Below are 850,772 nucleotides of genomic sequence, written 5' to 3' on the forward strand. Positions count from 1 at the left end.
GCCAGGGAGGAAGGGATCCATGATCATTGTTAGAGGTAAACATGGAAAAGATAGCACAGTGACAAGCCAGTGGTCCTCAACCTTAGTGGCATATTAGATCCTCAACTTTGGTGGCATATTAGAATACCCTGGAAAGTCCCACTCCATCCCAATTAAGTCCGAATCTCTGAAGGTGGGGCCGAGGCATCAGTAGGTTTTAAAGCTCCTGGGGGCTGCTGTGCAAAGGAAAACTTGAAGCTCTGTTCCTTCATTTCAAAAAGAAAGAAAGAAAATGGAAGTGGCCAGAGCTTCTCTCCAGGCGAGGAACAGAAAGCAGAAAAGAACTGGCTTCTTTTTGTGATCTTGGTCCAAACCTCTTTTTCCTCTCACTGAAGGATTCTCCCAGCAACCTCCAAGCAACCAGCCAAGAGACGCTGCCCTGAATTTTTGGTCCTCAGCTATAGAACAAAGAAGTCTTTGAGGTTTAACAAGAGGCTGCTCAGCTCTCTGGCCCCTGGGCTACTAAGATCTAGATTGGGAGCCTGGACTGCCACACGTGTAAGGGAGGGAGCCTCGGATCAGGGCTGCCAGCTGGTGCCCTCCAAAGGCAGTATCTCACCTCCTGCCTCTGAGACTGGAGAAAGCAAAAAAAAAAAAAAAAGATGGAACAAAATCCCTCCTCCCAACCCTCAGGAGGGTGCTTGCAGTGAGATGAGATGCTGCAGAGAATAAAAACCAGCAGCACCCCCTCAGCGTCCCTCCACTGTGTCAGGATCACAGACAGTGAGCCCCAGCCCCCAGCCCAGCCCTCTCTCCCCTGGAGGGAAACCAGCTTAAATTTGACTGGTTAGTAGGAATCCCTTGTCCGGTCAGTGCCAAGATATCCCCAGCCTCCTGCTCCCTAACCCGGCTCCTCAGGGAGTGCTCTTCCAAGCAGGTGGAAACATAGCTTTGCCTGAAGTGGTGGTGAATCTCCTCGTGGTAGGGGTTGGAAGGATAGGTGGTACTTGGACTAGAGTTGGGAGTATGGGAGTGGGAAGGGCAGGGGAAGGGGGATTTTGTTCCATCTTTTTTTTTTTTTTTTTTTTTTTTTTTGCTTTCTCCAGTCTCAGAGGTAGGAGATGTTGGGCAGCAGTCAAGAAAAAGTCCACCTCTCCAAGCCTTACCGTAGGCAACTGGCCACCACCCTTCCTCACTCCGGCAGTTTTAATGGTTTGCTCCTAACTATGCCCTCGGCATTTGCCTTCATCCATCTCCATTCTTCTTTAGGGTCAACATGCCAGGACCCTACATCTTCTCCCACATCACTTGTTCACAGCGGCTCCTTCCCCTGGAGTTCTGTCTAATGGCTTCCCAGACCTGAGTCTCATGGACATGTCAACTCTTCTTGTCCAACATCTCAGGAGCCTTGAATACTGCTGACCATTGTGGTTGTAGGGTGGTGGTACGGTGGCATAGGGTGGTGGTAGGATGGTGTAGAGTGGTGGTAAGGTGGTTGAGGGTGGTGTACAGTGGTGGTCAGGTGGTGGTAAGGTGGTATAGGGTGGTGGAAGGATAGTGGTAGGGTGGTGGAAGGGTGATTGTAGGGTGGTTGTAGGGTGGTAGGGTGGTGGTAGGGTAGTTTTAGGGTGGCAGTATGGTACAGTGTAGGGTGATGGTAGTGTGGTGGTATGGTGGTGTAGGGTGTTGATAGGGTGATGGTAGGGTGGTTGTATGGTGGTGTAGGGTGATGGTAGGCTGGTGTAGGGTGGTGGTAGGGTGGTTGTATGGTGGTAGGGTGATGGTAGGGTGGTGGTAGGGTGGTTGTATAGTGGTATAGGGTGATGGTAGGGTGTAGTGGTAGGATGGTGTAGGGTAGTGGTAGGGTGGTTGTATGGTGGTATAGGGTGATAGTATGGTGGTGGTAGGGTTGTGGTAGAGTGGTGTAGGGTGATGGTAGGGTGTAGTGTGGAGGTAGGGTGGTTGTAGGATGGTAGGGTGCTGGTAGGGTAGTTTTAGTGTGGCAGAGTGGTAGTATGGTAGTGCAGGGTGATGGTAGGGTGGTTGTAGTGTAGTGGTAGGGTGGTGGTTGGGTGGTGGTAGGGTGGTTGTATAGTGGTGTAGGGTGATGGTAGGGTGTAGTGGTAGAGTGGTGTAGGATAGTGGTAGGGTGGTTGTATGGTGGTGTAGAGCGATGGTATGGTGGTGGTAGGGTTGTGGTAGAGTGGTGTAGGGTGGTGGTAGGGTGTAGTGGTAGGGTAGTTTTAGGGTGGCAGGGTGATGGTATGGTGGTGTAGGGTGGTGGTAGGGTGGTTGTATGGTGATGTAGGGTGATGGTAGGGTGGTGGTAGGGTGGTGGAAGGGTGGTTGTAGGGTGGTAGGGGGGGTGGTAGGGTAGTTTTAGAGTGGCAGGGTGGTGGTATGGTGGTGTAGGGTGGTGTAGGGTGATGGTAGGGTGGTGTAGGGTGGTGGTACTGTGGTATAGTGTGGAGGTAGGGTGGTTGTAGAGTGGTAGGGTGGTGGTAGGGTAGTTATAGGGTGGCAGGGTGGTGGTATGGTGGTGTAGGGTGGTGGTATGGTGGTGTAGGGTGGTGGTAGGGTGGTGTAGGGTGATGGTAGGGTGGTGTAGGGTGGTGGTACTGTGGTATAGTGTGGAGGTAGGGTGGTTGTAGAGTGGTAGGGTGGTGGTAGGGTAGTTATAGGGTGGCAGGGTGGTGGTATGGTGGTGTAGGGTGGTGGTATGGTGGTGTAGGGTGGTGGTAGGGTGGTGTAGGGTGGTGGTAGGGTGGTGGTACGGTGGTGGTATGGTGGTGTAGGGTGGTGGTAGGGTGGTGTAGGGTGGTGGTACTGTGGTATAGGGTGGAGGTAGGGTGGTTGTAGAGTGGTAGGGTGGTGGTAGGGTAGTTCTAGGGTGGCAGGGTAGTGGTATGGTGGTGGTAGGGTGGTGTAGGGTGGTGGTACTGTGGAATAGGGTGGAGGTAGGGTGGTTGTAGAGTGGTAGGGTGGTGGTAGGGTAGTTCTAGGGTGGCAGGGTGGTGGTAGGGTGGTGTAGGGTGGTGGAAAGATAGTGGTAGGGTGGTGTAGGGTGGTGGTACTGTGGTATAGGGTGGAGGTAGGGTGGTTGTAGAGTGGTAGGGTGGTGGTAGGGTAGTTCTAGGGTGGCAGGGTGGTGGTATGGTGGTGTAGGGTGGTGGTAGGGTGGTGTAGGGTGGTGGTATGGTGGTGGTATGATGGTGGTAGTGTGGTGTAGGGTGGTGGTAGGGTGGTGTAGGGTGGTGGTAGGGTGGTGGTACGGTGGTGGTATGGTGATGTAGGGTGGTGGTAGGGTGGTGTAGGGTGGTGGTACTGTGGTATAGGGTGGAGGTAGGGTGGTGCAGGGTGGTGGTAAGGTGGTGTAGGGTGGTGGTAGGGTGGTGGTGTGGTGGTATGGTGGTGGTATGGTGGTGGTAGTGTGGTGTAGGGTGGTGGTATGGTGGTGTAGGGTGGTGGTAGGGTGGTGGTATGGTGGTGGTATGGTGGTGTAGGGTGGTGGTAGGGTGGTGGTATGGTGGTGGTATGGTGGTGTAGGGTGGTGGTAGGGTGGTGGTATGGTGGTATGGTGCTGGTATGGTGGTGTAGGGTGGTGGTAGGGTGGTGTAGGGTGGTGGTACTGTGGTATAGGGTGGAGGTAGGGTGGTTGTAGAGTGGTAGGGTGGTGGTAGGGTAGTTCTAGGGTGGCAGGGTGGTGGTATGGTGGTGTAGGGTGGTGGTATGGTGGTGTAGGGTGGTGGTAGGGTGGTGTAGGGTGGTGGTACTGTGGAATAGGGTGGAGGTAGGGTGGTTGTAGGGTGGTGTAGGGTGGTGGTACTGTGGTATAGGGTGGAGGTAGGGTAGTGGTAGGGTGGTGGTAGGGTAGTTCTAGGGTGGCAGGGTGGTGGTATGGTGGTGTAGGGTGGAGGTAGGGTGGTTGTAGAGTGGTAGGGTGGTGGTAGGGTAGTTCTAGGGTGGCAGGGTGGTGGTAGGGTGGTGTAGGGTGGTGGAAAGATAGTGGTAGGGTGGTGTAGGGTGGTGGTACTGTGGTATAGGGTGGAGGTAGGGTGGTTGTAGAGTGGTAGGGTGGTGGTAGGGTAGTTCTAGGGTGGCAGGGTGGTGGTATGGTGGTGTAGGGTGGAGGTAGGGTGGTGGTAGGGTGGTGTAGGGTGGTGGTACTGTGGTGTAGGGTGGAGGTAGGGTGGTGTAGGGTGGTGGTAGGGTGGTGTAGGGTGGTGGTACTGTGGTATAGGGTGGAGGTAGGGTGGTTGTAGAGTGGTAGGGTGGTGGTAGGGTAGTTCTAGGGTGGCAGGGTGGTGGTATGGTTGTGTAGGGTGGAGGTAGGGTGGTGTAGGGTGGAGGTAGGTGGTGTAGGGTGGAGGTAGGTGGTGTAGAGTGGTGGTAGGGTGGTGTAGGGTGGTGGTACTGTGGTGTAGGGTGGAGGTAGGGTGGTGTAGGGTGGTGGTAGGGTGGTGTAGGGTGGTGGTAGGGTGGTGGTAGGGTGGTGGTAGGGTGGTGTAGGGTGGTGGTAGCGTGGTGTAGGGTGGTGGTACTGTGGAATAGGGTGGAGGTAGGGTGGTGTAGGGTGGTGGTATGGTGGTGTAGGGTGGTGGTAGGGTGGTGTAGGGTGGTGGTAGGGTGGTGGTAGGGTGGTGTAGGGTGGTGGTAGGGTGGTGTAGGGTGGTGGTAGGGTCGTGTAGGGTGGTGGTAGGGTGGTGGTAGGGTGGTGTAGGGTGGTGGTAGGGTGGTGGTAGGGTGGTGGTAGGGTGGTGTAGGGTGGTGGTAGGGTGGTGTAGGGTGGTGGTAGGGTGGTGGTAGGGTGGTGTAGGGTGGTGGTAGGGTGGTGGTAGGGTGGTGTAGGGTGGTGGTAGGGTGGTGTAGGGTGGTGGTAGGGTGGTGGTAGGGTGGTGGTAGGGTGGTGTAGGGTGGTGGTAGGGTGGTGTAGGATGGTGGTAGGGTGGTGTAGGGTGGTGGTAGAGTGGTGGTAGGGTGGTGGTAGGGTGGTGTAGGGTGGTGGTAGGGTGGTGTAGGGTAGTGGTAGAGTGGTGTAGGGTGGTGGTACTGTGGAATAGGGTGGAGGTAGGGTGGTGTAGGGTGGTGGTAGGGTGGTGTAGGGTGGTGGTACTGTGGAATAGGGTGGAGGTAGGGTGGTTGTAGGGTGGTGTAGGGTGGTGTAGGGTGGTGTAGGGTGGTGGTATGGTGGTGTAGGGTGGTGTAGGGTGGTGGTAGGGTGGTGTAGGGTGGTGGAAAGATAGTGGTAGGGTGGTGTAGGGTGGTGGTAGGGTGGTATAGGGTGGTGGTAGGGTGGTGCAGGGTGGTGGTAGGGTGGTGTAGGGTGGTGGTAGGGTGGTGGTATGGTGGTGTAGGGTGGAGGTAGGGTGGTGTAGGGTGGTGGTATGGTGGTGCAGGGTGCTGGAAAGATAGTGGTAGGGTGGTGTAGGGTAGTGGTAGGGTGGTATAGGGTGGAGGTAGGGTGGTTGTAGAGTGGTAGGATGGTGGTAGGGTAGTTCTAGGGTGGTAGGGTGGTGTAGGGTGGTGGTAGGGTGGTGTAGGGTGGTGGAAAGATAGTGGTAGGGTGGTGTAGGGTAGTGGTAGGGTGAAAATAAAGTTACATGTATATATTGAGGTCTGGCACACAGTGTTCAAAACATGTTAGCTGTCTCTCCCTTGCGTACTCTCAAGAGTGTATGGTGTTGAGTGTACCCTGGGCCCTGGCTCTGTGTCATTCAGCAATGACTGAGGAGGGCTGGAAACAAGGAGGTACCCGTGGAGAACAAATCCACTTCTGGTTACTGGTTTGAGGCCTGGTAACAGCGGCCATCCCCGACCTTCTTGGGCTGCCGTCTTTGAAGACCACCATCCCTAAGGTGAACAGAGATGGTTCAGAGATTTTTCCTTTATCTTTCCATAGAGGAAGTACAACCAGAAGTTGGGATGAGTCGACCTTGAGATGGAAGAGATTTGAGATACCCTACTTTTCCCAGTGACTGCTTTGATAAGCAGACAATCTTCCTTTCTCTTTCCTTTGAAGATTTTGGTTCAATTTGCAAAGGAGCTAGTATCCCAGTTGTTTTAAGAATGTATAGTCCTGGAGGTAGACACCAACTGAGAAAATGGAGCACCTAGAAAAAGGCAGATAAGGGAATAAAAGAAATGGCTAAATTCATAATTTTTTTAAAACTATGAGAAACAGAAAAAAATAGTTATGACCTTAAGTAGGGAAGCACTTCTAAGCACACACATATTAAGAACATATAATGGAAACAGTGATAGATTTGAATACATTTTAAAAAGGTATTTCTCTATGTTAAAAAAACTTTTTTTTTTTTTTTTTTTTTTTGTGATGGAGTCTTGCTCTGTCACCCAGGCTGGAGTGCAGTGGTGCAATCTTGGCTGACTACAACCTCCGCTTCCTGAGTTCTGGCAATTCTCTTGCTTCAGCCTCCCTAGTAGCTGGGATTACAGGCGTCCACCACCACACCTGGTTAATTTTCCTATTTTTAGTAGAGACAGGGTTTCACCATGTTGGCCAGGCTGGTGATTCACCTGTCTTGGCCTCCCAAAGTGGTGGCAGGCATGAGCCACTGTGCCCAGCTGAAAAACAATTTCTATAGATAAAAAGAAACTATATGTAATTTTATAGGTTAAAAAACAAAGTCTTTGAAATATATAACAAAATTATATATCTTTAATATATAAACAGCTTTTACAAATTAATAAAAAAAGGAAAATCCCAGCTAAAAAGTTCAATGCACATAAATATGCAATTTACAAATAAAGACATACAGATATAAAAAGTATATCCTTTGAGTAATAAAATAAATACAAACTAAAATAACTGTAAAATTCATTTTTTTCCCACTTAGTTTATTGTCAATGATTAAAAATAAACTCTTAATGTTGGTAAGATTATGGGAAACAAACTCTGATTCAAAGCTACTGAAAATATGAAGTTATATAAAATTTCTGGGGGCAGTTTGCCAGTATGAATTAAAACTTTTATATGATTTACTCATGTTCACTTTTAGGAATGTCTCCTAAGAAAATAGCTAGAAGTGGCCGGGCGTGTTGGCTCATGCCTATAATCCTAGCACTTTGGGAGGCCGAGGCAGGCGGATCATGAGGTCAGGAGATCGGGACCATCCTGGGCAACATGGTGAAACCCCATCTCTACTAAAAATACAAAAATTAGCCGGGCATGGTGGTGCGTGCCTGTAATCCCAGCTATTCGGGCGGCAGAGGCAGGAGAATCCGTTGAACCAGGCAGTTGGAGGTTGCAGTGAGCCGAGATTGCGCCATAGCACTCTAGCCTGACGACAGAGCGAGACTCCATCTCAAAAAAAAAAAAAAAAAACTAGAAGTGTATACAAAGAATTGCATATAAAGCTGTTAGTCAAAGAGTTCTTCATAATAATTTTTAAATTAAGAACAACCTAGGCCGGGCGTGGTGGCTCATGCCTGTAATCCCAGCACTTTGGGAGACCAAGGTGGGTGGATCACAAGGTCAGGAGTTCGAGACCAGCCTGACCAACATGGTGAAACTCTGTCTCTACTAAAATTACAAAAATCAGCTGGGTGTGGTGGTGTGCGCCTATAATCCCAGCTACTCAGGAGGCTGAGGCAGGAGAATCGCTTGAACCTGGGAGACAGAGGTTCCAGTGAGCCAAGATCACATCACTGCACTCCAGCCTGGGCGACAGAGCAAGACTCCGTCTCAAAAAAAAAAAAAAAAAAAAAAAAGAACAACCTAAATGCTGAGGCAGGATAATCGCTTGAACCTGAGAGGCAGAGATTGCAGTGAGCCAAGATGGTGCCACTGCACTCCAGCCTGGGTGACAGAGCAAGACTCTGTCTCAAAAAAAGAAAAAAAAAAAAAGGAAAGAAAAAAAAGAACAGCCTAAATGTCTGCAAATAGGGACTTGGTTTAATATAGCTTGGCATAAATATATTGGATAGAATGCTGTACAGCAATAACAATCATAATTTCGCCAGGTGCAGTGGCTTACACCTGTAATCCTAACACTTTGGGAGGCCGAGGCGGGCAGATTACTAGGTCAGGAGTTTGAGACCAGCCTGGCCAATATGGTGAAACCCCATCTCTACTAAAAAATACAAAAATTAGCTGGGCACGGTAGCGGGTGCCTGTAATCTCAGCTACGCAGGAGGCTGAGGCAGGAGAATAGCTTGAATCTGGAAGACAGAGGTTGCAGTGAGCCAAGATCATGCCACTGCACTCCAGCCTGGATGACAGAGTGAGACTCCGTCTCAAAAAAAAAAAAAAAAAATATATATATATATATATATATATGTATATATATATAATTTCAAAGAATATGAATATACAGAAATATTCACAATATAATATTGTGGAAGGAAGCTGGGAAGCAAAGGAAATGTGGTTTACAAAAAGCAAGCTGAAGGAAATGGCCAGGAGAAGAGAGTCATTGAGTGCTCTGCATAGATCTTTTGTCCAGTCCTTTGGCAGGAAAGTTAGGGCTCTATGATTGACAGCTCATCAGAGGCACCTGGAGTCGGGCAAGGAGGTTTCCCCAGGAAGGGAGCACAGGAGAGACAAATATATAGGTCATCTGTGCAATTGAGAATGTTGATTGTGGGGGTGGCAGTGGTAGTGATGGAGGTTGGGGGCAGGAGGAGACTGAGAAGGTGGCATCTGCAATGCTGGAATTCTCAATGACAGTCGAAGCATGTGCTTTACAGTCACCTACAAAGCAGGGTCCTAAGAAGTAATTTTGCTATATTTCCCAAAAGCTTTGAAATAGGGAGAAATCCAAAACTGTTCATTTCCTTATATTTATTTTATTGTTTAGCATTCTATTTGTTTGCAGCAGAGTCTCAGTCTGACCTCCAAGCCCACCCAGAGGGCCCGGGCAACTGCAGGAGGGCCACTGCTCCTGCCCGCGGAGCTGGAGCGGGGACCAGAGACAGAGATTGGGGCATCCACCAGGAGAGTCCCAAGCCTCCCAGACTGGAGCTCCATACAAACCCTGGAGGGCAAAGCGGGGAGAGGGAGCCAAGATGAAGAGCCCAGGAGCCTGGAGAGCAGGAACCCTGTCTGAGGAAGCTCCAAGGAAACGGAGGGGACTCCCTGAAGTAGAGTCCCTCATGTCTTCAGGGTGCCTTTTTATGCTAAGCCCCACCTGGGATGCTGGTGTGCTGAAGCATTTAGGGAGCTGGTCCAGCAGAGAGGATGCAGGGAAAGCCTGGGGGTGGAGGCCGGGAGAACCACAGACCCCACCATCTGAGAGCCTGACACCAAGAACAAACTTGTGGCCAAAGCACAGTGGGTACTGGGTTTTGTACCAGGAATTTCTGGCTGTATAACAACCCACGCTTGTGGGAACTAATCCATCCCCTCAAGAACTAATCCAGTCTCGCCAGAGCAAGATCTCACTCATCACCAGCAGAACAGCACCAAGCCAGTCATGAGAGACCCACCCCATGACCCAAGCACCTCCTGCCATGCCCACCTCCAATACCACCACATTGGAGATCAAATTTCAACATGAGTTTTGGCGAGGACAAATAAACCCTATCCAAACCATAGCACATGCCATTGTTGAATGCCAGAAACTGAAAGCCTAAGCGTGGCCCTATACAGTCTAGGCCCCTGCTCTGCCAGGGACCAGATTCAGCCGCATGGCAAAGTCCCCAGCTGGTTCATGAGCACATTTGAGAAGCACTGAGGATCCTGTTAAACTGCAGGTCCTGATTCAGTATGTCCGGGGGAGGGACTGAGATTGTGTTGCTAAACAGATCCTAGATGACCCTGATGTTGCTGGTCCATGGATCACACTTTGGGGGTAAAAGGGGGTCTACTGTATCTGTTCTATGCCCCACCCCCCATTTTGATGCAGGCTGCCCCCATCCCTCTCACCTGCGCCACTACCTGGCTCCACCCTCTAAGTGGAGCCCCTCCCTCTCTCCAGGCTCGCAGCCTCTCCACTGCCTCCCTCACCCACTTTCACTGACAGGTTCTCAAAAGGCTCATGGCAGTCAGGTGTGGTGGCTCACACCTGTAATCCTAGCACTTTGGGAGGCTGAGGCAGGCTGATTACTTGAGCCCTGGAGTTTGAGACCAGCCTGGGCAACATAGCAAGACCTCATCTCTACAAAAAAAAAAATACGAAAATTAGTCAGGCATGGTGGCATATGCCTGTAGTCCCAGGTACTAGGGAGGCTGAGGTGGGAGGATTGTCTGAGCCCAGGAGGTCGAGGCTGCAATGAGCCGTGATTACACCACTGCACTCCAGCCTACTTGTCAGAGACCCTGTCTCAAAAAAGAAAAAAAAAAAGGCTCACGACATTATCTGCTTTGTTTTCCTCACCATTTCCCTCCTATGAAAGCCTAGCAATTAGCCTTTGCCTCAGACCTCTCTCTCTCTTTCTCTCTCCCTCTCTCTCTCTCTCTCTCTCTCTCTCTCTCTGTGTGTGTGTGTGTCTCTCTCTCTCCCCCTGCTGAACAGATTTTCAAAAGTCACCAACAACCTCTTAAAAACCCTGCTTATTGCCGGGTGCGGTGGTGCACGCCTGTAATCCTAGCACTTTGGGAGGCCGAGGCGGATGGATCACCTGAGGTCAGGAGGTCGAGACCAGCCTGACTAACATGGTGAAACCCAGTCTCTACTAAAAAAAAAAAAAAAAAAAATAGGTGTGGTGGCATATGCCTGTAATCCAAGCTACTTGGGAGGCTGAGACAGGAGGATCGCTTGTACCTGGGAGGCGGAGATTGCGGTGAGCTGAGATCATGCCAGTGCACTCCAGCCTGGGCAACAAGAGCAAAACTCTGTCTCAAAAAAAAAAAAAAAAAATTCCTGCTTATTGGTCTTTTCTTAGTTCTCTCTAAGAAAGGGGACTTCTGTCCCATTAAATGCTGTTGACCAAACCCCATACAGTTTAGCATAAAATTTTTGCCGTGTTTTGTCCTGATTTCTCCCTACCTCTCAGGCCTATCCCCTTTATTCCAGTTCTTCATTCTACTCCCTGAAATTGTATCTCTACCTCAAAGTTCAGACGGCACGCAGAACCAAATCTGCAGCTCCAACTTTTCTCTGAATCTCAAACCATGCATTTCTGATTCCTGAAACTCAAAGTCTCAAAGGACACTCATTATTTTTCCATTTAATTCAGTGGAATGCAATAAACATGTTACTAGGCATTGTGCTGTGAAAACAAAGTGACGGAGCCTTCCTCCAAGGGGTTCCTAGGAGCAAACCTTCCTGATACCAGCGGTATGCTGGTAAACCAGCTCTCTTAAAGAAAAAAAAAAAGCCCCAATTTATAACATTTACCAATCTCCACCATGGCTTATTTAAAGCTTCTGCCATAACATTGCTGAACACAGACAGGAAGAGATGCACAGAATCAGCTGTCCAGAGCTAGAATGAGCCAGCTTCAGCACAGCACTGTTGGCCCTCACACAACTACCAGTTATTGTCCCAGTCATCCACCCTCAAATCTTAGAACCAAAGCATCCTTGATACAATGCTGTCCCATTCACCTTCACATCTAGTAAATCAGCAACTGTGGTGACTTTTACAGCAAGGCCCTAAAACCCTTTGAAGGTAAGCTATGATAAATTAGAGAAGAAAAAAGAATAAATGGCAAATGGAAAAAAGTAGCAAGATGGTAGGGACTTAAACCCAATCATGTTGATAATTACATGAAATGTAAATGGTCCAAATACTCTAATTAAAAGTCAGAGACCTAGATTTCTTCCCCCCTGGAAAAAAAACAGCAAGAGCCAACTTTTTGTTGTCTACAAAGACACACTTTACATCATAAGACACAGATAAGTAAAAAGGATGGAAAAAGATATAACATGCATGAGAAAGCTGCCAATTGAACAAAATTAACTTCAGAACAAGGAAGATAAGAGACAGAGGGATACTTCTTTTTTTCTTTCCTTTTCTTTTTTTTTTTTTGAGACAGGGTCATCCTCTGTCACCTAGGCTGGGGTACAGTGGTGCAATCACAGTTCACTGCAGCCTCGGCCTCCCTGGCTCAAGCACTTCTCCCACCTCAGCCTCCCGAGTAGCTGGGATTACAGACACGTGTCACCATGCCTGGCCAATTTTTGAATTTTTTTTTTTTGTATAATTTTGTAATTTTGCATAATTTGGGGGGGGTTGGTATAGTTTTATAATTTTTTGTAGAGAGAGGGTTTCACCATGTTGCCCAGGTTGATCTTGACCTCCTAGGCTCAAGCAATACACCCACCTCAACCTCCCAAAGTTCTGAGATTACAGGTGTGAGCCATCATGCCCAGCAGATATTTCTTAATGATTTAAGAGTTAATTCATATGTACATCGATTATACATCCATTAGAAGATTTTTTTAAAATAAAACTTCAAAAAGATATATCAATCAGAAATGTATATGCACATAAAGACAGAGCTTCAAAATGCATAAAGTATCAACTGACAGAATTTAAAGGTGAAATGAAGAAATCTTCAAATCTACCTAGAGATTTTTTTTTTTTTTGAGACAGAGTCTTGCTCTGTCACCCAGGCTGGAGTGCAGTGGCACAATCTCGGCTCACTGCAAGTTCTGCCTCCCGGGTTCATGCCATTCTCCTGCCTCAGCCTCCCGAGTAGCAAGACTACAGGCACCTGCCACCATATCTGGCTAATTTTTTGTGTTTTTAGTAGAGACGGGGTTTCACCATGTTAGCCAGGATGGTCTCGATCTCCTAATCTCGTGATCCACCTGCCTCGGCCTCCCAAAGTGCTGGGATTACAGGCGTGAGCCACCGCGCCCAGCCCTACCTAGAGATTTTAAACCTCTTCTCAGAACTGATAGAGCAAACAGAGAGAAAATCAGTAAAGATATGGAAGACTTCAACCACCCTGTTAACCTAACTGGCCTAATTGACGTGAATAGAACACTCCATTGAGCATCAGGAGAAGCCATGTTCTTTTCAAATGAACATGGGACATTCAAGATAGACAGTTTGCTATACCATAAAACAACTTCCAATATATATAAGAGTTGAGATCATAGATTATATTTGCTGACTACAAAAAAGTTAAAATTTTAAAAAGAGAAAAATATGTTTGAAAAACCTTGAAATAATGTGAAACTAAACAAAATACATTTAAATAGCATATAGATCATAGAAGAACTCACATGGGAAATTAGAAAATATTTTGAACTAAATGATAATGAAAATACAACATATCAAAATTTGGAGGATGCATCTAAAGCAGTGCTTAGATGGAGCTATGTCGCTTTCAATGCCTATAATAGAAAAAGGAGAAAGATCTAAAATCAACATTTAAAGCCGGGCATGGTGGCTCACGCCTGTAATCCCAACACTTTGAAAGACTGAGGTAGGCGGATCATCTGAGGTCAGGAGTTCAAGACCAGCCTGGCCAACATGGAGAAACCCTGTCTCTACTAAAAACACAAAAATTAGCCAAGGATGGTGGCACATGCCTGTAATCCCAGCTACTTGGAAAGCTGAGGCAGGAGAATGGCTTAGAGGCAGAGGTTGCAGTGAGCTGAGATTGCGCCATTGCACTCCAGCCTGGGTGACAGAGTGAGACTCCATCTCAAAAAAAAAAAAATCTACATTTAAGCTAGTAAATAGTAAGAAACTAGTAAAAGAAGACCAAATTAAATCCAAAGTAAGCAAAAGGAAGGAAACAATAAAAATAAGAGCAGAGGCTGGGCGCAGTGGCTCACGCCTATAATCCCAGCACTTTGGGAGGCTGAGGCGGGCAGATCACCTGAGGTCAGGAGTTCGAGACCAGCCTGGCTAACATGGTGAAACCCTGTTTCTACTAAAAATACAAAAAATTAGCCAGGTGTGGTGGCACACGCCTGTAATCCCAGCTACTTGGGAGGCTAAGGCAGGACAATCACTTGAACCTGGGAGGTGGAGGTTGCACTGTGCAGAGATTGTGCCATTGTACTCCACCTTGTGCAACAAGAGCGAAATGCCATCTCAAAAAAATAAATAAATAAAAATAAAAGCAGAAATCAAAGAAATAAAACATAGATTTATAGTTTAAAAACTCAATGGAACCCAAAGCTAATTCTTAGAAAATATCAATAAAATTATATACCTCTAGCTAGACTAGCCAAAGGAAAAAAGAGAGAACACACAAATTATCATTATAAGGAATGAAAGAGAGACTTCATTAGAAATCCTACATATAATGAAAGGATAATAAACAAATAGCATGAACAACTTTATGTCAATAAAGTCAACAATTTAGATAAAATGGACAAATTACATGAAGGACAAAAATCACCAAATCTAGCCCAATTAGAAATAAGAAGTCAGAAACAAGCCTAATCTATTAAAGAAATTGATTTTCTAATTAAAAATTTTCCCTGAAAGGAAACTCCAGGCCAGGTGGCTACACTGGTAAATTCAATCAAACATTTAAGGATATCTAATGCCAGCTTCTCTTGAATTCTTTCAGAAAACAGAAGTGAGATCTCTTCTCAACTCATTCTATGAAGTCAGCATAACCTGATACCAAAACCAGGCAGCTATTACAAGAAAAGAAAACTACAGACCAATATTTCTCATGAACATGAATAGAAAATTCCTTAACAAAGTATTAGCAATTTGAACCAAGAATAAATTAAAATAGATAATATATCATGACAAAGTGGGGTTCATCCCAGGAACACAGGATGATTTAACATTTAATAATCATCTAATGTAAATCATCCTATTAACAATAAAGGAGAAAAGCCATGTGGTCAACTTGACAGATATATAAAAAGGATTTGATAAAGTACAACTTGCATTCATAATAGAAATTCTCAGAAAGCTAGAACCAGATAGGCACATCTTCAACCTAACCTAGAGCATCTACAAAAAACCATCAGCAGCAAACTTTATGATCAATGACTGAATACGTTTCACCTGAGATCTGAAATGAGCAAGGGTATTTAATCTCATAACTTTTATTTAACATTTATAACAGGTTCTCGTTTGTGCAGAAAATGATTTTAGACATAGCCAATCTTTATGAAACTTAATAATCTAACAGAAATAAGTGAATTCAGCAAGGTTATATGATACAAGATCAAAATAAATCAATTATATTTCTATATGCTAGCATAGAACAATTGAAAAACAATGTTTAAAATACCATTTATAATAATATCTAAAAATCCATAAATACCTAGGGGTAAATTTAACAAACTATATCCAAAATATATACATGAATATAATTTTGGTAAACAAAAAAAATTACCGAGAGAAATTAAAGAAGACTTAACCAAATGGTAAGATATGTTGTGTTCATGGGTTGGAAGACTTGGTGTATTAGTCCACTCTCACACTGCTATAAAGACACTACCTGAGACTGAGTAATCTATAAACAAAAGAGATGTAATTGACTCACAGTTCCACACGGCTGGGGAGGCCTCAGGAAACTTAAATCATGGCAGAAGGCAAAGGGGAAACAAGGCATGTCTTACATGGTGGCAGGAGAGAGGAAGAGAGAAAGTGTCATGTTTTAAACCATCAGATCTTGTGAGAACCCACTATCAGGAGAACAGCATGGGGGAAATCCACCCCCATGATCCAATCATTTTCTACCAGGTCCCTCCCTTGACATGTGGGAACTACAATTTGAGATGAGATTTGGGTGGAGACAGAGCCAAACTATATCACTTGGTGGTGTCAATACGTTAGTTTTGCCCAAATTGATCTATAGATTCAGCTCAGTCCCAGTCAAAATCCCAGAGGGTTTTTTTTTTTTAGGTAGAAATAGACAAGGTGATGATAACATTTATATGGAAATGCAAAGGACATAAACTGATCCCCCAGAATTTTCAAGTTTCTTTTTAAAGAATAAAGTTGGATGACTTACATCTAAACTGATGTCAAAACTTATTATGAAGCTAGTAATCAAGACAGTGTGCTATTTGGCATAAAGACAGATCAATATATGAATGGAACAGACCAGAGAATCCAGAAAAAAATCCACAGATATATGGTCAATTGATTTTTAATGACAGTGCTAAAATAATTTCACACAGAAAGAATAGCCTTTTCAAAAATGCTCCTGGAAAAACTGAACATACACATGAGAAAAAAATGAACCCTGAATCTTACCTCACACCATAGACAAAAATTAACCCAACATCGAGCATAGAGCTAAACTTTGCAAAATCTAATACCACAAAGAATTCTGGAGGAAAAATAGGCAAATATTTTTTGATCTTGGCACAGGCAAAGATTTTTTAGAAAGGAAACAGAAAGCACTATGGAAAAGAAGAAAAATGGGTGGATAAATCAGACTTCATCAAAATTAAAAATATCCACTCTTTGAAGACATCATTAAATAATTATAAAAGAAAGACAAAGACTAGTTAAAAAAATTGAAATATAAATATCTGACAAAAGACTTGTACCAAGATATACAAAGAACACTTATACCTCAAAAACAAAACAATTTTTGACCCAATTTTTAAAATAAGTAAAAGATGTGGTCAGACATTTCCCAAAAGAAGACATATTAACAACCAACAGCACACAAAAAGGTGATCAATGTCATTAGTCATCATAGACCTGCAATGAGATGCACTACACTACATAAACACTAGAATGTTTCAAATTAAAAAGATTTATCAAACGTTAGAGCAGATGTGGAACAACTGGGAATCTCATACATTTGCACATATTGTTAGTGGAAATATAAAATGATACAATCACTTTGGAAAACAGTTTGGCAGTTTCTTATAAAGTTAGACATATACTTACATACAAACCAATGATTTCACTTTTAAGAGGAGTGAAAACATATGGCCATCCAGACTTGTAAACAGATGCTCATTGGGCATTTACTGAGCATCTTCTTTTTTTTTTTTTTTTTTTTTTTTAAAACAGGCTCACTCTGTCCCCCAGGCTGGAATGCAATGGCACAATCTCCGCTCTGCTCACTGCAGCCTCAACTTCCCCAGGCCCGAGTTTTTCTCCCACCTCAGCCTCCCAAGTAGCTGGGACTACAGGAATGGACCACACCACACCTAGCTAACTTTTGTATTTTTTGTAGAGATGGGGCTTTGCCATGTTGCCCAGGCTGGTCTTGAACTCCTGAGCTCAAGCAATCCACTCACTTCAGCCTACCAAAGTGCTAAGACTACAGGTGTGGACTACAGGTGTGAGCCACCACACCTGGCCCCACTGAACATCTCAATGGATGAATAAGTCTGAAGTAGCAGACTTACTCATAACATCCCCAAATTTGAAACAACCCAAATGTCCATCAACAGGTAAACATGTTATCGTATAATCATGCAAGGGACTAATAATCAGCAATAAAAAGAAACAAACTATTTATGTATACAATAAATCCCAAAACTGTGCTGAGCAAAAGAAGCCAGACATGAGGCTGGGCGCGGTGGCTCGTGCCTGTAATCCCAGCACTTTGGGAGGCTGAGGCGGGCAGATCACCAGGTCAGGAGTTTGAGACCAGCCTGGCCAACATGGTGAAACCCCCTTTCTACTAGAGATACAAAAAATTAGCCGGGCGTGGTGGCGTGCACCTGTAATCCCAGCTACTCAGGAGGCTGAGGCAGGAGAATCACTTGAACCCAGCAGGCGCAGATTGCAGTGAGCTGAGATTGTGCCTTTGCACTCCAGCTTGGACAACAGGGTGAGACTCCATAAAAAAAAAAAAAAAAGAAGAAGCCAGACATGAAAGAGTAGGTGCTATATGATTATATGATCCAGTCATAGGAAATTCTAGACTTCTTAACAGTGGATGATTTTGGTCTCCGAGGGACATTTGGAAATGTCTAGAAATATTTTTGGTTGTCACAAGTTGGGATAAGCTACTGACATCTGGTGAAAGGAGGCCAGGGATGCTGCTAAACATCCTTTAATGCGCAAGACAGACCCCCACAGCAAAGAATTATCCAAATTATCCACTATTGACCCAAAATGTCAATAGTGCCTAAGGCTGAGAAACCCTGGACAAAACTAATCTATAGTGACAGAAAACAGGTTGGTGATTGCCACTGGCTGGGGGTGGGAAAGTGAGGGTTGATCGCAAAGGGGCATGTGAGTGGAGAAAATGTTTTAGGTCTTGGTTGTGGTAAAAGGGAAGCATTTCATTTTACACAAATTATACCTTGGCAAAATTGACTTTTAGAAAAATGATTCTGGCCGGGCATGGTAGCTCACGCCTGTAATCCCAGCACTTTGGGAGGCCGAGGCGGGTGGATCATCTGAGGTCAGGAGTTCGAGATCAGACTGACAAACATGGAGAAACCCTGTCTCTACTAAAAATATAAAATTAGCTGGGCATGGTGGTGGGTGCCTGTAGTCCCAGCTACTCGGGAGGCTAAGACAGGAGAACGGTGTGAACCCAGGAGGCGGAGCTTGCAGTGAGCCGAGATCGTGCCACTGCACTCCAGCCTGGGTGACAGAGTGAGACTCTGTCTCCCAGAAAGAAAAATGACTCTGAATGCTACTTCAAAATACTTTTTTTTTTTTTTTTTGTCATTCCCATCCATCAGTTAACTACCTTGTAAATTAGCCCGAGCAAACCTCTCAGTAGTGAAGCTATTTTCTTTACTGGATGAGACCTTAGGTACAGAAATTGGGAAACCCCACACATCCCACAAAATTGAATCCATGTTTTCTAATTGGAATTTGAGGAGAGTGGAACCAACAGAGTAGCAAGAACAAAGAAACTTCCCCATCAACCAACAGTATTATAGTATCATATTATTACATACATACACATGTGTGTGTATGGAGACACACACAGCCATTTGCACATGTGCTATTTGCATGAGGCCTGGTACAAAGAAAGGATAAAACGAGTGTTAATAACCTTTGCCTCAATGACACATTCTTTATGCTTTTATTTCTACATCCATTGATGCTTTAATAAAGCCAAAACGCCGGGCACAGTGGCTCACGCCTGTAAACCCAGCACTTTGGGAGGCCAAGGTGGGCAGATCACCTGAGATCAGGAGTTCAAAACCAGCCTGGCCAACATGGTGAAACCAGGTATCTGCTAAAAATACAAAAATTAGCCAGGTGTGGTGGTGCATGCCTGTAATCCCAGCTACTCGGGAGGCTGAGGCAGGAGAACTGCTTGAACCTGGGAGGCAGAGGTTGCAGTGAGCTGAGATCATGCCACTGCCCTCCATCCTGGGCAACAGAGTGAGACTCTGTCTCAAAAATAAATAAATAAATAAAGCCAAAAGACTCTTTAGCCTTTTAGCTAGGGTGCAGTCTTTTGGAAAGAGGGTACTGTGAAGAGAAGGCAGCTTCTATCGGAATCCTCTCAAAAACTTACCAGTTTTGGAGTCCTTCTCAGTCATGAGTTGGAACGAGCTCACACTGGCTTCTGAGAGCTGATCGTGGGCTTCTCTTCCAAACTCCCAGTTTAGCGACCTCAAGTTGGTAGTTGGAAATCGACCATGGTGGAAGTCTTTACACCATGGAAATTGGCAAATGTGACACATCAGGGCTTGTTCCCCTGGAAAGCCAGGCGTTAAGTGTTTGCCGGCACATCACTGCCTCTGACTCAGAGAGAAGTGAAATTCATACGGAAGAGAGAATGCACATGGGTGTGAACATGAACACTGTGGTTTGAAATTTGTGATTTTTTTCCTCTTATGTCACAAAGACAGTTGGAATTGCCCTAATGATCCATCTTCCCATGAAAAAAAAGCCAAGGGGGTGTGGGTGGGGAGCCTGGACAGGTTCCATACAGTATTTTAATAAAAAATTGCAATGTAGCCTGGGGGCTTCTGGTTAAACAAAACAAAGTATTTAGTTTAAAAACCTGTTCTTCACATTAGAATAAAGGTGAATTGAGAGTATAGAGTTGGGTGAGATCTTAGCCACGTTCTCAAAGGAAGGACAGAGAAGCCCTAATTCAGGGAGGGCTTGGCCACAGTCCCTGTGTGATGTGCTTCAGATATTCATCATCCTGCAACAAGCTGGAGAAGACAGAGGCGTTTTGCTTAAGGGCCCCAACACGAGTGCCAGGCAGGGCTGAGGCATCCTGCCCAGCGCTTCTTGCCCTTTACTTCCTGGCTGCTTCTCCAAGCTAGCAAGTTCAGGGTGGATGGAGGGAAACATTTCCCAGAGGCCAGAGTTGCCCTTGAGAAGTGGCTCTGCCCTGAACTGTCTCTCATTTTCTGGGGGCCAGATTGGCATGTGAGGCAAAGTTGACTTCTTCTTGATATGGGGAACAAGGAGCTCAACCAGATATCCAAGTGTGGCTCAGCTTTTGCTGATGCTTGGGAGAGAGGTGGGAGCCAGAGACAGTTCTGTGGCTTGAGGGTTCCTCTATGGATTTTATTTAAACCATCTGTTTTTTTTGTTTTTTTTTTTTTTGAGATGGAATTTCACTCTGTCACCTGGACTGCAGTGCAGTGGTGCGATCTTGGCTCATCGCAACATCCACCTCCCAGGTTCAAGCAATTCTCCCACCTCAGCCTCCCAAGTAGCTGGGATCACAGGTGCACACCACCATGCCTGGCTAATTTTTGTATTTGTAGTAGAGATGGGGTTTCACCATGTTGGCCAGACTGGTCTCGAACTCCTGACCTCAAGTGATCTGCCCACCTCGGCCTCCCAAAGTGCTGGGATTACAGGCGTGAGCCACTGTGCCCGGCTAAACCATCTTTCAAATGGGATTTTAGGAACAGTGTTGGGTCACTACAAGATACCAGCCCATGTCCCTGGGCTTGGAAATGAGACCTGGAAAGTTGAAGGCCTTCTCTGAGCCCCATCTGAGGGCATATGCAGGAGAGCCTAAGCTGCCTCCATTCCCCCAGGCAAACAAGGAAGAGCAGAGAGAAGTGGAGAACCCCACAGCCAGGAGCCCCTCTGAGCAAGCCAGAGCTGGGCCCAGAATCCAGCCCACACAGCCTTTGCCTCTAAAGAACCTGGAGGTGGAAGCATCACCAGCACAGTCCCCAGCCTCCCAGCACAACAGCCAACAGCGGGGCAGGGCAACCTGCTCTCCCGGGTGGGGCTCAGGGAGGAGACCTCTCTCTCTGCGGCCTCCTCCCTCTGATAGTGGGACTTTTAAAACTTGATCAAAAAAATAATAATAAATTAAAAAAGAAAAGAAAAGAAAGCAAACAAGCACAAAAGAGCAGGCGGGGAAAACCCTAGGTAGGAATCAATGAAGCCTTTCAACCTTCTTCCCTGCAAAAGTCTGCATTTCTCTGTTGTCTTTGGGAACCCGCTGAATGGCTGGGAAACTGTTTTTAATAAACAAGAGTTCAAACGCTGAGTCTCCATAGCCAACAGTCACGCCTTAAACTCTAAACTTTACATGAAAACTCTCCCAGTCCCTTTGAACTCTCCTTCCCTCTCCGACGGAGCATTCCAGTGTTTATGCATTTTTCGAGATTGCTGGCAGGATTGCGAGGCGCTTTGAATACTTTCCCTCTCTTTAGCAATCTCCTGCCTTCAGAACCCATTAATGCCCCACTCAGCAACATCAAGGTAATGCTTTGAAGTCCCTTCTGGCTACAGGCCTCTCACACTCTTTGGTTACTGTGCAATCAAATAATTAAATGGATTCTCAGGGAAAAAAAAAAATCATTCTTTTCCTTGGTAATTAAACACTCCAGGTTGGACAGGAGCGCTGTGTTGCCAAGGGAGTGAGAATCTATAAAGACTCCAAGCCCAGAAGTCTGTGCTGGTGGCCCCCAGGAGAGAAAAATAATAACAAGAAAGTCAGCTCAATCCTCACTTCCCTTCTTGGCTGGCAGCAACCCTGGCCCACCCCGGGCTCTCCTGTCTCAGGGCCTCCCTTCCTAGGGCTGGGGATGGGGCCGGCGGGGGCATCTTTTGGCCAAAATAGGCTTGTCAGAGACTGTGGCTGCTGGAGGTCAAGGAGCAGGTTCTACTCCCCTCCCAGGGGGATTATGCCCCTAAGGAGGCAGAAGCGGGGCAGGAAGACAGGGCAGAGGGTGGAGGAAGGGAGGGTAAAAGGAGCAGGGGGGAGAAGAAAGAAGGGGAAAGAAGAATGAGGAAGAGAGATGCAGAAGGCCGAGAATGGGTGAAAGGGGGAGGCAGGGAAAGGGGAGAGAAAGAAAGGAAGGAGCAGGGGGAGGGGTGAGGGAGAGGTGTGGGAGGAGGGAGAAAATGGGGGAGGAGGGGGAGTGAAAAACTGTTTAGGTGGCAGCTGCAGCTATTGGTTTCCTGCTTCTCTGTCTTCCACGCCTCCACCAGGGTCTTCTTCTCCCAGAACAGATCTGACTCCCACCCTTCGTCTGGGTAGAGCCCCAACCTAGAAAAGTCCAGGGCACCCCCTCACCACCTGCTTTGCCCTTATAACCTCAACTCTCACCTCTTTCCCACCTTCTTGCCCTTGCCCAAACTGCTCTCTCTCCCTGAATTACCCTTCCACTGTCCTCCTGAGCACCCCCAGGACCCCCGAAGTCTCAGCTCAGCAGTGACCTTCCTCTGGATGTTCAGACAAGTTTTATTCAGGCAACTTTTTTTTTTTTTTTTTTTCCCCAAGACGGAGTCTTGCTCTGTCGCCCAGGCTGGAGTGCAGTGGCTCAATCTCAGCTCACTACAACCTCCACCTCCCAGGTCAAGAGATTCTCCTTCCTCAGGCTGGGGTTACAGGCGCCCACCACCACACTCGGCTAATTTTTGGTATTTTTAGTAGAGACGAGGTTTCACCATGTTGGCCAGGCTGGTCTCCAACTCCTGACCTCAGGTGATCCACCAGCCTCAGCCTCCCAAAGTGCTGGGATTACAGGTGTGAACCAGTGAGCCCGCCAACTTTTTTTTTTTTTTTTTTTTGAGATGAGGTCTCGCTAGACTCCTAGACTCCTAGAGACTAGACTCACTAACTCCTAGATTCAAGCAATTCACCCACCTCAGCCTCCCAAAGTATTGGGATTACAGGCATGAGCCACCATACCAGGCTATTCAAGCAACTTCTCTAATGAATCATGATCTCTCAATCAGGTGCTCCTCTGGGTTGGGGACCACGCTTTCATGGTCTGTTTCGCCACCCCTACCACCCCCTCCACACCCAGCACACGCCCATGGTAGTCCTCAGCAGGTGCTGGTGATGCTGGCAATGACAGTGATGTTCAGAAGACCGCCAAAGAGGCTTAGGTCCCAAGAAGCACTTTTTAAAATGGCCGCTATATACCCTATGCTTTGTTTATGAGCATCTCAACATGGCATCCTCTGTGACTGGAACTTGGAGCATCTCTTCATCACTACCGTCTTGTATTCCAAAGTGGCCCATTCCCCCTCTCTAACAGTCTCTCCCCATGTGGTGTATGCACCTGAATGTCCAGGAACTTGGGCTCCCTGACATCCAAATTGGCCTTGAGAATAGATCAAGGAGCCATATTATTAGTCAGAATTATTTGCATTGGCCATGACAAAAACCCAAGACAAATTGACTGAAGAGGAAGAAAAGAAAGATGACAGGATTTATTGACTCCCAAGGCTGGGCTTTCAGAGCAGTTGAATCTAAGGACCCAAGTAAAGTCATAGGACTTAGTGGATCTTTTTCTTTACCCCCACCCTGCCACCTTGTGGCTCCGATTTCCTCGTTAGTGGCTTCAATCCCAGATAGGAGCCTTTCATACCATGGCCCCCAGAAGCCCAAGGATTTATCCCATTTCAGAAGCTTCAACAGGGAGAGAGCACCTCATTCTCTGAATTCATGGCACAAGTCCCAGGTGTGACTCTCATTGGAACAACTTAAGTCACATGTCCCTCCCTGGGCCAATCACAGTAGCCAAAATGATGGGCTCTACTAATTGGCCAGATCATATGAGCATCTTTGCAGCTGAAGGGTGTTCTCCAAAGGAATACCAAGATGTTAACATCAGGAGGTGAAAACATGGATGTTGGGCCAGCTAAAACAACAGAGAACCACTGCAAGAACAAATCTCACTGGTGTCATTTATGGAGATTCTTAGAGGGAGGTGGCTGGGAAGACACTGTGTGTTAGGGATGAAAGGGTAGAGACAAACTAGGATCAGAAACAAGATCTCATCAGATCTTGTACAAAGGTGGAAGGTGTGGAGCAATGGAACCAGGCAAGTAGTAGACAAGCCGAGCAGGTGACCAAGGAGTAGGACCTCCCAATAGGTAAGGGGGCAGGGCAAGGTGGCAGGAACTCCAAGCCAAATTCTGTCCCAGTCTAGAAGTCAATGATACAATTCCTGGGGAGTCAGTAGCCTACCCTGGGCTCAGCCTACCTCCTGCCTCAAAGTGGGAGAGGCTATGCTATGCCTCTTGTTAGAAAAAGTCGAGGCATCAAAGCAGTTCTAGATGGGGATGGAGGTGGTTTGCAGAAATGTTCACAAACTCTGCTTGAAGCAACGAAAGTCTTCACACATGGAGAAATTTATCCTGAAAAATTATGAGATGCTCAGAACGCTTTATTTGGTCAAGAGAAGATGTCATCTATTGAAAGGAAATACACCAAAATATTATCAGATGGTATCTCTGGGTAGTGGGGATTACAGTTGAATTTCTTTGTCTTTTTCATAATTCTATGTGCTTTCCAAATTTTCTACCATGACTATTTATTTTTGTGATCAGGAAAAATACAAATTAAAGGGGGGAAAACATCCCTAAACTGTTCCTATCAAATGCTGTATAAGCCAATCTTTCACGATAATAATCCACTTTTCCATTTATTTTATTTTCTCGCCGTGTCTGTGCTTCTCACCCTGGGTATCCTTCAGTCTGGATAATTGGCTTCTGGCTGCCTGGAAGCAGTGGCTGAAGCAGTCCTATTCCCTAAAGTGAGGTTGGGAGGGGGCCCTGCCTCTCCCAGCTGAGGCTGGGCCGGGAAGCCCTAGCAATGGTTCCCACTGAGCCCGGCTGCTGCTGATGAAATAGGACTCAGATGTCCAGCAGCTGTGACCCTCCCCAAGCTTGGATCCCTCCCCCTCCTCTCACCTCCTGGGCTTCTTCAGGCAGGATGAATGAACAACAAAGGCCTTGTGGCCAACTCAGCCATGCCAAGAAATGGGTGTCATCTGGAGGACGTGTCAGCCCAAACCTTTTATGTTGACAAACCATGTAGATCAGAAGACTAATTGCTTCTTGCTGTCTTCAGCCCACCAAGGGCTCAACAATGATCCACAAATCATTTATACAATGGATGATCACAAATGACTTTACCCTAGTGGAACTAGACACCCACGCACCCATTGCCTGATTGGGAATGGGAGTTGAGACTTAATTTACAAACGAAGGTCCCAGCCAGCACAGGAAACCGTCCCCAAGAGTCAATAAGACCACTCCCACCTGCAAGCAACCCAGTAGTTAATTCCTTCCCTTGGAAAAAATATGGTGGACTCACACTTACAGGCCTGTGCCGGACTCAGAATCCCAGAGAAAAAGAGATTTGGACAGCTAGTGGAAGACACAGCCTTCAGGCCAGTGGCGGTCCGAAAGCCACGGAAGATCCAATGCTTTATATTACCTCCCTGGAAATCTTTGGAGACAGAGATTTCATAGTTTCTCCCAATGACCTACTGCAGAGTTTCATATCCTGGTAACTGAGATGGTTTTTGGAGGAATCATTGCATCTCCTGCTTTTCTTTTTTTTTTTTTTTTTTTTTTTTTTGAGACGGAGTCTCGCTATTTCACCCAGGCTGGAGTGCAGGGGCGTGATCTCGGCTCACTGCAAGCTCCGCCTAATTTTTTGTATTTTTAGTAGAGACGGGGTTTCACCGTGTTAGCCAGGATGGTCCCAATCTCCTGACCTCGTGATCCGCCCGCCACGGCCTCCCAAAGTGCTGGGATTACAGGCGTGAGCCACTGTGCCCTGCACATCTGCTTTTCATCCTGTTTTGTCTTCCATGAGCATAGAGGGAAAGGCTCAGATCCTATCTTCATCTTCAGCTGGGCAAAGACAGGCAACCTGGATTTTCCAGTTTGGCCCAGGCTGGGTAGAAATGAAAACTAGAGCTGTGTGTAGTAGTCAGGAGAGATGAAGTCCAAGAAAATCTGGCTTAGCCTGCTCAGGTTTGTGAAGGGAGGTAGGCAGGGGAAATGTTACTGAGATGATTTGCAGGGAGGAGTGCTGATGTCTTGCACGTAATAATGTAAGTTTCTTCTGGAAGTGATGCTTAAAGTTTTGTTTTTCGAAAAGTTGTCCTTTTCTTTTTCTGTTAGGATGGAGAAAAGGACAGCTGTGATAATTTCATCAGTCCAGAGACAGACAGCACTCTAGATCACTGTTATGGGTTGAATTGTGTCCACCCAAAAAGATATGGTGAGGTCCTAACTCCCAGTACCTCAGAATGTGGCCTGATTTGGAAATAAGGTCTTTGCAGATGTAATCAAGTTAAGATGAGGCCAGGCCTGGTGGATCACGCCTAAAATTCCAGCACTTTGGGAGGCTGTGGCAAGTGGATTACCTGAGGTCACGAGTTCGAGACCAGCCTGGCCAACGTGGTGAAATCCCATCTCTGCTAAAAACACAATATTAGCCGGGCATGGTGGCACATGTCTGTAATCCTAGCTACTCAGAAGGCTGAGGCAGGAGAATCGCTTGAACCCAGGAGGCGGAGGTTGCAGTGAGCCAAGGCTGCACCATTGTACTCCAGCCTGGGCAACAAGAGTGAAACTCTGTCTAAAAAAAAAAAAGAAGAAGAAGAGGAAGAGGAAGAAGAAGAAGCCAGGTGCGGTGGCTCACACCTGTAATCCCAGCACTTTGGGAGGCTGAGGCAGGTGGATCGCCTGAGGTCAGGAGTTTGAGACCAGCCTGCTCAACCTGGTGAAACCCTGTCCCTACTAAAAAGACAAAAAATTAGCTGGGCATGGTGGCAGGCACCTGTAATCCCAACTACTAGGGAGGCTGAGACAGGAGAATCACTTGAACCCGGGAGGCGGAGGCAGTGAGCCAAGATCGTGCCATTGCACTCCAGCCTAGGCGAAAGAGCGAAACTCCATCTCAAAAAAAAAAAAAAGGGAGGGAAATTTGATTTGATTTGGACCCAGACATGTCCAGAGAGACAACTGTGTGGAGGGATGCAGGGAGAAGGCCACGTGAAGACTGGAGTTGTGCTGCCACAAGCCAAAGAATGTTTGGGGCTACCAGAAGCTGAAAGAAGTAAGGAAGGCTCCTTCCACCTGAGGTTTCAGAGGGACCATGGCCCCGTTGATACCTTGACCTCAGATTTCCAGCCTCCAGAACTGTGAGACAATACATTTCTGTTGTTCTAAGCCTTCCAATTTGTGGAAGTTTGCTACAGCAGCCCTAGGAAATGAATACAGTATTTTAAACAGTAAATTAATACAGAGAATCTGGCACTTTGAATTTTGTTTAAAGAGTCGACAGAGGCCGGGGCGCGATGGCTCACGCCTGTAATCCCAGCACTTTGGGAGGCCGAGGTGGGTGGATCACGCGGTCAGGAGATCGAGACCATCCTGGCTAACACGATGAAACCCCATCTCTACTAAAAATACAAAAAATTAGCCGGGTATGGTGGCAGATGCCTGTAGTCCCAGCTACTCAGGAGGCTGAGGCAGGAGAATGGCATGAACCCAGGTGGCGGAGCTTGCAGTGAGCCGAGATCACGCCACTGCACTCCAGCCTGGGCGACAGAGTGAGACTCTGTCTCAAAAAACAAACAAACAAACAAAATATATTTACTCCCTGTCTCATGGATAAATAAGTATGCAATGAAATAATCACAATTTCGTTACAAATTAGAACCTGCAGGGAAATGAATAAAGGAAGTTCTGCAATGGAGAGGATCAGACGGCCACGCACATGGATCCCATGGTCAGAGAAGACCTCTGACATTTGAGACAAAACCTGAAGGCTAAAAGGAGACAAACGTAGGAAAGGGTGAAGGAGGGTGCGTGCCCAGCAGAGGGGCTGCATACACAAAGCTCCTGAGCAGCAGGTCACTTTAGGGCAGTGGACCCCAACCTTTTTGGCACCAGAGACTGTTTTCGTGGAAGACAAGTTTTCCATGGACGAGGGCGGCGTGGGAGAGATGGTTTTGGGATGAAACTGTTCCACCTCAGATCATCAAAGCATTAGATTCTCATAGGGAGCACGCAACCTAGATCCCTCGCATTCGCAGTTCACACACAGTTTGCACTCCTGTGGTGATCTAATGTCACCGCTGATCTGACAGGAGGCAGAGCTCAGACAGTCATGCTGCCTTGCCTGCCGCTCACCTCCTACTGTGCGGCCTGGTTCCTAAAAGGCCACAGCCCAGTACAGGTCTGCAGCTCAGGGGCCTGGGACCCCTGGTTTAGGGGAACAAGGAGGTCAGCCTGGAGGGAGCACAGAGGATTTGTTTTTAAAACTAGGCATTGGATGAGGTGGAGGAGGCCCTGTTCAGGGGCTGTGGTGCTACCTGAGGCAGACCCTTCTAAAACACTCCCTACACACACGTCTCCTAAGCTGCCAGACCTAAGGTCCTATACCGATTCTCCCTGTTTGGGCCCAGAGACTGTACCAAGCATGCGGCCTGCTCCCTGGGATAATTCTGGTAATAGACCACATTTATCAAAATGCCTTTCTTTTTTTTTTCCAAAAATTAGTCAGGTGTGCATCTGTAGTCCCAGCTACTCAGGAGGCTGAGGTGAGTTGGGAGGATCACTTGAGCCCAGGAGGTTGAGGCTGCAGTGAGCTGTGATCGTGCCACTGCACTCCAGCCTGGAAGACAGAGTAAGACTCTCTCTCAGAAAAAAAAAAAAAAAAAAGCTTTTTTTTTTTTTGCTGCTGGTGGTTGTTTTTGTTTGTTTTTAAACCAAGTCACCACTACTCACTTCCTGAGACAAATCATGGAGTAGCGTCTACTCATATCAGATTTCTAAGAAATACGGTTGATAAAGTGAGATAATAACCACTAAGAAGGATGTAAAGCATTCTTTTGAACCTTCTGTGTAATTTGGGGTGTTTCTATACAACTACATTACCTACTAAAGGTAAAAAAAAAAGGGGGGGAGGAACGTTTTTCTAAACCCTAAAACAAAAACAACTTTACCTGATTATTCAAGTAGACTGTAATATTTTCTCGGGGGTAATTGCCAATTTCCTTCTTTTTGACAGCATGATGATGGCCCTAAAATTTTCTAGAGTGGGGAGAATAAAATGGGATATTCCCCCCAAAATCCAACATTTCAGACTCTTTCACACAAACTGCCATCCTGGCTGTGAGCCCATAGAGAATTTCCAAGTACTGTAAGGCCTTGGGCTTGATAAAGAAAAATTTACAGATGCTTTGTGGCCAAAGGCTGCCTCCAGCAGCAAGTCTGTTTCCAAATAAAGCAAGCCACAAACCCACTCTCCCACTACCTTGAGGAAGAGAGCAGATGGCAGCCCCCAGGTGGTACAGCAGGAAGGCTGTGAGGGTGGATTCCACACGAGGAGCAAGTGGTAACAAGTGGGTGAGACCCTCATCCATGTCACCGTCACAGCCACTCTAGACAGAGGACTCACGTATTATCTTCATTGAACAAACGAGGAAACCATGGCTCCCTACGCGGCCCAGCTGCGAGTGGACTCAAACTCAGGTCTGCCCGACCCACAGCCTGCTCTTGACCTCTGATCATCTGGTTAAGAATTAATCAGATAAATAAGGCAGGAACATAGAGAAAAGCCCAGGAAGTAAAGACAAAGTTATGTGATTTGAAGCTAGAGATGAAAAAGAGGAAGATCAGAGGGGGATTAAGGCAACAGGACGCTGGTGTGCACATGAGTCCCCTGGAGAGGCAGGAAACACGCAGGTCCCGTCTATCCAATAGAATGGAGTGAGCCTCCGCCTCTCTCAGGCTCCCACGTGAGTCCCCTCCATGGTCCTCAGACCACACTAGCGAGAGCCTGTGGGAGGGAGGGAAGGGTTTCTGGAAGAGTTGGGTCTTAAATTATATGGGGACAAGGGATAGAGAAGCTGACAGCCCAAGCCATGCGTTTTAGCATTTTCTCTGGAGGCACAAATCCCTTTAAGAATCAAATAAAAAATACAGACCCTTGCCTCAGAGGAAGGCATGCGCAGGTAATACTGTGAACAGTTTCAAGGGCTCTCAACTCCGAGAAGCACATCCACACGGGATTAGGAGGCCCTAAGTGTTAATATAAGAGAGAAGCACAAAAATGGGCCCCTCTTAGAAGAGGCAGAAATATACAGTTCCAAAATATATAAGAGCTCTTACAATTCAATAACAAGAAATCTAATAGCCCATTCTTTTTTGTTTTTAATTGGAGGTGGAGTCTCGCTGTGTTGCCCAGTCTGGTCTTGAGCTCCTGGGCTCAAGCAGTACCCCCACTTTGGCCCCCAAAGTGCTAGGATAACCCAATCTTTAAACGGGTTAAAGACTTTAATAGACATTTCTTGGCCGGGGGTGGTGGCTCATGCCTGTAATCCTAGCACTTTGAGAGGCCGAGGTGGGGGAATCACCTGAGGTCAGGAGTTCAAGACCAGTCTGACCAACATGGTGAAACCCCATCTCTACTAAAATACAAAAATTAGCCGGGCATGATGGCAGGTGCCTGTAATCCCAGCTACTCAGGAGGCTGAGACAGGAGAATTGCTTGAACCTGGGAGACAGTGGTTGCAGTAAGCCAAGATCACACCACTGGACTCCAGCCTAGGTGGCTGAGCGAGACTCCATCTCAAAAAAAAAAAAAAAAAAAATAGACATTTCTCCAAAGACATACAAATGGCCAACATGTATATGAAAAGATGCTCAGTGTCACTAACCATCAGGGAAATGCAAATCAAAATCATGATGAGGTATCATCTCATACCTATTAGGATGGCTATTATCACAAAAAACAAAATGAGTGTCGATGAGGATGTGGAGAGATTGGAACTCTTGTATACTGTTGGTGGGAATGCAAAGTGGTGCAACCACTATGGAAAACACTTTGGAGACTGCTCAAAACATTTAAAATAGAACCGCCATATGATTCAGCAATTCCACTTCTGGGTATTTATCAAAAATCACTGAAATCAAGTTCTTGCCGGGCGTGGTGGCTCATGCCTGTAATCCCAGCACTTTGGGAGGCCAAGGCAGGTGGAATACTTGAGGCCAGGAGTTCAAGAACAGCCCGGCCAACATGGCAAAACCCCATCTCTGCTAAAAACACAAAAAATTAGACGGGCATGGTGGCGGGCGCCTGTAATCCCAGCTACTCGGGAGGCTAAGGCAGGAGAATCACTTGACCCCAGGAGGCGGAGGTTGCAGTCCGTTGCACTCCAGCCTAGGCGACAGAGTGAGACTCCATCTCAAAAAAAAAAAAATAGAGATCAAGGTCTTGAAGAGATATTAGCACTTCCTTGTTTATTGCAGCATTATTCACAATAGCCAAGATGTGGAAATGACCTAAGTGTCCATCAATGGATTCGTGGATAAAGAAAATGTAATATAAATACACAATGGAATACTATTCAGCCTTAAAAAAAAAAAAAGGAGGAAAATCCTGTCATTTGTGACAACACGGATGAACCTACAGCACATTGTGCTAAGTGAAATAAGCCAGGCACGGATTGACAAATACTGCAGGATTCCAGTTATATAGGTATCTAAGTCCACTTCGCAGAATTAGAGAGCCAAATGGTGGTTGTCAGGGGCTGGAGTGAGGGGGTAATGAGTTGCTGGTCAATGTGCGTAAAGTCTCAATTATGCAAGATAAATAAGTTCCAGAAATCTTCTGTGCAACACTGTCCCTATGGTTAACAATACTGTATTGTATACTTAAAAGTTTAAGAGGGGCCAGGTGCGGTGGCTCACTCCTGTAATCCCAGCACTTTTGGAGGCCGAGGAGGGCAGATTCACTTGAGGCCAGGAGTTCAAGACCAGCCTGGCCAACACGGCGAAACACAGTCTTTACTAAAAATACAAAAATTATCCGATGTGGTGGCACATGCCTGTAATCCCAGCTACTTGGGAGGTTGAGGCGCGAGAATCGCTTGAACCCAGGAAGTGGAGGTTGCAGTGAGCTGAGATCGCGCCACTGCATTCCAGCCTGGGCAACAGAGCAAGACTCTTGTCTCCAAAAAAAAAAAAAAAAAAAAAAAAAAAAAAAAAAAAAAAAGGTTTAAAGATGAAAACAGGGGCCAGGTGCAGTGGCTCACGTCCGTAATTCTAGCATTTTTGGGAGGCCAAGGCGGGCAGATTGCCTGAGCTCAGGAGTTTGAGACCATCCTGGGCAACATAGCGAAACCCCATCTCTACTAAAAAAAATACAAAAATTAGCCAGGCGTAGTGGTGGGCGCCTGTAATCCCAGCTAATCAGGAGGCTGAGGCCTGAGAATCGCTTGAATCCAGGAGGTGGAGGTTGCAGTGAGCCAAGATTGCGCCATTGCACTCCAGCCTGGATGACAGAGTGAGACTTTGCCTCAAAAAAAAAAAAAAATAGAATGAAAACAGGAGGTAGAAACATGAGTGATCAACTAGTCCAGTTCTCTCTCACAAATGCACCTTAGAAGATGCCAGGAACCCGCTCATGGCACCCAGAGGGTGGTGGTGCTGGGCCTTCAGTCCAGTTTGTCTGAGGCCCAAGCCCCAACCTCATCACTCTCCTCAATCAAGAGGCCTGAAGATAGAGATGAAAAGCCATCCACAAACCCCAATCTTCACCACACACAATAGGTTGCATCTCTTCATCCTTTTGTCTTGGAAAGAAGCTTACAATTCGGAAAGTGGTGGACACCCTGGTATGAGCCCCCACTCCAGCCAGGAGTGGAGGGCACAGCAACCTGCATGGTTAGGGACAAGTTCAAGGAATCAGAGCTCCTCCAGCCTCTTGCCAGATGCCCTCACACCCTCACCTTCTCGGAGGGTAACTCAGGACTCTCCCAGCAGCCTTGACAACTCCTACTACTGCCACCACACCAAGGATACTGGGTTCGAGTCCATCCCTACCCCACGTGGCCAGAACCCTGGCCTTTCTCGCCAGTTGGCAGCGGGAAGAACAAGCCAAGCAGATCCACTGCAGACCACCGAGTTCATTTCATGAAAACTCAGCACACAAGAAGTCAAGTCCAACTGCAGTTACAGATCCTGTTTTTAAAAAGGCTTCTTCATAGGACTCTACTAAAAAGACCTGCTTTCCCAGATCTGAAGTATGGCCTGGCATGCATGCCAAGTGCTCAGGGTACAGGGAGGGCACGTTTGTTGAGCGGGCAACTGCCTGCCGAGGTCCTAGGCCACATAAGCACACCTGTCCACTGAGCGGTGCAGAAGCTGCCCGTGTCTCCTCCTCCTGAACCACCTGCTTGCTATGTTCCCGACACCTGACCAGCCCTGGGCCTGATGGCCCACGATAAAATACTCAGATAGGATTAATAGTCAGCCTTGTTGATCAGCTCCCAGAATGGGGACGGTGCCTAGCTAGCTTTGATCTCTAAGTCCATCGGCCCCATGTGCACATTCCAGGTCTATGAAACCATCTGCTGAACGGCTTTCATGTCGGAGACACCTACTGAAACTCCTGGGAGGGCCCCCTCTCATCCCCCGGTCCCCTGCACCTACCTGGCCGGACTGGAGACAATCTGCCCAGGAGGAAGAGGCTGAATGGAGGTGTTACAGGGAAAAGGATCCCCAAAGGAGATGTCGTCTACAGCCTGCTCCAAGGCAAGAAAAGCCTCAGCCAGTAGCCAGGTGATTTGAATAAATGGTTTTACAAAACCTCCAGGTGGGTCCAGATCAGGTCAGGGCTCGAGGTCAGAGACCGGCTTGGGCGAGGTGGAAATCAAGCACAGATGTCTACACACAAAAGGGCCCCTCGGCCCTGTTCCCACCCTGGGGATTCAAATACGAGGCCGATGTTTTGAAAAATATAAAATTTTAATAAAGGCTACATCTCTTAATTACAATAATTATTGTACCAAGTAATTTTCCTTAAATGAACTCTTTATAATGCATAATTTACAGTATAAGTAGAACAAAATGTCATGACAAAAGTCATTGAGTACAAGACTTGTAATAAAAAGGCATAAAATATATTTATACATAAACCCCTTTCAAAAAACAAGGGAAAGCTTGAGCCCTCAATATAGGGCGACACACGGAGCGGGTGACCGTGCAGGTACAGGTACTGTACTGATTTAAAGTCAAGCACTAGAGATAGTGGATTAATACTCTTTTGCCGTACACTATATACAGATGTATAGTACAAGTAACAATGGCAAACAGAATGTATAGATTAACTTAACACAAAAACCCGAACATCAAAATGAAGGTGTGTGGAGGAAAGGTGCTGCTGGGTCTCCCTACAACTGTTTGTTTCTTTACGGGGCAGGGGGTAGTTCCTGAATGGCTGTGGTCCAATGACTAACGTAAAACAAAAACAGAAACAAAAAAAACAAGGAACTGTCATTTCCACGAAAGCACAGTGGCAGTGATTCTAGCAAGCCTCAGGGCCCTGGGCCTGGGGAGGCTACATGAGGTGGAGCCTCAGTCACAGGATCAACCTGAGGCCCCAGGGAGCGGGGTTCCCTGCCTCTCCCTCTGCAATAGATCATCCCATCCAACACAACCCCCAAAATGTTGATGATGACGCAACATGGTCAACCCTCAAGACCTTTAAGACAAAACAGAGCAGCATAGGAAAAAAAAAAAATGCACCAATTTCTGCATGTGTCAATGGTAGGGCACCATTTTAAAAAGTCTAAAAACGTCTGTCTTCACTTGGAGGGACGTAGTGCAAAGCATAATTCCTCTGTTAGTGAAGAAACCATGAACGCACTCCTAGCTCAACTCCTAAGTTTAGTCAGAACAATTAAAACTTCCTGTCTCCCCCTTCCAAGTTTAAAGCAGCATATCCATAAACTGGGGATGGGGGAAATCAACTGTTCTATAAATATCAGTAAGGATTCCTGTTCAGGTAAGCTATACACAGTTTCTCTTAGTTTATGGATTTCAGATCCCTAGGAAGTCATATATTATGTATGGCAGTCTCTCAAATACAGGCAGCATCTTCAATAGCCAAGAGTGGTCATGTTTTTAATAAATAGTTCAGGCTTTTCTTATCTCAGTCAGTACCCAGCTCATGAATCATGAAAATCAACCTCCCCCCGCCCTCCCGAAGGCCCACTGGCCGATTCTTCCTTAGACTTTGTCTTCTTCATTGGTTTAATTTTCCTTCAAAATGTTTTGTCGCAGTTGCTCACGGCCAAGACAGTTCACAAGAGCTTCGGGCTCCAACAGTTCACCAAAGCCAGACCCCAAGGCTCAATCGATCCGCTCCACTTTGCCCAGAATCCGGCCTTCATACATCGGGAGCACTGTCTCATCCTCCCAGATTTCCTCAAACACCGCTCCACAGGCAAACTCATCGCTTGCTTTTTTGAAGTAATACCTTAAAAGGAAAACCAGAAAAGCTTCTTGGTAAACTGCATTTTCCACATTGTTGAAAAGAAAAGCATACCAACATGGAGGACTGAGGTATCCTAGGAATTTGCTATGGCAGGTGTGCACGTACACTGTTGCCCACATCTGCTTTAAGATGGCAACTGGGACTGGCCACACCACAAGCAGCAGGTGGGCCGAGATGATGAAGGCTGGGCACCCACTGAGCAACAGCCTGGGCTGGGCCTGCCACCTGCAATCTTCAACACAGCACCTCTGCTGTCTCCTGACACACATACACTGTGAAAAGCAGAGCTGCTTCCCCTCCCCCCCCGCCAATATTTTTCAGCAGTGGGGTTGGGGAGGGAAGGGAAGGACAAATGCCTGCAGTTCATTTGCAGCAGGAGCCAAGCAGGTCCTTCAAAGAGACTCCAGACTATCTCCAGGTTCAGCCATCCTGAACCCATCACACCTGGAGAGCCGGAACCTGCCGAAGTCTGTAAAAGGCTGACTTCCAGATGGTTTAGCAGTCCAAAGGCCTCTCGGCCTTCCCATCCTCCAGGGCCCAAGTGCGACACTCCTGAATGGCCCTGGCACAGCCACACAGGAGGCAAACCAGCCCAGCGCAGCTTCTCAGGGCCGAACAGACGGCACTGGCCCCATGATGCCCTCCCCTCTTCTCCCCATTTCCAGGCCTCTTCTCCCATCCCACCCCTCCAGGGTCAAACACCAAAGGCCCTTCTATTATGCCCGTTGATTAAAGGCTCCTTTCATCCCTCCCCAGCGTTCTCTCTTCTGAGGCTGTTTAATTGTACAGATGCAAATGCCTGGCCTCTCAGGAGCGCCACATTCGGAAACAACTGCTGTCCTCTTGGGCCAGGCCCACCCCCAAACCCCTTCTGAGGAAATTAAGCGAGGGCCTCTTCCTTCCCTGTCCCCAGCCAAGGGAGACCCCTCAGAGGGATTAAACTTGCCCCTGCAAGCTGTCATTTCCAGCCCATAAAGGCCACTCACAGAGGGAAGGTCACAGTCCCCTGGGGAGATGGGAGAACCTTTCAAGCATTTAATTGTGTCTCTGGGTTATGGTTGGGCTTTGTCTTTTCCCTTTAAAAATAAAAAAAAAATTAACTCCCCTTGCTTAGAGCTCAATTTTTTCCCTCTTTAATAAAGGCAAGCCAAATACTTTCGTAGGAGATAAGGCTAAATACAGTGAACAGCTGGGTTTAGTCAAGGTTCTTTGTTTTTAGCATTCCTGACCCAGCTAATGCAGTGGGGTGAACAACGGCATGGCTCTAACTAGGCAGCACTGAAGACACGTCATGTCAAGGGGTCAAAATCCTCGGGGGAGCGTGAGAGGAGACAGTGAGAAAACGGGGAGGGGCTCTGTGCACAGGAGACTCAGGACAGTGGGGGGAAAAGTCACTTCTTCACATAAGAGGCTCAAATCCCAACGCCACCCTCCGCCAGACCCCTTTGGCCCCAGCTCCGACCCCTCCGGGGTTTACCAAGTTGGGCTTTCACAGCATGTCTGAGCAAACACGCAGCGACCTTTTACATAATTGCAACCTCCTCCAGAGAGGAGAGAGGCCACATTCTCTCGGCCCCACCCCCAGGACTTCAAACACACTGCACTGCCCTCATTTTCTCCAAGAAACAGGCTTTTCCACTGCAACATGCTTTATGTGGCAAACTTCGCTTTCTTCTGACATCTGGCACCAATAGCGTCTGGCGCGTCTGACGGGACTGTTTGCTTTTTGAACCCCTGCCATGTTGAGATTACTCAACGCATCCCAGGTCCCCCCACCTCCCACCCCTGCTCCACGGCCCCAACGTCACTGGGTTTTATTTTTCTGAAGGGGGGATATATTTGTACAAATTTGAGATGTTGAAGCACCAGCCCTGCTGGGAGGGTGAGGCATGACACCCTGTGTCCCTGTCCTACCCGAGGAGGGCACTGAGTCTAGCTCAGGCCCTGCAGAGATAAGGCAGCTGGGAGGGCCTTCCCACAGCCTGATCCACTCAGGAAAGAACTGGAGAGGATCGGAGAGTTGACCATTTATGCAAGTCTTTGTGCATTAAAGGGGAGGCCAGGGCTTCAAAGCCAGGCTTATTAACTGTGCCTTAGGGAGAAAAAAAAAAAAAATCAGAGCCAGATGTGGCCAGAGCAGCTAAAGGAGGCACCTTCCCCACAAGCCTGTGCCAGCGCCACATGGCTCTTCTCCGAGGTCACCTGCAGTTCCACTCAAAGTCCAGCCGAGACAAAGCCAAGATCAAAATGAATCCCCAGAGGGGCACACTTGTGTCATTAGTTTCACCTTGTGTCTTTTCAAGATAAAAGCAGCAGCAGCAGCAGCAGCCAGGCCTGTTCCCCCATCCCTTTGATACCTTTTCACAATTGTCTCTGCCCAGGTGTAAAAGGGAATATCCAGACCCAGCGACACGCCCTGCTGGCCAGTTACCTCCAGGGGCTCAGTCCAATCTCCATCCCCTCTCCCCTCCAAAGAGATTCACTTTGAGCCCCTGCCCAAACTAACTCCCAGATGAAGGTGGCTGGTAAAACTACACAGGGCCTGCTCTAGAGCGGAGGGTGTCTCAGAGCCCTGCAGGTGGACTCATCCCCGCCCAGGAGCCCATGCCCATCTGGCAGGTTACCAAGTGCTATTCAGAGTTTTCCACTCACACCCCTGGCCCTGGTGGCAGCAATGGGTTCACACCTGGGCACAGATGGTGGTCCTGGCACAGGGACAACGGCACACAGCTGAGGAGTTGGAACTCTGTCTCGGGTGTAGACCCCCGAGTGAGCACCTCCTTAAACTAGGGTTCCCCTGTCTCACTCTTGTCCCCAGTGTGGAGCCCTAAACCTGGGACAGAACTGGAGCAGAATCCACACATTCTCTTGGGCTGCAGGCCATGGACAGGGGCAAGGGAGGACACCGGATGAACTGAGGCAGAGTCATCACCTGCTCCTTACGAGGAAAGTCATCAAGAGAAGGAATGGCCTAGGGCTGGCCCTCATCCTTCTCAGCTCTTGAACCCTCTCAAGGGCCCTAAGAAGTCAGCATGGACCTTCTCAAGGGCACCTCCGTCCACTCTGCAGACAAGATAAGGAGACCAGGAAGTTCCCTTCCTGAAGCCCCTGCAGGGGAGATGGCAGCGGGGCCCAGGTGCGGACAGGAGGAGTAGACTGCCCTATTCACCCTGTGTCCACCCGCAGGTCCAACCCCTTCTTTGTTACGGACAAAGGCGCATCCCTGCTTCTAATGGCCCATAAAACCCAGGGAGGCTCTTCAGGTGGAAAGGCAGGCTAAGAAAAACACGGGGGACTTTTCCTAGGCATGGTTCCTGACTATTTGGAGCCTTCAATGTGGGGGTCTCTCCTAAACTCAAGCCAGGAGGGCAGCGCTTCCAGACCCTCCCTCCTAATCAGCGTGCCTGTCCCTCTTTTTTCTCCCTGCTCCCCGCTTGCCCACAAGCCCCTCAATTGCAGGTAAAGCCTCTGCAGTGTGGCCTGAACCCCACTCTCCTGTCAGAGCAAGCAGCTGCTCGTCTCCTCAGTCTGGTTCACCTGGTGGAAAGAGCCTGGCCAGGTCCCCCACAGAACCCTCCACGCAGCCTCCCTGTTGCGGCTGCTGCTTCGTTATTGCTGCTAGTGGTGAGGGGAGAGAAGAAATGAGAAGGAGCCTCCCCCAGCGCCTGCTGAGCCCCCTCCCACCCTGCCCCGCCCAGGCCTGCTCAGCCAGGGGAGCTGCTCCAGGCTCTGGCTCTTGGTTCTGAGCAAACAAACTGAGAGCAGAAAAAAGCCACAGGACTCTTACCTATAATTTCCCTTTTTGCTGAGCTGCTCTTTAAAGTGGCCCAGGGTCAAGCTCTGAGCCTTCAGCATCCTCCGGTATGGAATTTCTTCCCCACAGAAAAAGTAAGTGACAACCAACTCACTCGCCTGGAGCGCGTGGACACCTGCCAGTTTCTTTGGCTCTTTGTGACTGAAAATAAGATGGAATGGAACAAGTTTAGGATTTTAAAGCAGACACACATCTAAAGCAAACACACACATGTGCACATGTGCATAAGTGACAGGGTGTCCAAACACTAGGGCTGCAATTGTAAACCCAGAGTGGGGGCTGGGGCAGAGCCCCACATCCCAGAGTCAGGCAGCTCTGGGGGACACACAGTCCAACCCCACATGTGCTGCATGGAGCATGCAGAAAAGGATGATTTCCTTTTGGTTGTACAAATTGGTATCATTTCCCCCACTGCCACCAAATGAAGGTATACAGTGGCCTCTTTCAGGTTGGCATAAATGGGGTGCTTCCCCAAGAAGATGAGAGAAGAGAAATTATCACAGAGATGCTGGGTCTCACCTGGATTGGAGTGCTAAAGAGACAAACCCAGAGCAGGACACCTTTGGGATGGCATGAACTCAGAATGCCTAAAGCCCACCCCTTATTCCAGCAGAATGAGAACAACTAATGGGGGTTATCACACAGTCATGTCCATTTCCCCATTTATTCTGAGATTTTGTAGAATGGCTTGAAAAAAACGCTGCTAGGCCAGGCGTGGTGGCTCACGCCTGTAATCCCAGCCCTTTGGGAGGCCGAGGTGGGCGGATCACCTGAGGCCAGGAGTTTGAGACCAGCCTGGCCAACATGGTGAAACCCCATCTCCACTAAAAATACAAAAAATGAGCTGGGCGTGGTGGTAGGCGCCTGCAATCCCAGCTACTCGGGAGGCTGAGGCAGGAGAATTGCCTGAACTCAGGAGGCAGAGGCTGCAGTGAGCTGAGATTAAGCCACTGCACTCCAGCCTGGGCAACAGGGCGAGACTCTGTCTCAAAAAGAAAAAAAAAAGTGTCTGTCCCAGACCCGGACAGCTGGTACACTTAGGGTCAACCAATTGAAACAATGAAAGGGTCCAGGGTGGTGGCCTATTGAGGACTTCAAACATTGCTCATTGCTCAGGATGAAGACACTAAGAAAGAAAACTCTCTATAGACCATTTTAGATCTCTTTAGCAGATTTCTTTTTAATTGCACCAGCCAGTAATTAAACTGAGCAGGCTCCTCAACCTACTTTGAAAGAGACTAAATTTACAAAAAGAATCACTGCCCAATTTGGGGGAAGATATTCTGTCTCCTCCAAACAAAAACACACGGATGGTCCCCTCCATCTCTGCCACAGTGAAGAATGATCCTTCTGCTCAGGGGTGACAAATGTTTCCAGTACTACTAAATTGCAAGTTGAATGGGGGCAACTTTTCCAGCTGAATTTGAGGTCCCTTCTACACTTCTGCTAATGGCTTCACGTCCCAGCTTTTGATTTGTGTATGACCAGAAAAACTTTTGCTATGATGCATTTGTCAGCAGGACATGGATGGCAACATCTACGTTTACTGTTCCTCATCACTAGCACTAAAATCAAAGTGATTTTAAAAACCAAAAAAAGTTTCACGAAAATGAAACTCCAGATAGCGAATATTCTGAAACATAAAACACTCGGCAGATCTCAGTAATGTCAGGTAAAGACACTCACTCTTCTGGAGCCAGGCTTGGATTGGAGAAGGGCGTGGCTCCCGCCTGAACAGTGGCCGAGTGATTCCTGTCCCTCTGCTGACTGGCCACACAGCACCTGAGGACACAGCCAGGGCGAGGGATTTAGAGGTGCACTGTTGTCCCCAGAGCAATTGAAAAGCAGACAGAAAATTACTATTTGGCTTCCTAAAGAGACACGAACCCGACTTCCATCCCTATGGAGACCCAACCAAGACCCTGGGTTAACAGTGGCTGAAGGGGCCAGGAAGACGTCTTGGAACAGCCATTCTAAGCCCCCCTGAGAGCCCAAGATGGAACATTCTCAACCCCAGCAAAGGGCTGAGGACTCTTGGTCCTCCATCTCACAGCTTCTTATACACTCAACTAACCAGCCTTAAACAATCAAGACATTTGTAAGGAATGGGATTTGTAAGCAATTGCTGAAATTCATTCTCCCATTTCTAGGCATGACTTGCCTCACGGATCCTGGCTTAACTCTAGTAGAATGAACATAACTGAAGGGAACAATTTCTAGAAGCTGGAAAGCAGCAGCTTACTCATCCATAAATAATTCTTCCTCTCACGGGAGGGTTTGAGACCCAGGCAGAAAGAGAGGCCCTCCCCATTAGCCACACACCAGGTCTCCACCCAAACCCAATCCCTGCCTCAACCTAGGACCCCTCACTTCCACTCACCGCTGCTTTGGGGGCTTCGACACCTCAGCTAGCCTGCGACAGGCCTCCTCCAGCTGAGCCAGAGTGTTGGGTGGGGTCAGGGGAGGCATCGCAGGGTCCTGGGTGAACAGGTGGGCACGGGGGGTGGTGCGGGGGTGCCCGCTGTTGCCCCCCCACAGATGGTGCCGGCTGGCTCGTTCGCCTGGAGACGAGCGGGCAGACTCCAAGGGGTAGGCCTTTTTTGTGCTTTGGGCACTAAACAAGGAATGAGCAGAGAGAAAACAGAAGGAAAGAAACTGGGTTAGAAGAACTGGAAAATGTGACTTCAATAGAAACTTGTCTATTCTGCTCAGAGAGAGAAAAAAAAAAATAACTACCATAACACGAACAGGGGTCAGTGCCAAAACATGACATTTTTGTGGTCTGCTCAGTCCAACGTTTAATATTAAGATGGCAGGAGCAAATAGTCACATTTGTATTCGGCGGACTGCAAAAACAGCCATTCCCACAATACCTCCGTACTGAGCGCCCATGACCCTCGCGGCCGCGGCGGCGGCAAGCGGTGTTTACCTATGGGGCTTGGGCTTGCTCTGCCGCTCACTCTCCAGCATCCACTGCCAGACATCCTGCGACCTGTCTCCTTCCTCCCGGGGAAGCTGCAGGGCCCCAGCTCCGCCGGGGGCCCCTCCTTCCCTGGCGGGCAGGGCCAGGCCCGGCTCCGTGCCTTTCCCATTGCGTTTGGGCAAGGTACTGCCTCTGCTGCCGCTGTGGGGAACCAAGAACCACACCCAACCCAGAGACCCGGTTAAATCTCCGGGATTCCTAGAATCAGACAATTCAGCAGGTCGGGGGGCTGGTGACACGAAAGACCCATGCACCTGCTCCCCGCACCCTCACCCGGCCGTGCCCTCTGCCGCCCTCTTAGAAACTAAATGCCTGTGATGCGGCTCCCACCTCACACCTGCCCATGGACCTGGCTGGGAGACGAGCCCCACACGGGACACTGCGGTCCGCCCGGCACTTACCCAAACTGCTCGCTGGGCATGGTTTCCGGAGCCTTGGGGTGGCTTTTGCATTTCGAGTAGCAGTAATACTCGCTGCCCCCAGGGCAGAAGCAGTGCACCCGCTGCGTGGCCTCCGCCTCGATCTCCTCCTTGGTCTTGGGGACGGCATGGTGGTGGATGTAGTGGTGGTGGACATGCTTCGTCGTCTGCTTGGTCACAAAGCCCTTGCCCCCGAGGAGGGGGCAGGCGCCCGGCGAGGCGGCCGCGGGAGGCAGCTTGCCACCGGGCGGGAGCAGGGAGTGGTACTGCGAATGGTGGTGGTGGTGGTGGTCCGGGGAGCGGGAGCGGGGGCTATAGCGGCCTACGCCCGGAGACTGGCAGCCAGGGGTCTTGAGGACCCTGGACAGGTGATCGTCCAGTATCGTCTGCGGGTCTTCCTCGTAGCTGCCGGAGGGCAGTAGGGAGAGGGGGTGCTGCGTGGGCGCCCCCTCCCGCGAATTGAGTGTGAGCTCGGAGCCCTCCTTCTCTTCATCCTGAAAGGGAAGACGTCAGAGAGAAGTGACCCAGGAAGCAGAAAGGCCAGAGGCCCTGGGGTTACAACATTTAGCTCCCTACGCGGGAGCACGCACACCCATGTGCACGCCCACAGCCACGCCTATGCGCACACGCACAGGCCCGCCTACACAAGCACATCCACACACATATGCACACCCACACGCAACCCATGCACATGCGCACACAGCCCACGCCAGGCACACAACCGCACGCAGCCCACGCGCATGCGCCCCAGGCACATGCGCACACCCTCACACACCCCATGCACATGCGCATACACATACGTGCGCGCACGCCGTGGACGGAAGCAGGAAGAGGCCCTAGGCCGCATTACCTCTCGGATCTGCTGCAGGCGCTCCTCCAGGCTGTGGCGGCTCTCCAACTCCAGCTTCAGCTTCTCCAGCCTCGAGATCAGCTCAGCTGCAAAGGTGGCCGGTTCCACGGGGGTCATCTCCTTGGGCAGGCGGTGGGTTCTCTACAGGACGTGGAAAGGAAAGGGAGGAGGCACGTTCAGCAGGCCGGGTGGGCGGTGGCTTGGCCGGAGTTTCCCGCACCAGGCGCTGTGCACCGCAAACCCATGTTCGGGTGGAGAGTGGATGGCAAGGCGGCCTGGGCTGCTCGGGACTTTTATGCGCTAGCGCCATGGCCTCATGGAGAGCCATGGTCCCCACCAGCGTTTGCCTTGGGCAGGAGCATTTGGTCGCACTCCGAGAGGCCCTGCTTGTTCTCTCTGTAGTACAACCAGCCCATCAGTAGCTACTCTGAAGTAGAAAATCTTCAAAGACTGTTGTCAAACATCAAAAAAAAAAAAAAAAAAAAAAAGGCAGCCCTCTGAGGTGGGGAGGGGAGAGACCAACTCAAGGAATAGAAAGTAGAATCTAAACAGAAAGGGAGTTGAAAATTTAAAAAAGTAAGATTGGAAAGGAGGTGGGAGGGAAGAAAGTGGGGGGGGAAGGGAGTCAAACGGCCTGGATCAGAGAAGAAGTGGTAATTTATTTCCTGGCCGCACACTGCGCACCTTTGAGTTGGTGTTGTCTCAACACTGTCCTCGATCTCCCTCGTTTTTCTCCTTCCCTCCTCCCTCTCTCTTTGTACAGAAAATGAAGAAAGCTGCTGCAGGCTAGTAGCAGAACACTGCTGAGCTTGGCTGCCTGAAGCTGATCTATCAAGGGAAAAGGGAACATCTCCAAATCAAGTGCAGAATATAAAAAGGCACCGAGTACGCCTGCCAAAAGCAGCAAACAGAGAGAACCCCCTGCTGCCCAGCTTTCTGTCCTTTTCCTGTCATCTCGCTCCCCCCACCCAACCCCCCACCTCTCCAGTTGTTCTACCTCCTTCTTCCTAATCTCCCTCTTGCTTAGCTCCTTTCTTTGGGGTGGGGTGGGGGTAGCAGAAAGCTAACTTGCAAAGGCTAGCATCTCCCCCAGCTGAAAAGATGGGCCTTGCCACGGCAACCACTTAGCTGCAGAAACTGGGAGAGGAGAGAAAGGCTCCTGTGTAGGTGGCCATTCTCACACAGGCTGGCTCCTTGCAGCCCCTGATCAAAGCGCTGCCTGATGGAGAGAGTCGATTTGCACACCCCAGGACAAAATCATCTAATTTACAAGCTTGGGCGATAGAACTTTTCTTTGTTAACTCACATATCCCCCAGTCAAAAAAACAATGATAGTATGTCATCAATACTTGTTATCTGTAGAGGGAGGGGATGCTAGAGGTCCTCAGAAAAGCAATTTTAATATGCTAATTTTAAAACAAGGTAAGTCTGCCCTTGTCTGTGTGAGGAGCTTTCAGAGAAGAGCTATAGTTTGTGCACTAATGCAACATGGGTTTAGCAATTCAATGTGTTAATTTTTTAAACACAACATAACCAGACAGACCAATTAGATTCTCTGAAGCTGGCAGGAAGGATTCATAAACACCTGCTGTGAGCTGGGTGCTTTCTTCCCCTCCTTAAAGAGTGTCCTTGCAACCTGGATCTGAGGCTGTTGTCAACAGCACAACCCTAAACTGGGAATGTAGATGGGGAAGTTCTCTTGAGTACAGCCATGTGCTGGCTGCTTTAGCGAGCATGGAAATAAAAGGAGAGGTCCCAGAAAAGCCCTTCATCCACCATCTCAGTCACAGGAAGAAGCTGCTCGGGAGATCCTCACTTCTAAACACTTTGTTCATTCCGCATTTGATAGGCACAGACTCACCAGCAGGTACCAAGCCAAGTTCTGGAGTTGGAAAGGAACAGCTACCCTCCAGGGCTTCAGGAGCCAGGAGGAGAAATGGTCAATGAATACATAAATGAATGACTAAAATCACTGACTAAAATGACTTGGAGTCCTGTGGTTGACACAAGAAGTAGAATGTCCCAGTGAAGAGAGCAGGAGAATGTCCCAAGGGGGCAGAGGTTCCTTATTCATTCACTCAAATGTTTATTGAGCACCTATTATGTGTCAGGTACTGTTCTAGTCTCTGTGCATACAGAGGTTAACAGAATAGATAAAACTCCCTCCCATCAGAGGGCTTCCATTCTAGTGGAAATACAGTGAGCTCACCAAGCTGTAGAGAAGCATGGATCATCTAGCGTTTCTTGGTTTCTGGGAAATAAGTGCTTCAGTTTCTTTCTCATAGGGAATTTTTTTTTGAATTCAGAAAATGCAAAGGTTCAAAAATACGTTATCAAACCTCTGATATAGTTGGGATGTTTGTCCCCTCCAAATCTCATGTTGAAATATGATCCCCAATGGTGGAAGTGCGCCTAGTGGGAGGTGTTTGGTGCCCTCCCTGCAGTAATGAGCAAGTTTTCCCTGTAGTTCATGAGATCTGGTTGTTTGAAAGAACATGGCACTGCCCACCACCCCCCCAACCTCAGCTTGCTGCTTCTCTCCCTATGTTACAAAGTGGCTCCCCTTCCCCTTGCATTATGATTGAAAGCTCCCTGAAACCTTCACCAGAAGCAGATGTTGGCGCCATGGCTCTTGTACAGCCTGCAGATCCATGAACCAAATAAACCTCTTTTCTTTTCTTCTTTTGAGACGGAGTCTCGCTCTGTCACCCAGGCTGGAGTGCACTGGCATTAGCTCACTACAACCTCCACCTCCCAGGTTCAAGTGATTCCCCTGCCTCAGGCTCCCAAGTAGCTGGGACTACAGGCGCGCATCACCACGCCAGGCTAATTTTTGTATTTTTAGTAGTGGTGGGGTTTCACCATGTTGGCCAGGCTGGTCTCAAACTCCTGACCTCAGGTGATCTGCCCACCTCAGACTTCCAAAGTGCTGAGACTACAGGCATGAGCCACTGCGCCCAGCCATAAACCTCTTTTCTTTATAAATTACTCAACCTCAGGTATTCCTTTATAGCAAAACTGACTGATACCTCATAATCACGTCACTGTGCTCACCATCACAACCCAAAAAACCATGTAATGCCTATTGTCGAGTTCGTCTTTTCTCTCCCTTTGCCCTAGGGGACTTTAGGTACTGCTCTTTTCTACCTTCCCTGTACCTATCCCCATTCCACCACCCATTTCTTTTCTTTAGGACTCAACACGGCAGAAAACAGCTGCCTCCTCACTCCAGACTGTACTCACCGGGAAATGAGGTAGAGACACTTGGCCATTGGCCTTCACACTGCGATGCATTTCTCTCTGGAGCTGTTTCTTACTGCCCACACGATAAGGAGGAATTCCATCCCTAAGGGAAAGGAAAAGACAGAATCCACAGGCTTACGAGGATGTTTTCAGCACGTGGGCTATTCTCATATGCCATCTTGAGATCCTGCAGACAGGGCCATATGCTTCCATAGGAGTGTCACATGTCTCCAGATACCATCGGTGCTCCCACAGGGAAGGACCCATCCAAGATCAAATTTAAATCCTGCCCATCAATCATCTATGGAAACTTGGCTTCCTCGGATGCAGAAGCATCGACTTGGAAAGGGCCTGGAAAGTTCATCTCTTGGGCTGTTGTCTTAGAACTGGGTTACACTCCAACCAGCCCAGGCAGAGCAAAGGCTCCCCTATTTTACAGGTGCCCCAAGTAGGAGATTCTCAGGCCCCATTGGTCCTCCCACTTGTTCCCACTGCTTCAAACCAGGAACCAGTGCCTTATGGATAGGGCCAAGGCAGAAAGTTGTAGGGATAAGGACCAAACCTACAGAGGGCTAAATCAGGCATTAGTGAAGCATGCATAACTCTCCAAGTCAACCTCCCAGTCATTTCCAGATGTATTTCTTTTTATAAACCAGTACAGGGTGATTAATAAAAAGAATATATAACATTTTGGCCCTTTCTCTCAGCTCCAAACCCTACCACCCCCAACCAATGAATTTTCAAAGACACATGACCAATGTGGGCATGAAAAGCCCCTACTATGTGGTGGTCTGTGCAATCCATTTAAAGATTAGCACCTACTATGTGCCAGATCTTCTCCTGGGCACTAGGCAAGAGAGCAGTAGACAAAGTGGATACATAATTCAGACAACTGCCCTCTTGAAGTTTATATTCTAATGGGGAGGCACAGGCAATGAACAAAATAAAAAATAGTATGTTAGTGATATGTACTATGAATAAATACACAGCAGGAAAAGGAGAATCACTGGTGAGTGGGTAAGCTGCAAATTTAAATTGGATATGGGTGTCAATTAAGTCCTCATTGAGAAAGGGACCTTTGGGCAAAGACCTGAAGAAGTATGGGCCCCTATCCGTTATATTTTTAAAAACAAAACATTAACAAGTAGAAGAATTTTTAAAAAGCCTCCACTCCAGCTAGTGTTCACTACAACCATGACCTGGAGTTGCCATGATTTTTTCCAGAAAGAATTTCCTTCTTAAAAGCAGAATGGTCAAAGTGTGACTATTTTCCCATTGATGTCCCTTCAGGAGGCCACTTATTTACAAAAGCCTCAGGGTGCAAACATTTTCATAATGAATCATACTTGGAGGCTGTAAATATTGAAATTGGGTGTTTGGCTACTTCCCTTTCCCCCATGTCTGGTTCATCATAGGGTGGAAGAAAAATAGGATAATTAGCAATGTCTAAAAATACCCAGGGGGCAGCCAGGAGTAACCGGTCAACCTCTAGCTCCTTATCTGAAATGCCCTAGAATTCTAAATAGCTGCATTTTCAGGAAGTCTGCTGACCTAGGTCAGAAAACAGGGCCACACAAGGGACAATGAAGATTCCAATAGATCAACAAACCAATGTATGTTAACCAAACCCTGGCTAAGGAGTGCATAAAGGATAATTGCACTGAGGTGAGTAGGGAAGGGAGGGAAGAGAGATCAGTATCCAGAGCAACAACTTACCCCCAAGTGTGAGTACTGCCCCAAAGAAAGGTGAGTATGGAGCAGAGACAGAGCACTGTGGGAAGGATTTGCAGCAGCTGGCTGACCAGTGCTGGAGAAACACGTCTCCTACTCATGACTGAGAACAGTCAGCCTCCTACTCATGAGGCTCGGCACTTGACCAAGCCCACCTAAAGATTATTTATCAAAACTTTGTGTCTTCACCTTGGGTAGTTGAAAACAGGACTTACAAGCATGCTTGGCTTGACGAGAAACCAAACGCACCCAAGGCAACTGATGCCAACCTGAGAATGCCAGCTCGTACATACCGAGTCCCTACTGTACGTCAGATATTGGACCTATAATCAGACTTCATTCTCATAAGAACCTTAATGAGCCACATTTTACAGATGACCAGAAATGCTCAATAGCTCACCTAGTGTTACAGTCAGTAGCAGATTGACAACTCATACCCAAGCCACTGCTGGACTCCAGAACAGGCATCTGTAACAACCTACACTTGGTCATTTCAATAAGATGCTCTTCCCAGCCCCAATCAGCAGTCAAGCTTCCTGATGGTCTGAATGTGAAGGTGCCACTTCCTAAGCCCCACACAGTCACCTGACATTCATAAGGCATGAGGGGGAAATTTGTGGAATTTTCTGGAAAGTCCTCCCCAACCACCTAGTACTCACTAGCTATGGGGCTTGCCAGGTGGTTCCCAAGCCATGCTGAATATCTCCATCTCTCACCTAAGATACATTGTATGGTAGGGGTGGCGGTATCCCACAGATTGGGCTCATGCTGGTCTAACCAAATTCTGCTGCCCTAGGGCTGTAAGACAACATCTACCCTCCGTCTCTCTTCCAGGGACTTAAGACAGGGGATGACTCTGCTCCAGCCCTGTTCCTGACAGTCTTGGGGGCAGGAGTCAAGCACTCCATGGACCCCACCATGACACAAGTGACATAAGGCTTCAAGAGTCCTAGAAGAGTCCCCCATCCAACCCCTCCAAGACTCTGACATTTCCACTGGTAGCTTTCACTCTTCTTTTCCTTCTCCCAGATGAAAGTCAATGGTAGAGCTTGTATGCCTCTTTTTCTTCTTCCATATAATAAGGTTAAAAAAAAAACAAACAGGATGGGGGTAGGGATGGGGAGCGGAGTAGATAACTGCAATATTGAAGGCAAAAGGAACAAATGATTTCATAAGCACCTTATACCCTGCCTCCCATCCCCCACCACCACCACACTCCATTACCCAGGGCAGGTGAAGGACTAAACTGCTGGAAAGGCAACTTGTAACCAGAGCAGAAAAGGAAGATGTCAGCCTGTAGAGGCTCAGAAAGGCTTAACAGGCGCCTTCAAGGAAATGTGGCTTTAATTCCCTCCAGCCAAGAATCTTCTTCCAAAACAGCCCCTCATTCCAAAAGGGGGCCTCTTTTCTTTTATTCAAGCTCTAAAAGTCTATGATCAGTTTCCTGGCTGCTCAAGCCTGTGGGCTGGAGAGCACCAGAGTTTTGGTCCCTATACGGTCTCCTTTAATTATAAACATTTTAGTTAACGAGCCTGCTGCCAGGCCCAGCTGTTTCTGGGGAGCATGGTTTTGAAGTGTGGACTCCACTTAGCTGCCATTTGAGCCGAGCCAATTAGCTTAGCCTTTGACTCCACCATGCCCGACCTAACCTGAATGTCATTTTCTGGCGACTTTGAAATAGCAGACTCATGCACACATGCGTCCACTCGCATCTTCATTTGGCAACCACTCTGAAGGCAGCTTCTGATCACAGCCAACATCAAAAGCCTGGTTTGTAGGAAAAGGTTAACATTTGAAGTTCACTCAGATGCATTTCCTGGTGTCCAAAGTAAACCCCCATAAATAAGATATAAAGAAATACAAATAAATAACTCGCGACATTCCCTGTGTGGAACACCAAAAAATCATCTTGTGCTGATCTGGGGACACTCAGAGCTGAAGCAACATACAAACGTAGCTGATCCTCATTACAAGAGCCAACTCCTCAAAGGCCCCCACACCACTGACTTAGCTTTCATGCTTCCTGGCAACATCTAATCATGGCTACACTTGGGCGGCAAAGAATCTGCTGCTTCTGACGTTTTCAGCCTCTTCACTCCATCCTTCTAAGCCTGATGCCCTGGAATGGCCCCACAAGCCTTCTGCCTCCAGTGCTACAAGGATTTTGGTGGGAGTCTGGCAGTTAACGTTAAAAAAAATTTTTTTGGCAGGTTGCGGTGGCTCACACCTGTAAACCCACCACTTTGGGAGGCCGAGGTGGGCAGGTCACGAGGTCAAGAGATCGAGACCATCCTGGCCAACATGGTGAAGCCCCATCTCTACTAAAAATAGAAAAATTAGCTGGGCGTGGTGGCGCACACCTGTAGTCCCAGCTACTCGGGAGGCTGAGGCAGGAGAATCACTTGAACCCAGGAGGCGGAGGTTCCAGTGAGCCAAGATCGCGCCACTGCACTCCAGCCTGGCAACAGAGCAAGACTCTGTCTCGAAAAAAAATTAAGCCATTTCTTCCGAGAATGCAGGTTTCAGAGTAACAGGCTCATAAAACAGCCTTCTCAGAGGCCCAAATCCCCAGCCATCTTTAACAGGGCTTTTTACTTAGCAGGAAAACAGAAGTCAGCAGTAGGCTTTGGGAGAAGGCAATGATTTCTTTAAAGCCCCTGCCTGCTCTGCACACACAGGCCCTGGCGTGTGGCTCCCTGGAATAACCAAGTGCAGGCCAGCACTGCCCCAACTTCTACCCAGGCCTCTTGCAAAGGCCCCCGGGACTTAATTGGTTCTGTCGCAAATGAGATGATTGCTTTCCTGGGTTTGTGTCTAATGAACTCCAACCTTCTGGAGTCTATTGAAGGCTGCCTGTGACCCCCTCTCTCTCCCTCTCCCCCGTCCCCAGCCCTGTTCCCTCCCCAGCTCCCAGCAGGGCAGCCAGCCCCCCTCCCCAGCCCCTCACAGCCCGCACTGGCCATTGTGACGGGAGAAACAGCCAGGGCTCTTTTCATGCTTTATGGGGCGCTCCTATTCACTTGTTCAAGGAAATTTCAAAGGGGCCTGCTACCCTCTTATCCCCTCTAAGCTTCCCGGGATGAACAATGGGCTGAAAGCGATTCAGTTCAGCTTTTCATCCCCCACACACTTTATTTCTCGCCCGGCGCTCTCATCTGCACGAGGCCTACAATTGGCAGAACTCTGAAGAGGGGGTCTGATCCCAGCCCTGGGAATCCCGGGTGACCGCCCGGCACTGGGCAGGATCACACACACCCAGGGCCAGTCGGCCAGAGAACACGTTGCATCGCCAAGTCTGCTTGCAGCAGAGTGGGGAGGGCCCCAGAGACCTCCATGCCTGGCACCCAATGGCAGCTTGAGTCAGTGCCAACAAGTCTGGAGACCCTTCTGATGTTTTCTAGTGAGCCCCACTAGAGGCAGCGTGAGACATTGCCCAAGAGACAGTGACCCACATGGATGCCAAATGCACTCCTAATTAGTATAAATGCCCAGGTGGGCACAACTGTGACAGTTAATCTGATAACCTGCGCACTTGGTTGGGAGAGGGCACAGAGCCACTCGACACCACCAGGACGAACAGAGCCAACACCATGAGCCCCCGGGTCTCCAGGCCTTGCAGCACTTCCTCCTGGCTTCCTGGTTTACTCACTATCCATCCAAGGCAGCTTTGCCACAGGATAGGCTTATTAATACTCACAGGTTCTGCCACCAGGGACCCAACGGTATCTACTATGCCCCAAAGAGAAAGCCGCTACATGAGGTACTTGCCCTCTTCTGTCTCTGTATCCAAGTGGACCTCACTGAACTACACACTAACCCTTGCCACCTAGAATAGGGACTGGCAAAGGTAACCTTTCTGATCCCTGAAAAGTGGCTCCCCCATGCTTGGAATCCAGAGTGCTTCAGCTAAAGGGGGAAAGGTGAAAGCTTTAAAGTCACCTCTAAATAAAAGAAAGTTTTTCTTCTGGGAAGGGGATAAAAGAAGAGGAAGTAAATAGGGAGGCTGCAGGGGAGAACTTAGAACCTGCTCCCTTCTACCCCTCCCGGAACCAGTCTTTCTAAAAAGCAGTCTTGATTACTAAGAAATATAAATAAAAGAAACCCAAAGTGGCTCAAAGGTCTCGTGACCAACCGGTCCTATTCACAGATCTCATGTTGAGAGCGCTCGTGCCTGGGGGAAGGGCAAAGCGGGCAAAGTGCAGGGCCTGTGTCTGGCCTAGACCTGAAGTCTGTCTCAGAGGTGCATGGCTGTGGAAGCACCAGGCCTTACTTCCTCATCTGTAAAGTCCCAAGTATCTGCCTGCCTACCTTCCTGACTGGGTCTTGGGAGGATCAAACAGAAATAAGTATGGGACTACACCCAAGTTATCTCATCATGAACCCAGAATAACACCTCAATGATGGGGACTGACATGCAGCCAAGGACCAGGAAGCAAGCCAAAAATAGTCTCTAAGAAAACTAAACAGAAGTCTTATCGTCTTACGTAAACTGCATTTGACTTAGGAGATTCACTCAATGCCTTCAATCAGTTTCAACTTACTCCTATTTTACACATAATGCTAAGATTCCCACACAATCCACAAATTAATATATGCTACAGGAGGAATGCCTGCTAGAAGCAAGCACACAGACAGCAAAACACGACAGCAGGGAGAATGAAAAGAGAAAAGAGAAACTTTTCAAAGGGGAAAGGGTCAGATAACCCTATGCACCTTCATTGCCTATGAGAGAAACACCACAACAAAGTACACAAACAGATCTTGATATTATTTGGATAACTGAGAGATAAATTATGCCCTGTCTAATACTATTCAATAGTGACAGAGCAAAATGTATTCTAAGAAATATGTTCACCAAAAAATTATCAAAGCATAATTTTTTCAAGTATGGATACCGAAAGTTCAGTCAATATGGAAAAAACTCACTTCTGTGAAACTTCTCATATCTCCATATTGGATGAAAGATGTGTACTTTCCTGTTTCCATATTGGATGAAAGATGTGTACTAATGCCAAAGTGCTATTTTTATTAAAATTCAAACTTTCACCTTGAGGATCTCTCTGCCTTTACTAACAAGGGAATTTGAGGTAACACAATAAAAGCCACCAGCAAAATAAATAGTAGATTCCCAAACTCACCTCATCAACTTTCCCTCCAATTGGTCCCATGCCACAGGCCAGGCAACAGGACATTGGCCAATAAAAACCAGATAGTTTCAAACAAACTGGAAGAATAGATGGTCCAGTTTTAGGAAGCTAAAAGGAACAAACTCTAAATAAGTGTGCCAGAACTTACACGGTTCAATGGGTTTGCCTTTCAAAATTGTTCCCTTAGCAGGCGAAATTCTGACTCCAAAACATTGAAAAGCTTTCAAAGACCATTTCTGGAACAATGAATCTCAACCGGGTGTTGGGTGAGAAGCCTTTGGGGAATTTTACCCATCCCCCTATCCCCAGGCTCCACTCTCAGTCTCCTGAACCAAAACCTCAAAAGATGGCCAGAGACGGGGATACCCAGGCCACAGCTACACATCCCTCCTCATGAGACTCACTGAGGATCACTGCTGTCCATCCACAGAGATTGCCATGACTTGACTTCAGATGACCTAAAATTCAAAATGTTACCTTGACTAAGGGCCTTCTGACCTCATCAGACCATGCCAATGTCTTGGGTTACTTCAAAAATCAAAGGCTGGCTGCCAAAGATCCAGATCAGACACTACTTTGGAGAGAGCCCCTACTTAGGGTCCTCAGTATCTAACACAGAGTATCTAACGCTCCACCCACACTTACTGAATAAACGATGTCCATTTAAAAACAAAACAATGAGGAACATAACACACTGGCTCTTTAGAGATTTCTGGCTTTCTTACCCCCACTTACAATGCCTTTTCCTCCAAAAACAATGGATACCTAAACACAGACCCTTCTAATGCCACCTTGTCTCCCAGCTGTTGGTTCTGCAGACAGGATACCTGGGTTTCTGGACCAGCCAAGCAACTGTTCCTACAGGGACAACCAGATGATGACAACCAAAAGAAGGTTTTTTAAACTCAAGGAATCTATAAATATTCATTCATCCTAATCTTCTACTGTCCTTTAGTTTTTCTTCTGTTACAACATCCTCCCAACTTTCAAAGCTCTAAGCTTTACCCTACCCAGATGACCATGTCATCCTCCCTAACCAGCACCATACCCTTGTCATACTCCCCTCCCACCAAACCGATGTCCATACATGCACAGGTGGGGTCTGCAAAGCCAGCTGAGGATGACAGACAATTCTGGCTAAATGCCCAGGTGGTATCCACTCCCAAGCAAGCCCACGGAAGGGCTGCCAGGATACTCACACACTGCTGTCCGTCATGGACATGGAATCATCCGTCAGCGCATCGCTGGATATCTCACTGTCGTTGGCGCTGGTGGCTGGCGCAAAGACATAGCCAGAACCTACGTGATAAGGATTAACAGGATCGCTCCTCTTGAAGGACCTATGGGCAAAGTACAAAAGTGGTTCAGTCACTGACCCTCACCAGAAACCCAGATAATCAGGTGACCCCAGGACAACCCAGTGCACCATCCCACAATCTGCTCAATGCCAACCTGCTGCCCAGGTCCAGTTGCTCACCTGGGCAGAAAGCAGGGGCCACAAAAGGGAGGCCTCCTGAGCCACCAGCTCACCCTGGGGAAAGCAAGCTGGTTCCTCTGCCCCCAGTGGTGGGTCTGCCAGGGCAGACAGTATTCCAGAGGCAGCCCAGGGGATCCTATGAAGCTCTAAATGCACTTAGAGAAAGGAAGGAACTGGATGGACTCTGCTTTAGGAGAGGAGGCCACGGAATAAAAGAGGGGAACGAGTCAGTGAAGATGAAATATCTTTCTCCGCTCCACCTCCCTATCCAATCCTGCACCAAAGAATACAATTTCAGGGCCCCAAGACATCTTAAGTATCCAAACTCCTTGTCTGGGGTCTGTTAGCCCAGTCCAGAGATGCAAACAGCTAGAGGCCGGTGTGGCCTTCTCACTTTGACCCTGGGCCCACAGTGAGCTGGACAGATGGGACAGAAAAGTTCAAGACAACGTTCAGGACTCCAATCCCACCTGTGAGCTCTGCCATGAGCCATTGCCATGCCCCTTCCCCCACCCCTGGCTTCCTCTCCCCAGGGCTGGCTAGTGCAGCAGGATTGAAATGAGCAACACAGCTGTTTCAAAAGAAGGCCCAGGCCCCTCCTCCGGTGTCTCCAGCCCTTTTGTTTCAATGGCCTCTGGCTCTTCACTTCACCCTCTTCATCTCCTTCCAGAACAACCAGTGTGCACATCTCCTGCTGGGCCGTATTCCTCTTGTGTCACCAGTGAGGGGCTTAAGTAGGGGGGAGCGGCAGATAGGTCGGCAGGCTGCAGGAAGGGACCACGTTAAGGCCTGAAGTCGCAGGAGGCCTGTTTACAAAGACCCTGGCATCCTCCACTGGTCCCACCAAGTCTATGCCAGCAGCAAAGAAATCAAGTGAGGGAGAAAAGAAAGGCTCAGAGAAGAGAATATATTCTATTGGTCCACAGCAGCTGGTCTGTAAAGATGGCCGTGAGGTTGGCAAATGAAAAGGACCCAGAAAGGTGACAGTCAGCTGTCTGCACATGTTCACCAAGCTCCTACTCACTTGCTACGTGCTGAACTCTGGTCTCCCAGCACCCATGGCCTGGTGGGGGCATGTCACCATACTGTGGGGGTGTCATGAGGGAGGTACGCTCAGTGTTATCACAGGCCCACGAGGAGGGGAGAAGGAGCACTGGACTGTGCCCATTCTACAGATGAGGCCCTTGGAGTCCAGAATTCCAGCAGCCTGCCCAGATCACACAGCTGGAACTGGTGGGCATGGATTGAGTCACGTGGCTCTCAGTCAGAATGCCTCCCAATACAAAGACTAGACACAACATGTTTCCAAGTTCTCATAGAATAAAAAGCAGGAAAGGAGTGACTTAATATAGGTAACCCAGATGACGGATAGAACATTTCTAGGAGGGACGGTTGGGGATGGCTCTCTGGGACTAATGGGACTCCCTGGGACAGACGGGACTTATGGATGAGCAGGAATTTGAGGAGATGACACCCAGGACTGGGTAAAAGGAAAGGTAGTGAAAAGCTCTCCCTAGACTAGGGAGAGAGAGGGGTCTAATTAGCCAGGCTAAGAAGGCCTGGCAAAGGACGTAGGTCTTCAGTGCAAGCTCAGAGTCCTGTCTTAACTGGATGGGGAGGGGCCAGGAGGCCAGGGGACAGCAGGGGTGCCAGGGGACCGGCAGGGAGAAAGCATTCCCATCAGCACATAGGATCCAAGGTCTGTCACCAGGCTGGATGGAAAGGAGGGGTAGGTACAGGCAGGGAGCCCTGGGGAAAGCCACCGCCACAATTTGGTGTGAGGGTCTGTCTCAACAGGGGATGGTGGGATGGAAAAGAAGGTGGGAGAGGCAGTCTCTGCCTTTAAGGAGTTTGCGCTTGTTGGAGTCACCAAACAAACACAAAAAGTTACAGGGCCATAAACTTTTTAAGCCAGAAGGGACCCCGGTAATCATCACAACCACCCAAGGAGGTAACTTAGCACCACGTGGGCCAAAGGCCTTGTCAGACTTGGCCAGAGGAGCTGGACCACAGCTGTGCCCTTGATCCTGTCCAACTGCATCAAGTCAGATCTTAGAAATATGCTGTAGACATAGAACTGACCAGAAGGTGCAGACCAGGAGCACTGCACATGCACCCCTCAACACTTTTGACCAAGTGACTTGTAACTGTCACTTGGACACTCTGACCCTGTTCTCATATCTGTAGAGGGCAGAAAGTCTCATGACCTCCTGGGATTTTTTGGTGAAGATTAAATGAAAATGGTAAGATCTTCCAGGCCTTCCTCCTGGTCCATGTGTCGTCAATCTGGAATTCCCCAACACCAAGGGCAGAGAGAAGTGGTGAGAGTAAAAAGAACAGTTCATTCTTCTGGAGAAGAGAAGGTTGATTCAGTGAAAAAGGCCTCGTAGTTGAGAAGGGGGACTCTCTGTTCAGCATCCCCACTAAAGGAAGAACAAGGGGAAATGGGCTTCAAAAGTTAGAAAGAAAAAAATACTTCTAAATGGTCGGAGGAAATCCATAAAGTAGGTGGGGACAGGCTGTGAAATCACCCAAGTCTTTAAAACAGGCCAAAGTGCCCAGCCATCTGGGTGCGTAAGTGAGGCGTGGATACTGCCTTGAAGCAGGATGCACAAGATGACTTCCTTGGGGCCTTTTCCTGTTGTTAGGAATCCAGTGATGAGGCCATTCTGTAAACTCTCAGTAGGCACCAGAAGTCAGAGGCTGGGCACTGCTGCCGGCTTGGCTGCAGTGCTCACTGCTGGGCTGAGTCACAACCCCTCCAGACGTGGGCACCCACCTGAACAGCAGGCAGTTGGATCATGGCCTCTGCACCAAGTTCTGAAGTTCTCCAAATGAACCAACAAAGGCACAGTATTTTGGGGGAAATCACAGGAAAATTCCAAGAAAAAACCAAGTGCCAACAAAAACAGAGCTCCAGCCAGGCGCGGTGGCCGACGCCTGTAATCCCAGCACTTTGGGAGGCCGAGATGGGTGGATCACCTGAGGTCGGGAGTTTGAGACCAGCCTGACCAACATGGAGAAACCCCATCTCTACTAAAAATATAAAATTAGCCGGGCGTGGTGGCACATGCCTGTAATCCCAGTTACTTGAGAGGCTGAGGCAGGAGAATCGCTTGAACCCAGGAGGCAGAGGTTGTGGTGAGCAGAGATTGCACCATTGCACTCCAGCCTAGGCAACAAGAATGAAACTCCATCTCAAAAAAAAAAACAAAAACAAAAAACTGGAGAGCTCCTATTTTCTCAACTGCCCTAATTTCCTTCATCATCTTTATCATGATTTATAATGACTGGGCACTGGTGTTTCCATGTTGAACACCTGTCCTGTGAAACCAGACTGTAAGCTCCATGAGGGACAGCCCTGTCCTCACAGGAATCTCCGATGCTGAAAGCAGTGAGTGGCACGTGGCAGTGACTCAAAACCTTGTTGACTCTCCTTAAAGGACCTAAGACCATCAGATGGGTCGCTGGAAAAGTTTTTTAGTTTAACAGGCATGGTGCAACACCAAAAAAACCAAAACAGCCTTAAATAGCATTCAAACACTCTTTCTTCCATGCCTTCAGCCCTGCTATCTTGGTGGTATTAACACATCAACCATGTCTCCAATGTAAGAGCTATACTTCAACCTCTGTGGGGAGAAAATGACTCAATAGAAAATTCCTTCCTCCCAGCAAAAAAGACACCTAACTCAAACCCTATGTGTGCTCACACAGCTTTGCACTCGTTGTTTAACACATGGATCCCAAAATAAACTTGTCTCCCTTCACTTCCAAAATAGAGGACTACTGTGTGACCAGTAATTAAAAATGGAATATACTGCTCTTAACTCAGTTAACTGCAATAAAGTACTTGGATTTTCCTACAATCATAACAAGACGGGGCAGAGAAAGGAGGCAGGGTTGCGGGGAGAGGCAGAGACTCGGTATTTCAGAACCCAGACCTTTGTCAAAAGTGCCACATAATTTTAAGAAAACGGAGTGGGGCTGTTTTCTTGTGATTACTTTAAAAAAAAAAAAGGGGGGGGGGGAGAAACTCAAACCACTCTACAGTAATTGTACCCAGATGCTTTTTTTCTTCAGGACTGTTGTGCTTCCAATTGCTGCAAGGATTTTAAATTCCTACACAGAGTAGAGGCCTATGCTGCAGCTTTTGCATCGGCCTCACATCCACAGACCTGGTTTGCAACCTCAGTAAGCAAAGGGTTTTCAGCCTGTAGGTGGCAGAGACCCCTGGAACCTTCAGGGAAAGGAGGTGCCGGCTGCTTTCTGTTTTCCCCTATCCTGTTCTTATCTCCTCTTGATGAGATGCTGTGGCCCTGCCCCTCCCCATATACCAGAGGGGAGCCTCCACACAGGGAGCACAGAACTGACCATAAGGGGTCCTCCTCCTTCTCCTCCTCCTCCTCTTCCTCCTCCTCCTCACGTTCCCTTCTCAAAACAATGCAACTTCAAAAGTATGTGCTTCTAAGTCTGTGCGTTCAGGGCTTTCCAAGAGCCCTCTGAAAATTTACTCACAAGGTCACTGCCCAAAAGGCAATACCCTCTTCAACAAGCATTTTCTAAGGCAAGATCAAGGGACACTCGGCAAGGGGCCAGGACTCCAACAGCACTGGGCAAAGGGGCCTTTTGAAAACAGGCAAACTTTTACAAGTGGATCTTAGCAAACTGCCCTCACCAGAGCTTCCATCCTCTAATTGTGGACTACTGCTTCCAGCATATCTTTCCTATGGCATCATTTTCTTTGATAATTGAAGCCAAGCTTGATTCCAATGGCTCCGCACAAAAACGGGCCTCATCAGCGAGTTCTTTCAGAGAACTGGAAGCAGCACTCGGAGCCAGCAGAGGGCCATCTGCTGGGCCCGACTTCTTTTAAGGGAGGCCAGAGCAGAGGGCCCAACGGGAGGCAGATGAGCCCCACCTTGGGCAGGACACACAAGGGCCCGTGCAGAAAGGCGAGGACACAGGGAGGGCTCTGTGCACCCAGCACCGTATTCTCCTCCCTAAAATAAATGCTGGGCCCAGTGCCTAATCCCACAACCCCCCTTCACACACACCTCGACACTGTGCGTGTGTGTGTCTGTGTGCTGGGGATTTTACACGTGCTCCTACCAACAAGTTGCTTTTGCTCTAGGTTATTTATAGCCATCGTCAAAAGCCCAGGCATCCCCCTCAACCACTCAGACCAGAGTCCTGCCCTCTGAGGATAATTCCTGCTCTTCCGCCCCAACTATTTATATTAAACCTGACACCAAATCAGTAAGGACACAAACAAGTCGTTAAAAACGAAGCTCCTTTGAGTGCCCGAGGTAAACACAGGGCTTGCAAGCCTGGCCAGTGCCCCGGGCATCCGGCTGCCAAGACCGCTCCTCAGCAGCTGATGAAGAAAGACCCTCCTCAGCAGGACTGACGTTTCTGTTTCATTCATTTTACTAACTTATTAAGCCCATCCCAGATGCCAGGTACTCTGCAGAATGAGTGAGTGTGCGGGAGAGGGAAGGGGGGAACTTAAACCTTAGATGGGATCTTTACATTCCATGAACTAGCTGGAAAAACAGACTTCAGTTCAACAAGAAAGTTGAGGCATGGAAAATGGGCTAAGCCAAGAGTCACCCTTTGAAAGTGACATCCCAACCTGGTTGCCCTATTTACATCATCATTACTAATTATACTAATTATAACACTTTGCAGCTGTTCAAAACGTTTCTCTCTACAAAAGGCTTTCATGTTGATTATTTTGGTCCTAATAACAATCCTACGACACAGACAGAAGGAATGGTGCCCACCCATTTTACAGATGGGCACATGCGGTTCAGAAAGGCTTCAACACCCAGGTAGTAAGTGGTGGACCGGGCTGGAAAGCAAGCCTTTGAATAAGGAGTCAGCAGACCTTTCCATATACTGTGCACACACTCGAATATCTTGCATGTTAAAATGATGTTAGATCATCTGGCTATGTCTTAAATTCTCTTTAAATATGCCCAGCTAAGACATATGAGCTTCAGAGAGTCCTTTAAGATGCTTCATCTCAACCCAACAGTGGCAGAAGGCACACATGAATCTAGTATGGAAACTCTCAGGTCAATGACAAGCTGTCACCTCTTTATCAATGATGTCCACAGTTCACAGCCAAGAAGGCAGCCCTGGAAAACAGGAGCTTCTGTCCCTGCCTTCTAGATCTCAAAAGCTTCGTGAGTTGAATCCTGGTAATATCCCAGATGAGGCAAGCCCAGGCTGGGTCTCAACTGCCCACCCACAAAGGGGAGGGTTCACAGCAGAGCCGTGCCTGGGGAGGGCATCCAAAACCACACACTGTGCTATTTACGAAGGTGACACTCTGGTCCCGACAGTGGGAGACACAGAAGCCCCAGTCAGGAGGCCCCTGGAGAAGCAGCCTTTACCACAGCTCTTAAGTAGTCTCAGCTCTGGCTGCCAGGCTAGAGGGCAAGGAGGCCAGCGCCAGAGGCTTACCCAAATGGTCTCATAATAGGGCGGGCAGGCGTAGCAGGTGCCCAGCGACTGACCTACTGCAGAGGCCAGACCCAGGATCTTCCTCCCAGACAACCTGACTCCATAAGCATAAAGACGCTGAAACACCTCCCTGGAACCTGTGCTTCCTTGCAAAAGTCAACCTGGTTCCACTTAGGTGTAGACCAGATGTCTGAGTAAAACTGGTTCCCAAGCCACAAGTGCGCCCCCTGGTGGTTGGAGAACAAGCCCTTCCCCTCCTCGCCAACAGTCAACTCTCGGCCGCCCCTAAAATCATGGCCCTCCAGGCTCAGACCTGGCCACCCTGAGAGGCTCAAGATCAACCATCTGGTGCCCACCTCTCTTCCTGCTGCTGGGCACTAGAGACCACATCCTACAGAGAAAGGGAAATCCAGAGGCAGCTATCAGATCGCATCCTGGGCCCCTAACACACAGAGAGCAAGATAAACCATTCAGAGAGCAGTCAAGTGCAGCCCCATCCCCTGCCCGTCATAAACCACACCCCAGAATTAAGAGGCTCCTTCTCTTTTCGGATATTTGGAAGTTGGGAGGAGGGGAGAAAACAGAAAAACTCATTCAACAAGAGGTCTGAAGTTGCCTCCAAAGGTCAAGAATCTTAAGACTTGGCCATTCTGCAAAGAACTATTTGTCTTTGAAGCCTCAAAGAGAAAGTACTCCAGGGCCCCAGTACTCCCGGGCCAAGATCTCTTCTCCATCAGCACTAACAAAATAATCAACTGAAGTCTGACCCTCGGACTCATGAGCATTTAAAACCTGGATTAATATGCCAGCAGGCTCTAAAGCTAAGGGTCCTTCATTCGGGAAAGTCACAGGACCTTCCCTAGTTAGAGGCCTTTCTTGCTGGGTAAATATCTAATTCTACAAAGGGAACCACAAGCTCAGTTAAGCCAATTGCTGGCTCTTATCTTAACAGAAAAGTTCAAAAAAAAAATCCCACTTACCCCTCAATGGGTGCACATATTTTTTCCTGTGCCTCCACCACAACCCAGCTGCCTCCCTAGCCACATTAATTCCACCCTCTACTGATTAGTGGTGAAATGACCCCTTCCAAAACCGGCGCTTAGTGGATCTGGTGACTCAGAGGCATCAAAAGCTGCTGTCCTCTCTCTCTCTCTCAACCTCTTCTGAGACACTAGCCCGGGATAATAAGTAACCCACATTAGTGAATACTGCTTGCCACTGTTTGATGTCAGCACTAGAAGACTGCAGGTATTTACTGTATGTGCATCACTTTCCCCCTCTTTCAACAACAAAAAGCAAGATCAAAAAGGGTTCATGGCCAGCCGTCCTAACTCAACAGACCTGTCAGTCTGCAGCACACCCATCCATCCATCCACCATACTTAAAACATCTGCAAAGTGCACAGCATCAGCCCACCTGCCCCCGTCCAAGTCTTACCTGTATCCACTGTCAACAGTTTCCGTGGACCTCACACTCGCCGTCGCCCTCAGAGTTTTGCTGGACAAGCCAACCACGGTTGGCGAAAGTTTGCACTTGAAGTCGGCACAAGTCCACTCCTCTTCTTCGTTCAAGGTGGGGAGATAGCCACACACGACCTTTAGGCTCCCAAGTCCCCCATTACTCATGTAAGCTGTGTTTTCTCCCCCACTCCTCACATATTCGAGGTATATATCAGAAGTCAAAAACATCTGGTAGGCATTTTCCTCCATCACCGACTGGATCTCGGTCTGCGCCTGGTCAAACATGATGGAATCAATCTGCTGCTTCTTGATGCCATCTCTTATGTAGGTCTTGGTGGCAGGCTTCAGCTGCTTGGAGACAATGCTGTTGTTCTCAATGTACCTTTTGTAGATCGCTTTGGCTACTCGTAAAGTTTTGGTATCCTTCAGGTTCATCTGCCTGAATCCATTGCAGGCAAACCAGAAGTCTAAGGTATCCACGCATTTCTCCCTCTCCAGGAAAGTTCTGAACAGGTAAGCACCGTCTTGATCGCCCAACAAGGAGTGTAAGGACTTGGTCCACCGGGTCAGAGGGGAATCCGGAGATGCCCGCCCCTCCGGCTCCCCCAACCCATCTTCGTTCCGCCTGGTGTTGGAAGAGACAGGCATGGGTTTGGTGACCTGGCCCTTGCCCACCCCTGGCTGACACGGTGGGGTCTCCCCTTCTTCCCCTGGCACTGGGGGCCGCGGGGCATCCTCACGGAAGCTGCTGCTGGGGTCTGGGAGGCGAGTCACCAACATAGCGCTACTCATGGTGAGGGAGCTCTTCCCAGTGAGTTTGGGAATTTTTCTTCTTCCAGTTCCTCTCAGCAATCGGCGTGGTCTCTCTGTCTCTCTCAAGTCAGCAGGGGCTCATCTGAGCCTCCTCTCTGGAAAGAAAAGGAAGGGGGGAGGTGGGGAGAGAGAAAAGGGTATTGATCTAATCAAAACCAGATCTACTCAACATCAAAGCAAGAAAGTAAACAGGCTTTTCAACTCCTCAAATTCAAATCAACCAACCCAGCTATCTGCGAGGTGCTCATCTAAAGTATCGGGCGCTGCTTTTCAAAGGCGAAATCTGAGCTCCCTGCACACTTTTCGGGGTCGGGGGTGGGAGGGAGCTGTTGGGAAAGAGGCGGGGAAGGTGAGAGGAAGGCAAGAGCTGGGGACGGCAGGGGGACACCGGAGGTGTAAGACACAACCTTCCAAAAACCCACTCGGCCAGGGCGCACGCAGGGCAGCTCAGCCCGCGCCTCGCCTCCCTCCCCCGATACCATCAACTCCAAAAAGGCACACTCCCAGCCGCTAGGCTGTGTGCAGGTGAAACCAATTTCGGTATATTTCCCCACTCGGCTCTGCACAGATAACTCGAGCTCCAAACGTGCCCTTCCCCGGCATCTGGTTCCCATTCTCCCCACCCACCCCCTCCCTCTGCGCTCCCTCTTCCCACTCCTTAAAAATTCAGAAGATCCTGGCCCAAGAGAAGCCCGCCCAGCACAGGCGGATTGGGCTCCCGGACTCCCAGATTCAGCACGCAAACACCCCCTCCCCAACTCAGATTTGAGTGTTCGCTGCGCGCCCCCTACCCCCGCCAAGAATCCAGCTCAGTCAACACCTCTGTCTTCCCTGACCTCCCCCAAACCAGAAACCAACTCACTCAGTGGAGACTTTGATCTTCAAACTTTGAGAGAGAGCTAAGAAGCCTCGGAACCGTCGCCCCCGTGCCCCCAACCCACCTCCCAGATCCGCGAAACCTACAAAACTGGATCACCAGCCGTCTCACGCCACTACTGCCTGTGCCAAGAATCCCAAACTCTACTGATTTCAAGCCTGTCTTTTTTCCAAAGAAAAAAGTCTTATCTAACCAATAAACAAGGTGCTTTCCCTAGCACGGAAAAGATCAAACTAAGAAGGGTAGCGGCGGACCGGGGAACGGGGGGTGCAACCCCGGGCGAGAAGCCAGGGACCCCGGATCTGGGATGGGTGCACGCTGACCCCGACCAGAGCCTCGAGCCGCGGGGCTGGGCGGCGCGGCCCACGAAGAAGTGGGGCTGCCGTTAGCACCGCGCTACCCGGGCGGTGGGAGGTGGAGCGGCCCCGTTACCTGGAAGACGAAGGCCGCCGAGGCCGGGCTCTCATGTTCTCCGAGCCCCTCCGGCCCGGTCCCCCGGCCCAAATGCAACCGAACGCCTCCAGAGTCCCGGCGGGCACACCTCGAGGCCGGAGCCCCGGGACGCGCCAGCAGCGCCCCGAGCCCGGGCGGGGGGGTCTGTCCCCGGCGCCGCCGCTTGCAGAGGCGCCCGCAGAAAAAGCACAGAAAGCAGCAGCCTAATCCAGAAATGGCGACGCGCGGAGTCTCTGCCTCTCCGCAAAAGGGGCCGGGGCGGCCACGGGCGCGGGGCCCGGGCCGGGAGGAGGGAAGCGAGGAACGCGGGCGCCCCGTACTTGGGCCGGTCCTGCGCGCAGACTGAGCCTCCGCCAGCGCTGTGGGCCCCTTAGCGCGGACCCGCGGCAGGGAGGGGATAAGGGGAGGGGGAGAGAAGTAGGAGGAGAGGATGGGGCGGAGGAGAGGCGGGGGGCGGGGGAGGGCAAGCGGGGGGCGCCGCTACCCTTTCATCCCACCTCCCAAAGGCACTCCCACGCGCACTCACACCCCGACTCACATCCATAACCGCGACAGCGACGCGACCCCCGGGGGGTATCTGCCCCCTCTCCGCCCCCGCCACTGCCGCCACTCGGATAAGTCTCCTCTCCCGGCCCCCCGCCAACCCGGTCCCCGCGCTGGGGAGGGGGCTCCGGCGCAGGGCGCACAGAGCTGCCCGGCCAAGCCCTCCCGGAACGCTGGGCGCCAGGTCCGCCGCTCCCCTCCGCGCCGGCCCCTAGCGCGCCCCGAAATAGCCGACCTGCCAACTTCAAAGGGCCGCCCCGCACATCAAAGCGCGCGGGCCGCCCGGCCACCTCGGCCTCGGCACTCACCATTGATCCCCGCGCGCGCTCCGCGGCGAGACCTCGCAGGCGCCCCTGGCAGGGGCCCGGCCCCGGCCCCCGGCTCGGCTCGCGGCGGCAGCCCCGGGAACCCCGGGCCGGCCGCGGCGTCGGGGAACATGGGGAGTCGCGCGGCGGGGGAGGGGGTGCGGGAAACAACAATCCCGGGTTCAGAGCGAAAACCACCGGCCGTGGAGGGGGAACGGCGCGCCCCGCCGCCCCTTTTATGCAAAAGATCCGAGCGGGCCTCCGCCCCCGCCGCGGCCGCCCCCCGCCCCTGCGGCCCCCGCCCGGCCCGGCTTTCAACGCAGGTCCTGTTTCCAGCAGTCACTCGCCGCACCAAATGTCCTCCGGGTGCTTCCAACAAAAACTGCGCTGTGGATTTAACTGTGTACTTCAAAGGCGCGAGCCGAGTGCACGGTCCTGAAAGGGAGGTACGCGCCGGCCGCGCCCCAGGCCGCCCCCCGCAGCCCCGCCGCCGCTCCGCAGGGCCGCCCCGCCCGCGACCCCTTCCAGGCCCGGTCCCCGCCTGGCCGGGCCCCCTCCCGTCCCCCGCGCCCACGCCGCGGCTCGGCGCGACCTCGCCCCCTGTCCGAGGGGGGCTTTCTTTGAAGCGGCTCCGCTGGGGCCGAGCCTCCACCCCCACCTTTTACAGCAGGGCCTTCGGCGGGCGCCTCGGCCGCCGGACGGCCCCGAAATCCATCGCTCTGAGGGGTTATTTTTATTTCCCGGCTCTCGGGCTGTTACTGAGTTGCCAGGACCTTATCAAAGCGCAGCCGGCTCCAGCCGACTCCCCCGGGCCAGGCTCGCGAAGCCAGTGATCCCGCCGCGCCAATCACAGCCGCGCTCGGCCGGCCCGCGCCGCCCGCCTTAAAGGGACAGCGCCCCGCGCCCGCCCCGCCCCGCCCCGGCCCGCCCACGCCGCACGCTCCGCTCCCGCGTTAACCCTTCCCCGGCCTCTCCTCCCGCCCCCTGCCAGCCCCCCGCGGCCCCGAGGGCGTTCTCAGCCCGAGTTCTGATTTCTTCTTTCAAGTTCTCCGGCCTCTTTGCTCCCGCCTCCTCCCGCTGCCTGCCCTCGCTCTCCCCGGCTCTGGAATGCAACAGTTTCTTGTAGCATTATGGCCATCGCAAGAACTGCAAGCAAGCAGATTTTTTTTTTTTTCTATCATCAAACGCTTTTCTACCTCTATTCAAGTTTCCCTCGGAATTTGGGCTTGGAGGACTTTATAAAGGAAGTTCCGGCCCTGGGGTTGGCTGGCCCGCTGTCATAGGGCGGACTCGGGCCCAGCCGCTGGAGGCGTGAGCATGCCTGTGCGCGCTTGTGCACGTGCATCTGAGTTCGGGTAAATATAGGACTGCAGTTGGTGGATGAATTGCGTTTGTGCATGTGTGAAAATGGGGTGTGAATCCGCCAGTATAGGCCTGAGTGCTAACACCAGTTAGGAGGCATACCTCAGTGCCCTGAAGACCTAGGTCCAGCTTCCTAACCTGCTGGCCGTAAGACCCTCGTAGCGGCACACATTGGCCATCTCTCCCAAACAACTGCATACCCGTTACTCTTCCAAAGTCTCCTCTTCTGCCATATGTTACATATTAAACCGATATGGAATGTCTTTTTTCCACTCCAAACGACAAGGCATGCATACCGTTTTAATGTATCGAAAACTCCTCACCGCATTGTCACCTTTGAATTTCTCCCACATTTCCCCAAAAATGTTTATAAGGCACACACAACCTTCTCTTCTCCCTTAAAATGAGAAAATATGTCACAAACCCAGAACATTATGTATTTATTCTGCTGCTGCTATAGAATGATTCCTTATGTTATGAGCGAATAATTAACTTTTCTTCCTTTTAAAAAACATAAAGGGCCAGGGACGGTGGCTCACGCCTGTAATCCCAGCATTTTGGGAGGCCCATGCTGGAGGATCATCTGGGTCAGGAGTTCGAGACCAGCCTGGCCAACATGGCGAAACCCCGTCTCTACTAAAAATACAAAAATCAGCCCGGTGTGGTGGCACATGCCTGTAGTCCCAGCTACTCGGGAGGCTGAGGCAGGAGAATCGCTTGAACCTAGGAGACGGGGCGGGGGGGAGGGGGTGCAGTGTGCCAAGATGGCGCCACTGCATGCCAGGCTGGGTGACAAAGTGAGACTCCCTCAAAAAAAAAAAAAAAAAAAACACACACACACACACATAAAGGTGTGAACCAAAGAAATCCAAGAAGTGAAAGGCACAGTGCCGGCCTCAGAGCTGTGCAAGGCTCTTACTTTCCAACTTAATGGATGACGAGCCCTTTTAAATGCAAGATGGCCTGTCATTAGGCCTTCAGAACTTTAAAACGTGCAAGAATTGTGGCTCTATCTAGGTATCCATAGAAAAAGAGAAGGAAGAGGCTGGGTGTGTGGCTCACCCATGTAATCCCAGCAGTTCGGGAGGCCAAGGCAGGCGGATCAACTGAGGTCAGGCATTCGAGACCAGCCTGGCCAACATAGTGAAACCTTGTCCCTACTAAAAATACAAAAATTAGCCAGGCGTGGTGGTGGGTGCCTGTAGTCCCAGCTACTCGGGAGGCTGAGGCAGGAGAATCATTTAAACCCAGGAGGTTAAGGTTGCAGTGAGCCTGGGCAACAGAGCAAGACTCCATCTCAAAAAAAAAAAAAAAGAAAGAAAAAGAGGAGGAAGATCCACCACCCATGATCTGCTGGAAAGGGGCAGGCGGCAGGACTGTGCGCCACCTGCCCTCAGCCTAAGGGGCTGTGACAAGGGACTAGAAAGCTCTTAGAGCCATGCTGCTGGACTCTGGCTCGTGGGTGCCATGACAAGTGGTAGCTCCTCCCCAAAACCTGCCTCTCGGTGCCCATGGTCTGCCCCTCCAGGCTCTCGACCCCAGGCAGCCAGGTTGGCATAAAGAGAGCAGTACCAGCTCTGAAATGTGGCCCTGAAGCCAGCCAGGAAGGCCGGGGAAAGAGTGTGGCCCGATGACTCATCTTTGCCTTAGGACAACGTCTGGGTGTGAGGAAACCAGTGGGCTCTAAAAGCCCCGGCCTGCTGGTATTCTGGGGGGTCAGTGGCCCATGGACCCTCTTAGCCACCAGCTCTGAGCTGGCCCAGGGCCAAGAACACAGCCACCACCTTTGGCCACCCCAGGAGTGCCAAGAGTAAAACTGTCGCTGTGGTTCCAGGGAGTCTTTAGGCCACAGAGGGTGTTATTACTGGAACAGAAGTGTAGACAGAGGGGTATGGATTGCCATAAAAGTGTCTACCATATAAACAACAGTAAAGGCACACACACACACACACACACACGCACACAATGGGGGGGGTGGGGGAGAGATAGAAAAATCAAAACATCTAAAATCAACATAAACAATGTTCAGAAAAAAGATGTTTTCAAAAAGGAAGTGGAAACTTGGTCTTCATGGGTGGTTTTCTTCTCCTCCCAGTTGTCCCCACTGACCCGTCACTGCCTCCCCCAACCAGCCCTAATCACTGTAGGCTCAACTTTAACCAAAGGACTACCTCATTATGCCATGGCTGCGACCGTAGCAAGAGGGGACTGGGACTGGGGACCCAGGAGCAAGGCCCGGTTTGGTTTGGATCTTCTCGGTCAATAATAACTGCTCTGAGGGCCAGGCGTGGTGGCTCACGCCTGTAATCCCAGCACTTTGGGAGGCCAAGGCAGGCGGATCACCTGAGGTTAGGAGTTCGAGACCAGCCTGACTAACATGGAGAAACTCTGTCTCTACTAAAAATACAAAATTAGCCAGGTGTGGTGGCACATGCATGTAATCCCAGCTACTTGAGAGGCGGAGGCAGGAGAATCACTTGAACCCAGGAGACGGAGGTTCCGGTGAGCCGAGATCGTGCCATTGCACTCCAGCCTGGGCAACAAGAGCAAACTCCACCTCAAAAAATAAAAAAATAAAAATAAATAAATAAAAAATAACTCCTCTGCGAGCATGGTTTCCAGAACAGGTGCTCGGGTCACCTTAGGGCAGTGACTCCCTCCACCATCACCCCTGGCCTGTCCCCTTTCCTACAGCTTTATATCTGGTGGGACACTTCCCTCCCAGCAGGAGGCTGGGCCAAGTGCTGGAAAGCCCTCTCTCTAGCCTCTGGGTCTCTGACTACTTGTTGATAATATTTCTAGAGGAGAATCCAAAGTCCTGTGCTTATAGCAGCCTCTTTCTCAAGATAGCATGTTTTCCATTTTCCCCTTGTCCCTGGCAGCAGCGCTATCATGTGACTTGTTGTAATCCTGCACGGTTGCCTGGAAACTGGAAAGCAAGGTGATGGATTTCTGCACATGCTCACTCACCCCCCGCTCCACCTTAAAAGAAAAACCCTACAGAGGATAAACAGTCCACTTTGCCTAAGTGCACACAAGTTTAATAAAGCAGAGAGTGATTCTTTGCTGGAATTATATACTGGGCTGAAATCCTAGAATCCCAGAAAACAAGGACTAAGGGCTCCCTGGGAGGCATCTGGCCAGATCTCTGACCTTTAGTCAGCCCCACAAAAACCACTGTGGAGGGGAAGTCACACCAGCTGGGACTTCAGAGGAGCTGAGACCCAGGACACGGCTCTCTCAGATTCAGTAACTTTGTCTTTTATTCCTTTGGAAAAGTGCCGCCTTAGACAATGTGCCTTTGTTTGGGGAGGAAGGGGAAGAGAGACACAGGTAACCTTTCCTAAGACTGGAGGTTACCTGACCACGCTGAGTTTCCGTTTGTTCACCTGTAGACTGGAGGAAACCTCCCCTGCAAAGGCTGTTGTGAGCCTGAGCAATACGATAAATGCCTGGCAAAGAGCTGGACACACAATAAAACATGGTGGTTATTTTCGCAGAGTAACTCTGTTCCCTCAATAGCCTGTTACCTATTCTGGGAAGAAACTCCCTATCTCCAAAGCAAAGATACTGTCCATTGGGAGCGACAATCTGGGGAAGTATGACCCCAGGAGGCTGACCATAGGGGGCCTAAATGAGATAAAGGAGGCTGTGCCCTGCTACCATCTTTCAAGGACAGTCCTATGCAGAAAGAAATAAGCCCAGGGGCCATTCAAGTGTTATCTAGTCCAACCCTTCATTTAAGAAACCAGACAAATTGGCTGGGTGTGGTGGCTCACGCCTGTAATCCCAACACTTTGGGAGGCTGAGGTGGGCGGATCACCTGAGGTTAGGAGTTCGAGACCAGCCTGTCCAACATGGTGAAACCCTGTCTTTACTAAAAATACAAAAATTGGCTGAGCATGGTGATGCATGCCTGTAATCCCAGCTACTCGGGAGGCTGAGGCAGGAGAATCGCCTGAACCCGAGAGGCAGAGGTTGCATTGAGCGGAGATCGCGCCATTGCACTCCAGCCTGGGCAACAAGAGCGAAAATCTGTCTCCAAAAAGAAAGAAAGAAAGAAATCAGACAACTTAAGCAAAGAGAAAGTGAGATTTCCCCAGGATCACTTTGCCCGTATCAGAGATGAGCTGGAACTTCTGAGGGGTCCTGACTCCCGGCCCAGCCTCTTTTTCCTCCACACCATAGTGAGGAGACCCAGGGCGGGGCTGGCTGAGATGGAGGGGGCGGGACCATCTGGAGGTCTTGACTTTTACAACAGGACTAATACATACAATCTGGGATACTTTCCTAAAAGAATCACAACAGGGCTTCTGTCTGAAATCCCTCTAAAGCACACTTCATCCAGCCCCTACCTGTAGGTAGGTTGCCTTGACTCTGCCAGCTGGGCTACCCACAGCCTGATCTGGGACAGTTCGACCCACGTCTTTTAGAGTGGCAGCCATTTACATGGGCATCTCCGTGGAGTTGATCCACCTAAGGAGGAATGGACCTACTTCCTCTCCCCTTTGCAGAGGAGGGACTGGGAATGCCAAGGTGGAGATTTTGAAGCCACAAGGGGAAAAGTAAGGTTTCCCTAAGAAATCCCATCTTCAAGGCCAGGTGCAGTGACTCACACCTGTAATCCCAGCACTTTGGGAGCCCAAGGTGGGCGGATCAGCTGAGGTCAGTAGTTCAAGACCAGCCTGACCAACATGGCGAAACCCCATCTCTACTAAAAATACAAAAATTAGCCTGGTGTGGTGGCAGACACCTGTAATCTCAGCTACTCGGGAGGCTGAGGCAGGGGAATCGTTTGAACCCAGGAGGTGGAGGTTGCAGTGAGCCAAGATCGTGCCACTGCACTCCAGCCTGGGTGACAGAGTGAGACTCTGCCTCAAAAAAAAAAAAAAAAGAAATCCCATCTTCAGAAGTGTTGGGGGAATTTATTTGTTGATAAAATATCTTTTTTTAATATGAAATTTAAAACACAGTTAAACAGTAATTTAAAACTTCCTAATTGGATTGACTTTCGAGTGCTTTTATTATGGATTGTAAATAGAGCTGCAAACTGCTGATTTTTTTCCAGCATCTCACCCTTCGTGGTCTTCAAGTTTGGCTTTTAGGAGTTGGCCTGAGCTTATAATCAGAGGAGAGCACCGATATACCTATATTAAAACAAATCCAGAAAGAGGTTTTGCTTTCCTTTTTCTTTATTATTATTATTTTATTTTATGTATGTATGTATGTATGTATGTATGTATGTATGTATGTATGTATTTTTGTTTTTTGAGATGGAGTCTCCCTCTGTCGCCCGGGCTAGAGTGTAGTGGCACGATCTCGGTTCACTGCAACCTCCGCCTCCCAGGTTCAAGCAATTCCCCTTTCTCAGCCTCCCAAGTAGCTGGGATTACAGGCACCCATCACCACTCCCGGCTAATTTTTTTTTTTTTGTATTTTCAGTAGAGACGGGGTTTCCCCATGTTGGCCTTGTGATTCCCCCATCCTGACCTTGTGATCTGCCTGCCTTGGCCTCCCAAAATGCTGGCATTACAGGCGTGAGCCACCGCCCCCGGCCAAGAGGTTCTGTTTTCTTAAGTGATCTTCTCCACAGTGAGAGACACCAAAACAAAGGGCGAGATTGGGGGAGAAAACAGCCCCCCAAGGTCATTTTTAGAAAAGGGAGAAAACAGCCCCCCAAGGTCATTTTTAGAAAAGGAACTGGAAAGTAGAAAGGAATCCCCCTAAAGTCATCATGCCAACCTGCGACGCGTGTTCCTAAGCCGCCCCCCGTAGACATTTTCCTCACCTTCTGATATCTTATTTTGCTCATTTTAAACAACTTCTGGAAAGCAAAGTTTAGCTGAGTTTGAAATAAGTTGCCTTATTCTCCTCTGGGTGCAGTTGCTCATGCCTGTAATCCCAGCACTTCGGGAGAACAAGGCGGGCGGATCACGAGGTCAGATCGAGCCCATCCTGGCTAATATGGTGAAACCCCACCTCTACTAAAAAAATACAAAAAGTTAGCCGGGCGTGGTGGCACGCGCCTGTAATCCCAGCTACTTGGAAGGGTGAGCAGGAGAATAGTTTGAACTCGGGAGGTGGAGGTTGCAGTGAACCGAAGTGGTGCCACTGCACTCCAGCCTGGGGGACAGAGCGAGATTCTGTCTCAAAAAAAAAGAAAAAGAAAAAAAGAAACCTGGGCCACATCTAGACTCCACCTTCTCCCTCAAACGCCTCCATTCATTCACCCAGCCCTGTTGATTCTGCCTCTAAAAAATCTCCCACCGCCACCCCCTGCTCCGCAAATCCACAACCACTGTCACGGCTCTTCCCAGGGACAGCCAAATGTTCTAATGATGCTTCACACCTACAGTTTATAGCCCCAACCCCTGACCCCCCTTACATAGTGCTGCAATGGTAAACATTGTGCAGTGCGAAGCCACCCATGTCATTCTCCTGCTTCAGATCCTCCCCACCTGCACATAACCTTCAGGATAAGGCCCAGAACCCTTTGTGTGGTGCACAGGTAGCCGACCCAGGCCCAGGCCCTTTTCCAGCTCTGTTTCTTTTTCTATCTTTTTTTTGTTTGTTTGAGACAGAGGAGCCTCGCTCTTGTTGCCCAGGCTGGAATGCAGTGGCCCAAACTTGGCTCCCTGGAACTTTCGCCTCCCGGGTTGAAGTGATTCTCCTGCCTCAGCCTCCAGAGTAGCTGGGACTACAGGCGCATGCCACCACACCTGGCTAATTTTCATATTTTTAGTAGAGACGGGGATTCACCATGTTGGCTAGGCTGGTCTTGATCTCCTGACCTCAGGTGATCCACTCACCTCGGCCTCCCAAAGTACAGGAATTACAGGCGTGAGCCACCATGCCCGGCCCTCCAGCTCTATTTCGTGCTGACACCCACTTGTCCCCACCATATGCATGGTGGCTTGCCTCTCCTTTTCCTCCCTGGCCGACTGCCCTCCCTCTGCCACTTCTTCAGTCCTCTCCCACCTCATCTCCCGAGACCGGGCTAGAGCCCATCCTCCTACTCCTGTGCCATCTGGAGCTTACCTCTAGCAAACACTGTGGTTGATCTACTTCTCTGTCCCACCCACTCAACCATGGACTCTCCGAGGACAGGGACCGTGTTTTGTGATACTTGCACCCCTTGAACTAGATTGTGGGGAGGAGGGACCTGGGAGATATTTAATAGCTGGTGAAACTTGTGTACCGGCCAATCAGAACTGATACCAGCCTAGGGTCTGGAACAGGGTCTTGGAAACCCCCTGCCAGAGTCAAGCCAGTAGTTGCTGTGTCATGAGGAGCTGTGGTTGGCATCCTCTAAGTTGGGCCCTGATGATCCCTGCTTCCTAGTTCCACAGCCTGCATACTTCCCTCCCCTTGAGCATGGATGGCATTTGACTCTCTTCTGACAAATAGAGTATGGCTGACGTGACAGCACATCCACTCCACATTAGGCTATTGAAAGGCTGTGATTTCTTCCTTAAGTGCTTTCCCTAGAATCTTGAGGCATCCCTGTTGAGGGACCCATGTGACGAGGGACAAGCCCTACCAACAACCAAGTGATCTCAGAAGCTGAACGCCACCTAGGCAAGCCTTGACATGATGCAGGTCCAGCTGCTGGCTTGCTGGTAGCCTCATGGAAACCTCAAGGAGGAGGCACCCGGCTAAGCCATGTCCAGATTCTGGACCCACAGATGAAGATGTATCCTCTGGGGAGGGGAGTGGTGAAAACAGACCTGTTGATGAGACTTCGCCCTGTCAGTTAACATTGCTAATGGTAAGAACCCAGTTGCAAGACATACAGGTTGTGAATCTTTTCTATACTTTTTTTTTTTTTTTTATGTTTTCTTTTTCTGAGACAGAGTCTCGCTCTGTTGCCCAGGCTGGAGTGCAATGACGTGATTTCAGCTCATTGCAACCTCTGCCACCCAGGTTAAGGTGAATCTCCTGCCTCAGCCTCCCGAGCAGCTGGGACTACAGGTGTGCGCCACCATGCCTGGCTAATTTTTGTAGTTCTAGTGGAGACGGGGGTTTCACCATGTTGGCCAGGTTGGTCTTGAACTCCTGACCTTGAGTGATCGGCCAGCCTCAGCCTCCCAAAGTGCAGGGATTACAGGCGTGAGGCACCATGCCCGACCCTTTTCTGTACTTTATGAAATGACAGCACGTTGATGGTCAATGACGACAAGCATAAGCTATTGGCAATAATTATCACATATTTGGGCCAAGCCCAGTGGCTTGCGCCTATAATCCCAGCACTTTGAAAGGCCAAGGCAGGTGGATCACCTGAGGTCAGAAGTTCGAGACCAGCCTGGCCAACATGGCAAACCCCATCTCTGCTAAAAATACAAAATAATTAGCTGGGAATGGTGGCAGGCGCCTGTAATCCCAGCAACTTGGCAGGCTGAGGCAGGAGAATCCCTTGAACCCGGGAAGCAGAGGTTGCGGTGAGCCGAGATGCTGCCACTGCACTCCAGCCCGGGCGAGAAAAGCCAGGCTCCGTCTAATAAATAAATAAATAAATAAATAAATAAATAAATATCACATATTTGAAGTTCTTCAAAGGTTACTGGAAATTTCTATTGAAATATATCAAAATTCTCTTAATAGATTAAGAAAGAAATATCAAATTATTTTGAGATGTTACTGAGTTACAGGATAGAGACATTTGGTCACTCAAAAGCAATATTTGCTTTGCTGCCACCTTTTTCTTCCCAAATGGAAAGAACTCATTGGTCTAGGAGGTAAATGTGAACAGTCCTTGCAAACTATTGCATTCAAATTAGAGGAGAGGAAATGCATCTTCCCTATGGAGCGACTAGGAACCTGGGAGAAAGAGGCTAATAAGAGTATCGTGTGACTTAAATGTGGTAGCAAAATTAGCGGGGACATGGGCTAATTCTATGCATGATGATGGTTTTTAGAAAGCAGACCTTGGAGTCCTTGTCACTGAATTTAGATGGGAAGTGGTGAGAGCGGGGATTGGCGGGGATTGGCGGAGAGGATTCCTGAATGGTATGGCTCAGAAAGACTTTGAAGAAATCTTGGTATTTGATGACCCTTTTAATGACAGTGTGCCTTGGGAATATGTTCTCTAAGCAAACAAGGAGAAATGGTCTACAGATCAGTATGGTTGAACGTTAATAGCTTTCTTAGCAAAAACATTACTATCACAAACAATAAAATGTGTAGATTGGCCAGGCACGGTGGCTCACGCCTGTAATCCCAGCACTTTGGGAGGCTGAGGCAGCAGATCACGAGGTCAGGAGATAGAGACCATCCTGGCTAACATGGTGAAACCCTGTCTCTACTAAAAATACAAAAAATTAGCCGGGCATGGTGGCACGTGCCTGTAGTCCCAGCTAATCAGGAGGCTGAGGCAGGAGAATCGCTTGAACCTGGGAGACGGAGGTTGCAGTGAGCCAAGAATGCGCCACTGCACTCCAGCCTGGGCAACAGAGCGAGACTCTGTCTCAAAAAAAAAAAAAAAAAAAAAAGTGTAGATTGAGACTCACCTCCTGGTAGTCATGCTCTTTTGGTAAATACTTTTGCTGATAACTTTTGAGCATAGAAAAAGATACAATAATTATTGAAACTAGAAAATCTATCTTCATAGCTTCAATGAATCACCCAAACACCTAAAGGATGTTGGGGGAAAAAAAAATTGGTCAGGGCAGTGGTGCACGCCTGTAATCTCAGCACTTTGGGAAGCTGAGGCAGGGTGGATCGCTTGAGCCCAGGAATTCAAGACCAGCCTGGGCAACATGGTGAAACCCCATCTCTATAAAAATACAAAAATACAAAAATTAGCTAAGGGGGGCGGGGGAGGGAGAGCATCAGGATAAACAGCTAATGCATGGTGGGCTTAATACCTAGGTGATTGGTTGATAGGTGCAGCAAACCACCATGGCACACGTTTACTTATGTAACAAACCTGCACATCCTGCACATGTAACCTGGAACTTAAAATAAAATAAAAATTAGCCAGGTGTGGTGGCGCACATCTGTAATCCCAGCTATTGGGGTGAGGGGGCTGAGGTGGGAGGATCGCTTGAGTCCAGGAGTTTGAGGCTGCAGTGAGCCGAGATCGCACCGCTGCACTCCAGCCTAGGAGACAGAGTGAGACCTTGTCTCCCTGAAAAATAAAAAAATAAAGAAAACAAAAGAAAGAAAGAAAAAATTCAGTGAAAAACAAGTATTGAGCTAGCCCAGCTTTTCAGATAAGGAAGACTGGAGCAAGACATCCCACCAGCTTCAACGGGTCAAGCGGAGTCAGGTTAGGTGACAAGGCACCACCCCCGCTGAAACGAGTCTTTCTTTTTGCAAACTGCCTTGTTTTCAAGAAGCTCAATTTGTTAAATGCATTCATCTGTCTACCTTTGTATAACTTTTCACAGGAATCCATTGGTTCACAAAGCAGAAAATAATCAAGACCTGGCGGCCTGACTTGGGGGTCAAAAAATACGGTCACAAAGAGCAGAGTGCAGTGAGTAAGGGGCTCCATCCCCATCTCCTCTTCTACTCCAAGGTCAGAGAGGAGCCAGAGCAATTTGTAAGAGCACAGAGGTGTGAAAGGCAGGTGCCAGACACGGCCTGCCCAGGGAAGGAGGGGGAGGTAGGGTCGCTGTCTGCAGGGTGGATACTCAGAGAATGCCCTTGGGGACACCCTCAGCTGTAGAACAGATTCCCAAGGTCAAGACCAAGAAAGGCACCAGGGCCACCCAGGGAGTGAGTATGGGGCGCCATGGGGTGGCCTCGGGACTTCACCCATTTCCGCTCGCTCAGGCAGCCACCCACTTTGTGCGGGTCCAGCAGCTGCTCCAGCCGAACTTGGCTTATCTGTAACAGACCTGGCCCTCCCCCACTCCATTCCCATCCCTTGAACTTTGACCTTTTCTCCCCAACAAAGGCCACCTGCTTTCCTTTCTCTCATCGTCCCCAGGAGATGCCCTGCTCTGAATTTCCCTGTGAAAAGGCATCAACCTTAAACTCTACAAGACAATGGAGGGTCTTGCATACGCCTAGGGAGGCAGTTGCGCCTGGGAACATGGGGCTGGGCCTTTTCTCGGGGAACCAGGGCGGCACGAGGAAAGCAGGCACCCAAGGCAGCAGGCACTGGGGCCCCATAGTGGAACCCAAGAGCAGGGTCTCTGCCCTCAGCAGCCCCCAGTCTGGGGGAGGGTGGGAAGAGGACACCCATAATCCCTGTTTTGATATTTGTTTGTGCCACATGTTCGGCAGGAGAGGTGAAACAGACACAGGACACAGGAGAGTTGGATGCTGTAGGCAGCTGAGAACAGGAACTGCAAAGACCCCAGGCAAGAGGAAGCTCTGCCTTTTCCAGAAACTCATAAAAACTGAGAACCAGGGAGAGCAGGGAGGGAGAAAGGTGAAGTGGGGCAGACTGGCCTAGGCCGGCTTGGCAGAGCACTGCGGGCCACGGGAAAGAGGTGTTTTCTTTATCCCAAAGTGTCTGGATAAGCCAGGGGAGTGTGGCTCAATTGTTCAACACAGAGGCTCTGGAAATGGACGGCCCTGCCTCCTATGGAGAGTCTGTCATTCCTCTGTGCCTTGGTTTCCCCAAGTGTATAATGGAAGGAATGGCAATGCCTGTCTGGTGGGTTGCTGGGAGGATTAAATGAAGAAGTGATGCAGCTGAGCATGGTGACTCACACCTGTAATCCCAGCATTTTGTGAGGCCGAGGTGGGCAGATCACTTGGGGTCAGGAGTTCAAGACCAGCCTGGCCAACATGGTGAAAACTCAACTCTATCAAAAAATACAAAAATTAGCCGGGCATGGTGTCATGTGCCTGTAGGCCCAGCTACTCGGGAGGCTGAGGCAGAAGAATCGCTTGAACCCAGGAGGAGGAGGTTGCAGTGAGCCACTGCACTCCAGTCTGGGCGACAGAGTGGGACCCTGTCTCAAAAAAAAAAAAAAAAGAAAAAAGAAAAGAAAAGAAGTGATGCAGTAAAGTGGTTAGAACCCCTCTGATGCCCAGAGAATACCTGGTAAGGGTTAGACATCTTTGAAAAAAAAACAAAGAGAGCAACCTGGCCTAGGGCCCTGCTCCCCCGGCTAGGGAGGTCCTACAAGTTGTTGGGCTCTTAAAGATGCCCCTCCCTTCCCTATAAAGTGGGAATGAAATATGACAGATTTAAGGTGAGGTTTGAATGGAAACAGTCTAGCCAGTACATTTAGTTTCTGAAAGATGTAAGTGCTCAGCTTTCTGGCACAAATGGCTTCCCAAGGCCCATAAAGGTCTTGGCGCACATTTAATCTTTTCACTGCTCATTGCAAGTCTTCAGCTAGGGGTAGCGGCTGCAGCCAGGTGACCCCTGGTGAGTCTCTGTCAGAATGTGCCCACTCCCATGCTCAAGTCTTGCTGTGATGACAGCGGGGACTTCTAGGTACTTGCAAATGGTCACGTGTTCTTTGAATTCAGGAGCCCTGAACCCTGTACAGCATCACAGCCCCCAGCCTTGCTAGGTGCCCCCATCACTACTACCCCCAGGCCTTCCTCTGGCACCAAAAGCTGCATTGATGTGTTCTATAATTTTTTTTTTTTTTTTGAGATGGAGTTTTGCTCTTGTTGCCCAGGCTGGAGTGCAATGGCGCGATCTCAGCTCACTGCGACCTCTGCCTCCTGGATTCAAGCAATTCTCCTGCCTCAGCCTCCGGAGTAGCTGGGATTACAGGCCTGTGCTACCACGCCCGGCTAATTTTTGTATTTTTAGTAGAGATGGAGTTTCACCATGTTGGCCAGGCTGGTCTTGAACTCCTGACCTCAGGTGATCCACCTACCTCGGCCTCCCAAAGTGCTGGGATTACAGGTATGAACCACCACGCCCGGCCTTATTCTATAATTCTTGTTCCTCCTCCCAAGAGCTGTAAGGTGGGCCCCAGAGGGCACCCAAGACCAGGTCCAAAGGGGACAAAGGAGGGGATGCACAGAGGTAGGAAGCCACAGTGAACTTCTCTCAGAAGTATTTGCTACCACGTGTCTGCATGCAGCCCGCGCGAGGCTGTTTGTATTGCATATATGAGGTGCTGGGTTTTTCTTTCTTTCTTTTTTTTTTTTTTTTTGAGATGGAGTCTCACTGTTGCCTAGGCTGGAGTGCAGTGGTGCGATCTTCACTCACTGCAAGCTCCGCCTCCCGGGTTCATGCCATTCTCCTGCCTCAGCCTCCCCAGTAGCTGGGACTACAGGTGCCCGCCACCACACCCGGCTAATTTTTTTATATTTTTTAGTACAGACAGGGTTGCACCGTGTTAGCCAGGCTGGTCTCGATCTCCTGACCTCGTGATCCGCCCGCCTTGGCCTCCCAAAGTGCTGGGATTACAGGGTGCTGGATTTTTCTAAAGGTGCTTGTCCAGACAGCCCAACCAACATGGAGCCATGAAAGTTGCCAGGGCCAAGCCTTCCACTTGTTTTGTATCCAGCACCATGTAATATCAAGAAACAAGTGAGCCGGGCACGGTGGCTGATGCCTGTGAGCCCAGCACTTTGGGAGGCCAAGGCAGGCGGATCACGAGGTCAGGAGATCGAGACCATCCTGGCTAACACAGTGAAACCCCGTCTCTACTAAAAATACAAAAAAATTAGCCGGGCGTGGTGGCAGGTGCCTGTAGTCCCACCTACTGGGGAGGCTGAGGCAGGAGAATGGCGTGAACCTGGGAGGCAGAGCTTGCAGTGGGCCGAGATCGCGCCACTGCACTACAGCCTGGGCGACAGAGTGAGACTCCATCTCAAAAAAACAAAAAACAAAAAACAGAAAAAAAAAAAAGAAAAAGAAAGAAACAAGCGAGGAAATTAATGAACAAGAAGTAACACCACACTATGGACTTTGGAGTCAGAAAGACAAATCAGATTTCAAATCCTGACCCCACACTGACTAGCTGAGACCTTGAGTAAGTTGTACATCCTTTTTAAGCTTTAATATCACCATCCATAAAATGGAGCTAAGGATAAAAACCCGCTTTGTGAGGGTATCCTTCATCCGCTGGGTGAAATCACCTGTGAGCTATCTTTTTTTTTTTTTTTTTTTTTTTTTAGACGGAGTTTCACTCTTGTTGCCCAGGCTGGAGTGCAACGGTGCGATCTTGGCTCACCGCAACCTCCGCCTCCTGGGTTCAAGCAATTCTTCTGCCTCAGCCTCCCCAGTAGCTGGGATTACAGGCATGCACCACCATGCCCAGCTAATTTTGTATTTTTAGTAGAGACGGGGTTTCTCCATGTTGGTCAGACTGGTCTCGAAATCGCGACCTCAGGTGATCCGCCCGCCTCAGTCTCCCAAAGTGCTGGGATTACAGGCATGAGCCACTGCGCCCAGCCGAGCTATCCTTTTTCATATGTTTCCCACCTAACAGGTCCAGGATATTGTGGGTATCAAGATCATATATGCAAGCTGGGCATGGTGGCTCACGCCTATAATCCCAGCACTTTGAGAAGCTGAGGCAGGTGGATCACCTGAGGTCAGGAGTTCAAGACCAGTCTGGCCAACATGGTGAAACCCCATCTCTACTAAAAATACAAAAATTGGCCGGGTATGGTGGTGGGCGTCTGTAATCCCTGCTACTTGGGAGGCTGAGGCAGGAGAACTGCTTGAACCTGGGAGGTGGGGGTTGCAGTGAGTGGAGATCGTGCCATTGCACTCCAGGCTGGGCAACAAGAGTGAAACTCCGCCTCAAAAAACAAAACAAAACAAAACAAAACAAGATAATATATGCAAGGTGCCCACCACAGTTGCTGGCACAGAGGGAGCAGAACATCTGCTGGCATTGTGGTTGGTGTTAGTGTATTCTTCGGAAGTGCTCTAATCCAAGAAGCCGACCTTGGATACCTGGCCAGAGTAATCAGGCTGTCCTGTAAGTATGGCTGCTAGGCCAAGTCAGGTGCTCCCATAGACCCTTGCAGACTGGCCTGGCACCAGCCACAGGGAATCTACTGCCCGGCCCTCAGAGGGAAGGTGGACCAGCAACACAGCTCAGCTCCTTGGCGCTATCTTCCCTCACAAAAGAGCGGCACTGTCTGAACCCCCAGGGCCAACGAGCAGTAAAAGGCCGTAAAGGCAGAGGGAGGAGCCGCCATAAACTGGAGCCAGAGTCCTTAGTAGTTTCCTTTCTGATAAGGGCTTCAAGGGTTTGGAGGAGACCTGCTGTGATTTCCTAGTCTGGGCTTGCGTGCCCTGGATGTTTGAATCCTTGGGTCAGAGTGCACAAAGAGAAGATCAAGGAGGAGAAACCGTCAGAGGGGACAGGAAAGGACAGGAGGGGGCATCCGATGAAGGCCAAGAGGCAGGCTACAGAAGGGGCCATGGAATAACACCAAAAGGCTGGCTCGGGCGAAGGCCACTTCCTGCACGCCAGGCCCCTGTGAAGGGATCAACTCATTCGCTCTCCCACCCAACCGAGAGTGAGACGGCCCCCCCATTACCAACCTATTTTTCAGGACACCCGGGTTAGAGGCAGGATCTGCTACATCATGTGCAGGGTACAGTGCAAAATGCACATCTCGGTCCCCTTTTGCACCATTTGTTAGGAATTTCAAGATGGCAACCACAGAAGGTTAAAGCTAGTGGGCGGCCGTCTGGGTGTGGGGCCTTGTGTGACTGCATCCATCTCATGTCCATGAAGCTGGCCCTGTCTAGAGGGGTTGAGACGCTTGACAAAGGTCACATGGTAGTAAGAAGCGGTGGCTCTGGTGTGAACGCAATGCAGTGGGATAGGACAAAGCCCTGGGTGGGTCTTTTAGTTCTTCCCATCCTTTCTACAAGACGGACAGTGCTCAGAGAGGGTAAGCGAGCTATTGAGGGTCACACAGCTTCCTGAAAGGTGGGTTCTTCCAATAAGGCAAAGAATTCAAGATGGGCCATTGTCTTGGAAGATGTCAGTCTCTACTTGCTTAGACAAGAAAAACACACACCCAAAACACGCCCAAACCAGGACACCAGCAGCCTGGAAATGCCAGACAAAAAAATGGAAGAAAATATATAATGAGGCCAGGCATAGTGGCTCACGCCTGTAATCCCATCACCTTCACACCCAAAACACTTTCACGCCCAAACCAGGACACCAGCAGCCTGGAAATACCAGACAAGAAAGTGGAAGAAAATATATAATAAGGCCAGGCATGGGCTCATGCCCGTAATCCCAACACTTCAGGAGACTGAGGGGGGTGGATCACTTCAGGTCAGGAGTTCAAGACCAGCCTGGCCAACAGGGCGAAACCCTGTCTCTACTAAAAATACAAAAATGAGCCGGGCCTGGGGGCACACACGTCTGTAGTCACAGCTACTCAGGAGGCTGAGGCAGGAGAATTGTTTGAACCCGGGAGGCAGAGGTTGCAGTGAGCCTAGATCACGCCATTCACTCCAGCCTGGGCAACAGAGTGAGTGAGACTCTGTCTCAAAACAAAGAAACAAACAAAAATCACAACAACAACAAAAATACATATATATATAAGGAGTTTTATAGAATTGTAAGCTCATTTTCTGAGCGAGTACGAACAGATAGGAGTGATAACTTTCCTGGCCCTACAATCCTCTAGCATTTCCATCCCCTTGGACACCCTGCTAGGACAGTGGTAGTGGCCAGGGCTGGAAGGAGCTGCTACATAAATGTCCTCCAGGATAGAAGTGTGGACTCCACCACCAGGAACTCACCTGCCTTGCGCCCAGGGCCTAGGTCTGCCTGTCTTGTGCCCTCTTTTGCAGATAGGCGTTTCCTTAAACCCCTGGTCCAGTGTTAGCTTTCCCTTCTCTGAGTAACAAGCATCAGTGTTCATAGGTCCCCAACTCTGAAGGCAGCTAGTCCGAGCTGCTGTTTTTAAGAGCAGAGCCATCAAACTAAAGTGGCATTTTTATTAATTTTCCGGTTGACTACATGTTCTTATCAATTAAATGGACAGCCAGGAGGGTTAGTGGTGAGAGTCCAGGTTGGGCTCAGAGGCCTACATTCCAGTGCTGGCTCCAGCTCCTTCTGTGACCTCAGACGCTCTGGGCTGCCGAAGTCCTCATCTACACAAGGAGGGGCTTGAACATCAGCCTCTGCCTCCATGACTCTTATATTAGCGGCTCTCCTATCCCCATTCTTCTTCCTCACTGCATATCTTAGCCTGGGAGGCAGCTCAGCCTCACCTCCAAGGTGGACAGACTCATCAGAGCAAAGACTTCAGAAGGCACCCACTCACTCTTCCTCCCTTTTCACAGCCTAGGTTGTCGTTGGCCTCCTTGGAGGCCAGCAGGGAGAGGACAGAGCCTGGTCTGGGCCTTGAGTCTAGTTCTCAAGTACAGCATTCAAGGACAACAGCAAGGATACAGACAGATGTTAAGAGGTTGGGACCAACCAATGTATTCCCGCTATCTCTGTGGCCTCTTCCAAAAAGCCATCATACCTCCACTTCAAGCGAAAGAGCCAGGTTTCCTAAACGCTCCTAGAGTTAGTGGAGTCTAAGATGTCATCCTGTACATTCCTGAAACCATTCCAAGCATGTGGGGTTATGTATAATCATAGGAATTAGGAAATAACATTTGTGCCTATAGGGAATTAAGAAAACCGTGGCTGCACATGGGAACATTATATAGTCATTGAAATGGTAATGGTGTTGTAATGATATTGGAAATGCTTATGATGTAATATTAACTCCGAAGAGCAAGGTGCAAAACTGGATAGAATATGTACTCAACCAGGTACAATACATAGAAAAAAACCACCAGGGTCGGGCGTGGTGGTTCATGCCTGTAATCCCAGCACTTTGGGAGGCCGAGGCAGGTGGATCACCTGAGGTCAGGAGTGCAAGACCAGCCTGGCCAACATGGTGAAAACCTGTCTCTACTAAAAATAAAAAATTAGCCAGGTATGGTGGTACGCCCCTGTAGTCCCAGCTACTTGGGAGGCTGAGGCAGGAGAATTGCTTGAACCTGGGAGGCAAAGGTTGCGGTGAGCCGAGATCATGCCACTGCACTCCGGCCTGGGCGGCAGAGTGAGACTCCCATCTCAAAAACAAAAAACAAAACAAAACAACGACAACAACAACCAGTACAGAGGATGGGATTATGGAACATTTTTTTCTTGCTTTTTGTATTTGCATTAGTATGTTTCTGTTGCTGGCCACCCCAGCCCCTTCCTGAAGCCAGGCCTGGCTGGCTATATTTTGTACCATGTGACCCCCACCCACTTCCCCCTTCCACCTTCCCAGGCACTGCTGACTGGGATGTCACTTGTGGGTAGCCAGCTATAGGCGGGCCAACAACCATGTGACTTGAGTAGTCTGGCCTAGAATGATGAGCTGAATTATTTGTTCAGCTTTCTTCTTGAGCTCAGAAATGTGAACTGAGAAAGAAAGAAAAAATTTTGCTCCACTGGATTGAAGCTGTAGAGGGGACCAGAACGCTGCTAGACGAATGGCCACCTTGGGTGAGGGGCTTGTTGAGGCTATGAGGGGGCAGGGGCCAGAGGCCAGCAGAGAAAGCCAAGTCCTGGGGACAGAGAAGTCAACAGCAGCCACCTTGGCCAATTCCCCCACAAGCAACCTTATTCTTGCAACACACCCCCATTTTCCCTTCAGGTCAACTGAGAGGGTCTCTGGTCCTTGCAACTGAAAAATGTTATCTTACACCTTCCAAAATTTCTAAGTCTCTATACTATTATTATTATTATTGCTTTTGAGACAGGTTCTCACTCTGCGGCCCAGATTGGAGTGCACTGGTGCTATCATAGCTAACTGTGATCTTGAACTCCAGGCCTCAAGTGATCCTCTTGCCTCAGCCTTTGGAGTAGCTAAGACTACAGTGTGTGTCACCATACCTGGCTAATTTATTTATTTATTTGTTTATTTATTTATTTTTTTTGAGACAGAATTTCACTCTTGTCGCCCAGGCTGGAGTGCAATGGGGTGATCTCAGCTCACTGTAACCTCCGCCTCCTGGGTTCAAGGGATTCTCCAGCCTCATCCTCCCGAACAGCTGGGATTACAGGCGCCTGCCACCATGACTGGCTAATTGTATTTTTAGTAGAGACGGGGTTTCGCCATGTTGGCCAGGCTGGTCTCGAACTCTTGACCTCAGGTGATCCACCCACCTCGGCCTCCCAAAGTGCTGGGATTACAGGTGTGAGCCACCACGCCTGGCCCTGGCTAATTTTTTTTTTTTTTTTAATTTTTTCGTAGAGATGGAGTCTCGCCATGATGCCCATGCTGATCCTGAACTCCTGGGCTCAAGAAATCCTCCCTCTTCACCCTCCCAAAGTATTGGGATTACAGGTGTGACCCACCACATGCAGCCTATATAACTTTTAATAAAATAGAGAACCACCAAAAAGGGAAATCCACAGCATGTCAGGTGACCCTGCCATTTTGGAATGCCCTCTTACACCCAGTCACATACTATAAATTCGCCTGGTCTTGTGTCTTTCAACCAGGGCTATAGAAGAGCTAGAGTTCTAGGCTGTTGGGACATTGTGCACCCCTGGATGTCCATCTGGGGCTTTGCCATCAGACAGTCTCAGCCAGGGCCTGTTGGAAACGAACTGCCAGGGAAACAGGGCCTCGTCACCTTTGACAGGCACCTTGGCATTGCCTATCTTGTGCTGGTCACATCCTCAGACAATGTTCAGTGGATCCCCATTCTGTACTGCCTCACACACTCTCAGCTCTCTCTCTTTCTCTCTCTCTCTTTTTTTTTTTTTTTTTTTTTTGATGTTGTTTTACTCTGTCGCCCAGGCTGGAGTGCAGTGGCACGATGTTGGCTTACAGCAACCTCTGCCTTCCAGGTTCAAGCAATTCTCTTGCCTCAGCCTCCAGAGTAACTGGGATTATAGGCGCCTGCCACCACATCCAGCTAATTTTCATATTTTTAGTAGAGATGGGTTTTCACCATCTTGGCCAGGCTGGTCTTGAACTCCAGACCTCGAGTGATCTGCTCACCTCGGCCTCCCAAAGTGCTGGGATTACAACTGTGAGCCATTGCACCCAGTCTCTCTCTCTCTTTCTCTCTCTCACACGCAGACACTCACACACGTGTGCACGCACACATGCATATGCTCACACACACCCAAACCAGGACACCAGCAGCCTGGAAATACCAGACAAGAAAGTGGAAGAAAATATATAATGAGTTTGATAGAACCGGAAGTCCATTTCCTGAGCGAGGGGACTTTTGTGAGTGAGTACAGACAGATAGGAGTGATAACTTTCCTGGCCCTATAAGCCTCTAGCATTTCCATCCCCTCACACACTTCTTCCCTTGAAGTTTCTGTTCTTCACACTTCCTGCTATCTCAGGCTCTTGGCCAGATCTGCGGACTTGAAAGGCACAGCGGAATGGCCTCAACTGTTCTTCCTCCTGGATAAAATGCACACAACCACGCTTACCTGTCTATTAGCGGACTTTCTTCCTATTTGCCTGAAATGTGGATTGCTGAACAGAATAGGCCCAGGATGAAGAGGGAGAGAGGGACCGAGGAGAAAAAGGAGAGCAGTATGGACTCTTCTTTTTTTTTTTTTTGAGATGGAGTCTCGCTCTGCCGCCTGGGCTAGAGTGCAATGGTGCAATCTCAGCTCACTGCAACCTCCACCTCCTGGGTTCAAGCGATTCTCCTGCTTCAGCCTCCCGAGTAGCTGGGATTACAGGTGCCTGCCACCACACCTGGCTAATTTTTTGTATTTTTTAGTAGAGATGGGGTTTCATTATGTAGGCCAGGCTGGTCTCGAACTCCTGACCTCGTGATCCACCCGCCTCGGCCTCCCAAAGTGCTGAGATTACAGGTGTGAGCCACCGAGCCCGGCCATCTTCTTAAAGTCTAGCTTAGCACACCCACCAAGCCTAGTGCACCCACCGCCGTCTCCCTCCAGGCAGACAGGTTTGATGCATTCCCAAAGAAAACTGGCTTTGGTGACCTCAAGTCTGAGCGCATATCCCAACTTCATCATTTAAAACCTGTGTAAGGCAGTGGCTCACACCTGTAATCCCAGCACTTTGGGAGGCGGAGGCAGGAGGATTGCTTGAGCCCAGGAGTTCGAGACCAGCCTGGGCAACATAGCCCCATCTCTACAGAAAAAATTAAAAATTAGCCAGGCATGAAAGCTTGCACCTGTGGTCCCAGCTACTTGAGAGGCTGAGGCTGGAGGATCGCTTGAGCCTGGGAAGTCAAGGCTGTAGTGAGTCGTGATAGCACCACTGTACTCCAGCCTGAGCGACAGTATGAGACCCTGTCTCAAACAAAACAAAACAAAACAAACCCAACTGTGTGAGCTTGAGCAAATTTCTTTTTTCTGATTTTTTGTTTTGTTTTTTTTTTGAGACGGAGTCTTGCTCTGTCACCCAGGCTGGAGTACAATGGTGTGATCTTGGCTCACTGCAACCTCTGCCTCCCGGGTTCAAGTGATTCTCCTGTCTCAGCCTCCTGAGTAGCTGGGATTACAGGTGTCTGACACCACAACTTGCTAATTTTTGTGTGTTTTTAGTAGAGATGGGGTTTCACCAGGTTGGCCAGGATGGTTTCGAACTCCTGACTTCAGGTGATCCTCTTGCCTCCGCCTCCCAGCTGTAATCCTCAGCTGGGATTACAGGTGTGAGCCACCACACCTGGCCTAGCTTGAGCAAATTTCTCACCCTTCCTGAGCTTCACTTTTCCCAATTGCAAAATGGGGATAAGCCGCTCTGTTACGGGAAGGATAAAATGAGAAATGGACATAAAGGTCCATGCATACCGCAAGTGACTTTCTTCATCTTAGGGAGTCAGACTGTGGCTGCCTTCCCTTCCCGCTCCCCTCTGGCTTCCTCCTGGGAATATGTCCCTCCCAGGAGGCTGGTGGGGGCTGGGCAGTCACCCCAGGCCAGGGGGGCATCCACCTTGCAGATGCTTCCATAGCAGACTGACTGCTTGCTTTGCAGACTATCAATGGGCAGTGTAGTCCGGGCCCAGGGAAAGGCTAGTGGCAGCTGCAGCTCTGCGACCAGGTTTGGAAACACGTGTCAAACCCAATTCCAACCAGATGAGGCTGGCCTGCTTCCAACGGCCCCTTTCCATCCAAGGTCTGGCCAAGGGGAGCTTTGCCCAGATCCCCTCCACAGGCAGCCCGGGCAGCAAGTCCTATTTGTTCCCCTGAGTCCTTGGGTCCAGAATGACAAGCTCACCTCTCTATTCTGGAGGCTGTGTTCAGAAGGTCCAAGCCATGAGTCATGGAGCCCGGCACAACTGGGGAAGGTGGGAAGGGTAGGTGCAGGCTCCAGGGCACAGAGCAACTGGAAGAAGCCATCTGCCCATCCTGTAGTTAAACAAGACTGGTCCTCTCCCTGACAGGCAGGGGAAGGAGCTGGGTAAAAGAAGAGGACGAAGAGATGCTCTCCAACCACCACAACATGGGGCAAACACAGGCCTCCTCCAGTGAAGGGAAATATCCCATATGCAGCAGATGGGCCTGAGGCAGTTGGCCAGAGAGCCAGTGACTTCTTTTTGCTGCTTAGAAATGGTGGCTGAAAAAAACACACACGCCACCACCACCCAAAAAAACTAGAGAATGCAGCATACCAGCAAACAGTCACAGAAGGAAAGGAAATCCAAATGTTTTGAGTTTAGCTATTAAGCATAGTTTCCAGTGAGTGTACTCATGTCTTGAAATGAAACAGATGAAAGCAACATGTGTCAATGGTTGTAGGAAGGCAATAATGTCATCAACAGGAAATAAAGAAATTGAACACTGAAGCCTCAGCCCAGAACTTAACTCTTCTCTTGCCCAGGTCCCCAAGGCTTTCTGCATGAAGACTGAGGACATTTCCTGCAAGACTGGGTCACTGCCTCTCTCCACCTGCCTGGAAGGTCCTTGAGGCACCCCCTGCAAGGATCACGAGCACCTGAGAAGGACTTGCTTTGTTTCTTAAGGGATGTGGCCTTGGAAGAAAGGGAACCCCAAGGGACCCTGGACCAGCTGAAGAGGAAGCTGCACAGCCTCTCTCTCCGTGAAGAGGCTACAAAGCCTTGGCTGTGGGATCACAGTTAAGAGTTCCTGGCAGGGACAGTGCTGGCTGCTGGAAGAGCCAGCAAAGCCAAGGCCAACGTGCTGGCACTAAAAGGGCTGGTGGCGCCACCAGGGAGTCCCACAGGCCCCAGGAGGCTCTAAGTGCTGCTCAGGGGCCAGAAGCTAGGAGATCCCTTCTTAGCCAATCCCCCAACCCAAGACAGAATGCAGAGTGCATGCACTGGCCCCTCTGGCCGATCCAAGAGAACCTCAGGAAGAGCGGGGACTTTGGGCCTTGGAAGGTAAGGCTAACGTTCACGTGCCTTGAGAGTGGCTGGGATGACTCCTGCAGGCCAGTCTTGCTGGCTGCTTTTATCTCTGATGAATCCACCCTATTTGGCTTTGGGGATGCCTGACTCACTGTTGACATTTTATGTCACTTGCAAACAACTCATAAAACTTAAATATCAAACAGATCACGCTGGATCAAACAGATCAAACAGATCAAGTGGGATCTTGGTGTGAGAGCATTCATGAGTTCGGTTTCAGACCTGGCCTTAGAGCTCTTAGGTCCAGGGGTGCCAGACAGCACCATGGGCTGCACCTGTTCTCTGCATCAGATTCCTGGGGGAGGTCTACACAAAGGTGGATTCCAGAGCTTTTCTCTGGAGACTCAGGAGGTCAGGCTGAGGGGTCAACAGCTTAGCCCAGTGATTTTTAGACCACCCTGGATCAAGATAGCCTAAAACAAATGGATGTAATTGTCATTACATACAGATAAAATTAATGGACAGAAATGCCTCAATTCTTTCTCCCATAATTAAGAAAAACCAACTCTAAAAAATGTTTGGTAGGCCTTGACACTGAATTCTAGTACAGGATCTTTGGTATTTGCCCAGAAATATACATTTGGGTTTACTGTACCCATGTGCATTAGTCAGCTTGGGCTGCCATAGCAAAACACCATACACTGGGTGGTTAAATCACAGATATTTACTTCTCGCAGCTCTGGAGGCTGGAAGTCCAAGATGAAGATGCTGACCTCTTTGCTTCCTGGTGAGGGCTCTCTTTCTGGCTTGCAGAGGGCTGCCTTCTGGCTATGTTCTGCTATGGCTGAGAGACAGAGAGAGAGAGAGAGCAAGCTCTCTGGCATCTCTTTTTTTTTTTTTTTAGACAGAGTCTCACTCTTATTGCCCAGGCTGGAATGCAGTGGCACGATCTCAGCTCACTGCAGCCTCTGCCTCCTGGGTTCCAGCGATTCCCCTGCCTCAGCCTCCCCAGTAGCTGAGATTACAGGCACACGCCACCACACCCGGCTAATTTTTGTACTGTATTTTCAGTAGAGATGGGGTTTCACCATGTTGGCCAGGCTGGTGTCAAACTCCTGACCTCAGGTGATCAGCCTGCCTTGGCCTCCCAAAGTGTTGGAATTACAGGCGTGAGCCACTGTGCCTGGCCTTTGTGTCTCCTCTTATAGGGGCACTAATCCCACCATGAGGGCCCCATCCTCATGACTCCATTTGAACCTAATCACCTCCCAAAGGCCCATCTCTGAATATTGGGGGTCAGGGCATCAACATGGGAATTTTGGGGAGACACAGTTGGGTCCATAGCACCATGTTTCATGGAGATCCTCTGGGAGCATCACCAGGTCGTTCTGACCCACATGTCAGGTGCCTGCCAGGTGGGCACTGGCTTAGGCTTGGGGGCAGTGTCAGCAATGGTCAGACCCAGACTTTTCCTGTTCAGGAGCCCTCATTGTGTGAGAGATCAACATAGAAACAGGGTAATGACCAAGGTGAAGATGTACCCAGGGTGCTAGGGGAGCAAGAGGGGGTACTGAGTCTACTTTACAGGAGATGACAAGGGGTAAAATCAGCTCAAGGAAACTAAGAAGGGCAAACCTGGAAGATGGAACAGCATGAGCACAGGCTCCGAAGCTCAACGCAGCCTCGGGAGAGGGGATGGCTCCCTGTGGAGCCGGACAGAACGTAACCCACAGGGGGCTGTCTGGAGTGGAAGTTGCTGTGGCCAGATCAAGGAGAAACCCAGGGCTCTGCCAGGAGTATGGCCTTGACTTCGCAGATAAATTGTCTTAAACCGGGTAGTGGAGGAGCTATGTAACCTGAGCTGGGTTTTAGAAAGCTCCCTGTTGTGGGCGTGTAGGGGCTGGATGTAATGAGAGGTAGGATTCAGGCAGCAGGGACCCCATGGGAGTCCATTACACGAATGTAAGCGATCATATTTGTTTAGATATTCATATTTTATTTCAGCAACTGTCTTAGATAGGGCTCCCCAGAAACTGACCCTGTGAGGGGAATGCATGTGAATTACTAGGAAAAGTCTCAGGAAAATCCTGCAGGGGAGCGAGGGAATGGAAGGCAAGGAAGCCAAGCAAGACTGTGACACCGAGCAGTGTCCGCAGAGGGGGTACTTTGGTTCCACCCACGGGGAAATCTGGAGACAGCGTAGCTCACTGCTCACCACTGTCCTGGCTTGGGGATAAGGGAGCTGGAGGATTTATACCCCAGCATCTGTCCACCACTAGTTAAGGGCTGGGAGGAGATTAAAGGTATGCAGACACTTGCTGCTCTCCAAGTTGCCAGCAAAACACATTCTAGAAGCTTCCACCAGAGAGGCAGCAGGAAATGCTGTGAGTGAAGCAGGAAGAAACTGGTCTCCAGGGTGGGATGGGGGTGGGGAGAGAGGGGGTTGGAGAGCAGAGCACTGAGGGCATCTGGTGCCATGTGAGGCTGCCCAGGGACTTCCAGTGCATCTCACGACTAGCCAGGGCCAGCCAGGAACTCCTGCTTGGGAAGAACTTAGTATGGTTCAAATCTAGAATGTCGAGGAAAGCCCAAAACAGGACAGCCGCATCAGCTCCTTTTCCGGGATTATGGGAACTTTATAACTCGAAAAAATTTTTTCCAGCTGGGAGTGGACAAGGGATTTGGCAAGCAAGGAATGCCCCATACTGACCTCATCAGCTAACCAAGAACCACATCAGTGGCTACAACAGGGCTTTGCTGCAAGAATCGGGGCCCATCCAAGGGCTGCCACTGACTGGTTAACTGATGTGGGGAAGGCCAAGTTCTCATCCATCGGTTACTCAGTGCCCTTTATCTCCACAACCACGATGACTCTACCTGCCCTACTCATCTCTAAGATGGTTATAAAGATAAAAATGGGATTCCAGCTTGGGCAAGTTTTCCAAGAATGTTCAAGGCTTGTTGTAAGACCATAGTATATGCCACTTCTGAAATGCTGAGTAATGTCAGACAAGGGCCAGCAGGGAGAAAAGTGACATTTACTGAATGTCCCCTACAGGTTGGCAGCTGCCTTTGCAAGCTTCATGCAGGTGATGAGAAGGTGCATAGGGAGAACTTTGACCTTCAAGGCTGGATACTGACAGAAACCTTGGTCTGTCCCTGTGGCTGCAGCTATCACTAAGGCATGTGGTCTCCACCCAAAATGCAATTAATCACTGAGCACGGGCGTTACCTCTTCAGACTTGTGAATAAACAGAGATCAAAGACAGCCAGTCAATGAGACTCTGATAGGCCTTTAACCAGGCCCGGTGCCAGCTCCTGGCCGCCCGCACTCCTGATCCAGCCAGACACACTCAGCCACCCATATGTCAATGGCCTGTCCTGCCCCCCACCCTCCAGGGCCAGGCCAGCCTTCCACAGTGTCCCAGAGCCATTGAGCTTCCAAGTTAACCTCTTCCCTGTTATAATGGCACATGGAAGTCATCTTTCTCTTGGAAAACCAGGACTGTGGATGACGTGGCTGAGACACCATCCCTTTCCCCCTTCCCCTTGACAGCCCATGGGTCCGGTCACTGATAGACCCAAAAGCAGAGCATCTCCCTCTGAAACATTCATATCTGTGCCCCAGGCCCATTTACAAAGCTGACTTGTCTTGGAGCCTCAAGATTGCAAGAAAACAACGAGACTATGACTGTAACATCTGAATTGTCAGAGAACTCCTGTATAACTTCTGTCAGCCTCTCTGCCAGGGTTCATGCCCCACCTCACTGTGGGAACCCTGGTGCCCCAGATATGGGGATGAGAGTGAGGGGTATGGGGAGTCTGTGCCATGCTCCAGGATAGCCAGGCTCTCCTGGCCACTCCCAGTGTCTACATCAAAGTCCTCACCCCATTGCACGGCATGGGAACCTCTGCCCACAGCTCTACAATGTGAACTCTTTAAGGGCAAGGAAAAGATTCATTCACCTTTGCATTTCCAGAGCTTCACCCAAAGCAGGGGCCCAGCATGGGTAGGTGTCTTTGATGCAGGACTCACCACACACCACCAGGAACACTGAGGATCTGAGAGCCTGTGGGACTTGCCCAAGCTAAGCTGGTCAGTAAACGGCAGGGTCTGGACTTGAACACATGTCTGTCTGACTTCAAAGTCTGGGCTTGTCCCAATACATCACACATATGTCTGAGCTAAGACATCTGGGTTTACAACATGATAAAAATCAAAGGTTGGCAATATGTTCCCAGCATCCAGTTTCACACATGGACCAGTTTTGTCCCAGAGCCAAGGACTGGTGACCTTGGCTTCAGGTACCCCTTTGCTGACAGGGGCTCTGGGGAAGACAGTGCAGAGGGCACTGTCCATGCAGCCTCTCTGGGGGCAAGGACAGGCCATACTATGGATGTTTTCAGTTACCACCAAGTTCTCTCTTCTCTAAGAGGATGTAGGCTGCCTTGTAAATATCTACATTAGTGGCCAGGCATGGTGGCTCATTATAGACATGAGTTACCAGCACTGGGAGGCTGAGGCGGGTGGATCACCTGCAGTCGGGAGTTTGAGACCAGCCTGGCCAACATGGTGAAACCCGTCTCTACTAAAAGTACAAAAATTAGCTGGGTGTGGTAGCATACACTTGTGATTCCAGCTACTTGGGAGGCTGAGGCAGGAGAATCGCTTGAACTGGGGAGGTGGAGGTTGCAGTGAGCCAAAATTGCACCACTGCACTCCAGCCTGGGCAACAAAGCAAGACCTTGTCTCAAAAAAAAAAAAAAAAAAAAAAAAAAATCTAAATTAGCAGATGATTTTCAAAGTTTTTAGATTGGATTTTGGAACAAATCATATAATTTCCCCCATCAGGCTACATTGAATATCATCATTATTTTATTTTATTTATTTTTATTCTTAATTTTGAGGCAGGGGCTCCCTGTGTCGTCCAGGCTGGAGTGCAGTGGTGTGATCATGGCTCATGGCAGCCTTGAACTCCTGGCCTCAAGTAATCCTCCCACCTCAAACCTCCCAAGTAAGCTGGGATGACGGGTGCACACCACCATGCCCAGCTAATCATCAGAATTTTCCAAGAACAAATCAAATGAATGCATAACCTATCTGTGATCAAGGAGAGTCTATGTTACACACCGCTACACATTACCTGCCCTTCTTCAGGGAACTCCCTCTGTGATCTCTGATAACACAGGCACAGTTGGCCACAGTGTTTCTTTTTTCTTTCTTTCTTTTTTTTTTTGAGATGGAGTCTTGCTCAGTCACCCAGGCTGGAGTGCAGTGGCACGATCTCGGCTCACCGCCTCCTGGGTTCAAGCGATTCTCCAGCTTCAGCCTCCCGAGTAGCTGGGATTACAGGCGCATGCCACCACACCCGGCTAATTTTTGTATTTTTAGTAGAGACGGGGTTTCACCATGTTGGCCAGGTTGGTCTTGATCTCTTGACCTCGTGATCCGCCCGCCTCGGCCTCCCAAAGTGCTGGGATTACAGGCGTGAGCCCAGCCACAGTGTTTCTTTCTGATCTTAAAAAACCAGAAAGGGGAATAAAAGGTTGGAAGTGAAATTTGGTCAGCTAGTTAGATCATGAGTGTTAAAATGTAATAAAATCAAGGGGGCCGCTGGCTCTGGCCAGAGTCATCTTCCCAACACAGCCTTTCTGCAAAGGTCTGGCAGCTGCAGGGCAGCCACACCATGGTACAAGAGTCAGTTGCAGAGGGAGTAGGAGGTCCCCAGCTCTCTCCTGCCCTCCTTTGATTCTTCCACCTGAGGCCCAAGTATGGCTTGTGTCTTGAGATGCTGCAGTCTCTTTCCCTAGGGTACATTTATACTGCTTCAGAGAAGCTTTTGGTGTTTTTGGTTTTTTAAAGAATAGAGACAGAGGCCAGGCATGGTGGCTCACGCCTGTAATGCCAGCACTTTGGGAGGCTGAGATGGTTGGATCATTTGAGGTCAGGAGTTGGAGACCAGCCTGGCCAACATGGTGAAGCCTCGTCTCTACTAAAAGTACAAAAATTAGCTGGGCATGGTGGCACATGCCTGTAGTCCCAACTACTCGAGAGGCTGAGGCAGGAGAATCACTTGAACCTGAGAGGCAGAGGTTGCAGTGGGGTAAGACTGAGCCATTGCACTTCAACCTGGGCGACAGAGCAAGGCTCCATCTCAAAAAAAAAAAAAAAAAAAAAAGAAGAAGAAATTATTTCAGCCTGACACGGTCACTCACACCTGTAATCCCAGCACTTTGGGAGGCTGAGGCGGGTGGATCACTTGAGCCCAGGAGTTTGAGACCAGTCTGGGCAACAGAGTGAGACCTCATCTCTACAAAATTTTTTTAAAAAATTAGCTGGATGTGGTGGTGCACACCTGTAGTCCCAACTCACCTGGAGAGGCTGAGGTGGGAGGATCCCTTGAGACCACCTCAAGCTGCAGTGAGCCATGATCAAACCACTGTACTTCAGCCTGAGTGACAGAGCGAGACCTTCTCTCTCTCTCTCTCTCCCCCATCCAGATATATATGTGTGTGTATATATATATATATATATATATATATATATATATTTTTTTTTTTTTTTTTTTTTCCCTACAGAGACGAGGTCTCACTCTGTCACCCAGCCCAGGCTGGTCTTGAATTCCTGGCCTCAACCAATCCTCCTACTCAGAGCTAGGGTTACAGGTATGAGCCACTGTGACAGCCATCTTTTGTAAGGAATGGAGTGAGGGCTGCAGATGGATGGGCCACAGTCTTCTCAGGTGTGCTGGTGACTGTCTCCTGAGAGCTGGACAGAGGCCTCTGCACTCTGCCTGCACTCAGGAAACATTTACAGAATCACACTCTGTGTGGAGCACTGTGTTGCCCTGGTGGGTCTGGGGTGCATTTCCTGGTCCTTGGAGGACTCAGATGGCTCTCTGTAGAAGCCCAAAGGAGGGTTGGTGGGGTTGAGGCATGCTGGCAGTGGTGAAGATATTCTAGTAACCTCCCCCAGCACCCAGCCTTTCCACTGGTCGGGCCTAGGAATGTGGTCAGAGAGCCCTGCCCCGAAGTTTGCAGAGAGGCTATAGCTGCCCTGGCAGCTGGTCAAGCGTCTATCCATTTCAAAGGCTTTTTTTGTTAAACTTCTAACAGCCAAAAGGACAGCCTGAAGCCATGCGCCAGGAAGGCCTCCCAATTTTGGTGGCCAGGAAGTCTATTGAGCTCCCCTCCAACCCCTCCAACCCCTAGAATGGAGACCTGAGCTGGGCAATCAGCCCAATAAATCAGGGGATGGCACCCCAGGGGCCATCATGACCCAGGGGAGGCCCCCTCTGGCTTTGGGATTTACTGAAGGGCAACGCACAGGTGTGCAGGGCAGGAAGGCACCAGGAGGCCTTGGAAAGATGCTAGCCAGGGCTGATGCCAGTGTCATACAAGCGTTGGGTCTCCCTAGGGTGATGTTCTAGTTGGATGCAGTCGTCCTTTCTTCCCCAGGTCCTGTCTGCTCGTCTAGCTCTAGCTGCGGGAGTCAGCTCTGCCTTTGGTGGGGGTTCTGCTACTACCAATTCACGGGTGCTCTCCAGGCAAGCCATCTTGGCTTTTGAAATGTTATTTTCTCATTCATAAAATAAAGATGTTGGCCTGGTCACCAGGTCTGCTTCTCTCTGATGGGTGTCAGGGATGTCTCAGAGGACGCAAGGAGAGTGAGAGAGGTGGGGGAAGTGGGGGAGGACCCTGAGGGATCAAGCCCTCCTGCCACCCACAGGGCTCCCTGGTCCCTGGGGATTCCCAGCCTGCCCTGCAAACCCTTCATGGGTGCCCTGGGCGCACCCTTGAAGGCCCAGGTCCACTGACACCAAGAAAGGAAGGCTTTCCTCCCCTCCGTCCCCAAACCGTGTGCCTTTAAGTGTCTTTGTTTGATTTGAATTCTTCATTGCCATTGTGGACGGGTGTGGCTGAGTGGGACCTTTGATCTCGCCTCCCCAGAGTTTCTGGGGTCTGTGGTTCGGCAGAGAAGTTTGGGGTTAGCAGCAGTCACTGCCATCCGTATGAGGGGGGCGCTCAGGCCCAAATTGATGTCAGGTTCCCGGCCGGGTGGAGTGTTACCTGGAGCTTTGAAGCTCGTAATGACTCCAGACCGTCTTCTCAAGTCAGCGGCTACAAATGTTAATAAAATTAAAGCCACCTGAGAGCTCAGCTGGGCGATCCTTTGAAAGAAAGTCTGTGATGGGTTATTACCCTCAATTACCTAGTTGTCCACTCTCTTCGCTTGGGGTTAAACTCTTAACTCTTCCCTTTGAAGTCATTATCCTTTTATCTATGACTGGACCAAGGAATTTCAGGACAATAATCAATGGAAACTTCATAAGAATAGAAGAGCCGGGAGGGGAAAAGGTGTGAATATCCCTTTAACCGTTGGGGGGAAGGGGGAAGGGGGATGGGGGATGGGGGCCGAGAAGGCCCTGTGTCCCCAACTTAAAGAAGGAAAAAAGGAAGTGGGGGTACCTGATAATGACTCAGTGAGCAATTTTCAGATCTTCTAGAAAATAAGGAGAAAACGATAATTTGGGGGCGATCAGAGAGGTGCAGCCCTCATCAAAGGGGAAGGGAAAGTAATGAAGCAAAAAGACACAATTAAAGAATGGGTTTAATTAGGGCTTTGATGTCTGACATGGTGCATGACACTGTTAAAGGGGGAGGGGGACCAACTATTCAAGCGCCAGGAAATGGCTTGTTAAAAAGATCCGTCCCCCAAAGATGCTGTCAGAAAGAGAGGAAACTTCCATGCCGCTTCTCCCACCAAAGAGGAAAGTCAGTTTCACTTGTATCCTCACCATCAGGAGGAGAAAACATCACAACTTTTTTTTTTTTTTTTTTTTTTTTGCAAAAATCTTTCTGGGTTCCCAGAGGCAGCAGCTCTTTCAGGATTATTATACTTGGTGCTGGCCTCTCTCTGTTTAAAGAGAGAAGGAAAGAGAGAGAGAGGAGAAAAGAAGGAAACAAAACAAAACAACAACAAAAAACGGAGTGTGTGTGCACTAACGAATGTTGGCAATGTGTGTTTCATTTCTCCTTTTCATTTAATCCCATTTGGAATGCTTGTCTACACAGAGAAGATGAAAACACAGGGGGGAAGAGCCAGTCGCACTGGAATGAGCAAGAAGCCTTCTCCAGTAACGAGGAGCAGCCCCAGCCTGGTTTTAGATGTGACAGAGCCGCAACTGCCCCTCCACCGCGCAGCCCGCACCTCTCAGCCTGACACACACATGCAGACACAAACACCGCCAACTGAGGATTTGAAAGCTCACATTTTGCCCTTGTTACAACTCCCCCACTCCTCATTAAAAAAAGAAATAATAAAATAAAAACTCCTTTTACTGTGTGCAACATCTGGAAAGCTCCCTTCTCCATCTGCTAGGTCCTGACAGTGTTTGCAACCACAAAGCCAGCATCTCCTCCTGCAATGTGTCATGAAGGCTGGGGGTTGGAAGCCCTGGTGAGAAAGCCTGGGAGGGGGTCAGACAAACAGGCCTGCCCTCTGCCTGCTGGATGTTGGAGCCAGCACGGGTCCCCTTGGCTTGGGTTCTGGGGCCTGGGCTTCATGTGACTCTGAGTTTAAGGGAGGCAGCCGGTAGCCCCCTGAGTCTGCTCAGACAGGAAGCAGTGGCTGAGCATTCTCATGTTCCTGGGAATAACTTGAGTCAGGCCCTCCTGCCAGTGCCAGGAAGAAGGACAAACAGCTTGGAGACCCTAATGTATATGCTTGGGATTCAATTTGAAATGAGCCTGTTGGGTTTTTATTTCAAAACCCTCCTGTGTTGGGTTTTTATTTCCTCTCTCGTATTTACACACACACTCAGCTAGCACTCTGGGAAAAAAAAAAGACAGCAGGTTTTGAAAAGTAGAGTGGTTTCTGTGAAAAGATCGAAATGTTTCTCATACTTTCTCCAAAGGCCTAGGGCTCTTTTCTCCTAGGGACTGAACTTTTTCTCAGAGACAGTAATCCTTTAAAGCCTCAGCCCTCATTTCTTTTAGGTCACTTTTCCATTTCTTGGATTTAAAGAAACCAGAGGGGTCAGAGATGTGGGCATGTCACTCAAAATGAGTCACGGGGCTCTGGTCATCCTGCTTTGGAGGATGAGGGTTACTTAGAATGAGAGCTGAGTGATGATGGGCTGGTGGACAGAGTCACATGATCCAGGCCCAGCCAATGAGAAGTCATAGAAATTTAGGATGGCTTGAGCAACAGTCAGGGTGGGGATGTCCTCAGCTGTGATGATCTTGGACACAGTGCCTAGACAGATATGCATGTATTTATATGTGAACCAAATGTGCTGGGCTGTCCAGGATGCTACGATATATCTGCTCCTAATGAAAGCGAATGCTAAAGTTAGCTCAACAAAAAGCAAACTTCTGCAGATCAAGTGTCATTATTCTAGATACCTAAAAGCTGCTTTGTAATACAATTTATGCAGACCCGGGAGGAACTTCTACTTGAATTGGAGGGACTCCTTTGCTTTTCTGCACAAACTACAACTGCTCAAGCATTTCTACTGTGAAGAAATAAAAGATTTGAAAAGCACGGTAAGGCCAGGCACAGTGTCTCATGCCTGTAATCCCAGCAGTTTGGGAGGCCGAGGAGGATGGATAATTTGAGGTCAGGAGTTCAAGACCAGCCTGGCCAACATGGGAAAACCTCGTCTCTACTGAAAAAAAAAAAAAAAGAGAAAAGAAAAAAAATTAGCCGGGCAGTAGTGGCACACACCTGTAATCACAGCTACTCGGGAGGCTGAGGCATGAGAATCGCTTGAACCTGGGACAGGGAGGTTACAGCGAGCCGAGATCGCACCACTGCACACCAGTCTGGGCGACAGAGTGAAACCCTGTCTCAAACAAACAAACAAACAAAAAACATGGTAAGCCTAAATTGGCCCACATTAAGAATAACTGTAATCTCTCCTCACTTTAGGATTTTCCATTTTATGGTGGTTTTTAAATTTTTGCCTATTGGAAAGTAAGATACTTGGGGATCCTTATAGCATCTTATTTTCTATATGGAGGGGAAAAAAAACCATTATGGAGGGCCTGGATTTTGTAAAGAGTTTTTAAATGCCCTGGGTTATTCTAAAAGATTCTTTCCTCACAAAAGGAAGACGTGACATGAAGTATATATATTTTTTTATTTTTTAAATTTTTTATTTCTTTTTGGGACAGAGTCTCACTCTGTCGCCCAGGCTGAAGTGCAGTGGCATAATCTCAGCTCACTGCAACCTCCACCTCCCAGGTTCAAGCGATTCTCCTGCCTCAGCCTCCCAAGTAGCTAGGATTATAGGCACGTACCACCACACCAGGCTAATTTTTGTATTTTTAGTAGAGACAGGGTTTCACCACGTTGGCCAGGCTGGTCTCGAACTCCTGACCTCAAGTGATCTGCCCACCTCAGCCTCCCCAAGTGCTGGATTACAGGCACAGCCACCGTGCCTGGTCTGAAGTATATTTTTGATGATCCATTTTGGGACAGTCTCATCTTGGCTTCGGGTATGTAGTTCGGCTGGGCAGAAAGGACTATGGGGAAAGAGGGCTCTGGGCTGGCACTGAGGCCCCAGGAGTCTGGCTGGACAACGTTGAAGGCTTTCAGGTAACGGGGGTCAGGGATTGGCTTGATCCCAGCATCATTTTTCCATATTACCCACTGGAATATGCCAATATTTCACCTTTACATAGTGTTGGTGGTGGGGGCTGTTTGTTTATGTGACAAACATTTCTGCAGCAAGAGAAAATGGATGTTAATTACCAAGTGAAGCTAAACCCCAGTTTACTAAGAGCCTTCTCCAAAAGAAGCTGCAGGCTACAGAGAGAAGTCTTACTTTAGGAACCAAGTAAAGGGCTTTCCTTTCATGTTGTTTTCAGAGAGGAAGTCTTCGTTTGTGATGAGAGTAGGTGTCAGGAACAGGCTCCTATTAAAGGTGGTTTTGCTGGAAGCAGGAGAGGGCCCGAAGCCAGGGATATTCTTTTTAATAAGTCCCCGGCCTCAAAGCAGAAACAGGGCCTTGGTCCCACTCAGGGGATGGATGCTTCCCATCCAGTCTCACACTGGAGGTGGGGTGGGGTGCATGTGAGTGTGTGAGTATGTGTGAGTAGGGGTGTCATTCTGCGGGAGCAGAGGACACTTCAGTATGCTTTTCACTCTCATGGAAGGCAAGAGTGAACTTAAGACCCACAGTCCCCAGGGTAAGTCATACCTACCGCCCCAGGAATCCGGGCTTTGCAGTTTTATCTATTGGGTATAGCCCGAGTCCATGCCTCACTCTGCCACATACTGACTGAGGATAGGTTTCCTGGGACAAGTTACCCAATCCCTCCATGCCTTAATTTCCTAGCTTGTAAGACAGAGGAGGACTCCTGTGTCATAGGATTGGGGACTATTAGAGGTGGTATACTGTTTTTGCCACATTGTAGCAGGCACTCAGTATACTCATTATTTTTCCCCCTTTTTTTTTTTTGAGATGGAGTTTCGCTCTTGTTGCCCAGGCTGGAGTGCAATGGCACCATCTTGGCTCACCACAATCTCCACCTCTGGGTTCAAGCGATTCTCCTGCCGCAGCCTCCCGAGTAGCTGGGATTACAGGCATGTGCCACCACGCCCAGCTAATTTTGTATTTTTAGTAGAGACGGAATTTCTCCATGTTGGTCAGGCTGGTCTCAAACCCCTGACCTCAGGTGATCCGCCCGCCTCAGCCTCCCAAAGTGCTGGGATTACAGGCATGAGCCACCGCGCCCGGGCTTATTTTTCCAATAATTCTTCTGTGTGAACAAAAACAGGTAAGAATGGGTTTTGTTTAGGCTCCAAGACTGTAAGCTTTCTGAGTAGGAATTGCATCTCACTTTGTAGCCTCAAGTTCTAGCACACTGCTGGGAGTATGATGGACACTAATACATGGTTGTGGTTGCTGTTATAGATCACTGGAGAACTGCTGTTGGTCAGGAGAGGATAGGGGATGAGAACTACAGTAGTCTTTGCTTTACAAAAGCGTAATCTTGGCCGGGTGCGTTGGCTGTAATTCCAGCACTTTGGGGGTCGAGGCGGGTGGATCACCTGAGGTCAGGAGTTCGAGACCAGCCTGACCAACATGTTAAAACCCCATTTCTACTAAAAATACAAAATTAGTCGGGCGTGGTGGTGCACGCCTGTAATCCCAGCTACTTGGGAGGCCGAGGCAGGAGAATCGCTTGAACCCAGGAGGTGGAGGTTGTAGTGAACTGAGATCACGCCATAGCACTCCAGCCTGGGCGACAATGGCAAGATTCCATCTCAAAAAAAAAAAAAAAAAGCATAATCTTATAGGATTGTTAAAATTGGACACATTACTTTTATCGAACAGATGGAAAACTTTAAGGACAAGTTGAAGTCTGTGATGTATTAAACAGGGGCACCTACTGATAGAGCTTGGAAATGCAACCTGAGTCTATTAGACGTTGCAAAGGAGGAGGAAGAGGAGGAGGTTCAGAGTTTAAGGATCCTCAACCCCTAGAATCAATAGAAGAGGAGATAAAGGTGGAGGAGGCAATTCAACTTAGGAAGAGTCAAATGCTACCAAGTTCTCAAATTGCTGGCAGTCTGCCACACCTGGGCCACTAAGCACATCCAACATGCCACAGACATCCTTCCCACAAGAATCTGATCCTAGGGAGTGGCTCTGCTTGGCCAGAACTTGAGATAAGTCTGCCTCCATCTGCCCTAGCTATCTCGTCTGAGCTTCGTGACCCACCACAAACACGTAAAATGACTGACTAGGGCACAATTTCTAATGGTGGAACATTAAAAAATGGGATGCTCCAAGAGCGGTTCAAAACCATGGACTTGATAGATGGTCTGATGGACTGAACTAACCAACTGGAGAGGCTCCCCTCCTCCACCTGGAGACAGTAACTCCAGTCTTGCAATAGAAGTCAATGGGAAAACAGTATTCACTTCGTAGTGATCTTTGCTGGAACCCGTGAGTGTCATGCCCTTGCCTTAGTGTTTGCTCTTGGGAAGAGGCGCTGTGCAGATAATCTGATGAGGTTGTCTATTCACTTGTTTCCATGAACAGTCGCTGAACACCTACTATATGCTGGGCACTGTGCTAAGGACTGCAGCCCTACTAGAGCACCACAAAAGGGGTACTCTAGGGGACACATTTGTTATTGTGCTCACCTTGTGTTAGAGTCATTGGAGCAATTCAGCAGTACTGATGATCCCTGGCTAGCCATGTGGCCGTGGCCAAGCCATTTACATTCTCTGTCAATTAGTTGCTTCTTCAGTAAAGTGAGGGGTTGGACTAGATCATCTCCAAAGTCTCTTTCAGCAAAAACATTCTAAGCATCATGCTCCGTGTGGAAAAGAGCAGGTAATCGCCATCACTCTGGATAAACACAGTGTTACTAAAGGGTGGTAATAAATTTTCTCACTGTCTGTCATAATCATGTTCTGCCACATCATCTCTCTTCACACACAGATGTCTTTTTCCTCTATCAAAAGCCTGCTCCCTCCCTCCCGAGCGCCTCATCACTGTTGGTGCCATCCATTCTGGCAGGCTCCTTATTAGAACTGCCAAAGCACTAAGGCCTTGATGCCATGCCTGTCCCCTGACGCGAAGGGAAACAAGTTAGGTACATGACAGCACATACACTCTTCTCTGAGCACCTCCTGAAGGGAAGGAGGAAGTTGGGCTATTTGAGGTGGAAGAATAAAGACAGGGAGAGTTCTTTCTCTAAAACAGCCACTTTGATGGCACAGTGGCTCTTCCCAGACGTTCCTCGCCTTTGCGGGGCTTCTGATAGTCACCTGCTTGATTGCCTAAAATCTGGGGACTTTCCTGGGAGCTGCTGAATGGCATTTGTTTCCATATCTTTGGAGAAGATTATCAGGCATGAGCCTTAACATCTTAGCATTTTTGTAATTAGTATTTCTCCACTGAAATGGAAATGTATTTTCTCCTACCCGTTTTACTAGAACGTCGTGTAGGGTAGGTCTTCTGTTGTTCAAAAAAAGACAGACTGTTTGGAACAGTTTGAAATATCTTTAAAGGAACAGTCAAATCATCCATTCAACTAAATAGGAGTCAACTCCCCTAGAAATCACTTCCAAAAACTTCTTTGGAGTATGACATTTTCAAAGCAAAATTCTTTTCTTTTTTCAAAATACCACAAGCAATGCATTGAGTTCAGGGAATACTGCCTGCCAAACTTCAATTTTTATATTTAACCTTTCTTCTTCTTTTTTAATGTCTTGCAAAAACATGCTTGAAACTCTTCAAAAACCTTTTCAGCTTGAAAGTTTGTGAAAGAGTCTTAACTAATGAAACTCTCGGTTCTTAGCTTCCCTGTGTCTTCCCTTCCCCCTCCTTTGGTTAAGGAGAAAAATTATTATTGTCTGTTCACCAAACAAGGTCAACTCTAATCAGCCTGGGAAAGGGATGGGCATTCGGTGCTGGCTGCTGACTTTTCATGTCTACATTACCTGAGTGACTCTTAATCAGGTCCCAGTGTATCTTTTTAAAACAAAAACTCATAGGTTCTTGGGCCATTAAGAGTGAGAAACCCTAAAATTGTGATTGTGGTAGAAACATGACATTGAACACACCCCACTCCCCCGTGTCAGGACAGATAAGCATTGTGTAGTCAAGTTCTGCCAAAGAAATTGAAAATATTCTGTAAAGTGGAGCTACTGGCTAGTCAGTAGAAGAATTGAACTTTTAAAAAGGTGTTGATAAAATACTTGTTAGAACAGGAAAATTGGATTAGTGGTGGTGTTCTGGGCATGACATCCTTTGGGCCAAAAAAAGAAAATAATCATGTTGTTCTATTTTTCCCGGGGCCCAGAAGCAGTCTCAGCCCAAACATCAGGCCTCTAATCTTATTTTCTTTTTCTCTAGCATGTATTTTATTAACCCATTTTCTCATTTACCCACTCTGAATAGCTCAGTGGGTAGCATCCTTCTCAGAAAGTGAAAACCTCCTTGGAGATGCTGTGTCGAAGCAGAAATGCACACAAACCCCCAACCCTAGTTGCAGCAAAGAAAAGCCCCTTCTGTAATCCTGTCTGGTGAATCCACACATTGTATTCCAGCCTGCCAGGAGTGCTCATGCCTTATTAAAACATGGGCCATCAAGGAATGCAGCTGGCAACAGGCTGGCAGCTTGCAAAGTGATTAATATCTAGGTAGGGATGAAAAGAAGTCTTTCCCATCCAGGGCCCAGGGCAAAGGGTTTCCACATATCTGCCACCTGGCAATAAGCTATTGTCCCAAAATAGGATGGGTCCAGAGCTGATGGTCTTTTGAAGGCATCAAAGTGCAGCTTGCCTTGGACTGCATGTTGTAGGGGATCAGCCATGGGTTTAGATTCAGCCAGGTGACCTGTGTTCACATCTTATTTTTGCTACCATCTTGATTTAATGACCTTCAACAGCCACTTTCCTTCTTGGAGCCAAATTATAGGGGTAGTGCTGAGTCACTGATCTCACTGGACAGATGTGTTGTGAAGAATTCTAGACCCTCGAAATAAAGAGTCTAGAATGCCCAGTTCTAGGACCCTTGGAATACAGATGTAGACATAATGTCCCTATTTCAAAGGCAAAGCCTTAAGGTGGGGAATAGGTATGTATCCCTGCTTCCCCACTACCAATTTCCCATTTTGACTTTTGGAAAAGTCTGTCCCATAGTCTCTTTGCAAAAGTGAGATAGGGTGGAGGCTGATGAAGAGCTGCACAGGAAGTGAGCTCACTCAATCAAAACCAACAAACCCTCAGTGCCCACTGTATACCCAGTCTGTGCCAGTTGCTGGACAACACAACATATACATCATGTTGTACTGAGGAAGACAAAACCACAATGAGTTAACACTACACTTTCACCAGAATGGCTTAAGTTTTAGAAACCGTCAATACCATGTGTTGGCAAAGATATGAAGCAATGGGATCTCACATACCTTGCTGATAAGGGTGTAAATTCGTTCAACCACTTTGGAAAATTGTTTGGCAATACCTGCTAAAGCTAAACATATGTCTGTCCTATGTCCTGGTAATTCTATTTCTGATACATATCCAGGGGAAATAATTGTGCATGTTCACCAAAAGACATATACAATAATATCCATAGCAGCTATATTCATAATAGTTCCAAATGAGAGAACCAGCTCTATTACTGGAACTGGAACTTGACACAATCTTAATGATCTTTGTCTCTTAATCTTTTATACAATTAACATATCCATTCTTCCAAAAAATAAGAAAAATGCGGTGGAGGTGATTCTTCTTTTTTTTTTTTTGAGATGGCTTCTTGCTCTGTCGCCAGGCTGGGGCGCAGTGGCGTGATCTCAGCTCACTGCAACCTCCACCTCCTGGGTTCAAGTGATTCTCCTGCCTCAGCCTTCTGAGTAGCTGAGATTGCAGGCACGTGCCACCACGCCCAGCTAATTTTTGTATTTTTAGTAGAGACAGGGTTTCACCATGTTGGCCAAGATGGGCTCAATCTCTTGACCTCATGATCTGCCCACCTCAGCCTCCCAAAGTGCTAGGATTACAGGCATGAGCCACTGCACCCGGCTTTTTTTTTTTTTTTTTTTTTTTTTTTTTTTTTTTTTGAGATGGGAGTCAGAGTCTCACTCTGTTGGCCAGGCTGGAGTGTAATGGCACCATCTCGGCTCACTGCAACCTCTGCCTCCTGGGCTCAAGCGATTCTCCTGTCTCAGCCTCCTGAGTAGCTGGGATTACAGGTGTGTGCCACCACACCCAGCTAACTTTTGTATTTTTAGTAGAGATGGGGTTTCACCATGTTGGTCAGGCTGGTCTTGAACTCCTGACCTTGTGATCCACCTGCCTTGGCCTCCCAAAGTGCTGGGATTACAGGCATGAGCCACTGCGCCAGGCCTGTGGAGGTGATTCTTATTTGGAACATCTAGGATGTGTGTATGTTTCTGCGTGTGTATGTTGGAGGGGGTGGTGTCAAGGAAAATGGCATCCAAGGAGATGGCTGGGTCTGCTCCTATTTGAAATCTTTCTATGCCTCTGTGGGGGTATGGCATTGGGATAAACACTGGGGATTCTTCATGGTAGAGACCTCACCATCTGTGCTTCTGAGGCACTGAGGCCAAGAAAGCATCTTGCACAAAATCAAAAGTCAGCAAATGTTGACCTGAACTGAATTCCCTGCTCTCAGAGATCTTATAACATTGTCATAGAACAACAACAACAACAACAAACAACAAAATTTCACCCAGAAACATTGAAATTTATGGCAAATCATTTAGTCTCAGTTGAAAACAGCTGTGTGGTAAGGTACTTTGGGCATCAAAAAATTTACACCTGTCTCAGTCCATTTTGTGTTGCTATACCAGAATACCATAGACTGGGTAATATATAAAGAAGAAGAATGTATTTCTCACAGTTCTGGAAGCTGGGAGTTCAATATTAAGGTGTTGGCATCTGGTGACGGCCTTCCTGATGCTTTATCCCATGGTGGAAGATGGAAGGGGAAAGGGCAAGAGAGCAAGAGAGCGAGCAAATGGAGCTGAACTCATTTTTATACCAAAGCCACTCTGGTGATAACTAACCCACTCCTGAGATAACAACATTAATCCACTCATGAGGGCAGAACTCTTATGACCTAATCACCTCTTATTAGGCCCCACCTCCCAACACTGTTGCATTGGGAATTAAGTTGCTGACACATGATCTTTGAGGGATGCATTCACACCATAGCAACATCTAATCTTAGATCCATCACTAACTGGCTACATGATATTGGGTAAGTCTCTTCTTATAATTTGGTCTCAGTTTCCTCATCTTCAAATGATGAGGGCCTAGCCATATGACCTAGATTTCCTTGCTGTGGTCAAACAAGAACATGAATGTGTTTGTGGTTCACAGATAGCAAAGGGGTCCTTGCTGACACTTCTGCTTGGGGACTTGAATTGAAGCTCAAAGCTGCAGGGTGACCTTGGCCTGAGTCAGCTTCCTTTCACAGGAAACTTGCAGGTGGTCAGCTGCAGCTCAGCCTGGGCATGAGATCCACTGGGAGGAAGGGGATCCCCAGGCCCACTCACTTCTCCAATGCATATTCATGAGGACAGCCAGTCACCCGAATGATGAGGATGTGTTTGCGGAATCTGTTTGGTCCTTTCTAAAGCTCTAATCCCTTCAGGATTCAAGGTGGCACAGGAGCAGTAGTGTTGATGATGACAATCTGGAAATAGCAGCCATTACTTCTTGAGCACCTCCTGTGAGGCGCATGGCACTTTATAAACCTGGTGGGTGCCAGCAAAAGCTGACTACGCATCTTGGACTCATCACAATCAAAACGAAGCTCCTGGTTGTTCCTCTCAATCTGCTCCATCTGCAGTCTTCTTATCTCTTTTTGGGAAAACTACCTGCTTTGGGTTGCTCAGGCCAATCATTTTGTTTTTTGTTTTCCTTTTTTTTTTTTTTTTTTGAGATGGAGTTTCCCTCTGTCACCCAGGCTGGAGTGCAGTGGCGTGAACTTGGCTCACTGCAACCTCTGCCCCCATGTTAAAGCGATTCTCCTCCCTCAGCCTCCTGAATAGCTGGGATTACAGGCGCCCGCCACCAGGCCTGGCTAATTTTTGTATTTTTAGTAGAGATGGGGTTTCACCATGTTGGCCAGGCTAGTCTCGAACTCCTGACCTCCGGTGATCCACCTGCCTCGGCCTCCCAAAATGCTGGGATTACAGGCGTGAGCCACCATGCTCGGCCAGGCCAATCATTTTGGAGCTTACATTTTCTCTGTCACACGACGCATCTCATCCATCAAGAAATCCCATCACAACTGATTTGACACCATGGGCTGTGACTGCACTGCTCTTCCAAATGCCTAAGTCGGCCTCTCATAACAATAGTGATGTATTTGCTCCCCTTTGTTTTTTAACAAATCAAATAAAAGGCATTTTAGTGGTTCACTAATTCAATTGACTAAACAAAGCCACACGACTATGCTTCAGGTCACATCACGCTCAGCTCTGCAATTTTCTAGTCTGTGAACTTGGGCCAAAGCCCCCTTCATAAGTTCACTGTGGTTGCCTTACCCCATCCATCCCAACTAGCCTTGACCTAAGGATGTCCCCAGATGCTTCCACTTTTGCTTTGCTTCCGTCTGCAAATCTCCCCTCCTCCACCTTCCACAAGAGCTTGGGGATGCTTGGCATTGTGTGGTCTCTTAGGATGAAATTCCTGAAACTCAGTCTCCACAATATCTGTGGGCAGTGTCTCTTCATTTCCTCAAGGATCAGATAGCGGGGATTAAATCTCATGGTGCCAGGGCTGGAGGATAGCTGACTCTCAACCTGAATCCCTTCTGCCAGCACTAACCACCTCCACAAAGAAAAAGGCCACTTATTACATTGCATTGGGAATTAAGCTGCTGATGCATGATCTTTGAGGGACACATTCACACCATGATACCTTGGAATATCTAGAGTATGTGTATATTTCTGTGTGTGTATGTTGGAGGGGGTGGTGTCAAGGAAAATAGCATTCAAGGAGATGGCTGTGTATGCTCCTATTTGAAATTTTCCTAAGCATCCATGGGGACAGGGCATTGGGATAAACACTGGGGATCCTTCATGGTCGAGATCACATCATCTGTGGTGTGTGTGGGGACTCACCATAACTCTTAGGTCACCCATGAGAGATGCTGCCACTGAAGGGGGAGGGGTATTTGAATTGGATACAGAGGTTGTAGATTTAAAGGCAATGCCTGCTATGTTTTCAAAACGGAATTTTAAAATGAAGTTTGAAAAGTCCTATTGATTTCCAATTAGAAAAATTTCATCTTGGGCTGGGCGCGGTGGCTCACGCCTGCAATCCCAGCACTTTGGAAGGCCGAGGCGGGCGGATCACGAGGTCAGGAGTTCGAGACCATCCTGGCCAACACGGTGAAACCCTGTGCCTACTAAAAATACAAAAATTAGCTGGGCGTGGTGGCGGGCACCTGTAATCCCAGCTACTTGGGAGGCTGAGGCAGGAGAATCGTTTGAACCCTGGAGGCGGAGATTGCAGTGAGCTGAGATCACACCATTGCACTCCAGCCTGGGCGACAGGATGAGACTCCATCTCAAAACAAATAAATAAAATTTCATGTTAACCTCTGGTCCCCTTTGGTCATTATGAAGACACAATGAATGGTGTAATAGGATCTTTATTTAAATGGATTTGGTTGTACAATGCTCCCTGGGATCTGGAAGCGAATGAGGATGGATCCTAAAATACTTTACATTTGAAAAAATGATGTGCTCTGCAGCGGAAGTGAGGACAAGCTGGGGTTGGGGGTGGAAATTTTGAAGGGGTAGGAGGCAGAGGACTGATTCTAGGAGTCAATTTTAGGGATTTCGATAAGAGGTGTATTTGCCTGCCAGCCCCAAATGTCTGCTCATCTTGGGACTCTGAAGAAGTATTTTTTCTGGGCTGGGGTGATGTGTCACCTTGGAGGGGAAAAAGCAGTGCTAGGCTTCATACAATGAGGGGTAGGGTAGGTGTAATATCCCTATTCTGCAGGCGGAGAGACTAAACTCAGTGTGACCAAGTTGCCTCCCAAGGTTGTAGAGTTAATCAGTGCCAGAACCAGACCTGAAGGCAGCTCAGGCTTGAGTCAGGTCTGAGCCACGCTCTGCCCTGGTCAGGTGCATGCTGGTTCCTTAGGTTTCTTAGGAGCAGACTGCTTAGCACCCACAGTCCCCTGGCCAGGAATGGGCCAGTCCCAGGCTAAGCTGTAAGTGAAAAGAGTGATGAGGAAGAGTCTGGGTTGTGGCATGCTGGTGTTGGGCAGGGGACGTCTCAGTAGGAGGGCCCTGGATTGAGTGCCTTCCTGTGTATTCCTAAGAACCTGGTGTTGAGACCCCAGGCTTGGCAGGGTGGGCAGGGCACCAAAGCAGAGAAGCACACTGGAAAAGTCAACGGTGTCCTCCTCCTCATTGCCATCGCTCCTGTCGCCATGTGTGGGGTGCTCTGCAGGTGCTAGGCCCTGGCTTGGCATGACGGGCACCACTGCCTTTAATCCTACAGCAACCACATTTGGCAGGTTTTCTGACCTAAGGAGTGAGGCTTACGAGGGAGGGGTAGGGGATCTGAGGACAGTGACTCTGTTTCTTTGCTGGCACCAAGGGCTGGCAGACACGACTGCACAGGTTCTTATGAGAAGTGGGTATCTGGGAGAGCTTCTGTTTAGGCTGGGAGACGCAGAGGCAAGGATGTGTTCCGTTCATTCCCAATGCAAGGGGTAATGAGAGCAATAAAAGCGTCTGCAGGAAAGAGGGCACCACCCGGCAGCTCCAAGTTCACACTGGACTTTGAAGCAGTGCAGGCCCCAACTATTCATTCCTCCCCCATAGACAGCCAAATGGCCACACTGTGCAGGGGATCCCCTACCTTCACAGATTTATTTCCCCAGTATCAACAGCTGAGGCAGGGACATGCCTCATGAACAGCTCATAGGAAACCTCATTCAACCACGAGGCATCCGCTCCCACCCACCAGAAAAGGCTTCAAAGCGGCAACCAAGCCTTGATCTAGTAGCCAGTTTGGGCATATTCCCTCCTCCCGGGTGACTTCCTTCTCCATTCTTTATAAGAAATTCTTGTAAAGCTCTATAAAGTCTAAAATGAGGGCCAGGCATGGTGGCTCACACCTGTAATCCCAGCACTTTGGGAGGCCAAGGTGGGCAGATTACCTGAGGTCAGGAGTTTGAGACCAGCCTGGCCAACATGGTGAAACCCCGTCTCTACTAAAAAAAAAAAAAAAAAAAATACAAAAATTAGCCGGGCATGGTGGCGGGCACCTGTAATCCCAGCTACTTGGGAGGCTGAGGCAGGAGAATCGCTTGAACCCAGGAGACGGAGGTTACAGTGAGCTGAGATCGTGCCACTGTGTTCCAGCCTGGGCAACAGAGTGACACTCTGTCTCCCCAAAAAAAGAAAAACCAAGAAGTGTGACATCGGAAGGTCTTCTAACAGTGGTTCTCATCCTGGATGCACCTTTGAATCATTAAGAAGCTTTAAAAACATTCGCAACCCCAGCCCTGAGCTTTTAATTTAATTGGTCTGCAGTGGGCTCTGGGCCTGGGTGTGTCTTAGAAGCTCCTCAGGTGATTTTTATGTGCAGCCCGGGGTGAGAGCCACTGTGCCCTCTCCCTAAGTTAGTAAAAGTCTTCATTAGGCCCTGCTGCATCACCACGGCTGCTTCTCCTTGAGAGATAACCTCTTAGACTCATTTCTTCATCTGCAGAGAAGAGCTAAGGGACTCTACCTCATAGAGTGGCCGTGAAGAGAGGTCAGGGAGCAATGCCTGTAAAAGGGCCACGCCCTCCAAAAATAGATGATTTACAATCAGAACTGATCCACACTTGAAAACTTTGAGTTCGAAGTTTTCACGTTTTATGTTGTTCAAGAAGAGGCCGGGCGCGGTGGTTCATGCCTATAATCCCAGCACTTTGTGAGGCCAAGACAGATGGATTGCTGAGCTCAGGAATTTTAGACCAGCATGGACAACATGGCAAAACCCCATCTCTACAAAAAAAGAAATACAAAAATTAGCCAGGCATGGTGGTGCACACTTGGGAGCACTCGCATGCTACTTGGGAGGCTGAGGTAGGAGGATCCCTTGAGCCCAGGAGGTCGAGGCTGCGGTGATCGTGATCATGCAACTGCACTCCAGTTTGGGTGGCAGAGTGAGATCCTGTCTCAAAAATAAAATAAAATAAAATAAAAAGAATAAACACAGTCAGTGACTCAGGAACTGCCTACACCCCGTTTTTCACCTCTGTGTAAACTATAGAAAGTGGGGCTCCAGGCTTATTCTGAAGGAAACCTCCCTCCTGACTTTCAAGGGTTTGGAAGCTGCTGGCTCCTGAGATATGATTTGCACATTATGCTGTCTTGGAGCATTTTATTTTAAGCAAAACAAAAAAGAAATGTAACATTTTGAATCTGTCTTTGGCCACAAAGAGAATCAAACTTGGAAAAGAGGGGGCTCAGCTTCTTTCCTTCCTGGCTGCCCTAGGAACCAGAAACATTCCATCCACATCTCTCCTCAGCTGTTTTTCCATCATCTCCAAACAGAAAATCAGAGACATCAGCAATGTGAAAGCCAAATCCTATGTGTCTGAGGTGTTGTGAAGGGATCCAGTTTTAATAATGTCCCAGTGTGGGGACATCTGGCTGGACATCAAAGATCTGTTGATTGCTTCACAGTTTCCCCACCCATTGCTCAAGGTTAGCTAACTTATCTGCTTCCTAAGATTTTGTCATAGAGTCTTGGCGTTACAAAGACCCGAGAGATACAGATCACGGGCTCACATAATGCAATCTCCCATCTCCCACTGCTTCCCTGACACCACTGCTCCAGGACTTAGAGGAATGAGGGCCCGCTACCTTCAAGGACAAGGGAAGACCTACCTCAAATGGTAACTCTAACCTCACAAATAATGGGAAAGGCTGCAGCTTCCTCATGGATCCTTTCCCAACTGCCCAGAGAAATCTCTCTCCAGAGAACTGGGAGGAAACCGAGGGCCCAGGCATGGAAGAATCAACAGTGAGTGAAGCCATTTGGAAGGGATGCCAGGACTCCCTTCTTGCAATTCCCACTCCATTTCTCAAACTCTTACCCAAGAGCAGACTCTTGCACATACCACTGTTTGGGACTCTGGCCAAGTGCTGTTCTCCTATAAAATGTCTTATCAGATGGTTTATGAAATTAAGCTTTGTTGCTGTATCCTACATTTCCAAGCAGACACTGTTGCCAGGGCCACGGCAGACTAAGCCTTTCAACCTTTCTACATCCCAAGACATATAAAATCCTGAAGAAAGTAGTAGATGGACCTTGGCCCATGAGTGACCATTGTAAAGGAAAAAGACTTGGCTCATCTCACCATGGGTTAAGTTGATGTGTCTAATACTCCACAGTAAGCTGTGGGTGTGTATTTGTCTGTTCTTGCACTGCTATAAATAAATACCTGAGACTGGGTAATTTATAAAGAAAATAGGTTTAATTGGCTCATCGTTCTCCAGGCTCCACAGGAAGCATGGCTGGGGAGGCCTCAGGAAACTTACAATCATGGCAGAAGGTGAAGGGGAAGCAGGCACATCTTCACGTAGCCAGAGCAGGAGGAAGAGAGATCTTCTGATAACTCACTCATTAGTACAAGAACAGCACCAAAGGAGAAATCTGCCTGAATGATCCAATCACTTCCTACCAGGCCCCACCCCCAACAGCGGTGATTACAATTTGACATGAGATTTGAGTGTGGACACAGACCCAAACCATATCAGGATGTCAGGGAATAAGCAACAGGAAAGAGACTTTGAAGCCAAAAACTTGGATTCTAGACCTAATTTTAGCAACTAGGTAGCTGACCTTTGATCTCAGAAAAATCATTTTACCTTAGAGATTCTCAGCTTTCTCATCTGTAAAAAAAAAAAAAAAAATGTGGGGGGCATTAATAATACCAGATATAAGGGTTTGTCCACACCTTTGGGAAAATTGAGTTAATGGATGAAACAAGATTTTTATAATGATAAAGTCAAATGAAAGGTAGGTGGTATGTTTAATTCCTAAGACAAGAAGACATTATAACAAGGGGGACCAATTCTGGAAAGAAATGAAGGCCTTGGGTCAAAGAACCGAGCAAAGGTTTTTTTAAAAGTATGAAAGTAAAAGGAAGGAAAATGAGGGAAAGGCTTCTGGTCGGCCACAGGTCAGTAGAAGCCAAAGCAATGGACTTTGAGTGGTTGCAAGGAGCAGAAACTCCTCTGTTGGCCTTGAACAAGGCGGGTGGCATCACCAGCACATCAGCCCCATTCCTTTGCTAGCTCTGAGCTTTAACTCCTGTCAATGGGAATCTTCTTGGATGAGGCTAGGCCACAGGTCACTGGCCCAGTGGCTGAGAAGGGGGCTGGGTTGGCTGCAGCTAGAACAGGGGCTAGGGGAAGGGCAGGTCCCCTAAAGAGGGTGCTGTGAGTATGGCAGGTGTCTTGAGGTTTAACCTGACGCAGCAACCAGGAAAGTATACCTACCCCTAAGCTGCAGTGATACATGTACAGGATCCAGATCAAAGTGAGTAGAACCGGCTGGGCATGGTGGCTCAAGCCTGTAATACCAGCACTTTGGGAGGCCGAGGCAGGCAGGTCACCTGAGGTTGGGAGTTTGAGACCAGCCTGGCCAACATAGTGAAACCCCGCCTCTACTAAAAATACAAAAATAAGTTGGGCGTGGTGGCGTGTGCCTGTAATCTCAGCTACTCAGGAGGCTGAGGCAGGAGAATTGCTTGAACCTGGGAGGCGGAGGTTGCAGTGAGCCAAGATCGTGCCATTGCACTCTAGCCTGGGCAACAGAGCGAGACTCCGTCTCAAAACAAACAAAACAAAGGGGACAGAACTCATTCATTCATTCTTCAACAAACATTTATTGAAAGTCTACTATGTGCCAATTCAAATTTTATATCTTTGCTTTCAAAGAGCTCAAAGTCCAGGGAGACCCAGAAATAAACTATTATCACACACGCAGTGCATTAGAAGCTATGAGAGTGACGTGGACATCACATTGCGGGAATCAGAGCAGACATTCTTTATCCTGAGGAGGTGATGGTTGATACAAGCTGAGTCCTGAGGAATGGGTGGGCATTAGCCAGGTGGCTGCCTGGAAAAGGGAGCTCCAGACAGAGGGAATGGCATGTGACAATACCACAAGGCATGAGGCCACATGGCCCTGCCAGAAAGCTGCAAGTCATGTAGAAAGGCAGGGATGCCTGTGGGTGGGACGGTAGAGGTGGCTGCTGGGGGTCAGACTCCTTCACTTGGGAAATACTGAAATTAGCACCTGCGAAGTGCCTGCTAGATGCCAGGCTCTGTCAATACAAAGATGGAAACAATACAACTCTGCCCTTAGGGAGTTTGGTCCAATTGGGGAAGACATCTAGGCATGGACAATATTGTGTGCATAGGATGTGCTCATTGCCTGCTATGGACTCACAGAGGAGGCATCTCAGGTTGTAAAGGATTTTGAGTACTATGACATGGAGAATGGCCTTGATTAAGATCAGCTAGAGCAGGGGCTAGGGAAAAACGGAGGTTAAGGAGTGCAGGCAGGAGAGTAACAGGGTGAGAGCTGGGTTCCCAGAAGATAGGCTGGAGGCGGTGGGGAAAATGGACAGCAGAGCAGTGAGGCTGCTGAAGAAGCTACTGCAATAGTTGAGAAATCGCAGAGGCTTGGGCTATGGTGCTGACAGTGAAGACAGAGAAAAGGAGAAGAGCCAGAGAGCTCTGTAGACACTTGAACTTGCAGAAGTTGGGAACTAATTAGATGTAAGCATGAAGGGAAAAACAGGGTTCAAGTGTCTGCTGGGCTTCTGATGTGGGTGACTAGTAAAGGGAACAAGTTCAGTCCTAGACATTTTGAAATTCAGTCGCTCATTGGGCATGAGGGTGGAGACATCCAGTAGTTAGTTGAAGAAATGGCTCTAAGTTCAGAAGAAAGGACTGGGTGGGTGTCATAGTTGATGGGTAGAAGCTGAAGCCTGGATACGGAAACGGTCATATATGGAATGAGGTCTACAGAAACCAACAATTAAGGAAAGCAGGAGGCCGGGCACAGTGGCTCATGCCTGTAATCCCAGCACTTTGGGAGGCCGAGGCGGGAGGATCACCTGAGGTCAGGGGTTTGAGACCAGCCTGGCCAACATGGTGAAACCCTGTCTCTACTAAAAATACCATAATTAGCCAGGCGTGGTCGTGGGTGCCTGTGATCCCAACTAATCAGGAGGCTGAGGCAGGAGAATTGCTTGAACCCAGGAGGTGGAGGTTGCAGTGAGCCAAGATCATGTGCCACTACACTCCAGCCTGAGTGACAGAGTGAGCCTCCATCAAAAAAAAACAAAAAACAAAAACAAATACAGAAGGGAAGCCCATAAAGGAGACTGCAATGGCAGAGACATGGAGGTGGTGGGTGGGGGTCGGGGTGAACCAGCCAAAGGAGAAGAGTTTGAGAGAGAGTGGAAGAAAGGCAGGTGAGGCAAAACTGGGGATATCCTTTGGATTTGACAATGTTGTAACTTTAGCAAGAGCAGTCTCTGTAGTTACAGGCATGGGAAGCGAGTCTGTAGTGGGTTGAAAAGTAAGAGAAGAGTTGGAAAGCGGAGACCTACGTGTAACAGCTTTTACGAAAGCTTGGCTGAAGGGAAGAGAGCAACCCAGACCATGTCTGGAAGAAGGTGTTCAGTGGGCACTGCTTTTTTTTTTTTTTTTTCGAGACGGAGTTACACTCTTGTTGCCCAGGCTGAAGTGCAATAGCGGGATCTTGGCTCACTGCAACCTCTGCCTCCCGGGTTCAAGCGATTCTCCTGCCTCAGCCTCCCGAGTAGCTGGGATTACATGCACCTGCCACCCCCGGCTAATTTTTGTATTTTTAGTAAAGATGGGGTTTCGCCATGTTGGCCAGGCTGGTCTCGAACTCCTGACCTCAGGTGATCTGCCCGCCTTGGTCTCCCAAAGTGCTGGGATTACAGGCATGAGCCACTGCGCCCGGCCTGGGCACCGCTTTTTAAGAGGATGATCAGCAAACCAAGTGTGCCCAGGAGGTCCCACAAGTGGATGAAGGATCTGGAAACAATGGCACTTAGGAGCTACTAAAAGAACTGAGGATTCTCCATCCAAGATGGTGGTTGAGGGAGCCTTCTTCAAACACCCAAATGCCTGTCATAAGGGAGAAGAACTCATTTCCTTTCAGGTATTCCTAAAGAGCAGAATTAGGACTAATGGGTAGAAGTTATAAGAAGGACAATTTTGAGTCAATATAAAGAACAGCTTCCAACCAAGAAGCGTTTCCTACAATGAAATGGATTGTCTTGGAAGATAAAAATTTTACCTTTTGACTGGAAGCATTTAGCTGATTCAAGACCAGTACATGATGATGCCGGGGAACCATCCAGAAGCAGCCTGACTTGGATGCTACTTTTCCATCATCCATTGAATCCCACCCCTCCGTCCTAGGCCTCATTCCACAAGAGACGGAGCCAGAGTGACCTTAAGAGCTCCTGGCAACCTAGAGATTTTATGAGCCTAAAAAGTTTCTAGGCCGGGCGCGGTGGCTCACGCTGTAATTCCAGCACTTTGGGAGACTGAGGCGGGTGGATCACCTGAGGTTAGGAGTTCAACACCAGCTGTGGAGAAACCCCGTCTCTACTAAAAATACAAAATTAGCAGGGCATGGTGGCGCATGCCTGTAATCCCAGTTACTTGGGAGGCTGAAGCAGGAGAATCGCTTGAACCCAGGAGGCAGAGGTTGCGGTGAGCCGAGATCGCGCCATTGTACTCCAGCATGGGCAACAGGAGCGAGACTCTGTCTCAAAAACAAAAAACAAACAAAAAAATTCTAATTAAAAGCATACAAATGAGGAAATCAATCCACTGCAAGCTTCACCTGTGGGCCAAAGCCTGTCTGCTATCTGTTTCTGTGAATAAAATTGTACTGCAATGCACATAGATATACGTGGTCTATGACTGCATTTGCACTGCAACTGCAGAATTGAGTAGTTGCAACAGAGAGCATACGGCCTGAGGTTGAAAACATTTGCTATCTGGCACTTTATAGAAAAAATTCGCTGTCCTCCTCTCCACATCCCTGAGATAGAATGGTTGAACACACTGGTCTCCCAGTCTAAGCTATACATCTAGCTGAGATTTCTCAGCTTATTTTAGACTTAGTATACATCTTTGGGAACCTGAATTTGTAACACAAAAAAAGAGCCCAACAGAGACTCAGACCTGGAGCTGTCAAACAAACCCAACTACAGGTGCATGTTTTATTAGGTTCAGGCTGGGTTACAAATACAAACTGCGCAAGGTAAACTTTGCACACTCTTTTTTTTTTTTTTTTTTTTTTGAGATGGAATCTCACTCTGTTGCCAGGCTGGAGTGCAGTGGTGCAATCTTGGCTCACTGCAACCTCCACCTCCTGGGTTCAGGTGATTCTCCTGCCTCAGCCTCCCGAGCAGCTGGGACTACAGGTGTGTGCCACCACGCCCGGCTAATTTTTGTATTTTTAGTAGAGACGGGGTTTCACCATGTTGGTCAGGATGGTCTTGATCTCTTGACCTCGTGATCCACCCGAGTTGGCCTCCCAAAGTGCTGGGGTTACAGGCGTGAGGCACCACGCCCGGCCTGCACACTCTTAAAGTAGAAACAAAATAGCCAAAGGAGTCCGGCAGCTTCCCTCGAAGGGGGATGAAGGGGTTTTCTAAACCACACAGACTTGGGTCAGATTTGACGGAAAGGAGTTCTAGCCAAATTCAGAGAACGTTTCTTCCTCCTGTGTCTACTCTGTGGCTAACAGTGACGCAGACGAAAGTTCTTGCACAAAGTGTCCAAAATCTGCCCTGTACTGCAATCTGAGAGGGTCGGCTCAGCCACGGGCTTCTGGAAGGCGTGTATAAATAGCCCTACCTTTCTGACCCGAGTTTTCTCTTCCCTGTAACATCGGGATTGGCTGTTTTCACCAGAAAGTGGCCTTTTCTTTACTCCTGTCCAGTTCCACTGAAGTCCACACTCCCTTACACTTGAGAATAGGAAGCTGAGCCTGTAGCTACTCTGATGGGGTCGCACTCATGCAGGGCTGGGAAGGACACACACTGACCTTGCCTATACCAGTGTTTCTCCAATGGAACACGCTGTTCTAGAAAGGGGACAAGTTCTCACTCGTCCTGAATCCTGGAGCATTACAGCTACCCTTCCTTGAACTCTCAGGTTACGAGACAGCACTTCTCCTGGGCTCCTATTTAGAACCCTCTTATGAAACGTATCGCCAAATCCTATACATTACAGATATTTATATACCACTTTATTTTTTCTAGACTGTGACCTCCCTGGGCACGGGACTTGTGCCCAATTCATCTTTGAATCAGTGCCTGACACACAGAGGATGTGTCTTGAATATACACAGAATGAATCATGGAATCTTTTTTCATTTTTATTTTTTTCAGATGGGGTCTCACTCTGTTACCCAGGCTGGAGTGCCGTGGTACGATCACAGCTCACCACAGCCTCGACCTCCCTGGGCTCAGGTTATCCTCCCACCTCAGCCTCCCAAGTAGCTGGGACTAGAGGCATCTGCCACCATGCCCAGCTAATTTTATTATTATTATTATTATTATTATTATTATTATTATTATTTTGTAGAGATGCAGTCCCAGTATGTTGCCCAGGCTGGTCTCAAACTGCTGGGCTCAAGTAATCCTCCTGCTTCAGCCTCCCAGTGTTGGGATTACAGGCATGAGCCACTGCACCTGGCCTGAATCACTAAATCTTTTTTTTTGTTGAGACAGAGTCTTGCTCTGTCACCCAGGCTGGAGGGCAGTGGCATGATCTCGGCTCACTGCAACCTCTACCTCCCAGGTTCAAGCCATTCTCCTGCCTCAGCCTCCCGAGTAGCTAGGACTACAGTTGCGTGCCACCATGCCCAGCTAATTTTTGTATTTTTAGTAGAGATGGGGTTTCAACATGTTGGCCAGGCTGGTATCAAACTCCTGACCTTAGGTGATTTGCCTGCCTCGGCCTCCCAAAGTGCTGGGATTACAGGCGTGAGCCACCACGTCGGGCCTCACTGAATCTTAAAATCTGCTAAGTAGTGGCCACCTGGATAGGCTACACCAAAGGGAAAAACTGGCCTCATTCCAACCAGGGTCAATCACTCTACAGGGGGCTGGGAGAACTGGGAGAAATCCATCTCATTAGATAATTATGACTGTGCCCAAATTTGTGACTGGCCAGTTTGGCAACACTAGGCACAGGCTCTGTAATCATCTACCTGCAGGATGAATCTCGGATGAAAAATTAAATGAGGCAAATTATTCTTATAAAGCAAAGGAAGGAAACGAGGAGTCTGAACATGAGCAGTGTATTAATTAGTCCGTTCTCTGCTGCTATAAAGACATACCCAAGACGGGATAATTTATAAAGGAAAGAGGCTTAATGGACTCACAGTTCCACATGGCTGGGGAGACCTCACAATCATGGCAGAAGGCAAAGGAGGAGGAAAGTCATGTCTTACACGGTGGCAGGCAAGACAGCATATGCAGGGGAACTGCCCTTTATAAAACCATGAGATCTCATAAGGTTTATTCACTATCATGAGAACCAAACAGAAAACCCTGCCCCCATGATTTAGTTACCTCCCACCCGTCCCTCCCATGATTATGGGAGCTACAATTCAAGATGAGATTTGGGTAGGGACCCAGCCAGATGATATCAAGCAGACTGGAAAACGTTCCCTGAGTTGGTGGATGAGAAAGGGAACTGGTTACGGCCCGGGCAGACGAGGTAAAGTACCCCATGCCATGCAGAGTGTGCAGCTCCCACAGTGGTATGTGGAAGGCACTGTGCCCTCTGTTGAGGAACGTGGCCCAGTCTGTCACCCAACTTCTCCTAGACAGTGTGGGTCACTTCTTAGCCAGCTCCGTCCTCAGAGTGGTACTGAACTGTTGATGAAGGGTATTTGCCAAAGGAGCAGCCATATGGGTCACTTGCTAAGCTGGTCTGAGGAAAGGAACCTTCCAGACACATTCTTGGAAAGTTCTTGATTCAGCAAAGGCCATTTTCTCTGACTACCCAACAGCTCTACTCTTTCCACCCTTCTTGGGTTATTAGAATGAAAAGTTCTACATGTTTTATCTTTATAAAAGTTGGAAGAAGTGAATGTAACAATTCTTGGTTCCAGATTCACTAAATAAAGACAAACAATCCTCCACAACCTAATTGGTTACCAAGCTGGTAACAAGTTAAATTATTCTTATTTTTTTCTTTTTTTTTTTTTTGAGACAGAATCTCACTCTGTCACCCAGGCTGGAGTGCAGTAGTGTGATCTTGGCTTACTGCAACCTCTGCCTCCTGGGTTCAAGTGATTCTCCTGCCTCAGCCTCCCAAGTAGCTGGGACTATAGGTGCCCACAACCACACCCGGCTAATTTTTGTATTTTTAGTAGAGATGGGGTTTCGCTACGTGGGCCAGCCTGGTCTTGAACTCCTGACCTCAGGTGATTCGCCTGCCTCAGCCTCCCAAAGTGCTGGGATTATAGGCGTGAGCCACCGTGCCCAGCCTGAAATATTCCTTTTTGAAGGCTTTTCTTCATGGGCTGAACTGGTTGAATTTTCTAAAAGTATGAGCTCAATGATGTTAGACAGAAAATATTACCTTCATATCAGCATTTTTCATTGATCCAAGGGCCTTGGAACTGCATTCAAAATTAGAGTCATCTCTAGAAAATAGTTACTGTGGACTTACTGTGCATGGATGATCTAGAAATCCATTGAATGGTAACTGCAGGAAGAGAAAAATTCCCTTGTCTCCTTCATTGATTTTTCTGCCCAATTCTTTGATGCTTCTGAATAGGTTTTTAAAGCTTTCTCTTGTCTGTTGACATCAAGCCAACAAGTTCATTTTTGGAAGTGATGAAACACTGCTTTGGTGGTGCTAAAAATGTCTACATGTTCTCATGTGTTTAGAAGAGAATTTGTTCTAGGCTGGGCACCGTGACTGGTGCCTGTAATCCCACCACTTCAGGAGGCTGAGGCAGGTGGATCACTTGAGGCCAGGAGATGAAGACCAGCCTGGCCAAAATGGTGAAACTCTGTCTCTACTAAAAAATATAAAAATTAGCTGGGTGTGGTGCTGTGTGACTGTAGTCCCAGCTACTCAGGAGGCTGAGGCAGGAGAATCATTTGAACCCGGGAGGCTAAGGTTGCAGTGAGCTGAGATCATGCCATTGCACTCCAGCCTGGATGACAAAGCAGGACTCTGTCTCGAAACAAAACAAAACAAAACAAAACAAAAATTAGCTGGGCATGGTGGCACGTGCACGTAGTCCCAACTACTCAGGGAGGCTGAGACAAGAGAAATGCTTGAACATAGGAGGCAGAGGTTGCAGTGAGCCGAGATCGCGCCACTGCATTCCAGACTGAGCAACAGAGCGAGACACTGTCAAAAAAAAAAAAAAAAAAAAAAAAGGAAGAGAATTGGTTCTTTTGCTCAAACTACTGCTTGATTCTGAAACATATGGATTCATCTCATCTGATTAGGTTTGTAGTATCCTATGAAAATTTTTCCTCCTCCATAAATGAGTCTATCACATTCTCTTATAACTGAGGAATTGGCACTTTACATGCTTCAAATACTTTGTGTCCTTCAAAATTGTGCTCACCATCAAAAGAAACCTCTTACTTTTGACTAAATGCGTTATTTCCAAAACTATGGCCTTTCTTGATCATTTCATTGATTTGAGAATCTGCACATCACATTTACTTTCCTTAAATATAGTGAAGCATGAAAACATTTTAATACTTGAATTTTTTGAAAAATGAAGTGTTGCCAAAAAGATGTTTTTTGTTTTGTTTTTTTGTCTTTTTGTTTTTTTTTTTCTGATGCTCAGGATGAATCACTAGCAACCTTGACTTTGACTGGTAAGACTGATATAGGCAATAGTAAATACAAGTTTTTATGGTTAGTAGGGGTCTTAACTCTGGTTAAGAAAAGACCTTAAAGAAGGGACACACAGGGCCAGGCACGGTGGCTCCCACCTGTAATCCCAGCACTTTGTGAGGCCCAGGTTGGGGGATCACCTGAGGATGGGAGGTTGAGACCAGCCTGGCCAACACAGGGAAACCCCGTCTCTACTAAGAATACAAAAATTGACGGGTGTGGTAGTGCATGCCTGTGACTCAGCTACTTGGGAGGCTGAGGCATGAGAATCACTAGAATCCGGGAGGGGAAGGTCGCAGTGAGCTGAGATTGCACCACTGCACTCCAGCCTGGGTGGCAGAATTATAGCAGTGCAATTTGCAATTGCAAAAATATGGAACAAGCCCAAATGCCCATCAATCAACGAATGGATAAATAAACTTAGGTCTATATATACTATGGAATACTACTCAGTCATAAAAAGGAATGAATTAATGGCATTCACAGGAATCTGGATGGAACTGGAGACTATTATTCCAAGTGAAGTAATTCAGGAATGGAAACGCAAACATCATATGTTCTCACTCATAAGTGGGAGCTAAGCTATGAGGACGCAAAGGCATAAGAATGACACAATAGACTTTGGGGACTCGAGGTAAAGGGTGGGAGTAGGGTGAGGGATAAAAGACTACAAGTTGGGGCCGGGCGTGGTGGCTCAAGCCTGTAATCCCAGCACTTTGGGAGGCTGAGGTGCGTGGATCATGAGGTCAGGAGTTCAAGACCAGTCTGGCCAACATGATGAAACCCCATCTCTACTAAAAATACAAAAATTTGTCCGGTGTGGTGGCAGGCACCTGTAATCCCAGCTACTTGAGAGGCTGAGGCAGAGAATTGCTTGAACCCTAGAGGCGGAGGTTGCAGTGAGCTGAGATCATGCCACTGCATTCCAGCCTGGGTGACAGAGTAAGACTCTGTCTCAAAAAAAAAAAAAAAAATACAAATTGGGGTCAGTGTATACTGCTCTGGTGATGGGTGCACCAAATTCTTACAAAGAACTTCATGTAACTAAATATCACTTGTTCCCCCAAAACCTATGGAAATTAATTGAAAAAAAAAAAAAGACTGTCTCAAAAAAAAAAGAAGGGACAGATAGCAAGACTAGCTGTTCAGTAAGAAGGGTGAAGGGTTGTTTACAGTCAATATCAGCTGCAGGTAACATTTCCCTTTCAAGATAGCCTAAGCGGGCCGGGCGTGGTGGCTTACGCCTGCAATCCCACCCAGCACTTTGGGAGAGCGAAGCGGGTGGATAACTTGAGGTCAGGAGTTTGAGACTGGCCTGATCAACATGGTGAAACCCTGTCTCTTCTAAAAATACAAAAATTGTTGGGGGGGGGGTTGGTGGTATGCGTCTGTAATCCCAGCTATTTGGGAGGCTGAGGCAAGAGAATCACTAGAATCTGGGAGATGGAGGTTGCAGTGAGCTGAGATCGTGCCAATGCACTCCAGCCTGGGTGACAAGAGTGAGACTCCACTTCAAAAAAAAAAAAAAAAAAAGATGGTCTAAGTGATTTTTATATTGTGGCTTCTATATATTAAACACATCACTAGTTTGATAAGGCCGTAGTCATTATCTCTTGTCTATTTATCTAGACGGAGAAGCTAAGCATACAGAATTTAAGTGGCTAGCCTAAAGGCCAACTTAACCAAAGTGTTAGAAATGGAATCTGGCTATCAATACAAGCTCTCTCTTTAAGTATTGTGAACTATACTTTCACTATAAAAAATCTGATAACATGCCTGAAGACACAGTAGAATTATACCTTCTTTTCTCCATGGTCAGAAGGCAATTAAGTAAAATTCAACTATCCTTAGGGGTGTAATCACTTTATTAATACAGATAAAACCATTATGACCAAGTAGGAATTATAGCATAAGCTCAGCACATAAAATGGAATTATTGAAATTATACTACAGTGAAGCTAGTCAGGAATAAGACTCCATTCATTTTTGGCCTGAACACTTCTTTCAGATGAAGAGAAATGTTACTCCCAGTTTTACATATATTTCTGGGAACGAAACTCAGGGCTTGTCCACAATACTACAATTTTCCTGTGTTGGGATCCTTTCTACTTGAAGAGCCTGGGAGAAAAGCACATCCTACTCAGCAATGAGTGGTAAGTAGTCTAAAATCAAGCTCACCATCACCCCCAGCATTTCTTAGCTTGATTTCAGCCAATGCCACCTGGCAGAAAAGCGGCACCACTTTTACGATACCAGCCACCGAAAAATCCCAAGTCCATGCTACCAACCTCTCTCTCACTGTTCGATCTCTGCAATCGACTAGCTAACTGACATGCTTTAAAGTTGCAACTTGGTCTCAACTTCTCTTTTTCTACCTGGGAGAGGCACATTCTGTTACTAAAAGAGAAATCCAGGGCTGGATTCATGGTGGCACAGCCCCCAGTTTTTGGCACATCTACTCAAATCATAGTCAATTCTACAGACGTTCCTGGTAGGGAATGCTACCCCCAACACACTCTCAAACCTATGCTACAGTCAGTTTGAGTTGACTGAATTCACCCAACATCTCAAGGGCATCAGGACAAATTGGCTTTCCTTTGCCACTTCTTTGAAGGACAGTTAGCAGATCAAAAGCATTTACTGAATTTACTTATATAGCTCCCTCCCCACCCCTGGAGACTGTAAAGTACCCAAATGTCCTGTTATCAATTTTCATTAGTAGAAAAAAGTCATTTTCCCCCTTCTTTCCTCTAAATAAGCTCACAACCTAAACTATTTGACAGAATTGTAATGTCTTGCCTTGCTTTGTAAGTCCCTATTAATAACTTTTAGTGTTGGTATGAAGGAATTTTGGTGCCAAACTATGAAAAATATAAGCAAAGGAAGATACTTATGACTTCTAGACATTGTAGTAAGCATTTACAAAATTTACTAAAGAATTTAGGTTATTAAAATGTTTTTATGTAGTAAGAAAGTCTTACCAGTATTTACAGAATTTTAACAAGTTTAATTTCCCTTTTAAAGAGTTGTATCATCTTCTGGTGTTCAATACTAAAGCCCCTTACATGGCTGTTTTTTGTTTTTTGTTTTTTTGAGACAGAGTTTCGCTCTTGTTGCCCATGCTGGAGTGCAGTGGCATGATCTCAGCTCACTGAAACCTCCGCCTTCCAGGTCCAAGCGATTCTCCTGTCTCAGCTTTCTGAGTAGCTGGGATTACAGGTGCCTGCCACTATGCCAGGCTAATTTTTTTTTTTTTTTTTTTGAGACAGAGTCTCCCTCTTTCGCCCAGGCCAGAGTGCAGTGGCGCTATCTCGGCTCACTAAAAGCTTCGCCTCCCGGTTTCACGCCATTCTGCTGCCTCAGCCTCCCGAGTAGCTGGGACTACAGGTGCCTGCCACCGTGCCCAGCTAATTTTTTTTTTTGTATTTTTAGTAGAGACGGGGTTTCACCGTGTTAGCCAGGATGGTCTCGATCTCCTGACCTCGTGATCTGCCTGCCTCGGCCTCCCAAAGTGCTGGGATTACAGGCGTGAGCCACCGTGCCCGGCCAATTTTTGGTATTTTTTTTTAGTAGAGATGGCGTTTTACCATGTTGGCCAGGCTGGTCTCAAACTCCTGACCTCAGGTGATCCGCCCGCCTCGGCCTCCCAAAGTGTTGGGATTTACAGGCTTGAGCCACCGCACCCCAAAATGTTTCTATAGTTTGGATGTGTGTCTCTGCCCAAACCTCATGTTCAAATGTAATCCTCAACGTTGAAGGTGGGTGGGGCCTGGTGGGAATTGACTGGATCACGGAGGCATATTTCTTTTATTGTTTTCTTTTTTTTGAGACAGGGTCTCATTCTGTTGCCCAGGCTGGAATGCAGTGGGGCGATCATGGCTCACTACAACCTTCACCTTCCAGATTCAAGCGATCCTCCCACTTGAACCTCCCAAGTAGCTGGGACCAAAGGCACATACTACCACACCCGGCTAATTTTTGTATTTTTTGTAGAGACAGGGTTTTGCCATGTTGCCCAGGCTGGTCTCAAACTCCTGAGCTCAAACAATCCAATTTGCCTCGGCCTCCCAAAGTGCTGGAATTATAGGCATGAGCCATGACGTTGGGCCAACAGGAAGATACCTAATGTATGATTAAGCACCATCTCCTTGATGCTGTCCTTTTGATAGTGAGTTCTCATGAGATCTGGTTGTTTAAAAGTGTGTAGCACCTGCTCCCACCTCCTTGCTCCTGCACCTGCCATGTGAGACACCTGCTTCCTCTTCACCTTCCACCATGATTGGAAGTATCCTGAGGCCTTCCCAGAATCTGAGCAGATGCCAGCGCCGTGCTTCCTGTATAGCCTGCAGAACTGTGAGCGAATTAATCCTCTTTTTTTTTTTTTTTGAGATGGAGTCTCGCTCTGTCGCCCACGCTGGAGTGCAGTAGCACGATCTCAGCTCACTGCGAGCTCCACCTCCTGGGTTAACGCCATTCTCCTGCCTCAGCCTCCTGAGTAGCTGAGACTACAGGTGCCTGCCACCACGCCCAGCTAATTTTTTTATTTTTATTTTTTATTTTTAGTAGAGACGGGGTTTCACCGTGTTAGCCAGGATGGTTTTGATGTCCTGACCTTGTGATCCGCCCGCCTAGGCCTCCCAAAGTGCTGGGATTACAGGCCTGAGCCACTGTGCCCCACCCTCTTTTCTTTATAAATTACCCAATCTCAGGTTTATTTTTTTTATAGCAATGTAAGAATGGCCTAATACAATGTCTTCACAATCATTTGCCTGAGTTAACTATTGTTTGCTTGTTTTTTGAGGGGAGTACTGGACATTATTAATAAGAGTAGTTTTGTGAATAAGTATACTAACTTGAGGTTAAGTTCTACCTAAATATCAGCTTAAGTCAAAGTTGACATTCTGTTGCTGTTAGTAAGAATAAAAATGCCTGAAAACCAATGATAATTCCAAAATTTAATATTAGTAAGGATCAGAAGCAAAAATATTTTACTGAGTGCAGAGGAACTTCTCTCTCAGAGGATCCATTTTATTATCACGATTTATCCTGAGGGAGGGCTAGCTGGTAAAGTGGCTAACTTCGTTTAGCAACTCTACAAAATGTATAAATTGGTGCAGACTATAGGATGAGAGAAGAGCTGAACTTTCAAAAACATTTCCCTGAACTTTCATAAATAATCCAGGATACCAATTCACATGGCCAGGCCTGTATGAGCTCCAGTGATTTTGTGGGTTTAGTGTCTGGTGGAGCCACCCCCCACTGCAAACTGTTATCTAGCATCAAAGGAAGGAACTTCCTCCAATCCCTAAGGAACTCTCAGAACGTCTGGTCCACTCGCCACTAAGCTCAGGACTCTAGATGTCTGGGAGCCATCACACTCTTTAGTTTGGACCCTCAAGGAATTTAGACGTGTCTCCTCTAACCCACTGCCCATTCTGACTTCCTCCTCAAAGGCAAATTCAAAGGACTTTATCCTCTTTGAAGTACCCTTTGTCTAACCCTGCTGGCCACCCCTCTCTTATCCACTACTTCTCTTTTAAAAACTCGCGCGGTGGCTCATGCCTATAATCCCAGCACTTTGGGAGGCGGAGATGGGCGGATCACAAGGTCAGGAGTTCGAGACCAGCGTGACCAACATGGTGAAATCCCGTCTCTGCTAAAAATACAAAAATTAGCCAGGCGTGGTGGCGTGCACCTGTAATCCCAGCTACTCAGGAGGCTGAGGCAGGAGAATCGCTTGAACCGGGGAGGTGGAGGTTGCATTGAGCCGAGATTGCGCCACTGCACTCCAGCCTGGGTGACAGAGTGACAGTCCATCTCAAAAAACAAACAAAAAACAAAAAAACTCCTTTCCTCAGCTTCCAGAAAGAACAGTGCACTCTCCCCTGGTCCTCTCCTATTCCTCTTCCTCTCCTTTTCTGTTTTCCCCAAGACCTTCCCCTTCTTGGTGAAACCACTGGCTCTCCCAGCATCAACTGTAACCCAGATGTTCCTGGCTTGACAAATCTCTGGGCCCTGACCCAGGTTTCCAGTTGCCTGATGAAGCTCATTATGTCTAAACCCAAACTCATCCTTCTTCCCCGACTCAAACCTGTGCCACACATCTTTTGAGGCTAGAAGCCTTGACTCCATGTCTTCTGAAGCTGGAAGCCTTGGCCCCACATCTGTTTCTTTTTTGCAGTCATCTCATTTATTCAGCTGTCATGGTGGCTACTGAATCTTTGCCCCACTTTCCATTCACAGAGAAATGCCTCTCTCACTGACGACTTGGACCAATTTATGGGAACACTGCACACATTGCCTACATTCTTCTCTGCCTGCAGCCTCTTGTCTCTTCTAATCCAGGGGTCCCCAACCCCCGGGCTGAGGACCTGTACTGGTGTGTGGCCTGTTAGGAATGGGACCTCACAACAGGAGATGAGCCGCCTTGGAGCAAGCATTACCACCTGAGCTCCACCTTGTCAGATCAGGGCGGCATTCGATTCTCACAGGAGTGTGACCCCTATTGTGAACTGTGCATGCGAGAGCTCTTAAGTTGCATGCTCTTTATGAGCCTAATGCCTGATGATCCGAAGTGGAACCATTTTATCCTGAAACCATCCCCACTGCGTCCTACCCCCTGCCCCTACCCTGTCCATGGAAAAATTGTCTTCCATGAAACTGGTCCCTGGTGCCAAAAAAAGGTTGGGGACCGCTGCTGTAATCCACCCCATCTCCACCGGGTGCGGTGGCTTACGCGTGTAATCCCAACACTTTGGGAGGCTGAGGTGGGCAGATCACCTGAGGTCGGGAGTTCAAGACCAGTCTGGACAACATGGTGAAACCCCGTTTCTACTAAAAAATACAAAAATTAGCCAGGCGTGGTGGCAGGTGCCTGTAATCTCAGCTACTCAGGAGGCTGAGGAAGGGAGAATTGTGAGCCCAGGAGGCGGAGGCTGTAGTGAGCCGAGATCGCACCACTGCACTCCAGTCTGGGCAACAGAGTAAGACTCCATCTAAAAAAAAAAAAAAAAAAATCCATCCAATTGCATGCTGTTGCTGGACAATTGCTTATACAGCAATTTCTGATGATGTTATTCCCAGGTTCAAATGACTCTAATTGCTCCCTCTTGCTTATAAAATAACCTCCAAACTTTTCCTGCAAGGAGACAATGCATTGTAGTGAAAAGAGCAAAAATGAGTGAATCAGAGACACAAGGGTTCCAATTTCTGCTTTTGCCAGATGTTAGATATGTGGCCTTGGACAAGTTTCCAAACTTCTCTTTGCTTCAGCTTTCCAAAATATAAATAAGACTTATAAACTTATTGAGAATTGTCATAAAATTAAAATAACCTTCATTTATTGAAAGTTTATTGCATGTTAGACTTTTTAAAATGCAACACCTCATTTAATCTTCATAACCATGTTCTACTATTCCTCTATTTTCTTTTTTTTTTTTTTGAGACAGACTCTCTCTCTGTCACCCAGGCTGGAGTGAAGTGGCACGATCTTGGCTCACTACAACCTACGCCTCCTGGGTTCAAGTGATTCTCATCATGCCTCAACCTCCTGAGTAGCTGAGACTACAGACATGCACCACCACACTTGGCTAATTTTTGTATTTTTAGTAGAGATGGGGTTTCACCATGTTGGCAGTCTGGTCTTGAACTCCTGGCCTCAAGTGATCCGCCCACTTTGGCCTCCCAAAGTGCTGAGATTACAGGCGTGAGTCACTGCACCTGGCCTTATTCCTCTATTTTTTAGAATCAGGAAACTCAGACTCAGAGAAGCTAAGCACCCAGCCCAATTCCAGATCCTTAACTGACCTGTGCTGAGGCCTCGCCTAGTACTGCAGGTAGTCAGTACATGTAGTTCCCTTTGTCTTCCATAATCTGACTCCGACACACCTTCAAAAGCTTATCTCATGCTACTTTTCTCCCAGCAGTTGTCATCTCCATGGTCTGAACTACCTGACCGGCTGTGACTCCACCTACAAGGCCCTTCCCTGCATTTCTACCTATTGAAATCCTACTGCTATCCTAAGCTAAGTGTCATCTCTTCCTAGAAGACCTGACTGCAAATGTTCCTGCCTCCCTGGAAATCTCATAATACTTGCCATTTCTCTTACACAAAGATCATGTTTTCTCTTGTATTATCATTTTTTTCCCTTTTGTGCGTAGGTTTTATTTTCCTTCTTGAATCACAAACTCTTTCTGGGCAAGGAGCATGTTGCCAAAGTCTTATTCAACCTTGTTTGCCTTTTAGTTCCAGGCTCAGTCCCTGGGACAGATGAGGCACTTGCAAAGGTCTGTAGAATATTTAATTTTTGCGCAAATTTAATCCAGCTTTGAAGAGTTGAGCTCAATCTACAGTCTGCACGAAGTGAACGTGTTCCTCATGTGTTACAGGTGATATCACAGGGAGAACAGTAATTACAATGTGAGATGGAGATGGGGCCAATTAGTCTTTCTCCTTTGCCAATAAAAAGGCAGAGAGAATGAACATTATATGGTTTTAGGCAAAGTACCTGACAGCAGGGACCAGCGGTAGGAGGTCTACTTAGGTTTGCTATCTTAATTAGCCTATTTAAAAAAGATTTCTGGCACTATAAAGATGTGTGGATTTGCCTTTGAAGGTATATGGATTTACCATCACTCTCGCGTGCACGCACACACACCCTCCCAAACACACCCCACAATCCAAATAAGACAGTAGAAAGGGTTTTAAAAGAAAACTCTTAATCTATCCCATTTCTATTTCAGCAGCTTCCAAATTCACATGCCCGAATGCAATAAATAAAAATACTGGAGAAGAAAATCAAGATAACACAAGTGGGAACTCAGTCAGAGAAAGGTTCCCTAACATTGTAGGAAATATCACTCTAGGCAGAAAACTGCTACCAGATCCTTAACTCTGAGAAAGAACAGGTGGAGACATGATGAGTCAACGCTGCTGAGGCTTCACGCAGCAGCCACTGCGGCCCGGCTTGGGTAAATATTTTTATTACAAACACAGTGATGCGTAATGGGCCAAACGATCAGTCCTGACAAAGATTGCACACAGGACTGTGACACTGCAGTAGCTGGGAAAGTGGGCTAGAACCCGAGCTTACACGAACCTGACGAGCAGCATCAGGGTTGATGTCAGGTTAGTGACAACTGCCGTCACCTCACAGGAAGCAAAAGTGGAAAATGCAAAATTCAGTTTTGAGAAATCTCAGTCGATGGCAAGACGTTTCTTTAAAAACGGCAAGATTTGCAGGACCCTCCACGATCCTCTTAGGCAAATATTTCTTCTTAAGGAAACAGTGTCTTTTCTATTTTTCTTTCTCCCTCAAACTCTCACAGGCTCTGCTTCTTGGACTGAGCTGAATTCCAGTCAAACCAACCATTTAGATGTCTTCTTACTTTCTTCCTTCCTTCCTTCCTTCTTTCTCTTTCTTTCTCTTTCTCTCTCTCTCTCCTTCCTTCCTTCCTTTTCTTTCTTTCCTTCCTTCTTTCTTTTTCTTTCTTTCTCTATCTCTTTCTCTCTCTCTCTCCCTTCCTTCCTTCCTTCTTTCCTTCCTTCCCTCCTTCCTTCCCTCGGTCCCTCCCTCCCTCTCTCCCTCTCTTTCTCTCTTTCTCTCTTTCTTTTTTAGAGATGGAGTCTCACCCTCTCACCCAGACTGGAGTGCACAGGCGCGACCTCGGCTCACTGCAACCTCAACCTCCCGGGTTCAAGCGATTCTCCTGCCTCAGCTTCCAAAGTAGCTGGGATTACAGGCATGCGCCACCACGCCCAGCTAATTTTTGTATTTTTTTAGCAGAGACAGGGTTTCACAATATGTTGGCCAGGCTGGTCCCGAACTCCTGACTGCAGGTGATCTGCCGGCCTCCGCCTCCCAAAGTGCTGGATTACAGGTGCAAGCCACCTTGCCCAGCCTGTTTAGATATTTTCAAAACACCTGCGGATCACAGGGTTGGACCAATTGTCTGGTGACTGTGGCATTCAGTAAGATGTGGAGAGTTAAGACAGCAGAGGGGCTGCCCAGTCCTTGCACCTGGCTCCCTTTACACAGTTACCTTCTCCCCCCACCCCCAGGCTCAGGCTGAGAAGAATGAGATCCAGGCGATGGGCTAAGAGGCCAGAAGAGAGAGAACTGGGCTGTGGTGGTGAGAAAGTGAGAAAGTTAACGGGGCAATTAGAAGGTTGATTCATTTGTTTATCTAGATGATTATGCTCTACTTAGTTGAATAGTTTTGAAGTGCTCTGTGGTTCAGGAAATTTCCTCTCACAGGCTTATGAGGTCCACAGCCTTCCATGTGCCTGACAGTTCCACGAAAGAAGGCTCCTGAGCACAGGGTATGGGTTTTGAGGGACCTTTTAATAATACACTTGCTAATATAATTAAGACAAGTAATGCATACCAAACCTCAAGCCGAGGAGAGGTGAAAAAAAATTCAACTAAGGTTGCTTCCATCTTTTAAAAGAACAGAGAAAAAAAGACATGGCCTCTTAAATATCCCTAACTCAGGGTTTCCCAAGAAGTGCTTCTAAATCCCCAACTGGACCTGTGATTCTAGAGATGCAACATAGATTAACAGAATTTTTGAACAGGAGGGAACTTTTAAGCAATATCTTAGGTTTGGGCTTCTCTGATCAATATTTCACAGAACTCTACAATAAAATATGTGAGTCACAGAAGCAGCTGAAAGATAATTCCATGGATCAAATCATTTTAGGAAATTGCAGATTAAAGAAAGGCAGGCCGGGCGCAGTGGCTTATGCCTGTAATTCCAGCACTTTGGGAGGCTGAGGCAGGCGGATCACCTGAGGTCAGGAGTTTGAGACCTGCCTGACCAACATGGTGAAACCCCGTTTCTACTTAAAATACAAAATTAGCCGGGCGTGGTGGCGCATGCCTGTAATCCCAGCTACTCGGGAGGCTGAGGCAGGAGAATCACTTGAACCCGGGTGGTGGGGATTGCAGTGAGCTGAGATCACGCCATTGCACTCCAGCCTGGGCGACAAGAGCGAAACTCTGTCCTAAAAAAAAAAAAAAGAAAAAGAAAAAGAAAAAAGAAAGGTAAACTGGTTTCTTTAGCAAAGGGTGTGGCAGCTTACAGATGGCAACAGATTCTTTGCCTTTGCTGGGTCTGCGTCCTCCACCCTTGTCTCTGGGTGGGTTCTGTCTTTGACAGTTGAAGTGATCCTGCCAGTTTCTGGGCGCTGGCCTTATGGGGTTGGTAGCTTCCATGTCTGGTCTCTGGCTGGGCTTGCTCTGGACGGCTCCTCAAAGCTGCCATTCCCCAGCAGACAGGCAGCATCAGTTGCCCACCATGTGAATGAGTCTTGTGGGCTTGAGCCCTTGCCTCCCGTGACTGCCACCCCAGCCAACACCTGACTGCACCTGCCTGAAACCCAAGTGAGAACAGCCCAGCTGAGCCCGATGAACCCTCAGCACTGAGAGAGACGACAGGAAGTTACTGTTTAAGCCATTAAGTTTTGGGGTGGTTCATGTTGCTGTATGGCACACAGTTGGCAATCAGCAACTATTTACTTAATGAATGAATGACTGAGTGAGTGGTGTAAATGTGAATCTTCCAGAGGGTGGTATAGCACGCCACATTTCCTAAATGTGACACCTGAATACTTCAAGACAAATCTTGCAGAACAGGGCTTGACGGAATGCTAGTCTAAGAAACAATAAATGAGAAGATTGAAATGGTAGAGTTTGGGAAATATTGGTCCAGTTATGCCCTTTTATGTTATAGATTAGAAAAGTGAGCCAGACAGGTCAAGAGAATGCCTGAGGAAACAAAACTAATTGTTAGACTCCACCTGTGAACGAATCTCCTTTTCTAGCTAAAGTAAAGGGTATGGATACAATGGTCTCCCTCCCATAGCCACATTTTAGCTAATTAAATAGATCAGGCTTCTAACTTGGTAGCCCTCTCTTTCTGTTCCATGATAAAGTCTTTGTGTCCAATTAGCTATTTTCCATGAGACCTCTTTTACGTGGCAGACTTCCAAAGATGATATAAGAGTATGAATTAGGCTAGGTGCAGTGGCTGACACCTGTAATCCCAGCACTTTGGGAGGCCAAGGCGGGCAGACCACTTGAGGCCATGAGTTCGAGACCAGCCTGGCCAACATGGTAAAACCCCATCTCTACTAAAAATAAAAAAAATTAGGCAGACATGGCGGCGCACACCTGTAATCCCAGCTACTTGGGAGGCTGAGGCAGAAGAATCACTTGAATCCACAAGGCGGAGGTTGCAGTGAGCTGAGATCGTGCCACTGCACTCCAGCCTGGGTAACAGAGCAACAGAGCAAGACTGTCTCAAAAAAAAAAAATGAAAAAAAAATATGTATTAGCCTAAAGTCTAGATTAAGCGTTCTCAAAATAGCAGCACCCATAGCAACATCTTGGTTCTTTGGTTCTTTTGGTTTTCAGTCCAGTTCATTTGCCTGGACTGGGTGCAGTGGCTCATGCCTATAATCCCAGCACTTTGAGAGGCCAAGGTGGGTGGATCACCAGAGGTCGGGAGTTCGAGACCAGCCTGACCAACATGGAGAAACCCTGTCCCTACTAAAAATACAAAATCAGCTGGGCATGGTGGCGCATCCCTGTAGTCCCAGCTACTCGGGAGGCTGAGGCAGGAGAATCGCTTGAACCCGGAGGTGGAGGTTGCAGTGAGCCGAGATCGTGCCATTGCACTTCAGCCTGGGCAACAAGAGCAAAATTCCATCTTAAAAACAAACAAACAAAACAAAACAAAACAAACATTTGTCTGACGGAAATCCTCGCTTAAAATGGAAATGTCTGGAAGAACAGATTTTCAGTGGAACTAGCTATCAGTGAGGAATCCAGATTTTAAAATTTCTTCAGTCTTATGTTACAAATTTAATTTCTCTTCCTCCATATGAGAAGTAAATAATATGATTTGATTTTAAAACAATATAGTGAAGAATGTTAACACTAGCCAGGTCAAAATCTAGGGTATTCCATTTTACTTTTCTTTCTTTTTTTAGACAGAGTCTTGCTCTGTTGCCCAGGCTGGAGTGCAATGGCGCCATCTCAGCTCACTGCAACCTCCACCTCCCAGGTTCAAGCAATTCTCCTGTGTCAGCCTCCCGAGTAGCTGGGATTACAGGTGCATGCCACCAGGCCCAGCTAAATTTTGTTTTGTATTTTTAGTAGAGACAGGATTTCACCATGTTGGCCAGGATAGTCTCGATCTACTGACCTCGTGATCTGCCCACCTCAGCCTCCCAGAGTGCTGGGATTACAAGCGTGAGCCACTGCGCCTGGCCTCCATTTCCACGTTTCAAATACCATTACAGCCTATGCCACTGCTTCCTAATCAAGTCTCCAAAGCCAAGAACCACTTCAATATCAGTTGAAAAAAAGTTTTATCTAATTATCTTCATTCCCCACTTTGAATTGACCAACCATGTATCTTTTTCTGGTTTTATCAAAGGGGCTGCCAGGACAAAAGCACATCCAATTTTAAGTAGGCTTTAGTTAGCAGACTTAAAATTGATCATGCATTTTAGTTTCAGTAACTTGCAATTTCTACACCCTTTGATAATTCACTTTAAAGAGCAAACCATCTTTAATGACAAGGCTTAAAAGAGACGACCTTTCTGAACAAAATATGAAAGCTCAGAAGAGATAGTTCTTTTAAGGAAACTATGAATTAAAATGACCTTGTGTTCTGAAACTTTTCTCCCACCATTTTTGATGTTTTACCTTTCCTTTTTACTCTTAGAAAGAAAGCTAAAATACCACTGCCTTCTATGGATGGTGATGCACTTCAATAAGAGAGCTGTTAATTGTTAATTCCAACTCACAGTTTTCTTCTGTCTGCACTGTCTCTGCAGATGCCTTTAATGAGGTTGCTCACCACTGTAAGCATACACCCGTTTCTGAAGAAATCACTGTTGATATGTGACATTACAGGATAATGTTTGAATCTGAGCTATTTCCCTTGAATCACAGTCAATTCTTTTGTATGGTCTATGAAGCAAGTCCGTCATTCTCTGTCCCCTCAGTCTTCCTGTTTTCTTCATTATGCCCCTGATGGCTGCCTTCTGTGAAATTCATTGTTGAGTGGGGAGGTTGCAAAATCAGAGCTCAGACCCCTGAAAGGGCGCACTGCTTGGTGATGCAGAAATGGTGGACTCGAACAAAATTGTGACATATGTGGATGACTGAATAGCTAACTTTGCTGTTAGCCCTTCTCTTCCCTGACCCCGTAAGTGGATAATAACAAACACCAAGAACCTGGGGTTGCAGAGTGTTTCTTCTGCTTGGCTTGTTCCAAACCCTTTACCAGCCACTACCTGTTGACAATTACATGTTGAAATAGAAAAAGCACAGGTGGGTGACTCAGGTACAGCAGCCAATAATGATAACTTGAGATGTAACAAAATTAGGTACTTGTGATGAACAATTGATCTTCCAGCAGATAAAAGAACGGATGGAATCTTAGATGATTTTATAATAAGGCACAGTGTTTATAATTTATTTCCTGAGCACTTTCTTTTTCTCCCAGTAGCCATTTCTATACTCACCGCTCAACTCAGTAAGGAATTTCAAACATGCCAAATGCAATTTTTCTTTCTCTTCCTTTATCAGAGAACGTTCACAAAGACATTAGTGTCAACCATTCATTCCTATCACATCCAATCAAAGTGACCTAAAGTTTCATTCCCTTTACTCCCAGACGTACATGACATGGTTCAGAAGGGAAACAGGATCTGGGTAATGTCAAAGGTTCACCAGTGTTTGTAATTTCATAACCCTTGAAATAAGGAAAAGAAAGAATGGCAGGCAAACTTCCAAAACACCTACTGATATTTACTCATGGAAAACAAATAGTCTTGAGTGGGAGTTCCAAAGCCAGCATACAATACAATTCACAAAGTATTTTCACCTCAAGCACCTAATAACCTTACTAATGAAATCTGGTGAGCTTCAACTTGTTTTCCATGGTCTGTACAGAAAGAAGTACTTAACAGGAATCCTGTAGGAATCTTTCCTTTCAGACTAAATCATAGTCTGAGTACCAATAATCCTCATTTGTTTTAATAGCATCTGCAATGATTTTGCTTTTTCCTAAATATTCTTGAAACCAGTACTATAATTTATTGTATATGCAGGAAAAACCTCATCTTCCAAAAGACAGAGACTTATATTCCTGGGGGAGGTGTCAGGGTGTCTGAACATTACCAGGCTGAGTGGTAGCCCCACAGAGATGAGTTAGTGCAAGAATCCCAGGCCTCCTACTGATGGCCACAGCCCCGCCCTGTTTATGCCAATTCCCTCCCTGGCTTTGGAAGTGGCTGTAAAACCTGTTACTTCTTTATCATCTTCGTAGCTCAGTTACGGTACAGAAAGGGGTAATTAATCTTTGGGCTGCAAACAACAGACTTGGGCGTGGGAAAGAGAAAAGAATTTTGAAAAAGTGTAAATAAACTTTGTGCCCCATCCTTTTACAGTAAACCAGAGGATTACAGCCCCGCCCATGGGCCAGATTTTTAGAGAGCTCAAAATGCCCATGGCACACACCACACTGCAGATGAAAGAATTTGGAGCATCCATTCACTCATTCTCCGCAATTCAAAATTTCCTTGGCAAATGGGTTGACCAATCATCACAGAACAGCTCTTGGGCATTTGGGTGGGGAGAAGGACCCAGACTTAACCATCCACTCATGGAAGCAACACCATAGTCTCTCCATCAGGCGGTGACCACATGCAAACCAGACCAAGTAAAGCACATTCTGTGACTACTTGCCAATGTGTTGTGTCCTCATAACCTTACCTCACATTTTTTTAGGCTTTCTTAAGGATCATCGATTGATATTATGATTAAAACAACAACCATAAAAAGGGAGATCAAGAAAGTAACAATAAAACCACAGCAGCTATCTAAAATTGTTATACCATATTCTGCCTCTACAGTTCCAGAACGTGATTGGAGACCAACAAGACAAATACTTGGACTGATATCAGTTGATCCAGCGATTTTATCCTAAACACCAATTCATGCACTAATTATGGATTTGATTGTTGACATGATATAAGGTATATTTTCCCAAAGTACAATTTGAGATTGCTAGCATTTGCTGGGGAAAAATACCATATATATGTCACACTTATTTTAGCAAATGAGGTTTGATAAAAAGTAGAAATAAAACTGATAAGTACAAAATAATATTTTAATAATATATGAACATGAACGTGAAAACAATGTAAACAGGTTAGAATTTCTGGTATGATACTACAAACGTGATTTTGATCATATGCAACTGGTAAAATTCTATTCAAAAGGATTAACAAGGCATATCATAAGAAATCATTTCTTTGCCCAATATAAGCAGTTCTCAGCACATACTCAAATGTACACAAACGTGAAAATCGGAAAGAAAGGAATGTTAAAAAAAAACTTAGGCAGACACAAATAAAACCACCCCACTAGTGTATGAATGATGCATGTTTTTATGATCTTAATTACATTTAAGGACTTAAAAAATGCCACTGATCTCACAGTTTACAATATCCAAATCTTCAAACCTGCTGGAAGAAGTCCACAGCGCAGCCTGGAAACTGCATCCATTGCATTCTCTCGTGCAGTTACCTGTAAACCAAAAATCGCAGTCACGACTTTCTCTAGGTTTAACAGGTATGTCAATCAAAAAATAAGCTTCAATTCTGGAGAAGATGATAGGGGTTGAAAAGGCTATTTGATATCAAAATTTTGTAATTTATGCTTATGTATAAGGGATCAAATCTTACCTACACCAAGCGAACAGAATCTTTTGAAAAATGTGTGATTCACAAGATCTTTCCTTTTAATTCAAAGCCAAATAAGTAGTTCAGCCTTTCACTGCACAAACAGGAAGGGCGTTTGATGGAATTACAGCAGGTAAACACAATCTATGTTAGTGATGGCACTGGGAACCTTTGACTACAAAAGGTCTCATGCATCCCCAAAAAGAGCACTGAGGGTACTCAAGTCACTGTGAGTGCTGGATCACTGAGCTGTTGATCTATTCTGGTCTGGAGAACAATGCCAAACCCTTAGGGGAAAGGACTTTGAAGATGTGAGCTATCCTAGCAAGTACTGCATCATCTCACTATCTTAAAGGAAGATCGTGTCTCCTTCACTCCATCACTGGCCCTCAAGACAACGTCTTGTCCTCTTGTCCAGGTAAGGCCTGGACCTGCCATGCCCCTGCAGATCCTTTCATCTTTCATCTTTCTTTTTTCTTTTTCTCCTTTTTTTGAGACAGAGTCTTACTCTGTTGCCCAGGCTGGAATGCAGTGGTGTGATCTCAGCTCACTGCAACCTCCGCCTCCCAGGTTCAAGCAATTCTCCTGCCTCAGCCTCCTGAGTAGCTGAGATTATAGGCGTGTGCCACCATACCTAGCTAATTTTTGTATTTTTAGTAGAGACAACGTTTTACCATGTTGGCCAGGCTGGTCTTGAACTCCTGACCTCAGGTGATCCTCCTGCCTTGGCCTCCCAAAGTGCTGGGATTACAGGAGTGAGCCACTGTGCCCGACAGATTCTCTCATCTTGTTTTGATAGTACAGACTAGGCACTGGGATGAGAAGGGGGGTGACTTCTTAAAGACATCCTACTTACTAAAAACAAGTCTTTTTCAAAACTTGTATTATGTCCAAGCATTTTAATAAAGACAAAGGCCAAATGAGGAGGCTCACAGGTGCCACAACACAAACTAATCAGGAGACAGACACCTGCTTATGGGCTGTACCTTCTGCCTTGATATGTAGTCAGTTCTTCTTGAAGGATGGAAGCTCTCTTTTGCAGAAAATTAACCTAGAAAAGACACCTTGTGTGAGAAGAGGTGGACACGGCTTACATGTCAATATTGTGCAAATAGTATGGTAAGATTTTATTTAAATTCAGACAATTCCCTAGATAAAACTCAGAGGATTTGTTGAATGTCAATGTTGTGTTTTTTACATTTGGTCACATCCCATCCTTATTGAAAATCCATCAGATACGACAGAATAAAGTTCAAACTCCTCATTGCAGAGCCATTTCGATCTGGCCCGCCCCCATCATTGTGGCTTTACCTGTCCTCACACCCTGCCCACCATTGCTGCTTCTACACCGTGTCTTTCTCGCTGTTGCTCTTTGGCCCAGGCCATTTTCTCTCTTTGGAACACTTATCTTTCTGTCTCCCATTCATCCTCCACAATTTGGTTTAAATGTCACCTCTCCTGTGGAATCGTTCACCTCCTCCCCAGCTGCTCCTCGCCTCCCAGCCCCAGGCAAAGCCAGCGGTCCCCTCCTCTGTGTTCCTCCCCTCTATTACTGGTACTTCTCAAACTGCTTTGTGGTTATTTGTTTTCATATCTCTTCCCTAAACCTGAGAGCTTCTCTTGGGCAGGAATGACTTTTCTGTCTCTCCACCCCAGTTTCTTTTACAGGGCTGGGCATGTAGCTGGTTTCACTAGCTGTTGAATGAATGAATGAATGAGTGAGTGTGAAGAAAATTACTGCTTTCTGGAAATCTCAATCCATCCTAGGGATTCCCTGAGGTTGGACAGACAGAACTTCATAGTGGAAAGAGCCTGAGCTTTGTCCGGAGTTAGGCCAACTTTGGTTCAATTCCTGGCTTGCCATCTGTGGCTCTAGGAAAATTACTTAAGCTCTTGATGCTTAATCTGTGAAATGGGATTAATGACAGCTACTTCCCAAGGTTATGAGGATGACATGAAACAACTATAGAAACTGCCTAGTGCAGAGCTCAAAGCAGGTACAACTCCCAGACTGCCATTCTTAGGGGGCTGGAGGAAACTGGGTTGTTTAGCATATTCTCTTGAATCAGACCTTTACAAAGCATTTGATTATTGTGAAGCATACATTTCTATACTGTTAAAGATGCCTGTATCAGGCGTGGATTCAAAAGCACCTTACACAACCCAAATGGTTTGGGGCCAACTTACACCATGGCTTAATGTAATCGAGAGTCAGTGGTATTTGATCGTTTCAGAATTGTTTATTCTTGCATCTTTGGTCTGAACTGAAACCATGGCAACGGTTGATCCCGAAACATAGTTATGCAAGAGAGTACAGTTGGCAGAACAGAAAATGTGCTTGAAAGAGAAGAAAACACAGTCTTCCTAAATGGGTGCATCTCAAAGTGGTCCTCCTGGTTTTGCTTATTTGTATAGCACCCTGGTCTTCATTTTATCCAATTGCTCAAGTGACCCATAGGACAATTGATAATTTTGACAGATGCAGGGATTACACTGATTCAACTTCCCTCCCCCAACCATGCTCTGTAATCGGAATTCCAACAATTCTCAAAAAACACAGGCACCTGTGCTTTCAAACTAAATTTGCTCACTGTATGGCCTGTGACTCCTCCGTGCAGCTGCCAACTCTGAGGCCCTATCGCAGCTGGCAGCACTCTCTTTCTGGGTCAGCATCCAGTTTTAGGAGGCTGAAGTGGCTTTTATTACAGTGAAATGATATGAATGATAACAGAAGCCCTGCAGGTGGGTATCAGATTCCTTTTTTTTTCCTCTTCCTAAAAACTCCTCTGAAGGCGTCAAGTCCTACATAGCTGACACTATCTGTAGCTCACCTACAAACTTAATGGGTAAACCACACCTGGAGTGGAGCTTTTCACGTAAATAAAGATTATTTAACCCTTTGTACATTCCCATTCTCCTCCACTACTTATTTTTATACGTAGGCGTGAACAAAATTTCATAGCCCTTAGAAGCAAAATCGCAAACAGTAGCATATGGATTGAGATTATGAACATTTCATTTTCAGATGAGAGAAGTTTTACTAGGGGAACATAAAAGGAGCAGCTAAAATGTGTTCCACATTTTATCTTACATTTTATAAATCGATAACGTGGATATCATCAAACCATATCATTTATTTTATTCATAAATATATTTATTAAGCACCTGTTATGTGCCAGGCACAGTACTTGATGCAGGGAGTAAATAAATCCTTTCCTTCATGGAATTTTTCAAGGAAAAAATATGTCTTAAACTTCAAAGTGGGCTGGGCACGGTGGCTCATGCTTGTAAAGTAAGGCTGAGGTGGGCGAATTGCTTGAGGTCAGGAGTTCGAGACCAGCCTGGCCAAGATAGCAAAACCCTGTCTCTACAAACAAACCCCTGTCTCTAAAAATTAGCTGGGCATGATGGCATGCACCTGTAATCCCAGCTACTTGGGAGGCTGAGGCAGGAGAATCGCTTGAACCTGGGAGGCAGAAGGTGCAGTGAGCTGAGATAGCGCCACTGAACTCCAGCCTGGGTGACATAGTGAAACTCTGTCTCAAAAAAAAAAAAAACAAAGTGTATTGGAGATGTGAATATGTAAACTCTTTCTCATGATACCAACAATACGTAAAACATTCAAACATGTTAGAAGTTTTTCTCACATTGTGAACCACATCACATTTCTTTTTTTTCTTTCTTTCTTTCTTTTTTTTTTTTTTTTGAGACAGAGTCTTCCTCTGTCACCCAGGCTGGAGTGCACTGGGCGTGACCTTGGCTCACTGCAACCTCCACCTCCCGGGTTCAAGTGATTCTCCTGCCTCAGCCTCCTGAGTAGCTGGGATAACAGGCATGCACCACCATGCCTGGCTAATTTTTGTATTTTAATAGAGACAGGGTTTCACCACGTTGGCCAGGCTGGTCTCAAATTCCTGATCTCAGGTGATCTGCCCGCTGCGGCCTCCCAAAGTGCTGGGATTACAGGCGTGAGCCACTGCACCCGACCATATATATATATATATATTTTTTTTTTTTTTTTTTGAGACAGAGTCTTTTTCTGTCACCCAGGCTGGAGTGCAGTGGTGTGATCTCGGCTCACTGCAACCTCTGCCTCTGGGGTTCAAGAGATTCTCCTGCCTCAGCCTTCCAAGTAGCTGGGATTACAGGCACAGGCCACCACACCCAGCTGATTTTTGTATTTTTAGTAGAGATGGGATTTTGCCATGTTGGCCAGGATGGTCTCAAACTCCTGACCTCAAATGGTCTGCCTGCCTCGGCCTCCCAAAGTGATAGGATTATAGGCATGAGCCACCACGCCCAGCCAAGAACCACACATTTCAACAAGAACTATTTAACCTAATTGTTTGAATACCTTGTCATTATTTTGCCTTGAACTTAGAATACATCTTGTTATCTCTAACGACCATGTAAAATACACCAGAATAAAAGTGCTTCTAACATAACTGTGCTTTCAATTTCTCTGCCCTTCTACACAGTAAGGAATCAGCCATATGCTAAGTGATGGCATTTTGGACCTGATGCCAAGAATAAAAGGATGAGGCTATATTGGAAGGTAGACTGTAAACGAATTGAAGTTATAACTGACTGAACTTTTCAATTTTAAGGGTGCTTTAAAGAAATTCTTATTGAGACAGTGAGTTATTAAACAAGTAAGAAAAAAATTTAAAACAAAATGAAAACAATTTATCCTGAGCAGTAGGTTATGCAATGACATCACATTGATTTCTGGCATCAATTTGGAATCAGATTTATTTGCAAGTTTCTTTTCAGAGTATCCCCTAAATCCTTGGAAAATGCCTTGATTCTAGTAATTACCTGTGATTTTAGGGAGGAAATGGTGTCTTCAAGTTCTTGTCTTAGGGATGCTGGCATCAATCCTTTCAATTTTGTTTCATATTCTTGTCGTATGTAAGTTATCTAAATTGGAAAAAAATTAAGTTATCTTTTTACCACATAAATGATTGTTTTGAATTTAAGAAGTCTCAGAACAGTATCTGTTGATCACAATGAAAGGTTTGTTACATGTGATCAGAAACCAGACAATAAAGATGAAATAAGAAGAAAGAGTTAAAAACTGAAAAGGCTACCCAGCCTGATCCTGTGACTCTGAGAGAGACAGTCCCTGTAACAATGCTTTATTTCTTTAAAATCCTTGTGAACACAATTTTTGGCATCTGATAAGTAAAATAATTGTTCTCTCCTCTTCACTCATGAGGTTCCCCACTATGCTAGCCCTGCAGCCTCTCCTTGATCAGGATGTGAACTCCAACCACACTAAGCTGTGATCCGAGGACAACTCATAGCATGTCTCTGCTTTGATTAAAATACTCCTTGAGGGTGTGGTGGCTCACGCCTGTAGTCCCAGCACTTTGGGAGGCTGAGGTGGGCAGATCACTTGAGACCAGGAGTTTGAGACCAGCCTGGGCATCTCTAAGAAAATATAAAAATTAGCTGCGCATGGTGGTGTACAAATGTAGTCTCAGCTACCTGGGAGGCTGAGGTGGGAGGATCCTTTGAGCCCAGGAGATCAAGGCTGCAGTGAGTCAAGATCGGGCCACTGCACTCCAGTCTGGGTGACAGAGTGAGACTTTTTCCCCAAAAACCCCCAAAAATCTCTTCTCCTCCAAACTGGCAGGTAGTTGGGGTACTAAATGTGATTCATATAATCATGAAGACATGAATGAAGGAGAATCTGTATAGCTGTGTCTCCAACCCCCTTTGACACAAGTAGACAGGTAGAGTGCACTGGGCATAGGAAGGTTCCTGGTTCCTGGTTTCTTTCTGCCTCCCGAATACTATCGGGCCTGTGTTTAACTAACTGATGCTCCCTGGGCTAGTAAAAAAAATAGGTTGGTGGCTCATCCCATTCATCTCTCTCAAGGCCAAAGGAGTGAGTGAGAGGGTAGAAGAAAAGCCTTTGGAAGAATATGCCTGAGCAGGATGAAGATGTGCATGGATGAGGCGTGAATATGCATGTATAGATATTGGTGTCTTTTTCCAGCTGTGTTTCTGCATTTCTCTTCCTCCTACTATGAAATATGATAGAGTTAATTATTTTAAAAATTTGTTGCATGTGCTGTGCATGACTTAACCAAACATTAAAGCTGAGTTGCAGTGTATCATACCAACTGATTCATCATACACACCTGGAAATAGGCAATATACTAGGAAAATTGTGTACAACTAAGTTGGATAAGCCTATCAATTTGCTGATGATAATTTAAAATTAACAGTCTTTAAGACCCAACTTTTCTTACACTAAACTGAATTAAGGAAGAAATGTGCTTAATAATTCATTTCATTACCTACTAAAATCCTGTGGCCACTGTTCTAGAATATAAATTTTCAATTTTTGACAAAGTGCTTTTTTTGGGATATGCTATAATCCTGTGACTTATACCTAAAGGAAAAAAAGAAATAATAAAACATGACCTCTCCCACAGATGCAAAGTCTTTGCTGATGAAATATCTGTTGATTCTCCTATTTACTGATTTTTCTCACCTTCTCTTCTTCAGCTTATTTCCAAGTGAGCCAGTTCCAGCTACTCACTTACTTCAGTCAGTTAGCTGACTCAAATGAAGGAAAAATGCAAACCAAAACACATGCTTTATAAACCAGACCTCAGGGTAACATTTATTGAGGGTTCATGGGTTATATATTGACTATTTTTTTTTCTATCACTGGTTCTGAAAGTTTGAGTTTCAACTCTTTTAAAAACAACTCATGCATGCACTATTTCCTTTTTAAACAAATTTTATTCTGTATTTTACTCCTGAAATACGTTGTCCTACCCATCCCACCCCACAGTAAAAATCTCACCCAGGCTCCCTATTTCTTTCCCTTATCCCCTCTTCCACCACACCATCCCGGGACAAGTGCTCCAGGATTCCGTGCCCACTGGCCATTCTGGAGTGTGTCCTTTGGGTAGCAATGTGGAAACCACCAGGGCCGTTGTGGAGAAAATGGAGGGGGCTGAAGGAGTCCCAAGAGGGGCTTATTTGAGGGCCTTGGATCCTTGCTCATAGGCGAGCTTGATGTCATCATCTGGACAGGTGGAGGCAGATTCTTCCTGAGCACAGGCATTGCTCAAGTACTGATGCATGCCCCGGAAGGCCTCAGGGATGGTGAATCCCTGGTACTTTTTTTTTTTCTTTTGAGATGGCATCTCACTCTGTCGCCCAGGCTGGAGCGCAGTGGCATGATCTTGGCTCACTGCAATCTCTGCCTCCCAGGTTCCAGCTATTCTCTTGCCTCAGCCTCCTGAGCAGCTGGGATTACAAGCACGCACCACCACACCTGGCTATTTTTTTTTTTTTTTTTAGTAGAGACGAGGTTTCACCTTGTAGGCCAGGCTGGTCTTGAACTCCTGACCTAAAGTGATCTGCCTGCCTCAGCCTCCCAAAGTGCTGGGATTACAGGTGTGAGCCATGACACCAGGCCCCCCTGGTACTTCTTACACACCACTTGTACTATGCGGAGCATTGGCAACAGGTTGCAGTCAGCCAGGGTGAGCTCATTGCCACCCAGAAACTTCCTCTGAGAGATGCCTTCATCTTCAGAACTGGTTTCATTTACTTCTTCTGAGTGGGGGGATGTCAAGTAACTGTCTAAAACCTTCAGGGCTTTCAACAGTCCCTGTTGCAGATTGTCATTGAGTGCTGGGTTTGAATTCTTGATGTAAGCAGAAAATTTCGCAAATATGTCCAGCTCAGCTGTGTTGGACTCAGGGTTCAGAGCTGCCAGCTTGGGGTACCTGGGAGGGCACAGCACTGCCTACAGAAATTCCTCAATCTTGTTGGTGTCCTTGTGCTCTTCCATGCCATACAGCAGGAATGGGAGCTGCCCTCCTGGGCACAGCTTTTGCACAATCTCGGTCTGCCTCTTGGTGTCAATGATGGTGACACTGAAGGTGACTCCCCTGAGCCACAGCACCATGAACAGTCTCTAGGAGAAGGGGCAGTTCCCAATCTTGGCCCCATCACTGCCAGCCTTCGCAAACAATTCAACTTGCAGTTGTTCTTCAGCTATGGTTGCGTTGGGGACCAGAAAGTGGCCATAACTGGGGGAACTGGGGCATGCACTATTTCTTACATCCTTATCTGTTTAGAATGTCTATCTGTTTTCCTAGGCTGGCACTCAGCAAGAAGGCCATGTTCCGTTTGAGTGCCAAGATGGTGAAGCCCAATGGTGAGAAGCCAGACAAGTTCAAGTCTGGCATTTTCCAGGGTCTTCTGAAGCTGGAGATGAACTCAGACCTCAAGGCTTAGCTCAGTTGTATTTACAATGCAGTCCTTGAGGATTTGGTCTTCTCACGTGAAACTGGATGGCAGCCAGATCATACAGGTTAATTTGGACAAAGCACAGCAGAACAATAAGGAACACAAGGTCAAAACTTTTTCTGGTGTCTACAAGAAGCTCATGGGCAAAGATGTTGATTTTGAATTTCCAGAATTTCAACTGTAAACACAAATTATAAAGTATATTCACAGTAAAAAAAAAAAAAAAAAAAAAAGTCTATCCATTGCCTATATATTTAAAAGACAACTTTGCTGGGTATAAAAATGCTTCAATCCCACTTTCTTTCTCTCAAAAATTTGTGAACACAAAGATCAAGTTAGCTAGGCATGTTGGTGTGCACCTGTAGTCCCAACTACTTGGGAGGCTGAGGTAGGAGATTACTTGAGCCCTTCAGAACATTTCTCCAGTGTTTTCTGGCATTACATATTGCCATGGTAAAGTCTGAGGCCAATATGATTTTTTTCATGTTGAATATAACTTTCTTTTTCTGCTTGGATGCTATGATTTTCTTTTTCCTTCACTTAGTAACTTCACTGGGAAATGCTTTGATACTAATTATTTTATATTAATTTTCCTGAGACATTGTGTGTGCCCTTTCTACCTTTACATTCCATTATTTGAACAAAAGTTTCCTTTGTTAGAATAATTATTTGTATTTTATTATATATATATTTATATATATATTTTTTCTGTTGGTTTTCTTCTTCAGAGACACAAACTTTGCATGTGTTGACCCTTCTTTGACAATCTCCCATAATTATACATTTTCTCTATTATTACTTTTACTTTCATATCATTTTATTTTGAGACAGGGTCTTGCTATGTTGCCCAGGCTGGTCTCCAACTCCTGGACTCAACCAATCTTCCTGCCTCAGCCTCCTGAGTAGTTGGAATTATATGCATGCATCACTGCACCAAACTCTTCTTATCGTTTTATATCTATTTTGTATTTTCATTTCATGTTGTATAATAGCCTCTAGCCTAATTACTGTATTTCCTTGGATGGTTTTAGTTATGATTTTTCTATTTTTGTTTCATCTACTATGGTTTCAATCTCTGTAATCTTTTGCTTTTGTCTACCATTTTTCCTAAGCTCTCAGAGATCACTTTTCATCTGTCTGTTGACTTATATAATCTTTAAATATGTCTCTTCTTTTTTCTACTTCTCTATCTCCCTCCACCATTTTCCTTGAGAGAGAGAGATGTCTAAATGTGTTTTGTGAATGCTTTGACACTGTGAAGAGCTGTTATAAAGAACTGTAATTAGTCTGAACCTTCCTCCTGTAATTTTCCATTTGATATACAGAACATTATTTGCTTACATTCTTTCTTCTCCTCTCTTTTAATCCAGCGAAGATCATATGCTAGTTCCTTTTTCTAAAAGAAAAATTACACCTCATTTTTGAATGGAACCAGCTATTTGCTGAGAGTTGAGGTGTGGCGGGGGCAGCTGGGGTCAGGCCACAGCTATGCTTTGGTTTTGTTGTCTTCATTACACTTTGACCAAATCTATGATTTCATTTGCTCTGGGGGCCTATGTCCCTCAGTTTTCAAGTACTTTGGAGGTCACGGCCAAGTACTGAAGCCCTTTGGTTCATGCTCATGGTTGGTTTCTCTTGACTCTCCTTCCTCCCGTCCTGCCCACTATTTACATGTGATGGTTTCTCTCTAGTAGGAGGCCAGGCCATCGAGAGTAGAAGATTGGGTGTGACTAAGGTTGCTCTTTGATCACCATTATTCCTTCCATCACTTTTCAAATTCAGAAGTTATATTTTCCAACATTTATTGAAGATTCCTGCATTTATACTTCCTGTCTACTCCTTTATTCTTAGTTTTTGTGATTTTAGTGAATTTGAATGAATTTAAAATAAGCCTCTGGAAAATATGAAATTACCTCATGTGTGAGTGAGACTGTCAGCTGGGAAAATATTACTACCCTGAATCCTTAAACTCAAATGCTCAATTTAAAAATCATTATATAAAGCTGAATCCTGTTACTTTAATAAAGTCATGAAAAACTTTAACCAATCTGTTTTCTTTCTATTTATGAGGTTAATAAATTTACCACGAGCAAACATTTACTGAGGACTTTCTGTGTGCCAGGTGTGACTCTCCATGTTTTTATATGGACTTAATCCTTCTGATGACCCAATGAGGGAAGCACAGAGATATAAAACATGATTTGAACTCAGGTAGTCTGACTCTCAAGCACATATGATTATCCACTTTGCTCTACAGTTTCTCAAATAATCCTTCTAAATGCTGAGCTGATTTTTCCACCCCAGGGGGAAGAGAATGCCAGAGACACGTGGGTTAGAAGAGTCTTTGCTACCACGCTCTAGTGCTTTCCCCAGCACAACAGGGGCCAGGGCCAGGGGATGGGGCGTTGAACTGCAATGCTTCCAGACATCCATCTAGTCAGCGACCTTTTTAAAAAAGTGACAACAATAAAAACAATGACAACAACAACTGGTTCCAGAGGACTCCCCACACTTTCCCATTGATTTTAAAATTTTAGCTTACTATGGATTTATATATGACCAACTGAAGAAAACCTACACAAATGCAACGTACACGTCTGACCTAAAATAAAAATTCCACAAATTCCCCAAAGAAGCACATATTCAAATATCCAACCAGTGAAGGATACATGTAAAATTGTCACATGGCAAAATGACAAAAGAAAAGGAAATAATTAGTTTATATTCCTATATATCACTCTTGTTTTTAATTATTATTATTAAACTTTAAGTTTTAGGGTACGTGTGCACAATGTGCAGGTTAGTTACATATGTATACATGTGCCATGCTGGTGTGCCGCACCCATTAACTCGTCATTTAGCATTAGGTATATCTCCTAATGCTATCCCTCCCCACTCCCCCCACCCCACAACAGTCCCCAGAGTGTGATGTTCCCCTTCCTGTGTCCATGTGTTCTCATTGTTCAGTTCCCATCTATGAGTGAGAACATGCGGTGTTTGGTTTTTTGTCCTTGCGATAGTTTACTGAGAATGATGATTTCCAATTTCATCCATGTCCCTACAAAGGACATGAACTCATCATCTTTTATGGCTGCATAGTATTCCATGGTGTATATGTGCCACGTTTTCTTAATCCAGTCTATCATTGTTGGACATTTGGCTTGGTTCCAAGTCTTTGCTATTGTGAATAGCGCCGCAATAAACATATGTGTGCATGTGTCTTTATAGCAGCATGATTTATAGTCCTTTGGGTATATACCCAGTAATGGGATGGCTGGATCAAATGGTATTTCTAGTTCTAGATCCCTGAGGAATCGCCACACTGATTTCCACAATGGTTGAACTAGTTTACGGTCCCACCAACAGTATAAAAGTGTTCCTATTTCTCCACATCCTCTCCAGCACCTGTTGTTTCCTGACTTTTTAATGATCGCCATTCTAACTGGTGTGAGATGGTATCTCATTGTGGTTTTGATTTGCATTTCTCTGATGGCCAGTGATGATGAGCATTTTTTCATGTGTCTTTTGGCTGCACAAATGTCTTCTTTTGAGAAGTGTCTGTTCATATCCTTTGCCCACTTTTTGATGGGGTTGTTTTTTTCTTGTAAATTTATTGGAGTTCTTTGTAGATTCTGGATATTAGCCCTTTGTCAGATGAGAAGGTTGTGAAAATTTTCTCCCATTTTGTAGGTTGCCTGTTCACTCTGATGGTAGTTTCTTTTGCTGTGCAGAAGCTCTTTAGTTTAATTAGATGCCATTTGTCAATTTTGGCTTTTGTTGCCATTGCTTTTGGTGTTTTAGACATGAAGTCCTTGCCCATGCCTATGTCCTGAATGGTAATGCCTAGGTTTTCTTCTAGGGTTTTTATGGTTTTCGGTCTAACATGTAAGTCTTTAATCCATCTTGAATTAATTTTTGTATAAGGTGTAAGGAAGGGATCCAGTTTCAGCTTTCTACATATGGCTAGCCAGTTTTCCCAGCACCATTATTAAATAGGGAATCCTTTCCCCGTTGCTTGTTTTTCTCAGGTTTGTCAAAGATCAGATAGTTGTAGATATGCGGCGTTATTTCTGAGGGCTCTGTTCTGTTCCTATATATCACTCTTGATTCTTGTTATTTTATTTTATTTTATTTTTTGAGACTGAGTTTTGCTCTTGTTGCCCAGGCTGGAGTGCAATGGCGTGATCTCAGCTCAGCGCAACCTCCGCCTCCTGGGTTCAAGCAATTCTCCTGTCTCAGCCTCCCGAGTAGCTGGGATTACAGGCATGCACCACCATTCCCGGCTAATTTTGTATTTTTAGTAGAGATGGGGTTTCTCCATGTTGGTCAGTCTGGTCTCGAACTCTCGACCTCAGGTGATCTGCCCACCTTGGCCTCTCAGAGTACTGGGATTACAGGCATGAGTCACCGAGCCTGGCCTTTTTTTTTTTTCAAGAGACAGGGTCTTGCTCTGTTATCTAGGCTGGAGTGCCATGACACAATCACGACTCATTGCAGCCTCAACCTCCCGAGGCTCAAGTGATCCTCCTGCCTCAGCCTCCCGAGTAGCTGGGACTACAGGTGCATGCCACCTTGCCCAGCTAATTTTTTTTTTTCCCATATGGATAGTTTCTCACTATGTTGCCTAGGCTGGTCTCAAACTCCTGGGCTCAAGTGATCCTCATGCCTCAGCCTCCCAAAGTGCTAAGGTGATAGGCATATGCCACCATGTCTGGCTTTTGCTACTGCTTTTCTGTCCCCACCTCTGACCCAGGCTGTGTTTAAGGGGAAACAATGAGGGAATGAGAACTTTTACCTGTGGACTACTCATGAACTTGACTGCTTGACTATGAAACAATCTGGCCTTACAACAGACCATGAAGCAAGATGAGGTTGAGTGGAGTTAAGAAAAGGGTTTGATGGACACACAATTCCTTTGATTCAAGATCAAAATTTTTATACATACATTTTATTATTATATTTGAATATTAAATTCATTAGCATAAAGTGTCCTATTATACCAGTGAGTGATGTCTATTAAACATGAAGGTATTCAAAGGCTGTTCTGCTGTGGCTCATTTCCATCCTCTCTCCATTCCCACCATCCTCAAAAAACACTGTGGATAATTATGTGCTCTTCCACATCCCTCAACCACATCGCACCAAAGAGAGGGGCTTCCCTCTCTCCACCACGGTTACTTCTCTCTCTACCTTCCTTCATCTTCTTTCCTTTAGCAAAATAAAATAGGAAACTCACTCAGGACATTGTGATAATGACATCTCTATAATTAGTAATGACTCCGTAAGCTGAGTGGAAATGGGGTCTTTATAACATGGTGCCCATGTGACTAAAGGGCTGTGCCCTGCTCTGTGGCAACAGACTGCCCACTTTTCCCTCCAAGGCACGGCACTGACACTATGATTCCCTTAACTTTTAAAGTGAACTGTGAAGACCAAGACCATCCCTAACTAGAGTTTCATGTTCCAATCAAGTAAAACTGAAATCATGGGTAATCAGAGAAATGACCATTTGCATAAATAAGAGATTATAAGGTGTATGGAATGTGCAGTTGACTTGAGCCAAAGGGTCCCTAGAGATAAAAATTCAAAGTGACATTGGAAAAAAGGAGCGTTGAAAATCTATAATTTCATTAAAAATAGCGAAGGGAGAACTAAAACATATTTTATGATGTTTTTATTGAAAAAACACTATTGACCGGGTGCGTTGGCTCATGCCTGTAATCCCAGCACTCTGGGAGGCCGAGGCGGGTGGATCACCTGAGGTCAGTAGTTCAAGACCAGCCTAGCCAACATGGTGAAACCCCGTCTCCACTAAAAATACAAAAATTAGCCAGGCATGGTGGCAGGCGCCTGTAATCCCAGCTACTCGGGAGGCTGAGGCAGAAGAATCGCTTGAAGCCAGAAGGTGGAGATTGCAGTGAGCCAACATCGTGTCACTGCACTCCAGCCTGGGCAACAGAGTGAGAGTCTGTCTCAAAACAAACAAACACACACACACACACACACACACACACACACACACACTGTATCAACCAGTCATGTCAATATGTCAAAACCATGTCAAATATGTCAACTTGTTTATAATAAAACAAAAACTAAGATGGAAATGTGCAGCTCTGTGCAGTCAGCTTAGGCACAGGCCTCAAATGCAAGTTATTTTATTGCAAGCTCCAATGTGCCTAACACGGAATTGTCTTTTGAGGAGCTGAGAAAAGAGGAACCTCCTATTGCATTGCTACTGGTTTATGCTACAGCAGTTGTTTATATGTCTCTGCATAGTCCTTTATTATCATATTTTTGAGGTAAGGGTGAAGCAGTTCAGGAAAATAAGTGTGCCTGAGGCCAGGTGTGGTGGCTCATGCCTCTAATCCCAGCACTTTGGGAGGCTGAGGCAGGAGTATCACTTGAACTCAAGAGTTCAAGACCAGCCTGGGCAACATAATGAGACCTCATTTCCACTAAAAAAAAAAAAAAAAAAAAAAAAAAAATTAGCTGGGTGTGGTGGCATGCATCTGCGGTCCCAGCTACTTGAGAGTCTGAGGTGGGAGGGTCACTTGAGTTCAGGAGATCCAGGCTGCAGTGAGCTATGTTTGTGCCACAGCACCCAGCCTAGGCAACTGAATGAGACCCTGTCCCAAAAAAAAAAAAAAAAAAAAAAAAAAGTGTGCCTAATATTACTTTACAAAGCCCAACAAGCATTTCTGGGGGCAGTTCAGCAGAGAAAAAGGGGAACTAAGTAAGAATTCTATTGATGTTATCTTCTGAATCTCTTTCCACTTTGCCACTGGTACCATCCCAATCCAGAATACATTCAATACATTCATCTTGCACCTGGATGACTGCAATATTGGTATGTTGGTTTTGCTTTTCAAGCAGAACTTGCTTAACTTTTAAGATCAAAATTAATATCCTGTATATGGCCAACAAGGCCCTGTACTGTCTGGCCCTATCCACCTCCTAACCTCCTGCAACTCCAGAGAGTCACCTGGCCTCTGGAACATCAGACGTGTTTGCTTTCTTTCAATTCATTCACCAATGCCCTGTGCTTTTTCTCACAACAGGATGGTTCTTGTTTTTTCTCTGATTCTTCTTTCTTGTTGTGTGGGGTTTTGCCACTGTGTCCATCTGGACCACTGGATGTTGGGGGCCCCTGCTCTGTGGTGATGTCAGGGAGGGTGCAGATCTAGGCACCCAGGGGGAGGGGGCTTGGCCAGACCTTCATGATGAGGCTGTGTTGGGGCCAACTGACTCCCCTTTAGACAAGCCATATAGCCCTGAGTGTGGCAGGCATGAGCTTCATTAGCAAAAACGGGCCCCACAACAGCCCTTGCTTTCAAGCTGCAACCCAGGCTCCTAGCACTTTCCTGGCAAGGAGCACTTCCAGCATTTTTAGCCCCTGTCATCCCTAACAGGTTTCCTCCCAGCTGCCTCTGCTTGCTGCTGGGCTCAGTACCTGGAGGCTGTGGCCTCACTCACCACTTGGGTTCTGCTCTGCTTCTTCATCACAGAGATGTTCGTCTTGCTTTTAATACCAAATACTGGCCAGGAGCGGTGGCTCATGCCTGTAATCCCAGCACTTTGGGAGGCCAAGGTGGGCAGATCATCTGAGGTCAACAGTTCAAGACCAGCCTAGCCAACATTGTGAAAACTCTTCTCTACTAAAAATACAAAAAAAAAAAAAAAAAAATTAGCTGGGCATGGTGGCGAGTGCCTGTAGTCCCAGCTACTCAGGGAGGCTGAGGCAGGAGAAACGCTTCAACCCAGGAGGCGGAGGTTGCAGTGAGCCAAGAAAACAAATACATCTTTCTAATTCTCTCTCTTGCTCTCTTTTTTTTTCTCTCTCTCTCTCTATTTTTTATGTATATATATATTTTATTTCCATAAGGTTTTTGGGGAACAGGTGGTATTTGGTTACATGAGTAAGTTCTTTAGTGGTGATTTGTGAAAATTTGGTGCAAACCATCACCCGAGCAGTATACACTGAACCCACTGTATAGTCTTTTATTCCTCGCCCCCTTCCCACCCTTTCTCCCTGAGTCCCCAAAGTCCATTGTGTCATTCTTATTCCTTTGTATCCTCATAGCTTAGCTCCCACTTATGACTGAGAACATATGATGTTTAGCTTTCCATTCCCAAGTTACTTCACTTAGAGTAATAGTCTCCAACTCCATTCAGGTTGCTGTGAATGCCATTAATTCATTCCTTTTTATGGCTGAGTAGTATTCTATTGCATATAGACCACAGTTTCTTTATCCACTCATTGATTGATGGACATCTGGGTTGGTTCCACGTTTATGCACCCCTTGTGAATTGTGCTGTCATAAACATGTGTGTCCAAGTATCTTTTTCATTTAATGACTTCTTTTCCTCTGGGTAGATACCCAGTAGTGGGATTGCTGGATCAAGTGGTAGTTCTACTTTCACTTCTTTAAGAAATATCCACACTGTTTTCCATAGTGGTTGTACTAGTTTACATTCCCACCAGCAGTGTAGAAGTATTCCCTTTTCACCGCATCCACACCAAAATCTATTATTTTTTGATTATGGTCATTCCTTCCTTCCTCCCTTTCTTTCTCTTTCTCTTTCTTTCTCCGTCCTTCCTTCCTTCCTTTTCTTTCTTTCTTGTAAAGTCTCACTCTGTCACCCAGGCAGAAGTGCAGTGGCATGGTCTCAGCTCACTACAAACTCCACCTCCCAGGTTCAAGTGATTCTCCTGCCTCAGCCTCCTGAGTAGCTGGGATTAAGGCATGCACCACCACTACACCCAGCTAATTTTTGTATTTTTAGTAGAGATAGGGTTTCACCATGTTCGCCAGGCTGGTCTCCAACTCCTGACCTCAGGTGATCCGCCTGCCTTGGCCTCCCAAAGTGCTGGGATAACAGGCATGAGCCACTGCGCCCAGCTGATTATGGCCATTCTTGAGAGTGTAAGGTGGTATACAAATGGCAAAAAATGCTCAACTTCACTAATGATCAGGAAAATGCAAATCAAAACCACAATGCGATCTCTTTTTATATTTTATCAATCATTGTAGAGTGTTTGGAGCTGAGGGTGTGCCTGGTAATATGACCTAATAGAGCCATCTGGTAGAAAAGGACAGACTGTTTTGTAATCTTTTGATTTAATAAAGTGTAGGGATTAAGAGCCCAGATGCTGAAACTGGGGTATCTGGAGCTGGGTCTGAGTTGTGCCCCTAATCTGTGTGCTCCCAGAAAGAGTACCTTCTCTGTGCCTCAGTTTCCTTACCAGGAAAATAACTTTTCAAGGCCACTGTGAAGATTAGATGATTTAACACCTGAAAAATTTTTATAAGTTGCACATAATAAATGTTCAATAAACATTAGTTATCTTTATATGACTTAATGGAGATTTTTATTATATATATTTCATTATATTATGTATATAGCATGAATTATATTTTTATATATATTCCATTTAGCCAATTCTCTATCATTAGACTTTATTGCTATTTCTAATTATTTGCAACATTAGAAATCCTTATAGCAAATTATTTGCATAAATTAATGATTGAGGATTCCATTGACATGTTTTTGTATTTTTTAGTATCTGTGGATTGATAAAGTACCTTACCAAAAGCTCCTATGAATCCAGAATCAATTTTAAATGAATTTAGATTTTATAATTCAAAACAATCTATATATATTTGAAAAACAGTAGTGCCTGTTTATCCAGGATACCAGCAATGGCTAGTGAGGGTCTTAGTTTGGGCTGCTATAACAAATACCATAGATTGAGCAGATTAATCAATAAGCATATATTTCTCACAGTTCTGGAGGCTGAAAGTCCAAGATCAGGGTGCCAACATGGTCAGGTTCTTGGCAAGGCCTCTCTTCCTGCTTCCAGTTTATAACAATGTGTATGCGGACCTCCCCATATGGCCTTTCCTTGATGCGCTCTGGTCTCTCTTCCTCTTTTTATAAAGACATTCATCTCATTATGGGGGACCTACCCTCATGACCTCATCTAGATCTAATTACCTCCCAAAGGCCACCTCCGAATACCATCACATTGGGGATTAGGGATTCAACACATGAATTTGGGAGGGGACACAAACATTCATCGTATAGCAGTGTGCATATGAATTTTCTCAGATCCTTGTCAATAACTCTGGTCCACAGGTGGGGAACCATTGCTTTATTGCAAATGACTTAATTTAAGGGAAGGATCTCAGCTCAAAACTCTCTTTCCATCTGGATTTCCACCAATACATACGAGGATTAAGGGAAAATAACATATACTTCTACTCGTTGTGGATTATTCAGAAACTGTTCTTTGAATGCCTGGCTTAGCAGAATGTGTTAAGTAAAGTGAGTTTGACTGGTGGGTAGATTGAAGGGGGCAGGAGGAGGGGAGGGAGAAAAAGAGGTGACTTTGGAGCATGGCATGTACTCTGAGGGAGGGTGGACAAGGGCAGGCACTGCAATTGGCCATCTGGTGTAAGAAGAGTGCAGCAAAAAGACACAGGGTTTCTGAAGGTTGGCGAAGGGCCAGAGGAGGTGGGCAGGAGCTGGGCACAGGAAGGCTTGCTGGGAGGGATCAGATGTAACATAAACAGGAATGTGGAGGATGTTTCTGAGGGATGGGCCTTTATGCAGCCAAACGTTTTTGCACAGGCTTTTTAGGGGAATGAGTATATTTTGGTTTCAAGAATAAGAATGAGGGCTGGGCGCAGCGGCTCATGCCTGTAATCCCAGCACTCTGGGAGCCAGAGGCGGGCAGACCACGAGGTCAGGAGATCGAGACCAGCCTGGCCAACATGGTGAAAACCCATCTCTACGAAAAATATAAAAATTAGCCAGGCGTGGTGGTACGCACCTGTAGTCCCAGCTACTTGGGAGGCTGAGGCAGGAGAATCGCTTGAACCCAGGAGACGGAGGTTGCAGTAAGCCGAGATTGTGCCACTGTACTCTAGCCTGGCAACAGAGCAAGACTCCATAAAAAAAAAAAAAAAAAAAAAAAGAATAGGAATGAAAGAAATAGTAGTAAAAGATGATGCCAAAAAAAATGCTGTAGTACAGGTGAGAAAATGCACCGCCTTCTAAGAAATTCCATTTTTATTGGGGTTAAAGTATCATGTGTTGCCATAGCAACTGCCAAGAAAAATCCATTTTAAGAAAGGTGCTCTGCTGCAGAGCTCGTGTACTTTGATTCTGAAGTATAAAGTGAAAATGTAAAAATAACTGCAATTTTCTTAACAATCTTAAAAATATTCATTTCCCCCCTTTCTTCAATATCATTTCCTCTTCAGGTTCTTTATTCTAACTGGCATCCTCTCAAACTAAGCATTCAGCACAATAGGAGTCCTCCGTTCCCTGTTCATAGGAACCGTTGCACCACAAGGGAGTTAAGCCTGCTGCTTAACAGGCCTGGGACTCCAAGGCAAGGGGGTGGCTGGTGCAGAAAGCAGTTGCCGACCTCTGTTGCTTGAAGGGTGGCATGAACTACTTTCTGGAAAGGGTTATATTTTCAGGACCATTTTCTGATCCTGTGGAGAAAAAGGTGGCTTTAGCGTGAGTGAATGGTTCAAACCTAGTACTTTAATTAGGTTTAGATGCTCTAAATCCAGCTTCAGGTAGTTCAAAAGATTCTCTGACACCAAAAAGTAAACAAAGGTCTGGTAAGTCTACCTCTAAGGATTCACACACAGAGAAAACATAGAAAATGGATAACATAGTCAAAGACCAGAAAATAACTAATAAACTGTCTGAATTTGTTCATGAATCAAAGACTTAAATTCTGAATAAGATTAAGGTTGTCATTGGGGCCGTACCATGGCAGCAAAGACTCAGAAGAGGAGCTCAGACAGTGATCCATCCTAAAGCACGAATTACTGTGGAAGCCGGGCCAATAGTGATTGGCAAAGGGAACCTGATAGAAGAACAGGCCCTTATCATAAATGCTTCCTCGGATAATATCACTCCTGACACTGGAGATCCAGAACCAAAACCTATGATCATTGGCACCAATAATGTGTTTGAAGTTGGCTGTCATTCCCAAGCCATGAATATGGGAGATAATAATGTCATTGAATTAAAAGCGTATGTAGGCAGAAATGTAATATTGACAAGTGGCTGTCTCACTGGCGCTTGTTGCAACCTAAACACTTTTGAAGTCATCCCTGAGAATACGGTGATCTATGGTGCAGACTGCCTTCATTGGGTGCAGGCTGAGCGACCGCAGCCTTAGACACTACAGCCGGATTTCTTGATGAAAATCTTGCCAAATTACCACCACCTAAAGAAGACTATGAAAGGAAGCTCAACTCCAGTAAAGAACTAAGAACAGTACATGACATGAAGATAACATTTTGTCTTTGACTGCTGTCTTTTGAATGGGCCAGTGTTTATGTACTCTTAGCAGCTCACAGAATAATACATGTTGACTTTATTTTGTAAAATTGGGTTGAGAGGAAAGTAATGGATTTTCATTGTAACTGTCCTTTATAATTCATATAAAATGTATTATTTTCCTATATCCTTGCTTCTTTTCTGATAATTTACAGATTTAGCTTTTCTTTTGTTATATAAACTGCTAGCCACAAATTTTAGTTATGTAAAAGACTACCCATTACAAGAAAGGACATATTGTTATGTATTTATATTCTAGCATAGGCTAAACTGAATAAAAATACTGGTAACATGAAAAAAAAAAGATTGAGGTTGTGATGTAAAATAAACACATGTGAATATTAAAATTTTGGACAGTATTTTGCATATAAGCAGTACCCTTTACTTCCTGATGGAGATGGAAAAGCTGAAACCATATTACAGAGCTCCTATTAATAAATGTGGCCTTGGGAGGTACTCATTTAGAATTTCACAAGACACATGTAGCACTGATTTTATTCAGCAGCATCCATTCCAGCATTTACTCCAGCATTTTCACCAGTTTTCTGGTAACTGGAATCTACCCGTCTCCCATTCTCTGTCCCACCCAAGGGTCAGGAGTAGAGTATGTGACAGGACCCTAAGGCAATCATCACATCGCATTATCTGGAGCCATAACTATTGAGGGCCTGGGAACATGATCCAAGTCCAGGTAACCAGAGTCACTGACAGTCAAAGCATGCAGACTCTCTCATCCACTGGACTTTCCCCATCGACGTCATTCTGGAATTGTGACAACCACCTTTCTATCATGGAGTAAGAAGTGAACTGAGGGTTTTGGCAATCCAGGGGAAGAATTGAGAAGTGGAGAAAAATAAACTAAGCCCTTTTATCAATCTGTACCTAAAGTTAGCCCTGTCTTTGGATTTTTCAGTTTGGGTTAGATTTTCTGTCACTTGCAACCCAAACGGTCTGAATTGAAACAACATAGAATATGCAAAATATTCACTTACATTTATGTGTGTCGCATCTGTTAGACCAGGGGTCAACAAACTTCAGCCTGCAGACCAAATTTGGGACACTGCTTGTTTTTGTAAATAAAGTTTTACTGGAACACAGCCATGCTCATTTGTTTACTTATTGTCTGTGATTGCTTTCTCATGACAATGGCAGTATTGAGTAGTCTTGACAGAGACCTTATAGCTCACAAAGCCCTGAAACATTTGTTATCTGGCCCTTTATAGAAAGTTGGCTGACCCCTGTGACTAGACTGAGCTCCACTAGGTAGGGACTGTGTTCGTTTTGCTGACCGCTACGGCCTCAGCATTTAGCATGGTGCCTGGCATATGGTAGCAACTCAATACAATAAATATTTGCTGATGAATGAATGAATCACACAGACCTTACAACCTTTGGTGTTAAGTCAGTCTTTGTCTCAAAATGACAAAGTCTTCAGAATGTCTAGAGTAAACTCATCACACATGCTTTCCCTAAAGACAAAGAGAAGATTCTGTCATCTCAGTATTGCAGTTCTTAATCAGCACAGTGGCTATTAATAAGTAGGCTGGCTTCAAAGCTGAGAAAGTCGGAGGCAAACACCAGGGCCTACGGGGCTGCTGAGATCAAAGAGGATCTTAGAGATTCACCCCGAGGGAGGGGAGTTGGTTTCATCACGCTCTTTCCTCCTCTGTGCTTCTCCGGTTTACTCATTATCAGACTTTTTATATATGGTTGAGATAATCAATGACTCATGCCTCTTTTCCTCTAAAACCAAATGCCAGCTCCTTTCTTGCTAGAATATATAATTTTGGTCTCATTTCTAATGTTTTTCTTCTTAATAATAACATTCCTAATATTTTTTCTTTCCTTAGGTTGATATATACTATGAATACTCCATTTTTTTAAAGAAGAGCTGGTACAGGTCCTAAAGCAGTTTGAGCAGTACAGCAATTCTATAGGCATGGCATGAGAAAGGCTGAATGTGGAAAGTCTGGACAGGTACATGTTGAAGAATGTGAATATTTGGAGGACCAAGTTTAAACAAGTTGGAAGGAAGCACCTTCTCTATGTTGCAAGGTACATCCCTGAAAGCGTTTGGAGAAAACCTGGGGGAGGGATAGGGTGTTTTTCACTTCTGTTTACAATGTCTGACTTTCCTCTCAGAAAGAGGGTGACTAGGCCTTTTTGGTTGGGGCTAGACTTCCTAAAAAAGGTAGTTTTCATCAACAAAGGACCAAAACCCCAACCAAAGGGTAGGTGGAGAAAGACTCTTGAGGTTTATAACTGACTTTGTTAATAAAAGACCCATGAAAACCTACAGAATAAGGCTGATACTCAGGGAGGCTGATGGGGGTTTTGGAGTCTCCCTGATATTTACAATTTATACCTAGAAGTAAGGTTGGAGCACTGGGCACATAGCAAATGCTTAGTAAATATTGTTTTAATGAGTAAAAGGCTGAACAAAGTTGTTGTTGAATAGGTAGGTGGCACCTTGAAATTATGGAAGGTAGTAAAGGTTATGTCAACAAATTTAGATTGAATGTAGTAAAAAATTTCCAATTTCATCCATGTCCCTACAAAGGACATGAACTCATCATTTTTTATGGCTGCATAGTAAAAAATAGAAAAAGCAAAGAAAACCCCACATTATGAACACCTTATATGTGCCAGATACTGTATTAAGCAATTGATGCATAATCTTTTACATACTGTAATGATTCTATTTAATTCTTACATACGATTTGGAAGACAGACATTATCTACTTATTCCATAGAGAAGGAAACAGGTTCACAGTGCGTAACTACTAGAACCATGATTGAAACCTGACATCTAACCCTGTACTGTGCCCATTTATTACTGGGAGGTGGAGAAGGGAAGAGGATTGATCTGGAAATATTGTGATGAAATCTCAGGAGAGGAGATTTTGGGATTCAGGGGGGCAGCTGGGAGCTGCTGGAGTGATCTAGGAAAGTGAGGAACTCCTAGTCTGATCTGAGGTGATGGCTATGGGAAGGTCATAAAATAGAAGCTGATTAATTACCTGTCTCATAGAATAGAAGCAAGAGATGAGTTATATGAGAATATATGCTTCAGCCATGTGCCTAGAAGAAGGGTGATGTTCCCGCAGAGACAAGGCAATGGGTACAGTACAGGGAGTTGGTCTGGGTGTGGGTAGGACACAAGGTATGTTTGGGGGTTTGCATTTACTTAGTTTGAGGAGCAGAGGAGACATTCATAAGGAAATATGCGAGTAGAGCTCAGGAGAAAAGCAGGACTAGAGGCCCAAGAATCACAGGCCAGAAGAAGAAGCTGTAGCCCCAGGAATGGAAGAGCTCTCTGAAGGAGAAAGGGGAGAACAGGAATGTCCCAGGAGCCAAGGCTCATCTATAAGGGACTTCCACATTTAGGATGTAGGAGAAGGAAGCAGAAGCAGGGAATGACCAGAAATGGCCCCAGAGACGAGATGAAAGTTAGGAGAGCAGGGAGCAAGGCTTTAGGTTTCACAAGGGAAGGAGGGAAACTAGGTGTTAGGTGCTGCCAAGATCAAGGAAAATAAGCAAGAAGACCAGGCCATTTCAGTTGCAGTGAGCCAAGATCAGGCCACTGCACTCCAGCCTGGGTGACAGAGCGAGACTCTGTCTCAAAAAAAAAAAAAAAAAAAAAAGACCAGGCCATTTCTATCCCCTGCCTTGACTATCACCACCGCATAGGAAATAGAATGGTCTAGATAGCAGATTAATCACGAGGGATTTTGGTAAGCAACAGTGCTACAAATAAGGGGAGTTTAAGAAGAAATTAATTTGTTGATAAACATGTAGTTTCCTATTTTAAAGCAAAACTTAAAAGATCCACATCTAACCTTCAGTTAAATATCATTCAAAATATCTGATTTAGACAGAGTTCTGACTTGGTTTGAGGGCATTTTTCAAAAGAGGCAAGCTACGACTGTTCTTTCTTTTCTGCATATTTAAACACTTGACAATTATAAATAAGCTAAACCTCTCCCTCAAAGTACCAATTATCTCCTCATGTTTGAGAAGGCGTGTCTTGCCAGATACGGTATTCTATACAAAACACAAAATAGGAAGACAAAGGCAGCCGTTGTCCCACCGGTGCACCCCGGATTTACTTAGGCAGCTTGAATGAACACCAACGAGGATTTTGTGCATGCATCTCCCACCTTCCAGCTAAACGGAACTGAGACCCCACAACCTCACAGCAGAACATTTCTTAACACCACCGTAAACACTGACTCCATTCAGGAGTTGTTCACCTTTACACAGCAGAGAGAAAAGAATTTTTTGTTCAATTAAAACTTAGGGAGTGTGACGTCATCAAAATACTTCCTTTAGGCTTTCTGAAAGAAAAAAGCTTATACTTTTTACACGAGGAGTAAAAAGGAGCTTCAGAAATACATAACTGATATATAACAGGCCAGGAAGGGAACAGGAGACATCAGTAACTCCTATGTGGGATAATGGAGGCCTTCACAGAGGTGATGAGATTTGACTGGGACATTGAAGAATGAGTAGGAACTTTCAAGATGGATGAGAGGAAGAAAAAACTGCTAGCCGAGGAAAGGGCAGGAAGCATAGAGGTGACTGTGTGTGGCTTAGGGACTGTCACAGGGTAGAGTATGGCTGGACGTCATGGGGTGGGCAGGGGATAAGTGAGATAGGTGGAGACAAGGTGGTTAGGACTTTGAAGCTTATGCCAAGGTACCTGGGCCTTATTCTGAAGACAATGGAAAAACTAACTCAAGGTTTCTGATTAGAGACTAATATACCTTGATTTCTCCTTCCTTCCTTCCTTCCTTCCTTCTTTCCTTCCCTCCCTCCCTCCTTCCTTCCTTTCTCTTTTTCTTTCCTTTTTTCTTTTTTCTTTTCTTTTTCTTCCTTCCTTCCTCCCTCCCTCCTTCTTTCTCTTTTCTCCCTTTCTTCCTTTCTCTTTCTTTCTTTTTTCTTTTTCTCTCTTTCTCGTTCCTTCCTCCCTCCCTTCCTTCCTCCCTCCCTCCCTCCCTCCCTTCCTTTCTCCCTCCCACCCTCCCTCCTTCCTTCTTTCTTTCTCTCTCTCTCCTTCCTTCCTTCCTTCTTCCCTTCTTCCTTTCTTCTCTTTTTTTCTTCTCGTTTCTTTTTCAGACAGGTTCTCATTCTGTTGCCCAGGTTGGACAGCAGTGATGCAACCACAGCTCACTACAGCCTCCATCTTCTGGTCTTAGGTGATCCTCCCACCTCAACCTCCCAAGTAGCTGGGACTACAGGCGTGTACCACCATGCCCTGCTAATTTTTGTATTTTTTTTGTAGAAACAAGGTTTTTGCCATGTTGCCCAGCCCAGGCTGGGCAATCCACCCACTTGAGGTGAGCTCAAGCAATCCACCCGCTTTGGCTTCCCAAAGTGCCGCCTGGCCATACCTTGATTTCTGTTACAGGAAGAGAAACCTAATGTCACCATCCTGCTTCTAGTTTTTTCTTCTCCAACTGATTCTCCACACTGTTGCATGTTTCTCTAAAATGCAGATCTGATCATCTCACCCCAACCCCACTCCCATATAAAAACACTTCTGTGATTTCTTTCATCTGTAGATTAAAGACAACCTCCTTTGCATGGATCATTTAAGAACCTTCTCATATGATCTTAGACTAATTTTCCAGGACCTTGTGCTCCAGTAATGACTTGGCATTTTCCCCAAAAGTCCCATGTCATGTTGTAACTCATGACTTTGCACATGCTGTTCTGTGCTCCTCTGCACCCTTCCTTCCGCTAGAGAACTGGCTAGAGAACCACTCTCCATTCTCACATAGGACCTTCTCCACGACACCCTCCCTCAGCCTTCTAGTCACGGTAACCAATCCCTCCACTAAAATGCCTTGGTATTATGTTCATCTAACAGGTATTGATTGACACTTACGAAGTGTTTTCTATGTATTAGGCACCATATTGTACTCTTTTGCATATATTATATTTCATTTAATCTTCTACGAATGCTATATGGTACTTTTATGGCTGTTTACGTAAGAAGAAATAGGCTTATCCATAGTCACACAGCTACTTGGTACCTGAGTTGGGACCTGTACAAGGTCTTCCTTACCCAAGAGCCTCTGCTTGTACTTCATTATCAGATACTATTATAACTATTGATTTGCACACTGCTTTCTCCTATTAGACTGTGGGTTCCCTGAGAGTAAGTTCTACTTTGAACCGGAGATCAATGTTATTTCAAAAGTATATAAGATTAAATAATTATTCTTTTGAAGTTTGAGACCATTACATCGACTGTTTTTGCCAATGTAAAGACATTTTTGCTAACCTATTATGTAGGCTGGAGTTTGCATGAAGCAGAACATATCCAACCACGTAGACCTGGGCTCACTTAATCGGCATTTCATCTGCTCTAGGTGAGATGGAGAAACGGCAGCCAGTTAGTAGTTCACTTACCATCTTTCAAGAGAGATTGACATCTATATTTTTTTTACACAGCAGATAAACTGGTAATGAATATATATATATATATGTGTGTGTGTGTGTGTATATATATGTGTGTATATATATATATTTATTTATTAAAAAATTTTTTTTGAGATAGGGTCTCACTCTGTCACCCAGGCTAGGGTGCAGTGATGCAATCATGGCTCACTGCAGCCTCAACTTCATGGGCTCAGGTGATCCTCCCACCTCGGCCTCCTGAGTAGCTGGGACCACAGTTGGGCACCACCAAGCCTGACTAAGTTCTTATTTTTTGTAGAGACTGGGTTTTGCCATGTTGCCCAGCCTGGTGGTAATGAATATTAACTTGGCTTGGTCCACTTAGACATACATGAAAGTACAATTTCTGTTAGAAACACTTACATAAGAATATGAAAAAGATAAGTACACTGTTACTGACTTAGACAAAACCAATGCAACCTTAAGAAACAGTACTGGGAGAGCAATAGTTATGTTAGATTGAGCAAGAGGCTGCATCTTCTAATCTTTTTTTCATGATTATTTTCACTAGTGTGCTCTTTCAGGAATGTCTCTGTGCATTCTTTATAAAACTGTTGCCCAGATCTTTTTTTAAATCACATCAAACCAAAAAAGGTCAAATAAAGAGCAGGAAGATTTTGTTCTTTCCGTTGAAGGCATTTCTTTAATATTAAAAATGTACTGAAATGTAGAAATCATATTCTGATGATGTCTGAAAAGAATTCATGGTAAAGAGTAAAAAGACAAAGAAAAAAGCTCTCAACAATCACTGGTGGCTGAGGGCCGCGGGATCCTCATTGGGCCAGCTTTTTTCTTTACTTTAAACGGCAGAAAAAATTCACGATTTAAAATTAGAAAAAAAAAATCCTAAACGTGCGTGGATATTATGATGAATGCCACTCTTCATGTTTATTGGCCCACATGGTAAAACACATTATGGTGAAAATTCCAACTTCATTTATAAGTGAAAACAAACAGAAAGGGCATCTTTTCTTATTCAAATAGAGTTCCAGAGGGTGTGTTTTTGCTTTATTTCCAACCATAAGAGGCTCCTATCTGAAGGATCTTTCTGTGTAGCCTGAGTGCCCAAGTTGGCAACTTAGGTCTCTATAGCAATTCAATTTCATTCCCTCTCTTTATCTTGCACATGTATTTAAAACTGATGTTGGCAGCAGAAAGGCTGAGATTTTAGGGATAAGGATACTATTTTATCTTGTATGATGTTAACTTTTTTCATCCAGCTTTGAGAAAACTCTTTTTTTCTCCTTCATTTTGATGAGCTGAATTAATCTTACTTCTTTATGTCCTTAGGAAGCTTTAAAATACTAAGACAGGTGAAACCAAGTCCCTGTACTAAAGGTGGCTTATGTGATCTTTGTCATATCCAGTAATTTTCTGTGATCTTTGTCATATCCAGTAATCTTGGAAATAAAAGGGTTGTTGTATTGTAAACTTAGGTTAATATATACTTTAAATGTCCCTTACGGCAAAGTAGATGTTTGATGGAATGAGAACTTTCAGAAGACTTGTCTGAGATTTTTTTTATTTAGTCTACACATGATATAGCTCAACTTAGTTTGTGGATCACATATGGCAACCATAAGAAGTCTGAGAGAAAAAGGGGGGTGGCCAGTAGAAGGTAGGAGCTCGCTATATTTCTTAAACTATTCTGAGCCAATTGGATGGTGGAGACTGGTGGGTAGTTAGGTGAGAAAGTGCTAGGATGGTGGAGCTGCCTAGGAAACCCAGCCCGCAACCCAGCACAGAACTAGACATCTGCATTTTATGCCAGCTTCCTCCTTTGCCTCCCTGATCAATGCTGAATGTCTAAGAGTTGACCAGAAGTAGCCTCTGTTCTGTGCAGAACACAAAGGAAGAATCAAACCCTGTCTTCAAGGAAGTAACAGTTTTGGGGGGAAGCAAAATTAACCTATAAACATTATACAAGGCCGAGGCGGGCAGATCACGAGGTCAGGAGATCGGGACCATCTTGGCTAACACAGTGAAACCCCGTTTCTACCAAAAATACAAAAACTTAGCCAGGTGTGGTGGCGGGCGCCTGTAGTCCCAGCTACTCGGCAGGCTGAGGCAGGGGAATGGCCTGAACCTGAGAGGCGGAGCTTGCAGTGAGCCGAGATCGTGCCACTGCACTCCAGCCTGGGCGACAGAGCAAGACTCTGTCTCAAAAAAAATAAATAAATAAAAAATAAAATAAACATTATACATCCAGCTACAGGGAAACTCAGTATAAGTAAAATAGACATTTGGGGAAAGAAGAAGATCTTTGGCCATGGCATTGCTTTGGAAGGTCGGTGGGAGGTGAGTCTTGAGCCGTGCTCCCAAAGCTGAGTAGCAGCTGGACAGGCAGAAGTTTGGCAAAAGGAAATTCCAGGTGAAGGAAAAACCATGAGCCAAGGCGAAAATGAGTGTGGCTGGTGTGAGAGCTGAGCACCCACACTTGGCTGAGGGCTTGACGGGAGATGCTGGGGAATGCTTAGAAATAATATTGGACAGTCCATTAATTAAGTTTTAAGAGAACTTAAAAGTCTGGCAGAGAGATCCAATAAGTGAGTGCGAGGCAGTTGTTTTTCTGAGCAGGGGAATAACATGATGACAATGGTATTTTAGGAAGATTGCCCAGATGTGACGCAGCTAGGAAGAGACCATTTTGTCCAAATCCAAGGTGATTAAGAGTCAAAGATGTCCATGGGGAGAACGGAGAAGATGAATAGAACTAAAGTGACATTTTGGAGGTAGAAATAACATGACTTGGTGATGAAATAGTTATAAGATGTGATTGATGCAGCAGGTAGAGCCCAAGACAATGAATGCCAAGGTTTCCAGCATTCCTTGTCCTCTCAATCCTGATAACACCATCAAGGACTCAGTGTCCCCACTGAACTATCTCTGATACCTTTGGTTTCCTGGTTTCCACTTGTCTTAGTCAGCTCAGGCTGCTATAACAAAACACTGTAGATTGGGTGGCTTAAACAACAAACATTTATTCCTCATAGTTCTAGAGGCTGGGAAATCCAAGATCAGGGTACCAGCATGGTCTGGTTTAGGTGAGGGCTCTCCTCCTGACTTTCAGATGGCTGCCTCCTTACTGTATCCTCACATGGCAGAGAGAGTGCAATATTTCTCTTATGTCTCTTTTTGTAAGGGCATTAATCTCACCATGAAGGCCCTACTCTCATGACCTAATTACCTTCCAAAGGCCCCATCTCCAATACCATCACACTGGTGCTTAGAGCTTCAACATTTTGGCAGGGTGAGAGGCATTAACATTCAGCCCATAACACCATTTCAATTTTAACGCCTTTTATTTCAACAGCATAGATTTTTTTCACCCCCACTTTGCTGTGTCACTGGCCTCCTTTCCATTGGCAAGCCTAGCCCTACACCAAACTGCTGAGACAATGCAGGTCAGGACAGGAGGTACATTAAGAGCCTTAGTCCATCAGCTGGAGACAACTGAATTCTTCTTGCTATTGCAGACCCAGTATCAGGGGCTTCAGGACCAACTCAAGGGTGTGCTTCATTAACCCAGTTCATATGCATGGGCTTCTGCCATTCCCTCCTGCCTACTGCTCTAGGTCTCTGCTAGAATTAGAGCACAGGGCAGATGAAAGACGAGCCTAGGATACTGCGCGAGGTTCTGTGGAACAGAACTTTCTCTTTTCTTCTGATATGAGCCTGGAAACATAGGCTCAGGAACTGATAGCAGGTATCTTGCAACCATGAAAAGGACAATTTGTGGAGAATGGAGTCAACAATAAGGGAACAGAGTTAAAAAATGGAGAGAGAATAATTGGCTTTTGGTCACATAATTTGAGCTATTGGATTAAGCCTCCCCTGAAGCCAATGCTACTTCTCAGTTTACATGAAGCAACATATTCTTCTTATTGGTTAAACCATTTGTTCTTCAACCAGTTATTTCTAATAAATTATTTGAATGGGGCTGAGATTCCCTGCCAAGGACCTAGACTTTGTACCCTATGAGCTGGCCCCAGCAGTCCCCCAGCAAGGTAGTAAGGGCCACTCGATTTAAACTCTGCCACACCCTACTGGCTGGACTGGATTGCTTTGGGTACTGACACCTGCCCCAGCTCCCAAACCAACTTCCACATCTCCAAATACCTTGCCTACCTCACTGTTCATCTGCATTTCAGCTCTGATCATTCAAAACTTGCCTACTTTCTGAATTAATGAGTTAGTTTCCTCGTGTAGTCTCTTGGTGACTTAACCTACAATTTATACACAAAATCTTATGTTGCCAGGTTTTTTGGGCCAAACTCAAACTCTGGGAGCTCCCTGACACCTGCATGCTTTATTCCCAGGCTACCTTCTGTTGCTACAGAAAGTAAACAACAATAATAAAACACACACATGCTATTTCAATAGAGTCATCTACAAATTCATGCTATTTAACCTCAATGGACCTTCTCCATTGCTGGTCAACCTTTAACTGGTCTCTGTTTTACATAGTGTAGGGGTCTTTTTCATACAATGTCTACCTCATGGGACACCCACATACTTAGTAGCCAACATTACTGACAATCTGCTGATGACTGACCCTGGTGTAATCTAGGGTTCGTTAGTCCTTTGTGCTGGGTGAAGCCTTTGGTAATACTTAGGGAGCACCAGAGAAAATAACTTTACACAAAGACAAAGAGTTTAGTTATTTGCTGTATGTCTTAATTGGTGCAAGCCATTAAAGTAGGAATTTCAGAGAACAAGGTATAAATCAATAAAATAAGTAAATGAAAGTGATTAAAGGACAGAGCCACTTTAAAGCAAGTGTTGCTCAATTTCCTGAAAACATAACCAAATTGCTTTACAAAAGAAATCATAATGGTTTGCTTTTAATTTTTCCTAAAGAGCACTAATAACAAATAATGGAAAGTTCAATTGATAATTAAAGAAAAAAAACACTTCACTTTTGAGCATTCACAAGTGAGGCAGTATTCTTTTCAAATTATTATACTCTGGCAAGGCATACTCAAGGTACTTGGTTCCTTTGTACTCTTTCCCTCTGTATTTCAGGTTTTACATGAATGAAACACAATAAGTAATTCCTTCTCTTTGGATTCTTCAGGATATTATTTAAACACTGGCATCTGGTCTAAGAGAAACTTAATGCTAAGTCAGAGGAGTATTTGAAAAATAGTTTACATCTGGTTTTGTACTACCCATCCCTGGAAGTATGCAGGGAGGGTGGAGGAAATGAGCACATTGCTGGCTCTCTGGGCTGTGGTGCTGGTGGGGCTGGGTCTTTTGGTGTAATGCATACCACAGCATTCCCTTTTATAAAGTGAGGGATTAGTGCCACCTTCTTTGTAGCAATGTCGTGACCTCTATAATGCTTCTTAAATTGAGGACAATGATGGACCCACCAAGCCTTAACACATGATTTAAATCTGATCTGACAGTACTTAAACCCAGAACTCCAGAGGGCTAATGGTTGAACAAGCTTGGGAGAATGTCCAGGGAACCAAATGTAGAAGCCCAATGAATTACAGAGGAATCACAACTCCAGGGCAATGGAGGGGGGAGTAAAATGACGTATTCTGAGTTGGTATCTTTTATAGGATTGACTAAAACTGTGGTCCCACTATAATGTGCTAGAAAGCAAAAAAATATATATTATTTTTACTCATACATCTATAATTTAAGGAGAATATGAGTTTTAACAACTTTTGTACCTTACACACAAAACTTATTGAGAGGAATCTCTCATAGAGGCTAAAAATTAGAAGCAATAATATTTTAGGGTGGTCATTAATTTTAGGTACAGGTATATAGTATTTTAAATTTCTCACATTTAGACAAACTTAGAAACCTGATTAAAATCAGTTTGTGATATTTGTATACTGAGGACAAACGTAACTTGTAGAACCATGAAGAGCAAAACACTCAATAATGAGTCACAGCAGGACCCATGGAAACTCACCTAGCAGTGACGTCTGACCTGCAGCAGCCACTGTGCTCAGAGGGAGGCTGATGACTGCGCCACTCCCTTGTGCACTTTTTTTTTTTTTGAGACTGAGTCTTGCTGTGTCATCCAGGATGGAGTGCAGTGGCGCGGTCTCCACTCACTGCAACCTCGACCTCCCAGGTTCAAGTGATTCTCCTGGTTCAGCCTCCCAAGTAGCTGGGATTACAGGTGCCCACCACCATGCCTGGATAATTTTTGTATTTTTAGTAGAGATGGTTTTCGCCATGTTGGCCAGGCTGGTCTCGAACTTCTGACCTCAAGTGATCCACCCACCTCAGCCTCTCAAAGTGCTGGGATTCCAGGCATGAGCCACTGCGCCCGGCCTCCTTGGGCGCTATTCTTAGGGGACCTACCCCATTTCAATAAACTACAAGTTGGTGACAGGGCCAATGTTTATTTTGTTTTTGGCTTGTAAACAATTCACACATCGAAAACATCTCTGCCCTGCTCCTTCACTAATCACCAGGGCCCTCCAGGTATGCCGAGCTGTTCAATATACATGTTAAGCCTTCGGCATTAAGTCAGGAACTTTCTACCCACATCCAAGAGACCTTATTACCCCTGTGACTTGTATTTCTGCATTTTTCTTTTCCTAACTCAGATCCCCCGCCTGGAAGATCTTCTGTTTGTAGTTAAGTACTAAAAGTCTATATAATTCATAACTGCAAGGGCAGAGAAGGCAGAGAAAACTCTAAAACCACCTGCCTGTATGTGGCTTTCGGGAAGCAACATTCCTGTGATCACCCAAGCTGAAAAGGAATAAAAGTGCTCTCTGACAACAGCATCAAGTTAGAAGTACTTTCCCTTCTTTCCTGGGATGGAACGAGAAGTGTTTCCTTTCTTTTTCATGTTTGTTAGAATTTGGATGGTTTCTATTCTCTCAACTCAGTGTTACTGATTGGCTGGAAGAGTTCATTCCACGCTTTTAGCCAAAGTCACTTTTGAACAGGCTGTTTTCGACTGCCAGGCAAGCACCGTACAAAATTGGCAAGAGATGCTTTTCTTTGGTTCCTTTGGCCTCTCCTTTCTCTCTCCATCACTCCACTTACAGAATCTTGCCCTCCCCATCTAATGCCCCATATTGTCACATTTTCTCCCCATTTCCTCCTAGCAAACTTTCTTTTGGTAAAATCTCTAATGTGTGACAATTTCAATGGGCAACTTGCATTAGAAAGCCTCTGATTGTCAAGTCAAGTTCTAGTCTCGCAGTGAATTTTTTTGGCCCCCATCAGTTCAGTTTTCGGCAGGTGAGCAGGGGAAGCATTTTGGGAGAGGGGCAGCTGGCCCTTCTCTCCTCACTGAAATCACACTACCAGTTTGACTTCGCCTGGTGTTAAGATTAATTCTTTTACTACTGCCTATTACTGACTCATTTCTCTTTCCTTTTGAAAATATATTATGACATCGAGCCCCAAATACAAGTATAAAACTAGATTTGGTGGCAAGAAATTCTCTTCTAAGGAATAGTTTCAGATTTTAGAGTCTGATGAGCCAGACTGAGATGCATGTGTTACCACAGGGGTATAAACATAGGGTTGGAGTTTGAAAAAGAGTATGTATAGCCTGGTGATAACAATTTGAGAGTCACCACAATACATGAGACCTGAAGACAATGGGGATAGATGATAACACTGAGGGAGACAGAATGTATAGCTGGGAAAGAAGTAGGGAATAGACACCAGAAAGCAGAGATTATTTACTGTATGGGGAAGGCCAAAAATCAGAAGTCAATAGAAGAGATTGAGAAGCTGCAGTCTAAAAAAGAAGAAAAGGCCGGGCACGGTGGCTCATGCCTGTAATCCCAGCACTTTGGGGGCCGAGGCGGGTGGATCACGAGGTCAGGAGATCGAGACCATCCTGGCTAACACGGTGAAACCCTGTCTCTACTAAAAATACAAAAAATTATCCAGGCGTGGTGGGGGGCACCTGTAGTCCCAGCTACTCAGGAGGCTGAGGGAGGAGAATGGCGTGAACCCGGGAGGCGGAGGTTGCAGTGAGCCGAGATCGCGCCACTGCACTCCAGCCTGGGTGACAGAGCGAGACTCCATCTCAAAAAAAAAAAGGAGAAGAAAACAATAGGATTATGCTGAGGTAAGAAGTCAATGCAAATTAACCTTAGGAATCTCTTCTACTTGGCTATGAGCTCCTTCAGGAAAAAGACTCTCTTATTTATCTTACAGTCGAAGGCTAATGGCTCCTGGCACATAGTAGGTGCTGAATAAATGTTTGCTGAATAAGTGCCTTCTCTTTAAAAATAACCTGTTTGTCCCTTCAGTGGGGCATATGTTCTTTGAGGTTTTTTGTTGTTGTTGTTTTTTAATTGATGCTTAAAAGAGGGTCTGAAACTTCTGTGTTCTGTTATTTTCAAAATATCCTCTAATTATACCCTAATAGTTATATAGGTATCATAGCTAGAATTTCCCAACAGGCAGGATTTCAACTCACTGTTTGGGTCCTGTTACTTTCTGTATATTTTTATAACTCAGTTGTAACTAAAAAAAAACCTCTCATAATTGAAATTCTCAGGAACTTTTCTATTTACTGGCAGTATATTAATATACACAAATGCAAACACATTTATTATTCTTTGTCCCCTATTTAAAAACTGAATAACAACAAGTGTCAACTTTTAAAACCCATCATGCATTCTTTAGGCTTCACCTTAACCCCACCTTCCTCTAGACTTAGAAGCTCCAAAATATCACAGCTTACAAAGAAATAGAGCCTGCAACAATTAACCAACTTAATTTTCACAGATGCTACCATCAATCAATACATATTACATATTAATTTTCACATATGCTACAATCAGTTTTTCATGAGCTTCACTAAAAAGGTCAGTATACACCGAACCAAAAATTTAGCAGTTTTAAGGATTAATGAAAACTAAGTAGATACTACTTCAGAATTATGAATCAGATTGTCAGCCAACTCAGGGTCCAAAACCTTATGGAATGTATTACTCCTGTATTTACTGATCATGCAGTTGAATGCCTGCTTTGTACAAAGCACTGTGGTTGTGGGGGGTGGGGGCGGACCAAGATTAAGCTCAATACAGATAACTGGGGAATCAACTCACACTACAGTCGTTGAAAAAATAACCCATTATTATAAAGAAATGTATCAAAACAACATAATAGATTATATAAAGAATATAAATATATAAATATCCACTATTATTTCTAAAAGGAAATGTATTTCTCAGATGCCTGTTGGGGTTGTTTGGCTGAGAAGGGGGTGGGTAAAACAAATAGTATGCAGCTGGTGGAAAGAGAAGGACTATAAGCAGGTGGCAAAAGGGAAAACAGTAGTCACTGGGGGTCAGGAATCTGAAGGTCATACCACAGGGTGACATCACAGAAAAGAGAGCCCTGACTACACTTTAAGAGCTCCCGAAGGGGAAATTGGGAGGTAGCATCAATAAGGGGAGAAGTACCCCCATATACGGGGAATGCTACATCTCAGAAAAGAGGATCTTGCACTGTGTCTAACGGAGCCCATGATGAGTGTAAGAGAAAAGGGTCAAAAAGTCTCTTTGTGACGATGTAAGGACAAGAAGAATGGTGTTTCCATCCTGCATATGCAAGAGGACTTAGAGGCTTTCTGTCTCTCATTGGTACAAACTCCCTGAACCAACTGGAGATAAACTCTGTTCATCTTCTATGTGGTTGACTGTGGAACAAACAGACATATTATATACACCAACACACAACATATATATGTGTGTGTGTATGTGTGTGTGTGTATGTATATATACAGTATGTATGTATATATATAGTATGTGTGTGTACGTATATTTATAGTACTTGTGTGTGTATGTGTATATATATATTTAGTACATATGTATGTGTGTGTGTGTATTCCTACTATAATATATTCACTGCCCTCAGAGGAGACTTAGTCTAGTGGAAATGACAAAATACGTCCAAAAGTAATTAGAATGAAGGTGATATGTCTGAACTCAACAAAAGGTAGCTATTAGAAATCCTCAGGAAGCAAACTCAGTGAAACTTAGGCATTCTCATTAAAGGTAAGAAAAAAACAAGGACACATACTATCACTGGTACTACTTGATATGGAACTGGAGGCCTCACCTGTGCAATATGACAAACATTAGTAAATAAGGATGAAACATAGGAAGGAAGATACAAACATTATATCTGTTTAGGAATGATACAATTGCCTACTTAGAAAATTTAAGAAATCAACTGAAAGATCATTAGAAGTAATGTTGGTAAGAGCTCTGGTGAGACAACTGTAATACTCCTAAATACCAGAATTATCCATTTAGAAAAAACAAGGGAAATCCATGAAAGGAAAATATACCATAATATATTTGGGAATAAGTTTAATAAGAAATGTACAACACATCCATCCATATTAGGATAGGTTTCAGTTGTAATGAAAAAACTAATGAAATGCAAAGAGATGTAAAGTTCCTGAATGGGAAGACTCAATATTGCAAAGATGTCAATTGTCCTGAGACTAATTCATAAATTCAATACAGTCCCCATAAGACAATCAGTGGGATTAAAAAACAATGAACTCTACAATCTTAGCCCAAGATTCATGTGAAGGAGAAAATGCTTAAGAATAACTAAGACAATTCTTTAAAAAGATGATGAGAGGAGTCTTCTCTTTATAGATGATATTTACTACACATTAGTACTCTTCAGAAAGGTTTTACTTGTGATACCAGATTGAATCCTCACAACAAATTCATAAGGTACCACTATTAAACCATTTTCAAGATAGGGAAACTGACGTAAATCAAGCAAGTAACTTGCTTAAGGTTCCATAGCAAGTAAGTGGAAGTGGCAGAGCTGGGATCTGAAGCCAGGCACTGTGGCTCTGGAGCTCATGCTCTTAAGTACCATCATAGATGGCTCATATTGGCACAGGAAATTGATAAATGGGAAAGAAGAGAAAGTCCTAGATTCACACACATATCAAAAATTTGATTTTTGAAAATGATGGCATTTCCAAAAAATGGGAGAAATATATCTCAGTCAATACATGGTATTAGTATTAATAACTAGCTATTTGGAAAGGAAACTAGTAAGATTCCTGTATTAGTTTTCTATCATTGCTGTAACAAATTACCCAAAGTTAGCAGCTTAAAACAACACAGATTTATTCCCTCACAGTTTTGTAGGTCGGAAGTTTGAGGGAGCTCAGCTGGATCCTCAGCTCTGGGTATCACAAGGTCAAAATCAAGGTGTCAGCTGGCCTGGGCTCTTATCTGGAGGCTCTGGGGGAGAATTCACTTCTAAGCTCATTTGGGTTGTTGGCAGAATTCACTTCCTTGGCACTACAGGGCTGAAGTTCCCATTTTCTGGCTGGCTGTGAGCTGGGCGTCCCTCTTATCTCCTTGCGACTGCTATTCCTCATCATGTTGTCCTCTCCCTCTTTAAAGTGGCAATGGCGCAATGGCTCTTAGGCTTCAAATCTCTCTAGCCTCCCTGCCCTCTTTTCCCACATTTGCCATGTTCTCCTGCCTCCAGCTGCAGAAAGTTCTCAGCCCTTAGTGGTCATGTGTCTGGATTGGCACCACTTGGATAATCTGGGATCATCTCCCTTTTTTAAGGTTACTGATTAGTAACCTTGATTATATCTGCAAAATCTCTTGCAATGCAATGTGCATAGTCACAGATGCCAGGGACTGGAGTATGGACCTCCTTCAGGGGCCATTCTGTCTACTCCAATCCTTCTCCCACATAATATATCCCACATAACATAATAAATTTGAGGTAGATTAAAGAGTTAAATGTATGAAATGAAATTCTCGAAAGTATAAGAAAATAAAAGAGAATATATTTCATAATCTAGGTTAGAGAGTACCTTCCTAAGCAAGCTTGGAAACCATAGGGAAAAAGATAGAAGATAATCTTCTCAAAAAATTAAAATATTGAATAAAAAATTAAAAGATAAGCAATTCTGAATTCTGAGAAAGTATCTGCAACTTATATAATTAACATACAGACTATGTAAAAAATAAACTTTTTTTTTTTTGGAGCTGGAGTGTCACTCCATCACCTAGGCTGGAGTACAGTGCCGCAATCTTGGCTTACTGCAACCTCAGCCTCCTGGGTTCAAGCCATTCTCCTGCCTCAGTCTCCCGAGTAGCTGGGATTACAGGTGTGTGCCACCAAGCCCAGCTAATTTTTATATTTTTAGTAGAGACAGGGTTTCACCATGTTAGCCAGGCTGGTCTCCTGACCTCAGGAAATCTGCTCACCTCAGCCTCCCAAAGTGCTGGGATTACAGATGTGAGCCACTGTGCTCGGGCAAAAAATAAACTTCTATAGATCAAATTAGAAAAACAAATCAATAGAAACAATTAGCAATAAATGTGATCAAGCAATTCATGGAAATGCAAATGCTTTCCACTCTTAGTAATGAATGTTTAGATAATCCATTCCCAGGTCTGTTTCAAAATGTTAGGCAAGGCAGGGAAGAATTACGGGGTCAAGATCCTGGAGATGACATAAAGCAGGAGAATTTGTAAAGCTGGCATGTGGGGACATTTTTACATGGTGGCCTTTGCCAATTCTAGAGTTGTTGGTGAGAGGCTGAGAAGCTGTACAAATCTTTCTTTTAACAGTTTCACGCAAAAAAAATCCAAAGAGACAAAAATTGCAGTCCAGGGCTCACTAAGGGGAGTGTCTGATAAAATCCCTATACTTTGGGTGGATTCCAAAGGGCTACACTCTAGGAGTAGGAGTGAATTGGAAATAAACCAGCTCTCTCCAGAACTGAAGTTTAGCTTCAAGTCATCTCAATCTCTGAAAATAAATTAAGGCTATTCAAGATTACAAGTGCCACTACCCGTTTATCTAGAAACAAATGTAAGTTCTCTGGAGGAAATTAACATCATCCTAGGTCTTAAAATTGTTTCTACAAATTTTCATATAAAATATCTGGCACTTAATCAAAAATAGCCAGACTCACAAGAAGCAAGACAACATGCCAAGAGAAACAAAAGACAATGAAACAAGATCCTTGTGAGCTCCAGATCATGGTTACGAGACTTAGACTTTACAAGAACCAAGACATAGGTCCAACAGAATAAGAAAAATGATTGTGAATTTTGATATAGAATAAGTAATTTAAAAAGAACTAAGTAGAAAGTCTAGCTCTGGAAAATATAATAAGCAAAATTAAGAATGAGTTTAACAGTAGGTTAGACACAGCTAAGGAGAGAATTAGTGAGCTAGAGACTGGGTAAAAATAAAATATCCAGAAAAAATACAGACATAGGAAGCAGGGCTAGAAGGTCTAATATATACATAATTGTATTTCCAGAAGGAAGACAGAGAAATAGAGTTAGGCAGAAGTAAAAGTAGAAAAATCTAAATACCATAACTACTAAAAAAAGTGTATCTATAATTAATTACAAATCTTCCAACAAAGAAAAGTCTAGGCCCAGATGGCTTCATCAGTGGACTCCACCACCTATATTACAGGTGTCCACCACCATGTCCAGCTAATTTTTGTATTTTTATTAGAGATGGGGTTTCACCATATTGGCCAGGCTGGTCTTGAATGCCTGACCTCAAGTAATCCACCCACCTTGGCCTCTCAAAGTGCTGGGATTACAGGTGTGAACCACCATGCTCGGTACCCCAAATATTTTAAAGGAAGAAAGACTATCAACTTGATACAAATTCTTCCAGAAAATAGAGAGAGAATACTTTGTTTTATGAGGCCAGCAAATTTTAACACCAACATCCAATGAGAACATTACAATAAAAGAAAACTATAGGCCAATCTCCCTGAGAAACATAGATGCAAAAATCCTAAACAAAATATTAGTAGACCAAAATCCATCTACAGGTTAAAAAAAAGGGATAACAAATGGGATTAATTCCATGAATGCAATATTATTATATTATTAATATTATTATATCAATAACATTAGAAAATAAACCTGTAAATTTTACTGCATTCACTGAATAAGAAACAAAATTCATATGATTACTTCAAAAGATGGAGAAAAGGCATTTAAGAAAATTCAACATCTACTTGTGATTTTAAAAATGGAAAATGAACTCTTAGTAAGAATAGAAAGAATTCCTTACTGTGATGAAGGGAGTCTATACAAAGTGAATTGTATTTCAGTATGTCAGCAACAAACTGTGAGAAAATGCAATTTTAAAAAATGCCATTTAAGGCCAGGCACGGTGGTTCATGTAGCACTGCACACTCTGGGAAGCCAGAGGCGGGCAGATCACTTGAGGTCAGGAGTTTGAGACCAGTGTGGCCAACATGGTGAAACCCCATCTCTACTAAAAATACAAAAATTAGCCAGGTATGGTGGCATGTGCCTGTAATCCCAGCTACTTGGGAGGCTGAGGCAGGAGAATCGCTTGAGCCCAGGAGGCGGAGGTTTCAGTGAGCCAAGATCATGCCACTGCACTCCAGCCTGGGTGAAAGAGTGAGACTCTGTCTTAAAAGAAACAAACAAAAAAAGAAGCCATTAAAAATAGCATTATAATATGTTAAATAAATAGCAAATCCTACCACCCAGAAGATGTTAAAGATATCTTCACAGAAAATGTAAAACATAACAGAAAAATTAATTGATGTTTAAATAAAGTAGAGGGATATACTATGTTCACAGTAATGACTGGAAGACATTAGAAATTGACAAACCGAGTCTAAAATTTATATAGAAATCAGAAGAACCTACCACTGAAATGTAAACTTCACAAGGGCAAAGATTTTCATTCGGTTTGTTCAGCAATGTATATCCAGGCCATATAGTAAGTGCTCAGTAAATGTTTGGTGAATTGAAGTTTCAAAGTGTCTAAAGAGTTTACAGTAAGAGTTCATGCTGGGCTTCATTCAGTTACCATGGCACATTCTGATGTACCATCTCATTTACCTTCCTGTTTATGAAATCACACAAAGCCTCAAAATCTTATATGCTGAATGGAGCAGTTGGGATCATTCGGTTTAGTTTTTCATTCTTTCTTCAGGGCATTCAGGCAAATAAAATCTTAAGCTGAAGAGTAGAAAAATAAGATAAATTGCTGCTCTGGTTTCAACTGGGGGAGCCTAGCCTGGAGCACCACCCCTTGGATTATCAACCCTAAGAAATAGGACAAGCATCTGAACATGATATCTGTGCCCTTTCCAACATGGCTGCTACCTAACTGAGCTGAGAAGAGCCCCCCAAATAAGTTTGTCAGGGCTAAGACAAACAGGCTACAAATTCCTTCTTATTAATAATAAAAAACTGGACAATCTGGCTGTCAGCGTGCTCTTTACCTCCTATTTCTTCTCACCGTTTTAGAATAAACCTGGCTGTAAATCTCACATATAAAACCTAAAAAGGATCTTTAAACTATTTATTTTCCTTTATTATAATAGAAGCTCCTAGAGTATAACCACGTTTTCTATGCTATTTGTATATACTGAGAGCTAAGTACATATTAAGTTGCTGGATTCAAAATAAACTTCGTACTTAATAAAATTTAAATGATGCCAATTACATTATATTCTTTACTAATTCTTATTTTTGTCATTTAATTCAATAAGTTACATGTATTTGAACTTTTTCTAACTATATTTTTTTCTACTGGAACTATGCCTTCTAATTTTGTATATAAATCCAACAGGATATCTACATGGAACATACATTTAAATGGCCTTTTAAACTTCTGAATTATCTGTTATATTGAAAAAACAACTTTCTTTCCTTGTTTGTAGTTTAAACTGATGTATATCTGGTACCTTTAAAACATCTCTGCTTCGGCTGGGTGTGGTGGTTCATGCCTGTAATCCCAGCACTTTGGGAGGCTGAGGTGGGTGGATCATTTGAGGTCAGGAGTTCGAGACCAGCCTGGCCAACAGGGTGAAACCAGGTCTCTACTAAAAATACGAAAATCAGCCCGGTGTGGTGGCGCGTGCCTATAATCTCAGCTACTCAGGAGGCTGAGGCATGAGAATAGCTTGAACCCGGGAGGCAGAGGCTGCAGTGAGCCAAGATTGCGCCACTGCACTCCAGCCTGGGCGACAGAGCAAGACCTTTATCTCCAAAAAAGATAAATAAATAAATAAATCTCTGCTTTTTCATTTGTTTGCCAATAAACAATTGTAATTGCTTCTACCTCAAAATAGCCCTTTCTCAACAGAAAAAGGGCTGGACTATAGTAAAAAAAGGAACTGCAAGTTAAGTGGCCTCTTGGAATGTTTGATACGTTTTTCCAAACGTGACAAGCACAATCAGTAGTCATCAAACATTTCTCTCTGCTGACTCAACCCCACCCTCTTTTTAACATCACTGTGTTGATCTCTACTTTCTCTTTGTACCTGTTCACTGAATTCTATGAATTCAGTGCTTAGTAGCTGTCAGAACAGTAAGACTTGATAGAATACTGTGGGAACATAAACATATACATTCCTTTCTATCTTCCTGGGAAACTATATTTGATCACCCAGGTTAATACTTGACAATTCTATTCTGCTTGCCCACCAATTTTAAAAGGTGGGATAGAACACATCTTGGTTTTAAGTTTTTTCTATTTTATTCTTTAAGAGCCTCCATAATTTACTTGTTTGGAGTAAATCACGTTTTGATTGAAAACATAATTTTTAACAAGGCTAAAATTAAAGCCAAAACTGTCTTAAAAATTAAATGGAAAGACATGAGACTATACCACAACACTACTTCATTCTAAGAATAGAAGATGAGACCCAGCCCCAAGGCAGGCACAGCCTGGCTTTGAACCCTCCAGTCCCAGGTCAGAGTCCTGTGTGCTCCTGCGGCCCTCCCCGTGGTCTTCGTCATCCCTCAGTATTCACTGTAGAGACGAAGAGCCACTTCAACAATGTAGAAAATGCTTTATGGAAAAACAGCTGCAGCGATGCAGTCGGTGCTTTGCTGACACGTGGATTTGATATGTCAGCAAAGCACGGGATTAAAAACATGCAGCAAGCACATAGAGGATCCCGCCTCTTCTCTCCTCCCCCAGCACACTCAGCCCAGTGAGGTTAAAAACAAAGAGAATCTCAAGAAAGCAAAGATGAAACAGAGCACGTTCACACTAGAGGAGTGCTTTAAGTGATCCTTTAAAAATGGCGTTGTAATCATTGTGTATGGTTTTTAGTGAGGGTTTTGGGTGCAAGTGTTTGACTTGCTTTGCCACCAAAATCTATTAGAATAACTGATTTATAAGAAATATTTTGATAAGATGTGTATTTAATAAAAATACTAATGTCCTTGACACTGTGGTTCAAGGGTTTTTTTTTTTTTTTTTTCCAGAAAACAGAGGCAAGTATTCAAACTGTCACGGAGAATAACATGTGGCCAAAATTAAATGTGGTTCTATCTCTCATAACAAGTCTTAGAATGATGCATCATACCAGCTGTCTGGGAACAAATGTATTTTGTTGGCATGGGAACAAAAGAATTAGTCTGAATTTTGTAAATAAACTGTGGTTATTAAAATCACTCGAAACAAATCAGAATAATAACCATTAAACATGAAAAGTCAATAAAAGTCTTTGAATTACATTTCTGTTGCAATTCCTGTTTTCATAATGTGCTTTGGGATGAAACATAGCTTTGAGTTGTTAGTACTTTTAAATAGACTTCACTGCAGATGAGTTAGCCAACAGCAGCTAAGACTGTGAGGTTTTAAAATCCTTTATGGAAAATGGAAATTAAAGGCTTGGAAATCTGTAGAAGGCCAATTCTTTTTAACAATTGTCACAATTATTGCACAATTGATTTTCTGTCTCTATAGCATCTTCTTCTTTAAGGCTGTCTGTGACTCCATAGATTTGTTGGTTACCGTTGATGATGACTGAGGTGGTTTAAAGATAAGCAGTGCTATCCACTGAAAGCTTTAAATTTATTGATTTTGGTTCTCCTAATATCCATGCTACTCCTGGATAGATCACTGGGCATTGTGGGAGGCAAATCAACTCTTTGGGAATACAAATGATACTAGTTGTAATGGTATAACAGGCGGAAGGAGCTAAGGAGCTTCCAGAGTCGTCTAATATTACCCGAAAGCTACTTATACTAAAGGGACCAAGTTTTATTCTTTAAAAACCCAGAGACCTAGGAAGGAATCAGCAGAATGCTAAGTTCATCTATAGAGAAAAATCAAGGACTTTTTTGGTGTCTTTTCTGCTTTGGCCTTCTTATAGGAGAGAATTGAAAGAAAAATCTGTCTTGTTTTAGAGGAGAGCAGAAAGGTGGGCCGCAAGGGCACGGCACTGGCATTTTGCTTTCTCTTCATCTTTCCCTGACCTGTGAACGCTTTTTGGTGCTATAATGTCTGAGGAATAGCTGAGGGCCCAGAGAAGCCATGAATGACCCTACCAGATGAAATGACCACCCCGGATGAAAATGATGAAAGAATATCTTTAATATTTGTTTTGATAAAAGTCTAGGCAAGAATACACTTAGAAAAAGTCACTTAGAATATGTTTAGGAGGCCCAATACCAAGGGCCTGTAATCAGCACCCAAGTTCCCCAAGTTCAGCAACTTTTGGAACTCTTCGTCCTCAAAGTCCCTGTGGCCTGTGATGCTGCTAATTCTTCCTCCCTCCTTCTCTCCACCTGTCACCCTCCCTCTCCCTCTTTCTATCCCATCCTTCTTCTTCCCATTAATTCACCGAGCACCATTGGGCCTGATGCTGGGCTAAATGCTGGGATACAAAGATAAACATGACACAGTCCCAGCTCAGGTCCCACCCTCAAAGTGTACCATCTACTGAGGGAGTTTGATGGAAAAAGCTTTAATGCCGGGGGCGGGAGGAGGGGTGCATTTTAGTCTGTTCTCACACTGCTATAAAGATACTACCCAAGACTGGGTAATTTATAAACAAAGGAGGTTTAATTGACTCACAGTTTTGCATGGCTGGGAGGCCTCAGAAAACTTACAATCATGGCAGAAGAGGAAGCAGGCACCTTCTTCACAAGGCGGCAGGAGACAGAGTGAGTGAGAGAAAGGGGAAGAGCCCCTTATAAAACCATCAGATCTTGTGAGAACTCACTAACACAGGAACAGCATGGGGGAGACCGACCCCCATGATCCAGTCACCTCCCACCAGGTCTCTCCCTCAACACCAGGGGATTACAATTCAAGATGAGATTTGGGTGGAGACACAAAGTCTAACCATATCAGGGGGCCACAGAAAGTGCTGCAAAGGCACAGATAGATAAAACTGGGACATCAGGTGGGCAGGGCTGTTTTGAGGATAGGGGCTCCGGAAAGCAAAGGCCTTACAGAGTGATTCAATTCAACAAGCGCTGGTGGATGCCATGAAGATGACAGATCGGGTCCTTACCCTAAGGGGCGTAATGTCTAGTAGGAAATTCTCTTTGGTTTTCCTGCCTTTAAATTCTCCTGACTCTGCTCTTCCTACCCATTCCTTTTCAATCTTCTTTGTGTCTTCCTCTATCTTCTCTGGTCCCTTGGCTGTGACCCTGCCTACCAATCTGCTCATGGCCCTCTTATATCCCTCTATGCTCTTCTTTGTCAATATTATCCACACATTCTGGGTTTCTACTATATCTGCATCAAGACGACTCTGATATGCTTAAAGTCCTAGGGCTCTTTCTTGACTTCTGGATTCAGATTTTCATTTAAATGCCTCCAAATGAATGTCCTCCTGCTAGCATCTAGGATGCAACATCTAAAAACATGATAGTGTCATTGTCCACTATACACCAGCTTATCAATTAAAAAACAAGGTATTATTTTCAACACATTCCTTTCTTCCACTCTCTAAATCTCTATATTCTGTGAATTTTTCCTTTTTTTATTTTTTTATTTTTTTGAGACAGGATCACCCTCTGTAGCCCAGGCTAGAGTACAGTGGCGCAATCTTGGCTCACTGCAACCTCTGCCTCCCTGTCTCAAGGGATCCTCCTACCTTAGCCTCCTGAGTATCTAGGACTACAGGTGCACATCACCACATCTGGCTAATATTTTTGCATTTTTTTTTTAAGAGACGGGGTTTCACCATGTTGGCCAGGCTGGTCTGGAACTCCTGGGCTCAAGCAGCCTGCTTGTCTCAGCCTCCCAAAGTGCTGGGATTACAGGTGTGAGTCACCATTATGCCGGACCTGAATTTTTCTTTTCTTTCTTTTTTTTTTTGAGATGGAGTCTCATTCTGTCACACAGGCTGGAGTGCAGTGGTGCGATCTCAGCTCACTGCAACCTCTGCTGCCCGGGTTCAAGTGATTCTCCTGCCTCAGTCTCCTGAGTAGCTGGGATTACAGGCACCTGCCACCGCACCCGGCTAATTTTTGTAGTTTTAGTAGAGACAGGGTTTCAACATCTTGATCAGGCTGGCCTTGAGCTCCTGACCTCATAATCCACCCGCCTCGGCCTCCCAAAGTGTTAGGATTACAGGCGTGAGCCACCGCGCCCGGCCTGAATTTTTCCTTTTAAATGCATCTTCACATTTACCCTCTTCTTTCTACCCCTTTTGACAACATCCAGCTCAAGCCTTCCGTATTTCTCTTGTGATCAGTGACGTGAATTTTAGGCCATAACCTCTGAATTGGTCTCCTTTCATTTCTTGTTCATCTTCCCTGCTGGACTAATCTTTGTAAAATATAACCTCAGTCATCTAGCACTCCCCAGCAAAGAAAAAGTCCTCCATTGCTGACAACTGCTTTCTAACGAATGACTGAACTGCTCAGCATTCCATCCAGAATTGGCTGCTGGTCCTGACACACAGCACAGTGCTCAGTAAAGAGTAGATACTCAGTAACAAAGGATCCCTCTTCCCTTTTTTTAATGGATTAAATGAACAAAACGAACTCTCTGGTCTTGTTTTCCTCTTCACTGATATCACACCTTCTGGCCAAGATGTTACTCAATGTCCCTTGAATACTAGGCATGTTCTGCTCTTCACTCTGCCCTCTAACTAGAATGTCCTTCCTCTCTGTTAATGCCCAGTCCAGATGTTCCCTTCTCCTCTATAAATAACTATAATCATACACGTTGCATCTCTATGATGTTTTATAGTTTTTGAAGTATTTTTACACACTTTATCTGGTTTTGATGTTCCCAAGAACCCTGTGGGAAGATATTTTACTAACATTTTACTGATTAGGAACCCATTATCCAGAAAGGTTGAGTGGCTTACCCATGATCACATGATTAGCAGTGACAAAGGCGGACTGAGAACCAGCAGCACCTTTCCCACTAGATCACGACAGTCCTTGAAGCCTCTTCTGGTTTCTCTCCCTGTGCCTTGGTGAGGGTCTCTGGGACCCTGCAACCCAAGACGGAACCTCTTTCCCCACCCTGCAACCCGTAAACACACACGATTACCACGGAGACTGTCTTTGGTCACTAGTGTCTCTCCTAAATTAGTTGATGTGTCTAGGCCTTAAATATGAAGTTGGTTGCTGCAAAGCTGTGATCAAAATGTTAAAGTGTGACTTTTAGCTATTTTAAAATAATTTATGAGTCACTTGTGCCTGCACAGTCCAGATCTTTAATGCTTGCAAAACCAGATGAGACTTAGAACTAAACCAGCTGGCTGCAAAAAATACTGAGCAGAAAACCAAAGACGACCCCAGGGGCAACCCAAGACAGCAAGACAAGGTAGAAGCCAGGAGCCTTCAAGAGAAGGCTGGCAGAATGCTGATCCCTTCCGACCAGCTTTGGAAGGACCCAGTTCACCGGAGGACTGCAAGCTCTTGAAACAACCCCAAATTAGCAAGTGCCACACACTGCCTAGGCAGTGGGACCCTAACCTCTTCCTGGTTAAAGATCCTCTCCTTCCTTCCGATAGGATCAGGGAAGATGGAAGGAAGGACCAGTGCTTGTATTCTTTCTGCATATTGTGATTCTGAGCCTCTAAGCCATTTAGAAAAAGAACCAACTTCCAGCTGGGTGCGGTGGCTCAGGCCTGTAATCCCAGCACTTTGGAAGGCGAAGGCGGGCAGATCACAAGGTTAGGAGTTCGAGACCAGCCTGGCCAATATGGTGAAACCCCGTCTCTACTAAAAATACAAAAATTAGCCGGGCGTGGTGGCAGGCGCCTGTAATCCCAGCTACTCGGGAGGCTGAGGCAGAAGAATTACTTGAACCCGGGAAGCAGAGGTTGCAGTGAGCCAAGATAGCGCCACTGCACTGCAGCCTGGGCAACAGAGCGAGACTCCGTCATTAAAAAAAAAAAAAAGAACCAACTTCCATTCCATGCCTGCAGTCTACATTTTATACACATCCCATTTACTCTATCAGACTGTAAACTCCTTGAGGGCAAAATCTATAACTTATTCATCTTCGTTTCTTCTCAGACCTAACACTGTTTAGCAAAATACACCTGTTAAAAGAATAAAATGTTGAGTAAAAAAAGACTGAGTCTCCTGTGAAACACTCAGCATTGTATTTTATTCATTAGAACATCTCTAAAGTATTGTTTTTTTCTCACTAATTTGTTTAATAAAATATTCTTCTGGGAAACTGAGTGATCAGTGTAATTAAAGCTATTCATACTTTCAAATTTTAAGATAGCCAGTTTGAAGCAGGGGGTTTGGCTCTGTGTATGTTAATATCCACATGTTGGTATGTTAGACTCTGACATTGTTTGGTGTCTTTGTTATAAATACATGCTTTACACAGTGTTAAGAATAACAAGAAAATTTTTAGACTATTTATTTTCTTCCTTTTCTTTTTTTTTTTAGCCAAACTCAACTTTCTTTATTCTTTTTTTTTTTTTTTTAATTTATGAAGTATTTATTGATGATTCTTGGGTGTTTCTCGGAGAGGGGGATATGGCAGGGTCATAGGATAATAGTGGAGAGAAGGTCAGCAGATAAACACATGAACAAAGGTCTCTGGTTTTCCTAGGCAGAGGTCCCCGCGGCCTTCTGCAGTGTTTGTGCCCCTGGGTACTTGAGATTAGGGAGTGGTGATGACTCTTAAAGAGCATGCTGCCTTCAAGCATCTGTTTAACAAAGCACATCTTGCACAGCCCTTACTCCATTTAACCCTGAGTTGACACAGCACATGTCTCAGAGAGCACGGGGCTGGGGGAAAGGCCATAGATCAATAGCATCCCAAGGCAGAAGAATTTCTCCTAGTCAGAACAAAATGGAGTCTCCTATGCCCACCTCTTTCTACACAGACACAGCAACAATCTGATCTCTCCTTCCTTTCCCCACACTTCCCCCCTTCTTTTCAACAAAACCGCCATCGTCCTCATGGCCCGCTCCCGATGGTCGCTGTCTCTTCGGAGCTGTTGGGTACACCTCCCAGACAGGGCGGCCGGGCAGAGGCGCTCCTCACTTCCCAGACGGGGCAGCCAGGCAGAGGCGCTCCTCACTTCCCAGACGGGGCAGCCAGGCAGAGGCGCTCCTCACTTCCCAGACGGGGTGGCCAGGCAGAGGTGCTCCTCATCTCCCAGACGGTGTGGCGGCTGGGCAGAGGCGCTCCTCACTTCCTCCCAGACGGGGTGGCGGCCGGGCAGAGGCGCTCCTCACCTCCCAGACGGGGTGGCCAGGCAGAGGTGCTCCTCACCTCCCAGATGGGGTGGCCAGGCAGAGGTGCTCCTCATCTCCCAGATGGGGTGGCCAGGCAGAGGTGCTCCTCATCTCCCAGACGGTGTGGCGGCCGGGCAGAGGCGCTCCTCACTTCCTCCCAGACGGGGTGGCGGCCGGGCAGAGGCGCTCCTCACCTCCCAGACGGGGTGGCCAGGCAGAGGCGCTCCTCACTTCCCATATGGGGTGGCGGCTGGGCAGAGGCGCTCCTCACTTCCCAGACGGGGCAGCCGGGCAGAGGCGCTCCTCACTTCCCAGACAGGGCGGCCGGGCATAGGCGCTCCTCACTTCCCAGACGGGGTGGCCGGGCAGAGGCGCTCCTCACTTCCCAGACGGGGTGGCCGGGCAGAGGCGCTCCTCACCTCCCAGACGGGGCGGCCGGGCAGAGGTGCTCCTCATCTCCCAGACGGGGCAGCCAGGCAGAGGCGCTCCTCACTTCCTCCCAGACGGGGTGGCGGCCAGGCAGAGGCACTCCTCACCTCCCAGATGGGGCGGCCGGGCAGAGGCGCTCCTCACTTCCTCCCAGACGGGGCGGCCGGGCAGAGGCTCTCCTCACCTCCCAGACGCGGCGGCCGGGCAGAGGCACTCCTCACCTCCCAGATGGGGCGGCCGGGCAGAGGCGCTCCTCACTTCCTCCCAGACGAGGTGGCCGGGCATAGGCGCTCCTCACTTCCCAGACGGGGCGGCCGGGCAGAGGCGCTCCTCACTTCCCAGACGGGGTGGCCGGGCAGAGGCGCTCCTCACCTCCCAGACGGGGCGGCCGGGCAGAGGTGCTCCTCATCTCCCAGACGGGGCAGCCAGGCAGAGGCGCTCCTCACTTCCTCCCAGACGGGGTGGCGGCCAGGCAGAGGCACTCCTCACCTCCCAGATGGGGCGGCCGGGCAGAGGCGCTCCTCACTTCCTCCCAGACGGGGCGGCCGGGCAGAGGCTCTCCTCACCTCCCAGACGCGGCGGCCGGGCAGAGGCACTCCTCACCTCCCAGATGGGGCGGCCGGGCAGAGGCGCTCCTCACTTCCTCCCAGACGAGGTGGCCGGGCAGAGGCGCTCCTCACTTCCCAGACGATGGGCAGCCGGGCAGAGACGCTCCTCACTTCCTATACAGGATGACGGCCGGGCAGGGGCGCTCCTCACTTCCTCCCAGACGGGTCAGCCGGGCAGAGGCGCTCCTCACTTCCCAGACGATGGGCAGCCGGGCAGAGACGCTCCTCACTTCCTCCCAGACGGGTCAGCCGGGCAGAGGCGCTCCTCACTTCCCAGACGATGGGCAGCCGGGCAGAGACGCTCCTCACTTCCTATACAGGATGGCGGCCGGGCAGAGGCGCTCCTCACTTCCCAGACGATGGGCGGCCGGGCAGAGACGCTCCTCACTTCCCAGACGGGGCGGCCAGGCAGAGGCTCTCCTCACTTCCGAGACAGGGCGGCCGGGCAGAGGCGCTCCTCACTTCCCAGACGTTGGGCGACTGGGCAGAGGCGCTCCTCACTTCCCAGACGGGGCTGCCGGGCAGAGGCGCTCCTCACATCCCAGACGATGGGCGGCTGGGCAGAGACGTTCCTCACTTCCTATACAGGATGGCGGCCGGGCAGAGGCGCTCCTCACTTCCCAGATGGGACAGCCGGGCAGAGGGGCTCCTCACATCCCAGACGATGGGCGGCCAGGCAGAGACGCTCCTCACTTCCTAGACGGGGTGGTGGCGGGGCAGAGGCTGTAATCTTAGCACTTTAAGAGGCCAAGGCAGGAGGCTGGTAGGTGGAGGTTGTAGCGAGCCGAGATCACGCCACTGCACTCCAGCCTGAGCACCATTGAGCATTGAGTGAGCGAGACTCCGTCTGCAATCCCAGCACCTCGGGAGGCCGAGGCAGGCAGATCACTCGAGGCCAGGAGCTGGAGACCAGCCGGGTCAACACCGCGAAACCCCATCTCTACCAAAAATACAAAAACCAGTCAGGCGTGGCGGCGCGTGCGCCTGCAATCCCAGGCACTCGGCAGGCCGAGGCAGGAGAATCACAGGAGCCCGAGGCAGGGAGGTTGCAGCGAGCCGAGATCACGGCAGTACAGTCCAGCTTCAGCAACAGAGGGAGACCGAAAAAAGGAGAGGGAGACCGAAGAAAGGGGAGAGGGAGAGGGGGAGGGGGAGGGGGAGGGACCTTCCTTTCCTTTTCTATAATTTATCAGACCAAATTATCTGGTCTCATTGTGAATAACGAAACATTGTTTGCTCCCCATTGTGAATAATGAAACTAAGTGAATTTTAGTTTTACCCATAATATTTTAATCTGTACCTGCACCCGAGTGACAGATGGCATATATCAATTTTACACAGTGTTTAACGCAGTGGAAAATAATATTCTGGGAGTAAGCAGACCACTTACAGACCTACCCTGGGTCTGCCACTACCGTGTTGTACATTAGGGAAGTCACATCCTTCCTGATGACTCAGTTTCTTTGCACAATGAAAAAGTCTGACTCAAGCTCTGATCTACCTTCTTTGATGAAATTATGGGGTTCTTGCTCAGAATAAACTGCAATTCGAAATTATTACCTCCTCCTATGAATAAAAATAATGGTGATTTTAAATTGCTGTTTATTGATTAGAGAAAACATCACGTTTTTGTAAAGCTGACTTAGAAAATTTATTTTCTGATTCTATTAGTGTTATTTCTCTTGAATCTGCCCAAGGAGCAAATTAACCCTTTGTGCCCCCCAATGAGCTCATCTTCCCTGGGGACTCTGTGTGCTGATCTGTCCACGTGAGGGGACAGAAGAGAGGGTTGGTGGCACCAAGGCATGTGGTGGGCAGCAAAGATGCCACCCATCAAGACCTGATGAGAAGCAGCTTTTTGTTTTTAATTAAAAACATAACTTTTACAATGCCTCATTCATTTCTTGTTTTTATAGAATCAAAACACAGAAATTTTTCTTAAATGAAAACCAGAACCATTTAAACATTTTTAAAGCAAGCAAGTTAAAAAAAGTAGCTTAGGAAATTGTCTTTTGTAATTCTGCCAGTTTCAATTTTGATTCCTTAATGCAACTAGTATCAGGATAACAATATTTGCTTGAAAAGAAAGAGAAGATAGTCCTCAGGGGCTGTTTCAAACACATTTTAGTTGTTCGATTGGCTGATGTGAGACTAGCTACTATTATTGAAGTTGCTTTGATGAACAGCGAAAAATACATTCATAATGTGACAATCTCAACATTTTAGATATCCTTAGTTATCATATTTAGCAGATCCTAAAAACTGTCTATGACAATAGTTCTAATTTTTTTTTTGGATGGTGTCTTGCTCTGTCACCCAGGCTGGAGTGCAATGGCACAATCTCGGCTCGCTGCAACCTCCGCCTCCCAGGTTCAGGAGATTCTCCTGCCTCAGCCTCCCAAGTAGCTGGGATTACAGGTGCCCGCCACCACACCTGGCTAACTTTTGTATTTTTAGTAGAGACAGGATTTCACCATGTTGGACAGGCTGGTCTTGAACTCCTAATCTCAGGCGATCGGCTTTCCAAAGTGCTGGTATTACAGGCATGAGCCACCGTGCCTAGCCTAGTTCTAATTATTTTTGACTACTTGTATTAGTGTCACAAATTTAAAGGGGGACATAGGTCAAATTTAGGTAAAAGATTAAGCTAAATATAGATGAATAGTATTTGTTAAATATCTATTATTTGTTATGCAGTTTAATTGAAACAACTGGCTTTTTTTTTTTTTTTTTTTTTTTTAGCTACACCCTAGGACCTTGTGGAAAGAACCCAACATCTCTTGGTTACAAAGATTATGAAATATTCAGCTTTACCCATGGGTATTTCCTGACATTTCTTTGGTAAACTGTAGCCTAATAGAAGATATCAGGAATTAGTGTAAGAAATATTCTAAAAAGCTATTGTCACTACAAAGATGAAAGCAACTTTGATGATCAAAAAGAAGTCAATAAAAAAAGACTGAAAGTAGTTCCTGAATCCTTCTCTATTGTTCATTTGGGATTTCTTAATTTCCCTACTCTCAATATATTATGGAATTTTCTGTGTGAAGTTTTGCCATGAATTAAATTGATGTCAACAAAAGTTTTACCTTAAGTCATATTTTACCACAAACTAGAGAAGCCCCAGACCTCCAGGGAGCACCTTTTCCTGCCTTTAAGAAGCTTGTCTTTTCTCCTTCTTTTAATTACAAGCATCATCTACAGAGGATGGGGCTCAGTTGACCTTCAGTGACAATTAGACCTGCTGATTTGACATGAACAAATCCATGCTCCCATCCGAAGAGGCATTTTCATCTCCTTGACTTGGCACATGATGGGCAAGTCTGCTGTGCTCGTGTTCCTTTGCTCGCTGCTTTTCTCTGCCCATGGAAAGTCAATGGCATTTGCTCCTCTACCAGGAAGCAGGAATACAATGTCTGTTTGCCTGCCATCCTTGATAAGTTTACTTTCTCTATCATTGCTATCCAGTTTTTTTTTTTTATTTGCTAGATATGTAACTTGAGAATTGTCATGGAAGGAGCAAAAGTATGGAGTTCAGATAAACCTGGATCTGAATACTCTTCTACTACTGTGTGATCTTGGATCCACTGCTGTGTGATCTTGGATGAGTTAATCACTCTGGATTTTGGCATGCTATTCACAAAATGCAGATGATAATACTAATCTTACACGGTTATTGTGAAAATTAAATGAACCAGTATGTGTAACATTTCTTGTACAGTGTCTGTCATCTTGTCAGCATTTGATAAGGTATAGCTATTATTAATTTTAATTTTAATTTTAATTTTTTTGAGATGGAGTCTTGCTCTGTCTCCCAGGCTGGAGTGCAGTGGCGTGATCTCGGCTCACTGCAACCTCTGCCTCCCCAGTTCAAGCAATTCTCCTGCCTCAGCCTCCTGAGTAGCTAGGACTATAGGCGCCTGCCACCACGCCTGGCTAATTTTTGTATTTTTAGGAGAGACAGGGTTTTGCCATGTTGGCCAGACTGGTCTCGAACTCTTGACTTCATTGATCTGCCCACCTTGGCCTCCCTAAGTGTTGGGATTACAGGTGTGAGCCACTGCACCCGGCCTAGTTATTATTATTTTTTTATTCTAGTATTATTCTATTTTGTTATCCTATTGTTGGGTGTATTACATAGACATTGTATAAAACGTATATGTATATATGTATATTTATGCATCTCTTATATACATGATATATACATACATATGTGATATACATATGACACAGAGTTTATTAGAGAGTAGGAAGGAATTATAGGAGGGCAAGTCAATTCAGTAAGTATTAACAGTCAGCATCTATTAAGTGCTTACTTTCATCATTTTGTACAATCCTCTATCGTGGGATCCTGTTTGTAAACATCTCCAGAGATTAAAGAAGAAAAGAAAACCTTCCCTATTAGCCTTACTTTTGTGTTTCCCCTTCCCCCAAATTCAGAATAAGCTAATATAATATGCCAATATTCCTGTACTGAGTTTTACAACCAAAGTATAAACATCTGTCAATTCCTATGACTGTTTCTGTACTTAATGGATTGGTGGCACTTAGATCAATATTAGCAATGCTATACTCAATGGCTGAGGACAACGCATTTATAAAGGGTTTCATCAAGATTCATGGTCTCTAGTGATACACGTTAACTTTTTAAAGTGTCAAAATTACCACTAAGTGTAATTTATTATAACCAGAAGAGTTGGGTGAAAATAATGCTGTCATTTAAAAATAAAATAGGTCATTAGCTATTGTCATAGCCATACTATTCTGGGTTATATTACATTATTTTGAAAAGAATGGAAAGAAAGAGGAGAAAACTAAAATTCAAAAGAAAACGTGATTTATGCCTCTAAGCAAAATAACATCCATTTATTTTGAAACGATGACATAGCAGACACTGTTGGCTGCATACTCAACACTCCATTTCCCCTCCTTTTTGTTCCAGTTTTCCTTCTTCTCCCAGTTTTATCACCAGCAGGTGGGTCCTGATTATTCTAGACTGGTTTTGTATACTCAGTTGTTTAGCCAGGGACCGGGTATGCCAGGCTAAGCATGTGACCTTCTCTGGCCAATGACATGTAAAGGGAGGGGGTAGTTTCCGGGAAAGATTTCCTTACTCATTAGGCCCTAGAAACTGGCAGCCCCTTTCTGCCTCCGAATAGTGCAGATCTGGGCAGAATGGCTGGCACTGCTGCAGCCGTCCTGAAGTTGCTTCTAGAATGAAGCCAGCACCGGAGGCAGAGTCATGAGAATGCTTTACTTGTGGACTTCTTGTTCTGTGACGTAATAAATTGCTTTATTTTTTATGTCAACCATGGGTGGGATATTCTGTTACTTGCACTCAAAGCATCTTAACTGAAACAGGCAATGCGTAAACTTGTTTTTTTTTTTTTGAGACGGAGTTTTGTTCTTGTCACCCAGGCTGGAGTGCAATGGTGCGATCTCGGCTCACCGCAACCTCTGCCTCCCGGGTTCAAGTAATTCTCCTGCCTCAGCCTCCCAAGTAACTAGGATTACAGGTACCCATCACCACACCAAGTTAATTTTTGTATTTTTAGTAGAGACAGGGTTTCACCATGTTGGCCAGGCTTGTCTCGAACTCCTGACTTCAGGTGATCCACCCACCTCGGCCTCCCAAAGTGCTGAGATTACAGGTGTGAGCCACTGCACCTGGCTACACACACTTCTTAACCTAGAGAAAGTAAACAAGAGAGTCAAATAGTAAAGAAGAGGGTACCTGTTCCTGTGACTCCAATTCTTTGTGTTGTAATTTTTTCTCTGCACATCGCACCTGATTAGAACGGTTTTCTAATTCATCTTGCAAAACCTGAAACAGTATAAAATAAAGATATCATTAATAATTAGCACACTTGCAAAAATAGTTTTACACCGTGAACTGGCACTAAAAAGGCCTCAGATCTCTAGTTTATTACTCTTGTTCCAAAGCATTCAGGCAAACAATATCAGACTTTTGTGTGTCAGGCCAAGATGTTTTCTGCTTTAAGAATACCTAGTGTAAAAAATTCCAAAGTTACAAAGTAGACAAATTGGCAGATGTCAATCATATATTAAAATGTCTCATATTCCCAGCACAGAACCACAAGCATGTAATAAAGCATATGTAATAAAGCATAACACTATTGCAATGAAAATGGCTCCCTCAGGACACCTGCAACGTACACTTACACTCTGAATATCATTGTGACAGATAGGAATTGTAATATCTGACCGGCATAACATTTTTCAAAATTATATTATGATAATTTGAGTAAATTATAGTAGCCTTAAAGGAATTTCTTTATAAAGTCAGAGAGGATGGTATGGAATTTGAGGAACTTGTAAGAAATGGACAGAGGTGAACTCTTTGCCAAGTAGCTGTTTGAAATAGAATTCAGGTTAATATGGGAAATGGAAACCACAAAGACCAATAATTACCACTGCATCAATTACTATGTTAAGTAAAGAGGTGAACTAGAAAAAGAACTTGTAGTTTCCACGTGCTATTTCTATAATGACACTGGATTGTCCATTCAAACAATCCAATGTAATTACAGAAATACTACATGGAAAGTTACAGTGAGCAGAATGCATGGGGTGGTAGCAGCAAAGGTGCCAAATTCACAAAATTCATTTCATCCAGTCAATATTAGTGAGTTCCTGCTCTGTGTCAAGAATTACAATAGGTACTCTAGACACAGCAATGAAAGAAAATAGACCAAAAAAAAAAAAAAAAAAAAAACCCTGGTCAGGCACAGTGGTTCACATCTGTGATCTCAGCACCTTCAAAGGCTAAGGCAGGAGGATCACTTGAAGCTAGGAATTCAAGATCAGCCTGGGCAACATAGCAAGATCATTTCTACAATTTTCTTTTTATTTAATTAGCTGGGTGTGGGGGTGCAAACCTGTGGTCCCAGCTACTTAGGATGCTGAGGCAGGAGGATCACTTGAGCCCAGGAGTTTGAAGCTGCAGTGGGCTATGACTGTGTCACTGCACTCCAGTCTGGGTGACAGAATGAGACCCTGTCTCAAAAAAAAAAAAAAAAATTCCTTGCATTCACATGCTTAGATTATAATGGGGTGGAGGTAGGCAATAAGCAAACAGTAAGTGTATTATATAACCGTGATGAGTGCAGAAGAAAAATAAAGCAGGGAAGGGGACATTCTGGAGTGGTGTGAGGAAGAGGGGATTGCGATTTTAAACAGATGGTCCAAGAAGTCCTAGCTGGGCAAGGACCTGAAGGACAAGAGAGAGCAAGTCACATGTAAATTTCCACAGGAAGAGCCTTCCAAGCAATGGCCACTGCATGTGGAATGACACCGAGACGGTATGTTTGTGGAAGCCATAAGGTCACTGCTGACAGTGAGCAAAGCAGCAGCAGTGAAGTCAAGGACATAACAGGGTTCAAGTCACATCAGGTCACGTGGAGTCTCGCAGGTCAAAGGCTTTAGATTTTGCCCAGAGATAGACAAGAAGCTGCTGGGGGGTGGGGAGCAGCTGCCGCTTTCATTGTTGTCTGAAGAGCAGGCTGAAGGGCAAGGCAGAGGCAGGGAGCAGGGGAGAGGCCACTGCAACACCAGGAAAGGGAAGACGGAGAGCGGGGCCGGGTGGTAGCAGCTGATGAAGGAAGGATCAGGTCCACGTACGAAATAGAGATGACGGCCCTGAGGGAGTGGAAGCAGAGAGAGGAAAAAACAGGACCCCAGGGATTCTGGCCTGAGGAGCTAAGACTGCAGTTGGCATTCACAGAGACAGGGCAGGTGTTGGAGGAGAGGAGCTGGAGCTCAGCCTCAGTTGGGTTCAGTTTGAAATGCCTATCACACATCCAGGTAGAGACACGAGTTCAGACACAATGGCTAAGTTAGTGTCCATTAAAGATTCCTGCAAACACAATGCCAGTCTTTTTTATGTCCAGATAAACAGTGGTTCTTAACCTTTTGGGAGGTTCTAGACTCCTCTGAGAATCTGATGAAAGCTATGTAGTTACTCCCTAGAAGGAGAAAAACCATAGTTTTATGATTTTGCCTCTCACTGTAGGGCATTCATAGATTGCCTGAAGCCCATCTGTGAATGGACCCCAGGCTAAGAACTAATTTAAAAAGTGAAATGGTCTGTGAATGAGCTTGCATGCTTTAGGGTGTCTTTGATATTAGACTTGATCATAAATCTACAACTCAACCAGGTCTGAGAATGAGCTTGGAAATCTCTCCATTCTTGAATTGTCTATAATTCTGTTGTTGTGTTCTACTTCCAAAAGGATGAATGCAATAGTTTCTGTGCTTGTTGATGAGGTAGCCTTTCCCCCGCCCCCCACTTTCATAGCTACCAACAAACAGGATCTTATCAGCTTCTTTTATGGCATAATTGGGGAAAGTAATGATTACTGTATTGGGAAGAACATTTATCTATTTTTTTGTCCCCACTTTTTCCTGCTCTCTAATCCATCCTCACACCATCAGAGTGATCTTCTTAAACTTAAATCTGATTATGTTGTTCCCCAACTGAAATGCTTAAACAACACTCCAGCCCCGCTGAGAGACAGCTCTCACTCCTTAGCACAGCATACAAGGGCTTTCATCTACTGGCTTGGTCTCCAGCCACACTGCGCCGTAGGAAGACTTGGCATGCCATGCAGATGTCATTACCAGCAATAACAACAGAAGCTATCATCCACGGAGTGGATTTTATTTTTAACCCTTATGACAATTTTGTGCACCCAGTATTATTTCATCTGTGTTAGAGAGGATGTAATTGAGGCTCCATGCAGTTAACTACCTTGCTCAAGTCCATGTGGTTAGCAGTAAGGCACTGCACTGGAATTTTTTTTTTTTTTTTTTAAGACAGAGTTTCGCTCTGTCACCCAGGCTGGAGTGCAGTGGCACGATCTCGGCTCACTGCGACCTCCACCTTCCAGGTTCAAGCGATTCTCCTGCCTCAGCCTCCAAGTAGCTGGGATTACAGGCATGTGCCACCACGCCTGGCTAATTTTTTATATTTTTAGTAGAGACGAGGTTTCACCATGTTAGCCAGGATGGTCTCAATCTCCTCACCTTGTGATCCACCCACTTCGGCCTCTCAAAGTGCTGGGATTACAGGCATAAGCCACCACGCCCGGCCTGGACTGGAATTTTAACACATTTCTGTAACTTCAAATTAAATATGTTTGTGTTACTCCATGCTGCCTCTTTCCCACTCTGTACTGATTTTCTCTTTTCTTTGCCTGGAAGTCCCTACCGCACCTATTCTGCTCAATGATGTAATTGCCCTAATCTATACAAGAGCTAAGTATGGACTTCTCTGGGCTTTCATCCATCTAGTATTTAAGAGAATTAATTTACATGTCTGGGTGGCATGCAACTGTCTGCATGCAACTGCAGCTCAGGGCTCTCCTCTCTTCATCTCTGCAAGCCCAGTGCCAAGCCAGCTCAATGCCTGGTACACAGGTGACACTGAATTCATGTTTGTGGAAGGAACTCATAAATATTTGAACTCTACTCCCTAAACATATTTACTTCAATCATCAGGGCTTCTGACTGTCCCTCATGTGGCACATTTAACCAAAGGTGATTATGTGTCCTGAGACACAAAATATACAAATATATCCTCCAAATGTCTATATCTATCTCTGAACATACAGACACATATCATAATGATAATAATTGATAATATATTATCTGGTTTCTGCTACACTAAAAAATACTCCTTTAATTTTATTTCACAGAAGAGAAAGATGGCATGCCTCTCTCTTCTCTTAAACGAAGAGTTGTTCCCCACCTCCTGGCTTCTCTCCCTCCTTGCCTTCAGCTGCAGAACCCTGAGAGTGCCACACTTGGCATTCCACATCCTCCCCCATTCACTACATACCCGTTACACCTGCCCCCTGTCCCCAGTGCTCTCCTGAGTCAGTTTTCACATCAGTCACTTGTCATCTACCAAATGCCAAAACCAGAAGCTAACTTTCTTCCTTTTTCCACAGAAGCATTTGGCTCTATTCAAGCCCAGTTGTGTTTTTCTCTTGAATTTTGAGGAAATAATTCTGCTCAGTGAAATCAAGGGATTAAAAAAAAAAAAAAAAAAGAGGATGCTGCAAAAGTGAAGGCCAAAGACAACAGGCCTGGAAAGAGGGTGGTGGATATGGAGAAGGGGATGGGTGTAGTGGAACCATTGACAGGGGATTGGAAAAAAGGGACTCAGAGATACCCCAAGGCTTTGAGATGGAGTGACCAGAGAATAGCGAATTCTTGCTAAGCACAAGTCAGAAGCGGCGGGGCAGTGTGCTTTCTGACATGCTGGGTTGAAGGTGCTGGCGGGACTTCAAGGAGGAACTATTGCTAGACTCTGAATATTTGTGCCCCTCCAAATTCATATGTTGAAATCTTAACCCCCAAGGTTATTAGGAGACAGGACCTCTGGCAGGGAATGTCCTCAAGAATGGGACTGGTGCCCTTCTAAAAGCTCTGAGTGAGGTCCCCGGCCCCTTCCACCACGGGAGGACACGGTACAAAGATGGATGTCAACGAACTAGGAATCAGGCAGGCTCTCCCCAGACGCTGAATCTGCTGGTGCTTTGATCTTGGATGTCCCGGCCTCCAGAGCTGTGGGAAATAAGCTTTTGTGTTTAGGAGCCACCCTGTCCAAGGGATATTGTTACAGCAACCAGAGCTCACTAGGACTCCTGGTTAGCAGATCACGTTGCTCAGTGGGTCTGAACAGTGGGGCATGCTCTCAGACAGAGGTGCAAATGCTTCCCTAAGGAAGTTTCCTAAAATGAGAAGAGGTTCTAAAACCTGCCCTTTGGGTGATGCCCACACTCAGACAGGCAGAGGAGGAGATGGAGGCCAAGAAATCTGGTGAAAGTCCAGATAGGCAGGAGGCAATTGAGGAGAAGTTAGGATGACATATTACAGAAATCTAGCTGAAAGAAAGTTCCAAAGAAGGCAGGGTAACATAACTAGATCTGATCCTTTTTCCATACTTCACATAGTGAACAGACTATGAAGTCAACCATATTTTATCAATATTATTAAAATGGAATTCAAATTACCTTTGCTTTTCAAAAAGGCAGGCCTTTAAAAATTTCCTCATAAAGATGTAAAGTGTGATCTTTCTAAAGTTAATCAGAGAAAGCAGTTGTATTTAGAAATGGCTTTCGTTACCTATTAAAGATCAGTTAAAAAACTGAAAAGTCACCAAAGAATATTTCACTTTCAAAAAAGTTAAAATGTATGGCATGAAAGGAAAATGACAGTTTATATTGGCAGCTGGTCCTGGTTTTATATTCTAAAAGATTATTAGGTTATTAGAGTTCCAACCTCACAATTTGACATGAGGACTATGTGAAAATGACCACAATTGCTCAATAAGTACAACCGGGGACTTTAAGTTGTGTCTTCCTTATTCAAAAAAGCTTCAAATTTGACATTTCACACACACACAAAATCACAACTTTTAGTTTCTTCCTGAGAAAAGCCCAAGATAATTAAAGAATACAATGTCCAACGCTGGGTCAAAAATATGAAACAAAACCCAACTTGAACAGTTAAATTGTTTATTCTGCAGAACTGTCCTTCCTCTCCTAGCTCTGCAGTGTTAACTGGCATCATTACTAAAAGACAGTTCTTTTCTCCCAATTAAATCTGCCTTTAAATATACTGTAAGTCAGCTGGCTGTGGGAAGCTACACCGCTCCTGACTTTCAGAGTGTTTTCTGCTGGTCGGGAATAAAGAATGACACTTTCCAGAAGAAAAATGTAAATGACATAAGCAGCTCCACAAGAACAATGAGCACACACCGCACTCTTTAAAAGGGGGAGCGTTGTAGGATAATTTGATTTGTTTCAAATCTGAAAATAATGAGAGTAAATTAAAGTGTCAAAAATTGAACATGTTAATGGGCTCTTCAGGGTGAGGAAAAGGACCTGGTAGCTAATATGCCCATTGAATGGCACTTGTGACAGTACAAGGCTTTTCTGTGAGTTTGGGGGAAAAAGAGTAACTAGTCAATGCTATTTTAATAATATGTATGAACATAATTCAGCTCAAGCCACTCCTTAACTTGTAAAACCACACATTAAGGAATTATGTGTAGTCTTACCAACGTTTTCTCTTGTAGTTCTGAGTCAATTAAACAAGAATAAAGTGACGGCAGATACATGCCTTTTAATAATGAATAAATGAACCACAAGTTCATTTCAATTATAAAGTGGTTAAAAGGTTTTTTAATAAAGGAAAACATTATTGGAAGAGAGAAATACTAGGTCACAATGATAAAAACAATTTTTTAAAAAATGTTCCCAGAATACAAGGTATATAACAGAGGGAGGATTTCAGATGTAGTACTGTAGCAAGACCAGACGTCTTTCTAGAGATTTCTGCTCTCGCCTTTGGCCCACTTCTTAGCCAGCTCCATTCCAGCAACCCCAGAGCTGTTACCTTACTACCCTTTTCCCAACAGGCTGTCTAAGCATACAAATTGGTCTTCAGCTTATAGCTCAGAATATTGGTACTCTAAGTTCGTACCAGAGAATACAATTTCAAACTCTACTTTCCCATCTTTATCAAAACTCCATTTATGAGACATTTGGAAAAATCCACTTGCAAATCAAGACAGAATCATCAGCAGTATAAAAGTCACCCTTCTGAGTCAGTGGTCCTGGAAACACTGTCCTAGCAGAGTGGACTGCAGAGACACATTCTCTTACACATATTCTGTCATGCAACTTGTAGAGTCGTGTTCTTGCTCCCTTTTAGAGAGTTTCAAAGCAGTTCTCATTGAGTTGAAATTTAATGTGTTTGACACATATTCTGCCTCATTCTGTGTTGTTAAGTCTTGGTAAAATGCTAGTAGTGCCCGGCCTTTTCACAAATCATCATGAGGTCTATGAGCACGGTTTTCTGGGCCTGCCCTACATGATGGGGCAGAGGGTAAATGGATCTTGTCCTTGGTTCTGTCCGTAGGTTCACCCACGTGTCCTCTGGGAAGTGGGAACCTTGAATGCTATAGTGTTCTGTTACTTAAAATAAACTGGATTGAATCATATGTAAGCAAAAAGAGTGTTGATTAAAGTTTTGCCCTATATAAATATAAAACTGGGGTCGGTAGAGTTGTGGATTTTAAGGGCCTTGGGTACAGTCTGTGGCCATGAAACAAGGAACCAGATGAACCTCTGCTGGGTGAAACGCAGAGAGGGGCCTTGCGAGCTGCAAGCTCTGCAAAGCTGAGTTTTAACAAGAAGAAAAAGCCAGAGTATTTATACTAAAGATGCTGCCAAGAAGAAGTCACCCTGGCAAACTGCGGGAAACTGCTGAAGCGGGGTGATGGGTAGATGGTGGATCTGTGTAGTCTTCTCCCTACTTTTGTGTATGTTTAAAAGCTTCCATAATAAAAAGTCAAAACATTGAAAAAAGAAAAAAAGTCCCACTTAAAAAAAAATGAGGTCATCATATCCTTTCCTTCATGAGGCTTGAATTTACTATCCTACTTTGGAGAAAACAGATGATTCATTCGCCACTCAGTGGGGAGGAGGGATGCGGGAGGATTTACCCCATGAATGTTTTGAACACAGAACGAAGAGACCAGGGGGTAGGATGTGCATATTTTGACTGAAGGAGAAGATAACTAGAAAAGGAAGGCCTATTTTTATTTTTATTGAGGTATAATTTACATACAATCCAATTCAATGTTTATTTTTTCATGGCAATAGTCTGTTTTCCATTTAAAACATGTAAGATGATTTTTAAATGTGTGTCATAAAATATTTGTTAAGTTGTAAAATCTTGACGTAAACCTCTCTTCCCCTGGCTGCTTGGTCCTTCAGACAGAGGTGATGCCTGAGCTGTGACTACAGTGAAGAGACACTAATTATAAAGGTGAAATAAGGGTGACTCTCATTTAAACCTTAATTACCTTCTTAATAATACCCACATTTGTTTAAACAGCATTACTCCAATTCAGTCTATTAACTGGGCTGATAATATTTCTGATGAGTAGGTCTCCTTTTGCCATGTAAATTGACACCGAAACAGTAAATGTTTTTCTTTCTACTACTGCTAAATGAAGGCTAAGGTAAAATACAAATAAAGCAGTAAAATCTCGCTCTATTTTCATGTGAGATTTACAGACTTTTTTTTTTTTAAATCATATTGTAAATGACTAGGACAAAGCAAGAGGATCAAGCCCTGTCATCCACACAAGGAGCGATAAATCTGCGGCTACCGAAAGTGACACGGTGGCAGCGTCACATTTTTACTGGGTGGTCTCACGGGCTATTTACAGAGGCCACTATAGTTTCTGTTTTATTATTATTTTTAAATAGGCTAAATCTACTAACAAAAGTAACTAGTCTTCTTCAACTGAAATGCCACTCAAGATTTCTTTTAAAGCGATTTCTTCATTCAGACCTACCCAGGATGAATAACAAACCATAAAAAAAGTTTTATTAGTGATTCTACAGTCATGGAAAATGGGTTATGCTGCAGATCTAAAGCCAGAGCCACAGTTACTACTGCAGAGGCTACTAATGCATTCACAACACAACTGTATAATTATTTTCCCCTATGGCTTATGTTCAGGTTTTCAGTTTTCTTTTTTCACATCCAAGCAACACTTATTTTTTGTTCAGGTTTTCAGTTTTTTTTTTCACATTCCCAGCAACACATTTTTTTTTCTCAAAAAACAAAACAAAACAAAAAACCCTGATAATTCTGTCTCTTTTGTGATATTGATGTGAAGGTTTTTATCCAATACATATGTTACTCTTCGCATAAGGCAAAATTCCTTTCACGTGAAAACTTTTTAGTTGTTGCTGCGACAAACCACACGCATGAGAAACTACACTTCCATATAAGCTATTGCTATGGTACTTACTAGGCTACTGATTCAACATAAAAGGCAAAAATACTGTGGCCACTATACAAAGCAAGAGTTTTTCTTGTTTGTTATTCTCCAAGTACGAAAGTTTTCACTTTTTCTCTTTCCTTCTCTCGCTCACCTATTTTCAGTCCTTTAAAATTCCTAAAGGACTTCCTTTAAAGGTCTTAAAAATGCACTTTTTAAAAAGTTAATGTTTCCTGGTCTTAACAGAGGTTCCAGGAAAAGAAATCATGTTATTTCAAGACTTTGATGATCTAAGGAAGCCGGAATCTCCTAACGCACCTCATTCATGTTTTCCTAGTCACACAAAAGGCCATCCTGACATTACCCACATCTCCTCTTAAAGGGGCCAGTCTATTTCGACTCAGGAAATTCAAAGCACATTCCCGCCACCGCCCCCCTTCGTGGCTCTAGACAGCTTCACTTGTGAACAAGTTCTTATCTCGGGTGGTAGAAATCTGGGATCAAATTCAAGAACCACAGCTAGGATTTTGCAAGATCATAGAAGAATTTCCTCGTCTGGCCAGGATGATAAGCACTCGAACTTGAGTTCAGTCTCTGTGGAACAGAGTGTTAACTGTTAAATCCTCACAGACCACCCCTCTTCAGTGCAAGCCCAGGGAAGAGGGAGGACCCATAAGCCATTTATTTAAATTTCGATTTTCTTACAAAGACTAATCATTCACACATGCCATCCCCTGAGCCTGCAGTATCATTTCCAATCCCCTCCACCAAACTGTGTATTTCTCCTCCGTGAAAACTGAAGATTCATTTCTTCCATGAAATATTTCAAATACAGATTAAACTATTTCGCATTGTCATTATATTCCCTATATGATAACATATTTATAGATCTCTTCCTATTGTGAATTTATCTAACTTCTTTTCTCATTTTAGGCTCTGAACTTCACCAGAGAAACAGCCTTTGCCCCGCCATTATTTGTTAAGTGGTCTCTGAAATGCTTGGTAAAGTGTTATTTACACTACGGTAATGAGCATTTACTGGTAACATTAACCAACTCTATAAAGAGCAAGTCGCCTTTCATTGAAAACAGTTGGGGTACTCCCACTAAAATTCTCAGATTTTTTTCCTCCTTAAGCTATATTTCCTCTCATTCTGTCCCTAGAGAAAAATAACTGAGTTTTACCCAGTCTGCTCCCTCGAGTGTCAGAAGTGGCCTCCCCTCTTGTTTTTTAATAATAACACATCAATTAGTGCCCTTTTTTCACGATCTAGAGGGCTAGTCACCACTGTTGCTCTCTCCCTTTTGCTAAGTCCGTCTCAGCGTCTACACTGGCATGTTGTCTTTACCCGTCTGCCCTTCAAGAAATTGGCCACATTTCTTTTGTTTGTTTGTTTTAAGAGATGGGGGTCTCACTATGTTGCCCAGGCTGGAATGTAGTGACTCACAGGCATGATCACAGCACTCTATAGCCTGGACCTCCTGGGCTCAAGTGATCTTCCCACATCAGCCTCCCAAGAAGCTGGAACTACAGGGGCGCACCACTGCACCTGGCTGTCTTTGTTTTTGTTGGCCACATTTCTCAAGTGTTTGACTCCAGTACCCTTATTTCTCCCCCATTAGTGTACTCCTTCCTCATCAGTGATCTGATTTTGGTTTCTAACTAATTATGAGACTTGTTCTCCGCAAGGTCAGCAATGATTCTCTTATTGATGATCCAGTGGCCTTTTCCACAACTCTATTCTCCTAGACCTCTCTGTTGCACCAGGCACTATTAGAACATTCTCCTTCCAGAAATCCTTCCCTTTGACACCACCATGTCATGCTGTCCTCCTCCTCCTTCCCACATGCTTTCTGCTCCTCCTCCTCCTCCTCTTCTCTCTCACTTGTGGATATTTCCCTAACTAGGTTCTTACCTCTCTAGCTTTCTTTCTATACACTGTGTCCTTCGGATCATTACTTCCATAAGTTAATGGAAGTATTTCTATAATCTGGGCATATAGCACGTACCAGACATGGTACTAAACATTACCCTCAAAAAGCATCTAATCTAATGTGTACGGCAAGCTTATAAAGGAACTATTACAATACCACATGAGTACTGCTAAAAAGAAGTCTTACCAAGCATTGTGACTGAACACAGGAGGAAAGCAACAAACACCGGGGAAGGTTTAGACAGTGAGAACTTCCTCGAGGAGGTAACGTGGGAACTAGAAGGTTTCCCAGGAGGAGAGGAGAGTAGTCATGGGGAGTGAATCGCAGAGGGAAAGGCATGGCAGCAGAGACCTGCAATGAGTGTTGGCTACACCGAAGGCATGGCCAAGCAGAGGGGTGGCATTGAACCAGGAGAGGCTGCCTGGGTTGCATCTCAAACTTATCAAGTCCAAGACCAAACTCAAGGGCCTTGTGTGCCAGGAGGACTATAGATTTTACCCTGTAGGAATGGGAACCACAAAAGGGCCTAAGATGATCAGATTTACAATACAGGATGAACGTTCAGGTGACAATGTGGAAAATGGTGGCAGGGAGGCCTGCTGGGGACAATTAACAGAGTCTTGGCAAGACATGGGTAAATCTATGGGACAAAACAGAGGCAAGGATCAGTTTCCACTCAGCCCTCTCAGTATACAGGAGAAAACCAGGCCCAGAAAAATACACCTGTAAGCCTCATGATCATGTGTAAAAAGGCCAGGAATACAGAATGAGGCTTAGGACATTAAATTTTCGGTCAATGAGAAATGCTTTAGAAACTCTAAAAATGAAAAGAATAAAAAAGCACAATTTTACAGACTGTGTAACCAAACATGCAAGAAAATCTGTCTCAGGAGTTCACTCCGCCATGGCTGGGAGGCCCTTAGGAGGCTGTGCAGTATCACGTGGGAGATGAGCTTGATGTGGACAAGAGATGGCGAGAAATGATGGGCCCGGGGGAATGCATGAGCCAGGATGGCAGCATAGCCACTAGACAGGTTGCAGGGCTTGGTCATGCAACGAACGTGCCAGGTGCAAGAAGGAAGTTTAAAGAATGACTCTGAGGCTTTCAGAATAGGTGGCTTGGGTGTTGTCATTAACTAAGACAGAGAACACAGTAGAATTAAAATATGCAGAAAGGAAGGGGAAGAGTAAGTTTCTGCATGACACGGATTCAACAGGAATGATGATGCCAATAGCTTGACCATTAGAGTATGGTGTCAAAAAAGAAATCACGGAAGGAACAGTTTTGGGGAAGATCATGAGTTCCATTTTAAAGTCACTGAGTTTGAATGCATATGATGACATCCAGCTCTCCTGCCTGATATGGGCAACAGAAACACTAGCTCTAACTAGGGCTTGCCTAGTGACGACTCCTACACTCATCTCCATACCCAGGATTGCACAAGTCCTCTAATTTGACATCTCCAGCTGTCTCTCTTATGTGTGTATATGGTGGCCTCACCATCATCTCAAACTTACCAAGTCCAAGACCAAACTCAAAATTTTCCCCCTCAACCAGCTTCCCTTCCACCTGTCCTGCTGATCAATGACAAAGTCATTCATTCAATTACCCAGTTCCTGGTTTTAAATCTCACAATCATTTGTAAGCCCTACTCTCTCTGTTCTCCTTCCTAATTAGTTGCCCCACATTCCTTCAACTTCTTGTTTTTGTTTTTTTTTGTTTTTTTTTTTTTGAGACGGAGTCTTGCTCTGTTGCCCAGGCTGTCACTGCAACCTCCGCCTCCTGGCTTCAAGCAATTCTCCTGCCTCAGCCTCCTGAGTAGCCAGGATTACAGGCACCCGCCACCACATCTGGCTAATTTTTATATTTTTAGTAGAGATGGAGTTTTGCCATGTTGGCCAGGCTGGTGTTGAACTCCTGACCTCAGGTGATCTGCCCGCCCCGGCCTCCCAAAATGCTGGGATTACAGGCATGAGCCACTGCGCCTGGCCTAACTTCTATTTGAAATGACTCCATTCTACGTCCTGATTTCTGCACACCAGGATTCCAGACTCTTTCCCAGTTGTGTCCTCCTGCATCCTGGCATGTAGGATGTGTCAAGGTTAGCATCCTGCACCCTGCATCCTTATCCTGTCAAGGTTAAAATTTCTTCCCTGGCTCTGAATCCCTTCCTAAACTAGCTTCATGTATCCATTTGGACTTCTTTCTTACTGTGCTCAATATACGGGAATCCCCATTTATCTGTGGTTTTATTTTCCATTGTTTCAGTTACCCATGGTCAACTGTGGTCCAAAAAGAGGTGAATACAAATACAGACAAGAATATGTTTTGTGAGAGAGGAGAGAAAGAGAGAGAAAGACCACATAATTTTTATCACAGTATATTGTTGTAATTGTTCTATTTTATTATTGTTGCTAATCTCTTATAGTGCCTAATTTATATATTAAACTTCATAATAAATGTATTAGTCCATTCTCATGCTGCTAATAAAGACATACCCGAGACTGGGTAATTTATAAAGGAAAGAGGTTTAATGGACTCACAGTTCCACATGGCTGGGGAGGCCTCATAATCATGGCGGAAGGTGAATGAGGAGCAAAGGCATGTCTCACATGGAGGCAGGCAAAGAGACAGCATGTGTAGGGGAACTGCCCTTTAAAAACCATCAGATCTTGTGAGACTTATTCACTATCACAAGAACAGAATGGGAAAAACTCGCCCCCATGATTCAATTACCCCCCTTCCAGTCCCTCCCATGACACGTGGGGATTATTACAATTCAAGGTGAGATCTGGGTGGGGACACAGAGCCAAACCATATCAATAAGTATGTATATACAGGAAAAACATATGATACATCAGGTTCATTGCTATCTGTAGTTTCAAGCAACCACTGGGATCTTGGAATGGAACCCCTGTGCATAAGAGGGGATTGGTGTCCTAACTCAAAGCTGTCATGCTAGGTCCAATGTGCAGGTACTGTGCTGTGGCTTTAACAGCTTTACTGACTTTCACAACGTCCCTCTGAGGTAGAAACCTCACCTTATAAGAAAGAGTGAAGGGCCAGTCACAGTGGCTCACACTTTGGGAGGCTGAGGCAGGTGGATCATGACGTCAAGAGTTCAAGACCAGCTTGGCCAACGTGGTGAAACCCTGTCTCTGCTAAAACTACAAAAATTAGCCAGGCGTGGTTGCAGGTGCCTATAATCCCAGCTACTTGGGAGGCTGAGACAGGAGAATTGCTTGAACCTGGGAGGTGAAGGTTGCAGGGAGTCGAGATCATGCCACTGCACTCCAGCCTGGGCAACAGAGTGAGACTCCATCTCAAAAAGAAGAAGAAGAAGAAGAAGAAAAAAAAGCTAAGGTTCCTAGAGGCTACTCAAGGCTACCCAGCTGCGAAGTCTTACAGACAGGAAATGGCCCAGGTCCCTCTGCCTCTCAGCCTCCACCTTTTGCCACCAACGGGTCCAGCTCCACACATTGCCCTGTGAGCTCTGTGGGTCTTATCTTCATCATATCTAGAATGGCATTCTCCTGCTATTACTTGCAGGAGATTACTTGGCCTCCCAAAATGCTGGGATTACAGGCATGAGCCACTGCGCCTGGCCTAACTTCTATTTGAAACGACTCCATTCTACGTCCTGATTTCTGCACACCAGGATTCCAGACTCTTTCCCAGTTGTGTCCTCCTGCATCCTGGCATGTAGGATGTGTCAAGGTTAGCATCTTTGTCCCCAAATGCTCTGGATTTACTATTAATAAAGATATTTAGTCTTTAATCTAACGAATTAAAATGTACAAAAAACAAAAAGAAAAACAAGTTTTTGCGTCACAGATTCAACAGTCATAATGATTCTGATGGCTTCCCTATTAATGTGTGGAGCCAAAACGACAGGGTATGACACAGAGTGATGTGTTGAATTATATCCTCCAGAGAGACATGTTGAAGTCCTAATCCCCAATACCTCAGAACGTGGCCTTATTTGGAAATAGGATCCTTGCAGACATAATCAGATGAGGTCACCCTGGAGTAGAGTTGGCTCTTAATCCAGTATGACGGGTGTCCTCACAAGAAGAGATGCACAGGAAGAGGTTGGCCCTGTGACGACAGGGCCACAGATGGGAGTGATCGTCTACAAGCCATGGACACCAAGGACTGCTGGGAAACATCAGAAGCTGAAAGAGACAAGGAAGGATTCCTCCCTAGAGCCTTCAGAGGGAGTACAGCCCTGCCCACACCTTGACTTCGGACTTGTGGCCTCTAGAACTGTGAGATAATAGCTTCTCGTTGTTTCAACCCACCCAGTTTTTGGTTCTTTGTTACAGCAACAGTAGGAAACAAATAAGCATGGGAAGAAACGTCCCTTGTTTTCCACATTTTCTCTTCTAAAACGTGTAAAATACACACACATACACAAACATTTCTTCCAACTACCCAGTCCTACTAGACCTCATTTTATCCATGTGAGGGCCAACAGTCCACTCGTTATGAGACAATCTGGAAAATGGCATTAGGGTATTACCATGTTATATTGATCTATCGGTATTTTCTTAATTTTGTATGTGTACATGGTCATATCAGATCATTAAGGAAGCCACTCCAGTAGAATGATGGCTCCTTCTTAGCTGATGAAAGAGATACTGCTTGAGGTGCAGAGGTGGAGATCCTCAGGTGAGCCTGCCTCTCACACCCCACATTCACATGACGGATAGAAATCATTCACGCCGGATAAAGTGTTTTTCTTTTTTTAACCTTAGGATTCTGTGATATCTGGAGCCAATACGCACGAAGGAAGAAGTTTAAAACTTTCCGTTTAAACCACTTAGAATGAGAGGATTTACAAAGATCCTGTTTAATGTTCAGCTGACACATTGTCAAAAACATTTATCATGCAACCTTTTGAAGTTTCTTCCACTCCCTCCTAGTTATTAAAGCTTGGATTGCAGTTAGTTATCAACAACAAAGCATACACGTGATGGTGTTTTTAGAGTCAGCCTTTCAGTTTGATTTCTGAACTACTAAGCAAAATTCAGTTCTCCTGATGAGAAAAATGATTAGTGACCTACTTTTCATGCTGAATGCACAAAACCATTGATTTCTGAAATCACTTCTATATGGACCTAGAGATAATGCAAGGGACATGGAAATTTCATTTGTATCATAATGCTCCAAACTGCAAGAATTTTCAGATATAAGAATCTGCCACTTCAAGTGAGGCTGTAATTCTTTCAGTGCAAATGAGGAAATAGTGACCTACATTATTGAGAAGATTCCTCTGGCAACTTAATTCCTAATGTAAATTTCTTCAGATTGAGAATAAGCTTCAGTTCGTGTTTTGGCAAGAGGAATAAAACTCTTTCTGAATAATTCAAGCGAATACTATTTTTTGAGTCTGTACAATGTATTAGAAGGTACAGAGTTGGGTAAGACATAGTCTCACCTTTTACGGCACTTACATTATCATAGAAAGTATGTGATAAGGACAAAAAGCAGGAGAGCATGGTAAGTGTGTTAAGTGTTCAATCGAGAGAACAAAAAGAAAAAGGAAGGACGGAGGAAGACGTTCAATGACACCACAAGGAAGCAAGCAGATAAATCCAGAATGTGGGACATTCTACAGGACAACTGACTTGGTTTCTGCAAGAAGTCAATGACATGGGAAAAAAGTGAGGAAGGGTCTGCTTTAGATTTGAAAAGACATGAGAGCTGTAACAATCAAATGTAATGTTTGGATCCTGATTCAGACAAATCAACTGTAAAATGGCATTTTAAAGTTAATTTGGGATACTTGGTTATGAAGTAAATATTAGATGATACTAAAAGATAATTGTTCACTGTCTTAGGTATGACAATGGCACTGTGACTGTGTAAGACAATGCCCGGGGTTTCTGAGAGGCATTCTGAAATACACAGTGTAAAATGACTTGATGTCTGGAATTTGCTTTAAAATATTTTAGCAAAGAATGAGGGGGAAAAGACAAAGTAAATGTGACCAAATCTTGATAGTTACTGAAGGTGGGTGACAGGCACACAGGAGTTCATAGTACTATTATATCTACTTTCGGGTATGTTTGAAAATTTTCATAATAAAACTAAAAAAGAAACAAACATTTTATGTACAGTAAAATGATATGAGAAAAACACAAAGAGATTGGGAATGTCTTCAGGAAGGAAGCAGTATTTGGGAAAAGCCTTGAATAATAGCTACAGTTCTGAAAGGCCTAAGGTGGAAAGGGGAAAGAATTGTCTGCCAAAGAAGTTGCATTTGCAAAAGTAAATACAAGGAAAATGGGGGTGTGCTCAACAAAGGGTGTGCAGTCCCCGGAGCACGACCTGGTATATGTGAAGGGGAGGCAGACCTGAAAAGAGGAGGCCAGAGCACAGGGAACTTCAGAGCACAGGCTTTAGTTACACTTAACTTGGTGAAAAGGAGAGGGGCTTTTGTGCAATGCCTAAAATCAAGGAAGATACACACAGTTACTTCCTAGACATTTGCAACATGTGTCCCAGGCTTAACAGGTTCAAAACTGGACATCTTATCAGTTTTCCCACTTTATTTCCCTCTCCTTCCACTCACCCCTTTGCCTCCATCTAATTATGTTCCTATATATTCAGATCTAGATTAATGGAACCCATATTCATCTAGTTATCCAAATCAGGAACTGCGAGGACACCCTTGAATTTTCTCTGCCATCTAACCATTTACCAGCCTTCCAAATATTTCTCCTCTTCAGCCCTATGGCCATTGTCCTTGTTTCTTTTCCTCTGGACAACGACTACACTCATAGATCTCTTCATTCCAATTCATTATTGCCAGAGCAATATTCCCCACCATCTTCAAGTTTTTCTACCTCACTGCACAGTACTGCTACCACCCACATAATCCATCAAATTATCCAAGGCAAAAACTCAGGAGATCTCTTTGACAACTTGCTTCTATTCCACCTGTTCCCTCCAAAAGACTCCTGTTTATTTGCCACTAACCCCTGTGGATTCAATCTCTTTTAATTTGGTCCACTTCATGCCATTTTTACTGACATTCTCTGATTATATTGTCCCTTTTCTGGTCTCCGTCCATTCCTCTGGGCTCCCCTTGGTCTCATCTTCATACAGCAGCCACTTATTTTGGAAGTCATTATTAGGAGTTATCATTGAATCCCTTCGTTCCCTCACTTTACCCTGCCACATTCAATTTTCACTAGGAGTAGCACATGATGAATAGAAAATTATAAGTCTTTGACAAAGAAAAACCTTAAAAACAGGCATAACCTACCCACTTCTCTCCATCTCTAGTACTACCTCCTTGGTCCAAGTCATGGCCATCTTTTACCTAAAGATGACTCCAATAGCATAGCAGTCTCCATCTCCCTCCCATACATTCTACACGTCAGGTCTGTCCATTCATCTCTCTTACCTGCTCAAAGATCTCCAATGACTTACAATTACACTTAGAATAATATCTAAGCTCCTCACCATGCTTAGAAGGTCCTACAAGGTGTGGCTTCCACATGCCTCTCAGGCTTCTCCTTGTACCAGTCTCCACTTTGGTCCAGCCACACTTGCCTTCCTACTATTCTCTGAACCTTACAAATTCATTACCATTAGCTCTTCCCTTCTTTCATCTTTAATCTTTCTCATTAAAGTTTCTTGTCAGGAACGTATAAGCATTTTCTTCTCACACTAGCAGTATATAAGGAATAGAAAAATATGTGTTTTACAAAGAAAAACTCTTAATATTGTTTTAACAGCTTTCAAAGTAACTTCAATTAAAGAGACAATGTGCAAGGTGAATCAGAACTTTATGCACTGTGTAAGAACTGGTGTGATTCCAAACACCCAGCATACTTAACAGAGGAATGCAAATAGTCAAAAATATATTATTAAGCACAAACCAAGACTGGTTCTTGGCAGTGTAGCCAACATTTTAACAGTGTAGTTGAAAATGTGTTCAACCTTAACCTTTCATCTAAGGCTTTCCTTTGCTAATGAATCATGCCTGTAACTAAAACGCTAAGGTTAGCATGGCTTCTTTGAAATGAACCACCACAAACCAAACATCTAAAGCTTAAGATATAGTGTTTCTTTTCAAAACTGACAACCCCCCACATTTTTTTTTTTTTGTATTACATGACCAGTCTTCTTGAAATAAGTGTGGTCTAGGAAATCTGACTTTTAAAATTAATTCTCAAAAATTCTATTTCCCCATTGATGTACTGTTAGTATGGTTTGTCAGTCCAATTTCTGAAATGCTAAGTCCATTTGATCTCCCATTAAGGGATCAAAACCTAATATCAATTTTAAAAATTTATGTTTTACTTTAGATTATAAAATAATACAGGCGAATTGAAGAAAAATGGAAAAGCATCAAGAGGGAAAAAAATTTCCATAATTCCTGCACTCGGATATAACCACTATTAGCACAGTGCCTTCTTTCCACATCTTTTTCCTATTCATATGAAACTGGCATGTTGGCTCTGTAGGACTCCCTGAGTGTAATTGTAGAAGCTTCTCTCTCTCATCTCCCACTGTTCCTTTAATCCTGCTTAGTGGAGACAGTTCTTCTCTTGCCCCTTGGTGAAAATTCAGAAGGGTGCCTTGATTTTTCAAGTCACTCTAGTCCTACAGTCACTTTAAATTGCAGACAAAGTTTTAATCCATTTAGATCGCTCTCAACCGAAATTTAAATGGTTCTTAAGAGCAATTTAACGTAAGGCAAGACATATCTAAAGAATTCCAGAACACCGTTATTTGACCTATCATCAAGGTACTTTTACTTCCTGTTTGTCTTTGACCCAGGGACTTGAACCCCAGTGGGGTGGTTATGGTGCCTGCCTCACACACCAATGTCCCTAATGATGACTAAGATTGGACTGGATGTGTAGGTGTCTCCTGGCCTCACCCTCCTAGTTGTTATATTCTGTTCTCCTCTGGGAATATGCCTCAACATCTGTTTTACCCTATTTCCCCGGCTTCAGCTCTTTGTTGCAGGTCTCTGTGCATTTTTCTTGGCCTGCTGGATGAATAGTCCCCTTCACTCTCATCTCCCTTCTGCAGATAAAGGTCAAAATAACAATAATCTCCCCTTCATAGGGAAATGAGATGCCTGAACTCCAGGTTCTTGCAAGAGAGTAAAACATCAAATCTGCAGCCTAATTCTAATAAAAAGATTACTTTAATTAACTAATAACATTAATAAAGATTTGCAATATATATGTTACAACAATTCTTAGATATTTGTATTAGTCTGTTTTCACACTGCTGATAAAGACATACCTGAGACTGGGTAATTTATAAAGGAAAGAGGTTTAATTGACTCACAGTTCCACATGGCTGGGGCAGCCTCACAATCACGGCGGAAGAGCAAGGGACATCTTACATGGTGGCAGAAAAGAGAGAGAATGAGAGTCAAGTGAAAGGGGTTTCCCCTTATAAAACCATCAGCTCTTGTGAGACTTATTCACTACCATGAGAACAGTATGGGGGAACTGCCCCCATCATTCAATTATCTCCCACTGGGTCCCTCCCACAACACATGGGAATTATAGGAGCTACAATTCAAGACGAGATTTGGGCGGGGACACTGCAAAACCATATCAATATTCAAATTTTAATTCATGGATAAAACCATCATCTGGTCCCAGGTGGAAACATGTGCTTTAGGTGTGTGCCATCAGTCCACATTGAGCAGCATTATACAAAACAGCTCTGAGAAACTTGATACTGCTTTTCCTGTAAGAACATTCTTAAGAACATCAGCTACATCTTACAGTTTTTCTTCCACTGATCTTTCTTTGCTCTGCAATATCTTCTACATTGCTACCAATGATCTTTCCAAAACAAACCTGACCTAGATCCTCTGCTGAAAAATCATCAGTAGTTCTTTTCTACCTACAGAATAATTTCAGACCCCTAAGCATGGCATATATTCTTGCTACTCAATGCCTGCTCTGAGAACCAGCAGCGTTGTAGGATCTTGAGCCCTACCCCAGACTGACAGCATCAGAGCCTACATCTTACCAAAATTCCCAGGTGACCTGCAGGCACATTCAGGTGTGAGAAGCACTTACACAGTGCACCCTTCACGAGGGTCCTACAGCTGAAATTCCTCTCCAGTGTCAGTGCTAGGAAAAGCTGTGCTTCTCCTGAGCACTTGACTTGGTTTTTATTAAGGACATGGGCTACTGAAATTTGATTTCTTCTTGTCTTTAGCTGCTACGAAGCCCAGGCCAAACATGGAGCTCTCCTTTTAGCAGCTTTATTGGACTTCATGGCGGGCATTTTGTTTATGAATTCTATTCTTGATTTTGTATTATTTTCATATCTTTCTGTTTTTCTGTGATTTTCTTATTAATTTTTATCCTTTTGTACCATATGCATCTCTCTAAGTCACCTGAAATACTTATGGGGATTTGATGAGGTATGAGCCCATGATATTTGTATGTGCGTAAGACAGCAAGGAAGTAATAAAGTCAATAAATATTTCATTTCCTGGCCTTTCCTTGCCCTAAATGGTATGTTTAACACCAGTGCTAACTTCTCCCAATCCAACACGTCTGTGTGTGCAGAAGCCTCATGTCAGATACTTTTCTCACAAACCTAGAGGTATTTTCCATAGAAACCTCTTATGTAAGAGGAATTGAAGATATGAAGGCAAGAGAGCATTGGTGGTAAGGCTCGTGGCAGGCTGGATGTCACAGTGGGAGGTCTAGGTTTCTCTGTAGCTTAAGAAGTGGGCTGGCCATCCAGGTCCCAGCTTACTCTGCGTCCCCGCTCTTTTCTGTTGGTCTTTTCTGTCATGAGCTGGACTCCAAAGTGGCAACCTTCATTAAAAAATGAAAACTGGGCGCTTCTGTCTAAAAACTAATTAATTCCTGTGGAGACATAAGACAAAACACAAACGGGTTCATGTAATGACAGTCAACTGCTTGTGATGGCATTCCTGGGTGAGACAGCATGGCTCGTTGGTGGTGACGAGTGGGTGGCGAACTGGAGCTTCACTTTCTAGCAGCGTGGCTGGAGACAAGACATGTGACCTCTTTGAACCTGTGTTTTCATCTATATCACAGCGAGACATTGGAGAGGTCATCTCCCAGCACTAAATTCAACTGTTATACGATCAATTGAGTTTCTAGTATTAGAGAGGTCATTTAGTCTAGTGGTGAAACCTTCAAATGCATGGTAGAGTAATGAAGCATTCAAGGTTTCCAGTCTGGCTGCCTGAGCTGGAATCTCTGCTCCAACTCTTTGCTAGTCATGTGACTTTGGGCAAGTTATTTACATTTTTCTGGGCCTCAGTTTACTCATTTGTAAATAGAGGAATAATAACAGTACCTATCTCATATGGTGGACATGAGGATTATTACATAAAAACACAATGTTAGCACATATAAGAGCTCAATAGATGTTAGTTGCTATTTTATCACAACTGGGGAATAAGAAATGGGCAAACATACTTACCTACATGATTACATATCACACTTTTGTTAAGTTTTTGTAATTATTTTTCTTATGGAAACTCTATATTAGGGCCATCTAACTGTATACTGCTGACCAAGCTGGGACTCTCCAGCTTTTTAGAAATTCATCAAGGTTTTATCAAATGCCTGAGTCAAAGCATTTGTGAAGTCAAAACATTTTTAACATAAATTTTCATTCCCTCTATCTCCCCCTGCTATAGTCACAAAAATGAACAAATGGCAATAAAGTACAAGAAGGGCAAGAGGGTTGGGAGCTCATTCATGATCTTCTGGTAGAGCAGACAGATTCCACTTTCTGTTTCAGGTACCATGTCCGTTACCAAACAACCACACGACTGAACACATAACTCCCTCGACCCTTTGCCCATTACCAAAGTAGCATGTAAGCATGTACTCACTGCATGCATTTTGGCAAAGTACATGGGTAGAAACAAAGCAAAAATAAAACACCACTCCCACTTTCCCCACAGCCAGAGGCACCTACTGCTCAGGTTAATTTGCATCACAGAGTCCATCGACTGCTGCGAATGCTGCATGTCCAGCAGCCCTTCCTTGCTTGGTCAGAGGGCACTGCCACCCTCACACCAACATCTGAGAGTCAGCATGTTGAAAGGGAGACTCACCACCACCCTCTGTTCATTTAACGGATAGGTACTTGAATGCCCATTGTGCTCAACAAAATAATTTTTGAGATGCCATAAGTAAGGAAAATCAGGGTATGAAATTAATGGTTCTGGCCCCCATGGGGTAATTATGACCACTTCTTCTGTAATTCATGGCTCTGATATACAGAAGATGAATAGTGGAACAAAAAATAAACACCTCCTTATCCACTTCTTTTAGATCTCTAAGGAGACTGAAATATTCTGTATTTATATGTCAGGTGGAATGCTGCCTGGAGAAATGATGGCTAACATTGTATCTCAGGCAGAAATAGTTTCAAGTACTTTTGATTTATGGCATATTAAAAATGCTTGCAGAAATAACATAAAACAGGACAGGGCTATTCGCGTCACTATCCTCATCATGTAGTTACCGCCCTCTTCCATCTGACTGGCAAAGCCCAGACAAACATATAATTTCTGCTGTGCTGTGGGGCTTCAAAAGGGCTTTGAGCAACAACAAAAAAAACCCTCTGCTTTTTTCACCAGCAAATGTAAATAGTGACCAAAATAGTACTAGAAAGTAAGCTGGGTTAGAACTGTCTGGGTCCCGCTCTAATTTTCACTTTTGATGAGAAGATGTGAACAAAGACTCTGCCCTCTGTGTAGGTGGGTGCTGTGGGCGATACTCAAAAGCAAGAACCGAGTAAGGCAGAGAGCTGTGCTTATCGGCAGTGCAGAACTATAATGAAGCTTGCATTCATGCCAAAAATCACCTTTGCCAAGCGAAATTGGCTAATGTTGGGTCAGGAAAGAGAAAACTGGACATAAAAAATATGAATGGCAGACATAAGGCACAAAATAATTGGAAAACACATTCAAAGTATAGCACACTGACAACCGAAACCACGGTATAATCACCATACATTGGTCGTTCTCACTTTCCCTGCATACTGTTTCCATTGCTATGCTTTACAGAAAGGTAGGTAGACAGTACATGGCAACTCAGGATTCTGGCAGCTTTATGGAAATGCATAATATGTGAGCAGGGTATGCCTTTCTACCAGCTAGTGGTGGTCCGGGGGGTTACCAGGCAGGCAGACAATTAGAACCCGTGGAAATCATTAAAATTATTACGTGGCCTTCTGAAATTGCTGTTTTTATTCTGGGGAACGCCAAATCCAAATCTGCACAGGATACAAATTATATTAACTTTGGAAACAAAAACATAAGAAAATCTAAATATAGCTAATGAAAACCTATACTGTCTAAAGAACAATTTAGAATTTATTTTAAGAGCTGTACCAAAGTGTTGTGCTACACATTGGTTCCTAGAAAACATACTCTTGTGAAGGCCAAATTCAAATATTTCACAAATAATAGTGTATTTCAATCCCTCCATTTCTTTAACAGCTATTATTCCCTCTCATGTCAAGTCAATTGACTTTCTTTTTTTTTTTTTTTTTGAGACGGAGTCTCGCTCTGTCGCCCAGGATGGAGTGCAGTGGCGCGATCTCGGCTCACTGCAAGCTCTGCCTGCTAGGTTCACGCCATTCTCCTGCCTCAGCCTCCCAAGTAGCTGGGACTACAGGCACCAGCCACCACGCCTGGCTAATTTTTTTGTATTTTTAGTAGAGACGGGGTTTCACTGTGTTAGCCAGGATGGTCTCGATCTCCTGACCTTGTGATCTGCCCGCCTCGGCCTCTCAAAGTGCTGGGATTACAGGTGTGAGCCACCATGCCCAGCCGTCAATTGACTTTCCTTCTTCCATAAGTTCATCTCCAAGGAGCTGAAGAACACCAAAGCCACCTCTTCTCTCTGGGTCTGGCCAGTCTTCATCTGTCAATTGGATTTTGTTTTCTCTTTTAGGTCACCCTTCAAAAGGAGCCTTTGAATGTCAGTTCTCTAAGCCTTGAATATGCCCCTTGCCTAAATTATGCAAGTATCCTCTACCTTCCCCTCTTCAAAAAGGTTTGATGATTCCCGAGAATATATCCCTTTGAGCTCCAAGCATCATCCCTCTCCTGTCACTCTCTTCCATACATAGGTAAACACACATATATATATAGATATATATGTGTGTGTATATGTATATGTGCATATCTCTCTCTTCATGTACATATGTACATAAATCTTGCCCACAATGTAAAGATGTAACATATTTAGTTAATTCTGCTTGTTACATCTAATTTATTCTGGGTTGTGATAACCCAACTGATCAAAATGTGGAAAAGTCAACACTATATATTTTATGATCTTATTATTTTTTGGATCCATATGAATATCAAAGTTTTTTTAATAATCATTAGCCATTTAAATGAAGATGAACATTCTTTAATAGTATATATATCTGTTGGTTTACTCTTGTCCCCTTACTGTCAGTTCAGAATGTGAGCCCAGACCTAGCATCGCTTTCCCCAGCTCCTAACAATTACATGACTTTGACGTCTTCATTCATTAGCCACCTGCGTACCTAGCCATACTCTCAGTTCTTTCATTTTCTCTCCGAGCTTCACCTCCATTTTGGAAACCCATTTGACTACTCACAATAGTATTGTATTATTATTTGGAATTGATGCATGTCTGAAAAATTAAGCAATCCCATATTCTGGTAAAAATAGCATTACCAAATATTTATATACAAGAAAATATTGGTATATTTAGGCAGAAAAAAATAGTCTACCCTAGATGATGTTTATGGCACATGTAGGTACAATGGAGGATGAGGGGTAGGCAGGCTAGTGGAGCTGTTAGGCAGCGGGGAGCAGTTGAAAGTTTTTGAGTAGGGGAGCTGTATGATTAGACCTGAATGATATATGGTTGACTTATTAGCAATGGTAATAATACAAGCAGCAGGTGGAGCAGGAGCAAGGAGACCCAGGAAGAGCCCAGGGGAGAAGTAGTAAGTGTAAAGTGGATTAGAGTAATGGTAACAGAAAGGAAAGGAGTAATACAGAGCCAGGAAACAACTGATGTGATGTAGGAAGTGAGAAGGGAAAAAGTCAGCTGACACTCTCAGTCCAATTTAAGTCAGGAGTAATAAGGATGGAAGAGAAATATGCTGAGTTCTAGAGGCCAAAAGATCATCCATGCAGAGGTGTCTATTCAGTCTGGAACCTGAAGAGAAGCCAGGGTCAGGTGCTCAGTCGGGATTGTTCTGCAAGAGGAATTAGAGTTGAAATTGTAGGAGTGAGTGAGTTTGCTAACAGAGAAAGAATAGAGAGAAAAACAACATAAAACTTTGGGGCAGAATTTATAGTTAGAGTCCCTGAAGAGAAAAGAAGAGACAGCAAATGTATTAATAACCATAGAAGAAATTTTTTTTTTTTAGACAGAGTCTTGCTCTGTCGCTCAGGCTGGAGTGCAGTGGCGCGATCTCAGCTCACTGCAAGCTCCACCACCTGGGTTCATGCCATTCTCCTGCCTGTCTCCCGAGTGGCTGGGACTACAGGCTCCCGCCACCACGCCCGGCTAATTTTTCGTATTTTTTAGTAGAGACTGGGTTTCACCATGTTAGCCAGGATGGTTTTGATCTCCTGACCTTGTGATCCACCCGCCTCGGCCTCCCAAAGTGCTGAGATTACAGGTGTAAGCCACTGCGCCTGGCCAAGAAATTTTAAGTGTAGTGTAGAATCTGGGGAGTCAAGGGAGAAGAGAATTTCCAGGAGGTGGTTATCAGAATTGAATGCCAATCAGGGGACTTAGGGGATTTGTGATTAACATTAACATCCTTACAATCATCACCAACATAACAAGATCACAAGAACAACAACTACTACTACAGTACTACTATTACTGTTGCTAATACTAAAAATATGTAGGAGGAAGTTGATTACTTCTAAGCATGTAGTTTTATTGGTTGATAGATGTAAATAAACAAATCAATTTCTTCATTCAACAAAAATTTACTGAGTACTTATACCAAACCGAGCACTGGGTATAAAGCAAAGAATAAGAAACGAATGCATGGTAAAAGCAGAGAATATAGGCATAGCCCTACTCTTTTTCTTTCTTTCTTTTTTTTTTTTTTTTTTTTTTTTTTGAGACAGAGTCTCGCTCTGTCGCCCAGGCTGGAGTACAGTGGCGCAATCTCGGCTCACTGCAACCTCCACCTCCCAGGTTCAAGCAATTCTTTTGCCTCAGCCTCTCGAGTAGCTGGGATTACAGGTGCCCGCCACCATGCCAGGCTAATTTTTTTTGTATATTTAGTAGAGATGGGGTTTTACCATGTTAGTCAGTCTGGTCTCGAACTGCTGACCTCAAGTGATCCACCCACCTTGGCCTCCCAAAGTGCTGGGATTACAGGCGTCAGCCACTGTGCTCAGCCAGCCCTATTCTTTTAAGAGTTCGATGGTTGAAAGAGACTGAGCGGGGAAATAGAGCGGGGCAGGGGAGGGACGACTTGGAGTCAAGTCAAAGTTTTAGGGAAAGACCTGAATCTGAAAAAGATGATTTAACCTTTATGTGTCTGAAATACTATATTGTGCTAATTGTACCGTAAGACTCATCCACCATTTATAATAATGTTTCTGCTGGAAAATGTGTTCAAAGTTTCCATCTGGGATACAAGGAACACATCCTTCCTTGCAATAGTCTTGGTAGCGTAATCAATTCAAAATGTGGGGATAATGATGAAAATGAGAAAAGGAACCAGGAGACTATAAGGAAAAAAACCAAATGAAGTGCATGATGCTGTAGAGGGGCATTTCAGGGACAAAGGGGTTCCAAGGCCCTTGCTAGGAACATGCTGGGGCAAGAAAGTGACAGGAATGGAAGGCTGGGAGTCATGCTTTCCTGACTACAGGTCTGGATTCTAGAAATCATTTATTATTGCCATCACCTTTAAATAAGAAGTTGCATTTAGAACCTTCAGAAGCCAGGAGTCTGTAAACAATGGTGCAAACAATTCAAACCCGAAGACATTCTCAGCTGCAATAAAATTTCTACTTACATGTTCCATTTTTTAAAATTCCTAGAAAAATGCTCCCTTTATGACTGGGCTGTCATTGGGAAATATAATTTGCTCAGCTAAATAAATCTGTATATTTCAGGACATGTAACCACATCACACTTACAAGTCTTTGCTATGAATTTAAAAAGGCTCCTTGCCCCTGGAAACAGCCTTTTAAAGGCTGTTGTGGGCCTCAGGCAAGTGGCTAGATGGGCGGTATTCAGCACACATGTCCTCTCTTTAATCTAGAATGATCTCACAAACACAAAAACCAGTCAGTCCCAGAAGAGAGAAGATTCTGCCCCTCCCACACAAAAAATACTAGAAATAGGACAAAAATAAGGTTTTGAAACTTATTTGCTGGTTTTCAGAACTGCCATATTATGACCATTATCCTTAATATTTATCTTTTCTTTTGGTTGGTTTTTCCTCCCTAGCTTTTGAATCCTAGCTCTTCCTTCTGGTTCCAGGGCTTAACCAAAAGGCAGATATTTGAAAGTACTTATTCGTGTTCAGTGTCCAGCACAGTGGGCCTACTTTATGGATGCTATACAGTAAATACAAAGCACTTCTTTGCAAAATGTTTGTTTTTCTTCTCAAACCCTGTATCCCAAACTCTCACAGCTTTTGAGTTTTAATTTTCCCACTCATGATTTCTTGGAAAGCAGCAGCTAGAGAATGTGTGCTCAAGTGAAGGCATGGGTGGCTGAAGGTGAAAATGTTTAAAAGGGTCCCTGACTTCTTGGCCAGGGAGAAATAAGCAACACAAAAGCAGGGAAGCCAAGTGAACTGAACCGTCCACTGATAGTCATTTAAGGTGGTGGGCTCACTCGTTAAAAACCAAATGGAACAACAACAAAAAAATCCTGTACATTTTTTTTTCTGATAACTTTTCTCTATTAATATAAAATTTGACTTGTCTCTTCAACTATCCATATATAACTAAGCAAAAGCACGGGGGCATAAATGTGATATTTTGCTATATTTTAACTGGAAGTTACATTTACTATTTAAATTTCAATCAAATATTTACTATTTTTGGCTGGGCGTGGTGGCTCATGCCTGTAATCCCACTCTTTGGGAGGCCGAGGCAGATGGATCACCTGAGGTCAGGAGTTTGAGACCAGGCTGGTCAACATGGTGAAACCCCATCTCTACTAAAAATACAAAAAAACTAGCTGGGTGTAGTGGTGGGCGCCTGTAATCCCAACTACTCAGGAGGCTGAGGCAGGAGAATCGCTTGAACCAGGGAGGTGGAGGTTGCAGTGAGCCGAGGTTGCGCCATTGCACTCCAGCCTGGGCAACAAGAGCGAAACTCCATGTCAAAAAAAAAAAAAAAAAAAAAAATTTACTATTTTTTCTGTAGAATATAATCAGTGATGGGGTTTTTGCAAAGTGCCTCCTTCAACTCATCCCATTACACTACTATGTTTTCATGAGCCCCTTAATTTTAATGTCTATTTCAGTAGAAGTTCCATGAGTATCTACTAAACTCTATTGACTTTATTTTGGGAGGGTTTAGTTTAGCTTTCTTTCTTTTTTTGATCTATTTGTTTATGCTTATTGATAAAATCAAACAGATTTTTATGTCATGAAATAATATGGCCTTAACATGGATGAAAGAAAAACTTGGATAAACATTACAAGAAGAAAGGAAAGGGAAATCCAACGTTGCAGACCTTCTAGATAGTTTAGGGACTGACGATTGAGAAGCGACAGACCAGAAAGTGTTCTTATCTTCGGGTTAAGCCTATAAGTGTGATTGTTCTCTTAGCCCTAAAAATTTTGTCAGATGTTTCCATGTGAAACCTTCAGAGAAACACTATAAATAATTTGCATCAGAGAGAGATAGAGAGAAAGGGAAAGGGAAAGAAAAGGCAAGCGGGAAAATAGATCTGAGGAGTCACCCCCAAGCACGGAAAATCGAGGATGTGGGGATACGTAAGAAGTTACATTTCTTGTTTTCTCTGCATATGTGTTGTCACATCACTGAAAAAAGAAATTGCTTTCTGAAAGGAACTCTTTTTTGTTGTATACCTTTCACACAACAGTGGGTTTATTTGACAGTGAACACCAGGCCCGGGGCTCTGCTGTGAACGGCCCTGTTCTTGCCAGGATTAGGGGCCAGTGGGAGGTGCAATAGCACCCAGTCCGTTGCATCTGGATCTGCTACAGCAGGAGAACCAAAGGGCACAAGAGGTGAATAAAGAATGGAACATTAGTCCGGGCGCAGGGGCTCATGCCTGTAATCCCAGCACTTTGGGAGGACCAGGCAGGCAGATCACTTGAGGTCAGGAGTTCCAGACCCGCCTGGCCAATATGTTGAAACCCCATCTCTATTAAAAATTAAAAATATAAAAATTAGCCCAGCGTGGTGGTGGCCAGCTGTAATCCCAGCTACTCAGGAGGCTGAGGCACGAGAATCACTTGAACCCTGGAGGCAGAGATTGTAGTGAGCTGAGATCATGCCACCGCACTCCAGCCTGGGCATTAGAGTGAGACTCAGTCCCCCAAAAAAAAATAAATAATAAAATAAAGAACATAAACCAGTCCTAGAGGCTGGAATGGTCCAGGAAATCTGTCTAGAGGCAGAGACATCCAAGATGGGACCTGTAGGAAAAGTAGGAGTTGGCCAGGGAAAGGGGCAAAAGGGAGAAGAAACAGCATATGCCAAAGGCTGAAGATGAGAGAAAGCTCATCCTAACTGAAGATTTTTTAAAAGATCAGCAATGGTAGGGGTGTGAGCAGCAGGAAAGGAAGAGGAGAGAGAGAGGACTGGGGCAGGCAGGGCAGCCTTGCGAGCGCATCTGGGCTGCATCCTCAGGGCCATGGGGACCCAGTGAAGAAAGATCACTCTGGATGTGGTGTGGAAGAGGGGTTGGAAGGGGACAAGCCTGGGGGCGGGAGCCTGTTCAGAAGCAGGAGAGGGCTGGTACTTTCCTGAACTAGGGGAAGGTCCTCGTGAATGCACAGAAGAGGATGAGCCAAGCTGAGGCTCAGAGGGCTGGGTGATGGACTGCTCATGGCAATGAAAGAGAGGAGGAAAGGAAGGGTTGGGTCAAATGAGTGGACACTGCCATGAACTGCGTTTGGGAACACAGGAACAGCAGCAGCAGGTTCAAGGGGGTTCAGATAATGATTTCCATTTTGGACACGGAGAGTTTCAGTTTTCAGTAGGACATGTCATCTGTTTTGATATCCAGGGAGGTTTTGGAAAGGGCTAGAACACACTATGATCTAAAAGATCTGGGCTAGAGATAGAAAGTTGCCAGTTGTCAGAACATAGGTGGTAGTGGCTGAGGTTGCCTAAGAGAGATTGCAGAGCCTAATAAGAAAAGGAAGCCAGGAACAGTTTCCCTGAGGAGCAACAGGGTTTCAAGGCAAGAGACAAAGAGGGGCCGTGAAGGTTTCTAGGAAAGAGCTGTCAGAGAGGCAGAGGGCATCCCATTGTGTCAGATGCTTCAGGGGAGTCAAGCTGGTAAAGACAGACGCAGCAAGGATGTCACTGGCAACCGGAAGAGCAGTTTCTGTGGACTGATGGCAACAGAGGCTGGACTATAAAGTAATAAGAAATGAGCAGGGATGGAGTACAGACAGAAGCTAGAAGGGAAACGGGATTAAGATAGATTTATTTAATATGGGTTACACTTGAACATATCTCAACACCTATTGAATAGGGCCTTTTTCAGCAATTTGACAGTTACAGAAATATATGTAGGACCTATTAAGTAGCAGACACTATTCCAATGCTTTTCAAGCATTAATTCACTCGAGTCTTGCAATTCCTATGAGACAGGCTTTATTGTTTCTCTCATTCTGGAAATGAGGAAACTGCTGCACAGAGAGGTTAAATAACTTGTTTGAGGTCACGTAGTTTCTAAATGGTGGATCTGGGATTTGAACCCAGGCAGCCTCATTCCAGAATCCATGTTTTTAAGTTTTATCTCTCTCTCTTTTTTTTTTTTTTGAGATGGAGTCTCGCTCTGTTGCCCAGGATGGAGTGCAGTGGCACGATCTCGGCTCACTGCAAGCTTCGCCTCCCGGGTTCACGCCATTCTCCTGCCTCAGCCTCCAAGTAGCTAGGACTACAGGTGCCCGCCACCATGCCTGGCTAATTTTTTGTATTTTTAGTAGAGACGGGGTCTCACCATGTTAACCAGGATGGTCTCGATCTCCTGATCTTGTGATCTGCCCACCTTGGCCTCTCAAAGTGCTGGGATTACAGGCGTGAGCCACCGCGCCCGGCCTTTAAGTTCTATATCTCTCTTTAACACAACACATGGAAGATAATCTGAGAGGTTACTTTAAGCCTTAAGAAAAATGCAACAGTGGTAGCATTTAAAAAGATTGGGCTCCAGGTAATACTTCATAGTTTGGCAAAGGTTGCAAAATTACTTAAAGTAGCACAGAGCCTGACATCTTCATACCACTGTGCTGGTATCCTTCCAAAAATAAAGAATGCTGCTGTATTGATCTCTTTTATTTATACATTGATCATTTAGCATCATAGAAACAAAGTCATTTGAACTAAATGGATTCTCAAAACAACTGGCTTCCTCTTAGAAAACAAATTCCTCAGGCTTCTTGCAAATCAATCTTGGAGTAAGTGTCTTTGCTGAGCCTCCACATCTATGAGGCTGCAAGAGATTGTTATTGATCAACAGTTCCTTCCTTTGAAATGCTCTTTAAATTAGTTAGTGTTTAAAAAGATGCCTTTTCAAATCATAACCTCTTTTCTAAATTGGCCTTGGACATTTTGTTTGCAAGGACCACTAGAATAATTAAAAAAAAAAAAATCACAGCAAGCAACAAAGCCAACTATTGAAGGAAAGAAACATTTCTCAGACTGCCCACGTGAGAAATGGCTTTGCTGAGCCCCACTCTAAAAGCCAAGGGAAATTTCTGCTTGAATTGCAAAGAACCACAGTAGAGATGAGAAAGATGCTCCATCCATTTTAGCAGCTCACATATATTTTAAAATAAAAGTAGTGTTTTCATTTTCTTGTGTATTTGACTACATGGAGTAGGAGGGGAAGACCAGATTTAGAAGTTCTGGATTTGAGACTTGGTGTTGCTAAGAGCTGCCTAAAAAGAACCAGGCACTTACCCTCAGGTGGGCTTAAGATTTTCATTTTTGAAGTGGGGGATGAGAGTAGAAAGACTGGGAGGTCAGTAGAGCCAATTTTCTTTCTTTCTTTCTTTCTTTTTGAGATGGAGTCTCGCTTTGTTGCCCAGGCTGGAGTGCAGTGGTGTGATCTTGGCTCACTGCAATCTCTGCCTCCTGGGTTCAAGGGATTCTCCTGCCTCAGCCTCCCAACTAGCTGGGATTACAGGCACGTACCACCACACCCAGCTAATTTTTGTGTTTTTGGTAGAGACGGGGTTTCACCATGTTGGCCAGGTTGGTCTCGAACTCCTGACCTCAGGTGATCTGCCCGCCTCGGCCTCCCAAAGTGCTGGGATTACAGGTGTGACCCACCATGCCTGGCCAGTAGAGCCAATTTTTTAAAGATTCTTTTCAGCTTCAAGATTCTGTTAATCAATGAAATAACATGGAATTATGATTTCAGCTGGTATAAAAGAAAACAGATTCACATGAATCTAGTATAGTTAATACTCTGCTTATTAAACTTTGTTAAGAACAGAGGAAGAACGGATGAGAGAGAACACGACATTTGAGAACAGAGTGATGGTGAGCTTAAGTGGAAAACCGCCATTTAGAAGAAAAGAAGATCAGAATAAAAACCTAGCTAGAAAAAATGGGGCATAGGCTCTGAAAGACAAGTCTGATATTTGAAGTGATTGGAGCTCAGGATCAGTCTTCGTGACAAAGCATTAGGTCAGGAAGTGAAATGGTAGATTCGTGAACAGCAAGGCTGAAACAGAGGCCACAACATGGAAGAATGTCCATTGTCTAGCTGGGAGGGATTTGAGGTCAAGCTCACATTCTGAGCTTCTCCAAATGAGCCTATCTACACAGTACCTAACCAAACACCATAGAGTGTGTTCACCAAGAATACATGTGCATCAGATGTAGAACACAAACCATCTTGTGATGTTAATGACATACTTGTTTTATATTCAAACAGGGAGCCCAAACTGTTTCTGTGTTCTGTTCCATGGTAGGTAGACAGGAACTTACAATGAGATGCTATTTATTAACCATGCCAAAGAAAAAAAATAGGCCAAACTCAGAGACTTTGTAAACAAGAATTTGCTGATGCTATTTTTAAAAACAAAATGAAATCATATAAGCCAGCTTGGAAAATAGGAGAGTAAATATATGTCTCCAAAGAACATCAATATTTGCTAAAATATGGAATAATTAGTTTTTTAGACAGCAATGAAATACTACCTACAAAAATGATTCACTGTATTAAAACTGGCAGTCCAGTTGAGGTCTTGAAAGCATTGTACAGGAAGCCAAGTTTATTGGGAGGAACTTGAGAAGAGCTCAGTTCTCCAGATGAGAGAATACAGGCTAACATCACTTGTGAATTTGGAATGAATCTGCTACTAGAAATGGCAAGAATATAAAAGATGGGAAAAAAGTAATTGGGAAGAAAAGAAAAATAATGCTTGTCTCTAAGAATGCTGCTGCTTTGTTTTATGAACTAGTCTATTTGTTTTGGCTCCAACTAAACTCAAGAATGTTTCTGCATATTTTACTGTGTAGTTTATAGACATCAAAGGAACAATCTCCCCTTTCATCATTATTTACACATAAAAATAATGCAATTTATGGTACATGTAAAATGTTACTTCTTAAAAAGCTCTCGAGTCTAATTTATTAATTGCTTGAGATTTAAAGTTAAACAAGGGTGAGATGCAAATCATCTGTTACTCTGAAATATTTTACCACCAAATCCTGTTTTATTAATGAGATGTTGAGCAGCCATATGAATATTTATTTAGGTGGTTAGAGGGCTTTATGAAGAATCCTACAGCAAGTGACAGAGACATAAAAGCTGAAGGGTTCTGCTTCTCTTGAAAAAATGGGGGTCGTTCTTTTTTTTAATTCCACTTTTTCCTCTGTGTACATTAAAGCATTCCTGTAACACACCAACCATCCCGGCCTTCTTGCTCCAAATCTTTTGCTTTTGCTGCTACTACTGCTGCTATTATAGCAATAGCCTCCCATTGACAACTCGGGAAATAACAGCCTGGTCTTTTTGGATGGCAGGACAGCATCACATTAATTTTTGCCAATTACATACACTTGAAAAACATGATATATGTGTACTACTAGGTTCATTTTGCTTCATTTATTGGTTTTGGTTCAGTTCCTTAGAAACTGTATAATTTACCATGCAATATTATAGATTTTCTGATGCAGTAGCAACAAGTCCCTTAAAAATAACTCTATATAAATGTAAAACAGAATGAGCTAGAAATGTCTTTAAATTGTTCCATGATTTATAAGGCACAGTTATGCAGAATCAGTTATGATAATACAACTGTTTATTCATAACTTCACTTTTCTCTCAGTAGAATATAACTACTATTGGAAAATATACATATATATGCATATATTCATTCTTTTTCTAGAAATGTTTACACACATGTCCAACATACACATACATTCTACTTTCTTTTAAAAAATTATACATATGTCTCAACCTATACATGTAAATATAGGATCAGGTACAATAGTGTTTGAAAGACTTCTGAAGTCAGGTGTTAAGTTCTACAGCAACAAAGATGATCTGAAATGAAGTCCACCAACAGCCTAGCTCTCAGCCTAATCCTGCCCTAGGGGTAATTCTTCCCATTTCAGTCTAGCCCCTTTACCCCTCTTCCACTGAACAGCCCCTCCTGCTGCCCCCAAGGCTGCCCACTCCCCACTTGCAGACACCTTCAAGCTCTATTCCTCAGGTTCCTAAATGACTTCCTTGCGCTCTTCTTCTCCCTCCTATTCCTTCAAGTGAGATGAGCTCATCTAATTGTTAGGAACAAAGTCTCTGATTAAACAGTTTCACATTAGAGAGTGAATTACTTCAAGTGGTTTAATATGTTAATACATCAAGGATGTCTGAATCTTAAAAGAGGAGTTTGTTAAACTGAAGGCTTAGATATTTAACTAATCCAAGAACTAACATTTTGTGGGGGCGGTATATGGGGTCCCTACTTCTTTTAACACCAAGGTTGGTGTTAATGTGTTTAAAGTTGCCTTGAAAACAAGCAATAATAGGTATAAAATAAATTAATATATTTAGTAACCAGGGATTATAGGTGTATATATATTTTTTGAGACAGAGTCTCACTCTGTCACCCAGGCTGGAGTGCAGTGGCACGATCTCAACTCACTGCAACCTCCACCTCCCGGGTTCAAGTGATTCTCCTGTCTCAGCCTCCTGAGTAGCTGAGATTACAGGTGCGCACCACCGCACCTGGCTAATCTTTCGTATCTCGTAGAAACAGGGTTTCACCATGTTGGCCAGGCTGGTCTGGAACTCCTGACCTCAAGTGATCCCGTCGCCTGGGCCTCCTAAAGTGCTGGGATTACAGGTGTGAGCCACTGTATTAGTCTGTTTTCATGCTGTTGGTAAAGATATACCCAAGACAGGGAAGAAAAAGAGGTTTAATTTGACTTACAGTTTCACATGGCTGGGGAGGTCTCAGAATCATGGTGGCGGCAAGAGAAAATCAGAAGGATGAAAAAGCGGAAACCTCTGATAAACCCATTAGATCTTGTGAGACTTATTCACTACCACTAGAACAGTATGGGGGAAACTGTCCCCATGATTCAAATTATCTCCCTCTAGGTCCCTCCCATTGGTTCCCTCCCACAACAGGTGGGGATTATGGGAGTACATGATGAGATTTGGGTGGGGACACAGAGCCAAGCCATATCAGCCACCATGCCAGGCCAGTATCCAGGGATTATATTCTTTAAATCAATGAAGTCTTTATGTTTGAGCACCCAGTACTGTGGGTGTTATGCAGAAACCAAAAGTGTGAGGCATGAAATAATAAAATAATTATTGGCTGGGCATGGTGTCTCACGCCTGTAATCCCAGCACTTTGGGAGGCTGAGGTGGGTGGATCACAAGGTCAGGAGTTTGAGACTAGCCTGGCCAACATGGTGAAACCCCGTCTCTGTTAAAAATACAAAAAATAGCTGGGCGTGGTGGTGGGTGCCTGTAATCCAAGCTACTTGGGAGGCTGAGGCAGGAGAATTGTTTGAACCCGGGAGGCAGAGGTTGCAGTGAGCTGAGATCGCACCGTTGCACTCTAGCGTGGGTGACAGGGCAAGACTCCATCTCAAAAAAAAAAAAAAAAAAAAGAATTATTAAGGATGAATAACAGGACCTCATGAAAGTGTAAGGTTCTTGAGGACTGGGGCAGTCAGCAGAGCTTCATGGAGGAGGGAGATAAGACCTTGAGATGATAAAACTTGACAAGTCTGAGGGTTAAAGATGCTGCTGAGGAGGAAGGTGAACAGAATGAGAGAGGGCAGGCTGCGTGGCTGGCAAGGTGCTTGTGGATGGTGAGAACCAGCTTGATTGGAAGAGAATGTGTGTGTCAAGGAATAGTGAGAAACCTGGATGGGCTCTGAAAGCTAAGCAGAAGAGTTTGATCATGATGTTATAAGCAACCCTCTAAATTCAATTTAGTCATACGACGTTGTAAGAAATTAAGACATCATCAAAAGATATAAAATAAAAAATGGAAAGTCCTATTCCCCCCAAATAATCACTATTACCCATCTGGAGACCTACTCAGGACATCTTTTTATGTATATGACATGCCGCACTCTTTTCATTTATTATATATTAGCAATCTTGCCTCATTTTCAAAGAGATCTACTTCATTCTTTAAAAATGGCCTCATAATATTCCATTGTGTGGATGTGTCATAATTTGCTTTCCCCAGCTTTTCACTCAAACAATCCTGCAAAGATAATGTATAGACTTGCAAGTATATCCAGAGATAGATTCCTGTCAGGGGGAACTGCTGGCCCAAATGTTATGTGCATTTGAATGTTGGTAGATACGACCATACTGCCCTCCACAGAGGCCACACTGGTTTATACTCCCAGAAATGGGGCACGAGCCTGCTGGTTTCCCTGTATCTTCATCATTGACCACGTTTTCAAAATGAAAACTTATACTGGTCGAGTGGCAGTCAGTCCCTTCAAAACTTTGGACTTCTGTTTTACATTTATTTGATTATGAGTAAGAATGAGCATTTTATTTTCATAAGTTTGCTGGACATTGATGTTCTATGAATTCTGCATTCATGTTCTTTGCTCTTTTTGTCCACTGGGTTGTTAGTTTTCCTATTGATTTCCAAACCCTCTTTGTAAGACAAGGACATCACAGTGATATAAGATTTCTTTGGCAGAGTTCTTCACACTGGACTGAAGCTGAGAGCCTTTTGGCAGGGATATCGGCTGAGAGGAGGCTGTTTTAAATCAATCGCAAGTTGAGAAGGGCTCCGAATAGGGTCATATCAGAGGAATAAGAAATACATTCAAGGACTCTGGTGAGAGACTTGAGATAAATTGGGATGAAGGAAAGAAAGGACAAAGATGAACTCAAAGTTTCTAACAGGAAACAGAAAGACTGGAGGTAACCCCGATAGACTTGAAAGAAGGGCCAATTTGGAAGGGAAGATCACAACTCAATGTTGTAGATGGTGACTCTGAAATAGTAGTGCATCTTCAAAAGAAGATGATTTACAGGCAGTGCAAGATATAGGACCCAACTAGGAATCAGGCCACGGCTTCTGGGAATCATCTCTATAGAAGTGACAGCTGACATCACAGAGGAGATGATCTTAGTGTGAAAAAGAAAAGGAGAAGCAAAGCCCAGGACATAGACTCGAGGAACACCCACTGGGAGGAAGAGAGACTAGCAGAAGAGAGACAAGTAAAAGAAGTATCATATAAGCTAAGATAAGGGTTGGCAAACTACAGCCAGCTGGCCAAATCTAGCATTTACCTTGGTTTGGTCAATAAAGTTTTATTGGAACATAGCCATGCCCATCTGTTGACATACTGTCTATGGCTGCTCTCAGGCCACAATGCTAAAAGCTAAATAGCTTCAACTGGGACTATATGGCCTGCAAAGCCTAACATTTTTACTATTTGGCCCTTTGCAGAACAAGCTTGACAACGCCTGTTTTAGAAGGAAAATTGTTGGTCAATCAATATAGTCAAATAATGCATAGAGCTAGAGGATGATTAGAAGTAGAAAAACACCGTGGAATTTGGAGAAGAGGTGATAGGTTACTCTGTCAATTTTCTATATTATGGTGGGATTACAAAAGGGACTTTAAGAGAATAGATAGAAGAGTTGAATCATATACACATCAGAAAAAGAACAAGAGGTTGGTTGGTAGCTAGGAAGGGTTGCAAGAGAAACAACGCCATACAGTCTATCCACTTATCTAGAGACCATACTCTGCTTGTTGAGCTTAGCTATGACTATAGGGCCCGGAGCTGTGAGTCAATTTCATCAAGGGCATGAGAGAAAGAGAACTGTTGTACCAGTGGTACTCGAGTAAATGTATTCAAGTACATTTCCTGCACCTTATGCCATTGCGGTATAATTGCCTATAGTACAGCATGTTACTATACTGTAACATTACTGTATCATTACTGCACTATAGGCAATTATATAAATATATCTAAGCAAAGAAAAGGTACAGTAAAAATACAGTATAAAAGATACAAAATGGTGCACCTACATAGTGTACTTACCATGAATGGAGCTTGTGGGACTGGAAGTTGCACTTGTGAGTCAGTGAGTGAGTGGTGAGTGAATGTGAAGGCCTAGGACATTACTGTACACTACTGTAGACTTTAAAATACTCTACACTTGACTTTAAGAGCGTTATCCCGGGGAGGAGCCAAGATGGCCGAATAGGAACAGCTCCGGTCTACAGCTCCCAGCCTGAGCGACGCAGAAGACGGGTGATTTCTGCATTTCCATCTGGGTACCGTGTTCATCTCACTAGGGAGTGCCAGACAGTGGGCGCAGGTCAGTGGGTGAGCGCACCGTGCGCCAGCCGAAGCAGGGGCGAGGCATTGCCTCACTCGGGAAGCGCAAGGGGTCAGGGAGTTCCCTTTCCAGGGGTGACAGACGGCACCTGGAAAATCAGGCCACTCCCACCCGAATACTGTGCTTTTCTGACGGGGTTAGGAAACGGTGCCCCAGGAGAGTATAGCCCGCACCTGGCTCAGAGGGTCCTACGCCCACGGAGTCTCACTGATTGCTAGCACAGCAGTCTGAGATCAAACAGCAAGTCGGCAGCGAGGCTGGGGGAGGGGCGCCCGCCATTGCCCAGGCTCGCTTAGGTAAACAAAGCAGCCTGGAAGCTTGAACTGGGTGGAGCCCACCACAGCTCAAGGAGGCCTGCCTGCCTCTGTAGGCTCCACCTCTGGGGGCAGGACACAGACAAACAAAAAGACAGCAGTAACCTCTGCAGACTTAAATGTCCCTGTCTGACAGCTTTGAGGAGGGCAGTGGTTCTCCCAGCACGCAGCTGGAGATCTGAGAACGGGCTGACTGCCTCCTCAAGTGGGTCCCTGACCCCTGACCCCCGAGCAGCCTAACTGGGAGGCACCCCCCAGCAGGGGCAGACTGACACCTCACACGGCCGGCCAGGTACTCCAACAGACCTGCAGCTGAGGGTCCTGTCTGTTAGAAGGAAAACTAACACAAAGGACATCCACACCAAAAACCCATCTGTACATCACCATCATCAAAGACCAAAAGTAGATAAAACCACAAAGATGGGGAAAAAACAGAGCAGAAAAACTGGAAACTCTAAAAAGCAGAGTACCTCTCCTCCTCCAAAGGAACGCAGTTCCTCACCAGCAATGGAACAAAGCTGGACGGAGAATGACTTTGACGAGCTGAGAGAAGAAGGCTTCAGACGATAAAATTACTCTGAGCTACGGGAGGATATTCAAACCAAAGGCAAAGAAGTTAAAAACTTTGAAAAAAATTTAGAAGAATGTATAACTAGAATAACCAATACAGAGAAGTGCTTAAAGGAGCTGATGGAGCTGAAAACCAAGGCTCGAGAACTACGTGAAGAATGCAGAAGCCTCAGGAGCCGATGCGATCAAATGGAAGAAAGGGTATCAGCCCTGGAAGATGAAATGAATGAAATGAAGCGAGAAGGGAAGTTTAGAGAAAAAAGAATAAAAAGAAACGAGCAAAGCCTCCAAGAAATGTGGGACTATGTGAAAAGACCAAATCTACGTCTGATTGGTGTACCTGAAAGTGACGAGGAGAATGGAAACAAGTTGGAAAACACTCTGCAGGATATTATCCAGGAGAACTTCCCCAATCTAGCAAGGCAGGCCAACATTCAGATTCAGGAAATACAGAGAACGCCACAAAGATACTCCTCGAGAAGAGCAACTCCAAGACACATCATTGTCAGATTCACCAAAGTTGAAATGAAGGAAAAAATGTTAAGGGCAGCCAGAGAGAAAGGTCGGGTTACCATCAAAGGGAAGCCCATCAGACTAACAGCGGATCTCTCGGCAGAAACCCTACAGGCCAGAAGAGAGTGGGGGCCAATATTCAACATTCTTAAAGAAAAGAATTTTCAACCCAGAATTTCATATCCAGCCAAACTAAGCTTCATAAGTGAAGGAGAAATAAAATACTTTACAGACAAGCAAATGCTGAGAGATTTTGTCACCACCAGGCCTGTCCTAAAAGAGCTCCTGAAGGAAGCACTAAACATGGAAAGGCACAACCGGTACCAGCCACTGCAAAATCATGCCAAAATGTAAAGACCATCGAGACTAGGAAGAGACTGCATCAACTAATGAGCAAAATAACCAGCTAACATCATAATGACAGGATCAAATTCACACATAACAATATTAACTTTAAATGTAAATGGTCTAAATGCTCCAATTAAAAGACACAGACTGGCAAATTGGATAAAGACTCAAGACCCATCAGTGTGCTGTATTCAGGAAACCCATCTCACGTGCAGAGACACACATAGGCTCAAAATAAAAGGATGGAGGAAGATCTACCAAGCAAATGGAAAACAAAAAAAGGCAGGGGTTGCAATCCTAGTCTCTGATAAAACCGACTTTAAACCAACAAAGATCAAAAGAGACAAAGAAGGCCATTACATAATGGTAAAGGGATTAATTCAACAAGCAGAGCTAACTATCCTAAATATATATGCACCCAATACAGGAGCACCCAGATTCATAAAGCAAGTCCTGAGTGACCTACAAAGAGACTTAGACTCCCACACATTAATAATGGGAGACTTTAACACCCCACTGTCAACATTAGACAGATCAACGAGACAGAAAGTCAACAAGGATACCCAGGGATTGAACTCAGCTCTGCACCAAGCGGACCTAATAGACATCTACAGAACTTTCCACCCCAAATCAACAGAATATACATTTTTTTCAGCACCACACCACACCTATTCCAAAATTGACCACATACTTGGAAGTAAAGCTCTCCTCAATAAATGTAAAAGAACAGAAATTATAACAAACTATCTCTCAGATCACAGTGCAATCAAGCTAGAACTCAGGATTAAGAATCTCACTCAAAACCGCTCAACTACGTGGAAACTGAACAACCTGCTCCTGAATGACTACCGGGTACATAACGAAATGAAGGCAGAAATAAAGATGTTCTTTGAAACCAACGAGAACCAAGACACAACATACCAGAATCTCTGGGATGCATTCAAAGCAGTGTGTAGAGGGAAATTTATAGCACTAAATGCCCACAAGAGAAAGCAGGAAAGATCCAAAATTGACACCCTAACATCACAATTAAAAGAACTAGAAAAGCAAGAGGAAACACATTCAAAAGCTCGCAGAAGGCAAGAAATAACTAAAATCAGAGCAGAACTGAAGGAAATAGAGACACAAAAAACCCTTCAAAAAATAAATGAATCCAGGAGCTGGTTTTTTGAAAAGATCAACAAAATTGATAGACCGCTAGCAAGATTAATAAAGAAAAAAAGAGAGAAGAATCAAATAGATGCAATAAAAAATGATAAAGGGGATATCACCACCGACCCCACAGAAATACAAACTACCATCAGAGAATATTACAAACACCTCTACGCAAATAAACTAGAAAATCTAGAAGAAATGGATAAATTCCTCAACACATACACCCTCCCAAGACTAAATCAGGAAGAAGTTGAATCTCTGAATAGACCAATAACAGGAGCTGAAATTGTGGCAATAATCAATAGCTTACCAACCAAAAAAAGTCCAGGACCAGACGGGTTCACAGCCGAATTCTACCAGAGGTACAAGGAGGAACTGGTACCATTCCTTCTGAAACTATTCCAATCAACAGAAAAAGAGGGAATCCTCCCTAACTCATTTTATGAGGCCAGCATCATCCTGATACCAAAGCCGGGCAGAGACACAACCAAAAAAGAGAATTTTAGGCCAATATCCTTGATGACCATTGATGCAAAAATCCTCAATAAAATACTGGCAAACCGAATCCAGCAGCACATCAAAAAGCTTATCCACCATGATCAAGTGGGCTTCATCCCTGGGATGCAAGGCTGGTTCAATATACGCAAATCAATAAATGTAATCCAGCATATAAACAGAACCAAAGACAAAAACCACATGATTATCTCAATAGATGCAGAAAAGGCCTTTGACAAAATTCAACAACGCTTCATGCTAAAAACTCTCAATAAATTAGGTATTGATGGGACATATCTCAAAATAATAAGAGCTATCTATGACAAACCTACAGCCAATATCATACTGAATGGGCAAAAACTGAAAGCATTCCCTTTGAAAACTGGCACAAGACAGGGATGCCCTCTCTCACCACTTCTATTCAACATAGTGTTGGAAGTTCTGGCCAGGGCAATTAGGCAGGAGAAGGAAATAAAGGGTATTCAATTAGGAAAAGAGGAAGTCAAATTGTCCCTGTTTGCAGATGACATGATTGTATATCTAGAAAACCCCATTGTCTCAGCCCAAAATCTCCTTAAGCTGATAAGCAACTTCAGCAAAGTCTCAGGATACAAAATCAATGTACAAAAATCACAAGCATTCTTATACATCAATAACAGACAAACAGAGAGCCAAATCATGAGTGAACTCCCATTCACAACTGCTTCAAAGAGAGTAAAATACCTAGGAATCCAACTTACAAGGGATGTGAAGGACCTCTTCAAGGAGAACTACAAACCACTGCTCAAGGAAATAAAAGAGGATACAAACAAATGGAAGAACATTCCATGCTCATGGGTAGGAAGAATCAATATCGTGAAAATGGCCATCCTTCCCAAGGTAATTTACAGATTCAATGCCATCCCCATCAAGCTACCAATGACTTTCTTCACAGAATTGGAAAAAACTACTTTAAAGTTCATATGGAACCAAAAAAGAGCCCGCATCGCCAAGTCAATCCTAAGCCAAAAGAACAAAGCTGGAGGCATCACACTACCTGATTTCAAACTATACTACAAAGCTACAGTAACCAAAACAGCATGGTACTGGTACCAAAACAGAGATATAGATCAACGGAACAGAACAGAGCCGTCAGAAATAATGCCACATATCTACAACTATCTGATCTTTGACAAACCTGAGAAAAACAAGCAATGGGGAAAGGATTCCCTATTTAATAAATGGTGCTGGGAAAACTGGCTAGCTATATGGAGAAAGCTGAAACTGGATCCCTTCCTTACACCTTATACAAAAATCAATTCAAGATGGATTAAAGACTTAAATGTTAGACCTAAAACCATAAAAACCCTAGAAGAAAACCTAGGCAATACCATTCAGGACATAGGCATGGGCAAGGACTTCATGTCTAAAACACCAAAAGCAATGGCTACAAAAGCCAAAATTGACAAATGGGATCTAATTAAACTAAAGAGCTTCTGCACAGCAAAAGAAACTACCATCAGAGTGAACAGGCAACCTACAAAATGGGAGAAAATTTTCGCAACCTACTCATCTGACAAAGGGCTAATATGCAGAATCTACAATGAACTCCAACAAATTTACAAGAAAAAAACAAACAACCCCATCAAAAAGTGGGCGAAGGACATGAACAGACACTTCTCAAAAGAAGACATTTATGCAGCCAAAAAACACATGAAAAAATGCTCACCATCACTGGCCATCAGAGAAATGCAAATCAAAACCACAATGAGATACCATCTCACACCAGTTAGAATGGCAATCATTAAAAAGTCAGGAAACAACAGGTGCTGGAGAGGATGTGGAGAAATAGGAACACTTTTACACTGTTGGTGGGACTGTAAACTAGTTCAACCCTTGTGGAAGTCAGTGTGGCAATTCCTCAGGGATCTAGAACTAGAAATTCCATTCGACCCAGCCATCCCATTACTGGGTATATACCCAAAGGACTATAAATCATGCTGCTATAAAGACACATGCACACGTATGTTTATTGCGGCATTATTCACAATAGCAAAGACTTGGAACCAACCCAAATGTCCAACAATGATAGACTGGATTAAGAAAATGTGGCACATATACACCATGGAATACTATGCAGCCATAAAGAATGATGAGTTCATGTCCTTTGTAGGGACATGGATGAAATTGGAAATCATCATTCTCAGTAAACTATCGTAGGAGCAGAAAACCAAACACCGCATATTCTCACTCATAGGTGGGAATTGAACAATGAGAACACATGGACAGAGGAAGGGGAACATCACACTCTGGGGACTGTTGTGGGGTGGGCGGAGGGGGGAGGGATAGCATTGGGAGATATACCTAATGCTAGATGACGAGTTAGTGGGTGCAGCGCACCAGCATGGCACATGTATACATATGTAACTTACCTGCACATTGCACACATGTACCATAAAACCTAAAGTATAATAATAATAATAAAAAGAAAAAAAAATAAAGAAATAAAATAAAATAAATAAAAGCTTCCCCCCCCAAAAAAAAAATAAATAAATAAAATAAAATAAAATACTCTACACTTAGGCTATGCTAAATTTATAAAACAACATTTTCTTTCTTCAATAATGAATTCATCTTAGCTTACTGGAACACTTTCACTTTATAAACTTAAAAAAAATTTAAACTTTTTGACTCTTTGGTAATAACATAGCTTAAAACAGAAACACATTGTGCAGCTATACGATATTTTTTCCTTTGTTAAAAATTTATTTTTATTTGACAGATAATAATTGTACATATTCCATTTTTCTTTATCCTTATTCCATAAGCTTTTTTCTATTAATTTTTTTATTTTTACTTTGTAAGCTTTCTGTTAAAAATAAGACAAAAACACACACATTAGGCTAGGCCTACAAAGGGTCAGGATCATTAAGAAGTTACTAGGCCGTAAGGATTTCTCATCATTTATTTCATTGTAATCTTATGGGACTACCATCATCTATGTAGTCCATCTTGACTGATATGTTGTTATGTGACATATGACTTCGTATATAAATATGTGCATATACACCTATGTAGCATATATTAGGCTGTTACAAAAGTAATTGCGGTTTTTGCCATTACCGCAATTACTTTTGCACCACCTAATACATATTAAATTGATCATTCAGTAATTTTGGTTGCTGAGGCTTACATTTATGTCATTCAATGATCATTATGTTCATTATGCTGCCTTTGAACTATCTCCGATACAGCTTAGCATTATTAAAGATTAACAATGTCCAAGTAGTTTTTTGTTAAATTTTTAAAATTAAAAAACTAAAATTATCCATATATATTCCAATAGTTTATTAACCAAAGTACTTCATTTTGGACCATGCAATAATACAATTAACCACCAGCCTGGGCAATATGGTGAAACCCTGTCTCTATTAAAAATATAAAAACTAGCTGGGAGTGGTGACGCACATCTGTAATCCCAACTACTAAGGTTGGGGTCTGTGGAGGGAGGATCGCTTGAGCACAGGAGTTGGAGGCTGCAGAGAGCCAGGATCGTGCCACTGCACTCCAGCCTGGGCCACACAGCGAGATCCTGTCTCAAACAAACAAACAGAAAAATCAATTAACCATATATAGTCACCTAGTGACTTCCAAAGAGTACAATTTAGCCATTGGTAAAGAGGAATCTACTTTCACCTGTGTTCTTTTGATCACACTCTCCCTACTCACAGATTCGTGCATTCACTCATCAAACCTTAATTGATTCCTTAATGTACACAAGGCAATGTTCCAGGGGCTAAAAATATCTCTCATAGCACTTGAAGGATTTTGTCCACTGAACAAAGAATCTTATTTGACTAGTTTTAAAATAAAATAAAAACTGCCAGAGAATAGAATCGGAGGGAAGCTTTGGGGTAAAAAAAACTTTTGAGACAGAACTGTTCATTTCTTCTCTGCTCATTTATTGCTATTGCTTCTCCTTGCTCTAGGAAGCAAGGTGATAATTCACGGCCACAGTGTATCCAAGCTTATCTTCCAGGGCATCCTTCCTGAAAAACGGCGCTTATGCTTTATGCTACTACGACTGAATGGCTCTGTCTTTCTTTCTGAGTGAGCGGGCAAACCTTCTTAGGTGGGATGGAAAATACATCTCTATTCTTAGCATTATTAATTCTAATTCAGGAGGGCACAAAGAAAATGCCACTTTCCTTGTGCCCTTAGGACGTGCATACAGGGGAGACAAGAATTAAATAATGAACAGGTCCCAAACAATGCCATTTGATGCTAGGCATCGAGATTTCTTCCTGTTTCCCAATGCTACTAAAACACCACAATGAGGTTTGTAATTTTATTCTTTGGGAAATTGATTCCTGTAAGCTTTTAGCACAGTAAGAATTGCCCAATCTTATGAAATATTCTACACCCCCCACCCCCCACCCCCAACCAAGCCCTTCTGGTAACACAGACCAGATTGCTAGATGTCCTACTGGCAGCTGACCTTGTCTTGTGAACTCCAGTCAGTAGCCAAGGGAGAGAAGCATCAAGGCTGTAAAATCTCTTTTCTATGCCTGCAAGCAAAAATTTTACAACATTTCTCCTTGATATGAAATCTCTGCTTGGACATCTGGCTTCACAGTGAGAAACTTTCAATACGCTAGCTTCAAAGAAAGGACTTAGCCCTGGTGGTACAGTGATGCCAGAAGAATGTTCCACAGTCTGTTTAAAGAACTATTTCTAATGTTTCCCCAAATGAACTTCTGTGAGCTCAGTGGATAGTGCTAACTCACATTTAGATAACTTGGCTTTGGCATACAGCCTTTTGTGGGCATTGCCCCTGGAGTACACAAATTGTGTTCTTAGATAATACAGGCATACTGCGGAGATACTGCAAGTTCAGTTCCTGACCACTGTAATAAAGTGTATACCATGATAAAGAGAGTCTCACATATTTTTTTGGTTTCCCAGTGCATATAAAAGTCATGTTTACACTATACTATAGTCTATTAAGTGTGCAATAGCGTTATGTCTAAAAGAACAATGTACATACCTTAATTAAAACTTTCTTATTGCTAAGACATGTTAACAATCATCTCAGCCCCCAGAGAGTCCTAATCTTTTTATTGGTGGAGGGTCTTGCTTTTGATGCTGATGGCTGCTGACTAATAAGCGTGGTGGTTGCTGAAGGCTGGGGTGGCTGTGGCAATTTCTTAAACAAGATAAAAATAAAGTTCACTGCACCAATTGACTTCCTTTCATGGAAGATTTCTCTGTAGCATGCGATGCTGTTTGATTTAACCACAGTAGAATTTCTTTGAAAATGGAAGTCTATCTTCTCAAATCCTGCCACTGCTTTATCAACTAAGTTGATATAATATTCTAAATCCTATGTTGTCATTTCAGCAATATTCACAGCATCTTCACCAGGAGTAGATTCCATCTCAAGAAAACATTGTCTTTGCTCATCCATAAGAAGCAACTCTTCATTCAAGTTTGGTCATGAGGTTGAAGCAATTCAGTCACATCTTTAGGCTCCATTTCCAATTCTAGTTCTCTTGCTATTCTACCACATCTGCAGTTACTTCCTCAAAGTCATTCGTGAAAGTTGGAATCAACTTCTTCCAAACTCCTGTTAATGTTTATATTTTGACCTCCTCCCATGAATCAAAAATGTTCTTAATGGCTCTAAAATGGTGAAGCCTTTCCAGAAAGTTTTCAATTTACTTTGCCCAGATCCACTGGAGGAATTACCATCTATGGCAGCTATAGTCTTATGAAGTGTATTTTTGACACAAGAAGACTTGAAAGTTGAAATGACTCCTGGATTCATGAGCTGGAGAATGGATGCTGTGTTAGCAGGCAAGAAAACAACATTCATCTCCTTGTACATCTCCATCAGAGCTCTTGGGTGACCAGGTGCATGGTTAATCAGCAGTAATTTTTTTTAAAGGAATCTTTTTTTTCTGGGCAGGAGGTCTCAATAGCAGACTTAAAATATTCAGGAAACCATGCTGTAAAACAAGCTGCAGTGCAGGCTTTCTTGTTCCACTGAAAAAGCACAGGCAGATTAGATTTAGCATCATTCTTTAGCATCCTAGGGTTTTTGGAATGGTTAATGAGCCCTGGCCTTAGTCACCAGCTGCACTTGCCTTGAACAAGAGAGTTAGCCTGTCCTTTGTAGTTTTAAAGCTTCTCTAGCAATAAAAGTCCTAGATGGCATCTTCTTCCAATAGAAGCCTGTTTCATCTACATGGAAAATCTGTCATTTAGTGTAGTCACCTTCATCAATGACCTTAGCTAGATCTTCTGGGTAACTTGCTGTAGCTTCAGCACTTGCCTGCTTCACCTTGCATTTTTATGTTATGGAGATGGCTTCTTTCCTTAAACCTTATGAACAAACCTCTGCTAGCTTCAGACATTTCTTCTGCAGCTTCCTCACCTCTCTCAGCCTTCACAGAATTGAAGAAATTTATGGCCTTTGCTCTGAATTAGACTTTGGCTTAAGGAAAGGTTGTGGTTAGTTTGATCTTCTACTAGACTACCACAATTCTCTCCATATCACCACAAAGCTGCTTTGCTTTCTGCCATTCATGTGTTCACTGGAGTAGCACTTTTAATTTCCTTCAAGAACTTTTCCTTTGCATTCACAATGTGGCTGTTTGGTACAAGAGGCCTAGCTTTGGGCCTGTCTCGGCTTTCAACATGCCTTCCTCACTGAACTTAGTAATTTCTAGCTTTTGGTTTAAAGTTAAAGATGTATGACACTTCTTTTCATTTGAACACTTAGTGGCCATTGTAGAATTATTAATTGACCTACATCAATATTGTTGTGTCTCAGGGAAGAGGGAGGCCCAAGGAGATGGAGAGAGATGGGGGAATGGCCAGGAAGTGGAGCAGTTAGGATACACACAACACTTATTGTTTGTTGTCTCCCATGGGTGCAGTTTGTGGCACCCCAAAACAATGATAATAGTAACATCGAAGATCACTGATAACAGATCAATCACCATAACAGATATAATAATGAAAAGGTCTGAAATATTGTGAGAATTACCAAAATGTGACACAGAGACACAAAGTGAGCACATGCTGTTGGAAAAATGGTGCCAATAGACTTGACACAGAGTTGCCACAAACCTTGAATTGTAAAAAACACAATGTCTGTGAGGTGCAATAAAATGAAGTGCAATAAAATGAGGTGTGTCTGTGTATACAAGGATTTTTTTTAGAATCTGCATAATTAGGCAAAATATATGATGGTTACCACAAGATCTGAGTTCTCTCCCCATATCTGCTATACCATTACAAAATATTTATGAGCTTGCTGCCACTAAAAACAAAATGACATGAGAATAAAGTGACACTATTTGTTATCAGAACCTTTTATGATTTATGAGGGAACATCATTCATTTATTCTGTGTTATTTCCAGCACTTACATCGAAACAAACATTGCACTAAAGCTTGCTCTCAAAAACCTCACAGTCTAGTTGGTGAGAAAGATAATTCATCTAAATACAGGTCCACAATGTTCTATCTGCAATCCTGAAATCCAAAAATCCTCTGAAAAACACAAATTCTTTTTTAAAGTCTGCAGTTAACTTCTTTGGGAACAAAACCTGACTGATGTTGGGTGGGTACTTATAATCTCTACTTGTCTCATTCATTGGGGACACTCACACATTTCACTGTTCCTGTATGTGTCTGAGTAGACTGTGCTGTCCCAGGACCCACTGCAGATACAGCACAAGCACCACCTTCCTAGAACCTGCAGATTCGGACTGGGTGAGGGATTGTGGGTCAGCATTGTAATACAGCAACACTTCATTAGAGGGATGAACGAGGTTGGCATGAGTTTCTCACTCTGATGCTTCGCAGAAAAGATGACCTTAAGTCAAAGGGAAAGGACACTTTACACAGAGCTCATGGGCATTTCCCATGGGGCATGGGATCATAGAGAACATGGCATCTATGTTGAGCACTGGCAGCTGATGAGGGGGACTGGAGGGTGATGTCTAGACAAGTGGTTCTCCAAGTGTTGGGTTTCAGGATTCCTTTCCACTCTTACAAACTGACAACCCCAAAGAGGTTTTGTATATGTGGATTACATCTACTGAGTTTATCATATTACATATTAAAACTAAGAAATATTAAAACATTTTACTCATTAAAATAGTAATAAACTCATTATGTGTAAACACAAATATAATATTTTAATAGAAAAATAACTATTTTCCAAAGCAAAAAAAATTAGCGAGACAACTAGCTATGTTTCATTTTTTGCAAATCTTTTCAATGACTGATTTGATAGAAGGCAGCTGATTCTCAAACATGCTTCTGCATTCAATCTCTTGCAAGATGTTACTTTGATTGAAGAATAGGAAGAAAATCTAGTCTCACACAGATAAGAAGTTAGAAAAGGGAGGAGTATTTTAGTAGCCTTTTTAGATGACTGTGGATATTTTTGTTACTATGCCAAAACTTGACAAGTGGTAGCTTCTTAAAAGTTAGTTGCAATGTGGAATCTGAAACTCTATCAGTGAGCTTTTCATGCTATTACATTAACATCCACTGGTCTCTTTTGTATTTTGAATGGATCTTTTACTCAGGCATGGTTTTGTAACATCAGGTGTTTGTCATTTGGAAAACATGGTTCTGTGAGTTATACAAATCTTCCAAATGTTGATACACTTCACTCTCTTCCTTCCCCTTTCTTCCCATTCACATCACTGATAATATCACCGATCTTAGAAAAGTCTGTAAGTATTGTGAGGCTGTCAGGCTCACAGTGGTGGTATTAGTTTTCCAAAATTCTAATTTTGGCTTGAAAGCTTAAATTTTATCATTAGCAACAATATAGTCAGTTGTTATCCTTGAAATGTCAGGCTTGTTTCATTTCATTCATTTTCAAGAAAACATCTGCCAAATACTCAAGTGTGAATAAGCATAGGTTGCCTGTCAATCGTTCTTTCAGAGTGACTAGAGTTCAGCTCATACTCATACAGACACAAAACTGCTTTTCTCTAAGACAGCCATCCTACTTCAGTATGCAGCAGAAGTGCTTCATGTGTACTTCCTATTAACATTAAAAGAGATGTATCCTCGAGGTTTGAGATTTAACAAAATCAATACAGACGCTCTTCAACTAAGATGGTGTTAAGTCTCAATAAACCCAATGTAAGTAGAAAATATCGTTAAGTTGAAAATGTACTTAATATCCTGATTAACCTATCGTAAAGTTGAGAAATTGTAAGTTGAGCCACTGTAAATCAGGGACCATCTGTATATTTTATTGCTTTTTTTTTTAAACCATAAGTACATGGTAGTGAAGAAAATAATGACTAGTCATATGGTTTCATGTTAAAGCCTTGTTTGGTGTGAAGCCACCAGCAGTTTCACCCACCACTGCTTCTGTATCATCTGCACAAGTATCAATGTAGTAAAAAAGGAAAGTGATATCTTTGTGTTATTATGAAAATAGTTTGACCTTGTGGGGCCATTGTAAAGGTCTCAGGGACTCATTGGAGTCTGCAGAGAATACCTTAAGAGCTGCTGGTTTAGATCATAAAGTGTTTTGTATGCCATATTGACAAGTATAGGTTTTATCCTGTAGGCAATGGAAAGCCATCGATGAATTTCAAGAAAAAACAACATGCCCATATTTGCGTTTTAGAAAAGTTACCTTATCAATAGCGTAAGGCATGGATTTGAGAGGGTTGAGTTATTGGCAGTGATTCTAGATAAGGGGGATTGTGTTAGGCAAGGTCAACGATGATGATGATCTGACCTAGAAGGTAGGATCTAGTGACTGGGGAGTAGGGTATGAGTTTGGAGATATTTAGGAGGTTTCTCTAGGAACTGACCTATGAGAGGTAAGGGAAGGAAATAATTAATTCAGGGGGATTTCTAGGGAATCTGACTTCAGTGAGTAGGTGGATGATGGTGGTACTTTAATTCAGATAACCAATACAAGAAGAAGAGCAGGCTGGGGCTGGGAGAAGAGCAAGAGGAAGATAAATTCAGTTTATGACAGGTCTAGATTGTACAGTCTATGGTCCATCCAAATGGAAATGCCCAGTAGTAGTCAGAAATGTGGATTGAGGTCTCAGGAGAAAAGTTTGAATGGTGATGAAAATTCAAAATTCATTTGTCTGGAAGTTAACATGAAGGGATGAGATTGTCCAGGGACAATCCAGTGTATATAGAGAAAACAAAATAGGCCCTAACTAATACCATTATTTCAGTGCAAAAAAGCGGAGATGGGAACAAGAATGGGAAAGAGGGGTTCCGAAAGGTAGATGCCCCAGGAAAGTGCTGCCATAGAGCTAAGGAAGTTTTTAGAGGCTAGTCATGTGCAGATTAGATCGTTGTTCACAGATGTTCATGGTCTTCTAACTAGAGTCAGTATGTAATTTCCCTGCCTCATTGATGTGGACAGAAATGAGGCTGAGGATGCAGGGATTTCTTTCAACCCATCCTCTTGCACTTCTGTAATCTACCATTAACAGGATATTCCGGACAACTACTAGTCCAAGCTGACTGTACAGATGTGTAGAGCTGGCCTGAATCCGATCTAAAGCCTGGAGTCAAACCCAGTCAGTCAATGCACATTCTGAATTTGAGCCACAACAGCGACCCACAGACATATTCCAAGAAAAATAAATGTGAGTGAAAGTCACTGAGTCTCCAAAAGTGTTTGTTAAGCAGCATTATTGTGGTAATATCTGAGCAGCAGAAGATCCTTGTTAAATGTTATAAAGAAGTCAAATAGGCTTCTCAAGATTAGATAGTAGATTGAATGTCCCTCTCCCAACACCAAATAAAATGAGTAAAGAAGAGTAAAAGCTAGCAAAAACGCACCAACAGAACAATATTGGGTGGTAAGGTAGATATCATACAAAAAACCATCAAAAACCTGGGGTCAAGGAAAGAAATGTAATTCTGCAGCACAGTGAAGAGTTGCACAGGGGCTCAACTTCAAAACTTGCCCATGCCCCTAGGATCATTATGTTGTTATGAGTCAAAATCCTGAGAATTCTCAATACTATCACCAAATCCGGAGAGAAGCAAATGGCATGGCAGCCTCATTTTTTCCTCTTCTGGCTGAGAGTAGGGGAGATGGATGTGGCAGAAAAACAGATAAACATCAGGGCTGGCTACCTCTGAGGAAAGGACTTCAGAGATATACACCAAATTGGGATCATTACAAACTCAAAGGAATAGAAGACGCCGCTTCCATGTAGGTAGTGTGAACCCTGAAACACACTTAACATAATCTCAAAGCGAGAACAGTCAGTTCAGCCAGATGCATGCTGGCTTGTGCGCCAGCTCTGCCTTCCCCTTCCCTCAGGTCAGAGAACACACAGAGACACTACAAGTCAGTTTCACTTACAAGGAGAACCACTATGCTTCAGAACCATTTGCTATTGAATACTGAACATGTAGACATATCTCAGTCACTTACTGAATTTATCCTGGTTAATCTACTAAACTTACATGAGAAAGAAAGACTTCTTCGGGAATGCCTCAGAAAATGCAAATCACTTCCACGGAGGTACACTCGGTCTGTGTCTGCTGGTCTGCAGACAGAAAAGTCTGCGGGGTCATGTCTGCTGGTCTGTCTAGTCCAGGCTTCTCATAGCAATCTTAAATGCTCGATGAGCCGTGTTTACACATGGGAAGAAAATGTGAATAGGAACACTGCACCCATGTAACATGCCATTTAATCACACAGGTTAGCCAGAAGACTTTCTTAAACATGAAAAAACTCAGGGAAGACAGCACCATCCAATCAATTAAGAAACAAATCAAAGTAAAAACTGTGGGAATGGAGCCACTATGGTAAAAGGCCTAGTACAAACACTGCATAGATTGAAATATAGCATGAGAATTAAACTATAGGATATGGTTTAAAAATTGTGAATATCATAAACCCGGACAGTGTGAAAATACTACTACTATCCAAGGTAGGAGGTGGCAGGGAAGGGTTACGGCAGAAAGTATGAGGGTGCAAAAGTACACGTTTTTCAGCCAAAATCAACATGTTCTGTCCAAAAATTCAACAATTCCTCTGTTTTACTCTAGTTTCTTTTGTCTGTTGAATTAAAGTAAAATTAAAGATTTTTCTAAAACAACAAAAAAAAATCTATAGTATTCATTTCAAAAGCCTACTCGGCTTTCTGTTCTTTTTCCCTTATACATAGTAGGATATCAGAAATAATGTTTACCTTAATTCTATGATGGTTATTTCTGGGTGACAGGATTTGGAGTGACTTTAAAAACTGTTACCGTTTTTTATTCTTGCATTTTAAATTATTTATAAATGAGCATATGACATTTCTACTTCTTCAAAAACAAGAGAATAGATTTTCTTTATAAAAAAAGATGGATGCAAATATGCCATGATGTTAATTAATGTTGATTATAGGTAGTAGGAATATAGATATTTTCCTCTTTGTACTATTTTGTATAGTTGAAGAATAAATAGGAGATAAAAACCGGACCTTTAGTATAGACTACTGTGGTAGATTTAAGATGGCCTCAAAATCTATGCCATTCCTCCCACTATTTCTCCTCTCCTAGATTGGCCACTATTTCTCCTCTCCTAGATTCTGGGCTGGCCCTATGACCCATCTTGATCAATTGAATGTGGTGGAAGTGACTTTGTGAATCTTCCTAGCGAAGGGCTTAATGGAAATACAGGTTCTGCTTTTACCCCTTTTAATTATTTCTCTTTGACATCAGCTACTAGGTGAAAAGTCTGATTAATCTGTTAAAAAGGCCATATGGCATGGGCCTGAAGCCAGCTCAGACATTCCAACCCCAGCCAAGCTTTCTGCTGAATGTAGCCTCATGAGGCACCCCAGCCAATGCCACGCATTGAGCAGATGAACCACCCAGCTGATCCCTGCCCAAATTTCTGATCCAAAGAATTATGGGCAGATAGATGTTGCTCTAAGCCATCAAGTTTGGGGGTATGCAGTGGTGATAACTCTTTTGAAAGGTGTGACTTTGAATGTAAGGAGTGAGCTAAGGCACTAAATAAGTGATAAACAAGATTTTTTTGCTATTGATTTTTAAAAGATAGGGTGTTACAGCATAAAAGATCTACTCTTGCTGGGTGTGGTGGCTTATGCCTGTAATCCCAGCACTTTGGGAGGCTGAGGTGGGCAGATCATCTGAGGTCAGGAGTTTGAGACCAGCCTGGCCAACATGGTGAAATCCCATCTCTACTAAAAACACAAAAATTAGCCAGGCGTGGTGGTGGGCACCTGTAATCTCAGCTACTTGGGAGGCTGAGGCAGGAGAATTGCTTGAACCTGGGAGGCAGAAGTTGCAGTGAGCTGAGATCGCGCCACTGCACTCCAGCCTGGGCAACAGAGCAAGACTCCATCTCAAAAAAAAAAAAAAATCTACTCTTATGAATTTTGTTCGTTTGTGTAACTCTTTTTACACTAAAGGAATTCTGTTTTGTAAAAGACCTTACTTCATCTGTTGTTTCTTGGACAGTGAGGATCACGCCTGCTGTTAGTCTCACCTACCACTATTCCCATAATGTTCAATGGATTTCTTCAGGCTGGTAGCTTTTCCCTTTTTACCAAACAATTTTTACTGCTTCTCTGTGCAAAAGTGCTATTATAGTTTAAATATAGATACAATAAAAAAATCATAAATTCTACCACTCAGAGACATCCATTAGTAAAATTTTGATATAATTGTAGTCTTTTTTTCTCTTGAGTTATACTTTTGTTTTGCAAAAATGAGCTCATATCTATATGTTTTGGGATGTGCATTTTCACTGAAAAATATCATGTGAACATTTTCAATATCCTTAAATATGCTCTCCAACATCATTTCCTATAGTGCACAGTTTTCAGTGTATTTGCTATAGTTAAAAATATAGAAAGGATATAGAGAATGCTGGTGTTGCAGGTACCTGTCACATAAGAGGAGCTGAATAACTATTGACTGAAAGGATGAAAGCTAGGACAAGCATCTTTTTGATTAACTAACGCTTAGTGCGATTATTAATTGCCACCTTTGGGCAAATTCTGAAAATGGGTCAAAGGCTAGGTATATCTCTCAGGCAATTTAATAATAATAGTTATTGCCAAATTATCCTTCAGAAATGTTTTATCAAGTTATATTGCACCTGACTGGTGACCCTTTAAGTGGGTTTCAGTATACCTCAAATTTTCTCTAGAATTACTTTAATGATTTATCTGCGGAAGCATTATTATAAGCTCCGACAGAATGAGTACTAGGTTCACTCTCTGTCTCCATTCTTGATCACCAGCTTGAAAGAGGTCAGTTCATCACCAACCCAGAAGTGGAGTGAAGTATGTCTCACAATTAGCATGCACGCTACTTTTACGGCACTATTGAATATATCTACAGACAAATGTATTTGGTCCCAGAAAATCAGGCCTCATAGTGGCTGTGCCTCTCTCCGAGTATCAATATCTATTCATGTACCTAAATCTATGTGTACAAAACACTTAAATATAATCAGAATGTCCAAATCAAACAACTGTTACAAAAATGTTATATCATTCATGCAGAGAGAAGAATAGAACGAGAATATCTAGGTTCATTTTGGCACTTGGTCATTTGACTCATTTTCATGGACAGGATGTAGTGTATGGTATAATAGTTAATAGTTGAGGCTCTCAAGTAAGACAGATTGTGGCTTGAAACTGCCTCTGCCCACTGTTCAGCAGGATGATCTTGGGCTAGTTATTTAACCTCATAGTCACAGTTTCCCCATTTGTAATATGGGGATGACAGAAATACCTTCCTCATGAAGATTACCATAAGGCTTAAATGAGATAATGGAACTTCAGACGGATGAAAATGGCAGAGCCTGGAACATAGTACATGATGAGTAAATATCAGCTATGATTCACAGTATTTTTTGTGATATAGCCTTAAAAAAAGAGCCAAGGCAATGAATGCTAATGAATCAATTACCTTAGCAACTTTAATGTAGGTTAGTAAAAAAGAAATGTCACTTACTTTATGTATAATCTAAGTGAGTGAATCAAAACTTAGCTATATCTTACCTATATTGTAATTTTATTTTTTTATTTTCAGGTAACGTATGGTACATATGGTTTTTATATATATTATAAAACTGTAAGAATAATTAAATTATTATTAAATAATTTAAAAATTAAGTAATTTAAAAATTAAATAATTAAAACTGTAAGAATTAGTTTAAAATGAGCAACTGTACTAATTATAATTCTTTCAAGATGTTTTTAATCATCAAGAAACAATACCAGAACTATGTTGTCAGGAGTACATTCGTATTTTCCATTTTTGCTTATATTGAGATTTGATTGTTCATTTAAAATTTGGATATTACCTACCACTTGGTATTTGGACATAAAGTGAAACAGAAATGCATTTAATATGTAAATTTTATAGAACTAAAACAATTTAAACAAAATATGCAATGCAATTTATGTGAAGCAAAACAGTCATATAGATCAACGGAGGCATTTCCTGTGCATTCGCAAATGAAAAAAACTTGAAAGATGTTTTTAAACCACCAGAATATGAAAAAAAAATCTCTTTTTTTTTTTGGTCTCATAACACAGGTAGGGGAAATAAGCTTGCAGGTGGAAATATATAGGAAAAATGTCATTAAAAAAAAAAGTCCTCAATGGTAAAGTGAGGAGGCCGGATGTAACGGCCTTGAAGGTTTTTTATTCTATCTAGCGTTGTCTCAGCTTAAAGGGAATATATAAAAAGCAACTGACATTAACACTAACTCTTCCCAACGTTACTCAGATTGCCTGCAATAGGCTATAGAAAAAGAAGATGCAGAGGTGAGGCAGGAAACGGCAGCTATAAAACCCAAATTTTTCTTTTATTGTTCTTTGCTTTGTATGATTACTCCACACGCTTTAAGTATTGTTATGTCAAACTAAAGTCGCTGAAAAATAATCTTTTGCTGGGAATTCTTTAAAAATTTTTTGTTCTCTTTTAAGCCTTATTTATAAAGGTTTCCAGATGCTTATCCTCACACATTAAACCCAGTATGATGTAGACACATACAATAATATTCACTGCTATGAAGCCAAGAAAAAAACTACTTGGAGATCTAACTGCCTATCACTGAAAGAATCGGCGTCCAGAGAATTTTCTGTTGCTATTAAGGGTGTGATTCTCTGAAGTAATTTGGAAACAACCTAGTTTCTCAGCAGCAACACATCTATCCTGTACTGTGTCAAAGCACATCAAATGGTTGGCATTCCAAGCTTCGAACAGGTTATTTCTCATTATGCGAATACATAATGAAAGGATGTGGGCAAAGAACAGAATGCAAATTGGAAGCTGACTTCTGACTTTAACAGCCAGCAGTGCTGGGCTCAAACAGTCATTCTAATTTCAAGAGACAATTCCAAAGTGGTTCTCAAGAGAAAGGACAGGGTATTTTTAAAATATTTGTTCAATGTGAATGGATTGGGCTTGCCAAAAATGACTTTTTATGCTGGCATGCGATCTCTTAGAGGGAAGTCAGCCTGAGTCACTGGATACATCAAAGGTAGAGTCCAGTGAATGGAATTACTGCAGGCTGTGTGAACAAGCCAGATACCCGCATTCATCTGCCCACTGCTGGGATTTCAGCTCTCCTTTTAATTACATTAAAGCAGCTGGTACCACTGGTTACTGAAGTCTTCAGATTACCTTGATTGCTTGGTCATTATCTCTAATCAGCTGCTTCTTCTCATCTTCAAACTTTTGTCTAACATCCTGGAGCCGCCTTTCTGCAGCAAGCTGCTGCTGGCTGTTCTCTTCTTTCAGAGAGGAAATGGTTGTCTGAAGTTCTGCTATGATCTAAAATGAAAACAGCATGCTATAACTTCAAATTCTTCTGGGAGAGGCATCTATTTTATATGTATTGATGCTTAACAAAAGAATGGATTTGGCAAAACTCTATTCCACAAATTAAATATTTTCAATTAATATATCACACACTATAATGCATGAAATGCCACACAATAAAAGACTTTAATAAAAATGTGAATGGTGAACAACGGCTGAACCAAATATACTTGGAAGACGTTTCCACTCTAACATTCCACAATATTTACTCATCAGAAGAAAGAACATCTGTGATCTCAAAAATACGAAAAGTGTCAGATTTTATTTTACTGAGAAATATACTTATTAGAATGAGGAAAGCTATTCTGCTTTTCATAATACTTAGAACGGTAATAACCAAAGAAAATAATGAACAGAGTTTATTCTTCAGTCACCTAATTCTATACAGTAATTTTTGGGAATTCACTAATATTTGTGTATTGTGTTTAACACTTTAAGTTCTTATGTCATTTACTACTGTGAAACAGGTATTATTATTGCCTACCTTTTATTTTTTTTTATTTTAATTTTTTTTTTTTTTTTTTTTTTGAGATGGAGTTTCGTTCTTGTTGCCCAGGCTGGAGTGCAATGGCGTGATCTCGGCTCACTGCAACCTCCGCTTCCTGGGTTCAAGTGATTCTCCTGCTTCAGCCTCCCGAGTAGCTGGGATTACAGGTGCCCGTCACCACACCCAGCTAATTTTTTGTATTTTTAGTAGAGATGGGGTGTCATCATGTTGGCCAGGCTGGTCTTGAACTCCTGACCTCAGGTGATCCACCCACCTCGGCATCCCAAAGTGTTGGGATTACAGGCGTGAGCCACTGTGCCCGGCCTGCCTATCTTTTACAAATGAGGACACAGAGGCACAGAGAGAGGACAAATATCTTACGTTGTTGAAAATGACATCCAACTAAAGAGACAGGCAGGATTTGAACCATGCAGTCAGACCAATCACTGCACTAATTGGGTCCTTTAACCTGCCGACTTTATGAGTTTTTTAGTTTTTTTGTTTTTGTTTGTTTGTTTGTTTGTTTGTTTGTTTTTTGAGATGGAGTCTTGCGCTGTTACCCAGGCTGGAGTGCAGTGGCACAATCTCGGCTCAACGTAACCTCCGCCTCCCGGGTTCAAGCGATTCTCCTGCCTCAGCCTCCCGAGTAGCTGGAACTACAGGCCACCACGCCTGGCTAATTTTTGTATTTTTAGTAGAGACGAGTTTCACCATATTGGCCAGACTGGTCTCGAACTCCTGACCTTGTGATCCGCCCGCCTCGGCCTCCCAAAGTGCTGGGATTACAGGCGTGAGCCACCATGCTTGGCCACTCCGTTATGTTTCTTTAAAACAAGGTTTTGGTATTGCAGGGAAGTTTTTACTTCCAAATAGGTTGTCTTCTTCCTAACTCATGGATAGTTATTTTGGTTTACATGGTGCCATTTTCTTTCACTCCTGTAGTATTCCCTGCATTTAAGAATCTGTTCTCTCCAGACAGCATTCTTCTAACTTCTCAAATTAACCATCTGATGAGAAACTTTTATATTTAATTGGCCTTCTGAGAGCACTGTCCTTCCTTTGGTTTGGATGTATCCATTTCCTTGCAAATTCAAGTGATGACTTTTTAAAAGCAGGAAATAGTTGTTTCTTCTAATAAAAGAAACAACATTAGACCCGCGTTAGAATATAATTCTTTGGTCCTAAGCAGAGGGGAGGGCAGTTGGTGAGAAACTCTGGACAAGTTATCTTTCTTGAAGCTCAGTTTTTCCAACTATTATTTGGTGACAAAACAAGATTACAGCATTATAAGGCAATAAATAGAAACTGTCTGGAGTCCCCCAGAAGCCAAATGCTATAGAAATACTAGTTGTTACTACTGACATAAATAATAGCATCTTGACAATAAAATATGGAATATTTATGCTTTGAGAAGTGAGCAAATTCACTATACCAAAGTTTGACACTTGGAATTTGTCAATAATCAAATATTTAGCCAATTGTGAAATGAAAAAATATATAATAACATGTCAATATTATTACATGCAAACTTGAGCCTTCTGCTATGAGTGGAGGCATTCATTTACTGAGAATGAAGATGTTTTCATCCATTTTCTGAATTTTGATTAAATATTGTTTCCATTCTGGCATCAATTCAATTAATTCTCATAGCACTTCTGTGAAACAGGAAAGGTTAAATTCTCATAGTAAATGTCAAAAATTGATGCACAGAACAATCAACTCACAGTTACAGAGCCAGAGGAGCCAGGGATAAAAAAGAGTCAGATTTCCTTGGCCTAATATGAAATTTAAGATTGATCTTTTATGAGAACATGGGGCCAAATAGTAAAAAACAACTTACTATTTCAATGTTTTAAGCTGAGTAAACTATAACTTTGTAGAAGTGGGTTTAATTCTGGAGAGAGAAGGAGGGCAAGACAGAGAATGAGAGAGAGAGGGTGTATGTGTGTGTGTTTAGTTCTGCGCAGTTTAACACATGTATAGATTCATATATCCACAACTGCAGTCATGTGATATATTTTTAAAGTACAAAGTAATTTTTTCTTTAAAAAATACTAAGATTGAGACTAGCTTGTAACTCACCAAAGAATAAAGATAAAACTATCCTGGGATACTTCAAACAGTCAAAGGCCATGGAACAGGGACATTTCTCATTTTCAGAACATTTAGGACAAAATAATTCAGGTTTTGAGGCGGGCGGATCACCTGAGGCCAGGAGTTCGAGACCAGCCTGGCCAACATGGCGAAACCCCGTCTCTACTAAAAATACAAAAAATTAGCCGGGTGTGGTGACACATGCCTGTAATCCCAGCTACTACGGAGGCTGAAGCTGGAGAATCACTTGAACCCGGGAGGCGGAGGCTGCAGTGAGCCAAGATTGCGCCATTTCACTCCAGCCTGGGCAACAAGGGTAAAACTCTATCTCAAAACAAAAAAAAAAAAAAAAAAAAAGAGAAAAGAAAAGAAAAAAATGCAGGTTTTGGAAAGGACTACAAGTGAAGTCCAGGATGTTCTAAGAAGGACGTGCTTGCTTTTGTGTGGAAAATAAAACCTTACATTCTTTGGGGGAATAAGGAGCGATTCCTCTGGGGGAAATAATGAGATTATTTTTGGAAAGCTATTTTTAAAACTTAGGAAGGTGATATAAGGGGGAGAATGTTAAAACACTTCAGGTGAAACACTTAGCTAGATAAATAGATAAATTATTTAGTTGAATAGACTCACAGGTGATATGGATATGGAACAGTAACTAAAATAAGGATAATTTAAAAAACAAGATTTAATACTTTAAGATTGAGAAATAATCATAATAATCAGATTAACATGCTTCAGGTAAGGAACAAAACTCTACTGGTTGTAGACCTAGAGTATAAGAAAATGGACTACTTTCTCCTTAGCTCAGTGTATGTAATAACTGGCCAGTTTAAGTGGTAGAACTATAATCATGGTAAGTAATAAAAAACCATCACCTGGCAAATTGTATTCAGATAACCTACCCTTCTCGTAGAATAATAATGTTAAAAGTTTCTAAGAAAAATGAAAACTAATATATACAATCATAATCAAAACCCTCCAGTTTTGATTGAATCATAATTAAAAACCATAGAACAAAATGCTAGCACTCAACTAAATGTTTATACTGTATTAGTTTCAATGAAAGAAGTGGATTAGAGAATTTTCATATGGATATTAAAAATCAGTATTTTCAGAAACAAAAGGAGAGCTATTTTGAGCTGATGGTGTAAGCATCCGAACTCATGAAAGTCATCATAGTTAATAATAATTGTTAAGCAATTAACGCTTTGCAAAAATGTTAGCTGTCTTAAAAAAAAACAAACAGGATCCTAAATAGGGGTTAGGATTTCATCTTCAACTCATTCTATTGCTTTTCAGATTGTAGTACAGTTTGAGAGTTTTATAAAACTCTTCTTTAAAATATAATACAATAGAGAAGACAAGCCACTTAGGAAGCCATGCTTAGGAACGTTAGGTGAACACTGACGCTCCTCACAAAATAAGTGGATGCCTTGTGCATTCTGGGTTGGCCCCCAGGAGGCTGGCATAGAGATGGGCACAGGGGTCATGTGGAATATTCCCAGGTACTTATATGCATCAGGTATTGGGTAGTGTGGGGCAGTGGTAGGAGACACTCGTCCGTTGGCAGCAGGCAATCTCAACTGGCATTCCAACTTCAGTCCTGCCCATGTTTCTAACTATGGACATTCTGGCAAAATGGCAGTATCTTTCCTTGAAAAATGGCCACTAGATAGATGACTAGGCTGAGTGGGGAAAACTATATTAATATTGAAGAGGCAAGGTTAATACATAATCACTTATTATTTCAATGTTTTAAGCGGAGTAAATTCTAGCACTCACCACCACTGCAGTGTATGCATCGTCTCCATTCTTTTCTTAAGTTAAAAAAAATGTGATTCTGATGGAAATGATATTTGGGGGCGTGCCCAGAGATGATGCAAACACTCCAGTGGTGGCGAGGGTGAGTGCTGCAGATCTCAGAACGGGGCACAGGTCTCAGGTGTGCCAAAGGTTCAGTGTACATGGTCTATTAAGTCCTACAGGCTTGATAAAATCGTGAAAAGTAAGCAGCTTCCTCTAAAGGAGGAAAATCTTTAAAATATTTTTCAAATTTAATCTTATGCTCTCTGAGGTACCAACACACTCATTACTAATGCATTCATTTTCTTTTTTTCAGAGAGGGATTTTTAAAAACCCAACAGAGTTAAGCAATTTGCTTTTAGTGTTCTCATCAGCCTAATGAGATGTGAGTTAGAGATTCCAACAAACTACCACTTAAATATGGAGAGATCCAATCCACAGTCTTGTTTTATAATGCTCATTTTTAAATAATCTGACATACTTCTCTGAACTGACTGGCATTGTAGACTAATGCTTCTCAAATGCCAGTTCACAGATATAAATATTTAGAAGTTGGCAAACAAAATATTATCAATGTAAGGTTATCATCCTAACTTTTATGAGAAGGATGGATTATCTTTTATTACATTACACCCTTTCTAAGTTTTTTTGGTGTTGCGCTGTCCCTTGATTAATGAAATGATGGTAATAGTATATGATAGTTGTTACTAGTTGCTTTTTCCTTCTCCACCTTCAAGTCTTTTCTTGGGAAAACAGTTAGCAACCCTGTGCCTCTCTAAGCTTTTCAGGGAGATTTTACCAACTCGTGAACACCCAAAAACATGGTGTCTGAAGCAATAATTTGTTCCACCTTCCAAACCTTTTTTCATTCTCCCCCCCCTCCTTTCCTCTTTCTCTATGGCAATTTTAGTGCTGATACTATAATAATTCACATTCGTTAAGTGCTTTAGTGTGTACTAGGTACTATACTGAACACATTTTTGGCATTGTTTTACTTAATAGCTAAAACCATCCTATGAGGTTAGTACTGCTCCTCCATTTGACAAATGAGGAAATTGAATTCCAAAGAGGGCAGGTAACTGGCTCAACATCACGGAAGTGGAAGGGCTGGTATTCAAATCCAGGGGTGCTGGACTCCAGAGCTCAGGCTTTCTTCTGCATTAACTTACATTTAATTTGTTTTAACATCAACTAATCAGGCTTCTTCATACATTCCTTTAGATAAATACTCCTGTTTACACTCTCATTATTTAGGTATTTTTATTAGCTATCTTATATCTCACTCTCAGTCTGCTTCCCCCATTTAACATAAAGCGAAATAAGCAGGATGTTAGGATATGCCAACTGGGGATTTTTAATGTTTTAATTTAAACTTTAGCTTTTGGCCTAAATAGATTTCTTTTGATTGCAAGAATCTTTTTCAGTGGATTAAAGGGATATTTCTCCATGTTCCTTCCTCAAGGAAGGGCTGGAATAATGGCAATCAAGACATAATCATCATTTCTTTCATAAACACATATGACTCTTCATTTGGACAAAGACTTTTTGCTTTTCTAATGGGATGTGAATTAGTAGAACTGAAATTTTAGGCCAGGCGTGGTGGCTCATGCCTGTAATCCCAGCATTTCGGGAGGCTGAGGAGGGAGGATCACCTGAGGTCAGGAGTTCGAGACCAGCCTGACCAATATGGTGAAACCCTGTCTCTACTAAAAATACAAAAAATTAGCTGGGCCTGGTGGCGGGTGCCTGTAGTCCCAGCTACTCGGGAGGCTGAGGCAGGAGAATGGTGTGAACTCGGGAGACGGAGCTTGCAGTGAGCTGAGATTGCACCACTGCACTCCAGCCTGGGCAACAGAGTGAGACTCCGCCTCAAAAAAAAAAAAAAAAAATTAAAAAAGGAAGGGATTGGGCCAGGCTGGTAGTGCTAAGGTTAAGAACTTCCACTTTGAAGTCAGATCCAGACTGGGTCCTGGCTGAGTCACTTGCCAACTTGTGTGATCTTATCTCTCTGAATCTCAGTTTTCACAAATGGAAAAATGGCACCAATAATAGTTCCTAATTCCAGAGTTATTGTGAAAGACTGAATGAGTCAACATGGTTAGTGCCCCATGAACATTAGATATTATTATCTTTTTTTGTTGTTGTTACTACTATTATGTGGCATTATGTGCTAGTATGGTAAATTCTAGTTTACTACCAAATACCACTGTATATATATATATAAAAATATGAAGACAAGCTGATTTTAATAATCGTTAGATATGCTCACAAAACCAAATGGCTTAACTTACCTACCTGCAAAGTAAAGATAAGTAGTATTTATTTGTTCTAGAATCACTTATACAAGTAAGGAATACTTGGAGTTCCTTAAATGATACTACTGGATATCACTGTAACAACTTATGCTGAAAAAGTACTCTGAGCATCATATTTCAAGTAGAGAGAGGCATTCAATTATTGGCCGTTCTTATACTAAAACTACAACAGTAAGTACAAATAGCAAGTTATGGATGTAGGGACTTTAGAATTCTCTTTTTCCCAAAAAGAGTCAACAGTTGAGCTGCAGACTTAACCTAGAATTATTTGTCATTTTGAATTTTGTTTGAAGAAGCCTTTGGTAGAGCAAAATGAAGTATTACAGAAAAAGCACAGATAGTACCAAACTGCTTACATCAAAATGTAGGTGTATATCTCCTGTCCTTGTGAAGTATGTTTCAGCCTGAGCTTGTTCAAGTGTACAGGCTGGTTTTACAACATCTGAGAGTGTGTGCGTGTGTGTGCGTGTGTGTTGTTTCAAATGGTTAAATATGCCTAATTTTTCTTGATTTTTAATGACTGAAACATTAAAACCATATTGTTTATTTGTATACCCATAAAAATATGATACCATTCCACAAAAAAAAAAAACTGAAAAGAATGAAGCTTAACTTGAAAGTGCCAAGGCTTTTATGTAGAGGTTTCATTTTTGTTTTGGTTTTACCCTGTTTTGTGTCTTTTAATGTTGCTTACCTGTGAAGATTTGGCAAGCTTCTGAGTGTATTCCTTCTCAATCTGCTTCAGCCTGCTGTTGGCCTGAAAAACACACGTACATGAACACATACACAGTGACCTGTGAGCTTGGTATCTCTTCCACATGCCTATCACCAGGCAGCTGGGATGCTTGCCAGCTGCACCGCCCTTCTGGGGCAGCCAGAAAACCACAGGGCTTGTCTTTGATGTTACGCCAACTATTCATCACTTAAAAAGCAAAAAAAAAAAAAAAAAAAAAAAGATCTCTTCTGCCAATTATTAGACAAACATAAGACTTCTGTGGATAAAAAGAGAAAGAGAGACAGAAATAGACACAGCAAAAGTATGAAGGCTCAGAAGGTAAAGTAAGGGAAAGAGAGAAGAAACAAGAGGGGCAAGGAAAAGGGAGAGGGAAGTGGAGGAAGAGGAAAGGAAGGTAAATTTAATACTTTTTCACTTTAATTAAAAAAATGAAAGAAATAGATGCTTCTGGACAAAGGAGATATGGGATTTTGAGAATCACTGAGCAGAGGTGAGCCCCTACTCTGCCAAATACATAAGAGCTAATTTTTACAGTGACAAATGTATCTAAATCAAACAAGTTTTAAGTTTTATGTCCTGGAAATAGGGTGGCCTTTCCAGAATCAGTCCACATTGCTTAGAACTTGGTTATCCCCTCTGCCACTCAAGTTCCAATTCTTTTTATGTGATCTGTTTTCTGCTCTCTGGAAACTTTTGGGATCTTTATTTCATCGTCAAGGTTTAAAAACTTCACAGTGACGTGCCCTAGACTGGGTCTTTTCCCCATCAATCATGCGGGCACTAAAGAGGCTCTTTCACTCTGAACTTGTGTCCTTTGCTACTGGGAAAGGTTGGTCATTACTCTCATGATTTCTCTCATCTCTCTGTCTGTATGTCTGTTTCTCTTCCTGAGTATGTCTCTCCCTGCAACTCTGATTTTGTACCTCTTAGATTTAGTATCTCTTTTTCTTGTTTCTATGTTCCATTTCTTTGTCGTTTTGATTATTCTTAGAATTTCCTCAACTTTTACCTAAAACTTTATATTCTGCCATCATATTCATAATTTCCAACAGTTCCTTTTTGTTCTTTGAACAGCATTATCATTATCATCCCTCTTTTTACAGATGAGAAAACTAAGGCACAGAGAGGGTAAGTAACTTGTCCAGCATCACACAGCTAAGAAGTGATGAAGCCAGGACACAAATTCACACTTTGGCCGCAGAGCACAGGTGTTCCACCAGTGAGAGCACTGCGTCATGCCTTGCAATACAGTCCTTCTGTCTATCTATCTATCTATCTATCTATCTATCATCTATCTATCTACTTTTCCTTTCATCCATCCATCCATCCATCCATCATCTATCTGTCTATATGTCTATAACTATCTATCTATCTACACATATATTTTAATTTTTTTTCTGCTCAGTGGAGTGTGTGTGTGTTTGTGTTTCTGAGTTCCCTTTGTTTATTTACTTTCACCTGTCTGTTTTGGTCTTTGTCTTTCACTTTAGATACTTCCCTCAAACATCTGGTGATCTTTGATGTCCTTTCTTATTCAAAGTGAGGTCTCCAAAGCTGGATAGAAGAATCTTGCCTGTGTGTATGGGTTTGTGGATGGGTGGGCATCACCACAGGGTGTGTTACAAAGGGGCCTGCACTCTCCCATGCCAGCATCTGACCGGATTTCCCTCTTGGATCAGTTTGCCCAGAGCTGTATCCTCCAGTTTCCTGCCAGGCAGCACAAATCTGATGGCCAGTATTTTCAGAAAGGCATCCAGGTGTTCAGGAGAGTGACTCTCGTGCAAGGCTAGCCTCACATTTCTCCTCATTCAAGAGGTAGAATGAGGCCCTTTCTCATCCTACCTCTCCAGAGAACAAACCAGGGACAGGGATGGGGGCAGTCTTGGGATAAAATCTGGGCCATCTGTTCCAAATGCAGACTTTCAACTCATCTTCCAGTTCTTCACTTCACCCCATACCCAGTCTCTCCAATGCCTGAACCTTCCCGAAGTTCTACCACGGGAAAGATCTTGCTGCTTCTAATTGGTATCCTTCAGGTCTCCCTTTCCCCAGAAATTGTTCAGTTTTTAGGATTCTTAGTTCTGCTAAGTTAATTTCAGGCCCAGCCTTTTTCGAGTTCTCAATGCTATTGATTTCTTATGTGTATGGTTGTCTCTTATTTGCTTTGAAAAAAATTATAGTATAAAAATCTTGATGCGTGAGTCTCATCTGCAGAGGTTCTGATTCAATTTATCTGGGCTACAGGCTGGACACTAGGATTTTTAAAAATCTCTGCTGCTATTTCAAAAGTTCAGCCAAGGTTAAAAACCACTGGTTCATGCCTTTTTCAATTTCCTTACTTTCATTTTGATGGGACTTCCTCAGGGAGTGGAGATAAAAACAGGTGAGTTCTGTCCACTACCTTTAGTTGGAAGCAAATGATTTGTTTATTTTCATATCACAAATAGGGTGAGGAAGCAATCCCATGCTCACAGCCCACTCCAGGCTCACCTCTATGGCAGTACTAAGGCTGAAGTGGTCATTGTTGGTTAACCTGTCTTTTTCCCACTAGATAATGAGATCCTAGAAGGCAGCTCCTAGCCCCTAACATAGTGTTTGGGGCATAATTGTCCATCTAATGAATGACTGGATGCCGTACAAGCCCTTTTCCTCTTCTATCGCCTCAGTCCATACCTTTGAAGTTCTCTTTTCATAACCATTTTTTTATGGACTTAAGTTCAAAACCAATTCTTTAGAGTTCATTCCATAAATCTCTTTGTATCTATAATCCCATCGAGTACACAGGGTAGTTTTGTTTCTTCCAGAATAGAGAGGGCATGTGACTATTGCTGTTTTTCTAGTAAGTCATCAGACTTGACTCCAGCTCTATTATGATTAAAGCCACTCTCCACCAGAATTAGGGCTACTCTGAACCTCTTGAGGTTTATTTGTCTTGGCTCACATTCTGTCACTATTTTTTTTTTGTCACAAAATGCTTAATAAAGTATTTGTTGCTTTTAAAATAAACAGTTTATAGAACTCATACCATGTCCCAGGCACTGTTCTAAGTGCTTTAAAAATATTCACCCACTAGCAAATCTAAAAATTAATTCTAGTGTCATAAAGATGAGGTTACTTTTCCCCAAAAATGCTAGAGTCACGGATAATAGTTAGTGCAGGAAAGCCTGTGTCTTGGTGCGAGCTACTCTTCATGAGTTTATGGCCAGCCCCCAAATCTCACAAACCCAATGAAGCTCCTTTATAACTAAATATCCAATTCATTCATCCACTCTAGGCAGCTGGACAACAGCAATGAACAAAACAGCCAAGAATCCCTCTCCATTTTTATGAAACATCTAGAGAGTAAACAAAGTAACTTTGAAAAGTTACATGGTGCAAGGCCTGTGGAGAAGTATCAATCAAGAAAGAGAGAGGAAGTGATAAAAGTTAGGGGGTACTCTATAATTTTGAAAATACTGAAGTAACAGATGGCCTCCCTGAGAGGGTGATGTATGAAGAAAAACCTGTAGGAGATGAGGGTAACCTCTAGGGAAACAGCATTCCAGGCAGAAGGAAGAACCTGTGCAAAGGCCCTGAGGCAGAGGCATGCACAGCATGTTCAAGACACAGTATGGAGGCCAAAAGCAGTGGCTCACACCTGTAATCCAGCACTTTGGGAGGCTGAGGCTGGCAGATCACTTTAGGCCAGGAGTTTGAGACCAGCCTGGCCAAAATGGTGAAACCTTGTCCCTACAAAAAATACAAAAATTAGCCAGGTGTGGTGGTGCATGCCTGTAATCCCAGCTACTTGGGAGGGTGAAGCAAGAGAATCATTTGAACCGGGAGGCGGAGGTTGCAGTGAGCTGAGATCGTGCCACTGCATTGCAGCCTGGACAACACAAGCTTCTGTCACACACACACAAAAATAAATAAATAAAAAATAAAATAAAATAAAATAAAATAAATACAGTGTAGAGGCCAGTGTGGTTGGATCAGTGCAACCAGTGGAGCAGTGGCTCCCTCAGACAACACAGGGCTGTGAGAGAACCAGGTCCTGCACGGTGTTGAATGTGATTGTAAGGAATTTGGCTTTTAAGATCAGTGAAACAGTGAGTCACTGAAGGGGTTTGTGTTAGTCCATTCCTGCACTGCTACAAACCAAACACCACATGTTCTTACTTGTAAGTGGGAGCTGAATGGTGAGAACACATGGACACGTGGGGGCGGGACCCACTGGAGCCTGTGGAGGGTTGCGGGGAGGGAGAGCATCAGGAAGAATAGCTAATGCATACTGGGCTTAATACCTAGGTATGGGTTGGTCTGTGCAGCAAACCACCATGGCACATGTTTACTATGTAACAAAACTGCACGTCCCATACATGTACCCCAGAACTTAAAATAAAAGTTGAAAAAGAAAAAAAAATACAAATAAAAATAATAAAAAGAGAAATACCCGAGTCTGGGTAATTTATAAACAAAAGAGGCTTAATTTGCTCATGGTTCTGCAGGCTGTACAGGAAGCATGGCTGGGGAGGCCCCAGGTAACCTGCAATCGCAGTGGAAGTTGAAGGGGAAACAGGCATATCTTCACATGCCCAGGGCAGGAGAAAGAGAGGTGGGGAGGTAATACACACTTTCAAACAGCCAGATCGCATGACAACTCACTCACTGTCATAAGAACAGCACCAGGGGGGAAATCTGCCCCCATGATCCAGCCACCTCCCACCAGGCCCCATGTCCAACACTGGGGGGTTACAATTTGACTTGAGATTTGGGCAGGGACACACACCCAAACCAGTTCAGGGTTTCAGTATAGGAGAAATATATGATTTGACATAGGTATTAATAAGGCCACTCCAGCTTTTGTTTGGGGCAAGAATGAAGCAAGTAAGACAGTTAGGAGGGTACTGCAAATAATCTAGGATGGCAATAGAGGAGGTGGTGAGAAGGGGTCAGATCGGAGAAAAATTAGAAAGTAGAACCAACTGGACATACTGTATAATGGAAAGAGATGAGTCAAGGATGACTTCAAGATTTTTGTCCTAAGCAACTAGACAAATGAGGTTGTCATTACCTAACATGGGAAAAGCTATAGGTGAAATAGGTTTTTGCAGAGAAGATCAACAGATCAGTTTGTACTTATTAAACTTGGAGATGCCTATTAAATGTGTAGTATTGAAGTATCTGGGTATTCAAGTCTTGAGTTTATGGTTTAAGGTCTAGGTTAAAACTATGAATTCAGAAGTCATCAGTTTATACAGGGTGTGTGAAACCATGCTACTGGATGAGATCCCAAGATATCTAGTGTATATACTGGATGAGATCCCAAGTATACACAAGAAAGAAGAGGTCTAAGTATATTCAGCTCTGGGCCTGCAAATGTTAGGAGGCTGGGACATGAGGAGAAAAGAGACAGAAGTAATAGCCAGAGAGTCAAGAAATCAGGATAGGCTGGTGGCTCACGCCTGTAATTCCAGCACTTTGGGAGGCCGAGGCAGGTGGATCACCTGAGGTCAGGAGTTTGAGACCAGCCTGACCAACATGGTGAAACCCCATCTCTACTAAAAATACAAAAAAATCAGCTGGGCATGGTGGCGGGAGCCTGTAATCCCAGCGACTTGGGAGGCTGAGGCAGAAGAATCACTGGAACCTGGGAAGTGGAGGTTGCAGCGAGCTGAGATCATGCCATTGCACTCCAGCCTGTGTGACGCAGCAAGACTCCATCTCAAAAAAAAAAAAAAAAAAAGAACAAAAGAAATCAGGATAATACGGAATCCTGAGCCAACTGAAGAAAAGTGTTTCAAGGACTACTCGGCTGTGTCAAATGCTACAGAGAAGCCATAGAAAGTGAGGCCTGAGAATTGTTCACAGTAGTTTGGCAACATGGAGGTCACTGGTGATAAGGATAAAAGAAATTTTATTGTAGTGGGAGACATGAAATCCAGATTAAAGGAAATTCAGAGAGGAGAGGCACTGGAATTTGTTCAGAATTTTATTATAAAGGGAAGGTGAGAAATGAGATGGAAGCTGCCCGAGAAGTGGGTGAATAGAGAGGTGAATTGTTTTGTTTTTTTGGTAAGTTGAGGAAATTAATGGCATGTTTGTAGGCCGATAGGAAAGATCTAGCAGTAGAGAGGGAGGAAAAAAACCAGATGATGCCAGAGCTTTCCTAGAGACATGTCCTTGAGTTAAGGGGAGGGATATGTCATGGAGTGAACTGTGTCCTTCCCAAATTCCTATGTTATGTTGCAACCCTAAACCCCAATTTGACTGTATTTGGAGAGAGGGCCTTTGGTGAGGTAAATAAGGCAAAATGAGGTCATAAGGGTGGGGCCCTACTCCAAGAGGATAGGTGTCATTATAAGAAGAGGAAGAGACACCCATCTCTCTCTGCCTGTCTCTCTGTACACACACACAGGAAAGGAAACAGCAAGAATGCAGCGAGAGGCCTCAGGAAAGCAATCCTGATACCACCTTGATCTTGGGCTTCTAGCTTCCAGAGCTGTGAGAGAATGAATTTCCATGGTTTAAGCCAACCACTCTGTGGTGTTATGTTATGGCAGCCCAAGCCAACTACTACAGGGTGGGACCTCGAGCACGAGGGGAGGAGATGGCTTTTGCTGGAAGTGTAGGCAAATGATCCTCCAGGAACAGCGATGGGAGCTTCTGATTGCTCTCATTGTCTCTACAAAGTAGGAAGAAAGATTCATCAGCTGAGCATGAGGATGGTAGAAAACATCTTTGGGAAATTTCAGAAATGAAGGAAGGCATAAAACAGTCATCTAAAAAAAGCAGGAAAGGGAAAAGACAGAGAAATCCAGTATGAGTCCCAGGATTCCAGGAAGCATCAGGACCCACTTCAAATTGCCAATGCTGAATTTAAAATGAGGCCAGTCTGTAACACAGAAACACTTCTGGAATTTGCTAACAGCTAAACAGAGTAGAATCAATACTTTGGAGAATAAGAGTAACCAAAGGAATAAAATTAACTGATCAACTTTTGTGGTTTTTACTATTAATATTTTCTTCAGCGTAAATCATAGCTGCCTGAATTCCTGAACCCCTCTTATATAAATCTAAAAAGCTCTGGTTTATCATGGTTGAAAATTCATGGCTAACTTATCAGGCAAACTGTCCCTAAAGCATTTTTTGAATAGCTTTAGTATCAAGATGGTACTGAGTGTACATTTCATTTCCCTGCTTAAAGGAAGGCTTAGTTATTTTAAACCAAGTCTTATTTTTATAGCTATCATTTGTATATAGAAACACAATTTTTAAACAACTACTAGCAGCATAACTTGAACAAATATATAACAGAAGAGGAGGGAACCACAATTTGGGAACGACATAGTGAGACAGGGTCTCACTATGTTGCTCAGGCTGGACTCAAACTCCTAGGCTCAAAGGATCTCTCAGCATCCCAAGTAGCTGGGATTACAGGTACATGACACTGCCCTTGGCTCTGCTCTATTTTTATTATTTCCTTTCTTCTGCTACTTCTGCAAAGTAGTAGTAGAAATAGTAGTAGTAGTAGTTGTTGTGTTTTCATCTTTGGTTCTTTCTGACTGTTGCCATTTCTGATTGGTTGTGCCCGTCCTCCTCCAGACAGTATTCAGTTCTCATCTGTTTTTCTAGGGCTGCTTCCTCAGATCATTCTCCTTATTAAAGAGCCCAATGTATTGGTTCACTTTTAATTCCTAACAAAAGCTTGGGTTTAAAACTCAATTAGAAAGGGGGAAAAATACGACCAATTTACAAAAGTGTCCATGGTTGTAATTATCTTAATGTGCTACCCTTTTCTTTGCATTATGCCTCAATTTTTAAAAAGTCCTTCATTCCTTTATTTTCCATTTCCTACCATTAATGGTGAAGGTTCAGGCATTCATGATTTCCAGGAAAGTGATTTGGAGAGAAGAAAATTAGGAGATTTGTCTAAAATATTTATATTTAAGGCAAGCCCAGATCTTACTATGATATCTTTAAAATATAATAGCTATGTCTTTAAAATCTTCAAATATCTTTAAAATATAATAGCATAAGTTTCTGAATAAAATAGTTGTTTTAGGATGAAAGAAAGCAAGAATGCTTCCCAGATTCTTGAAACATGGCATAAAGCTCAGATAATTATGCAGTACTTTCTATTCAAAAGCTTTGTAGGCATCTATTTGAACCTTCTTGGAACACTATTGTCAGAGGCGTATGAACAAGAGCAACTCCATCTTGAATAGGGGCTGGGTAAAATGAGGCGGAGACCTACTGAGCTACATTCCCAGGAGGTTAAGGCAGTCTAAGTCACAGAATGAGAGAGGAGGTAGGCACAAGATACAGGTCATAAAGACCTTGCTGATAAAACAGGCTGCAGTAAAGAAGCCAGCCAAAACCCACCAAAACCAAGATGGTGACGAGAGTGACCTCTGGTCATCCTCACTGCTGCACTCCCACCGGCACCCTGACAGTTTACAAATGCCAAGGCAATGCCAGGAAGTTACCCTATATGGTCTAAAAGGGGAGGTATGAATAATCCACCCCTTGTTTAGCATATAATCAAGAAATAACCATAAAAGTGGGCAACCAGCAACTCTAGGGGCTGCTCTGTCTATGGAGTAACCATTCTTCTCTTCTTCTTCTATTTTCTTGATAAATTTGCTTTTACTTTGCGGACTCAACCCTGAATTCTTTCTTGCATGAGATCCAAGAACCCTCTCTTGGGGTCTGGATGGAGTCCCCTTTCATGTAACACTATGAATCCAGTTATGGCCAGCCTGGTAAAACGGCACCATCCTACCAGCAAAAATATTTAGAAAATTTATAACAAATATTTATATTTAATTTAAAATATTTACAAAACATTCAAACTTGAAAATATCTGTATTTTACTTCAAAATAAATGTGCAAATTTGTAAAACAATAAAATTCATGACTGCTGCCCTGGCTGTGATGAAGTAACTGAGACCACATTTTATCTGCCACAGTAAACAACAAGAAAACTGGACAAAACAAAGGAGAAACTGTTTTAGGATATCAGGCAACAGGAAGCAGAGGATTGTGACCCAAAGAGAAGGGAAACAAATGAGGTAAGCGCTCATTTAGTTGTTCTTTGATTTATTTAATTCTTCTCTGATTCTTTCATCAGAATTCTGTAGATTTCATCATATAAATCTCATACATACAGATGGTTCTTGATTTGCAATGGCATTTCACCCCGATAAATCCGTCGTAAGTACAAAATATCTTAAGTAGAAGATGCATTTAATACCTCGATAAACCCATTGTAAAGTCAAAAAATCATTAAGTTGAACCTTTGTAAGTCAGGGACAGTTATTATAGACGTATACCTAAGTATTTAATTTTGGGGGTACTAATGTAAATACTATTGTGTTTTTAGTTTAAAATTCCACTTATTCATTGCTGGTTTAAATGAAAGCAGTTGATTTTTATATATTAACTTTGCATCCTGTAAACTTGCTATAATCACTTATCAGTTCCAAGAGTTTGTCAATTCTTTTGGATTCTCTACATAGACAATCATATCGTCTGCAAACAAAGAGAGTTCTATTTCTTCCTTTCCAATCTGTATACCTCTTATTTCCTTTTCTTGTGTATTGCATTAACTAAGATTTCTTTGATGTTGAAAAGGAGTGGTGAGAGGGGAATCACAATCAATGCCCTGTTTCTGATCTTAGAGAGAAAGCTTCTAGTTTCTCACCATGAAGTTCAATGTTAGCTGTAGGTTTTTTGTAGATGTCCTTTATCAGGTTGAGGAAGTTCACCTCTATTCCTAGTTTGCTGAGATTTTTTTTCATGAATGGCTGCTGAATTTTATCAAATGATTTTTCTGCATCTATTAATATGATCATGTGATCACACAGATGTGATTGATTACATTCACTGATTTTCAAATGTTGAGACAGCCCTGCATACCTGGGATACATTCCACTTGGCTCTGGTGTATAATTCTTTTTGTACATTGTTAGATTCAATTTGCTAATATTTTGTTAAAGATTTTTTCATTTATGTCAATGGAATATAATGGTCTATAGATTTTTTTTCTTATAATGTTTCTGTCTGGTTTTGGTATCAGGGTAATACTGACCTCACAGGATGAGTTAGGAATTATTTCCTCTGCTTTTATCTTTTGAAAGAGATTGTAGAGGATTGGTATAATTTCTTCCTTAAACGTTTGGCAGAATTCACCATTGAATCCATGTAGGCCTGGTGTATTCTGTTTTGGAAAAGGAGGGTCATTAATTATTGATTCAATTGCCTTAATAGATATATCCATTCAGATTATCTTTTTCTTCCTGTGTGAGTTTTGGAAGATTGTGTTTTTGGCAGATTGTGTCTAGGTTATCAAATCTATAAGCATAGAATTGATCATGGTATTTATTTATTATCCTTACAATACTTGTGGGCTCTTTAGTGATATCCCATTTTTCATTACTTGTATTAGTAATTTATATTCTCTTTCTTTTTTTCTTAGTTTGCATGGCTAAAACCTATCAAATCTATTGATCTTTTCAAAGAACCAGCTTGTGGTTTCATTGATTTTCTCTATTGATTTCCTGTTTTCAAGTTCATTGATTTCTGCTCTAATTCTTTTCAATTTTTTTAAAATTATTTTTATTTTTATTTTTATTTTTAAAGACAGGGTCTCACTATGTTGCTCAGGCTGGACTCAAACTCCTAGGCACAAGGGATCCCTCAGCATCCCAAGTAGCTAGGATTACAGGTACATGACACTGCCCTTGGCTCTGCTCTATTTTTATTATTTCCTTTCTTCTGCTACTTTGGATTTAATTTGCTCTTCTTTTTTTTGTTTCCCAAATGAAAGCTTAGGCTATTGATTTTAGATATTTCTTCTTGTCTCATAAATGCATTCTGTGTTATAAATTTCTTTTTAATCACTGCTTCCTCCATATCACATAAATTTTGGTAAGTTGTGGTTTCATTTATTCATGTAAAACATTTTTAAATTTATACTGAGATTTCTTCTTTCACCCGTGTGATTTTTAAAGTGTGTTATATAATCCCAAAGTATTTGGGGATTTCCAGCTTTCTGTTGATTTCTAGTTTAGTTCCATTGTGGTCTGAGATCAGATATTGTATGATTTCTATTCTTTTAAATTTGTTAAGATACGTTTTATGGCCCAGAATGTAGTCTATCTAGGGGAATGGTCCATGGGAGGTTGCAAAGAATGTGTATGCTAATGCTGTTGGATGAAGTAGTCCAAGATATCCATTATTTCCAGTTGATTGATGGTGTTGTTGAATTCAACTATGTCCTTACTGATTTTTCTGCCTGCTGGATCTGCCCATTTATGATAGTGGGTGTTAAAGTCTACAACTATAATAGTAGATTCATCTATTTCTCCTTGCAGTTCTATCAGTTTTTGCCTCACATACTTTTTGTTTGTTCATTTTTGGTTTTTTTGCCTCATGTATTCTGATGTTCTGTTAGGTATGTATACACCTGTTAAGGATTGATATGTCTTCCTGGAGAATTAAACCCTTTATCATTATGTAATGGCTACCATATCTCTGATAATTTTTTGTCCTAAAGTCCACTGTATCTGAATTTAATATAACTACTAATTCTTTCTTTTGCTTAGTGTTAGTATGGTATATATTTTTTTGATCCATTTACTTTAAACCCATATATGTCTTATATTTAAAGCAGGTTTCTTGGAGACAATATATAGTTGGGTCTTATTTTTTGATCCACTCTGACAATCTCTGCCTTTTAAGTTTAGGCCATTGAGAACCAAAGTGATTACTTGATATAGTTAGATCATAGCTACCATATTTGCTACTACTTTCTATTCATTGTCCTTGTTCAGTTTTCCTATTTTTGTCTTACACTGTTTTTCCTGCATTTTGTGGGTTTTAATTGAGCATATTCCATTTTCTCTCCATGCTTCTTTTTTAAAACATATTTTTTACTGGTTGCCCTACAGTTTATAATATATATTTATAAATAATCCAATTCCACTTTCAAATAACACTATATTATCTCATGGATAGTGGGAGTACCTTATATGAATGAAATAATCCTAATTTACTCCTTGTTATTTTTTGTATTACTGCTGTCATTCATTTCACATATATGTAAGCTTATGTAAGTATATATGTGTGTATAAATATATATGAATATTGTTGCTGTTAATATTTTGAATAAACTGCTATCTGTTAGGTCAATTATGAATAAGAAAAATAAAAGTTTTAATTTTATCTTCACTTATTCATTCTCTGATGCTCTATGTAGATCAAAGTTTCTTACCTATATCATTTTTGTTTTATCTAAAAACTTCTTTTTAACATTTTTTGTGAGGCAGGTCTACTGGCAACAAACTCCCCCAATTTTTGTTTGTCTGAGAAAGTATTTCTCCTCCATTTTTGAAGAATAATTTTTTGAGGTACAGAATTCTAGATTGCTAGAGGTGTTTTCTCTCAACACTTGAGATTGTTCACTTCTCTCTCTTCACGCTTGCATGATTTCTTAGAAAACTGATGTAATTCTCACCTCTCCTTTTTATACGTAAGGTGTTTTTCTTTTCCCTCTGGCAGATTTCAATACTTTTTAAACATTTTTTATTTTCTGCATTTTGAATATGGTATGCCTAGGTGTGTAGTATGTTTTTTATTTCATTTATACTGATTGGTGTTTTCTGAGCTTACAGATCTGTGGTTTGGTGTCTGACATTAATTTGGGGAAATTTTCAGTCTTTATTTCATTAAATATTTCTTCTGTTCCTTTCTCTCTTTCTTCCCCTTCCTTTATTCCCATATGTGTACATTACACCTTTTGTAGATGTCTCAACTACAAAAGATATTTTATTGTTTTTTTTCAGCCTTTTTTTTCTCTTTGTTTTACAACTTTGGAAGTTTCTACTGAGACATCCTCAAGCTCAGATATTCTTTCTTCAGCTGTGTCCAGGTCCAGTCTACTGATGAGTCTATCACAGTCTTCATTTCTGTTAGTGTTTTTGATCTCTAGCATTTCTTTTTCATTCTTTCTTAGAATTTCCATCTCTCTGCTTACACTGCCCATCTCTTCTTGCATGCCATCTACTTTATCCATTAAAGCCCTTAGCACATTAATCGTAGCTGTTTTAAATTCCTGGTCTGATAATTTTAAGATCTCTGTCATATATGAGTCTGGTTCTGATGCTTGCTGTCTCTTCAAGCTGTGTTTTTTGCCTTTTTGTATGCCTTGTAATTTTTTTTCCTTATAGCTGGACATGATGTATTGGGTATATGGAACTGCAGTGAAAAAGTCTTTAATCATGTGGTGGTAAGGTGTTAGGGAATAGGAAGTATTCTATAGTCCTATAACTAGGTCAGTCTTTTAGTAAGCCTGTGCCTCTGGGCTGTAAATGTTACGGTGCTTCTCAGTTTCTCCCCCTCCTAGCTCAACCAGGATGGTTCAAGAATGGAGGGATCTGGACTTGTGCATTTTCCATCCCCCATATAGAAGGCTACAGTTGGCTGTAGGTGGTTATCTCCCTTCCCCCAGATTGGTTAGGCTCTGAAAAATACCCAATAATTTAGGTGCTTGTAAAACCATTTTTCTTGGTATTTTGTTGCTGTTGGATAGAAAGTTATATATAGCCCATTTTGTCTAAAGCACAATTCAATGTCAGTATTTCCCTTTTAATTTTCTGTCTCATTATCTGTCTGTTGTTGATGGGGGATATTGAAGTCCCCACTATTACTGTATTGTTATTTCTCCCTTCATGTCCATTAATATTTGCTTTATATATTTAGGTGCTCTAATGTCTAATGTCTAATGTGCTCTAATGTCTAATATATATTTACTCTTGTTATATCCTCTTGATGAATGTCCTCTTTATCATTAGTGACTTCCTTTGTCTCTTACGAAAGTTTTTAACTTGATGTCTATTTTAAATCTAAATATAGCCACTTCTGTTCTCTCTCTTTTTTTTTTTACCATTTGCATGCAATATCTTCTTCCATCCCTTCACTTTCAGCCTGTGTATATCCTTAAGGCTAATGTGGGTCTGTCATAGGAAGCATATAATTGGATCTTGATTTTTTATTCATTAAACTACTCTGTGTCTTCGGATAGGAAAATTTAATCCATTTGTAATTATTGACATTTAAGGACTTACTACTGCTATGCTGTTTATTGTCTCCTGGTTGTTTTGTATATCCTTTGCTCCTTTTTTCCTTTCTGATTTGCCTTCATGATTTGGTGATCTTCTATAGTGTTAGGTGTTTATTCTTTTTTCTTTATTTTTTGTGTATCTACTATAGTGTTTTGCTTTGTGGTTACCACAAGGCTTACATAAAACGTCTTATAGTTATATAATAATTGACTATTTTACACTGATAACAACTTAATTTTTTCCACATACAAAAACTCTAAACATTTATCCTCCACTGTGCTTGATCTAGTCTGCTGTTGAAGCTCTCTATTGTATTTTTAAATTTCATTCATTGAATTCTTCAGGTCCAAGATTTCTGTTTGGTTCTTTGTTATGATACCTATCTCTGTTGAATTTCTCATTCAGATCATAAACTGATTGATATCATCAAATTGTCTCTCTATATTCTCTTGTAATTTTTTTGAGTTTCCTTTTCTTATTTTGAATTGCTTTTCGAACAAGTCATACATTTTCTTTTCTTTAAGGTCAGTTACTAAAGAATTATTGTGTTCTTTGATAGTGTCATATTTCCTTCCTTTTTTAGGTGCTTGTAAAACAGTTTTTCTTGGTAGGCTTTTTTAAGTGCAACAAAGTGCTCTGGTGTATTTCACAATGGTCATTTTTCTCCTTCCCCTGCCAGAAGCACAAATGGTTTTTTCCACAATATTCATGATGAGAACCTGGTCAAGCTCCTGGGGGCAAAACTCACAAAAGCCCAACACTGCCATGGCTGCTTGCAAGCCATGTTAGACCCAACACCAAGAGAGTTTCCCTCAGCTAAGACTCCCCATTGTGCAGAACATTTAAACAGAAGGACCCCAAGATCTCCTGCTACTGTGAACTCTCACAATATGTTGCTGCCACTGCTTCCCTAAACTCTTATAGCCTACAGCACTGAGGTACCCACAGTCATCTGTGATACTGATCACAGCTGAAGAAGCTGCATGGAGGCTTGACCACTGCACCTATCCAGAAGCAGGGCCAGCACACCCTTTTCAACCAGCACATTAAGGTCTATCTGCAGATGAACATATTTTCCTATGAAAGTAACTCTGTAAAGTTTGGAAGTGGTGACTCTTTCATCAGATGTGAAGACATCAATTCAGAAACACAAGAAACATGAAAAAGGAAGGAAATATGACACCACCAAAGAACACAATAATTCTTTAGTAACTGACCCCAAAGAAAAGAAAATGTATGAATTGTTTGAAAAGCAATTCAAAATAAGAAAAGGAAACTCAAAAAAATTACAAGAGAATATAGAGAGACAATTTGATGATATCAATCAGTTTATGATCTGAATGGGAAATTCAACAGAGATAGGTATCATAACAAAGAACCAAACAGAAATCTTGGACCTGAAGAATTCAATGAATGAAATCTAAAAATACAATAGAGAGCTTCAACAGCAGACTAGATCAAGCACAGTGGAGGATAAATGTTTAGAGTTTTTGTATGTGGAAAAAATTAAGTTGTTATCAGTGTAAAATAGTCAATTATTATATAACTATAAGACGTTTTATGTAAGCCTTGTGGTAACCACAAAGCAAAACACTATAGTAGATACACAAAAAATAAAGAAAAAAGAATAAACACCTAACACTATAGAAGATCACCAAATCATGAAGGCAAATCAGAAAGGAAAAAAGGAGCAAAGGATATACAAAACAACCAGGAGACAATAAACAGCATAGCAGTAGTAAGTCCTTAAATGTCAATAATTACAAATGGATTAAATTTTCCAATCCAAAGACACAGAGTAGTTTAATGAATAAAAAATCAAGATCCAATTATATGCTTCCTATGACAGACCCACATTAGCCTTAAGGATATACACAGGCTGAAAGTGAAGGGATGGAAGAAGATATTGCATGCAAATGGTAAAAAAAAAAAAGAGAGAGAACAGAAGTGGCTATATTTAGATTTAAAATAGACATCAAGTTAAAAACTTTTGTAAGAGACAAAGAAAGTCACTAATGAATGATAAAGAGGACATTCATCAAGAGGACATAACAAGTGTAAATATATATTAGACATTAGAGCACATTAGACATTAGACATTAGAGCACCTAAATATATAAAGCAAATATTAATGGACATGAAGGGAGAAATAGATAGCAATATAGTAATAGTGGGGACTTCAATATCCCCCATCAACAACAGACAGATAATGAGACAGAAAATTAAAAGGGAAATACTGACATTGAATTGTGCTTTAGACAAAATGGGCTATATATAACTTTCTATCCAACAGCAACAAAATACACATTCTCCTTTAGTGCACATGGAACATTCTCCAGTATAGACTACATGGTGGGCCATAAAACAAGTCTTAAATTTAAGAAGATCAAAATCATGTGAAGTATTATTTCTGGCCACAATGGTAGAAAATTAGAAATCAATAACAGAATTAACTTTGGAAAATTCACAAATATGTGGAAATTAAACAACTGGCTCTAAATAATCAATGGATCAAAGAAGAAATCGAAAGAAAAATTGAAAACGATCTTGAGACAAATGATAATGAAAACACAACATACCAAAACCTATGGGATGCCCAAAAGCACAAACGTCCCATAAGAGGAAAGCTTATAGCAATAAATGCCTACATTTAAAAAGAACATCCCAAATAGCCTAACATTATGCCTCACAGAATTAGAAAATGAACAAATTAAACTCAAAGTTAGCAGAAGGAAGGAAATTAATAAATATCAGAAAAGAAATAGAGAATAGAAAAACCACAGGAAAAAAACAATAAAACTAAGAGTTGGTTTTTGAAAAAATGAACAAAATTGATAAACTCTTAGTTATACCAGCTTAAAAAAAGAAAGAGAGAGAAGATTCAAATATATAAACTCAGATATGAAAGTGGAGACATTACAACAGATGTTCTCAGAAACGAAATAGATCATAAGGAACTATTATTAACAATTATATGTCAACATAGTTGATCATCTAGGGTAAATAGATTAATTCCTAGGAAAATATGACTGAAGAAGGTTGAATAAAAAAGAAATAGCTTGAATAGGCCAATAACAAATGAAGAGATTGAAGTAGTAATTTAAAATCTCCCAAGAAAGAAAAGCCCAAGACCAGATGTCTTCATGGCTGAATTCTATCAAACTTTCAAAAAAGAATTAATACAAATACTTCTTAAATGCTTCCAAAAAAAAAAAAAAGAGCTGGATAATACAGTTGACCCTTGAACAACATGGAGGTTAGTGGTGCTGACCACCCCACAAATGCAGTCAAAAATCTGCATGTAACATTTGATTACCCTAAAACTTAACTACTAATAGCCAACTGTTGACTGGAAGCCTTACTGATAACATGAACAATCAATTAACACATATTTTATATATTACATTTATCCTATACTTTATTTTTATAGTAAAGTAAGCTAGAGAAAAGAAAATGTTATAAAAATAATAAAGAAGAGAGATATATTTAATATTCATTAAGTGGGAAGTGGATCATCTTAAAGGTCTTCATCCTCGACATCTTGATGTTGAGTAGGCTGAGCAGAAGGAAAAGGAATTGGTCTTGCTGTCTCAGGGGTGGCAGAGGCAGAAGAAAATCTGCAGATAAGTAGACCCATGCAGTTCAAACCTGTGTTGTTCAAGGGTCAACACTACTTCTTAACACATTTTATGAGGCAGCATTACCTTGATACCTAAGCCAGACAAAGCAACATAGGAAAACTATAGGCCAACCTCTCTGAAGAACATTGATGCAAAACTCTTCAATAAAATATTATCAAACCAAATTCAACAACACATCAATACATCATGATTAAGTGGGTTTTACCCCTGACATGCAAGGCTGGTTTAATATACACAAATCAATCAATGTGATATATCACATTAACAAACCACATGATCATATCAATTGACAAAAAAGCATTCAGTACAGCTCGATGTCTGATTTGATAAAAACTTTTAACAGTTTAGATATAGAAGGAAAGTTCTTCAACATAATAAAGCCTATTTGAGTAAAACCTACAGCTAACATCATAATCAATGGGGAGAAACTGAAAGCTTTTTCTCTAAGGTCTGGTATAAGGTAAGGATGCCAACTCTTACCACTTCTACTTAGCAGAGTACTGGAGGTGCATCAAGAACAATTAGACAATAAGAAGAAATAACAGGTATTCAAGCTGGATAAAAAAGAAGTAAAATTATCTCTATTTACAGATGACATGATCCTGTATATAAAAAATTCCAAAGATTCCGCACAAAAAACTATTAGATCTAATAAATTAACTCAGTAAAGTTGCAGGATATAAAATCAACATATGAAAATCTATGACATTTCTATACACAACAATGTAGCCAAAAAAGAAACTGAGAAAACAATCTCATTTACAATCACATCAAAAAAATAAAATAGGAATAAATTCAACCAAGGAGAGACCTGTACACTGAAAACTATAAAACATTAATAAAGGAAATTGAAGAGGACACAAAGAAATGAGAAGATATTCCATGCTCTTGGATTGGGAGAATTAATATTTTTTAAATGTCCATACTACTCCCAAAGGAATATATAGATGCAATGCAAACCCTGTCAAAATTTCAATGACAGTCTTCACAGAAATAGAAAAAAATTCTAAAATTCATAAGGACCCACAAAAGACCCCAAATAGCCAATGCAATTCTGAGAAAAATAAAGTTGGAGGCATCACAAATCCTGACTTAAAATTGTATTACAAAGCTGTGGCAACGAAAATTGTGTGGTACTGATATAAAAACAGATGCCTAGACTAATAGAACAGTATAGAGAGCCCAGAAATAAATCCAAACATATATGGCCAACTGATTTTCAGCAAGGGCAACAAGAAAACACAATGAGGAAAAGATAGTTTCTTCGATAAATAGTGCCGGGAAAACTGGATTTCTACATGTAAAAGAATAAAATTGGACCCTTATCTTACACCATACATAAAAATCAACTGTCTCTCCAAATTTGGGCAGCAGATTGCCCTGTGAGTTTACTTCTCTGATAAATATAAAAAATGCTGATCAGTTTTTTTTTCTGCTTTTTACTTGTTGTTAGGATGAATGGCAACTTCCAAGCACCTTACATGCCAGAGCAGAAACTGGAAATTAAGCTAAAAATAACATTTTAAATATCCAAATGGTTCCCAGAGAAACTTACTCCTTAGTAAGTTTACTGAATAATCTCAGTTATCTCTGAGATAGTATCACATCATCTAACATATGTGTAGTTGTATCCCAGAAAGAGAAAGAGGTTTGGAAAAATATTTGCAGATGGAATGGCTGACAATTTTCCAAAATGAAAAAAAAAAACCTCTAAGACCACAAGTCCAAAAGATCATCAAACAAATAAAAAATAATAAAAAACCAAGATAAATACAGAGAAAACCATATCAAGTCATAACATAATAAAATTGCAAAGAACAGAAATAAATATAAAATCTTAAAAGCAGCCAGAGAAAACAGACACATTAAAAAGACAGGAATCAATGAAGATTTCTCATCTGAAACTATGCAAGTCAGAGAACAATACAATGAATCTTTAAAGTGCTGAAATTAAAAAAAAAAAAATCTGTTAATCTAGAAATGCATATCCAGTGAAACTACCCTTCCAAACTGAAAGTGAAAAGCACACATATTCAAAGAAAAATTGGAGAGAATTTGTCACCAGTAGATGCGCACTACAAAAAAGGTTGAAATAAGTTGTTCAGGCAGATGGACATGATACTAAATGGAAACCTGGATGAAACCAAGGGAACAGATAGTACTGGACATTAAAAAAAGCGTGTAAATATAAATTACTTTTTATTCTCACATTCAAATTTCTTTAAAAGACAATGAATATTTAAAGCAATAATAACAAAAGTATATTGCGAGGTTTATAATACTTGCAGAAACATAGAATATGAATGGGGAAATGGAAGTATACTGTTAAGAAACTTACATTTTATATGATCTGGTACAACAGTAGGTGAAGATAGACTGTAATTAAGATGTATATAATAAAATCTAGATCAACAACTACAAAAACCAACAGTGAAGAGGTATAGCTAATAAGCTAATAGTAGAAATAAAATAAAATGTTAAGAAATAATTAATTCAGCCACTGCACTCCAGCCTGGGCAACAGAGCGAGACTCTGTCAAAAAAAAAAAAAAAAAATTCAATAAAAGGTAGGAAAAGAGGAGAAAGAAACAAATAGAAAAGAAATAGCAAAATGGTGGATTAAAACCTAGCAATATCAATAACTATGTTAAATATAAGTAGCCTAAAAATTCCAACTAATTGGCAAAGCTTATCAGACTGTGTTTTTAAAAAAATTTTAACTACATGGTGCTTTCAAGATAAATGCTTAAAAATCTTTTATAAAGGTTAAGATTAAAAGGATGACAAAAGATGTACCATGCAAATAGTAATCATAAGAAAAGTGGAGACAACATATGAATATGAAACACAGTGGATTCCAGAACAAAGAAGCTGCTCTGTATCTCTGTAGAGATACAGAGGGGCATTTCACAATGATAAAAATTGAATTCATGAAAATGATATAACAATCCTAAATATGTATGTACCTAATTTTAAGGGCTTCAAAATACATGAAATAAAACCTGACAGAAATGAAAGGATAAATAGGCAAATTCACAAATGACAACTGAAGATAATTCAAAACTCCTTTCACAGGAATTGATAGGACAAGTAGACCGTATTAGTGAGGATATAGATAATTCAAAAACTGCTATCAACCTACTTGACCATTAATCAAGATAGACCATATTCTGGGCCATAAAATAAATTTCAGTAAATTAAAAAGGATTGATCTCATACGGAGTAAATGCTTTGACCATAAATAAATTAAATTAGAAATCCATAACAGAAATTTATCTTAATTTTTGTAAAGTAAAAGATAGACATATACTAATATTTGAGTCAAAGAAAGAATCATGGCTAGGCATGGTAGCTCATGTCTATAATCCCAGTGCTTTGGGAGGCCAAGGCAGGAGAATTGCTTGAGGCCAGAAGTTCAAGATGAGCCTGGGCAACATAGTGAGACCCCATGTCTAAGAAAAAAAAATAATTTAAAAATTAGCCAGGTGTGGTGGTACATGTCTGTATTCCTAGCTACTTGGGAGTTGGGAGGTGGGAAGGTTGCTTGAGCCCAGGAGTTTGAGTTCACAGTGAGCTGTGATAGTGGCACTGCTCTCCAGCCTGGACAACACAGCAAGACCCTGTCCCTGAAAAAAAAATTGCAAAGGAAATTAGAAAATATTTTGAAATGAATGAAAATGGAAGCATATACTTGTAGAATGCAGCTAAATCAGTACTTAGAGGAAATTTTTAGCTTCTGAATTCTTTTATTAGCAAAGAAGGTAGTTCAAAAATAAGTGGTATAAGCTTTCAATTGAAGCAACCTGAAAAAGAACAGTAAATTAAAGACCAAGTAAGCAAAAGAAAGAAAATAAATATAAGAGTTGAAATCAATGAATTAGAAAAGAGGAAAACAATAGAGAAAAATTAATGAAACCAAAAGCTGGTTCTTTAAGAACAAGAAAATTGATAAATTTCTAGATGGATAGATCTGAAAAAGAAGACACAAATTACCAATATCAGAAATAGAGACAGGGCACATTACTATCAGATTCTGTAGACATTAATAGGGTAATAAGAAAATATGAACATCATATTTACAAATGTTTGATAATTTAAACAATGGATAAATCTCTTAAGTGTTAGAAGTTACTCAAAGTGACTCAAGAATTAGAAAACTCAAAGACCCCTCTATTTATTACACACACACACACACACACACACACACACACACACACACAGTCCTTTCTGAAACCCTGATATACCCCTCTGCACTGTGTTAGTTTTGCAAACATTTACTTTGAGGACCTTCTCCGGGTTAGGCACTGTATATTTACAGAAGTAATGCAGAAGATTTAATGCAGTTGGGGAGGGAAGAGACAGATGAGTGAATAAATAAAATACTGCATAATAAGTGTCATGAAAGAGATCTGCACAGGGTGTTATTAAGGAAAAAATATGAGATACCCTACATGGGAGAAGCCTTCCATAAGGAGGTGAATATTAAAGGGTAATGATGATGATGATGATGACAACGATAATGATAGCAACAACAACAAAATAACTGTTTACTTTTCTCTTACTCTATTGACACATATTGGCTAAACGTGTTACACATATGAATGAATCTAAACCTCTCAAAAACTCTGCAGTAGGCACTATTATCCTCACTGAAACTGAGAGACCCAGCAGATAAAAAAAGTTGTCTACGGCTATGCAGCTAGGAATGAAAACCAATCAAGTGACTGAAAGAGAGAGAAAGTTTCAGATGACAGGAGTGACGTGCAAAGGTACAGACGCTTAAGGAAGCATGGTAGGTAGATTTGAGGCTGCAAGCTTCTTTCCTTCCTTCACAGGCACATTTCTTGAAAAGTAATATCTACCCTCTGCCTTCATTTTCATTTCCTTATTAGTTCAAGAAATATTTACTGAGCTCCTTGGTGACTACCCAGTCTTTCCTTGATGACCTGAAATTTGACCCGGTCCCTTCTATTCTACTTGCCAACTACCTTTTTACTGCTGTAATAAGAGGCTAATTTTTTTTTATAATACTCATTTTCTTTTGATTAGAAAAGTAAATTCAGATTGTGGTGATGGTATACTATTCTGTAAATCTGTTAAAAATCATTGAACCGGACACAAAACAAGAATGTCTCCAAATGTAAATTATACTTCAATAAAGATGGGTTTTTTTAAGTAATAAATGCTCATTGTAGAAAAAACCAAGAAATAGAAAGAAACACATATGGTGACTATCTCCTGTAATCTATCACCACATGTAGCTAGTGATTTTTTGGTGCAATGTTTTTGCACATTACCTGGATATTTCTGAAGTCTTAAACCTGACATTTTCTTCTACTCAGCCCTGCCCAGCTTATCATTCTACCTTCACCGCCTCATAGGAAAGGATGGCAGAAGTATAGAAAAAGCAAAGGAGGTTGGGCACAGTAGCTCACAACTGTAATCCCAGCGCTTTGGGAGGACGAGGTGGGTGGATCACCTGAGGTCAGGAGTTCAAGACCAGCCTGGCTAACATGGCAAAACCCTGTCTTTACTAAAAAAATACAAAAATTAGCCAGGCATGGTGGCACATGCCTGTAATCCCAGCTACTTGGGAGCCTGAGGTAGGAGAATCACTTGAACCCAGGAGGTGGAAGTTGCTGTGAGCTAAGATTGCACCACTGCACTCCAGCCTGGGTGACAAAGTGAGGCTCCGTCTCAAAAAAAAAAAAAAAAAAAGAGTCCATTTTTGGATTTAAACAATAACCAGGGCTGACTGGATCCAGGGCAAGGCATCAGAATACTACTTGAAAGTTGGTTTTACCTCCCTGCTTCCCTCGCCCTAAGACTAGAAAAGAGGGATGGGGCATAATCGGGAATGAAGGAGAAAATGTTCACCTGCAGTTTGGTTCCCGAGAAAAGACCCTATTTCTTACCCTGCCTTCTCTATTAAGCCTGGGAGATGGGTAAACAATAGAAGCCCCATAGAGGTGAGGGGTCCTCTGAGAGCAGAAGGAGCCGGTGTTCACAGACAGGTCAGGAGAGGTGAGAGGCTGTGGGGCCACACTGTACAGCAGAGAGACACAAGCAGAGATGAGCTTGGCAGCGTGTGTTTAAGCTGGCCAGCAAGACTGCAGGACCCGTTTCCTGTGGGCTCCCCACTGCCCCCTGACCACACACAGGAAGAATACAACATTTCCCGGGTGTCTGAGAGCAGCACAGATGTAGCCAAAATAACGTCAAATCAAAGATTAGTGGGGATAATCGATGTCTCCGTGGGTGCCTGGGTGGGTAGGTAACATCCAGGATCAGAGGCCCTACCCCATGGCATGATAGAGCCACTGGGGCTTACATGCTATCCTGGAACCACGGGAGTGACTGAGGCCTGAGGTGATGAAAGGCAAGTAGCAAGTTTCTGCTGCACAGCGAAATGGTGATTCAAAACAGAAATGGATTCCAGTGAAGTAGGCACCTCTGAGTTTATGGCCTGAGATCCGGACCCTTCACAGCGTATCAGCAGGAAGGGTTTGGCGAGGCTTTGGTGGTATTTGGCTTAGATCCTGGTTTGCTGCCCTGCTTCCTCTTCATGAAGGAGACACGCAGGAAAGGAGTAGTAGCAGCAGAGACACAAAAAGCTGCTTATTACAGGCTGCTTCTGTGCTCAATACCCTTGATGTGGCGAGTGGGCGGGAACATGAGGCTCAGTTTCTAAGCCCCATGAGGTCAAGACTCCCTCCTCCCAAGCTTGAAAATCAGCATTTGACCATCTTTTGGCCAACATACGGTAGAGGAACCTGAAGCCATAGCAAGCTCACTTAGGCCTAAAGAGAGAGCGAGACAACTGGGCCTGCCCGGGAAGACTCCAGCCCTGTCACACCCGCACAGCTGGGACAAGGAGTCAGAGGAAGCTAGGGCCATGCAAGTGTGACACCAGGGACCCTGCTCACCCTCAAGCACGGCAGAGACAATGCCCTCACCAGATCAGTGCTGCCTCTGCACGCAGAGGAAGGGGGTTGAGGAAGTAGAGATGGCAGGAAAGCACAAGCATTTTTATCACGATTTTCCCCATTTGTATTATATCATAAACATTTTCTCATGTAATTAAAATTATTTCAAAACCTAATTTTTTAAATTTTATTTTAAATTTTATTTTTTTTGAAACGGAGTCTCACTATGTCATCTAGGCTGGAGTGCAGCGGGTGCAATCTTGGCTCACTGCAACCTCTGCCTCCCAGGTTCAATCTATTCTCCTGTCTCAGCCTCCCGAGTAGTTGGGATTACAGGCATGCACCACCATGCCCAGCTAATTTTTGTATTTTTAGTAGAGATGGCATTTCACCATGTTGACTAGGCTTGTTTCTAACTCCTGACCTCAAGTGATTCACCCGCCTCAGCCTCCCAAAGTGCTGGGATTACAGGCATGAGCCATTGCGCCCAGCAAAACCTAATTCTTAAAAGCTTATTATTTCACCATGTGAGCTGAGACTTTAAAAATGTTCCCATAAATTCAGGAAAAAACTGATTCTTCTGTAGCCACAGTAACATGTAGCCATCAGAACTGGTTTTAAATCCGTTCAATTAATCAATGACGACTGGCTTTGGTGAACACACTTTCGTAATCAACCAAGAGGTGTCAGCCCCTGACTTCGAAAAGCCAGCTAATCAGAGATGGACTCGCTGCAACAAACGTACCTCTGAGCCCAACCAATCGGCAACAGTCTCACACGAGTCGCTGGACTTCTACTTGACAATGTCAAGCTGTGGCTTTGAAAGGACCTCCCACCTCCATCTCTATGCCACCCCAAACCCTATACAAGATCTACCATCTGCTCTGTTCAAAGGGACTGTGCCTGACCGGCATAGCTGCCCACTCCCCGCTTTTTTTTTTTTTGAGACGGAGTCTCACTCTGTCGCCCAGGCTGGAGTGCAGTGGCGCAATCTCGGCTCACTGCAAGCTCCGCCTCCCGAGTTCACGCCATTCTCCTGCCTCAGCCTCCCGAGTAGCTGGTATTACAGGCGCCCGCCACCACGCCCAGCTAATTTTTTGTATTTTTAGTAGAGACGGGGTTTCACCATGTTAGCCAGGATGGTCTCGATCTCCTAACCTCGTGATCTGCCTGCCTTGGCCTCCCAAAGTTCTGGGATTACAGGCGTGAGCCACCGCGCACAGCCAGCTGCCCCTTTTTATAGTTAGTATGTGATCACCTTTCTCTTTTTATTTGAGATACTGACAGGAGATAGCATGACTTACTGAACCATTCTTCTATTGCTGGATATTTAGATTATTTCCAATACTTTATCATTATAAATAAAACTGTGGTATTTATCTGCACATAAAAATGTTTCATTGCACCACTGATTATATTTTTAAGATAAATCCCAGAAAGTGAAATGACTAAGTCAATGGATAGAAATGGCTTTAGAAATTTTTATAAATATTGTCACAGTGCTTTCCAGAGAGACTGTATCAATTTACACTCATATATATCATTGTCTGGGGTGCCCATTCTGCTATATGTTTGTAAGAATTAAGTATTTCAATTAATACAATCTTTGCCAATGTAATAAGAATAGTTTCTTATTTTAATTTATATTTATTTCTGAGAATGAATATGCTAGTTGTTTCCATAACACCTATTCTCCCTTCTTCCATAGGAATAAAATTTTTGGTTGGGCATCTGCTGTCCAGAATAAAGACTACATTTTCCAGCCTCCTTTGCAGCTGGATGTGGTCATGTGACCGCATTTAGGTGGCATGTAAATGGAGGCACTGTGTGGCAGCTTCTGGAAACTTCCTTTTGAGGCGCCATGTAGGTGAACTTGGATTCTTCTTTGCCCACTTTCCACTCTTTATTCTGATGCCTAGGCTTTAATGCAAGCTTGGACCACAAAGTTGAGGACTGCACCATAGGGATGGCATAGGGTAAGCCAGACTGTGACCTGAACGTGAGAGACATAAACTCTCTTGTTTAAGCCACTATTTAGATTTGGAGTTTTCTGTGACTCACTGATGATTCTAATCATAATGAATACACCCCTGGTTTATTGGCCGTATTTCCTGACCTTCTGTTCTGATTTGCCACCTGCTGACTTGCCACTTCCATCTAAGCTGTCCCCCTGAGAACACAAAAATTTCACATCTCAACAGTTCTATGTACTTTGAGGGTAGGAGCTGTGCTACAGTCATTTATCATCCCACTACCCACACCCTACACACGAAGGCCAGTGATCAATAAGCAGGTGCTTATCGAAGTACTCAATATGTGTCTAGCGGTTGAAGTTCTCCTCCCCTTCATGAATATTCTTAATCTGGAGCTATAGCTAGGCTTTAAGAGTCCATAGACCACTCCCTAAAGTTTTATTCAAACTTTTTATTTTAGTTTATTATATTTTATTCATATATAAATTTTTTACATATATCCTATTTTTTTTCTGGAAGAGAATCTAAATATTTCAACATATATTTTCAAAGGACTAAGTGACTCAAAGAAGTTTGAATGGCACTGTAACTATGACACATTGGAACCACCATTCTGCCCCACCAATAGGCTTAAAACCATTACTTTTTCTTCAGTTCATTGGTCCATCACATTTCCACTGCCTTACCCAATTCAGTTATTTCTCAATCTCATGTCGACAGTATTCTCCTGACCTATCTCCCTACCTCAATCGTTAGCCCATCTCTAATGTGCCCTGGACCTCTATGGTGACTGTCCTGTGGAAGAATCAGTCCTGCTTACCAAGTCCACAGTCCCTACCCTGGTACTCAAGGTCCTTGTTGATATGGAACCCATGTCTCTTTCAAACACCACCTTTATCCTGTTGGAGATCAATTTCTCAAAGACAGGAATCTTTTGTCTGTTGTGTTCACTGATATATCCCAAGACCAACACACAACACAACCAATAACTGCTGAATGAATGAAGGAATAAATGAATGTTTTCAAATATGGATTAATGAGGGTTTTCCAGATCACTTTTTTGCTTTGCAGTCTCTATCCCTCTGCCATAATCCTACCAACATACCATGACTAGTTCAAATGCTAACATTGTTTTCTTTGTTTATTTCCCTTAAAAGTGATTTACTTTTTGCCCTTTAGTATTTAGAGTCCTGGTAACATGCATGGCTGTTCTACAGTCTTTTGAAAATGTGTCTTCTTTCTGAATAGGTTATTAACACAGCTCATGGCTTTGGCATCATTGTTCAGCCCTTAGTAGTTGCTTGAAAAATACTGTTTAATGAATTAATAAAAAAAAGGAGGCTGTATGGGCTGAATTGGTGAGATTTTTATAGCTTTTAGATAAAAAGATGGCTATTTCTTTATCTCCACTTAGCATACTAAAGGTAAGGCAGAGGGAGAGGTGGAAGTGCAAAGGTTTCTAAGTATAGAAAAATATGATTTACTATACTTTTTATTTTTTGTTATTTCTTCTAAGTGGAGATAAAAGAGAATTTGGAGTAAAATGAAAACTGGACATAAATTTACCCAAAAAAAGGCATCTTTCAGGGTGCAGTGACTTGCACTTTTAATCCCAGCTACTTGGGAGGTTGAGGCAGGAGGATCATTTGAGCCCAAGAGGTGGAGGCTATAGTGAGCTATGATTGCACCACTATACTTCACCCTGGGTGACAGAGCAAGACCTTATCTCTTAAAAAAAAAAAAGGCATTTTTTGTCTTGGTAAACAATTTGTTTTATATGCCATAAATAGTTTAAGGCATTTAAAAATAATTGAAATATTTAAACAAAGTTGATGATAAAAAATAACCTTTTAAAGACACAATTTAATATCAATTCAAAGAAAAAACTCTCACATTGCAGTTATAACTTCCCCAAACATAGTACTAAACAATAAAATCTTACTAACTTAGTTGAAAACACAAAAGCTAATAATTGTTCCTAGCAAGTTACTATTAAGTAGTAGGCAGACTGTCATTTACAACACTTCTGATGATCACATTTCTAATTTCAAAGCCCCTTCTGTAAAAGAGTAATCGAGACAGGACAGTGGTAGGAAGTGAGCAAACATTTGTGTACTATCTACTAAGTGTCAGGTATGAATAAGATGTAGTTCTTCATGTTGTATCCTAAGACTTTTATTTATTTATTTATTTATTTATTTATTTATAAATTATTATACTTTAAGTTTTAGGGTACATGTGCACAATGTGCAGGTTAGTTACATATGAATACATATGTCATGCTGGTGTGCTGCACCCATTAACTCATCATTTAGCATTAGGTATATCTCCTAAAGCTATCCCTCCCCCTTCCCCCCCACCCCACAACAGTCCCCAGAGTGTGATGTTCCCCTTCCTGTGTCCATGTGTTCTCATTGTTCAATTCCCACCTATGAGTGAAAATATGAGGTGTTTGGTTTTTTGTTCTTGCGATAGTTTACTAAGAATGATGATTTCCAATTTCATCCGTGTCCCTACAAACGACATGAAATCATCATTTTTTATGGCTGCATAGTATTCCATGGTGTATATGTGCCACATTTTCTTAATCCAGTCTATCACTGTTGGACATTTGGGTTGGTCCCAAGTCTTTGCTTTTGTGAATAGTGTCACAATAAACATACGTGTGCATGTGTCTTTATAGCAGCATGATTTACAGTCCTTTGGGTATATACCCAGTAATGGGATGCCTGGGTCGAATGGTATTTCTAGTTCTAGATCCCTGAGGAATCGCCATACTGACTTCCACAAAGGTTGAACTAGTTTACAGTCCCACCAACAATGTAAAAGTGTTCCTATTTCTCCACATCCTCTCCAGCACCTGTTGTTTCCTGACTTTGTAATGATTGCCATTCTAACTGGTGTGAGATGGTATCTCATTGTGGTTTTGATCTGCATTTCTCTGATGGCCAGTGATGGTGAGCATTTTTTCATGTGTCTTTTGGCTGCATAAATGTCTTCTTTTGAGAAGTGTCTGTTCATGTCCTTCGCCCACTTTTTGACGGGGTTGTTTGTTTTCTTCTTGTAAATTTGAGTTCATTGTCGATTCTGGATATTAGCCCTTTGTCAGATAAGTAGGTTGTGAAAATTTTCTCCCATTTTGTAGGTTGCCTGTTCACTCTGATGGTAGTTTCTTTTGCTGTGCAGAAGCTCTTTAGTTTAATTAGATCCCATTTGTCAATTTTGACTTTTGTTGCCATTGCTTTTGGTGTTTTAGACATGAAGTCCTTGCCCATGCCTATGTCCTGAATGGTAATGCCTAGGTTTTCTTCTAGGGTTTTTATGGTTTTCAGTCTAACCTGTAAGTCTTTAATCCATCTTGAATTAATTTTTGTATAAGGTGTAAAGAAGGGATCCAGTTTCAGCTTTCTACATATGGCTAGCCAGTTTTCCCAGCACCATTTATTAAATAGGGAATCCTTTCCCCATTGCTTGTTTTTCTCAGGTTTGTCAAAGATCAGATAGTTGTAGATATGCGGCGTTATTTCTGAGGGCTCTGCTCTGTTCCATTGATCTATATCTCTGTTTTGGTACCAGTACCATGCTATTTTGGTTACTGTAGCCTTATAGTATAGTTTGAAGTCAGGTAGCATGATGCCTCCAGCTTTGTTCTGTTGGCTTAGGATTGACTTGGCGATGCAGGCTCTTTTTTGGTTCCATATGAACTTTGAAGTAGTTTTTTCCAATTCTGTGAAGAAAGTCATTGGTAGCTTGATGGGGATGGCATTGAATCTGTAAATTACCTTGGGCAGTATGGCCATTTTCACGATATTGATTCTTCCTACCCATGAGCATGGAATGTTCTTCCATTTGTTTGTATCCTCTTTTATTTCCTTGAGCAGTGGTTAGTAGTTCTCCTTGAAGAGGTCCTTCACATCCCTTGTAAGTTGGATTCCTAGGTATTTTATTCTCTTTGAAGCAATTGTGAATGGGAGTTCACTCATGATTTGGCTCTCTGTTTGTCTGTTGTTGTATAAGAATGCTTGTGATTTTTGTACATTGATTTTGTATCCTGAGACTTTGCTGAAGTTGCTTATCAGCTTAAGGAGATTTTGGGCTGAGACAATGGGGTTTTCTAGATATACAATCATGTCATCTGCAAACAGGGACAATTTGACTTCCTCTTTTCCTAATTGAATACCCTTTATTTCCTTCTCCTGCCTAATTGCCCTGGCCAGAACTTCCAACACTATGTTGAATAGGAGTGGTGAGAGAGGGCATCCCTGTCTTGCGCCAGTTTTCAAAGGGAATGCTTCCAGTTTTTGCCCATTCAGTATGATATTGGCTGTGGGTTTGTCACAGATAGCTCTTATTATTTTGAGATACGTCCCATCAATACCTAATTTATCGAGACTTTTTAGCATGAAGGGTTGTTGAATTTTGTCAAAGGCCTTCTCTGCATCTATTGAGATAATCATGTGGTTTTTGTCTTTGGTTCTGTTTATATGCTGGATTACATTTATTGATTTGTGTATATTGAACCAGCCTTGCATCCCAGGGATGAAGCCCACTTGATCATGGTGGATAAGCTTTTTGATGTGCTGCTGGATTCGGTTTGCCAGTATTTTATTGAGGATTTTTGCATCAATGTTCATCAAGGATATTGGTCTAAAATTCTCTTTTTTGGTTGTGTCTCTGCCCGGCTTTGGTATCAGGATGATGCTGGCCTCATAAAATGAGTTAGGGAGGATTCCCTCTTTTTCTATTGATTGGAATAGTTTCAGAAGGAATGGTACCAGTTCCTCCTTGTACCTCTGGTAGAATTCAGCTGTGAACCCATCTGGTCCTGGACTTTCTTTGGTTGGTAAGCTATTGATTATTGCCACAATTTCAGAGCCTGTTATTGGTCTATTCAGAGAGTCAACTTCTTCCTGGTTTAGTCTTGGGAGGGTGTATGTGTCGAGGAATTTATCCATTTCTTCTAGATTTTCTAGTTTATTTGCGTAGAGGTGTTTGTAGTATTCTCTGATGGTAGTTTGTATTTCTGTGGGATCGGTGGTGATATCCCCTTTATCATTTTTTATTGCATCTACTTGATTCTTCTCTCTTTTCTTCTTTATTAGTCTTGCTAACAGTCTATCAATTTTGTTGATCCTTTCAAAAAACCAGCTCCTGGATTCATTAATTTTTTGAAGAGTTTTTTGTGTCTCTATTTCCTTCAGTTCTGCTCTGGTTTTAGTTATTTCTTGCCTTCTGCTAGCTTTTGAATGTGTTTGCTCTTGCTTTTCTAGTTCTTTTAATTGTGATGTTAGGGTGTCAATTTTGGATCTTTCCTGCTTTCTCTTGTGGGCATTTAGTGCTATAAATTTCCCTCTACACACTGCTTTGAATGTGTCCCAGAGATTCTGGTATGTTGTGTCTTGGTTCTCGTTGGTTTCAAAGAACATCTTTATTTTTGCCTTCATTTCGTTATGTACCCGGTAGTCATTCAGGAGCAGGCTGTTCAGTTTCCATGTAGTTGAGTGGTTTTGAGTGAGTTTCTTAATCCTGAGTTCTAGTTTGATTGCATTGTGGTCTGAGAGAGAGTTTGTTATAATTTCTGATCTTTTACATTTGCTGAGGAGAGCTTTACTTCCAACTATGTGGTCAGTTTTGGAATAGGTGTGGTGTGGTGCTGAAAAAAATGTGTGTTCTGTCGATTTGCGGTGGAGAGTTCTGTAGATGTCTATTAGGTCCGCTTGGTGCAGAGCTGAGTTCAATTCCTGGGTATCCTTGTTAACTTTCTGTCTCGTTGATCTGTCTAATGTTGACAGTGGGGAGTTAAAGTCTCCCATTATTATTGTGTGGGAGTCTAGGTCTCTTTGTAGGTCACTCAGGACTTGCTTTATGAATCTGGGTGCTCCTGTATTGGGTGCATATATATTTAGGGTAGTTAGCTCTATTTGTTGAATTGATCCCTTTACCATTATGTAATGGCCTTCTTTGTCTCTTTTGATCTTTGTTGGTTTAAAGTCTGTTTTATCAGAGACTAAGATTGCAACCCCTGCCTTTTTGTTTTCCGTTTGCTTGGTAGATCTTCCTCCATCCTTTTATTTTGAGCCTATGTGTGTTTCTGCACATGAGATGGGTTTCCTGAATACAGCACACTGATGGGTCTTGACTCTTTATCCAATTTGCCAGTCTGTGTCTTTTAATTGGAGCATTTAGTCCATTTACATTTAAAGTTAATATTGTTATGTGTGAATTTGATCCTGTCATTATGATGTTAGCTGGTTATTTTGCTCGTTAGTTGATGCAGTTTCTTCCTAGCCTCGATGGTCTTTACAATTTGGCATGATTTTGCAGTGGCTGGTACCGGTTGTGCCTTTCCATGTTTAGTGCTACCTTCAGGAGCTCTTTTAGGGCAGGCCTGGTGGTGACAAAATCTCTCAGCATTTGCTTGTCTGTAAAGTATTTTATTTCTCCTTCACTTATGAAGCTTAGTTTGGCTGGATATGAAATTCTGCGTTGAAAATTCTTTTCTTTAAGAATGTTGAATATTGGCCCCCACTCTCTTCTGGCTTGTAGGGTTTCTGCCGAGAGATCCGCTGTTAGTCTGATGGGCTTCCCTGTGTGGGTAACCTGACCTTTCTCTCTGGCTGCCCTTAACATTTTTTCCCTGATTTCAACTTTGGTGAATCTCACAATTATGTGTCTTGGAGTTGCTCTTCTTGAGGAGATCTTTGTGGCATTCTCTGTATTTCCTGAATGTGAATGTTGGCCTGCCTTGCTAGATTGGGGAAGTTTTCCTGGATAATATCCTGCAGAGTGTTTTCCAACTTGTTTCCATTCTCCCCGTCACTTTCAGGTACACCAATCAGACGTAGATTTGGTCTTTTCACATAGTCCCATATTTCTTGGAGGCTTTGTTTGTTTCTTTTTATTCTTTTTTCTCTAAACTTCCCTTCTCACTTCATTTCATTCATTTCATCTTCCATCACTGATACCCTTTCTTCCAGGTGATCGCATCGGCTCCTGAGTCTTCTGCATTCTTCACGTAGTTCTCGAGCCTTGGCTTTCAGCTCCATCAGCTCCTTTAAGCACTTCTCTGTATTGGTTATTCTAGTTACATTCATCTAAATTTTTTTCAAATTTTCAACTTCTTTGCCTTTGGTTTGAATTTCTTCCTGTAGCTCGGAGTAGTTTGATCATCTGAAGCCTTCTTCTCTCAGCTCGTCAAAGTCATTCCCCGTCCAGCTTTGTTCCGTTGCTGGTGAGGAGCTGCATTCCTTTGGAGGAGGAGAGGCACTCTGCTTTTTAGAGTTTCCAGTTTTTCTGCTGTTTTTTCCCCATCTTTGTGGTTTTATCTACTTTTGGTCTTTGATGATGGTGATGTACAGATGGGTTTTTGGTGTGGGTGTCCCTTCTGTTTGTTAGTTTTCCTTCTAACAGACAGGAACCTCAGCTGCAGGTCTGCTGGAGTTTGCTAGAGGTCCACTCCAGACCCTGTTTGCCTGGGTACCAGCAGCGGTGGCTGCAGAACAGCGGATTTTCGTGAACCGCGAATGCTGCTGTCTAATCATTCCTCTGGAAGTTTTGTCTCAGAGGAGTACCCGGCCGTGTGAGGTGTCAGTCTGCCCCTACTGGGGGGTGCCTCCCAGTTAGGCTGCTCGGGGGTCAGGGGTCAGGGACCCACTTGAGGAGGCAGTCTGCCCGTTCTCAGATCTCCAGCTGCGTGCTGGGAGAACCACTGCCCTCTTCAAAGCTGTCAGACAGGGACATTTAAGTCTGGAGAGGTTACTGCTGTCTTTTTGTTTGTCTGTGCCCTGCCCCCAGAGGTGGAGCCTACAGAGGCAGGCAGGCCTCCTTGAGCTGTGGTGGGCTCCATCCAGTTCGAGCTTCCCGGCTGCTTTGTTTATCTAAGCAAGCCTGGGCAATGGGGGCGCCCCTCCCCCAGCCTCGCTGCCACCTTGCAGTTTGATCTCAGACTGCTGTGCTAGCAATCAGCGAGACTCCGTGGGCATAGGACCCTCCGAGCCAGGTGCGGGATATAATCTCCTGGTGCGCCGTTTTTTAAGCCCGTCGGAAAAGCGCAGTATTGGGGTGGGAGTGACCCGATTTTCCAGGTGCTGTCTGTCACCCCTTTCCTTGACTAGGAAAGGGAACTCCCTGACCCCTTGCGCTTCCTAAGTGAGGCAATGCCTCGCCCCGCTTCAGCTCGCGCACGGTGCGCTGCACCCACTATCCTGTACCCACTGTCTGGCACTCCCTAGTGAGATGAACCCGGTACCTCAGATGGAAATGCAGAAATCACCCGTCTTCTGCGTCACTCACGCTGGGAGCTGTAGACTGGAGCTGTTCCTATTCGGCCATCTTGGCTCCACCCCCCCTCCTAAGACTTTTGAATCTTATCTTAAGTCAAGGACAAGTTCTCAGTTTGATGTCATCATCACAAGAAAGGGTACTTTAATTCAAGAATTCTTGTCCTTTTTCATCATTACATATAAATCCCAACTCAAGAAAATGGCAAACTAGTTTAAATAGCAAAACATCTGCAAATGTCACTGATCCATATTTAGTGACTCCTCAGTTTCAATTCATTTCTAGAAAATTGACTGAATCATGTTAGATGGTTGCTTTACCCAGAAACAGAAGCTAATAATTAGGAACTACAAGTGCTTAGGTTTTTGTCACTGCCTATTCATTTTATAAGAATCACATGGGAAAGCCACATACTTTATTAAAGAAGGAATAAACAAGACCATTTTTGAGAAGTGTTGTAGTGTATGCTTATCAATACCCCTATTTACTAATACTTAACAAAAGCTCTTTTTCCTATACTGGACCTACTGAGTACCTACTCATTAAATACTGATGAATCCATTCTAAGAAGAAATGCCCATATATTCTTGAATTTGGTCCTATTTCTGAATATGTCTATTGGTATTGGATACATTCTCTGTCCACACAGAGTTAGTAACCGTGGTCAGTTTTGTGGACTTTTATAATATTTATTTAATGGCAGTTAACCTAAGGAATAGCATGGGACAGTTGATTTTCTTCTCTCACTATAATTCAGCACTAATTTTCTCACCATTGCAACATATATTTACATGGCTGACACCCATAAATGATCACATAAGATTTACATGCATTTCCCCACCCTATTCACTGAATAAGAAAGCAAACTGTGAAACAAGCTTATGGAAATAGTTAAAGAATTAAGATCTAATCATATTTCAAAGCTCACCCTCAGAGAAGCTCTCTGAAGCAAAGGCCACAGAAACTGAAATTCATTTATTACTTGGGCTAAAATACAAACTTTAAGAGAATGAGGGAGAAAAAAACCTTTACTTTGCTCTAGGGAAGAAGCAACTATTCTCTGATGTGCAAAAAAGAATTTATCATCAAAGACCAAATGTAAATGGGGTCAATTAATTTTTTTAAAATCTCTACCTTCTGTAATATTTTTCTAAGTCTTTGACACTGTTACACTTTATACTAAAATCTAATGTGTGATTTGAGAAATGTCAAAGGAAATTGACTACTGTATTTAACAAATTTTAATAACCATAATGTATACTTTAAAGATACTTAACACAAAATTTACATGAGTGGCCATTCTGTGGTATAGTACTCTTAGGAAGCAGATAGAACACCTATGTCAAATTTTGACTTCAAAGATTTAAAAAATAGTGACATTGTTCAATGATCAAATGACATGAATCAGCCAAGTAATAAATTATTTGAATTATAAGCTTTGAATCTAGGCATTAGATGCCCCAATTTGGCATGCTCATAATATCTTACTTTTTGTTTTTAAAATTTTTTACTTTTTGGTTCAATTGGGTAAGAAAAAAAGTAATGTATATTAATTGGAAAGTTTATAAAATATATTTGCACTAAGCTATGCTATGTCAGATTTGTAGACAGTTCCATATAAAACAGTGGTCTCAATACTTAACAAAAGCTCTGTTTCCTATACTGGATTATTTTGAGTTTAGAATAGCTGCTGAAAGGATGTTCTTGAGATTTAAGCATTAGCTGTTTTTAATTTAAAATGACCTAGACTCAAGGATACAAAATCAATGTACAAAAATCAGTAGCATTTCTATACACCAATAACATCCAAGTTGAGAGCCAAATCAGGAATGCAGTCTCATCTACAATAGCTACATACTCACAAAAATAGGAGGGGAAAGATCTCTGCAAGGAGAATTACAAAACACTGCTAAAATAAATCATAGATGAAACAAACAAATGGAAAAACATTCTGTGCTCATGGATTGGAAGAATCAATATCATTAACATGGCCATACTGCCAAGGCATTTTACAACCTACAGATTCAATGCTATTCCTATCAATCTATCAATGTCATTTTTCACAGAATTGGAAAAAAAACTATTATAAAATTCATATGGAACCAAAGAAAAAGCCCAAATAACCAAAGCAATCCTAAGCAAAAAGAACAATGCTGGAGGGATCACATTACCTGACTTCAAACTATACTATAAGGCTGCAGTAACCAAAACAGCATGGTATTGGTACAAAAACAGACACATCGATTCATGGAATGGACTAGAGAACACAGAAATAAAGATGCACATCTGCAGCCATCTAATCTTCAACAAAGTCAACCAAAATAAGCAATGGGGAAAGAACTCTGTATTCAAAAAATGGTGCTGGGATATAGATAGCTGGCTAGCCATATGCAGAAGAATGAAAATGGATCCATTTTACCATATACAAAAATTAACACAAGATAGATTAAAGACTTAAATATAAGACCTCCATCTATAAGAATCCTAGAAGAAAACTCAGGAAACACCATTCTGGACCTTGGCCTTGGGAAAGAATTTATGAATAAGTCTTCAAAAGCAATTGCAACAGAAACAAAAATTGACAAGTGGAACCTAATTAAACTAAAGATCTTCTGCACAGCAAAATAACTACCAACAGAGTAAACAGACATACTACAGAATAGGAGAAAATATTAGCAAACTATGCATCTGACAAAGGTCCATCCAGAATCTATAAGGAACTTAAACAACTCGAACAAAAAACAACCTCATTAAAAAATGGGCAAAAGACATGACCAGACATTTCTCAAAAGACATACAAGTGGCCAACAAACATATGAAAAAAATGCCCCATATTACTAATGAGAGAAATCCACATCAAAACCACAATGAGATACCATCTCACACCAGTCAGAATGGCTATTACTAAAAAGTCAAAAAACAGATGTTGGTGAGGCTGCAGAGAAAAGAGAATGCTTATACACTGTTGGTGGGAATGAAAATTAATTCAGACACTGTGGAAAGCAGTTTGGAGATTTCTCAAAGAACTAAAAATGGAACTACCATTTGACCCAGCAATCCCATTACTGGGTATACAACCAAAAGAAAGTAATTCATTCTACCAAAAAGACACATGTACATGAGTGCTCACTGCAGCACTATTCACAATAGCAAAAACATGGAATCAACCTAGGTGCCCATCAATGGTGTATTGCATAAAGAAAATGTGGTACATATATACCATGGACTACTATGCAGCCACAAAAAGGGCAAAATCATGTCCTGTGCAGCAACATGGATACAGCTGGAGTCCATTAGCCCAAGCAAATACCACATGTTCTCACTTATAAGTGGGAGCTAAACATTGGGTACTCATGGACATAAAGATGGCAACAACAGACACTGGGGACTACTAGAGGTGGGAGGGAGAAGAGGGTAGGGGTGGGAAAACTAACTGTTCGGTACTATGCTCAGTAACTGGGTGACGGGATCATTTGTACCACAGACTTCAGCATCACGCAATATACCCAGGTAACAAACCTGTACTTGTACCCACTGAATCTAAAATAAAAGTTGAAAAAAAATTAAATAAAATTGAAAAAGAAATAGAAGACTATGCAAACTTTTAAGACAAGATATATTATATGCACTAAAAGTTTATACTACTTTTCAAGAAAAATATTTAAAAAAATAAAGAATTCACATTTAAAAAATGGGTAAAGAACTTGAATAGGCATTTCTCAAAAGATACACAAAATGCTAAAAGCACCTGAAAGTTATTTAACATCATTAGTCATTAAATAAATGCAAATCAAACACAATGAGGTACAACTACATACCCAGTAGAATGGCAATAGTAATAACAATAATAATAATAATGATGATGAAAATAACAAGTGTTGATGAGGATGTGTCAAAATTTGAACTCTCCTAGATTGTTGATAAAAATGTAAAATGTTTCAGCTGTTGTAGAAAACAGTTTGGAAGTTCTTCAAAAAGTTAGGCATAGAATTCTTATATGACCCAGCAATTATACACCCAGGTAAATACTCCAAAGAACTGAAAACAGGTACTCAAACAAATACTTGTACACAATTTATCATAACAGTTCTATTCACAATAGCTAAAAGGTGGAAACAATTCAAATGTACATCAACTGATAAATGGATAAGAAAATTGTTGTATAAAAATAAATAAAATAAAATGACTTAGAGTGTATCTAGTTTTCCAGAGTCATCTACATCGAGACTGAATTACTTCGCCACTTCATTTTAATATAATATTCAAAATGTTTGAAAGCAATGAGTATGATGCCCATACAAAACATGTCTTATTTCCCCGTTGAGTTGAAAAAAATAAGGTGTCCAGTTGGCTCTGTTGCTTTATAGTTGAATTTCCCATCACCCAGACCCTAAAATCTACTCCCACCATCTTTTTCATTACATAAAGTTCCTTTGATCGACTATTTCAACTGTTGCCAGGTGGTAAGCAGTAAAGCATGTGGTTAACAGCATGGGCTATGAAGTTAAACCAACCTGGGTGGTGTGACCATGGGCAAATCATTTAACTTTCCTGGGTATTATTTTATAACATGTAGATAAAGTGGACAATAAAGATTAAATAGGACTGAGGTTTAGCAATGTAGGAGTGATGCAAGTGCAAGATGGCAATGGATCAGAGAGTAGTGAGTCAGCACTGGAATGAAGACAAACACTAGGTTCTTTATGCGTGAGAAAATGGGAAAAATAAAATGCAAGGCAAGAGTGATCAAAAGGAGAATTTGGTAGACTGAAATCTTGGAGGTGAACTAGGCAAGTAATGTTAGGTCTAAGGCATGGCTGCATTTTTGCATGGTCTAAAGTGGAAACAAGATATAACAGAAGTTACTTTACTATAGCTGAGCTTATAAACTTGCAGGGTCAGACTGTTAGAAAAGACACCTACCAAAGCAGTCTTTTACAGTAGATTCTGGTTACTCTTTCTTATTCATCTTTCCACTTTAAACCCAAAAGAACTATTTGTCTCAGCTTCTTTACTGGGGAAGAAATTTTCTTCCTGGCATGTCCCCAAGACTGGGGTGCTCTGCTACTTTTTCTTTTTGTTTGAAACGGAACCTCACTCTGTCGCCCAGGCTGGAGTGCAGTGGTGTGATCTTGGCTGGCTGCAACCTCTGCCTCCTGGGTTCACGCCATTCTCCTGCCTCAGCCTCCTGAGTAGCTGGGACTATGGGCACATGCCACCATGCCTGGCAAATTTTTGTATTTTTAGTAGAGACGGGGTTTCACCATATTGACCAGGCTGGTCTTGAACTCCTGACCTCGTGATCTGCCCGCCTTGGCCTCCTAAAGTGCTGGGATTGCAGAGTGAGCCACCATACCCAGCCAGATTTTCTATTTTTAATAACAGCTGTAGTAAGATATAATTCACATATCGTAAAGTTCATATTTTAAAACTGCACCATTCAGTGGTTTTTAATGTATTCATAGATCTGTACATTTATCACCACGACAAAATTCTAGAATATTTTCATCACCTCAAAAAAACAAAAAACAACAAAAAAAGAACCCATCCTATTAACAGTCACTTCCCATTCTCCCATCCTTTGAGCCACTGGCAACCACTAATCTACTTTCTGTCTCCAGGGATTTTTCCACTCTGGGCATTTCACATAATTGAAATCATACAACATATGACCTTTCATGACCAGATTCTTTCACTTAGCATGTTTCCAATGTTCATCTATGTTGTGGAATGTATCAGTACTTCATTCGTTTTCCTAGTCAAATCCATTGTGTGGATATACCACATTTTGTTTATCCACTCCTCAGTCAAACATTTGAGTTTTTTCCACTTTTTGACTACTATGAATAATGCTGCTGTAAACATTCTTGTACAAGTTTCTTTGGGAAATATTTTTTCAGTTCTCATGTGTGTACTTAGGAGTTGAATTGCTGAGTCATGTGGTAACTATGTTTAGCTTTTTGAGGAACTGCCAAACTATTTTCCAAAATGACTGCACCATTTTACAATCTCACCAGCAAAGTATGAAGGTTCTAATTTCTCCACATCGTTGCCAAAACTTTCATCTGTCTTGTTGATTATATCCAGTCTAATGGGTATGAAGTGGTATCTCATTGTTGTTCTGATACATGATTTGTGATTATTTCCTTCTATCCGTGGGTTGTTCTTTTACTTTCTTGGAAGTTTCCTTTAAAGCTTTTAATTTTGATGAAGTTCAGTTTATCTATTTTTTCCTTTGTCATTTGTGCTTTTAGTGTCATATCTAAGAATTCTTTGCCTAATCCTGAAATGTCATGAAAATTTACTTGCATGTTTTCTTCTAAGAGTTTCATAGCATTTTTCTCTGATATTGCTTTTTTCTAAAAGTTTTATAGTTTTACCATTTATATTTAGGTCTGTGATTCACTTTGAGGTCATTTTTTGTGACCTCAGGTTGAACTTTACTCTTTTGCATATGGATATCTAGTTGTCCCAGCACTATTTGTTGAATTTCCATATAAATTTTAGGATCAGTGTGTCAATTTATACTAAAAAAGGCAGTTGGGATTTCGGTAGGACTGTGCTGAATCTGTAGATCAATTCGGGTAATACTGACATCTTAACAATGTTAAGTTTTCTGATCTGTAAATATGAATGCCTTTTCATTTATTTAGATTTTAATTTTTTCATTGATGTTTTGTAGTTTTCAAGATACATATTTTGCACTTCTTTTGTTAAATTGTATTCCTAAGTAATTATTTCATGCTATTTTAAATGAATTTGTTTTCTTAATTTCATTATCAGATTGTTTATTCCTAGTGTATTGGAATACAATTGATTTTTCTATATTGATCTTGTATCCTGCAACCTTGGTAAACTCTTATTTTTCAAACAGTTTTTTTTTTTTTGGTAGGATTCCTGAGAACTTTTCTGTACACAAGATTTTGTCATTTGAGGATGGAATTTTACTTCTTCCTTTCCAATCTGGATGACTTTTCTTTTCTTGCCAGACTTCCTAATTTCTGTAAATCTATTAGATATAACATTTCATTAGTGTCTTATTTTTCATTTCCTTGGTTACTGACGATATGAGCAGTTCTTCATGTATTTATGGGCTACTGATATTTACACCTCTGTAAAATGCTGTTTTGTCTTTAGCCAATTCTTTTTTTTTTTTTTTTTTTGTTTGCTGTTGTTGTTGAGGCAGGGTCTCACTCTGTCGCCTGGGCTGGAATGCTGTGGTGCAATCACAGCTCACTGCAGAGTTGATCTCCCGGGCTCAAGCTATCCTGCTGCCTCAACATCCTGAGTGGCTAGGACCACAGGCATGCACCACCACACCCGACTACCTTTTTATTTTTAGTAGAGATAAGGTCTCACTATGTTGCCCAGGCTGGTCTCAAACTTTTAGGCTCAAGTGATCCTCCTGCCTTCGTCTCCCTAAGTGCTGGGATTATAAGCATAAACTGCTACACCTGTCCTCAGCCAATTCTTTTATTAAGCTCTTCATTTCTGACACATGCCAAATTTCTATGGCGTGTGTTAGAAACGAAGAGCTTAATAAAAGAATATTATGCCAAGTTCCCATAACTACATCTATATCATCTATATATATCGATATATGGCTTTACGTGCTCTCTATTCAGTTCCTTTGGTCAGTCTATCTATACTCGTACCAGTGCCAAACTACTAACGTCCACAGCTTTGTAGCAAATTTTGATTTTGTATGTGGTAGAAGGCAAATACTTTTTTCTTTTTCAGAATAATTTTGGCTGCTCTTGGGCTTTAGGCCAGGCACAGGTTGGCTCACACCTGTAATCCCAGCACTTTGGGAAGCCAAGGTGGGAGGATTGCGTGAAGCCAGGAGTTCAAGGTCAGCCTGGACAACAAAGCAAGACCCCCATCTCTACAAAAAATTTTAAAAATTTAGCTGGGCATGGTGGTGTGCAACTGAAGTCCCAGCTACTTGGGAGGCTGAGGTGGGAAGATCACTTAAGCCCAGGAGTTCAAGTCTGCAGTGTGCTATAATCGCACTAGTGCACTCCAGTGTGGGTGACAGTGAGATCCTGTCTTAAAAAATTAGATTTATTTTTGTCAGATAAATCCAAGGAATTGCATTAAATCTATAGGTCAAATTGAGGACAACTGACATCTTTAAGATACTTAAGGTATTCAAGATATAGTGGGTATATCTCTCCATGATTTAGGTCTCCTTTAATTTCTTTTAATACAGTTAAAAGTTTTCCAAATAGGACTTATACGGCTATTCTTAGATTCATTCCTATACACTTTCTATTTTGCTGTGTTAGCAGAATCGTTTTTAAATTATGTTTTCTGTTTCTTGCTGGATCATAGATTTAGACGACTGCTAAACTATCTTATTATTTCCAATAGTTTACTGATCCACTTAGGTTTTATGTATAGATTTTATGTATAGACAATCACATCATCAGTGAATAATATTGGGCTTACTCCCCTCTTTCTAATTTGTATCGTATTTCTTTTTCTTGTCTAGCTGTGACCAATGGCATCTGTATTTCACTGTTGAACAGCAGCAGTGATAATGGGCATCCTTCTCCTTTCCTGATTTTAAAGGGAATCCTTCTAACATTTCACCATAAAAATGATGTTTGCTGTAAGTTTTTGATTAATATTCTTTTCAGGGTAAGGATACTCCCTCCTATTCCTAGCTTATTAAGATTATCACAGATATGAGTTGAATTTTGCCAAATGCTTTTCTTTACCTGAGATGATCACACGGTTTTTCTCCTTTCAGTGTGGCAATGTGATGGATTGTATTAATGGATTTCTAACATGAAATCACCCTTGCATTCTTGCATTCAGTCCAGCTTGGTTGAAATGTATAATCATTTTTATGTACTGCTAGATTCTGTTTCTAAATTTTGGTTAGGAATTTTACACTTAAAATTAAATGTAAGATTGGTATGTAATTTGCTTTTTACTGTTCCTGGCTGACTTTCATATCAAGACTATACTGGCTTTAGAATAAACGGGGGATATTCCCTCTTTTTTTTCCTGTCACAGATTTTGTTTATTATTGGAGTTATCTGTTCCTTGAATGTTTGGTAAGAACTTGACCAAAATCATTTGCGTCTGATGTTTTCTTTAATAAAATATTTAAAACTAAATGCTATATTTATTTAATTTCTACAGGACTATTAGAGTTTTCTATTTCTTCTTTCATTTAATCACATTTTCTAAAAATGCTTCCATCTTATCCAGATTTTCAATTTTATTGGCATAAAGTTATTCATTAAATTATTTTATCTTTTCTATGTCTTTTGACTCAATCAGCAGTCATTTTTCCTATTTCCTCCTTTCCCTATTTGTGTCTTCTCCCTATTTTTCTGACCGGTCTTCTAAAAAGTTTATATTTTACTAGTCTTTTCAAAGGATCAAACTTTGCTTTTGCCAAATTACTGATTTTTAATTAAAACCTCTAACTCCTATGGCATCTATGTCCTTATTTCCTCCTGGTTCTCCAGGGACCTCTCTGACAATTGCTTATCAATCTATAGCTGGTTTTAAATAATTACCCCATGCCATCTGCCCTTTCCTTACCATAGCAACCTCTCCCTTTTTAATCCATTCTGATAGTAAATCATCTTTTTGTTGACATGACTTCCAAATTCATCCCTAGCCACTACAGCCTTGGTACCTAGATCCAGACACCTCTCTGTGATGTCCCAAAGGCACTCAACTGAACTCAATCATTTCTCCTTGAGTCTGTTCCTCCTCATCTTAGTTAGTGGCACTTACATTTAGACACTCAAATAAGAAACCCAGTAGAATTTCTTAGAATCCCTCTCTCTCACTCTTGACAGTCCTGCCAACTTTTACTTCTAGATTTTCACCTTTCTCTCCTGAATTTTTCCAATAGCCTTCTAACTTATTGTCCTATTCATTCTAGATATTTCATTTTTGCTGTCTGATATAGATCCACCCACCATCTTTCAACTGATACTCTATCTAAAGTATAAATATGATCATATCACTTTGTAATTAAAGAAGCAATTTTCATTGCTTCTTAGCAAATACTGAAGTTCAAGTTCCTTAATGGGGCATACAGTACCATTCAGGGCCAGGACTTTACCTCTCCAGCTTCATGTTTCTCTACTTCCCACTCCACCCTTTATGCCTCTGTGAACAACAGACTGTAGTTCCCTGAATATGTTGTTTCACACCCTGTATTTTTGTCCCATCTTTTTTTTTTTCATGAATATCATTCATTTCCTTGGTAGGATCTTAATCATCTTGCAATAATCGTTTGAACATCATCTCCTCCAGGAAGTCTTCCACAAAACCTCAAGAAATCTCAGTTTGGGCCAAGTCACATTTCTCTATCGGCCTATACACAATTATTTTATTGCTTATTATATTAAAATGATCTATACAACTAGACTGACAACTTTTTTAAGGGGAGGGGGAATATGTTACACATGTTAACTCCAAGCATCTAGCACATAATAGGATGCAAATTTAGCTTCCTTGAGAGAAGTGGATCGTAGCCCACCCTTCTGCTCCAAGTCTATATCCTAACTGTTGCCTGACAGGCTCAGTGTGCCTCACAGGGAGGGAGCAGCAGCTGAAACTGACCAAAGGAACAGAGGAAAACAAAATGGGTAGCCTTGCCTCTTCCCTGCCTGTAGAAGAAGCTGGCAGCTTAAATCCTGGGCAAGAGTAGATTAGACAGTTTGCTATTGAAAGTGCTTAATTTGAGAATGCAATATGGGACTTGGAAGGCAGAGCTTCTAGACAGGGGTAGTTCTTGACATTTGTGTCCTAAAGGAAAGAGAGCCATTTTTGGCTTTATAAGAAGAATCAGAAGCAAGGACTATAAGGGATCAAGGTTTCCAATAAACCAAGCTAGGGATCAGGGCCCGATTCAAATCCCAGCAAGGATCTATGATGGGAACTGAGACCAAGGACCCAGGTTTAAGCCTGGGGAATAAGGAAAAAGGTGAGCAGTAACTAGGAAAGATGCAGATCATGACTACAAGGGCTCCTCAGGGGTCAGTTCAGTCGAGCCCAGCAGGTGCTGAATGTGCAAGCTGCATTTCTATACTCTTGAAGTAGCAGTCCTCAAAAACCACCAGCTTGGGCCCAGCTGGCTTCAGTGACTGGGCCCAGTCTAAGTGCTCTACATCATTCTCTCTTCAGTCTTAACCTCTCCAGTCCTCAGCTCCTTTGATTCCTCGCATGGAAATAGCCTGAATTAGGACTTACATTTTCTACACACAGGGCTCAGGCCATTTTCTGAAAGCTCTGCTTGCTTTCGGCTTTTCACAGTGATGCTCTAACATAGTGCCTCCCACCCAGGGGCCTTAGATTTAGGAGGCATCTCAGCATTACCAGAGGACCTGAGAAAAAGCCTGTTAGAAGAGCTTGGGGCTTGTAAATAGAATCTCTGTGATCTTCTGCTAAGTTCTTCAAATTGTTCAGTCTCTTCCAACTAGGACTTGGCAGCAACACTGCTAAACCTTCCATCTTAGTCTAACACCCTTGCGTTGGTTATGTACCTGACATACAGGCACCAACTGGCATTTTATTTCCTTTCAGACCAAAATCAGCACTGCAGGCTACCCTATCGATATCCCAATTACACTTTATTTTGATGCCATTTGGAATGGGGGAGAGTTTAATCTTCATATGATTTTGGGGGGGATTTGATTAAGTCTAATGTCAGACTGGTTTATTACAGCATTAACGTTAATCTTTTAGATTTCATGAGAGGAAAAATATCAATGAAAGGATGACAGTAGGGGATGAAAAATAAAACAAGAAACAAAAGCTTGAGAAATAATTTTGTAAAGCTTAAATGTCTGTTAATGGGCTATAGCATTTAAAAATATTTCTCCAAACAGGATTAGAATGAAGAAAGAAAGTAGGAAAGATGATGCCAGAGTAACAGGAGAAAAACGCTTTTGTGCTTTTTCTACTGAATCAGCCACCAGGATCTTGTGGCCCAGGAATCTGATTTAAAAGCTCCCTGGTTGCTTCTGATAATCAGCTTTAGGTGAGGAACCACACTGTTCTAGCTAATGAGGACAAAACAGAGGGCACTTCCCTAAGTAAAAGTATAAGGACAGTAATTGATACAAAACACATGATTTCTGCTAACCACTTCTGCCATATTATCTAGTTTCTATGAAAACTTTTTCTCTGAAAAGAACCCAACCAGTTGAGATTGTCTATTCTAAAAAATTGAATATCATCAACTTTGATAACCCCTAAAGAGTTTCTATAGTAACACAGAACAAAGATAATAACCATCAAGATCTAGCTAATCAAGACTGCTTAGTGTGCTTAAACTGGCTTACTTTAATGGTTTTAAATGCAGTAAAAACCAAACAGCTCAGCTTTAAGGAATCAGACAGCATTGCTACAAGAATATTTAATTATGTGGTCCCCCTAAAAAAACCCAAATAAAATACAATGAAATATATTGTTTAATCACAAAAGCAATTAAAATACATAAATACAATTTTCACTGAGTCTGCAACTCTCAGCATGTAATTCTTTATCTAATTCAAGTCATGCAGCTAGGTGTTGGAATTAACTTCTCTGAACTAAATACAAAAATGGAAAGTCATTTTGGGATTTGATCCTCATTCATTTTCAACCAAATATCCAAATTCATTTCCAATTCACACAAGAACTGCCGCAGCTTTACCTAAATCAGTTCTCTACAAGTTAAACAGCGCTCCTACACTCAGATGTGATTGTGGAACTACTTTGATCTTTATTCCCAAATTTATTGCTCCATGTAATCCATGACAAAATATAATGTGATTTACTATATCTCTATATGACAGCCCAGCAGCTGACAGAACTTAATAATTTAGCATAAGAAAAAAACCTTCTGGCACCAAAATACACAGATCATAATGGGGACTCTTTAGTATCAGTTTACAATGAAGCCTATACAAGCTGATCCTAAGAACTTCAAAACAATTCTTTTTTTCATCATGCATTTAATGAAGGAGATTTTTATTCCTTAAACATGCTTTGTAGCTGCAAGCAAGTAATTTGGGAACATTTTGTTTTTGTTCTCATTAAAACAATGCAGAACTAGTTACATACTGATGTCCGTTTCTCAAAGAAAAGTACTAAATTTCTCCATTTTCAAGTAAGTGAAGAAATACATCATACGGGAAGCTAAAAACTCTTAAAAAAAAAGAGTAAATTTACGTCGTGTTATGTTACATAAAAAGCAGAGATTAGATAATTAGGTACTGTATAGAGAACCATCAGAATTAGGTGAAATCAAGACCTGTCTCTGAAGCTGCTAGAGCTGAATTTTCTCTGACCTGCACATGTACCCCTGAACTTAGATGTTTGAAAAAAGGAATAGAAGCTATATACCAAAAGAGGGTACTATTAAGTCAGAACATATGGCTGGCACTGATATGTTTTGGTAGTGGCTACTTACAAAAAACATTTCATGGAGGAAATTGCCTATACCAAAGATTATATAACTTCCTTAGTAATCTAGAAGGTACTGTTAATTCATTTTTCATAATCAAGAAAATACACGATTGAACACCTCTTTTTAGCTGGACAGCCTAGTGGGCACTGAGGATGTAGCCATGTCCAAATCGAAGCTCCTGTCTACAGAAAGCTTACCGTGCACTGGTGGGGGGCGAGGGAGGGGGCACACACAATAAACATATAGACCATAACAGAGTAACAGAGGGATGCATGAAATATGAAATAATAACCCAGAGTAAGAGAGTGGAGAGTGAACATAGCTCATTTATTTTTAGCACTGAATAATATTCCATCGTTTGGGTAGTACAGTTTATTTACCCATTCATTTATTCAGAAAACCAAATACCGCATGTTCTCACTTATAAGTGGGAGCTGAATGACGAGAACACATGGACCCACGAGGGAGAACAACACACACTGGGGCCTGTTGGAAGGTGGGGAGTAGGAGAAGGGAGACCATCAGGAAGAATAGCTAATGGATGCTGGGCTTAATACCCAGGTGATGGGATGATCTGTGCAGCAAACCACCATGGCACACATTTACCTACGTAACAAACCTACACATCCTGCGCATGTACCCCTGAACTTAAAAGTTGGAAAAAAATAAACAAAAAATAAAAACTAAAAATGTCTTCCTCTAATTCCTACAAGAACTCACGCTTTATCTCATATATTCTCTCTCTCTCTGCCCTTGAGGCAACAGGTGGCAAACTTACCAGAATCTGCTTTGCTAATACTTTGAACATAGACACATTTTCCTTTATTCCTCATCTTTACTTAGTCCATCATTTATGAAAACTGGATCTAAAATTGAGATAAATCTGTACCCTCTAGGTTTGTTAATATATTCTTCTGCTCCAATAATTGTTCTACAGAAAAATAGCATTTGTGTATTCCCGGAAAAGTTCTTCTGGAAAGGATAATCTTTGTTGTACAATAATCCTAACTTCATTACCTTTCTCTTATTCCTTCAGTTTGACCTATATCTCATTTCTCTGAGTGCCCCCATTCTACTCTCCATAGCTACTAAGCAGTGATTATGGAAAAGAACTATTCCTGATGAAACAAAAAGAATGATAGTTTTCTTGAATAATTCAGATATTCTCTTTCTGCTGAAACTTCTGTCTATTCAACATTTATTAAATGCCTGCTATAATCTAGGTAGTCTTCCAGGCACTGGGGATACAGCAGTGAACAAAACGGGCAAAATTTCTGTTGTCATAGAAGTTACACTCCAATGGGGAGTAATAAAAAGCTGTATTGGCATGTATAGTCTTCTGTTGTAGGGTAAACTCACTTAAGGCCATATTCTTAATAATCTTTTTCATCTTTGTATGCATCCCCATGACAAAATATTTCACAAACCATAGAAAAAGGATAAATATTCATTAAAAGAAGAGATAAATGATCTGTTTCATAGCTTCAATCTTTCTCTTTCTACTGGCTCATTTCCTTTGCCAAATCTGAAGACAGAATAAGCTACTTCTCAAGCTGCTTTCTCTTTCTTTCCTTTCCTTCCCTCTATAATGCATTTAAAGTTTAGTCTGTGCCTAGAATTTCTACTCTCTAATTTCTCAACATCCCACCACTTTACTGAAATTGGTTTACTGAGGGTCACCAATTACCTACAGGAAACTCCCCCTGGCGAAACTCTCAACTTCTCTAATTTCAGAAAAATATTTCCCATTGCCTACTAGAAAGCTCCAAATGGGTATCCTGATGGCATTAAACATGTGAACTCCATCATTTTCTCCTTTGAATGTACCTTTCCTCTATGCTCCCTCTGTAGGTTGATGGATGGCATGACGACCTCGGGCACCCTCCTCAAGTCTCCCTTTCCTTTCCACCCACACCCAGTCAGGAATCGCACCTGCGGCTTCTACCGTCTCCCCTTCCACCACCACTGCCTTAGTCCAAAACCTGTGTCACTTCCCAAGACAACTGCAATAGTCTTTCAACCAGTGTTCCCTTTCAACAATAACAGTGGTCACTTAGAATGTGAGATCCGCAAGGGTGGGGACTGTGATCTGTTTTGTTCATTGATTCCAAGTACTGTTCCAAGTACATGGAACAGTATCTGACACAAGGCAGGTATTCAGCAAACATGTGTTGAAAGAATGAATAAACTAAGTGCTGGGCATATAAAGCCCTTTAATATATACTCTCTCATTTGATCAACACAAAACCTATGAGGCTGGGATTGTCATCCTTATTTTATAGATGGCAACACTGTCACTTGGTAAGCTGTCCTAGTCACAGAGCTAATAAGAGTGGGAGGTGGGATTTGAAGCCAGGTCAGCCAGTCTCACTCTGAAACACCAGCTCATGATCACACTACTAACTGTCTAAACCACTCAGATTCTTAAAAATTGGTTATTCTGATTAAAGGGGTAGCTACTATTTAATGAATTCTTACTAACTGCCAAGGCTTTGCAATAATTACTTCACCAATTACAATTCTACAGGAGAGGTATTACCCCATTTTACAATTATGTAACCTGAGGCTCAGTGAGTTTAAGCAACTTGTCAAAGAACAGTAAGCTATAAAGCAGGAATTCAGACTCCAAAATTCTAGACTACCCCTGGTTCCTTACAAGTACTATACTAGAATTATCTCTCTAAAACTCACCATTTTGGCCACGCACAGTGGCTCATGCCTGTAATCCCAGCAGTTTGGGAGGCCGAGGCGGGAGGATCACTTGAGGTCAGGAGTTCAAGACCAGCCTGGCCAACATGGCAAAACCCCTTCCCTACCAAAAGTACAAAAATTAGCCGGGCATGGTGGTGTGCACCTGTAATCCCAGCTACTTGGGAGGCTGAGGCATAAGAATCACTTGAACCTAGGAGGCGGAGGTTGCAGTGAGCTGAGATCACGCCACTGCACTCCAGCCTAGGCGACAGAGTGAGGCTCTGTCTCAAAATAAATAAATAAATAAATAATAAAAAATAAAACTTACCATTTTATTCCACTAAAAAATCTTCAATGGCACCTAATCCACAGAAAATAAGGGCCCAACCCCCTGAGTAAGGCATTTAACACTGTTCACACTTTGGTAATTAGCTCTCATTTACCCATTTCATGTAGAGTTTGCCCTGGCCACAGGGGGTCCACCCTCTGAATGTTTTCTGGGTCTCCGTATCCTTCCTGGAGTTGCTCCCAACAGTTAGAAAGCCTTTGCCACTTGTTCCAGCCCATCCTAGAAGAACAGTTAAAGTTACATCTCTTCCAAGCTTTCTCAGATTCCACCACTGAGAATGATGAATTCTGCTTCCCCCTTGATTATGTGAGCACTGTGTACCTCTAATGATGGCTTCTTTAACAGTTTGTCTGTAGCAGTTATGTAGATATGTTTGTCTTCCTTTATTAGACTATGATTCCTCAGAACACAGGAACCTTCTCTGAAACTCTTATAAGGTTAGCACAGTTCTTTGTGCAAAATCAACCACTGCAGCCTGCCGAATGAACTGAGAGAATGGCCTGGGGCTCATCTGTTGCAGGTAGGATAATACATCAACTCTGTATATGAGAGTATTTTTCTTTTGTACTCATTGATCATTACTTTAGCAAACAATACTTAAGCGATATAAACAGTTAAATTTCTTCTACGTAGAAATCAGATACTAAACTCTATTTTTTAAAAAACCTCACTGAAGCGGGAAGATCCCTTGAGCTGAGGAATTCAAGGCTGCAGTGAGCTCTGATTGACCCTGACTCTAAAAGCAAAACAAAACAAAAATGCCTCAAACACCTCATATAGTTTGAAAATACCAGTTAAAGTAGAATATTGTAAAAATGTATACGTCTTTAATATTGGTGCCTTGGTCATTCATTATATTAATAATATCTTGGGTTGGGCATGGTGGCTCACGCTTGTAATCCTGGTACTTTGGGAAGCTGAGGTGGGTGGACTGCTTGAGTCCAGGAGTTCAAGAGCAGCCTTGGCAATATGGTAAAACCCCATCTATACAAAATAAATAAATAAATAAATAAATAAATAAATAAATAAATAAATAAATAAAAAGAAAAAAAAATTAGCTGGGCTTGGTGGTACACACCTGTAGTCCCAGCTACTTGGGAGGCTGAGGTAGGAGGAACATCTGAGCCTGGGGAAGTCAAGGATGGAATGAGCCGTGATTGTGCCACTGCACACCAGCCTGAGTGATGGAGTAAGACTCTATCTCAAAAAACAAAACAAACAAACAAACAAACAAAACCCCATCTTTGATAGCCATCATAGAAGTACCATGATATTCATTTGGATATTAAGACTGATGATCAGTACCACTGATTTCATATTCTTCTGTTCCCATTCCTTGGCTTCCACAAGAGTGACTGGTTCTGCTGGAGCAGCATAACATTTGGAGTCATACACTCGCCACCCAAGCCCAGACACAACTTTGTTGATATTTATCTGCAAAGAGATTGTTGAGATGTCCACTGATTATAATGTTAGCTTCTGGACATAGATGCATCTTCTAGTACCCGGTACCAGCATCTAACCCCGGCTCATTTGTTACTGCCTGTTTGCTAGCTTATTCTTGCCTACTTAAACAGTTTGTTTACCATTTGGGAGGATAAAGATACCTGCTGATCTCTTAGGCTGTCATACCTACCTCACTAGCATGTTTGTTTATCCTATCTGCAAATTCAGCTTATGATTTTCCTTCATCAAAATGTCTTGCTTTTCCTGTATACTTGACTCCAATGTCATGCTGACAGACATGAGTCATGTTTCCAGTTTCAAAATATCACTTGATTATAAAAATGTCCAGTAGCTTCATACCACACACCTGAATAGCTTAGAAAGGAAGACACGGCCAGTTCAAGGAAGGCTCATTGACTTTCTTCATTGAATCTGGTTAAGTTTGAAGAGGATTAAGTCATTTTTTAAGCCCAGTTGAAAGCTGGTTCAGTGCTTATGCTAGTCACCTCTTCTATCCACTTGTGAAAATCCTCTTTTGCCTGACAATCATATTTAATCTTGTTCTTGACCCTGATAAATCAGTGGAGGGACCCTTCATGAAGAGTATCATTGTGGTTCTAGTAGTGGGGGAGGCTGCACACGTGTGCGAGGGTCTCTCATGCTACTGGCTAAAGTGGAAACTGGTGGGAGATGCTGGCATCTTACTTGCATAGTGCCCCCTGGAGATGACTGGGTGGTATATGAGTGTGGGCCTCAGCCATATGGTCTAGCTGAGTTTGCAGAGCTTCAAGGTCCCTTCTGGAATCTCACTGGTTTTACATCACTATGGTTCTCAAGAAAATGCCCCCAGCCCTCTACACTCCTTGGAGCTTTAGGAATTGTCAGCCTATGACCCTGATCAATGGAGAGTTACCTCCTGATCTCCTCTCCAGGTATTTAGTCATTAAAAAAACACATTTTATATTTATAACTTCAAAAATTTGAAACCTATTATCTTCTCATATGTATCTGAGTGAAATATTCTTTATCTCAATTAGTGTGTACTGGGGAAAGGCTAGCTGGCTGGCTGGCTGGCTTCTAAGAATACTCAAGCACCTTTTCTGAAGTCATCAGTAAGATCCACCATACATCATAATCTGGTTCCCTGTTTTTTGTACAAAAATTCAATGTTGTGAGTACCCCTGTGTGGTTATTTTAAAAGACTGACTCACGGACTAAAGTTATAGTAGACCTAGGTTCTAGGGATGTCTCCCTACTCTCCTATGTTCTACTCATTATTCAATTTCATTTAGATTTGCACATCACCTTGCTTGCATTCTAAACCAGCCTGATGACATGCTTAATACCTGTTATTTGTCACAAGCACTGATCTCCAGTACTGTAATCGCAGGACAGAATTTGGAAAAATCTGAGAATTTTTACTGTCTCTTGTTTAGAAAGGTTATAGTTAATTGCTTTAGAATCCAAAGCTACTGACACCCTTGAAGTGCTTTTCTGATGAACTACGTGACCATGGTTTTCAATTCACTAAAAAATTAAGAGCAAATAAAATTCTACATGAAAATGCATTAGGAACCAGAATTTGTTCTGGAGTGCTTTAGTGAATCTTAATTTTTATTAATGACCAAAAGCCTTCAGAATATTAAAATACACAAAAAATGAACTAACTCATTTACTAGCCAAAGAGGCAGAAACCAAATGTTTGAATTTCCTTGACTGGTCAAAGGTATAATACACATATTTTACCCTAAATTAGACTCAAAAGTTGTTCCTTTCCACTTGGTTTAAAAGGTTTAAGTATATGATAATGTAGTATTTAATTCTCTGGTGTTACTTCCCTTTTATTTTGAGGTGAAATTAAGAGAAAATATTTTCTAGGCAAAAAATTTCCTGAATAAGGTGTATTTTCTTTCCCCTCCACTTCTGAAACAAATCTGTGGCTCCCAACAGAAGGTCTTTAAGAATATCTACCAATAGAAACACTTTCCTCTTGACAGCTTAAACAAGCTTCCAATGCTGGGATAGGGAGCTGGGAATGTAAGCTGGCACCGGATCCTCTACCTTACCCACATACATCTCATTGTTGGTTATATCTCATGTCTGTCTCCCAATCAATTCTGGGGCTTCAGGGTCAACAATTCAGGGTTTTGGTCAAATCAAGGGGTCACAGGCCAAGAAACTGGATTTCATTCTGGATGCAGTGGGATGGGGAAGAGGTCTGTGAGCAGGGAATAAAATGACTAGAAGTCCATTTGGGAAGATGAATCCTCTGGGACTGTGGAGAATGATCCAGAAGAGCAGAGGAGACAACTGTGGCAATAGTCAAAGAGCACTGCTGCCCTTAGGCAAGTCCTAAAGCAACTACAGTTCTGAGGAGACAAAGGCAGTAAAAAGGGGCTATCTCAGCCTTGTGCCTCTTTCTGAAACAGAAAGCCACGTTGACGCAAGTCAAACAACTGAACAAAAGGAAATAACTAAACAAAAGGTAATAATCCTTTATGCATCATCTACCTTTCTACCCTTCTACCATTGCTCACACACACACTGGCACCCACACACTGACACATTCACAAATGGATTTTCCTGTAGTTGTTTTATGTTTAAAATTTTTTAAGTTTGGGTATATTTCTCAGAGTACAACTAGAAAAAATGCAAGATGATGGATTAAGAGATTTATGTAAACTACAGGTGAGTCATACATAATTCCTCGGAAACTAAGAATAAGAAACTTGTCCTCTGAACGTGAAATCAGTTTCTCACATGTTCTTCTGCCTCTTGATAGACTCCTTTTCAATATTACTAACTGCCTTTTCTTCCATAGCCATCTCTTTTAAAAATTGAGATATAACTCATTTACCACAAAATACACCTTTTAAGAGTATACATTTTAATGGTTTTTACTGTATTCATAAAGTTGTACAACCATCACCATGATCTGATTCTGATTTTTTTTCACTACCCCAAAAGGAAATCAATAGCCATCATTCCCCATTTCCCTCGACTGAAACTCTAATCCACATTCTGTTTCTATGGATTTGTCTATTCTGAACATTTCATATAAATGTAATAATACAATATGTGGGCTTTTGTGTCCAGATTTTTTTTATTCACATAGTATTTTCAAGGTTTATCTGTGTCATAGTATGTATCAGGAACTCATTACTTTTTACAGCTGAGTAATATTTCATTTTATGGGTATGGATATACCACATTTTGTTTACCTATTCATCAGTGAATGGGAATTTGGGTTGCTTACACTTTTTGGCTATTTATGAATCATGCTGCTTTGAACATCTGTGCACAAGTTTTAATGCAAACCTATGTTTTCAATTATCTTGGTATATCCCCTAGGAGAAGAAATGCTGGATTTTATAATTCTAAGTTTAATTTTTTGAGAAACCATCAAACTGTTTTCTAAAGTGGTTGGGCTGTTTTAAATTGCCATTGTAAAATACGAAGATTCCAGTGTGTATTCATGTCTTTTCCAACACTTGCTATTGTTTGTCTTTTTTAATACAGCCATCCTAGGGGGTGTGAACTAGTATTTCACTGTGGTTTTGGTTAGCATTTCCACAATGACTAATGGTGTTGAGCATCAGTGGTGTTGATCTGCTTACTGGTCATTTGTATACATTCTTTGGAGAAATGTCTATTCAACTCCATTGCCCATTTGTCAGTTGTATTATGTCTTTTTGTTGTTGACTTGCAAAATTCTTTATATAGTCTATTAGGTTTTTATCAGCTGGATGATTTTCTCCCATTCTGTGGGTTGTCTTCATTTTCTTTCTTTGTCTTCTTCATCTTCTTTTTTTTCTCACTCTGTCACCCAGGCTGTAGTGCACTGATGCACTCACTGCAACCTCCGCCTCCTGGGCTTAAGCCATCCTCCAACTTCAGCCTCCTGAGTGGCTGGGACTACAGGCACATGCCACTACATCTGGATAATATTTCTAATTTTTGTAGAGACGGGGTTTCACCATGTTTCCTAGGCTGGTCTGAACTCCTAGACTTAAGCAATCCTCCTGCCTTAGCCTCCCAAACTGTTGGGATTACAAGCCTGAGCCACTGCACCCAGCCATCTTCATTTTCTTGATGTTGCTGTATTCTTTGAAGTACAAAAGTTTTTAATTTCGATGAAGTCCAATTTACCTCTTTTCTCTTTTATCGCTTCTGCTTTTGTTGTGATATTTAAGAAATCATTGTCTTATCCAAGGTCATAAACATTTTCTGTTTTATACTTTTATAAGTTTTATAATTTTAGTTCTTACATTTAAGTCTCACAAGTTGCTGTTGACAAATTATCTCAGTTTGTGTTTATGTGAGAATATTCTTCATTTTAAAAGGACATTACTGGAAGTAGAATTCTTGGTTAACAGTGTTTTTCTTTAAGGGCTTTTAGTATTTCATTCCACTGCTTTCTGACCTTCATGGTTTCCAAAGAGAAATTAGCTGTTAATCTTTATTTCTTTAGACATAATATTTTAGTTCTTTGAACATATTTCAAGTAACTTACTTAAAGTCTTTGTCTATTAAATCCAACATCTGTGCTTCCTCAGGAACAGTTTCTATTATTTTTACCCCTGCCCATGGGAAATAAAGTGTGCCCACGCCACACTTTGTTCCTTTGCATGTCTCATAATTATTTTGCAGAAAACTGGACATTTTGAATATTTTAGTATGGCAACTCTGGAAATCAGATTCTCTTCCTTCCCCCAGGGTTTGTTGTTGTTGATGGGGACTTTTGTTGTAATAGTGGTGGTGATAGTGTTTATTTAGTGACTTTTCTGAACAAATGCTGTAAAGTCTGTGTTCTTTTTCATGTGTGGCAGTTGAAGTTTCTGTTTGGCTAGTTAGTGGTCAGCTAATGATTGTGTAGAGGTTTCTTTAAATGCCTGCAGACAATAAGTCTTCCAGTTTTCTCACTGCTTTTATGGAGAAGAGACTTTGTGGAGGCTTTTACTTTGTCATTTTCCCTGACATCCTCTCAGTACACTTGTTCACTGTTGTTTTCTACAGGGTTGCATTCTTTCCCCTTTTCTCTTATTCCACAAAATTTCTCTGGGCAATATCATACACATCTAGGTCTTAAAATTCTACCCCAAATTTATTGACTTGCAAAACTACATCCTCAGCATAAACATTTTCCCTGGAAGATGTATTTGTAAATGACCAATAGTCATTTCTATGTGTATGTTTTACAGATGTCTCTAGCTCAACAGGTCTTAAACCACTCACCCACTCAGTCACACCAACTAGAAAACTGGGAGGCATGCTAGACTACTCCTTTATCTTCAATTCTTCACTAAAACACCTCCTATCAAATCTTACAACATTCCACCAAGCTCATCATTATCTTATCACATTATACATACCCCATGTAAAGCATTTATTTACATGGATGTTCTTACTAGACTATAGGCATCTTGTGAGCAGGAACTGTATTATTTATCATCTTATTCTAGGACTCACCATGATGCCTAACTCATTATAGTCAGCCAAATGCTTTATCTGTGTAGCAGATTGTATTTTCCAAAGATGGCCGCATCAATATATTCCTCTTTCCACATGCTCTTCTCGCTATATAGTGTCGATGCTCCATCAAGGGGTGGAGTCAAGGAGCTCTCAACTCTTGAATGTGGGAAGACCTTTACAAGTGCCTTAACCAAATGAATGTGACAGAAATGACACCACTTGAAATCTAAGGCTAAGTCTAAAAGGTGATATGAATTCCACCTGGCTTTCTATCCCAGGACATGAGCCATGGAGTACTGAGCTAACATGTGAGATATCCAGCTACCCTGAAGCTGTCATGTGGACAGACTACATAGAGACAGAGATGCCAGAGGAGCTCCAGCTATATGTATCCTCCCTCTCCAAGTACCAGAAGGGTAAGTGAAGAAGACTTCAATATGACCTCAGTTCCAGTTACTGTCTGACTGAAACAACATGAGACACTCAAGGCCAGAACCACTCAGTTAACGAGCCTCCAAATTCCAGAAATAGTAAGAGATAATATTGCTGTTTGAAGCCACTACACATTTTGTGGTGATTTTGTTATACAACATTAGATAACTAAAACAATAAATGAAGAAATGAAGATTAGAGTGGAGATATATCAATATCCCCCTTTCATTTCTCTACCATGCATCATTTTAAAGTGGAAAATAGTTTTAAATATGTGCTTAAAACAAAAGTATCTCACATTTATATCAAAAAGTTTCAAGATGTAATTAATGTGGATATAAAATGAACATACATCTAGCAAGGAAGTCCTTTCTCCAAATACCTTAGGTGTTGCATTATTTTCTAAAAATGTAAGTGACTGCACTATTTAATCAAGTACCACATGCCATCTTAAAAGGTAAAACCCCTGTTCTTTACTCCCTCCCAATAGATAATTTCATGAAGATAATTTCTGGATCATCCACGTTAGAAGTTTCTAGTACTATAATATCTAAGTGCATCATGTTCATGCATTGACTGCTCTTAGGCAAACTTTTGCTAAATTAAATGTCTTACTGTGTTTTTATAGTTTCCTAGTCAAAACAGTATTTTTGTGAAACATGAGCATTTCTGTTGATTCTTATTTTTTACACAGCAAAATTTAATAAACTTAAAAGTAGTTTATAATGATGGACTATTCAATATATCCTAGATGTAGACAAATACACTGTGTGTGTAACACAAGTTTAACCTCAAGCTAATAGCTGTTAATATCTTAAGATTACATTTCTTTAGAACAGATGCTTACTTAACATAGATAAAAGAAACAACATTAAATGAAACCTCATCCAGAAGAATTTTCTACCTTTCAATAACCTCTCAGCATGTTTTACAAAGAGTTGGGATTAATTACTTATAATTTTTAAAAATGTGTTTTGTCTGGTTTCCCTGAGCCAAAAGACATGTTAATCGAAATAAACACAAGAGAAGCTTTGTATTTTGATTCACAAATATAAAAGAAAATTTCTCTGAATTATTAAAATTAGATGAGCAATCTACGCTCATAACACTGTTTTGTACTCTATGTCTATAAAGCTCTTTTCAAAAGAACAAATTTCTGTCACTTTTCCATTTCAAATGTAGATGAATACATCTAATTATTCACTCAACACGTATGTTTGGAGCCCCATATCGACACAAAATTTCTCCTAGAAGAGATATTAGGAGAAATTCCCTTAAATGACATTTCATTTTGCTTAATACATTAATCATAATTTCCATTAAGTGTGTTTCTGATGACATCATTTAAAAAGTATCTTCTCTGAGTTTTAATTTCTAATTCCAGTCTGCTGCATCCTGGGCAGAATAAGAAACTGAATGAAAAAATTACTGCTTGTAAATTATTTAAAATGCATTATATAGAGGGTAAATATAAAATTTATTTTCAAAACTAGACAGATTTTGAGAATAAAAGTAATATTAAGAATTATACTAAAAAATAAGCATTGAAACTGGAACCTGTGGTCATTCTAAATATGAATCATATCCTCAGTATGATATTAACAATATTAAATATCACCATGTTAGGTGAGGGCCACAGTCCATCTAGCAAAGGACAAACTCTGTACAATTAATTTTTTTTTTTTTTTTTGAGACGGGGTCTCACTGTGTCACCCGGGCTGGAGTGCAGTGGTGTCTCAACCTCCACCTCCCGGGTTCAAGCAATCCTCCCACCTCAGCCTCCAGAGTAGATTGCAGTACAGGTGCACACCACCACACGTGGCTAATTTTTGTATTTTTAGTAGAGATGGGTTTTTGCCATGTTGACCAGGCTGGTCTCAGACTCCTGGCCTCAAGTGACCCGGCCACTTTGGCTCCCAAAGTGCTGAAATTACAGGCAGGAGCCACCATACCTGGCCTACAAGTAATCTTTACAGTGGCAGGAAGGCTCATAAATGTCCTCATTAACATCATCATTTTCATGTGTTTTATGATATTTTACTATTTCTATGACTACCGTAATACCTCACTTGCCCAGAGATCAGAGTTCCAGTGGCAATGGTGTGTATTATTTAGGAGCTGCCCTTAGACCCTTGCTCATGCTACTTGGAGTATAAACTCAGTCAACAAATTAAAAGCAGCTGCCAAAATCATAAAGTAACAACTGAAAGAAAAGGGAGGAGATGGAAGAACTACAAAAAGGAGAGAAAACTGGGATAACAATGTGGGGTAGATTTTATTGTAGGGAATCTTTTATGTGGTATCAAAACATTCTCAATGATGACTCTGAGTTGATGTCTTTAGCATTTTTTTGTTTAAAAGAGTAGAGAAGTAAGTAGAGCATGCTAGAAAAATATCCTTCAAAATGGTAAGTTTTGGCACATATATTGAGATTACATTTTAGTTTTTTGGAAACTGACTTGCGGAACATTTTATTCCTGGACAATATCTGATAAATGAGGTATTCCTGTACTTCCTTTTATTTGGCTTGAAACAATCTCTTTAACACTCTTCTAAGCAGTGCTTTGTTGAAAAAATAATCTGAATTAACCTATCCATGGTTTTAGCAAATTTCGCCGTAGAATCTCTCAATGTTCTGCCTAAAATCAAAACTTAAAAAAAACCTTCATATGGAAACAGCTTCATTCTCTTTATCACTTTAGTTTTCCTGTTTCAAATGTTTACCAGTTCTGTATTATTTTCAGAATTTTAAGCTGCATTATGGATCCATTCAAATAATATTTGACACAAGAGCAGAAAAAAATATTTTATTATTTTGTCCTATTCTGTTTCCAGAGGGTTAGAAGTATCTGTGTCAATACTACTGTTTGGGGAAATCAAGACCCAAGAATTCTTCTTGACAGAATCTTTTCAGTCTCAATTAGGGTGCTATAGTTGGAAAACATTAAAGATTCATCCATCTATCTATTCAACACACTTGTACTGGTGCCTAAAACATGCCAGGCGTGTGCCCAGGGGAAACAAGCATGTATAAACAAGTAAACTAATAACAAAAACAGTAATAATAAATCATAAGGATTGAGAAGTAGTGTAGAGAAAAAAGGTAGTGTACAATATTAGAAAGTGATGGGGGATATTCTAACATTTGGGTGGAGAGTAGGTAGTCATTGGAAAATACAAGATCCACTATGGTTTGAATGTGCCCCACAATATTCATGTGTTGGAAAGTTAATCCTCAATGCAACTGTGTTAAGAAGTGGGAACTGTAGAGGTGATTAGATCATGAGGGCTCTACTATCATTAATATGGTTAATGTGTCCCCATCCAAATCTCATCACAAATTGTAATCCCCACATACTGGGGGAGGGCCCTGGTGGGAGGTGACTGAATCATGGGGGTGGAATTCCCCTTGCTGTTCTCATGATAGTGAGTGAGTTTTCATGAGATCTGATGGTTTAAAAATGTGTGGCACTTCCCCCTTCTCTCTCTCCTGTTCCACCATGGATGGGAAGATGTGTCTTGCTTCCCTTTCACCTTCTGCCATGATTGCAAGTTTCCTGGGGCCTCCCAGTCATGCTTCCTATTAAGCCTGCAAAACTGTGAGTCAATTAAACCTCTTTTCTTCATAAATTACCCAGTCTCAGTTCTTTGTAGCAGTGTGAAAATGGACTAATACAGAAAAAAATTGATACTAGGATTTGGGCACTGCTATAAAGATACCTGAAAATGTGGAAGCGACTTTGGAACTGGATAATGAACAGAGGTTGGAACAGTTTGGAGGGCTCAAAAGAAGACAGGAAGATGTGGGAACATTTGGAACCTTGTAGAGATTTGTTAAATGGTTTGACCAAAATGGTGACAGTGATGTGAACAATGAGGTCCAGGCTGAAGTGGTCTCAGATGGAGATAAAGAACTTATTGGGAAGTGGAGTAAAAGTCATTCTTGCTAGGGCTGCATTTTGCCCCTGCCCTCCAGATCTCTAAAACTTTAACTCAAGGGAAATGATTTAGGGTATCAGGTGGAAGAAATTTCTAAGCAGCAAAGCATTCAGGATGTGATTGGCTGCTTCTAAAAGTGTATGCTCATATGCATGAACAAAGAGATGTTCTGAAATTGTAACTTATATTTAAATGGGAAGCAAAGCATACAAATTTGGAAAATTTGCAGCCTGACCATGTGGTAGAAAAGAAAAACCCATTTTTTGGGGAGAGATTTAAGTAGGTTATAGAAACTTGCATAGAGGAGCCAAACGTTAATAGCCAAGATAATGGGGAAAATGTCTCCAGGGCATGTTAGAGACTTTTGTGGCAGCTCCTCCCACCGTAGGCCTGGAGGACTAGGAGGGAAAAATGGTTTTAAGGGCCCCTCTGCTCTGTGCAGCCTGGGGACATGGCACCCTGTATCCCAGCCTCTCTGGCTCCAGTTGTAACTAAAAGGGGCCAATGTACAGCTCAGGCCATTGCTTCAAGCCTTGGTGGCTTCCACATGGTGTTGGGCCTGTGCGTGCACAGAAGGCAAAAGTTTGGGAGCCTCCACCTAGATTTCTGAGGATGTATGGAAATGCCTGAATGTCCAGGCAGAAGTCTGTTGCAGGGCCAAAGCCCTCATGGAGAACCTCTACTAGGGCAGTGCAGAGGGGAAATGTGGGGTTGGAGCCCCCACACAGAGTCCCCACTGGGGCACTGCCTAGTGGAGCTGTGAAAAGAGGGCCACTATCCTCCAGATCCCAGAATGCTAGTTCCACTGACAACTTTCACCTTGCACCTGAAAAAGCTGCAGCCACTCAATTCCAGTCCATGAAAGCAGCTGCTGAGGCAGTACCCTGCAGAGCCACAGTGGCAGAGCTGCCCAAGGCTGTGAGAGCCCACCCCTTGCATTGGCATGCCATGTATATGAGACATGGATTCAAAAGAGATTATTTTGGAGCTTTAAGATTTAATGACTGCCCTCTTGGGTTTTGGACTTGCATGGGTCCTTTAGCCCTTTTCTTTTTGCCAATTTCTCCCTTTTGGAATGGGAGCATTTACCCAATGCTTTTACTCCCATTGTATCTTGGAAATAACTAACTTGTTTCTGATTTTACAGGCTCATAGGTGGAAGGGACTTGTCATCTCAGATGAGACTTTGGAATTACACTTTTGAGGTAATGCTGGAATGAGTTAAGACTTTGGGGGACTGTTGGGAGGGCATGATTGGTTTTGAAATGTGAGAAGGACACGAGATTTGGGAGGGGTCAGGGATAGAATGATATGGTTTGCCTCTGTGTCCCCAATCAAATTTCATCTCGAATTGTAATCCTCATGTGTCAGGGGAGAGGCCTGGTAGGAGGTTATTGAATCATGGGGGTGGACTTCCCCCTTGCTGTTCTTGTGACAGTGAGTTCTCCTGAGATCTAATGGTTTAAAAATGTATAGCACTTCCCCCTTCTCTCTCTCTCTCATGTTCCATCATGGGAAGATGTGCCTTGTTTCTTCTTAGTCTTCCACCATGATTGTAAGTTTCCTGAGGCCTCCCAGTCATGCTTCCTGTTAAGACTGCAGAACTGTGGCCTCCCAGTCATGCTTCCTGTTAAGCCTGCAGAACTGTGAGTCAATTAAACTTCTTTTCTTCATAAATTACCCAGTCTCAGGTAGTTCTTTATAGCAGTATAAAAATGAACCAATACAATCATGAATAGATTAATGTCATCATTGCAGGAGTGGGTTTGATACAAAAGTGAGTTTGGCCCTCCTCTTTTTCTCTCTCACCATGTTGCCTTCTGCCATGTTATGACACAGCAAGAATGCCCTTACCAGATGTAGCACTTTGATCTTGGACTTCCCATCCTCCAGAACCGTAAGCCCAAGGAACTTCTATTCTTTATAAATTACCCAGTGGTGTTCTGTTACAGTAGCACATAATGGACTAAGATAAGATCTGAGGGGGGAAATCCAGACAAAGAGAAAAAATAAGTTCAAAGGCCTTAGGTAGGAACAAGCTTGAAATACTTATAAATGGCAAGAAAACCACATGCTGGATCCATGTAACTGAGGAGGAGAGGAGTAGCAGATAATTTGAAGAGATGGGCAGGGGCCAGATTTCCATTTTGTTTCAAAAGTGATGAGAAGCCATTGGAGGGTTTTGAGCATAGAATTATATAATCTCATTTATTTTCCAACAGATCTGATTGTTGTACAAATGAACTGTTGGAGGAAGTAGGTGTGAAAATAGGAAGACCAGGTGGGAGTTACTGCAACAGTCCAGTGAAGAGTCAATTTAGATTTATTTTAGACTTGGGTGGTAATGACAGAAGTGATGGGAAGTGGTTTGATGTAAGATATATTTGAAGCAGCAGGAATTTTTGATAGGAAGAACGTAGGCATGAAAGAAAGAAATGTGTCAAGTATGACTCAGTACTAGTTACTGATATGAAGAATATTGGGGAAGAATTAAGAGCTCTGTTTCAGAAATATTAAGTGCCAGACATCTATTAGAATTTCAAGGAAGGTGTTTAGGAAAAGGTTGAATACCAGCCTGGAACTTCAGAAAGAGACAGGACTAGAGATACAAACTGGAAGTCATCAGCATATAGATGGCATTTAAAGCAATGAGACTGCACAAGATGAGTTAGGGACTGAGTAAAGGAAGTGGGGAGGGAAGATAAGGTGGTGCTACTAAAGGAGACGGAGTAGGAGCAGCTAGCCAATTAGGAGAAATTCCTGGAGATCACGATGTTCTTCCTAACTGATAATGTGATTAAAACCTATCAGAGAAGGAGTGATCAATGGTGTCAAAACTTCTGAGAAGTCAACTGCGATGAAGACTAAAGACTGAGCACTGCATTTAGTGCAGAGATCACTTGTTGATTGGACAAATGTTTCAACATATTGAAGTGGCTAAGAGGCTCATTGCCATGGATAAAAGAAAGGAGAATATAAGGCAGTAGAATAATTAAGTATTAATAGAAAGACCTTTTGAAGTCTCTGGTTACAAAGATAAACAAAGATGTGGTACAGTGATTGAAGTGAGATTTGGATTGCAACAGAGCATTTACTGGTAGTTGAATATACACCCTCCTCCCTATTGCATCTCCCCTTCCCCACACACATTTCCTAGCCCCTTGCAGGTAGGTGGAGCCTTTTGTCTAGTTCTGGCTAATGGGCTGTGATTGGAATATGGGTCATTTCTGGGCCAAAGTACAAAGAATTGGATGTGAGCTCTTCATATCCTGTCTTCTCTAGCCATCGGTGACCAGTAGTGTTCAAGATAATGGAATCTTTCTATCAACCAACATTGAACTTACAATCTGAAAAAGTATTAATCACATTAAATTATTGATAACTAACCAGTTTAGATCTATAAAAACAGCACTTTCTTATGGTTTCACTTAACAAATCTTTGCTGAGTGAAGCCACTGATATGTGGGGGTCAATTTGCTACCACAGTATAACTTAGAATAATTTGGCATAGGTGATCAAAGAATTCTTTAACATATTATTTCATATTTTTATATTTTGGAAATAATGTATCAGAGAGAAAAATGTTGATGTAAGAGAAATGGTGGATAATTATAGGAGAAAACCCTTGAATAAGGATGAGGAGTGTAGTGCACTAGTGAAGACCTTAGACAGAGGTACACATTTCCATAAGGAAGAAATCCATCTACCCTAAAGGAGGGAAGGTGGAACATGGATATAGATGCAATTGCAGAGTAGATTTGGGATGGGCAGATAAAGTGGTTCTCTTCTGCTTGCCTCCACTTTTCCAGTGAAATTGAGGTCATCATCTCAGAATAGAAATGAAAAGGCAGTGTTGGAGGTTTGAGAAGAATAGACGGAGACGAAATTTTCTAGTGGGAAAATGAATTAACATTGCAGTGCTGAGGGCTCCATTGGAGCTTTTGGCCTTAAGTTCAAGGGAGGATAGTTAACATAAGTGTCTCTTCTCTTGAACCATGGTCAAGTGTTTAGATACTGTAGTAGGGTACATGAGTGTTTGGTGTAGCCAGGGTTGGGGATTGCCAATGAGGAAGGTGGAGGTAAATAGGGGCAAGGAAGTTGAGAGTAGTTCAAGGAAGTGGTTACTCTGACGGACCATGAAATCTAAGCTGAGAAGTGAAAACATGAAGAAGTTAATGGAAAGTGGAAAATGATGTTAATCGATTGTAAGTCCCACAGGGCAAAAAACTGCTAGTGTGAGGATGCTAACCTAACTGAGTTAGAAATGTGGGGGTTGGGGAGGGCAGAGAGAATGGAATGCCAGAAACCAAAATTTTCAAGGTGGTACAGTTACTGGAATTGTTAAAGACTCTAGTCATACCCATGAATAGGTGGCTAGGGTGGAGAACTGATGAGCTCAAGAAACCGAGAGGCCAATGAGTTGTAATAATCTCATTCATGGGCTAATTAATCCAACGTCATATTGGCTATGAAAAATTACAATTTAGGGTAGGACAGGCTTTGTTCTTCCTGTGCTAGTTTTATCACATACAAGTTATAGCCATGAAAGTCAAGCGCTGTGAATGAGATAGTGTGAAGCAATATCTAAATTTTTACAAGCGAAGTGTTATTTAAATGAAAATTTCTTGAAAAACTGCTTTTCTTAATTTTATAAATCTCCTATTTAGAACTGAAAACTAAAGAGCCTGGCTTTTCTGTAATAACAGAATGCCTCATTTTTGGTCTATAACTCTAAATTGAAGTGGTATTTTACTACTAAATACATGTAAATTATTCTTTTTCTTTCCATAATTAATACATAATTTTCTGTCATTGCTGCTTTCCAATCCTAATCATATGTATTAAAATAAATTTTTTTTTTTTTGAGATGGAGTCTCACTCCATTGCCCAGGCTGGAATGCAGTGGCTTGATCTCGGCTTACTGCAAGCTCCACTTCCCAGGTTCATGCCATTCTCCTGCCTCAGCCTCCTGAGTAGCTATGACTACAGGCGCCCACCACCACGCCTGGCTAATTTTTTGTATTTTTAGTGGAGACAGGGTTTCACCATGTTAGCCAGGATGGTCTCGATCTTCTGGACCTCGTGATCCACCCGCCTCAGCCTCCCAAAGTGCTGGGATTACAGGCGTAAGCCACCGCACCTGGCCTAAAGAATTTTTTATTGCTGAAAAGTATCTTACTTTCCCTTGATTTTTCATTTTCTCTGGGATATTTCTCCAGGATATTTACATGGGGAAGAAAATGGCCTTTTCTTCCTTGTAGATGATTCAGTTAAGAAAGGAATAGAATTGGCTTATACCTCATTGCTCCAAAACGACCCTAAGAGTTCCAAGAAAATTTTTCCACATTTATCAAAATCTGCAGTCTGAAGCAGCTGACAAGGGCACCTGAAGCAATCCAACAAGTCAGCCCGTTTATAATAGAAGGCTTTTATTGAACTATTTTTGGATCCTGTTATATATTATCTCCACAAGAAAACAACCAGATTAAAATGAAATATTACAATGGAACAACAAAACTTCAGTTTTATTTAGACAAAAGGCAACCTTCTAAACAAGCATCCCTAATCTCTCAAAGACAATGATAAGGCAATCTGGCAGCTTGAAAAGTCAAAGTGACTTTCAAGAATTGTTGTTTAAACTGACAGAAATTTCTACAGATGCCAATGCAAAATTTAAAAAAAGAAGCAACACGTTTAAAATGTATACACTTTAGAGTTTATATAGAATAAAAGCTTGTTTTCAACTTTCCTAGGATTGAAAACAAAAGCAAACATTGCTCTTCCAAAGCCATTATTGAGCAGAAAAATATTCATACAGAAGTAAAAATCTACAGTGCAAATTAAAGCACAGAGAAACAATCTAGAATAAAACATTATTTCAAATAAGATAATGTATGCATGAGTGAGCATTTCCTCTGAATCCAGGTGACTAGCAGGGCATGATGGGAAGATTACACTTCTGGTCATCCTATACAGAAACACGAAGAAAAGCTCTGGTGTCTCTCCAGGGACAAGGACCAATAATTCTTCGAGAAAAGGCATACTGAGTGGATTCCTTAAGTCAAATGGATCTAAGATCAAGTCCAAAGTGATCAAATAAGAGCTGAAAGATCAGTCAAGTACCAAATACTCAAGGAAACTAATCAACGTAGAAACAAGAAACAGGGAAGGGGACTTGTGAACAAAAGGTGTGGGCAATGAGGAATTAGGAACCCAATCAGAGCCTCATTGGGGAATGAGGAATGTGGCAACAAGCATGAATTGGTTCATAAAACCAATGATCTTGTGAAACAGGAGCTGCTTCTATCTTTTGCTCATAGTGACCTATCTGAGCCAACGGATGGTTGGATTTGCTTGGAAATGGCATGAGAAGCCAACATTCCTGACAAAGGTGTTGGAGAAAGACACACTAGAATCTTGGTTCTGCAACTTGTAGCTGTGTAACTGAGCCAGTTGTGTAATTCCTCTGAGCCTCAGTATCTCCTACAATTCTAAAGCATTCAATGAGTTGGGAGAATTAAAGTAGACAAGGTATGTGAAAGTGCTTTACACATGGAAGGCACACAATTGGTATCTTCCATTAGGCCAATACACCTGTATATTGCTTATTGTTTAATTTACACCAATTATTTTCAGGAATTTATTTGAGCACAAGGAAGTGTGGAATTAAGGATCTGTGTTGTGTCTGACTTTAAAAAATACAGAGAAGATCGTTCATTTTTTTTCATGACATTGACAATGTCAACGTTTAACACAAACAATTCTATTTTAAAATCTTGTATTTCCTGATCAATCTGTTGGGAGTGAAAATTAGAAGAGAGGGTAGAAAACAAAGTAAGAATTTGCAAACACAGTTGAACTCAGATAATAAATACCTATATCCTCTACAGGTGCCCTTTTCTCGTAATAGAAAAGAGATGAGAAGACATGAAAAGTGAAAGCTTAAAAAGACAGTACCCATGTAAGGCAAGAGCAGAATCTGTTCAGAGAGGTTACTTGTCTAGGGCTGCTCAGCTAGTAATTGACAGGGCCTTTGCTAGAACTCACATCTCTTGTGGAATGTGTGTCTAACATATTCTTACCAAAGAAGAAGTGTATGCATTATTTCCTCAGGGAAGCCCTTTCTTGGTCCCAAAACCAAGCTGTCTGCTCTGTATGCTCTCATAGCTTTCTATATGTCCCTTTCCAACACAGTCATCAGGCATATTGTTACCATGTGGATAATGGAGTGAGTGGTAAAAAGCATAGGTTCTGGTGTCAAACTGTGTTTGAATCTTGTCTCTCCAAATTATTCAAACTATTTAAGCATCTAAAAAGAATAAAAGCACTTAATTTACAGAGATGTAGTGAGGAGACAATAAACCTTTACAACAATGCTTGACACGGTGCAATAAATGTTGGCCATTTGTATTATTAGTAAGGATAATTAAGACAAGGAGTGTTTAATACTGGATGTCCAACACAGAGTGGTGCTCTCCCCAAAGATAACACAGGATGTGTCCCCTGTCAAAACCTCAGAGGAATTGCAAACCTATAAAATTAATAAACTTTGAAAGTAGTTGTGTGATTATGTTTGTTAAATAAAGGCAGTTCCAATTGGCACAAATTTCAGTTTTCATGGTTTAGTTTAAACAAACTCAGTGCCCCACCAACATAGTTAAAATTTCAGTTACCACAGTCTATCTTCTGTGGTGAAGAGCCTATTAAATCATTTTCTGATTTTTAAAAGTATGTTTTCTTCTTATTGAGTTCTTTATATATGCTGTATAAAAATACTTTTTCAGGTACATATTTTGCAAATATTTTCTCCAAGACTGGTTTGTCTTTTTCTTTTTCTTTTTTTAAAATTATTATTATACTTTAAGTTTTAGGATACATGTGCACAACGTGCAGGTTTGTTACATATGTATACATGTGCCATGTTGGTGTGCTGCACCCATTAACTCATCATTTAGCATCAGATATATCTCCTAATGCTATCCCTCCCTGCTCCCCCCACCCCACAACAGTCCCCAGTATGTGATGTTCCCCTTCCTGTGTCCATGTGTTCTCATTGTCTTTTTCTTAAGAGTGTCTTCTGAAGAGCAAAACTTTTATTTCTGATGATTTCTAATTTATCAATTTTTTCTTCCATGGTTCATAATTTCTGAGTCCAATTGAAGAAATGTTTGTCTAAATCAACATCACTAAGGTGTCCTATGTTTCTTCTGAGGGTTTTATACTTGCAGCATTTATGTTGAGGTCTACAATTAATTTCAAGTTAACTTTTGTGTAACTGTGAGGTAAAAGTTGAGGTCTTCTTTGTCTCCATGTGAATACCCAATTGTTCAGAACTATCTGTGGAAAGACTATCCTTCTCCCATTCACTATCTTAGCACATTTTTGTCAAAAATTAATTGATTATAAATGTGTAGGTATATTTCAAGACTCTTTATTTTGTTCCATTGGTTGATATGTTAATCTTTACACCAATACCACATTCTCTTGATTACTATAGCTTTATGGTGAGTCATGAAATCAGGAGGTGTAATTTCCCCAACTCTGTTCTTTTCCAAAATTGATTTGACAACGCTCTAATGAAATTTAGAGCCAGCTTGTCAAATTCAACAAGAAAACTGCTTAGGTTTTGATGAGGACTGCACTTGATCTAAGGATCAATCTGGGAGAAATGACATTCTAACAAGGTTGAGTCTTCCTGCCATGAACTTGGTATTTCATTCCATTTAATTACATCTTTACTTTATGCCACAAAAGTTTAGTTGTTAGCATACAGATCTTGGATATATCCTGTTAAACAAGTATTTCATATTTGCGATGATGTTGTGAATGGCTGATTTTAAAAAATTCAATTTCCAACATTCATTGCAAGTACATAAAAATATAACTGATTTTGCATATTGACTTGGTACACCATGACCTTGCTAACTTTAGTTATTGGTTCTTGTAGTTTTGTATTTTTGCAGATTCCTTTTATCTCATGTAGATGACATGTCTGCAGATAGAGACAGTTTTACTTCTTCTTTTCTGATTTGTATGCCTTTTATTTCTTTTTCTTGCCTTGTTGCACCTGCTAGGACCTCCAGTATAAAGTGAATAGAAGTGGTAACAGTGGACGTCTTTTCCTTGTTACCAATCTTGGGAAAAAATAATATGGTCTGTCATCATTAAGTATGATTTTAGTTGTTGGTTTTTCTTTTTCTGGAATCTTTTCTTTTTAAAAAAAGTTTTTAAAAAACATTTTTGTTGAAATATAAATCACATACCATAAAAAAATCACCCATTAAAATGTCCAATTCAGTAGTTTTGGTATACTCACAAAGTTGTACAACCATCACTAACTACAGTCTGTTTTTTTTAAAAAAACTTAATTTTTTATTTCCATAGGTTATTGGGGAACAGTTGGTGGTTGGTTACATGAATAAGTTCTTTAGTGGTGATCTGTGAGATTCTGGTGCACCCATCACCTGAGCAGTATACACTGCACCCAATTTGTAGTCTTTTATCCCCCACCCTCTTCCCACCTTTTTCTCCTGAGTCCCCAAAGTCCTTTGTATCATTCTTATGCCATCTGTTCTTTATTGGCTCTTTGAATAGGTATTAAACTTTTAATGCTTTTTCTACATCTACTGATATAATATGATTTTTCTTTTTTAGTCTTAATATAGTGAATTACATTGATTTTTTAAAAAATTTGAACCAACTCTGCATTCCTGAGATAAACCCCACCTGACCTTGATGTGCTGTCCTTTTTATATATTGATGGATTTGATTGGCTAATATTTTGTTAAGGGATTTTTTTTGGGTGTCTGTAGTCTGTAGTTCTTTTTCTCTTGCAATATTAATATCTAGTTTTGTTATGAGGATAATGATAAGTTCATAAGGTGACTTGGAAAATGTTTCTTTTATTTTCTGAAACAGTTTGTGTTGAAATGGCATTATTTCTTTCTTAAATGTTTGGTAGAATTCACTGGTGAAGTCACCTGGTATAAAATGCACTTGTTTACTCATTATTCCTAAACTAATTCTGTAAAAACATTGTGGAGGCAGTTGCTTATAATTCTTTCTTCCAGCAAATGCTAGCAGTTACTTGCATACAGAGATTGCCAAATAAGTATCTGTGAAAGCAAAAACTAAAATGTTACATACCTTTGTTTTTTCCTCCCTCACTTAAAAATATTTTGTGTGTGAACAAACAATATAAGGGATGATTTATATAGGTATATATTATACAAAATTAATTTTAAATGAAGTATAATATTAAGGGCTATTTTAAAAACCCAGGTATAAGGAGATTGCTACTTACTATTTAACAAACATAGATATTCAGCATATTGACTAATGTTCTTCATTTAATTTGGTGGTTAATTAAAGCATTTAGGTTATGAGAACAAAGTCAAAATACTGTCTAGTTAAAAACGTTTCAAAACAGGGGCTAAAATATGGGACTGAAACAACCAATAGCTATTTAATGGAGAAAGATTACAAAATCATTTCCTAAATAACTTTCTTCTTTCCTTCTTGCAAGATCAGATCAAAGCAAAAATCAGATTCCCTTCATGTTCATGCAAGTTCCTGTTCCTGTGATTTTTAAAAGTCTGATTTCTCCAAAAATTGTCTTTCAAAAACTGTCCTATTTATTTCTAGCTTCTTGAACAATAACAATTAGGTTTATAAAAATTGGACAAATTTTGTTTTGGCTCTATTCATTAGATCTCACAGGGTATTTCAAAAATAAACCAATTCCAACATCTGGATTTTTTATCAAAATGTTGTCTAATTCCTTGGCCATATAAGGCATATTTTTAAAAGATGGTACAGAGCAGTTAAAAATCATGCTGAAACACCACTCCGGAAACTTTTATAGTATTTTATTTTCAGCTTATAACCTAGTAAATGCAGATAACATGGAAATTCTGCAGAGCCTGACAAAAGTAATTTGCTTACCCTAGGTAAGCTTTTTATTTAATTTGAGCTACTATGTTGAGGCTATTTTATTCTTAGCTATATTTTATGTGAAATAAACTAATTTGTATTTTTTTAAAAACCTGTGTTAAAATATATTTTCATCCTTTAGGTCCTGATCAATTATGATGCCTTTTCTTCTTTGTATTGTCAACACTTAACACGCTGCCCAGTTTACATTGTCATTACTCAATAAATGCTAAACTTGAACATGAAGTTTAACTGAACTAAACTGGTCTTGTAGCAATTTACAAAGTAACCCAGAGGGTCAGATATCAATGTGACATACAGTGAAGGAAGTAATTACACATTTTTCTTTCACTTGAAGTGGTTCTAAATATACAAATATATTTACTTTGCATTCCTCAGGTAGGCAGACCTTTACCTAACTATCATGAAAAGAGTTTTTAAAAACTTTTTGTTAAAATAACAAAGCTCTCGTTGCAGAACACCAAAAGCCACATATTTTAAGATATCAAAATCTTAAATATTTTTAGCTCTTTAGAAATAGAAAACCAGCAAAAGATAGCACCATCAGCAAATAATATCTCAGCCCTTTCCTTACTACTCCCCCACCATCCTTCCTCAGGATTCAGTTCCAGTGAATGATCATCAGAAGCAAAACCTGAAGCAAAAATCTTTCAAAAATTACAACGAGTAAGGCAAATGCCTGGCAAGTCTCAATTTTGTTTTATCTTTCTCCTCAAGGTTAGTATTATAAAACTATCTTGTAATAAGGTTATTTGGGGACATCCCCCATTTAGTCCCCCTTAGATGGTCTGAGACTTAATGATTTCCACTTCAGAAAAAAATACTTCTATAACAGGGTTTTGGTTATTTAGCACAGCAGCATTCAAATAGCAGGAATTCAATTTTTGTTCAAGTAAATACTATCTGCTCATTAATTTGTTTAATCACAAAATGATTTCACAAAACAATACAGTTTGTGATTTCTTAAAGAACTTCTGGTGTTCAGATTGACTTTTAATACATTATGTCTCACACTCATAGTCACTCTATTTTTAGAAAAGTTAAAATCAAAATAATACCTCTTACACCTCCATTCTAAGGAAAAAAATATGCTTCATGAGGATGTTGCTGAAGATATTAATTAACCATATTACACTTGTCCTCTTGGTGAGAATCTCTTGTAATTTTTTCTCTAAAGATTTCAATCCACTAATTTTTGAAATAATGACTTTTAAAAGTTTATTGCACTGAATCTTGTTTTAATTGTGATGCTTTTTATAAATTGACATTTGCTACTGAAAAATGTGGAGTCAAATATAGGTCCTTCAGCAGAATTTATCCAACACTCATAGTGTGTTGTGTTTTCATGAACACTACCACTAGCCTCACCTTATTTTTTCTTTTATTTTCTGTTAGATGTGATTCCTTACTTTAAAATAATCTTGCATTTTAAAAGTGACCTTGAGCTTCCAATATTTTCTCTCCTAATGAAATGAAACAATAAAAATAAAAACAAAAAACCCCACACCCTCAGCATAACTTAAAGCTAGAAAAATGACAAAACTTCAAAGTAACTGTGAGTAAAAGAACAGGTAATTATTTCAGGTAAGATTCACCAATGGTTCAGACAAAATTAGTGAACAAAAGTCTAAGAATATGTGCACAGTCTCAAACTAGGTCTCCCAAGATATTTTACATCTTAGAAATGAAAAATGATTAATTTTACAGCACAGAAACCTGGCAGATACCATCTTTAAAAAGTGATCAATGTTTGCATCACCAATAACAAGATATTTTGATACCATGCATCCTTTGATATAATGCATCTGAGAAAGGCACAATATCACTTCTTTATTATTCTTGCCAGAAATGCATAACCTCAATCTAATCATAAACAAAGTGAGAAACATTCTACAAAATAACTAGCAGCTAGTACACTTCAAAAGCGTCAAAGTCATGAAAGATAAGGAAAGACAGGAGAGGTGTCATAGACTGAAGGAGAATAAAGAGATACGACAACTAAATGCACTGTGAGATACTGCATTGGGTCCTAGAACAACAACAAGAAAAGACTTTAATGGAAAAGCTAGTGAAATTAAAATAAGATTTGTAGTTATTTAATAGATTGTGCCACTGTTAATTTCCTGGTTTTGGCAATTGTACTATAGATAAATAAGATGTTAACATTAGGGGAAGCTGGGTGAAGGACATATGGCAATTCCCTGTACTATTTTTCTAACATTTCAGTAAGTGTAAATAAAAGTTTAAAAACAAAAATGTTAAAAAGGCATCTTCAATCTTTTTAAAATAAGTGGGATTTTCGTAAACAATTACTGTCTGACATTCTTCCAATTTTTCCTAAGCTTATAGCTTCCTCATGTTATCCCCTTTGACTGCATCAGAAAATTCTTCAAATTTAGTGCCAATTCAAATATTGTCTCTCTTCCATAAAAGATCCCCATTCCTACAGACCTCAGATTTCCCAGCATTGTACCCTAAAGTAGAAGTTTACCATGCATCACTAGATAGTTTTCTAGTTCTTTTTTTACCTGTATTTCTCATTGTCACTGCAATAAGAAAAGCTCCCAGAATGCAGTGACAAAGTTACATGCCTTTTCATGATTTTCCCCAGCACTGACCTAAATATACAGTAAATGCTTATTAAATATATGTTGACTCATTCACTCATAAATTATTTAAGGAAACTAGGGATTTGTAAGTTCACATCATCCATTTTACAGCCTCTCTGTGAAATTAGACATCAAATACAGGACTGAATGGTCCATTAGTTATAATCTAAGTATGGCAATTCTGATAATTTCTTATTCTCAGGAAGTCTCTAAAATGTAAAATGTATGATACTTCCTTCAACTTAATAAGGTAGTTGGGGTTGAATAAACACCAGAATCCATAGAAATAACAGGCCTAAATTTATAGAAATATAGGCCTAAATTATAAATCTTTAGAAGGTCATTGAAAACTGTTAGAATTCCGCATTCAATATTAATATGAAATGTACAATAACATAAGCAATTGTCACAAATAAGATTCAAGGATACCGATGTTTGATGAGATATTTTCCATGACCCGGGGTTGCTTCCTTAGAGTATTCCTAGGATGTCTACTGATCTGTTAAAGTCACGCAATGGGAACAAATGTCCGTTTTCTTTGCCAAGAAAATACCATAGATGAATATTAAAAACAGTTATGTAAGCCAGAACTCACATCTGCACACACTTAAAATGTAGCTCTTTTTTAAAATAATAATTTGTAATACATTCTGAAAAAAAAAAACAAAAAACGTTGTACAATGCTCTACACCTGGCTGGGTAACCAGTGTTTAGCCATAAGTGCAGTGATACAGGCTATGTAATTACTGTAATTGATTAGTGTACTCTAAATTGTGGAAATATGTATGTGTTTGTGTATTAGTGACTCTTTTTGTCATCTATTTCAGGCTTGTTTATATTATACTATGTGTATATATATACATATATGTAGAATATAAAGTTCAAAATATACTCTACTGATGTAACCAACCAATTAAGGGAAATAAAATATGTTTAAGGGGAATATAAAGCATGGAACTTAACGGGATTTTCTACACAATTTGGGGCTTCCAATACTTAAAAAAATGATCAATTATTAAACTAATATATATGTACATATTATTATTTTTTTTTTTTTTTCTGAGACGGAGTCTTGCTCTGTTGCCCAGGCTGGAGTGCAGTGGCACGATCTCGGCTTACTACAACCTCTGTTTCCCAGGTTTAAGCAATTCTCCTCCCTCAGCCTCCTGAGTAGCTGGGATTACAGGTATGTGGCACCACACCCAGCTAATTTTTGTATTTTTAGTAGAGATGAGGTTTTGCCATGTTGGCCAGGCTGGTCTGGAACTCCTGACTTCAGGTGATCCACCCACTTCAGCCTCCCAAAGTGCTGGGATTACAGGCATGAGCCACCGTGCCTGGCCTAATATTGTTTCTTTAAAAAAACGTTTAAAAGGTCACTAATTCACTAAGAAGATATCACAAACAATACTTTAAAAAGCTTTTTTAAAACCAATTTTTAAAATATGTGTGGGGAAAAATATATTTTGGTCTGATATTGAAAAAGAAATGATTTGCAAAATTTTAAAAATATTTAAGTAGTCAAAATTCCCAATTCAATGGAATATTTAGAATACATGCATATATAATATTACTTTAAAATATTTCTATATCATTTTATTTTTAAAAGAATGATTACTACAGTGAGTTAGGATGAAGAATAATTTGTATCTTAAAAATAGGTATTTAAAAACATAGATCACTTTTCCTATCCATGTTGGTTTATATTGTTGTTATCAAAAAAGAATCAGATGTATGGCATAGGACACAACAAAGTACAGTCTTCCTTAGGTATCCACAGGGGATTGGTTCCAGGACTTCAGTGATACCAAAATCCAAAGATACTCAACTCCCTTAAACAAAATGGCAGAGTATTTGCATTTAACTATGAACATTCTATTGTATACTGTAAAACATCTCTAGAGTATTTGTAATACCTAACACAATGTAAATGCTATGTAAGTGGTTGTTATACTGTATTGTTTTTACATTTGTATTATTTTTTATTGTTATATTGTTATTTTTATATTTTTAAAAACATTTTTGATCCACGGTTAATTGAATCCATGAGTACAGAACTTACAGATACAGAAGACAGATTATAAACTGAAAAATTACAAATGCTCTTGTATTTTCCCTGGTACATTTGATTCTTCATAGGTTAGATTTGTTTTGAGGAGACATTTTCCAAAATTCACCAGTTTATTAATAACATATATCACTGTGAAAAATAAAATATGTTGACATATGTGGCATAATTAAAATTAATCCTTCATAGGGAAAACTATTAAGCAACAGGTATTCAGCTTATTATATATGTAGAAAAATTCCAAGGAATCTGCCAAAAATAGTGACTAGAATTAATAAATGAGTTTAGAAAGGTCACACTGTACAATATCAACATTAAAACGTCTATTATATTTATATATTAGCAAAGAACAATTGGGAATTGAAGATAAAATCATGATTCAATATCATCTAACAAAATATGTGCAAACTCTAGATGCTGAAAACTATAAATGCTGATGAAAGAAATTAAAGAAAACCTAAATAAATGGTAAGATCTTCCGTGGTCATGGATCAGAAGACTCAATTTCATTAAGATTTCAACCTTAATGTAGATTAAACACAAATTTAAAAAATATCTCAGTAGGATTTTGTGTAGAATTCATTATGCTGATTCTAAGAAAAACAAAGAAACCATCATAGGCAAAACAATCTTGAAAAAGATCAGTGTTGGACAATTTACACTACCTATCTCTAAGACTGACTATAAAAGCTACAGTAATCAAGATAGTGTGGTATTGGAAAAGGATAGACATATAGACCAATAGAAGAAAAATAGAAAGTCCACTAGTAGGCCACACATATGTGGTCAAATGATTTTCAATAAAGCTGCAAAGGCAATTCAATGGAGAGAGGATAGTCTTTTCAACAAACAATACAGAAACAATTGAATCTTAATCCATACATTGCACCATCCACAAAAATCTACTCAAAATGGACCACAGACCAAAAAATAAAACCTGAAACTGTAAAATTCTAGAAGAAAACAGGAGAAAAGCTTTGTGACCTTAAGTCAGGCAAAGGTTTTTTATACACAACACCAAAAACATGATCTATAAAAGAATAAATTGATAAGTCAGACTTCATAAAAATTAAGAATCTCTGCTCTTTGATTTGGGAGAAAGTGTTTGCAAATCACATATCTTATAAACAACTTGAATCCAGAATACATATATAACTCTCAAAATTTAATAATTAGAAAATAGCAATAAAAAATCAGAAAAAGATTTTAATAGATACTTCACCAAAAAAGATATTCAGATGACAAAATATACACAGGAAAAAGTGCTCAACATTATTAGTCATTAGGGAAATACATGAATGGTGAGAAATGTGTATTTGGATGACTAAAATAACATTATTAACTCCACAATATGAAGGGTGCAACCTAACTGGAACTCTCATACACTGCTGGTGGGAGTGCAAAATTATGTAGATACTTTGGGAAACAGTTTGGCAGTTTCTAATAAAATTTAAAAAATATACTTAACATACAGCTCAGCAATCTCATTTCTTTCTATTTACTCAAGTTAAAGTGTATATTCACACAAAATCTTTATGTGAATGCTAACCAACCCAGATATTGAATGGAGAATGGATAAGCTCGTACTCCCATACAATGGAATATTACTAAGCAATAAAAAGGAACAGATTACAGTGACACACAACAACATGAGTGAATCTCTAATGCATTATGCAAAGGGAAAGAAGCCAGACTCAAAAGGCTACCTACTGAATATTTACATGACATTCCAGAAAAGGAGAACCTATGGTCACAGAAAATAGATGAGTGATTACTAGGAGCTGGGACATGAGAAAAGAAGTGGGGCTGATGACAAAGGTCTGGAGAAATGTTTGAGGTGATGGAACTGTTCTTTATCTTGATGTGGTGATGGTTTGTCAAAACTTGCAGAACTGCACATAACCTATATAAGTTATATTTGTTTTAAAAAGAGGAATAAATGAAGAGTTAGAGGAATACAAGAAAGAGCTTGACTGCTTCTGAGTTGGTGTGGAAAGGAGGAAGGCAGGGACATCTTTGAGGAAGAAAGATGACTTACCAAGTCTTCCAGGCAGAGGGGAAAATGTGTGTGAAGCCACAAAGGGAGATTGTTTACAGCCTATTTGTGGAAAACAGAGTTGTCTGGGAGTGGGTACAGCACAGACTGTTATCTGTGGTGGGAGAGACAGTTCAGCGGAAAGGTAGAAGATATCAATTCACACCCATTACAATGGTTATTATAAACAGTGTTGGCAATGATGTGGAGAAACTGGAACCCTTGTACACTGCTGATGGGAATGTAAAATGATGCAGATGCTATGGAAAATATATAGCAGTTCCTTCAAAAATTAAAAACTGAATTATATCGACCAATTCTTACTTCTGAGTATATACCCCAAAGAACTGAAAGCAGAAACTAGAACAGATGTTTACATACCCATGTTCACAAAAACATTATTCATAATAGTCAAAAGGTGGAAGCAACCCAAGTGTCTGTCCATCAGCAGATGAATGAACAAAATGTGGTATACACATACAATTGAATATTATTCATTTTTAACAAAACAGGAAATTCTGACACATGCTACAACATGGATGAACTTGAAGACATTACGGTAAGTGAAATAAGTCAGTCATAAAAGAATTATGACTATTTAATTCCATTCATATCAGGTACCCTAGAGCAATGGTCCCCAGCCTTTTTGGTACAGGTTTCATGGAAGACAACATTTCCACAGGATGAGGGTAGAAGGATGGTTTTGGGATGAAATGGTTTCACCTCAGATCATCAGGAAGTAGCTCACCTGCCGCTCACCTCCTGCTGTGCAGCCTGGTTCCTAACAGGCCACAGACAGGTACGGGTCTGCAGCCCAGGGGCTGGGGACCCCTGCCCTAGAGCATCAAATACATATAGACAGGAAGTAAATGATGCTTGCCAGGGGCTAGAGGGAGAGAAAATGGGAGTTAATTGTTCAGTGGGCACAGGTTTAGTTTTACAAAATAAAAAAATTCTCGAGACGGATCGTGGTGATGGTTGCACAACAATTTAAATGTACTTAACACCACTGAACTGTACAGTAAAAAAATAGTTATCATAACTTAAAATTAATTAATTAAAATAAATACATAAGAAAGAAAAACAATGAAAGGTACAGAGGGGAAATGAAATTATGCAAATCCTTGGCCAGACAACTAGGAAGCTGTGGCAACTTCACTTTTTCTTGGGCTACAGCACTTTGTAAGTTTTTGAGCAAGGGAGAAAATGCCATTAGCTCACAATCTACCTCTTCCAGAAAGTTCCGCCGGATTCTACCTGTTGCCCCCAGATGTCAGACACCTCCCTGTGTTTCCCAGGGCATGCAGTCCAGCATATCTACATGATGGCCCTTATTTCTGTTCAATGTGATCGCAGTTTGTTCCATCATCCCTGCCCCATCGAAATTCATCTCCTTGAGGGAAGGGGCTGTTTTTATATTACCAATGCCTAACTCAGCTCAGCAATGAGATTTATTTTTTCAGTAAGATCCCTATGTCAGGAGGACAGAGGTTGTCTTGTTCTTACTTTCTTCTCTTTGAGGTTAGATTTTCCTGTATCCCTCAGAGGCTTCAAACTTCCTGCCTGCTCTGTTTTGGGGGCATTACCATTCTCTTCTCTCATCTCTATCAGTCTCAGGGCTTGGTTTTCCTTGGCAGATGGATGGTCTAAACTCAGAGAAGCCCACATCTTCGTTGACCCACATTAAGATCTCAGAAGCAGTGATGAGAACCCTCAGTGCAGGCTGTAGGGCAGGCAGAACTTCTAACGAGAAGCTGGTGAGAGCACAGCCTCCCTCCCCTGATAGAAAGGTGACTTGGGCCCAGAGGGTTAGAGTGTCTGAGATTCCCCACCACAATCTCTTAGGTGGAGGTGAGGTGAGATAGTGACATCACAACCACGCTGCCTTACTCAGTTCCTGATGTCAGCTAATGTGATGCCAGGGCTAAAGGGCCGGCACACCCTTTTTGTGATTCTGGTCTCCCAGGGGCAGAAGATAGGAAGCAGGCTAAAGATGCCCTAGGACTTAGGGACAAGGCAACAGTATGACGAAAGGTTGACTTCTGTGCATCACTGTTCAGCTTATAAAGTGCATAATAGAGAACATTTAGAAATACAGAAAAATACAATTCAAAATTCACATATCCCATCTCACAGAGAAATGAACTAGCATATTTCTTTCCATGTTTTCCTGTGTGTAAGTGTGATGATTAATATTGAGTGTCAACTTGACTGGAATGAAGGATGCAAAGTATTGTCCCTGGGTGTCTCTGTGAGGGTGTTGGCAGAGGAGATTAACACTTGAGTCAGTGGACTGGGAGAGGCAGACCAACCCTCAATCTGAGTGGGCACCATCTAATCAGCTGCCTGCATGGATAGAATAAAGCAGGCAGAAGAAGGTGGAAACAGCAGACCTGCTGAGTCTTCTGGCCTTCATCTTTCTGCCATGCTGGATGCTTCCTGCCCTTGAACATCAGACTCCAAGTTCTTCAGCTTTTGGAGTCTTGGACTTACACCAATGGCTTGCCAGGGGCTCTCAGGTCTTCAGCCACAGACTGAAGGCTGCACTGTTGGCTTCCCTACTTTTGAGGTTTTAGGACTTGGACTGGCTTCCCTGCTCCTCAGCTTGCCAAAGGCCCATTGTGGGACTTCACCTTGTGAGTCAATACTCCTTAATAAACTCCCCTTCATATATACATCTATCCTATTAGTTCTGTCCCTCTAGAAAACCCTGACTAACACACGAAGCTTATCTATGGCTTACTTTCTTGCTCTCATGCCCCCTATCAAATCCATCAGAAAACCATATTTACTCTTACTTAAAGTATATTTAAAAAATATATCCAGAATATGATCACCTCCCCAGCTACCACTCTGGTCTAAGCCACCATCATTTCCTCTCATCTGGATTACCAAAGTTGCCTTCTCATTGGTTTCCCACCTTTGTTCTCATGCAGCTAGAATGATCTTTTAAAGCCTAAGTCAGATCATGTCCCTTCATGGCATAATACCCTCTTACTCTCTCATTACTCAGAGTTAAAGTCAAAGTCATTGGAACAGCCTCAAAGGCCCTATATGACCAGGCCTTGGAATGCCTGTAATGTCTTTTCCAACTCCCCCATGTCCACTATGTTCTTGTCACACTGGCTTCCTTAAGTCCTCTAGCAATGCCAGCCATGCTCTTGCATTAGAGTCTCTGCACTAACTCTTCCTTCTATCAGCAATTTCTTCCTCCAAATATCAACATGCCTCACTCGACTCCTTCAAATTTGTTTGAATGTTACCTTCTTGATGAAGCCAGCTTTGGCCACACTATATAAATGGTACCAGCCCTGGTACTCGAGAGTCTCCCTGAATCTTCTCTATCATTTCCTTTTCAATAGCACTTTGACACTTAAAAAAATTCTATATAAGTTACTTATGTGGCATGTTCATGGCTAACAATGTATCTCTCCTACTAGAATGAGCTCTGAAGGGATAGAAATATATGCCATTTTGCTCACTGCTATATCCTAAGTGCCTAGGGCCATTGTACAAAAATTAGGCACAAAATGCTGAAAGCAATGAGTGTGCGCCATTAGTCTGTCAATTGTTCCCCAGTACCTGTTCTTCATTTCTTTTCAAAATAGTCTCCCTGCAACTTTTAGCACAGTGCATGCAAACAGGTCCCTGCTTCCCCAGGTGTGCCCCTGGGACTGTTTTCTCCAGTAAAATGTCAGAATGATATGCACAACTTCCATGGCAATTCCCTAAAAAGAAATATTTGTCTTCCTCATCTTTTTCCTCTCTTCCTGCTGGTTTAAAGCAGAGATGGAGACAGCATGTTGAGGATGACTGAGGAATCTCACTAGTCAGCCTACGTTCCTAAGTGACCTCATGAAAGAGAACCATTTGATCCTAGCCCTGGGCCATCCTAATACATCTGGATTGTTATGCAAAAGAGAAAAAAACTTTCTTATTTAATTTCTCCACTGCATTATGGGGTTCCCTCTTATAGCAACTTAGGCTTACTCTAGTATATAAAGGATCACAAATAATTTTTCTTTTTTGATTTACCAGTATAGTGATTTATATTATTAATAATAGTGCTTCTAATATCAAACCATCTTTGCATTCCTGGAATAAAATCCGTGTGATTATGATGTACAATATTTTAAATATGCTACTAGATTCTCCTGCCTAATATTTAGTCTTTTACAATATTCACAAGTGAGATTAATATGTTTTTAGAGAGTTTTTTTTTTCAGTTTTGACACTGATGTTATGCTAACTAAGGAATAGATTACTAGGTCAAAAGATAGGGATATTTTTAAGGTTCACAGTATAGATAACCAAAGGCTTTCAGGAAGGTTGTACCAATTTATATTCCCAACAATAGCATTTTAGAGTGTTTATTCACTGCACCCTAGGCATTTTGGTATTATTAATTTAAAATTATGCTTGGTAATATTTAAACTAATTTACTTTTTCAATATATTAAAAACCAGTATGTCTTAATTAGCATTTTCTTTATTACTTATATGAGAATGAAGAGGTTTATTTAAGCCAACTACAGTTTTAGTGGTCATGTACTTTCTATTTATTTTTTTACCATGTCCCATAATGTATTCAATTTAGTTAAATTACTCAACCACTTACAATTTTTAATTTATTTAATCTGCTCAAAGCTGGATCAGGCAAACTAGGCCCATAGAGAATTTTTTTTTCCATTATGAATCAGAGTTAGAACCAGACCTGACTCTCAACACAGAACCCTTCCACTATACTAGACCCACAATATATCTATGCAGCTTTATGCCCATCAGCTCATTCTATTGTCCTCCCCTCAAAGAAGGTCTAAACATAGGAGCTGGGAGTGAGAAATAAGAGGCTCTGTCCCTTTATCCCAACATCCCTGAGTCTCTTAATAAAGAGAAAATAAGTTTGGTTCTAAGTGCATAAAATGCTATTTGAAATGTTGACGTGACGTGGAAAAAACATCAGAAAGGCTGCTTGGAATATTAAAATAATTACAGTCTAGCTATCTATAAGCTAAATTTGGTATTACTGTCAAAAAAGCACTCATTTAAAATATACATAGTGACTACAATGATATTCAATAATTAAAGTACAGAAAACAAAAAAAGGTACATCTTTTACATAAAAAGTACTCAACTTAGCATGAAAGCTGGGACATATTTAACAGTGAGAGGGATAGCAGGAAATGCTAAGTCATACAAGATACTGGGACAACAGGTAAAAGTGAGAATGTTTTGGTCAAATCAAGATGTATAGACACCCTATTAATGGTAAGATATCAAAGTAGTACCATAAGTAATTATTTCTCTTATCTGTAATCATTTCATCACTGATAAAGATCCTAGTAAAATATATTTTTTCATTTGATTAACTTTAGTGTTATAAAAAACAGATGCACTGTCCAATTAGGCTGTTACAAATTTAGCCATGAAGCTGAAAGGATCAAAAGATTTATACAGGCAAAGACTGGGAGTGGCATCAGCAAGATGGTGGAATAGATTGTCTGGCATCACTCCTGCCACAAAAATATAACTAAAAACTATCCAAAGACAAGAATACCATCCTGAGTTCACCAGAACTTGGAGGAAAGCAGAGAAACTCCCTGGGCCCCCAGAATCGAGAGAAGCCATGAGTGGTAAGAGAAATATTCATGTTGGACTATGCTGCCCTCTCCCACAAGCCATCATAATGTCCCTCACACAAAATTTCTCTAGATTCAGTTTCCAAGGTAAGAGGTTGTAGACATTAGATCTCCTCCACAGTCTGGGAATCTTCACAGGAAGACCATTCTGGTCTTGTCCCACAGGAACTAATGGGAATGCCAGGAATACTGAACCAAACCGGGGTGACCTGGGGACAAACAGCCGGCACTGATTACTTGAACTAGTGCATGGATCTTGGCAGCTATTCTGTACTTCAATCAGTGAGGAAGCCATATTAAAGAGACTGGTTGCTGCTGTATTGCAGCAGGGGGCAGAATCTGTGGGAAGGCTCGAATTCCTGGCTAGATTTTTCCACAAACCCCAAGTGCTCTATGGAGCCTTGCCCTGACCCAGAAACAACTAAAAGGTTGAGATTAAGTTCTGGTGCCTGCTTAAGTCTTCCTTACACTGGGAAACAATGGCAGGTCAGCAAGGTATTTCAAAGGCAATGTTTAACTTCCAATGCTCACTGTAAGTCTTCCCCAGACCAGAAAACAGTAGCAGGCAGTGATTTTGTTTCAGAGAAGCATTTAAGTTCTGGAGTCAACTATAAATCTTCTCCAGACCAGAAAAAATTGGCAGGGCAATGAGTTTGTTCCAGTGCAGTGTTTTAGTTCTAATGCTCACTATAAGTCTTCCCCAGAATGGGAAGTAACAACAGGCCAGCATTTAACTTCTGATGCTAAGTAGTAAAGGTCTGATACCACCAAAGAACACGTGCATAAAATAGAAGAGGTGGATGTCTCCTCAAATGTGCAGCCATCAACATAAAGATGCAAGGATTGTGAAAACTCAGGGGAATATGACACCACCAAAATAAACTACCAATAGAAGAGTTGATGAACTGTGAAATATCAGAGAATTCGGAATAATACTTTCGAAGAATTTCAGAAAATCAAGCCAGGCGTGGTGGCTCACGCCTGTAATCCCAGCATTTTGGGAGGCCGAGGTGGGCAGATCACGAGGTCAGGAGATCGAGACCATCCTGGCTAACACAGTGAAACCCCATCTCTACTAAAAATACAAAAAATTAGCTGGGCATGGTGGCGGGCACCTGTAGTCCCAGCTACTCAGGAGGCTGAGGCAGGAGAATGGCCAGAACCCAGGAGGCGGAGCTTGCAGTGAGCCAAGATCGCGCCACTGCACTCCAGCCTGGGCGACAGAGTGAGACTCCTTCTCAAAAAAAAAAAAAAAAAAAAAAAAAAAAAGAATTTCGGAAAATCACAAGCAAATATGGATAGAAAACTAAAAGAAATTTGGAAAACAATCCAGGAACAAAGTGAGAAATCTGACAAGGAAATTGAAATAAATAAAAAACCAAATAGAAATCTTAGAAAAGATAATACAATAATAGAACTGAAAAACTCTTTTGAAAGTTTCAACAGCAGACTTGACAAAACATAGGAAAGAATTAGTGAGCCTAAAGACAGAACATATAAAATTACTCACAGAAGGAAAAAGGAAAAAGAAAATGAGTGAAGAAAGCTTACAAGATTTATAGGGAAAACAACAGAATATACATTCATCTCATTGCCACATAGAAGATACTCTAAAATTGACCACATAATTGGACAGAAAACAATCCTCAGCAAAGGCAAAAGAACCGAAATCATACCAAACACACTGTTGTACCACGGTGTAATAAAAATAGAAGGCAAGACTAAGAATATCATTCAAAATCATGTAATTACATGGAAATTAAACAACATGTTCCTGAATGACTTTTGGGTAAATAATGAAATTAAGGCAGAAATCAGGAAGTTCTTTGAAACTAATGAAAACAAAGATACAACATACCACAATCTCTGGGACATAGCTAAGGCAGTGTTAAGGGGGAAATTATACAGAGCACTAAATGTCCACATCAAAAAGTTGTAAAAATCTCAAATTAACAACCTAACATTACAACGGAAAGACTTAGAGAATCAAGAACAAATCAACCTCAAAGCTAGCAGAAGAGAAGAAATAACCAAAATGAGAGCTGAAATGAAGGAAACTGAGACACAAAAAGCCATTCAAAAGATCAATGAATCCAGGAGTTTGTTTTTTGGGGAAAAAAAAAAAAAACTAATAAGATAGATAGGGCACTAGCTAAACTAATAAAGAAGAAAGACAGAAGATCCAAATAAATGGATTGGAATGACTAAGGGAATGTTACCACTGACCCCACAGAAATAAAAATAACCATCAGAAACTCCTGTGAACACCCCTATGCATACAAACTAGAACACCTAGAAGAGATGGATTAATTCCTGGACACATACATCCTGCCAAGGCTGAACTAGGAAGAAATTTATTTCATGAACAGACCAATAACAAACTCCAAAACTGAATCAGTAATAAATAGCCTAACAAACAAAAAAACTCCAGGACCTGATGGATTGACAGCCAAATTCTACCAGATGTACAAAGAAGAGCTGCTACCATTCCTACTGAAACTATTCCAAACAATTGAGGAGGAGGGACTCCTCCCCAACTCATTCTATGAGGCCAGCACCATCCTGATACCAAAACCCGGAACAGACAAAACAACAAAAAAAGAAAACTTCAGGCCAATATACTTGATGAACATTGTTGCAAAAATCCTCAACAAAATACTGGCAAACTGAATCCAGCAGCACATCAAAAAGCTAATCCACCACGATCAAGTAGACGTCATCCCCAGAATGCAAGATCGGTTCAACCTACACAAATCAATGAATGCGATTCATCACATAAACAGAACTAAAGACAAAAACCACATGATTATCTCAGTAGATGCAAAAAAAGGCTTTCAATAAAATTCAACACCCCTTCATGTTAAAAACTCTCAGTAAACCAGGCATTAAAGGACCATAACTCAAAATAATAAGAGCCATCTATAACAAACCCACCACCAATATTATGCTGAATGGGTAAAAGCCAGAAGCATTTCTCTTGAAAAATAAAACAAGACAAGAATTCCCTCTCACCACTCCTATCACCACAGTATTGGAAGTCCTAGCCAGAGCAATCAGGCAAGAGACAGAAATAAAGGACATCCGAATAAGAAAAGAGGAAGTCAAACTTTCTCTGTTTGCAGACATGATTCTATATCTGGAAAACCCCACAGTTTCGGCCCCAAAGCTCCTTCAGCTGATAAAAAACTTCAGCAAAATTTTAGGATGTAAAATCAATGTACTAAAATCACTAGTATTCCTGTACACCAACAACGCCAAGCCAAGAGCCCAATCAGAAAGCAATCCATTCACAATTGCCACAAAAAGAATAAAATACATAATATACTTAGGAATACAGCTAACCACGGAGGTGAAAAGTCTCTACAATGAGAATTACAAAACAGTGCTCAAAGAAATGAGAAAAGACACAAACAAATGGAAAAACATCCCATGCTCATGGATTGGAAGAACCAATATCATTAAAATGGCCAAAGCAATTTATAGATTCAATGCTATACCTACCAAACTGCTAATGATATTTTTCACACAATTAGAAAAAACTATTTCAAAATTCATATGAAACCAAAACAGAGCCTGAATACCCCAAGCAATCCGAAGTAAAGAGAACAAGGCTGGAAGAATCACCTTACTCAACTTCAAACTATACTACAGGGCTATATTAACCAAAACAGCCTGGTACTGGTACAAAAACAGACAAATAGACCAATGAAACAGTATAGAAAGCCCAGAAATAAGGCTACACATTTATAACCACCTGATCTTTGACAAAGACGACAAAAATAAGCAACAGGGAAAAGACTCCCTATTCAATGAATGGTGTTGGGATAACTGGCTAGCCGTATGCATAAGACTGAAGCTGAATCCCTACCTTACAATATAAACAAAAATCAACTCAAGAATAATTAAAGACTTAAATGTAAAACCTATAACTATAAAAACCCTGGAAGACAATCTAAGCATTACCATCCTGGACATAGCAACAGGCAAAGATTTCATGACAAAGACACCAAAAGCAATCACAACAAAAACAAAAGTTGACAAGTGGGCTATAATGAAACTTAAGAGCTTCTGCACAGCAAAAGAAACTATCAACAGAGTAAACACACAATCTACAGAATGGGAAAAAATATTTGCAAACTATGCATGTAACAAAGGTCTAATATCCAGCATCTACAAAGAACATAAATAAATTTACAAGAGAAAAACTACCCCATTAAAAAGTTGGAAAGGACATGGACAGACACTTCTCAAAAGAAGACACACACGTGGCAACAAGCATATGAAAAAAAGCTCAATATCACTGATCATTAGAGAAATATAAATTAAAACAGCAATGAGATACCATCTCACACCAGTCAGAATGGCTATTAGTAAAAAGTCAAAAAATAACAGATGCTGGCAACGGTGTAGAGAAAATGGAACACTTATACACTGTCGGTGGGAGCGTAAATTAGTTCAACCATTGTGGAAAGCAGTATGGCCATTCCTCAAAGAGTTGAAAACAGAACTACCATTCAACCCAGAAATCCCATTAGCAGGTGTATACCCAAAGGAATATAAATCATTCTACCCTAAAGACACGTGTACGTGAATGTTCACTACAGCACTATTCACAATAGCAAAGACATCGATCAGCTAAATGTTCACCAATGACAAACTGGAAAAAGACAATGTGGTACATATATACATAGAATACTATGCAGCCATAAAAGAATGAGATCATGTCTTTTATGGGAACATGGATGGAGATGGAGGCTATTATCCTTAGAAAACTAACACAGGAACAGAAAACCAAAGACCACATGTTCTCACTTGTAAGTAGTAGCTAAATGATGTTACCTATGCAACACACCTTCACATGTACCCCCAAACCCAAAATAAAAGTAAAAAAAAAAAAAAAGACTTAATGGGACATCAGCAAGTGAATGAATCTTCACATAACAGAAATTCCTAAGACAGAAAAAGGCCCACAAAGCATATTTTAAAAAAATAATGACTGAAAATTTCTCAAATCCCGAGAAAAATTATACCATCCAGGCACAGGGAGAAGTAATCAATCAAATTTAACCCAAAGGGGAAATCCCTAAGGCACACAATAATCAAATTAGCAAAAATGAAAGACAAAAAAAGAATACTCAAAGCAGCAAGAGAAAAGACACACATCATATTCACTGGAGCCCCAATACGGCTTTCAGTAGATTTCTCAACAAAAACCCTGAAGGCCAGAAGAGAGTAGGATGCTATATTCCAAGTTTAGGGGTTGGGGGTGGAAAGGAGAGACTGACAACTAAGAATACATACCCAACTTCACTATTCTTCAAAAATGAAGGAAAGATAAAGATTTTCCCAGACAAATCAAAGCTGGGGTTATTCATCAACACCAGACCTGTCTTACACAAAATGCTAAAGGGAGTTTTTCAATCTGCAAGAAAGAAATGAATGCTAACATGTAACAAGAAAACATCTAAAGACATTAAACTGACTTGGAAAAACAAGAAAACAGACACATTCAGAATAGTCTAATACTGGAACGGAAGCACTTAAACCACTTATGTCTTGAGCATGCAGACTAAAAGACAAACTATTTTAAAATAATAATACAATAATTGGCTAAGAGGCAATATAAGAAGATTCAAATTGAAGCATCAAAGAGTCAAAATGTGGTGAAGGGGATGGTGTTAAAGTGCAGTTTTTTTGTTATTTTTCTTTTGGTTGTGTTCAAAGTTAAGTCACTATCAATTTAAAATAACTTCTTATAAGTAAAAGATGTTTTTTGTAAGCCTCATGGTGGCCACAAAGCAAAGTAAATACACTAAAAATAGCACAGAATAAATAGATACACTAAAAATAGCATAGAATCAAAACATACTACCAAAGAAAATCAGTTAACCACAAAGGAAGACAGTAAAGAAGAAAGGATTTACAAAACAATCAGAACACAAGTAAGAAAATGGCAGCAGTAAACTCTTTCCTATCAGTAATAACTTTGAACGCAAATGGGTTAAATTCTCCAATTAAAAGACACAGAATGGCTAAATGGATTTAAAAGAAAACAAGATTCAACTATATGCTGTCTTCAAGAAACTCACTTCACCTATAAAGACACACACAGACTGAAAGTGAAGAGATAGAAAAGGATATCTCATGCAAATGGAAACCATAAAAGAGCAGGAATAGTTACACTTATATTAGTTTATATTGACTTTAAGTAAAGAACTGTAAAAAGAGAGACAAAGAATGTTATATAACAAAGAAATTAATACAGAAAGATAATATAATAATTGTAAATATACCTGCACCCAACACTATAGCACCCAAATATAAAAAAACAAAAATTAACAGACCAAAAGGGAGAGACTGACTGCAATGCAATAATAGTAGTAGACTTCAACATTCCACTTTCAGAATGGACACATAATCCAGACAGAAAATCAGCAAAGAAATATTCAAGGTAAACTGTCCTCTAGACCAAACAGACCTAACAGACATTTACAAAATTTTCCACCCAACTGCTGCAGACATTTACAGAACATTTCCTCAACAGCACATGGAAGAGTCTCCAGTATAGACCACATATTAGGTCACAAAACAAGTCTTAACAAATTTTTAAAAATCAAAATCATATCAAGTATCTTTTCTGATCACAATGGAATAAAACTAGCAATTAATAACAGAAAGAATGTTGGAAACTGTACAAATCCATGGATATTAAACAGCAGACCCCTCAATAAGAAATGGATCAATGAAGAAATTCAAAGAGAAATGTTAAAATTTCTTGAGACAAATGAAAATAAAAATACAACACATTAAAACCTATGAGATACAGGAAAATCATTTCAAAGGGGGAATTTTATAACAATAAATGCCTACATCAGAAAAGCAGAAAGACATCAAATAAACAATCTAACACTGCACTTCTAGGAAATATAAAAGGTAGAACAAACCAAACCCCAGATTTGTAGAAGAAATGAAATTATAAAGATTGGAGCAAAAATAACTGAAATTGAAACCAAAAAAAGAAAAATCAACAAAACAAAAAGTCGTTCTTAAAAAAGATAAGCAAAAACTGGCAAACCTTTAGCTAGACTAAATAAGAAAAAAAGACAAGAGACCTAAATAAATAAAACCAGAGATAAAAAGGGAGACACTAAAATTGATACCACAGAAATACAAAGGATCAGTAGAGTCTATTATAAACATCTACACACCAACAAAATGGAAAGCCTATTAACAGAAGAAATGCATAAACTTCTGGGCACATGCAACATACCAAAATTCAACTATGAAGAAATAGAAAACCAGAACAGACCAGTAATGCATAATGAGATTGAAGCAGTAATAAAATCTTTCATCAAAGAAAAACCCAGGACCTGAGGGCTTCACTGCTGAATTCTACCAAACATTTGAAGAACTAATATCAGTTCTACTCAAAGTCAACAAAAAAATGAAGAGGAGAGAATACTTCCAAACTTATTCTACAAGACCAGCATTAACCTGATACTAAAACCTGACACGGACACACATATACACACACAAAGAAAACTAGAAGTTAATATCCCTCATGAACATAGTTGTAAAAATCCTCAGGAACATACTAGCAAACTGAATTCAGCAACACATTAAAAAGATCATTCATCATGATCAAGTGGGATTTATCCTGGGGATGCAAGGATGATTCAAAATAAATATATCAGTAAATGTGATACATCACATTAACGAAACCAAGAACAAAAACCATATGGTCACTTTAATAGATGCTGAAAAATCATTCAATAAAATTCAACATCCCTTTATGATTAAAAAATAACCTCTCAATAAACTGTGTATAGTAGAAACACTTCACAAAACAGTAAAGGCCATATATGACAAACCCAGAGCTAACATCATAGTGAAAAGGGAAAAATTGAAAGCCTTTTCTCTAAAATCTGAAATTAAACAAGGATGCTCACTTTCACCATTTCTATTCAACATAGATAGTATTGGGAGTCCTAGTCAGAGCAATTATGCAAGAGAAAAAAATAAGGGTCATCCAAATTAGAAAGGAAGAAGTCAAATTATCCTTAGTCACAGACAACATGATCATATATTAAGAAAAACCTAAAGACTCCACCAAAATAATGTTAGAACCAATAAACAAATTCAGTAAGGCTGCAGGACATAAAATCAACATGCAAAAATCAGTAGCAATTCTATGCACCAACAGTGAACAATCATGAAAAAAAATCAAGAAAGCAATCCTATTTACAGCAGTGATAAAAAAAAATTTAGGAATAAATTTAACCAAAAGTAGTAAAAGTTTCTACACTGAAAACTTAAAACACTGATAAAAGAAATTAAACAGAACACAAAAATGGAAAGATACCCCATGCTCATGGATTGGAAGAATTAACAATGATAAAATGCCCACACTACCCATAACAATCTACAGATTGATTGCAATCTGTATCAAAACACCAATGAGATTCTTCAGAGAAATATAAAAAACAATTCTAAAATTTGTATGGCATCACGAAAGACCCCAAATAGCCAAAGTGATCTTGTGCAAAAGTTATAAAGCTAGAGGAATCACACTATCAGGCTTAAAAATATACTGCAAAGCTATCATAACCAAAACAGCATGATACTGGCAGAGAAATATACACGTTGACCAATGGAACAGAATAGAGAACCCACCACATCTTTACAGCTAACTCATTTTTGACAAAGGTGCCAAGAACATACCTTGGAGACAGGACAGTCCCTTCAATAAACAGTACAGGCAAAACTGGATATCCCTATTTAGAAGAATGAAACCAGGACCCTATCTCTCACCATATACAAAAATCAAATCAAAATGGATTGAAGACTTAAAAATAAGACCTGAGAGTATGAAACTACTTGAAGAAGATATTAGTCTAGGCAAAGAATTTTTGGTAAGACTTCAAAAGCACAAGCAACCAAAGCAAAAGCAGAAAAATGGGATTACATCAAGGTAAAAATCTTGAAAAATATTGAAGTAAATATACATTAGTACTGACTTTCTGCACAGCAAAGAAAACAATCAAGAGTAAAAAGAAATGAGAGAACATATTGGCAAACTATCCATCTGACAACAGATTAATAACCAGAATTTATAAGGATCTCAACAGCAAAAAACAAATAATCCAATTAAAAAATTGGCAAATGATCTGAACAGACATTTTTCCAGAGAACACATACAAATTGCCAACAGGGCACATGAAAAAAATGCTCCATATCACTAATCATCAGAGAAATGCAAATCAAAGCAATAATGAGAGGACATCTCATCTACTTAAAATGCTATTATCAAAAAGACAAAAAACAAATGCTTATGAGGATGCAGAGAAAGGTGAACACTAATACATTGTTAGTGAGAATGCAAATTAGTATAGTCACTATGGAAAACAGTATAAAGGTTCCTCAAAAAACTAAAAATAATCTAGCATATAATCCAGCAATTCCACTGCTGAATATATATCCAAAAGAAAGGAAATTAGCATACCAAAGTGAGATCTGCACTCCCATGTTTATTGGAGCATTATTCACCACAGCAAAGATATGGAAACAACATAAATGTACATCAGCAAAGGGATGGATAAAGAAAATGTGCGATATATACACAACAGAGTATTACTCAGCTATAAAAAGAATGAAATTCTGTCATTTTCAGCAACATGGATAGAATTAGATGTGATTATGTTAAGTGAAATAAGCCAGGCACAGAAAGACAAATATTGCATGTTTTCATTCATATGTGGGAGCTAAAAAAGTGGATCTCATGGAGCTGAGAGTAGAATGACAGTTACCAGAGGCTGGGAAAGGTAAAGAGGAGAAGACATAAGGAGAGGTTGGTTAATGAATACAAAAATACAGTTAAACATAAGGAAGAAGTTCTAGTGTTCGATAGCACAGTGGGGTGACTATAGTTAATAATTTATTGTATATTTCAAAATAGCTAGAAAAAAAATTTGAAATCTCCTTAACAGAAGGAAAAGATAAATGTTTGAGGTGTTAGATATCCTAATTTTTCTGATTTGATCACAACACATTGCAAGAATGTATAAAAATCTCACATACATCTGATAAATATGTACAATTCTTACATATCAATATAAATTTTTTAAAGGTTTGCATAATTATCAGCACTAATCTTGAACAAACACACATACAACAAAAAACAAACCAAAAAAGTCTCCCCAGACCTAAACTGTATGTGCGTGTACACACACACACACACACACACACACACACACACGAGACTTAGGGCACAAATATCTGCTTATTTTACTCACTCCCACTTCTCTTTCCATTTAAATATAAAACTTTGATGATAGCAAATAAGCTCTTCTGCTTTCAATAACTTCCCAAGTCAAGTCACTATCTTTTGCTGTATTGACCTAAGGCATTTTCATTTATTCTAAATAGAATTTTTTTCATCACAGGGCATCCAAAAAGACAAAATCAAAAACCTCTGAGGAATACAGAACTCCAATTTTTAATGGTTCTATTAGAATACTAAAAATTAGGCTACAGAAGGACAAAGGAGGATTAATCTTGTAATTTTTAAATGCCTACTTTAAAACTAAACCAATTCATTTATAATTCTAGGTTTTATTTTCAAATAACCTTAACATAAAATATACTCTCTTCTAATTTTCTCCAAGTAAAACATAGTTTTCTAGCTTCAGACAACTAGACTTTGAAGTTAAGCTATTGACTTACTCTCCTGGATTGCCAGAAAATAAAGTGCTCTTTAATGTGCAGCAGAAGGCAGAGGGAGAAAGAGGGAAAGATTCTTCGGGAAACTGTGAAAGCCACTGAGAAGGGAGCAGTCTATTTCTATCTACATCCATGACTCCACACTGACATTGAGCTTTGTAGTCCCTCTCAGGTAAGGATGATAGATCTTTGAACATGTAAATACTCAAGCATTAATGATGATAGGTACCCCTGCTTATTTTGTTAATAAACAAATGCTCCAGATATTATTCTAATACTTGTTTAGTGGACTCACTGTGATACGAGTGCCTCACATACAAACCAGATAAAGTAGGAGAGCTGGGGCTCATGTAAAAAAGGGTCTAAGGAACATCGATTTCTTCTTGTTACATAGGAGATACATAAATATATTTAAAATATGTGATTTGGTTTGATTTGTGTATTTTGTCAAAATAACAACAAAAGTCTTAGTTTTTCTTTTTAATTATGCCAATAATTATTTTTTAAGGTTTTTTTTTGGCTTTTTAATTTTTTATTTCTTTAAATACTTATCCTAAAATAGTACTCCAAACCTCAGCATCACACACTATGCCCATGTAACAAACCTGCACATGTACCCCCTGAATCTAAAAGAAAAGTTGAAATAAAAAAATTATCCTATAAAAAGTCTTAGTTTTCGTATAAGACAAGATTATAACCCCTGTCATAGTCAAGAAAGCTTTACAATTTAGGTCATTCAAAAGCACATTAATGTAAACCTTCATATAAATGAACACCAATTCATCACATTCAAATTATGCACACATCCTAAGTTTTCCAAATTATTTGTATATGTTTTTACTTGGTAAATTAAATTATTGCTATATTTACAGGTGCCATTATCTATTACACCAGGCTATAGCTTATATATCCAGAGGAAAATGCCAACTTTAAGTTCACCAATATTTGTGGAACATGATAAAAAATATATGGGATATTGTTGGCCAATCAATTTTATAATTCTAACCCGAGGATAGCATTTAATTTAAAGTTTAAGGATATAAAACTTCACATTTTTTAGCAAAGGAAAAAGTCATGGAAAAGATGAAAGTAAAAAGAACAAAATTGAGGTTGGAAATCCATCTTAAGCCAAAATGACAATGTCTTCATAAGTTAATATTAATCCTTTAATTATAAATTTTAAAGGTTTAAGTAGTTTCTATGACCTTAACTTTGAATAATTATGCCATATGGAGCGTTTCTTAAATTTGAAAAAGATGCTGAATTGTTGCTCAAAGCCTTTTCATGACTTCAGGCTGGCAGAATTCCAGTATAATCCTTCAGACACCACTTAAAATTACAGACCAGGAACCCAAGCTGGTAAATGCTATGTCAAAATGCTAAGAGCCTTTTACTGAGTAGAGTACGTTGTAGAAAACGTTTGGTGTGTTGGTATATTTATAAATATCAAAACATGAAGCTGAAAACAACTATTTATAGTGGAGAATTTACAAAGGAAAAGATGAACAGATTAGACTAAATTTAAATAAAATGTTTGTGTATCATAAAATTAAATGATAAAAGGCAAATGCCAAAGATATTTGCCACAAAGATAAGGGTTTTATTATTCTAAATATAAAAGGAGTTTATTAGATAAGCTGATGAGAAAAACATTAGGACCCTAAAGGAAGAAAAACTGGCAAAAGACATGAACAGGCAATTTCCAGAAAATGAAATATAAATAAATAACAGGCAAATCCACTGTAAATGTTCAATCTCTCACACTTAAATATACAAATTAAAACAACTGTTTTTCACAAACATGTACTACAAATTAGGTAAAACTACTAATAAATCTACAGACTAAGTAGATACTCTACTGAAGTAAATATACATTAGTATAAACTTTCTGAAATGCAATTTGACTTGTTAATTCCAGTAGGATTTTAACCTAAAAAAATTGAAATTGAAAATGTCAACAAAAGTTTATGTGTAATGATACCAATCTCCACATTAAACAATTAAAATAAAATCTAAAAGTTTGACTGGGTGCAGTGGCTCACGCCTATAATCACAGCACTTTAGGAGTCAAGGTGGGCGGATCACTTGAGGTCAGGAGTTCGAGACCAGCCTGGCCAACATGGTGAAACCTTGTCCCTACTAAAGTTACAAAAATTAGCTGGATGTGGTGGCGCATGCCTGTAGTCCCAGCTACTCAGGAGGATGAGGCGGGAGAATCGCTTGAACCCACAAGCCAGAGGTTGCAGTAAGCCGAGATCAGGCCACTGCACTCCATCCTGGGCTACAGAGGAAGACTCTATCTCAAAAAAAAAAACAAAACAAAACAAAACAAAAAACCTAAATGTTCTAAAATAAAGAAATAACACAATTAATTACATCTGGCTGGGCACGGTTGCTCACGCCTGTAATCCCAGCACTTTGGGGGGTCGAGGTGGGTGGATCACGAGGTCAGGAGATCAAGACCATCCTGGTCAACATGATGAAACCCCGTCTCTACTAAAATATAAAAAATTAGCCGGGCATGGTGATGCACGCCTGTAGTCCCAGCTACTAGGGAGGCTGAGGCGGGGAATCGCTTGAACCCAGGAGGCAGAGGTTGCAGTGAGCCGAGATTGTGCCACTGCACTTCAGCCTGGCGACAGAACAAGACTCCGTCTCAAAAAAAAAAAATTATGTTATATCAAAGGCCGGATGAGGTGGCTCATGCCTGTCATCCCAGCACTTTGGGAGGCCAAGGCGGGTGGATCACTTGAGGTCAGGAGTTCAAGACCAGCCTGACCAACATGGAGAAACTGTGTCTCTACTAAAATATAAAATTAGCCAGGCATGGTGGCACATGCCTGTAATCCCAGCTACTAGGGAGGCTGAGGCAGGAGAATCACCTGTACCTGGGAGGTGGAGGTTGTGGTGAGTCGAGATTGTACCATTGCACTCCAGCCTAGGCAACAAGAGCGAAACTCCGTCTCAAAAAAAAAAAAAAAAAAATTTGTTATACCCATAAAACAGGATATCATGAAACAATGAAAACAATATTTTCAAAGAATTTCAAATGACATTGGAATATTCTTAGTATAATGCTTTAAAAAGCAAGAGATTGAATTAATTAGTATGATCTTGGGCAGCTAAGTTAGTATGGCTATTTTACATATACATTAAATTATTACTATTATATCTGGGTGGTGGTAGGAACAGGGAATTTTACACCTTTCTCCACCTTCCCTATTTTCTAAAATATCTTCTATTTCAAGGAAGGTTATTTTTAAAATAGCTGAATAGGTTTCTAAAACCATTGTCCAATTTAGATACCAAAGTTTTAATCAATCTTCTGAAAACTACCCACTATCATCACTTAGTAATGTTCTTTAATATTTCAAAAGTTCATATTTTATGGACTTTGTTTCAATTTGGTTTGAAAAGATTTTAAAAGGCCACAAAAGAAGCTTTCACTTTGCAAAATGTCAATCATTTACTCTCTTGGATTCTCTATTTGAAGCATTTTGACCTTGTGGAGGTATTTCATGTTTCTCCTAACTCAAAATCATTGGAGATATCATTTGGGTCTAAATTGCTGCTGACAGAAACTCAGGTAGGATGTGGACTTAGGCATTCTTTTATAACCTTAACATCGCAAGTGCTACTGAAACAACACAGACCCATATAGAATGTTACATTGAGATTATTTATTATTCTGTTGTTATCGTCCTCTCCTCTTTGAACCTCAATTTTATACTCAATGATAGAAAATGAACTTCTAAACCTCTGAATTCTTGACTGGGTTTTAAACTGCTGGCAAATATTTTAAATTTCAGATTTATTTAAATACGATAAAAACATCAAACTTTTAAAAAGATACAGTGAGAAGAGTTCAAGTAACTGGCAGAATGACACAACAGACTCACAACAGAATCAGCAGCTTGTTAGTTTTAATTCAAACTCTTATACTAAAAACTCAAATTTTAAAAAATTTGTGTAGAAAAATTCAAAGTATGTCTCAATAAAGATTAATGCTGTTTTTAACTTATTAAGTGATATGAAGGAAATCAAAACACTAAAATAACATATAAATGAGTATTTGAATACAAGGATGTATCATATCCTACCCAAAGTATTTATAATGATTTGAAATCAAATGTGGATAAATCAATAACAGTTTATTCACATGACCAGGCACAGAAGCTATCTTGAATTTCTCAGTAGATTATCGTTCTTTTTGTTTTGTTTTGTTTTGTTTTGTTTTGAGACGGAGTCTCGCTCTGTTGCCTAGGCTGGAGCACAGTGGCGCAATCTCGGCTCACTGCAAGCTCCACCTCCTGGGTTCACGCCATTCTCCTGCCTCAGCTTCCCGAATAGCTGGGACTACAGGCGTCCGTCACCACGCCTGGCTAATTTTTTGTATTTTTTAGTAGAGACGGGGTTTCACCGTGTTAGCCAGGATGGTCTCGATCTCCTGACCTTGTGATTTGCCCGCCTCGATTATCATCCTTTTATTCACTCACTTAATATTTAATGAGTGCTTACTTTGTGTAAGGCATCATGCAAGCTCCTGGGGCATTAGAAACAAATATTTCCTGCTTTCAGGGAATTCGGAGTCCAGGTCTTTACTGCATTTGAAAATGCTAAACTCCTTTGACTATTTATGTAAAAATATCAATCATTGGAAATACAAATTACTCGATGTGAGCACAGCATTTAGATATCATCATATGGACTTTGAGGTTGGTGAATTCCACCAACTGGACAAAAACTGAACTTATCGCACTCAACATCAGCCTATGTAAAAGAGAGTCTTCCCTTTCCCCAGGCTCTCCCTTTTTGTCAACAAGTTCCTCCATTCTGGTTCATCTCAGTACCTCTACCCATGTCAGCTAAAAGAACTGTCCTCAAACCTCCCTTCTAAATTCTGGGATCCCTTGTGTTCTCACTTCAATCCAGGAGCATTCCATTCTTCCAGATGCAGGATACCCATGCTCCCTCCTCTACCTGCAGAACTCTAATTCTATAGGAACAAATTCCCTTATATCTTCTTCCTTTCCAAGGCATTCCACTGTTCAGCTGGAAGCCTGTTTCGCTTTTTTTGAAACTCCTCACCTAAGCAGACTACTCTGATTCTTTACTAAGAATACAGATGCTATTAGCTACAAGGTCTTTTCAAGTCTTGTCAGAGAGCTTCTCTATATCTTTATCAATGCTTGACTTCCTTCCTCCCTTGGTGAAGGTCACGCCTCCTGTCACTCATTCATGTCATACCCAGAGGACACCTGCCCCGAGCTGGGTTTTCTAGGCACTGGTGGTACAGAAGTAAACAAGCTAGACAAGGTCCTGCTATCAGAGCTTATGTTCTAGTGGGTGGGAGGAAACAAGCGAACAAATAAAAGGATGATTTCAGGTAATGCTATGAACTACGAAGACAATGGGACAAAAAAAAAGGTGGCATAGGTAGGCCAGACTTTGGATGAAAAGGTCAGAGAAGGATGCTCTGAGGAGTGTAGAATGATGTCAAGGAGGTTGGCCATTGAAAAAATCATGCGGAGAAGCATTCTGGAAGAGGGTGACAGCAGCTGCAAAGACCTGGAGGCAGGAGAGAGTGTGGCACATTCTGGGAAAAGACCAATGGACCCTTGCAGCCTTGTAGCCGAGGGCTGAGGTGGGCCTGTGCTGGGTCTGTGCTGGGGATGCCATTCCCACCTGCACCACCTCACAGATCACAAGCCATCAATGATCTCTGATTCTTCATATCATTAAGCTGTTCCTCTCCATTAGTCCCTTTGTATGTACTTCAAAATGCTCAACCCATGTTCAGCCCCAAAATATATTCTCTTTAACTCCTGCTGCTCTTTGGAACTACATCTTCCTTTTAACATCGTATTTTCCCAAACAAGAGAATGTTCCCTCATTTCCACTTCCAGACTTATCTTTTGTAACCCTGTTTCTGGGCACACAATCATTTTCAGCACACTGTCCAAGATCATCAATGACTTCGTGGTTTCACATCCAGTGACCTTTCTTCAACCCTCATCCTTCCTGAGTTTGGGTCACATTCTTGACAATCCCCCTTTCCAAATAGTCTTTTCCTCTATTTCCATAAAAATGCATTCTTCTCACGTTCTTTCTGCCTTCGTGACTCTTCTTCGACTGTTTCCTCCCTAGCCTCTCAAATGGAGCTGTACCCCTAAGTTCTTCCTTCACAGTTGTCCTCTCTCCCTCCCTCCCCGCCTCTTTCCCCCTTGCTTTAACAGTCCCACTCACTCTCAAGGCCACTGGCCAGGCCTTCTCTGTGGGTGATTCCCACAGCTGTTTGTCTCCAATCCTGCCTGCTCTTGGGATATCCAGAAGCATTCTTTCAACAGCAAGGGAAAGTGTAGTGTCACTTCAAACTCCACATGTTCTTAACTCAGTTCAGCTTCCTCCTCCTCCGACCAGAAACTTCTACATTCCTGATTGATTTATATTTAACCAGCCTAATCAGTGCTTTCTCTATGATGATTTTCAAATGTCCTCTTTGTCCCCTTGCTACTGCCGACACTCTCACTGCCTTCTCTTGCACATCTGCTGTGCCCTCAAGGACCTCCTGCCTGGATTAATCCAGTCCTTGTTACCTCCTGCTGCTGCTACCACATTTTGCCAACACCAAGAGGATGATGTTCCTAAGAATCACTGGAATCTTGAGACTTCATTTCCCCAAAACCTTCGGCAACTCCTCACTGTTTACCCAATGAAGCAAAAATGCTTATCACAGCTTTGGAGACTTTCGATGATCCTGAAGCTATCTTAGCTTGGTCGCTAGCTCTCCCCTGGATCAACCTCTATGTCACGGAAACGGTTTTGTTTGCTCTTGCTTTCCTTATTCTTTTGACTTAGAATACCATCCAACATATCTACTAATTAAAATCCTACTTATGTTACTTATGTCTCATTCAAGTAACATCTCTCCCAATTAATTTTCCCTGATTTCCTTGGCAGAAAATGATTTTTCCCAAATTCACACTGTCTTGCATTATAGTTATCTGTGTAGTGTACCTGCAGTATTTTTCTTGCAGTCACTATTATTTTTTCTATTTGAGGACAGTGGCCCCTCCCCTGTTTTTTATATACCCATAGTGCCTGGGATAATGCCTTTTTGGAATATAAAAATTCAGGTTTCTAATACTAATTTTTAAATTATCTTTACCCTGTAAATTAGCATCACGTATAAACCTACGTTTCACAAAGTTCATCTCCTATTAAAAAGAGGCATTTGGAATATGAATATATAATGCAGGAAAATTACGGCCTAAATTGGATGTGTTATATGTCTGACTTTGGCATATCCAATTTTCTTAAATCAAGGTGCACAGGTATCTGTGCTATTTAAGAACATTTACTTAGAAATACTTTGAACTGCTAGAAGAGTTGCCTGAAGCCAAGGTGAGGTGTGTGTAAAGAGTTAACAGAAAAGATAAGTGGCAACACCACTTTCCCTTTCCATCAGTCTCTCTTTTATCTGCTATTGTCAAAGTCTGAGACTATACCATATAAGAATGTTTCCTGGCCTGGTGCAGTGGCTTACGCCTGTAATCCCAGTACTTTGGGAGGTCGAGTTGGGTGGATTGTCCAAAGTCAGGAGTTTGAGACCATCCTGGCCAACATGGTAAAACCCCATCTCTACTAAAAATACAAAAATTAGCCAGACTTGGTGGCGGGTGCCTATAATCCCAGCTACTCAGGAGGCTGAGGCAGGAGAGTTGCTTGAACCCAGGTGCCGGAAGTTGCAGTGAGCCAAGATCTTGCCACTGCACTCCAGCCTGGGCAACAGAGTGAGACTCTGTCTCAAAAAAAAAAAAAAAAAAAAGAATATTTCCCTAATTCCTGAACTGTATAGTTTAGCATCGAGACATTATTATTTTATCCTGCTATGAGGGAATTATCACTAACATCCCACTTAGCCTGAACATGTCCCGAGTGGCCCAACCTATTGGTCTTGTAGTCTTCTTCCTTTCGGCAAAGAGGAATTCCATCTGTCCACTGGCTTGGGAAAATAGCCTTGGTGCTGCCCGTGACTGTTCCACCCTACTCCCCACCCCCCAGCATATTCCATGAACCAACAGTGAATGCTGTCAGCTCTACCTTCAGAACATATCCCGAATCTGATTAGGTTTTACTACCTTCATTGCTACTGGCTAGACCCAGCTCTCTATTACCTTTCCTCTATATTTTTGCAACAGTGTTTTAACTGTTCTCTCTACTTCCTCCTTTGCCATCAATTCAGCCTATTCTCAGCACAGCAGATGATGACATCCTATTCAAGTGTGAGTCAAATCATGTCACTCCTATGCTCAAAATCTGCCAAGTTCCTCTACTCATAGAGAGTCAAAGCAAAGCCCTCTCACTGGCCTACTCAGACTTACGTGACCTGGACCCACACCCTGAGGTTTCTTCTCTGGCCTCATCACTTTCCCTCTTCTTCTCACTCATCATTTCCAGACACACCACTTTCCCTGCTGTTCTGCCAAGAAGTCAGGCTCACTCCCGCCTATTTACAGTCTTTTTTCCTATTTATTTCTGGGTTCACAGCTATGCCATCAAGGGCCAAATCTGCTGAAATTTGACTTTCAAATGAATTAAATACAATAAAGCAAGTACATTAGGATCTCAGTCTATGTAAAATCAATGTAGTAATGGCTAGTATGGTATTGCATACTCTTTAAAAGCTCAACATTATTTGAAGATGAAGAGGGAAAGGTGGAAAGAAATTAAACAAAATTAGATGATTCTTAAGTTACCCTTTTCAAGTTTCTCATTCCCAAGATAAAGACTGGTCTTAAGAAACTCAAGAGGCAATTTTGGAAATAGCGATTCACATTTAGTACCTGACTGAAATAGTTATACTTTTTCTGAATGTCAAAAGAAAGAATATTTGAGATTGTACCTTGAATATAAGTCCAATCAAAATGTGTAAACATTATATTGACATTTATTCCAATAATATATAATTCTAAAAAGACTTTTCTTATCTCGACTGAAATATCAACCTGGGAAAATAAGTCATCATTTATGTGACACTGTTATAAAAAACTGTAAAATCTAGAAATGCTTATTAGACAACTGAGGGAAGATCTGAAACTTAGTCTCCATCTAGGAAAATTTAGGGATACAGCCCCAGTATTTCTAATCAAAATAATATTGGGCAATATTATAATATCACTTTATTACAATGTGTATTTAATTACTATGGAATAGGATATTCCATATAATCCCTTCCATGAAAGTTAAGGGAAAAGTTAGGAAATTCCCTAGATTATTTTACTGGTACTTAGACACAGGAGCAAGATACTTAAATTCCTCGATTAAAGAGTTTATACATTTAAAGAGTAATGCCATGTCTACCACCTTTTGGAGATTAAATATAAGGGTGGTGGCAATGGATTTTAAACATGGGTTTCAACTGTCTATTAAAAAACCAGTTAAATATCTTACCTTTTCCAGTGTCATCTCTGTCTCAGCAGCATGAGTCTTTTTCAGCTCTATTTTCATCTTTTCTGATTCAGCCTTCAGTTTATTGACGACAATCTCATGTTCCCTTGTAGCCCTTTGCTTTTCCTCTTCACGAAGAAGACCAAGCTCTACCAGCTGCTGTTTCCGCTGTGAGTTCACATTGATCAGTTCTTCTCTCAACTTATGAACCTGGGCCTCCATGTCAGCAATAACCTTGTTTTTAAAAATGGAAAAATGGGTAGAAGATATGAATAGGGAAGTCACAAAAGAAGAACCCATGGGTGAAAGGCCAATAAATGAAATATGAACATATGGAATAGAAAGCTTAGATTGCACTCCATCCTTCCTTCCCTCGCTCTTTCCCTTTCCCTTCCTTCCTTCCCTGCTCTTCCCTTTCCTTCCTTCCTTCCCTTTCCTTCCCTCCCTCCCTCCCTCCTTCCCTTCCCCTCCCCTTCCCTTCTCCCTTCCCTTCCTTCCTTCCCTCCCTTCCCTCCCTCCCTCCCTTCCTTCCCTCACTCCTTCCCTTCCTTCCTTCCTTCCCTCCCTCCCTCCCTCCCTCCCTCCTCTACTTCCTTCATTCCATATTGCCATGTCATTCCTTCCTAGCTCAGAGGCAAATACCACCTGGAACATTTTACCATACTTCTGGATCTTTAAACAACATATTGTTTAGTTTTACTTGTTTCTAATTTCTATGTAAATGGAATATTACATGTATTTTTCTGAAACTTGCTTTTTCAAATATTCAACATCATCATGTTCCTGAAATTCATCCAGTGTTACCTATTGGATTTTAACTTTTTATTGATTGATTTCTGCTTTTATTTTTATGTCCTTCTTCCTACTTTCCTAAGGTTTATTTTGTATTCCTTCTTCTAACTTCTTATTTTGGATACTTAACTCATTTATTTTTTATCATTTCTTCTTTTCTGATTTATAAATGTAACACTACAAATGTCTCTCTGAATACTGATTTAGTTCCATCTCTTTGGTTTAGATATGTGGTATTTTCATTATCGTTTAGTTCAAAATACCTTTTTAACTTCCATTATGATTTTTGTCTTTGACTTATGAACCATTTAGAAGTATGTTTCTTAATTCCCAAGCATATGGGACATATTAGTTTCCCAGGGTTGCCATAACAAAGTAGCACAAACTAGATGGCTTAAAAGAACAGAATTTTATTCTCTCATAGTTCTGGAGGCTAGAAGTCTTAAAATCAAGGTGTTGGCAGAGTTGGTTCCTTCTGGAAACTCTGAAGGAGAAGCTGTTCCATGCCTGTCTCCTAGCTTCTGGTATTTCCTGACAATCACTGTGCCTTGGTGTGTAAATGCATCATTCCAATCAGTGCCTTTGTTTTCTGATGGTTTTGTTCTCTCTGGGTGTCTGTGTCTCTGTGGTGCCCTATTTTATAAGGACACTGGTCACACTGGATTTAGGGCTCACCTTAATCCAGCATCACCTAATTTTAACTTGATTACATCTGCAAAGATTCTATTTCCGGCCGGGCGCAGTGACTCACGTCTGTAATCCCAGCACTTTGGGAGGCCAAGGCGGGTGGATCACAAGGTCAGGAGTTCAAGACCAGCCTGGCCAATATGATGAAACCCCGTCTCTACTGAAAATGCAAAAATTAGCTGGGCATGGTGGTGGGTAACTGTAATCCCAGCTGCTCGGAAGGCAGAGGCAGAGAACTGCTTGAACTTGGGAGGTGGAGGTTGCAGTGAGCTGAAATTGCGCCACTGCACTCCAGTCTGGGCAACAGAGTGAGACTCCATCTCCAGAAAAAAAAAAAAAAAATTCTATTTCCGGTTCTGTGTAGACAGGAAATTTTGAGAGGGACACCATTCAACTCAGGAAATGGACTTCAGTGGTTATTGTTTTGTCATTCACTTCTAATTGCATCGTGGCCAAAGAATGTAGTCTATCTCCCCTTAATTCTTTGCAAATTTTGAGAATGTTTGATGGCAAGTTATGTAGCCAATTTTTTAAAAGCTTCATGAATGATTGCTAAGAAATGTCTATTCTGTATTTTCTACAGTTTTCAGTGCTATATCCTATACATGCCTATCATATCAAGCTTGTTACATTGTTGAAATCTTCTGGCACTTACTTATTGCCACTAACACATTAGCCAGCAATGCAACATTTTCCAAAACACAATGATAAATGTTTCATTTCATGCCTAATGTACGTTCAACAAAGCACAGCCTAAACCAACATTTCCTTGACTGGAAACCAGAAAAATAAAAAAGTGACAGGAATCCAAATGTCACATTATGATGCTGGAAATAAGAATACAAAGCTAAATGATGAGAAGTTGCTTTGGTCAAAATATCTACAAGAATTATTTCATTTTCAATATAAATATTATATTCATCCTATTTTTAACAATTTTGTGATTTCTACATGATAAATAATAATTGCTATAATTTTGAGTGTTTACTTTGCACCAAGCATCTTATTTTGGATTGTGTTCAGTATACATTAGCTCGACTATTAACCCTGTGGACTCTCTACACTAGACTGGAAAAGACATCTAGAACAGTAATATTTGTGTTAGAGGAAAGAAAATGCTTTATAGTAATAAATCTGAGCCTTCGAGGCTGGAGGTGATAGGATGTCCCATTTTTATCCGGCCTTTCTAATAAAAGCTTACTTGAACTAGTCCCAAAGGAATGTGTGAGAGGACTTTATATAAAAGGCTGATCCTTGTAAACCAGTAGTGGAAAAATTAGTTATTTTTTCTTCAGGAAATCTATGCAATGTTTTAACATCTATTTGTTTCTCTATTTCATAGATTGATATCTGTATATCAATAATCAGCTGTGGCTCAATTGTCCGTGAAAACAGTCTTTTACCTTTTGTTCTTTGTTTTATAATGATTCTTTTGAACCCAAGAGAAGAGATAGTCCATGCAGTCAGATTCTGAAATAGAGGATACATCTTCTAAAAGCTGATAGACTTTAGCAGTGACAACAGTTATGTGTTTGGGAGGCAGAACATTCTTTTTTTTAAAAAAAGCTCAGGGATATCAACATGGCAGACAAGGATGGGTTGCTGGCTCCCTTCCCCAAGATCAATCCTGGAGAAAGCACAGGAAACACGAATCTGAGATACTAATGATTATAACAATAATAAACATAAAAGCAAATTTTGAGAAGCTCCTGGGTGGAATAAAAACAGTCCTAAGGGGGTACAGCCTGGGGAAGAAAATAATAGAAAACCGCTGTAAGAAGCTGGGTTGCAGGAATGCTTTACTTTCTGCTCTTGTCTCTCTATTTTGTTGCCAGGTAAAATCATATCTGTCCCATTACCATGTTGGGAGCAAGAACTCAACATTGTGTTGACATCAGTCAGTCAATACCAAGGAAAGCAAAGCCCTCCTTGGGTGAGGAGTTGAAGAAAACAGGCGCAGACTTCTCTGAACTTCCTGGGTATTCCCCCTTCCAAACGCTTCCCTCCAAACTCCCAGGACTAGTGACTCAGTCATTAGACACTTATTTCCAGGAGCTTAGGTAAATTCCCGAGCAGCAGGTTTTCCTGATGAAGTAACTGTGAAAGGGAGTGGTACGGCAATGCAGCGCTCTGTCTTGGGGTTCATAATCTCCTCCTTCCATAAGCTCATCCAACAGGTCAGGGACTAAAGGCGGGCCTTCTGCACCTCCCCAGTCAGGATATCTGATAGTCCCAGGGGAAAATGGGCTCCCTGGCCAAAGTAAATAAACCTGAGGAGCAAAACTGCTACCAAAAAGAGACATCTAAATAACATATATTATCTGAAGCAGTATAATTGGAACAGATGAAACAAGAATTTTTTAAGCACATAATAGGCTGGGTGTGTTGGCTTATGCCTGTAATCGCAGCACTTTGAGAGGCCAAGACAGGTGGATTTCTTGAGCCTAGGAGTTCAAGACCAGCCTTGGCAATATAGTGAGGCTCCTTCTCTACAGATAATACAGAAATGAGTCAGGTGTGGTGGGGTGCGCCTGCAGTCCCAGCTACTCAGGAGGCTGAGGAGAGATCAATTGAGCCCAGGAGGCTGCAGTGAACCATGGTCATACCCTGCACTCCAGCCTGGGTGACAGAAGGAGATCTTATCGCCAAAAAAAAAATCCATAATAAACATACAAATAGTAACATATATACTTAACATGCTGAAAAGTGTAATGGAAGAAGTTACACACATGAAGCTGCAATTAATAAGTCATAGAAGAAGGAAAAAGTGAAAATGATAGGAAAAAGAGCAAGTTAGCTAAAGCCAAAGCATAGAATTGTGCATTGGAAGGATGGTAAGATTGAAGAACTCCCTGGGAGGCGGCAGAGAAAGATAATAATACAGAAAATGTAAAAGAAAAGCTAATATTTGTGGAGGACAGAGGAAGTGACAACGTCTAAATAATGGAGTCTGAGAAAAATAGATATGGAAAGATTTTATCCAAGCTCAAGCCGATTTGAAAGTCTGCTTTTTATCATATACTGTATCATCTTAAAGTATTAAGAATTTCTCTTAAGGAAGAGTACATATTTATTGTACTTTATTAATTTGTTATTATGCATTTCTATCCCCAATTTTCACTATGGTTAGTACAAAATTAACATCCAAAAGCCATAAGGCCATAATGTCTTTTTTGAAAATTAAAAAATACATATATTTTTATAGATTTCGGAGCATAAGTACAGTTTGGTTACTTGGATATATTGCACAGTGGTAAAATCTGGGCTTTCAGTGTAACCACCAACCAAATATTATACATTGTGCCCACTAGGAAAGTTTTTAAAAAATGAGCAAAAATGTTAAGTTTTCCAAAAGCACTGAGACCATTCCAAATTGAATTTCAATCTCTGTCAATGTACATAAAAGTATTTTTATACACATTGTCATCACTGTGTAGATACTGTTCTATATTTTCACACACCCAATTTTAATTTAATTCCCATTTATTAGCATATTTGTCACATTTAGTGGCTCCCTGGTATTTCATCCTTCCAGTACAGGCATATCACAGAGATATTGTTTGTTTGGTTCCCGACCACCTCAATAAAGCAAATATTGCAATGAAGTGAATATTGCAATGAAGCAAATATCTCCATAAAGTGAGTCACATAAATTGGTTGGTTTCCCAGTGCATATAAAAGTTATAGACTATTCAGGAGTGTCCGAGGGAAAGAATACAGTCATGGGTTCTTAGTTTCTGTTTCTGGTTGGGCCAGTAAAGCCCGTTCCTCATCCCTCTTTTCTGCTTATCACTAGAGACAGAAACTTAAAAACCATGGCTTCTGGCTGCTAAAAGCCTAAAGCAAAACAAAACAGAACAACAACAACAAAATACGGTGGGTTGGACAAGCTTGCAGTTTATTCAGTGAGCATTATGTCTAAAAAACAATGTGCATTCCTTCATTTAAAATACATTATTGCTAAGAAGTATTAACGATCATCTAAGCCATTCTTAAGTCCTGATCATTTTGCTGGTGGAGAGTCTTGTCTTGATACTGATGGCTTGCTAACTGAACTCCTGACCTCGTGATCCACCCACCTCGGCCTCCCAAAGTGCTAGGACTACAGGTGTAAGCCACCGCACCTGGTCAATGTTTTTTATTTTAATGCATTAATGGAGTAAATTATATTATAGGTTATTTTCAAACGTTACATCAACCTTAGGTTACATTCAATTTTTTCCATAAGATAGTATTACTGGATTCAGTTTGCTAATAATTTGCTAATGATTTTTGAGAGATTGACCTGAGGTTTTTTTTTGGACTCTCCTTGGCATATTTTTAAATTGATGTTATGCTAGTCTCATAAATTGAGTTGCTGAATGATGCTACCTTTTTCATCCTCTGAAAGAATCAGTATAAGATGAGTTATTTGTTTCTTAAATATTTAGTGGAACTGGCCAGTAGGGCCATCTGGGCTTGATATTGTATATCTGGAAAACATTTTGACTACTATTTCAATTTTTCTGATGGTTATAGGATGATTCACATTTTCTGGTCTTTTACAGAGTCAGTTTTGGTAAATTTTTATAGTTTAGGAATTTTTCCTCTTCACCTAAATTTGATATTTGTTGGCATTTATAAATTTCTATGTCCTTGCATTCTCTACAACTTGGTGATTACATACTTTATTTTTATACGTTATTGGACTTGATTTGCTAATAATTCCAGATTTGTATGCATGTGTTCATGAGTGAGTTGGCCTGGAATTTTTATTTCTCTTCTTGCATCAGTCATCTTTTCTATCAATATTATAATCTTCTAAATTGGTTTGAGAGTATTTTTCTCTTTCTGTCTTCTCTGGAAAAGTTTGTAAAAGACTAGAGCGACCTGTCCCGTGGGAGATTTTTATAGAACTCACCTGTAAAATTACATGAACTCAGTGTTTTCTTTGTTGAAAGATTTTTAACTGTTTTTAAAATTTGCTTAATTATATTAGATTATTTAGTTTCCTGTTTTGTCTTGTGGCATTTTATGTATTCCTGGAAATTTGTCCATTTCACCTGGGTTCTCCAATTATTGGCATAATGCTTTTTTAATATCTTATTTTTTTAAACTCTGATGATCTGCAATATATCCTTTTTAAAATTATGGTTATTAATATCTCTCTTTTATTGATAACATTACCATAGCTTTATTTTTATTCCCAATATTGTTTATTTGCACTTTGTTCCTTGATCAGTCCTACCAGAAATTGCTTCATTTTTCTAACTTCTTAAGCTGGTTGCCTACTTCATTAACAATTAACCGTTTAAAAATAAATGGCAGGTTAAGTGTACCCATTTCTCTCATTTTAGCTTCGTCCTTCAAGATTTGAGAAGTACTATTTTCATTATCAATTATTTCTAAGTATTTTAATTTAAATGTTATAAATTTATTTTTGATTAGGAAATAACGTTGACATTGATAAGAATTTATAAGCCACAAAAGTAGATACAGTAAACTATCTTCCACTCACCCGGACTGTCATCAATAACCACCTCATCCCCACCCAAAATAGTACCAATGTAAAAAGTGTCAAAAGTGTCTTAGGTCTAATTCCAGAGATCAAATCAAAGTGCTTTTAATTTTACCTTAATTTTATCTTATGGAAAAAACTGAATGTAACCTAAGGTTGATGTAACGTCTGAAAATAACCTATAACATAGTTTACTCCATCAATGCATTAAAAGAAAAAACATTGGCCAGGTGCGGTGGCTTATGCCTGTAGTCCTAGCACTTTGGGAGGCTGAGGCAGGCAGATCACGAGGTCAGGAGTTCAAAACCAGCCTGGCAACATGGCGAAACATGTCTCTACTGAAAATACAAAAATTAGCTGGGCGGGGTGGTGGGTGCCTGTAATCTCAGCTACTCGGGAGGCTGAGGCAGGAGAATCGTTTGAACCCAGGAGGCAGAGGTTGCAGTGAGCTGAGATCGCGCCATTGCACTCCAGCCTGGGTGACGGGGTGAGACTCCATCTCAAAAAAAAAAAAAAAAAAAAAAAAAAGAAAAGAAAAAACATTATGATTATCTGAATACACAGAAAAACATCTGATAAAATTAAACAACAAAAATTCTAAGCAAAATAGAAATAGAAAAGATCACTTTAACCAGATAAAAGGTATTTGCCAAAAGACTCATCAAATTTCATTCATTCTTTATTGTGAAGTTTTAAAATATCCCTTTTAAACTAGGAAGAAGAAAAGAAGGTCTACTATCATTACTTGTAGTCACAAGTGTATGACAAGAACATAAAAAAAAGAAACTGGGCCAGGTGCAGTGGCTCATGCCTGTAATCCCAGCACTTTGGGAGGCTGAGGAGGGTGGATCACGAGGTCAGGAGTTTGAGACTAGCCTGGTCAACATAGTGAAACCCTGTCTCTACTAAAAATACAAAAAAAAAAAAAAATTAGCCGGGCGTGGTGGCGGGCGCCTCCAGCTGCTTGGAAGGCTGAGGCAGGAGAATCTCTTTAACCCGGGAGGCAGAGGTTGCAGTGAGCCAAGATTGCGCCACAGCACTCCAGCCCAGGAGACAGTGAGAGACTCCAACTCAAAAAAAAAAAAAAAAACCTATCTTTAATCATCGATGCCATGACGGTATATATAAAAAATGAAAATGAATGTACAAATTATTAGAAATAATAAGAGCTTAGAGTGATGTTTGAATGATCAATGTTCAAAAAGCAACTGCAGTTTTTATACATCAGCAAAAACATTATAAACATTTACAACTATGACAACAAAGAATCTTAGAAATAAGCCTATCAAAAGATGTGCAAAATCCTAAGGAAAAAAATACAAGGCTTTTTGAAAGACATAAAAGGAAGATCTAAATAACTAAGAGATATATCAGGGTGATGAAAGTCTCTTCATCAGTTTTCTGCAGATTAATCTAGAGTGTAAGTCCAATTAAAAATTCAAGAAGAGCTTTCGAGAAACCTGACAAGGTGAATCTAAAATGTACAGGGACAAACATAGTACCGTGACACCCCTAAAAAGAACAGGCGGTGTGATATTCCCTACAACAAATTTGGGTCTAACATAATGTTATTATAATCAACACAGTATAGTCTTATTATAGAGAACAGAAAAAAATTGACCAACGAAACAGAATTGAGAGCCTAGAAACAGGCTCACACTGGACAGAGCTGGCGTCACAGTTTAGTGGGGATGTGACAAGCCATGTATTCTAAAAATTATGCTGACACGAGAAGTTATTCCTACTGGGAAAAATAAAAGCAAGCCCCTATCTTACACAATGTACAAAAATAAGTTATTTCCATTTTTAGGTCTATATCCAAGAGAAATATAAGCTATGTTAACACAAAAACTTGTAACATGAATGTTCATAGCAGCAATTTTCATAACAGCTTCAAAGGAGAAACCACCAAAATGTCCATCAATTTATGAACACGCAAATGAAATACAGTATATCCACGCAGTGGAATATTATTCAGCAATAAAGAGAAATGCAGAACGAATACATGCTACAGTAGGAATGAACCTTGAAAACACGCTGAGTGAAGGAAGCCATTCACAACATACTGCATGATTCCAATATTTTACACGAAATATCTGAAACAAGCACATCTATAGAGATAGATTAGATTAGTGGATTGTCTAGGTCTGGGAGTGTTGAGTGGAAATGAAGAGTGACCATTAATGGGTCTGAGTTTTTGGAGAGAGGTGACACAGTTAATGGTGATGATGGTTTTGCAACCCTGAAGATACTGAAAACCACTGAATTGCACAGTGTAAATAGGTGAATTGTATGGAATGGCAATTATATCTCAATAAGACTGTTTTTTTTTAAATCAGTTCTTAGGGGATGAGAGACCAAATGTGAGACAAAACTTTTAAAAATATGGGAGATGGCTTTATGACTTCAAAGTAAGGAAAGGCACGACTTAAAGGGCACTAACTTGAAAAGACTGATGAATTAGATTGCAATACAGTTAAGAACCTTTGTTCATCAAAAGACACAAGGAAGAGAACAAAAAACTAAATCACAAACTGTAAGGGAACATCTGCAACATATGTAACTTACAAAAGAATATTATCCAGAATGTCTAAAGTATATCAACAAGTAAAAGATAAATAACCCAACAGAAAATAAGTAAAACAATACATGACTAGGCACATCATAAAAGGCAACATTTTAATGGTAAACATGAAAAGGTGCCCAACTTCATTAGTCATCACAAATGCAAATTAAGGCTATTTTGATATCATTTTAAAATCACCATATTTGCAAAAATTAAGAAGTCTGACAATACCAAATGCTGGCAAGAGTGTTTATCAATGGGTACTCTTACACATTACTGATTTGGGTGTAACATGATAAAACCCTACTGTAAGTTAACTTGGCACTACCTCGGAAAGTTGGACACATTCATAAGCTATATGTATCAAGAATCTCTTACACATGAACACCAGGCACATGCCCAAGAATGTACACAGCAGTATTTGTACCATAACTCAACTTGTCCCTCATGGTTGTCACTGATTTATCTGGATACAATGGAATATTATATACAGCAAAACAAACTAACCAGAGCTGTGCACAACACAATGGGTGAATCTTAAACATAAGATACTGAATGAAAAATGCAAATCAGATTACCTACAACATGCAACCATTTTTACAAAGTTCAAAAACAAACAAAAATAAACAATATTTTGCTCAGGGAATACATATATGTACAATAAAGCCATAAAACATTATTAGATAACTATCAACACACACTTATGAATAATGGTTAACTCTGGGGAAGGGTGGTCAGGAATATGGGAAAGGAAGGAGTGCACAGGTACAGGTAGCAATTTTAATAATGTTCCAATTCTTGGCCGGGCGTGGTGGCTCATGCCTGTAATCCCAGCACTTTGGGAGGCCAAGGCGGGTGGATCACGAGGTCAGGAGATCAAGACCATCCTGGCTAATACGGTGAAACCCCGTCTCTACTAAAAATACAAAAAATTAGCCAGGCGTGGTGGCGGGCGCCTGTAGTCCCAGCTACTCAGGAGGCTGAGGCAGGAGAATGGTGTGAACCTGGGAGGCGGAGCTTGCAGTGAGCCGAGATCATGCCACTGACTCCAGCCTGGGCGACACAGCGAAACTCCGCCTCAAAAAATAATAATAATAATAATGTTCCAATTCTCAACTTGAGTGGTCAGTTCATGATGTTCATTTAGTTGTATGTATTAGTATTTAAATATTAATTATGACACACATTCTTTGTATGTATCAGACACTAGATAAAAATTTTAAAAAGATGATGCAGACGTTTTAAGCCCAGCTGACAAGAATGCTTCTAAAAGATAATTTCTTAAATTTTAGGACAATAATTATTTTTAATACATTGTAAGAGTGCTATTTATTATGGAAATGCACATAGCCCAACAATTTTTCTTTTTTTGTGAATATTTCATAGGAGACACTTAATTCTAATTATGTTTTTGAATATTACATGGCTTCATTATTCCTTACTTTTGTTTAGTATTTAATAAAGTTAATTAAAAAATAACATATTCTCCTCAGAATAACATATTAGTAGTTCTAGTATACATTTTAATTATGTATTGTTAATATTAAGACCACCAAATTTATTATTTTAAATCGTATGAAATGTATCAACATTATTCCTCCATTTTCATTATTCTGGACACAATAAATATGCATACTTGGATTTAAGCTTATAAATTCAAAAAATACATTATTTTAATTTATGGTCTTTTAGTCTCCTAATATTATTTTGTAAATGTCACATGCAAAAGAATTTTTTTTATTTTATAAACAACTCCCATAAGACCTTAAGCATAGAAGAATTTAACCTTAAAAGAAAACATGGCTTTTGCCTTCCAAAGATAAAAGTTACTACTAGAAATAATGATAGATGGTTAATATGTTTCTAACAAATTAAATACAATAATTAAATACTAATCAGCTCTGTTTTGAAGCAGGAGAATGGTGTGTCATGAGCACGACGAGTTCAGGCCATAGGCATGATTAAAAAGAAACAAAATGGGCCGGGCGCGGGGGCTCACGCCTGTAATCCCAGCACTTTGGGAGGCAGAGGTGGGCGAATCACAAGGTCAGGAGATCAAGACCATGGTGAAACTCCGTCCCTACTAAAAATACAAAAAAAAATTAGCTGGGTGCGGTGGCGGGTGCCTGTAGTCCTAGCAACTCAGGAGACTGAGGCAGGAGAATGGCGTGAACCTGGCAGGTGGGGCTTACAGTGAACAAAGATTGCACCACTGCACTCCAGCCTGGGTGACAGAGCAAGACTCTGTCTCAAAAAAACAAAAAAGAAACAAAATGCTAGAAGACAGACTATTAGGAGGTTTTAATTCAGCACAGTCTGAGGCAGAGGTGTTCCTAGAAAGGTGAGTGCCGCCACGGCCAGGCGCAGTGGCTCACGCCTGTAATCCCAGCACTTTGGGAGGCCGAGGCAAGCAGATCATGAGGTAAAGAGATCGAGACCAACCTGGCCAACATGGTGAAACCCCGTCTCTACTAAAAATACAAAAATTAGCTGGACAGGGGCACGCACCTGTAGTCCCAGCTACTCGGGAGGCTGAGGCAGGAGAATTGCTTGAACCCGGGAGGCAGAGGTTACAGTGAGCCAAGATCGCGCCACTACACTCCAGCCTGGGCAACAGAGTAAGACTCCGTCTCAAAAAACAAAAAAAAGAGAGTGCCTCCTGGGAACTCTGGATTTGACACAGGTTTCAGATCTTTCAGATTTTTGATCCTCGGGCAGTTTGCCACTCCATGTGTCCACCTAACTATCCATTACCTCTTCGAGTCATATTTTAAGATGCTGGGTTGTCTATGTTAATGTGCCTGAGTGTCCCTTTCAGAAGAGCTGTAGCCTTGTTTATACCCAAGATGTAGCAAGCAAGCAGAATTTTCAAGATGTGAATTAGATTTCAAGAGAAGCAGTCCAAGCTCCTGACTTCCTCATCACTGGAAATTTATTCCCACAGTGAAAGGGCAAGGACCCTAATAACTGGGGCCCTGACACCATTCTCCCACCTTTCTTGACATTCTTCAGCTGGTCACAATTAGTTAGCGATACAGTATGGAAGTGACTAACTATTGGTCAGGCATTATCAGAACTGGTTCATTCAGGCTTCTGAGAGCACGATGACACAGAATACAAATGTACTTGTGCTTCTTATGTAAATTATGGGTGAGTGTAGACTAGAAAGGCTGAGGTGTGCCTGCTCATGGCTGTTGGCTAAAGGAAAGAGCAGTACAACACCACCGGCATCTTTATTATTACAAGGACGTAAATGCCCCAGGACTGAAAACCTCCCAGATGAGTAAAGATGTAAAATGAACATCTAATTTCTCGACTGGTCACATCATGTAGAAAAGGTCAGAGTGCTACTATAGCCACTATAGCCACTCCTGCAGTGGGCGTGCTTTTTAGGGGTAAGCAAGTGTGTGTGTGTGTGTGTGTACGTATCTATGTACCTTTTATTCACTTGGTCCTTTCATTTTACTTTATACAGGAAAGACTGTTTTTTTTGTGGGTTTTGTGGGGTTTTTTTGAGACATGGTCTCACTCTGTCGCCCAGGCTGGAGTGCAGTGTCATGATCTCGGCTCACTGCAGCCTCACCTTCCCAGGCTCAAGCGATCCTCCCACCTCAGCCTCCCCAGTAGCTGAGATCACAGGCACATGCCACCACAACTGTCTAATTTTTGTATTATTTGTAGAGACAGGGTCTTGCCATGTTGCCCAGGATGGTCTGGAACTCCTGAGCTCAAGTGATCTGCCCGTCTTGGCCTCCCAAAGTGCTGGGATTACAGGTGTGAGCCACTGCGCCCAGCCAAGAAGGACTATTGCAGTTGGTGTGCATGGCTTGTATATAAGTGAGATAACTAGCTTATGGTAAGTATCATACAGTGAGAACTAAAAGTACTATATTGAGGAGGGCAAGTTGCTAGATATGTATCTATAATACTGATGGCAGCAACAGGCCGTCCAGATCCCCAAGGCAACCTACTGTACCACCCACACCCTTGCACAGCTGGGCAGGACCCGCTTCCAGGCCTGGAGCCTCTGCCACGGCCTCAACCTCCCTCCCCACAGGTCTCAGGAGCCCACCAGCACGTGGCTGAAGGTGCAGCTGGGGACTCGTGAAGCCAGTCCCAAGAGCATCAGGTTTGCTTGGGCAGGGTTGGCTAGGGTTGCCAGGCCACCTGCCCCTCACCTGCCACTGCTGCAGGGAAAATGCAGAGAGAAGGTGGGCAGTGTGCAGAACCCACTCCTAGGAGTCCCCTGGAGCCCGCCACTCTGGGAGCTGTTTTGATGGGGCCATGTCACCTCACAGTGGGGGAGCAGCACGGTTGGGCACAGAGGGGTGGACAGAGAGGTCCCCTGAGGCGGAGCTGGGCCCAGGGCGGTGCTGCGCTCTACACAGCCGGTGGGAGCTGGGAGCAGGCAGGAGCCTCACCCTCCTGGGTGCAGCTGCAGTCACTCAGGTCGTGGCTGTGGACCTGGGCTTCCCTGTGCTCTTGGGGTCTAGAAGCAGGCAGGAGCCCTGCCATCCTGGGTGCAGCTGCAGCCACCCAGACGCAGCCACATACCCAGGCATCTCTGCACTCTCAGGGGCCTGGGAAGGCCCCCATTTCCCCAACAGGGTCAGAGGTGTCTGCTCCCACTGCCTGGCCTCTCCCTGCTCCCGGCACCCACTCCAATCCTGGAGCGAGGTTCGGGCCGAGCCCAGGTGCCATTGCAGCCTGGTCAGTTGTGCGCACCCTGGAGGCATCACGGACACAGCAGCCCCCTGCTGCCTCAGTCCCCTCCAGACTTTGGGCACCAACGGGCACGGGAAGGAGGCCAAGGCGGGGCTAAGGGCAGCTTGGCACTGGCCTGCGCCCCTTGGCACAAACAGCCTGGGCACCATGAATGGCAGCAGGAGGCAGACAGGCTTCTGGGAGAAAGGAGGTGGGTCCCCGGTGAAGCCCCACCTTCAAGCCAGGGAGGGGCTAAAGCCTGGGAGCTGGGCTGCTGGTCCCCGCAGATGGCAGTGGAAACCTGTGGTGCTTTTTCCCGGCCTGTCATAGCCATCCGTGGACCAGTTACAGGCACTTCCTCCCCTCTGAGGCCCATAAAAAGCCCCAGACCCAGCCAGATCAGAAGAGACAAAGGATGACCAGCTGCCAAGAGGAGCTACCCACCTCAGGTCCCCTCTCTGCTGAGAGCTAACACTCATTGGGACAATCTGCCTGCAGAGAGGAGCTACCCTCTCTGCTAAGAGCTGAACACCTGTCTAGACACCCTGGCTATAGAGAGGAGCTACCCACTCTGGGTCTCCTCTGAGCTGTTCTATTGCTCAATAAAGCTCCTCTTCATCTTGCTCACCCTCCACTTGTCTGCATACCTCATTCTTCATGGACACAGGACAAGAACTTGGGACCTGCCAAAAAAACAAACCCATGCCCCTTGCTCACCACATTGCAGGTGACAAGAAGGAGAGAGGAGAGAAGAGAGAAGGAGAGAAGAGCTGCAGCCCTGCAGGGAGCCCAGACCCAGGAGCTCCCCAAGCCAGGGCTGTAACATCCTCTTTAAAGCTCTGTGGTTGCTGACGTCTCCAAGCTTCTGGGTGCCACACCACATTCCCCTGTGTTAGCCATGGCAGCTGCTTATGGTATGCCCAGTCCAGCTGCAACCTTGCAGGGAGCTAGCACGCCTGGAGCTGCCCACCCCACCACTGCCAGCATGCCGGTCTGTGCACAGCAGCTGGAGCCCATGCTCGCTCACATACTATTCACCACTTTGAGTGGGATCCAGGCAGGTAATGCAAGCTGACACAGCCTGCCAGGCCAAGTGGGTGAAACAAACCCAGAGGACCAGAGCAAAAACCGGGCAAAGACACCACTGGCCACAGAGGTTTCTGGCTGGCAAAGCAACGCCCCAAGGATCCTGTAACAATAATCTTACTTTGAAGATTTTGAAAATACTCCAGGACCATACAGTAATTCAAAGTCATTATTACAAAGACCAATTATCAATGTAAAGTCACATAAATGTATACAGTTTAAGAGATTGGGGTTAATCTACAGAAGCCAGATGAATATCCTATAAGTAATTTTGAAAAAAAAAAATCTTATTATTAGCTATTTACTTTTATGGAGCCTATACATTTAAATTCTCCTTACCTCTTTTTCTTTAGATTCTAAGTAATAAGGAGCTTATTATTTAATAACTTAGCTTTATTTATTACTATGTATTTCCCATTTTAATATGTTTTTATATAAATCACCCCAAATTTGTTCTTAGTTATATGTCCCTAAAATTTCACTGAGACCGTTGTCAAGTTGGAAATACTGGGAGATAACTTTTAGTGTCTGCAGCGGCCAGCTTATGAAGTAAAGGGGGAATGAAGTCACCCATGGCTATTTTTTCAAATAATGTTGAAGGGGGAAAAAAAACCTGATGACTAGGTTTGAAAATACATATTTCTGTTATTTATAATATATAATCGAAGTATATATTTATTATGAGTTTATATTATTATATGTATTAATAAATTTTTTAAATTAAAATATAAAGAAGAGATATTCTTTCTGTTATATTTGGTTCTTGTTCCTTATGTCAAAGTTATGAATGAGGCAAAATTTCAGATTTTTGTCTAAAACTTTTCCTCCAGCAAAATAAAATATCTCATTTTACTTTTTAATAAAAGAAATACATTGATGGCCAGGTGCAGTGGCTCACACCTATAATCCCAGCACTTCCCAGAGGGCAAAGAAGACAGATCAATTGAGGTCAGGAGTTCAAGACCAGCCTGGCCAACAAGGTGAAACCCCGTCTCTACTAAAAATACAAAAATTAGCTGGGCATGGTGCCGGGCACCTGTAATTCCAGCTACTTGAGAGGCTGAGGCAGGAGAATCGCTTGAGCCTGGCAGATGAAGGTTGCAGCGAGCTGAGATCGTGCCACTGCACTCCAGCCTGGGCAACAAAGTGAGACTCCGTCTCAAAATTTAAAAAAAAAATACATTGAAAGAAGTATGCATTTTGAGATTTATCAAATATATAGAATTGATGTTTTGAAACTGAATATTCAGATTTCGAAGGACAGCATACACATAAAAAAAATAGACCATATTAGGAAAATACTGTTGTATCAATAAAAAAAATATTTTGGATAGGTTCAACCTGTCAATTTATTTCATGGAGATTGAATTTATATAATGCATACAACTATATATATGTTCATTAGTGTTTAAAAACTGAAATTCATCTAAACTGAAAATAAAAAGCATATTTTACTATACAATTATACAATATGCGTTTTAACATTTTTTGGAAATGATTGATTTCAAATTAAGTCACAAGTTATATAGTTATTTTATAGGTGAGGCAACGTTTTGCTGTAAGTTTCTGAATTAAAGTCTATATTTTTTATAGTATTTTTATAGGGCTCAAACTTGAACACGTGTTCTCATAAGTTATTGCATAGACAGGTAGCTAGTAACAGTAGAAAAGAGACACATTAAGGGATGCAGGTAAAGTCACATAAAAGTCTGGGCAAGAAACCAGCTCTTCAGATGCCTAGGCCAGCACATTTTCTATTTTTAACCTGCTGCATTCTAATCTGCAAATAGAACTTTCTTCACTAATATTGTCTGTGCTTTATCAAGTGGAAAATATTTTTAAGATCCCTTAAATGACCAAGAGCTATTTAGAAATACAGCCAGCAGATTACCTTTAAAGTGATTCAAAAATTGTTTGGAGAGCCAATAAGGCATATTTGGTATTATTTGAAGTGCATGTGTGTTTTTCAACTCTTGTTCTACTATTATTATTACATCTAGTAATTGGAAATGAAATCATTAGCCCATCTTGTGGTTCAGTGAAAATATTTCCTCTGCAACTTGTAAAGACGAAGAAGAGGCTTAAATTCACCCAAACTCCAAATAGGTTAGCTGTGGAAGGAATTCTATACACAAGACTAAAGTGTGGCACCTTTGTTCACAATGACACTAGTAAACTACAAGATGAAGGAGAGGATAGAACTTAACATATAGTAAAGGCAAGATAAACTTTCTTTTTTTTTTTTTTTTCAGACAGTCTCGCTCTGTCGCCCAGGCTGGAGTGCAGTGGTGCGATCTCCACTCACTGCAAGCTACGCCTGCTGGGTTCACACCATTCTCCTGCCTCAGCTTCTCAAGTAGCTGGGACTACAGGCAGGCGCCTGCCACCACACTCGGCTACTTTTTTTTGTATTTTTAGTAGAGACGGGGTTTCACCGTGTTAGCCAGGATGGTCTCGATCTCCTGACCTCGTGACCCACCCGCCTAGGTCTCCCAAAGTGCTGGGATTACAGGCGTGAGCCACCACGCCCGGCCAATAAACTTTAATTTGGTTAAAAATTTTAGAACAATTAATACCCAGGTTTGGAGCACACTACAAAGGTCTAATGTCAAGAAAAAAAAATTATCTTGCCTGCAAAAGAGGACAGTACTCTAGGTAGAGAATAAAAAAGAGAGAAAGAAAGAGAGTGAAAATACAAAAACAAACAAAAAGCAATCAGTGTATGTGCTTATCTGAAAGGGGAGAAAACTTCAAAAGGAGAATTAAAACATGTTACGAGTTCACATGAACTGGAAAGCATTATGGCTACATTTGTTTTTTTGTGAGTAACGATACTGGTAAAGATTCATAACTGATGTTGAAATTTCTAGTTTTATTTTAAAAGAACTACCCAAATCATCTAATTAAAAATAGATCTTAAAGAAAGTGAGTTAAAAACTCCATAACAATTTGCTCCTAGGTTAAGTTAAAACTAAAAAAGGAAAAAGAAGGTTCATAGCACATTGATCTATTTTGGAAAATTGCAATTGAAATATCTACTACACGTAAAATAGCTATGTAGAAGCATTTATTATATAAATTAAATGATTTAAAAGGTAATAGAAGTACTATATATATTTTTTTAGACTCAAATAGAATTATAAAAGTAGAAATATTCCAGTTGAGACTGAATGACACTGAAACAAAAATACCTTTACATTGCACTTTTAACAACCTTATCCTGAAAAATGCAGAAAATCAGTATTAAAAAGCCAATACAGGTGCATTATCCATAACTCACTCTGGTGCAATATCAGGGCTCACAAACAGAAGACTACGTGTCAGGAAGATGTTATTTGCAGCATCTAGAAACACGTAAAGTTATTTTCTTGACAGAGTTTCCAGCAGTGACAGGTAACCTATTTGGCCTTTGAAGAAGAATAAAATTCAGGCTGAATTCTTCTTCACTAGAAAACTACTTTTATAAAGAATGTCATTCAAGTAATTGGAGAGAAGGTTTTCAACACCCTCTCCACTTACTGTACTTCCCCTTTCCAGGGAAGCAGAGTTTTGACCTAGGTTTTTTGCCTGTTCTGTATTAGCTGCTCAACCCAAACACGCTACACACTAAGGTTGCAACCACCCACCCACATTTTATGAGTGTCATTCAGAACACACTAATTACAGTGCTAACAATGGTAGGACATTACTAAAGTATTCTAAAGTTTTGGTTGCTTAAATATAAGAAATTCTACAACACTGGGACACATATAGTTGAATTTTTAACAACGAGCCGATGAAAGAAAGGAGAGTGCTGCCCCGTGTGAAGTGTATTCCCGTGGCTGCCTCGGTCAGAATCATCATGGTGATAATGACTTCTTAACATGACTTCTAACGGCATTTCCCTCCCATCATGTGCACGTTTTGGTGCACTGTGTTCACTCTGTGCAACTACTACTTTAAATACATGCAGGCCGGGCACTGTGCTGTGGCTCATGCCCAGCACTTTGGGAGGTCGAGGCGGGCAGATCACGAGGTCAGGAGATCGAGACCATCCTGGCTAACATGGTGAAACCCCGTCTCTACTAAAAATACAAAAAATTAGCCAGGCGTGGTGGCAGGCGCCTGTAGTCCCAGCTACTCGGGAGGCTGAGGCAGGAGAATGGCATGAACCTGGGAGGCGGAGATTATAGTGAGCCAAGATCGCACCACTGCACTCCAGCCTGGGTGACAGAGCAAGACTCTGTCTCAATAAATAAATAAATAAACTAAACTAAACTAAAATAAATAAATACATGCAGAGAAAGGAAATCACTCTAATGCCATTAATGCGTTGGTGTTGAATATCTCCAGGACAGCAGCATAGTATCCTCGCTAGACAACTTGACCTCAAAGGACAACTTTACTGACCAGGTGGGCCTCCCCAAGATATCTTCAGTGTCAGATGACCTTGCATTATGTTTATAGTGTCAGTAGAGAGTGGAGTTACCTTGCTCTTAATCTCCGCACCTGTCAAAGCATCTTGGATGACTTTTACATCAACGAAGCAACCCCATGGGACTAGGCAACAATTAATTTACTATAATAATTTGTACTTTTGTACATCACCTTCTTATTTGCTGCTTTTTTTCTCTATTCATAAAATGAATTCACCTAATATAAGAATAAATTGTGTGGGCAAAGCCAAAGCAAATAACTAGAAAAAATGCACTAACTAAATTCATGGTAATATTATTTGCCTCTGGTTAAAAATATAAAATACATAATTGTTAATTTTAAGTTATTTATCCCTTTTCAACATTTAAAATTACCTTTTAATTATATTAACATTTTTGGGTTTCTTTTAGCTGAGGCTTTTATAAGATTTAACATAAAAAGGCTATTCTTAAATAAATTCAAGTGTATATTCAAAAGGTATAAATAGCTCTATAATAAAAACTGGCCTATAGACATTAGAATCATAATACATGATTATTACATATATACATGAGAACAATAATATAAAAATAAAGGTTTTAAGTTAATTTACAGAGGGATTTAGACTACCAGTTTTAAGAATTCATCTTACTAAATATAATGTTAAATTCTTGTCAACATTATATTCTTGCATCTGGTAAAACTAGACAGTTATGAAATTTAAGAAAACTTATTCATCTTAGATATTCAACCATTTAGCTACAGATACAATGATCCTAATTATAACAGTGTTTAAAGTAAACCAAGGAACAAAAACTACCTAGATCAAAACCACGGACACCAATAGATTTTCAAAACCCACAGAGAAATGCAGTAAGCAAGTTTAGAGATGAACAACTAAAAAAGTAAATGTGGTTTCATTAGCTTAACATTTTAAAATAGCTATGTGAATTAATTTTTTCACTGGAAACTAATAAACATCAAATGTATTTTGAGATTGACATTTTTGATAACAAAATCTTCTACCCAATTTAGCTCACAGCTCTTCTAAAAACATTCTGCAATTAAAAAGCTTTGTCCATGTAACTTCTACTAGTCCACATTCAATGGGTTTCCAATGCCTGTTAAAATGACTGGTAGCCTACTAGTTGCATGTTGTACTTACCTAGAGTACAGAACAAGATCACCTGATAGTAGATGAGGTACATAATTTATGAGATTGTTTTCCTTTTTGTTAACCTAAAAGGTCCAGAAACTCCTTTCATACTCTCTATCCCATGCAACTTCAGGCACCAGCTTGCACTCTCCCTCCCACTCATTGAATCATTCCCTGGGAAGGAAGCACACACCCACACTCAAGCCAAAATGAATCTTGCCTCCAAGATGGGCTCGCAGCTAGGAACTTTGGTCATGGTCCCATCGGGCTCACCTGCCTGACTAAACCTTTTTGTTACCCTCCATCTCTGATCTGGATTTCTTACCTTACACTTGTCGCTAAGTTGAGGTTACTACCTGTTTCTCAAATTGTTTTGTGATGAGATTCTTGACTTTCGGTAATTATGTTCTTTTATCTCTTGCTTCAACTACCTGGACTCTTGAAGTTCATTCCTTGACCTCTTGATCTGACTTCATTAACCTCAAGCTGACTTACTTGAGTTTCTGACCCATCATCTGACTCTCCTAATAATTTAATGGTCCCTATTAATGCTTAGCTTAGCTATCCAGCTTCTATTCTCCTCCCTTTGCCACCCCCTGCAGTACTGAGATTACTAGATGTATTCTAGTAAATAAATATCCATTTATCCCCCAGCACACCTAAGTAAGTTCTAGCAGGAAAATAACTACCTGCAAAATGTTGAAAGAGAAATGCATGTTGCCATGGATACAGACTATATTTATGACCTAACCTTTATTCCATGCAGTTCCAAAGCAAAGAGCTAGCCAATAAGGAGGCAGGAACTTAACTAAGAATGTGATCCAAGAAATCAGAAACTACATATTACTTTTATTAGAAGAAAATTATGTAAAGTGTTTTTGTTTGGTTTTTGTTCTTTGTCCAGTAAAAGATGTCTTGAATATGGGTATATAGCATATACCAATTTCATGTCATAAGGAAAGAATTTTTCCCAGTCCTGTATGATTACAATTGAGTGTATATAATAAAGTAGATGCTGTTGATCAAAATGCTCTGCTTAATACAAACCACATCAGTTAAATAATACTCTGCATTTCAATTCTACATTTTAGAAAACCATTGTATATATGCATATGTGTACAGATATTCTATTTGCTTAAAATTTTACAAGTAGCTTCACAGAGTTATTTGAAATCTTTATAAATATGTAGGTATTGTCATTTCCATTGAAAATGATAAAAATGGGTGCTCAAAAAGATGGGATTAAGTTATCTGCTTTAGTACACAAATCTTGCAAGTAGCATTCAGAGTTGACACCCATACCTTCTGATTTCACTTTTTTGTTCTATTAGACAGCACTGTCTTTTAGTTAACAAAAGCTTATTGCTCTAGATATCATAGAAATTATTTACAGAGGCTTAGATTCCAGTGATGAGGGCACTTTCTTAAATTTTTAACAAAATCTTTAATGACCATTATTAATTTTGTTTTACTTTATCAACAATTGCCGGCTGGACCAATAACACTGATTCAGCTAACATGTCAATACAAAAGAAATCCAAAGTAACATTAGTGGGAAAAAGCACATGTTGGTTTCATCCAGATGAAGTTACTTCCCATGTATTGGCAAATTATCTCTGAAATAATGTCATTTTATTAAAGCCTGTAATTTTGCTTCTCTCTTAAAATTTTATTGCATCGTAAAATTACATTTCAACAGGATGTTCAAGATTTATTATGAAAATTTTGACTCAATCTGTCTTTGATTGATTGCCACTAATATTTTGGTTTTCCATGCAGTTTCTATTTCTTACAGCATTCTTCCTAATCCTTCTATTAGATTTGATATCTTCAACTTACTACCCATGTAGACAACTATATCACGGGGATTATCTAACGTATTCTCTATATTGACAAAACTATGCCTGTAAATTATTCTTTACATTGTAATCACAAATGTGTCAATCTTTGTTAAAGTATCTATGGTTTCCCTATGCTACCTTAACTGTTCATGACACTAATTACCTAAATGATACTTATCCTTGTCTTCTTAACCCTAAAATGTATATACCTTTGTTCCACTGACAGTAGATATATCTTACTGACCATTCTCACAAAAACATAGTAAATGATGGTATCAAAAAATGTTTTACAGGAGGCAAGATAGCTGTATTCCAAAACATCAGATAGAGACCTAAAATGTCTTTTAAATATCTCCAAATTTCTCCAAAAAAAATTGATGATGATTTAGTCAGAAATTTGTCCAAACCACAGAATCTAATGCTTCAGAACATATCAGGAAAGTTGACACAAATAGAAAAAGAACAGTTAGACCAATGCACTGCCAAAAGTTTTCTTTACAAATGTTTTCCACTGAAGTGTTTGTGTTAATTTAAAAAAATACACATAATCAAACCAAGTAGTATAGAAATGCCCTTAATAAAATCATTACGCTATGACTTATGACTACCCATCTGCAAGTCACTCCCCAGAGGCAGACACATTTTATTCTTTCAGTTATCTGTTTTCAACTCTGATGATCATTACCTTCATACCTTTACGTACTTCATAAAATAATTTATTCACAACCCATTGATTTTCTGCTATAAAAAATATTTCATTTACTTACACCATTTACTCTGTTTCACTTCAAAATACAATTGTGTCACAACTTTTAATTCCTTTATTGGTTGTTTCTATAACTTTAAATAGAAAAACTAAACTTTCATTTTTCCAGAAATTATGTAGCATCTTTTAATTCCTCACTTCATGCAATGAGAATATTAGTACTGCCTAACCTTCATTTGGCCTATTCATTCTCACAACTCCTATTATCTAAATTTTCACTTCTGTTACCTGCACTTTGGTTAAAGTTGGAAACATTTATGCTGTGTCTGTAACCATGAGTATATTTTCTATTCTTTATGTATAAACTGATTTCAAAATGTGAAATTTAATACATAGAGTCTAATCATTATTCAAAACGCAACCAGATAATATGTTACATAACTACATCATGTTTCTCCTGAGGCTTCTAATTTTCTTCTTTCTCTCTTGCATTTTCTGCTTTTACTGCCTCCTAACATTGTTGAGAATTCTCATGAATAGTATCTAGAGTATTCTTCCTCATACTCCACTTCTGTTCCAATATGGACTGGATGTTCTTTCCAGACTCACTGCACAGCTATACTGTGCAACTTCTCTCTTCTCTTCTCCTGGACAAGATCCACTGTTCAATGAATCTTCTGTATTTCTCTTTCATATTTATTCCTCCATTTAATTTAAGAACATCCACGCAACCTCCAAAGAAATGCAGAAGATAAACTTTCCAAATCCTTGCATGTTTGTAACGTCTTATCCAACCTGAGATTTCTACACAATATTGAATATTGGCTTATGTATAGAAGTCTGACTTGTAATTTTTCCTTTTCATAGTTCTAATAAAGGCATTTTTCTCTTTTACCATTTATTATTTGAAATCTGATGCCAATCTATCTTGTTCCTACACAGAGGACCTGATTTTCCTCTGGGAGTTTTTGGGATCTCTCTTTTATTCCTTCTGTTCTGAAATGTAACAATGATATGTGGAGACATGGACCTTTTCTTTTGTGATGCTGGTACTTATTAACCTTTTCAACCTATAGACCTATAGGTTGAAACTTCGGCCTGTAACTTCGGCCCTGTAACTTCATTGACTTCACTATCATTATTACATAGCTAATTCCTCCACTACATTTTCTGTTTCTTGAACTTCTTGGATTAATCATCTATGTCTTAGCTTTTTGAAATATATTTTTACACTCTATTTTTGTCTCTGCTTGTTGTTCTGTTTTGTGAAAGATATTCTTGATATCAATTTTGGCTGGCCTTTAAAAAAATTTAATTTTTAAGAGCCCCTTCTTATTTTGATTGTTACATTTTCAGAGCAGCCTGTTCTTCTTTTACGAATATTATATCATTTTCGATATTTCAGTTTTGCTTTCCTTAAATCTTCTTTTTTGTATCCTGAGGTTCTTGTTTTTTCTCTGTGGTCATCTGTTTGTTTGTTTACTCTTTCTCATGCCTCTCAGGCCAGCCTTAAACTTCAGATAATCTGGGATTATCTGTTCATATTCAAGGCAGTAAAATGCAGATGAGAAGCTCTGCACGTGTGTGTGGCTAGAGTCGGCTTGGTAAGGGGTTTACTGCCTGATTGCAGCCCAGCTGCAATTCAAACCTAATCCAGTTTTCCCACTTTGGGCTTTCTCCAAACCCAGGGACGGCTGCTAAGCCCAAGTGCAGGTGTGACCAGGAAGTACAGGAAGAGGCAGGAAGTGCAGGGCCATGCAGGAAGTACAAGTGTGGCCAGGAAGTACAGGAAGAGGCAGGAAGTGCAGGGCCATGCAGGAAGTACAAGTGTGGCCAGGAAGTACAGGAAGAGGCAGGAAGCGCAGGGCCATGCAGGAAGCACAAGTGTGGCCAGGAAGTACAGGAAGAGGCAGGAAGCGCAGGGCCATGCAGGAAGCACAAGTGCGGCCAGGAAGTACAGGAAGAGGCAGGAAGCGCAGGGCCATGCAGGAAGCACAAGTGTGGCCAGGAAGTACAGGAAGAGGCAGGAAGCGCAGGGCCATGCAGGAAGCACAAGTGTGGCCAGGAAGTACAGGAAGAGGCAGGAAGCGCAGGGCCATGCAGGAAGCACAAGTGTGGCCAGGAAGTACAGGAAGAGGCAGGAAGCGCAGGGCCATGCAGGAAGCACAAGTGTGGCCAGGAAGTACAGGAAGAGGCAGGAAGCGCAGGGCCATGCAGGAAGCACAAGTGTGGCCAGGAAGTACAGGAAGAGGCAGGAAGCGCAGGGCCATGCAGGAAGCACAAGTGTGGCCAGGAAGTACAGGAAGAGGCAGGAAGTGCAGGGCCATGCAGGAAGTACAAGTGTGGCCAGGAAGTACAGGAAGAGGCAGGAAGTGCAGGGCCATGCAGGAAGTACAAGTGTGGCCAGTAAATGCAGGGGCAAATGCCCTCTGGGAGCACCCTCAAACACAAAGAGCTGGAAGTCCAGGGTTAAGTGCTGTAGACTCCCTTTCTTTGGTAGGACAACTCTGTACATTCTAAAAGATTACCCAGGGGTCCTCAGTGGAATGTAGTCTCCCTTACTCTTAAAGTAGCAGCTTGCTCAAGGAGGCACCCTTTATTTGTTGTTCTCCCTTTTCTGTCTCACTCTCCTCATTCCCTCACTTCAGACTCCTAGAATTTGCCATCTCAAATAAATTGTCTCAGGGGCTCTATTTCTAGAATAACCCAAAACTAAGACAATACCATGCAAACTGAAGCTCTTAATAAGGTTCTTTGTAACACTATGTAACACTACGTAAAACACTATGTAAAAACACTATGTAAAAAAACACTATGTAAAACTGCAAAGGAAAATGGTAGGCTGATTTCTATGAATATGTCTAGTTATCCTTCATTCCAGTCGATTTCAGTAGCCATTAATAAAAATTAGTAGGCATCAAATTATGCAATGTGATATGAGATGTACACATATACACAATGGAATATTATTCACCCTTAAAAAAATCTTCATATTTGTGACAAAAATGATGAACCTGGAGGATATTACGCCAAGTGAAAACAGCCAGACACAGACAGACAAATACTATATGATGCCACTTATATTTGGACTCTAAAATAGTAAAACTGATAGAAACAGAGAACAGAATAGGCAACTCCCTCATTCCAGGGAGCATTGGGAAATGTTGGTCAAATGATACTAAGTTTCAATTACACAAGATGAATAAGTTCTGGAGATCTAATATATACCAATGTGACTATAATTAACAATACTGTTTTGTGTACTTGAAACTTGTTATGAGGGTAGATCTTACCTGTTATCATTGCAAAAAAAGAAGGAAGGAAGGAAGGGAGGGAGGGAAGAAGGGAAACTGTGAGATGTTGGATATGTCAATTAGCTTGATTGTGGTGATTATTCCACAATGTATATGTATGCTAAAACATCAAGTCATGCATCTTAAACATAAAAAGCTATTTGTCAATTATACCCCCAATGAAGCTGAAAAAACGATGAAGCAAATATACACATTTTTTAAAAGTCTGCTTTTACTGACCTTTAACCAATTTAGTGAACTGCTAAGTGACCTTGAGTAAAACAAAATGATACATGTACAAAACAAAGCCAACCATAAAAACAAAAAATGGGACAGGCATGTTTGGGGGACACTCATCAGTTAAGAACAGCTTTCCACCACTTTTGGAGGAGAGAAAATGGGATAATATTGAGGTGTTGAGGAATGGAACATGCTGTGAAAGCCAGAGCTAATGGGGAGGCTTCAGCAGACCTGAGAGCCCATTTAGCTATCACACATTCTCAAGAGGCTCTGGGCTCAGGTACTATAAAGATGGAGAAAACAGTGAGAAGTGAAAATAAGGACGAGCCCCCAAAAGCCTGCATACAGAGGGGTTGGACCCACCCCAACCTACAGATTGTAGGCAGTCCAGGTGAAAAACAGAAGGCTCTTCCCTTAAAAAAAAAAAAAAAATGGAATGAACAATCTGGGAAAACCCACGGCTTCTAGTATGGCTTCTACAACCCCAGAATAAAGCTTCTCTTCATTCCAGCCCTTAAGGGGCCTGAATTCTAACACATCTATTCCCCCAAAACCAGAACTCACTCTAAGTTCCCACTCAGGGAGAGATATATTGGGAGGAGGGACAGAAAAGAAACTCTATTTACACAACAAATCACTATCCCATCTGTGTAAACTGAATAACGCATCCCTTTCCCAAAATGTTACCTTATATGTGAAAAGGGACTCAGCAAATATGATTAAATCGATGATTTTGAGATGGGAAATTCCCCTGAATTATGTTGTAGGCCCAAGGTAATCATAATCATGAGGGTCCATGTCACAGTGAGGCCAGGAGTGACAGAGTCAGAAAGAAGGCATTGTGACAATGACAACACCAAGAGGACAGGTGACATGACGTAGGGCTGCAAGCAGGAATGCTGTGGGCCTGTAGAGGCTGGAAAAGTCAAGGAAACATACTTTTCTCCCCTGGAACCTCCAGAAGGAGCCAAGCCTTCCAACAACTTCATCTTAGTTTTGTAAGACTAATTTCAGATTTCTCACCTTCAGACCTGTAAAATAATAAATTTCTATTCTTTCCAGGTACAAAGCTTGTGGTAATTTGTTACAATAGCAATAGGAAACTAATACCATTTCCCTTTCGTAAATGTGACTCAAAAGCAAGAATCATCAAGCAGATAAGAAAAGCCAAGACAAATAACTATGAAAGATAAACAGAAAAACCAACCATGAAGGAAAGAGATATTTCAGAGAATAGAACTTAAAAAGCAGTCTAATTCATAAACTTGGAAAGAGGAAAATTTATTATATTTATTAAATGAAAACAAGATGCTCTGAAAAAGAAATAGGAAAAGTACAAACAGATCTTTTCAAGTTTAAAAATATGATTCCAGCGCATAAGGGAAAGCAAATCTAAAAAAACATTGAGTGAAAAGACAAAATGAAAAAAAAATTTGCAAAAAAAAAAAAAAAAAAGTCATGCAGGCAAATCCAGGAGGTTCAATATACAACTGACAGAAGCCCAGAAATGACAATAAACAACAACAACAAAGCTAGGAGAGAAAAATTATCAAAGAAATCATCCAGGGGAATTTTCCAGACATGGAAAGGAACCTGTACCAAGTCACATCAATAATGAAACTTTAGAAGCCCACATATTTTGTTAGATTTATTTCTAGGAACCTTGTGGTTTTGTGCTATTGTAAACAGTATTTTTTAAAAAATATGTTGTATATTGTTACTCGTATAAAAATACAGTTGATTTTGTATACAGAATTGATTTTATATCTAGTTATTTTGCCTAATTGTTAATAGATTTAGGAACTGTCAAACTATTATTTAGATGACCTATAATAACGATAGTTCTGTTTCTTGATTTCCAATCTTACCTTATTTTTTCTCATCTTACTATGGAGACACGGACTTCTTTAAAATATGAGATAAAGTCGTGATAATGGATATCATCATGATTTTTGTCACTATGAGCAAATACTCTTTTGAAGAACATACGTATTAAAAACAGGTTGAAAACCAACAAACATCAAATTTAAAAAATGGGGGGCTATCTTACGGAGGCAGACAATGTGCTGAAGGCAGTTTCCATTAATTCAACTGACTGTACAAGCTACGACTTCTTTCTTGTAAAATGCGATGACTATTTATTATCAAAGACCTTTCTAAGTTAGGCTCATGGTCTCTTCTAAAGAAGCTAGCATTGTCTGCTTTCTGAGTTCCTTGTCTGCTAAGTTTCTTGATTTAGAGTTAGAACATAACTGATAGAGGCAATGAACCACCTTGTAATTGTGAGGTGTGAAGACGTGCTCTGAGGCTGGGGCTAGCTCACACCTTTGACCAGAGTATGGATACATGTGGCCAGTGCTCAACATCAGTTAAACGTCTGAATATTTTTTATTCAAGCAATAAAATCTTTTGATTGTTCAACCTCGGGTCTTTACCTAATAAAGGAGCAACACTTATTAATTCCAAAATTAACTCAATTTCAAATGAGAAAGCTTATAATTATGAAAAAAACACAAAAATGGGCCAGGTGTGGTGGCTCATACCTGTAATCCCAGCACTTTGGGAGCTCGAGGAGGGCAGATCACGAGGTCAGGAGATCGAGACCATCCTGGCTAACGCGGTGAAACCCTGTCTCTACTAAAATACAAAAAACTAGCCAGGCGCGCTGGCATGCGCCTGTAGTCCCAGCTACTTGGGAGGCTGAGGCAGGAGAATCGCTTGAACCTGGGAGGCGGAGTTTGCAGTGAGCCGAGATCGCGCCACTGCACTCCAGCCTGGGCAACAGAGAGAGACTCTGTCTCAAACAAACAAACACCCAAAAAAAAAACCCCACAAAAATGGAATGGAACGTCAAATGCTCTCTGGAACATGAGGAATGCTACTTTTTTTTTTTTTATAGCTGATGTATTTTTCCCTGTTGCATCATTTTTATGAGAACAGACACAGCCAAGTTTTCATATTAACTTTAGAGGCAAAGCAGAAAGGTGTGTGTGTGTGTGTGTGTGTGTGTGTGTGTGTATGCACATACATATACATTCATGTTGCATGTTTTCCCCTTGGCCATCAGACATAGCTTCAAACAACCATCTTATTATTTTATCCCTTAAAAGTTAATTTATTGCCTTGGAAAGAGCTAAAGAGGTTTCTGAAGATGATCTCAGACTATCTTTTGTCAATTAACTATCCTTAATTATAACATCATACCCACTGGACGTGGATAAAAAGAACAAGTGATGGCTCTGTGGTACAGCAGTGCCCCATGACACAAATACCACTTTCATCCTCATAATGACAACATGCCAATGGTATAGGAGAAATATCTCTAAATACTGAATTTAGTTTATGTACCAGAGAAGCACCTAAAAAGTCAAACCACATCAATCTCAAGAATCACCACAAGGAGACCACAAAATTAAAAGCATTCTCTATTCTGAACCGCATTTTGAAGATTTCAATATAAACTATGGAGGAGAAATTAAAACTATGTAGGAGTACTACTGTTCCCTCACTGCGGAATCAGTAGTACAATTCACTCCTTGGTTGATTGTGGTAGCTTTTAGCAAAGAACAAAATATGGGACTTTTGACTGTGTTCCTGCTTTTCATGGACATGGTAGCCTCCACAGGGAAATTATATGGAAGTAAAATAATTTTGTACTTACTGAAAAACACAAAAGGAGTAATAAAGAGGGAAAATTATACTCGTTTTGATTGAAACTAAAGTCCACAAGAGCAGTGCCCACAGGGCATGCACTACTGAAAAACAGAACCTCTCCTCTGCCTGCTGCCTGCTCCCAGAATGGCCTGCATCTCCTTCTTCATGGTTCATCACAACTGATTACGTCTTTAATACTGTACTGAGCACATAATTTTATATGTATGCTTCTTTGCCTTTTGCCCCTTAGGATTAAGTGTGTCTTATTCATTTTGGCATCTTCAGCAGCTAGCAATGGGCCTAAAACTAAGAAGGTCCGTAGTACATGTTGGACAAATATTCTTTCATTTTAATCATGTTGCCAGAATGGTTCTGGGAAATCATTATTATTTGGAGATTTAATGACCATCTCTGCATATTTTAGAAATCTGAGGGTTAAAAAATATGATATGGAAACATGCAAAGCCCAGATCTAAAGCAATCTCTGCAGCATAGTTCAATGTATTGATTTGTGTTCCCTCGTTCACTGATTAAGCATCGGTACTTGGGCCAGGTGCTCTAGTAGGTTACTGGGATTCAAAACAGACAACACATATAGTCCCTCCTCTGGAAGACACAAACATGCACAGGATAATGACATTACAGTAAGTATAGGCTTATGTTATACATATGTCTTTGTCATTGTATGTTAAAAATTTTGTGAGAGCTCAAAGAGATGAGAATGATAAATACACTGGCAAAGCCACCATCCACTGAAGAGGAAACAAACAAAACCAAAACACTAAAACAAGCTGGTGGCTTCTCTGACAGCACAGCAAGCCGTGAGCCTCTTTCCCTGTGACCCTACTCAATTCTTAGTTCGACTCCTCAAGGGGCCCTTCCTTGGCTTTTCTGTGGCTCTAATTCATCAGTGAATCTTCCCCATGCATGTGTTTGCTGAGGTCACAGTCTGTACTAGGAACCTTTTAGGCATAGGGTACATAGAAGTGAGGAAAATTAGTAAGGTCTCTTTTGTTTCAGTCTCTGGGTGGAACAAACAAATAGAATAATAAATCTGCAATTTAAATGGAAAAAAGTGTTATGAAGTTCACAAACAAGGTGCTCTGATAGAAAACAGCAAAAGAAGATGCTGGGAAGGTAACAATTAGGTCAGATCATACAAGGTATTGCAGCTCATGCTAAGAAGTTTACATATATATACACATATATAGACACACTTCATATATATACTTCATATATATGATGTATACGTGTGTATATACACACATACATTTATCCCCCCAAGACAGAGTCTTGCTCTGTCACCCAGGCTGGAGTGCAATGGCACAATCTTGGCTCACTGTAACCTCCGCCTCCAGGGTTCAAGTGATTCTCCTGCCCCAGCCTCCCAAGTAGCTGGGATTACAGGGATCTGCCACCATGCCCAGCTAATTTTTTGTATTTTTTTTAGTAGAGACAGGGTTTCCCCATGTTGCCCAGGCTGGTCTCTAACTTCTGACCTCATGATCTGCCTGCCTTCCTTGGCCTCCCAAAGTGTTGGGATTACAGGTGTGAGCCACCACGCCCGGCCAGAAGTTTATATTTTACTCTAAGTGCAAGCTATGAAAGGATTTTAAGCAGGGGAGTTTTCTAACCCAATGTACATTTTGAAAAAGATCATTATGTCTGTTGAGAAAAATAAGAGATAAGGCAAGATTATCAGTTATAAGATGACATAGAGGCCTGGACTAGAGGAGTGGGTGGCAGTGAATGAAGTGAATGGATTGGAGATCAATTTGTGGGACTGAATCGATAGAATTTACTGACAGGTTAAGAGAAAGGAAAAAAATCAAGAATTACTTCCAAGTTCTGCCTTGAGCACTGAATGTACAGTACATAGGGAGGTTGGGAGGGAGAGGTTTCAGTTCTGGACCTATGAAGTTTGAGGTGTTTGTGAACAAGCTAATAGAAGATGTCAAGAGCACAGAACACAGATGACAGATGGGAACTTGAAGGTTATTAGCATATAGTTGTTAAGGCCACTGAAATGCAGGTAATCATTTAACAGAAACATGAATAGAGAAAAAAAAGTGGGGGCAGACTCCAGTGTTCAAAGTGAAATAGAGGAGCTAGTGGAGAAAACAGAAACTAACGTGGAGAAGTAGAAGTGGAAGAAGCAGGAGGAAAACTAAGAAGAACTGGGAAGATACAGATAATTCGATAAGACAGCATGAAAGGGTTATTTGCAGTGATGAAAATCTAGCTACTTGGTGAAAAGCGATGAAGACTAACTAGTCAGGGTAATACAAAAGAGGGAACTAAAACAGAATTACAGAGTGAACAGAATTATACTGCGAGAAATCCAACTTCTTCCATGTAATTCAGTAAACTCTTACGTATCTACAGAAAATATGTAAGGAGTAGGTAAAATATATTTCCTGATACATCCTATACAAAAGTGTCTTATTTCAGGTTTTCTTCTAAAGAGGAAAAAAAAAGTCTGTGAAACATTCTAGAATATGAGATAGGCTATAGACAGTCATCTATAGGACTTTTCCCAACGGTTAATGTTTTGCAAATTTAAAACTATACATATTCAGAATTTATTCCAACTATAGTTTGGATATTAGTGTGTAGTTTCTTTTCTTTTTTTTTTTTTTTTTGAGACGGAGTTTTGCTCTTGTTGCCCAGGCTGGAGTGCAAGGGTGCCACCTCAGCTCACTGCAACCTCCACCTCCTGGGTTCAAGCAATTCTCCTGCCTCAGCCTCCCGAGTAGCTGGGATTACAGGCATGTGCCACCACCCTGGCTAATTTTGTATTTTTAGTAGAGACGGGGTTTCTCCATGTTGGTCAGGCTGGTCTTGAACTCCTGACCTCAGGTGATTCACCCTCCTCGGCCTCCCAAAGTGCTGGGATTACAGGTGTGAGCCATCGCGCCCGGCCTAGTTTGTAGTTTCAAATAAAAATCCTATTTGAAGAGCTTGAAAAGAATGTTGTATAATTATTAAGTCTGCACAATTAAATGGTACCTAACCTCCCAAGTAAATGGAAGAACCATTTTTATATTCTGAGAAATAGCAGATTTCTAATATAAAAGCAGGTGCAGATTATCTTGAGAAAATTTTCTAATGGATTGAGATTATCTATACTGATTTATATTTAGAACATTAAAAACTATCACTTTTTACTTTAAAGTGAACTTGGGTTTATCTTCTAGGTTTGTAATGTCCCTAAACTACTCATTCAGTTACTTAACTATTTGGCTCAAGATAATATTTATCATTCAACAGCAACAGGGCAAAGACGATGTTGAAATCTGCTTTCATAAATGACTTTTTTCCAGATCAATAGCAGAGTAAGGGGAACTATTTTAATGCAAAATAAGTCATTGTTTTAAAGTTATGTTGTTTTCCTTTTTAAAAAAAAAAAAACGGTTTGAATTAACTGCCTATGCTTCATTACCCTGCAATGCACTTCAACACATTTACACTGCAAGAAGAATATGTAATAAAAGAGAAGCTGCATCTTCAAATCCTTCTTGTCAAATTTGAAGAGATACCAATCAACCAAACACCTCACTAATAGTCATGAGACTGCTGTTTTAATTAGCTGGTGATATTTCTGACTAAGACTCTCAGATGATGAAACTGTTTTTCCTTGTATTGAACCAGCTTGGCCCAGACTAGCCTGTCCTGCAGTGACATGTATATTGAATACAAATCAGACAGCACAGCTTTAAATCTGTGTTGCAGCTCTCATTTCCAATTCGAGAACTGTACTATAATCATAAGCTTCTGGTGGATGAAAGGAAATCAGCTCTCTGAATATTAGCTAATGCCACATTTGCAAGTCCTGAAGAGATCTGTGCTGTTAAAAAAAATAGATCATTTCACGTGAACCTATATATATGAATTGCTTTGTACTGCTCAACTGATAGAAGCAATGCCTGTGCTGGGATTAAACCCTTTTCATCATAAAACCTCATCTGGTTCGGAGTCCAAGTCCATCAAACCTTTTTCCTTTAAAGTCCCGCCTTTGGTTCCACATCAATTTATTCAAACCGCAGCTGGGTGGCTGAAAACGAAAGGACAGCATCATTTAAACCAACCATGTTCCTAACTTGAAAGAGGGGCTATAATTAAAAAAATGGGCATAAAAGAATGGAAATGGGATAATATTTTTTAATGGTAGTTCAAAGGCCGACAGATGTCAGAGCCTTTGAAGATGTCAGTACACTGAGTAAGAAGTTGCCATAAAAGAGCTTGCCGGAGAGGTGAAGCAGCTTTTTAATGGCTAAAAAAACCCTTGCAGACACATCCTTGTGTTTTTAATTTGTCAGAGTTTCTGCAGTATTTTCTGATTAATGACACATGATTATAACGGCATAGCAGGCATATTTTTATACTTGGTTAAATGAATAGTTTATTTCACATTCTTTTAGAGCTAGATAAGAATAGGGACACTTTCCTAGGAAGTCCAAAACTATTCTGATTGATTCACATATTTATGCTAATTTTGTGGGACTGGCCCAATTCAGAATTACTATATGTTGCCAGCTTTTGTTCTTTAATAGTCTGTTTGCTAATAACATTACAATTCACATGTGGTAGTTAAAATGCAATTCACTACAGTTTCATTCTTTTCATGTACATGGAACAATATGTGCCTGAATAATTAATTTGTGCACCAAGTCATGTCAAACCAAATTAATGTTTTAAGACATTCCTGAGCTCAATCTACACAACCGCGGGCTGCCATACGGTTCAGAAGAGAAAGGGTTGCTTAGGGGAAAAAATGCAGCTATAATTATAATATAACATTAATGCTTACTCAAAAAAAACGAGCTGGAATACTATGTGCAAAATGCTGGGGGATACTCTTCTAAGATTTGGGGGAGGGACTTAGAGTACTTCCAAACTATATGCCCTTCTAAATAGTTCTAACATGTCAATTTGATTTGTTCTGTGAAATTGCCCTCACAATATTCATGAATGTTAATCACAAGTCTCTAGTGAGTAGTAGCAAGAAAAAAAAAAAACAGGTTTCCCCACCAATGGATATGCCTGTAACTTATAACCATGATGACGTGCAGGGGAGACAGAGTTCATGGCTTTGAAGTGAGACATATTCGAGTTCACATCCTAGCCCTCGCACTTAAGAGCTGCATAGCTTGGGTCTGTCTTCCCACCTGTAAAAACTGAGACAATACATAAGTGCCTCCTCCCAGAAAGCATGTGAAGGTGTCTAGCATGTAATTATTGTTCCTTTCTCAAACTACATGATATACAGAAAATTTAAAATTAGGCCATTTTCTGATTGAAAATGTTTATATATCACAAAATCACATTTTAATGAGAATAACCATTCTTTTAAAAGTGGATGCTGAAATTTCCCACTGCTTCAGGACCAATAGATTGTAAGTACTGTCTCCATCCTTACGTTGTAATCTTATATGACCATGACTGGTCAAACCTGTAAGCATACACCTGTTTGTGTCTGAAATCTAACCTTCAGCCCAGTACGGCAAGCACACCCATGGAGGCAGCTCAGCAAATGGGGTGCTAGGGCTCAGGCTGGGATGCAGGAGAGAGATAATATTCTCACGCAAGATCAGGCAAGAGAACTAGGAAGCAGAGAGGTGGAGTAGGCAGTGCCCCCAACCCAGAGAGAGCAGATCTTGCAGCAGGCAGGAGCCCTGCAGCCTGATCCTGAAGAAGCTGACCTGCAGTCCTCTTGCCACCCCTCAGGTTTTCTCTGGAAACGGGAGCATCTTGGGGTTTACTTTCCTCAGGGAGGGGGTGTTTCCTCTTTCAGGTCTCTAGGTGACTATAGTTTTGTATCACTAACCCTGGGGACAATTACAAAGCAGGTAAAGTTTGCCTTAAGCATCCTTCCACCCCCTTGTTTGCACTTCCCTGTTTTTTTTCTTGCCTTGCTCCAACCCACCTCCAGATGTCCACTCTTCCAAAAACTCCCCCAGGGCATCCCACCAGGAGGTTATCTTCTGGCAATATCACTCTTCCTTCTCCCTTTACAGTCTTACCATACATCAAAACTCCCATTTCTTGAGTGTAATGGATTTCAGCTTGATGAGAGCAATTTAATTAGAAATAATTTCACAATATGGTACGTACATCAGCTATTTTCCTGCCCAATTCAATGCTGTTCAGATCTTTCCTTTGCTATGAAGACTCCCCCGTTTCCTTCAGGCAATCAGTCTTCTGGCTTGGGGTACAAGGCAGATAGCCTTTATCCTACTTATCATGCTACATCCACTTGCTAAATTTTCTGCTAAGAACCCTTGCAGGGGAAGCCTTTGTCTTGTTTTTGTATATTTTCTCTTAGCGTAGTGACTGCTACACAAAGGTGTTCAACAAATGAACCAACAAAGAGATCAATGAAAGAAGATACAATTTCATCTTTAAAATGATCATTTTTTTTACCATATATCGTTATTCATTTAAGTTTTAACACTGTTCAGGAATTATCTATTCAGGTATCCATTTTACTGTATATATTTATCCATTTTGAATTTTTGAATGCATTCATGAGTTACTTACTCAAGGCAAATGCATTAAATTAAAATCAAGAAAAGGGCAAGCAAGAGAGAGAATGTTACTCAGCCCAAACAAATTCTACTTAGAGATACTTCAAGCAATGTAATGGACAGATTCCAGGCACAGTAAAGTATGTGGGGTAGGAGCATTCTTACACCGAGTGACTCAGTCTAGGAATCTGGACATTTTAGAGGAGCTTCCATGCAGCTTGTGGTTGGAAGCTCCTTATCTCCCATTAGCTGATCCAAGATATGTTCTCCCGCTGATCAGTTCCCCAAACTCTTGGCTCTTAGATAGGCCCAGGCAAAACCTATTCCTTTTTTCCTGTCAGAATTGAGTTTGTGCTTCATTGGGTGATCCTGCCAGTTAATCCCTGCTTCCCTAGGTGAGGCGTGAAAGCTTTCTTAGTACCTAACTGGCAAAGTTCTCTGTGGACATGAAACCTTACTGCTTTCAGGAGCAACCATAGGACTGGAGATGCTGGGCTGCTTGGGTGTTGTATTGATCCTCCCCATATCACTAAACAAGCCCAGTTTACTGCTGCCTGAAAATCATGCCTGTGTCTCTCAGTAACAGCCCAAGTTGCTTCCTTCATCTGGATCTTGTTTTCCACCTCTAAAATAGACTCCCTGATCTCACAGCCACTTCAGAATTAGGTGAGAAACAGCCAGTGTTCATGGACTGCTGTTCATTTGGTATAGTAGTCCATTTATATTATATTACATATTATATAATTATACATTTATATTAATTATTATAATTATATATATTAATTATAAATATTATATATTATATAACCACAATTCACAACTCGAGAAAATAAAACTAATATTGACAGGGTTATTCAGAAGCATTTGCCCATTCCAAATTCTCACAATAATCCACGAGTTAGGTATTATTGTTACTTTTTTCCTGGCTCCTGAAATGCCACTTTCTCATGGTTCCCTGCCTCTTTCTCTGGACCCACCTTCCCACTTTCTTAGTCTTCTTGTCCAGCTCTATTTCCTTTACCTTCTCTTTAAGCAGTGTGTCTCTTCTTCTAATTCTCTTTCCCTCCACAGGAGATCTCATCTTCACTGTTGGTATCCATTACCCTCTGTGCTCATGATTCTTTAATCTTATTTTCAATAGAGATGGAGAGCTGTCTTTTGAAGTCAGTCCTATATTTCTTCTTGCTTAAGTAGCATCAACACATAAATGTCCTACAGCATGTCAAACCATAACTCGAGGTCTGCTCTCTCTCCCTCACTGCCACATCAACTTTCCCCATTGTCACTGCCTTGGCTAAGGACCTCATCATCTCTCGCGAGGGTGACTCTAACTAGTCACCCAGGCTCCAGTCTCACTACCTGCTAATTCTTAATCTTCTGCTTAAAATTCTGCAGTGACTTTTGATTGCTGACAATTATGTTCTCTAAACTTTTTTGGGACACTCCTATCATAAAATATACAGTGTGTGTATATATATAAATTTGTAACACTATTAATATGTTAAATACATTATACAAATTTGCACAAAGTAAGTATTTTTAAAGACAAAATTCAAACACACATTAACAGAAGTTCTGGGTTTTTTCTTCCTATACCCTCGTGAACCCCACTTGGGAGAACACTGCTCTAAATAATTACTAAATGGGATAATAAGTGTAACAAGTAGAATATTAAAGTGGAGGAATGGTAGAGGTATTGCAGATGGCGGCACAGACAGTATAAATCACAAACTGGAGATCACTGGCCAAGGGGACCCAGTCCAGACTTCTCCACGTGGTACGTGTTCTTCATATATTAATCATGCTACTCTTTCTGTTTAGAATGCTTTTTCCATTCTAATTTGCATAGAACATTTCAGTCATTTTTTAAAACTCAAAACATCTGATGTCTACTCTAATGGAACCTCTTCTGATGACCTCCTCAGACCCGATGCCCCCACATCCCATAATTTCCATCTCTACTTTTCTTGGGATCAAAGCTTCATTATGACTTTGTCGTACTTTGCTATAACTCCAGCTGGCCTGAAGGGTGAGTACACTAGAGGGGGCCACAGAATAACCTTCTATTTCCATACTCCATCATTCTTAGAAAGATGCTGACATTGTCACCTGTTACATACCTGGTGGGCAGGCAGGCGTATAGTCAATGTTTCTAGACAGTAGAAATGGACCAAGAGGGTATTAATCTCCTTCCATACCAAAGAATGGTAAAGAACATTCCTTAAAGGGCCTGATTAAATCATCACAGCAATCAGGTGATATCATCAGCAAAGGGTGCCTTCATAACAATGTGCGAATGAGGGGAGCTTGTCCTTCTGACCAGGGTTATTGTTACTGTGTCTCCTATACCACACAGCCTTTGATGTGTGGTAAGATGCATCCTCTGTCTATGTTAAAGGAAGACATTCTTTACTTATATCTGTTGGTATGAATCATAGTATTCTCCATTTACGACAGATGCACAATGCCTGTTTCCCCATAGACTGTAAGCTTGAGGGAGAAACCATTCCTTTTTTATATACTTAGGTCCTGGCATAGGGGCCTGGCTCATAGTAGGAGCTCAATGAATGCCACTAAGTGAATGAATGGATATCACAGGTGTGGAAAATGATGCTCAGGGGTATTGACGTAATTAGCTAATATGAACTCAGGTTTATAGAGCCAGTAAATGATAGAGACTGGCCATGAACCAGCATCTCTATCTTAATATTCAATAAGAAATTGGTAATTGCATCTGGGCCCATGCTTTAATTATTATCTATATGTCCAGTTCGCATCTCCGGAATCTCAACCTGCATATCCAACTCGCTGTCTGACACACTTCCCTCTGGATGTTTAACATGCAGCTCACACTTAGCTTGGCAACAAAAGACCTCTTGCTTTTGCTTCTGTTCCCCGGCAATCTTCCTCGTATTTGACACCACCGTCTATACAGCTGCTCAAACCAAAACTCTAGGAGTTACTCATATTTCTTCTTCCCCTCATTCCCCACACCCAACCCATCTGCAAGTCCTGCTGCCTCACATATGCATGCCATATAGGCATCTAGGACTGTTCACAAACAGAGCAATCTGTTAAAAACATGAATCAAATCATGTCACCTTACTGCTTACAGCCTCTGTCTTCCCATCACATTTAAAATGCAATTCAAACTCTTCACCAGGGCTTAAAAAGCCCTGTGTCTGCTACTCCCCGCCCCCTTTCTCACACCTGCTATGCTCCTGCCAGACAGATCTCCTTTTTCATTTCGAGAACACACAAAACTTATTTTCCTACAGGGTCTCTGCACCAATTGTTGCCTCAGTCTGGCTGGCTTCTCATCAATCAGATCTTAAATGAGATATCTTTTCCTTGGAGAGGCGTTCTCTGATGGCCAGCTAACACAATTGTCACTGTATCATATCTCTCAATTTTAATTCTCCACCTACAAGTTATTGCTATGTGATACTCTCCTTGTTAATTCAGTTTTTGTCTTATGATCTGTCTTCCCCAATGCAACTGTAATTTCCTTTAGAGCAGAGTACTGGTCTATCTTGCACTGGCTACAGGAATACCCTTGCGGCCATATAGGCCATGCCCTGTACAACTCTGGGGCAACATTCACACAAATCAGGATGTGAAAGGCACCTCCCAAAGGTGTGCATGCCCAGCCCTAGGGCCTGGCACGGGGTAAGCACTCCAAAATTCTTAATGAAATAAAGTTGAAAAAAGTTGATGTCTGCCTAATTTTTGGCCAGCAAACTTACATGGAAATAAATTGATTTACATATTATCTGAAGGGTCATAATTATAAAATGTCCAAGTCACAGAGTTCCATTTTTTTCTATATTAATCTGAAACAATGAGATTTCAAAAAGCAATCAAAACAGTTAACAATAATTATGATTTTTATTGAGATTTACTCTACTACTCTTGTTCCTGAATTGAATAATGTTTTTAAGAAACACCAACATTATGGCAGTAGATGGTGATTTTTTTTTATTGTGTGCCACTAGAATTGGTTAGACAGGTGACATCATAAGAGCGCATTTCCAAATTTTGCCTCAAGTCTGAAACATCTATGCACAGTCCGGACTTTAAAAGGGGAGCCTGGAACACACTGCAGCTCTTGAACTCATAGCATTTGTCTAATGACAGCTTTGGCAGTAATTGGTGGATAATTGAAGAGCAAAAGTTTTCAACCCTCACACTCCACTTCTCTTGTTGCACATGTCAACGTCACTATAACTGGAGCTATCATTTTAGCCAACAAGTGAGGATAACATTTACATTTCAAAAAATTAGCTTTTCAGGAAACATTTGGTGAACACACGCATTTTGTACATTAAATGACATCTTTGAAAATAACGAAATAAGTAAGGTCCCACTTGACCCTAGGGATCTGGGGTTTGTTTTCTTAATAAATACTGACTTAAGGAGCAAACTTAAGATGAATGAATCACCAATTTAATTTTAACCTTTTTAAAGACCTGTGACTTTCAGGTCTTTCCACTGGAAAATTCCCTTGTTTTAAGATGGTGGGCCTGGCTGAACTACTGGATCTCTGTTCACTGAAAGCTCTTCTGTATCACAGAGCCACAGTATCTGGTGAAAGGACACACACACTCCTCGAGACTAGTGTAGCATTACAACTGTCCCTACAAACAAGGGAAGAGACCCAGATCCAGGTGACATAATTTAGCACACTTCAATTTCTGAGGACACCATTAACTCATATTCAAATGTTACTAATACTTTCAGTATTACTTGACTAATACTTGACTTCATACCTAAGCAAAACAAATAAAAACAAACCAGAAAAATAACACATTCACATTTTCAAACCCTGGAAGTCTAATTGTGTATTGTTTCTTTGTGATTTCTTATGATTTTTCCCAACCTCCCAGTACACAAATATCCAAAAGCACTCAAGAGATTAAGACATAATTTAAAATAATTATTAAGACAAGTGAAAAAGTATAATTTTCCTTGAATTTTAATATTTGTTTCAACTAAAAAAACATTATCTCAAGTTGCACACTAAGCTACTGATTCAATACTTGGGCTCTATTCAGCCCATTTTTATTATTTAAAAGTTTCCACTTAATGACAATATTTATAAAATATTTTCTGTACACAAATATTACAGTAGTTTGAAAACAGACTACTATTTTCATACAATGCTGTGTTCTCTTCTCCAAATAGGCATTTAAGGTCTCCCTGACACCAATTTGTGACATTTTTGTCATGAAAAAAGCTCAGGTGTTAAATATCTTTCCTGTCATGCAAGTAGGCATGATTCCAATTAGCCCTGAATGGGAGACAAAATGACAGTTTAATAAGCTTCAATTTGCCAGCTCTTTGAACATTTGATGATATCACCATTTTGCCAATCATTTCTTGCACTTTGGCTTCAACCTCTCTGTCACAAAAAATTACCACAAATATACAAATGAAGACATCAGGGACGTCTCTTACAGAACCAATTGAGTCAGAAATCCAAAAATGACTTTTCCAAGACATTAAGGAAGAAGAGTTATTCATCCAATACTTTCTCAGAGATAATTTCTGCCAATATTTCTAGTAATTTCATCGAGGCCTAGGTGAAAAGGAGAAGGAAGAGTAATATGCTAAAAATAACTCAAGGCATATTTCCTTATGTCAATGGAAATGACATTCTGCATGCAGAATAATGCTTTATCTCTGGAGTATTTATTTTAGAAAAGAATTCACCTTAACAGTCTCTTCCTTGAGCAAAATAGCTCTAAGATGAAGCTAACACTGCATCAACGTAAATTGTTTTTGAGGAGTCTAGAAGAAACACATTTTCTAATTATACCCTTGTATCAGTATGAAAAAATCTCCAGGTTTGAACTTCATAATCTCTGACCTCATTTCTAAGTGGCTTTTATTGGATTCTGTCATGCGATAGGATCCTCATTCACATTCCTTTAGGAAAAAGATACTAACGAACAATTCTGTCATGCAATAGGATCCTCATTCAGGTTCCTTTAGGAAAAAATATACTAACAAACACTGAACTCTGAGAGTTAAAATTTCATTCTATAAAATGAATGGATCATATGTAATATTCCAAATTAGTATGTGAATATAACAAATATCCACAGATCATAAACCATTCACAAAAAACCATACCTTACCACTACTAAATGCAAATTCCTACGCTGTTTTTATCAAGACTGGTAGGCCTCATTGACCTAATAACTTGGTGGATTCTTACTCTGGGCACTCCTTCTTATTTCAGTAACAATGTGAAACCAAAAGTGAACCCATTTCAAAAATGTACTCACTACTCACTCTTCTATTCTACAAATTCTGAAACTTGTTGGAAGAAACTATATTCCAAAGAAAATATTAAGGATTGCATATCTCTTTAGAGTTTAATTTACCTCAAAAGAAAGACATAGTCATGGCTTGTGGTCTTAGAGAAAGAGTGAAACTACCGGCTAATACTTGATTTGGATATACATAGTTCGAATTATAAGTATCAGTATTTTAAATCTAGTAAGGTACTGACAATCCAAAATTAGGAATATAATGTATTTATGCAGAATAAATAAAATTCAGAGACAATATGCTCATACACTAGCAGGCATATGGGGTAGAGGACTTTGCTGTGAGTCCCAGTACACTAACTCTTAGTTACATAACCTTGGGCAATTTATTTATGCTTTCTGAATCTTTCCTCATTGGTAAAACGAAAATACATAGAGTCATCTTCTGACCCAGGTAAAAAGATCAAAACAGAGTTTCCAGATAGCAAATGTCATCCTCATAAGGTATTAAAGGGTTGCATAAGAGAATGCAATGCAAAGGACCCAGCAGAGAGCTTGGCACATAGAAAGCACACCATAAATATTTGTTGTTGTTGTTGTTGTTGTTGTCGCTGTTGCTACTGCTGCTGTTAAACACATACAAACATAAAAACTCAGTGTTGTTGGAGGAGCTACTACATACTCAAACTGGAAATCAGGCAGGATTATTCAAGCATTATTAAGACTTTGGAGCAACATCAAATATGGCAAATCGCTGAAAGAAATGCAAACTGCTATGAGAAGCTCAGCAGGGGAGCAGAGTACCAGTGTCTCTCTCTCCCATGCCAGGCAAAGATTCCTATATAATCCTGTTCCTTTTTTGCCATGTCCAAGTCTCTCCAAAAATCTAAAATCTTTCTTGGAGGAAACTAGGATAGAAAGAGCACTAAATTCAGATTAAGAAGCCCTGGTTTGCTAGTTCTGTGACCTTAGGCAAGAGATTGTCCCTGAATCATAGGTTTCTTATCTGTAAATGGAATACAGTTGGATGTGGTCATCTCTTTAGATTACTTTATCTGACTATACCACTGCTAGATACTTAGACACCTGATATAACTAAAAGCTTCATGTTGGCAGAACATATGGTATACAATGACTTGTGATCCCTTGCAACCCTCCCAGTTCTCACCACTGCAGTGATCATATGTTACTCCCTATTTAAAATCTCTTCCATATTTAATTACCTCTTCTTCAAGAACAATTTTAATATTTCTAAAGAAATCCATTAAATATAATGAGAACAAAAGACAGATTTTTAAAACAATCATTATTAGTTGACACAAAGTTACTAAAGCAAATGGAATACTTTATGGTATTATTTAGAAGGTTTGTCTTTAAAAGAAATGCTCCCTATCTAAAAGTGGACCAAATACCACAGAATGTGGTTTCCATGGTAACTGCCACATTTAAAAAATATGCACAGGACTAAAGATACACTGTATCTTCTACAAATGGATCATTCTTAGAGAAATCATTTTTCTTGCCTCATCTTGTATTTTTTGCTTTTTAAACAATATAATTTTCTCCATGATGAGGACAAAGTTAAATTGTTTATAATAGTATAATCACAGGTATATATACACTAGTTTTATGCCTTCAGGATGAAAACAATTACAGAACTTTAGAATTATAATGGAAAAAGAAAGCTGGTGACCTACACAAAATGTAAGCTTTACTTAAAATAGCATTTTCCTATATTTTCTGCTAACTAAATACTTAAGAAATAGTATTATTTTACATATTAATTTGTATAGTAATATACAAATAATGCAAATGTATTATTAAATTCACATGTAATACTAATAGACACAACATTATTGCATACTAACGAAACATGATCTTCACATCAGTGCAATCCAAGCCAAAATATGCTGAGAATTTTGGCCCCCTCTATTTGGAAAATTCTGTATGACCTATGCTTTTGGTGTCAGAAAAACAGCATTTCCCCCACACACTTTTTTAAATGGCCTAGTTATGAAAAACTCTATCAATATTTTGAATATATACAGAAAGTTCCTGGGCTATCTTAAATACAGCACTTAGATAATACGATAAAACTTCATCTAAAGAAAATAGAGAATTGTAATGTGTGGTTTTATCAGGAATCCACCAAAAATATCTTATTTTCTTTTTACAAAATTAAAGTGAAATAATAAAAACTTTTCCCACCAACCTTCCAATGCCTAACATTAAACTTTGTATATTGCAGTAAAGCCCACTTAATACTTAAAACACACTCTGCCCTCTCTAATACAAATAACTCAGTCCATCAGGGGATGAGCAGCACAGCTTGGTGTGTACACAGCTGGAACACCAGGCCACCACTCTGATGTGACCATGTGTGTCACTAGGGAGAAGAGGGGAACAAAAAACATGGTTACATTAACAGCAACAGCCTCATTAGGCTGGGGGAAAAATAGAGTTTACATAGCTTGGTTTTTCCAAGCAATCAGTCCAGTTTGATCCAAAGAAACAAAAACATATACTACCTCAGGACCAAGCAAATGGCATTAATGAATAAATATTAGTGATGAAATACTATTTTGGTTATGCAGGTAGGATATGAATCATTTTAATACAGGTGTAAGTATCTTTTACTCTTGGAGTGAATTACCACTTGATTTTATAATTTCTTTTTATAGTTTTTCATAACAAATTCAGAGACAAGAAAATCAGATATAAGAAAGAGATAATAACACACTTGGAAATTAATATTAGGCATTAACTCCTAAATAATTTCTAATCTCAGTTATGTTTCTAATTTCTACTTCCTAAAGACACTTTGTAAGTATTCGTGGCACAGTGATAAAACAACTGTACTAGAATTTGCTAGGCTGTGACTTAAAATATACTTTCTTATGATTCATAATATCCACAAAATTGTATTTCTTAAAGCACTTTGTTTTTTGATTTGAGAATAATAATATTCTCAATAAATTAAAATGAAATTTTAGTACATTAAAATAAAATCTAGTAATTACATTTTATGAAAGTACTAAAGAATCTAAAGTTTCCCCACCAGATTTTATTTCCAATGTTTTAACATATGGAAAATATCATCAATTATATTGGTCAGTGTCCTTTATATTAAGTCTAATGGCATAAATTTCTCTCAGAACTGAGAACTAGAAAAAAGAAGAACTGCTATGATTTTTTTCATTACATAATTAGAATTATACAATTCACAGCAAAGTTTCCCTCTTTGCTGTGGCTTCTAGGCAAGCGCAGAGCTAAAATTTCTGCTTAACTGTAATATTTTTTCTTCAGTATAGATTTTCTAATGTGGTTAATATAATTTATTGCTTAATTATTATTTTCAGTTATTTTAAGTGTATATTTATTATAAAATGCTGCTTTAGATCCTTTTGATAGTAGCTGGCATATAAAAAAATTAAAATGTTTTCACTAGAAAAATGCTACCAAAGACCAAAAGCCATGTATATAGGTATAACAAGAATGTTCAGACTATACGTATTGTTAAATTTACCCTTCGAGTAATCTTTAAAGAATGATAGCCAATGTTCAAGCCCCTGGATGCAGGCACACACTCAGTTTATAAATGGAGATTTTTATCTTGGGCCCAAATTTGCAAATGCATGGAAAATCAGGTAATGCAATTGAGATACAATTTTTAAAATTAAAATTGTCCTATCAGTATCTTTCTAGGAAAACTTTTTTCTAAGTAGAAAAGAATTATCACAAATTCTACATTTCGGAATCAGTGATAAGTTCAGCTCTTAATGTGAATCACTATGGCAAAATCAAGATAATCTGTACATTTATTATGTAAAAATTGTTCATATTAGATTTATGATTCTCAGTGTAGGGAATTAAGAAAGGCATTTAGATGCCAATGTTTTGCAAGAGCCACTGTACTATACGCAAATGCTAAATTCAATATATTTTTCAGATATGGCTGATGACCTTGTGCAAGGTTGCTGCATTTAATTTGCATGATACTGATGGTGATGCACAATGGCTGCTGGTTATCCTAGGTGCCTAAATGTCTCTACTACAACAGGTCACATAGCGGTCCTAAGATGGTGACACCACCTCTGGGGAGAATCACAAAGGTTCTATGCAACAATCTCTACAGTAGTCACACATACCACTCACTGTGGCAACAAACGTAAAACATCAAGCAATCTCTAAATGGTTCAGGGCCCTAAAAGGACAAGTAAGGGACCAAGGAACCTATGTTCTATTTTTCCTCTAATTCAACAGGATAAACTATAGAAATTCTTTCATTATATTATAGTTCAAAAGCAAAATAAGAATTACATGTAGAACTTCCATGTCAGAAGAAGCTAAGATTATATTTATAAATTTTCTTCATATTAAAATATGATTGAATCAATGAGATCATTCTCCAAAATAATTTCAATAAGAGAGACTTGGTAAATGAGAAATATTCGACAATGAGGTTATGAATTTCTATAAGTCTTGATTTCTACCGGTCTGAATGCTTTTTCTTAAACATACGACCTTAGATAGATACCAGACTGAACATCTTGTATGATGGTGGTAAAATTTAATGCGCACATTAGCAAATTTAAGTATCAAAATATAATATATCCTGCCATTGAAAATCAAAGTACTATAACAAAAATATAATATAGACATAAAATAATTACCTAACTGAACCAAATAAAATGAGGAGACTAGTTCATTGTCCTTGGTGCATTTCTATGTCTTATCATTGCTCTTTACAACAGAAATTATTAGAATAACAATTAACCTATAATAATTATAAAACATATTCACCAAAAGGGAGTCCCTAGTTGTAATGATTCACCTTAAGGTTGGTAACTATACTTTATAATAATGATTTTCTAATCAGCATACAATGTACTACATATTTGGAAGAAGTCAAAAATAGATTTTAAGGAAACTGTACTCATTTAAGAATCTGATGCAGGGGAAGCAGCAAACAAAGCCATAGATTTCAAAATAGATATTTCACTGGTCCTCTTTTGGTTAAGTATTTCAAATAGCCCTTTTTACAAAATGGCCTCCATTGCTAAACTAGAATAGCCACACATTAACTGAAAATCAAATCTCTAATTGAAAATCAAATTAAAAAATTTTACAATCTAATATTTAATATGTTTGTTCTGCATCAAACAACACAGTGATTTGAAAAAGATCTATTTTGAAAATCATATGCCTACTTTGTTTTCTTGAAATTTGTGAATGAATTTAGAACTTAAAAGGTATTATACATTATTTAGACTACAACCACGAAGAGATAGATTTTGAAAATTTAAGACTTACCTGAAGGAAACTTTGAATTAATATCCTCAGTAAATAACCAAAGATAAATACAAATTATGAGTATTTTGGTACACATGATAAGATTTTTTAAAGTACAGCTCATTGCTAAAAGTTTAAAAAATTGTATTCTCTAAGAACGACTAAGTACAACATACACAAAATTATTTTCCTTTTGAGCAAGAATGCATTTAGCCTGTTTCCACTGCTTACTGGCATTCCCTTGACAGCAATTCCAATTAGTAAAACGTTCCAAGAAAGACACGAAATATGAGAAATACATCCTAAATTACAACATTTGAGGAGGTCATATAGTCCTCATACTTAATGTTTCAATAGGAAGAAATTCAATTAATAGCCTCATTGTACTATCCCTGTGGCTTTATTATACGTAATAGAACTAAAATTTCCCTTTTGTTATGATTGGATGAACCGCACCCTACATGGCAGACACAACTCATGCAAAATCACAAAGGTTCCCTCTAAATTTGGCCTCCACTTGTATCGGCTTCCCTTAGCAGCCCCCAAATAATAGGAAGTTATGTAAATTAGTGTATTTTATCTTATCCATTATACGATTCTACTATGCAGACAAACCCTACACTGACTCAGAACCCACATCTCTTACCATGGGAAACAATGGTAAGGTGTAACATCATATTTGAAAGAGAATATGAACTAGAAAATATTCCTAATAAATTGAATGGCTAAGAGTCAAAACACCAGCATATATTTCATAAAGGCTCTAATGAGACTGGTGGCAAAAATATAATACACAATGATTTAACAGGAACCACCTGAGTATTCTGGTACCATGGGCACTACAATGACTACCTTTTTAGGTAGCAAACCACTGTAAAACAAGTTGAAAATAATTGTACTGTAAATGTATACCATTGACAACAAAACCTGTGCTGTGTATATTCATATTGCATCAGTTATTCTCTGAAAATAGAAGACAACTCAAGGTCAAATGAAAAATAACCGATAACTCCTATTCTTTGCCTTACCACCTCCCGCTGTCCACTCAAAAAAATTAACATCTTACTTAATTAGTAATGTGTTTACGTTTAGATAATTATAAAACTGTTGAAAGACATAATATAACAGAAGGTTTGCTTTGTTTGAAAATTATATTATTTGGGGAGGAAGAATAACTAGAGGAAGAAGCTTGTGTGGTGTGGTTAGCATGGTTAGATTTCAGTGGGAAAAGGGGTATTTAGACCTACTATACAATATGTTTTTATTAGAAAAGAACATTATCTTTTTATTGATATCAATTGCTCTTAAATTTTTCTTTAATACAATTTCACAGCAATCTCAAGAGGATACACTAAAGGCCCTTGATTATATATACTCTAAAGAAAGTATTGTATCACAAAGATACACATCCAATAAGATTTCTTTTTTCATCTGAAATTTATAAAGATAATTTTCCATGCTGACAGTGCACATTTCATCCACAAGTTTGAGGAGTCAAATGCTACCACAGCTGGGGGTTATTCTGCCAAATGGCTTCCAACAGGGACTACAGAGATGTGGGCTAGGAGGCATGTGTGTGTGCAGGAAAAAGCAACAGACCTGATGGGAAATAGCCCTTCTCTGGAGTCGTTTTTATCAATTACCATCTGAGTGATCTAATCAAATGTAGTCTAATGAAAACAGCAACACTAGGAAGGAAAAGCAAATATTAAAACAGCTGCTTGATTACCTACAGAGATTAAAACAAAAAGCAAGGAGTGAGGCTGATATATTTCATAGGGATTTGCTAAGGCTGAAGGGAGGGGTAAGGGGCAGATACCTTAAAAAAATCCATCATGAAAGGAACTGAGACAAGATTATAAAAAAGGGGGCCAAGTTATAGCGCGCCATGGGATTTTTAATCTGGCTACCTGTGGTTTCTGTAGTTAAGGCTTTATTCATCCCAAAATGGGGGGGTCGGGGGGAGAAAAACAAAAAAAAAATCACATTTATATGTCAGTTTTGCAAATGATCAAACAGCGTGCATCAACAAGAATAATAAGAAAACATTAAACGCTGATGACCTTTTAAAAACAGATACCCGTTTTATCAAATATTATTGATAATTACCTGTGCATCTCGTTTCTTGAACTCCTGAATTTGATTTTCGTGCTCCATATTGGCAGCGCGAAGCTGTTTTTCCAGGTTTTCAATTTCCCGTTCATGGTCTCGGACTAGGCTATCCTTCTCTGCGTTATGCTGCTGTAATAGGTGCGTCTTCTCCTGTTCATGCTCCAGCTTCAGCTCTACTATCTGATTGGACAATGAGGAGGACAGTTCATCAACAGAACATCCTTGTCGTCATGACAACTCATGTACAGCTTAATTTTTCTCTAATTTGTCCAAGTTGAAAATTTTTATTTTTGCATCATTATTACCTCACCCTCGAAATACTCTCATTTGTTGGGGTGGTGGTTATGCAAACCTCCTAATATTCAAAATAGTTGGGCATATTCAGTAAATCCTTCTTCAATCTGTTGACACAAATATCTGAACATTGAAAAAAATTATCTCGAATGCTAGTCACTTCCTCCCTAAGAATTCCGGTATTACTGACCAGCAATGGTTATAAATGGTTAATAGTCAGTACGCTTTACTTTTTGCTTAAATATACACATGTAAAAAGCAGCAATTAAATCAGTCAGCTTTCTTCATGATTTACAAATAAAAGATCGGAGCTAAAATACGCATGGATTCTTGTATATACAGTTGTCTTTTAAAAAATAAAATGATAAATTTCAAAGCTCTATTATCTCGTTGTCAGCTATGGTATACCAACATAAACAGATGTTATGTGTTCCAGAAGGGCACCTGCTGTGCTGCAAGCTTGCGCCATGATTTCATAAAGAGCATTCTATTCTCAGGATCCTTTCCCAGTCCACTCCACACTGGAGACTGTGACCTTGGCCAGTCTTAGCCTCTCCCTGCTAGACTGAATGGCAGCCCGAGACCAAGGGCCTGGTTGCCGCAGCTTTGATACTAATCCTCCCAGACTGTGCACAATGGCACCCTACCTGGCCTGCAAACTATAGCCAGCCAGGCTGTCTTTGAAGCAGGTGATGAATAGGGGACGGCAGGAAGCCAGCTTCCCCAGTGAACTCCAGGCCACACAGCTGCTAAGAACAGTCACTTGGATTTTTCTTCAGTTTTGGTGGATTTCAGGGGGAAAAACTGCTGTTATCTAGAATATGTTGTGTTATATTCGGCGTGAGAATCCATCTTCAAAAAAGCTAACAGTAGGAGCCTGCTCCAAATCGATCTTGTTTCGTGCAATGAATCACCAGACTACCTTATCTTAAAGCTATAGCATTCATTTCTCCAGGCATGCACACTGCACTAAATTTCAGAAGTTTTCTTTTTAAATTTGAAATTCTTATCTCTTATGACAAATCAAGAATCAAAACACAAATGAAATTTGCTTTAAAACATAGGTTTCAAAATGTTTTCTTATTGTGATTAAAGAGTAGCTGGTACCATTCCTTCTGAAACTATTCCAAACAACGGAAAAAGTGGGACTCCTCCCTAACTCATTTTATGAGGCCAGCATCATCCTGATACCAAAACCTGGCGGAGACACAACAAGAAAAGAAAATTTCAGGCCATTTTCCCTGAAAAACATCGACGCAAAAATCCTCAATAAAATACTGGCAAACCGAATCCAGCAGCACATCAAAAAGCTTATCCACCATGATCAAGTCGGCTTCATCCCTGGGAAGCAAGGCTGGTTCAACATATGCAAATCAATAAACGTAATCCATCCCATAAACAGAACCAATCACAAAATCACATGATTATCTCAACAGATGCAGAAAAGGCCTTTGATAAAATTAAACATCCCTTCATGCTAAAAACTCTCAATAAATTAGGTATTGATGGAATGTATCTCAAAATATTAAGAGCTATTTATGACAAACCCACAGCCAATATCATACTGAATGGGCAAAAGCTGGAAGCATTCCCTTTGAAAACCGGCACAAGACTCTCACCACTCCTATTCAACATAGTATTGGAAGTTCTGGTCAGGGCAATCACGCAAGAGAAAGAAATAAAGGGTATTCAAATAGAAAGAGAGAAAGTCAAATTGTCTCTGTTTGCAGATGACATGATTGTATATTTGGAAAACCCCATCGTCTCAGCCTAAAATCTCCTTAAGCTGATAAGCAACTTCAGCAAAGTCTCAGGATACAAAATCAACATGCAAAAATCACAAGCATTCCTGTACACCAATAATAGACAAACAGAGAGCCAAATCATGAGTGAGCTCCCATTCACAATTGCTACAAAGAGAATAAAATACCTAGGAATCCAACTTACAAGGGATGTGAAAGACCTCTTCAAGGAGAACTACAAACCACGGCTCAAGGAAATCAGACAGGACACAAACAAATGGAAAAACATTCCATGCTCATGGATAGAAGAATTAATATCGTGAAAATGGCCATGCTGCCCAAAGTAATTTATAGATTCAATGCTATCCCCATCAAGCTACCATTGACTTTCTTCACAGAATTAGAAAAAACTACTTTAAATTTTATATGGAACCAAAAAAGAGTCCGTATAGCCAAGATAATCCTAAGCAAAAAGAACAAAGCTGGAGGCATCATGCTACCTGACTTCAAACTATACTATGAGGCTACAGTAACCAGAACAGCAAGGAACTGGTACCAAAACAGAGATATATAGACCAATGGAACAGAACAGAGGCCTCAGAAATAATGCCACACATCTACAATCATCTGATCTTTGACAAACCTGACAAAAACGAGCAATGGGGAAAGGATTCTTTATTAAATAAATGGTGTTGGGGAAACTGGCTAGCTATATGCAGAAAAATGAAACTGGATCCCTTCCTTACACCTTATACAAAAACTAACTCAAGATGGATTACAGACTTAAACGTAAGACCTAAACCCATAAAAATCCTAGAAGAAAACCTAGGCAATACCACTCAGGATGGAGGCATGGGCAAAGACTTCATGACTAAAACACCAAAAGCAATGGCAACAAAAGCCAAAATTGACAAATGGGATCTAATTAAACTAAAGAGCTTCTGCACAGCAAAAGAAACTATCATCAGAGTGAACAGGCAACATACAGAATGGGAGAAAATTTTTGCAATCTATCCATCTGAGAAAGGGTTAATATCCAGAATCTACAAAGAACTTAGACAAATTTACAAGAAAAAAACAACCCCATCGAATAGTGGATGAAGGATATGAACAGACACTTCTCAAAAAAAAGCCATTTATGCAGACAACAAACATATGGAAAAAAGCTCATCATCACTGGTCATTAGAGAAATGCAAATCAAAACCACAATGAGATAACATCTTATGCCAGTTAGAATGGTGATCATAAAAAGTCAGGAAACAGATGCTAGAGAGGATGTGGAGAAATAGGAACACTTTTACACTGTTGGTGGGAGTGTAAATTAGTTCAACCATTGTGGAAGACAGTGTGGCAATTGCTCAAGAATCTAAAACCAGAAATACCATTTGACCCACAATCCCATTACTGGGTATATACCCAAAGGATTTTAAATCATTCTACTATAAAGACACAAGCATGGCTGGGTACGGTGGCTCATGCCTGTAATCCCAGCACTTTGGGAGGCTGAGGCGGGTGGATCACAAGGTCAGGAGATCGAGACCATCTTGGCTAACATGGTGAAACTCCGTCTCTACTAAAAATACATAAACAAAAACAAAATTAGCCGGGTGTAGTGGTGGATGCCTGTAGTCCTAGCTACTTGGGAGGCTGACGCAGGAGAATGGCGTGAACCCGGGAGGCGGAGCTTGCAGTGAGCCAAGATAGCGCCACTGCACTCCAGCCTGGGCAACAGAGCCAGACTCCGTCTCAAAAAAAAAAAAGACACATGAACACTTATGTTTATTGCAGCACCATTCACAATAGCAAAGACTTGGAACTAACTCAAATGCCCACAAATGATAGACTAGATAAAGAAAATGTGGCACATTTACACCATACTATGCAGTCATAAAAAATGATGAGTTCATGTCCTTTGCACAGACATGGATCAAGTTGGAAACCATCATTCTCAGCAAGTTAACATAGGAACAGAAAACCAAACACCCCATGTTCTCACTCATAAGTGGGAGCTGAACAATGAGAACACTTGGACACAGGGAGGGGAACATCACACACAGGGGCCTGTCAGGGGGTAGTGTACTAGGGGAGGGATAGCATTAGGAGAAATACCTAATGTAGGTGACGGGTTGACAGATGCAGCAAACCACCATGGCACGTGTATACCTATGTAACAAACCTGCATGTTCTGCACATGTATCCCAGAACTTAAAGTATAATAATAATAATAATAAAAAAGAGTTAGAAAATCAACAATGTATTTCTAACCATAAATGATTGTTATTTAGAAGAAGAAAAGTATGCAAACTCTTGAACATATACGCTTATAACAATAAAATAATGTATAAATAATAGGGCAAAATGTATTTTGCATCTCAGAAGAGTGACGTGTTATAGTGAATTTATATTTATTTAAAATTTAGGGGTTTTCCCCATATTATTCTACTATTGGCAATATTCAGAAAAAATAGTACAAACATTTTCTCATAATAGATACTACACTGAGTAAGAAAGTTTTCTTTATTTAAAATAAATGTGTATGCTTTGTTCTGTGTCTCACAGAACTATGTTAATCCCAACAAATGAGAGATTTCATATTGTATTGCTGTTACGACATTTTGCTCAAGAAGCTGAGTGAATGAATTACTGAGATGGAATATTTTTAGTTCTTGGACATGTTATTTCTACTCAGCGTTATACTACCAAGGATCATTATAATAAAATTATAAACTTTAATCAAAATCATTTAAGTATGTAACACACTGAAGGGAAATGGGAGGTAGAAAGTTCTATCGAGATCTTCTTGAAAGCCTCAGAAATATTGGGAGACGGAAGGAATGTGACTTAAAATTGATTAAAAGCAAAATATTTTACAATATTCTAGAATGAGAAAAGTAACCAAATGAGCTATAATTGGGGCAAAAGAATTGCAGAATTTTCTCCCAACAGAAAACACATGACTAGAAATAGCTGTGAGATCGTTAGTAATGATACCTCCTTGTTCTGTGCTCTAGTAGTAATGCACTTTCACAGTAACTTTCTAAACAGAGACATTTGAAGTTTCTTATAGACTCATCAATGATCATGCCCATGTTCAAATTTCACTTTATTCATTTTTAAAAATCAGGAAAAAAAGGAAATAGTGATTATCACATTTCAAGCATAAACATAAATAGCCATAAATGATTGTTAGTTTGATATTTTGCCAGGGCCTATTGCTCGTGATTCTACTTAATGAACAAATCTCAAGGTTGCCAAAGCCTTTTAAATATCATTCACTTTTACCTCTCCTGCTTGAATGGAGAATAAGGAGGATAATTTTCAATTTAAAATGCAATAGCTCAGGCTTGTCTGCTAAGTCCAACACTACATGGTTAACTTCTGGATGTCATGAGCCCTTTCTGGTCTTTTCCTAGGCTTCCACACTGTCAGCATCTTCTGGCAAGGGTGTCTTGTCCAGATAAATGGTAGAGTCCAGAGGAGAAACCCTAATGTTGGGGGAATATCTTGACGATGGTATTCGTAACCACAAAGGATGTCATCAAGGGAGATCTGTAAATAAAAAGTTTTACTGGTGCCTAGCCCCATCCATGTAAATAAATGTTAAAAGAGTCATTTGGACTTTCTATTTGTCCTTTACTTGTGGACACATCTCAAAGGTAAACACAAAGTAGCACATCTTCTTCATGTTGGACTAGTAGATACTTTGGTTGACCAACAATAATGTCTAACGGAGTTAATGATGACCAGGAGGTAGTAAATTATGGACATTGTAGAGGACATAAAAGCAGACAGAACCAACAAAATGAATATCAAATGGTTAATAAGCCTTCTAAGTTAAGGGGTGTGGGGCATCTGGACCCATAATACATGCTACAAGGGAGAACTGGATGCACCATGATCAAGGACCCTGCTTAATTAAGGCTGGCTAAGGAGTTCCCTGTAATGAAAGAGGGAAGCCTTCAAGTTCCATAATCCAAAAGCACTGAGCTATGAGACAGATAACAATACTGGGTATGTGCCCACCCTAAACATATTAAAGAAGACTGGCATGTCTTCCAGGGACAATGGTAGTGTCAGCCCTCATGTGCAAGCACCTGGTGGCATATGATAGTCCTTTGAGATGCTAGGGTTGATGGCTTGGTGGTTGGGGTTCATTGTCTAGAAAATACTGGGTTGACTCTTAGGAAATTGTCATTTTTGAGGTCAAAACAGGAGATGAAAAAGGGGCCAGGGGCAGTGGCTCACACCTGTAATCCCAACACTTTGGGAGGCCAAGCCGGGTGGATCATCTGAGGTCAGGAGTTCGAGACCAGCCTGACCAACATGGAGAAACCCGTCTCTACTACAAATACAAAATTAGCCGGGTGTGGTGGTGCATGCCTGCAATCCCAGCTACTCGGGAGGCTGAAGCAGAAGAATTGCTTGAACCCAGGAGGTAGAGGTTGCGGTGAGCCAAGATCGCGCCATTGCACTCCAGCCTGGGCAACAAGAGTAAAACTCTTTCTCAAAAAAAAAGAGAAAAAGGGTCCTGCTCCACCCACTGTGCTACTCCACGACACATGCAGAACTTGAAATTCAAGAGTAAAGTTTTGAAGTTCTGAAGTTCCTAAAAGCATCAGCCTCCATTTCAGAACAGAAGAAATCCTTCTACAGCTTGATGATGATGTCTTCATTCCAACTGAACTTTCATGTAAGTGCCTAAGGGCAAGAGCACATTCTCGGTCCCAAGAAAGACCAAGATGGAGCCACTGGACATACAAGTCTCTAGGGATCTTGGGATATATATTTTAAGTCCTGGTAACTGTTTTACAGTGAAATTAGTGCTAGCAAATATGGCCTGAGCCACTTTTAATAATCATTTAAAGAAATAGAAAAGGAGATGGAAAAAGTCATTTCTTCTCAATATACAACATGTGGAAGACTAATATATCCCAATAACATAACTTAATGTCAGGAACACCAGTGTTAGAAACATAAATTATAGAAGGATGTACCACAACACATTGAAAAGGGGAAATGATGGTATAAAATACTAACCAAAATAATCTTGAAGGTAATCAAATTACAAACTTTATATTCTATGCAGCCCTGGTGTAAAAATGGGTTAAAGCTAGAGAAAGTAGGGAGAGTCATTCTCCATAATCTCTGGCTAGAAAAGGAGGAAGAGAGGGAGTCACAGTTAGATGCCCTGGGGTTATATTTGTCCTACAACTCAATGATAATTGCTCTCCCTTAAGTGAATAGAAATATGAAAGTTTAAGAATTTGGAAGGACTTAGAGGCTAGCTAATACAATGTTAATCTTAATCTAAAAACCTTCCCTATAAAACCCTGATAGTTGGTCATTCAGCTGCTACTGGAATGATTTTACCAACAGGAGAATAACCGTATTCCAAGAGAAACCGATGCCTCATACTGAACATACTTGGCACTGGAATTTCTGGGTAAAGATAATAGGGAAAACTAAAAATTGTGAAAAGAACAAAAACAAACGTTAAATACAGAACATGAGAACATTCACTGGCAGTGAACAAACAAGGAAAGAAGAAGAATAACTTGGCCACAAATTTCAAAAGGAGGTAGCCAAGGAAAGAAAGAGAAGATTCTGACATGGTTTGGTGAGACATATTCTTTTTTCCCTATACCCTAGAAGTAGAACTGGTAAGTTGGAATTATGCTGAGGATTATTTTCCAGTATCCCAATTTTAGAGAAAAATGAACTGAAGATGTATCATTCACTTTTCCCCCTTCTGCCCGGGCAGGAGATAAGGAGGACAATTTCAATGGAGTAAAAATGGCTACTGGAGAGAGATGAATAAAGTTAGGAAAGTAGGAAACTTGGGCTGATTCTCTCTGATAGAATATAAGATTTAGAGTTCACATAAAAAACACTCTCTAATACACAGGAAAAACCCCAGTGTAAGACATTAATAAATTGTTAAAAGACAGAGCCAGTATCAGTTTCTCTAACAGAAGTTGTTCAGAACTGCAGCTAAGCTCTTTTTCTCCATCCCTATCATGATCTCACACAAAAGTAAATGCAATGAAATACCTGTGCCTTCATACTGAAATTCAGAGGAGGACAGACAGGCTGAAAAGTAGTCAAAGAGAATTCATGAATATTATATCAGTCCATTTAACAGATTTGGACACAGGTGCCCACGTTAAGCCTAAGCAAGATGAGGGAGAAAAGTATCTGAAAGCTAGAGAAACATTAATTACATTAGGAAAAAGGTGAACTTAGTGACAAAGAAGAGGAAAAGACGAAAGTAAGGAAGAGGCCCATCATTAAAAACCAGAAGCAATTGTAAGAGAACTTAATAAGAACATGAGTGTAATGAAAGAATAATGCAAGGATAACAAGATAAAACAACAGAATTAACTAAGGACCCAAATAACTCCATCACAAATTGATTCTAAATCAGAAACAATGAGCTGAATAAACATGGTGAAAAATCAAATCATTGACATAGATAAAGGGCTTGAGGTAATCATAATAAAGGTCCAGGAAAAAGATAAAGAGAAGCTAAAGTAGGAAACGTGAAAAGAAAATCTATGTAAACACAGACCATGGTATCTGAAAATTTCCCTAAAATGAATGAAGAGATAAATGTGTATATCAAAAAGACACACTGTAGACCAAGAAAGATAGATTCCAATTGAGGAAAAGAAACATGAAAGAAACTTAAGGACTATAGTCCCCAAACCACTCTTGAAACAAAAAAACACTTGGGGATAAATTTCAAGCAAGAGATGACCAGAGAAGCTGTTTTAAGACCAATGTTTTCACCAAAAGGCAATGGATGATGTGTACAAAGTGTCAGGGGAAAAAAGAATGATAAAAAAATTTTATGCCCAGCTAAGGTATCCTTCACAAATAAGAGAACACATAGTGATGCTCAAGCATGCAAAAATGCAGTGAATACAACTATAACCCCTTCTTGGAAAAGCTACTTGATGAAATCTCAGCAGTCAATAATAGATCAAAATAAGAACTCAGGTATGAAGTTGTGCAAAAATCCTGGTGGTGAGCACATAATTGATTTAAATAAAAAGCTAAGTTTATATAACTGTGAGAATTATGGTTATGGAACAAAATATAAATGTTATAAACTTCAACAATGTATAAATAATACTATGGTTGACAAAATGGACGGGTATAAGTAGGTGGAAGTAAATATAGGCAGTTTAATTTTTCTCTAATAAGGAGTTAACTAATGCCCTCAAAATTGAACCACAAAATTTAAAAATTACTCTAACTTCAATGTACTTTTAATTTCTAACATTCTAAAAATAATCTCTTATGTGGTTAAAAAAATGTTTTTCTAAATTTTAGAAATCTTTCCATTTCCACTGGGCACAGTGGCTCATCCCTTTTATCTCAGCACTTTGGGAGGCCGAGGTGAGATGATCACTTGAGCCCAGGAGTTCAAGACCAGCCTAGGTAATGTATCAAGACCCTATCTCTATAAAAAATAAATAAAAAAGAAAAAATGAGAGAAATCTTTCCATTTCCCTTGTTTCTTCAAATAATTTCACATATAATTTAATATTTTAATTAAAAGTGGCAAATGTAGCATGGTCCTGTTTCTAGAAAATTGTTTTTGTCTATATATCTACTTATCCTTCTATTTATCAATCTCTCATAGAAATTTCTGGAATAATGCTCATGTAAGATTAACAGCAGTCGTTTTCCGGAAGGTAAGATTTGGGTAAAATTTTTGTTTTCTTCTTTGTGTGCAGGACCATGTCAAATGCCAGTAGCTCCCTTCGGGGGGAATATTTACTTCTGGTGGCAGTACAAGACTCTTAAACAAGGGATGTGGTCTCTCTTATAACAAATGGGTTCTGGGTCTGCGAACCGACTCAGATCAGGAAACTTGGTAGAGGACTATGATTTTCCACCCTAAGTGGAAAACTGTTTCAGTTTCACTCACAAGTTCTGGACGTTTTTCTTGATGTTGTACAAGCCAAGTAGTATTCTCACTGGCTCTCTATCTTATCTCTCAGAACACAGCTCATTATCACCACAGATCCCTGCAGGGCAAGACACCTGAAGGGCCTGTCTAGCCTTACTATCCAGTACAGTAATCGCGTCTACCTTCCATCTGATATCCAAGTGCCCCATGTAGTGCCTGCCATTTTGGAACCCAACTTTCCTTTTGAAAGTAGGCAGCTCAGTTCCATAGCAGCATCTCCTACTGTCGGCCCCGGAATACAGAGGAAACCACCATGGAGCTGGCTCAGTGCTATCAGTGCCCCTCCCACCAGTGCACCTTAGCACCCTAGTAAAGGCCATATTCTCTAGGCCCTCCCATGCACTGGCTTCTCTGGCCTAAAGCAAGAAAACCACTCTCATATTCTCACTTTTCTGATACTTCGACCCTTCCTCCATAGTAAGCCAAGGCAGTTCTGTCATGGCTGAAGTAGCAGGGAAGTAAGCAGCAGAAAAACTACTGCCTAGTAAAAATCACAAACAATTATCAACATGCCACATTTTTTAAAAATAAAGATGAAGGACAGTTCAAACATTGCAAACTGTATCCAAAATTATATTGATCATCAGATTAATAGTTCAAGGGACACATTGCTTTAAAGCATTGGCCATTAATAGACAGATTTTTCTACAGGGCTTGCCAGGTAACACTTTCCTCTCATGTTCTACTCAAGGGCTCTCTGTGGAAAACCTTTGCTTCTTGGTTGTAAAATTTAGCACTAGTTTTATTAGGTTGGTGCAAAAGTAATTGTGGGAGTAATTGTTGTGTTTGCCATTACTTTCAATGGCAAAACCCGCAACTATTTTTGCACCAACCTAATATATAGGTCATTAGACTCATGATGTTAAGATGCATACTAAGAAACAGGCAACAGGTACATCAGGTCCTGGTATTTTTCATGTAATGAGATATATATTTAACATCATCAGGTTATGTCTCTGAACAATTTGCATCTGCAAAATTGTGCACTTGAAATGTCAAAATAAGTTACTAAATTTTTTACAGCTGCAGAAATTTTGTGCTAATGGGGCAGTCTACTGTAAAGGTAGTAGTTTCACAGACTGATTTTATATCCTCAGTAAAATATGTTGGAATCTTTCTTTTTAGTCACAGTTATATGATATAAAATGTGCTATTGGATACTTCACTATATGAGAAAAGCTCCCTTAAAGATAAAATAAGGACATACATAATCTTCTCTGAGTCTTTGGAGTCAGAGTAAAAATACATTTTAGACAGAAAATACTACAATCTGGTCTTACTTTCTGAACACTTTAATAGAAATAGGCACAAAAAAATTATAAAAAGCAGGCAGTGTGTCAAGAACAGAAATAGAATGTGTCATTTGGGGATGGCCATGTGGCTCCCAGATTAGATATTTGCTACAACAAAAAGGGCCATCCATGAAATCTGTCAATCAACAGTTGAGTTTACGCATGGACGTTCTCCTTATTTAAAAGTTTAATGTTGCTGTGATAACCGCTGTTAGAGATGGTACCAGGGCCTGCCAGCATACACTGCTTCTTCATTCCTTTTCCTCTCTAGCCGACCATCAACAGCCAGGACTACTGCCTGCTGAAGCTCCCGAAGCTCATGATACAGGGAGAGCAGAAGGCTGGAAGTACAGCTGTGATTAGCAAGCTGATAGATGAAGCAAGGCTGGAAGCAGGTGCTATCTCCTGCGGTTATCTTCCCATTTAACGCTTCAAAACACTTCTCCAGCATCTGCAGATGATGAGTGACAATTACCCTGAGTTTTTAAAACTCTTTGAAAAATGAGCTATTACTTTCTGTGTTTTTATCTGCCAGATCTCAGTTGAAACTCAGGAGGAACCCAGATAGTCAAATGCTTCAAAAAGATTTTTTTTTTATGATTTAATAATGGACAACTCAAGCCACACAAATTGAGAAAATTAACTAAATTTAATTAACATTAATTAATTAACTAAATTAATGAACTCCATATAGATGGAGTTCAAAATTTTTAGAAAAAAACATGTCTTAACTGTATATTTTAATTCATTTTACTTTATGTGTTCTCTACAACACGTTCAGTTCTCAATGAAATGTCCGTGTCTTAACCTAGTATGTTACTGCTTTTGAATGAACATGAAATATAAAAATCGTGTAAGTTTGCCAGCTAGAGTTCATAATTTAGAAGGACAAACAGGTCAACCTGGTTATAAACTCTTCCAATATATAGAACTATGTCTTTACTTTCTTTTTACTTTCCTTATCTTGCCTACCACAATGCTTTGTAAATTATTCATCATTTTGAATGAAACAAGGTGGCATTCGAAAAACAGAATTACAAGTAGGTAGAAGACAGCTGCTTCATCTTCCCCATCACCAAATTGGCTGGTCCATCTGCAAAGACTCTGCCTTACCTATGGCTTGAACGCATGGCTGGCCTTGCAGCTACCTAAGGCGAGACCCTTCATCTGTACACTGGATTCCATCCTTTCTCACCAAATTAAGCATGCTGCTCTTGAAATTATCCCATCACTCTCTGCATCATCAATATTTTCTTCCCTAGTGGATCAGTCTCATCAATAAGCAAATATGTGTTTAGCGTATCTTGTTTTTAAAAAACTTTCCCTTGACCCCACATGTCCCTCTAGATACCACCCATTTCTCTGCTCCCTTTTCTTTCAAAATTCCTCAAAACGGCTGCTCACAACCCATTCTCTGTCCACCCACATAATTCAGGCATTGATTCCCACGTTCTGCTGAAACCAGTCTTGTTGAGGTGGCTAAAGACCTCGTCATCCAGCAGTCAGTTCTCAGTCCCCATCTAACTTCCCTTCTTGGCAACACCTGAAACAAGTGGTTACTCACTTCCTCCTTCCTGAAACACTGCACACGGCTTATAGGAAATCCCACCTTCTTAGACCTTCCTTTTACCTCACTGGTTGTTCCTTCTCAGTCTCTTTTGCTGCTTCCTCTACCCCTTCCTCATATGTAAGTGTTGGCAGCCCCTAGACTCATCCTGGAAGTTCTTTTCTTTTCTCTCTACTCATGTCTCAGTGTCTGTCACCACCATCCACCTGGTTGCTCAGTTGGAAAACTTCTAAGTCATATTTTAGCTCCCTCTTTACCTTACATTCTATTTCACAACCATTGACAAGTCCTGCCTGCAAAATAGATCCCAAATCTGACTACTCGCGGTCTCCCCCACCACTCCCACCCTAGTCCCAGCCCGGGTAACCTCTAACCAGCCCACTGCAATCATCTCCTAACTAGGTCCCTTGTGTCTTCTCCTGCCTCCATCGTAATCAAAGCTGCACACAGCAGCTGGAGAGAACTTTCAAAAGTGCAAACCAGGCCAGGTGCAGTGGCTCACGCCGGTAATCCCAGCACTTTGGGAGGCCGAGGCGGGTGGATCACGAGGTCAGGAGTTCGAGACCAGCCTGGCCAACATAGTGAAACCCTGTCTCTACAAAAAATACAATAAAAAATTAGCCGGGTGTGATGGCAAGCGCCTGTAGTCTCAGCTACTTGGGAGGCTGAGGCAGGAGAATCGCTTGAACCCAGGAGGCGGAGGTTGCAGTGAGCTCAGATCACGCCACTGTACTCCAGCCTGGGTGACAGAGTGAGACTCCATCTCAAAAAAAAAAAAAAAAAACGCAAACCAGATCTTGCTCAAATGCTCCAATGGCTTCTCAACACACTCAGAATAAAATCCAATCTCTCACCACAGTCCACAGGATGTGATAAAATCTACCCTGTATTGTACTTTGGCTCCCACCACTGTCTTCCAAGTTCACTCCATTCCAGCTACAAACTAACCCATCTCATGGCTGTTGCAACTGCTCTTCCCTCGGCCTGGAATGTTCTTTCCTTACCTCAGGTTTTTGTATGGTTTCCTCCTTCACTTCATCCAGGTCTTAATTTGAATATCATTTCAGTAGAGTCCTTCACTAACAATCTTATCTACAATAACACCTCGTATAAAATAACCATTATAAAGTAGCCCTTTCACTCACAAACACTTTAGCTTGCTCTATTTTTCTTCACAACAGTTATCATTACCTCACCCTACCTTAAATTATGTTTTGAAAAAGTGTGTGTGTGTGTGTCTGTGTGGATGGTTTGTGTGTGTTTGTGTGTGTGTGTGGTGTGTGTGTTTGTGTGTGGGTGGGTGGTGTGTGTGTGTTTGTGTGGGTGGGTGGTGTGTGGGTGGGTGGGTGGTGTGTGTGTGTGTGGTGTGTGGGTGGTGTGTGTGGTGTTTGTGTGTGGGGGGGGGTGGTGTATGTGGGTGGGTGGTGTCTGTGTGTTTGTATGTGTGGTGTGTGTGTGTGGGGTGTGTGGGTGGTGTGTGTGTTTGTGTGTGTGTGTATGTATGTATGGTAGTAGTGGTGGTTGGTAGTGGTGGTGGGTAGTGGTAGTGTTTTTCTCTTCCATCACAAGGGTAAAGACTATATTTTGTTCACTGTTATATCCTAAGCACTTGGAAGAGTGTTTAGCACATAGTCACTCAATAAACGTGTGAAATAACGAATGATTGAGAAGGCATTAGTTCTACTTTATATTTTAAAGGTACTTAAAGAAGGAATAATGAGTTAGTCGATATCACTATCCAGGAAAACTTCTTTTTTTTTTTTGAAATGGGTGGGGTCTTGTTCTGTCACCCAGGCTAGATGGAGTGCAGTGGTGCTATCAAAGCTCACTGCAACCTTGAACTCCCAGGCTCAAACAACCCTCGCACCTTAGCCTCTAAAATAGCTTGGAACACAGGTGCAAGCCACCATGCCAGTCTAATTTTTTTTTAATAGAGATGGGGGCCTCACTACGTTGCCCAGGCTGGTCTCTCACTCCTGGCTCCAAGCAATCCTCCCTCCTGGGCCTCCTGAGTTACCGGAAATACAGGCATAAGCCACTGCACCCAGCCCATCTTTGCTCTTTTAATATTCACTCTAGCTAAAGGTGCCACTTGTTTTAACCTAGATGAGAACAGCTTCAGGCCAAAAGAAAAAAAAAAGAGGAAGAGAAGGCTCTTCAATTGCCTTTCACTAAATATCAGCACCCCTTCTATGACTCTAGGCTCCGACCACTGAACCTGGACACAGGGGCCCAGGCTCTGTAGCATCACGGCCTGGGTCTCTGAGTCTGGCAGCCTAATGGCTGGGAATCTGGTACTTTGCCATTGCCTGCAGAACCAATCTGTGACTTGTGGTGTAGCTGCATTCCCTGAATTTGGTGCTTATTCAAAGAAGTAAGTTGAAAGGAAGCATCATTAGATCAAGGATTGCATTTGTCTCGATCACCACTGAGGACTACAGGGGCTGATATGTAGTTGGGGTTCAAAAATTTATTAAGAATTGGAAGAGGAAGGTCAAGCAAAAAAAGACTTTCAAAAAGAGTATGATAAGGTAAGCAAGAATAAAAGAGAGTAAGAGCAGCATACTGGATGTACAATAAATCATACATATCTAGAAACCAATAAGTCATGCGGAAATCCATTTTGAAGGGATTTTAGGGAGCCCCACAAATCCATGGTCATTTACCTCCTTTACCTCAATACCGAAGAGAAAGTTTACGAAGTCTTTCTACTTGGATCAGTCTTGCTATCACCCAAATAACTTTAAACAATTCCCACTTTTATTTGCTCTCCTGTCCATATAATTCCTCCAGTCTCAGCAAATGATCTTGCCGCCTATCTGACAAAGAAAAACCTCAGTAATAAGAATGTCTTCATCTGCCTTTTGCAGATCCACAAACTTCTACACACCTGGCCTTTCCTTCTTTTCTCACAAGGCACAGGAGAGAGACCTGGCCATCATCCAAGGCCAGCAGCTCCCCGCGTGATGTGGGGAGCTGCCCAGTATCTCCACCTTCCTGGGAACATACACTAGTGAGGATCTTCCCCTTTCGTCCCTCTCTTCCTTTCCACCATCTCCTTTTCCAGTGTAGACTAAATAGTCTCATTTAAAAGAAGCCTGGCCGGGCGCGGTGGCTCACGCTTGTAATCCTAGCACTTTGAGAGGTCAAGGCGGGTGGATTGCCTGAGCTCAGGAGTTCAAGACCAGTCTGGGCAACACGATGAAACCCCGTCTCTACTAAAATACAAGAAAAAATTAGCCGGGCGTGGTGGCGTGTGCCTGTAGTCCCAGCTACTTGGGAGGCTGAGGCAGGAGAATTGCTTGAACCTGGGAGGTGGAGGTTGCAGTGAGCCGAGATTTAGCCACTGCACTCCAGCCTGAGTGACAGAGCAAAACTCTGTCTCAAAAAAAAAAAAAAAAATTAAAATTAAAATAAAAGAAGCCTAAGCTTGAAGGTTATACCACCTAGCTAATTAATGACTAGAATATTTACAAAGGACAAGGACTGGGAATCGCGTGCTATCTGCTTTTTAAATATCCCAACTGACCTTCACTTAAAATTTCCTACTTGCATATCTTGCATAATTTGTCTTTGCTACTGTCTTTGCTAACAAAATATTTTAAGTTTTAAATAATGGCGGCTTGTAAGAAGTTGGCCCTTCAGTGTTTTGTGTTTTTTTTTTTTGTAATCATTGACAATAAGCACTTATTCTTTCTGGAGAAGCTGGCCACTTGTTTATCTGCTGAATTACATTTCTCCTTCAAGGCTTTGTAGTGGAAAGCAAAGATATAAAACACAAGATTAAAGAATGATATCATGGAGTTGCCAAAGAAATCTCTATAGTCCAGGAAGTCCTAGCATGCCTGGTTGGTTGTTTGTTTCCAACTTGAATGAGGTTTGTGAAAAGACAATTAGAATTGTCTTTTTGTTCCAATGGGTTATACAGGAAAGAAACAGGAAATCTTGATGAAAGCTTGGGCTTTACAGGATATTTGTGTGAGCATTTAGCCCATGTGTTTGATGTTTTTCTTTCCACATCTGCACACTTTATGCCTGGATTTTGGCTAAGATACTTTAAAATACTATTTTGCTGTTTTCACTTCATTACAGTTCCTGGCACGATGCTTTCTGTAAGAGAGGGCCTCAAAAATTAAAACTGGAGAAGGAAACTGAGGCCCAGAAGGCACAAGTCCATTCATTCCCTCTGAATGTCAGTCAGTTCCCTCATTATAAAATGTGAGGATTAGACCGGATAAGTGCTTTTAAAACTTTTCCACCAAAGTACTCTTAGCAGCAGTGAAAATGAATAGGACCCCCCTGGGGGATCTGAGGGCATAGCCTGAAGCAGCCTCTGCAAGCTGGAAGTTTCTTTGAAATGTCCTATTTTGTCTTAAAAATTCATGAGAACTTTGCATTTTACAAAACAGGAAAGTCTATGTTTGTTTTAATAGGAATGTTACCTCAGTAGTAAAACTACGTTGCTTTCCCACAATCGAACTGAGTGGATGCAACACTCTAGGAAGCATGTATGCAGCCTCAGCAACCCCTGGCACTTGCTCACACTCCCCCCAGGATCACCTTACCTGAATTGGAGAAGCAAGGGCCCAGATGCTCGGCATTTAAATCCCCTCCTGATGTGAAATGCTATCATCATAACACTGACAATTTTACCTTTTAGAGAAAAGTAAAACAAAATAATAGAAAAATGTTCACACTTCCATTTGAATGGCAACTGAGAAAGTAGGCAAGAGTCCTGATACGGGGAAATCCAGCCAGACAGGTACCTAAGTGAATGAGTCAGCGGTGGAATCAGAGAAGTCAGTCTGTCAAGAGGGGCTGGGAATCTAATCAGGCAGATGAACAGAAAGTCCCAGAATCTTGGTTTTGGAAGAGACCACTGCAGTAGGACAGTCTCCGGAAGGCACAGTATCCCTCCAGAATACTCCAAAAACACACCACAACCCACTCACACTGGAAACTTACTTTCTCACTAGAAAAACTGTTGCACATTTGAAGGAGGAGTTCTTTAGAAAAGAACTACCTTGAAACAATTCAAAATATTCCTGATGTACCATCTATGTATGGGTTCAATTTCTGCCCCCTGGAACTCCGTGGGGTCAAGAGCAGGGCTCAGGTTCAGGTTCCGAATCCACCACCTATGAACTCTGTGGGACCCTGGGCCTTTTACTTAAATGGATATACTTCAGTTTCTACAACTAGAAGATGAAAACAATAAACAGTGGTAGCTACCTCACAAGATTTCTGTGAGTCAGGTGCGGTGGCTCACGCCTGTAATCCCAGCACTTTGGAAGGCAGAGGCAGGTGGATCACCTGACATCAGGAGTTCGAGACCAACCTAGCCAACATGGTGAAACCCCGTCTCTACTAAAAATACAAAAATTAGCCAGGAGTGGTGGCACACCACCTGTAATCCCAGCTACTTGGGAGGCTGAGGCAGGAGAATCGCGTGAACCTGGGTGGCAGAGGTTGCAGTGAGCCGAGATTGTACCACTGGCACTCCAGCCTGGTGACAGAGAGGGACTCTGTCTAAAAAAAAAAAAAAACATATACATATATATATATAAAAAATATATAAAATATATTATTATATATAATATGTATTATACATATATTATATATATATAATATATATATTACCGTGAAGATGGGGAGTGGCTGAATATGTGTAAAGCAAGCAGAGTAGTGCCTGGTCCAGGGTAGATCCTAATAACTGTGGGCTTTTAGGATTTTTATCACACAGACCAAGCCCAGTGCTCCCTGAAATTCAGACCTTAAATTTACAAACAGAGAGATATGCAATCCTCCCTTTAAATATTCCCCTCTGACTTAGTTCCAGACCTTTCTACACTCTGAAAACTCTTCTCTGAACATGTTCGAGTTTGTCAGTGGCCTGTTTAAAATGTGGTGACCGAAATCGACCTATTCCTTATGTGACCTGAAATGTAAACAATACCTGGGACCATATCTGTCAGCCCTCTTGTCCCCTGTGTCCCAGGCACCACATTCCCCTTATCTCTGTGGCTTTCTGTCTTCCTTCTACTTTTGCAACTGATTTTCTAAACCAAAGCATGGCATTTTATATTCAACCTCAATAAATGTAATCTTCTTAATTCTAGCCAGTTTAAAGCTGCAGAAAACTCATTTTTTTTAATCCTACATATTAACTATTCCTCAGAACTCTAAGCATTGGGAAACTTTAAACTTTTTTTTCTTTTAATCCCTTATCATCCTCAACTGACTGAGAGACACAGAAATCTCACTTCAGGTTGACACTAATCATTCAGAGATGGCCCTTTGAACTATCACTTAACCACATAAAGGTACCAATATTCAAACCATATTTCCCCATACTGCCTTCATGTAGGCACCGTCAGATGGCTCCACGAAAGCCAGATATATTACATCTACTCCTATTTCCTTATCTACCAGCCTGGCTGCCCTGTTCAAAGAAGGAGATGAGCTGAGTTTAATCGGCTTCATTCTTAGTGTACTCATGCTGGCTTGTAGAGCTCACTACTGTATGCCTATCATTTGTCAGGATAAACTTCCACAGGAAAAAATCCTAACAATTTGGAGTAGTCAGGGGAAATACCATTACAGTTAATAGAATATTCTGCTGAAAAAAAAAGCTAACTAAAAAAGTTTGTATATTGTCACATCAATAAATATTCTCCTAAAATGTACTAGCTCATAATCCTGCCTTCATCTTTCCTTAGTGAACTACCACCTGGGATCTTCATCCTCAGCATTAGATTCTAATGTATAGACCTCTAGACATAGAAAGAATAAAAACAGGTGAAATCTGCACCCACCTGAGGTACCCTTGTGTGTGTTTTTACATTCCTGTTATATACTACATTTGTATCATCTCTTTTCATGAAAAAAAGAAAGAAAAATTGATGCAATGGTGTATGGCTTCCATTAATAGTATCAATTCTTTAAAGAATTTATCGGTATCCCCTATTGTGTTAGTATTATTTTTGATCAATACAAAGACAAAAAATTGATAGATTTTAAAATCTATCATTCTGAGAAAAGCCTTTGAAGTTTACATGCTCCCAGACAAATTTATATATATTTTTTACATTAAAAAAGTGAAACTGTCACAATGTGGATAATAGGGGGTATAGGAAAAAAGAATTCACCATGATTCCATCCTCTAAAAATAATTAACATCATTGTTTTTATATTTCTGTCTGATTTTTGAGATTAAGGATAATTGGGTCATAGGGTGTAAGCGTTTTTCATGACTCTCGGTAGAATCTGCCAAAATCCTTTCCAAAAAGCCTGTAATGCCACTAGCATGTATAAAAGTACCAATTTCACTAAACTTTTACCGACTTTAGATGGCACATCATGGTTAATTCTAATTTGCATTTTTATTAACACCAAGACTAACAATGTTTCTACACGGCTGTTCACTTAATTCATTTCTTATCTCTCTCTTTCCTTTGCCAGGTCACTTATTGGGACATTAATGATTTTCTTATGATTTACGCTAATTACTATATTTATCTGCTAATTATTTTTATATATTATACATTTATTAATTTTATAAGGAGAGTTAACTCTTTGCCTAAGATATCTGCTTCAATTATTTCTTCAATTACTTTTTTAACTCAAAATACTTTTATTTATTTTTTATTTATTATTATTATACTTTAGGTTTTAGGGTACATGTGCGCAATGTGCAGGTTAGTTACATATGTATACATGTGCCATGCTGGTGCACTGCACCCACTAACTCGTCATCTAGCATTAGGTATATCTCCCAATGCTATCCCTCCCCCCTCCCCCCACCCCACAACAGTCCCCAGAGTGTGATGATCCCCTTCCTGTGTCCATGTGTTCTCATTGTTCAATTCCCACCTATGAGTGAGAATATGCGGTGTTTGGTTTTTTGTTCTTGCGATAGTATACTGAGAATGATGATTTCCAATTTCATCCATGTCCCTACAAAGGACATGAACTCATCATTTTTTATAGCTGCATAGTATTCCATGGTGTATATGTGCCACATTTTCTTAATCCACTCTATCATTGTTGGACATTTGGGTTGGTTCCAAGTCTTGGCTATTGTGAATAATGCCGCAATAAACATACGTGTGCATGTGTCTTTATAGCAGCATGATTTATAATCCTTTGGGTATATACCCAGTAATGGGATGGCTGGGTCAAATGGTATTTCTAGTTCTAGATCCCTGAGGAATCGCCACACTGACTTCCACAAGGGTTGAACTAGTTTACAGTCCCACCAACAGTGTAAAAGTGTTCCTATTTCTCCACATCCTCTCCAGCACCTGTTGTTTCCTGACTTTTTAATGATTGCCATTCTAACTGGTGTGAGATGGTATCTCATTGTGGTTTTGATTTGCATTTCTCTGATGGCCAGTGATGGTGAGCATTTTTTCACGTGTCTTTTGGCTGCATAAATGTCTTCTTTTGAGAAGGGTCTGTTCATGTCCTTTGCCCACTTTTTGATGGGGTTGTTTGTTTTCTTCTTGTAAATTTGTTGGAGTTCATTGTAGATTCTGGATATTAGCCCTTTGTCAGATGAGTAGGTTGTGAAAATTTTCTCCCATTTTGTAGGTTGCCTGTTCACTCTGATGGTAGTTTCTTTTGCTGTGCAGAACCTCTTTAGTTTAATTAGATCCCATTTGTCAATTTTGGCTTTTGTTGCCATTGCTTTTGGTGTTTTAGACATGAAGTCCTTGCCTATGCCTATGTCCTGAATGGTAATGCCTAGGTTTTCTTCTAGGGTTTTTATGGTTTTTGGTCTAACGTATAAGTCTTTAATCCATCTTGAATTAATTTTTGTATAAGGTATAAGGAAGGGATCCAGTTTCAGCTTTCTCCATATGGCTAGCCAGTATTCCCAGCACCATTTATTAAATAGGGAATCCTTTCCCCATTGCTTGTTTTTCTCAGGTTTGTCAAAGATCAGATAGTTGTAGATATGTGGCGTTATTTCTGACGGCTCTGTTCTGTTCCATTGATCTATATCTCTGTTTTGGTACCAGTACCATGCTGTTTTGGTTACTGTAGCCTTGTAGTATAGTTTGAAGACAGGTAGCGTGATGCCTCCAGCTTTGTTATTTTGGCTTAGGATTGACTTGGTGATGCGGGCTCTTTTTTGATTCCATATGAACTTTGAAGTAGTTTTTTCCAATTCTGTGAAGAAAGTCATTGGTAGCTTGATGGGGATGGCATTGAATTTGTAAATTACCTTGGGCAGTATGGCCATTTTCACGATACTGATTCTTCCTACCCATGAGCATGGAATGTTCTTCCATTTGTTTGTATCCTCTTTTATTTCCTTGAGCAGTGGTTTGTAGTTCTCCTTGAAGAGGTCCTTCACATCCCTTGTAAGTTGGATTCCTAGGTATTTTATTCTCTTTGAAGCAATTGTGAATGGGAGTTCACTCATGATTTGGCTCTCTGTTTGTCTGTTGTTGGTGTATAAGAATGCTTGTGATTTTTGTACATTGATTTTGTATCCTGAGACTTTGCTGAAGTTGCTTATCAGCTTAAGGAGATTTTGGGCTGAGACAATGGGGTTTTCTAGATATACAATCATGTCATCTGCAAACAGGGACAATTTGACTTTCTCTTTTCCTAATTGAATACCCTTGATTTCCTTCTCTTGCCTAATTGCCCTGGCCAGAACTTCCAACACTATGTTGAATAGGAGTGGTGAGAGAGGGCATCCCTGTCTTGTGCCAGTTTTCAAAGGGAATGTTTCCAGTTTTTGCCCATTCAGTATGATACTGGCTGTGGGTCTGTCATAGATAGCTCTTTTTATTTTGAGATACGTCCCATCAATACCTAATTTATTGAGACTTTTTAGCATGAAGGGTTGTTGAATTTTGTCAAAGGCCTTTTCTGCATCTATTGAGATAATCATGTGGTTTTTGTCTTTGGTTGTTTATATACTGGATTACATTTATTGATTTGTGTATATTGAACCAGCCTTGCATCCCAAGGATGAAGCCCACTTGATCATGGTGGATAAGCTTTTTGATGTGCTGCTGGATTTGGTTTGCCAGTATTTTATTGAGGATTTTTGCATCAATGTTCATCAAGGATATTGGTCTAAAATTCTCTTTTTTGGTTGTGTCTCTGCCAGGCTTTGGTATCAGGATGATGCTGGCCTCATAAAATGAGTTAGGGAGGATTCCCTCTTTTTCTATTGATTGGAATAGTTTCAGAAGGAATGGTACCAGTTCCTCCTTGTACCTCTGGTAGAATTTGGCTGTGAATCCATCTGGTCCTGGACTTTTTTTGGTTGGTAAGCTATTGATTATTGCCACAATTTCAGAGCCTGTTATTGGTCTATTCAGAGATTCAACTTCTTCCTGGTTTAGTCTTGGCAGAGTGTATGTGTTGAGGAATTTATCCATTTCTTCTAGATTTTCTAGTTTATTTGCGTAGAGGTGTTTGTAGTATTCTCTGATGGTAGTTTGTATTTTTGTGGGATCGGTGGTGATATCCCCTTTATCATTTTTTATTGCATCTATTTGATTCTTCTCTCTTTTTTTCTTTATTAATCTTGCTAGCCGTCTATCAATTTTGTTGATCCTTTCAAAAAACCAGCTCCTGGATTCATTTATTTTTTGAAGGGTTTTTTGTGTCTCTATTTCCTTCAGTTCTGCTCTGATTTTAGTTATTTCTTGCCTTCTGCTAGCTTTTGAATGTGTTTGCTCTTGCTTTTCTAGTTCTTTTAATTGTGATGTTAGGGTGTCAATTTTGGATCTTTCCTGCTTTCTCTTGTGGGCATTTAGTGCTATAAATTTCCCTCTACACACTGCTTTGAATGCATCCCAGAGATTCTGGTATGTTGTGTCTTGGTTCTCGTTGGTTTCAACGAACATCTTTATTTCTGCCTTCATTTCATTATGTACCCAGTAGTCATTCAGGAGCAGGTTGTTCAGTTTCCACGTAGTTGAGCGGTTTTGAGTGAGATTCTTAATCCTGAGTTCTAGCTTGATTGCACTGTGATCTGAGAGATAGTTTGTTATAATTTCTGTTCTTTTACATTTACTGAGGAGAGCTTTACTTCCAACTATGTGGTCAATTTTGGAATAGGTGTGGTGTGGTGCTGAAAAGAATGTATATTCTGTTGATTTGGGGTGGAGAGTTCTGTAGATGTCTATTAGGTCCGCTTGGTGCAGAGCTGAGTTCAATTCCTGGGTATCCTTGTTGACTTTCTGTCTCGTTGGTCCATCTAATGTTGACAGTGGGGTGTTAGAGTCTCCTATTATTAATGTGTGGGAGTCTAAGTCTCTTTGTAGGTCACTCAGGACTTGCTTTATGAATCTGGGTGCTCCTGTATTGGGTGCATATATATTTAGGATAGTTAGCTCTTCTTGTTGAATTGATCCCTTTACCATTATGTAATGGCCTTCTTTGTCTCTTTTGATCTTTGTTGGTTTAAAGTCTGTTTTATCAGAGACTAGGATTGCAACCCCTGCCTTTTTTTGTTTTCCATTTGCTTGGTAGATCTTCCTCCATCCTTTTATTTTGAGCCTATGTGTGTCTCTGCACGTGAGATGGGTTTCCTGAATACAGCACACTGATGGGTCTTGACTCTTTATCCAATTTGCCAGTCTGTGTCTTTTAATTGGAGCATTTAGTCCATTTACATTTAAAGTTAATATTGTTATGTGTGAATTTGATCCTGTCATTATGATGTTAGCTGGTTATTTTGCTTGTTAGTTGATGCAGTCTCTTCCTAGTCTCGATGGTCTTTACATTTTGGCATGATTTTGCAGCGGCTGGTACCGGTTGTGCCTTTCCATGTTTAGCGCTTCCTTCAGGAGCTCTTTTAGGGCAGGCCTGATGGTGACAAAATCTCTCAGCATTTGCTTGTCTGTAAAGTATTTTATTTCTCCTTCACTTATGAAGCTTAGTTTGGCTGGATATGAAATTCTGGGTTGAAAATTCTTTTCTTTAAGAATGTTGAATATTGGCCCCCACTCTCTTCTGGCTTGTAGGGTTTCTGCTGAGAGATCCGCTGTTAGTCTGATGGGCTTCTCTTTGAGGGTAACCCGACCTTTCTCTCTGGCTGCCCTTAACATTTTTTCCTTCATTTCAACTTTGGTGAATCTGACAATTATGTGTCTTGGAGTTGCTCTTCTCGAGGAGTATCTTTGTGGCATTCTCTGTATTTCCTGAATGTGAATGTTGGCCTGCCTTGCTAGACTGGGGAAGTTCTCCTGGATAATATCCTGCAGAGTGTTTTCCAACTTGGTTCCATTCTCCCCGTCACTTTCAGGTACACCAATCAGACGTAGATTTGGTCTTTTCACATAGTCCCATATTTCCTGGAGGCTTTGCTTGTTTCTTTTTATTCCTTTTTCTCTAAACTTCCCTTCTCGCTTCATTTCATTCATTTCATCTTCCATCACTGATACCCTTTCTTCCATTTGATCACATCGGCTCCTGAGGCTTCTGCATTCTTCATGTAGTTCTCGAGCCTTGGTTTTCAGCTCCATCAGCTCCTTTAAGCACTTCTCTGTATTGGTTATTCTAGTTATACATTCTTCTAAATTTTTTTCAAAGTTTTCAACTTCTTTGCCTTTGGTTTGAATATCCTCCCACAGCTCGGAGTAATTTGATCATCTGAAGCCTTCTTCTCTCAGCTCGTCAAAGTCATTCTCCGTCCAGCTTTGATCCGTTGCTGGTGAGGAACTGCGTTCCTTTGGAGGAGGAGAGGTGCTCTGCTTTTTAGAGTTTCCAGTTTTTCTGCTCTGTTTTTTCCCCATCTTTGTGGTTTTATCTACTTTTGGTCTTTGATGATGGTGTTGTACAGATGGGTTTTTGGTGTGGATGTCCTTTCTGTTTGTTAGTTTTCCTTCTAACAGACAGGACCCTCAGCTGCAGGTCTGTTGGAGTACCCGGCCAGCCGTGTGAGGAGTCAGTCTGCCCCTGCTGGGGGGTGCCTCCCAGTTAGGCTGCTCGGGGGTGAGGGGTCAGGGACCCACTTGAGGAGGCAGTCTGCCTGTTCTCAGATCTCCAGCTGTGTGCTGGGAGAACCACTGCTCTCTTCAAAGCTGTCAGACAGGGACATTTAAGTCTGCAGAGGTTACTGCTGTCTTTTTGTTTGTCTCCTCAAAATACTTTTTATTTAGTCAAATGCATTTCAATTTTCCTTGGTGTTTTTTTCTTATTGTGTCTGACTTTCAAAGTCAGTGGCATGCCAAAAGAATTACAAAATAAATGCAAATCAGGTGCTGACATCATTTGGCCACACTTGGTTATAAATTTGTGACCCATGTGATTATCATCAAAATGAGAATATAATTTTAAAACTCCCACAGAGAACTCTGCAACATCTTACACTCACCCTGTAGTATCATAACCTCTGACTAGCATTTGTGTTACATAAAGAGCTTTAAATTTGGTTTTCCCTTCTCCCCTGTTCCTTCATCAGTTTACTTAGAGGAACTGACATTTTTCTTATTTTTCTTAGTGCTTCTAATATTGTTTTTAATACAAAATTACCTCAATTATACTTTGTAACTATAGCATAATAAAAAGTAACATTCATTGCCCTTCCTTAATATTTTTATTTACATTTGATTATTACCTCTGTTTCCCTCTTACTACCCCTTCCTCCCCAATTCCAGCCTCCAATTCTTCATCTAGTTTTCTAAACCTAGTTTCTGAAACCAGTTTCCAAGCAACTTCCTCCCATCACTAAAGCTGTGGAAAACATCCTCCATGGCACTTCAGATAGAAGTGTATTTCAGGGGAAATACATATTTTTAATTTAGCATGTGTCAGAATGACTTTCGGTTGCCATCACATATTAATCAGAAATTAACTACTTCATTTTTATATAAAACCATTTTTTTAAAAAAAAGAATCTGATAGAATATCTCCATTGCACTGGCTTTTGCAGTTAGAAAGTCTAAAGTTATCCATACTTTGGCACTGTTGAAAATGATCTGTCAGCTCTATCGTCTATCTTTTCTTCTCTTTTAGGCTTTTCATTTGTTGGTCATTTTTTACACTGCATATAAATTGTCTGAATTTATTTTCTATTTCATTAATCCAAATTTATTACCCACTTAAAATGTTATAGAATATAATATAGACCAGGCACGGTGACTCAAGCCTGTAATCCCAGCACTTTGGGAGGCTAACGCAGGAGGACTGCTCAAGCCCTGGAGTTCAAGGTTGCAGTGAGCCATGATCATGCCACTGCTCTCCTGCCTGGGAGACAGAGCAAGACCCCATCTCTAAGAAAAAATATATATAATATAAATGCTCCAAAATATTATTCCATTTTAATGTTTCTTAGCATTCATAATTTTAATGTTTCACTTATCCAAGTAACGCATAACATATGCTCATTATGAAATTTGAAGTAAAAAAGTTTTATTTAGAGCATACGATGAAAGTCTCAATTCATCATAACCCTAACCCATAATACCAGGCCAATTCCATAGTCATGTATAATCTTACAGAATTTTTTCACTGAATTTACATATCTAACTTTGAGACACGTATGTTTTAATTTTACATCAATGGGATCATAATATACAAAGTGTTCTAAGAAGCGCTTTATTCCCCTCACCAATATGTCTTAGAAATCTGCATATGTTGGCACCTTCAGATTTATATCAATCTTTTTAATAAGTATATAGTATTCCACAGTAGGTATTTAGCATTATTTATTTATTTATTTTTGAGACAAAGTCTCGCTCTGTCACCCAGGCTGGAGTGCAGTGGCGCGATTTTGGCTCACTGCAGACTCCACCTCCCAGGTTCACACCATTCTCCTGCCTCAGCCTCTCGAGTAGCTGGGACCACAGGTGCCCGCCACCATGCCCGGCTAATTTTTTGCATTTTTAGTAGAGACGGGGTTTCGCCATGTTAGCCAGGATGGTCTCGATCTCCTAACCTCGTGATCCGCCTGCCTCGGCCTCCCAAAGTGCTGGGATTACAGGCATGAGCCACCGCGCCCGGCCAGCATAATTTATTTAATCATTCATTTTATTCATAACTTTTTTCAATATTACAAATAATCCTCCCGAAACATATGTGAACATGCATCTTTTTGCACATGTGTAAGTATTTCTATAGGATAGGTTCTAAGAAATAAAATTTTGGGATTAAAATCGATATGAATTAGTTTTTTTGGAACAATAGAACATATATATCCTATATATGAATATGTATATATAGAGTGTACATATTCATATGTGCATATGTGTCTGCATACATGCACACATGATTTTTAAAAATCAAATGGTAAAGATCATCTTCTAATAAAAAGTAACAGGTCCTTGCCCCATCCCACTCCTATATTGGTGGCAACTCTTTTAAAACATGTCTGTGCTCCTTTCTCTGGTGATTACTTCCCTACCTCTACAAAATATGCTACATAGCTCTTTCTTAATTTACCAAAGCTAGACATTCCTTATAGGCCTTCCACTAGGACAAATGGGGATTTAGCTCATTTACACTCCCTTGCTGCTCTCTCCCACTCCTGTCACCATTTTACTAGTTACTCTACTCCTCTCAGTTCCTCCAGTGGTCAACCCTATAATTAGGAATATACTAAAGCCTCTGTGTTTTGTTTCATGATACGGGCAGCTGCTCAAATCCACACTTCATGATAATACCTCAGTGCTTTCACCCTTCCCCTCCCAGCCCCTCCATCCCTTTCTTCCACTTCCATACCTACACCATCTTAACCTTTACTGTTACAATAGCAAGGCTGGTGATATGGTTTGGCTGTGTCCCCACCCAAATCTCACCTTGAATTGTAATAATCTCCACGTGTGAAGGGTGGGACCAGGTGGAGATAATTAAATCATGGGGGCAGTTTCCCCCGTACTGTACTCATGGTAGTAAATAGTTTCACGAGATCCCATGGTTTTATAAATGGGAGATCCCCTGCACAAGCCCTCTTGCCTGCCACCATATAAAAGGTGATTTTGCTTCTCCTTTGCCTTCTGCCATGATTGTGAGGCCCCCTCAGCCATGTGGAACTGTGAGTCCATTAAACCTCTTTCCTTTATAAATTACCCAGTCTCAGGTATGTCTTTATTAGCAGCGTGAGAACAGACTAATACAGTTGGTAACATCTATGTCCTGTTCTGTAACCCTAAGCTAGTTTTTAAAGTTGAAAACAATAAATGTCATCTAATTATTGTGTCTATGTATATATTGTTCAATGATGAATATTTTGTCTGCTAAGACTACATTTCCTTTTTACTGGTCCGGTGTCATAACGCCTGTGCTGCCTGATGAAGAATGTGCCTAAGTTCTAGGGTACATGTGCACAATGTGCAAGTTAGTTACATATGTATACATGTGCCATGCTGGTGTGCTGCACCCATTAACTCATCATCTAGCATTAGGTATATCTCCCAATGCTATCCCTCCCCCCTCCCCCTACCCCACAACAGTCCCCAGAGTGTGATGTTCCCCTTCCTGTGTCCATGTGTTCTCATTGTTCAGTTCCCATCTATGAGTGAGAACATGCGGTGTTTGGTTTTTTGTCCTTGCGATAGTTTACTGAGAATGATGATTTCCAATTTCATCCATGTCCCTAACAAAGGACACGAACTCATCATTTTTTATGGCTGCATAGTATTCCATGGTGTATATGTGCCACATTTTCTTAATCCAGTCTATCATTGTTGGACATTTGGCTTGGTTCCAAGTCTTTGCTATTGTGAATAGTGCCGCAATAAACATACGTGTGCATGTGTCTTTATAGCAACATGATTTATAGTCCTTTGGTTATATACCCAGTATTGGGATGGCTGGGTCAAATGGTATTTCTAGTTCTAGATCCCTGAGGAATTGCCACACTGACTTCCACAATGGTACCCTAAAACTTAAAGTGTAATAATAATAAAATAAAAAAATAAAGTATCCCTTTGTCTATTATTTTAAAAACCCACAAAAACAAAAATAAATAAAAAAAAATCCAGTTCCAGCATTTTCTACGTTTTTACATTTTCTAAGTTTGCAATTGTAGTCAGCATGGTAAATTGTTTTATGCTAACCCCATTTGATGGTCTTCTCTGTGATGCTCCTTCCAGGCGGAGGATTACACCAGGGAGGCCATGTTTGCTTTGGCCAATAAAATGTGAGTAAACTTACTTCTGAGTCAATTTTATAAGCCAGCAAATGCTCAAAATATTTCCTTTTCCATTTCCCATAGCAATGTTCCAGATAGTTCATTCTAAAAACTGGACTCAAGATGACATGACATGGGTCAGAGCTGCAGTCAATCCTCAAAGGACACGTGACATAAGTATGAAATAAGTGTTTTTTGTTCTAAGTCATTGAGATTTAGGATCATGTTTACCAAAGCAAAACCAAGCTAAAAATGAATAGTAATCTTAAGTATTCTGGGAATAAGCAGAAATATATTTTTAAAAGAAGAAAATAAAACTTTGTATTACTAAGTAAGAGGCAGAGCACTGACGACAAAATCTCAACTCCTTACATATCCTGGTCCTAACCTCCCTCTTCCCCTTCATCTCCTACAGCAGGAACCTTTCTCCCCATACTCTGGCTAACCTGGTCTTCATCATCATTAATCTTCCCTGAACACTTCCATCTTGCTCTCTTCTCAGGATTTTTGAACGTGCAGTTCCCTCAGACTGGAATACTATTCCTCCAGAGCTCATGGCTGGCTCCTTCCTAGTTTTTAGAACTCAGCACAGATGTCAGGGAAACCCTGACCAGTTATTCAAGGCTAGTAATCCCCTTCCCACCCTCCACCTGGCAAAGGCTATAAAGGTACCATGTTTTCTTCTTCATAAGTCACTCTTCAGGCCGGGCGTGGTGACTCACACCTGTAATCACAGCATTTTGGGAGGCTGAGGTGGGCATTTCACCTGAAATCAGGAGTTCAAGACCAGCCTGGCCAACATGGTGAAACCCTGTCTCTACTAAAATTACAAAAATTAGCCGGGCGTGGTGGTGTGTGCCTGTAATCCCAGCTACTCGGGAGGCTGAGGCAGGAGAATCGCTTGAACCCGAGAGGTGGCGGTTGCAGTGAACCAAAATGGTGCCACTGGACTCCAGCCCGGGTGAGAGAGTGAGACTCCATCTCAAATAATAATAATAATAATAACAATAATAATAATAATAACAATAACAACTCACTCTTCAAAATTATTTCACTTTTTAATTTGTAGACTGATTACTCATCGAAAAGCAAGCTCCATGAGAGAGGAGGCATGTTCTCTCTGTTGCTGTTCTCCCTCATGCCAGGGACAGCACCTGGCACATAGTAAGTACTCAACCCTATTTCTCAAATAAATGGAGGTTTAACTAGTGCTCTGACAGGACAGAAGAATGACTGATATTGTTAGGATACTTGTTCCCACCCAAATCTCATGTTGAAATGTAATCCCCAGTGTTGGAGGTGCGGCCTTGTGGGCGGTGTTTGGATCATGGGGGCGGATCCGTCATGAATGGCTTGGGCCATCCCCTTGGTGATAAGTGAGCTCTCACTCTGAATTCATGAGTGATCTGGTCATTTAAAAGTGTACGGCACCTCCTCGCTTCTCTCTCTCTCTCTCTCTCTCTCTCTCTCTCTCTCTCTCACTGGTTCACTTGCTGACTCCTGCTTTTGCCATGTAAGGTGCCTGCTTCCGCTTCCTTCTGCCATGATTGGGAGCTTCTTGAGGCCTCTCCAGAAACAGAGGCCACTATGCTTTCTGTACAACCTGCAGAACTGTGAGCCAATCAAACCTCTTTTCTTATAAACTACCCAGTCTCATCAATTACAATCGATGTTTCAATCAAACATTCAGATAAAACAAACTGTCAGAATAAACTTCAGTGGAGTGTTAAAATTCTGTTTACAGATTTTATTGAAACAAACATTATTTTAAATATATTGTTAATAACAGCTCTTAGTAATGTTTTCATTATGCAGATATTTTGTGATAGCGATTTTTAAAAGATAAATTATTCATGTATTTTAAAAATTTAATGGCAGCATCAAAATGAAAGACCAACCTGTTGTTCATACCGCTGTCTGATGTCCTCCAGTTGCCATAAAAACTCCTTTGATTGTTTCTCACGAAGAGATTTGGATCTAGTTAGATCTGCCTCCACTTTTTCCATCTATAAAATTTAAAAATCAAATATTAATTTTTTAAACAAAAAATTGTGTTCCATATTTTTGTAATTTGTCCATTTGTTTAAACGACAGATTTTAAACACCTCACCAATAATAATGATGAATTTAAAAGTATTAAAAAATGAGACATTTATCAATTCATTTTAATATATTTTAATTATTTCAGGAGGGAAATTAAAATTGGTATATAATTGACTAAATTCTAAAATTACAACAATAATGCAGTGAAAATATAATTTAAGGCATTCTAATATTTATTGAACAAAATTTAATTAAGCCCTTGGTATGTGCTGAATGAGATAAAATATTTCCAAATCATATCTCTGATAAGAGACTTATATCTTGAATATATAAAGAACTCTTATAGCCCAATAATAAATGGATAATTAAACTCAATTTTAAAGTGGTCAAAGAGCCTGAATAGATATTTCTCTAAAAAGATATACAAAAGGCCAAAAAGCATTTGAAAAGATGCTCAACATCACTGTCTTTAAGCAATTACAAATTAAAACAAGAATGACATATCACTTCATGCCCCAAAGAATAGCAATAATAAAAAAAGACAAATCGTAACAAGTATTGGTAAAGATGTAGAGAAGTAAGAACCTTCAACACTGCTGCTGGGAATATAAAATGGTATAGACATGCTGGAATACAGTCTGTCTGACAATTTCTCAAAACATTAAATAGAGTTACATGTGTCCCAGTAGTTCCACTCCAAGGTAAGAAATAAGAACATATATCCACACAAAACTTTGTCTACAAATGTTTATAGTAGCATTATTCATAACATCCAAAAAGAGGAAACCACCCAAATATCCATCAGTTGATAAATGAATAAACAAAATGTGGTATATTCTTACAGTAGAATATTATTCAATCATAAAAAGTAAAGAAGTATTAATACATGTACTCTGGGAGGCTGAGGCAGGAGGATTGCTTGAGCCCAGGAGTCGGAGACCAGTGTAGGCAACATAGTGAGACTGTGTCTCTACAAAAAAAAAAATTAGCCGAGCATGGTGGCACGGGCCTACAGTCTCAGCTATTCGAGAAGCTAAGGCAGCAGGATCGCTTAAGCCCCAGAGGTTGTAGCTGCAGTGAGCCATGACTGCACCACTGCATTCCAGCCTGGGAAGAAGAGTAAGATCCTGTCTCAAAACAAAAATTAATTATAAATAGAAAAAAAACTAACACACGTTATAACATGGATGAGCCTTGACAGAATTAAGCTAAGTGTCACAACAGACCACATACTGTAGGATTCCATTTATATTAAATTTCCAGAATAGGCAAATCCATAGATACAGAAAACAGATTAGTGGTTGCCTAGGGTGAGATGGTGATCTGGGAGGGTAACTGTTAAAGGGTATGGTGTTTCTTTGGGGGAAGATGAACATTTTCTAAAATTGATTGTGATGATATTTACATAACATCCTGAATACATTTTTTAAAACCACTGAATTGTACACATACGAGTGAATTGTTGGTATGTGAATTTTATCTCAACAAAGCTGTTATTAAAAAAGAAAACGGAAAAAGGAAAAGTCAAAGATTCCACCACACCCATGAGGCCTCACATAATCCAATCCCAGTGACCTCTCACATCTCATCTCTACTGCTCTATCCCACAACCACCACCACAGTCCACCTACCTGCTGCCCAGGCCTACAATGTGTCAGAAGTGCTCTCACCTTGTGGGCAGGAGGTTCTGCCTGATATTCACACAGCTTCTTTCTCAAAGTATTGAGGCTTTGTTTAGCATCACCTTTGTACTGAGACCTTCTAGACCACTCAATTTTAAATTGTACATTGCAATTCCCCAGCCACTAAGTCCACCTAGTTCCCCTATCTCTGCTTTGCTACCCTTTTGTTCCACAGGATATACCACCTTCAGATTCACTATATAATCTACATCTTCATTAAGGCTGTTTGTAATGTCTCTCTCCCGCAGTGTAACGTCACCCCATGTTCACTGTCATCAGTGAAATAGTATCAACCATTTGCCACAGTGCCTGGCACATACAGGGAATCAATAAATACTAATCAAATGAAAACAAAGATTGCACAGTGTACCCAACTTGGTTCAAGACTTGCTGAATTTACAATTTCCTACATTTAGTTCCAAATTCTTTAAAACACACACAAAATAAATAAAAGCATGTTGGACCTAACTTTTTCTATCACTTTGTTATGATCAGATGCAATGAGAAAGAGATGTTCTCACAGTCATGAAAAAGCTCTCCATGTCAACAACATGAAAATGGTGCCTTTTATTCAAAGCAATGCAGTATTTTACTTGTCTTTAAACCCCTGCACATTTGGGTATAACTTAAGACAATATTTTTTGTCTGAGGCAATTACCAGTTAACGTGGCAACCATTCTACCACTGGCTACTTTATATTACTTATTATTCTGCTTCACTGGTATGTGGAACTACTTCTACTTTGTTCAGCTTGTACACAATGCCTTCTTTCAGGTTACCTTTTGGTAAGCACTAAGATTAGTTAAGACACGAATATTGGAGGAAATGAACTATGAAAAATGCTTCTTTCACAGTTTTTCACAATATATTTGAAAAAAACATTTCAATGCATTTATTCAGACATGATTAGACTTTAAGGTTCTAGGAACAAAGATGTTCAGTGAAAGGCAACCAGTTTCACTGCATGAGAACGAAATGCATATTACCACCCACTGCTGTGTCTAACACCACATTCCAGTTTCTGGTTCTTACATCGAAGTTTGAATGCCCTCTAGATTATAGCATGATATTTAGCACCCAAATATTTCTTTGTAAATACCAAGGATTGCAATCCCAAAAATATTAAGTCATCAGTGTAAAATTCAATTAGAGTTCTAAGATTACTGAGTCATAGGTAATTAGTATTGTGGTCAAGAATAAATTTAAGGAATGATTAAAGGAAGCACAGTCAAGCACACTTTGGTTTTTTGTTTCTAACTCAAGACTTTGGTTTCAAGGCTCTCTCTCTTTCAGTGCTTTTCATATTGGACCTCAAGTGAGATGCTCCTTAATCTGTCCTCAGCAATCCAGACTCCAGTACCCTTGATATTTTCCAAGCAAGCCATGGCTGTTCTTGACTCTAGGGTCTTTTGCCCATCATACTATCGGTAGGTCTTTTCATTTTTTTTTTCATCCAGTCAGTCTTTTCAAAGTTGACTCAAGTTTTCCTTCTTCTCTAAGGTGTCCTTTAATCCCACTAACTGAATAAATGCCTTCCTTCTCTCTATGCTCTAGGATTTAACATCTTTATTCTCCTAGCACATTGTGTATTTCTCTATAAAATGGAAATGTTTCAAATGTGTAAGCTTTGTTTAGTAATGCAGATAATGAGCCCATAAATAAAAGAACTATGGCAAGTCTTTCTTTTGTATATTTATTAAATAGCTGCCATGGTATGTGAAGTAAAGATGTATTAAATTCTTAAGGATGAGGAGGAGGGACATCAGCAAGATGGTAGAATAAAAGTTCCCCAGCTCCAGTCTATCTCATACAAATCCAACTAGCAACCATTCACAGACAAGAAAACCTTCATGAATATTCCAGAACCATAGGAGTGAGGCTGAGACATGTTCTTGGATCACAGAACTGACAAAAGTCACATTACAAAAATAATAGAAATGGTTTCACGTTGACTGTATCATCCCTCCCACAAACCACCATAGTGCCACACAGAGAGGATTCCCCTGGGCCCATGGTTTCTACAATGGGAGAGAGGTGAACATCCAGCTTTCCCAGCATTCCAAGATGCTTGGCAGGAGGCCCACTTCTGCCTCGCCTTAAAAGGAACATTGGGAGTACTAGCAGGGCTAGAACATCTGAGATCAGCTAGAAACAAAGAAGGGAAAATGGAGCTCACAGCAACCTCTGCATTCTGGCCAGTGGAGGCACCCAACCAGAGAGACCAACAAATAGCATCACTGAGCAGGAAGCACAGTTGACAGATCTGCCAAGCTCAAGTCCCTAGCCAGATTTGCCACCCAGCCTCAGAGCTTGGCATACTTCCCCAGGCTCAGAGGCAAGCCCAGATCCCTACATATCTGTAGAGCAGAGCATGTAGTCCAATCCAATGTTAGCAGTGACTGCCCCTGTCTAGTGTTGGAGCCCAGCCTGAGGTGCAGGCAGGGAGCCAAGCCCAAAACTACACATAATTGTGGGCATAGCATCTGGCTTTGCCCATCTGAGTGGCTGGCTGAGCAGCAACCCCAGAGACCTTGACAGCATTGGAGGCTGACCTTCAGCCCTGTCCAACTACAGATTTCAAACATGAGTACCACCATGCCAGGGAACCCAGCCTGCAACCCTGCCTAATCAGAGGTTATCACAGAGCCCAGCCAGCAGCTGTGCTTGATTGTGCAGCCTAGCCAATGGTCTCACTGGACTGTGAAGCACAACCAGGAGCCACACCTGACTTCATATAACAGGCAGCAGCCCCTCGTAACTAAAGAACCCAATAGCAAAATCTGCTTGCTCATGGTCACTATCAGCTGGTCCATCCAGAATCTTAGGCTAGACTAAATATTGAAAGTGTCCATCCCCACCAAAGGACATCTGCAAAGGCCAAAAGAGGAAGCCAATTCATCAAACGCACAGACAGCAAGGTAGGTACACAAAGATTACAAAAAAAACAAGGAAATATACGCGACAAAAAGAAACTAAGAGAGAAAGCTCCAACAATGAACCCTAAAAGTATGAGGATCTATAAAATGACTGACAATTCAGAATAATCCTTCTAAGAAGATCACAGATGTATTAGTTTGTTCTTGCATTGCTATAAAGCCCTGAGAGTGGAATTTATAAAGGAAAAGAGGTTTAATTGGCTCACAGTTCAACAGGCTGTATAGGAAGCATGATGCTACCATCTGCTCGGCTTCTAGAGAGGCCTCAGGAAACTTACAATCATGGCAGAAGGCAAAGGGGGAACAGGTGCATCACATGGCTAGAGCAGGAGCAAGAGAGAGTGAGGGCGAAGGTGCTACACACTTTTAACAACCAGATCTCATGAGAATACCCTCACTTTCACGAGAACAGCACCAAGGGGATGATGCTAAATCATTCAGGAGAACCCACCCCCATGATTCAATCACCTCCCACCAGGCCCAAACTCCAAGACTGGGAATTACAATTTGAAATGAAATTTGGTTTGGGACACAGATCTAAACCATATCAATAGAATTATCAGAAAATATGGATAGAAAAGTAAATAAAACTTGAAAAACAATATACAGACAAAAGAATTAGTTTGACAAAGGAACGGAAATTATTTTTAAAAATAGAAATCCTAGAGATAAAGAATACAATAACTAAACTGAAAAATTTTATTAAAAGCTTGAACATCAGACTCAAACAAATAGAAGAAAGAATCAGTGAGTTCAAAGACAGGACATTTAAAATTATCGAGTCACAGGAGCAAAAAGTAAAAAGAATAAAGAAGGTTTATGAAAATTATGGGACAGGACACCATCAAGAGACCTAACTTTCACATAATAGGAGATCCAAAGGAGAAGAGAGAGAGAAATGCCCCCCAAAAAAAGCATATTTAAGAAAATAATGGCTGAAAGCTTCCCAAATCTAGAAAAACATGTCAACATCCAGGGACAGAATATTCAGAGGTTACAATCGAATTCAACCCAAAGACAGTTCACGAAGACACATCATAATCAATTATCAAAAATCAAAAACAAAGAAAGAATTCTGAAAACCAAAAGAGAGAAGATACATATCACATACAAGGGAGTTGTAACATGGCTATCAGCAGATTTCTCAGTAGAAACCCTGCATGCCAGGAGACAGTGGGAAGATATATACTCAAAGTACTGAAGGAAAAAAGCTGCCAATCAAGAATAATCTACCTGGCAAAGTTATCCTTCAGAAATAAGAGAGAAGTAAAATCTTCCCGCACCTCCATCTTTCCCCCAAAATGAGGGAGGTCATCACCATGAGCCTTGCCTTACAGGAATTATGAAAAGGAATTATTTAAGCTGAAAAACAGTCATTTTCATATGCTAATAACATAAAACATATGAAAGTAAAAAACTCAGTGGTATAAGTAATACATAGTCATATTCAGAATACTTTAGTGCTGTAAGTATGGTGTGTAAAGCAATTTTATCTCTAGTATGATGGTTAAAAAACAAAACTTTTAAAAGCAACTATAACTGCAATAAATTGTTAAGGGAGGCCAGGTGTGGTGACTCACGTCTGTAATCCCAGCACTTTGGGAGGCTGAGGGGGGCAGACCACTTGAGCTCAGGAGTTCAAGACCAGCCTGGGCAACATAGTAAGACCCCATCTCTACTAAAAATACAAAAATTACATGGGCACAGTTGTGTGTGCCTGTAGTCCCCGCTACTTGGGAGGCTGAGGCACGAGAATTGCTTGAACCTGGGAGGCGGAGGTTGCAGTAAGCTGAGATTACACCACTACACCACAGCCTGGGTGACAGACCAAGACTCTGTCTCAAAAAAAAAATTGTTAAAGGATACAAATTATAAAAAGCTGTAAATTGTGAAATCAAAAACATAAAATTAAGGGAGAATAAAAGTGTACAGTTTTTATATGCAATAAAGTTATTATCATCTTGAAGTAGCCTATTATAAGTAGAAGATGTTTTATGTAAGTCTCATGGTAACCACAAAGTAAAAATCTATAGTAGTTGCACAGAACATAAAAAGAAAGGATTCAAAGCATATCACTACAGAAAATCATCAAACTGCAAAGAAAGATAGCAAGTGAGGAAGAAAAAAAGAACAAAGAATCTACAAAACAACCAGAAAATAAATTACAAAATGGAAGTACTGAATCCTTACCTATCAATAATTACTTTGAATATAAATGAAGTAAATTCTCCAATCAAAAGACATAAAGTAACTGGATAAAAAAACAAAACTCAACTACATGTTTCCTACAAGAGACTCATGTCATGTTTATGGACACAAATAGACTAAAAGTGAAGGGATAGAAAAGATATTTCATGCAAATAGAAATGAAAAGAGAGCAAGGGTAGATATATTTAAATTGGATAAAATAGAGTACATTAGTCCATTCTCACACTGCTATCAAGACATACCTGAGACTGGGCAATTTATAAAGGAAAGACATTTAATTGACTCACAGTTCAGCATGGCTGGGGAGGCCTCAGGAAATTTAGAATCATGGTAGACAGCAAAGGGGAAGCAAGGCACCTCCTTCACAGGGCAACAGGACAGAGTGAGCACAAGCAAGGGAAATGCCAGATGCTTATAAAACCATCAGATCTCATGAGACTCACTCACTATCAAGAGAACTGCATGGGGGAAACCACCTCCATGATCCAATTACCTCTACCTGGTCCCACCCTTCATACGTGGGGATTATGGGGATTACAATTTGAGGTGAGATTTGGATGGGGACACAGAGCCAAACCATATCATAGAATTTAAGTCAAAACTGTAAAATGAGAAACAGAAGGTCATCATATAGCGATAAGGGGCTCCACTCATCAAGAGGATATAACAATTACAAATATATACGCACCCAATATAACAGCACCTAAATATGCTGTTCATATCTGTGAACAGCAAATATTCACAGATATGAAGGAAGAGATAGACTGTAATACAATAACAGGAGAGAACTTCTGTACTACACTCTCAACAGTAGACAGATCATCCACATAGAACATCAATAAGGAAACATCAGACTTAAACTACACTTTAGAGCAAATGTACCTAAAAGACATATGCTCAGCATTCCATCCAACAGCAACAGAATATACTTACGTCTCAAGTACACATGAAACATTCTGCAGAACTATGTTAAGCTACAAAACAAGTCTTAACAAATTTAAGAGTATTTAAATAATATAAAGTGTCTTTTTCAATCACAATGGTATGAAATTAAAAATCAATGAACAGGAGAAACCTTGGAAAATTCACAAACATGTGAAAATAAACAACATAATCCTAAGCAACCAGTAAGTCAAAAAAACAAAAGAAAAATTAAAAAAAAACATTTGAGACAAACAAAAACGGGACACAGGATGCCAAAACTTATGGGATATAGCAAAAGGAGTTCAAGGGAAATTAATGGCAAAAAACACCTGTATCAATTTTTTTAAAAAAAGAAAGACAAACCTCAAATCAACAACCTAATATTATACCTCAGAACTAAAAAAAGGAAAAATGAACTAAGCCTAAAGTTAGGAGAAGGAAGGAAGTCATAAAGATCAGAGCAGAAAAAAATGAAATAGAGACTAGAAAAACAATAAAAAAGATCAGTGAAACTACGAGTTGGTTTTTCAAAAAAATAAAATTTACAAAACATTAGCTAGACTAAGAATAAAAGAGAAGACTCAAATAAATAATATCAGAAATGAAAGGGCAGACTTTAAAACCGATAATATAGAAACACAAAAACAAGGGAGAATTACGAACCACTACACATCAACAAATTGTATAGATGAGGAAACAGATGAATTCCTACACATATAGAACCTACCACGACTGAGTCATGAAAAAACAGAAAATCTGAACAGACCAGCAATGACTAAGGAGACTGAATCATTAGCAAGAAACTTCTCAACAAAGAGAAGCTCAGGACATGATGAAAAAGAGAAGCTTCTCAACAAAGAGAAGCTTCAGCTCACTGCTGAATTCTACCAAACATAAGAAGAACTAATACCAATCCTGCTCAAATTCTTCCCAAAAAACTGAAGTAGAGGGAATATTTCCAAACTCATATCGTAAGGCCAATGTTACCCTGATACCAAAAACACACAAGGACACAAGGAAAGAACGTTACAGGCCAATATCCCTAATGAACATAGATGCAAAAATCTTCAATAAAATACTAGCGAAAAAAAAAACAACAGGGGGGAAAGAGCCAAGATGGCCGAATAGGAACAGCTCCGGTCTACAGCTCCCAGCGCGAGCGACGCAGAAGACGGGTGATTTCTGCATTTCCATCTGAGGTACCGTGTTCATCTCACTAGGGAGTGCCAGACAGTGGGCGCAGGTCAGTGGGTGAGCGCACCGTGCGCCAGCCGAAGCAGGGGCGAGGCATTGCCTCACTCGGGAAGCGCAAGGGGTCAGGGAGTTCCCCTTCCAGAGGTGACAGACGGCACCTGGAAAATCGGGCCACTCCCACCCGAATACTGTGCTTTTCCGACGGGCTTAGGAAACGGTGCCCCAGGAGAGTATAGCCCGCACCTGGCTCAGAGGGTCCTACGCCCACGGAGTCTCGCTGATTGCTAGCACAGCAGTCTGAGATCAAACAGCGAGTCGGCAGCGAGGCTGGGGGAGGGGCGCCCGCCATTGCCCAGGCTCGCTTAGGTAAACAAAGCAGCCTGGAAGCTTGAACTGGGTGGAGCCCACCACAGCTCAAGGAGGCCTGCCTGCCTCTGTAGGCTCCACCTCTGGGGGCAGGGCACAGACAAACAAAAAGACAGCAGTAACCTCTGCAGACTTAAATGTCCCTGTCTGACAGCTTTGAGGAGAGCAGTGGTTCTCCCAGCACGCAGCTGGAGATCTGAGAACGGGCTGACTGCCTCCTCAAGTGGGTCCCTGACCCCTGACCCCCGAGCAGCCTAACTGGGAGGCACCCCCCAGCAGGGGCAGACTGATACCTCACACGGCCGGCCAGGTACTCCAACAGACCTGCAGCTGAGGGTCCTGTCTGTTAGAAGGAAAACTAACACAAAGGACATCCACACCAAAAACCCATCTGTACATCACCATCATCAAAGACCAAAAGTAGATAAAACCACAAAGATGGGGAAAAAACAGAGCAGAAAAACTGGAAACTCTAAAAAGCAGAGTACCTCTCCTCCTCCAAAGGAACGCAGTTCCTCACCAGCAACGGAACAAAGCTGGACGGAGAATGACTTTGACGAGCTGAGAGAAGAAGGCTTCAGACGATCAAATTACTCCGAGCTACGGGAGGATATTCAAACCAAAGGCAAAGAAGTTGAAAACTTTGAGAAAAATTTAGAAGAATGTATAACTAGAATAACCAATACAGAGAAGTACTTAAAGGAGCTGATGGAGCTGAAAACCAAGGCTCGAGAACTACGTGAGGAATGCAGAAGCCTCAGGAGCCGATGCGATCAAATGGAAGAAAGGGTATCAGCCCTGGAAGATGAAATGAATGAAATGAAGCGAGAAGGGAAGTTTAGAGAAAAAAGAATAAAAAGAAACGAGCAAAGCCTCCAAGAAATGTGGGACTATGTGAAAAGACCAAATCTACGTCTGATTGGTGTACCTGAAAGTGACGGGGAGAATGGAACCAAGTTGGAAAACACTCTGCAGGATATTATCCAGGAGAACTTCCCCAATCTAGCAAGGCAGGCCAACATTCAGATTCAGGAAATACAGAGAACGCCACAAAGATACTCCTCGAGAAGAGCAACTCCAAGACACATCATTGTCAGATTCACCAAAGTTGAAATGAAGGAAAAAATGTTAAGGGCAGCCAGAGAGAAAGGTCGGGTTACCATCAAAGGGAAGCCCATCAGACTAACAGCAGATCTCTCAGCAGAAACTCTACAAGCCAGAAGAGTGGGGACCAATATTCAACATTCTTAAAGAAAAGAATTTTCAACCCAGAATTTCATATCCTGCCAAACTAAGCTTCATAAGTGAAGGAGAAATAAAATACTTTACAGACAAGCAAATGCTGAGAGATTTTGTCACCACCAGGCCTGCCCTAAAAGAGCTCCTGAAGGAAGTGCTAAACACGGAAAGGCACAACCGGTACCAGCCACTGCAAAATCATACCGAAATGTAAAGACCATCGAGACTAGGAAGAGACTGCATCAACTAACGAGCAAAATAACCAGCTAACATCATAATGACAGGATCAGATTCACACATAACAATATTAACTTTAAATGTAAATGGACTAAATGCTCCAATTAAAAGACACAGACTGGCAAATTGGATAAAGAGTCAAGACCCATCAGTGTGCTGTATTCAGGAAACCCATCTCACGTGCAGAGACACACATAGGCTCAAAATAAAAGGATGGAGGAAGATCTACCAAGCAAATGGAAAACAAAAAAAGGCAGGGGTTGCAATCCTAGTCTCTGATAAAACAGACTTTAAACCAACAAAGATCAAAAGAGACAAAGAAGGCCATTACATAATGGTAAAGGGATTAATTCAACAAGAAGAGCTAACTATCCTAAATATATATGCACCCAATACAGGAGCACCCAGATTCATAAAGCAAGTCCTGAGTGACCTACAAAGAGACTTAGACTCCCACACATTAATAATGGGAGACTTTAATACCCCACTGTCAACATTAGACAGATCAACGAAACAGAAAATCAACAAGGATACCCAGGAATTGAACTCAGCTCTGCACCAAGCAGACCTAATAGACATCTACAGAACTCTCCACCCAAAATCAACAGAATATACATTTTTTCAGCACCACACCACACCTATTCCAAAATTGACCATATACTTGGAAGTAAAGCTCTCCTTAATAAATGTAAAAGAACAGAAATTATAACAAACTATCTCTCAGATCACAGTGCAATCAAGCTAGAACTCAGGATTAAGAATCTCACTCAAAACCGCTCAACTACGTGGAAACTGAACAACCTGCTCCTGAATGACTACTGGGTACATAATGAAATGAAGGCAGAAATAAAGATGTTCGTTGAAACCAACGAGAACCAAGACACAACATACCAGAATCTCTGGGATGCATTCAAAGCAGTGTGTAGAGGGAAATTTATAGCACTAAATGCCCACAAGAGAAAGCAGGAAAGATCCAAAATTGACACCCTAACATCACAATTAAAAGAACTAGAAAAGCAAGAGCAAACACATTCAAAAGCTAGCAGAAGGCAAGAAATAACTAAAATCAGAGCAGAACTGAAGGAAATAGAGACACAAAAAACCCTTCAAAAAATAAATGAATCCAGGAGCTGGTTTTTTGAAAGGATCAACAAAATTGATAGACCGCTAGCAAGATTAATAAAGAAAAAAAGAGAGAAGAATCAAATAGATGCAATAAAAAATGATAAAGGGGATATCACCACCGATCCCACAGAAATACAAACTACCATCAGAGAATATTACAAACACCTCTACGCAAATAAACTAGAAAATCTAGAAGAAATGGATAAATTCCTCAACACATACACCCTCCCAAGACTAAACCAGGAAGAAGTTGAATCTCTGAATAGACCAATAACAGGAGCTGAAATTGTGGCAATAATCAATAGTTTACCAACCAAAAAAAGTCCAGGACCAGATGGGTTCACAGCCGAATTCTACCAGAGGTACAAGGAGGAGCTGGTACCATTCCTTCTGAAACTATTCCAATCAATAGAAAAAGAGGGAATCCTCCCTAACTCATTTTATGAGGCCAGCATCATCCTGATACCAAAGCCTGGCAGAGACACAACAAAAAAAGAGAATTTTAGACCAATATCCTTGATGAACATTGATGCAAAAATCCTCAATAAAATACTGGCAAACAGAATCCAGCAGCACATCAAAAAGCTTATCAACCATGATCAAGTGGGCTTCATCCCTGGGATGCAAGGCTGGTTCAATATACGCAAATCAATAAATGTAATCCAGCATATAAACAGAACCAAAGACAAAAACCACATGATTATCTCAATAGATGCAGAAAAGGCCTTTGACAAAATTCAACAACCCTTCATGCTAAAAAGTCTCAATAAATTAGGTATTGATGGGACGTATCTCAAAATAATAAGAGCTATTTATGACAAACCCACAGCCAATATCATACTGAATGGGCAAAAACTGGAAGCATTCCCTTTGAAAACTGGCACAAGACAGGGATGCCCTCTCTCACCACTTCTATTCAACATAGTGTTGGAAGTTCTGGCCAGGGCAATTAGGCAAGAGAAGGAAATCAAGGGTATTCAATTAGGAAAAGAGGAAGTCAAATTGTCCCTGTTTGCAGATGACATGATAGTATATCTAGAAAACCCCATTGTCTCAGCCCAAAATCTCCTTAAGCTGATAAGCAACTTCAGCAAAGTCTCAGGATACAAAATCAATGTACAAAAATCACAAGCATTCTTATACATCAATAACAGACAAACAGAGAGCCAAATCATGAGTGAACTCCCATTCACAATTGCTTCAAAGAGAATAAAATACCTAGGAATCCAACTTACAAGGGATGTGAAGGACCTCTTCAAGGAGAACTACAAACCACTGCTCAAGGAAATAAAAGAGGATACAAACAAATGGAAGAACATTCCATGCTCATGGGTAGGAAGAATCAATATCATGAAAATGGCCATCCTTCCCAAGGTAATTTACAGATTCAATGCCATCCCCATCAAGTTACCAATGACTTTCTTCACAGAATTGGAAAAAACTACTTTAAAGTTCATATGGAACCAAAAAAGAGCCCGCATCGCCAAGTCAATCCTAAGCCAAAATAACAAAGCTGGAGGCATCACGCTACCTGTCTTCAAACTACACTACAAGGCTACAGTAACCAAAACAGCATGGTACTGGTACCAAAACAGAGATATAGATCAATGGAACAGAACAGAGCCGTCAGAAATAATGCCACATATCTACAACTATCTGATCTTTGACAAACCTGACAAAAACAAGCAATGGGGAAAGGATTCCCTATTTAATAAATGATGCTGGGAAAACTGGCTAGCCATATGGAGAAAGCTGAAACTGGATCCCTTCCTTACACCTTATACAAAAATCAATTCAAGATGGATTAAAGACTTAAATGTTAGACCTAAAACCATAAAAACCCTAGAAGAAAACCTAGGCAATACCATTCAGGACATAGGCATGGGCAAGGACTTCATGTCTAAAACACCAAAAGCAATGGCAACAAAAGCCAAAATTGACAAATGGGATCTAATTAAACTAAAGAGCTTCTGCACAGCAAAGGAAACTACCATCAGAGTGAACAGGCAGCCTACAAAATGGGAGAAAATTTTCGCAACCTACTCATCTGACAAAGGGCTAATATCCAGAATCTACAATGAACTCCAACAAATTTACAAGAAAAAAACAAACAACCCCATCAAAAAGTGGGTGAAGGACATGAACAGACCCTTCTCAAAAGAAGACATTTATGCAGCCAAAAAACACATGAAAAAATGCTCACCATCACTGGCCATCAGAGAAATGCAAATCAAAACCACAATGAGATACCATCTCACACCAGTTAGAATGGCAATCATTAAAAAGTCAGGAAACAACAGGTGCTGGGGAGGATGTGGAGAAATAGGAACACTTTTACACTGTTGGTGGGACTGTAAACTAGTTCAACCCTTGTGGAAGTCAGTGTGGCGATTCCTCAGGGATCTAGAACTAGAAATACCGTTTGACCCAGCCATCCCATTACTGGGTATATACCCAAAGGACTATAAATCATGCTGCTATAAAGACACATGCACACGTATGTTTATTGCGGCATTATTCACAATAGCAAAGACTTGGAACCAACCCAAATGTCCAACAATGATAGACTGGATTAAGAAAATGTGGCACATATACACCATGGAATACTATGCAGCCATAAAAAATGATGAGTTCACGTCCTTTGTAGGGACATGGATGAAATTGGAAATCATCATTCTCAGTAAACTATCACAAGAACAAAAAACCAAACACCGCATATTCTCACTCATAGGTGGGAATTGAACAATGAGAACATATGGACACAGGAAGGGGAACATCACACTTCGGGGACTGTTGTGGGGTTGGGGGAGGGGGGAGGGATAGCATTGGGAGATATACCTAATGCTAGATGACGAGTTGGTGGGTGCAGCGCACCAGCATGGCACATGTATACATATGTAACTTACCTGCACGTTGCGCACATGTACCATAGAGCCTAAAGTATAATAATAATAATAATAATAATAATAATAATAATAAAAAGAAAAAAAAAACTTTCAGTTAAAAAAAAAAAAAAAAAAAAACCACCCAGAATTCAACACATTAAAATGATCAGCTAACCATGATCGAGTGGAATTTATCCCTGGGATGCAAAGGTGTTTCAACATATGCAAATCAATAAATGTTAGACAACATATTGATAAAATGAAGAATAAAAACCAAATGATTATCTCAATAGATGCAGAAAAATCACTTGCCAAAATTCAACATCATTTCATAATAAAAACTCTTAACAAATTAAGTATGAAAAAAAAGTACCATAACATAATAATCAACATGTATGACAAGCCTACAGGTAAAATCCTACTCAATGGCGAAAAGCTGAAAGCTCTTCTTCTAAGATTTGGAATTAGACAAGGATGTCCACACTTATTTTCAACATAGTAGTAGAAGTCCTTGCCAGAGTAATTTGGCAAGATAATGGGGAAAAAAGGCATCCTAGCAGGAAAGGAAGAAATAGAATTGTCTCTGTATGCTGATGACATAATCTATACACAGAAAACCCTAAAGATTTCACACACAAAAAATAAAACTGAACTGATAAATGAATTCAGCAGAGTTGAATAAAATCAACATTCAAAAATCATCTGTGTTTCTATACAGTAGTAACAAACTATTCAAAAAAGATTTTTTTTTTTTTTTTGAGACAAAGTCTTGCTCTGTTGCCCAGGCTGGAGTGCAATGGAAAGATCTCAGCTCACTGCAACCTCCGCCTCCCAGGTTCAAGCAATTCTCCTGCCTCAGCCTCCTGAGTAGCTGGGATTACAGGTGCTCGCCACCACGCCCAACTAATTGTTGTATTTTTTGTAGAGATGGGGTTTCACCATGTTGGTCAGGCTGGTCTGGAACTCCTGACCTCAGATGATTCACCTGCCTCAGCCTCCCAAAGTGTTGGGATTATAGGTGTGAGCTACCACTCCCAGCCCAAAAAAGAAATTTTTAAGAATCTCATTTATAATAGCAATAAAAATAAAATAATTAGTATTCATTTATCCAAAGAGGCAAAAGATGTATACATTGAAAACTATAAAACACCGATGAAAGAAATTAAGGAAAATACGGGTAGAAAGATATCCTGTGTTCTTGGATCATTAGAATTAATAGTGTTAAAATGCCCATACTACCCAAAGCAATCTACAGATTCAAGCAATTCCTATCAAAATGCCAATGTCTTTTCTCACAGAAATAGAAAACCCAATCCAAAAATTGGTATGGAATCATAGAAGACTCCAAATAGCCAAAGCAATCTTGAACAATAAGTAACAACAACAAAGCTGGAGGCATCACACTACCTGACATCAAAATATGATTAAAAAACTACATTAATCAAAACAGCATGGTATAGGCACAAAAGCTGATACATTAGCCAGAGGAACAGGATAGAGTTCAGAAATAAACATCCATTTATAGACAATTGATTTCAATAAAGGTGCCAAAATCACAGAATAGGAGAAAGGATGGTCTCTTCAATAAATGGTATTGAGAAAATTGGCTATTCACATACAGAAAAAAATGAAATTGGGTTTTCATCATACACCATATACAAAAATATACTCAAAATGGATTAAAGACTTAAATATAAAAGTTGAAGCTATAAAACTAGTAGAAAATACAGGGAGAAAGCTTCCTGACATCAGTCTTAGCAAAGATTTCTTGGATATGACAATAAAAGCACAGGCAACAAAGGCAAACACAGACAAATGGAATTACATCAAACTAAAATGTTTCTGCACAGGAAACTAAACAATCAACAAAGGAAAAAAACAATCTACAGAATGAAAGAAAATATCTGCAAACCATACATATTATAAGGGATTGATATTCAAAATATATAAAGAACAAAAATAACTCAATAGCAAGAAAAATAAACTGATTAAAAAACAGGCAAAGGACCTAACCAGATATTTCTCAAAATAAGACATAAAAATGTCCCACAAGCTGATGGAACAAAATGCTCAACATCACTAATTAGGGAAATGCCAGTTCACACTACAATGAGATATCACTTCACAACTGTTAGAACGGTTTTTATCAAAAAGATGAAAGTTAACAAGTGCTGCTGAGGATGTGGAGAAAAGGGAACCCTTGTACACTGCTGGTGAGGATGTAAATTAGTATAACCACTACAGAAAATATATGGAATTTCCTCAAAAAACTAAAAATAGAACTACCATTTTTTCATCCAGCAATCCCACTACTCAGCATAAATCAAAGGAATTGAAATCAAAATTTCAAAGAGATATATACACTCCCATGTTCATTGCAGCTTTATTCACAATAGACAAGATATGGAATCAAGCTATGTATCCACTGAAGGATAAAGGGATAAAGAAAATGTGGCATGTATATATCTTGGAATACTATTTAGCCTTTAAAAATAAGGAAATTCTGTCATTTGTGACAACATGGATAAACCTGGAGGACATTGTGTTAAGTTAAATAAGCCAAGCACAGAAAGACAAAATGGCATGATCTCACTTACAGGTAGAAACTAAAAAAGTCAAACTCAGAAGTAGAGAGTACAATGGTAGTTAGGAGAGGCTGGGTGAGAGTAGGAAAAGGGAACTGGGAAGATACTGTTCAAAGGGTACAAAGTTTCACTTAGACAAGAAGAATACTTTCTAGTGATCAACTGCAGAGCATAGTGACTATAGTTAATAATATATATTTCAAAATGGGTAAGAGAGTATATTTCAAATAGTCACCACAAAAAACAAGTAAATGAGGTTATGGCTATGTTAATTAGCTTGTTTTAATCATCTACATTGTGTGTGTGTGTGCATTTTGATATATATATCAAAACATCACATTGTATCTCATAAATATATACAATTATGATTTGTCAATTAAAAATATAAAAAATTAAAATTAAAATTATTTGGGGTCAAAAAAAATCTCTTAAGGATGAAATGGTAAGCAAAAGTGATACAGGAACTAAACAGAAGGTAAATCAAGGATGGTAGGCCTGATATATTTAGCATTTTTAAGACAAATCTACATATAAAATTGGTTTTTGTTTCTTTCACTTCGGGCAAGTTGAAATATTAAAAATAAATAATAAACATTAAAATATTTAAAATGTTAAACATTTAAGTACTTAAAATAGAAGAATTTTATGTACTCAAAGTTGGTAAAAATAGATTATCCTCTATCTAAATAATTTAAAACACATTAAAAGGCTTTTGTACCAAAACGTTTTTAAAAATTCAAAGTAAATAACAACTGATATTATAACAAAACAAAATACATGTTATTTTAGATGATACTGACCAAAAATGCCAGACCACATTCCATTCTCTTTTCACAATTTAACAAAAATTCAAAATTCATCTTATAAAACACTTTGTAGAAAAACACAGCGTTCTCAGTTGCCATAGATACACAACATTCTGCTTCACCATGCATCATTCCATATTCCATTGAACTTCAAGTAAAAAGAAATATATAAAGGAAATGCCTTTATTGTGTAACTCAGGCTTCAAGAGAACCTAAGATTAAAACCTAGTGGCCAAAAAAGGTACAGAAAAGGGCTTGAGTACATTTCAGTGGCTGTTTAGTGTTCAAAGATAATAAAGTGTGTTAGTTTTTTTTGTTTTGTTTTGTTTTTTTTTTGAGACAGTATCTTGCTCTGTGGCCCAGGCTGGAGTGCAGTGGCACAATCTCGACTCACTGCAACCTCTGACTCCCAGTTAAAGCGATTCTCCTGTCTCAAGTCTTCCAAGTAGCTGGGATTACAGACAAGTGTGAGCCACCGCACCCAGCTTGAAGTGTGTTAGATTTTCCTGATATGGTGCTTCAAGAATTACTTGTTGGTATATGTAAGAGAAAGCCCACATATCCATAGCTTTAACGAGGGGTCCCCAACCCCCGGGGCCATGGACTGGTACTGGTCCTTGGCCTGTTAGGAACCCTGCATACAGCAGGAGGTGAGTGGCAGGGTGAGTGAGCATTACCGCCTAAGCTCCACGTCCTGTCGGATCAGTGTTGGCACTAGATTCTCGCAGGAGCCTGAACCCTGTTGTGAACTGTGCATGCGAGGGATCTAGGTTGCACACTCCTTATGAGAATCTAATGCCTGATGATCTGAGGTGGAGCAGTTTCATCCCCAAACCATCCTTCAGGTCCATGGAAAAGCTGTCTTCCAGAAAACTAGTACCTAGTGCCAAAAAGGTTGGGTACTGCTGGTTTAAATAGTATAGGTGCTTATTTTTTTTCCTTTATGTAACAAAAAGTTCAGAAGTAGTCTGCTACATCGGCAGCTCAAACATGTCAGGGCAACTGCAATTCAACCTTCTCCTAGCAGTTGCAAAATGGTTTCTGTAGCTTTGCATATCTGGAAAAGGAAGGGTAAAGGGTGAAGGGTAAAGACTGAAGGGCAAAGGGTAAGTATCAGGTGAGTTGAATCCCATTTTAGGATGCTTTCCTGCAAGTTCCTGCTGATAGCAAATTAATTATCCTATTTGCATCTCAACTCACTTGAACTACATTAAATGTCCAGCTCCATCTACAAGGTAAGAGTATAGTTTTAAAACTGTGTCTCATGTTGCCCTAAATAAAATCAAGGTTCTATTACTAAGAAAGTAGGAATGTATATTAGATGAGCACCTGGCAGTCTCCATCAGATACAGTCATAATAAGTTATTATTCTTTCTCCAGTAAAGTACTATTGTGTTATTATATTCTAAGTAATTTGACATATACAATTCATATTATACAATTATGCAGTTGTATATAAGTATACAATTCAAAATATATTTTGTTGTATTTAATACATATTTAAGGTGTAAGAAATAATCCTTCAAATATTTTCATATGTAGCCAGATAGATACATAGATATGAATAGATAGGCAGGCTGGCAGATAGATACAAATGGCAGAAAGATAAACATTTATTTCTGTGCCTGGCTAAAGAACCAATTGGAACTAATGTTCTCAGCAAGGAAAATCAATGACCATGTTAACTGATGACATCTGTAGTTCATTTGTGAAAGACAATCATTAATTGATATAAGAAAGACAACATGTCTTATATGTATGTTAGTGTGGGTGAAGAAAGGTATGAAATAGGAGAGATAGGAAATGTAGAAATATTTCTAGACATTTAACTACATTACTAACACCATAAAAGTTTAATGACAAGCCTAACACATCTATTTGTCTGAAAAGGATTTTATTTCTCCTTCACTTATGAAGCTTAGTTGCCCGATAAGAAATTCTGGGTTGGAAATTCTTTTCTTTAACAATGTTGAATATTGGCCTCCAATCTCTTCTGGCTTGTAGGGTTTCTGCTGAGAGGTCTACTGTTAGTCTGATGGGTTTCTCTTTGTAGGTGACCTGGCCTTTCTCTCTGGCTGCCCTCAACATTTTTTCCCTTCATTTCTACCTTGGAGAATCTCATGATTATGTATCTTGGGGTTGATCTTCTCATGGAGTATCTTACTGGGGTTCTCTGAATTTCCTGAATTTGAATGTTGGCCTGTCTTGTTATGTTGGGTAAATTCTCCCGGATGATATCCTGAAGTATGTTTTCCAACTTCATTGCATTCTCCCTGTCTTTTTCAGGTACACCAATCAGTCATAGGTTTGGTCTTTTTACATAATCCCATAGTTCTCAGAGGTGTTCATTTATTTTCATTCTTTTTTCTCTAATCTTTTCTGCCTGTCTTATTTCAGCAAGATAGTCTTCAAGCTCTAAATTCTTTTCCCTGGTCTACTTAACTTTTGAGACTTGTCGTTGCATTGGGAAGTTCTATGCAGCCATAAAAAGCAATGCGATCATGTCTTTGCAGGGACATGGATGGAGCTGGAAGCCATTATCCTCAGCAAAGTAACACAGGAACAGAAAACCAAACACTGCATGTTCTCACTTGGAAATGGGAGCTGAACAAAGAGAACACACGGACACAGGGAGGGGAGAGCATCAGGATAAATAGCTAATGCATGTGGGGCTTAATACCTTAAGTTATGGGTTAAAAGCTGCAGTAAACCCCCATGGCACATGTTTACCTATGTCACACCTGCATGTCCTACACATGTATCCCAGAATTAAAATCAAATTACATTTTCTAAAAATCCATTAATGAATTAGCTATTCTTCCCTGCCCAAAGCACTGCCCCTTATTTCATTATTCTACTACTTGTAGATAATCAGCTTTCATATATCTTAAGAATCATATTTCTTTATTAATAAAAGAAAAGGAATAAAGTTAAATGGGTTATTATTACAGTTATTTTCATGAACATCATAATTGTTGCAGAATATCACTAACGTTTTGGAAACACAGTTAAAGAAATTAAAACTTTTTTGTTTTTGTTTTTGTTTTTTGGAGAAAGGGTCTTGCTCTGTCGCTCAGGCTAGAGTGCAGTGGTGTGACCATGGCTCACTATAACCTCAAATGGCTGGGCTCAAGTGATCGTCTTACCTCAGCCTCTGGAGTAACTGGGACCATAGGTACATGCCATCTTGCCCAGATAATTTTTTAATTTTTTGTCAAGATAGGGGGTCTCCCTCTGTTTCCCAGACTGACTCCTGGGCTCAAGTGATCATCTCACCTCAAAAGTTCTGGGATTATAGGTATGAGTCACCATGCCTGGCCAAAACACTTTCTTACATATTAAAATAATAAATTCCTTTTGGACAAGTATTAACATTCTAAAAAACATTTTATTGAAATATAATAAAGCTAAAGAAAAGGGAACATGGATGATTTTCTCAAATTGAATACCTCCATGTAACTAGCACTCAGGTCAATAAATTGTATCTCAGAAGTCATTACCTCTCCATCCAAGAATAACTTGCATTCACTAATTTTGTTTGGTTCTGTTTCTAACATAAATGGATTCATATAATAAAAACTGTTTGTGATCTTTGTGGCTGGTTTCGTTCAGCTTTACATCTGTGAAATTCAAACATGTTATTAGGTAGATTTGTAGACTCTTCATTCACATTGCTGTATAGTATTCCGTTGTGTGACTAGACCACAGTTTACTTATCCATGTTACTTCTGATGGATTTGGGTATTTTCCAGTTTTTTTACTATTATAAATCATGCTGCTATTAATATTCTAGTACATGTCTTTTTGTCAAGTACATACATATTTCAGTAGGGCATATATGTAGGTGCAGAATAGCTGAGAATAAGGCACGCATATATTTAGTTTTCTTAGATATTGTCAAATAGTTTTCCAAAATGGTTGTACCCATTTATATTCATATTAGTATACATCAGTTTCATTGTTCCACCATTCTTGTAAACATTTTTTATTTTCTGTTACATTTAAGGCATTCCTTTGGACGTGTAATAGTATAGCACTGTGGTTTTATTTTTGCATTCCCCTGATGACTAAAGACACTAAGCCCCTTTTTATTTACTTATTTTTTTTGAGATGACGTCTCGCTCTTGTCCCCCAGGCTGGAGTGTAATGGTGCGATCTCGGCTCACTGCAACCTCTGCCTCCTGGGTTCAAGTGATTCTCCTGCCTCAGCCTCCTGAGTAGCTGGGATTACAGGCACCTGCCACCATGCCCAGCTAATTTTTGTATTTTTAGTAGAGATGGGGTTTCACCAAGTTGGCCACGCTGGTCTCAAACTCCTGACCTCAGGTGATCTGCCTGCCTCGGCCTCCCAAAGTGTTGGGATTACAGGCATGAGCCACCATGCCCGGCCCTAAGCCCCTTTTTATATGTTAATTGGCCACTATGAAATCAACTTTTGTGAAATATCTGTTCAAGCATTTTACCCATTTGTCCATTTGAAGTCAGCCCTTATTGATTCGTAGTTCTTTATCTATTCTGGGTATGAGTCTTTTGTTCAATATATGAATTTCAATTATCTTCCCCAACCTGGAGTGCCTTTTCATCTTTGTACTGGTCTCTTTTGATGAATAGAAGTTCTTAATTTCAATGAAGCCCAATTTTAAAATATTTTGTATTTTATGCCTTTTTGTTTCCTATTTAAAAAATCTTTACCTATTCCCAACTATCAAAAATGTTCCTACATCTTCTTTTGAAAATTTAATTGCTTTACCCTTCATTTGTATATTTACAATCCTTCTGGAATTAATTTCATAAATGGGGTAAAATAAGGGGCAAGATTCTTTTTCCCCTGATATGACTACATACTTGATACTGCACCATTTATTGAATTGGTCATTTTTTCCCCCATTGCACTGCTCTAGCTCCTTTTGACATGAATCAGACTGATCATATAGGTGTGGGTGTTTTTGGTCTCTTTCTTCTGTTCCACTGGTCATCTTGTGCCAATATCACACTCTATTAATTACCATGGTTTAACAGTATCCTCAATATCTGATAATATAAGTTCTCCAATTGCATTCTTCTTCAAGATTGCCTTCACTTTGCATTTCATATACATCTTGAAATCAGCTTCAGAGTCCCCTTCTGTTCCCCTAAAATGGCACTGTTAAGATTTTGATTTTTTTAAAATTTTTTTATTTTTAAGATTTTGATTTTTATAATTATGGTGACTCTATAGATTTGAGAACTGCCATTTTTATAACATGGAGACTTCAAATCCATACACATGATATATCCCTCAACTTATTCAGGTCTTCTTTAGTTTCTCTCAACAACACTTTCTAGTTTCAGAACAGAGACCTTGTGCATCTTTTGTTAGATTTATTCTTGAGTAAGTTATGCTTTTTGATATTATTATAAATGGCATCTTCTTCAAGTTTTATTTTGTATTTGTGCTGGTAGGTAGGAATAAAATGTATTTGTAAAATGTGTTTGTATATTTGTATACAAAATTTACTTGTATATTTATTTATATTTAGTGACCTAAGTTCATTACCAATAACATTTTAACAAGTAAACATTTTAAGAAACTCATAGTCACACAAAGACGTCACAATGCAGATAAATGCATAACTCATTGGGCTACCTTAGATGACTCTCCTCCGTGCTCTCTTAATGACCTGTGAACTCCACTAGTTACACCATCTATTATAATCATACACCTTTATGCATTGGTCTATCACACAAGCCACAAACATGCCTATAAATAATCTGTGTATTCCCAGAATCTACAACAGTGGCTAGTAGAGAGCAGGTATTCATAATTTTTTTATGAATAAATGAAAGAAAAAATCCAATCTGTTGAATCCTTTGACTGGCCAGTAAGTCAATAAAACAGTCCCTGTATTAAAAAATAACAATGTTACTATTTTCACAAATCAGCCAAGTAGAGACATAATGACATGTTTTCTAGCCTGACATTCTCAGTAGATGATTATTTTGCTTATTTTCTTTCTGCAAAAGAGATTAGTCACTGATGAATATTAGTAGGAAAAAGCTTCACTTACTATCCAATTAAGCACTTAAAGATACAAGTTTTCTTTTAAGTGTTTTGTTTATTTTTTGTTTTCAAAGCGAAATACTTATACATATTCTTTAGAAGCTGTCATTTAGAATTCATTAATTATCATAATAGCATCTATTTAAACATTTAAAGGTATTCTAAAATTTTATCTCTGCCACCTAATCTTATTTAAAGACAATATTTAATAGAGACATTTCTCCATTATCATCAATAATTAACCGAGAGAAAATGCTTCTATTTATATTGGGTCTCTTATTATCATAAAAGTAGTCTTAAAACGCTTACTTAAAATTACATGAGCTAATACAAGCCTAAAAGGACAATAAGACAAAGGTCCAAGTCATAATGAATGGTTTGTATGATGATTGGTTTTGTTCTTTAAGTCTATTTCTTACCAGACACATAATGACACAAACATATCCAGATAGCATTCTTGCTTCCTTGTAAGTTGAGAATTCTTTTCATTAATTCAATAGCAATAATAGGATGATGCACTAAAACTTAAAAATCTCTAAGAATGCAAGGAATTGACTAGCCAGCTTCAACTGTGCTAGAAGCCAGGATAAACCTCACTCATCAACAGCAGCGCTTTTCAGAACTTTGTTTTCATGACAAACCAGTGGGTTTTCCAGGTATAAAGTTAGCATCATATATCTAATGACTGTTAAAAAGAAAAGGAGTAGAATTTAAAGCCAGATATTTAGCAGCAAATAGCATTTAATAAGGATGTATTTTCAAGAGGAGAAAAATAAATTACGGAAGTCAAGTGGCTAGTGGAAGCCCCAGGAGGAACTAGTTAGCTGACATTCATATTGTTGGTATACAAGATTTAAAAGATTTACTTTAATAGAATTGCTGCCAATACTTCAGAGAACATAGCTGTCTTTTTCAGTCATTTATGTGTTTCACAGAGAATAGGTAAATATAGAACACTATTTCTTTGAAAAATATGATTATATATATACACATAGAAATAATTCTAACGATAATGCATTTTCACAATTAAAATATGTACCTTTTACACAATTAGTAGCTGAGAGCTAAACTTATAATAAATTTCACCATTTCAGTATAAATTAGATTATTTAAGCAATATTAAATGAGATAAATGTTCTTCAAAGAGAAAGAAAGAGTGTGCAGCAATTTTTTAAAAAGTTTAAGTCTGTTACATTTTGTCTCATGGGCCCCATTTTTGAAACAGCAATTCTCTTTCTAAAACAAACTCAAAGCTTTTATTTTTTAATTCAAAATCCCACTGTCTGCAATCTGCAGCAGTTTCCAAACGGAAAAAGATGCCCTACAGCTCTGCTGGCTTTTACACAAAATACTTCTGTAAGAAGAGAAAAGCAGTTCAAAACAAGAACAGAAAAGGAAGACTTAAAAATATGGACTATGGAAAAATCTAAACACATTCTGATTCTCCAAATAATGAATCTGTTGATTGATCTCTTTTAGAATTTGAGTTATATCAGATTCATTTTTTTAATCAACTGAGAATCTGTAATCAAAGACACAATTTACCATGTTTGACATATATATTTTAATATTTTAACATTTGTTCAAATTTGCCATGTAAGAATTACTTGATTTGCGAATGAGCCTAGCTTTAAGGATTATGTTCTAAATGGGGTCCCTTATTACTACACTCACACCAAAGGTGCTTTCTTTATTTCAGAAACCCAACTGCACTTGGCAAAACTACATATAATTGAAACCACTGAAGAACATTTCTTCAACAGAAGACAACCAAAATCATTTCCTTTTCATGGGTTGCTGTTACTATTAGTTTTCGAGGAGTCTGAATCTAGCACACTAGACAGACAGATCAGGCCTGGTGAGGGCTGCTCAGAAAGATGGGACATAGGAATCAGGTATGTGGGGGGAATTTGGGGGCATCCTAGAGGCATGTGCCAAATTGGGTTCTCATTGGATCATTTAACCAGTCCACAGCAATGTAATACCAAGAAGACAGAAACACATGAACTCTTAGGTAAAGAAGAAGGAGACAAGTAGGCCCAGCAGAATTGAAGAAGTAAGATCGAATACAGACAATGAGCCAGGCATTCAACAAAACAGTCAGAGATGATATGAGGAGTGTACCAATTAAAAGGGTAGTTCTGGAACCAATTCCACAAATAGGATCTTTCATCCCTGGCTATCCTTATCTGGTAACAGCCTCATTTTGTCTGGATAGGGTTCTTAAGGTTTCTGAGATTATATTATCTCCGGGGCTTTCAATTCTCCCACAGAAATATGAGATTCTTTTTTTAACGTAAAAAAATTAATCATTTCTCCATTCTCTCCAATTTTTTGACATTTTCTAATTTTTCCTCATTAATAAATAACATCACAATAAACATCCGTCAGCACACATCTCACACACTGTATTTTTAAAAAAATAGTCTTAGAAATAGAATCAACAGGTAAATCGAGACACTGCGTTAAAATGATCCTTCAAAAAGGTTACACAACTTTACATGCCCAGCAGAAATGCATGTCACTACCTGTTTCCTTAGGCCTTCATGAATTTCTATCTATGTGTTAGGTGGAAAATAGCTTATTGCTGTTTTAATTTTTTTAACTTTACTAGTGAAAATAAAGATTTCTTATTGTCAATTTCTACCAAAAATGACATTGGAATTTTTAAAGAAATTGCATTGAATTTATAGGTCAATTATGGGAGAATTACCATCTTGACAATACTGAGCTTTCTAATCCATAAACAAAGAATAGCTCTCCACTTACTTAGATCTTTTTAACATTTCTCTCAGGAATATTTTGTTTTTAATGCTTAAGTCTTCAATTTATTTTATTTGTTTACTTGTAAATATTTTATTCTTCTCAATGTTATTATGAATTAAATGGCTTTCTTAATTTCATTTTCAAATATTTCACTGCTAGTATACAAAAGTGTAATTTTTACATATTTTATCCTGTAAGCTTGTTTAAATCATGTATTAGTTCTAGTATATCTTTAATAGATTTTGTGGGATTTTCACTATACAGGATCATCATATCTGATACATTTGTACTTCTTTCTTTCCATTCTGGATACATTACCATTATTATTATTATTATTATTATTATTATTATTATTATTATTATTATTTTGCCTTGGTGCACTGGCTAGAACTTCCAATACAATGTTGAATAAAAGTGGCAAAAGCAGACATCTTTGCCTTGTTCTTAGGAGGAAAAGAATTAAATCTTTCAACATTAATTTTATTAGCTGTGGAGTTTTCATAGATGTCCTTTATTAGGTTGAGTAAATTTGCTTCTAGTCCTAACTTGCCAAGAATTTTTAAAATCATAAATGGTGCTTGAATTTTTCAAATGCTTTTTCAGCCTTTATCAAGACAATCATGTGATTTTTTTCCTTTATTCTATTAATATGATAGGTAACATTAATTGATTTCCTAATGTTAAAACAATCTTGGATTCCTGCAATAAATCCCGCTTGGTCATGGTGTATAATTGTCTGTATATGTTGCTAGATTCCGTTTACCAAAATCTCATGAAGGGCTTTTGTGACTATGTTCATGACAGGTATCAATCTATAGTTTACTAGTGAAATATTTGTCTGGCTTTGATATCAGAATTATACTGGCCTCACAGAATTAACTGAGAAGTATTCCTTCTTCCTCAATATTCTGAAAGAGTTTTCAAAGAATTAAAATTATTTCTTCTTTAAATAGTTGATGTAATTCACCAGTGAAGCCATTTGTCTTAGACTTTTCTTTGTGAGAATATTTTTAATTGGCAATTAAATTTCTTATTATATTTCAATTCAGATTTTCTATTCTTGGGACAGTTTTGTTCATTTGTATTTCTCTAGAAATTTGTCCATTTATCTATGTTGTACAAATTGTTGGTATACAAAGTTTTTAGTAATATCACTTTATAATCCTTTCATTTTCTAGAAAATCAATAGTGGTATCCCATCCTTTGACTCCTAACTTTGGCAATTTCTAACTCCTCGTTTTTATGGCTTGTCAATCACACTAAAGTTTGTCAATTTTGTTGATCTTTTCAAAGAACCAGTACTTGGCTTCATTAATTTTCCATGTTTTTATGTTTTTAAATCTCAGCTTTCTGCTCTAATCTTTTTTTTTCCCCCCTTTCTTCCACTTGCTTAGAAGCTTGCTTTGCTTTTCTTTTTCTGGTTTCATCAGGTGAAGTTTAGGTTACTGATTTGAGAACTTTATTTTTGGATATAGGTGTTTAAAGCTATAAATCTTTCTCTAAGCACTGCTTTAGCTGCATTCCATAAATCCTGATATGCCATATTTTTGTTTCCATTCAGCTTAAGATATTTTCTAATTTCCCTTGTAATACCTTCTTTGACCCACTAGCTATTTAAAAGTGGGTTATTTACTTTCCAAATACGTGAGGATTTCCCAGATTTTCTTTTGTTGTTTACTTCTAATTTATTATTGTTGAGGCCAAAGAACATACTTCGTATTTCCATCCTTTTAAATTTGAGATTTGTCTTGTATCTAAGCATATGGCTATCCTGGAGAATGTTCCATGAGTGCCTGCAGTCATTGGGCGGGGTGATTTAAATCATCACCCAACTCTCAGACTTACCCCATGAGTGGCACAAGTACAAACAGATCCAAAGGAGCACAGCAAAGGCTTTGAAACAACTGAAACTGGAATCCACCCACAGAAGAGGAGACAAGACTTTCTCACTGAAAAGAACTGGGAATTCTAACAGGACTCAGAGATTACAAAACACTCAGTGTATACTCTTCTGCTTGCATATTCTTTCATTCAGCAGCATTTTGAGATCCATCCACGCTGTTGCATCAATAATTCATTCCTTTTCACTGCTGAGTAATATTTAATTGTACATACCACATTTCATTTATCTTTTCACCTTTTGAGGAATATTTTGGTTGCCCAAGTTTTGAGCTTTTATGAACAAATCTGCTGTCAGTATTTGTGCAATAGTCTTTGTCTAGACATGTCTTTATTTCTCTTTGTTAAATACACAGGAATGGAATGAATGACAAATGGCCATTGTGTATTTAGCATTTTAAGAATATTGGCAGTTTTCTAATGTGACTATACTATTTTATGTACCCATCAGCAGTGTATAAGAGCTTCAATTGCACCACAACTTTGTCAGCACTTGGTATTGTCAACCAGTCTTTATCATCTTAGTCATTCTAACGAACGTGTAGTGGCATCTCATTTTGGTTTTTAATTTGCATTTCCTTGACGAATGATGATATTGAGCATCTTTTCTCTTCATGTGGTTATTAGTCATTTGTATATCTTCTTCTGTGAAGTGTCTGTTCAAATCTTTTGCTTGTTTTTAATTGTATTGTCTTTTTATTATTCAGTTGTAAGATTTCTTTTATATTTTAGATGCAAATTCTTTGAAATACATGTATTGTAAGCCTTGTCTTCCATTTTCTGGTTTGCCTTGTTTTTGTTTTTTTAATTATGTCTTTCAAAGAGCAAAAGTTTTTAGTTTTGGTGAAGTCCAATATAGCAATCTTAACTGAAATTTAATTTCCAGTTTTATTGCATTGTGGTAAGAAATATGTGTTCTCAGACATGTTAAGTTTTAGAAATATACTGAGGGTTCCCATACAGTCTACTAAGTCTTTTAACTGTTTTATGAGAACAGAGATTTAATATGTTGTGTCAAATGGTAGAAAGTTGAAATACAGATTAAGATGGCAGACAGGAGGCAGGACTAGCTTGCAGCTCCTCTCCGATGGCCAGAGCAGTGTATGGAGATTCACATCGTGAACTCTGGCTCCAAGAACTACTGCAGGAACATAGCAGGAAAGCTGAGAGAATCCACAGACCCTGTGAAAGAACTGGATCACTGCTGCAGGCTCCCTGAGACAACAAAAAACTGAGAGTCTGCTTGCTTTCTCAATGGGAGGCTCGTGGTCTGGGGCAAGTTCTCAGCCCTGATTGCCAGCTGCCTGGAAATAGACTCCATGCTGTTGGAAGGGCACAGTGGAAGTTAGACAGGCCTTTAGGACTGAGGGCTGTGTGGGAGCAGGGTGAGGCCTGTGACTGCTGGCCTTCCCCTACTTCCCTGGTGACCTGTATGGCTCAGGAGAGGCAGCCATAATCCCCCTGGAAATATAACTCCACTCGACTGGGAACCACAGTCCCATCCCCCACAGCAGTAACAGCCAGCCCCACACAAGGAGAGGCTGAGCTCCGACGTGCCTATTGCCGCCCCCACCCGGTGGTCTTTCTCTGCCTACCCTGGTATCAGAAGACAAAAATCATATTCTTTTGTGAGCTCTATGGCCCTGCCCGCTGCCTGAGAAAACTGAATACTTAAGCCTGAGTCCCTAGGGCAAGTTTGTATCCTCCCTATAGGACCACAGCTGATGCACTCTTGAAGTGCCACCTCTCGGCTGGAGGCCAAACAACACAAAACCAGCGCACTAAACCAAAACACAACCAAGAACCCTCACAGAGTCCACTTCACTCCCCTGCTATTTCCATCAGAGCAGGAACTGGTATCCACGCTACAAGACGTAAAGACAGATCACATCACAGGACTCTTTGCAGACACTCCCCAGTACCAGCCCACAGCCTGGTAGCTCCACTGGGTGGCTAGACCCAGAAAAACAAAAACAATCACTACAGCTCCGCTCTTAGGAAGCCTCATTCCTAGGGGAAGGGGGAGAACACCACATCAAGGGAGCACCCCATGGGATAAAAGAATCTGAACAGCAGCAAACCCCAGATCTTCCCTCTGACAGTCTACCCAAATAAGAAGGAACCAGAAAAAAAATTCTGGTAATATGACAAAACAAGGTTCTTCAACACCTCCGAGAGATCATACCAGCTCACCAGCAATGGATCCAAGCCAAGATGAAATCTCTGAATTGCCAGAAAAAGAATTCAGAAGGTCAATTATTAAGCAAATCAAGGAGGCATCAGAGAAAGGTGAGGCCCAACATAAAGAAATCAAAAACATAATACAGAATACAAAAGAAGAGTTCTTCAGTGAAATAGACAGCATACATAAAAAACAATCATAATGTCTGGAAATCAAGGACACACTCAGAGAAATGCAAAATGCACTGGAAAATCTCAGTAATAGAATTGAACAAGCCAAAAAAAAGAACCACAGAGCTCGAAGACAAGGCTTTCAAATTAACCCAATCCATCAAAGATGAAAAAAAACAGATTTTTTAAAAATGAACAAAGCCTCCTAGAAGTTTGGGACTAAGTTAAACATCCAAACCTAAGAATAATTGGTGTTCCTGAGGAAGATGAGAAATCTAAAAGTTTGGAAAACATATTTGAGGGAATAATTGAGGAAAACTTCCCCAGCCTTGCTAGAGACCTAGACATGCAAATACAAGAAGCACAAAGAACACGTGGGAAATTCATCACAAAAAGATCATCACCTAGGCACATAGTCATCAGGTTATCTAAAGTCAAGACAAAGGAAAGAATCTTAAGGGCTGTGAGCCAAAAGCATCAGGTAGCCTAGAAAGGTAAACCTATCAAATTAACAGCAGACTTCTTGGCAGAAACCCTAAAAGCTAGAAAGGAGTGGGGTCATACTTTTGGTTTCCTTAAACAAAACAATTATTAGCCAAGAATTTTGTATCCAGCAAAACTAAGCTTTATAAATGAAGGAAAGATATAGTCTTTTCCAGAAAACAAATGCAGACAGAATTCACCACTACAAAGCCACCACTACATGAACTGCTAAAAGGAGCTCTAAATCTTCAAACAAATCCTCTAAATACACCAAAGCATAAATCTCACAGGACCTATATAACAATAACATAATGAAAAAAAAAAACAGTAGGTATTCAGGCAACAAATAGCACGATGAATAGAATAATATCTCACATCTCAATACTAACATTGAATGTAAATGGCCTAAATGCTCCTCCTAAAAGATACAGAATGGCAGAATCGATAAGAATTCACCAATCAAATTTCTGCTGTCGTCAGTAGACTCACCTAACACATAAGGACTCACATAAACTTACAGTAAAGGGGTAGAAAAAGATATTCCACGTAAATAAACACCAAAAGTGAGCAGGAGTAGCTATTCTTATATCAGACAAAACAAACTTTAAGTGGGAGGAGCCAAGATGGCCGAATAGGAACAGCTCCGGTCTACAGCTCCCAGCGCGAGCCACGCAGAAGACGGGTGATTTCTGCATTTCCATCAGAGGTACCGTGTTCATCTCACTAGGGAGTGCCAGACAGTGGGCGCAGGTCAGTGGGTGAGCGCACCGTGCGCCAGCCGAAGCAGGGGCGAGGCATTGCCTCACTCGGGAAGCGCAAGGGGTCAGGGAGTTCCCCTTCCAGGGGTGACAGACGGCACCTGGAAAATCGGGCCACTCCCACCCGAATACTGTGCTTTTCCGACGGGCTTAGGAAACGGGGCACCAGGAGAGTATAGCCCGCACCTGGCTCAGAGGGTCCTACGCCCACGGAGTCTCGCTGATTGCTAGCACAGCAGTCTGAGATCAAACAGCAAGTCCGCAGCGAGGCTGGGGGAGGGGCGCCCGCCATTGCCCAGGCTCGCTTAGGTAAACAAAGCAGCCTGGAAGCTTGAACTGGGTGGAGCCCACCACAGCTCAGGGAGGCCTGCCTGCCTCTGTAGGCTCCACCTCTGGGGGCAGGACACAGACAAACAAAAAGACAGCAGTAACCTCTGCAGACTTAAATGTCCCTGTCTGACAGCTGTGAGGAGAGCAGTGGTTCTCCCAGCACGCAGCTGGAGATCTGAGAACGGGCTGACTGCCTCCTCAAGTGGGTCCCTGACCCCTGACCCCTGAGCAGCCTAACTGGGAGGCACCCCCCAGCAGGGGCAGACTGACACCTCACACGACCGGCCAGGTACTCCAACAGACCTGCAGCTGAGGGTTCTGTCTGTTAGAAGGAAAACTAACAGAAAGGACATCCACACCAAAAACCCATCTGTACATCACCATCATCAAAGACCAAAAGTAGATAAAACCACAAAGATGGGGAAAAAACAGAGCAGAAAAACTGGAAACTCTAAAAACCAGAGTACCTCTCCTCCTCCAAAGGAACGCAGTTCCTCACCAGCAACGGAACAAAGCTGGACGGAGAATGACTTTGACGAGCTGAGAGAAGAAGGCTTCAGACGATCAAATTACTCCGAGCTACGGGAGGATATTCAAACCAAAGGCAAAGAAGTTGAAAACTTTGAAAAAAATTTAGAAGAATGTATAACTAGAATAACCAATACAGAGAAGTGCTTAAAGGAGCTGATGGAGCTGAAAACCAAGGCTCGAGAACTACGTGAAGAATGCAGAAGCCTCAGGAGCCGATGCGATCAAATGGAAGAAAGGGTATCAGCCCTGGAAGATGAAATGAATGAAATGAAGCGAGAAGGGAAGTTTAGAGAAAAAAGAATAAAAAGAAACGAGCAAAGCCTCCAAGAAATGTGGGACTATGTGAAAAGACCAAATCTACGTCTGATTGGTGTACCTGAAAGTGACAGGGAGAATGGAAACAAGTTGGAAAACACTCTGCAGGATATTATCCAGGAGAACTTCCCCAATCTAGCAAGGCAGGCCAACATTCAGATTCAGGAAATACAGAGAACGCCACAAAGATACTCCTCGAGAAGAGCAACTCCAAGACACATAATTGTCAGATTCACCAAAGTTGAAATGAAGGAAAAAATGTTAAGGGCAGCCAGAGAGAAAGGTCGGGTTACCATCAAAGGGAAGCCCATCAGACTAACAGCGGATCTCTCGGCAGAAACCCTACAAGCCAGAAGAGAGTGGGGGCCAATATTCAACATTCTTAAAGAAAAGAATTTTCAACCCAGAATTTCATATCCTGCCAAACTAAGCTTCATAAGTGAAGGAGAAATAAAATACTTTACAGACAAGCAAATGCTGAGAGATTTTGTCACCACCAGGCCTGCCCTAAAAGAGCTCCTGAAGGAAGCGCTAAACATGGAAAGGCACAACCGGTACCAGCCACTGCAAAATCATACCGAAATGTAAAGAACATCGAGACTAGGAAGAGACTGCATCAACTAACGAGCAAAATATCCAGCTAACATCATAATGACAGGATCAAATTCACACATAACAATATTAACTTTAAATGTAAATGGACTAAATGCTCCAATTAAAAGACACAGACTGGCAAACTGGATAAAGACTCAAGACCCATCAGTGTGCTGTATTCAGGAAACCCATCTCACGTGCAGAGACACACATAGGCTCAAAATAAAAGGATGGAGGAAGATCTACCAAGCAAATGGAAAACAAAAAAAGGCAGGGGTTGCAATCCTAGTCTCTGATAAAACAGACTTTAAACCAACAAAGATCAAAAGAGACAAAGAAGGCCATTACATAATGGTAAAGGGATTAATTCAACAAGAAGAGCTAACTATCCTAAATATATATGCACCCAATACAGGAGCACCCAGATTCATAAAGCAAGTCCTGAGTGACCTACAAAGAGACTTAGACTCCCACACATTAATAATGGGAGACTTTAACACTCCACTATCAACATTAGACAGATCAACGAGACAGAAAGTCAACAAGGATACCCAGGAATTGAACTCAGCTCTGCACCAAGCGGACCTAATAGACATCTACAGAACTCTCCACCCCAAATCAACAGAATATACATTTTTTTCGGCACCACACCACACCTATTCCAAAATTGACCATATACTTGGAAGTAAAGCTCTCCTCAATAAATGTAAAAGAACAGAAATTGTAACAAACTGTCTCTCAGATCACAGTGCAATCAAGCTAGAACTCAGGATTAAGAATCTCACTCAAAACCGCTCAACTACGTGGAAACTGAACAACCTGCTCCTGAATGACTACTGGGTACATAACGAAATGAAGGCAGAAATAAAGATGTTCTTTGAAACCAACGAGAACCAAGACACAACATACCAGAATCTCTGGGATGCATTCAAAGCAGTGTGTAGAGGGAAATTTATAGCACTAAATGCCCACAAGAGAAAGCAGGAAAGATCCAAAATTGACACCCTAACATCACAATTAAAAGAACTAGAAAAGCAAGAGCAAACACATTCAAAAGCTAGCAGAAGGCAAGAAATAACTAAAATCAGAGCAGAACTGAAGGAAATAGAGACACAAAAAACCCTTCAAAAAATAAATGAATCCAGGAGCTGGTTTTTTGAAAGGATCAACAAAATTGATAGACCGCTAGCAAGATTAATAAAGAAAAAAAGAGAGAAGAATCAAATAGATGCAATAAAAAATGATAAAGGGGATATCACCACCGATCCCACAGAAATACAAACTACCATCAGAGAATATTACAAACACCTCTATGCAAATAAACTAGAAAATCTAGAAGAAATGGATAAATTCCTCAACACATACACCCTCCCAAGACTAAACCAGGAAGAAGTTGAATCTCTGAATAGACCAATAACAGGAGCTGAAATTGTGGCAATAATCAATAGCTTACCAACCAAAAAAAGTCCAGGTCCAGATGGATTCACAGCCGAATTCTACCAGAGGTACAAGGAGGAGCTGGTACCATTCCTTCTGAAACTATTCCAATCAATAGAAAAAGAGGGAATCCTCCCTAACTCATTTTATGAGGCCAGCATCATCCTGATACCAAAGCCTGGCAGAGACACAACAAAAAAAGAGAATTTTAGACCAATATCCTTGATGAACATTGATGCAAAAATCCTCAATAAAATACTGGCAAACAGAATCCAGCAGCACATCAAAAAGCTTATCCACCATGATCAAGTGGGCTTCATCCCTGGGATGCAAGGCTGGTTCAATATACGCAAATCCATAAACGTAATCCAGCATATAAACAGAACGAAAGACAAAAACCACATGATTATCTCAATAGATGCAGAAAAGGCCTTTGACAAAATTCAACAACCCTTCATGCTAAAAACTCTCAATAAATTAGGAATTGATGGGACGTATCTCAAAATAATAAGAGCTATTTATGACAAACCCACAGCCAATATCATACTGAATGGGCAAAAACTGGAAGCATTCCCTTTGAAAACTGGCACAAGACAGGGATGCCCTCTCTCACCACTTCTATTCAACATAGTGTTGGAAGTTCTGGCCAGGGCAATTAGGCAGGAGAAGGAAATCAAGGGTATTCAATTAGGAAAAGAGGAAGTCAAATTGTCCCTGTTTGCAGATGACATGATTGTATATCTAGAAAACCCCATTGTCTCAGCCCAAAATCTCCTTAAGCTGATAAGCAACTTCAGCAAAGTCTCAGGATACAAAATCAATGTGCAAAAATCACAAGCATTCTTATACATCAATAACAGACAAACAGAGAGCCAAATCATGAGTGAACTCCCATTCACAATTGCTTCAAAGAGAATAAAATACCTAGGAATCCAACTTACAAGGGATGTGAAAGACCTCTTCAAGGAGAACTACAAACCACTGCTCAAGGAAATAAAAGAGGATACAAACAAATGGAAGAACATTCCATGCTCATGGGTAGGAAGAATCAATATCATGAAAATGGCCATCCTTCCCAAGGTAATTTACAGATTCAATGCCATCCCCATCAAGCTACCAATGACTTTCTTCACAGAATTGGAAAAAACTACTTTAAAGTTCATATGGAACCAAAAAAGAGCCCGCATCGCCAAGTCAATCCTAAGCCAAAAGAACAAAGCTGGAGGCATCACACTACCTGACTTCAAACTATACTACAAGGCTACAGTAACCAAAACAGCATGGTACTGGTACCAAAACAGAGATATAGATCAATGGAACAGAACAGAGCCGTCAGAAATAATGCCACATATCTACAAGTATCTGATCTTTGACAAACCTGACAAAAACAAGAAATGGGGAAAGGATTCCCTATTTAATCAATGGTGCTGGGAAAACTGGCTAGCCATATGGAGAAAGCTGAAACTGGATCCCTTCCTTACACCTTATACAAAAATCAATTCAAGATGGATTAAAGATTTAAATGTTAGACCTAAAACCATAAAAACCCTAGAAGAAAACCTAGGCATTACCATTCAGGACATAGGCATGGGCAAGGACTTCATGTCTAAAACACCAAAAGCAATGGCAACAAAAGCCAAAATTGACAAATGGGATCTAATTAAACTCAAGAGCTTCTGCACAGCAAAAGAAACTACCATCAGAGTGAACAGGCAACCTACAAAATGGGAGAAAATTTTCGCAACCTACTCATCTGACAAAGGGCTAATATCCAGAATCTACAATGAACTCCAACAAATTTACAGGAAAAAAACAAACAACCCCATCAAAAAGTGGGCGAAGGACATGAACAGACACTTCTCAAAAGAAGACATTTATGCAGCCAAAAAACACATGAAAAAATGCTCACCATCACTGGCCATCAGAGAAATGCAAATCAAAACCACAATGAGATACCATCTCACACCAGTTAGAATGGCAATCATTAAAAAGTCAGGAAACAACAGGTGCTGGAGAGGATGTGGAGAAATAGGAACACTTTTACACTGTTGGTGGGACTGTAAACTAGTTGAACCCTTGTGGAAGTCAGTGTGGCGATTCCTCAGGGATCTAGAACTAGAAATTCCATTCGACCCAGCCATCCCATTACTGGGTATATACCCAAAGGACTATAAATCATGCTGCTATAAAGACACATGCACACGTATGTTTATTGCGGCATTATTCACAATAGCAAAGACTTGGAACCAACCCAAATGTCCAACAATGATAGACTGGATTAAGAAAATGTGGCACATATACACCATGGAATACTATGCAGCCATAAAAAATGATGAGTTCACGTCCTTTGTAGGGACATGGATGAAATTGGAAATCATCATTCTCAGTAAACTATCGCAAGAACAAAAAACCAAACACCGCATATTCTCACTCATAGGTGGGAATTGAACAATGAGAACACATGGACACAGGAAGGGGAACATCACACTCTGGGGACTGTTGTGGGGTGGGGGGAGGGGGGAGGGATAGCATTGGGAGATATACCTAATGCTAGATGACGATTTGGTGGGTACAGCGCACCAGCATGGCACATGTATACATATGTAACTTACCTGCACATTGCGCACATGTACCATAAAACCTAAAGTATAATAATAATAATAATAATAATAATAATAATAAAAGAAAAAAAAAAAAGAAGAAAAAAAAATAAATAAATAAATAAATAAATAAATAAATAAATAAAAAAAAGAAAGACAAGACAGTTCTATGATAGGAACTTATTTTAAATCAAAAGCCAGATCCACTTCAATTTCTCTGACAATGGGCTCTTCAAATGCTCTGAAGAACAATAGTTTCAGAAGTTAAGTTTCTCTGGCCTTGTGAGTTTCTCTCCTAGCAAGGATTACTGAAATTTCATTAAAGTCTTTTTGTGGTCTTTGCTGTATCCAAAAGAACTTGTATGTGTTTGATTGCTTTAGTTGCAGTATATCCAGTCTTTGGAGACTCTGTCATCCTTGATTAGATGTGAAATTTGTCACTTGTGAAATTCCAGCGATGCCAATAATTAATCAATGGTTACTACCACAGTTTCTAAAAAGAGTGGGTTCCAAAAAAAAAAGTTCCTTTGGAAATCACCTCCGTTTTAAATCTCCAGGTTTATTTTATTATTTGTGAATACTTCAAATCAAAAAAGGCCTTCTAATATATATTAAGATTCATTGATCCTCCTGTAATCTGTTTAAAGGCTAGAAGGTATGATACTATTCTGGTACATATGTCTTAATATATATGTGTTGCAGAATGATTGGATTCCAATTATGTTTAAAATATCTAAAATGATTAAAACATATAACCATCTTATGGAATGTTTACACATTAGAGGGCAAACCTTAATCATTCATAATCTTACTGTTCATGTCATTTTGTTTTTAAATTTTCCCTTCCAAGCTTATTTTGTTCCTCAGAGTTGTAAATAAAATTTACACTTAGTACTTATGTCATCAATGTGGCCCATATTACATATTATCTGCAACCACCATTTGAAAAATATTGTTCTGTTTTTTGAATAGAAACATTATGCATGTTCATTGGAGAAAATGAAAACAATAAAAAAGTCAATCCTAGTAATAAAAAAAAAAAAAAAAAAAAAAAAAAAAAAAAAAAAAAAACAAACTTTAAAGCAACCGCAGTTAAAGAAGACAAACAGGGACATCATATAATGGAAAAAGGACTAGTCCAACAGGAAAATATCACAATTCTAAATATGAAGCACCTAACACTGGAGCTCCCAAATGTATAAAACAATTACTACTAGACCTAAGAAATGAGACAGGTGGCCACGCAATAATAGTGGGGGAGTTTAATATTCCACTGACAGCACTACACAGGTCATCAAGACAGAAAGTCAACAAGAACAACGAACTTAAACTATACCCTACAACAAATGGACTTAACAGATATTTACAGAACATTCTACCCAACAACTGCAGAATATACATTCTATTCAGAAGGACATGGAACATTCCCCAAGATAGACCATAATAGGCCACAAAACGAGTCTCAGTAAATTTAAGAAAATTGAAATTATATCAAATACTGGTGGGAATGTAAAGTAGTACAACCACTATGGAAAACACTGTAGAGATTGCTTAAAGAACTAAAAGTAGATCTACCGTTTGATTCAGCAATCCCACTTCTAGGTGTCTACCCAGAGGAAAAGAAGTCATTATATGAAAAAGATACTTGCACACGCATGTTTATAGCAGCACAATTTGTAATTGCAAAAATATGGAACCAGCCCAAATGCCCATAAATCAATGAGTGGATAAAGAAATTGTGATATATATACATACATACATATATATATATACACATACACATATATATATATACACACACATATATATATACACACACACAGACACACACACACACATCATGGAATACTACTTGGTCATAAGAAGGAACAAAATAATGGCATTCACATCAACCTGGATGTTATTGGAGACCATTATCCTAAATGAATGGAAAACCAAACATCATATGTTCTTACTCATAAGTGGGAGCTAAGGTATGAGGACACAAATGCATAAGAATAATACAATAGACTTTGGGGACTCAGGGGGAAGACTTTGGGTGGGGGAGGTGAGGGTTAAAAGACTATACATTGAATACAGTATATACTGCTAGGGTGATGGTTGCACCAAAATCTCAGTAATCACCACTAAAGAAATTATTCATGTAACTGAGCACCACCTGTGCCCCAAAAACCTATTGAAATAAAAAAATAAAAAATTTAAAAATAAATAATACATAAAAATAAAAATGTTAAACTTGATCAGCTATTCCACTCCTAGGTACAGTAGTCCCTCCTTATATGTTCTAAGACCCTCAGTGGATGTCTGAACTTTGGATAGTAACAAAACCTATATGCACTATGGTTTTTGCTATATAGCTGTATTGTATAGGGCAGGTAGGGTATAGAGCATGGATATGCTGGATAAAAGGATGAGTCATGCCTTGGGTAGGACAGAGCAGGATGGCATGAGATTTCATCATGTTACTAAGAACAGTGCACAATGTAAACCTTATGAATTCTTTATTTCTGGAATTTTCCGTTTAATATTTTTGGACTGTGGTTGATGGAAGGTAACTGAAACCATGGAAAGTGAAACTCTGGATAAGGTGGGACTACTGTACTTACTGGAATAAAATGGAAACATATGTCTACAAAAGTAAAAGTAAAAAAATAAAATGCTAAAAAAGAAAAAGTCAAAATATAGCTGTCATATAATTTGTTAGTTACACCCCATTTGGGTTTTACCCACTGACCTGTCAGAGATGGAGAAAAATACATGAAAACATCCCATGACTATCTATGTCCATTTCTCCATGTGTTCCTAACATCTTTTCATATTTTGATTGAGTACTCTTGCCTTTAGCATGCAAAAATATATCCCTTTGTCCAGTTTATCGACTTGTATTGATCTAATTTGTATGATAGTGTTACAATCCTACTTTCCTTTTTTTCTGAATATAAGTGATGTATTTTCATCATCCATTTATTCTAATTTTTGTGTTAACTTTATTTTAGTTATAACTTTTACAAATAGTATATTTATGGATTTGAGTCTTCTAATCAATACCATTTTACTAGAAAAATTTAACCTATTAATGTTTATTATTACAATTATATACTCTATCTTATTTTGGACATTTTGTTGTATTTCTGCTTCTGTTCCTTTGGCAGCCTCTCCTCTCAAGCTTTGCTTTTTATATTTTCAAGATTTCTATGAGAATGTGCAACTTGTTAGTTTTATTAATGCTCATATTTAAACATTACAAAATTATTTTTACCTACGGTTCCCTAAGTTTAAGAATCTTATGAGTCTCACATATTTATGACAAACAGTTTTAGTATACTTTGCTTCTCCAACTCTCGCTATTCATCTACTTTTGATCCTTGTTAATGTAATCTAGGGATATAAATTCAAGTTGTTAATACATTTGTATTTTCTGTTTCATATACCTTCCTTTTCAAAAAATCAATTAATATTAGAATTCTATTCTTAAGTAGATTTGTAACAATTATTTAAATTTGTTTCTACTTCTTTGGGGCTCCAGGGTTCTCTACTCATCCTTTCATATGATGGTTTCCTTACGTGTGGGAAGTCTTACGCTTCATTTCTGGATTGGTTCATGTATTCATACAAATTTTTTCCAGAAAAATGTGGTATATATTATGTGAGCTCTTATATATAAGAACATGCTTTCCTATTGTTTTTGTAAGCAAAAAAACTCCTTGGTTGTGTATAAAATGGAATCACCACTTTTTTTTACTGCACGCATATTACATACATGTATATTACATGCATTACATTATATGTAACATGAATGGTGCAGTTTTAGCCTACCATACCACAGCTGTGAATCCAGGCATTTCTGTACTCCTGGCGGCTGGGGAAGGTCCCTGCTGCCCTAGCTGGCTCAGAAGTGCTTGCTCCCGCTGTCTGGCTTCTCCTTGCTGTCCCTGCCCACTCCGATGTTGGAGCAAAGTTAGGGCTGAGCCTGGGTGCTGTCACAGCCAGCCAGGTGGGCACACACTCAGGGCAGTGCTGACATGCCAGCCCCCTGCTGCCTCAGCCACCTCTGGACTTTGGCTGCCAATGAGCATAGGAAGGAAGCCAAGGGGGTGCTGATGGCAGCTCAATGCTGGCCTGCAGGCAACCCTTGAGACCTACAGCCTGGGCACCATGAACAGCAGCAGGGGACAGACAGGCTCCTGCTCAAAAGGGGATGGGTCCCTAGTGAGGCCTCACCTTCAGGCCAGGGAGGGCCTGAAGGCTGGAGGCCTGGCTGCAAGTCCCACAGACTGGAGTGGAAACTCGTGGTGCCTTTTCTGGGCCTGCCCATGGCCGCCCATGAACTAATCAGTGTGCACTTCCTCCCCTCTGAGGCCCATAAAAGCCCCAGGCTCAGCCAGAGAAGAGCAGATGTGGGGACAACCAGCTGCAGAGGGGAGCTACCAACTCCAGGGCCTCCTCTCTCCTAAGAGCTGCAGATGTCAGGACAACCAGCTGCAGAGAGGAGCAACTCATCCCAGGGCCTACTCTCTGCTGAGGGCTGCAGAGACATCGGGACCACCAGCTGCAGATAGGAGCAACCCACTCCATGGCCTCCTCTCTACTGAGAGCTGGGGAGATGAGAGGAGGACCTGCCTACAGAGAGGAGTAACCAACTCTAGGGCCTCCTCTCTGCTGAGAGCTGCAGAGATGATGGGACTACCTGTCTGCAGAGACAGGTTTACCACTCCAGGGTCTCCTCTCTGCTAGGAGCTGAACACTCATTGGGACACCCTGGCTGCAGAAAGGAGCTACCCACAATGAGTCTCTGAGCTGTTCTATTGCTCAATAAAGCTCCTCTTTGTCTTGCTTACCCTCCACTTGTCTGCATACCTCATTTTTCCTAGTCGCAGGATGAGAACTCAGGACCTGTCAAATGGCAGGGCTAAAAGAGCTGCAACAAAAACAGGGCTGAAACATGCTCCTTGCTTGCCTTGTTGCAGGCAAAGAGAAGGACAGAAGAGCTACAACCCCAGACCTGGGCGCTCCCGAGCCAGGGCTATGACTTCCTCTTTGGGTTCCTGTGGTTCCTGGCATCTCCAAGCTTCCAGGTGCCACTACGCTCCTCAGTGACAGCTGTGGAAGCTGCTTGCAGTATACCTGGTCCAGCCACAGCCTCACAGAGAGCTGACACCCATGCTGGCAACTGGAGCTGCCCACCCACTGCAGCAGGTGGCATACCTGACTGCACAGCAGCCAGACCCCACGCTTGCTCACATACCCCTCGCTGCTCCATGCCTGACTCACCCGTGGCAGGTGTCGGATCCAGGCAGTAGCATGAGCCAAGAGCAGCATGTCAGGCTGAGTGGGTGGAATGAGTCCAGTGGGTCTGAGCAAAACTCAGGCAAAGGTGCCACTAGCCACAGAGGTTTCTGGCCAAAAAGGCGACACCCTAGGGATCCCATAACACAGGGCTCAGTCCTCAGTCAGATTCAAACATGAAACCTTCCTTAGGGACATTTCTCCCACCCAGTGTGTGCTTGGGACTCCTAAGGAAGATAACTATAGTGTAAAATCATAAGTGAGTATTGAAACGTTCTTTATAATCAGGAAAAACTGAAAATAAACTAAATATGCTTGAGTAGGAGAGCTGATAAATAAAATATACTATATTCATATGATAAAATAAATTTAGTGTCAAAAAGATTGCACTAAAACCACATGGTTAGCACACAGATACATAATATTAGATATAAAAGGGCAAACAGAAATAGTACTTAAAATTTGTTCATATTTATCTAATTTTTTAAAAAAGAAAAAAACATTTATGCCTATAACATATTGATGCATACATAATATATACATACATATTATCTATGGGCATTATGTATGCATATAAAATAAACTGAAATAATGCAGCCATCTCCAGTATCCATGGGCAATTGGTTCCAGAACCCCCTCCAGATACCAAAATCCACAGATAGTCAAGTTCCTCATACAAAATGGTCTAGTACTTCCATACAACCTGTGCACATCCTCCCGTGTAATTTATCATTGCTAGATTACTTCCGACACCTAATGCAACATCTACATGTCACTTCTATCACAGGGATTCAACATAGTCCTCTGCACATGGCAAATTCAAGTTTTACTTTTTGGAGCATTGTCAAATTTTTCCAAATATTTTCGATCCGTGGTTGGTTGAGTCTGTGGAGGCAGAACCCATGGATACAAAAACACATGGATACAGAGGGCTGACTGTATACACTCAATTAATTATAATGGATTTCTCCAGGGAAGAAAGAATAATGTGATTAGACATGAAAACAAAATGAATTTTTTAGTTTATATAAACCGCGTTAACAATTATTGCATCTTTGCGATGGGTACCCAGGTGTTTGTAATAATTCCCTTTATTCTTTTACAAATTTTGTATTTTCTTTAAAAACTAAAAAAAAAACTACCCATCTTATATAAGAATTGGAGACAGCCTTTGTTCTTCGCAACTGCCAGTTGAAAATAATTTGCTGTAGCTGATCAATAAGACACTATTTATAGAAAATGAAGAAACACAGACATGGTTAACTGGAGCCCCTGCTCTAAAGAAACTGATCAATCATGGGATTTTTCTCTTAGGCTTATCTATCCTTTCAAAGCAAGGTACATGCTTGCCATTACTACATTTATACAGAGGACTTTTAAATGATCATTCTGGCATTGCTTGAAGGATGAATCAAGTGGTAACATCTCTTTCTCATTCTGAATCTCTGACCCAATTGTATGGCTAATTTTGATACAGCTCTTTTAAAAAGCGAAATGTTTCTGTCATATTTAAGATGAGAATGTACCTTCCTACTGAGAGAGTGACTTTCAAAAGGGATGGTGTGGCAGCCTCCTTACCTGCTCTTTCATTTCAGCATAGACTTTCTCTGAGTTCAGTTCCACCTGCCGCTTAAACTCTTCCAGAGCGGCATCTGCCTGCTGGGCCTGCAACCTCTGAACTTCAGTCACACGAGTTAGCTGCTCCTCTTTTTCCCTAGAAAGGTTCAGAGAAGCTTCAGAGTTAAAATATAAAAGAGCTAGGCTTGAATGAAAGAACAATATTTAACCCCCTCTAAAATAAAATCCAGATTTTAATTTTTTTGATCCAAATCCTACAAAACTTCCCTTTAGAAATTTGACAATAAACTAATTTGTCTCAAGAGAAAAAGGGTATAAACATGTATTGTGTATTCTGATGAAGGCAAAACTGCTTTCAAAGATTTCCCTAAAAACAAAACTGAGTAAAACCATGTGTCTCCACCAAGTGATAAATGAATAAACAAAATGTGGAATAGCTATCCAATGGGATATTCGTTATTCTTAAAAAGGAATGAAGTTCTGATACCTGCTACAACATGGATCAACCTTAAAAACATCCAGCTAAGTGAAAGAAGCCAGTCACAAAAAGTTACATATTGTATGATTCCATTTATATGAAATTTCCAGAATAGGTAAATCCATAGAGACAGAAAGTACCTTAGTAGTTGCTAGGGTCTGAGAGGCTGGGGAAATAGGGAGTGATTGCTAAGGCATATGAAATGAGGAAAATATGAAAATGTTCTGGAATTAGATAGTGGTGATGGCTGCACACCCTTGTGAATATACTAAGATCCACCAAACTATACACTTTAAAGGAGTGAATTTTATGGTATGTGAATTATATCTCATGTTTTTTTTTTTTAAAATGTACACATAGAAAGATGTATGTCCACCAGAAGTTAATCTGCAGTGAAGTCAATGCAACAGAGAAACATGATGGCCTAAAATTATTTTACTGCCTTCCAGCAGATTGCCTAAAAGAACTGATAACCATCTCATTTCTTCATACCTTAGGCAGAAACTATATAGCTGAAAGGGTCCAACAAAACAAAAGGAATCTTTGCATGTTGATAGAAGAAAAAATTAAAGCCTTCAGTTTATAAATGCATGCCATTTAACAATAGTTAACTTTGAGTTCTAACTAGGTGCTGGGCATTGTGCAATGGAATTTTATATGGTTTGGCTCTGTGTCCCCACCCACATCTAATCTTGTAGCTCCCATAATTCCCACGTGTTGTGGGAGGGACCCAGTGGGAGATAACTGAATTATGGGGGCAAGTCTTTCCCATGCTGTTCTCGTGATAGTGAATAAGTCTAATGAGATCTGATGGTTTTAACAAGAGGAGTTCCCCTGCACAAGCTCCCTTTTTGCCTGCCGCCATCCATGTAAGATGTGACTTGCTCCTCCTTGCCTTCCACCATGATTGTGAGGCCTCCCCAGCCATGTGGAACTGTAAGTCCATTAAACCTCTTTTGAAAATTGCCCAGTCTCCGGTATGTCTTTATCAGCAGTGTGAAAATGGACTAATACAGAATTTTATGTCTTCTCTCATTTATTCTCACAGTAAACCAGTATAAGTGTTATTACATCCTTACTTACACGGAACAGGAAACTAGGGTTTAGAGAATACTTCCAAGGTTACATACCTAGAGTAACAACAGGTCAAGCCAGGATTCCAGTCCTGACAGTGTGCTTCTAGAGTTTCTGTTGTTGGCTGCTATGCCACACTGCTTTCCTGATTTTCCAGATGCCACAGGTAAGATTAACTTAGCTCACCTTCCCTAAATGGGAAAGCTTACACACATATAAAATATGTTCTTACTATTAGCTGTAACACTGAAGGATGCTGGGCGGGGGTGGGTAATTTAACTCACTCAAACCAAATTTTAGAGAAATATCATAAAGGGGAGAAAAGACATTTCTAAAACAAGATGATGGAATCTTTTAAGACTTGGGCAAAAAGTTATATGGGTTTTTCCAGGTTACTCATCTGAGTTTAAAATCCACTCTAAGACACAAAAATTTCTAGGCTTTTCAATAAGAATGTACATATCATATACATATCACATATCAAAATACCAAACTTTCTCCCCCCCCCCAACAAATTGAAAACCTCTTTCAAAGCTTAAGTGGTCAAAAGACTGATAAGAAAAAACGTGTCACCTAATTTCTACTTCAGCAAGACTCTCTTGTCCCTTTATAATGAGGTTATCATCAATACAGATATATAGATATCAGTATAGATATAGATGTAGATAGACAGCAATGTGTGTGTGTGTGTGTGTGTGTGTGTGTTCTCTCCTCGCACCCATATCCCATCCCCACCCCTGTATTTGGGATCCGCAAATAGGCACATTTTTGTTGACAGGCTGAAAGACCATATCGTGCATGTTTATTTGTCATTTTAAACACCACCTTGTGTCTATTTATCTCTTCATATCCCATGTATCCATCTACCTGAAGGTGACAATAATCATTGCAATCCCATGATAAACGTAACAGTTTTTCCACTAATCCCTGTTCCTTTATGTGTCTGTTTTACAGATGTAGCCACCATTTTTATGACTTACAGAGTTTAATACTGCCCCAAGGTATGTGATGCCCTGCATGACAGTTAAGCCATTCCAGGTCATGATGCATGCCAGATGTGGCTCTCAGTGACTGCATTTTGCAGTTAAGCCATTCCAGGTCATGGGCATGCCACACGTGGCTCTCAGTAACTGCATTTTGCAGCAATGGGGTACAGGATTCTGGGAGTTTTTAAAAGCTATTCTTCAACTTGTCAACTTTAATGAACTGGGACCTGAATATCTTGTTGTTCACCATGTTTCTTACATGTTGTTAAAGCAAAATGGCCTTAATGTTAACTGGCTGTTAAGTTCTAAGGTCCTAACATTAGTGAGGCTTTTTTGCCACCTAATGTGAATATTAGCTCAAAGATAACGGTGATTAATAACTGGATATCATACTGAAAGCTGATTTCAGGGGCACTACTATATGAAAGGCTGAGCACTCTGATGGCTATAGAGAATTTTAAATTGTTTTGGTGCATTTTCACTCTTTCTATATTATTCTGTGCAAGAACAGGAGGCTTTAAGTTGTATGTAGGATTTCCCTGCTACAAATGTTGAATAATTTGTTTGAATATAAAAATATCTAAATACTAAAACAGCACATGGGAACAACATAAAGTCACATAAATTGTTATTGGGTATCTTGGTCTAGACGTTGATTGGCAAATAGATGTTCTCTGGTGTGGTGGTCCCAACTGACTGGAAGGGGCTGCTGGAATGTTCTATTTAAAGGATTCTGAGAGCAAGCTCAGAGGGAAAGGGTGCTGTAATTGATGAATGGTGGCACTGTTTACAAGGCACTGGGGTTAGGCAGTGCAATGACTGTTTCGGAGATTATAGTGACTAGTTAATGTTCCTCTTTAATTTTTGAGGCCCTTCTTAAAGCACTTGGAAAGACTATTTTATAATTAAGATTAACATTTATCAGAGGATTACCTTTGGCCAGTTCGTATATAAATACAAAAGAAAGTACATTCAACATGATTTGAAAACTTTAAAAGTTTATATATCACTTACTTTTTAATTATGGAACATTAAATAGCCAAAAGAAAGATAACACATTTTATAAAAATATATGACCTATAGCTGAAATAGCAACTTTGTCCTATGTTGAAAGTCAGTTTTTTATATTATTTGTGCAATAATTCACATGAACTATTTAGTTAAACACTTTTAATTTAATAGGACAAATCTTTTTCTCTATAACATGTCATTCTTACCTACTAAGCTTAGTTCATTTACTTTATAACTAATTTATGACCACATCAATCAAAGTCATAAACTGTAGCTATCCATCAGATAATTAGAGGCCATTTTAAAATGTGAAAACTTTGCACAATAAGGCACATTGTTTTTAATTGATCATTTCTACCCTGATTTACAAATAGCAAATATTATTTTATACTCAATTATAAGCACAGGGAAATATGTAAAATCTAGTTTCCAGTCCCACCATACTGTCTGAATTAATCTAATAGTAACACTAAATATCAAAAGTGGCTTCATTCAATGTAATTCAATGTTCTTGTCCAGTAAAACCATAATGAATACATTGAACTCCACTAATATTTAGAAACCTTCTGCCCTTTTTTTTTTTTTTTTTTTTTTGAGACAGGGTATTGCTCTGTCGCCCAGGCTGGAGTGCAGTGGCACAATCAGGACTCACTGCAGCCTTGAACTCCTGGACTCAGGTGATCCTCCCACCTCAGCCTCTGGGAATATAGGTGCAAGCCACCACCCCTGGCTAATTTTCTTCTTTTTTGTAGAAATGGGGTTTTGTCAAGTTGCCCAGGCTGGTCTCGAACTCCTGGACTCAAGTGATCCACCCACCTCAGCCTCCTAAAGAGCTGGGATTACAGGCATAAGCTGCTGTACCTGGCCCCTCTGTCTTAATATAAATTGAATCTGTCAATTCAAATAAAGAGGTGATAATCATTTTAAGGAGAGATCCATTTGAATTTCTACATGGTAATGAAGCAGAAGTGAAATGTTGAAGCTTTGAAACAGACAAAGGTCTGCTCCTATCACAGAAACAGTGCTCCTTTTTACCGTGATCCCAACAGTGCATCCTGCAAGAAGGAGGAAAAAAGGACTTTGAAGATTTTTTTTTTCTAGTGGAACTAGTTGTGGGGCCAAGTAGAAATGCATCACTCAAATGCCTTAAAGCTGGGCCTCCGTGAAGATAAAAAGGTGGAAAGAAAATTTGCTTTTTAGCTCTGATTTATTTATAAAATGCAGTAAATTTTCCTCATCTGAGTATATAAAGGATAAAGAAAAAAGAAGCTGCATTGTTAAATAACCACAAGCCAGCTCAGATCAAACGATGTTCTGAAGTACATGATTATTCCAAAAAGGGCAATAAAATGTAGGGAACTAATGGATGACAGTTTAGTATTTTTGAGCTTTACAAGCTAACATGTATATGTACGGGTGAACCTTAATTTGAAAATCTTCCTTTTGCACATTTCTGTCCCAGTACACTTGATAAAGATGGCTGCAATCCAACATGTATGTATAACGCTTCACATTACAGTATACTTCATTTGCTGCCAGTTTGGCATCTCCCCTGGAAACTCCAAGAAAAACAACACAAAACAAGAAACTTCAAACAAGTCTGAAAAACAGCTAGAAGAGTCCCCATGCCCTTTCCAGCTGGGCTGGAAAACAAGACTCACAAGAGGCAATATCACCTATATTCATGGCTGCTGGTTGTTACTTAAACTGATTAAACTGAATGAGTCAAAAATATTTAAAATAATACCTTTCATAAGCATGACAGATGAATAAACTGCTTTGGCCTCTTCTTCACTTGACTTCTAAAACTAGTAGTCTCTGCTAAATTCTAGTTTAAAAATGGTAAACCCTGTAGACAGCTAAACATTTGATACTTCAAGAGTCAGAAAGAAATGCTCAGTAAAATGAAAATTAGTACTGGTCTTAATATTAAATATATGGTAATACTTCCCAAATTGATCTACAGATTCAACATAATCAATGCATGCAGGGCCACAAGCCAAGGAACTGGGGCAGTGTCTAGAAGATGGAAAAGGCAAGGAATGGATTATTCTCATAAGCTCAATGAAACTATGATAACCCAAAACACTAAATCAGAAATTATTCTCTCACTACTAAGGGAAAAGCTTGAAACAGGTATGACAACAGCATAAAGAAGTTCTACAGAACTCTATTCTGACAAAGACCTTTTATTGCCAACAATGTAGGCTTACCCAGAGAGCTTGCCCCCAGGGTCAAACACCAGTCTTAAAAAACCATGCCTGTTGGTTGAAGCATGTTAGTTATAAATAGAAATGAGGAATCTTCTTAAACAATTCAAAAACCTCGTAAGAAGATACGGATGTCAGCTAGGACGTCCATAAATCTATGACGCCAACTGGATTTGAATTGTAATTCAAAAGAACTAGTTCTGGCATCAACCTTGTAGCCTTTATTCTCAGTAAGTTAGTTTTGTTCTGGGAGCAGAAACAAGGGTGCTGGCAGCAAATTCTAAGATCTGCTCACTCAAATACCATAGAAAACATAAAAGAAGTGCAAGACATGGTTCCTATCTTGCAGAAACTATAATCTGACTAAGGAAAAAGATGAAAATATAAGGAGAAAAATAAAATGATGCAATATCGTACACATGAAATCTTGTGACAAATTTTAAGTGCTAAAAGAATACAAAGAATGTAACAATGAAATAAGAGGCTATATAAGAAACAATTCTCAGAGGATCAAATTTATGTGTAAGGTAGGAAATAAAGCTATATAAGTAAAATTAATGAAAGTTTTAAACAGTTTAAAGTTTACATAATAATTTTATGCTAAACTAACTTCTGTCTGTAATATGGGTCCATAAATAAAACAAACTCTAGCTCATCAAATACAAAAGCAAGTAATACTTCTACGGTAAACTCACAAAATATTGAGAAAATTATCCTTAAAGATAAAGCAGTCATGGTTTATGGTGAAGAAAAATTCCTTTAAAATCTTTAAATTCTTTAAACTTCAAAATAAATCCCACATATGATGCTATTTTCGTTTATGTCCCTATATTTAACAAACAAATGATTAAAACTTCCATTTATAAATTGTACATCATATATGCAGCGTTTACATACGTACTCACTAATATATTTCATTACAGATGTAGTATTATATCAGTAAATAATAAGGAATTTTATGTTATTCTTGTAAAATGACAAAACCTAAATATTCTGGAATAGGTGAGGACCACTTCTTGTTACCAGGAGAGGAAGAAGGACAGTATGAAGTCACTCAAGCAGAATGATAAGTAAACCAAAGCCAGATCAAAGGAATAAAGAAAAAAGGCTGAAATGTGAATCTGAAATATTTATTTCCTTCAAAAACATTATCCATGCCTTGTCCCAGGGCAGTTCAATATTTCAAAGTCACTGGAAAATATTCTCACTTATATTAATCACTATGCACAAATAGATCAAATTTTAAGCAGGCAAATTTTCTCCTATTTATCAAATATAAATGTAATATTTATCATGTGACAGAAGCTTTTCTGCTCATTATAGATGATTTCTAAGTGATATGAAATGAAAGGTCGCAATAGACATGTCCCACTACTTTTAGAGAATTATACTGCTCCAAAATATAACATTTATAGTGTAGCCATAATTTTTAAATCTTTGGAAATGATGAAACAGAGTGAACATTTGAATGTCTACCCTGCTCATCACAGTTAGGGCAGTTCACATATTATTTCACATAATTTCTATTAGAAAAGTTACTACATTTTTTAGATGAAAACACTGAAACTTAGAATAGTTAAGTGATTTGCTCAAGTTCACATAAAAGTGCCAGAACAAGTGATGAAAACAACCCATCTGACTGGAAGTCCAAAGTAGTTTCACTACACGTAACATTATTTCTTTAAATCTGTACATACATTTTTTAATAAGTTACCATTTCATATTAATTATCTGAATTTATAACTAAGTACTTATTGTAATTTATCCTTACATAGCAATATTTGTATATCGAATATCTAGAGCATTTGAAAGCTAAAATGTTCATTAGCATTTACTTAACATCTATCACATGCCAAGATCTGTGCTCAGTATTAGAAACGCAAAAATGATCAAGACGTTTTATCAGTTTTTTGTTTTGTTTTTTGGTGTGGATTTTTTTTTTTTTTTGAGACAATGTCTTGCTCTGTCACCCAGGCTAGAGTGCAGTGGTGCGATCTCGGCTAACTGCAACCTCTGCCTCCTGGGTTCAAGTGATTCTCTTGCCTCAGCCTCCCAAGTAGCTGGGATTACAGGCATGCAGTACCATGCTTGGCTAATTTTTTTGTATTTTTAGTAAACACGGGGTTTTGCCATGTTGGCCAGGCTGATCTAGGAAAACATTGTAAAGGACTTCTCATTTTGATAAAATCATTATTAAAGATATTTAAGAAGATTAACGTATTACATGTACATTGCATAATGTATACCATATGCACATCACATACAAGCATATTACATGTATATTACATGCATACACATTACACAAGTATCACATGCATGTTACATGCATGTATGCTGTATTTGCATTACTTGCATGTATATTGCATGTATGTTATTTAAATGAATACTGCATGCATGTATATTACACACAAGTATACATATATATTGCATGCATGAATATTACATGTGTGCCGCATGCATTGCACTCATATCGCATGCATATATTACATGTACAACATTGCATATTGCTTGCATGTGTATTGTATGCATATTACATGCATACAGGAATATCAGAAACATGTATATTGCATGTTTACTACATGAATGCTTATTACATGTAAATCAAATAGAAGCATATTACATACATGTGCATCACATGTATATTACCTGCATGCATATTACACGCATATCTATACATTGCATGCATGCAAATTACATGTGCATTATGTGTAAATTACACACATGCTTAACACATGTGTATGACATGCATATAACATGCGCTACACGCATGCATATCACAGGTATATTAAATGCATGTATGACATGCATATCACACGCATGTTACACATATCACACATATCGTGTATTGCAAACATGCATGCCACGTGCATATTACATGTATGTCATATCACGTGTGTATTGCAAACATGCATGTCACATGCATATTACATGTATGCATAGCACATGCACATCACATGCATACTGCATTTATGTATTTTGCATGAGTATTGCAAACATGTATATTTGTGTTACATGCATATATGCTGCATGCATATGGCATCAGTTACCAACATCTTACATGCAAATTGCAAGCATTTTATATATTATCTATATATTGCAGGCATATGGAATGGATGCATATTACATGCATGCATGCATGTATGTTACATACATGCATACTACACGCATCTCACACATGCATATTACATGCATACACATGACATGTACCTTTATCACACGCATGCATTAACACATGCACATTACAGGCATGTATGTTACATGTATATTACATGTTGCATGCATAAAATGTATATTACACATGTGTATGACGCATGCATATTGCATGCATGGCACATTTCTATCATATGCATATGGCATATTACCTGCATGTATAACATGTATATCACATACATGCACATTACATTTGCATCACATATCACATGCATGTATCATACATGCATATCACATGAATATCACCTACATGTAAAATGCATGCATGTCACATACATGTCGTATGCATGTTGCGTGCATTTTACATTCGTGCCACATGTATAATGCACGCCTATTGCATGCCTGCACATTACATGCATATCGCGTGCATGCTGCATCACATTACATGCATATCACATGTGTGTGCATTGCATGTAACATGTATGTAGTTATTGCACCCATATTATATGTATGCTACATACCTATTACATGTTGGCCAGGCTGATCTAAAAAAACTTCATAAAGGACTTCTCATTTTGGAAGATCATTATTGGAAATTTTTAAGAGGCTTATATTACATGTATATTACATACATGCATGTCACATGTCTTACGTGTATATTACATGGCAATGCAGATTACAAGCATGCATACTAAATTAATACATGTATGTTATATACATGCACAATACATGCTTATTACATACACGTATGTTACATATGTATTGCATGCATACTGCACATGTATTACATGCATGCACATTGCATGCACATTGCATGCAGGAATGCATATCACATGTCTATCACATGCATGGGTACACCATGCATGTTGCGTGCATGCACGTTACATGCACATCACATGCATATCACATATATCACATGTGTATTACACGCATGCATGCATGTTACATGTGTGCATATTACACGTAAAACACATGCATGGTCAATGCGTGCATGAGATTTATATTTCATGTGTGCACGACACATGTACATTACATGTATAGCACATGTACAACACATGCATATTACATTGCACGTATTTATATCACATGCATCTTACATACACACATAACACACATCACATGCATACTGCACACATGTATAGCACATGCATATAACATGTATGCATGTTACATGTGTTTTACATGCCTTAAAAGTATATTATATGCATATGCATTTCAGGAACACATATATATCACATGTATATTGCATGTATATAGTATGTATATTGCACCCATGCAGCACATACATTGGATGCATGTAATGCTGCATGCATGCAGCATGCATTCATGTCCTGTGCATGTATCATACACGTATATGACATGCATGCCACATGCATATCACACACATGCACATTACATGTGTATCACACAATGTATGTTGCATGTGTGTTACATGTCTGCTGCATGTATATGGCATGTATATTACATGCATGCATATTATGTGCATATATGTATATCCCATGCATATTGGATTATATTACATGCATATTACATGCATGCATACATATATTGCAGGTATATTGCTCTATCAACACTAATCAAAAGAAAGCTGGAGTCGTGATATTAATCAGACAAAGCCTATTCCAGAGCAAAGAATTTTGCCAACACTAAAGAAAGTAAATTTACAGTACTTAAAGAGTCATATCAACAGGAAACAAATGTTGAAAATAAAAGAAGCAAAGACTTATTGAAATGCAAGGGTGAATAAACACATGCACAATTACATTTCGAGATTTCAATATCCCTCTCTATCAATAATTGATAGGACAAGTAGACAGACAAGAATAAAGAGCTAGGATAACTAGGATTTGAAGAACACTATCAACCAGCTAGGCCTAATGGACACTTGGAATATTCCACCCAATCAAAGAAGAATACACATTCATTTCAAGAGTACATGGAATATTATCAAGACAGACTATTCTGGAACATAAAACAAGTCTCCATAAATTTAAAAGGATTCACATCATGCAATACATATTTTGTGATCATTGAGAAATTAAAAATCAACAAAAGAAAGATATCTGGGAAATCCCCAAATATTTGGAAACTAAATAATGTTTTTCTACACAGCCCATGGACCAAATAAAAAATAAAATGAGAAATTAGGAAGCATTTTGGATTAATGAAACTGAAAACAAATATCAAAATTAGAGAGATGCTGCTAACACTGTACTTGAAGGAAACTTTATAGAATTAAACATTTGTATTAGAAAATAATATACAGGTTTCAAAACAATGGCATTAGCTTTCACTTTAAAGAACAGTAAAACACAAAATAAGTAGAAGAAAGGAAATAATAAAAATCGAAACAGAGATCAATAAAATGGAAACAGAAGAACATTAGGCAAAAATCAGTGAACCCCAAAGCTGGTTCTTTGAGAAGATCAATAAAATTGATAAACCTCTAACTAGACTGGTCAGAAAAAAAAGAAACAATACAAATTATCAATATTACAAATGAGAGTGGTTATGTCACTACAGATTTTATATGTTAAAAGGACAAGAAACCAGTATCATGAAAGAAGAGAAAAAATAATTTTTGTTTTGTTTTTTGTTTTTTTGAGACGGAGTCTCACTCTTGCCCAGGCTGGAGCACAGTGGTATGATCTCAGCTCACTGCAACCTCCACCTGCCAGGTTCAAGGGATTCTCATGCCTCAGCCTCCCGAGTAGCTGGGATTACAGGCACCTGCCACCACGCCCAGCTAATTTTTGTATTTTTAGTAGAGACGGGGTTTCACCATGTTGGCCAGGCTGATCTCGAACTCCTGACCTCAGGTGATCTGCCCACCTTGGCCTCTGAAAGTCTTGGGATTACAGGTGTGAGCCACTGCTCCCAGCCTGAGAAAAAATTTTAATCCTTACTTCTTCCCAGTATATACAAAATTACTAAAAAGTGATCAAAGTCCTAATGTAAAACCTAAAACTATAAAACTTCCAGAAGAAAACCTTTGTGACCTTGGGTTAGAAAAAGATTTCCTAGATATGACACCAACAGCACAATCCATAAAAGAACAAATACTGTAAACACAGTAGACTTCATCAAAATTAAAAACACCTGCTTTTTGAAAGAAACCATTAAAAGAATGAACAGGCAAGTCACAGACTGGGAGAAAATATGCAAAAACATCTATCTAACAAAAGACTGGTAAGCAGAATATATCATGAAATCTCAAAACTTAATTATAAGAAAACAGGCAACCCAATTTAAAAATGGACTAAAGATTTGAACACTCTCCAATGGCCAATAAGGACATGAAGACCTTTTTAACATCATTAGTCACTAGGAAAATGCAAGTGAAAACCACAGTGAGATACTACTAAACACTTGTGAGCGTGGTGAAAATTTAAAACCACAGTAAGATACTACTACACACTTGTGAGGGCGGTGAAAATTTAAAACACTGATGGTATCAAGTTTTGGGAAAGATGTGGAGGGAATGGAAAAACTATACATACTGTCTGCTTCCATTTATCTAAAATTCTGGAAATTAAAATATAAGGACAAGAAATCAGTGGTTGCCCGGATATGGGGAGGTGGAAAGGGGCAGACCAGCAGGATGGCATGAGAGCACAAGAGAACGTTGGGGGTGATACATATGTTCACACGTATATCTTTTTGAATTGGTAGTTTCATGAGTATGTACATAGTTCAAAATACATGAAACTGTATACTTTAAATATGTGAAATTTATTGTATGACAATTCTAACTAAATAAGGCTGTTAAAATGGCCCTTAAATGTAATAAAATGTTTAATCTCACTTACAAGAGTACTGCAAATTAAAACCGTGTCATTATTTCTCACCTACCAGATTTCCAAAAATGTTTAAATTGTAACAACATTCTACTTGGGAGTCTAAAAGGCTTCGCTTTTTTTTTCTTTTTCTTTTTTTTTTTTTTAAGACAGGGTCTCACTTTGTCACCCAAGCTGGAGTGCAGTGGCGAGATCACAACTCACTGCAGCCTCAGCCTGCCCAGCTCAAGCACTCCTCCCACGTCAAGCCCCCAAGTGGCTGGGACTACAGGCACACGCCACCACGCCAGTTCATTTCTTTGCATTTTTTGTAGAGACGGGGTTTTGCCATTTGTCCAAGCTGGTCTCAAATTCCTGAGCTCAAGCAATCTACCCGCCTTGGCCTCCCAAAGTGCTGGGATTACAGGTGTGAGCAACTGTGCCCAGCCCAAAAGACATCCTCCTTATTTGCAGCCAAGAGAAACTGAAGTCAGTGTAACATTTATGGAGGAAAATTTGCCACTACGTAACAATACCATATACATGTCATTTTGACCCAGTATTCCCACTCCTAAAAAGTTACCCTGAATCTATATTCCAAACAATACAAAAATTCATATCCATTAGGTTATTCGTGACAGCATCACGTGCAACTGCAAATACTGGGAACAACCTGTATACCCATATGTAGAACAGTGGTTGCATAAACACACTGGCATACTACACTGATGTAAAAAGAAAGAGTGACTTCCAGGTTATAATAAATGAAAAAAGCAATGTGTACAAAAGTATCCATGCCTTTCGTGTAAGGAGGAAGAGAAAACAATGAGATATACCTGTATCTGTTTATTTGTGCAGGAACAAACACAGAAATGATCAACTAGAGACTAATAAGATCATATATCCACAGAAGTGGCTTGGAATGGCAAAGACAACACAGAAGGAATGAAGGTAGGGCGACACCTCTCTGAATATACCTAATGGTCCAGGTCTGGTGTTTGGAATCATATTAATGTTTTATTTACTAAAAATAATGGAAATAAACAAGGACAGGACAGGGAAATTCTGAAATGAAATACAAACAGAAACAAACATACTTGTATTTCAAATGATTAATAATCACACTGAAGGGGGAACAAATAACCAAATCAACTTTAGAATACAATCTTTGGATCATGTGCTCTTAGGCTGAAGACGAAAAGAACACAAAAGAACTCTTAGACTCTAGTTACAGGTTTCTTTCTTCACAGAGATATGGTCTATCAATTGAAAAACCATTTCCCTCTATTCTAGGTTTGAGCAAATAAGTAAATATATAATGGAAGTCAGGTTTCTCACAGTCAGATGGTAATAAAACATATAAGAAGAATAAAATAAACACTGTTGAATTTGACTAGAAATGTAATTAGTGTGAGTTCATGTGAGATATAGAAATATAGATGTATAAGTATGGGATACGTGTGTGATATAAAAACACACACACGTAAATATATAAACACATACACAAATATATACACACACAGGGATGTATATGTATGTGTCTATATATTCATTTGTTTCCTAATTCCACCTGCTGAAAGGGGCTAAAAGCAATTTCTTTGGAAAGGAAAAAAATATACTTTTAGATAATTTCTCAGTGTCAAATAAGAAATCATACTGAAAATCATGAACTATGCTGGAACCAAACCACAAAATACACACTACATATAAAAATGTGTGTGATACAACTTAAGCATTTCTTAAAACAATTTAAAACCTTAAATGCATAAGATAGAATAGGAAAAGCAACTGAAAGCCTTTTTTGGAATATTCTGTTTTACTTAAGGTACACTCAGGGGGAGTCCTAATTTGGGACTAAACACAGCCTTGAAATGACATGGCAAAAGCATAACATGTGGAAAAGAAAGGTGATTATCTCCACGGAAGGAGAGAGAAAAAACCCATACCTATCGTAATTTTTTCTTTAAACAAAAAGAATCTGAACTGAATATCCCAAGAAGTTACCATTTGTTAAATGCGTACACGTTTGCTGGACGTGTTACGCAATCCTCCCGCCTTCCCTAATTTGACTTATAAAGTAAGCTCTTCAGCGCTTTCAACAAGAAGAGAACTGCTGCCCTTTCTTCGCACACACTAATCACCATGGACTTGGATAAGCAAGTGCGAACACAGTGTTCAGCCCCCTGCCTCTCTCTCCAGGGAGGGCCTATTGTCAGAATGTCCTCCTCCCCTGCCTTTACAGGCTCTAGTGACTGGTGGCTCTAGCTGTGACCTGGTGAGCCCATTTAATCTAATGAGAAAGGATTCTCAACCTTCACCTGGCCACACACCCAAACCACAACTTCATCTACAGGATTCATCTATCTTCCCGAATGTGTTCTAAATTTGAGAGGGGAAGAGCATGTTATTTATTGGCCTTGACTGTCTCCCAAATCAAAACCATTACCATTTTTTTTAGGTTCTATACAAATTTACAATAACTAGTTTATAGTTGTTTAAGAGTAGTTTATAACTACAGAAAAAACTTGAAATGTATTGTTCCTAATAAAGCAGCAATGTCATTAATTTTATTTTCATGAATAACCCTCCTTAAACTTTCTAAGGAATCTATAGACGTATGCCATCTGCGTGCTAATTCAGACTTTGTTAGTAAAAATTTGTGATAATTTTGACAGGGGTGAGATATTGAAGTTCATCTTTATTTGTTCTTAAGAAGATCTTTTTAAAAAAATACATATTGTAATAACATTATATAGGCCATATTTAATCTATTTTTTAAAGTAAACTTACAACTTTTTCTTTTTTTTTTTTTTTTTTTTTTTTTGAGACAGAGTCTCACTCTGTTGCCCAGGCTGGAGTGCAGTGGTGCAATCTCAGCTCACTGCAACCTCCGCCTCCCATATTCAAGCGATTTTCGTGCCTCAGCCTCCCAAGTAGCTGGGATTACAGGCATGCGCCCCCATGCCCAGCTAATTTTTGTATTTTTAGTAGAAACAGGGTTTTACCATGTTGGCCAGGCTGTCTCGAACTCCTGACCTCAGGTGATCCGTCGCCTAGGCCTCCCAAAGTGCTGGAATTACAGGAGTGAGCCACCGGGCCCGGCCACTTTTTAAACAAATGTTTAAAATGCCTTTTAACTCATGGTAACCAAATAAAAACAGCTGTATATTATAAAGACATGAGATCTCAGTGAAGGTGTCTCTTGAGATGGAACTGGAATAAACGAGACTCTGCTATGCATGGCTGCGTTTCTTTCAGCATCTGTGCTTCTCTTTGTGCATCTGCCCCACTTTCCTCTTGGCATCAACACAACTACTCGACACTTTAGCTTGCGTATGGCCCATAGTGGCTGCCTAGTCAACCTTCCTCATAGAAATGTTCCAGGTTTTCAGCTTCTGCATTGAGTCAGTCTCACGGTTTTCCAGTTCCAAATTCCCAAGCTTCAGGGAAGAAGAGCAATGCAGTATATCACAGTGGTTAAGAATAGAGGCTTTAAAGTCAAACACACACAACTTCAAATCCTGGCACCTCCACCAGCTGTGTGACTTAAGCTCTTTGTACCTCAAAACAAAATGATTCGGCTGCCTTTGGATCAGGTGTCCACTCTAGACCCAATGAATGTGGCAGAGAAGGGAAGATGGTCCTATAGCAAAGAACATGGTGGGCAGCGGTCAGAGCTGTGGGCAGGGCAGATTCCCCAATGTGGGGTTAAGTGAGAAATAAGTGGCTGAGTACAGTGGCTCACGCCTATAATCCTGACACTTTGGGAAGCCGAGGTGGGAGGATCCCTTGAAGCCAGGAATTTGAGACCAGCCTGGGCAACAAAGTGAGACCCTGTCTCTAAAAATAAAAATAAAAAGACCGGGCGCGGTGGCTCACGCCTGTAATCCCAGCACTTTGGGAGGCTGAGGCGGGTGGATCACTTGAAGTCAGGAGTTCAAGACGAGCCTGGACAACATGGTAAAACCCTGTCTCTACTAAAAATACCAAAACTAGCCAGGCATAGTGGCAGGCACCTGTAATCCCAGCTACTCAGGGGGCTGAGGCAGGAGAATCACTTGAACCCGGGAGGTGGAGTTTGCAGTGAGCAGAGATAGTGCCATCACACTCCAGCCTGGGGGACAAGAGTAAGACTTTGTCTCAAAAAAATTCTTTTAAATAAAAAATAAAAAAATTAGCCAGGCATGGTTGTGCATACCTGTAGTCTCAGCTACCTGGGAGGCTGAGGCAGGAGGATCACTTGAGCGCACAGGTTGAGGCTGCAGTGGGCTATGATCATGCTACTGCACTCCAGCCTGGGTGACAGAGCAAGATCCTATCTCTAAAAGAAAAAAGAAAATAAGTAATGACATATCTAGTATATGTTGCCATCTTCGAATGATTTGGATCCAATCATTTAAAAAGCACAAAAGGAAAATGACTTTGGTGACATAAAGGTAAACACTGGCATTCTATCAGGAAAAGAGCAATGAAGTAGGACTCGGTGTGCCCCGGGGCAAGGCCCAGCTCGGTCACATGCCAACTTTGCAATATTGGTCAAATTGCTCGAACAATCGGTGAAATCTCTACGAACCTCAGTTTCTTCTTTTCAAAATGCAGATAATAACAAACAGCCACATAGGATTCTTTCGAGGATAAATATATTAAAACCATTTTGTTAACTTGAAAACACTCAGGGAAGTATTATTGTCGTTTATTAGCATATTTTACTCCCCATAAGGGTTACATTTATTTCACACTTCATTGCTAATGCAAATTTTGACTGCAGCAAAACTCAAGAAGCTAAATATATAAACTGCTAAAAAATGGGTTTTGCAAACTCAATTCCTAAGGAAAGCATCCAAGAAATGTAAAAATATGTCCCAAATTAAACTTGTTGTGTGAAATTGTGTCACAAATGTCTCTGTCAGTAGAGGCCTCTTGACCATCATATTCTACTGACACTCATTTAAAGCAGTATGTTTCTGTGAGAAGTGCTGAGTTCTACAAAGACATATCTACAAAGAAATACTTCACAGAAGGAAAATTTCCCTCTCAACTGGAAGCAAGGTCACCACACATTGCTCTCTTCTCTTCGAACTTTACATTGTGCTTCTTGGAGGGTTAAGCCAGCATGTTCACTGGAGCTAAGGAATGTTTACAATAAACTGGAAACCTTGCCTGCTCTGGATCTAAAATGGTTGCAGATGCTCAAGCAGAGAGAAGAAAAGAGAACAGCTGCTCCCCACCCCCACCATTGATACTTAAGAGAGCTATTTTTAAGAAGAAAATTATATTCAGAGGTTTTAGGCATTTTGTTTATTTTTAATTTTATTTATTTATTTATTTTTTGCTTTTTGAGACAAGGTCTCACTCTGTCACCCCAGGTGGAGTGCAGTGGCAATCAGTTTACTATAACCTCAAACTCCTGGGCTCCTGCAATCCTCCCACCTCAGCCTCCCAAGGAGCTGGGACTACAGGTCCACACTTCTACGCGGGTCTATTTTTATAAAAAAATTTTTTGGTAAAGATAGAGTCTCACTATGTTTCCCAGGCTTGTCTTGAACTCCTGGCCTCAAGCAATCCTCCCATCTCAGCTTCCCAAAGCTCTGAGATTACAGGTGTGAGGCCACTGTGCCTGGCCTTAGGCTCTTTCTAAATGGCAGGGATAACTTTTCTCAGTATCACACAAATGATTATATCAATACAAAACTGAATACCTTAAATTTGCCTACCAGAAAAGAATGTAAATTCTTGTTATTGCCCTCTAGTAATTTAGCTATCATTTTCAACTTAAAACATAACAATTCCAGTTGCAAGAAAAGCAAACTATTATATTCCCAGTAAATTTAGAAAATTATTAAAATGAAACATCTTTAATATATAATAAACATATATTTACATCATAGCCACAACCTGCAAAATGAATGAGTACCCAGTATGGATAAGATAAACCTTGCATGATGAATTGGAACATTCTCTGGTAAACACGGTGAATCTCCTTAATAATAGTTTCAAACGCTATCACCATTCTAAACTACATGATTTCGTCATAATAAAGCAAGCTAAGGAACAATTAACTTCCCAAGTAAAGAACTTAAAATGTTTCTAATTATAATCACATAACACCCCTTTAAAAAAGAAAAAGCCAAATCAAAGAATCAGACATCAAAAGGCCATTTAGGTCTCTCGATATAGACCATTTCCAGACCTAGTTTACTCCACATAAAACTCCGTTGGGGTGTTTTCATTTTTCACTAAGAATAGAGATATATGGTTCAAATTACTGTTTCTTCAAAGTCCCTTGACATTTGTGTATTCTACAACTAAAATGAATAAATTTTATATCAAGTAATAAAAAACTTGAGGATTCAGGCTTTAATAGTAACCAGTTTTAAAAGACCATTGTTAAAATTCATGACATCGAACTTCAGGGACTATGATTTAGGAAGGAATAAAGGAAATTCAGTGAGGAAATAAACACAAGTTTTTGAAGGATAGAAATATTTGACATTTATTTATCTATTGTTTATTATAATCTGACAAAATCTTTCTTCCAGAAAATCAGGTCTGTTTGCTGTACCTCTAACCTCATCCCTTGGAACATGTTATTCCTTCTGGCTGGAAAATTCTCTCTTCTCCACCAGTTTATTTTCTGTCCCTTCCTTCAAAACTTAGCTTATTGGCAAGAAATATTCAGGAAAGTAAGCCTTTCTCCAATGTCACTTTGATCATATACTCTGTTACCAATTCTTCAACCATTCACCATTTGGGGGAATTTAAGGTCTCCCTCAAAGTGTACCACCAGGCCCTGCGCTTTCTGTTCCAGCTGGCTCATCTCATCTTCTCAGCTTTTTTTTTTTTTTTTTTTTGAGGGGGACAGCGTCTCACTCTGTCACCCAGGCTGGAGTGCAGTGGCACGATCTCCACTCACTGCAACCTCTGCCTCCCAGGTTCAAGCGATTCTCCTGCTTTAGCCTCCCAAGTAGCTGGGATTACAGGTGCCGGCCACCACGCCCAGATAATTTTTATGTTTTTAGTAGTGACGTTTCTATTAAAGAAATGTCTTTAGTAGAACATGGAGAGGGGTTTCTCCATGTTGACCAGGCTGGTCTCGAACTCCTGACCTCAGGTGATCTGCCTGTCTCAGCCTCCCAAAGTGCTGGGATAACAGGCGGGAGCCACCGTGCCCGGCCATCATCTTAGGTTTCTTCACATACACACCCTTGCACTCTCCATCTCTACATATTAGTTCATGATCTTCTAACTCTTGGGTAGTTTTACTATATGGAAGAATAAATCTATAGGGTATACAAGCCACTGTGTTCAGGATATAACTTGGGAACACCATTAGGAAGAGATCTACTATTAAAATTAGTACCATATTAACAGTTAACTTATGGAAATTTATTACTTATGAAGCTTATTTTCTGAGTCTCTATGAAGAAACCAGCATATTTGATAGCTAATAGCCAACATATCTATGAGAAGTCACCAACATGGAAGATGTTTTTCCTATATTTCAGAGCACTATTTAATTTTGCTTTCTTCCTTTAAAATTTAACACACAGGCTTAAGTCCAAAGTGAACCTAATTGAGATTAAAGAAGTATTGTTTCAGTGTGGCTAATCTTTTCTCAATCGTGGTTTTTGTTTTTTGTTGTTTTTTTTGTTTGTTTTTGAAATGGAGTCTCGTTCTGTCGCCCAGGCTGGAATGCAGTGGCACAGTCTCAGCTCATTGAAGCCTCCACCACCCAGGTTCAAGTGATTCTCCTGCCTCAGCCTCCCAACTAGCTGGGATTACAGGCATGTGCCACCACGCCCAGCTAATTTTTGTATTTTTAGTAGAGATGGGGTTTCGCCATATTGGCCAGGCTGGTCTCAAACTCCTGACCTCAAGTGATCCATCTACCTTGGCCTTCGATCATGTTTTGGTTGTAAAACTTCATTTATCATTGTGATTGGCACTATTTTTTGGATTTGCAAATATACAAAAAAATTTAAAATAAATACATAAATCAGCTGCTACAGGAAAAGATGGCAATATTGACGCAGTAAAAATGGCCAGCAAGTATAACAACCTAACAATTTATTGTAACTTTCTCGGTATAAGATAATGATGTTTTTATTTACTATATATTTTTAAATATTTTTCTTTTTAATTTTTGTGGGTACATAATAGGTATATATATTTATGGAGTATATGGAATATTTTAATACAGGCCTAATATGTGTAATAATCACATCAGAGGAAATGGGGTATCCATCATTTCAAGCATTTATCCTTTGTGTTACAAACAATCCAATTATATGCTATTTTTTATGATAATAATTATACATGGATGGATATGGAAGGTAAAAATTCGTCAGAGTGCTTTTGGTACTCATTAGCAGAGAAAAATGTGCTTTATGATAGCTGGCATAAGACATACAGGCAAAATATCCCTGAAGTAGAGAAGGGCAACTTGCCCAACTTAACTGCTTATCCTAACTAGATAGAAACACCATTTAAGAACACCCAATTCTCTTAGTTATAATTCTATGAATATCAGACAACATTTCAACTGATGGTTTGAATTCTTGAACAGACTAGCCCACTAGAAAAACTTATTTTTATCAAGTGCCTGGAAACCCTTTAAATAATTTTCAACGGCTCTTCTCCTTTTGTGGGCGATAGCTGCAGTTCCAATTAGGGTAAAAGGGAAATGTGTGTGCCAACTGCCAGAGTATTATTTTGGAGACCAATATTGAAAGCCAAGTATACAAACAGTAAGCTGTCCCAGCAATTCCACTCCTGGGCATATACACAAATAATTGAAAATAGGTACTCAAGCGAGTAATTATACATAAATATTCATAGCAGCACTATTCACAATAGCCAAAAGGTAGCAACAACCCAAATGGCCATCAACAGTTGAGTAGATAAACCAACTATGGTATATACAAACAATGGAATATAATTCAGCCATCAAAAGGAATGAAGTGATGATATTTGCTGTACCGTAGATGAACCTAGAAAACATTACACTAAGTGAAAGTAGCTCCGGACACAAAAGGTCACATATTGTATGATTCCATTTCTATGACATAGCCAGGAAAGATAAATCCCTAGAGACAGAAAGCAGAATGGTGGTTAGGAGGATCTGAGAGAAGGCGGGGAATGGGAATCCACTGCCTAATAAGTATAGGATTTTATTTGTGATGATGAAAGTGATCTGGAACTAAATAGGGGTAGTAGTTGCACAATACCGTGAATGTACTAAATGTCACTGAATTGCTTACTCTAAAATGTCAATTTTATGTTATGTAAATTTTACCTCAATTTAAAAATAAACGACTGTAGCTGTAACTGTGGAGCAGGAGTCCAAATTCAAATGCCTACAGGGGCCAGCTAACAAAAATAAGGAGAGTGAACCAAAGACCGCATGCCCGCCATGTAATTATATTCCTTTAATGTTGTTTAATTTTTGCCTTTTAGTCTTTGATATAGTTGGGATATGTGTCCCCTCCAAATATCATGTTGAAATGTGACCCCCCAATGTTGGAGGTAGAGCCTAGTGGGAGGTGTTGGCTCATGGGAGTGACTCCCTCATGAGTGTCTTGGTGCCATTCCCTTAGTGATGAGTGAGTTCTCACTCTATTGGTTCATGCCAGAGATAGTTGTTTAAAAGAGCGTGGCAACCCTTCCTCTCTCTCCTGCTCCGTCTCTTGCTCTGTGACATACCTACTCCCCCTTCACCTTCTAACCATGAGTGAAAGCTTCCTGAGGTCCTACAAGAAGCAGATGTCGGCACCAAGCTTCTTGTACAGTCTGCAGAACTATAAACCTCTTTTCTTTATAAATCATCCAGCTTCAGGTATTCCTTTATATCAACGCAAAATGATATAAAGGAATCAGAGAAAATGGAGACTAACACAGTCTTTTCTCTGCTTTTCCTGACCAGTCTAACAGAGACCTGTTTAATTTGTTCACTTACTTTATTAAATTGGTTTTGTTATCTCTCTACATTGTGTTTCCAATTTCACTGATCTCTGCTCTTAGTTTTACTATATTTTTCACATTTACTTTGTTGCTTTTTATCTAGTGTTTTGAGGTTAAGGCTTAGCTTATTTCAGTCTAGATACCAATTTAGAGATACTCTACAACATTTGATGAGTAATGATGTCATTATCTTTCAGTTTTAAATATTTGACAATTTTATTGTGATTTTCTTTTTAACCCTAACTTATTTAAAAATACAATTTTACATTTCCAAACTTAAATCCAACGGTGTTTTTTTTTTTAAACTGGCTGCTTATTATTGATTTCTAATTTAATTGCACAGAGAACATAAAATGTCGTCTCTATGACAGTGATACTTTAAAGGTAGTTGTGACTTCTAATATAACCAATTAGTTCCACTTGTTGCCTTGACAAGGCAGGGGTCAGTGGTGCCAGATCTCACATAGTTCAAAAGAAACTAGAAATCTAAAATTTATGTGAAATCTTCTGATTTTATAATGTTGGCAACTAATTGAAAATTTTCAAAACATTGCGCAGGCCAAACTAAATATATATGCAGATGACTCAACCTGCAGCCCAGGAATTTATAACACCTGCTGGAAAGCCTGAACCTGAACAGAAGACCAACAAAACAGACAAGAAAAAAAGCACAAAAGCAGCAAAGATAAGAGTAAGCTACAGGAGAATATTATGAAAGAAAGGCATGGCTTATATGACACAATCGTGGAACTCTGCCTAACACAAATTTTAAAGTAGAATTTTAAAATTGGAACATACATAAAAATATTAAAATATCATATATTAATAAGTGCCATAAAGAAAATTAAGCAAATAGCCCAAGGCCAAGATACACATTTGTATATCATTGCTGTAACGATGGCACAGAATGATAGTTACTGAAGCTATACTTTCAAACTGGATTGTCTCATGAAATAATCTAGAGTAAGACAAGAGTAGGATGAACATGCAAAAAAGACCAAATGGGATGACGAAAACCGAAAGAATGTGTGCCACAGAAAATGAAGAAGAAAATGTCCCGAGGAAGAAAGACTGAACAAAATCCAGATTGGAGGTCACTGGTATCCCTGGGAGGGGAAGTTTTGGTAACATCAGGGAATAACCCAAACTGCATTGGCTTGAAGGTAGATGATCAGAAACCTGAGGCAGTAAGTAAAACAACTCCTTAGAGAAACCTGAATATAAAAGCAAAGAAGGAGAGAGAAGCCACAGTTGAAGGGGTTGGAGTGAGATTAAGAAAAAAGTTTTAAGATGGATACTTACTCATGTCTAAGTGTTGAAAGGACCAATGTAGTTAAGAGATACCAAGAGGGCCCTGAATTAGACTTCAAAACGGAGGAAGATACAATAATTATAAGAGGAAGCAAAGAACTGGTGAAAGGATTGGTACAAAGAAAACACCCTATAAATTAATAAAATACAAGAAGGCAAGAGTTTAAAAGAAGAACATTAATGAAACCAGAAACAATATTTTGGCCTGGAGTCACAAGAATAGAAGTAGTATCACTTTTACATCTAACTAGTGGTGGATGAGAAGAGAGGTAGAGGAGGACCACCTGTCAGTCTAAAAGTGATGGCTAAGGCTTTACTATATACTCCATGAACAAATGGTGCCAGGAATAATTTTTTAAGGGATAAAAGCTTCAGAAGAAGTTGTCTATGGTCTACTATATTAATAAAGCATATATTCAATGGTGTGAAAAATCAAAGAACCGTTCATGACAACAGGGAAAATGATGATTTTTCCGGAGTAAAAGAAAAACCATTTGGGAGATCATGAGTCAGCCTTTGATTCACTTATTAATTTTGTAGAAAGCTAACCGTGTTCCACTGCTCAGGAGGTCATACAGCTCTGCATGCCTCACTCCATCCTCTTGAAGATGAGGCATAAGACCACAAAGCAAGCTGAGATCAAGGGCTTTTTGTTTTTATTTTTTTTAAGAAATCAAGTTTCAAAGTAATGGAAAGGTCAGTGTACATTTAGATTTTAGGCCTACAAACTAATCTATAATTGAATCTACAGCAAATCATGATAATTTATTCCAAAAGTGATGATGCTGGCTTATCCTAAACTTGTTCATTATGCAACTGTAAAGAGAATTGAAGTAATAGATCACATTTCAAAAAGAATCCTGTCAAAAAATCAGAGTAAGAATAGCTCTAGGTTTCATAGATAAAATGATATCTGGCTAAAATCTCTCCAATAGTCTCCCCCAAGTGCTCACTAAAATACCTAGAAAGAGAAAGGGGGAAAAAAATAAAACATCACAATAACAGTAATAACTCAGATAAACAGAAAACACAGTGAAAGAACCTGGGCAGAATCTCTAACAACTATAAAGTACATGGAAATAGACTAATTAAAAATGTATCTATACAGATCTACCTGAAAGCAAATGTAAATTAGCTTCAGGAAACAGAACCTAAGAAAAATTATATAGGAAGACACATTCTATCTCCCTCAAGTCAAAGGTTCTGTGTTGAAAAAATCAAAATATTTACTATGTGTGATTCTTCTATGATAATGCTTTTTCCTTCCATGGTGGTACGTTTTTCTAACATCTACTAGTGTTTTACACACAACCATTCAGAGCCAGCAACTCCCAAAATGCATCAGATTAAAGTACAAATGATGTTGGTGTACTATATGTAGGGAGCCATCGTCTCCACAGCTAAAGGAATACACATGGACACAAAAAGAGGGAAAAAAATCTGAGTCCAAAACATACTGAGAACTATACAATTCATTATTTCATTCAAAAAATCAAAGACTTATAATATAAGTTACAAAAAGATATATCACCAGTAAAGCAGAGTTTCTACAGGTAAAATAATCCTAGAAACTTGGAACTTCACTGGCAGCTGACCAATGTTTTTATCCACCTGAAAATCTTCAAGAGAATATGACCATTATACAAGTTGACATGGAGAAGACACAAGACAATCCATACCCAAAATACACAGTAGACTAATGTCAGAAAGTCCCTAGAAAAGTGTACAAACAGTGAGAGCTCAAAAAGTGTTTGTTAAATAAATGAAACAACAAGACTGTACAAAATCTCCCTTATTCATTATTGAGTAATGAGAAAAAAATACCAGTTGGAGACTAAAAGCTATTGTAGAACCAGGGGAAAAGAACAACATCCTATAAACACAGAATAAAAATATACCATCAAAATAATCTCATATAATATCCAGAAGAAAATATCAAAAAAGTATGAGGAATCTTAAAGAAGACCATCTCTATGAAATAGAAGGTAAAATCTTAAGAATTAGCTAAGACAAAAAGAGAACAGAATAATATTTAAAAGGGGGTACGATTAAGATGAAAAATAGAAAAGAAGCAAAAATGCAGAGCACAATAAAAATTCATAATGGAAGTGGCAAAGAGCAAAAATGCAAATCAGTGATGTTGTAAACCATCCCATAAACTCAGAGGACAAAAACAACACATGAAAATATGAGAAAGAAACTAGAAATATGAAAGAATGATAAAAGAGCCACAAAAGTGAAAATGGAAAATAAATGCAAAAAAAAGGAAAACAATATTAGAAATAAACTCACTAAGCTTACACTTTTTAAGGGAAAATTTAAAATGTTGCTGTCTTACTGTATCCTAGCACAAACAGAAAAAAAGAGAATTACATCTGATTCAGATTTCTGGTTTCAAAATGGCGAAGCTGGCTTCACTCTCCCACACAGAAAACCAAAAACAAACATACAGCACTGAGATTATCACCAGCAATATCACAGAACTCAAATATGAGAATGAGGCAGTTCCCAGGACCACAGAGAAGTAAAAAAAAAACTCTGAGCAGAGAGTAGGAGAACCACACTTCCATATATACAATGTCCCTCCCCTCCAATCTGCCCAGGCATACAGAAAATTTCCCCTCAACCCAGAGTTTCTACACTAGAAAAAGATCAAGGTGGACAACCAGCTTCTCCAACATCTTGGGTTCCCTGGCAGAAGACCTGTCTCTGCCTTAAGCCACAGGAAACATTGTGAGTTCCTGAAGGGAGAAATATTCCTGAGGATAGCCAGAGACAAAGGGAGAGGTGAGTCTATCATTCTCAGTCCTAGAAACTCTGTTCTGTAACTTGCCCAAAAAAGACACCAAATCAGAGTGACTGTTCAACAGCACAGGTCCCCTAAGCACAAACTCCTAACCCGCCTTCCCACACTACTAGGATATCCCATTTAGGACGTCCCATATTCAGGACAGGTGGCACTCTGATCGTTTGCTAGAACCAAGCAAAACCTGGGCTTAAGGTGCCATCTAGTGACAAAAAGGAGGCAGTGATCTAGCGAGATTAAAAAAGAAAGAAATCAACAAATCAATTATAATGAATCACTAAAGCAAACATATCCAATAAAAAACAAAACAAGTCAGGCAAGGAAAACTGAATAAATAACTAATCCTTCAATGCAAAGACACAGATGAACATCCTCAAGAAACAACAGCAAACAACGAACCATGAACTCCTCAAAGAGATAGAGGAAGGAACCAGCAACTGACTAGTGTGAAATGGTGATATGTGAACTCTCTGACCAAGAATTCAATATAGCATTTTTAAGAAAACTCAGTGATCTCCAAGATAACACAGAAAAGCAATTCATAAATTTATCAGAGGAATCTAACAGAGAAATTAAAATAATTTTTAAAAGATCAAACAAATCTTAGAGTTGAAAAATACATTTGCTGAACTGAAAAATTCATTTGAGACTCTCAATAGCAGAATGGATCAAGCACTGAAAGAACCTGTAAGCTTGACGACTGGCTATTTGAAAACACACATTGAGAGGAGAAAAAAGAAAAAAGAATGAGAAAAAAAGATCTCCTCCAAGACATAGAACATTATCTTAGAAGACAAAATCTAAGAATTATTGGTGTCCAAGAGGGAGTTGAGAAACAGTGAGAGGTAGAAAGCTTATTCACAGAAATAATAAAAGAAAACTTTCCAAAACTTAAGAAAGAGATAAATGTCCAGGTACAAGAAGGTAAGAAAGCACCAAACAGGGCCAGACGTGGTGGCTCACGCCTGTAATCCCAGCACTTTGGGACGCCGAGGCGGGCAGATCACGAGGTCAGGAGATCGAGACCATCCTGGCTGACACATGGTGAAACCCTGTCTCTACTAAAAATACAAAAAAATTAAAAATTAGCCGGGTGTGGTGGTGGGCACCTGTAGTCCCAGCTAGTTGGGAGGCTGAGGCAGGAGAATGGCGTGAATCCAGGAGGCAGAGCTTGCAGTGACCCAAGACTGCACCACTGCACTGCAGCCTGGGCAACAGTGAGACTCCATTTTAAAAAAATAAAAATAAAAATAAAGAAAGAAAAAAGAAAACACCAAACAGATTTGACCCAATAAGACTATCCCAAGGCATATAAACATCGACCACTCAAAGGCCAAGGACAAAGAGAGAATCCTAAAAGGAGCAAGAGAAAAGAAGCAAATAATATAAAGAAGCTCCAATTCATTTGGCAATAGTCCTCTCAGGGAAAACCATACAGCCCAGGAGGGAGCAGGATGACAGTTTCAAAGTTCTGAAAGAAAAAAAAAAAACTGTCATACAAAAATACTATATACAGCAAAACTATCCTTCAAATATGAAGGGAAAATAAAGTCTTTCCCTGACAAACAAAAGCTGAGAGAATTCACCAACACCAGAACCATCTTACGACAAATGCTAAAGGGAGTTTTCCGTTAGAAAGAAAAAAATACTAATGGGCAAAAAGAAAACATTTGAAGGTATGAAACCCACTGGTAAAATTAAGCATATGAACAAACCCAGAATAGTCCAATACCGTTAACTGTGCTGTGCAATTCACTCATAAGTCTAGTATGAAGCCAAAAAGACAAACCTATAAAAAACAATACTACCTACAGGAACCTGTTAAGAGACGGGCAATATAAAGATGTGTAATCGAGACAACATAAAGTCTAAATGTGGAGAGATAAAGTGTATAAGTTTTTTCATTTTTTGTTTGTTTCTATACTTTGAGATCTAAGATAAATTTTCATCTCTTTAAAATAACTTGTTATAGCTATAAAATGCTTTTTGTGAGCCTCATAGCAACCACGATGCAAAAACCTATAATAGATTTACTAAAAATAAAAAGCAATTAATGAAAACATACCACCAAAGAAAATCACGTAACCATAAAGGAAGAAAGGGAAACAGAAGTTACCAAACAACCAGAACACAAACAATAAAATAATAATAGTAAGTCCTTACTGATCAATAACAACATTGAATGTTAATCAACTCAATTCTCCAATAAAAGGCATAGAGTGTAGGGCAGAGCAAGACAGCCAAATAGAAGCTTAAGTGATTCTTCCCCTCAACAGAAACACCAAATTTTAACAACTATGTATAAAAAGCACCACCACAGGAACCAAAACTCAGGTGAGCTATCACAGTATCTACTTTTAATTTCATATGGCTGAAAGATACAACAAAGAGGGCAGGAAAAAGTCTTTTTTTTTTTATTATACTTGAAGTTTTAGGGTACATGTGCACAATGTGCAGGTTAGTTACATATGTATACATGTGCCATGTTGATGTGCTGCACCCAGTAACTCATCATTTAACATTAGGTATATCTCCAAATGCTATCCCTCCCCACTCCCCCTACCCCACAACAGGCCCCAGTGTGTGATGTTCCCCTTCCTGTGTCCATGTGTTCTCATTGTTCAATTCCCACCTATGAGTGAGAACTTGCAGTGTCTGGTTTTTTGTCCTTGCAATAGTTTGCTGAGAATGATGGTTTCCAGCTTCATCCATGTCCCTACAAAGGACATGAACTCATCATTTTTTATGGCTGTATAGTATTCCATGGTGTACATGTGCCACATTTTCTTAATCCAGTCTATCATTGTTGGACATTTGGGTTGGTTCCAAGTCTTTGCTATTGTGAACAGTGCTGCAATAAACATATGTGTGCATGTGTCTTGATAGCAGCATGATTTATAATCCTTTGGGTATATACCCAGTAATGGGATTGCTGGGTCAAATGGTATTTCTAGTTCTAGATCCCTGAGGAATCGCCACACTGACTTCCACAATGGTTGAACTAGTTTACAGTCCCACCAACAATGTAAGTGTTCCTATTTCTCCACATCCTCTCCAGCACCTGTTGTTTCCTAATTTTTTAATGATCACCATTCTAACTGGTGTGAGATGGTATCTCATTGTGGTTTTGATTTGCATTTCTCTGATGGCCAGTGATGGTGAGCATTTTTTCATGTGTCTTTTGGCTGCATAAATTCTTCTTTTGAGAAGGGTCTGTTCATATCCTTTGCCCACTTTTTGATGGGTTTTTTTTTTCTTGTAAATTTGTTTGAGTTCATTGTAGATTCTGGATATTAGCCCTTTGTCAGACGAGTAGATTGTAAAAATTTTCTCCCATTCTGTAGGTTGCCTGTTCACTCTGATGGCAGTTTCTCTTGCAGTGCAGAAGCTCTTTAGTTTAATTAGATTCCATTTGTCAATTTTGGCTTTTGTTGCCATTGCTTTTGGTGTTTTAGACATGAAGTCCTTGCCCATGCCTATGTCCTGAATGGTATTGCCTAGGTTTTCTTCTAGGGTTTTTATGGTTTTAGGTCTAACATTTAAGTCTTTAATCCATCTGGAATTAATTTTTGTATAAGGTGTAAGGAAGGGATCCAGTTTCAGCTTTCTACATACGGCTAGCCAGTTTTCCCAGCACCATTTATTAAATAGTGAATCCTTTGCCCATTTCTTGTTTTTGTCAGGTTTGTCAAAGATCAGATAGTTGTAGATATGCGGCATTATTTCTGAGGGCTCTGTTCTGTTCCATTGGTCTATATCTCTGTTTTGGTACCAGTACTATGCTGTTTTAGTTACTGTAGCCTTGTAGTATAGTTTGAAGTCAGGTAGCATGATGCCTCCAGCTTTGTTCTTTTGGCTTAGGATTGACTTGGCAATGTGGGCTCTTTTTTGGTTCCATATGAACTTTAAAGTAGTTGGAAAAACAGTCTTGAATTGCTGATGCCACTCCTCCCCCATCCACCAGCCAGATAGCATCTGTGCTCTTAGGAGAAGGAGAGCACAGAGACTGTGAGGCTTTGCATTGAACTTAGTGCTGCGCTGTCACGGTGGAAAAGAGAACCAGGCTGTAGTCAGCTGACATCTGCCTGCAGAGAGACCTGGACTGGCCCATGCCCAGAGGTGAATCACTCATCCGAAAGGTCAGAACTTGAGTTCTAGCAAGCCTTGCCACCACAAGCTGGAGTGCTCTGGGACCTTAAGTGAACTTGAAGGGCAGTCTAAGCCATAAGGACTGCAATTCCTAGGGAAATCCCAGTGCTGAGCTGTGCTCAGAGCCAGTGGCCTAGAGGGGCACACAACCTACTGAGACACCAGCCAGAAAGGCTAAGGGAATGCCTGTATCAGCTCTCCCAAGCCCTGGGCAGTGGCCATCTGGCATGGAGAAATCTGTGTGCTTGGAAGAGGAGGAGAGCAGCGACTGGGAAACTTCACATTGAACTCAGTGCTGCCCTGTCACAGTGGAGATCTGGCAGGATTCATCACGTGCTAACTAAAGAGCCCCTGGTCCCTGAATAACCAACAGCAATACCCAGATAATACACCTTGGGCATCGGGCTCTGAGATGTCCTGGCTTCAGAACTCTGGATAGGTTCATTTTATCACAACCTTCTATTACAATGGTATACAAAATAATTATCTTTTGAATTACCCTAGAACTTGAGTGGCCACGACAAAGAATATACTTTTTAAATAATTTAACTATAATATAATTCAGCAATTTCTGGTTACTTTTAATCGAACTTTGATATAACTCATTGAATTCTAGTTAAGTGGAACCCAAGTTGATTTCCTACATGTCAAATATTTCCCTCTTGCCCCCCAACTCTATACAGTATCTATGTTGTGAGAGGTAACGTTATACTCAGATATGAAAATCTGACATATTTTGGTTGAATGATACTTTATAAATTGCATGTGTTCCTAATTTTAGTAATAGTAGCAATAGAAAAAATATATTCAAAAGTTACAAACTTAATCTTTAAACATATAGGCATCAGTTGAAAACAGCACCATATCTTCTTTATTAAGTATTGTAAGTTAAAGGTTACTTTTTTATATTGTGGTAGAATAGTATTTAGAACTAATCTTTCAAGAATACTTTTTGAAAGTTCGAATTTGTTTTCTAAACAGAATAAAATTTCTTATCAAGGAGACCCTACAAAGGTGTTTTCACTTACTTATTAGGTACAGAAATCTTTGTGTTTACTATTCAAGTTTGCAGGCTTCCTTTTAGGCTATTTCTAGATGTCTCCTTAATTCGATTTTTTTTCCATTTTAAATATCACTATTAATTCCTTGAGATATTTTTCATCAACCTTACAAACAAAATGATCAAGTCACAATTCCTCACTTTGGCAATCTTAAAACTAAATTCAGATTTACACTATTCAGTTATACTTTAAAATCCCATACAAGACCAATTTAACCTAGCTTTCCCTGTCTACCAAAATTCAAAATTCAAGCTCCTGGGTAAACTGGAAGGCTGTCTGCTTTTAATGCAACTTCATCCAAATTTTTGCAGTAGGCAATGTTCCATTAAAAAAAAAAACAAACCTAATCAAAATGAAGTTCACTCTTTCTATGAATAATCACAAGATTGTTTAGTATTCCATTTAATTCTTTTATTAAGATTAGCGTCTAGCAAATAAAAGTACAAAAACAGTCATTATAACTTTGCAGTTTTACTATCTTTAAGGTATTCCTATTTGAAGATTAATCCCTACTTCCCCAATATTATAAATGTTGATTTATAACAACAAGCAACAAAAGATAAATGAAGAAGATTTAAAAGTGTTATAGGAAAGCTTTTTCACTCATGTTTAAAAATATAACTTCTTTAAAAATATAACTTTAGGGGTAAATAATGTTTTTCCACTGTAATGGAATATTATAAAAACTATGCATATTAAGCAAGAAAAGATGTGTTTCCAAGAAGCTATATGTCAGTTTGTTGGAAAAATAACAAGTAAAAGTGAAGAAAGGCCTCCAATGACTCCAATAACTTCTTCCCTTTGGTCTCAAACCGACTGAGTCCACTCACTTCTACTGGTTCTTTGATAATGCCAATGAATAGTCTAAAAGTTCTGCTTACTCCAGGGACAGAATTAGGCACAGAAATCTTTGTGTTTACTATTCAAGTTTGCAGCCTTCCTTTTAGGCTATTTCTAGATGTCTCCTTAATTCAATTTTTTTCCATTTTAAATATCACTATTAATTCCTTGAGATATTTTTTCACCAACCTTACCAACAAAATGATCAAGTCACAATTCCTCACTTTGGCAATCTTAAAACTAAATTCAGATTTATACTATTCAGTTATACTTTAAAATCCCATACAAGACCAATTTAACCTAGCTCTCCCTGCCTACCAAAATTCAAAATTCAAGCTCCTGGGTAAACTGGAAGGCTTAATTCTTCCCACATATGTGTATTCTTTTTTTTATTTTTACTTTTAAGTTCGAGGGTACATGTGTAGGATGTGCAGGTTAGTTACATATGTAAATGTGTGCCATGGTGATTTGCTGCACCTATCAACCCATCACCTAGGTATTAAGCCCAGCATGCATTAGCTATTTTTCCTAATGCTCTTCCTCCCCTACCTCATCCCCTAACAGGGCCCAGTGTGTGTTGTTCCTCTCCCTGTGTCCATGTGATCTCATTGTTCAGTTCCCACTTATAAGTGAGAACATGTGGTGTTTGGTTTTCTGTTTCTGCATTAGTTTGCTGAGGATAATGGCTTCCAGCTCCATCCATGTCCTTGCAAATGACATGATCTCATTGCTTTTTATGGCTGCATAGTATTCCATGGTGTATATGTACCACATTTTCTTTATCCAGTCTATCATTGATGAACATTTGGGTTGATTCCATGTCTTTGCTACTGTGAATGGTGCTGCAATGAACATATGTATGCATGTATCTTTGTAACAGAATGATTTATATTCCTTTGGGTATAATATGTGTATTCTTAACAAAATATAAAAGCATGATGAAGATATATATGCAGCAGAAGTGTGTATATTTAGTTACCAAAAGAAACATATAAGAATGTTCATTGCAGCACTATTAATAATATCCCCAAACCAGAAACAGCCCAAATGAATATTGACAGTAGAATGGATAAATATATGGTGGTATATTCACCTTGAAACACTATTCAACAAACGAGCATGTAAAAACTACAATGATACACAACAATATAAATGAATCTCACGAACCTAAATATTGAGCAAAAGAGGCCAGGCATAAAAAACTGCATTCTATATGATTCTATTTATGTGCAGTTCAAAAATAGATAAAAAGTCAAAATAGTGGCTGCTCTTGAAGGTGGGGCAGTGACGGTTAGGGGCTCGAGAGGGAGGCTTCTGCAATGCTGTTAATATTCAGCTTCTTGATCTAGGAGCTGCTTACATGGGTGTGTTCAGTTTGTGTGCTTTTTGTTATGTATGTTATACTTCAATAGAAAGTTATAAAAACCATGAGACTGCAGGATGAGTCCCCTCAATAAACTTTGGTTCATAGGAAAAAAACTACATGGAGTCAGAAAAGGGGTGTTATATGTCAATATCAGATACATATGAGCAGAAGACATCTCCAGTTCATGGCCAGCACGGCTTCTGGCTAGGGTGTTTTCTAAAACCCATAATCTGAGATGAAATAAACATCCTAATCTGGGCGTGACAGTAAGATTTCAAAGGACAGGATTAGTGCAAGTCCAGAAACGTCACCATGCACTTTTTCCCTTGCATAGTTAGGCTTTCATTGAGTTGACCACATATGTGGTTTACCTCTCAATCTGTGGGACCTCAAAACATCATTTGGCTTCTTTTTGTTGTTGTTATTGAGACAGGGTCTTGCTCTCTTACCCAAGCTGGAGTATGGTGGCGTGGTCATAGCTCACTGCAGTCTCCAACTGCTGAGCTCAAGCAATTCTTCTGCCTCAGCCTCCTTAATAGCTAGGACTATAGGCATGTGCCACCCAGCCAGCTAATATTGTTGTTGTTTTTAGAAATGGGGTCTTGCTACATTGCCTAAGCTGGTTTCAAACTTCTGGCCTCAAGCAATCTTCCTGCCTTGGCCTTCCAAAGTGCTGGGATTTCAGACATGAGCCATTGCACACAACCCTCATTTAACTTCTAATAGGAATTTTGTCCACGATGTACAGCAAAATAGTTCTAGGAGAATAGGATGTGGGGGAAAATAGGAAACACATGGAGAACCAAACATGTAAAAAAGAACACACTCATGGCAGTTCCTTGAAAGGAAAAGAACATTCCAGTTTCAACACTCCCTGTCAAGTGATTACAATACTAAGTGACCATTTAGGGCAGTTCATTTGTATCCCTGCCTGCTGTGGGGCCACTTTCGGTTCTCTTTCTCTCTGGTGCCATTGGCCTAATCACAAGTGAGAATGCTGCCTCTAAGGGCTCCACCATCAACCCCTGAACTAAACATCTTTCATGTGCCCCTTCGGCACACTCATTACCCTTTTCCACCCAGTTCTGCGCCCCAGAGGTGAGTCTTTTTGATCTCCATCAAACCCGAAGGGCTCCCTTGCCTTCGGGTTTCAAGTTGAATTCAGCAAGGAGCCTGATCATCAGAGTCCCGTGTTGTTAGGGATTAAAAGAAAATGGAAAGGCTGAAGAGTTCTTGGAGTGGGGCGGGGTGGGGGGTGGGGAGGCAAGTTTTATTCCCCATTCCTCTCGGAATTCTAACCTGGCCTTGATTGTTTTTGGTCTTCCTTCCTTGGGGACAAGGAAGTGGGTAAATTTATCATCAAAGATTAAAACTTCACAAAATGTTGGACAAAGGAGAACTGGATTCTGTTCAAATAGACATCTTCGATATAGGTGGGAAAATAGAAGAGGGTACACCTAGATGTTCTCCAGATAGCAGCTCCCTTGGCTGAGGTTCAAGTATAGTTCAAAATCTACTGCTCCATCTCTGGTCCCTGATATGTCTCCAGTTAGAGCACCAAAAAGTCACCCAGGACAAGTGCTCTTGTTCCAGGGCCCACCCAGCACTTCCCTCAGTGGGCTTATTCAGTCCTCAGAGCATTCTGGGCATTTATTAGGCAATACAATAAACAGCAACAGCTAAAAACAATTTATCTCTGAAGTTTTATTGAAATTTCTCTCTTAAAAAATGTCTGATTTTTACCCTAACAACTGCATCCTCACCCAAATCTCATCTTGAATTCTAGCTCCCGTAATTCCCATGTGCTGCAGGAGGGTCCCAGTGGGAGATAACTAAATCGTGGGTATGGTTTCCCCCATACTGTTCTTGTGGCAGTGATTAAGTCTCACGAGATCTGATGGTTTATAAGGGGAAACCCCCTTCACTTGGCTCTCATTCTTTCTTGCCTGCTGCCATGTAAGAAGTGCCTTTCCCCTTCTGCCATGATTGTGAGGCCTCCCCAGCCACATGGAACTGTGAGTCCATTAAACCTCTTTTTCTTTATAAATTACCCAGTCTTGGGTATGTCTTTATCAGCACCATGAAAACAGCCTAATACAATTCCTAAATATTTTTTCATCATGGCATGTTTTGACTCAAATCCTACACCATGGGGAAAAATATACGTGTGTGTGTGTGTGTGTGTGTGTGTGTGTGTGTAATACAATATGTTAAATTCCAGTGTTTCAAAGTTTTTAAAATCATTATATTTGTATCTTTATAAATCATGAAGCAGTATTTAAAAATTCAGTATTTCACTAGAAGCCCAAACCCCCCCCCATTATGCAATATATCCATGTAATAAACCTGCACATGCACCCTCTGAATTTAAAAGAAAATATTTTTAAAATCAATATTTATACTTCAGATTTCCATTTACTCAATCTATGTTATATCTATATGGAACAAAAATATAAAACAATGCAGCTTTTCATCAGCTATCTCTTAGAAATTATTTGTCAAAGTTGATTAACTGTGATGAAGAAAAGGTACTCAGATGAGTACCAGAGAAGCTCCTTGTCCTGGCACGTCTGATCCGCTGTGGCTGCATCCATCCTCTCCATCACGGGCTCACCACTGTCCCAGAGTCCACTGTCTCTTACATGGACTATTATGATAGCTTCATCTTCCTTATTTTCCTGCTTCCACTTCCTCATTACTTAAATTTATATTTTCATTCCTGCCAGGATAATCTCCCTAAAGTATAGTTCATTCATGAGATTTACTTACCCTGAAATGTTAGGATATTTAGGAATCAAAATAAGTATGCTAAAATCAGATTCAAGTTTACAACGTAAGATTGATAAATTAAAAGTAGAAGATGAATCTATGTATTACACATGAATTCACACAAGAAGAAAGCCTGAAGCCTCTTACATGGAGAATACTTTTTCTTTTCATTAAAAAATCCTGGATGGGCGCGGTGGCCCACAGCTGTAATCCCAGCACTTTGGGAGGCTGAGATGGATGGCTTGCCTGAGCTCAGGAGTTCACGACCAGTCTGGGCAACACAGTGAAACCCCGTCTCTACTAAAATACAAAATAAATTAGGCGGGCGTGGTGGTGTGCACCTGTAGTCCCAGCTACTCGGGAGGCTGAGGAAGAATTGCTTGAACCTGGGAGGCAAAGGTTGCAGTGAGCCGAGATTATGCCATTGCACTCCAGCCTGGGCAACAGAGTGAGACTCCGTCTAAAATAATAATAATAATCCTAATCGTACACTTATTAAAAAGCTCTTTCCTATTCTATAATCCATAAGCCTCCTAATAGCATCTCTTAATGGCTGTGGTAGGGTGTCCTTTCATTCTAGGCGAGAAAAACTCTCACCTGTTTAAAAAAAAGTGTGTCATCCCTGACAACTCTCCATTTATTATATGAAATACACAGAAGGCTGCTGAGTCAAAAACTCAAAATAGACTTTTAGCTATTTCCAGAAACCTGGTTTACACTCTGCTCCACCCCTTACTGGCTTAAGTGATTTGGGACAAATTGAAAGCATCTCAGGACTTTGAGGAATCATCAGACACATTTAATTAAAAGTATATGCAAAACATAAATAAATTTTTTAAAACCTCATATGCTTCCCAACTAGGGTGAGCATACAATATTTAACTACTATTAACGTTTTATTATAATTCTTCCTTCTAAAACTTTATTGGTTTATTTTGTCTTTATTATTGTCATAAGCTATAAAACATACATATATATATATGTATGTTTTTATATAATGGCCAAATCCCTTTCAATGCATTTATACACATACCCTAAACAACCCCCCCCCACACACACACACACACAATCTTTTTTCTAAATTCACCCTTGTATCAAAGTTAAAATATTGGAAAGCAAAGTAACTAGGAAGCAACATATTAAGGCTACCTTAGCTTAGGTCTCTACAATATGCCAAAGCACATCTTAATATAATAACTCAGCTTTTACTGAAAGTCAAAATAAGAAATAGTCTGTATTTTCTGCAAAATGACTATTGAAGACCTTGTCAGAAAAAAACAACCATTATTTTATTTTAAAATTTGGTGCCATGAGGGACCCTTTTGGGGTGATAGAAATGTTCTAAAATTGGGCTGGGGGTGGTAGCTCACACCTGTAATCCTAGTATTTTGAGAGGCCTGAGATGGATGGATCACTTGAGCCCAGGAGTTTGAGACCAGCCTGGGCAAAATGGTGAAACCCTGTCTCTACCAAAAATACAAAAAATTAGCTGGGCATGGTGGCACATGCCTGTGGTCCCAGCTCCTCAGGAAGACCACTTGAGCTTGGGAGGTCAAGGTAGCAGTGAGCCGAGAGCAGCCCACTGCACTCCAGCCTGGGTGACAGAGTAAGGCCTCGTCTCAAAAAAAAAAAAAAAAAAAAAAAAGGAAATGTTATAAAATTGAGTTATGGTGATGGTTACAAAACACAAAACTCTGTGAATTTACTAAAAATCATATATTGTGCACTTAAAACAAGTTATTTTTATGGTGTGAGAATTGTACCTCAATAAAGCTATTTTCTTTAAAAAAAACTGATGTCAGGAAAAGATTACTTCTTCTGGAAAACCTGTTTATATGATTTTATAAGGCAATGAGAAACTCAGTAAACAGAGCTAATACACGTATATAATATAGTCCTTATAATAATAATATTAATAATACATATATATAACAGACACTATTCTAAATGCTTTATATTAACTCTTCTACGCCTCTCAATAATCTTAGAGGGAACATCTTATTATCTTATTATTATCCTCATGTTACAGATGTAAAGCCTGAATCACATGGAAATTAAGCATCATGCCTAAAGTCACACAGTTAGTAATTTAAGCTAGAAGTTGGACAGATGACAACCGGGTCCAGAGTCCATGCTCTCAACCCACACTAAATTCGAACTGTTCCCAAACCACCTAAAAGAGTTCAAGTCAAAGCAAATTTAGGATTTAAATACAGAAATACTTTTATATCTAGTACAATAATATCTACCATTCTCTACACGTTTGTTATATTTTAATTACATGTTATATGTGTTTATAAGTCATTTTAAGTCTGTTCTAGAAGTAAAGACAAATATTTTATTCATCATTGCTTATAGTACTTTCACTGTATCAGTGTTTTATAAATGCAGGAAATATTTACTTGCTGAAATGAACTCCAATAGAAATTACTAAATTCTTTTTTTTTTTTTTTTGAGACAGCGTCTCGCTCTTTCGCTCCAGCCTGGGCCGGAGTGCAGTGGCGCTACCTCAGCTCACTGCAAGCTCTGCCTCCCGGGTTCACGCCATTCTCCTGCCTCAGCCTCCCGAGTAGCTGGGACTATAGGCGCCCGCCACAGCGCCCGGCTAATTTTTTGTATTTTTAGTAGAGACGGGGTTTCACCATGTTAGCCAGGATGGTCTCGATCTCCTGACCTCGTGATCTGCCCGCCTCGGCCTCCCAAAGTGCTGGGATTACAGGCATGAGCCACCACGCCCGGCCAGAAATTAGTAAATTATTTTTCCTATATTTACTCATTATTTAAGTGATATAATCCTGAAAGCATTTTTTTTTTATTTAACTTTTAAGTCCGGGGTACATGTGCAGGTTTGTTGTATAGGTAAACTTGTGTCATGGGGTTTGTTGTACAGATTAGTTCATCACCCAGGTATTAAGCCTAGTACCTGTTAGTTATTTTTCCTGATCCTCTCCTTCCTCCCATCCTCCGTCCTGCCATAGGACCCAGTGTGTGTTGTTCCCTTCTACGTGTCCATGTGTTCTTATCATTTAGCTCCCACTTATGAGTGACAACATGCAGTATTTGGTTTTCTGTTCCTGCATGCGTTTGTTAAGGAAAATGGCCTCCAGCTCCAGTCATGTTTCTGCCAAGGACATGATCTCATTATTTTTTATGGCTGCATAGTATTCCATGGTGTATATATACCACATTTTCTTCATCTAATCTATCACTGATAGGCATTTAGGTTGATTCCATGTCTTTGCTATTGTTAATATTGCTGCAATAAACTTACATGTGCATGTGTCTTTATAATAGAACACGATTTTCTATTCCTTTGGGTATATACTCAGTAATAGGATTGCTGGGTCGAATGGTACTTCTGTTTTTAGGTCTTTGAGGAATTGCCACACTGTCTTCCAATGGCTCAACTAATTTACACTCCCACCAACAGTGTATAAGTGTTCCTTTTTCTCTGTAACCTCACTGGCATCTGTTATTTTTTGCCTTTTTAGTAATAATCATTTTGACTGATGTAAGATGGTATCTCATTGTGGTTTTGATTTGCATTTCTCTAATGATCAGTGATGTTGAGCTTTTTTGCTTTTTTGCTTTTTTTTTTAAAACTGTTAAGAAAATGTTTGTGGTTTTATTGTATCATGAGGCACTGAAACATCTGAACAAATCAATGTCTGGGTGGCGAGGCAGCTGCTTTCTCCTTCACTTCTTTGGATTACTAGAGCAACTTGTCAGTAGATTAAAAAAAAAAAAAAGGACAACCTTTTGCATTACTTAAGTCTTTCCAAGGCATGCGCTGGTACAACACAAACTTCTCCCGTAGATGCAACTAGTCTAGCGTCCAAACATCATGAATAGCACCTCAGTGGCAGCAGAGCACTGTGCCCACTCTCACCGTGGCACTGCTCATTTGTCCATGATATTTGGAGCATCTGGAGGAGCGGGAATAGTATTGGGAAGAGGAGGGAGGAGGAAACAGCGTGCCTGGCTGAGAGGAGGTCAGCCGAAGTTGTGCAGGGCAAGCCTGAACATGTCATTGGTGCAAACCCAAGCATCGCTGATGTTCTTTAATAGGAACATCTGGTGGAACCCCATGATGGGGTCTTCACGTCTTAAGCTGGTCCACAACCATGCTGATGATGCAGCTATCTGGCATGGGCTGATGGTCCTGCGCTGTGATGCTGTCCTGGATTTTCTGGAATGGAAGGCTAGACAACTTCTCTACAATGGCAGCTTTCCATGGAACTGTTGTCCTTCCCACATAAGGCATGACGCGTCAATGTAAATTGCGCCTAGTTGGTTCTATCATTATCAAATAACTGGTAGCAATGTTGAATGAAGCTGGATCCAGTCTGCTCCCAAATGGGCTTGTCTCCCATTCTGGAGCATTTACCTGGCCTCGGGGAGACCTGAGGGGCTGGCACGATGGTGGCAGCGGTGGCAGCAAACCAGTGTGGTCTGTGTGAGCTTTTTTTCATATGATGGTTGACCACATATATGTCTTCTTTTGAAAAGTCTATTCATGTCCTTTGCCCACTTTTTAATGGGTTTTCTTAATTGTAAATTTGTTTAAGTTCCTTATAGATGTTGGATATTAGACCTTTGTCAGATGCATAGTTTGCAAATATTTTCTCCCATTCTGTAGGTTGTGTTTCTTTTCATATTCTAGTGAACTACTACTGTACATATATTTAATACTAACTGAAAAATAGAAAGCTTGTCCATATTAGTGTCAGAGTTAAAAATATTTAGAATGTTTATGACAACGCAAAAAGAGTTTAAAATATCAGAATAAATATGTTAAGGCATTTTTGTATTTTATTGTAAAAACGGAGTTTGAAAAAGTTAATCAAAAAGATGGTTTTGGGAGTTTTAATTGAATACTTTAAAATAGACTATACACTGTCTCAAAATAATTATCTATTATGTTTACAGCACCAAAAACTTAAAAATTAAATTTGATAACACAAGAATATTGAAAAAGGAATAAACCAAACTTATACTATCCACATTTGTTGTTTATGAATTTTAACTCCTCCGAAAATACAATTATTTGGTTTTATACCATCATTTTCCTTTCATTAGAGTCTATTTAGTTCCCCATATGCTTTAATTACTTATCTTTGAAAAATGAAAAATGAACATGTACAACTCATACCATTAAAGTTTCAGATAACTTTCCATTTCTGGAGGTTATTAAAATTATTTTCTACATAAAAAACGAAATAGGAAGCAAAAGTATTTAATACATATGTAGAACAAAAATGGAAAAGAATAGTAAGGCAACAACATTAAACTAGTTTCATTTTTAGAAACAATAGCAACAGGCAAATTAGCTTTAAGGAGTTAGCATTTAAAGTGAAAAATGCTAACTACAATCCTCCTTCTTAAATAATGATAGGTTCTGAAATATCAAATTGAGCTCTAAACCAAAGATGAGTTGACAGTTTCAACTGCTTGGAGAGAGTATAAATATCAAGCACATCATCCTCTCATAGAAAAATTTCCAGCCTTTTTGTCTTTGATACAATTACTGTGTCAGAATAAAGCCACTCAACTTTTCCATCAACATCTCAAACACATTATATATCATCCCAATTCACAAGACTATCCCTACATGGTCACAAAATTCTATAATCTAAGAGAATCAAAGAACTTGACACTTAGAAGTCATCAGGAAAAAAGGAAAGATATTCTATGGAAGGAATATATCTGGTAATGTAACAAGGTGAAGAAATAGAGCTGGGAAATAGAAAAGAAAGAGACAAAACTAGTAGAGGTCAGCATCTCTAGAGAGACAGGAGAGGATGGGACCAAACTCCCAGGATAATTTATTCTCCACTTTTCCTTCACAACTCAGTTAAAGACTTTTCCCTCTCTAAGATGCCTCCCATTACCAGTCCATCTTATTGATTATTACCTTATTATGTTTTTAAAGTATTTTGCTTTATACAGCATGTATCATGTTTTTATATGTATATAAATTCATATTTATATATCCCGGTTTTCTCTGATAGCCTCTCTACTATATATTCAACATGCACAGAAGAAATAAACCTGTATTAAATGAATGAAAGAAAGAATAACTACATGGATGAATAACACTACATTCTAAAACTGAGATTTTCCATCTTTGTGTATTTTTAAAGAAAAAATTCTGTTAATAGTCAAGGCAAATTTCTACATCACAAAGCTGTCTTGTAGCAAAATGGAACTGTCTCTGGGCCAACAGATCTAATGCTATTCTTAGATTCAAAAGCAGTAGCAGTCACAATATTCTCCTTTGGGAAAACAGCCAACTTGTGCTGTTTACTTTGAAGTTAGACCTCACAATAATTTACTCTTTTACTTTCAGACTACATTATTATTACTATGCTGGGTACTGTACTGTTAAGATCATCCAGACATTTAGCCAAAATGAAGGTATTAACTATATGGAAGATGGATAAATAATCTACAGAAGAATTTTATTTAACATTCTAAAATATCTTCTTTTAACTCCAAGTAAAATTCAGTATTTTGGCAAAGACCTTTGAAGTACCTAAAGAGGGTTACTTGGCTCAGAAAATGACTATATTGTATATAGAAAACTGCAGAAACTTCAGGGCTCTTTGACTATCTACTAGCACCACTAAAAGATACTATATTGTTATATACATAAACTCCTACTATCACACTGAAACGATCTTTCTGAACTTTAATTGCTGTTATGGTCAACAAGTTAATACCTAGTTATTCTAAGCACTTCAAATGCCTAACCTGGATGGGAAAATCATTAAGAACATCATTACATCTTGAGCTGTATTCTAAACCTTTTATTTCCTTTAGTATGATATTACAATGTGTAAACATTGTAGGTACTAAACAAATATTTGTTGTCTTACTGCTATTTAAAGCAAAGGTCCCAAACCCCTGGGCACCACACAGGTCCATGGCCTGTTAGGAACCAGGCCACAGCAGGAGGTGAGCCCCGGGCGAGCCAGCATTGCCACCTGAGCTCCGCCTTCTGTCAGATTAGATTCTCACAGGAGCGTGAACCCTATTGTGAACTGTGCCAGCAAGAGATTTAGCTTGCACACTCCTTATGAGAATCTAATGCCTGATGATCTCAGGTGGAACAGTTTCATCCCAAAACCATTCCCCACCCACCCTATCCATGGAAAAATTGTCTTCCATGAAACCGGTCCCTGGTGCCAAAAAGTTTGAGGACTGCTGATTGAAAGAAATTACCCCTTCCTTAGACTTATAAAATATAAATCAATAAACCAATGAGGAAATGAAGAAAGGATAAAGAAATTTGAAAAGAACAAAGGCAAAGTAGAACAAGAGAGAAAAAGTATGGTAAATTTCATAAAGTTCATGGAGAAATCTTCATGAAGAAAGTAGTTAATTATTTTAAAAAGAAAAAATGAACTAATGAAGAATAGAGAGCATCCTATCCATTAAAAAAAGCAAGACTGGGTCGGGTGTGGTGGCTCACGCCTGTAATACCAGCACTTTGGGAGGCCGAGGCAGGCAGATCACGAGGTCAGGAGTTCAAGACCAGCCTGACCAACATAGTGAAACCCAGTCTCTACTAAAAAAAAATAAATACAAAAATTAGCCGGGTGTGGTGGTGCGTGCCTGTAATCCCAACTACTCAGGAGGCTGAGGCAGGAGAATCACTTGAACCCAAGAGGCGGAGGTTGCAGTGAGCTGAGATCGCACCACTGCACTCCAGCCTGGGTGACACAGTGAGACTCCATCTCAAAAAAAGAAAGCAAGGTTGCCCTAGTTTTGTTCAATATTTATTTGACTTAATATCTAATGAATATTATTGTTCTCTCCTGATTTCATCTAATTCATATTGACAAGGTAAACAAATCAGTGCCTCTGTAGATAAAAACATGCATGTCTTGTGATACCATAGTTTATAAATCACATTAAAATGTTCTATTCAGGCACTGAGCCAATATATTTTATTAACAAGCAAAGTGAGAGAGAAGGAATGGTTATGCAATCTTCCCAGGCGAATTCGATACTAAATGTGTTTGATCTTGGGTATTCTTTTTGGCCTTTCTGTAAGTCATTCTTATTTGGAGGTTTAGGGAAGCAAGTAAAATAAAATTACTGATTCTCTGGGAGTTAGCTAGGTATACTGAGCTCAAGAAAGCTTCTCCTCTTAAATCACTTTCTTGGGTCAGTCACCGTATTGACCTTCCTCCAACTAAACTCTTATCATTCTGTACCAAATTGCCAAATGTCTTGAATATCTCTCCAACTAGACTATATGGTTCTATGGGAATGTACTGAACACTGGCTGACACACGATGGGAACTCAATATTTATTGAGTTCAGACCTCACAATAATTTATGTTTTAAGTTATCTAAACGAATCAATGTGTTTTTTTGTTTGTTCTTTTTTTTAAATTTATTATTATTATACTTTAGGTTTTAGGGTACATGTGCGCAATGTGCAGGTTAGTTACATATGTATACATGTGCCATGCTGGTGCACTGCACCCACTAACTCGTCATCTAGCATTAGGTATATCTCCCAATGCCATCCCTCACCCCTCCCCCCACCCCACAACAGTCCCTTTTTCAGCTAACAACTGCAAGGTCAAACCTAGTAATAGGAGAGCCCAATCAATTTAGTAAATGAATGGAGAAGACGAATAAAATCTAATATTTTAATGTATGCCTAAGTACACTAAAATACTAAGTATATCATAAGGCAAACTCTTTCCTAAATAATGCCTGTATAGTAATTCATTTTCAAATATAACAACTGGAACATTTCATTTCCCAAACTGCTCAACAAAATCTACGGAGGAATTTCTAAATGTCCTAAGACCTAAATCTCATTTTTAAAAAAATCTGTTTTCGTTTAAGAGGGAGAGAGCATCTGAAACCACTAAGTTCTATTTTTTTACATTCCTATCACTTAAAAACAGCTGAACTGATTTTTCTTTAAAAAAAAATTACTGGCTAGTAATAAAATCCTGAAGATAGAGATTTGTGATGGAAAACTGATGCAAACGAATCCATAGCAAAGCTCTTATAAAAATATAGTGTTTAGGTCCCAGTTACTTAATTTGGCTCACAGTTTAATAAAGGGTAGTTTTAAATCAAATGCATTACAATTTTACTCACTTCAAAGCTTCCTCAAATTTATGAATTTTCTTTTGAGTATCTTCTTTTCCTTTATCAAGTTCACTCTGCAAGTCATGAGCCTGCCATGACAAGAACATGGAAAATTTATTGGAAGACAAGTAAAGTTTACTTCAAAGAGACATACAAACAATGAAACAGTGACCACAAATCCATTTTTAATATAAAATTAGATTTAGATATTTCAAGATAGAAACTTGGTCTACCATAGAATGATTTCAATACTATACTCAAATACCTATTTTCTGTTCAAAGTGAATTTCTTGAGTCTACCTGCAGGTGAATTCTTTTAAAATAAATTCATAACTTAAAAGAAAATAAAAAAAGGAATACTTTAGATTTTTTAAATTATATTTTAATCAAAGAAAAGGAACCTTAAAAGATTCAAGAGAATACAATAAATAATGTGTCTATATTCCCTGAACACGTAATGGTTATGATGAAATGGTCTTCTCTTCCACTGCTGGGAATAATTTGTATAACCATTTACTGAGTTTGGAAGAAAACTGCCACCCCTTCCCCCTCCCCCCACCATGCCTACCTCTTTCCTAAATGTGGATCATTTGAGTAAATGAGATGGCAGCATCAATAACAAGGGCTAAATGAAAATTTGTCTTCGGCCGGGCATGATGGCTCACGTCTATAATCCCAGCATTTTGGGAAGCCGAGGCAGGCAGATCACAAGGTCAGGAGTTTGAGACCAGCCTGACAACCATGATGAAACCCTGTCTATACTAAAAATACAAAAATTAGCCGGGCATGGTGGCATGCACCTGTAATCCCAGCTACTCAGGAGGCTGAGGCAGGAGAATCACTTGAACCCAGGAGGTGGAGGTTGCAGTGAGCCAAGATCGCACCCCTGCACTCCAGCCTGGGTGACAGAGTGAGACTCCATCTCAAAAAAAAAAAAAATTGTCTTCACAAAAAGCTCTTCATATGCATATGCAGATAAACATACCCAATGTGGACATTTTACAGATCTTAAAATGTAAAAGGGAAACTTTGGTACAGCTGGATGAAAAGGAAGGAATGAAACAGCAGCCATGGCTCCACATACATGGCAACTGAGGATGCAGAGCCCAGCTGGGAGGTGGGAAAGCTCAAGTTACTTGGTGGGGTGGGAATACCTGCTACAGATCTGCTGGTAAGCAAGGTAAGGCTGAAAGTGAAATGGAGTGGCCAACAGGTTTAAGAGAGAAATGACAAGAACAACAACAAAACATAAATACACTATGACAAACCATATCAAACACTGAATCAGGGCTAGCCAAAAATACCTGTAGTTAGCTATTTATATCAGTTTAAATGGAGACCTATTTAACTCAAACCGTATCTTTAACCTCTTCTTTTTAAAATTCTTTTGGACTTCTGCTCTCAGTGTTTTAGTAAATAAATAAATTAATAAAATCAATGTTTGCTTATAAACTGAAAGAAAGTGAGGGTAGACAGGAAATTTTCCAAGATAATATCGAAAAGCTTCTATGGGCTTCTATGATGATAATCTCAAAAGTAAGAATACACTCAGAGGCAGAGAAGAAAAAGCAAGAGAATTAGGAACCTGTAGCCACCCTCCCCCATATTTTAAATGGTAAATTTAAAGTATCTCACAAAGACTATTTGTCTTATGAGAAAGAGAAAGAGCAACTTGCCTTGCAAATTTTTGCCACTACATTTATTTTATCTTACATGCAGGAAAAAGAAGTCTGCTATTCAAGTTTTTACCATGTTCAAGTGTTAAACTATTATTTTGGATCCCTAATATGTATTACAGTGTTTGGCACATAGTAAGTGTACTACACTAGAGTACAAACGTTGCTAAAGCAACAAAAGCACCATTTCAATGCAAATCTAGTCTTTTTAATGTAGAGAGTCAGAGACTAAAACCTCAAAATGAAATTCAGATATGACCTAATACAAAGATCCTGGAAACATGTTTTTATATCAGTAAAAAATAAAATTTAAGTGAAAAATCACCCACCAACTTAGGGAAAACACACAGAGAAAAGTCAATGTATTCAAGCGAAAGGGTGGGGGAAGGACAATTCGGAAGAAAGTTAAAGGGAGAAACTAGTATGTGAGATGTTATCTTACACTGGTGTTTACTTATACATATTCACCTTGCCTTTTGCTTTAATTCTTTTTTAGTCAGGTTCTCTCGCAAGTTGAATTTGGCCCAAATCATCCATTTTTTTTCTTAGATTTATTGCTAGCACTAAATACTATTTATGCCATTTTTTCCTGTTTCCTAATTTTTTATGTTACTTTTTATACATGGCATTTTTGTTACTGTCCTCAACTCCTCCATGTTCTGACAGATTGACACACAGAGACAGAAAATGACTTTTCCAGCTTCATTGCCATATAATTGGCAAATAAAATTATACATCTTTGAGGTATACAACATGGTGTTTTTAAAATTTATTTTAATTGAAAAATGACAAATCGTATATACATGATATGCATGAAGTTTTGATATATGTATACATTGTAGAAATATTAAATCAAGCTAAGTCACATATTCATTATATCATACGTATACTTATTTTTGTGATGAGAACATTTAAAGTTTGTTCTCTTAGCAATTTTCAAGTACACTACAGATTATTATTAATAATAATCACCATATTATATCTCCAGATACTTATTCCTCCTGTCTAAAACTTTTTTTTTTTTTTGAGACAGGGTCTCACTACCACCCAGGCTGGAGTACAGTGGCACAATGATAGCTCACTGTAACCTCAAACTCCTGAACTCAAGTGATCCTCCCATATCAGCCAACCAGGTAGCTAGGACTACAGGCATGCACCACCACACCTGGATCATATTTTTTTAGAGTCGGGGTCTCACTATGTTGCCCAGTCTGGTATAAAATGCCTGCCTTCAAGTGAACCTCCCTCAGCATCCAAAAGTGCTGGGATTATAGTCATGAGCCATTCTGACCAGCCTAAACTAAAACTTTGTACCCTTTAACCAGCATCTACCCATTCCCTGACATCCCTCCCCACCCAGCCCCTGGTAACCACCATTCTATTATCTGATTCTAGGAGTTTGATTGCTTTTTCAGATTCCATGTATAAGTGAGACAATGCAGTACTTGTCCTCCAGGACCTTCCATGTTATTGCAAATGACAGGATTTTCTTTTTTAAGGCTGCATAGTATTCCACTGTATATATATACCACAGTTTCTTCCATCCATAGATGAACACTTAGGTCAATCCCATTCATCCACAGATAAATATTTAGCTTGATTCCATATTTTGGCTCTTGTGAATAGTGCTGCAATGAACATAGGAGTGTAGATATCTCTTAAACATACTGATTTCATTTCCTTTGTATATAAACCCAGAAGTGGAAATTGCTGAATGATATGGTAGTGCTATTTTTAATTTTTTGAGACACTTCCATACTGTTTGCCATAATGACATTCCCACCAACAGAGTATAGAAGCTCTCTTTCTTCCACATCCTGGCCAACACTTGTTATCCCTTTGGGGTTTGTGTGTGTGTGTGTGTTAGCAAAAGCCATTCTAACAAGTGTGAGGTGATATTTCATTTTAGTTTTGATTTGCCGTTCCCTGATGATTAATGATGTCGAGTTTTTCATATACCTGTTATTTGTATATCTTCTTTGGAAAAGTGTCTATTCAAGTCCTTGGCCCATTTTTTTAAACATCAGGTTATTTGTGTTTTTACTATAAAGTTGTTTTAGTTCCTTATATATTTAGGATATTAGTCCCTTATCAGATAAATGGTTTGCAAATATTTTCTCCCATTCTGTAGTTTGCCTCTTCACTCTGTTGATTGTAAATCGTTGCCACTTTGTATATCCAGAATGGTATTTTCCAGGTAAACTTTCAGGATTTTTATAGTTTTCAGTTTTACATTTAAGTCTTTAATCCATATTGACTTCATGTTTGCTTATGGTGTAGGGAAGGGGTCCAGTTTCAATCTTCTGTATATGGCTAGCCAGTTATCCCAGCACCATTCATTGAATAGGGAGTCATTTCCCCATTGCTTGTTTGTGTTGACTTTGCTGAAGATCACACAGTTGAAGGTACGCAGCCTTATTTCTGGGTTTTCTATTCTGTTCCATTAATCTATGTGTCTGTTTTGTACCAGTACCATGCTGTTTTGGTTACAGTAGGCTTATAACATAGTTTGAAGTCGGGCAATGTGATGCCTCCAGCTTGTTATTTTTGCTTACAATTGTCTTGGCTATTCAATCTCTTTTTTGGTTCTATATGAATTGTAAAACAGTTTTTTCTAATTCTGTGAAGAATGTCATTGGTGATTTGATAGGAATAGTATTGAATTTGTAAATTGTTTGGGGCAGTATGGCCATTTTAACAATATTGATTCTTCCTATCCATGAGCATGAAATGTTTTTTGATTTATTTATGTCATCTCTGATTTCATTGAGCAATGTTTTTTATCCCATTGTAGAAATCTTGCCCCTCTCTGGTTAGGTGTATTCCTAGGTATTTTATTCTTTTTGTGGCTAATGTGAATGGAACTGCATTCTTGATTTGGTTCTCAGCTTGGATGTTGCTGGTGTGTAAGAATACTAGTGATTTTTGTACATTGATTTTGTATCCTGAAAAAATGTAGTTTTTTTTATCAGATGAAGCTGTTTATCAGATCAAGGAGTTTGGGGCAAAAACTATAGGGGTTTCTAGGCATAGAATCATATCATCTGCAAACAGGGATATTTGACTTCCTCTCTTCCTATTTGGATACCTTTTCTTTCTTTCTCCTGCCTGATTGCTCTGGCCAGGTTTTCCAGTAGTATGTTAAATAGGAGTGGTGAAAGAGGGCATCCTTGCCTTGCTGAGGTTTTCAAAGGTATGTCTCCAGCTTTTGCCCACTCAGTATTATGTTGGCTGTGGGTTTCTCATAGATGGCTCTTATTATTTTGAAGTATGTTCCTTTAATGCCTAGATTGTTGAGGGTTTTTAACATGAAGAGATGTTGGATTTTATCAAAAGCCTTTTCTGCAGCTATTGAGATGATCCTGTGGGTTTTGTCTTTAATTCTGTTTATGTGATGAATCACATTTATTGATTTGCATATGATGAGTCAACCTTCCATCCCAGGGATAAAGTATACTTGATTGTGGTGAATTAGCTTTTTGATGTGCTGCTGAATTTGGTTTCCTAGTATTTTGTTGAAGATTTTTATATCAATGTATTCAAGGATATTGGCCTGAAGCTTACTTTTTTTGTCATGTCCCTGCAAGGTTTTGGTATCAGTATGATGCTAACCTCACAGGATGACTTAAGGAGGAGTCCCTCCTCCTCAATTTTTTGGAATAGTTTCAGTAGGAATCGTAGCAGCTCTTCTTTACACATCTGCTAGAATTAGGCTGTGGATCCCTCTGGTCCTGGGGTTTTTTTGGTTGGTAGGCTTTTTATTACTGATTTAATTATGGAACTCTTTATTGGTCTGTTCAGAGATTCAGTTACTTCCTGGTTCAGTATTGGGAAGTATTCTTGTATAGTTTTTCACATCTCAATTTCCTTCAGTTCAGTTCTAATTTTGGTTATTTCTTATATTCTGCTAGCTTTGGAGTTGGTTTGCTTGTTTCTCTGGTTGCTCTAGTTGTACTATTAGGTGGTTAACTTGAGATCTTTCTAACTTTCTGATATGAGTGCTGAGCACTATGAACTTCACTCTTAACACTGCCTTTGCTATATCCCAGAGATTCTGGTACATTTTATCTTTAATCTCATTAAAGAATTTCTTGATTTCTGCCTAAATTGCATTATTTACCCAAAAGTCATTCAGGATCAGGTTGTTTAATTTCCATGTAATTATATGGTTTTGAGTGATTTTCTTAGTATTAATTTCTATTTTTAATGCACTGTGGTCCAAGAGTGTAGCTGGTATAATTTTGCTTTTTTTATTTGCAGAGGATTGTTTTGTGTCCAATTGTGTGCTTGGTTTTAAAGTATGTGCCATGTGCGGATGAGAAGAATATATATTCTGTTGTTTTGGGTGGAGTGTTATGTAGATGTCTATACATGCATTTGGTCAAACGTCAAATTTGAGTTCCGAATATCTTTGTTAGTTTTCTCCCTTGATGATCTGACATTTGACTAATACTGTCAGTGGGGTATTGAAGTCTCCCATCATTATTCTGTGGTTGTCTAAGTCTTTTCATAGGTCTCTAAGAACTTGCTTTATGAGTCTGGGTGCTCCTGTGTCGGGTGCATATATATTTAGGATAATTAGGTTTTCTTGTTAAATTGAGCAGTTTACCATTATTTAATGTCCTTCTTTGTCTTTTTTGATATTTGTTGATTTAAAGGCTGTTTTGTCTGAAATTAGAATAGCAACCCCTGCTTTTTTCTGTTTTCCATTTGCTTGGTATATTTCTCTCCATCTCTTTACTTTGAGCCTATGGGTGTCACTGCCTATGAGATGTGTCCCTCAAAGACAGCATACCATTGGGTCTTGCCTCTTTATCCAACTTGCCACTCTGTGCCTTTTAATTAGGGCATTTTGCCCATTTACATTCAAGGTTAGTATTGATATGTGCTTGTTTGATCCTGTCATCATGTTGTTAGCTGGTTATTATGCAGACTTGTTTGTGTGGTTGCTTTATTGTGTCATTGGCCTGTGTACTTAAGTGTGTTTTTGTAGTGGCTGTTAACAGTCTATCCTTCCCATGTTTAGGACTCTCTTCAGAACCTCTTATAAGGTAGGTCTGGTGGTAATTAAATCCCTCAGCATTTGCTTGTCTGAAAAGGATCTTATTTCTCCTTTGCTTATAAAGCTCAGTTTGGTGGGACATAAAACTCTTGGCTGAAAATTCTATTCCTTAAGAATGCTGACTATAGGCCCCCAATGTCTTCTGATTTGTACAGTTTCTTCTGAAAGGTCTGCTGTTACCCTGATGGGCTTCACTTTGTAGGTGACGTGCCCCTTCTCTCTAGCTGTCTTTAATATTTTTTCTTTTATTTCGACCTTGGAGAATCTGATAACTATGTGTCTTGGGGATGGTCTTCTTGTGTAGTACTTTGCAAAGGTTCTCTGAATTTCCTAAATGTAAATGTTAGTCTCTCTAGCAAGGTTGGGGAAATTTTTATGAATGATAACCTGAAGTATATTTTCCAAGCTACTTGCTTTCTTTCCCTTTCAGGGACACCAATAAGTCATAGATTTGGTCTCTTCACATAGTCCCATATTTCTCTGAAGTTGTTTTCATTTTACTTTTTTTTTCTTTATTTTTGTCTGATTGAGTTATTTCAGATAGCTGTTCTTCAAGTTCTGATATTCTTTCCTCAGCCTGGTTCATTCTACTGTTAACACTTGTGATTGTATTCTGAAATTCGTGAAGTGAGTTGTCCAGCTCTATCAGGAAAGTTTGGTTCTTTGTTAAAATGGCATTTTCATATTTCATATCCTATATTATTTTATTGTATTCCTTATAATCCTTGGATTGGGTTTCAACATTCCCCTGAATCTCAGTCATCTTCATTCCTATTCATAGTCTAAATTCTACTTCTGCCATTTCAGCCTGGTTAAGAACCATTGCTGGGGAACTAGTGTGGGTGTCTGTAGGTAAGAAGACACTCTGGCTTTTCGAGTTGCCAGAGTTCTTGCTCTAGTTCTTTCTCATCTGTGTGGGCTCATGTCCCTTCAACCTTTGAAGTTGCTGTCCTTTGGATGGTGGGGTTTTTGTTTTGTTTTGTTTTTTGCTTTTATCTCCATTGATGTCCTTGGGGGTTTGTGGCATAAGGTGGGTTCCATCGACTGACTTCATTTCTAGTAGACTTTGAGGAGCCAAGGCTCAGCTCAATATTCCCACACTGTATACTCTAACTGTAAGGGGCTGGTATCAGGTCACTGGCTTTGTTCTCTGGTCCCTCAAAGTTGGGAACCTGCTGTGTTCAATGGGCCAAAGTGTTTCTGGTCCAATGACCACAATACTCCAATGAGTGGTGCCAGCCAAAGCGCTTCATCAGGCAGTGGCAATGTGATTCATGCTTGTTTGCATGTGCCAGCAGCAGTGGTAGTACATCAGCGTTCACCCTTGCCAGCTGGGGTGGGACACTGGTAGACCAGCAACTGCCAGCCTCTGTATGTGCGTTCACAGTGGCAGCAGTGGCACCATGGAGGGAAGGGGTCACTGGTATCTGTGTGTGCATTCACACTGGTGGCAGTGTTGGCATAGCAGTGGGTTTCTGGCTGGGGTGGGGCTGGCAAACTCCTTGTGCATGTTCACATTGGTGGCAATGGTGGTGGGAGGCAGGGCCACTGGCCTCCCTGAGTACTTTCACACCAGAAATGGCAGCACTGCAACACAGCAGCACGTGGGGGACGGGTACACTCATGCTGGCAGCAATGGCGCAGTGGGATGCACGCACATCACCGCACCAGCATGGAAGGGCAAGGTTCACCCATGCACACATGTGCCAATATGGCAATAGGGGGATGGCCATGGGTGAGTGCTTGCTGGTAGAGCAGCATGGGGGAGGCTGCAGTAGAGGGAGAGTGTGAGTGGGCCGGTGCATGTCAGTGGGGGCCACTCTGCTGGAGCTCTCTGACAATCTGGCACAGTCTGCCAGCACAGGAGCTATGATGAGGGCCCTAGGGAGGCATCCTGGTTGAGCATCTGAGACTGCACTGTAAGCAGGCAAAGCCAGGCTATGGCCCCAGGAGAGGCCAGCAGATGGGAGAGTTCAGGTAAGACTGGCCCCATCTGCTCTGTTCAGGTTCAACAATTCTTTTAAGGCTAGAGTCTCCTAGAGGAACATGGCCAGCCTGAGGGAATAGGCATCCCCAGCCATGCTCCCCTGCACACATTCCCGCATCAAAACTCTCTGGGCTCTGTACAGGCTGGAGTCCTGCCCCAACCATCTCTCTAAGCAACTCTCCTTGCCAGCTCAAGTGTAGGGGTCATGGGGTCTTCTGCTGCCAGGATTCCAGAGGTCCAAAGCAAGAGCAGCTCGCTTCTTGCCTGCTCAACTCACCCATTCCCCAGGAGACATTAGGAGCCAGCAAGAAGACCCAGTGCGTGGCAGCCCCATGCAGGGTTCCCAGCTTCCTCCCCTTTCAGCCCAGTGTCTCTGTCCTCCCTCTGTCCATTCTCAATAACTTCCCTCTGAAGATTGACTTGGAATGCGCCAGTCTTCCCAATGTCCTAGCCCCTTGGTGGCAGATATTCTTTCTAGCTGCATCTGGTCAGCCATCATTTCTCACATTTATTGATTTACCTATCTTGAGCAATCCTTGCACCCCAACAATAAACCCACTTGGTCATGGTGCCTGATCACTTAATGTGCTGTTGAATTTGGTTTGCTAGTATTTTGTGAAGGACATTGTCTGTGGAAGCAGATTTTAATTACACTAATGATGCCATAAATATTTCACAATTATTTTTAACTTACATCCCTCTAATATTTAGCAAGTTAAAAATTAATACCTCTACCCTGTTAAAATAATAACTTGGCATACGTTTACTTCTCCCTCTCCTAGTCATTTTGGTTTTCTTTTATATAATCTTGAGATGCCGAGGCAGATAGAGGTTTTAAATTGTTTTAACTTTACATACCTTCTTTTTCAAGATTCTTTTCTGACATTTCCATTGTTTATATTGTGTACACAATAAATATTTAAATTCATCTCTATTTTAATTTTGGCATTCAACAGTACTTTTTCATTCTTGAGTATTTTTTTGTTTGATTTGATCTTTTGCTTATCCTTAGGCTGATTAAAGTCCATCATCCAGTAATTTTATTTTTCAAAAAGAATATCCTAGTGATATATCTTCTGAGGCTTTGCACATTCAAAAATGTCATTCTGTTGCCTTTACACACGAAGGAAATTGTAGGTATAAGATTCTTAGGTCACAACATTTTGGCCTAAAACACAGCATACGTTAAGTTTCTCTATTGTTTTATGACATTTAGATTTGCAAATAAGAAGACTAAAGTCATCTAAACTTTGCTTTCCCCTCCCCCTGGGGTCTGGACATTTATAAAAATCATTCTCTTTGTACTGTAATTCAAACATTTTTTAATCTTGTATTGATTTTTAGCCAATAAAGAGTGAAATCTTTAAAATTACATACACAGACCTTCTGAAAAGTTTTCTCATATCTTTAGTTATTTTTGTGTTACTATTCTGAGCCTTCCTTCAGAAATATCAGTTGTTATATACTGGTTTTCTATTTTCTGCCTTAATATCACCTTCCTCAAAATTTTTGATTCTTTGTCCCTTTCTTTTGCAGTCTGAAAGGTCATTATGCCTTGCCTTCATATTGCTGATTTTATTCTTTACAAAATCTGACCTAACCCAACCAGCTCCTATGTGATCTTAAGTCTGCTATTGTACTTTTGATTTCCTTACGATTTCCTTATGACAATTTTCACTTCTTCCCTTTCTTTCCTTATGGTATCTGTTCCTCCTTCATAGATATCGTATCTTCTTGTATGCTACTGGTGAATTTTTAAACATTTTCTTCTGGAGCAACACATTTTCAGGAGAAACTCCTTCCTCTGAATCTTCTGTGTAATGCTCTCATTCCTTTCCTCTACAATACTTTCCCACAGACTCCATTTTGGTTCTGTTCTCCTACTCATTCTTGAACACCGTACACCACTCAGATTTGGTGCTTCATATTCAGAACACCATTCAGTTTGCTGCTTGACAAAAACTATAGGGGCTGTAACTGTGCTTCTATTACGTGTCTCTAAGTGTGATCTCTCTTTCAGAGATACAGCTAAAACCAATTCCCAGGAGGGTTTGAACTAGGTTACACTGCTCTACTGAGGAGGCACGTTTCTCAAGCCACAGCCTGCTTCACTGGTACTCTAAAATGATATGTTACACGGCCTGCTTCACTGGTACTCTAAAATGATATGTTACACGGCCTGCTTCACTGGTACTCTAAAATGATATGTTACACAGCCTGCTTCACTGGTACTCTAAAATGATATGTTACATGGGAAACCAACAAGGAACTGCTATCAGAGTTGCTGACAAGTCAATAGGTATTTTGCAAATTGGCACTGTGCCTCCAATGTACCATGGACCAGTAGTTTCCCCTCTATTTACTGCTGATTTTTTTTTTCTGGGACTCAGAACTGCCACATAAAAGCACAGTTGAGATTTACCCCTTTCAATGGGAAGCTTCAAAAAATTAACAATTTTTGAGAAAAATCTATCTGTAAAATTACACGATGATTACGAGTCCAAGCTCATAATCAGATGGCACGGATTTGTGTCCCTGTCCTTCACAAACTACACAACATTCTGTGCCTCAGTTGGTTCCTCTGAAAAATTGGGATAACAATGAGTATATCAAAGAATTGTGATAAGTTAATAAATTACGTGATGTAAAGACCTTAGAACAATATTAGGAACATAATAAATGCTCAGTATATGTGAAATATTATTATTACTTTCTCAGATTGAATAACTCAAGGTTATTGTGAACACCCAAAATCCCAATGTGCCACAATACAGTAATTCCCTTAGTCTGTCTACCTTTTCAGAAAGTAGTACCTGAATTGCTAATTTTGTCTTTTTGTAACTGCTTTTTATCATTAATTATTGAATCTTCACCTCTAACAAGTTTTTAGCTGCCATTTCTTGACACTGGTCAGTGTGCTAGCACAAGCACCTTGATCTAATTTATTGCTTCTAAAATTATTAGAATGAAATTATCTTGGTGGGAAAATAAGGGACTCCCGTCTGAGGTAAACATCAATGTGTCAATGACCACACTTTTGAGCTGGGGGTTTCTTAAGGTAGAAGCTGTTTCTCATTTTTATATCCCTAGGACCCAGGATAATATCTAGCCCATACTCCAATAGTCAATAAGTATTGTTTTAAATTTGTTTTTTCTTAATTGAATATATCTGTATTGTTTAAGAGCCTTTTTGGATTGCATTTTTACTTTTTACCTATATTCCAGATAGTTGTGGGTGACATAAGTAAACACCAGAAAAGTGAGAGATCATTGCATACAGATCTTGGCAAAAGAGAACAGATCAATACTTTTGGCGGGTTAAAAAAAAAAAAAAAATCCTTGTTTGGGCCGGGCGCAGTCGCTCACGCCTACAATCCCAGCACTTTGGGAGGCTGAGGCGGGCAGATCACGAGGGCAGGAGATTGATACCATCCTGGCTAACATGGTGAAACCCCTGTCTCTACTAAAAATAGAAAAATTAGCCAGGCATGATGGCACATGCCTGTGATCCCAGCTACTTGAGAGGCTGAGGCAGGAGAATCGCTTGAACCCGAGAGGCAGAGATTGCAGTGAGCTGAGATTGTGCCACTGCACTTCAGCCTGGGCAACAGAGCAAGACTCCGTCTCAAAAAGAAAAAAAATCCTTGTTTGTGCATAAAAGAAAATTAAAGAACAAACAACCTAGAAAGAGATAATGCTATTTCCAACCCTTCCTTTTTAATGTACAAATGGTAGTAAGCAATAAATGATTTGCTTGTAATCCTTTCCCCACTTTAAATTGTTAATACCAGAAAAGTATTTAAAAGTGATAGGTAATGACAACACAAACCAGATAGTCAAGGATACATAATATATTCTCAAACATGAGAATTTGCTATAAATAATTGATTTAACTAGCCATAAGCACATTTATTGAATATTCACTGAATATATTTTCTTTTGCTCCCTTGCATCCCACGAATTTAGGTAATCACGAAAGGAATATTGTGTAAATAAGAAAGAGATTGTGCTATATTTCAGAAACTAGATATACTGTGGCAGACACCATAGCATAGTAAAGTGCACAGAGGAGGTACTGACCCAAACACTGACTAGCTGAATAACTCCACAATGCCTCTTAACTGCTATGACCTCTGCTTCCCAATATGAAAAATATGGGGGATTAGGCTGCATAACTTCTATAAATCTTTTCACTGCACAATTTCATGTTTTAAAACATCACTAAAGGCACACGTACTCTTAAAAATCATGTCAGTGGTAGTTCAAAAATACTATCCAATATGTTAAATATAAAGCTGTGACTATTTTAAACACGATTTTAAAAAGCGTGCATGATTGCTAGGCATTGGAATAACTATATTTTAAGGATTGTGAACTCCATTAGACTTCGTATCTCATTTGTTAAACAGTTCCATCAGAATGATTTTAAGTAGATATTTCAATTCAGTACATTTTATAACATAGGTGCTTCACATATGTCTGGCATGTTTCTCTAGGTAAACAGCACCATCTTTTACTCTCTGGAACTGTTTGGAAAACAAGCAATAGGTTATTTGTAGGGGGCAGGTGTTTCCTTGCTAGTCAAATCATTTAGTCTAACCATTTCCTGATTTAACAGATGAGGACAATTCATCAACAATGACATTTCGGTTTACTACTTATTATTTGTTTGATGTTCAAAGACCTTAAGAGCAGACAATAGCCACTAGAGATCAATAAAGACCATTACATAATATGTGTGTGCTTAAATTAGGGACAGCATCTGATGCTGTTTCTTCTACCTCAAAGACAAGTTAGAATCCTATGCTCCTGTCCTGCTGCTGTCTCACAGGCAGAAAATAATGTCATTCAGATGGCATTTCCTCCCCCTGAAGAGATATTTAGACCTAAGTTTTATACCAAAAGTTATTGAATGTGCATACCTGTAACACTAACAACAACAATAAAAAAGCCCTATACATCCCATTTAGCTCTACAGTTACATAGTCCAGAGCTACGGAAGATTTACGTCAGGTCTTCGAGCTATCAAAAAGGATATTCCCTGAGAGGGATATAAGACATTAAAACTTCAAGGCTTGAGATCACAGCAGGTTTAATAAAGAAAGAAAAACAGATGTCAATGTAAAAGGGGGAGATTATGAAATTAATTGTAAAATAAAAAGTGGCATGCTGAGCAACATTTTCTTCCAATGTAAATAATGTTAGGAACATACGCAATATGAACAATGATGGCTATTTTTCTTTTAAAGATTGTTATTATTTTAAACAAATCTTATTTACAGTGAAAACAACTAATATACATTAACAAGTAATGTTATTAAAAAGCTAGGCCAATTGATACTGCATGGAAAGGGAATCACTGTAGTTATGATACCTAATAAAAAGGATTTAGGTCTGCTCCTTGAAGTGAAATAGAAAAGGAATGGTCGGCAGGCTACTGGATACAGATGAACTGAGCTCCAATATTCCCTTTCTAGTGTACATTCACCAGGGAGGGAGACTGATAGCAGAAACCTTAGTTTACTTCGAGGCTAAATACCCAAGAAAAGATAATGGTAGAAGAAAGATTTCCTTTCTAGGTCTATCTCTATGTGTGTAACAGTCCTCAGCAGGATGCAATGAAGTTTGGGATAGGAATACCTTATTTTACAAATAGCCAGTGCATTCCTTTCTCCTCACTACAGCCCATCTGTCTCACAGGTACATACATACCAGGATATCAGGAAGAGGGCTTACCAGACTGCAACAGAGCAGGAAGCCAGGAAGCTCTTCCTTAATGGATGGACAGCCAGTGATCTTCCCAAAGAATGAACAGTGGACAAACAAGTACACCTAAAGGATGCTGATGCCTTATACAGGAAGCAAGGATTATGAAAAAGTATGTCCATTTCATATGAAATATACTTAACATTTTGTACTGAGCTGCATTAAAACTGCAACCATAAGGAAATTTATTATGATTTTAAAGAGCACACATGCAGGTCAATACATGTTGCTAGAAACACTTTTCCAAATGACAGAAACAGATTTCTTCCTATACACTAAGCTCATGAAGGGCAGAATCTATGCCTAATTCATCCTCAACCCCACCCCAGTACCTAATATAATACCTTCCCCAATATAACCACTTAATGGGTATCTGCTGAGTGACTATATGGATAAACAAGATGGTGGTATTACAAAGTGTTTTTTAACATTTTGTGATATAAACCATATTTAATTTTAACTTGTATGTATCCTAGTTTAAAGGTTAACTTTTTTCATTTTCTATTATTTTTGTATTTTACAAGTAGATTGATTTGATAAATGTTAAAACAGCAGATAGTGACAAAAGCAGCAACAAAACCTTTGCCATTTAACTACTCTTTTACTTTCTATATCTTATAGCAAAAAAAAATTTAGAAACTTAAGTTTCATAGTCAGAAATCTATAGAACTCTGTTTTTCCTGAGATGGTGGACCAAAGGCCTTACCAACATGCCTCATCTACTCAGAAGAATTTTGTCCAAGAAGGAAATGAAAAATCAACAGAAAGTGAAAGAAAATTTCAGATACTGGGGAAGAGAAGGTGAGCAGGGAGACAGTGGCTAGGTCTGGTTGAGAACTGAGTGAAGCTCCAATATAGGAGAGGGGAAGAGAATGTCCCGCTGCAATCTACCTGTCTACTGGGGAACTGTGCAACCTAGGCCATGGGGAACACCCTGTCCCTCCCAAGTCCCGGATATAACTAAGAGAGAGGCCAGGAGCGTGTGAAAAGGAATGATACCAGGAAGTACCCCAGGCATTGTCCCAGACCTGGGACCCAACAGGACAATGCCATTCTTGATGCTAACTCATATCAAGCTGGGCGGGTCCCTGAAACCTAGCAGTGGCGACAGCACCAGCATTAGTCTTGGGTCAGGATTTGGAGTGCTGGATCTGGAGCAGGGGAAGGGCCCCCACAGCCAGAACTCAGAGGTAAGTGTGGTATGCAATCCAGCTGTGGGTGCTAGAATTGGGATACCCCTCCTTCATAGACCGAAATAGGAGGAGAGTTGCTGAAGAGGCATGGTTTTGCCTGGGTAGCGGGTTTTGTGGCCACAGGCAGCTTTGAAAAATAAAGTAAAAAAACTGCACGTAACATTTCTGAGTGTTCCAACTGGCTCCCTTGATTGGAATAGGGGTGTGAGCCCCCTCAGGTCTGACGAGTGAGAGGTGGGTCCCCCTCCTGATTACCTGGAGTAGGCATGTGGGACACCCATCACTTCCCACGCAGAGAACTTGGTGCAGCAGTGGTTGCTCTGTTTCTTGCCTAGCCTTATCTCCAGCCACCTGCTGACTACCTCTAGACCCCTGTCAGGGCTGGTGCTTGTGCCCACTGTTGGGAGATGTGAATGTAGACTTGCCCAGTCCAGCTCTGCCCAGATTTGGCCTCCACTGAGACTGAGCACAGGACCCAGTCCACTGAATATTCCAAGGCCCAGCCATTGTCTGGGCAATGAAGTACTTCTCATGGTTAACAAAGATCAAGCATAAACTTTATTCCTACAAGAGCAATTGGCTTTTTTACCTGCAAGTGCCACCTACTGGTCTGGAGGTTGACCTGCAAACCCCATAGTAAATCTGGGGACACAAATGTACAGTGCTTGGGAATAACATAAGATTCCCACGCCCTTTGCTACCACAATCATCAATGCCACTGTGGCTTCTCAGGAGGCTGTGAGCCTGCTTACTTTCCAGGTACACCACTACTACAACCAGTATTTGAGAAAGCCACCACATTAAGTCTATTTATAACCAAGGAAATCATACAAAGCCTTAACATTCAACATACCCAGAAGTAAACAGCTCTACTCAACATACTTCATAGTTATATCCGCAAGAAAAAAAGTTACATTTCAATGAAATTCAAAACTAAGAAGTTACTATTTCTCCAGATGTGAATAAATCACCATAATAATACCAGAAGTATGAAAAAGCAGGGTAGTATAGCACCCACAAAGGAACACAGTAATTTTCTGGCAATGGATCTTACCAAAATAAAATTTTTGAAATGCTAGATAAAGGCCGGGCACAGTGGCTCATGCCTATAATCCCAGCACTTTGGGAGGGCGAGGTGGGCGGATCACGAGGTCAGGAGATCAAGACCACCCTAGCTAACATTGTGAAACCCCGTCTCTACTAAAAATACAAAAAAAATTAGCCGGGCGTGGTGGTGGGCACCTGTAGTCTCAGCTACTGAGGAGGCTGAGGCAGTAGAAGGGCATGAACCTGGGAGGCAGAGCTTGCAGTGAGCCGAGATCGTGCCACTGCACTCCAGCCTGGGTGACAGAACAAGACTCTGCCTCAAGAAAAAAAAAAAAAAGAAATGCCAGATAAAGAAGTAAAAATACTGATTTTAAAGAGATTCAATGAGATAAAAGATATTCTGAAAACCCACACAAAGACATCACAAAATCAATTCAGGATATAAATTTTAAAAACTTGCCAATGAGATAGATATCTTAGAAAAAAGCAATTTCTGGAAATGAATAATTAAGAAATTACAAAATACAGTTGAAAGCTTCAACAATTGACTGGACCAAGCAGAAAAGAAAAATCTCAGAAATTGAAGACAAGACTTTTGAATTAATCCAGTTAAACAAAAATAAACTAAAAATAAATTTTAAAAAAATGAACAAAGCCTTTGAGAAGTATGGGACTACATAAAGCAACTGAAGTTACAAATGATTGCCTTTCCTGAAAGAGAAGAAAAAGCAAAAAGTTTAGAAAACCTGTTTAAGGAAATAATTGACAAAAACTTCTGTAGTCTAGCAAGAGATTTAAACATCCACATACAAGAAGTGCAACAAACACTAGAAAAAGATATTGCAAGATGCAATTTACCATGAGAAATAGTCATCAGATGTTGTCTAAAGTCAACATGAAGAAAAAAATCCTAAACTCAGCAAGACAAAAGCATCTAGTCACCTATAAAGAAAAAAACATCAGACTAACATCAGACTTCTCAGCAGAAACCTTTTCCAAACCAGAAGAGATTGGGATCCTATCTTCAGAGTGCTTAAAAAGAAACTGTCAACTACAAATTTTATATCCTGACATAACAAGCTTTATAAACAAAATAAATACAAAGTATTTCCCAGACAAGCAAATACTGAGGGAATGTGTCACTATTAGGCTGGTTCTATAATAAATGCTCAAAGGAGTTCTAAACATGTAAATGAAAGGTCAGTATTCACCATCATAAAAACACATTTAAGTATAAAACTCACAGGTCTTACAAAGCAATTGCACAAAGGAGGAAGAGAAAGAAATTAAACAGCAACATGACAAAACTCCACCAACCCACAAAGAGAAAAAAGAAACAAATAATTTAGAAAACAACTAGATAACATTATAACAAGAAAAAAATTCACATATGAATATTAGCCTTGAATGCAAATGGAATGAATGCTCTACTTAAAAGGTAAAGATTGACAAAATTGATTTTTAAAAGCATGAACAAAAAAAGTAAAGAGCAATATCCCTGATGAACATATATGCAAAAATCCTTAATAAAATACTAAGAAATCAAGTCCAACAGCACATCAAAAACATAATACACCATGATCAAGTGGGTTTTATTCCAGGGAGGCAAGGATGATTCAGCATATGCAAACCAATAAATGTGATTCATCACATAAACTGAATTAATGGCAAAAACCATATGCCCTTCTCAACAGATGCAGAAAAAGTGTTTGATAAAACTGACCGCACCCTAATGATAAAAACCTTCAACAAATTAGGCATAGAAGGAATACACTTCAAAATATTAAAGGATCTGTATAGCAAACCCACAGCCAACATCACACTAAACAGGGAAAAAGTGAAAGCAATCCCAATAAGAACTGGAATAAGACAAGGATGCTCACTGTCACCATGCCTATTCAACATAGAACTAGAAGTCTTAGCCAGAGCAATTAAGCAAGAAAAAGAAATAAAAGCCATCCAAATAGAAAAAGAGGAAGTCAAATTATCTGTTATTGATAATATGATCTTATACCTAAAAAAAGCCTAACAATTTCTCCCCCAAAACCTCTTAAATATTATGACTTAATTCAGTAAATTTTAGGATACAAAATCCATGTATAAAAATCAGTAGTATTTCTATGTATCAAAAACAAGCTGAGAACCAAATCAAGAAGCAATTCCATTTACAATAGTTATAAAAAAATACCTAAGAATATATTTAACCAAGGAGGTAAAAGGAAAACTACAAAACACTGATGAAAGAAGTTGTAGATGACACAAACAAATGGAAAAACATCTCATGCTCACGGATTTGAATAATTAATATTGTTAAAATGACCATACTGCACAAAGCAATCTAAGATTCAATGCAATCCCTACCAAAATACCAATATCATTTTTCTCAGACTTAGAAAAAACAATCCTCAAATTCATATGGCATTAAAAAAGAGCCAGAAGAGCCAAAGCAATCCAAAGCAAAAAGAACAACACTGGAAGCATAACATTATTTGATCTCAAATTATACTACAAGGTTATAGTAACTAAAACAGCATGGAACTGGCATAAAAATAGATCAGTAGAACAGAATACAGAACCCAGAAACACCACCACATAACCACAGCCAAATGATCTTTGACAAAGTCAACAAAAACATATACTGGGGGAAGGACACCCTTTTCAATAAATGGTGCTCAGCAAATTGAATTGCCATATGCAGAAGAATGAAACTGAATCCCTCTCTCACCATATATAAAAATCAACTCAAGATGGATCAAAGAATTAAATGTAGGACTTGAAACCTTACAAACACTAGAAGAAAATCTAGGGAAAACTCTTCTGGACATTGGTCTAATCAAAGAATTCATGATTAAGACCTCAAAAGCACAAGCAACAAAAACAGACAAATAGGACTTAATTTTAAAGAAGCTTCTAGAAAGCAAAGTAAATAATCAATAGAGTGAAATAATCAATAGAGTGAAAAAGAGTGAAAAGGAAGAACAGGAGAACGTATCTGCAAACTATGCATCTTGTCTGGGGACTGATATCCAGAATTTACAAGGAACTCAAACAACTCAACAACTGCAACAGCAACAGCAACAAAATAATAACAATAATAATAATAATTAATAACCCCATTATAAAGTGGACAAAGGGCATGAGTAGACATTTTTCAAAAAAAGACATACAAAAGGCCAACAGACCTATGAAAAAATGCTTAACATCACTGAATATTAGAGAAATGCATATTAAAACCACAATGAGATATCATCTTATTCTAGTCAGAATGGCTATTATTAACAAGTCAAAAAATAACAGATGTTGGTGAGGATGCAGAGAAAGGAAACACTAACACTCTGCTGGTGGTAACGTAAATTAGTATAACCTCCAAGGAAAACAGTATAGAGACTTCTCAAAGAACTAAAAATAAAACTACCATCTGATCCAGCAATTCCACTTCTGGGTATCTACCCAAAGGAAAAGATCATTATTCATAGGTTTCTCACAGCATGATTCACAATAGCAAAATATGGAATCAACTTAAGTGTCCATAAATGGATGACTGGATAAAGAAAATGTGGCATACACACACACACACACACACACACACACGCACACACACACATATAGATATATAGAGACCACACACACACACACCCCCCATTTGTATGTACATTATCTTAAATGAAACAACTCAGAAAGGGAAAGTCAAATGCCACGTTCTTATTTATAAGTAGAAGCTATATAATGGGTACACATGAACATAGAGCGTGGAGAGTGTGGAATGACAGACACTGAAGACTTGGAAGGGTGGGAGGTTAGGAGGGGGTGAGGGATGAGAAATTACTTAATGGGTACATTATTTGGGTAATGGTTACACTAAAAGCCCAGACTTCATGATTATGCAATATATCCATGTAAAAAAACTGCGCTTGCACCCGTTACATTTACACACAAATTTTAAAAATAAATCTATAAAACTCTGCACTTTACTGCCTAAGGTATTAAGTGTGTCAATAACCCCCTAGTTATTACAGGAGAGATATCCACATATGTCAGTTGAAATAGTAATATAAACAACAAGGAACAATTGCTAATCTTTTTCAAGTAGTAGTCAGTACTTTCATTGTTTTAGGTTCTTTTGTTAAATGTTTAAAGTTCTTGTTGCACATGTGACACAACAGAATACCAAATACATCCCATTGATTGTATAGTTTTAAACTAGTAGAAAGAAAATATAATTTCAACATGTTATTATGAGAGGTTAAGATAATAATATAGTTGTCCCCCAGCATCCATGGGGAATTGGTGCCAGGGCCCCCTGAAGATACCAAAATCCATGGATGCTCAAGTCCCTTTTATAAAATGGTGTAGTATTTGCATATAACCTACACACATCCTCCTATGTACTTTAAGTCATCTCATAATAACTTATATAGTACCTAATCCAATGCTCACACGTCACTTCATTCACATGGATTCAACATAGTACTTGACACACGGCAAATCCAAGTTATGGTTTTTGGACCTTTGTGTAATTTTTTTTTCCTGAATATTTTTGATCCATGTTTGACTGAATCCACAGATGTGAAATCCATGGATATGAAAGGCCAACTGTACTCTTCACTCATTAAATATAACACACAAGTAGTGTCTTAATGTTGATATAACTAATAATTGAACTGAAGCAGTTGTTTATTATATAAACAGGAAAAATAAGTAAGCAAATTTAATTACTGGTTAGCTGAAATTAACTTAGAAACAAATTATTCTTGGCTGGGTGCAGTGGCTCATGCCTGGAATCCCAGAACTTTGGGAGGCCGAGATGGGCGGATCACTTGAGGCCAGGAATTCGAGACCAACCTGGCCAAAATGGTGAAACTCCCTCTCCACTAAAAATGCAAAAATTGGCCAGGCATGGTGGTGCACACCTGTAGTCCCAGCCACTCAAAAGGCTGAGGCACAAGAATCCCTTGAACCTAGGAGGCAGAAGCTACAGTGAGCTGAGATCACGCCACTGCACTCCAGCCTGGGTGACAGCAAGACTCTTTGTCTAAAAAAAAAAGACAAAGAAACAAGTTGTTCTTTAAAGGTGAGAATGTATGGTTTCATAAAAATCAGTCCGCATTAATGCCTCATTTGCTATTTTAAATATTTTATAGCTTCCCATAAAACATATTACCTTTTTTTCATAGGTGTGTTTTAAATGACTTTTCTCCATTTGAAACTTATTTTCTTGATCCTGTGAATGATAAATGTTTATATTTATTATACTTTAAATTATACTAGAGTCAATAAAATTAGCAACCTAATGAAATCAATCAATCTACTTAATGTCAAACTTTAGTTCAGAGTTTTGCATATCATTAAGTAAGCCCTACAGGTAGAAATTTGAGTAGCTTTATGTTGCGAGGCATAAAATCTTAGTCACCTGAAGATATTACTATTCTCGAAAGTACTTGCTTTACAGTATAAGAAAATCTTTCTGACCCTTAGGATTAAGAGATTACTTCAAAAATGACCAAGTCAATAAATATGGAAATGATAAATTTGAAGTTACATCATATAACAGTCCTTGGTATTTTTTGATCATGAGAGAAAAAAGATCTAAAAGGTGCAGAAGAGAGAGACAGAAGGAGAGAGAGAGGCAGAGAAAGAAAGAGGGAAAGAAAGAGAGAAATTATGAAGATTGGCAGGTAATTTAAAAGAAGGAACTTTTTCTAAAATAATAATATATTTAAATAAAACATTTTTAAAACTAATCTCAAAAGAGATCATTCCAATTCAAATTATTGTACTTTATTCTCTACATCTCATTAGCATCAATCTCTATTAAGATAAATAAAATGTAAAATTATACAATGCGATAAAAGAATCAGAAAAGACGACCTGCATTTCTGAGTTTTATTTTTTTAATTGACTCTCAATTATACATCTAAATCAAGAAAACTGTGTTTGACCATTGTTCTTCTGTGTAGAAATACAAGACTCACCCTTAGTTGTTGCTTTCCTTGAAGTTCTGATTCCTGTAACTGCTGTTTTAATTGACAGACATTCTGCTCTAATTCTTCAATCATACTAGATGCCTAGAAGGATTTTAAGAAGAATAAAAAGCGGAATATTGATTTTTGTACCATATTATAGTTTCCGATTGAAAAAATATGCCTTTTGTACCCTTGAAAGTCCAATCAGAATTAAAATTATCTAGAAATTTGAATGAAAAATGTTTTTAAAAGATACTAGAAAAATTAATCTTTCAAAGTAAAAATATAAATTAAATGCAGCATAGTATTAAATATTATGAAAATGTAGTGCTGACATAAAAATATAATCTTTTAAAGTAAAAATAGAAATTAAACGCTACATAATATTTAATGTTATGGAAATGTAACACTGACATAAAAATAACAGCTTTACAGAAAACTTCAAAATTTTAATTATAAAACGAAAGCAGAACCAAGATTTCAAAATAATAATAATGCATATGGTTACTCTATAAAATGTATTATTCATACAACTAAGCATTGGAATTTATATGTTTCCTCCTTTTAAGACTTTGGCACTTAAAATGATTAGCTTATAGCAGAATTCAGTTTATTAAATATTTGTGTTGTGCTATATAGTAGACATTTAGAATTTTGAACATTTTAAATACCAATAAAAATTCCTGAAGTTCCTGTTAATTTAAGAATAAAGTGAAAGAGAGACTAATTTCAAATGCCAAATAATTTCTACTTGGCTATCTATGGCTCTAGGCTTAGTGAATAAATACTTCATGTGGATTATCTATTAACATAAATAATACCTTAGAAGCTGAAAGAGCATGTTCTTGTTTTAGAAGGTTTATATCAGCATCATACTTGGTTTGTAACAGTTTCATGTTTTGCTCATAATCATTTACAAGATGGTCCTTCTCTTTATGCAGTGTGTTACGCCTAAAAACAAGAGAATAAAATAGACTTCCAATGTATTTAAAACCAATCTCTAAAATGAAATTTTTTAATCAGCTAAATCCAAATACATTTCCATTCAATATATTAAATAAGTATCCACAATTTTGTCAACTGCTTCTAAACATTCTGCTTATGTTAAAAACAGGTTGGGTACAGTGACTCATGCCTGAAATTTCAGCACTTGAGGAGGCCAAGGCAAGAGGATCACTTCAGAAAAAGAGTTTGAGACCTGCCTGGGCAACAGAGTGAGACCCTGTCTCTACAAAAAAATAAAAATAGAAAAATTAGCCAGGCACGGTGGTGCATGCCTGCAGTCCTGGCTACTTGGGAGGATGAGGAGGGAGAATCGTATGAGCCCAGGAGTTTGAGATACAGTGAGCCATGATCACACCACTGTACCCCAGTCTGGGTGGCACACAGAGACCCTGTCTCTAAATAAATAAATAAACAAACAAACAAACAGCAGTATTTAGTTTAGAAACTTCCCAAGGCTAAACGCACAAGGTGTAATTAATTTTGGCAGATAACTTATACAGTTAACATCAGTACTTTATAGCTACACCTGATAAATATCTGATTTCAGACAATACCTTGCCTTTACTTCTTGTAATTCACTACACGTTATCTGGTAACATCTTTCAAGTTCTGCTTTTTCTTGAATTAATTTCTGCCTCTGTAAATTACTGTTCTCTGCTTCTCCAGTCAGCTGCTGGACACGGGCCTCCAGTTCTTTGATCATGTGGTTCTAAAAGAACAGGTCATGGTTAAGAAAGTCTCTGACTCAGTTGTAACACTTTTGTGTCTGTAAGAAGCTTGAGGAAAATGTATAATCTATAGGAATAAATAAAACAAATGTATCATAAACCATGGTAGTAGAAATTAAATCAACCTTGAACTTAACCAAGTCTTTAAAAAAACAATGCATACTACCAGAAAAATAAGAACATCACAGTTATATACTTTTAGCCTTTTGTTCATTTAATGAATATTTACTGAGGCTGTTAATATTCAAGAATGTAGATACATAGCAGTAAATAAAACAAAGTTCCTATCCTCAGGAAGGTTTCAGTCTCCATGCCTCTTTATACGTACGGCCATTAGCTGACTACTTACCAGTGTTCTTTACGTTTGATTTTAAGTTTTTGAAATGTGTTATAAGAGTAATGTAATAGTATTTTTAAAGGAAATCCATAACCCCAAAATTGTAGCACAAGGGTGTTCACATAAGTGATACACTTATTTTTAAGTGTATAGGAACATTTAATTAGTTGTGTTAGTGTGCAAGATTTTTATTCATTTTTTAACATCTTTGCCGTTTTGTAAAATGCACTTCTCCACTCTTCCACAGTTTTAAGATTACCACTCAACTAAATCATTTCTCTATTATTTAATATTTATTTAGAATTTTTCCCCTTTGTAGAACTGCAATTTAAAACATGGATAAAGGTATTTATCATCTTTTAGATACTTTATCTAAAATTAGGGTAAGCAAGCATTAGATGAAGGGACAATTAATTTTCAGTTTTAAAATTAAACTTCTAGTAAGTGTGAGCAATAAGGATAGGTTAGTATGATGTTGCACTCAATTATTGTGTTATACTTATTCTAAGAGAACCATTTTAAAGATGCAGTTTAAGCATTAGATAATATTACAACCCTGACATCCTTTCTTCATCTCATCCTTTCTTCATTACAATACCAAATAGGTATACAAGTTAAATTTTTGTGTAACAGCTTCCAATCTATATAAATGACTTATCTAACTTAAAAGCATGGTTTATAGACTAACTTCTTTAAATGCATACAATTCTAGACTGACAAACATCAGAAGTTCTGATTTCTTCTTCCTGCATCTTATTCACTTTGTCTCTTCATTATCCCTCTGCTTTAGGAGCTCCTTTCAGAAAATAGTTTCCATTTCCTAATATATGTTCTACACACCCTTTATGTCCTGCGTATTCATTAACTGGAAGAAACAAAGAACATATACTTTGCCTTCCAGTTTTAGATGGTGGAATAAAGATGATTTGTATTCCTTCGTCTCTTGGAAACCAAAAACAGACAAGATAAACTATGGACACAGGAAGGGGAACATCACACTCTGGGGACTGTTGTGGGGTGAGGGGAGGGGGAAGGGATAGCATTAGGAGATATACCTAATGCTAAATGGCGAGTTAATGGGTGCAGCACACCAGCATGGCACATGTATACATATGTAACTAACCTGCACATTGTGCACATGTACCCTAAAACTTAAAGTATAATAATAAAAATAAATAAATAAATAAAATGTGATTGTAACAAAAAATTTAAAAAAAAAAGAAATGTAAATTCCATCCTAATAAACCCTACAAGAGGATATTCTATTATTGGCTATAAAAGAGTAGCTTGCAGCAGATCACACTCCCAATGCTAACAACTGAAAAACCCAGATTTTTTTTTTTTTTTTTTGAGACAGGGTCTCATAGCGCGATCTTGGCTTACTACAGCCTCAACCTCCCAAGCTCAGGTGATCCTCCCACCTCAGCTTCCTGAGCAGCTGAGACTACAGGTACATGCCACCACACCTGGCTAATTTTTGTACCTTTTTTGGTAGCAATGGGGTCTCGCTATGTTGGCCAGGCTGGTTTCAAACCCCTGGCCTCATGCAATTCACCCTTCTCAGCCTCCCAAAGTGCTAGGATTACAGGCATGTGCCACCATGGCCAGTGAAAGATTTAATTAGTAGGAAAGCACTTGAGAACTTCTAAGGCAGTTTGAAAACATCATAGAGATGAGGCATCATCCTGTAAGGTGCTTTTACCTTAGAGGTATTTTTCAATGGTGGAAAATGAGGATGGGGCAAGGAAACAAAGGCAGATGGTGGCGGAGGCGGCCAGGACTTGATGAACCAAGATCCCTCAGAAAAGCAACGCACAGAGAAGTGGGCACCACACCAGCAGTTTTCTCAAGAGAATTTGTCAAATTCTTTTTCTTTTTCTCTTTGGAGACGGAGTCACACTCTGTCCAGGCTGGATCTCGGCTCACTGCAACCTCCACCTCCCAGGTTCAAGCGATTCTCCTGCCTCAGCCACCTGAGTATTGGAATTACAGGTGCACACCACCACACCTGGCTAACTTTTGTAATTTTAGTAGAGGTGGGGTTTCACCCTGTTGGCCAGGCTGGTCTTGAACTCCTGACCTCAAGTGATCTGCCCACCTTGGCCTCCCAAAGTGCTGGCGTTACAGGCATGAGCCACTGTGCCTGGCCAAATTTGTCAAAGTCTTAGCATTCACAGGGCAGGAAGCCAAGAAACCAAGTGAAAAAAAAAAAAAAAAAACTCAGAAAAGCACACGAGAGTTTTCTGCAGTATCAGTGTACTTAGGAGTAAAATAGATTGTCCAAGGAGAAGAGCCCCTAGTATTAATAATATCACAGGCTTTCAGTTGAGACCTGTGTTGAGGACTACCACTAGGAGCGAAAGTTAGTCAAAAGTAGACCAAAGATTACAAAGATTGCAACTCAGCCTTGAGTCAATTCAGTCCCTGAATGGATCCAGTGATCTGTCTCTACACCAGCTGCCTCTCAGAAGTGAGAGAAGAGCCTCTCTGGAAGAAGATAACATCATCTACAGCCTTTATTTTTTTTTGTGCACAATGTTTGGCAGTTAATCACAAAATAACAGGCATACCAAGAAATAAAATCAGAGGAAAAAAACAGAAAATAGAAATAGACATGCAGATGCCCCATATATTGAAATCGTAAAACATATGAGGCATGTGTTTTCCTGACTCAAAATATATGAGACATCACACAAAATTAAGTGAAGATCAAATATAATTACAGGAATAGTCCAGAAGAAGAAGTCTCATGGCTGGAAATCCTAGAAAATGTCATCAGAACACACTTGTACAAACTAAGTGGCATGCAAATAACATCGCTGGTTCAATAATAACAGATGCATACGTTCCAACTGTAGCTTCTTTCAACATAATCTGGCACAAAAAAGAAGCAAGAAAGATTATGCTGAATGAAAAAAATCACACAAACCATTTTTGCACAAAGCAATCTATGGATGAGATTGATTAAGGGAAAGAAATAACATTATGAGCAAGTAAAAACTGTAACAACAAACAACCAACATAGAAAAAAACAAAATGGATATCCAGCATTTACCTAGTTAGTGTACCTAAAGAACAGAAATGGTAGAACAAGAAAACATACCTAATGACATACTACAAGAAAACTATACATGAAAATAATATACAAATAGAAAGAGTATACTGTAAAAGTCACACAGAATGAAGAATGCTAAGACATAAGTAAAATTATTAAACTTAAAGGAAATGAGCCTTTTAAAGCATTAATCAGACATGTCACTCTCTTGCAAAACCCTCCAATGGCTTCTCTTATCACTCAGAATAAGAAGTGACTATCATGGCCTCTGATTTCATCTCCTACCATCTTCCCTCTCGTTTACTATACTCCAGCCATACAGGCCTCCATGCTGTTTCCCAAAGTCATCAACCTAGCCTCAAAGCCTTTTCATTTACTGTTCTTTCTGCCTAAAGCATCTTCCTCCAGGGGCCTGCATAGCTCACTTCCTCACTTCTTTCAGTTCTCCACCTAAATGTCATCTTGTGAAGGAATCTTTCCATAGCCACTCTACCTAAATAACCAGATCTCTACTGCCTATATTTCTGTGGCCTCTTACCCTTTCTTTTGCTTTTTCTTTCTTTGTTGTTTGTTTTCCACAATAAAGTATAAGCTCAAGACAGCCAAGACATTGCTTTATTTGAACTAGATCTCCTGTTTCTTTCTAGCACACTGCTTAGCTTGTAGTAGGTATTCAATAAACATTTGCCAATTATCAAAACAGCCGAACTTGAAAGATACGGGTTTGAATTGTATGGGTCCATTTATATGCAGATTTTTTTTTCAACTAAATGGTGATCAAAAATACAATATTCACAGGATGTGAGACCCACTTACATGAAGGGTCCGCTTTTTGTGTACCCAGACTCCACAATGCCGATTGCAAGACTTGAATATGTGCCAATTTTGATATACACAGAGGTGCTGGAACCAATCCCCTGCATACACCAAGGCACTACTGTATTCTCAAAAATAAAAACAGGATAACTGCTAAAATGTCAAAATGTCCCTTCCATATTCAAAACTGGAGTGATTTCTGGCCATATTATAGAAAATATTAGCATTTTATAAGGCTATAACAGGGTTACAATGAGGAAATAACAAACATCTGTCCAATATAGAATATATCAAAATGCTTTTTGCATGTTTTATAAAAAATAGAGATAAAATACAAGAAATCCAACATAGAGATAAAGATATTCCCCTCTATATTAAAAGAATTTCTGGAAATCTATTTCTTTTTTTCTTTATATGAATCCAAAATAAGTGTGAACATCACAAAATTTTAGAAAATATCAAATTGCTAAAGAAATAAACCAAGGCAAAGGGGATTGAATTACACAAATAAATAAATCCACAGACTTTGCCTAAAGAAAAAGGGTTTCTGTTAGCCAGGAAAACCAGACAGCTCTCTTTCTACAATGTGAATAATTAAATACAGTGGAGATGAGAGAAAAAATGCTCAGATAAAAGCATAAAACTATTTTTATGAGAGAAAGAAAAAAAGAGATAAAAGAGAAAGATATCCAACAAATCAGAGAAGAAAATGATAGACATTGAAGCAATATTGTGACCTCAGCTATCTGTATATCATTGAACAAAGTAACAGTGATAGAGTGAACCTGAATTTTTTTTGTTTTTGTTTTCGTTTTTGTTTTCATTGAGACAGAGTCTCACTCTGCCGCCCAGGCTGGAGTGCAGTGGCGCAATCTCGACTCACCGCAACCCCTGCCTCCCAAGTCCTAATGCTTCAGTCTCCCAAGTAGCTGGGACTACAAGCATGCGCCACCACGCCCAGCTAAGTTTTTGTATATATATTTTTTTTAGTAGAGACGGGGTTTCGCCATGTTGGCCAGGCTGGTCTTGAACCCCTGACCTCAAGTGATCTGCCCACCTAGGCCTCCCTAAGTGCTAGGATTACAAGCGTGTGCCACCACGCCCAGCCTGAACTTGAAATTTTGACTAACGAATTATTAAAATGATGAAAAAAGTTATCAGATCTGACAGGAAGAGATTTGTGACTAAAATAGGTAACCTGAGGACTGTACCTGTTCAAAAGGAGCAGAACTATGAGAGGACGTGGCTCCTGTTCATTGCCCTATTATATGCTGTGGTCTGCACTACTGGCCAGTCTTTTTGAGGATATGCATGTTATCGTAAGTACCGACAAGTGAGTACCTCTGTGAACGTGCTACTTGCCCATCCTTATTTGTCTTCACCTGTTGACAAATCTTCAGGTTCCAAAAGAAAACAACAACTGTTGGTGAAGTTGTGGAGAAATTGGTACCCTTGTGCACTGCTGGTGAGAATGAAAAATGGTATAACCATTACGGAAAACAGTATGGAGGTGCCTCAAAAATTTAAAAATAGAACTACCAAATGATCTGGCAATCACACTTCTGCTTATTTATCCAAAAGAACTGAAGTCAGGATCTCAAAGAAATATTTGTACTCCCATGCAAAATTATTCACTATAGCCAAGATGTATAAATGGCATAGCATTAACCAGAGAAAATGGTGAATAGGAGATGGGACTAATGTGCAGCTCTCTCCTAGATGGACAGAACAGCATCTGGAGACTCACATTGTGAACTTTTGCTCCAAGAACCACCACAGAAACATACCAGGAAAACCAAAAGAATTCACAGACCCTTTGAATAAAACAGCTTGCCACTGCAAACACCACAAGACAGCCAAAAAACTGAGCTCCCGAAGTGTGATGGGGGAAAGTCAGCCTCCAAATACACATCCACACTGGGAGACTGAACAATGTAAATGTCCATGGATGAATGAATAGCTAAAGGAAATGTGGTACATACATGCAATGGAATATTATTCAGCCATTAAAAAGGGAAAGGCTGTTTTATGTTACAACTTGAATGAATCTTGAGAACATTATGCTGCATGAAATAAGGTAGTCATAGAGGGACAAACACTGCATGATTCCAGTTATAGGAAATATCTGAAATAGTCAAACCCATATAAACAAAGTAGAGTGGTGATTGCCAGGGGCTAGACAGAATGGAAAATGGGAAGTTGCTACTCAATGGGTACAGAGTTTTAGTCATGTAAGACAAAAAAAGTTTTAAAGATATGCCATATGATATCGTACCTATAGTTACTAACACTGCATTGTACCTTAAAAATGTGTTAAGAGGGTAGATCTCACACTATGTGTTTTTTACCACAATAAAAAGAAAAAGAGAAAACAATGGCTAAAACTTAACACCACATTAAATGTGCATACATGCAAAATTCTTGCCCAATAACCAAGGCTTCATGGACCACCAACATATTTTGATGATGAATATAATGACAAGAGCCACCACTGAACCCTCATTATAGGTCAGGCACTGTGCTAAGTGTTTTACAAGCTTTAGGCCATTTCTTTTCCCTGCAAAGCTATGAGGTAGGTATCATTAACATCATTTTAAATATGAAAAAACTAGGACTTAGGAAAATTGATTAACATGGCCACACTTGCCCTACTGGTAAACTGGTAAGCAGCAAAAAAGAATTTGATCCAAGATCTCCTTGAATCAAAACCTATTCCACTGCATTACATCTTCTCCAGGACTTTGATATTCTGCTCATGGAATTAACATAAAATAAATTTGCAAAAATACCTCGGGTAGACATATCATTTCAAAACATAAGGTACACAAAGAAAAGCTAAAATGCAACACTGCAACACTTGAGGTCTCTTTATTAACCTCCCACATTATTACTGCTATTATTACCAGTCCCAAGGTAAGATATTTTTTAACTGTGTAATTTGAAGGCTGTAGTGTTTTCTACCTTGAACAATCTATTATAAAGGGCTGGCTAGTGAAATTCTACTCATTTCTAAGCTCCTTTATTAAAATGCTCATTCCAGGAGAAATGAGACTCACAAATGGGATATTATAATCTATTTGCTAAAGGAACAAACCAGTAGAAATAATCTGTTACCATAAAATGTATCCTAAATATGTGTGGAAATAAAAGTGGCTCATTATCCAATGATTTCTTAAACATATACTTTAGTTAGCTTAGATTAATAAAGTCAAAAGTTATCAGGTTTAAAATATAATAATTTTTAAGAAATAAATTTTAAAATATACAACCAGAACGCTCTAAAAATAACATTTCAATATCCATCCACTCTCCAGCTCTCCTTCCCGTGGCCACCTCTCTCTCTCCTCTCCCTGTTCTCTCCTCTCTCCTCTGCCTCTCCCGCGCTGGTCATGCTAATGTCAATGGGGTATTATGTCATTATCTTCTGGCTTTTGCATTTCAAACTACATTGAATAATTCTAACTATAATGCTAAGTAATGATTAAATCATCTTTCTTTCCGGTATTTATGCATAGTCTTTCCCCCACTTCAACAAATTAAACTGCCCATCCTGAATTTTATCATGACTTCCATAGGATGATTTTTCTAATACTACAAGATTATGTTTGTCTTTTTGTAACAACAATTCTTACTATAGTACCATAAAAGTATGAAAAGTACATTCCCAATTACTTCATCAGTAATAGAAATAAAAAGGGCAGGCCCCAGAACCAGTCCCTTCAGCACACTACTCACCATATTCCATCAGGCTCATACTACTTTTTAAAATGAATTTTACAACATACCTGAGGCCAAACTTTACCAGTTTGTCAAAAGACTACTTCTCCTGAGAATTCTTCAGAAAATAACTCAAAGAATGCTATGTATAATACAGATTTTAAGTATATACATAGATATGATTATTATATATCTGAGGCCCACCAGATGGACAAAACCAATGTAGCTGGTACTGTCTGTGAAGGCTGACATAAGATTAGGAAGTCCTGGGGCTTTACCAGATACAACAGGGAGTTGGAGGTTGCAGTGAGCCGAGATCGCGTCACTGTACTCTAGCCTGGCAACACAGCAAGACTCTGTCTCAAAAAAAAAAAAAAAAAGAAAAGAAAAGAAAAGAAAAAAGAAGATTCTGATACTATTTATTCAAACACTGAACACCTGCCAAGACATAACTGTTGTTAGAAGCTGGCATGCTTTCTCACATGCAGATAAGTATTATATGAAATGAAAAAGTGGCCTCTGCATTAAGATCTGTATTTGTCAAACAAATACTTTTGTATATACTGATGCCAAGTTTCTGATTGAAGAAGCAAACTATGTGATGTCACTTATTCATTTTATTTTTGATTTTTAAAGCATTTTCTGAACACTAATGTTCTGTACACAATTTTACACACAAAGTACATAAATTTTGAACCTATAACGTCAAGGGAAAGCCTATAGGCATATATAAAGTATCTTAAAAACAACAACATTTGCCAAATTAATTTTTTAAACAGAATAAATGAGCTGAGAGGATGCAAAATAGTGGAGTTCTTAAAATGGAGTAAAAAATTAGTCAAGAAAAAGAATGCTGATGTAAAACTATGTTTTGCCAGCTGTAACAGACAATGCAGAAGCAGAATTCAGTGGTATATGACAACAGAATCAGGGAAGAAATAAGTTAATGTACAGAAAATGATGAACACATTACCTTGTACGAACAGGATATCTTCCCACATTGGGAACTCAAAGGTAGCACTTGGAAAACTAGGTTGGACTTCATGAATTGATGTAACTTGTAAGCATTAATTATAATAGGCATGATATTAGGAACTCAGATTCTTAATCATGGGAAAATGAGAAAAAATGCATTTGTTGGCTATGGAGTAAGAGGAGACAGGGAAGAGTAACTGGCAGGTTACTGGAAGAGTCAGGAATGAGGCAACAATGGCCAGGACTCAATTGGTAGCTGTGGAAACAGAAGGGAAGAGAGCAGATCCAAGAAAATTTTCAGAGAGGTAAAATGGATGATTCTGTAACATACTAAATAAGGGAGATGAAAAGTGGGAAAAACATAAACCTTCCAGGTTCAAAATTTAATGTGCCAACAGAATGATGATGATGCCAACTGACAAGAGGAAATTTGGGAAAAGGTATTATTTTGGTATTAATTATCATAGGTATGATTTTCCATAAGTTAAGTCTTAGAAAATATAAAATGTCTCATGGTCTTTTCATTGTACAACATCTACTGATATAAGAAGTCAGTACTGGAGATACAAATGTTGGGAATTTTACATACAAACTTAATTTGAAACCTTGTAGGAGTTAAAAATTAAAAAGGGTTAGTATTAGGCAACTACTTGGTATCCACGGTTCTCCTATGGCAAACTCCTATGGCAAAAAGAGCAACTAATTTTATCTTATTTCACAAACTTCTTATGAAAATAGGACATATTTTCATAAGAAGAATAATTTATCCATGAAAATAGGACTATTTTCATAAGAAGTTTGTGTGCCACTGTACTCCAGCCTGGGCAACAGAGCAAGACTGCATAAGTCTTAAAGATAGAATTTATGATTTATGACAAAAGGTGCTTAAGTCTTAAAGATACATACGTTCATGATTTATGAAGTTATAAATCATAAATCTTAAGAATAAATTCTGATAACTTTTTAACAAACTGAAAACTCATGAGCCACTAGAAGATGTGAACCTTGCCAGCCTCCCTAAAGCCTTATTAGGTACCCTCCACCCAAAGGTAACCACTATTTTGACCTCTATCAGTACAAATAAATTTTGTCCTTTTTCAAACTTTGTATAAATGGAATCACAGAGTACATAACTTTTTGGGGTCAGTCATCTTCATGCATATTATATGCCTATGGGATTCATCCATGTTGTGGAATGTAAGAGTAATCTTTTTCAGTACTGTATATAGCATGCTAAAATAATTTATCCATTCTATTGATGAGTTGTCTTCAGTTTTTGACTATTAAAAATAATGTGGCTATGAAAATTCTCATACATGTTTTATGATGCATACATGCACAGATTTCTTTTGGTTATACATGTTGCAGTGAAACCGCTGTCATAAGATGTGCCTATGTCAAGCCTCAGTAGTTACTGTCAAAGAGCTTTTCAAACTGTATATAAAAATTTGAACTTCTTACAGCAGTGTATGAGACTTCAGACTATTCTGTATCTTTGTCAAAACTTTGTACTGTGATTTTGTTTGTTTTTGTTAAATTTAGCCCTTTTTGTAGGTATGTAGAGATACTGAATTTACATTTCCCTGACTATTAATAATTTGAGCACCTTTTTAAGCGTTTATTAATCATCTGAATAGCTTCTTTTGTGTGCTGCCTATTCAAATATATTGCTCTTTTTTATTGGATTGTTTTTCTTGATGATTTTTTTCTATATTTAAAATGCAAGACCTTTATTGAATAAAGGAATTGCAGATATCTTCTTCCATTCTGAATTGCCTTTTCCCTTTTTTTCTTTTTTTGAGACAGAGTCTTGCTGTGCTCTGTTGCCCAGGCTAAAGTGCAGTGGTGCGATCTCGGCTCACTGCAGCCTCCACCTACTGGTTGAAGAGATTCTCGTGCCTCAGCCTCCTGAGTAGCTGGGAGCATGCGCCAACCATGCTTGGCGAATTGTTGTATTTTTAATAGATACAGGGTTTTGCCATGTTGGCCAGGCTGGTCTCAAACTGCTGGTCTCAGGTGATCTGCCTCCCTTGGCCTTCCAAAGTGCTGGGATTACAGGCGTAGGCCACCATGCCAGCCTCTTTTCCCTTTCTTAATGATATCTTTGGTGATCAAAAGGTATTAATTTTAGCATATCCTAATTTATTAGTATCTTTCTTTAAGGTAAACATTTAATTTCCCTTTTAAGAAATCTTTGACTAGTCCAGGCTAAGAAGATATTCTAAGATTTCCTCTTTAAGTTTTATCATTTTATCTGCACATTTAATTCTAAGATGTTCCTAAAATGGGTTTATTAAATGATGTGAAGGTTCAAGAAGCATTTTTTCTATATGAATATTCAATTGACCAATTTATTGAAAGAACCACTTTTCACAGTAAACGGCTTGGTAAAAAAAAAAAAAAAAAGTAAATAATTGTAATTTTCATTAAAACTATTATCCTATATTACTAGTCCCCAAAATTTAAAAGAACTAGGAGAAAATGATTTTAGAATTATTATATAATGAGTACACATTGAGAAACAGAAAATATAGCCATCACCAAAATAAGTATTGTAGGAAATTAAAATTTTTGTCAAACAAGGAAAAACATTATGTTTGACCTAAGTGGCAAATAGAGCAGAGTTTAAATGTTAATTTATTAAAAAAAAAACCTTTAAGCAAAACAGTGTATAGCAGGTCCTCAAATAACATCATTTCATTATAATAACAAGAAAAAAATTTGGTTTCATTATATGTCACTTCACTTATAATCAGTTTCCAAAAACCTATCAATGACATTAAATAAGGACTTACTGTATACACAGGCTAGTATATACTGTATACACAGGCTAGTATATACTGTATACACAGGCTAGTATATACTGTTTACACAGGGAAGTATTGCCTTGGTCAGGTGAGAGGGTGCAAGAGAAATGATACCCCAACAGCAGCATGCATACCTAGCACACAGATACTGGTTTCCAATACCATTTCTCCATATAATCCGTATTGATGGGGCCATGTCCAAGAAGCACAGAAATCAAATGAAAGAGCTCCCAATGGCCAAAGCTGGAACAATTTGAGCAACAAGATGAAGAAATATTGGCTTATAACCCAAAGCATAAGATAAATATCCACATTTTCATATTAGTATGAATAAATAATAGAATAAATTGATAAATAAGGAGAAAAATCTCCCATGCAGAAAAATTCCAAAAATTTATATAGATAACCCACCCTCAAGAGCAGGGAGTAAAACTCCCTACTTCTTAAACACAGGCTGCCAAACGGTAACTTCCTTTCAAGCAGTACAGTATGGAAAGGTGGGAAGTAACTTTACACTGGAGAAACCTAATAAACACTACCTCAGCCAGATGATCAAAATTAATATGCACAGGTATGATGTCATGTTGACAATATGTATTCATGGCTGGGCATGGTGGTTCATGCCTGTAATCCCAGCACTTTGGGAGACTGAGGAAGGCGGATCACCTGAGGTCAGGAGTTCGAGACCAGCCTGGCCAACATGGCAAAACCCTGTCTCTACTGAAAACTACAAAAATTAGCTGGGCATGGTGGCACACACCTGTAATCCTAGCTACTCAGGAGGCTGAAGCAGGAGAATCACCTGAACCCAGGAGGCGGAGGTTGTAGTGAGCTGAGATTGCACAACTACACTTTAGCCTGGGTGACAGAGAGAGACTGTCTCAACAAAATAAAATAATAAAATAATAATAATATGTATTTGTGAGATGATATGATGAGAATAGCACTTTACCTCTGAGGATCTTCCTGCCTAAACCCACAACCCCAGTCTAATCATGAGGAAAGCATCAGACAGTTTCTACTAGATGAGCATTTTACAATATGCCTAACCAGTCAATACTCCTCAAAACTGTCGCGGTGATAAAAAACAAGGACAGTCTGAGAAATTATCACAAACAAGAGGAAAGTAAGGAGGCCTAACAACTAAATGTCATGTGGTATCCTAGATGAGATCCTGGAAAAGAAACAACATTAGGTAAAAATGAAGGAAATCTGAATAAATGAAAGACTTTAGCTAATAGTGTATCAATATTGATTTACTTATTGTGAAAAGTGTACCAAGATAACCTAAGATGTGAAAAACAGGAGAAACTGAGTGCAGGTTATATGGGGATTCTCTGCACTATCTTCTTATATTTTCTGTAAATCTAAAACTATTAAAAAAAAGTGTCTATTTTTAAATGGTCATTTTATTCAACATGATGAATTGGTGCTATTTGGAGATTCTCTCCATTATAATCATTGTGAGCTTGGGAGAAGAAATGGTGATAGAAACTATAAAATCAAATTCCAGCTATCTCAGTGTGTCCATGAGTAGTTCGATGAATTATCATATGTCACTACTAACATAGTTAAATATTTCAGATGTCTAAGGCTTTTGGCACTCTTTAAGGTAAAGGATCTTAACCTACCTTAACCTACCATAGAGGATCATGGATGGAATTCAGACTGTCGCTGAATTTGAATTTTTTCTTTAAAGTTCACTTTCATTTTCACCACCCTAACTGAAAGTTAACATTTCCCTTCAATTGTGAATGTAGTCATCAGACAAAGGTAGCATTAGCAATACCTGGAACAAACAGAAATCATGGATTTTTTATAGTTCATTACACTACTGAGCAATCACTGTATATTGTTTACCCTCATTAGAAATTACTATCATGCCTACTGCTAGATTTTGATATTTACTGCATTAATTTAGAAGCATAGGTATTACTTTATCACAGTTTTGATTTATGAATATTTTAACAACTGTAACTCAATATAATCTTTCTTTGTAATCTTTTATTTTTAAAGTACTATTCTGAGAAGGACTACACAGAATTCACCAGATTCCCAGCAGGGTCCATGGCACAAAAGATGTTAAGAACTCCAGTAAGAAAGCCTAGAATCTCAATAAAGCCGCCCACAGATTTTCAGTGTGTCTAAACCCTAATGTCAATAGAGCCCTATCATTTTACAGCCTTCATCTTCCCAAGCATCTAGCAAGGAAGCTATAATTTTTATATTTACGTTTTAATATTTGTTTTAAAAATCTATTGTTTGCATATTTTCACTATGAGTTTCTCATAAGAAAATCCCTGCCAATATCAAAATGCGTAAGTCTCATAATCTATACAAGTGTCTGCTTACAATAAATGGCAATAAGACAACACAAGACTCAACAAAAAAGAAAAAAGCCTGAAAGAACAGCAAAACAGAGAAACTGATTCTCAGTGACAGTCCCGTCTTTCATCTTAAGCCAGGGCTTGAACTCTACCTTGTTTAATTATTAAATCAGGAGCTGCTCAGCAAGACCTGTCTACTTTTGACGATTCTTAAATTCAATCCTGCTGACAGACTCCGTCCATGTTTCTCTATATTTACTAGTATTACCTATGACAAGGTTTGAATGCTAATTTTTAAAACTCAACTTTCATTAAAAATAGAATGAAGGTTCTCTGACAGGTACCTCTTGGCTCCAAAGCATGACTTTTCTTTTTATCCCAAACTTATAAAAATTAAAAATTCCATTGTGAATGATATTTCTCTCAATATTATTTAATAAATAAAATATACCTATGCAATAAACATCGAAGCAATATATTTTACACATTTCCATTGTAATATTATTTAATATATTTATTAAATATATTCACTTTGTGAAGATTTAGAATGTTGAAATAATGAAAATGTATTTTAGATTTAAATTTGTTTTTTGTCCATGCCTTTAAATATCAAAGAGCTATCTGTACACCCACGTACATGGCAGCATTATTCACAACAGCCAAAAGGTAGAAGCAACTCAATTGTCCATCTGCCAATGAATGGACACACATGTGGTATATGCATAGAGTGGAATTATTATTTAGCCTTTAAAAAGAAATTTTGACACAAGCCACAACATGAATGGACCATAATGACATTATGCGAAGTGAAATACGCCAGTCACTGAAGGACAAATACTGCATAATTCCACTTATATGAGTTTCCTAGTATGGTCAAATTCGTAAGAGACTAAAAGTGAGGAACTGAATGAAGAGGGCAAATGGAGAATTATTGTTTACTGGGTACAAAGTATTAGGAAAGATGACAAAATTTGGAGCTGGATGGTAGTGATAGTTGCACTACAATGTAAATGTACTTAATGCCACTGAACTATATACTTATAATTATTAAAATGGTAAATTTCATGTTACGTCTATTCAATAAAAAAAGAATGACGAAAAAGAATGTGATGATTTATTTGTATCCTAAATATATAAAATGTTCCTATAAATCAAGGAAAAGGATAACTGAATTTAAAAATAGACAAAGGGAATGAATTGGCAATTTTAAAAGACCAAGAAACGTAAGAGCCAAAAGGGAAATGGAAATTAAAATAATACATTTTTCAAGTTAGAAACAAAAAAAAAAATTTTTTTTTTAAACAGGGTCACACTCTGTCACCCAGGCTGGAGTGCAGTGGTGTGATCATAGCTCACTGCAGTCTTGGCTTCCTGGGCTCAAGCAATCCTCCCACCTCGGCCCCACAAGTAGCTGGGACTACAACGTGCACTACCACGCCCGGCTATTTTTTTTATTTTTTGTAGAGATGGGGTCTTGCTGTGTTGCCCAGGCTGGTCTCAAACGCCTGGGCTCAAGTGATCCACCTGCCTCAGCCTCCCAAAGTACTGGGGTTATAGGTGTGAGCCACCATGCCTGGCCAAAATATTTTAAAATTTGGTAAGTCCAAGTCTTGGCAAGGATGTGAAGACAATTCCTACTCTTGTTGAGCAGTGCCATAAACTAGTATAACCACTTTGAAAAGCTTACTATGGATACAGAAATTACACTCTTAAATACATACTCCCTAAAGCAGTGATTTTCAAATTGTGGGTCTCAATCCATGTGAAATCAAGTTTTAAATCACAACCCAGCAATTTTTAAATGAAATTAAACAAAATTAAAAATACAGAATATGTTAGAGTAAATGGCCAATAGTAAAAATGAAACTTTTGTTTGAGTTATAAATATGCAGACAGATGTGTGCTCATATATGTACTTGTGTATGTTCTGGGCATAATTTATAAAATTTATTTCTTACTGGGAGTCATGGTCAAAAATGAAATGAAAGTCAATGGCTTAGAGCAGCAGTTCTCAAAGTTTGGTCAACAAACTCCTGAGCTTCCCAAAGACTCTTTTAGTAGATCCACAGGTCAAAACTATTTCTATAATTATACAAAGACATAAATTGCCTATTTCACTATCATTTCCTCACAAGTGTACAATGGAGTTTTCCAGAGGCTACATGACACATGATACCACAACAGAATAAATACAAAGACAGATATGAGAATCCAGTTGTCTTCTAAGACAGAGGTTAAAAAGGTTTTTTTTGTTTTTTTTTTTTGAGACAGAGTCTCGCTCTGTTGCCCAGGCTGAAGTGCAGTGATGGGATCTCTGCTCACTGCAAGCTCCACTTCCCGGGTTCATGCTATCCTCCTGCCTCAGCCTCCCGAGTAGCTGGGACTACAAGCACATGCTGCCATGCCTAGATAATTTTCTGTATTTTTAGTAGAGACGGGGTTTCACTGTATTAGCCAGGATGGTCTCAATCTCCTGACCTTGTGATCTGCCCGCCTCGGCCTCCCAAAGTGCTGGGATTACAGGCGTGAGCCACCACGCCCGGCCAAAAAGTTTTTAAAAATATAGTCCCCAAAGAAAGCATACACCATACTAGTGTGTTTAACTACTAAAAATGGGTCCCAAATTTGACTCTGAGCAACCTAAACAAAATAGAAAACATGATCGTTTATAAGGATCTTGCATGAGCATATTAAGCTTTTCTCCTTCTTAAATCCAATGGTTTAATTTTCAATATTTTCATTTATAAGTGATAACATAATTAAAACAAAAATTAAATCACATTTTTTACCTATTGTTGTGAGCTGAATTGTGTCCTCCAAAAAGATATGTTGAAGGACAATCCCCCGTACCTATGAGTGTGGCCTTATTTGGTTGGAAATAGCGTCTTTGCAGATGTAAGCAAGTTAAAATGATATCATACTGGATTAGGGTGGGCCCTAAATCCAACAACTTCTGTCATTATGAGAAGGCCATGTGAAGACATCGAGACACAGAAATACACAATGGAAATGCAAATGTTGACAGAGCAGGACTGCCATGCTGCAGCTGTAAGCCAGAAAATGGCAAGGACCACCCGCAGCCACCAGAAGCTCCACTGAGACAAGAAGAATTTTCCTCTACCAGAACCTTCAAGAAAAGCAGGTTCTGCTGGCGCCTTGCTTTCATACTTCAGGTCTTCAAAACCGTGAGGCAATAAATTTCTGTTGCTTTAAGCCACTCCGTTTGTGGTCATTTGCCACAGCAGCCCTAGGAAATCAACATATCTATCACCCTGGCCAACTTTAAGTTTGTTTTTATTTATTTTTATTTTCATTTTTATTTTTATTTTTTATTTTTTTTTAAGATGGAGTCTCGCCCTGTTGCCCAGGCTGGAGTGCAGTGGCATGATCTCAGCTCACTGCAACCTCTGCCTCCTGGGTTCAAGTGATTCTCCTGCCTCAGCCTCCTGAGTAGCTGGGACTACAGGCACACGCCACCATGCCCAGCTAATTTTTGTATTTTGAGTAGAGACAGGGTTTCACCATGTTGGCTAGGCTGCTCTCGAACCCCTGACCTCAAGTGATCTGCCCACCTCAGCTTCCCAAAGTGCTGGGATTACAGGCGAAAGCCACTGCACCCAGCCTGTTTTTAATTAAAACACCCATCTTTGGTTTGAAAATGTAGAAGAATGGACATTCACATATACTTTCAATTAGAGAGTAACTCTATTATGTAGATATTAATTTTGTTCTTTTTCATCATCTCTTTTCTAAAGTTTCGATAGTGAGCTTGTATATCTTTTTGCAATAACAAAAACTTTCATTTCAAAACCACTATTGTCACCATTGTTTCACATTTTTCTGTAAGTTCTAGTCAGTGTCTGATAAATCATAAAATATTTTTTGCATACACGTAAAGGGTTGAAATTTCTAACACACATTTATTCTTGAGTCTTTTATACAGCAGAAATATAAAACTATACAACAAAAGTTTGAGACTCAGGAATAAATATTACAAAAGATGTCCTAAAGACCCCAGAGTACTGTTTTCTTTATTAACTTGGTAAATTGATTCTAAATGTACAATCATCCCTTGCCATCTGTGGGAAACTAATTGCAGGACCCCCTACAATACCAAAATCCAGAGATGCTCAAGTCCCTTATGTCAAATGACATAGTACTTGCATATACCCTACACACCACCGCTGTATATTTTAAATCATATCCAGATTACCTACAGTATGTCTAATACAATGTAAGTGCTACATAAATAGCTGTTATGCAGTATTTTTATTTGTATTATTTCTATTGTTGTATCATTTTTATTGTTTTTTTAAAATTTTTTTGAATATTTTTATGTGTGGTTGGTTGAATCACAAATGAGGAGCCGACAGATTCAGACAGCTGAATGTATTTGTAAAAGGAAAGGGCCCAAAGTGGCCAAGACCCTTCTGATGAACAAGGAAGGAAGACTTCCTTATCAGACATCAAGAGTAATTATGAAGCTGTAATAGAGATGACAGTATAATCATTGCAGAGCCAGCGAAATTATCCAATGTTCACATATATAGAAGTTCAATATATAAGAGCAGGCACGACAGATCAATGAAGGAAGGAGGAATTACTCTAAAGTAAAGCTGGAAAAAAAAAGTTATCCACATAGAAAAAAACAAAATTAAATCTCTATCTTGCCTTAGTCACAAAAACTAACTCCAGAAGGATTAAGGCCTCAATGTTAAAGGCAAAACTTTAAAGTTTTTCATAGAATATACAGGCGAACCTTCTTGCACTTACAATAGAGACAGATTTGTTTAACAAGACATAAAAAGCACTATTTTGTTTTTTTTTATTTTTGAGACAGAGTCTCGCTCTGTTGCCCAGGCTGGAGTGCAGTGGCATGATCTTGGCTCACTGTAACCTCTGTCTCCTGGGTTCAAGCAATTCTCCTGCCTCAGCCTCCTGAGTAGCTGGGATTACAGGTATGCATCACCACGCCCAGCTAATTCTGTATTTTTGGTATAGGTGGGGTTTCTCCATGTTGGCCAGGCTGATCTCGAACTCCTGGCCTCAGGTGATTTGCCCACCTCAGCCTCCCAAAATATTGGGATTACAGGGGAGAGCCACCACGCCAGGCCAAAAAAGCACTAATTATAAAAGACTTATACATTTGACTAAGTTAAAATAAGAACTTCTTTCATGAAAAGACCATCTCTCCCTCCAAATCCTATCAGCTGATGTATTACAATCTAGGAGACTGTCGCTCTCCAAAGTTGTATTTCTCTCCCTTAGGATTACAAGGCTTGCTGATTGCACATGGGAATTTGCAAAGGAGAGTTCAACAGTGGTCCTGTGGTATTATGGAGATCTCTCCCTGAGGTTCACCCCATCCTTGCTACTTGAACAGACTCTAATTGACCAAAACAAGGACCTAGTCTTCCAGGTTTTCCCCAATGTGCATAAGAGTAACTTATAAACCCAAGGGACATGGGCTCACAGTCCAAAATATCTAGATACCTCCAAAAAAACACTATGAAAGAAAGTCAGCAGTATTTGCATATATATAACAATATTATCACCTATGTTATCATTCATAATACACAGCACATTATGACTTATATAACATTCTGAAGATAAATTATGAGAACAGATGAACTAAGAATTTTAAATAAGCTTAATCAACAAAGAGTCAAATGAGGCCAGGTGCAGTGGTTCACACCTGTAATCACAGCACTTTGGGAGGCCAAGGTGGGTGGATCACCTGAGGTCAGGAGTTTGAGACCAGCCTGGCCAACATGGCGAAACTCCATCTCTACTAAAAATACAAAAATCAGCCGGGCCATGGTGGCACACACCTGTAATCTCAGCTACCTTGGAGGCTGAGGCAGGAGAACTGATTGAACCCGGGAGGTGGAGGTTGCAGTGAGCCGAGATTGTGCCACTGCACTACAGCTGGGCGACAGAGTGAAACTTCATCTCAAAAAAGTAAATAAATAAAGAGTCAAATGAAAATACTAGGTATAAAAAATAATCACTGAAATAAAAAGTAATAGATCCCTAAGCAGGAGTAACTCTACCAAAGAATTAACTGATGAGAGTAAAAACAGAATGAGAAACTATCATAGAAATAAAGAATAGGAAGAAAATACAAAGAGATAGAAAATATAGCATAAGACCTAAGAGGTAGAAGGGATAGATCTTTTCACAGAAATAATGATTGTAAATACTCAGAACTAAATAAACAAACTCAAATTTAAAGGGCTCAAAATAATGCCAAAAAGTCCATAAGAGACATTATAGTGATATTTACATATATAAAAATCAAAGAGATGATGTTCAAAACTGCTCATCTCAGATCTTCATACTTGAAAACCAAGTGGGGTCACATTTTTTTCTAATGTTTATTTTTTATTAATAGATGTGGCTCCAGTGTCTTCTGGCAATGGATATTGAGATAAAGAAACCTAAAGGTATTTCACATTTTTTCTCATATTAGTGACTTAATTTTTTGTTGTATTTTCTTTAGGGTAGGGGAATGGGGAGAGGATGTCAGTGTTTTACAATGTGGACACTCAAAGGATTCTAGAGCCTCAAGGACTCCCAGGGATCTGTTCACCACACTTGGCCAGTTGCCATGGTAAAAACCTCAACTGTGCCTGAAGTCTCCCAATCCAGAGACTGTTGTATTCTCTCCAGAAAATAACCTATTGTCTTCTGCTGAGTTGTAGAAGAGACAATCCCATGCTTCACAAAATGGGGGAGAAGATATAAAGATTTGGTCATTTTTTATTTTATTATTTTTAAAAAGTCGTATTATCAAATATCTACAATTACAAGGAAGAGTATAAAAAACCCCCTTGTACCTAACACTCCAATTAAACATCTAGCTGCCTCTTAAATAGGACTTCTAGCAATTTATGTGTTGAAGGGCCACTTATCACCCTTCTTCTAGAGATGCCTGGAGCCTCTGGAGCTCCCATGATGTAATTCATCTTGCTTCTCAGGTTCCTTCACTGCTGATTTAGGGTTACGCTTTCTTGAGCCTGCTAGATCAATTTCAACAAATCCATTGCCTTTCCAACTCCAAAAATTGTATTGCTCTCTCATTCTCTTTGTCCATCAGGGCTTACACCTTTTTCTTTACCCTATTCCTATTATTTCCATGGAAGGGAATGGAGGCCCAAAGAATTTTCCACGCTTCATCAAACAAATGTGTTAATTTTTTCTTTTTTTGGATCCATTGCCCAAGCTGGCGTCCAGTAGCACAATCACACCTCACTGCAACCTCGACCTAATGGGCTCAAGTAATCCTCCTGCCTCAGCCTCCCAACTAACTGGGACTACAAGCACACCCCACCGGGCCTAGCTAATTTTTTTTTTTTTTAAGAGACATGGTCTCACCATGTTATCCTGGATGGTCTTAAATTCCTGGGCTCAATCAATCTAACTACCTCAGTCTCCCAAAGTGCTAGGAACTTCTTAAACTGAGTCCTTCTTTTTTCGTTTGTATGTCTCTCTTGTTTGTCATTCTTGTATGTTTCATTTTTGAACATAATATTAATAATGATCTGAGTGCTTATTATTGTGCATATTAATATATTTTATGTATATTAATATATGTATATATTATATACTTAATTTATGTATATTAATATTTCCAACAACTGACATTATATTGTACTACTGTTATTCTATTCCACAAATAAGAACAATTAACATCTGAAGAGCTTACATGACACTCAAGCTATTAAGGAGTTGGGATTTGAACCCACAACTGTCTGACCCTAAAGTCCAGGTTCCAAACAACTATGCATACCATTTCTCATTTCTTTTTCAATGTGAGGTAGACCTTAGTGCTGGTCTAAGGGTGCAAGGTAACACACTCTAAGATATATGTGTGATATGCCTGGGTAACAACTCTTGTTTAAATTCCACAGCTTTAAATTCAAGAAAGTACTTGGACCAAGCCAGGCTGGCCTGGGGAGGTTGTGAATGGTAAATGAGACAGAGTTCATGCCTGGGATACAACACTTGACCATTCTATGAGGTCATATTACATACAGATGCTCCTTGACTTAAAATGAGATCATGTCCCAATAAACCTATCATTAAGTTTCAAATATCATTAATTTAAAAATGCATTTAATACACCTAACATACCAAACATCATAGTTTAGCCTGGCCTATCTTAAATGTGCTCAGAATATTTACATTAGCATACAGATGGGCAAAATCATCTAACACAAAGCCTATTTTATAATGAAGTATAGGGTATTTCATGTAATTTACTGAATACTGTATTGAAAGTGAAGAACAGAATGAATGTACAGATAGATGTTCCCCAACTTACAATGGCTTGACTTACATGACTTATTGACTTTACGACAGTGCAAAAGCAATATGCATCACTTTAAGTACCCATGCAACCATTCTGGGAAATAAGCCCATAGTAAATTGAGGAGCATCTGGTATTCTACTGAATGCATCTTACCTTTGCACCAACAGAAAGTCAAAAAATTGTAAGTCAAACCATCATTAAGTAGGGGACCATTTGTATCAGTAACAAGACTGATGCGATGCACTGGCCACGGACATGAGGAGCTCTGATCCATATGCAGAGTAGCCTTCCAGCAGAACTGTTCCAGGCTTATGGATCTTGAGATGTAAGGCAGGTTCCCAAAGAGCTGAAGACAGTCACTTCCCCAGACCTAGACTCCACAGCCATATATATATATAATCAATGAAGAGTCTCTTTGGGGGATCCTCTATCTCACCCTGACCAGTGTCACAGGTCTCTCTGCTGTGTAGCCTGACTGTGGTGACCTCCTTCCTGAATTACTTCAGTAAGGAACATTTTGGGCTTACCCATGTGATGTCTATGTCTGGTTCCTGAGTTAATATGATCTATTAAGAACACTGGTCAGAGTGGTCACACTACTCCAATCTCCCTCTTTGATTTCCTTCACATTAGCATTATTTTCAGAAAAACAATCAAGTCTTCCATTTAAAAAAAATGAAACAAACTAAAAAAGATAGAAAAGAAATGGCCAGGCGTGGTTGATCATGACTGTAATCCCAACACCTTGGGAGGCCAACGCGGGCAGATCACTTGAGCCCAGGAGTTCAAGACCAGCCTGGCCAACATGGTGGAACCCTGTCTCTACTAAAAATATAAAAATTAATCGGATGCTGTGGCATGGACCTGTAGTACCAGCTACTTGGGAGGCTTAGGCACAAGAATCGCTTGAGCCTGGGAGGCAGAGGTTGCAGTGAGCCAAGATTAAGCCACTGTACTCCAGCCTGGGCAACAGAGCAAGACCCTGTCTCGAAGGAAAAAAAAAAGAAAAGAGATTATCTCTGAACTGAAAGTCAATGGAAAAAAAAACAAGAAGAAAAAAGATTTATAAAGGCTTCTGAGGGTTAAAAAATAATAAATAAGACTAGGCACAGGGGCTCACACCTGTAATCCCAGCACTTCGGGAGGCCAAGGAGGGTGGATCACAAGGTCAGGAGTTCAAGACCAGCCTGGCCAACAGGGTGAAACCCCCTGTCTACTAAAAATACAAAAAATAGCTGGGCATGGTGGCAGGCACCTGTAATCCCAGCTACTCAGGAGGATAGTTTGAACCCAGGAGGCGGAGGTTGCAGTAAGCCAAGACCATGCCGTTGCACTCCAGCCTGGGTGACAGGGTGAGACTCCGTCTCAAAAAATAAAATAAAAATAATAATAATAATAAATAAAAAGCAGCATCAAACACATTAGAGTCAAATCCCTCACAGACTTCAAGGGTCTGTCCATGGCCACACATAAATCTGTATGGAGTAGGAAGGTAAAGTTTTTCTTTTGATTCTGTAACACACTTCTTTCTACACTGTGCACATCAGGGAAGCATGAGGACATGGAAATTGAGAAGACAGGTTCTAAGATGTCAAGAACAGGTTTAAAGACTCACTGTGGACTGTGTTTGCGCCATGTATTCACTCTCCATTTTATTCAGACGCACATTTGTATCCTCTAGCAATTCTTGAATGTTTTCAGTGTGTTGCTTTTGAAGATCAAACTTTTCCTGTTCCATTTCTGCTACAGCATTGTGAAGCTACATCAGGAAATCAAGAGTTGACTCTTTTACTACTATGGAATTGACTATTTTGTAATTCAGCGGAAAAAATCTATATTCCTCTATTTATATATATGATGACCTGAACACCAAAAGATATAAAAAACCACCAGTAAACATTCAAGGTAAAGATATCATATAAAAAGCAGGATCAACAAACACTTAATTTTTCCTTACTTTCCTGAATTGAAAATTTTAATGGATGAACAAATATTAAAAGGAATTATCTGCCTCAGGTAGAAATGGTAAATAAACCAGGCAGATAATACAAGTGAACATTACTAGTATTAGTCTGAAACGAGAAAACAGAAACATTATAATATTGTTACTAATTAGGAATATTGTTCCATTGTCCCCATTATTCAACCTATTTGCATGGAATTTTGTACACCAGTAATGTTAAAAACTGCTTTCTCCCCTATCTGCACCTCAAACAAGAAATTACTTCCAGCCATTCCCTAATCTATACAAAAACAGACAAAAAGATCACATTTATCAGCCAAACAGAGTATGGGTAGGATGACTAAGCATAATTGTATACTACATGTACAGAGGTCTTTATTTATAAAAATCATTATGTATATACTGTTTAAATGGATGAGGTTTTAAAATTTCTACACAAATTAAGGTAAGGAAAACAAAGGCAAATACAGGAGGTCCAGATAAGCTTCAATGGACATCTTCCAAAAGGGGTTGAAAATCTGTGCTCCCAGCCTTGTGGGCATTCCTTCACTTATCTTAATGGGGGTACAATTCCAAGTCTAACTTCCATTCCCTGCATCCAACCCCACACCTACCCAATAGAAGAGACCAGGAGTCCAAAGAGTCCAAATGATATATTTGGCTTTTTGTTTTTGTTTTTGTTTTGAGATGGAGTCTCACTCTGTCACCCAGGCTGGAGTGCAGTGGTGCAATCTCAGCTCAGTGCAACCTCCGCCTCCCAGGTTCATGTGATTCTCCTGCCTCAGCCTCCCAAGTAGCTGGGATCAAAGGCAGCCGCCACAACATCTGGCTAATTTTTTATATTTTTAGTAGAGTCGGGGTTTCACCATGTTGGTCAGCCTGGTCTCAAACTCCTACCCTCAAGTGATCCACCCGCTTCAGCCTCCCAAAGTGCTGGGATTACAGGTGTGAGCCACCGTGCCTGGCCCCAAATGATACATTTGATTCACTACCTATGAATAGGGAAGAGAGAAAGGACACAATACAGGCAGTGTGGACTCTTATTTGACTAGGAAGATACTGGAAGGACAGGGAAAACCTGTGAGAGATGGAAGCTAGGGCAGAATGCAGGCAATAATTATGATAATTGTACTGGCAAAGGTCTCAAGAACTCTTCTTCTAGTTTCTAGCTGAATAGGAAGAATGAGGATGCTCAGTAATAGCCATACAGAAGACTCCTGGATTTTGCAAGTTTAACATACACAGTTTTGATTATTTGTAAGTGGTCCCCCAAATCCCTGATGTATCTAATTTTTAGTTTTGCTGAAATAAACATTGTAAAGCAGTATTAGGTCTGTTGTTCAAAAGTGAGTCACATAGCTGGTACAATGCACCCAAATCTCAGTGCTCCTTCATAGCTGTCAAGTGACATGATAGTAACTCAGATAATGGGCTCTAAAGGAGTCACTTAGAATTTTACAGTTGTACTTACAGGAGCAATTATATGATGTAGTGGTTTCCTCATGTTTATGGTCTCCCAAAGCCCCTAGAACATATGCCTGCTGAATGTCAAAAATCTAATAGCCCATCAACACTTAGTGGTTTCTCACGTGTCTTCCACAGTTGTTTTATAAAGGGACCGTCGCTGTCGGAGGGGTGTCTGTAAGTCAGTCTACAACACTCATCCAAGGAATTTGTAGTTGAGACTACAAGGGTAAAAATGGCACTGGCAAAAACAAGTATGCTATTACTTGGCTGATGTGTTTGAGAACTAGATAGGCATCTGGTCTCATAGTCTAACCAGAGGTGATTAAAATGTATTCATTCAACAAATTTTATTAGTACCTGCTATGTACCAGGCATAATGCATCAGTGAGCACTTTCCCAAACCTAACAATGAATTGGAGTCCAGGTCACTCAGTCTAGGAGGCTTTAAAGGGCAAATGTTCCTTTAAGGGATAAACTATCTTAGTAGCAAATATTATTAGGCTATAGGATACAAATCTTGCTAGAGTTTATGAAGCCATAGGATATAACAGTGAGTTGATCCATAGGAATTCTCAAGAAGAATTTTTACCCAGAGTTTGATAATGGGTACAGGAGACACAAATGCCCTTCCCAGCATCCTACATATTCGTCTTCAATCATATAGTTGGCTCATGCCAGAGGAGACCCAGAGGCAACAGAAATCTGTCCCAAATAAAGGGAAAAGTATTACAAAACCCCACAGGTCAATGGCGCAGCCACTGTGGAAAACACTTTGGCAGTTCCTCAAAAAATTTATCAAAAAGATAAACAGAGTTACCACATAACCCAGGAATCCTACTCCTAGGACTACACCTGAGAGAATGTAAAAACACACACAAATGTTCACAGCAACATTATTCACGATATCCAAAAAGTGGAGTCAACTCAAATGTCTATCAACTGATGAATGGATAGGCAAAATGTGGTCTATCCATACAACGCAATATTATTTGACCATAAAACTGATTGAACTATTGATTCATGCTACAATGAGGGTGAAACTTAAAAACATTACGGTAAGTGAAAGAAGCCAGTCACAAAATGCCACATATTATATTATTGCATTTATATGAGATGTCTAGAATAGGTAAATCTATAAAGACAAAAAGTAGATTGGTGGTTGAAGAGCCTGGGGTGTGGGGAGTGGTAACTGACTGCTGATGGATAAAGGTTTCTTTCTAGGGCGATGAAAATGGTCTGCAAATTATATTGTGGTGGAAGTTGCACAACTTTGTGAATACATCAAAAAAACCAATGAATCGTATACTTTAAGAAGGTGAATTTTATGGCATGTAAATCATAACTCAATATTTTTTAAAGGCCCACAGATTAGAACAGTAAAACTTGTTGACAGCTGGGGCAAAAGTCAAGACTGGAAGAAGAATTGTGAGAAAAGATGAGGCTTGAAAGATCACCAGAGTCTTTATCATGAAAAGCCTTGTAAGTCCTAAGAACTAAGGAAACAATGGGAGCCACTAGGACAATGGGAACCACTAGAGTGATTTAAACATGGTTGTGAGGTCAACCAGATTTGTGTTTGTGAAAGACCAATTTGGCTGTATTGTGGGACATGGAATGACGAGGGACAGACTGGAGGTAGAGTCCAGTTACAGGTGATCTAGGCAAGAGACAGGGGTCTCCTGAACTAAGGAAGGAAGAGTGGCAGATACATTCAAAAGATGGATAATTAACAGAACTTGGCAAGGCATTAGATGTGTGAGCTGGAGCAAAAAGAAGAGTCTTTAAGTAGCTGAGTTGATCCCTATCCCATAGAGAATACCCTACTGTGTAGGTATATCCCTCCATGGGATAGGCATCTCCATGGGATAGGTATTCTCCATGGGATAGGGAAAAAGGGAATACCCATTTTAGCAACAAAGGAAAAAGATGAAGTTTAGGGACAATGATGGAATTCAGACCAAGGAAAGATTTTAAATAGGTAGTTGAATAACTGGGACTTAAGGTGAGAGACATAGGATGCATATTTCTATTAGGGAATATACACACACACATACATATATCACCTTGTCCATGTAGAATACACAATAATTGTTGAATGAATGGCTACATAAATAACAAAGTGAATCTATCATGTGCTTATTAATTTTGGTGCCTGTCCTGCTTGTACTCAGTTTTCATCTCAGCCCAGATTTACACAAAATTACAGTACACACATACACACACACACACACACAGCCTTCAGTGAGGGGGCAGGTACAGTGGCTCACACCTGTAATCCCAGCCCTTTGGGAGGCCAAGGCGGAAGGATCACTTGAGGCCAGGAGTTCGATACCAGCCTGGCCAACATGGAAAAACCCCATATCTACAAAAACTACAAAAATTAGCCAGGCAGTGGTGGCCACACCTGTTATTCCAGCTACTTGGGAGGCTAAGGCATGAGAAGAGCTTGAATCCAGGAGGCGAAGGTTGCAGTGAGCTAAGATTGCGCCACTGCTCTCCAGCCTAGATGACAGGGCAAGACTCTAAAAAAAAAAAAAAAAAAAAAAAAAAAAAAAAAAAAAAAACTTCAAACAGGTTTACGTATTTACACATCCACTATTTATTGTATAACCAGAAAAAAAGCTTTACTAATCCAGCAGAAAGAAAAAGCCGTGCCCTTTTAAGTGGCAGAAGCCTCTTCTCTTCAAATACCTGACAATTTAAACTAGAATATATGAAACTAGGGAATTCAGACAAAGGAAAGAAGGGGACCTGCTAGGTACACAATGTCCTTGAATCAAATACAAAAATATGCCAAATTTATAAAAAAGATAAAACCAAAATGTGAGAAAGAAAAACCACATGACTAGAAATAAAATAAAAACTAGAAAAGAGCCAACTAAAAAGCAATCTATAGATTTAACACTATCCTATCAAATTACCAATGTCATTTTTTACAGAATTAGAAAAAATGATTCTAAGATTCATATGGAACCAAAAAAGAGCCTGAATAGTTAAAGCAATCCTAAGCAAGAAGAATGAGTCAGGCATGGTGCCTGATTCCTGTAATTTCAGCACTACTGGGAGGCTGAGGCAGGAGGATCGCTTGAGGTCAGGAGTTCAAGACAAGCCTGGGCAACATAGTGAGACCCCACCTCTACAAAAAAAAAGTTTTAAATTAGCCAGGTGTGGTAATGCACACCTGTAGTCCCAGCTACTCAGGAGACTGAGGCAAGAGGATCACTTGAGCCCAGGAGCTCAAGGCTGTGGTGAGCTGTTATGGTGCCATTGCACTCCAGACTAGGTGACAGAGCAAGACCCTGTCTCAAAAACAAATTAAAACAAAAGAACAAGGCCAGTGGACATCACATTACCCAACTTAAAACTATGTTATAAGGCTATAATAACCAAAACCACATGGTACTAGTATAAAAACAGACACATAGACCGATGAAACAGAAGAGAGAACCCAGAAATAATGATGCACACCTACAACCATCTGATCTTTGACAAAGTTGACCAAAAAAATTGGGAAAGGACCCCTTATCCAATAAATGGGACTGAGATAACTGGCAAGTCATATGCAGAAGAATGAAACTGGATACCCCACAAAATACAAAAATTAACTCAGGATAGATTAAAGACTTAAGTATAAGACCTAAAACTATAAAAATCCTAGAAGAAAACCTAGGAAGTACCATTCTAGACATCGACCTTGGTAAAGAATTTATGATTAAATCCCCAAAAGCAATTGCAACAAAAATAAAAAATGGACAAGTGGGACGTAATTAAAATAAAGAACTTTTGCACAGCAAAAGAAACTATCAAGTAAACAGATAACTCACAGAATGGGAGAAAATATTTGCAAACTATGTATCTGACAAAGGTCTAATATCCAGAATCTACAGACAACTCAACAACTCAACAACAAAAAACAAATAACCCCATTAAAAAGCGGGCAAAGGACATGAACAAACAATTCTCAAAAAAAGACATACAAGTGGCCAACAAACATACGAAAAAATGTTCAACATCACACGTCATCAGAGAAATGCAATTCAAAACCACAATGAGATACCACCTCACACCAGTAAAAATGGGTGTTATTTAAAATATTAAAAACAACAGATGCTGGCAAGGTTGCAGAGAAAAAGGAATGCTTATATACTGTTAGTGGGAACGTAAAGTAGTTCACCCACTGTGGAATGCAGTTTGGAGATTTCTCAGGGAACTTAGAACAACTACCATTTGACCCAACAATCCCATTACTGGGTATATACCCAAAGGAAAATAAGTCATTCTACAAAAAAGGCACATGCGCTTGTATGTTCATTGCCATGTTATCCACAATAGCAAAAACATGGAATCAACCTAGATGTCCATCGATGGTGGATTGGATAAAGAAAATGTGGTACATATATACCACGGAATACTAGATGGCCATAAAAAAATGAAATCATGTCCTTTGCAGCAATGTGGATGCAGCTGGTGGCCATAATCCTAAGCAAATTAATGCAGAAACAGAAAACCAAGCATGTTCTCACTTACAAGTGGGACCTAACATTGGTATATATGGACATAAAAATAGGAACAATAGGCACTGGGGACTCCTAGAGGAAAGAGGGGGACAAAGGCTGAAAAACTACTGTTGGGCACTATGCTCACTACTTGGATGATGGGATCATTCATATCCCAAACCTCACTGTCACACAATATAACCATGTAACACACCTGCACATGTACCCTCTGAATCTAAAATAAAAGCTGAAATTATTTTTAAAAAATGAAATAAAGTATCCATAATATTCAAAGCAATATACAGATTCAATGTAATCCCTATCAAAATATCAATGACATTTTCACAGAAATACAAAAAGCAATCCTAAAATCTGCATGTAACCAAATAAGATTCTGAATAGCCAAAGCAATCTTAAGCATGAAGAACAAAGGTGGAGGCATCACAGTAACTGACATGAAAATATACTTCAAAGTTGTAGTAACTAAAATAGTATGCCATTGGCATAAAAACAGACACACAGACCAATAAAACAGCATGAAGCACCCAGAAAAAAAATCCACACATTTACAGCCAGCTGATTTTTGACAAAAATGCCAAGAACATACAATGGGGAAAGTATAGTCTCTTTAATAAATGGTGCTGGGGAAACTGGATATCCACATGCAGAACAATGAAATTAGACCTGTATTTCTCACCATACACAAAAATCAACTCAGAATGAATTAAAGACTTAAATGGAAGAACCAAAACTATGGAACTACTAGGAGAAAACATAGAGGAAAAGCTCCATGACATAAATCTAGGCAACAATTTCTGTACAGGACCTCAAAAGCACAGGCAACAAAAGCAAGAAAAAAAAAGACAAATGGGATTACATCAAACTAAAAAGCTTCTGCATGGAAAAAAAAATCAACAGAGTGAAAAGGCAACCTACAGAATGGGAAAATACATTTGCAAACTATACATCTGATATGGGATTTATATCCAAAATATATCAGAAACTCAAACAACTCAATAGCAAAAAAACAAATATTCTGATGATTAAAAAATAACCTAATGACTTATTTAGGCCAAGGACCTAAATAGACATTTCTCAAAAGAAGACACAGAAATGGCCAAAAGGTATATGAAAAATGCTAAACCTCACTAATCATTAGGGAAAAGCAAACCAAACTTACAATGAGATATCATCTAACTGTAGTTAGAATGATTATTATTAAAAAGTCAAAAGATAGCAAGTGTTGGTGAGGATATAGAGAAAAGAGAACCCTTATTTTTTTTTTTTTTTTTTAAGTACTGTTCTTTTTTTTTTTTTTTTTTTTCTTTTATTATTATTATTATTATTATTATTATACTTTAGGTTTTATGGTACATGTGCGCAATGTGCAGGTAAGTTACATATGTATACATGTGCCATGCTGGTGCGCTGCACCCACCAACTCGTCATCTAGCATTAGGTATATCTCCCAATGCTATCCCTCCCCCCTCCCCCCACCCCACAACAGTCCCCAGAGTGTGATGTTCCCCTTCCTGTGTCCATGTGTTCGAGAAAAGAGAACCCTTATATACTACTAGAGGGAATACAAATTAGTACAGCCATTAGGGAAAACAGTGTGGTTCCTTAAAAAGTTAAAAATAGAACTACCATATGATCCAACAATCCCCCTACTAGATATATATCTGAAGAAAACAAAATCAATATGTCAGAGATATCTGCATTCCCACATTTACTGCAGCATTATTCACAATAGTCAAGATATGAAATCAACGTAAGTGCCCATCAAAGGATGAATGGATAAAGAAAATATGATAGATATGCACACACATACACACATACACACACACACACACACACACACACACACTGGAATACTATTCAGCCATAACAAAGAATGAAATCCTGCCATTTGCAACAACACGGACAAACTTAGAAGGACATTGTGTTCAGTGGAATAAACTGGGAACAGAAAAACAAATACATAATCACACTCGTGGAATTTTCAAAGTTGAGCTCATGGAAGTAGAGCACAGACAGCGAGTACAAGAAGCAGGGGAGGAGAGGGAGGAAAGGGGACAGAGAGAAGTTAAAAAGCAGGTATAATGTTACAGTTATTGATAGCGTTTGGCTGTGTCCCCACCCAAAATCTCATCTTGAATTGTAATCCCCATAATCCCTATGTGTCAAAGCAGAGACCAGGTGGAAGTAACTGAATCATGGGGTCAGTTCCCCCAGGCTGTTCTCATGATAGTGAGTGAGTTTTCATGAGATCCGATGGTTTTATAAGTGTGTGGTAGTTCCTCCTGTGTTCATTCTCCTTGCCGCCTTGTGAAGAAGATGCTTGCTTCTCCTTCACCCTCTACCATGACTGTAAGTTTCCTGAGGCCTCCCCAGCCATGCTGAGCCGTGAGTCAATTAAAGCTCTTTCCTTTATAAATTACCCAGTCTCAGGCAGTTCTTTATAGCAGTATGAAAATGGACTAATAATACAGGAGAAATAAATTATGGTTTTCTAATGCACAGTATAGTGATTATAGTTTATAATAATGTATTTATTATATATTTCAAAAAGTTAGAAGAGAGGAATTTGAATGTCCTCACCAAAAAGAACTGATAAATGTTTGAGGTGATAGAAATGCTAATTACTCTGATTTTATCAGTATATAATGTATCTATGTATTGAAATATCACACTGTACCCTAAAAATATGTAAAATCATTACATGTCAATCAAAAATAAAATAAGCGTATACAATAAATTCTAGTCCATATTATATTATCTACAATTTCAGGAAATAAATGCTCCAATGGCCCAAATACAAAATTAAAATGGCTTAATTTCCAAAAACTGTTTTAGTGCTATTTAACTAATTTTGTTTAAAATCTGTTGGCTGATAAGAAATCCAGAATATTAATTAAATTCAAGAGCTAGTCAAAAGAATATTTTCTAAACGAAAACTATTTTACAGACCATAGACTTCCAGAAGAAAATATACCAAAACATGAACAGTAGCTATTTCTAAACAGCCTAGAATTTTAGTTATTTTTTATACTTTTCTGTATATTCTGTGAAATCTATTACTTTTAGAATTAAATATGTTACTTGGAAGCATAAACTTTTATGTTTTCCATTAGTATTTTATGTAGCTTACCTTTTTTTCCCAGTCATTATTTAGAGATTCCGTACTTTGTTCACATATCTTTTTTAGCTCTGCAATCTGGTCTTCTTTAGTCTCTCTGATAACTTGACAGTCACGTATCAGTGTCTGAACTGTCAAAAATTTTGAAAACCTAGTTAAACCAATTCTAGGTACATCGAGTTTGATGATATAAAATTTAGTGCACCAGTTAGTAGGTAATTCAATTTTCCACCAAGTCTTCTCAATGCTTTCTTCTAAAATATCTTTCATTCCTTGCTCTTTTTCTCGATTTCTACCACCACAGACAGCCTTGGTTAAATTCATCATTACTGGCTCCCTAGACAATTTTAACAGGGTATTGGCCTCAAGCATCATTCCCTTCCAAGGAGTCCTCTGTTGCTTTGAGGAAACCTTTCACCATTATTCTAAGTGAAGTAACTGAGGAATGGAAAACCAAATACCATGTTTTCGCTTATAAGTGGAAGCTGAGCTACGGGTATGCAAAGGAATACAGAATACTATAATGGACTTTGGAGATTCAGAAGCAGGGGGTGGAAAAGGGGGTGTGGGCTAAAAACTACATATTGGATACAAGGTACACTACTTAGGTGATGGGTACACTAAAGTCTCAGACTTCACCACTGTACAATGAATCCATGTAACCAAAACCACGTGTACCCCAAAAGCTACTGAAATTTTAAAAATTTAAATAAATAAAGAGGCCTTTCACTGGTGCAAATCTGGTAGTTACGCCCAGGCTTACAAACGTTCTACAGCTCTCCTCATCTAAAAGATAAATATAGGTCAAAGCCTCTGACATGGACAACAGTTCCTCATGATTCTGGCCATATCTCTTCCCACTTGCATGTTTTAAACCACTGTTATAAACACACTGACCTATATGCAGATTCCTGAGTTCATATTCTTTCTTATATCACTGCCTAAATATGATCATCCATCTACCTAGAATGCCCTTCCCTCCCTTATTGAAAAACTACTCATCCTTAGACTCTCAACTCAAAAATCACACCTTCTTTATGAACCAGTCATAAAGAATCACTAAATCATGATTCACTCAACCAGATTTCTCCCCTTGCAGGGACAGAAAGAAATTCCTCTTTATTCCCATGAAACCTCGAGTATTTCTCAATTAAATCACTTATTAACATTATAGTGATTTACTTGCCTGTTTCCTCTTTAATGAGACTATGTTCACGGAGGAGAAAGAGATTTCAACTTTTTATCCACAGGGCATAACAGTGCCACACAGGCAAGTGCTCAAAAAGACGCGTACTGAATGAATAAATAAAGGAACCCCTCATTTCAATATATTGTTGCTGCTAGATACTTTTAAATCATTTTTGAAGTTTATGTTACTAAAATGAAATAGGTTTTAAATTATATAAAATATTTGCCTTACAAATCATTTCTCTATCTTCTTTACTAAAATTATTTAAACAGTCACTGATTTAAGTGAAAATGTGTTTAATATATTCATGTCTTCTGGATAGTAAAATAAATTCAGCTCTATTTTTAATTCAATATAATATTATCATAGCTTACTAAATATGTTTTTATTCATTTACTTTGAGACAACAAAATTTTTGTAAACATTTCCCTAAAAATTGTTTTCACTCTTATACCTCAACTACGCAACAAATAAGGAGAGGAGATGAATCCAAGTTAACCTAATGTGAGTCTTTACCATCTACAATATATTTTACTTTACACTTCCAAAATTGAACTAAGATATGATTGCAATTCAAAATGCCTTTAGAAACATTATTTTTAAAACCTCATCATTTTTAAACCTTAGGCATGTTTGAATTGCCTATTTTGAATCAGGGTAAAGAAGAAAACCTGGAAATAAATTTAAAATATTTCTCAAGACACTGGTAATATTTGGAGAAAAAACCTAAACGAATTTATAATTACTTTTACCAACATTTAAGGGTGGAAATGAATCTTAAAATATTTATTTAATTGGTTAACTTATCTATGTAATGGCTGTCCTAACTTGTCAAAGCCATTATCATTCACTCAGATATACTCAGCTTTGGTGATCTGGGGGAGAGCCAGTAAGTTCCATACAGAAAATCCTAAATGAAAACCTTCCCTTCTCCTTTTCTCTTACTCATTGCCTAGATCTTCTCATTCACTAAATCATGATTCACTCTTAAAAACTTCTTCTTTTCTTCAGTTCCATTCTAATTACTCCCAGTGCCATCATTCAGAAATCCTTCTCACCTTAACATGCAAAATTACAGCAGCACAGAAGCAGAACATCTCTGAGTTAGCAGGGACTTTATATATTATTTATTCTGATCTCACCATTTTATAACAAGTAGACCAAGGTCCAGAGACGACTTGCTATCATATATCGGACACTGATAACAGAGCTGGGATTACAGCCTATGTTTTCTAATAAGTAGAATACTCTCTCCCTCACTCCATTCTGCCTCTGCCTAACAGACTTGGAATTGGCCTACTCTGTTCAATACACCCTCCATTACCAGGCTACTCCTCCCAAAACATGAGGTCCTAAAACTCACATCTCAAAATCCTTCCCTGGCTCTTTACAGCCAGCATCTACAGGACAAAGTTCAACCTTCTAAATCTGAAATTCAAGGTCATACTTAATCTAGCCCCAAGTCAACTATCTTAATATTTTAAAATCTTTTTTTTTTTTTTTCTGAGACGGAGTCTCGCTCTGTTGCCCAGGCTGGAGTGCAGTGGCGCAATCTCGGCTCACTGCAAGCTCCACTTCCCGGGTTCACGCCATTCTCCCGCCTCAGCCTCCTGAGTAGCTGGGACTACAGGCGCCCACCACCATGCCCAGCTAATTTTTTGTATTTGTAGTAGAGACGGGGTTTCACCGTGTTAGCCAGGATGGTCTCGATCTCCTGACCTCGTGATCCGCCCGCCTCGGCCTCCCAAAGTGCTGGAATTACAGGCGTGAGCCACCGTGCCCGGCCTAAAATCTATCTCTTAATGCATGGGGTATCCACTCTAGCTAAGTAGTTGAGAAGTACCTTTCATACAACTTACCTATTTCAGCATTCCCATCCCAGTAACTGCAACTCTTCTCTCCAACTAACCAAGACTTTAAAATTTCACAAAATTTTACAAAAGTTCCTTTCCTGAAACAATATTTTCAACACTCTCTCTCATGACCACCTATTGATGTAGATGTTTCGACCCATAATCATAGTCAACTACGGTCAGAGTTAGCTCAAGTGGTTACCTCCTCATGCCGGACTTCCCATCTGTCCATAGTCAATTTAATATTTGATTACATGCTTTCTTTTCCTTCTTAATAAAAGTGCAAATAGGAAATACTTTTTAATTTTTTTCTGTCAATCACAATACCAGCATATATTATCAGACATAAAAGTAGATACTTAATGTAATGAATTTTACTAGATAAAGAAGAATAATTTCCTTTGCCTTCCTCATGAAAGCCAGTAAGTCCTAATTCTACGACTGCCCTCAATACTCTATAGCAGCTGTATCCCAATGAGGCTGGAGTCAAGAAGAGGGAGTGAAAGCAACATACTCTTCCAACTCCGCATCTAAACCAACCACCAGTACTACCCCATCACCGTCACTACACAAACACACACACACACACACAGTTTTTGCCCCTTCGTATGGAAGCCTATATAAATATATCCATTGATGAAAGCCCACATAAACATTCCTATCTCATACTATAAAAGGTCAGAAATCAAATTTTATTCTCCACATCACTAAAATAAAACGGAAATGTTATTAAAAGATGTATGTAACAACACAGCATCACCTTTCTTTTCAAGCTTTCTAATAGTCTCTTCAGTTTCATGTTGTTTACTCCTGTATAAAGTTTTCAGTTCTTCTATTTCATTATTCTTTCTTTCTAAAATCTGCAAACAAATTTAAAATGTTTCAGTATATTGTATTACTTTACATATAGGACACTTTTTTGAATCCTGATATATTTAATTCTAAAACATAAATAGAAAAAGTAATTGTAGCAAATATGACTACACTGAAATTATACACACACACACGCACACACATAAAGTAATATCTCTTATCCACAGCTTTACTGTCTGCTGTTTCGGTTAGATGTGTGTGTTTTAGCGCATGTCCATGTTAATAATTCTAGCCTAGTCAGAAGTTCACATTTTGCTCTTGCAGCAGCTAGGAGGTAGAATCTATATGATCTGCCACATTTGGAAGCTTCCAACTTGCCTGAAATTGTGAGATTTTCCTCCTTTTGACTAGTAAATATTGCCGCAAATTGGCATTGTAGTGATTTAAGTGACTTTTTAAATTGATTCTCAAATGTCAGTGTTTTGTAAATTAGGTAGAAGTGTTTTGTCCTGAAAGGGAGTTAGGGATTCTTTTTCTCAGATTAGCATAAAAATAGGTGAAATTGTACGTGTCTAATATTTCTCTTCACATATTTTTCTTATACTTATGGTATCTACTGTTGTTTATCTGCTAGCAAATTCCAGCAGATAATAAGTGAATGGTGAATTAGCAGGTATACATTAATAGAAACTTGTAAAGAACCAATCATATAACTTTTCAATGAGCATAATATTTTTGTAAGTCTATCTCAGCTAATCACATAAATGGTTTCCCCCAAACTGTAAAAATTATATTATAGTGCATTAAGAAACTTACTAAATATACAAGAATAATTGATTATCTGAAAGAAATATGCTATCTGTTTGAGATTTTCGTATAACAATTTTTAAGGACCGTATAAATAATAATTTAGGTGATTCCCTAAAATATAATTCAGAAATTAAGCTGTCATAAAGTGGCAGAGAGAAGCCATCAGAAACTTGCCAGGTTGGGAGAGTATAATTCATCACATTGCACTGGGATAGAACATTCTTCAGTTGGGCATGTCCCTGGATCCGCCCACTAGCACCCTTCTATCCTCCTAGTGCACAGTAAAAGAATTCCCAGATACAAAAGGAGATGACATGTAATCAGCCTCCTTTATATTTAGCTCTGCTACTGTGAATCAGAAAAATCAGCTCAAAATATGTCAAAAATTGCATTAAAATCTATTGTTAATTTATATTATGTCAGAAGTTTTAAATGTAATCATTTAATAAAATTTGTGATTTTATACTTCAAAATACATCTATACTCACAAAAACTACAGAAATAAGCAAAATGTAAAAAAGATAGCAAGTAAGAGAAAATGCTAATCAAGGGGAAAAAGGAATATCTACTTTTCTTATGGTTGGGGTATATTTCCCATACACCCAAAAGTCAGCTTAACAAGAACAACAAAAAAGAACGGGGCACAGTAGCACATGCCTATAGTCAGCTACTCAGGAGGCTTACAGATCACTTGAGCCCAAGAATTCGAGGCTGAAGTGAGCCATGATCATGCCTGTGAATAGCCACTGTCCTCCTCCAGCTTGAGCAACACAGCAAGATCCCATCTCTGGATAATAATAGCCATAAAGAAGCAAAAAAGAAAAAGAATGTATACTAATAGGTAAAACACTCTAAATTTTATGCTTCACCAATTCCTGATGCTTAGAAAATGCCAGACAAGCAATAAACTGATGAATATACTTTTCAAATCTAGCATAAAGTCAAGGATTTTATTTATATTTTACCTGGCACTTCAAACTAGTTGCACTGTCTTCTGCAAATAAATTTCAGGATTTATTTTAAAGAGAAATTTCTGGAAAGAATTTTATTATTAAATATGTTACTTTGACTAAATCTTTGTAACAGACATACCAAGAAACCTATTTCAAATTCCATCACCACAATTTTTCCAAATAAATTTTTATATTCATTTATCTTATATATCAATAGACTCTATTTCAATTGTACACGTTATATTGAAATTATATTACTGACTTTCTAACATACTTATGATAGAGAACTATTATCTAAACAATTTAAACTAAAGTAAAACTCTAGTAAGAGCAAAAAAAACCTGCCTGTAATATCTGAATGGGTGAGAAGAAATTGGAAAAAGAGAGTTCAGTCTTTTTTCTCTAATATCCAATCAGTGGTTTCCTCCTTATTGCTTTGAAGGATGAGCCAAATACGTATTTTACTAAATATTTATATATATATATATATATAAAGCTTTTAAGAAAGCTTGGATACATAATCCTGATGCTGTAACTACTGCAACTACCTGCCTCTGTCTCTAGTACTCAGTTTTGGGAAGCAGAATCATAGGCTTAGTTCTGAAACAGTAAATGCAAAGTTTCCATTTGGATCAACCTCCATGTATTTCAAAAAAACACATACATTTTTTGATGGGGTTGTTTGTTTTTTTCTTGTAAATTTGTTTGAGTTCATTATAGATTCTGGATATTAGCCCTTTGTCAGATGAGTAGGTTGCGAAAATTTTCTCCCATTTTGTAGGTTGCCTGTTCACTCTGATGGTAGTTTCTTTTGCTGTGCAGAAGCTTTAGTTTAATTAGATCCCATTTGTCAATTTTGGCTTTTGTTGCCATTGCTTTTGGTGTTTTAGACATGAAGTCCTTGCCCATGCCTATGTGGGTGAAGGACATGAACAGACCCTTCTCAAAAGAAGACATTTATGCAGCCAAAAAACACATGAAAAAATGCTCACCATCACTGGCCATCAGAGAAATGCAAATCAAAACCACAATGAGATACCATCTCACACCAGTTAGAATGGCGATCATTAAAAAGTCAGGAAACAACAGGTGCTGGAGAGGATGTGGAGAAATAGGAACACTTTTACACTGTTGGTGGGACTGTAAACTAGTTCAACCATTGTGGAAGTCAGTGTGGCGATTCATCAGGGATCTAGAACTAGAAATACCATTTGACCCAGCCATCCCATTACTGAGTATATACCCAAAGGACTATAAATCATGCTGCTATAAAGACACATGCACACGTATGTTTACTGGGGCATTATTCACAATAGCAAAGACTTGGAACCAACCCAAATGTCCAACAATGATAGACTGGATTAAGAAAATGTGGCACATATACACCATGGAATACTATGCAGTCATAAAAAATGATGAGTTCATGTCCTTTGTAGGGACATGGATGAAATTGGAAATCATCATTCTCAGTAAACTATCGCAAGAACAAAAAACCAAACACCGCATATTCTCACTCATAGGTGGGAATTGAACAATGAGAACACATGGACACAGGAAGGGGAACATCACACTCTGTGGACTGTTGTGGGGTGGGCGGAGGGGGGAGGGATAGCATTGAGAGATATACCTAATGCTAGATGATGAGTTAGTGGGTGCAGCGCACCAGCATGGCACATGTATACATATGTAGCTAACCTGCACATTGTGCACATGTACCCTAAAACTTAAAGTATAATAATAATAAATAAATAAATAAATAAAATCAGTAGGAAAAAAAAACACACACATACATTATTATCACTAAATGTTTTAATCATTACTAAAATATAGTAACAACCCAAATCCCATGTAGGATAACCATAATTAATGATTTTTGCTGTGCCAGCTTAGAAAAAAAAATGTTTTATTTGAAAATACAGGCTGAAAGATTAGAAAGCATCAATCCCAATGAGCTACTTGAAAAACAAGCCTTTATTGTCAGTGCCAGCATTAAAATGCATACAAGTCCAAGAGTTCCTTTTTACATTAAAAAGGAGATTTAATTACCAGAAAACCAAAAGAATATTAGAATAAAACAAATTCTAGTATTTGCCATTGATGCCTTATTTCAACTTTCATGAAAGGTAATGACAAAATGCAGATAAAAGACTATAAGAAGGTCAGCCTAAATGCAATAGTTAAAGAAGGACTAAAAGGTAATGTAAATATAAGGTTTTAAATAAACATATATGTTTAGCTAATAAAGTTAAAAAATCAACTTTTGCTGGGTATTAGTTTAGCATATTCCACTTATAACAGAATGTCATAAAGTACATAAATAAGTGGATGGATGGATGGATGAGTGGATGGATAACTGGATGGATCATCATAAGACCTAGAATATTTTTAGTATTCAATATAATTAAAACAAGAGATATATATCCTACCTTCTGAACATCAGCATCATGTTTCTGTTGCAGTTTAAGCTTTTCTTCATGAAATTTAGCTTCCATCATTTTTGTTTTCATGTCCAACTTCAAGAAAAATATTTCAAAGGTGTTATTAATTTGCTTTCCCTTTAGCAAAAAATAGACAATTAAACTAATTCCCTATAAAAAAGACAGTTATCATTTTCCACCTTTACCTTGTAGTCACAGATTCTAGCAATCACATTGCATATACCAATACGTTTATTTCAGTCCTCTAATTACTTTCAAACTAATTAAAAGTCTTTAAAATAAATTCCACCTGGTAGGCAAAACTGACAATACTAAGTACAGATTCACTACTCTCCCCATTCTCTCCCGCGCAAAAGAAAAAGGTATTTTAAAGTGACATTTTGCTTTTACATTTAAATCCACACAGTATTTTACTCTTCATTATTTTTCATTTCAGTAAGTCTCTTCCAACCTTTTTTTTTTATTTTATCTACTTGCTCATTTTAAAATACTCTAACTAACCTACATATGTAAATATGACTTGAGAATGAATATCCATAAAAATGGCAAATTACTGATAAGTGTGTATCTTTCGACAGTTTTCCAGTTCTCTCTCCCAGAATCACAGACCCCCGCTCCCTCAAGGGAGTGACTTTATCTCCTTCCAAGCATTCCTTAACTTCTATCCTCTCCAAACCGACACCACATGCAATGGTGCTCTGAGCAAAGCCAAAAATGTAACCAATCTTGTTAATATAAGAAGTGTATCCTAGAATTAAAAGAGCAGTAGTGACAGGTTTCAAGAAGAGCAACATAAAATTGATTATCTCAAATGTGAAAGTATTTGGCCACATGATTCTTCACAATTTAAGAGAGTAAGTATTATACATTGGAGTCTGGCAGACCTCTTTTCCAACTCTAATTCCAATCCCACCATATATGTACACTTGCAACTCTGAGCAAGTGACCCTTTGACACTGTAGCTCCTCTTCTGCTAATTAAGGAAAAGTATCCTTACCTCAATGGATTGTGAAAATTATATTCAATAAAATAATTTAAATGACCATGCCCAGGACAATGTGTGGCACAAAGTAAGTATGCAAAAATACCAATCAACCACATTAGGAAAAAAATTTTAATATTATTAATGTACCTTCAAAATATTTTCTTGAAAATTTTTCAAATACACTTTATATTTTCAATTACTGTTTCAAATACAAAATAATATAAATTTAGCAAGATAAACATACGTATCATATTAACATATCAAACTGAAATTTTATATCTCACAAACAAAAGTTAACATAATACAAATTCATGACTTAAATGTTATGAATGGTGGAGAAAGAGACAGTTAACCATTTACTATAAAAAAAAAAAATTCAATTCCCTTGCCTCTAAATCACACAATATTTCTTCTTCGTTTTTGCAGAAAGGAGGCTAGACAATCTAATTCCATGTAAAGATCCTTCACAGAAGCATTTTTGGGGTCTATTAAAAGGGAACTAAAGCCAAAAAACAGTATCACAAAGCTGGCCAGGTCTAAGAGACATGATTAATTGCCAGATCTTTCCATAACACCTTCTAGAGAACTTGTCATACCCTCAGCTTCTGAGGGTAAGCCCTAAATACCATGTGAGTGTGCTACCATCACCCCAACCCAACACCTCTCACCAGCCCCACCTCATTATTTATTGACCAAGTTAGGAATAAATACCTGAGATATGCTTAAGCAATCCATTAGCTAGCAAACAATCATTCAGATTCTCTCTCAAGAATCTGAACTAACACACCAAGTTAGCTATTTTGGGGAGCAAACCCAAGTTCTAAAGTGCAGCAACCAAGAGAAAGCAGGCGAATCCAGTATATAGAAACAAGTAGAGCAAATACACAAATAAAGATTAGAAATCACATATCGTCTGAAATTACGAGGGAAGCAAACTCAGGCTTCAATGATCTCAATGACACTAGGGTTAGTTGAACTCAAAAGGATTTTTGTGTCTCTTTTCATTTTATGTAGCTTGATGGATCTCTGTTCTTACAACCAAAGATATTTATCTAAATTCTATTCTTCTGGTTATAACTTTTTGCCTTGGCATAATATTAAACTTACAGAAAAGTTGCAATAATAGCACAAGGAACTCCCATATACCCTTTACCCAGATTTACCAATTTTTTATATTTTGCCCTATATGCTTTGTCATTTTATGTCTATATCTACCTCTACATATATATAAATACACACATATTACTTCCTCAATTATTTGTAAATTAGAAGCATCATGCCTCTTTATCCCTAAAAACTTCAATATATATTTCCTTAGAACAAGAACACTGTCTTTGATAACCAAAGCGCGGTTATCAAATTGAGGAAATGTAATATTAACACAATGATATTATCTACTGTACAGTTTATACTCAAGTTTTACAAATTATCACAGTAATGTCATTTATAGCTATTATTTTTCATAATCTAGGATCCAACCCAGAATCACGCATTGCTTTTAGTTGTCACATCAACTATTTATTTCTCCTTTAATCTGGAGCAGCCTTTCTTTGTGTTTAGTGACCTTCACATTTTTTAAGAGTACAGACCATTAGTAAATGTCTCTCCATTAGGATTTTTCTGATGTTTCCTCGTGACTAGGTTTATGAGATTTTGGCAAGAATGACACTAAAGTGATACTGTGTCCTTTTTCATTGCATCATATTAGAAGGAGGCTAGTTTGTCCCAATATCTCCAATGTACAGCTCAGTAACTTGGTTAAGACAGTGAGCACCAAGTTACTCTAAGGGTAATATTACAAAGAAAGTCTCTCTACTGCCATCCTTTTAAAAAGTTAAGAGTATCTCATCTCTGGAAACTCTTACCTTGATGCTACAGAATAGCTCTGTATTTCCACCCTGCACTCTAGAGTAGAAATCCTGGATGTATTATGTACAACTAGGGCATGATGCCTGATGAAACATCAGGATTAGAATATAGAAACAATCTTGCTACTATATTATATAAAGACAGTATAAGGATACAGATTTAGATATAGATGTAGATATAAATACAGATACGTACCTATGTGTTCATCTATATAGACTGAAACTGAAAAACATTTCTATTTAGTTTGACCTCCAAGGAAGCCTGACTTCAAAAAACATTTAAGTTTTCTTTTTCTGACATCAGAATATACATTATCAATTTCAAATTTAAGATGTAAAAATTAGGCTTGCAGATCTACTTCAGGCTATAATGAAGTAGGGTACCACACTAACCTCCCACTGTTAACCATAAAATGGGATAAAATATATGAGATAACCGTTCTCAAGTATTGGACAACAGGCAATGCAGTACTGTGATCCTCATGAATTGAAGACCACGATAGTCCCAACTTTCCGCCTGGGTACAACAACTGGAGTCCATGTAGAGCACCACAGGACTACTGAGCTGAGAAGGCAGAGGTCAGAGTTCTGGGCAGTTAAAGAATCTTAAATGCAGGGCACTAGAGAGGTATAAGCTTCCCAGAAGATTTCCCTGTCACTCCTCAACCACAGGCTGATGGCTGGGATGTGTGCACCCTGGGTGAATAACAAAACATTACTGCTACAAAGTAGAAAATGTAACAGCTGCTACAGGTTAAAGTACTGGGAGGCACCAAAGACCTGCCCAGCCAGGTGGAGACAGCTTCCTAACAACTTGCAAATACCTGGGAATTCAGCTGAAACAACATAAAGGCCACACCTTAGGACTACTCTAAACCTGCCTACAAGGACTGAAAGCAAGCCTCAGAAAGATAGTTGTAAGACAGGTCCCATGGTGTTGGATAATATCTTTGGCTTTCTATGTATTTGCCTTAACAGAATATAAAAACCAAGTCTACACAACTTAAAAGTGATTAACTAGTAATTGAACAGCCTATAAGAACAACAACAACAAAAATATTCAATGGAGAAAAATAACAGAATCCAGAGTCCCTACAAGGTATCAACCACAAGGTCCTTTATCTAGGAAGTAATAAAGATGCACCAAAAAAATAAAAAAGAAAAGAAAATTTTGTCCTTAGGCAAAATCAATATAAATAAATAAAAGAAGTTAATAAGGCCCAAGATGACCTACTTCAGCACACCACAGTTTAAAGAAGTTCATATAAATACCTTCAAAGAACTAAAGGAAAACATATTCAAAAATTAAAGGAAAATATTATTTTAATGAAAGAACAGATAGGGGATCTCAGCAGATAAATGGAAATTATAAAAAGGAAACAAATGAAAATTCCAGAATTGAAAAGTGCAATAATTCAAAGGAACAAAAATTCACTAGATGAGTTTAACGGATTAGAGAGAGCAGATAAAGGAGTCTGTAAATTTGATGACAGAACAACAGAAATTATCTGAGAGAAAAAAAGATTGAAGAATTGATTTTTAAAAATCAGTAACAATTTTGGAAACTGTGAAACAAAATGCAAGAGTCTAATATACATGTAATTGGGGTTCCTATAGAAGCAAATAAGAATAGGGAAAGATTATTTAAACAAATAATGGCCAAAAATTTCCCAAGTTTGATAAAATATAAAAATACTGACTTAGAGAACAAGATGCTCAATGAACTCTATGCAGGATAAATGCAAGAAAACAACACCTAGAAACATCACAAACTGCTGAAAAACAAAAACAAAAAGAAAAATCTTGGCTGGGCACGGTGGTTCATGCCTGTAGTCCCAGCACTTTGGGAGGCCAAGGTGGGCAGATCACAAGGTCAGGAGTTCGAGGCCATCATGGCCAACATGGTGAAACCCCATCTCTACTAAAAATACAAAAATTAGCTGAGCGTGCTGGCACGTGCCTGTAGTCCCAGGTACTCAAGAGGCTGAGGCAGGAGAATTGCTTGAACCCAGGAGGCAGAGGTTGCAGTGAGCCAGGATCGTGCCACTGCACTCAAGCCTGGTGACAGAGTGAGGCTCTGTCTAAAAAAAAAAAAAGAAAAAAAATCTTAAAAGCAGCCAGAGGAAAACAGGCATTACATTCAGAGAAACAACAGGCTCCGCAGCAGAAACAATGGAAACCAGAGGACAAAGGAATAACATCTTAGAAGTGCTGGAAGAAAAATTCAGATGACTTATCACCAGTAGAACTGCACTAAAACAAATAGTAAAAGGTATTCTTAAAGATGAAAACTTAGAAACTCTGAAATGAAGGAAAGTACTAGAAATAGTATGTAAGCAGAGATACATAAAAGCCATTTTTATCTTCTCACAATTCCCCAAAACACAACTATTTAAAGATAATACAACAACCTTGAAAGTTAGGTTTCATAAGGTATTTAGAACTATGACAATAGCACAAGTGATTGTAGGGTTAAATTAGATTATACCGTTTTAAAGTTAATAGATTTATGAGGTGGAAATTAGAAAATGGGAAAAGTCCAGTGTAAGCAGCACAATATTGACACTAAAAATTGATTTTGATATGGTAGGGATGCATAATTTTAGTCCAAAAGCAACCAATAAAGAAAACATACAAAGGGAAAGTATAGCCAAGAAGTCAATAGAAAAATTAAAATAGAATAACAAAAAAATAACTAAAATTAAGGCAAGAAAGGAGTAACAGAGCAGTGAAAAATAAAAAAAGGGGGTACCAGTGGAAACGAACACCAACAAGGTAGATTAAACCTAACCATATAAATCAGTAACTACATTAAATTTAAATGGACTAAACACTCCAATTAAAAGAGACTGTTAAAAAATTAGCAATGGGATCTTGAATGGGAATCATCATGGTGGATGGGAGGCATGAGGACTAGATTGCAGCTCCAACTCGGACAGACAGAGCAGCGTGCAGAGGCTTGCATCGTGAATTTTAGCTCCAGAATGACTGCAAGAATTAACCAGGAATCCCAAGGGGACCCCCAGACCCTCTGAAGAAGAGGACTGCTCCTGCATGACCCGGGTGACACCCCAAATACTGTGAGTTCCCAAACTGCAGAAGTGGGAAAGGGAGACCCTCCATTCCCAAACACACACCCCCACTGGGAAAACTCAAGGTCTCGTTTGCAGTAGACGTTTCCGACCTTACCCGCAGCTGGGTCAATTTAGAGGGCTGAGTGAAATACAGGGGTAGAGGAAGTAGTAGGAAAGGCCCTGGGAGCTCACTGGGTCCCGAAGCAGGCCATTCCTGCCTAGTACCACAGGGACCTTTTGCGGGGGCAGCTAGAGGCGTAGGGGGAAATACTACAGAGAGAAGGAAGTCTCCAGCTGAACTTTGTAACAATTTGAACTGGGCGAGAAGGCTCTGGGCCAGAACTCAGGGAAGGGTGTGAACTCAGTGTGCAGACTCCACAGGCGGGGTAAGAACCAAAGCCCTCTTCTTTTGCAGCTGGGAACTAGGTAGCCTGGGGCAAGTTCTCAAGCCCTGCTCGCCCACTGCCTGGAAATAGACTCGGGGCTCCTAGGGGGACATGGTGGGGGTGAGACCAGCCCTGAAGACTGTGTGGGAGCTGGGTGAGAGCTGTGACTGCCAGCCTTCCCTCACTTCCCTGACAACCTGCATGACTCAGCAGAGGCAGCCATAATCCTCCTAGGTACACAACTCCATTGACCTGGGAACCTCACTCCTATCCCCGACAGCAGCCACAGTAAGAGCTGCCCAAGGAGAGTCTGAGCTCAGACATGCCTAGCCCTGCCCCCACCTGCTGGGCCTTCCCTATCCACCCTGGTAGCTGAAGACAAAGGGCACATACTCTTGGGAGTTCTAGGGCCACGTCCGCCACTGGTTCCTCTCCATAGTACCACAGCTGATGCTCTCTGGAAAGTGCCACCCTCTCGCAGGAGGCCAACCAGCACAAAAATAGAACTGTAAACCACTAAAGCTAAGAACCCTCACAGAGTCCATTTCAACCTCATGCCACCTCTACCAGAACAGGTGCTGGTATCCATGGCTGAGCAATTCATAGTTCACATCACAGGACTCTGTGCAGACAACCCCCAGTACCAGCCCGGAGCCAGGTAGACTCGCTGGGTGTCTAGACCCAGAAGAGAGATAACCATCACTGCAGCTCAGCTCACAGGAAGCCACATCCGTAGGAAAAGGGGGAGAATAGTACATCAAGGGAACACCCTGTGGGACAAAAGAATCTGAACAACAGTCTTCAGTCCTAGACTTTTCTCAGAGCCTACCCAAATGAGAAGGAATCAGAAAATCAACTCTGATAATATGACAAAACAAGGCTCTTTAACGCCCCTCAAAAAATCACACTAGCTCACCAGCAATGGATCCAAACCAAGAAGAAATCCCTGATTTACCTGAAAAAGAATTCAGGAAGTTACTTATTAAGCCAATCAGGGAGGCATCAGAGAAAGGTGAAGCCCAATGCAAGGAAATCCAAAAAAACGATACAAGAAGTGAAGGGAGAAATATTTAAGGAAATAGATAGCATAAAGAAAAAACAATCAAAACTTCAGGAAACAATGGACACACTTAGAGAAATGCAAAATGCTCTGCAAAGTCTCAGCAATAGAATAGAATTGAACAAAAAGAAGAAAGAAATTCAGAGCTTGAAGACAAAGTCTTCTAATTAACCCAATCCAACAAAGACAAAGAAAAAAGAATAAGAAAATATGAACAAAGGCTCCAAGAAGCCTGGGATTATGTTGAACAACCAAACCTAAGAATAATCGGTATTCCTGATGAAGAAGAGAAATCTAAATGTGTGGAAAACATATTTGGGGGAATAATCAAGGAAAACTTCCCTGGCCTTTCTAGAGACCTGGACATCCAAATACAAGAAGCACAAAGAACACTTGGGAAATTAATCACAAAAACATCATCACCTAGGCATGCTGTCATCAAGTTGTAGATTCTGGTTATTAGTCCATTGTTGGATGTATAGATTATGAAGATTTTCTCCCACTCTGTGGGTTGTCTGTTTACCCTGCTGACTGTTCCTTTTACCGTGCAAAAGCTCTTTAGTTTAATTAAGTCCCAACTATTTATCTTTGTTTTTGGGGTTCTTGGTCACGAAATCCTTGCCTAAGCCAATGTCTAGAAGGGGTTTTCTAATGTTATCTTCTAGAATTTTTATAGTTTCAGGTCTTACATTAAGTCCTTAATCCATCTTCATTGATTTTCATATAAGGTGAGAGATGAGGTTCCAGTTTCATTCTCCTACATGTGGCTAGCCAATTATCACAGCACCATTTGTTGAAAAGGGTGCCCTTTCCCCACTTCATGTTTTTGTTTGCTTTGTTGAAGATCAGTGGGCTGTAAGTATTTGGGTTTATTTCTGGGTCCTCTATTCTGCTCTATTCTGTGGTTTTGTATCTTTTTTTTTCTTTTCTTTTCTTTTTTTTTTTTTTTGAGACGGAGTCTCACTCTGTTCCCATGCTGAAGTGCAGTGACACAGTCTCAGCTCATTGCAACTCTGCATCCCTGGTTCAAGCAATTCTCCTGCCTCAGCCTCCAAGTAGCTGGGACTACAGACATGTGCCACCACGCCTGGCTAATTTTTGTATTTTTAGTAGAGACGGGGTTTCATCAGATTGGCCATGATGGTCTTGAACTCCTGACCTCATGATCCACCTGCCTCAGCCTCCCAAAGTGCTGGGATTACAGGCGTGAGCCACTGCGCTCGGGAGGTTCTATGTCTTTTAAGTGGAGCATTTAGGCCATTTACATACAATGTTAGTATTGAAATGTGATGTACCATTGCATTCATCATGCTCTTTGTTGCCGGCATACTTTGGGGTTTTTTTTTGTTTGTTCATTTTTGTTTTTGTTTTTTAACTTGTATTTTTGTTTTACAGGTCCTGTGTGATTTATGCTTTAAAGAGATTCTGTTCTGATATGTTTCCAGAATTTGTTTCAAGATGTAGAACTCCTTTTAGCAGTTCTTGTAGTGGTGGCTTGGTATTAGCAAATTCTCTCAGCATTTGTTTGTCTGAAAAAGACTGTACCTGTCTTTCATATATGATGCTTAGCTTCACTGGATACAAAATTCTTGGCTAATAATTGTTTTGTTTGAGGAGGCTGAAGATAGGGCCCCAATCCCTTCTAGCTTGTAGGATTTCTGCTGAAACATACGAGGGGCCAACAAACATATGACACATCACTGATCATCAGAGAAATGCAAATCAAAACCACAATGAGATGCAATTTCACACCAGTAACAATGGCTATTACTAAAAGGACAAAAATAATAATAATACTTAACATACTGGCAAGGCTGCTAAGAAAAAGGAATGCTGCGGGGCACAGTGGCTCATGCCTATAATCCCAACACTTTGGGAGGCTGAAGTGGGTGGATCACCTGAGGTCAGTAGTTTGAGACCAGCCTGATCAACATGGTAAAACCCCATTTCTACTCTTGCATATGTATATCAGGATACACATATAAGATTATTCATAGAATTATTATTTGTAAAGGCAAAAAATTAGAATAAAGTTTATCAAAAAAGGCAAGAAATATAACATTCATTAAATAGAAAACAGTGCAAACAAACCTATTACAATTATATGGCACAACATGGATGAATGCTTCTAACATACTATTGAGCAAAAGAAGCAAGACATAAAAGAATATCAAAAGTTTAGTTCTCTTTGGACACAAACAAATGAAAAAACATTCCATACTCATGGATAGGAAGAATGAATATCGTGAAAATAGCCATACTTCCCAAAGTAATTTATAGATTCAATGCTATCCCCATCAAGCTACCATTGACTTTTTTCACAGAATTAGAAAAAACTACTTTAAATTTCATATGGAACCAAAGAAGAGCCCGTATAGTCAAGACAATCCTAAGCAAAAAGAACAAAGCTGGAGGCATCATGCTACCTGACTTCAAACTATACTACAAGGCTACATAACCAGAACAGCATGTTACTGGTACCAAAACAGGTATATAGACCAATGGAACAGAACAGAGGCCTCAGAAATAACACCACACATCTACAACCATCTGATCTTTGACAAACCCGAAAAAAACAAACAATGGGGAAAGGATTCCCTATTTAATAAATGGTGTTGGGAAAACTGGCTAGCCATATGTAGAAAAATGAAACTGGACCCCTTCCTTACATCTCATACAAAAATTAACTCAAGATGGATTAAAGACTTAAACATAAGACCTAAAACCATAAAAACCCTAGAAGAAAACCTAGGCAATACCATTCAGGACATAGACATGGGCAAAGACTTCATGACTAAAACACCAAAAGCAATGGAAACAAAAGCCAAAATTGACAAATGGGATCTAATTAAACTAAAGAGCTTCTGCCCAGCAAAAGAAACTATCATCAGAGTGAACAGGCAACCTACAGAATTGCAGAAAATTTTTGCAATCTATCCATCTGACAAAGGGCTAATATCCAGAATCTACAAGGAACAATTTTACAAATTTACAAGAAAAAAAAAAACCCCATCAAAAAGTGGGCAAAGGACATAAACAGACACTTCTCAAAAAAAGACATTTATGCAGCCAACAAACATACGAAGAAAAGCTCATCATCACTGGTCATTAGAGAAATGCAAATCAAAACCACAAAGAGATACCATCTCACACCAGTTAGAATGGCGATCATTAAAAAGTGAGGAAACAACAGATGCTGGGAGGATGTGGAGAAATAGGGACACTTTTACACTGTTGGTGGGAGTGTAAATTAGTTCAACCATTATGGAAGACAGTGTGGAGATTCCTCAAGGATCTAGAACCAGAAATACCATTTGACCCAGCATTCCCACTACTGGGTATATACCCAAAGGAGTATAAATCATTCTACTATAAAGACACATGAACACATATGTTTATTGCAGCACTGTTCACAATAGCAAAGACTTAGAACCAACCCAAATGCCCATCAATGATAGACTGGATAAAGAAAATGTGGCACATCTACACCACGGGATACTATGCAGCCATAAAAATGGATAAGTTCATGTCCTCTGCAGGGACATAGATGAAGCCAGAAACCATCATTCTCAGCAAACTATCACAAGAACAGAAAAACAAACACTGCATGTTCTTACTCGTAAGTGGGAGTTGAACAATTAGAACACATGGACACAGGGAGAGGAACATCACACACTGGGGACTGTCAGAGGGTAGGGGACTAGGGGAGGATAGCATTAGGAGAAATACCTCATGTAGATGACAGGTTGATGGGTGCAGCAAACCACCATGGCAAGTGTATGCCTATGTAACAAACCTGCATGTTCTGCACATGTATCTCAGAACTTAAAGTATAATAAAATAAAAAGTAAAATAAAATAAAAAATAAAAATAAATAAAAAGTTTAGTTCTCCTCATATAAAGTTCAAAATCTGGTAAAATAAAAATATTTCAATTTTCAAAGATGCAGGTATTAATGCTAAAATCAATATTAAAACTAATAGGTGAAAATTATCGTCAGAAAAATCAGAATAGTGGTTACTTCTAGGAAAGATGGAAGAGAATATGATTACAAATGGTCAGACAGCAGGCTTCCTAGGATATTGGCAATTATCTAATGCTTGCCTGGGTGGCATTTACAATGGCATTCCTTTGTACAATTATTTATCAAATTATGTGACATTATGCATATCTGAATGCTATGTTTCATAAGAAATCTATACCTGTTCTCTCATTTATTATGTCAGTAACTGTGGCTTTCTTTATCCTAGAGTTATTTAAATTATATATTTGAGTAGCAGACTCACACGCACACACAAAAAAGGCCTAATTCCAAGCGCAGTGGCTCACACCTGTAATCCCAGCACTCTGGGAGGCCAAGGCGGGCGGATCACAAGGTCAGGAGTTCAAGACCAGCCTGGCCAACATGGTGAAACCCTGTCTCTACAAAAAATACAAAAATTAGCCTGGCATGGTGGCACACATCTGTAGTCCCAGCTACTCAGGAGGCTGAGGCAGGAGAATCGCTTGAATCCAGGAGACGGAGGTTGTGGTGAGCCGAGATTGCACCACTGCATTCCAGCCTTGGTGACAGAGCAAGACTCCATCTCGGGGAAAAAAAAAAAAAGCTAAAAAAAAAGTCCTACTTGGCATTACAAGTAATAAAGAAGCAACATCTCTTTTTAGGCAATAGATGGAAACATTCAATATGGGTGAAAAGAAAGGTCAAAGGAAATTTTCTATTTTATTTCTATTTTATTTCACAAAAAGAGTAATTTTTTACTCTGGTTTCTCTTCAGATTGTATAAATCTTTCACCTTTTACCAAAGGAGCAATTTCTACCATCTGTTCTCTGAAAATTGACCTCTTCTTGTTGTGTTGTCTCTTCTTTCATTTTCAGTGAGAACACTTTTCCAAATGTGATAATGTCAAAAAGCCTTTTTTCGGATTACTAAAAATAGAAAGAAAGACCCATTGCTTGATGATGCTCACTGTCACACAATTCTGTGATGTGGATATCAGAGAAATGTGTTAGCAATTACAAAGGCAAGCAAGTCCAAGTATGTTTGTGACTGATAGGCTAAAGTTAAAATAAAGGATCACTGTCACTGAACATATGTTTTCCCATAACATATGAGAAATATGCCCAAAATAAATTGAAAATTTTTAAGAACATCTTAAAATATTTAATATGTGGGTCAGGTGTGGTGGCTCATGACTGTAATCCTAGCACTTTGGGAGGCAGAGGCAGTGGATCACCTTAGGTCAGGAGTTTGAGACCAGCCTGGCCAACATGGCAAAATCCTGTCTCTACTAAAAATACAAAAATTAGCCAGACGTGATAGCATGTGCCTGTAATCCCAGCTATTTGGGAGGCTGAGGAACAAGAATTGCTTGAACCCAGGAGACAGAGGTTGCAGTAAGCCGAGACTGCGCCATTGTACTCCAGCCTGGGCGACAGAGCGAGACTCTGTCCCAAAAAAAAAAAAATTTTTATATGTGTATCTGTAGCCACCAAAACAAACCACTATAATTCTTTAACTCCAATAAAAGTAGATATTAATAGTAATATTAAATAAATAATGTTAATTAGTAAATTAGGTTAAATAATTGCATTAATTCAATTAGTAATTTTACATATTTTACTCATGTTAACATCTAAGGTATCTTCTGAACAATTATGAATTTAAAACGGAAGTTGTATTTTATTAAATAGCTCCATTTCTAAAGGCTAGTTAAATATTTTAAGACTCCCTAAAACTTCAACAAAATTAAATACTTTAATAAATCCTTCATGATTGATACGGTTTGGCTGTGTCCTCACCCAAATATCATCTTGAACTGTAGCTACCATCATTCCCATGTGTTGTGGGAAGGACCCAGTGAGAGGTAATTGAATCATGGGGAAGGATTTTCCTCATGCTGTTCTCATGATAGTGAATGTCTCATGAGATCTGATAGTTTTATAAAGGGCAGTTTCCCTGCACATGCTCTCTTGCCTGCCACCATGTAAGATGTGCTTTTGCTCCTCTTTCGCCTTCTGCCATGATTGTGAGGCCTCCCAGCCATACAGAACTGTGAGTCCATTAAACCTCCTTTTCGTTATAAATTACCCAGTCTTGGGTATGTCTTTATTAGCAGCATGAGAACGGACTTATACAATGACACAGATGAACTCTATAATCTGTAAAAAATTGGTATCAATTAATTATCTCCAGACTTACTGGATCCTTTAATATAAGTATTTCAAACTCCTAAATTTTTATTTTATACCATTAAGAACTGACTAATGAGGTCAGGCGCAGTGGCTCACGACTGTAATCCTAGCACTTTGGAAGGCCAAGGTGGGCAGATTGCCTGAGCTCAGGAGTTCGAAACCAGCCTGGGCAACACAGTGAAACCCCGTCTCTACTAAAAATACAAAAAAATTAGCTGGGCGTGGCGGTGAGCACCTGTAGTCCCAGCTACCCAGGAAGCTGAGGCAGAAGAATTGCTTGAACCTAGGAGGCAGAGTTTGCAGTGAGCCGAGATCGTGCCACTGCACTCCACACTCCAGCCTGGGCGACTGAGCAAGCCTCCGTCTCAAAAAACAAAACAACAAAAAAAGAACAAACGTAGATTACTATCAGTATTTACAGCAAAACCTCTGAAAGAGATCTAATATTTAAATAGAAAAATAAAATTTTTAAATAGACAAAAAAGGTAATTTTTTGTTATGTTGGAAGGTGAAAGGCTTTTGTAAGCATAATACAAAAACCAGAAGCCCAGAGAAAAGGCTGACAGATGCAACTATTTAAAAGAAAACTTCTCATGCAAATCAAAACTACCATGAGATATCATTTCAGTCCAGTTAAAATGCCTTTTATCCAAAAGATAGGTAATAACAAATGCTGGCAATGATGTGGAAAAAAGAGAACCCTTGTACACTGGGTTGGTAGGAATGTAAATTAATACAACCACAGTGGAAAACAGTTTGGAGGTCCCTCAAAAGAAAATAAAAATAGAACTACCAATCCACCAATCCCACTCCAAGGTATATACTCCAAAAAAAGAAAATCAGTATATTGAAGAGATATTTGCACTCCCATGTTTATTGCAGCACTAATGACAATAGTGAAGACTTAGAAGCAAGCTAAGTATCCATCAGCAGATGAATGGATAAGGAAAATGTGGCACACATACACAATGGAGTACTACCCAGCCATGAAAAAGAATGAGATCCTGTCATTTGCAACAACATGGATGGAACTGGAGGTCACTATGTTCAGTGAAATAAGCCAAGCACAGAAAGACAAACTTCATATGTTCTCACTTATTTGTGGGAGCTAAAAATTAAAAACAATTGAACTCATGGAGATAGTAGAATGATGGTTATTAGGGGCTGGAAAGGGTAGTGGGAAGGTGGGGGGGGAGTTGGGATGGTTAACAGGTATAAAAAGTAGAAAGAATGAAGAAGACCTATAATTTGCTGGAACAATAAGGTGACTATAGTCAAAAAATAATTTAATTGTACATTTTAAAATAACTAAATGAGTATAGATTGTTTGTAACACAAAGGATAAATGCTTAAGATGATGGATACCCCATTTACCCTGATGTGATTATTATGCATTGCAGGCCTGTATCAAAATATCTCATGTAACCCACAAATATATACACCTACTATGTATGCACAAAAATTCAAAATTAATTTTAAAAAGTTAAAAATAGAAGAAACCTTCTCTACACTAAAAAGTAGCACAAATCAAAAGACATTTACAGAGAAAAATATTTGCAAGACATAAAAAAAGTGATACTAAACATGCAAATTGCTCCAGTATTGATAACAAAATGGAAAAAGAGACATTCTCTATACCATTAATATTAACTTAAATAGACATAACCCTTTTTAAGTTTTACTGAAATATAATTTATATATCATAAAATTCACACATTTAAACAATACAAATCAAAAGTTTTTAATATATCAGAGAGTTATACAACCGTTAGCACAATCTAATTTTAGAACATTTTAATCACCCTAAAAAGAAACTCTATATCCACTAGCCAACACTCCATACACTCCCATGCCTGCAGCCCTATGCAGACATAACCTTATTTTAAGGATGACTTGTCAACATCAATCTAAAATGCAAATGTGCCACCCCGTGACTGAGCCATTCCATTTCACATAATTTATTCTGCAAGAAAAGACACATAATACACAAAGATATGCATAGGGGTATTCTTGAAATACCATTTGTTATAGAAAAATACTCTAAACAGCCTATATGCATCAATAACAAATTATATTAATAAAACATACCAGTAAAGTAAAATTTATGTAATTATGAATAAGAATAGGGTGATATTTCTGATGCAGAAAAAATCATCGGAATATATATGTCAGTCAAAAAGCAATGAAATGGGCTAAGCATGGTGGCTCATGCCTGTAATCCCAGCACTTTGGGAGGCCGAGGCAGGCGGATCACAAGGTCAGGAGTTTGAGACCAGCCTGACCAACATGGTAAAACCCCATCTCTACTAAAAATACAAAAAATAGCCGGGCATGGTGGCACACACCTGTAATCCCAGCTACTCAGGAGGCTGAGGTAGCAGAATTGCTTTAATCTGGGAGACGGAGGTTGCAGTGAGCTGAAATTACGCCACTGTACTCCAGCCCGGGTAACAGAGCAAGACTCCATCTCAAAAAAAAAAAAAAAAAAAGCAATGAAATGGTCTATATACAGTATATGATCTAATTTTACTTAAAAAGAAATAATCCTAGAGAATTTTAAAGGAATACCCATTAAATTTTCAGCAATAATTATCTCTGAAGAATGAGTTGAGAAAGTGATGATTAAATACTTGAGAGCTAATATTTAATTTTAAATAAAGTTAACTCACTTAAAAGAATGCTATTTATTGTTTCAAAAATATTACCCAGCAACAATAAAGGCATTTTTAGATGAGAACATGCACAAGAGTTGTTTTATAAGGACATGTAAGGCTCCAACAAACTTTGAAACAGAACAGCATTTATCCTCATGCCAACAATTAAATGTTGAATAAAAGGGATTTAAGCACGTAGACATAAGATCTTCTTTTCTTTTTTTTTTTTTGAGACGGAGTCTCGCGCTGTCACCCGGACTGGAATGCAATGGCGTGATCTCAGCTCACTGCAAGCTCCGCCTCCCGGGGTCACGCCATTCTCCTGCCTCAGCCTCCCGAGTAGCTGGGACTACAGGCGCCCGCCACCACGCCCAAGTAATTTTTTGTATTTTTTTAGTAGAGACAGGGTTTCACCGTGTTAGCCAGGATGGTCTCGATTTCCTAACCTCGTGATCTGCCCACCTCAGCCTCCTAAAGTGCTGGGATTACAGGCGTGAGCCACCGTGCCTCGCCATACCAATTTTCTAAAGAAAAACATATGTTTATAGAACACACAGAGAAAAGAAAAAAAAACATAGAATATATTACCAGTATTTTTTATTTCTAGGTATTGATTCTATAGGTGATTTTATTTCCCTCCTTACATATGTCTCTATTTCCCAAAATGTCTTTAATAAAAATCTACATAATTTATTTTATAATCAGACATGCTAATTTAAAAGATAGATGAAACTAAGATAGTTTTCACACAGGGGCAAATCAGCAGATACTTTTAAATATTGTGCAATGGAGAAAATATGATTTAAAAAACATCAAAATAAGTCAGAAATGACTGTAATTGCACAAAGGATTATTTTAGAAAAATGTACATTGAATATATTTTAATATATGGAATAAGTTTATGATTACATGCAAACTTCTCAGTGATGCCTCAAATATTTTTATAGTATGCCCAAAAGAAAAACAAAAACATAAGGATTTAGGAAAAAATAAAGTCAAACACATTTAAAAATGAAATTCTGATGCAATGCATGATAGCTTTAAATGTTTTTTCTTTGAAAACATGTGGGTGGCATTGGTATGTTGACTCCTGCCCCGAGTTGTCATCAACAAAATTTTTAAGTGATGACTTCCTTTCAATTCGTTTAATTATTTTATGGTAAGCAACCTCAATAGTAAGAATTAATACAAAATAAAATTAAAAGGAAAAATAGTTGGGAACGACTCAAAATTACTTTTATAATTAATGAATGACAATTTTTAGAAAAACAAATTCAAAACAAGAGCTCAAAGGACAAATATGCTTTTTAAAATGTCATTTGTTTTTATTTCAAAGTTTTTGTAACACCAGGATTACACAAGAAAGAAAACCCTGAGTCTGATGTCAGCAAGATGGCAGACTAGGACTTTCAAGCCCTCATCCTTCCACAGAAAAATCAATTTGAACATAAACATGCAAAAAATACCTTCATAAGAGCTAAGTAAACAAGGTGAAATATTATAGCACAAAATAGGAAAAGACATAACGCAGAATGCAGAAAGGACAGTTTTACTCAGAAGTCCAAGGCTGCAGGTTTTAAAATACTCACATCACCCCTCCCCCAACTCCAGACAGTAAAGCGTGGAGAGACCTTCCACTTGTGAGGAGGGAAGAAAGGTGAGCACTAGACTTTACCTCGACCCCAATACCAGGTCAGTCCCAGTAAAACGTAGGACCAGGCAGGACTCCTCAGCCCTAGACTCCCAGCCAGTACCCCAGGACTGACCCTGCAAATCCACCCTGGTACAAGGAAAATCTCACAGCCCCAGGCTCCAGACTGGCCCAGTAGATTTAGTCCCTGGGTCCACCCCACCCCATGCTGATCCCAGCAGCTACAGCATCCAAACTAACCCTAGTGCTGGACTGACCCCAGCAGCCTAAGCTTCAGCTCCACCCCAGAGCCAGACCAGCCCCTACAGACTAAGGTTCCTGGCTAGCCTCTGTAGCCCCAGGCTCCAGGTCAGCTCCCAAGACCCAAGACTCCAGGCCAGTACCCATAGACTGAGCCTGTAGGCCTAATTTGGCACAAAGCAAGATCCCACAGCCCCAGGTTCCAAAGCCAGCCCAGCAGACTCAGTCTCTGGACTCACCACATTGCCAGGAGGGCCCAGTGACCTTGGGCTCCAGACTATTCACAGCACAAGGCTGGCCCCAACAACTTCAGGTTTCAGGCCTACCCAGGAACCAGGCCAGCCTCCAGAATCCCTAGTCATCAGGCCAGCACTCACAGACTCAGCCTCTATGCTGGCCCATGTGAATATAGGCTCCAGACATACCCAATGTCAGGCCAGCCCATCTGGCCCCAGGCTCCAAGCATAACACAGGATTCAGAGCCAGGTCAGCCAACACAACCCCATGCTTTAGACCCACCCAACCTCCCAGTCAACACCTCTGGCCCAGATCCCAGGTCGGCCACTGGAGCCCCAATCTCCATATTAACTCCTGTGGTCCCATACTCCAGGAGACTCAGGGTCCAGGCCTGACTAACAGACCCAGGGTCCAAGCTCATCCCAATAAACTGTGGTGTTAAGCCAGCCCTCAGAAAGTAAGATTCCAGGTCCATCCCTACAGAATCGTGACCCAGGCCCACCCCTGCACAAGCAGGCCCCTGGCCTGTCCCAGTGGACCAAAGAACCAGGCCCATCCCAGAACCTGTCTGGCCCCCTGCAGATTCAGGCTTAAACCCACCCTAGAACCAGGTCAGCCCTTGCGGACCTAGGCTTTAGGCTAGCCCTGGTGGATACAGATTTCAGGCTTACCATGCAGACCCAAACTTCAAGCTCACTCCCATGGACCAAAGCAACACATCTACCAAGTGGATCCAGGCTCCAAGCTTAAACATGAGTACCAAGATACGAGGCCCACCCACTTTCTGACCCTGCCTGAGGACTGTAGGAGAGAGCCCACCAACAGGCCAAACAGCCTACCCAGAATCTCTGGATAGGCTGAATGGTGCCTGGCTTTCTCAAATGAAGCCAGTCTACAAAGACTATAATAATTTCCTACTTCTTCAAATGTGCAGACACCAACATAAAGCAACAAGCAACATAAAAAACCAAGGAGACATAACTCCAGCAAAAGAAAATAATCTCCCAATAGCTGACCCCAAAGAAATGAAAATATATAAACTGCCTGACAAATAATTCACACTAATTGTTTTAAGGAAGCTTAGTGAGCTTCAAGAAAATACAGAGAAATAATTTATTGAAATCAGAAAAACAGTAAGTGTTCAAAATGAGAAATTTACAGAGAAATTTTTTTAAAAATCAAATTCTGGAGCTGAAAAATATAACAAATGAAAAGAAAAATATAACAGCATTCACAACCAAATTGATCAAGCAAAACACAAAATTCAGTAAACTCAAATATACAGGTTATTAGAAAATATGCAGTCAGAGAAGAAAAAGGAAAAAGACTGGAAAGGAATGAAGAAAGTTTACAGGACGTATGGGACAGGATCCAAAGAACAAATATTCAAGTTATAGGAGCTAAAGAAGAAAAAGAGAGACAAAGGTGTAGAAAGTTTATTTAAAGAAATAATAGCTAAAAACTTTCCAAATTGAGGGAAAGATATATATATCCTGGTACAAAAAGGTCAAAAGTCTCCAATCAGATTTAATTCAAGCAAGACTATACCAAGGCATGTTATAATCAAACTGTCAAATATAAAGAAGAAATGGAGGATTCTGAAAATATCAAGAGAAAAGCAAATTATATACAAGAGACTTCCAATAAGACTAGCAGTGGATTTCATGGAGGAAATCTTACAGGCCAGAAAAGAGTAGGATGATATATTCCAAGTGCTGAAAGACAATAACTGCCAACCAAGAATATTGTAATTGGCAAAGCAGTCTTTCAGAAATAAAGAAAAGTTAAAAATGTACCAAGACACAAAAAAGTCTTAGGGAGTTCATGACCACTAGACTTGTCTTACAAAAATGCTCAAGTGAAATCTTGATGCTCAAAGAAGAAGACACTAATGAATAATAAAAAATATATATATAAGGATAAAACACCAGTAAAAGTAAGTAAACAGTCAAATACAGAATAGTCTAATAATATAATATTGTGGAAATGACTTATATCTTTAGTATGAAGATATTATATTATTTAAATATAATAGTCACAATAATTTATTTCTATACAATATAAAAAGATGTAAATTGTGACATCAAAAAATGAAACAGAGTAAAATGTAGTTTTTATATGTGATAAATCAAAGTTATTATCAGTTTAAAATAGCCCATCATGAAAATAAGATGTTTTATGTAAGCCTCGTAGTAATCACAAAGCAAAAACCTACAATAGTTGCACGAAACATAAAAAGAAAGGATTCAAAGCATACCACTACAGAAATTCACCAAATCACAAAGAAAGATAACAAGAGGGAAAGGAACAAATGTTCTATAAAACCAGAAAACAAATTACAAAACAGAAGTAGCAAGTCTTTACTTATGAATACTTACGTTGAATATAAATGGATTAAATTATCCAATCAAAAGACAGAATAACTGAATGGATTTTTTAAAAAATTCAACTATATGCTTCCTATAAGAAATTCGTTTCATGTTTAAGAAACTACATAGACTGAAAGTGAAGGAAGAGGAAAAGATACCTCATGCAAACAGAAATGGAAAGAGAGCGAGGGTAGAAATACTAACATCAGATAACACTGACTTAAAACCAAAATTATAAAATGAGATACAGGTCATTATACAGTGACAAAGGGCTCAAGTCATCAAAAGGATATACCAATTATAAATATATATGCACCCAAAGTAACAGCACCTAAATATATAAAGCAAATATTCATAGATATAAAAGGAGAGAAGGAGTGTAATACAATACTAGTAGGGGACTTTAAGACCACAATTTCAGCAATGGACGGGTTACCCAGAAAGAAAATTAATAAGGAAACATCAGATTTGGTCTATTCTTCAGTGCAAATAAACCTAAAAGAGATATACAAAATGTACCATTCAATGGCCACAGAATACACATTCTTCTCAACCAAATGTGAAATATTCTTCAGCATAGATCATATGTTAGTTCACAAAACAAGTCTTCACAAATTTAAGAAGACTGAAATCATATCAAGTATCTTTTCTGACCACATGTTTAATACTAGAAATCAGTAATGAGGAATTTCAGAAAATCGACAAATACATGGAAATTAAACAACATGCTCTTGAACAGCTAATATGTCAAAGAAGAAATTAAAAGAGAAATTTAAAAATATCTAGAGACAAATGAAAATAAAAACACAACATACAAAAACTTATGGGATACAGCAAAAGCAGTTGTAAGAAAGAAGTGAATAGCAATAAATGCCTACATCAAAACAGGAGATCTCAAATAAACAAGTTAATGTTATACCTAAATAACTTCTAAAAGAACAATCTAAGTCCAAAGTTCATGGAAGGAAGGAAATCATAAAGATCAGAGCAGAAATAAATGAAATATAGACTAGAAAAACAATAGAAAATGTCAGTAAAATTAAGAGTTATTTGAAAAGATAAACAAAATTGACAAAACTTTAGCTAGACTAAGAAAAAAATAAGAGAAAACAAATAAGTAAAATAAGAAATGAAAGAGAAGATGTTAGAACTGATGCCACAGATATACAAAGGATCATGAAAGACTACTATGAGTATTAGATAGCCTAGAAGAAAGGAATAAATTCCTGGACACACAGAACGTATGATGACTGAATCATGAAGAAATAAAAAAGCTGAAGAAATCAATAATGAGTAAGGTGACTGAAGCATTAATTTATGTATTTACTATTTTTTTTTTTTTTGAGATGGGAGTCTTGTTCTATCACCCAGGCTGGAGTGCAGTGGTGCGATCTTCTCACTGCAACCCCCACCTCCCAGGTTCAAGTGATTCTCCTGCCTCAGCTTCCCAAGTAACTGGGATTACAGGTGCACACCAACACACCCAACTAATTTTTGTATTTTTCATAGAGATGGGGTTTCACCATGTTGGCGAGGCTAATCTCAAACCCCTGACCTCGGGTTATCTGCCCGCCTCAGCCTCCTAAAGTGCTGGGATTACAGGCGTGAGCCACTGAGTCTGGCCTTGAAGCATTAATTTAAACACACACACACACACACACACACACACACACACACACACACAACATATGCCCAGGACCTGATGGCTTCACTGTTGAATTCTACCAAACATTTAAAGACCTAATACCAATCCTCCTCGAACTCTTCCAAAAAAGACAGAACGCTTCCAAACTCATATTATGAGGCCATCTTTACTCTGACACCAAAACTACACAAGAACACAACAAGAAAGGAAAATTATAGGCCAATATTAAGGACGAAGATAGATGCAAAAGTCCTCAACAAAATATTAGCAAACTGAATTCAACAGCACATTCAGAAGAGCATTCACCATGATCAAGTGGAATTCATCCCAAGAATATAAAGATACTTTAACATATGCAAATCTATACATGTTGTACACCAATTAACAGAATGAAGGATAAAAACCATATAATCATCTCAATAGATGTGGAAAATCATTTACAAAATTCAACATATTTTCATAATAAAAACAACAAATTAGGTATAGAAGAAATGTACCTCAATACAATAAAGGCCATGCATGAAAAACCCATTGATAACAATATATTCAACAGTGAAAAACTGAAAGCTTTTCCTCTAAGATCAGAAATGAGACAAAGATGTCCACTCTCACTACTTCTTTTCAACATAGTACTGGTGGTCCTAGCCAGAGTATTACACAAGGGAAATAAATAAAAGGTTGGCCAGGCACAGTGGCTCATGCCTGTAATCAATCCCAGCATTTTGTGGGGTTGAGGCAGGCAGATTACTTGAGGTCAGGAGTTCAAGACAAGCCTGGACAACATGGTGAAACCTTGTCTCTACCAAAAAAAAAAAGTTATATATCTATATATGGCACACAGTGGCAAATGCCTGTAATGCCAGCTACTGGGGAGGCTCAGGCATAAGAATTGCTTGAACCCGTGAGACGTAGGCTGCAGTGAGCTGAGATTGCACCACTGTACTCCAGCCTAAGCGACAGAGCATGACTGTCTCCTAAATAAATAAATAAATTGTATCCAAATTGGAAAGGAACAAGCGAAATGGTCTCTATTTACAGACGACAAGATCTTATATGTAAAAAAAATTTTTTTAAAGACTCCACCAAAATGCTGGAACTAATAAATGAATTCACTAAAGTTACAGAATACAAAATCAACATACAAAAATCAGTAGCCATTTTATACACTGACAATGAACCATACAAAATCAAGAAAACAATCCCTTTCTTACTAGGTACCAAAAAAAAAAACCACTTAGAAATAAATTTGATCAAGGAGATTAAAGACCAGTATAATGAAAACTGTAAAACACTGATAAAAGAAATTAAAGAAGATGCAAATAAATGGAAAGATATCTCATGTTCATGAACTGGAAGAACTAATAATGGTTAAAATGTCCATGCTATCCAAAGCAATCTATATATTTAATGCAATCCCTATCAAAATTCCAGTGGCATTTTTCACAGATATAAAGAAAACCCTAAAATTTATATGAAACCAAAAAGACCCTGAATACCCAAGGCAATTTTGAGCAAAATGAACATAAGTGAAGGCATCACACTACCTGACTTCAAAATACACTATAAAGCTATAGTAATCAAAAGAGCATAGTAACTGGCATAAACCAGACACACAGACCTAATGAAACAGAATAGAGAACCCAGAAATAAACACATACATTTAGTGTCAACTGATTTTTATTATTATTATTTTTTTTTATTTTTATTTTTTGAGATGGAGTCTTGCTCTGTCACCCAAGCAGGAGTTCAGTGACACAATCTTGGCTCACTGCAACCTCTGCCTCCCAGGTTAAAGTGATTCTCCTGCCTCAGCCTCCTGAGTAGCTGGGATTACAGGCATGCCCTACCACACCTGGCTAATTTTCGTATTTTTAGTAGGGACGAGGTTTCACCATGTTGGCCAGGCTGGTCTCAAACTCCTAACCTCAAGTGATCCGCCCACTTCAGCCTCCCAAAGTGCTCGATTACAGGCGTGAGCCACCATGCTTGGCTGGGTCAACTGATTTTTGACAAAGATGCCAAGAACACACAATGGGGAAAGACAGTTTCTTCAATAAATGATGCTCGGAAAACTGGATATCCAACATGCAGAAGAATGAAATTAGACCCTTCTCTCACACCATATACAAAAATCAATTTAAAACAGAGACTTAAATGTAAGGCCTGACATTTTAAAACTACTATAAGAGAAATAGGGGAAAAGCTCCATGACATTGCTCTGGGCAATGATGTTTTGGATATGAACCAAAAAGCATAGTCAACAAAAGAAAAAATAGACAAATGAGATTATATCAAACTAAAAAGCCTCTGCATAGCAAAGGAAACAATCAACAGAGTAAAAAGACAGCCTACACAATGAGAAAAATATTTGCAACCCATATATCTAATAAGGCGTTAACACTCAAAATATATACGGAACTCAAACAACTCAATGGTAAGAACACTAATAACCTGATTTTAAAATGGGCAAAGGATCTGAATAGACATTTCTCAAAAGAAGACATGCAAATATCCACCAGATATATGAAAAACTGCTCAACATTCCTAATCATCAGAGAAATGCTGATTAAAACAATATTGAGATATCACGTCACACCTATTAGAACGGCTATCAACAAAAAGAAAAAAGATCAGTATGTGGAGAAAAGAGAACCCTTGCCCAGTGTTGGCAGTAATGTAAATTAGTGCAGCCATTATAGAAAAACAGTATGAAGGTTCCTTGAAAAATTAAAAATAGAACTACTGTATGATCCAGCAATCTCACTATTGGGTATAAATCCAAAGGAAATGAAATTGGTATATTGAAGAGCTATCTGCACCCCCATGTTCACTGCAGCAATAGCCAAGATACAGAATCAATATAAAGCATCCATCAACAAATAAATGAAGAAAATGTGATATATATATATACACACACACACACACACAATGAAATGTTATTCAGTTTTTAAAAAGAAGGAAATCTTGTCATTGAGTACAACATGGATGAACCTAGAGAACACGATGTTAAGTGAAATAAGCCAGGCACAGAAAGGCAAATACCACATGATCTCACTTATATGTGGATTCTAAAAAAGGTGAACTCACAAAAGTAGAGAAATGGTGGTTATGAGGCCAGGCGACAAGGAGTGGAGTTGGGAGATACTGGTCAAAGGATACAAAATTTAAGTTAGATGAGAGAAATAAGTTCTAGAGATCCATTGTACAGCATAGTGACTTTAGTTAATAACAATGGACTGTATTTCAAAAATCACTATGAGAGTACATTTTAACTCTTCTCATTACAAAAAAAATGATAAGTCCATGAGGTGATTCATGTATCAAGCTCAATTTAGCCATTTGACAATGTATACATATTTAAAAACATCATGTTGTACACAATAAACATATACAATTTTGTCCAGGTGTGGTGGCTCATGCCTGTAATCCTAATGCTTTGAGAAGTCAAGGCAGGAGGAGAATCACTTGAGGCCAACAGCTCAAGACCAGCCTGGGAAAAACAGTAAGATCCCATCTCTACCAAAAAAAAAAATTTAATTAGCTGGACATGGTGGCACAGCTGTAGTCCTGGCTACTCAGGAGGCTGAGGTGGGAGGACTGCTTGATCCCAGTGAGCTCTGATCGCACCACTGCACTCCAGCCGGACAAAAGAGAGAGACTCTATCTCTGGAAAAACAAAAACAAAAAACAAAACAGAAAGACAAACCCTGCCTACCATGCATCATGTTTTATATTTGTTTCAAGTGCAACCTCTTCCTAGAATATACCATTATTTTAACTAAAACCTGAAAACCTAGATTACATAAAATATTAAAACTGTATTATCAATGGGTTTATCAGCAATATCTCATTCCTACCTCTTTCTCACGTACTCGAGAGAGAAAATGATCATCATGGAAACTGCTGGATTTTCTCAGGCTGAATTTTGGTGTCATCTGCTGAATGAACAGGAGTTATTTAACATGTTTTCAGATCTGGTTTATCCTTAACCCCAAAGAAAACTTCTAAATTGCCCGAGGCCCGTACCAAAATAGTACTAACATTGCAGGAAAAAATCACTTCCAAGTGATAAAATTCAAAAACTATTATGTTTCCTAATGTAGATCTGCATTATTTTCTATAAATAACTTAGTGATTATTTTATTTTAAAATACTTGCCCCTAGAAAAAGTACAATGGATTTCTCACATACCAGAGAAACTGGGATAGGCTTCTGTCTCAGGTATCGAGGATTTTCTATCTGAAAATTTAAAAATAAAACAAAATAAGGATTTATTAATTTTGGAGTTTTAATTATTATTTGATAAAATATAGAATTAAGTTGCCACATGAAACATTTTCTAGATTTCTTAATATTTAATTCATTTTTAGAATGGGTATTGTATGATACATTTTTAGTGGCTCCCTACAAATAAAATGTAAAACATAAACTCCCTTGCATGCCAAAATGAACCTTCATGATCTTCTCACTGCCTAACTGCCCACTCTCATCTTCCATTACCCTTCACCTCACATTTTAGGCTCCCAGGATCCACAATGACTTATATTACCAGAACATGGCAGATGTTCTCACGCCTGTCCACCTCTGAATTTCTCTGCCCAGCCCTCCAAACCCTGTAAGCACACACGTATTTGTTCTTAGAGTCTCAATTTAATCACTGCACTCCCAGATGTATTTGGTATATGAATCCTTAAACATACCTTTCTAATAGCAAAGAGAACACAAAATTCCTTTGGGACTCCCCCTAAATCTCCCTTTCAGATTCATTTATCTCCACCATACCCCACATTCCAAGGACACCAGACAATTTGTTTTAACTTAAAAGCACTATACTGTCTCCCATGTCTGAGTCTATGCAACCTGTAAGATCATTCCCCCAACTTCTACACATGGTTAACTTACTCAAGACTCGTAGTTTAAAAATCATCTCCCCCAGGAAACTTAGTTCCTACTACTCCAGTAGTACCCTTGATGTTAGTTCCCTTTTACAATCTGGCATCTCCCTGTTTCAAAACAGTGTGGACTCTGAAAGCAGAGACCATGACTGCCCTGTTCACCACTCTATCCCTGGCACCCAACTCAGTGCCCAATGAATATTTCTTCAGAAAGAAGGAAGAAACAAGAGGAAAGAAAGGAGTAACCTGTACCTGATTCCACCTTCTTATCAGCTCCTAAAGTATCCTGTGTCCACTCTCTCATAGCCCTTATGTAATACTTTGAGTGTTTATCAGTATGTCTCCACATCTCTCTTTGAACAGAAGGAGTACTGGGATAATGTCTTCTCAGTTTTGTATCTCTGGGACCTAGCACAATATCTAATGTATAGTAGCCTTCCAATAAAGTATTTATTGCATGAATATACTATATGATAAAGTAGACACATTGATAGTTATCTCTACTATTTCACTCACAAATAAAGTAATAATTAAAAATCTTTACCATGAAAGTCTAATTTCTTCATATCACAAACCCACAAATTACTACATGGATAATCTCACAAAGTACAAGAACACAAACTATCACTTCAACCTAGGGTAGTGGTTCTTACACTTGTTAAACTAAGATTAACCTAAAGCTGCCTCCTCACATATTTTTAATTCAGCTGAAAGGTTTCTCCATTCGTGGTGAACCATAACCTAACTGGATGTGTAAACAGACTACAGCTTACTCTTGTGCCACTCGCTGAGTTTTGGCCAATTAAAGGCAATCAATCGTTCAAACCAGATTCAAATAAGGCAAACACAGAGTTGTAACCAATCCTGCTGTTTCTGTACCTCGCTTCCATTTTGTGTATGTCACTATCCTTCTTCTGTCTATAAATCTTCAATCATCCAGTAGTGCTGCAGCCTCTCTGAACCTATTATGATTCCGGGGCTGCCTGATCCATGAATCATTCTTTGCCTACTAAACTCTGTTTGATTTAATTTCTTTAAGGTTTTTCTTTTAACATCCTGGAGTGTACTATGAGGATCAAGTGATAAACATTTCAAATATAAATTATTGGATTCTACTTCTCCAAAATCCCATTGTGTTTTCAAAAAGTCCCCCAAACGATTTATTACGGTTAATAATTCTTGAAAATGAACAATCCACACCCAATTTGACAATAAAGATAAGGGTGAATGAAGAATCAATTAGTCAAAAAATGTAGAAGTCATAACATTTATAATAGAATCCAATCAAGTAAAACTTAAAAGAGTATAGGTGGGTGCAGCGCACCAGCATGGCACATGTATACATATGTAACTTACCTGCACATTGGGCACATGTACCATAAAACCTAAAGTATAATAATAATAATAATAATAATAAAAGAAAAAAAATAAATAAATAAATAAAAAGAAAAAGAAAAAAAAAGAGTATAGCAATAGACAGGATATAAAGTGTAATTATTTTAGCATCCAGGTTAAAGGAAATACACAAAACAATTTTCTTCCGTGTGGACACCAGATCCTATAAAGTAATGGCAACTGTATGAATTTAAATGTCTCTCCCCATCCTCCAAAGACTCATACAGATTGATAAAGAGACCAAATAAAAATGCCCATCATCCGTGACTACATCATAAAAAGGAGAAAGGGAATACAAATCCCTGGATTAACATGTAGGTGGCCAGATAAAGACACCAAATCAGCAGAATTAGATCCTGCACCAAACCAGAGTGGTAGCATGGGGAAAAAAGGAAGTACCTCAGGGTCCTAGTAGTGGTGGAACTAAATATCATCAAAAACTGACCCGTCAAAGAAGAGTGGCCTACCTTAAGTGGGCCACACAAAAAAACTTAATGGCTCAGAGTGCCAGAGATGGGCACAGAAGAAGGGGCTTGGAAACTATGAAGAACCAGAAACGCAGTTCTAGGAAGGAATCACTTCTGAGGTAGAGAGAAGCACCTTTGAAGGAAGGTTGTTCATTATAAAGGGAGATAAAAGAGCAGCTGAAGATAAGGGCCCTGCAGAAACAAGACAGAATCAAAGAATCAAAAGAAGACAAGCCATGGCCAGGAGCTGTGGCTCTCACCTGTAATCCCAGCATTTTGGGAGGCCAAGGCAGGCAGATCACCTGAGGTCAGGAGTTCAAGACCAGCCTGGCCAACATGGTGAAACCCCGTCTCTACTAAAAATACAAAAATCGGCTGGGCATAGTGGCAGGTGACTATAATCCCAGCTATTCAGGAGGCTGAGGCAGGAGAACCTCTTGAACCCAAGAGGCGGAGGTTGCAGTGAGCTGAGATCATGCCACTGCACTCCAGCCTGGGTGACAAGAGCGAAACTCCGTCTCCAAAAAAAAAAAAAAGAAGAAGAAGAAGAAGACAAGCCAGGCTGACAACCACAAAAGGTACCATTTGTTAAAGAAATTAAACTTCAGTGTAGCAGAGGAGGAGGGCTGTCCAGAACTAAGAAATAAAGTAAGCCACCCACTACCACCTCCCACACAATCACTGGCTATTACTTGTTCAGAAAAATCTAATAGATAATCATGAACAGAAAATATCCACAAAAACTTACTATATAAAATAGAAGATCAAAATCAAAACCTGACAGCAGAAGGAACACTTTTTTAAAAAGCTAAAATACAGGAAAACAGTAATACAGGCTTCTTTTTGATTCCCATGTCTCCCTACTCTCATACATCAGGGTTTTTGTGCAACCCACTTAAAATAGGACGCTCTCCTACATGTCAATACTTCATAATATTTTTGTTCCACCACCACTAGGACAACAGGTATTCAAATATAACTTTTAAATAACTTCAGGCATAAAAATACTACAAATCAAAATAAAGACAAAAATACAAAGATGTTAAATAGGAGGTGACTAGATTCAGGAAAAAAAACATGGAAGAGTAACAAAAATCATCCAAGAAATGAAGACTAAATTAAGAGTTGTACAAGAGAGAGGCTGGACGTGGTGGCTCACACCTGTAATCCCAACACTTTGGGAGGCCGAGACGGGCGGATCACAAGGTCAGGAGATCGAGACATCCTGGCTAACACAGTGAAACCCCATCTCTACTAAAAATACAAAAAAATTAGATGGGCGTGCTGGTGGGAGCCTGTAGTCCCAGCTACTCGGGAGGCTGAGGCAGGAGACTGGCGTGAACCCTGGAGGCGGAGCTTACAGTGAGCCGAGATCGCGCCACTGCACTCCAGCCTGGAGTGCAGATTCCAGAGTGAGATTCCCGTCTCAAAAAACAGAAAAAAAAAAAAAAAAAAAAGAGTTGTGCAAGAGAGAAAAGATAACTAAAGTAACAGCAAGAGATAAAGATAGGACCTGAAGCCAAAAACCAGGAAATAAAACTGACATAAAAACGCATTTAAAAAGGATCCAAGAGAAATGGATAAAGAAAATGAGAAACAAGAATACAATAAATGTATAATTGGATTCCCTGAAGAAAATAAAATAAATGCAACTAAATATTTTAAATTATTAAGAAAATATTCTTAAATAAAATAATACCTGAATCATATTAAATATTCTCACTCTTTACCTTGGAAAACTGACCTAAGACCATCGACTGAAACAGAAACAGTTGGCCCTCCATATTCATGGGTTCTACATCTACATATTCAACCAACCAAACTGAAAATATTCAAAGTAATAATTAGAAAACAAGAAAATAGTACAGTATAACAACTATTTCCATATCATTTATATTGTATTTGGTACTATAGGTAATATAGAGATCATTTAATGATTCATAGGTTATGTACAAATACTGCACTACTTTATGTAAGGAACATCAGCATTTGCTGATTTTGGTATCTGTGGGAAGGAAGGAGGATGTTCTGGAACCAATCAACTCTTGATACTGAGAGATGACTGTACAATATATTGAATAAAATCCAATGTGATATACTGAATATCTTTCAGAGTATAATATAAAAGTCCAAATATTAAACTTTATGAATATTTTTAAAAAATTCTCTGGACCCTCAGTCAAAAAGATAAGACATTTATAACTTTATTTATTTATATATTTATGAAAAATGAAAAGTATGTATCACATTTCTCAACTGTAACATACATCATGTAAAACATTATATTTAAGGAACTCAGGTAAAGAAAATGCAAATCAAATATTTTACATACAATCTAGATTTCCTCCAAGAATCAAGACCATAAGAAACCATTTGAAACATGCAAGAATTCAGAAAACACTGTATCACAAGGTCCCTTCAGTAGACTCTACTAGAGCATGAACATTTTATCTTAGTTAAAAGATAATCAAGAGGGAAAAAAAAGATAATCAAGGAACCTTCAGTCAAGAGACTGATGTTTCCTGATTAAGTATTATAACATTTGCAATTTACTTTCAAATAGTTCCAATAAGGCAAAATCACAAAATTTAAAAGGCAGCAGCAATAAGTTATTGTTGTACTATTCTTTTTCTACTTGAATATTTTCATCATAAAAATTGTAAAAAAAAAAAAACTGGTTTCTTTAATAAGATAGCACAAACCAAATTGATAATTATCTTATATTTTAATTTTGGGAAACCAAATACTATTGATTAGTCCAGTTAAATGGCAGTTTCTGATTACTGTATAGTTTAAATACATGCTGGAAAAAAATGCTTTTTAAGTAATGTTAATTCTGAGAAAAAAAAACAATCATGCTGAGTTTTTGTGAAAAGACACTGCAAAAAACTTAGTGGTTATTTGGGACTAGCTAAATGAAATCACCATGGAATTTAAAATAATACAAGCTATTAGAAGCTATAAATGTATTTTAGAAAGAAGAGATGGTTATTTTTTAAGAAAAATGTGAAAATTATTTTGTGTAGATTAGAAAATATCAAGCTGAGAAAAGTTTCACCATCTCAACAGTTATTTTTCCATCTTATATACATAAAAGCATGGTAGTTTTGAGAAGACAAAAAATCTGAGAGTACGTAAGTAACTAGAAAACAATATCAGAGATCCTTCAAAGAAATAATTTCTTGTGTCACACCTGGGATTATATCATATTCTTTCAACAATTATTTACTAAACATCTACCATGTGCCAGGTACTTTGAGAGACGTTTATGACAAGCTGTGAGAAAAAGAACTGTAAACACCTGAAAATAACACCCGATGGAAACTCTACATAAAGTAATAAATAGGCCATAAATGGTAAATGGTTGCATAAATAGATAAGGCTTTTAATTTTATATTTTCAATCCATTTAATCAATATATAACTATTTAAAGGAAAATGAACAAAAACATAATATAATGAAAATAATATATTGTGGAGTTTATAACATTAATAGATTAAAGGAAGAAACTATATAATCCTCTCAAAAGTTAAAGAAAAATTCAGGCCGGGTGTGGTGGCTCACGCCTGTAATCCCAGCACTTTAGGAGACCGAGGTGGGCAGATCACAAGGTCAGGAGATTAAGACCATCCTGGCTAACATGGTGAAACCCCGTCTCTACCAAAAATACAAAAAAATTAGCCGGGTGTGGTGGTGGGCGCCTGTAGTCCCAGCTACTCGGGAGGCTGAGGCAGGAGAATGGCATGAACCTGGGAGGCAGAGCTTGCAGTGAGCCAAGATCACCCACTGCACTCCAGCCTGGGTGACAGAGCGAGATTCCATCTCAAAGAAAAAAAAAAAAGAATTCAAAAATTCCGCAACCATTCATGATTTTTTAAAATATCCTGACAAAATAGAGACATTTTTAATTTGATAAATGGAATCTACCAAAAAAACTGTAAGTAAGAAAAAACTACAAGTATGAAAAACTAGCCGGGCACGGTGGCTCACACCTGTAATCCCAGCACTTTGGGAGGCTGAGCTGGGCGGATCACCTGAGGTCAGGAGTTCGAGACCAGACTGGCTAACATGGTGAAACCCTGTTTCTCCTAAAAATACAAAAAATTAGCCAGGCATGGTGGCATACACCTGTAATCCCAGCTACTCGGGAGGCTGAGGCAGGAGAACTGCTTGAACCCAGGAGATGAAGGTTGCAGTGGGCCGAGATAGTGCCATTGCACTGAGTGAATAAGAGCGAAATTCCATCTCAAAAGAAAAAACCATGAAAAACTGAAAGCATTTCCTTTAAAATTGGGAATGATACAATGAGTACCACCCACTATGAACATGCTCCTATTCAACACTGTAGTGGAATCCTAAACAGCATTTTTTTAAAAAAGAGAAGAAAAGGAAAAAGGAGGATAGAAAGAAAGAAGAGGGTACAAGATTAGAAAGTAAAAACTAGAACACCTCATCATTTGCAGATACCTATTTACATAGAACTCTATGAATGAATAAATAAACAAGTAAATAATAGAACTAATAAGAGTTTGGCAAAGTTGCCAGATGCCAAACCAACATATAAAAGTCAACTGCGATCAAAGAGCCAGAGCAAAATGTTCAAATAGAAGCCTTTAGCAATTTTCCCCACAGCATGAACATCAAATTGAACAACTATTCACATAAAAAAGCACCTTCATAAGAAGGAAAAATCAGGTGAGTGATCACAGTACCTGGTTTTAGCATATTAAGGAATGAGACGCCAAAGAAGGTAGGAAAGACAGTCGTAAATCACCTGCATCACCCTTCTCCTATCCCCCAGCAGTGGCTACGTGGCATGAAGAGAGAATCTGTGTATTTGGGGAAGGGAGAGCACAGTGATTGTGGGATTTTGCATTGAAACTCAGTGCTGCCCTGTCACAGCAGAAAGAAACAGCAGGCAGAATTCAGCCTGCACCCACAGAGGAACATTTAGACCAACTCTAGCCAAAGGCAAATCATTCATCCCAGCAGTCGGAACCTTAGTTCTAGCGAACTCCACCACCACCATGGGCTAAAGTGCACTGGAGTCCTAAATAAACTTGAAAGGCAGTCTAGATCACAAGGACTGCAAGTCCTAGGCAATCTCTGATGCTGTGCTGGGCTCAAAGCCAGTGGGCTTGGGGGTGCATGTGACATAGTGAGACACCAGCCAGGGTGGCCAAGAGAGTGCTGGTGTCACCCCTAGGCAACACAGTTTGCAGCTCTGAGAGACAGACTCCTTCACTCTGCCTGAAGAGAGGAGAGGGATGAGTAAAAAGACTTTTGTCTTGCAACTTGGATACCAGCTCAGCCACAGTAGACTATGGCACCAGGCAGAGTCCCAAGGCCCCCAGTCCAGGGCCTAGCTCCCAAACATTTCTAAACACACACTGGGTCAGAGGGGAACCCACTACCTTGAAAGAAAGGACCCACTCCTGGCAGAATTCATCATCTGCTGACTAAAGGCCCTTGGTCTCTGAATACTCAGCAGTGACAGCTAGGCAGTACTTGCGTGGGCCTGGGGTAAGACTTAGTGTCATGCTAGCTTCAAGAATGATCCAGCACATTCCCAGATGTGGTGTCAATGGGAAGAAATCCCCTCAGCTTGAGGAAGGGAGAGGGAAGACAAAAGGGAACACTGTCTTTCAACTTTGGATACCAATTTGGCCACAGTAGGGAAGAGCAGCAAGCAGGCTCCTGGGGTCACCAATTCCAGGCCTTGGGTCCTGGTAGGCATTTCTGGCAGCAGACTTCTCAGTGGAAATGTTACAGGCCAAAAGAGAGGGGCATGACATATTTAAAGTGCTGAGGAAGAAATGCTTTTATCTTAGAATAGTATATCCAGCAAAAATAACCTTGAGGGATTTGATCAACATCAGACCTATCCTACAAGAAATGCTAAAGGAATTTCTTTGATCTGAAAGGAAAGGACATTAATGAGCAATAATGAATCATCTAAAGGTATAAAAGTCACTGGTAATAGTATTATACTTAGTATAGTAAGTATATTACTATTATAACACTGTAATTGTGGGGTGTAAACTACTCATATCTGAAATAGAAAGACTAAAAGATGAACCACTCAAAAAAAATAACTGTAACAATTTTTCAAGACATAGTGTAATAAGACAGAAACAACAAAAAGTTAAAAAGGGGGGGATGAAGCTGAAGTGTAGAGTTTTTATTAGTTTTCTCTTTGCTTGTTTATGCAATCAGTGTTAAATGATCAGCAGTTTAATATAATGCATTAAATTACATGCACACTTCATGGTAACCTCAAACCAAAAAACCTACAACAAATGCACAAAAAATAAAAACCAAGAAATTAAAACATACCACGTGAGTAAATGGCTTTCACTAAAAAGAAGACAAGAAGGAAGGAAAAAGGAAGAGAACACCACAAAACAACCAGAAAACAACAAATAAAATGGCAGGAGTAAGTCCTTACTTATCAATAATAATATTCGATTTAAATGAACTAAACTCTCCAATCAAAAGACATAGAGTAGCTAAATGAAAACACACCTGGGCCAGGCACAGTGGCTCATGCCTGTAATCCCAGCACTTTGGGAGGCCACGGTGGGTGGATTGCTTGAGCTCAGCAGTTCAAGACCAGCTTGGGTAACATTGTAAAACCCCGTATTTACAAAAATTCCAAAAATTAGCTGGGCATTGTAGCGTGCACCTGTAGTCCCAGCTACTTGGGAGGCTGAGGTGGGAGGATGGTTTGAATCCAGGAGTCAGAGGTTGCAGTAGCCAAGATCACGCCACTGCACTCCAGCCTGGGTAAGAGAGCCAGAGCCCACCTCAAAAAAATGAACCTAATAAATATTTACAGAACATTTCATCCAAAGGATGTAAACATTCTTCTCATCCATATATGGATTATCCACAAGGACAGACTGTATGTTAGGCCACAAAATAAGTCTTTAAAAACTTTTTTGAATTTAAATTGCATCAAGTTTTATTACCTCTGACCACAAGGTAATAAAACTAGAAATCAATAACAGGAAGAATTTTGAAAACTATACAAACACATGGAAATTAAATATGCTCCTGAATGACCCATGGGTCAATAAAGAAATAAAGAAGGAAATAAAGAAGGAAAATTTTCTTGAAACAAATAAAAATGAAAATACAACATACCAAAATCTATGAGATACAGTAAAAGCAGTAGTAAGAAGAAAGTTTATAGCAAGAAGTATCAATATGAAAAAGGTAGAAAAACTTCAAATAAACAACCTAATGATACATCTTAAAGAATTAGAAAAGCTAGAGCAAACCAAACCCAAAATCAGTAGAATAGAAATAATAAAGATCAGAGCAGAAATAAATGAAATGAAAATTTTAAAAACACACAAAAAATCAACAAAACAAAAAGTTTCTTCAAGAGATAAAATCAACAAGCCTTCAACCAGATGAAGTAGGAAAAAAAGAGAGAAGATTCAAATAAATAAAATCAGAGATGAAAAAGAGACATTACAACTGATATGGCAGACATCAAAAAATCATTAGACGCTACTATGAGCAACCATATGCTAAGAAATTTGAAAACTGAAAAGAAATGGATAAATTCCTAGACACATACAACCTACCAAGAGTGAATAAGGAAGAAATCCAAAACCTGACCAGAACAAAAACAAGTAATGAGATTGAAGCTTTAATAAAAAATCTCCCAACAAAGAAAAGCCTAGGACCCAATGGCTTCACTGCTGAATTTTACCGAACATTTAAAAAAGAACTAATATCAATCCTACTCAAACTATTCCAAAAAACAGAGGAGGAAGGAATATTTCCTAACTCATTCTCAAGGCTAGTATTACCCTGATACCAAAATCAGACAAAGACACATCAAAAAAAGAATACTACAGGCCAATATGACTGATGAACATTGATGCAAAAATCTTCAACAAAATACTAGTATACTGAATTTAACAACACATAAAAAAAATCATTCATCATGACCAAGTAGGATTTATCCCAGGGATATAAGGATGGTTCAATACAGGCAAATCAATCCATGTGATAAATCATAACAACACAATGAAGGGCAAAAACTGTATGATCATTTCAATTGATGCTGAAAAAGCATTTAATAAAATTCAGCATCCCTTCATGATAAAAGCCTTGAAAATTTTGGGAAAGAAGAAACATACTTCAGTACATCAAAAGTCATATACAACAGACCCTCAGCTCATATCTATATTGAATAAGGAAAAACTGAAAGCCTTTCCTATAAGATCTGGAATATGACAAGATGCCCACTTTCATTACTGTTATTCAAAGTAGTACTGAAAGTCCTAGCTAGAGCAATGAGACAAGAGAAAGAAATAAACGGCATGCAAATTGGAAAGGAAGAAGTCAAATTATGCTGTCTGCAGATTATATAATCTTATATCTTAAAAAAACTTAAAGACCACAACAAAAAACTATAAGAACTGACAAACAAATTCAGTAAAGTTGCAGAACACAAGATCAACATACAAAAATTAACAGCATTTCTATATGCCAACTGCAAACAACCTGAAAAAGAAATCAACAAAATAATTCCATTTACAATAGACACAAATAAAATAAAACACCTAGAAATTAACTTAAATAAAAGAGTGAAAGATCTGTACAACAAAAACTATAAAACACTAATGCAAGAATTTGAAGAAGACACAAAAAAATGAAAAGATATTCCATATTCATGGATTGGAAGAATCAAAATTGTTAAAATGTCCATACTACCCAAAGCAATCTACAGAGTCAATGCAATTACTATAAAAATACCAATAACATTCTTCACAAAAATAGAAAAAAGTAATACTAACATTTATATGGAACCAAAAAAAGACTGAGAATAGCCAAAGCTATCCTGAGTAAAAAGAATAAAACTGGAGGAATCACATTACCTGACTTCAAATTATAGTACAAAGCTACAGTAACCAAAACAGCATGGTACTGGCATAAAAACAGACACACGCACCAATGGAGTAGGATAGAGAACCCAGAAGTCAATCCATATATTTACAGTGAACTTATTTTTGACAAAGATCACAAGAATACACATACACTGGGGAAAGGATAAGTCTTCTCAATAAATGATGCTGGGAAAGCTGGATATCCACATGCAAAACAATGAAATTAGAGCCCCATCCCTTGTCATACACAAAAATCAAATAAAAATGCAGGAAAAACTTAAATCTAAGACCTCAAACTAGGAAACTACTAAAAGAAAACACTGGGGAAACTCTCCAGGACATTGGAGTGAGCAAAGATTTCTTGAATAATTACCCCACAAGCACAGGCAACCAAAGCAAAAATAAACAAATGGGATCTTGTCATGTCAAAAAGCTTCTGCACAACCAAGGAAACAATCACAAAAAAATGAAAAGACAACCCACTGAATGGGAGAAAATATTTGCAAAGGAGCTCAAACAACTCTATAGGAAAAAAACCAATAATCCGACTTGAAAATGCGCAAAAGATCTGAATAGACATGTCTTAAAAGAAGACATACAAATGTCAAACAGACATATGACAAGATGTTTAACATTACTGATCATCAGATAAATGCAAGTCAAAACTACAATGAGATATCATCTCACCCCAGTTAAAATGGCTTCTATCCAAAAGACAGGCAATAATAAAGTGTTAATAGGAATGCAAATTAGTACAGCAAATTAGTACAGCCACTATGGAAAACAGGGTAGAGCTTCCTCAAAAAACTAAAAATAGAATTAACATATGATCCAGCAATCCCACTGCTAGGTATATACCCAAAAGAAAGGAAATTAGTATATCAAAGAGATATCTGCATGCCCATCTTTGTTGTAGCACTGTTCACAATAGTGAAGATCTGGAAGCAAGCTAAGTGTCCATCAACAGATGAATGGAAAAAGAAAATGTGTTACTTATACATAATGGAGTACTATTCAGCCATAAAAAAGAATGAGATCCTGTCATTTGCAAAAACTTGGATGGAACTGGAGATCATTAAGTTCTGCAAAATAAGCCAGGAACAGAAAGACAAACTTCACATGTTCTCGATTATTTGTGGGAGCTAAAAATTAAAACAATTGAACTCTGCAGATCGACAGTAGGATGATGGTTCACAGAGGTTGGGAAGGATAGAGGGAGTTGGGGAAAGTGGGGATGGTTAATGGGTACAAAAATACAGTTAGAGAGAATGAATAAGATCTAGTATTTGATAGCACAATAAGGTGATACAGTCAAGAATAATTTATTGAACATTTTAAAATAACTATAAGAGTGTAATTGGATTGTTTGTAACACAAATAAAGGATCAATGTTTGAGATGACAGATACCCCATTTATCCTGATGTCATTATTATGTATCATATGCCTGTTATCAAAATATCTCATTTACCTCATAAATATACATACCTACTATGCTCCCATACAAATTTAAATTTTTTTTACATTTAATATGTACCCTAAAATTTAAAGTATAATAATAAAAAAAAATCAACTGCATTTCTGAAATGAGTAAAAATCATCTAGGAGAAGTTTACAAAGATATAATTTCTAATATACTGTACAATTCCTAGATAAACTGACAAACGGATACCCTAGACCTTTATAGAGCAAATAAGCTTCATCAAAAGATTAGGGCTAAAGACTGAAAAAAAAAATAGAGAGTAGAATCCATTTTGGACAGTCTTGATGTTGCAAAAAATGTCAATTCTTAAGTTGATCTAGCACTTAAATGTGATCCAAACCAGAATTCCAACAGGGTTTTTGTAAAACTTATAATGACCTTATAAAATGTATATAAACAAAAACAGGGCAAAAGTAGTCAAGACATGCCTGATTAAAAAATCAAGGTGGGGCAATTGGCAATTTATAAAGATATAATAAAACCGTCCCGGCATGGTGGCTCATGCCTGTAATCCCAGCACTTTGGGAGGCCGAGGGGAGCAGCTCATGAGGTCCAGAGATTGAGACCATCCTAGCTAACATGGTAAAACCCCGTCTCTACTAAAAATACAAAAAATTAGCTTGGTGTGGTAGCGGACACCTGTAGTCCCAGCTACTCAGGAGGCTGAGGCAGGAGAATGGTGTGAACCCAGGAGGCGGAGCTTGCAGTGAGCCGAGATTGTGCCACTGCACTCCGGCCTGGGTGACCAGCAAGACTCCGTCTCAAAAAAAAAAAAGAAACGAAAAATTAGCCAGGCGTGATTGTACACGTCTGTGGTCCCAGCTACTCGGGAGGCTAAGACAGGAGAATCACTTGAACCTGGGAGGTGGAGGATGCAGTGAGCAGAGATTGCGCCACTGCATTCCAGCCTGGCAATGAAATGAGACTCCAGCTCAAAAAAAAAGAAAAGAAAAGATACAATAAAACTATAGTAATGTAGGCAAACCAATTGAACCAACTGGAAATTGGCAGAAAGAAACTCAAGTATACTTATTTGATAATGTGACTTGTGGAAAATCTAGCATTGCCAATTTTTGAGAAAAGAAGGGAATGTTCAATAAATAGAAGAATATAAAATCAGATCACTTCCTCACACCATATATAATAAATTCCCAATGGATTAAATCTTATCATTAAGAGCAGAACTACAAAAACTTTCAGAAGACAATTTAGAAGAATGATGTTATGGCCTCAATCTAGAAAAGATTTGCTAAACAAGAAATGAAAAAAAAAAGCATAAATACAAAAAATCAACTCAAGATGGATTAAAGACTTAAATGTAAAACCCAAAACTATAAAAACCTTGGAAGAGAACCTAGGCAATATCATCCTGGACATAGGTCCTAGCAAAGATTTTATGACAAAGACACCAAAAGCAATTGCAACGAAAGCAAAAATTGACAAGCGGGATCTAGTTAAACTGAAGAGCTTCTGCACATCTGCACAGCAAAAGAAACTATCAAGAGAGTAAACAGACAACCTACAGAATGGGAGAAAATGTTTGCATCTGACTAGGGTCTAATATCCAGCATCAATAAGGAACTTAAACAAATTTACAAGATAAAAACAACCCCATTAAAAAGTGAGCAAAGGACATGAACAGACACTTCCCAAAAGAAGACATAGACGTGGCCAACAAGCATACGGAAAAAAAAGCTCAATATCACTGATCATCAGAGAAATGCAAATCAGAACCACAATGAGATACCATCTCACACCAGTCAGAATGGCTACTATAAAAAAATCAAAAAATAACAGATGCTGGCAAGGTTGTGGAGAAAAGAGAACACCTATATGCTGTTGATAGGAATGTAAATTAGTTCAGCCATTGCAGAAAGCAGTACGGCCATTGCTCAAACAGCTAAAAGCAGAACTACCATTTGACCCAGCAACCCCATTACTGCATATATACCCAGAGGAATATAAATCATTCTACAGTAAAGACACACGCGAATGTTCATTGCAGTACTATTCACAATAGCAAAGACATCGAATCAACCTAAATGCCCATCAATGACGGATTGGATAAAGAAAATATGGTACATATACCCACGGAATACTATGCAGTGATAAAAAAGAATGAGATCATTTCTTTTGCAAGAACATGAATGGAGCTAGAGGCTATTATACTTAGCAAACTATTAAAACCAGATATTTTATGTTCAGGAACAGAAAACAAAATATTGTATGTTCTCACTTATAAGTGGGAGCTAAATGACAAGAACATAAGAACACTAAGAAAGAAACAACGGACACTGGAGTCTACTTGAGAGGAGACGGTGGGAAGAGGGAGAGGAGAGAAAAGGAAACTATTGGGTACTGGGCATAATACCTGGGTGATGACATGTGTTTACCTATGTAGCAAACCTTCACATGTACCCCCAAACCTAAAATAAAAGTTTTTAAAAAGCATCAATAAGAGAGAAATTAATAAACTTGACCATTTTAAGAACCTCTCCAAAAAATATATCATCAAGAAAATGATAAAAACATGTCATAAACTGAGAGATGTTTGCACAAATGATTAGTCTCCAAAACGTGTAAACAAGGCCTTTAAAAATAAATGAAAAGACCAGGTGCGGTGGCTCACACCTGTAATCCCAGCACTTTGGGAGGCTGAGGTGGGCGGATCACCTGAGGTCAGGAGCTCGAGACCAGCCTGGCCAACATGGTAAAACCCCATCTCTACTGAAAATACAAAAATTAGGCAGGCATGGCGGCAGGCACCTGTAGTCCCAGCTACTCGGGAGGCTGAGGCAGGAGAATCACTTGAACTCGGGAGGCAGAGGTTGCAGTGAGCCAAGATTGCACCATCACACTCCAGCCTGGTGGATGAGAGTGAGACTTTGTCTCAAAAAAATAAAAAAATTAAAAAAACAATGAAAAAAAAGATGTCAACACACTTGAAAAAAATGAGGAAAACAACTTGGGGCACATTTCACTGATGAGGAATTATGAATGGCTCATAAACATATAAAATATGGTCAATATACTTAGAAATATAAAAAAATAAACTAATATCACAATGAAGTGATATTTTACAATTTTATAGATTGGCATAAATTAAAAATTTACAATAAAAATGTTCAAGATGTGAAACACTACTAGTGGGTACATGAATTGGTACTTTTACTCAGGGAAACAATTATTAAGACAATAATACAATCTACCTCAACATGGTACCAGAGAAATGTGCATATTCTTCAGTAAATAACACAGTGCCAGCCAGGCATGGTGGCTCACGACTGTAATCTCAGCACTTTGGGAGGCCGAGGCAGGTGGATCACTCGAGGTCAGGCGTTCGAGACCAGCCAGGCCAACATGGCAAAACCCTGTCTCTACTAAAAATACAAAAAAATCAGCAGAGCATGGTGGTGCGCACCTGTAATCCTAGCTACTTCAGAGGCTGAGGCAGGAGAATCGCTTGAACCCGAGAAGCAGACGTTTCAGTGAGCCAAGATCATGCCATTGCACTCCAGCCTGGGTGCCAGAGTGAAACTCTGTCTCATAATCCCAGCTACTCGGGAGGCTGAGGCAGGAGAATCACTTGAACCTGGGAGGTAGACGTTGCAGTGAGCTGAGATCACACCATTGCACTCCAGCCTGGGCAACAAGAGTGAAACTCCATCTCAAAAAAAAGTAAATAAATAAAATAAAATAAAAATAAGTAGCGCAGTGCCATATACATACTGCAACTTGAAAAATAGAGGCAGCAAATTTCCAGCAGGCAGCAAAGTACATGCAATTAAATATGTACCAGCTGAAGGTATAAATATACATCTTCATATATACATATGTATACGTATATGTGTATATATATACGCATGTATACGTATATGTGTGTATATATACGTATACATATGTATACGTATATGTGTGTATATATACGTATACATATGTATACGTATATGTGTGTATATACGTATACATATGTATACATATATGTGTATATATATACATATGTTAGGTAATAATTTATTTTTGGAATGTTGCAGGGTTTTGTATAAAGCAGCATAGAAAGTAAGTTCTTCAAAGATACATGCAATTCTGCAAATATACAAAACCCAATTCATGAAACAGAATCAAAATATAAAGGAAAAAATAAAGAGGAAACAGGAATTTCCAAAGATGCTCAAGCTCTAATTAAGTTTAAAATTTAAAACCAAAAGCCAAGAAAACCATCTGTGATTTATTTTTATTCAGCTCTACATTTACAAGCAGGGTACAAAATATTGGTTCAGCTAATTACAATGTAGCATTTCAACTATGCAGAAGTAACTCCTATTTCATCCTCTTCATCTTTAAAAGCCATTAAATAAAGAAGTTAAAGACTCTTTCTAGCATCATAAATTTCCTTTCTCAAGTTGACAAATAACTAGAAAATGTCTATTCTAATTTTTTAAAGCAACAATGAACACTGTAAACAACAGTGAATTATGTTGTTATTCATTTACAATACACTGAGTTTGTCTCATAACCAATTTTAATATGCAATGGGAATTATTCATGGTAAAGCATGTTCTTGAGTCTATTTGGGGGAAATAAGCAATCTATTTTCTGATTTTGTAACAGCAGCCAGATGTGCTTTGAAGTTCAATGTTCCCACTTTGTAATCCACAAGTAACATGGAACTTGAAGCAATCTGTAAACAGTCTTAACATTTACTTTTTTTATGCTCTTTTAGAAAAGTTCTTGTTCTCTCATACTACCTCAAAAAAAGAATACCACAATAAATGTCCAAAATGGAAAATAAAAAAGTCTTAAATGAAACACTGAAGTCAAAGAAAATATTGTATAGAAAGCAAAGCTGAAAATAATTAAGTTCCAATGGCACGAATAAATAACATGTTTGCCCATTTCTTGCTTAACAGGCAAATAGAATCGCAATAATAAAATATGTAATAACTTAGGATAGACATGAAAACAGACATCTGAATACTTTTTAATGAAAACTGGCTTTTGACATTTTATTTTGTTTATTTTTTTAGCAGATTTCTTTGTTGGTTGTTAGGGTTTTCTGTCCACTTGTTTTTTAAAATTACTTGGCATTTGGTCAAACTGACATAAGCAAAGAACCTCTTATAAACTAATGGTTATCAAATAGAGAAGTTTTACATTTCCAGAAAAATTAAAAGGCACTTTATCTGATATACTATCTTAGTGAGAAGGACATTGTCAAGCAATATATCACCAGCAACACAACTAAAATAAATGTTTTTAAATCATAGCATCAGTCAGAAGTGCCAAAACTCTCTCCATAAAACAAAATAAATTCACTCTTCAACACCGAATTGAATATGCTCCAAAATTATGTCTTTGTCAATATTTTAGAACTTTAAAACCATTTTTCCACAGAAAATTTACGATACTATATTCCAAAAGGACTCTCATGCAGAATAGAGAAAAAGCTCTTATATAGGCATAGGAAAAGGGCAGACAACAGGAAAACCGACAAAGCTTTCAGTAAACACTTTACTTTGAGAGGCTATCCAAATTGAAAATAAACATATTAAAATGCACCTAACTGTATTAGTCATCAGGAAAACACATATTAAAACCACACAATACAATGTCACTAACTACTCTCAAGAATGGCTACTTTTTTTTAACTAAAAAAAAATTACCTGGCCAGGCTCAGTGGCTCATGCCTGTCATCCCAACACTTTAGGAGGCTGAGGCAGATGGATCACCTGAGGTCAGGAGTTCGAGATCAGCCTGGCCAACATGGTGAAACCCTGTCTCTACTAAAAATATAAAAATTAGCCGGGCATGGTGGCGGACACCTGTAATCCTAGCTACTCAGGAGGCTGAAGCAGGAGAATCACTTAAACCTGGGAGGCAGAGGTTGCAGTGAGCCGAGATCATGCCACTGCATTCCAGCCTGGGTGACAGAGACTGTGTCTCAAACAAACAAAAAAAAACCCTGACAATACTAGGTATTGGAGAACAGGCAGAGTAATGGGCTCTAGCACACAGTGTGCTGAGAAGGTAGATTGGCACAGCCACTTTGGAAAACTGGCAACATCTATCATATCAGTTAGCTTTTTGCTGCATAACAGATCACCCCAAAACTTCATGGCTTAAAACCACAACCATTTTATTTAGCACCCAATTCTGTGAGTCAGCAACTTGGGCAGCTCATCTACTGGGACAGTGCATTCCTGAAATCGACCCAACAGTCCCATAGACAGTTCTTTTGGATAAACATAGAAATGGGCTCTTCTGGTCTTAAAGTTTGAAACTTGCATTTGTTTTATCTGAGTTCCCTCCTCAGGCATCTCAACAAATTATCAAAGAACTGAAACTGACCAGATCACCACATCCAGACAATGCAATGCTGCACCCCTCATTCACCATGATTGCTCCTTTATTCCTCCCTAGTTCCTGTTTTCTTACACATTGTTACAGTTCTTCCCTGCTATGTAAACCTCTAATTTTAGTCACTCAGAGAGATTAATCTGAGATTGATCTCCCATCTCTTTGGCTGCAGCACCCAATTAAAGCCTTCTTCCTTGGCAATAATTGTTGTCTCAGTGATTGGCTTTCTGTGCAGCAAGCAGCAGGGCCTAGACTGAACCCCTGGTGTTTCAGCAACAATCTCAGCTGGACTTCCTTGTCTGTTGGCTATGCCAGTGTGACAGGTGCCCTCAATAAGCTCCAAAACGAAGGTTAAAGCAGGTCAAGGCCACACTGTGGCCAGGCTTCCCACATTTCTTACAGGAAGAACAGATGAACAAAATTTTGACCCAGCAGAGGGTTAGAAAAAATTTGACCCAGCTACAAGACAAGGGAAGGGTAAGTAATGAAAAAGTATTTATCAACTTTTCCTTGAAATTTGTAACGTTCCTTACACACTGATGCATTTTATATACCAGCAGATACAGTGCTTACCTATAACTGTGAGAGCTCTGTATCTACCATTATGATCTCTTTTCAACAATTAACATTTTTTTTGTCCTCTTTCTTGTTTCTAGATCACATTGAAGACACCATAAAGTTTTCCGTTTTATTGTTCTTTGCAAAGATCCAGCTTGTTTCATTGATTAGTTCTAATGCTTTGGGGGAAATTTTGATTGTTTCTTGTAGGTTTTTGTTTTTATTTTGGCTTTGTTTGTTTTTTTAATTGATTAAATTAAATAAGGGATCTTTGATCCTCAATATCACTTTGGGCACATCACAGAATGTTTTGTCAAATTTTACCATTATTTATTTTAGTCTGCACTTGGTTTTCATTACTGTTTTTACACAAAGCTATTCAGGAGTGTGTTTGTACTTCATTTTAAGCTTTCAGGTAAAAACATGGAAAGGGAATTATCCTTTTGATGTTACTGTCTAGCTTTATTCAAATGAACTCATTTAATTAGAATTTCTTTATGCCCCAGTTAAATCAGTTTTATAACTATCCCATGACTATGTGAAAAGTCTATAAATCCATATCCCATTCTTTTAGTTGGTCTTTGTTCTGGAACCATACCTTTTATTCACTTTTAGAAACTGCCATATCATTTTAAAAACAATACATGAAGCATGGTAATTTCTCCAATCTCCTTTTTTTTTTTTTTTTTTTGAGACGTAGTCTCGCTCTGTTGCTAGGCTGGAAAGCAGTGGTGCGATCTCGGCTCACTGCAACCTCCGCCTCCTGGGTTCAAGCAATTCTCCTGCCTCAGCCTCCTGAGTAACTGGAACTACAAGCACATGCCACCATGCCCAGCTAATTTTTGTATTTTTACAAAAATTTTTACAAAAATACAAAAATTAGTAGAGACGGGGTTTCACCATGTTGGCCAGGATGGTCTGGATCTGTTGACCTCATGATCCACTCGCCTCAATCTCCCAAAGTGCTGGGATTACAGGTGTGAGCTACCGCACCCAGCCTCAAAATTTTTTTCAGTTCTTTCAAAAAGGTAACTCTAGGTGAATCATGATTTTTAAAAGCAAACATACTACATAGAAAAACAGAAATTATTAGTCATTCTGATAGGCTTCAGCTCTTTTACCCATCGTTAGCTATAGTTATAAATGGCATATATCCTTGCAGGTCAGGAGCACAAATAATTTCTTTCTTTTTCCTTAAAACAATAAATGAAACACAAGACAAAAAAAATAAAATGTTGCTCATGGCTGACTCCTCATGGAAAACAGCAGAATATATTAACTTTTTAAATTTTTTAAATTTAAATTCCCTCTATGCCTCTGTGAGATTTGACAAAAGAATACAGTGGTATAACCAGCAAAATATAATGAAAACAGTTCTGTTGGGGAAACACTCCAGGATATTGGTCTCTGCAAAGATTATTTGAGTAAGACCTCAAAAGCACAAGCAGCCAAAGCAAAAATGGACAGATGGGGCCACATCAAGCTAAAAAGCTTCTGCACAGCAAAGGAAACAATCAACAAAGTGAAGAGACAACCCACAAAATGGGAGATATTTGCAAACAAAGTATCTGACATGAGATTAATGACCAAAATATATAAAAAGTTCACACAACTTAATGGGGGGTAAAAACCCTCATTTTTAAATGGGTAGAAGATCTCAATAGACACTTCTAAGAAGAAGACATACAAATGGCCAGCAGGTATATGAAAAAAATACTCATATCATTAATCATCAAAGAAATGCAAATCAAAACCACAATGTGATACCATCTCACATCAGTTAAAATGGCTTATATCAAAATGACAGGCAATAAAGAATGCTGACGAGGATGTGGAGAAAGGGGAGCCCCTAGACACTGGTGGTAGGAATGTAAATTAGCACAGCCACTATGGAGAACAGTATGGTGGTTTCTTAAAAAACTAAAAATAGAACTACCATAAGATTCATCAATCCCAATGCTGGGTCTACAACCAAAAGAAAGGAAATCAGTATATGGAAGAGATATCTAATAGTGCTGTAGTAAACATGGGACAGATTATTGCATTTATGGTAAACTCCCATGTTTATTGCAGCACTATTCACAGTAGCCAAGATATGGAATCAATCTAATTGCCCATCAAAGGATAAATGAATAAAAAAAATGTGGCATATATACACAATTGAATATTATTTAGCCATAAGAATGAAATACTGTCATTTGCAACAACATGAATAGAACTGGAAGACATTATGTTAAATGAAATAAGGCAAGCACAGAAAGACAAATATCACATGTTCTCACTCATATGTGCTAATGTGCTAGCTATAAAAAAGAAAATGAACTCATGGAGGTATAAAATAGAATGATGGTTACCAGAGGCTGGGAGGGGTAGTGGGGAGTGAGGGTTAAATAGGGACTGGTAAATAGATATGAAAATATAGCTAGATAGAAGGAATAAAATCTAGTGTTCAGTAGCATGGTAGGGTAACTATAGTTAACAATAACTTACTGTATATTTTAAAATAACTGAAAAATGGCATTGAAATATTCCTAACACAAAGAAATGGTAAATGTTTGAGGTAAATGATATCGCAGTTACTCTGATTTGATTATAACACATGGTATGCTTGTACCAAAATATCACATCCCCATATATATGAACTAATATGTATCCATAATTAAAAATTTTAAAATAACGAAACAGTTCCATCAAACAAAAAAATCCCTAGTGCTTATTCACAATAGCAAAGACATGGAATCAACCCAAATGCCCATCAATGATAGACTGGATAAAGAAAATGTGGTACATATACACCAAGGAATACTATGCAGCCATAAAAAGAAAAAAGATCATGTCTTTGCAGGGACATGGATGAAGCTGGAAGCCGTAATCCTCAGCAAACTAATGCAGGAACAGAAAACCAACCACCACACGTTCTCATTTATAAGTGGGAGCTGAACAGTGAGAACACATGGACACAGGGAAGGGAACAACACACTCGGGCCTGTCAGGGGAGGCTAGAGGGTTGTGGGGAGAGCATTAGAAAAAAGAGCTAACGCACGCTGGGCTTAAGTGATGGGTTAATAGGTGCAGCAAACCTATTAACACGTATATAACACGTATATAACACACGTATATAACACACGTATATAACAAACTTGCACATCCTGCACATGTACCCCAGAACTTAAAAAATAATAAAATAAAAATCCCTAGTGCTATTTATATCCTTGTAGCCAAATTCTAGCCCAACACCTAGAAACTACTAATCTGTTCTCCATCCTTATAGTTTTACCATTTCCACAATACCATATAAATGCAATTAAAAAAACAGCCTTTTTAGTCTGGCTTCTTCCATTCAATATAATATATTTGAAATTCATCCACTTTATTGTGTGATTTGATAATTGAGTCCTTTTCATTACTAAAAAGTATTCCATTGTATAGATGTACATATAATTTGTTTATCCAGTCTCCAGTTGAGGGGCATTTAGGACTATTTGCAGTTTTGAACAATTACCAAAGGACTATTTGCAGTTTTGAACAATTACCAAAAAAGAGGGAGAGAGAGAGCTGTTATAAATACTTGCATATAAGGTTTTTGTGTGAACACAGACTTTCATCACTCGAGTAAATTCTTAGGAGTGAGATTGGTGGGTCATATGATAAATGTGTTTTAATTTTTTTTAAGTGCCAACTGTTTTCCAAGTAATATTTTGCAGCAAGAGGTGAGGGTTCCAGTTGCTCCTCATCCTCACCAGCATTTTGTATTGTCAGGTCTTTGTTTGTTTTCACCATTATAATAGGTGTGTAGTGGTATCTCATCATAGCATCTTTTGTCCCATCTTTTAATTAGGTTGTTTTCTTATTGTTGAGATTTAAGAATCTTTATATATTCTGGATAAAGGTATTTGCCAGATATGTGAATATCTCCCTAAGATGAAACTGGCCTCACAACACAAATTGGAAAGTGTTCCCTCTTCCGGTGGAGATGGTATAGAATTGGTATTATTTCTCCCTTAATTGTTTAACTAAATTTGTCAGTGAAACCATGCAGGCCTGAAGTTTTCTTGGTTGGGAGGTTTTTGTTTTTGTTTTTTGAGATGGAGTCTCTCTCCATCGCCCAGGCTGGAGTGCAGTGGCGTGATCTCAGCTCACTGCAACCTCCACCTCCTGGGTTCAAGCAATTCTCCTGCTTCAGCCTCCCATGTAGCTAGGACTACAGGCACATGCCACCACACCCAGCTAATTTTTGTATTTTTAGTAGAGACGAGGTTTTACCATGTTGGCCAGGCTGGTCTCGAACTCCTGGCCTCAGGTCATCAGCCCGCCTTGGCCTCCCAAAGTGCTAGAATTATAGGTGTGAGCCACTGCACCCGGCCTGCTGGGAGGTTTTAAAATATAAATTATATTTATTTAATAGCTATAGGACTATTCAGGTTATCTATTTCATCTTAAGTGAATTTTTGGTAGTTTGTGTTGCTCAAGGACTTTTTCCCTTTCATCTACATTGTCAAATGTATGCCCAAAGAGTTGCTTGCAGTAATCTCTTATTATACTTTGAGTATCTACAGTGTCTGTAGTAATATCTTCTCTTTCATTCTTGACATTAGCAAATCCATTCTTCTTTTCATTCTTTGTCAGTCTGGCTAAAAGTTCATTAATTCCATTCATCACTTAAAAATCCAGCTTTTGGTTTCACTGATTTTCATTATTGCTTGTGTTCAATTTCATTGATTTCTACTTTAATCTTTATTATTTCCTTCGTCTGCTTACTTTGGGTTTAACTTGTTCTTTCGCCAGTTTCTTTAGATGGGGGCTTAGATTCATAATTTAGAACTTTCTTCTTTTCTCTCTTGGTGCTTTCAAGATTTTCTCTTTCTCGGCCGGGTGCGGTGGCTCATGCCTGTAATCCCAGCACTTTGGGAGGCCGAGGTGCGTGGATCACCTGAGGTCGGGAGTTTGAGACCAGTCTGACCAACATGGAGAAACTCCATCTCTACTAAAAATACAAAAAATTAGTCGGGCATGGTGGCGCATGCCTGTAATCCCAGCTACTTGGGAGGCTGAGGCAGGAGAATCACTTCAACCTGGGAGGCGGAAGTTGCGGTAAGCTGAGATCGTGCCATTGCACTCTAGCCTGGGCAACAAGAGCGACACTTCGTCTCAAAAAAAAAAAAAAGATTTCTCTTTGTTTCTCAGCAATTTTAGTACTGTGGCTAGGTGTGACTCTTTGTATTTAAACTTGAAGTGCATTGAGCTTTTTGTATGTGCAAATTGATGTTTCTCATCAAACTAGAAATTTTGCAGCCAATCACTCTTCAAACATATTTTCTGCTCCTTTGTCTCCTCTTGTTCTGGTACCTGCATTACACATATGTTGGTGCACTTAATGATATTCCACATTCCCCTGAGGCACTGTTCATTTTTCTGCATTCTTTTTTCACTCTCTTCTTTGGCCTGCATAATCTCTATCAATCTATTTTCAAGTTCACTGAATCTTCTGCCAGTTCAAATCTATTGCTGAGCCCCTGTGGTGAATTTTTCACTTCGGTTATATGGTTTAACACTATAATTTCCATCTGCTTTTTTTTTTTGCTTTTTGTTTTTAGAGATGGGGGTCTCACTATGTTGCCTAGGCTGGAGTACAGTGGCTACGCCTCCTGAGAAGCTGGAACTATAGGTGCATGCCACTGTGCCCAGCTCTGGTTCTTTTTCATAATTTAAATCTCTTTATGATATTCTGTATTTGATGTGATATGGTCATCACAGCTTTCTATTTTTTGTTTTTGTTTTTGTTTTTTTCAGATGGAGTCTCGCTCTGTTGCCCAGGCTGGAGTGCAATGGTGCAATCTCGGCTTTCTGCAACCTCCACTTCCCAGGTTCAAGCGATCCTCCCACCGCAGCTTCCCAAGTAGCTGGGACTACAGGTGTGCGCCACCATGCCCAACTAATTTTTTGTATTTTTAGCAGAGATGGGGTTTCACTATGTTAGCCAGGATGGTCTTGATCTCTTGACCTTGTGATCCGCCCACCTCAGCCTCCCAAAGTGCTGGGATTACAGGCATGAGCCACTGAGCCTGGCCCATCACAGCTTTCTTTACTTTTTTAAACATCGTTTCCTTTAGTTCTTTGAACACATTTATAATGGCTATTTTGAAGTCTTTGTTAAATCTGGTCTCTCGGCCCTCTCACAGACTGTTTCTGTTGCATAATTTTTCTCTGTATAAGGGCCATACTTTCCTGTTTCTTTGCATGTCTTATAATTTTTTTTCTTGAAAATTGGACATTTTAGGTAATACAATGTAGCAACTTTGGACACTGATTCCCCTCTCCATGAGTAATTTTAGTTGTTTTCATTTGTTTATTTGATTAGTGGCTTGGCTAGACTATTTCATAAAGTATATTTCTCCCACAGGGTGAAGACTTTGGAATCACCCCTCAGTGTATGCAGCCTTGGGCATGCATACAGTCACCTGTGATGACAGTGGATTTAGCAGGGCTCCTCTGTTTTTTCCCCTTATCCTTTTGTTAAACTGTATATCTAATCTGATATGACAGCCAGCTATTATGTCTACTAATTGCTGGATGTTTGTTCTATTATTTTCAACAATACCCTGGGTCATAAATTGCTCCATAGCCTGATCCAATTAAATTCAGGCAGAGGTAGATGCTGAGGTAGTCTCTGAGGATTGTTCTGACCCCAGGAGGACTCTCCTTAGCTGTCTCTGTCCCTGGTTCTCTCTGGTGAATGTACTAGCCTGTGGTTTAGCTTACTGCTGTTAATTAGTAGGAACTACCAGACTCCTCTTTAAAATCTCCATTGTTTTCTACAGCATCCTTAGGTTTGAACTTCCCAACACTGTTTCCATTAGTCCATTTCTTTGAGGAGAGCTTCTGATCTCACTGGTCTTCAGATTGCCTCTCCCCCTGTGCAAAAATCTACGAGCTACTACACTGGGCACTGTGCAGAGGGAGTAGCTTTCTTGTTCCCGGCTTGCATCTCTTTGAGTGAAATCTCTATCCTATGAACAAGTCGAGGTAAGGACAATGAAGGCCACAGTATTCTTGACCTACTGTGTCTGGGGTAGAGCTTCTGCCCTATCAGTCTTGGCTGAGTGGAGGAAGAGAACCCTTTCCCCCAACCACTAAGCTGCACTCACCAGGAATTTAGCCACCTCCACTCAGACTTCAAAGGGATAAGAAATGCTGGCAGCATGCCCCTCCCAATACAATACTGTATCCCTTGATTGGGAGCTGAGGGGAGAGAAACTTCATCTTTGCCACACCCACTGGGAAGGAATTTCTGTGAAGCTGAGCTGGAGGAGGAACAGGGAAAAGTGAAAGCAAGTCATGGTTCAAGTGCCAAAAACTCTTGCTGTTCTTACCAAGCTGTAGTTGATTTTCTTGAATAAATGTCTTTATTTGCTCTATGCCTTTAGGACAATTTTCAGATACTTTTAATTACCAATTACCAATTATACTTGTTTTGCTAGGGAGCACATCTGTGGAGCTCCTCATGCTACCATTCTAGAAATAGAACCCCCCTCTTCTTTTCTAAAATAAGTATTTCATGCTGTAAATTTCCCAATGAAACCTACTTGGGCTACATCCCACACATTTTGATATGTTGTATTGTCATTTTAAAATATTTTCTCATTTCCCTTAAGATTTTTTCTTTTACCCCTGGATTATTTAGAAGTGTGTTGTTTAATTTCTAAATATTTGTGGATTTCCCAAATAATTTGTTACCAATCTCTAGTTTAATTCTCTATGATCTGAAAAATTATTATCTTAATCATTATAATTATATTGTGAGATTCTGAAAAATGGCGATGCTTGTTCATTTGTCTCAGTGGACAATCAACTGCATTCAGATCAGTCTGCAAATTCCATCTCTCCTACGGACAGTAGGTCTGGTGTCAGTTCCAAGTTTGAAGTCTTTACTGTCATTTGAGTCTGCCTCTGACATGTACCACTCAGGGGGTGGTCTGGGACGAGGGCAATAGTTTACATCACAGTTCAGTTCTCTAAGACTTCTATGAGACTATGATTTGTGGGGTATGTTCCACACATGTCCACCTTGGAGAAAGACTGGAACTTGTATGGTTCATACACAGACTAGCAATCCCCTTCTCCCACTCTTTCCATTCCTGGATTTCCCTGCATACTCTCTGGCTCTGAGAGCTTCTTTCTCAGTCCCGCTGGCCAAACTCTGAAGGAACCTCATTGCACTATTGTACAGTTTCATATGACTAGGCATACTCTCAGAGGAAAGTATAATAGCAAGCGAAAATACATAGGAAAAAAAGTATATAAAATGTTCCTCCCATATTCTTTGCATGAAGAGAGGTTTCTTTTATCTGTTGATCTAGCCAAACAGATGGGCGCTAACTGCTGCCCTTATACCACGATAGCATAGTTTTTCCACTAGGGCTGGTCTAGAGGCAGGGCCAGGAAAGAAAAAAAAATCCCCTCACATTCTTCCATTCTCCTACTTCTCTGGCCAAAAAGATGGGCTGCTCTGCAAGCTTCCGCCATCCGTGCCTGCTACACAGTCCCTCAATCTGGTCCACCCTGGAGTCAAAGCTGGGAGTTAAGAAAAAGATGGGCTGCTCTGCAAGCTTCCGCCGTCCGTGCCTGCTACACAGTCCCTCAATCTGGTCCACCCTGGAGTCAAAGCTGGGAGTTAAGAAAAAGACGGGCTGCTCTGCAAGCTTCCGCCGTCCGTGCCTGCTACACAGTCCCTCAATCTGGCCCACCCTGGAGTCAAAGCTGGGAGTTAAGGAAGAGAAAAACACAAACAGAAAACCAGGAAACTTCCTGCCACTGTATCAGTGATTCTTCATATTCCAACTTCCCTCTCAATCGGCCTGTTATTATTGACTTTTCGGAGTCCCCAGTTGGTTTGCTTTTTGTATTTTGTCCAGAATTCTTGGTTGTGGGAGAACCTGGCTGTAATAGATTTACTCATGGCCAGAAGTTTACATTCACTTTTAAAAGAAATAAATGTCAACTTCTCAAATAAAACTCTGAATATAGTGACACTCCCCAAATGCAAGCTTTGGGGAAAATGCTATAAATACTGTTATGGCTTTGTTTGGTTTTTATGAATAATAAATACTTACTATTTAAAAAAACACTTAAAATGTTAAGAAAATAAGTGCTGATATTTTACCATGTGGAATTATCAGTTACCATTTTGAGTAGATACTTCCAGATATTTTTATACTCTAGAGAAAGACAAAGAGAATTTGTCTTATCAAAGTATTAATTTTTTATGTAAACCACTCTCATAACTCTTCTTCATTTGGGTAACTTTGTCCTAGTCTCAAAATCTGACACTTTCACTCATTTGTGGAAAACTACAGCCAAATGAGAAGCCTAAAATATCAGAATGTTCAGCTCAGTTTCTCTCCCAGACCATTGTGTAGTATGAAATGGACAGGAGTCAGGCATGGTGGTGTGCACCACCAGCTACTCAAGAGGCTGAGGCAAGAGGATCACTTGAACCCACGAGTTCAAGGCTGCAGTGAGCTATGATCATGCCACTGCACTTTAGCCTTGGTTACAGAGCAAGACCCTGTCTCTAAAAAAAAGAAAAAAAAAGAAAATGGGCAGGTTTCTAACCTACATGAAAAAAAACACCATGAAATTGCCTAAAATAAAACTAGACAAGACAGCTAAAATTAGATGCATACTTAATGAGAATTGTCCCAACTAATCATACCACAAACTACCCTATTAATGAACACAACATATTTCCCTTCTCTGTAACCTTAAGTAAAATTACAATAAAGACCCATGAAGAAGAGGAAAAGAAAAGAAGAAGAGAAAAAAAGAGAAGAGAAAGGAGAAAAAGGAAAAAATAAGAAAAGAGACTACAAATCTCTGTGTAATTAGAATTGCAAATAAAATATTATCAATTCAATTACCACACAAGAGTAAGAATAACATAATTTTCTTAGGATAAAAGTTGGTCTTTCTATGTATGGCCATTTTTCTTTTAAACCATCAGTCAGTAATGACCATGATATTTAGTGCTACAATTTAAAAGCTTCATTCAATGGAAGATTTCAATTGTGTCAGCAAGCTAATTTTTCCCATCCATTTCTATACCTATAAAGTAGATAAAGGGATTTAAATTCAAAGGGAAACAGGATGCTTAACTTGTTTCATGATTGTGATTTTCATTGAATGTTAATATTATATGCCTCATTTATCAAAGAAAATTCACAAGCACATTCTAGAAACCAGAATGAACATACTTATGACTTTTTTCCTACTACCTTAAAACTGTAGCACTTTAAAAAGGAAGCTACAAATAATTCCTAGTCAGCATCAAAAACTTCCAATATTCCTGACATAGATCTTAAGATATTACATTAATCGCAAAATAAATAGAATCTAAAACTTGAAAAACCAAATAAGACATAATTTTTAAAGTTTTTTTTCAAATGGGTACACATAGAGTGTTTCACAATGATCCATGAGTCACTAAAGGGAGAATGTTCCAAAGCCTCCATCCATGCAAGTACTCAAATGAACTTACAAATAGTGAATACCCACAGCACAAACATTCAGCTTGTGACTTAGAGAGTCAGACACAAAATAGGTATAAAATATATTGAAAAAGCAAGAAAGCATCACAAAAACTAAACGTTGAAAAGGTATTAAGAAAAAATACAAGAGAAAAATATCATTGCTAGTTTTTAATAAATAAATATCTATTTGAATTATGTATTCCTAGAAAAAAAAATACTAACATATTCCTGGGAAAACAAAGAATATATTTGGAAATTTGATTTCTGGGAAAATAAAGAATATATTTGGGAAAAATTTGATTTTTTAACAAAAACTAGAAAATTCAAATTCTACAACATCTAAGGCATCAGAATGAAGGTGTTGACAGTAACACCAGTAATATAAAAAATGTATCCGTAGTCCAGAGCACAAAAATTAACTCTGGCTACTAATGGATCACTCACAGGAAGAAAGAAAACAAGCCAGTCACACATTCTCATACAAAACTAAAATCAAAGCAAAATCTAAGCTTTCTAATAAATTGAATACTTAAATTATTCTATTTAAAGAGCTATAGCTCAGCCTGATTAATGCCTATATGGTATAAATATATAAAAATGCAAGACTTTTCTATTTTACACTGTTAGTGTATTCTTTGAACCATAAAAATGTGAAACAAAACCCTAGACAGACCTACTTTTAAGGTATTACCTCACAATATCTTAAATGTTTTATTTTAATTTTATTATACCAAGGAAAGATTTAATTCTCAGAACAGTTAAACAACCGTGAAAAGTACTCTATGTGCTAAGTAATGTATATCATGTTTCAAGTAGCTAAGGGCAAAGGCGAGTTTAAAAGGATAGCTCCAGAATTTTCTTTTCTACTTTGATGTTGCTCTCTGGCAAAAGGAATTTGTCTTTCTGAAGGATTTCCTGTGCTCTTCTCCCACACTGGTAACAGGACTTCCCTCCAATGGCAACTTCCCCTGCACCTTAAAACATGAAAATGTTTTTCTTTTGATTTATTATCCTCCTCTCATCAATTCTACTTCTCTCTTTCTCTAGAAAACTCCCAAAATTAATAGAAGGCCCACATTACTTTAATTTTCTATCCATTTCCCAATCTTCTAACTGTGCCCATTCCATAAGCCAGACATCCTCCCTCACTCTGCTCTCCACCCAGACCTCCTGACTCTCTGAGCTCTCCAAAGATTAGAGCTGTTCTAGTCTCTGGGCACAGCTGCCTCCTCAAACAGTGTGACTCCAACGTATACCTCCAGCTCTTGACTCTCAAGAAGCTCTAGGCCTTGAAGTACCCCATTTAACCTTACCAGTTTTCAAACTCCACTGTCTAAATTAAAACCTTTAAAATGGGTCTGCCCTCAACTGACAGTCAATTAACTGACAAAAGGCCAACATTTCCGTTTCTCGGAACCAAGCCTTTAGGTGCCCTTCAGTTCAGCCTTTCAATCAGTCACTTAGCACATTTTACTCTCTCAAAAGTTTTTCCTTTTTACCTTTCCCTCCTCCCAGTAATCACACTAACATGGAGTCCATGATAAAGACCTAAAACGGCCAGGCACGGTGGCCCACACTTGAATCCCAGCACTCTGGGAGGCCGAGGTGGGCAGATCACCTGATGGTCGGGAGTTCGAGACCAGCCTGACCAACATGGTGAAACCCCCGTCTCTACTAAAAATATAAAAATTAGCCAGGCATGGTGGCACGCACCTGTAATCCCAGCTACTTGGGAGGCTGAGGCAGGAGGATTGCTTGAACCCAGGAGGCAGAGGTTGCAGTGAGCCACGATAGCACCACTGCACTCCAGCCTGTGTGACACAGCAAGATTCTGTCTCAAAAAAAAAAAAAAAGAAAGAAAGAAAGAAAAAGAAAAAAAAAGACCTAAAAGATAATCAGGACCTTGTCTCCATTTCTACTCATATCCAATAGAACTTTCATAATCCCACCAAGTCAATTTCCCTAAAGCACTGCTTTCATTAAAGACCATTATTAGTAGGAAGTTTTTAAGTTTTTTGAAATAACAATCCCTAATGTCAGTGAATGGGTGGAAAATGGACAACTGATATACTGCTGGTTGAAGAAAATGGACAACTGATACTGCTGGTTGAAATTGGTACAAACCTTCTGGAAGACAATGTACCAAAGATGTAACGTAAGCTAAGAAAGCAACCAAATATGTATAAAAAGATTCTTATAAGGAATTTTACTGCATAATTATTTGTGTTAAACAAACTGGGAGCAATTCAGATGTCCAAAAATAGCAGAACACTTAAAAAGTTTATGGAATATCCATCTGAAAGAAAAATAAATGCTACCATTCACAGTCATTTATATAGAATTCTTATAAACTCATATAAAATGTTAAATTGCATATAAGATAGTATTTATAATAAATTTTGTTGAATCTTTTAAAAAAACACAGAAAAAAGGGAGGAAAAGATATGTTATATAACAAAATGTTAACACAGGTCTCTGTTGATTTTTATTCCTCTGATTTTCTACATTTTTCAAATTACAAATTATTTTTATAATAAAACATATTCTAAAATCATTTTAAGCACTTTTTGTTGTTTCCTCAAAGCATTTAAACAGTTAGCATTTATGTAAAGTGAAATGAGAAAAAAAAAAATCCAGGGCTCAATATTGCCTAAAATTTAAAAGCTAAACTTCTCAATTTAGCATTCAAAGCTCCAATGCAACGCAGCCTGACACAGTGCCCACAGATTCCATACATAAATTCCAAACACCCAATCACGACAGCTCACTTACCCCACCACATCTTTCTTCGTGCCTATTTCTGCCTCCAATTCCCACTTCTCTACCTCTCCAAATACTTTCATGACCCTCAGCCTCTATAAACTGTTTTCCGTAACAGCTGCTCATCCATGGGGTCCCCTTGAGTGTTTTTAACCCAAATGGCTGTGTTGCTTCAAGTTCTCCCTTCCCTCCCCTCCACCTCAGGTGACTCATATAACTCATCTTGGTATTCTACCATATACTATCTTTAATTATTATTTATTATTATTTAACTATTTTATGTGTATATCTCTTATTTCACACCTAAGAAAGTTAGCTTGTTGGGGACAGGGACTATTTTATGTTTGTTCAGAATGTTATTTATTTCCTATACTTAAGCCCTTCTCAAGGCCACACAGTAACATATGTCTAACATCCAACGTTCACTGAATAAAATCAAATTAGTTCAGATATTATCCACATACAATATGATTTTGACACATCTATATATACATAAAGCAAATACTTTTTTTTACCCCAAGATTCCAACTATTAAGGCGAGCTTCAATGTCACTATCATCCAAAGAAACAGGAGATTTTTTCGAATAAACTTCCTGAAATACAAAAGGGAAAAAGGAAGAGGAGAGGAAGGAAAGATGAAAGAAATAAAAGGAAAAGATGGAATAGATAAAAGAGGAAAAGACAGAAGAGATAAAAGGGGAAATAAAGAGGAAGGACAGGAAAGAAGGGAGGAAGGAAGGAAAAAAGGAAAGAAGGAAGAAAGGAAGGGAGTAAAAGAAGGGAAAGGGGGGGAAGGGAGGGAGGAAAAGAAGAGAAAGAAGTGGGAAGGGAGGGAGAAAAAAAGGACAAAATACATGTCATTCAGCGCAATGAGAGTTTTGTGTGCTTGTCTGGTAATGCTGTTTGGCCTCAGAGGAAAGGATTAGGTTACAACTGAACTAGGGTTCTCAGTTCTAAGTAATGACTGCTTAGGGCTATGAGCTGCCTTAACAATATATTCACACAGCAACTAGATTTCAAAAAAAAAAATTAAAAATTAATCCAGGCTCTTCTCTTTAAGTTCTTTTACAAAAAGTTTTAATTGTGGTATACCACAGTAGCTTTAAAGTGTGTTGTGGGGGGCAGGGGCGATGTGAAAAGATGAATTATTCTCATAAAAATTAGTTAACAGGGAAGTTTTGTGCTGATGTCCAAGAAGCTCTTTGTTCTTAAATTAATTCTCACTCATACATTGAATATAAAGATAAATAATCTTTGGACTCACATCATAAAAACACAATTCTGGTCGGGCGCGGTGGCTCACACCTGTAATCCCAGAACTTTGGGAGGCCGAGGCGGGCGGATCACAAGGTCAGGAGATCAAGACCATCCTGGCTAACACACTGAAACCCCGTCTCTACTAAAAATAAAAAAAATTAGCCAGGCGTGGTGGTGGGCACCTGTAATGCCAGCTACTCAGGAGGCTGAGGCAGGAGAATGGTGTGAACCCAGGAGGCAGAGCTTGCAGTGAGCCAAGATCACGCCACTGCACTCCAGCCTGGGCGACAGAGCGAGACTCCGTCTCAAAAAAAAAAAAAAAAAAAAAAAAATTATGCTGATTCTTCACTTTTTAAAACATAACAATTCCATGCTTTTTTCCCTCTTGTATAATTTTTGTATTACACATTTATCAGCCCAGATTAAAACTATAACGAACCAGAGACAACCTAAGATCTGTACCCAGAAATTGACAATGACCAGAAAACCCTAAAAACTTAGAAAGGTAAGTCTGTGGAAAAGAATGGCTATCTTACAGCCCAGAAAGTATATTCTAAAATTAGATTTGTTGATACAGCATTCTCATGCTTTTAGAAGGCTTAATTGCTAACAAATGTACCTATTTATATCTATAGTCATTTAAATTACTATGAAGTAATTTTTTTAAATGCACTAAAATGTTCTTCATATTTTACTGAGTTTCTACATTTCTTTTCAATACAATACTGCATTATTATTTATAATACTATATTAAAATTCATTATCACTTCTACTAGTGGTCCTCTGCTTTTTGTATGTTTTTCTCATGAACAAGAATTTCTTAAATAAGAAAATGTACCTGCCTTGCTTATTCTGAGTAAATATAATGATTGTAGTTTATCACTATTTAAAATATGCTGCCCTTTATATTTTTTTAATTCCGAATTATCATTCGATAAAATGCAATGAGTTATGTTTATAGTGCTATGTGCTAAAACAGTCATGTGTTGGCCGGGCGCAGTGGCTCACGCCTGTCATCCCAGCACTTTCGGAGGCCGAGGTGGGTGGATCACGAGGTCAGGAGATCAAGACCATCCTGACTAACACGGTGAAACCCCATCTCTACTAAAAATACAAAAAATTAGCCGGGTGTGGTGGCGAGCGCCTGTAGTCCCAGCTACTCGGGAGGCTGAGGCAGGAGAATGGCGTGAACCCGGGAGGCGGAGCTTGCAGTGAGCCAAGATCATGCAGGTGCCACTGCACTCCAGCCTGGGTGACAGAGCAAGACTCCGTCTCAAAAAAACAAAAGCAAGAACAGTCATGTGTTACACATGCTTTCTCTTGTAACTAAAAGTCATTTAACTCAAGACAGCCAGAGTTAGGCAATAAAGACTGGAATAAGCAGGCACAGTGTTTCTCTTTTCAAAGCTAACTGGGGCCAGGCACAGTGGCTCATGCCTGTAATCCCAACACTTTGGGAGGCTGTGGCGGGCAGATCACTTGAGGTCAGGAGTTCAACACCAGCCTAGTCAACATGGTGAAACCCTGTCTCTGCTAAAGATACAAAAATTAGCCAGGCATGGTGGCGCATGCCTGTAGTCTCAGCTACTTGGGAGGCTGAGGCAGGAGAATGGCTTGAACCTGAGAGGCGGAGGTCGCAGTGAGCCAAGATTGCACCACTGCTCTCCAGCCTGGGCAACAGTGAGACTCCATCTCAAAAAAAAAAAAAAAAAAAAAAAAGCTAACTGGAGTGCTCATTAGCACCTTGTCCAAACCAAATCTATGTTGAACAAATAGATGCAAGACAGACATTCTTATTTCAAAATATACACAGTTTACCTTCATTAGAAAAGCAGTGTTCCCTACTTCACTACAAGTTAATTCCGGTTTCTTCTTAATTTTATGATCACCGGGTATATAATCATTTCCACATATATTCTGAATAAAGGGAAAATGTTATTATTTGATACACAGGAGAAACAACAGATTGATGAATATAACACCTCAGAATCATTAAGGAAGTAGAAGGGATACTACACTATATACCAAACACCCCACTTTCTTTAACATCAGGATGTTCACCAGTATCATCCAACTTTATTCTGTTTTGAAGCAATCATTGGCACTTCAACAAATGAAATTAAAACTTTGTTCAGCTATTTTAAAACAACAAGCAAAAACCAAACAAAAGTAAAATCTAATCTTACACAAATCTTTGGGGTAATATTTTGTCCATCTTCACTGTGAGTTGGACTCAAGGAATGTGATCTCATTCGGAGCTTCCCAGTGTACTGTTCCCTGCTAAGAGACCAAAATAATCGCAATCACAATTTGGAGAATTCAGAGGACACACAGTATTAGAATCTAGGATTACCATTTTTTTTCCCTTGGAAATGAGATGATAGTTTGTATTAACAATGATGTTCCATAGCCGAGCGTGGTGGTGAGTGCCTGTAATCCCAGCTACTTGGGAGGCTGAGGCAAGGAGAATCACTTGAACCTGGGAGGCAGAGGTTGCAGTGAGCTGAGATTGTGCCACTGCACTTCAGCCTGGGAGACAGTGCGAGACTCATCTCAAACAACAACAACAACAACAAAAAACACACAAAAAATGATGTTCCACATCAAAAAAAAAAAGAAAAGAAATACAAATAATAACCTTTTTATTTATATTTCATTTCATTTAAATTATAAGAGGTTACATGAATGCCACAGACTTGCTTATGCAAATGCTATTTTTAAGTCAGACTATAATAAATCACCTGTATTTAAATCTTTTCTCCTCCTTTCCCATTTTTCCCAAGTGTAAAAAGAGAGAAAATGAAGCATATATTCTACGGGAAGAACATTGTTTTAAGGTCAGCAAACTTGGTTGGATTCATGTTCCACATCAACATGAAGCCTTAAAATATATAAAATAACAAAACCTTCATGTAGTTTAAAGTTTCAATTAATTTGAAAGCATGTCAGAAACCACAGATATATCAAAGTCTTCTATTTAAAAACACACCATGTTAATTTAGGTAAAATGTGAAATTCAGAGTAAGTAGGTAACGAGTTTAAATGGACTTCATCAAAAAGACTCGTCTCTAATATAAATATCATATAAAATACATTCTTAAATGGCCTCCTTTAGCCTGGAGTCTCTCTTCTATGATTTTATTCAAACCACTTCAATGAAAGTTCCATGATTATGAACACCTATTCTCTGAACAACTGCTTCAAGATATATTAAATGGAAAATAACCATTATACAATGAATTAAAGTCACTAACATTCAACCACAAACCATATCAGGATTTCCCTCATAAACTGTGACCTACACTAAGTATTTCCAAAAGACAGAATATTAATTCAAAAGACAATATTAAAATGAATGTATTTTGTAATTAAAACTGATAGAATAACATTCCTTAGACTAGTTAATAAGCAACGTAAAATGGCTGAAAAAGCTGTTTTAAAGAGAGCTGTTTATTTTTTATACCCCTATTCAGTATCACAAACATCCAAATAGTTAAAAGCAAATGAGAAAAATGGGCAAAGTTAATATTTTGAGTATAATTGTACCAGCCAATGTGCATCAACTGATACAAGCATTTAAAACTCTATGAGGAGAGGTAACCTGATATGTCATACTAAGCAGTGGCCTATTCTTCTTTAAGAATAGATTAAATAATCATAAAAAGATCTATACTTAAAAACTGAAAAGTGCTTAAACATTAAAATTCTTCTCATAAAAAAATACTAATTTAAAAATGAGCCTGAAATGTTTATCTATTTATTGCACAGGGTTGCATACATAAAACAACACACCTTCTTGATTCACTGTAGCTGTCCTTCTGGACCAACCTCTTTACCCTCACAATAAATTTTCAAAAATGTTATTGGGTCCATGCTCTAACTTGTCATATATTTTTCAATCAACTACAATATGACTTGCATTCATCCCAAAAGTGCTATAACTAAGGTCATCAGCAGTCTCCTAGACACTCAAGCAAATGAGTCATAATCTGCCCTTAATTTAGTTGATCTCACTAACACATTAGAGACAGTAGTTTAAAGATGCTGCATTCAATGGCTCCATAAAACCATTCTCTGGCCAGGTGCAGTAGCTCACAACTGTAATCCCAACACTTTGGGAGGCCAAGGTCAGCCTATTGCTTAAACTAAGGAGTTTGAGACCAGCCTGGGCAACATGCGACAAAAAGTAGTCAGTCGGGTGTGGTGGTACATGCCTGTGGTCCCAGCTACTTGGGAGGCTGAGGTAGGAGGGTCACTTGAAGCCAGCGGGAGGTTGAGGCTAAAGTGAGCTGTGATTGTTCCACTGCACTCCAGCCTGGGTGACAGAGTGATACCCTGTCTAAAAACAAACGAACAAACAGAAACCATTTTTCCATGGTTCTCATCCTGTCATTCAGAGACCTCCTTCACAGTAACCTTCACTAGCTTTCTTTGCCCATCCCACACATGCTGTGATCCCAGAGTTCTGTGTCTAATTTATTTTCATTTTACATGCTTTCTCTGGATGATCCAATGTATTCGTTTTTCAAATAATAAGTTTTGCTTACAAAATCTACATCTGTAGTCCAAATTGCTCTCTTGGCCTCCAAACCCATTACAAATACAAATCGAATAGCCCTACTTCCAATTCAACATGTCCATTGTTATTAACTAAACTTACTATGTTACCCCTAATACGTGCTCCAATTAAGGCCTAGTAATGGAGAGGCATTGCAGAAGCCAGCTTCTTGTGAAGGCATTTGAGCCAACTGAAGGAGAAGGTCGGTATCATTGTTAAAATCTGGCTGGCACAAGAAAAACAGGACATTAGGTACAGAAGTTTCATTTTCTGCCATAAGACTGTCTCCAGCTGGAAACAACTTAAACTCTAAGTAAGTACAAAGGCTGAAATTCAGTGATGGCGCTGGTGGTCTGGGTGAACAGTGAAACAGAAAGTGGGAGAAAAGTTCAACCTTAAAAGCCTTTTTATGAATAACAAGTGCCACACGCCACACAGAATAGCAAGTCCTGGTGCTTATAAGGACAACCTACAATTGGTACAGGGGACCTGATCACAGTGAGCTCATAATATGGGCCAGCAGAAAAGCGGTATTGTGCCTCAATTAATTTCAGGATGCCAAAACCAACATGGAAAGAAAAAATTCAGTACATTTGTAACATTCCCTGACATGCCCTTTACTACTCTTAAGCAATAAAACTAGGAGAATATAAATTTTCCCTTTCACTTTTTCCTAATGAGAAAATATTTCAACAGGAATTCACAAACACTCTCAAAGTATCAATGCTGATTCTTAATACTAGAAAAATATAAACTTATCCCTGTACAGATAAAGAAATAAGGAATGATATTTTATATATAATATATACATATATGTATATATATATACACATATATATGCATATATATGTGTATATATATATATAAAGATATAAAGCCTAAAGGAAGACCAATCAAATGTCCTCCTGTAAAAGAAAATTACTTTAAGGGGTGATGTCAGATGTCAGCAAGACTCTCCTTCTCTCAATGGACACATAAATTCAACAACAATACATAGACCAAAATTCCCTTTATGAGACATTCAGAGACCAGATGAGAGGCTCCTGCACCCCAGGCAAGCATGAAACCAACCACACTGAAGCCAGTAGGAAAATTTGTGGAATCCTCTTGCACCATAAGCAAGGTTACTTAAGGGACTTGTTGCTGTCTTGCCTAAATCTTAGCTCTGACAGGAAAGGGTCCCAGGTTGGGAACTGCTGAGAACAAAGCCTTCAGTTTGGACTAGTATGCAGTAACTGACCATAGTCCCTCCCACCAGCTCAGAACTAGCAGGTGGAAACCCCCAGTCCCAACTTCTCCCTGGGGAAGGAAAAAGCTGAAGCATCTGTCCAACATTCTGGCTTTTGGAAGGGGCTGCCTAAGGGACCGGATTCTGCGAGCACTCACAGGACTGGTATTCTCTAAATGCCTGGGGACCACTGAGAACAAAGGTGTTGGTTTGGACTAGTAAGCACTCACGGCCAGAGCTCCTACCCCTGGCTCAGCATGACACAATTAGAAAAACTCATGGTCCACAGCTTCTCCCTGGGGAGGGAAAGAGAAGACTAAAGCATATATTCAACATTCAGACTCTTGGGGGACTGACCAAGGAACTTGTTTCTGTCTCATCTGTCTTGAAGCACTGGTGGGACGCAGCATAAACTAAGTGCCTAGGGGCAGCTGAAAATAAAAAAGCAAGTAATAACCAAAAAAGGATTGAGCCAGTGTGCTACTAGCTCCAGAAGCCCAATAGTACAAGACACAGAATAAAAAGGAAAAAGAGATTATGATCTCCTAAAAACAGAAACCAGCAAATCCCACTATTTAGAAATTTACACACAGAAGTCCAGAGAAGACATATCCACAGAAAAAGTTTGATGAGGATCCCAGAATCTCTACTCAGGCCGATTCTTGAAGGTCTGCCCCTGTACAAAGCCAATCCATAAAGACTGGGAGAAGCGGCTGTTTTTCAAATATGCAGACTTTAACACAAAGGGTCAAGGAAAATGAAAAACGGCCCAAAGAAAGGAACAAAATAAATCTCCAGAAACCAACCCTAAAAAAATGAAGGTAAATGGATTAGCTGGTAAGAATTAAAAATAACCATAATCAAAATATTCAATAAGCTTAGGATAAATTATGCATAAACAAAATGAGTATTTTAACAAACAAAATATTTTTAAAAAGAAAAATTTGAGGGCTGAAGAATACAGTAACTGAACTAAAAACTTAACTAAAGGGGCTCAACAGCAGCCTTGATCAAGTACAGGAAAGAATCAGTAAACTCAAAGACAGGACATTTGAAATTATACATTCCACAAGAGCAAAAATGTTTTTAAAAGACTGAAGAAAACATAAGAAACTTATGAGACACTATCAAGCAGGCCAATTTACATATTACTAAAGTCAGAGAAAGAGAGGAGAGAGAAAAGCAGTAAGCTTATTTAAAGAACTAATCTGAGGAGAAAAATGGACATCCAGATTTATGAAGCTCAAAGAATCCCAAGTAGGTTGAATGTAAAGAGATCTACACCATGACACACTATGATCAAATTGCCAAAAGTCAAAGACAAAGAATTTTGAAATCAAAAAGAGAAAAGCAACTCACTACATACAAAGGAGACTCATAAAACTGTAAAAGGATTTTTCAACAGAAACTTTATAGGCCAGGAGAGAATGGGATGATATATTCAAAGTACTGAAAGAGAAAAACTGCCAGTCAAGAATATTATTATATATCATGCAAATCTGTCCTTTAAAAATCAAAGAGAGATACGGTCCCAGACAAACAAAAGTTGAAGGAGTTCATCACCACTACACTTGACTTAAAAGAAATTCTAAAGGGGGTTCTTCAAGCTTAAATGAAAGGACACTAGTTAGTAGCATGAAAATATGAAACTCACTGATAAAAGTAATTATATATAAAATACAGATTACTCTATTGATGTAACAGTGGTGCATAAATCATTTTCAACTTCAACATAAAAATGAAAAGATGAAAGTCTTAAAAATAACTATAACAGTTACTGAAACACCAGGAGTCCAGTCTAGGTCCCATTGCTCACCACACAGAAAGTCAATCAATGAGATCAATGAGACAATGAGTATTGCTAGGGAAGAAGGCTTTATTTGGGCACTTCAGCCAAGGAGATGGGAGATCAGTATCAAATCCATCTCCTCGCCCAACTAAAATTAGTTTATATAGGGGGAAGAAATGTAACTACCTGTGGGAAAACAGGAATTAGGGAGTCGTAAGGAAGAGGAGTTCGTCAACAGGAAGCAGGTGATTGGTTAGGCAATCATGATAGGTGAGGGGTCTGGCATAACATTGTCTAGATGCAGTGATCTGGTAAGTTTCAGTTCCTTGATACTATCTGGGATACCTGATGGTTGGTTTCCAGAGAAAGGAACTCAAATAAGACAAATGTTAAGTTTCTCCAGTGTTAAGACTGGGTGGGTTAATTTCTATGTTTATTCAAAGAAACCATAAACATCCATTTTATGGGACAACTTGGATGGTTTCATACCACAAAATAATTTGTTAATGAATATAGAATATTAAAAGGTGAAAATTGGGACATTAATAACAAAGTGTGTGAGTAAAAGTATTGAATTTTTTAATGCAATCAAAGTTATCAGCTTAAAATAGGTTGTTACAACTATAAGGTGATTTTTGTAAGCCTTATGGTAACACAAATTCTTTAAATATAGTAGGTACATAAAATATTAAAAAAAAGAAAGCAAACCACAATAACAACAAACAAATCATCAAATCACAAAGAAATATAAGGAAGAAATGCACAAAGGAACTATATAACAGTCAGAAAGCAATTAACAAAATGACTTATTAAGTCCACAAATGTGTGAAAATTAAACAACAAAATCTCATCAATCAATGAGTCAAATAAGAAAGTAAAATAAAGGAAATTAGAAAATATCTTGAGACAAATGAAAACAAAAACACAACATACCAAAATGTGTAGGATTCAGTGAAAGCAGTGCTAAGAGGAAAATTTACAACTGTAAAAGCTTATATTAAAAAAGAAAAAAAAACTCTTTAACAACCTAGATGTACACCTTAAGGAACTAAAAAAAGAACAAACTAAACTCAAAGCCAGCAGAAGGAAGTAAATATTAATAGTAAGGATTAGGGCAGGGATAAAACAGAAAATAGAAAAACAATAGAGAAAATGAAACTAAGAGTTGATTTATTGAAATGATCAACAAAATTGAAAAACCTTTGGCTACACAGAATAAGAAAAAAGGAGAGAAGACTAAACAACTAAAATCAGAAATGAAAGATAAGACATTACACTCAATTTAACAGAAATAAAAAGAATGACTGGGTACAGTGGCTCATGCCTGTAATCCCAACACTTTGGGAGGCTGAGGCAGGAGGACTGCTGGAGCCCAGGAGTACATGACCAGCCTCAGCAACATAGTGAGCCTCATTTCTACAAAAAAATAATAATAATGAAAATTAGCTGGATGTGGTGGTACACACCTGAGGTCCCAGCTACTTGGGAGGATGAGGTAGGATTGCTTCAGCCCAAGAGGTCAAGGGTGCAGTGAGCAGTGATTGCACCACTGTGCTCCAGCCCGGGTGACAGAGTGAGAATCTATCTCAAGAGAAAAAAAAAAGTAATAAAAAGAACTGTAATAAAGTACTATGAGCAACAGTATGCCAATGTATTGGATAACCCAGATGAGATGAGCAAATTACTTGAAATGCAAAACTTACCAAGATTGAATCATGAAGAATAGAAAATACGAACAGACCAATAATTAGTAAGGAAACTGAATCAGTAATTAAAAATCTCCCAACCAAGAAAAGCCCAGAACCAAATGACTTCACTGGTGAATTCTACCAAACATTTGAGAAGTGATGACAATCCTCCTCAAACCCATTCAAAACACTGAAGAAGAGGGAATACTCCCAAATTCATTTTACAAAGCCAGCATTACCCTGATACCAAAACCAGACAAAGACACTACAATAAAGGAAAATTACAAGCCAATATACCTGAATGATATAGATGCAAAAATCCTCAACAAAATACTAGCAAACTGAATTCCATGGCACATTAAAAGAATCACACACCATAATCAAGTGGGATTTATCCCTAAGATGCCAGGATGGTACAATATATACTAAACAATAAATGTGATACCCCACATTAACAGAATGAAGAATAGAGATTATATGATCATTTGGATCGATGCAGAAAGAGCATGACAAAATTCAACATTCTTTTATGATAAAAACTCAATAAATTCAGTACAGAAGGAATGTACATCAAAATAATAAAATGCATATATGACAAAGCCCATACCTAGCATAATACTCGAACAGTGAAAAGCTAAAAAAAGCTTTTCCTCTAAGATCAAGAACAAGGCAAGAAGGCTCACTGTCACCACCTATTAAATAGTACAGCAGTCCTAGCCAGAGTAGTCAGGCAAGAAAAAGGCATCCAAATCAGAAAGTAAAAAGGAAAATGGTTTCTATTTGCAGATGACATAATCATATATGCAGAAAACCCTAAAGACTGCATTAAATAACTATTTAAACTAATAAATGAATTCAGTAAAATTTCAGGATACAAAACCAATATACAAAAATTGGTAGCATTTCTTTACACTAACAATGAATTATCCAAAAAGAAATCAAGAGAGCAATCCCATTTACTGTTATTTTTGCTCTTGTTGCCCAGGCTGGGGTGCAATGGTGCAATCTTGGCTCACTGCAGTCTCCACCTCCTGGGTTCAAGCAATTCTCCTGCCTCCCCGAGTGGCTGGGATTACAGGCACACACCACCATGCTTGGCTAATTTTTTTTTTATCTTTATTTTTAGTAGAGTTGGGGTTTCACCATGTTGGTCAGGCTGGTCTCAAACTCCTGACCTCAAGTGATCTGCCCGCCTCAGCCTCCCAAAGTGTTGGGATTACAGGCATGAGCCACCGTGCCCAGCCCTAACTTCATTCTTTAAGGCTCTTTTCGATATAATCTTGATGAGCATTGTGAGTACTATTTCTTTATTGCTTCTCCAGTTTCTGTTTGTTTCCCCTTGGAATTGATATTATCTCTGTATTGGGGATTTTGAATCTATATTCTTCATCTCTTACACTTCCATTTGTTATAGCCATCTTTTTATTTTTTCCTTTGTTTTCTCAGAGAATTTTTTGAGCTGGTTTTCTAATTCACTGATTTGATTTTCTGTAATATTTAATCTGCTGTTTTCTGTTTCCATTGCGATTTTCAGATTTAGTAACCATGTTTTTCAATTGTAAGCACATTTTTATGATCAGACTGTTCATCCCCTTTTCACAAATGAAATGTCTACTTGAATCATATTGAAAACAAAAATTAAATAAACGTTTTAGAAATTTCCCTTTTTAAAATAGTTTTTTCTTTTATTTATTGTGGTAAAAATACACAACATGAGATCTACTTAAGATTTTAAGTGTACAGCACAGTATTGTAGCTATAATCACAGTGTTGTGCAGCAGACTTCTAGAATGTTTTCATCTTCTGTAGCTGAAATTTTACATGCATTGAACAGCAACTCCCCATTTTCCCCGTCTGTAAGCCCCTGGCAGCTACCATTCTACTCTCCTCTTCTATGGGTTTGACTACAATATAGTATTTATTCTACTGTAATTGGCTATTTAACTCAGCAAAAGTCCTCCAGCTTCATCTATCTTGTCACATATGATAGCATTTCCTTTTATTAATGTTGAATAATATTCTATTTTATGTATATACCATATTTTGTTAATCCATTCATTTGTAGATGAATATATAGGTTGTTTCTACATCCTGACTATTGTGAATAATGGTGCAGTGAACACAGGAGTACAGATAGCTTCTTGAGATCCTGATTTCATTTTCTTTAGCTTTATACCCAGAAGAGGGATTTGCTGGATCATAAGGTAGTTCTATTTTTGATTTTTTGAGGAACTTCCATACGTTTTCCATAATGGCTATATCAATTTATGCTCCTACCAACAGTGGACAAATATTCCCTTTTCTCCAAATCCTGGACAACACTTGATATCTTTTGTCTTTTTGATAATAGTCATTCTAACAGGTGTTAGTGATATCTCATGTGGTTTTGATTTGCATTTTGCTGATGATTGGTGATATTGAACATTTTATATATTGTATGTCCACTTTGGAGAAACGTGTATTCAAGTTCTTTGACCATTTTAAAATTGGGTTGTTTTGGGGCAGTTGAGTACTTTATATAGATTGAATATTAACCTATTATCACATATGTGGCTTGCAAATATTTTATCTGATTCTGTAGCTTGTCTCTTCACTCTGTTGATTGCTTGCTGTGCAGGAGATTTTTAAGTTGATAAAATCCCATTTGTCTATCTTTGCTTTAGTTGCCTGTGTTTTGGGGTTATATCTAAGAAATTACTGCCTAGACCAATGTCAAGAAGATTTCCCCCTATGTTTTCTTCTAGTCGTTTACAGTTTCAGATTTTATGTTTAAGTCTTTAATCCATTTCTAGTTGATTTTTGTGTACGGTGCAAGATAAGGGCCAAATTTTATTTTTCTGCATATGGACTTCGGTTTTCCTAACACCATTTATTGAAGTGATTGTCCATTAACCATTGTGTGTTTTTGGTACCTTTGTCAAAGATCAGTTGACTGTAAATGCATGGGTTTATTTCTGGGCTCTTTATTTTGTTCCATTGGTCTATATGTCTGTCTTTATGCCAGTATCATACCATTTCAATTACTATAGATTTGTAATACATTTTGAAATCAGGAAGTATCATTTTTCCAGCTTTGTTCTTTTTGCTCAAGATTGCTTTGGCTATTTAGGGTCTTTTGTGATTCCATATGAATTTTCAGATTTTTTTTATTGCTGTGAAAAAAGCCATTGGAGTTTTGATACGGATTGCATTGAATTTGTAGATTGCTTTATGTATGGACATTTTAACAATATTAATTCTTCCAATCCATGAGCACAGGATATCTTTCCATTTATCTGTGTCTTCAGTTTCTTTCATTGATGTTTTATAGTTTTCTGTGTATAGATCTTTTACACCTTTGGTTAAATTTATTCCTAGGCATTTTATTTGATTTTTGTTGCCAAATGGATTATTTTAGCTGTGTATGAAACAGAAGAAATCAAGAGAAATGAAGTAGAGAAGACAAGGCTCAGATTTCAAGCAGGGTCCAGAGATATATTCATATGTCCAACATAGGACATATAAGATGGTAAAAGCAAATTATTTTTCATTCTCAGCCTCTTCCATTAGCAAAAGGCTCTGAAGGAAGAAACAATTCGAGGGCAAAGATCAAATCCAAGGTTTTGCCAGTAAAATATGGACTCAGGATCAAAATTCCAAGGACACATGTTTAAACACTTGGTTAAGACCTCAGAAAGATTTGGGCAATGCCTGAAAAAAGCAAAACAAAAAGGCTTCTAAACGTTTCCATGTTGTACCTCTTAGAAGCTCTCTGACAGATAAGAGGGATTCTAAGAATCATAAGAGTGTTGTACCACAGCATCCTGATTCCTGGACCAAAACAGAGCAAGTCTGTCTCAAAGAAATTTGTAAATATGGTGTTTGTCTAATGGAATGGATTACAATTTGATACACAGAAAGCTGCAAAATTTTTAAAGGAATTATAGCTTCATTTGAAAGAGTTGAAAATGAAAATATGCATTTGGTTTCCCGAATTCATACAAACAGAAAGCAGGCTGAAAAAACTATTCAGCTGAAAGCAAATTATTTCTTATGGTAACAGAAAGATAGCTCAGAGGGAAGAGCCAAGATCATGAAAAACAGAGCAAACAGCCATGAAGAACCACTCCCAAGAAGCAGCACTAAGACCTATCATGAAATGGGCAACAAATGCCTGGCTAGATTTCAGAACTGCTATAAACTATCATTGCAATCTGCCTCCCATTTCTCTGCTCTTTGAATGGGAAAGTTTACTGCAGTTCTCCGGCCCCTCTCTCACCATTGTTGGCTGTGTAGGTGAGTGTGTGGGAAAGAATAATGTCTTCCTTTAGTTCACAGGTTCAGGCTGAAAGAAGCCACACCATGGAAGACTCAGCCACACCTGTACCTGATTTTTATTGTTTACTGAGGTATAACTTGCATACAATAAAACCATATCCTTGTAAAATGCAGAGTTTGATGAGTTTTGACAAAAGTACACACCTGTGTAACCACCACAATAAATATACATATTATTTCCATCACACCCAAAAATTCTTTGAGCCTGAGAGGTAAGAGTCAACTTACCTCTTCCTCCAATTCCAGACAAGCAGTATTTTCGAGAGTCTCATATGTATGAAATTAAACAGTATGTATACGTTTATGTCTGGCTTGGCCTGGCCAAGAATATTTCTGAGATTTCTCCATGTTGTTGCACATATCAAAAGTTTATTATTGGCCGGGTGCAGTGGCTCATACCTGTAATCCCAGCACTTTGGGAGGCAGAGGCAGGCGGATCACCTGAGGTCAAGAGTTCAGGACCAGCCTGGCCAACATGATGAAACCCCATCTCTACTAAAAATACAAAATTTAGCCAGGCATGGTGCTGCACACTTGTAGTCTCAGCTACTCCAGAGGCTGAGGCAGGAGAATTTCTTGAACCCAGGAGGTGGAGGTTGCAGTGAGCTGAAATCACACCACTGCACTCCAGTGTGAGCAACAGAGCAAGGCTCCATCTTAAAAAAAAAAAAAAAAAAAAAAAAAAGTTCATTATTGCTTTGTAGTATTCCATTATATACATAAACCATAATTTGCTTTTCTATTCATGTGTTGATAGACATTTACATTGTTTACCCATTTGGGTTATTATGAATAAAGCTGCTATGAACATTCAAGTATTTATGTGGACATATGTTTTCATTTCTCTTTACCAAGTATCTAGGAATAGAATTGCTGGGTCATGTGGTAAGTTACCTTAAAATTTATAAGAAATAGCCAAACTGTTTTCCAGAGTGGCTGTACAATATTATACTCCCATCAACAGTGTATGAGACTTTCAGCTTCATCACCTCACCACCATACTTGGTTTTCTCAGTCTTTATAATTTTAGCCATTTATAAATTTTAGTCTTTATAATTCTAATGGGTAGGCAGTGGTATCACACTGTGCTTTATAATTTGCATTTCCCTGATAAAGAATGCTGTTGGCCATCTTTTCATGTATGTATACTAGCCATTTACATATTTTCTCTTGTGAAGTGTCTGTAAACTCTTTTGCACATTAACTGGATTGTGTGCTCCCTTAAGTTGTAGAATACGTAGAATCCTTTACGTATTCTAGCCACAAGTCCTTTATCAGATATATGTGATGAAAATTTTTCTCCCATTCTGTACCCTGCCAGGTAATTTTCCGAATGGTGCCTTTTTAAAAAAAAAAGTTTTGATAGTTCAGTTTGTAAATTTTTTCTTCATTGTTTTGTGGTTTTTTATATCTTATTTTAGAAATCTTTGCCTGTTCCAACGTCACAGAGATTTTCTGTTTTCTTCTAGAAACTCTATACTTCTAGCATTTTCATTTAGGCCTATAACTCATTTCAGTTTTTCCCCAGTGGATGTTCAGTTCTTACAGCATAATTTGATAAAAAGACCTTCCTTCCCTCAATTCCACTGCCATCTTTGTGGAAAATCAAATGACCCTGTATATGAGGGCTCACTTCTGGAATTTCTATTCTATTCTATAAATCTATCTATCCTTTCACCAATACTACTGTCTTCATTACTATAGCTTGATTTTAAGCCTAAAAATTAGGAAAGTTAAGTCCCCTAACTTTCTTTTCTTTTCTATAATTGCTTTCATTTCTCATGGATAATGAATCAGGCTGAGGAAGTTCCTTTCTATTCCTAATTTGCTGAGAGTTTTTATCATGGATGAGTGTTGCATCTTGTTATATGCTTTTCCTGTATCTAGTGAGATGATTACATTATATTTCTAAAACTATGATGAAATACACAAATTTTCAAATGTTAATCTCAAATTATTCAGAATATAATATTCTTTCCATATATTAATAGATCTGATTTGATAATTAAGAATTTTAAAATCTATGTTAATAAGGGAATACTGCTAGGTAGGTTTCTGTTCTTGTAAGGTTTGTCTTCTTTTGTAATCAGAGTAATACTGACCTAACAAAATGACTTGGGAAGCATTCCCTCCTTCTCTATTTCATGTAGGAAAAAAAACTCAGGGAAGATTGATAAAATTTCTTCCATAAAAGCCTTAAAGAATTCACCAGTGATACCATCTGGGCTTAAGAGATTTGTGAGGTGGTTAATTATGAATTCAGTTTCTTTGGTATATATAGAGCTATTCAGATTTCCCATTTCTTGAGTCAGTATTTAGTTTTTGTGTCTTTCAGGCAGTGTGTCTGTTTCATCAACAATGTCACTGGTATAAAGTGGTTTATAACATTCTCTTATCTTCTTAACATCTGTAGGATCTGTGTCAAGTCCCTTCTTTCATTCCCAATATTATTATACCTTCTTTTTAAAATGTTTTATTATCAATTGTGGTAAAATACATATAACACAAAATTTACAGTCTTAATCATTGTTAAGCATACAGTTCAGTGGTATTAAGTATATTCACATTGTTGTGCAATAATCTCCACCATCTGTCTCCAGATTTCAGCCTGAAAAACTGAAACTCTACAGTCATTAAACAATAACTCCCTATTCCCTGCTTCCCACTGCCCCTATAACGACCATTCTACTTTCCGTTTCTATGAATTTGACAACTTTAGAGACCTCATATAAGTTAAACAGTATTTGTCTTTTTGTGACTGGTTTATTCACTTAGCATAATGTCTTCAAGATTTATCCATGTTGTCCCATGTGACAAGACTTTCTTCCTTTTTAGGGCTGAATATTATTCATTCTAAATGTACCACATTTTGCTAATCTATTCATCTGTAGATAGACATTTATGTTGCTTCTACCTCCTGACTATTGCAAATAATGCTACTATGAACATGAATATGCAAATATCTCTTCAAGACCCTGCTTTCAATTCTTTTGGATGTAAAAAGAATTCCCAGAAGTGGATATGTTGGATAATGTAATTCTATTTTTAATTTTTTGAGGACTACCATGTCATTTCCAACAGCAGCTGTACCATTTTACATTCTTACCAACAGTGCACAGGGTTCCAATTTCTCCACATTCTCACCAGCACTTTTTTTTTCATAGTAGCCATCCTGATGGATGTAAGGTAACATCTCATCATAGTTTTGATTTTTATTTCCCTAATGGTTAGTGATGTTGAGCAACTTTTCATGTGCTTATTGGCCATTTTTATATCATCTTTGGAGATATGTCTATTCAAGTCCTTTGCCCATCTTTTAATCTAGTTTTTTTTATTGTTGTTGAGATGAGTTCTTTATATATTCTGGATATTAATCCCTTTTCAAATATATGCTTTGCAAATATATTCTTCCATTCCACTGACTACTTTTTCACTCAGTTGATTATGTCCTTTGATGTACAGTTTTTAATTTTGATGTACATAGTTTTTAATTTTGATGTAGTTCAATGTATCTTTTTTTTTATTTGTCTGTATATTTGGTCTCATATCCAAAAAAGAAATCACTGCCAAGACCAATGTCATAAAGCTTTTCCCTATGTCTTCCCTATGTTTCCCTATTACAGCTCTTACATTTAGGCCTTTGATCCATTTTTAGTTAATTTATATATGATGTAAAGTGAGAGTCCAACTTAATTCTATTGCATTTGGATATCCTTTCTTCCCAACACCATTTGTGGAAATGACTGTCCTTTTCCCACTGAATGGTCATAGCACACTTATCGAAAATTATGTGACCATATATGTCAGGGTTTATTGCTGGGCTATTGTATTCCATTGGTCTATATATTTGTCTTTATGCCAGTACCACACTGTTTTGATAATAGCGGCTTTGCAGCAAGTTTCCAAATCAGGAAGTGTAAGACCTCCAACTTCGTTTTTTTTCTAAATTTGTTTTAGCTACTCAATGTCCCAAGTGATTCCATATGAACTTCAGGATACTGTATTAGTCCGTTTTCACACTGCTGATAAAGACATACCCAGAATGGGGAGAAAAATAGGTTTAATGGACTCACAGTTCCACATGGCTGGGGAGGCCTCACAATCACGGCAGAAGGCAAAAGGCACTTCTTACATGGAGGCAGCAAGAGAAAATGAGAATCAAGAGAAAGGGTTTCCCCTTATAAAACCATCAGATCTCGTGAGACTTATTTACTACCACAAGAACAGTATGGAGGAAACAGCCATGATTCAATTATCTCCCACTGAGGCCCTCCCACATGTGGGAATTATGGGAGCTATAATTCAAGGTAAGATTTGGGTGGGGATACAGCCTAACCATATCAGATGCATTTTTCTATTTCTGAAAAAAAATACACTGTTGGAATTTTGACAGAGATTGTATTGCATCTGTAGATCATCTTGGGTAGTATTAACCGCCTAATAATATTAAGTCTTCCAATCCATGAATACAGGATGCTTTTCATTCATTGGTGTCTTTTTAGATTCTTTCATCAAGGTTTTGTAGTTCTCAGTGTACAAGTCCTTCACCTCCTTAGTTAGGCTTATTCCTAAGTAATTTATTCTTTTTGATGCTATTATAAATGAGATTATTCTCTTAATTTGCTTTTCAGATTGTTCATTGTTAGCATATAAAAATTTAATTAATTTTTTGCACTGATTTTGTATCCTGCAACTAAGCTATATCCATTTGTTAGTTCTAACAGCTTTTGTGAAATCCTTAGGGTTTTCTACATATAAGATCATGTCTGTGAACAAAGATAATTTTCCTTCTGCCTTTTCATTTTTGATGACTTTTTTTCTTTTTCTTGCGAATTGCCTGGCTGGGACCTCCAGTGCTATGCTGAATACACAAGACAAAAGACAGCATCCTTTCTTTGTTCCTGATCTTAGAGGAAAAGCTTTCAGTCTTTCACTATAAGAATAATATGTCTATAGGCTTTAAATAGATGGTGTTTATTTTGCTGAGGTAATTTCCTTATCTTCCCAATTTAAGTTTCTTCTTATCAAAAAAGGGAGTTAAACTTTGTGAAAAGATTTTTCTACATCAATTAAGATGATTGTGTGAGGGTTTTCTCCTTTGATTCTGTTAATGCTAATGTAGTATATCACACTTACTGGTTTTCATATGTGGAACCATTCTTGCAAGTTACGAATAAATCCCATTTGGTCATAACGTGTAAACCTTCAATGTGCTGTTGAATTCAGTTTACAAGTATTTTCCTGAGGCCTTTGCAGCAAATATTTGTCAGGATATTGGCCTATAGTTCTCTTTCCTTGTACCACCTTTGTCTAGTTTTAGTATCAACTTAATGCTGGCCTCACGTGATAAATTTAGAAGTGTTTCCTCTTCAATGTTTTTGAAAAGTTTGAAGAAGGATTGGCATTAATTCTTCTTTAAATGTTTGGTAAATTCACCAATGAAGCCACCTGGTCCTGAGTTTTTGTCTGTTGAGAGGTTTTTGATTATTGATTCAATCTGCTTACTAAAGGTCTGTTCAGACATTCTATTCTTCATAATTTAGTCTTGGTAGGTTGTGTGTTGTGAGAAATTTGTCCATTTCACCTAGGTTATCAAATGTATTGACATACGGTTGCTCATAGTCCTCTCTTACAACCCTTTTACTTTTTGTTAAATTTCTCTCTGATTTTAGTTAATGAGTCTTGTTTCCTTTTTTCTTATCCCATGTATTTAAAAGTTTGCTCATTTTGCTGATCTTTTAAAAAACCCAACTCTTAGTTTCATTTTTCTCTACTGTTTTTCTGTTTTGTATTTTATTATTTCCTTCCTTCTGTTAGCTTTAGGTTTAGTTTGTTCTTTTTCTAGTTCCTTAAGCTGTAAATTTAGGTTTTTTTTTTTTTTTTTTTTTTTTGAGATGGAGTCTCACTCTGTCTCCCAGGCTGGAGTGTGGTGGTGTCATCTCAGCTCACTGCAACCTTTGCCTCCTGGGTTCAAGTGATTCTCCTGCCTCAGCCTCCTGAGTAGCTGGGACTACAGGCGCATGCTATCATGCCCAGCTAATTTTTTTTTTTTTTTTTTTACTAGAGACAAGGTTTCACCCGGTTAGCCAGGATGGTCTCGATCTCCTGACCTCATGATCGGCCCACCTCGGCCTCCCAAAGTGCTGGGATTACAGGCGTGAGCCACCGCGCCCGGCATTCTTTTTTTTTTTTTTTTTTTTTTAAGATGGAGTCTCACTGTGTCACTCAGGCTGGAGTGCAGTGGCATGATCTTGGCTCACTGTAAGCTCCACCTCCCAGGCTCCAGCAATTCTTGTGACTCAGCCTCCCAAGTAGATGGGACTACAGACATGTGCCACCATGCCCAGCTAATTTTTTTTGTATTTTTACAATACAAAATACAGTACAATACCCCTAGTAGAGACGGGGTTTCACCATGTTGGCCAGGCTGGTCTTGAACTCCTGACCTCAAGCGATCTGCCTGCCTCATCCTCCCAAACTGCCGGGATTATAGGTGTGAGCCACCACACCCAGCCACTGGAGTGTTCTTTATATGTCTGTTAGGTTCAACTGGTCTATTGAATTGTTCAAGTCCTCTATTTATCAACCTTCTGTCATTTGTTCTATCTGGCGTATTAAAGTTCCCCACACTGGGGTATGTGCATTCTACAGTTATTGGATGGATTATTTTATAAATGTCAATTAGGCTGTGGTAGTTCAGAGTATTCCTCAAATCTTCTATATCCTTTTTGACTTTTTGATCAAGTTGCTCCATCAATTCCCAAGAAAAGGAATAATAAATGCAATAATGTTTATGCATTTGTCTGTTTTTCCCTTTGGCACTATTAGTTTTTGCTTCATGTATTTTTGAAACTCTTTTGTTTGCTAAATACACATTTATAATCATTATATCATGCTTATGAATAGACTCTTTACCATTACAAAATGACTATTTGTCTTAATTTTTCCTTGTGAAAGTCTATTTTATCTGATATTCAGTATAGCCATTCCAGCTTTTTTATGCTTATTGTTTCCATGATACATCTCTTTGCATACTTTTACTTTCAACCTATTTATCTTTGTATTTAAAGTATGTCTCTTATAAATAATATAAAGTCACCTCTGGGGGCAGGGCACAGACAAACAAAAAGACAGCAATAACCTCTGCAAACTTAAATGTCCCTGTCTGACAGCTTTGAGGAGAGCAGTGGTTCTCCCAGCACGCAGCTGGAGATCTGAGAACGGGCTGACTGCCTCCTCAAGTGGGTCCCTGACCCCTGACCCCCGAGCAGCCTAACTGGGAGGCACCCCCCAGCAGGGGCAGACTGACACCTCACACGGCTGGCCAGGTACTCCAACAGACCTGCAGCTGAAGGTCCTGTCTGTTAGAAGGAAAACTAACAGAAAGGACATCCACACCAAAAACCCATCTGTACATCACCATCATCAAAGACCAAAAGTAGATAAAACCACAAAGATGGGGAACAAACAGAGCAGAAAAACTGGAAACTCTAAAAAGCAGAGTACCTCTCCTCCTCCAAAGGAACGCAGTTCCTCACCAGCAACGGAACAAAGCTGGACGGAGAATGACTTTGACGAGATGAGAGAAGAAGGCTTCAGACAATCAAATTACTCCGAGCTACGGGAGGATATTCAAACCAAAGGCAAAGAAGTTGAAAACTTTGAAAAAAATTTAGAAGAATGTATAACTAGAATAACCAACAGAGAAAAGTGCTTAAAGGAGCTGATGGAGCTGAAAACCAAGGCTCGAGAACTACATGAAGAATGCAGAAGCCTCAGGAGCCGATGCGATCAAATGGAAGAAAGGGTGTCAGCCCTGGAAGATGAAATGAATGAAATGAAGCGAGAAGGGAAGTTTAGAGAAAAAAGAATAAAAAGAAATGAGCAAAGCCTCCAAGAAATGTGGGACTATGTGAAAAGACCAAATCTACGTCTGATAAGTGTACCTGAAAGTGACGGGGAGAATGGAACCAAGTTGGAAAACACTCTGCAGGATATTATCCAGGAGAACTTCCCCAATCTAGCAAGGCAGGCCAACATTCAGATTCAGGAAATACAGAGAACGCCACAAAGATACTCCTCGAGAAGAGCAACTCCAAGACACATAATTGTCAGATTCACCAAAGTTGAAATGAGGAAAAAATGTTAAGGGCAGCCAGAGAGAAAGGTCGGGTTACCATCAAAGGGAAGCCCATCAGACTAACAGCGGATCTCTCGGCAGAAACCCTACAGGCCAGAAGAGAGTGGGGGCCAATATTCAACATTCTTAAAGAAAAGAATTTTCAACCCAGAATTTCATATCCAGCAAAACTAAGCTTCATAAGTGAAGGAGAAATAAAATCCTTTACAGACAAGCAAATGCTGAGAGATTTTGTCACCACCAGGCCTGCCCTAAAAGAGCTCCTGAAGGAAGCACTAAACATGGAAAGGCACAACCGGTACCAGCCACTGCAAAATCATGCCAAAATGTAAAGACCATCAAGACTAGGAAGAGACTGCATCAACTAACAAGCAAAATAACCAGCTAACATCATAATGACAGGATCAAATTCACACATAACAATATTAACTTTAAATGTAAATGGACTAAATGCTCCAATTAAAAGATACAGACTGGCAAATTGGATAAAGACTCAAGACCCATCAGTGTGCTGTATTCAGGAAACCCATCTCACGTGCAGAGACACACATAGGCTCAAAATAAAAGGATGGAGGAAGATCTACCAAGCAAATGCAAAACAAAAAAAAGGCAGGGGTTGCAATCCTAGTCTCTGATAAAACAGACTTTAAACCAACAAAGATCAAAAGAGACAAAGAAGGCCATTACATAATGGTAAAGGGATTAATTCAACAAGAAGAGCTAACTATCCTAAATATATATGCACCCAATACAGGAGCACCCAGATTCATAAAGCAAGTCCTGAGTGACCTACAAAGAGACTTAGACTCCCACACATTAATAATGGGAGACTTTAACACCCCACTGTCAACATTAGACAGATCAACGAGACAGAAAGTCAACAAGGATACCCAGGAATTGAACTCAGCTCTGCACCAAGCGGACCTAATAGACATCTACAGAACTCTCCACCCCAAATCAACAGAATATACATTTTTTTCAGCACCACACCACACCTATTCCAAAATTGACCACATACTTGGAAGTAAAGCTCTCCTCAATAAATATAAAAGAACAGAAATTATAACAAACTATCTCTCAGCTCACAGTGCAATCAAGCTAGAACTCAGGATTAAGAATCTCACTCAAAACCGCTCAACTACATGGAAACTGAACAACCTGCTCCTGAATGACTACTGGGTACATAACGAAATGAAGGCAGAAATAAAGATGTTCTTTGAAACCAACGAGAACCAAGACACAACATACCAGAATCTCTGGGATGCATTCAAACCAGTATGTAGAGGGAAATTTATAGCACTAAATGCCCACAAGAGAAAGCAGGAAAGATCCAAAATTGACACCCTAACATCACAATTGAAAGAACTAGAAAAGCAAGAGCAAACACATTCAAAAGCTAGCAGAAGGCAAGAAATAACTAAAATCAGAGCAGAACTGAAGGAAATAGAGACACAAAAAAACCCTTCAAAAAATTAATGAATCCAGGAGCTGGTTTTTTGAAAGGATCAACAAAATTGATAGACCGCTAGCAAGATTAATAAAGAAAAAAAGAGAGAAGAATCAAATAGATGCAATAAAAAATGATAAAGGGGATATCACCACCGATCCCACAGAAATACAAACTACCATCAGAGAATATTACAAACACCTCTACGCAAATAAACTAGAAAATCTAGAAGAAATGGATAAATTCCTCAACACATACACCCTCCCAAGACTAAACCAGGAAGAAGTTGAATCTCTGAATAGACCAATAACAGGAGCTGAAATTGTGGCAATAATCAATAGCTTACCAACCAAAAAAAGTCCAGGACCAGATGGGTTCACAGCCGAATTCTACCAGAGGTACAAGGAGGAGCTGGTACCATTCCTTCTGAAACTATTCCAATCAATAGAAAAAGAGGGAATCCTCCCTAACTCATTTTATGAGGTCAGCATCATCCTGATACCAAAGCCTGGCAGAGACACAACAAAAAAAGAGAATTTTACACCAATATCCTTGATGAACATTGATGCAAAAATCCTCAATAAAATACTGGCAAAGAGAATCCAGCAGCACATCAAAAAGCTTATCCACCATGATCAAGGGGGCTTCATCCCTGTGATGCAAGGCTGGTTGAATATACGCCAATCAATAAATGTAATCCAGCATATAAACAGAACCAAGGACAAAAACCACATGATTATCTCAATAGATGCAGAAAAGGCCTTTGACAAAATTCAACAACCCTTCATGCTAAAAACTCTCAATAAATTAGGTATTGATGGGACGTATCTCAAAATAATAAGAGCTATCTGTGACAAACCCACAGCCAATATCATACTGAATGGGCAAAAACTGGAAACATTCCCTTTGAAAACTGGCACAAGACAGGGATGCCCTCTCTCACCACTTCTATTCAACATAGTGTTGGAAGTTCTGGCCAGGGCAATTAGGCAGGAGAAGGAAATAAAGGGTATTCAATTAGGAAAAGAGGAAGTCAAATTGTCCCTGTTTGCAGATGACATGATTGTATACCTAGAAAACCCCATTGTCTCAGCCCAAAATCTCCTTAAGCTGATAAGCAACTTCAGCAAAGTCTCAGGATACAAAATCAATGTACAAAAATCACAAGCATTCTTATACATCAATAACAGACAGAGAGCCAAATCATGAGTGAACTCCCATTCACAATTGCTTCAAAGAGAATAAAATACCTAGGAATCCAACTTACAAGGGATGTGAAGGACCTCTTCAAGGAGAACCATAAAAAATGATGAGTTCATGTCCTTTGTAGGGACATGGATGAAATTGGAAATCATCATTCTCAGTAAACTATCGCAAGAACAAAAAACCAAACACCGCATATTCTCACTCATAGGTGGGAATTGAACAATGAGAACACATGGACACAGGAAGGGGAACATCACACTTCGGGGACTGTTGTGGGGTGGGGGGAGGGGGGAGGGATAGCATTGGGAGATATACCTAATGCTAGATGACGAGTTAGTGGGTGCAGCGCACCAGCATGGCACATGTATACATATGTAACTTACCTGCACATTGCGCACATGTACCATAAAACCTAAAGTATAATAATAATAATAATAAAATAAATAAATAAATAAATAATATAAAGTTGGCTCTTGCTTTTTTTATCCAATCTAAAAATCACTGTCTTTGGCTTCCAGTGTTGAGTTCATTTATATTTAATGTAATTATTTATGGTTCTATTTAGTCTGTCATTTTGCTATTGGTTTTGTCACAGATCTTCTTTGCTCCTCGTTTTTCCTTTGCTGCCTTCTTTTATGTTCACTGAATATTTTATAGTATTCCATTTTAATCCTTCTAGTTACACATCTTTCTAGATATACCTAGCTATATGTCTTTTCATTATATGCTTAGTATTTGTTCTAGGTATGTGCTAGGCAACATCTAATATGGCTCCCAATTTTCCCCAACTCCTGGTATGCATGCCCATGTGGTATGTCCTTTCCCTTGAGTATAGTCTGGACCTAGAAACTTGCTTTTAATAAACAATCCAACAAAAGTGATAAGCTATAATTTCCAAGATTAGCTTACAAAAAGATTCTAGCTTCCATCATACTTACCTCTCTCTTGCTCTCTTACTTGTTCACTTTGATGGAAGCCAGCTGCCATGCTGTAGGCTATCCTATAGCGAGGCCCGAATAGGAAAAAACTGAGAGAGACTTTTGGATGGCAGCCAGCAAAGACTGAGGCCCTCAGAGCAATACCCCAGCAAGGACCTGAATCCTACTAACCATTTGAGTGAGAATAGAAGTGGATTCTCCCCCAATCTAGACTTCAGTTGGGACCACAACCCCAGTCAATACTTTGTTTGCAACCTTATAGGAGAAACTAAGCCAGAAAACCCAGCTAAGCCATGCCCATGAGAAAAAAATTTAAAAATTTAAAAAAAATAAAAAATAAATGTTGCTTTAAGCTACTAAGATTTAGAGTAATTTGTAATGCAATTTCTCTTAGATGTTGCCTAGCACATACTTAGAATAAATACTAAGCATATAATGAAAAGACTTATAGCTAGGTATAGCTAGAAAGACATGCAATAGATAACTGCAGATATCTGTATTATAGATAATACAGATTTTAGTAACTGAAAGTAAAGTACAGCCTAAGAACATGGAAACATCTTTGTGTGTAGCATGCTAAAGACAAAGTTGATTTGAAGAGGTCATCAGTAGGAATCTGGAATTTGAGGATATTGCCAGTGGCGCTCAAGAGGAAGTAAGAAACCTGTCATCGGAAATGGAAAGAAGGGGGATCCTTTTACATAGAGATAGAAAGCTATACGATCATCTTCAGTAACATGAAAATTAGAAAATATGCTTGATGAACTAAGTGAGTAATATAGCTAAGATTTACAAAGTATTTGCTATTGCTTTAAGTGCTGTTGCTCTTAGGTGCAAGAGTAGAGTAAAATTGAGTCAAGGAAAGTTAAAGAAAATGGAACTAAGACTTCATGTTTCTAAAAATTCTCGGGCTCTCTAGATGGCAAAATATCCTAAATTAAGAAAGTCCAAGCAAACTTTGGACACTGCATAGATATAAAGCCAAGGGTATAAATGTAAAATATTTTGTGAAGATCGAAAAGATAAAAGATGGTATATCTCAGAGTACTATGCATTCATCCACAGATCCCCTTAAAAAGATTAAGAGTATGCCTGACAGATCCTCTCAATCAAACAAGAGGGCCTCTACAAAACTTAAGAATGACTTAACTAAGAAAATTCCACTACTTGCCTATCTGGATTTCAGAATTGTTATGAACTACTGACTTTTTAGAAATGTCTGTACAGGTTATCCTCTGCTTGGCCCATTGTATGTTGGGTGTGTTAGGAGCAGATAACTATTAGAACAGACATTTCTTCAAAGAAGATATACAAATGGCTAATAAGCACATGACAAGATGCTCAGTGTCATTAGTCACTGGGGGAATGCAAATTAAAACCACAATGAGATACCACTGCATACCAACTAAAATGCACAAAATCAAAGCCACTGACAATACCAAGAGTTGATGAGGACGTGAAGAGACAAGAATACTCATGTGAAGAGACTGGAATATTGGTAATGGGGATATAAAATGGAACAGCCAGTTTGGAAAAGAGTTTGATGATTTTTTAAGTTAAAAATAAATTTACCACACAACCCACTCTTAGATATCTGTCCAAAAGAAATGAAAAACATATGTCCGAATAAAAATTTGCAATGAACGTCCAAAACAGCAACATTCATAATAGCCAAATACTGAAAACAATCCAAATATCCATTAACTGGTGAATGGATAAACAAAATATGGTATACTCATCAATGAAATACCACTCAGGAACAAGAAGGAATGAACTACCGATACAAGAAACAATATGAACTGCAAAAACAATATTGTAAGTGGAAGAACTAGATACATAGGACTATGTATTACCCATGAAATTTCTAGAAAAGGCCAAAAAAAAAAAAAAGATAATTGCTTGCCTGGGGCTCTGGGTATAACTCCATATTATAAAGATACCAATTCTTCTTAATTCATCTATAGATTCAATGCATTCATAATAAAATATCTCAACATGCATGTACACATGTACACATCACATTTATATGCAAGTAAAAACTAGTGAGCTAATCCCGAAATGTATATGGAAATGCAAAGAACCAAGAACAGCCAAGGCAATCTTGAGGAAGAAAAAGAAAGCTGGAGGGCCTACACTACACTATAAAATATCAAGATTTATTTTAAAGCTACAGTATTAAGGCAGTGTAGTATTAGCACATAGATAAACAGGCCAATGAAAGAAACTAGAGACCAGAAAAAACCCACACAAACAAGATCTCCTGGTTTACAAAAATGGTGCCAAGTGCCGGGTGTGGTGGCTCACACCTGTAATCCCAGCACTTTGGGAGGCAGAGGTAGGTGGACTGCTTGAGGTCAGGAGTTCGAGGCCAGCCTGACCAACAGAATGAAACCCTATCTGTACTAAAAATAATAATAATAATACAAAAATTAGCCGGGCGTGGTGGCACATGCCTGTAGTCCCAGCTACTCAGGAGGCTGAGGCAGGAGAATCTCTTGAACATGGGAGGTGGAGGTTGCAGTGAGCCAAGTTCATGCCACTGCACTCCAGCCTAGCGACAGAGTGAGACTCCATCTCAAAAAAAAGGGGGGGCCAACTACAGCAGTGTGAATGACATTTAAAAATAATGCTAGGCCAGGCACAGTGGCTCACGTCTTTAATCCCAGCACTCTGGAAGGCCAAGATGGGCGGATCACTTGAGGTCAAGAGTTCAAGACTAGCCTGGTTAACATGGTGAAACCCCGTCTCTACTAAAAATACAAAAATTAGCTGGGTGTGGTGGCAGGAGCCTGTAATCTCAGCTACTCAGAAGGCTGAGGCAGGAGAATCACTTAAGCCCGGGAGGCAGAGGTCGCAGTGAGCCAAGATCGTGCCACTGCACTCCAGTCTAGGCGACAGAGCGAGACTCTGTCTAGAAAAAATAAATAAAATAAAATAAAAATAATGCTAGATCAAACACATATCCATTGTGATAGACAGAGGGAATTAGCCATGACCCCTACCTCACTTCATACATAAAAATCAATTCCAGATGTACCACATACCTAAATGAGAAAGGTAAAATAAGAAGCTTCTAGAAAGTAACATAGATGGGTACTCTCTGATCTTGTAACAGGTGAGGTAAGAAATCTCAAACAGGAAACAAAAAAACACAACAGAGTCAAGTGACAAAACTATATTAAAATTAATAACATTCAACAGAAGATACAAGTTGCTATGGTTTGTCTGCTCCAAAACTCATGTTTAAATTTAACTGCCATTATAACAATATTAAGAGGTGTGACCTTTAAGAGGTGGTTAGGCCATGAAGGCTTTGCCCTCATAAATAATTATTGCCAAAGTGGATTAGTTATAGAAGGGCTAGTTAGGCCCACTTCTCTTTCTCCCTCCCTCCCTCTCTCTCTCTCTTCTCACTTTCTGCCATAGGATGATACAACAAGACGGTCCTCACCAGATGCCAGCACCTTGATACTGGATTTCTGAGCCTCCAGAACTGTGAGGGCCAAATAGAAACAGCTCCAGTCAGGAGCTCCCAGTGAAATCAATGCAGAAGGCAGTTGATTTCCACATTCCCAACTGAGGTACCCAGCTAATCTCACTGGGACTGGTTAGACAGTGGGTGCAGCCCACGGAAGGTGAGCTGAAGCAGGGTGGGGTGACGCCTCACACAGGAAGTACAAGGGGTCAGGGAACTCCCTCCCCTAGCCAACAGAAGCCGTGAGGGACTGTGCCGTGCGGGACTGTGCCGTGAGGGACAGTGCATTCTGGCCCAGTTACTAGACTTTTCCCATGGTCATCACAACCCACAGACCAGGAGATTCCCTTAGGTGCCTACACCACCAGGGCCCTGGGTTTCAAGCACAAAACTGGGTGGCTGTTTGGGCAGACACTGAGATAGCTGTAGGAGGTTTTTTTTTCATACCCCCGTGGCAGCTGGAACGCCAGTGAGACAGAACTGTTCACTCCCCTGGAAAAGGGGCTGAAGCCAGGGAGCCAAGTGGTCTAGTTCAGTGGATCCCACCCCCACAGAGCCCAACCAGCTAAGATCCACTGGCTTGAAATTCTCACTGCCAGCACAGCAGTCTGAAGTCGACCTGGGATGCTCGAGCTTGGTTGGGGAAGAGGCATCTGCCATTACTGAGGCTTGAGTAGCTGGTTTTTCCCTCACAATGGGGAAGTTCGAACTGGGCAAAGCCCACTGCAGCTCAGCAAAGTCGATGTAACCAGACTGCCTCTCTAGATTCCTCCTCTCTGGGCAGGTCATCTCTGAAAGAAAGGCAGCAGCCCCAGTCAGGGGCTTATAGCTAAAACTCCCATCTCCCTGGGACAGAGCACCTGGGGGAAGGGGTGGCTGTGGGCACAGCTCCAGAAGACTTAAACCTTCCTGCCTATTGGCTCTGAAGAGAGCAGTGGATCTCCCAGCACAGTGTTTGAGCTCTGCTAAGGGACAGGCTGCCTCCTCAAGTGGGTCCCTGACTCTGGTGCATCCTGACTGGGAGATAACTACCAGCAGGGGTTGACAGAAACCTCATACAGGAGAGCTCCGGTTGGCATCTGGCGGATGCCCCTCTGCGACAAAGCTTCCAGAGGAAGGAACAGACAGCAATCTTTGCTGTTCTGCAGCCTCCACTGGCGATACCCAGGCAAACAGGGTCTGAAGTGGACCTCCAGAAAACTCCAGCAGACCTGCAGCAGAGGGGCCTATTAGAAGGAAAACTAACAAATACAAAGGAATAGCATCAACATCAACAAAAAGGATGTCCCCTCAGAAACCCCATCGGAAGGTCATCAACATCAAAGACCAAAGGTAGATAAAGCCATGAAGATGAGGAAAAACTAGCACAAAAAGGCTGAAAATTCCAAAAACCAGAACGCCTCTTCTCCTCCAAAGGATCACAACTCCTTGCCAGCAAGGGAACAAAGCTGGACAGAGAATGAGTTTGACGAATTTACAGAAGTAGGCTTCAGAAGGTGGGTAATAACAAACTCCTCTGAGCTAAAGGAGCATGTTCTAACCCAATGCAAGGAAGCTAAGAACCTTGAAAAAGGTTAGAGGAAATTGCTAACTAGAATAACCAGTTCAGAGAAGAACATAAATGACCTGATGGAGCTGAAAAATGCAGCACGAGAACTTCGTGAAGTATACACAAGTATCAATAGCCAAATTGATCAAGCGGAAGAAAGGATATCAGAGATTAAAGATCAACTTAATGAAATTAAGTGTGAAGACAAGATTAGAGAAAAAGAATGAAAAGCAACAAAATCTCCAAGAAATATGAGACTATGTGAAAAGACCAAATTTACGTCTGATTGGTGTACCTGAAAGTGACGGGGAGAATGGAACCAAGCTGGAAAACACTCTGCAGGATATTATCCAGGCGAACTCCCCCAGCCTGGCAAGACAAACCAACATTCAAATTCAGGAAATACAGAGAGCACTACAAAGACACTCCTCAAGAAGAGCAACCCCAAGACACATAATTGTCAGTTTCACCAAGGTTGCAATGAAGGAAAAAATATTAAGGGCAGCCAGAGAGAAAGGTCACGTTACCCACAAAGGGAAGCCCATCAGACTAACATCAGATCTCTTGGCAGAAACCCTACAAGCCAGAAGACAGTGGGGGCCAATACTCAACATTCTTAAAGAAAAGAATTTTCAATCCAGAATTTCATATCCAGCCAAACTAAGCTTCATAAGTGAAGGAGAAATAAAATCCTTTACACATGAGCAAATGTTGAGAGATTTTGTCACCACCAGGCCTGCCTTACAAGAGCTCCTGAAGGAAGCAGTAAATATGGAAATGAAAAACCAGTACCAGCCACTGCAAAAGCATACCAAATTATAAAAACCATCGACACTATGAAGAAACTGCATCAACTAATGGGCAAAATAACTAGCTAGCATCATAATGACAGGATCAAATTCACACATAACAATATTAACCTTAAATGTAAATGGACTAAATGCCCCATTTAAAAGACACGGACTGGGAAATTGGATAAAGAGTCAAGACCCATCAATGTGCTGTATTCAGGAGACCCATCTCACATGCAAAGACACAAATAGGCTCAAAATAAAGAGATGGAGGAATATTTACCAAGCAAATGGAAAGCAAAAAAAAAAGCAGGGGTTGCAATCCTAGTCTCTGATAAAACAGACTTTAAAGCAACAAAAATCAAAAAAGACAAAGAAGGGCATTACATAATAGTAAAGGGATCAATGCAATAAGAAGAGCTAAGTAGCCTAAGTATATATGCACCCAATACAGGAGCACCCAGGTTCATAAATCAAGTTTTTAGAGACCTACAAAGAGACTTAGACTCCCACACAAGAATAGTGGGAGACTTTAACACCCCACTGTCAATATCAACCAGATCAACAAGGCAGAAAATTAACAAGGATATTCAGGACTTGAACTCAGCTCTGGACCAAATGGACCTAACAGACATCTACAGAACTCTCCACCCAAAATCAACAGAATATACATTCTTCTCAGCAACACATCACACTTATTCTAAAATCGTCCACATAATTGGAAGTAAAACACTCCTCAGCAAATGCAAAAGAACAGAAATCATAATAAACAGTCTCTCAGACCACAGTGCAATCAAATTAGAACTCAGGATTAAGAAACTCACTCAAAACCGCACAACTAACATGCAAACTGAACAACCTGCTCCTGAATGACTACTGGGTAAATAACAAAATTAAGGCAGAAATAAAGATGTTCTTGCGGGCACAGTAGCTCACGCCTGTAATCCCAGCCCTTTGGGAGGCCAAGGGAGGCAGATCACGAGGTCAGGAGATCGAGATCATCCTGGCTAACACAGTGAAACCCCGTCTCTACTAAAAATACAAAAAATGAGCCAGGCGTGGTGGCGGGCGCCTGTAGTCCCAGCTACTCAGGAGGCTGAGGCAGGAGAATGGCATGAACCCAGGAGGTGGAGCTTGTAGTGAGCCAAGATCGCGCCACTGCACCCCAGCCTGGACGACAGAGCGAGACTCCATCTCAAAAAAATAAAAAAAGAAATAAAGATGTTCTTTGAAACCAATGAGAACAAACATACAATGTACCAGATTCTCTGGGACACAGCTAAAGCAGCGTTTAGAGGGAAATTTATAGCACCAAATGCCCACAGGAAAAAGCGGGAAAGATCTAAAATTGACACCCTAACATCACAATTAAAAGAACTAGAGAAGGAAGAGCAAACAAAATCAAAAGCTAGCAGAAGACAAGAAATAACTAAGACCAGAGCAGAACTGAAGGAGATAGAGACACAAAAAACCCTTCAAAAAATCAATGAATCCAGGAGCTGGTTTTTTGAAAAGATTAACAAAATAGACAGACCACTAGCCAGACTAATAAAGAAGAAAAGAGAAGAATCAAATAGACACAACAAAAAATAATAAAGGGGATATCACCACTGATCACACAGAAATACAAACTACCATCAGAGAATACTATGAACACCTCTATGCAAATAAACTAGAAGATCTAGAAGAAATGGATAAATTCCTGGACACATACACCCTCCCAAGACTAAACCAGGAAGAAGTCAAATCCCTGAATACACCAATAACAAGTTCTGAAATTGAGGGAGTAATTAATAGCCTACCAACCAAAAAACGCCCAGGACCAGATGGATTCACAGCCAAATTCCACCATAGGTGCAAAAAGGAGCTGTTACCATTCCTTCTGAAACTATACCAAACAATAGAAAAAGAGGGACTCCTCCCTAACTCATTTTACGAGGCCAGCATTATCCCGATACCAAAACCTGGCAGAGACACAACCAAAAAAGAAAATTTCAAGCCAATATCCCTGATGAACATCGATGCAAAAATCCTCAATAAAATACCGGCAAACCGAATCCAACAGCACATCAAAAAGCTTATCCACCACGATCAAGTCGGCTTCATCACTGGGGTGCAAGCCTGGTTCAACATATGCAAATCAATAAATGTAATCCATCACATAAATAGAACCAATGACAAAAACCACATGATTATCTCAATAGATGCAGAAAAGGCCTTCAATAAAAATTCAACACCCCTTCATGCTAAAAACTCTCAATAAACTAGGTATTGATGGAATGTATCTCAAAATAGTAAGAGCTATTTATGATAAATACATAGCCAATATCATACTGAAAGGGCAAAAGCTGCAGGTACTCCCTTTGAAAACTGGCACAAGACAAGATGCCCTCTCTCACCACTCCTATTCAACATAGTATTGTAAGTTCTGGCCAGGGCAATCAGGCAAGAGAAAGAAATAGAGGGTATTCAAATAGGAAGAGAGGAAGTCAAATTGTCTCTGACATGATTGTATATTTAGAAAACCCCATTGTCTCAGCCCAAAATCTCCTTAAGCTGATAAGCAACTTCAGCAGAGTCTCAGGACACAAAAATCAGTGTGCAAAAATCACAAGCATTCCTATACACCAGTAATAGACAAACAGAGAGCCAAATCATGAGTGAATTCTCATTCACAATTGCTACAAAGAGAATAAAATACCTAGGAATGCAACTTATAAGGAATCTGAGGGACCTCTTCAAGGAGAACTACAAACCACTGCTCAAGGAAATCAGAGAGGACACAAACAAATGGAAAAACAGTCCATGCTCATGGATAGGAGGAATCAATATAGTGAAAATGGCCATACTATCCAAAGTAAATTATAGATTCAATGCTATCCCCATCAAGCTACCACTGACTTTCTTCACAGAATTAGAAAAAACTACTTTAAATTTCATATGGAACCAAAAAAGAGCCCACACAGCCAAGACAATCCTAAGCAAAAAGAACAAAGCTGGAGGCATCATACTACCTGACTTCAGACTATACTACAAGGCATCATACTACCTGACTTCAGACTATACTACAAGGCTATAGTAACCAAAACAGCATGGTACTGGTACCAAGACAGATATATAAACCAATGCAACAGAACAGAGGCCTCAGAAATAACACCACACATCTACAACCATCTGATCTTTGACAAACCTGACAAAAACAAGCAATGGGGAAAGGATTTCCTATTTATTAAATGGTGTTGGGAAAACTGGCTAGCCATATGCAGAAAACTGAAACTGGACCCCTTCCTTACATCTTATACAAAAATTAACTCAAGATGGATTAAAGATTTAAACATAAGACCTAAAACCATAAAAACCCTAGAAGAAAACTTAGACAATATCATTCAGGACATAGGTATGGGCAAAGACTTCATGATTAAAACACCAAAAGCAATGGAAACAAAAGCCAAAATTGACAGATGGAATCCAATTAAACTAAAGAGCTTCTGCCCAGCAAAAGAAGCTATCATAAGAGTGAACAGACAATCTACAGAATGGGAGAAAATGTTTGCAATCTATCCATCTGACACAGGACTAATATCCAGAATCCACAAGGAACTTAAAGAAATTTACAAGAAAAAAAAAACCATCAAAAAGTGGGCAAAGGATATGAACAGACACTTCTCAAAAGAAGACATTTATGTGGCCAACAAACATACGAAAAAAAAGCTCATCATCACTGGTTGTTAGAGAAATGCAAATCAAAACCGCAATGAGATACCATCTCACACCAGTTAGAATGGCAATCACTAAAAAGTCAAGAAACAACAGATTCTGGAGAGGATGTGAAGGAATAGGAATGCTTTTACACTGTTGGTGGGAGTGTAAATTAGTTCAACCATTGCAGAAGACAGTGGAAATTCCTCAAGGATCTAGAACCAGAAATACCATCTGACCTAGTAATCTCATTACCGGGTATATACCCAAAGGATTATAAATCATTCTACTATAAAGATACATGCACATGTATGTTTATTTCTGCACTGTTCACAATAGCAAAGAATTGGAACCAACCCAAATGCCCATCAATAATAGACCGGATAAATAAAATGTGGCACATATACACCATGGAATACTATGCAGCCACAAAAAAAGGATGAGTTCGTGTCCTTTGCAGGGACATGGATGAAGCTGGAAACCATCATTCTTAGCAAACTAACACAAGAACAGAAAACCAAACACCGCATGTTCTCACTCACAAGTGGGAGTTGAACATGAGAACACATGGACACAGGGAGGGGAACATCACACACTGGGGTCTGTTGGGGGATTGGGGGCTAGGGGAGGGATAGCACTAGGAGAAATAAGTAATGTAGATGACGAGTTGATGGGTGCAGCAAACCACCGTGGTACGTGTATACCTATGTAACAAACCTGCACGTTCTACACATGTGTTCCAGAACTTAAAGTATATAAAAAAAAGAATTAAAAAACTCTGTACGAATTTAAAAATAAATAAGTAAATACATATCACATTACACTGTAAAAAAAAACTTAAAGTATAATTTTCTTAAAAATCAGATACAAAACTGTGAGTCAATAAATTCTGTTCATTATAAATTACCCAATCTCAGGTATTCTCTTACGGCAGCACAAAGTGGACCAAGACACAAGTGAAAGTGAAAATGCAAGCCACAGAGTGAAAAAAGATATTTGCAGTACATATATTCAATGAAGAATTAGTATCCAGAACATACAAAGACAAATCAACAGTGAAAAGACAGACAAACCATTTCTTCCATACGTAAAAAAGATCAAAGACTCAACCAGAAACTTCACATAAGAGGATATCCAAATGGTCAATAAACATTAAAAAAGATCTTGATATCATTAGTCATGAGGGAAAATGCAAATTCCAACTATACATCTGCCATACCAGAATTGCTAAAATTATTAAAAACTTACAAACCGAGTTTCAGCAAGATGGAGAGCCACGGGAACTTTCAATCTTGCTAGTGGAAATGTAAACTGGTACAGCCACTTTGAGAAACTTTATCAGCAGTGTCTACTATGATTACACTTCTAAGTCAACACTCAAAAAAATGTGTATACTTGTGTACTAAGAGACACATAAAAGAGTATTCACAGTAGAATCACTTGTAATGTCAAAAACCAAAAGTCCAACCACAGTACAATGGATATATAAATTGTGATATATTCATACAATAATTTTAAAAATCCATTGCTAAATGCAACAACATGGATCAATCTCACAACATAATGTTGAGCAAAAGAAGACAGAAACAAACATGCTTTATGAATCAAAAACAATGAAAACAAATCTATGGTAACATAATACAGAATAGTGGTTCCTTCTTCAAGAGGTGATAAATGACTGGGAGAAAGCAAGAAAGAGTTTCTGGGGAGGTGGCTATATTCTCTATCTTGACCTGGAAAGAGATTTCATGGATATATACATTTTGTAAAACTTCATCAAGCTTTACCCTTTGATGTGTCTTGTATGTGTGTTGTATTTTGATTTTAACAGTTTACCAAAAGACAAAGAATGAACTATAGCTATATTTATTAACATGGATAAATCTGAAAAATATGAGTTGAAGGAGCAAGTCTCAAAATAATATAAACAGTATGATTCCACTTATATGAAATTCAAAATAAAGAGAGAGGTAAATAACTGATTAACACAAAATACAGGACAGTAATTTCCTCTCAAGCAAAGGGAAGAAGAGGCAATCGGAGAAGGGTACCCAGCGGTCTTCTGGAGAACTGTAATATACTATTTATTGGCTAGGTTGAAAGTATAGAAATGTTTATCTTCTAGTGGCTCTTTAAACTGTACCTGTGCACTGTACACATTTTTTGTATGCATGCTATGTTTCACAGCTGTAAAATATTTTAAGAGTAATACAACTACTGAATTACAAATTATCAGAAAACCAAAATGAGAACTTCTGATTTCCTGTCTTTTCATTTATCTGAGCAGCAGGTAATATTGTTATATACCATCTGCAGAACAGTCTTCTTTGGGTATATTACTAAATATACTTATGAAACATAAAAATAAATAACAATTAATAATCCAGTAAAGTATCAAATAATGCTGAAAATTAAAAAATGAAAATAACTTCCAATAATCCACAACATACTTATTGTAATTTTTCAAAAAGAACTTTATTAGAAAGAAAAAGAAAACTAAATGAAAAAAAAAATGAGATGCTTAACAAAACTAGAAAAAGGTGAGCACAGATCCATAAACACTTTAAGACTTCGTATTTCCAGCTACTTACTTTAAAATGGCACACTTGATTTTAAAACTTAAAAATACAAACAAATTTTAAAAATCGTACATTTAAATCATTGTTTATTAATATATCTCTGACTTAGAACGCTCAATATTTAAATTTCATTAAAATTAAATGTTAAAATATACTGATAAGCTGTTATCCATTTTTATTAAAAAGGACAACCCAAACTGTTCAATATTACCTGACAAACAGAAACTTGTTTGTGAAATTAAAAGATGTTATTACAAAGCCTCACTCATTAAAAGAAAGAAAAAGAGAAATGTGACTAAATTGTCAGAAAGCTCACGTACTGGGGGAGAAAAATCCTAAATGGCCTAAGGACCATTACTTTCAAAGCTGCTCCATCCCAGTTACAAATAGTTGCCACTTGGCCTCATCTTAGTAAATACCTAAGAGTGACATTTAATTAGCACATTAATGTTGAAAATTAATGAGTAGCTAAGTGGTTTTATATGTGTGAAATGTTATATTTTATTGAGTACTCTAAGAAGCAGTTTTCACTTCTCATTTATGTAGCAGTCCTATTTCTAGAGTACAAGGTTAAGTGTCTATCAGCAAGTGTCCATTGTATAAAAGATTGTCAAATTAGTCAGATTTGGCCAGGCACAGTGGCTCACGCCTGTAATCCCAGCACTTTGGGAGGCCAAGGTGGGAGGACCATTTGAGGTCAAGAGTTGGAGCCCACCCTGGCCAATATAGGGAGACCCTGTCTCTACCAAAAATACAAAAATTAGCCAGGTGTGGTGGCGGGCACCTGTAATCCCAGCTACTCGGGAGGCTGGGGCAGGAGAATCACTTGAACCCAAGAGGCAGAGGTTGCAGTGAGCCAAGATCACACCACTGCACTCCAGCCTGGGCGACAGTGCGAAACTCTATCTCAAAAAAAAAAAAAAAATGGCCAGCATGGTAGCTCACGCCTGTAATCCCAGCACTTTGGGAGGCCGAGGCAGATGGATCACGAGGTCAGGTGTTCAAGACCAGCCTGGCCAAGATGGTAAAGCCCCATCTCTACTAAAAATACAAAAATTAGTCGAGTGTTGTGGCAGGCACCTGTAATTCCAGCTACTCAGGAGGCTGAGGCAGAGAATTGCTTGAACCCGGAAGGCAGAGGTTGCGGTGAGCCGAGATCGTGCCATTGCACTCCAGCCTGGGCAACAAAGTGAAACTCCATCTCAAAAAAATATATATATATATACACACATATGTGTGTGTGTGTGTGTGTATATGTGTGTGTATGTATATATATATATTTATTTATAAACAGTCTCTTTTTTGTTAGTAGGAGCTCCTCTGACAGCAGAAATTGACCAAGAGAAGAGCAACTAGGTGTTGATCATGGGTGATCATCACCAGAAAAGGAAGCTGCCCATGAAATGCAAGTAAGCACAGAAGAAAGGTCTCCCATGTGGCACAGCCAGTTTCTATGCACCAGCACCCAAGCCCTAGTCCCCATCCCTACCCCACATCTCCACCGAGACAGAGAACAGGCCACCAGTTCTCCATCTGGTCAGTCAGGTTTTGCAACGGCCAAGCAGAAGATTCAGATCTGGTACTGTTCTGCCCAACACAGTAGCCCCTAATCACATGTGGCTATTTAAGTTAATTAAAATTAGAAATTCAGTTTTTCAATCACACCAGCCACACTTCAAGTGTTCAATAGTCACGTTTACTGGTGGTGACTGTATTGGACAGCGCCGCCTATAGAACATTACCATCAGAAAGTTCTATTGAACAGTACTGCTGTAGAACACATATCTGCCCAAACATCAGGGTTATTCACAAATAAAATGAATGTACTTTCGGCAGGTAATATTTAAGAAGGTTTTACTAAGAAGGAAAGGTATTGATTGGCTCCTTGATAAATTATCCAACAATTTCAAGAGGAGCAATTTATAATGTTAGTATAGTATCATTTACATATAAAAATGGAGTTTAACAAAGTAAAAAGATTCTTTCGCGTGCCCAGACTAAAAAATTAAATCAGTATTTTTAAAGTGAAAAATGTTTGCTCACATAGATTAACTTCTTCAACCACAAGTGGGTTTTCATTATACTTGATCACCCTCTGCTGGCCATGTTATTAAACTGCACACACAAATGAAATGTTAGCTATATTGGGTTAAGACATACAGAATCCCAGCTTTTTGCCACAATGCATTCCTGGAAAACCACATCATAAAGAGGATCATTATAAAGCAAGTCACATTTTCCATAAGGGCAGGACCATAATTAGAATCTTCATTCCAAACTAAAATCTAGCATCAAATAACCCATGGCAAAATCTCATTAAAGCAAAGATGTAAAAACTGTAGTCCTCTATAATCATTTAAAATAGGGTAATTATTCTCCAAGTTCTATCTTATAGGTATGAACACATGTATTATTTAGATGACCCAACATGAGTTAGAAGATAAATATAATTTATATAAAATTAGCCTAAATCTGATATGGTAAAAATAGTAGGTAGTTAATAATAATTATTTGTACTCTCCTAAAAATCCTAAGCAATCTGGTGTAGGCGCCTAATAAAATGGCACCTAAAGAAATCTAATTAAATGCCTTTTTTTAATCAATAAATTCCTCTCAAATAAGCAGAAGCAACGTGTTTCTTCCACTGCAAAGCAGTGTTTAAAGGTCAGGGTTTATTTAACATTACTCCTCTTCACCCTACCCTAACTTTTAATCAAAGTTTTCAGTAAAAATAATAAGTGCTATTAAATCATTTTTTTACATCTTCCTCTATCCCAGAACCTAACTGCACTTTGGTGATAAGCTACCAGACCACACATACTTCACTGAAAAGACATAAAATAATTACAAGCCATTAACAAGAAGCTTCAAAACATTTTTCACAGAATTGTAAAGCAAGAATACAACGTATTACTTTTGTGTTCTGTCTTTGAGATAAAGCATGAAGAGTATATAGATGATGTGAACTAAAATCAAAATATTAGTTATTGGCCAAGCATGGTGGCTCACACCTGTAATCCCAGCGCTTTGGGAGGCCGAGGGAGGGGGATCACCTGAGGTCAGGAGTTTGAGACCAGCCTGGCCAGCATGATGAAACCTCGTGTCTACTAAAAATACAAAAAAAAAAAAATTAGCCAGGCGTGGTGGCATACGCCTGTAATCCCAGCTACTCAGGAGGCCAAGGCAGAAGAATTGCTTGAACCCGGGAGGCAGAGGTTGCAGTGAGCCGAGATCGTGCCACTGCACTCCATCCTGGGTGACAGAGCAAGACTCCATCTCAAAAAAACAAAACAAAACAAAACAAACAAAAACAGTTACTTACGCAGCTTCAAATATATGGCGTGAAAAAATGTAAACAATGAGGCCAGCCACTCTTTGTTCCTTCTATCCTTGAAAAAGAGGCCTGTTACGTTGTTTAAAGATTCCTATAAAGCCTCTTTTAAAATACAATTACCATTCTTTATTTTGATATTGTGCAGGATTCATACTTACAATCCCAAGCTTTCTGCAGAGTCATAATTTATTTTTCTCAGGGAATACAAAATGACTTTTAGTAATTGAAAATAATTAATGACCAACAGACTTTAAGACAATACCCTTTGGGAGGATTAGTAATTAGAGAAGCAAAAGAATGGTCAAACAATCTAACAAGCAAGGCCCTGATGAACTATTACAATAACGATCACCATACCAGTGATGATGGTGGTAGCTGCAGCTAACGCTTAACAGGCCCTCTGTCAAGGGCTCTACACGTCTTACTTCACTTCGTCCTTACAACTCCATTTGTAAATGGAGATAGTGGTAGTACTAACCCCGAAGTTAGTACTACCACTATCTCCACTTACAAATGATGAAACTGGGGTTTAGAGAAATTCAGTAACTTGCCTGAGGACAGATGGTTGCCAAGTGTCAGAAGTGGAATGTGAACAAAGGCAAACTGCTTTCTTTCAGCTCAACCTAGAAATAACCAAAAACAAAGGTATAGCTGCCCAGGATTGCTGATGCAGCACAAGTGGGAAAAAACAGATAAAACTGAAATTTCCATATTTGCTGCATAAAGTACTTATGCCTATATGATACACTAGAAAGAACGTGGCTGTGAAATCATAAGGCCCTGCATTCCAATATTGGATCCATCACTGGAAAAGTCACTGGACTTTCCTGAAGCTATTACCTCGTCTATAAATACAAAAGGGCAATGATGTCAACCTCACTGGACTGTAGAGAGGATTCAATCAGATGACTTGGAAAAGATTTCTAGACCAGTACCTAGCATGCAGTAGGAGATCCATAAATGGGATGACTTGCCTCACTTGGCCTCTGCTTTCACAAATTACAAATACAAGTGGAATCCACAAACATTTATTTACTAGAAAATTTTTTATTTTTATGTTTAAATGTATATATATTTGTTATATAAATTTATTAATTTGCAATGTGTATGCACAAACATTTTAACAAGATGATATTTCAGAAGGCAACTGGACAATGTCTATCAAAATATAAGAGTGTGATTATTAGAAATACCGTAGACACATTTTTTTTACAAGAGTGTTTTTAAATGTACACTCCAAACTAGTCCCAATCCCTAAAGCTAACCACCTTTAACAGTTTCATGTGTGGTACCCAGAAAGATTCCCTGCACACGAACACATATGTATCCACAGAGCCTCTAAAACACATATACACAAACACAAACAGAAGCTTCCTATACTTTATGTACTTCTTTTTAACTTTATCCTATTAGATCTTGCCATAATAACCTATATATATGTGTGTGTATATATATGTATATTTTTACATATATACATATATATGTATACATACGTGTGTGTGTGTGTATATATATATATTTTTAACCATTGCACAAGATGTTGAACCAACTAATAACCCCACCAACAAAGCAATTTCTCATCTAGGAGTCCATAATAGCCCAAAACAGATGCAGGCATATAACAATCATTCTTGATATTCTAACTGATAATTTGGCATCTTGAAATCATGGACCAAACTAACAGCCAAAGTTGTTCACATCCTTACCATCCCTGTCTTTTTGTGAGCACTTGGAAATTATATTACAAACCCTCCAACTACAAACCCCAACATCGGTGTTTCACTTTGTGTCCAATAGGGAACATCCCACCACTATATAAAAAGGCTCTTGCCCATGCTTCTCCTTGCTCTTTCTGCCTTCTGACCAACCCTTGTGCTTCTCCACATGGCCTGCATGGTGTGGCATGCCTCCCTCCTCTTGGAAACTGTGAGAAATAAACTCTTCTTTCAAAGCCAGCTTGTCTCTATGTCTGTCATCGTATAATATCTGATTAAAACAAACCGTGGGTGCATTTTTAAATAAGGCGCCTGATGATGGATTACTAGGATGTAAACTCAGGCATTCTTTATAACAATAAAAAATTAAAAGCAGAAGAGACAGGTTAAATTATAGTATATCCACATTATGGATTATCTGTAATTTAAAAGTCCACATGATACAAGTTTAAGACATAGCTGAGTAAAAAAAGAGCAAGTCTCAGAACAGTATGTACAGTATTACAGTATGAGCCAATTTGTAATTTCTTTTTTTTTTTTTTGAGACAGAGTCTCGTTCTGTCACCCAGGCTGGAGTGCAGTGGTGTGATCTCAGCTCACTACATCCTCTGCCTCCCAGGTTCAAGTGATTCTCCTGCCTCGGCCTCCCGAGTAGCTGGGACTACAGGCACCCACCACCATGCCCAGCTAATTTTTTTGTATTTTTAGTAGAGACGGGGTTTCACCATATTGGCCAAGCTGGTCTCGAACTCCTGACCTTGTGATCCGCCTGCCCTGGCCTCCCAAAGAGCTGGGATTACAGGCGTAAGCCACCACGCCCGGCCTGTAATTTCTTAATTATATAGGTGTGGATGTCTATTGTAAAATGATATGCACACAATTGTTAATGGTGATTACCACTCGAAAGTGGGATAAAGAGGACATAGAGAGAAGGATTGTGACTTTTTACTCTAAATATTTCTATACTGAGGTTTTTATAAACATGTATCATATATATAGATTGCATACTTTTCTAAAATGAGGATAAAGACTGTACTAGTCATCTATTGCTGTATAACAAATTATTACAAATTTAACAGCTTTAAACAACACACATAAATTTTCTCATGTTTCTGCGGGTCAGAAGTCCAGGCACAGCTGAACTGGGTCTTCTGTTTAGGGCCACAAAAGGCTGCAATCATGATTGGACCAGACCTGGGTTCTCATCTAGAGGCTCAACTAGGGAAGGAGTCACTTCCCAACTCGTGTGGATGTCAGCAGCATTCAGTTCCTTATGGCTATCTGATTCATGTATGATTCATGGCAGCTGCTTTTTCCAAAACCAGCAAACGGAATGACAGCAAGCCTACTGGCAAGAGGAAGTAATGTAATCCTGGGAATAATATCCCATTACCATTGCCATAATCTATTGGTTAGAAGCAAGTCACAGGTGCTGCCCACACTCAAGGGGAGGGGATTATATAAGGGTATGAACACCAGAAGGAGGATCATGAAGACCACCATCAAGGCAATTAAGGTCTTTATCAGACCTCCATGGTAAGTATCTGAAGGCTGATCAGAAAGATAATATATATTGATATAGCTCATCATTGTAGATCTAAATGAAATTAACCAAACTATACATGCATGAGATCTAAGTCTATGGTCTCCTTAGTAACATTTTCTAAAGTCATGCTCCAAACTCAAATATAACTAAAATATTTCATTGTCAAGAAAATAGGCAGATAGGCCAGGCATGGTGGCTCATGCCTGTAATCCCAGCACTTTGAGAGGCCAAGGTGGGCATATCACTTAAGGTCAGGAATTCGAGACCAGCCTGGCCAACATGGTGAAACCATGTCTCTACTAAACACAAAAATTAGCCAGGCATGGTGGTACGCACCTGTAATCCCAGCTGCTCTGGAGGCTGAGGCAGGAGAATCGCTTGAACCTGGGAGGCAGAGGTTGCAGTGAGCCAAGATTGTGCCACTGCACTCTAGCCTGGGTGACAGAGTAAGACTCCATCTCAAAAAAAAAAAGAAAGAGAAAAAGAAAATGAAAATAGGCAGATATTTGACATAAAAATGCAGTAACAGATATATAATAGCAATGCAATGTGGAACAGTAGTTTTTCTTATAGAAAATATGGGTAATAAGATTATCTTAAACCAAGAAATATGAAAAACGAAAGCAAAGAAGAGAACCAGGACAGGACTACCAGCTAAGTGTTGAAGCTGTTTGGTGTGAAATGCTAAGTACACTAGTATATAATGTATACTTGGTGGAAAAAATAAAGCGTGAGAATAAGCCAGATGGAGTATGACTTCATACTTCTAAGAAGTTTGGAACAAAACTATATACCATCTCCTACAGGAAGAATAAAAGTAAAGGAAAGGTGCCATCTCTACTGAATAGGGAGTCCTAACAAAAAGGCTTCAAAAGGACTCTGCATCTTTAATAATATAAAAAGGCTGGGACACAAACAGCATCATCTAAAATGCCATTAGAAATACTTCACATACAAAAAGGTCTAAGTAAAGCAGGATTTTATAAAGTGATCAAAAAAGAAACACTAAGGGGGAGAAATCTTTTAAGATTAAAGAGGTTTTTCAAAGGACAAGTTGAAGTGGCTGTAAAATTTATGAGGCAGCATTAAACTTCAGTTCTAAGTAACAATAAATTATTCACTATAAAAACATACATGTGTCAAATATTATAAGCCTCTTAAACTTTTTAAAACAATTTCTTGCAGAACTGATTAGATATATTAGGTCAAGATTAGCAGATACTAACTTTTTCATTAGCAAACTATGATCACTCAGAGTAAAGGAGGAAATTTAGAAAAGAAATAAGAAGACAGAACCATCAATAGCCGATTCACCACCACATGTGATCTGATGTCACACATGATACATATTTCACATTAAGATTAGTTTTCTTGGCTTTAGCTAAAGTAAATGTTAGTTTTATTTTTAAATGTCTTCATGTATGTAAAACCTACAAATATCTGTTAACTAATGTAAATCAAATTAAAATTGTAAAAATAATCAAGTTAAAACTATTAAATTAAAAGAAACATAAGATACCCTGAGATATTTTGTTTTGGCAGCCCTAATTGACCTTAGTGATTCTGACATTTAACAGAGGATATTTTAAGCATGTCCTTTCCAGCTCCTTCATTGTCATATTCCTCACAGTGTGTGAAGGGAATGGCTATAAACTACATCCAAGCTTCCCTCCATGTTTTCTAAAATTTATGCTCCCCTCAACGTTTTCTGAAATGTTAAAAAGAAAAAAAAATCCTTTTAGGCCATTTCCTCTGTCACAATATACCCATTTCAAAGGGATTTTGTACAGATTAAATTAAATATGTGGCAGTGTCTAACACCATCTACTCGTTCATGCATACATTCACTCTTGAATATAGATACTTACAGAATTCCTAACATGTTCCTTCCCAGTGCTAGGGGCTGGAAATATAGCAAATACAGCAAACAGCAAAAACACAAGTTCCTACCTCATGAAATTTACAATCTAGCAAACAGGACAGATAGTAAGCCTCTACGCATGGGATGAAGGCAGCAAAGAAACACAGAGTACTAAAGGAGTAAACAGCAGGGTCGCCTAAACTGCCCTGGGATATCAGATAAGGCTTTTTTCATGTTGCGATCTCTGAAGGATGGGTAGGACTCACCAGAGTGCCTGCTTTTCCCATTACTTATTATATAACTGACAACGAATGCCTCATACTCTAGCAATCCTTTTGCATTAAAACGCCATTTAATAATAGGTGACCAACAAAGAGAATTAAGTTATTTTTTACAGTTGTGGGGATTTTGCTATGGTTTCATTTCTCAGAAAAGTCAATGGGTAATAGTTGAAGGATATTCTCATTGTATTTTCTCAAACTTTATCCTGTATTCCAAAGAAGAAAAAAATCTATTCACCCGGACTCCCTGGAAATCTCAAGTCTATTTCCTATCCTGAACCCTTCTCTTATACACACCTGAATCCTTGCAGATACTTCCATGACTACGCATAGCCGCTGCACTGAAACTATCCACGTGCTCATCTCTCTCCCTCACTCATCCAAAACAATGGTTATAAATCAAAAGTCTGGAGGACTTAACAGATGAGTGATTATACTGCCAGATATAAGGATATCCTTCACTTCTACAAAGACATAGTGTCTGTCTCTCCCCTTCTGTTTTTTGTTCACAGATGAGGTCTCACTCTATTGCTCAGGCTGGCCTCACACTCCTGGGCCCAAGCTAACCTTCTGCTCCCACCTCTTGAATAGCTAGGACCACAGACGCACAGGCTGTGCCCAATCCTCTCCCCTTCTTAAATCACATGATCCCTCTTTTCTACCTTTCTTCTTTCACTTAATAGAACATAAAAATAGAAAAACAAATACTTCATTTTCCTCTTAAGCCTACTTAAAGGGGAAAAAAAAAAAACCTCAAGCTCAATAACAGATGCAATAGACATCAAATTTGGTGTCAGGAATTAGAAGGAAATCGTGAAGGCATATGCTAAGGCAGGTAACCAAGCACTACTTAGCTCCAACCTATGGCTGTCTCCTGGAAAGATTTCTAGGTGTCCAGTTTTAAAGAGAAGCCAGAAAGTTGAGCTTTTATATGAAATTCCCCAAATGTTAATTTTGACAACTCATTTAAAATTGTTAGAGACATTGTTTAAGTCCAACCAAACAAATCTACCCACACGATTCATTCAGTCCAGGAAGATCACACATTTTCAAACTATGCTTTAAGCTCTAAGATACAGGAAACTACTTTAGTTCACCTTTATACTGTAAACTCCACATTCATTACATTTAGAAAGGAACCCAGAATTTAGCTGGACTCTTAGCAGATATTTTGGCAAACAACTGATGTATTCTGCAGCTAAACTAAGAATCGTATTTTTCTTTGTATACAGACCACAATCACTTTATACCTCCATATAAAAAGATTGCTTCAAAGGCTACAAAAATTCTACAATTACACCTCTTCTAATTTTAATTCTCCTGTGAATGTAAAAATAAGTATTTTAACACCACACTTCCTACAGACTCATCTTATTCATTTTTCACTCTTCTGAACATGCCCTTAATTATTTCACCTCTTCCTTTTTGCCTCCCCATTCTGTTTCTCCTTTCTACTGAAATAATTTCATATGGACTGGATCTCTCACTTTTGTTTATCTTTTTCTTTTCTTTTTTTTTTTTTTTTTTTGAGACAGAGTCTCACCCTATCGCCCAGGCTGGAGTGCAGTGGCGCAATCTTGGCTCACTGCAAGCTCCGCCTCCTGGGTTCATGCCATTCTCCCGCCTCAGCCTCCTGAGTAGCTGGGACTACAGGCACCCGCCACCACGCCTGGCTAATTTTCTGTATTTTTAGTAGAGGTGAGGTTTCACCATGTTAGCCAGGATGGTCTCGATCTCCTGACCTCGTGATCCACCCGCCTCGGCCTCCCAAAGTGCTGGGATTACAGGCATGAGCCACCACGCCCAGTCTGTTTATCTTTTTCGACCATAATATCTCAGGTCTGAAAAATATATAAACAGACTACATCAACTGTGGAGACATTTCAAATTACTAATAACATTTCTATATCTGTTTAAGGAATAAACCAAAAAAATTTATAGTGGACAAGAAAGATTATACTGTTAACAGAAACAGATTTCTAAAATTAAAATTATCAAGAGAATGGTGAGGAGTGAAGTATAAAGTATAGTACATGGTAATTGACACTGCCCTATATTTTACTAAAACATTTCAAGGAATAAGACCAAACGGAAAAGTAAGAATTTGATAAAAGTCCAAATTTAAATCTATCCTTTCCCTAAAGCCAAAAATTATGCTACCACAATAAGGGCCTTTTTGTACATTTCAAAAATTCAGAAATTTATTTTTAATTGCACTAAAAAAACCTATTTAAGTTTAATACTCTAGTAAGAAAGCACAGTCTAATGGGGTTTACGCTTACATTCATTATATCATTAAGTGAAAACAAATATTGTTCAAGGTGGATTTGCAGGATATTATATTTTGTTCAAGTTATTGATAATGCTTTTAATGTATGCTTGTCATAAAGGAAAATACATAATTGTGTCATTTAAAGATGCTCAGGGACCATTTGTCAAGCAATCAAAAATATGTATGAAGTTAACAGGTATCTAGTAAATGGCTAAAAATATAAAATAATCTTGAATGTGCAGTTAAGGGAAAAGTAAACTACTTACCATTATAAAAAAAAAGGAAAAACAGAATGTATAAATCAGTTCCAAAGACAGACTAAATGGTGAAACACATTCAAAATCCCATTCTCTTAGCGTACCTGTAGACATCAGTTGGCGACTGTACCAAAGTGTTATCTTCTCCAGAAGAGAGTTTCCATGATTCATTTAATTTGTGTTCACTTGTCTCCAGCTCACCCAGTACCCAGGCTGGTAATCCCTCTGGGCTTGAAACTTTTGCTCGTGCTGGATTTGGTTCATCAAAATAGATGGACTGATTTTTAAAAATTAGAAAAATTATTCCTTCAAAATGTACTATAATAAAACCACTAAAATTTCCATCAAGTTTCAAGTTTGATAATAGCCTTTCAAATACTCAAATTCAGTTACATTCAAACATTTAAAAAATTAAATGTACATTGAATTATGAGATATTAAAATACATTAAGTGATAACATATTTACATTTTAGTTGCACTCTACTGTCTAAGAAATACAATAAACAGAAGTACATAACAGATAAATCTGATAGTAATGTTTATATTACAAAAGGAATATTAGTTAAACATGAAAAGTTAAATACAAAGTTTTTTTTAAATTATGTGCTATCCTATCTCTTTCTGTAATCACTAACTACTTTACACACAAAAAAAAAGAAATCAGTGGGACGAGGAACACAAACAATGCAACCCAGGAATTAAAATTAGGAATCCCTTGATAAGGTGGGAACAGCAGAGTGAAAAACCTGGGATTTAGTTCTGGCCACACTGCTAACTAGCTGGGAAACCCAAGAGAGTTCTCTAAACTTTCACATTATTATTATTTGTTAAATAAAGCCCTTCCCTTTGATTCTATGAAATTAAGTGTGAATGGGAAAACATGATACAATATACTCATATCTTCACATCTAGATGTGCTTCATAAAATGTTCTACCTTTACACGTTTCTAAAGAAAACTCTGCATTGACTGCACACCTCTGCAACAATTCTCCCAATCCTACAGACAAAATCCTCAAGGCACTGTTCTTTAGGGAGGATGACACAAGACCCTCCACTCCACATGGGACATGCACAGAAATTTCTTTTTAAATGACATAGTCATTAAAACTTTTGGCATTGTGCCATGGAAAACAGGAATTATTCTCTAATGTGCAGCGTCCCACTTGACTAAATTGTGCTTTAAGTAAACCGATAAAATATAAAAAGTTTTAAAATACATCACACAAGAATTCTGTAGTTCATTAAAAAAATACATATATATCCTAACAGCAACTACCAAAGCTACCAATACCTAGTACTCCAGAATTCTTAAGTACAGGCACTCAAATACCACACAAACCAAGGTATATTTTATGGTTACAAGGACCAGGACAGTGACAATTTATCCACCAGCATAATAATAACTGCCTTTGCAATAAAGCTGATTTTAACAATGAAATTAAGTACAGAAAATGACTTTTAAACTCCAATTTATTACTGTCATTTTATTAGAGTAAAAAGGAACTTTTACAAATCATGCACTCCAACCTCTCATGAACGTTTAAATAATATATACGAAAGAGTTTAAAAACTAGAATTTACTGAATTACATAAAAATTACCATTATAATCCAGTGAAAATTAGCAAAAAGCTCAATATAAAAAATTTCATTTTTAGTTTTTTAGAAATATTGTTGAATACCGAGGCATAACTAAATCAATAAGGATACTCCCCTTATAAGCAACATATGTATTTTATTAAAGGTGGAAAAAAATTGAATCAGGAAGAAAAAAAGAATTTTAATATATTATCTAGCACATACAACCTAATAGTATTACCATTCCCCAAAGGGATGATAACTTGACGCTTTTTTTTAAATGAAACTAATATATATCTTTTGTTCATTGATACCTACCATGTATGAAGGTAAAATTTTTAGTGTCCCCGGTTCAGGCCGGTGTGTAAAAGGGCCTTCAAGCACACCTCGTTTAAGCATATGCAATAACAATTTTGCATACAGGTTCCGATTCTTCCTCCCCATTATTCCTGCACCTGTTCCTGAAGGTTCGCACAGCTTTCTAATCCAAAGAGCACACCTCTGCCGTTCTATAAATACAGAAGAACTATTAGAAACTTGATTTTTTATAAAATGAAACATTCAATTACAAAGACCTATAATAGCACCTGCTTTAGTCTAAAAGAAGGACCAACAAACCTTTTCTGTTAAAGGCCAGAGAGTATATACTTTAGGCTTCACAGGCCATATGATCTCTGGCACAACTACTCTGCCACTGTAGCATGAAAGCACTCAGAAACCGTAAGTAAACAAATGGCATGACTATGTTCCAATAAAACCTGACAAAAAAAAACTGTGGGCAGAAGTTGGCCCATGGGCCATTGTCTGCTAACTCCTGGTCTACAATTTAACTTTATTAGGTAATTGGTAAATGAGAAAGACAAATGCAAAGAAATATTTTCTCAAAAATAAAATCTCTAGATTATCATTAAATAACTTAAATTTTTAATTTTTAATTATTGTGAGTACACAGTAGATATATATATGTAGGCAGTACATGAGATATTTTGATACAGGCATGTAATGTATAATAGTCACATCAGGATAAATGGGGTATCTATCCATCACTTCAAGCATTTATCCTTTGTGTTACAAACAATCCAATTATACTCTTAGTTATTTTTAAATATGCCATTAAATTATTATTGACTGTAGTCACTCTGTTGTGCTGTCAAATACTAGGTCGTATTCATTCTATGTTTTTGTACCCATTAACCATCCCCACTTCCTCCCCACCCATCCTTCCCACCCTCTGGAAACCATCCTTCTCTCTATCTCCATGAATTCAATTGTTTTAATTTTTAGCTCCCACAAATTAGTAAGAATATGTGAAGATTGTCTTTCTGTGCCCAGCTTATTTCACTTAACATAATGTCCCCCAGTTCCAGCCATGTTGTTGCAAATGACAGGGTCTCATTCTCTTTCATGGCTGAATAGTACTCCATTGTGCACATGTAGCACATTTTCTTTATCCATTTGTCTGTTGATGGACACTTAGGTTGCTTCCAAATCTTGGCTATTGTGAACAATGCTGCCACAAACATGGGAGTGCAGATATCTCTTGGATACACTGATTTCCTTTCTTTTGGGTATATAACTAGCAGTGGGATTGCTGGATCACATGGTAGCTCTATTTTCTAGTTTTTCTGAGGAACCTCAAACTCTTCTCCATAGTCAGTCCACTAATTTGCATTAACACCAAAAGTGTAGGAGAGTTCCCTTTTCTCCACATCCTTGCCAGCGTTTGTTATTGCCTGTCTTTGGATAAAAGCCATCTTAACTGGGGTAAAATAATATCTCACTGCAGTTTTTATCTGCGTTGCTCTGATGATCAGTGACATTGAACATCTTGTCACATGCCTGTTTACCATTTGTATGTCTTCTATTGAGAAATGTCTATTTAGATCTTTTGCCCATTTTTAAATCAGATTGTTTGATTTTTTTGTATAGAGTTGTTTGAGCTCCTTATATATTCTGGTTATTCCCTTGTCAGATGAATAGTTTGAAAAGATTTTCTCTCATTCTCTGGATTGTCTCTTCACTTTGTTGATTGTTTCCTCACTTTGTTGATTGTTTCCTTTGCAGAAGCTTTTTAACTTGATGAGATCCCATTTGTCCATTGTCGCTTTGGTTGCCTGTGCTTTTGGAGTATTACTCAAGAAATCTTTGCCCAGACCACTACCCTGGAGATTTTCCCCAATGTTTTCTTTTAGTAGTTTCCTTGTTTGAGGTCTTAGATTTCAGTCTTTAATCCATTTTTATTTTTGTATATGGTGGGAGACAAGGGTCTAGTTTCATTCTTCTGTATATGGATATTGAAAACTTGATATCCATATACAGAAGAATGCCTTTAAAAATGTTTGCATTTTTGCTGTGAAAATTATGTAATCACAGAACAAACTCATGAAATATTGGGATTACTTTGTACAAGAAAATACAAAAGTGAAACTGATAAACTTAAGTAAATGGCACCATTTATTGAAGAGACTGTCCTTTCCCCAGTGTAAGTCCTTCACACCTTTGTCAAAAATGAAATTACTGTAAATGTATGGATTTGTATCTGAGTTTTTAATTCTGTTCCATAGGTCCATGTGATTGTTTTTATGCCAGTACCATGACGGTTTGGTTACAATTGCTCTGTAGTATAATTTGAAGTCAGGTAATGTAATTCCTCCAGTTTTATTATTTTTGCTCAGGATAACTTCGGCTATTCTGGGTCTTTTGTGGTTCCACATAAATTTTAAGGTTTTTTTTCTATTTCTGTGAAGAATGTCATTGGTATTTTGATAGGGATTGCACTGAATCTGCAGATTGGTTTGGATAGTATGGACATTTTAACAATATTGATTATTCCAATCCATGAACATAGAGTATCTTTCTATTTTTTTGTGTCCTCTTCAGTTTCTTTCATTAATGTTTTATAGTTTTCATTATAGAGATCTTTCACTTCTTTGGCTAATTCCTAGGTATTTTATTTTATTTGTAGCAACTGGAAATGAGATTACTTTCTTGATTTCTTTTTCAGATTGTTTGCTGTTGGCATATAGACATGTTGCTGATTTTTGTATGTTGATTTTGTACCCTGCATCTTTACTGAATTTGTTTATCTGTTTTAATAGTTTTTGGGGGGAGTCTTTAGGTATTTCCAATATAAGATCATAGCATCTTTAAACAAGCATAATTTGACTTCTTCCTTTCAAATTTTGATGCCCTTTATTTCTTTCTCTTGCCTGACTGCTCTAGCTAGGACTTCCAATACTATGTTGAATAACAGTGGTGAAAGTGGGCAACCTTGTTGTATTCCAGATCTTAAAGGAAAGGCTTTCAGTTTTTCCCCATCCAGTACAATACTAGCTATGGGTCTGTCATATATGAATTTTATTATGTTGAGGAATGTTACTTTGATACCCAGTTTTTTTAGGGTTTTCATCATAAAGGGATGTTGAATTTTATCAAATGCTTTTCCAGCATTAATTGAAATGATCATACAGTTTTTGTCCACCATTGTGTTATGATTTATCACATGGATTGATTTGCATATGTTGAACCATCCTTGCATCCCTGGAATAAATCCTAGTTGGTCATGATGAATGATCTTTTTAATATATTGTTGAATTCTGTTTGCAAGTATTTTGCTGAGGATTTTTGCATTAATGTTCATCAGGGATACTGGCCTGTAGTTTTCTTTTTTTGATGTATCTTTGTCTGGTTTTGGTATCAGGGTAATACTGGCCTCACAGAATGACTTTGAAAATATTCCTCTCTCCTCTATTTTTTTGAATAGTTTGAGTAAGATTGATATTAGTTATTCTTTAAATATTTAGTAAAATTCATTAGTGAAGCCATCAGGTCCAGGGCTTTTCTTTGCTGGGAGACTTTTTATAAATAAATTTCTGTGATAAAATTTTGTTATAATTTTGCATCTCTAAAATAATTTTAGATATATTGAAAAATCTGTCTATAATTTTAATTATGTAAACCTTGAAAGAGATAAAATGCAATCTCTGATTTATCTAAGCATTTTCAACTTACTCTAAAATTAAATCTTGAATGTTTTATTTATGAAATCCAATAATACCCAGGGATTTGTAGCTGATTGATTGAGGGTTTTAACATCTTTAAAAATAATTGAGCACTATTTACATGTCATTTGTGAAATAATTATTCTTTTCAAAACCTACCTAAAAATCACAGCACAGTTTAATCTACATATAATAGTCTATATTATCTTGCCATGACACAGGATTATTTTAGGTCTCATGAAAACTATTCTGGTATTAATTTTTTTATCAGTCTAAGTCAATTTGAGGATTATATATCTAATGCAAATCATAAATCTGCTCTAATCTTTTAGTTTACAAAGGTCATATTCATTTATTGTTTTACCTACAAAAATCACTAAGACCGGATTTACTATGTTGCAAACATCATTTCAGGTCAGAAACTTATACCTTTAAAATTTTTTGTATTTTTTGCTGTGAAAATTATATAATCATGAAACAAACTTCATGAAATATTGGGAACACTTTGAACAAGAAGAAAATACAAAAGTGAAACTGATAAACTTAAGTAAATAGTTTTTCAATCTACATACTTTCCACATCCCATAGCAAACTGAAATCTAGATAATATTCTAATGTCCAGAATTTAGTACAATTTGGTTAATGAAAGAATTCATTCCTCTATGTAAAATAATGGGAAAATCCATTATCACAAGTTGAATTTAGCAATAAGATGTAATTTATTATTAATTTCTAGTTCTTGTTTAAGATGTGAGTTTCAGATTGCTTATTATAAATTAATTAAATAAAAGAAAGCCATGGATGTACCAGTACTGACAATGTGTCAAGGAATCAAAGATTACAATTAATGAATCCTATGTACCTAATTTTTTTTTTTTCTTTTGAGATGGAGTCTCGCTCTGTCGCCCAGGCTGGAGTGCAGTGGCGTGATCTCAGCTCACTGCAAGCTCTGCCTCCCGAGTTCATGCCATTCTCCTGCCTCAGCCTCCCAAGTAGCTGGGACTGCAGGCGCCCACCAACATGCCCAACTAATTTTGTGTGTGTGTGTGTGTGTGTGTGTGTGTGTGTGTATTTTTAGTAAAGACGGGGTTTCACCATGTTAGCCAGGATGGTCTTGATCTCCTGACCTCGTGATCCACCTGCCTCAGCCTCCCAAAGTACTGGGATTACAGGCGTGAGCCACCACGCTCAGCCCCTAAAATCTTTTTTTAAAGAAGATAAAGTATGAGGATGGTTTGATTTGAAATACATTTACAATGAGAAATTTTAATACAAATGTTTCCTAATCATCAAATCTAAGACAAAAAGAAAAAAAGGTAGTGAATATCAGAAGAGGATGCAATATAAAAATATCATTAGATATCATTCAAATAATCATGAACAAGTCATGGGACATGAAATACTCATTTGAAAAATAGCAGAGGAAGAAAGAAGAGGTTAAAGCCTGACAAGGTCAAGAGCAGAAGGCAGAGGAGGAGGTCTTCAAGGGAAGACCACGGCAACTTACCCAGGACTAGGAAAGACTGAAGGCCCTAGAACAATAGGTGAACACAGAATGGATAATTTATATATCATACTCCCTTCTCCTAACACAGCTCCCTGGAATAAATGCAACAGTTTCCACTTATCCATGGTTTTGCTTTCCTCTGTTTCAGTTACCCACACTCGAATGCAGTCCAAAAATAGGTGAGTACAATACAATAAGATACTTTGAAAGAAAGAGGGAAATTACTTTCACACAATTTTTATTACATTATATTGTTATAATTGTTCTATTTTATTATTAGCTATTGTTGTCAATCTCATACTGTACCTAACTGATAAACTAAATTTAATCATCAGTGTGTATGTACAGGAAAAGACAGAGCGTATATAGGTTTTAGTACTATCAGCTGTTTCAGGCAGCCTCTGGGGGTCTTGGAATGTATTCCTCAAGATTAGGGGGGATTGCTATATTTAATACTGAGTCAGTTCCTCACTGAATATAGAGTCCACTCAGACACCTCAGGGAAACAGGCAACTTAGAAAAAGTAAAAGCCATAGTTTCTTGGTCCCACTCCAAACCTACCACTCAAAAGCTACCAAGTCACATTTACCTTTACAGACAATCTTACACCTACTACGGCTTAGAGAATCTTCCCAGGCCCCAAAATTCTCTCCAATTGCTCTCTAGTGTCTTAAGTTACATGAAAATTCTCTAACTTGAGAAAAAGACTTTCATTCCATAATTAGAAATAACAGGCCAGGAATTGGAGACAAGATAATAACAAAACTTTATTCACACTTGATTTTGTTCTGCCAACAAATAAGCATAAAAGACCAATAGATTATTTTCTGCTTTGATAGACAAAAGGGCCAGAGAACAGGAGAACAGTAGGCTCCTCCTGTCTCTGGCCCTTTCCATAGAAAGAAGAAAAATTTGCAAGAAAAATTTCCATACAGAAAAGAAAAAGATGCAAGAAAAAAGGTTGTAGCTAACTTTAGAGATCCATGTGCTATAAGCTCATGACATGTGAGACGAGGCATCACAATAAGATCTTTCCACAGTTTGGCAGGACATTATCACTGAATGTCTATCTACCCTCGAACAACTCAGTGTAAACAGTCCTATGTCAATGGCAAAAATTGCTACTAGAGAAATTCAGTTTTTCTTCCATGTTGATAGTTCATTGGTTTGACTAAATAATATAAAGAAAAAAATTAATCTTAAGAATCTAATTTTCAAACATAATCTTACCTGTCCTATGAGGTAATTTTAGAACAAAGGGCTTCATATCAACCACAAAGTGATCAAATTCTGCATCCAGTTTCTCCCATTTTTCTTCTTCACTTCCCACTTCCATAATCCAATCTGTAAAAGATTTTAAATCAAAATATTAAAGCTTTGTATGCTGAAAACTACAAAACTCTGATGAGAAAGATTAAAAAAAAAACTCATAAGAGTTAAATATCAGTTCTCCCCAAATTGACCTGTAGATTTAATGCAACTCCAATCAAAACCCAGCCGCATTATTTGTAGAGATAAGCTTAATTCTAAAATTTACATGAAAAGGTAAAGGAACTAAAGAGCCCAAACAATTTTGAAAAAGTACAAAGTTGGAGAACTCACATTACCAGACTTTAAGATGTACTCCAAAGCCACAGTAGTCAAGACAATTGGTATTGGTGAAAGGATAGACAGATCAATGGAAAAGATTAGAGAGTCCAGAAACAGACCAAAACAAACATGAAAAACTGATTTTCAACAAAGGTGTGATCCATGAAGAAATGATAGTTATTACAACAAATGATGTCATAACAACTGGATATCCATATACAAAAAAAAAAGCGAACCTCAACCTAAACTTCATCCTGTATATAAAAATTAACTCAATATGAATCACAGACCTAAGTGTAAAAATGTAAAACTATACAACTCTTAGAAGAAAGCATGGGAGGAAATCTTTGCAAACTTGAGTAAGGCTACAATTTCTTATATACAACATTAAAAGCACTATCCACAAAAGGAAAAACTGACCAGGCATGATAGCTCATGCCTGTAATCCCAGAACTTTGGGAGGCCCAGGCAGGAGGAATGCTTGAGCTCAGGAGTTAAAGACCACCCTGGGCAATTTGGTGAGACCCCATCTCAACAAAACAAAACAAAAATTAAAAATTAGCCAGGTGTAGTGGCACATACCTGTAGTCCCAGCTACTTGGGATGCTGAGGTGGGAGGATTGCTTGAAAGTGTGAGAGGTCAAGGCTGCAGTGGGCCATGATCGCACCACTAAACTCTAGCCTTGGTGACTGAGCAAGACCTTATCCCAAAAATAAAAAAGAAAGCTGATATATTGAACTTCACAAAAAAAAAGTGTCCTGGAAAGGACTCTGTTAAGGAATTGAGAAGATAAGCCGCAGACCAGAACAAAATATTTGCAAATCATACATCTCATACGAGACTTGTATCGAGAATACATAAGGACTCTCAAAATTCAACAATCAGAAAACAAACTACCCCAATAATCAGCAAAAAAAATTAGTCCCTTTACCAAAGAAGAAATACAGATGGCAAGTAAGCACATGACAAGATGCTCAATATCATTACAGAAATGCAAATTAAAACTATACTGAGATACCACTAACATTAAAAATGCAAACAATACCAAGTGCTGGTGAGGATGTACAACAACAGAAACTCTCATGCATTGCTGGTAGAAATACAAAATAGTACAGGCACTCTGGAAAACAGTTTGGCAGTTTCTTACAAAAATAAACATACACTCAGCCTATGACCCAGAAATCCCACTCCCAGGTATTTAGCTAAGTGAAAAGAAAAATCTATATACACACAAAAATCCAAATGTGATTTTTTTTTAAATAACCATCAAACAACTGAAAACAGCCCAAATGTCCCTCAACTGGTGACTAGATAAACTGTGGCATATCCACACAGTAACATAGTACTCAGCAACAGAAAGGAATGAACTACTGATACACACAGAACATGGAAACTTCAAATCCTTATGCTAAGTGAAAGAAGCCCTTCTCAAAAGGCTGCATACTGTCTAATTCCATTTGTGTGACATTCTAGAAAAGGCAAACAATATAGGCATAAAGAACAGATCAGCAGCTCATGGGGTTAGCAGAGGGGGCAGAGTCTCAACACAAACTGATGGCACAAAGAAATGATTTGGCATGTTGGAATTTTTCTGTACACTGTCTATGTAGGAAGTTATAAGAACCTACAGTGTGTAAAAACTGATAGAACTATATGCCAAAAAAAGTGCATTTGCTGTATATAAGTTTAAAAAAAATTTTTTTGAGACAGAGTCTTGCTCTGTTTTCCAGGCTATGGAGTGCAATGGCACAATCTTGGCTCACTGCAACCTCCGCCTCCTGGGTTCAAGCGATTCTCCTGCCTCAGCCTCCTGAGTAGCTGGGATTACAGGCACACACCACCATGCCTGGCTAATTTTTGTAATTTTAGTAGAGACGGGGTTTCACCATGTTGGTCAGGCTGGTCTCGAACTCCTGACCTCGTGATCCACCCACCTCAGCCTCCAAAAGTACTGGGATTACAGGCATGAGCCACTGTACCCCACCAAATTTAAACTTTTTAATCCTTTTTAAAAACTGTAAAATATTGGTCATCATACTTCCTTCTAATTAACAAGAAAAACACTGAATACAAAGGGGGTGAATCCCAAAAATCAAAAGTGTAGGTTTTGACAAAATTTGTTAAGTTAAAAATACATCCACACACTACATGTTCCTTTAAATTGTGAAATGTCCTGATAGGGATGTGCGCTACCTTTACATTATGAATAGTGCCAATTTGTCATTTATTCCATTTACAAATTCTATATTTGGTGAAAAGCTTTGTTCTGCCTCATAAGCTATCTTGCTCCACAAACTACCCTCTATCTGCTAAACCAGCTTCTAATATTTACCACATTATCAAATGGTTTCCACCATTTCATCATCAACAACCTCTTCATAGAAAGTTCTCTCTACGCTGTCTCTGTAAGTAAATCGTAGCTTTTACTTGCTGACTTTACTTTCCTCAGTCATTAGAGCTAAGCCAAGGTCTCTCATAATCTCTCTCATTCTCTCTCTCTTTTTCTCTCTCCCCACCGGCTCTCTCATGCATCCTCTGTAGTCTTTCACTTTCTCCACTCAACCATGCAATGGAAGGAAAACACTTATCAAGATCCATCCTGCCACTTTCCAACTACTGCTCTTCCTCCCTCAGCCCCAAAATCCCTCACGAGGCTCAACGCTCCATCTGACTACCACGTACTCCCCTTTCTCATCTCTGTCATCTTGCAAAGAAACCCGTCTGAAACTAGCCTCTTGTCCTCTTTTTTCTTTTCTTTTCGTTTCTTTCTTTCTTTTTTTGAGACGGAATCTCACTCTGTCACCCAGGCTGGAGTGTAGTGGCAAGATCTCGGCTCACTGCAACCTCCACCTCCCGGGTTCAAGGAATTCTCCTGCCTCAGCCTCCCGAGTAGCTGGGACTACAGGCACCCGCCACCACGCCCAGATAATTTTTCGTATTTTTAGTAGAGATGGGGTTTCACTGTGTTAGCCAGGCTGGTCTTGATCTCCTGACCTCGTGATCTGCCTGCCTCAGCCTCCCAAAGTGCTGGGATTACCGGCATGAGCCACCATGCCCGGCCGCCTCTTGTCCTCTTAAATGCTCTCTTCTTATTCCACTAGATCTTTCCTTTCTACTTGGCAAGGCTGCAGTCCCTTGATGCCCTCCTTCAAGCTCTACAGGGTTGCTGGGAAAAAAATGGCACTGCCTTGTAGTCAGATGGCTTCCAACATTACCTGAACCCTCAGGAGTCTTGCTATTTCCTACTCCACAAAGCAGCTTTAAAACTTTTCCCAAATATCTTACAGCCCCTTGAATAACTCCAGCCTCTCCTAACTCTCAATTTAAAAATCATACCTCTTGCTTCATGGAAAAAATAATAGTCAGGTGGTACCACCCCAAGATGTTATTCCTCCCACCTCTCAACTTACCTCTCAGAGAAAACACTCTTCCACCTCTGCTCCTTTATCAGACGCAATAACTCTCCCTCTATCTGTCCTCTATCAATTGCCTATTCGCTATGTAAAATTTTCCATCTCCACTGACTCCTTCCCCTCTGATGGCAGCTGAGAAATATCTCAAAATCTGCCTGCTTCCCTATTCTCATTGCCACGATCTCAGATAAAGGCCCGCCCACCACTTAACTTGAACTACTGTGGCAGCCTCATCATCTGTCTCCCTACTGTCAGTTTTCTCTACTTGAGTCCATTTTCCTCACCTGTTCCAGAATGAGTTTCCTAATGACAAAGCTAAGCCTATCGCTTCCTGTTTAAAAATCTCCCCTCATTCTAGCATTCCATTCACCAAACCCACTTACTTTCTCCACTTCATCAACTTCTATCCAGATCTCACTCCCTGTATATTACCTCTTCTATCTCCATCATGGTAGCAAAAATCTTTCAAAGTTCACCCGTGATCCACTAATTGCCAAATCCAAAGGGCTGTCTTCAGTTTGCATCCTATTTGACATCTCCACAGCATCTTCCACTGCTGACAACTCCCTGCTCCTAAGAAACTCTTCTTTGACTTCAGTGGTTCCATCCACTCCCGGCTCCCCTACTGCCTCAGATCGTTCCTTCTCGGTCTCTCAATGGCTCTGGCTTCACCAGTCAATATGGACTCTCCAGTGCTCTTTCCTTGGTCTCCTTTTGATCTGACTTTTCACACTCCCTTAGTGATTGCATTCAGTACCATCACTTCAAGTATTCGTTTCATGCCATTCGCCCTTAAATTTTATTTCAAACTCCAGCCTCTCTTTGCAACTCCAGACTCATTTATAATAGCTCCTGGACCTATTCACTAATGTCCTATTTATTACCTAGATTTATATGTCCGAGAAAAAAATCCTTGATGTTTTTCTCCATAAATCTATGTTGTACTCTGCTTGATGACATCATCATCTACTTCATCTCCCAAACTAGAAGTTTCAATGTTGCCATCCTCTAAACCCCCACAAACCAATACATCAATAAATGCTGAGAAATATCTCAAAATCTGCCTGCTTCCCTATTCTCACTGCCACAATCTCAGATAAAGGCCTGCCTACACTTACTTGAACTACTGCAGCAGCCTCATCATCTGTCTCCCTACTGTCAGTTTTCTCTACTTGAGTCCATTTTCTTCACCTGCTCCAGAATGAGTTTCCTAATGACAAAGCTAAGCCTATCGCTTCCTGTTTAAAAATCTCTCATGACTGCCTAAAACAGAATACTATCCAAACCCAAAGTTAGGCATACAAGTACCTTTGCATTTAGGCCTGTCTCTCACACCACACACACAAACACACACACACACACTTACTTTGCCTAACTACACCAACCCACAAATGCCCACTTCCCTCTTGCCACAATGAACTCCTCACCATGGTCAAACCCCCCTGACCCCTTATCTGATCCCACCCCCTTTTCATAGGCTATTCCCTCCACCTAGAGTCAGGTAAATACAGCTCAAATGTCACCTGAGTGAAGCTGGCCCCGCCTTGCCCTAGACTGGCTGTTGCTCTGTTCTCAGTGTAAACTGTTCACATCTGTGTACAGCATTTATCATGCTGTTTTTTTTTTTTACACATCTGTGTATTATTATGTATACATCTTCCATTATCTGTGAGAAGCTCCTAGAAGGCAGGGACCATGATTTACACATCTTAGTAAGTACCTAGCTTATTAGCTGGTACTCATCATTTTTTGTTTGGTTGGTTGGTTTTGTTTTACATGTACACAATATATTCCATCTGTTATGCACTTGGTAACAGAAGGCTATGATACCAGTGCTGGATGTGAGATCATAATGTTGAAAAGCAACAATTCAAATGGATGAACAAACCAATGGAAACTCATAAACCCAGAGTTTTAAAGCATAGCTCTGGCCTAGATGTACTCCAGGGCTTAAAGACTATATACTGCCCACGTACGCAAACATTTGCCTGAGAACATCTATAGCTAAAGCTAAATAAAAAAGATTCCTCGTAATCACTAATTCTCAATAAACCCTTTGACATGCGCAGGAAATGTTAGTGTTTAACATTAGAGGAAACTAAAATTCAACCATTAAATGACTAACTCAAAATCATGAAATCAAGCACAAAGCTCAGATTAAAATTCTGAAACCTCTAGCTCTCAGACCCATTATATTGACCATTTACATATAAGTGAGCAATATCTCCAACTAATTAAAAAGTATTTTGAAGGCCGGGCGCGGTGGCTCACGCCTGTAGTCCCAGCACTTTGGGAAGCTGAGGCAGGAGGATAACTTGAGGTCAGGAGTTCAAGACCAGCCTGGCCAACATGGTGAAACCCCGTCTCTACTAAAAATACCAAAAAAATTAGCTGGGCAAAGTGGCACACGCCTGTATTCCCAGCTACTAGGGAGGCTGAGGCAGGAGAATCGCTTGAACCCGGGAGGCGGAGTTTGCGGTGAGCTGAGATGGTGCCACTGCACTCCAACCTGTGTGACACAGCAAAACTCTGTCTCAAAAAAAAAAAAAAAAAAAAAAACAGTATTTTGAAAAGTAGAAAGGCAATTGGAATTGCTATATTGACATGCAATATTGAAGTATACATTTTTTAAAAAAACAAAATAAAGAATCAAAGTAACGTTTGGTAAAAACTAAAAATCTGCTTCTTCTTATCCCTTAATTTTTTTCCAAAAAAATAAAGAAATGGAAAAAGAAACAAAAAAACTAACATTTCAAACCTTCAAGGAATTATTGCTATACAAATTACATCTTATTGGCCAGCTGTGGTAGCTCACACCTGTAATCCAAACACTTTGGGAGGCCAAGGTGAGTGGATCATTTGAGCCCAGGAGTTCAAGACAAGCCTGGGCAACATAGTGAGACCCTGTCTCTACAAAAAATACAAAAATTAGCCAGGCATGGTAGCATGCATCTGTAGGCCCAGCTACTCGGGACACTGAGGTGGGAAGATCACTTGAGCCCAAGAGGTCAAGGCTGCAATGAGCCAAGATCACGCCATTGCACTCCAGCCTGAGCAATAAAGTGAGACCCTGTCTCAAAAAAACTGAAAATGGAATGGGTGCAGTGGCTCACACCTGTAATCCCAACAGGTGAGGAGCCGAGGCAGGAGGGTCACCTGAGGTCGGGAGTTCGAGACAAGCCTGGCCAATTAAAAATACAAAAATTAGCCGGGCATGGTGGCAGGCACCTGTAATCCCAGCTACTCAGGAGGGTGAGGCAGAAGAATCGCTTGAACCTGGGAGGTGGAGGTTGCAGTGAGCTGAAATCACACCACTGCACTCCAGCCTGGGTGACAAGAGCAAAGCTCCCTCTCAAAAAAAAAAAAAAATTGAAAATGAAAAATATATAATTTAAAAACAAATTACATCATATTCACAAATTGTATCTAAGTTCCAACTTATCAAAAGTTTCATACCATTTATCAGAATTGAAAATTTAAATTACTGAATTGAAAAATAAGTAAAGCAACATCTTTGGCTTAGGCTTAGAGTAATTATAGTGTGCCTATCAGTTATATAAATTATTTCAAAGGTAACCCAGGTGATGGACGTTGCAGTGAGCTGAGATCGCACCACTGCACTCCAGCCTGGGCCACAGAGCAAGACTGTCTCAAAAAAATAAATAATTTCAAAAATAAAAAAGAAGTAAATTGGGTGACACTTGCTTATAGCTACAATCTATATTTGGATCATGTCTTTTATTAAACTCACCCATGTTGTCTTTTTTTAAACTTCTTTTTGGACAGCTACAAAACGGGCTTACCTACCCTAGAGTCAGCAAACATAACCAAGCCACAAGTATTAAAAGGTCTGGGGAAAAAAAGCAGTCACAATTGCCAAGCAAAGAATACACTTCATTCATATCACACTCCTTGCCAAACAAAACAAACGTTCTTGGAAGTTGTGTAAAACCCATTTTGTTCAATCAAATCATATTTTAAATATATTGTGGGTCATTAAAGAAAACTGGAAACGTCGACAAATTAAAAAGGATTACAGGTGCACATTTTCTCTGGCTTACACGTGTGGATGTTTTGACAGGAGCCTTCCCTGACTCTACCCGTAGCTCAGTGTGTGCTTTAGAAACAAATCTCAGTTTATTCTCTGGCCCGGCCCTACCATTTCCGCACCATTTCCATGGTCATTTCACAGAGGAAGAAGGAAGCTGAGGCTTAAGTGAGGTGAAATCACTGACCTAGGTTCTTAGGGGACAGTGACAGCTGGGCCTGAACACTGCACAAATTATTAACAGCATGCATTCCACTAAGCTGCAGCCTGACCACTGTGGAGAGGCTCATGGAATTTAACGTGCCTTTTCTATCTTATTTTGACTCATCTTAAAATATTAAAGACAAACAAAAATAGCCGTGCAATGATCAGAAAAGCTGTTCACATTTACTTATGTCGTTCTCTTGAACACTTAAAAATATTTAACTCAGAAACACAGGGTAGCATCCTACATGCGGCGGTGCTGGGCTAGGGCCTCTCCAAGCGGCCTATGACTTTCTGCAAACCAACCAGCGCCCTGGTTCTGTCCCCGCAACTCCAGCTGATTGTTCTGAGATTCGTTTCTGGGACGGAATTGAAAACTCCAGCGGTGCCGTTCCTGGCAGTCCCTTCCTCAGCCCGCCGAGGCCCAGGCCCAGGCCGCGCTCCTACCTTGTCCAGGACACAGATTTCCTCTCCCAGTCGCAAGCCTTTGGGTCAGACTCCTGGACCACGTCAGACCGATCAAACCGGCTGATCAAACTTTACTTAGAACTTTCCCAAGCCGTCCTGGCCTGGATCGCGCTCTGCCTGCCGGGGACACTACAGCGGGCAGCGCCGGGACCCCCGGGGCGCGCGCCCCCCAGGCCCGGAGAACGGGCCCAGGGCCTGAGGGCGACGCCCCTTCCCGAACGGGCCCGCAAGGGAGGGGCGGCAGCCACCGGGGCAAAATTCCACTCAAGAACCTGGTGGGAGGGGCGGGGGAAGGAAATTCGGAAAAAAACGAGAACCTGGCACCACCACACGCAAGCTTTCCGCTCGGCCGCTGCCGCCAACGCCGCCGCCACCGCCGCCCCTGCCAAACGGTTTCAAATCCTTGCGGGCCGCTGGGTCGCCGCCGCCCAGCAGCCCGGGGGCGGGGACTTTCGCCCTCGCATTTCCCCGCCCCCTACTCCACCCCTCTAGCCTGCGGTGCGGTTGCCATGGCGACGTTCCCGGCGGCGGCGACCACCGGTGCCCCAGGGTGGGGGCGGAGACTTCCGCGCGGGCATTTCTCCGCCCACAGGCGGCGGCGTGCGCGCGGCCCCGTTGCCATGGCGACGCTCCTGCTGGCCTAGCAGCCGACAGACTCGCACCCCAGCTTGCGGGCCTCTTGGCGGGTCCCCAGTCGAAACTTCCGGGATAACCCCACCACAGTTTGAATCTTGCTCCCCTCCCGCATCCCGCGCAGAGTCGCTTATGATCACCTTAGGGGCCGTGGCGAAAGAATAAGAGCACAGAAAATGGGGCGGCTGGAGGATGTTTACAGAAGGGGCGATCCGTTATGTGGACAGACATCAGAGTTGAATGAGTCTCAAGTGAAAATTTCCTCACTCTCTGATATATCAAAACCCAAGTCAAATTCTTTAAAAGGTTCTTGTTAAAACCTATCCCACTGGAGTTAACACCAACAGCTCTTCCTTGTCTCAAAGACAAATCATGCTAAGGAAAATAAAGGGTACAGAATGCTTTTAAGAATGTTTAGTTTTCAAAAGCACACTTGAACATGTTTATAACTAGGGAATGATCTATAATCCAGATCATTAGTACTGAGAATCAAGGATGCAAAATCAAGCATGCAATTGCCGGAATTTAACCAGTCAGTTAATACATTCAAGATAAACTGGCCGGGCGCGGTGGCTCACGTCTGTAATCCCAGTACTTTGGGAGGCCAAGGCGGGCGGATCAGGAGGTCAGGAGATCGAGACCATCCGAGCTAACAAGGTGAAACCCTGTCTCTCCTAAAAATACAAAAAATTAGCCAGGCGTAGTGGCACACGTCTGTAATCCCAGTTACTCGGGAGGCTGAGGCAGGAGAATTGCTTGAACCCGGGAAGCAGAGGTTGCAGTGAGCCGAGATTGCGCCACTGCACTCTAGCCTGGGAGACAGAGCAAGACTCTGTCTGAAAAAAAAAAAAAAAAAGATAAACTACTCTACTCCAGCCTCAGGAGGAGGAGGATATTGGTCAAAGGAAACAAAATTTAAGTTAGATGGGAGGAATAAGTCTAAGAGATCTACTGTACAACGTGGTGACCATAGTAAATGACAATGTATTGTGTTCTTGAAAATTGCTAAAAGAGTACATCTTAAGTGTTCTCATCACAAAATTGATAAGTATGTGAAGCAACGCTTATGTTAATTAGCTTGATTTAGTTATTTCACAATGTTGTGCATAATAAATATATGCAATTTTTAGAATCATAAACGGCATTGCTGAAAGAATATGAAATGAATTTGACAAATGGTGTCTAAATGAACATGAAAAGAAAAATAGAAGATAAATAAATAGAAGATAAATCAAAGAAAAAATGTAACAAGCTCAAGCTCATCTCAGAGGAAATAACTATAGCAGAAAAATATAACTGAAAATGAAAAATGTCTTTAAATATTTCCTCTACTTAGGTGAAAATAAGATGAGTAGATCTCCCTTCCCAATTTTAAGAACAAGCTGATTGTCACTTTTTTCATTTATATATATCATTTTCACTTATATATTTTTCATTCATATATACACACATGCAAATAAAAATATTAAGATATGCATATAGATTTTTATTATTTATGTTATGTGTATATAACATGAAAGGGATACCAGCTTGAGTCTGAGCTGTGTTCACCTTAGAACTCAAGCCTACACGTCATGTTTAGATGACTGGTAGGCAAGTTTCACTTGGAAACTCCTTACCTGAGAACCAAGGAACCTCCTAGAAAGGAACATCCTGGCTGAGCATGGTGGCTCATGCCTGTAATCCCAGCACTTTAGGAGGCTGAGGCAGGCGGATCATGAGGTCAGGAGTTCAAGACCAGCCTGGCCAATATGGTGAAACCCCGTCTCTACTAAAAATACAAAAATTAGCAGGCGTGGTGGTGAATGCCTGTGGTCCCAGCTACTCAGGAGGCTGAGGCAGGAGAATCACTTGAACCCAGGAGGCGGAGGGTGCAGTGAGCCAAGATCACGCCACTGCACTCTAGCCTGGGTAACAGAGCGAGACTCTATCTCGAAAAAAAAAGAAAAAGCAAGTCATCCTAAAGAGATCTGGTTCAATGGCAATATGCAAAATTGAAGGGGAAAGTGATGATTCATGAAGCAAAGTATTGGCCATGAGTTGCCCTTCATGTAGCGTCTTCCTCTTTGTATAAGAGAGTGATTCCTAATCTTACACTGTGAAGAACTTCCTTTGAGAATTTCCTTTTTTTCTTTTTTTAGAGGCAGAGCCTGGCTCTGTCACCTAGGCTGGAGTGCAGAGCCATGACCATAGCTCACTACAGCCTCCAACTCCTGAGCTCAAGCAATCCTCCCACCTCAGCCTCCCAAGTAGCTCAGTCAGAGACAGAGCACTATGATAGGGTAGTTCCGTCATATACAGAGCACCCATGTGACTCACCCTGGGGACCTCTACAAATATTTGGGAAGAAATTGCTGAACTCAGAGCCTATTCAGGAGCCTCAAGGATGAAGCCACATAAATATTCTCTTGTCGGCCAGGCGTGGTGGCTCACACCTGTAATCCCAGGACTTTGGGAGGCCAAGGCGGGCAGATCACGAGGTCAGGAGATCGAGACCCACCTGGCTAACAAGGTGAAACCCCGTCTCTACTAAAAATACAAAAAAAAATTTAGCAGGCATGGTGGTGGGCGCCTGTAGTCCCAGCTACTTGGGAGGCTGAGGCAGGAGAATGGTGTGAACCCAGGAGGCAGAGCTTGCAGTGAGTCAAGATCATGCCACTGCACTCCAGCCTGGGCGACATAGCGAGACTCTGTCTCAAAAAAAAAAATAAATACATATATGTATATATATATATATTCTCTTGTCACCATTGTAGTGTAGCTCCAGGCTTATGTGGCCTAAAAAATTCAGTGTCTTATAAATGTTTTATGGCCAAACACCTATGGTAATCAATGTATTTTCCTTCTATGTCTAGTTACTGCACAAAGATAATAATCTTCCAACTCAATGTACATTTATTGAACATCAGATATATGCAGGCATATTAAGGGAATGTTTCCTCCACTGGAAATGCTATGACACTTTGCTCTTCACCTTAGCTTAAATATCAGTACCTCAGAGAGGCCTTCACTGATTCTCAAACCAGCCCTTATTTCCTTTCAAATCCCCTGGTTCTCTTTTCTTCATTGCATTTATCAAAATTTGTCATCAAATATTAATTAGTGTAATCTACTTATTTATTTATTTATTTGAGACGGAGTCTCGCTCTGTCGTCCAGACTGGAGTGCAGTGGTGTGATCTCAGCTCACTGAAACTTCCGCCTCCCGGGTTCAAACAATTCTCCTGCTTCAGCCTTCAGAGTAGCTGGGATTACAGGTGCGTGCCACCACGCCCAGCTAATTTTTTATATTTTTGGTAGAGATGGGGTTTCACCATGTTGGCCGGGCTGATCTCGAACTCCTGACCTCAAGTGATCCACCCACCTCTGCCTCCTAAAGTGCTGGGATTACAGGGGTGAGCCACTGCACCCAACCCAGGTGTAATCTTTTAAAAATGCCTATAGTTTCCAAAAGAATGAAGACGATACCTGTTAGGTTCACCATTGCACAGACAGCACCTTGCAGGGTACCTACCATACAGAAACAATCCATAAATGTTCACTGAATCACCAAGTGAATGCACATTAATTTTCGTGCTTTTCTCTGCACATGTGGTAGAATATGGCCACCCTATGCATAAAGCTTCCAGTCTAGAAACCCAGAAAACTAACTTTTCTGAATATAAATCTCTTGCTACGGAGAGTGAAACTGAGTGATCTAATTTGAATCAGGTAAGCACAATTAGTCCAATGAGATATGGCCAGGAGATTGGGCATCCTATTGTATAAACATGACTTTCTTAGCTCATCTTTGCACTTTGGGGAGAGGGATTGGGGTTATTTTCTCAGAGGACTGAACGATGGGTAAACCCAAATGGTTCTAACTACAACAAAGATTCTGGACTTGTGAGAAAAAAGATAAGTCTCCACCCTCCAAAATTTATGAGATAGTAGGAGGTAATAAGACAAATACCAAATAACCACATTTCAACTCAGATTATGTCACCTGGCTTAAAAGGTACATAAATAATGTGGCTGGGCGCGATGGCTCACACCTATAATCCCAGCACTTTGGGAGGCCGAGGTGGGCAGATCACAAGGTCAGGAGTTCGAGACCAGCCTGACCAACATAGTGAAACCCCGTCTCTACTAAAAATACAAAAATTAGCCAGGCTTGGTGGTGGGCACCTGTAATCCCAGCTACTCAGGAAGCTGAGGCAGGAGAATTGCTTGAACCCAGGAGGCACATTGCAGTGAGCCAAGATCACACCACTGCACTGCAACCTGGGTGACAGAGTGAGACTCTGTCTCAAAAAAAAAAAAAAGGTATATAAATCATGTTTTGGGATAGAGAGGAAATAAAGAAAACACTGTGCTGTGCTTATAAAGTCAGTATAGGAAAATATATACAGAACCTTGTTTTATCTTTGATAAAAAGAGGGTGACATTGAAACACTATTTCTATTGAAAATATTGTTTCCTAACAGCTACAAATGACTTAAATGAAAGTAGGTTTGTTTAAAAAACAAATGACATCTTATCTCAATTTTTAAAAATCAAATGGTGACATTGTTGATAATGGTAGTATAAAGAGGACCCTAAAAAAAATTGTTTTTCTCTTCTGTGTGGGAAGATAATTGTGCTATACTTCCCATGTTGAAAGGGATCTGCTTATTTTCAAAATATAAACTTAAGAATTAGTCTAGATGACATTGAACAATGTGAATTCAATTATTCTCTACAAAAAAAATCAACAGGAAAATGTGAGCTTTTATTAATTAGAAAGATAATAATTATTCATATGTAATTTAAACTAACCTGCATCTTGAAGGATTAAATCTGATGATCTGTATACACACACACACACACATATATATATATATTTTTTTTTTTTGAGACATTGTTTTGCTCTTGTTGCCCGGGCTGGAGTGCAGTGGCGTGCTTACTGCAAACTCCGCCTCCCAGCTTCAAGCGATTCTCCTACCTCAGCCTCCCCAGTAGCTGGAATTACAGGCATATGCCACCACACCGGACTAATTTTTTGTATTTTTAGTAGAGACAGGGTTTCTCCATGTTGGTGGGGCTGGTCTTGAACTCCCGACCTCAGGTGATCCGCCCGCCTTCGCCTCCCAAAGAGCTTGGATTACAGGCGTGAGCCACCGCACCCAGCAAATCTGTATAATTTAAACTCTTGCTCCGTAAAATTAAAGTAACTATAGTAGGAGACCTAGAGATTACCTTTGTTTGTTTAAGCCACTGTTATTTGGTTTTTTTGTTTTGCAAAGTCAAGTGTAAACCTGAGGGAAGAAGAAGAGCCTGGGCCTGATGGAGCCTCAGGGAAATCGCTACTGCTGCCGGTGTTTGCAGGTCGCAGGGAGCCAGGCCTGGGCGAGGTGTGTCTCGATGCCAGAGCTGGCAGTACAGAAGGTGGTGGGCCACCCCCGGTGCTGCTCAGCCTGGTGGATCATTTCAACCGAATTGGCAAGGTTGGAATCCAGAAGCGCGTTGTTGGTGTGTTTTGGGGGTCATGGCAAAAGAAAGTACTTGATGTATTGAACAGTTTTGCAGTTCCTTTTGATGAAGATGACAAAGACAATTCTATGTGGTTTTTAGACCATGATTATTTGGAAAACATGTATGGAAAGTTTAAGAAAGTCAATGCCAGAGAAAGAATAGTTGGCTGGTACCACACAGGCCTGAAAATACACAGGAATGACATTACCATCAATGAACTCACGAAAAGATACTATCCTAACTCGGTATTGATCATTATTGACGTGAATCCAAAGGACCTAGGGCTGCCCACAGAAGCGTACATTTCAGTGGAAGAAGTCCAAGATGATGGAACTCCAATCTTGAAAACATTTGAACACGTGACCAGTGAAATTGGAGCAGAGTAAGCTGAGGAAGTTGGAGTTGAACACTTGTTACGAGACATCAAAGACACAACACAATGGTGGGCACTCTGTCCCAGCGGATCACAAACCAGGTCCATGGTTTCAAGGTACTGAACTCCAAGCTTCTGGATATCAGGAGCTACCTGGAAAAAGTAGCCACAGGCAAGCTGCGCATCAACCACCAGATCATCTACGAGCTGCAGGACGTCTTCAACCTGCTGCCAGACGTTAGCCTGCAGGAGCCTGTTAAAGCCTTTTACCTGAGGACCAACGACCAGATGGTGGTAGTATACTTGGCCTCACTGATCCATCCTGTGGTCGCACTGCACAACCTTATCAACAACGAGATTGCCAACCAGGATGCAGACAAGAAAGAAGGGCAGGAGAAAGAAGAGAGCAAAAAGATAGAAAAGCTGACGAGGGGAAAGATAAAGATAAGGAAAAGAGTAATGTAAAGAAAGAGGAGAAAAAGTAAAACGTGTATTAAATAGTTTTTTTATGCCTGTAATCCCAACATTTTGGGAGGCCGAAGCGAGTGGATCACCCAAGGTCGGGAGTTCGAGACCAGCCTGACCAACATGGAGAAACCCCGTCTCTACTAAAAATACAAGATTCGCTGGGCATGGTGGCACATACCTGTAATCCAGCTACCCGGGAGGCTGAGGCAGGAGAATCGCTTGAACCTGGGAGGTGGAGGTTGAAGTGAGCTGAGATCACACCATTGCACTCCAGCCTGGGCTGGAGTTTCTTTTTGAAACTCCGTCTCAAAAAGATAAATAAATAAAATTAAAAAATAAAAATAAAAAGTTTTCATGGTTTCAAAGTTTCATTTCCCTTATAAGGAAATTGAAAAATACTGGAAAGTTTAAAGGAGAAAAAACTTACGTGCAATCCTGCCATTAAGTAATAACTACTATTAACATTCGTATATATTTACTCAAATTTTTATATCTATATTATCATTTTTAATATCTACTTATTATATCATCATGTGGATATGACAATTTTCTTAATTACTCTCCTGTGGTTACCAATTTTTGCCCTTATAAATAATGTTGCAATAAATGCCTTTGAATATATACATCTTGGTTGAAATTTTAGCTCTCTCCATAAAAGATATTCTTATGAGCATTATAAAAGCATTAAGGCTTTTGATCAGTACTGCCAAATCACTTACTGGAAGTATTTTGCAAATTTGCAACTTCACTCAATGGTCTGTGCAAATGACTGTCTCACATTAATGGTTTTTTAGATCTGTGCTAATTGCATGTAAAAAAAAAAAAGCACCCCTTTTTACTTTGCATTTTTCCCTATTAGAGAAGTTGAAATATTTAAATATCTCTATTAGTCTTTTATTCTTCTGCAGAGTATCTGTTTTGTCCTTTATTTTTGTGGAATTTTATATATAGTTATATAGATATATTAGACAGATATAAGTATCTTCTGTATTTTTAATTTATTGTTTCAAAATTAGCAATATGCATAAGCTAACATTCAAAGCAATCAAATTTCCATGATTCACCATTTTGCATTATTAAGATACTCTGTATCATTAGAGTGAAAAATGTAAATGACTTTTAGTTCTCTAGATGGAGAACAATTTGTAAATACCAAGAATTGTAATTATTATATAAACACGTTAGAGACAAATATGAAAACAATCCTGTACCTGGTAAATTCCTTAAACTGAATGGTAAGCAATGCAGAACTTTCTATTTACAGACCACAGATGTATAGATTATACCACAAATGAATGCATTATAGGCCGGGCACAGTGGCTTACGCCTGTAATCCTAACACTGTGGGAGGCCGAGGCAGGCAGATTACTTGAGCCCAGGAGTTTCAGACCAGCCTAAGCAACATAGCGAGACCCTGTCTCTATTTTTTTAATAGAATAAATAAGTAAATACAGTATAAAGATTGCAGAAACTAAGAATGACGAGGCACATTTTCTTTTTTTCGCTACTAAGAGTCACTGCCTTTAGCACAGTGACTTTGGATTTCTTCCTTATGCTAGAACTAAGCAATATTCACCATTTCATTCCTCCTTCTGCTGTTTATTCTATCTTAGCCTCTTGGGGCAATTCATGCTATAGGATATTAACAGAGATAAACTGGCTACTCTTTCTCCCTTCCCTTCAGTGATATACATATTGCCATAATGCCCTAACCAGTATCCATAAAAACTAGCAACCTAGGATACTTCCTAGCCTTGCATATACAACAATCTTTTCTACCAACTTGTTTCAGGAGTAGGCTGTAAAACTCCAACTTTAGAATGCAAATATTTCCAGGAAGCCACTGGGAAAAATCGTAGCTTAACTAGCAGTATAAAAATGGTACGAAAGAAATCATTCTGAAGTGTGGATATCTGGTTTTGTCACTTATTAGCTTTGTGACCTGGGTAAACTAAGTTACATAATCTTCCTGAGCTTCAGTTTATTCATTTTCCTTATGGGATGATTGGGGAGATTGAATTAACAGAGGTGAGATATGTAGAAAAATGTACCCAGTGCCTGACACAGGAGACTTCAATATGAGGGCTTCTTTTCTTTCCCAACTGTTTTGCCAGCACTTTGGAAAGGAATAGATGCCACTAGGAGGCAGCAATGGCACACAAAGAACTAATTATCATGTGCACGTGCATGCGCAGACACACACACACACACACACACACACTCACATGCATACGCATGGGCACATACACAAAGCACACACATTAAAACCACATACACAAATCCACATGTATGCCACACATACCACATATATACTCACACTCACACAAAAGGGACAAATGCTCACACATTTGCACAGCAACCACATACACACTCTCTCACCCACACACAGGCATACTGGCACACACATGCACACAGATCAAGCTGTTTTCTTTCCTTTTCTTTCTTTCTTTTATCTTTTTAATCTTTTATTGAGAGATTAAAGCAGGGAATGATCCTCAGGCTAATAGATAGGAAGTGTCATTGAGGAATAATACTTATTATTAAGTTTGGGGCACAGGAAAGAGATCCTACATATTGAAAGATTGGTCCATGTATTAGAGACGAGAGAATTATGTTACAAACTTCTTGCAGAAATATAATATAAGAGATACGTGAAAACATTGATTCCTTTGCATTTAGAACGCCGTCCTGCCATAAACCAAGAGAAAAAAGATGGTCATTGAGAAGCACCTTCAGGGACCTACTTGTCTTGGAAGAAGATCTCCCTAGCAATATGCATTTATAGAGTGTATGGTTATATAGTTATATGCATTTGTAGAGTTACAGTTATATAGTTTATAGAGTTCATTTAGTCTATGATTGCTAGGTGAGTAATATTACTTTGGGAAGATTCAGTTCAACTGTGCAAAAATAGAGGATGGGCCGGGCGCAGTGGCTCACGCCTGTAATCTCAGCACTTTGGGAGGCCGAGGCGGGCGGATCACGAGGTCAGGAGATTGAGACCATCCTGGCTAACATGGTGAAACCCCGTCTCTACTAAAAATACAAAAAATTAGCCGGGCGTGGTGGCCGGCGCCTGTAGTCCCAGGTACTCGGGAGGCCGAGGCAGGAGAATAGCGTGAACCCGGGAGGCGGAGCTTGCAGTGAGCCGAGATTGCGCCACTGCATTCCAGCCTGGGGGACAGAGCGAGACTCCATCTCAAAAAAAAAAAAAAGAAAGGAGGATGATAACCAGCTCTTTATGGTTATAGTTTTTTCTAAGGAGGGTACAGCGGAACTGTGATGACAGGCAACCTGGTGATCAAAGCATTTAAGAAGAAAAACACTTGAAAAAGGGAATCTACTTATGGCACAAAATGGACCACGTAATCACTAAATAGAGGGGCTGCAATTGGGCAGTTTCTACCGATGGACTCCTCAAATCCAAATTGCCTCTTCCAATTACAAAAATAGCAGATTTTTATTTCTGTGAAAATACCATTAAATGAGAGGAATCAGGACTATCATCTAAGCTCTAAAGTCTACTCTGATTATTTTTCAGGGATCCAAACCTATCCAGCAGCCTAAAACGCCTTCCAGTAAACAAAATGGCACAAAACACAACCCTCAGCAAACTTGCCATATCCCAGGAGCTTCTTTGTAGAATAGGCTGGGGAAGGGAGGAGTGTTGGAAAGGTGCTGAGGGTTTAAAACAGAAGTGCTGAGGTGTCAAAGTTAGGCATGCTGACTATCTGGTGCTATCAAAACGCAGACCTAATTATTGTGTATATGAATAGTGTACGTGTATATAAATATGTGTATGTATTTTCTAGCTCTGACTGTTAAAGAGGACCTAGAAGCAGTGATGCCTCAGTATCAATGAGCACTACACCCAGACACAATGCAGACCTTGATTTCTAAACACCGTTATCTTCAGTTCATTGGGGAAATGGCTGAGGTTTAGAAAGCTGAGGTTTACAAATTATGACAAGCTTGGAGTATTGTGTTTTAACCAAAAGCATGGTGGTGCACACCTGTTGTCCCAGCTACTCGGGAGGCTGAGGCAGGAGAATTGCTTGAACCCAGGAGGCGGAGGCTGCAGTGAGCCGAGGTCGTGCCACCGCGCTCCAGCCTGGCTACAGAGTGAGACTCCGCCTCAAAAAAAAAAAAAAAGAAGTGCTCAAAGATGGGGGTGGAGCAAGATGGCCAAATAGAGACCTCCAGTGATCATCCCCCTCACAGGAACACCAAATAGAACAACCATCCATGCAAAAAAGCACCATCATAACCAAAAATCCCTCTACCTGGCTTTAAAATTATATCAAGGAAAGGGGCACTGAAGAGGCTGGGAAAGACAATCTCGAGTTGTCGACACCACCCCTCGCTCATCCCCAGCAGTGGCCATGTGGTGCAGAGGGAGAATCTGTGTGCTTGGGGGAGGGAGTGTGAAGTGTTTGTGGGACTTTGCATTGGAATTCAGTGCTGCTGTCTGTCACAGCAGACAGCCACACAGGGCAGAATTCACCTGGTAACCACGAGGGAGCATTTAGACCAGCCCTAGCTGGAAAAGAATCATCCATCCCAGCAGCCAGACAGAACTTGGGTTCCAACTAGCCCCACGACCATGGGGTAAAGTGCTCTGGGGTCCTAAATAAACTTGAAAGGTGGTCTAGTCCACAAGGACTGAAATTCCTAGGCAAGTCCTAGTGCTGTGCTGGGCTGGAGCCAGTGGTCTTTGGGTGCACACAACCTGTGAGACACCAGCTGGGGTGGCCAAGGGTGTGCTTGTGTTACTCCTCCTGCAACCTCAGGCAGCACAGCTTGCAGCTCCAGGAGAGACTACTTCCTTCTGCCTGAGGAGAGGAGAGGGGAGGGTAAAGAGAACTTTGTCTTGCAACTTGCATTCCAGCTCAGCCACAGCAGAATAGGGCACCAGGCTGAATCCTGAGGCCCCCATTCCAGGCCCTATCTGCTGGACAACATTTCTTGACACACTCTAGCCACTGCCTTAAAGAGAAGTACCAGTTCCGGCAGGATTCATTGCCTGATGATCCAAGAGTCCTCGGACTTGAATTAACACCACCAGTTGCCAGGCAGTACCCACCACAAGACTTGAGCGAGATCCCGCGCCATGCTGACTTCAGGTGTGACCCAGCACATCTCCAGCTGTGGTGGTCACAGGGAGAGACTCCTTCTACTTGAGGAAAGGAGAGGAAAGAGTAAAGGGGCTTTGTCTTGCAGCTTGGGTACCAAGTCGGCCGTAGTGGGATAGAGCACAAAGCAGGATCCTGGGGTCCCTGATTCCAGGCCTTGGCCCCTGGGTGGCATTTCTGGACTTGCCCTAAGCCAGAGGGGAGCACAGTGCCATGAAGGAAAAGACTCAAGCCTGGCAGCCTTTACCACAAGCTGACTGAAGAGCTCTTGGGCCTTGAGTGAACATCACTGGTAGCCAGGCAGTAATCACTGCAGGCCTGGGATGGTGGTGACCGGGGGGAGAGACTCCTTCTCCTTGAGGAAAGGAGATGGAAGAGTAGGAAGGACTTTGTCTTGCAGTTTGGGTGCCAGCTCAGGAGCAGTAGAAAGAGCACCAGGTGGATTCTTAAGGTTCCCAACTCCAGGCCTTGCCCGGACAGCAGTTCTGGACCTGCCCTGGGCTTAGGGAGAGCTCACTGTCCTGGGCTTAGGGAGAGCTCACGGCCCTGGGTTTAGGGAGAGCTCACTGCCCTGAAGGGAAGGACACAAGCTTGGCTGGATTCACCACCCGTTGACTAAAGAGCCCTTAGGCCTTGAGTGAACAACAGACGGTAGCCAGGCAAGACCCAGTGCTGTGCTGGCTTCAGGTCTGACCTAGTACAGTCCCAGTTGTTGAGGCCACAAGGCTGCTTGTGTCACCCAGCTCCAAGAAGTTCAGCATGGAGAGAGAGACTCTGGGTGAAAGTGAGAGAAGAGAGCAAGAGTCTTTGCCTGGTAATCCAGGGAATTCTGTTGGATCTTACTTTAGACCACCAAAGTGATACCTTAAGAGCTCTGCAAGAGTCCTCATTACTGGGCTTGGGGTTCTTCTAGTGCACATATGGTTGCAGTGACCAAAGACTTAGATCACAACACTCAATTGCCTTTGAATACTTGGAAAGCCTTCCCAACAAACAAGCCCAGACTGCAAAGACTACAATAAATACCTAACTCTTTAATGCCCAGACAACAATTAATATCCATAAGCATCAAAACCATGCTGGAAAACATGACCTCACCAAATGAACTAAATAAGGCAACAGTGATCTATCCTAGAGAGAGAGAGATATGTGACCTTTCCTACAGAGAATTCAAAATAGCTGTTTTGAGCTTCCTCAAAAGTCAGGATAATACAAAGAAGGAATACAAAAGGATAATACAAAATTCAGAAAAGTACAAAGAAGGAATTCAGAGTCCTGGGCCGGGCACGGTGGCTCACACTTGTAATATCAGCACTTTGGAAGGCCGAGGCGGGCGGATCACCTGAGATCGGGAGTTCAAGACCAGCTTGACCAACATGGAGAAACCCCATCTCTACTAAAAATACAAAATTCACTGGGTGTGGTGGCGCATGCCTATAATCCCAGCTACTCGGGAGGCTGAGGCAGGAGAATTGCTTGAACCCAGGAGGCGGAGGTTGTGGTGAGCCAAGATTGCACCATTGCACTCTAGCCTGGGCAACAAGAGCGAAACGCTGTCTCAAAAAAAATAATAATTTTTTTAAATAAAATTAAGAAGTACCCAAAGTATATGGAGACATATCAAAAAGACACATGAGCCACTTGAAGTGGCTCCCACTGATCAATTCTGTGACAACTCAAGCATCAAAATAATTAATTATATTAGTGAATCATAACTCACTGAATAAGGATCCATGTGTTCACACTAATATGAATTAACTAATTAATTTGGAGAAATGGGAAAGTACTCCCTTACAGCAGAATGAGAAATAATAAATGTAGAAGGAGTGATAAATTAAAAAATTACTTGTTGGCAACCATCACAAAAACAATTGATTTAGGTAAAAATCTAAAATTACTGGATGAAAATTTGATGAAAAACAGGATATCCACATAGTTGTGAGATACTGATTAATTAATTACAAAGGACAATATAGTAAGATTACAATGTAGAAATCTGGCAGACATCAGATTTCTAACCAAGTAATCATAGTTAACATTACCAATAGTAATGGCATAAATTGATATCATGTACTTCCTGATATGATGCACTAAGAAGATTACAATCTCACTTCTCTTGTCATCCTGGCAACAATACAACTGAAATTGCATCATAACATAACCTCAGACAAATCCAAATGATTGTCCTCTACTCTTTAAAAATATTAAGATTGTGAGGGGGCACAGTGTCTCACCCCTGTAATCCCAGCAATTTGAGAGGCCGAGGTGGGCGAATCACTTGAGGTCAGGAGTTCAAGACTAGCCTGGCCAACATGGTGAAACCCTGTCTCAACTAACCAAAAAAAAAAAAAATTAAACAGGCGTGGTGGTGGGCACCTGTAATCCCAGCTACTTGGGAAGCTGAGGCAGGAGAAGTTTCAGTGAGGCGAGATCGCACCACTGTACTCCAGCCTGGACAACAGAGAAAGACTCCATCTCAAATATATATATATATATATATATATATATATATATATATATATATATAAAGATTGTAAGAAAGGAGGAAGAAAAATGGAGGAACTCTTCTAGATCTAAGAAGAGTAAAAAGCAGGGCCATCTCTTCTACAGTGGAGAATTAGATGCCACTTGAGAAACAATTTCCAATATACTGGATGCTTGGCACCAAGTGACCGGGCAGTTACAGCTGCCCATCACCAGCTATATTCTGTCATACCCACCAAGTCATAAGGTCAAGTGTGCCTAGCAACAACTCATGATAAGATGATAATGGATATACCCTGAAGCTACGTGATCAGAAGGTCAAAACTCCACATCATCCATCACTGTTGTACTAATGACATCCCTAAGTGCACATCTATAGCCTTATGACCCCATATGATCCTGTAGGACCAGCTTAGAGCAGAGGAAAAAGCCTGAGCTTGGTTCATGGATATGAAGGTCTGTACGTGTGTATAGGTAAAACAAATGATAGCTACAACACAGCTTATTCAAAGAGCATCTTGAAAAACAGTGGTGAGAAAAAATCCTCCCCATGGGAAGAATTTGGGATGGTCGTCTTCCTTGTGTGGAAAAAGAAGTGGCTTATGATTAGAATATATATGAACTCATAGGTAGTGTCTTGACAGAGTCTGAGAGGTGAGAAGAAAGATGGGTAGATCAGGTACAAAGAGAACTAGGAGTAGAGGCACGTGAATGAATAAATGAGGGGGGCACAAAGTGTGAAGATCTTTGATGCACATATTAACTCCCACTAGCAAGGTACTACATAACCAGATAGAGAAAAAACTCAGCCAGTTGACAGCATCTGGCCTCTAACACTGGCCACCCCAGTGCTGGCATAATGGCCACATGACTGAAATGGCTATGGTAACAAGGTTGGAGATAATTCATAGGCCCAACAGCATGGTCTCCTACTTATATAGATTGATCTGGATACTGCCTTGGTTGAATGTCCAACCTGGCAAGCAACAGAGACCAGAGGCCAATGTTGAGCCTCTAAGATGACACCATCTCACAACAAGACCCACTGGCACATAAGGTATCAAGTTGACTGCATTGGACCTACTTCTGCTGAAGGAGTACAGATCCATTATGCTAGGAATCAACACTTATTTGGATATGCATTTGTTTTTCCTGCATCACTATCTGAGGACTTATGGAGTTCGAATCCACTGATACAGGATCCCACATAATATTGTACCAGACCAGGTAACCCATTTTATAGTAAAGGAGGTATGACAATAGGCCCCTGACCACAGGACCAACTGATCACATGACCTACCAAACCATCCAGAAGCTGCCAGCTGATAGAACCTTGAAATGGCCTGTTGAAAGCATAGTCAAAGCACCAGCTTTGAGATATGATCCTCTATGATGAAGTATATACTTTAAATCAAACATCTTCATTGTCTCCCCAATAGGAACAATACGTGGATCTGGGAATCAAGGATTTGAAGCAGCAGTGGCCAAGTTATTATTTCTCCCCTTGACTCACTTGGGGACACTTATGCTTTTGTTCCACATCTGAACTCTATAAATAGTTTAAAAGGCCTTGTTTCCAAAAGGGAAACACTTCCACTAGGGGTACAGCAAGTCCTATTGAACTATAAACTACAGATGGTGCCTGGCAACTTTGGGCTCCTTTTGCCAAGGAACCAGCAAGCAAAGATCTCACCATCTTAGAAAGGGTCATTGACCCTGATCATCAGGAGCAAATAGGGCTGCTGCCCCCTCAGTACTCCTTGATACAATTTTGATTATAAAAATCATAGAAACATCAGAAAGGCATAGAGGCCTTTCAGACCCCTCAAGGATGAAGGTCTTTGTCACACCACCAGAAGAGCCACTGAGACCAACAGAAGAGCCAGCCAAGGGTGAGGAGAATACGAAATGGATGGTGGTGGAGGAAAAAGATGAGTATCAGTTGCAGTTCGAACGCCAACTGCAGCATCAGGTGTTGTAGTTTATCTCGCTAACCTTACTCTACTGAGTTTCACCCAAGAAAAGAGGTCTATCAGAATCCTGGAGGAGCTATTCTCAGAAAGCATACAAAGCAGTGGATCAAGAAAAAAAAAAGAAAAAAAAAAGAGTGTATTGTCATGGGTACTATACTGTGGCATCCAATTTTCCTTTAAGGACTGAAGGGCAATGAATTGAGGGAAGTCACAGGTAAACAGTAAAAAATTGACGCTCTCTTCCAATAGCCCAAATGGAATTGAATCATGCCAACAACCACTGAGTGAACTTAGAAGTGAATCTTCCTCCACTTGATCCTTCATAAGACTGCAGCCCTGGCCAACCCCTGACACTTCTGTAGAAAATCGATTGACTATAAATGTGTGAGTTTATTTTTGAACTGCCTATTCGCTTACATTGGTCTATGTGTCTGTATTTGTACCAGCTGATTTGATTACTATAGCTTTGTAGTATATTTTGAAGTTAGATAATGTGATGCCTCTAGCTTTGTTCTTTTCATTCAAGATCCCTTTGGCTATTCAGGGGCCTTTGTAGTTTCATACAAATTGTTTTTTCTATCTCTGTGAAAAATGTCGTTGGAATTTTGATAGGGATTGCACCGAATCTGTAGATCACTTTGGGTAACATGGACATTTTAACAATATTAATTCTTCCAATCTATGAACATGAATATTATTCCATTTATTTGTGTCTTTTTAAATTCCTTTCATCAATATTTTATATTTTTCAGCATAAAAGTCTTTCACCTCCTTGGCTAAATTTCTTCCTAAGTATATATATATATATTTTGTAGCTATGTGAATGGAATTGTTTTCTTAATTTCTTTTTCAGATGGTTTGCTATTAGTGTATAGAAATGCTACTGATTTTTGTATGTTAATTTCATATTCTGGAACTTTACTGAATTTGCTTATTAGTTCCAACATATGTTTTAAATTTGAAAACAATAAAATGAATTATGAAGCATTTGCAACAAAAGGTGCGATAATACAAAAATATTCTTTCCCCTTTTTCAGAGCCAATGTAGTGATCATGTGTGGGCAGGAGAAGACATTCTAAATGCTTACTGCCCTCTTTCCATGTCTAGAGCTGTTAGGTAGGATAAAAGAGGTCTATTTTTAAATTGACGTGCAACAAGTTAAAGAAAACAATGGTTCTAAAGCTTTGTGCTTTGAGAGGAGGAAACCAGAGCAGATGGTTTTTTGTTTGGCAAAAATCCCTAAATAGGGCTTTTGGTTTAGAAAGGGGAAATACCACAACCTCTCAAACTCCACCTTCAACACACACACACACACACACACAACACACACACACACACACACAGAGTCTGAAGGAAAGAGTTGAAGAAGAAAAAGTAAAATGTTGCTGTTGTTGTTTGTTTGTTTGTTTGCTTTGAGACAGAGTTTCGCTCTTGTCGCCCAGGCTGGAGTGCAATGGCGCCATCTTGACTCACTGCAACCTCCACCTCCCGGGTTCAAGCTATTATCCTGCCTCAGCCACCCAAGTAGCTGGGGCTACAGGCACCCGCCACCACGCCCAGCTAATTTTTGTATTTTTCTAGAGACGGGGTTTCACCATATTGGCCAGGCTTGTCTCGACCTCCTGACCTCAGATGATCCACTTGCCTTGGCCTCCTAAAGTGCTGGGATTACAGGTGCGAGCCACCGCACCCGGCCATAAAATTGGTTTTTAAGGTTAAATAAAGGGAATTTGGAGCTTTTGAATGAAAGCCTAGAAGGGAGGGGAGCCACTCTGGTTTCTGTAAAAGGAGGAGGAGCAGAGGAGCATCTTGGAGAAAAGATCCGGTCCACATCACATGGAATTGGGTTAAGTTCTGAGAAAGAGGCATGGGTGGGGAAATCCTATGGAGAACGCAGATTGTGGAGAAGTGATGGGTGGTACATAGTGCAGATGGCAAAGGGAAATAACTCCAGGCCTTTTGTAAAAACAGAGACTAAAGAGTTGGAGCAGTAGCTGGAAGAAAGATGTGAAGTAACAGGGCTTCTTTTTTTAACGGGAGATACTACTGTATATCTGTATGCTGATTGAAGTGTTCCAATAGAAAGGAAAAAATAAACATGGATAAGCATTAATTAGAGGAGTAAAATCCTTAAGTAGGAGAGAGAAAATGGGACCTAGCACATAAAGAGAGGGTTTGTCCTTAGATATTCATCCATTCATTGTAACCTGACGGAAGGCAGATTCCGTGGTTGCCGATACTGGTGGAATGATGGATTTGGGAGTGGAAAGATAAAAAAAAAAAAAGATATTTTCTATTTTCTCAGTGAAATAAGGAGCCAAGTTATCAGCTAAGGGTGAGGAGAAGGAAGGTGGCTTGAGAAAGATTGAGAAGAGAAATAGCCACTTTAGAGAGTAAGGGAGTGAACAAACCAGAGCATGTAATAGGATTGTCGGGCAGAGCTGGAGGCCCATGTAAAGTTTGTGTTTATGAATTTAAAATGGGACCTATTGGCATGGTTGTGAGTTTCTCTTTTTTTTTCAGCCACATTCAGTTCCTCAGGTGCAGGCATAAGGAAGGCAGATGGTGCCAGGGATGACTTTGGCCAGCAAACACTACCAAAGGAGAGAAGGGCAAGGGAGTTGAATATATGCAAATGAACGACATCAATGATGGGTCATGGAATTGTAGCGGATACAGAAAAAATTTTTTGGCACTATGTAAACCCAGCATCAAAGATGCAAATTCAGTCCTATTGACCTGGAAGTCCATGCTTACTTCTGTATGGCAATGTTTCTCAAACTTGAGGATGCACAAGAACTATCTAGAAATTTTGTCATAAATGCAGAATTCTGGGCCATTCTTAACAATTCTGGGGCACAACATTTGTTCTTTGAAATAAGCAGATAGGTAATAGTAATGGAAGGAGGGGGTCTGTGGCCCATTCTATGAAAAATATTATATTGCAGGTGTTTTACGTGAAAGTGCTTGAGAGTAGGATTTATTTATTTATTTATTTATTTATTTATTTATTTATTGAGATGGAGTCTCACTCTATCACCCAGGCTGGAATACGGTGGCACCATCTCAGCTCACTGCAACCTCCACCTCCCAGATTCAAGCAATTTTCTTGCCTCAGTCTCCCGAGTAGCTGGGATTACAGGCCCACATCACCACGCCCAGCTAATTTTTGTATTTTTAGTAGAGATGGGGTTTCACCATGTTGCCCAGGCTGGTCTCGAACTCCTGACCTCAGGTGATCCGCCTGCCTCTGCCTCCCAAAGTGCTGGGATTACAGGCGTGAGCCACCGCGCCCAGCCGAGATCAGGGTTACACACAGGAAAGTGGGATACCCAGACAATTGTTTATACTGTCAATTTCACAGCCGTAGAATGATGACGTTCCAAATATTTACATTTCTTAAACCAGATGACATAACTAAAAGTATGCTACCATGAAAAGTAACACTGCAATGGCTGAGGCAATAAATTCAGTAGCTTTATTTTTAAATTTCAATTAGGTTCCTTGGATGAACAAGAAACAAGTGTGACATTTTATGTGGAATCTGAAAACCACTTTAGCATGGCTTTACATCGGATGCATCAGTTTTCCAAAAAGCCAGAGAACTGTGTTCTGTTGGGGGAGAAAAAGATAAACATTCTAAGAGAAACAATCATTTCTTAAATGTGGTAAATAGCTAAGCCAAACCAAATACATTTTACAAGTATATAGAATACATGTGATTATGTGAATGAAACCGTTTAGTGTGAGGTTTAAGTGATGGGAGAAAACATTAGGGAAATGATAAGACTTTCATTTTCTTTTTCTTTTTCTTTTTTCTTTTTTTAAGACAGAGTCTCGCCCCGTCACCCAGGTTGGAGTGCAGTGGCACAATCTCAGCTCACTGCAACCTCTGCCTCCCAGGTTCAAGTGATTCTCCTGTCTCAGCCTCCCGAGTAGCTGGGACTACAGGCATGTGCCACCATGCCCGGCTAATCTTTGTATTTTTAGTAGAGACCGGGTTTCATCATGTTGGCGAGGCTGGCCTCCTGACCTCAAGTGATCCGCCCGCCTCGGCCTCCCAAAGTGCTGGGATTACAGGCATGAGCCGCTGCGCCCAGCCAAGACCCTCATTTTCAAGAGAGAAAATTAAAGGTTCTATACACAGTGAAGACTGTTCTATAACAGTCAAGATTAAAGGGGAAAAAACAGTATCGGCCCTTTATAGTACTGCATCTGTCTAAAGACCATAAGGGAGAAGATCCTGAAGAAATATATTAACAAAGCTAAAACTTTTTTCAATTATTCTTTTCTCACATTTTTTTCTACTGATTTTTATTTAAGCTTATCGTATTTTGTCATGTTTTGTATTCAACATCTCACCAGGGCTCTGCTGTCTTTTCAACAATGGCAATTTATTCAGTGCATTTGTAACTATTTGCAATTAAAATTATGTTCCTCCATGTCATGCATATTTCTAATAATCAAACCAGCCCCATGAGGGGGGTATTTTTAATCAGTTATCATTCCCTTCTCTCCCACTAGCTGGACACTTCTCAGACTCCTCTCTTCTTAGCTTTGTCTGCTCCCTACTGTCCTCTCCCAGCTGCTAAAACAAGATTGTCAATGTTTTTGAAAGATTTCTAAACCTAGAGCCAAGGACAGCTTCAGCCTCTGGCTGGTTCTTACTTCCTGGCATCAGAGACATTTCAACCCTACATCTGAAACCTTAAAAGGTTAGCAGCTCTAAATGCTGGCCATTACACACTTCTTTATCTCACACAAACCTGGTATCATCTTCCTTAAAATATTTTGCTCTAATGGATACTTCGCTCTAACGGATACTTTTCAAACTCTAGGAATTGTTGGAGAAAGGGGAAATGTTAGATCTTTAGACCAATTATCATTGCCATGAGTTGTTTGTAACTTGGGGTGAGTTCTCTATAATGTGGGACCAAGATGAGGTAGATATTTCATTATTCAATATTTGGTTCATTATTATTCAAGCTCAACTTGGAATTATACAAGATGGCATCATTCACCTCAGCATTCATTGAATAAAACCACAACCCTGAGTTTTACAGAAAAGAATTAGAAAAGAGGCTAGACACGTAGCTCACGCCTGTAATCCTGGCACTTTGGGAGACTGAGACAGGTGGATTGCTTGAGCCCAAAGGTTCAAAACCAGCCTTGGCAACATGGCATAATCTCTTCTCTAATAAAAATATAAAAAAATAGCTGGACATGGTGGTGCATGCCTGTAATCTCAGCTACTCAGAAGGCTGAGGTGAAAGGGTCACTTGAGCCCAGAAAGTTGAGGCTGCAATGAGATGTGATCGCACCACTGCGCTTCAGCCTGGGTGACAGTGAGACCTTGTCTCAAAAAAAAAAAAAAAGAATTGGAAAGGAAAATGCAAGTGGGGACACCATCTGCAGCTCACTGCTTCATGTCATTGTTTCTCCCTCTCACCCCTCTTTTTAAAAACCCAGTGGCCAAATTCATCTGTTTTTTGTTTGTTTTTGTTTTTGTTTTTGTTTTGAGACGGAGTTTCGCTCTGTTGCCCAGACTGGAGTGCAATGGCGCGATCTCGGCTCACTGCAGCCTCCGCCTCCCAGGTTCAAGCGATTCTCCTGCCTCAGCCTCCCGAGTAGCTGGGATTACAGGTGCCCAGCACCACACCAACTAATTTTTGTATTTTTATTAGAGACAGGCTTTCACCTTTTTGGCCAGGCTGCTCTCAAACTCCTGACCTCAGGTGATCCACCCGCCTCATCCTCCCAAAGTGCTGGGATTACAGGCATTACCCACCGCACCTGGCTTCATCTGGTTTTTGACAATCATTATATAACAAAGGCTCTGATTATGATGACGGGCAAGTGGGAGTCCTAGCTAAACGTTCCAATGCAGACTTACCCTTGAAGCATTTGGGGACTTCGATAGTGCCGTCTATACACTGAGCATCCTCCGTATAGCTACACTTCTTTTCCTTATTTTTGCAGAAGAAAGAAATTTTATCACCATGCAGCATTCCATTCTTAAATTTTTCCTGAATCTTTACTCTCTCTCCTTGGTACACCACAGTGGCTTTTTTCACAGGTACTTTACAAGATGCTGAAAGAGAGAATACTTGTTATCAGGACTTAAGAGTTCAGGAAATCTTTCTGAAAGAGAGTATAGCATTTGAAACAGTAGATGAGTACACCTACACAAATTGGTCAAGGCAAGAAAAATCCAATATACATAGTAAGTAATGGTAATATGATTGCTAATTGCAGTTGTCTATCAATAGAACCATTACTCATAGCTTCCAAGATGGCCTTCTCTTCCCCTACAGTAGCCACAGAAGGTCAGAACAGAAGCATCAGAGCCTCCATTCCAGTGGAAAAAAAAAAAAAAAAAACTTCTAACAGATATTGACATTTCATGTAAGCCTACACTTCCTCTCAGATTGCATTCATTAAGCAGGTGCATCTATCCACCAGCCATTGTGAGCGTTGGCTGATAACAGCTCATAAATACTCTGAAAAATTGCCTTCAGCCATAGGGAAGCCACCTCTCCAAGGAGTTTATGCAAACCACCCCCAGGGTCAGGGAAGGGAGCAGCTCAAAGCCAAAGACTGACTGACAGGGAATATAAAAAGCAGGTCCCCTTGGCTCTCAGTGGGATTAACTCAAGGGTGGAATTCACACTCCAGAGCTCCCAGGGGGATCAAACTGAACCTCAATTTAGCAGAGACCACAATTCTCCCTGGCTCGGCAGCATTAGCATCACCAGGGAACTTGGCATAAATGCAAATTGTCAGGTCCCATCCCAGATCTACCAAATCAGAAACTCTGAGAGTGGACCTCAAAAATCCTGTGTTACAAGCCTTCCAGGTGTTGCTGATCCACAGCGAAGTTTGAGAACCGGTGCCTTACCCTCGCAAATCTGCCTCACCCTTTCTTCTCCTGAGACACTCACTAAATCAACTGTACTCGAATCCCCATCTCAGGCTCTGCTTCTAGGGAACTGTGACCTAAGATGCTAGTTATTTTTCATCTTGCCTGCTGCCTCAGAGTTCCTCTTTCTGCTTAAACTGTCCAGCCCATAGCGACCTGAGCAGAGTTCTAATGCTAGGCTGTTGTTCTTTACTTATGCATGACACTGATGGGATCAAGGGTAGACACCTAACTCAAAAGGAACCAGCGTCTCCAGGAAAAGATGCCAGCTGGTGATGAATCCTGAGAGGGTAACTGAGAGGGTCTGGTGTATATCAAGCCATGTTCAAGATGAATAAGCAGACAGACAGAAATGGGAGAGACCATTGAGATATGGAAAAAGTAGGAATAGTTCCTGCCTTTCAGTTCCAATCTTCAGGGGTATCAGTTGTATTTCATGTCTTTATCTTCAATGCCCACATGATCAACTTGCCTATTGCCTCCTTATAATATCCCCAATTTCCTTGAACTCACTCGAATGTGTGGTTGGTTTTTGCAATGAGAAGAGCCTTGGCTAGACAGAGCACAAAATGGGGTGGGCGTGGTGGCTCACATCTGTAATCACTCGAACCTGGGAGGTGAAGGTTGCAGTGAACTGAGATTCCACCATTACACTCCAGCTAGGCAACAGAGTGAGACTCCATCTCAAAAAAAAAAAAAAAAAAAAAAAAAAAAAAGAATCCATGTGTCTACAAGAATACTAAAAAATGATGGATGGAAGAAAAGCTCTTCTCTACAGAGGCCGAGGCAGGCGGATCACCTGAGGTCAGGAGTTCGAAATCAGCCTGGCCAACGTGGCAAAGCCCCATCTCTATTAAAAATACAAAAAGTAGCCAGGCATGGTGGTGAGGCACCTGTAATCTCAGCTACTTGGGAGGCTGAGATAGGAGAATCGCTTGAACCTGGGAGGCAGAGGTGGCAGTGAGCCAAGATCACGCCATTGCATCCAGCCTGGGCAACAGAGCAAGACTCCATCTCAAAAAAAAAAAAAAAAGAGTGCTCAGAGGCAAAGACTTAAAAGCAAATAAAGAAAGCCCACATGATCTCCCACCATATCACCAATGCTTACAAAGGATCTGTTTATTTCATACTGTTCAAGGTCAAGCATGCTTCCTAAGAATGAGGCTTCCCCATGCACCTGTGAATCCTGAAGTCACGTGCCAGCAGTTTCCTAGCAAGTCTGAGCAACAAGTGGAAAAGCGTTGGAACAAGAAAACAGCAAGTAAAGGTGATCCACTGTATCAATTCAGAGATCTTACAGGACCTCACCTATATTTCCATACCTTTACAACTTGGCATGGCAGACCAGTTTCCCAGTTTGGTACATTCTATTTCTTCCGGGCCATCCAGGGAATATCCGTCATGGCAGCCAAATGTGGCTTTATCCTTGTAATAAAGTGTTGGTTTTGCAGGATAGTTCACAAATCCATTGTCTGGTCTTGATGGGAATGGGCATTTTACTTCTAAAACATTTATTCAATAAGACATATTAGTAATAAATAGTAGTGCTATCCAATAGTCATGAAATAGTTACATCCTTGTCTCTGTCACACCACTGAATCACTGTGTGTTCCTGTAACTGGAATGCAATTTATAGTTACCTTGTGCTTAATTCTGTCCCCACTCCTCTTATATTCATGGTACCCTGGATATTAAAAAAGAAACAACCACACTTCGAAAGTAAATTAATGAGACTTCACTAAGTTCTCTGGGTTTTCACATATAATCATAAGATTATTTATCGCAAACTTCATTTCTACACAGTCTAAGATGGTGGGTTTGAAAGAAGAAAAGCAAAGTCTGTTTCTAACAAACCATAAAATTAAAACACAAAGACTGAATCCCCCCATTCACACTTAGTACACCATTATTTGGCTTTAAAATAGTAAATCTTACTGTTATTCAATTCAGACTATGGAAGAAGCCAGCAGGAAATATATCAGAGAAAAATGGTCTGCTTCCTGGCCTCCTGAAGATCCTCAACAGTAGAGGCCCAAACCCACGTCCTTATGAGCTGCAGTGTGAGAAAGCAAGGCTGGAGCCAGGAGCACAATATTCTCAGAGGTAGTTTAAGGAGGTAATTAAGGGTACGAACTCCAGAGTCAGACTGCTTGGCTCAATTTTGGTTCTGCCACACCTTAAATAAAACAGAATTCATGTGGCCAGGCACAGTGGCTCACTTCAGTAATCCCAGCACTTTGGGAGCCTGAGGTGGATGCATCACTTGAGGTCAGAAGTTCAAGAGCAGCCTGGCCAACATGACAAAACCCCATCTCTACTAACAAAAATTAGCCGGGTGTGGTGGCATGCACCTGTAATCCCAGCCACACAGGAGGCTGAGGCAGGAGAATCACTCAAACCCAGGAGGTGAAGGTTGCAGTGAGCTGAGACTGCACCATTATACTCCAGCCTGGGCAACAGAGTGAGACGCCAACTCAAAAAAAAAAAAAAAAAAAAAGAATCCATGTGTCTATAATAATACTGAAAAATGGTGGATGGAGGGAAAGTTCTTCTCTATAGAGGGAAGCCAGTGAATAAATGTAGAAGGAAACATAGAATTAGAAAGTCACCATTTTTCAGCCACCAATGTCATAATTGACAGATTCAAGGATCATCATTGGATTGTACCATGACTGCCCGACAGTGGATATTCGCATGGTTTTGAAGTATCACCCACAGGTTGCTTACTATTCCAAAGAAAAAGCAGTGCCTTTACCAAAAGGTGATCTAGCACCCCTCAACTGACTAAGGATCAAACTAAGCATGGCCAGTGATGGAACAGCTGACACTATGTGCCTCCTGATATGACAGAATGTATTATTATTAGTATTATTTTTGAGACGGAGTCTCACTCTGTTGCCCAGGCTGGAGTGCAGTGGCGCAATCTCGGCTCACTGCAACCTCCGCCTCCTGGGTTCAAGCGATTCTCCTGCCTCAACCTCCTGAGCAGCTGGGACTACAGGCGCACGCCACCACACCCAGCTAATTTTTGTATTTTTAGTAGAGACGGGGTTTCACCATATTGGCCAGGCTGGTCTTGAACTCCTGACCCCGTGATCCACCTGTCTCGGCCTCCCAAAGTGCAGAATGTATGCTTAACAATAATATTTAACATGAATCTAATCATGAGTAAATAACCAATCAAGTTCAGATTATGGAACATTCTACAAGACAACTAGCCTGTACTCTTCAAAAATGTCAATGAAAGACAACAAAAGAGGCAAAGACTTATTCTTAATTATAGGAGACTAGGCTCACGCCTGTAATCCCAGCAGTTTGGGAGGCCGAGGTGGGCAAATAATTTTAGTTCAGGAGTTTGAGACCAGCCTGGCCAACACGGTGAAATCCCATCTCTACTAAAATTATAAAAATTAGCTGGGCGTGGTGGCAGGTGCCTATATTCCCAGCTACTTGGGAGGCTGAGGCAGGAGAATTGCTCAAACCTTGGAGGTAGAGGTTGCAGTGAGCCGAAATTGCACCACTGCACTCCAGCCTGGGTGACAGAGCGAGACACCATTTCAAAATAATAATAATAATTATTATTATAGGAGACTAGAGAGACATGACAACTAAATTAAAGGTGTGATTCTTGATTAGATCCTGCATAAAACAAAACTCATGTATAAGAGATACTTCTGGGTCAATTGGGAAAATTTGCATCTGAGATAAATGTTGCATGATATCGTTGTAGTTTATGTTATTAGAATTGTTTGGATTATTATTGTTAATAATCCAAAACATATGAAGTGATGATATAAAATGTCCTTGTTCTTAGTACATTCATGCTGAAGTCTTTATGGGCAAGTATCGTAATATATACAACTTATTTTCAGATGATGCAGGAAATAAAAGGGATCTTTCTATGGAGAAACAGAGAGAAAAATGTTACAACATATTAACAGTTGATACGTCTAGGTGAAATTGAAAAAAAAAGGAACCTACTTTTTAGGACTTGGGAGTATGAAGTCAGATGACACATATGTAGCAGGAGACCAGTGCCTGGCCCGTAGTTGAGTACCCAGAAAGGTACAAGTTACTACTGTTATTGGTAGCTCCTCTATGCTGAAAATCACTTATGTTTTGAATCATTCACTGGATATCTGTAATATCTACCACTGGAGAAGTTAATAGTCATGAGAATAACTCTTGGCCAGGAGCAGTGGCTCACACCTGTAACCCCAGCACTTTGAGAGGCCGAGGCAGGCGGATCACTTGAGGTCAGGCATTTCAGACCAGCCGGATGATCATGGTGAAACTCCGTCTCTACTAAAAATACAAAAATTAGCCGGGCATGGTGACGGGCGCCTGTAATCCCAGCTACTTGGGAGGCTGAGGCATGAGAATCGCTTGAACCCAGGTGGCAGTAAGCCAAAATCACCCCACTGCACTCCAGCCTGAGTGACAGAGTGAGACTATCTCAAAAAAAAAAAAAAAAAAAACTCTGTGCACATGATAAACTTTATAATTTGTCTGTTTGTTATGCAGCTGACAAACTTGAAGATAGTAATGAAAGGTCAAGTTAGAGAAGAAAGAATTTTCATAATTTCTTAAAAATCAAATATTTCTGTGATTCTTAAACTTGGGTAAAGATTTTTAAAATGTGTAACAATCAGAAAGCAACCCAGTCTTAACCTTCATCTCCTAGGACTCTCCAAATTAACCCACAAACTTCACCCAGAAGAGAACTTCACCAGCCTCGCTGAAATGTTCAGCTGTCCATGGATACATCTTGCCTTTCATGTCTCCCCCATGTGTGGTATGCCTTCTCCTCATTCTCTACTCCTCCTCCAAGGCCCATTTCAAAGGTCATCACCTATGGGAAGCTGTCCCAGGCAGCTCCAGACAGTTAACTGCATTATTTGTAATTCCCTTGGGTCAGAAGCCAGGTCTCATTCATCGGGAATCTACAGTGCCCAGCACACTGTCTGGCATATGGTAGATGCTCAATAAACAGCTGTTGAATGAGTTCATTGGAAACACTCCATGATAGTCAGAATTTTCAATACCTTTCACAAATGGGATCTTGCCCTACCATACATATTTTGTCTGATCATTGCACTTACCCCTGCATTCTGGTAATTTAGTCCAATTTCCATGTGTTGTGCAGGTAATTGTATCATTTCCAAACATCGCATGTTGTGGCAAACATTCAAAAACTGCTGTGTCCTGATAGAGGGAATTGTTTCCAACTGATGGCTTATAAACACGAAGTGTTGCAAACGTAGGTATGGATGGTGGAGGGCAGGTGATGGCTGGGAAAAGAAATAACTATCATTTCTATGAAAATAGTTAAGGCTTTTAAATATACTCTTTCCAGAAAGAAAAAAACCCTAAGGATAAACTTGAGAAAATACAAACTGATCAAATTACCAGGGTAAAAATAGTCAATTGTGGATGCCTAATAGGAAAATATGACCTGCCGGGCACGGTGGCTCATGCCTGTAATCCCAACACTTTGGGAGGCTGAGGTGGGCAGATCACTAGAGGTCAGGACTTTCAGACCAGCCTGGCCAACATAGTGAAACCCCATCTCTACCAAAAATACAAAAATGAGCCAGACATGGAGGTGTGTGTCTGTGGTCCCAGCTCCTCCAGAGGCTGAGGCAGGAGAATCTCTGGAACCTGGGAGGCGGAGGTTGCAGTGAGCCAAAATCGCACCATTGCACTCCAGCCTGGGCAACAGAGTGAGTCTCTGTCTCAGAAAAGAGAAAGAAAGAAAGAAAGAAAGAAAGAAAGAAAGAAAGAAAGAAAGAAAGAAGGAAAGGAAGGAAAGAAGGAAGGAAGGAAGGAAGGAGAAAGAAAGAAAGAAAGAAAGAAAGAAAGAAAGAAAGAAAGAAAGAAAGAAAGAAAGAAAGAAAGAAAGAAAGGAAGGAAGGAAGGAAGGAAGGAAGAAAGAAAGGGGAGGGGAGGGGAGGGAGGGAGGGAGGAAGGGAAGGAAGGAAGGAAGGAGGGAAGGAAGGAAGGAAGGAAGGAAGGAAGGAAGGAAGGAAGGAAGGAAGCCCTCAAATCAGATGTCCAAACCAGTCAAAACACCAAAAAAATGAAGGAAATTTAAGTCTTGCCACCGCCTTTTGCAACAACACAATGGTTAGGTTTCATAAAATCTTTTAGTTAAATACTACCTTGGAAGATGGTTCTGGAAGGCAGAATTTGTCCCTCAGTGCTGAGGGACCATGCTGAAATAATGGCTGGTGACAGCAACTTGGTACATAGTAGTTTGGGAATGAGTTCCATTACAAGTTCAGTCTGTTTCTGCTGAATACCTCCCTGCTTTTGGACTCTTGGTATGGATGTAGCCTACCCAAGTAGCTTCAGGAACCCAGAGAGATAGTAGTGGCTTGTCACCCTGACCTGAGTACTATGGAGCTTCAACAAGTTATACTAGCATAAAAGAAGATGGTGCTGACCAAAATGCGATTTACCTTCAATTCTCTAGATCCCTGCTGCTCAGAGTGTGGTCCAGGGGCTAGCAGCAGGGGCATAGCCTGGGAAAATAGCTTGTTGGAAATGCAGAAGCTCAGACCCCACCGCAGGTGCCTGAGTCAGAATCTACATTTTAACAAGGTGCCCAGGAGACTCATATGTGCATTGAAGTATGAGAAATACTCATTTAAATTAGATTAAAGCTCAGGTAGTCTTTCTATTTATAACCCTTTTGGAAAGTGAGTTTATGGCTAGCCACTGTGGTTTACGCCTGTAATCCCAGAGCCCTGAGAGGCTGAGGCAGGTAAGGTTGCTTGAAACCAAGAGTTCAAGACCAGTCTGGGCAACAGAGCAAGACCCTGTCTCCACAAAAATTTTTAAAAATTAGCCAGATCTGGTGGCGCTCATCTATAGTCTCAGCTGCTCAGGAGACTGAGAGGATCACTTGGCCCCAGGAGTTGGAAGTTACAGTGAGCTGTGATGATGCCACTGCACTCCAGCCTGGGCAACAGAGCAAGACCGTATCTCTAAATAAAGAAGCAAATTTACATAATTGGTATAAATCTGTTTTAAATGAAAACTATAGGAACCATTGTGATACCTACTGCTGAATGAAAATTTTTACTTAATTTATCCTTTAAAAACTTTTGTTTTTGCTTGTTCAGGTTTTCTTAAACAGTTGTTTATTTGAAATTGCTTTACTTTCCACTTGCTTTTTTTTTTTTTTTTTTTTTTTTTTGAGACGGAGTTTCACTCTTGTTGCCCAGGCTGGAGTGCAATGGTGCAATCTCGGCTTACCGCAACCTCCGCCTCCTGGGTTCAAGTGATTCTCTTGCCTCAGCCTCCCAATTGGCTGGGATTAGAGGCATGCACCACCACGCACAGCTAATTTTATATTTTTAGTAGAGACAGAGTTTCTCTATGTTGGTCAGGTTGGTCTCGAACTCCTGACCTCAGGTGGTCCACCCTCCTCAGACTCCCAAAGTGCTGGGGTTACAGGCTTAAGCCACTGCACCCGGCCTGCACTTGCTTTTGCTAAGGACAGACCTCACTGACATGTTGAAGAACTATAATTAGTATTGAAATGCCTGGGCCTCCTGGTCAAAGAGGTATAAATCACAAGTTGGGGAACCTAAGAACGTCCTTCCCTACATAAGCAAAGCGCAGAGATGACTCTGACAGCTTGGCTGAGGATCCTCTGAAAAAACAACAGTGCTTTTTGGAGGAATGCCAATCAGCTCCTAGGATGCAAGCCCCTTTGATGGGCTCTTGGCTTACTATGAGGGTGACTTTCCTCCTCGTCTCCCCCGTCACTAGGCTTACTCTCTGAAGGCAGAGCTGCCTCCTTTGGCCTTGCAGCCTCAGTGCTAACAAGAGGATCCAGCATACAATAGATCCTCAATTCATGTTTATTGAATAAGTTAATAAATGAATGAATGAAGTTCCAGAGTGGGAGGAAGATGTTTGTTTGATCCCACTGTTTGCAGAAGTTCCCCTAGTTAAGTGGTGACAGTCCCTGATAGACCAATGCCACACATATCCAAGCCTCTTCCAAAGCACTATGAGAGCATTGGAGTCAACACACCCAGCAATGACTGGCTTGGATAGAGTCATGACCACAAGGTGGAGAATACAGAATATGTCCGTGAGTAAAATGCTTCCCTTCTGTCATTCCAAAGTGGTTGTTTCATCTTCTAGAGCAAGATACCAGGATGAATATCCCCCACAAGGGTGACCATTCATCTCATTGAGCTGTGACTGAAGAGTTTCCAGATGTGAGACTTTCTGTGCTAAAACCAGAAAGGTTCTGGGCAAACCAGCTGATCACCTTCCCCACAGACTTACGAGCACAGACAGGAAGCTCCGGGCTCCATTTTCCTTCCTCAGTGCACTTGGCAGAATTAGCGCCATTCAGATAAAACCTGCAAAAGGAAAATTCATTCTATCAAGGAGTAAAATAATCCATCACTGACATCTCAAATATCTTCTCCATTGAGCATTGCTTCATATTAATGCTATTGACTTCTTTTCCATCGTATAATGCTGTCTTCCTGATAAACTTAGTACTCATCTATGGCTCATGGAGCCTCCCAACCAGTGATGCAGGTGAATCACTGCAGGGTTCCACAGCTGGTGAGTGGAGAACCCAAACCCCTAAATCCCTCGTCTTTAACGAGTTGGCCAAGATGACTGTTTCTAATATAAAGCAAAGAACCATCTCTTTTTCAGGATGACAAAAGTGAACCAAACTGAGTAATCTTCACTATTCATTTTCTTACAGCCTACTGACACCAATGAATAAAAGCAATGCAGTCTATTTCCAATGAAAATATAACATTCTGACTGGGCACTTTGGCTCATGCCTGTAATCCCAGCACTTTGGGAGGCCGAGATGGGCGGATCACTTGAGCCCAAGAGTTTGAGCCTGGGCAATGTGGCAAAGGCCCAATTTCGACAAAAAATCACCAGGCCATGGTGGTGTGTGCCTATAGTCCAAGCTACTCAAGAGGTAGAGGTAGAAGGAAGGATTCAAAAGGATTTAACCCAGGAGGTCGAGGCTGCAGTGAGCCATGATTGTGCCACTGCACTCTAGACTGAGTGACAGAGGAAGATCCTGTAAAAAAAAAAAAAAAAAAAAAAAAAAAAAGGAAAGAGAGGAAGGAAAAAGGAAGGAAGGAGAGAGACAAAAGAAAGAAAGAAAAGAAAGATGGAAAGAAGGGAGGGAGGGAAAGAGAAAGAAAGAAAGAGGAAGGAAGGAAGGAAGGAAGAAAAAGAAAGAAAGAAAGAAAGAAAGAACGAAAGAACGAAAGAAAGAAAAGAAGCAAGATGCTGCGGTGGCTCACACCTGTAATCCCAGCACTTTGGGAGGCCAAGGTGGGTGGATCACAAGGTCAGGAGTTCAAGACCAGCCTGGCCAAGATGGTGAAACCCCATCTCTACTAAAAATACAAAAATTATCTGGGTGTGGTGGCAGGCGCCTGTAATCCCAGCTACTGGGGAAGCTGAGGCAAGAGAATTGCTTGAACCCAGGAGGTGGAGGTTGCAGTGAGCCAAGATCACACCACTGCACCCTAGCCTGGGCGACAGAGCAAAAAGAAAGGGGGAAAAAAAAAAAAGAAAGAAAAATGTAACATTCTGTCTTTGAAGCCAATTTTCTTAAGTCATTTGTTACCAGACCCATTGGTAGATTGGTGTTTCAGATGAAAGGTGTGTATTTCTCTCTCACATGTAGTATTCCTTAACCTCCAATCCCAGTAGAAACTTACCCTAGTGGATAGCCAATGTGCTCTCAATAATGTCACAGGGGTGCCTTTGCTCCTTATGAGTCTATGCCCAACGTAAGTGACTGCCTCCCTTTGCTCCCAGATGAGCCTGTGCCCACCATGAGTGATTGCTTCCTGGGGATGTGGTACTGCATTGCATTCTCCACTGTCACACTCCCAACCTTCTCCATAGAATTCTCTTCTAGAGACTACCAGGTTGGTCAATCAGATTAGCCTAATAACTAAAGCCCAAGTCTTATTCCTAAAGCATTTTAACCCTATCCAAGATTTGACCCAGAGAGCATATGGAATTATCATCCAGGTTCAATCATTTTAATGTACCTCCTCTGATAGATAATTAATCAGGAGCAGAAAAATTAGATACAGTGGTGACTACGTATTTCATTAGTTGTTATATTCTCCGATCCTTACCCCACCCTCAACGCTACGAGACCATCTTGGCTAACACAGTGAAACCCCATCTCTACTAAAAACACAAAAAATTAGCCAGGCGTGGTGGCGGGCGCCTGTAGTCCCAGCTGCTCAGGAGGCTGAGGCAGGAGAATGGCGTGAACCCAGGAGCTGGAGCTTTCAGTGAGCCGAGATTGCACCACTGCACTCCAGCCTGGGCGACAGAACGAGACTCTGTCTCAAAAAAAAAAAAAAGCAGGACTAAAATCGATTTGCATTTGGAAAGTCCAACCTAAAGACTGAAAACAAAATATAGACCAGTCTTGATGTTTAGCTTAAGGATACAAAAATGTGCTCAGTCTGTTAACTGCTTAGTTCCATGAAAGTTCTTACCCAGTATTACAAGAAAAACTGATCGTGTTGGGATATTCAAAAGTTGTATAGCGTACTGCTCCATTTTCTAAGATTCCAGCAAAAGGACATACTCTGGCTGTGATACAAAGATAAAAAATGTTACTTTTCTTTGGGTTAAAAAAAACATAAACAGGTAAATTTCTATTTATAGAATTTTTCATTAAATAAAACACATAAATTCATTTTCATCCTTTGGTTCAATAACTTTACTGGTGACTATTCTAAGAAAACAATTCAAAATAAGACAATCGATATATGTACAAAAGCGTTCATTACACTGTTTCTCCTAATAACAAAATTTGGACAGGCGGGGAGCAGTGGCTCACGCCTGTAATCCCAGCACTTTGGGAGGCAGAGGAGGGTGGATCACTTGAGGTCAGGAATTTGAGACCAGCCTGAACATGGTGAAACCCCATCTCTACTAAAAATACAAAAATTAGCTGGGCATGATGGTGGGTGCCTGTAGTCCCAGCTACTCTGGAGGCTGAGGCAGGAGAATAGCTTGAACCCAGGAGGCGGAGGTTGTGGTGAGCCAAGATGGCACCACTGCACTGGGCAACAGAGTGAGATTCCATCTCCAAAAAAAAAAAAAAATTGGATAGTGTAAGAGTTCATCAGGGGACTGTTTTAATTAATCATGGTAAATCAACAGTTGAACTATTATGTAGCCAATAAAATATGAATTGTGAAATTTGTGGAGATACAATTTTTATGATATGCTGATGAAAATAGAAAAATACAAAATTGTACCTACTCTCTGCAATAATGCAAAAAGATATGCATGGAAAATTAAAAAATGAAATTTTTAGTGTTCCAGAGTTATAGTTGATTTTTATTTTATTTATTTATTTATTTATTTATTTTTTGAGACAGAGCTGCCCAGGCTGGAGTGCAGTGGCACAATCTCGGCTCACTACAACCTCTGCCTCCCAGGTGATTCTCCTGCCTCAGCTTCCTGAGTAGCTGGGACTACAGGCACATGCCACCATGCCCGGCTAATTTTTTTTTTATTTTTAGTAGAGACGAGGTTTCACCATGTTGGCCAGGCTGGTCTGGAACTCCTGACCTCAGGTAATCCACCCACCTCAGCCTCCCAAAGCGCTGAGATTACAGGCGTCAGCCACTGCACCTGGCCCTGATTTAAAGATAAATTTTTCGTAATGATGTTACAGCGGCTTTTTACTAAAAATTATGTTTAGTCTCTTTAAGCAAAAAAGCATAGTAAAATCAACTTGCATGAACATGCATAACTTTGACAAAGGTCCTGTTCATATAACCAAAATCACCAGATCCACACATCTATTTTTATTGCTTAACTTCTACATATAATTAAATTTACCATAAATTCAATCTGGTTGATTGCATGATACTTGACTGTAAAGAATAATGCTAGCATGATATCATAGACCCATGTTCTAAGAAATAAATAAAAGCAACCATTTACAGTAAAGCCATAGTGAGATTGATATATTTTACATTATACTATTATTTTGATTTGACATCCTTTCTTGTATTTCATTATAATATAATATATACATAATGTAGATGAAATTTGTATTCATTTCAGTAACTATTAAGTCTGCTTTCATTTTCAGGTGAAGTCCAAAGATATGATGATTCCCCAAATTTTGTTTTCCCAAATGTCTCTTTGGCATCAGTTGACATTTCAAAGCCACTCCACCGTTCTTTTAACTTCTGTAGTGTTTCTGTCTCCTTTTGCCACACCAGATCTCATTTTTAAACCTACCCTAGTTTCAGGCTATGATCTTCTCCTCTTCTATCAATAGCACCTATTACACTTACTCTCTTTGCACAGAGAGAACTCCCCAAGACTTTCTCATTTCTCTCCAACCTGTCTTTCTGCAGCATCTACTGGCCCTCTGCACTCCGAGCATGATGAGGTAGCTTATTCCTCCAAAATACCCAGAATCCAAATGAGGGAAGAGAATGGGAGAGAAGGTACTGACTTACGTGTACATTTCAGAGTGTTGATGGGCCACACTCCTGTGAGAGGGCAAATAAACTTTCTCATCCCTCCCCGGGACACATAGCCCGGCTTGCAGGAATACGTAATCTCTTCTCCTGGCTCATAGAATGTTTTTAATGGGACCACTGTGGAAAATGGTAACTCATCTGGCTTGGGACAGGCTGAAAGAGGGCATAAAGCAGATGGTTAACAAATCTCTATTTACATTTTAAAGTTCAGCTAAGCCCACAAATGAAAAATGTGTGTACTGTTACCAATTATAAGTATACCAAGTTGCATGCCAAATACCTCATATACACTATCTCATCTAATCCCCTCAACAACCATTTGAAGGAGGTATTATAATTATCCCCATTTTACAGGTCAGTATGCTGAGGCTTAAATTGGCTACATATCTTACAGAGGAGCTTTACACATGGCAATATTAAAGAATCAGTATCAATCCAGTCTCTCCAGCATCCACTCTAAAGAGAATTTAGTTATCAGCCAGGCGCAGTTGCTCACACCTGTAATCCCAGCACTTTGGGAGGCTGAGGTGGGTGGATCACGAGGTCAGGAGATAGAGACCATCCTGGCTAACACAGTGAAACCCCGTCTCTACTAAAAATACAAAAAATTAGCCGGGTGTGGTGGCGGGCACCTGTGGTCCCAGCTACTTGGGAAGCTGAGGCAGGAGAATGGCGTGAACCCAGGAGGCGGAGCTTGCAGTGAGCCAAGATTGCACCGCTGCACTTCAGCCTGGCGACAGAGCGAGACTCTGTCTCAAAAAAAAAGAATTTAGTTATTGTTATTATTATTATTATTATTATTTTAGACTGAGTTTCGCTCTTGTTGCCCAGACTGGAGTGCAATGGCGGGACCTTGGCTCACTGCAACCTCTGCCTCCCAGGTTCAAGCGATTCTCCTGCCTCAGCCTCTCAAGTAGCTGGGATTACAGGTGCCTGCCATCACGCCCGGCTAATTTTTGTTTTTAGTAAAGACAGGGTTTCACTATGTTTCCCAGGCTGGGCTCGAACTCCTGACCTCAACTAATTCGCCCACCTCGGCCATGATGCCCAGCTAATTTTTGTATTTTTAGTAGAGACGGGGGTTTCACCATGTTGGCCAGACTGGTCTCGAACTCCTAACCTCAGGTGATCCACCTGCCTTGGCCTCCCAAAGTGCTGAGATTACAGACATGAGCAAGCACGCCTGGCCTAGTTATCATTATTGATCCCTGACACATGTGAAGGGGTTGCATATATTAATTATTTTTTCAAAAGCAAAAAGTACTTACTCCGTCCTGCAATAGCAACATGGCAGAGAAAACTCGAGAACAAGATGAGCACCGGAGAAATCATTGTGGATGAGTCACACTGGCACTATCAAAGTGGTTTTCCTCTGCTAAAAAGACAGAGCCAAATATGAAAGCGCTTAAACATTAACCATTTTCTGGTGTACTTTTATCTTTGTAAATAGAAGATAAAGTATCGTGATTTGAATGGACCTCTGAGACCCACATTCTTTAATGATTTACTTTCCACTTATGTGGCTCTGTTATGAAATCTTTGGGAGATGGTTTCTGTCTTCGTAACGTTTTTGTTAATGGCACAAAACAGTTCATTATTGCTTTTGACAGAAACTTGTTGTTTCCTGAGTTGCCTGGACTTTTCATTCTCCATCTTTTGTGTATGTTGTAGATGGAACACCAAAAGATCGAAGCTCCTGTTTCACTCACAGTCTTGGCATATAAACTTTGGACAAACGCCTACTCTCTGTTCTCAGTCTCCACCTCTCTAAAATGATGTTCCAGTTTTCAGATGTATAATTATAAAGAACGTCTTCCAGGAGGCACTTACAACTTTAATTCCCTAAAAACTGAGCTCAACATCCTCTCTTGCAAGCTCTTGTAGCTCCAGTTAGGACCTTAGGGCTATCCTTGAATTCTCTGTCTTCTCTTATGTCAGATCAATACAAAGTCCTGCTCATCCATTCTTAATATGTCTTGGATCTGTCTAGACAGGTTTCTTGATCTGTTTCAGGAATTTGAAAGTTGATTTGAAACTAACAACTTGAGACTCGAAGAAGAAAAAAAACTTGAGTAGGATAAGAGAATGGGCCAATGCTGATGTTGTTGCTTGAGAGGGTTCGGGAAGGGGGTTGTCTTTGATTCCCTAGTTCTCTTCTACATCATTTGCTCTAAAAAAAAAAATGGATGTATAAATGGACACTAGCCAAGCCATATGTGAAAATAGAACTCTGACCCACACATCTGTAGCAACAGGTCTAGAAAGCCAAACCTACAACCTCTATAGCCCAACTTTCTATAGTTGGCCCAACTTAAGGCCAACCAGAGAAATCCAAACATATTTCTCTAACCAATCACATGGACACCCCACTTCTAGTTAGTTTCCTTCCATCCTCCCCATACCAACAATCCGTTGGAGCACACCTGAAGCCTTTCCTTTTTTCTATTATAAAGCTTTCCCACTCCTCTGTCTGACTTTGACTTTGAGTCTCTGCCAAACACAACTGTTAATGGCTCCCTCCCTTGCTATAGCAAGCTCTGAATAAATAAACGCTTGCTCTCATTTGGGTGATCTTGGTTTATATCCAGAGGTCTAAAGTTCCCTGAGACACAACAGCTTGAGAAATCTCCATCTGTCAGGCAGATGATTCTTAAATTACGATCCTAACGAACATTGTGTTCCATGATAAGAAGAGTGTGCTGCCACTAATGTGAAATAACAGTGGTCCTTCCCTATTTGTCCTTCTAAGGGGAAGGAGATTCTTGTTCTCTGGATAACTCCCAGGTTCTGCTTTATTGTGGAGAATCTCCTTGATGAGTGAAGAAGAAAGAAAACTAATGAAGTCAGGAGGAGCCAAGTCATTCTGTATAGTAAGATCTGAAGTAGATGGGGAAAAGGAGAGAGAAACCAAACAGGTTGGGCATCAGTTAAAGAAAATTTGAGAAAAGGTTAAAATTGAGAAGAGAATGTTTTCAGCAACAGCTACAAACTGAGTGCTTGATATTGAGAGGAGAGGAAAAGAAGGGTTTTTAATGATGTTTCCTGGTGGATGGGCTCCCTTGCATTAGGAAACTTGGGGTGGGGTGTTGAAATAGTTTATATTCTATTTTAGGTGGTTGTTATGCAATTTTCAAAAGCCATCAAGCCAAATATTTAAGATCTGTGCATTGACTTAATTATGCTTCAATTGGAAAACAATGCACTCCTTTCCTCCTTCTTCCCTCCCTTCCTCCCTTCTCTTTCCTTCCCTCCCTCCTTTCTCCTTCCTTCCTTCCTTTTTTCCCTCCCTTCTTCCCTCCCTCCCTTCCTTCCTTCCTTCCTCCCTTTCTCCTTTCCTCCTTTCCTCCATTCCTCCCTTCCTCCCTTCCTCCTTCTTTCATCCTAACTCGGTCTAAAAGTCACAAGGAAGGCCTCAAGGGGTAAGCCATGCTTATCTGTGTAAGGATGGCAGCGCGATGGTGTCACAAGCTTAGCTACATATAGGAGATTGAGCAAACAAGCAAATATATTGAGGATAATGGGGGTCAGGTTTCTCACTAACTAAGAGAAGTAACAATGCGGAAAGAAGGAAAGTTAGCATGAACCTTGAGGTGTTGGATTGAAAATGGAGACAGTACAAATTGTGCATATATATAAACAGATACAGATATCAATATAGATATAATTGTATGTACATGTGTGTGAATGTATGCCTGAAAATACATATAATTCTTAGTTCTGTCCACTAGGATAATAGCAGTAGTACATCCAGCAGTAATGAGCACACACAGTGCCTGAATATTTGTTGTTAAATGCAATTCTTGGCCAGGCACGGTGGCTAATGCCTGTAATCCCAGCACTTCGTGAAGAAAGAAAGATCGCTTGAGGTCAGGAGTTCAAGACAAGCCTAGCTAACATGGTGAAACCCTGTCTCTACAAAAACTACAAAACCTAGCCAGGCATGATGGCAGGTGCCTGTAATCCCAGCTACTCGGGAGGCTGAGGCAAGATAATCATTTGAATCCAGAAGACAGGGATTGCAGTGAGCCAATGAGATTGCAACAATACACTCCAGCCTGGGTAACAGAGCGAGACACTATCTAAATAAATAAATAAATGCAATCCACCATCGAAAGGCACCAAAGCTCCTTGGAAAATTGGCTGATTTTTGAACTGGGTCAGGGAAAAGCACAAGATGGGCCTGGAACACCGTCTTGAACAACTTAGGTGATGCTCAGAGAATGATAGGGACATGTCCAAAGGACAGAGAAGCCATTTGAAAGGGGCTTTCTTGACTGGGCGCAGTGGCTCACGCCTGTAATCCTAGCAGTTCAGGAGGCCGAGGTGGGTGGATCACTTGAGGTCAGGAGTTTGAGACCAGCCTGGCCAACATGGTGAAATCCCATCTCTACTAAAAATACAAAAATTAACCGGGCATGGTGGCGTGTACCTGTTTTCCCAGCTAGGAGGCTGAGGCAGGGGAATCACTTAAACCCGGGAGGCAGAAGTTGCAGTGAGCCAAGATCGTGACACTGCACTCCAGCCTGGGTGACAGAGTAAGATTCCGTATCAAAAAAAAAAAAAAAAGCCAGGGGGGGTGCTTTCTGTGGTCAAATCTCTGACAGTTTGTCCAAATAAGTAATAATAGTACTAGATTATAATCTACAGAATAAAATAGGAATCAGTGAGTCCACAGTGATAGTAATAAACAGATTAACAATTATGTGAAGAGATAAGAAAGTTATTCCTTAGAGTATAATGCCAAGCAATTAATATAGTAGAAATACTGGACTTAGAAAATTGTAATTTGGAAATAATTATGAAAATATTTAATTCTGGCAAAGAAATATCAATTGATGCTAGAACCAGGGGATACAAGTAGGATGAGAAATGTTCCTACAGCCTTAAACATGTCTCCACATAAAATAACTATTCATTATAAAGGAGACACAGAGAAACTTAGAGGGGAAGAACCTGGCAGACACCATCTTAATTAAGTAATCAAAATTAATGTCACCACTAATGAGATAAATTGGCATGTATGTCCTCCACCCAGAGGATGCAATGAGAAGGACACAGCATCACTTCTGTGATATTCCTGCCAAAAGCTTAGTAACCTGGATTGTGTCATGAGAAGGCACTGTACACACACAAATTGAAGGACATTATGCAAAATGACTGCCCTGTCATCTTCAAAAGGGCAAAAGCCATGAAAGGCAAAAAAAAAGACTTAGGGAACCCAGGTGGACATGAGAAGTGGGTGCACAGTGTGGGCCCGAAAGGGCATTTGGTGACACTTGAATGGAAGGCCCTAGGGTCTCTGGGTAAAGAGAACAAGGAAGTTTTTGATCTATTCTTACAACTTTTCTGTATGTTTGTAATTTGAAATCATTTAAAAAATAACGAAAAAGAAAAAGAAGAAAGAAAGAAGGAAGGAAGGAGAGAGAGAGCACAAGAAAGAAGGAAGGAAGGAAGGAAGGAAGGAACGAAGGACGCTTTTTGTGGTTTCCTTGAAAGTCCTTTTATTGAGATGTGATTTTTAAACTGGATCATATGAGGCCTCAAATTTTATTTGCATCACCCCCTAAAAAGGAGTACAAGCTTGGCCCCCACCCCACTGCCATCATTGACACTCAGCTCCTATTTGCCAGCTACTGAGCTTTGAAAAATCATGCAAAATAACAGTGACAGGAAAATGGAGAAACCACTAAATCAAACTTAGTTTGACGGCTTTTGTGGGCTGTTACATGTGTTTGTAATTACAACTTTGATGTTTACTCTTCGGCTGGTAAAAATTTCCCTTGTTTGAACAATTAAATACAAAGATAATAAATGGTAATCTGCATGATTAATAAATTATGAGTATAATTATGATTAATTTATTAATAATCATAATTTTGGGATTATGATTGTTATTAGCTGGCCACCATGCCCAGCTAATTTTTGTATTTTTAGTAGAGCCAGAGTTTCGCCATGTTGGCCAGGCTGGTCTCGAACTCTTGGACTGAAGTGATCCGCCTGCCTCAGCTTCCCAAAGTGCTGAGATTACAGGTGTGAGCCATTGCCTCCGGCCAAACTTGAACACGTCTGAGAACTACAAGGTATTCCTAAAACTCTTCCAGAAACACACATGGCCCTAATGAAGAAGTCTTTGGAGAGATAAGATGCAATTGCACCTTTCAATTATTTTCACCTTCCAGTTTGTGATACATTGGTCCACATAACTTTAGCACCATCTGGTTGATCAGTTAACTGATCTATCTTCCCTCCACGCACTTCAATTCACATTCCCAAAACTAACCTATGATAATAACTGAGGTGCTGGCTGCTTACCAATGTTAAATGACAGTTTTAAAGACGCATTTAAACTTACCATTGAAGTTTTATTTGGCAGAGCAAGTGGAAAAACAGTTAAAAAAATATGGAATTTTGGCAAATCAAGTGGCTGTCTTATATTTTCGGGGTTTATACTCACCAATAAAGATTGGCAACTCTTGGGTTTAATGTGACACTTAACATGCTATTAATACATTTTAACAGGCCGGGCATGGTGGCTCACACCTGTAATCCCAGCACTTTGGGAGGATGAGGCAGGCGGATCACTTGAGGCCAGGAGTTTGAGACCAGCCTGGCCAACATGGTGAAACCCCATCTCTACTAAAAATACAAAAAAGTAGCTGGGCTTAGTGGCAGACACCTGTAATCCCAGCTACTCGGGAAGCTGAGACAGGAGAATCACTTTAACCCAGGAGGCAGAGGTTGCAGTGAGCTGAGATCACTCATTGCACTCCAGCCTGGGCAACAAGAGCGAAACTCCATCTCAAAATATATATATTATATATATAATATATAAATATATACGTATATATATATACAAGCATGATCAAGAATACCTGAGAACTTAAGAATATATAAAATAACATTTTTATCACAAGTAACATGGGACCTCGTCTTTTGAAACTGTTAATGACTTTATAGCGTTTCTTACCCTAATTTGTAAATTAAACTATAGAGACCTGGATTCAGAGTCCAAGGTTTTTGTATTCCTGAAACCACATTGCATCATATGTTCAAAAACTTTCTTATTTACTTCCCAAGCAGAGACTTTGACCATGACATTAAACATTTAGCAACAGTTTAGATTTTGTTTTAAAAACCTACTTTCAATGTTGTCTCTTTCTGAGTTGGAATTCTAGTCAATATCTACCGACCACATTTCAGAGAAAAGATTCAAATGCCTTCTCTTTATGATAAAATATGTCAGGAACTATATATGCATTTATAAGGGGTATAAACATGTCATAGGGCTTAATGGACATGATTAAATATGTCTAGAAATCGATAATGGGCCTAAGTCAGCACTGGGACATTTTTGTGTGGACACTGGGATCCTCTGAATACAGGTAGCTTTTACCTTGAAAAAACTAATATCCATATGTTGCAATTTCTATTTTTATCTAGAGTAGTTAGTCTTATCCTTGGCTGCATAGTAGATGTTCCCAATTGTTTGTTAAAAATACCAATACTCATAATTTCTGGGTATAGTGCTTTTTTTTTTTTTTTTTGAGATGGAGTCTCACTCTGTCACCCTGGCTGGAGTGCAGTGGCGTGATCTCTGCTCACTGCAGGCTCTGCCCCCCGGGTTTATGCCATTCGCCTGCCTCAGCCTCCTGAGTAGCTGGGACCACAGGCGTCCGCCACCTCGCCTGGCTAACTTTTTGTGTTTTTAGTAGAGACGGGGTTTCACCGTGTTAGCCAGGATGGTCTCGATCTCCTGACCTCGTGATCCGCCCACCTCGGCCTCCCAAAGTGCTGAGATTACAGGCGTGAGCCACCGCGCCCGGCCGGTATAGTGATTTTTAAAACAATTGTCCAGGTAAGTATGATTGAAGTAAAGATAAAGATCCACTGATCTAGCATGTCAATATTTACCTAAGACAAGTTCAACTAATACGGTTCTACCACATACATTTTCTCTCTTGCCAAAGTGAGACTATTTTCTGTACTTTGAATATGACACAGCTCTGAGTCTCTTGTGAATTTTCTCCTAAGTGCCATTAATGCTTTTATTTATTTATTTATTTGGGTGTTTTTTGTTTGTTTGTTTGTTTTTGACAGTGTCTCACTCTGTCGCCCAGGTTGGAGTGCAGTGGCGTGATCACAGGTCATTGCACCACCATGTCTGGCTAATTTTTTGTATTTTTGGTAGAGACAGCGTTTTGCCATATTGTCCAGGCTGGTCTCGAACTCCTGGCCTCAAGTAATCTGCCCACCTCTGCCTCCCGAAGTGCTGGGATTACAAGTGTGAGCCACCACGCCCAGCCTTATTTCTTATTTCCTTATTTTCTGTACAGATGGGGTCTCCCTATGTTGCCCAGGCTGGTCATAAACTCCTGATCTCAAGTGATCTGCCTTCCTCAGCCTCCCAAAATGCTGGGATTACAAGCATGAGCCACTGTGCCCAGCCTTTCTTTTTTCTTTCTTTTCCTTTTTTCTTTCTTTCTTTTCTTTTTTTTTTACAAACTGCTGCTAAGCCCTTACTAAGCTGTAATTTGTGGTTGATAGCGGAATTTCAGAAATAAAGAAGAGTTGACTATTGGCTATAAGGAGTTTGCAGTTTACTAAGACTGAGGTACAATGCTACAATTACAATCATAGAAGAAAGTGTCAGGTGCATGTGTATCCCCGCACATAAGGATGTAGTGGCAATGATGAGGCTGTTCCAGGTTGTTGCCAAAGAGCAGAGGCATAAAACAGCATCATGCACCCAACAGTTGCAAATTGTTGAGTGTTGCTGGTGCAGAATATTTCAGGTAAGGAATAGCAGGAAACAAAGCTGGAGAGTGGGTAGGAACTAGATGACGAAGGCTCTTTTTTTTGTTTGTTTTGTTTTGTTTTGTTTTGTTTTGAGACAGTGTCTCACTCTGTTGCCCAGGCTAGAATGCAGTGGTGTGATCTTGGCTCACTGCAACCTCTGCCTTCTGGGTTCAAGCAATTCTGCTGCCTTAGCCTCCTGAGTAGCTGGGACTACAGGCATGCCAGCACACCTGGCTAATTTTTGTATTTTTTGTAGAGATAGGGTTTCACCATGTTGGCCAAACTGGTCTCAAACTCCTGACCTCAAGTGATCTGCCTGCCTTGGCCTCCCAAATTGCTGGGATTACAGGCGTGAGCCACCATACCTAGCCCCAAAAGTCACACAGATATTAACCAGAAAGTACCCATTCTCTAAGCCAGGAGTCAAACACGGTCCACCACTATGAAAGGAGAGAACCTTAGCTATGGAGCTACAACACTGGGCCTAATTTTTGTATTTTTAGTAGAGATGGGGTTTTGCCATCTTGGCCAGGCTGGTCTCGAACTCCTGGCCACAAGTGATCCGCTTGCCTTGGCCTCCCAAAGAGCTGGGATTACAAGCATGAGCCACCACGCCCAGCTGGCAAAGGCTCTTGTAAGCCACATTTAGGAATTAGAACTTATCTTGAAGGCGGTGAAGGGGAGGAACAGGATCAGGTTTGTATTTTAGAAAGTATATCGATAGCTGTGTAGAAGACACACTGGGATCAGAGAGTAGTGCAGGGAGAAAGAGACTGGAAGAAGAAAAACTGTAGTATGCTGCCACATAAACTCATCTTCCATTCATTCCACTCTCCAAACCAATGGCATCTTCTGTGGTGTTCATCTATGAGATGAACAATATGAAATTGGCCATCCTGATGAAACAGAACATGTGCTGCTCTTGTGAAGCATGCATTAGAGGGAAGGAATTTCCTTCCCCTTTTCCCCGAAATCAAGGCCTGAAATGCCAGAGGAACGGAGTCCTAGCTAGGGGCCAAGGTCATTACTTAGAAACTGACAGGAATTTTGCTAGGCAAATTCACCAACCCATATGTTACGTGTTAGATTGGATTTGGAGAAAGGTGCTTAGATATAATTGTGATATTGAGTCTGTGGAGGATGATGTGCACCAAATAGAAAAAGGAGCATAGTGTCTGGCTCTTCATAGAGTGACCCCATCAGAGAATGGGGGCAAGTTCATCACCGTGGCAAGACCATGGTGTCATGGGTAAGGACAGAGGTTTTAATCACGGTATACTTGAGGTGGAGTCCTGGCTCTGCCTCTTAGTAGCTGTGTCATCTTGGGCAAGTAACATTCTCTAGTCAAGTTTTCATGTCTAAAATGGAGATAATAAAGCCCCCAGCCGGGTGCAGGTGGCTCACGCCTATAATCCCGGCACTTTGTGAGACAAACGCGGGGGTCACGAGGTCAAGAGATGGAGACCATCCTGGCCAACACGGTGAAACCCCATCTCTACTAAAAATACAAAAATTAGCTGGACGTGGTGACACACACCTGTAGTTTCAGGTACTCAAGAGGCTGAGGCAGGAGAATCGCTTGAACCTGGGAGGCGGAGGTTGCAGTGAGCTGAGATCGCGCCACTGCACTCCAGCCTGACAACAGAGCGAGACTTTGTCTCAATAAATAAATAAATAAATAAACAAATAAATAAATAAACAAATCCCCCTTCAAATGGGTGTAGTCAGGATTCAATTAGAATGCAGGCAGGATACTTAACTGTAGCTTTATTCATAATGGTGAAAGTAAGCACCAAAATATCCCAAAGCAAAGAAATGGTTAAAATAGAGAGCATCTCCACGATATAAGATTATGTAGTCATTAAAGAAAAAAGCAATCTTTGAAAACACAAATAATGATCTGGGAAAGTGCTTATGGCATGAAAATAAAATACATAATTATATACTGAATATGATTCCAATTTTGATTATGACATATACAAATGCTGAAAGAAATAACCCTAAGTGGTGATACTATAATGAGTGTTTAATGAAAGTTAGTTCTCATTAACATTCTTCTTGTCATTAATATAAATGCCTCTGATGTCTTATTCCAAAGAATTTAAAATTCCTACACAAAATCACACAAAGGTAGGCATGTGGTTCATGCAGGTTAAATGAGCGCCCCATAATGATACTGCTTACCCGGTTTTAGTCCCTATGAGTAGCAAAATTGTAAGTCTCCCCAACTTATCTTGGTATAGAAAATAATATAGATGCTTCCACGACATTCAGTAGGGTCATTATGTCACCCAACTCTCAGCCAGTGACCACCACAAATTGCAGCCAGTCCTTCCAGAGTCAGCTGTTCAGCTGGCTGGATCATCTCAGCCCTCTGTCTGGTCCCAGTGTGAGAGTCTGGTATCAGCCCCCCAGCTCACTTCATTTTTCTGCTTCACAAGAAGTTCTGAGTTAGGACAAGTTTGAGACAAAAAGGCCATGATGCTTTGGAATACAAAGAAGAGAACACTGAGGCCGGGCACGGGGGCTCACACCTGTAATCTCAGCATTTTGGGAGGTCAAGGCAGGCAGATCACATGAGGTCAGGAGTTGGAGACCAGCCTGGCCAACAAGGTGAAACCCTGTCTCAACTAAAAATACGAAAATTAGCTGGGCATGGTGGTGCGCACCTGAAGTGCTAGCTACTCAGGAGACTGAAGCAGGAGAATCACTTGAACCCGGGAGGTGGAGGTTGCAGTGAGCTGAGATCGCACCACTGCATTCCAGCCTGGGCGACAGAGTGAGACTCCATCTCAAAAAAAAAAAAAAAAAAAAAAAGAAGAGAACATTGAGACCTTTCACACAAGTGTCACAGACTATTTAGAAAAACATATTGTGAGAATTAGAAAGAAGTTATGGGGATGATCTCATCACCAGAAAGCTAAAAGAGAAGGAGGTTTAACAGATGAGAGCCTGATAATAAGATGCTGGAAATGCATTTGCTGACGATCTGGTGCAGAAGAAGATAAGGAGGCAGCGAGAGAAACTAATATGACTTCCCAGGAAGTTTTTCTGATGAGCTCAGGTTGGGAAAGAAAAAAAAAAAAAGGATGGAGGAAGGGGAATATTACATGGGATGAATTAGAAGTACAGCATAGAGGCTGGAGGCAGTGGCTCACGCCTGTAATCCCAGCACTTTGGGAGGCTGAGGCAGGTGGATCACATGAGACCAGGAGTTCGAGACCAGCCTGGTCAATATGAAGAAACCCCGTCTCTACTAAAAATAAAAAAAAATTAGCCAGGCGTGGTGGTGCACGTCTGTAATCCCAGCTACTCAGGAGGCTGAGGCAGGAGAATCGCTTGAGCCCAGGAAGTGGAGGTTGCAATGAGCAGCAATAGTGCCATTGCACTCCAGCCTAGGCGACAGAGTAAGACTCTGTCTCAAAAAAAAAAACAAAAAACCAAGTACAGTATAAACCAAGTCCATAAAATGTCAGGAGCTCAGCTGACTAAACTAAATCCAAGATGAGATAAAGATCAAAAAAAATGCAGACAATAAAGTGTAGAAGTCAGGATGGAAAGAGGAAGGAAGAGTTATTGTATTTCATGAGGAAGATGGTTTGTACATATGGAATTATACTTTTCTCATTATGAGAGTAATACAGTATCATTTAAATCAATCTGGAAAACAAACAGGAAATGACTAAAAATCCTATAATTTCACCATGTAGGGTTATTTCTTTTCAGCATTTGTATATGTCATAATCAGAATTGGAATCATATTCCGTATATTGTTGTATATTTTATTTTCATATCATGAGCACTTTTCCAGATTATTATTTGTGTCTTCAAAGCTTGCTTTTTTCTTTAGTGACTACACAATCTTACATTATGTAGATGCTCTCTATTTTGACCATTTCTTTACTTTGGGATATTTGGGTGCTATCTTTCACCATTATGAATAAAGGTACAGTTAAGATTCTTTTTTTTTTTAAGGGAAAGTAAGTTTATTAGGAAAGTAAAGGAGTAAGAGAATGGCTTCCCCATAGGCAGAGCAACCAAGATTATTTTACAAATTTTTTTTCACTGAAACAGAGTCTTGCTCTGTCGCCCAGGCTGGAGTGCAGGTGCAATGGTGCTATCTTATTCACTGCAACTTCCGCCTCCTGGGTTCAAGCTGTTCGCCTGTCTCAGCCTCCCAAGTAACTGGGATTACAGGTGCCCACCACCCATACCTGGCTAATTTTTTGTATTTTTACAAAAGCAGGGTTTCACCATGTTGGCCAGACTGGTCTCAGACTCCTGGCCTCAAGTGATCCGCCCACCTCAGCCTCCCAAAGTGCTGGGATTATAGGCATAAGCCACCTCACTTGGCCCTTTTATAAAATTTTTGAATAAATTGTTTCCTTAGGATACAGTCCTAGATGTGGAATTACTTAAGCAAAGGGTAAAACATTTAAGAATCTTCAAACATATTGCCTAGTTGGCTTCCTGAAAGGTTAGCCCAATTTTTGTTTCAATTTACAAGGATGAAGTTTCTAAACATAACATAAGGTTAAAAGCTGACAAAGAGAGAGACTGATTATTTAGTTGTTAGTTTTCTTCTGACTTGTTGGTAGAGTTTGAATATTTGTGCCCCCAAATCTCATGCTGAAGTGTAATTCCTAGGGTTGAAGGTGTGACCTGGTGAGAGGTGAATGGATTATGGGCAGATTTCTCAGGAATGGAGTAGCACCATTTCCTTGGCGCACGTGAGTGAGTCCTCGTGAGATCTGGTTGTTTAAGTGTGTGGCACCTCCTCCCAGCTCCTCCTCTTGCTCACTGCTCCCTCTTCACCTTCTACCATGAATAAAAGTTCCTGGAGGCCTCTCCAGAAGCCCAGCAAATGCTAGCTGTGTAAACAGCCTGCAGAACCATAAGCCAATTAAAACTCTTTTCTCTGTAAATGTTCTAGTCTCAGATATTTCTTCACAGCAACCCAAGAACAGACTAAAAGACCTATCTAGCAAAAAAAGAAAAAGGAAATTACACTCACACTGAAAAATTAAAATGGATATCATGAAGATGGAATAAAAGTCCAGCTAGAAAATAATACAAGAAACTAGCTGTCCAAAATGAATTTAGGGGCTAGAAACCCAGGAAAATATATTCCAAGTTGTTAAAACGTGTAATTGTGACCCTGGGAACTTCACTATCAACAATATTTACAATATAGGATGGTAAGGAGGATAATCTAATAACACAAAAATTTTATTTCAAAATTCATGTACAATTGGCTGGGTGAGGTGGCTCACGCCTGTAATCTCAGCCCTTTGGGAGGCTGAGGCTGACAGATCACTTGAGCTCAAGAGTTTGAGGCCATCCCGGGCAACGTAGTGAAACCCCATCTCTACCAAAAATACAAAAATTAGCCAGGCATGGTGGCACGTGCTTGTAGTCCCAGCTACTCAACAGGCTGAGGCAGGAGGACCACTTGAACCCAGAGGCAGAGGTTGCAGTCAGCTGAGATCACACAACTGCACTCCAGCCTGGGCAACAGAGCTAAAACCTGTCTCAAAAAAAAATACATGTACAACACTGTGATACTGTTAAGAATATATACCCACATACATAAACCTGCACATTCTGCACATGTACCCTGGAATTTAACATAAATATTTTTTTTTTTTTTTGAGATGGAGTCTCTCTCTGTTGCCAGGCTGGAGTGCAGTGGTGTGATCTCGGCTCACTGTAACCTCAGCCTCCCCAGTTCAAGAGATTCTCCTGCCTCAGCCTCCCAAGTAGCTGGGACTACAGGCGTGTGCCACCACACCCAGCTAATTTTTGTATTTTTAGTAGAGACGGGGTTTCACCATGTTGGCCAGATGATCTCGATCTCTTGACCTTGTGATCCGCTCGCCTCGGCCTCCCAAAGTGCTGGGATTACAGGCGTGAGCCACCATGCCCAGCCTAAAAAATTTTTTAAAAAGAATATATCTAGAAAAAATGTTGGAAGTTAGTGTACCAAAATATTGAGTATTTGAGTTAGAAGGAGATTTTTTTTTCTTGTTTTCTCTGTTTCCAAATTTTATGTAATGTGTTTGTATTATTTCACGAAGAGAGAAAAAAACATTTTCAAAAACGAGGAACACAAAGATGCCTGAAGACACAGTAGGAAAAGCAATAGATTCTGACAGCCAAATCTCAGTAAGTTTGACATAAATCCACAGCCCATTGGTATGAATTGTTAAACAAATGGTTTATGGGTATGTAGATGAATGTGAAATGATGACTGAAAAATAACATGAACTCTCTTCAAACATTTGAAGGTTTCAACAAATTAAATCCAATTATGTTTTTTGACATTGTTATTAGGTTAGTAGAAAAGGGGAACACTTTAGCTACAATGTATATCCCTCTTTTAGCAAAGCATTTGATGAGTTATCTACTGGCATCCTTGGGAGTAAGATACAGAACTGTGGATTGGGATATGGTACTTCTAAGTGATTTGACAGCTGCTTGTACAAACTGCATATGAAAAGTTCTGTTCAATAGCTATAACATGAAACACCCAAACTCCACAGAGGTTTATTAGCTGCCATAGGTCTAGATTATATGAAAGTAAAATGAGGACTTGGGGAATGATTCATTATTTTTTAAGAGAGTAGAGGCATGAATGTCCCACAAATATCATCTATTGCTTTTTGTTTCAAGCTTAAATCTTTTTTTTTATTTTTTTATTTTTTAGATGGAGTCTCGCTCTGTCACCCAGGCTGGAGTGCAGTGACACGATCTCGGCTCACTGCAACCTCCGCCTCCCAGATGAAAGTGATTCTCCTACCTCAGCCTCCTGAGTAGCTGGGATTACAGGCATGCCCTACCACACCTGGCTAATTTTTGTATTTTTAGTAGAGATGGGGTTTCACCATGTTGGTCAGGCTGGTCTCAAACTCCTGGCCTTGTGATCCACCCACCTCAGCCTCCCAAAGTTCTAGGATTACAGGTGTGAGCCACTGTGCCCGGCCTTAAGCTTAAATCTTTAAATTTATTTATTTATATTTATTTTTGAAACGGGGTCTCACTCTGTCACCCAGACTGGAGTACAGTGGGATGAGCTCCATTCACTGTATCCTCAACCTCTCAGACTCAAGTGATCCTCCCACCTCAGCCTCCCGAGTAGCTGGGACTACAGGTGCAAGCCACCATGCCTAGCTAATTTTTGTTTTGTTTTGTTTTGTTTTTGTTTTGTTTTTTGTTTTTTTGGTTTTTTTTTTTTTTTTTTGGTAGAAACTGGGTTTTGCCATGTTGCCCAGGCTGGTCTTGAACTCCTGGCCTCAAGCAATCTGCCGGCCTCAGCCTCCCAAAGTGCTGAGATTACAGGCTTGAGCCACCCCACCTGGCCTAAATCTTTAAGTTTAAAGTGAGTATGAACACCCACCGATGTTGATTCACACTGGCCTCTTCAAGAGGACCGTGGATCTTAAGAAGCAGTCTTATGATATTGTGAAAGTAAAATATCTTCAGCCCCTAAAATCACTAAGGAAACCTCAAGCTGGAAACTGCTTAGGGCAAACTTGCCCCCCATTCTATTCAAAGTCACCCCTCTGCTCACTGAGATAGATGCATATCTGATTGCCTCCTTTGGAAAAACTAATCAGAAACTCAAAAGAATGTAACCTCTCTGCTTTGAGTCTTCCTGCCTTTGCTTCAAGTTGTCCTGCCTTCCCAGACCAAACCAATGTACTTCTTACATAAAGCGATCAATGTCTCATGTCTCCCTAAAATGTATAAAGCCAAGCTGTGCCCCGACCACCTTGGGCACATGTCGTCAGGACTTCCTGAGGCTGTGTCATGGGCGCATCCTCAACCTTGGCAAAATAAACTTTCTAAATTAACTGAGACCTGCCTCAGATTTTCTGGGTTCACAATGTCTAGACATGTGAACAAGCACAAATACATCAAGGAGCTTGACAGATGACTGCCCTTGTCTCCTAGATCGAAGGAAATTCAACTTATTATTTAATCTGTCAAGAATATCTATGCTTTCCCCTTTGTTTCTATGTGTTCTCTCATTAATTTTCTTCAACATGGCATGTCCCCTTCATCTACTTGCTCTATTCAAAAATCTTCACTTTTGTCTGTCTGCCAATATTCCACAGCTAAGGAAACTCACACTACATACACACAAATATACTCCTCTTCCCCCCAGTTCATTATTTTAAAAGCTGACAGTTAAGAAAAAATTTCAAGCCAGGCGCACTGGCTCACGCCTGTAATCCCAGCACTTTGGGAGGCCGAGGCGGGGGGATCACCTGAGGTCAGGAGTTTGAGACCAGCCTGCCCAACATGGTGAAATCCCGTTTCTACTAAAAATACAAAAATCAGCCCGGTATGGTGGTGGGCACCTGTAATCCCAGCTACTCAGGAGGCTGAGTCAGGAGAACTGCTTGAACCTGGGAGGCAGAGGATGCAGTGAGCAGAGATCATGCCACTGCACTCCAGCCTGGGCAACAGAGCAAGACTCCGTCTTAGAAAAGAAAAAGAAAAAGAAAAAATTTCAAGAATAAGACAATAGGCTAGATGCAGCAGCTTACGCCTGTAATCCCAGTACTTTGGGAGGCCGAAGCAGGTGGATCACCTGAGGTCAGGAGTTCAAGACCAGCCTGGCCAACATTATGAAACCCCATCTCTCCTAAAAGTACAAAAAATTAACTGGGTGTAGTGGCGCATGCCTGTAATGCCAGCTACTCAGGAGGCCGAGGCATAAGAATCTCTTGAACCTAAAGGTGGAGGTTGCAGTGAGCTGAGATCACACCACTGCACACCAGCGTGGGCAACAGAGTGAGACTCTGTGTAAAAAAAAAAACAAGACTATAGAATTCTTTCCTCAGTCCTATTCTGTTCAATATCTTCAACAAATTGGATAAAGAATAAAAACAAGGGCCAGGCGTGGTGGTTCACGCCTGTAATCCCAGCACTTTGGGAGGCCGAGGTGGGTGGATCACGAGGTCAGGAGTTCAAGACCAGCCTGGCCAAGATGGTGAAACCCTGTCTCTACTAAAACTACAAAAATTAGCTGGGCGTGGTCGTAGGCACCTGTAATCTCAGCTATTCGGGAGGCTGAGGCAGAGAATTGCTTGAACCTGGGAGGCAGAGGTTGCAGTGAGCTGAGATGGCACCATTGCACTCCAGCCTGGGTGAGAGAGTAAGACTCCATCTCAAAAAAAAAAAAAAAAAGTATAAGAACAAAACTACAAATTTTCAGATGTTATGCAACTGAGAGAACGCAGACAGAGTTGATCTCAAAAACCTTACCACTTCAGCAGGAAACCACAGGATACATTTCACAAGATCACTGCAAATCTCAGCATGCAGGTGAAGTGGAGGAGGAAGCAGCATCAGCTTGAAGAAGTTCCAGATGTTTCCATCAACCACAAGTTTAGCCTGACCTGCTAGTGACACAGCTGAAGTGTAATTGAATTAGGCTGTGTTCAGACACAGAAAACTCCAGTCTTGAACACAATTACTGCTTTGTACTGTGTTGGTCAGACCAAAGTCTGGCAGTTCTTCAGGAGCATACTGAAAAGCCAGACCTCTCTGAAGGACAATGAAAACTCTGAAAGTCATGTAACAAGATAAGTCAAAGTATCATGAAAACCTACCCTGGAGAAGACTAAGAAAGTCTCCAAAAATTTCAAAAACCATTATGTGGAAGGAGTTTTAAATATGTTTTCAGTGGATTCTGAGCACAGACTTTGGGTTAATGGGTACCAGTTACAGAGAAGAAAAAAAGATTCAATGTGTGAAAAAATGGGTTTTTTTTCTTTTTCTTTTTCTTTTTTTTTTCTTTTGAGACAGGGTCTCACTTTGTCCTCCAGGCTGGAGTACAGTGGCACAATCTCAGTTCACTGCAGCCTCGGCTTCTGGGGTTCAAACGATCCTCCTGCCTCAGCCCCCACCCCAAGTAGTTGGGACTACAGGTGCTTGCCACCACGCCTGGCTAATTTTTGTATTTTTTTGTAAAGACAGTTTTCACCATGTTGCCCAGGCTAATCTTGAACTTCTGAGCTCAAGCAATCTGCCTATCTCAGCCTTCCAAGGTGCTGGGATTACAGGTGTGAGCCACGGCGCCTTCCCTAATGTTTAATAATTAAAGACTTTCAGCAATGAAGTGGGTTTCTTCAAAAAGTGATGTGCATCCTGTCAATCATAACATCAAGTTCTAGGCCCTGGAAGTTCAACTGAGTGATCATCCTAAAATAACAGATTGGGTCACTCTTCTGCTTAGACGCTCCATGGCTCCGCATTAAAATTAGAACAAAGGCCAGGCATGGTGGCTCACGCCTGTAATCCCAGCACTTTGGGAGGCCGAGGCAGGCGGATCATGAGGTCAGGAGATCGAGACCATCCTGGCTAACACGGTGAAACCCTGTCTCTACTAAAAAAATACAAAAAATTAGCTGGGCATGGTGGTGGGCGCCTGTAGTCCCAGCTGCTCGGGGAGCTGAGGCAAGAGAATGGTGTGAACCCGGGAGGCGGAGCTTGCAGTGAGCCGAGATCACGCCACTGCACCCCAGCCTGGGTGACAGAGTGAGATTCTGTCTCCAAAAAAAAAAAAAAAAATTAGAACAAAATGCAAACTCCCCATCCTGGTCTGCCAGGCCCTGCATGATCTGGCTCTGCTGACCTGTATCAGCAGCGCTCTCCCTTTTCCTACTTTTCATCCAAGTACTCATTTACTCCAGGACTGTTCTTCAAGGTCAACCATGTGCTGGCACAGTTGTGAACACAGCAGGCAAAATCTCTACCCTGAAGTTGCTGACATCATAGTGCGAGAAGAAAGACAAAAATAAATAATAAACAAATAGATGAAGGGTTAAGGTAAGCGCTATGTAGAAAAATGAGCAGGGCAGGCCAGGCACGGTGGCTCACCTCTGTCATCCTAGCATTTGAGGAGGCTGAGGCTGAGGCTGATGGATCACTTGAGCTCAGGGGTTCAAGACTAGCCTGGGCAACATGGCAAAACCCCGTCTCTACAAAAAATACAAAAATTAGCCGGGTGTGGTGGCAGGTCATGGTTCTCCTGTCCAGCCCACCGCCCCTGGACCACTCCATGTAGAAGTCCTCAATAAACCCTATGTCTTGCTCACTGGCTCCGGGTCTCTTTTTCAGCCTCTCAGACATGGTGCCAACCTTATTACAGCCAATAAAGATCCAACACAATACATGCCCCTCAGGGGCTGACTCTGTCTTTACTGGCTGCATCCCCAGCGCGTAGACCAGTGCCTGACACAGTCAATGCTCCAGAAATAGCTATTAACTGACTGATAAGGGAAGCAAGGAGTGAAGTAATGTCGTTGCTCAGAGCCATTTCCCTGGCAACACTTGCCAACTGGAAGTTCACTTCCGCTAATAAAATTCTCTTTGGAAAATACAGATACAGTCTGGGCAACATGGCAAAACTCCATCTCCACAAAAAAACTGCAAAAGAAAAAAATTAGCCAGGCATGATGGCATGCACCTGTGGTCCCAACTAACCAGGAGGCTGAGGTGAGAGAATTGCATGATCCCGATTCAAGGCTGCAGTGAGCCGTGATAGTGCCACCATACTCCAGCCTGGGTGACAGAGCAAGACCCTACCTTAAAAAAAAAAAAGGCCAGGTGCAGTGGCTCATGCCTGTAATCCCAGCACTTTGAGAGGCGGAGGCGGGTGGATCACAAGGTCAAGAGTTCAAGACCAGCCTGGCCAAGATAGTAAAACCCCATCTCTACTAAAAATACAAAAATTAGCTGGGTGTGGTGGTGGGCACCGGTAATCCCAGCTACTCAGGAGGCTGAGGGAAGCTGAGGCAGGAGAATCAGCTTGAAACCAGGAGGCAGAGGTTGCAGTGAGCAGAGATCATGCCACTGCACTCCAGCCTGGGCAAAAGAGTAAGACTCCGTTTCAAAAAAATAAAAGAAAAAAAGAAAATACAAATATAAATATGTCCTGGAAAAGTTAAGCCTCATTCATATTGTAATATTAATGAATTAATTTAATCAGATGACATATATATAGCAGATAGAGTAGCATTCAAAAGGTAAGCATTTTGTTTGAAACAGAAGGGATTTTTTTTTTTTTTTTTTTTTTGGCAGAGTCTTGCTCTGTCACCCAGTCTGGAGGGCAGTGGTGCGATCTCTGCTCACCGCAACCTCCAATTCCTGGTTCAAGCAATTCTCCTGCCTCAGCCTCTCGAGTAGCTGGGATTACAGGCACACACCACGCCCAGCTAACTTTTGCATTTTTAGTAGAGATAGGGTTTCACCATGTTGGCCAGGATGGTCTCAATCTCCTGACTTTGTGATCTGCCTGACTCGGCCTCCCAAAGTGCTGGGATTACAGGCGTGAGCCACCGTGCCTGGCCGGGATATCTTTTTATTTTTTTGAGATGGAGTCTTGCTCTTGTCACCCAGGCTGGAGTGCAGTGGCACGATCTCTGCTCACTGCAACCTCCAATTCCTGGTTGAAGCGATTCTCCTGCCTCAGCCTCCCGAGTAGTTGGAATTACAGGTCAACTGATCCGCCTGCCTCGGCCTCCCAAAGTGCTGGGATTACAGGCATGAGCCACCGCACCTGGCCCAGGAGGAATACCTTGAAGGGAGTTCTAGGCCTCAGTGGCAGCTGGAACAAAAGAGTCAAAGTATGGAAGGAGAGCCGGTGTGATGGCCCAAAGAGAGAGAAGGCAGAATTGGAAAAGATTTAGAAAAGGTGACTGATGGGTCTCAGGACACACCACCCCCAAATATGACTGCAGGAGACCAGAATATGCTACCCCAAAATATGTCCCTTTTATGTATGGGTTATTTCAAGCTGGTATTTTGAGAAACTGCGGACACAGGAGTATTTCAGAAAAGTTGCTGTTTTGTAAGGAAATTTACATCTATAAAGAAAATCACTAGAAACTCCTAAAGAATGGAGAAGGCCTGGACTTAACTCTGCATAACAAACCTGACCCTTGGCCAGGCGCAGTGGTGGCTCACGCCTGTACTCCCAGCACTTTGGGAGGCCAAGGCGGGTGGATCACCTGAGATCAGGGGTTCAGGACCAGCCTGGCCAACATAGTGAAACCCTGTCTCTACTAAAAATACAAAAATTAGCCTGGTGCAGTGGCGCATCCTTGTAATCCCAGCTACTCGGAAAGCTGAGGCAGGAGAATCCCTTGAACCCAGGAGGCGGAGCTTTCAGTGAGCCAAGATCCCGCTATTGCACTCCAGCCTGGGCGACAGAGTGAGACTCCATCTCAAAAAAAAAAAAAAACAAAACAACAAAACTGACCCTTGTTTTTCAGTGCTTTTTCTGGCCATCTTGAAAGACCATGGGGTCTTTCCCCACACCTTTCTTTCTTTGTTTAATAAAAAGGGCAGCATTTAAACCTGAAGATTAAACTCTTCCTTGGAGATCTACTCTGGAGGTTTATGCATATCTGCATGGTTTTCTTCCATGCGTACATGAGGTATACACGCTAATAAACTTTGGTTTGTTTTTCTCTTGTTAATCTGCTCAGGGAGTCCCAGTTAAGAACTATGGAGGGTAGAAAGAGAATTATTTTTCTTCCCCTACATAACCAAAGTTAATCTTGTTATCTTATCACATCTCTTGAGGCCTCAGCAGCATCTGCGTGCAAAGCCTCAGTTAAAAGATAAGATTGCCACTGAATAGTGTTTCTTAACCTTTCTCAAAGTCATTTTTCAAAATAAGCCAATGCAGTTTATTATTTACTGCTTGTCTTCAGCTAGTAGCAAGATAGAGCTTCATGTGGCTGTAAATAGGGGAAGAAGCTACTATACCTCCTGACCCTCCTTTTCTTCCACATGTAGACGTTAGTCCCTGAGATGTATTTATCAAAATCAGCATGATAAATATAAAAATCTCAGCTAGGCATGGCGGCTCACGCCTGTAATCCTAGCACTTTGGGAGGCCAAGGACGGTGGATCACTTGAGGCCAGGAGTTCAAGATCAGCCTGGCCAACATGACAAAACCCAGTCTCTACTAAAAAGTACAAAAAATTACCCAGGCATGGTGGCACATGCCTGTAATCCCAGCTAATTAGGAGACTGAGGCATGAGAATCACTTGAACCCAGGAGGTGGAGGTGGCAGTGAGCCGAGATTGTGCCACTGCACTCCAGCCTGGGCGACAGAGTGAGATTGTCTCAAAAAAAAAAAAAAAAACTTATGCCCTCATTTCATGTCATTTGAACAAAAGACCATGGCTAACACTAGATCACAGCAATGGACATAAGAGAAAAATTTTTTGTCTTGAATTATACGTATTTAACATTTGGGCCATATAGTAGTGTGAATTGTCTATTTCTACTTGCATCATCTAAATCAGCCAATAGACTGTGATCTGCATCAACCAACTGGAACTCAGCAAGTGTTGACCAATCAGAACTACATAAATTTGCATCTTTCATTTGCATAAGCAGACCAGAGTGGGAACCTGGGAGGGAACTTTCTCTATAAAAGATAACTTCTCTCTTTATTCTCTCAGAATGCACCTTTGTTTTGTACCAAAGACTGCATCTCCCTGGTTTACAAACTGTTTACTGGGATGAATTCTCTTGATTTTCTTTAAAAAAAAATTTTTCAGTGAATTTGTTGGTAATAGTCATGACAATCTAGAACTACAGCAGGACACTAGTTTTTAAAAGTTATTTGAACTTTTTAACATGTGTTAGGCAATACTGCTGAAACATCTCTATCTATTATAGAGATGTATTAAAGTTCTGGCCAGGTGTTGTGGCTCATACCTGTAATCCCAGCACTTTAGGAGGCCAAGATGGGTGGATCACCTGAGGTCAGGAGTTCGAGACCAGTCTGGCCAACATGGTGAAACCCCATCTTTACTAAAACTACAAAAATTAGCTGGGCGTGGTGGCAGGCACCTGTAACCTCAGATATGTGGGAGGCTGAGGCAGGAGAATCGCTTGAACCCAGAAGGTGGAGGTTGCAATGAGCTGAGATTGTGCCATTGCACTCCAGCCTGGACAACAAGAGTAAAACTCTGTAAAAACAAAAACACACACACACAATGTTGTACAATTTTATTTATTTAGTCTGTATAACCAGAATGAGGCTTCAAGTCAGCTTAGTTCATCATCATCCAAGCATACATGTTAGGGTTTGGTAATACAAGCATATGTTAAAAAGTATTTCTAGGCCGGGTGTGATGGCTCATGCCTGTAATCCCAGCACTTTGGGAGGCCAAGGCAGGTGGATCACCTGAGGTCACGGGTTTGAGACCAGCCTGGCCAACATGATGAAACCCCATCTCTACTAAAAATACAAAACAATTAGCTGGGCGTGATGGCAGGAGCCTGTAATCCCAGCTACTTGGGAGGCTGATGCAGAAGAATCACTTGAACCCAAGAGACAGAGGTTGCAGTGAGTAGAGGTCGTGCCATTGCACTCCAGCCTGGGAAACAAGAGTGAGACTCTGTCTCAAAAAAAAAAAAAAAAAAAACAAGAAAAAAGAAAATTACTTCTACAGTACAATATGTAAATAGTGAGTGATAAGTTACCTTCTCATTGGTGATCACCTTGGTTCTTGTCCTCAAAGTCAATCACTGTTACCACTTTTTTTTTTTTTGAGACAGAGTCTCACTCTGTCACCCAGGCTGGAGTGCAATGGTGCAATCTCGGCTCCCTGCAAGCTCCACCTCCTGGGTTCACGCCATTCTCCGGCCTCAGCCTCCTGAGTAGCTGGGACTACAGGTGCCCGCCACCATGCCCGGCTAATTTTTTTGTGTTTTTAGTAGAGACAGGGTTTCACCTTGTTAGCCAGGATGGTCTCGATCTCCTGACCTCGTGATCCGCCCACCTCAGCCTCCCAAAGTGCCAGGATTACAGGCGTGAGCCACTGCACCCGGCCAACCACTTTCTTGAGTATCCTTTGTTAACCAAAAAGTATCGGAGTCAAATCTCAACAAATTTAGAAAGTTTTTTTTTTTTTGCCAAAGTTAAGGATGCAACTGACACAGCCTCAGGGGGTCCTGATGACATGTGCCCAAGGTGGTCAGCAGGGGGTGGGGTTGGGGGTGCAGCTTGCTTTCATACATTTTAGGGAGACACAATACACCAATCAATACATGTAAGATTTACATTGGTTCGATCTGGAAGGGTGGGACAAGTTGAAGCAGTGGCAGATGAGGGGGTGCTTTCAGGTCATAGGTAGATTTAAACATACTGTGATTAAGATAAGGGATTATGAAGCCAGGCACGATGGCTCATGCCTGTAATCCCAACACCTTGGGAGGCCGAGGCAGGTGGATCACCTGCGATCAAGACCAACCTGGCCAACACGGCAAAACCCTGTCTTTACTAATAGATACAAAAATTAGCCAGGCATGGTGGTGGGTGCCTGTAATCCCAGCCATTTGGGAGGCTGAGACAACAGAATCGCTTGAACCCGGGAGGCAGAGGTTGCAGTAAGCCGAGATTGTGCCACTACACTCCAGCCTGGGTGACAGAGCAAGTTCACGTCTCAAAAAAAAAAAAAAAAGATAAAGGGTTGTGGAGACCAAAGTTTTATCATGCAGATGAAGCCTCCAAGTAGCAGTAACAGGCTTCAGTGAGACTAGATTGTAAGTGTTTCATATCAGACTTAACATCATATTAACATCAGCATTGATGTTAATGCTGAAGGGGTATAATGAGGCATATCTGAGCCCCACTTCCCCATCATGGCCTGAACAAGTCTTTCAGGCTAAATTGTAGGTGTCCTGGCCAAGGAGGAAGTCCATTCCTATGGTTGTGGGGAGGCCTTCAAATTTTATTTTTGATTAAACCTTCTAGAAATATCCTCTGCATTATGAATATTTTAATACAAATTTCAGCATTTTACACATGTTGTTATTTTTTCTCTCTCTCTCTCTTTGAGATAGTCTTGCTCTGTTGCCGAGGCTGGAGTGCAGTGGCATGATCTTGACTCACTGAAACCTCTGCCTCCTGGGTTCAAGTGATTCTCCTGCATCAACCTCCAGGGTAGTTGAGACTGCAAGCGCATGCCACCATGACTGGCTAGTTTTTGTATTTCTGGTAGAGATGGGGTTTTGCCATGTTGATGCCAGGCTGGTCTCGAACTCCTGACCTCAGGTTATTCGCCCCCCCCCCTTGGCCTCCCAAAGTGCTGGAACTACAGGTGTGAGCCACTACACCCTACTGATACACGTTGTTCTTGATCATGTTTATTTCACTTAACAATGTGTTTTGGTGCCAGGTATGGTGGCTCATGCTTGTAATCCCAGCACTTTGGGCGGCTGAGGTAGGCAGATCACCTGAAGTCAGGAGTTCGAGACCAGCCTGGCCAACATGGCGAAACTCTGTCTCTATCAAAAATACAAAAATTACCTGGGTGTGGTGGCGTGCATCTGTAGTCCCAGCTACTCGGGAGGCTGAGCCAGGAGAATCACTTGAACCAGGGTGGCAGAGGATGCAGTGAGCCAAGATCGCACCAGTGCACTCTAGCCTGGGTGACAGAGTGAGACTCTATCTAAAATATATATATGTGTGTGTGTGTGTGTGTGTGTATGTGTGAGTCTTGGTGATCATTTCATATCTGTAAATATAGATTTGACTTATTTTTCAAACAACAACATGCTATACCACATCCATTGCAGGAATATGTCATGATTTATTTAACCAGTACCCTACTCATGGATGTTTAGCTTGTTTCCAGTCTTCTGCTATTACCAACAGTGCTGCTAGGAATATTTTTATATACATTTCTTTGTGCACATGTATAAATATATCCAAAAGATGAATTCATAAATGTGAAATTGGTACTCCAAGGGTATGTGTATTTTTCTTCTTAATATATATTCTCAAATTATCTCCTATTGGAATTTGGCAGAGATTCTGGAATTGCTTTTCATCGAGGTTGTAACACCCACCACCAACATAGGCAACACTGGCTATTTATCTCATAATGCCGCTGTGGATATTTCCTTCAAAGAACACCAGATGGCAGAACAGACCCTAATATGTTTGCCTTGGGTAACAGTGAACTTCCGGACTTGAAGCCTCATTTTGGTTATGTAGACTGAACAAATAAAGTTGTAGAACCAGTTGTACATTAATAAATCCCGATAGATAGAAATGTATCAATTCCTCAGTAATATCATCAGTAATAGCAGATGGTAGCCTGTGCCTTTTTTCCTGTCTACCTAAAAAAAGCACTAAAAAGATCCTCATCTTTCGCTCTGTAATTCTTCCCCATTACACAAACATTACCTTTTCTCCAGCTGAATAATATAGAGGACGTGCGTTAGCAATAATAATTCATGGAGTTTCATTTATGTGTGAAAGTGACTTATTTAGTTCATGTTGTTACAACAAGGAAATGTATGAACATATGTATGTCACATAAGAATATTTCTTTAAGCAAATAGAAATGAATAATTAAAGTTGATGCCTTTATTATAAGGCTTTCATTTGGCAGAACACCAGCAAACCAATTTCAAAGCAGGAAAACATTTTTTCTTCTTTCCTGGAGAGTATGTCATCTGAGCAGAACAAATTCAATTAGCGTTGCACCTGCTTTGCAACTTATGAGAATGCTTTTATGCATCTGGGTAGCTGCTCTCAACCCACAGCCCACAGCCCACATATACCCAATAGAGAAAGTACTCAGGAACTTGTATATGCTCTTCCATAAAACCCTTTCAGTCTTCAGAATGTAGTACTTTTTAAATTAATCCTTCGTTGCCCCAGAAGATAAACAGCTAGGAAGTTAATGAAATTGGCATCCTAAGTGCTCAGGATCAAAATTTGCTACCTACTACAGAGTTTATTATTGCCCTTCTTGAGCAAATGACAGATGTCTTATTTTAAAGGTTCTAAGACAAGATGTACATAATTTTAGGGGCAGTATCATCTAGTTGCTGTAGTTCCTTGGAACACTACAAGTCCTTAAGCTAAACAGGAAAAGACTCTGCCACAAAGAAGGCAACACTGAGATTAATGAAGATTTATTGGCCAGGCACAGTGTCTCACGCCTGTAATCCCAGCATTTTTGGAGGCCGAGGTGGGTGGATCGCTTGAGACCAGGAGTTTGAGACCAGCCTGGCCAACGTGACTTAATCCTGTCTCTACTAAAAACACACACAAAATTAGCCGGGCATGGTGGCAGGCACCTGTAATCCCAGCTACTCCGGAGGCTGCGGCAGGAGGATTGCTTGAACCTGGGGGGCAGTGGTTGCAGTGAACCAAGATCATGCCACTTCACTCCAGCCTGAGCGACAAAGTGAGACTCCATCTAAAAAAAAAAAAGAAAGAAAAAGAAAAAAAAGATTTATTAAGTACTAGATCTTTCCCAACTGCCACATCACATTACAACTTTATCAGACAAAAGTTATCATGCACCTGTTTCAGATTAGGAAACTGTGGCTCAGAAAAGTTAAATAACTTGCCCAAATTAACACAACTGCCAAGGGGCCAAGCAGGAATTTGGATGCAAGTATATCTACCTCCTAGACTGACGGTTCTCGATGTATGGCCCCCAGACCATACATCACCAGCAGCATCACCATCACTAGTATAACCTGGACATTTTTTATGAAACATCATTTTTCAGGACCCAACCTGCTCCTCCTGAAGTAGATATTCTGGGGTTGTGGTCCAGCAATCTACATCTATCTATCTATCTATCTATCTGTCTATATCTATATCTATATCTATAGATATAGATATATATTATTTTTTTGAGACAGAGTCTTGCTCTGTCATCAGGCTGGAGTGCAGTGGCTCGATCTCGGCTCACTGCAACCACTGCCTGCTGGGTTCAAGAGATTCTCCTGCCTCAGCCTCCCAAGTAGCTGGGACTACAGGCATGCACCACCACGCCCAGCTAATTTTTGTATTTTTAGTAGAGACGGGGTTTCACCATGTTGGCCAGGATGGTCTCGATCTCTTGACCTCGTGATCCGCCAGCCTCGGCCTCCCAAAGTGCTGGGATTACAGGCATGAGCCACCATGCCCAGCTCAGCAATCCATATTTTAACAAGTCCTCTAGGAGATTCTAATGCAAGTTCAAGTTTGAGAACTATTGTCCTAGACACATTCTGCCGCAATATCCTGATACATGGGAGGGATGCATGAGAGAGGAAACTAGTGTTCCTCGAGTCACCATCATGAGCCAAACACTGTCATGAGTGTTTTACATCCTATTCCCTTTAATCCTCACAATAGCCATGCAAGTTAGGTGTTCTGTTTTGTTTTGTTTATTATTTATTTATTTATTTTGAGACAGAGTCTCACTCTGTCACCCAGGCTGGAGTGTAGTGGTGCAATCTTGGCTCACCGCAACCTCTGCCTCCCGGGTTCAAGCGATTCTCGTGTCTCAGCCTCCCCAGTAGCTGGGATTACAGATGCGCACCACCACGTCTGTCATGTTTGTATTTTTAGTAGAGATGGGGGTTTCGCCTGGTTGGCCAGGCTGGTCTCGAACTCCTGGCCGCAGGTGATCCACCTACCTCGGCCAAAAGATGCTAGGATTATAGGCATGACCCACTGTGCCCAGCCTTGTTTTTTAAATTTTACATTGAGGAAACTGAAGGTACACCGAGGAAACTGAGGATGATAAGGTCATTTGTTGAAGCTCCCAATACCAATAAGAGGCACTTTACACTTGGGCCTATCTGATTCCACAGTGTAAACTTCATGCCAAATCCACTAGTAAGTTCTATCCTAACAGTCATATTGGTCGGCTAAGCATTTGTCTTAAGGGTATTCGTCACACACAATTGTAATTAGCCTGATTGTGCAGTTTCCCAGGCAAAATCTAGATGAATGATTATAAATGAGAGGGATGCTGCTAGAAATACATTAAAGAGAGACAAAAGTGACAACATGCCAGGCGAATAGTCTAGAAGGAGATAGTAAAAACTACAGAAAAAAATGCATAACTTAAAAAAAATTTAAGACTGTATCACTTTGTAATAAAAAAAGCAATAAAGATTAGTCATAAAAGTTGAGGGTCTGAGGCTGTTTTGTGTATGGGTCTACACTTCAACAATTCCTGAGCTTGTAACTAGAATAAAGAATACCGTAATGATGATTACAAAATCCATTGAAAATAGATTGAATTTTCCATATTAAAGTGTGTGAAGTGCATTTCAAAAAGATCTGCATGAGAAATGGTTAAAATGAGAAATGTGTTGACTCAAGACACAAGCTGTAGGTTGCCTGTGCAACTGATCCATCTGGAATATTACATTCATCAGGGCTGCTATTGCCTGAAACCAATTTGGACTTGGACTGCTGAACCTTCCTGATATGGCTGAATGTTTATGTGCCTCCAAAATGCATGTCAAGGCCCGGTGAGATGGCTCATGCTTGTAATCCCAGCACTTTGGGAGGCTGAAGCGGGCAGATCACCTGAGGTCAGGTGTCCAAGACCAGACTGGCCAACATGGTGAAACCCTGTCTCTACTAAAAATACAAAAATTAGTCGGTCATGGTGGTGGGTACCAATAATCCCAGCTGCTCAGGAGGATGAGGCAGGAGAAGCCCTTGAACCCCAGAGGTGGAGGTTGCAGTGAGCCGAGACTGCGCCACTGCGCTCCAGCCTGGGTGACAGACCAAGGCTCTGTCTCAAAAAAAAAAAAAAGGCATAGGTCCGGCGCAGTTGTTCACACCTGTAATCCCAGCACTTTGGGAGGCCGAGGCAGGTGGACCACCTGAGGTCAGGAGTTCTAGACCAGCCTGGCCAACATGGTGAAACCCCATCTCTACTAAAAATACAAAAAAATTAGCTGGCAGTTGCCTGTAATCCCAGCTACTCGGGAGGCTGAGGCAGGAGAATCACTTGAACCTGGGAGGTGGAGGTTGCAGAGAGCAGAGATTGTGCCTCTGCACTCCAGCCTGGTTGAAAGAGTGAGGATCTGTCTCAAAAAAAAAAAAAAAAAGTCATATCAAAAGTTAATCCCCAATTCAACAGTATTAAGAGGCAGGACCTTTATGAAGCAATGAATGCCCTTATAAAAGGGTTTGAGGAAGAAAGTTCAGCCAGTGTTAGCCTTTCTGCCATGAGAGGATGTAGTCAGTATTCATGCCTTCTGCCACGTAAGGATTCAGTGACAAGACTCCATCTTGGAATCAGAGACCAGCCATCACCAAACACTGAATCTGCAGGTGCCTTGATCTTGAACTTCCCAGCCTCCAGAACTGTGAGAAATGAATTCCTGTTGTTTATAAATGAACCTATCCAAGGTATTTGTGTTATAGCAGCAGGAACAGACCGAGACACTTCTTTTTGTCCCATCTTTATTGTGTGTGTGTGTGTTTTTGTTTTGTTTTGTTTTGTTTTGTTTTGTGATGGAGTTTTGCTGTGTCGCCCAGGCTGGAGTGCAGTGGCAGTGATCTCGGCTCACTGCAACCTCCACCTCCCAGGTTCAAGAGATTCTCCTGCCTCAGCCTCCTGAGTAGCTGGAACTACAGGCGTGTGCCACCACGCCCAGCCACTTTTTGTATTTTTAGTAGAGATGGGATTTTGCTATGCTGGCCGGGCTGGTCTCGAACTCCTGACCTTAGGTGGTCTGCCCTCCTCAGCTTCCCAAAGTGCTGGGATTACAGGCATGAGCCACTGCACCTGGCCTCTCTCTTTTATTGGTAAAAGGACCTCTTGTTTCATGCAGCCGTAGAGCTTGCTCTCCTAAACTCAAAAGTGGGAAACAGAGACTGAAGTCCCTGATTTGGATCCAATTACATGGAAAAGGTCTAAAGCTCAGGTTTAACTGAAGACTCCTGAAATAAAAGATAAGAATCCTGGAGGAGCTGACCCATCTTTCATCCTTCTGATACAATAAAAAAGGCCCCATGAGACTGCTGTAGAAGAGACTTCAAATGCCTTCTAAGCCATTGTGGCTACTGTGGGATTGGTCACATATTAGAGAAGATTTTTTTTGTTTGTTTGCAACATTTCTAACCAGGATTTTTTTTTTCTCACTGAGTTATACCAGGCTTTGATAGTTACAAATAAAAAATGAGTTAGCCTACTATCAGAGTCTTGAATGTCCGAGAGAAGTAAGACTAAGACTAAGAGTTGTACAGACAATTCTCTTGAATTGGCAAAAAAAAAAAAAAAATTAGGCCAGTAGCCTTTCATGAGGGTTCTGCCCTCCTAGCATCCTTCAGCACAAGATGTACGTGCTCCACCAATGGCAAGCCACAGCTGCTAACAAGATCACGGTAATTCAGAGCTCCTGCTGCATCTTGCCTGGGTAGTCAATGAAGTCTCACCAGGGGAAGAAAAGAATGTTCCTTCCTGAATTGTTCATCAGGATGGACTCATTACTGGCTTCTTTCTACTTGGACTGAAGCGACAGGATAGCAATTTAGGGATGGCTGAGCTAAAGCACATCAAGGCACGGTCGCTGAGCAGGTGCAGTGGCACCAAATTCAAGGAAACCCCATAGGTGGTTCCCAACAGCAATGTGGGTTTCAGCCTTTATACCAGCACTATCTGAACAAGCCCCATAAAAAGTGCAGGTTACAAAGCAGAAGCATTTTCCATGTGGGCTAACGCATGGGGTGGTTGAGCAAAAAAGCAGTAGAAGAGACAGGCATGCCCAGAGGCCAGCTCAGCTCCTGATCCAGAAGTTACTTTCTGCCTTTTTTCCTGTCTCTGTTTCTACTAGAAACCCCCTTTCTTCAATCTGCTTTATTTTTTATTTTAGAGAGAGTGTCTCACTGTGTCACCCAGGCTGGAGTATAATGGCATAGCCATAGCTCACTGCAACCTTAAACTCCTGGACTCATGCCAGTCCTCCCACCTCAACCTCTGGAGTAGCTGGGACTACAGGTACGCACCATCACACCTGGCTAAATTTGTTTTTTTTTTAAGAGATGCGGTGTTCCTGTGTTGCCCAGGCTGGACTTGAATTCCTGTCCTCAAGTGATCCTGCCTCCTTGACTTCCCAAAGTGCTGAGATTACAGGTGTGAGCCACTTTACCAGGCCCAATCTGCTCTTTTTTCTTTTTTTTTTTTTTTGAGATGGAGTTTCACTCTGTCACCCAGGCTGGAGTGCCGTGGCACAATCTTGGCTCACTGCAACCTCCACCTCCCAAGCTCAAGCAATTCTCTTGCCTCAGCCTCCAGACTAGCTGTGATTACAGGCACCCACCACCACACCTGGCGAATTTTTGTACTTTTAGTAGAGATGGAGTTTCACCATGTTGGCCAGGCTGGTCTCAAACTCTTGACCTCAGGTGATCCACCCACCTTGGCCTCCCATAGTGCTGGGATTACTGCCATAAGCCACCGCACCAGGCCCAATCTGCTTATTAATCTTAGTGTACAGTTCCTACCATGTGCCAGGCATTGTGCTAAGTGCTTTCTATACCTTACCTTATGCGATTCTCACAATTCGCTAAGTCCTATTATTTCCCCCTTTCTCAGATTCAGAAACTGAGGCTCTCAGAGGTTAAGTATTTTGCCCAGGGTCATGCAGTTATTATGCGGTAGAGCTAGGATTCAGACTCAGGTATTCTGACTCCGGAATCCCCTCACCCTTGCCATTCAAAATGTGGTCTCTGGAACAGGGACATTGGCAGCAGAAGCAAGTATCATCCATCGCCTCGGAGCTGGTTAGAAATGCAGTCTCCAGGCCGGGCGCGGTGGCTCACGTCTGTAATCCCAGCACTTTGGGAAGCCAAAGCAGGTGGATCACGAGTTCAGGAGATCGAGACCATCCTGGCTAACACAGTGAAACCCCATCTCTACTAAAAATACAAAACAATTAGCCGGGTGTGATGGTATGCGTCTGTAGTTCCAACTACTCCAGAGGCTGAGGTAGGAGACTCACTTGAACCTGGAAGGCAGAGGTTGCAGTGAGCCGAGATTGCGCCACTGAATTCCAGCCTGGGTGACAGAGTGAGACTCCATCTCAAAAAAAAAAAAAAAAAAAAAATGCAGTCTCCAGTCTCACCGCCATGCCTGACACTGAAGGAAAATCTGCATTTTATTTTATTTTTTGAGACAGAGTCTTGCTGTGTTACCCAGGCTGGAGTGCAATGGCACCATCTCCGCTCACTGCAGCCTCCACCTCCTGAGTTCAAGCGATTCTCCTGCCTCAGCCTCCTGAGTAGCTGGGATTACAGGCATGTGCCATGATACCAGGCTATTTTTTGTATTTTTAGTTGAGACAGGGTTTCACCATGTTGGCCAGGCTAGTCTCGAACTCCTGACCTCAAGCAATCCACCCACCTCGGCCTCCCAAAATGCTGGGATTACAGGCACGAGCCACTGCACCTGGCCAAAATCTACATTTTAACAAGATCCCCAGATGAGTCCTGTGTCATTAATCTGATCTAGTGCCCTACGCCTGCGGCCCACTGCTGTGCCTCTCCTCTTCTACTCCCAATCCACCTCCACACCCTGGCAACTAAGTGCTGGGACAGGTAGGGACCAGGGAGTGCTGGGGGCAGGTGTGGAGAAGGGGCAGGTGTTCACCTAGAGCTGGAGGCTGGCACACATGATGGGTAGGATCCAGAGGGGTGCTGAGTGGGAACCCATTACTTCCACAGACATGGAAACAATTTTTATAACTACTTCCCAAGCCAGGCAATGTTTCTTGATGCAAATGGGCTTGACTGTTCACCATTCTAATGTTTCTCTTCAGTGCTTGAATCATTACCAAGACACAGCCACCTACCACTGACCTCTGTTTCTCAGAGACTTCGGACAGTCATTAGAGCTCATTTTAGTGCAGACCTTGTCCCTTTAATACATGAGTTGAAATTTAAACTCCTTGGCCAAGAATGATTATCCAGCCCTCGAATGGAATAGATCTGGTATTGGGGTGGGTGTTAGCTAGCATCTGGTCCACTGGCTGCTCAACCTGGGATACATCTCCAGGTCTCCAAGGGTTCTTCTGAAATATATGCCTGGGTCCTCTCCAATGTCAGTAAATTAGACTCTGCAGGGGTGCCCAGGAATACACGTGGGTTTTGTGCGTGTGTGGTGTTTGTTTGTTTATTTGTTTGTTTGTTTTGAGACAGAGTCTCGCTCTGTTGCCCAGGCTGGAGTGCAGTGGCGTGATCTCGGCTCACTGCAACCTCCGCCTCCCAGGTTCAAGCAATTCTCCTGCCTCAGCCTCCTGAGTAGCTGGGACTACAGGCATGTGCTACCACGCCCAGCTAATTTTTGTATTTTTAGTAGAGATGGGGTTTCACCATGTTAGCCAGGATGGTCTTGATCTCTTGACCTCATGATCTGCCTGCCTCAGGCTCCCAAAGTGCTGAAGTTACAGGCATGAGCCACTGAGCCCAGCCAAATACACGTTTTAAATGCTTTCCAATTGAAAACAGTTATTTTGGCTGGGTGCAGTGGCTCACGCCTGTAATCCCAGGACTGTGGGAGGCCAGGGCGGGTGGATAACTTGAGGTCAGGAGTTCGAGACCAGTCTGGCCAACATGCTGAAACCCCGTCTCTACTAAAAATACAACAGAAAAACATTATCCAGGCATGGTGGCACACACCTGTAATCCCAGCTACTAGGGAGGCTGAGGCAAGAGAATTGCTTGAACCTGGGAGGCAGAGGTTGCAGTGAGCCGAGATCACTCCACTGCACTCCAGCCTGGGTGATGGAGTGAGGCTCTGTCAAAAAAAAGAAAGGAAGGAAGAAAGGAAGGAAGGAAGGAAAGGAAAGGAAAGGAAAAGAAAAGAGAAAAGAAAACAGTTATTTCTATTACATCACATCCCCTCCCCCAACCAAAATCCTGGGGACTAGGATAAATCAGCCTTGGCACCTGGCTATCTGAATGATGCTTGGTCACATCCAGAAACAGGTAACATTCCCTAATGGGACAGCCCTGTTTCATTTTGGGTCAGCTCCAAAGATGAGAAGTTTTTCTCCAGTCTCTGAGGTTGGACCTTGCCTCTCTGAAACCTCCACTGATCATCTCATTTCTAACTCTTTGACCAAACAAAATATGCTTGATTTCTCTTTTACCTCCCAGTCATTCTAATATTTGGAGGCAAATGGGAAGTGGAAGGAGCAAGGATTTAGAAATCTATTAGAAATGGGCTCAAATTGCTGCTCTGTCTGATACATGTTATAGCATGGATGAACTCTGAAGACATGCCAAATAAAGTAAGACAGACACAAGAGGAAAATATCGTGTCTGAGTCCTCTTACATGAGGTACCTTGAGTAGTCAAATTCATAAAGACAGAAAGAGAACAGTGGTTACTATTGGAGGGATGGGAGAATGGGGAGTTAGTGTTTAATGGAGACATTATGTTCAAGATGATGAAAAGTTTCTAGAATTAGATAGCAGTGATGAATGTTGATATGGTTTGGCTGTGTCCCCACCCAAATCTCATCTTGAATTGTTGTTCCCATAATCCCCACGTGTCATGGAAGGGACCCACGGGGACGTAATTTAATCATTTTGGGGTGGTTACCCTCATGCGGTTCTCATGATAGTGGTGATTTCTCACGAGATTTGATAGTTTTATAGGGGGCTTCCCCCCACTTGTTCTCATTCTTCTTTCTTGTCTGCTGCCATGCAAGACCTGCCTTTGCTCCTCCTTCGCCTTCCGCCATGATTGTGAGGCTTCCCCAGCCATATGGAACTGTGAGTCCATTAAAACTCTTTCCTTTATAAATTACCCAGTCTCAGGTACGTCGTTATTAGCAGTGTGAGAATGGACTAATACAAATGTACAACATTGTAAATGTGTTTAAGGCCAATGAATTTGACATTTAAACACGGATAAATTTTATGTTATGTATATTTTACCAAAATAAAAAAAAATCAAAAAATGCTGCTGTCATTTACAAGCTATGTTGTTTCTCTGAACTGCAGTTTTCTCATCTGTAAAATGGGTACAGTTTAATTGTAACTACTGTGCATGTTGTGACAGTCAGATAGATTTAGTTAATTAAAGTACCATCCTTGTATTTTCATGGAAACTTTGAGAGTAGAAAGTTAATACATGATGACTGATGGGAAATCTGAATTTATAATAGCTGGCGTTATTAACACTGCCATCAGTCAGAGAGGGCAGAACTCATGCTTTAAGACATCAGAATAAAAATACGTTTGAAGATAAAACACCAGGTTTCAAAGATATTTCAGCTTTTAGTGGGCAGTAGAGCTATGGACCCAGACCTGCTCCAGGGACTCCTGGCTGATTCTCCTCTGGGGTTAGGAAGTTGGCAGTCTGAGAAGCTCTGCTCGAGACAATGGTTCCCAAACCCTGCTGTGTTTCAGAACTGCCTGAGACGATTATTAAACTAAAGACACCTGGTCCCGTCCCTGGAGCCTACAATTTAGTAAGGCATTAGTTTAGGATCTGGATGTATTTTTACTTTGCTCCAAGTGAATCTGAGGCACTACCAGGTTTGAGGACCACTGTGCCAGGGACTTCTGGCTGCCCTGACTGCCCAAGAGTAGTTCAAGTAGCTGAGTGAGGAGTTTTGATGGGAGACCTGAGAGATGGTCCTAATATCCCAGAAGGCCCCCACGGCGCTAAGAAAGAGATGGCAGCCCTAACTTGGGAGCGAAAGTCAGTTGAAGGTTTGTATTAGTCAGGGTTCTCTACAGAAACCTAACAGTAACGTTCTGCTTATACATAGGATTTATTAGGTTGATGCAAAAATAATTGCCATTACTTTCAACGGCAAAAACTGCAATTACTTTTTTTTTTTTTTTTTTTGAGATGGAGTCTCAGTCTATCACCCAGGCTGGAGTGCAATGGCACAACCTCAGATCACTGCAACCTCCACCTCCTAGGTTCAAGTGATTCTCCTGCCTCAGCCTCCAGAGTAGCTGGGATTACAGGGATTACAGACATGCGCCACCACACCCAGCTAATATTTTTTGTATTTTTAGTAGAGACAGGGTTTCACTATGTTGGCCAGGCTGGTCACGAACTCCTGACCTCAAGTGATCTGCCTGCCTCAGCCTCCCAGAGTGCTGGGATTCCAGGTGTGAGCCACTGCGCCTGGCCTGCAATTACTTTTGCACCAACCTAATATTATGAGGAATTGGTTCATGCAATTATGGTGAAGTTCACGATCTGCCAACTGCAAGCTGGAGACCCAGCAAGGCCCATGGTATAATTCAGCCTGAGTGTGAAGGCCTGGAACCAGGGGAACTAGTGATGGAAAAGTTTCTCTGAGAGCAGGGGAAGAGGAGAGAAGAGGAGATGCTCTGGCTGATGCAAAGAGACAGAGAAAAAGGAGCAGATTCCTCCTCCTTCTACCTTTTGTTCTATTCAGGCCTTTGGTGGATTGGATGATGCCTACCTACATTGGGGAGAGCAATTTACTTTACTGAGTCCACAGATTCAAATGCTTATCTCCTCTGGAAACACCCTCACAGACACATCCAGAAATAATGTTGAATCTGGGCACTCCTTGGCCAGTCATGTTGATACATAAAATTAACAATCACAAAAATCAAAGATGGAAAGTAACCAGAAAGAGATGACAAGGAGACTGCGGCACAGCTTTAGACCTGGGTCAAGTTCAGATTAAACTTCATTTGATCGAAAACATGCAATGGGGTCGAAAAACTACCTATTGGGTGCTCTGCTCACTATCTGGGTGATGAAATCATTTATACACCAAATACCAGCAACACACAATCTACCCATGTAAAAGACCTGCACATGTGCCCCCTGAACCTAAAGTAATGGTTGAAAAAAGACAAAAACAACACACACACACACACAAACACACACAAACAAAAACAAAAACAAAACACGGTGGCTCACGCCTGTAATCCTGGCACTTTGGGAGGCCGAGGTGGGTGATCACTTGAAGTCAGGAGTTCGAGACCAGCCTGGCCAACATAACAAAAGCTTGTCTCTACTAAAAAATACAAAAATTAGCCAGGAGTAGTGGCACATGCCTGTAGTCCCAGCTACTCGGGAGGCTGAGGCAGAAGAATCACTTGAACCCGGGAGGCAGAGGTTGCAGTGAGCCAGGATAGTGCCACTGCACTCCAGCCTGGGCAACAGAGCAAGACTCTATCTCAAAACAAAAACCATGTAACATAGCTCCACTGTACAGCGTTTGCTTACAGAGGTTGCTTCTGCAGTGAAGAGAATTAGGCATCTGACTTGAGGTATGATTACAGACTGCAGTGAAAGCTGGAAGTTGAAAAGTGGAAGAGTTGTGTGCTGAGTATAAATTCTGGTGCACCAAAGGTTCTATTACTTTCTATCTCAAAATCAAATTTCAATTGCTCTGGGCTCCTACCCAATGACTAGCAGAAAGTTCAATCCTCAAAGATTCCTGAGGCTGTCACTCACTCCTCCTCCACTTGGTCAGAAAGTCCTTGGGCTCCTGTGGCCTTAGAAAAGTGGCCCAGCTGTCTATGGCCATGTAACCCTGAACATTCTCCATCTGTCTGATCTTGGAAGCTAGGCAGGGTCGGGTCTGGTTAGTACTTGGATGCGAGAAAAGTGGGGCAGGGGCTGAGCTAAGTCCTTCGTCCATGATCCCAGCATCTCTCAAAGTGATCCTTAGGTCTCAGGATGCTAAGGATAAGCTCTGGTCCCTGCCAAGACATGGTCTCTGTATGTCAGGCTTTGCTGCTCTGGGGGTGATAGTGACAACCCCATAGAGATTCTCTTCATTGACTGAAAGGACCTCATGCACAGGGTGTGCTCATGCATGCTTGAGGGGCAGTCAATTCCCCTCTGGTCAGTTTCTGCCTCCCACAGTCCTTCTAACTGCTCCCATTTGGTTATTTCCACAGAACTGCCCCACATGCCCCTGCAATGAGTCTTCACACAAGCCATACTGGCCTCTCCTTCTCAGGGATGGGAGTGAGTGGAGAATGGAGAGTATAACTTAGGTTGGCAACTTTTTTTTTTTCTCCTTTTAATAAATCTCCCTGATCCTGCTGTGAGGCCCCAGGGTTGGTTTAGGTGGGAGGGTCGGGGGCTGAGATGGCTCCCTTTCCTTTTTATTACCATCAGCATATTTGGGTAAAAGACAGAGCTGCCAACCAATGATGGCTGTGGTAGCCTTGCAGTCAGAGAGAATGTGTTTATGAAGATGGCAGAAAGAGAGCAAGAGGACCCAACCCCACTCCCACCCCACTAAGAAGCCACTTCACAGCACATACTTTTCCTGAATCATCAGTTGGACCTAATTCCTTTTAGCTGTTAAGAAAAGCTGAATCTTGTCTAAAAACAGTCCCATCTATAATATTAAGTCTGGCCCTAGGGTTTGTGTTAATAAATGGCTATAGTGTAAAACAACCTGAAACTTCTGTTTTGCCAATTCTATTCTAGATGTGGATGAGTCAGGGTTCTGGGCTGCAAGAAACAGCGAGTAACTGGCAAATGTGAGCAGAAAAGGAACGCACTGGAAGGAAATCAGGGAGCTCATGTATTCTCCGAGAAGGCTGGAGAATCAGGCTTGGAAAAGGCAGAGCCAAGGGAGGTATGAGAGCAGGAAGCCCAGCCAGGGGCTGCACAGACAGCTTGACTCTCCCCCTTCTTTTTTAATAGCGTTTTTTTATTTGTGCAGTGAGCCATTGGCTTAAAAAATGTTTTAAGCATTTTAAAGTTACAGTTTACTAGCATTAAGTACATTCACATTGTTATGCAAATATCATCACCCTCTGTCTCTGGATTTTTTTCATTTTCCTAAACTGAAACTCTGTATCCATTAAATACTAACTTCTAACTCCTCATTTGCCCCTTCTCCTGGCTGCTGGTAACCACCATTCTACTTTCCGTCTCTATGAATTTGACTATTCTAAGTACTGATGTAAGTACTTAGTACACGCGCTAAGCACTGATGTGAGTACTTAGTACACGCGCTAAGCACTGGTGTGAGTACTTAGTATACGCGCTAAGCACTGGTGTGAGTACTTAGTATACGCGCTAAGCACTGGTGTGAGTACTTAGTATACGCGCTAAGCACTGGTGTGAGTACTTAGTATACGCGCTAAGCACTGGTGTGAGTACTTAGTATACGCGCTAAGCACTGGTGTGAGTACTTAGTATACGCGCTAAGCACTGGTGTGAGTACTTAGTATACGCGCTAAGCACTGGTGTGAGTACTTAGTATACGCGCTAAGCACTGGTGTGAGTACTTAGTATACGCGCTAAGCACTGGTGTGAGTACTTAGTATACGCGCTAAGCACTGGTGTGAGTACTTAGTATACGCGCTAAGCACTGGTGTGAGTACTTAGTATACGCGCTAAGCACTGGTGTGAGTACTTAGTATACGCGCTAAGCACTGGTGTGAGTACTTAGTATACGCGCTAAGCACTGGTGTGAGTACTTAGTATACGCGCTAAGCACTGGTGTGAGTACTTAGTATACGCGCTAAGCACTGGTGTGAGTACATAGTATAAGTGCTAAGTACTGATGTGATGTAAGTACTTAGTATAAGTACTAAGTACTGATGTGATGTAAGTACTTATATAAGTACTAAGTACTGATGTGAGTACTTATATAAGTACTAAGTACTGATGTGAGTACTTAGTATAAACACTAAGTACTGGTGTGAGTACTTAGTATAAACACTAAGTACTGGTGTGAGTACTTAGTATAAGTACTAAGTACTGATGTGAGTACTTAGTATAAGTACTAAGTACTGGTGTGAGTACTTAGTATAAACACTAAGTACTGGTGTGAGTACTTAGTATAAACACTAAGTACTGGTGTGAGTACTTATGTAAGTACTTCACATAAGTGGAACCACACAACATTTGTCCTTTCATCACTGGCTTATTTCACTTAGCCTAATGTCTTTAAGGTTTATCCATGTTGTAGGTCAGAATTTCTTTCCTTTTTAAGGCAGAATAATGTTCAATTGTGTGTCTATACCATATTTTGTCTATCCATTCATCAATCTATAAACTTGGGTTGCTTCCGTCTTTTGGCTATCGGGAATAATGCTGCTATAAACATGGGTGTGCAAATATCTCTTCAAGTCCCTGCTTTCAACTTTTGGGGTGTATATAACCAGAAATGGGATTGCTGGATCATATTGCAATAATCTTCCTCTCATTCCTACATCTTTATGACCCTCTCTTAAGATGCAATGTCCAGGGAGGAGTACAGCCAACATTTATGGTGCCCTTGACCACACTTTCTCAGGCTGCCTCTCATTGTGGCTGTAGCTAGGTGCAGGCATGCTGAGTCTTCCACCTAAAGCACCCACTGCTTCTCTGGCTGAACCCCAAGGAATTCACTCAGCTTTCAGTCTGCGGCCCAGAAGTGATGGGAGAGTTAACACACTCCAGAGTCTATCCTCACTCAGTGCTCCAGTCCCCCTCCTTTAAAACAAAAACAAAAACTAAACAAAAACCCTGCTTTATTGAGATATTTACATATCATATAATTCACTTATTTAAAATGTAAACTTCCATTTTTTTTAGTATATTCACAGATATGTACAACCATTACCACAGTCAATTAATTTTAGAACATTTTTATCATGCCCAAAACAAACCCTTTAAGCTATCACCCTCCTACTCCCCTAATCCTCTCATCCCTAGGCAACCACTAATCTACTTCGTTTCTCTATAAATTTTCCTGTTGTTAACATTTCAAACAAATGGAACCATAGAGTACACAGTCTTGTGTGTCTGGCTTCTTTTGCTTAGCATAATCTTGTCAAGATTCACCCATGTTCTAGCATGTATCAGAACTTCATGTGGCTCATGCCTGTAATCCCAGCACTTTGGGAGGCTGAAGTGGGCAGATCACTTGAGGTCAGGAGTTTGAGACCAGCCTGGCCAAGAGGATGAAGCCCCATCTCTACCAAAAATACAAAAATTAGCCAGGCATGGTGGTGCATTCCTGTAATCCCAGCTACTTAGGAGGCTGAGGCAGGAGAAACACTTGAACCCTGGAACCCAGAGGTGAATATTGCAGTGAGCCAAGATCGCACACTGCACTCTTACATGACAGAGTGAGACTCTGTCTCAAAAAAACAAAACAAAACAAACAAACCTTCATTCTCTTTTATGGCTGAATAATAGTCCACTGTATGGATATACCACATTTTATTTATCCCTTCATCAGTTGATGGACATATTTGGGTTGTTTCCATCTTTTGGCTATTATGACTAGTGTTACTATAAATATTCATATACAAGTTTTTGTGTGGACATATGTTTTCATTTCTCTTGGGTACATGACCAGGAGTGAAATTGCTCTAGCCTTCCGTTGTTAAGAGATAACCGTGAGATTCATTCTATATTGTTCACAGATGGTCCCCAAAATGATGGATGGAACTCCAGTGTCCACACTGAGCTCAGCAACACAGCCTTCATTGTTGCCGCCTCCTTTTACATCTCACTTTCTCACTCCTACAGCCTTGCTCCCTAGGATGACTCCCAAAATAAACTCCCGACACCCATGCCCTTGCCTCTTGCTCTGTTTTCAGGCAATCCAAATGAAGATATGAAAGTTTGGCCAGGCACGGTGGCTCATGCCTGTAAACCCAGCACTTTGGGAGGCCAAGGGAGGCAGATCACTTGAGGTCAGGAGTTCGAGACCAGCCTGGCCAACATGGTGAAACCCTGTCTCTAATAAAAATACAAAAAAATTAGCCAGACATGGTGGTAGGCACCTATAATCCCAGCTACTCAGGAGGCTGAGGCAGGAGAATTGCTTGCACCCAGGAGGCAGAGGTTGCAGTGAGCCAAGATTGTGCCACTGCACTCCAGCCTGTATGACGGAGTGAGAACCTGCCTCCAAAAAAAAAAAAAAAAGATATGAAAGTCCATGAGAGTTCAGGCCTGTTCGTATTCCTGTTCTTCATGTGTCAAAGGCAAGAAGCATGTGGCCTCTTCACCTTCCATAAAGGGAGATGGCACCCACTGCACAAGGTGTCTGATGTAAACTAACAAAAACCAAATAACAGCAACCAAAAAAAGACGAAAGTCACAAGGTGATCCCAATAGTCCACAAGGAAGAGGACTAGCATGTTAGATGCATATGATGCTAACAGGCGCCCTGTATGCATTATTCTGTTTAATTCCCACAACAGCCCAGAGAGGTTGATAATTTGCCTGGGGTTATCCCAGAAGTGAAGAAGCCCAGATCAGCAGCCAGGTTCCTCCAATTCCAGTGGCTGTCCTCTGTCACCTCTCCCCACCCTCTGGTCAGTGCTCTTCACAGCAAACTGGTAATTTCCTAACTGCCTTTAAGTGAAAGTATCTTTTTGGCTCCACATTCTACTGCAAAGGAAGCCAGATGCTATTTTTCAGTCCTGTGAACTTTCCATTTCTGGCAGGTGGCTGGCTCTCCTTTTCCCTGGATAGAATGTAATTTCCATTTGCTTTCCAGCAATCTTATTGATTGAACGTGCTTCCAAATTTTTTCATCTTTGACACATTGCTTACAATGTAATTTTACAGGGCAGGAATCATCCCTGTTGAAGAGGAGAGTCCAAGACGGGGCAGCATTCTTGTGTAATGGGTTGCTTTAGCTTTTTCTTTTTTAATTTTTCTTTTTTTTTTTTTTTGGCTAAAATTAAGACTGTGTCAGTGGCAAACACTAAAAATCCACCCCCATTTACTTCTTGCGGCTGTTCCTGAGGGATGTCAGTGATAAAGTCACCCAACTTACAAACTTTACAGTGAATCACTCATCCCATTAAAGGCCCTTGAGATGTACGATAACAGCAAAAAAACCCCACCTTTCCAGTAGGATATCATAACAATTAGAAAATCAGTCATGATGGCAGTGAACCTCAATGTTCTGATCCACAAAATAAGGCTTTGGTGAAGAATAAATGAAATTACATTTGTGAAAGTTTTGCAGTGTGAGCTTTTATTACTCATATCTTTACAAAGAACACAATAGATACTGCTATGTTTTTCAAAGCAAGCCGACATCTGGAGTATGAAACAATCATTAATAATTATCTGTGCTGGTCAGGCATGGTGGATCAAGGCTATAATCCCAGCACCTTGGGAGGCCAAGGCAGGGGGATTGCTTGAGGCCAGGAGTTTGAGACCAGCCTGGCCAACATAGTAAGACTCCATTTCTATAAAAAATTTAAAAATCAGCCAGGTGTGGTGGCACACACCTAAATTCCTAGCTACTCTGGAGGTTAAGACAGGAGGATTGCTTGAGCCCAGTAATTCAAGGCTATAGTGAGCTATGATATTGCCACTACACTCTAGCCTGGGAGACAGAGAGAGAGCCTGTCTCTCAAAACAAAACAAAAACAACAACAACAACAACAAAAAGCTGGGCACAGTGGCTCATGCCTGCAACCCCAGCACTTTGAGAGGCCAAGGCAGAAGGACTGCTTGAGTCCAGGAGTTCTAGACCAGCTGGACAATGTACCAAGACCCCCATCTCTTAAAAAAAGTGTAGCTGGGCCTGGTGGTACACAACTGTAGTCCCAGCTACTCAAGAGGCTGAGGTGGCAGGATCCCTTGTGCCCAGAAGTTGGAAGATGCAGTGAGCTGTGTGATAGCTACACACTCCAGCCTAGGTGACAGTGACAGAGCAAGATCGTGTGTCTAAAAAAGAAAAATAAATGGTATCTGTGCAAAAAAAAAAAAAAAGTATTCAAAAGTCTAAACATTGTGTTAGAGACAGCCATTGCACAAACAAGAAGAAGAAAGGGAATTCATTTGACCATGTATAAGTATCACAAAGAGCCTGAATGTTTTTTAAATCATTATTATTTTCAATTTTTTTTTTTTTTTGAGACGGAGTCTTGCTCTGTCGCCCAGGCTGGAGTGCAGTGGCGTGATCTCGGCTCATTGCAAGCTCTGCCTCCCGGGTTCATGCCATTCTCCTGCCTCAGCCTCCCAGGCAGCTGGGACTACAGGCGCCCATCACCGCGCCTGGCTAATTTTTTTGTATTTTTAGTAGAGATGGGGTTTCACTGCATTAGCCAAGATGGTCTTGATCTCCTGACCTCGTGATCTGCCCGTCTCGGCCTCCCAAAGTGCTGGGATTATAGGTGTGAGCCACTGCACCCGGCCTATTTACAAAAATTTTTTAGAGACAGAGTCTTGCTCCATCATCCGGCTGTAGCCTGGACTTCCTGGGCTCTAACAATCCTCCTACCTCAGCCTTCTGAGTAGTTAGTATTACAGGCATAGGCAACCATGTCCAGCTAATTATTTTTAAAGTGTTTTGTAGAGGCAGGGTCTCACTATGTTGCCCAGGCTGGCCTCAAATTCCAGACCTCACCTGGCATGGTGGGTCACGCCTGTAATCCCAACACTTTGGGAGTCCAAGGCAGGATCGCTTAAGCCTGGGAGTTCTCGAACTCCAGCATAGTGAGGCCCCGTCTCTACCAAAAATACAAAAATTAGCCTGACATGGTGGTGCATGCCTGTAATCCCAGCTACTGGGAAGGCTGAGGTGGGAGGCTTGCTCAAGCCTGGGAGGCAGAAGTTGCAGTAAGCCAAGATCGTACCACTGTACTCCAGCCTGGGTGACAGAGTGAGACCCTGTCTCAAAAATAAAATAAAAAAAATAGGCCAGGCATGGTGGCTCACACCTGTAATCCTAGAACTTTGGGAGGCTGAGGTGGGCGGATTGCCTGAGCTCAGGAGTTCGAGACCAGCCTGGGGAACGTGGTGAAACCCTGTCTCTACTAAAATACAAAAAAAAAAAAAAAATTAGCCGGGCATGGTGGCATGTGCCTGTAATCCCAGCTACTTGGGAGCCTGAGGCAGGAGAATTGCTTCAACCCGGGAAGTGGAGGTTGCAGTGAGCCGAGATTGTGCCACTGCACTCCAGTCTGGGCGGCAGAGCAAGACTCCATCTCCGAAAAATAATAATAATAATAGTAAATAAAAATAATAAAAATAAGAAATAAATATATAACCTCGTTAGTCCTTACAACAAAGCCAGTAGGCTTTGTTCACATAAGTGGAATCCCATTCCCATTTCACAGCTGAGAAAACTGAGGCTCAGAAGAGAATAGGATTTACCCAAAGTCTCAGGAATTCATCTGAGCCCTATGGACCACCCCACTACAGTGCAGATTATCTTTGCAAGGTATCACATGCCTAAGACAGTCTTTCCAGTAGATGACTCAGTGAGCTGGCACCACTTGCAGACTAGCCAGTAGAGTGACCACAATGTATCAGGAAGATGTGTCACTGAGAAAACAAAACCAGCAAGGATTGTGTAATGCCACAGTGACTCACTGTGCCCAAGGTCCCACACTCTAACTAGGAGTATTCCCCAGTGGCCTTTATACACCTTGCTGATCTTTTCCTACTTGGCTCGTCTACTCGCCGCACAATCATTCCCATGCAGCCCCACCCCACCCCAGTTCCACCCGTCCTCCTGATGGGGTCTGCTTCTCATCCTCCACTGAGGTGTCAGATTGACTTCCAGAGGACTCTGCAGAGCATTTCTCACTCCAGTCTCCTCCAATTCTCTGAGCACAAGCAAGAACCTGGGCATTTCCATGCTGCTCAAGCTAAGAGGTCCCCCTTCCAGCCTGACTCGTGCTGGTGCTTAGGTGGGGCTCCTGTCCCTATCCCCTGCAGCTCTCTTGTCTCTGGATATGTCACTCTTTGCACCAGAAAGAACAACGAAGGATCATTCTCAATGCTTCACACAGAAACCCTCTTCTCCCAAATGAATTTCCCATTCCCTTTCTCAGGGACCCCCAAAGGTATAGCTGCAGCCTCCCAGAACACTTATTCTACAGGAGGCTGCTTATACCACAGCTGTATTCGGGAAAAGGAAATTTCATTAGGATGTAATGATCTCAGGCCTCCAAAGCCCTAGCTGGCTGGAAAAAGGAGGCTACAGTCAGGGTCCTGTCCAAGCCGCCAGAAGAAATGGCTGATGGCTTTCTAGGCTGCCCCTCTCTGTGCATAATCCTGCTCATATCTCACTGGTCACTTATAGCTGCAAAGGAGTTTAGGAGTGTAGTATCTTAGATGGACACATATCCCTAGAAAAGCATTGCAAAGCAGAAGGGGCAAATGGAGTTGGGTAGACAACATGTATTCTCAGAAGATAAGGGCATAGCTGTCTATATGAACAGTGAGTGTTAAGGTTAGCCATTCCAGTACCACACAGATAAGAAAAGGCCCTATCATTTGGTAACCAAGAGATTACTCATGGCCTTGGAAAAGACAAGCCCAGCGGAACACTGGATTGGGAGCGGGGTTAAGCAATGAGTGGGGGTGAGGAAGTGGAGACATGGGACCCAGACTTTTCTACAGAGATGTTTCAGTAAAGAGAAATGAGGGCCGGGTGCAGTGGCTCATGCCTGTAATCCCAGCACTTTGGGAGGCCGAGACGGGTGGATCATGAGGTCAGGAGATCGAGACCATCCTGGCTAACATGGTGAAACCCCGTCTCTACTAAAAATACAAAAAATTAGGCGGGCGCTGTGGCGGGCGCCTGTAGTCCCAGCTACTCGAGAGGCTGAGGCAGGAGAATGGCGTGAACCCGGGAGGCGGAGCTTGCAGTGAGCAGAGACAGCGTCACTGCACTCCAGCCTGGGTGACAGAGCAAGACTCCATCTCAAAAAAAAAAAAAAAAAAAGAAAAGAAAGAAAGAGAAATAAGAGACAGAGAGATAGAGAGCTATATCATAAAAATAAACACATAATTCCTAACCTTTGTTTTGACTGCTTCTTTTCCTCTCCCCAACGCAATCTTGGCAAGAGTTACTAATAGCAAAATTGACTGACCTGAGCTCCAGCTTCTCTCTCTTCCTCTTCCCAGGGAAGGTGCTAATGAGGAATGAAATGGCCAAAGGCTGAACTGCAGGAGGGAGAAGTGAAGCTCTGGAACATGTAGCAGCTGAGCGTGGAGCACTGAGGATTTTCTCCATGACAAAAAGGAGTTTTATCATGGCCAGGTACGGTGACTTATGCCTGTAATCCGAGCACTTTGGAAGGCTGAGGTGGTAGGATTGCTTGAGGCCAGGAGTTCAAGATCAGCCTGAGCAACATAGCAAGACCCTGTCACTAAAAAATAAATAAATAAATAAATAAATAGAAAGATTAGCCGGGCATGGTGACCTGTGCCTGTAGTCCCAGCTACTTGGGAGGCTGAGGTGAGAAGATGGCTTGAGCCCTGGAGGTTGAAATGCAGTGAGCAGTGATAGCACCACTGCACTCCAGCCTGGGTGACAGAGTGAGACCCTTTTTTTTTTTTTCAGTGAAAGTACAGAGATTTATTGCAAAGGCAGGATTACACACTTAAGAAAGGGAAGTACAAGTGCAGTGGGGTTTGGAGTCTCTACATTTATCGGTTTATTGAATCAAGGGGTGGAATATTCATGAAGATTCCTGGAAAAAGATGGAAATTTATCAGAACTGTGGTGCAAACCTAATGCTAAAAAAAGTTCTATTCATAGAAGCACAAAACCCCTTGAGAATTAAAATGAATGAAAATCCATTTGCCTCTTTCATTACCCCTACAATAATAGGACTGCCCATAGTTATTTTAATTATCTTAATTATCTTATTCCCAAATATTCTATTCCCATCATGTAGTCACCTGATCAATAACTGGCTGGTTTCTGTACAACAGTGTCTAATTCGGCTTGCATTAAAACAGATAATAATAATGTATAACATCAAAGAATGAATCTATCTCTTTTTTTTTTTGAGACAGAGAATCGCTCTGCTGCCAGGCTGGAATGCAATGGTGCTATCTTGGTTCACTACAACCTCCACCTCCCTGGTTCAAGTGATTCCCCTGCCTCAGCCTCTCAAGTAGCTGGGACTACAGGTGTGTGCCACCACACCTGGCTAATTTTTTGTATTTCAGTAGAGAAGGAGTTTCACTATGTTAGCTTAACCAGGATGGTCTCAATCTCCTCACCTCGTGATCCACCTGCCTTGGCCTCCCAAAGTGCTGGGATTACAGATGTGAGCCCACACGCCCAGCTGCTCTCTTAATTCTTGTGGCAAAGCATTTCTGAACAAGTGAGGGCTATCCTTAAAGCCCTGAGGCAGTACTATGCAGGTGTACTGCTGGGTAATATTAGTTTCAGGATTCATCCACCCAAATGCAAACAAATATTGAGAGTCAGAGTGCAAAAGGATACAAAATGAAGCATTATTGAAATCTAATACCGTGAACCAATTGGTGTCTCTGGTATTTGGGTAAATATGGTATAAGGATTTGACACTATAGGGCCAGGCGCAGTGGCTCACACCTGTAATCCCAGCACTTTGGGAGGCCGAGGCAGGTGGATCACTTGAGGTCAGGAGTTCGAGATCAGCCTGGCCAACACGATGAAACCCATCTCTACTAAAAATACAAAAATTATCCAGGCATGGTGGCGCGTGCCTGTAGTCCCAGCTACTCGGGAGGCTGAGGCAGGAGAATCGCTTGAACCCAGGAGGCTGAGGTTGCAGTGAGCTGAGATCGCACCATTGCACTCCAGAGCAAGACTCCGTCTCAAATAAATAAATAAATAAATAATTTAAAAGAATTTGGTACTATAGGATGTAAGGTAATTACAACCTCATTAATAGCTCCTAAGTCTTGAACTGGATGATTATTCTCCATTTGGTTTTTGGACAGGGAGGGAAGGAGTATTACAAAGAGACTGACATGGAACCAGGAGGCCGTGTTTTAAAAACTTCTCAAAGGTTGGCATCCTCACCTGGCTTCCGGTTTGAGGGCATATTGGCGCTTGTGTGGGAAATTGTTTTTGTCTTTAAAGAGATGATCACGGCAGGGCGCGGTGGCTCACGCCTGTAATCCCAGCACTTTGGGAGGCCGAGGCAGGCGGATCACAAGGTCAGGAGATCGAGACCATCCTGGCTAACACAGTGAAACCCCGTCTCTACTAAAAATACAAAAAACTAGCCGGGCGTGGAGGCAGGCGCCTGTAGTCCCAGCTACTCGGGAGGCTGAGGCAGGAGAATGGCATGAACCCGGGAGGCGGAGCTTGCAGTGAGCAGAGATCACACCACTGCACTCCAGCCTGGGCGACAGAGCGAGACTCCGTCTCAAAAAAAAAAAAAAAGAGATGATCACTGGCTGAGTATGTATTGCTTTGCAAGGGGTTTCTTGGTCCCATACTTATGGGTCTACTTGAGACCTTACTTTATGGGGGATCTCCTGGTTTTCTGAGGCTGGTTTAGAAAACAAGCATTGCCAAGAAGGAGGGCCTGATAAACGTAAAGTGGCTCCAAAGCTGGCTAGGAAGTTCTGTCCCAATAAAAGAGCAGAACATTCCAGCATAACCAGAAACTCAGGAGTTACCACAGTTTTCTAGCCTGCAGCTTATGGGTAAAGTGTTTTGATTTGGGGGTACCATCGACACCCATGACAGTGCAGCTTTTGGAGGATAAGGGCCCAGAGTGGCTGCTCAGCACAGAGTAACTGGCCACTGAGTCAATTAAGAAATTAACATTTGCAGCCGGGCGCGGTGGCTCACGCCTGTAATCCCAGCACTTTGGGAGGCCGAGGAGGGCGGATCACGAGGTCAGGAGATTGAGACCATCCTGGCTAACACGGTGAAACCCCATCTCTACTAAAAATACAAAAAATTAGCCGGGCATGGTGGCAGGCGCCTGTAGTCCTAGCTACTCGGGAGGCTGAGGCAGGAGAATGGCGTGAACTCGGGAGGCGGAGCTTGCAGTGAGCTGAGATCACACCACTGCACTCCAGCCTGGGCAACAGAGTGAGCGAGACTCCGTCTCAAAAAAAAAAAAAAAAAGAAATTAATATTTGCCGGGCACAGTGGCTCACACCTGTAATCCCAGCACTTTGGGAAGCTGAGGCGGGTGAATCACTTGAGCGCAGGAGTTCAAGACCATCCTGGGCAGCATGGTGAAACTCTGTCTCTACAAAAGAATACAAAAAGCTAGCTAGGCATGATCAGGGCTGCCCATAGTCCCAGTTACTCGAGAGGCTGATGTGGGAGGATTACTTGAGCCCAGAAGTTCAAGGCTACAGTGAGCCCTGATCATGCCACTGCTCTCCAGCCTGGGCGACAGAGTGAGAACTTGTCTCAAAAAGAAAAGAAAAAGAAATTGATATTCTTGGCTGGGCACGGTGGCTCACACCTGTAAAGAAAAAATTTAATTTTCCTTTTTTTTAAGACAGTCTCACTCTGTCTCCCAGGCTGGAGTGCAATGGTGCGATCTCGGCTCATTGCAACCTCCACCTCTCGGGTTCAAGCGATTCTCCTGCCTCAGCCTCCCGAGTAGCTGGGATTACAGGAACCTGCCACCATGCCCGGCTAATTTTTGGTATTTTTAGTAGAGATGGGGTTTTGCCATTTTGGCCAGGCTGGTCTCGAACTCCTGACCTCGTGATCCACCCGCCTCGGCCTCCCAAAGTGCTGGGATTACAGGCGTGAGCCACCATGCCCAGCCAAAAATTAATATTCTTACCAGCCATGTGAAGAATCACTGAGGGTCCTCAGTTGTGATGACCATGCCTTTTGTGGGAGCCACCAGGAACTTTGGTCTAGTTACAGCCATGATGGCATCGGGCATTCTCCTTTCCCTTTGGAGCTGAAGGTAATCCCTTTTCCAATGGCCTTCCTGCTTGCAGTGAAGACAGGGTCTAGGTGGGGTCCCCTGACTGGGACAGTCTTCGCTCCAATGTCCTGGCTTCCCACACTTGAAGCAGCAACCATTGCCTGCAGGTTTGCTGTTAGGCCTGTGTGGTCCATGGGTGAAGCATCTCCCGGGGTGACCCTGAGGTTGCAGGGTGCTGCTTACGGTGACTGCTATCATTAGAGCGTGCTGTCTGTTCTGTTGTTTGCCATGCTGGGTCCTTTCAGCCTCTCTAGCCCCGTCCCTATTATTAAATACCCCAAAAGCCACATCAAGCATTTGATTAATAGGCATTTGGGGTCCTAAAGCCAATTTCTGTAATTTTATTCTGACGTCAGGTGCTGACTGCTTAATAAAGTGTATCCCCAGTAAAATTTGTGCAGCATCAGCATTGGGGTCAATGTTAGTATATTTTGTTAGGGTTTCCACCAGGCACCCCTGACACAAATCTGGATTGTCATCCTTTCCTTGAGTTATTGCTCTTATTTTATTATAGTTCACAGGCTTATTGGTACATTTTTTATTTCATTTTTTTTCTTTTTCTGAGATGGGGTCTGGCTCTGTTGCCCAGACTGGAGTGCAGTGGCACGATCTTAACTAACTACAACCCCCACCTCCGAGGCCCAAGCCATCCTCCCACCTCAGCCTCCTAAGTACCTGGGACTACAGGCACATGCCAGCACACCTGGTTAATTTTTGTATTTTCTGTAGAAATGGGGTTTCACCATGTTGCCCAAGCTGGTCTCAAATTCCTGAGATGAAGCAATCCACCTATCTCTGCCTCCCAAAGTGCTGGGATTATAGGCGTGAGCCACAATGCCCAGCCTGGTACATTTTTTTATTCCCTCCACGAAACAAGTCACCATATGATTTATTTTTCTTACATCAGCCTGGCTCTGTTGATCGTTCCAATTAGGGTCATTGTAAGGCATAGATGTGGTCCCCACAGTGTATTGTTCATGCTCCTCAGCTGATGAAATGCCAAGTGCAAGAGCTCAGCCCTTACAATTGGCCACCTCCATGGCCATGACAGAAGACAGCCATTCCTATCCCCTTGGCTGACTGCCTTGGCATCTAGGCATCCCTGGCGCCCTATTGTCCAGGGATCCATGGCCCCTGGGGCTTTGAAAACGGGAAGGCTTTCAAAGACAAGCCAGACAAGCTGTAGGTCTCATTTGAAAGTCGCAAGCCTGCTGATATCCAGCTGAACGTTTATCACCAAGTGCAACTTGGAAGTAGAGATGATTCAGCACAGCCAATAAACAGGGACTTTGAAGGGACCCATTAAGAATCATAGGCCTGGATTTGGCATTCCAGAGGGCAGTATCTAGGGGGCCTATCTTGCTGTGTCCAAAATGTTCACTGAACTTTTGTGTGAAGTAAGAAGCAGCAGCATGGGGAGAGAAAATTGCAAAAGCAGGGGTTTTTTGTTTTGTTTTTTTTTGAGATGGAGTCTCACTCTGTTGCCCAGGCTGGAGTGCAGCAACGTGATCTCTGCTCACCGCAACCTCTGCCTCCTGGGTTCAAGTGATTCTCATGCTTCAGCCTCCCGAGTAGCTGAGACTACAGGCATGCGCCACCACACCCGGCTAATTTTTGTATTTTTGGTAGAGACAGGGTTTCATCATGTTGACCAGGCTGGTCTCCACCTCCTGATCTCAAGTGATCCGCCCACCTCGGCTTCCCCAATTGCTGGGATTACAGGTGTGAGCCACCGTGCCCAGCCAAAAAGCTGAGTTTAAAGAGAGACAGGAAAAATGAAACAGCTCCCAACCAGGGTCAGTGTCTTGCCACAGCTGGTCCCTTGGGAAAACAGAAGATCCTTCCCCAGAAAAAGTCACAGCGCTCCTTGGAAGCCATCTAGCCACTGCACGGTGTGGGATTTTACCCTCCACCCTCATTAGCCTCCAGTCAGGAAGGACGGTGGCTCCTCAGGGCTACTCAGTGTTGGTTGAAACCTTCCCATCTCCCTCTCATCCCATCAGGATGAACTGGGTTTTCCAGCCAGAGGGAGCAGAGGCGCTACAGCTGAGGGGAGTCAGGCTGCAGTTAACGCCAAGGAACAAGGAATAAATTAGTAGTAACTCCGGAGAGTGAGAAGACTCCGACTAATATTGGAGTAGGATTTACAAACTGCCAGTGGCTCTAGAATTCGGCGATGACACTCCAGCCTGGATGGCCATAAAGATGACACCAGTGGGCTGGGGGAGGTCCCCAAACACTGATGGGACCTCAACCCCAGCTGGTGTCCAGGCTCTTGACATCATCACAAGAAGGCATTCAAAGGTGGGTCAGAAAATAGTGAAATTACAGAGATTTATTGCAAAGAGAAAAGCACACACTCAAGAAAGAGGAGTGCAAGCAAACTCAAGGAGAGTCACACAAGAAAATATGTTTTACTGATTCTTACTCCTGCTGGCCCTGGCTTTCTCCTTCCTTGTCTTCCTTTTTTCTCCCCTTGTGATCCTCTCTCTCTTCCATCCCCAATATATATGTCTTAGGTAGGGAATTTAGATTTATTGAGCATCTACTATGTGCCAGGTACTGGGCTTTGGGCCTCATGGACTCCATCTCACTTAATTCTTCCAGCAGCTTTTGGAGGGATGTTCATTATTATTCCCACTTTACAGAAGAGGAAATGGAGGTTCAGGGAGGTTAAATTATCCAGGTCACACAGTCAAATGGATTGGCAATGGGAACTATATCTAGATCTGTTTGACTCTAAAACACTATTCTCTCCTTTACTTTCTGAGGGTCCATGAAGCACTATCAAGGAGCTACAGAATGTCAATTACATTCTTCTTTGGAGTCTTTGTTGCCCAGGCTAGAATGAAGTGATGCAATCTCGGCTCACTGCAACCTCCCACCTTCCAGGTTCAAGCAATTCTCCTGCTTCAGTCTCCCAAGTAGCTGGGACTACAGGTGCTTGCCACCATATGTGGCTAATTTTTGTATTTTTAATTAGAGTCGGGGTTTCACCATGTTGGCCCTGCTGGTCTCAAAATCCTGACCTCAAGTGATCCACCTGCCTCAGCCTCCCAAAGTGCTGGGATTACAGGAGAGAGTCACCACACCCAGCCCTCAATTGCATCCTTGAGTACAAATTCACATAACACCCATGGAATTCCTGTTTGCTTATGAATTCCAGATCTTCCTATCAGGTGCCACTGATCTGCTAGTAGAAATCCTCCCAAGGAAAAGCTTGAAGAATGCAAGTGTTTTGCTGTCTGTCTAGGTTTTTTGTGAGCCTAAGGAGACACACAAGACTTCAGCTGCTCAGCCAGCCCCTCTGGGAGCCTCAACCTGTGAGCAAAGTGATGGTGAGCAGGAGGCAGAGACCACAGGCTTCTGTTTACAGAATCTCTCAGACAATGGACAAAAGAGTAGCAACTTTCATAACAACTTGACATTGATAGAGTTTCCAATATAACTGGAAATTTTCTGCTGTTATTGCTCCAATCTTCTTCATGAAAAAAGTAAAAGAGGGGGCCGGACGCGGCAGGTCATGCCTGTAATCCCAGTACTTTGAGAGGCCGAGGCAGGCGGATCACCTGAGGTCAGGAGTTCAAGACTAGCCTGACCAATATGGAGAAACCCCATCTCTACCAAAAATACAAAATTAGCTAGGCGTGGTGGTATATGCCTGTAATCCCAGCTACTCAGGAGGCTGAGGCAGGAGAATCACTTGAACCGGGGAGGCGGAGTTTGCCATGAGCCAAGATTGCGCCATTGCACTCCAGCCTGAGCAACAAGAGTGAAACTCTGTCTCAAAACAAGAAAAAAATAAAATAAAAGAGGGTAGGGCACAGTGGCTCACTCCTGCAATTTTGGGAGGCAGAGGCAGGAAGATCACCCAAGCCCAGGAGTTCGAGACCAGCCTGGGCAACATAGTGAGACCTTATCTCTACAAAATAATACAAAAATAAGGTGGATGTGGTGGTGCACACCTGTAGTCCCAGATACTTGGGAGACTGAGATGGGAGGATCGTCTGAGCCCTCAGTGGTTGAGGCTGTAGTGAGCTGTGATCACACCACTACATCCCAGCCTGGGTGACAGAATGAGACCCTGTCTCAAAAATAAGTAAATAAATAAAAAGTAAAAGAAGGTTTTGGTCCTCACTTGGATAATCAGCAGTAATAAAAACATCTGGAATGAATCCACTCAGAGCCTTTCCAATAACCAGTCTCTCTCTCTCTCTCTCTCTCTCTCTGTCTCTCTCTCTCAGTCTCTCTTTGTTAGTCTCTCTCTCTCTCTCTTTGTCTCTCTCTAGGACAGGTTAAATTTCTGATTGTTCCTTGAGGCTTTTTTTTTTTTTGGGTGGAAATCTATGTTAAAGCATATTTTATGTGGCAGAGGAGGCCAAAAGTGATGGCTGCATGCTTACTTATTATTTTTCCATGAAATGGCACTTTAGGGATCCAAATACAACCTATTTGATCCACAGACATGTACTGATCACTTCCAAGGCTGTGTAAACATTTAAAGACATTCTTTGATGTGGTTAGACAAAGATGCCCTAAGCTATGGGTGTCAGTTAACTAGTTAATGCCAAATGTCTGGAGGAGCCAATTTGTTGGTCATTTTTAAAAAAGATCAGTGATGAGCAGTAAGAGGCTATCTGAAACATTTTGTCTCTCATTTTTTAAAAACCTGGATCAAGATATCATGTGCAATATGAATATTTTTCTTTCAAAGGCAAGTATTATACAGAAGTTATCTCTATGGGGGCTGGGCATGGTGGTTCACGCCTGTAATCCCAGCACTTTAGGAGGCTGAGGCAGGTGGATCACCTGAGGTCAGGAGTTCGAGACCAGCCTGGCCAACATGGTGAAACCCTGTCTCTACTAAAAATACAAAAATTAGCTGGGCATGGTGGTGGGCACCTGTAATCCCAGCTACTTGGGAGGCTGAGGCAAGAGAATTGCTTGAACCCAAGAGGCAGAGGTTGCAGTGAGCCAAGATCATGCCATTGCACTCTAGCCTGGATGACAAGAGCGAAACTCCATCTCAAAAAAAAAAAAAAAAAAAAAAAAAGAAGTTATCTCTGTGGGATTGGAGAAGTGGGAGCACTAGGGAGAGAAACATTTCTCTAATATTTGTGTTTGTATTTTATTTTATTTTTAACATGCCCTTGAGTCTTCTTTTAAAAATTTAAAACTAGTTCAAATGCAAAAAGAGCATATCCCCCTAACCCTGCCACTCACAGAAAGGGAACACAGGAACAGGATGTTTTTGAGGAAACACACTCCTTCTGTGTAGATTCACTGAAAATATATCATTTTTTTTTTTTTTTTTTTTTTGAGTTGGAGTCTTGCTCGGTCACCAGGCTGGAGCGCATTGGAACAATCTCGGCTCACTGCAACCTCTGCCTCCCGGGTTCAAGCGATTCTCCTACCTCAGCCTCCCAAGTAGCTGGGACTACAGGTGTGTGCCACCATGCCCAGCTAATTTTTGTATTTTTTGTGAGAAGGGGTTTCACTATGTTGGCCAGGATGGTCTCGATTTCTTGACCTTGTGATCCGCCCGCCTCGGCCTCCCAAAGTGCTGGGATTACAGGCATGAGCCACCCCGCCCGGCCAATGGAATTTCTTTCAAGCTGACGAGCAAAGCACCTTTATCACTAAGATCACTGAAGGGGAAATGGGGAGAGGAGGGTGCCAGGTTTTGGCCCTATCTTGAGTTGTTTGTTTGGTTCTCTCTGTCCCAAGCACCCACGAGGGTGAAAGAGAACTACGAGGCGGTGTTCCTAAAATTCTAGGGAACACATTTTTGGCTGTAATTGGCCGAATGTTTCAGGCAAAATCACAACGACTTTAGCTCTCTACTTTGTTTTGTTTGAGAAAGTCTGGTCCCAGCACGCTTAGTTGTAAAGTGGAAATGTTTCTGGTTCTGGGATTCATTAATTCGGAGCCCCCAGCCTGTTCTGTACAGATAAATAAGGGCTCCGGCATCTCAGATGACCACATCTGAAATCCACCCAGAATCTTTTCCAGTAAATAGAAATCTATTTGGTACATTCCTACAGGGAATACAACTGCAGCATGAAGAGATGGTCTCTCCCTATCCTTCACATCCTTCCTTAAAAATATACATGTATCTATTTCTCTATGGATCTGTTTCTCCTATGAAGCAACTTGAGACAAACTGTGGTGGTTAAACTATTTTATATTATCAAAATAATTGGTGATTGATAGTTCAGTCTAATATTTCAACATTTTCTAGATATTCGAGCGGGTAGGAATGGATATAGCTATAGGTGTATTAAGACACTCTAGATCTGAAAATTCAATTGCGTAAAAAGATAAATTAAGAGTTGTGAATGGTTTTCACTGAATCTTTTTTTTTTCCCTAGATAATTTCTTTGGATGAGAGCTCTTCCTGTTCACCTTAGTATCTGTTGAAAGATGAGTATTTGGTGAAATAAGTTGGAAAATCAGAAGAACTTAAGACTAAAGTGTGAAAGGTCATTGTGATGGATGATCACTCAGCAATGAAATGAAGTTAGAGCATCTCCCAAAATCATTGATCACTGGACCAAGACAAATAGATCCAAGCCAGACACAGTGGCTCATGCACTTTGGGAAGCCAAGGCAGGGGGATTGCTTGAGGCTAGGAGTTTGAGACCAGCCTGGACAACATAGCGAGATACTATCTCTACAAAAAAATAAAAATAAAAAAATAAAAATCACCCATGGCTGGGTGCAGTGGCTCACACCTGTAATCCCAGCACTTTGGGATGCTGATGAGGGCAGATCACTTGAGGTCAGGAGTTTGAGGCCAGCCTGGCCAACATGGCAAAACCCCATCTCTACTAAAAATACAAAAATTAGCTGGGTGTGGTGGCACATGCCTATAATCCTGGCTACTGGGGAGGCTGAGGCAGGAGAATTGCTTGAACCCAGGAGGCAGAGGTTGCAGTGAGCTGAGAACACGCCACAGCACTTCAGCCTGGGCGACAGAGCGAGATTCCGTCAAAAAAAAAAAAAAAAAAAATCGCCTGGGCACAGTGGTGTCTGCCTACAGTCCTATCTATTCAGGAGGTTGAGGTAGAAGGATTGCTTGAGACCAGCTGTTGAAGGATGCAGTGAGCTATGATTGTGCCACTGCACTCCAGCCTGGGTGACAGAGCAAGACCCTATCTCCAAAAACAAAAACAAGTAGACTCTGAGCTCTTTAAAGACAGGAACCTTGGCTTTCACCTTTGATTCCAAGGAGTCTGCAATATGTGTGAGTAAGATCACAAGCCAGGAGCTATGGACTTTGCCCACCATGCTTGAGAGGATATGGCACAAGCATGCCTTCCCTGAGGCAGCTGGATGTGTTTGCGGTGCCAGTGACCTGGAGACTGGAGGCAGCAGAGTAGAGGAAGGCAGCGAGGGTTCAGAGAAAGGACGGCGACAGGGCAAGGGGGCAGCAAAGATGTTCTGTTTTTTTCATGAGAGGCACGGCTGGTTCAGAGTCTGGATTCTTGGGCACAAAGAGGGAAAGATTGGATGATATCCTTAAAAAACCAGGCACTCTGAGGCCCGGCATGGTGGCTCATGCCTGCAATCCTAGCACTTTGGGAAGCCAAGGCTGGTGAGTCACTTGAGGTCAGGAGTTCAAGACTAGCCTGATCAACATGGCAAAACCCAGTCTCTACTAAAAATACAAAAATTAGCCAGGCATGGTGGTGGGTGCCTGTAATCCCAGCTACTCAGGAGGCTGAGGCAGAAGAATCGCTTGAACCCAGGAGGTGGAGGTTGCAGTGAGCTGAGATCCTGCTACTGTACTCCAGCCTGGGCGACAGAGCAAGACTCCATCTCAGAAAAACAACAAAAACAGGCTGGGTGCAGTGGCTCACACCTGTAATCCCAGCACTTTGGGAGGCTGAGGTGGGCAGATCACCTGAGGTCAGGAGTTCGAGACCAGCCTGGCCAACATGGTGAAACCCCATCTCTACCAAAAATACAAAATTAGCTGGGCATGGTGGCATGTGCCTGTAATCCCAGCTGCTCGGGAGGCTGAGGCAGGAGAATCACTTGAACCCGGGAGGTGGAGGTTGCAATGAGCCAAGATCACACCACTGCACTCCAGCCTGGGCAACAAGAGAGAAACTCCGTCTCAAAGCAAAACAAAACAAACAAAAAAACAAAACAACAACAAAACAAACAAACAAAAGCCCCAGGCAATCTGAGTATCAGCCTCCAGGCAGAGGCAGGGAAGCAAGGAAGCAGAGGTGCTACAGACAATGTTTATATTGCCTCCCAAATTCATATGCTAAGATCCTAACTCCCAACCTGCCGGCATCAGGCAGGGAGGCCTTTGGGAGGTGATCAGGTCATGAGGGCAAAGCCCTCATGAATGGGATTAGTGCCCTTACAAAAGAGACTCGGGAGAGTCTTGCCCTTCTCAACCTGTGAGGACACAGCAAGAAGGTATCATCTCTAAGCCAGGAAGTGGCCCTCACCAGATGCCAAATCTGCCAGCACCTTGATCTTGGACTACCCAGACTCCAGAATTGTGAGAAATAAATGCTCTTTTTTTTTCTTTCTTTAGAGACTGAGTCTTACTCTGTCGCCCAGGCTGGAGTGCAATGGCTTGATCTTGGCTCACTGCAACCTCTGCCTCCTGGGTTCAAGCAATTCTCCTGCCTCAGCCTCCCAAGTAGCTGGGATTACAGGCACGCACCACCATGCCCAGCTAATTTTTGTTTTCTTAGTAGAGACGGGGTTTCATCATGTTGGCCAGGCTGGTCTCAAACTCTTGACCTTGTGATCTGCCTGCCTCGCCCTCCCAAAGTGCTGGGATTACAGGCGTGAGCCACCTGGCCCGGCTAAATGCTCATTGTTTACAAGTCACCCAGTCTGTAGTATTCTGTTATAGCAGTCCCAACAGACTAAGAGAGGGAGAAGAGACTAATTAACACCCTTTTGACAATCTCCCGTTTCACAGGCACCAAAAGGGGAATTTATTTCCAAATTCCTTGTCGTTAAATCTGGAATGAGGAGGGGCAAGAAGGCCACCTGTCTCTCAGGTATTCCCCTACTTTCCTGCTGATGCAGGAGATTTCACTGAAAACTAGAAAGATAATCCACAGATGCGCCCACACTCAAAATTTTTTTTGTTTTATTTTATTATTGTTTTTTTAGATGGAGTTTTGCTCTTGTCGCCCAGGCTGGAGTGCAATGGTGCTATCTCGGCTCCCTGCAATCTTCACCTCCCAGATTCAAGTGATTCTCCTGCCTCAGCCTCCCAAGTAGCTGGGACTACAGGCGTGAGCCACCATGCCTGGCTAATTTTGTATTTTTGGTAGAGACAGGGTTTCACCATGTTGGCCAGGCTAGTCTCAAACTCCTTATTTCTGGTAATCTGCCTGCCTTGGCCTCCCAAAGTGCTAGGATTACAGGCATGAGCCACCGCACCTGGCCAAAAAAAATTTTAATGCAAATACATCAGCTGAAGGAGTTAATATTATATGAATGATTTGGTCAATAAAAGGAGGTCTGGCACCAGATTCTCCTTCTGTTCAGCACAGCAAACTAGAATGGAAGCTCCATAGATGAGGGACTTTATTTGAGTAACTGCTGTGTCCCCACTGTCTGGTATATAGGGGGCACTCAAGTAATATTTATCGGGTGTGGAGTGAATGGACCTGGAATATGCTAGGTGTTGTACTACAAAGTGGGAGAGGTATCGAGAAAGTGTTTTATAACTCTTGTAGTTGGTGAGACAACATAAAAAGATAATTTCCAGACTGTGTTGGAGATAAGCATGGAGTGTTGTGGAAGCAAAGAGAAAGAACCCAGAAAGACAGGAACTGCTTAACAGCGAATAGGAGGTTCTACTACCACTGATTTGGGAAGGAGTACGCTGAGCAAATATGGCCATCCTGCGGTTATACTCAATGCCTGCCTGGTTATCTTTATGTCCATACAAAGCCCAACAGAAACTACTGACAAAGGTATTTTTGTCTTGATGGTCTAGCTCCTTTACATGGGGCAATAGCAGATTTCATTTGCAACACTTTATTCACATCTATGGAATAAAACTAGGTGTATCTAGCCCAAGTCTTTCTACAGTCTTATTTATCAGGTTGAACATCCTTTATCCAAAATGCTTAGGACCAGAAGTGTTTTGGTTTCCAGATTTTGTGGGGTTTGGGAATATTTGTATTAGACTTACTGGTTGAACATCCCTTATCTGAATATCTGATATCCAAAATGCTCCAACAAGCATTTCCCTTTGACTGTCATGTCAGAGCTCAAAAAGATTTAGGTTTTGGACCATTTTGGATTTTTGGGTTTGGAGTGCTCAACTTGTAGTACTTTAGATTCAAATTGATGAGTTTAAGATCGTTTTATCCATTTTAGTGAGTTTGCTAGTCTGTGTTGAAGAACTGTGTAAGAAAAAACTATGTATAACAACCATAAAGCAAACTTGTCATTTGCTGCTACCTAGCCTTTGACAGTGTCTGTAATATCATTGTCTGTACCACATTCTTTAATATCATTGTCTGTACCACATCCATAAACGAAAGTATTGTGGCCAGAGCAGTGGCTCATGCTTGTAATCCCAGCACTTTGGGAGGCTGAGGTGGGTGGATTTGTTGAGGCCCGAAGTTTGAGACCAGCCTTGGCAACATGGCAAACCCTGTCTCTACAAAAAATACAAAAATTAGCCAGGTATGGTAGTGTGCACCTGTAGCCCTAGTTACAGGGGGTATTGAGGTGGGAGGATCGCTTAAGCCTGGGAGGCAGAAGTTGCAACGAGCCGAGGTCATGCGCCACAGGACTCACTCCAGCGTGGGTGACAGACTGAGACCCTGTCTAAAAAAAAAAAAAAAAAAAAAAGACGGAACATATTGCACATAAGAGAAGAATTCTCCTGGGCATATAATGGAGAGCACAGAATACGACCAAACACAGATAGTTCACAATCGCAAAGGCACATAATTGTCACCCATTCTCAACTTGCACAGAAGAAATTAGGATTCACTAAGGATTCCTTGCTGCTTACAGCCTCCCAGGTTAAAAGGCAGATAGCTGTGGAATAAGAAATCATCGAGTAGGCTCGGCGTGGTGGCTCACGCCTGTAATCCCAACACTTTGGGCGGCCAAGGCAGGCGGATCACAAGGTCAAGAGATCCAGACCATCCTGGCCAACATGGTGAAACCTCGTCTCTACTAAAAATACAAAAATTAGCTGGGTGTGGTGGCATGCGCCTGTAATCCCAGCTACTCAGGAGGCTGAGGCAGGAGAATCACTTGAACCCAGGAGGCAGAGGTTGCAGTGAGCTGAGATCGTACCACTGCACTCCAGCCTGGGCCACAGAGCGAGACTCCGTGAAAGAAAGAAAGGAAGGAAGGAGGGAAGGAAGGAAGGAAGGAAGGAGTAAGAAAGAAATCATCGAGTATAGGAGTTTGGGTTCATTTACATCATCTTTGCCTAGTCCAAGTGCTCCAGGTCAATTATACACTCTATCAAAGAAAGAAAAACCTAGCAAATAGGTGGGGACTCCGATAGACATGGTGAAATATTTGTTTTGTTTGTTTGTTCCTCCTTTGAGCGACATAAGGAAGCTTCACGTTCAATCACCAGAGGTCATTCTCGCACCACTAGATGGAAGACTTGGCTGCTCTTGATTCTTTCAATATTTACATTGTGTCAGCAGCAGCTTTAGTTCTTCACCAAAAGATCTCCTAAACTGGAAAAACAAAATTCTACTCCACCCTTGAGAGGACCAACTTGGGAGAATTCCTCTTGTCAAGCTCTAAGGGCTCTGCAAGAAAAGATGCTGCTGCTAGCCATGTATGGGAAACCATTGAGGGGATGGACTTAGGGCTGGGCTGTGGGTAAGGCTGCAGGGGTTCAGATCTCTGCTCTGCTAGTTACCTGGTGTGTGCTCTTGGCTATGTCATGTAACCTCTTTGTTCCTCGGTTTCCTTATAGGTTACATGGAGATAATATAAACGTCCACCCCATATGATGTAAGGATTGAATGAGTTAAAATCTGCCTATAAAGTGCTTAAAATATTTCCTGGGACATCGTTAAATGTTCAGTAAATGTTAAGTGTTTTTATATTAAGGTTTTTGTTTTGTTACACTTTATAAATAATTTAGTCAGTTTAGTCAGCTATAGATAACTAAATAACCTAGTGTCAAGTAAAGGTATTTATTAGAGACAATGTTTATACATTAATGAATTAATTAATTTATTTATTTTTTGAGATGGAGTCTTGCTCTGTCACCCAGGCTGGAGTGCAGTGGCATGATCTCAGCTCACTGCAACCTCCACCTACCGGGTTCAAGTGATTCTCCTGCCTCAGCCTTCTGAGTAGCTGGAATCACAGGTGCCCACCACCATGCCCAGCTAATTTTTATAGTTTTAGTAGAGACGGGGTTTCACCATGTTGGCCAGGCTGGTGTCGAACTCCTGACCTCAAGTGACCTGCCCGCCTGGGCCTTCCAAAATGCTGAGATTAGAGGTGTGAGCCACCACGCCCAGCCTATTTATACATATAAAAACAATATTTCATAGGTCCAAATGAGCCAGGGAATGTCATTGCGGACTTTGTTTCAAGAAACTTCACTGGATATTGTTGTTGTTTGAGAACAGCTTTGATCAAAAAGCATGCTTTCTGCATCCACTTAATTTACTCCTTTCAAATGCCACTAAAATTTTTTCTAAGGCTATGGAGCAGTTTGGGAAGCCAAATTTCTTTTTCAATGTTTGACTTTCATTTCTCCACACTTTTTCGGAGCTTAAAAACCATATTTTGATCACTGACACCCAAACTATAAGAGAAGCACCCAGTGCCAGAGGTAATGACTCTGGATTTGACAACTTTTAGTCCAAGTTCACTCTGAATATGTGTTTGATACTTTTAGGAAAGTAATTCAAGCACTCTTGGGAATTTATGTGTACATTGTACCACATTCATGAAACTTAAGCTTCCTAGTGGTACCTAGATCCTTGTTAAATGTGCATAAAAGACAAAATTACACACAAAATCATCAATGTGAGTTTTTATGTCCCCAGGGGTTACTTTGTCATCCTTTCCTTTTGCCCATAAAAACATTTAGGAGGATATATTTTTAAATTTCATATTTAATTTACTACAGTTACAGATTTTTAAACATATTTAAGTTTTAAAGTGCAGCTTACAAATCTGACTCTTCTGTTTACAGATCACTTTATGGGTGTTTAAGGAAAACAATAATAAACTATCAATTGCCTGACAAAGATTTCCTCATTGAGACTTAACACTTGGCCAGGTACAGTGGCTCATGCTCGTAACCCCAGCACTTTGGAAGGCCAAGGCGGGAGGATCACTTGAGCTCAGGAGTTCAAGACCATACTGGCACATTGTGTGCCCCTGCCTCTAGAAAAAAAAACTGTTTTATAAAAAAGACTTAACATTTAAGTAAGGCTGGGTGCCGTGGCTCACGCCTGTAATCCCGAAACTTTGGGAGGCCGGGTTATAAGATCACTTGAGGTCAGGAGTTTGTGACCTGCCTGGCCAACATGGCGAAACCCTGTCTCTACCGAAAATACAAAAATTAACTGGATGTGGTGGCACACACTTGTAATCCCAGCTACTTGGGAGACTGAGGTAGGAGAATTGCTTGAACCTGGGAGGCAGAGGCTGCAGTAAGCTGAGATTGCACCACTGCACTCCAGCCTGGGCAACAGACAGAGACTCCATCTCAAAACAAACAAACAAACTTAAGTAAGTTTTTATAAACCTAAGTAATTAAACTTATACAACTGGTGAATATCTTAAAATTCTCTTAAGTGTTTTAAAAATGTTTATAAAATTCATATGATTTCAACTTAAAATCTCAGTCTACAATCATTACTCATTTATACATTTTAAATGTGAAACACAATTAGTCTGTTAAAACCTCTAGTATGCTAACTTCTCTTGAACACAAGTATACACAGTTTGCTTCTAAACTTAAAAAAACAAACATTTCAGAAGAGAATGCAATGTGGGCCTGTGATGCCAGGGTGACTTTTCTTATATCTTTCTTATATCTGCCTGCAAGGTTGGGTCCTTTTTTTTTTGAGACGGAATTTTGCTCCTGTTGCCCAGACTGGAGTGCAATGGTGTGATCTCGGCTCACTCCAACCCCCTCCTGTCGGGTTCAAGTGATTCTCTGCCTCAGCCTCCCAAGTAGCTGGGATTACAGGCGCCACCACCACGCCTGGCTAATTTTTGTATTTTTAGTAGAGATGAGGTTTCACCATGTTGGCCAGGCTGGTCTCGAACTGCTGACCTCAGGTGACCCACCCACCTCGGCCTCCTAAAGTGCTGGGATTACAGGTGTGACCCGCCGCGCCCAGCCGGGTTCTTTTTTTTTTTTTTTTTTTTTAATATTTGCTTTGCCATTGTCTCCAAAACACAGGCTATCTCATGGTGGCATAACAATTATTTTGAGCTGAAGGCATTTGAGAATGAGCAGATGTGGGAAGAAACTTTTTTTTTCTGGATTCCCTTGAAAGTGGAGACTCCCAAAAGAACTCAACTGTCATAAATTCTAGCCCTGAGAGTTTCATACCCAGGGAAGATTGGCTCTTATCACTGGAGACAAGTCAACACTGGGATTAAGAGATCACCTAAAGAGACATTGACACAAAACTATTATATCTTCCATCTGGTCTTCTAAAAGCCCATTTATCTTTCCTAAAAGTCATTGGTTTTCCCCTAAGTTGTCTTCTCTCCCTTTTCTCCATGAAGATGGTACATAAGCCCCAAATTCTAACCAACATTTTGAGTCACATTTTTTTTTTTTTTTTTTGAGACGGAGTTTTGCTCTTGTTGCCCAGGCTGGAGTGTAATGGCACGATCTTGGCTCACGGCAACCTCCGCCTCCCAGGTTCAAGCGATTCTCCTGCCTCAGCCTCCTGAGTAGCTGAGATTACAGGCATGCACCACCACATCCAGCTGAGTCACATTTTTTTTCTGTGTTCCTACACACACACACACACACACGTAAATACAAATTTACACATTTATGTATATATATATATACGTATATATATACGTATATATGTGTATATATGTATGTGTGTATACACATATATACGTATGTGTATATATGTGTATATACACATTTATCTCTTTGCTTGTTATCTGTCTTTTGTGAGTTTAATTCACAGGACCTAAGTGAGTGGAGGAAAAGTTTTTTCTCCTTGACATCTATCAACCATACTTAGCCAGCATAGCTATTTGACATATTTGTTTACTGCTTCCTTTCCTCTCTAGGGCCATTCCTATTTTTTGTACAAAAATACTGTTATTTTCCCATAAAAATTTACTTAGATCTCATTGGCCACCCTCTTTTTTCACTCTTCTTTGCAACAGCATTCTGTAGCCTCTGACTTCAATTTCTCTCCTTCCCTTCTCTCTGAAACTCCCTCTAAACAAGCTTTGACAACCTCCCTCCCACTGACACTGTTCTGGCTGGGCACAGTAGTACATGCCTATAGTCTCAGTTACTCAGGGGGCTGAGATGGAAGGACTGCTTGAGCCCAGAAGTTTGAGGCCAGCCTGAGCAGTGTGTTGAGACCCCCATGTCAAAACAAAAGCAAAACAAACAAACAAATGAAAAGACACTGTTTTGTTTATTGTTTATCTCTAGCATCTATAACAGGGCCTGTTATAAGTGCTCAGTTTATGTTTATTAAGTTCTGTTTCTGAATTTTTTTTTATGTTCTTCCTGTTTGTTAGAATTGCATTTTGTACAGAAATTTGAATGACATTTGAATAGATTCCAAGGCTTTGGGAAGTGTCACCATTCTAGTACTAAGGCTGTGTTAACCACAGATACAATGGCAGATTATACAGTTTGCCAAATAATATTATGTGTGCCTTCCAAAGACCCAGGCTGTCATCACCACATTGAATCTTGTGAAATAGCTCTAAGAGGAGGTGGTCATTCCTCTGTCACTTACTGATTTATCTACATGAACCTTGTTAGACACACGTCCTGAGGCAAGTTTTGCTTAAATCTCTGCCCTATGCCCATTGATGGGAGTTTTTACTCCCACCAATATGGGGGGCCTGCAACTTAAACTGACAAAAGACAGGTAACAGGTGACAAGATAAATTTGTATTCATGCATGTACACAGTCCCACAGTATTTACTCCATTACTGTGTATAGCATAAAGCATCCAAATTATTATTATTATTATTTTTGAGATGGAGTCTCGCTCTGTCTCCCAGGGTGGAGTGCAGTGAAGCAATCTTGGCTCACTGCAACCTCCGCCTCCCGGGTTCAAGCGATTCTCTGCCTTAGCCTCCTGAGTAGCTGGGATTACAGGCGCCTGCCACCACACCCGGCTAATTTTTTTGTATTTTTAGTAGAGACGGGGTTTCACCATTTTGGCCAGGCTGGTCTTGAACTCCTGACGTCGTGATCCACCTGTCTCGGCCTCCCAAAGTGCTGAGATTACAGGCGTGAGCCACCACGCCTGACCAAACCATCCAAATTAAAACAGGATCAATGTTTTGAAGGGAGTTACACATGTGTTTTTTGTTTTGTTTTGTTTCGTTTTTTAGACACGGTCCGCTTCGTTGTCCAGGCTGGAGTGGTGGCACAATCTTGGCTTACTTCAACCTCTGCCTCCCCAGCTTAAGCGATTCTCCTGTCTCAGCCTCCCGAGTAGCTGGGACTACAGGCACATGCCACCATGCCCAGCTAATTTTTGTATTTTTAGTAGAGATGGGGGTTTCACCATGTTGGCCAGGGTGGTCCCAAACTCCTGACCTCAAATGATCTGCCCACCTTGGTCTCCTAAAGTGCTAGGATTACAGGAATGAGCCACCGTGCCCGGCCGCACGTGTATTAAATGATGGCTATTGGCCAGGCATGGTGGCTCATGCCTGTAATCCCAGCACTTTGGGAGGTCAAGGCGGGCGGGTCACCTGAGGTCAGGAGTTCGAGACCAGCCTGGCCAACATGGTGAAACCTCATCTCTACTAAAAATACACAAATTAGCCGGGCATGGTGGTGGGTGCCTATAATCCCAGCTACTCGGGAGGCTGAGGCAGGAGAATCACTTGAACCTGGGAGGCGGAGGTTGCAGTGAGCTGAGATCACACAACTGCACTCCAGCCTGGGCAACAGAGCGAGACTCCATCTCAAAAAAAAAAAAAAAAAAGATGGCTATTATATAAATAAATATAAGTGAGCATATGTGATAAGTTAAATTTTGCTAGGATCCCTCTTCCATGCCAATCACCAAAGGGAACATAAATTATACAAAGGTAGGGACTATGTTTTGCTCATGACTGTGTCAATATATAATATACAAACAATATCTTCATATTCTGGGACTTAGCATTCATTGTTGAATGAGTGAATGAGAATCTTGGTAATGCCAGCATTTTCTTTCTGCTCAGATGCTGATCCCACTCTAACCTACCCTGTTTACAACTAATTCCTAGACTTTTTATGATGCAAAATCATAAAACAAGGACGGAAGGCTTACCTTAAAGAGAGAAGTGGAGGGATTTTTTTGTCAAAAGTCATATATAATAAAGAGTATAAAAAATAATAAAAGAGAGGAGAGGGCGTAAACACTGATCTTGCTATAAGTAGAAGAAGGAATCTATTTTGGGGAGGGTAGATAAAGGGACTTATTTATTTAAAGACTCACTATTTTTTATATTTTTGGTAGAGATGGGGCTTACCCATATTGCCCAAGCTGGTCTCGAACTCCTGACCTCAAGGAATCCACCCTCCTTGGCCTCCCAAAGTGCTGGGATTACACGCATGAGCCACCACAGCCCAGCCATAAGGGGACTTCAGGAAGCCTGCTAAGAATGTGGGAGATGAGAGTGAATGTTAGGAGGAAGAAAGAAGACGAAAGGCGGATCAAAACATCTGGCTGGGGGTTCTAAATTGGACTGGGCATCTAATTGTTTAATGCCTTTCAAGGGATAATAGAAATAAATGGCATTCTTTTTATTTTAATTTACTTGCTTTTGCCCATTCGATTGTGCTTTTTCTTTTCTTTTCTTTTTTTGAGACGGAGTCTCGCTCTGTTGCCCAGGCTGGAGTGCAGTGGTACAATCCTGGCTCACTGCAAGCTCTGCCTCCCGGGTTCATGACATTCTCCTGCCTCAGCCTCACAAGTATCTGGGACTACAGGCGCCCGCCACCACACCCAGCTAACTTTTTTGTATTTTTAGTAGAGACGGGGTTTCACCATGTTAGCCAGGAGGGTCTCAATCTACTGACTCGTGATCCGCCCGCCTTGGCCTCCCAATCTATTGTACTTTTTCAAATGAGATTCCCCTCCAGGCTAAACCTTTCTCCTTTTGGGCTATAGCAGAAAGACCTGAGCTCCTCAGTGACAGGGAGCGTATCTTCTTTATTTTGCATTCCTGGGACTAGCAGAGTGTCTGCTACAGAGCTGAAGGGTCATGTTTCAGTTTTTGGAAAGGAACTCAACTTGAGCCTCACATCTACTGGACAGAGTGGGCTTATCTTGGCCCTCCAGGCAAAGTCAGCTGAAGGCCGTGGTAGACACACAACTGGTTCTTCTACTAGTCTTCTTCTGGTTTGTTTATTCATTTTGCTGTACTTAGCTCTTTATAACCTTCAACAAATTCAAGGTTTTATTGTGGTATAATTGATTTGCAATAAACCGCACATACTTAAAGTGTACAATTTGATGAGTTTTATATGTGCGTAATTGTGAAACGAACAGACAGGGAACATAGCATCACCTCCAGGAGTCTCCTCATGGTGGTTTTATTTCAAGGTTTTATTATCTAGATACAAAGAGACAAGGAAGGAGATAGGTCAAATAGGATTCTTCACAAGTTGATAATTGTTGAAGCTGGGTGACAAGGATTCAATGAGATTCATTGTTTGAAACTTTTTATATATGTTTCAAAAAATTCATTTACGAAAGTTTTTCTTTTTTTCTTTTTTTTTTTTTTTTAGAAAAAACTTCAGGCCAGGCGCAGTGGTTCACGCCTGTAATCCCAGCACTTTGTGAGGCCGAGGCAGGCGGATCATGAGGTCAGGAGATCAAGACCATCCTGACTAACATGGTGAAAACCCGTCTCTACTAAAAATACAAAAAATTAGCTGGGCGTGATGGCTGGTGCCTGTGGTCCCAGCTACTCGGGAGGCTGAGGCAGGAGAATGGTGTGAACCCGGGAGGCAGAGCTTGCAGTGAGCCGAGATTTCGCCACTGCACTCCAGCCTGGGTGACACAGTGAGATTCCGCCTCAAAAAAAAAAAAAAAAAAAAACTTCAATACGTTAATTCTTATTGATGGTAGAGGCCACTGGCTCCTGTTTAAAAAATTCAGGAAATGTGCATGGCCGGATACTTCTCCCCAGCAAGGTTTGGGGAAGCATTATGAACGAACTTAATACCCTCTCCCATGTCAATTAAACTAGTCATGAATGAAAAGATATGGGGATTATTTGGGTGGGTCCTTTAGATCTGAAATTTTCCTTTTTTCTTTTTTTTTTTTGGGAGATGGAGTCTCGCTCTGTTGCCCGAGGTGGAGTGCAGTGGCACAATCTCGGCTCACTGCAACCTCCACCTTCTGGAATCAAGCAATTCTCCTGCCTCAGCCCCCCAAGTAGCTGGGACTACAGGCGCATGCTGCCACGCCCAGCTAGTTTTTTGTATTTTGGTAGAGATAGGGTTTCACCGTGTTGCCCAGGCTGGTCTTGAACTGAACTCTGGCAATTCGCCCACCTCAGCCTCCCAAAGTGCTAGGATTATAGGCTTGAGCCACCATGCCCGGCAGATCTGAAATTTTCAAAGAATTCAAGCTTTATGGCTTTGGCTAAAAAGCAATTCATTTATTATTTATTTAGATATGAGGTCTCATTCTGTCACTCAGGCTGGAGTGCAGAGGTACAATCTTGGCTCCTGTAACCTCAATCTCCTAGGCTCAAGGAATTCTCCTTCCTCAGCCTCTTGAGTAGCTGAGACAACAGGCACATGCTACTATGCCTGGCTAATTTATTATATTTTTTTTGTAGACACGGGATCTCATTACACTGTCCAGCCTAGTCTCAAACTCCTGGGCCCAAATGATCCTCTCACCTTGGCCTCCCAAAATGCTGGGATTATAGGCATGAGCCACTGCATCCAGCCCAGATATTTTAAATGTATATTTATAGATAATCTTTTAAAAAACCCATACATGCTAACATTCTATGCACATTTCTGCATTTTGCATTTTCACTCATACATCTGGAAGATATTTCTATATCAGTACATATAATTAAAAAAAAAAAAATCTCGTTTTTTAAACAGCTGCAAATAATTCTAGCAAATGAATGCATAATTGATCTAACTAATCTCCTGTGGATAGACATTTAATAATTGTTTGCTACTGGAGTCAGTGCTGCCTTTATACATATGCCTTCATGTACACATGCATTTATATATGCAAGATACATTTATAGGAGTGGAAGTGCTAGGATTACATTTATAAAATGTATCAACCTTTTAAAAGTACATGCACCAAAATGTTTGATACATTTTTAAATCTGACAATTATTACCAAATTGCTCTGTATCATGTTTGTGTGCGACAATTTACAATCCTGCTGATGATGTATGAAACCATTTGATTCTGTACACCCTTAATGAAACAGTGTGTTCCTTACACTTTTTATGTGTGCCCAACTCTTAGGTCACAGTGGGGTTTCAATATGGTCTTAATTTACATTTATCTTTTTATGAGACAGGTTGAGAATCTTATCATAGGAACTATTTGTATTTCCTTTTCTGAGAACTATCTGTTCACGACATTTGCCGTTATTTTTTTCTTGGGCTTGTTATTCTTTTTGTTCTTGATTAATATCTGGTGGGATATTTATTCCTACTTTTGTTTTCATTTGGACTGTTGAATTAGCTTGTCTACTTCTAAAAAAATTCTACTTTCACTGGGCTAAGTTACATTTATGGTTTAATTTAAGAAAAACTGACATTTCAATGTCTCTTCCTGTATGAGAACAGGGCATATCTTTCCATTTATTCAAGACATAAAGTGGGTTTAAACAGGTACATTTTTAAAAGATGGCTACTTGTGGAGTCCAAATTGAGAAGGGCAAGAATGAAAGCAGGAAGACCAATTAAGTGGCCCTGCAGTGGCCCAGGAAAGAGATGATAGAGCTTAGGCTAGGGTTGGGGATGGATAGATTTGAGGTCTGTCCTGGAGGACGCACCAATTAAATTTCTCATGGATTGGATATGGGAGTAAGACCAAGGGAAGAACAAGGATGATGCCTAGGTTTTCAACTTGAGCCATTGAGGGACTAGTGATGCTGTGAGATACAGGAGACAGAAAGAGATCCTAGAAGAAGGCTTGCTTAGAAGCAAAGTCCCCAAGCCTCAAACTCCAGGGAGGCTGCCCACAGCAGCTCTTTCAGTGGAGACACAACCAACTGGAATCAATCAACTGGAATCACAGCCAACCAGGGCCTCCATTAACCCATGTGGTACCTTGGTGTGAATTTAAAAATGGTGGCTTTTCTGGGAAGATAGAGGCCCAAAGGTACACTCGGCCAGGAGTATACGAGTCGAGTTTTAGCCCCTACTTAGTCTCTTGACTGGGTGCTCCTGTGCTATGAGCAACCTGCTGGACCAGACCTGGAAGCCTTGGAACTAAACTCTGACTGGGGCATCTGACTCATCCACTCCTATAAAGTATTACCCTGCTCCTTTAACTTACCCCAAAATGGCCCCTGACTCTAATGTTCTGCTTCTCAGCTAGATCTTCACCTCTACCTATTTAGAGATCTGGCAGTTACAGTGAATCTGACTGCTGCCTGCTTATGCATTTCGGCAGTTGTCTTGCCTCTCCTAAACCTTGAATATAGTGCATAGAATAAAATATAAGCCTTAAGTCATCTTGGTTACCATAAATCTCAGAATGATGCTTTTTCGATACTTACGCAATTCCTATTGCCCAATTTGAAAATGTCCTGGTCCATTTGAAAACAGACCAGTTAGCTGCATAGAGCAGCAAGTTGTAAATTGTATCTGAAAGACCACTGGCTTCAAACCATTGTGATTCTGAGTCATCTGTTTGGTGGTCTGACTTTGATCCCAGCCTCCAGCCTCTGGGTCCCCCTGGTCTAGGTGACACCTCTCCAAACAGTGTTGAGCTCACTCCTCAAAGGCAGAGGACAGAGGCGGATTCTGAAAAACTCTGTGTTCAGTCTGACATTCCCTGTTCTTTTCCTGCACCTTCCCCATGAAATAGCAGACTCGGAAATAAAATTTACTTATGCCCTCATGACTGACTGACTACCCCCAACCCAGGGGGTTCTCCCGTCCTTAATCTCCTCCATTTTAGTTATACCATGGGGACTTCAGGTGGGCTGCAGGAGTAGATGCTGGCCCACATTTCCATCAGTACTTGCTAGGGACAGTGTTACACTGCTTGGTAATTGATAAATCCCCACTCTGGGTGCACAGTCCCCTCTCCCCAAATGAGCTAAGATGTAGGCTATTGATGCTTTCATGCCCAGCCCAACTATGAATCAGTTGACTTCCAGTTAATCATTCCTCCTCGTACCCACCAGGAACAACACTAACAACTGAGGCAAGAATGCAAAGCCACAACCTAAAAGAAAACAGACACATTGTTCCATCTGATCTACTGACAGCTAAGACAGTCACTCCATGGAGTACACAGGAGATTCGCAGGCTGCTGCCAGGGCTCATTCAGTTCTTGTTTACCCTATGACTTTGCTCAGGATTCCATTATCAGCAACTTCACCCTCCAGCTCTCTCCATCCTCCTATCAAAGCCTCAGGGACATAGAAATAAGCTTGTCTTCGTAAAATGTGCCAGGACCTCCGTCTTAGATAAAAGACGACTATGAGAAAAGAAATTATTTCATTCCACTATGTTCCATTTGATTTCTGCTTTTAAGCAATAAACAACCATGGCTTGAGATGCTTCAAGTGTTTCATGGAGAATTGGGACTATTTCCCCGACATGCCCTGCTCTTCATTCCTCTTTGCTTCCTCCCTTTTTGCTTCCTTGGACCCGAGGGGCGACCATGAGTGGCGAAATTTCTGACCAGATAGAATACCAGGCAGGTGCAGGCTCTTGAAGCACCAAGACTGGCTCAAGAGATTGTAAATGGATCAGTCAAGTGCATGCACCACTGA

The 850,772-nt window shown here is 40.5% G+C and overlaps 3 protein-coding genes, 1 long non-coding RNA gene and 4 pseudogenes across 53 annotated transcripts; 3 read left to right on the plus strand and 5 right to left on the minus strand.

Moving 5' to 3' along the window:
- Positions 1–33,733: 33,733 nt before the first annotated feature.
- AXIN2 (axin 2) lies at positions 33,734–66,723 on the minus strand. Of its 11 annotated transcripts, none has more exons than XM_054456179.2 (11): positions 66,525–66,723; positions 62,853–63,783; positions 54,670–54,810; positions 46,593–46,695; positions 43,350–43,490; positions 42,482–42,993; positions 42,027–42,221; positions 41,478–41,711; positions 40,784–40,879; positions 39,071–39,238; positions 33,734–35,265 (listed from the first exon to the last, which is right to left on the minus strand). In XM_054456179.2, exons 2-11 carry the CDS (start codon positions 63,665–63,667, stop codon positions 35,139–35,141), a joined length of 2,532 nt encoding a protein of 843 aa, XP_054312154.1. In that variant the 5' UTR covers positions 63,668–63,783; positions 66,525–66,723; the 3' UTR covers positions 33,734–35,138. The 11 variants fall into 11 exon arrangements, with proteins under 11 accessions (XP_054312154.1, XP_054312153.1, XP_054312150.1 ...); XM_054456178.2 differs by having other exon boundaries at positions 66,640–66,716; XM_054456175.2 differs by lacking the exon at positions 66,525–66,723 and adding an exon at positions 65,870–66,067.
- On the plus strand, positions 43,269–49,368 carry LOC134738775 (uncharacterized). Its single transcript, XR_010124783.1, has 2 exons — positions 43,269–43,481; positions 46,543–49,368. It is a non-coding gene; the product is annotated as an uncharacterized LOC134738775 (long non-coding RNA).
- A 74,360-nt stretch (positions 66,724–141,083) lies between the features above and the next one.
- Positions 141,084–739,943, minus strand: CEP112 (centrosomal protein 112). 40 transcript variants are annotated; one of them, XM_054456151.2, is made up of 28 exons: positions 739,660–739,914; positions 730,849–730,962; positions 724,429–724,619; positions 722,637–722,809; positions 676,049–676,142; positions 675,681–675,779; positions 673,121–673,198; positions 639,452–639,499; positions 639,118–639,198; positions 612,884–612,970; positions 608,642–608,741; positions 604,852–604,970; positions 595,390–595,533; positions 571,253–571,407; positions 570,515–570,644; positions 569,703–569,795; positions 568,892–568,951; positions 547,009–547,088; positions 500,933–501,068; positions 455,632–455,739; positions 423,753–423,935; positions 372,936–373,166; positions 266,737–266,799; positions 259,146–259,295; positions 199,011–199,100; positions 146,497–146,598; positions 142,648–142,729; positions 141,084–141,523 (listed from the first exon to the last, which is right to left on the minus strand). In XM_054456151.2, the coding sequence occupies exons 2-27, from the start codon at positions 730,952–730,954 to the stop codon at positions 142,652–142,654; spliced, it is 2,979 nt and encodes a 992-aa protein (XP_054312126.1). In that variant the 5' UTR covers positions 730,955–730,962; positions 739,660–739,914; the 3' UTR covers positions 141,084–141,523; positions 142,648–142,651. The 40 variants fall into 40 exon arrangements, with proteins under 40 accessions (XP_054312126.1, XP_054312137.1, XP_063512510.1 ...); XM_054456162.2 differs by lacking the exon at positions 675,681–675,779 and having other exon boundaries at positions 639,118–639,195; positions 739,660–739,943; XM_063656440.1 differs by lacking the exon at positions 675,681–675,779 and having other exon boundaries at positions 639,118–639,195; positions 739,322–739,936.
- LOC129016669 (chloride intracellular channel protein 1-like) lies at positions 148,461–149,711 on the minus strand (annotated as a pseudogene).
- Positions 160,951–162,315, plus strand: LOC129016822 (dynactin subunit 6-like; annotated as a pseudogene).
- Positions 541,860–542,252, minus strand: LOC129016668 (nuclear transport factor 2-like; annotated as a pseudogene).
- Positions 739,944–745,356: 5,413 nt separating the features above from the next.
- On the plus strand, positions 745,357–746,325 carry LOC129017618 (26S proteasome non-ATPase regulatory subunit 7-like; annotated as a pseudogene).
- A 13,029-nt stretch (positions 746,326–759,354) lies between these two features.
- On the minus strand, positions 759,355–776,738 carry APOH (apolipoprotein H). The gene is made up of 8 exons (XM_054459045.2): positions 776,631–776,738; positions 775,339–775,515; positions 773,347–773,443; positions 771,125–771,201; positions 767,920–768,108; positions 764,140–764,319; positions 761,792–761,989; positions 759,355–759,510 (listed from the first exon to the last, which is right to left on the minus strand). Exons 1-8 carry the CDS (start codon positions 776,692–776,694, stop codon positions 759,455–759,457), a joined length of 1,038 nt encoding a protein of 345 aa, XP_054315020.1. The 5' UTR covers positions 776,695–776,738; the 3' UTR covers positions 759,355–759,454.
- Positions 776,739–850,772: the final 74,034 nt, after the last annotated feature.

Source organism: Pongo pygmaeus, chromosome 19, assembly GCF_028885625.2.
Source record: "Pongo pygmaeus isolate AG05252 chromosome 19, NHGRI_mPonPyg2-v2.0_pri, whole genome shotgun sequence".
Lineage (NCBI taxonomy): Eukaryota > Metazoa > Chordata > Mammalia > Primates > Hominidae > Pongo > Pongo pygmaeus.

What these genes read in the sequence shown, in the direction of transcription:
- AXIN2 (XM_054456179.2), bottom strand. Translation starts at nt 63,667, where the DNA reads ATGAGTAGCGCTATGTTGGTGACTCGCCTCCCAGACCCCAGCAGCAGC. An exon ending in GCCTGCAGCAGATCCGAGAG is followed by an intron (nt 42,994 to 43,349) that starts GTAATGCGGCCT and finishes CTTCCCTTTCAG; the next exon opens with GATGAAGAGAAGGAGGGCTC. An exon ending in TCGAAGCCCCCAAAGCAGCG is followed by an intron (nt 40,880 to 41,477) that starts GTGAGTGGAAGT and finishes CTGTGTCCTCAG; the next exon opens with GTGCTGTGTGGCCAGTCAGC.
- CEP112 (XM_054456151.2), bottom strand. Translation starts at nt 730,954, where the DNA reads ATGGAAGTGGGAAGTGAAGAAGAAAAATGGGAGAAACTGGATGCAGAA. An exon ending in AAATTTGAGGAAGCTTTGAA is followed by an intron (nt 501,069 to 547,008) that starts GTGAGTAAAATT and finishes GAACCTTTCTAG; the next exon opens with GGAAAAAGAGGAGCAGCTAA. An exon ending in ATAATGACCAAGCAATCAAG is followed by an intron (nt 199,101 to 259,145) that starts GTAATCTGAAGA and finishes ATACTGTTTCAG; the next exon opens with GTTTTGCAAGATGAATTAGA.
- APOH (XM_054459045.2), bottom strand. Translation starts at nt 776,694, where the DNA reads ATGATTTCTCCGGTGCTCATCTTGTTCTCGAGTTTTCTCTGCCATGTT. An exon ending in CAACACTCTGAAATGTACAC is followed by an intron (nt 773,444 to 775,338) that starts GTAAGTCAGTAC and finishes TTTGTATCACAG; the next exon opens with CCAGAGTATGTCCTTTTGCT. An exon ending in GGAGCTTCCTGTCTGTGCTC is followed by an intron (nt 768,109 to 771,124) that starts GTAAGTCTGTGG and finishes TTCTTTTCCCAG; the next exon opens with CCATCACCTGCCCTCCACCA.